At 43.3% G+C, this 1153433-nt stretch overlaps 1 protein-coding gene across 1 annotated transcript; it reads right to left on the reverse strand.

The window, feature by feature from the left end:
• Nucleotides 1-189832: 189832 nt before the first annotated feature.
• On the reverse strand, nt 189833-670949 carry LOC146790091 (glucagon receptor-like). Its single transcript, XM_085630168.1, has 14 exons — nt 670850-670949; nt 312505-313382; nt 287670-287766; nt 286196-286303; nt 245793-245914; nt 244750-244856; nt 243004-243160; nt 233781-233940; nt 233433-233493; nt 232390-232459; nt 223919-224007; nt 219266-219404; nt 203348-203389; nt 189833-190629 (listed from the first exon to the last, which is right to left on the reverse strand). The coding sequence occupies exons 2-14, from the start codon at nt 312580-312582 to the stop codon at nt 190555-190557; spliced, it is 1305 nt and encodes a 434-aa protein (XP_085486294.1). The 5' UTR covers nt 312583-313382; nt 670850-670949; the 3' UTR covers nt 189833-190554.
• Between the last annotated feature and the right edge of the window lie 482484 nt (nt 670950-1153433).

Genomic DNA, 1153433 nt, shown 5'->3' on the forward strand with positions numbered 1-1153433 from the left:
AACGCTTTCCCTACTGTTGCACTCTCTGGAGTGGGAATAGTCATTTTTACCCCTACGCTATCCAACGCTTTCCCTACTGTTGCACTCACTGGAGTGGGAATAGTAAATGTTACCCTCCCGCTATCCAACGCTTTCCCTACTGTTGCACTCTCTGGAGTGGGAATAGTAATTTTTACCCCTACGCTATCCAACGCTTTCCCTACTGTTGCACTCACTGGAGTGGGAATAGTAAATGTTACCCTCCCGCTATCCAATGCTTTCCCTACTGTTGCACTCTCTGGAGTGGGAATAGTAATTTTTACCCCTACGCTATCCAATGTTTTCCCTATTATTGCACTCTCTGGAGTGGGAATAGTCATTTTTACCCTCCCGCTATCCAACGCTTTCCCTACTGTTGCATTCTCTGGAGTGGGAATAGTAATTTTTACCCTCCCGCTATCCAACGCTTTCCCTACTATTGCACTTACTGGAGTGGTAATAGTAAATTTTACGCGCCCGCTATCCTACACAGAAAATATTGAATATTTTTAATTAATATCACGTTAAGATATATGTATTAATTTTTTTTTTTACTTACTTTAATTATTCATTAAGTTTACTGTTATTTAAGTATTTTTAAGTATGTGTCAGTTAATTATATGTATTATTTCATTTATTTAACATTACTTTTAAAACATTTAAAAAATTCGATATTTTGACTAACTATATTCTTTACAACGATATTTTGGATTCGATATTTTTGTAATTTCCTGTTTGGAGATAGGACTTCGATATTTTGGCATTCTATATTTTGGCATCGATATTTTTGTAAGTCTATATTTTTGTAGTCGATATTATGTCAGTGATCCTTTTGTGCAATACCTCTACTCAACTGTAATGGTGGGTGACAATTTCCGTTCCCTCGCGGATCGCGGAAGTTTCGACATTTTCGCGTTCCGCGTGGAACTCGAAAATGACGAATTTTTGCAATTTCCGCAAGCGGAACGGAAATTGTTGCCCACCTTTAAAGAATAACCACTTTTTAAAGCCTCAATGTGACTAAAATTGCCAGTTTTTACAGACTTTTTCTCCTACTGAGAAGCTTCTATTTCGACCAATTTCAGGCATTAAAATGACTCTAAACACACTTATTTTAGTTCCAAAAGTGATAATTCACATGCAATAGTCATTTACAGTCAAAACATTAAACATAAAAAAATTACCATTTGTGACTATTCTGAGAAAGTTCGACAGGTCCAGGGTCATGGTTTTTCATCAGAAAATTTAGTTTTTGGACTTTAGAAAAATTGATTCAAAATGTAATTTGGATTGTGCCTCATGTTGAATAACTACTTTTTAAAGCCTCAATGTGACCAAATTGCCATTTTTACAGACTTTTTCCCCTACTCAGAAGCTTCTATTTCAACCAATTTCAGGCATTAAAATGACTCTAAACACACTTATTTTAGTTCAAAGAGTTCTAATTCACATGCAATAGTCTTTTACAGTCAAAAAATTAAACATTAAAAAATTACCATTTCTGACCATCTGGAGAAAGTTCGACAGGTCACGGGTCATCGTTTTTCATCAGAAAATTGATTTTTTGGACTGAAGAAAAATTGATTCAAAATGTCATTTGGATTGTGCCTCATGTTGAATATCTACTTTTTAAAGCCTCAATGTGACTTAAATTGCCATTTTTACAGACTTTTTCTCCTACTCAGAAGCTTCTATTTCAACCAATTTCAGGCATTAAAATGACTCTAAACACACTTATTTTCGTTCCAAAAGTGATAATACACATGCAATAGTCATTTAAATCAAAAAATTAAACATGATAAAATCACTATTACTGAACATCTGGAAAAAGTTCGGTCATCGTTTTTCTTCAGAAAATTGATTTTTTGGACTGTAGAAAAATGTATTTAAAATGTCATTTGGATAGTGCCTCATGTTGATTAACTACTTTTTAAAGCCTCAATGTGACCAAAATTGCCATTTTACAGACTTTTTCTCCTACTCAAAAGCTTCTAGGTTGACCAATTTCAGGCATTAAAATGACTCTAAACACACTTATTTTTATTCAAAGAGTTCTAATTCACATGCAATAGTTATTTACAGTCAAGAAATTAAACATTAAAAAATTAACATTTCTGACCATCTGGAGAAAGTTCGACAGGTCACGGGTCATCGTTTTTCATCAGAAAATTGATTTTTGGGACTGTAGAAAAATTGATTCAAAATGTCATTTGGATTGTGCCTCATGTTGAATAACTACTTTTTAAAGCGTCAATGTGACCAAAATTGCCATTTTTACAGACTTTTTCTCCTACTCAGAAGCTTCTATTTCGACCAATTTCAGGCATTAAAATGACACTAAACATACTTATTTTTGTTCCAAAAGTGATAATTCACATGCAATAGTCATTTACAGTTAAAAAATTAAACATTAAAAAATTACCATTACTGACCATTTGGAGAAAGTTAGACAGGTCACGGGTCTCGTTTTTCATCAGAAAATTGATTTTTGGACTGTAGAGAAATTTATTCAAAATGTCATTTGCATTTTGCCTCATATTGATTAACTACTTTTTAAAGCCTCAATGTGACCAAAATTGCCATTTTTATAGACTTTTTCTCTTACTCAGAAGCTTCTATTTTGACCAATTCCAGGCATTATAATGACTCTAAACACACTTATGTTAGTTCCAAAAGTGATAGTTCACACGCAATAGTCATTTACAGTCAAAACATTAAACATTAAAAAATTACCATTGCTGACCATCCGGAGAAAGTTCGACAGGTGACGGTTCATCGTTTTTCATCAGAAAATTGATTTTTGGGACTGTAGAAAAATTGATTCAAAATGTCATTTGGATTGTGCCATATATTGAATAACTACTTTTTAAAGCCTCAATGTGATCAAATTGCCATTTTTATAGACTTTTTCTCTTACTCAGAAGGTTCTATTTCGACCAATTTCACGCATTAAAATGACTCTAAACACACTTATTTTAGTTCCAAAAGTGATAATTCACATGCAATAGTTATTTAGAGTCAAAAAACTTAAACATTAAAAAATTACCATTTCTGACCATCCGGAGAAAGTTCAACAGGTTCCGGAGTCCTCGTCTTTTATCAGAAAATTGATTTTTTGGACTGTAGAAAAATTGATTCAAAATGTCATTTGGATTGTTTCTCATGTTGAATGACTACTTTTAAAGCCTCAATGTGACCAAAATTTGCATTTTTATAGACTTACTCAGAAGCTTCTATTTCGACCAATTTCAGGCATTAAAATGACTCTAAACACACTTATTTTAGTGCAAAGAGTTCTAATTCACATGCAATAGTCTTTTACAGTCAAGAAATTAAACATTAAAAAATTAACATTTCTGACCATCTGGAGAAAGTTCGACAGGTCACGGGTCATCGTTAAAATTGATTTTTGGGACTGTAGAAAAAGTTGATTCAAAATGTAATTTGGATTGTGCCTCATGTTGAATAACTACTTTTTAAAGCCTCAATATGACCAAAATTGCCATTTTTACAGACTTTTTCTCCTACTCAGAAGCTTCTATTTCGACCAATTTCTGGCATTAAAATGACACTAAACACACCTATTTTAGTTCCAAAAGTGATAATTCACATGCAATAGTCATTTACAGTCAAAAAATTAAACGTTAAAAAATTACCATTACTGACCATCTGTAGAAAGTTCGACAGGTCACGGGTCATCATTTTTCATCAGAAAATTGATTTTTGGGACTGTAGAAAAAGTTGATTCAAAATGTCATTTGGATTGTGCCTCATGTTGAATAACTACTTTTTAAAGCCTCAATGTGACCAAAATTGCCATTATTACAGACATTTTCTCCTATTCAGAAGCTTCTATTTCGACCAATTTCAGGCATTAAAGTGACTCTAAACACACGTATTTGTGTTCCAAAAGTGATAATACATGGAATAGTCATTTGCAGTCAAAAAATGTAACTTTTAAAAATTTCCATTTCTGACCATCTGGAGAAATTTCGACAGGTCACGGGTCATCGTTTTTCATCAGAAAATTGATTTTTTGGACTGTAGAAAAATTGATTAAAAATGTCCTTTGGAATGTGCCTCATGTTGAATAACTACTTTTTAAAGCCTCAATGTGATCAAAATTGCCATTATCACAGACTTTTTCTCCTATTCAGAAGCTTCTATTTCGACCAATTTCAGGCATTAAAGTGACTCTAAACACACTTATTTTTGTTCCAAAAGTGATAATTTAGAAGGAATAGTAATATGCAGTCAAAAAATTAAACATTAAAAAATTTCCATTTCTGACCATCTGGAGAAATTTCGACAGGTGACGGTTCATCGTTTTTCATCAGAAAATTGATTTTTTGGACTGTAGAAAAATTGATTCAAAATGTCATTTGGAATGTGCCTCAAGTTGAATAACTACTTTTTGAAGCCTCAATGTGACCAAAATTGCCATTTTTACAGACATTTTCTCCTACTCAGAAGCTACTTTTTCGACCTATTTCAGTCATTAAAATTACTCTAAACTAACTTATTTTAGTTCCAAAAGTGATAATTCACATGGAATAGTCATTTACAGTAAAAAAAGTTAAACATTAAAAAATTTCCATTTCTGACCATCTGGAGAAATTTCGACAGGTCACGGGTCATCATTTTTCATCAGAAAATTGATTTTTTGGTCTGTAGAAAAATTGATTCAAAATGTCATTTGGAATGTGCCTCAAGTTGAATAACTACTTTTTGAAGCCTCAATGTGACCAAATTGCCATTTTTACAGACATTTTCTCCTACTCAGAAGCTACTTTTTCGACCAATTTCAGTCATTAAAATTACTCTAAACACACTTATTGTAATTCCAAAAGTGATAATTCACATGGAATAGTCATTTACAGTAAAAAACACTTAAACATTAAAAATCTTCAACCTCTGACCATCTGGAGAAATTTCGACAGGTCACGGGTCATCGTTTTTCATCAGAAAATTGATTTTTTGGACTGTAGAAAAATTGATTTAAAATGTCATTTGGAATGTGCCTCATGTTGAATACCTACTTTTTAAAGCCTCAATGTGAACAAAATTGCCAATATTACAGACTTTTTCTCCTATTCAGAAGCTTCTATTTAGACCAATTTCAGGCATTAAAGTGACTCTAAACACACTTATTTTTGTTCCAAAAGTGATAATTTACATGGAATAGTCATTTGCAGTCAAAAAAGTTAAACATTAAAACATTTCCATTTCTGACCATCTGGAGAAATTTCGACAGGTCACGGGTCATCGTTTTTCATCAGAAAATTGATTTTTTGGACTGATGACAAATTGATTCATAATGTCATTTGGAATGTGCCTCATGTTGAATAACTACTTTTTAAAGTCTCAATGTGACCAAAATTGCCATTATTACAGACTTTATCTCCTATTCAGAAGCTTCTATTTCGACCAATTTCAGGCATTAAAGTGACTCTAAACATACTTATTTTTGTTCCAAAAGCGATAATTTACATGGAATAGTCATTTGCAGTCAAAAAATTAAACATTAAAAAATTTCCATTTCTGACCATCTGGAGAAATTTCGACAGGTCACGGGTCATCGTTTTTCATCAGAAAATTGATTTTTTGTACTGTGGAAAAATTGATTCAAAATGTCATTTGGAATGTGCCTCATGTTGAATAACTACTTTTTAAAGCCTCAATGTGACCAAAATTGCCATTATTACAGACATTTTCTCCTATTCAGAAGCTTCTATTTCGACCAATTTCAGTCATTAAAATTACTCTAAACACACTTATTGTAATTCCAAAAGTGATAATTCACATGGAATAGTCATTTACAGTAAAAAACACTTAAACATTAAAAATGTTCAACCTCTGACCATCTGGAGAAATTTCGACACGTCACTGGTCATCGCTTTTCATCAGAAAATTGATTTTTTGGACTGTAGAAAAATTGATTTAAAATGTCATTTGGAATGTGCCTCATGTTGAATAACTACTTTTTAAAGCCTCAATGTGACCAAAATTGCCAATATTACAGACTTTTTCTCCTATTCAGAAGCTTCTATTTCGACCAATTTCAGGCATTAAAGTGACTCTAAACACACTTCTTTTTGTTCCAAAAGTGATAATTTACAGGGAATAGTCATTTGCAGTCAAACAATTAAAGATTACAAAATTTCCATTTCTGACCATCTGGAGAAATTCCAACAGGTCACGGGTCATCGTTTTTCATCAGAAAATTGATTTTTTGGACTGTAGAAAAATTGCTTAAAAATGTCATTTGGAATGTGCCTCATGTTGAATAACTACTATTTAAAGCCTCAATGTGACCAAATTGCCATTTTTACAGACTTTTTCTCCTACTCAGAAGCTTCTATTTCGACCAATTTCAGGCATTAAAATTACACTAAACACACTTATTTTAGTTCCAAAAGTGATAATTCACATGCAATAGTCATTTACAGTCAAAAAATTCAACATTAAAAAATTACCATTACTGGCCATTTGGAGAATGTTAGGTCACGGGTCTCGTTTTTCATCGGAAAATTGATTTTTTGGACTGTAGAATAATTGATTCAAAATGTCATTTGGATAGTGCCTGATGTTGAATAACTACTTTTTAAAGCCTCAATGTGACCAAAATTGCCATTTGTCAAACTTTTCTCCTACTCAGCAGCTTCCATGTCGACCAATTTCAGGCATTAAAATGACTCTAAACACACTTATTTTAGTTCAAAGACTTCTAATTCACATGCAATAGTCATTTACAGTAAAAAACATTAAACATTAAAAAATTACCGGTTCTGACCACCCGGAGAAAGTTCGACAGGTCCGGGGTCATCGTTTTTCATCATAAAATAGATTTTTTGGACTGTAGAAAAATTGATTCAAAATGTCATTTGGATTGTGCCTCATATTGAATAACTACTTTTTAAAGCCTCAATGTGACCAAAATTGCCATTTTTACAGACATTTTCTCCTACTCAGAAGCTACTTTTTCGACCAATTTCAGTCATTAAAATTACTCTAAACACACTTATTGTAATTCCAAAAGTGATAATTCACATGGAATAGTCATTTACAGTAAAAAACACTTAAACATTAAAAATGTTCAACCTCTGACCATCTGGAGAAATTTCGACAGGTCACGGGTCAACGTTTTTCATCAGAAAATTGATTTTTTGGACTGTAGAAAAATTGATTTAAAATGTCATTTGGAATGTGCCTCATGTTGAATACCTACTTTTTAAAGCCTCAATGTGAACAAAATTGCCAATATTACAGACTTTTTCTCCTATTCAGAAGCTTCTATTTCGACCAATTTCAGGCATTAAAGTGAATCTAACACACTTATTTTTGTTCCAGAAGTGATAATTTCCATGGTATAGTCAATTGCAGTCAACAAATTAAACATTAAAAATTTCCATTTCTGACCATTTGGAGAAATTTCGACAGGTCACGGGTCATCGTTTTTCATCAGAAAATTGATTTTTTGGACTGTGGAAAAATTGATTCAAAATGTCATTTGGAATGTGCCTCATGTTGAATAACTACTTTTTAAAGCCTCAATGTGACCAAAATTGCCATTTTTACAGACATTTTCTCCTACTCAGAAGCTACTTTTTCGACCAATTTCAGTCATTAAAATTACTCTAAACACACTTATTGTAATTCCAAAAGTGATAATTCACATGGAATAGTCATTTGCAGTCAAAAAAGTTAAACATTAAAACATTTCCATTTCTGACCATCTGGAGAAATTTCGACAGATCACGGGTCATTGTTTTTCATCAGAAAATTGATTTTTTGGACTGAAGACAAATTGATTCAAAATGTCATTTGGAATGTGCCTCATGTTGAATAACTACTTTTTAAAGTCTCAATGTGACCAAAATTGCCATTATTACAGACTTTATCTCCTATTCAGAAGCTTCTATTTCGACCAATTTCAGGCATTAAAGTGAATCTAACACACTTATTTTTGTTCCAGAAGTGATAATTTCCATGGTATAGTCAATTGCAGTCAACAAATTAAACATTAAAAATTTCCATTTCTGACCATCTGGAGAAATTTCGACAGGTCACGGGTCATCGTTTTTCATCAGAAAATTGATTTTTTGGACTGTGGAAAAATTGATTCAAAATGTCATTTGGAATGTGCCTCATGTTGAATAACTACTTTTTAAAGCCTCAATGTGACCAAAATTGCCATTATTACAGACATTTTCTCCTATTCAGAAGCTTCTATTTCGACCAATTTCAGTCATTAAAATTACTCTAAACACACTTATTGTAATTCCAAAAGTGATAATTCACATGGAATAGTCATTTACAGTAAAAAACACTTAAACATTAAAAATGTTCAACCTCTGACCATCTGGAGAAATTTCGACAGGTCACTGGTCATCGCTTTTCATCAGAAAATTGATTTTTTGGACTGTAGAAAAATTGATTTAAAATGTCATTTGGAATGTGCCTCATGTTGAATAACTACTTTTTAAAGCCTCAATGTGACTAAAATTGCCAATATTACAGACTTTTTCTCCTATTCAGAAGCTTCTATTTCGACCAATTTCAGGCATTAAAGTGACTCTAAACACACTTCTTTTTGTTCCAAAAGTGATAATTTACAGGGAATAGTCATTTGCAGTCAAACAATTAAAGATTACAAAATTTCCATTTCTGACCATCTGGAGAAATTCCAACAGGTCACGGGTCATCGTTTTTCATCAGAAAATTGATTTTTTGGACTGTAGAAAAATTGCTTAAAAATGTCATTTGGAATGTGCCTCATGTTGAATAACTACTTTTTAAAGCCTCAATGTGACCAAATTGCCATTTTTACAGACTTTTTCTCCTACTCAGAAGCTTCTATTTCGACCAATTTCAGGCATTAAAATGACACTAAACACACTTATTTTAGTTCCAAAAGTGATAATTCACATGCAATAGTCATTTACAGTCAAAAAATTCAACATTAAAAAATTACCATTACTGGCCATTTGGAGAATGTTAGGTCACGGGTCTCGTTTTTCATCAGAAAATTGATTTTTTGGACTGTAGAATAATTGATTCAAAATGTAATTTGGATAGTGCCTGATGTTGAATAACTACTTTTTAAAGCCTCAATGTGACCAAAATTGCCATTTGTCAAACTTTTCTCCTACTCAGCAGCTTCCATGTCGACCAATTTCAGGCATTAAAATGACTCTAAACACACTTATTTTAGTTCAAAGACTTCTAATTCACATGCAATAGTCATTTACAGTAAAAAACATTAAACATTAAAAAATTACCGGTTCTGACCACCCGGAGAAAGTTCGACAGGTCCGGGGTCATCGTTTTTCATCATAAAATAGATTTTTTGGACTGTAGAAAAATTGATTCAAAATGTCATTTGGATTGTGCCTCATATTGAATAACTACTTTTTAAAGCCTCAATGTGACCAAAATTGCCATTTTCATAGACTTTTTCTCCTACTCAGAAGCTACTATTTCGACCAATTTCAGCCATTAAAATGACACTAAACACACTTATTTTAGTTCCAAAAGTGATAATTCACATGCAATAGTCATGTTGAATATCTACTTTTTAAAGCCTCAATGTGACCAAAATTGCCATTTTTACAGACATTTTCTCCTACTCAGAAGCTACTTTTTCGACCAATTTCAGTCATTGAAATTACTCTAAACACACTTATTGTAATTCCAAAAGTGATAATTCACATGGAATAGTCATTTACAGTAAAAAACACTTAAACATTACAAATGTTCAACCTCTGACCATCTGGAGAAATTTCAACAGGTCACGGGTCATCGTTTTTCATCAGAAAATTGATTTTTTGGACTGTAGAAAAATTGATTTAAAATGTCATTTGGAATGTGCCTCATGTTGAATACCTACTTTTTAAAGCCTCAATGTGAACAAAATTGCCAATATTACAGACTTTTTCTCCTATTCAGAAGCTTCTATTTCGACCAATTTCAGGCATTAAAGTGACTCTAAACACACTTATTTTTGTTCCAAAAGTGATAATTTACATGGAATAGTCATTTGCAGTCAAAAAAGTTAAACATTAAAACATTTCCATTTCTGACCATCTGGAGAAATTTCGACAGGTCACGGGTCATCGTTTTTCATCAGAAAATTGATTTTTTGGACTGTGGAAAAATTGATTCAAAATGTCATTTGGAATGTGCCTCATGTTGAATAACTACTTTTTAAAGCCTCAATGTGACCAAAATTGCCATTATTACAGACATTTTCTCCTATTCAGAAGCTTCTATTTCGACCAATTTCAGTCATTAAAATTACTCTAAACACACCTATTGTAATTCCAAAAGTGATAATTCACATGGAATAGTCATTTACAGTAAAAAACACTTAAACATTAAAAATGTTCAACCTCTGACCATCTGGAGAAATTTCGACAGGTCACTGGTCATCGTTTTTCATCAGAAAATTGATTTTTTGGACTGTAGAAAAATTGATTAAAAATGTCATTTGGAATGTGCCTCATGTTGAATAACTACTTTTTAAAGTCTCAATGTGACCAAAATTGCCATTGTTACAGACTTTTTCTCCTATTCAGAAGCTTCTATTTCGACCAATTTCAGGCATTAAAGTGACTCTAAACATACTTATTTTTGTTCCAAAAGCGATAATTTACATGGAATAGTCATTTGCAGTCAAAAAATTAAACATTAAAAAATGTCCATTTATGACCATCTGGAGAAATTTCGACAGGTCACGGGTCATCGTTTTTCATCAGAAAATTGATTTTTTGGACTGTGGAAAAATTGATTCAAAATGTCATTTGGAATGTGCCTCATGTTGAATAACTACTTTTTAAAGCCTCAATGTGACCAAAATTGCCATTATTACAGACATTTTCTCCTATTCAGAAGCTTCTATTTCGACCAATTTCAGTCATTAAAATTACTCTAAACACACTTATTGTAATTCCAAAAGTGATAATTCACATGGAATAGTCATTTACAGTAAAAAACACTTAAACATTAAAAATGTTCAACCTCTGACCATCTGGAGAAATTTCGACAGGTCACTGGTCATCGCTTTTCATCAGAAAATTGATTTTTTGGACTGTAGAAAAATTGATTTAAAATGTCATTTGGAATGTGCCTCATGTTGAATAACTACTTTTTAAAGCCTCAATGTGACCAAAATTGCCAATATTACAGACTTTTTCTCCTATTCAGAAGCTTCTATTTCGACCAATTTCAGGCATTAAAGTGACTCTAAACACACTTCTTTTTGTTCCAAAAGTGATAATTTACAGGGAATAGTCATTTGCAGTCAAACAATTAAAGATTACAAAATTTCCATTTCTGACCATCTGGAGAAATTCCAACAGGTCACGGGTCATCGTTTTTCATCAGAAAATTGATTTTTTGGACTGTAGAAAAATTGCTTAAAAATGTCATTTGGAATGTGCCTCATGTTGAATAACTACTTTTTAAAGCCTCAATGTGACCAAATTGCCATTTTTACAGACTTTTTCTCCTACTCAGAAGCTTCTATTTCGACCGATTTCAGGCATTAAAATGACACTAAACACACTTATTTTAGTTCCAAAAGTGATAATTCACATGCAATAGTCATTTACAGTCAAAAAATTCAACAATAAAAAATTACCATTACTGGCCATTTGGAGAATGTTAGGTCACGGGTCTCGTTTTTCATCAGAAAATGGATTTTTTGGACTGTAGAATAATTGATTCAAAATGTCATTTGGATAGTGCCTGATGTTGAATAACTACTTTTTAAAGCCTCAATGTGACCAAAATTGCCATTTGTCAAACTTTTCTCCTACTCAGCAGCTTCCATGTCGACCAATTTCAGGCATTAAAATGACTCTAAACACACTTATTTTAGTTCAAAGACTTCTAATTCACATGCAATAGTCATTTACAGTAAAAAACATTAAACATTAAAAAATTACCGGTTCTGACCACCCGGAGAAAGTGCGACAGGTCCGGGGTCATCGTTTTTCATCATAAAATAGATTTTTTGGACTGTAGAAAAATTGATTCAAAATGTCATTTGGATTGTGCCTCATATTGAATAACTACTTTTTAAAGCCTCAATGTGACCAAAATTGCCATTTTCATAGACTTTTTCTCCTACTCAGAAGCTACTATTTCGACCAATTTCAGCCATTAAAATGACACTAAACACACTTATTTTAGTTCCAAAAGTGATAATTCACATGCAATAGTCATGTTGAATATCTACTTTTTAAAGCCTCAATGTGACCAAAATTGCCATTTTTACAGACATTTTCTCCTACTCAGAAGCTACTTTTTCGACCAATTTCAGTCATTAAAATTACTCTAAACACACTTATTGTAATTCCAAAAGTGATAATTCACATGGAATAGTCATTTACAGTAAAAAACACTTAAACATTAAAAATGTTCAACCTCTGACCATCTGGAGAAATTTCGACAGGTCACGGGTCATCGTTTTTCATCAGAAAATTGATTTTTTGGACTGTAGAAAAATTGATTTAAAATGTCATTTGGAATGTGCCTCATGTTGAATACCTACTTTTTAAAGCCTCAATGTGAACAAAATTGCCAATATTACAGACTTTTTCTCCTATTCAGAAGCTTCTATTTCGACCAATTTCAGGCATTAAAGTGACTCTAAACACACTTATTTTTGTTCCAAAAGTGATAATTTACATGGAATAGTCATTTGCAGTCAAAAAAGTTAAACATTAAAACATTTCCATTTCTGACCATCTGGAGAAATTTCGACAGGTCACGGGTCATCGTTTTTCATCAGAAAATTGATTTTTTGGACTGAAGACAAATTGATTCAAAATGTCATTTGGAATGTGCCTCATGTTGAATAACTACTTTTTAAAGTCTCAATGTGACCAAAATTGCCATTATTACAGACTTTATCTCCTATTCAGAAGCTTCTATTTCGACCAATTTCAGGCATTAAAGTGACTCTAAACATACTTATTTTTGTTCCAAAAGCGATAATTGACATGGAATAGTCATTTGCAGTCAAAAAATTAAACATTAAAAAATTTCCATTTCTGACCATCTGGAGAAATTTCGACAGGTCACGGGTCATCGTTTTTCATCAGAAAATTGATTTTTTGGACTGTGGAAAAATTGATTCAAAATGTCATTTGGAATGTGCCTCATGTTGAATAACTACTTTTTAAAGCCTCAATGTGACCAAAATTGCCATTATTACAGACATTTTCTCCTATTCAGAAGCTTCTATTTCGACCAATTTCAGTCATTAAAATTACTCTAAACACACTTATTGTAATTCCAAAAGTGATAATTCACATGGAATAGTCATTTACAGTAAAAAACACTTAAACATTAAAAATGTTCAACCTCTGACCATCTGGAGAAATTTCGACAGGTCACGGGTCATCGTTTTTCATCAGAAAATTGATTTTTTGGACTGTAGAAAAATTGATTTAAAATGTCATTTGGAATGTGCCTCATGTTGAATACCTACTTTTTAAAGCCTCAATGTGAACAAAATTGCCAATATTACAGACTTTTTCTCCTATTCAGAAGCTTCTATTTCGACCAATTTCAGGCATTAAAGTGACTCTAAACACACTTATTTTTGTTCCAAAAGTGATAATTTACAGGGAATAGTCATTTGCAGTCAAACAATTAAAGATTACAAAATTTCCATTTCTGACCATCTGGAGAAATTCCAACAGGTCACGGGTCATCGTTTTTCATCAGAAAATTGATTTTTTGGACTGTAGAAAAATTGCTTAAAAATGTCATTTGGAATGTGCCTCATGTTGAATAACTACTTTTTAAAGCCTCAATGTGACCAAATTGCCATTTTTACAGACTTTTTCTCCTACTCAGAAGCTTCTATTTCGACCAATTTCAGGCATTAAAATGACACTAAACACACTTATTTTAGTTCCAAAAGTGATAATTCACATGCAATAGTCATTTACAGTCAAAAAATTCAACATTAAAAAATTACCATTACTGGCCATTTGGAGAATGTTAGGTCACGGGTCTCGTTTTTCATCAGAAAATTGATTTTTTGGACTGTAGAATAATTGATTCAAAATGTCATTTGGATAGTGCCTGATGTTGAATAACTACTTTTTAAAGCCTCAATGTGACCAAAATTGCCATTTGTCAAACTTTTCTCCTACTCAGCAGCTTCCATGTCGACCAATTTCAGGCATTAAAATGACTCTAAACACACTTATTTTAGTTCAAAGACTTCTAATTCACATGCAATAGTCATTTACAGTAAAAAACATTAAACATTAAAAAATTACCGGTTCTGACCACCCGGAGAAAGTTCGACAGGTCCGGGGTCATCGTTTTTCATCATAAAATAGATTTTTTGGACTGTAGAAAAATTGATTCAAAATGTCATTTGGATTGTGCCTCATATTGAATAACTACTTTTTAAAGCCTCAATGTGACCAAAATTGCCATTTTCATAGACTTTTTCTCCTACTCAGAAGCTACTATTTCGACCAATTTCAGCCATTAAAATAACACTAAACACACTTATTTTAGTTCCAAAAGTGATAATTCACATGCAATAATCATGTTGAATATCTACTTTTTAAAGCCTCAATGTGACCAAAATTGCCATTTTTACAGACATTTTCTCCTACTCAGAAGCTACTTTTTCGACCAATTTCAGTCATTAAAATTACTCTAAACACACTTATTGTAATTCCAAAAGTGATAATTCACATGGAATAGTCATTTACAGTAAAAAACACTTAAACATTAAAAATGTTCAACCTCTGACCATCTGGAGAAATTTCGACAGGTCACGGGTCATCGTTTTTCATCAGAATATTGATTTTTTGGACTGTAGAAAAATTGATTTAAAATGTCATTTGGAATGTGCCTCATGTTGAATACCTACTTTTTAAAGCCTCAATGTGAACAAAATTGCCAATATTACAGACTTTTTCTCCTATTCAGAAGCTTCTATTTCGACCAATTTCAGGCATTAAAGTGACTCTAAACACACTTATTTTTGTTCCAAAAGTGATAATTTACATGGAATAGTCATTTGCAGTCAAAAAAGTTAAACATTAAAACATTTCCATTTCTGACCATCTGGAGAAATTTCGACAGGTCACGGGTCATCGTTTTTCATCAGAAAATTGATTTTTTGGACTGAAGACAAATTGATTCAAAATGTCATTTGGAATGTGCCTCATGTTGAATAACTACTTTTTAAAGTCTCAATGTGACCAAAATTGCCATTATTACAGACTTTATCTCCTATTCAGAAGCTTCTATTTCGACCAATTTCAGGCATTAAAGTGACTCTAAACATACTTATTTTTGTTCCAAAAGCGATAATTTACATGGAATAGTCATTTGCAGTCAAAAAATTAAACATTAAAAAATTTCCATTTCTGACCATCTGGAGAAATTTCGACAGGTCACGGGTCATCGTTTTTCATCAGAAAATTGATTTTTTGGACTGTGGAAAAATTGATTCAAAATGTCATTTGGAATGTGCCTCATGTTGAATAACTACTTTTTAAAGCCTCAATGTGACCAAAATTGCCATTATTACAGACATTTTCTCCTATTCAGAAGCTTCTATTTCGACCAATTTCAGTCATTAAAATTACTCTAAACACACTTATTGTAATTCCAAAAGTGATAATTCACATGGAATAGTCATTTACAGTAAAAAACACTTAAACATTAAAAATGTTCAACCTCTGACCATCTGGAGAAATTTCGACAGGTCACTGGTCATCGTTTTTCATCAGAAAATTGATTTTTTGGACTGTAGAAAAATTGATTAAAAATGTCATTTGGAATGTGCCTCATGTTGAATAACTACTTTTTAAAGTCTCAATGTGACCAAAATTGCCATTGTTACAGACTTTTTCTCCTATTCAGAAGCTTCTATTTCGACCAATTTCAGGCATTAAAGTGACTCTAAACATACTTATTTTTGTTCCAAAAGCGATAATTTACATGGAATAGTCATTTGCAGTCAAAAAATTAAACATTAAAAAATGTCCATTTATGACCATCTGGAGAAATTTCGACAGGTCACGGGTCATCGTTTTTCATCAGAAAATTGATTTTTTGGACTGTGGAAAAATTGATTCAAAATGTCATTTGGAATGTGCCTCATGTTGAATAACTACTTTTTAAAGCCTCAATGTGACCAAAATTGCCATTATTACAGACATTTTCTCCTATTCAGAAGCTTCTATTTCGACCAATTTCAGTCATTAAAATTACTCTAAACACACTTATTGTAATTCCAAAAGTGATAATTCACATGGAATAGTCATTTACAGTAAAAAACACTTAAACATTAAAAATGTTCAACCTCTGACCATCTGGAGAAATTTCGACAGGTCACTGGTCATCGTTTTTCATCAGAAAATTGATTTTTTGGACTGTAGAAAAATTGATTTAAAATGTCATTTGGAATGTGCCTCATGTTGAATAACTACTTTTTAAAGCCTCAATGTGACCAACATTGCCAATATTACAGACTTTTTCTCCTATTCAGAAGCTTCTATTTCGACCAATTTCAGGCATTAAAGTGACTCTAAACACACTTCTTTTTGTTCCAAAAGTGATAATTTACAGGGAATAGTCATTTGCAGTCAAACAATTAAAGATTACAAAATTTCCATTTCTGACCATCTGGAGAAATTCCAACAGGTCACGGGTCATCGTTTTTCATCAGAAAATTGATTTTTTGGACTGTAGAAAAATTGCTTAAAAATGTCATTTGGAATGTGCCTCATGTTGAATAACTACTTTTTAAAGCCTCAATGTGACCAAATTGCCATTTTTACAGACTTTTTCTCCTACTCAGAAGCTTCTATTTCGACCAATTTCAGGCATTAAAATGACACTAAACACACTTATTTTAGTTCCAAAAGTGATAATTCACATGCAATAGTCATTTACAGTCAAAAAATTCAACATTAAAAAATTACCATTACTGGCCATTTGGAGAATGTTAGGTCACGGGTCTCGTTTTTCATCAGAAAATTGATTTTTTGGACTGTAGAATAATTGATTCAAAATGTCATTTGGATAGTGCCTGATGTTGAATAACTACTTTTTAAAGCCTCAATGTGACCAAAATTGCCATTTGTCAAACTTTTCTCCTACTCAGCAGCTTCCATGTCGACCAATTTCAGGCATTAAAATGACTCTAAACACACTTATTTTAGTTCAAAGACTTCTAATTCACATGCAATAGTCATTTACAGTAAAAAACATTAAACATTAAAAAATTACCGGTTCTGACCACCCGGAGAAAGTTCGACAGGTCCGGGGTCATCGTTTTTCATCATAAAATAGATTTTTTGGACTGTAGAAAAATTGATTCAAAATGTCATTTGGATTGTGCCTCATATTGAATAACTACTTTTTAAAGCCTCAATGTGACCAAAATTGCCATTTTCATAGACTTTTTCTCCTACTCAGAAGCTACTATTTCGACCAATTTCAGCCATTAAAATGACACTAAACACACTTATTTTAGTTCCAAAAGTGATAATTCACATGCAATAATCATGTTGAATATCTACTTTTTAAAGCCTCAATGTGACCAAAATTGCCATTTTTACAGACATTTTCTCCTACTCAGAAGCTACTTTTTCGACCAATTTCAGTCATTAAAATTACTCTAAACACACTTATTGTAATTCCAAAAGTGATAATTCACATGGAATAGTCATTTACAGTAAAAAACACTTAAACATTAAAAATGTTCAACCTCTGACCATCTGGAGAAATTTCGACAGGTCACGGGTCATCGTTTTTCATCAGAATATTGATTTTTTGGACTGTAGAAAAATTGATTTAAAATGTCATTTGGAATGTGCCTCATGTTGAATACCTACTTTTTAAAGCCTCAATGTGAACAAAATTGCCAATATTACAGACTTTTTCTCCTATTCAGAAGCTTCTATTTCGACCAATTTCAGGCATTAAAGTGACTCTAAACACACTTATTTTTGTTCCAAAAGTGATAATTTACATGGAATAGTCATTTGCAGTCAAAAAAGTTAAACATTAAAACATTTCCATTTCTGACCATCTGGAGAAATTTCGACAGGTCACGGGTCATCGTTTTTCATCAGAAAATTGATTTTTTGGACTGAAGACAAATTGATTCAAAATGTCATTTGGAATGTGCCTCATGTTGAATAACTACTTTTTAAAGTCTCAATGTGACCAAAATTGCCATTATTACAGACTTTATCTCCTATTCAGAAGCTTCTATTTCGACCAATTTCAGGCATTAAAGTGACTCTAAACATACTTATTTTTGTTCCAAAAGCGATAATTTACATGGAATAGTCATTTGCAGTCAAAAAATTAAACATTAAAAAATTTCCATTTCTGACCATCTGGAGAAATTTCGACAGGTCACGGGTCATCGTTTTTCATCAGAAAATTGATTTTTTGGACTGTGGAAAAATTGATTCAAAATGTCATTTGGAATGTGCCTCATGTTGAATAACTACTTTTTAAAGCCTCAATGTGACCAAAATTGCCATTATTACAGACATTTTCTCCTATTCAGAAGCTTCTATTTCGACCAATTTCAGTCATTAAAATTACTCTAAACACACTTATTGTAATTCCAAAAGTGATAATTCACATGGAATAGTCATTTACAGTAAAAAACACTTAAACATTAAAAATGTTCAACCTCTGACCATCTGGAGAAATTTCGACAGGTCACTGGTCATCGTTTTTCATCAGAAAATTGATTTTTTGGACTGTAGAAAAATTGATTAAAAATGTCATTTGGAATGTGCCTCATGTTGAATAACTACTTTTTAAAGTCTCAATGTGACCAAAATTGCCATTGTTACAGACTTTTTCTCCTATTCAGAAGCTTCTATTTCGACCAATTTCAGGCATTAAAGTGACTCTAAACATACTTATTTTTGTTCCAAAAGCGATAATTTACATGGAATAGTCATTTGCAGTCAAAAAATTAAACATTAAAAAATGTCCATTTATGACCATCTGGAGAAATTTCGACAGGTCACGGGTCATCGTTTTTCATCAGAAAATTGATTTTTTGGACTGTGGAAAAATTGATTCAAAATGTCATTTGGAATGTGCCTCATGTTGAATAACTACTTTTTAAAGCCTCAATGTGACCAAAATTGCCATTATTACAGACATTTTCTCCTATTCAGAAGCTTCTATTTCGACCAATTTCAGTCATTAAAATTACTCTAAACACACTTATTGTAATTCCAAAAGTGATAATTCACATGGAATAGTCATTTACAGTAAAAAACACTTAAACATTAAAAATGTTCAACCTCTGACCATCTGGAGAAATTTCGACAGGTCACTGGTCATCGCTTTTCATCAGATAATTGATTTTTTGGACTGTAGAAAAATTGATTTAAAATGTCATTTGGAATGTGCCTCATGTTGAATAACTACTTTTTAAAGCCTCAATGTGACCAAAATTGCCAATATTACAGACTTTTTCTCCTATTCAGAAGCTTCTATTTCGACCAATTTCAGGCATTAAAGTGACTCTAAACACACTTCTTTTTGTTCCAAAAGTGATAATTTACAGGGAATAGTCATTTGCAGTCAAACAATTAAAGATTACAAAATTTCCATTTCTGACCATCTGGAGAAATTCCAACAGGTCACGGGTCATCGTTTTTCATCAGAAAATTGATTTTTTGGACTGTAGAAAAATTGCTTAAAAATGTCATTTGGAATGTGCCTCATGTTGAATAACTACTTTTTAAAGCCTCAATGTGACCAAATTGCCATTTTTACAGACTTTTTCTCCTACTCAGAAGCTTCTATTTCGACCAATTTCAGGCATTAAAATGACACTAAACACACTTATTTTAGTTCCAAAAGTGATAATTCACATGCAATAGTCATTTACAGTCAAAAAATTCAACATTAAAAAATTACCATTACTGGCCATTTGGAGAATGTTAGGTCACGGGTCTCGTTTTTCATCAGAAAATTGATTTTTTGGACTGTAGAATAATTGATTCAAAATGTCATTTGAATAGTGCCTGATGTTGAATAACTACTTTTTAAAGCCTCAATGTGACCAAAATTGCCATTTGTCAAACTTTTCTCCTACTCAGCAGCTTCCATGTCGACCAATTTCAGGCATTAAAATGACTCTAAACACACTTATTTTAGTTCAAAGACTTCTAATTCACATGCAATAGTCATTTACAGTAAAAAACATTAAACATTAAAAAATTACCGGTTCTGACCACCCGGAGAAAGTTCGACAGGTCCGGGGTCATCGTTTTTCATCATAAAATAGATTTTTTGGACTGTAGAAAAATTGATTCAAAATTTCATTTGGATTGTGCCTCATATTGAATAACTACTTTTTAAAGCCTCAATGTGACCAAAATTGCCATTTTCATAGACTTTTTCTCCTACTCAGAAGCTACCTTTTCGACCAATTTCAGTCATTAAAATTACTCTAAACACACTTATTGTAATTCCAAAAGTGATAATTCACATGGAATAGTCATTTACAGTAAAAAACACTTAAACATTAAAAATGTTCAACCTCTGACCATCTGGAGAAATTTCGACAGGTCACGGGTCATCGTTTTTCATCAGAAAATTGATTTTTTGGACTGTAGAAAAATTGATTTAAAATGTCATTTGGAATGTGCCTCATGTTGAATACCTACTTTTTAAAGCCTCAATGTGAACAAAATTGCCAATATTACAGACTTTTTCTCCTATTCAGAAGCTTCTATTTCGACCAATTTCAGGCATTAAAGTGACTCTAAACAAACTTATTTTTGTTCCAAAAGTGATAATTTACATGGAATAGTCATTTGCAGTCAAAAAAGTTAAACATTAAAACATTTCCATTTCTGACCATCTGGAGAAATTTCGACAGGTCACGGGTCATCGTTTTTCATCAGAAAATTGATTTTTTGGACTGAAGACAAATTGATTCAAAATGTCATTTGGAATGTGCCTCATGTTGAATAACTACTTTTTAAAGTCTCAATGTGACCAAAATTGCCATTATTACAGACTTTATCTCCTATTCAGAAGCTTCTATTTCGACCAATTTCAGGCATTAAAGTGACTCTAAACATACTTATTTTTGTTCCAAAAGCGATAATTTACATGGAATAGTCATTTGCAGTCAAAAAATTAAACATTAAAACATTTCCATTTCTGACCATCTGGAGAAATTTCGACAGGTCACGGGTCATCGTTTTTCATCAGAAAATTGATTTTTTGGACTGTGGAAAAATTGATTCAAAATGTCATTTGGAATGTGCCTCATGTTGAATAACTACTTTTTAAAGCCTCAATGTGACCAAAATTGCCATTATTACAGACATTTTCTCCTATTCAGAAGCTTCTATTTCGACCAATTTCAGTCATTAAAATTACTCTAAACACACTTATTGTAATTCCAAAAGTGATAATTCACATGGAATAGTCATTTACAGTAAAAAACACTTAAACATTAAAAATGTTTAACCTCTGACCATCTGTAGAAATTTCGACAGGTCACTGGTCATCGTTTTTCATCAGAAAATTGATTTTTTGGACTGTAGAAAAATTGATTAAAAATGTCATTTGGAATGTGCCTCATGTTGAATAACTACTTTTTAAAGTCTCAATGTGACCAAAATTGCCATTGTTACAGACTTTTTCTCCTATTCAGAAGCTTCTATTTCGACCAATTTCAGGCATTAAAGTGACTCTAAACATACTTATTTTTGTTCCAAAAGCGATAATTTACATGGAATAGTCATTTGCAGTCAAAAAATTAAACATTAAAAAATGTCCATTTATGACCATCTGGAGAAATTTCGACAGGTCACGGGTCATCGTTTTTCATCAGAAAATTGATTTTTTGGACTGTGGAAAAATTGATTCAAAATGTCATTTGGAATGTGCCTCATGTTGAATAACTACTTTTTAAAGCCTCAATGTGACCAAAATTGCCATTATTACAGACATTTTCTCCTATTCAGAAGCTTCTATTTCGACCAATTTCAGTCATTAAAATTACTCTAAACACACTTATTGTAATTCCAAAAGTGATAATTCACATGGAATAGTCATTTACAGTAAAAAACACTTAAACATTAAAAATGTTCAACCTCTGACCATCTGGAGAAATTTCGACAGGTCACTGGTCATCGCTTTTCATCAGAAAATTGATTTTTTGGACTGTAGAAAAATTGATTTAAAATGTCATTTGGAATGTGCCTCATGTTGAATAACTACTTTTTAAAGCCTCAATGTGACCAAAATTGCCAATATTACAGACTTTTTCTCCTATTCAGAAGCTTCTATTTCGACCAATTTCAGGCATTAAAGTGACTCTAAACACACTTCTTTTTGTTCCAAAAGTGATAATTTACAGGGAATAGTCATTTGCAGTCAAACAATTAAAGATTACAAAATTTCCATTTCTGACCATCTGGAGAAATTCCAACAGGTCACGGGTCATCGTTTTTCATCAGAAAATTGATTTTTTGGACTGTAGAAAAATTGCTTAAAAATGTCATTTGGAATGTGCCTCATGTTGAATAACTACTTTTTAAAGCCTCAATGTGACCAAATTGCCATTTTTACAGACTTTTTCTCCTACTCAGAAGCTTCTATTTCGACCAATTTCAGGCATTAAAATGACACTAAACACACTTATTTTAGTTCCAAAAGTGATAATTCACATGCAATAGTCATTTACAGTCAAAAAATTCAACATTAAAAAATGACCATTACTGGCCATTTGGAGAATGTTAGGTCACGGGTCTCGTTTTTCATCAGAAAATTGATTTTTTGGACTGTAGAATAATTGATTCAAAATGTCATTTGGATAGTGCCTGATGTTGAATAACTACTTTTTAAATCCTCAATGTGACCAAAATTGCCATTTGTCAAACTTTTCTCCTACTCAGCAGCTTCCATGTCGACCAATTTCAGGCATTAAAATGACTCTAAACACACTTATTTTAGTTCAAAGACTTCTAATTCACATGCAATAGTCATTTACAGTAAAAAACATTAAACATTAAAAAATTACCGGTTCTGACCACCCGGAGAAAGTTCGACAGGTCCGGGGTCATCGTTTTTCATCATAAAATAGATTTTTTGGACTGTAGAAAAATTGATTCAAAATGTCATTTGGATTGTGCCTCATATTGAATAACTACTTTTTAAAGCCTCAATGTGACCAAAATTGCCATTTTCATAGACTTTTTCTCCTACTCAGAAGCTACTATTTCGACCAATTTCAGCCATTAAAATGACACTAAACACACTTATTTTAGTTCCAAAAGTGATAATTCACATGCAATAGTCATGTTGAATATCTACTTTTTAAAGCCTCAATGTGACCAAAATTGCCATTTTTACAGACATTTTCTCCTACTCAGAAGCTACCTTTTCGACCAATTTCAGTCATTAAAATTACTCTAAACACACTTATTGTAATTCCAAAAGTGATAATTCACATGGAATAGTCATTTACAGTAAAAAACACTTAAACATTAAAAATGTTCAACCTCTGACCATCTGGAGAAATTTCGACAGGTCACGGGTCATCGTTTTTCATCAGAAAATTGATTTTTTGGACTGTAGAAAAATTGATTTAAAATGTCATTTGGAATGTGCCTCATGTTGAATACCTACTTTTTAAAGCCTCAATGTGAACAAAATTGCCAATATTACAGACTTTTTCTCCTATTCAGAAGCTTCTATTTCGACCAATTTCAGGCATTAAAGTGACTCTAAACACACTTATTTTTGTTCCAAAAGTGATAATTTACATGGAATAGTCATTTGCAGTCAAAAAAGTTAAACATTAAAACATTTCCATTTCTGACCATCTGGAGAAATTTCGACAGGTCACGGGTCATCGTTTTTCATCAGAAAATTGATTTTTTGGACTGAAGACAAATTGATTGAAAATGTCATTTGGAATGTGCCTCATGTTGAATAACTACTTTTTAAAGTCTCAATGTGACCAAAATTGCCATTATTACAGACTTTATCTCCTATTCAGAAGCTTCTATTTCGACCAATTTCAGGCATTAAAGTGACTCTAAACATACTTATTTTTGTTCCAAAAGCGATAATTTACATGGAATAGTCATTTGCAGTCAAAAAATTAAACATTAAAAAATTTCCATTTCTGACCATCTGGAGAAATTTCGACAGGTCACGGGTCATCGTTTTTCATCAGAAAATTGATTTTTTGGACTGTGGAAAAATTGATTCAAAATGTCATTTGGAATGTGCCTCATGTTGAATAACTACTTTTTAAAGCCTCAATGTGACCAAAATTGCCATTATTACAGACATTTTCTCCTATTCAGAAGCTTCTATTTCGACCAATTTCAGTCATTAAAATTACTCTAAACACACTTATTGTAATTCCAAAAGTGATAATTCACATGGAATAGTCATTTACAGTAAAAAACACTTAAACATTAAAAATGTTTAACCTCTGACCATCTGGAGAAATTTCGACAGGTCACTGGTCATCGTTTTTCATCAGAAAATTGATTTTTTGGACTGTAGAAAAATTGATTAAAAATGTCATTTGGAATGTGCCTCATGTTGAATAACTACTTTTTAAAGTCTCAATGTGACCAAAATTGCCATTGTTACAGACTTTTTCTCCTATTCAGAAGCTTCTATTTCGACCAATTTCAGGCATTAAAGTGACTCTAAACATACTTATTTTTGTTCCAAAAGCGATAATTTACATGGAATAGTCATTTGCAGTCAAAAAATTAAACATTAAAAAATGTCCATTTATGACCATCTGGAGAAATTTCGACAGGTCACGGGTCATCGTTTTTCATCAGAAAATTGATTTTTTGGACTGTGGAAAAATTGATTCAAAATGTCATTTGGAATGTGCCTCATGTTGAATAACTACTTTTTAAAGCCTCAATGTGACCAAAATTGCCATTATTACAGACATTTTCTCCTATTCAGAAGCTTCTATTTCGACCAATTTCAGTCATTAAAATTACTCTAAACACACTTATTGTAATTCCAAAAGTGATAATTCACATGGAATAGTCATTTACAGTAAAAAACACTTAAACATTAAAAATGTTCAACCTCTGACCATCTGGAGAAATTTCGACAGGTCACTGGTCATCGCTTTTCATCAGAAAATTGATTTTTTGGACTGTAGAAAAATTGATTTAAAATGTCATTTGGAATGTGCCTCATGTTGAATAACTACTTTTTAAAGCCTCAATGTGACCAAAATTGCCAATATTACAGACTTTTTCTCCTATTCAGAAGCTTCTATTTCGACCAATTTCAGGCATTAAAGTGACTCTAAACACACTTCTTTTTGTTCCAAAAGTGATAATTTACAGGGAATAGTCATTTGCAGTCAAACAATTAAAGATTACAAAATTTCCATTTCTGACCATCTGGAGAAATTCCAACAGGTCACGGGTCATCGTTTTTCATCAGAAAATTGATTTTTTGGACTGTAGAAAAATTGCTTAAAAATGTCATTTGGAATGTGCCTCATGTTGAATAACTACTTTTTAAAGCCTCAATGTGACCAAATTGCCATTTTTACAGACTTTTTCTCCTACTCAGAAGCTTCTATTTCGACCAAATTTCAGGCATTAAAATGACACTAAACACACTTATTTTAGTTCCAAAAGTGATAATTCACATGCAATAGTCATTTACAGTCAAAAAATTCAACATTAAAAAATTACCATTACTGGCCATTTGGAGAATGTTAGGTCACGGGTCTCGTTTTTCATCAGAAAATTGATTTTTTGGACTGTAGAATAATTGATTCAAAATGTCATTTGGATAGTGCCTGATATTGAATAACTACTTTTTAAAGCCTCAATGTGACCAAAATTGCCATTTGTCAAACTTTTCTCCTACTCAGCAGCTTCCATGTCGACCAATTTCAGGCATTAAAATGACTCTAAACACACTTAGTTTAGTTCAAAGACTTCTAATTCACATGCAATAGTCATTTACAGTAAAAAACATTAAACATTAAAAAATTACCGGTTCTGACCACCCGGAGAAAGTTCGACAGGTCCGGGGTCATCGTTTTTCATCATAAAATAGATTTTTTGGACTGTAGAAAAATTGATTCAAAATGTCATTTGGATTGTGCCTCATATTGAATAACTACTTTTTAAAGCCTCAATGTGACCAAAATTGCCATTTTCATAGACTTTTTCTCCTACTCAGAAGCTACTATTTCGACCAATTTCAGCCATTAAAATGACACTAAACACACTTATTTTAGTTCCAAAAGTGATAATTCACATGCAATAATCATGTTGAATATCTACTTTTTAAAGCCTCAATGTGACCAAAATTGCCATTTTTACAGACATTTTCTCCTACTCAGAAGCTACTTTTTCGACCAATTTCAGTCATTAAAATTACTCTAAACACACTTATTGTAATTCCAAAAGTGATAATTCACATGGAATAGTCATTTACAGTAAAAAACACTTAAACATTAAAAATGTTCAACCTCTGACCATCTGGAGAAATTTCGACAGGTCACGGGTCATCGTTTTTCATCAGAATATTGATTTTTTGGACTGTAGAAAAATTGATTTAAAATGTCATTTGGAATGTGCCTCATGTTGAATACCTACTTTTTAAAGCCTCAATGTGAACAAAATTGCCAATATTACAGACTTTTTCTCCTATTCAGAAGCTTCTATTTCGACCAATTTCAGGCATTAAAGTGACTCTAAACACACTTATTTTTGTTCCAAAAGTGATAATTTACATGGAATAGTCATTTGCAGTCAAAAAAGTTAAACATTAAAACATTTCCATTTCTGACCATCTGGAGAAATTTCGACAGGTCACGGGTCATCGTTTTTCATCAGAAAATTGATTTTTTGGACTGAAGACAAATTGATTCAAAATGTCATTTGGAATGTGCCTCATGTTGAATAACTACTTTTTAAAGTCTCAATGTGACCAAAATTGCCATTATTACAGACTTTATCTCCTATTCAGAAGCTTCTATTTCGACCAATTTCAGGCATTAAAGTGACTCTAAACATACTTATTTTTGTTCCAAAAGCGATAATTTACATGGAATAGTCATTTGCAGTCAAAAAATTAAACATTAAAAAATTTCCATTTCTGACCATCTGGAGAAATTTCGACAGGTCACGGGTCATCGTTTTTCATCAGAAAATTGATTTTTTGGACTGTGGAAAAATTGATTCAAAATGTCATTTGGAATGTGCCTCATGTTGAATAACTACTTTTTAAAGCCTCAATGTGACCAAAATTGCCATTATTACAGACATTTTCTCCTATTCAGAAGCTTCTATTTCGACCAATTTCAGTCATTAAAATTACTCTAAACACACTTATTGTAATTCCAAAAGTGATAATTCACATGGAATAGTCATTTACAGTAAAAAACACTTAAACATTAAAAATGTTCAACCTCTGACCATCTGGAGAAATTTCGACAGGTCACTGGTCATCGTTTTTCATCAGAAAATTGATTTTTTGGACTGTAGAAAAATTGATTAAAAATGTCATTTGGAATGTGCCTCATGTTGAATAACTACTTTTTAAAGTCTCAATGTGACCAAAATTGCCATTGTTACAGACTTTTTCTCCTATTCAGAAGCTTCTATTTCGACCAATTTCAGGCATTAAAGTGACTCTAAACATACTTATTTTTGTTCCAAAAGCGATAATTTACATGGAATAGTCATTTGCAGTCAAAAAATTAAACATTAAAAAATGTCCATTTATGACCATCTGGAGAAATTTCGACAGGTCACGGGTCATCGTTTTTCATCAGAAAATTGATTTTTTGGACTGTGGAAAAATTGATTCAAAATGTCATTTGGAATGTGCCTCATGTTGAATAACTACTTTTTAAAGCCTCAATGTGACCAAAATTGCCATTATTACAGACATTTTCTCCTATTCAGAAGCTTCTATTTCGACCAATTTCAGTCATTAAAATTACTCTAAACACACTTATTGTAATTCCAAAAGTGATAATTCACATGGAATAGTCATTTACAGTAAAAAACACTTAAACATTAAAAATGTTCAACCTCTGACCATCTGGAGAAATTTCGACAGGTCACTGGTCATCGCTTTTCATCAGATAATTGATTTTTTGGACTGTAGAAAAATTGATTTAAAATGTCATTTGGAATGTGCCTCATGTTGAATAACTACTTTTTAAAGCCTCAATGTGACCAAAATTGCCAATATTACAGACTTTTTCTCCTATTCAGAAGCTTCTATTTCGACCAATTTCAGGCATTAAAGTGACTCTAAACACACTTCTTTTTGTTCCAAAAGTGATAATTTACAGGGAATAGTCATTTGCAGTCAAACAATTAAAGATTACAAAATTTCCATTTCTGACCATCTGGAGAAATTCCAACAGGTCACGGGTCATCGTTTTTCATCAGAAAATTGATTTTTTGGACTGTAGAAAAATTGCTTAAAAATGTCATTTGGAATGTGCCTCATGTTGAATAACTACTTTTTAAAGCCTCAATGTGACCAAATTGCCATTTTTACAGACTTTTTCTCCTACTCAGAAGCTTCTATTTCGACCAATTTCAGGCATTAAAATGACACTAAACACACTTATTTTAGTTCCAAAAGTGATAATTCACATGCAATAGTCATTTACAGTCAAAAAATTCAACATTAAAAAATTACCATTACTGGCCATTTGGAGAATGTTAGGTCACGGGTCTCGTTTTTCATCAGAAAATTGATTTTTTGGACTGTAGAATAATTGATTCAAAATGTCATTTGAATAGTGCCTGATGTTGAATAACTACTTTTTAAAGCCTCAATGTGACCAAAATTGCCATTTGTCAAACTTTTCTCCTACTCAGCAGCTTCCATGTCGACCAATTTCAGGCATTAAAATGACTCTAAACACACTTATTTTAGTTCAAAGACTTCTAATTCACATGCAATAGTCATTTACAGTAAAAAACATTAAACATTAAAAAATTACCGGTTCTGACCACCCGGAGAAAGTTCGACAGGTCCGGGGTCATCGTTTTTCATCATAAAATAGATTTTTTGGACTGTAGAAAAATTGATTCAAAATTTCATTTGGATTGTGCCTCATATTGAATAACTACTTTTTAAAGCCTCAATGTGACCAAAATTGCCATTTTCATAGACTTTTTCTCCTACTCAGAAGCTACCTTTTCGACCAATTTCAGTCATTAAAATTACTCTAAACACACTTATTGTAATTCCAAAAGTGATAATTCACATGGAATAGTCATTTACAGTAAAAAACACTTAAACATTAAAAATGTTCAACCTCTGACCATCTGGAGAAATTTCGACAGGTCACGGGTCATCGTTTTTCATCAGAAAATTGATTTTTTGGACTGTAGAAAAATTGATTTAAAATGTCATTTGGAATGTGCCTCATGTTGAATACCTACTTTTTAAAGCCTCAATGTGAACAAAATTGCCAATATTACAGACTTTTTCTCCTATTCAGAAGCTTCTATTTCGACCAATTTCAGGCATTAAAGTGACTCTAAACAAACTTATTTTTGTTCCAAAAGTGATAATTTACATGGAATAGTCATTTGCAGTCAAAAAAGTTAAACATTAAAACATTTCCATTTCTGACCATCTGGAGAAATTTCGACAGGTCACGGGTCATCGTTTTTCATCAGAAAATTGATTTTTTGGACTGAAGACAAATTGATTCAAAATGTCATTTGGAATGTGCCTCATGTTGAATAACTACTTTTTAAAGTCTCAATGTGACCAAAATTGCCATTATTACAGACTTTATCTCCTATTCAGAAGCTTCTATTTCGACCAATTTCAGGCATTAAAGTGACTCTAAACATACTTATTTTTGTTCCAAAAGCGATAATTTACATGGAATAGTCATTTGCAGTCAAAAAATTAAACATTAAAACATTTCCATTTCTGACCATCTGGAGAAATTTCGACAGGTCACGGGTCATCGTTTTTCATCAGAAAATTGATTTTTTGGACTGTGGAAAAATTGATTCAAAATGTCATTTGGAATGTGCCTCATGTTGAATAACTACTTTTTAAAGCCTCAATGTGACCAAAATTGCCATTATTACAGACATTTTCTCCTATTCAGAAGCTTCTATTTCGACCAATTTCAGTCATTAAAATTACTCTAAACACACTTATTGTAATTCCAAAAGTGATAATTCACATGGAATAGTCATTTACAGTAAAAAACACTTAAACATTAAAAATGTTTAACCTCTGACCATCTGTAGAAATTTCGACAGGTCACTGGTCATCGTTTTTCATCAGAAAATTGATTTTTTGGACTGTAGAAAAATTGATTAAAAATGTCATTTGGAATGTGCCTCATGTTGAATAACTACTTTTTAAAGTCTCAATGTGACCAAAATTGCCATTGTTACAGACTTTTTCTCCTATTCAGAAGCTTCTATTTCGACCAATTTCAGGCATTAAAGTGACTCTAAACATACTTATTTTTGTTCCAAAAGCGATAATTTACATGGAATAGTCATTTGCAGTCAAAAAATTAAACATTAAAAAATGTCCATTTATGACCATCTGGAGAAATTTCGACAGGTCACGGGTCATCGTTTTTCATCAGAAAATTGATTTTTTGGACTGTGGAAAAATTGATTCAAAATGTCATTTGGAATGTGCCTCATGTTGAATAACTACTTTTTAAAGCCTCAATGTGACCAAAATTGCCATTATTACAGACATTTTCTCCTATTCAGAAGCTTCTATTTCGACCAATTTCAGTCATTAAAATTACTCTAAACACACTTATTGTAATTCCAAAAGTGATAATTCACATGGAATAGTCATTTACAGTAAAAAACACTTAAACATTAAAAATGTTCAACCTCTGACCATCTGGAGAAATTTCGACAGGTCACTGGTCATCGCTTTTCATCAGAAAATTGATTTTTTGGACTGTAGAAAAATTGATTTAAAATGTCATTTGGAATGTGCCTCATGTTGAATAACTACTTTTTAAAGCCTCAATGTGACCAAAATTGCCAATATTACAGACTTTTTCTCCTATTCAGAAGCTTCTATTTCGACCAATTTCAGGCATTAAAGTGACTCTAAACACACTTCTTTTTGTTCCAAAAGTGATAATTTACAGGGAATAGTCATTTGCAGTCAAACAATTAAAGATTACAAAATTTCCATTTCTGACCATCTGGAGAAATTCCAACAGGTCACGGGTCATCGTTTTTCATCAGAAAATTGATTTTTTGGACTGTAGAAAAATTGCTTAAAAATGTCATTTGGAATGTGCCTCATGTTGAATAACTACTTTTTAAAGCCTCAATGTGACCAAATTGCCATTTTTACAGACTTTTTCTCCTACTCAGAAGCTTCTATTTCGACCAATTTCAGGCATTAAAATGACACTAAACACACTTATTTTAGTTCCAAAAGTGATAATTCACATGCAATAGTCATTTACAGTCAAAAAATTCAACATTAAAAAATGACCATTACTGGCCATTTGGAGAATGTTAGGTCACGGGTCTCGTTTTTCATCAGAAAATTGATTTTTTGGACTGTAGAATAATTGATTCAAAATGTCATTTGGATAGTGCCTGATGTTGAATAACTACTTTTTAAATCCTCAATGTGACCAAAATTGCCATTTGTCAAACTTTTCTCCTACTCAGCAGCTTCCATGTCGACCAATTTCAGGCATTAAAATGACTCTAAACACACTTATTTTAGTTCAAAGACTTCTAATTCACATGCAATAGTCATTTACAGTAAAAAACATTAAACATTAAAAAATTACCGGTTCTGACCACCCGGAGAAAGTTCGACAGGTCCGGGGTCATCGTTTTTCATCATAAAATAGATTTTTTGGACTGTAGAAAAATTGATTCAAAATGTCATTTGGATTGTGCCTCATATTGAATAACTACTTTTTAAAGCCTCAATGTGACCAAAATTGCCATTTTCATAGACTTTTTCTCCTACTCAGAAGCTACTATTTCGACCAATTTCAGCCATTAAAATGACACTAAACACACTTATTTTAGTTCCAAAAGTGATAATTCACATGCAATAGTCATGTTGAATATCTACTTTTTAAAGCCTCAATGTGACCAAAATTGCCATTTTTACAGACATTTTCTCCTACTCAGAAGCTACCTTTTCGACCAATTTCAGTCATTAAAATTACTCTAAACACACTTATTGTAATTCCAAAAGTGATAATTCACATGGAATAGTCATTTACAGTAAAAAACACTTAAACATTAAAAATGTTCAACCTCTGACCATCTGGAGAAATTTCGACAGGTCACGGGTCATCGTTTTTCATCAGAAAATTGATTTTTTGGACTGTAGAAAAATTGATTTAAAATGTCATTTGGAATGTGCCTCATGTTGAATACCTACTTTTTAAAGCCTCAATGTGAACAAAATTGCCAATATTACAGACTTTTTCTCCTATTCAGAAGCTTCTATTTCGACCAATTTCAGGCATTAAAGTGACTCTAAACACACTTATTTTTGTTCCAAAAGTGATAATTTACATGGAATAGTCATTTGCAGTCAAAAAAGTTAAACATTAAAACATTTCCATTTCTGACCATCTGGAGAAATTTCGACAGGTCACGGGTCATCGTTTTTCATCAGAAAATTGATTTTTTGGACTGAAGACAAATTGATTGAAAATGTCATTTGGAATGTGCCTCATGTTGAATAACTACTTTTTAAAGTCTCAATGTGACCAAAATTGCCATTATTACAGACTTTATCTCCTATTCAGAAGCTTCTATTTCGACCAATTTCAGGCATTAAAGTGACTCTAAACATACTTATTTTTGTTCCAAAAGCGATAATTTACATGGAATAGTCATTTGCAGTCAAAAAATTAAACATTAAAAAATTTCCATTTCTGACCATCTGGAGAAATTTCGACAGGTCACGGGTCATCGTTTTTCATCAGAAAATTGATTTTTTGGACTGTGGAAAAATTGATTCAAAATGTCATTTGGAATGTGCCTCATGTTGAATAACTACTTTTTAAAGCCTCAATGTGACCAAAATTGCCATTATTACAGACATTTTCTCCTATTCAGAAGCTTCTATTTCGACCAATTTCAGTCATTAAAATTACTCTAAACACACTTATTGTAATTCCAAAAGTGATAATTCACATGGAATAGTCATTTACAGTAAAAAACACTTAAACATTAAAAATGTTTAACCTCTGACCATCTGGAGAAATTTCGACAGGTCACTGGTCATCGTTTTTCATCAGAAAATTGATTTTTTGGACTGTAGAAAAATTGATTAAAAATGTCATTTGGAATGTGCCTCATGTTGAATAACTACTTTTTAAAGTCTCAATGTGACCAAAATTGCCATTGTTACAGACTTTTTCTCCTATTCAGAAGCTTCTATTTCGACCAATTTCAGGCATTAAAGTGACTCTAAACATACTTATTTTTGTTCCAAAAGCGATAATTTACATGGAATAGTCATTTGCAGTCAAAAAATTAAACATTAAAAAATGTCCATTTATGACCATCTGGAGAAATTTCGACAGGTCACGGGTCATCGTTTTTCATCAGAAAATTGATTTTTTGGACTGTGGAAAAATTGATTCAAAATGTCATTTGGAATGTGCCTCATGTTGAATAACTACTTTTTAAAGCCTCAATGTGACCAAAATTGCCATTATTACAGACATTTTCTCCTATTCAGAAGCTTCTATTTCGACCAATTTCAGTCATTAAAATTACTCTAAACACACTTATTGTAATTCCAAAAGTGATAATTCACATGGAATAGTCATTTACAGTAAAAAACACTTAAACATTAAAAATGTTCAACCTCTGACCATCTGGAGAAATTTCGACAGGTCACTGGTCATCGCTTTTCATCAGAAAATTGATTTTTTGGACTGTAGAAAAATTGATTTAAAATGTCATTTGGAATGTGCCTCATGTTGAATAACTACTTTTTAAAGCCTCAATGTGACCAAAATTGCCAATATTACAGACTTTTTCTCCTATTCAGAAGCTTCTATTTCGACCAATTTCAGGCATTAAAGTGACTCTAAACACACTTCTTTTTGTTCCAAAAGTGATAATTTACAGGGAATAGTCATTTGCAGTCAAACAATTAAAGATTACAAAATTTCCATTTCTGACCATCTGGAGAAATTCCAACAGGTCACGGGTCATCGTTTTTCATCAGAAAATTGATTTTTTGGACTGTAGAAAAATTGCTTAAAAATGTCATTTGGAATGTGCCTCATGTTGAATAACTACTTTTTAAAGCCTCAATGTGAACAAATTGCCATTTTTACAGACTTTTTCTCCTACTCAGAAGCTTCTATTTCGACCAAATTTCAGGCATTAAAATGACACTAAACACACTTATTTTAGTTCCAAAAGTGATAATTCACATGCAATAGTCATTTACAGTCAAAAAATTCAACATTAAAAAATTACCATTACTGGCCATTTGGAGAATGTTAGGTCACGGGTCTCGTTTTTCATCAGAAAATTGATTTTTTGGACTGTAGAATAATTGATTCAAAATGTCATTTGGATAGTGCCTGATATTGAATAACTACTTTTTAAAGCCTCAATGTGACCAAAATTGCCATTTGTCAAACTTTTCTCCTACTCAGCAGCTTCCATGTCGACCAATTTCAGGCATTAAAATGACTCTAAACACACTTAGTTTAGTTCAAAGACTTCTAATTCACATGCAATAGTCATTTACAGTAAAAAACATTAAACATTAAAAAATTACCGGTTCTGACCACCCGGAGAAAGTTCGACAGGTCCGGGGTCATCGTTTTTCATCATAAAATAGATTTTTTGGACTGTAGAAAAATTGATTCAAAATGTCATTTGGATTGTGCCTCATATTGAATAACTACTTTTTAAAGCCTCAATGTGACCAAAATTGCCATTTTCATAGACTTTTTCTCCTACTCAGAAGCTACTATTTCGACCAATTTCAGCCATTAAAATGACACTAAACACACTTATTTTAGTTCCAAAAGTGATAATTCACATGCAATAATCATGTTGAATATCTACTTTTTAAAGCCTCAATGTGACCAAAATTGCCATTTTTACAGACATTTTCTCCTACTCAGAAGCTACTTTTTCGACCAATTTCAGTCATTAAAATTACTCTAAACACACTTATTGTAATTCCAAAAGTGATAATTCACATGGAATAGTCATTTACAGTAAAAAACACTTAAACATTAAAAATGTTCAACCTCTGACCATCTGGAGAAATTTCGACAGGTCACGGGTCATCGTTTTTCATCAGAATATTGATTTTTTGGACTGTAGAAAAATTGATTTAAAATGTCATTTGGAATGTGCCTCATGTTGAATACCTACTTTTTAAAGCCTCAATGTGAACAAAATTGCCAATATTACAGACTTTTTCTCCTATTCAGAAGCTTCTATTTCGACCAATTTCAGGCATTAAAGTGACTCTAAACACACTTATTTTTGTTCCAAAAGTGATAATTTACATGGAATAGTCATTTGCAGTCAAAAAAGTTAAACATTAAAACATTTCCATTTCTGACCATCTGGAGAAATTTCGACAGGTCACGGGTCATCGTTTTTCATCAGAAAATTGATTTTTTGGACTGTGGAAAAATTGATTCAAAATGTCATTTGGAATGTGCCTCATGTTGAATAACTACTTTTTAAAGCCTCAATGTGACCAAAATTGCCATTATTACAGACATTTTCTCCTATTCAGAAGCTTCTATTTCGACCAATTTCAGTCATTAAAATTACTCTAAACACACTTATTGTAATTCCAAAAGTGATAATTCACATGGAATAGTCATTTACAGTAAAAAACACTTAAACATTAAAAATGTTCAACCTCTGACCATCTGGAGAAATTTCGACAGGTCACTGGTCATCGTTTTTCATCAGAAAATTGATTTTTTGGACTGTAGAAAAATTGATTAAAAATGTCATTTGGAATGTGCCTCATGTTGAATAACTACTTTTTAAAGTCTCAATGTGACCAAAATTGCCATTGTTACAGACTTTTTCTCCTATTCAGAAGCTTCTATTTCGACCAATTTCAGGCATTAAAGTGACTCTAAACATACTTATTTTTGTTCCAAAAGCGATAATTTACATGGAATAGTCATTTGCAGTCAAAAAATTAAACATTAAAAAATGTCCATTTATGACCATCTGGAGAAATTTCGACAGGTCACGGGTCATCGTTTTTCATCAGAAAATTGATTTTTTGGACTGTGGAAAAATTGATTCAAAATGTCATTTGGAATGTGCCTCATGTTGAATAACTACTTTTTAAAGCCTCAATGTGACCAAAATTGCCATTATTACAGACATTTTCTCCTATTCAGAAGCTTCTATTTCGACCAATTTCAGTCATTAAAATTACTCTAAACACACTTATTGTAATTCCAAAAGTGATAATTCACATGGAATAGTCATTTACAGTAAAAAACACTTAAACATTAAAAATGTTCAACCTCTGACCATCTGGAGAAATTTCGACAGGTCACTGGTCATCGCTTTTCATCAGATAATTGATTTTTTGGACTGTAGAAAAATTGATTTAAAATGTCATTTGGAATGTGCCTCATGTTGAATAACTACTTTTTAAAGCCTCAATGTGACCAAAATTGCCAATATTACAGACTTTTTCTCCTATTCAGAAGCTTCTATTTCGACCAATTTCAGGCATTAAAGTGACTCTAAACACACTTCTTTTTGTTCCAAAAGTGATAATTTACAGGGAATAGTCATTTGCAGTCAAACAATTAAAGATTACAAAATTTCCATTTCTGACCATCTGGAGAAATTCCAACAGGTCACGGGTCATCGTTTTTCATCAGAAAATTGATTTTTTGGACTGTAGAAAAATTGCTTAAAAATGTCATTTGGAATGTGCCTCATGTTGAATAACTACTTTTTAAAGCCTCAATGTGACCAAATTGCCATTTTTACAGACTTTTTCTCCTACTCAGAAGCTTCTATTTCGACCAATTTCAGGCATTAAAATGACACTAAACACACTTATTTTAGTTCCAAAAGTGATAATTCACATGCAATAGTCATTTACAGTCAAAAAATTCAACATTAAAAAATTACCATTACTGGCCATTTGGAGAATGTTAGGTCACGGGTCTCGTTTTTCATCAGAAAATTGATTTTTTGGACTGTAGAATAATTGATTCAAAATGTCATTTGGATAGTGCCTGATGTTGAATAACTACTTTTTAAAGCCTCAATGTGACCAAAATTGCCATTTGTCAAACTTTTCTCCTACTCAGCAGCTTCCATGTCGACCAATTTCAGGCATTAAAATGACTCTAAACACACTTATTTTAGTTCAAAGACTTCTAATTCACATGCAATAGTCATTTACAGTAAAAAACATTAAACATTAAAAAATTACCGGTTCTGACCACCCGGAGAAAGTTCGACAGGTCCGGGGTCATCGTTTTTCATCATAAAATAGATTTTTTGGACTGTAGAAAAATTGATTCAAAATGTCATTTGGATTGTGCCTCATATTGAATAACTACTTTTTAAAGCCTCAATGTGACCAAAATTGCCATTTTCATAGACTTTTTCTCCTACTCAGAAGCTACCTTTTCGACCAATTTCAGTCATTAAAATTACTCTAAACACACTTATTGTAATTCCAAAAGTGATAATTCACATGGAATAGTCATTTACAGTAAAAAACACTTAAACATTAAAAATGTTCAACCTCTGACCATCTGGAGAAATTTCGACAGGTCACGGGTCATCGTTTTTCATCAGAAAATTGATTTTTTGGACTGTAGAAAAATTGATTTAAAATGTCATTTGGAATGTGCCTCATGTTGAATACCTACTTTTTAAAGCCTCAATGTGAACAAAATTGCCAATATTACAGACTTTTTCTCCTATTCAGAAGCTTCTATTTCGACCAATTTCAGGCATTAAAGTGACTCTAAACAAACTTATTTTTGTTCCAAAAGTGATAATTTACATGGAATAGTCATTTGCAGTCAAAAAAGTTAAACATTAAAACATTTCCATTTCTGACCATCTGGAGAAATTTCGACAGGTCACGGGTCATCGTTTTTCATCAGAAAATTGATTTTTTGGACTGAAGACAAATTGATTCAAAATGTCATTTGGAATGTGCCTCATGTTGAATAACTACTTTTTAAAGTCTCAATGTGACCAAAATTGCCATTATTACAGACTTTATCTCCTATTCAGAAGCTTCTATTTCGACCAATTTCAGGCATTAAAGTGACTCTAAACATACTTATTTTTGTTCCAAAAGCGATAATTTACATGGAATAGTCATTTGCAGTCAAAAAATTAAACATTAAAACATTTCCATTTCTGACCATCTGGAGAAATTTCGACAGGTCACGGGTCATCGTTTTTCATCAGAAAATTGATTTTTTGGACTGTGGAAAAATTGATTCAAAATGTCATTTGGAATGTGCCTCATGTTGAATAACTACTTTTTAAAGCCTCAATGTGACCAAAATTGCCATTATTACAGACATTTTCTCCTATTCAGAAGCTTCTATTTCGACCAATTTCAGTCATTAAAATTACTCTAAACACACTTATTGTAATTCCAAAAGTGATAATTCACATGGAATAGTCATTTACAGTAAAAAATACTTAAACATTAAAAATGTTTAACCTCTGACCATCTGTAGAAATTTCGACAGGTCACTGGTCATCGTTTTTCATCAGAAAATTGATTTTTTGGACTGTAGAAAAATTGTTTAAAAATGTCATTTGGAATGTGCCTCATGTTGAATAACTACTTTTTAAAGTCTCAATGTGACCAAAATTGCCATTGTTACAGACTTTTTCTCCTATTCAGAAGCTTCTATTTCGACCAATTTCAGGCATTAAAGTGACTCTAAACATACTTATTTTTGTTCCAAAAGCGATAATTTACATGGAATAGTCATTTGCAGTCAAAAAATTAAACATTAAAAAATGTCCATTTATGACCATCTGGAGAAATTTCGACAGGTCACGGGTCATCGTTTTTCATCAGAAAATTGATTTTTTGGACTGTGGAAAAATTGATTCAAAATGTCATTTGGAATGTGCCTCATGTTGAATAACTACTTTTTAAAGCCTCAATGTGACCAAAATTGCCATTATTACAGACATTTTCTCCTATTCAGAAGCTTCTATTTCGACCAATTTCAGTCATTAAAATTACTCTAAACACACTTATTGTAATTCCAAAAGTGATAATTCACATGGAATAGTCATTTACAGTAAAAAACACTTAAACATTAAAAATGTTCAACCTCTGACCATCTGGAGAAATTTCGACAGGTCACTGGTCATCGCTTTTCATCAGAAAATTGATTTTTTGGACTGTAGAAAAATTGATTTAAAATGTCATTTGGAATGTGCCTCATGTTGAATAACTACTTTTTAAAGCCTCAATGTGACCAAAATTGCCAATATTACAGACTTTTTCTCCTATTCAGAAGCTTCTATTTCGACCAATTTCAGGCATTAAAGTGACTCTAAACACACTTCTTTTTGTTCCAAAAGTGATAATTTACAGGGAATAGTCATTTGCAGTCAAACAATTAAAGATTACAAAATTTCCATTTCTGACCATCTGGAGAAATTCCAACAGGTCACGGGTCATCGTTTTTCATCAGAAAATTGATTTTTTGGACTGTAGAAAAATTGCCTAAAAATGTCATTTGGAATGTGCCTCATGTTGAATAACTACTTTTTAAAGCCTCAATGTGACCAAATTGCCATTTTTACAGACTTTTTCTCCTACTCAGAAGCTTCTATTTCGACCAATTTCAGGCATTAAAATGACACTAAACACACTTATTTTAGTTCCAAAAGTGATAATTCACATGCAATAGTCATTTACAGTCAAAAAATTCAACATTAAAAAATTACCATTACTGGCCATTTGGAGAATGTTAGGTCACGGGTCTCGTTTTTCATCAGAAAATTGATTTTTTGGACTGTAGAATAATTGATTCAAAATGTCATTTGGATAGTGCCTGATGTTGAATAACTTCTTTTTAAAGCCTCAATGTGACCAAAATTGCCATTTGTCAAACTTTTCTCCTACTCAGCAGCTTCCATGTCGACCAATTTCAGGCATTAAAATGACTCTAAACACACTTATTTTAGTTCAAAGACTTCTAATTCACATGCAATAGTCATTTACAGTAAAAAACATTAAACATTAAAAAATTACCGGTTCTGACCACCCGGAGAAAGTTCGACAAGTCCGGGGTCATCGTTTTTCATCATAAAATAGATTTTTTGGACTGTAGAAAAATTGATTCAAAATGTCATTTGGATTGTGCCTCATATTGAATAACTACTTTTTAAAGCCTCAATGTGACCAAAATTGCCATTTTCATAGACTTTTTCTCCTACTCAGAAGCTACTATTTCGACCAATTTCAGCCATTAAAATGACACTAAACACACTTATTTTAGTTCCAAAAGTGATAATTCACATGCAATAGTCATGTTGAATATCTACTTTTTAAAGCCTCAATGTGACCAAAATTGCCATTTTTACAGACATTTTCTCCTACTCAGAAGCTACCTTTTCGACCAATTTCAGTCATTAAAATTACTCTAAACACACTTATTGTAATTCCAAAAGTGATAATTCACATGGAATAGTCATTTACAGTAAAAAACACTTAAACATTAAAAATGTTCAACCTCTGACCATCTGGAGAAATTTCGACAGGTCACGGGTCATCGTTTTTCATCAGAAAATTGATTTTTTGGACTGTAGAAAAATTGATTTAAAATGTCATTTGGAATGTGCCTCATGTTGAATACCTACTTTTTAAAGCCTCAATGTGAACAAAATTGCCAATATTACAGACTTTTTCTCCTATTCAGAAGCTTCTATTTCGACCAATTTCAGGCATTAAAGTGACTCTAAACACACTTATTTTTGTTCCAAAAGTGATAATTTACATGGAATAGTCATTTGCAGTCAAAAAAGTTAAACATTAAAACATTTCCATTTCTGACCATCTGGAGAAATTTCGACAGGTCACGGGTCATCGTTTTTCATCAAAAAATTGATTTTTTGGACTGAAGACAAATTGATTGAAAATGTCATTTGGAATGTGCCTCATGTTGAATAACTACTTTTTAAAGTCTCAATGTGACCAAAATTGCCATTATTACAGACTTTATCTCCTATTCAGAAGCTTCTATTTCGACCAATTTCAGGCATTAAAGTGACTCTAAACATACTTATTTTTGTTCCAAAAGCGATAATTTACATGGAATAGTCATTTGCAGTCAAAAAATTAAACATTAAAAAATTTCCATTTCTGACCATCTGGAGAAATTTCGACAGGTCACGGGTCATCGTTTTTCATCAGAAAATTGATTTTTTGGACTGTGGAAAAATTGATTCAAAATGTCATTTGGAATGTGCCTCATGTTGAATAACTACTTTTTAAAGCCTCAATGGGACCAAAATTGCCATTATTACAGACATTTTCTCCTATTCAGAAGCTTCTATTTCGACCAATTTCAGTCATTAAAATTACTCTAAACACACTTATTGTAATTCCAAAAGTGATAATTCACATGGAATAGTCATTTACAGTAAAAAACACTTAAACATTAAAAATGTTTAACCTCTGACCATCTGGAGAAATTTCGACAGGTCACTGGTCATCGTTTTTCATCAGAAAATTGATTTTTTGGACTGTAGAAAAATTGATTAAAAATGTCATTTGGAATGTGCCTCATGTTGAATAACTACTTTTTAAAGTCTCAATGTGACCAAAATTGCCATTGTTACAGACTTTTTCTCCTATTCAGAAGCTTCTATTTCGACCAATTTCAGGCATTAAAGTGACTCTAAACATACTTATTTTTGTTCCAAAAGCGATAATTTACATGGAATAGTCATTTGCAGTCAAAAAATTAAACATTAAAAAATGTCCATTTATGACCATCTGGAGAAATTTCGACAGGTCACGGGTCATCGTTTTTCATCAGAAAATTGATTTTTTGGACTGTGGAAAAATTGATTCAAAATGTCATTTGGAATGTGCCTCATGTTGAATAACTACTTTTTAAAGCCTCAATGTGACCAAAATTGCCATTATTACAGACATTTTCTCCTATTCAGAAGCTTCTATTTCGACCAATTTCAGTCATTAAAATTACTCTAAACACACTTATTGTAATTCCAAAAGTGATAATTCACATGGAATAGTCATTTACAGTAAAAAACACTTAAACATTAAAAATGTTCAACCTCTGACCATCTGGAGAAATTTCGACAGGTCACTGGTCATCGCTTTTCATCAGAAAATTGATTTTTTGGACTGTAGAAAAATTGATTTAAAATGTCATTTGGAATGTGCCTCATGTTGAATAACTACTTTTTAAAGCCTCAATGTGACCAAAATTGCCAATATTACAGACTTTTTCTCCTATTCAGAAGCTTCTATTTCGACCAATTTCAGGCATTAAAGTGACTCTAAACACACTTCTTTTTGTTCCAAAAGTGATAATTTACAGGGAATAGTCATTTGCAGTCAAACAATTAAAGATTACAAAATTTCCATTTCTGACCATCTGGAGAAATTCCAACAGGTCACGGGTCATCGTTTTTCATCAGAAAATTGATTTTTTGGACTGTAGAAAAATTGCTTAAAAATGTCATTTGGAATGTGCCTCATGTTGAATAACTACTTTTTAAAGCCTCAATGTGACCAAATTGCCATTTTTACAGACTTTTTCTCCTACTCAGAAGCTTCTATTTCGACCAATTTCAGGCATTAAAATGACACTAAACACACTTATTTTAGTTCCAAAAGTGATAATTCACATGCAATAGTCATTTACAGTCAAAAAATTCAACATTAAATAATTACCATTACTGGCCATTTGGAGAATGTTAGGTCACGGGTCTCGTTTTTCATCAGAAAATTGATTTTTTGGACTGTAGAATAATTGATTCAAAATGTCATTTGGATAGTGCCTGATATTGAATAACTACTTTTTAAAGCCTCAATGTGACCAAAATTGCCATTTGTCAAACTTTTCTCCTACTCAGCAGCTTCCATGTCGACCAATTTCAGGCATTAAAATGACTCTAAACACACTTATTTTAGTTCAAAGACTTCTAATTCACATGCAATAGTCATTTACAGTAAAAAACATTAAACATTAAAAAATTACCGGTTCTGACCACCCGGAGAAAGTTCGACAGGTCCGGGGTCATCGTTTTTCATCATAAAAAAGATTTTTTGGACTGTAGAAAAATTGATTCAAAATGTCATTTGGATTGTGCCTCATATTGAATAACTACTTTTTAAAGCCTCAATGTGACCAAAATTGCCATTTTCATAGACTTTTTCTCCTACTCAGAAGCTACTATTTCGACCAATTTCAGCCATTAAAATGACACTAAACACACTTATTTTAGTTCCAAAAGTGATAATTCACATGCAATAGTCATGTTGAATATCTACTTTTTAAAGCCTCAATGTGACCAAAATTGCCATTTTTACAGACATTTTCTCCTACTCAGAAGCTACTTTTTCGACCAATTTCAGTCATTAAAATTACTCTAAACACACTTATTGTAATTCCAAAAGTGATAATTCACATGGAATAGTCATTTACAGTAAAAAACACTTAAACATTACAAATGTTCAACCTCTGACCATCTGGAGAAATTTCGACAGGTCACGGGTCATCGTTTTTCATCAGAAAATTGATTTTTTGGACTGTAGAAAAATTGATTTAAAATGTCATTTGGAATGTGCCTCATGTTGAATACCTACTTTTTAAAGCCTCAATGTGAACAAAATTGCCAATATTACAGACTTTTTCTCCTATTCAGAAGCTTCTATTTCGACCAATTTCAGGCATTAAAGTGACTCTAAACACACTTATTTTTGTTCCAAAAGTGATAATTTACATGGAATAGTCATTTGCAGTCAAAAAAGTTAAACATTAAAACATTTCCATTTCTGACCATCTGGAGAAATTTCGACAGGTCACGGGTCATCGTTTTTCATCAGAAAATTGATTTTTTGGACTGAAGACAAATTGATTCAAAATGTCATTTGGAATGTGCCTCATGTTGAATAACTACTTTTTAAAGTCTCAATGTGACCAAAATTGCCATTATTACAGACTTTATCTCCTATTCAGAAGCTTCTATTTCGACCAATTTCAGGCATTAAAGTGACTCTAAACATACTTATTTTTGTTCCAAAAGCGATAATTTACATGGAATAGTCATTTGCAGTCAAAAAATTAAACATTAAAAAATTTCCATTTCTGACCATCTGGAGATATTTCGACATCGTTTTTCATCAGAAAATTGATTTTTTGGACTGTGGAAAAATTGATTCAAAATGTCATTTGGAATGTGCCTCATGTTGAATAACTACTTTTTAAAGCCTCAATGTGACCAAAATTGCCATTATTACAGACATTTTCTCCTATTCAGAAGCTTCTATTTCGACCAATTTCAGTCATTAAAATTACTCTAAACACACTTATTGTAATTCCAAAAGTGATAATTCACATGGAATAGTCATTTACAGTAAAAAACACTTAAACATTAAAAATGTTCAACCTCTGACCATCTGGAGAAATTTCGACAGGTCACTGGTCATCGCTTTTCATCAGAAAATTGATTTTTTGGACTGTAGAAAAATTGATTTAAAATGTCATTTGGAAAGTGCCTCATGTTGAATAACTACTTTTTAAAGCCTCAATGTGACCAAAATTGCCAATATTACAGACTTTTTCTCCTATTCAGAAGCTTCTATTTCGACCAATTTCAGGCATTAAAGTGACTCTAAACACACTTCTTTTTGTTCCAAAAGTGATAATTTACAGGGAATAGTCATTTGCAGTCAAACAATTAAAGATTACAAAATTTCCATTTCTGACCATCTGGAGAAATTCCAACAGGTCACGGGTCATCGTTTTTCATCAGAAAATTGATTTTTTGGACTGTAGAAAAATTGCTTAAAAATGTCATTTGGAATGTGCCTCATGTTGAATAACTACTTTTTAAAGCCTCAATGTGACCAAATTGCCATTTTTACAAACTTTTTCTCCTACTCAGAAGCTTCTATTTCGACCAATTTCAGGCATTAAAATGACACTAAACACACTTATTTTAGTTCCAAAAGTGATAATTCACATGCAATAGTCATTTACAGTCAAAAAATTCAACATTAAAAAATTACCATTACTGGCCATTTGGAGAATGTTAGGTCACGGGTCTCGTTTTTCATCAGAAAATTGATTTTTTGGACTGTAGAATAATTGATTCAAAATGTCATTTGGATAGTGCCTGATGTTGAATAACTACTTTTTAAAGCCTCAATGTGACCAAAATTGCCATTTGTCAAACTTTTCTCCTACTCAGCAGCTTCCATGTCGACCAATTTCAGGCATTAAAATGACTCTAAACACACTTATTTTAGTTCAAAGACTTCTAATTCACATGCAATAGTCATTTACAGTAAAAAACATTAAACATTAAAAAATTACCGGTTCTGACCACCCGGAGAAAGTTCGACAGGTCCGGGGTCATCGTTTTTCATCATAAAATAGATTTTTTGGACTGTAGAAAAATTGATTCAAAATGTCATTTGGATTGTGCCTCATATTGAATAACTACTTTTTAAAGCCTCAATGTGACCAAAATTGCCATTTTCATAGACTTTTTCTCCTACTCAGAAGCTACTATTTCGACCAATTTCAGGCATTAAAATGACTCTAAACACACTTATTATAGTTCCAAAAGTGATAGTTCACATGCAATAGTCATTTACAGTCAAAACATTAAACATTAAAAAATTAGGATTTCTGCCCATTCGGAGAAAGTTCGACAGAAAGCCTCCTGGTGTCAGGAAATACATTGGGATTGCGCTCGAGAAACCCATGGATGCATAGACCTCCATCAATGATTACAGCAAATTGATGACGGTAGATATGGGGAGAAAGCAAACCTGCCTTGCCTCCGCTGTGTGCTGATGAATGCGTTACTGAAAGTGACCTACAACTCGGGCACCTGCTTTATTTATAACTGTAAGACTTACAGATATAAATAAAGCACGTGCCCGAGTTGAAGGTCAAATACTATAAGTGCTTCCTGTTGGGGTTTAATTTTTGTGACAGGAGCATCGTGCCAGAATGAATCCTGCCCTGCATATTTATTCAAGAAGATGCCACCGTTTTGTGCAATACCTCTACTCAACTGTAATGGTGGGTGACAATATCCGTTCCCTCGCGGAACGCGGAAGTTTCGACATTTTCGCGTTCCGAGTGGATCTCGAAAATAACGAATTTTCGCAATTTCCGCAAGCGGAACGGAAATTGTTGCCCACCTTTAAAGAATAACCACTTTTTAAAGCCTCAATGTGACTAAAATTGCCATTTTTACAGACTTTTTCTCCTACTGAGAAGCTTCTATTTCGACCAATTTCAGGCATTAAAATGACTCTAAACACACTTATTTACAGTCAAAACATTAAACATAAAAAAATTACCATTTGTGACTATTCTGAGAAAGTTCGACAGGTCCAGGGTCATGGTTTTTCATCAGAAAATTTAGTTTTTGGACTTTAGAAAAATTGATTCAAAATGTCATTTGGATTGTGCCTCATGTTGAATAACTACTTTTTAAAGCCTCAATGTGACCAAATTGCCATTTTTACAGACTTTTTCCCCTACTCAGAAGCTTCTATTTCAACCAATTTCAGGCATTAAAATGACTCTAAACACACTTATTTTAGTTCAAAGAGTTCTAATTCACATGCAATAGTCTTTTACAGTCAAAAAATTAAACATTAAAAAATTACCATTTCTGACCATCTGGAGAAAGTTCGACAGGTCACGGGTCATCGTTTTTCATCAGAAAATTGATTTTTTGGACTGAAGAAAAATTGATTCAAAATGTCATTTGGATTGTGCCTCATGTTGAATAACTACTTTTTAAAGCCTCAATGTGACTTAAATTGCCATTTTTACAGACTTTTTCTCCTACTCAGAAGCTTCTATTTCAACCAATTTCAGGCATTAAAATGACTCTAAACACACTTATTTTCGTTCCAAAAGTGATAATACACATGCAATAGTCATTTAAATCAAAAAATTAAACATGATAAAATCACTATTACTGAACATCTGGAAAAAGTTCGGTCATCGTTTTTCATCAGAAAATTGATTTTTTGGACTGTAGAAAAATTTATTTAAAATGTCATTTGGATAGTGCCTCATGTTGATTAACTACTTTTAAAGCCTCAATGTGACCAAAATTGCCATTTTACAGACTTTTTCTCCTACTCAGAAGCTTCTAGGTTGACCAATTTCAGGCATTAAAATGACTCTAAACACACTTATTTTTATTCAAAGAGTTCTAATTCACATGCAATAGTTATTTACAGTCAAGAAATTAAACATTAAAAAATTAACATTTCTGACCATCTGGAGAAAGTTCGACAGGTCACGGGTCATCGTTTTTCATCAGAAAATTGATTTTTGGGACTGTAGAAAAATTGATTCAAAATGTCATTTGGATTGTGCCTCATGTTGAATAACTACTTTTTAAAGCGTCAATGTGACCAAAATTGCCATTTTTACAGACTTTTTCTCCTACTCAGAAGCTTCTATTTCGACCAATTTCAGGCATTAAAATGACACTAAACATACTTATTTTTGTTCCAAAAGTGATAATTCACATGCAATAGTCATTTACAGTTAAAAAATTTAACATTAAAAAATTACCATTACTGACCATTTGGAGAAAGTTAGACAGGTCACGGGTCTCGTTTTTCATCAGAAAATTGATTTTTGGACTGTAGAGAAATTTATTCAAAATGTCATTTGCATTTTGCCTCATATTGATTAACTACTTTTTAAAGCCTCAATGTGACCAAAATTGCCATTTTTATAGACTTTTTCTCTTACTCAGAAGCTTCTATTTTGACCAATTCCAGGCATTATAATGACTCTAAACACACTTATTTTAGTTCCAAAAGTGATAGTTCACACGCAATAGTTATTTAGAGTCAAAAAACTTAAACATTAAAAAATTACCATTTCTGACCATCCGGAGAAAGTTCAACAGGTTCCGGAGTCCTCGTCTTTCATCAGAAAATTTATTTTTTGGACTGTAGAAAAATTGATTCAAAATGTCATTTGGATTGTTTCTCATGTTGAATGACTACTTTTAAAGCCTCAATGTGACCAAAATTTGCATTTTTATAGACTTACTCAGAAGCTTCTATTTCGACCAATTTCAGGCATTAAAATGACTCTAAACACACTTATTTTAGTGCAAAGAGTTCTAATTCACATGCAATAGTCTTTTACAGTCAAGAAATTAAACATTAAAAAATTAACATTTCTGACCATCTGGAGAAAGTTCGACAGGTCATGGGTCATCGTTTTTCATCAGAAAATTGATTTTTGGGACTGTAGAAAAAGTTGATTCAAAATGTAATTTGGATTGTGCCTCATGTTGAATAACTACTTTTTAAAGCCTCAATATGACCAAAATTGCCATTTTTACAGACTTTTTCTCCTACTCAGAAGCTTCTATTTCGACCAATTTCTGGCATTAAAATGACACTAAACACACTTATTTTAGTTCCAAAAGTGATAATTCACATGCAATAGTCATTTACAGTCAAAAAATTAAACGTTAAAAAATTACCATTACTGACCATCTGTAGAAAGTTCGACAGGTCACGGGTCATCATTTTTCATCAGAAAATTGATTTTTTGTTCTGTAGAAAAATTGATTCAAAATGTCATTTGGATTGTGCCTCATGTTGAATAACTACTTTTTAAAGCCTCAATGTGATCAAAATTGCCATTATCACAGACTTTTCCTCCTATTCAGAAGCTTCTATTTCGACCAATTTCAGGCAAAAGTGACTCTAAACACACTTATTTTTGTTCCAAAAGTGATAATTTAGAAGGAATAGTAATATGCAGTCAAAAAATTAAACATTAAAAAATTTCCATTTCTGACCATCTGGAGAAATTTCGACAAGTGACGGTTCATCGTTTTTCATCAGAAAATTGATTTTTTGGACTGTAGAAAAATTGATTCAAAATGTCATTTGGATTGTGCATCAAGTTGAATAACTACTTTTTGAAGCCTCAATGTGACCAAAATTGCCATTTTACAGACTTTTTCTCCTACTCAGAAGCTTCTAGGTGGACCAATTTCAGGCATTAAAATGACTCTAAACACACTTATTTTTATTCAAAGAGTTCTAATTCACATGCAATAGTTATTTACAGTCAAGAAATTAAACATTAAAAAATTAACATTTCTGACCATCTGGAGAAAGTTCGACAGGTCACGGGTCATCGTTTTTCATCAGAAAATTGATTTTTGGGACTGTAGAAAAATTTATTCAAAATGTCATTTGGATTGTGCCTCATGTTGAATAACTACTTTTAAAGCCTCAATGTGACCAAAATTTGCATTTTTATAGACTTACTCAGAAGCTTCTATTTCGACCAATTTCAGGCATTAAAATGACTCTAAACACACTTATTTTAGTGCAAAGAGTTCTAATTCACATGCAATAGTCTTTTACAGTCAAGAAATTAAACATTAAAAAATTAACATTTCTGACCATCTGGAGAAAGTTCGACAGGTCATGGGTCATCGTTTTTCATCAGAAAATTGATTTTTGGGACTGTAGAAAAAGTTGATTCAAAATGTAATTTGGATTGTGCCTCATGTTGAATAACTACTTTTTAAAGCCTCAATATGACCAAAATTGCCATTTTTACAGACTTTTTCTCCTACTCAGAAGCTTCTATTTCGACCAATTTCTGGCATTAAAATGACACTAAACACACTTATTTTAGTTCCAAAAGTGATAATTCACATGCAATAGTCATTTACAGTCAAAAAATTAAACGTTAAAAAATTACCATTACTGACCATCTGTAGAAAGTTCGACAGGTCACGGGTCATCATTTTTCATCAGAAAATTGATTTTTTGTTCTGTAGAAAAATTGATTCAAAATGTCATTTGGATTGTGCCTCATGTTGAATAACTACTTTTTAAAGCCTCAATGTGATCAAAATTGCCATTATCACAGACTTTTTCTCCTATTCAGAAGCTTCTATTTCGACCAATTTCAGGCAAAAGTGACTCTAAACACACTTATTTTTGTTCCAAAAGTGATAATTTAGAAGGAATAGTAATATGCAGTCAAAAAATTAAACATTAAAAAATTTCCATTTCTGACCATCTGGAGAAATTTCGACAGGTGACGGTTCATCGTTTTTCATCAGAAAATTGATTTTTTGGACTGTAGAAAAATTGATTCAAAATGTCATTTGGATTGTGCCTCAAGTTGAATAACTACTTTTTGAAGCCTCAATGTGACCAAAATTGCCATTTTACAGACTTTTTCTCCTACTCAGAAGCTTCTAGGTGGACCAATTTCAGGCATTAAAATGACTCTAAACACACTTATTTTTATTCAAAGAGTTCTAATTCACATGCAATAGTTATTTACAGTCAAGAAATTAAACATTAAAAAATTAACATTTCTGACCATCTGGAGAAAGTTCGACAGGTCACGGGTCATCGTTTTTCATCAGAAAATTGATTTTTGGGACTGTAGAAAAATTTATTCAAAATGTCATTTGGATTGTGCCTCATGTTGAATAACTACTTTTAAAGCCTCAATGTGACCAAAATTTGCATTTTTATAGACTTACTCAGAAGCTTCTATTTCGACCAATTTCAGGCATTAAAATGACTCTAAACACACTTATTTTAGTGCAAAGAGTTCTAATTCACATGCAATAGTCTTTTACAGTCAAGAAATTAAACATTAAAAAATTAACATTTCTGACCATCTGGAGAAAGTTCGACAGGTCATGGGTCATCGTTTTTCATCAGAAAATAGATTTTTGGGACTGTAGAAAAAGTTGATTCAAAATGTAATTTGGATTGTGCCTCATGTTGAATAACTACTTTTTAAAGCCTCAATATGACCAAAATTGCCATTTTTACAGACTTTTTCTCCTACTCAGAAGCTTCTATTTCGACCAATTTCTGGCATTAAAATGACACTAAACACACTTATTTTAGTTCCAAAAGTGATAATTCACATGCAATAGTCATTTACAGTCAAAAAATTAAACGTTAAAAAATTACCATTACTGACCATCTGTAGAAAGTTCGACAGGTCACGGGTCATCATTTTTCATCAGAAAATTGATTTTTTGTTCTGTAGAAAAATTGATTCAAAATGTCATTTGGATTGTGCCTCATGTTGAATAACTACTTTTTAAAGCCTCAATGTGACCAAAATTGTGATTATTACAGACATTTTCTCCTATTCAGAAGCTTCTATTTCGACCAATTTCAGGCATTAAAGTGACTCTAAACACACTTATTTGTGTTCCAAAAGTGATAATACATGGAATAGTCATTTGCAGTCAAAAAATGTAACTTTTAAAAATTTCCATTTCTGACCATCTGGAGAAATTTCGACAGGTCACGGGTCATCGTTTTTCATCAGAAAATTGATTTTTTGGACTGTAGAAAAATTGATTAAAAATGTCCTTTGGAATGTGCCTCATGTTGAATAACTACTTTTTAAAGCCTCAATGTGATCAAAATTGCCATTATCACAGACTTTTTCTCCTATTCAGAAGCTTCTATTTCGACCAATTTCAGGCAAAAGTGACTCTAAACACACTTATTTTTGTTCCAAAAGTGATAATTTAAAAGGAATAGTAATATGCAGTCAAAAATTCAACATTAAAAAATTTCCATTTCTGACCATCTGGAGAAATTTCGACAGGTGACGGTTCATCGTTTTTCATCAGAAAATTGATTTTTTGGACTGTAGAAAAATTGATTCAAAATGTCATTTGGATTGTGCCTCAAGTTGAATAATTACTTTTTGGAGCCTCAATGTGACCAAAATTGCCATTTTTACAGACATTTTCTCCTACTCAGAAGCTACTTTTTCGACCAATTTCAGTCATTAAAATTTCTCTAAACTAACTTATTTTAGTTCTAAAAGTGATAATTCACATGGAATAGTCATTTACAGTAAAAAAAGTTAAACATTAAAAAATTTCCATTTCTGACCATCTGGAGAAATTTCGACAGGTCACGGGTCATCATTTTTCATCAGAAAATTGATTTTTTGGACTGTAGAAAAATTGATTCAAAATGTCATTTGGAATGTGCCTCAAGTTGAATAACTACTTTTTGAAGCCTCAATGTGACCAAAATTGCCATTTTTACAGACATTTTCTCCTACTCAGAAGCTACTTTTTCGACCAATTTCAGTCATTAAAATTACTCTAAACACACTTATTGTAATTCCAAAAGTGATAATTCACATGGAATAGTCATTTACAGTAAAAAACACTTAAACATTAAAAATGTTCAACCTCTGACCATCTGGAGAAATTTCGACAGGTCACGCACGGGTCATCGTTTTTCATCAGAAAATTGATTTTGTGGACTGTAGAAAAATTGATTTAAAATGTCATTTGGAATGTGCCTCATGTTGAATAACTACTTTTTAAAGCCTCAATGTGAACAAAATTGCCAATATTACAGACTTTTTCTCCTATTCAGAAGCTTCTATTTCGACCAATTTCAGGCATTAAAGTGACTCTAAACACACTTATTTTTGTTCCAAAAGTGATAATTTACATGGAATAGTCATTTGCAGTCAAAAAAGTTAAACATTAAAACATTTCCATTTCTGACCATCTGGAGAAATTTCGACAGGTCACGGGTCATCGTTTTTCATCAGAAAATTGATTTTTTGGACTGAAGAAAAATTGATTCAAAATGTCATTTGGAATGTGCCTCATGTTGAATAACTACTTTTTAAAGTCTCAATGTGAACAAAATTGCCATTATTACAGACTTTATCTCCTATTCAGAAGCTTCTATTTCGACCAATTTCAGGCATTAAAGTGACTCTAAACATACTTATTTTTGTTCCAAAAGCGATAATTTACATTGAATAGTCATTTGCAGTCAAAAAACGTAAACATTAAAAAATTTCCATTTCTGACCATCTGGAGAAATTTCGACAGGTCACGGGTCATCGTTTTTCATCAGAAAATTGATTTTTTGGACTGTGGAAAAATTGATTCAAAATGTCATTTGGAATGTGCCTCATGTTGAATAACTACTTTTTAAAGCCTCAATGTTACCAAAATTGCCATTATTACAGACATTTTCTCCTATTCAGAAGCTTCTATTTCGACCAATTTCAGTCATTAAAATTACTCGAAACACACTTATTGTAATTCCAAAAGTGATAATTCGCATGGAATAGTCATTTACAGTAAAAAACACTTAAACATTAAAAATGTTCAACCTCTGACCATCTGGAGAAATTTCGACAGGTCACTGGTCATCGTTTTTCATCAGAAAATTGATTTTTTGGACTGTAGAAAAATTGATTAAAAATGTCATTTGGAATGTGCCTCATGTTGAATAACTACTTTTTAAAGTCTCAATGTGACCAAAATTGCCATTATTACAGACTTTTTCTCCTATTCAGAAGCTTCTATTTCGACCAATTTCAGGCATTAAAGTGACTCTAAACACACTTATTGTAGTTCCAAAAGTGATAATTCACATGGAATAGTCATTTACAGTAAAAAAACGTAAACATTAAACATTTTCAACTTCTGACCATCTGGAGAAAATTCGACAGGTCACAGGTCATCGTTTTTCATCAGAAAATTGATTTTTTGGACTGTAGAAAAATTGATTAAAAATGTCATTTGGAATGTGCCTCATGTTGAATAACTACTTTTTAAAGCCTCAATGTGACCAAAATTGCCATTATTACAGACATTTTCTCCTATTCAGAAGCTTCTATTTCGACCAATTTCAGTCATTAAAATTACTCTAAACACACTTATTGTAATTCCAAAAGTGATAATTCACATGGAATAGTCATTTACAGTAAAAAACACTTAAACATTAAAAATGTTCAACCTCTGACCATCTGGAGAAATTTCGACAGGTCACTGGTCATCGTTTTTCATCAGAAAATTGATTTTTTGGACTGTAGAAAAATTGATTAAAACTGTCATTTGGAATGTGCCTCATGTTGAATAACTACTTTTTAAAGTCTCAATGTGACCAAAATTGCCATTGTTACAGACTTTTTCTCCTATTCAGAAGCTTCTATTTCGACCAATTTCAGGCATTAAAGTGACTCTAAACATACTTATTTTTGTTCCAAAAGCGATAATTTACATGGAATAGTCATTTGCAGTCAAAAAATTAAACATTAAAAAATGTCCATTTATGACCATCTGGAGAAATTTCGACAGGTCACGGGTCATCGTTTTTCATCAGAAAATTGATTTTTTGGACTGTGGAAAAATTGATTCAAAATGTCATTTGGAATGTGCCTCATGTTGAATAACTACTTTTTAAAGCCTCAATGTGACCAAAATTGCCATTATTACAGACATTTTCTCCTATTCAGAAGCTTCTATTTCGACCAATTTCAGTCATTAAAATTACTCTAAACACACTTATTGTAATTCCAAAAGTGATAATTCACATGGAATAGTCATTTACAGTAAAAAACACTTACACATTAAAAATGTTCAACCTCTGACCATCTGGAGAAATTTCGACAGGTCACTGGTCATCGCTTTTCATCAGAAAATTGATTTTTTGGACTGTAGAAAAATTGATTTAAAATGTCATTTGGAATGTGCCTCATGTTGAATAACTACTTTTTAAAGCCTCAATGTGACCAAAATTGCCAATATTACAGACTTTTTCTCCTATTCAGAAGCTTCTATTTCGACCAATTTCAGGCATTAAAGTGACTCTAAACACACTTCTTTTTGTTCCAAAAGTGATAATTTACAGGGAATAGTCATTTGCAGTCAAACAATTAAAGATTACAAAATTTCCATTTCTGACCATCTGGAGAAATTCCAACAGGTCACGGGTCATCGTTTTTCATCAGAAAATTGATTTTTTGGACTGTAGAAAAATTGCTTAAAAATGTCATTTGGAATGTGCCTCATGTTGAATAACTACTTTTTAAAGCCTCAATGTGACCAAATTGCCATTTTTACAGACTTTTTCTCCTACTCAGAAGCTTCTATTTCGACCAATTTCAGGCATTAAAATGACACTAAACACACTTATTTTAGTTCCAAAAGTGATAATTCACATGCAATAGTCATTTACAGTCAAAAAATTCAACATTAAAAAATTACCATTACTGGCCATTTGGAGAATGTTAGGTCACGGGTCTCGTTTTTCATCAGAAAATTGATTTTTTGGACTGTAGAATAATTGATTCAAAATGTCATTTGGATAGTGCCTGATGTTGAATAACTACTTTTTAAAGCCTCAATGTGACCAAAATTGCCATTATTACAGACTTTTTCTCCTATTCAGAAGCTTCTATTTCGACCAATTTCAGGCATTAAAGTGACTCTAACACACTTATTTTTGTTCCAAAAGTGATAATTTACATGGAATAGTAAATTGCAGTCATCAAATTAAACATTAAAAATTTCCATTTCTGACCATCTGGAGGAATTTCGACAGGTCACGGGTCATCATTTTTCATCAGAAAATGTAGTTTTTGGACTGTAGAAAAATTGATTCAAAATGTCATTTGGATTGTGCCTCATGTTGAATAACTACTTTTTAAAGCCTCAATGTGACCAAATTGCCATTTTTACAGACTTTTTCCCCTACTCAGAAGCTTCTATTTTAACCAATTTCAGGCATTAAAATGACTCTAAACACACTTATTTTAGTTCAAAGAGTTCTAATTCACATGCAATAGTCTTTTACAGTAAAAAAATTAAACATTAACAAATTACCATTTCTGACCATCTGGAGAAAGTTCGACAGGTCACGGGTCATCGTTTTTCATCAGAAAATAGATTTTTTTGACTGAAGAAAAATTGATTCAAAATGTCATTTGGATTGTGCCTCATGTTGAATAACTACTTTTTAAAGCCTCAATGTGCCCAAAATTGCCATTTTCATAGACTTTTTCTCCTACTCAGAAGCTTCTATTTCGACCAACTTCAGGCATTAAAATGACACTAAACACACTTATTTTAGTTCCAAAAGTGATAATTCACATGCAATAGTCATTTACAGTCAAAACATTAAACATTAAAAAATTTCCATTTCTGACCATCTGGAGAAATTTCGACAGGTCACGGGTCATCGTTTTTCATCAGAAAATTGATTTTTTGGACTGTGGAAAAATTGATTCAAAAGGTCATTTGGAATGTGCCTCATGTTGAATAACTACTTTTTAAAGCCTCAATGTGACCAAAATTGCCATTATTACAGACATTTTCTCCTATTCAGAAGCTTCTATTTCGACCAATTTCAGTCATTAAAATTACTCTAAACACACTTATTGTAATTCCAAAAGTGATAATTCACATGGAATAGTCATTTACAGTAAAAAACACTTAAACATTAAAAATGTTCAACCTCTGACCATCTGGAGAAATTTCGACAGGTCACTGGTCATCGCTTTTCATCAGAAATTTGATTTTTTGGACTGTAGAAAAATTGATTTAAAATGTCATTTGGAATGTGCCTCATGTTGAATAACTACTTTTTAAAGCCTCGAGGTGACCAAAATTGCCAATATTACAGATTTTTTCTCCTATTCAGAAGCTTCTATTTCTACCAATTTCAGGCATTAAAGTGACTCTAAACACACTTCTTTTTGTTCCAAAAGTGATAATTTACAGGGAATAGTCATTTGCAGTCAAACAATTAAAGATTACAAAATTTCCATTTCTGACCATCTGGAGAAATTCCAACAGGTCACGGGTCATCGTTTTTCATCAGAAAATTGATTTTTTGGGCTGTAGAAAAATTGATTCAAAATGACATTTGGATTGTGCCTCATGTTGAATAACTACTTTTTAAAGCCTCAATGTGACCAAAATTGCCATTATTACAGACTTTTTCTCCTATTCAGAAGGTTCTATTTAGACCAATTTCCGACATTAAACTGTCTCTAAACACACTTATTTATGTTCCAAAAGTGATAATGTACATGGAATAGTCATTTACAGTCAAAAAACGTAAACATTAAAAAATTTCCACTTCTGACCATGTGGAGAAATTTCGACAGGTCACAGGTCATGGTTTTTCATCAGAAAATTGATTTTTTGGACTGTCGAAAAATTGATTAAAAATGTCATTTGGAATGTGCCTCATGTTGAATAACTACTTTTTAAAGCCTCAATGTGACCAAAATTGCCATTATTACAGACTTTTTCTCCTACTCAGAAGCTTCTATTTCGACCAATTTCAGGCATTAAAGTGACTCTAACACACTTATTTTTTTTCCAAAAGTGATAATTTACATGGAATAGTCAATTGCAGTCATCAAATTAAACATTAAAAATTTCCATTTCTGACTATCTGGAGAAATTTCGACAGGTCACGGGTCACCATTTTTCATCAGAAAATGTAGTTTTTGGACTGTAGAAAAATTGATTCAAAATGTCATTTGGATTGTGCCTCATGTTGAATAACTACTTTTTAAAGCCTCAATGTGACCAAATTGCCATTTTTACAGACTTTTTCCCGTACTCAGAAGCTTCTATTTCAACCAATTTCAGGCATTAAAATGACTCTAAACACACTTATTTTAGTTCAAAGAGTTCTAATTCACATGCAATAGTCTTTTACAGTAAAAAAATTAAACATTAAAAAATTACCATTTCTGACCATCTGGAGAAAGTTCGACAGGTCACGGGTCATCGTTTTTCATCAGAAAATAGATTTTTTTGACTGCAGAAAAATTGATTCAAAATGTCATTTGGATTGTGCCTCATGTTGAATAACTACTTTTTAAAGCCTCAATGTGACCAAAATTGCCATTTTCATAGACTTTTTCTCCTACTCAGAAGCTTCTATTTCGACCAACTTCAGGCATTAAAATGACACTAAACACACTTATTTTAGTTCCAAAAGTGATAATTCACATGCAATAGTCATTTACAGTCAAAACATTAAACATTAAAAAATTACCATTACTGACCATCTGGAGAAAGTTCGACAGGTCACGGGTCATCGTTTTTCATCAGAAAATGGATTTTATGGACTGTAGAAAAATTGATTAAAAATGTCATTTGGAATGAGCCTCATGTTGAATAACTACTTTTTAAAGCCTCAATGTGATCAAAATTGCCATTATTACAGACTTTTTCTCCTATTCAGAAGCTTCTATTTCGACCAATTTCAGGCATTAAAGTGACTCTAAACACACTTATTTTTGTTCCAAAAGTGATAATTTAGAAGGAATAGTAATATGCAGTCAAAAAATTAAACATTAAAAAATTTCCATTTCTGACCATCTGGAGAAATTTCGACAGGTCACGGGTCATCGTTTTTCATCAGAAAATTGATTTTTTGGACTGTAGAAAAATTGATTCAAAATGTCATTTGGATTGTGCCTCAAGTTGAATAACTACTTTTTGAAGCCTCAATGTGACCAAAATTGCCATTATTAAAGACTTTTTCTCCTATTCAGAAGCTTCTTTTTCGACCAATTCCAGGCATTAACCCCTTCCATGCTGCGCAAATTCCGCCGCTGTGCTGACGGAATCTTGCGCGGGCGTGGTCATGACGGAACGGTTCCGTCATGAGCACAGCTCAACCGTGGCTCATGACGGAACCGTTCCGTCATGAGCACCGAAGGGGTTAAAGTGACTCTAACACACTTATTTTTGTTCCAAAAGTGATAATTTACATGGAATAGTCAATTGCAGTCAACAAATTAAACATTAAAAATTTCCATTTCTGACCATCTGGAGAAATTTCGACAGGTCACGGGTCATCGTTTTTCATCAGAAAATTGATTTTTTGGACTGTAGAAAAATTGATTCAAAATGTCATTTGGAATGTGCCTCATGTTGAATAACTACTTTTTAAAGCCTGAATGTGACCAAAATTGCCATTATTACAGACATTTTCTCCTATTCAGAAGCTTCTATTTCGACCAATTTCAGGCATTAAAGTGACTCTAAACACACTTATTTGTGTTCCAAAAGTGATAATACATGGAATAGTCATTTGCAGTCAAAAAATGTAACTTTTAAAAATTTCCATTTCTGACCATCTGGAGAAATTTCGACAGGTGACGGTTCATCATTTTTCATCAGAAAATTGATTTTTTGGACTGTAGAAAAATTGATTCAAAATGTCATTTGGATTGTGCCTCAAGTTGAATAACTACTTTTTGAAGCCTCAATGTGACCAAAATTGCCATTTTTACAGACATTTTCTCCTACTCAGAAGCTACTTTTTCGACCAATTTCAGTCATTAAAATTACTCTAAACTAACTTATTTTAGTTCCAAAAGTGATAATTCACATGGAATAGTCATTTACAGTAAAAAAAGTTAAACATTAAAAAATTTCCATTTCTGACCATCTGGAGAAATTTCGACAGGTCATGGGTCATCGTTTTTCATCAGAAAATTGATTTTTTGGACTGTAGAAAAATTGATTCAAAATGTCATTTGGATTGTGCCTCAAGTTGAATAACTACTTTTTGAAGCCTCAATGTGACCAAAATTGCCATTTTACAGACATTTTCTCCTACTCAGAAGCTACTTTTTCGACCAATTTCAGTCATTAAAATTACTCTAAACACACTTATTGTAATTCCAAAAGTGATAATTCACATGGAATAGTCATTTACAGTAAAAAAACACTTAAACATTAAAAATGTTCAACCTCTGACCATCTGGAGAAATTTCGACAGGTCACGGGTCATCGTTTTTCATCAGAAAATTGATTTTTTGGACTGTAGAAAAATTGATTTAAGATGTCATTTGGAATGTGCCTCATGTTGAATAACTACTTTTTAAAGCCTCAATGTGAACAAAATTGCCAATATTACAGACTTTTTTTCCTATTCAGAAGCTTCTATTTCGACCAATTTCAGGCATTAAAGTGACTCTAAACACACTTATTTTGTTCCAAAAGTGATAATTTACATGGAATAGTCATTTGCAGTCAAAAAAGTTAAACATTAAAAAATTTCCATTTCTGACCATCTGGAGAAATTTCGACAGGTCAAGGGTCATCGTTTTTCATCAGAAAATTGATTTTTTGGACTGTAGAAAAATTGATTTAAAATGTCATTTGGAATGTGCCTCATGTTGAATAACTACTTTTTAAAGCCTCAATGTGACCAAAATTGCCATTTTCATAGACTTTTTCTCCTACTCAGAAGCTTCTATTTCGACCAACTTCAGGCATTAAAATGACTCTAAACACACTTATTTTAGTTCCAAAAGTGATAATTCACATGCAATAGTCATTTACAGTCAAAACATTAAACATTAAAAAATTACCATTACTGACCATCTGGAGAAAGTTCGACAGGTCACGGGTCATCGTTTTTCATCAGAAAATTGATTTTTTGGACTGTAGAAAAATTGATTTTAAATGTCATTTGGAATGTGCCTCATGTTGAATAACTACTTTTTAAAGCCTCAATGTGACCAAAATTGCCAATATTACAGACTTTTTCTCCTATTCAGAAGCTTCTATTTCGACCAATTTCAGGCATTAAAGTGACTCTAAACACACTTCTTTTTGTTCCAAAAGTGATAATTTACAGGGAATAGTCATTTGCAGTCAAACAATTAAAGATTACAAAATTTCCATTTCTGACCATCTGGAGAAATTCCAACAGGTCACGGGTCATCGTTTTTCATCAGAAAATTGATTTTTTGGGCTGTAGAAAAATTGATTCAAAATGACATTTGGATTGTGCCTCATGTTGAATAACTACTTTTTGAAGCCTCAATGTGACCAAAATTGCCATTTTTACCGACATTTTCTCCTACTCAGTAGCTTCTTTTTCGACCAATTTCAGTCATTAAAATTACTCTAAACACACTTATTGTAGTTCCAAAAGTGATAATTCACATGGAATAGTCATTTACAGTAAAAAAACGTAAACATTAAACATTTTCAACTTCTGACCATCTGGAGAAAATTCGACAGGTCACAGGTCATCGTTTTTCATCAGAAAATTGATTTTTTGGACTGTAGAAAAATTGATTAAAAATGTCATTTGGAATGTGCCTCATGTTGAATAACTACTTTTTAAAGCCTCAATGTGACCAAAATTGCCATTATTACAGACATTTTCTCCTATTCAGAAGCTTCTATTTCGACCAATTTCAGTCATTAAAATTACTCGAAACACACTTATTGTAATTCCAAAAGTGATAATTCACATGGAATAGTCATTTACAGTAAAAAACACTTAAACATTAAAAATGTTCAACCTCTGACCATCTGGAGAAATTTCGACAGGTCACTGGTCATCGTTTTTCATCAGAAAATTGATTTTTTGGACTGTAGAAAAATTGATTAAAAATGTCATTTGGAATGTGCCTCATGTTGAATAACTACTTAAGTCTCAATGTGACCAAAATTGCCATTGTTACAGACTTTTTCTCCTATTCAGAAGCTTCTATTTCGACCAATTTCAGGCATTAAAGTGACTCTAAACATACTTATTTTTGTTCCAAAAGCGATAATTTACATGGAATAGTCATTTGCAGTCAAAAAATTAAACATTAAAAAATGTCCATTTATGACCATCTGGAGAAATTTCGACAGGTCACGGGTCATCGTTTTTCATCAGAAAATTGATTTTTTGGACTGTGGAAAAATTGATTCAAAATGTCATTTGGAATGTGCCTCATGTTGAATAACTACTTTTTAAAGCCTCAATGTGACCAAAATTGCCATTATTACAGACATTTTCTCCTATTCAGAAGCTTCTATTTCGACCAATTTCAGTCATTAAAATTACTCTAAACACACTTATTGTAATTCCAAAAGTGATAATTCACATGGAATAGTCATTTACAGTAAAAAACACTTAAACATTAAAAATGTTCAACCTCTGACCATCTGGAGAAATTTCGACAGGTCACTGGTCATCGCTTTTCATCAGAAAATTGATTTTTTGGACTGTAGAAAAATTGATTTAAAATGTCATTTGGAATGTGCCTCATGTTGAATAACTACTTTTTAAAGCCTCAATGTGACCAAAATTGCCAATATTACAGACTTTTTCTCCTATTCAGAAGCTTCTATTTCGACCAATTTCAGGCATTAAAGTGACTCTAAACACACTTCTTTTTGTTCCAAAAGTGATAATTTACAGGGAATAGTCATTTGCAGTCAAACAATTAAAGATTACAAAATTTCCATTTCTGACCATCTGGAGAAATTCCAACAGGTCACGGGTCATCGTTTTTCATCAGAAAATTGATTTTTTGGACTGTAGAAAAATTGATTCAAAATGTCATTTGGAATGTGCCTCATGTTGAATAACTACTTTTTAAAGCCTCAATGTGACCAAAATTGCCATTATTACAGACATTTTCTCCTATTCAGAAGCTTCTATTTCGACCAATTTCAGTCATTAAAATTACTCGAAACACACTTATTGTAATTCCCAAAGTGATAATTCACATGGAATAGTCATTTACAGTAAAAAACACTTAAACATTAAAAATGTTCAACCTCTGACCATCTGGAGAAATTTCGACAGGTCACTGGTCATCGCTTTTCATCAGAAATTTGATTTTTTGGACTGTAGAAAAATTGATTTAAAATGTCATTTGGAATGTGCCTCATGTTGAATAACTACTTTTTAAAGCCTCGAGGTGACCAAAATTGCCAATATTACAGACTTTTTCTCCTATTCAGAAGCTTCTATTTCGACCAATTTCAGCCATTAAAATGACACTAAACACACTTATTTTAGTTCCAAAAGTGATAATTCACATGCAATAGTCATGTTGAATATCTACTTTTTAAAGCCTCAATGTGACCAAAATTGCCATTTTTACAGACATTTTCTCCTACTCAGAAGCTACCTTTTCGACCAATTTCAGTCATTAAAATTACTCTAAACACACTTATTGTAATTCCAAAAGTGATAATTCACATGGAATAGTCATTTACAGTAAAAAACACTTAAACATTAAAAATGTTCAACCTCTGACCATCTGGAGAAATTTCGACAGGTCACTGGTCATCGCTTTTCATCAGAAATTTGATTTTTTGGACTGTAGAAAAATTGATTTAAAATGTCATTTGGAATGTGCCTCATGTTGAATAACTACTTTTTAAAGCCTCAATGTGACCAAAATTGCCATTTTCATAGACTTTTTCTCCTACTCAGAAGCTACTATTTCGACCAATTTCAGCCATTAAAATGACACTAAACACACTTATTTTAGTTCCAAAAGTGATAATTCACATGCAATAGTCATGTTGAATATCTACTTTTTAAAGCCTCAATGTGACCAAAATTGCCATTTTTACAGACATTTTCTCCTACTCAGAAGCTACCTTTTCGACCAATTTCAGTCATTAAAATTACTCTAAACACACTTATTGTAATTCCAAAAGTGATAATTCACATGGAATAGTCATTTACAGTAAAAAACACTTAAACATTAAAAATGTTCAACCTCTGACCATCTGGAGAAATTTCGACAGGTCACTGGTCATCGTTTTTCATCAGAAAATTGATTTTTTGGACTGTAGAAAAATTGATTAAAAATGTCATTTGGAATGTGCCTCATGTTGAATAACTACTTAAGTCTCAATGTGACCAAAATTGCCATTGTTACAGACTTTTTCTCCTATTCAGAAGCTTCTATTTCGACCAATTTCAGGCATTAAAGTGACTCTAAACATACTTATTTTTGTTCCAAAAGCGATAATTTACATGGAATAGTCATTTGCAGTCAAAAAATTAAACATTAAAAAATGTCCATTTATGACCATCTGGAGAAATTTCGACAGGTCACGGGTCATCGTTTTTCATCAGAAAATTGATTTTTTGGACTGTGGAAAAATTGATTCAAAATGTCATTTGGAATGTGCCTCATGTTGAATAACTACTTTTTAAAGCCTCAATGTGACCAAAATTGCCATTATTACAGACATTTTCTCCTATTCAGAAGCTTCTATTTCGACCAATTTCAGTCATTAAAATTACTCTAAACACACTTATTGTAATTCCAAAAGTGATAATTCACATGGAATAGTCATTTACAGTAAAAAACACTTAAACATTAAAAATGTTCAACCTCTGACCATCTGGAGAAATTTCGACAGGTCACTGGTCATCGCTTTTCATCAGAAAATTGATTTTTTGGACTGTAGAAAAATTGATTTAAAATGTCATTTGGAATGTGCCTCATGTTGAATAACTACTTTTTAAAGCCTCAATGTGACCAAAATTGCCAATATTACAGACTTTTTCTCCTATTCAGAAGCTTCTATTTCGACCAATTTCAGGCATTAAAGTGACTCTAAACACACTTCTTTTTGTTCCAAAAGTGATAATTTACAGGGAATAGTCATTTGCAGTCAAACAATTAAAGATTACAAAATTTCCATTTCTGACCATCTGGAGAAATTCCAACAGGTCACGGGTCATCGTTTTTCATCAGAAAATTGATTTTTTGGACTGTAGAAAAATTGATTCAAAATGTCATTTGGAATGTGCCTCATGTTGAATAACTACTTTTTAAAGCCTCAATGTGACCAAAATTGCCATTATTACAGACATTTTCTCCTATTCAGAAGCTTCTATTTCGACCAATTTCAGTCATTAAAATTACTCGAAACACACTTATTGTAATTCCCAAAGTGATAATTCACATGGAATAGTCATTTACAGTAAAAAACACTTAAACATTAAAAATGTTCAACCTCTGACCATCTGGAGAAATTTCGACAGGTCACTGGTCATCGCTTTTCATCAGAAATTTGATTTTTTGGACTGTAGAAAAATTGATTTAAAATGTCATTTGGAATGTGCCTCATGTTGAATAACTACTTTTTAAAGCCTCGAGGTGACCAAAATTGCCAATATTACAGACTTTTTCTCCTATTCAGAAGCTTCTATTTCTACCAATTTCAGGCATTAAAGTGACTCTAAACACACTTCTTTTTGTTCCAAAAGTGATAATTTACAGGGAATAGTCATTTGCAGTCAAACAATTAAAGATTACAAAATTTCCATTTCTGACCATCTGGAGAAATTCCAACAGGTCACGGGTCATTGTTTTTCATCAGAAAATTGATTTTTTGGGCTGTAGAAAAATTGATTCAAAATGACATTTGGATTGTGCCTCATGTTGAATAACTACTTTTTAAAGCCTCAATGTGACCAAAATTGCCATTATTACAGACTTTTTCTCCTATTCAGAAGGTTCTATTTAAACCAATTTCCGACATTAAACTGTCTCTAAACACACTTATTTATGTTCCAAAAGTGATAATGTACATGGAATAGTCATTTACAGTCAAAAAACGTAAACATTAAAAAATTTCCACTTCTGACCATGTGGAGAAATTTCGACAGGTCACAGGTCATGGTTTTTCATCAGAAAATTGATTTTTTGGACTGTCGAAAAATTGATTAAAAATGTCATTTGGAATGTGCCTCATGTTGAATAACTACTTTTTAAAGCCTCAATGTGACCAAAATTGCCATTATTACAGACTTTTTCTCCTACTCAGAAGCTTCTATTTCGACCAATTTCAGGCATTAAAGTGACTCTAACACACTTATTTTTGTTCCAAAAGTGATAATTTACATGGAATAGTCAATTGCAGTCATCAAATTAAACATTAAAAATTTCCATTTCTGACTATCTGGAGAAATTTCGACAGGTCACGGGTCACCATTTTTCATCAGAAAATGTAGTTTTTGGACTGTAGAAAAATTGATTCAAAATGTCATTTGGATTGTGCCTCATGTTGAATAACTACTTTTTAAAGCCTCAATGTGACCAAATTGCCATTTTTACAGACTTTTTCCCGTACTCAGAAGCTTCTATTTCAACCAATTTCAGGCATTAAAATGACTCTAAACACACTTATTTTAGTTCAAAGAGTTCTAATTCACATGCAATAGTCTTTTACAGTAAAAAAATTAAACATTAAAAAATTACTATTTCTGACCATCTGGAGAAAGTTCGACAGGTCACGGGTCATCGTTTTTCATCAGAAAATAGATTTTTTTGACTGAAGAAAAATTGATTCAAAATGTCATTTGGATTGTGCCTCATGTTGAATAACTACTTTTTAAAGCCTCAATGTGACCAAAATTGCCATTTTCATAGACTTTTTCTCCTACTCAGAAGCTTCTATTTCGACCAACTTCAGGCATTAAAATGACACTAAACACACTTATTTTAGTTCCAAAAGTGATAATTCACATGCAATAGTCATTTACAGTCAAAACATTAAACATTAAAAAATTACCATTACTGACCATCTGGAGAAAGTTCGACAGGTCACGGGTCATCCTTTTTCATCAGAAAATGGATTTTATGGACTGTAGAAAAATTGATTAAAAATGTAATTTGGAATGAGCCTCATGTTGAATAACTACTTTTTAAAGCCTCAATGTGAACAAAATTGCCATTATTACAGACTTTTTCTCCTATTCAGAAGCTTCTATTTCGACCAATTTCAGGCATTAAAGTGACTCTAAACACACTTATTTTTGTTCCAAAAGTGATAATTTAGAAGGAATAGTAATATGCAGTCAAAAAATTAAACATTAAAAAATTTCCATTTCTGACCATCTGGAGAAATTTCGACAGGTCACGGGTCATCGTTTTTCATCAGAAAATTGATTTTTTGGACTGTAGAAAAATTGATTCAAAATGTCATTTGGATTGTGCCTCAAGTTGAATAACTACTTTTTGAAGCCTCAATGTGACCAAAATTGCCATTATTAAAGACTTTTTCTCCTATTCAGAAGCTTCTTTTTCGACCAATTCCAGGCATTAAAGTGACTCTAACACACTTATTTTTGTTCCAAAAGTGATAATTTACATGGAATAGTCAATTGCAGTCAACAAATTAAACATTAAAAATTTCCATTTCTGACCATCTGGAGAAATTTCGACAGGTCACGGGTCATCGTTTTTCATCAGAAAATTGATTTTTTGGACTGTAGAAAAATTGATTCAAAATGTCATTTGGAATGTGCCTCATGTTGAATAACTACTTTTTAAAGCCTCAATGTGACCAAAATTGCCATTATTACAGACTTTTTCTCCTATTCAGAAGCTTCTATTTCGACCAATTTCAGGCATTAAAGTGACTCTAAACACACTTATTTGTGTTCCAAAAGTGATAATACATGGAATAGTCATTTGCAGTCAAAAAATGTAACTTTTAAAAATTTCCATTTCTGACCATCTGGAGAAATTTCGACAGGTGACGGTTCATCATTTTTCATCAGAAAATTGCTTTTTTGGACTGTGAAAAAATTGATTCAAAATGTCATTTGGATTGTGCCTCAAGTTGAATAACTACTTTTTGGAGCCTCAATGTGACCAAAATTGCCATTTTTACAGACATTTTCTCCTACTCAGAAGCTACTTTTTCGACCAATTTCAGTCATTAAAATTACTCTAAACTAACTTATTTTAGTTCCAAAAGTGATAATTCACATGGAATAGTCATTTACAGTAAAAAAAGTTAAACATTAAAAAATTTCCATTTCTGACCATCTGGAGAAATTTCGACAGGTCATGGGTCATCGTTTTTCATCAGAAAATGGATTTTTTGGACTGTAGAAAAATTGATTCAAAATGTCATTTGGATTGTGCCTCAAGTTGAATAACTACTTTTTGAAGCCTCAATGTGACCAAAATTGCCATTTTACAGACATTTTCTCCTACTCAGAAGCTACTTTTTCGACCAATTTCAGTCATTAAAATTACTCTAAACACACTTATTGTAATTCCAAAAGTGATAATTCACATGGAATAGTCATTTACAGTAAAAAAACACTTAAACATTAAAAATGTTCAACCTCTGACCATCTGGAGAAATTTCGACAGGTCACGGGTCATCGTTTTTCATCAGAAAATTGATTTTTTGGACTGTAGAAAAATTGATTTAAGATGTCATTTGGAATGTGCCTCATGTTGAATAACTACTTTTTAAAGCCTCAATGTGAACAAAATTGCCAATATTACAGACTTTTTTTCCTATTCAGAAGCTTCTATTTCGACCAATTTCAGGCATTAAAGTGACTCTAAACACACTTATTTTGTTCCAAAAGTGATAATTTACATGGAATAGTCATTTGCAGTCAAAAAAGTTAAACATTAAAAAATTTCCATTTCTGACCATCTGGAGAAATTTCGACAGGTCACGGGTCATCGTTTTTCATCAGAAAATTGATTTTTTGGACTGTAGAAAAATTGATTTAAAATGTCATTTGGAATGTGCCTCATGTTGAATAACTACTTTTTAAAGCCTCAATGTGACCAAAATTGCCATTTTCATAGACTTTTTCTCCTACTCAGAAGCTTCTATTTCGACCAACTTCAGGCATTAAAATGACTCTAAACACACTTATTTTAGTTCCAAAAGTGATAATTCACATGCAATAGTCATTTACAGTCAAAACATTAAACATTAAAAAATTACCATTACTGACCATCTGGAGAAAGTTCGACAGGTCACGGGTCATCGTTTTTCATCAGAAAATTGATTTTTTGGACTGAAGAAAAATGGATTTAAAATGTCATTTGGATAGTGTCTCATGTTGAATAACTACTTTTTACAGCCTCAATGTGACCAAAATTGCCATTTTACAGACTTTTTCTCCTACTCAGAAGCTTCTAGGCTGACCAATTTCAGGCATTAAAATGACTCTAAACACACTTATTTTTGTTCAAAGAGTTCTAATTCACATGCAATAGTTATTTACAGTCAAAACATTAAACATTAAAAAATTACCATTACTGACCATCTGGAGAAAGTTCGACAGGTCACGGGTCATCGTTTTTCATCAGAAAATTGATTTTTTGGACTGTAGAAAAATTGATTTTAAATGTCATTTGGAATGTGCCTCATGTTGAATAACTACTTTTTAAAGCCTCAATGTGACCAAAATTGCCAATATTACAGACTTTTTCTCCTATTCAGAAGCTTCTATTTCGACCAATTTCAGGCATTAAAGTGACTCTAAACACACTTCTTTTTGTTCCAAAAGTGATAATTTACAGGGAATAGTCATTTGCAGTCAAACAATTAAAGATTACAAAATTTCAATTTCTGACCATCTGGAGAAATTCCAACAGGTCACGGGTCATCGTTTTTCATCAGAAAATTGATTTTTTGGGCTGTAGAAAAATTGATTCAAAATGACATTTGGATTGTGCCTCATGTTGAATAACTACTTTTTGAAGCCTCAATGTGACCAAAATTGCCATTTTTACAGACATTTTCTCCTACTCAGTAGCTTCTTTTTCGACCAATTTCAGTCATTAAAATTACTCTAAACACACTTATTGTAGTTCCAAAAGTGATAATTCACATGGAATAGTCATTTACAGTAAAAAAACGTAAACATTAAACATTTTCAACTTCTGACCATCTGGAGAAAATTCGACAGGTCACAGGTCATCGTTTTTCATCAGAAAATTGATTTTTTGGACTGTAGAAAAATTGATTAAAAATGTCATTTGGAATGTGCCTCATGTTGAATAACTACTTTTTAAAGTCTCAATGTGACCAAAATTGCCATTGTTACAGACTTTTTCTCCTATTCAGAAGCTTCTATTTCGACCAATTTCAGGCATTAAAGTGACTCTAAACATACTTATTTTTGTTCCAAAAGCGATAATTTACATGGAATAGTCATTTGCAGTCAAAAAATTAAACATTAAAAAATGTCCATTTATGACCATCTGGAGAAATTTCGACAGGTCACGGGTCATCGTTTTTCATCAGAAAATGGATTTTTTGGACTGTGGAAAAATTGATTCAAAATGTCATTGGGAATGTGCCTCATGTTGAATAACTACTTTTTAAAGCCTCAATGTGACCAAAATTGCCATTATTACAGACATTTTCTCCTATTCAGAAGCTTCTATTTCGACCAATTTCAGTCATTAAAATTACTCTAAACACACTTATTGTAATTCCAAAAGTGATAATTCACATGGAATAGTCATTTACAGTAAAAAACACTTAAACATTAAAAATGTTCAACCTCTGACCATCTGGAGAAATTTCGACAGGTCACTGGTCATCGCTTTTCATCAGAAAATTGATTTTTTGGACTGTAGAAAAATTGATTTAAAATGTCATTTGGAATGTGCCTCATGTTGAATAACTACTTTTTAAAGCCTCAATGTGACCAAAATTGCCAATATTACAGACTTTTTCTCCTATTCAGAAGCTTCTATTTCGAACAATTTCAGGCATTAAAGTGACTCTAAACACACTTCTTTTTGTTCCAAAAGTGATAATTTACAGGGAATAGTCATTTGCAGTCAAACAATTAAAGATTACAAAATTTCCATTTCTGACCATCTGGAGAAATTCCAACAGGTCACGGGTCATCGTTTTTCATCAGAAAATTGATTTTTTGGACTGTAGAAAAATTGCTTAAAAATGTCATTTGGAATGTGCCTCATGTTGAATAACTACTTTTTAAAGCCTCAATGTGACCAAATTGCCATTTTTACAGACTTTTTCTCCTACTCAGAAGCTTCTATTTCGACCAATTTCAGGCATTAAAATGACACTAAACACACTTATTTTAGTTCCAAAAGTGATAATTCACATGCAATAGTCATTTACAGTCAAAAAATTCAACATTAAAAAATTACCATTACTGGCCATTTGGAGAATGTTAGGTCACGGGTCTCGTTTTTCATCAGAAAATTGATTTTTTGGACTGTAGAATAATTGATTCAAAATGTCATTTGGATAGTGCCTGATGTTGAATAACTACTTTTTAAAGCCTCAATGTGACCAAAATTGCCATTTGTCAAACTTTTCTCCTACTCAGCAGCTTCCATGTCGACCAATTTCAGGCATTAAAATGACTCTAAACACACTTATTTTAGTTCAAAGACTTCTAATTCACATGCAATAGTCATTTACAGTAAAAAACATTAAACATTAAAAAATTACCGGTTCTGACCACCCGGAGAAAGTTCGACAGGTCCGGGGTCATCGTTTTTCATCATAAAATAGATTTTTTGGACTGTAGAAAAATTGATTCAAAATGTCATTTGGATTGTGCCTCATATTGAATAACTACTTTTTAAAGCCTCAATGTGACCAAAATTGCCATTTTCATAGACTTTTTCTCCTACTCAGAAGCTACTATTTCGACCAATTTCAGCCATTAAAATGACACTAAACACACTTATTTTAGTTCCAAAAGTGATAATTCACATGCAATAGTCATGTTGAATATCTACTTTTTAAAGCCTCAATGTGACCAAAATTGCCATTTTTACAGACATTTTCTCCTACTCAGAAGCTACCTTTTCGACCAATTTCAGTCATTAAAATTACTCTAAACACACTTATTGTAATCCCAAAAGTGATAATTCACATGGAATAGTCATTTACAGTAAAAAACACTTAAACATTAAAAATGTTCAACCTCTGACCATCTGGAGAAATTTCGACAGGTCACGGGTCATCGTTTTTCATCAGAAAATTGATTTTTTGGACTGTAGAAAAATTGATTTAAAATGTCATTTGGAATGTGCCTCATGTTGAATACCTACTTTTTAAAGCCTCAATGTGAACAAAATTGCCAATATTACAGACTTTTTCTCCTATTCAGAAGCTTCTATTTCGACCAATTTCAGGCATTAAAGTGACTCTAAACACACTTATTTTTGTTCCAAAAGTGATAATTTACATGGAATAGTCATTTGCAGTCAAAAAAGTTAAACATTAAAACATTTCCATTTCTGACCATCTGGAGAAATTTCGACAGGTCACGGGTCATCGTTTTTCATCAGAAAATTGATTTTTTGGACTGAAGACAAATTGATTCAAAATGTCATTTGGAATGTGCCTCATGTTGAATAACTACTTTTTAAAGTCTCAATGTGACCAAAATTGCCATTATTACAGACTTTATCTCCTATTCAGAAGCTTCTATTTCGACCAATTTCAGGCATTAAAGTGACTCTAAACATACTTATTTTTGTTCCAAAAGCGATAATTTACATGGAATAGTCATTTGCAGTCAAAAAATTAAACATTAAAACATTTCCATTTCTGACCATCTGGAGAAATTTCGACAGGTCACGGGTCATCGTTTTTCATCAGAAAATTGATTTTTTGGACTGTGGAAAAATTGATTCAAAATGTCATTTGGAATGTGCCTCATGTTGAATAACTACTTTTTAAAGCCTCAATGTGACCAAAATTGCCATTATTACAGACATTTTCTCCTATTCAGAAGCTTCTATTTCGACCAATTTCAGTCATTAAAATTACTCTAAACACACTTATTGTAATTCCAAAAGTGATAATTCACATGGAATAGTCATTTACAGTAAAAAACACTTAAACATTAAAAATGTTTAACCTCTGACCATCTGTAGAAATTTCGACAGGTCACTGGTCATCGTTTTTCATCAGAAAATTGATTTTTTGGACTGTAGAAAAATTGATTAAAAATGTCATTTGGAATGTGCCTCATGTTGAATAACTACTTTTTAAAGTCTCAATGTGACCAAAATTGCCATTGTTACAGACTTTTTCTCCTATTCAGAAGCTTCTATTTCGAACAATTTCAGGCATTAAAGTGACTCTAAACACACTTCTTTTTGTTCCAAAAGTGATAATTTACAGGGAATAGTCATTTGCAGTCAAACAATTAAAGATTACAAAATTTCCATTTCTGACCATCTGGAGAAATTCCAACAGGTCACGGGTCATCGTTTTTCATCAGAAAATTGATTTTTTGGACTGTAGAAAAATTGCTTAAAAATGTCATTTGGAATGTGCCTCATGTTGAATAACTACTTTTTAAAGCCTCAATGTGACCAAATTGCCATTTTTACAGACTTTTTCTCCTACTCAGAAGCTTCTATTTCGACCAATTTCAGGCATTAAAATGACACTAAACACACTTATTTTAGTTCCAAAAGTGATAATTCACATGCAATAGTCATTTACAGTCAAAAAATTCAACATTAAAAAATTACCATTACTGGCCATTTGGAGAATGTTAGGTCACGGGTCTCGTTTTTCATCAGAAAATTGATTTTTTGGACTGTAGAATAATTGATTCAAAATGTCATTTGGATAGTGCCTGATGTTGAATAACTACTTTTTAAAGCCTCAATGTGACCAAAATTGCCATTTGTCAAACTTTTCTCCTACTCAGCAGCTTCCATGTCGACCAATTTCAGGCATTAAAATGACTCTAAACACACTTATTTTAGTTCAAAGACTTCTAATTCACATGCAATAGTCATTTACAGTAAAAAACATTAAACATTAAAAAATTACCGGTTCTGACCACCCGGAGAAAGTTCGACAGGTCCGGGGTCATCGTTTTTCATCATAAAATAGATTTTTTGGACTGTAGAAAAATTGATTCAAAATGTCATTTGGATTGTGCCTCATATTGAATAACTACTTTTTAAAGCCTCAATGTGACCAAAATTGCCATTTTCATAGACTTTTTCTCCTACTCAGAAGCTACTATTTCGACCAATTTCAGCCATTAAAATGACACTAAACACACTTATTTTAGTTCCAAAAGTGATAATTCACATGCAATAGTCATGTTGAATATCTACTTTTTAAAGCCTCAATGTGACCAAAATTGCCATTTTTACAGACATTTTCTCCTACTCAGAAGCTACCTTTTCGACCAATTTCAGTCATTAAAATTACTCTAAACACACTTATTGTAATTCCAAAAGTGATAATTCACATGGAATAGTCATTTACAGTAAAAAACACTTAAACATTAAAAATGTTCAACCTCTGACCATCTGGAGAAATTTCGACAGGTCACGGGTCATCGTTTTTCATCAGAAAATTGATTTTTTGGACTGTAGAAAAATTGATTTAAAATGTCATTTGGAATGTGCCTCATGTTGAATACCTACTTTTTAAAGCCTCAATGTGAACAAAATTGCCAATATTACAGACTTTTTCTCCTATTCAGAAGCTTCTATTTCGACCAATTTCAGGCATTAAAGTGACTCTAAACACACTTATTTTTGTTCCAAAAGTGATAATTTACATGGAATAGTCATTTGCAGTCAAAAAAGTTAAACATTAAAACATTTCCATTTCTGACCATCTGGAGAAATTTCGACAGGTCACGGGTCATCGTTTTTCATCAGAAAATTGATTTTTTGGACTGAAGACAAATTGATTCAAAATGTCATTTGGAATGTGCCTCATGTTGAATAACTACTTTTTAAAGTCTCAATGTGACCAAAATTGCCATTATTACAGACTTTATCTCCTATTCAGAAGCTTCTATTTCGACCAATTTCAGGCATTAAAGTGACTCTAAACATACTTATTTTTGTTCCAAAAGCGATAATTTACATGGAATAGTCATTTGCAGTCAAAAAATTAAACATTAAAAAATTTCCATTTCTGACCATCTGGAGAAATTTCGACAGGTCACGGGTCATCGTTTTTCATCAGAAAATTGATTTTTTGGACTGTGGAAAAATTGATTCAAAATGTCATTTGGAATGTGCCTCATGTTGAATAACTACTTTTTAAAGCCTCAATGTGACCAAAATTGCCATTATTACAGACATTTTCTCCTATTCAGAAGCTTCTATTTCGACCAATTTCAGTCATTAAAATTACTCAAAACACACTTATTGTAATTCCAAAAGTGATAATTCACATGGAATAGTCACTTACAGTAAAAAACACTTAAACATTAAAAATGTTTAACCTCTGACCATCTGTAGAAATTTCGACAGGTCACTGGTCATCGTTTTTCATCAGAAAATTGATTTTTTGGACTGTAGAAAAATTGATTAAAAATGTCATTTGGAATGTGCCTCATGTTGAATAACTACTTTTTAAAGTCTCAATGTGACCAAAATTGCCATTGTTACAGACTTTTTCTCCTATTCAGAAGCTTCTATTTCGACCAATTTCAGGCATTAAAGTGACTCTAAACATACTTATTTTTGTTCCAAAAGCGATAATTTACATGGAATAGTCATTTGCAGTCAAAAAATTAAACATTAAAAAATGTCCATTTATGACCATCTGGAGAAATTTCGACAGGTCACGGGTCATCGTTTTTCATCAGAAAATTGATTTTTTGGACTGTGGAAAAATTGATTCAAAATGTCATTTGGAATGTGCCTCATGTTGAATAACTACTTTTTAAAGCCTCAATGTGACCAAAATTGCCATTATTACAGACATTTTCTCCTATTCAGAAGCTTCTATTTCGACCAATTTCAGTCATTAAAATTACTCTAAACACACTTATTGTAATTCCAAAAGTGATAATTCACATGGAATAGTCATTTACAGTAAAAAACACTTAAACATTAAAAATGTTCAACCTCTGACCATCTGGAGAAATTTCGACAGGTCACTGGTCATCGCTTTTCATCAGAAAATTGATTTTTTGGACTGTAGAAAAATTGATTTAAAATGTCATTTGGAATGTGCCTCATGTTGAATAACTACTTTTTAAAGCCTCAATGTGACCAAAATTGCCAATATTACAGACTTTTTCTCCTATTCAGAAGCTTCTATTTCGACCAATTTCAGGCATTAAAGTGACTCTAAACACACTTATTTTTGTTCCAAAAGTGATAATTTACAGGGAATAGTCATTTGCAGTCAAACAATTAAAGATTACAAAATTTCCATTTCTGACCATCTGGAGAAATTCCAACAGGTCACGGGTCATCGTTTTTCATCAGAAAATTGATTTTTTGGACTGTAGAAAAATTGCTTAAAAATGTCATTTGGAATGTGCCTCATGTTGAATAACTACTTTTTAAAGCCTCAATGTGACCAAATTGCCATTTTTACAGACTTTTTCTCCTACTCAGAAGCTTCTATTTCGACCAATTTCAGGCATTAAAATGACACTAAACACACTTATTTTAGTTCCAAAAGTGATAATTCACATGCAATAGTCATTTACAGTAAAAAAATTCAACATTAAAAAATTACCATTACTGGCCATTTGGAGAATGTTAGGTCACGGGTCTCGTTTTTAATCAGAAAATTGATTTTTTGGACTGTAGAATAATTGATTCAAAATGTCATTTGGATAGTGCCTGATGTTGAATAACTACTTTTTAAAGCCTCAATGTGACCAAAATTGCCATTTGTCAAACTTTTCTCCTACTCAGCAGCTTCCATGTCGACCAATTTCAGGCATTAAAATGACTCTAAACACACTTATTTTAGTTAAAAGACTTCTAATTCACATGCAATAGTCATTTACAGTAAAAAACATTAAACATTAAAAAATTACCGGTTCTGACCACCCGGAGAAAGTTCGACAGGTCCGGGGTCATCGTTTTTCATCATAAAATAGATTTTTTGGACTGTAGAAAAATTGATTCAAAATGTCATTTGGATTGTGCCTCATATTGAATAACTACTTTTTAAAGCCTCAATGTGACCAAAATTGCCATTTTCATAGACTTTTTCTCCTACTCAGAAGCTACTATTTCGACCAATTTCAGCCATTAAAATGACACTAAACACACTTATTTTAGTTCCAAAAGTGATAATTCACATGCAATAGTCATGTTGAATATCTACTTTTTAAAGCCTCAATGTGACCAAAATTGTCATTTTTACAGACTTTTTCTCCTACTCAGAAGCTTCTATTTCAACCAATTCCAGGCATTAAAATGACTCTAAACACACTTATTTTAGTTCCAGAAGTGATAGTTCACATGCAATAGTCATTTACAGTCAAAAAATTAAACATTAAAAAATTACCATTACTGACCACCTGGAGAAAGTTCGACGGGTCACGGGTCATCGTTTTTCTTCAGAAAATTGATTTTTTTGGACTGTAGAAAAATGTATTAAAAATGTCATTTGGATTGTGCCTCATATTGAATAACTACGTTTTAAAGCCTCAATGTGACCAAAATTGCCATTTTTATTGACTTTTTCTCTTACTCAGAAGCTTCTATTTCGACCAATTTCAGGCATTAAAATGACTCTAAACACACTTATTATAGTTCCAAAAGTGATAGTTCACATGCAATAGTCATTTACAGTCAAAACATTAAACATTAAAAAATTAGGATTTCTGCCCATTCGGAGAAAGTTCGACAGAAAGCCTCCTGGTGTCAGGAAATACATTGGGATTGCGCTCGAGAAACCCATGGATGCATAGACCTCCATCAATGATTACAGCAAATTGATGACGGTAGATATGGGGAGAAAGCAAACCTGCCTTGCCTCCGCTGTGTGCTGATGAATGCATTACTGAAAGTGACCTACAACTCGGGCACCTGCTTTATTTATAACTGTAAGACTTACAGATATAAATAAAGCACGTGCCCGAGTTGAAGGTCAAATACTATAAGTGCTTCCTGTTGGGGTTTAATTTTTGTGACAGGAGCATCGTGCCAGAATGAATCCTGCCCTGCATATTTATTCAAGAAGATGCCACCGTTTTGTGCAATACCTCTACTCAACTGTAATGGTGGGTGACAATTTCCGTTCCCTCGCGGATCGCGGAAGTTTCGACATTTTCGCGTTCCGCGTGGAACTCGAAAATGACGAATTTTCGCAATTTCCGCAAGCGGAACGGAAATTGTTGCCCACCTTTAAAGAATAACCACTTTTTAAAGCCTCAATGTGACTAAAATTGCCATTTTTACAGACTTTTTCTCCTACTGAGAAGCTTCTATTTCGACCAATTTCAGGCATTAAAATGACTCTAACAACACTTATTTAAGTTCCAAAAGTGATAATTCACATGCAATAGTCATTTACAGTCAAAACATTAAACATAAAAAAATTACCATTTGTGACTATTCTGAGAAAGTTCGACAGGTCCAGGGTCATGGTTTTTCATCAGAAAATTTAGTTTTTGGACTTTAGAAAAATTGATTCAAAATGTCATTTGGATTGTGCCTCATGTTGAATAACTACTTTTTAAAGCCTCAATGTGACCAAATTGCCATTTTTACAGACTTTTTCCCCTACTCAGAAGCTTCTATTTCAACCAATTTCAGGCATTAAAATGACTCTAAACACACTTATTTTAGTTCAAAGAGTTCTAATTCACATGCAATAGTCTTTTACAGTCAAAAAATTAAACATTAAAAAATTACCATTTCTGACCATCTGGAGAAAGTTCGACAGGTCACGGGTCATCGTTTTTCATCAGAAAATTGATTTTTTGGACTGAAGAAAAATTGATTCAAAATGTCATTTGGATTGTGCCTCATGTTGAATAACTACTTTTTAAAGCCTCAATGTGACTTAAATTGCCATTTTTACAGACTTTTTCTCCTACTCAGAAGCTTCTATTTCAACCAATTTCAGGCATTAAAATGACTCTAAACACACTTATTTTCGTTCCAAAAGTGATAATACACATGCAATAGTCATTTAAATCAAAAAATTAAACATGATAAAATCACTATTACTGAACATCTGGAAAAAGTTCGGTCATCGTTTTTCATCAGAAAATTGATTTTTTGGACTGTAGAAAAATTTATTTAAAATGTCATTTGGATAGTGCCTCATGTTGATTAACTACTTTTTAAAGCCTCAATGTGACCAAAATTGCCATTTTACAGACTTTTTCTCCTACTCAGAAGCTTCTAGGTTGACCAATTTCAGGCATTAAAATGACTCTAAACACACTTATTTTTATTCAAAGAGTTCTAATTCACATGCAATAGTTATTTACAGTCAAGAAATTAAACATTAAAAAATTAACATTTCTGACCATCTGGAGAAAGTTCGACAGGTCACGGGTCATCGTTTTTCATCAGAAAATTGATTTTTGGGACTGTAGAAAAATTGATTCAAAATGTCATTTGGATTGTGCCTCATGTTGAATAACTACTTTTTAAAGCGTCAATGTGACCAAAATTGCCATTTTTACAGACTTTTTCTCCTACTCAGAAGCTTCTATTACGACCAATTTCAGGCATTAAAATGACACTAAACATACTTATTTTTGTTCCAAAAGTGATAATTCACATGCAATAGTCATTTACAGTTAAAAAATTTAACATTAAAAAATTACCATTACTGACCATTTGGAGAAAGTTAGACAGGTCACGGGTCTCGTTTTTCATCAGAAAATTGATTTTTGGACTGTAGAGAAATTTATTCAAAATGTCATTTGCATTTTGCCTCATATTGATTAACTACTTTTTAAAGCCTCAATGTGACCAAAATTGCCATTTTTATAGACTTTTTCTCTTACTCAGAAGCTTCTATTTTGACCAATTCCAGGCATTATAATGACTCTAAACACACTTATTTTAGTTCCAAAAGTGATAGTTCACACGCAATAGTTATTTAGAGTCAAAAAACTTAAACATTAAAAAATTACCATTTCTGACCATCCGGAGAAAGTTCAACAGGTTCCGGAGTCCTCGTCTTTCATCAGAAAATTTATTTTTTGGACTGTAGAAAAATTGATTCAAAATGTCATTTGGATTGTTTCTCATGTTGAATGACTACTTTTAAAGCCTCAATGTGACCAAAATTTGCATTTTTATAGACTTACTCAGAAGCTTCTATTTCGACCAATTTCAGGCATTAAAATGACTCTAAACACACTTATTTTAGTGCAAAGAGTTCTAATTCACATGCAATAGTCTTTTACAGTCAAGAAATTAAACATTAAAAAATTAACATTTCTGACCATCTGGAGAAAGTTCGACAGGTCATGGGTCATCGTTTTTCATCAGAAAATTGATTTTTGGGACTGTAGAAAAAGTTGATTCAAAATGTAATTTGGATTGTGCCTCATGTTGAATAACTACTTTTTAAAGCCTCAATATGACCAAAATTGCCATTTTTACAGACTTTTTCTCCTACTCAGAAGCTTCTATTTCGACCAATTTCTGGCATTAAAATGACACTAAACACACTTATTTTAGTTCCAAAAGTGATAATTCACATGCAATAGTCATTTACAGTCAAAAAATTAAACGTTAAAAAATTACCATTACTGACCATCTGTAGAAAGTTCGACAGGTCACGGGTCATCATTTTTCATCAGAAAATTGATTTTTTGTTCTGTAGAAAAATTGATTCAAAATGTCATTTGGATTGTGCCTCATGTTGAATAACTACTTTTTAAAGCCTCAATGTGATCAAAATTGCCATTATCACAGACTTTTTCTCCTATTCAGAAGCTTCTATTTCGACCAATTTCAGGCAAAAGTGACTCTAAACACACTTATTTTTGTTCCAAAAGTGATAATTTAGAAGGAATAGTAATATGCAGTCAAAAAATTAAACATTAAAAAATTTCCATTTCTGACCATCTGGAGAAATTTCGACAGGTGACGGTTCATCGTTTTTCATCAGAAAATTGATTTTTTGGACTGTAGAAAAATTGATTCAAAATGTCATTTGGATTGTGCCTCAAGTTGAATAACTACTTTTTGAAGCCTCAATGTGACCAAAATTGCCATTTTACAGACTTTTTCTCCTACTCAGAAGCTTCTAGGTGGACCAATTTCAGGCATTAAAATGACTCTAAACACACTTATTTTTATTCAAAGAGTTCTAATTCACATGCAATAGTTATTTACAGTCAAGAAATTAAACATTAAAAAATTAACATTTCTGACCATCTGGAGAAAGTTCGACAGGTCACGGGTCATCGTTTTTCATCAGAAAATTGATTTTTGGGACTGTAGAAAAATTTATTCAAAATGTCATTTGGATTGTGCCTCATGTTGAATAACTACTTTTAAAGCCTCAATGTGACCAAAATTTGCATTTTTATAGACTTACTCAGAAGCTTCTATTTCGACCAATTTCAGGCATTAAAATGACTCTAAACACACTTATTTTAGTGCAAAGAGTTCTAATTCACATGCAATAGTCTTTTACAGTCAAGAAATTAAACATTAAAAAATTAACATTTCTGACCATCTGGAGAAAGTTCGACAGGTCATGGGTCATCGTTTTTCATCAGAAAATTGATTTTTGGGACTGTAGAAAAAGTTGATTCAAAATGTAATTTGGATTGTGCCTCATGTTGAATAACTACTTTTTAAAGCCTCAATATGACCAAAATTGCCATTTTTACAGACTTTTTCTCCTACTCAGAAGCTTCTATTTCGACCAATTTCTGGCATTAAAATGACACTAAACACACTTATTTTAGTTCCAAAAGTGATAATTCACATGCAATAGTCATTTACAGTCAAAAAATTAAACGTTAAAAAATTACCATTACTGACCATCTGTAGAAAGTTCGACAGGTCACGGGTCATCCTTTTTCATCAGAAAATTGATTTTTTGTTCTGTAGAAAAATTGATTCAAAATGTCATTTGGATTGTGCCTCATGTTGAATAACTACTTTTTAAAGCCTCAATGTGACCAAAATTGTGATTATTACAGACATTTTCTCCTATTCAGAAGCTTCTATTTCGACCAATTTCAGGCATTAAAGTGACTCTAAACACACTTATTTGTGTTCCAAAAGTGATAATACATGGAATAGTCATTTGCAGTCAAAAAATGTAACTTTTAAAAATTTCCATTTCTGACCATCTGGAGAAATTTCGACAGGTCACGGGTCATCGTTTTTCATCAGAAAATTGATTTTTTGGACTGTAGAAAAATTGATTAAAAATGTCCTTTGGAATGTGCCTCATGTTGAATAACTACTTTTTAAAGCCTCAATGTGATCAAAATTGCCATTATCACAGACTTTTTCTCCTATTCAGAAGCTTCTATTTCGACCAATTTCAGGCAAAAGTGACTCTAAACACACTTATTTTTGTTCCAAAAGTGATAATTTAAAAGGAATAGTAATATGCAGTCAAAAATTAAACATTAAAAAATTTCCATTTCTGACCATCTGGAGAAATTTCGACAGGTGACGGTTCATCGTTTTTCATCAGAAAATTGATTTTTTGGACTGTAGAAAAATTGATTCAAAATGTCATTTGGATTGTGCCTCAAGTTGAATAACTACTTTTTGGAGCCTCAATGTGACCAAAATTGCCATTTTTACAGACATTTTCTCCTACTCAGAAGCTACTTTTTCGACCAATTTCAGTCATTAAAATTTCTCTAAACTAACTTATTTTAGTTCTAAAAGTGATAATTCACATGGAATAGTCATTTACAGTAAAAAAAGTTAAACATTAAAAAATTTCCATTTCTGACCATCTGGAGAAATTTCGACAGGTCACGGGTCATCATTTTTCATCAGAAAATTGATTTTTTGGACTGTAGAAAAATTGATTCAAAATGTCATTTGGAATGTGCCTCAAGTTGAATAACTACTTTTTGAAACCTCAATGTGACCAAAATTGCCATTTTTACAGACATTTTCTCCTACTCAGAAGCTACTTTTTCGACCAATTTCAGTCATTAAAATTACTCTAAACACACTTATTGTAATTCCAAAAGTGTTAATTCACATGGAATAGTCATTTACAGTAAAAAACACTTAAACATTAAAAATGTTCAACCTCTGACCATCTGGAGAAATTTCGACAGGTCACGCACGGGTCATCGTTTTTCATCAGAAAATTGATTTTGTGGACTGTAGAAAAATTGATTTAAAATGTCATTTGGAATGTGCCTCATGTTGAATAACTACTTTTTAAAGCCTCAATGTGAACAAAATTGCCAATATTACAGACTTTTTCTCCTATTCAGAAGCTTCTATTTCGACCAATTTCAGGCATTAAAGTGACTCTAAACACACTTATTTTTGTTCCAAAAGTGATAATTTACATGGAATAGTCATTTGCAGTCAAAAAAGTTAAACATTAAAACATTTCCATTTCTGACCATCTGGAGAAATTTCGACAGGTCACTGGTCATCGTTTTTAATCAGAAAATTGATTTTTTGGACTGTAGAAAAATTGATTAAAAATGTCATTTGGAATGTGCCTCATGTTGAATAACTACTTTTTAAAGTCTCAATGTGACCAAAATTGCCATTATTACAGACTTTTTCTCCTATTCAGAAGCTTCTATTTCGACCAATTTCAGGCATTAAAGTGACTCTAAACATACTTATTTTTGTTCCAAAAGCGATAATTTACATGGAATAGTCATTTGCAGTCAAAAAATTAAACATTAAAAAATTTCCATTTCTGACCATCTGGAGAAATTTCGACAGGTCACGGGTCATCGTTTTTCATCAGAAAATTGATTTTTTGGACTGTGGAAAAATTGATTCAAAATGTCATTTGGAATGTGCCTCATGTTGAATAACTACTTTTTAAAGCCTCAATGTGACCAAAATTGCCATTATTACAGACATTTTCTCCTATTCAGAAGCTTCTATTTCGACCAATTTCAGTCATTAAAATTACTCTAAACACACTTATTGTAATTCCAAAAGTGATAATTCACATGGAATAGTCATTTACAGTAAAAAACACTTAAACATTAAAAATGTTCAACCTCTGACCATCTGGAGAAATTTCGACAGGTCACTGGTCATCGCTTTTCATCAGAAAATTGATTTTTTGGACTTTAGAAAAATTGATTTAAAATGTCATTTGGAATGTGCCTCATGTTGAATAACTACTTTTTAAAGCCTCAATGTGACCAAAATTGCCAATATTACAGACTTTTTCTCCTATTCAGAAGCTTCTATTTCGACCAATTTCAGGCATTAAAGTGACTCTAAACACACTTCTTTTTGTTCCAAAAGTGATAATTTACAGGGAATAGTCATTTGCAGTCAAACAATTAAAGATTACAAAATTTCCATTTCTGACTATCTGGAGAAATTCCAACAGGTCACGGGTCATCGTTTTTCATCAGAAAATTGATTTTTTGGGCTGTAGAAAAATTGATTCAAAATGACATTTGGATTGTGCCTCATGTTGAATAACTACTTTTTAAAGCCTCAATGTGACCAAAATTGCCATTATTACAGACTTTTTCTCCTATTCAGAAGGTTCGATTTAGACCAATTTCCGGCATTAAACTGTCTCTAAACACACTTATTTATGTTCCAAAAGTGATAATGTACATGGAATAGTCATTTACAGTCAAAAAACGTAAACATAAAAAAATTTCCACTTCTGACCATCTGGAGAAATTTCGACAGGTCACAGGTCATCGTTTTTCATCCGAAAATTGATTTTTTGGACTGTCGAAAAATTGATTAAAAATGTCATTTAGAATGTGCCTCATGTTGAATAACTACTTTTTAAAGCCTCAATGTGACCAAAATTGCCATTATTACAGACTTTTTCTCCTATTCAGAAGCTTCTATTTCGACCAATTTCAGGCATTAAAGTGACTCTAACACACTTATTTTTGTTCCAAAAGTGATAATTTACATGGAATAGTAAATTGCAGTCATCAAATTAAACATTACAAATTTCCATTTCTGACCATCTGGAGGAATTTCGACAGGTCACGGGTCATCATTTTTCATCAGAAAATGTAGTTTTTGGACTGTAGAAAAATGTATTAAAAATGTCATTTGGATTGTGCCTCATATTGAATAACTACGTTTTAAAGCCTCAATGTGACCAAAATTGCCATTTTTATTGACTTTTTCTCTTACTCAGAAGCTTCTATTTCGACCAATTTCAGGCATTAAAATGACTCTAAACACACTTATTATAGTTCCAAAAGTGATAGTTCACATGCAATAGTCATTTACAGTCAAAACATTAAACATTAAAAAATTAGGATTTCTGCCCATTCGGAGAAAGTTCGACAGAAAGCCTCCTGGTGTCAGGAAATACATTGGGATTGCGCTCGAGAAACCCATGGATGCATAGACCTCCATCAATGATTACAGCAAATTGATGACGGTAGATATGGGGAGAAAGCAAACCTGCCTTGCCTCCGCTGTGTGCTGATGAATGCGTTACTGAAAGTGTCCTACAACTCGGGCACCTGCTTTATTTATAACTGTAAGACTTACAGATATAAATAAAGCACGTGCCCGAGTTGAAGGTCAAATACTATAAGTGCTTCCTGTTGGGGTTTAATTTTTGTGACAGGAGCATCGTGCCAGAATGAATCCTGCCCTGCATATTTATTCAAGAAGATGCCACCGTTTTGTGCAATACCTCTACTCAACTGTAATGGTGGGTGACAATTTCCGTTCCCTCGCGGATCGCGGAAGTTTCAACATTTTCGCGTTCCGCGTGGAACTCGAAAATGACGAATTTTCGCAATTTCCGCAAGCGGAACGGAAATTGTTGCCCACCTTTAAAGAATAACCACTTTTTAAAGCCTCAATGTGACTAAAATTGCCATTTTTACAGACTTTTTCTCCTACTGAGAAGCTTCTATTTCGACCAATTTCAGGCATTAAAATGACTCTAAACACACTTATTTAAGTTCCAAAAGTGATAATTCACATGCAATAGTCATTTACAGTCAAAACATTAAACATAAAAAAATTACCATTTGTGACTATTCTGAGAAAGTTCGACAGGTCCAGGGTCATGGTTTTTCATCAGAAAATTTAGTTTTTGGACTTTAGAAAAATTGATTCAAAATGTCATTTGGATTGTGCCTCATGTTGAATAACTACTTTTTAAAGCCTCAATGTGACCAAATTGCCATTTTTACAGACTTTTTCCCCTACTCAGAAGCTTCTATTTCAACCAATTTCAGGCATTAAAATGACTCTAAACACACTTATTTTAGTGCAAAGAGTTCTAATTCACATGCAATAGTCTTTTACAGTCAAGAAATTAAACATTAAAAAATTAACATTTCTGACCATCTGGAGAAAGTTCGACAGGTCATGGGTCATCGTTTTTCATCAGAAAATTGATTTTTGGGACTGTAGAAAAAGTTGATTCAAAATGTAATTTGGATTGTGCCTCATGTTGAATAACTACTTTTTAAAGCCTCAATATGACCAAAATTGCCATTTTTACAGACTTTTTCTCCTACTCAGAAGCTTCTATTTCGACCAATTTCTGGCATTAAAATGACACTAAACACACTTATTTTAGTTCCAAAAGTGATAATTCACATGCAATAGTCATTTACAGTCAAAAAATTAAACGTTAAAAAATTACCATTACTGACCATCTGTAGAAAGTTCGACAGGTCACGGGTCATCATTTTTCATCAGAAAATTGATTTTTTGTTCTGTAGAAAAATTGATTCAAAATGTCATTTGGATTGTGCCTCATGTTGAATAACTACTTTTTAAAGCCTCAATGTGATCAAAATTGCCATTATCACAGACTTTTTCTCCTATTCAGAAGCTTCTATTTCAACCAATTTCAGGCAAAAGTGACTCTAAACACACCTATTTTTGTTCCAAAAGTGATAATTTAGAAGGAATAGTAATATGCAGTCAAAAAATTAAACATTAAAAAATTTCCATTTCTGACCATCTGGAGAAATTTCGACAGGTGACGGTTCATCGTTTTTCATCAGAAAATTGATTTTTTGGACTGTAGAAAAATTGATTCAAAATGTCATTTGGATTGTGCCTCAAGTTGAATAACTACTTTTTGAAGCCTCAATGTGACCAAAATTGCCATTTTACAGACTTTTTCTCCTACTCAGAAGCTTCTAGGTGGACCAATTTCAGGCATTAAAATGACTCTAAACACACTTATTTTTATTCAAAGAGTTCTAATTCACATGCAATAGTTATTTACAGTCAAGAAATTAAACATTAAAAAATTAACATTTCTGACCATCTGGAGAAAGTTCGACAGGTCACGGGTCATCGTTTTTCATCAGAAAATTGATTTTTGGGACTGTAGAAAAATTTATTCAAAATGTCATTTGGATTGTGCCTCATGTTGAATAACTACTTTTAAAGCCTCAATGTGACCAAAATTTGCATTTTTATAGACTTACTCAGAAGCTTCTATTTCGACCAATTTCAGGCATTAAAATGACTCTAAACACACTTATTTTAGTGCAAAGAGTTCTAATTCACATGCAATAGTCTTTTACAGTCAAGAAATTAAACATTAAAAAATTAACATTTCTGACCATCTGGAGAAAGTTCGACAGGTCATGGGTCATCGTTTTTCATCAGAAAATTGATTTTTGGGACTGTAGAAAAAGTTGATTCAAAATGTAATTTGGATTGTGCCTCATGTTGAATAACTACTTTTTAAAGCCTCAATATGACCAAAATTGCCATTTTTACAGACTTTTTCTCCTACTCAGAAGCTTCTATTTCGACCAATTTCTGGCATTAAAATGACACTAAACACACTTATTTTAGTTCCAAAAGTGATAATTCACATGCAATAGTCATTTACAGTCAAAAAATTAAACGTTAAAAAATTACCATTACTGACCATCTGTAGAAAGTTCGACAGGTCACGGGTCATCATTTTTCATCAGAAAATTGATTTTTTGTTCTGTAGAAAAATTGATTCAAAATGTCATTTGGATTGTGCCTCATGTTGAATAACTACTTTTTAAAGCCTCAATGTGACCAAAATTGTGATTATTACAGACATTTTCTCCTATTCAGAAGCTTCTATTTCGACCAATTTCAGGCATTAAAGTGACTCTAAACACACTTATTTGTGTTCCAAAAGTGATAATACATGGAATAGTCATTTGCAGTCAAAAAATGTAACTTTAAAAAATTTCCATTTCTGACCATCTGGAGAAATTTCGACAGGTCACGGGTCATCGTTTTTCATCAGCAAATTGATTTTTTGGACTGTAGAAAAATTGATTAAAAATGTCCTTTGGAATGTGCCTCATGTTGAATAACTACTTTTTAAAGCCTCAATGTGATCAAAATTGCCATTATCACAGACTTTTTCTCCTATTCAGAAGCTTCTATTTCGACCAATTTCAGACAAAAGTGACTCTAAACACACTTATTTTTGTTCCAAAAGTGATAATTTAAAAGGAATAGTAATATGCAGTCAAAAATTAAACATTAAAAAATTTCCATTTCTGACCATCTGGAGAAATTTCGACAGGTGACGGTTCATCGTTTTTCATCAGAAAATTGATTTTTTGGACTGTAGAAAAATTGATTCAAAATGTCATTTGGATTGTGCCTCAAGTTGAATAACTACTTTTTGGAGCCTCAATGTGACCAAAATTGCCATTTTTACAGACATTTTCTCCTACTCAGAAGCTACTTTTTCGACCAATTTCAGTCATTAAAATTTCTCTAAACTAACTTATTTTAGTTCTAAAAGTGATAATTCACATGGAATAGTCATTTACAGTAAAAAAAAGTTAAACATTAAAAAATTTCCATTTCTGACCATCTGGAGAAATTTCGACAGGTCACGGGTCATCATTTTTCATCAGAAAATTGATTTTTTGGACTGTAGAAAAATTGATTCAAAATGTCATTTGGAATGTGCCTCAAGTTGAATAACTACTTTTTGAAACCTCAATGTGACCAAAATTGCCATTTTTACAGACATTTTCTCCTACTCAGAAGCTACTTTTTCGACCAATTTCAGTCATTAAAATTACTCTAAACACACTTATTGTAATTCCAAAAGTGTTAATTCACATGGAATAGTCATTTACAGTAAAAAACACTTAAACATTAAAAATGTTCAACCTCTGACCATCTGGAGAAATTTCGACAGGTCACGCACGGGTCATCGTTTTTCATCAGAAAATTGATTTTGTGGACTGTAGAAAAATTGATTTAAAATGTCATTTGGAATGTGCCTCATGTTGAATAACTACTTTTTAAAGCCTCAATGTGAACAAAATTGCCAATATTACAGACTTTTTCTCCTATTCAGAAGCTTCTATTTCGACCAATTTCAGGCATTAAAGTGACTCTAAACACACTTATTTTTGTTCCAAAAGTGATAATTTACATGGAATAGTCATTTGCAGTCAAAAAAGTTAAACATTAAAACATTTCCATTTCTGACCATCTGGAGAAATTTCGACAGGTCACTGGTCATCGTTTTTCATCAGAAAATTGATTTTTTGGACTGTAGAAAAATTGATTAAAAATGTCATTTGGAATGTGCCTCATGTTGAATAACTACTTTTTAAAGTCTCAATGTGACCAAAATTGCCATTATTACAGACTTTTTCTCCTATTCAGAAGCTTCTATTTCGACCAATTTCAGGCATTAAAGTGACTCTAAACATACTTATTTTTGTTCCAAAAGCGATAATTTACATGGAATAGTCATTTGCAGTCAAAAAATTAAACATTAAAAAATTTCCATTTCTGACCATCTGGAGAAATTTCGACAGGTCACGGGTCATCGTTTTTCATCAGAAAATTGATTTTTTGGACTGTGGAAAAATTGATTCAAAATGTCATTTGGAATGTGCCTCATGTTGAATAACTACTTTTTAAAGCCTCAATGTGACCAAAATTGCCATTATTACAGACATTTTCTCCTATTCAGAAGCTTCTATTTCGACCAATTTCAGTCATTAAAATTACTCTAAACACACTTATTGTAATTCCAAAAGTGATAATTCACATGGAATAGTCATTTACAGTAAAAAACACTTAAACATTAAAAATGTTCAACCTCTGACCATCTGGAGAAATTTCGACAGGTCACTGGTCATCGCTTTTCATCAGAAAATTGATTTTTTGGACTTTAGAAAAATTGATTTAAAATGTCATTTGGAATGTGCCTCATGTTGAATAACTACTTTTTAAAGCCTCAATGTGACCAAAATTGCCAATATTACAGACTTTTTCTCCTATTCAGAAGCTTCTATTTCGACCAATTTCAGGCATTAAAGTGACTCTAAACACACTTCTTTTTGTTCCAAAAGTGATAATTTACAGGGAATAGTCATTTGCAGTCAAACAATTAAAGATTACAAAATTTCCATTTCTGACTATCTGGAGAAATTCCAACAGGTCACGGGTCATCGTTTTTCATCAGAAAATTGATTTTTTGGGCTGTAGAAAAATTGATTCAAAATGACATTTGGATTGTGCCTCATGTTGAATAACTACTTTTTAAAGCCTCAATGTGACCAAAATTGCCATTATTACAGACTTTTTCTCCTATTCAGAAGGTTCGATTTAGACCAATTTCCGGCATTAAACTGTCTCTAAACACACTTATTTATGTTCCAAAAGTGATAATGTACATGGAATAGTCATTTACAGTCAAAAAACGTAAACATAAAAAAATTTCCACTTCTGACCATCTGGAGAAATTTCGACAGGTCACAGGTCATCGTTTTTCATCCGAAAATTGATTTTTTGGACTGTCGAAAAATTGATTAAAAATGTCATTTAGAATGTGCCTCATGTTGAATAACTACTTTTTAAAGCCTCAATGTGACCAAAATTGCCATTATTACAGACTTTTTCTCCTATTCAGAAGCTTCTATTTCGACCAATTTCAGGCATTAAAGTGACTCTAACACACTTATTTTTGTTCCAAAAGTGATAATTTACATGGAATAGTAAATTGCAGTCATCAAATTAAACATTAAAAATTTCCATTTCTGACCATCTGGAGGAATTTCGACAGGTCACGGGTCATCATTTTTCATCAGAAAATGTAGTTTTTGGACTGTAGAAAAATTGATTCAAAATGTCATTTGGATTGTGCCTCATGTTGAATAACTACTTTTTAAAGCCTCAATGTGACCAAATTGCCATTTTTACAGACTTTTTCCCCTACTCAGAAGCTTCTATTTTAACCAATTTCAGGCATTAAAATGACTCTAAACACACTTATTTTAGTTCAAAGAGTTCTAATTCACATGCAATAGTCTTTTACAGTAAAAAAATTAAACATTAACAAATTACCATTTCTGACCATCTGGAGAAAGTTCGACAGGTCACGGGTCATCGTTTTTCATCAGAAAATAGATTTTTTTGACTGAAGAAAAATTGATTCAAAATGTCATTTGGATTGTGCCTCATGTTGAATAACTACTTTTTAAAGCCTCAATGTGACCAAAATTGCCATTTTCATAGACTTTTTCTCCTACTCAGAAGCTTCTATTTCGACCAACTTCAGGCATTAAAATGACACTAAACACACTTATTTTAGTTCCAAAAGTGATAATTCACATGCAATAGTCATTTACAGTCAAAACATTAAACATTAAAAAATTTCCATTTCTGACCATCTGGAGAAATTTCGACAGGTCACGGGTCATCGTTTTTCATCAGAAAATTGATTTTTTGGACTGTGGAAAAATTGATTCAAAAGGTCATTTGGAATGTGCCTCATGTTGAATAACTACTTTTTAAAGCCTCAATGTGACCAAAATTGCCATTATTACAGACATTTTCTCCTATTCAGAAGCTTCTATTTCGACCAATTTCAGTCATTAAAATTACTCTAAACACACTTATTGTAATTCCAAAAGTGATAATTCACATGGAATAGTCATTTACAGTAAAAAACACTTAAACATTAAAAATGTTCAACCTCTGACCATCTGGAGAAATTTCGACAGGTCACTGGTCATCGCTTTTCATCAGAAATTTGATTTTTTGGACTGTAGAAAAATTGATTTAAAATGTCATTTGGAATGTGCCTCATGTTGAATAACTACTTTTTAAAGCCTCGAGGTGACCAAAATTGCCAATATTACAGACTTTTTCTCCTATTCAGAAGCTTCTATTTCTACCAATTTCAGGCATTAAAGTGACTCTAAACACACTTCTTTTTGTTCCAAAAGTGATAATTTACAGGGAATAGTCATTTGCAGTCAAACAATTAAAGATTACAAAATTTCCATTTCTGACCATCTGGAGAAATTCCAACAGGTCACGGGTCATCGTTTTTCATCAGAAAATTGTTTTTTTGGGCTGTAGAAAAATTGATTCAAAATGACATTTGGATTGTGCCTCATGTTGAATAACTACTTTTTAAAGCCTCAATGTGACCAAAATTGCCATTATTACAGACTTTTTCTCCTATTCAGAAGGTTCTATTTAGACCAATTTCCGACATTAAACTGTCTCTAAACACACTTATTTATGTTCCAAAAGTGATAATGTACATGGAATAGTCATTTACAGTCAAAAAACGTAAACATTAAAAAATTTCCACTTCTGACCATGTGGAGAAATTTCGACAGGTCACAGGTCATGGTTTTTCATCAGAAAATTGATTTTTTGGACTGTCGAAAAATTGATTAAAAATGTCATTTGGAATGTGCCTCATGTTGAATAACTACTTTTTAAAGCCTCAATGTGACCAAAATTGCCATTATTACAGACATTTTCTCCTATTCAGAAGCTTCTATTTCGACCAATTTCAGTCATTAAAATTACTCTAAACACACTTATTGTAATTCCAAAAGTGATAATTCACATGGAATAGTCATTTACAGTAAAAAACACTTAAACATTAAAAATGTTCAACCTCTGACCATCTGGAGAAATTTCGACAGGTCACTGGTCATCGCTTTTCATCAGAAAATTGATTTTTTGGACTGTAGAAAAATTGATTTAAAATGTCATTTGGAATGTGCCTCATGTTGAATAACTACTTTTTAAAGCCTCAATGTGACCAAAATTGCCAATATTACAGACTTTTTCTCCTATTCAGAAGCTTCTATTTCGAACAATTTCAGGCATTAAAGTGACTCTAAACACACTTCTTTTTGTTCCAAAAGTGATAATTTACAGGGAATAGTCATTTGCAGTCAAACAATTAAAGATTACAAAATTTCCATTTCTGACCATCTGGAGAAATTCCAACAGGTCACGGGTCATCGTTTTTCATCAGAAAATTGATTTTTTGGACTGTAGAAAAATTGCTTAAAAATGTCATTTGGAATGTGCCTCATGTTGAATAACTACTTTTTAAAGCCTCAATGTGACCAAATTGCCATTTTTACAGACTTTTTCTCCTACTCAGAAGCTTCTATTTCGACCAATTTCAGGCATTAAAATGACACTAAACACACTTATTTTAGTTCCAAAAGTGATAATTCACATGCAATAGTCATTTACAGTCAAAAAATTCAACATTAAAAAATTACCATTACTGGCCATTTGGAGAATGTTAGGTCACGGGTCTCGTTTTTCATCAGAAAATTGATTTTTTGGACTGTAGAATAATTGATTCAAAATGTCATTTGGATAGTGCCTGATGTTGAATAACTACTTTTTAAAGCCTCAATGTGACCAAAATTGCCATTTGTCAAACTTTTCTCCTACTCAGCAGCTTCCATGTCGACCAATTTCAGGCATTAAAATGACTCTAAACACACTTATTTTAGTTCAAAGACTTCTAATTCACATGCAATAGTCATTTACAGTAAAAAACATTAAACATTAAAAAATTACCGGTTCTGACCACCCGGAGAAAGTTCGACAGGTCCGGGGTCATCGTTTTTCATCATAAAATAGATTTTTTGGACTGTAGAAAAATTGATTCAAAATGTCATTTGGATTGTGCCTCATATTGAATAACTACTTTTTAAAGCCTCAATGTGACCAAAATTGCCATTTTCATAGACTTTTTCTCCTACTCAGAAGCTACTATTTCGACCAATTTCAGCCATTAAAATGACACTAAACACACTTATTTTAGTTCCAAAAGTGATAATTCACATGCAATAGTCATGTTGAATATCTACTTTTTAAAGCCTCAATGTGACCAAAATTGCCATTTTTACAGACATTTTCTCCTACTCAGAAGCTACCTTTTCGACCAATTTCAGTCATTAAAATTACTCTAAACACACTTATTGTAATTCCAAAAGTGATAATTCACATGGAATAGTCATTTACAGTAAAAAACACTTAAACATTAAAAATGTTCAACCTCTGACCATCTGGAGAAATTTCGACAGGTCACGGGTCATCGTTTTTCATCAGAAAATTGATTTTTTGGACTGTAGAAAAATTGATTTAAAATGTCATTTGGAATGTGCCTCATGTTGAATACCTACTTTTTAAAGCCTCAATGTGAACAAAATTGCCAATATTACAGACTTTTTCTCCTATTCAGAAGCTTCTATTTCGACCAATTTCAGGCATTAAAGTGACTCTAAACACACTTATTTTTGTTCCAAAAGTGATAATTTACATGGAATAGTCATTTGCAGTCAAAAAAGTTAAACATTAAAACATTTCCATTTCTGACCATCTGGAGAAATTTCGACAGGTCACGGGTCATCGTTTTTCATCAGAAAATTGATTTTTTGGACTGAAGACAAATTGATTCAAAATGTCATTTGGAATGTGCCTCATGTTGAATAACTACTTTTTAAAGTCTCAATGTGACCAAAATTGCCATTATTACAGACTTTATCTCCTATTCAGAAGCTTCTATTTCGACCAATTTCAGGCATTAAAGTGACTCTAAACATACTTATTTTTGTTCCAAAAGCGATAATTTACATGGAATAGTCATTTGCAGTCAAAAAATTAAACATTAAAACATTTCCATTTCTGACCATCTGGAGAAATTTCGACAGGTCACGGGTCATCGTTTTTCATCAGAAAATTGATTTTTTGGACTGTGGAAAAATTGATTCAAAATGTCATTTGGAATGTGCCTCATGTTGAATAACTACTTTTTAAAGCCTCAATGTGACCAAAATTGCCATTATTACAGACATTTTCTCCTATTCAGAAGCTTCTATTTCGACCAATTTCAGTCATTAAAATTACTCTAAACACACTTATTGTAATTCCAAAAGTGATAATTCACATGGAATAGTCATTTACAGTAAAAAACACTTAAACATTAAAAATGTTTAACCTCTGACCATCTGTAGAAATTTCGACAGGTCACTGGTCATCGTTTTTCATCAGAAAATTGATTTTTTGGACTGTAGAAAAATTGATTAAAAATGTCATTTGGAATGTGCCTCATGTTGAATAACTACTTTTTAAAGTCTCAATGTGACCAAAATTGCCATTGTTACAGACTTTTTCTCCTATTCAGAAGCTTCTATTTCGACCAATTTCAGGCATTAAAGTGACTCTAAACATACTTATTTTTGTTCCAAAAGCGATAATTTACATGGAATAGTCATTTGCAGTCAAAAAATTAAACATTAAAAAATGTCCATTTATGACCATCTGGAGAAATTTCGACAGGTCACGGGTCATCGTTTTTCATCAGAAAATTGATTTTTTGGACTGTGGAAAAATTGATTCAAAATGTCATTTGGAATGTGCCTCATGTTGAATAACTACTTTTTAAAGCCTCAATGTGACCAAAATTGCCATTATTACAGACATTTTCTCCTATTCAGAAGCTTCTATTTCGACCAATTTCAGTCATTAAAATTACTCTAAACACACTTATTGTAATTCCAAAAGTGATAATTCACATGGAATAGTCATTTACAGTAAAAAACACTTAAACATTAAAAATGTTCAACCTCTGACCATCTGGAGAAATTTCGACAGGTCACTGGTCATCGCTTTTCATCAGAAAATTGATTTTTTGGACTGTAGAAAAATTGATTTAAAATGTCATTTGGAATGTGCCTCATGTTGAATAACTACTTTTTAAAGCCTCAATGTGACCAAAATTGCCAATATTACAGACTTTTTCTCCTATTCAGAAGCTTCTATTTCGACCAATTTCAGGCATTAAAGTGACTCTAAACACACTTATTTTTGTTCCAAAAGTGATAATTTACAGGGAATAGTCATTTGCAGTCAAACAATTAAAGATTACAAAATTTCCATTTCTGACCATCTGGAGAAATTCCAACAGGTCACGGGTCATCGTTTTTCATCAGAAAATTGATTTTTTGGACTGTAGAAAAATTGCTTAAAAATGTCATTTGGAATGTGCCTCATGTTGAATAACTACTTTTTAAAGCCTCAATGTGACCAAATTGCCATTTTTACAGACTTTTTCTCCTACTCAGAAGCTTCTATTTCGACCAATTTCAGGCATTAAAATGACACTAAACACACTTATTTTAGTTCCAAAAGTGATAATTCACATGCAATAGTCATTTACAGTAAAAAAATTCAACATTAAAAAATTACCATTACTGGCCATTTGGAGAATGTTAGGTCACGGGTCTCGTTTTTAATCAGAAAATTGATTTTTGGACTGTAGAATAATTGATTCAAAATGTCATTTGGATAGTGCCTGATGTTGAATAACTACTTTTTAAAGCCTCAATGTGACCAAAATTGCCATTTGTCAAACTTTTCTCCTACTCAGCAGCTTCCATGTCGACCAATTTCAGGCATTAAAATGACTCTAAACACACTTATTTTAGTTAAAAGACTTCTAATTCACATGCAATAGTCATTTACAGTAAAAAACATTAAACATTAAAAAATTACCGGTTCTGACCACCCGGAGAAAGTTCGACAGGTCCGGGGTCATCGTTTTTCATCATAAAATAGATTTTTTGGACTGTAGAAAAATTGATTCAAAATGTCATTTGGATTGTGCCTCATATTGAATAACTACTTTTTAAAGCCTCAATGTGACCAAAATTGCCATTTTCATAGACTTTTTCTCCTACTCAGAAGCTACTATTTCGACCAATTTCAGCCATTAAAATGACACTAAACACACTTATTTTAGTTCCAAAAGTGATAATTCACATGCAATAGTCATGTTGAATATCTACTTTTTAAAGCCTCAATGTGACCAAAATTGTCATTTTTACAGACTTTTTCTCCTACTCAGAAGCTTCTATTTCAACCAATTCCAGGCATTAAAATGACTCTAAACACACTTATTTTAGTTCCAAAAGTGATAGTTCACATGCAATAGTCATTTACAGTCAAAAAATTAAACATTAAAAAATTACCATTACTGACCATCTGGAGAAAGTTCGACGGGTCACGGGTCATCGTTTTTCTTCAGAAAATTGATTTTTTTGGACTGTAGAAAAATGTATTAAAAATGTCATTTGGATTGTGCCTCATATTGAATAACTACGTTTTAAAGCCTCAATGTGACCAAAATTGCCATTTTTATTGACTTTTTCTCTTACTCAGAAGCTTCTATTTCGACCAATTTCAGGCATTAAAATGACTCTAAACACACTTATTATAGTTCCAAAAGTGATAGTTCACATGCAATAGTCATTTACAGTCAAAACATTAAACATTAAAAAATTAGGATTTCTGCCCATTCGGAGAAAGTTCGACAGAAAGCCTCCTGGTGTCAGGAAATACATTGGGATTGCGCTCGAGAAACCCATGGATGCATAGACCTCCATCAATGATTACAGCAAATTGATGACGGTAGATATGGGGAGAAAGCAAACCTGCCTTGCCTCCGCTGTGTGCTGATGAATGCATTACTGAAAGTGACCTACAACTCGGGCACCTGCTTTATTTATAACTGTAAGACTTACAGATATAAATAAAGCACGTGCCCGAGTTGAAGGTCAAATACTATAAGTGCTTCCTGTTGGGGTTTAATTTTTGTGACAGGAGCATCGTGCCAGAATGAATCCTGCCCTGCATATTTATTCAAGAAGATGCCACCGTTTTGTGCAATACCTCTACTCAACTGTAATGGTGGGTGACAATTTCCGTTCCCTCGCGGATCGCGGAAGTTTCGACATTTTCGCGTTCCGCGTGGAACTCGAAAATGACGAATTTTCGCAATTTCCGCAAGCGGAACGGAAATTGTTGCCCACCTTTAAAGAATAACCACTTTTTAAAGCCTCAATGTGACTAAAATTGCCATTTTTACAGACTTTTTCTCCTACTGAGAAGCTTCTATTTCGACCAATTTCAGGCATTAAAATGACTCTAAACACACTTATTTAAGTTCCAAAAGTGATAATTCACATGCAATAGTCATTTACAGTCAAAACATTAAACATAAAAAAATTACCATTTGTGACTATTCTGAGAAAGTTCGACAGGTCCAGGGTCATGGTTTTTCATCAGAAAATTTAGTTTTTGGACTTTAGAAAAATTGATTCAAAATGTCATTTGGATTGTGCCTCATGTTGAATAACTACTTTTTAAAGCCTCAATGTGACCAAATTGCCATTTTTACAGACTTTTTCCCCTACTCAGAAGCTTCTATTTCAACCAATTTCAGGCATTAAAATGACTCTAAACACACTTATTTTAGTTCAAAGAGTTCTAATTCACATGCAATAGTCTTTTACAGTCAAAAAATTAAACATTAAAAAATTACCATTTCTGACCATCTGGAGAAAGTTCGACAGGTCACGGGTCATCGTTTTTCATCAGAAAATTGATTTTTTGGACTGAAGAAAAATTGATTCAAAATGTCATTTGGATTGTGCCTCATGTTGAATAACTACTTTTTAAAGCCTCAATGTGACTTAAATTGCCATTTTTACAGACTTTTTCTCCTACTCAGAAGCTTCTATTTCAACCAATTTCAGGCATTAAAATGACTCTAAACACACTTATTTTCGTTCCAAAAGTGATAATACACATGCAATAGTCATTTAAATCAAAAAATTAAACATGATAAAATCACTATTACTGAACATCTGGAAAAAGTTCGGTCATCGTTTTTCATCAGAAAATTGATTTTTTGGACTGTAGAAAAATTTATTTAAAATGTCATTTGGATAGTGCCTCATGTTGATTAACTACTTTTTAAAGCCTCAATGTGACCAAAATTGCCATTTTACAGACTTTTTCTCCTACTCAGAAGCTTCTAGGTTGACCAATTTCAGGCATTAAAATGACTCTAAACACACTTATTTTTATTCAAAGAGTTCTAATTCACATGCAATAGTTATTTACAGTCAAGAAATTAAACATTAAAAAATTAACATTTCTGACCATCTGGAGAAAGTTCGACAGGTCACGGGTCATCGTTTTTCATCAGAAAATTGATTTTTGGGACTGTAGAAAAATTGATTCAAAATGTCATTTGGATTGTGCCTCATGTTGAATAACTACTTTTTAAAGCGTCAATGTGACCAAAATTGCCATTTTTACAGACTTTTTCTCCTACTCAGAAGCTTCTATTTCGACCAATTTCAGGCATTAAAATGACACTAAACATACTTATTTTTGTTCCAAAAGTGATAATTCACATGCAATAGTCATTTACAGTTAAAAAATGTAACATTAAAAAATTACCATTACTGACCATTTGGAGAAAGTTAGACAGGTCACGGGTCTCGTTTTTCATCAGAAAATTGATTTTTGGACTGTAGAGAAATTTATTCAAAATGTCATTTGCATTTTGCCTCATATTGATTAACTACTTTTTAAAGCCTCAATGTGACCAAAATTGCCATTTTTATAGACTTTTTCTCTTACTCAGAAGCTTCTATTTTGACCAATTCCAGGCATTATAATGACTCTAAACACACTTATTTTAGTTCCAAAAGTGATAGTTCACACGCAATAGTTATTTAGAGTCAAAAAACTTAAACATTAAAAAATTACCATTTCTGACCATCCGGAGAAAGTTCAACAGGTTCCGGAGTCCTCGTCTTTCATCAGAAAATTTATTTTTTGGACTGTAGAAAAATTGATTCAAAATGTCATTTGGATTGTTTCTCATGTTGAATGACTACTTTTAAAGCCTCAATGTGACCAAAATTTGCATTTTTATAGACTTACTCAGAAGCTTCTATTTCGACCAATTTCAGGCATTAAAAGGACTCTAAACACACTTATTTTAGTGCAAAGAGTTCTAATTCACATGCAATAGTCTTTTACAGTCAAGAAATTAAACATTAAAAAATTAACATTTCTGACCATCTGGAGAAAGTTCGACAGGTCATGGGTCATCGTTTTTCATCAGAAAATTGATTTTTGGGACTGTAGAAAAAGTTGATTCAAAATGTAATTTGGATTGTGCCTCATGTTGAATAACTACTTTTTAAAGCCTCAATATGACCAAAATTGCCATTTTTACAGACTTTTTCTCCTACTCAGAAGCTTCTATTTCGACCAATTTCTGGCATTAAAATGACACTAAACACACTTATTTTAGTTCCAAAAGTGATAATTCACATGCAATAGTCATTTACAGTCAAAAAATTAAACGTTAAAAAATTACCATTACTGACCATCTGTAGAAAGTTCGACAGGTCACGGGTCATCATTTTTCATCAGAAAATTGATTTTTTGTTCTGTAGAAAAATTGATTCAAAATGTCATTTGGATTGTGCCTCATGTTGAATAACTACTTTTTAAAGCCTCAATGTGATCAAAATTGCCATTATCACAGACTTTTTCTCCTATTCAGAAGCTTCTATTTCGACCAATTTCAGGCAAAAGTGACTCTAAACACACCTATTTTTGTTCCAAAAGTGATAATTTAGAAGGAATAGTAATATGCAGTCAAAAAATTAAACATTAAAAAATTTCCATTTCTGACCATCTGGAGAAATTTCGACAGGTGACGGTTCATCGTTTTTCATCAGAAAATTGATTTTTTGGACTGTAGAAAAATTGATTCAAAATGTCATTTGGATTGTGCCTCAAGTTGAATAACTACTTTTTGAAGCCTCAATGTGACCAAAATTGCCATTTTACAGACTTTTTCTCCTACTCAGAAGCTTCTAGGTGGACCAATTTCAGGCATTAAAATGACTCTAAACACACTTATTTTTATTCAAAGAGTTCTAATTCACATGCAATAGTTATTTACAGTCAAGAAATTAAACATTAAAAAATTAACATTTCTGACCATCTGGAGAAAGTTCGACAGGTCACGGGTCATCGTTTTTCATCAGAAAATTGATTTTTGGGACTGTAGAAAAATTTATTCAAAATGTCATTTGGATTGTGCCTCATGTTGAATAACTACTTTTAAAGCCTCAATGTGACCAAAATTTGCATTTTTATAGACTTACTCAGAAGCTTCTATTTCGACCAATTTCAGGCATTAAAATGACTCTAAACACACTTATTTTAGTGCAAAGAGTTCTAATTCACATGCAATAGTCTTTTACAGTCAAGAAATTAAACATTAAAAAATTAACATTTCTGACCATCTGGAGAAAGTTCGACAGGTCATGGGTCATCGTTTTTCATCAGAAAATTGATTTTTGGGACTGTAGAAAAAGTTGATTCAAAATGTAATTTGGATTGTGCCTCATGTTGAATAACTACTTTTTAAAGCCTCAATATGACCAAAATTGCCATTTTTACAGACTTTTTCTCCTACTCAGAAGCTTCTATTTCGACCAATTTCTGGCATTAAAATGACACTAAACACACTTATTTTAGTTCCAAAAGTGATAATTCACATGCAATAGTCATTTACAGTCAAAAAATTAAACGTTAAAAAATTACCATTACTGACCATCTGTAGAAAGTTCGACAGGTCACGGGTCATCATTTTTCATCAGAAAATTGATTTTTTGTTCTGTAGAAAAATTGATTCAAAATGTCATTTGGATTGTGCCTCATGTTGAATAACTACTTTTTAAAGCCTCAATGTGACCAAAATTGTGATTATTACAGACATTTTCTCCTATTCAGAAGCTTCTATTTCGACCAATTTCAGGCATTAAAGTGACTCTAAACACACTTATTTGTGTTCCAAAAGTGATAATACATGGAATAGTCATTTGCAGTCAAAAAATGTAACTTTTAAAAATTTCCATTTCTGACCATCTGGAGAAATTTCGACAGGTGACGGTTCATCGTTTTTCATCAGAAAATTGATTTTTTGGACTGTAGAAAAATTGATTCAAAATGTCATTTGGATTGTGCCTCAAGTTGAATAACTACTTTTTGGAGCCTCAATGTGACCAAAATTGCCATTTTTACAGACATTTTCTCCTACTCAGAAGCTACTTTTTCGACCAATTTCAGTCATTAAAATTTCTCTAAACTAACTTATTTTAGTTCTAAAAGTGATAATTCACATGGAATAGTCATTTACAGTAAAAAAAGTTAAACATTAAAAAATTTCCATTTCTGACCATCTGGAGAAATTTCGACAGGTCACGGGTCATCATTTTTCATCAGAAAATTGATTTTTTGGACTGTAGAAAAATTGATTCAAAATGTCATTTGGAATGTGCCTCAAGTTGAATAACTACTTTTTGAAACCTCAATGTGACCAAAATTGCCATTTTTACAGACATTTTCTCCTACTCAGAAGCTACTTTTTCGACCAATTTCAGTCATTAAAATTACTCTAAACACACTTATTGTAATTCCAAAAGTGTTAATTCACATGGAATAGTCATTTACAGTAAAAAACACTTAAACATTAAAAATGTTCAACCTCTGACCATCTGGAGAAATTTCGACAGGTCACGCACGGGTCATCGTTTTTCATCAGAAAATTGATTTTGTGGACTGTAGAAAAATTGATTTAAAATGTCATTTGGAATGTGCCTCATGTTGAATAACTACTTTTTAAAGCCTCAATGTGAACAAAATTGCCAATATTACAGACTTTTTCTCCTATTCAGAAGCTTCTATTTCGACCAATTTCAGGCATTAAAGTGACTCTAAACACACTTATTTTTGTTCCAAAAGTGATAATTTACATGGAATAGTCATTTGCAGTCAAAAAAGTTAAACATTAAAACATTTCCATTTCTGACCATCTGGAGAAATTTCGACAGGTCACTGGTCATCGTTTTTCATCAGAAAATTGATTTTTTGGACTGTAGAAAAATTGATTAAAAATGTCATTTGGAATGTGCCTCATGTTGAATAACTACTTTTTAAAGTCTCAATGTGACCAAAATTGCCATTATTACAGACTTTTTCTCCTATTCAGAAGCTTCTATTTCGACCAATTTCAGGCATTAAAGTGACTCTAAACATACTTATTTTTGTTCCAAAAGCGATAATTTACATGGAATAGTCATTTGCAGTCAAAAAATTAAACATTAAAAAATTTCCATTTCTGACCATCTGGAGAAATTTCGACAGGTCACGGGTCATCGTTTTTCATCAGAAAATTGATTTTTTGGACTGTGGAAAAATTGATTCAAAATGTCATTTGGAATGTGCCTCATGTTGAATAACTACTTTTTAAAGCCTCAATGTGACCAAAATTGCCATTATTACAGACATTTTCTCCTATTCAGAAGCTTCTATTTCGACCAATTTCAGTCATTAAAATTACTCTAAACACACTTATTGTAATTCCAAAAGTGATAATTCACATGGAATAGTCATTTACAGTAAAAAACACTTAAACATTAAAAATGTTCAACCTCTGACCATCTGGAGAAATTTCGACAGGTCACTGGTCATCGCTTTTCATCAGAAAATTGATTTTTTGGACTTTAGAAAAATTGATTTAAAATGTCATTTGGAATGTGCCTCATGTTGAATAACTACTTTTTAAAGCCTCAATGTGACCAAAATTGCCAATATTACAGACTTTTTCTCCTATTCAGAAGCTTCTATTTCGACCAATTTCAGGCATTAAAGTGACTCTAAACACACTTCTTTTTGTTCCAAAAGTGATAATTTACAGGGAATAGTCATTTGCAGTCAAACAATTAAAGATTACAAAATTTCAATTTCTGACTATCTGGAGAAATTCCAACAGGTCACGGGTCATCGTTTTTCATCAGAAAATTGATTTTTTGGGCTGTAGAAAAATTGATTCAAAATGACATTTGGATTGTGCCTCATGTTGAATAACTACTTTTTAAAGCCTCAATGTGACCAAAATTGCCATTATTACAGACTTTTTCTCCTATTCAGAAGGTTCGATTTAGACCAATTTCCGGCATTAAACTGTCTCTAAACACACTTATTTATGTTCCAAAAGTGATAATGTACATGGAATAGTCATTTACAGTCAAAAAACGTAAACATAAAAAAATTTCCACTTCTGACCATCTGGAGAAATTTCGACAGGTCACAGGTGATCGTTTTTCATCCGAAAATTGATTTTTTGGACTGTCGAAAAATTGATTAAAAATGTCATTTAGAATGTGCCTCATGTTGAATAACTACTTTTTAAAGCCTCAATGTGACCAAAATTGCCATTATTACAGACTTTTTCTCCTATTCAGAAGCTTCTATTTCGACCAATTTCAGGCATTAAAGTGACTCTAACACACTTATTTTTGTTCCAAAAGTGATAATTTACATGGAATAGTAAATTGCAGTCATCAAATTAAACATTAAAAATTTCCATTTCTGACCATCTGGAGGAATTTCGACAGGTCACGGGTCATCATTTTTCATCAGAAAATGTAGTTTTTGGACTGTAGAAAAATGTATTAAAAATGTCATTTGGATTGTGCCTCATATTGAATAACTACGTTTTAAAGCCTCAATGTGACCAAAATTGCCATTTTTATTGACTTTTTCTCTTACTCAGAAGCTTCTATTTCGACCAATTTCAGGCATTAAAATGACTCTAAACACACTTATTATAGTTCCAAAAGTGATAGTTCACATGCAATAGTCATTTACAGTCAAAACATTAAACATTAAAAAATTAGGATTTCTGCCCATTCGGAGAAAGTTCGACAGAAAGCCTCCTGGTGTCAGGAAATACATTGGGATTGCGCTCGAGAAACCCATGGATGCATAGACCTCCATCAATGATTACAGCAAATTGATGACGGTAGATATGGGGAGAAAGCAAACCTGCCTTGCCTCCGCTGTGTGCTGATGAATGCGTTACTGAAAGTGACCTACAACTCGGGCACCTGCTTTATTTATAACTGTAAGACTTACAGATATAAATAAAGCACGTGCCCGAGTTGAAGGTCAAATACTATAAGTGCTTCCTGTTGGGGTTTAATTTTTGTGACAGGAGCATCGTGCCAGAATGAATCCTGCCCTGCATATTTATTCAAGAAGATGCCACCGTTTTGTGCAATACCTCTACTCAACTGTAATGGTGGGTGACAATTTCCGTTCCCTCGCGGATCGCGGAAGTTTCGACATTTTCGCGTTCCGCGTGGAACTCGAAAATGACGAATTTTCGCAATTTCCGCAAGCGGAACGGAAATTGTTGCCCACCTTTAAAGAATAACCACTTTTTAAAGCCTCAATGTGACTAAAATTGCCATTTTTACAGACTTTTTCTCCTACTGAGAAGCTTCTATTTCAACCAATTTCAGGCATTAAAATGACTCTAAACACACTTATTTAAGTTCCAAAAGTGATAATTCACATGCAATAGTCATTTACAGTCAAAACATTAAACATAAAAAAATTACCATTTGTGACTATTCTGAGAAAGTTCGACAGGTCCAGGGTCATGGTTTTTCATCAGAAAATTTAGTTTTTGGACTTTAGAAAAATTGATTCAAAATGTCATTTGGATTGTGCCTCATGTTGAATAACTACTTTTTAAAGCCTCAATGTGACCAAATTGCCATTTTTACAGACTTTTTCCCCTACTCAGAAGCTTCTATTTCAACCAATTTCAGGCATTAAAATGACTCTAAACACACTTATTTTAGTTCAAAGAGTTCTAATTCACATGCAATAGTCTTTTACAGTCAAAAAATTAAACATTAAAAAATTACCATTTCTGACCATCTGGAGAAAGTTCGACAGGTCACGGGTCATCGTTTTTCATCAGAAAATTGATTTTTTGGACTGAAGAAAAATTGATTCAAAATGTCATTTGGATTGTGCCTCATGTTGAATAACTACTTTTTAAAGCCTCAATGTGACTTAAATTGCCATTTTTACAGACTTTTTCTCCTACTCAGAAGCTTCTATTTCAACCAATTTCAGGCATTAAAATGACTCTAAACACACTTATTTTCGTTCCAAAAGTGATAATACACATGCAATAGTCATTTAAATCAAAAAATTAAACATGATAAAATCACTATTACTGAACATCTGGAAAAAATTCGGTCATCGTTTTTCATCAGAAAATTGATTTTTTGGACTGTAGAAAAATTTATTTAAAATGTCATTTGGATAGTGCCTCATGTTGATTAACTACTTTTTAAAGCCTCAATGTGACCAAAATTGCCATTTTACAGACTTTTTCTCCTACTCAGAAGCTTCTAGGTTGACCAATTTCAGGCATTAAAATGACTCTAAACACACTTATTTTTATTCAAAGAGTTCTAATTCACATGCAATAGTTATTTACAGTCAAGAAATTAAACATTAAAAAATTAACATTTCTGACCATCTGGAGAAAGTTCGACAGGTCACGGGTCATCGTTTTTCATCAGAAAATTGATTTTTGGGACTGTAGAAAAATTTATTCAAAATGTCATTTGGATTGTGCCTCATGTTGAATAACTACTTTTAAAGCCTCAATGTGACCAAAATTTGCATTTTTATAGACTTACTCAGAAGCTTCTATTTCGACCAATTTCAGGCATTAAAATGACTCTAAACACACTTATTTTAGTGCAAAGAGTTCTAATTCACATGCAATAGTCTTTTACAGTCAAGAAATTAAACATTAAAAAATTAACATTTCTGACCATCTGGAGAAAGTTCGACAGGTCATGGGTCATCGTTTTTCATCAGAAAATTGATTTTTGGGACTGTAGAAAAAGTTGATTCAAAATGTAATTTGGATTGTGCCTCATGTTGAATAACTACTTTTTAAAGCCTCAATATGACCAAAATTGCCATTTTTACAGACTTTTTCTCCTACTCAGAAGCTTCTATTTCGACCAATTTCTGGCATTAAAATGACACTAAACACACTTATTTTAGTTCCAAAAGTGATAATTCACATGCAATAGTCATTTACAGTCAAAAAATTAAACGTTAAAAAATTACCATTACTGACCATCTGTAGAAAGTTCGACAGGTCACGGGTCATCATTTTTCATCAGAAAATTGATTTTTTGTTCTGTAGAAAAATTGATTCAAAATGTCATTTGGATTGTGCCTCATGTTGAATAACTACTTTTTAAAGCCTCAATGTGACCAAAATTGTGATTATTACAGACATTTTCTCCTATTCAGAAGCTTCTATTTCGACCAATTTCAGGCATTAAAGTGACTCTAAACACACTTATTTGTGTTCCAAAAGTGATAATACATGGAATAGTCATTTGCAGTCAAAAAATGTAACTTTTAAAAATTTCCATTTCTGACCATCTGGAGAAATTTCGACAGGTCACGGGTCATCGTTTTTCATCAGAAAATTGATTTTTTGGACTGTAGAAAAATTGATTAAAAATGTCCTTTGGAATGTGCCTCATGTTGAATAACTACTTTTTAAAGCCTCAATGTGATCAAAATTGCCATTATCACAGACTTTTTCTCCTATTCAGAAGCTTCTATTTCGACCAATTTCAGGCAAAAGTGACTCTAAACACACTTATTTTTGTTCCAAAAGTGATAATTTAAAAGGAATAGTAATATGCAGTCAAAAATTCAACATTAAAAAATTTCCATTTCTGACCATCTGGAGAAATTTCGACAGGTGACGGTTCATCGTTTTTCATCAGAAAATTGATTTTTTGGACTGTAGAAAAATTGATTCAAAATGTCATTTGGATTGTGCCTCAAGTTGAATAACTACTTTTTGGAGCCTCAATGTGACCAAAATTGCCATTTTTACAGACATTTTCTCCTACTCAGAAGCTACTTTTTCGACCAATTTCAGTCATTAAAATTTCTCTAAACTAACTTATTTTAGTTCTAAAAGTGATAATTCACATGGAATAGTCATTTACAGTAAAAAAAGTTAAACATTAAAAAATTTCCATTTCTGACCATCTGGAGAAATTTCGACAGGTCACGGGTCATCATTTTTCATCAGAAAATTGATTTTTTGGACTGTAGAAAAATTGATTCAAAATGTCATTTGGAATGTGCCTCAAGTTGAATAACTACTTTTTGAAACCTCAATGTGACCAAAATTGCCATTTTTACAGACATTTTCTCCTACTCAGAAGCTACTTTTTCGACCAATTTCAGTCATTAAAATTACTCTAAACACACTTATTGTAATTCCAAAAGTGATAATTCACATGGAATAGTCATTTACAGTAAAAAACACTTAAACATTAAAAATGTTCAACCTCTGACCATCTGGAGAAATTTCGACAGGTCACGCACGGGTCATCGTTTTTCATCAGAAAATTGATTTTGTGGACTGTAGAAAAATTGATTTAAAATGTCATTTGGAATGTGCCTCATGTTGAATAACTACTTTTTAAAGCCTCAATGTGAACAAAATTGCCAATATTACAGACTTTTTCTCCTATTCAGAAGCTTCTATTTCGACCAATTTCAGGCATTAAAGTGACTCTAAACACACTTATTTTTGTTCCAAAAGTGATAATTTACATGGAATAGTCATTTGCAGTCAAAAAAGTTAAACATTAAAACATTTCCATTTCTGACCATCTGGAGAAATTTCGACAGGTCACGGGTCATCGTTTTTCATCAGAAAATTGATTTTTTGGACTGAAGAAAAATTGATTCAAAATGTCATTTGGAATGTGCGTCATGTTGAATAACTACTTTTTAAAGACTCAATGTGACCAAAATTGCCATTATTACAGACTTTATCTCCTATTCAGAAGCTTCTATTTCAACCAATTTCAGGCATTAAAGTGACTCTAAACATACTTATTTTTGTTCCAAAAGCGATAATTTACATGGAATAGTCATTTGCAGTCAAAAAACTTAAACATTAAAAAATTTCCATTTCTGCCCATCTGGAGAAATTTCGACAGGTCACGGGTCATCGTTTTTAATCAGAAAATTGATTTTTTGGACTGTGGAAAAATTGATTCAAAATGTCATTTGGAATGTGCCTCATGTTGAATAACTACTTTTTAAAGCCTCAATGTTACCAAAATTGCCATTATTACAGACATTTTCTCCTATTCAGAAGCTTCTATTTCGACCAATTTCAGTCATTAAAATTACTCGAAACACACTTATTGTAATTCCAAAAGTGATAATTCGCATGGAATAGTCATTTACAGTAAAAAACACTTAAACATTAAAAATGTTCATCCTCTGACCATCTGGAGAAATTTCGACAGGTCACTGGTCATCGTTTTTCATCAGAAAATTGATTTTTTGGACTGTAGAAAAATTGATTAAAAATGTCATTTGGAATGTGCCTCATGTTGAATAACTACTTTTTAAAGTCTCAATGTGACCAAAATTGCCATTATTACAGACTTTTTCTCCTATTCAGAAGCTTCTATTTCGACCAATTTCAGGCATTAAAGTGACTCTAAACATACTTATTTTTGTTCCAAAAGCGATAATTTACATGGAATAGTCATTTGCAGTCAAAAAATTAAACATTAAAAAATTTCCATTTCTGACCATCTGGAGAAATTTCGACAGGTCACGGGTCATCGTTTTTCATCAGAAAATTGATTTTTTGGACTTTAGAAAAATTGATTTAAAATGTCATTTGGAATGTGCCTCATGTTGAATAACTACTTTTTAAAGCCTCAATGTGACCAAAATTGCCAATATTACAGACTTTTTCTCCTATTCAGAAGCTTCTATTTCGACCAATTTCAGGCATTAAAGTGACTCTAAACACACTTCTTTTTGTTCCAAAAGTGATAATTTACAGGGAATAGTCATTTGCAGTCAAACAATTAAAGATTACAAAATTTCCATTTCTGACTATCTGGAGAAATTCCAACAGGTCACGGGTCATCGTTTTTCATCAGAAAATTGATTTTTTCGGCTGTAGAAAAATTGATTCAAAATGACATTTGGATTGTGCCTCATGTTGAATAACTACTTTTTAAAGCCTCAATGTGACCAAAATTGCCATTATTACAGACTTTTTCTCCTATTCAGAAGGTTCGATTTAGACCAATTTCCGGCATTAAACTGTCTCTAAACACACTTATTTATGTTCCAAAAGTGATAATGTACATGGAATAGTCATTTACAGTCAAAAAACGTAAACATAAAAAAATTTCCACTTCTGACCATCTGGAGAAATTTCGACAGGTCACAGGTGATCGTTTTTCATCCGAAAATTGATTTTTTGGACTGTCGAAAAATTGATTAAAAATGTCATTTAGAATGTGCCTCATGTTGAATAACTACTTTTTAAAGCCTCAATGTGACCAAAATTGCCATTATTACAGACTTTTTCTCCTATTCAGAAGCTTCTATTTCGACCAATTTCAGGCATTAAAGTGACTCTAACACACTTATTTTTGTTCCAAAAGTGATAATTTACATGGAATAGTAAATTGCAGTCATCAAATTAAACATTAAAAATTTCCATTTCTGACCATCTGGAGGAATTTCGACAGGTCACGGGTCATCATTTTTCATCAGAAAATGTAGTTTTTGGACTGTAGAAAAATTGATTCAAAATGTCATTTGGATTGTGCCTCATGTTGAATAACTACTTTTTAAAGCCTCAATGTGACCAAATTGCCATTTTTACAGACTTTTTCCCCTACTCAGAAGCTTCTATTTCAACCAATTTCAGGCATTAAAATGACTCTAAACACACTTATTTTAGTTCAAAGAGTTCTAATTCACATGCAATAGTCTTTTACAGTCAAAAAATTAAACATTAAAAAATTACCATTTCTGACCATCTGGAGAAAGTTCGACAGGTCACGGGTCATCGTTTTTCATCAGAAAATAGATTTTTTTGACTGAAGAAAAATTGATTCAAAATGTCATTTGGATTGTGCCTCATGTTGAATAACTACTTTTTAAAGCCTCAATGTGACCAAAATTGCCATTTTCATAGACTTTTTCTCCTACTCAGAAGCTTCTATTTCGACCAACTTCAGGCATTAAAATGACACTAAACACACCTATTTTAGTTCCAAAAGTGATAATTCACATGCAATAGTCATTTACAGTCAAAACATTAAACATTAAAAAATTTCCATTTCTGACCATCTGGAGAAATTTCGACAGGTCACGGGTCATCGTTTTTCATCAGAAAATTGATTTTTTGGACTGTGGAAAAATTGATTCAAAAGGTCATTTGGAATGTGCCTCATGTTGAATAACTACTTTTTAAAGCCTCAATGTGACCAAAATTGCCATTATTACAGACATTTTCTCCTATTCAGAAGCTTCTATTTCGACCAATTTCAGTCATTAAAATTACTCTAAACACACTTATTGTAATTCCAAAAGTGATAATTCACATGGAATAGTCATTTACAGTAAAAAACACTTAAACATTAAAAATGTTCAACCTCTGACCATCTGGAGAAATTTCGACAGGTCACTGGTCATCGCTTTTCATCAGAAATTTGATTTTTTGGACTGTAGAAAAATTGATTTAAAATGTCATTTGGAATGTGCCTCATGTTGAATAACTACTTTTTAAAGCCTCGAGGTGACCAAAATTGCCAATATTACAGACTTTTTCTCCTATTCAGAAGCTTCTATTTCTACCAATTTCAGGCATTAAAGTGACTCTAAACACACTTCTTTTTGTTCCAAAAGTGATAATTTACAGGGAATAGTCATTTGCAGTCAAACAATTAAAGATTACAAAATTTCCATTTCTGACCATCTGGAGAAATTCCAACAGGTCACGGGTCATCGTTTTTCATCAGAAAATTGTTTTTTTGGGCTGTAGAAAAATTGATTCAAAATGACATTTGGATTGTGCCTCATGTTGAATAACTACTTTTTAAAGCCTCAATGTGACCAAAATTGCCATTATTACAGACTTTTTCTCCTATTCAGAAGGTTCTATTTAGACCAATTTCCGACATTAAACTGTCTCTAAACACACTTATTTATGTTCCAAAAATGATAATGTACATGGAATAGTCATTTACAGTCAAAAAACGTAAACATTAAAAAATTTCCACTTCTGACCATGATAGAAATTTCGACAGGTCACAGGTCATGGTTTTTCATCAGAAAATTGATTTTTTGGACTGTCGAAAAATTGATTAAAAATGTCATTTGGAATGTGCCTCATGTTGAATAACTACTTTTTAAAGCCTCAATGTGACCAAAATTGCCATTATTACAGAATTTTTCTCCTATTCAGAAGCTCCTATTTCGACCAATTTCAGGCATTAAAGTGACTCTAAACACACTTATTTTTGTTCCAAAAGTGATAATTTACATGGAATATTCATTTGCAGTCAAAAAATTAAACATTAAAAAATTTCCATTTCTGACCATCTGGAGGAATTTCGACAGGTCACGGGTCACCATTTTTCATCAGAAAATGTAGTTTTTGGACTGTAGAAAAATTGATTCAAAATGTAATTTGGATTGTGCCTCATGTTGAATAACTACTTTTTAAAGCCTCAATGTGACCAAATTGCCATTTTTACAGACTTTTTCCCGTACTCAGAAGCTTCTATTTCAACCAATTTCAGGCATTAAAATGACTCTAAACACACTTATTTTAGTTCAAAGAGTTCTAATTCACATGCAATAGTCTTTTACAGTAAAAAAATTAAACATTAAAAAATTACCATTTCTGACCATCTGGAGAAAGTTCGACAGGTCATGGGTCATCGTTTTTCATCAGAAAATAGATTTTTTTGACTGAAGAAAAATTGATTCAAAATGTCATTTGGATTGTGCCTCATGTTGAATAACTACTTTTTAAAGCCTCAATGTGACCAAAATTGCCATTTTCATAGACTTTTTCTCCTACTCAGAAGCTTCTATTTCGACCAACTTCAGGCATTAAAATGACACTAAACACACTTATTTTAGTTCCAAAAGTGATAATTCACATGCAATAGTCATTTACAGTCAAAACATTAAACATTAAAAAATTTCCATTACTGACCATCTGGAGAAAGTTCGACAGGTCACGGGTCATCGTTTTTCATCAGAAAATGGATTTTATGGACTGTAGAAAAATTGATTAAAAATGTCATTTGGAATGAGCCTCATGTTGAATAACTACTTTTTAAAGCCTCAATGTGATCAAAATTGCTATTATTACAGACTTTTTCTCCTATTCAGAAGCTTCTATTTCGACCAATTTCAGGCATTAAAGTGACTCTAAACACACTTATTTTTGTTCCAAAAGTGATAATTTAGAAGGAATAGTAATATGCAGTCAAAAAATTAAACATTAAAAAATTTCCATTTCTGACCATCTGGAGAAATTTCGACAGGTCACGGGTCATCGTTTTTCATCAGAAAATTGATTTTTTGGACTGTAGAAAAATTGATTCAAAATGTCATTTGGATTGTGCCTCAAGTTGAATAACTACTTTTTGAAGCCTCAATGTGACCAAAATTGCCATTATTACAGACATTTTCTCCTATTCAGAAGCTTCTTTTTCGACCAATTCCAGGCATTAAAGTGACTCTAACACACTTATTTTTGTTCCAAAAGTGATAATTTACATGGAATAGTCAATTGCAGTCAACAAATTAAACATTAAAAATTTCCATTTCTGACCATCTGGAGAAATTTCGACAGGTCACGGGTCATCGTTTTTCATCAGAAAATTGATTTTTTGGACTGTAGAAAAATTGATTCAAAATGTCATTTGGAATGTGCCTCATGTTGAATAACTACTTTTTAAAGCCTCAATGTGACCAAAATTGCCATTATTACAGACATTTTCTCCTATTCAGAAGCTTCTATTTCGACCAATTTCAGGCATTAAAGTGACTCTAAACACACTTATTTGTGTTCCAAAAGTGATAATACATGGAATAGTCATTTGCAGTCAAAAAATGTAACTTTTAAAAATTTCCATTTCTGACCATCTGGAGAAATTTCGACAGGTGACGGTTCATCATTTTTCATCAGAAAATTGATTTTTTGGACTGTAGAAAAATTGATTCAAAATGTCATTTGGATTGTGCCTCAAGTTGAATAACTACTTTTTGAAGCCTCAATGTGACCAAAATTGCCATTTTTACAGACATTTTCTCCTACTCAGAAGCTACTTTTTCGACCAATTTCAGTCATTAAAATTACTCTAAACTAACTTATTTTAGTTCCAAAAGTGATAATTCACATGGAATAGTCATTTACAGTAAAAAAAGTTAAACATTAAAAAATTTCCATTTCTGACCATCTGGAGAAATTTCGACAGGTCATGGGTCATCGTTTTTCATCAGAAAATTGATTTTTTGGACTGTAGAAAAATTGATTCAAAATGTCATTTGGATTGTGCCTCAAGTTGAATAACTACTTTTTGAAGCCTCAATGTGACCAAAATTGCCATTTTACAGACATTTTCTCCTACTCAGAAGCTACTTTTTCGACCAATTTCAGTCATTAAAATTACTCTAAACACACTTATTGTAATTCCAAAAGTGATAATTCACATGGAATAGTCATTTACAGTAAAAAAACACTTAAACATTAAAAATGTTCAACCTCTGACCATCTGGAGAAATTTCGACAGGTCACGGGTCATCGTTTTTCATCAGAAAATTGATTTTTTGGACTGTAGAAAAATTGATTTAAGATGTCATTTGGAATGTACCTCATGTTGAATAACTACTTTTTAAAGCCTCAATGTGAACAAAATTGCCAATATTACAGACTTTTTTTCCTATTCAGAATCTTCTATTTCGACCAATTTCAGGCATTAAAGTGACTCTAAACACACTTATTTTGTTCCAAAAGTGATAATTTACATGGAATAGTCATTTGCAGTCAAAAAAGTTAAACATTAAAAAATTTCCATTTCTGACCATCTGGAGAAATTTCGACAGGTCACGGGTCATCGTTTTTCATCAGAAAATTGATTTTTTTGGACTGTAGAAAAATTGATTTAAAATGTCATTTGGAATGTGCCTCATGTTGAATAACTACTTTTTAAAGCCTCAATGTGACCAAAATTGCCATTTTCATAGACTTTTTCTCCTACTCAGAAGCTTCTATTTCGACCAACTTCAGGCATTAAAATGACTCTAAACACACTTATTTTAGTTCCAAAAGTGATAATTCACATGCAATATTCATTTACAGTCAAAACATTAAACATTAAAAAATTACCATTACTGACCATCTGGAGAAAGTTCGACAGGTCACGGGTCATCGTTTTTCATCAGAAAATTGATTTTTTGGACTGAAGAAAAATGGATTTAAAATGTCATTTGGATAGTGTCTCATGTTGAATAACTACTTTTTAAAGCCTCAATGTGACCAAAATTGCCATTTTACAGACTTTTTCTCCTACTCAGAAGCTTCTAGGCTGACCAATTTCAGGCATTAAAATGACTCTAAACACACTTATTTTTGTTCAAAGAGTTCTAATTCACATGCAATAGTTATTTACAGTCAAAACATTAAACATTAAAAAATTACCATTACTGACCATCTGGAGAAAGTTCGACAGGTCACGGGTCATCGTTTTTCATCAGAAAATTGATTTTTTGGACTGTAGAAAAATTGATTTTAAATGTCATTTGGAATGTGCCTCATGTTGAATAACTACTTTTTAAAGCCTCAATGTGACCAAAATTGCCAATATTACAGACTTTTTCTCCTATTCAGAAGCTTCTATTTCGACCAATTTCAGGCATTAAAGTGACTCTAAACACACTTCTTTTTGTTCCAAAAGTGATAATTTACAGGGAATAGTCATTTGCAGTCAAACAATTAAAGATTACAAAATTTCCATTTCTGACCATCTGGAGAAATTCCAACAGGTCACGGGTCATCGTTTTTCATCAGAAAATTGATTTTTTGGGCTGTAGAAAAAGTGATTCAAAATGACATTTGGATTGTGCCTCATGTTGAATAACTACTTTTTGAAGCCTCAATGTGACCAAAATTGCCATTTTTACAGACATTTTCTCCTACTCAGTAGCTTCTTTTTCGACCAATTTCAGTCATTAAAATTACTCTAAACACACTTATTGTAGTTCCAAAAGTGATAATTCACATGGAATAGTCATTTACAGTAAAAAAACGTAAACATTAAACATTTTCAACTTCTGACCATCTGGAGAAAATTCGACAGGTCACAGGTCATCGTTTTTCATCAGAAAATTGATTTTTTGGACTGTAGAAAAATTGATTAAAAATGTCATTTGGAATGTGCCTCATGTTGAATAACTACTTTTTAAAGCCTCAATGTGACCAAATTGCCATTTTTACAGACTTTTTCTCCTACTCAGAAGCTTCTATTTCGACCAATTTCAGGCATTAAAATGACACTAAACACACTTATTTTAGTTCCAAAAGTGATAATTCACATGCAATAGTCATTTACAGTCAAAAAATTCAACATTAAAAAATTACCATTACTGACCATTTGGAGAATGTTAGGTCACGGGTCTCGTTTTTCATCAGAAAATTGATTTTTTGGACTGTAGAATAATTGATTCAAAATGTCATTTGGATAGTGCCTGATGTTGAATAACTACTTTTTAAAGCCTCAATGTGACCAAAATTGCCATTTGTCAAACTTTTCTCCTACTCAGCAGCTTCCACGTCGACCAATTTCAGGCATTAAAATGACTCTAAACACACTTATTTTAGTTCAAAGACTTCTAATTCACATGCAATAGTCATTTACAGTAAAAAACATTAAACATTAAAAAATTACCGGTTCTGACCACCCGGAGAAAGTTCGACAGGTCCGGGGTCATCGTTTTTCATCATAAAATAGATGTTTTGGACTGTAGAAAAATTGATTCAAAATGTCATTTGGATTGTGCCTCATATTGAATAACTACTTTTTAAAGCCTCAATGTGACCAAAATTGCCATTTTCATAGACTTTTTCTCCTACTCAGAAGCTACTATTTCGACCAATTTCAGCCATTAAAATGACACTAAACACACTTATTTTAGTTCCAAAAGTGATAATTCACATGCAATAGTCATGTTGAATATCTACTTTTTAAAGCCTCAATGTGACCAAAATTGTCATTTTTACAGACTTTTTCTCCTACTCAGAAGCTTCTATTTCAACCAATTCCAAGGAAAATCGGATGCAGAGTGTTTCTGTGATATCACCGTTTTCAGCTCCTAGTTACTTTGCGTTGGGAGTCTGCAGCTTCTTTAGTGTGAGTGAGTATAAGTATTCAGGATGTCCATGATGTTCATTTGTGCATCATAGCAGCTACACCTGCTGACTTCACACCTGTCCCCAGGCTTAAAACTAGCATATGTAATAGCGTTAATAATTAAATAAACAACGAGGCATGGCCCACGGTGCTTCTCGCCCCCAGTGAAACATTACGGTGAAACCGCTTGTGTTCAAGTTTTGAACGGCCTGAGGTATTCCTTGGGTAGGCCTGGCCTAACCTCACAGTCACATACAACACACACGAGCCAAAACAATTCTGTTGTTACCTTTTGTAATTCAGTGGTTTCTCCAGTGGCGGCTGCCGCAATACGAGGGTAGGTAGGGGTTAATAATCTTCTCTTACCCGCGGTGCCTCTCTGGGAAGGCACAGACTCCCCACCCATTACAGACGCTGATCTCATGCTCTAAGACCAGCGACAGGAGTGCCGCTGCCCGCGTCCCACGCAGAGGGACATCAGCAGGGCAGCTCTCTAGTGGCCACCCGTCGGAGCCTCCTCCCCCCCCATCTGTTCCACCTCTCCCGAGAGGCCGTGCCTTGGGGAGGGGAGGCCTCAATAGGCATTTGCTGGGGGAGGCGGGCCACTGGTGCTGGGTGGGGCGGGGCTAGGCCCTACTTAAGCCCGCCGCCCCCGCAGATCGCCCTCTGCTTCCTGGGGTACACTCCTGTGCAGCGCGAGATTTCCTGCCGGTCAACAGCGCCGCCGCCGTCGTCGGGGTCATCGTCGTGGTCGTCGTCAGCATTACGGTATGTCCATGCTCTTGCCTCCCCCGGCCCCGTCCCTGGGTTAAGCCCGGGTAGTACAGGGGCCCTGTGGTCGGACACCACGGGGGGGGCGGAGGTGGTTGCACATGGGCGGGGGCGGCAGGGTGGCGGTCAGGCTTCGGGGACAGGCGTTGCTCCCAGGGGCGGATGTAGGGACGAAGCAACGAGCCCGGGTGCGCGGCCACAGCGGAATTGCTCAGGGCGGGTTAAGAACGCCTTATGCCGGTCGCTCCTCCGGGCTGGCGTCGGTTTTGACAGGATCCCGGTTCCCGGTGAATTTTGTGGGGGGGAGAGCGAGAGCGGGTCTACGGAGCCCAGGGAGAAGCTCATACCTTGCGTGTATGAGGCCACGGGCCTGCTCTCGGCATCTCTGACTTCTGCTTGCTAGAAGCAGGGCCCCCTCCAGCCCCATTTACCGTAGAGCAGTTCAGAGCCGGGCAGCGGCCTAATGCCTCATCTGAGACCTGTGGGGGAGGAGCTCAAAAATGCAATTTAGCTTGGTAAATCATTCCTGTCTTAAATGTTTCCTCAAGTTGTGTTAGTCCACGTAAGTATGTCTGCACTAATGAACGGAACAAGCATCATAATTCCCGCCAATAGGCTTCTAAGCGCTGTGGGTTAAGACAAGATGGCATCACCGCGCTGATCTCAGGATGACAAACCACTTTCTACCCAGGCCACAGTGTGACATTAAACCCTTTAAAGCAAGTACTCTATAATAGTGGGTCTTTCAATTTGAAAGGGAATTGCCCAGGATTATGTGTGTGCATGATTTCACCTCATTTTTTAGTTCCATTGTGGATGTGGTTCGTCGGCCTAAGACGGCCGACTCTGTTGCGGAAGTCCTGGGTGGTACCTCGAGTGTGCGCCACTTCCTGCGCCGGGGCATCTCAGTGATCCCCGGTGCTTGAGTACTTAATGAATGGGGAGGTGGGCCGCGCTCATGCCCAGCGCTCCTTTTCCCCAATGCGGTTCCGCGCAATCGGTAAGAAGGGGTCAGTCAGCCTTTACTGCCGTTGTGCAGTTCCCGAGGTCGAGCCTCGAGTCGCGTCCCCGTCCTGCATTGCTGGGCATGCTAGGAACCTCCGCGAGTCGGTACATGTAGGTAGTATGCCGCGTTCCAGCAAGATGAAGAGACAGAGCCTCCTGGGGTCTGAAACTACACGGGGATGGCGCTCGCGACAGTCACGGAGGAACGGAGCTCCATCAAGGAGCACAGCGAATGCTTGAGGGTAGATATGGGGAGCAAGCGCACCTGCCCAGCCTCGACCTAGCTCCTGCATGCGTCCGAGTTCAAGTCCACATCCTGCTAGCATGGCATGGATAGGACGTGGTAACAGCTTGAGCGGTGGACCACGAAGGTTGGAACACCGAGATTGAGTCCCGGCAACAGCGCTTTACATCCTGTGATTCTGGGCAAATCTCTTTACCTGCCTGTGCCTAACAGACATTGAATAGGTAACGATCTGGTGCTCATGTTAAACGCTCTGATATCTCCGCATAGATCATGCACTACCTTCGGCCCGCCCTGCCCGCTCAGCTGGCAGGAGTGCAGCGGAGGCACCACTCGCATTGGAGGGTGCACCATAGAGCTTTACCACTGTCACCCATAGCGGGCACACGTGCTCTTCGGGCCGCAGCCACTCCCCGAGGGCAGTGCGGGCCGGTGTGGGGGGGGGCAGGCCCCAACAATTCATGGGGGGGCCCTCCCCCCCCCCCCACCTGGATTCCACCGCGCCGCGAGTGTACGGGGGAATGCTTTGCAGGCCATAGAATCATGGAAGTTCTTTAAAAAAAAAAAAATTTTTAAACTTTGATGAACCCCTCCATTCTCCCTCTTAGATCGTGCCAGGTGTCCGGCTGACCGGTTGGACTCGCCCGTCATTGGACAGGGGTGTAAGTGCCGCTAGGGGACTGGGAGGGACTCGGTGAGCTAGCTCACGGACTGCAAGCCCAGGAGCAAGCTCGCCGTTGGGCACGAGATCTAACATTATGTTGTTCTCTATTTTACCCAGGAATCTGGAGATCTCCTAAGTCCAGATCAGACAGTCACGCGCACGTTACCTCGAGAGTTAGGATCCAGTCGAGGGGTGGATAGCGAGGGTACCCCAGCACCTCAGCACAAACGGTGAACTGCAGCTATATGCAGGGGCTATGAGTTGGAAGGCATTCGTCTGAATAGCTCATTGGTAAAATCCCTGGAAAATCCCAACATATTTGGAGAGGAATCCTTGGTACAATCTTCCATAAAATCCTTACTCTGGGAGAGTTGCGAACCTCTTCGGGGGTCGCGTCAATGACAGAAACAGCTTTAGGCAGGTAGCCTGCTCGCCAGGCGCAGCCCAGAGGTGGCATCTGCAACACGTGTCTTGCGCAGAGAACTAATTATACGGCATATTTATCAGGGTAAGCAAGGGCAAGAGGGGATGCACTTTCTTTACCAGGTGCAAGGGCAATTCCGACCCCCGTGTCGCCTCCTCATGCTCGTTTTAGGGAGAAGGCATTTGCCCCCCCCTCGGCTGCGCGGGCGCGGGGGGCACGCAGCGGTCCGCGCGGTCCTGGGCAATGGATGCAATGCCACAGAATGCGGGAATGGGTAAGGTAAACACTGTACTAGGTAAAAGGCACTTGTAGGCTAAAGCGCTCATACACACTGTATCGATCGGGTGTCCGGCGGCCTCTTGCCCACGGGGCTTACTTTTCAATGGCAGCGGCCCTCGCGAGCAAAATAAAGGGATGGGGGTGCGGCTGGCAAAGAAGCCGCACACCCTGCGCCGGGGGAGCTGGTTTAGAGTCTTATGTGAGATATATAGGCATTGTTGTCCAAACACCATGCGCATATTGGCCCCTATACTGTAATTCTTATTGCAGCCCACCCACTGGTGGAACTACAATCCATGCAAGCAACCTATGGGGCAGTTCCCAAGCTCGAGTTGAGTTAGTGGTCTCTCTTAACTTGAAGGATGTTTCATTCCTGGAAGCCCTGAACCAGATGCCACCATCGCTATTCACACTATCGTCCCCAAGCTTTCCTCGATTCCTGGCTTCATGTTGAATATGCATGACTTTGATATTTCAAACGTACTCTTTGCCAGCCACTCGCGGGTTTAAGAAGGAAGCAGGCCTAGGCTGATGGGGATTAAGATAGTCACATGAGATCAAACATTGGTTAAATGTTTGGATTCGGAATACTGATTTATTATTGTGAGTTCCACGCTTAAGTCAAGAGATGCTGCTGCCTTCATCTTTAGCCTTGCTATTCGGCAAACAGCTGGGGTAATGTTTTCTTCAACTCACAGTCATAGTGGCAGCTTAGTCTATACAGGAAAGTCAGCAGCCTGAGCTGTTTTGAGACAAGCGGAAGGCCTGGGTTTGTGTGTCAAACATAACATCTTTAAGGTTATTCCCCCTGTTCCACAGGGAGGCAAGGTAAAGCCCAGAATGACATGGTCTGCTAAGACTTAGCCTGGCTTGCCTCTCCTGCGACCTTTTGAAGTTTGTTTATGTATTTTATGACGGTGACAGATGCTATCACAGTTGTTTGATAGGCACCAGGGCCAGATGACATTAAAGTGCAGTGTGTTCTGGAAACTAAGGATCGGGTCCATTTTAGTAAGCACAAGGAGCTGCAAATATTTGGTGTCGCCCATAGATGCCCTGTGTTGGGTGAGTGATATCTGAGAGCTGTACTCCTTCGAAAAGGACATTGCCAAATAGCCAAGCCAATGGCACATCAAGTGGTTATGGTGAAAAATCTCGAAAGTAATTTTGTTTTGGAATATAAAAAAAAACAAAAAAAAAACAATACTGCTCCCTTTTATCGATTTTACGATATAAATGTGTTGACGTGAAATGTTCACCTTGGCCACGTCACGACCCCCAAGATTAAAACTACATGTGGTGTTCCCCACGGATCCTTTAAATGGAAACACTTTGGTGGAACAAGGTTTATCACACTAGGTCCCAGATATTGGAGCTCCCTACCTCTAGAGATTAGGTCCTGCACAGACCTCATGACTTCCCGCAAACTCCTAAAACATGGCTAGTTAGACAGGTATATGAGTATCGTACCACTCTAACAGGTTTCAGAGTAGCGCCAGGAAACCAGCATGGCACGTGTGCCCTACAAAGTTAGTATAACATAACATAACAAATGCTGGATTGGATTTCATAATCTTTTAGGAGCAGAACATAATGTGTTTATGCACAAACTGAGAGATCCGAAAACAGGGCTGGTGGAACCACACAGGATGTTTCACAAGGTGACAGCAAGCCATACTGTTGGAATAAACAATTATTAAAAATGAAATTACACTATTTTGAAATTAATTAAATAGAAGGCAACAAGTTTAACGATATTTTGGACTAATAGTTATGGTTAAAGGTGAGATAAGGTTACCTCGTTTTACAAAACCAATTCTAAGAAATTGTAGAGCAATTTGTATCAGTTAATAACATTAACTAACAACATTATATAACAAACATTAAACAAACGGTAAATATTTTCAGTGTCTGCATTAAAAAAAAAAAAAGAAAAGGGGCACTTGCACATAGGTTCATAATTGTTGTGGTTAGCATTAGGTTTTGAATTAGGGAAGGAGGTGCTGAGCTAATTTAATTATTGAAACTGATTTGATTTCTATAATTATTAGTTCTAATTACGTATCGTCTTCAGGTAATAAACTTTAATTTTAAGTAAATTAAAAAGTAGGAATGAACCGAAATATTTCAATAATATTTATCTTAGTTGAGTTTATATGAACTATTGAACAACAAGGCTAGAATAAGACTCCATCGTCTAATTTACTGTAACCTAATTTGCAAAAATATTCATTAAAGCCTGTATTATCTGGTTAGTTAAGATAGATCCCCAGAATGCTAGGTAATTATTGGCAGTAGAAAGGTTAAAACAAGGAGATGTTGATGAGATATTGGTCAATTTGAAGTAAACAATAGGATAATAATACAATGTGAAAGGAAGCAAAAGTAGGGAGTTGATGGCCGGAAAGGTAAATACGGCAGAGTTAGCAGTTTTTATCGATTTTTTTCATTTATTTGTATTGGCATGCTGTAGGAAGGTGAGATTGTCTCAACGAATCATTTGCCAATAATGCTGTCACCAGCTAAGGTTTGTGGCATTAACCATTCAGAGACAGTGACATGAAGCAGCCAGGGACAGTGAGCATATGTTTTCCGTGTGCTGGGTGAAAGTACAAAGACAGAGGCTGTTGCCCCCATACTGTCTGTTGTTCACAGCTTTTTAAGTGCCCATCCCCGCATTCGATACCCGTGATGTCAGCTTGTGTTTATATACGTAAGGAAGGTAGTTAACTCACACGTTACCTTCATCTTGCTTTATTGTGCTGTAGCTGTTGGGAACACACTTCTAAGCCAGAAAGGACCCTAATTTGGCCAATTGAAAAATCATAATAGGATTTCATGTCCATAAACGCCAATTTCAACAATGCCTTGTTACCCATGCCATATTTTCCAGCCTGAGAAACAGATTTAGGTTGCTCTCCTTCGCTCAGTCTTTCCTTGGAGCCTAGGGAGTTTGAAACGTTCCCAAATTTTGGTCCTCGAGCTGAAAGATATATATCCTTCAGAAGCATATTCTCATCTTTTAGTCAGTCAGCCATATTGGCTTTATCCGGAGTCATGATAAAAGGCGTCCATATAGCAGTCAGCGTTAAATATTTTGCCCTGCCTAGAAATCATGCAAACCCGAAGCAGCAGCAATTCGGGAACCATAACACTATCAATACATCACCTTGGTAGACAAAGTGGAAATTAAAACCATCTTCGTGCTAGGATAGAAACTCTGTTTTCCGACAATACACCCACCTTTACCTGCAGAGAACATATCTTCCATTGTTTATAAAATTATGTTCAAAGAATGAAGGGTATAGATGGATTGAAGAATTTAAAAAAAAAAATGCTATGGATCAGTTCTGGCTCCATATGTAGGTTTTAGATCTTCACACAATTACATTAGGAAGATCTGCAGTCGCATCGCAAAGAAAGTTAGGAACACCATTCACGTATAAGCTGAACAGCAGTGGGGCCAAAAGACATCCTTGCGTCAATTCGCTTCTTGTAGAAATCTCTTTTGTTAGTCTGCTCTGCGCTTCTGAGTAAAGTTGCAAATTATTGCTGTTATTTACGGGTTACAGAACAGGACCCATAATTTGCAGGCCATAGAATCATGGAAGTTCTTTAAAAAAAAAACATTTTTTAAACTTTGATGAACCCCTCCATTCTCCCTCTTAGATCGTGCCAGGTGTCCGGCTGACCGGTTGGACTCGCCCGTCATTGGACAGGGGTGTAAGTGCCGCTAGGGGACTGGGAGGGACTCGGTGAGCTAGCTCACGGACTGCAAGCCCAGGAGCAAGCTCGCCGTTGGGCACGGGATCTAACATTATGTTGTTCTCTATTTTACCCAGGAATCTGGAGATCTCCTAAGTCCAGATCAGACAGTCACGCGCACGTTACCTCGAGAGTTAGGATCCAGTCGAGGGGTGGATAGCGAGGGTACCCCAGCACCTCAGCACAAACGGTGAACTGCAGCTATATGCAGGGGCTATGAGTTGGAAGGCATTCGTTTGAATAGCTCATTGGTAAAATCCCTGGAAAATCCCAACATATTTGGAGAGGAATCCTTGGTACAATCTTCCATAAAATCCTTACTCTGGGAGAGTTGCGAACCTCTTCGGGGGTCGCGTCAATGACAGAAACAGCTTTAGGCAGGTAGCCTGCTCGCCAGGCGCAGTCCAGAGGTGGCATCTGCAACACGTGTCTTGCGCAGAGAACTAATTATACGGCATGTTTAGCAGGGTAAGCAAGGGCAAGAGGGGATGCACTTTCTTTACCAGGTGCAAGGGCAATTCCGACCCCCGTGTCGCCTCCTCATGCTCGTTTTAGGGAGAAGGCATTTGCCCCCCCCTCGCTGCACGGGCGCGGGGGGCACGCAGCGGTCCGCGTGGTCCTGGGCAATGGATGCGATGCCACAGAATGCGGGAATGGGTAAGGTAAACACTGTACTAGGTAAAAGGCACTTGTAGGCTAAAGCGCTCATACACACTGTATCGATCGGGTGTCCGGCGGCCTCTTGCTCACGGGGCTTACTTTTCAATGGCAGCGGCCCTCGCGAGCAAAATAAAGGGATGGGGGTGCGGCCGGCAAAGAAGCCGCACACCCTGCGCCGGGGGAGCTGGTTTAGAGTCTTATGTGAGATATATAGGCATTGTTGTCCAAACACCATGCGCATATTGGCCCCTATACTGTAATTCTTATTGCAGCCCACCCACTGGTGGAACTACAATCCATGCAAGCAACCTATGGGGCAGTTCCCAAGCTCGAGTTGAGTTAGTGGTCTCTCTTAACTTGAAGGATGTTTCATTCCTGGAAGCCCTGAACCAGATGCCACCATCGCTATTCACACTATCGTCCCCAAGCTTTCCTCGATTCCTAGCTTCATGTTGAATATGCATGACTTTGATATTTCAAACGTACTCTTTGCCAGCCACTCGCGGGTTTAAGAAGGAAGCAGGCCTAGGCTGATGGGGATTAAGATAGTCACATGAGATCAAACATTGGTTAAATGTTTGGATTCGGAATACTGATTTATTATTGTGAGTTCCACGCTTAAGTCAAGAGATGCTGCTGCCTTCATCTTTAGCCTTGCTATTCGGAAACAGCTGGGGTAATGTTTTCTTCAACTCACAGTCATAGTGGCAGCTTAGTCTATACAGGAAAGTCAGCAGCCTGAGCTGTTTTGAGACAAGCGGAAGGCCTGGGTTTGTGTGTCAAACATAACATCTTTAAGGTTATTCCCCCTGTTCCACAGGGAGGCAAGGTAAAGCCCAGAATGACATGGTCTGCTAAGACTTAGCCTGGCTTGCCTCTCCTGCGACCTTTTGAAGTTTGTTTATGTATTTTATGACGGTGACAGATGCTATCACAGTTGTTTGATAGGCACCAGGGCCAGATGACATTAAAGTGCAGTGTTTTCTGGAAACTAAGGATCGGGTCCATTTTAGTAAGCACAAGGAGCTGCAAATATTTGGTGTCGCCCATAGATGCCCTGTGTTGGGTGAGTGATATCTGAGAGCTGTACTCCTTCGAAAAGGACATTGCCAAATAGCCAAGCCAATGGCACATCAAGTGGTTATGGTGAAAAATCTCGAAAGTAATTTTGTTTTGGAATATAAAAAAAAACAAAAAAAAAACAATACTGCTCCCTTTTATCGATTTTACGATATAAATGTGTTGACGTGAAATGTTCACCTTGGCCACGTCACGACCCCCAAGATTAAAACTACATGTGGTGTTCCCCACGGATCCTTTAAATGGAAACACTTTGGTGGAACAAGGTTTATCACACTAGGTCCCAGATATTGGAGCTCCCTACATCTAGAGATTAGGTCCTGCACAGACCTCATGACTTCCCGCAAACTCCTAAAACATGGCTAGTTAGACAGGTATATGAGTATCGTACCACTCTAACAGGTTTCAGAGTAGCGCCAGGAAACCAGCATGGCACGTGTGCCCTACAAAGTTAGTATAACATAACATAACAAATGTTGGATTGGATTTCATAATCTTTTAGGAGCAGAACATAATGTGTTTATGCACAAACTGAGAGATCCGAAAACAGGGCTGGTGGAATCACACAGGATGTTTCACAAGGTGACAGCAAGCCATACTGTTGGAATAAACAATTATTAAAAATGAAATTACACTATTTTGAAATTAATTAAATAGAAGGCAACAAGTTTAACGATATTTTGGACTAATAGTTATGGTTAAAGGTGAGATAAGGTTACCTCGTTTTACAAAACCAATTCTAAGAAATTGTAGAGCAATTTGTATCAGTTAATAACATTAACTAACAACATTATATAACAAACATTAAACAAACGGTAAATATTTTCAGTGTCTGCATTAAAAAAAAAAAAAAGAAAAGGGGCACTTGCACATAGGTTCATAATTGTTGTGGTTAGCATTAGGTTTTGAATTAGGGAAGGAGGTGCTGAGCTAATTTAATTATTGAAACTGATTTGATTTCTATAATAATTAGTTCTAATTACGTATCGTCTTCAGGTAATAAACTTTAATTTTAAGTAAATTAAAAAGTAGGAATGAACCGAAATATTTCAATAATATTTATCTTAGTTTGAGTTTATATGAACTATTGAACAACAAGGCTAGAATAAGACTCCATCATCTAATTTACTGTAACCTAATTTGCAAAAATATTCATTAAAGCCTGTATTATCTGGTTAGTTAAGATAGATCCCCAGAATGCTAGGTCATTATTGGCAGTAGAAAGGCTAAAACAAGGAGATGTTGATGAGATATTGGTCAATTTGAAGTAAACAATAGGATAATAATACAATGTGAAAGGAAGCAAAAGTAGGGAGTTGATGGCCGGAAAGGTAAATACGGCAAAGTTAGCAGTTTTTATCGATTTTTTTCATTTATTTGTATTGGCATGCTGTAGGAAGGTGAGATTGTCTCAACGAATCATTTGCCAATAATGCTGTCACCAGCTAAGGTTTGTGGCATTAACCATTCAGAGACAGTGACATGAAGCAGCCAGGGACAGTGAGCATATGTTTTCCGTGTGCTGGGTGAAAGTACAAAGACAGAGGCTGTTGCCCCCATACTGTCTGTTGTTCACAGCTTTTTAAGTGCCCATCCCCGCATTCGATACCCGTGATGTCAGCTTGTGTTTATATACGTAAGGAAGGTAGTTAACTCACACGTTACCTTCATCTTGCTTTATTGTGCTGTAGCTGTTGGGAACACACTTCTAAGCCAGAAAGAACCCTAATTTGGCCAATTGAAAAATCATAATAGGATTTCATGTCCATAAACGCCAATTTCACCAATGCCTTGTTACCCATGCCATATTTTCCAGCCTGAGAAACAGATTTAGGTTGCTCTCCTTCGCTCAGTCTTTCCTTGGAGCCTAGGGAGTTTGAAACGTTCCCAAATTTTGGTCCTCGAGCTGAAAGATATATATCCTTCAGAAGCATATTCTCATCTTTTAGTCGGTCAGCCATATTGGCTTTATCCGGAGTCATGATAAAAGGCGTCCATATAGCAGTCAGCGTTAAATATTTTGCCCTGCCTAGAAATCATGCAAACCCGAAGCAGCAGCAATTCGGGAACCATAACACTATCAATACATCACCTTGGTAGACAAAGTGGAAATTAAAACCATCTTCGTGCTAGGATAGAAACTCTGTTTTCCGACAATACACCCACCTTTACCTGCAGAGAACATATCTTCCATTGTTTATAAAATTATGTTCAAAGAATGAAGGGTATAGATGGATTGAAGAATTTAAAAAAAAAAATGCTATGGATCAGTTCTGGCTCCATATGTAGGTTTTAGATCTTCACACAATTACGTTAGGAAGATCTGCAGTCGCATCGCAAAGAAAGTTAGGAACACCATTCACGTATAAGCTGAACAGCAGTGGGGCCAAAAGACATCCTTGCGTCAATTCGCTTCTTGTAGAAATCTCTTTTGTTAGTCTGCTCTGCGCGTTAAATATTTTGCCCTGCCTAGAAATCATGCAAACCCGAAGCAGCAGCAATTCGGGAACCATAACACTATCAATACATCACCTTGGTAGACAAATTGGAAATTAAAACCATCTTCGTGCTAGGATAGAAACTCTGTTTTCCGACAATACACCCACCTTTACCTGCAGAGAACATATCTTCCATTGTTTATAAAATTATGTTCAAAGAATGAAGGGTATAGATGGATTGAAGAATTTAAAAAAAAAAATGCTATGGATCAGTTCTGGCTCCATATGTAGGTTTTAGATCTTCACACAATTACGTTAGGAAGATCTGCAGTCGCATCGCAAAGAAAGTTAGGAACACCATTCACGTATAAGCTGAACAGCAGTGGGGCCAAAAGACATCCTTGCGTCAATTCGCTTCTTGTAGAAATCTCTTTTGTTAGTCTGCTCTGGGCTTCTGAGTAAAGTTGCAAATTATTGCTGTTATTTACGGGTTACAGAACAGGACCCATAATTTAGCCCACTAAAGCTAGCTCGCAGGGGCAGGGCACCTATAACAGCGAAGGGAGAAAGGGGGGGCTCTGGCAGCGATGGGGGCCTCCCCAGAGCTGTGGCGGAGTTACAGGGCGATCTGGAGGCAGAAGGGTACAGTAAGGGTACCTCTGCGACAGTCGGTACAGTAAGGGTACCCCTGTCCGGCACAGTAAGGGTGCCCGAGCCAAGGTCCGGGAGCCGAAGGAGGTTCTGGGAAGACCGCGACGGCGCCCCGTTAGTCCTTCGGGCGGTTGGGGGGCCTGACCAACCGGGGGTGTGCCATAACACGCTCCGCCCCCGTTAAAGGGGCGGGAGTATTAGACAGATCACGTGATCCAAAGGAGGATCTGAAAAATGTGCCGCACTGCCGGGCATTGACCCACCGTGCGTGCTGGCTCGCAAGGCGGGCGGAGCAGCGAGGGGCTGCTTGCCCTGGATCACCCGTAAGATAACCCACTCTATTGTCATACTTATGTTGTATGAAATAAACCTGCAGCAGTTCTTCGCTCATAACTAATGTGTCAGTGTAATCATTGGGTGATGTCTGTGCATACGTGTTGAGTGGTGCGGATGACGGTGTGGTCACTATGCCGCTGCCCGCGTCCCACGCAGAGGGACATCAGCAGGGCAGCTCTCTAGTGGCCACCTGTCGGAGCCTCCTCCCCCCCCTCCTGTTCCACCTCTCCCGAGAGGCCGCGCCTTGGGGAGGCGAGGCCTCAATAGGCATTTGCTGGGGGAGGCGGGCCACTGGTGCTGGGTGGGGCGGGGCTAGGCCCTACTTAATCCCGCCACCCCCGCAGATCGCCCTCCGCTTCCTGGGGTACACTGCTGTGCCGCGCGAGTTCCCACCCTTTCCGCTCACCCTGCGCGGTGTAAGCAGCGCGCAACTGAAATGTTATAATATTTTTCTTGTGTTGCAGGTGGAGTTACAGGGCGATCTGGAGGCAGAAGGGTACAGTAAGGGTACCTCTGCGACAGTCGGTACAGTAAGGGTACCCCTGTCCGGCACAGTAAGGGTGCCCGAGCCAAGGTCCGGGAGCCGAAGGGGGTTCTGGGGAGACCGCGACGGTGCCCCGTTAGTCCTTCGGGCGGTTGGGGGGCCTGACCAACCGGGGGTGTGCCATAACACGCTCCGCTCCCGTTAAAAGGGGCGGGAGTATTAGACAGATCACGAGATCCAAAGGAGGATCTGAAAAATGTGCCGCACTGCCGGGCATCGACCCACCGTGCGTGCTGGCTCGCAAGGCGGGCGGAGCAGCGAGGGGCTGCTTGCCCTGGATCGCCCGTAAGATAACCCACTCTATTGTTATACTTATGTTGTATGAAATAAACCTGCAGCAGTTCTTCGCCCATAACTAATGTGTCAGTGTAATCATTGGGTGATGTCTGTGCATACGTGTTGAGTGGAGCGGATGACGGTGTGGTCACTATGCCGCTGCCCGCGTCCCACGCAGAGGAACATCAGCAGGGCAGCTCTCTAGTGGCCACCTGTCGGAGCCTCCTCCCCCCCCCTCCTGTTCCACCTCTCCCGAGAGGCCGCACCTTGGGGAGGGGAGGCCTCAATAGGCATTTGCTGGGGGAGGCGGGCCACTGGTGCTGGGCGGGGCGGGGCTAGGCCCTACTTAAGCCCGCCACCTCCGCAGATCGCCCTCTGCTTCCTGGGGTACATTCCTGTGCCGCGCGAGTTCCCACCCTTTCCGCTTACCCTGCGCGGTGTAAGCAGCGCGCAACTGAAATGTTATAATATTTTTCTTGTGTTGCAGGCGGAGTTACAAGGCGATCTGGAGGCAGAAGGGTACAGTAAGGGTACCTCTGCGACAGTCGGTACAGTAAGGGTACCCCTGTCCGGCACAGTAAGGGTGCCCGAGCCAAGGTCCGGGAGCCGAAGGAGGTTCTGGGGAGACCGCGACGGCGCCCCGTTAGTCCTTCGGGCGGTTGGGGGGCCTGACCAACCGGGGATGTGCCATAACACGCTCCCCCCCCCGTTAAAAGGGGCGGGAGTATTAGACAGATCACGTGATCCAAAGGAGGTTCTGAAAAATGTGCCGCACTGCCGGGCATCGACCCACCGTGCGTGCTGGCTCGCAAGGCGGGCGGAGCAGCGAGGGGCTGCTTGCCCTGGATCGCCCGTAAGATAACCCACTCTATCGTCATACTTATGTTGTATGAAATGAACCTGCAGCAGTTCTTCACCCATAACTAATGTGTCAGTGTAATCATTGGGTGATGTCTGTGCATACGTGTTGAGTGGAGCGGATGACGGTGTGGTCACTATGGTCTGAGCAGCTTGGTCTGCAGCTCAAACAGTGCCTGGGATCCTACAGCTTTTCTCCAACCCGACTGTGCAATCAATAGAAATAGAAGTACACTTAAGATGACCAGCCAAACTGACATGCGCCTGTTATTGCCCGGCTCCACCCTACACACACATGCATCAGCCAAACCAGTCATAGAAAAATTCAATGAGATTGTTTGACTATCATTTTATTTTTCGGTGACTGACTCTGACCAGTGGGGCGACGCTCCTCCACCATTACGGATGAGCCGCCCTGGGGGTCTCTGTTTTGCACTTAAAGGAATAATTGAACCTTAAACTCACCATTTGACAACAAACTAAAGCTGAGATAGAATGGAGGCTGGCGTTTTTTAAGCTGCTTGATGACCCAGAATGGCGAGTGCAGTGATGTTGTCAATTGTTGAAGCGGCGGCACGAAACCCAATTGGAAAGAAAGGCAGGATGTGATTTTCCGTGACCCATTCCTTTAGCTGTTTGAAAAGAGAGCAGGGGTAGGCTCTGGCCTCTAGGCCCAGGAGGGCTATAATTGAATAGTTGGCTGGAATTGTCGGTGTCCTTTTTTGGTGATCGGGAATAGGATGGAGCTCTCCATGAGTCTGGGATCTGCACTGAAATGTAATCATGGTTGATAATGGGGGGTTAGCACCTTTGTCCAGACCTCCGGGGTGCATTTGAATATGCTGGCTGGAGCGTCATTGGGGCCTAGGGCTCCGTCATTTTTCATGGCTTTTATATGTTTACAGACCTGAGCCTGCATGGCCAAAGCTTGAATTTCTCGAGTCATTTGGTCTACTGTCTCTTGGTCCTGTTGGCATGCTGTTCTTATAGTGCTTTTGCATGTCGCATTCTTGCAGTATTTTGGTGTATTTTTAGCCATTCTTTTTGCTCAGAATTTTTCTTCACATCCTAAGTTATTGCTTTGTATGTGTTGGGCAGGTTAGCAATGTTCTTTGAGGATTTTGCAGTGGGATTTGGTTTGTGAGAACGGGGTGCCCTTCTTAATGTTCTTCCTGCAGTAATGATGACCCCCTTTATGCGATGTAGGGGCTGCTTCTGCACAAGGGTCTTAGAGTATTATAGGGCGGTGCCGGATTGCCGCAAATTCTCCCTTAGCTTATATATTAGGCCAGCCCATCTGTGTTATGAGTCTCTATGGGAGTTGATGTTGAACTCTGAGATCATGTCTTCCAGCCACTTGCCCACCTTGGAGGTATCTGACGCTTGTCATTTGATCCTTCTGACTAGCTTGAATGCTCCGGCCCACGTACATAGGCCCACTTCTGGGAGACTGGTGACCGTTGCGGCATTTAGGTTGAGCGTTACGATCCGGGGATTTTGGCCACTTTCACAGTGGTCAGTGCTCTCCAATTTGACCGGGTGGCTGGCTAAAAGGGCTGGCAGGAAAATGTAGTCAATGTTCCTGTTCTTTAGTTTTACCTGCAGGATTATCGGGTCCCCCCCAGTGCCCCGATGTTAAAGTCTCCTACTAGCAAAATTCTGTGCGTGGAACTCTAAGAAAAGATCCTCTTGGTTCTCATGTAGGCTTTTGGTGGCAAGCAGTTTGGATGTTTTAATTATGTTGTGGTAGCAGTTTATTAGAAGAAGAATTAACATTGCCTGGCAGGCTAGGGAGTTCCGATTTAGGGCCACTGCCTTGATCTTGCAAGAGTGATTGATGAAGATTGAAAGGCCCCCCAATGGTCATCCAAAAAGATTTGTGAGGTTTGCTGGTTTGAAGAATTGGTAATAGCTGTATAGAACTGATGGGGTAAGTGCCCATGTCCCCTGCAGGCAAAGAATGTAATTTCAGTCAAAATAGGTCTGTGCGAATTTGCTTTTCAAGATTGACCTAGGGCCAGCCATGTTCCAGGTAGTGATTCTGAGTTTGGACCTTGGCTGAGGGGTCCGTGCTTGAGGGCAGCATTGGAGGGTTGAGCAAGGAACGGTTCTCTGACCTTTCTCTATGGGGGTTGCCCAGCTGGCACCACCCGTTGAAGTTGTTGGTGCTGCTTGTCATGCATCTTACCCGTCTTTGGTTTTTGGCGCATGAGACTTCGATAATATTTTCAGCTTTTGATGTACTCAGGAACAGTCATGGGTGGTGCCTCATGCACCCCTCAGAACACTTGTATGATGACTCAGAGTGTCTTGACACATAAGGATATTTTGGTGGATGTAAATTCAGGAGCTTGATGCCCCATTACTCAAACATCCTTGTTTCGCCCAAGATAGTATCCCTTAGGCTTGCTCCTGACCATGTGGTGATGGTGGACTCTGAGGTGTCTTGTCCAGGGATTCAATAAAACATTACATATGTTTAGTCGGTGGAGGTCACCTCCTGGAGAGCTGGAATGTGTTTAAATAGACATTGGAGATCGCTCTTGTTGAGTGTGTCATACAAGTTTTTGAGGGTCCAATATGTGATGGAAGCCAGTTTGCGCTGTTCCAGGGTGCTTGTGCTGGAGGACCCGCGTGGTCCCAGGGTTGAGAACTGTGAAACACTTGAAGGTTGAGAGAGTTGGGGCCTGTGTTCTGCAGAGAGGCCATTCATCTTTGGGCATTGGGCATCTGCTTTTGATGGTGACTGAGGAAGGTTGGTTGGGAAAATTGCAGCTTTTCATTTCGGTTGGTGTGAAATATCCTGTGGACCTGATTGTAGAGCAGTGGAGAGTTAAGCCATATCGTTTTTTGGGTGCTGCTAACATTGTTGAGATGGGTTTTGTCTGGTGTTAGTTGAGTCAGTATGTGGCGGTTCTGTGTTGGTGCTTATGTCTGCTGTTTGATTTTTGAGTGCCACTCTAAAAGGGAACTACGAGCTCCGTCCAACCTGGATGATGCTTGGGGGAAGAAGATTATCCTCTGCTTCCTCCATCCATCCTGGTGTGTGAATCCCTGCCTGGCACTCCTTGTTTGCATTAGTTGGCCCAATGGTAGATGTAGGAGCTTTTGTAGCCCCAGATTCCTGGGCAGTTGACTTTGGTGGCTCTTGTGCGGCTTTAGTTGGTATTTTTGGGGGATGGTTTACGTTGACGTTGGGTGCTTCATGGTCGGTGCTCTCTGCTCGTGGTTTCAGGTTTAGGTTGAACATAGAAAAGGGCTTTGTGGACCCCTGTTCTTTATCCTCCTTGTTGGTGTTAGCGACTCCTGAGATCAGGGATCACCTTTTTTGAAGGCATTGCTTTGTTGACTGTATTTTCAGTTTCTTTTTTGCCCTTCTGGAGGAAATAGGTTTTGTTTATGGGGGTCATGGAGTTGGGTCATCCCTTTGTGAGACAGGTTTAACTTCTTTGGTCGAAATCAGAGGGGACGAGACTGCTATGGTACGATTGTGGACGGGTGCTCCTTCGTCCATCGCTCCCGGGGCGGGTGCTTCTGCGGTGAGACTGGCGGCGTGAATTGAATGTTTGATGACAGGGTCGAGCCCCTTTATGCGGGGTGCATGGCTTCCATCATTCATGCCAAGTTAGCACCGTTGTTGTCAGTTAATTTAGGTGAAGCTGTTTTCCCAGTTGCAAATCATTTTTAGATTTTCCGGCCCTGCAGGCTTTTCTTTTAATGCTGGCTACAAGGGAGCTTATTATTTAAGAAAGAGAGCTTAGTTTGTTGATCAGTAGGAAACATAGGCATATTTTGTCTCCCTCTGATAATCCGATGAGGTTTTCCATTGAGGTTAATCTAGAGCCCAGGTTGACTAAGCTTGAGGCAATGGATTGGATTAGATCTATCTGACGTTCGATCTTCTGGGATTGACATAAGAGTGCACTGGTGATTGTGACTTGCTTGATGTGTAAAGAGGCCAGTAAAACTGAGGAGGGGCTCAGAGGTCTGTCCTGCCTGAGTTGGGCTGCTGGGGCTATTTTGGAGCTCTCTGCAGAGTTTGCCCCAGTTGGAATTTTACCTTACCTTACCTTGGTGAAGGTTCTGGTTGTAGCTAGGAAGTAGCTAGGAAGTGGTTGGATAGGTTGCCTAACTCCTGGTCTGTTATGATTTCCTGCCTTGTCCTCTTTGTGGGCGTCTGAGGGAAGTTTGTCTCAGATGTGTTACTATCCGGCTGAGTGCCCAATAGTGTTTCCTGGGACTTTGGCAGAGAAGTGGTGTCATTTGCCCATGTATGCACCTGGGTAATTATTGTTGTTATCGTACATGAGCTGTGGATGCTCTGCAAAACTCCGGTGTCCCAGGACTCTCCTGAGCTGAGACGTTGATTGTCTCCCTTTGATTCTGGGTTTTCGAATGCATTTTCCTGTGTCAGTGTAACTATGTCAGGGGTGAGGTGGGGGTGTGGGAAGAGCACCGAGTTACCATGGTCTTCCTGTCGTTTTGGGCAGGACCGAGGCTTGTCAAGTGTTGACCTAATTGGAGGCAAGTCTCTGTTTGTAGTGTTTATAGTGTTTAAGAAATTGTGTAGCGCCGGTGAGTTTATTGGGTCAGGTGACAACATTGTCCTTCTCTCCTGAGGGGGGGCCTTGCTAAAGTATTCACTAATCAGCCCCTGTGATTATTGAGCGCCTTGGTTCCCATGGCGTGGGAGGAGGGAGGGCTTTGGGCTCAAACTCCTGAGGAGTGGTGGCTGATAGTGGTGAAGAGGGGTTGGCTAGGAGACTGGCCCCCTTCCACTGGGGTAGTGTTTTTCTTTTGGCCACAGCAACATGCATGGATTCTCGCTTGAGTAGATTGAGTCGGTCTGAATGGTCGTGATTGACTAGACATGGATGAAACTGTGGTAAAATGCCTTACTGCTGCACTAGTCCTGTTCTGTAGAGCAAGTCAGGACACATAAGAAGGTGCTGGGCGTTGTAGGTGTTGTTGACTGTTGTCCCCCATCGCAGTGTGGAGAGCTGTTCTGAGTAGTTCTGGTATGGTTCCAGATAAATGTAGTTGGGAACGACAACCGTTTGAGGTGATGAAGCAGAGTGATAACCCCAATTTTAGCTCTCAATTAAAAGCAGGTGCAGGTAAGAGGGAGCTCCCAGGGGGCAAGCAGACCCCATCTGATCCTAGTCAGGACGTCTCCACTTCCCCTTGACTCTACCCTCCGGAGACAGCCCCTAAGCTGCCGCATCAAGGCTGCTATTCTCACAGTGATAGCAGTGATGGAAAAGTAGAGTCAGACTGACTTTTGTATTTTGTTGTGTGATCTACCCCTGGTGGATAACACTGTGATACGTGGTGGTTTGGAGCTGGCGGGGCTGCCGCATTGGGGAGGCAGCTTCACATTTTCTGGTGTTGGGAAAGAGATTCACAGGCAAAAGGTTCACTTGCAGGTACCACCCCACAGGCTCTTGTTCTATCAGAGTCCTGTTGTCCTGCTGCCCCACTGAGACCCCCACTGGAGTATCCATATGCAGCTCTGCACCCTCACCTTGGGATCCCAGTCCTTAGATCCGTGGGTGCATCGGGGTAGCAATACGGTGGTTGCGGTGCAGCAAGGAGGCTAGGTTGCTGTACCAGCTCCGGTCTGCTGATTTCAATTGGTAGGCGTCGGGCACTACTCCTGCCCTTTTGATGCGTTCCGCTGATGGTGTGGTGTGCCAGCATTGGTGCCACCCATGCACACCCCCGAGGGCTAAAGGGAGCGTCGCAGGAGCATGAGCACACCTGCACTGGGCACAGCATGGGGGGATGAAGCCCCGGGCCACTGAGCTGCAGAGGCTGATATTGTGGGAAGCAGGACCTGGACTGCGGTGCCTAGGAGAGACCTGGGCTTAGGCAGTGGGGCTCACAGGGGCCCTGAGCTGGAGTAGGCAAATGCAACAGTGGCCACTGGCTCCATGGCGATCAGCTTCTGGCTTCTGATAGAACTGAAAGGGCGTGACCATGGGGTTCAATAATGGAGGAGTTCACTGAACAGAGATGTGACCAGCGTTGCTTACAGTGAAGCTGTATCAGCGGGGGTTTCACCAATATCACCAATCTCATGCCCACCAATCAGCCAAGCACACACATGAACTGGCTCATTTGTTTTCCAAAAGTAACTCCCAAAAGCATGCACACCTGCAGGCCGTACTGGAAAACCAAAAGCAGCCCTGCTTAAACGCTCAAACCAGACCCGTTGCTTTGTCTCCTCGCACTGTCTCTCTTCATCCATTCTCTTTCTCTCTTCTCACTCTTTCATCACTTTCTACCTTCCCCCGTCCTCCCTTTCTCTCTCTTGCAGTCTCATGTGTCTGCTGCAATTAGCCTTACCCTGGTGACGGTGACAGAGACACGAACAGCAGCCTTGGGCTATCAAAACTGACCTCCAAGGGCTCCAGCCCACTGGGGAAATGCCCAGTGGATAAAACGCCTGGTCAGTGCTGCATACCTAAACGGATAGGTGGCAATGTATTAAATACACATTGTTTGCAGCACCAATGCTCATTAATCCTCTTCTGAAAGCAGTTTCTGGTCTATGTCCCTAAGTAGCTAGGTACCTACAAACTTGATGGGAAAAACATACATAGTAAGACAGTTGCTCTAGAGGTAACTTTACACCCTAATGTGCTGTTGATCTCTTTCCCACATACGCTTACTTTAAGGTGCAGCGTGTTTGAGCAGAACTAATCTTGCTTTCCCATTACAAATCGTTGTGTTACCTGCAGTCGACATCAGCTGTTAAGGATTTTCCTCCTTCACCTAAACTCCGTTAAAGACTTTTTGCATCAGGTTTGTGTTACTTTTAACGCAAACCAATGGAAAGTCTATTGGTGGGATGTAAAATCCAGCGCAAACCAGGATTGCAAATTTAAATGCGCTGCCTAGCATTATTTATTATTTAGATGGTCTTCCATGGGTGGTACATAGCAATTCATTTCCAACCACCCATGGGTTTTGATGCAAATCCCTATCTACAAAGAATTGTAGACCAGGATTTGAGCCCAAAATCCTGAGGCATGGGTAGTGAAGAGAAATGTTTTCTTTTTGCCTCGTTCTTTTCTTTTTGCATGTGTTCTGCATTCAACAACACACATACAACGAGGAAAATGCTTAAAAACATTGTTTTTATAGAGGATGGTTCCCCTTCCTGCACAAAAACTATGCTGACCACAATGCAGGTGCCTTTGTATTATGGAGCAAGGGTGCATGCGTTGGGCAGCTGGCTCCCAAAAGTGCACTAGTGCGAGCAGAATAGGGCCTCATCTAATGCTCTGTTCTGTTCTGTCCCATTTACACAACACAGCAACTTTACTTTCAGCACTGCATTGCATGACTCCTTTGTAAATTTGGCCCTGTATCTCTTGTGCTTGAAGTAAGGTTGGTAACTATATTGTAATGCCCCCAGTATTGAGAGCAGCCACCTTAGTCTAAGACTATTACCTGTTAAACTGCAAGTCTTTGAACATATATCTGGCAAATTGTTTCATGCCAGAAAGACCACAACAAACTTAGTTTGTGAAATTAAAGTGTCATGTTTTATTTGTAGAAAGAAAAATAAATGTACATCATAAATTGAATGTACAGAGACACAATTTCCAATAAATGTAAACGTTTCTTAAATATAAGTAAACTTGTTTCTACAAACTTCAATGTTAGCTTCTGTTACAGGATATTGTTGGCATCCTTACAAAACCTTTTGTTGCAGTGAAATCCACTCTCTTCATTTGCACTTCAGTTTAAACTAAAGGCTGACTTATCAGTGAGTATCACCTCTCTTTGGGGCATATCTACTAGAAAATGGCGCAGCACTGCAAGCAATCTTGCTGCACCGAGCTGCATTAACAGGACTGAGAAGAGGCACGTCGTATTTACAGCAACAAAACACATCCCTGTGCTTTCCTCTGCGCTGATACAGGCACCCTTGCACCATGGTACAAGGGTGCCTACGTTGCAGGGATGATTGTTTTTGTGCAGGAAGGGCCACCTTCCTGTACAAAAACAATCACTGATGGAAAGTTTTCTTCCTTCTATGTGTGCTGTAATGCGCCCCGTTGGAGAGGTATTAGCATCTGGTGCATTCCCAGGTTTACGAAACCTTGTAAGTCTGGAAATGCGCCAGATTCCAGGGGTGTTGCATCGAAACACCCCCAGCAACACCCATGGAATGCCCCTTTCACGCAGAGTAATGCGTGAAAGGGTACATATTTACAAGGCCATGAAAAGCCACACAGGGTGGCTTTATGTGGCCTTGTAAATATGGACTGGCACACTGCGCCTCTTGAGCATCACCAAAGTGACACTTCGGCAGCGTAAAAGTGCCTCAGGTGCATTGTAAATATGCCCCTTAGTTTTTGTTTTGTATCCTGTTGTAGAGATTATTAGGGAGGAAATTGTCAGTCGATACAGCATACCTACCACCTAAGTGAGCAGATTGAGGTAAAATCCCCAATCCATCTTTTTCTTGGCATGTAGAACGGTGCATGAGTTCTTGAGGAGACCAACAACTTCAAAAGCTTGTCCAATTTAACCACCAGTTTATTCAAGATGGAAGCTGTACGCAGAGCTTCCAGGTGGTTTTTACTAGGTTAAATTGTTTCATTTATTCTTTGGCAGATTCCATTCCTAGCTTGTTTCACTTCCACCACGTTGAATCCCAAAATGTAAAAGAGACTGACTAATTTCACAATCACCCGTCTTCTTGTGTCTGAGTTCATCAAGCCAACCGTATCCTTGAACATGCTCATCTTCATTGTCTGCTCCATTTTTCATAAAACAGAAAGAAGTTATCCAAAGTCACTTGTGTTTTTTTGTATAGCAGGCAATGTTTTCTGCAGCGTTGACTGCTACTTCTCTCTAGGAAGTTTCATCCTAAGACCTGGCCTTCTGTTTTGGAAGAATATAAGTCTCCTCTGAGAGTAACCAACTCTATGTCCATCATGAACAGGTGAAAGGCCCCCCGAGTGATGTGTTCTAAATAGGGTACCTGATGGATAGTGCAGCTTTGCTCTCTCAGTGATCCAGACCTGATCTTGCTGAAATTTGCGAAAGAGGATTGCAATTCGCTTTCATTCCTGTACCCCACCAGAGGTTTCCAGTGATCAGATTCCCTCAGGACAAAAACACTGGACTGCCAATTATAGTATCATATTGGCTTAAGTTTCAGTTTTGATATTAATATATCATATCCATCCCCTTAAATAACTCTGGATCAGAAGTACTGAAAATTTTCAAATTTCAACATTTCCAACATGTTGTAAGACTTAGGGCCTAATTACGATGTCGGGCGGACGTCACCATTGCGGAATCAAGACCGACCAACCTCCGGTCGGCAGGATTACAATGCGCCCGAATATGGTGCAGTTGCATACTCCCATTTCTCTATGGGAGCTTGTGCTGGCGCCGGACCCAGCCCTAGCAAAAGCTCCCATAGAGAAATGGGAAAATCTGCTAATCTCTGCACCATGTGGCAGGCACCTCAGGGTGCCTGCCACACAGTGCTGGGATTAGTAGGGGGCCACCATCGGTGCCCCCTCAGCACCCAACTGGGGGCCACAGGTTTTACGGGGCCCTGCTAGGGGCCCCCAATTTCACTTTTTGACAGCCTTTCCATGTCAGAAAGCCCAACATGGAAAGCCTTTCGAAAACCGACATCGTAATCCCGACAGCAGAAATGCCGTCTATACGGATTACGGGCAGTCCTCCAACTGGCTGTCGGGCTCCTTGAGGCCGTCGGAACCCAGCTGGAAGGTCTGGCTGGTTTCACTTTTGAATGCATGCATCGTAATGCGGCGGTTGAAAGTGAAACCCCGAAGAGACTCGGAAAGCCTCCGACCTGCGGTAGGAGCCTTTGCGAGCCTCAAGGTAATTAGGGCAACAGTCATTAGCACTCTCATTTAAACTGGGATATCTTGAATGCCTATGAGAAACATTTATGGAAAAGAGAACGATGACTGTTCTCATTCCTAGCTCGACCCAATTATTATGAATGAGAACCAAAAACCTCAAAGGGATGTTGTATACCTTTTTATTACCAGGATTGGTAAATAGAAAACGGTACTTCAGGAGGATTCATTGAGGCAACTTGAACATTTGTGATTTGGTTATTTTTTCCCCACAAATAAAAGGAGGAAGGGACAAGTCAGGGAGGAATGGTAAGGCAGTGTGTGTTCAATGGGAAGTGGGGGGCGTGGTGAAAGCTGACTGGAGAGGCTGGAGTACCCAAAGAGAGGCTAAGCCACACATGGTTGGTTAAAAAGGGAGTCATGCTGTTTTCTTCCATTTGAATGATTTAACTATGCAGTGATTTTAACAGAATATGAAAAAAATTGAAATAGCATCTATGTCATGTTTTATGAAATAAAATACTATTAATATTCATTATTGTAATGTCATATTATTTCATTTGATATGTTAATATCACTATATTGATTACTAAAATGGAAAAATCTTCAATGAATGCATGGAGGCCCTCAGAGACCCACTGTTTTCTGATTGTCCGGCCCATAAAGGCCACACTTCATGGATCATCTGATCGTCATTGAGAAGGTTCCTGCCAGTTTGGGTCTAATGATGGATTGAATGATCTAAAACAAAGATGTCTAGGTAACTCCCCTCACAGGCAGTGGGAATCTGAGCCATCTTGGGTGCAGAAGTAAATGCGGCAAGTTAGCCTAGCAGACTCAATCCAAACCCCTTGATATGTTTAATGTGTTAGACGAGTGAGAAAACCGATGTAGAGATGGTTCGGGTACCGCTAGGACAATGGTCTTAAGGCTTGAGTCCTGAACCGCAGGATTAGGGTTCAGGCCTTTCAATATTGCAATCTTTCATTTCCAATCATTGTACTCCATCCAGGATGTTAAGGACCCCACAGAGGGCTCCCAGTTAATTGGCGTAGAGATCCCCCTTGAAGATGAGACTTGGTTCTCTCTGACTGAAGTGTTGAGTGCTTTTGGAAACCTGCCTCTTGGAAAGGCCCCTGGACTGGATAAGATCCCCGAGGACTTATATCGGGAAGAACCCAATGTCTGGGGAACATATTTATGTGTAATATTTAATGCTGTATTAAGCGGTATGGAAATCCCAGACACCTGGCTAGGGGCCGAAATGTATCCAGTATATAAAAAGGGAGCCACTCTCATGCCCATAAATTATAGGCCAATAAGCCTTATTGATCTAACGCAAAAGTTGTTCGCCAGGATCATTCTAGATCGTCTCCATATCTGGATGGAAGAGCGTGAAACACTGAGTGCATACCAGGCAGGCTTCCGAAAAAACATTTCCACCATTGACCAAATCTTAAGGTTGCAATTACTATACTGGAAGACGGTGACGATAGAGGGTGGGAGCCACTATCTGATCTTTGTTGACCTTAGATCTGCGTTCGATTTGGTACCTCGCCATAAACTTTGGGTAGTTTTGGAGGAATTGGGCATTCCACCTTATTTGCTCACCCTGATCAAGCGATTACATACTGGAAATTTTGCACAGGTTAGATATGGAAAGCACGGGGAATTGACTTCACGCTTCCCAGTGAATAGGGGTGTAAGGCAGGGGTGTGTTTTGCCCCCACACTGTTTTATCTTTATATAAATGCTTTGGTGGAACAACTGAACTAAATCGCCAATATTGATGCCCCAAAGCTTGCCCGTAACAAGGTACCAGCAATGATGTTTGCTGACGATACCTTGTTACTTTCTAAATCACCTATGGGCCTCCAAAGGATTCTTGACACCTTTTTTTATATTTTGCAAAGACAGGGAGCTAGAGATTAACACAGCAAAAACTAAGTATATGGTATTTAATCCTAGCAGAACTTTTTGCCCCAACCCCACCCTAAATGGCACCCAGTTGGAGAGGGTGGCAGTCTTTGACTACCTGGGTGTCACGTTAACGGAAACCTTTGGGTGGGGCCCGCACCAAGAAAAGGCAGGCCTGAGGCTAGCTCAGATGACATGGGGCCTAGCAAAATTATATAGGAATATAACATCAAGACAACTGGGCCCGTTAACAGAGATTTACAAAGTTCAAATCAGGGGCGCAATCATGTATGGGGCTGAACTCTGGGTACATCATCCTGTAGGTGCACTGGTCAGAATTGAGAATAAGTTTATGAGACAACTCTTGGGCCTACCCCCAAGTACTCCTCTCATCCCCTTATGCATGGACCTTGGCCTTAGACCCATAAATGAGGAAATTGAGTTGCGACCCTTGACCTTTTGGCGCCGACTATGGGCGACACACAAACTACTAGTTTACCAGTCCGAACTCAAGGTGATCCTGGGGCTTCCAGGGGTGGGAAAAATATCTTGGCTGGCACATATCAAAGACCTGTGCTTTGGACTGGGCTGGCCAAATTTATGGACCCACCCGGAGGAAGCGTCCCGGTCTATTTCACGCCTCGAGCTAGTTAAAGCTTACAGGCTTTTTAGATTAGGTGAACTCTATAGGAATGTTAAAAATGGTTGTTTAACCTCAGATCTTTTTTACTTTAAAGACCAATATTTATTTGAAATTTTTCTTGATGACGTCTATCCACTTATCAAAACAAAGAGAGTGCCAATGCTGCACTGAAATTTCAAAAAAGTTTTTAAACATGAACTGAATTAAACACGTCCATTACTGCCCATTTTTTTGGTTGATTTTCATCAAAAATATTTTTGCAAATTTTCTTATTATTTTGCACGGTTATATAGAAGTGATTAAAGCATTAAATAATCCAAAAAACAGATTATTACAAATATGTACATTACATTAACACATATAAATGACAACACCACTAGCGTACCTCAATCACTCGGACAACAACAACACTCAAAAATCCACAGATATGCACAAAAGAATGCTCACTAAACACTGTAAAACAAACAATTTACAATTGTATGTACAAGATACATAAGGCCATCAACAACTAACACTTGCAGTACTTCTAAACATTTATTTTTAGTTGTTTTGACAGATGATTGGCCAAGGGCGAAGATAGGTCAAAATAGGTCTACGTGTTTCGAATCCCTTCACCGGGGACTCTCTTCAGGACCAATACTCTCTAAAGCTTGAAAGTACGCTACCCAGGCTTTCAGTGTGAGACGCAATTAACGTCCAATGACAACAATCTGTTGAGACAGGCGGTATCTCATAGGCGCTTGTGTGTCCTAACTCTTCTTGGTCAGAGATGGTTATGTTTTCATGCGAAAATTTAGTCGCCAGCTAAGGCCTTTTCTCCGGTTACTCCAATGCCGCCATCACCATCGCGCACCGTGCTCACAACGAATTTCCGCATGAAAACATAACCATCTCTGACCAAGAAGAGTTAGGACACACAAGTGCCTATGAGATACCGCCTGTCTCAACAAATTGTTGTCGTTGGACGTTAATTGCGTCTCACACTGAAAGCCTGGGTAGCGTACTTTCAAGCTTAAGAGAGTATTGGTCCTGAAGACAGTCCGCGGTGAAGGGATTCGAAACGCGTAGACCTATTTTGACCTATCTTCGCCCTTGGCCAATCATCTGTCAAAACAACTAAAAATAAATGTTTAGAAGTACTGCAAGTGTTAGTTGTTGATGGCCTTATGTATCTTGTACATACAATTGTAAATTGTTTGTTTTACAGTGTTTAGTGAGCATTCTTTTGTGCATATCTGTGGATTTTTGAGTGTTGTTGTTGTCCGAGTGATTGAGGTACGCTAGTGGTGTTGTCATTTATATGTGTTAATGTAATGTACATATTTGTAATAATCTGTTTTTTGGATTATTTAATGCTTTAATCACTTCTATATAACCGTGCAAAATAATAAGAAAATTTGCAAAAATATTTTTGATTAAAATCAACCAAAAAAATGGGCAGTAATGGACGTGTTTAATTCAGTTCATGTTTAAAAACTTTTTTGAAATTTCAGTGCAGCATTGGCACTCTCTTTGTTTTGTTTAGTCTATATGACTTGGCCTTGCTGCCATCGAGTCAAAACCCAAGTTTGTTTTGCTAACTGTCTATCCACTTATGGCAAGGAAACTCTATGTCCAGTTTAGATGGGGTTGCCTGCCAGTTCATGCATTCACAATCAAATGGACCAAAACCTCCCCATCTGCCTGTCCGGCCTGTGAGAGTCAGGAAGAGTCTCTTACACATTTTTTCTTTTTTTGCCCAGGTTATATTGCAACTAGAAGGTACTGGCTGCTACCAATATGCAGGAACTTGGGGTTCAGACAGACACGGGAGGCTCTTAGAGTCTTGCGAACTGGAACGCACCCCCCGATTGTTTTTGCAGTGTCCCGCTTCCTTAACTCCATGTGTCTTAGGCGTCGCAAGTTCTTAAATTTCACTAGTGCAGTCTAAACGTACCTTTTCCGTCTTCCATAGCTTTGAACTTACTAAATATGAATTCATTGTTTTAAATCCTTTTTAAATTTCACTAACTTTTTAACTTGTTATTAAGGTTGTATAATGAACTGCTATTGGTTATACCTTGTGATGCTTACATTTTTTTTATGCATTATATGCTCTTTTATCTTCTGCTTTTATGGTCTGTAATGATCGAAATAAAGCTTGGAAATTGGAATTGGCAATCTTTCTCACAAACTTTGAAGCAATTTTAAATCCAGGAACATTTTTTACCTCATTTGCCAGGAGCAGTATATTTTGCCTTTCATGAACCTATACCAGTACTTTACTCTACTCAAAGTATTAACTTTTTGTCTTAGTTGGCTAATAATGTTTACCTAAATTGGTTTGACTATTATGTTCTTAATTTAACTGTGTTTGCTTGTGAATTAATGATTCTTGAACTCAGTATGATAGTTTTTTCTTTTATATGTTTGTATAGATTTAATCGAGTTTTCTTGGCATCAGGGTTGTGGAATCTTACCATAGAATGTATAGCAATATTTGGAGGACATTCTTCTCCCTTTCCATGGCATGGCATCACCTACTGCTATCAAATAGAATATTTAGCAATTAGGTATATTTTCGCTAATTTGGCCCTCGTTACATGGGGGCTGAGTCCTCCTTATAATGCACATGCTCTACCTTTGTAACTCCTACTCGAAAGAAAGTAACGCAAGGCAGCGCTATGTATTTTGTTGCATTACTTTGGATTTACAGAACCAGGTAAAGCGCCTTTGAATATCTTAGTAAATGTCAAAAATTATTTTGCATCAGGGCTGCGCCACAAAAGTGAAACAACCGCAACACAAAATCATAGCAAATCTGGGGCCAAATGTATGAAGCCTTTTTCCGTTTGCGAACGGGTAAAAGCCTTTTAGGATTTATCATACCAAAAGGCCCTTGCAAAAAAGGGAATTGCAAAATTTGCGGTTCCCTATTTTGCAAATGCATTTAAGGAATCGCAAATTGCGATTCCTTAAATGCAATTCTGGAAGCACCCAAGTTGTGCGAATTTGCCTTAAGAAATCACAAATTACCACCAACCTCAAGTTGGTGGTAATTTGCGATTTCCTTGAAAAATTCACTTTTTTGCATTTTTCAAAGTGCTACATGCCCGTAGGGCATGTATGTGCACCACATGTGCACACATGCATATTCCAGGGGTGCAACAGGGTGTCCTTTTGGCATCCTTACACCCTTGAAATTGCATACGCAGTTTGCAAGTACCTATTGGGTACTTGCAAATTGTGAATGTCTTCCCATTCATTCCTATGGGCCTTTAGGCTCATAAGAATGAATGGGAAGGTATTCCTTAATTGCGAATCGCAATTTGCGATTCGCAATTAAGGAATATGTAGGAATCGCAATTATTATTGTGAATCCTACATACATTGAATTTTGCGAATCCTTAATAGCGAATCGCTAAAATTCGCTATTAAGGACTCGCAAAATGCAAAGATGATACATCTGCCCCTCGGTGCCTTGTGTTCTGCTGTGTCTGTGTCTAGTTAAGGCTGAAGTCTTATCAACCAGCCATAGCGACCATAACCCAATCATGACAATCATTAAATTTGCTAATAATTTTACTAAACGAAAAGAAATAGGGGCAAGGGATTTGGTCGCATCCACTGACAAACTCAAAGTAATATGGAAGGGCATAGATAATAAGGCTTTACTCGCGCGGATCATAAAATCTTATCCTCTAATTGTGGAAACATGTCTGTCTAGCGAAAGCCACGACATAGAGATTACCGAGGCCTTTACTGGATTATGCATTGGCATTAAACAGGAAATTTCTAAACCCATTAGGCAACAAAGCAAGAATAACAGATGGTTTAATGGGACTTGCTCACGGGCTAACCGGGACCTTCGCAGGGCATTGGCCCAAAAACCCAGGGACACGACTTTGGTTACGGCCTTGAGAGGACGTTATAAAGTAGCAATTAAACTACATACTGATGAAATCCTGAAGGAGAGGTGGGATTCACTTGCACGCACTGCCGCACTTAAAGATGTAACTGGGTTTTGGGGCGAGGTAAAAGCCCTACGGTCCATGGGATCCAACCTAACTCCCATTAACTGTAATATACCTAGCAAGATATGGGAGGAGCATTTTGCAAAAATATATTCAGCCCCAGTAACATCTATTGACTTTTCCCACCCAGCCACTAAGGTCGCCATATCCATTTCAGAAGTAGAAGATGCAATTAATCAAAGTGCAGGGAATAAAACCCCAGGCCCTGATGGTTTATCGATTGATCTCATTAAATCTGAACCTGATTTCTGGTCCCCTTTGCTCTGCAACGTTTTTAATAATCTGTCCAATACTATAATCCCAGAAACCTGGTCAACTAGTATTATCGTACCTATCTTTAAGAAGGACGATAGATTAAACCCCAGTTGTTACCGTCCCATATCTTTAATAGATAATACACTGAAGATTTTGGGTAGAGTACTTTTCAATAGAATCAGGCTTTGGGCAGAGTAAAATCAAATTTTACATCCTTGTCAGTTGGGATTTAGGAGCAATGTGGGAACTGTTGAACAATGTTTGAATCTAAACCTCATATTAGGCAAATACACTGTAGCCAAAAAAATGCCTCTGTACTTGGGCTTTATGGATTTATCGTCAGCGTTTGACTTTGTAAATCGATCAAAACTATGGGAGATTCTTTTAAACTATGGATTAGACGAGACTCTCGTCTATTTTCTGGCACATCTGCACAGAGACCTAAAAGCTCGTGTTAGGATAAATAACGAAGGTGAGGTCTCCGGGGATATTTTAATTGCAGGGGGGTGAGACAAGGTTGTGTCCTGGCCCCCCTACTTTTTATCCTTTATATAAATGAATTAAATAAATCCCTGTCTAAATTCACATGAGATGTGCCGAAAATTAATGGGAAATTACTTCCAGTACTCCTATACGCAGACGATGCGGTCCTGATGGGCCGCACACCTAAAGCACTTCGCACTTTAATTAGGGGCTTCGTTTCCTTTATGGCTGGTCTGGATCTGTGCACCAATTTTAAAAAATCATACATTATGTCCTGTGGACCCAACAAATATCGCATTAATCACATAGCAACGGGAAACAACACCCTAAAAAGCACTAGCACTTTTCCGTACCTGGGTTTGACTTTTTCAGACTCCGGCACATGGTCAGCACATGCAGCCTATGGTAGAAACAAACTTGCCAAGGCAGTCAATTCCATTATTAGCTTACGACAACCAAAGAGGGCCGAGGTTATGATGCCCCTAATACAGATCTATAAATCACAATGCCTACCTACCGCAACATATGGCGCCGAGGTGTGGGGGTATACAAATTGTAGTGGCATTCAAACAGAAGAAAATAGATTCTGTAGAAAGGTTTTGGGGGCACAAATCTCATCGCCCACCTACATATGCCATAAAGAGCTAAATCTGTATTATGTCGAGGACTTTATTAAATCTCGGCCAGCTTTGTTCTGGCTGAAGATATGGCAAAACCCGGCTGCAATTTTAACACAGGAAATAATTAATGACTGCCTTAAATGTGATAGGGGCATTTTGATACCTTGGCTTAATGCGGTTAAGAACAGTTTAGCTAGCATAGAAATGGAACATATCTTTTTCCACCGTCTAAACATAGAGGGCATAAATATCAAGACCATGAGAGAGGCATTATATGACTCTTCCCGAAGGGAAAGAGAACACTCAGAGCTCCATAAACCATCAATAACCAGATATATTTCTATCTCGTCCTGTTCTGGGTACAAAAAAGACATGTTACAGGAATACCTTAAGAGAAACATTGGAAGATGGAATAGGAGCCTGCTCTTTCGCCTTAGGGACGGGAGCATAAAATATTCACTCTGCTTCCCACTTGGTTTTAACAAAAATCTAGAGCACTTGCTCTGCCCATGTGGAAATGGACAAAAACAAACAACTTTACATTTTCTGCTTTTTTGTAATTTTTATATTAGATATACTGAACTGTATTTGATTCCTCATTTTAAGTCATATGCCACCACTGATCACAAAATGGCATATAATGAAATATTGCGGTTAGGAAGCGACGCGATGATTCTCAGAGTAAGCTCATTTTTGCAATCTGCGGTACGTTCACGGAGATCGATGGATATCTTATAGATTGTATTCTATTTGATGTCTTTGATTATCCAACTTATCGCTTATAGTTTACTCATCTGTGCATCAATATAGTTTGGCTGTTATATGAATAGTGTTTATATGGAAATTGTTAGCACTTTATTGCTAGTTTGCACAACCTTTTTGACACCGACAAGATCACCTGGTCAAGTTTCATCTGCCTTTATTTAGTGATGATAATTTGTATCAAAAAGACATTATAACTGATTCTTGGATTGCTCGTTTGCACAAAATGTGATAGTTGATGATGTTTATTGTTATGCACATTGATCCCATTTGTACCTAATGTCACTTTTGCACTTTTGTCTAGGTCATTAATAATATTGTCATGAAATCGATTGTTTTTATGATTGTTTTTATGTTTTTATGACTGTATTTTATATCTTATTGGTGGTGATGATTTGTACTTTTATGGATATCTTTTATCCAAATAAAGACCATTTGACTTGACTTGCTGTGTGATCTGTCTTCTTCACAAGCATTGGAAATCATTGAGCTAGAAGAGTTTAAAAAAAAAATAAGTGTCTGCAAGCCACCCAACTCTGCCCACCACCTAGCTGGTAAAACTCCGCTCTCATTTACTTTGTTGAACCATATCTACCATGAACGCCTTTTATTGTGATTCATGGTTTTGGGAATGTTACTTTTAAGGAGTTGCTCTAGTTTTTGTAGTCTGAGTTTGTCACTGATGTTATGAAGAGAAAAAGGTATATCTCAAAAAACCTTACACATCCTCCCTTAAAGCACTTTTCCACACCTATGATGCATTGTTTGTGGAAAGTAAATTACATTATCTGCAACATTTGCTGCAGAGTTGGTAAACTTCAAATTGTATTCCTTCAGAAGTAGTCCTCTGGACAGAATTCATGGTTCACTCCGCTAGTGAACTTGAATTACCAAAGTACAAATGAAATATTCCTTGTGGCTTTACCCCTGAAAAATGTCCCTCGCAATGTTGATGTGAAAGAGTGTTTAGTTTCTGTGTTTAGGGTTATTGGCATGTTAAGGTGCTGGGTGTAAGCTTGGGAACAGGTAATATACGCTGTTGCTCTCACTTAGAAGCCAATGGCTCAGCCACTTTTTTTGACATGTTTACCTATTTACCTCGCCTTAGTAGTGTCGTTTTAGTGTCCAGCTACAGATAGTCTTAGCTGAATGTTGCAATCGCTAATGTGATCAACACAGGGCATTGACATTTTGCGGATGGTTACACTTTGTCAGTGACTTTATATTATGGCTTTGGCAATGTCGAAAAGTAGTTCCTTGCTGCATTTACAGCCAGTGCAGTTCTGTTAGCAGCAGGAGCAGCTTCTCCAGTCCTGTCAGAGGATTCACACCAGAGGCTCACAGCCCTGCGACCTGCACTCTTCCAGCCCACTCACACGGAAGACAGCTCTCCCCAGGTAACTCTCCGACTGACCGCTTCACAGAGCGCAAGCCAGACCCGTTGGTTTTAGCAATGCTTCATTTTGCATGTGAATGGTTACAGTGTCAGCGTGGCTGATGATGTTGCTTGAAACACACATAGAGGCGAGGGACTTTGGCTCCCAGGCGCATGGGTGTTTGGTCTTCTTTTAACAAGGGGTGTTAATGCTAGGGGTGCTCAGTAGAGTTACAAAGATGAATGTCTTTTCTTCTTCACATGTAGATGCACGTTTGGCACTAATGAGGTACCCTGATGACAGGAAATGTCATGCACTCTCTTCTTACCACGGCAGCCCTGCAACTTTGCTTCTTTACTAGTATCAGGGCAAATGGGTGGAGCAAGTGATCTACTGTAGTGCCAGATCTCCGCTTGACTTCAACATTTGGAGTGTAGATTCCTCTGAGTTGTATGTACTGAATGTCCCTCTTGTTGCCATAAGCATAGATGATGCTGACAGTACATCAGTGGACTGCCTAGGACCACCCAGCGATGTTCATGGACCCCTCTAAGGGTGGCGGGCGACCGTGTCCTGCCGGTCTCTCCTAGTTCTTTGTTCTGCTCTAGCCCCCCAGGAGGGCAGTCAGGAGTTTTCGAGTCGGTTTACTTTGACATGTTGCAGATGTGACTCTTGCACATTTGGGAGCTGGTGGGAGTGGCGAGCTCATGCCCAGGTGTAAGGATAGTGACACAAGCTCTAGGTGCCTCCCCCTGTGTCGTTTTCAGCGCTGTAACCATGTGTCGGAGGAACATGTCACCACCGGGTGCAGCATGGAGCCTGCTGATCCAACTTCCACAGCTGCCATTTCTTTTTCATCTCAGATTTCACCTGGAAAAACAAAAAAAAGAACAATGTAGCTATAGTGCCCAAGGAATCTCACAGCATCATGCACACAGCTCCATCCGAGCTTCACGCCAACCCCTACATCCGGACCCCACCCTCGCCGGTACACCTGAATCAGCAGCACTCATTTTATTTCTTGCACTGGGACTCCCAGAGCCAATTACAAAGCCCTATAACCAGGGTACAGGACATATGTGGTTCTGCATAATTATGGCTTTGCATACTTGCCTCATAATTCACCAATCTGCTGATACTAATGAAACAAAACATTTACCCAGACAATATTAATGTGTGTTAAAATGAGAAAATAGTGAAATAACACTGCCACAAAAAGTGCTGCCATATGCTGCAAAATTTGCTTTATTTCTGCACAACACAAGCATCCCTACCTTTTATCTTGGTCCTCGTTGTGTAACTCCAAGGGTCCTCACTATACCTTATCCTGAAGCTCCCGGATCCAATTAATATTAAGGCGCACCTACTTCTGTGCCCATGACCTTCCTCAACCCTTGATACTATATTGAGACACACAATGATGTCTGAGAGTTGCACCTACATCCTAGAATGGTGCACCCCTGCAGTTCTACTATTTACACAGCACATCCCTTTTGTAGTACTTCTGTAAGGGAGCACCAGGCAGTGTGTCACTTCTGGAATCCATCACACATTCAGCTAGTCTGGTGCCCTGTTTTATTTCATTTATCTGCATGTCTTTTTCCCTTATAAATAGTTTTTTTTATTTCACGCCAAAAAATCAAATTGTTACATGTCTGACATTTTCTGAATACATATTAAAAAACACCTCAAATATATGGAGAGAGCACAGATAAAAGGAAAAAATGAATTCATGAATATACAAAAAGCATCCAGAGATAGCAGCTCAGATCATCCTATGGGTTACCTTTGATAGTATAACAGAAAGTGCCTGTGCAATAAATAGGTTAATTATTATAGATTTACTTGTTCACCAAATTACTGATTGGGGCCCATATTTTTTGCCCAAACTCCCTTTTCCTTCTACCCTTTAACATATCTACTGCAGATTCTATTTTATAAATAGCCAGCATCCTAGACCTCCAGTTGGAAAAAGTGGGAGGGTCAGAGCTTATCCATTGAGAAGTAACGGAAGAGCTAGCAATGGCCATAGCAATAAACAAGAAACCTAACTCTTGCCTAGCTCTTTTATTTAATTCTATGCTTTCTAATACCCCAGAATAAATAGAGTTGGAGTGATTAGCACAGGGAAGCCTAAGACCTTAGTTAGGAAGGCCTCTAAGTCCTGCATAAAGATATCCATTTTTGGGCAAGAGTAAAACATGTGTCAGCAGCAGCTAGACCACATCTGTTACATTTTCCTCCTCTCCCCCCTTCAGCCCATTTAGCTACTTTTGGTGGAGTATAATACAAATCAAAAACTGACATCTAGTGTTGGCTTCTAAGACTTCCTGTTAATAACACCTGATTTGCCAGCTCCAATGAATCCTCTATATATATTGCATCCTTGTCCAACCTGTTTTCCCATTTCCCATTCAGGGCTTCCAAATCATCCAGGAAGGATTGGATTACGTTTTTATTTATCTTCCCAATCCCAGGATTGTTCCTCACTATCTCCACCAAGGAAATCTTTTCTAATATCCCCTTTATCCTACTCTCATTACTACCAAGAAAATTCTGTATCTGCAAATATTTTTAAAAAATCCCTTCTATCCACTCCGAATTTTTTCCTGCAGATTCATAAATGACATAAACTGGCTTTCCCCACACAGATCACCCAGGACACTAATTCCTTTTTTCCTCCACCTAGAAGTAAATTGGTCCTAAAAGATTGGTGGAAGTAGACCCGAGCGGAAAGTGTAGTATATGCATTCAGATTTGAGATCTCTAATTTTCGCAGCACTTAACTCCAAACCCCATAAGCTGCTTTAAAAAAATGTAATTTGTTTTTTTTTTTAATTGCTAAGTTCAAGCATCTTAACCAAACAACCCTTAACTTCAGACCCCAACCCCATTTCATATCTTGTTGGTCTAGCTTCCTCTGGAATTCCCGCTTTATTCCCAACTAAAAGGATATCCGTGTGTTGTAACATGGACGCCCAGTAATAAAGAAAAAAGCTGGGAATTGCCCAACCTCCCCGCTGCTTTGGGAGGGTCATCCATTTGGCGGCCTTCTTAGTTTACGGTACCCTCATAAGAATCTCTGACAGATCCTATCAATCTTTGCTATGGTGGACGAGGAAAATTGTAAAGGAACCGTTCTAAAAATTTATAAAAACTTTGGGAGGACCGACATTTTGATAACGTTACTTCGACTATACAAAGAGAGGTGAAGATGATCTAGCCTTTCCAATTTTTACTCACATTATCCATTATTGGAATAATATTCGTATCGGGGATTTTTTCTATTGCGGCTGTAATCCTAACCCCTAGGTATATTGTCTCATTGACAATCGGGAAATCAAAAGTTTGAGCGGGTCCAGAGCATAGAATTTGTGTCTTATTCATATTTAACTTATAACCTGAAGAGGTTGCAAACTGTTCAGATAAGAACTTCAACTCTGGAATTGCTGAAACAACATCTGTCGTAAACACTGCGATGTCGTCAGCATTCGCCAATGCTCTATAGTAAATATCGTCAACCTTCACCGCCTTAATATTAATGTCCAACTCCAATTTTGGTAAAAAGGGATCTATATAAAGGGTGAAGAGCAAAGGTGAGCACGGGCAGCCCTGCCTTGTGTCTCTACTAATATTAAGCTCCTTTGAGTTCTGACCTGATATGCAGATTACAGCTTTTTGAGAGAAATATAATGTCCCGATTGCCTGGATAAACTCTCCATAGAATACTTTCCACTGTAAGGCAGACCACGGATACCACCAGGAGACCCTGTTGAACGCTTTCTCAGCGTCCAACAGGACTACCCACAGCGGTGATTCCTTGGCCTGGGCCCAGTCTAGGAGGGCTATATCCCAGCATACATGGTCTGTCGTATCCCTGCCAGAATGAATCCATGCCGATGGAGTGAGACTAGAGGGGTGATGACCTTGCCTAGTCTAGTTGCAAGTATTTTAGAGTAGATTTTACTATCACAGTTTATAAGTGATATGGGTCGATACGATGCTGGTATCAAGGCGGGTTACCCCTTTTTTTTAAAAACAACTATAGCCGTCTTCTGCCATGAACAAGGGGCACATCCCCTTTGAGCCAATTGAAATATTTGCAGGATCTCCTGCTGACATGATTTAAATAATGAAAATTAAAGTTGTGTTGTTCCTGAATCAGAGGTTTTTCCATTCCACCTTAGTGTAGATAGTTAACTGTGACTTTCTTGGCCACTGTCCCAGTCTCCATGCGAATTTTGCCCATTTTCGATTCAGCTGGAGGCATTTCCTGGATGGAGGCCAGATAAGCATTTCCAACAACCACTGTGGCTCCATCAAAAAATGGAACCGCCCGCCAAGCAGCGCGCTCCACACACGGCACACCAAGACCGCCCGGGGCGAGAATACGCCGACAAGCCTCGCACAGCATTTTGTGTGCCGGACGGCAGCTTTCCCCCAGAGCATACCTCTGGGCATACAGAAGACTGGAAAACACGGATGCGGAGCGGCTGAAGAGGAGGGCTCTCAGCGGCCGCGATTAGACAGCCGTCATCTTGACGTCGACCAGAAAAAATCATCTTATGTGCATGTCAATGTAAGGAAATGTTTACAGTTTGCTAGAATATGGGGAGGCCAGGGAAGGGGTAGTGGCTGCATAGGGAGCTGTAACAGATGATATGGGAGTGAGGACACTTTTGGAGCATCTTCCAGATAAGGAGGGGTGAAATTGCGTAATTGTGTCAAACAATATTTTGTGAAATGCCATAAATTCTTTTAGAAATCAAGTTTTTAAGGCGAAATTAGTTTTGCCAGTATTTTCCATGATTTGTTCATGGAAGCACGCACTTCAGGTAAATAAAAAGTCTCACGCGATAGCAAGAGGAGACAAAAAGGAGGATTTAAGCAAAATAAATCTTTGGTGAGATAATATCTGTGTAAACAAGCCTTTCAAGTCCTGAAAATACATAAAATGTAAAATTTTGAGCAATTCTGGAAATTTCATGTTACTTAAAATTAAGGCATAATGCAAACTTCGTCAGCATGATTAAATTTCGTCCCAGGCTTATTTGCAGAATTCATCACTTTTAGGTTCTCCGCATCTATTTCATCATAACTTCATTTTAGTCTGGTACTAAAGCAGAGTTGTTGAGGTTTGTCTGAATAGCTGATAAATGGCAGGGTTTTCTGGGATGGATAAAAATGTGTATTCTTTGGTCTTGTCCCACATTTATTTTTGACTGCCTTTGCTTCCCTACCCTTATAAATAGATTTTGTCACAGCACTATGAGGCCTCCATATGTCGCTATTCTATTCTAGTGTAACTTCTTCCAGAGCTTGAGCTGTTGCAGAGAGAAGCTTGTACCTTCCTCTGATAGTATGGGAGCTTGGGCAGAGTCAACATCCCTCAGTCCCATGATCTGAGTGGTCTGCCTGCTGAACATCTCTGTATCTTGTCCTCTGTCTACTTTGACTATGGTCTTGTCCTGGTTGATTGTGAGAAAGCTGGCTTTGTTGTATTCCTGGAGATTGCTCAGGGCTCGTTCAATTACACCTTTGGTGTGGTCCATTATGTCAATGTCGTGTGCGTATTGTAATGTGTGTAGTTTTGAGTGGCCAAGTTGTGAAGGTATCAGGCAACTGCTCTCCAAAAATTTGCCCAGGTCACCTGGAAATCGGTTGAAAAGGAGAGGGGCGAGAATGCACCCCTATTTCCGGCTGTCACCAGTTATGATTTTAGCGGTTACAGTGTTGGGGAGTGTTTTCATGCGAACCAAAGTATTTGAGTACAGAGAAATGCTGGCCTGCGCAATAGGAGGAAACTAATCATGTGGGGGTTACCTCGGCAAAGTGTGTTACTGTCTACCTTGTCGAATGCAGCGCTATAGTCAATAAAATAGCTAAAGAATGGAGGCTGGCTTTTTTGGGCTGCTCAATGACTCAGAATGGCGAGTGCAGTGATGTTGTCAATTGTTGAGGCGGCGGCACAACACCCAGTTGGAAAGAAAGGCAGGATGTGATTTTTTGCGACCCATTCCTCTAGCTGTTTGAGACGAGAGTAGGCGTAGGCTATGGGCTCTAGTTCCAGGAGAGCTATGAGTCGATAGTTGGCTGGAATTTTTAGGTCTCCTTTTTTGGCGATCGGGCATATGATGGAGCCCCTCATGAGTGTGGGATCTGCCCTGACATGTAAGCTTGTTTGAAAGCAGGGGTTAACACCTTTGTCCAGACCTCTAGGGCACATTTGAATATGCTGGCTGCAAGACCATTGGGGCCTGGAGCTCCGTCATTTTTTATGCCTTTTATATGTTTACAGACCTGAGCCAGCATGGCCAAAGCTTGAATTTCTCCAGCCATTTGGTCTACTATCCCCAGGCCACGGGCGTCACTTGGTCCTGTTGGTAGCACTTTGTATAGTGCTTCTACATGTCGCACCCAGAATCCTTCGGGAATCGCATTGTACCTGATACGGTTGGGAGATCTGAATTTATTGATGTAATTCCAGAAATGGGCCAGGGTTTTTTCTTGCAGCATTTTGGTGTATTTTTAGCCATTCTTTTGGCTCACAATTTTTCTTCACCTCCCAAGTTAAATTTATGTTTGTTTTGCACAGTTTAGCAATGTTCTTCGAGGAGCTTGTAGTGGGATTTGACTTGTGAGCACAGGTTGCCTTTCCTAATGTTTGTTAGTGCAATAATGATGGCCCTGTTGTGTGGCTGTTGGGGTTGCTTCTGCACAAGGATCTTAGAGTATTGTTGGGAAAAGGCAGATCCCAGCAAATGATCCCTTAACTTATTTATTAGGTCTTCCCATCTGTGGTATGAGTCTCCCTGGGAGTTGATTTTGAACTCTAGGATCATGTCTTCCAGCCTCTTGCCCACCTTGGAGGTATCTGACGCTCGCCATTTTTATTCTCCTGACAAGCTTGAATGCTTCAGCCAGTGTAGACAGACCAACGTCTGGGAGACTGGTGACCGTTGCTGCATTTAGGTTGCGCGTTATGCTCAGAGGGTTGTGGTCACTTTCATGGTGGTCGAAATCTCCAATTTGACCAGGTGGCTGGCAAAAGAAGCTGACAGGAAAACATAGTCAATGGTTGAATTCCCTCTGAATGTGGCGGGGAACTGAACGTGAGGGTCTTGTGCCTAAGAAATTTGTTTGGCAGAGAGTAGATTGCAGTTAGACAAGAGGTTGTTTATTTTTTTTCCTATTCTTGGGTTATTGGTCCTCCCCTGTGCCCTTATGTTAAAGTCTCCTATTAGCAAAATGTGCGTGGATCAAGAAGAGATCCTCCTGGCTCTCTTGGTTACAGGCAGTTTGGATGTTTTAATTGTGTTGTGACAGAAGTTTATTAGAAGAAGGGGGTATCTTTGTTGTTGCATGATGTGCCAGAAATTAACACTGCCTGCCAAGCTGGGAAGTTTTGATATAGGGCCACGGCCCTGATTGTGCACGAGTGAATGCTGAAGATGGAAAGGCCCACTGATGGTTGGTCAAAAAGATTGGTTAGTTTTGCTGGTTTGAAGAATTTGTAGTAGCCGTATAGAACTGATGGGGTAAGTGCCAATGTCTCCTGCAGGCAAAGAATGTAATCCCTGTCAAAGTAGGTCAGTGCAAATTTGCTTGTTAAGATTGGCCTAGGGCCTGCCTTGTTCCAGGTAGTGATTTTGAGTTTGGACCTTGGATGATGGGTCCGTGCTTGAGAGCTGCCTTGGGGGTCCGGGCTAGGAATAGTTCTCTGATATTCCTCTATGGGGGTTGCCCAGCTGGCATCACCCATTGAAGTTGTTGGTGCTGCTTGTCATGCATCTTACCCATCTTTTGCTATTGACACATGAGACTTCACTAATATTTTTAGTTTTCGATGTACTTGGGAACAGTCATGGATGGTGCCCCATTCACCCCTCGGCCCACTTGTGTGAGGACTCTGAGTGTCTTGCCAAAGCCACACATGAGGATATGTTGGTGGATGTAACTGCAGGAGATTGATACCCATTCCTCAAAATCCTTATTTTGCCCAAGATGGTGACCCCTAGGCTTGCTCCTGACCAAGTGGTGAAGGTGGCATCCGAGGTTCCTTTTATGGGATTCGAGAAACCTTTAAGGATGTTAAGTCAGCAAAGGTCAGCTCCCGGAGAGCTGGAATGTGTTTATATAGAAGTAGGAGGTTGCTCCTGTTGAGTGTGTCGTACAAGCCTTTGGGGGTGTAATGTGCAATGAAAGCCAGTTTATGCTGTTCCAGGGTGCTTGTGCTGGAGGACTCGCCTGGTCCCAGGGGTAAGAACTTTGAAACGCTTTTCATTTAATTTGTTGTGAAATACCCCCAGGACATGATTGTTGAGCAGTGTAGGGTTGAGCCAAAGAGTTTTTGGGGCACTGCTGACATAATTGAGATGGTTTTTATTTGGTGTTTTGTTTGTTGATTCAATATATGACGGTTCTGTGGTGGTGCTTATGTCTGCTGTTCGGTGTTCGGGTGCCACTCTAAAAGGGAACTCTGAGCTCTCTCCCACCTGGGTGGTGCATAGGATAAGAGGATTACCCTCTGCCTCCTCCATCTATCTTGGTGTGAGGATCCCTGCCTGGCACTCCTTGTTTGCATTTGTTGGCCCAATGGTAGTTGTAGGTGCTTTTTTAGGCCCAGATTACTGGGCAGCTGACTTAGGTGACTCTTGAGTGGCTTCAGTTGGTATTTTTGGGGGATGGTTTGTGCTGATGTTGGGTGCTTTATGGTCAGTGCTCTCTCTTCATGGTTTCAGGTCTAGGTTGAATATATGAAAGGGCTTTCTGTGCCCCTGTTCTTGATCCGCCTTGATGGTGTTGGCGACTCCTGAGATCAGGGTTCTCATTTTTTCAAGGAGTTGCTTTTTTACTGTATTTTAAGTTTCTTTTTTGCTCTTCTGCAGGAAACAGAATTTGTTGATGGGGGGTGATGGAGTTGGGGGCATCCCTCTTTGGTTGAACTCAGAGGGATCGAGACTGCAGTGCAACGATTGTGGACTGGTCCTCCCTTATACATTGCCCCCGGGGAGGGTGCTTCTGCTGTGAGACCGGCGGCATGAATGGACTATTTGATAACTGGGTCGAGCACCATTATATGGGGGGGCATGGCTTCCAATGTTCGTGCCAAGGTAGCGCCGTTGTGGTCAGTTAATTTAGGTGAAGCTGTTATCCCCAGTTGTAAATCATTTGTAGATTTTCCGGCCCGGCAGACTTTGCTCTTAACGCTGTCTTCAAGTGAGCTTATTAATTCAGAAAGAGAGCTTAGTTTGTTGATCAATGGGGAACATGGGCATATTTTGTCTCCTGATAATGCAACAAGGTTTTCCATTTAGGTTAATCTAGAGCCCAGGATGACTAAGCTTGAGGCAATCGATTGGATTAGATCTCTGCAAAGTTTCATCTTCTGGGATTGACATAAGAGTGCCCTGGCGATTGTCTCTTGCTTGATGTGTAAAGAGGCCAGTGAAACTGAGGAGGGGCTCAGAAGTCCAAAGCTGGTGGATGTGTCTGCCTGTCCTGTGTTGGGGTGCTGGGGCAGTTTTGGAGCTCCCTGTAGAGCACCGAGTTTGTGCCAGTGAGACTTTGATCTGGGTGTAGCAAGGAAGTGGTTGGATAGGTTGCCTAACTCCTGAACTGTTATGCTTTCCCGCCTTGTCCTCTTTGTGGGCGTCTGAGTGAAGTTTGTCTCAAATGTGTTACTATCCAGCTGAGTGCCCAACGGTGTCTCCTGATTGATGAAACGTGGGTGAAACTGTGGTAGCGCTGCCTCACTGTCCCAGTCCTGTGCAGTGGAGCTAGTCAGGGCAGATGAGAAGGGTGCAAGTACTCTACTTTGGCAAAGGTTTCCTACACCGTGCTGGGCGTTGTAGGTGTTGTTGACTATTTTCCCCTGGTTCAGTGTGGAGAGCTGTTCAGAGTAGTTCTGATATGATTCCAGATAATTGTAGTTGGGAACGACAATCTTTCGAGGTGATGAATCAGAGTAATAACCCCGATTTTAGCTCTCAATTAAAAGAAGGTGCAGGTGCTGGGGATTTCCCAGAGGGCATGCAAACTGCACCTGATCCTGGTCAGGCAGTCTCCACTTCACCCCTGCTCTACACTCCGGAGATAGCCCCTAAGCTGCTACCTTGCTGTCTGCTACTCTCACATTGATAGCAGTTAAGGAAAAGTAGAGTTGGGCTTACTTTTGTCTTTTGTTGTGTGACCTCCGTCTGGTGGATAACACTGTGATACATGGTGGTTTTGGGGCCGGCGGGGCTGCTGCGTGGGGGGGCAGGTTCATGGTTTCTGGTGTTGGGGAAGAGATTTGTAGGCAAAAGCGTCACTGGCAGGTCGCCACACCACATGCTCTTGTTATAACAGGGTCCTGTTGTCCTGCTACCCCACTGCCCCGCTGAGGCCCCCACTGGAATATCTGTGTGCAGCTCTGAACCCTTACTTTGAGAGCCCAGTCTATAAATCCTTGGGTACAGCGGGGCAGCAATACAATGGTTGCAGTGGTTGTGGGGCAGCAAGGAGGAGAGGTTCCTGCTCCAACTCTGGTCTGCTGATGTCCTGTGACCTGTGGTAGGCGCGGGGCACAACTCATGTCCTATTGATGCGGTCCACTGAGGGTATGGTGTGCCAGCATAGTGCCGCCCTGCACGCCCCCAAGGGCTGAAGAGAGCATTGCAGGAGCATGAGCACACCTGCACAGGGCACAGCATGGTGGGACGAAACCGCAGAGGCTAATACTGTGGGATGCAGGACATGGATTGCAGTGCCCACAAGAGACCCGGACTGAGGCAGTAGGGCCCTCAGGGGACCTAAGCTGGAGCAGGGAGATGCGACGGCGGCCACTTGCTCCACAACGATCAGCTTCTGACTTCTGAAGGAATTAGAAGGGCTTGCCCACGGCATTCAACAAAGGAGCTGTTCACTGAACGGAGATGTGACCAGCGTCGCTTACAGTGAAGCTGTATCTGTGGGCATTTCCCTATTATTACCAAACTCATGCCCACCGATCAGCCAAGTACACACATTAAGTGGCTCGTTTGTTTTCCAAAGTAACTCCCTAAAGCATGCATAACTGCAGGCCGGACTGGAAAACCAAAAGCAGCCCTTCTAAAATGCTCAAACCAGCCCCGGTTTCTTCATCTCCTCTCACTGTCTCTCTCTATCCTTTTCTCTCGTCTCACTCTCTCATTGCTTTCTACCTTCCCTCTCCCTCCCTTTCTCTTGCAGCCTTCTGTGTCTGCTGCAAATAACCTCACCTCGGTTAAGGTGACAGAGACACGAGCAGTAGCCTTGGGCTTTCAAAATAGGCCTGCAAGGGCTCCAGCCCACTGGGGAAATGTCCAGTGGATAAAAGGCCTGTCCAGCTCTGCGTACCTAAAGGGATAGGTGGCAATGTATTAAATGCACATTGTTTACAGCACCAATGCTCATTTATTCACTTCTGCAACACTTTCTGGTCCCGTCACTTAGAAGCTAGGTACCTACAAACTTAAAGGTAAAAAACTTACATAGTAAGACAGTTGCTCTAGAGGTAACTTTACGCCCTAGTGTGCTGTTGATCTCATTCCCACATACACTTACTTTAAGGTGCAGCATGTTTTGGCAGACCTAATCTCGCCTGCCCATCACAAATCGTTGTGTTGCTTGTACTCGACATCAGCTGTTAAAGATTCTCCTCCTTCACCTAAACCCAATTAAAATACTCCAGGTTTGCAAAGAATTTGCATTGGGTTTGTGTTACCTTTTAACGCAAACCAACGCAAAGTCTACTGGTGGGATTTACAATCCAGAGCAAATCAGCATTGCAAATATGCAATGCGCTGCCTTGCATTACTTTTCATTAGTAGGGCATTCCATGGGTAGTACATAAGCATTCCTTTTCAACCACCCATGGATTTTGAAAAAAATCCCTATCTATAAAGAATTAAAGATCGGGACTTGAGCTAAAAATCCTGCGCCTCCTTGAGGCATGTGTAGTGAGGAGAAATGGTTTCTTTTTGCCTCTTTCTGTTCTTTTTGCATGTGTTCTACATTCAACAACACACATACAAAGAAGGAAATACTTTAACCCCTTCCGTGCTCAGGACGGCCGGGAGCCGTCCTGAGACCAGGTGGGCGTATGCACAGGACGGCTCCCAGCCGTCCTCGCTCATGTCAATTGAAATCCCTCTGGTGCGGGTACCAGATGGATTTCTTTTTCCCCCCAACAGCTTCGGGAGCTCCCCAGCTCCCAAGGCTGTTTATTTTGTTTCCCTGAAATGAGGATCAGCGCGCACTTTGCGCTGACTTCATTTCTGTGAAACCGAAACTCAAATGAGCCTAGAGGCTCATTTCAGTTTCGTTTTCTATGTGCTCAGGGGGTGATCTCAGCCCCTTGAGCATGTAGAAAGTCAGGAGGAGTATTGTTCGAGAGGGGAGAATCTCTTCTTTCCAATGGTACCCCTCCCTAGTGGGTCACTGCTTGGGGCGATCCCCAAGCAGGGATCCACCCACTAGTCACCAGGTAGGGCAGAGCTGTCTCTTGGGCAAGGCCCTTTGCTCCCCTCAAATTAAATTGGCAAAATGCAGTCTTTCTGCCCGCCCTGGAGGGCAGAGGGGGGCAGTAGCCCCCAATCTGCCCGCTGGGGGGCAGAAAGCCACTAGATACCAGTTTTTTTTTTCTCCAATCGAATTTGGGGTGGGGGTTGCCCAATATGGGCATGCCAATGCACCCTGCAAATGTACAGATTTTTTGCCCACCCTTGGGGGCAGTAGCCCCCAATATGCCCTCACGGGGGGGCAGAAAGACCACTAGACGCCAGGGATTTTTTGTTGTTAAATTTAGAGGTGGGGGCTGCCCAAGGTGGGCATACCAATGCCCCACCCCCCACAAATTCCAGTTGTTCTGCCCCACCAGGGGGGCAGATGGGGTAGTAGCCCTTATCTGCCCCGGGGGGGGCAGAAAGCCCACTAGATACCAGGGATTTTAGGGTTGGGGCCTGCCCAATATGGGCATGCCAATGCCCCACTGCCGCATAATTACAGTCTTTCTACCCCCTGAGGGGCAGATGGGGCAGTAGCCCCCAATCTCCCACCCCAGGGGGGGCAGAAAGCCCAATAGATGCCAGGGATTTTATTCAGTTGAATTTAGGAGTGGGAGCTGCCCAAGAAGGGCATACCAATGCCCCCTCCCCCACAAAATTCCACAGTCTTTTTGCCCCCCTGGGGGGGTCAGAAAGCCCACTAGATGCCAGAGATGTTTTTTTATTACTTTTCAGGGGTAGGGGCTGCCCAAAATGGGCATGCCAATGCCCCCACCCCCATAAAAGATTCCACAGTCTTTGTGCCCCCCAGAGGCAGATTGGGGCAATAGCCACTGCTCTGCCCCCCGGGAGAGCAGGAAGCCCACTTGGCAACAGGGATTGCTTTTTTTATGGGTAGGGATGGGGGCTGCCCCACCGCCCCCAAAAACAATTCTCCAGCCTTTCTGCCTTCCCTGGGAGGCAGATGGGGCAATAACCCCCAATCTGCCCCGGGGGGGGGGGGGGTAGGGGGCAGAAAGCACGCTAGGCACCAGCGATTTTTTTTAATGTATCTTCCAATGCCCCCTCAAAATCCCACATTCTTTCTACCCCCCAGGAGGCAGATGGGGCAATAGCCCCTGATCTGCCCCCGGGGGGGGCAGAAAGCCTACTAGGCCCCAGGGAAAGGGTTATTTTAGATGTAGAGGTGGGGGCTTCCCAAAATGGGCATGCCAATGCCCCCTCCCACCAAAAAAAATTGCCACAGCCCCCTCAAAATCCTGCAGTTTTTCTGCCCCCCCCCCCAAAAGGCAGATGGGGTAATAGTCCTTAAACTGCCCCCCAGAGGGCAGAAAGGACATTAGGAAACAGTGATTTTGTTTTTCTATTTATACATAGGGGTGGGTTCTGCCGAGAGTAGGCATGCTAATGTCCCACTGCCAAAAAAAGGATATCTGCTCTCTCCCGGAGGCAGGTCGGGGCAAATAGCCCCTTATATGCCCCCCATGGGAGGGGACAGAAAGCCAACTAGGCATCAGGGATATCTTCATGGGCATGCCAGTGAGAATCCCCATAGGCAAGGGTCACTCCCTTTTTTTTAAGGCACATATTTTGGCTGTTTCCATGATATTTATATTCTCATCTACACCCAAGCGGGGGCAGAAAACCACTAGAAACCAGGATGAGTTTGTGTGTGTGTGTAAACTGGAGTTTGGCTGATGGTCTGCGTGTACTGACCTTTGGCTCACATTTTGTTGGTGGTGTGTATGGACCTGCACTGGGCTAATGGTGTGGGTGGACTCACGCTTGATGACGGTGTATGTAGAGTGGAGCTTGTCTGGTGGTGTGCAATGGAGCGGTGCTTGGCTGGCGGTGTACGTGGACTGGTACTTTGGTGGCTGTGTGCATGGATGGTGCTTGGCTGCAGGGCCGGACTGGTCGAAGCGGGCACTGGACATTTCCCCAGTCGGCCAGAGGGGTGGGAGACGGTTTTCTGGCTGTGGGGGTGGTTTTGTCACTGGGGGCTGCTTTTACAGCAGTGCTGCAATATCGGGCCCCAGTAACAAAAGTGGGAGCAGTGCTTTTTACTAGCATGCCCCCCCAGGATTGGTCGAGCATCAATCTCCCAATGCTGGTTGCTGTTCCCAGTCGGGACCTGCTTGGCTGGGGGTGTGCGGGGTTGCCGCTTGGCTGGCAGAGTGCATAGGTGACACTTGCCTGGCGGTGTGCATGGACATTGCTTGGCTGACTATGAGCATTGATAGCAGTTGGGTGGCATTGTACATGGATGGTGCATGGCTGGTGGTGTGCATGGATGGCGCTTGGCTGGCGCTGTGTGTTGATGGTGCCTGGCTGGTGGTGTGCGTGGATGGCGCTTGGCTGGTTGTGTGTGCGGATGGTTGTGTGCAAGTACTGATTCTTGACTGGTGGTGTGGTTTGCATGGATTGGTCAGTGTTTTCTTACCCAGAATCCCCCGCAAACCTCAAATTGACTTATAAAGTCATATTTTCCTCATATTTCTGTGTGGGCAAGTTGTAGATTCACCGTGCAGGCACAAATTTCCTACGACCCAGCATTCCCCTTGGTCTCCCGAGAAAAATAATAAATCACTTGTGTGGATGCCCAGAGTAGCATCAGCCTAAAAACGTATAAACAAACTGCCCTTTTAGACCCACTTTGGGCCCCCCTCAATTTCTACACGCTTTTGGCCCTACCATGTCATAGGCACTTGGCCCATCCACACAAGTAAGGTGCTTTGGTGGCTGTGTGCATAGATGGTGCTTGGCTGCTGGTCTACCTAGTAAAATGATACCTCACTTGTGTGGGTGGGGCAAAGGCCTGTGACTGAGAAGGGCAAAAAGCAGAGGCGTTAAGGGTATAGCGCAGGAAATTCTATGTTTTTTTGCCCTTCCCAGTCACAGGCCCTTGCCCCACCTACACAAGTGAGGTATCATTTTACTCAGGAGACTGAAGGGAACATTGTGCGGTAGGTGATTTGTACTGGCACAATAATCCCATGCAAATATATGGGGAAAACGTGATTTTATTCAGCTAACTTTGAGGTTTGCAGGGGATTCTTGGCAGGAAAACGTTGAGGGATCCACGCAAGCCATACCTCCTTGGACTTCCCCAGGTGTCTTGCTTTCAGAAATTTGTGGGTTTGGTAGTTTCCCTAGATGGTCGCCGAGCCCAGGGCCAAAAACTCAAGTAACCCCCCTTGCAAAACCAGGTCGTTTTGTGATAGGTAATTTTGATGTCTCATCAATATGTTTTGGGCCCTTGCCTTTCACAAGTACTTGGCCCACCCACATGAGCGAGGTACCATTATTATCGGGAGACCTGGGGGAGCGCTGAGTATTAAGACATTTGTGTCAGCCCGGTGAGCCGACAACTTTCCCACACAGAAATTTGAGATACATTTGATTCTTTCAGCTAAATTTGAGACTTGTAGGGAATTCTGGGTAGTAAAACATTGGGCAGTATGCCCTAGCCAGACCTCGCTCGACTCCTCCGGGTGTCTAATTTTTCAGAAATGTGTGGGTTTGGTAGTTTCTCTAGATGGCCCCCGAGCCCAGGACCGAAAACCCAGGTGACCCCCTCCCCCTTGCAAAACCAGGTCATTTTGTGATAGGTAAGTTTGATGTTGCCATAATAAGTTTTGGCCCCTTCCCTGCCACAGGGACTTGGCCCACCCACACGAGTGATGTACCATTTTTATCAGAAGACTTTGGGGAATGCGGGGTGGGTGGAATTTTGCGGATCCATGCAGATTCCAGAACATTCCACCACAGAAATATGAGGAAAACTTATTTTTTTGACAAAGTTTGAGGTTTGCAAGGAATTCTGGGTAACAGAACCTGGTGAAAGCTACACAAGTACCCCCATCCTGAAATCCCCTTGGTGTCTAGTTTAAAAAATGTATAGGGTTGATAGGTTTCCCCAGGTGCCGGCAGAGCTAGGGTTCAAAATCTACAGCTAAGCACTTTGCAAAAAAAGGGTCAGTTTTCACTGTAAAAATGTGGTATGTTCACGTTGCATTTTGGGCTGTTTCTTTTTGCAGGCACTAGGCCTACCCACACAAGTGATGTACCATTTTTATCGGAAGACTTTGGGAAATGTGGGGGTTAGAATTTTGTGGATTCACGCAGATTCCAGAACTTTTCATCATAGAAATGTGAGGAAAATGTGTTTTTTTTACACAGTTTGAGGTTTGGAAGGAATTCTGTGTAACAGACCCTGGAGGAAGCCACACAAGTCACCCTATCCTGTATTCCCCTGGGTGCCTAGTATTTTAAAAAATGTATAGGTTTGCTAGGTTTCCCTAGGTGCCAGCACATCTAGGGTTCAAAATCCACAGCTAGGAACTGTGCAAAAAAGGGTCAGTTTTCACTGTAAAAATGTGGTGTGTCCACGTTGCATTTTGGGCTGTTTCCTGTTGCAGGCACTCAGCCTACAGACATACGTGAGGCACCATTTTAACGGAAGACTTTGGGGAATGTGGGGTGGGTGGAGTTTTATAGATCCACGCAGATTCCAGAACTTTTCATCATGGAAATGTGAGGAAAATGTGTTTTTTAAAAAACAACATTTGAGGTTTGCAAGGGATTCTGGGTAACAGAACCTGCTGAGAGCCACACAAGTCACCCCTTCCTGGATTCCTCTTGGTGTCTAGTTTTCAAAAGCGTATAGATTTGCTTGGTTTCCCTAGCTGCTGGCAGAGCTAGGGTTCAAAATTCACAGCTAGGCACTCTGCAAGGGTCTGTTTTCACTGTACAAATGTGGTGTGTCTATGTTGTTTTTTGGGCAGTTTCCTGTCGCGGGCACTAGGCCTACCCACACAAGTGAGGTACCATTTTTAGCGGAAACTTTAGGGAAAGCAGTGTGTGTGGAATTTTGTGAATCCACGCAGATTCCAGAACTTTCCATCACAGAAATGGGAGGAAAATGTACAAAGTGTGAGGTTTGCAGGGGATTCTGGACAACAGAACCTGATGAGAGCCACACAACTCACCCCATCCTGGATTCCCTTGGGTGTCTAGTTTTAAAAAATGTATCTGTTCGCTTGGTTTCCCTAGGTGCCAGCAGAGCTAGGGCTCAAAATCTACAGCTAGGCACTTTGCAAAAAAAGGGTCTGTTATCACTGTAAAAATGTGGTGTGTCTACGCTGCATTTTGGGCCATTGCCTGTCGTGGGCACTAGCTCTACCCACACAAGTGAGGTATCATTTTTCGGAAGACTTTGGGGAATGCGAGGTGATGGAATTTTGTGGATCCATGCAGATTCCAGAACTTTTTATCACAGAAATGTGAGGAAAATGTGTTTTTTAAAAATAATTTTTGAGGTTCGCAAGGGAATCTGGGGAGAGCCACACAAGTCACCCCATCCTGGATTCCCCTACGTGTCTAGTTTTTGGTTTAAAATGTATAGGTTTACTAGGTTTCCCTAGGTGCTGGCAGAACTAGGGTTCAAAATCCACAGCTTGGCACAGTGCAATAAAAGTTTCAGTTTTGACTGTAAAAATGTGGTGTGTCCACATTGCGGTTTAGGCTGTTTCCTGTCGTGGGCACTCGGCCTTCAGACACAAGTGAGGCACCATTTCAACAAAAGACTTTGGGAAATGCGGGGTGGGTGGAATTTTATGGATCCACGCAGATTCCACAACTTTGCATCACAGAAATGTGAGGTAAATGTGTTTTGTTATACAAAGTTTGAGGTTTGCAAGGGATTGTGGGTAACAGAACCTGGTGAGAGCCACACAAGTCACCCCATCCTGGATTCCCCTGGGTGTCTAGTTTTCAAACATGTATAGGTTTGCTAGGTTTCCCTAGGTGCCGGCAGAGCTAGGGTTCAAAATCTACAGTTAGGAACTTTGCAAGAAAAAGTTCCGATTTCACTGTAAAAATGTGGTGTGTCCACGTGGTGTTTTGGACTGTTTCCTGTGGCAGGCACTAGGCCTACCCACACAAGTGAGGTACTATGTTAATGGGAAGACTTGGGGAATACGGGTGAGTAGAATTGTGTGGACCCACGCAGATTCCAGAACTTTCCATCACGGAAATGTGAGGAAAATGTTTTTCTTTTTTACAAGGTTTAAGGTTTGCAAGGGATTCTGGGTAACAGAACCTGGTGAGAGGCACTTAAGTCACTCCGTCCTGGATTCCCCTGTGTGTCTCATTTTCAACAATTTATAGGTTTGCTAGGTTTCCCTAGGTGGCGGTTGAGCTAGGGTTCAAAATCCATAGCAAGGCACTGTGCAAAAAAAAGGTCTGTTTTCACTGTAGAAATGTGGTGTGTCCATGTTACGTTTTGGGCCGTTTCCTGTCGCAGGCACTAGGCCTGGAAAGTCGGAATTGTACAGTAACTGTTATTACTTATTGACTTTTTGTGCATTTATGCCTTCGAAATGTAAGACAATGTGTAAAAAAAAATTCACTTTGAAAAATTTCCTACAATTCACACGCTAGTATGGGTACCCACAATTTCGGAGATGTTCAAATAGCTACTGTTTCTAAACTCTATATTTTGTTCCCATTTCGGAAATACATAGGTCTCTTTGATACCTATTTTTTACTCTTTATATTTTGCCAATAGAATTGCTATATACACAATGAAAAACCATTGCAAGACGCTGCTCAATTATTGGCTCTGGGTTCCTCGGTTTCTTGGTGAACCTACAAGTCCTATATATCCCCACAACAAGAAGGGTCCAGCTGATGTAACAGTATATTGCTTTAAAAAATCTGTCATATTATTTAGAAGAACTTACAGGTGAAAGCGTTGGCGCAAATGGCTCATTTTTTCAATTAATTTTTTATTTTTCTTATTTTCAATAGTTAGTTAAAAAAAAAACTCAAAGGATCTACACAAATGATGCCTTACTGAATTCAGAATTCTGTCTAATTTCCATAAATGTATAGCTTTCCGGGATCCATTATTGCTTTCACACCCATTTCTACCACTAACTGGAAGGAGGTTGAAAGCACAAAAAGTAGCAAAAATAGGCTAAGGCCCAGTAAAACGCCAAAACTGTGTAAAAAATGTGGATTTCTGACAAAAGTCTGATTGTCCCTGAAATCGTGGATGATGATGATTTCAGCACCACAAACCATTTGCAGAGAAAAAACAGATGCTTTCTTCTGCAGCATTTTTCCCCCATTAAAAAAACAAAAACATTTAGCTGTATTTTGGCTAATTTCTGGGTCCCCTCAGTGGGAATCCACAAATCCAGGGTACCTTTAGAATCCCCATGATGTTGAAAGAAAAGGGCACACATTTGGCTTGGATTTCTTATGGGGACAAAAAGTTACAAGGGCCTAAGCGCGGACTACCGCAAATAGCCAAAAAAAAGACTTAGCACTGGTCGGGGGGAGGGGAAAGGTCTAGCAGCGAAAGGGTTAAAGCATAGTATTTGTAGAGAAAGGTACCCCTTCCTGCACAAAAACTATGCTGGCCACAATGCAGATACCTTTGTACCATGGACATATAGTAGATCATGCTCTGTTCTGCTCTGTCCCATTCACGCAATGCAGCAACTTTGCTTGCTGCACTGCATTGCATGATTCCTTTGTAAATGTGGCCCTGTATCTCTTACGCTGGAAGTAAAGTTGGCTACTATATAGAAATGCCCCAAGTATTGAGAGCAGCCGCCTTAGTCCATGATTCTTACGAGTTAATCTGCAAGTCTTTGAACATATATCTGGCTGCTAATCATTTCATGCGAGGAAGTCAACAGCAAACTTAGTTTGTGAAAAATAAAGTGTCATGTTTTATTTGTAGAAAGGAAAATAAATGTACATCATAAATTGAATGTACGGCGACACAATTTCCAATAAATGTAAGTGTTTCTTAAAAATAAAAAAAACTTGTGTTTGCAAACTTCAGTGTTAGCTTATGCGACAGGATATTGATAGAATCCTTGCAAAATCCTTTGTTGCAGTGAAAACCTCTCTCTTCATTTGTACCTCAGTTTAAACTAAAGGCTGGCCTCTCAGTGAGCCTTCCCTCTCTTTGGGGCATATTTACTAGAAAATGACATTTTGTGGTGCTGCAAGCCATCTTGCTGCACCAAGCTGCATTACATCAATAAGACGCATTCCTGTGCTTGCCTCTTCACTGGTGCACAATTAGCTTCAAATGCAAATACAGGCACCTTTGCACTATGGTAGAAGGGTGCCAACGTTGCAGGGAGGATTGCTTTTGTGCAGGAAGGGACATCTTCCTGAACAAAAACAATAGTTGATGAAACGTTTTCCCCCTCCTGTATGTGCTGCAAAATGAGATATAACAAGGCAAACAATGAGGAGCAACAAAGGTATTTCTCCTCGTTTTGCCACTTTAACGCCTCCCCTGGAGAGGCATTAGAATCTGATGCATTCCCAGGTTCACGAAAACTTGTAAATCTGGGTATGCGCAAAATTCCATGGGTGTTGCGTGGGAACACCCACAGCAACACCTATGGAATGCCCCTTTCAAGCAGAGTAATGCATGAAAGTGGGCCATATTTACAAGGCCTTGAAAATCCATGCAGGATGGCTTTATGTGACTTTGTAAATAGGGCCTGGCAAACTACGCCTCTGGAGTGCCACAAAAGTTACGCTCCAGAGGCGTAAAAGTGCAGCAGGGACATTGTAAATATGCCCTTTAGTCTGTGTCCTGCACCCTGTTGTAGAGAGTATTTGTAGGGAGGAAATTGTCAGTCGATACAGCATACCTAACACCTAAGAGAGCAGACTGAGGTAAAATCCCCAATCCAGCTTTATTTTGGCAAGTAGAACGGTGCTTCCAGGCGGTTTCTACTAGGTTAAATTGTTTCATTTAGTCTTTGGCACATTCCCAGTTTGTTCCTGTTTCCACCACGTAGAATCCCAAAATGTAAAAGAGACAGAACAATTTCACAATCACCCGCCTTCTTGTCTCTGAGTACCTCAAGCCAACCACATCCTTGAACATTCTCATCTTCATTGCCCGCTCGATTTTTCATAAAGCAGAAGGAAGTTATCCAAATTCACTTGTGTTTTTTTGTCTAGACAGGTAATATTTTCTGCACAGTTGACTGCTATTTTTCTCTATGAAGTTTCCTACTAAGAATTGGCCTTGTGTTTTGGAAGAGTATAAGTCTCCTCTGAGAGTAATCAACTTTATGTCCGCCATGAACAGGTAAAAGGCCCCCAAGTGATGTGTTCTAAATAGGGTACCTGATGGATAGTGCAGCTTTGCTCTCTCAGTGATCCAGACCTGATCTTGCTTAAATTTGCAAAAGAGGATTGCAATTCGCTTTCATTCCTGTACCCGACCAGAGGTTTCGAGTGATCAGATTACCTCAGGACAAAAACAATTGAAATGCCAATTATATCATATTGGCTTGAGTTTCGGTTGTGGTTTTAATATGTCATATCTGTCACCTTAAATAATTCTGGATCAGTAGCACTGAAAAATCTCAAGCCTCATAAAAATTTCCAACATGTGGTAAGACTTAAGGGCTTATTTCGATGTCGGGCGGAAGCAACACCATTGCGGATACTGGTCTGACAGACCTCCGGTCGCGACCGTTGAATTTTGATGTGACCACACATGATGCGGTCACAAGCTCCCTATTCTGTATGGGAGATTGTGCTGCGGCCGAAACCACCTGCAGCCCAAGCTCCCGTACAGAAAGGAAAGTTTGTGTTCATTCCTGTACAGTATGGCAGGCACCTTATGGTGCCTACCACACAGTGCAGGAATGAACAGGGGGAGCACCATAGGTGCCCCCTCAGCCCCGAACTGGAGGCTGCTGGCTGAAGGGGTCTCTGCTAGGGACCCCCAAAGTTGCTATCTGACAGGGTTTCCATGTCAGAAAGCCCTGCATGAAACCCTGCCTGAAACCAACATCGCAATCAGGACTGCGTAAAACGCCATCCATAGAGATTACGTGCCATGTCCGACAGACTGGCTCCTTGAGCCCATCGGAAGCCAGCCAGAATGTCCTGCCGGTTTCAAAACCGACAGCCTCCATTGTTATGAGGCTGTCGGTTTTGAAACCACGATGAAGCTCAGATAGCCTCCGAACTATCTTCGAAGGCTTACCGAGCCTTATCATAATGAGGCCCTACGTCATTAGCACTCTCTTTTAATTAAACTGTCCCACAGTGGTAAAATAGGTTTGGCTGAAATTTAGGACTAAAAGAGAAAGCTGATGAGATACCTTGAATACCTATGAAGAACATTTATGGAAAATAGGACGATGACTGTTCTCATGCCTAGCTCGAACCATTTATTCTGAATGAGGACTAAAAACTCAAACCGGATGCTGTACACCTTCTTAGGTCCCCCTACGCAGCGCGCAAGTGCTGCATAGGAGGGGACCTTTTGCAATCGATCACCACTTTTGCCTAAACGCATGCATGTATTGCATTGGTTTGTAGTGCAACGCGTGCACGCTTGGCGTTTCCCTTGCGGGAGCGAGCATTGGCACCATCTGTATGTAATTATCGCAAAACAGATGGTGCCCCTGCTCACTCCCGCAAGGGAAACGCTGCGCGCTGCCTTAATGTCGCGGCTGTGGGGCCACGCTTGTTTAGTGACAGTCGTATGGCTCTCATGCAACAATTGTTCAATACAATTACACGGAAGGCGGAGGCTGATTTTCTTTGGCCAACTTTGATTTAATTTTGAATTAACTCAGTGAAATTAGTTTCTTTCTTTTCTTACATGATCTTTGATCTTGTTTTTTTAACGCATACACGAGAATGAAAAGAAACTGCGCCGATCGCCAACACACAGAACTAGCACATAAGAAATATGGAACAACATTGCCCTCTAGTGGCGAAAAAAATACTAGACCAACCATTATTCTTCCGTTCTAAACGGCTCTCCTTGATTTGTTTCTCAGACCTGGTGTAAACATTAGCTTTTATGGTCAGGCCAGATTCCAGAGGAGGAGGTTTGTCTGTATTTTTGTGTTTTCTTCCGAACAGACAGAAACCTCAAAATGAGAGTGTTTTCAGAGAAAGGCTCCTCTCCGTATCGTAAGCTCATTAGGCCCAGACGTCTAGCCACCTCAATTGCTTTATTGCGCTCAGCTCTTCCTGTTCGAAACAAATTCTAGGTATAGTGCTGACAATAAATGGCCGTACTTCAAGGCACCCCAGCTCGGTGACATTGCTCTTGTAGCAAAATCGAAGCCACTCGGCTATTGAGGGAGATCAAGAATTAGCAATCAGACTGGCAAGGCCAATGTTCGCCATCTGCTCTAGGATAAAAGGAGGGCCGATGCCCAAATGCCAGTTGTAGGAGAGTAGGATCTGCTTCACATGGGTATCCCCACTTTTTTCTGGTGTTTCACTGTTTTTCGACCTTAGTCTGGCTGTGGCCCTGCTAATCAGGACCCCAGCCTAGCTGCTTCCTCTCTAAAATGGTTTCCATGTACATTAGGTACATTTCTAATTGGATTCTGGAGTGCCTAGTAAGCCCCTAGTATATGGTATACTATGTACCTAGGGCATAGGTACCTCAGAGGCCTACCAGGGGCTGAAGCATGTATTATGCCACCCCTGGGAAGCACTCCAAAATGACACCACAGGTCTTCTACTACAGCCTGGGTAAGGTGATGCTTGCACCCCTTACTGTGGTATAGGCTACCTATATCACTACCATTGCACACACTTATAAAACCTATAAGTCACTCCTATGGAAGGCCTTAACAATCCTGAAGGCAGAGTGCTTGGTTTTTATGTGAGAGGGTGCCCCAGCATGAGCAGAGCTCCTCTGCAGCATTCGGAGTACCTCCTCTGATGCTGTTTGTGGTGCAGCCTGACCATATACTCTTAAGTGCATTATAACCTCACAGTAACTGCTAACTTTGGACTGGCTGCACGGAAACATGTCGTGTTTGGTGTCGGGGGTAGCATTCCACCCTTCTAGAGGGAGAGACATGTTCACACTGGTCTACCCGGTAAGACTTTCTAAAGCCATGGCATCACAAAATGGATGCCACTGCCACAGACACAGGTCTGGCCTCCTGCTGATGACCGAAACTCCGGCAGGGGAGGCCTGGACAATAGGTTTCCTGTACCAGGGAGGTGTGACCACCTCCCCAGACAGGCAGATGTGTATTGGAGCTGGGCGGGAGCACTCTCTGGTGCTTTGAAGTCCTGCACTGGGGGCACACTTGGTGTTCCTGTGCATAGTCCAGTTCAAAATGGTTGCAGGGGCTACCTGCCCCTGCTCTGGCACAAAACTGGACAAAGGAAATAGGTGTAACCACACCTCTTTACAACACCCTCCCATAGGTGGGTCCCTAGTGTCCCTAGAGTATGTCCAACCCCCAAACCTTGTATAAGTATGGGAACCTAGTCTTTGAGACTTTATATTACCCTGGACAAATTTCTGCAACATATATCCTGGACCTTCGACTTTCTGTTTCAACTAGTAGATGGAAGAAATCTCCCTTGGGGTCAAGGAGTGACTCCCCTGCTTGGCAGGCACCAAAGAAGCAACTGTCTGGTCTGCAATTCTGAAGCTTCCGCCAGACGCCAAAGTCTCTGCATCCCCAGAGGTAGATTTCTAGACTTCCCAGAGTCTACCCTGAGTCCACAGCAAAGCTGAGGCCCGTGGCTATCGTGGGTGACGTGAAACCGTGACCCCTGAACACTGTGATCTTTTGCTGATCCATCATCTTAATGGTCTTCCTCGAAGTGGTGCTTTGGGCTCCGAGTAGCCCCAGCCTTGAGCACCTCCTGCACCGAAGATTTCTGGCCGCCACTCCACGAGTGACCCGTTGGCCAGTTTCCAGTGCAACCGCTTGAGGCTCCTTCGCGATCGCTAGCCTGTTGGCTAGTAGGTCCCCATGAAAGCAACTCCTCTTCTGATTGGGCTTTCCTAGTTGCTCCAGATGCGCCCTGATGTACCCTTGCTGGGTGAGTCCCCCGGACCTTGCTGGTCTGCACCGACGTCCTTTCTCTGTTTCCAAGTGACTTGCCGTTGCCAAGGCTTGTTGGGTCCAATGTGGTCGCCGACACCACAGCACCTGACAGACTTTGTGGGACAGCTCGAATCCAGCTCCTGGTCATCGTCAATGCCTCCTGGACCTCGTGGCTGAAGAGTCAAGACACCCGTCAACTCACCTAAAGCACCCAACATCTGTGGGTATTGGTCTATCGTGCCCTTGGTCACTGGTAAGTGACCCAGACTCTGTCCCCTCTGCTTTCAGGTTCCTTCCATCCTAGATCCAGGCTTGGATCTCTCCGGACACTTCTCTACTTCACAGCAGCAGCACTTCCTGAGCAGCTTCCATTGGAAAGAGTGAAGCGACCCGACACCATTTGACACCTAGGCACCCGGCTTCCCTGGGTGAGGTAACTCGAGTACTCCAGTGCTCCCATGGGTGTTGGCCCTACACACCTCTAAGTCCAAAAGGGTTCGCTCATAGACATCCTCTAAGTGTCGTTAAACTCTATCCAACCGCGACTTTCCCCATAGAAGGAAACGCCGATTCGCGGCTGTGTTCTCACACTGCACGCGTCCCCCGTGGGTCCCCTGTGTCACTACCTTGGGTGGTTTCTTGTGGTCCAAGTGCTTCTACAGGCTCTAGGCCTTGTGTTTAGTTCAGTCGTTGTTCTTATACCACTTTATTGGTAAATGGTTTGGTACGCCCCCTAGGGCCCAAACGTGTATTTATGCTTTTACTGTTGAATACTGACTTGTAACTTAAGTACTTCCAACTCCAGTCTCATAAAGAGACTAGAGGGGTGTGTTTTATCTTAAATGCATATATTTTAAATATATACCTGGTGTGGTTGTTCTTTCATTTGATTATTCAAGAGATTATAGACTGTTAAAACAAGCTGCTTTACATTCCTTCAAGACATAGCCTGAAGGCTGCTCTCCATAGCTACCACTAGAATAGCTTTCAATAAAGGTTGTCTTTAACCTATCACCATAAGGGGTTGTTTGGACTGATACAAGGTGCCCACTCTAAATAGTGGACAGCATATATCAGGTCAACTTCTCACATTGGTGTGCAGCGTGTGGGATTCCAGCTTGCTATTGTTTTACCAGATAATCTCAATTGAATTGACCAACTGAAAACCACTAAAGGTACCTTAGGTACATATAATATCAAGTTTAGTATACAGTAAGTTCTACTGAACTTAGAGTTGTGTGTTAAGGGATAGCACACCCTTTCTACAACTCAAGAGAGTTTAGTAGGCCACACTAGTGTAGGTAGTGCAATACACCACACCACACTAGTAATGTCTAATCAGCCAGGAACCAGTGGGTCCCTGCCAGAAGCCAGTGGGCTTCTCCCCTGAAAATATGGGGATCTCACCTATGCACAGCTTAGGGCCTTATGTTCCATTAGGAAGCTGAAGACCGGCAAAAGCCCAACCACCCAGCATCTTTTACAGATACTCAGGCTGGATGATCTCTCAGGGCCTAGTGGGCCTGAAGGGGTAGACAGAGTGGGTGGGGCAGCAGTTGAGGGTGGATCTGGGGGTGGAACTCCCCCTGGCCCAAACTCTGCTGCTGACCAGACTGATGACAATGATCAGGATCTGGTAACCACAGCTCAACTGGATGAGGATGAGGAGGATGAGCCCAATGCTCCCCTCTTTGTCCCTCCAGGAAGAGTTGAGGGTAGGGTTAGAAGGAATAGATCTCTCTCAAGGGAGTCTGTTCAGTCTACCTCATCTGTAGGGACCTCTGTTTCTTCTCACAGAGGGAGGAAACCCCCCGGGAGAGGAGAGAGACTGCTGAAGTATGAGCAAGATAAGTTAAACCTCAGAAAGCAGCAGATGGCCCTAGATAGGGAAGCCCTAGAGCTCTACAGAGCTAGCAAAAAGGAGGGACTAGAGTCCCTTGGTGGCAGCAATTTCCCTAGAGATAGGAAGAGGTCTTATGACCATAGAAAACTAAGTAAGATTGTCCCTCCCTACCAGAGTGGGGATGACATCCACAAATGGATAACTGCCTTGGAGAGGGCCTGTAAAATACAGAAGGTCCCCCAAGGGCAGTGGGCAGCAATCTTATGGCTCTCCTTTGCAGACAAAGGAAGAGATAAGCTCCTCACTGTAAGAGAAGAGGATGCTGATGATTGCCAGGTCTTCAAAAGTGCACTGATAGATGGGTTTGGCCTAACCACTGAACAATATAGGTTCAAGTTCAGGGATACCCAAAAGGCACAACATCAAGACTGGGTGGACTTTGTTGACTGTGCTTCTAAGGCTCTGGAAGGTTGGTTATTGGGCAGTAAAGTGTGTGACTTCATAGGACTGTACAATCTGATAATGAGGGTGCAAATTCTTAATAACTGTCAAAATCAGCTGTTGCACCAGTACCTGGTAGACTCTGATCTGACCTCTCCCCAAGAATTGGGAAAGAAGGCAGACAAATGGGTCAGCACCAGGGTGAGACAGAAGGTACAGAACCAATGTGGTGACCCAAAGAAGCAAGATTCTAATAACTCTGACAAGGGTGGGGAGAAGGCTAAAGACCAGAAGTCTTCACAAGGTCCCCAAAAATCTTCTTCAGGTGGGGATTCACAGGCTAACAAAGGGAAAGGCCAAAAGAAACCATGGTGCAAAGTCTGTAAGCAAAAGACGCACTGGACCAGGGATTGCACCAAGTCTAAAGAGAATACTCCAGGCCCCACCAATGCCCCTAAGGCACCTGCTCCCCCTAGTGCAGTTACAATTGGTGGTGGGAATACACAAGCCGAGGGTATAGTAGGGTTGACCCTGGGTACTGAGTTGGGTTCTGGCCTAGTCAGAGAAACCACTCAGGCTGTTCTTGTCTGTGATGGGGGCATGGATATGACCTCCTTTGTGAGTCCCAGTAACTTGGGCAAGTACAGGCAACAGCCTTTAATCAATGGAGTATAAGCTTTGGCATTCAGGGACACAGGAGCAAATGTCACTATGGAGACAAAAGATCTTGTGGAACCTGGGCAGATTATACTTGGTGAAATGTACCAAGTGACCAATGCTAGCAATGTCAGAACAGACCATTCTCTGGCAGTTGTTAACTTCTCCTGGGGAGGGCTAACTTGCCATAAGAAGGTTGTGGTGAGTGCAGACCTACCAGTCGAATGCTTGCTTGGCAATGATCTAGAGACTTCAGCTTGGGCAGAAGTAGAGCTCAGGACTCATGCAGAAATGCTGGGCATCCCTGCAGATGTGTTTGCTGTGACCAGGTCACAGGCCAAAATGTCTGAAACTTAACAGGCCTTGGATTCTGCAAGAATGGACCAAGTGCCATCCAAGAGGAGGAGCAGAAGGGTTAAGGCAGGGCCTCCCCCCCTGACTCAGAAGGAGGATCAGTCTCTTGAGGGAGATGATCGCAGTCCTGAAGAAAGAACTGTCCCAGAGGAGCTTGAGCCTGATCAGGTTGAGTTCTTGCGGCTAGGGGGCCCTTCCAAGGAACCCCTCAGACAGCAAGCTGCTACTGAGGCTGCTCGGAGTGCTAGTGGTACCCATAAGGTGCATTGGGACGATGGACTCCTGTACTCAGAGTGTAGAGACTCCAAGCCTGGTGCCACCATGAGGTTGGTTATACCTCTGAAGTTCAGGGGCTTCCTATTGACCCTGAACCATGATATCCCTTTAGCAGGTCACCAGGGCCAGAACAAGACTTGGGACAGACTTGTCCCTCACTTTCACTGGCCCCACATGTCTCAAGACACAAAGGAGTTTTGTCGCTCCTGTGTAACCTGCCAAGCCAGTGGCAAAGCAGGTGGCACTACAAAGGCCCCCCTGATACCACTACCTGTGGTGGGGGTGCCCTTTGAAAGGGTAGGGATTGGCATTGTTGGTCCCATGGATCCCCAAACAGCATCTGGGCACAGATTTATCCTGGTAGTAGTGGATCATGCTACCAGGTACCCAGAATCTATTCCCCTTAGGACCACTACAGCACCTGTGGTGGCAAGGGCCCTGGTGGGAGTTTTCTCAAGAGTGGGTTTTCCTAAGGAGGTGGAATCAGACAGAGGTACCAACTTCATGTCTGGTTACTTAAGGGCAATGTGGAAGGAGTGTGGAGTGACTTACAAATTCACCACACCCTATCACCCACAATGCAATGGTTTGGTTGAAAGGTTCAACAAAACCTTAAAAGGCATGATTAAAGGGCTCCCAGAATAGCTTAGGCGAAGATGGGACATTCTCCTGCCCTGCCTTTTGTTTGCATACAGGGAGGTGCCACAAAAGGGGGTTGGATACAGCCCCTTTGAAATTTTGTTTGGTCACTCTGTCAGGGGTCCATTGTGTTTGGTGAAGGAAGGATGGGAGTTACCTCTCAAGCCCCCAAAGCAAGACATAGCGGACTATGTACTTGGTCTCCACTCCAGGATGGCTGAGTACATGAAAAAGGCAACTAAAAACCTTGAGGCTAGCCAGGAACTGCAAAAAGCCTGGCATTACCAAATGACTGCACTGACTGTTTACCAGCCAGGCCAGACAGTGTGGGTGTTGGAGCCTGTGGCTCCCGCAGCTCTCCAAGACAAAAGGAGTGGACCCACACTATTGTTGAATAGAAGGGAGAGGTTACCTACTTAGTAGACCTAGGAACTCCCAGGAGTCCCCACAGGGTTCTCCATGTCAACAGGCTAAAGTCATATGTAGACAGGGCTGACATGGGCTTGCTCATGGCTACTGATGAAGGACAGGAGGAAGAGAGTGACCCACTCCCTGACCTCCTCTCACAGAACTCTGATGATGGTTAAGTTGATGGTGTGGCCTTGGCAGGCAGCCTCACTGCCCAGCAGCAAACTGATTGCAGACAGGTGCTTAATCAGTTGGGAAACATGTTTTCTCTGACTCCAAGTCAGACTACCTGGTGCACTCATGAAGTGGACACTGGGGACAGTCTGCCTATTAAAAATAAGATTTATAGGCAAACTGGCCATGTCAGGGACTGTATCAGGACAGAAGTCCAGAAAATGTTGGATTTGGGAGTTAGTGAACCCTCAGATAGCCCTTGGGCTAGTCCAGTGGTCCTTGTGCCAAAACCTGCCACCAGTGGTGGAAAAAGAGAGATGAGGTTGTGTGTGGACTACAGGGGTCTCAATGCAGTCACTAGGACTGATGTCCATCCAATTCCAAGGGCAGATGAGCTTATAGATACTTTGGCCTCAGCCAAGTACCTTAGCACATTTGACTTGACAGCTGGCTACTGGTAGATCAGACTAGCTGATGATGCAAAACCAAAAACAGCATTTTCAACCCCAAGTGGGCACTACCAATTTGGGGTGATGCCCTTTGGTTTGACGAATGCACCTGCCACTTTCCAAAGGTTGGTGAATACACTTCTCACAGGTCTGGAAGCCTACCGTGCAGCTTATCTATACTTTCTTGCTGTCTTTAGCCCCACCTGGGAGGATCACCTGGTCCACCTAAGGAATGTTTGGGCGGCCCTGCAAAAGGCAGGCCTCACTATCAAGGCCACCAAGTGCCAGATAGGGCAGACTCAGGTTGTGTAGGTGGAGGACAGGTTCAACCACTGCAGAACAAAATCCACACCATCATGGACTGGGTTGCTCCAACTACCCAGACTCAGGTAAGAGCCTTCTTAGGCCTGACTGGGTACTATAGGAGATTTGTCAAGGGGTATGGATCAATGGTGACACCCCTGAATGACTTAACTTCTAAGAAAATGCCCAAAAAGGTTCAGTGGACAGCTAGCTGTCAAAAGGCATTTGATGACCTAAAGCAGGCCATGTGCACTGCTCCCATTCTACAGAGTCCTGATTACTCCAAGAAGTTCATTGTCCAAACAGATGCATCTGAATTGGGGATAGGGGCTGTGCTGTCACAATTGAATGATGAAGGTCAGGATCAGCCAGTAGCTTTCATAAGCAGAAGGCTGACCCCTAGAGAGAAACGTTGGTCAGCCATTGAGAGGGAGGCCTTTGCTGTGGTTTGGGCTCTGAAGAAGTTGAGGCCATACTTGTTTGGTACTCACTTCCTTGTTCAGACAGACCATAAGCCCCTCTTATGGCTAAAACAAATGACGGGTGAAAACCCCAAACTGCTTAGGTGGTCCATTTCCCTACAGGAGATGGACTTTACAGTGGAACATAGACCTGGGAGTAACCATGCCAATGCCGATGGACTCTCTAGGTATTTCCATTTAGAACATGAAGACTCAACTGGTCAAGGTTAGTTTAATGTCCTTGCGTTTGGGGGGGGGGGTTGTGTAGGGGAGTAGGATCTGCTTCACATGGGTACCCCCACTTTTTGCTGGTGTTTCACTGTTTTTCGACCTTAGTCTGGCTGTGGCCCTGCTAATCAGGACCCCAGCCTAGCTGCTTTCTCTCTAAAATGGTTTCCATGTACATTAGGTACATTTCTAATTGGATTCTGGAGTGCCTTATAAGCCCCTAGTATATGGTATACTATGTACCTAGGGCATAGGTACCTCAGAGGCCTACCAGGGGCTGAAGCATGTATTATGCCACCCCTGGGAAGAAATGACACCATAGATCTACTACTGCAGCCTGGGTAAGGTGGTACTTGCACCCCTTACTGTGGTATAGGCTAACTATATCACTATAATTGCACACACATATAAAACCTATAAGTCACTCCTATGGCAGGCCTTAACAATCCTGAAGGCAGAGTGCTTGGTTTTTATGTGAGAGGGTGCCCCTGCATGAGCAGAGCCCCTCTGCAGCATTCGGAGTACCTCCTCTGATGCTGTTTGTGGTACAGCCTGACCATATATTGTTAAGTGCATTAAAACCTTGCGGTAAATGATAACTTTGGACTGGCTGCACGGAAACATGTCGTGTTTGGTGTCAAAGCTTTGGAATACTACCCACCTGCCAGTTTTGGTGGCGGTGGTAGCATTCCACTCTTCTAGAGGGAGAGACATGATCACACTGGTCTACCCGGTAAAGACTTTCTAAAGCCCTGGCATCACAAAATGGATGCCACTGCCACAGACACGGGTCTGACCTCCTGCTGCTGACTGAAACTCCAGCAGGGGAGGCCTGAACAATAGGTTTCCTGTCCCAGGGAGATGTAACCACCTCCCCAGACAGGCAGATGTGTATTGGGGCTGGGCGGGAGCACTCTCTGGTGCTTTGAAGTCCTGCACTGGGGGCACACTTGGTGTCCCTGTGCATAGTCCAGTTCAAACCAGTTGCAGGGGCTACCTGCCCCTTCTCTGGCACGAAACTGGACAAAGGAAATGGGTGTAACGACCCCTCTTTCCAAACCCTCCCATAGGTGGGTCCCTAGAGTATGTCCAACCCCCAAACTTTGTATAAGTATGGGAACCCAGTCCTTGAGATTTTAGATTACCCTGGACGAAACTCTGCAACATATATCCTGGACCTTTGATTTTCTATTTCGACTACAAGATGGAAGAAATCGCCCTTGGGGTCAAGGAGTGACTCCCCTGCTTGGCAGGCACCAAGGAAGCAACTGTCTGGTCTGCAATTCTGAAGCTCCCGCCGGACGCCGAAGTCTCTGCATCCCCAAAGGTAGATTTCCAGACTTCCCCGAGGCTGCCCTGAGTCCACAGCAAAAATGAATGCCCGTGGCTGTCGTGGGTGATGTGGAACCGTGACCCCTGGACACCATGATCTTTTGCTGATCCATCATCTTCCTCAAAGTGGTGCTTTGGTCTCCGAGTAGCCCCAGCCTTGAGCACCTCCTGCACCGAAGATTTCTGGCCTCCACTCCACGAGTGACCCGTGGGCCAGTTTCCAGTGCGACCGCTCAAGGCTCCTTCACAATCACTAGCCCGTTGGCTAGTAGGTCCCCACGAAGGCAAATCCTTTTCTGATTGGGCTTTCCTGGTTGCTCCAGACGTTCCCCGACTTAACCTTGCTGGGTGAGTCCCCCAGACCTTGCTGGGCTGCACCGACTCCTTTCTCTGTTTCCAAGTGACTTGCCGTTGCGAAGGCTTGTTGGGTCCAATCTGGTCGCCGACACCGCAGCACCTGACAGTCTTTGTGGGACAGCTCGAATCCTGCTCCTGGTTGTCATCGATGCCTCCTGGACCTCGTGGCTGAAACATCAAGACACCCGTCAACTCACCTGAAGAACCCGACATCTGTGGGCATTGGTCTATCGTGCCCTTGGTCACTGGTAAGTGACCCAGACTCTGTCCCCTCTGCTTTCAGGTTCCTTCCATCCTAGATCCAGGCTTGGATCTCTCCGGACACTTCTCCGCTTCACGGCAGCAGCACTTCCTGAGCAGCTTCCATTGAAAACAGCAATGCGACCCGACACCATTTGACACCTATGCACCCGGCTTCCCTGGGTGAGGTAACTCGAGTACTTCGGTGCTCCTGTGGGTGTTGGCCCTAGACACCTCTAAGTCCAAAAGGGTTCGCTCGTAGACATCCTCTAAGTGTCCTTAAACTTTTAATTTCCAACCGCGACTTTCTCCATAGAAGTAAACGGCGATTCGCGGCTGTGTTCTTACACTGCACGCGTCCCCCGTGGGTCCCCTGTTTCACTACCTTGGGTGGTTCCTTGTGGTCCAAGCACTTCTATAGGCTCTAAGTCTTGTGTTTAGTTCAGTCGTGGTTCTTATACCACTTTATTGGTATATGGTTTGGTACGCCCCTAGGGCCCAAACATGTATTTGTGCTTTTACTGTTGAATACTGACTTGTAACTTAAGTACTTCGAACTCCAGTCTCATAAAGAGACTAGAGGGGTGTGTTTTATCTTAAATACATATATTTTAAATATATACCTAGTGTGGTTGTCCTTTCATTTGATTATTCAAGAGATTATAGACTGGTAAAACAAGCTGCTTTACATTCCTTCAAGACTTAGCCTGAAGGCTGCTCTCCATAGCTACCACTAGGATAGCTTTCAATAAAGGTTGTCTTTAACTTATCACCATAAGGGGTTGTTTGGACTGATACAAGGTGCCCACTATAACTAGTGGACAGCATATATCAGGTCAACTTCTCACACCAGTATTTCAGCTGTAGCGGGCGATTCATCGTTATCTAAGAAAGACACATTTCAATGAACTTCGTGTTTTCGAGCGCAATAAGCCGCCTTGTGTATGGGTTGATGATGGCTGTAGACACACACAAAGAGATGGAGCCAGCTTCAAATGCTCGATCAACGTGAACAGAAAAGGAGAAAGGGACACTTTCCTCCCAGGTCTTCAAAAATCTTAAAACTGTGTTAAAAATAATATTTTCTTCAACGGGCTCCAGAATTTGAAGGGAAAAGTCACAAATATGAAATGCTGCAGCCTCCCGCCATCTTTAACATGATGATGGTTACATATACCAATAACAAAATGCTCCTTTTACAGCCCTTCAATACATCACATTTTATGAACTATTTCTGCTGAGAAGGAACCATTAAACTGTGCAATTGTATTTGAATACGTGTTCTTCTATTAGCACCTCATCAAAAACAAATAATTTACAGCGATCTTAGTTAAATTTTGTTTAAGAAGTATAAACGCTCTCGGGTCTCATAAACACCTATGTGTCCCATCTGCCTTTCAGAACGCGTTAGAAACTGGAATTTGCTACTGTCCTTTTTGCTTGAAACTGAAGATTATATAGTTCCCTTAGATGATGGGTAATCTTCACCGCCGAGTAACAGGCCTGTCGTAAAGCACTCTACTCACTAACAGGAATCTGAGCCCAGTATTCAATTGGATCTAGGAACAAGCATTGGCATAGCCTATAGGTCTCGCCTTTGGGACCTTACAAGTGTTTAGTTATTCAGAACAATATCCTTGGTGCAACAACATCAACTGTTGCATGGCTAAACACTTATACGGTCCCAAGGCGAGACCTATTGGCTATGCCAATGCTTGTTATTACGAGGAGTGGTAAATAGAAAATAGTATTTTAGAGGGATTTATTGAGGCAACTTGAACGTTTGTGATTTGGTTATTTTTTTCCTACAAATAAAATGAAGAAAGGACAAGTCATGGAGGATTGGTAAAGCCGTGTGTCTTCAGTGGGAAGTGGGGAGTGTGGTGGAAGCTAATTGGAGAGGCTGGAATACCCAAAGAGAGGCTAAGTCAGACATGGGTGGTTACAAAGGGAGTAATGATGTTTTCTTCCATTTGTATTGTTTAACTATGGAATGATTTTAAGAAAATATGAAAGAAAGTGAAATAATGTCTATGTCATGTTTTATTAAATAAAAAACTATCAATATTAATAATCATTATTGTAATTCCATATTATTTCACTTGATACGTTAATATCACTATATTGATTACTGAAATGTTAAAATCTTCAATGAATGCATGGAGCCCCTCAGAGACCCACTCTTTTCTGATTGTCCGGCATATAAAGGCCACACTTTTGGATCATCAGATCAACATTAAGAGGCTTCCCGCGAGCTTTATTCTGATGATGGATTGAATGATCTAAAACTAAGGGACATATCGCAAAGCGCGCTTAGAGCTTGAATATTTATCGCCGGCTATCTCTAGAATTTATCGCCCGGTTAGCGCCTTATCAACAACGCACATCGCCGAGGCGATAACAATTCCAGAGATAGTGTGGATATCACCATTTTGCATGGTGGAAAACGGCGATATCCTAGATGATAGGGCCTGTGGTCTTAGCCACAGAATCCACCCCCCATGTTAAGTATACCTTAGTCAGGAATTTAACAAACGTTAAATTCCTGCGTTAAGGCATACTTGACGCGATTTAAAAAATCGCTACCCTTCCTAGTTAATATCGTAAAGCTGTCTAACGATATTTTCCCTGGTTGGTTTCACAGCCACGCCTACTTTGCATTTCATTAGTGATGCAAAGTTAGGCGTGCTGGAAACGGGCGCTAAGTCAGCAAAACACGCGATAGTGTGTCTTTGCTGATAAGGCGATGAAATTATCACCACTTTTCGCCCGAAAACGGACGCAAAAGCGGCGATAATTTCATAGCGCCGCCTTGATAATATGCCCCTTTGATGTCTAGGTAATTCCCCTCACAGGCAGTGGGAATCTGAGCCATCTTGGGTGCAGAAGTAAGCGCAGCAAGTTAGCATAGAAGACTCAATCCAAACCCCTTGATATGTTTGATGTAATAGACAAGTGAGAAAACCGATGTAGCGATGGTTCGGGTACCGCTAGGACAATGGTCTTAAGGTTTGAGACCTGAACCGCAGGATTAGGGTTCAGGCCTTTCAATATTGCAATCTTTCTCACAAACTTTGAAGCAATTTTAAATCCAGGAACATTTTTGACCGCAATGGCTAGGAGCAGGAAACTTTCCCTTTCATGAACCTATACTAGACGTTTACTCAACGCATAAACTTTTTGTCTTAGTTGGCTAATAATGTTTACCTGAATTGGTTTGACTATTACGTTCTTAATTTAACTGTATTTGCTTGTGAATTAATGATCCTTGCCCCCAGGATGATAGTTTGTTTTTAACATGTTTGTTTTGATTTAATCGAGTTTTCTTGGAATCATATTTGTGGAAGTTTAGCATGGAAAGTGTAGCAGTCTATGGATATTCTCTCACTTTCCACGACATCGCATCACCTACTGCTAATAAATGGAATATTTAGCAATTAGGTATATTTTCGCTAATTTTGCCCCAGTTATATCTGGACTGAGTCATCCATATAATGAATGCACATGCTCCCCCTTTGTGACGCTTACCCGATGTAAAGTAACACAAGGCAGCGCTATGCGCTTTGTTGCATTTCTTTGTATTCGCAGAACCAAGCAAAGCGACTTTGAGTGGCTTAGTAAATGTAAAAAATTACTTTGCATCAGGGCTGCGACACAAAAGTGACACAACCCCAACAAAAATCACAGCAGACTTGGTCCTTAGTGTTTTGCTGTGTGATCTGTCTTCTTCACAAGTATTGGAAATCATTGAGCTGGAAGAGAGGGTTTATAAACTATGGGGAATATGTACAAGCCCCTGTCGCCACGGAGTTGTGGTGGTGATAGGGGCTGCACCTTATGTACACGCAGCGTTAAGCCACTTAACGTAGCTTACTGCTGCCTTGTACATAAGGCCCCCTTTCACGGTATGGTTAGCGTGAAAGGGGTGGGCAGTGGGTGTTGCGGTGGGCATTCCATATAAACACCCATTCATTTTGACTCTGCCCCCTATATACAAGGGTGGCGTACATAGGAGGCAGCGCCAAAATTAAGGCCAGGTAAAAACTGCATTATTTCTCCTCGTTTTTGCTTTTTCCATGTGTGCTGCCTTGTCCAGCACACATTGAAAAAGCAAAATGCCATTGTTTGTTTATGTACATTAAGGTGTCCCTTCCTGCACATAAACAAACTTTGGTAAAAAATGCCATTTTGTCACTTTCATGTGTGTTCTGCATGAAGCAGCACACATGAAAGTGACAGAATGGCATTTCTAGGATTGTTTATGTGCAGGAAGGGGCACCTTCCTACACATAAACAATCCTCCCCTGCACCCAGACACCCTTGCGCCATGGTGCGAGGGTGCCTGCATTGCCATCGAGTTGCTAAACTTAGCGCCATTGCAGGGTTAAACGCAAGGCTGCAACACATTCTTGTAAATATGGTGCAGCCTTGCGTTTCAGAAGGGGCGGAGAGAGGCGTTAAACCAGGAAGGCTAACGCCTCTCTCTGCCACTTCACTGTACACATGGCCCTATGTGTCGGTAAAACTCCACTCTCATTTACTTTGTTGAACCACATGTGCCCATGAACGCTTATTATTAACATTAATAGTTTTGGGAATGCTGCTTTTAAGGCGTTGCTCTAGTTTTTGTAGTCTGAGAATGTCACTGATGCTATGACGCGAAAAAGGTATATCTCCCAAAAACATTATACAACCTCCCTTAAAGCACTTTTACACACCTGTGATGCATTGTTTGTGGGAAGGGAAATTACCTTCTCTGCAACATTTGCTGTAGAGCTGGTGAACTTCAAATTGTATTCCTTCAGAACTGTACCCATTTTTCACTGTGGCAAAGTAGTCCTCTGGACAGATTCATGGTTCATTCCGCTAGTGAACTTAAATTACCAAAGTACAAATGAAATATTCCTTGTGGCTTCATCCCTGAAAGATAATTTACTTCACAATGTGGATGTGAAAGAGTGTTTAGTTTCTGTGTTTAGGGTTATTGGCATGTTAAGGTGCTGGGTGTAAGCTTGGGAACATGTAATATACCCTGTTGCTCTCACTTAGAAGCCAATGACTCCGCCACTTTTTTGACATGTTTACCTATTTACTACCTATTTACCTCGCCTTAGTAGTGTCGTTTTAGTGTCCAGCTACAGATAGTCTTAGCTGAATGTTGCAATCGCTAATGTGATCAACACAGGGCATTGACATTTTGCGGATGGTTACACTTTGTCAGTGACGTTATATTATGGCTTTGGCAATGTCGAAAAGTAGTTCCTTGCTGCATTTGCAGCCAGTGCAGTTCTGTTAGCAGCAGGAGCAGCTTCTCCAGTGCTGTCAGAGGATTCACACCAGAGGCTCACAACCCTGCGACCTGCACTCTTCCAGCCCACTCACACGGAAGACAGCTCTCCCCAGGTAACTCTCCGACTGACCGCTTCACAGAGCGCAAGCCAGACCCGTTGGTTTTAGCAATGCTTCATTTTGCATGTGAATGGTTACAGTGTCAGCGTGGCTGATGATGTTGCTTGAAACCCACATAGAGGCGAGGGACTTTGGCTCCCAGGCTCATGGGTGTTTTGTCTTCTTTTTACAAGGGGTGTTAATGCTAGGGGTGCTCAGTAGAGTTACAAAGATGAATGTCTTTTCTTCTTCACATGTAGATGCACGTTTGGCACTAATGAGGTACCCTGATGACAGGAAAGGTCATGCACTCTCTTCTTACCACGGCAGCCCTGCGACCTTGCTTCTTTACTAGTATCAGGGCAAATGGGTGGAGCAAGTGATCTACTGTAGTGCCAGATCTCCGCTTGACTTCAACATTTGGAGTGTAGATTCCTCTCAGTTGTATGTACTGAATGTCCCTCTTTTTGCCATAAGCATAGATGATGCTGACAGTACATCAGTGGACTGCCTAGGACCACCCAGCCATGTTCACGGACCCCTCTAAGGGTGGCGGGCGACCGTGTCCTGCAGGTCTCTCCTAGTTCTTTGTTCTGCTCTAGCCCCACAGGAGGGCAGTCAGGAGTTTTCGAGTCGGTTTACTTTGACATGTTGCAGATGTGACTCTTGCACATTTGGGAGCTGGTGGGAGTGGGGAGCTCATGCCCAGGTGTAAGGATAGTGACACAAGCTCTAGGTGCCGCTCCCTGTGTCGTTTTCAGCGCTGTAACCATGTGTCGGAGGAACATGTCACCACCGGGTGCAGCATGGAGCCTGCTGATCCAACTTCCACAGCTGCCATTTCTTTTTCATCTCAGATTTCACCTGGAACAGCAAAAAAAGAACAATGTAGCTATAGTGCCCATGGAATCTCACAGCATCATGCACACAGCTCCCTCCGAGCTTCACGCCAACCCCTATATCCGGACCCCACCCTCCCAGGTACACCTGAATCAGCAGCACTCATTTTATTTCTTTATAACCAGCGTACAGGAAATATGTGGTTCTGCATAATTATGGCTTTGCATATTTGCCTCATAATTCACCAATATGCTGATACTAATGAAGTGAAGCATTTGCCCAGACAATATTAATGTGTGTTCAAATAAGAAAATAGTGAAATAACACTGCCACAAAAAGTGCTGTCTTGTGCAGGAATAGAGCAAATATGCAGCATTACACAGGTATCACTACCTCATATCCTGGCCCTCATTGTTGTGTAACTCCAGGGGCCCTCGCTATACCTTATCCTGCAGCTCCCTGATCCAATTAATATTGAGGAGCACCTACTTTTGTGCCCATGACCTTCAACCATGACCTTTCTCAACCCTTGATACTATATTGAGACCCACAATGATGTCTGAGAATGGTGCACCCCTGCAGTTCTAATACTTGCCCATCACATTCCTGTGGTAGTACTTTTGTAAGGGAGCAACAGGCAGTGTGTCGCGTCTGGAATTCATCATACATTCAGCTAGGCTGGTGCCCTGTTTTATTTCACTTATGTGCATGTCAATGTAAGTGTCAGGAATCCCCTCCCGCACATGGATTCCCTCCCACGATGCCACTTCCGTGAACCTGGTGCGCTTGGAGGAGAGCGGACTACAACTCCCAGAATGCCCTCCGGCAACAATTGCCTTATGCAACTCAAGAGTTCTGGTTACATAACACCAAGGGGAACGCCTAGTTTTCATGTTATGCAACTCAAGAGTTCTGGTTGCATAACACCAAGGGGAACGCCTAGTTTTTATGTTATGCAACTCAAGAGTTCTGGTTACATAACACCAAGGGTAACGAATAGTTTTCATGTTATGCAACTCAAGAGTCATGGTTATACAACGCCGAGAGTACTACTTAAGGAGAAGATCACTGGGACTCGGCGTCGGATATTCTGATCTTTGCCGGAGTACCTGGTTGAGGTACACGGACCCGTTGGTGAGTTGAGCGGCGGAAGGAACATTCTAAGGAGCGGAGGAGAGGTGCTGGCGTGTGCTTCCTGCCCGTGTCCTGTCCCTTTCTGAGAGCCGTATTCAACGTCATTGGGCGCAAGTCCCGTTGATAGAGCCGAAGCTCCCAACGGCCTGACAATTTGGAGAAAACGAGGTTGGTGCGAGCCGAAGTTCCCAACCCTCGTTCCTTGGGTAAACACACGCTTATAGCTAAGACGTTATCCAGGAGGTGTTTCCGCGTCTTAGCCATCGACACTCGTAGGAGAACTGGGATAGGTAGAGCGTCTGCTCCCGTCCATTCTCTGCGCCACCTTGGGTATCATCACTTAAACCCGGATACAAGAGACGCACACTAGGAGGTGTTCCCAGCGTCTTTGTGTTGTGGCAGTACTCTGGGGGATACTGGTAGAGCGGCTGTTCCCAGGTGGTAGAGAGCCCGGCCGGGTGACTCCCACGTGCCCCCGTAGATTCCACAACCTTGGAACTACCCTTCACAGCGGTCGAGTGGCATTGTCGGCCACTGCTTAGCACTGTGCCCTCCGTTGGAGCATACCGGGTCCGGTGTGCATGCGGAGGACGGTTAGACGAGCTGTGAATGGGTATCGTACTTTAACTGGTGATTCCAGTACCGGTATTCTTTGTTGTCTGTAGTTGTTTATCTGTTTATTAAATCATCCTTAAACCTCCATTTCTCTGGTCCGTCGTCTGTTTGTCCCAACCCCGAAAAAGCCAGGACGTTACAGTAAGGAATTGTTTACAGTTTGCCAGAAGATGGAGAGGCCGGGGAAGTGGTAGTGGCTGCATAGGGAAGTGTAACAGATAATATGGGAGTGATGACACTTTTGGAACATCTTACAGATAAGGAAGGATGAAATTCCGTAATAGTGTCCAACTAAATTTTGTGAAATAACCAAATTCTTCTTAAAAATTAGGGGTATTTTTACAAGGTAAGGGACGGAGTGTGGCGTTGGCCTTCTTGGCTTAACGCTTCCACCCCACTTTGAAAATACAGGGCTGCGCCGTATTTACAACAATACGGTGCAGCCCTGAGTTTCCCGTGTGTTAGCGCTAATTACAGCTGTCTAGCGCCAACGTAGGCACCCTTGGACCATAGTGAAGGGTGCTTGCGTTGCGGGAATGATTGCTCATGTATAGGAAGGTGTCCCTTACTGCACATAAGCAATTTTAAATGGCGATTTGTAACTTCTATGTTTGCTGATTGTGTAGCACACATAGACATTGCAACTTGTCATTTTTAAAATAATTTATGTGCAGGAAGGGACACCTTCCTGCACATTAACAATCAAGCATTTTGTTTTGCTATTTCTGTCGGGGCTGCACATTGCAGCACACATTGAAACAGCAAAACGAGGAGAAATAAAGCATTTCTCCTCATTTTGCCATGTTAAAACTAGGGGGCATATTCTCAAGGATCTATTACCGAGTCATCAGCACTTTATCACAGCCAAAGTCGCTATAAATTCATCACCCCATTCACAAGCTGGTACTAACAGCCCATATCACCAGTTTACCTGCGATAGCAGTTGCAAAAAACATCGCCACAAATGACTCTGGCAACTACCGCTAATGATATGCAGAGTATGCGTTCCGGTGCAAAGAGCCATGACAACACCACTTCGCAACATTCTCAACGACCAGCCACATCGGCGATAAGATCACAAAACATGTGATAAGGTGCGCTAGCTGCAGGATTTTAACACCTGCTCTGACCTGGTGTAAAGCCGGACGACTACCGGCACCAGACAAGGGAGCACAGCCCAGAGCCACACATGAAGAACAACAAATGCCCTGGAGCAACTGAACATGCAGCCCGGAGACCCAATAGGGCAACAACACCCACCGCCACCACCCCCAGGGACCCCCCCGGGGAACCTATCCCGGGCACCCCCCACCCCCCCTTTGCACAAAGATGTTGTACATCAACTCTGTGAAATCATGATCCCAACAATTTGCCTGAAGTCGCACAATCACAACACCTAACATGCATGTCTGGACGGAAGAAGGAGAATCATACATTCATCTTAGAATAGCCAAATAATTTGTTTATTACAGAATAAACCCAAAACAAAAATTCTGAAGAGTCAAGGCGGGTCTTCTCAGGACATTCTGTAAGTCACAGCCTGCAAGACAAAAATCTAGATAAGAAGGTGGTGCTCATGAAAGTACAGAGAGAGAGAGCGAAAGAGAGATCGAGATAGAGATAAAGGCAGAAAGAGAGGGAGAGAGAGAGAGGAGATAGAAAGAGAGGGAGAGAGAGAGAGAGAGAGAGAAAGAGGGAGAGAGACGACACTGCGGACCCAGGCCTCACTGCTCATCTGCTGCCACCGGTGTGTCTTCAACCACGTGCCAGTATACACTGCAGTCCCCCAGGTCCCCTATCTGAAACAGTTTCCAGAGATATGAATGGCAGAGTCCATACTGTTGCACATGCCATCATCACTTGCTCGCCCCTGCGCACAAAGGCTGCTGCACCCCAGCCCCTCCCGCCGCCCAGTGGTGATTGCACGACCCTATGCAACCAGGCCTCACTGTTCACCTTCCGCCACCGGCGTGTCTGCAGGAGGGCCCACCACGTGCCGGTGGGAGCTCCAAGCCCGGGGCCCGTGATCATGGCACCCTCCACATCATGCATCCCCGCACCGCGGGCCACCAGGTCACACACTTGATTCTGGGTCTTGATTTCTCAATGACAGAGATCATATCAGTGCACACCGCATCATCGCAGGCTGCATACTCAGCTCTTGAGGTGCCACTAACTCTGTGAACCGTGAGGCAACGCCAGGTGGTGGTAGGCTCACACTGCCTGCTGGCTCAGTACTACACTGCGGTCCAGCAGGGCTCACAATAATTCTTACCAGTCCGGACCGACAGGATGGCGCATCATCGCAGGCTGCACACCCGCTCAGCACTTTAGGTGCCCCTACCTCAGTGCACCGAAAGACACCGTCCCGTGGCGGTGAGCCTGCCGCAGTGTATCCGGTGCCACCAAGTCTGTGCTCCACAAGCCATGGACCCTTTATGACTTAGTCTCGTGGTGCAAACGCCATCATGTCACCTCCGGCACTGGGCAATGTGAGGTGGCAGGTTCCTAGGCCCTCAGGCATAAATGATAACCACACAGAGACACCTTGTTAGAGAGTGGAAATGGCATCCAGCACGTGCGCCAGGCCCTTTTTATTGGCAGGGTCACATGTCCTGTGATGGCTGTGCTGGATCGGTGTGGTGTGGGTGTAAACCAGTCGTGAGGGAGGGGCTGTGGCATGCGGACAACTAGACCTATGAGCAGCAGCTCCCTACAGGGAAGACCTGGGAAATGTAGTGTTGTTGTCCCACCCTGTGAGTGTAGGTGGAGTGGGATGACCTGTCATGTGCCAGTCCAGAGTAAGGGTGTGAACAATGATCCCAGGGCTCTGGGCATGGTTCCGTCCTGGGCTGGACAAGAAAGTAGCTAATGCGTGTGTATCCGTTGTAGTGTCGGTGCAACCCGTACCGCAATCGGCAATGTGTCACCCTGTGACCCAAGTCCCACAACATGAGCAACATGGACGTAAGGGGGAATCACTGACCCTACATTCATCCATACTTCCACACTTGAAAGATCATAGACATGACACATCTGTGTGAATATGAATGTTTATTGCACATTCATTGGAGTGTTGAAGCTGGAGCAGTACAGGGCTATGCCAACCCCACTTTACATTGTTGGCCCATGGAGGGCCAGCCAGAGTCCTTCAGGGAATGACACATTAGAAGAGGAGGAGTTTAGTCCCCAGTCTAATATCTGAGTCATTGGTGACCAAACAGAATATGGCAGTCCATGTCGAGGTCCAAGGTGAGTGTCGCCGAGTGTATCGGGGGACAGTGGAAGGTGATGATGCAGAGGGCAGAACCAAGCAGAAACAGGTCATATGGCGGAGATGAATGCTACTGCCTGCTTCTGACCATGAAGGCAGATTCATCCGCATCTTCGTCCTCTGCTGTTGCATGTGCCTCACATGTGGGTGGTGGTGTTCTGTCTCTAGCACTCGTGGCACTGACACATCAGGGGCCGGAGATGTGGATGGAGTGGTAGTAGCAGCATGCATCAGCGCCAGACCTTGTGGCAGCAATGCCATGAGGAGGGTCTTTAGGGCATTGAGGGACCCAGCAACCTCTCGCTGGTGTGCACCCATGGCAGCCGCTCTTTCCGCCTGCGTCCGCTCCAATATTCTCCATGATTCTCCGCATGTGTCCCAACTCCCGGGCGAGATCGCTGGAGCCACTCTGTCTAGACAGTCGTTCTTGTCTCAGAGTCAGGACTCTAGCGATGTCAGCCATGATTCGTTGGAGCGCATGGAGTGGACTGTGGCTGTCCGTTAGGGACTGTGAGTGGTCCCTGATGGGACTTAGACACCCACGTATGGCATCTAGTTTGGCTGCCATGCGGTCAAACCCCTCCTGTACCTGTTCAGCCTGCTTCTCCTGGCACCCCAACACATGGAGTTGGAAGGCCATGTGTTCGTAGTGGGGGTCCTTGGAGGCAGCCGTGGTGTTGGGTGCTGCTTGCTGTGTGTTCTTTGCAGGGGGTGGCTTCTCCTCGTATCAGCTGGGCTGCCCTCCTCCTGGAAGTGGGCTGCGGAGGCTCTCCACGAGCTGTTGGAGGGCGTCAGGGTCGAAGGTGTGGTGGTCCTCTTCATCATCAGAGAAGAGAGGTTCCACCTGCTCTGCAGGAGGTGTTGGATTTCCCCCTGCAATGTGAAGGGGAGATGCAGTTTAACATTGTGTTCACATGTATGTTGACGCATTGTACATGTTTTCATTCAGACTGCATGACAGTGTACATTGTGACTGTTTGGGGGGAGCTGCCTATTTGATTCAGGACAGTGGACATTCCAACGATATCACGGATGTGTGTCTGTACTTGTACATTGTCAACTCACATTTCCCTGCAATGCCAAATGTGATTCACCAGTTTCTACACACAAGCGGCACCAGTTGTGTCCTCTGTTCTGTTGTGGACATGTTGCGGTTTGTACCACATCGTTGTCAATGTTGATGTGCTCTGCATGTAATGTGTGTGTGCCGCATTTTGGGGGAGTCTCCCTTGCAGCTCTGATTTAGCTGCCCCTTATCCCTTACATGCGGTGTGCCTCTGACTTCTGTGCTTATACAGTGCTGATATGTTGCATACTTGGATGCATTGGTCTCTTGGTGGGAGTTGGGGGTCTGGGGCATGGTTGTCCGCGGATGTGTTATGCTTAATTGTGCATGTGTGCCATTGTGCCCATTTCCCCCGTCCCCCCAGTCCCTGGTCATGACTCACCCTGTTGCTGTTGTGTCCGGTCATGTTGAACAGTGTCTGGTCCCCCAACTCCTGCCATCGTCTCCCCACTGCTGACTGTGGACACCATTTCCACCATCTCGTCCAGCTCCTCCTGTGGCACTGGACTGCCACCTTCAGTCTGCATTGCTGCCTACCGGTTGTTTGCGAGTTTCTGCTTGGTTTTGCACTTCACATCATTCCAGTGCCTCTTAACCTCTTCCATTGTCCTCTTCGGCACTCCGACTGCATTCACCTTGTCCACGATGGTCTGCCATATTCCATTTTTAGTTGCCAGTGACACAGTGGAAGTGACGAACAGTAGTTGATGGTGTTCTACCACCTCCGTTATCAGGATCCTGTTTTCCTGAGGACTGAACCGCTTCTTCCTACACTTCTTGTCCTTGCCCTTGGCTGGTCCTCCGGGGGGCTTGTGGGGTTCTGGTTGTCCTCTGTACTTGCTCCGGCTACCTCCATTGTGCTTCGCTTTTGTTTGTATGTTTTTTTTCAACTTTTATAGTGCATTTTCCCACATGACGCATGGGGATTGCAGGCCTGTGGCTGGGTTTCGCTGATTTTTGTATCGCGAATGGCATCATCGCTACTATTTTCGCGTTCGTGTTTTGCATTTTAGCGGCGTCACGTTGATTTTAACAAGTTCATTTGATGTGTTATCGTGAGAATATCGCATGGTACCGCCGTGTTGGGAATACCACGTTAACATGGTGTTATTTTCCAGCGATAGACTGCGATGTGAAGAGTTGCGTTAAGCTAATTTTGTGGTAGTTATCACACATTCTTGAAAATATGCCCCTAGGTTTTTTTTGGTCTTAATTTTGGTGCTGCCCCTTATTTACGCTACCCATGTAAATATGGAGCAGCATCAAAATCAATGGGTGTTGCGGCGGTAGGCTTATCGCAACATCCATTGCCCTACCCTTTTGCACTAAGTATAGCAGGGAAAGGATCCCTTATTTACAAGACAGCGTTAAGCCACATTAGGTGGCTTAACGCTGCCTTGTAAATAAGGAGAAGCTTGTATCAAGAACGTCGGAAAAAATAACGTTGCTTTGACAATAGGGTCTTGTAGATATGTTCCTTTGTTCTTAAGGCAAAGGGTGTTATGCCGGTATTTTCCATGATTTTTACATGGAAGCATTCAATTAAGGTAAAAAAAAAAAAAAGACTGACGAGCTAGCAAGAGGAGACTAAAAGGAGGATTTGAGCTAAAAAAAAATTCTCTTGGATGAGATAATATCTGCTAAAACAAGCCTCTCAAATGTAGAAAATATGTGAAATGTGAAATTTCGAATGATTCTGGAAAATTCACATAAGAAAAAATTCAGGAATAATGCAAACTTCCTCAGCATAATTGAATTTTCTCCCTGGCCTATTTGCAAAATTCATCACTTTTAGGTTCTGCACATCTATTTTATCGGCGCTGATCTAACGTCATTTAAGTCTGATACGAAAACAGAGGTGTTGGGGCTTGTCTGAATAGCTGATAAATGGTAGCGTTTTCTGGGATGGATTTAAAAGTGTATTCTTTGGTCTTGTCCCGCATTTTTTTTCGACTGCTTTTGCTTCCCTCTCCTTAGAAACGTATGTTGTCACAGCACTGTGACGCCTTCATGTGTCGCTATTCTATTCTAGTGTAATAATAATAATAATCCACATTTGTAAAGCGCGAACAATCACCCGTAAGGGTCTCTAGGCGCTGGGGGCCGTCTGGAAGATTAAGCAAGCTATTGCCAAAAGTCACATGGTGCTGGGCTAATCTGCCGCAGGCGCAGGGGATCGACCCGTGATTCCCAGATTGCGGAGTCAGTCGCCCTGGCCGCGGCGCCACACCTCGTCCCACTTGTAAACGCTTCCAGAGCTTAGGCTGTTGCAGAGGAAAGCTTGCACCTTTCTCTGATAGTATGGGAGCTTGGGCAGAGTCAACATCCCTCAGTCCCATGATCTGAGTGGTCTGCCTGCTGAACATCCCTGCACCTTGTCTTGTGTCTATGTCGCCCATTTGTGAGATTGCATGTATGAGTTTTCAACGAGAAAAGGATCGAAGCCAACTAACTATCGCCGAGTTGCCTCTATTAACTTCTCAAGTTGTGAAGACAGTTAAGCCATTTAAATTCTTTAGACAAAGTTATTGGTCTGTCCTGACCCCTAAGCATTGCAGTAACATAGCTGTCAAATATCCCCAAATCATGGGCATCAACATCTGTCAATCCTTGCTTTCTAGCCAGTAAACGGTGCCACTGCCCCGAGTGCTGACTTCAGGGGGTGCTGTGTTTGCAAGTTTATTTTGTTTTTAAAACCACGCGCATGCTGCGTCCCTTGCCTCTAGCAATTTCCAGGCAACAATAAAAATGTCAAGATACCTCCCGGTAAATGATGTTCTTCCTGGATGGAGATCGGAGTTTTGTCTCGTTCAGGTTTTGACCGAACATAAAATAGCACCGAGCATTAATATGCCTGCTGCAAAGAAGTGTACCATGCAGATCACAAAGTTCATATAATGTAAATAGGTCAGCGGGTTACTGCTTTTCTAAGAGGCATCCTTTTGTATGTTGCAGTTTATAAGCTAAAATCCTAATATAGAACAGTGAATTATTAACCGTCATCAAAGAACGGCATGCACACTGCAAACTACAGATCAGAGTATAGATTGATGTTGCAAAAAGTGTTCATTTGGAAGTAATAAATTCTTATTATTAAAGAGAACCCCCCCAACCATGATGTTACTTTTTTAATTCTGAGTTTGTGCTTCACCAGACCAGGCACTCTTAACCCCTTCCATGCTCATGACGAGCTGAGCTCGTCATGAGTCACAGTGAAGCTGTGCTCATGACAAGCTGAGCTCGTCATAACGGCCGCAGCCCACCCACGTGTGATAAATTCCCCGCCTGTGCAGGAGAATTAATCAGCGGGCGGGGTCGTGACAAGCTCAGCTCGTCATGAGCACAGCTCCACTGTGAGTCATGACAAGCTGAGCTCGTCACGAGCACAGCGGCGCTGCGGACCCCCCCCCCCCCCCCCGCACCGTGGGGGAATTACTCCCACAGGGAAGGGGTTAAACTATACTGTCTACCAGTATGAATGATGTGTGACTCCTACACCTTATGGTCCTCTTTCTTATGTAACATTTCCTATACACAGATTTACACCCCTATAATCGATAGTCTCTGTGTAGTGTGTGTGATGTAAAGTGCTTTGACACCCTACACTGACACCCTACGCAGTGGTGCTTTATAACTAATTAAATGCATCTGAGGGAGAATGGTAATGGAAACTTGAGGGGCACTGTTAAAGGGTGGTGGTGAGGGAATCCGTGCAATATGTGGTCACTGAGGGGCAATAACAAACTTTGTTGCACCAGGCACCACAAGCGCTACAGCTGGCCCTGCACTAATACATTGCATTCTGGGATGTTTGAGCCCAAATGTCCAAGCCACAGGCTGCTTTCATTGAACAGGTTTCTTTCAGACTATATTGTAAAAAACCCTTTGGTTATGGAATTAGTGGGGGGACTTTCTAGAGGGGCTTCCGCATGGTGGGAACAATGAAGAAAGCGCACCTGGTGTAGGGGTGGAATAAATCCAAGTAGGTGCAAGGCCTAAAAGGGACGGGATGGTGTAGTGTAGAGTGTAGTTTGAGGTAGACTTGTGATATGTTCAAAAAGTCGTTGTAGGTTTAATGTAGGGTCTTAGAGGCATAGCTGCCATCTTTTGGTTGTGTTGCAGGCACAGCTGCAGTAAAGTACACACACATGTTCATTTTTTAAAGATCTAAGCAGATCAGTTTTAACCCCTCCATGTCATCAGTGCCACCTGCCTGCTTTCGCCTACACTTAATAGGTGGCACTGCACCTTGTTCTTCTGTGTTTTAAGTCAGTAAAGAGCAACTGTGTTGATGAGTACTGAATATCCCATATAATCTGAGCATGAATTGCTCTGGATTTGCACAAGTGACAAATTAGCTGTCATTTGTCCATACCATGGTCCCATCACACAAACAGGATGTAAGGCATCCTGGAGGATGCTGGACTGCATTGTTAGTCGTCAAAATGGAACTTGGTCCATCACCTTTGCTATGAATGTCGGGGTGCTGCAGTAAATCAACTTGCTTTATGTCTGGGATATGTGATTCCTCAAACATCGCTTAAGAAGGTCATGACACTATTTCAGGCTTAGTAAGACATTGAAGGTGGCTTGAGTGCATGCAGCCTATGAAGAACACAGAGCAGATTGTCTGCTCTCTGTGGGGAGCAAGCATGACATAACTGTGTGGCTGCTGAGGAAGGAGTAGTTCATCTGGACCTCATCCACAGTGAGGACAAATACTCTCTTTGGTAGTGATTAGTAGTTGGGCTTGACCCTAAATGTAAGGAAACCAAGACCTACAACAACCTATTTATCAATATGTTGGACTTGGTTCCGACCATTTACGCAAGGCATGTGCAGAGATTAACAGAAGCATGAATGTTAGTTAGTGGTAGCTAGGAATGGCATCTGCTGACACTGTCCTTGCTACCCCTGGTCTTAAGCATCATGAAAGCGATGACAGGAATAAAAAGGAAAAAAAGAACTGGCAAAACAATAGGTGGAGGTTTACTGTGCTGATGCATGCAGCACCAGCACATTAGAAGAAGACACAAGAAGGGAGCCAGCAAGAGCTACCAGCAGGAGCTGCCAGGCAGGGCAAAGACAGTAAAGAGGTCCACATGCAGCTAATGCTAGTGCTCAAGTGGAGGCAGATGGAAACCTGAAACTGCGACAGTATTAGATGAGAGGTGAATAATGAACTGGGCTCAGCCAAGATTTGATGGACACAATGTGGAGATAAATGTCTGATAGAGGCTAGTCGAATCAAGTTAATTTATTTGATCTGATGTGACTTAGCAGCTCTGAATATACTTGTTATTTTTGTTGTGAATATTTACCGTTGTAAAGCGCTCTGACTCAGATGCTCTGTATAGACTTGTTATCTTTGATGTGAACATTTACTGTTGTAAAGCGCTCTGGCAGCTTCGGGTCTAGCTAGTGCCATACAAAACTCTCAAATAAATAAATAATAGCTCAAGCTATGCATAATGTAGGCAATAGGGCAATAAGATTCCAGTTTACCGTCTGTACTTTCCACTTCTTATCATCTTGTAGGTTGCACCCTGGAATGGTCTTTCAATACTCCTGTATAGAATGTTCTATGTTTCGAACACCAGCTGAGGGAGACTCTATGGGCCAGTTGGAGGATGGAGGGAGTGGGTGAGGTTTGACAGTAATAAACAGTGGCGGTCCATGCAGGTAAGTGCAGTGGGGCGGTGGGGTGGGGGCAAAGAGGGGCAGGAGGGAGGTAAGTCAACAGACAACGGAATAGGGAAAATGAAATAAATAAATAATTCCTGTTCTGTCGTCTGTCAACTTCCCCCCTCCCACCCGCCCCGCCGCACTACCCCGCTTACCGCTGGTAATTACGCACCTATTATTCATTTTAATCCAGGGTTTCTGAGCTTATTTTACATGTCAGCAACAAATAAGAGGCTATTGAGGTGCTAAAGCTTGGGACAAGGGGAACAACCCTGTGGCATCCTCAAAGTTCAAAGAGCCTTGTACTTTCCCTACCCAGGCCTTATGGTTAACTGTTGTTGATGGATATTCGGCAAGTAAGCGAGTTTGACGAATAGGGAGCGCAAGGCATTTCATTGGTAGGCAGCACATTAAGGAATGAGGAGGGTCGAATGAGGAGAAGCAAGAACTGGGTGGGATTTAGCACTGGACCAGATAGAAGATCTGGATAGGTTATTGTGTCCAAATTGCATCTCCTGCAAACATCACACATGGCGCGTTGGCTGTGTTGGGTAAGTGTGTGCTTTCAAATGTTGACAGGTGTAGGCTGTGTCGGTGTCAGGAAATGTAGGGCCTTGACTGGTGAAATGCTTCGGAAAAGGAAGGGTTTGAAAATGATATGCAGAGAGGGGAGTGAAAATAGGTTTCCGTCTCAGTGAGTAAGGTCCCCACATATTATCTGATTCAAATCAATAGATAACAAACCTGAGCTATGAAATGAGCTACATGATTTATGAAATATTTAGTCACTTGTCTTCATTAAAGGGAAGTGTCAAGGCGAACAAAACCTTTAGCTGGATAATTTGTCGCTTAGAACCCCGACACGCACTTGGCGTCCCCTTGCTGCCTTCAAGGGCCTCACCCTCCCTCCCAAGTCGTTACATTCAGTGCATCTTCAAAAGTACGGAAAAAAATGTCCTCGCACCTACCTCCTTGTTAGCAAAGCAGTATAGCACAGCCACCATGAGTCCCTGAAATAGAGAAAGGACAGAAGAATAAGGCGTCTACTCTTCAGAAAAAGCCTAACATATTTTACAGTTTTTCTTTCTCATCATTCTGCATGTGCACAGGTAAAACGTGAAGAAAAGGTTCAAAAATTCCACATTTTAAATTTACCAGAAACTCTAACAGCTGACTAAATTATCCAGGACAAAATGGGAGTAACCGAGAAAGACTTCATTTTCTTCATAGGCAAACCGCAAGTGTGGTTTTAGGATTCCAGAATACACTGACCAAAAAACAAGACCAGTGGCTCAGTGGACTAATTTGTATACTGCAGAGGCCTGTGTTTGACCTCATGGTCACTGGTTCAAACCCCAGTAGATTCAATCAGCCTTTCATCCATCTGAGGTCAATAGAATGAATACCATTGAGTTGGGTAACAATAAACATCTTTCATTCAGTGCCAAGATACCTACTGGTGAACGTACGCTTTGCAAATGCACATGTTTTTGTGCATGGTGGCTTTGTGGTTGATTCTCTGTAAAAACAGGGTGGAGAATATTGCCAGCTGCTATAGAAGGCCCTTCAAAGAAGCCTCCAAACTAGGTGTGGAAAAGACGTTAATAACACCAGTTCTTAATAACTTGAAAACCAGCTGGTCACGTTGTAACCAGCATTGGCAAAAGCAAATAGGTCTGATGTTCTCTGCTTTGATGTGGTTTTGTTTATACAAGTGTATGCCGCGAAAGTTTATGTAAAAAAACAGGTGGCTGCCATGTGCTTGCAAGAACAATTTTAAAATGAAAATTATTCACTGAGGAGGCCTCTTTAATAGTGAAATTTCTTCAAGAACATGCTTTTCATTTGTACCATGCATCTTATTACTGGTATTTGTGAAGGAGATAAGAATAATTAGAACATTGGAATGTGGAGCACTCCATTGTAGACAATGGAGTGCTCCATGCTTCTACGGGCCGGTAAAGGCCCGCAGAGCAACATTCCAATGTTTTACTAAAGCCTCTCGAAGCTCGAGGGGATTTTAAATCTCCTCAAGCTTCGAGAAGCCTATGTTTAATTTGTTAGAACATTCTGCCCTCTAGTGGCAGAATGTTCTAATAGCCTTATAGCCCTTCGTAGCAGGGCTATACCGCTATTAAAGTCCCGCTGCTTTAGTTAAAGTCCCTCGCCTTCGGCTCGGGCCTTTAACGCTGCAGCGGGCCTTTAATAGCCGGTATAGCCCGCTACGGCGGGCTGTAAGGCTATATTAACTACCAAACCAAGCAATCTAATTGCAGGCATTCACAATCATCATCACAAGCTTTATTTCGACATAAAAGGTATAAAAACAGAGGTAACATAGCCGATGAATTAAAAAAGTGAAAAATAATACAGTGTTACATTTACACCTAATCATCTTAAGATCTAGTTAAAAACAAGCAATAATTCATCATTATATATAAACACAGTGCAATACAAGAAAAAGCTCTCAGTTATTCAAACTAATTACCAAGGTTTAAAAACAATAAAGCGCTTGTGCATGACGATTTTGACAACAGCACTGTTGTAGCGTTGCAATCCTGGGTGACATCTACATGGTGAAACCTATGTCTTCCTCGAAAGTGCTTTCCACCGTATCAGCCAGGCTTGGCCCAAATATTTTGCTACACAGCAAGATAAAAAAGGTCTAGAGTCTGACCTAAGAATGCGGAGTGCAACCTGAGGGTCCCGTGTACCAAGCTGCCGACAGAGTGGGGTCAGCCATTTTCTCCGTGGTGTTTTATACACCGGGCAGGCAAACAGTAGGTGGGCTATACTTTCCTCAGGAGCTTTGCAGCTGGGACAGACTTTTCCGTTATTTATGGACCATTTTACTAGCATTTCACCCACTGAGAGAGAGCCGTACCTAAAGTGTGTATAGAGTATTCTGTCTCTAGATACTTTGATTAAGTCGAGGTAAGGCTCATAATATCTACTTTGCTTATGGGAGTAAAATTCAGTTGTCAGCTTTCCCACATTGGATCTGCTGATCTCTTGTTGATCCACCCATTCCCAGTACAGGTGTTTGAGATCCTCTCTCCTTGGTGGCTCCTTACTGGCCCAACAACCACGGAGCCCAATTGCAAATAGCATTTTCTTGATTTCACGTATCCAGCCAATTTCCCCCCCAGTGTCGAGACTGATAATCTCAGTGAGGGACTCTGCATAGGGAGAAAGCTCAGGGGTCCTCCTAATGCGAACCCAAAAGAGTAAGGGGCTCACCCTAACTACATCACTTATGGATCGCCTGCCCATATTCATTAGTAGTGGTGTAAGGGGGATGTACATTGGTGCTGTTACTAGATCTCTTAGGAATTTATTTTCTGATCTACGAAGTTCATCTAGTTTGTCAAATCCCCAAACTTCGGCTCCGTAGAGGGCAGCGCCAACCACCTTGGTGTCATATATCTGGAGCACTGGGGCTACAGGCCTAGTGTGGGAAAGTCGATGTTCTTTTACTATTGCTCCAGCCGTGCGCTTGTGAGCCATCAGCATCTTGTCTAGGTGGGGTCTCCATGACATTTTGTACGAGAATCTTCCGCCTAGGTAGTCGAAGGTGTCTACCTTTTCAAGGGGTGTCCCACCTAGCAGAGGACCATTCCTGCAAGGCATATGGGGATTAAAAGCCATGAATTTGGTTTTGTTGGCATTTATGATCAGGCCCCGGTTCTCGCAGAAAAGATTAAATCTGTCGATTAAACGCTGTAACCCCGCAGGGGTCTTAGATATCAACAGCATGTTGTCCGCAAACAACAAGGTTGGTATCTTTTTCCCCCCCAGGGTGGGTAAATCTGTTGGCTCCTCCAAGAGGAATTCCACTACTCCATTCACGTAAAGGGAGAACAGAGTTGGTGCCAGAACGCATCCCTGCCTTACTCCTCTCTTGACAAGGATGCGCTCTGTGAGTTGACCCTGTTCTCCCCACCTAACCTGGGCAAAGTTCCCCTTGTGCATCCTGATTAATAAATTGAGAACAAAGTGGGGTATACCCATTTCGCCAAGGGTGTCCCATTGCCTGGATCTTGGAACCAGGTCAAAGGCAGTCTTCAGATCGATGAATGCTAAATAAAGACTGCCTTTGCCTAGGACCACAACCTTCCAATAGATTAGAAGGAATCTGAATACTTGATCCATTGTCCCAGTCTTTGTTCTAAAACCCGTCTGGAACTGTGAAAGAATGTCCCCTTCCTCAGACCATGTCTGGATCCTATGCCGAAGCATCCGGCCAAAGACCTTCTGCATAGCATCGATCAGACTTATTAGTCTATAATTGGCAGGGTCGTCCCTTGCTCCCTTTTTGAATATGTGGACGATTTCGGCAGATTTCCACGACATTGGGACCGGTGCACCTTCGGCTATGGCGTTTGATAACAATAGGATATAACGTGCCCATTGGCTACGGTCGGCCAGAAATAAGTCATCGGGCAGGCCATCCGGGTCTGCAGCTTTTGCGGGGACTATTTTGTTTATTGCAGCTTCTGCCTCCAAAATTGCAAAGTACTCATTCCCTGACGGATACCCAAGTTGCCCTACTGGTTCCCCCTCCTGTCTGACTCCCTCGACAGAGTAAAGCCCTTTAAAGTGGTTAAACCAAGCTTGTCTAGTGATGTGGCTCAGGGGTGGACGTGGGATTGACCTGCTGCCCCAGGTGACCAATTTCCAAAATAGATTGTTATCTTTGGCTAAACATGCATCTGTCAATTGCTCCCATCGTGATTCGTCCCAAACTGTCTTTGCGTCTCTTTGAGCCGCTTTATAGGAGTTTCTGGCAATTTTTACTTGTGTTTTGTTTCTTCCCTTAATTGCTTTGATTAAAGTCGACCTATTTTCTCTACAGTCTTTGTTAAACCAGGAATATGGGTCCTTGGTGGATTCACGGGATTTTCCATTTGGGGTCGGGATAAAAAAGTATGCATTAATTTGGGTAATTGTGCACTCGTGGGCCCTAAGTACCTCCAGTGATCCCAATACACTGGGTACCACTGCTTCCAGCTCAGCCGTGCCAATTGCTAACTCATGTCTGATGCCGGCAATCTTAGTCTCGCTAAGTGCAATCCTTTTCCACTTCAGGGTCTTTTTACAATTTGATGAGATTACATCTCTGGTAGCTGCCTGAGGTTCGGTGTTCTGCTGGAATTTACTTCCCAGAGGGGTTTCAGAGTTAGGCACAAGGGATTGTGGTCACTATCTGTGGTTGAGCCTACAAACATGTCAGTCAAGTGCCCCCATAGTCTGATGTCGAGAAGGATGTAGTCGATCCTGAATGAGCAGCCAACTCAATTGTAGGTGTTCGCCCCTTGCTTATCGGATGGTGACCTACCATTAATTTCTCTTAGGTCGTGTTCCATAATAATGGAATTCAACTGAAGAGCCTGTTGGGTCCATCTTTTGATCAGGGAGAGGTCAAGTTGGGGTACTGCCCACCTACTATCTTGGGGTTCGATGTCCATCAATTCCTCTGTGGCCAATGGTTTCTGAGTACAGTTGAAATCACCTGCGACTATTATTCTTACATAAGGTGGGCAATTGTCCAAACATTCCTCCAATGCAGAGATGGTGTTCGAGGGTCTGCCACACTTTGTCCCTCTTGCATAAACATTAAAAAGCTCAATTTGGCTACCACCCCTAGGCCCCTAATGCTCAACCACAGGATATCTGGGCTTGAACTTGCTCGGGAGGAAATTCGACAATCAAGAGCAATGCTCGTCCAAACAATCAAGCCCCCTGAAGGACGGCCTCTCCCAACAGGAGGTGATGCAGGGATAAAATGACAAGTGTAGCCAGGTTTGTATAGGGGAACCGGGCTCCACGTCTCCTGGAAAATACAGATATCAAACTTCCCCACAAAATCGTTCCAGTGAGGGAGTGAGAGTTTGCTATTCAGTCCCGCCACATTCCAAGATACAATCTTAAGCTGTGGGTTTGATGTAGGAACTATACTTTGTGGGAGTATAGGAATGTTTTCCTGTAGTGAAGCTAAAGGGGGTGGAACTAAGTTTGAGTGTGGAACTATGGCAGGTTCTTCTTCTCAATGGATTACTGCCCCACTAGTGCCCACTGGGTAATGGGAACTATGCATAAAAGGGTTTGGACAACTAGGGGGATCAGAAGAGGTGGATCTTGTAGTCAATCATTTAACTCTAAGGAAGAGGTACCTGCCTGCTCCACCAGCTGTTCTGCGGTCCTGTTGCTGGGGACCACAAGCCCCAGGATCCTTCGCACCCCTGGAGGGAGGAGCGTGACACCAGCGGCGTGCTGAAAAAGCGCTTACAACCACCGCGGTGCGGGAAACGCTACCTGCCGGCTCCACCAGCTGTCCTGTGGTCCTGTTGCTGGAGACCACAAGCCCCAGGATCCTTTGCGCCCCTGGAGAGAGGAGCGTGACACCGGCGGCGCGCTAGAAAAGTGCCTACAACCACCGAGGCGCGGGAAGCGCTACCTGCCTGCTCCACCAGCATTCGCAATGTTACAGTGTCACTAATTGCAGCAATTTTGAAAAGGAAGTGGAAAGCAAATCGCTATCTACTGAGCACCCACAATGCAGGCTAAAAGACAGTCGGTATTTAAAATTAATATAAAAACATGACAACAATAAATCACACTTTCAAAAAGCTTTCTCACTGAAGACAAAGTAATGATTTCCCTATTTTCCTTCAAAGTGAAGGGACCCAATGAGTGAAATAGGCTGACCCATTGCCCCATGCTGTGGGCTACAAGTGGGAACAACCAACACATGAATGCAATTTGAGAGACCAATGGACAAAGCTCACTGATCAAAAGCTCCTTTCTGTATGTATATTATGTAGGATATTTAAAAAAAAAAACATTTGTCTGGCAAGACAGGGAAAGCTGCCTCAAAGGCCAGACCTAAAAATGCAAAAACGTTTTTCAAATGCTACATTTATTTTTCCCAAGAACCTCTTGAGGTTGATGAATATGTTAATATAAAAATCTGAGTTATCAAGACAGACTGTCACTTCACAAACAAGCTGGATATGTAGGCTCTGCTGTTCCAGAAGGCAAGAATGTACAAGAGGGCTTCAGACTAGTGCTCTGCATTTCAATATATATAAACATACATACACATATACATATAAATGCACATATCATAGAGATATGTATACAGCCTCCCTGAAGGGAGCCAAGAACATGGTAAACTTTAATGTAAGGTTCTTCAAAGATGCAGCCAAGATGTGGGAGGAAGAGACAGAAAAACCTTCTAAGAGCTAGAACAAGTGCAGCTCTTGTATGTAGTTATACACAGAGTCAGTGGCAGATTCAAGCTCAGACAGAGGCATGGTGGGACTCAGTGGCTTACGTACACCATGGTTTGGCAACTGAGCCAACACAGAGTGCTGTAATACTCTTAGTTAAACTCCTACCCTTGTAGGTATTTTAAACCAGTACACATTCAGTGGTATTAGGACACAATACTGAATATTTAGGGTTGAGGCACACACACAGTGGTGCACACTTGGAGGTATTGAAATTTTGTATTAACAAGTGAACAGTTGGGGGTTGTGAGGAAATAACTATTTTTGTATGGTCACCCCCCATTTTTTTAACTGATGCTCCTATTTATTTGACTCCGAGAGTGCACTGAGGTCTTCTAACCATACTTGAGTACCAATGCCACGACCCCAAAACATGTATAATACATTGGCAATACCCAATTGGCATGGTCTAACTAACCTGTAAGTCCTTAGTATATATTACCCAGGGTATTGAGGGCCTGTAGGTGAAAGAGTCTCCCCAGGGATTGCTACACTGGTTGTGCCCCCCTGGGTGTGACAAACGTAAAACAAGTCCCCCAGTCAGCCATTGCAGACTGGAAGAGTGGTTTAGAATGGCTAGCCCGACTTTGCCCTTTACAGCCATGGCAAAGTCAAATGTCTCTCTGAAATATCTGTCAGTCACCCCTATGGCAGGCCTATCGAGTCTAACGGCAGGGTGCAGCATATTTCTGGGGCAGAAAATGTTTTTTACATGTTCTGGGAGTAAAAATGCAAAATTGATGTTTTTTCTGTGGAAAGACTTGGTTTCCTTATTGGCGAATACAGGGTTACATGCTGACCCCTAGGCCTGGGCGGTGAACTCCGCTCCGTTCGCAGAGTTTTCCACACTTCGCACTCCCTGGAGCATGCAGAGTTGGACAGAGCGTAGTTTTTTCCTCACTCACGCTCACCTACGTTAAGTTGGCGAGCAAAGGAAATCCAACACCAGACCAATTCCCGGTGAGGTTTCTCATCGCGGGGGGTCGTGTATGGTCGCGACCGTTCACGTTGAGAAACCATCCGTTCGCGTTGAGGAAGCTGCCGCTCGAGCAGAAAAACTACTCGAGCAGCAGAAAGAAGCAGTGCATCTTGCTCTGCACATGGTGCTGTTCAATCTGATTATCCAATACGGGACAAACACCTGGTGCTAAAAATCATTGCGAACAGCACGGCCTAACGCACTTCAACACTTGCGGAAGTTTTTGGTCATGCCAAACTCTGCGAACTCTGCTCAGGCCTAAAAAAATCATTTTAAGGTTACTGTGGCCTGCAACGCTTCAATGAACACAAGGTTACTAGATTACTCTATGTCGTCAGGAACGCCGTACTCCAGTTCAGTCTTCCCTTTAACAAGCCATTGTCATGTGGAAATGTTGTCCAGTTTGTTCACTTAAAGCAAGCTAGGACCATAGTTACAAGATCATATTGGAACACTAAATTAATGCCTATATATAGAGAATGGGGTCTTTTATAACTTGATCCATTTGGTAACCTTACTTTAACCACAGGTGATCAAGTACCATTGGATGCCCTTGGTACCACCCACAAGTCTAGAGGGCTGCTGGAGATGATCCATTACCTTGTCTGGAGCTGCAAGATCTGGTTCCGCTATGTAGCAGCACAAGAACAGTGAGAAAACAACATGATAGAATACTTCTACTCACATCAAACCTCACATTGAGTGGCCATAAGTTGTTTCCAAGGTTCACAACCTTCACCCAGCATCATAACTACACCACTTTTAATGGCGTCAGACAAGCTGGGCCCAATGATGACCTTACAGAAAATCAATTTGCAAGCTACTGCCAAGGGTCATAGGAAAGGACCATATGGCCTCCTGTTTAAGATAGCACTTTGACATATAAACGGAGGAGTGTAGTTGAGTGACCTTTGTGCATGTGGATCCATTTTTAAGCCCACTAACCTAGTTCCTCATTTGACTCAATTTGCTCGCAAAGAAAAGCACCAGAGAATTATCGATGATAGTGTATCATACGCTCCAGTACAACTACCACGCTAAGCCTCACAAACAGACTTGGCTTACATTAATAACACACATTCTTAAAAACTTGGAACCCAAGTGGCCAGCAAAACCAGACATTTCTCTCTCATTTGTCCTCCATCTATAGCATCTGAAAATGCATGGAAAATGTTTAAGACAATACCACTTTTAATTATTGCTTGGAACTGGTCTAGGTAGGTGCTCAGGAGTGAAGGTTATCTTTAAAGCATAGTGAGTTCATCTCAGCAACCAGGTTAGGGGGAAAAGAAGAGGGGAGAGTGACACCGAGCTGAGCAAAAGGTAGGCTCTGTCTGTTTTTGGGTGCCTGGAACTCTGGTATTGTTTTGTTTCTGCCAGAAAGTATAGGAAAGTAAATGCTTCCACTGCTGACAATCTGGGAGCAGCCAAGAGAATTTTATGTTTCGTTGGCTGGGACTGATCATCAACAGCTGACTGCTTTAACCTTCACAATAAAAACTGACTCCAAGGATAGAACTGTCTGGACAGAAGAGGATAAGAATACTTCTCTGTCTGCTTCCCTGAGTTATCTCTGTCTGTTAGAACACTGAGGAGGGTTGTCTTCAGGTTTTTCATTAAATCTCTTGGCCCAGGACCATTCACGAGGTCTGAGGCTGCAGAATGTCCTGAGAACAAAGTAATTTGGTGCTTACTGCAGCGATATCCAGAGGACCAGTTGAAACTGGACATTTCTTTAGGAAGCCTCTTGAAACTTAAAACCATCACAGTGGCCTGAACAATAAATCAGTTTGGTACAAGAACATTTTATATCAAGTTGGAACTTAGAAAATGTTGATATTTTCAAGACTGTGGCCATAAGTCAAACCTACCTAAGCAAGGCCTGAGCCCTCCAGCTGTGTGGTTGTAGGGGTACACCATATGCATCTTCTGTTGGAGGAGTTTGACTGCTGTCCGCTCCCTGGGTTTTAGAGGTCTGACAGTGTGGCAGTGATACATACCTTATTAGCAGGACAGGCCTTTTTTACCTATCAGCCTCCCATGTTTTAAATTTGGACTGCTAGTTTTTTGCAACAAGGTCTTTTGCCCATACATGTGGGACATGTATGCTGCATTGGTCTGCCTTCTTGGTGTGGAAGATGAATAAGGAATATATTGGACATATGCAAATATAGCCATACTGTGTACAATTTTGTGCTGCTACAGACTAGTGACATCTAAGATGGAGGGTTACAGAGAGCATAGACAGCAGATGTAAATTGGAAGACTCTGCCAGGACATTTCATGGGTCAGTTGCAGTGAGTCATACTAAGGAATATTAAGGATAGGAGACAGACATCACCTTTGAAGCTTTGAAGCTTTTCCAGGCCCTATCCAGACCTATTGTTCTCTCGAAGTACTATCCTCCACAATGGGTAATTAAGTGGGGCAGCCTCCCTTACCTATGTACCCTTAATTGGTGCTCCTGCAGACTGGAGACTTGGAGCATTCCCTTACTTACTTCTCACACTTGTGAAAAAGACCATGCGGGACTGGTCTGTGTAAAAATACCAAAGGACTAGAACTAGTCAAAGAACTAAACTGTTGGAATACAGGAGGACAGTCTGAATTTTATGTTCAAAGATGAGATGGAAACATGCAGTCAGTGTGCTGTGATTTTCTAACCAGAATCCTTGGTTCACCACCGGTGGGGACCAGGAAATCCCAGAGAGCTTCAGGTTTGAAGTAACTACTCCTAGCTCCCGTTGCAAAGTTTAGGAGCAGCAACCTGGATAAACTCGGCTACTCTGCCAGGAGGGGCTACCTGAACCCTTCTTTGAGGGAGGGAACTGACTGATTCAAGATGTTGCAAGTGCCTTTACACAAAGAAAGTGATGCTCTGAAGGACAGTTGGCCGAGAAGGAGAGCAAAGCAAACACAAGGAGATGATTGAAGGAGCGCTGAAACTTTTTAGACACTCACCCCCAGTCACAGATCTGGGCTGAATCAATCATCATTCTTTAGCTCACTTCGCCACCCCTCTTGTCAGTTCGCTTGGCAGTTCGGACTGGACTGTTCCCATGAGGCACAGGGTCAAGTCTGATTTGCATATAGCTGGATCTGAACTGGGGTGGTGAAGTGAGCTAAAGTACGATGATGGATTTAACCCAGATCTGTGACTGGGGTGAGTGTCTGAAAGGTTTCAGCGATCCGTCCATTGTCTCTTTGTGTTTACTAGTGTAAGAAAATGCCAACTCTCTAAAAGTGGAATTTTTAGAATTGCGACCTAAAATCTGACTTCCCAATTAAAGAACATTTTGAATTACAATTAAATTGAGTCCAAACATGATATTTCCCCCAGCTCCCAATCAAAAGTTAACACTTAAATGTAATAAGGTAACCAAAAGGTGTCCAATGTGAGGGATAGGCCTTACAATAGTGAAAAACACATTTGGGAGTTTTTCACTACCAGGACATGTAAACTTAAACCCAACTTTCCTATTTTTTTTAATACAAAGCACCTTGTCCTATGGGCCAAAAGGGCCTACCATACGGGTGACTTATATGTATTAAAAAGGTAAGTTTAGACCTGGCATAAGGTCTATTTTGCCAGGTCGAATTGTCAGTTTTAAAATTGTACTTCAGGCTGCAATGGCAGACACTATGGAAGTTGACATATCATTATTTAAGTTCATGCGCACGCTGCGTTTACGACATTTTTTTGACAATGTGGTTACTAATGGACCAAGTCAACAAACAGATGAAAATGTAAAATTCAAGCCCAAAAGCACTTTTCTAGCGCCTGTCTTGCATAAAATGCTAGACACATTTGAGATAATGGTTAAAAAAGATATACAAGCTTTGAATTTGAACAAAAATAGACATTAGAATTTGACTAAATATGACAGAACTACCATCAAAGCAATAGCCAATAACCCTGAAATAACCATCCAGCCAGCTGATAAGGGGGGTGCCATAGTTCTAATGGATACTGCATTTTATCAACAAAAAGTCAATTCACATATCATGGATCCCGATATATATTTACCATTACCAACTGACCCCACTGTGGAATTGTTAGGACTTCTGGAAAACATTTAAAAAAATGCATTGGATATGGAATGGATTGATGTACCAACTAAATTATATCTTACAACTGCAAACCCGCGTAGACCACACCTGTACATGATACTTAAGATTCACAAAAACCTTCAAGATCCACCATTCAGACCGATTGTTTCTTGTTGCGGCTCACTGTTTGATCCTATTGGAAGATACCTTTACCATTACTTGCAAAAATGTGTACAAAATTGGATGTCATATGTCAAAGACACGACAGATTTTCTAATTAAACTAGAAAATATACAATCTGACATACAAACCTCCTGGCTACTCTGTACTATCGACGTAGTGGCCCTTTACACGTCGATACCACATATGGCAGGACTAGAAGCAGTTGAGTGGGCATTGCTACAACTTGAAGACATAAACGCTGAAAAGGTATTCCTTTTACAACTATTGCATTTCTGCCTGCACCACAGCTATTTCAAATTGGATGATCAATTCTACCTTCAACTTTCAGGAACCTTCATGGGTTTTTCGGGGGCTCCTGCGTATGCCAATATTTTTATGGCTCAATTCAAACCTCAGCATATAATGAATAACCAGTCTTGGTGGTCCCACATCAGACTATATTGTCGATTCATAGACGATATTTTCCTGATTTGGATGGATTCTCATGAATCACTAGAAAACATGATACTGACCATCAATTCTTTCAACCCCAGAATTCAAGTTACCTACAAAATTCACGACAATACAATTGAATACCTTGATGTGACAATCACCAAACAATTTGATGACATACGGTTAGAAACACAAATCTATACAAAACCTACGGATCGTAATAATGCTTTAGACCACTCAAGTTTTCATCCTAAAAGGCTCATCAGAAACTTACTGTATTCTCAGTTCATCAGAATTAAGCGTATCTGCTCTAACCCTCAAGTGTGCACAGACAAGATAGTAGAATACAAACAAAGGTATAAACAAAGAGGATACCCGGAAAAAATTCTACAAGAATGCCTACAGAGAGCAGCTAACAAAGAGCACAAGGAATTATTGACCTTAAACCCAGTGAAAAAAACTAACAACATCGTATTTGTATCAAAATACACGACAAGTTCCTCAGCTATTAAAAGAATAATCAACATGAGATGGGAACTACTGGCTAATGAACCAGATTTCAACAATATATTTCAAGAACCTCCATTACATGCTTATACCAGAGGGAAAAACTTGCGAGAATTACTGGCTCACACTAATGACTATGATACTCCTACATCACCTAAGGGTACCCTCAAATGTTTCAATTGCACACATTGCAATAATGTTATTCCAGGAAACATCTTGACACATCCTACCACAGGCAAAGCAATACCTTTGAAGCATACGAGCGATTGCAATACCAGTAAATGTGATATATGGAATAAAATGCCCGTGTGGCAGGACCTACATTGGTAAAACAGAACGGAAAATCAAAATCAGACTCACGGAACATAAAAGTCGTATAAGAACCAAGAATCTTAATTCAGCACTGGAGGCACATTGGGTAGAAGCAAATCATTCTATCTCTCAACTTAGGTTTCAGATCATAGAACGGGTTAAGATCCAACTAGGAATAGATAATAACATTAAACTGCTTCAACGAGAAGTGTATTGGATCAAGACTTTGGACACCATGATCCCGAAAGGAATGAACGACAGATTAGATATGTCATGCTTTATATAAGATTCAAACATGGATGGCTAACATAGAATTAACCGGCTTAATAACTCACAATAAAGGGTACATACAGATCTAATTAATAACACATCGAAAAGGTACTTGATTATTACTAGTAACACCATCTTATAGAAACTATTGTTTTCTATTGAACTGCACACCATACTGAGCACGTTTTAACCCACAGAATAATTATATAGCAGGGCAATCACTCTTTACATCTTCACTCATCAATAACACTATACATTAGAACACAGGAAGCATGTTACCGCCTTGACGGGCATTCGTAGTGGCCATATAGATTTAGAGCATTGAGTACCATGTAGTGTAGTCTAGACTCGCGGTAAAGTGACAATTCCTGTGGAAATATTTAATTCATTCATCCCGGCTTATACTACTGCATCATGATATGAGTTACTCTAAAGTTAACATCTTTTAACTAAGTATCGCGTCTGATTTATTATTAGAGATATCCCACAATACTCCTAAGCGCCCCAGTTTTAGGACTTCTAGTGTATTTTCGCGTGTTTTCATTTCATCTCTTCTCTTTCTTCATTTGTTTCCGTTTTACATTTTAAATGGTAGCAAGGATCAGCAAATAATTCAGTACAAGGGGTCCATGTTATCATGGCACTCAAGGAATAGGCGTTTTATAACTAGTACATTCAATTTAGTCCATTGTCTCTGTTTATGAATATCAGCGAACTCGCATGGTTGAAAACGCGAGCACTCGGAGTGATTTTCGCCAACCTTTCACACGGAGATTATTCGTTTAGCATTATGACCATTTCTTCAGGTAAGAAATATAGCCAGAGAAGATAATTAATATATTATTGCGTGACGCTACATTTCACGCTACACATGACGTTAGGGGAGCCATTTGATCAGTATTTCTTTCTCGTTTCGTTTTTCAGATATACGTTATAGTGGGTGCCTTAAAGGTAAGGACACTTGCTAAACACGTATGTGGGCGGACCGCCTACTTGCGAAAACGGTAGACTTCAATGTCCTAAACTTCTGATATATATTGACGCTTCTGTTTCTGATGATTTATGTTACAGACCGCTTATAAGACAAACACTAGAGAGATAAGAATTAGCAATGGAAGTGCATTCTTTCTGATTGTCGGTTTGTTTGTTTCAGCAAGAGCACCAATTGGTGGTTGTTGCATCTCAAGTGACATTTGGCTTCTTTCAGTTTTTATCCATTAGGAAAGCTGGTTTCTCATAGTTAAGATTACCAACTGAAGGTATGAATTTTTCCACACATAGACACTTTCCATTGTTACCTTTACACCTATTAATTTAACCAATCATGAAACCTTATAAAACAAGAATATTGTGTTTTTGAGCCTCCATATGGACCCACACTGATAGTGTATTATTTATTTATTTTCATTTCAGAATTTCCCCTGAGGAAGGAACTATTAAGTTCCGAAATGCATTGGGCATAAACCACTCAACAATGTATATTTTTGTACATGTATAAATTTGTTTGAAATCAACATCCATGAGTAATAGATGTATCATGTGAAAAAAAAATCTTTTTTGAAAAATGTTTTGTGTATCAGTACAGAAGTATATGTACTTTTTTAATTGAAATTGAATTACTAAGAATAAAAATGAACATTTGTGAAATTATGTTTATATACCGGTGTATATACACCAGGTGAATTGTGCGCAGCAAACACAAGCTCTCAAACTTGTTACTAACTTGGTCTCTCATAGCATCAGTTGACAACTATTGCTTGCTGCCGCACCACATTAAGTGTGAATATTTTGATGAACTTCAGGAGTGCACCCCCTACTCCATAACTACTACAAAAGGTTTATTTTGCCAGGTCGAATTGTCAGTTTTAAAATTGTACTTCAGGCTGCAATGGCAGACCTGAGACATGTTTTAAAGTGCTACTTAAGTGGGAGGCACAAGGCAAGGAGTGCTGGAGGCCTTCTGGTATCATTTAATTTTACAGACCTTGGGTACCAGTAGTAGCATATACTAGGGAAGTATATTAAATTAAATATGCCTATTAGGTGTGTCCACTTGTTCCATGTTTTAGGAAGGAAGGACAGCACTTTAGCACAGTTTAAGCAGTGATAAAGTGCACAGAATCTAAATGCCAACAAAAACGAAATTCAGAATACAGGAGTGAAGGCAAAGGTTTAGGGAAAGACCACACCAAGGATGACTGGTCTAACATCTAGTTTACAAATTCCCTCAGTCACGGGGAATGTTCTTTCCTTCCTTTCAGCATTTCCTTCTGATGTTGTTTCATTCACTGTCAATATTCCAAGAGTTGAGACTGCTATGGAGAGTATCAAGTAATACAACTTCTCTAGTAAGCTTTGCTACATTGTCCATTGTTGTGACTGACATCGTTTTGTCTGTGGCTTTTTGAAGATTCAGTTTTTTCAATGGTCTACCTTGTGACTAATGTTGATAGGTATTTGTAATTAATGGGGAATAACAGTAAATATGTACTGTATCTTAGGCGAGCAATTGATAAACCATTTGCAGACACCTCTGGGAACATTGGCTGTAGAGCCATTTTGGGGCCACCGTAGTGTGATATTAGATAACCAGACAAATAGGAGAAGAGAAAACAGGACAATAGCCTTAGGATCTCTACTCTATTTTCGTGGGAGGGACTCTCTTTCCATAGGTGCAAGGCCAACAGATGGATTGCTCTCTCTACTCGTATAATGCCCTGTTTACTAATATTCTTGCTTGATTTCCAGACATATTTAAATGACCTACTCTGTAAGAATCACATTTCTCTATTATCAATTCTCAGTTGCCCATTGCAATGGAAATTCTGGGTTCAGCTCATTGTTGCCCTATCTCGTCTTACCTGAAAGGAGTTGAGAAACAGGGTGACAAAGACTTTGATGTAGCGCAGTATACCCGTTGTCTGCTCATCTGTAGCAAAGATGAAAACCACTTCATGGATCCCGAAGAGAGGTATGAGCGTCAAAGTCGCCTTTGCCAGCCTGAGAGAGAAGAAACAACATCCTGTTACTGAGCTGGAGAGCTGGAATCCACACTGTTGGGGGTCTCATAACATACTATGTTTGCATTAATGAAGCAATGTTTGAGGACTGCAAACATCTTACTTGTTACTACCTCCTTACTTCTTTGACAATTTGTTATTAGGGTCAAAGACAGAAGCTGGCAATGGTGGGAGAGTTCAAGGAATACAAGTGGCAAACAATTATTATTACATACACTTGAATTCTTTATTTTCTTTTTTAAAGGTGATTTCTTATGCCAGAACATTCATATAGTGAGAAATGTCCATCGCTACCTGTTTGTAATATACTAGTACAAATGAGTAGTAATGTTCTCTCACCCATAGAAGACGTAATGCCTGTAACATCTTCAGGCTGCTGCATCACTTTACTTGAAGAGGTACCAGTACTCTGACAAGTGCCTGGCCGCCTGTGCTTTCAGCTTTGACTCTAATTTATGAAAAGAGAATACTGCAATCCAGTGGCAGAACTAGGCTCTGACATGCCTGTATTTTTTGTTGTTGCAGTTCTATCAAAAACATCCAGAGAAGCACTCTTGAAGCTGCTTCCCAGTGCACACAGTCAGTCCTAACACTAAAGGCCTGGGGTTAGACTTCACAAGAAAGACAGTTAAGCAATGAAGTGCTTTCTCCTTTATTAGGACTTAAGGGGCCCGATTTAGAGTTTGGTGGACAGGGTACTCTATCACAAATGCGGTAATATATCATGCCCACCACATACATCAGTGCCAACAGTGTAAGCTGTAGTTTTGTGAAGCAGAGCACATTTTAGGAGTTTACAAATTTTAACAGGCACAGCTGGTGCAGGTAAGAGCGGTGGAGTGATGGGGAGGGACGGGGAGGAGTTGACAGACGATGGAGTTGGGAAAATAAAAGAAGAAAAAAAAACACTTACCTTGCAGTGATGCGGTGATCGCAAGGTAAGTGGTTTTATTTACCCTATGCTGTCATCTGTCGACTTACCCCTCCCCACTGCCTCACTGCTCTTACCTGCACCAGGTGCGCCTGAGCTTTAATTTGAAACCACAATGTCACTTTAGCAGTATTTTATTCAGAAAACGTCTTAGCTTTTGTCCTATGTGAATGCCATGCAGTTGTGCAGTTTCTGAACAATACACCATAAAAAAAACTTTTCAAAGATCACAGTCTTTGATGTGTGAATATAGGCACTCATAAAGCTGCCACCTTATGATGTTTTTTTTCATAAAACATAACAAGAAGCATTAAAAGATGACCACCAATACATGTGTAAGCATACTCACCTGCGTTTTGCAATCTTTGAATGGTTTTCAAATATTTTTTTGCATTTCTAAAAAAAGAAATCACATCTAAAGATTGCCACACACAGCAGTGCCCACATGATTGTAGAAGGTAGCACCTCAGTAACAGTGTGTGAGGAGCTGCCAAGAAATTGCAAATGTAGAAAAAAGCGAAAATGTTTGTAAAAGGAAAAATTCATGTTTCATCTAAATAGAAAAAAAACATTGACCCACAAGCTCTGGCACTGAAGGAGATTATTTTTTAGGGGGAAGTGCGCACAGCTCACAAGAAAAATTCTGCCTCTCGCAGGGAGAGCAGCTAAGAGAGAGGATGTGATGTAACTGCAGTAGCTGCCAACTTTGTAACTGGGGAACCAGACTCAAGTCTCTGTATCAGCTCAACATCCTGTGATTCTGGGTAAATCACTTAGGCCCAGATTTATCAAAATTTGATGCGGAGCAACGCAGTAAGACAACGTGCTTCAGTGTGCTGCATCAACTGGAGAGGGCAGGAAAGTGCCATAGGTCTCAAGATATGGTGCATTCCTGCTTTCTCCTGTGCTGAAGTTCTGAGTACAGCCCACTGCCAATGTGCAGGAAGGAACACCTTCCTGCACAAAAACAATTCTTGGAGGTGTTTTCCTCTTTCTAAGTGTGCTGCACCAATGCAGCTCACTTAGAAAGAGGAAAGAATGAGGACAAATGTAGATATTTCTCCTCATTGTGCCTCCATCGGTAAGTCGTAGCATTTTGACACATTCCCTGGTTTACCTGTCTGGTAAATCTGGGATTACTCCAAATTAGATGGGTGAAAATGTGGGAACACCCTCTCCCCCCCATGTAACAACTTTCTGGCACAGGGTAATGCAAGGGAGCGAAATGCACTACCTTACGTTACTACAGATTTACGAAGCAACACATAAATCTGACTTAAGGATTGTGTTGCCCGTGCGCCACCCACAATCCATAATCCTAATGTGCCCAATTAAAAAAATGAATGTGTCCTTGTATAATGTAACAGGTGTTTAAGTAAAGCACTTGAACATCTTAGGGTGGTGTTCCCGCTATTTGTGAAAATAAATGGCCAACTTAGGATGGCCCATTGCTCTGTGCTGTTTACTCTAGTGGGCGGAAGCAAAATATGAATGTCAGTTTAGCACTTTCTAAAATTTCCTATGTAAATATATGTATTATATATGATTTTTTTTAAGCAACAGTGTGGTGAGACAGCGGCTGTCTCAAAGAGCATACCATAAAAAAAAGTCTATGTAGTAAAGTCCCTGACTTATTTGGGTGTAAATCTGAACATCTCTTTTTGTTGCAATGGAGGATAAAGATTCTAATGGAACTGACAATGTCCAGAAACGACTTCTTCATGATGTTTACTCTCCTCCTCATTTCTTTTACTCTCGTCCTATTTTTCGCCCCACCCCCATCGCCCCCCTCATTCACTCCCCACTCTCATCCACCAAGCTCCCGTGGACAAATCAGAATGAAAGCTGACCCTCAGCTGAATCCCCTAATCGGGTGGCATGTTTGGTGAAGGTCCGTCAAACAGACCAAAGTTTATTAGCAATGCAAAAAAAAATCCAGGGTAAGTAAAAAGTAGCAGTAACTACAAAGTTGCTACGAATATATATTTTCAAAATGTTTTTGATTTACTGAAAAAAATAATTTTGCCCCTCACATATATTACTTGTGAGAAATACACAAGAAAATCACCATTAATCCCCTATCCATATATGTGTAATATATCACAGACAATGTGGGAGCGAATATTTTCAGTTCGTTATTTTTTCTGGGTGTGCCTATAAAGGGGGGCGGGGACCTTTATTCTGTTGCTAAAAATACATTCTTTTGGTGGCGAAAGGGTGGGCGGAGTGTGGAGCTCTTCTCCAGAGTGCGAAAGAAGTTAATTGTGTTTGAAACTTAATAAGAAAACACACATGTGTCATTGCTTACCTAAATGAACAGTACACCAAACTGGAGCTGTCCATTCAACCACAATGTAGCAAGAGTCACATATAACAAAGCCACAAGTGGTATGACTTTAAACAATGTGGGGCCGCTTCACAGAACTAATCTGAGATAAAATCCTAAACTTACTACTTTAGGTATTCACAGAAGGCATTTAGTAGTAGTAAAGTTAGGACTCCTAACTTTACTACTAGTAAACTGAGACAAAATCCTAATTTTATGACTTTCGGTATTCACAAAAGGCATTTAGTAGTAGTAAAGTCAGGAGTCCTAATTTTACTACTACTAAATGCCTTCTGTGAATACCAAAAGTAGTAAGTTTAGGATTTTATCTCAGATTAGTTCTGTGATTTAGCCCCTGTTTGTTTAGAGAGGTACCAACAGTGGAACTCCCAGATTCCCACCGAGGCAGAATGAATAAAAAAAAAAAAAAAAAAACCTCTGCCAACATCCATGAGCATCATTTCAATATAGAAAAAAAATCACTCATTCTTTGTGCAAAAGTTTAAGGTGCTCAGTGCTACTGTGATCATACAGTGAAGTAAAACAGTAAGGACAGTAACCTTTTCACACAGTGAAATGAAACAGTAAGGTCCAGTCGTGTGTGTAAACGAATAGTGCACATCATTTTAAACATGCTCTGCTCTCTCCTGTCGTTAAATTGACACTGTTCACAGGTGGCTTAGGATTCATTTTTTGCCAATAACCCATATTGTTGATAATGTTTCGATCCAATAGGATACCAGGATCATCATCAGGATGAAACACATTAGTGGAGTCAGAAAGCACCAATTAACATTGAGAGGAAACCAATGAATAATAATATAGGAGGAAGGAGAGGCAAACAGCAGTGAAATCATAGATGGCAGGGGAAATCAGTTACAGTAGGAGAACTGCTAGTCAATCACATCTAAGGGTAGATATTGAAGGTGGCAGTTGATGTAACATTTGTTTGCCCATTTTTCATGAAATTGAGGTTGGTTTTGTCCCCTTTCTCTTTGGAATAGCAGGCGCATCTAATTATCCCTTCAGTATCTACTGATATGTGACAGTTTTAAATATTAAAACATTGCTTGTTGTTGGTAGAGCATTAATTTATTTTTCTTTGATTCATTCCCCATCAGTAGAAATCTAGGTGTTCCATTATTAACAAGTATCTAAAAAAACACTGTTCAAAGTTATAGCATTAGCAAATGTGTGTCCTATTGTTATTCATATGGAGAGGTCCAGGCACACCCACCTTAGCTTATAGTCAGCATAGCCCTTCTGATTGGCTCTCAGTTTCGCTAGGATCACCTTCAAAATCCTTGTAAAAATTACCAAATTGATCTGAAAAAAGAGAGTAACAAATTAAGTATTGTTAAAGTAACACAAGTGTAGTCGAGAGAGAGTGAAAGCTCCGTCGATAACTATGTTCAGTGTGAGGGGGGGGGGGGGTGCTCCAACAGATATAACTTGTGGTTAGAAGTGATGGTCTAACAGTGACACCTGGTGGCTGAGAAGGGGACTTTCACTCTTATTTTGATACTTGCACTCAATCAAGTAGATGGCTGCTGGGAGGTACAGTGACCTGCAGAGATGGCTGATGTGAGTTACATTGACATGCAGAGATGGCTGCTGAGAAGTACAGTGACCAGCAGAGATGGCTGCTGGGATGTACAGTGACCTGCAGAGATGGCTGCTGGGCAGGAGAGCTTCTGTTGCCGAGACGCATACTCGCCGTGTGTGCGGCTCTAACAGGATGGAAGTGATGCTTGACATTGCAACTGGCTGGTCGACACTGTGGCTTGTACACTGGCACCTTTTAGCAGCGGCCGAGAGTGCTTCCCAGGCGCAGAAGCATGCTTTCTGTAAGTATTGCTACAGGAGCTGTACCTGGTTGGACCATTCTGACAGGGACCCATCCTGTCTGTCAGTGTGGCTGCTCTCACACCTGCTGTTTGCAATTACTTCTCTTCATGTAATCCCTGTGGCCTTGCATAATGTTCCTAGACTGACACATTGTGGATGTTGGTGTTATTACGGCTCTTTCGATGACAGCTACTGGATATGGCCATTAGTTTTGCTTTTACGGTGACCAATTAAGTAAGGTAACTATTCTCTTTTTAGTGACACCTGCTAGCTCTGTTTTTTCAGTGACACCAGACCATTGTGAGCACTGATGTTGTACACGCTCTGAGTAGTTTTCTTTTAGTGTCCCCTCTTCACTCTGCATATTGCTTTTTTGATGATTCCTGCTTGTTGTCTGTATTTCTGTTACAGGGGTATATATGGCCGAACTAGATGTGTCTTCTCCAAATGGTACGCCATAGATCAGTGGCGGATCCTCCACTAAGGCGGAGGAGCGTCGCCCTACTGCTCGTTGAACAGTGCAAAAGAAAAACAATATGATACTAACAAAAAGTTATTATCATTTTATTTTTCTTTGTGGGACTCCGACTCCAGCCAGGTCGGGTGGGGCCTGGTTCCCCCATGTGAGCGGGAGCAGGAGTGGTTTACACTCCCTCCCTAAGTGCACATGATGGCTTAGCCGGCCCTCCGGGGTCGTCCAAACAGTCATGAGCACTTGGCATGTTCTCCATTAGGCTGTGTTGAACAGCCCAGTGGAGAACATGCCCGGTCTCCCAGACCAATCACAACGCTGCTCCTGCAGAGTCGTTATTGGCTGCAAGAGTCCGGGAGACAGGGTGCTTCCGGTGCGCTGCGAGGACTGAGGAGAGATGTGTGGCGGCGGCGAAGAAGGTAAATTAATTTTTTATTTTAGTAACATACCTCCTGCCACCCCCCCCCCCACCCCCCCACAGAGGCAGCTGCCACTGCCATGGATCAAGTTCCACTAAGGCACCCTATCCTTAAGCTGACCATGGCATGCTGCACCGCAGGATCTAAGCTTGTGGGTCAAATGGGCATAAAAGTTTTAAGGTTTGGGCAAAGTGAGAAATTGCCCAGGACACCAAACTACCATGAAGCTCCCTGGAAAAGTGATCGTTCCCTCTTTCCATCTCACCCCAGTTTATTTCTCTATCTCAAACTCTCTCCCTCTTTCTACCCATCTCAACGTCTGACTCTCTCTCTACACCCAGTGTCATTTTAAGGAGTTTGGGGCAAAAACTACACAGGCCACAATATGGCAGGTTTGTGTGACACTATTTCGGAATGTTTAACATGCATGCAAGTATGAATTAGCACAAAATCAGTAATAAAATTCAAAGTTTTCCCAACATGGGCCCTTCAAATATGTCTATTTCCGGGCCACAAAAAAACAGGGCACATATTTATGGGCCACTTGTACCGCCTGAGCATCATTTATTGTGACACTCCGGTGGCACGAATCACAAAATCATATCTATGAGGCCATGCAAAACAAAGCAAAGACAAGGCAGTGCACCATGATGCTAGGGTGCCTATGTTGTAAGCAGGATTGTTTTTTGTGCAGGAAAGGGAACTTTTCTGCACAAAAACAATCCATAGAGGCATTTTCCTCTTTCTATGTGTGCTGCAGAATAAAAAGAGTAAATAAACAAGTAGAAGTAATGATATTTCTCCTCTTTGCACCTCACCTGGAGAGGCGTATATTTTTGACACATTCATAGGTTTACCAGGTTTGGTAAATCTGGGAATGCATCATAAACCATTGAATTTGTGTGGCAACACCCATCACAAAGCCTATGGAACACCTCCCTTGCGCTGAATAATGCAACGCAGCGATTTGAGCTGCGTTGCCTTACTCCAGATTTATGAAGCCAGTCAAAGCCAGGCAATGCAGCTTTGAGTGGCTTAATAAATCTGACTTAGAGTCTTGTTTCATACATGTACCACATTGCGAGGTGCAAACGTGATGCAAGCCTCTCATAAATATGCACCATAGTGTTCAAAAAATCACTTGTCCTTCAGTTGAAAGCCATTCAGCACAGTGTTCCTGGCTTCCAGTCAACCCTAATTACACAGCACAGACTTTCTTGGTTGCTACGATCAGGTAACCACTGTCCCGTGTCATAAGACAAAATAATGGGCCCCCATGCAGAATCTGATTATGGGCCCCCGAGTCCTCCATATCTCACAGAAATGCATGCTAAATTTTCCATTAACTCCACTGGGGCAATATTTTTGTGAACAACACAATATTTATGTCGGACAGTATTCTGACATTGACATTGTTATACAACACCTTGAAAGAAGCCAGCAACTCTGACAATAATAAGCATAGAATTGTTGTAAATGCTTTAGAACTTTGTTAATTTTGTGTTGATATGGAATATGAATATGATTGTCTTTGTTCCCATTACTCAGTTCTTGTTTCATATACTACATGATGCTCACTCCTCTAGATTGTGTATGCTCTTACATGGACAGAACTTATGTATGCAGGCCTTTAGGCTTAGATCAAAAGAAAAACACTGGGCTCTGTTCATAAATGAAAACTTACACATGTAGATTTACCCATGTGTAAATGTACTCTTTCACCTAGGAATACGTTTTATACTTGTTTGCTATTTACCATTTTGGAGTGTAAAGTGTAGGTGCATACTTACATATCACCACCTACCTTTGGAGCCTCCTATAACAGGATTTATGAGTGTTAAGTTATTATTTGTAACTTTTTACTCTTTGTTGGATGTCTGAGCCACCAAGGAGGGGTTTCACTACAATAAAGTATTGGAAAATGCTTTAAAGTTTATTAAACTTAAAACTTAAAAAATATGATTTTTAAAATAATTGTAGACATTTATTTAAAATCTAAAATTAGTAAATTAAAATGTCACAGCACATTGAATTTAATATGTTTTAGATACTTATTTAAAATATATTTATTGGGTTTAAAAATAGTCTCTCCAAAAGAATATTTAAAAAAATATTATTATACAAAGCATTACATGTTTTAAAATGTATTAAGTATTAGAAATTATTATAAGTTATGAATGGGATTCATCTAAAATAATGAGAGTTAATTAACAAAATATAGAACGTTTATTCTAACTTTAATATTAAAATAACGTTATTATTAAATTTGTAATTATATAATTATTAAATAGACAGACAGACACATACATGTGCACATATATATATATGAAACCTACTGACAGTCATCAGTAGGTAGTTATAGTTAGGAGCTAGTTGCCGTAAGAAAAGCATTTTATGTTTTGCCAATAACTTTGGCGCCATTTGGCAAATCTTCATGAAAGTTTCAAAACTAGTTTGCCACTCACTTCAGCTGCATTCCTGAAAGTTTCTGGTAGATTCATTGAGCAGGGGCTGAGAAAAAGGGGGCGTCCCAGAACATTTTCCCTGTGCGATTTCCCATAGGGATTTTGAACATAACTATAGTCCGAACCACTGGAAGGAATAACAGCAAAATTGGCAGAAAGCTAGCTCTTGGTCCAGAAAGCATGCCTTTAGTGATGTAGTGTAAATCAGTTCAATAGTTTTAGCTGAAAATCAAATTTGTATTTCTGCGGATACGACAGTCTTTGTGCTGAAATCTTTTTGGCTGCCAACACTTCAACCAGGAAGGTTTGCCAAACATTTGGGACTCGAACTCTGCATAAAAGGGGGCAGGGTAGGAATGCCCTGACTCTCCTAGCCTGGTGTTGGGGTCCCCCTGGGTCCCTCAAAGGGCAAAAAGGCATTTAAAAAAAACAATTACTACAAAATCGTGGGTGAAACCGTGAATCTATGGCAATTTAAAAAAAAAAATCATGCGCCAGGTCCCGCGGACATGGTTTAATTATTTTAGAAAACGGGTGGGGGCGCATGCAGCCCCCATCCCCAAGGGCAATTTCTCCCACCTCTCCCATGTTTATCTGCATAATAGGAGGGGAGCTGTGCAGCACCCCTCCTAAGGCCTTTGAAAGGTCAAAAAAATGTGTTATGGCTATATCGATAAATGACCATAGACAAATTACTACAGAGAAGCAAAGCTTTCAACTCAAGAAAGGCTTGGCATGCTGCCATTTGAATTTGAGCTACTTTGGCACTAACCTGGCAAGTTGTATTTTCAAACCTCACCACCCTCCCATCATAAATCATTCATTCGCAGGTCAATACATAAACAGGTTTAGTTATGCAATTGGCAGACCTATAGGCTTGCCAGTGTTTGTTTAAAATTGCGAGATAGCCCTTCTCTACTAGTGGCAAGTATGTAAAAGAGAAAAGCATGAAAAGTCTACACTGCAAACCCAGGGCTGTGGATGAATAAAGCTGCCATGTTGAAGTGTTGCAGACTTATAGTGTTGCCGACATGACTACAGGAATTAAAAATACAGCACAATAACTCCAGAAATTAAGGAAAAATGTTAACGTTTCTCACACTTCTGAGTGCTAAAGGTTGCACAAGAACATAAAGCAAGGAGAATTAGGCACCTCTGCTTTTAACACAATGATTTTTGTGTGTTGTGTTTTTAATATTTTGTTGCATTTTCAATGTTTTTGGGCATTAGTCATCACTTTTGTTATCTCAATAGTTATAGTATAACTCCAGCTCCAAACTTACTGGAGCTGAAGAAATGAATAAATGCCCCTATTTTGCAGAGCAGCTGGTATGTCTGACCTGCCAATTGAAAGACACTTTTCTGTTGGAAATGACACAGGCTCACCCTGTCCAATGTAAGCATACATTTCTAGGGGCCTTGTCAAACTCTGTCCAAGGAGGGTATGCGTCTGTTTCTGGGCAGGGCTACAGTCACATGATCCAAGAGGCTGTTGCTCTGTCTCCTGATGGGTCCCATCATGGTGAGTAAGATGAGCCTGAAGAAAACTGGGTCTGGAGCCACTTGTGTCACCAGTTGGTCCTGCCTGCTGCTGTCGGCCAACTTGCTGCACCAAGCTGTACCTCCCCTAACCCAAACCTTTGCTCACATTTAACCCTGTCCTTTCTCAGGAACCTTCACCTGCCTGTCATAAACCATGTCTGGCAAGGGACCCTGCTATTTACTTTTCCCCATTCCCAAAACCCTGCCTTTTTGTCTCAAACCATGCCCATTCTCCTACCTAACCTTTTAGTCCTCCAAGCAACCAACCACCATCCATATGGCCTATTTCCTGCCCCTAACCCTTCCTGTCCATTGCATTCTGCCCAGACCACTCAGTCCCCCACACAACCCTCTTCCTACCCCAAGTAACCAGTCTCTCTCTTAGTTTCTAACCCTCAGCAACATTCTAGTTTTCTAATGAATGCATCATTCTTCGTTCAACCCAAGGACTATTCATTCTAGCATTGTAGACCAGTAAAAAATGTGTCCGTACCCACGCCTCAAGGACCCATCCCCCATGTCATTGTAGGTCCAAGTCACATTCAAACTCAGATTATGCAGTGAAACTCATTTGATTTGGACATTTGACCCATACTCATATGGACCCTGTGGTGACTCAAGGTTTGCTTTAGTCTCACCACATTAATAGTTTGCAATTTTGAGAACCACCCCCTCCCCATCCAGCATTTACTTACATTTTATTTGAAAATGGCGTTCCCTCTATGAGAGCTTCACTTGGAAGCTGTGTGGTCACTAGGCCAGTTTCCTTTAATTGAACTGCAGGGAGAATGGGGAGTATATAATATGCTATTTAACTGTTCTTCTGTAGTGATTGCGATGAGTGGGTTCTTTCTTGTCATTTTCTGGTGATAGCAGAATCTAAGGTTCTCCCTTTTAAATACCCTAAGTATGCAAATGCCTGAAATCCAGAGCACCACTCACACTCATAGACACACACAGGTACTCCCACTCACAGACCCATACAGCCACTCACAAACCAATAGCGCCACTCACAGGCCTAATCACAGACCCACAAAGGCACTCACACACCCACTAACAGACCCAAACAGGCACTCACACACCCACTCACAGACCGATACTGCCACTCACACACCCAGTCACAGACTCACATAGCACACATACACCCACTCATAGACCCATACAGCCACTCACATCCACTCACAGACCCACTCAGTTACTCACACACCCACTCACAAACCCACTCATGCACTTATAGACCCACCCAGGCACTCATACACCCACTCACATACCCACACAGGCACTCACACATCCCTGTCAAAGTTTACAGTCATAGGTTGGAAATACAATTCTAAATTAAACGTAGAAATGCACAAATAAAAAAAGGTTACAGGGATGTTATAGTTAGGAAATAGAATTTATTAAAATGTAGAAATTCACTAAAAAACAAAGGTTACAGGGATGTTATAGTTAGGAAATAGAATGATGTCAATCTTAGAAATTCACTAAACATATCAAAGGTTATAGTAACATATAGTTAGTCTCAGCTTTCACTCATACAAAACCATTGCAATTCAGTGGTCATAGTTATCTGAGCTAACTACAACTCATGCCCACACAATGTACTGCCTATGGCCTCACATATTACATCACTCATGACATGGTTAGGAATGCTGGATCCAACCCAATATGGGTTCTGAGCGGGGCATAGTAGGGAATCCGCTCTTTTAAAATCTACAGAGGAAATTAGGGCCGTACTGGACCAGGGAGGCAAGGCCGCAATGATCATGTTGGACTTGCCCGCGGCCTTCGACATGGTCCATCATGAATTGGATGTGGAGTGCAAGGCAAAGCGTGGGAACTTCTGAAGTCCTTCCTTTCGGACAGAATGCAAACAGTGTCACTCGGCATATTCTGTTCTAAACCCTTCTCATTGCCCTTTTGAGTTCCGCAGGGTTCTTCTCTTAGTCCTACGCTTTTTAATGTTTATGTTTCCTCTCTGGCCCTCTTGATCAAATCCTTTGGATTTGCTCTGACATCGTACGCAGATGACACTCAGATTGTGGTGTCCCTACTACCAGGGCAAGAGATGGGGACAGAAAAACGACTTCACGACTGCATGGAAGCAGTGGGTAAATGGATGTCCCAAAACTGTTTAAAGCTTAACTCTGGTAAGACTGAAGTTATTCTGTTTGGCAATGACCCCAAGTTCTGGACCCTATGTTGGTGGCCAGCTTCGCTGGGCGTACTTCCGATTCCCACCAGGAAAGTAAAAAACTTGGGAGTCCTGATTGATGATAAACTCCATTTCGAAGACCAAGTTAATTCAGTTGTCTTGGCTACCACATTTGCTCTTAGAACATGCAAGAAAATTATACAGTATCTACCTAAGGAAAATCAATGTACAGTAGTGACGGCATTAACTATGTTGAGGCTGGATTATTGTAACAGCCTCTACCGTAACATTCAGGAGCGATTGCTGCATAGACTCCTACTTCTACAGAATTCGGCCGCTAGACTGCTCACAGGGACGGCTAAATTTGCCTCTGTCTCCGGTGACATCAGAAGACTTCACTGGTTACCCATTAAGAAACGGGTGCAGTTTAAATCACACTGTACTGTTTTTAAAGCTCTTCATGGGGCCGGTCCAGAGCCTCTGAAGCAGCAGTTTCAGTGGTATGTCCCCAATAGACCACTTCGCTCTCTAGGAGCAAAATTGGTAACAGTCCCTATCTCTAGAAAAGCCGGCTGGGGAGGTAGGAGTTTTCGGGTAGGGGCAGCCAAAGCTTGGAACACCCTCCCATTTCAGCTTAGAAATAGCACAGATCTACTGGCTTTCAGGAAAGCCTTAAAAACCAGGCTATTTGGCGTTTAATCCATGGCCTCATCTGTGAGTTACTTTGGGAGGTTTTGTAGATAGTGCCAGGACACCTTCGGGTAACAGTTTGCGCTATAAAAATATTATAACATAACAATGCCGTACCAGTGACGCAAGGAGGATAGGAATACGGATGATCCACCAATAGGCCATATTCTCATTCAGAGCCCAACACCTGGAACAGAACAGAAAAGAGAATACATTGTTGGCATAAAAGAGAATACATTGTTGGCATGCAGCATGTTTAAACAGATCAGAGATTGTCTTGACATAAGGCATGTCAAGGCGCTGGGGGCTGTCGGGAAGATTAAGCGAGCTATTGCCCAGAGTCACATGGTGCTGGGCTGATCTGCCACCGGGGATCGAACCGTGACCCGCGGGTTTCGGAGTCAGTTGCCCTGGCTGCTGCGCCACACCTCTTCCTTGCCTAAAAAGAAATGAACATAGAGCACCTGATTGCCCCCAAGTGTGTTGAAATGTTTTAACTCTATTCATTTCATTTTTAAGCAGTTAATAATGTGTTATAGTAAAGCCAGGCAGGACAGAAGCATAACCTCACCATAAAATACTCTTGATGAGACAGGAGCATTTCATATCCTTGTAGTATCTGATTGGGTAGAGGGCTGTAGATGTTATTGTATTGCATGCTAGTATAATTGAAGTAGCACCTCATACACCTAATGAGACACTGGAGTGTTTTGTTGGCTGGTGGCATGCTACTCTGTAGGTTGTGTTTTTCTGGGATGATGTAGGTTTGTACTGTAGCCCAAGTGAGAAATCTTTGTTGCTGTGGCTGTTGACCAGGTTGGGCTCTTTTTGTGTAATAGCTCGCTGAGCACTGTGAGTAGAGAAGCAAAGAACAGTTAGAGATAGAAATCTTAAGTATATATATGGCATTGCTGTGTTTGATTAGAGCAGTGCGTGAATGCAGTGTGCTCTATGTAAGAAGTGCTTTGGAATTATGCATGATTGAGTCTGCTCACATGGTGTCCCTGCCAATAAGTAGCTGCACTTACAGTGCCATGAAACCTTCTTGGTGTACACATGCTTTATGAATATGGTGTAACGTAACAAAGCATAACATAACAAAATGAGAAAGAGTGATAGCTGCATATTTGTTTGTGCCTGCTATCATTGACTGTACTTACTCTGCATTTTCTTTCAGATACTTTGCAGCCATCCAGGGAACCACAAACACTACAGGTGTGCCTACAATTGACAAAGAATACAGTGTAAAAAAGAAGAGAAGGCAAAGCTGTCTAAAGCCAATGATGTAAATTTGCTTTTCTTCATATTAATCCTCCTCCTATAAATCTGTGTAGGTAGACTGCCTTTATCATCATCAAGGTTGTACCAATATGAAAATAGTAGGCCCCCATCACCGCAACCGCACCCTGGGCAGGCCTGGTTGTGTTCCATATTCTTTTAAGTTTATCGCTAACTTTTACATATTTAATGACCAAAGGTTTTTAGGAAGTTAGTTGTTTTCTGCTCACCCCAGCCCAGGTAAATGTAGAGAGTGTAGTAATTTTTCTCTGAAAACACTGCTCCTATGAGAAGCTTGTACAGATAGACGGCCTCCACCAGGAACCAGTAGTGATTTGCTAAAATGCAGTATTGCATCACGACTTGAGCCACACGACAGCCAATAGCAGCCTAGTGAAAAAAACAAGATATAGATTAAAATGTGGGGGAGCTTATCTACTTTTTACACAAATGAATGACAATGATAACACACCTAGAATTAGGCAAGAGATGTATCTGTCAAGAGGTCCAAGGCCTAAAAAATGTCACTGAAATGAATGGCCATTTTCTTTATCAACCCCAAGCCTACTGCAACCAGGAACTGTTTGAGGCTGAAATAGTTTCCATTCCAGCATAGGACTGGTGACCCCACTAAGGAAACCCACCTACTGTTCTACGTGCCTACAAAGACAACAGGGGCAGCAGCAACTCTGTACCCCCGCCCCACACACACGCTGTCAGCCTGAAGAGCGGATCATTTCTTGAGTGCTGAGGCATCATGAATAAACTGGATAGGACACTTGAATGGCAGATGGATGCATCAAAGCAGCTTTATAAAAACAAACATTGAGCCTTGGGAGTGTTTAGTTGAAGGCAATTGTTTGCTGTTTCATTAGGGCATTCCAGGAATTATAAAAAGAAAAGGCACCTGTGAGAAGAATGACTTTTAAACCGGGAAACATCTAGGGGGTAATTTCAAATGTTTTGCTTTAGCATTTGCTTGGTTTAAAGCAGCACAGCATGACATAAAACATTGCATCAATGTACTTACCATTAAAAAGGGCCATGGGGGTAGCACAAAATGACTTAGTTCTCTACAATTCTTTTTAAATCATGGCCCAAGAGTGTTGTTTTGCTCCTGAAGATTCTCTTTATTTTATAGCACAGCACTTAATATTGTACCACCTTCAGTTTAATAGATTGCCACTTTTCCACTTCCACAATTTTCTTAAATGCCCCCTTCACCCCCATGAGGTATTGGACATTTGTGGGTCCATATTTACTATTGACTCTTCAATGTAAGCCAGCAGTAGAGAAAGAGTTCCACTTTGCAGGGATCAAACTTACTATACTCAATACAACATAAACAACAGTAGTAAAGTGATAGTCTTTTGAGGGCTCATATTTATTATACCCACTACAACATAAGCATAAATTGAGAAAATGTTGGACGTTGGAGTGGTCAGATTTACAATTCCCGCTGAGACCAGATCAATAGAATGGAAAATGTTGGACTTAGGAGTGATCTGATTTCCTAAACCCACTCCAACCTGGGCAACAGTAGGGAAGATGTCGGGCTTTGGAGGAGTCAAATTTACTATCCCCATTCCAACCTAAGCAACATGAGGGAAGGGGCTGGACTTTGGAGGTGTCAGATTTACCATTCCCTCTCCAATGTAACCAACAGTAGGGAAAGTGTGATACTCTGGAAGGGCCAAATTTACTATTCTAGCTCCAGTGTAAGCAACATTAGAGAAAGTGTTGAAGTTTGGAAGGCTGAGATTTACAATGCTCATTGCAACATAAACAACACCAGGGAAGGTGCTGGACCTTAGAGTGGTCATATTTACTATTCCCACTTCAAAATGAGCAGCAGTGGAATAGGGTTGGACTTTGGAAGGCTCAAATCTACTATTCCCACAAGATATGATATATTAGTATAATAAACATAAAACACATTTTAACAACTATGTAAAATATATATATTAATTTTAACATCATATAATGTATGTAAATATTAAACATGAAAATTGCTAAATTAACAATTATATTTAGAAATAATTATAAAAATATTACAAACTCAGAACATTAAAAAATAAACCTAAAATACTTCCCACCATGTTACCTTAAAACTGCAACACTCACAAAAATAAATAAAAATAGTGTTAGATTTTTTTTTACAATACATAATAATTTAAAAAATAATACTGTTATAAAATGAATACATTAAAAACATAAAACATAATATAATTCTTTAATTTGCAAATTATAACAAGCAATCTAATAATTTACAAAGTCAGTTAGCTTGGATCAACAGACAAACAATTAAAAGGACTGAAAAACAATCTTTTCTCAGGGTTTTTTAGACATGTCAACGGTCATAAGTGCAGTTTTTTAACATGGCAATATTTGTTTTACAATAAACATTCTCATCAATTGTTGACAAGATATTCAACCATTCCACCTAAACCCAGCAACCAATAATGATTACGTAAGATCTTCTTTGGGGAAGTTATGCCCAAATGGCCTTCATGTGAAAGATTATTAATTTTTTTGTTTTAGATTATCAGGTGGTATGAATAAATTACCTCTTACAAATATCCCTAGTTTTGCACTCAATTCCAATTGTACTTGACAAAAATCTTTTATATTGATGAGTTTGATCAATTCAAAAATTCAACACGCCATTCTGCCAAAGAAATACCTGAATTTACTCAAGATAGAGCATATAATGCAGCAGGAAGACATTCATTAGGGGAAAAAAAAACTCTTTATCAGCCTCACAATCAGCATAATTAAGAGGAAGCCTGGATAAACAATGAGCTAAAAAAATTATCTTTTCTGGAACATAGCTTTTGTCAAAATGTAATTCCTGCAATGTAGTGATCAATCTAACCAATCTGGGTGATGCTCTCCCAACACTATTGGCACTCACAAAATATACCAAAGCTTTGTTCTCTGTTAGTATTGTGAACCCACACATATGTCATGAGTCTATTCACCACCCAAATCCAAGCTAAAGCCTTCTTCAATGGTGCTATGCCTACTTTCAGCTCACTTAAACATATGTGATATACAAGCAACTAGCCACTCTTTACCATTGATTCTTCGGCAAAGAACAGCTCCCAAACCAATGGCACTTACATCCACAATAACTTCACAGGGTTGACCTCGAACAAAAAGTTTTAAAGCATTGGTTGCGACAATTAAATCTTTGACTTTTTTAAATGACTTACTTTGTTTATCACTCCAACAAAACATCTGATTTTTTCCTAAAATCTTCTTTAGTGGTTCAGATACTATGAAATAAGCACGGACAAAGCGAGCCTAATATTTACTGAATCCTAGGAACAATCTTAAGGAGTCCTTGTCTGAAGGATTTAGGCACCCCTTTTATAGCCTTGAATAATTCTTCCTAAGGTACAATACCCCTGCCACTGATAAGATGACTCAAATACTCAGGAGCAGATTTACAAGCCCTTTGCGTCATTTTTGCGCCGCAGTTGCGCCCCTTTTTGTGACGCAGCAGCAGTGTAAAAATGTGGCCCATTTACAACGTGACGCATCTAGGGAGATGCGTCACGTTGTAAATCCCTGCGTCACATTATAGCTGCGTCAGGTATAATGTATGCAGGGTGGGCGTTCGAATGCAAAAAAGCCTCATTGAAGTGACGCAGTGAAGTCTATATGATTTCACTGCGGCACTTCGAGAACGCCACTGGGTCAAATTCTTACGCTTGCTTGAAGCAGGCATAAGGAGTGATGCAGCACAATGAGGATAGGCCTCCCCCTGCATTAATGGAGTTGCGTCGTGCTTGCGACACGACTCCAACAATTCGTGACTTTTGCGTCAACAGATGCGTTAGAATTTCTGACGCATCTGTCAATCCTTGCGCCATGGTGCGCCGTATTGTAAATACGGCGCATCCACAGTGGCGCAAGGGTTTATCTAAGTGACGCAGGGAAAGTGACGCATCTTCACAGATGCGTCACTTTCTTGTAAATCTGCCCCTCAGTTTCTTCAACTCTTACATTACAATTGTCTTTGCATGCAAGCAAGCATTGTTCTTGTAAAATGCTCAGTACTTTCTGAAATATGTCATCATGCTGGACAATGTCAGAAGCAAAAATCCAAATGGTATCCTGATATAACAAAACACCTGAAACATTTCTAAACATAATATTCATATATCTTGGAAAGACACTAGCTGCTGCTGTCAAATAGAAAGGTAATCTAAGACACCTATGAGCTCCAAATGGAGTAATGGAAGCAATGAGTTGTGATCCTGCTTTTCAAATCTATAGTACTAAACATTTTACCTTCTCCAATTTGTGCAAGCATCTCTTGAATATTTGGGAGAGGATGACATGAAACAATTATATTTTTATTCAAAGGACATAGATCCACACATAATCTGATCCCCCCATTCTTTTTCCGTGCAATAGTGATACTCAAATCCCGCTCTGAACATTCAACTGGATAAATATTATTTTCTTCGCACACTTTGTCAAGCATTTTTTTAAGATCTTCACATACACTAAGGGAAACATCCTGTGCATTATGCGCAACTGGTCTGGCATGCTTTTTAAAAACAATATATTGAGAAAACCCTTAATGCAACCAACACAACCAAACACAAGAAAATGTCTCCAATACCAGATCAATTTTTTAATCAACATCAAAAACTACATGCATTGCAGAATGTATTCTATTTAAACATTGTAAAATCACAAGACTCATTCACAAGGTTTGGATCCAACTGAACAGGATTGTCAAAACCTGGATTAAGAACAATACCCAAGCATCATTCATTCATCCAACCAAACACATCTTTATCATTGAAAGCCACATATATTTTTGGTGTTTTGATGCATCTATCTTGTATGACCAAGGTATCACTGAACCAACCACGCACTTGAATTTTAATACCACTAAAAGTGTTAGGAGAAATATCACTTGTGTATGAAGATTTCTAAACCCCAAATCTTTTGAATGTGTTTTGATCCAATATAGTGATTGGTTAGCCAGCATCTGCCATCACTATTATTTCAATTTTACCAATGTTAACTTTACAAAACAGTCCTTTCTTTTTGACATAACTCTGAAGTCATTCGCAACTGTATCCATGACATTTCTAACTTTATCCTGACATTCTTCCAACTCTGACTCATTTTCAGTGTGTACAGTAGATATATTTGTATCTCTTTAGAATGAAGTAATTTAGCAAAATCACTAACTTTATCGCATTTTAGACACTTCTGTTTCATTGCAAGGCAATGCACAAAATTACCTAAATGTGTTTGTGACCCACAACAATAACAATTAAATGTTTTATTTTTTCAAAATCAAACTTTTCACCCATAATTTCATCCATGCATACTGAATTCACATTCAGTTCCTCTATTTTTTTCCGTTAATTGCCAGTGCCTTAGTTGACACCATAGACCTTTCAATCCTTTTAGCTGTAAATTAATTGCCAGTATTTTATTTGACCCTATAGACCTTTCAATCACTTTAGCTCTAAATATTAACTCTGTAAGTGTCTTTCTTGTATTATTTTATTAAAACATCCTAAATCTAACTGATCTCAAAGATAGGTGTCAATGTTACATCTGAAATCACATGATGAAGGTAAAATTCTGAGTTGGGCCAAAAGTTCATCAATTGTTTCTTCACTACGTTGTTTACATGAAAAGAAATTGTACTTTTCAACAATGCAATTCAGTTCTTCATCAAACTACAATTCAAGCCTTTTTACTTCTTCATGATAAACATCCCAGATGCCAAAACCATTCTGAGGCGGGTCTATTTCAGGTAAGTGTTCAAAAATGTCCTGAGCTATAGTTCCCAGACAACTGAGTAAAAGTGCCTTCTTCCATTTGGGTAAGCCTAGGCGGAGTTCACGGAGTGTGAAAAAAACTCTTCTGCGCTATGCGGAGCTTTGCAAGTGGCAGAGTTTCTTAAGATAAATGCCGTTCGCAATGATTTTCAGTGCCAGGTGCTTGTCCGCTCTGTGCAATCATAGCAAACTGCACCATGCACAGCGCAAGCGGCGCTGCTTCCTTTCTGCCACTCAAGTACATTTTTATTCGAGCAGCAGCTTTCTCAATGCAAATGGACGGTTTCTCAATGCGAGGGGTCGCGAGCATACGCAACCACTCGTAATGAGATATCTGATTGCCCGAGTTGGGAAGTCTGGCCAGGAGATTGATTTTCTACGCTCGTGCTCACCAACTTGATGTTGACAATCGCGAAAGAGGAAAAATCTCACACAAGCCAACTTTATATTGATGAACGCGAGATTAATGGCTTTTCTTAAGGAGGTCGATATGGAGTCCTTGAGTCTTTGCACACTTCTATACACAAGCACAAATTTCCTTCATAACATTTTAAAGAAGGCCACCGCGTTTTCCTAACAGCCTCATGCAATTGCTGTGTTTGCCAGTCACAGCACTTTTGTTTCAACAAGCCAAACACATAGCTGACAAGGTTTTAGATTGCAATGTGTCACATTTTCATGAATTCAGTGTAATTATGAGTGACATTTCAAGGACTATGAGTGACACTTTGTCGCAAGCAAAATCAAGCAATGAAGATGAGGGAAACATATAAGTATCAGAAATTACTCCCATTTGAGCAAAGAGATGATCTTTAGAATCATGTGTTTAAACACACGTAGTTAATCTAACCTGGCGCATACAGACTGGCGACCAAAAACTCTAAACAATGATAAAACAGGCAGTAGACCTTCTCCATCTAAGCATCAAGAATCTGGAAAAACATCTCTGAATCCGTCGGGACTGACTCACCATGGCGACAATTTAGGAAAGAGTTGTAGACGCACCTTTTTAAAGAACACGACAGCACAATGCAGTGATATAACACATCCCCTCCCAGAAACCAGGTACCTCTCCAATCACTCGCTAACTATTCCTACCTTTCACCATGTACAGCACTCCACTGCCTAGGTTTGTGCTAATAAAATAGCACATACTTAGACTGACTACTGTCCCTTAACAGACATTGCTCTTCAGAGTACACTACATGCGCAGGTGCAAGAATGCAAATGTGTTGCTTAGTCATATATGGAGACTACTAGAATGTTATGAGCAGAGAAGAGATGTTGAATACAATAATTAATTAAACGTTATCTTTTTATTGAAAAAGTATCACTGCAGATCTGGATAACAATGTTGAAAATATTTTAATATAGTAATATATCTAATGACTGCATCATTGTTAATTCACGCTTAAAGAAATTAAGAAATTTAAAGTGCACTTGTACCTTTGAGGAATGGCAGCTTCTCTACTGGCATGAATCGGACTGACTACAAATACAGCCCTGCCTGTGGTTGTTTTTCTTTGCATTCTCTGTTTATTTCCTATTATTGTTGTTAAGGAACTCGGCTCTAACAGTGCCTAGAAGCGCTCGATGCCCATGCCCCGACTTAGCTCCAACAGTGCCTAGAATACCTCGCTGCCTGTGCCTTTACTCGATGTAAATGTCGGGAAATATTCTGCTACTCTGCTGACAGCACCACTGAGATGGTGAAAGGTTTGAGGCTTCACCGGTGGTGCTCCAGGACCTTCAGCGGACAAATAGCGCCTCTAATACAGGAGATTGGCTGAAGGCCCAGAAATGGAGGCTTTGGTATGGTGGGGGAAGAAGGAGGGTATACAAGTTGTATTTATCTGTTTATGTACCAACATTATCCAAATGTGCCAGAGGGCTGTATAGTAGAAATATGGCATTACATGGATGGTTACAGACAGTTACATGAGTGCTAGAATTACAAAATTTCCAAAAGAAGTAGGTTATTTAGTGGGAATATACATTAGTGAAACAATTGCTAAGTACAACTGTGAGCTAGCGATATTTGTGAGCACCTGATGAAGAGGAGCTGGTGTCTTTCAGTGCAAGAAGTGAATGAAACCGTAATACAACTTGCAACTATTGTCTGATTAAACATATCAGGTCTAGATAAAGTGACAAACTATCTGCTATTTAAAAGGTAGTCAGTGTCACACTTACTGTAGCGCGGTGAGCACTGCAGTGCTGTCATGGTATGGGCCAGCCCGCCCGATAACTTCCCCCTGCAGCAGCGGCTGCGGTCCAGGCCTCGAGTCAAGGACTGTCGCCAGTGTGGCATTTTGATCATGGCTCAGTGCTGCTGGACTCACTGCAGTGCCTGTTGAGGCACCATCACTTTGACAGTGGACGAGTCGTGGGTGATGGCATCGACACATTATGGCAGTTGTTCAGGGCACACAAGTCAACAATGTGCGGAAACAGTCTGCACAGCCTTGCCGTTGGTGAATTAGTAACATTGTAAACTCATCTACCTTAGCCCAGAGCGAGCTGAGCCTGGCCCTAAGCCAAGCAGCGTGCACTGCGCGGTTGCCAGGTTTCTGTCACTGTGCTAATTTAGAAGCGGTCCAGCTTGTTGACAGCCCAGGAGATGCTATAAATGCTTGACTTTCGATTTCAGTGCGGTGATGCGGACCACCACACTGAAATATGTTAGTTTAACGCCTGATGCGTGGTATTTGGCAGGGCTGCCAACACCAAATATCATTCTAAGATGGCTGTCATGTTTCTTTGATAAGCGTCCTTACGCTGCTATGAAAACTGATGCAAGAAGTGTGGTCATGCGTTCATTCGTACACCATGCTCATGTGCTTCCGTTACATCAGAATTACCTGCAACAGAGTCCAACCTTGAAACATTTGTGAAACTTTCTCTCCTTGAAGAAACTCACACATTGGTATTAGTGACACACAGACAGTGCACATCAAGGATTTAAACTCGCTCAAGGGGCTTCATATGGAATACTTCCGTTCTTTACAACCTCAGAGTGCAGGTAAGCTCCACAACTTGATGCCAAATAATAAAGCAATCTTGAAGGCAACAAATAATGATTAACGGAAAACATAGAACTCACTTCTAGTTTTTTCAGGAAAATAAGAAGCCCTGTAAGCAGATAGAGCAGCTGTATCCCACTCCGGTTCCTCTCAATTGTCTTGTGTGGAATGCTGAAGACATACATTCCGGTGCTGACAGCGACCTGCGCCGTGCACAACCCAGCACAAGGTAAGTACGAATAAAGTGTGCACTAATAATGAGTTTCACAATATGACAGGTAAAATTAAAGATAATAAACGTAACAATTGGTCAAGACAACTATAAGCATAACCATAGGTCTATATATACCCAGATGCAACAAAAATATGTCAAATAAACAATATTCTTATCTTCTATAGTCTGTCTCATGATATTCTTGACGTCACAATATTTGTGGCCCAAACTTTGCGTCAAACGATATTTTATGAAGCTTTTTTGGGTGGAATACTGCTTTGTAACTAAGAACAATACATGCATCCCTACATCTCAGCCGAGTTGACTAATTCTAGAACAGCATTATATCCTCACTTATGACACAACCTAAAGGAACGGTTCATATTGGTACACTTGCCTCATTGCTCAGCAGTGTTTCCCAGTCAGAGACCTCTGTGAGTTCCATACCCCATCTCTTCTCCAGGAGAGCATCCTTGACAATCACAGATATGGCACGCAGACCGAAGGAGGCAAACAGGTTGGCATGAATGTAGTTGCGGGTGCATCGCAGCTTCCTGCATTAACAAATGACATTTCAAAATAAACAACACTTAAAGAGGAAATATCAATATTCTGAATTTAAAGAACAAACCACTATCAAAGCTTTGAATTTTAAGGCAGGTTGAATCTTAGAACTCCTCTAGAAAAAGCAACAAAATAATAACTTAACCATGAGCATTTTCTGGCTTCTGGATTTTCTATTCACGGTATTTAGCAGTAGAATATATTGAAGTGTGTAGTTAGTGACTCATACAAAGGGTACTCTTCCCAAACAAACTGCTGAGCAGAAATGTCTTGGATCATTGGCTCTGGGGGTTGTCACAACTCCTAAAATACTGATGACTCCCAGGAGGTATACTTTGCTGCAAAAGATGCAGCAGCACTGCCTGGCGGATTCTCACAGCTCTGCAGTTCAAGCTCTTCCAGCAGGAGGTGCTGTGGAAAGCGTTAAAGGAAATCTGTCCCTACAGATCTCTGAACCTTGCAGGTCCAATTTCTGCCACTAGAAGGTGCTGTTGAGAATGGTGAATGAGAGCGGGAAGTTCAGTTTCTTTGAGCAGCTTCTGGTTTCACAGTTCTGTAAAGAACAATGTGAATGTACAATGAGAACTTGGTTAGCTTTCAGCTCTTGCAGTGGCAGCCTCTTCAATGAGAGGTTGCTTTGGTGGCTGTGTAAGCTGATATGGAGGTAGTGCATACCCCTTTTGGCAGGTGGCGTTCAGGCAAATGGTGCAGGTTTGCTGCCGTTAGATGAGAGCACTGATTCTACAGAGACAACACTGTTGGCAATGGTATACAAATGCTGTTCCCTGCTCCTGCTGTGCCAGTTTATTCCCACAATGAAGCAGTAAAAAGAATGGCTGCACGGGGCCTATGACTTCTTGCAGTGCCAGTCTCTCCCGCCACATAAGGCTGCAGATAGTGGTTCAGGAGCACTAGTGATTAAACATGCACTCATACCTCATGCAAGATTCATATTCCCACAGCATTTGGTACTTCATGAAATGTGGTAGGTCTGTAAAACACCAGGAATATATTAGAAAACAGTCAGTTTGTTTTTGCTTCATTTATGTTTTTTTACAAATTAAACACTGAGTGCAAGGGCCCAAGGTATTTCTAAGGAGTCTGCTGCAGCTGGGAACGCCCACAGCTCCTGCCGCTGGTGCTGAATGCCAGTGCCAGCATTACCTGCTTACCGTCACACTCAAGTGTGACCTTTTGTACTATTCTAGATCACCCTGAACTATAAGGATGGTCTGTAAGCGCTAGTTTTATTACTTTTCAAAATATATTGAATAGTTAAATGCTCTATTGATGTTCTCTGCTCAAATAGGCAGATAGCACCACCATGAGTGGACTCTGATAACTATGTGCCAGTGTTTCCAAAATAGGTGCCAGTGCAGAGCATCAGCAAACACTGGCACAAATTAAGCAGTGTAACTGTGGACAATAGCGAAGTTGAGCGATCAATGAGTTCAGTCTTTCAGCCTCTTTTTGGAAAAAAGGTACGCGCTGGTCACCCCTGTTTGGCACTTAGATTGGTGAGTTGTGTCTGATCTGTGGGCAGGTCTTACCCGTGGCACCCTCGTCCAGAAGAATATACCTGAAGACGGTGAGGATGAGCAGTGACGAGATGAGGGCCAGGAGGGACAGGGAGTACCCCACTGTGTACAGCACTTTGAAGCTCACCATTAAGTTTCGCGTTCCTTCCTAGAGGAGGGGAAAATGAGGGGCAGTTAGACTTATTCACAGAGGCGTTCCCTTTATCTTATTAACCTCAAAAGGATGAATGATTGAGTTGCCCCACCCACTGAATTGAAACCTGTGACCTTCACGTTTCACACAAATGCTTAAAGTTACAGGACACAAATGATACAATTTTTGGTGAAGTGTCAAGCAGAATTCCCATGACTCCCATTATTAAAAATGATAACAAAGCAGGCAGCCAGTTGGATTAGAAAAGTCTAATTCTGGGAACGTGGAGTGAAGAGGTTGACCAACGAAAAACGTGCCTATCTTCAAGTTCAGGAACATTTCTGCCTATACAAGTGATATTTTAAAAACACACCAAATAGGGGACTTTGACATCTTGATTCCTAATTTGAAATTATTGGAATTTGTTATAACTTGAAGATATCAAGAAGGCTTAACCAACCTACACAAGCCAGCTGGCTGTATACCAGAGTATCATATACAGAAATATTGTCTCACAAAAATACCATGACCTTAATATTGTTTCAAATAATATTGTCTTATTGGGTCTAGATTTTCCATTATTTACTCCAACTGGTTGGATGTCAGAGTGTTGAACACAAATATCACCTAACAAACATATTGTGTCCCAAATATTATTTTTAAACATTGTCCCTTTGGTAGTAGATTTTAGGTTGGTAACTCCAGTGGGGTAATATTTTTGTATGTAATATATAAGACACAATATTTATGTCAGACAATACCCTGACAACAATATTCTGGCACCACGCCAAGACTACCTTCCAGTTCTTAAGCAGTATACTAAGCTATCCCACAAATATTTTATAAGATTCCCTTAGGGATGTTCTGCGATCACTTCCTCATACATGCCTACACAATTACACCTTGCCAAGTAATATGCAGCACTTGGAAAGGTAAGTCATTCTCACTCACCTCCTCCTTGGCCACTTCCATCTCCTCTTCACACTGGGAAGAGTTCCGCCATGGCTGAGTGCTGTTCCCTGTCACCCAGCGGCCATCTTGACCACATCTCCGACTCACAAAGCCGTGCTTCACTGCAAGAAAAGGAAATTGGTCTTGTTTACTTGAAACTCTTTTTTTTAAGTGCCATCTTTCCAGATCCCCGTGCCTCCATGCTAAATACTTGCAGCTTTAATCCCAAGTTACATTTTCTCTCAGGAAGTCTTGAAGAAATCACATTGATGCCATGCCAAATACATGGTATGGCAGTATAAAGTCAAAGTAACTTCAGAATATCGCTTGGTGTGGCACCTTTTGATGGTCTATGGTAAGACCCTCAATATAAGAGGCCAGTAATTCCTGATGTGGCTTATAACCCTGTAACTGACCTAGTCAGTAATTATTATTTCTACAAAGTTACAGTGGACCACTCGTCTTTTTCCAGGAGATGTTAGTCACAATTAATACTTACCTCATTAATTTCTTATCACTCTGAATTTTCAGGGTTCAGATCACACTAGCCCTTAATTATGCAAATCCAGCAGTGTGAAATTAACAATGCCTGCATCAGGACAGTCATAATGAGGCCATAAGTGAGACTCCTCAAGAGAACCAGCTTCAGTCTGGGACATACTTTGGTTAGTGTTATGTCCTGCTACTTCGTCTGGAATCTAGAAGAAAGATTCTAAGAACGTAGGAGTGGGCATACAGTTGCTAAGAGGCAGGGACATGTCAAGGGTCATTTTATAGAGCTGATTAAAGCTTTCTTTAATTTAAGACCTGCGTGCCATCTTCTTAAAATTGGTGATGAGGGTGGGATACTTAAGGAAGAAGACTACAGAGAAGAGGGGACATTTCAAGTAATTCCTATCTGAAGCAGCCAAGTTGAGGGATGACATACGATCCCTGGTCTAAGGTCCTGTGGCGTTGCCTGTCCTATGAAAAGGTGAAGCCTGCACAAAATACTGCGGTAGGTATGGGCAAGTCAGCAACATTTTGGGAGGTTCCAGGCTAAAGCACGGGCTGGCATGAGGAAATTGTCCCATCGTGAGTACTGTGCCGTTTACAGCACAGGGACATTTGGCATGTGAGAAAACTGAATGATGGCTTGAGGCATGTGGGGAATCTGACCCAGCAGTAATGTCTCGTTGGAGAGCACGTGTCGGTGACCGACACTTTGATGGCACTGGAGGAAGTCGGAGGTAAAGATCGAGCCTCGAAAGTTTAGCTGGCTGAGAGTGTGGATCTGTGCACAGTGCTTGGATGCCGCGTGAGGAAGTCAGAGGAAAGGATCGAGCCTCGAAGGTTATAACTGAGGCACGATGTGTGTGATACTGTGGGCGCTTATCAATTTCTGGTGGTTCAAGGCAGAGTGGTGGCACAAGGAGGCAGCATGCTCTACTAGCGAAGGCCTTCTTAAAGGAAGAGGAAACCAGAGTCAGGTGTTAATTCTGCCCTGAGAGAACTCTATTGGATGAGCTATTGTCTCCGCCCTGAACTGTGTCGCTGAACACTACACTGCTGACTTCAGTGTGGGAAGAAGTGAAGTTGGTTTCAGGGCACCTGGAAGACGGGAATGCTGACTTGAGTGTGTTGGGCTGAATGCGGTAAATGAATGATATACATGTTTCAGCAAATAGTGCTGACAGGTGAAGTTAAGAAAAATTGGCGAACGATTTTCCCTATCAACAGTCATGGTTACAAAATCTATACCTGCACCTCCATCGTTCTTACAAGAGCCTGGGCTTCCAAATGAGTGGGAGGACTGGAAAGAAACATTCCAAACAGACTTGAAAGCTATAGGAGGGGATATTTTCATTGCTAAAAAAGCAATAGTTGTAGTTAGACACATGGTGAATTTCTCATGCTATGTTAAGGAATTAGGTAGCACAACATTTAAGGAGGTATGGAAAAAGAGGGAATATGAGATGTGAATGCCGTGCACACAAACAAACATGCAAAACTAATGAACTAACAGCTGAAGTGAGCAATTGCCCTGCTTCTAAGAGGGAATTTCTCTAGAGTATGTAGACTGTCTGAAAATGATAATACTAAGAGGCCAGTCAATTTGGTGAATGAACAGGAAAACTCACTACACAAGGAGGAGTTAAGCATGAATCAAGAAAATGATATTGAAGTATTAGTGGTGTGTGGAGTGGAGCCCCAACTTAAAGATAGTTGTAATGTGATGAGTGATGTATATCGTCCTCCAAAATTTACAGTCAGAATGAATGGTAGGGAGGTTGAAGTTTGGGCTGATTTGTGTTCGCCATTCACGCTTATATGCAAAACTGTATGGGAAGAATTTAGGATGTTTGAAGAAATTTGAAAATAGAATTGTTCTAAAGGGAGGTGCCTTGCCCAAGGTGCACAAAGTGCAGAACATTCCGCTTGCCTTGAGGGGGACTGTTGAGGGAGGAACTGCAATGGTTGGGTAATGAGGGTGTGATTGAACCAATTGAAGCCTCAGAATGGTTGAGTCCAATCATGATTGCAAAGAAATCTAAAAACAATATACGCAGGTGTGGTGATTTCAGGGATGTGAAGGAGTGTATATGTGATGAGTGATGTATATCGTCCTCCAAAATTTACAGTCAGAATGAATGGTAGGGAGGTTGAAGTTTGGGCTGATTTGTGTTCACCATTCACGCTTATATGCAAAACTGTATGGGAAGAATTTAGGATGTTTGAAGAAATTTGAAAATAGAATTGTTCTAAAGGGAGGTGCCTTGCCCAAGGTGCACAAAGTGCAGAACATTCCGCTTGCCTTGAGGGGGACTGTTGAGGGAGGAACTGCAATGGTTGGGTAATGAGGGTGTGATTGAACCAATTGAAGCCTCAGAATGGTTGAGTCCAATCATGATTGCAAAGAAATCTAAAAACAATATACGCAGGTGTGGTGATTTCAGGGATGTGAAGGAGTGTATATGGATAGATCATCATCTTCTTCCTGATGAGTGTGACTGGTGACAGATGTGTCACTGACAATGGATTTGCCCAGTGTCCGTCATCAGGCATGGTTGCACCCTAAGTACAAGCATTTGACTTCCTTCACAGCACTAGAAGGTACGTACCAATTTGTTTGAATGCTTTTTGGACTTGCTTTTGCATCAGCAGTGTTCCAGGGGGTCATACAAGGGGTTTTGCAAGGATTGTCAAATGTTCTAGTGTTCCATGATGATGTATTAATCTGGGGTGTGAGCAAGTAACAGCACAATTGCATTTTAAGTGATGTGTTGAAACGATTGGAGCAGATAGGTCTCTCCACTAGTCTAGATAAGTGCTAAGTTGCTATGGAAGAAGTAGAGTCCCTAGGTCACACTTTGACTGACGAAGGTGTTAAACCCAAACTCAATTAGGTGGAAGTAATTGAAAAAGCACCTTCTCCCTAGTGCAAGAAACAGTTACGGTCATTTGTGGGCCTTACAGAGTACTACTCCAAGTTTGTGGATCATTTCACCGAGAAAGTTAATGTGTTACAAACTTTAATGAATAAGGGAGAAAAGTTTCAATGGCCAACATCTTGTCCACATGCATTCAAAGCTGTGAAGAATTCCAACAACAAGGCTGTTGTTTTTAAACCGTTCCATCCCAATGATGATACCATCATTGTGACAGAAGCCAGTAATTATGGTCTTGCAGCCTTGTTAGTGCAGATCTTTGAAGGACGTGAGAGAGTGGTTGTTTTTGCTTAGCATACCCTGAGGGGTGTGGAGGACACGTACACCCCCATAGAAAAAGAGGCGTTGGCTGGTGGGGCGTGCAGCATTTCCAAACCTTTGTGCGGGGAGCTAAATTTGAGTTATACACTGATCATAGACAATTGGTGGATCAATTCTCCACAACGGGGGCCAGTAAAGCTACACTACATATTGCCAAATGATTGTACCATCACCAGGAGTACATGTTTTCAATTAATTATGTCCTGACATGAAAAATATCAATGCAGATTGTTTGTCAAGGTCATCACTGAGTGTTCATACTAGGGTTCACGTGGATGAATTGTTGGTAGCAGAAATCAAGTGAGGGGTGTCTGGGAGCTATTGGCGAAGATGAGTAGAGGGAAGCAATTTCAGGAGATGCTGTATTAGTAAAATTGACAGAAGTGTAACCTCTTGTGAAGGGGTGGAATACAGAAGAGTTAGAAGTGTTAAAAAGTGTTTGGGAAGAACTGTCACTGGTGGGCGGTATTGTAAGGAGAAGTGAAAGGTTAGTTGTGCCAAGTAAATTGTGTCAAAGATTGTTTATGTTGCTACATTAAGGTCATGGGGGAATGTAAGCCATGAAGAGGTTGGCCCAGTTGATTTTTGGTGGCTGAGTATGGATATAAAGATATAAAGATTTGTTCATGATTGCATACACTGCACGTGTAATGACAGGACTTACACCTTGCAAGAAATGTCCATATTTCCTTTGGCTCTACTTAAACATGCATGGGAAAGAGTAGCAATGGATATATGTGGACCATTTGATTATCTGGGTGTGAATGAGAGATTTGCGGTGGTGATGATGGATTACTTTTTGAAGTGGCCAGAAGTAGCATTTATGAGAGAAATAAAGGCTGCCAATATGATTTCATTTTGTGAGGATATCTTCAGAAGAGAAAGTTGTTCTGGTGTGATGTTACCTGACAACGGCCACAAATTTGGGACCAGACGAGTTTGAGTCATCTCTCAAAAGGTGGGGAATCAAACATTACAAGACAGCAGTGTATAATCTCCGGGGAAATGGTTTGATTGAATGCTTTAATCGAGTGTTGTGAGAAAGTATACAGTTTATCAAGTAATGAGTGTTGGAGAAGACAGGTCAAGAGCATGGTGTGGAATTATAGGACCACAACACATTCAGTGACAGGAGAAACACCTTTTTCTCTGTTAAAATGAAGAGTACTGTGCACTGTGGATGTGCCAGCTTGGATGTACAGATCAAATCATTGGAGAATTGCATATGATGTGTTGAATGAGAGAGTGAAAAAATAGTAAATAACATGCACAGAGACACAATTAAAGGATAAAGAAAAGTTGCAAGAACTTTAAAAAAGGAATGTTTGTCAGGGTGTGTCTGGGAAATGTGAGTTTGAAAGGTTGCTCCAAGTTGTCTGAAACCAAAGTGGTGTTGGAAGCTAAGGGAAATGTAGTGAAATTGTCAGATGACAAGTGGTGGAATGTGAGGAAGGTTGCTGTGTATAGCTGGGTAGAGCAGTGTAAATGGTTTAAGTTGAGAAACGTGTCAGAAAATTCTGAAAAGACATTTAAGAGGTACCCATTACTCGAATTAGATGTGAGACCTAAACGAGTTGACGATTACATATGTTCACAGTACGGATATTAATTGTTACTTTTGTGAATTCAGGTTTTAGTGAGCATATGGTTGTGGTACATATACGTTTGGAATTATATACAGGAATCTTTATATTCCAAATTCTGCTTTATTAATTATTTTTAGTTCTATTGGGAAACTGTGGGCCTCATTTATGAAAAGTGACGCATCGCTGCGTGAAAACAGCGATGCGTCACTTTTCATTGCTCCCTCCTTGCGACATGCTGAAGGTGTCATAATTACAGTATGACGCATTGTGTCGCAAGGAGTTACAGATACGTCAGTATTTCTGACATATCTGGAGGCGCAAAAATGATGCATTGCTAGAGTGTATCACAAAAGTGACGCAAGTCCATCAATGGGTCATTTCACATGGGCAAGATCCCTTTTGAAATGTGCCTGCTTCAGTCTTACGCCTGCTGTGAGGCAGGATTAAGATATTGATGCATTTGTGTTCTAGAAGTGACGCAGGGAAATCTCATAGATTCCACCGCATCACTTCTACGAGGCTTACTTGCATCAGAACGCCCACCCTGCATACATTATACTGTTGTGTGCAGATTTAGATTCCGTATATAGGTTTCCCGATTTAGGCCCTTATATTGGTACAATTCACATTGCCCTTATTTGGACATAGAAATCCAGCCCTTATTTAGACATTGTCCGTACAAACCAAATACAGGCATGGACACCTACATCCGTCCATCCACTTCACAACTAATTCTTGGAAAACCAAACCCTTAAGCCTTTAGGAATTTCCCTCAGCTTGAATATTGATTTCTCCAAGAACTCATTAAGTATGCATGAACATCTATACCTTAGGGGTTCATTCATGACGTTCCTCTGCCCGACTTGTACGTCAATACTGGCATTCTGAGACACCTTCAATGTATAAATATACCAGCCCTTGCCCTCGCAAATTGCGGTTCCCGGAGGATTCGATCCAACCCAGACTACGCGGTTCTCATCGGCAAGTTCGGAAGGAAATCGAGTTCCAGCCTGATGCACTGACCTGACGCTGCCATCCTCCTCGCAGAGAATCCAGCTCCAGTGCTCTCTGACTTCCCTTGCGGGAGGTTAGACTATCGAGTCCAGAAAAAAGATTCCAACCTCTCTCATTCAAAGGTATGGAGCTGACTAGAACTTAGAGAAGCTTTTGGCAACTCTTGGCTAAACTAAAACATAGCTAGCTTTACTATAGAAATGGCACCTACTTCAAACCTCATACTGCACTTAGGTTAGGTACACTGGGGTAGAACAATTTAGAAGCATCAGATGAGTATCACATTTTAGCTTATGTTATTTATGTGTGTATTTTGATTAATTTATGTCATAGCTACAAACCATGCTATTGCGGTATTATTTTATCTTACTGCTAACCTCGTACATATTGTGCTTCACAGTCGGTCTTACAATTGTAGCAATTCATATCTTTTGCATGAGAAATAAGACTGTTCAATAAACCCTTTTATTGAAACGCCCGTCTCTGTGCAACTCTGTAGAAACGAAGCATGCACGATTGACTGAGTGAAACTGTTATCTATTGTTTCCACGATTCTGAGACTGTTCCGTTTCTAAAGGGAAACAAAGTTGTCATGTTGTCGGAGTCTAATCCCTTCTTGTATATTCGAAAAGTTTCTAGTGACCTCTGAGTTAGCTGGCACACACAAGTAATTAAGTTTAAAATACTCGATAGAGACATACTGACCTTAGTCCTATGTCAAATCTATAGTGCATGTTATTCCAATGCGCAGAGTCTAACAGGGATATAGGAACTACACTACCTGGTGCAGGTATAATGTGGCGCAGGGGTTTGTAAACATGACACAACATGGCGCATTTTTTACGCTGCTAGTGCGTCACAAAAAGTGACGCACCAGCAGCTCAAAAGTGACACAAGGGCTCATAAATAAGCCCCTGTGTTTTTATGTTTTTTAGTTCTGTTGGGAAAGGGGGATGTGTTATGTTCTGTATTATGTGTCCCAGCAACCAGCCTGCTTCTTCCTTCTGTAACCTGGAAGGTAGATTCTAACAACCTTGTAGCTGGTAGAGAGTTGCTGAAGGCAGAGGCATGCCAGGGGTCTTTGTGTGGGCTGCAAAAGGCTTTCTTCAATTAAAGTTCTGTCTGCCGTCTTCTTAAAAATCAGCCTGTCCATTGTAATATAGTCTAGTCCCTCCTAGCTTTTACTTATATCTTTGCTCCTATGTAGTTGTAATCCTTGTGCATGAAGAGCCATCATCTTTCCTAATGTGCGGTATAATATTGGAGGTAGTACTACCTGGGGAAACAATGATACCTCGATTTGTCGTTGCCCGCCGGTGAGATAGTACCTCCATATTACGAGCTCCCCTGGTCAGGATGGTGGGTAATACAGTCGTACACGATTCCCTGTGTGCTCAGTTGCAAAATACTCTTTTACATGAATACATTTCACAATTTCCTTGCAAACTTTGTATTGGAAAAGAAATCGCCAATTTCTAGATCGCATTACGGGCCAAAGAGTGGCATCGAATTCAAGACAGGACTTTTAACGAACCTTCGCTAGATAATCAATGATACATTTTGCAACACAGCCTCTTTATTTCTAAAATGCTGCTAAAGAATTGCTTGCTTTTAAATTGTTCTTTAACTTTTTCAATATGTTGTTTTCTTATGTTGATTGTATTCTTAATTTTTAATGACTAGAAACAGTTTTCTGCTAAAGATCTTTTTCTTTTATATACTTGCAGTGGTTAGATTATGCGCACCCTGGGGCTTCTCTGGGGCTCTGGTAGGTAAACAGCAGATGCTAGAGGTCTCTGATGTTCAGGGAGAGTTCTTATAACTGCTTCTGTGCACAAGGTGGCAGTAGTGCGACGTTCAACAGCACTGTCAGCGCTCCGCCGAGTTGGAGAATGTGTGGCAATATAGGGAAGAGCATTGTTTCTTGATCTATGGGTTTTCAGTAACCTATGTAAGACAAGCAGGAATTAAGGCAATCATTACAGTTATTCTCCATGAAGAATTAAGTGTTATGGATAGCACACGAGCTAGTTCTGGTGTCCACTTCTGATTGGCACATTTCATTGGAGCTTTCAATTTTGTATTGCTTAATAAAGAAAAACAGTCGTTTTGTGTCCAGTTGTCAAGCCGCTCACATAACCTGGACACCCAAAGCGCAGTACTGCAGTTTCACCTGTAAAGATATGTTTATTCATATCACCTCTATGTCAGACAGGCCAGGAAGACAAACTCAATGTATTTTAGAGGGTTTATTAGGTACGTTCAGATTTTATTATTTGTTAATCAGTTATAGTTAATCTTAGACTACATGCTTGATTCGCAGATTTAAGGTGCAGCAACTACGTTTTTCAATGAGTGCTGAGCACCAGGTAATATGGTCCTATATTGCCTTTTCAGGGTTCAGGTGACATTTATAAACCACCCTGATGTGGCCTTGTAGTTTATGATGTCACCACATCCCCTTGATGGCAATACAGGTCCACATTACACAGTTACCTGTAAGGATTATATTACATATTTGAGTGCATTTATTACACAAAATGCAGTGGTATAAAAACCCATATGTCACAAGGAGCTGTAAGATATGGGAAATATTCCCAGTTCCCAATGAAATACACATTTCAGCATCGTGATGCCTAACCCTGAAAGAATCCACAGAGCTTTACCCTTGTCGGGGCCACTAGGACTATGTGGAAAAGTAATCTAAATTATGTGGCATGGGTATGAAAATTATTCCACACACAAGGCAAATTATGCTGCACATTCTCTGCATCTATTTGAGCAAGAAGCATTTTTTGTGTGAAATCTGCATATTATGTGGCAAATGTCATAATCCTTAATTATACAACAAAACCTGAAGTCAAACGTGTAGAAAACGACTGCTCTTCACCATTGTCCACTGATTTCTACGCATACATATTTAAAATCAATGCCCACTTTGAGCTCCAAATTGAAGAAAATAGGGGCATATCAACAACAACTGGTGATAATTATCTCTAAGCGCACTTAGCGCTAGGATAATTATCGCCGGCTAGCGTTGATTTTTATCGCTGAGATAGCGTGCTATTAGCAACGCTTATCTCAATAGCGATAAAAATCCTCACGCTAAGTGGCTAACGTGAGATTATCGCTGGAAACCCAGCGATAATCTCACGTTAGCTTGTTGATAGGGACAGACAAATTTAGCCATGATATCCTCCTTCCATAGGATATCATGGCTAAGTCAGAAAAATACCAGACGTAAAAAAGCAGCGTTAACCGCGTTTAGCGCTGCTTTTTTTGTCTCTAACAGGGTTAGCGATATTCTTGATAATAGGAGAAATGTCGCTTAGCGACATTTCTCCTATTATTTTACTCTGGAACGCCCCCTTTGCATCTCATTATAGATGCAAGGGGAAGCGTAGAGTAAATGGGTGCTAACATGCAAATTTGCATGTTAGCACCCTGTTGTTGATAGAGTGCTAGTTTTATCTCTGCTTTTTTAGCTTTTAAAGCCAAAAAAGCAGAGATAAAGCCCTTGTTGATATACCCCATAGCTCTTTCGAGCTTACTACCACAAAATATTCAAGTAATATAAAATCACATAATCAGTAACGTTTATTATGCTACATTAACAACGAGAGAGGTGATGGCCAAATTGATACTTTTATTTTAATTTTATCATACACACAATTACCCAGGGTGGAGTCTTGGAGCTTGTGTTTACTGACTTATGGAATTCAGTTTCGCTCCGTGGTGGCTGGAAAGAGCTATTGTTTTGAAGGAATAAGAAGTGATTGTCCTGAGTCCACAAATGAATCATGAATCATTGTTTAATGTTTAGCACTGAGATATGAGGAATGCCACCTCCTGTCCCTAGTACAGATCCTAAAGAGGATCAGAAGAAGAGTGTCTGAGTATCACTGAGCTTTGTATTTTTTAAAAATGCCTTTTTATTGGCAGTTGTCAAACGAATACAGCTTCCAATATTCACGAGGTTTTATACAATCAAGAGAAATAGAACTCCAGTAGAGTGTTTTAGACATGCAGTTTTTCTTATTGTTGTGTACATCCTTCCCTGTATTATAATACCCCGAGGCAACCCTCCTGCCCAACCCAACGTGTGACTTCGTCCCACCCCAACCCGCCTCCCATCCCAACCTGTTCCTTTTCACACCCAACAGCCTAATGGGTAGTAGTGTTGGAGGACAGCCAATTGCCGGCGTACCTGTCCAGCCTAAAAACCTAGCTACAGGTGGCAATGCCCAAAATATAAACCATGAACACATCTACACCAGTTAGGAACAAAGCAGAGAACCAATTATATAATGTAACAGTAGAGCAAGGCTCAAGGGGGAGGGGTGTATCATCCTTGATACCTTGTTTTAATGCTTCTACTAGGGAATCTCAATCTTGGGGAATGGGGGTGCTTGCATAAGCCTGCTCCTTCTTCTCTAAGAAGGTGGATGAACTGGGATGACAACTAGGAGATTGACATCTTGCCCCATGACTGTACGGTCAATGGGGTAGGGTCCTTTCATCGCATTGAAATATGGTACACTTTAACAGTGGGGCCTGATTGAAGAATTTTGTCAATGCCTTATATGAGTTTGGTCCACACAATCCTGGGCCAATAGCCAGTCAGCGACCCACATGACCATAAAATTTGGGGCATGTCCGTGTCTTGGGGTCGGCACTGGGGACAGTGCGAAGACGCCCCTTGGTAGGGGAAACAGTCATTACAATGCGGGCATTACAACCATCGCATCCATTATCGTACAATGCCTTTACCATGCATTGCCTTTCCAACGCGAGGCTTTACCACAAATATGCCTTGACAAAGCACGCCTTGACATTGCAAGGTAAATATATGTAAGGTAAGTGTGTGTTTGCATATAATTTATATTCACTAAAAAAACAAAGTTTACTGGAATCTTATAGTTAGTCTTAGATCTCACTCATACAAAACCATTGATATTCAGCAGTTATGGTTACCTGAGCTAAGTATACCTTACGCCCCTGCAATACACTGCTTATGATGTCACATATTACATCACTCATGACATGGTCAGTGATATCACTACTGACATCTCAAATAGGATCACTGATAATATTCTCTCGTTAGTGTATTTTCTAAGAGTTTATGTTTGTTAAATATATATACTAAGCTGATACAAAAGTTAAATTAGTGTACTAAGTGTACTTCTAATGAGTGATACTACTTCTAACATTTATTATATGAGTGGCTGTATCCACGTGTGAGAGTGTAACTGAGTGGCTGTATGGATGTGTGAGTGAGTTTGTGAATGACTGTATGGTGTGTGAGTGAGTGGCTGTATGAGTGAGTGACTGGGTGTGTAAGTGGCTGTTTGGATGAGTGAGTGCCTGTTTGAGTGGGTGTTTGGTTAAGTAATTTGCTGTATTGGAGAGTGAGTGTATGTGTGAATGTCTGTATGGGTGAGGGAGTAGATGTGTAAGTTATGTTATGGTATGTTATAGGTACTTTTAAAGCACGGCGATTACCCGAGGGTGTCCTGGTGCTAGTACTTTGATGGCTATGTGATTGGGTATGTAAGTGGTTGTGTGTGTGTGTGTGATGAGTATGTGAGTGGTTGTATGGCTGAGTGCATGGCTGATTTCAGAGGCTGTATGGGTGAGTAGGTGTGTGGTGAGTGTGTGACTATTTGAGTGGCTGTATGGGTGAGTGACTGGTTGTATGAGTAGCTCTATGGGTGAGTGAGTGGTTGTGTGAGTACATGTATGGGTTTGTGAATGGGTATGTGAGAGGGTGCATGAGTAGTTGTATGTGTGGGTGGGTGAGTGAGTGGTTCTGTTGAGAGGCTGAATGGGTGAGTGAGGAGGGTGTGGGTGGCTATATGGTGAATACGTGAGTGTGTGAGTAGATGTATGGGTGAGGGAGTGGCTTTGTGAGTGACTGTATGGTTGAGTGAATGGCTGTGACTAGGTATATGGGTAGGTCAGTGGCTGTGTGAGTGACTGTATGGTTGAGTGAATGGGTGTATGAGTGGATCCATGGATGAGTGAGTTGGTGTGTGAGCAGTTGTATGGGACTGGATGTATGAGTATTTGTGTGGGTGTGTGAGTGGGTTCTGTGGATGATGTCATTAGTGATGTCACTGACCATGTCATAAATTATGTAATATGTAAGGTCATAAGCAGTGCACTGCGGGAGCGTAATTTATAGTTTGCTCAGGCAACTATAACTGCTGAATTTCAATGGTTTTGTATGAGTGAAATCTATTTCTAACTATAACTTTTCCGTAACCTTTGTTTATTTTTTATTGAATATTGGTAGCCAGTACAGTTTAGGGATTTTTTTTAAACAGGCTGCCTCTTAGGGATCTCCAGCGTAAGAGGAGGCAGTGCATTCTGTACAATTTGCAGCTTTGTTAAGGTTAACTTGTTAGTATCAAGGTAGATTGCATTACAGTAATCCATCCTTGTAGACACCAAAGCAAGAGCCATGTGCTTACGAGTTGGAAGGTCCAAAAATAGAAATATCTTTCTGTGCATTTTAATGTTCCAGAAACACGAGGAGACTTTGCAGTTGACCTGGCGATCCAGTGAGTGGTCACTGTCCAGGAGGACAATGAGATTTTTTTACATTGTTCACTGGAATGGGAGGGGTGCCCAACATATTCAGCCACCAGTTACCATTCCAGATTGAGGTAAGGTTGCCAAAAACAGTACCTCTGTCTTTTCTCAGTTCAGCTTGAGGTAGTTCTTGGTCATCCAAAGTGCAACAGCCTTCATGCAGAGATTGAAGTTATGTGCAATGCCCTGTAAAAGCTCCTGCCAAGCAAAAGCAAATAGCTATGTCCTGGTGGTGGGAATCCTGGGAAATAGAAGGTGCTGGCCCTGGGGTGTGGTGGTCCCTAGGGGCATATTTGACTCCAGGGGAGTCGCCCATCTCCCCTCCTTTGATATGCATGGGCCGACCTCGGGGAAGTGTTGGTCCCTGGGGCCACATATGGCCTGAGAGAGGCACCGTGCAGCCCCCCTCACAATTCAAAATCAGTTTTTGGCCCCAGGGAGTTGATGGTCTCCGGGTCACCAGGGTCGGTGGGGCCCCCTCACTATTATTGTATTAGACCTGGAGAGGGGTTGGCCCCCGGGGCTTGAAAGAGCCCAGGAGAGGGGTCTGTGTGACCCCTTCCATTAATTGTTTAAAGCCCCAAGGGGGTGGTTGTCAGTGAGCCCATAGTGTGAGGTCCGTGCAGTTCCCTCCATTATAAAAAAAAAACTCCTAGGAAGTGGTGGTCCCCGGGGCTCAAAGAACCTCAGGAGAGGGACTTTGTGCGCCCTCTCCTTTTTTAATAAAATGCCTCCGGGACCTAGCCCACCTAGGGGCCTTGTTAAAAACAAGTGTGGGAGCCCAGGTGCCTTTTATTTGCCGCAAATTTAGCAGCTACATATTTTTAAAAATATGCTTTTTTGCCCTGACAGGGTCACTCTAGGACCATCGGTACAAGTTTAGTGGGTCAGGGAATTCCTAGCCTGTCCCCATTTCGTTTTTGTGCATTTTTTGTGGGACACGGCTAAAGCCGAGTCCCAAGATGGCTGCCAACACTTCCTGGTTGAAGTGTTGGCAGCCAATCAGAGCTCTGCAGATCTCTGCACAAGCTCGTCATTATTTGCGAATGACTTCAAGATTGTCTATATACAAATTTGGATTCCTTTGAATTTTTTGACAACTACTGAATGGATTTACACCAAACAACAAAAAGCACAAGTTGTGGAGCAAAAGCTAACTTTCTGCGAAATTTGGCGTAATTCCATCCAGCGGTTCAGGCTGCAGGCGTGTCTAAAGAGTCTATAGGAATTAACATGGAAAACACACTTTTTTTGACCCCCCTTTCTCTTGGTACCCACTTGACTGATCACCCTGAAATTTTCGATGCACCAGATGATTCACCAGTGCACTTTTTTTTATTTATTTTTTGAAGATTCATCAAAGGGCGCCAAAGATATAGGCAAGTCAAAATACTCTTTTCCTATGGAAACATGGCCCTAACTACAACTACCTACTATTTTTAGGGTTTAGAGGTAGGGGTATTGGGATGGTAAGGGTAGTTTTGGGGTTTAGGGGTGGGTGGGGCATTGGTGGGTAAAGGTGTTAGGGTTTAGGGGAGAGTAGGCGTATGGTATGGTAAAGGTAATTAAAATAAGCAATGGCAAAGCAAATAGGTCTCGCCTTTGGGCCCTATTTGCATTGGCAATGGTTTTAGCTGTCCATCATCCACGATGTTGAATCTAAATAAAAAGAAAAAAAATGTGCAAAAGTGTTTAGTTTTATTAAGCGGGTATGGGAACCAACATGGAGGGCATGGGATGGAAGCAGCATGGTGTGCGAAAGTAGGAAAAAGCAACACGTAGGGCCACGGGGAGTAAGCAACATGGATGGCAGGGGTGGTGGAAGCAACATGAAGGATGAGAGTTGGGGAAAGCAAAATGAACTGTGAAACTGAGTGGAAACAATGGAGAAGTATGAGAAGAAAGAGATAAGATGGAGACAGATATGTGGAGCACTGGGAAAAAAGAGTGGCACATGGGCGACAGAGAGCAATGTGGATTTGGGTTAGGAAGCTTATGGGAAAGAAAGCACACTGGGGTACAATAACTGGGGTACAATAACAGAAGTAGTCAAAACAAATGCCACAACGATGAGGGTCCCACACTTGTGCGCACAGGGAGTAACTATGTCATTTATATTCTCTCACTATTGTTTAAACTGTTGGTGCTCACTTTAAAATGGCCATCGTTTAACCATTTCCAAAATAAGATAAATTCACACTTGCAAGGAGCACTCAAATTAAATACAATATTTCCAAACAAATATCTCTGATTTAACCAATAAACATAATTTATTCTCAGTTCTCATATTCTTTCCAACATGAAGAATATCAAATTCATGGGACCCCCTTTTGGGTTTGGTTTTGAAATATCAGCAAAGCCTTTCGCAAAGGTAAAAACCCTTCCCTGATTGTAGTCTCTCTCATCTCTGCGTATCTTACTTAGTTGTTTGTCTTTTATTTGTAGCTGATGCCTATTAATAACATCCTTCAGAATACTGTAATTCTTCTCAGGCAGCTCTTTCAAATTCATATCAGCTATTTCCTTCTCTAAATCCGCAATCTGATTCTTCAATTTTTCCACTTTCCTCTCCGCATTCTTAATCAGAATATTCATCATTGTAAATGAAGAAGAGTACAGATTCTCTTCCCATTCTTTAAGATGGTCCTCCTCTAAATCATCAAAAGTGGGAAAGATTAATATTCTGAGACCTCTTGGTATCCTTTTTTGGTCTAAATAGTTTTTTATAGTCATCCCATCCCACCTTTTTGATAATTCTAACTTTTTCAATTTCTCTAATTTCAAAAACTTCTCCTTTAAACCTCTATTTGGTTCATCCTTCCTCACCATGGTGCCTGGTGTCCTGCTGTGTTGAAATAATTCAGCTGCTAACTTTTCTCTATCATCCTCCATGTTGGACTACAATACTGTCTATTCTCTTAATATCACCAATCGACTCCCGTGCTGCCAACCCTAATTAAACTAGTCAAAACAAATGCCACAACGATGAGGGTCCCACACTTGTGCGCACAGGGAGTAACTATGTCATTTATATTCTCTCACTATTGTTTAAACTGTTGGTGCTCACTATAAAATGGCCATCGTTTAACCATTTCCAAAATAAGATAAATTCACACTTGCAAGGAGCATTCAAATTAAATACAATATTTCCAAACAAATATCTTTGATTTAACCAATAAACATAATTTATTCTCAGTTCTCATATTCTTTCCAACATGAAGAATATCAAATTGAATCCATGCCAATGTCCTCTTAGTTTTATGCCTCAATTAGTCCTTAAAAGTCCTGGAATAAACGATTGATGGATCAAAAGGATGGAATAAACGATTGATGGATCAAAAGGAAATATCTGTGGATTAAAAATAGACATTGATATGGAACAAGGATAAAGGACTAATTGAGGCATAAAATTAAGAGGACATTGGCATGGATTCAATTTGATATTCTTCATGTTGGAAAGAATATGAGAACTGAGAATAAATTATGTTTATTGGTTAAATCAAAGATATTTGTTTGGAAATATTGTATTTAATTTGAGTGCTCCTTGCAAGTGTGAATTTACAATAACAGAAGGCTGAGGGCATCACGGAGGGGTTGGGGCTAAACACACCAGTGAGAGAGAGCAACATCATATTTAGCTTCAACAACACATGAAAACAAAAGATAAGTTTTTTTTAAACTTTACACGCAGCTCTAGTGCCTTAGTTTCTTGTTTATATGGCCTATAGGTAATTATGGAGCGTGGCACCGAGGAGAACTATCGGACGCACAGTGGCCAGTAAGACATGCGCTTTCTGTCAGTTTTTAAAAAAAAAACATAAACAAAGAATCCTTACAATTTTGAACAATAAAGTTTCTGTCCAGAATGTTAAACCTCTGTATACATTTTTTTGTCACAACAGCATACGTCGATTATTTTTCTTTGATGGAAATCAAGTCAATATTAAAACAGGAACAAAACATTTCTACATCTCTTCTTCAGTAGCACCAGGTTAACACAAATGATGTTTGGTCAAACTAGCCAATAGTCTTGGAAGTATTTTAAATGTTGCCTGGGTCCAGTGTGGAGATGGAGAGCCAAGGGATTATTAAGACTAATGTACATGACGATCTCTCCTTCCAACATGGCACTGCGGTATATATGCCCGAGTTCCACCCAGTTTAGATAGGATCATACCAACTATGCAGCTAACGTACACGGCAATCTGCGGGACATGAAGACAAGACACTAATGGCCAGCAAATCGCCATGTACCCCAGCTGTATGATTACAGCACTAAAAATGCCATCGCCTGAGCATGTTTTCTTCAGAAAGCCAAACAACACAACAATCTTAAAACACGAGCCAACACAAAAGAAAAAAATAGTGCGCCAAAACTAACATAAATGGCCAGAAAGGAAATGCTACATGTAATAGGGCCAGGCATCATGAGAGGAAGCAACACACCAAAGGAGGGACAATTATATCCGGTTCACCACAAAAATGCAATTTTTTTCAAAGGGCACATGAAGGAACTAATAAAAAGCGATCGACATGCTCTAACCCCAAACAGCACAGAGTAGATATAGCACGTCTCAAAGAAACAGTGTATGCGCTGCCTAGGCAAGATCTAAAAATAGGGCTGTTTGGGGGTTTCACCAATTAAAAAAATTGTGTTTCTATAGGAAATACTTTTTTGTGTTTTAATAACTTTGGGACTGTTGCCGAATTGCCACTAAACTTTCCCAAAAAGTTTGTTTGGTTTGTGCATGGATAGTTTTGGGGTGATCTGTCAAGTGGGGGCAAAGAAAAAAGAGGGTCCCAAAATGCATTTTCCCCACTCACTTGCCCATAGGATTTTTAGACACAGATACAGCCCAAACCACTAAACGGATTTGCACTAAATTTGGCAGAAAGATAGATCTTGTTACAGAAAGAGTGCTTTTTGTGTTTTGGTGTAAATCGGTTCAGTAGGTTTGATAAAAAATACATTTAAAAAAATGGTATATCTATCACACTGCAGAGGATCTGCGGAGCCCACAGATCTCATCCTGAGATTTGATTGGCTGCCACCACCTCAACCAGGAAGTGGTGGCAGCCATTGTAGGACTCAGTGCTCAGTCCTGAGTCCAAACAAAAACATAAGAAAAGACATAGGGAGCAGGGTAGGGATATTCTGACCCCACTAGGCCTGGTGGTTGGTTCCAGAGTGACCCTGCCTAGGGCCAAAAATGTTTTTTGCTGTGAATTTGTGGAGGATCCGTGAATCCACATTAGCATAAAAAAAAGCATGGGCTCCCACCCGTTTCTATTAATAGATCCTCCCTGGTTGGGCTAGGGCTGGGGAGATAGGCGTAATGTATGCACAGACACCCTCCCCAAGCCTCCACGAGCCCCTGAGGACCTCCAGCCCTGGGGAAGGTATCTTAAACGGAATACTCCCTCCCTCCAGCGGACCCTATCCCCAGGAGCGATAAGTTATTTGAAGGCAGGGGGGCTGTGCAGCCTCTTCTTCTCATGCCACAGAATGGTCCCCTGGAGGCCCCAACTCCCGGTGCTGAAAATTTCAATAAAGGGGAGGGGAGCTGCCCACCCTGAGACATACAATGGCCAGGGGGACCCCATCTCCCATGGCCGGCTCAGTGATGGTGTCCTGGGAACCCCAACCCCTCGGAAACTGTCTGGTAAAGTTCTCCCACTGAGCGGGAGCACAAAGCTGATCCTGCCCAGTGGGAGAACAAAGCATTTCCCTGCCTGCCCTCTGGGACAGGCAAATGCTTTGATTGCTCCCACATCGCAGGAACAAACGAAAACTGCTCCAGCTGAGTTGGAGCAATGTCGGCTCCTGCTGCATCCGCGATCTGTGCAAGCTGGGGAGCCAGCATGGCTGCCAAGGCTCTGGGTCTCCTCACACAGCTCCAATTAGGGGCAGACTGTGGGGTGCCCTGGGTGGGCATTGGGACACCCTACTTGTTTTTGTTAATTGGAACAGTACACCACTATCAACAAAAAGCTGCTGGCTCCTTCAGGAGAAGGGAGCTGATGGGGCAGCGGGGGCCCTGGGCCTCCCCCACGGCAGCCCCCAACAAGGGATGGACTGTGAGGTGCCCGGTTTGGGCACTGGGGAATGCTACTTACAATAAAAATAATGGGATAGTTGTGGCATGCCTCAGATGGGTGCCAGGGCACTCCACAGCCCCAAGAATAATAATGTTGTGGGGTGCCCTGGGTGATCACCAAGGCACCCTGTAGACAAAATAAAATGCCAGCTCCTGTGACGCTTGAAGAGAGATGCAGGGGCCGTGGGGAAGAACCAGGGCCCCTGCGTCTCTCTTCAAGCTTTTATTTTTAAAAAACTGTGTGTTTCCCAGGTGAGGCCAGAACACCCAGAAACAGAATTTTTAAAAAGTGATTAATAAATTATCGCCAAAGCCATAGATTTATTACTTACTGCTCCTTCAGGCAGCACCCCATAATGCCCTGGTAGGGCTATTTAGATGTATTTGGTTTTTGTGATGTGGCTAGTAGAGGCAGGGACATCACCAATTTTCTTTTTAATGTTGTGGGGTGCTGTAGGGAGTTTCACAACCCCCCAGAAACACTAGAACAAAAATATAAATCTCCTGGGTCATTGAAACCATGACCTCAGAAGAAATTATCATATTTTTCAAAAGCATTTCCCAGGCTGGAGCTTTTGCTCTATAGCTGGAATTGCAACACCACCTAGGGGCTGGTTGTATAGGTGCAGTTTATGTGATACAGTGTATCCGATAAACTGCAAGGCCTTTATGTGGTTGTTTTTATGTTTCATTTTTAGAAGTTTAAAATATAGAACAAGGAGATACTGTTTATTTTGTATTTTATCTTAAGGAAACAATAATATATTTCTGACTACTCATTTTCAAGTTTTTCATCCCAAAAATATTGGAGTTAAGGATACCCCACGGAGGGCCCCAGGTAGGGGGGCTGAAGCAAGTCCTCGACTGATGCAAGTGATCATAAGTGTCTCAGTCGTATCCAGGTCCACCACCCCTGATGTGGCCTTATCACAAGAGACACTGGAACCTGACGATGACAGTCAAGGGGTGGTGGATAAATCCTGTAGTGACACCAGTGCTTCCATTAGGTGCTGCCACTCATGCCGAGCCTGAGTAGGTGGACATGGTATGGATGCCACTGTAGACTAACCTTTCAAACCTTATCGTATTTTTAAACTCAACATCAGTTATATTATTCAATAGTGATTCGGGTGTAAGTTTCTCAATCTGAATATAAAGTGTTTGATACCTGATGTCTCTATTTCTACTTAAAGTTCTGTTCCATTACAAAGACTTTCACGATTCACTGAAATAAGTGAAAGGTAAGTTGTTTCATATTGCACCCATATCTACAAAATTGTGTTTCTTAATTGGGGAATAGTAGGATCAGGGAAAGAAACATCATTTTTTGGCATCTGTTTTTAAATATGCCATGCCAAAAAAACACACAAAACTTCCCTCTCCCATACGCTGTCTACCTTCTTTCTTCTCTCTCCCCTCTGTTCTTCATCCTAAAAATAAAAGCTTGTACTGTTTGGGCCCTTACTGCATTGCATTGCTGTTAGAAATGTGGTTTCTCGTTGGCTAGGGTATGCATCTAAGCCATGCAGGACCCACTACTTATGTCAGGGTATGGGAGTTACACACACAAAGATAATCTCTGCCCACCAGCTTGGTAGCTTGGCAGAGCACTAATGCCTATCCCAGAGGCAATGTGTAAAGTGTTCGCGCAACACACATACACACCAGTGACATACCAGGTACACCACAAACGATACTCCACACAAGGTTATATAAAAATATCACTGTATTATATATAAGACAATTAGACCACAATTACATGAATCAATAATCACTTTGCCAACTAGACAATAGTGACCATAATGTGTAGATCATGAAACACCTTTCCAACTAGGCAATGGTCATAAACATACCAGTTAGTATGATACAGTAAATATCCTTGTATAGGTCATAGATCATTTTGCCATAAGGCAATTGTCATACACACACTCCTTAGTGCACTAAAGCATATACCTAGAAGTTGCACATCAGACAAACCACATTATTGCACAGAATATCTAGTTACTGAACAGAACATTTAGGGCAAGAAAGGCAGGCTATTAGATTATGCATGAATCACCAAATAACATTGTGCCCCAAGCACCACTTTGTACTTGAAATATGTAGTACCTGCAATTCTGCACTTCCTGTATAGACTGCACAGTAACATAGCATGAGCAGGTTCAGGACCTCCGTCGAGGGTTGCCACCCAGACGTGCTATCCGAGTTTGTTTGTCAATGCTCCCAAAGGTATGCCAATAAGTGGCTGCCCGTGATCATGTGACACAGCTGCAAGTAATCTCTGGACTTAATCCCACTAGGGTAGGCCCCCAACGTGAGTCCCCACTGGGGGCCGGCCTTCTTTTTCAGGGTGGTGGGGAGACCTCACTGGGTCCCTCACTCTTTATGAGTGTCTGGCAGCAGTTGCCCGCGAATGTGCGGTGCAGCTGCCTCTACCTTTTATTCTTCAGAGATCCGCTGGCCCCTCATGATACTCACTAAGCTTGAGGACCACCTGTAGCTGCTCACTCAGCACCACCGCAGTCTCTCCTGAGCTGGGCGTGGCATCTTCTGCGGCAGGCGAGGGGGTGCACCCCATTGTTTGACAATGTTGGCGGGCCGTGTTATCCACCCACCACCCATGCTAGTCCTGGGGTGGGACAGGCCAGACAAGCCTCAGAGGTCTGGCCCGCCCCTGGTGATGAGTTCAATATGCCTCCTCTCAGTTGGACACTGTGTTGCCTCCATGGTGCTTCAAGTTGCCACGGCAACCGACAGGGCCCCACTGAGAGGCTCTGCAGCGGTTACTTTATACAGGGCGATTTCCCTAAACTGACCCCATCTTCCTTGCAGAAGCCAGACACAGCAACCCGCACTGGGTTATTGAACAGGAACGCTCACTGAAAAGTGGCAAAGAAAGCGCACGCCACTTGTTGGAGACTAGTACAGGGGGAAAGTTAAAGCACTCCCAGGGCGCTAATATTGGACAAGGAAAATGGCCAAAGATAGCGCTCTACATGCTAGGAAGCAGCAAAAATAAATCGCTCATCATGCACCTTATCCAAAGTTGAAGAACAGTCCAGTCTTTCTCTTGCTCCAGTCAGGACCAACCACTGCAGGCTGGCCCACCCCATACACAGCAAGGGCAGTGCGCCTCACAAAGTGATATCTGCCCTCCTTCCAGGCAGGTTACTTGTACATCCAGCAAGAAGCTCTTTCTGAAGTCTTCTATCTCCCTGAGACTTCCAACAGGAGGCAAGCACACACAAGCCCTTGGAGATACTTCACAAGCAGGATACCACAGCAGGGCAAAAATAATCAGTCTTTTTCCTCCACCACTGATAGAAGCAGCAACTGCAGGCCAACCCATCCCTCAAACAAAAAAGGCAGCGCTCCTCACACAGTTCTTCTGCTCTTTTTATTGGCAGAGTCCTTTTGTTTCTTGAGGTAATAGAAAGTCCTGGGGTTTTAGGTCCAATACTTATACACCATTTTGTTATTGTTTTCTCGTGTGTAAGGGTCTCTTAACCCAGACCCAACCAGTCCTGTCCTCTCTGGTGAGGCATGACCACAGGGGGTGGAGACAGCATTGTGAAAAGGAGATACAGCCTATTCAGGTGAAAGTGAAACTCCTCCCACCATTCTAAATGCAGCCCATGTCTATTCAGACCAACGATGAGTCACCCAGGCAAGGAAGGACATACCTCATCCCCCCCAGTGACTGTCTAGAGTGAATGAACATCCCCAGTTCCTGTCACTCCAACACCAGACGCTGAACACACAAACAGTCAGAGGTACACATAATGGTAAATCAAGAAATTGCCCACTTTCTAAAAGGGAGAGGATGTGGTCTAATGGCTAGAGCGGTCAACTTCAAAGCTGGGGGACTGGGTTTGAGTCTTGGTAGGGATGCTCAGCATCCTGTGATTCTGGGCAAATCACTTAATCTCCCCGTGCCTGCCCAAAAACAAAAAACATTAATGTGATGTGTTTGTCTGTATCGCAACTGGTGCTCAATTAAAGCACTCTGATACCTTCAGGTCGAGTTTGCGCTATATAAAAGAACACAAAAAAACACAGGGTTTAAAAACCACCTTCATCAAAAGGTGCATTATTAAATTCTGAGTTTAGAGAGCCTAAGCTACATTTTTCCATCTTGTCTCTGTGCAAAGCTATACTTGTAGAATGGTACAAAGCAATTCCCATGTTAGCCTATTGGACAGATAGCCTTTCAATAGTGAAAAACTAAATTGGCCTACTTTTTCACATACACTGCACCCTGCCCATGGGGGTACCTTGTGCCTACCTTAGGGGTGCCTTACGTGTAAGGAAAGGGAAGGTTTGGGCCTGGAAAGTGGATGCACTTGCCAGGACAAAATGTCAGTTTACAACTATGTGTGCAGGCAGTACGGTGGTAGGTCTGAGACACATTTATAGGGCTACTCTTGTGGGTGGCACAACCAGTATTGCATGCCCACTAGTAGCATTTGATTTACAGGTTCTGGCACACACTGTGCACTTTTCTAGGGACTTACCTGTAAATCAAATAGCTCAATCATGGATAAGCAATCATATCACAATTTATACAGAGAAGATATGCACTTTAGCATTGATCAGCAGTGGTAAAATGCCAGAATCCTATAGCCAACGCAAACAGGGTCCGAAAAATAGGAGGCAAAGGCAAAAGGTTTGGGGATAAACTTTTCAAAAGGGCCAGGTCTAGCAATTGTGCTAAAATGAATAAATCTGCACCTTTGACTGCCTCTACTCTATTATCTCCTTTTTCATCTGTAAGACAGTGGACCTTTAGTGCATACCAATACATGCTTTAGGCCTATTATGAATGCAGATACCCACCATTACAGGCACAAAGTTATGTATTGTTTAAAAGGTGAAAAAATACAGAAGTAAGTTAGTAACAGGCAACAGGTGTAATAGCGATGAGAATCTGTGCTCTTTGAAATTAAGCTATAAGAAAAATATCGAGCCGCTAGTACCTTCAACGGTATGGCAAATGGGTTATTAAAATGTTTTTTGTCTTTTACACTTACAACTGTGAGATGAAATGTGACAATGATTGATCACATTTTTAATATTACTATATAGGAACAGATTTCTAAAATTGCTAATTCACTTCAATTTTAAAGCCCAGTAGCCAGCTCATGTACCATCAGCGAGTGAGATTAGACCTCTGCTCACATCAGGCATAAAAGTGCAGACACATAACAGAAAGGAACGCACATGTACCTTTGCTCACACTGGTTTAAAAGCAACCTCAATTGGCACATAGGACAGACCCACAACTTCAAAATGTGTAACAGAAGGTGGTGCAGGGGTGGATTCACCATTAGGGCTGTGGGGCTGCACGCCCCTGTTATTCCTTCACATTCCTGTGCAAATATTAAATGGATTGATTTATTTAGCGATACAAACGTATCTCTAAATAAATTAATGTATTTAATCCTAGGCAAATCAATGTATTTAAGTCTAGGCTGTCTGTCCCAGGCTGCCTGCCCCGCCTTGCTCAGAAGCAGGCGAGGAAGCCAGGCAGTCATCAACTTTCCGAACAGTGACACATGACGTAGGGCTTACCAGTGGCGGTGCGTCCATTGGGGGCGTTGGGGCGTCGCCCCCCCCCCCCCCGTAGCTCCCGCCCGTAGCTCCCGCGGCGTTTCTAAACTTAAGTAAACACTTAAGTTCAAAGACGCCGAGGGAGAACCAACTGACAATCATGTCAGTTAGCATGACGTTGGACCACCCACCCCCTTCAGAGTCTGAAGGGGGTGGGCGGTCCGGCGTCATGTTGACTGACATGATTGTCAGACCAGGGGCAACAGGCAGCGCAGCAGCACAAGTGCGCATGAGAGGGGATGGTGAGCGAATTTTCACCCGTGCCCAGTCATGCGCACTTGTGTTTGCACTGGCTTGCGCATGCCCATTAGGAGCCCCTCGGTCTCCTAATGGGCAGGCAGCGGGCGTAGCGTAAGCTGTGCCATCAGCCAATCCTGGCGCTGCTGGCAGCGCCAGGATTGGCTGAGAGGGGTTGGCAGGCCCCTCCAGTGCCGTTCGTGAAAGGCGCGCAGCCCAGGGGAGCAGAGGTCTGAGAGGTGGCGTGCCGTGGACCCGGGACCGGCTGTGAGGTAGGTTTTTCGTTTAATATTTCATATCCCCCCCCGTGCGCGACTCCCCCCCCCCCCGCGCGAGCCGCGACTGGAGCTAGATTATCTGTTGTGATTTGCTGGACACGTCTTGTTCATCTTGGCAGTGCTTTTTTTTTTGGTTTAGCTCATTTGCATGTATTTGTGTTTCAGAGTTATGGGGGAGAGGGGGTGCCTGCGTCATCCCAACACCCGCTACAATGCGGCGTGATTACCACTGTCTGCTTGACGGCCCAAGAATGAATGGCATTTGTAAGGGCCTTTATTACTATGCTAGTACGTCAACAGTACGAAGAGGTGTAAAGTACGACGGGCTCTAACACATAACATGGTATGCTAGTACGTTAACAGTAGGAAAGTGTAAAGTACGACGGGCTCTTAACACATAACATGGCATGCTAGTACGTTAACAGTACGAAGGTGTAAGTACGACGGGCTCTACCACCTAACATGGCATGCTAGTATGTTACAGTAGGCAGGTGAAAAGTAGCAAGGGAACTCGCACATAACTGCATCGATCGCATGCTAGCACGTTATAGTATGCAGGCGTAAGGTACGACAAGCTCTAGCAAATAACAGCATGGTGTAAAGTACGTACCATGGGCTCTAACATATAATATGTCTTGCTAGTATGTTACAGTATACAGGTGTAAAGTAGCAAGGAAACTCGCACATAACTGCATGCTAGTACATTACTATATATACACAAGTGTAAAGTACCATCATGGGCTCTAGCACAAAAAAGCATGGCAGGCTAGTATGTTTCAGTATGCAAGTGTAAAGTACCACGCGCTCTAGAACATAATTGCATTGCATGCTAGTACATTACAGTATGCAGGCTTAAAGTACCACGAGCACTAGCACATGATTGCATGGCATGCTAAGATGCCTGCGTGCCCGGTCTGTAAGGATGGGGGTCCCACTCAAAGCACACAGTCCTGTTGAGAAATACTGTTACTATCCTCAGAGGTAAATTTCCAATCTGTTTTGAAATGGTTAGTGGAGTCGCAGGTGCGACGTGAAAAGGTGAAGTGGCTGTCTATTCGGACTGCAAGCAACATGTGCAAATCTCGGTATGTCAGAGCCACACCAGTTTCAAGGGTTGCACTTTTCAAGCTGCCCGTGACTATGAAAAACCTCATGTTGCCGAATTTGTGTTTTACATGCATATATCAGAAACTGCATGCACACAGTTGGGTTGAGGTAGTTCAGACAGTGGTCACATGCAGCCCCTGACTTGATTATTCTGGAAACTCACTGATTTATTGTATTTTATACACATTGCGTGAAAGCTGCATCTTGACTCAATTGAAGATGAGATTGAAAATGGTGAATATGGGAAATAATGTAAGCAGACACTTAGTACATGCCAGTGCTCATGTGTAAGGGATGGTTGCTGTCCCCTTGATCTAACATAATGCAAAGTTCGGCTTTCGCCATGTTTCTTAGTGCAGTCACTTCGCTTTAAAAAATGAAGCCCATCTCGGTCTCACTGTAACCATTTCAGAAATTAAACATAGCTTCTTGGAGTAGTAATATGGAACTTTTTTGTAGCTTTAATTTAAATACAATCAGGTTTACCCATCTATATGCAATGCTGAAGGGTTATGTCCTTTGTAATTAAATTAGCAGACTTCTGCTGTGTGCTGTATTTTTGCTCTGCATAATGAATAGTACCAGCTCTGAGAGTTTGGCACTGTGCATTGTCCTTACCTTGATATGTAGCGCATTGAATTAGCTTATTGAAGTCTTGCACAGAGATCCACTACTAACCTGTCTGAGCTATAGGTCTTTAGTTAAAGTTCTAACAAAAACAGTTGAGACTTGCTTTGGACAATGAAAATTGTTCTCTCTCTCTGTTTCATGTTATGGTAATTGGCAGTGTTAACCAGAGGAGACGTAAGCCATGCAAGCCATGTCTGATTTTTGTTTTATGTAATGAGCGGTCACAAATGACGTGGATTTTCCCTTAACAGGCCATTGAACATCTCTGAGCCTCATTGACCAAACTTATCACACCATGTAAATCATGCAAAATTAAGAAGGGCTGCTTTTCCCTGTAGCATTATATGTGCGCATATTGTCAGGTAAAGACTATATCTGTAGACGCAGTTTTAGAAGGGTTTGTGTTATTGTTTGTGTTTAAGGTTTTTAATGTATTCCGACTACAGTGAGATGTTCTGTTAGTAAGATGCCTAGGGTCTGACAGTGGGAAGCATTACCTGAGTGTCGAGGCTGAGACCTCAGGATGCAGGCAATAAGAAAGGCTTGAGAGCGGCCTGTGCTGTGTGCCACACATTATATTTTCGCCGGTGCAATGCTCATTGGTTTGTTGTGTGGAGTGCTGTTTGTGTGTTGTGATGCACAATGTTGTCTCCCAATAACAGTTTGCTATGTTTGCCAAACAAAGCAGTGTAATGTCCAAAAGACTATCAAACCCTGCCCAACTCAAACCATGCGCAGCCTTTTGTTTCGTTTATTCAATTAGGGTACAACATTTTTCGCGCCTCACCACTTTCAAAATCCACCAGCCGCCACTGGGGCTTACTGTTCTAATGCCCTTCATAATGAATCATTGCCATTGTAGTCCACGGCAGTATCGACTAACGGCCAGTACCCCTTTCAGCGTCACGGTTTTGGGTACTGAAGTCTCCATCCCTGCGTGAGACATTCACAGGCATAAATCCCACCCTTTCCCACTCATCACAGGTAGGACTGGTTGCCAGCATGTGTGTTTTGGTGCCTTGTCCTTGGAAATGGTAAGTGTGGATCATGCTGCTTTCAGTGGAACGGACACCCTCGCATCACCAGGAGACACGGGACCTGATGGCAGCCAGTATCTGTAAGTCTCAGCATCTCATTTTCTTGTTTAAGCACTTGAATGGAAACATAACTTTGCTGATCTGTCCTCATGTGCATTGTGGAATACATTATTAAAGGAAAAACTGTGTGTTTTTTAACTGCAAGAGATCAGAGAGCACGTGCAAGGGGCCTGTGGCATAAGCCATGACATCCGCTGTGAAACCACTTCCTGTGCTGTACCACCCGCTCACCTCAATTAATTGGCACATGAAGGGCCTGGGAGGTGATTGGGGATGGGCGTGCCAGAGGCCGCTTTAAGTTTGTTTTATCGGTACAGAACGGCCGGCATGTGTCCACTACTCCACTATAACATATGCAGGCAATATCAGAAGTGCAGACCAAATTATAAAGCCTGCCACAAAGGAGGCTCAAATGTAGGTCATCAGAGGCTTGGCGCAGTTGGGGCCCTCAGGAAAATGGGAATGAGTGAGTGGGTCACACAAAAGAATAAATTAAGAGGTTGTGTTAAAAAAAAATGGCAGTCCCTCTTCATCTCCTTTAGATTGCGGCTCAGCTGGGCCGGACAACGGGACTATTGCTGGTCATAACGGCCCCCCTCATCTTGTGCATCTCCCCTGCGTGGGAATTGTGGCGGGATTGCCGCGTATTTTTCTCTGTTTTTTTTTTGTTTTTTACCTTACTAAAAATAAAAACACCTTTGACAAAAAAAAAGAAATGGCAGAGAAATGCTGCTGGACAGACTCGAGGGACGGTGGAAAGACAGTGAAGTGACTTTTGTAAATTCTAAATAATAACTGCGATAAGGAAAATATTGTATTAATATCGGCATTCTTCCCAATTGCCATCATGATGGAGGCAGAAACCAGGAACAGAGGTGCAGGTAAAGTTGCCCTATAAAATCAATAAGGTGATGTTCTAGCTGTTGTCCGTCACACATTTACAGCTCCTGTGGGTGCTGAACCGCAACTGAATGGAAACGTGATACTAACATGTGCAGTATCGAGGGGTAACTGCTGTTCTGCCAGTTACACAGTGTACACACAGAGGGCTTAGCGACAGCGTTTAGTGTTACATCCCCAGCTGCCTCTTATAAACTGGAGAACAAAGTTCGAGTCTCGGCGTCAGCTCAACCATCCTGTGAATCTGGGCAAGTCAATTAATGTCCCTGCGCTTAAAATAATAATCAGACCTCTTGCAATGTAACATGCTCATTTAAAGTGCTCCAATACCCCAGATCAAGAATGTGCAGTATGAAACTGTAAATATATGTATATTTTATGATATATTTGTGTGTATGTGCATGCAGATATGGTAGGTTAATGTAGATGGGGAAACTGTAGCGGTCTAGTTGTTAGCGCGTCACGTGACGTGACGCGGGTACGCACGTTGACGCCAGGATGCGCGCGCAGGACTAAGCGCGGAGCGTGGAGAGAGGAGTGTGCGGCAGCGAGTGCACAGATAGAGGTGGCCGGCGCTCCTTGGTGTAACTGCTCAACTGATGTGCCAATAAACATAGCGGAAAGATAACACTTGTCCCGAGTGCTCATTTACTAACGTTACAGTGGCGACGAGGTCGGGACGGAAACCGGACCGACGGGGGGAAGCGCAGTAGAGGGCAACACTCCACGTGGCCCCACGAGTCGAAGGAAGACACGCTACCAGGCCATCAAGCCCAAACAAAACACCGCACAGGCCGCCTGGAAGGGGGAAGTCACGAGATACGACCCAGCCAACTGCGGAGATCGACCCCAGGCACAGAGCACCCGAGGAGCGTGGCAGTGCCACGGTACAATAACCAAACCACAAACAGGCCACAGAGACGACGCCGTCCACAACCGACAAAAGCACACGAGCTGCCCTCGCACGTAATCAAGCACAGAAAGCGCTGCACTGGCTACCAAAGAGGAGGAAGTGGGGCCCAGTGACAAGAGCCCCCAGAGGATCAAGCACACAAGAAACAACGACAACACCCCAGGCAGCCCCCCGAGTAAAGCCACCGTCGAAACAAGTGCCAAGGAAGCAAAGATGAGTACCCCGGCAGGGTATGCGATTGCACCGGTGCAATTCCTAACGAAACCCGGTGAACCAATGATGAAATGGGAGGACTGGAAGGAATACATAGACAATTTCATAGGGGTTTTGGAGGACGAGAACGAAGAGAAATTTACGCCCCAGAGAAAAAAACGCATCCTGCTACTAAATCTAGGGCCTGAAGGTCTGAGAATATACAAGAGCCTAGTGCCCACGAAGAGAGAAGACACAGACGATGATGTGTATGCGCACGCGGTGGAGGACCTGGATGAGCGATACCGCCCCACCGTCTGTGTTTCGGTAGACAGATATAATTTCCAGCAAAGGAAACAAAAGGTGGGAGAATCCATCGAAGAGTATGTAGCAGCACTGAGGAAGCTAGCAGCCCCGTGCAGGTACGCACTGTGGGAAGACGAATTTATAAAAGATCAGGTGATCATGCACACCACCAGTACAAACGTGCAAGACAAGCTGTGGGCGAGTGGGGACACCACACTCAAGGAAGTAATGGTCATAGTGAAGAGGGCGGAACTCTCAAAGAGGTGCGCCGATGCTACCAGAAAAGACACAGGCGCCCCAACCATGGTGAACAGGATACAGGAGGGAGATCACCGCAGGGACCAGAAACCCAAGCCTCCCACAACCAAAGGGACCAGCAGATGGCAAGGGAAACAAGCGGACGGTGAGAGCAAGAAAACGTGCTACAGGTGTGGAAGTTGGTCCCACGAAGCCCACGACAGACGTTGCCCGGCCTTCAGAGCCAAATGCATGCACTGCGGTATCATGGGCCACTACGAGAAGGTGTGTCGGAAGAAACAACAGAAAGGAGTGGTGAAATACATGGACCAAAGCGCGGAAGACCCGGAAGACGCCACGGAGGAGGAGGTGGTCACCGTACTGTGCATATATGATCAGGTACTGAGCGTGGATGCCAAGAGATCAACCAAACCGGTCCTGGAGATGTCCATGGGCGGCATAACCATCTCAGTTGTGGCAGACACCGGATCCCCATTCACCATCGTACAGCGTGCAGTGTGGGTAGAACAATTCCAACCCAAGTTGGGCCCTGGGCTGGAGAAACTAGACATACGACCGGTAACATACAATGGTGATCGCATCCCCATGCTAGGGTTCCGACGTCTGTTGTTCGAATTCAGAGGCCGTACGGCGTGGTGCAAGCTGTACGTGGCCGAGAAAGGACCCTCCGTTCTGGGATGGTTGGACCAGGGCGACCTGGGCATAAAACTCGACCCAGGAGGGAAGGAACAGATCCTGCTCACAGACCAGGTGGAATGGCTGAACACAGACAGATGGAAAGAAAACTACCCGAGAGTGTTTGGGGGCGCAGTAGGAAAAATGGAGAAATTTCAACACAAAATAGTACTGAAGGAAGGAGCCACACCAGTAGCACACAAAGTAAGGAATGTGCCCATTGCAGTAAGGGAAGCTGTCCAGACGGAACTCCAAGACCTGGAGAAGAAGGGCATCATAGAACCCATAACCTGTGCCGAATGGTTGGCGCCTTTGGTGGTCGTGATGAAACCCAACGGGAAGGTCAGGCTCTGCGTAGACTTGAGAGAACTCAATAAGAACATAGTGGTGGAGAAATTTCCCCTTCCCAAGATAGAGGAGATGCTGGCACGAACCAGAGGAGTCCAGTGGTACTCCACCATCGACCTTACATCAGCTTACCACCAGGTAGCCCTACACCCGGACAGCAAAAGTCTCACATCGTTCATTACCCCGTTTGGGTGCTACAGATTCTGTCGCATGCCGTTCGGGTTGGCCTCGGCGGCGGCCGTTTTCCAGAAGATGATGCACCAGCTGTTCAGAGACTGCAAGGACGTGCAGTACTTCCAGGACGATATACTGGTGATGGGCAGAGATAGGAGGGACCATGACAGGACACTGGAAAAGGTGTTACGGACGCTGGAAGCTAAAGGTCTCACGGCGGAATGGTCGAAATGCCGGTTGGGAATGCAATCGGTGACCTATTTAGGCCACGAAATAGGGCAACAAGGGGTCACCCCCAAGATGGAAAACGTGAAGGCCATCGTTGAAGCTCCGGCCCCCAAGAACAAGGAGGAGGTCAGGTCCTTCCTGGGGATGGCGGAGTACTACAGTAAATTCGTGGTACAATTCGCATCCAAGACCTATAACTTGAGGAGGCTGACCAGAGAAAGCACGGTGTTCCAATGGACACCGGAAGCCCAAGCGGAATTTGAAGTCATCAAAAAAGGGATCCTAGAAGCAATGCCTCTCAAGGGTTACGACCCGCAAGGCGCCACCATACTCATCACGGACGCCAGCGACAAGGGGTTGGGCGCTGTACTCATGCAAGACCGAGGAAGTGGAGAAGTGGAGACAATAAGCTTCGCCTCCAGAGCACTGACGGAGACAGAAGGCAAGTACAGCGTCATTGAGAAGGAGATGTTAGCGGTAGTGTGGGCCATGACGAGATTCCGGCAATTCCTATGGGGTACCCGATTCCTGCTCAAAACGGACCACAAGCCGTTAGTGAAGGTTCTGACATCGTGTGGACACGCCAGCGCCACACCCAGGATATCGAAAATGTCCCTAAAATTGTTGGACTACAGATATGATGTAGAGTACATCCCGGGAAACAAGAACCGAGTGGCAGACTACCTGAGCCGAGCGGCGGCCATGGAGCCGGGAGAAGAAGACCCCGCGGACAGAGGAGAGATGGTGGCTCTCATTGAGGATCAAGAGAAGATCATCAGCAGACAGGAGTGGGCAGCCGCGTATGACGAAGATGCGGACCTGATGGAGGCAAAAGCCCACATCACCCAAGGGTGGCCTGACAAGAAAAAGGTGAAACCCAACCTCAAACCTTTTTATGAAGTGAGAGAAGAACTGACCGTGGGAGATGAGGGCATATTCATATACCGGGGAGACAGAGTAATCCCCCCCACGAATCTCATCAACAAACTACTGGACCTATTGCATGAAGGCCACCTGGGTATTGGGAAACTCAAAGCTAGATCGAAACAGAATTACTGGTGGCCAGGCATGGACATGAGAGCAGAGAGACATGTCAGGGAGTGCCCCCAATGCCAAGGGGCTGACAAAACGTTGAGGCCATTACGCCCGGCTCTGGGGAAATTCGACACGCCCGCAAACCCATGGGAAGAGTTGTCCATAGACATTTTAGGGCCGGTGCTGGATGACCAGAGCGTACAAAAATATGTGTGTGTCCTCATCGACCGCTATTCCAAGTGGCCAGAGATAAAAGTGAGCGAAACGATGGACACGGAGAACATCCTGGAGTTCCTATCGGAAACGTTCACCCGAGAGGGAATTCCCAAGTCCATCTTAAGCGACAACGGGCCACAGTTCACATCAGAAAAATGGAAACAGTTCATGGGGAGGAACGGCATCGAGGTAAAGCACACGGCCATATACCATCCGGCAGGTAACGGTCTGGTGGAACGATTTAACAGGGTGGTGATGGGGGCCATTCAAGCAGCCATCACCTGCAACAAGGACTGGAAGAAGGCGGTGGAGAATATGGTATGGGCCTACAGGATAACGCCCACAAGCACAGGGTACAGCCCGTTCCAAATATTGAGAGGACGTGAACCTTTCACGCACGACAACAGAATCTGGAAGGAGAAGGTAGTGACCAGTGAATGGTCTCCGGCAGTCGTGAGAGCAAATATGGAGAGGGCTCAAGCCATCTACACCAACAACTACAACAAGAGGAGGAGTGTGAAGGACACTCGGTTAGTGAGAGGAGAATGGGTGAGAGTGAAGTTGGCTACCCTACAAAGGAAAGGAGACAGCAAGTACAGCAAGCCCATGCAGGTCAGGGAAGTGTATGACAGAGCGGCTCTGCTCAGTGACGGGAACGTGTGGTCGCAGGACCGCATGGCCCGGTGCAACAAGATATTGAGATGGGAACAGTGGGAGACGGAAGGCGAAGGCACGGGAGACGTGGATGAAGAGAATAAGGCGAGTGGAAGTGAAGGAAGGGAAGAAGCAGGTGCAGGAGAGGAGCAAGGAGGAGAGCAAGGGGGTGAGACCCCAGTGGCAGAGATGGACAGGCTGGGAGGCAATCTGAACAGTGGGGGAGCGATGGCCGAAGGGACAGAACGTGAGGAACCACAGAGCCAAGGGGCTCGAGGGTCAAGCGGTAAGGTGACCAGGAGCGGAAGACAAGTAGTAAGGCCTTCCAGGTTCCAAGACTTTGAACTGGACTGCGAACTGTAAGTGACCTATTGTTGGGTCGGTAAAAGGGGGAGATATGTAGCGGTCTAGTTGTTAGCGCGTCACGTGACGTGACGCGGGTACGCACGTTGACGCCAGGATGCGCGCGCAGGACTAAGCGCGGAGCGTGGAGAGAGGAGTGTGCGGCAGCGAGTGCACAGATAGAGGTGGCCGGCGCTCCTTGGTGTAACTGCTCAACTGATGTGCCAATAAACATAGCGGAAAGATAACACTTGTCCCGAGTGCTCATTTACTAACGTTACAGAAACCTGTGAATGATCTGTTCCTGAACATTAACCACAGCCTCGGTTGCTGTTTTGCAGAATTTCTCATGATGACCAGTGGCGGCTCGCCGAGGGAGTGCTGGGGGCGGTGAGTCAGGGCGGGGGAGGGGCATGGTGGGGGTGGTAGTGGACTCTGACATATAGCGGAACGGAGTTAAGTAAATACATAAATAAAACAGTTTACATTGCGCGCACTGCAACGCCAACTCGGCGTACTTTCCAAACAAAAAGAGTCGTCTTTAAGGTGTCCTGAAAAAATAAGTTAATGATGCAGAAAAAAGAATCCAAATATGACAATTAAAAACCTTAGTTGTGGCACTGAACAGTTGCACACTAGAATAGTTTTTGAACATATTTAATGCACTAAGATACGGGGCAGTCTTTAATGCTTTTAAATAATTTAATAATTCAAGACTACAGGCTTAGAATTGCTTTATAAACCTTGTTGTCTCAAAAAATTATTTATTGAAATTAGGTTTAAAATGCCCCATTTGCCAAATATTTCTCACGGAGAGAAACCAACTTACCTCCCCTCATTTCAGTTGAAGTCGCTCTCTTCGCTTGTTACGTAAAATTCAGCACCGACTTTTAAAGTCCACTACTTCGAAATGTCACCAGCAGCCACTGGGGTTGGGGGGGGGGGGGGGGGTAAGAGAGGGCGGGGCCTCGGGCCTTTTGCTTCGTCAAGAGTTGTGGAAGGGCCTTTGATGGGTTGAAGGCAAGAATAAAACAAAAAACTTTCTGAGGCTCCCGCCGATATCCTGGGTAGGTTCAGAATCACAATGGACATGAGCTGGGAGTCCCACTGTCTCTCTCACCCAAAGGAAGCTCAGAGTTTTTGTACAATTTATTTATAACCAGTAGTGTTTGTGGGTTAGATGTAGAGTGGTTCACCCTGACTGAATGTGAGGGAGCTAGCAACAGGTGATAAAAAAGACTTCATTTTAAAATATAAACACAAAATATTTGCCCGAGCACTTTACTTGAACAAGCATGTTCAACGCTGATTCACCAAAATGCCTGGGGTAGCGGAAGTAACATCACATACACTTTGACCATAATGACATCATAGGAATTGACATCATAGGAATTGACATCATGTGACCCTTGACCCTGATTGTTTCCAGGAAGGCATGTCACACAACCTTAACATCAGAACAATTGACAGTGCCGAAATTCCATTATGAATGTATGAATAGTTAGGGGCTTATTTACAAGTCCAGTGCATGCAGGAACGTCCCTTTTCTTGATGTTCCTGCGGGACACAGTGCAGACCAATATCTACAAGCCACAGCAAGCCACCCTGCGTGGCTTTTTATGGCCTCGTAGATATGGTGTAAGGCAATGCAGTGGAAGTCACTGAGTTGCCTCCCACTGCCTTACGGTGGGTGTTCCCACTCAATGCCCATGACTTTTGACACATTCCCAGATTTACAACATAGTGTAAATCTGGGAACGCGCCAAAGACATGCGCCTCCCCAGGGGTGGCGAAGCAGTTGTTTTTGGGAATGAAGGTGTCCCTTCCTGCACAAAAACAACCTGATTTCAATGCAGGCACCCTTGCGCCATGGTGCAGGGGTGCTTGCGTTGGGGAAAGGCAGCCATTTGTGCACCAGCTCAGTGGAAAATGACTGGAATGCGGCGTATCTCATAGATATGGGACATCCTGCCCTTTTCTTTTGATGCATGGCAGCACAGCAACTTGATGTGCAGCGCTGCCCTGAATCAAATTGTTGTAAATGAGGCCCTTTGTGTATATTTTAATTGTCAACTATATTATGGTGCTGTCTGGATTGTTGAAAGTTTGGGGCATAATACTTGCCCTTAATTGTAGTTAATGAGCGAAGCAAGTAAAGCAGACCTTTCTCTGCACCCTCCAGAAACAATTGAATAGAATGGGGAGAAATTGTGCATTTTAAAGCATAAACTTCACATAAAGTTGCTAAAATGCCAAAGGACACTCATTAAATATTCAGATCATTTAACGGTGTGCCAAGCCAAACCTTATGTTTCCCAGGGGCTCACCCCTTTTTTTCTAAATGTGCAATGGTTGACCCAATATGCAAAAAAATACCTCCAATATGCCAGGGCCAGCATTCTTTCATGGGGCCTCCATATTCCACGTGTGCCCCTTCTATCAAAAATGTCATAAAATATGCCACTGCTTAGATTTTGCAGTTGATGCCATCCATATACTATAGATGACCATTATGTCAAAAATTACCTCGGTCTGTCATGGCCAGCATGTCGTCATTGTTGCCACCCTACCATATGCCAGGATGCCCTCCTTTAAGCAAGTGTGCCAGTACCAGCACTGGTGTCCACATGCCAACAATTTCCTCAGGGATGCCAGTATTTATCCACGAGTCGAGGCGAGCGCGATTCATCTCTGCAGCGGAACTTGGAGGCCCGGAATATTCAAATATCAACTCCACACCGGGTATGAGCAATTCTGTGCCTGAGTGTGTTGTAGTAGCCTGGAAATTGGGTGAATGCTTATTCACTTGTTTCTCGTTCTAATTTTAGATAACCAACAGACGGATTGGTGTCATGTTCTTGTGAGGCTTACCTAGAAACCAGCCCCTTTACCACGGGTAAGAGATCTCCGAATTAATCACCACAGAGATTGACTCATTGTGCAACATGTGTATTTACTGGGTTTCTCAACCCTCCTTTTTCAGAAATTCATGACAACAACTTATCGCCCTTTTGAGCCTATTGAGGCTTTCCATCTTAAACCATCCTGACTGCCAGTACCATCCCCACTATAGGGTAAGTTCTATTTTTAACAGAGCTGCTGACATCAAGTATGTACCCCGTGCGCCCGTATTTATTTTAAATATTCCAAATTTCTCATGCCCGCAGTGCCCGTCTGGGCCCTATGTGAGTACCAGACTTCCTTTTTCATCTTCACATGGTGCACACAACGTTACCTGACAGTCATCCCCAGGTATGATTACCGAATGACAATCTACCTTTCTGAGGCAATTCTCGAGTTTTCTCTACCATACCTCATTACTGAAACGTTGGTTCTTATTATTTTTTAGGTGCACCTTCATTGCTAAGTCCTGATGAGACCCCACATTGTCAAGTGGGACGAAACGTCGTCGACAAAGTGAAGCGAACCATTTTTCAGCTACTAATACTGTATTAAGGCTGCGAGCACTCATCATGTATCGATTTCATGGTAGCTTTTGTACATGTTTGATGAAACCTTGTTTTTAGGTCACAATGAGTCAAAACCCTGAAATATAGGTTACACAATCACTTGGGACACCATGCACTGGATTTAAAATAATGTGTTTACATTATATAAAAAAGCAATGTACTTTCATACCAAATTCGTGCTATATGTCTTTTCTCTTTCCAACATCTCCTTGCCTTCAATTATTGTGATTGTGCTAATATGTATTAAGTATCATTAACTGATTGTCCACAGGAACGGTTGTTTTCTGTTAAAAAGTATTCATCCACAGGCGTCCTATATGCTATTTGTTACCTCTAGTATGCCAGTAACAGTATTTTACAATTCGTGCTATTTATGCACAGAACTACCCCTAGTGTGCCAGAGCTAGTATTTTGTCACGTGTCTGGCGGCTAGAGTATCCATCTAGCATGCCAGTATCTTTATAGGACAATAATATGTTAGTATCTCTATTGGAAAACAATGTCTCTATAAGACAATAATTATCTTCAGTATGCCAGGACCTATGACAATCTTGCCAGCATCACATCACATTCACTCATTCTCTCACTCACTCATTTATTCTCAATCACACTCTCTTCCACCCCCTTACACTCATGTATATTCATTCTTGCTTACTTACTTTCATACACTCTTATTCTCACTCACTTATTCTCACTCATTCATACTTACAGATTCTCAATCTCACACACTCACTCTCTGACACTGACTCTTACTCACTTTCACTCACTCACACATGCAGACAAAACGCTCACAAACACAGACACACTCGCTCACAGAAACACACTCTCAGCCACAGGCACGCAGTCAATATACATTTAAAACCATGTTTACTTAGCACAGCTGCCCCCAGAGGCCCTGTTCCAGCTAAGCGTTGGGGGCCTTATTTACAAGCCCCTTGTGCCACCACTGCATCCCTTTTTGGGACGCAGCGGCAGTGCAATCAGTGCGCCACACTGCTCCATATTGACAACCTGACGCATTGGTTCCAGTGCGTTCGTTTTTAGAACCCTGCATCACATTATACATGCGCCAGGTATAATGTATGCAGGGAATGTATGCAGTTTAGGCGTTCCCACGCAGAAAGCCACATAGAAGTGGCACAGTAGAACTTACAACATTTTATTACATCACTCTATGACTTGACTGCCTCAAAATCCCTACGCCTCCTCAGACCACGAGTAAGGACTGACTCAGGGCTTTTATAATGAGACTCGCCTATATGTTCTGATGTAATACTGGAGTTTCGTCCGTTTTACGATCAACTTCAGTAATGCATCGCTTCTGCGCCAACAGATCCGTCTGAATTTCTGTTACAACTGTTAATCCTTGCGCCATGGAGCCCTGATTTGTAAATAAAGTGCATTCATGTTGTCACCAGAGCATTTGACACACACTCAAGGAAACTGACGCATAGATGATGATACATCAGTTTCTTGTAAATTAGGCTCTAAGTGAACTCTATTTTTTATTACACTAATAGTGTATTATTCACTATTAGTATCATGAAAATGCGCATTAAATAAAGAATTTGGAGACAACCCTATCCCTTAGCACACATTTGCCACCATCAGGACCAGGAGTCTCAACAGAATCGTCGGGGGTCCCGAGGGGAAACGATGCCCATGGGCAGCCTGAGAAATCTCAATATTACATTCATAAGCAATAATTTCGAGCTAACAAAAATGTAGTTCCCTCATCTTCTAGTGGAGGTGGAAACATACACTCCACTAGCCTGGATTATTAGGTGAGAGATGAATACCTAACTCGACTGAGCCAGGCTATTATTGACAAAGACGTAAGCCAATGGGTTCTTCTGGTGGATCCCCACCGAGACCAGGAAGACCGTCACCCAGGCCCTCGTCACTAGCCGACTGGACTACGGCAACACCCTCTACGCCGGTACCACCGCCAAGCTCCAGAAGAGACTCCAGCGGATCCAGAATGCCTCAGCCAGACTCATCCTCGACATCCCACGAACCAGCCACATCTCCGGACATCTGAGAGACCTACACTGGCTCCCCGTCAACAAAAGAATCACCTTCCGCCTCCTCACCCACGCACACAAAGCCCTACACGACCAAGGCCCGAGCTACCTCAACAACCGAATCAACTTCTACGCTCCCAAACGCCACCTCCGATCAGCCAACCACGCCCTCGCCGCCGTCCCCCGCATCCGAAGAGCGACTACAGGAGGAAGGTCCTTCTCCTACCTGGTCGCCAAGACCTGGAACTCCCTCCCGACCGACCTACGCCTGACCCAAGACCACCTCTCCTACAGGAAGAAGCTGAAGACCTGGCTGTTCGAGCAGTAGCGGCACCCCCCTCCCCCCAGCGCCTTGAGACCCTACGGGTGAGTAGTGCGCTCTATAAATGTCTTTGATTGATTGAATGGGTGAAAGAGGGTGGGCCAAAAAGCCAATTGTTCAAAGGGACACACGTTGCAAAAGTTCTTTTTCACACCTGCGCCAACCCAAACCTAAAAATGTATCTATTTCAATCCAAACTGTATGTCATCTTTTACTACCTTGATTCTGTGCTATGTATAAAAGAACAATTTTAAAAAGGAATTTTGCCATAACATATGTATATTGGTGAGAGACAGCGTGTGACTGACAAAGACATGGTGAGGCTCTCTATTTACTAGAAACGTACCTTTGTCAAACCAGGGTAGGTAGAATGGGCAGGAGACGCTGATGGTGGCCCCCAGCATGCCATCAGGCCAGCAGGCGTACATGTCAAATGTCCGATTGCAGTGCAGTCCTGAAAATTAAAGCAAATATGTGGGGGTGAGGACATAGAGAGAAACATTTAGGGAGAGAAATATACAGGGAGAGATACAAACAGAAGACAGAAAGAAAGAAGGAGAATAAGTCACATGCACAGTTAGAGCAAATGGTGAGAAAGCTAAGGCAGGATGAATTGAATGAAAAACAGATCTGGAATAACGGATGGGATATTACAATATAATAGGGTGTATACACAAAAGAGGACAAGAACAGGTGAAAGGGGGGAAGGGGAATATGAGAGAAGAAGGAGACGAGATCAGCAGAAAGAGGATAAAAATGGAGCAATAAAGAGGAGAAATGAGTTTAGCAAATGTCAAAGTAAAAGTTAGGGGGAGTGCAATAGAAAGCAAAGGAAATATTATGGGGTGGTAAAAAAGGCGGGAAGAGGACAAAGGGGAACATATTTAACTAAAACGTTTTGAACGCAATTTAGTCTAATATTACACATTCATGTATAAGTGAAAGAGTCAAGAAATTAGCCACTCTAATCAATTTAGCAGACTGCATCATAGTGTCACACAGTAAAAAAAATTCAACTCGATTTACCAAAACATAAGTCTCCTAGCACACGCCAAATTATCTGAACACAGCTTTTTTGTATTCTTTATCTTTTTCTTTAATTTCTTCTGCCAGCCAACACGAGAAAATGAACACGCTGTTATCACAGCTGGGGAGCAGCCGATCCCCACAGGGGGTTGACAACGCCCAGAAATCTCCAGTGTCCGCACCCGGGCAAAGGAGACGCCATCTAGACGTTTGATACCTACGCATTTCCTACTCACGTTTCTACATTTGCTTGAGAGGATACTGACAGATTACAGCCCCGAGGAAGTCATAGGGTTACACACCCATTGATGAAACACGTGTTGGCTGGCAGAAGAAATCAAATAAAAAGAAAATGAAGAATACAAAAAGCTGTGGGGCAGATTTATGAGCCCCTTGCGCCACTTTTGCGTCACTTTTAACAAGGGAAAAGTGACGCAAAAGTGGCGTAAGGGGCTCATAAATCTGCCAGTGTTTGTAAAATTTGGAGTGTGCTACCAGACTTATGTTTTTGTTTGTTTCATGTAGGATGCAGGGTTGACATCTTTTCTCCTTTAGCACCGCACTAAAATGACACGCTAGAATAACTATGTGTACTGTGTCATCAAGCGCTGCATCACCTTTAATCTCCCCTGTTTAAACTCGGCTTACTAGTTTTATTTAACAATATGTTATTTTATTTATAATGTTAATTTCACCTTAACTAACATCATTTTGACTTAAACTTAAAAAAAATTGAAAATCTTAAGGAAATGAAAGAGCATGTACGGTAATGCGTGCCTGTTCAGGTGACTCACCTACAGGCCTTGGGGTGCTTTCCATCTTTTTAAAGCATTCGTCTCTGTACCTCATCCACTCCTCGAACGTTTTCTCCAGGATCTTTGCCCCACAAGTCTGCAAAAGCAATGGAAACCTGAGCGGGCGTCGGCACGTTGGTTGACCAAACCAGCAGTTTAAACAAAAGTAAATGAGACCCCATTTGTATGTCAGGAGGATGAATCCTCACCAAAAAAGAAACTGGTATGTTCCAAAATAGTTCCACTAGAGTAGTAACACAACCCCCACCAGCCACCTAGGGTGACCACTTAACTCCATGTCATTACATTATGGTCGCTGTCCCTCATCATGAACATTTCACCTACAAATCATTCATTTGTGGATTGTTAGTCTATTTAGTTAATTGAAAATGAAACAAGACTACGACACCCAGAATGCATTAGACAAGCATACAAACGTCAATGATCCAAGTGGAAGTGGTCATTCTTCCACCACCATCATTCTATCTCTGCTTGCGCTTGGTGCCTGAGACAAACTAATGTGTCTGAAGTGCTCTCCTACCCTGCATTCCACATCTTCACTTGTCCACCTTGTATAAGTGAATTTATGGGGCATATGTAAAAAGAAATATCGGAGCATGGAGCAGCGCCAAATTTGGCAGCGCCACTATCCGACATGTTGAGAACAAAGGGATGTGCAGTATTCACAAGAATATGGCACACACCGGTGTTTCCCCTTGCGCTGGTGCAAAGAAAGCTGCCCAGTGCAAGCACCTTGGCACCATGCTGCAAGAGTGTCTGCACTGCAGGGACGTTTGTTTATGTGCAGGAAGGGACACCTTCCTGCACATAAACAATCAATAATGGTGATTTGTTCTTTCAATGTGTGCTGCAGAATACAACACACATATAAAGAGCAAAAAATGAGGAGAAATTAATAATTTGTCCTTGTATCGCCATTCTAATGCCTGGTATTCCATGGCGTTTGTTTTTGGCTCTTCCTCAGGCTTCTAAATCTGGGGCAGCATCAAAAAGCAGTTGGTGTTGCAGTGGAACACCCACAGCAACGCCCCTTTGCCGTAGAGGACTGCAGCCGAAAGGGGCATATTTACTAGGTGGCGTTAAGCCACACTAAGTGGTATATTCACAAGAACGTGTGATAACTACCGCAAGAGTAGCTTAATGCAACTCTCAACAGCGCAACCCATCGCGGGAAAATAACCCCGTGTCAACGTGGAATTCACAACAAGGCGGTACCATGCTGTATTCTGCCTAAACCGCGGACAATGTCCGCGATACAATCACCTCGATGGAGATAAATAAACACAAACCACAACACAAAAAAACCTGCCATGGGCCAAAGCGCGATGAGGAAATCAGCGATAAGCAGCGGCAGGCCTGCAACACACACCTGGCAGGCGGGAAAAATCATCATAAATGTAGAAAAACTCCCAAACATAAACTGACCAACACCCAAGCACCATGGAGGCAGCTGGAGCAGGCGCAGAGGACGAGGGCAACCCCACAAGCACCCCGGGCGACCAGCCCGGGACCTCGGAGACAGGGAAGGGCAAGGACAAGAAGAAGAGGAAGACGAAGTTCAATCCGCAGGCGAACAGGATCCTAGACACGGAGGTGATGAAACACCATCAACTACTGTTCATCACCTCCAACGTGTCATTGGGCACCAAAACTGGAATGTGGCGGGGCATCGTGGACAAGGTGAATGCCGTCGGAGAGCACAAGAAGACAATGGACGAGGTCAAGAGGCGATGGAATGACATCAAGAGAAAGACCAAGGAGAAACTCGCAGCCAACCAGAAGGCAGCAATTCAGACTGCAGGTGGGGGCCCAGTGCCACAGTTCGTGCTGGATGAAATGGAGGAGCTGGTGTCAACAGCCATCAGTGTGGATACTGTGTCCGGAGTCGGGGGCCCGGACACTGCTCGACAGGACACAACACAACTGCAACAGGGTGAGTGACCACCAGCACAGTGCACAGTGCACACCTTCAATGACTCTGGGTCATCGCCCAGATCTATAGACTGCCACAATGTACAATGCCATGCTGTCTGAATGTCAACATGTACCATGCGCCTACATACATGTTGACACAATGCAACACATCATCTCCCCTTCACATTGCAGGGCCACCGTCAACACCCGCTGCAGAGCAGTCCCAGCCACTCTTCACTGATGACGAGGAGGACAACCCCAGCATCGACGCACAAGCCCTCGTAGACATCATTGACATCATCCGTGACTCACCTCCAGGATCAGGGCTGACCAGCTGCATCGCGGAGACCCGACCCATCACCCAAACCACCCAGCAGGAGGCACCCACGGCCCCAGCAGTCTCCCAAGACCCCCAGGAACAACACACGGCCTTCCAACGCCGTGTGCAGGAGGCCCAGAAGGAGACAGCTGAGCAGATGCGGGTGGGGTTCGAGTTCACGGCCACCAAACTGGACGCCATCCATGGGTGTCTAGGCCCACTCCATGGTCTCCAACGAGCCCTGACTAACATCGCTGGAGTCCTGATGCAGAGAAAAGAACACTTGTCTGCTCAGAGGGGCACCAGCGATACCAGAAGTGCCTTCGGGTCCGTATGTGTATTTTTTCTTTTGTGTTGCAGCAGCATCTATAGGGTCCTGACAAAAGCCTTGACACATCAAGTGTTGTTATGGCTGAAACATGTTGATCACACTATTTTGTCTGACACATGCGGTTTAAATCTATACCGCAGGTGCACTGTTTTTAAACCTGGCAGTGAGAATATATTAATAAAGTAAGTGTAGTATTATCTCTAGCTAGTTTTAATATCAATTAAAGCACTTCATTTCACGTAATTTCCTCTTTTGCGCTGCGCCCTCACCCATACTTTGTTTCTCATTTAGTGGATTTAACAAATCCGTGTAGAGTAGACCTCAAAACATCCATGTGCTCCTCCCGCTCAGAGTGGGGGTTGTAGCCCTCAGAGGAACTAGGTTTCCTTTGAGAGGAGAATCCCAAATGATGAAGCATGCCACCTTTGGTGGGTGAGGGATTTCGTCCTAATAAGGTATTATCCCATAGTGTCCGCTCAGGCACCTGATGTGTCAGTGGCACACAGTGCCTCAGCCGGTACTGCAACACCCACAGGTGGGGCAGAGCACACATCCGGGGACGAGGACGTGGATGGGTTTGTGATCAGGAGGCACTAACATTCATTTCCACCACCTGGCCTGTTTCTGCTTGGTGCCGTACATGGCCTCATGACCTTCCACTGACCCCCGATACACTCTGATGCACTCACCTTGGACAGCGACATGGATTGCCATATCCTGTTTGATGACCAATGACAGGGCGACCAGACTGTGGACTGTACCTTTCCTCTTCCGCAGTACTTGCCATCCCCGGATGGACTCTGGCTGGCCCTCCAAGGACCCATATTGTGTAGTGTGCTCGGCATTGCCCTGTACCGCTCCAGCTTCAGAACTGCACTGGTTGTGCAATAAACACCTAGTGATGCACTGCTGTGTCATGTCTTTCATCATTCATGTATGAATGTGTGGATGAATGTAGGGACAGTGATTTTCCTTGCATCAATGATGCTCATCCTGTGGGATGCCAGTCAGAGGGTGCTACATTGCATATTGTGTACCGGGTCTCGTGAACACTACAACAGGGACACACGCATCAGTGACTTCCATGTCCGGACATGGACTGAACCACGCCCAGAGTCCACGAGTCATTGTTGCAAGACCTGCGCTGGTCCGGCGTACCACAGGCCAGACCACTCGGCTTACCCTCCGAGGGGGGCCCTCATTGCTACCCATCGCAGGCGTACTCGTTGGTGGTGTGCAGGTCACTGGTCTTGTTGTCAGCATATCACAGCCACTCCCTGAGGGCAGGTTTGCACGCACACCACACCCATCTTGCACAGGCGTCACAGGCCATGTGACTCCGCCAACATAAGGGGCCGACGACATCACACTCCCCTCTGCCGGTGGTGACTGGATGACGGACGCTCCACGGTTCTCAATCATAAAGGGCCCATGAGTTGTTACGCACAGGGTTAGTGGCACCCGAGGCCTTTCGGCCGTCAAGGGCCTACCACCATGTGGCGCTGATTGGGGTTGCACAGGGTTAGTGGCACCGGAGCATTGCGGCCAGCACAGGCACCCCGCCGCGGGACGGTGACTTTGGGTGCACTGAGTTAGTGGCAGCTTAAGCTGCTGAGCGGGTGTGCAGCCTGTGATGATGCCCCGTCCCGGCAGTCCGGAGTGCTCAGGTTTTGTGTGCCCTGCTGGACCGCAGTGTAGGCCAGAGCCAGCTGGCAGAGCGGGCCTACCTCCACGTGGCGTCACTTTCAGGATCCCAGAGTTAGTGGCACCCATTGGGCGGAGCAGGGGTGCAGCGTGCAATGATGCCGGTTGCACTGGTATGTCCTATGCCATGGAGTAATCAAGACCCAGGACCAAACGTGAGACATGGTGGCCTGTGGAGCGGGGCTGCATGGTGTGGAGGGTGCCATGTCCTCGGGCCCCGGGCTTGTGGCTTGCAGCGGTACGTGGTGGGACCTCCTGTCTACACGCCGGTGGCGGAAGATGAGCCGTGAGGCCCGGGTGTGCATGGGCTGGCATGCTCCGATGGGCAGCGGGAGGGGCTGGGGTGCCTCTGCCTGGGTGTGCATGGGCGGGCAGGAGATGTTTTCTGCAAGTGTGTGTACTGTGCCAATCATTTATCTGGACTCAGTTTCAGATGACGGCTCTGTCTCAGACGTGTGACCTGTTGTACTGCTATACATACCGGCAAGTGGTTGGAGACACACCGGTGGCAGCAGGTGAGCAGTGTGGCCTGGGTGCGCAGGAGCAGCACGCTCTCTCTCTCCCTCTCTGCTTCTCTCTCTCTCTCTCTCTTCCCCTCTCTTCTTATCTCTCTCTCTCTCTCCCCCTCTCTTCTTCTCTCTCTCTCCCCCTCTCTTCTTCTCTCTCTCTCTCTCCCCCTCTCTTCTTATCTCTCTCTCTCCTTCTCTTCCTCTCTCTCTCCTTCGCTGTCTCTCTGTCCTTTGATGTGCGCAGGACACACCTTCTCATCATCATTTTTGTCTTGCAGGCTGTGACCTACGGATTGTCCCGAGGGGATCCGCCCTGTGTCTTCATTTCATTTCAGTGTTCATTTTAATAAAGTTTTATTTGTTGCTTTGAAAGTGAATGTGTGATGCTCATTTATGTGACGACACATGCATGTCACCAGTTGTGATTGTGCGACATCAAGCGGATTATTTTGTACATGTTTAGGTGCTGGCTGATGTGTCATGTGTTTGGTTGGGGGTGCCGGGGGGGGGGGGGTCCTGGGGGTGGTGGCGGCGGGTGTTGTTGCCCTTTTGGCCCTCCGGGCTGCATGTTCAGTTGCCCGGGTGCATCTGTTGTTCTTCAGGTGTGGCTCTGGGCTGGGCTCCCTTTTGTGGTGCAAGCTGTGGTCCGACTTTAAACCAGGTCAGAGCAGGTGTCATCTTCCTGCTGGTAACGCACCTTATCGCCTGTTTTGTGTTCTTATCGCAGTTCTGACTGGTCGTTGTGAATGTTGTGGAGTGATGTTGTTTCGGCTTTTGGCACGGGAACGCCTACTCTGCATCTCATTAGCGATAGTTGTGGGGCCCATCTGTGGCGATGTTTTTTGCGGCTGCTTTCACGGGTAAACTGGTGCTGTGGGCTGTTAACACCAGCTTGTGATTGTGGCGATAAGGTTATCGCAACTTTGGCTGCGATAAAGTGCCTTTAATTCGGCAATAGGTCCTTGTGAATATCCCCCTAAGTCGCTTAGTGCAACCTTGTAAATACGGGTGTTAGAATTGGGGATCTCTGGTTGGTACAGGTAGGTACTTGTGTCAAGCAGGGATCCTCTCCTCTAGTCAGGGTAAGGGGTTACACTCCCAACACAACCCCTGCTCACCCTCTAGGTAGCTTGGCGCGAGCAGACAAGGCTTATCTCAGGGCGCAATGGTTAAGCATTTGTGACCACATACAGTAATTCAATGATACCCCCACAAATGGACTCCACAATGGGTTTATCAAAAATAATTGCTTTTATATAATCAGACTTAGCACAAGACCCAATAACGATAAACAGGCCCACAATACTCTTGGTAACAAGCAGTTCTTTGGTTCAAGCGTTTTTAACGGTTCTGTGTGCTTCGTTCGTCTTCGTACGGTACGTACGGGGATGAGAGTCTTAAAGAACGGGGCTCACAACGCTGCAGGCGCACCGGTGCGAAGCGTACACCCTGCAGCGCTTACGAACGGGCCTCACACGCTGCAAGCGCTCCGGTGCGAAGCATACACAGTACCTTTGTCTTGGAGAGTTCAACACGGACGTTGCGGTGAAGACAAGCGCGATGTACGTTGCGATGTCCTCCTGTTACGGTGCGAGCTACGGCTCGTTGGGGGCCTTAGTCACGTTGTTCGAGGGGACGGTGCATAGTTACGGTGCGCTTGAGGTTCGTTGCGGCGTACGAGCCGTACCTTGAGAGCGGCGCCTTTTCTTTAAGCGCGGTTCGAAGCAGGCAGTACGCTCCGATGGTGAGCGACGTACCCAGCCCCTCTACGCGCCGCAGCCTGCCCACAACAGGGGTAGGGGGGCACGCTTGACCAGCACGATGCAAAGGAGGGAAATCAAAGTGCCGCACGCAGTCCTTCCTTCACGGTGTGAGCTACGGCTCGTAGGGGGGCCTTAGTCGCGTTGTTTGGGCCGGACAGCTGGGCACAGGCTTTCCAGTGTACGCGCCGATCTAGGCGGCGCACACTTCTCTCGGCCTCGGCTTCACGGTGAGAACAGCGGTTCTCGGCGGTGGTTTCTCAAGGGGTTTGAAGCCCACTGGTCCTGGGACTTCGTTAAGGGGGCCAGCTCAAGCACAAGCCCTTGGAGATCTTAAACAGCACAAGTTGAAATAAAGTTCTTCAGCAATCTTTCTCCTCTCCTTCAGCAGCAAAGTCACCACTGCAGGCCAATCGCCCAGGTCAGGGACAGTACTCCTCCTACAGCTTTCCCGGTTCCTTCTCCACAGGCAGAGGTTTGTCTTGTTAGCAGGATCTGATTTCTTAGGAGCAGGGCTCCTATACTTATACTACATTTATTTTGTTCTTGCAGGCCAGGGGGGCCCTTGTCTAGTTCGGTCCGGTTTTTAAGACATGATGCAGGCTTCTGCTTTCAGTGTGCAGGGCAGAGACATCAGACGCTCCACGGGAGGTGGAGCCAGCATTGTGGTGGCAGAGCACAGCTTTATTCAGAGTCCAGGTGCACTCCTCCAACCCATCCCGGTGTAATCTTCCTATTCACCACCTGGCTGCCCAGACTGCCTCTTGGAATTCCCCAGCCCTGTCACTCACACAAACCAGACAGCAGATACACATCAGCGCAGAGGCGGGCTGAAAAGGTTAGGCAAGCAAATGCCAACTTTCTAAAAGTGGCATTTGCAAACACAGAACATTAAAATAAACATTGCTAAAAGATGTATTTTATTATTCTGAGTTCAGGCATACTAAACTCGATTTTCCCTGGGTCTGTTAGGATCATAGGATGTAACAATTCTAACAGCCCATTCTGGCCTATAGAGAACAGGTAGCCTTACAATAGTGAAAAACGAAAATGGCTGTAATTCACTATTAGGACATGCCACACACATGAGGGCATGTCCTACGTTATGCTTACAATGCACCCTGCCCTGGGCCTACCATAGGGGTGACTAATATGAAGTTAAGGGAAGGTTTAGGGACTGGCAAGTGGGTGCACTTGCCCAGTCAGCATGACAGTACCAGACTGCACGCAGGTTCTGCAATGGCAGACCTTAGACACATTTTACTAGGCCGCTTCTGTGGGTGGCACAACCAGTGCTGCAAGCCCACCAGCAGCATTTGTATTTACAAGCCCTGGGCACTCCTGGTGCACTTTACTGGGGCCTGACAGTAAACCAAATAGCCAATCATGGAATCCAACCAACATATACATTTATATAGGGAGCACTTGCACTGTGGCACTGGTTGGCAGTGGCACAGTGCTCTGAGCAGCCAACACCAGCAAAACACATGAGGCACAGCGATAAAAAAGTGGAAGGGAGATTCACGCCAAGGTGCCAGGTCTAATAACGGGAAATGGTGCTACACTACCGGAGCATCAAAAAACAGTAACCTCCTTATTTTTAATCATGATGTAATGGTATGCCATGTAGTGGAAGTGATAGTTTGTAAGAGTATATTCTCAACCTCAATGTAGTGTCATAAAACTGTCAGTAGCTCAAATAACTCTAAATTGACCCCAAATACAGCATATCTCACCCTGGCTGGCCTCTTGCTGATAGGAAGGAAACTGACCCTGTCCGAAATTATTCACCTAACCTCCATTTGAGGGTGAGGTGGAATGATGTATGTCCAATGTGTGCACTGATGAGGACTATGAAGATAATAAGCATTCACCAATGGTGTAGTTGCACCAACAGGCAAAGCCAGACTTTGATTACTTCATTTAGTGACAGAAAAAGTGTCATTGTGACACGGACCAACTTCATTCCAGATGTCGGCAAGAGACATGTTTTTGCCACACTAAAATGCCAGAGGTCTAAAATCTCATTCATAGCGACTGAGGTCCACACATTGAGCACTTGGGTTGACCAATCACTCACAAAAGGCTTGATGTCACACCTGGCGAGGAAGAAGGATGGAACCAGCACTTAAACTGAACTTTGATCATTCGCCTGCTGAGTCCAGAACAGATTCTCAACGCGGAAGAGGCTGAGGGAAGCGCCCCTACAATGTGGGAGCCCTCTCAGCAGCTGCTCTGCACGTAGCACATGCAAGCTCCTCAAAATGAATTGTCCATATGTCTCGAAACAGCTGTGCATATCGTTGATTTAGTATGCTTTTCCTTCTTCTGTGCATTTTATGTTTTAAGTTGTGTTCTTATAAATGTTATATATATTTTGACTTTCTGTGACGTCATTAATGTCAAAACTCACGTGACACCGCTTCCCATGGTCAGTATGCTAATTATCCCTCAGGCCAAAAGATTGTGAAAGCTTGAGCTCTCTGTACTGCTGATAAAGAGATCCGGTTCATCCAAAGACGCTTTGCCTTGAAATGTCGCAAACGTGGTACTGAAGCCCCAAGGATGCTAGTAGCAAATATCCTCTACATTATTTATCGTGATGTGGAAGAGTAAACTGACTGTCCAATCAGTGGGCCGCCATGATCTCCCTGGACCTGAAGGCAGCCCCATTGCACATTTCATAATGTAACATTTCATGTTATAGAATAAGAGTCCACGCCCAGTTTTGGTTAATTGAAAGGGTGCAACTCTTTTTTATTATTTAGAGAAGTTTGGTATATAGAGCCTGTCATGTATTATTAATTGATCACATAGCTATGGAAGGTGTGGCCTTCCTTAACAGCCATAGCTGCACATTGATAAGGGATCATTACAATCTTTAAGACAGAGGTGAATACCAGCCTTATATTTGTGATATTTTTAACCCTGACTTCTCATTAAAGTATGGCTGACAAGGATTTCCTGGGGTGTTTGACTCCTCCTCTTTGAATGCTGGGCGACCCAAGAAACTGTTACCATCTGTCTTTTGGTGCTACACCCCCAGTTGTGACAGTTTCACCATTGTCTTATGCTAACCTAGGAATGTATCATGTTACAACGCATGCTTGTACTTCGCGTTCTATTACAATGTGGTCATTACAACGACCGCGTTGTTAGAACGCAATAGCTTTACATCGCAAGTCATTAGATCGACTTGCTGTAGGGGGCGCGCTGGACTTAGGAACAATATAATTTACTATTCCAACTACAGTGTGCGCAACAGTAGGGAAGGTGTTGGAATAGTAAATTATACTATTCTTTAGGTTAGAGCGCCCCCTTACTGCAAGTCGATCTAATGACTTGCGATGTAAAGGTATCGCGTTCTAACAATGCAGTCATTGCAACTAGTGCGTTGCAAGTGTAACGCGATGTAATGCCAGCATTGTAAACGCTGTTTCCCTCACCTAATGTTGGAATGTGGGCTTTGCAACATGTCCCTAATCAGAAGACTGTGGCACTGGCAACTCAACAGGCATATCCTTTGCAGGGAGGCCGCATGCATCACAGTGTTCGCCAGCATGGTGTCAGCACGCCAACACCACACGGGTCTTGATGAATTGGGATATTGGGTGGAATGGGATAACTCTGACTTGAACCTCTCTCCTGTCTATACACAGGATCTCCAGCATAGGCCTTTGGTGGTCGGCAATTCAGGACAGTGTGAGCATGCAGAAACATGCAGGAGGACAAAATACTAGTATATAATTGCAAATGTATTCCTCATTATTACACCATTTGTATGCCAGAGTACTTTATGATGGCGGACCCTTGTCCTGGTTCGGGAAGTGAGAAGCTTTCGTGGGGCCCAGGTCACAAATGTCACGTGCAACCTTCTCTGTTTTTTATGTTTTTTTGTTGTGACATAAGCACTTTATTCAAAATAAAAATAATGTCCTGGGACACATTTCGAGGCTGTTGCAGCATGTGACACCTCCAAGTGGTGACTGACTTGACCTGCCTCATCATAGACATATCACAAAAACTAACTATGCCTTGATTTTATGATATATAAATATATTTAACAGTGGCACTGCAGGCCTGGGCAAACAGTCCTGCGGCTCTGCACTTATGATGGTAATGGCCCTGGGGCTGCGCCCAAACAATGGAACAGATGAAGTGCTTCTTCAGTTATTCAGCACTCTCTTTCAGTGTAGGAGTTAACTGATAGTAGGACTTGGGGCTAGCTCCTCGCCCTCTGTGCTTGTGTCTGCTTCTCAATCGCAGCCTCTACTACTGAATCCACATTCTTCAGGCTGCAAGATTGCTACTTGGTTCAGAAACCCCTACAAAGGAGGCATTGCCTCACTCAACAGTCAGCTGCCATTGTGCCTCCACACTGTTATCTGCAGCCTTCAGAAGGCATGCTCATCAGCTCAGCAGTCTTGATGCCAGGGCCTAGAGATGCCAAGCAGTCCTGTGTTAGGTGAGAATTGTTCATCCAGTCTTTCTTTGATCTTTTTGTACAACACTGTGAGAAGGTGGCTTGGTATATGCTGTACGCTAATTAAAGTGGGCACCTTGTACCAGTCCACATGACCCTTATGATGCATGAGGTAAAAGATAACCTTATTGAAAGCTATCCAAGTGGTAGCTATGGAGAGCAGCCTTCAGGCTTAATCTTGAAGGAATGTAAAGCAGCTTGTTTTACCAGAAAATCACCTCCTGAATAACTAAACGAAGGAGAACCACACAGTAGTTATATAAAAATATGAATTTATTGATATAACACTCTCTACTATCCTCTACACGAGGATAGAACATCAAACACACAATACTGGATCAATAGAACAGTTGTAAGTAGCACAATACACAGCGGGCTCCGGGGGAGACCGAACCATATACTAAAATAGTGGTATAACAATCATAAATTGACTTGACACAGTGCCTAGAGCACATAGAATCGCTGGGACCCCAAGGAACCACCCAAGGTGATGACACAGGAGACCCACGGAGGATGGGTGCAGTGAGGAAACATGACTACGTGCTCCGTACAACTCTATGGGAAAGTCGCGGTTGCAAAGTTAAAGTTTAAGGACCCTTCTAGGAGGACTTCGAGCAAACCCTTTGGAACTTAAGAGTTTAAAGAGCCACCCCAGCCATGGATACCGCAGTACCAGAGTTACCTAACTCAGGGAAGCCGGGTGAATAGGTCTGAAGTGGCATCGGAAACTCTCATTGTTCTCTATGGAAGGAAGAGAAGAAGTACTGCTGCTGTGAAGGTGAAAAGGGTCCGGTGAAATCCAAGTCTGGATTCTGAATGGAAGGAACCTGAAAGCAGAGGGGACAGAGTCTGGGTCACTTCAGAGTGACCAGGTGCTCAGGAGACGAATGCCCACCGATGTCTGGTGCTTCAGGTGCGAAAAAGGGATGCTTGACTCCGCAGCCACGAGGACCAGGAGACGTCAAGGATGACCAGGAGCCGGAGGTGAGCTGTCCCACAAAGGCTGTTGAGTGCTGAGGGGTCGGTGTCTGGCGGGAGCATTAACAAGCCTTGGCAAAAGCAACCCATGCAGAAAGGTCAAACAGGTTACGATATGAACCAGCAAGGTCCAGGGGACTCACCAAGAATTGGGGAGTCAGGGTACGTCTGGAGAAACCAGGAAAGGCCAAGAACAATCAAGATGACCCTCAGGGGGACCCACAGGCCGAAGGACCAGGAGCCGCAAGGGGACCTCGGGCAAATCTGCAAAGTACCAGCCCATGGAGCACACGGTGCGAGGAGGTAGGAGTTCTTTGGTGCAAATATTGCTCAGGGTCAGGACCATACCAGGTTCAATTCACAAGTTCAGGAGTTGCCCACAAGCATATGCACTTGCAAATGGACATGGTGCACAGAGGTTCGGGTTACACAGCCCCCAGGGATACTGGCCTTAAACTCTGTGAGAGGGCAGATCAACCTCAGGGACCTTCAGGAACTCTCCTCCTGTGTTGCTGGAATCTTTGGAGTCTGCAGGAGCAGCTACTGGTCAGTTGTGCTTTAGGTGCCTGCGAAGCAGGGGAGTGACTCCTTCACTCCAAGGGAAATTCTTCTGTTGTCTTAAGTGCCCCACAGGTCCTGCACAGAGCCTTATGGAATCACGGCACAAACTAAGCTTTGGACAGAAAGGGGGATGAAGTCAAGCCCAGTCGAGGTCCAGCGAAGTCCAAGTGTCCAGACGGTGAAGGTCAGTGGTTTCTTCTTTGTAGAATCTTGTCCACGTAAAATCTAATGTCCTGTAGCCAGGTAACCCATTTTATACCCACGGGAGAGGGTTGGACAGATTCAGGGTAACCTCCTAGGGAAGGGGCAGGACAGAGGGGAGGCTACACCCATGTACTTTGTCCAGTTTCACGCCAGAGCAGGAGCCAATGGTTCCCAGAACTGGCTTGAGCTGAACTATACACAGGGACACCAAATGTACCCCAAGTGCAGACTTTCCGGCTCTCTCGAAGTGTACCCACCCAGCCCCAATACACTAAATCCTCTCAGGGAGGTGGTCACACCTCCCTGTGACAGGATGCCGATTGTGCTACCTTCCTCTGCTCGAGCTTGGCTCAGCATCAGGAGGGCAGAAAGGTGTCTCTGGTCGGCAGCATCCATTTTGTGTTGTCTGGGTCGAGAAGGTTGCCACCGGTAAGACCAGTGACTGCACAAAGCTTGCTTCAGAAGGGTGGAATCATACCTCCCACACCAGTTACTGGTGTGGAGGTAGGATTCCAAGGTGTTTGATACCAAACTCGATATGTTTCTATGCCACCGTTTTTGATATAGCATTTACCGCGAGGTTATAATGCACCTCTACTTATGTGTCTGGCCGAGTCACAGACAACCCAGGAGAATGGTCTCCAAAGGCTGCTGAGAGGCTCTGCCCTTGCAGGGACACCCTCTACCACAAAACCCAGCACCCTGCCTTCAGCATTGTTAAGGCCTAATATAGGGGTGACTTATAAGTTTTAAGTGTAGTGACTATAGATATAGTGAACCTATATCTAATGTAAGTGGTGCAAGCACCATCTTACACAGGCTGCAGTAGCAGACCTCTAGTTCCACTTTGCATGGCCTCTCATGGGTGGCATAATAATGCTTCAGCCCATGGGAGGTCTCTGGGGTACCTATGCCCTCAGTACATGGTGTACCATAATAGGGACTGAAAAGGGTATCCCAGTATCCAATGTGGAGTGTACCAAAGTACATGTATGTCAATTTAAGGGAGAAAGCAGATAGGCTGGGGCCCTGATTAGCAGGATCCCAGCCAGACTAGTGAAAAACAGTGAGACATCAAGCAAAAAGTGGGGGTAACCATAAGAAGCAGATCCTACTTTCCTACAAACACAACCAATGGCACAAGTAGGATTACAAAGGACAGGATGCAAAGAGATGGTCATAGCCAGTATGACCACGGCGATGCATTGTATGAAGTATTTCATACATGTTATTCAAATAAACTGCGGCCAACATCGACCACAAAGTAACAGGGCACATCTCGTGTTCACAAACTTTATTGAATATATGTAAGGAATGGCACGTGTGGCAGTTTGGAGTGTGGCCCGATACAGTGGTTATGCATACAACACTACCAATTGAACAAGCAGGATTACAAATGACAAGATGCAAAGAGACAAACGGAATTGCATACACTGTTAACACTGATCTGGGACAGCGTGAGATCTGTGACAGCCTTGGTCAAAATTAAGGCTTTTGTGGAAGTCATAGTTTACAAGGCCTAAGTCAGATTGCCTTAGCCACCCCACACTGTCACTCACTGATGTTAGAAGTACATTACTGTAATTCAGTGGAACTATCAACAAGCATTTGCAATACAATCAGTCTTGCATTATTGAAAGTTAGAGTTATTGGGGTTGCAAATGATAATTTTTTTTAGTTATGGCATCTCAATAAAGGCCTTTACCCCCTGGCAACACCCTCCTGTAACCTGCAAGCCGTCCATGTGTGGGGTAAGGTCAGACGAGCGCTATCATAGCTGCTGTCCTTAATGAAGAGGTCACAGGGTGGCAGGGACTTTATCTGTGGAGATTATGCTCTGAAAAGGCTCCACAAACACAGGAAAGATAAATGGGGCTGCAATATTAAAAAATACAGTTTAGCGTGTCGTGCTGTAGAAAAGAAAGGCGTGCAGCCACCATTGTTTAAGATGAAGCATGGCATGCTGCGCTGGTTAAAAAGAAAAGAAAGGAACACTGCCACCATAGTTTAAGACGAAGCACGGCTTAAAAACGGCTTAAAAACATGTACGCACGGAGCCATTGTAAGTTTTACAACGTGCAATATGAAGAAGCGAAAGCAGCGACAAAAGGTAGTTGTGTGGGGACGGCACTGGGGAGATTAATGGACGGCAGCAATGACGGGAGGAAGGGGGGAGGGGGTGCGTGCAAGGAGGAAACAGATGGCCAGAGCCGGCCAACCAAAAGAATCAATCAATCATGTCTAGGAGGGAACCAAGCATTCAAAGGCAGGACCGATGGACAGTATTGACCAACCAGAATAAAGGAATTTTGAAAGGCAGGACAACCAACCAACCAAAAGTGCTGGGCATGTTGAAAGCCCATATACTGAATAAAGCATGCCTTGCAGAGCAGCGCATGCTCGCCAGCCTCCACCTAAAAACATAGCCTGCAGTCCTGCAATGCCACTCTCACATAAAATGTCACTCTTCAAGAGGAGCAGTGGACATGAGTTTGCTCATCTTTCTTGACGTCACTTGGGGTATTGCATGACCTGACATCTGAATTTGTTGTGCTTCTATAATGTTTGGAAAACTGAAGACATAGAGATGTACATCAAAACTGGATTTAAGTTTTATCCTGCTTGCTTATGTGCACAAAATTGAATGAATGAATAAAGACTTTATTTGTATGGTGCACATTACATCAATGAGATATCTTGGCACGGAATTATAGTTTTGCACTGCACAAAACTACAAAATAAGGATTTACATTTTATGAGGTTCAATGAGGGTTCAAGCAAATTTCTACCATTGTTGCTGGGAAATCAACCCGCACAAGGTGAATCTACAATTTATCAGCAAAAATAAAGGGAAAAAACTCACCTATATTTTGCAGAAAAAAAGCTTGAAAAACAAATTTTGATTTTTGTTCTCCTGCAAAAACTGTAAAACCGTATTTACTTTTTCCCTGCAATTGGCAAAAAATCAAAGTTCAATTAATGCTGATTTTTTTCCCCGAAAATGTACATAAATATGAAGATATGAAATCTCACAGTTTCAGCCCCACTCTGCCCCTCCCCACCAAGGAAGTCCACAAGTAACAAGGTATTTGTAAGCGGCCTCTTCAACTCTCAAATATGGAAAATACTCCCATAATTTGCTGCGGAATTAGCTGACCAATTAGCTCATGCATGCATTCCTCTTCATTGTTTGTGGGGAGGAATTACTGCTTTAGATCTTGAAACCTACAACAAATGCAACCTATTTTTTTTTAGCTTCTGTCTTTAATAATTACATGGAGTAGATAAATACAAGATGGGAAACATCGTTTACAAACAAGGGCAGGACAACAAATGCCTTTACAACGAAACAGTCTTTACCATGACTGTTTTTACAACGGAATTTTACCATGGGTATGCCTTTACCATGGATGTCCTTATAACCAATTTCATTGTAAAGGCACAAATGGTAAAGGCATATGTAAATGTAAGTATTTTGTAGGAAGGTATAAAGTGTTATTTAATAAATATAAATTAGGGGAGAGTATGTGGCCTAACGGCTAGGTCCATCGATCTCAAATCTGGGGAACCGGGTTCGAGTGCATTTTTAGGTTTTAGGGTGGGTATGGGTTTTGGGATGGCAAGGGTATTTTTTAGGGTTTAGGATGGGTGAACTGTTTTTGGTAGTAAGGTTGAATGAATGAACGAAAAGTTTATTGTTTGATTAATTAAAATCTTACAATATATATGCAGTAATTCTTACTTATAAAATCAATTATAAAATCATTAGGGCATTGAGTTTGTTATACTATTACATATTATGTACATTCTACATTACATTCTATTAGTCTTTGGTGTTCTAGCTTAATTCTCAGTTGCGTTAAGAACTTTACAAAAGCTGAAGTTAAAATTATATCGTCAGTATGGAGGCATCTTATCAGAGCTTGTCTGCAACTCCTTATTCCACGCACATTAATGTCTCTTAAGAATGGATATTCTTTCAACTTTCAGTTCAGGACAAACACAGAGGAGGGGCATAATGTTCTCTTCACCAAGTTTACATAAGCTACAGGTCGTTGGTCCCTCTGTACTCAACCATGGCATTAGATGACATGTGCCCGGAAATACTCCAAAGGGAGCTTTTAAAAATATTTGTTTGTACTTCACAGCCTAGGGAATTTCAAGGTGCAGTTGGACTTTTACCTTGGTAGAGCCATTCATTAGAGGCCACGCATGTTTGCTTTTTGAGAAGGTATCTTTATCCAAGAGAAGTGATAAATGTTTTGTTGTACTATGAGGTCAAGGTAATTGGCATTTCCCAGACCGAGTTTACTGAATATTCCTCCAATGATGTAAATAGGTATTTCCATGCCTGGGCTTTCCAATTTAAGTTGTTTTCCTGCCACAATAGTTTGTACATTTGATTTACAGTATCTATTTTTATCTTTTTCCACACTTTAACAAATTGGCCTTTTAGGGCATTTGCCTGATTAGTTATCCCAAATTCCATTTGTATCTGCACGGGTGATGCATTATGTGGAATTAAGAAGAAGGCTTTATAGATTTTCGTGACTGGATTGTTAATTATGACTGAGTCTTTTCCACACAATGCTTCACTTCCATATGTTAGAGTTGGCAAATGTTTTGCTGATGTTACTTTTAACAACGGTCCATAACTCTGCCCTCCTATGTACGGTAGTAAAGTTATTTTTAGAGTTTTGGGTGGGTGAAGGTTTTTGGCTGGTAAGGGTATTTTGAGGGTTTAGGGTCGGCGAAGGTTTTTTATGTGTTAAGGATAATTTTAGGGTTTTGGACAAGTACAGGTTTTGGGCAGCAAGGGTCATTTTAGGATTTAGAGTGGGTATGGGGTTTTGAGTGGAAAGGATAATGTTAGTGTTTAAAGTGGATATGGGTCTTTGGGTGGTAAGGGTAATTTTAGGGTTTAGGGTGATTATGGGTTTTGGGTGGGAAGGATAATTTTAGGGTTTTATTTACCAACAAAGACAGCACGCAGCACTCTCCAAAGGTTTTTCTTTCTTTTTAGTTTATTGAGCCATCCGTACTCCACCTAGGCATTTCGACCAAACTGGTCTTGATCACGGTACATATATATATATATATCCCCCCAACCCTGCAGGAAAGTTGTTGAAACATCCAAGATGATAAGAAATGCAGAAGCCCAACTGCTGGCAGCACACTTTTATTTTCAAATCAAATTAAGCAGCATACTATCTCCTGATGCCTTTCGGCTTCCTCAAAGCAGCCTTGATCACAGATGAGTGGGTATACAATGCATGATAGGCACTTCCTTTAAAATTCAGGCCAACAGGTGACTGTAGTACTGACAAATGTCCTACAATAACCAGAATGCACCGTAACTGATCATATCTCAAATCATGGTGTGTAATCAAAATAAAGCTGAAATAGCTTCCTTTAAACACCACAATCATTTATAATGTTCAGGTTCATATGAAATCTTTGTAGCCACTTGAACAATTAAGTCAAAGTTATTTAAAGTTCATGAAAACCGCACTCATCTAATAGATTCAATGTCTGAGAAATGTGCAGAATCAGCAGAGGTAAAAAACTCCTCTCTCATCCCTTGATCACCTCTGCGCTCGATAATTCCTTGTAAATCCATTGTCTCGCGGGAAACATCCTTTACCACGCAACCATTACAACGCGGTATGGTTACATCGTGGTTTTAAAAACGCAAGTCGTTACACCGACTTGCACTGGAGGGCGCTGTAGGCTAAGGAATAGTGTGAATTACTATTCCAACACCTTCCCTACTGTACGTAGACTGGAGTTGGAATAGTAATTCACACTATTCCTATGTCCAGCGCCCTCCAACGCAAGTCGATGTAACGACTTGCGTTGTTAAAACCGCGATGTAACACACCGCGTTGTAATGGTACGCGTTGTTACATCATACATCCTTGTCTCGCACATAGGGGAGCCGGTCATGCTCCTTCAATGAAATAAATCCAACAAACAGCTCTATCAGTGGGAGCTTCCAACCCTGCAGGGCAGCTTCTACAAAGGGTTGGAGATCCCGTTGAAACATCCAAGATGAAAAGAAATGCAAAAGCCCAACTGCTGGCAGCGACACGTCACGTGTTGGCCTGAATTTAAAAGGAAGTGACCAGCATGCATTGTATAACGGCTCTCCTGTGATCAAGACTGCATTGAGGAAGCAGAAACGCGTCATGAGATCGCATGCTGCAAAATTGTATTTAAAAAATAAAATGTGTGGCTTCTAGCAGTTGGGCTTCTGCATTTCATTTCGTCTTGGATATACATCTCGAAAGGGGGTTAAACGTACCTGTTAATTTTCTACTACGCATTTGCCTTTACCATGCATGCTTTTACAACGAAAAAGTAACTACTTCATAAGTTAGTATAAACCCATTACACACCCCCACACACACAATAAAAAAGGGTTATACTTACCTGTAAAATACTTACATTTTATACTCACCTGTAAAATACTTACATTTCTGTGGTAAAGGCACACATGTTGCAAAAAAAGTCGCTGTAGAGTTGTAATGACGCTGTCGTGGTTCCAACGTTGTTAAGGCATCCGTGGAAAATGCCCTCGTTGTTCCGTCACACATCCAGATATCTCACTTGAAAAATATTGGTGCCACCAACGCAAAATGAAAGAAAAACAACCAAACGCAACCCTAGAGTGATGGGATGTAAAATGGACAAAATGAAGCCCTTTCTGGACTTCTAAAGGACCTTCAAATGAATGACCTTATGTCACAATATATGTTGACCTACAAAATAGTAACTTGCGCAATATTATGAATGTAAGCCTACATAGGGGATTTATATTTACTATTCTAACCACACAGGAACCTCAACTTCCTTGACAATGTTCTGCAAGTCGATATCTTGCTGTCACTGTTGGTATTTCGGTTGAACAACAAATCAACATGTGATGGATGGACACCAGGAAAACCAAACAAGATTCCACAGTGAAACATACTAACAAGATTCAAAGGCCATGTGACCCAGGATTATCATATCAAACACTAAAATATTAGCAATAGTCCAGAAGGAGCGTTAAACATATAGACACATTTTTTGCAATAAAATATTGAAGTCTTCAATATTTTATTGCAAAAAATGTGTCTATATGTTTAACGCTCCTTTTGGACTATTGCTAATGTTTGTGAAATAGTGGTCGGTAGACGGTGGCCCACGGGAAGTAGTGCATTTACAAGGAGTATTAAGAAGTGGTTAATAACATTGCTAAGGACTAGCTCTCTAGAGCACATTGGGTACGACCCCCATCGTCTAGTTTTTGTGTGATTACAAACACTAAAACACATTGTGCCACAGCCCAGCAGCAAGGCAAGCAGAGATGGATGTGATGATCCTACGGTGCGCCCGATTGATCCATTACAGCTTTAACCCCTTGTGTGCCCCGCCCTTTCCCCGCCCTGTGCCGGGCGTTGAATTAGCGGGCGGGGTTCATGACGAGATAGTCTCGTCATGGGCACAGCGCAACCGCGGCCCATGACGAGACTATCTCGTCATGGGCACTCAAGGGGTTAATGGAATTGTTATCCATGCTTTCAATAATTGTGAGCAATTGTCCTTCTGCTCAATGATAAAAAAGTGACTTTTCCTCAAACCATTGGCAAACCTACTGCTTTGCTTCTCAGTCGGTCCACCCTGATCCTCCCACACCTGCACACTACACTCCTTAGCCTTCAATTACACTACATCATTTGGCTCATGTATTCAAGCCTTATATATTAGCAGCTCAAAGTTATTTGCACATTTTTCGGACTCTCTGATTCTGCCAGTGGCATCACCATTTCACCATTTCACACCATTCTACACATGAGCCTCCAGTGATCATTAATTCAGATGGAAACTTGTGCATTGGTTGCCACCCTGAGAATAACCTTTTTAAAGCAGGCAGAGATACACTAAGGGGAAAGTTCCCCACTGCACTATCGAGGTGAAATCGCCACACCCGCCACATACCTCAAGTTCTCAGGGCACGGTTAGCTCACCCTATTTATCTGGAGTTCTAGGGAAGGAAGGCAGGCTTTGGTGTAAAGGACCTTCCCAATAAGGTTGGTGGGATTCAAGGTTCACCTCATGAGGCAGAGGGTTCTGGTCAAACCCTCGGAAACTGACAATTGTGTGGCACAAGCAGTACTATAGCAAAGAAAATCTTACAAAAATTGATCCGGTTTGGCGAGTTAATACAGGGAAATTAAACAAAGAGAGCGGGCGGCCCAATGGGGGAAACGCAGGACTGGGCCAACCAACAAACAATTGGCCTTGAGAAAAATGTTTCATGCACCATGGGGTCTGATGCCAAAGGAGGAAGTGTGTACACTGGGAACGGTTAAAAGGGGTTTATTTGGGAGAAGTCACATGGATTGCCCAATGTTTGAAAATATGAGACATTTTAATTTTCTGTGGTTTCAAACACTAAACACAGTATGTACTCTGTTGAGACTTGCTGTCAAATGATTTTCCAAAACTCGAATCCGAAACAACGTGTACCTTTTGTCATGTGAAGGCATTAGCAGCGGTTGGTTTGTGTAATATGCCTATTGCTTATATGGAAAAGGACATATCGCCACCAGAACGTAACTAAAAGTGATGTGCTGGTGGTAGTATCCCCTTGTAAATATGCCTCTAAGTGAGAGAAAACATATTATTTTGTGAAATTACCAGCATTTTTAATGTCTTTCCAAACGGAGAGAGGGAGAGAGAGTGTGTGCACGTTTTTGTCTGTGCGTTTTCTAAATTTACCTGGAGAAATCCAACAGACACCTCGCCATACTGGACTGAAACCACTTGTACCCATTTATTTATCACAAAAACATTTATTAGGTGGGTGTAACACCCTAAACCCCCCCCCCCTCAGAAGCTACGCCCCGGCCTGCAGTTATAATGTGACTCATAAATATTGTCAAGGCGAAGTTAATAATAGTAACTCTGCACTTACCTTAATGAAATTTTAGTAGTTCATATTATGATCATGATATCTGTAGGTTGGCATTTTTACCACAATATTGTAATCATACAGTCCTTCGTCATCAGCCAAACTCCACACATTGAGAACAATGTCACTATTACATCATAGATTCATAGAACATGTTGGGCTCCTCTTTAGACAACAGATGGCCAGCATGTGCGACTGCTTCCTCATGAGCAACCTAGAACAACCTAGAATCTTTGACTCTTATCAGTTTAATTGTGATTGTGGGATTCATGAGCTTGCAGGATATTGCCCACTTCAGTTAATCTGATTTTAGTGTATAGTTCGGGGCCTGCTCACAGCAACTCTCTCGAAACAGCCCATTGTTAGAATATTGGCTGTCTATATTGAAGCTTCCCAGTTTACTGGGATAATGTCATTAAATATGAAAAGGAAAAATTCTTCTGAGCAAAATCACCTCCATAAACAGCAACTTCGACCCTTACCCGGACCTTGTCACTTTTGAAATTCAACTTCCACTCATCATGGCTGATGAATAAACCCTGACCTCGGGGCCTACCATCACTGCTGTCGAAATCTCTGCTACCAAGAAGGCCATCCACTTGGAGGCTCCATCTGACCATTACCCCCAGCACACCTTCACCAAAGAATTCCTGCCAATCAGTCAAGCACTAACACCTATTCTTTGTGACTACATTGACTCAGGCCCATTCCCGGACACCTGGAAACATGGCACCGTCATGCCCCTGCTCAAGAAAGTATCCGTTGACCCAGCCATGCTTTCCAACTACAGACCTATCTCTCTTCTACCTTACCCAGGAAAGCTCTTAGCGAAACTAATCATCCAACACCTCAACAACCACCTGAGCAACCACCCGCTACTTTATGGCACAAAGGCTGGATTCAGGCCCAGCCACAGTACAGAAACAGCACTCATTGCTACCACAGATGACAGCTGCATGATCCTTGACAAGGAGACACGCAGCCCTTATTCTCCTCGACCGCTCACAGCATTTGACATGGTCTTACATCCCATCCTCCTCAGGCTCCTGCACGAGATTGGCAACAAAGGACCTGTTCTCCATTGGATCTGCTCCTTCTTAATGGATGGAACACAAGCTGTCAGCCTAGCACCTTACTCCTGGGAAACCCAAAAAAGTAATCTGTGGAGTCCCTTATGGCTCTTTGCTCAGCCCCAGTGATGTAACATTGTCCCCCACATCCCCTGCAAAGTGGAGGGGGGCCCGAGCTCTAGAGGCCCCCCTATGATACTGTGCACGGGTGGCAGGCCCCTGGCTGAGAGCTCCTGACTGAGTCTGGACCGTTGGGCCCACTCCATGTATCTTGCAAGGGGGCCCCCTCAAGTTTTGTTACAACACTGCTCAGTCTCCCCCTTTAATGCAAACATGCTTCCTCTGGCCAATGTCATCCATGCACACAACATCAATATTCCCTCCTATGCAGACAACATGCACCTCATACTCTCCTTCTCGGACAAGACCACAACACAAGAAACAAGTTTGCCACTTGCACAACGGAAATTGCTAACTGGATGAAAGCTAAGTGTCTCAACTCAGCACATACAAGACAGAAGTAGTGAGCTTCTGCAAGAACACCTCACCATGGAAACCCAGAGCCACGCTCACACCCAGGGCTCATGTCATGAACCTTGGAATAATCACCAACAGAAACTGGACATGACTGTACAAGTCAACTACATCACTGTTTTCTGCTTCGACACCCTGAAGATGCTGAGAAAGATCTTTTAATGGCTCCCAAGCAACACAGGAACAACTGTTGCTCATGCCCTAATCACCAGCAAGTTGGAGTATGGAAACACCCTCTATGCCAAGATCACCAAGCAACTCACTAGAAGACTGCATACCATCCAGAACGTGTCAGCCAGACACATCCTTAAATCCCACACAGAACTCACATTACACCATGTCTCAGGGAACTATATCTACATCCGCGAAGAATATACAAACGCACTCAACTCACACTCCTCACACACACATTCAAGGCACTCCACAACTAAGGCCGCACCTACCTGAACAGTCGCATCTCCTTCCACCAACCATCCAGACAACTCCGCTCCACAGGACTCCTACTCGCCAACATCCCATGCATACACTGACCCTGATCAGGATGAGGAGCATCGCCTTACATCACTCTTAGAGCGTGGAACAACCTCCCACTCCAGATCCGAGCCTTCTCCTCTCTTCTTGAATTCTGCAAGAAGCTAAGGACCTCGCTTTTCAATTACCTAACCTTCTACTGGTAAGACTAGACAAACACACACCTACCCAGAGGCTGGATACCCTTGTGGGTGATAGTGTGCTTTACACATACGTAAAGTAAAGTAAAATAATAATCATAGGTAGATGTAAAACTAAGCACATGTAAAACCTCTAAGTTCAATCTGAATGTGGGCTCTGAGACACTCTACAGAGATTAATTTAGATCTAGTTTACAAGTACTAGCTAACAGTGTATGCATTTCAGTGCATTGGTTAATATCCACATAACCCCAATATTCATTGCAGAAACCCATAATGCAGGAGTAAGTTTGGTCTTTGAGAATCATGTATGGTTATCCTTGATAAATTCTAGCTACAACGTTATGGCTGTTTTGGCTTCTGAAGCCTTTTCAAGCAAGCCAGAAAGCAGAAGGCTGTTGTGGAAGGGCATTCCCTGTTCAGTGAAGTGTCGGGCATCACATATGTTGCAGTGAATGGATATCTAGGTGAAAAGGGCATTCAAATTACAGAAGTGCTTTGATGCCATCCTAAAGGTAAAAGATGCTAAACAAATGGGTTTAATGTAACATAATGTAACATATTCAGAGAGTTAGCAAGCCATCTGTTTGCTTGATTTAGTAAAGAAAACACTGCTACATAACTGAAGAGCGTGTTTGCTCTTAATGGCATTTTAACATAAATTGACCATGAGAGGTTGAGAACATGTGGTCTTCAAATATTCCTATGAGGACTTGGGAGAACAGTGTTCACAGAGGGACAAGCAGCACGGATGCGTGAGTGTTATGCTCATGGAGAGTTTAGATATTATGGGAAATCATAGACTACATGCTCTTACCTGGATGGAGAAGTAGACACAAATCCAAGCAAACTGGAGGATCCTCAGACTGCAGAAGCCAATATGCACATTCCTCATGGTGTGTTAATGTCAGTAGGCACAAGATGGGAAGAAGTTAGTCCTGTCATGAGGGACCACAGTGGAAAATCCAAGCCACAACATGCACATTATACAAGTACATAGGACAACAACTCAATCAGGGACCTAGGCAATGATTTCGAACAAATCACGATTTGCCATCATCCGTGCAAGGGAACAAGGCCGCAGGTTGCCAGCATCCAAAATCAAGAGCCAAGCTATGTCTGCATGAGAACAGAACAGCAGATTAAGCCATAACGTGAAGTGAGCCTAATGGAAAACAAATGTATTCGGAATTGGCCAGCATAGATTTGTAATGGCCAGGTGGTGTGGTGGATGGAGAACAAGGCAGTGATCAGGTGATGTATTTAATTCATTGGAAAGCCACAGTTCTTGTTGTATCGGCTCAAGGTTAGAAGCATTTCCAGCTGCTGCTTGAAAGTGACAACAGAACGTTTTCAGCTTGGTTCTGTAATTGAGATCCAATCTCTGGTCAGCTGGTGTCTGAGAATGAGAGCCAATCCATGTTCATCTTATATCTATGATGAAGAGAAAGATGCCATAGTCATTCTTCGGAAGTGAAGAGTGAAGCTTTAATCAACCAATAGTTTTAATGGAGATAGAGGCTGTGGTTAGTTCAAGTTTCAATGAGTGGAGAAAGGTGACATTTAAAAGGAAACTCCAAGTCATAGACATCAGTTGAATGAGGTGAAGAGCCAGGCGATGGTCAGCTGATATCTTGGTTGTAGATCCATGCCATGATCAGCTGATGTTCCACAAGTGCACTGATTACATTAAATCTATAGAAAAGCCAAAGACAGGAGAAATAGTTATTTTTCATTGTCAGTATCACAATGATCACGATAATTGCGAAGAGGCTCACAGTGTGCAAGAACAAGAAACAACAGATATGTAACTTGATCGCAGAACATGTCCTGCATCAAAGAGATGTTGCTGTTAGCAAATTCGAGAAGAATCCACTTCTTAGGAATATTATAGTTTAAGAAGGGCTCTGTATTAGTCTGCAGTGAGTCCTGCTGGCGGGCCAGCCTAAGACAATTTTTCATGGGGCTTTGGTGTGTGTCATTGACCCTCCCCCCAGCAAAATATCCTTTTCCAATGTGTGAGTTGGTGTGACAACAAATTAGGTTGTATCCTTATAAATGACAATAACTTAAAATTAGAAGATGGAAGAAACACAGCTGAGTAAGAAAGCAGTAAGTAGGAGGCACTATGTGATCTAAATCCAGCACCTTACCGCATTATGTTTTGTTGTTATGTATTGTGTTCTTATATGAGATTTCATGTTTTTTTGGTGTTATGTTCTTATGTCTTTTGATAGCATTTACGAGGACACTTCAATATGCTGTGGGGTTAGGAGTGTGACTATTTATTATGTTGAGATTTTAATGTGAATCTATGGAACCAATGCACCTTTAGTGTGCAGTTAATCAGGGAAGTGATTTCAACGAGTGTGTAGCGAACGCATTGGTGATGTGTTTTTTTTGCTGACCAATGAGGATTCTGAAATTGACTAGGCAGGGAACACCTTCACCCCTTTGTATGAACAATCCCCAGAAGTTCTCAGCTTCTAACAGTATTCCACCATGGGTCAGTTGTGTAAAGATAGTCGATACTCTCATGAAATGGATCCAAGTTCAGGTTTAATAACTCCAAGTTGAGTTTAAACAGCATCCCCAGCAGGCACAGTCCAACTTCTGATCCTCCCAACATTCCAGATCCCACATATGTCATTGATGACTAATCTGCATTCTAAAACATCATCATCATCAAATCCTTACATATCTTTCCCCCTTAACATTACAAACAATAAATTATTACAAAACATCAAATATTCTGCTAGATCTAAACTTTACATCACATATTCTACTAGGTCTAAACTTTACATCTAATATCCTATCAGTCCTAAACTTACATTTAGTATTCTACTAGGTCTAAACTTTACATCACATATTCTACTAGGTCTAAACTTTACATCTAATATCCTATCAGTCCTAAACCCACATTTAGTATTCTACTAGGTCTAAACTTTACACACATCACACATACTTCTTGTGGTCCCATTTTCCAAAATTACCACATTGCGCTTGACTTCCCTTACTTTACAAGGATCAGAGTACTTGCTCTGACCCTTGTGAACAAACCTTCTTAACTTAACAACTACCAAATCTCCTGGTTTAACGGAACAACGTTTCACACTGTTCCTTCTGTTATAATATTCCATGTTTTTCACTTGTGATCTTAACACATTCCTTAAAATCTCCGCTCTGTCAACTCTAACACTGGTTGCCTTGTTTAACCATATTGGACATTCTTTCACTCCAGGATTCCTCCCTTTCAAAGAGACAAAAGGAGAAACCCCCGTTGTTGAGTGAGGACTAGTCCTATGTGTCCATACCATTCTTCTCAATTCCCTCTTCCACGGAAGATGATTAGCAAGAGACAACTGAATGTTACTCATCACCAAGCGGTTTACTCTCTCTACAACCCCATTAGCTTGAGGTCTGAAAAGTGCCACCTTATCATGTTGCACTCCCATACCCGATAGATACTCCTTCATTTCCCTAGATATGAATTGTGCTCCATTATCCGATACAATTCTCCTTGGCACTCCCTCTTCCACAAAAACATCTTCTAAGAATTCAATAATATGTGAACTCTTTACTTCTCCCACATCTTTGAAAACAAACCACTTGCTGAGAATATCTACCAGGATGATAATGAATCTGCTCCTTGAACCCAATTTTACTATAGGTCCCAAAATATCTATGGCCAATTCCTCCCAAGGTTTCTCCGGAAAATTTACAATCTCCAACGGAGGTTCCTTGACTTGTTTCGATTTATCGCTATTAGCACAGATCGAACAATGTTTTACTTTTTCCTCCACATCCCGATCCATACCTGGCCACCAATACGATTGTCTTACTTTCCTCTTAATAACTCCACGTCCTAAATGACCCTCATGGACGATATTAAGAATCCTACTTCTGATGCCCATAGGAGGTATTAATTGATTCCTTCTCATTAATTTCCCATCAACTATACTTAATTCCTCCCTAATTCTGAAATATTCCTTTAACCCAGAATTCACTTCATCCTCATTGTTCCACCCATGCACAACCTTTTCCTCAACGACATCCATTCCCTTATCTACACTCCTAGCTGCCATCCATTCCTCCGGCATTACAGCCAACTCTCCAATAGATATTTCCTCAATTTCAGTATCTCCACCATCTTCAGGGGCCCTTGATAAGAAATCGGCAACCACATTTTTTACTCCTTTCACAAACTCTATTTCAAAATTGTAGTCCATTACTGACAGCAACCATCTTGATATACGTGGTGTTACATTCCCTTCCAGTCCTCTCCCTCCTTTAAAAATATATGTCAATGGCTTGTGATCTGTCCTCAACCTGAAAGGAATACCCCAGACATAAAACTTGAACCTGTTGATCCCCCAACAACAAGCCAGAGCTTCCCTTTCAATCACTGAATAGTTACACTCTGCTCCTTGCAATCTCCTAGAAGCAAATCCAATTATGTTCTCAACCCCTTCCTTAATTTGTGATAGTACTGCTCCAATCCCAACCTTGCTAGCATCAGTTGTCACATACGTCCTTGCACTAACATCAAAATGTCCAAGTGTTGGAGCATGACTAATACAATCTTTTATACTAATGAACGCTTGTTCACACTCATTAGACCAGACAAACTCAACTCCTTTCTTCAACAACTTCCTTAATGGTTCTACAACTTCTGTGAATCCCTTTACAAATTTAGCACAGTATTCTGCCAGTCCCAAAAACGACTTCAATTCATCTTTGGTAGATGGTCTCCCCACCTTTTCAATAGCACTGACAATGCTCCTCTTTGGAGTTATTCCTTCACCGTTTATAGTATGCCCAAGATAATGCACTTCATTTTTCCTAATCTGACATTTCTCTTTCTTTATTGTCATCCCATGTTTGCGTAGCCTCGACATTACTTCTTCAAACAATACATCGTGCTCAGAATTATTTTTACCAATGATTAATATATCATCTTGGAAACATAACACATGATTAAGATTTCCAAATATATTATCCATTATCCTCTGAAACACTGCAGAGGCCGAGGCCAGCCCAAAAGGCATTCTTTTGTAACGAAAGGCCCCCAAGGGCGTCACAAAAGAAGTCAAATGCCTGGACTCCTCATGCAAATCCACTTGGTGATAAGCGGACGACATGTCCAGGACACTGAAAACCGTACCACCACCATTCATTGTCATCATTTCCGATATATTAGGCAGCGGGTGTCTATCTACCCAAATTGCTTTGTTTAGATCGCGAAGATCAATGCATAAGCGAATTTTGCCTTCCGGTTTGGGTGCCACAACAATTGGTGCCAACCACTCAGAAGCTTCGATGCGTTCAATGATTCCCTGTTCCAACAATTTGTCTAACTCCACTTTCAAGAGATCCCTCATGGCATTAGGTACATTTCTCACCTTATGCACCACAGGTTTCACTCCGCTCTTTAATATTATTTTGTGTGAAAAACCTTTCAATAGACCCAATTTTTCAGAAAATACATCTGAATACTTATCAATAAGATCTTCATTAAATGCAACATCAATCTCCTTCACTTCCCCTTGAATTGACAACATCACAGGTTCAGGAGCATTAGGATTAATGATTATGCCCAGATCACGCTGGTGACGCCAACCCAATAAGTTCGAGCCATAATCACTAATGTATACTCTGCCATATACCTTTTCTCCCTTGAAATCGATAGTTAACCATCTCATACCCAAAATCTCGATTCTTTTCCCAGCGTACCCTACAGCTTTAAAATCTTGTTTGGATAACGAATTGACGTCCCAAGATAACTCAAATACCTTCTTTGATATTAAGGTGAATAGGCTCCCGGAATCTGCCAACACCCTCACCGTAACACCTTTGAGGAAAACTTGACAATGGGGCTTCTCCAAATTACCAGTACTTTCTAATTTCACCCCATCAGGTCTTACACCAGGTTTCTGACTGATAACGCATGTTTCTTTTAATACGTGACCATCCACCATAGAAATAACTTCTACGGTGGAGATCAATTCACCACCTTCGTCACACGAATCATCCATATGTGATTCCACCTCTTGAATTTTTTTATAATCCATTTTAGTCTTACACATTTTTGCAAGGTGTCCCCTTCTACCGCACTTTCTGCAAATTGAATTTCTTACAGCACATCTGCTACTGGACGCAATATGTCCAGGAGCACCACAACGATAACACTTTATTTCTCTCCACTCTTGGCTAGATTGTTTAACCTGCGTATCGTGTTTTACTTTTGATTCTGATCCCACTTTTGGGGTGTTCTTTTCCTTATTTTGTACCACCCCCACTTCTGCGACCAAATTTTCCTTAATTTCTCTACTGGAACCATCAATCTCTTTAAGCCATACAGCAGTATGTTCCATCCCTTTAGCAATTTTGATGGTTTCGTCTAAGTTTGGATCTTTCATCAATAACCTTTCTTTAATTCTCTTGTTATTAGTGCATCTGACTATCTGATCTCTAATTAGAGAATCAGCCAACTGCTCGAACCGACATGTTAAGGATAAACCTCTTAGAGAGCTACATATGATGCTATATCCTCATCATGTTTTTGTGCCCTAGAAAAGAATTGATGGCGTTCCAACACTAGATTTGTCTTAGGGGTGAATTGAATTTCAAGCATTTGCATAGACATATCATAGAGATTGTTTGGTTGTCCATCGCCCATGCCCAATGACACTTCTGGTAAGTCCTCATATATGCGTCTGCCTTCTATTCCCAGATGATGTAGGAGTATTGCTTGTACAGGTGGGTCACCAGGAGATGATAAGAAAGGAGGAGGAGAGGCCATTGTTTGATCACCCATGATCAATATTTTGTGGCAAACGTGTCTCAAATTGTTCTTGATCCTTTGATCACTTTCTGTAAATCGGTATGTGCCTTATATATTCACTTATGGAAGAATTTAGAAGGCAGCAGGCAATGCAGGAATTCAATCGTAGTAAAATTATTTCAAAAATATTTATAGTTTAATATGCAGTACGATGAATTCTCACGAAGCAACCTTGTGCTGGCAATCACTTAGCTATGCGCGCCATAGATTGTTTACTAGAGGTGCTCTGTGACTTCACTTGGAATGCTCTCTCGTGCTGGGAACGTGTTGACAATGCTCTGTCAATTTCAGCAGGAATAATCCCGTGCTGGCAATTATTCTCGCGCTGTGCTCTGTGACTTCACTTGGAATGCATTCATCCTCTCGTGCTTGGAATACTCTTGTGCTTAAGAACATGCGCTGCTCTGATATTCCAGAAGGTGGCACTCACGCGCTAACAATGCATGCGCTGGCAGAGATTACGAGCACGCGCTCGTCCGTTCCAGTTCATAAATAAATAGCCACTAAGACTTCTTAAATGTCGATAAAAATGCCTCAAAAATACCATAAGGTTTCACTTGCCTCCGTTTCCTTTAATTTGCCTCCGTTTTCTTTCACTTGCTTCCGCTTGAGCTCGTTTTTCTTTTCTTGCCATGAACGTTTTCCAGGGTGAGGATGCAGACACTGTTCCCTGCACAGTTGAGAGTCGATTATTGTCTTCTAATTCCGTTCCTTCTTAACTCGTCGCCAATGTAAAGATAGTCGATACTCTCATGAAATGGATCCAAGTTCAGGTTTAATAACTCCAAGTTGACTTTAAACAGCATCCCCAGCAGGCACAGTCCAACTTCTGATCCTCCCAACATTCCAGATCCCACATATGTCATTGATGACTAATCTGCATTCCAAAAATATCATCATCATCAAATCCTTACAAGTTGGTGAATGTATACGCTGTCATTTTTGCAGAAAAGTTAAGACCCAAAAATGTAATTCCAACATTCTTAACTCAACCTTCTATCCCAATAGAGTGATGACCTGTTCCAGTATGGAAACATTCTTAAAGAGACAGGCCTTGACATTTTTATTGCATGGTACAGCGGTGTGAAGCTGAGCCTGCCAGCCCTGCAGTATTCAAGTACAATGACAACACACAGAATGTGGGTCTTCCCCACTACCATTTGGCCAATTTCAGCACAAGATAGTTCTGTCACTTGAGTGCAGAGCCCTTTGCCACCAATACTCATGTAGTTGGTTAGAGGTTGATTATGGCAATACTCTTTAGGTTGATGCCCTCAAAAAGTTCACCGAAAGCAAACAAAAGCTTCAGAACACCACCATAAGAATTATAACCCAAGCAAAAAAAAATTCTGCTACCCGCCCCATACTTAAATGGATTTCATGGCTTCCCGTCTCAGTCAGATACTTCATGCTTCCAATTGTGGTGGGACTGTCATGACAGCATTCACAAACATTCTTCAGATACATTGTGAAATTATCTTTCTTCAAAAGATACACTATCTCATGAAAAGGAGTGTTTGATGGGTTTCAAAATCAGAGAGCTCTTCAACCAAATCAAGTCCATTCTCGTTCTGGCTCCTATGGAACAAAATACTCAGCAAATCACCCAATTTTGATAATAATTCTGCCGCCCATTGTCTGTTTACCTTCATTATACAATTCAAACAATCAAAAGAGAGGGGGGACCGGGAGCCTATTATTGGTCCAGTGCCCGTGCTCCACAAGGCTAATATGTAAATCAAAAAAAGGGGGCACTGTTCCAGGATTTGTGTATACAAATAGTAGACACTGTAGTCCTCGCAATTAGGGGGACAAAAAAGAAAAAGAGAGAGAGAAAGCAGAGAGAAAATAAGAAGAGGGAGGGAAAGGGGTGTCAGGTCATAGGTATGAAAAAGACATAACTTGTCTCTTAGAACCCTCACACATCCCAAGGGATGTCATGCTTCATCATCGGGTTTTTGCTCCTCGTCGGGCCGGCGGTGCAATGCCCTACGGGTCCCCCGAAGGGTCTCTTTAACGGAGATCTTTTAGAGAGCTGCCGATGGGTGCATGTGGGTGTGTGGGTAACAGGTAGGGTGTGGAGGACAGTGCATGCGTGCCGTGTGAGTAAAAATGCCTAAGGGTATCCAAAAAAAAGGTTTTTAATGCTGAGGTACCCTTGGCAGAGTAAAATAACCCGTAGGTTAGGGGTTACCAGCGTGGGCGCAATGTGCCTTTGGTAACTGCATAAAAGGTCGACATGTTTCACGCCTGAAAACGGTCAAACGATCCTTGGCGTTTCTTCAGGACCAAGAGTGTAGGTGAGGTGTAGTGAGTGTACAAGAATCTGTGTACACGGTGGGGAGATAGTAGCCCACACGAGGTCTAATAAGAAGGAGAAAAGAAAAAAAGAAGAGGGGGGAGGGAGAAGCCTACAGCTGCTAGTCAGTGGCTCACATACATCCTAATAGGATTAATGCCCCCTTCAACAATGACCTGTGGAAACATAAAGAACAAGAGATAACACACATGGGTCAGAGTGCAAGGTATGCTGTCCTCTGGTGTGTAAACCCTGCCAAAGAGGGTGCAGGGGAGACACTCGATAGAGCAGGAGTAAGACAGTGGACACAAGAGATCTAAACAAGATCTGAAAAAGTTTTAAAGAGCACCCAAAGGGTGGTAGTGTCATAAACCGTGATGGGGCGCAGAGAAGGGGGAAGCAATTCAAATTCCGAGTCAACGGGTAAAGGATGAATTCCCGGGCTCAAAGGATGAGAAAAGACCTCCTCCCAACATAGGAAGTGCCCCATATCAGGTCGCGACAGCAAGTCAATAGCCCTTCTGGTTAACGGACGAGTGGAGACACACACCCGCTGTACAAAGCGCTCGTTGCCACACCTGAGAAAACCCCGAGATCGTAGTGCGGTGTCAGAAGCACGGGGTACACATGGTCTAGTCTCTAGACTCGATTGTCAAGACCCATAGAAAAGACAACAAACAACACGAAGGTTAAGCACGAAGGGGATCTGCTTACCTAAGTGTAAAGAAGAAGTGCAAGCGTGCAAGCCGTATTTCGTGCAAGCGTATGCTGTAAAGGCGCTCAAGGCAATGCATTGGCAAATTACTCACGGTTAAACTCGGGTGTCGGCACGATTCGCCTACCCCGTCCGGACGCCTGCTCGTAGGCAGGGAGCTGGGGGCATCTGCCGTTTCTTAAAGCAACGCTTTGTGGAATAGGTGGCCGCCCATTTCAGGGTTTGTCACGTGGTGTTCGGAATGCAAAAGATGTCGACTGCGCCTGTGCGTGTAATGGGCCAAAGAGGTGCAGCGGTGCGCATGCGCCTAAGCTAAATCCGAAAAGTTCGGATTTCATCGGGAAACTGGAAGCGCTGCCTAAGGGCGAAGTAGACAGGAAGTGGTATGAGAATGAGGCAATGAACATTGTCGGTGTAAAACCCAGTGTCGTCTCACGGCAGAAACAGGAGCTCAATACTGGAAGTACCAAAAAATGAGAGAATCATGACATGTATGGATGAGAAGTATCTCGATCCATGGTGGCAAAGAACGAAGTCAAACCATGGGTAGGTGTGATCATAAAAAGAGATGTATGTCAGCGTGCACAAGGTGTGAACTTACATAGACGCCTGCCTAGAGGCGACAAGGATGAGATCCCGGTTTGGGGTCAAGTAATAGGAGACCGTGTATGCACACAGGAAGGCAAGTTATTTCAGAAGGACACTGATCTGGTGGTCACACCATGGGTAAATCATAGTTCTGTCCAGGGGATATCGTCGTTGAGGCCCTGGGTATTGGTCTGGAGGCGGTGGACCCAACGTTGTTCACGTCTGAATAAGAATTCGCTGTTCCAGCCAGGATTCGTCTCTAGGATTGTCCACTGGATTGCCTCACAGGGGTGGTTCTTTTCCAAGAAATGATTAGTCAGTTTGGTGGCTGAGCGTGCTCGTCGTACTGTACTTTTGTGCTCACTAATTCTGGTTTTAACTGCTCTGGTGGTCATGCCGATGTAGTGTAGAGAACAGGGGCATGTGATAAGGTACACGCAGTTTGCAGTGTTGCAGTTTGTATGTCTGCGCTGTTCCCATTGGAAGTTCCCCAGTTGGAGTGACTTGGTGTGTCGTGTGGAAGAGCATGCGCCACAGTTCCCGCAAGGGTAATGTCCTGTTACAGCCGGGATGTTCCACAAGGTTGTCTCCCTGGTTACAGGTGGTGTCAGGGGACGTGTGTGAACCAATTGGTCTCGGAGGTTGCTTGTTCTTTTGAAAGCAAACCGGGGTGGTTTGATGGCCATGGTGTCGAGAATTCTCCAATTCCGATTGACAATTTTCTTGATTTGGTTAGAGAGCGGAGTAAAGGTTGTGACACAGGTGATGAGGTTATTGGTCTTCGGCATCCTTGTTTCCAGGAGGCCTTCTCTGGTGTTGTTTCTGGCACGTTTTTTGGCTTTTCGGATGACCTCGTCCGGGTAGTGTCTATCCATAAGGTTCTTAGCCAAATGGTTCGCTTGTGAATCAAATTCGTGAATACTGCTGCAATTACGTCTGATCCTCAAGAATTGGCCGAAGGGTAAGTTTTCTCTCAACGCTTTTGGATGGAAACTCTTGTAACTGAGAAGGCTGTTGCAATCTGTATCCTTTTTGTAGATAGTGGTGTGCAACACTCCATTTTCAATGCTGATATTAAGGTCCAAGAATGGAATTTCCTTAGTGTTGGTCGTCATGGTAAAGCGTAGATGAGGGTCCTGATTGTTGATCCATTCATGGAAGGATTTGGCTAGGGTATTAGGGCCCCTCCAAAGAATCAAAATGTCGTCGATGTAGCGTTTCCACGTGACAAGGTTCATAATGAAGGGGTTCGTGTCAGTGAAAATGTAGGTCGCCTCAAAATGAGCCATGTACAGGCCTGCCAGACTAGGAGCAAAGGTGCTCCCCATGCTGGTACCTTGGACCTGATGGTATATAGAGGACTTGTACCTGAAGAAGTTGTTCGTCAGGGCCATTGAGATAAGGGCTGTTACGAACTCCGCCGGCATGTTGGTGGCGAGGTCAGAATCTCTCAAAAGGTTATGGGTGACCTCAATTGTGTCGTCTTGAGGGATGTTTGTGTATAATGCCTCTACATCGAGGGTGATCAAGAGATGAATGTCCTCTGTGTTCTCTTCGTTGATCACCTGGATGAGGTTTAAAACATCATGGGTATCTTTGAGGTACGCTGGAGTAGATTGAACCAGGGGGCGTAGAAAAAAGTCACTGAATTGACTGAGAGGTTCCAACAAAGAGTTGATGCCGGATACTATAGGGTGTCCAGGGCAGGGTGAAACACCCTTGTGAATTTTGGGCAGAAGGTAGAAATAAGGCACTCTAGGTGTGGTGTTTACAAGGAATGCCGCTTCTTTGGCTGTAATCCAACCCTCGGTAGATGCCTCATTTACCATGATGCGGATCTGTCCAAGTAGACGTGCAGTGGGATCAGCATACAGGATCTTGTAGTATTCCTTGTTGCCAAGTTGTCGTGCACATTCCTGCTCGTAGTCTTTGGTATCGAGAATCACTGTGGCTCCCCCTTTGTCCGCAGGTTTGATCACAATGTGCAGATCGTTTTTCAGGGAATTGATGGCGTTTCGTAGTCTCCTAGGCATATTGTTGAAGGTGGCGGGTGGTCTGAGAAGATTGGCCTCCTTAAGTACCGCCTTTTCAAAGGTAAGGACTTCCACAGGGACCATTGCCGCAGTAGGAGTAAATTTAGAGGGCGGCCTCAGTCCGGTGTCTTCTGGTTCAGGTCTGGTGTTGTCATTGAAAAATGCCCTGAGTCTCACCTTCCGGAAGAGTTGGTGTAACTCCTCATTAAGCCTGAAGTTATCCTCTTTTGGAGTTGGGACGAATCCCAAACCCATTTCAAGTGCTGCAGTCTCATCCAGATTCAATGACCTGGATGAGAGGTTCACGATTAATTTTTTTGATGCGTCATGCTCCTCGTTGTTGTTCTCTGTTGGTTGTCTGTATCCTGCCATTGCACCTGTTTGTTTTCTCTTCTTCTTCCTCTGCCTCTGCCCCTGCCTCTGTTCTGAAAAGGAGGAGGAGGGTTATGGAAGAAAGGCTGTTGGAACCCTGGGTGTGGTGCATTAAATGGAGGATACCACATGGGTCCTGGTTGTTGATATGGCTGGATTGGGTATCCGTATAGCGGAGGCATGGGGGGTGGTGGTAGTAGGCCTTGTTGGTTAGGTCGTCTTCCCCAGCTCTGATTACTAGAATTGCTGTAAGAGGAGCGTCCTGATTGATTAGATGAGGAGGAGCCATCATCAGATAGAACCTCAGTCTCAGTCGGTAGGAAATCCTCTTTTGTATAAGGATAGATCTTTTCTCTATCAAACTTTTTAAGGTCTTTTTGTAGCTTAGTAATCTTTTGGTTTAGAAGATATTCGCGGTGGTCTGCCATCTCTGTGTTAATTTCAGCCAGACGGGTTTTATACGCTGAAATGCTAATGCCGGTTTTGAGGCCATTTTCTACTACGTTGATCTTAATTATCAATGCTTCAGAGAGTCTTTTAGCAGTACTGATTATCAAAACGATCCAATCACGAGTACATTTCCAAGCTATTTGGCTCCATTCACGTCTGAAGATTAGATCTTCCAGAAAGATCCTGGGCGCTGTGCGGACCAGTAGGCCATTTAGTGCTGCATTGGCTCGGAGGTATTCGGTCATTACTGAGCCATGGAGAGCGATCTTGACTTGTAGTTTTTTAAGGGCAGCTAGCGAGTTCCAATCGCCATGTGCACTTGTTGACGCTGTGTTACCGTCACTGTCCAGTAGTGATGGAGATCGCAAAATCTCCGCCACGATATCCTCACCGAAGCTAAGGCCTAAGTTGTCCCCCATTGTAGAGGTCGTCATGTCTCACACAAGGGAGGGGAGGTATAGAAGGAAAGGATGAGAGAGAAAATCTGAGTAAGAATAAGGTCCCTCGGTTGAGCCGCCGTGCAAGGTATCAATTCAAACAAACAAAAGAGAGGGGGGACCGGGAGCCTATTATTGGTCCAGTGCCCGTGCTCCACAAGGGTAATATGTAAATCAAAAAAAGGGGGCACTGTTCCAGGATTTGTGTATACAAATAGTAGACACTGTAGTCCTCGCAATTAGGGGGACAAAAAAGAAAAAGAGAGAGAGAAAGCAGAGAAAAAACAAGAAGAGGGAGGGAAAGGGGTGTCAGGTCATAGGTATGAAAAGGACATAACTTGTCTCTTAGAACCCTCACACATCCCAAGGGATGTCATGCTTCATCATCGGGTTTTTGCTCCTCGTCGGGCCGGCGGTGCAATGCCCTACGGGTCCCCCGAAGGGTCTCTTTAACGGAGATCTTTTAGAGAGCTGCCGATGGGTGCATGTGGGTGTGTGGGTAACAGGTAGGGTGTGGAGGACAGTGCATGCGTGCCGTGTGAGTAAAAATGCCTAAGGGTATCCAAAAAAAAGGTTTTTAATGCGGAGGTACCCTTGGCAGAGTAAAATAACCCGTAGGTTAGGGGTTACCAGCGTGGGCGCAATGTGCCTTTGGTAACTGCATAAAAGGTCGACATGTTTCACGCCTGAAAACGGTCAAACGATCCTTGGCGTTTCTTCAGGACCAAGAGTGTAGGTGAGGTGTAGTGAGTGTACAAGAATCTGTGTACACGGTGGGGAGATAGTAGCCCACACGAGGTCTAATAAGAAGGAGAAAAGAAAAAAAGAAGAGGGGGGAGGGAGAAGCCTACAGCTGCTAGTCAGTGGCTCACATACATCCTAATAGGATTAATGCCCCCTTCAAAAAATGACCTGTGGAAACATAAAGAACAAGAGATAACACACATGGGTCAGAGTGCAAGGTATGCTGTCCTCTGGTGTGTAAACCCTGCCAAAGAGGGTGCAGGGGAGACACTCGATAGAGCAGGAGTAAGACAGTGGACACAAGAGATCTAAACAAGATCTGAAAAAGTTTTAAAGAGCACCCAAAGGGTGGTAGTGTCATAAACCGTGATGGGGCACAGAGAAGGGGGAAGCAATTCAAATCCCGAGTCAACGGGTAAAGGATGAATTCCCGGGTTCAAAGGATGAGAAAAGACCTCCTCCCAACATAGGAAGTGCCCCAGATCAGGTCGCGACAGCAAGTCGATAGCCCTTCTGGTTAACGGACGAGTGGAGACACACACCCGCTGTACACAGCGCCTCGTTCCCACACCTGAGAAAACCCTGAGATCGTAGTGCGGTGTCAGAAGCACGGAGTACACATGGTCTAGTCTCTAGACTCGATTGTCAAGACCCATAGAAAAGACAACAAACAACATGAAGGTTAAGCACGAAGGGGATCTGCTTACCTAAGTGTAAAGAAGAAGTGTCTTCATGAACTAGTGGCGTGGGATGCCCGCACCTTCTGGGGCTGAGGCAATCAGGAAAAACGCCAGGTGTGGCAACGAGGCGCTGTGTACAGCGGGTGTGTGTCTCCACTCGTCCGTTAACCAGAAGGGCTATTGACTTGCTGTCGCGACCTGATCTGGGTCACTTCCTATGTTGGGAGGAGGTCTTTTCTCATCCTTTGAGCCTGGGAATTCATCCTTTACCCGTTGACTCGGGATTTGAATTGCTTCCTCCTTCTCTGCGCCCCATCACGGTTTATGACACTACCACCCTTTGGGTGCTCTTTAATACTTTTTCAGATCTTGTTTAGATCTCTTTTATCCACTGTCTTACTCCTGCTCTATCGAGTGTCTCCCCTGCACCCTCTTTGGCAGGGTTTACACACCAGAGGACAGAATACCTTGCACTCTGACCCATGTGTGTTATCTCTTGTTCTTTATGTTTCCACAGGTCATTTTTGAAGGGGCATTAATCCTATTAGGATGTATGTGAGCCACTGACTAGCAGCTGTAGGCTTCTCCCTCCCCCTCTTCTTTTTTTCTTTTCTCCTTCTTATTAGACCTCGTGTGGGCTACTATCTCCCCACCGTGTACACAGATTCTTGTACACTCACTACACCTCACCTACAGTCTTGGTCTTGAAGAAATGCCAAGGATCGTTTGACCGTTTTCAGGCGTGAAACATGTCGACCTTTTATGCAGTTACCAAAGGCACATTGCGCCCACGCTGGTAACCCCTAACCTACGGGTTATTTTACTCTGCCAAGGGTACCTTCGCATTAAAAACCTTTTTTTGGATACCCTTAGGCATTTTTACTCACACGGCACGTACGCACTGCCCTCCACACCCTACCTGTTACCCACACACCCACATGCACCCATCGGCAGCTCTCTAAAAGATCTCCGTTAAAGAGACCCTTCGGGGGACCCGTAGGGCATTGCACCGCCGGCCCGACGAGGAGCAAAAACCCGATGATGAAGCATGACATCCCCTGGGATGTGTGAGGGTTCTAAGAGACAAGTTATGTCTTTTTCATACCTATGACCTGACACCCCTTCCCCTCCCTCTTCTTGTTTTCTCTCTGCTTTCTCTCTCTCTTTTTCTTTTTTGTCCCCCTAATTGCGAGGACTACAGTGTCTACTATTTGTATACACAAATCCTGGAACAGTGCCCCCTTTTTTTGATTTTCCTTCATTATACGCCATAAGTCCCTACCCTATCTGCCTATAGTGTTTAGATAGCTAAGGGTTTTAGTTCTTGATAAATCTTGTAAACATACACATTTTTTCTTTAGATTTGTAAATCTTTAAGGGGATTGATATAGCCAAACCCATCATTAGAGGGCAGAGAAGCACTTTAGATTTATGTAAGTGGGTTTGACTAGTTAGAGAAGGTGCACAGTGTTGTTTACAAAGGTTACACATGGAACCTGAGGCTTACCTGAGGTCATACGTAACGCTGTAGACGTTTCTTGCAAAGTAGGTAAGTTTGATGTGCCGCCGAAAGTGATAGGGCAAGATCCGGGGAAAGATGGGTGTCTGGAAGGAACAGCCCACAACTATTTTCTTAACCGCTACAAGTGTTGGGCTGTCTGATTCAGGAGGGGTTTGTTCCAGAGTATGAGTTCATTACCGCAGGAGGCTTGCTTTCCAGCGGGTAATGCCGGTCTGCCCATAACTAAGTATCTTAGAATTTCAAACTAGAAAAGTGGACTATTCCGCTGAGCTTGGAAATATACCTATATTAAAGCTTTATAACAGCTTGCAAACCAGACTGTCTTTGAAGAAAGCAGTCTGTGATTTTAGCAATATAAACAAGCAATAAACGAATACAACAAATATCAGCAAACCCTGAAAATCTTGCTTTATTTAGACCTCACATCTTTAAGAAAGTCTCTACAAAAACTAATGTACAGGCAACACAATGTTAGCATACTTGAACTTTGATATCTGCACTTATTACAGGTTTAGCACACCATGCAAACTTTGCAGACTTGACAAACACTGTAGATATGATCCAGTAAGTACCCTTCGCTGCATATTCAAACAGCTCAAAATTGCCAAGCGTCATGTTCCCATAGCATGAAACCTGGGTGTATCTGCACGTGTGACAGTACTACCACAGCATGTAAACTTTGTCATAACTTAATATCATGGTGTTAACAAGGCATATTTATTTTTATATATGTACAGTTTATTTTATTCTCATAGAACAATATCTTCAAATACCTATGCTGGTGCCAGAGACATTGTATAATGAAACAGGGAGAGTTCTGGGTCCTGCATCCCATAACACAAGAGTGGAGGGACCTCAGAGGAGCAGCCATTTAACAAAACATGGCATGCGGTCTTGAGCTATAGAAGTCCAGCTCTGGTCACCTGAGTGAGTCCGCTACGAGTGGTAAGGATTCACATTTAACTTTCTGTGGAGGGCTCCTCTTCTAGTCCTGACTCTAAGGCCTCTGCCCTAGAGCACCCTGGGAACAGAGAAACACTACTCCTATCCCTGAAATTTCTCTTGGCAGTGCATCTACTGATAAATATATCATTTAGGATGAGGCAACATGAGTGGTGGCACTGCAAACATTGTACAAAGGTGGATAGAGTCAGTTTAATCATAACAGGGGTCTTTTCCTTCTTGTCCCAGTCTCCTTTGCGTAGTTTATCATGATAGTCTAGTATACAACAAACGTATTTAAACAGGGGGTACTAGGGAGAAAAATATTTAAAGACCAAACTGAATTTTATCCCCATTCCAAACCATTAATAACACATGAAAACCGTGGGTCTATAGAACTAAGCACTAACAGAAACAGAGTAGTCCTTCTCAAGTAGAACAGTCCTCTTAAAGAGGACGGAATCCCATCACCCACCAAAGTGGCATGCTTCATCATCTGGGATCTCCTCTTGGTTGCAATTCCTAGTGCAACCAAGGGCTGCGACCTTCTTAACAGAGGAATGGAGCTCACAGATGTTTTGTTGAGGTGATATTAGGTGGAATGCACTATGATCCCTTAGAAGTGAAGCATGAAGGATTTTAATGGTGATGGTTGCAGTGCATGTGAAAGACTGTATGTGATTTTAAAATTGGCTACCAGGACACAAGACAATTTTAATAAGCACTGTCCAGGTGTCAAATATAAAAACAGTCAAATGCAGTTTTAAACAAATAACTGCAATAGTCCAAAAAGATGACAGGTCTACATGTTTCAGCCTATAGATCCAATCTGATCAAGGCTTTCATCAGGACCTAAAGATAATATTGCTACTGCAAAAACTGTGATTGTGCAAAGGCTGGTAAAGTTTCAATAAAGTGGTTGGTACGATACAACCTACATTCACCTGTGATTCCCACTTTTGGCCAACTGTCACAGAAGTATTGGACACAGTCCTGAAAAAGAAAGATAATTCTTACAAAATGCTCCTGAAAACATTCACTAAACTGTTGCTGTTAAAAATGCTCAGTATACGTTATCATATATCATGATTTCGCCAGATACTCATCCATGTATCATACACCTATAAGTGTATGTAACAAAAAGTTTATTTAAAGGTTAAGTTGCTTACCCGTCGTTATGCGGGTGCTCACCTCACCTGGCATCCGCTCAGGAAATGAGGCACCGCTCTGTATTAAAGTTAAAAAAAAATTTTTAAACCACATTCAGAGCCAGACTTGTTCTGAAGATGGCTACCTATATAGTATTGACCACACAATTATGTCACCATAGCCGAATTCAAGTTATACCTAATGGCAGTCACGTGTAATATGTGGTTTCACCAGCTCATACAGACGCCCAGTGAACTTGTATGCGTCTAATATAAGGTGGATTACTGCAAGCAAACTGATAAAAACGACATCTAATTACAAATCTGTACTAAAAGTAACTAAACCCAGTAACTGTTGCTCACACTAAGTGAATCGTGTACAGCAACGCAAGTTCATGGCTCAAGGACAGTTATCTTTAAGTGCTCACCAGGTTTCTGTTCGTTAAGGAACAAAAGTGGATTTTCAAGCTTAAGAGTAATATTCTAGGGTTGAATGACGAAATACCGTGGCTAACATTGTAACCACTCACTTGGCATATAAGCTAATTTGCTCGGACAGCTGCCTGAGAATGATTTGCTATGAACCTTTATGATTTTAGTCATGAACCAATCTGAATCATAATAGATGGCATTCATAGTCAGGTAACACATACTATAGGAAGTCTAGCAATACACCAACAAGTGCTAGATATGGTATATATTTTTCACATATATTCTTCACAATATATCTTTCAAAATAATATGACCACTTATATATCTAGCGTGACTGCATTGCTTTTATCTGAGATTAACAAAAAAAATCATTTAAAGCGCTAGAAATACCATGGCTAGGTGGCACAAGCATTATAGTATGTACACACACTTTAAGATCAGGGAGTAGTACATCAGATAAATTAGTTTAATTTAGCGCTAAACTTGCGCTTTACATTCTTTACATTTTTTTCCTCGGTGACAATCATGCAGAACGGCTTTGTACAGATGACTGTGGAAATTAGGTTAGCTTCCATTTGTAATAATTCATTATAATTGTGGATAAATGTGGATGCACCCGGAGTTATGATCCCTAAGAGATCAAAACATATAATCTCCAGATTATGGTTACATGATCGTAAAAGTTTAACTACCACTCCCTTAATTCAGAGGGGATGGTGTAGTGTCCACACGGAGTGTTTACCATGATCGTGAAAGTTTCACCACCACTCCCATTATTCCAAGGGGACGGAGAAGTGCTTATACAGAGTGCTGACGCAATGTAACAATTTATCTCTGCACATACAATGTTTTTTTCGGTGAGTGTGCAGCCCTTTTTCAGTCTGCGTTAAAAGAGGTTTCGTTAACATTAACGTTGTTCATATAGTTGTATTGAAATAAATGACAGACTTAATGGAACTACAACTCCCAGCACCCGCATGGATGTTTTCTGTCTGCGGGTTGCTAGATGACGTATTTCGCAAGCGTCAGTGATTTGAACACACTGGCAGCGCTCTACGGTCCATCCCTATTTAAGCCCGATACTTTTGTCTGTCGGTTACCTCCCCTTCCAGCTCACGTCCGGCTAGAGGTACTGACGGACAGGTAAGGTTCCGACCTGTTGGCTTACAAATTCGATTTGCTGTTTGAGTAGATACCGCTTTGGCCATTATTGTGTATTGACTCACATTCTGGGCTAGTTTCAGCCCTTTGTCCTTTCCTTTACGGACTTTCGTTTATTGTAAGCACTTAACGTTAAATGTCCGTGAGCCATGAACTCGCGTTCTGTGCACGATTTACTTAGTGGGTGCAACAGTGACTGGGTTTAGTTACTTTTACTACTGATTTGTAATTAGATGTCGTTTTCATCAGTTTGCTTGCGGTAATCCGCCTTATATTAGACGCATACAAGTTCACTGGGCGTCTGTATGAGCTGGTGAAACCCCATCTTACACGTGACTGCCAATAGGTATAACTTGAATTCGGCTATGGTGACATAATTGTGGTTGTCAATACTATAGAAAGGTAGCCATCTTCAGAACAAGTCTGGCTCTGAATGTTGTTTTAAAAGAATTTTTTACCTTAACACAGAGCAGTGCCTCATTTCCCGATTGGATGCCAGGTGAGGTTAGGTGAGCACCCTCACAACGACGGGTAAGCAACTTAACCTTTAAATAAACTTTTTGTTACGTACACTTTTAGGTATATGATACGTGGATGAGTATCTGCCGAAATCATGAGTCAGTTGATTCCTTTGTGTTCTACTGCAGCTTCCCAGAGTGTTCTAAAGAACAACTAGAGCGCTAACAGTCCTACTTATGACAAACGTATTGCACACCTGAAGCCATCTTGATTGGAATAAAGTGGTAACTCTTAAAACATTTAATTTAAAAAGGAACACAATGAGGGGCTTCATTTTGCCATAGAAAGTATGATTAGTGCTGCAGAAAGAAAAATTAGGGCACATTTTGAATGACTTCTCAAATCCTCTTCTATTTCATAAAAAAATTCTGACATGCAGACTGAATCATGTACTTTCAATACCAGCAGCAGACTTCCTTGGTGAGCAGTAGCTTTACTACAGTGATCTAATGAGCAACTAGAATGCTAACATTTAGAATTTATGGCAAATTTGTGACACATCTGAATGCCTTCTTGATGGAACCAAAGTAAAAAACTGAAAGTATTTCCTACTGAAGAGACTGCAGTAAATGAGGAAATTAGGAAACTTCATAACAAATAAGTCTCCCAAGATGGCCACCAGAGACAAAAGAGCCCAAATGTAGCAAAAATATCACCCAGATGTAGTCCAAGTATAGCCCAATGACAGAATGTCCCAGAGTGTTCTTAAGAACAACTAGAGCACTTACTGTCTTACTTATGACAAAAGTATGGCACACCTGAAGCCATCTTGATTGGGATAAAGTGGTAACACTTAAAACATTTAATTTAAAATGGAACACAATGAGGGGGTTCATTTTGCCATAGAAATTATGATTAGTGCTGAAGAAAGAAAAATTAGGGCACATTAGGGACCACCACCCCCTGGGGGCTTTCGTTTAAAAAAAATACCCTGTGGGGGAGCTCAAGCCCCCCCACACGCCCCGGGGACCGCCATCTCCCCGGGACTCTAAATATTTAGAGTGGGGGTCCATGATGGAACCTCCTATCCCCGGGGACCACAACCCCCCGGGGTTTGAAAATGTGAGGAGGGGGGCCGCCCCTCCTGGAGTCATTGATGGCCATGGGGACCGCCACCCCTCAGGGCCCTGGCCCAGTGTCCCAGGGCCAGCTCACCCCGGGACACTGTAGCTTGCTATGGCAGGGCAGGAGCCTCGTGGCTCCAGCCCTGCCATAGTAAACTTGGTTTGAATTTTGAAAGAGAGAGCAGGAAACCTGCTCTCTCTTTCAAAATTCAAACCAAATTGCTTTTCCACACGGGGAGCTGCATCTTAGCAGCGCCCCATGTGAAAAAGCAGTGCCGTCTCCCGAAGGATGCGGTGAGCCGGACAGGGCCATGGAGGGATTGGGGACCCCCACGGTCCCCAACAGAGAGATCCAGCCCCGGGAATTGGGGTCCCCTGGGCTACAAGTGGCCCGAGAGGGGGGCCATGTGGCCCCCTCCCCAAAATGTAAGTAAAAAATAAAAAAAACAAAAGCCGGCCCTGGGGGATGGGGTCCCCGGGGCCTTAAGTGGCCTAAGGAGGGGGACAACGCAGCCCCCATCCAAAATAATTTTATTAAAATAAAGGCCATGCCCTGGGGGATGGGGTCCCCAGGCCGATTAAGGCCTCAGGAGGGGGGCCACGTGGCCCCCTTCCCAATTTTTGATTTAAAAAAAAATTGGGGGGCAGGCCCTGGGGGATGGGGTCCCCAGGGCCAAAATATTAGGCCCTGAGGATACCATCCCAAAATAGGCCAAAATATTAGGCCCCCCTTCTTAAAACAAAAAAAAAGAAAAAGACCGGAATTGCGCCAGAGGCCATGCCCCCTTCTTGCAGCACTCTGCAAACGCGCTCCCTTGCATGTTTTCAGAGGGGGAACTAATTCCCCTTAAATACTGGGGGTCCCTGGGGACCAACTAGCCCACCAGGAACCTCCAGTATGCCCCAGGGGGCTGCGTTGCAGAGAGGTGTTCTGAGGCCACACCCCTTTTTACACCTCTCTGCAACGCAGCTCTGTGGTGCTTACTGAAGGTAGCTGGTGGGCTAGTTGCACCCCAGGGACCCTCAGTATTCAAGGGGAGTTAAGAATACATGTTATAACAGTTATTTGAAGTGAATATCTTTATGGGTGTGGTGATGAGCAAATATATCTCTCATAGGTACTTGTCCAACAAACTAGAAAAATAAAAGGCAGTGTATGTGACAGTTGTTGTATATAAATAAGTATACATAAGACTCAGTGACTGCATGAGTGACTGTATGGATAACTCTATACTTGTAATAGTTATTTTATAACACACTAAGTATGAGTTACTATCTATATGAATAAATGAAGTAGTGTTTATATAAGTGTGTAGCTGACTAAATGTAAGTATGATCCATTGTTTGCATAAGTGAGTAGGATGACTGCATAAGTGAATAGGATGTGTGCTGGTGTGTAATGTCGATATAGGTTGTATAAGTATATTTGATAGTGTTCTATTGATCATTGACAGCATGTATGAGTGAATCTATAGGTAAGTGATGAGACGTGTGTGTAGATCTAGGAATCACTGAGTGGGTATTTTGAAATTTGTATCAGTGTGTCAGTGGATTCAAATATGGTACTCTATATTTTACAGTGAGTGATGAAAGGTTATACTAGTGTATGATGAGGTGTATCAGATTGTCACGTGGATGATGTCATCAGTGATGTCATCAGTGATGTCATTTGAGATGTCATCAGTGATGTCATCAGTGATGTCACTGACCATGTCATGAATGATGTAATATGTGACATCATCAGCAGTGCATTGCGGGCGCGTGAGTTATAGTTAGCAGAACTAACTATAATGGAGCAATTTCTATGGTTTTGGACGAGTGAAATGTCCAGCTAACTATAACACCCCTGAAACCTATGGTTTTTTCAGTGAATTTCTAAGGTTTTTTAAATGTTAATTCCTAACAATAACGTCTCTGAAACCTATGGTTTTTTCAGTGAATTTCAAAGCTTTTTTAAATGCTAATTTCTAACTATAACGTCTCTGAAACCTATGTTTTTTTCAGTAAATTTCAAAGGTTTTTTAAATGCTAATTTTTAAGTGTAATAGTAGTTATACCTATTTTTATGTACTGATTTTCTACAGTTTAACTGTTTATTTATAAATATTTTATTAATTAAACCACATTATATATTTTTCTGAAAATTGCACACAAAAAAATACATTAAAACTGAAATATTATTGAATTTATTTTTTTGTATTTTAATATATTTATATTATTTTCTTTTTTAATTTTTTTTCAACGTGTTTTTCGGAGTCGCGCACCCAAAGCGTACACATCACGGTGGGTGCGCGGATTCTAGCCGCCATTTTAGAAACGTCATGAAGGATCCGCGTGTGGTGTGCGACGGCTGCGTGTTTTTCAGTTACATCATATACATTTAATATTACATGACGTGCGCGATTGGTATGCGACCAGTCCACGACTCCTGCTCCCACGCATTCGTGACACATGTGCATTACGGTACGCGACGCTTGCGCGGTGGCGGGTCCTGTGTGATGTCATATACGTGCTGGGGCGCGCTGGGTCCACGACTCCGCAAAATTTGTTGATGTTCTAAAATTACATGTATGTGTGTTTAATATACATATTACGGCAAGAGACTATCTAAGATATTCATAAAAATTATATATTTGTGCTTTTAATAAACTTATATTATTTTTAAATATATTTTCGCGAAGTCACGTCGGGTGCATGCTTCGTGAGCGCAGAGTGCGCGGATCCCATGTGACATAAATTTTCCACTGTAACTTTTGAAGGACCCCACCCATTTTAATCATTCTTGTTAGAACATCTTTAGAAAGACATCTCTTTTCCTACAAGAACCCTTTTTAATTGTTTTTTTGGTGTTTTTCAAAAAATATCAAACAAAATGGCATCTGGACAGCAGCAGCAGCAGGAGGAAGTATCTTCTGAAGAAGAAGTCTTGCAGGAGGCATCACGTCCACAGAGGCAGGAATCTGTCATGTGGAAATTCTTCACTTTTCTACCTGGAGAGAAGAAAGTAAATGCCAGAAAGGTGACATGAAAATTTGTGACCGTGTCCTGTCAAGAGGCAGTGAAAAAAAATACTCTTGTGACACTGCTTCTATGTACAAGCATCTCCGGACCACACATCCTCTCAATCATGCTCGGGAGGAAATGAGGCGAGCTGCTTTGAACCCCTCACTTGCTGTGGCAAGTACATCTGGAGCGTCCTCAGGAACACCTGCAATGGACATTAGGCCAGAATTCGCCTCTCTCGAGCAACACTGCGTGAAGTGTAAGAAACGTATATGCTTCGGTGAGCAGTCGGTGGTTTGTGCAGTTTGTGGTGCGCAACGCAAGCATCATTGTTACATTTTTTGTTTTTTTGTTTTTGGAATGATAAGTAATTCCAAATGTTTCCTGTTTTATTCGTTCTTTTTTTTTGGTCATTTTTTGAAAAAAAAAAAAAAAGAAAAAAGAAGAAAAAAAAAGTTCTTATCAGAACTACCTTATCTGGTTAAAGAAAGAGCTATAATTGCAAGGTAATGTGTGAAAGTTTGGTTGAATATATATATACGCAAAACCAACAGTTGATGGACAGAATGCAGAACAATGTCATACATTCACCCCAGTACAGAGATCTGGGCCTAAATCCATCGTTTTTTTGCTCACCATGCCATTGCAGTTTGAACCCAGCCATATGCAAATCAGTCTTGACCCTGTGCCTCATGGGAACAGTCCAGAACGAACTGCCAAGCCAGGTCCTCCCTGGACTGGAAACAAGCATCCTAGGACCGGTTTCGGGGTTTCACCCCTCTTCAGCCAGGATAGCTTGATTCCAGCGGCATGGAGAGCACGGGACCTACGTCTAGGCATACCCGTCCCACTCGGGGTGACAAATGCAAAACCAACAGTTGATGGACAGAATGCAGAACAATGTCATACATTCACCCCAGTACAGAGATCTGGGCCTAAATCCATCATTTTTTTGCTCACCATGCCATTGCAGTTTGAACCCAGCCATATGCAAATCAGTCTTGACCCTGTGCCTCATGGGAACAGTCCAGCCCGAACTGCCAAGCCAGGTCCTCCCTGGACTGGAAACAAGCATCCTAGGACCGGTTTCGGGGTTTCACCCCTCTTCAGCCAGGATAGCTTGATTCCAGCGGCATGGAGAGCACGGGACCTACGTCTAGGCATACCCGTCCCACTCGGGGTGACAAATGCAAAACCAACAGTTGATGGACCGAATGCAGAACAATGTCATACATTCACCCCAGTACAGAGATCTGGGCCTAAATCCATCGTTTTTGTGCTCACCATGCCATTGCAGTTTGAACCCAGCCATATGCAAATCAGTCTTGACCCTGTGCCTCATGGGAACAGTCCAGCCCGAACTGCCAAGCCAGGTCCTCCCTGGACTGGAAACAAGCATCCTAGGACCGGTTTCGGGGTTTCACCCCTCTTCAGCCAGGATAGCTTGATTCCAGCGGCATGGAGAGCACGGGACCTACGTCTAGGCATACCCGTCCCACTCGGGGTGACAAATGCAAAACCAACAGTTGATGGACAGAATGCAGAACAATGTCATACATTCACCCCAGTACAGAGATCTGGGCCTAAATCCATCGTTTTTTTGCTCACCATGCCATTGCAGTTTGAACCCAGCCATATGCAAATCAGTCTTGACCCTGTGCCTCATGGGAACAGTCCAGCCCGAACTGCCAAGCCAGGTCCTCCCTGGACTGGAAACAAGCATCCTAGGACCGGTTTCGGGGTTTCACCCCTCTTCAGCCAGGATAGCTTGATTCCAGCGGCATGGAGAGCACGGGACCTACGTCTAGGCATACCCGTCCCACTCGGGGTGACAAATGCAAAACCAACAGTTGATGGACAGAATGCAGAACAATGTCATACATTCACCCCAGTACAGAGATCTGGGCCTAAATCCATCGGGTCAAGACTGATTTGCATATGGCCATGTCTAAACTGGGGTGGTGTAGTGGGCAAAAGAACGATGGATTTAACCCAGATCTCTTGACTGGGGGAGAATGTCTGCATTGTCAGCATTCCGTCCATCATTTGTTTGTTGTAACGCTTTTCGCCCTAAGTGGGATGGGTATTCCCAGACGTGGGACCCGTGCTCACTACGCCACTGGAGTCAAGCTATCCTGGCTGATGACGGCTGATAGCCAGAAACCGGTCCTAGGATGCTTGATTCCGGTCCAGGGAAGACATGGCTTGGCAGTTCGGGCTGGACTGTTCCCATGAGGCACAGGGTCAAGACTGATTTGCATATGGCCATGTCTAAACTGGGGTGGTGTAGTGGGCAAAAGAACGATGGATTTAACCCAGATCTCTTGACTGGGGGAGAATGTCTGCATTGTCAGCATTCCGTCCATCATTTGTTTGTTGTAACGAATATATATATACAGCATGATTGACTGAAAGAATGCATTAGTAGTGTATGGTGAATTTATAGGTGAAGATTTATGAGGAAGTACTGCAGCGTGACACTGCAAGCTCTTTAGCTGCACTGCACTGTGGCACTTCCGAAGCACAGGGATGTGACATATGTACATGAATATGGTGCAACTCTGTGCTTCCCTCTGCACTGCTGCACAAACTGCAGCCATGTGGTGACACAGGCACCCTTGCACCATGGTGCAAGGAAGTCTGTGTCATGTGGTGATTGTTTTTGCGCAGGAAGGGACACCTTCCTGCACAAAAAGAATCAGTAAAGGCATTTTCCCACTTTCAATGGATGCTGTGGAATGCAGCATGCATTGAAAGAGGAAAAAATGAGGAGAAATGAAAACAATTCTCCTCGTTGCGCCTTGCTACACCAACTCTAGGATGGCGCAGCATTTACACACATCTCCAGATTTACGATTTCTCATAAATCTGGAGATGTGTCTTGTTCTATGGGTGCTGCGTGGGAACACCCACAGCAACACCTAAGGGACGCCCGTTTCACGCAAAGTTCTGTGTATGAAGGAGTCGTATTTACAAGGAGAGGAAAAACCACGCAGGGTGGATTTTCATCTCCTTGTAAATATGAAGGAGTGCCTGGTGCCATCACTACGTTACAAAAAGTGACGCACTGGTGGCACAGGGGTGCTTGTAAATCTGCCCCATAAGTGCTTATGTATTGGCAGACTGATACAATAAGAACATAGGGCTGGATGGGTGATTGAAGAATTGCATGAGACTGACAGGAGGTATCCTATGTTGCATGGGTACTACTTCAGTATTTAATGGAGTGGACCAATAGTATGTATCCGCTTAGAGATTTGTAGGGATTATGCAGAGAATATTTTATGTGTACTTGTGTTGGTCCCTAGGTCATTTTATAAGAATACCACTAGTAACTGGAATGATGACAGTGCTGCAAACAGAGTGAACACTTAATTTATAAATGCTTACATATTGGTGGAGTGATAGGATAAGTAGATAGTGGTAGATAAGTGATTAAAGAAGTGCATGGGAAAGACTGGACGATTCCTATACTGCATGAGTACTAACTGGGTATTTAGAAGAGTGTATCAATTGTATGTAGCTAGTTAGAGGTCTGCTTGGATAGTGCACAAAAGATTATAGATGTTCTTGTGTTAGTAGCTAGGCCATTACATAAGTTCATGACTAGTAACTAGAATAATTACAGTATTACAAACAAAGTGTATAGTGAATTTATAAGTGCTTCGGGATTGGTGGAGTAATAGGATAAGTAGATAGTGCTGAATGGGTGATTGGAGAAATGCATGGGACAGACAGGAAAGATTCCTACACTGCATAGGTACTAAGTGGGTATTTTGAAGAGCGTATCAATAGTTTGTAGCTGGTTAGAGGTGTGCATGCATAGTGTACAAAATATTGTACCTGCACTTGTGTTTTTGACTATGCCATTCGTATACAACTAATAACTGGAGTAATTTCAGTGTTGCAAAGAAAGTGCTTGCTGAATTTATAAGTGCTTAGGTATTGGTGGAGTGATAGGAAACATAGATAGTGCTGGATGGGTGAATGGAGAAGTGCACGGGACAGACAGATGGATTCCTAGACTGCATAGGTACTAACTGGGTATTTAGAAGAGCGTATCAATAGTATGTAGCTGGTTAGAGGTCTGCATGAATAGTGTACAAAATATTGTACCTGCACTTGTGTTAGTGGCTAGGCCATTCCTTAGGTATATGACTAATAACGGGAGTAATTTCAGTGCTGCAAAGAGAGTGCATGCTAAATTTATTAGTGCTTAGGTATTGGCAGAGTAATAGGATACGCAGATAGTGCTGGATGGTTGAATGGAGAAGTGCATGGGACAGACAGAGGGATTCCTACTCTGCATAGGTACTAACTGAGTATTTAAAATACTGTATCAAAGCTATGTAGCTGATTAGAGGTCTACATGCATAGTGCACAGAATATTGTAGCTGTACTAGTATTGGTGTGTCTATGGTTTTGAGAATGGTAGTCTGTATTTTAGGGTGTGAGGAGGTGCATCAGATAATCACGTAGATGATGTCATCAGTGATGTCATTTGAGTTGTCATCAGTGATGTCATCAGTCATGTCACTGACCATGTCATGAGTGATGTAATATGTGACGTCATCCGCAGTGCATTACTATACTCCAAAAAGCTGGCGGCCATATTGGCCTGGTCACGATGTGAAAATTCAGGAATTGATACAATAAAGAAAATAAAACAAGGGCTAATATGCACACAATGTCATTTCAGCATATCTTGCCCCGTGATGGCCATACCTGTATGTCAACGTGACTTATTCATAATAAACATACTTAGAATTGCAAAAATCAACATAAACAATGGACTACACATTACTTTAAAGTGAAAGGCTATCGGCCATATTAATCTGGGCACGTTGCGTATTATAATGGTTCTTACATGAAAGAAAAGGAAAAAAAGAGGTGTTAATATACACACACTATCCCTAAATAAAGTTCTAGTGATTATAGTTCCATTCCATTCACAGCTAATTTGAGATGTCATGAGTGATGTCATGAGTGATGTGACTGACCATGTCATGAATGATGTAATGTCTGAAGTCATTAGCAGTATATTGCGAGGTGTAAGTTATAGTTAGCTCAGGAAACTATAACTGCTGAATTTTACTGGTTGTGTATGAGTGAAAGCTGAGTCTAACTATACCGTCCCTGTAATCTTCGTTTTTTTCAGCAAATTTCTAGTTTTTTTTTTAACGTTAAGTAAGATGCATATCACAATGGATGGTGGGGGGTTGGAAGCAGGGCCTGGCATTGTGCTGCCCCCAACCAAGCTTGCTGCTACTGCCTTCCCTCCTCCTAGCCATCCATTGTCCAAGTCCATGTCCTTGCTCCCTTATTACAGCCCTGTGTGGCCGTTGTTCTGCCACTGGCCTTCCCGCCTTCTCTGAACAGTTAGTTTGCTGCCCCATCCACCTCCTCCATATCCTCTGTTGTCTGAATCCATGGATTAGCCTCCTCCCTCCTGCCATGCATGGTCTGATGTGCTGCCACTGCCCTCCATTTAGCATTATGTACCAGTCCACTCCTCCTGCCCTCCATTTCCCAATTATATGCCCCATCATTGACCTCCTGCTTAGCCTCTATGCCTAGCTTGCTGCCCCTATTCTCCTTCCACCTGCCCTCCGATGTCTTTGTGCATGCCCCTACTCCATCCTTTTTGCCCACCATGTTCCATGGACCTGCCACTCCAATCTACTCTTGAGTGTTCTGTTGAGCTGCCACTCCCCTCCCACCTGCCTAGCCTTGTCAGATGACTGCAACCTGTCCCTACCACCTCCACCCTGCCTGTCCACATTCCATGCCCCTATCCCCTTCCTCCTGTCCTCCATGGTCCATTTTACTGCCACACCCTTCTGCCCTCCCTGGTCTGTTGTGCTGCAACTGCTTCTCCTGCTTGCTCTGCGTGGTCTGTTGTGAGGCCCCTTCCCCTGAACTCTCTTGTCTGTGCCCAGGTCCTGACCCTCCCTTCTATCCTCCATGGTCCTTTGTGCATGCCCCTGCACCCTCCTTCTTGCCCATCATAGCCATTGTTCTGCCACTAACCCTCCCGCTTACCATGCATGGTCTTCTGTGCTGCCACGGCCCCTCCTACCTTCCCTGTGTGGTCAGCTAGCTGCCCCTGACCCCCACCCACCTTCCCTCCATGGTCTGTGTGTATGCCATCATAGTCTCACTGTTGCTCTCCATGGTGTGTCTTGCTTCTAGTGCCCATCCTGCCTGACCTCCATGGTCATCTTGCTGCTCCTGCCCTGCCCCCTTGCCCCCAGCCCTCTGTTTCCACGTGCAGACCCCTATTCCCTCCCTCCTGGCTTGTCTGTTCCATTGTAATGCCCCTGATCCATCCCTCCTTCCCTTTATGGTCTGTTATGCTGCAGCTTTCTCTCCTGTCTGTCCATTATGGTCAGCTAGCTACCATTGCCTCTTTCCCCTCTGTTCTCTGTTGTCCATGTGCATGGTCCTCTCATCTCCCTATTGCTTTCTATGGATTGTTGTGCTGCACTCCCGTCCCTCATGCCCTGTGTGGTGTATTGTGCTGCTGCAAACCCTGATGCCTGCCCTGTAGGGTCAGTTTGGTGCACCTTTCCATGTCCCTCCTGTCCTCTGTTATCCGAGTCATGTCCCTACCCCAATTCCTCCTGCCTTCCATGATTCAATGTACCATACTTGCAAACATTTTGAACTTGGTAAGAGGGAGATTTTGAAAAAAAACTGGGGTATTGATTTTCCCCTTTGAGTTACATTGAAAAAGAGGAGATTGTAGACAGGAGACAGATCAAATAAAGCCCATTTGAGCTTAAAAACATTGGACGTATCCTGGCTGAATAGGGTCTGTTGGTATGTATGGTTGTACTACCACTGCCTCTTCCTTCTGCCCACAATGGTCTATTATATTGCCACAGCCTCTCTTGCCAGTCCTGTATTGTTGGTTTGTTGCCCCTGCCCCCCTTTCCACTGCCCTCCATAGTCTGTTGTGCTGCCACTGCCCTTCCTGCCTGCCCAGTGTGGTCAAATTGTTGCCTCTGCACCCTCCTACCTGCCTTCAATTTCCAGAGTCCGTGCCCCTGGCCTCTGCCTCTCAACTGTATCCTAATAAACAACTAGATTGCTAAAATTCTATATTTATTACAAAAGTGTGGAACGCCTGACGTCATCTTGATGTAGTCAAAACTGTAATACCTAGAGCATTTCCTTTAGAAATTACATATATGAGAGGGTCTTATTTGCATCAAAATTATGGTTAGTGCTCTAAAAAACTAAAATGAGGACATATTTTCTGAGTTTTCAAATAGCGATAAAGCAATTTTAAATTATTTGTTATCTTTATGTTTTTTATCCAGTTGACCACTTGATTAAATGTTGCACTTAGGGGAGAGGATGTGGTGTAACTTCCAGAGCTGCAGACTTTGCAACTGGGGAACCAGGTTGTTGTTCCTGCTTCAGCTCGACATTCTGTGATTCTGCTCAAATCACTTAATCTCCCCATGTCTACAACCAAAATTAATTTGTTCTTGTATGACGTGACCAATGCTCATGTAAAGCACTCCAATACCTGACACGCCTGCACTATTTAAAATTGCAAAAACACAAAAAATAAAAAGTGTTTTGCACTCTTCTGTCATTGGGCAACATGTGGGCTACAGCTGGGTGATATTTGTTCTAAATTTGTGCTCTTTTGTCTCTGGTGGCCATCTTGGGAGATTTATTTGTTATGAAGTTTCCTAATTTCCTCATTTACTGCAGTCTCCTTAGTAGGAAATACTTTCTGTTTTTTACTTTGATTCCATCAAGAAGGTATTCAGATTTGTCACACATTTGACATAAATTCTGAATGTTGGCACTCTAGTTGCTCATTAGATCACTGTAGTAAAGCTACTGCTCACCACGGAAGTCTGCTGCTGGTATTCAAAGTGCATGTTTCAGTCTGCATGTCAGAATTTTTTAATGAAATAGAAGAGGATTTGAGAAGTCAAAATGTGCCCTAATTTTTCTTTCTGCAGCACTAATCATAATTTCTATGGCAAAATGAACCCCCTCATTTTGTTCCTTTGCAAGTTAAATGTTTTAAGTGTTACCACTTTATTCCAATCAAGATGGCTTCAGGTGTGCCATACTTCTGTCATGAGTAAGACTGTAAGCGCTCTAGTTGTTCTTTAGAACACTCTGGGACATTCTGTCATTGGGCTATACTTGGGCTACATCTGGGTGATATTTGTGCTACATTTGGGCTCTTTTGTCTCTGGTGGCCATCTTGGGAGACTTATTTGTTATGAAGTTTCCTAATTTCCTCATTTACTACAGTCTCCTCAGTAGGAAATACTTTCAGTTTTTTACTTTGATTACATCAAGAAGGCATTCAGATGTGTCACACATTTGCCAAAAATTCAGAATGTTAGCACTCTAGTAGCTCATTAGATCACTGTAGTAAAGCTACTGCTCACCAGGAAAGTCTGCTGCTGGTATTCAAAGTGCATGTTTTAGTCTGCATGTCAGAATTGTTTTATGAAAATAGAAGAGGATTTGAGAAGTCACTCAAAATGTTTTAAGAGTTACCACTTTATTCCAATCAAGATGGCTTCAGGTGTGCAATACGTTTGTCATAAGTAGGACTGTTAGCGCTCTAGTTGTTCTTTAGAACACTCTGGGAAGCTGCAGTAGACCACAAAGGAATCAACTGACAGTCTGTGCCCTTGTTGGATGTACATGTTTTACTGAGATTGTCAGACTTCATTCTCACATGACTGAGAAAGATAATGTGAATTTACAGAAAATATGCTCTCAGTTTAGCTTATAGATCACCTTCCAAACCTCTGTGGGAAAAGCATGAGAAAATAATTTTCTTTCAAACATGATTCATGATATCCCAGCAGAAGGCTTTTTCACATGGTAAAATCACCTTAGATCACACCACAATTCCTAAAATGGGTATGGTACCATCAACAAATGATTTATAATGTTACTAAAGTCTTAAAACCTTCTAATAACTGCAATGCTTTTTAATGAGGTGCTATCATGTATATTGGTCCCAAGATGGCTGCCAACACTTCTTGGATGAAGTGCTGACAGCCAATCAGATCTCAGGATGAGATGTGTGGTTAGGCTCCGCCCACATATATATATGCTTTTAAATGCTATTTACTCAGGAAATACTTAACAGATTTTTGTACTTTATGTCTCTATTCTGCGGTTTCTTTGAAGTTGCATCTTCTCATTAAACTGCCATTGTATTCTGCCTCCAATTCCATGTCTCATATGTCTGTTTTCTTCATTTTTGGAGCAAGCGTTCCTAGGCACCCCGGCTCAAATTAAGGTGCCCCTTTTGTCCCTGACTCACTCTCCTGCTCAGTTCTGTGGTGGCTCCCGGGGATCTGGGGACCGCCCCTAGCTTCCTTGACCCGTAATTGATCTTCCCTCCAACAGCCTCTCTTGCAAGTCCTGTATTGTTGGTTTGTTGCCCCTGCCCCCCTTTCCACTGCCCTCCATAGTCTGTTGTGCTTCCACGGCCCTTCCTGCCTGCTCAGTGTGGTTAAATTGTTGCCTTTGCACCCTCCTACCTGCCTTCAATTTTCAGAGTCCGTGCCCCTGGCCTCTGCCTCTCAACAGTATCCTAATGAACAACTAGATTGCTAACATTCTATATTTATTACAAAAGTGTGGAACGCCTGACATCATCTTGATGTAATCAAAACTGTAATACCTAGAGCATTTCCTTTAGAAATTACATATATGAGAGGGTCTTATTGGCATCAAAATTATGGTTAGTGCTCTAAAAGACTAAAATAAGGACATATTTTCTGAGTTTTCAAATAGCGACAAAGCACTTTTAAATTATTTGTTATCTTTAAGTTTTTTTATCCAGTTGACCACTTGATTAAATGTTGCACTTAGGGGAGAGGATGTGGTGTTACTTCCAGAACTGCAGACTTTGCAACTGGGGAACCAGGTTGAAGTTTCTGCTTCAGCTCGACATTCTGTGATTCTGGTCAAATCACTTAGTCTCCCCATGTCTACAACCAAAATGAATTTGTTCTTGTGTGATGTAACCAATGCTCATGTAAAGCACTCCAATACCTGACAAGTCTGCACTATATAACACTGCAAAAACACAAAATAATAAGTGTTTTGCACACTTCTGTCATTGGGCTATATTTGGGCTACATCTGGTTGATTTTGGGCTACATTTGGGCTCTTTTGTCTCCGGTGGCCATCTTGGGAGATTTATTTGTTATGAAGTTTCCTAATTTCCTCATGTACTGCAGTCTCCTCAGTAGGAAATGCTTTCAGTTTTTTACTTTGATTCCATCATGAAGGTATTCAGATATGTCACACATTTGCCATAAATTCTGAATGTTAGCACTCTAGTTGCTCATTAGATCACTGTAGTAAAACTACTCCACCATGGAAGTCTGCTCCTGGTATTAAAAGTGCATGTTTCAGTCTGCATGTCAGAATTTTTTAATGAAATAGAAGAGGATTTGTGAAGTCACTCAAAATGTGCCCTCATTTTCTTTCTTCAGTATTAATCATAATTTCTATGGCAAAATGAACCTCCTCATTGTGTTCCTTTTTAAATTAAATGTTTTAAGTGTTACCAGTTTATTCCAATCAAGATGGCTTCAGGTGTGCCATACTTTTGTCATAATGAAGACAGTAAGCGCTCTAGTTGTTTTTAAGAACATTCTGGGACATTCTGTCATTGGGCTATACTTGGGCTACATCTGGGTGATATTTGGGCTACATTTGGGCTCTTTTGTCTCTGGTGGCCATCTTGGGAGACTTATTTGTTATGAAGTTTCCTAATTTCCTCATTTACTGCAGTCTCCTCAGTAGGAAATACTTTCAGTTTTTTACTTTGATTCCATCAAGAAGGCATTCAGATGTGTCACACATTTGCCATAAATTCAGAATGTTAGCACTCTTTTTGCTCATTAGATCACTGTAGTAAAGCTACTGCTCACCAGGGAAAACTGCTGCTGGTATTGAAAGGGCATGTTTCAGTCTGCATGTCAGAATTTTTTAATGAAATAGAAGAGGATTTGAGAAGTCACTCAAAATGTGCCCTAATTTTTCTTTCTGCAGCACTAATCATACTTTTTATGGAAAAATGAACCCCCTCATTTTGTTCCTTTTTAAATTAAATGTTTTAAGAGTTACCACTTTAATCCAAGCAAGATGGCTTCAGGTGTGCCATACGTTTATCATAAGTAGGACTGTTAGCGCTCTAGTAGTTCTTTGGAACACTCTGGGAAGCTGCAGTAGAACACAAAGGAATCAACTGACAGTCTCTGCCCTTGTTGGATGTACGGAAGTCTGCTGCTGGTATTCAAAGTGCATGTTTCAGTCTGCATGTCAGAATTTTTTAATGAAATAGAAGAGGATTTGAGAAGTCAAAATGTGCCCTAATTTTTCTTTCTGCAGCACTAATCATAATTTCTATGGCAAAATGAACCCCCTCATTTTGTTCCTTTGCAAGTTAAATGTTTTAAGTGTTACCACTTTATTCCAATCAAGATGGCTTCAGGTGTGCCATACTTCTGTCATGAGTAAGACTGTAAGCGCTCTAGTTGTTCTTTAGAACACTCTGGGACATTCTGTCATTGGGCTATACTTGGGCTACATCTGGGTGATATTTGTGCTACATTTGGGCTCTTTTGTCTCTGGTGGCCATCTTGGGAGACTTATTTGTTATGAAGTTTCCTAATTTCCTCATTTACTACAGTCTCCTCAGTAGGAAATACTTTCAGTTTTTTACTTTGATTACATCAAGAAGGCATTCAGATGTGTCACACATTTGCCAAAAATTCAGAATGTTAGCACTCTAGTAGCTCATTAGATCACTGTAGTAAAGCTACTGCTCACCAGGAAAGTCTGCTGCTGGTATTCAAAGTGCATGTTTTAGTCTGCATGTCAGAATTGTTTTATGAAAATAGAAGAGGATTTGAGAAGTCACTCAAAATGTTTTAAGAGTTACCACTTTATTCCAATCAAGATGGCTTCAGGTGTGCAATACGTTTGTCATAAGTAGGACTGTTAGCGCTCTAGTTGTTCTTTAGAACACTCTGGGAAGCTGCAGTAGACCACAAAGGAATCAACTGACAGTCTGTGCCCTTGTTGGATGTACATGTTTTACTGAGATTGTCAGACTTCATTCTCACATGACTGAGAAAGATAATGTGAATTTACAGAAAATATGCTCTCAGTTTAGCTTATAGATCACCTTCCAAACCTCTGTGGGAAAAGCATGAGAAAATAATTTTCTCTCAAACATGATTCATGATATCCCAGCAGAAGGCTTTTTCACATGGTAAAATCACCTTAGATCACACCACAATTCCTAAAATGGGTATGGTACCATCAACAAATGATTTATAATGTTACTAAAGTCTTAAAACCTTCTAATAACTGCAATGCTTTTTAATGAGGTGCTATCATGTATATTGGTCCCAAGATGGCTGCCAACACTTCTTGGATGAAGTGCTGACAGCCAATCAGATCTCACGATGAGATGTGTGGTTAGGCTCGACCCAGATATATATGTGATTTTACTTTTGACTTTCTCAGGAACTACTGAACGGATTTACACCATTTAACCAAAAGGCACAACTCTGAACCAAGGGCTACCTTTTTGCCAAATTTGGTGTAATTCCATTCAGCAGTTCGGCTGTAGCTGCGTCTAAAGTATCCTATGGAAAATTGCATGGGGAAAACACATTTTGGATCCCCTTTTTTCTCAGCCCCCGCTTGATGAATCACCCCGAGACTTTCAGGATAGGAGCGGACCGGAGCTGGCCAAAAGTTTTGAAAATTTCATGAAGATTCGTCATCCGGCGCCAAAGTTATTGGGAATAGAATGTTGAGGATTTCCTATGGAAAATAGGTCCTAGCTATAACTACCTACTGGCGACTGCCAGTAGGTAATATATATATATATATATTACCTACTGGCGGTCGCCAGTAGGTAGTTATAGTTAGGACCCCTTTTCCATAGGAAATCCGCAACATTCTATTTTGAATAACTTTGGCGCCGGTCGATGAATCCTCGCGAATTTCTCAAAATAGGTGGGGCGCTACGCTCCGCTCCTACCCTGAAAGTCTCGGGGGGATTCGTCAAGCGGGGGCTGAGATAAAAGGGGGGTACCAAAACGCGTTTTTCCCATGCATTTTTCCATAGGACCTTTAGAACGAGCTACAGCCCGAACGGCTGAACAGAATTACTAGAAATTTGGCAGAGAGGTAGCCATAAGGTCAAGGAAGTGCCTTTTGCAGGTCTGGTGTAAATCTGTTAAGTATTTCCTGAGTAAATAGCATTTAAAAGCATATATATATGTGGGCGGAGCCTAACCACACATCTCATCCTGAGATCTGATTGGCTGTCAGCACTTCATCCAAGAAGTGTTGGCAGCCATCTTGGGACAAATATACATGATAGCACCTCATTAAAAAGTATTGCAGTTAATAGAAGGTTTTAAGACTTTAGTTACATTATAAATCATTTGTTGATGGTACCATACTCATTTTAGGAATTGTGGTATGTTCTAAGGTGATTTCACCATGTGAAAAAGCCTTCTGCTGGGATATCATGATTGAGAGAAAAATATTTTCTCATGCTTTTACCACAGAGGTTTGGAAGGTGATCTATAGGCTAAACTGAGAGCTTATTTTCTGTAAATTCACATTATCTTTCTCAGTCATGTGAGAATGAAGTCTGATATTCTCAGTAAAACATGTACATCCAACAAGGGCAGAGACTGTCAGTTGATTCCTTTGTGTTCTACTGCAGCTTCCCAGAGTGTTCCAAAGAACTACTAGAGCGCTAACAGTCCTACTTATGATAAACGTATGGCACACCTGAAGCCATCTTGCTTGGATTAAAGTGGTAACTCTTAAAACATTTAATTTAAAAAGGAACAAAATGAGGGGGTTCATTTTTCCATAAAAAGTATGATTAGTGCTGCAGAAAGAAAAATTAGGGCACATTTTGAGTGACTTCTCAAATCCTCTTCTATTTCATTAAAAAATTCTGACATGCAGACTGAAACATGCCCTTTCAATACCAGCAGCAGTTTTCCCTGGTGAGCAGTAGCTTTACTACAGTGATCTAATGAGCAAAAAGAGTGCTAACATTCTGAATTTATGGCAAATGTGTGACACATCTGAATGCCTTCTTGATGGAATCAAAGTAAAAAACTGAAAGTATTTCCTACTGAGGAGACTGCAGTAAATGAGGAAATTAGGAAACTTCATAACAAATAAGTCTCCCAAGATGGCCACCAGAGACAAAAGAGCCCAAATGTAGCCCAAATATCACCCAGATGTAGCCCAAGTATAGCCCAATGACAGAATGTCCCAGAATGTTCTTAAAAACAACTAGAGCGCTTACTGTCTTCATTATGACAAAAGTATGGCACACCTGAAGCCATCTTGATTGGAATAAACTGGTAACACTTAAAACATTTAATTTAAAAAGGAACACAATGAGGAGGTTCATTTTGCCATAGAAATTATGATTAATACTGAAGAAAGAAAATGAGGGCACATTTTGAGTGACTTCACAAATCCTCTTCTATTTCATTAAAAAATTCTGACATGCAGACTGAAACATGCACTTTTAATACCAGGAGCAGACTTCCATGGTGGAGTAGTTTTACTACAGTGATCTAATGAGCAACTAGAGTGCTAACATTCAGAATTTATGGCAAATGTGTGACATATCTGAATACCTTCATGATGGAATCAAAGTAAAAAACTGAAAGCATTTCCTACTGAGGAGACTGCAGTACATGAGGAAATTAGGAAACTTCATAACAAATAAATCTCCCAAGATGGCCACCGGAGACAAAAGAGCCCAAATGTAGCCCAAAATCAACCAGATGTAGCCCAAATATAGCCCAATGACAGAAGTGTGCAAAACACTTATTATTTTGTGTTTTTGCAGTGTTATATAGTGCAGACTTGTCAGGTATTGGAGTGCTTTACATGAGCATTGGTTACATCACACAAGAACAAATTCATTTTGGTTGTAGACATGGGGAGACTAAGTGATTTGACCAGAATCACAGAATGTCGAGCTGAAGCAGAAACTTCAACCTGGTTCCCCAGTTGCAAAGTCTGCAGTTCTGGAAGTAACACCACATCCTCTCCCCTAAGTGCAACATTTAATCAAGTGGTCAACTGGATAAAAAAACTTAAAGATAACAAATAATTTAAAAGTGCTTTGTCGCTATTTGAAAACTCAGAAAATATGTCCTTATTTTAGTCTTTTAGAGCACTAACCATAATTTTGATGCCAATAAGACCCTCTCATATATGTAATTTCTAAAGGAAATGCTCTAGGTATTACAGTTTTGATTACATCAAGATGATGTCAGGCGTTCCACACTTTTGTAATAAATATAGAATGTTAGCAATCTAGTTGTTCATTAGGATACTGTTGAGAGGCAGAGGCCAGGGGCACGGACTCTGAAAATTGAAGGCAGGTAGGAGGGTGCAAAGGCAACAATTTAACCACACTGAGCAGGCAGGAAGGGCCGTGGAAGCACAACAGACTATGGAGGGCAGTGGAAAGGGGGGCAGGGGCAACAAACCAACAATACAGGACTTGCAAGAGAGGCTGTTGGAGGGAAGATCAATTACGGGTCAAGGAAGCTAGGGGCGGTCCCCAGATCCCCGGGAGCCACCACAGAACTGAGCAGGAGAGTGAGTCAGGGACAAAAGGGGCACCTTAATTTGAGCCGGGGTGCCTAGGAACGCTTGCTCCAAAAATGAAGAAAACAGACATATGAGACATGGAATTGGAGGCAGAATACAATGGCAGTTTAATGAGAAGATGCAACTTCAAAGAAACCGCAGAATAGAGACATAAAGTACAAAAAACAGAATCCAGATAATCATACAGCTGTCATAATATTCTCTGTATCTCAATTAATGTACTGACAGAGAGAGAGAGAAAACACATCTATAAATGCATCATGAGAAACAAGTTACACCAAGGAAAATGTTACCTAGGAACACTCACGTTTACTCTTAGAGCAAGCATTCCTGCAATTACAATACAAAATCTTTTAAATGCAAAAGTAAAGAGAACAATGGTTAAACATAACATGACATTTCATATAGGTAAAATAGAATAAGATACTTCAAGCAAAGCAGAGCAAGACATTTTAAGCAAAGGAAGACAAGAGCTCCCAGCTCTTGGGGAAAACCTGCACTGCCTGTTAACCTACATACAGACGGCGAGGTAGTCCGTCGATATCTGTGGGTGCTCCCTTTTTATATCATTTTGTGGGCTCCTTTGCACGCTACATCTACCTACGTATGCTACCCAAAAGCTTCGACTGCAGATTTTACCAGACATTTCGTCATTTACCCACTTAATGCTGACAATGGACTGGGTGAAAAGGTCAGTCTCTCAGGCCAATCGCTTATCGTAAGTTCCATAGAGCAAGCAGAAAATAATGGGTATTGTACGGGAATTCAATATATTCATGTATAAAATCTCCTCAGTTCTCCTAACTTGACGCTCTGCGGTTGCCACTTCCTTAAAAGCGGGAAACCTGCCCAGGAAGCAAGTACCAGTCCAGGATGCAGCCTACTGTATGTCGACAGCTTCAGGGGGATGTTGAACTTTGATACCGAGCACGGAGCACTCGGGTAGGGTGGGGGCTACTAGTTTGGATCAGAAGGCCTCGCAGACCTGCCTTCAGACTGCTATACACTAAAATTGCAGAGCTATGGTCAATTTAACAAAGAGGCCTACATATTGAACAGAAGGGCCTACACAGGGGTTTTATGCTGGCTGAGTGGTAAGGATGTCTCAGGATAATTATATAGCAATACAGGACCCGCTGGTCAATTTAATACGGCCTACAAATGCAGCTGGCAGGGCAAGGACAAGGGTCTCATACTTCAGGTGTGGACAGAACGGGCCAGGGGCCCCCTGTGATACAAAATCTACCCTCCTTCAAGGCTGTGGCAATGTAATAGACCATTGTGGGCAGAAGGAAGAGGCAATGGTAGTACAACCATACATGCCAACAGACCCGATTCAGCCAGGAAACGTCCAATGTTTTTAAGCTCAAATGGGCTTTATTTGATCTGTCTCCTGTCTACAATATCCTCTTTTTCAATGTAACTCAAAGGGGAAAATCAATACCCCAGTTTTTTTTCAAAATCTCCCTCTTACCAAGTTCAAAATGTTCGCAAGTATGGTACATTGGATCATGGAAGGAAATGGGATAGGGACATGGACTTGGATAACAGAGGACAGGAGGGACATGGAGAGGTGCACCAAACTGACCCTGCAGGGCAGGCATCAGGGTTTGCAGCAGCACAATACACCACACAGGGCATGCAGGACGGGAGTGCAGCACAACAATCCATAGAAAGCAAGAGGGAGGGGACAGGACCATGCACATGGACAACAGAGAACAGAGGGGCAAGAGGCAATGGTAGCTAGCTGACCATAATGGACAGACAGGAGAGAAAGCTGCAGCATAACAGACCATAAAGGGCAGGAGGGACGGATCAGGGGCATTACAATGGAACAGACAAGCCAGGAGGGAGGGAGTAGGGCTGGGGGCAAGGGGGCAGGGCAGGAGCAGCAAGATAGCCATGGAGGTCAGGCAGGATGGGCACTAGAAGCAAGACACACCATGAAGAGCAACAGTGAGACTGTGATGGCATACACACAGACCATGGAGGGAAGGTGGGAGGGGGTCAGGGGCAGCTAACTGACCACACAGGGAAGGTGGGAGGGGCCATGGCAGCACAGAAGACCATGCATGGCAAGTGGGAGGGTTAGTGGCAGCACAATGGCTATGATGGGCAAGAAGGAGGGTGGAGGGGCATGCACAAAGGACAATGGAGGATAGAAGGGAGGGTCAGGACCTGTGCACAGACAAGAACGTTCAGGGGAAGGGACCTCACAACAGACCACACGGGGCAGGCAGGAGGAGCAGTTGCAGCACAACAGACCAGGGAGGGCAGAAGGGTGTGGCAGTACAATGGACCATGTAGGACAGGAGGAAGAGGATAGGGGCATGGCATGTGGACAGGCAGGGTGGAGGTGGCAGGGACAGGTTACAGTCATCTGACAATGCTAGGCAGGTGGGAGGGGAGTGGCAGCTCAACAGAACACTCAGAGTAGATAGGAGTGGCAGGTCCATGGGACATGGTGGGCAAAAAGGATGGAGCAGGGGCATGCACAAAGACATCGGAGGGCAGGGGGAAGGAGAATAGGGGCAGCAAGCTAAGCACAGAGTTTAAGCAGGAGGTCAATGATGGGGCATAGAATTGGGCAATGGAGGGCAGGAGGACTGGACTGGTACATCATACTAAATTGAGGGCAGTGGCAGCACATCAGACCATGCATGGCAGGAGGGAGGAGGCTAGTCCATGGATTCACACAACAGAGGATAGGGAGGAAGGGGATGGGGCAGCAAGCTAACTGTTCAGAGAAGGCGAGTATTAGGAACTTTATTGTTTTTAAAACATTGTGTCTGTGCGAACTACTTAAAATATGAACAAGTATGCAGCATAATCTCACTTTTATTCAGGAAGAAGAGGACGTTTGTGACTGTGACTCCGGGCTCACTTGGCAGAAACACCCCCTGACCCTCCACCCCCTATCGCAAAATGTAATGCCCGTGAAAAGGGTAGGTGAACACAGTGTTATATAGAACATAGTCCTGAGAGCACGATTGAAAATGAAAACTAGATATAGTGTATGGTATAAACTATGCACCAAAAAGTGTGATATAAGATGAACCGGGCGTGAAATATAATTTGCAATACATTGTGCGCAATGACAGATTCATTGGAGAGCGCGAGATAGCACAGGCACTAGCGCGTGCTATGCGATATGCGCCTTGGAGTGTAATATGCACAGGGCAGTGTTGTGTAACCTAACTAGTCTCTAAAGTTGTAATATAAAATATGTGCTGGGGAGTGTAACGTTGCATATGCACTGTGACAAATATATGGATCCCAGATTGTAATATGTATGGCATAGCACTGTGCGTTATAACATAGGCATCGAGAAAGGCACGTTAGATGGGGCAATATAACCCGTGCGAAGACAAGTGTGGCATGACATATTCACGGGGTGGTGTTACAGTGCACATGGGCTAGAGAGTGTCATAGCATATGCACTAGCTAGTGGAATACAACACAGAGGTGTGTGGCACTCGGCAGGCAATGGTGGGTGTAACACAGCATTGGGCTCTGTCAGGAGCACGCTGTGACTCTCAAGTGATGTTCGTCCCCTTTCCAGAGAGTAAAATAAAAAGTATTACACATCCGGCAGTGGATGTGTGTTTTATTAACCGTGAGGGGGGTTTCTTGCATAGTTTTGGTCGAATTTTTGTCGAATCCCCTTTGAATGGCTTGGTGTGCATGTGTATTAAATGTGCCCGTCAATAGCTACCCATGTTTGTATAAATTAATAAACGACAAGGGTGTCTACCAGGATTAGGCACGGTAGGGCATCAGACATGTCAGAGCTTCACTAGTGGTGTAAATACATTCCACGTGGATTCATTGCATGCATAGTCGCCTTTTAATGAATATCACGCAAATCGTCATGGTGATAGGTACGTACGGTTTGTCCAGCATGTCCTAGGTGTGTCTATAAATATATATTTTTTAAAAATAATAAAAAACAGTGGCCGGCCCTGGGGATTGGGGTCAAAAAAATATAATTAGGAGACTGGCCCTGGGGGATGGGGTCATCAGGGCCAATAAATTAGAATAAGAAGGGGAACCAAACAGCCCCCCTTCTTAAAAAACTAAAATAAATAAAAGACTGGCATCGTGCCGGAGGCCATGCCCCCTCCGTGCAGCACTCTGCAAACGCGCCCCCAACAGGCATCTCCAGTATGCGCCAGGGAGCTGCGCTGCAGCCAGGTGTTCTGAGGCCAAGCCCCTTTTTACACCTCTCTGCAACGCAGCTCTGTGGCGCTTACTGGAGGTACCTAGTGGTCTAGTTTGACCCTAGGGACCCTTAGGATTCAGGGGGACTCTCAACTTAGAACAGCCACAGGGCGCGTTTACACAGTGGTGAAGGGAGGGGACGGGGCCTGAGGTGACGTGTGCAAACACGCACTATGGCATGTTTTAAATTGGGGATATAATTTCCCTTCAATACTGAGGGCCCCTGGGGGCTAACTAGCCCACCAAGTGCTTCCAGTAAGCGCCACTGAGCTGCATTGCAGAGAGGTGGTCCAGGCCGTGCCACTTTTTACACCTCTCTGCAACGCAGCTCTGTGGCACTTACTGGAGGTACCTAGTGGGCTAGTTGGACCCTAGGGACCCTCAGGATTCAAATGAACTTAATCTCCCAACTAAAAATGGACACAGGGCGTGTTTACACAGTGGTGAAGGGAGGGGACGGGGCCTGAGTTAATGTGTGCAAAAACGCCCTGTGGCCTGTTTTAAGAGGTAGTTTTAATCCCCATGCCCTATTATACACTAGGGGCTTACAGAGGAGGTCATGCTAATCACAGGGGGACCCCAACGCATAATGTTCCCTAGTGTATGTAGGTGTTTTCACTGTATTCTAAGTGTCTTTTAACATAGCACTGGCTCTAGGACTGGTTAGTCAGACTCAGTTACCACCAGTATCCGTCTGAAAAAGTTGAGGGTACAGGATGATTTTGCAACAAGGCTTCTTTCTGCTCTTCTTTTTGTTCTTTCTGCACGTTATCCTTCTTCCTGCACTTATCTTCGTATTTGAGGACTTCTGTTGCTTCTTTCTGCACTTCTTTTGTTTCTTTCTGTGCATTTTTTCTTCTTTCTTCACATGTCCTATCTCTGTAGACATAGTTAGAAATTAGCATTTAAAAAACCTTTGAAATTCACTGAAAAAACCATGGGTTTCACACACGTTATAGTTAGGAATTAGCATTTAAAAAACCTTAGAAATTCAATGAAAAAAACAAAGGTTTCACACATGTTATAGTTAGCTGGACATTTCACTCGTAAAAAACCATTGAAATTCCCCCGTTATAGTTAGTTCAGCTAACTATAACTCGCGCGCCCGCAATGCACTACTGATGACGTCACATATTACATCACTCATGACATGGTCACTGACATCACTCATGACATCACTGATGACATCTCAAATGACATCACTGATGACATCATCCAGTGATTGTGTGTTTTTATGAAAATTATATATTTTTTATATTTATGTATATCTCAAGGTCAAAGGAAGAATAAATGGGTATATAAGTGTCTAAATGGATACTTTTTTTGGGAATTTTTTTTGTGTAACTGACTGTTTAAGTGTATCATAGTGAATACATGGCTTACTGAGTAATCTTTAAATATTTAAATATCTGTATCAGTTTCTTACTTTGTGTATAAGTGGCTGCATGGGTTGGTGAGTAGCTACATGAGTGTCTATATAGGTTATTAGTTGGTTTTTTATCACTATGAGTGTCTGAGTTTCTGTATGGTTCGGTGGGGGGTATTACTTAGTGCATAGGTGCATGAATGAGTGACTCACTGTTTGTATGTGTTGAATACAGCATGTGTGCAGGACTGTATGGGTGGATGAGTGTGTGCATGGGTGTGTTAGTGAGTGAATGACTGTCTCAATAGTGTCTTTATGAGTAACTACATATGTTTTAAACTAGTATATGTGACTATTGGTGTATATAAGTGAGTATATGTGAGAGTGAGAGATTGGAAGAGTTCCTGTATGAATAAGTATGTGTTTCTATAAGTGATTGTTTAAAAGAGTAAGTATATGTAAGTTTCTGTAGAAGTAAGTGTGGTGGTGTGTGTATAACTGTATATGCAAGTAAATGGATGATTGATTCTTTATTAGCATGAGTGACAATGTGTGTGAGTTACTCTATGGATGAGTGGCATTGTGTAACGGGATGTACAGGTGTATGAGTACATATGATGAGTGAGTACATGTATGAGTGACTGTAGAGGACTGTTGGTGAATTACTGTATGTGTATGTGGTTCTTAGAATTACTGAATAGGTTGTTGTAACTGATATTGATATGTTCATTATTTTGAACATTTTAGTTTCTATTTTTGAATGTGTGTTTCAATGGTTATATTAGGGGGAGAGGAGGTCTGCCACTCTATCACAAGGATGATGTCATCAGTGATGTCATCAGTGATGTCATTTGAGATGTCATCAGTGATGTCATGAGTGATGTCAGTGACCATGTCATGAGTGATGTAATATGTGACGTCATCAGTAGTGCATTGCGGGCGCGCGAGTTATAGTTAGCTGAACTAACTATAACGGGGGAATTTCAATGGCTTTTTACGAGTGAAATGTCCAGCTAACTATAACATGTGTGAAACCTTTGGTTTTTTCATTGAATATATATATATATTCACTGAAAAAACCATAGGTTTCACACACGTTATAGTTAGGAATTAGCATTTAAAAACCTTAGAAATTCAATGAAAAAACCAAAGGTTTCACACATGTTATAGTTAGCTGGACATTTCACTCGTAAAAAACCAATGAAATTTCCCCGTTATAGTTAGTTCAGCTAACTATAACTCGCGCGCCCGCAATGCACTACTGATGACGTCACATATTACATCACTCATGACATGGTCACTGACATCACTCATGACATCACTGATGACATCTCAAATGACATCACTGATGACATCACTGATGACATCATCCTTGTGATTGTGTGTTTTTCTGAAAATTAAATATGTTTTATATTTATGTATATCTCAAGATCAATGGAAGAATAAATTGGTATTTTTAGTGTAACTGACTGATTAAGTGTATCATAGTGAATAAATGGCTTACTGAGTAATCTTTAAATATGAAAATATCTGTATCAGTTTCTTACTTTGTGTATAAGTGGCTGCATGGGTTGGTGAGTAGCTACATGAGTGTCTATATAGGTTATTAGTTGGTTTTTTGTCAGTATGAGTGTCTGAGTGTCTGTATGGTTCGGTGGGGGGTGTTACGTAGTGCATAGGTGCATGAATGAGTGACTCACTGTTTGTATGTATTGAAGACAGCATGTGTGCAGGACTGTATGGGTGGATGAGTGTGTGCATGGGTGTGTTAGTGAGTGAATGACTGTCTCAATAGTGTCTCCATGAGTAACTACATATGTTTTAACTAGTATATGTGACTATTGGTGTATATAAGTGAGTATATGTGAGAGTGAGAGATTGAAAGAGTTCCTGTATGAATAAGTATGTGTTTCTATAAGTGATTGTTTAAAAGACTAAGTATGTGTAAGTTTCTGTAGAAGTAGGTGTGGTGGTGTGTGTATAACTGTATATGCAAGTAAATGGATGTTTGATTCTTTATTAGCATGAGTAACTATGTGTGTGAGTAACTCTATGGATGAGTGGCGTTGTGTAACAGGATGTATAGGTGTATGAATACATATGATGAGTGAGTACATGTATGAGTGACTGTAGAGGACTGTTGGTGAATGAGTGGATGTGTATGTGGTTCTTCGAATTACTGAATAGGTTGTTGTAACTGATATTGATATGTTCATTATTTTGTACATTTTAGTTTCTATTTTTGAATGTGTGTATTAAAGGTTATATTAGGGGAAGAAGAGGTCTGCTACTCTTTCACAAGGATGATGTCATCAGTGATGTCATCAGTGATGTAATTTGAGATGTCATCAGTGATGTCATGAGTGATGTCAGTGACCATGTCATGAGTGATGTAATATGTGACGTCATCAGTAGTGCATTGCGGGCGCGCGAGTTATAGTTAGCTGAACTAACTATAACGGGGAAATTTCATTGGTTTTTTACGAGTGAAATGTCCAGCTAACTATAACATGTGTGAAACCTTTGGTTTTTTCATTGAATTTCTAAGGTTTTTAAATGCTAATTCCTAACTATAACGTGTGTGAAACCTATGGTTTTTTCAGTGAATTTGTAAGGTTTTTTAAATGCTAATCCCTAACTATAACATGTTTGAAACCTATTGTTTTTTCAGTGAATTTGCAAGGTTTTTAAAATGCTAATTTCTAACTATAACGTGTGTGAAACCCATGTTTTTTTCAGTGAATTTGTACGGAGTTTTAAATGCAAATTTTTTTTTGTCATTTTTTGTAAGCCTTTGTATAAAATAATATATGTACTATATCCTGCATTATGGAAAGGTTTTTTTTTTTTTATGCATTTTTTTCCGTGCGCGTACGGTAAGCTGACGGTACGCGCTTCGTACGTCATAAGTACGGTGCGCGTACGTGATACGTGCGTGACGTACGCGTAAACCCGGAAGCAACGTCGCGGGTACGCAGGGGCGTGTAATGCGCATGCGCGATACGCAATACGTGCGTGACATACGCGTACACCCGGAAGCAACATCGCGGTTACGCAGGGGCGTGTAATGCGCATGCACGATACGCAATACGTGCGTGACGTACGCGTACACCCGGAAGCAACGTCGCGGTTACGCAGGGGCGTGTAATGTGACGTACGCGCTTCGTAAGCGCACCGTAAGCGTCACGTGCGCGCACGGCAGGTCATGTGACTTACAAAGAACACTTTTTATTGGTTGAAATTACTTTCACTTCCAGAAACTTCCCACACCACACCCATTCCCCTCATTACTGCTTGAAAGAACACTTTTCATTGGTTGAAACTACTTTCAGTTCCAGATTCTTCCCACACCACACCCATTCCCCTCATTTCTGCTTGTGATTCTGCAGGAGCTGGATTGACATTGGGATACAATGGCAGAACAGCAGACCTCTTCTGAGAGTGAGGCTAGCAGCACCACCATGATCCAGAGAAGGAGGAAACAAAAGACTTCTTTTGTATGAGAGTATTTCACTTTTCCAGAGGGGGAGAAAAAGGTGAATGCTCAATTGGTCACTTGCATACTTTGTGGTCGTGTTTTATCAAGAGGAAATCCAAGGAAGAAATATTCCTTTGGAAATCACTCTATGAAGAGACACCTCCAGGACAGACACCCAAGGACCTTTGCTCGACATACTGGAGAAAACTCTTCAGTAAGTCACCAGAGCCCAGCCTCAGATGCTCAGCCGAGTACATCATCGGCAGCTCAGCTGAGCCCTTCCTCTGATGTTGGAGCATCACCTTCTTCTTTTCCTGTGGACACCAACCCTCGATTTGGGAGGGTTGAAATGAGGTGTACAAGATGTGGTGGTCTTATTGTTTTTGGGGAGATCAGTCTTACCCTTATTAACAATAAGATAGACCAGCATGTTTGTAGACGCTCATAATACTCCCATTCTTTCTTTCCTCCATCCCTGTATGAACCCAACGGCTCTTATAAGAGCCAACCTTACCTCTCAACTTTTTTTTATTTTTTCTTTGAAACTTTTTTTTTTTTCTTTTTACCGTACGCGCACGATAAGCGTATTTTTATTTTTATTTTTATTAAAAAAACACTAAAAATCAATTACCACATCTCAAGATCCTTGAGAAATTAATAACTAATTTTTAAAAATCTTTTTGAGATAAAGTGGAAGAAAGAGACCTTCTAATTTCTCACTTACCTGTCCCACCCAACAATTTAATTTATAATTAAAATGTAATTGTATCACTTTTACAGACTGACACATTATGAATCCACTTTTCAGATTTTTTTAAAAGCACATGTCCAAACTGCTTTTTCAGACCACCACCATGTGTAACCTGGGTGACTGCCTACATTCCAGCAAGGGCAACCAGCCTTAGTGATGCTGAATGTATTTGCATTACTGACTGAAACCTCAAACCCCACTCGCTTGTAAATACTGTGCATGATTCCACATGGTAAGCAGCTGGGTGTGTGCTAAGAGTCTGCTTCTGCACCAAAAAATGGCTCCCCCTTTCCATCTAATGCAACTGTGAAATCACCAGAGCAATACGCAATAAATCTCTGCCTATAATTCCTCTTTGCACACAGAGTCATGGTTTCACATTAGTCACAAAACGAAATTTCTTTGCCAATTTGAGAGCACACTTACTGCTCTTTTTTTTGACAAGTGATAATCACTTTTACAGACTGACACATTATGAATCCACTTTTCAGATTTTTTTAAAAGCACATGTCCAAACTGCTTTTTCAGACCACCACCATGTGTAACCTGGGTGACTGCCTACATTCCAGCAAGGGCAACCAGCCTTAGTGATGCTGAATGTATTTGCATTACTGACTGAAACCTCAAACCCCACTCGCTTGTAAATACTGTGCATGATTCCACATGGTAAGCAGCTGGGTGTGTGCTAAGAGTCTGCTTCTGCACCAAAAAATGGCTCCCCCTTTCCATCTAATGCAACTGTGAAATCACCAGAGCAACACGCAATAAATCTCTGCCTATAATTCCTCTTTGCACACAGAGTCATATTTTCACATTAGTCACAAAACGAAATTTCTTTGCCAATTTGAAAGCACACTTACTGCTCTTTTTTTTGACAAGTGATAATCACTTTTACAGACTGACACATTATGAATCCACTTTTCAGATTTTTTTAAAAGCACATGTCCAAACTGCTTTTTCAGACCACCACCATGTGTAACCTGGGTGACTGCCTACATTCCAGCAAGGGCAACCAGCCTTAGTGATGCTGAATGTATTTGCATTACTGACTGAAACCTCAAACCCCACTCGCTTGTAAATACTGTGCATGATTCAACATGGTAAGCAGCTGGGTGTGTGCTAAGAGTCTGCTTCTGCACCAAAAAATGGCTCCCCCTTTCCATCTAATGCAACTGTGAAATCACCAGAGCAACACGCAATAAATCTCTGCCTATAATTCCTCTTTGCACACAGAGTCATGTTTTCACATTAGTCACAAAACGAAATTTCTTTGCCAATTTGAAAGCACACTTACTGCTCTTTTTTTTGACAAGTGATAATCACTTTTACAGACTGACACATTATGAATCCACTTTTCAGATTTTTTTAAAAGCACATGTCCAAACTGCTTTTTCAGACCACCACCATGTGTAACCTGGGTGACTGCCTACATTCCAGCAAGGGCAACCAGCCTTAGTGATGCTGAATGTATTTGCATTACTGAGTCCAACTTCAAACCCTTAAACTATTCTTTTTTTATACCAGTACACCTTAATTTATCGTGAAAACATAGTCCATATTATTTTACATGTTCCTCACATTTAAATTTCTCCCAAAACAGAAAATGATAAACACAACTTCAACAAAAGGAATTCCATTTCTATTATTCATTTCTTAATTTACCATATACATCCCCTCTCAAACTCTAAACTCACCTTTAAAATTAGTTAGCTGTGAAAGAAATGTGGCACTCAAACAGCAGATTATCAGAGCCAGGATCTCTTTTCTTTACACCTCTCTCCTATTCTCTTTCTATTGGTTGAAAACCAACCCTTTTCCAAAAGTACCCTTCCCCCAACTTGACTTCTGCCTAGTACCCTTCCCCCAACTTGACTTCTGCCTGCTACCATAGCAACAGCTCATGGAACACTGCTGTGTGGAGTTAGGTCAGAAGTTCGCCAAACAATGTTTCAATTCCACAGAGCAAGAGTGCTTGACTTTTCAAACCTAACAGCAAATCCAAAGTACTGTTCTTTGGTAACACATTTTTCTGTACCAATACAAAACATGCTTCTATTAATTTACACATGCAGCCTAGTTTTTATTCTAGAATGGTATGAAACAGCCAATCAGTTCTTTTTTTTATGAAAAAAATATGTATTCCTCCATTTCCAAACTGTCTTTCATTTCATTTTCCCATTCTACTGAATTACACCTACTGAGTGCATCCAGATCTCCTTGGAAGATGTTCACAGTGTGGATTGTAGGGCACAGCTATGTTTTCTGGAGTGAAAAGTTTGCAGAGAAAACAGGTATGGTGAGAGACCTTGCTTTGCCAAATGTAGACATTAAATGGATTGGTCAGAGAGGGTTAAAGTGGCACCAATTGATGCCATTGGTGAAATCCTTCATGCAAATCCAACACCCTGACCTCATAATAGTGCACTGTGGTAGCAATGACCTAGGCACTTTGACTGGGGTAGGTCTGGAAATGCTTATGAAGGACACCTTTGCACAACTGTTTTCACTTTTCCCTAAAACTGCCTTTCTAACATATGCCAAAGGCAAAAATGGAACTGGTCCAATCATTTCTGTCCGCAGATTGACAAAGCAAGAAAGCACGTCAACAAATCTGTTTCTGCTTTCCTCCGTGACTATGGTATGGGTTCCATTTACCACAACAACTTGCGTTACGACATGCAAGACATTTATAGAGGAGATGGTGTGCACTTCAATGATGAAGGGAACAGAGTCTTCCTCTTGAACCTTAGACTCTGCATCGGTACTTACTTGTAGGTACCACTAAAAAATCACTTCATAAACACAACGGCTCCCTAATATCTAAACACTTAAATCTGAATTTTATTTCTCTTTTTATTTTTTTTTTCTACCGTACGCGTACGGTAAGCTTACCGTAAGCTTACCGTACGCGTACCCCGCGATTTTTTTTAAAAAATAATAAATGTTTTCTTTGAACTTTTCTGTCCTTCTTTGACCCCCTTACAAATGTTAGGGGGTCGTAACTCTCCACCTTGCCCCCTTTTCAAGATATCACTCTTTTTTTTCTGAGTGAAACACACAAAATGGCGGCCGCCGCTTCCTGGTTTCGACCGATTCGAATGTTTACTAAGATCTAACAGCCAATCAGAATCGTGCTCGCGCACGCCACCGTACGCGTACGGTAAGCGCACCGTAAGCGCACGGTAAGCTGCCACAGATATATATATTGATTAAAAGGCTATTTTCTCAGATTCTACTGAACAGATTTACACCAAACCTACAAAAGGCACTTCCTTGACCTAGGGACTACCTCTCTGCCAAATTTCAAGTAATTCTGTTCAGCCGTTCGGGCTGTAGCCCTGTCTAAAGGTCCTATGGAAAAATGCATGGGAAAAACGCGTTTTGGGACCCCCCTTTTATCTCAGCCCCCGCTTGACGAATCCACCCGAGACTTTCAGGGTAGGAGCGGAGCGTAGCGCCCCACCTATTTTGAAAAATACGCGAGGATTCGTCGACCGGCGCCAAAGTTATTCAAAATAGAATGTTGCGGATTTCCTATGGAAACGTGGTCCTAACTATAACTACCTACTGGCGACCGCCAGTAGGTAATATATATATATATATATATATATATATATATCCACACCACAAGTTCCGGTAATAGGATCGGTCTGTCGCGGGCGGTCCGAGCCAGGAAACCGGATTTCCTAATGTTTGAAGTGCACCTACTCTCGTCGTAACGAAAATAAACTCGGACTCCAAAGTTGCATGCAGATTCTTTAATATCCAAGTTCAAAATGACGCGTTTCACCTTTACGGCTTGATCACGCTCGAAAATGCAACAAACCACCATGTTTAAGTACATAAGTTCATTAAAAGACGGACTTTCACATAGCATCAGGCTCGGTGTTACCTAAGCGGCCATCTTGTAAGGTTGTCTCAATACAGTTATTCCATTCAAATAATATCGTACCTAACACAATAGCAGGCAAATATATAATGAAATCAAGAGAAGTGAAATGCTTCATTATAGTGGAAATTGCAGAAGATAGTACATAATGTCGCCCAAGTGGGCATGAATACACAATAATTGTCTGCTCAGTATTTCATTATCGGGTTACATATCACAAGGCTAGGATCGTATGCCTGTGCGCTATTGTGACCTATATCATTGTAGGGCCAAGGTGAGTGTATCAAAATCATTTTCAAAATATTTTAGCGATAGCGTGCATTACTTTCTAGTACACAATCCAAAAGCCCAAGTGGGCGTGAACACACAGTCCCTGCTACCATATTGTGAAAATACACACAAATCACAGTAGAGACCTCTACGCCTCCCTATAATAGGTAAAATACCTCCCTTTGTTCGTTTAATAAAGTTGCATACTCCAATAATGCCCAAGTGGGCTTAAAGGCATACCGTCAGGCAAATCACGGTCCGATTAGAACAAAACATGTTGCTGGATTGGATCCATAATAAATACAAACAGATACTAGGCAAATGATACATATAATCATTACATTGAGTTTGACTTCCTTCCTTAATGTTCATGTGACACCGTCTGAAATGCAAACAAATATAAAATTTTAAATCAGTCTCAAACAGCTCGAACAGACCATCATTCGTCTTTTATTCTTGCAGATGTACGGCTAATTCCTCGCTCATGTTTAGTCCTTTAGGTGCGAGGCTTTCAAAATCCACAATGTAGCGGGATTCTAATTTCCTCAACAATAATTCCCTGTTACCTCCTCTTATTCCCAAGTCAACAGAATCAATTACCACCATACGCATCTTGGTTTCATCTTGGAGATGTTGGTCAAAAAAATGCCTAGCTACAGGATACACTCTGTTATTATTGCGTATAGCACGTAAATGCTCCAGCACACGTTTCTTTGCTGCATGTTTAGTACTGCCAATGTACCATTTGGCACAAGGGCAAATAAGCACATACACGCAATGAGTGGTGTTACATGTGAGATTCTTTTTGATGATGAATTCCCTTTTAGAGTTGGGTACCTGTAACTTGACACAATCAGTGCTATTTCTGCAAGCTTTACACTTCTGACAACACTTGAAGCCCCCATAATTACTCTTGAGATCACCCTCATTGTTAGTGATGTAATTATGGCTTAGTTCATCTGCCAGACAACGACTCTTTCTGAACGTGATCTGTGGGTTGCTACTCAGATCTTTTTTAAGGTGTTCATCAGTAAGTAGCACATGCCAATGTTTTCTGAAAACCTTGCGTATCTCAGTGGCTTGTCCTGAGAAGGTGGTGATAAATCTAATTTTTTCTTCTTTAACTTCTTTCTGTTTGGGATAGATGAGTTCATTACGGGTTTTAGTCTCTACCCTGGAAATGGAATCTTTCACGATCTTAGCACTATAGCCCCTCTCCCTGAATCTCTGGCACATGGTTGTCATCTCCTTTTCATATGCCACCTTAGTACTACAGTTCCTTTTGGCTCGTAGCAACTCCCCATACGGGATGCTTCGGACCAAATTTCCTGGATGGCTACTATTAGCATTCAAAATGCTGTTCCCCGCCGTTTCCTTGCGAAATAATCTTGAAGTCAATTGGTCGTTTACGACCTCTAGGCGGACATCCAGGAATTCCATAGAGTTTCTACTGATATTCTCAGTGAACTGTAGATTGTAGGTGTTCAGATTCAGTCTGTCAATAAAGATTCGAACAGAATCTTCATCTCCACACCAGATGAAAAAAATATCATCAATATATCGCAGACACAGGGCAATGTTGTTAAATTCCTGCATGTTGGCCACCACCTGCTCCTCCCACCAGCCCATGAACAAGTTCACGTAGCTGGGGGCGAAGCAGGTTCCCATCGCTGTGCCCTGTGACTGCTTATAGATGGTGTCATTGAAAATGAAAAAATTATTCTTGAGACAAATCTCAATCATTTCCAATATCATTTGAGAGTGGTGTAATAGGGAAATGGATCTGGTTTTAAAAAAGTGCAGGATTGCTAGTAACCCCTGTTCATGTTGGATGCTAGTATATAAGCTACTAACATCCAAAGAGACCAGAGTATAGTCCGCCTCCCAATGTATGCCATCAATAATGGTCAGAAAGTGCGTTGTGTCCCTTAGATATGAGGGATGGGCAACCACATAACGTCTAAAAAAATAATCAATAAACCTCGAAGTGTTCTCATATAGTGACCCAATAGAGGACACAAATATGACAGTTGTTAATATTTCTCAACGGTCTCTTTCTAAGGAAGAAATTGAGACTCTGTCACTTGGCCTCACTTTTTGCCCCACATCGAATATGAATTACACTCAGACTCGTATCGATTTATTCCTGTTTTCAGGAAAACTCAAGTTTAAGAAATGGTTCAATACTAAACCACAGCAACGAGAAACTGTAAGTGACACACATAGAGAAAGCAATCTTAATGTGTTGGACATTGAATTGATGCATGAATTGTACAACATGACAGAGAATGTTGATGTGAGCCAGTCTGTACCGGAGTGGGATGTATGGGGTGAGAATTTAGATGAAAATCCAGGGAGTAAATTTAAACCTAAATCTGTATTTCTCTCTACTGTACAATGTGAAGCCATTGATATCTTTGAGAAGGGCGTTCTGAGTGACCTACAGAAAATGAGGTATAACAAAATATCAGGAAATAAGAGAAATCTCACAGCAAAACAAATCACATCCATTGATGACCTGAAGGCGGATCACAATATTGTGATCCGCCAGTCAGATAAGGGTGGCAATGTGGTAGTTTTGGACAAGCAAAAATACCTGTTGGAAGGATTGAGACAGCTGCAGGATGTGAAGTGTTACTACAAGACGGATATGGCAGAGGTATCAAAATCTATGACTGCATATAGAGAGATCTTGGTTGGGTGGAAGGACAGGGGATTGTTAGAACAAGAAGAATTTAGCTACCTGTATTGTGCACATCCTAGAATACCTATTTTGTATCTATTGCCTAAGATACATAAGGATATGCAAAACCCACCAGGAAGACCAATAGTGTCCTCTATTGGGTCACTATATGAGAACACTTCGAGGTTTATTGATTATTTTCTTAGACCTTATGTGGTTGCCCTACCCTCATATCTAAGGGACACAACGCACTTTCTGACCATTATTGATGGCATACATTGGGAGGCGGACTATACTCTGGTCTCTTTGGATGTTAGTAGCTTATATATAAGGCTCCCGGTTTTCCGTTTATACGGATTTTTACATATAAATACAGACGGGAAACTATTTTTCCATTGTCTGTATTTATAAATAGAAACGGTAAAATACTGTCGAAACTGATTCAGAAACTTGAACTGTGCAGGCATGCTCCAGCACAGGGTTGCCACTCCCCTCTGTCTGATGTAGATCTGTGGACGCACTCTGCCTGCCGCCAAACCCCTGCTGACATTTCCTAATTAGTTTCTTTCACCTAATTGTGGTCGGATTCGTGTGTAACAGCCCCCCTCAGCCACTTCAAAGCCAATGGAAGTGAAAGGGAGGGTGCCCATCTATGTTTTATTATTTGAAAAGCGCGGAGCGAGCGAGGGGGAATGGCCTTTTGTAGTGTAAACCTCGCTTTAAGTGGAAAGGTGAGCGATCCTTCACGCCTGCATCAAACATCTCTGCACCACCTTAAAAGTCAGGTTTTGGGCTCTATATCTGGTGCCAGTGTCCTGGTTTAATTCCTGACTGGTGTTAAGGGAGAAATTACAGCTGGATGGGGCTAGTGCAGATCCCCTCTACGTGCTGAATGCTATGTTCTTCCGTTTATTATATGATGTTTAAACTTCTGACTTTTCAGAAGCATGAGCGCGCATTCATTCTAAACGACCAGGGTATCAGAGTGCACTATTTCGAGATTGAAGTTTTTACCTGCAGTGGGCGGTAGGTGAAGCAGGGTGTGTAGAGGAAGTCCACAAAATAATAAATGGCTGGACAGAATGGAGTGCGGGATCAGCATGTACTCCTGGCGTGCAGTGGGTGGCGAACAATTACTGCTGGTTGATTTTCTCTGACCGGGATAGGGAACATATAACTTTTTACAGACACCAGTGGTTTATTTTGTCTTTATTGTTTTGGAACATTGCAAGTTGTAGCTATTATATGACATCATTCTCATTGTTTTACTGAAGATTGTTTTAAAACCGAAGTATAGGTGCTCCTAGGAAGCACACATAACAATGGATCACAACTTGTCGTATGTCATCGATTCTGCCTGCTTTGTATATAAATAATTACACATGTCATGAAAAGTGCTACACGACTGACTGGTGGCGGGCTGCAAAGGGAAACAGCTCATATGGTCCTCAAGAGCACTCTGACTCTAGGAGCTTGTACAGATAAAGGATCAAAATACCGGCTTTTAGTCATTTTACATACAGGGCAGGACATCAAAATACTGATGGTGCTGGTAAAAAAATTCAGGTGTCAGCCCGGACTGAGACAGCTTTCCTGGCATACACAGCAGCGCACCTGCACCCGAGTACTTCACAGGTCTTTGAAAGACCATTTACTTGTTAATGAGGCTTTGTTGTTCTTTCACCCCTTCAGTAATAGAAAGAAGCTGCCCAGAGTGGCGGACTCCAGACCTGCCTAATTGCAGCATATGCAGCCATTTCAAAACAAAAGTAGGTGCCCTCGGGGAATGGGGCAGGGGGGCTGGAGTCAGTGATGTATGCAGTTTTGGGGCGACAAAAGCAGGAATCGAATGCCAGCACCCCGTGAGGCGGCAAAGCCTATTGAATTAAACACTGTCTGGCACTGAGGGGGCACTTGCTGCCTCTGTTATCTGAAGAGCGCGTAGCAGTAGCCCAACAGGTTAGCGTGGAAAGGTCACTGGTGCCAGAGACAAGCAGGGAACGGTCCCTACTGTGCCATTGGAGGTTGCATAACTGAGGAGGAGGAGGGCAGCAGCTCGCCACAGGCCATGGGCCGTCAGTGAGTGAGTGAGTAAAAGTATTAATACTTGTAGAAAACCGTGATTGTTCTTTGCTTTCCTTTCCGTCATTTGTTCCTCTGTGAAATGGATCCAAAAAAAGAATAAACACTTTTGCAGGAAATGTCTTTGTCAGACATATTTCTACTCCAAAATGCAGACTCAGGAGGAGAGAAAGATTTTAAAATACAAACAATAAATAAAGCAAGACAGAGTAGTCGCAAAGTGGCCAGATTGGTTTTATTTACACTCAAACACATTAGCACCACCTTACAGAGTTTGCCAGTGAAGCACTACTTTTATTTTCATGTTGTTAGATTTTCAAGCCAAAACGCTCATTGATTTCTGAATAATGAGTGTAAAAGCTTTAAGTTGTATTCACTATGAGTGTTTGCTTTTTTCCTGTATGTTGTTACTTTTTTTCATGCAGCATATTATTGTAATCTAGTGCATAATTTGAATTGAATTGCTTCCAGGTGTTTATAGCGGGGCTCAATTGGGTTGCAGCTGAAGGCAGTGTGAGTTTCTCTCAGAGGGGCAGTATGGTTTTCAGTGGGGGAGAGGATGTGGCACTCTGCAGATGACAGAAACTGCAATGCTCTGAGACAAATGGCTTGCGATAGCCCTTTGAAGCATATTTGGGACGTTCTGCAAATGTTTTCAGATGAATGTATAGTGTTGACCAATAACAACTGAGCGCATGTGTGCATTGTCAATTTAAATAAATGTGGAAAAATACTAGCTGTAGCGTCGTCTTTTACTTGTGGCAAAAATAAATGTGGATAAATACAGAAAAAATGCCCAAAAAATAAATATGGATAAATACAGACGGAAATGGCAAAAAAATAAATACCATAAAACCGGGAGCCCTACTTATATACTAGCATCCAACATGAACAGGGGTTACTAGCAATCCTGCACTTTTTTAAAACCAGATCCATTTCCCTATTACACCACTCTCAAATGATATTGGAAATGATTGAGATTTGTCTCAAGAATAATTTTTTCATTTTCAATGACACCATCTATAAGCAGTCACAGGGCACAGCGATGGGAACCTGCTTCGCCCCCAGCTACGCGAACTTGTTCATGGGCTGGTGGGAGGAGCAGGTGGTGGCCAACATGCAGGAATTTAACAACGTTGCCCTGTGGCTGCGATATATTGATGATATTTTTTTCATCTGGTGTGGAGATGAAGATTCTGTTCGAATCTTTATTGACAGACTGAATCTGAACACCTACAATCTACAGTTCACTGAGAATATCAGTAGAAACTCTATGGAATTCCTGGATGTCCGCCTAGAGGTCGTAAACGACCAATTGACTTCAAGATTATTTCGCAAGGAAACGGCGGGGAACAGCATTTTGAATGCTAATAGTAGCCATAGGGAAATTTGGTCCGAAGCATCCCGTATGGGGAGTTGCTACGAGCCAAAAGGAACTGTAGTACTAAGGTGGCATATGAAAAGGAGATGACAACCATGTGCCAGAGATTCAGGGAGAGGGGCTATAGTGCTAAGATCGTGAAAGATGCCATTTCCAGGGTAGAGACTAAAACCCGTAATGAACTCATCTATCCCAAACAGAAAGAAGTTAAAGAAGAAAAAATTTGATTTATCACCACCTTCTCAGGACAAGCCACTGAGATACGCAAGGTTTTCAGAAAACATTGGCATGTGCTACTTACTGATGAACACCTTGAAAAAGATCTGAGTAGCAACCCACAGATCACGTTCAGAAAGAGTCGTTGTCTGGCAGATGAACTAAGCCATAATTACATCACTAACAATGAGGGTGATCTCAAGAGTAATTATGGGGGCTTCAAGTGTTGTCAGAAGTGTAAAGCTTGCAGAAATAGCACTGATTGTGTCAAGTTACAGGTACCCAACTCTAAAAGGGAATTCATCATCAAAAAGAATCTCACATGTAACACCACTCATTGCGTGTATGTACTTATTTGCCCTTGTGCCAAATGGTACATTGGCAGTACTAAACATGCAGCAAAGAAACGTGTGCTGGAGCATTTACGTGCTATACGCAATAATAACAGAGTGTATACTGTAGCTAGGCATTTTTTTAACCAACATCTCCAAGATGAAACCAAGATGCGTATGGTGGTAATTGATTCTGTTGACTTGGGAATAAGAGGAGGTAACAGGGAATTATTGTTGAGGAAATTAGAATCCCGCTACATTGTGGATTTTGAAAGCCTCGCACCTAAAGGACTAAACATGAGCGAGGAATTAGCCGTACATCTGCAAGAATAAAAGAAGAATGATGGTCTGTTCGAGCTGTTTGAGACTGATTTTAAATTTTATATTTGTTTGTATTTCAGACGGTGTCACATGAACATTAAGGAAGGAAGTCATACACAATGTAATGATTATATGTACACCTGGTGCGTTGTAAGTTTGAGGATTAAGTCCCCTTGAATCCTGAGGGTCCCTGACAGCCAACTAGCCCACCAGTTACCTCCAGTAAGCGCCACAGAGCTGCGTTGCAGAGAGGTGGTCCGAGGCCACGACCCTTTTTACACCTGCCTTACTGTTTAAGGGGAAAGCGATCTCTCAGAGTTCAACTGTGCTACTGCTTAGCATGTTCTGAATAATGTCTACATTTGCACAAACTGCCTGCAGAAATATCCGTGAAAAACCTTTGAAAAACGACTGAGGCATAGGTCTGAATGGAGGGCTCAATTATGTGACATCGCTCTAGTGAAATACTTTTCCTCAATCCAGAGGCACGGAAACAAACTATGATAAAAGCGAAACCGTGAAACTGCAAACAGACATCTTTGTAAAAGAAGGATACGAAACGAGGCACTGCATAAATTCCTCATCATGTAGGGGATCGTGCTGGGGTAGTGTTTTAGGGTTTAGGGTAGTGCAGTGGTATTTGTGTAGTGTAGGGGGTCGTGCTGGTGGTAATGTTTTAGGGTTTAGGGTAGCGCAGTGGTGTTTGGGTATTGTAGGGGGTCGTGCTGGGGGTAGTGTTTTAGGGTTTAGGGTAGCGCAGTGGTATTTGGGTAGTGTAGGGGTCATGCTGGGGGTAGTGTTTTAGGGTTTAGGGTAGTGCAGTGGTGTTTGTGTAGTGTAGGCGGTAGTGTATTAGGGTTTAGGATAGTGCAGTGGTGTTTGGGTAGTGTAGGGGGTCGTGCTGGGGGTAGATTTAAGGTTTAGAGTAGTGCAATGGTGTTTGTGTAGTATAGGGATCGTGATGGGGGTAGGGTTTTAGGGTTTAGGGTAGTGCAGTGGTGTTTGGGTAGTGTAGGGGTTGTGCTAGGGGTAGATTTAGGGTTTAGGGTAGTGCCATGGTGTTTGTGTAGTGTAGGGGGCCGTACTGGGGGCAGTGTTTTAGGGTTTAGGGTAGTGCAGTGGTGTTTGTGTAGTGTAGGGGGTCGTGCTGGGGGTAGATTCAGGGTTTAGGATAGTGCAGTGGTGTTTGGATAGTATAGGGGGTCGTGCTGGGGGTAGATTTAGGGTTTAGGGTAGTGCAGTGGTGTTTGTGTAGTGTTTGCGGGTTCGTGCTGGGGTAGTGTTTTAGGGTTTAGGGTAGTACAGAGGTGTTTGTGTAGTGTAGGGGGTCATGCTGTGGTAGTGTTTTAGGGTAGTGCAGTGGTGTTTGTGTAGTGTCGGGGGTAGTGTTTTAAGGTTTTGGATAGTGCAGTGGTGTTTGGGTAGTGTAGGGGGTCATGCTGGGGGTAGATTCAGGGTTTAGGGTAGTGCAGTGGTGTTTGGGTACTGTAGGGGGTCATGTTGGGTTAGTGTTTTAGGGTTTAGGGTAGTGCAGAGGTGTTTGGGTAGTGTAGGGGGTCATGCTGGGGTAGTGTTTACGGTTTAGGGTAGCGCAGTGGTTTTTTGGGTAGTGTAGGGGGTCGCGCTGGGGGTAGTGTTTTAGGGTTTAGGGTAGCGCAGTGGTGTTTGGGTAGTGTAGGGGGTCGTGCCGGGGGTAGTGTTTTAGGGTTTTGTGTAGCGCAGTGGTGTTTGGGTAGTGTAGGAGGTCATGCCGGGGGTAGTGCTTTAGGATAGTGCAGTGGTGTTTGTGTAGTGTAGGGGGTCATGCTGGGGGTAGATTTAGGGTTTAGGGTAGTGCAGTGGTGTTTGTGTAGTATAGGGGTCATGCTGTGGTAGATTTAGAGTTTAGGGTAGTGCAGGGGTGTTTGTGTAGTGTAGGGGGTCGTGCTGGGGTAGTGTTTTAGGGTTTAGGGTAGTGCAGTGGTGTTTGGGTAGTATAGGGGGTCATGCTGGGGTAGATTTAAGGCCGAGGTCTTAAAACTTTGTTGCGTTGAGCCCCCCTAAGCTAAATATTTTGAAGTCTGGTCCCCCTCCAAAACTTTATGGCAAGAACAGGAAAAGCTGGAGGAGCAGGGCTAAGAACAGAGGTTTGAGCATGTGACACCATTTCAGGGGTACTTTTTCTGCAGTTCGTAACGCCACAGTAATGTGAAACTTATAAAAGAGTAAATGCTTGAAACAAAAACAGAAATTGACCAACAAACACTACTCCCCATAGTTGGGGGAGTTGTTGTGAGCCCCTCACACTCCTGGTCCCCAGTACAACACCAAATGCTTCACTAATGATATATACATTCCTTAGTAGCAGGCGGTCACATGTTCCTCTTTCACCCCTTTCACCCCTTTCCCCACTGTGCCTGGCCCACACTCCAGTCTTGACACAGGCTCTCTATACCATTCAGAAAAAATAGCTCCCACATGGTGTCCCTTCTGCAGCAAGGGTTCCCTCTGCACTTATGCTAGCAAGGAATATGTGCCCTGATGTCTCTTTTGCAAAGACACCCATGTGCTACCCATGAAACGAACCCTTGATGCAAAGTAATTCAAGGAAGCATGTAGTAAGACTTTCTGTTACTTTGGGAAACTATCCAATGCAAATCCTGACTTGCTTTGGATGGTAAATCGCAAGAAAAAACTTTGCATCAGGTTTGCATCCCAAAAGTAACACAAACCTGTTGCAAAGCATTAGTAAATCTTGTCCCTACAGTGGCGCCGTGCAGCCTTGTATTACTTTTGGGTACAATCGGATTGTTAATACCAATACACTTTGCGTTAGGTTTGTTTAAAAAAAGTAACACAAACTTTACGCAAAGTCTTTGTAAATCTGAGCCTAAATCATTGCTGCAGCCGGTCTTAAGCTGTGTGTAGTAACATTTTAAAATAATGACACTCACAGTTCTTCCTGCCAAAAACAGGGACCTTGTAGCATTATAAAACAAAATCTCTATTCCCCACTGCACCAAGCAGAATTTAGTTCTGACTCTCTCACACACACAGACATCTGCAGCAATTGCATTAACCAACTGAGATTTCATCCTTTATGAGTGCCTTTCCCACTAATTAATTTGTGTGTGTATTATTTTAAATGCAGTTAACGTAAAGTTGAAAAAAAACCATTTAAAACCAGCTACTGAATATTTTTTTGTTCTTTGTAGACCTGTAATTGACCCTGGCAACACACCGAATGACCTCTGCCCCATTCCAATTAAAATCACAGTTCCCATGCTTTTTTTATAGCCCTTTGGCTGCGTGTAAATGAAGATAGCCTTGAAGCGAGACAAATAAATGAATAAGTATGCGCTTCCAGGCCATCTTCATTTACACTTCCTTAATGAGACATTTGCGCCCCCCTGATAATGCCGCAACGGACCCCCAGGGGGGCGCGCCCCACAGTTTGAAGACGTCTGATTTAAGGTTTAGGGTAGTGCAATGGTGTTTGGGTAGTGTAAGGGGTCGTGCTGGGGGTAGTGTTTTAGGGTTTAGGGTAGCACAGTGGTGTTTGGGTAGTGTACGGGGTCGTGCTGGGGTTAGTGTTTTAGGGTTTAGGGTAGTACAGTGGTGTTTGGGTAGTGTAGGGGGTCGTGCCATGGTAGTGTTTTAGGGTTTAGGGTAGAGCAGCAGTGTTTGTGTAGTGTAGAGGGTCATGCCGGGGGTAGTGTTTTAGGGTTTAGGGTAGCGCAGTGGTGTTTGTGTAGTGTACGGGGTCGTGCCTGGGGTAGTGTTTTAGGGTTTAGGGTAGTGCAGTGGTGGTTGGGTAGTGTAAGGGGTCTTGCTGAGGGTAGATTTAGGGTTTAAGGTAGTACAATGGTGTTTGTGTAGTGTAGGGTTAGTGCGGGGGTAGTGTTTTAGGGTTTAGGGTAGAGCAGTGGTGTTTGTGTAGTGTAGGGGGTCATGCTGGGTGTAGTGTTTTAGGGTTTAGGGTAGTGCAGTGCTGTTTGTGTAGTGTAGGGGGTAGTGTTTTAGGGTCTCGGGCAGTGCAGTTGTGTTTATGTAGTGTAGGGTTTCATACTGGGGTAGTGTTTTAGGGTTTAGGGTAGTGCAGTGGTGTTTGTGTAGTGTAGGGGGTCGTGCTGGGGGTAGATTTAGGGTTTAGGGTAGTGCAGTGGTGTTTGGGTAGTGTAGGGGGTCGTGCTGGGGTAGATTTAAGGTTTAGGGTAGTGCAATGGTGTTTGGGTAGTGTAGGGGGTCGTGCTGGGGTTGTGTTTTAGAGTTTATGGTAGTGCAGTAGTGTTTGGGTAGTGTAGGGAGTCGTGCTGGGGTAGATTTAAGGGTTAGGTAGTGCAATGGTGTTTGGGTAGTGTAAGGGGTCGTGCTGGGGGTAGTGTTTTAGGGTTTAGGGTAGCACAGTGGTGTTTGGGTAGTGTACGGGGTCGTGCTAGGGTTAGTGTTTTAGGGTTTAGGGTAGTACAGTGGTGTTTGGGTAGTGTAGGGGGTCGTGCCATGATAGTGTTTTAGGGTTTAGGGTAGAGCAGCGGTGTTTGTGTAGTGTAGAGGGTCATGCCGGGGGTAGTGTTTTAGGGTTTAGGGTAGCGCAGTGGTGTTTGTGTAGTGTACGGGGTCGTGCCTGGGGTAGTGTTTTAGGGTTTAGGGTAGTGCAGTGGTGGTTGGGTAGTGTAAGGGGTCTTGCTGAGGGTAGATTTAGGGTTTAAGGTAGTACAATGGTGTTTGTGTAGTGTAGGGTTAGTGGGGGGGTAGTGTTTTAGGGTTTAAGGTAGAGCAGTGGTGTTTGTGTAGTGTAGGGGGTCATGCTGGGTGTAGTGTTTTAGGGTTTAGGGTAGTGCAGTGCTGTTTGTGTAGTGTAGGGGGTAGTGTTTTAGGGTCTCGGGCAGTGCAGTTGTGTTTATGTAGTGTAGGGTTTCATACTGGGGTAGTGTTTTAGGGTTTAGGGTAGTGCAGTGGTGTTTGTGTAGTGTAGGGGGTCGTGCTGGGGGTAGATTTAGGGTTTATGGTAGTGCAGTGGTGTTTGGGTAGTGTAGGGGGTCGTGCTGGGGTAGATTTAAGGTTTAGGGTAGTGCAATGGTGTTTGGGGGGGAACAACCTATACAACGCAACTTTTACAACGCACTACCATTACAACGCATTTTTTACAACGCATAATCCATTACAACGCATGACATTACAACGCATGACACTACAACGCATTTTTAAAAACTACCTTTACAACGCATTCCATTACAACGCATACTACCATTACAACATATACCATTACAACGCATAATATTACACTATACTATCCAACACTTACCCTACTGTTGCACCCCCTGGAGTTAGAATAGTAATTTTTACCCCTATACTATCCAACACTTACCCTACTGATGCACCCCCTGGAGTTAGAATAGTAATTTTTACCCCTATACTATCCAACACTTACCCTACTGATGCACCCCCTGGAGTTAGAATAGTAATTTTTACCCCTATACTATCCAACACTTACCCTACTGATGCACCCCCTGGAGTTAGAATAGTAATTTTTACCCCTATACTATCCAACACTTACCCTACTGATGCACCCCCTGGAGTTAGAATAGTAATTTTTACCCCTATACTATCCAACACTTACCCTACTGATGCACCCCCTGGAGTTAGAATAGTAATTTTTACCCCTATACTATCCAACAATTACCCTACTGATGCACCCCCTGGAGTTAGAATAGTAATTTTTACCCCTACACTATCCAACACTTACCCTACTGTTGCACCCCCTGGAGTTAGAATAGTAATTTTTACCCCTACACTATCCAACACTTACCCTACTGTTGCACCCCCTGGAGTTAGAATAGTAATTTTTACCCCTACACTATCCAACACTTACCCTACTGTTGCACCCCCTGGAGTTAGAATAGTAATTTTTACCCCTACACTATCCAACACTTACCCTACTGTTGCACCCCCTGGAGTTAGAATAGTAATTTTTACCCCTATACTATCTAATACTTACCTTAAATGTAATTTAATATTATGCGTTGTAATGGTATGCGTTGTAAAGGTAGTATGCGTTGTAATGGTAATGCGTTGTAAAGGTATTTTTTAAAAATGCGTTGTAGTGTCCTGCGTTGTAATGTCATGCGTTGTAATGGATTATGCGTTGTAAAAAATGCGTTGTAAGTGCATGCGTTGTAAAAGTGTGCGTTGTAACGTCATACATCCGTGTTTGGGTAGTGTAGGGGGTCGTGCTGGGTAGTCTTTTAGGGTTTAGGGTAGTGTAGTGGTGTTTGGGTAGTGTAGGGGGTTGTGCTGGGGTAGATTTATGGTTTAGGGTAGTGCAATGGTGTTTGGGTAGTGTAGGGGGTTGTGCTGGGGGTAGATTTAGGATTTATGGTAGTACAGTAGTGTTTCTGTAGTGTTTGCGGGTTCGTGCAGTGGTGTTTGTGTAGTGTAGGGGGTCGTGCTGGGGGTAGATTTAGAGTTTAGGGTAGTGAAGTGGTGTTTGTGTAGTGTAGGGGGTTGTGCTGGGGTAGTGTTTTAGGGTTTAGGGTAGCGCAGTGGTGTTTGTATAGTGTAGGGGGTAGTGTTTTAGGGTTTAGGGCAGTGCAGTGGTGTTTGTGTAGTGTAGGGGGTCGTGCTGAGGGTAGATTTAGGGTTTAGGGTAGTACAGTGGTGTTTGGGTAGTGTATGGGGTCATGCCGGGGGTAGTGTTTTAGGGTTTTGGGTAGCGCAGTGGTGTTTGGGTAGTGTAGAGGATCATACTGGGGGTAGTGTTTTAGGGTTTAGGGTAGTGCAGCTGTGTTTGGGTAGTGTAAGGAGCCATGCTGGAGGTAGATTTAAGGTTTAGGGTAGTGCAGTGGTGTTTGTGTAGTGTTTGGGGTAGTGTTTTAGGGTTTAGGGCAGTGCAGTGGTGTTTGGGTAGTGTAGAGGGTCATGCTGGGGGTTGTGTTTTAGGGTTTAGGGTAGTGCAGTGGTGTTTGGGTAGTGTAGAGGGTCATGCTGGGGGTAGTGTTTTAGGGTTTAGGGTAGTGCCGTGGTGTTTGTGTAGTGTAGGTGCCGTGCTGGGGGTAGTGCTTTAGGATAGTGCAGTGGTGTTTGTGGAGTGTAGGGGGTCATGCTGGGTGTAGATTTAGGGTTTAGGGTAGTGCAGTGGTGTTTGCGTAGTATAGGGGGTCATGCTGGGGGTAGATTTACAGCTTAGGGTAGTGCAGTGGTATTTGTGTAGTGTAGGGGGTCATGCTGGGGTTAGATTTAGGGTTTAGGGTAGTGCGGTCGTGTTTGGGTAGTGTAGGGGTTGTGCTTGGTGCAGATTTAGGGTTTTGGGTAGTGCAGTGGTGTTTGGGTAGTATAGGGGGTCGTGCTGGTGGTAGATTTAGGGTTTAGGGTTGTGCAGTGGTGTTTGTGTACTGTTTGTGGGTTCGTGCTGGGTAATGTTTTAGGGCCCGATTCACAGAACAAACTTAAGACAAAATCCTAAACTTAGTACCATTTTGGTATTCACAGAATGCACTTACTACTTCTGGTATTCACAGAATGAACTTACTACTTTTGCGATTCACAGAATAAACTTACTACTTTTGGTATTCACAGAATGGATTTACGACTACTAACTTTACGTCCGCACTCGGGCCGGAAATTCCGGCCCGGAGGCGGAGCTTCCGACCCGGAGGCGGGGCTTCCGGGCCGGAGGCGGAGCTTCCGGGCCGGAGGTGGAGATTTTGGCCATGGCTAAATCTCCGCCACTGGCTGGAATCCCCACCTCTGGGCCAGAAGCTCCGCCTCCGGCCCAGAAGTCCCGCCTCCGGGCTGGAAGCTCCGCCTCCGGGCCGGAAGCTCCGCCTCCGGGCCGGAATTTCCGGCCCGAGTGCGGACGTAAAGTTAGTAGTCGTAAATCCTTCTGTGAATACCAAAAGTAGTAAGTTTATTCTGTGAATCGCAAAAGTAGTAAGTGCATTCTGTGAATACCAAAAGTAGTAAGTTTAGGATTTTGTCTTAAGTTAATTCTATGAATCGGGCCCTGAGGGTTTAGGGTAGTACAGTGGTGTTTGTGTACTGTAGGGGGTCATGCTGGGGGTAGTGTATTAGGGGTTAGGGAAGTTCAGTGTTGTTTGTGTAGTGTAGTGGGTAGTGTGTTAGGGTTTAGGGTAGTACAGAGGTGTTTGTGTACTGTAGGGGGTCATGCTGGGAATAGTGTATTAGGGTTTAGGGTAGTGGTGTTTGTGTAGTGTAGAGGATAGTGTTTTAGGGTTTAGGGTAGTGCAGTGGTGTTTGTGTAGTGTAGGGAGATGTGCTGGGGTAGTGTTTTAGGGTTAAGGGTAGTGCAGTGGTGTTTGTGTAGTGTAGGGGTAGTGTTTTAGGGTTTAGTGTAGCGCAGTGGTGTTTGGGTAGTGTAGGGGGTCGTGCTGGGGTAGTGTTGTAGGGTTTAGGGTAGTGCAGAGATGTTTGGGTGGTGTAGGGGGTCAAACTGGGGTAGTGTTTTAGTGTTTAGGGTAGCGCAGTGGTGTTTGGGTAGTATATGGGGTCATGCTGGGGATAGTGATTTAGGATTAAGGGAAGCGCAGTGGTGTTTGTGTACTGTAGTGGGTAGTGTTTTAGGGTTTAGGGTGGTGCAGTGGTGTTTGTGTAGTGTAGGGGGTCGTGCTGGGGTAGTGTTTTTTGGGTTTAGGGTAGTGTAGTGGTGTTTGGGTAGTGTAGGGGGTAGTGCTCACCAGGGAGTTAACTGGAAGTCTACTGCTTGTATTGAAAGTGATTGTTCAGTCTGCATGTCAGAATTTTCTAATTAAATAGAAGAGGATTTGAAATCTCTCTTAAAACATGCCCTAATTTTCTTTCTACAGCACTAACCATAATTTCTATGACAATATGAACCCCCTCATTGTGTTCCTTTTTAAATTAAATGTTTTAAGTGTTACCAGTTTATTCCAATCAAGATGGCTTCAGGTGTGCCATAATTTTGTCATAAGTAAGACTGTTAGCGCTCTAGTTGTTCTTTAGAACACTCCAGGAAGCTGCAGTAGAACACAAAGGAATCAACTGCCAGGCTGCTCCTGTTGAATAATAACAGGAAGACACTCCGCTCAGCTCCTACCCTGAAAGTCTCGGGGTGATTCGTCAAGCAGGGGCTGAGAAAAAAGGGGGGGTCCCAAAACGCGTTTTCCCCATGCATTTTCCCATAGGACCTTTAGTTGAAGGTACAGCCCGAACGGCTGAACAGAATTGCTTGAAATTTGGCAAAGAGGTAGTCCTCAGGTAAGGCACGTGCCTTTTGCATATATGGTGTCAATCTGTTCAGTAGTTCCTGAGAAAATCAAAAGTAAAATCACATATATATCTGGGTGGAGCCTAACTACACATCTCATCGTGAGATCTGATTGGCTGTCAGCACTTCATCCAAGAAGTGTTGGCAGCCATCTTGGGACCAATATCCATGATAGCACCTCATTAAAAAGCATTGCAGTTAATAGAAGGTTTTAAGACTTTAGTTACATTATAAATCATTTGTTGATGGTACCATACTCATTTTAGGTATTGTGGTGTGTTCTAAGGTGATTTTACCATGTGAAAAAGCCTTCTGCTCTGATATCATGAATCATGTTTGAGAGAAAACTATTTTCTCATGCTTTTCCCACAGAGGTTTGGAAGGTGATCTATAAGCTAAACTGAGAGCATATTTTCTGTAAATTCACATTATCTTTCTCAGTCACGTGAGAATGAAGTCTGACATTCTCAATAAAACATGTACATCCAACAAGGGCAGAGACTGTCAGTTGATTCCTTTATGTTCTACTGCAGCTTCCCAGAGTGTTCTAAAGAACAACTAGAGCGCTAACAGTCCTACTTATGACAAACGTATGGCACAACTGAAGCCATCTTGGTTGGAATAAAGTGGTAACACTTAAAACATTTAATTTACAAAGGAACAAAATGAGGGGGTTCATTTTGCCATAGAAAGTATGATTAGTGCTGCAGAAAGAAAAATTAGGGCACATTTTGAGTGACTTCTCAAATCCTCTTCTATTTGATTAAAAAATTCTGACATGCAGACTGAAACATGCACTTTCAATACCAGCAGCAGACTTACCTGGTGAGCAGTAGCTTTACTACAGTGATCTAATAAGCAACTAGTGTGCTAACATTCTGAATTTATGGCAAATGTGTGACATATCTGAATGCCTTCTTAATGGAATCAAAGTAAAAAACTGAAAGTTTTTCCTACTGAGGAGACTGTAGTAAATGATGAAATTAGGAAACATCATAACAAATAAGTCTCCCAAAATGGCCACCAGAGACAAAAGAGCCCAAATGTAGCCAAATATCACCAAGATGTAGCCCAAGTATAGCCCAATGACAGAATATCCCAGATTGTTCTAACGAACAACTAGAGCGCGAACAGTCTTACTTATGACAAAAGTATGGCACACCTGAAGCCATCTTGATTGGAATAAAGTGGTAACACTTAAAACATTTAATTTACAAAGGAACAAAATGAGGGGGTTCATTTTGCCATAGAAATTATGATTAGTGCTGCAGAAAGAAAAATTAGGGCACATTTTGACTTCTCAAATCCTCTTCTATTTCATAAAAGGATTCTGACATGCAGACTGAAACATGCACTTTGAATACCAGCAGCAGACTTCCCTGGTGAGCAGTAGCTTTACTACAGTGATCTAATGAGCAACTAGCATGCTAACATTCAGAATTTATGGCAAATGTGTGACACATCTGAATGCCTTCTTGATGGAACCAAACTAAAAAACTGAAAGTATTTCCTACTGAGGAGACTGCAGTAAATGAGGAAATTAGGAAACTTCATAACAAATAAATCTCCCAAGATGGCCACCAGAGACAAAAGAGCCCAAATGTAGCCCAAATATCACCCAGATGTAGCCCAAGTATAGCCCAATGACAGAATGTCCAAGAGTGTTCTAACGAACAACTAGAGCGCTAACAGTCTTACTTATGACAAAAGTATGGCGCACCTGAAGCCATCTTGATTGTAATAAAGTGGTAACACTTAAAACACTTAATTTACAAAGGAACAAAATCAGGGGGTTCATTTTGCCATAGATATTATGATTAGTTCTGCTGAAAAAAAAATCAGGGCACATTTTGACTTCTCAAATCCTCTTCTATTTGATAAACAGATTCTGACATGCAGACTGACACATGCACTTTGAATACCAGCAGCAGACTTCCCTGGTGAGCAGTAGTTTTACTACAGTGATCTAATGAGCAACTAGAGTGCTAACATTCAGAATGTATGGCAAATTTGTGACACATCTGAATGCCTTCTTGATGGAACCAAAGTAAAAAACTGAAAGTATTTCCCACTGAGGAGACTGCAGTAAATGAGAAAATTAGGAAACTTCATAACAAATAAATCTCCCAAGATGGCCACCAGAGACAAAAGAGCCCAAATGTAGCCCAAATATCACCCAGATGTAGCCCAAGTATAGCCCGATGACAGAATGTCCCAGAGTGTTCTTAAGAACAACTAGAGCGCTTACTGTCTTACTTATGACAAAAGTATGGCGCACCTGAAGCCGTCTTGATTGGAATAAACTGGTAACACTTAAAACTTCATAACAAATAAATCTCCCAAGATGGCCACCAGAGACAAAAGAGCCCAAATGCAGCACAAATATCACCCAGATGTAGCCCACTTGTAGCCCAATGACAGAAGTGTGCAAAACACTTTTTTTTGTGTATTTGCAGTTTTATATAGTGCAGACTTGTCAGGTATTGGAGTGCTTTACATGGGCATTGGTTACATCACACAAGATCAAATTCATTTTGGTTGTAGACATGGGGAGATCAAGTGAATTGACCAGAATCACAGAATGTTGAGCTGAAGCAGAAACTCCAACCTGGTTCCCCAGTTAAAAAGTCTGCAGCTCTGGAAGTAACACCACATCCTCTCCCCTAGGTGCAACATTTAATCAAGTGGTCAAATGGATAAAAAAACATAAAGATTACAAATAATTTAAAAGTTCTTTGTCGCTATTTGAAAACTCAGGAAATATGTCCTCATTTTAGTTTTTTAGAGCACTAACCATAATTTTGATGCAAATAAGACCCTCTCATATATGTAATTTCTAAAGGAAATACTCTAGGTATTACAGTTTTGATTACATCAAGATGACGTCAGGCGTTCCACACTTTTGTAATAAATATAGAATGTTAGCAATCTAGTTGTTCATTGGGATACTGTTGAGAGGCAGAGGCCAGGGGCACGGACTCTGAAAATTGAAGGCGGGTAGGAGAGTGCAGAGGCAACAATTTTACCACACTGGGCAGGCAGGAAGGGCAGTGGCAGCACAATAGACTATGGAGCGCAGTGGAAAGGGGGGCAGGGGCAACAAACCAACAATACAGGACTGGCAAGAGAGGCTGTGGCAATGTAATAGACCATTGTGGGCAGAAGGAAGAGGCAGTGGTAGTACAACCATACATGCCAACAGACCCGTTTCAGCCAGGAAACGTCCAATGTTTTTAAGCTCAAATGGGCTTTATTTGATCTGTCTCCTGTCTACAATCTCCTCTTTTTCAATGTAACTCAAAGGGGAAAATCAATACCCCAGTTTTTTTTCAAAATCTCCCTCTTACCAAGTTCAAAATGTTCGCAAGTATGGTACATTGGATCATGGTAGGCAGGAGGAGTTGGGGTAGGGACATGGACTCGGATAACAGAGGACAGGAGGGACATGGAGAGGTGCACCAAACTGACCCTACAGGGCAGGCATCAGGGTTTGAAGCAGCACAATACACCACACAGCGCATGCGGGACGGGAGTGCAGCACAACAATCCATAGAAAGCAATAGGGAGGGGACAGGACCATGCACATGGACAACAGAGAACAGAGGGGAAAGAGGCAATGGTAGCTAGCTGACCATAATGGACAGACAGGAGAGAAAGCTGCAGCATAACAGTCCATAAATGGCGGAGGGACGGATCAGGGGCATTACAATGGAACAGACAAGCCAGGAGGGAGGGAATAGGGGTCTGCACATGGAAACAGAGGGCTGGGGCAAGGGGGCAGGGCAGGAGCAGCAAGATGACCATGGAGGTCAGGCAGGATGGGCACTAAAAACAAGACACACCATGGAGAGCAACAATGAGACTATGATGGCATACACACAGACCATGGAGGGAAGGTGGGAGGGGGTCAGGGGCAGCTAGCTGACCACACAGGGAAGGTGGGAGGGGCCATGGCAGCACAGAAGACCATGCATGGCAAGCGGGAGGGTTAGTGGCAGCACAATGGCTATGATGGGCAGGAAGGAGGGTGCAGGGGCATGCACAAAGGACCATGGAGGATAGAAGGGAGGGTCAGGACCTGGCACAGACAAGAGAGTTCAGTGGAAGGGACTTCCCAACAGACCGTGCAGGCAGGCAGGCAGGAGGAGCAGTTGCAGCACAACAGACCAGGGAGGGCAGAAGGGTGTGGCAGTAAAATGGACCTTGGAGGACAGGAGGAAGGGGATAGGGGCATGGCATGTTGACAGGCAGAGTGGAAGTGGCAGGGACAAGTTACAGTCATCTGACAATGCTAGGCAGGTGGGAGGGGAGTGGCAGCTCAACAGAACACTCAGAGTAGATAGGAGTGGCAGGTCCATGGTACATGGTGGGCAAAAAGGATGGAGCAGGGGCAAGCACAAAGACATCGGAGGGCAGTGGGGAGGAGAATAGGGGCGGCAAGCTAAGCACATAGGCTAAGCAGGAGGTCAATGATGGGCCATAGAATTGGGCAATGGAGGGCAGGTGGAGTGGACTGGTACATCATGCTAAATGGAGGGCAGTGGCAGCACATCAGACCATGCATGGCAGGAGGGAGGAGGCTAGTCCACGGATTCAGACAACAGAGGATAGGGAGGAGGTGGATGGGGCAGCAAGCTAACTGTTCAGAGAAGGTGGGTATTAGGAACTTTATTGTTTTCAAAATGTGTGTTTGTGCGAACTATTTAAAATATGAACAAGTATGCAGCATAATCTCACTTTTATTTAGGAAGAAGAGGACGTTTGTGACTGTGACTCCGGGCTCACTTGGCAGAAACACCCCCTGACCCTCCACCCCCCATCGCAAAATGTAATGCCCGTGAAAAGGGTAGGTGGACGCAGTGTTATATAGAACATAGTCCTGAGAGCACGATTGAAAATGAAAACTAGATATAGTATATGGTATAAACTATGCACCAAAAAGTGTGATATAAGATGAACCGGGGCGTGAAATATAATATGCAATACATTGTGTGCAATGACAGATTCATTGGAGAGTGCGAGATAGCACAGGCACTAGCGCGTGCTATGCGATATGCGCCTTGGAGTGTAATATGCACAGGGCAGTGTTGTGTAACCTAACTAGTCTCTAAAGTTGTAATATAAAATATGTGCTGGGGAGTGTAACGTTGCATATGCACTGTGACAAAGATATGGATCCCAGATTGTAATATGTATGGCATAGCACTGTGCGTTATAACATAGGCATCGAGGAAGGCATGTTAGATGGGGCAATATAACCCGTGCGAAGGCAAGTGTGGCATGACATATTCACGGGGTGGTGTTACAGTGCACATGGGCTAGAGAGTGTCATAGCATACGCACTAGCTGGTGGAATACAACACAGAGGTGTGAGGCACTCGGCGGGCACTGGTGGGTGTAACATAGCATTGGGCTCAGCCAGGAGCATGCTGTGACTCTCAAGTGAGGTTCGTCTCCTTTCCAGAGAGTAAAATAAAAAGTATTACACATCCGGTGGTGGATGTGTATGTTATTAACCGTGAGGGGGGTTTCTTGCATAGTTTGGTCGAATTTTTGTCGAATCCCCTTTGAATGGCTTGGTGTGCGTGTATATTAAATGTGCCCGTCAATAGCTATCCATGTTTGTATAAATAAACGACAAGGGTGTCTACTTGGAGAGTACCCACTGGCAGGGACGTGGGGATTAGGCACGGTGTCCCCGGGGAGACCTTGGGAGGGCCAAATTAATTTTTTTCAACAAAAGAAATTAGGGTGCAGACCCTGGGGGATGGGGTCCCCAGGGCCAGTAAATTAGAAAAAGAAGGGGGGCCACACAGCCCTCCTTCTTAAAAAATAAAATAAATAAAAGACCGGCATCGCGCCGAGGCCACGCCCCCTCCTTACAGCACTCTGCAAACGCGCCCCCTGGCCAGTTGTAAGTTGGGGAATTAATTCCCCTTCAATACTGAGGGTCCCTGAGGGCCAACTAGCCCAACAGGTATCTCCAGTATGCGCCAGGGAGCTGCGTTGCAAACAGGTGTTCTGAGGCCACGCCCCTTTTTACACCTCTATGCAACGCAGCTCTGTGGCGCTTACTAGAGGTACCTAGTGGGCTAGTTTGACCCTAGGGACCCTTAATATTCAAGGGGACTTAATCTCTCAACTTAGAACGGCCACAGGGCGCATTTACACAGCGGTGAAGGGAGGGGACGGGGCCTGAGGTGACGTGTGCAAACACGCCCTGTGGCGCGTTTTAAGTTGGGAAAATAATTCCTTTTCAATCCTGAGGGACCCTGGGGGCCAACTAGCCCACCAGGTGCTTCCAGTAAGCGCCACTGCGCTGCGTTGCAGAGGTGGTTTAGGCCGTGCCCCTTTTTACATCTCTCTGCAACGCAGCTCTGTGGCGCTTACTGGAGGTACCTAGTGGTCTAGTTGGACCCTAGGGACCCTCAGGATTCAAGGGGACTTAATCTCCCAACTTAAAACAGCCACAGGGCGTGTTTACACAGTGGGGAAGTGAGGGGACGGGCCTGAGGTGACGTGTGCAAACACGCCCTGTGGCGCGTTTTAAGAGGTAGTTTTAATCCCCTGCCCTATTATATACTAGGGGCTTACAGAGGAGGTCATGCTGATCACACGGTGATCCCACGCATAGTGTTCCCTAGTGTATGTAGGTGGTTTCACTGTATTCTGAGTGTCTTTTAACATAGCACTGGCTCTAGACTGGTTAGTCAGACTCAGCTACCACCAGTATCCATCTGAAAAAGTTGAGGGTACAGCATGATTTTGCAACAAGGCTTCTTTCCGCTCTTCTGTTTGTTCTTTTTGCACGTTATCCTTCTTCCTGCACTTTTCTTCATCTTTGAGGACTTCTGTTGCTTCTTTCTGCATTTCTTTTTTTTCTTTCTGTGCGTTTTTTCTTCTTTCTTCACATGTCCTATCTCTGTAGGCATAGTTAGAAATTAGCATTTAAAAAAACCTTTGAAATTCACAGAAAAAACCATAGGTTTTAGGCACGTTACAGTTAGGAATTAGCATTTAAAAAACCTTAGAAATTCACTGAAGAAACCATAGGTTTCAGGGGCGTTATAGTTAGCTGGACTTTTCACTCGTACAAAACCATGGAAATTCCCCCGTTATAGTTAGTTCAGCTAACTATAACTCGCGCTACCGCAATGCACTGCTGATGACGTCACATATTACATCACTCATGACATGGTCAGTGGCATCACTCATGACATCACTGATGACATCATCCTTGTGATAGTGTGGCAGACCTCCTCTCCCCCTAATATAATCTTTGAAACACACATTCAAAAATAGAACTAAAATTTTCAAAACAATTGACATACCAATATCAGTTACAACAACCTATTCAGTAATTCTAAGATCCACATACACATCCACTCATTCACCAACAGTCCTATACAGTCACTCATACATGTACTCACTCATCAAATGTACTCATACACCTATACATCCTGTTACACAACGCCACTCATCCATAAAGTTACTCACACACATAGTCACTCATGCTAATAAAGAATCAAACATCCATTTACTTGCATATACAGTTATACAGACACCACCACACTTACTTCTACAGAAACTTACACATACTTAGTCTTTTAAACAATCACTTATAGAAACACATACTTATTCATACAGGAACTCTTTCAATCTCTCACTCTCACATATACTCACTTATATACACCAATATTCACATATACTAGTTTAAAACATATGTAGTTACTCATAAAGACACTATTGAGACAGTCATTCACTCACTAACACACCCATGCACGCACTCATCCACCCATACAGTCCTGCACACATGCTGTCTTCAACACATACAAACAGTGAGTCACTCATTCATACACCTATGCACTACTTAATACCCCCACCGAACCATACAGACACTCAGACACTCATACTGATACTCAAAAAACCAACTAATAACCTATATAGACACTTATGTAGCTACTCACCAACCCATGCAGCCACTTATACACAAAGTGAGAGACTGATACAGATATTTACATATTTAAACATTACTCACTAAGCCATGTATTCACTAAGATACACTTAATCAGTCAGTTATACAATCAATTTTTCAAAAACAAATCATCCATTTAGACACTTATATACCCATTTATTCTTCCATCGACCTTGAGATATACATATATAAAACATATGTAATTTTCAGAAAAACACACATTCACTGGATGATGTCATCAGTGATGTCATTTGAGATGTCATCAGTGATGTCATGAGTGATGTCACTGACCATGTCATGAGTGATGTAATATGTGACGTCATCAGCAGTGCATTGCGGGCGCGCAAGTTATAGTTAGCTGAACTAACTATAACGGGGGAATTTCAATGGTTTTGTACGAGTGAAAAGTCCAGCTAACTATAACACCCCAGAAACCTATGGTTTTTTCAGTGAATATATATATGTTCAAAAAAAAAAAATGGTTAAAGGGACTGTTAGTTAACTAAACTATAACTCGCCCCCCCACTCATAATGAATGAACTTTCTTTCATCATAATTTATACTCACAAATTCGTTATTTATTATCATCAAGAAATGTAGTTAATTCTATTACCGATCGATCCTATAATTGGAAATATCGATAGTTCAGACCATACTGTGATGTCAGTAAGTTTACAATCAGATCTATCTTCTATTTATCAATCTAGCTGGCATATAAATGTTCATATTGTTCCCAATGATAATAATATGGCCAAAAAGTCAGCTATTGTGGATTATTGGTTTTACACTCTCCATGGCATATGAATATCAATAATGTAATGCTAAAATCTCTTACCAAGAAAAACAAACAGCTAAGTTTGTACATTTCTTTCTTTCATCTGATAATAATTCGTTTATACATATTGTCTTTTAAATATAAATCCTTACCAAGTAAAAGTGTTCAAAAGGCATAATTTTATTTTTTAATGCAGATAGATCCAAAAAATTGCTGGCAAATTATCTTCAACTTATAAAAGACAGAACTCAAATTCATGCTATTCAGGGCAATGGTGGGAAAATTGCATTATCTACTGCAGATATTGTTACACAATTTCTAGAATGTTTAGTCTTCTTTACACTGTAAACCAGATCACATTGATAACCACATTATAGACTCTGTTTTTGAAGTAATTTAGTCTTCAAATACACTCCCGATCTGATACGACTAGCTGAGGAAGACCCGCTAAGATGTATAACTGTTAACACGTTATCAGAGAGTTGAAACGTTGACGTATATATCCTATATCCTATGTCAGGTATCCTACAAATATAAAAATAAACAATTCAAGAATACCTTGAACTTCATAATTGTGAACATTTTACTATATGTGTTCATGTTTGCATATGTGACCACTGTGAACTTTTGATTTTTTACGTGATATATGTCAGTTGACTCTATTGTATTATTTGCATTCTGTGTGTTATGGATAGCTTAACAATACATTTAATTAATTGATGAATTACTTGTTGTGTTGTGGTTTGTGGAAGATTAGAATTTCATTTTGCAGAGGCGTGCAATGTATTATGAAAAGAAGCTAGTGTACTCTGCTTGATCCATGCTTAGTAAATAGTATTTATGATATACGGCGTATTCCTGTCCTTTCAGCCAGCGCTGGGGTACAATTTGGTGCCTAGCGCTAGTGCAGGCACCCTTGCACTGTGGTGCATGGGTGTCTACATTGTTGGCAGGATTATTTTTGTGCAAGAAGGGGCATCTTCACACACAAAAACAATTGATAGAAGTGTTTTCCTTTTGCTATGTGTTCTGCAGAATGCAGCACATGGAAAGAGGATAAAGAGAGGAGAAATGAAATCATTTCACCTTGTTACGCCTGCTATCGGGAGGTGTGAGGATTTGGCGCTGCCCCAGGTTTATGTGATTTTGTAAATCTTGGGCAGCGTCAAAATCCATGGGTGTTGCATGGGAACACCCACCGCAACACCCATGGAGCGCCTCCTTGATGCAGAGTAAGGCAAGGCAGAGCTTTGCAGTACCTTGCCTTACTCATTGCCTATGAGGCCATGCAAAGCCACGCAGGGTGGATTTGCGCTGCATCATAGATATGATTGAGAGGCCTGTACCACCAGAGCATCAAAAAAAGTGTTGATCTGGCTGAGCAGGCCTCTTTTAAATAAGCCTCCAAATTCATGAATTCGTAGGTCCACCATTTGAGCTTTCACCTGCCCCATGGTGCTTCACAAAGACGCTATGGCCAGTGGTAGAACATCTAAGAGTGTAGGAAAGCAGACTGATGATATATTTGGGCGACATACTACAGATGGATGAAGTCAAAAGAGAGAAGCGAAGGGCATGTTTCTCAAGTCTAAATCGCTAATGCTTTTTTTTCTGATTCTTCTTTAAAAACACAGTTGTTGGGTCAATGGTCTCTGTAACTGAAGTGCAATCTGAATGCAGCCATTGCTTTTCTTCTGGACCTAGGATTTGTGACTAATCAAGATAAGTTAAAAATTGTCTCAAGTCAATGGATGTTTTTTTCTGGGTTTTATGATCATATCTCTGGCAGCTAATCTAGGTTTCCCATTGAAGAGGATTGCTAGGATCAAAACAATGGATGAGGAAGGCTCTCAGAGGAGACAGAAACCCCATTAGACTTTTGCCCAAAATTGTGGGCCTGCTGTCATCGTTCATCCAGACCATTTTCCTTTCTTCCCTTCATTACAGTGCACTGCAGAAATGAAGGCCCTCTCATCTCAGCTGGAAAATAAATGTTCAGAACTGATTGCTCTCCCACAGGAAGCCAAAACAGAGATCCAGTGGTTGCTGGATCAAAGAAGGCCTGGAATGGACAAGGGTTTTTTTGTATTAGTCCCAGACCTAGTGAGCAAGTCGGACACCAGTTTTTGGAGCTGGGGAGCTTGATGCAAATATATTTCTATGCAAACAAGGTGGTCATAGAAAGAACTGGATCTTTACATCCGCTGTCTAGTGCTCCTAGCTTGATCTTTTTCAATCAGGTCTGTCACGAGGGAAAGAGTTTCCTTCTGCATTATTCTCAAGATGGACAATATGTCAGCGGTACAGAATATAAAGTGACTGGGCAAGAGATCCAGGAATCTGATGCAGATGGCAAAGAATTTCAGGAATTTCCCTCTGGAGCAGCAGATTTTGGTCACAGCAAAGTGCATACCAGGTCATTAGAATGTGGTGGCACACTAGAACTCTAGAGTAATTCAGTATATGAGCAACTGGATGCTGGATTACAGGATGTATATGGAACTAATGCGCAGATGGGGTCCATGTGAGACAGACCTCTTTGCATACAGACTGAGCAATTAAATGACTTTCCAGGAAGGAGCTGAGGTGGATGAACTTTCATTTTTAAAAGTTTTGTGACAGACCCCAGTAGGTAGTTATAGTTAGGACAATGTTTCCACAGTAAAAGCATTTTTTGACTCGGCTATAACTTTGGCATTGTTTGACCAATCTTCATTAATTTTTCCCCAAAAAGTATCAAAGTAGGTTCTGTGTGCCATTGAAAGTTTGGGGATAATCTGTGCAGTGGGAACTAGGAAATTGGGGTGCAAAATAAGGGGATGTTAATTCCCATTGGAACATTTTGCCACACCTACAGCCCGAACCTCTGAACAGGCATACACTAAATTTGGGAGGGAGGTAGTTGTTGGTACAAGGAAGTGCCTTTTGCTTATTTGGTGTAAATCCGTTCAGTAGTTGTTAAGAAATTTACATTGAAAATGATATTGATATATCTGGTCATGAAGCCTTTGTGAAAATAGATGAACTCATGCAGAGAAATGCAACACTCTGATTGGCTGCCAACACTTCAATCAGGAAGTGAAAATAAAGGGGGCAGGGTAGGAATCCCCTTACCCCAAAGCCATAATCTTGGGGTCCATCTGGGACACCCCACGGTATAAAAGCATTTATTTTTAAATTGCTGCGATATTAGCAAATTTGCAGCACAAAAAGTAGATCCTGGAGGCATATAATAAATATAGGAGGGGCGGGAAGTGCATGGGGCTTCCCTCCTAGGGCTTACCAAAGTCCCGGAGACCGGCACCTCCTCGGACAGTAACTTTATTATATGCAGGGGTGCCTCACAGTTCCTCCGCTGCCCCGATGACCGCCACCTCCCCAGGCACAAGTTTATTATAAAAATAATGTGGGGGAGGCCCTATTCCCTCCCCCACTGCTCTGGGGACCACAACCTCCCCAGGGCAGTAATTTAATTACATGCAGGGGTACCGCACAGCTCCCTTGCAGCTCCGGGGAGCACCACCTCCCTGGGGCTAAAATAAATATTATTGTGTGGGGGTCTCTGGCCCCCCACGCAGCCCCAGGGACCTCCACCTCTCCGGGGCACAAATAGAATAATGAAGGGGGTCCGTTGCCAGCCCCAGGAACCACCACCTCCCCTGGGCACACAACAAAGGGATGGGCCAAGCGGCCCCCCTCCTGGAGCCCTAGATGGCCCTGGGGACTGCCACCCCCAGGGATGGTTCCAGCAATGTCCCGGGGTGTCCACCTTCAGGACATTGCAGTTTGCTATGGCTTTGCAGGAGCACTGCTCATGACAAAGCCACAGCAAACTCTCTGCTTTCAGCAGGCAAGAGTAAAAATTATCTCGCTTGGTGAAAGCAGAGTAGTGTCTGTTTTCTTGTCCGCTTTGCGACCGCTCCCTGGATCCCAAAGCAATGCTGGGGTTCCTGCAGGATGCAGGGAGCTGGCAAGGACCGTGAGGGCCTTCGGGCTCCCCGTGTCCCCAACATTGGAAGTCGGTGTCCTGGGTTGGGACCAGGGCACCCAGCCTAGAGGCCAACTCCCGTGGAATGGGGTCCTTGGGCCAAAACGGTCCAGGGAAAGGGGGCCATGCGACCCCCTTCCTAAAAAATAAGGGAATTTTTTTTTTTTAAAAGCCAGCAACTCACCGAGACCCCGCCTCTTTTCTACACCACTCTGCAAACGCACCTTCTGGTGCGCTGCTGTTTGAGGGATGAAATCCACTTGGCTGCTGAGGGCCCTTAGGGGCCAACAAGACCTCCTCTTACCTCCAGTAAGCCCCACATAGTGGGATTGCTAAGAGGTCATCAGAGACCACGCCCCCTTTCTCCCCCACTCTACAAGTGCATTGCTGAAATCAAAAAATGCGTTTCCTATGGAAGCATGGTCCTAACTATACCGCCACTAGGTAATTTATATATAATATATATATATGTATTCAAACAGGTTTTGGCTTTCCCCACTTCCCAGCCGGCGAAGAGAGATTCACGGACTCCGATTTTTGTGGCAGAATCAGGTCTTTATTTGCATAGCCATATGACGCGTTTCGGACAACTAAGTGTCCTTGTTCACATGCGGAAACGCAGTCCGCCTACTGTTTTATACATTTGTTTTTTGCTTTCCCCCGTGTCATGTGATTAATCAACATAGATGACATGCTACAGTGCTTGATTCCTCATAGTCTGTTTTTTGCTGATCAACGCGCTTTTTTTCAATTGTACATTGGGCTTTGCTATAGATTTGTTTAACATGTGGCATTTCCTAAAATTGTCAAATTCTTTTGAGAAAGTGCATTTGCTTACTTAATATCTGCATAAATGCATTTATGTCATACGGTTGTATAAATCATGGTTCAATATTACAATTCCACATTATCATGTTTACTATTAATAAATAAATAAATACGTATATAATTAAATATTATGCCATTATTTCATGATAAAAAATGTATATAAAACCCTTTATAGTTTTCAACATGTCTTCAATTTAAAAGAATTAGATACTATTTTAACCTACATCAATTCTGCAAAACCCGCATATTGTATCTCAGTTGCAGCACGGACCGACTTGAGTATTAAGTGCTTGTTAATGTGCAAAAAATAGTGTTTTTGTTTGGATAGAGCAGCCGCCTTTTCCAAACAATAAAGTGCTCGTACTACTGCATTGTGTTTATGACTAAAAAATATTGGGTTTTAAAAAACAAAGAAATTAGCAGCTGAGGATCTTATAGTGCATACATTTTTCATATGACAGTGCCTGCCATGGGTTTGTTGTGCCTGCATCTTCTTGTTTATGTGATCATGCCTATATTCTAGACTTAGGTGTTGTTGACTGTATATAAGTTGTGTAAGTCTTCCGTGTTGTTAAGCCCTTTAGGGTATCTGCTGTCTAGCTCTAAGATCATGCGAGACTCTAATTGATATATATGCATATGAAAAAAACAAAGGTTACAGGAACGTTATAGTTAGGCTAACATTTCACTCATACAAAACCAGTGAAATTCAACAGCTGATCTAACTATAACTCATGCACCCACAATGCACTGCTTATAACCTCACATATTGCATTACACATGACATTGTCAGTGACATCACAGATGACATCTCAAATGACATCACTGATGACATCATCCAGTGACTGTGAGTGTTTTTAAAATGTTTATGAGTGTTAAATATATATACCGAGGTGTATTGTTGAATCAGTGGGGGTATGAGTGCCTGTATGGATGATTTAGTGGGTCCATGACTGACTGTATAAGTGAGTGATTAGGTATCTCAGTGAATTTATTGGTGAGTGACTAGGTTTTTAGAATGCCTGTATCAGTCTGTCAGATGATATCTAAGTGGCTGTTTGGGATGGTGCGTGGGTATGTGAGTTGCTGTATGGGTGTTTAATTGGTTGTCTGAGTGCCTGTATGGGTGTATGAGTGTCTGTGTGGGTGGGTGAGAGGGTGTGTGACTGCCTGCATGGATGAGTGAGTAGGTGAGGCAGTATCTGTATGGGTTAGGGAGAGCACAAGTGAGGGGCAGTATAGGTGACTGAATGTGTGTATGGATGTGTCAGTGAGTGAATGGATGTGTCACTGGTATATGGGTGAGTAATGATATGTGAAAGGCAAAATAGGTGAGTGTTGGAGTATATGTGTGACTGTATGAGTGAAAATGTCCTGAATTTAATAAACACATGGAGGTAAGTATTATCTCACCTCAATGTAATGTCTTGTTATATTGTTGCCCTCCCATTTCTTGTTTTAGTGCCTTATAGATCAGTCTCTACGGAATCATACCATACTCTAAAATATGTCCCTCTCCAAAAAAAATCAAATGTTGCTTTTTTTTTAGCTAGTGCTCCAGTGACTGCACTTCACTCTTTTTCACAGGATCAAGATCAAGCTAAAAAGACTGCTCTGCCATTGCTGCATTTCATGGAATTTACCCACGAATTCTTTAGGTTTCTGTTAGCTGCTTGTATTGCCATATTTCTTGTTCCCATGTTACATTATTCCTAATCAATCTGCTCTTCCAAAGAAAGAGGAAGTTTTGCTCACAGTCAATTCCAGTATAGGACTGTTCATTTTTCTGATTGGCCTACTACGGGTCTATTCTCATGGTTAATGTTAGATATTGAAAATGTAGATGCCGTTTTTCATGGCTGCTATTCATATTAAAACACGAAAAGAAGGCACATAATAGAAATGTCTGTGTCTTTAATAAAATAAAGACTTTCCTTCACTGAATAGGAACGAAAATATACATTTAGGCTTAGCATCCAAAAATGTCTTTAAACTTTGATATCTCTAGATTGGGACTGGCTACAGAGATGGTTCAAATGGGAAACAGAGAAAGCCAATAATACTTCTTGAAGAGCCTTGATAAAGCTGCAGTACCTCAATGCATCACAGGGAAACAAGGATATATAGGCTTCTAAAAAAAAGTCAAGATGGGTAAGGGGTGAGTGGAGCTAAAATAATGCACGCTCACCACTGACATTCCTGGAAACCTCTGTGCATGTTTTCAACCCTCTTGAAGTAGTAGAGGCAATGGAAATCCTTGAGGTGAAGTTCATGTGGCCTTTAACACATTTTCCCTTGCTTTTTGCATTCTTGGTCAGGAACCTGCGCCTTTTCACACAGGGCAATTCCGCTCTTGCCCAGCAGGTCACAAGTGAAGGGCATTTCTAGATTCTTAGGATTGATCTTAAATTTGAGGAAAACAAGACCATTTAGAGTAATTTCCCCTCTCATTGGGTTCAGAGAGCTTGTTCTTGAAGTCCAAAAGAAGGACCAGTTACTGACTCAAATGTGTACTTCTTTATCATACGCTGGGAGTGCTGGTGAGAAGCATGGGCTTACCAAACTAAAATAATAACATTTGGGTTTTGAAGTCTTAGCTGACCCCTTCTAAATGCATCTTTATGCATCTTTCTTTGGAGGCATTTCCCAGTCTGTGAATCGACAGACATCAACCGGTCAGTCTGTAGATTTTAGAGGAAGGACAGTCCAACATTCCAGCCCAGGTCTCTTCATTTCTAGATGATGCTCAGTGAAACACAGAGCAGTACAGGAGAAGGCCAGATGCTGTTGCTAGGCTGATGAATTAAGCATGGTAGGAGAGAAAGCATATTCACTAGAACACCCAAACATCTATTGTGGCGGTGAGTGAAAGCTCCAGGGGTAGCAATATGTAGACTGTTATATCAACAAATAGGACATGTAAAGTTGGACGGAGAACCAAGTTTTTGCATGTCTTTCACTGTATCTTCTGTAGAACACCATTTACTTTACACCATACATTGCCTCCTTCACACACAAAACACACAAGTGACATGATACCAACAAATAGAATTAAGTACACAGTGCAGTAAGTGACAGTCCCATTTTTACTGGAGAACAACAGATTTTTAACATGGAAAGTAAATAGGCCTCCTCCTTCCCACAGTTACAGGCCCTTTACCCAAAACTTGAAACCAGTTGTCATAAATCATCAATCTCCTCTAGGTCTTGTTTGTGACTTTGGGTGTGCCCTGTTGGCCTTCTGAGCCTGGTACTGTGCTGGAGAACATCAACCATGAAATACCTCTGATGACTAAGAACTTGCCAGGCAAACAAATTGTCAAACAGGGAAGGCTCTCATACCTTTCCTTGATGAACATGGACGTACACCCTATAATCATAATTTGCAGTTTAATCAAATAATCTAACACCCCTTGGGCTCATGAGCAGATGTGTTACCAATGCTTTATTCAATATTTATTTATATGATAAATACACACAGTACTGATAAAGGGAGTCTACTACTCCAAGTTTATAAAGAATTACTTTTTAAAAGAATGATCATAATACAAGCTCTGAGATACCTCATATGAAGCCTTCCCAGAGTCCGAGCCCTTAGGAAATCTGACCACTCTCTCAAATACAGCCTTGGTTGCAGTTATTCTGAAACCAGGTAAAGACTTGTTATACTGTGAGAGTTATTGCCCAATATCGACAAACTCAAATATCTGTGAGTCTACATCACCAGGGTCTGGAAAACATGATCTCTACAAATATAGAGGCTCTTATCCTTAAAACCAAGATGGACTATGCAAAGTGGGCACAACCAAATATATCACTGTGGGGCAGACTACAAATGGTTAAAACGATAGTGGCGCCCCGTTTTACCTATGTTCTCAGCATGCTTCCTTTGCATGCCCATACTCTCCTATATGCTAAACAAACGTGCAACGTCTTCCATATGGGGGACTATGAGACCGAGGTGTTGGATCTCCAAATTAATAGCCCATATAATGTGTGGAGTCTCAGCCTGCCTTGTGTCAAACACTACTGAATGACGCTTCACCTACCACAATTGCTATACATGTAGCTCAGGAAGGGAGATACTCCTCTATGGGTCCTCATTGAACAAGAATTCACAAATAGTGATCCCGCCCTCCATATACAAACAAAAAGAACCTGCAAAATCCACAGTGAACCTTGTAATTCAATCCATGCGACAAAACTTAACACATGCTCATAAATTACTATTGACCAACGGGCACAGAGGCAGCAGGTGGGCATTAACACCTTAGATCCATTTTTAGTGCAAGGGGACAAAAAAGCCTTTGGTGCATTAATGGAACAATATCATCTACCCCAATATCAAAGGTGGAAATACCTGCAGTCAGTTTCACTGTCTTGTTACTACCCAAAGCCCACTACCTTGGAACATCTCTGTGTTAAAAAAGGAGGTCTCTAGTTGGTAATGGTGTGCACCTTTGTCCAAATAGCAACCCTTCCTTCTAGTCAGGTTATGGGGGCTATACTACTGAAATAGCACCTGCTCACCCCCTTGGTAGCTTGGCACGAACAGTCAGGCTTATCTCAGAGGCAGTGTGTAAAGCATTTGCACATAACCAACAGTAATACAGTGAAAACACTACAAAAAACACCCATACCAGTTTTAGAAAAATAACCTTTATTAATCTGTGCAAACACGACCAAAATGATAAAAAGCCAACATACAGTAATCCAAAATATGCACTTTGCAATAATGACTGAGAAATGCAGTTCCTTGAAGTCGATAGCTCCGTCTGGAGCTACAGTGGTGCTGAAAACAACAGAATCCAACAGCTCCAGCCAACCGCATCAGTACAGACCGGCGTTAATGTCAGCAGACTCGTAAACAGTACGTTTAGTTCTGGACGACTGTGTCAGTGCGGATCAGTCGGGCAACCGTCGTGGTTACAAGGTGTGCGGTGCCCTCAAGACGCAGGCAGTGGCTCGATGATGGTCATCCAGCAGCATGGGTGAGACCAGGGCTGCGGTGCGGAGTGAGGCAGTGCTAAAAGGTCACAGTGCAAGCATCAGTGCCGGTTAATGGGAGCTGGCATCGGTCGGCTCACACTGCGGTGTGGGAAGGCACAGTGCATCGTGTGACTAACGAGCGGTGCCCCCAAACCACGGTGCACACACGGGTGTTGAGGTCAGCGTGCAGCAACATTGTCGGTGAGACCAGGGCAGCGGAGTGAAGCGATGCGTTATGGAGTGTGGTGCCCACAGGTCGATGTGCAAGCACCGGCTTGGCGACAAGGGTGGTGGTCGTCGTTGGTGAGACCAGGTTTGTGGTGTGAAGTGCAGCGGTGTCCTCTGCGGTGCCTTCAGGACCCAGAGCGAGCAGCGGTGTCGGTGACGGTGTCGGCTGCTTTCCCCCTCCGTGGCAACTGAAACCCACGGTTCCAGAGGCAGTACCCAGAGGTAAATGACGTTTTTGCTGTCCCTGACACTTCGTGAACAGGAGGCAAACTCTATTTCAAGCCCTAAGAGATACTCAGCAACAAGTGAAGAAAGTTTAGCCGAGTCCTTTCTCTGCCGAAGGCAGAAGTAGCAACTGCAGGCCAACCCAGCAAAGCAACAACACTGCAAAGGGGCAGTACGCCTCCTGGCAATTCTTCCAGCTCTTGTTCTTGGCAGGTTCCTTGATCCAGGTGAGTTCTAATGTTCTGGGTTCTTGTCCCCAATATTTATACTGCATTTCTCTTTGTTCTTTTGGGCAGAGAGTGTCTTTCCTCAGCCCAAATCAGTTTGGTCCTCTCTGGCTCAGCTTCCAGGCAGGAGATGGAGACAGCATTGTCCAAGGCAGACCAGGCCCATTCAGGTGCGAGGAAAACTCCTCCCACTATTCTAAATGCAGCCCAGATCTATTCAGCCCCGCCTTGACTCGTCCATGCAAGGCAAGACACACCTCGACCCCCCCAGTGGCTGTCTGAAGAGAATACACATCTCCAGCCCCTGTCACTCCAAAGCCAGACAGTCAATCCACAAACCAGCAGAGGCACACAGAATAGCTAACCAGGAAAATACCTACTTTCTAAAAGTGTTTTTTTCAAACACAGAACATAAAAATCATCTTTACTAAAAGATGTTGTAGTAATGTGTAGATTGCTACTGATGTATTTCTACATTCTGAGTCCAGGCATACTAATCTCCATTACTCTATCTTGTCCCAGTGGGAAGATATACTCATAAAATGATATCAAGTATTCCCCATTCTATCCTATAAGACAGATAGCCTTTCAACAGTGAAAAACGAATCACACTGTAGCTCACTATCAGGTCATGTCACACACCAGGACATTTCCTACCTTGCACATACACTGCACCCTGCCCATAAGTGTACCTCGGGCCTACCTTGGGGGACTCACATGTAATAAAAGAAAAGGCTAGGACTTGGCAAGTGGGTGCACTTGCCAAGTCAACATGGCAGTAAAAACTGTGTGCAGACACTGCAGTGGAAGGTCTTAGAACCCTTTGAAAGGCTGCTCGTGGGGGTGGCACAATCAGTGCTGCAGGCCCACTAGCAGCATTTGATTTACAGGCCCTGGCAATCTCCGTGCACTTTACTAGGGACTTACCAGTAAATTAAATATGCCAAACATGGAAACACTAATCCGTAATACAATTTACAATAGGAGAACTTGCACTCTAAAACTGAACAGCAGTGGGAAAGTGCACAGAGACACTAAACCAGCAGAAACATAGTTAAAACCAGATGGTCAGAAAGCAAAAAGACAGAGGAAACACACCAAAAAAGCTAGGTCTAACACTCTGGCTCCCCTATTCAACAGTATTTGAATAATTGTTTTTTTTAAGAGGAGTAGTGTCCAGTTTCTATAATCTCCTAGTCCATCACATACACTTAAAATATCTCTTCTGGAGTCTACATACTAAATGGCAAAGGACTTTACTAATAGACTATGAGGAGGATGAATGGGAGAAGTTGATGGAAAATCTAGATGAGGGTGTGTGGGAATCCAGGGTGAAGTTACGTCTTTTAAAATCACTACTGTATTAGTACTAGATGCCCCTGAAATTGTCATCGGCAGGGAAGCTTCACTATTTGAGCTGATGGTGAAGAAGTTAGTTGGGTACTGACACATCTCAAATCCTTTTTGACTACCTGGATGAGCACCACTTTGGGTCCTTAGTTGGGAATACCAACGTGGTACACTAGTGCTAGTACCATTGTGTAAGAGGATGGTATTCCTACATGATATGACAGTCAGGATCTTGAGACGTTGGTGGTCCCCACATCTCCTTAAGCATGATGAATGGCTTGTTGAGATGCTTAAGAAGCATCATATGAAAAATGTATCTATAAGGTGCAGGATTCTATGGAGACTTTTCAACATATCTGGTCTCCCTTCAGTGGTACATCCTGTGAACAGTAGGGCGAAGGTTTCTGTGCATGGCCCTCTTCTTCACACTGATGTACTCGCTCATACTCTTTTATTTACTGCATCCTCTAATATCAGCAATGTGATTCTTCCACAGGACAGATACTATCACCCATAAAGGTTGAGCAACTATCTCCTCCCACTCCTAGATGATCTACTATAGTATAATAATAGCATAGACCAATAGTTGGTTTATTGTTCACCGTATTTGCAAAACTACTCCCTGTACTTGACCATTTCTGTGTACCTCTTATACTGTTGAAAAATCTACAAACATATGCTACAAAAAAAGAATGATGATAATATGTCAAGTTAATTGCCTTCTCTGGCTCAGAAGTAAAGCAATTGCAAAGTACCAGGAAGAATGTGTGGAAACTAACAGCATTGTCCAACTCGTTCAAAGCAGTGTTGCATCCACACTTGATAACTGTGCTTAATTTGTGCTGGTGCTTTCCGGTGCTCAGCACCGGCACTTAATTGCAGGCATTGGGGCTTGTGACTGTCTGCCACATGGTAGTGGTGTCTGACAATTTAGGTATGAGCACAACAACTTCTGTTTATTATTTCCATTTCAATTTCCAATTATCAGTATTTCCCGCCAAAGCCACTCTTATAGCTTTGGGGGCCTGTAATAGTATGAATGGTCACACTTTTATTAGTGTGATGATTACTAGTGTGATGGTGCTGTCACTTGCAGTGTTGCCAGGGGCAACGAATGGTGCAAGCTCTAGTGTCCTCCTGTCGAGAGCCCCGGCCCTATGTTTTTTACAAATTAAGCACTGCTTGATAGCACTTTGGTGGCCATACCCAAACAAACCAGAGTTACTAATGCTGCTTCACAGGCCACAATGTAACATTTAACAGAGTGGAGTTGATACTATGTGGCAAAAATTGAGCTAGTGATGGTTGAATCCATCACTGCTGTTGGTGGGCAAATCGTAATACTCAATTGTGTGGTTGTCTACATGCCCAGGCTAAAATAATGCTACCTAACATAATTTCTAGTGCTAAAAAAAAGTAACTCCAAGCTGATATGACTAGTGGAATTATATAAATACTATCAGTGTAGTTTACTTCAGATGAAATACAATTAAACTAAAGATATGGATTTTGGTTTTGGTAGATGGAAATTTAATGGCGTGCTTTATTACTCTCAGTGGCGTAGCTACACCTATTGACGCACGAAGCGATCCCTGAGTTTGCCGCCCGTTGCAGGTAAGAGCGGGGGGTGGCGGTCAACAGACAACTTGTTAAAGGGGTGGTGGCGGTCAACAGATGACTTGTTCTGGGAGGGGTGGTAGTCACCAGTCGACTTGCTCACCTCCATCCTCCGTCTCACCAGCTGCGTCACTGATCACTCTGGGGTTGCTGAACACCAAGGCTGCCCTATTTGATTCCACCTCATGAGGCATCTTTCACCATTAAACACTTCATATCTTTGAACCTCAATCTTGAATGTTCTCTTTTTTTATCACTGCTTTCTGCCTCTGTTTCCCTATATTTCTTCTCCTCTTCCTTTCCCCCTTTTCTACTTTTCTCTCTTATTTTGTAGGTCAACATGTGATGATGAAAAATATTTACCAACCACTAAAAAACAGTACTAGTGCCCACCGCCTGCAACCACCAGCACACATTAGGCACTTCCAGTCTTCCTTAAACATTTTGAGTTGTTTTCTTTCTGCATTAGCCCTCAAGAGCCAACAAGCACATTACAAACAAGCATGGAGCAAGTTTCTATTAATGAGCAAGGGCAGAGAGAAAGGACATTGAATGGCTGTTTTTATGCGTCACCAATCTAAGGCTTCAGTATTTTGTTTGTTTCTTCTAGCTCTTTGTAGCAGGCGCAGTTATACTGAATAATGATGCTCAGACACCTTCTGATGACGACTGCTGTAGCTATCTCAAGTGACCTTCGACTGGAGAGGCTGACCTATCCACATTTTACCCTCATATTTAGTCAATAAATTGTCAGTTTCCTGCTGTGCTCAAGAATACATCGAGCCACTATAAAACATTTCAAAGTAAAGTTCAAGTTGAATCAGCATTTCAATGCTAGAGGGCCTTATTAAATTGGCAGTCGAAGAGGAAAATTGCCGGCCACCTCCACTGAGCAGAAATATGACGCATTTGCTTTCTCTTTGAGAGGAAAGTGTACAAATTTAAGAGCTGTGGTACGATAAAAAAAATACAAAAAAATAAAGAAAAACAGAATGGAGTGTGAAGCCAGTTCAAAACTATAACCACTGTAATACCTTTTATTTGAATTTTTAGTGGTGATATTTGAAAAATGCATTTGCAAACTTATTGCCTCATTTACAATATTTTGCCTCAGGGCAGCACCGCAAGCCTTCCTGCTGTGCTGCCCTACGGCAAAAGAAAAGAGCAGGTATGTGCCATATCTAAGAGATACGGCTAATTTCTGTCCTCTTTCCCTGCGCTGGTGCTCAAATGGCTACCGTGCGGCAACGCATGGTGCAAGAGTGGCTGCGTTGTGGGAATTATTGTTTTTGTGCAGGAACTGACACCTTCCTGCACAAAACAATTAATGGAGGCAATTTCCTCTTTCTATGGGTGCTGCTGAATGTAGCACACATAGAAGGAGGAAAAAATTAGGAGAAGATGTTATTTCTCCTCGCTGTGCCTCTCTATTCCTCCCCTGGGGAGGCGTTGGCTTTTGATGCATTCTCAGGTTTACAGAACGTTGTATATCTGGTAATGTGTCAAATTCCATGAGGGTTACGTGGGAACACCCACCATAATGGCCATGGCACGCCTCCCCATTGCAGTGTGAGGCAACGCAGCTGCTTGCGCTGCATTGCCTCACACCATATCTACCAGACCATGAAAAACCATGCAGAGTGGCTTTCGGTGGCCTTGTAGATATGGCACTGCAATGTCGGCCACTGGAACGTTATTGAAAATGTCACTTTTAATATGGGAAAAAGTGATGTACCAGCGGCACAAGGGGCTTGTTAATAAGTCCCATATTCAGCAGAGCTGGCGCATCCATCTACTAATGGAGGACCAGCTCATGTGGTAAGTTGTCAGGCACAGACATTAGATGAGTAAAGGGGGAGGGAGTGATGGAGTGTCTTCAATCAAATACCATACTTGCTTCCATCAAAATGCTTTTTGGTGGCTAAGGGTTATTTAAGCGAGCCACACAATAGGGACAAGTTCATTATGTTTCAAGATTACATATTAATTTTATTATTATTATTAATATTATTATTATTATTATTATTATTTTGTAAAGCGCGCTTTCGCCAGAGACGTCATGGACCTGGAACTACAGACTTCTTTTTCAGCTGACTAAAAAGGGGAAGAAAGACCACCAAGAGGATTAGCAAAATTAAAACTTTTCAAATGTTTCTTAAAAGAAGAGTCCTTTAGTTGTATGGGACAGCTTATACGTAGAAGACAGGTATTCTATATGTCAGCAAAAGCATGAATGTGTGGTTTGGATGAGTAAAAAAAAAGGATGGATTTCTGGATGACGGTAGAAGAATGAATATCTGAGTTGTAGAAGAATGAATATATTGATGACAGCAGTTTAATGAGTGCAGGTAATAGCTAGGTGGGGAGGTTCTAAGGGCAGCAGAGGAAGGAAGGTCTGAAAGGTGATCCAGGAATCAACTTCTAAACAGCAACAGACATATGGGTGTGACTGGCAGCAGAAATAGATGAATGAATTGCAGTGGACGAACTGGAAAAATATATTTTTTAAACAGAAGTAGAAATATGGTGATGGGAGTAGAAGATTGAATATCTGGATGCAGTGCTTAATTTGAGCCAGTGGTTGCAGGTGGGGCCCACCAGCACTGACATATGGAGACAAGCACTTACTTTTCCTCATCAGACTTTAACCCAGAGCAAGAGACAGTGACAAAGAGAAATCATGAATGAAAAAGAACCTGCAAGAGTGAAATAAAGTGACAGGGAGTGTATGGTGGTGCAAGAAAGTTGTATATGATACAATCAAGAGTACGCAGCATTGGTATTTGGCAATCCCAGCATTAGCAAGCAGCTGTCTGAGAAAACACTTGGGCATTGGCACTTATTATTTTATAGATTAAGCACCGGCTGGATATCAGCACAACAATTACTACCCAGATGGGAGAAGAATAATGAATGGGGGTTGTCAGCCAAAGAAGGAGTTTCTTGTGGAACAAGTTGACAGAATGTGTGGATGGCTGCAGAAGAATGACTGTGGTTGGCAGTAGATGAATGGATTATGGGGTGGCAGAAGAATCTATGTATGAATGCAGAATGAAAAGAGTGTGGATAGCGTTAAAAGAATACTCATCGGGGGAAGCAGAACAATGAATGTCTTCATGGTAGAAAATGAATGAGTGTGGATGGCTGCTTATGAATGAGGGTTTAGGGGTAGTTGATGGGTGACTTTGGGTGTCAGCTCAACAATAAGTATATATATCGCATTAAAACAATATGCTCCTGGTAGAAATAGAACAGTGAAAGTCTTCATGACAGAAAATGAATGAGTGTGTGAGGTAGCTCATCAGTGACAGTGTGTGTCAGTTCATAGATGGGTGTGGGTGCAGCACATGAATGAAAGTCTTAGCTCATCATTGAGTGTTGGTGGCAGCTCATGGATAAGTATGAGGGTAACTCATGAGCATGTGTGGGTGCCAGCTCAATAATGAATGAAGAGCATTAAAATAATGTGATCTTTGGGGTAACAGAAAAATGCACCTCTTCATCGTAGAAGATGAATGAGATGGGTGTCAGCTGATGAATGAGTGTGGGTGCTAGCCAGTGCTTAATCTGAGCTGGTATTTGCATGTGGGGCCCACTGTCACTCATTCTGGGGAGCTATGCCTTATTTTAATCATATATTGTTCGAAAACAACTGAGAGTAAGAGAAAATAGGGAAAGAAGGCAGAAGCAATAGACGGAAAAACAGTGGCAAATGTAAAGGACAGGAATGAATGAGAACCTGCAAGAGTGAGATAATGGGTCAGGCAGTGTATATTGGTGGATGTGGTGGAATCAAGATGAGACAGTGTTGGTATTCCTTAACCCTGACATTCAGAAGTGCTGGCAGCAGGCTTCTGAGACAACCATGAGCCCAGCACTTATTCTTTTAAAAATTAAGTACTGGTGGTAGCTCAGGAATGATTGTGAGTGATTGCCTACGAGGAAGTGTGAGTGCCAGCTCGATAATAGGTGTACTTAGTATTAGTAATGTGCTCTTGGGGCTATTAGAATAATGAATGCATTCCTGAAAGAAGACAAAAGAGTGTGGGTGGTAGCTCATGAATGGCAATGCAAAATATTAATAGAAAGTATTCCTGCCCAAAGGAACACATGAATCTCTTCATGTCAGAAGATGAATGAGTGTGGGTGTCAGCTGATGCAAGATCATTGGTGTCAGCTCATAAATAAGTCTGGGTGGAAGCTCATGAGTAAGTGTGTGAGGCGGCTCATGAATGAGTCTGGGAGGCAGCTCATGAATAAGTATGGTAGGCAGCACAGGAAGGAATCTGTGTAACAGCTCATGAATAAGTGTTGGAGGCGGCTAATAATTGAGTCTGTGTGGCAGCTCATGAATAAGTGTGTAAAGCTGCTTATGAAGGAGTCTTGGTGGCAGCTCATGAATAAGGGCCTCATGTAGGTAGCATACAAGTTACCACTTCTTAAATACCGAACGTTACCGAATCGGTATTTAAGAAGTGGTAACTTGTATGTAGGTAATCCTTCGGAAAATATTACCGAATCGGTAAAATTCGATAATTACCGAATCGGTATTTACCGATTCGGTAATGAGGCATACCTTCCCATTGATGGGAAGGTATGCCTCATTACCGAATCGGTAAATACCGATTCGGTAATGGGGGGAACACTTGCAAGGGTGGCAGGGTGTCACATTGACACCCTTGTTGCACCCCTGATTCGGCCATGTGTGCACATGTGGCACACATACATGCCCTAAGGGCATGTATGTCTGCCACATTGCACACTTCTAAGCGCTATCACATGCGTTTACACAACCATACATTATTTACCACCAACTATTAGTTGGTGGTAAATACCGACTCAAAACATCACCCACACACTCCCCCTACATCTCATTTTTGTATTCGGAATTTACCGAATCGGTAAAATTACCGATTCGGTAATTTTACCGATTCGGTAAATTACCGAATTAAAAAATGATCCCCCTACATACCAAAAGCCAAAATACCGGTCGGTAACGGTATAATTACCGAAAATCGGCCGTTACCGACCGGTATTTGGCGACCTACATGAGGCCCTAAGTGAGGGAGGCAGCTCAGGAATGAGTCTGGGTGACAGCTCTAGAATAAGTGTGCAAGGCAGCTCATGAAGGAGTCTGGGTGGCAGAGCATGAATAACTGTGGGAGGCGGCTCATGAAGGAGTCTGGGTGGCAGCTCATGAATAAGTGTGTAAGACGACTCATGAAGGAGTCTGGGTGGCAGCTCATAAATAAGTGTGGGAGGTGGCTCATGAATGAGTCTGGGTGGTAGGTCATTAATAAGCGTGAATGGCAGCTCATGGTTGAGCCCGGAGGTTGATTTCCGGCAACCCGAGTTCAGGAAGGTGGAGCCGCGGCTAATAAGAAGATGCTGTCAACACAGAGCGAGAAGAGGAAAAGAAGACGGACGAGAAGACGGAGACGCAGAAACCTGGAGGTAACCACGCAGTCGGCTGATTACGGGAAGAACCAAACATGCCAGGGGACAACTGAAATAAGCACCCAAAGAGAGCGCTTTGAACTTCAAGTCTGACTTCATAGCCCCCAAAAGTTCTTAAATCAAGCCAATGATGGTGTCCACCATGATATGACACACATGTTCCTCTGCCTTTTCTGAATCAAGCTCCATATCTAAAAAATGTAGTGGGCTCATTACTTATTTCTTGTGGCAGTTCTACCCCAAATCCTCCATCAATCTATGGAAATTTCAAGGCCATCACACAACCCCATGTCCTTCCTATCTACAACAAAGAAATCCAAGTAATGGGACATCTCATCCAAAACTGTGCCATTGAAAACTCTGTAGAAAGGAACACAGCTTCTCAAACAAGGCATAAGACATATAACAGCCAATAAGCAAAGAATTATCACGAAACATGAAACCCTCAAGCTGCAAATCTAACAAATAAATATCACCTGGCATTCAGAAATAAGAAGAAAAGCTCACTTTCTGTCACACTTCAACATCTTGGCCTCTTGCCCACACTACCTTGTTATACTAGTCCAAAAACAACAGTTGATGGACAGAATGCAGAACAATGTCATACATTCACCCCAGTACAGAGATCTTGGCCTAAATCCATCGTTTGTTTGCTCACCATGCAATTCCAGTTTGAACCCAGCCATATGCAAATTAGTCTTGACCCTGTGCCTCATGGGAACAGTCCATCCCGAACTGCCAAGCCAGGTCCTCCCTGGACTGGAAACAAGCATCCTAGGACCGGTTTCGGGGTTTCACCCCTCTTCAGCCAGGATAGCTTGATTCCAGTGGCATGGAGAGCACGGGACCCACATCTGGGCATACCCGTCCCACTCGGGGTGACAAATGCAAAAACAACAGTTGATGGACAGAATGCAGAACAATGTCATACATTCACCCCAGTACAGATATCTGGGCCTAAATCCATTGTTTCTTTGCTCACCATGCCATTCCAGTTTGAACCCAGCCATATGCAAATCAGTCTTGACCCTGTGCCTCATGGGAACAGTCCAGCCCGAACTACCAAGCCAGGACTTCCCTGGACTGGAAACAAGCATCCTAGGACTGGTTCGGGGTTTCACCCCTCTTCAGTCAGGATAGCTTGATTCCAGTGGCATAGAGAGCATGGGACCCACGTCTAGGCATACCCGTCCCACTCAGGGTGACAAATGCAAAAACAACAGTTGAGGGACAGAATGCAGAACAAAATCATACACTGGGGGTGAATGTTTTGATTTGTTCTGCATTCCGTCCATCATTTGTGTGTCTTTTGCTTTCTCGCCCTAAGTGCGCCAGGTATGCCCAGACGTGGGTCCTGAGCTCACTGTGACACTGGAATCAAGCTGTCCTGGCTGAAGAGGGGTGAAACCCCTAAACCGGTCCTAGGATGCTTTTTTCCGGTCCAGAGAGGACCTGGCTTGGCAGTTCAGGGTGGACTGTTCCCATAAGGCACAGGTTCAAGACTGATTTGCATATGGCCAGGTCTAAACTGGGGTGGCATGGTGAGCAAAAGAATGATGGATTTAACCCAGATCTCTTGACTGGGGGTGAATTTTTTTATTTGTTCTGCATTCCGTCCATCAATTGTGTGTCTTTTGCTTTCTCGCCCTAAGTGTGCCAGGTATGCCCAGACGTGGGTCCTGGGCTCACTGTGCCACAGGAATCAAGCTAATCTGGCTGCTGAGGGGTGAAACTCCGAAACTGGTCCTAGGATGTTTGTTTCCAGTTCAGGGAGGACCTGGTTTGGCAGTTCGGGCTGGACTGCTCCCATGAAGCACAGGGTAAAGACTGATTTGCATATGGCCAGTTCTAAACTGGGGTGGCATGGTGAGCCAAAAGAATGATGGATTTAACCCAGATCTCTTGACTGGGGGTGAATGTTTTGATTTGTTCTGCATTCAGTCCACCAATTGTGTGTCTTTTGCTATACTAGGCAGTTAATCAAGCAATTGTTCTTTGTGATCAAATGAGCACCTGACCATCTTTTTGCCCATGACAAGGGAATCGTCAACCAAAATTTGCCCTTCCCATTTTCTTCTGCCTCACTCCAAATGGAGACACAATAATCTAGTCTATTGGCAAATGGTTAAAGTGGCAAAACTCTCTTCCCTCTGTGGTTTCTTTCCTCAATTTGTTTATTAGCACTAGCGGCATACTGGCAGCCAACCTCAGTATCTCTGCCCCTGACTCTCGCTAGGTCCCTGGTATGCCAAATAAATCCATCACAAATACTCTCCAACACCCTTGTATCCTCCCTGACAACCGATAACCAATATTACAGTGCTTCCAGCTTAACTTGCCTACTGTCCTTGTACCATCTTCATCTGTCCATCTGTCCTGCAGTCCTTGTCTTCCCCCAAATGACCAAAACACTGAAGGACCACATGCTTGACACCACACTTTGCACACCTGTGTCTTAACTTGCAAAAAGACCTGAATGCTTTGGCCTGGTGAAACAGCCTTCTTGCCATTGTTCATGCCCTTAAAATTGAGTAGAACACCCCACACAGGGCTGATATTGTGCCAGAAGGCCACTAGCTGCATGAGGTATAGGCCCTATCCTTGTTGGCAACATCAGTTGCAACCACAGGTTCAACATTGAATTCTCCGACATCTTTTTCTTCCCTCTTCCTAGTGCTAAACTCTCTGTCATACTGTACCCTTAAACAGCCACCAAAATTCCCCTGAGCTTTCCCAAAAAAGGATTTATGCTTCGAAAATGAGACTCGCCTTTCTTAATAGTGTGCAATAAACACTCTGATAAATAAGAAAAGGCTAATGTCCAATTCTCAAAGGCAACCAGTAATCACAGACTCTCTGCCAACTCCTTGTGTACAGTAACCACACCATTTTTCCATGTGTATTCTCCTCTGTTTACTGCCCTGTATCCCCTCTCCCATCACCTCCTTCTCATCCACAACCCTTCCAACGTATCTGTTGCAATACCCTTTCCCACTGACCCACTTGGGTCATGTAACTCCTCTAACACCACCACATCCTGTTCTCCCTCAAATTCAATACGCAACTTCTGTACCTCCCACTTCTTCCTGACAATCCTTGCCGTTACTCCCGCTAATGCAAGTCACTTGTCTTTGTTGCACTTTTGCTTTCTTCTTTCTGGAAAAGGTTAAAACCCTGGCTTTTCCAACAGTGAGCCCCTACCTTTTTCCTTTTTGAGCATCCTGACTCTTTCTGCTCCCTTCAATTCCTTCCTCTTTTTTGTCTGAAAGAGCAGTCTCAGCGCGGGGACACACCAGTTGGTGTAACCAGGCCTTTTATAAGTGATGTTATTATTTGTTATTTTCTTCGCCTCCAAATGTATCTTTTCACTATTCCTTTTCAGCTTGCTGGCGTAAACCGGTCCTTGCCTTGTAATAACTCAACCTGCTTCACCATGTTAAACATCTGCCCCTTGTGCCTTGTCACAGTTCACATTACCCCAAGTGGTAGCTCCTCACTTCCTACCTTTTTATATCTGCATGTTACTCTCCCCTCCAAACACCTTCCAAATCCTGTAGAACTCTTCCCCCATGTCTCATACAACATACAATTAAGCGTCACCTTTCACTTATCTATGGAACCTTGCCTTCACCACCTCCATGTTGGCTATGTCTTCCTTTCCCTGATAGTGTGAGTGACAGCACAGAATGGCTATCTCTCTCTCTCTCTTCAAACCAGTGTCTAAGCGCCACACATATCTCTAGTGGTTTCTGAGATGCCTTGAGGGCCTCGGTTTGCGGTTCAGTGACTAATTATCGAGGGACACAATATCGACTGCACAAAATATCGACACCAAAATATAGAAGGACAGAATATCGACTCCCTATCTACAAACAGGTAAGTACTAAAATATCGATTCCAAAATATAGAGGTGCCGATCACGATCCGGTAAAAACCGTGTACGAACCGTCGGACGGAGCATATTCTCTGTCCGACGCGTACCCGGTCGTAAAAATATACAAACATGGAATTACGATTCGCACGGAAACACCATTTCCGTACGAATCGTACAAAACCCCGACCGACGAAAATACACATACAAATGCGAACCGGGAAAGCGCCGACGTGACGTCGGGACGCACGCAGCCTTCCATTCACGACCCAGGAATCACGATTCGCACCGACGTCATCCCGCACGGTGAATATTTTCCGGCTGCCAAAAACTGCCGGGAAATCCGGACGACGCGAACAAGGAGGACCTGTACGCGACGGACCGACAGGACGACGCGAACAAGGAGTACCTGTACGCGACGGACAGACATGGACCCGAACCTACGTGTCATCCCGGCCCTCATAGCAGTCGACCTCCTCTACAGGTTCGGACGCAGACGCCGCAGAAGGTCATGACAACAAAGAGAGGGGGGAAAGGGGGGTGGGGGTGGCAGGACCAGGGGCAGGCCACAAAACCCCCACCAAAGTCACACAGCACACATGCCCTGGACATACCTGACCCTCAGGCCCTGGTCACTACGAGGGGGTGGGGGCGTGTCCAGCTAAGCCAGCGACCGCCACGACGGAAGTGCTTGAGGACGCGAACCGGCAACACAACAATACAGGTACGTCCCGTACCCAGGCCTTAAGAGCGTGGGTACGAGTCTTACCACGCCCACACCTACGTCACCCCAACAATGGCGGGACGGCTCGTACCCACGTGGCAAAGGCCTGGGTACGGCCCGCACAAGCATTCCACAGCGTGGGTACGGATATGTACGGACCGTACCCCCACCCGCGTATGCATGGAGCGTACCCCCCACCCCAACAGTGTAAGTATGACCCGTACCCACACCCGCGTATGTATGGAGCGTACCCCCATGCCAACAGTGTACGTACGGACCGTAACCCCACCCGCGTATGCATGGAGCGTACCCCCCACCCCAACAGTGTAAGTACGACCCGTACCCACATCCGCGTATGTATGGAGCGTACCCCCCACCCCAACAGTGTAAGTACGACCCGTAGCCACACCCGCGTATGCATGGAGCGTACCCCCCACCCCAACAGTGTAAGTACGACCCGTACCCACACCCGCGTATGTATGGAGCGTGGCCCCATGCTAACAGTGTACGTACGGACTGTAACCCCACCCGCGTATGCATGGAGCGTACCCCCACCCCAACAGTGTAAGTACGACCCGTACCCACACCCGCGTATGTATGGAGCGTACCCCCACCCCAACAGTGTAAGTACGACCCGTACCCCATACCCGCGTACGTATGGAGCGTACCCCCCAACCCAACAGTGTAAGTACGACCCGTAGCCACACCCGCGTATGCATGGAGCGTACCCCCCATGCCAACAGTGCACGTACGGACCGTACCCCCACCCGCGTATGCATGGAGCGTACCCCCCACCCCAACAGTGTAAGTACGACCCGTACCCACACCCGCGTATGTATGGAGCGTACCCCCACCCCAACAGTGTAAGTACGACCCGTACCCCACACCCGCGTACGTATGGAGCATACCCCCCACCCCAACAGTGTAAGTACGACCCATACCCTCACCCGCGTATGCATGGAGCGTACCCCCCATGCCAACAGTGCATGTACGGACCATACCCTCACCCGCATATGCATGGAGCGTACCCCCCATGCCAACAGTGCATGTACGGACCATACCCCCACCCGCGTATGCATGGAGCGTACCCCCCACCCCAACAGTGTAAGTATGACCCGTAGCCACACCCGCGTATGTATGGAGCGTACCCCCCATGCCAACAGTGTAAGTACGACCCGTACCCCCACCTCGTATGCATGGAGTGAACCCACACACGTGTATGTTCTAAGCGTACATATTGTGAAATAGGAGGGGTGTGTACAGAGTCCCCCCAGCAGTGCCCAGAGACAGGAGGGGTGTGTGCAGAGTCCTCCCAGCAGTGCCCAGAGACAGGAGGGGTGTGTGCAGAGTCCTCCCAGCAGTGCCCAGAGACAGGAGGGGTGTGTTCAGAGTCCTCCCAGCAGTGCCCAGAGACAGGAGGGGTGGGTGCAGAGTCCCCCCAGCAGTGCCCAGAGACAGGAGGAATGTGTGCAGAGTCCTCCCAGCAGTGCCCAGAGACAGGAGGGGTGGGTGCCTAACACTCCCAGCAGTGCCCAGAGACAGGAGGGGTGTGTGCAGAGTCCTCCCAGCAGTGCCCAGAGACAGGAGGGGTGGGTGCCTAACACTCCCAGCAGTGCCCAGATACAGGAGGGGTGTGTGCAGAGTCCTCCCAGCAGTGCCCAGAGACAGGAGGGGTGGGTGCCTAACACTCCCAGCAGTGCCCAGAGACAGGAGGGGTGTGTGCAGAGTCCTCCCAGCAGTGCCCAGAGACAGGAGGGGTGGGTGCCTAATACTCCCAGCAGTGCCCAGAGACAGGAGGGGTGTGTGCAGAGTCCTCCCAGCAGTGCCCAGAGACAGGAGGGGTGTGTGCAGAGTCCTCCCAGCAGTGCCCAGACACAGGAGGGGTGGGTGCAGAGTCCTCCCAGCAGTGCCCAGACACAGGAGGGGTGGGTGCAGAGTCCTCCCAGCAGTGCCCAGACACAGGAGGGGTGGGTGCAGAGTCCTCCCAGCAGTGCCCAGACACAGGAGGGATGGGTGCAGAGTCCTCCCAGCAGTGCCCAGACACAGGAGGGGTGGGTGCCTATCACTACCAGCAGTGCCCAGACGCAGGAGGGGTGGGTGCAGAGTCCTCCCAGCAGTGCCCAGACACAGGAGGAGTGGGTGCAGAGTCCCCCCAGTAGTGCCCAGAGACAGGAGGGGTGTGTGCAGAGTCCTCCCAGCAGTGCCCAGAGACAGGAGGGGTGTGTGCAGAGTCCCCCCAGCAGTGCCCAGAGGCAGGAGGGGTGTGTGCAGAGTCCCCCCAGCAGTACCCAGAGACAGGAGGGGTGTGTGCAGAGTTCTCCCAGCAGTGCCCAGAGACAGGAGGGGTGTGTGCAGAGTCACCCCAGCAGTGCCCAGAGACAGGAGGGGTGTGTGCAGAGTCCTCCCAGCAGTGCCCAGAGACAGGAGGGGTGGGTGCAGAGTCCTCCCAGCAGTGCCCAGAGACAGGAGGGGTGTGTGCAGAGTCCCCCCAGCAGTGCCCAGAGACAGGAGGGGTGTGTGCAGAGTCCCCCCAGCAGTGCCCAGAGACAGGAGGGGTGTGTGCAGAGTCCTCCCAGCAGTGCCCAGAGACAGGAGGGGTGGGTGCCTAACACTCCCAGCAGTGCCCAGAGACAGGAGGGGTGTGTGCAGAGTCCTCCCAGCAGTGCCCAGAGACAGGAGAGGTGTGTGCAGAGTCCTCCCAGCAGTGCCCAGAGACAGGAGGGGTGGGTGCAGAGTCCCCCCAGCAGTGCCCAGAGACAGGAGGGGTGTGTGCAGAGTTCTCCCAGCAGTGCCCCGAGACAGGAGGGGTGGGTGCCTAACACTCCCAGCAGTGCCCAGAGACAGGAGGGGTGTGTGCAGAGTCCCCCCAGCAGTGCCCAGACACAGGAGGGGTGGGTGCAGAGTCCTCCCAGCAGTGCCCAGACACAGGAGGGGTGGGTGCAGAGTCCTCCCAGCAGTGCCCAGACACAGGAGGGGTGGGTGCAGAGTCCTCCCAGCAGTGCCCAGACACAGGAGGGGTGTGTGCAGAGTCCTCCCAGCAGTGCCCAGAGACAGGAGGGGTGGGTGCCTAACACTCCCAGCAGTGCCCAGAGACAGGAGGGGTGTGTGCAGAGTCCTCCCAGCAGTGCCCAGAGACAGGAGGGGTGGGTGCAGAGTCCCCCCAGCAGTGCCCAGAGACAGGAGGGGTGTGTGCAGAGTCCTCCCAGCAGTGCCCAGAGACAGGAGGGGTGGGTGCCTAACACTCCCAGCAGTGCCCAGAGACAGGAGGGGTGTGTGCAGAGTCCCCCCAGCAGTGCTCAGAGACAGGAGGGGTGGGTGCCTAACACTCTCAGCAGTGCCCAGAGACAGGAGGGGTGTGTGCAGAGTCCTCCCAGCAGTGCCCAGAGACAGGAGGGGTGTGTGCAGAGTCCTCCCAGCAGTGCCCAGAGACAGGAGGGGTGGGTGCAGAGTCCTCCCAGCAGTGCCCAGAGACAGGAGGGGTATGTGCAGAGTCCCCCCAGCAGTGCCCAGAGACAGGAGGGGTGTGTGCAGAGTCCTCCCAGCAGTGCCCAGAGACAGGAGGGGTGGGTGCCTAACACTCCCAGCAGTGCCCATGGAACGCAAAGGGTGGAGTAGCCACAGATACCATGCCCACAAATGTCAGTCAGGTGCACAAAGACCCTGCAGTACATGTACCACATGTGTGCGAGGCTGGGAGTATACGCATGCATAGCACCGAAAAGAAAACATGTCCACATGAAGTCATGTCAATAGTCCACATACACAAGTACAATGACTACCAAGGATGCCACGAATGATGCAGGTGGAGACATCGCTCAGCATGCATGTGCAAAGTTGAAGGAGTCCGTCACACACCCAGCTAATGTACACACAGCTCAGCGCTAAATATTGGGAACACCCTGCAGGGGAGATGTCAGGGTACACAGAGGAAGGAATACACCTTGGGACAATTTCACCATGCAGTAACTGCTTACATGAACAGAGAAACCTAGCTAACACCGTGTGATGGCACACAGATACCAGGGTCCCCCCTATGACCAGCACACTACTACATTTCCCACACACCCAACACATGATCACCACCCAAAATCATGTAGCAGCCCCACCAACAGCAATACCAGCAAAGCAGTAGTGTTCCAAGGGAAAAAAATAAATTGCTTTATTCAGCATGATCCAAAAAATCTTGTTTGTAGGAAGTTCAATATTTACAAAGCCCATAGGGCAGTCCAGAAGTCACAGCTGGATGGGGGACACAGTGGGATGCGTGTCCCCTAGCTTGCCTGCACAGTTAGATACCGTCGTCTTCCACAGGGGTGAGGGCATCATGTGGGGGGGAAGGACCAGGCACCACAGGGACATGAGGGCGAAGGGTAGGCATCGTGGGTGCCGGGATGGAGGACTCCACCACAGGGGGTGGGGCAGGGCCAAAGGCGGAGTCCAGGATCTCGCTGCACACCTTAGCAAGGTCCTCCAGAGACTCCCCTGCACCCGAAGGAACCACAGGCCCCAAGGAGGGAGGGGGTCAGAGGGATGGGTCGCAGCACCACTGGGGGAGGGTGTAGACAGGGGGGGACTCAACCACCCTGACCGGGGACTCCCTTGACCGCTTGCGGGGTGGTGTCACTGTGGGGCTCAGGGACAGAGCGGCCATGAAGGAGTCTTTGTGTGATATGTGGCCAGGAGAGCTGAGGGGAGGGGATTTGGAGGGAGTGGATTTGGTGGAATGCGGACTCCCACTCTGGCTGCGTGTCTTACGTTTGCCCCCCGACCCAGTGGGTGTGCCTACTTCACCCTGTGTGTGCGTGCCAGGAGGTGTGCGGGTGACCTTCCCTGCTGGTGTGGTGCCTGTGTCCGTCGTGGTGGGTGCATGCTGACGTCTGGGTGTACGTGGGACAGGCATGGGAGTGGGAAGTTTGGATGGGGCAGGGGTAGGGGGTTGGATGAAGCGCTGCAGGAGACCCACTGCTGCAGTCAGTGTCGAGTCTATCGACCTCAGCAAGCTGCGTTGGTCAGCCTGCGATGAGTGAATGCCCTCCAAGTATGCCTCCATGTTGTTGAGGACCTGGCTGTGGCCATGGAGGACATTAAGGATCGCAGCCTGACCAATCTGCAACTGCCGCTGGATGTCCACAGACTCGGCATTGGCGGCAGCAGTGAAGACAGGGGCAGGGGGTGCGGTGCCTGGCAGGAAGGAGACATGTGGTGACCGGGCACGTTGGGAAGGGACACGAGCAAGCGGGAGGCGGCTGATGGCAATGGAGGGGGCGGGGTGCTATGTTGTGGCGCTGTTAGCTGGTGGTGCAGCCTCCGCCCACTCGGAGAGATCATCCTCGGACCCGTCCGCTTCATATTCGGTGGTGCCAGTGGACAGGTCCTCGGCCTCACTCTCCTCCGCCTCTGTACCACTCAATGTGCCAGCCACGATGTCAACGCTGGCACTGGTGCTCGGTCCCTCCGCTCCGTCTGTGCTCATGTCTCCCTCCGTGTCCCCCGACGATGCTGTGGGCAAGGTGAAGAGACAGCAATTAATCACACACCTGTATACATATGTCACATGAGTCCAATCTACATAGGTTACAGTGCATAGCCTGAAAAGAAAGATCAGTAACATCTACAAAACAAGGTACTGATGTAGGGCATGCAACACACAGTTGGTTGACCCACCATGCCAATGAAAATCCATGGAGAGCATGACACAATAGCAAATGGCATGAAATGGAGTTTGACATAGAAGCCAGGCCCTGGGGACAATCCAGCACTGCATCTGCACCACACAGCGTTGCCGACAATAGGGATGAGGAGGGACCAAATCCATGAACTTGAGGCACATGCTGCATAGGTAATACTGAAAACATGCCCACCATGACTGGCTCACTGCACCTTGAGTGTATGTCCAGACAAACATCACACACTGGCCAGACCTAGCAAGGAGAATTCTGGTTTTGACATGTAGGCTTGGCCCGCACCAACCACCCCCTACATGAGACAATTTGTTGAGACACAGGTGGCACTTACATCTCTTAGTCTGGGTGAAATACACAGGGGCTGCATGAATGCAAGATTGGACGCCAAATACCCAAGGTGCGCCTGTCCAAATAATCATGTACAAATGGCCATCATCAGATGATTGTAACAAGACACACAGGCACTGGCCACTGTGACTATGAACAAGGAAAATCAGGTCAGGCTGTACAGTGGACACTTGTACTACATTTCACATCAATATACATGGTGCCAGGGGACAATGGCACAGAGCACAACCTATGCTGGACTCAGCATCAGTGCCAACTGACATGGAACCCACATGTACTGAACTGGACAGGGCACAGCCAAGGTCACCAAACCTGTTACACACCACCCCAACTGGATATGCACAGCACCTTTAAACCCTGGCAGTGTATCCATGCAACTGTGCACTTACAAATGCTGGTGAAACACAACAAACACACATGTACCTACCCCCTTCCTGCTGCTGCTTCTCCTGTAAGCGCCTCTCCAAGTCTGGAAATACCACCGGCAGCACACGCTTGTGAATGTGGGTCAGTCGGCGGCGCCCGTGGTTCTTATGGCTCTCAGGTGAGTCCCCCAGCAGGACCCGTGCGATCCTCCGCGTCCAGCACCGGATATCCTGCCAGCGTTTCCTCACCTGGGACAGGCGCCGCTTCCCACCATCTGCACTCCTCACGGCGCTGACGGCGGTCAGCCATATCTGCTCCTTGGCAGAGGCGCCTACCTGTGAGGATGAACAAGTGACACTACATCAATACACCTGGCGCATGTCACAGAGACACACATTAGACCACATTTGCTGTTTACAACAAGGCATAGTATGCATCCAACGCATTGCACCTTTGTCATAGGGACATGATCCTCTGGGGAAGGGCAAAAGCAGTACGTGCCATTGAAAGGACACAGGTGGAATGAGGGCAACTACACAATCAATGATCCAGGCTCACACTGTGCATCACAAGCTACACCAGGATAATGTGCAGCACCTCTAAGCAGTCACATGCCACAGGCCACTGACGCTACCGCTGCAGAGTACACAGACACACACAGGCACAGGACATTCACCTGCCACTGCCAAATGCAGCGACATACCTCACTCTGCACATGTGCCACTAGACGGGGGGGGGGCTCACAGGTGTGGGGCTGGCTCTGCACGTCAGACACACAGCACTGCTCCCTGCTCACATCACATGGCCAGGGTATATCCATCCCTCATGCAGCTGGGGTGCTACATTCCACATATGCACCCACCCACATGACAGGGGACTTACACACACACCGATGTCCAGGGTACGAACACATCATGTGGACACTCTCAGCACAGGTACACAGAACTAACACACATCTGTGGGTACAGTCACCTGTCACACTGGGCTGACCACAGAATCACATGAGGACTGTAGAGGCTACATTCCCAGGAGGACAAGACAGGCAGAATGTGGCATGCACCATGCAGTGATTGTCACAGTAAACACCATGCTAGTGAGGACGGCAGACATGCACCACAGCATGCTCTGGCTGTGAGACATCAGGCATTCCCCCCCCTGGGACCCCCCCTACAGTACATAGCATGTGTGTCACACCTGGACACAATGGCAGAAGTCACAGTCACAAAAAGGGACACAGTCTGTGCTAGCGGACTCTGCACTCACATGATAACCTGCTCGCCCATACAGCATGGGGTACTGTGGGAGGATCACATCCAGCAAAGCCAGGTTCTCCTCCAGGGTGAATGGCTGTGACCTCTCCACAGCCCTTGACATGGTTGCAGGGAATCAGTAGCAGCAGCTGGGTCGTGGAATACAAAGATGTGCAGGCAAGTGCTCCCTCATGGGACCTGGCTGCCTTATATCTGCCTTGCTGGCCTGTTTCATGCACAGGAGTACAGAGTGATTGGTCACTCACATTTGCATCCTATGTTTCCTCCAATCCCTTCAAACCTAGCAGTCAGTGGGTTCTCAATGTGTTTTTTTCTTGAGCATGATGTCAACTCCAGAACCACATTGCAACAAAGTAGATTCATTCCAACTGACTTCTGCTGAGCACCTTCCGGAAAAAATTCAAACTTTAAACTTGGTCTCCATGACAACCAGCATGCATGTAGGCCTTTATACTTGTCCCTCATGTGTCCCCTATGTAATTTGGAGCTTCACACACAGGTATGGTGCGTTCCGGGGCCCTAGGGCACCCCAAATGCATAGCAACGGCCCGTACAGGCGTGTGTACGCTCCGTCTCACTATGGGTGTTCTCGCGTATGCATACTCATGGTGGTACGGACCGTACACACGCCTGTACGCTCACTATCACTATGAGTACGCATACGCGAGAACACCCATAGTGAGACGGAGCGTACACACGCGTGTACGGGCCGTCTCACTATGGGTGTTCTCGCGTATGCGTACTCATAGTGATAGTGAGCGTACAGGCGTGTGTACGGTCCGTACCACCATGAGTACGCATACGCGAGAACACCCATAGTGAGACGGAGCGTACACACGCGTGTACGGCCCGTCTCACTATGGGTGTTCTCGCGTATGCGTACTCATGGTGGTACGGACCGTACACACGCCTGTACGCTCACTATCACTATGAGTACGCATATGCGAGAAAACCCATAGTGGTACGGAGCGTACACGCGTGCGTACGCTCACTATCCCTAGGGGTACACATACGGCAGCACTCCCATAGTGATACGGGAACGTACACAGGCCCTTTTTGCGATAGTACGGTGCATTTCACACATCACAGTGGTGACAGGCAGCACACAGGAAGGAAGAGGGCTGACATACTTGTCCATGGATGGACATCAAGGCATTGTCTGGTCAGTACTACATGTGTGGGGCACAGGTGTGAAAGGCTGTGATGTGGCACATTACTCCTGAGTCGAGAACGCACCAGATGTATGATGAGATGTGTACACATGTAATGTGTGATGGTGCAATGTGTGCCAGGCATGCCCTTGACTCCTTTGACATGTGTGCATGTCGTACTGCACACTTGGGATGAGCGTCACTGGCATGGCACGGACAACAACACACGCAAGTGTCCCCTGAGGCCCGGTACAGGGGTTACCACACCTGACATGTCACCACCCACGGTGCACGATGTGACTATGTCATGTATGTGTGGGGGGTTCCCATTAGGTTGATGTTGGAGCTCCCTCAAAAGCAGCAGCTGTTACAGCAACCAACATGTGTCTGTGTGTAGATTGACATGGCACACTGTTACGCACACCATGCCACATGTGGTATTGGATGTGAGGTGCGTATGTATGCATGGGACACGGAGTAGCGTAACAAGGACATGTCTGCATCCTCTCTATGAATGTGTGGTGAGTCATCACATGTACACCTTCATGGCAAGGTGTGTGGGCTGTCCTAGTGTAATGTCATGTGACCTGTGGCTCTAGTGTTCCGCTACCAGTCTCTGCAATCGACATCCTACTTCTGCTGATGTGTGGATGTATGTCACTCCTGTGTTGCGTCTGGCTGTTCACTTACACTGGGACACAGCTAATCCCAAGCCATGGCATGTGGAGGTTCACAATCTCCGTGTGTAGCTGGGTCTTGGTAGGGGTGTCACCTGGCAGCCACACGTGTCCAGGGCATGTGGCACATACCTGACTCCGTATGTAGCATATGTGTATTGACAGATTAACATGTGCTCAGTACAAATAAATTATTGTTGTGGTGCACTCACTCTTCCTTGTCACTTCCAAATTACTGCAGAGCGCCGCCTCTTCCCCGAGCAATTCCGGACTTGGCTGACATGCGGGAGAATGACTGTATCCGGTGCTACCGCTTACCCCAACGGTTGATTCTGGAGTTGACGGCGAGACTGGCACCACACCTGCAACCGCTGCACAGGTATCCTACGGCACTGACACCCAAGCTGAAGGTAATGGCAGCCCTACATTTTCTTGCCACGGGTACCTTTCAAAATACCATAGCTCATGTTGGTGGCATGTCCCAGAGCATGTTCTGCCGTGTGCTGCATGATTTCTTAGAGGCCATGTTGATTCACCTGGATGACTTCATCCATTTCCCAACCCCTGCAATGTTGACTGGTGTCAAGCGTGGATTCTATGCCCTGGGAGGGATGCCCCATGTCATTGGGTCCATAGATGGGACACATGTGGCTTTGGTACCACCACAGGCACAGGAGGTAGCGTACAGGAATCGCAAGCACTACCACTCCATCAATGCCCTTGTGGTGTGTCTGTCCAACATGGTGATTTCACATGTCTGTGCTTGTTTTCCAGGATCAGCACACGATGCCTACATCATGAGGCGTAGCAGGATGCCTGAAATGATGACGCAGCTGCGCAACGAACGAGCATGTGTTGTTGGTGGGTACAGTCTGTCTGTCCTGTATTTTGTGTAGACTTCCAGCACGACCGCTTCTCCTGTCCTACTCATGTCCATGTGGTTTCCATGTAGGGGACGCTGGCTATCTCAACATGCCATGGCTGATCACACCTCTCCGCAACCCCATCACGCCGGCCCAGCTCCGCTACAACACCGCCCATGGCCGGACAAGGCGAGTGATAGAGAGGACGTTTGGCCTCCTGAAGAGCCGATTCCAATGCCTCCACAAGACCGGCGGCGCGCTCCCATATGCCCCGGCGAAGGTCTGCAAAATCTTCATGGTCTGCTGCATGCTGCACAACATGGCAGTTGAGAAAGCTGTGCCACTCATCCTGGATCAAGATGATCAGGCCCATCCACCCGTGGAGGACGAAGGGCTTGGCTATGGGGCTAGTGATGTGGAGGACGTGGTTCCGCAAGAGGACATCAGGACTCGGCTCATACGCGACTTCTTTGCTTAGTGGTGAGTACCAGTGTCTGTGTGTGCACGCATTGGTCCCCGTGTGACATGTGTTGCGATGTGTGTGTCCATCTGCATGTATGCCACGTGAGTCAGAGGTGTGTGTGGATGTGTCACTCGAGTGATGGTGGCAGTGATGTGTAGTTCCCCAGTCATAATTGTGACCTGGCATGTTGTCATCCTTACATGTGTCGAGTACATGCACATGCAAGTGGCTGTGCTTTTTGTGGCTGACTTCTTGTGTGTCTCTCATCCCCAGGTACTTGCGCATGCCGTCTGCTGGTTGCATTGTTGTGGCACTGCTATTCCTCATGGACACGTCATCGTGTGCTGACTCAGCGTTACACGTTCGGACAAGTTTGGAAGTCTCCTTAGGGTAAGGGATGCATCAGGGGTGTATTGGGTGTGGCAGTTGTTCACGATGTATGCACACTGCCCCTGTCGATGTTTGGTTCCTCTGCAGACATGTCGCATCACCATGGAACACATTACATGCAGCTGGGTACACCTGAATAGATGGTCAGACTTGTTGACAGTCATCAGTGATGGGATTGTGGAATGTGATGATGGCATCAATGTGTGTTACACTGCCCTCGGACACATACGGTTTGCCTTGGCTTGACATGCTGTGGGACTTCCACATCAGCGGATCAATGGTGTATGGCAGTCTCGCCGTGAGCAGCAGGGGGTGTTTAGCTGTTAGCCGACACTTGTGTGCCAGTTCCATGGCTATCAGGCATTTGTGCTGCAGAAGGGGTGTTCCAGTGTTGGACCCACATGTGACTCCACATGACCCGTTCATGTGTACTCCGAGTTGCCTCTGCAATCCCGAATACATGACTAATAAAGGTGTCCCTATGCCTCCAAGGTGCCTCTTCTCAGTCAATGCTGGTGTGTTGCCACGGTGCATCCGGCATGTCTGGCATGGTTTTCCGTGATAGTGGCTATGTGTCTATGTGTAGAGTAGCAAGATGCAAGCTGTTTGTGTGGGATTAGACTCTGTATTGTGCATGTAGTCAATGATTGTGTGGGTATTGTGACATATGCCATCCCCATGCATCCAACGTTGGCCAGGCCACCATTCACTGCATCCACCTGACTCAAGCTTGCAGGACATGGTTCTGCCACCTGTCCACACGTACCTGGGTGCCCCCCAGGACTCTCCACATGATCCCTGACTTCTGCTCATTGCTGTCGCTGTACTCAATATGTCTGTCGGCACGGTTGGGCGGCCACCCCCTCAGCTGGTTGGGCCCATCACAGGTGTGTATGGTGCTCCATGTCTGTCTTGCCTAATACAATGTGACCCATGTGTGTCCTGTGCCAGACTCAGGCCCCAGGGTGTGGATGGTTGAAGTCAAATGAGAACTCAGGCATAGTTAGACTTTACAAGACACATGCAAGGTAATAATGCAATCAGTAGGCATCTTCTCTTTATGGTGTGACTTTTTATTTTGGTTGGGGTGGGGGGGGTTGACATGAGGGGCTTTGCGGGTGTGTGGAATCCAAAGTTCACTAGGGGAGTTGGTGTCCTTGCCATTTGAAATCCTCAGAGTCCATGCCACAGTCTTTGTCAACATTGGTCAGACAGTGACCAGCAAGTCCATGTGGCAGAGAATGTCTTTTGCTGCTGTGCTGCTGTTGCTCCAGTGGGCCAGGTGCCAGGCCAGGTGTCCTGGGAGATGGTGCTGTTGCGCCGACCCTCACGGTCTTTTCCGTGGACGACCCGCCCTCCTGCGGGGACCCTCAGAAGCAGGCCGTGACGATGTTTGGGATGCTCCGTCGGATGTCTCCTCCTTCTCCTCATCCCTCCCTGTGGGTGGTGATGTTCTACGCCTGCTGGCACAGGGAGGGTTGCCCATGTTGTCGGCCATCCGACGGAGTGTACTGTGAATTCCCGTGAACACCGTCACAAGCTCAGCCTGTCTGTCCTCCATCCTCCGTTGGTGTTGCAGTAGACAGGCATGTTGCTCCGCATGTTGCTGGGCCTGCTGGGTCTTGATCCCCTCGAGGATGGACACAACCTGGGCCATGCCGGTGGTGTCCTGCCGGTATTTGTCCAGGATGTTTCGGACATGGGAATATACCGGTTCCCCAGCCAACTGGTCAGGCTGGCGCCTCCGCCGTCCTCCACTCCCACCACCCCTGCCCACTTGCACCTGGCCTGCTGTTGTGGGCACATCGGGTCTCCGGGACCCCTGAGGGGTGGCATTTGCGTTGTCGCCTGCCTCCTCCTGGGTGCCCGGGACACCGTGTCCCTCCTGGCCAGCCTGGCTGCATTGTGGTAGTGGGGCAGGGATCCTGGGTGTCTCCTGGGATGTGGCAGGAGTGGGGGTGGTGGTTGGCCCAGTTGTACCAGACGCAGGTGCTGCAGGTCGTTGGACACCAGAGGGGCCAGGTTGGTCAGGGGAGGGTTCGTCCACAGAGTGGTGAGAGTCGTCGCTGCCGGTGGCTCCGTCATCCTGCCGAGCCGGGTCCTGTGAGTCTTCCCCCCCAGTGTTGGGGGGTGATCCACGACGTTGACCTGTGTGTGAGAGAGACAATGTTAATTTTGTTCCATGCAACATCCATGTGTCATTGTTGTCAAAGTTGGCACATTTCCTCTGGGAAATTGGATTTGTCTTGCATTCCACTCACAGTGCACTTGTACATGGGGAGGTCCCTTGGCCACAGCTTTTGCGACTTTACCTATGTGTGGCACAGTGTTAGTTGCTGCGTCAATTGTGACTGCAGTCAGCAGTGGAGTGGGCAGGTGTGGCGAGCCATGCATTGGCGCCTTCCGTGTTGCACTGTACGTGGGCACATGGAGTGGTTCCACACATTTAGATAATGCAGGTAGCTGTTGTTGTGCTCGTGCACAGGTTGTGACATGGCCCTGTGTTTTGCCATGGAGAAGAGGGGGGGTTCTGGCACTGGCCACCCTTGTCTACATGCACGCAGTCCACCTGCTGACGAGCAGACATTCCCACACCCCACAAGGCTGATTTGCTCTCCCTGTGTGTCCCTTTCTCGCTCCCTCTCTGTCCCCCTCTCCCTCCCTCCGTGTGTCAGCCTCCTCCCTCTGTCCGTCTCCCTCTGTCTCCCTTTCTCCCTCCCTCTGTCAGCCTCCTCCCTCTGTCCGTCTCCCTCTGTCTCCCTCCCTCTGTCAACCTCCTCCCTCTGTCCGTCTCCCTCTGTCTCCCTTTCTCCCTCCCTCTGCCAACCTCCTCCTTCTGTCTGTCTCCCTCTGTCTCCCTTTCTCCCTCCCTCTTTCAGCCTCCTCCCTCTGTCCGTCTCCCTCTGTCTCCCTTTCTCCCTCCCTCTGTCACCCTCCTCCCTCCCTCTGTCTGTCTCCCTGTGTCCACCTCTGTCTCCCTCCCTCTCTGTCCCCCTCTCCCTCCCTCTGTGTGTCACCCTCTGTCACCTGAGCCCATCTTTCTGGGCACACACTGTTAGCAGATCTTTGTATGGCCCTTGGATTGTTGATGTGAGTTTGTTTGTGATCTCCAGGCACCCATTGGGTGTAGTGTGTGTGTCTGCACTGCTGCTGTGGTGGTGTGTGCTGCCACTCTTTCACAGTGTTGGCTGTTCATTGGCTGCTGTCATGTGCAAATACGTGCCGTCACCCCCATGTGTTGATGCAAGGCGTCCGCCATTTGCTGGCGAGTCTTTCCTGTGTGGGGACACACTGTTTGTCTGGCTGTGACCTAGGCCATATGGCCAGAGGGCATTGTTGTCTGCTTCTGATTTGCACTATGTGATTTTTTGGGCCCACACTCCCGCCATCTGGCTTACCATGTCATGTGTTGGTGTTTTCTGTGGCCTGTGACTTGACATTGTCCAGCTGGGTGCATGGGGCATGGTGGCGCCAGTGGCATGTGCGTGTTCATGGAGTGTGGTTGAGTCATGCGATAGCTTGGGGTGGTTGCGTGCCTGTTTGTGAGTTTGGTTGTGGATGACGTTCCCCCATGTGAGGTGAGTTGTTTGTGTACTCACCCGGGTCTCGGAGTCCTTCTAATCCGTCCACTGCCACCACCGGCAGTATGGCCATCACCCTCTCCTCCCAGGGATGGTATTCTACGCGTCTGCGGGGCGGCCCTCCTCCAGTGACGTTGGCCTGGTTGTGTTCGTCCGTCATTTTGGCTCGGACCCTCCTCCGCAGATCGTACCACCTGGCTTGGCATTCATGCCTGGTCCTTCTGGTGTCCGCAACAGCATTCACAGCATCGACGATGGTCTGCCACATGGCTGTTTTTTCTGAAATGCTGGTCTGTCTGACCAATGTTCCAAAGAGGTGTGGCTCAACTCTGAGGATTTCATCGACAAGGACCTCCAACTCTCGGCTAGTGAACTTTGGATTCTTGTTAGTGGGCATGGTGAGGGGTGTGGGTGTGGATGGTGGGGGGGGTGGTGTGGATGGTTGTGGGTGTGTGGGTGTGGTTGTTTGGGTGTGTGTGTGAATGTGATGTGGGGGTGTTTGTGAAGGTGTGTGTGTGAAGGTGTGCAAGTGTAAGGTGTGGTAAAGCTTCTAGTATGGAGCTGTAGGTTGTCTGTGGGGTCTGGCAGCAGTGAGTCTGTTGCAAAGGCTCATGGTTTGTGTGTGTGGGCCCTTTTTATTGGTCCATTGGTGGGTGTGGCTGTGTTTGAACTTTGGGTGGGTGTGTTCTAAGGAGTGGTTGTGTTTTGGGCCTCTGTTTTGGATTTTGGCAGTTGCAGGTCAGTGAATGTGTTGTTTTTGAGCTTGTTGGACATGTTTAGTGGCTTTGTGCCATTCGAATGGTGTATTCTTGTGTTGTTTTGCTTTGTCTTGGTTGTGTACGTGCGTTTTTAACGTGTGTACGGTGTGTACTTCGGGCATTTTGTTGTACAGTGCTGTCCTTGTGTCTGGCTTGGTACGACTCGTACATGCGACGATGTTGTGTGAAGGTGCTGGTGTTGGGGCCTGGGGTACGCTCCATACGTCCGCGGGTGAGGGTACGGTTCGTACATACACGGGGGGTACGACACGTACACGGGTGGGGGTACGACTCGAACGTACATGGGTGTACATACACGGGGGGTGCGACACATACACGGGTGTACATACACGGGTGGGGGTACGACTCAAACGTACACGGGTGTACATACACGGGGGGTACGACACGTACACGGGTGTACATACACGGGTGGGGGTACGACTCGAACGTACATGGGTGTACATACACGGGGGGTGCGACACGTACACGGGTGTACATACACGGGTGGGGGTACGACTCGAACGTACACGGGTGTGGTACGACTCGAACGTACACGGGTGTACATACACGGGTGGGGGGGTACGACTCAAACGTACACGGGTGTACATACACGGGGGGTACGACACGTACACGGGTGTACATACACGGGTGGGGGTACGACTCAAACGTACACGGGTGTACATACACGGGGGTGCGACACGTACACGGGTGTACATACACGGGTGGGGGTACGACTCGAACGTACACGGGTGTGGTATGACTCGAACGTACACGGGTGTACATACACGGCTGGGGGTACGACTCGAGCATACACGGGTGTACATACACGGGGGGTACGACACGTACACGGGTGTACATACACGGGTGGGGGTATGACTCAAACGTACACGGGTGTACATACACGGGGGGTACGACACGTACACGGGTGTACATACACGGGTGGGGGTACGACTCGAACGTACACGGGTGTACATACACGGGGGGTATGACACGTACACGGGTGTACATACACGGGTGGGGGTACGACTCGAACGTACACGGGTGTACATACACGGGGGTATGACATGTACACGGGTGTACATACACGGGTGAGGGTACGACTCGAACGTACACGGGTGTACATACATGGGGGTACGACTCGAACGTACACGGGTGTACATACACGGGTGGGGGTACGACTCGAACGCACGGGGGCTGGGGGGATGTTGGGCGCGTATGCGGGCACATGTCGCCATGCTTGCTATGGGAGTTCGTTGCGGACGGTGTTTTTTCCATACGGTTGTAAGATCGGACGCACGGGATGGATCTTCACTTTTCACATTTGTACGGTAAATCGTCCGGGGACGTGTCGGACACGTTTTCCGACCCGAGGACGTGTGGGGAATTATTCCCAATGCGATTCGTATGGTCTTTTTCCCATGCGAATCGTAATTGGCAGTTTGTACGGCACTTGTACGATTCGTACGGTAAAAAGACCGGATACGAGTCGGACGGGGACATTTTTTACCGGATCGTAATTGGCACCAGAATGTTAAAATATAGTTAGCCAAAATATCGAATTTTTTAAATGTATTAAAAATAATATAAAATTAATTAAATATTAAAAGCAATTAAATAAAACATACATAATATAATATAAAAAAGCTTAAAATGTAAACATAATAAAAAAAAGTTTAAAAAAGTAGAGATTTTGTTGGATAGTGAGAGCGTACAAATTACTATTCCCACTCCAGTAATTACAACAGTAGGGAAAACGTTGGATAGCGTAGGGGTAAAAATTACTATTCCCACTCGAGTGAGTGCAACAGTAGGGAAAGCGTTGGATAGCGTAGGGGTAAAAATTACTATTCCCACTACAGTGAGTGCAACAGTAGGGAAAACGTTGGATAGCGTAGGGGTAAACATTACTATTCCCAGTCCAAAGAGTGCAACAGTAGGGAAAGCATTGAATAGCGTGAGAGTAAAAATTACTATTCCCACTCCAGAGAGTGCAACAGTAGGGAAATCGTTGGATAGCAGGAAGGGAAAAATTACTATTCCCACTCCAGTGACTCCAACAGTAGGGAAAGCATTGGACAGCGTAGGGGTAAAAATTACTATTCCCACTCCAGAGAGTGCAACAGTACGTAAAGCATTGTATAACGGGAAGAGAAAGATTACGATTCCCACTCCAATGAGTGCAACAGTAGGGAAAACGTTGGATAGCGTAGGGGTAAAAATTACTATTCCCACTCCAAAGTGTGCGACAGTAGGCAAAGCGTTGGATAGCGGGAGGGTAAACATTACTATTCCCACTCCAGACAGTGCAACAGTAGGGAAAACGTTGGATAGTGTAGGTGGAAAAATTACTATTCCCACTCCAAAGAGTGTAACAGTAGGGAAAGCTTTGTATAGCGGGAGGGTAAAAATTACTATTCCCACTCGAATGAGTGCAACAGTAGGGAAAACGTTGGATAGCGGGAGAGTAAAAATTATTATTCCCACTCCAGTGAGTGCAACAGTAGGGAAAGCGTTGGATAGCGGTAGGGTAAAAGTTACTATTCCCACTCCAGAGAGTGCAACAGTAGGGAAAGCATTGGATAGCTGGAAGGTAAAAATTACTATTCTCACTCCAGTGAGTGCAACAGTAAGGAAAGTGTTGGATAGCGGGAGGGTAAAAATTACTATTTCCACTCCAGTGACTGCAACAGCAGGGAAAGAGTTGGATAGCGGGAGAGTAAAAAATACTATTCCCACTCCTGAGAGTGCAACAGTAGGGAAAAAGTTGGATAGCGTAGGGGTAAAAATTACTATTCTCACTCCAAAAAGTGCAATAGTAGGAAAAGCATTGGATAGCGGGAGGGTAAAAATTACTATTCCCACTCCAGAGAGTGCAACAGTAGGGAAAGTGTTGGATAGTGTAGGTGGAAAAATTACTATTCCCACTCCAAAGACTGTAACAGTAGGGAAAGCGTTGGATAGCGGGAGGGTAAAAATTACTATTCCCACTACACACAGTGCAACAGTAGGGAAAGCATTGGATAGCTGGAAGTTAAAAATTACTATTCTCACTCCAGTGAGTGCAACAGTAGGGAAAGTGTTGGATAGCAGGAGGGTAAAAATTACTATTCCCACTCCAGTGACTGCAACAGTAAGGAAAGAGTTGGATAGAGGGAGGGTAAAAAAACTATTCCCACTCCTGAGAGTGCAACAGTAGGGAAAGTAATGCTTTAATTTTAAAATAAGATTACATTAATTATCAATACCAATAAAAAGTTAATTGAAATTAATTACAATTATTAAAAATTAATTACCATTGGTAAAAAAAAATATTACCAATTAATAAAAATTAATTATAATTAATAATTAATTATCAATTAATTATCAATACACATAAATTAAAAAAATTAATATTTACTTTATTACAATTAATTTACTTCCCACCCAATTCCCCTATAAACCCACAACCCACTCACAATACTAAAAAATACAATTAACATTATCAATTAATCAATTAATAAATATCATTTAGCAATTAATAAAAATTCATTAGCAAATCATACAAATTAATTACCCATTAACACAAATTAATTACCAATTAATAATTAATTATCAATTAATTATCAATACACATAAATTAAATAATTAATGTTTACTTTATTACAATTAAATTACTTCCCACCCAATTCCCCTATAAACCCACAACCCACTCCCAATAATAAAAAATACAATTAACATTATAATCAATTAATCAATTAATAAAAATTATTTAGCAATTAATACAAATTAATGGCCATTTAATAATTAATTGTCAATTGATTAATTATCGAAACATATAAATATAATTAATATTTAATTTAGCAATTCATACAAATTAATTACCCATTAACACAAATTAATTACCAATTAATAATTAATTATCAATTCATTATCAATACACATAAATAAATAAAAAATATTTACTTTATTACAATTAAATTACTTCCCACCCAATTCCCCTATAAACCCACAACCTGCTGCTAATAATCAAAATTAAAATTAACATAAATATCAATTAATCAATTAATATAAATTAATTATCAATTAATAAAAATTAATGACCATTTAATAATTAATTGTCAATCAATTATCAAAACATATAAATATAATTAATATTTAATTTACCATAATTAAATTACTTCCCACCCTATTCCCCTATAAACCCACAACCCGCTACGGAATTAAATTACGCAAAAATTAAATTACATAACATTCATTAGTTTAAAAAAATTAAACATACATTACACAAATAATACATAATTTTAACACATATACTACCATACATAACACTAAATTTTTTTCGATATTATGGAATTCTATATTTTTACATTCTATATTATGGAAATCGATATTTTGTACCCCAATTTCGATATTCTGACCTATCTATATTTTGATTTTCGATATTCTGTCCATTCTATATTTTGGAGTCGATATTCTGTCCATTCTATATTTTGGAATCGATATTTAGGTCATTCCCCTCGGTTTGCAACTAGCGCCTGCCTTTCTTCTGTGTGGCAGCCCAAACCAGAAAGGCCTGCTCTTGTGGAACCCCCAGAGGACGCGCCAGACCCCCACTGTTCTACCTTTGTCACCTCTTCTACCCACACACATCTGCCTGCCATCTTGTTTCTAAGTGTCTACATTCCTTCCCAGATGCTCCTCCACTGAGTCCCCCAGTGCCATCATGACTCCCAGATTCCCAACTCTTAGCCCCAGAGTATTCTTCCTTCAAGTGTGAAGCCTCACCCAAACCGCTGCCACTTCCTTCACACTCATGCTGCAGCAGTTTGGAGCTCACAGCCACTCCATGGCTTGGTCCATCCTCTTCCATCCCTCCAAAATTGCTCCCAGCTCACTGTTCTCCCACCGCAGCCCATCCTACTGTGCAGAGAAGACATTGGCAAGGGCCCTCTGCTTATCTCCCTGGCAGGCTAATCCTACCTGAGTCTGATGTAGTATCCTGGTGGCTAACAAGTCCTCCCACCCTTCCTCATGTAACATCACCAGGGCCTCACCTTCCAATGTCTACCTGGCACTTGCTTTATTATCTATCCGAATGGACCGAGCCTCTGGCCAATAAACCCATTTCATGCAGCTTTTCACTATCTACCTATCTTGCTTAATCACCCAGGCGAAACTCTCTTCAGACCACACAGAATTGCAGGAAAAGGGCAACCTTCAGAGGCTATGTTCCGCAGAGCTCTAAAAACTCACCTCTTTCGCTCAGTACTGATGTAACCTCCCTGTTCTAGCCGCCTCATACTTCTCACTCAACGCGGGGACACGCCAGGGCGCGTAACCATGCGCTTTACAAAATTCCATAATAACAAGCATTTGCAATGCAATAGATCTACCATTTACACAAGTGTGAGCAATTGGCATTGTAAATGACAATGCCTATTATTTATGTTTTGGTTTTCAAAACATAAATAAAAGGCAATGTCATTTACAATGCTAATAACTTAAACTCTGGGACATGCAAGACCTATTGCATTGCAAATGCTTGTTTTACTTCTGCGAACAGGCTGGACATCAATTTCATGAAAACCAAAGTGCTGAAAATCGGTAAAAGGATTTTTAAAAACGGTGTTTGCAGCATAAAGGGGAAGCTGCTTGCAAATGAAGTAACATACAAATATATTAGGGTTTCCATCAATAACGGGGGTTCCTTCTATCATCGCAAGTTAAAGATTAAGGCCAAAGCCGGCTAACTTAATTTTGCCTTTGCAACTACATCAACATTATTAAGGGCCCAACACCCAACCCCTTACTTAAAATCCTCGGTGCAAAACTGACTCCCAATTACGATATGGTAATGAGAGGGAGGGACTTGGACCTCCTAGATTGATTAATAGCCAAAATGTATGGCTCTACCTTTTGTTTACCAACATTTTCTTCCCAAATTCAAATGCGTTTGCAATTTTGAAAAGTACTGTAGCCAGACAAAGAGCATTCCTCAAGGTATAAAATTCTTTTAACAATGGGTTACCTCGCACTTTAGATAATCTAATCTGGCAAGACCAAAGCACCCCCTGGAATGGTTCCAAGTACAGAAACTACACGGATTCTTCCTTATCATTATTACAGGCATGAGACTTATTGACCGTGCCTTGCTCCAGGAAAGAATTCAAAAGGCTATTAGATTCAACGGTTATGATTCCTAGAGGAGGAGGACATGGCGAGCAACAAAAGATAGCGGACATGGGTTAGCATGGCTCTGTGGAAGAAACCCGTATTCCTGCCCCATCTGCCACTGACCGCGGCACCCACAGGGGGCCACTAGAGCGGTCAGCGCTCTAGTATCACCTGGGCACCTTATACCACTCCCCGCCCCCCTTGGGGGTAGGGACTCCGGTTGGAGTCCCCCCACTTCCTGCCTGGTCGTGACGCGAGGGGCGTCACTTCCGGGGCGTCTTGGTCTTGGGGGAGGCTATATAGCCCTCCCCCACCATGTTGGCGACCTCTTTATCACCATGCACGCCGCATCCCTCCCTACCGCTTATCCGGTGTGGTAGTGGCAGGTGGGGGGTAGAGAATATTGTAATGTTTTCCTTTTTCGTTGCAGGCGGAGTTACAGGGCGATCTGGAAGCAGGCCGGTACAAAGGGTACCTCTGCGCGGCACCTTAGGGGGTGCCAGAGCCAAATCCGAGGAGCCTGATGGAAGGGTCCTGGAAGCCGTGTTGGCGCCCCGCTAATCCTTTGGGCGGTTGTGGGCCTGGACAACCGGGGATTTGCTATGCGATGCTCCGCCCTGGAAGGGGCGTGAGTAAGAAGTTACCAACGGTCACATGATCCTGTAAGAGAATCACTTGTAGGGCAGCAAAGGCGGGGTTCGGCCCAGTGCTGCCCGGGTCATCAGGCGGGCTGGCGGGCCAGTTGGTTGCCTGCCCTTGGATCGCCCGTAAGAAAATCAACCTATTACATAACGGTGTATGTAATAAACCTGCAGCAATTGTACCCAATCAAACAGTCTGTGTTGTGTGTTTATTATTCGGAAATGTATATATGGTTGGAGGGGTGTACAGAAGGATGCCAATGACGATACTATGGGTGTTTGCCCGAGTCGAGCTCCCTGCTGAGTGTGGCAGAGTAGTGGGGGCATGGCCAGTGATGAGCTGTGGGGATATACAAGATCTGCAGGACTGGTTGATGCAGATGCCTCGTCGGACGGCTGGGGGCTGAGACAGTGTGTGGCGGCCTGGGGGACCTGAAGGCAGCAGCATCTGTATCACGGACTGCCAGTGAGTGTGGGTGGGGGTGCGCCTTGTCTGACATTACAGTAGGTGGGTCTGGTGGGTGGCCATGCGGACAGAGGAGGCAGAAGAGAGGAAATAAGATGGGCTAGGCTCTGGTCTAGCATGGGCCCGTGCAGGTTAAACTGGTGGCGGCAGGGGCTGGAGGCCATCACACCCCTCTCTGTGTTTCTCTCTCCATCCTGTTCATGCCTGGAGCAGCAGAGGATAAGGGAGGAGTGAGGTGGCACAGTTCTCCCCAGTGTGCTGCCTAGACAAACAGGCCAAGGACTGGTAAACGTATGAAGCTACATGGGCAAGGAGTGACTGACCTCGTCAGAGACGCAGCTCCTTCGTCACACACTGACAAGTGCACACAGGATGTAAATAACACATACCGTGTAACAACAGAATTAAAACGTCCAGTCCTCCTGGGAGTTTACAAATGGAGACAAGGCTCTTCCAAGGAGGGACTAACAAGCCTATTTACGAATCAGAAGCCAGCATTTACGAAGGAGAAAGACACAAGCCAATGACAAATATGGGCTGCGAGTGAGCGGAGTTTCCAGTACATACTCTAATACAGCATGCCTCGCAGAGTGTTCAGCGCATGCACGCTGCCGCTAGGTTCGACCTACAGCAGGCCTTGAGTACCAGGCCTTACCCTTCAAGCTATCAAACAAAAAAGGTAATAGCATGAGGGTCCTAGGGAAATTTTAAAGACCACAAAGGATTCAATCCCCAATAATTACTCGCATAACAGTACGAAATCCTCCAACCACCCACACCTCACCTCAAACACCCAGTCAGTCCCATTCCTATAAGAGGGTCTGCACCACTCACATGTGATGCCAGGGTAAGACCTCAGCAGCCTTCCCCCTCCCCCACTATTCAGCTCGAACTCATCTTCCATTCTCTGCGGGGTCCAGAGAATGGCCAAGTCGCAGTAATGACAACACATGGGCTTTCTTGTTTCCGGTTGTCATTTCCGGTTTTCGTCATCCATCTTGGTAACAAGAAGAGCCAAGATTGATGAGGTTGGAACCTACTTTGATTAGTGCAACGATAAGGAGCAGAAGTGTCAATAATCAGCAGCCCTTGAAAACCTTACAGATATATAGAATAATTCCCTACCATATATCTCTTTCCCCACCTTGTGCTTTGCCCACCACACACAACATCCAACAGCCGGGGGCGTAGGTCTTCCGCCGCTGCCCATAGCTTTAGTTTCTTCATAGTTCGAGCTGGGGGCACAGATGAGAAGGATGCTTAATGACATTTGCCTTTAATGTGCTCTTTTACCAGCAAGAATGTTTAATGAACCTTCCCTTGTAAGACTATATATAGCAATTAGAGAGTTAAAAGGAGTTCCTCTGCACAAATATATTTGGCTATCTGCCAATGAACTTTGTCTATTGCTAAGCAACAGGTACCCTAAGAACAAACCTCGTTTCATATAATGACAAATGTAATGCCGATCTGTGTCAGTGCGACTGAAAGCCGGAGTAAAATGCACTCATCAGCTAAAATGTCATAGATGTATAGCCATGCTTTCCTGGGATCTCTCATTTCCGGCCATCCTCAGCCATTCGCAAAATTAGTTTCTAAAATAAACATCTCTGTCACTACCCATCAGAGGAAACTTTAAATGTGAACAGTGAGTCAGAAGACAGATACAAAAATATCAGCTGTCATCCGTAAAGATGAAGGGTCTGGGCCATGGCGGCATGGGCCTGAACAGGAAGCGGCCCACTGGGCTGTAAAGGGCCTCAGAGCACAGGGTGGGGTAGGTGAGAGAGAGCAGAGAGGGCGACAGAAAAAGCTCGTGAAAGGGAGACAGAGATAGAGAGAGAAACAGGGTGAGAGAGAGGAAATGAGAAAAAAGGGGACAGATAGCACAGGCTATTTAATAGTAATATAAATGCATATGTACTTTGCGTTGTAATTTAATATATTAACGGCTCGTCCCACTATCAGATAAAAGATGTCGACTCTTTTTAAAATATACCTCCTTTGAAAATTGGCGGTAACTCCTAGCTGAATATATGTCGTTACTACACATTCCGTTGCAACGCATGCCTTTACCACGCATGCGTTACAACGGAATGTGTTTTCCACGCTTTGCCGTTACCTCGATTTTACCTTTACTCCGCTTTTTCTTTGTTTGGGGGGGAGACCACCCCAAGCCCCCTTTCTTCTTTTTTTTCCTTTTTCCGCAGGTCTCCGCCGACACTGAAAACGGACTGATGCTTTTTTTCGGATTAGGATGACGTTGCTTGCGTGGTGAAGATGGTCGTTGAAGCATTACGCGTTGTGAAGACGTTTACGAGGTAAGTGTATCGTTGTAAACGTAATGCGTGGAAAATGCTTTGTGGTAAAGGCTCTTTCCCCTCCTAGCTCCTCCCCTCTGTGTGTTCAGTTCTCACCACGTTTCTCTCATGACCTGAATCACTGAGATATATTAAAAGTCTTTAGGGAATTATTTACAAGGCCCTTGAACCAATTTTGCGTCACTTTCCCATGTTAAAAATGCCACAAAAGTGTCGCAAGGGCCTTGTAAATCTGCCCCTTAGTTTTCTGTTATGATTTGAGTAACAACGCTCATGGTATGCACAAAAATCCTTAAGTAAAAAGCACAAGAATTTCACATGTTGTGGGCGAAACGACTTGGTTGTTTGCTGTAGCGTTTGGAGTCTCCTTTGTATACAAGCAAAATAAAGGAGATATGTATTATGTCAAGTCTTGATTTGGACTTCTTTGCATGTATATTGGTTGTTGGTGCACCACTTTTTGTGTTTTTTGTTACAGTGTGGCCATAAAGTCGCACCCTTGGGTGACGGGTACCTGTAGGAAGGGCACACTTTTTCAAGAATCATTTAACCTCGGGCAAGAGGGGAGGGGAGGTGCAGTAATTTTGGGTTCTCTGCTCTGTTGCTTTATTTTGTAAAAATACTAAAGTACAGACGCTCAAAGCTGTGAAAATTAAATATATATGTATCAGCACAATTAACTTGAATGTGGAGGGTTTTTCATTGGGAGAGCAAACCTATTTACGGTAATTCATCTGAGTTCCTAATCTTCTTCCCTGTTTTTATCACAGGGACAATACATTTCAATGTGGCGCAAACCTCTCCTAGGTGTTCGAGTTCACCCCTTCCTTCTTGGCCATGCAATGCATCACCCCCCTCTTCAGGTCATTCAGTGGACAGCAGTGTATGGTGCATAAAGGCTGCAGTTTATTTTCAAAGCATGGATCATACATTTCGCAACTTACTGGTTGGTCATTCGCGACCCATGTTTGTTTATTACATATCACACTTATCAATCAAAACATTGTCCCAATGGTTTTACCTCTATTACTGGCTGACATCACTGACTCCTTTTGCAGGTGTCTCAGGTTCTGCGAGTTCTAGGCTTCCCTTGCTACCGATCTTGTAAGCGGATGTCAGACCCGGCCCGTGCTGCAAGTGCTGCTCCACTTCCCTGGACCCTTGCTGACAACTCACCTGCTCCCCATGTCCCTGCCGTGTGGTATTTCAGAACCAATGTCTGAGCTCTTCCATTTTGGTTGTATTTGTGTGCTGCCACCTGCTCCCATGTGTCCCTGCCATGAGGCATCGCAAGGACACTGTTTGAGCAGCTCTTCTATCTAGGTTACTCTTTCCTCTGGGTCTCTTCCTGTGCTGCCCTCGTCTTGCCTTTGTCCACTGTCCCTACAGCTGCGACAACCGCATTCTTTTGTTGTGGGTGGGTGGGTTCCAAGGTGATGAGGTGGTGGTCAGTTGTGTTCCGGGGGGGCAGTGCCCTCTTTTGACCTCATTGGTCACCCATCCCTCCTCTATTGCGGGAGTTTGTGGTTTTTCAAAAGATGTGCCCCAATCTTCGTGCGTCTTTTATCACGGGCTTTGAACGTGATACTTCCTCTGTTCCCGCCGCCAGTAGGCGTTCCCTGCGGGCCCCTATCTATTCTGGCTGTGACTCCCTGGCCCATGTCACAACCCCTTCCAGGCATGTGAGTTCACCCCTTCCTTCTTGGCCATACAATGCATCATCCCCGCTTCAAATCATTCAGGGGACAACAGTTTATAGTGCATAAAGGCCTCAGTTTATATTCAAAACATAGATCATACATTTCGTAACTTACTGGTTGGTCATTCGCGATCCATGGTTGTTTATTACATATCACACTTATCAATCAAAACATTGTCCCAATGGTTTTACCTCTATTTCAGGCTGACAGCACTGACCTTGTGCACTAGCCCCTTTTGCAAGTGTCTCAGGTTCTGCAGGATCGAGACTTCTCTTGCTCCCGACCTTATGAGCAGCTGTCAGACCCGGCCCGGGCTGCAAGTGCTGTTCCTCTTTCCTGGACCCTTGTTCACCACTCACCTGCTCCCTAGGTCCCTGCCGTGTGGCATCCCAAGGGCACTGTCTGAGCAGCTCTTCTATTCTGGATGTTATTGTGTGCTGTCACCTGCTCCCTAGGTCCCTGCCGTGAGGCATCCCAAGGACACTGAGCAGCTCTTCTACTCTGGCTGTCATTGTGTGCTGTCACCTGCTCCCCCGTGTCCCTGCCATGAGACATCCCAAGGACACTGTTTGAGCAGCTCTTCTACCTAGGTTACTCTCTCCTCTGGGTCTCTCTGTGCTGCCTCTGCCACGCTGCCAGCGGTTTACTGATCGGTGGAAGCTCCCCCCTTTACCCATTCAGGAGAAACCCACTTGTTCTAGGACCACAACTATGATGAGTAGGAACATGTTTATGCCTACCCCGTTTAAGTGTACCCCATCCTCCAATTGATAACCTGGTGTCCTGAGGCTGATCAGCTCGTGACCCACGATGCCCCTGCCGTTGGCCCTACATATCTTCGCCATGGTGCTACTTGGTCTACTCCTTGACCTGTCCACCGCCCCTTGGTTGACTGCCCCTTCCTATTTGGCGGGCTATTAACTCAGACTATATGATGTCTGCTGGGTGGATTAGCCTTGCCAGGGGCGCTAGCCCCGCTGTGGCCAGCGTTTCTCCAGGCTTAGCCACTGTACGCTCTGCTCTCGTTACCATTTTGTGGCTTTACCCCAAGCCTTAACCCAAGAAGAAGTCCTTATTTATCCATGGGTTGGCTCGTGGCCAAGGTTAATTTATGCTATGGCTCTTGCCCTGGCGTACCTCATTGTTATTTCTGCGCTCCTAACAAACTATGCGCATGTGGTCCGGACCAGCTGGTGCTGTCTGATGATGCCAAGGCTTGCCTCTATCCTATTGGGTATTGTAAAAACCTAGCATACCGCATGCGTCTGTTCCGTCTATCCCTTTCTCCAGGAAAGAGCTCCTCCACACGCATTTCCCCGTAGTCCCTGATCATATGGCTTTGACTGTGCACATCCTTGGTGCCAGCATTGGCCCTATTACTTCACTGTGACTCTTCTCATCCTTGCCTATTTAGGTTCCACTAGTGACCCAGCCCTTGGATGCTTGTTTCCCTGACCTCATTGTGTGTTAAAGCAAAGCCTGTCGGCTGGGACGAGGTTTGGATTCTCAGCCGCCCTTAACTCCCTCCAACAACAAACCTTCCAGCTTTCATTTTGAGCAAGTCGTGGATTCCACCAACCACGTTGGCCATGTACCTTTACCCTCTAACCGCCCTGCTGTCCGTAATATCAAGCAATATTCAAATATCCTGTATCTTTGAAACAGCAGCAGAGGGGCTAAATTAATGCTGCCGACCAGAGCACTCCAGTCTCATAAGAATAAAGCATGTGAATTGCGACTATCACGTGAAAGAATGTGGCTCCTTATGAGACTGTGAACTAGCATCCAATTTCCACTAGTGTGCACTCTGTCTATCGAAAGGTGCAAGTTGTCCTGGTGTGTCATCGGTTACCCTTGTGGCTAAGAAAAAACATTTCTTCACTATATGAAAGCTAATAATTAATGGGTTAACACTGGTATGGTTGCACTGGACACAAGCTGCACTACTTCCCACCAATTCCTCCCCTGTGCTATTTGGCACATCTGAAATCCCTTGCATGAGCAGTAAGTGGGTAACTATACGCTGTGACCCCTACAGATGCCATGAAGCCCTATGGCCTCTCCTACCAGCTTAACTAGCCCCAGATTGAACCAGTGCATATCCCATCTGGAGCATGTGCAGGGATGACAAACTATGGAACTCATATATAACTTAATAATACCAAGTCCTGGCATCACATGATGCACTAGCGTGCTTGCTGACAGTTGTGGGAGATTACTACGCTTGCTCCCAGTAGCAGGAAGCGGTGGGATTTGGACCTGTGAATGCTAACTACTGATTCAACTATTACTCCCCAGCACCAAGTGGGCTGCCAATAGGCAGTGGTCTTCCATCGATTCACAGCAGGCAGCCTGGCTTCACAATTGTTACAATCTAATTAAGTAAATTTGACTTTATTCCCCTTACTTAAATTCTCGGGGTCTCCCTGCCTACCAACTTTGTGGGCACTGGAGCCTGATTTGCCATGCCTGTTTAAAGCACATGTACCTAACTCTTTACTACAGATTACATTTATTAGGGGGGTGTAACGGCCCTCCTGCAGCTACGCTCCTGCAGGAGATTAGAGTCTCTGAAAGGGGCGGAGGGGTCTGTGTCATAGGAGAGCCACAGGCTTTGTTGCTGCCTCTTATCCAGCCTGGCTGTCCTTTTGAAGGACAACCTTACACCACCTTGCCTCCACTGTTGGTACTTGAACCCTTGCAATAGGGAAGCCTGTGACTCCAAATGGTTATGACCTTGATGCTAAGCTGTGCCTCAATCAGTTTCTTGGACAGTTTCACAGGCGGGGGAAAGGCAACTGAGCCCATGTAACTACATATCAGCTCATTACCTGCCGCCCAAGCCATTCTAATACCTTAGGGAGTGTTGAGAAATCTAAACTCTCATACTTGTAGCAAATTGGTGGTTAGTACCTGTGTGGGTGTCGCAATTTACCACACTGGCAGTGGTAATTGGTGGTGCAAACTGCAGTTGCCTCGTGACGTGGGCCCTGACACTTTCCCTTCATACCAGAGTAGGGTGGCAGAGCACTTTATGCCACACACCAACCTTGCACCAATAGAATCAATCAGAGGGGCAGATTTACAAGCCCCTTGCGCCACTTTTGCGTCACTTTCCCATGTTAAAAATGACGCAAAAGTGGCGCAAGGGGCTTGCAAATCTGCCCCTCTGTGTTTAAAGCAGTGTACAGGCAATGTTACATAAGACAGCTGACTACCAGTACTTGGCATGGAGAAACACAAACTCAGAATGTACACATAGCACCATGGTTTCTACCTAAATTGACCCTTTTTGTAGCATTTGGATAACGGAAGACTGGAGAAATCATAACACTCTGCTATATACCTTGCAGTTGCCTCCCGCTCCCTGCTAACCGGTAACGGCTCACTGTCCTAATTAAGCTTTTCAACCATAACTGCAAGTAACACCAGGATCTTGACAAAAGCACTAGCCCACTGACCTATTTACTGCAATCAACGTTGTGATCTGCCTGGTACACCTTCTTTGCTGCAGGTCTATTTTAACCCTCCGCATTGCCTCTCAAACAGTCAACAACTTCCCCCAGACCAAAACTCCGGCTGCTCTCCTGGCAGAATCTTAATCCCCGAAGTTATCTCTACTTTTTCTTGTTGCCTGAAATTGTGGAGGCCTGAGCGGGGCACCGGTGGGGCTGCTCATGTGTAATGTTCTATAGAACCGCAACAAGAAAGCCTGTAGTGACTGCAGTGTTATCCTTCCTTACTGTGCTCAGGCTCCTGGAGACAGATTTATGTTTCCTGGCGCATCCCTGCAAATCAGCATGGATGCGCCAGGAAATATGCGTCACGCAAGTTTACCCTTGCGCCACCACAGATGCGCCGCATTTACAATGCAGCGCATCGTGGCGCAAGGATAAACAGATGCGTGACGCATCTGAAGGCGTAAGGCGGCGCATTGCTGGAGTAGCGTCGCAAGCGCGACGCAGCTCCAGCAAGGCTTGGGGGTGCCCTATCGTCACATGCTGCGTCAATCCTTACGCCTGCTTCAAGCAGGTGCAGGGTTTTGACGCAGCATGGGCTCAAAAGTGACTGAGTGAAATCTTGTAGATTTCACTCAGCCACTTTTCGGAGGCGTTCCTGCACTGGAACGCCCCCCCTGCATAGGTACGGCCACATGTGGCGCAAGCTTTACAACGTGACGCATCTCCCTAGATGCGTCACGTTGTAAATAGCCCGCAGCATGGCGCTGGCTTTGCGCCGCCGCTGCGTCACAAAAGTGACGCAACCGCGGTGCAAAAGTGGCGCACAGGGCATATAAATCTGCCCACTGAAGTTTGTCATCTCGCTTGCTAAGTCATACTTGCTAGGATAATAAAATCAGATGTCGAGACTTCTGTCCGCCTGTCTTAATGACGGCCGGTTCACGCGCGGCCATTCAGCACCGCTGCAACTCTCACGCCTCTTGCGGTCATTATTGAATGGTTAGTGCTGCTTCCTCGAACCACCAGTTCGCAGCCTTCAATCATGTATATAGCTGTTGTACATTGATTCCGCGCGTTTCCTGTTGTGGCTGCAAAGCCCCCTCAGACTGTGACAGTATATCCTCTGTGCGCGAGTGAGGTTCAGGGCAGCACAATGGTGCTGTGCAATGTCCTCTCTCCCCTCTCAAGCCACTGGGGGAATACAAAAATATACAGGCGCTTGTTCCTGTCCAAACCCTGCCTAGCATGACCCAAAACGGAACACTACATGTTCAGTGAAATAGTCTGTGAGCCCTCTTCCTTTAAACATGGACTGACCAGACACTCCATAGTATCTGGTGCATCGTCTATTTGAAATCAACCCTGAGATATTAGAGCCCTTCGCATGAGCAGCGGTTATCCACGGATGAGGTAATATTGTTGTGATGCACAATAGCTACTGATAATTTTGAAGATTGGACAGGGGTCCCACTATATTTAAGGGTGTTCGTTTATCACCTCTGCGATATCCGAAGATATAGGATTAGACCCTTCACTGACTTATCATGACGTGCTTCATCATCGGCACCTAACCACGCCCTGGTAAGCTGATACCACCAGGGTGGACTCAACCATAGGTGGAATGGGAGGTCTTATATGATGTCAAACTGGACAAACAGGTATCCAGAATAGTGAGTTATAAAAACACCTTCAAGTATACCCACACATTTCTTTATTAGTAGGGTACCTGAGGTATGAATGCAAAAGTCGTATAGGGTTTTATTGAATATAATAATTTAATTGTACCCCCTGTGCCAAATTGAATGATTATATTCAATAAAACCTTATACGACTTTTGACCAGTTTGACTTTATATAAGTAACTAGTGGGACTCCTTTCCATCCTTCATAATTATAAGTTGCTATTGTGTATAACTTTTAGAGCTGGGAGAGTGCAGCTGATTGTTTTGTCTCTCGCTGTCTGGTGTAGAACCAGGTGATATTATTGCCTGCTTTCATAACCACGGAAGGCTGCATTTAAAACTTGCTCCCTCAACTTTCTTGTAATGCTAGGGTTCAACTTTGCAGTTCATGCAAGTGCATGGTAAGCAATTAGCCTTGAATTAATGGCTGTTGAGCTAACGCCAGGACTCGGAACTGGTTCCACAGTCGGCACCTGTAGCCCTAATCTCTGTCAGCGCATCTCCACATTTTCGGGTCACCCTTTGGGCCTTCCATATCACTTACACTGTCAGCAAAGAGCGTTGAACTCCCCAGAGCCATCTTGCCAGCTGGTATTCACCTGTTGTTTACTTAGGCCGTCCTATTTGCTGACATGCTTACTCGCCCTAGGCGCATGGTTGAACTGGCCAGGATCGCAGGATGTTTTCGCCGATGCTGATGCTCGCAACTGAAGCCTGATTTTTAAAGTCGGCAGCTCTGCCCTTAATGCATATACCCTACCATGTGGTTAGGCTCCCCTTTCCTGCTTGTAAACATAATTATATGGTTTGCATTATGTTTCCGCACTCTTACTAGGTCTCGATACTGGGCTTTACAAGCACCTTCTACCCAATTAGGTTTTCGCATTAGCTTACATTGACCCTCTCTGTAGGAGAGTAGGATCTGCTTCACATGGGTACCCCCACTTTTTGCTGGTGTTTCACTGTTTTTCGACCTTAGTCTGGCCCTGCTAATCAGGACCCCAACCTAGCTGCTTCCTCTCTAAAATGGTTTCCATGTACATTAGGTACATTTCTAATTGGATTTTGGAGTGCCTTATAAGCCCCTAGTATATGGTATACTATGTACCTAGGGCATAGGTACCTCAGAGGCCTACCATGGGCTGAAGCATGTATTATGCCACCCCTGGGAAGCACTCCAAAAAGACACCACAGGTCTGCTACTGCAGCCTGGGTAAGGTGGTGCTTGCACCCCTTACAGTGGTATAGGCTACCTATATCACTACCATTGCACACACATATAAAACCTATCAGTCACTCCTATGGCAGGCCTTAACAATCCTGAAGGCAGAGTGCTTGGTTTTCATGTGAAAGGGTGCCCCTGCGTGAGCAGAGCCCCTCTGCAGCGTTCGGAGTACCTCCTCTGATGCTGTTTGTGGTGCAGCCTAACCATATACTCTTAAGTGCATTATAACCTTGCGGTAAATGCTAACTTTGGACTGGCTGCACGGAAACATGTTGTGTTTGGTGTCAAACGCTTTGGAATACTACCCCCCCCACCAGTTCTGGTGGTGGGGGTAGCATTTCACCCTTCTAGAGGGAGAGACATGTTCACACTGATCTAACCCGGTAGGACTTTCTACAGCCCTGGCATCACAAAATGGATGCCACTGCCACAGACACGGGTCTGGCCTCCTGCTGCTGACCGAAACTCCGGCAGGGGAGGCCTGGACAATAGGTTTCCTGTCCCAGGGAGGTGTAACCACCTCCCCAGACAGGCAGATGTGTATTGGGGCTGGGCGGGAGCACTCTCTGGTGCTTTTAAGTCCTGCACTGGGGGCACACTTGGTGTCCCTGTGCATAGTCCAGTTCAAACCGGTTGCAGGGGCTACCTGACCCTGCTCTGGTGCGAAACTGGACAAAGGAAATGGGTGTAACCACCCCTCTTTCCAAACCCTCCCATAGGTGGGTCCCTAGAGTATGTCCAACCCCCAAACTTAGTATAAGTATGGGAACCCAGTCCTTGCGACTTTAGATTACCCTGGACGAAACTCTGCAATATATATCCTGGACCTTCGACGTTCTACTTTGCTTAGAAGACTGAAGAAATCTCCCTTGGGGTCAAGGAGTGACTCCCCTGCTTGGTAGGCAGCAAAGAAGCAACTGACTGGTCTGCATCGCTGAAGCTTCTGCCGGACGCCGAAGTCTTTGCATCACCAGAGGTAGATTTCCAGACTTCTCTGAGGCTACCCTGAGTTCACAGAAAAGCTGAGGCCCATGGCTATCGTGGGTGATATGGAAACGTGACCACTAGACACAATGAACTTTTGCAGCACCATCATCTTCCTGGTCTTTCTTGAAGTTGTGCTTTGGGCTCAGAGTAGCCACAGCCTTGAGCATATCCTGCACTGAAGATTTCTGGCCTCCACTCCACGAGTGACCTGTGGGCCAGTTTCCAGTGCGACCACTTGAGGCTCCTTCGCGATCGGTAGCCAATTGGCTAGTAGGTCCCCATGAAGACAACTCCTCTTCTGATTGGGCTTTTCTGGTTGCTCCAGATGTGCCCTGACTTATCCTTGCTGGGTGAGTCTAACCTGTTGTGAGCAATCTGCCAGCTTACACAGAGGCACCCGTGACTCAATGGGGTTCGCCCAATAAACAGTCCATGCTGATGTTTAAGCGTAAAAGGCCATTTATTAGGATCAGGCTGCACAACATTAAATAACCAATAACATCGAATAACCAATAACAAACCCCCCAACATCAACCTCTTCATCCAATCACTCCCTTCACACCACTCCGAACTCCCCTCTCATTCCACTCCATGACCCGTTCCGTTCTTCATCCTCTTCTTCAATTCTCTTCTAGCATCCTCCCCTTTATCACCTGGCATTACACTCATGCCTTCAGCCCCCCCATCATTCACTCTTCCACCCCCCGAGGGATGGGTGCGCCCATCAGTGACTCCCCCACCCCTCCCAAGTACCGCTAAACCCTGCAACCTGTCCTAAACTGGCACCCTCAGCCTACCCAGCTCCCGAACCCTAATAAAACTGTCGGGTGGGTGAGTGGCCTTTCATAAACTTAACCCTCCCGATGGTGCCAGAATGCAGGAAGAGAAAGTCACCTTTCTCCCCTGCAGTCTTATACCCACCCCCAAACCCAACCCCTTGACCCCAGCCTGGCCCTCCTGCACGAAAGACCCCGGGTGAATACTAGTCTGCGACTCTGCTTTCCCAGGGGCCCACCCTTACCCTCACACCACCAGAGCGTGGACGAGGCCTTTGCTATCTAGCCTACTGCCATTGACCTAAGCATCCTAATGGAAACAAGGCAGCGCTTTCACTTTCGGGTGTTCAATTCAACACAATATCTCAAACCTCTGCCAACGCCCCTCACCTTTTGAGAGCCCAATGCATGTGCTCTACGCGTCCGTTCTTCCAACTGCCACCTCCCCTGACTTTGCGAGTACAAGATCCGATAAGGCCACTTTCTCCTGGGGACCGCTGTCCTGGCCTCAGGTGCCAGTATGGCGGGGCAGGGCAGGGATGTCCGTTGCTGTCCATTGCAACCTTCTGGTTATAACAATTGGCCGCAATGGGCCATGGCCCGACCACTTGGAGTAGGTCAAGGTGCCTTCTTCTTGAGCTGCCGGAGCGTCGCCTCCTCCTCGCTGACCATGCGGTTCCAAGTCTGGATCTGTGGATCTGCGTCTTCTTCCCGTTTAGCTCCTCTTCAGGGGCGCGCAGGCCGGACCTACCCAGCACCACATTTCCTCCGGTTCCAAGGCGATGAGGCAGTGGTCAGTTGTGGTCCGGGAGGCCCGTTCCCTCTTTTGAACTCATTGGCCCCACCCTCGTTCCTCTATTGGGGGTTCGTGGTTTTTCAAAAGATGTGTCCCAATCTTCGCGCATCTTTTTTCACGGGCTTTGTCCGTAGTGCTTACTATGTTCCTGCTGGTAGGGTTTCCCTGCGGATACCTATCTTGTCCGGCTTTGCCTCCCTGGCCCGTCACAACCCTTCACTACACTCTCCGTAAACCAGCAGGTGGTTATGGATTTTTCAGATCACAATTTCACAATCAGGCCAATACTTTTTTGAAGTTTTTTTTTTGGTGTGCAATGGGTGTGGAAACAAATGTTGATGAATACCCACAGACGAGGCCATATAGAGGTTGGCAGGTTTGGAGAACTGCTGCAAAACGGAAGTTTCCCCCGCCCTCCCAAACCTGTTCAGACCCCATGAAATATATTGGTGGGGGAAGCACTGGGGGGGGCAGATTTACGAGGACTAGCGCATACCTGCGTATTAGCAGGTATGCGCCAGTGAAGATGCGACACGCAGGAATACCCTTGCGCCACCACCAATGCGTTGCATTTACAATGCGACGCACCGTGGCACAAGGATAGTCAGATGCATGTCGCATCGTCTGGCATAAGGGCAGAGCATTGCTGGAGTCATGTCGCAAGCACGACGCAACTCCAGCAATTCTCAGGGGCGCCCTATGCCTAACATGCTGCGTCACTCCTCACGCCTGGAGTAAGGTTTTGACGCGGCATGGACGTAAAAGTGACTCAGTGAAATCTTTTAGATTTCACTGCGTCACTTTTACGGGCCTTCCATGCGATGGAACGCCCACCCCGCATACATTATACCTGACGCAGGTATAATGTAGCTCAGGGCTTTACAACGTGACGCATCTCACTAGATGCGTCACATTGTAAATCTGTCACATGGTGGCGCATTGTTTACGACACCTCTGCGTCACAGAAGTGACGAAACGGTGTCATAAACATGTCGCAAGGGTCTGGTAAATCTGCCCCTGGGTTTTCAGCAATGGAGTCTTAACTTGCTCCAGAACTGTAAACCTTCGACCTGGCGACATGTCGGTCACTTGGCCTTTAGGCCCCAGTGATGAGCACTCTGCCTTACTTAGGCACCTGTCACTAAATTTCCCTGCCATAGGGGTCAATTTAGACTTTGATGGACAGATTACAGTCCATCAGGGTGATATAGAACATTATCTCTGCTACCCTAACAGACTGCTGTCCTCCAAATTTATAGATGACCACTTGCCCAGCAGTCATCTCTTTACATGAAAGATAGCCCCATCAGGGTGGTCTCCTTCATGGTACAGCAACCTTTTTGGTACGGCTGCTGTCGGTTTTGACGACATCCACTAAACTTAAATTTTTTTGTTTTTCAATAACAAACTCCTAAAGTGAGTGTTCGTTTTCGAAAATTGAAAAGTAATAACCTGGGACTTTTCTCCCAGATTGTGGGGGGCCATTATGTTTTCTGTATCAGGTTTTTTTCTGGATGTGGTGGGAACAAAAATAAAGACACACTGTCCACCTTAAAAAGGGTGGTGGGGGGTGTAATGCTCTCCCTCCAAAGGCCCCTAGTCTGTCTGGCCATTTGAGGAAGCTTTCCATCGTTCAAGCTCAGTCAACAGAAAGCTGACTGTCCTCGAGAGCCTCAATACAGCAAGAAGACTGTAAGGAGAGGGACGTCCCTCACGTTTGCGACAGAGCACCCGGTGGCTGAGCTCTAAATCGGCCCCATTGTCTTCCATGGACCTGATGGCCCTCTGGACCGCCCACCAAATACAAGATCTAGTTCAGAGTTGCATATTTTTTAGATGTTTGTAGCATTGCCATGGCCCTAACCCGGGAACACCAATGTTTCAACCCTAACCCTAAACCTATGATGACAAAATATCTGTCCTAATGGAAACATTTTGGTGGCCATAAGTGTATTTTGCATCAGTGCATTTCAAATGATCCCAGCTCTGTGAATCCAAAGCCATCAAAAAATAATTAACTGAATAAGGATGCGGCATTTATGAAAGTAAAGTTACATACAAACGTAGAGTTGTGACTTATATTCCTAAAAATGTTTGTCTGTCAGGCTGCCATAACTTATTTTTCTGGCCTTCGAACCACCAATCAGAATCCAGGAAAGAAACTATATCTGATTGCATTAGCGCCTCTCTTAAAACTGCTACATACAAACATGCAAAACATTGACAAGGTGATCCCTTACCTAATGGTGCTCCAGGACTGATATTCCAGGCTGCAGACGTGAAGTAGCCTCACGTGGTCTGGATAGTTTTAGAGTTGGGAGATGACGATTGCACAATAAAATCCAGAGGCGTCCAAATAAATCTGAAGCATTTAAAATCATTTACCTAAGGGTTCTAGGACATGTAGAAGACCATCTATGAAATTGTTACATTTGATGCCACATCTCCCTGCTTGTGTCTCCTCCTATGGATGGAGTGTCTCCTGGAGACAGCCGCCTACCCCTCGTATGTCCCATGAGTTACATTGCATGACTATGTTATCCCATGCCCTACAGACATCGCCCACTACATCGCAACGTAGGAATATAACTACTATTCTTAACCTCTCCTATACTTAGCTACCGAGGTAAGTACTTGTGGAGTTATGAATAATAATTAAATCCCAACTAAATATGGGGCATATTTACAAGGGTTTTATCTCCACTTTTTTGGCTTTTAAAAAAAAAAAGCGGAGATAAAAATATCGCCCTATTAACAAGAGGGTGCTAACATGCATTAGCGCATGTTAGCACCCTTTTACCCAACGCCTCCCTTTGCATCGCTAATGAGATGCAAAGTGGGCGTCACTGGGCAGGACAACCTTGTAAATATCGCTGATGTGCACATCGCAATATTTACAAGGCCGCCAACTCATTTTAGTAGACGTTAGTTTCGGGCGAAAACCACTGTTTTTGCCGGAAAGTAACGTCTGCTAAAATGCAGACTTAGGCATACCTATTATGGGGGTGGATTGTGCTGATACGACCCTGTGGGTCGTATCAGCAAGGTTATCGCCGTTTTGCAGGGAACATTGCTGGAAAACCAGCAATGTTCCCTGCAAAATGGCGATCTCCCCGCTATGGCTGGTAATTATATCGCCCTGGGAAAACGCGCTGTAAATAACACGCTAACAGGGCAATATAATCAAGCTATAAATAGAAAAGCACTAAGCGCGCTTTGCGTCTATTTATCGCCTTCCTTGTAGATATGCCCCTATATTCGTAGGCAGGCTAGGGGATAAGATATTATCACCCTCACTATAGTGACATACAACGGAGGCACCTGATCACATTTAAAGGAAATGTTATTAATTTCAGCATCCATTACAACACAACAGATTGTCTTGAATGAGTTTCCGATGAACAGCAATCAAACCAAAGAGTGTTCATTCAAAATCGCAGTCGACTCTCTCACCCCAGACACTTTGCATTGAGAAGAATGAAGGCAACAGTGTAATGCCTGTCAGACAACCAGCAAAACGTAATTATCTTCACACGCCACACAATTTACTTGTCATGCCTCATCCCAATTACCATCTCATCAATTTCAACTTTTATTAGGCTTATAATATCCACAATTTAATCCCATGTGGGCATAATTTGAACAGAGCTACTTTGAGTAGTTTAATCAAGGCAGTTAATAGCTCATCAGTTCACAGTGTGAATCAAGTTTTTAATGCAAATTTCTTCTGTGGTGAGCCCTGACAGTTTGAGATCAAAAGCAATCAGTAAACATAATGATGACAATAATATTAAGTATATTAAGTATGCGAGGGAGCTAGCTGCAAGAAACTCCCAGTCATGGGTAATGTCTTACTGACACCCAATGAAAAGCACCGCAATTGCCGCTGGTATCCAGCATGTCAACAGTCAGTGCCTCAAGGCATGGCGGGTGTAGAGGCCATTTTAGCTGATGCGCGAAGGCGACTCCATAAGACGTATTAGGCCTGCTCTACAAGACAAGTAGAAAGGCCACCGCAATGACGTGTTTTGACTTCCGTGAATACACATTGAGAGCCTGATATGCAAAGCCCTTTTACAGGCGCAAATTGTACAAATCACAATTTGCGACCACAAAAGGGCTTGTTACAATGTTCAAAAGCCCATTTACAAGACAGAAAAGTCTTTCTGACTCTTACAGGGTTCTTTACGACTCTTTCTGGATCGCAAATAGAAGGGGTGTTGAAGGGATATCCCCCACCTATTTGGTCTTTTGGAAAGGAATATATCAATGGTTTGTTGCAGTGGTAACCCATTGGTCATTTACTGATCCACAAATAGTGGCATCTATGGGGCAAGGGGACAGGTGGTGTCAGTGGCCCATCTGTAACTGTCCTGGCTCCTCTTGTGCCCCACCACCAGGCAATAGCTCTAGCTGGCAAAAAGAGACACTATTTTCTCAGCTTGGGAGCATATAAGTTGTTTCTGTTTACATTTCATGTTTTTCTTACTCTTGCTCGACCCTAAGAGTATTTGATTTTTCCAGGAAGTTCTGTTTCTGTATTTTTTGCCATGCAACGGTACTCCTGCATAGTGCGCACTGTGATAAGAGTCCCTTCTAATTGGCTGTGTGAGTTCAGATATTGGGCTGATGTCAGTAACAGGCCAAACTGTGCCACTTAGTGAGAAATAAAGGAGTTAAGAATAGTTGCACCTCCAATCCTTGGTCTTGGAGTAGAGCACACAGAGTAATAGTCAGGTGTGCCAATTGTTTTGGTTTCCTTATAACTTTGTCACTGTTTGACGAATCTTCACGAAACTTTCACAAAAAAATCTCATCCACCTCAGCTTCTTCATGCAACGTTTCTTGGTGATTCATCAAGCGGGGGCTGAGAAAAAGGAGCAATCAAAAAACGCATATTTTCCCATTAAATTATCCGTAGGAAAATTGAAGAGCTGTAATGCAAACTCTGATCAACAAATTACATCAAATTTGACAGAAAGCTAGATAATGATCTAGAAAGCATGCTTTTTGTGATTTGGTGTAACTGTGTTCAGTAGTTTTTGAGAAATGAAAGTAAAGAAAATGTAGATATTTCACGCGGTGGAGGATCTGCAGAGCCAACAGATCTAGGGATAAGATCAGATAGGCAGCACCACATCATCAAAGATGTGCCTATAGGTATTTTAGGACTCGGGGACTCAGTACCTTATCTGACAAAAAAGGTAAAAAGAGATATAGGGGCCAGGGAAGAGCTACCTTGCCCCATAGGCCTAGTGCCAAAAACAATTTCTGGAAAATGTTTTACTGCAAATTCACTATGGACCCACAGTAAAATGTAAAAGAAAAGCATGGCCCCCATGCTTTAAAAATACAAACCTCCTGGGCCTGTGGGGTACCGTATTGCATTTTCTATGGAAGGGGGTTTCGAGTCCCAGCTCCACAAGACTCCTCGAGGCCCTGGGGACCCCATCCCCTGGGGCCTATATATAATTAAAGGGAAGGCAAGCATGCTGCCCCCCACCCCAAGTGTCCTTGAGGTCCTCGCAACACATCCCCCAGGGCTATTATCCTAATAAAAAGGGAGTGGGGCACATTGGCTCCCCTCTACGAGCCTGCTTGAGGCCCTGGGAACCCCAAGCTAGGACTGGTATACTTACACCGCCTCCAACATAAGCTGCTGCTTGTGCAGCTACAAGAATGAGTCTCTGACACACATTCTATGTGGTTGCCTCGGAGTCAATGAGGCTGTATAATATGCTCTAAATTAGAACAATTTTCAAATGTCATATGCTTTAGTCTGATTCATGCACCAGACAATAAAGCTGGCAACTGCAAAGGATGAAGCTACAGGGGCGAATTGATTTGCGAGATTTCAATCTAGTGTATCATTTTCTACTATTTTAGTATGCCAGGAATACTGCTGAATGGGCTCGTATTTGTTTTGAAGGATGTTTTAAATTTTCAATGAATTTTAAGGAAATGTTTGCTGTCATGGGTCAGTGGAATTTTCTCCTTTGAAGGTTTTAATTAATCAAATACAGGCTTTTATTAATTCATTCATTCCCATCCCCTGGGGCCGTTTGAACTTTGTTAGAGGAGGGGGGTGTTCGCCCCGACTCCGAAGCCATTCTATGTCCCTGGGGACCCTATCCCCCAAGGCCGACTTCATTGCAGTGTCCTGAGGACCCAACCCCCGGGACACCATAGAGTCCCTGCAGCAAGGAAGTCTAATGTCCTTCCACCTGGCGGAAGCAGAAAGCTGCTCACACCCGGTGACAGCACATACGTTTCTCTTTGTCCACTCTCTCAAGGGCAGGGAGACTTAGAATTGCAAAAACAACAGTTGATGGACAGAATGCAGAACAATGTCATGCATTCACCCCAGTACAGAGATCTGGTCCTAAATCCATCGTTTTTTTGCTCACCATGCCGTTCCAGTTTGAACCCAGCCATATGCAAATCAGTATTGCTCCAGCCCACTGAGAGCAAAAGAAAACTGCTCCCACAGGGTGGGAGCAATGCCATTTCCCGCTGCACCCAGGATTCGGGGGGCTGCTGGGGCTTAGGTGCTCTCCCAACTGCCCCCATCATAACCTATGCTCTGGTTTGCCCCAAGATGGACACCAAGCACCCCACTGTTAAAAAAAAGCAATATGGAGCTGGTGCGTACACGGCCAATGCAGCCATTTGCAGGGGAACTCAGTGGATCACCTCGTTGCCCCCAACAAAAAAACAGATGCCATGCACGGTCAAAAGCTGTGTATAGCATGAGGTTGGCACCAGTGAGGGGTTAGCATTTCGTATGATTAAAAAAAATAACTTCACATTAAATTTTAAAACAAAGGTATGGTAATAATATCTTACTTTGCATTAAAGAAAGCTTAGCAATTCCCTGAAAAAAACAAAGGATAATGGAACATCATAGTTAGGTGAAAATGTCACATAAAACATACCATTTTAAATTAACAAAATCACTTAAATTCACAAGTTATAGTTATCTCAAGTACCTATAATTTGTGCCTTAAAGGGACACATTCCTGCACATAAACAATCTTGAAAGACGATTTTCTGAATGCAGCACACATGGAAAGAGCAAAAAACAAGGAGAAATTAATAATTTTGCCTCGCATCGCTAGTCTAAGACCAGGTATTCCCTGGTCCTAGTTTTTGGCGCTTCACCAGCCTTGTAAATATGGGATAGCATCAAAAGGCAATGGGTGTTGCAGCAGAATGCCCACTGCAACACCCATCCCACGCCCCTTTCACACTAAGTGAAGTGTAAAAAGGGGGCTTATTTACAAGGCGGTGTTAAGCCACGTTAAGTGGCTTAATGGTGCTTCGTAAATAATGAGAAGGGGATATCGCCACCAGAATGCCGCTAAAAGTGACGTTCTGATGGCGATATCCCCTTGTAATATGCCCCACTATTTGGTAGGTGTTATGGGAAGTAAGCATACTCCACTACTGAGTACAGCCAAAAACCTTGGCGGTTACTTTTGATCCCTAACACATAGATTACTCGTTGCACTGTAGCAGACTGCCATTAGTCTTCTTGTCCCAGTGATTGCTGCATAAAACACAATAGCTTTATGAGGTGTCTAAGCAAATAAAAACAACACAGTCCTGTCCTTCCTAAGAACTACTTAAACCTTTCCGCCCTGTGGTTGTAATATTAGATACATCAATGGAGTTCTGAGAGAGAGAGCAGCATCCAGGTACTTATGGGTCCTGTTAGCTCTCACTAGTGGAGCAGCTGCAGTGATACCAGCGCCCAGTGACACCAGAGCCCAGATTTGTGAGGTCCAATTGCACCTGGATTATGGCAGTTTGTCACTACCCAACTGGTGTGAGAGTGGCAGGGAGCCATTTTAACTTGCTGTAGTAATGATGCAAACGCATGGATGCAGGGAAGGTAACGATATGCAAGTTTATTGTAGGTAAATACAATCACATGAAGGAGAAGGAGGCAGCAACTGTCCTCTGAGCACCACAACCTTTCCTCTTGTGTGTGTGGAACAATGGAGCCCCTCGCACTCCAAATTCCAACACAGAATGAAGGCATAAGATTGCATACAACATGGCAAAGACACAACACAGATCCTTTTTTCTAAAAACAAACACATAAACAGCAAAACAAATAATTCGCCATTTGGTGACCTTGGTTGCTGACTTCGTTTGCTGAGAGGACTTCATCGCCCAGGGGGCCAAGCGGGACTCACCATTCGCCGCACCTGTGCCCAGGGACTTTAAAACAGCTCGCTGCTCCCGCTGTGCGGGAGCCGCTTCGCCATTTGGTGACCTTGGTTGCTGACTTTGTTTGCTGAGAGGACTTCATCGCCCAGGGGGCCAAGCGGGACTCACCATTCGCGCACCTGTGCCCAGGGACTTTAAAACAGCTCGCCGCTCCCGCTGCGCGGGAGCCGCTTCGCCATTTGGTGACCTTGGTTGCTGACTTCGTTTGCTGAGAGGACTTCATCGCCCAGGGGGCCAAGCGGGACTCACCATTCGCCGCACCTGTGCCATGAGTGGTAGGGCATAAATCCATTGCACAGCTCCCGCCCCGCGGGATGCGCGCGGGCACGGGCCGGGCGAAGCCCGGGCCAAGGGCGGGCCCGTTTGAGCCCGTTCGAGGCCGTGCAAGGCCAGGCCGGGCATATTCTCTGATTTGTTCCCCGCGAGGTCTTGTAGCTTCAGGGCCTGACACCATTGTTAATAGTACATATTTGATTTGAACGAGCTATAGGTAATCTGGGCTTGTTTTCTTAAATTTTTTTTTTTTTCTTTTCTTTTCCTGGTAAAAGAAATATGGCTACTGGATCCACGAGGTTGGCTTCTAAGGGCTGTAATGTTGCGTGGACCCTGGGTAACTTCATCACCCGTGCAAGCAATGTCCTCGCCTATGAGATTGCTGCCACTGAACGCCGTCTATCTTTGGAACCCCTCTCGGGAAAACGCTCTTCATTGGGAGGCATTATGCTAGTACCCTCCCCTGATAACTCCTTGGTTCCGCACGTAGATGGTCCATCAAATGAGCAATTGATAACCGATTTAGTTTCCTCTGTCGGTCCTATTCCATCAATTCCATCCGTAGCAAAGCCTAGAGAGCCTAATCCATCACGCTCTGAGCTCTTTTCATCTGCTCCCATCTTTAACTTTGCTACCACAAGGTCTATGTCGGACCTGAGTGTGAGAAACAAGAGTCCTGGAGTGAAGTCACTACCCACTAAGGGGAAGAAACGCGAAGGGGGCCCTATGAGACACTCCTCTAGGAAAAAACAAAAGAGTACGCTTAACACAAACCTAGACTCTAATAACTCGATCCAGGACATTGATTTACCCAGAGGCTCTACGCTGGACACCGAAGTCCCCTCTACACTTACATCGATAGGGGAGGAGGATACACTGGGTCTAATTAATGATGCCTTTTGGGTAAAAATGGAATCTGTAATTGCTGGGAGTCTGTCCCCCCTAATCAAGCGTTTATCCATATTGGAAGATAAAATAGCGCTGATGGCCAATCCCAGTAATCCTAACCCTGTGGCAATGGTTCCGTTGGGTCAGAAGGCTTCCTGCCGACAACCCGCTCTCCCACCCACTGATAGACTAAGCGGGTCGGGCCTCGACTAAGCCTGGGCGTTGAACTACGCTCCGTTCGCGGAGCTTGCGAAGTTTTGGTAACTTCGCGCTTCGCGTAGAGCGCGAAGTTGCAGATTGCTACGCAATCTAGCGCGTAGCGTAGTAAATTTGCTTCCTCGCGCGCTCAATATTCATTCTCGCGCGCGCGGTAATGTCTTACCTTGATTCTGCGATCGCCAACTTGCTTTTCTGTCTGTTTGCGAGCGCCACGAGATTTGTACTATGGCTGCCCAAGCCCGCGAGAGTGTGCGACCCCGAACACGTCATTGGTGCGCGCGAACTGACTTCCGGCGGCTGTTTTGGTAAGATCGCGATCCCGAACATGGAAAAACTGCAATCTGGCAAAGAATATCTCGCGAGCTTCATAAAACCTTCTCTAAAATGATCATTTTGCTCAGAAAACTCCTCAGATTGTGATCTTGCTGTAGTCTTTGTGTAAGAAAGAGTCCTTTAATTTTTTTAACACTTTTTTTTCAAGAGGAAGGAAGTGCCCCTGACACTACAACTTCCTGTTCCTGTCCAGCAGGCTCCTCCCACGTGCTTTGTGCATGTGTTGTTCACTTTCATTTGGATTTGGAGCTGGAAGGATCACTTTTTGTGTCTGTCTGCTGCATCATACCATTTTTTTGGATTTATTTGAGGAATTTTTGATTTGAGATTTAATTTACGACAAGTAAGTTGGAGAATTGGTGTGTTTGTTTCATTGGGGCTTGTTTGTACCTACATTTTTCTGGGATTTTTATTGTTTTTAAAAATTATTGTTGTGGTGGGTGGCCTGTACTACTTTCAATATGGGCCTAGTTGTTTTTCTCTGCAATTTCAGCCAGTAGGGTACCCATGGGTCCATGTTTTGTGGTGTCTGTAGAATTTCTACATCATGTAGGGCATGGATGGCATAGGATTGAAATGCTAAACGTGGCTGTGGTGTATTTCACTGTTGGTGTGTGTGTGTGATTTACCTTTGTTGGATGTGTGTGCTTGTGGCCTAGTAGTCTTCCACTAGGCCCAGAGGTAGTCAGCCTCCAAGCTGTGGTGCGTGATTTTAAATGTACAGTTGGTGTTGTCTGGTGATTTTCCATTACTCCATGGATGGCTTTGGATTTTGTTGCAAAAGGTGTGTTTGGGGTGCAATAGCATTTTTTGGGTGTGTTCTAAACAAATTGGGCTATTTTGGCCTGCATGTAAGGCAAGGGATTCAGCTCGCGAACTTTCGGTAACTCTGCACAGCGCGACAACGCGGACTTACAGTTTTCGTCATTTTTGCGCTCGCAATATGCGTGTTCGCGCACGCGAGAAAGCCTTTTTGTACAGTTCGCGATCCCGAACACGCAGCTTTTGCAATCTGGCAAACAATATCTCGCGAGCAACATAGACCCTTCTCGAAAACACTTTTTTGTGCATTTCTGCACAAAAAACTCCTCAGGCTGTCATTGAGCTGTAGGTTTGGAGCAGGGAGAAGCTGTTATTTGTCTGGAAAACATTTTTATGAGAGGGATTAAGTTCCACAGACACTACAACTTCCTCTTCCTGTCCTTTCCAATCATTTTTTGTGTGTTATTGTGGTGGGGGGGCTGAGCATGTGTGTGGCGGCCATTTTAGGAAGGCATGCATTGTGCCTTTGCCATAGGCGTCCATTGACTGTCTCCCATTTCTTGTGGTTGTTGTGGGTGTGTGGCGGCCATTTTGTGAAGCCATCCAAGCAGTGTGCTTCCTTTTGCCATCCGGTTCCAAGCTTGTGGCCTAGTAGTCTTCCACTAGGCCCAGAGGTAGTCAGCCTCCAAGCTGTGGTGCGTGATTTTAAATGTACAGTTGGTGTTGTCTGGTGATTTTCCTTTACTCCATGGATGGCTTTGGATTTTGTTGCAAAAGGTGTGTTTGGGGTGCAATAGCATTTTTTGGGTGTGTGCTAAACAAATTGGGCTATTTTGGCCTGCATGTAAGGCAAGGGATTCAGCTCGCGAACTTTCGTTAACTCTGCACAGCGCGACAACGCGGACTTACAGTTTTCGTCATTTTTGCACTCGCAATATGCGTGTTCGCGCACGCGAGAAAGCCTTTTTGTACAGTTCGCGATCCCGAACACGCAGCTTTTGCAATCTGGCAAACAATATCTCGCGAGCAACATAGACCCTTCTCGAAAACACTTTTTTGTGCATTTCTGCACAAAAAACTCCTCAGGCTGTCATTGAGCTGTAGGTTTGGAGCAGGGAGAAGCTGTTATTTTTCTGAAAAACATTTTTATGAGAGGGATTAAGTTCCACAGACACTACAACTTCCTCTTCCTGTCCTTTCCAATCACTTTTTGTGTGTTATTGTGGTGGGGGGGCTGAGCATGTGTGTGGCGGCCATTTTAGGAAGGCATGCATTGTGCCTTTGCCATAGGCGTCCATTGACTGTCTCCCATTTCTTGTGGTTGTTGTGGGTGTGTGGCAGCCATTTTGTGAAGCCATCCAAGCAGTGTGCTTCCTTTTGCCATCCGGTTCCAAGCTTGTGGCCTAGTAGTCTTCCACTAGGCCCAGAGGTAGTCAGCCTCCAAGCTGTGGTGCGTGATTTTAAATGTACAGTTGGTGTTGTCTGGTGATTTTCCTTTACTCCATGGATGGCTTTGGATTTTGTTGCAAAAGGTGTGTTTGGGGTGCAATAGCATTTTTTGGGTGTGTGCTAAACAAATTGGGCTATTTTGGCCTGCATGTAAGGCAAGGGATTCAGCTCGCGAACGGCCATTTTAGGAAGGCATGCATTGTGCCTTTGCCATAGGCGTCCATTGACTGTCTCCCATTTCTTGTGGTTGTTGTGGGTGTGTGGCGGGCATTTTGTGAAGCCATCCAAGCAGTGTGCTTCCTTTTGCCATCCGGTTCCAAGCTTGTGGCCTAGTACTCTTCCACTAGGCCCAGAGGTAGTCAGCCTCCAAGCTGTGGTGCGTGATTTTACATGTACAGTTGGTGTTGTCTGGTGATTTTCCTTTACTCCATGGATGGCTTTGGATTTTGTTGCAAAAGGTGTGTTTGGGGTGCAATAGCATTTTTTGGGTGTGTGCTAAACAAATTGGGCTGTTTTGGCCTGCATGTAAGGCAAGGGATTCAGCTCGCGAACTTTCGGTAACTCTGCACAGCGCGACAACGCGGACTTACAGTTTTCGTCATTTTTGCGCTCGCAATATGCGTGTTCGCGCACGCGAGAAAGCCTTTTTGTACAGTTCGCGATCCCGAACACGCAGCTTTTGCAATCTGGCAAACAATATCTCGCGAGCAACATAGACCCTTCTCGAAAACACTTTTTTGTTCATTTCTGCACAAAAAACTCCTCAGGCTGTCATTGAGCTGTAGGTTTGGAGCAGGGAGAAGCTGTTATTTTTCTGGAAAACATTTTTATGAGAGGGATTAAGTTCCACAGACACTACAACTTCCTCTTCCTGTCCTTTCCAATCACTTTTTGTGTGTTATTGTGGTGGGGGGGCTGAGCATGTGTGTGGCGGCCATTTTAGGAAGGCATGCATTGTGCCTTTGCCATAGGCGTCCATTGACTGTCTCCCATTTCTTGTGGTTGTTGTGGGTGTGTGGCGGCCATTTTGTGAAGCCATCCAAGCAGTGTGCTTCCTTTTGCCATCCGGTTCCAAGCTTGTGGCCTAGTAGTCTTCCACTAGGCCCAGAGGTAGTCAGCCTCCAAGCTGTGGTGCGTGATTTTAAATGTACAGTTGGTGTTGTCTGGTGATTTTCCTTTACTCCATGGATGGCTTTGGATTTTGTTGCAAAAGGTGTGTTTGGGGTGCAATAGCATTTTTTGGGTGTGTGCTAAACAAATTGGGCTATTTTGGCCTGCATGTAAGGCAAGGGATTCAGCTCGCGAACGGCCATTTTAGGAAGGCATGCATTGTGCCTTTGCCATAGGCGTCCATTGACTGTCTCCCATTTCTTGTGGTTGTTGTGGGTGTGTGGCGGGCATTTTGTGAAGCCATCCAAGCAGTGTGCTTCCTTTTGCCATCCGGTTCCAAGCTTGTGGCCTAGTAGTCTTCCACTAGGCCCAGAGGTAGTCAGCCTCCAAGCTGTGGTGCGTGATTTTACATGTACAGTTGGTGTTGTCTGGTGATTTTCCTTTACTCCATGGATGGCTTTGGATTTTGTTGCAAAAGGTGTGTTTGGGGTGCAATAGCATTTTTTGGGTGTGTGCTAAACAAATTGGGCTATTTTGGCCTGCATGTAAGGCAAGGGATTCAGCTCGCGAACGGCCATTTTAGGAAGGCATGCATTGTGCCTTTGCCATAGGCGTCCATTGACTGTCTCCCATTTCTTGTGGTTGTTGTGGGTGTGTGGCGGGCATTTTGTGAAGCCATCCAAGCAGTGTGCTTGCTTTTGCCATCCGGTTCCAAGCTTGTGGCCTAGTAGTCTTCCACTAGGCCCAGAGGTAGTCAGCCTCCAAGCTGTGGTGCGTGATTTTAAATATACAGTTGGTGTTGTCTGGTGATTTTCCTTTACTCCATGGATGGCTTTGGATTTTGTTATTTTGTTGCAAAAGGTGTGTTTGGGGTGCAATAGCATTTTTTGGGTGTGTGCTAAACAAATTGGGCTATTTTGGCCTGCATGTAAGGCAAGGGATTCAGCTCGCGAACGGCCATTTTAGGAAGGCATGCATTGTGCCTTTGCCATAGGCGTCCATTGACTGTCTCCCATTTCTTGTGGTTGTTGTGGGTGTGTGGCGGGCATTTTGTGAAGCCATCCAAGCAGTGTGCTTGCTTTTGCCATCCGGTTCCAAGCTTGTGGCCTAGTAGTCTTCCACTAGGCCCAGAGGTAGTCAGCCTCCAAGCTGTGGTGCGTGATTTTACATGTACAGTTGGTGTTGTCTGGTGATTTTCCTTTACTCCATGGATGGCTTTGGATTTTATTGCAAAAGGTGTGTTTGGGGTGCAATAGCATTTTTTGGGTATGTGCTAAACAAATTGGGCTATTTTGGCCTGCATGTAAGGCAAGGGATTCAGCTCGCGAACTTTCGGTAACTCTGCACAGCGCGACAACGCGGACTTACAGTTTTCGTCATTTTTGCGCTCGCAATATGCGTGTTCGCGCACGCGAGAAAGCCTTTTTGTACAGTTCGTGATCCCGAACACGCATCTTTTGCAATCTGGCAAACAATATCTCGCGAGCAACATAGACCCTTCTCGAAAACGCTTTTTTGTGCATTTCTGCACAAAAAACTCCTCAGGCTGTCATTGAGCTGTAGGTTTGGAGCAGGGAGAAGCTGTTATTTGTCTGGAAAACATTTTTATGAGAGGGATTAAGTTCCGCAGACACTACAACTTCCTCTTCCTGTCCTTTGCAATCACTTTTTGTGTGTTATTGTGGTGGGTGGGCTGGGCAGTAGTGTGGCGGCCATTTTAGGAAGGCATGCATTGTGCCTTTGCCATAGGCGTCCAAACTTGTGGCCTAGTCGTACAGTAGGCCCAGGGGTACAACTCAGCAATCATCACGGCGGGTTTTTTTCCCTTGCTATTCTTCTTCCTAAGTGTACACTACACAGTACAAATACAACAGGATCCCTGGCCTTGTCAGTCTCTTAATGGCTGGCTATACTGTTGATGTTGTTCACTGACTGCATGAAATTTAATAATTGTGATGACCACCCACGAGACACTAATACATTATATATTATATTATGGATCTTTTGACTGATGTTCTTCTGGCTTTTTTGCTTTTAGGTGCACAAAAGACAGAGGTGTGTCATCATCATCCACTGTTGTGGTGCCAGACCGACGTCCTGCTGCTGTAGTGTACACAACGTGACGTGTCAGTGACCTGACCAGGCATCTCTGCAACTTGTGCAACTGAGTGCTGTTTTGACATCTGTTGAAGATGCCCCCAAAGAAAGCAGGTAGCAGGTCCTCCGGTACCAAGAAAGTTGCCATGGAGAAGAAGGAACAGAAGAAGAAGGAAGTGTCACTTAAGTCTGGTGTGCCTCCCAAAACCTTTTTTGGTTCACCAAAAATGAGGCCTGCAGCAGCGGTGTCGGGGGGGCAAGCTGGGGGCAGCACCTCCACATCAGTGGGCCCAACCCACCAACCCATGCCCAAGCAGATGAGTGTGGAAGAGGTAGCCAGCCTTATGGTAGAAAGCAGTGATGCTGAGCCTGAACTAAACTTATCGCTATCTCAAAGTAGTACACAATCAACGCAGGAGGGAACATCATCAACACAGCAGATAAGTGGTCAACAGCCGCAGCTACCGCCCGCAATAGTAGCTGTTCCTCCTGAAGTAGGGGCAGTTCAGGAAATTGAGCCTCATGCAGAGGAAGAAGAGGAAGCCACTCCTTTAGAAGTTGCATTGGCTTTTAAATCCCCAGCAAGGAAAAGGAGGGTTAGTACATCAAGTTCTTCACCAAGCCCCCCTTCTGATGATCTAGATGTCACTTGGAAGCCACAAACTGAGTCTGAGAGGGAAACACATCACAAGAGCAGGCATGGCAAAAGGAAGGTTCCAGAAAGCCTTACACTTATGGATGTTGATGTAGAAGAGCAGGTTGATGATGATGATGATGATGAGCCAGTCATCACAAACATCACTCCCGGGCCTGAGGAGATGGAGAGCAACATTTTTACATTATCCAAAATGGATGCGAGGGATGTAGCACGCATACCTCCAACACAGGTAACACCAACACGACCTCCAGCTTCCATATTTACATTAGCAAAGGGCCGGCAGCGTCCTACATCCAGCACAACAAGCACCACCTCAGCAGAAGTAGGTAGTGGTCCTGCACAGAGTCAAATTCAACACACACCCTCCAGTTCATCCGGCATTGGAAGTGGGAGTGGCACCTCCAGCAGGAGACAAAAGTTAAGCTCCCCAGTGTGGGACTACTTTACGGTTAGCCCAAAGGAGGAGAACATTGCTGTATGCTCCGTTTGTCATTCCTCTGTTAGCCGTGGAAAGCTTGGTACAAACTATGGTACCGGAGGCCAAATGACCCATCTGAAAAAACACCACGCAATCCAGTGGGAGGAGCACCTTAGGCTCATCAAAACTGGAACCATTGCTGTTGGGCATAAACGAGTAGAAAGTCCGCTCACGGTGGAACAGGAAGAAGAGGGAGACATTCTCTGTGCTAGTGGTACACAAAGTAGCCCTGTCCCCAGCACTGCAGTGGTAACGCCCACATCCTCAGCCACATCTCATTGGCACAAGAGTAAGAGCCAGCCTGAGACACCAAGGAGTACTGCTGGGCCAAAAAGTGCGACGTCGACCACAGGAAGGAATACCATGCAGCCTACCATTCTTAGCATGTTTAGTAGGCCGGAGGGGCAGTACGAACGCAATCACCCAATAGCACGTTTGTACAATGCTAAGCTGGCAAAAATGTTAGCACTGGACCTTCTCCCTTTTTCTTTTGTTGAAGGGGTGGGTTTTCTTGAGTTTGTGACCACCATCTGCCCAAAATGGAAAGTTCCCAGCCGCTACTATTTTGCAAGAGTTGCTGTTCCAGCACTACATCACGACGTGCTGGAATTGCTTGGAAAAGCCTTAAAACAGAGTGCTGTTCAGAGTATACACCTGACAACAGACATGTGGACCAGTTGCCAAGCCACTGATTACATGTGCATCACTGCACACTGGGTCTCTTTTTCGGGTGTTAAAGATAAGATATCTGACAGCGTTGTTGACACCGCTGAGATTTTTAAAGACACTCGCAAACATGCAACTGTAGCCATGTTTGCAATGGAGAAATCTCATACTGCTGCTAACATTTTGGATGAGTTTAACAGCAAGGTGTTGGAGTGGCTGCGACCAAGAGGTCTTACCATTGGTTTTGTTGCCACGGACAATGGCAGTAATGTAGTTCGGGCCATGAAAGATGGTGGGTATTTCAGGGTTACACTGCATTAACATTGTTGTGCAAGACTTTCTGAAAAATGAAAGCAAAGTCAGCAGCTTACTGACCACCTGCAGAAGAATATGCACACATTTCAACCATTCTTTTAAAGCCCGGAAGGAGCTGAGGGTGATTCAACGTGAGCATAAAATGCCAGTCAAAGCACTCATCCAAGAGGTGCCAACACGTTGGAACTCAACGTATTACATGCTTGAGCGTCTGTTTGAGCAGTACATACCACTTAATGCTTATGTCATGAAAAGGTCAGGGGATCCTACAGTGAAAGGCATGAGAGTTGAGATGACCCAATGGGACCTTGTCAAAAGCCTGACAGAGATGCTACTTCCTTTTGAGGTCTTCACCCGTGAAGTGAGCCGGGAGGACTGTACTATGGGCCAAGCTATCCCATTGTTGTACATGCTAGAGCAACAGCTGAAGGATGTGGCAGAAATGTACGCAGATGTGGATGACAAAGTAGAAGCACATTCTTTGGCAGACACCTTATCCGCTCGCTTATCTCACAATACAAGGATTCAAAATAACATTCTGTCAGATCCACATTACATTACTGCCTCAATTTTGGATCCACGTTACAAATTATTGCTGCGCAGTAATGAAGTCATTCCTTTTTCAGAAGTGAATGTTGCCCAGTACAAAACTTTGATAGCTGAGGAAGCCACTGAGTTTGAAAACGAAAGGATCTTCATTAAAGGCCCGCCCCTCCAGGGCAGAAAAAGTACTGCAGGGCACCCAGAACGAAGTTCTACTTCAGAAGCCAAGAGCAGTGCGTTTGCCTCCCAGCAGTCAACACTGCCAGCAGCAATAACATCAACAGCACCAACAGGATCATCAGGCATATTTCCAAAAACGGCAGGTGATTGGTTTCTACGGAAAGGGTATTGCACATCAATGACTGATGCAAAGGCAAAAGAGGCCCAGGAAATCGGAGCACCCCTGAACATTGAGCGGATGGTTCAGGCCTATCTAGATGACACAACAGAGGTCTACATGGAGCAAAGCCCATTGGTGTATTGGTATGGGAAAAGAAGCCAATGGCCAGTGCTCAGCAGGCTGGCGATAAAGTATGTGGCTTGCCCTGTTGCAAGTGTCTCTTCAGAGCGTGTTTTCAGTGCTGCTGGTGCCATTGTTACTGTCAAAAGGACCAGTCTCTCGCCCAAAAGTGTTGAGAGGTTAACCATGATCAAAATGAATCAACACTTTATACCACCGGAGTACAAAATACGTGAATCACAGGAGGAAGAGGAGAGTGACTTTGATGACATAAGTAGTGGATTGTTAGACGTACTGCTGTCCGAACCACCAGAGTTTGAGGACGAGCTCCTCTTCCCTGACAACTAGGCTTTCAAATTGTTCTCCCTTCCTTTATTTGTGTGTGACTGTGTGTATCTGTTTTTCTGGTTCAAAATCTACATTCACAACAAAGCCATCAACAGTCTCCTTTTTTTATTTCCCTATTGGAGTTGCACGTCTGTGCATAACTGTCCACTCCACTCCTCAGGGTCCTGCTCCATGTTCCTTACTCTCCCTAAGTACATTTCAAGCAAGTCAGACATTGGATGGAGATGGAGAATAGTACAATACATGTTGCCTCTAACAGTCCCTCCATAAGAAGTGAAACGTGACTCCACCTATATTCCATTTTGTTTCCAATCCGAAAGAAACTCATCACTGACTGGCAGAAGGCTAGGCAGGCATCAGATCAGACAGCCAAAGATAACACCAAGACAGGTAATGAGTGATTATTGTGAATGATGGTGGCATGCATTGCATTGGATGCTGGCTGACTACGAAGAATTGTGCATGCCATGAAGTAGAACTATACTAGTTTATCGACAAAGTACAAGTGACTCAGGTGTGGTGATAGTTAATGTTTCCTTGCTGTTTAATAATGACCACATTGTACTCCTACCACTGCAGGTGCCGGCCAATATCCGTTGCAATTTGGTAATATGGAATATATTATAAACTTAATCAGTCACTACAGACTGAGTTGGTGTTGGAGAATACGTACCACACGGTCACCATCATTGAGGATGCTGAGCATACTATCTTTGCACACAGTCAGTTGGATTGGAGAAAATTTATGGAATAACGGCGTTTCATGGGCTGACATAAAAGGTAAAAAGTTTTAACAAGAACCACAGCAGACCTAGGCTAGATGTCCTTGTAGTGGTGTGGACTGGAGTAGAGTGTAGTGGTATGACGGACAGTGGCGCATTGATTTAGTCACTTCATTGGGAAAATTCTAGGTTGCTGCAGTGCATTTGACATTTCTCTGGCTCGGTCAAAATGTAAGTAAGGGGTAGGGTGCCTGGCCTGTGCCGCGGTTCTCCTGTTCTGTGGCTGTGCTGGCTCCTGAATCCTGTCCCGTTGTTGTTGTACCTTAATGCTTGCTGTAGAGTAGACACACTATGTAGCCTATCCAAGCTGCCTCAGTCTGAAAGTGTTCTCTCCAGAGTGTTGTCTTGCACTCCACTGTAATTGAGTTTATTGTTGTAAAGGCTGTAATTTTTCAATACCCCGTTTGTTTTTCCATCTACACTTACAGGCCGGCCTTTACCCTGTGCTACAGTGGGAGAAACGACTCACACGTACCTTACCAATACGCATCAGGCTTTTCATGGGCTGACATAAAAGGTAAAAAGTTTGAACAAGAACCACAGCAGACCTAGGCTAGATGTCCTTGTAGTGGTGTGGACTGGAGTAGAGTGTAGTGGTATGACGGACAGTGGCGCATTGATTTAGTCACTTTATTGGGAAAATTCTAGGTTGCTGCAGTGCATTTGACATTTCTCTGGCTCGGTCAAAATGTAAGTAAGGGGTAGGGTGCCTGGCCTGTGCCGCGGTTCTCCTGTTCTGTGGCTGTGCTGGCTCCTGAATCCTGTCCCGTTGTTGTTGTACCTTAATGCTTGCTGTAGAGTAGACACACTATGTAGCCTATCCAAGCTGCCTCAGTCTGAAAGTGTTCTCTCCAGAGTGTTGTCTTGCACTCCACTGTAATTGAGTTTATTGTTGTAAAGGCTGTAATTTTTCAATACCCCGTTTGTTTTTCCATCTACACTTACAGGCCGGCCTTTACCCTGTGCTACAGTGGGAGAAACGACTCACACGTACCTTACCAATACGCATCAGGCTTTTCATGGGCTGACATAAAAGGTAAAAAGTTGGAACAAGAACCACAGCAGACCTAGGCTAGATGTCCTTGTAGTGGTGTGGACTGGAGTAGAGTGTAGTGGTATGACGGACAGTGGCGCATTGATTTAGTCACTTCATTGGGAAAATTCTAGGTTGCTGCAGTGCATTTGACATTTCTCTGGCTCGATCAAAATGTAAGTAAGGGGTAGGGTGCCTGGCCTGTGCCGCGGTTCTCCTGTTCTGTGGCTGTGCTGGCTCCTGAATCCTGTCCCGTTGTTGTTGTACCTTAATGCTTGCTGTAGAGTAGACACACTATGTAGCCTATCCAAGCTGCCTCAGTCTGAAAGTGTTCTCTCCAGAGTGTTGTCTTGCACTCCACTGTAATTGAGTTTATTGTTGTAAAGGCTGTAATTTTTCAATACCCCATTTGTTTTTCCATCTACACTTACAGGCCGGCCGGCCCTTTACCCTGTGCTACAGTGGGAGAAACGACTCACACGTACCTTACCAATACGCATCAGGCAGGCAGTGATACCCAAGATTGATGTGCGGAGTGTCCATGGAAGGGAGGACCAAGAAGAATGACGAGAATGATGCAACTCCTCATTTGGACCAGGATAATACAGTAACTTTAGAATCATCATTCGTCTTTACATTTATTTGCTTGCTTTTTTCTCTTTAATCATTACGACTGTGTGTTGTGGTTTGTTTGTTAATTGATCCAACTTTTTTTTAGTTTCCTTAGCTAGCTTGAAAAATGAAAGTAAGCCCGGTAGAGCAGGTAATTGGGTTCGGTCTGAGCTCTGAGGGCGTCAGACAGGCAAGGCAAATTTCAATTTCGTCCCTGACTGTACTGTCTCATTGGGTCATAGTAGTTATAGTACAACTCATTATCTCATTAACCATCAAGTTATCCTCCTCAGCATGCATGCATTTGCTTTCTCTCACTTCATACTTTGATTTCTTTGATAATGGATCATGGTCGTCTTACAAGATTGTGTTTTACTTTTGTTGTGTCCATGCATATTGTCTGTTTTTCTTTCTCAAACCTTTCCCAAAACCCCACTTCCCATCCAATCATCAATCCCTAACCCTCTTCCCCCGGGCTGTGTGATTTATATTGAGGTGTGATGTGATGACTATGTACACCAATTGATCACACGCTTGCTGGGGCAGATGTGGTGAAAGCAACACTAATTGAATTTCAACTAAGGCAGGGCAAGGATCTTCTTCTGCTTGACCACCCATGCTGTAGTTTACTTTGTGTTCTGTTCCACTCCTCCTCCCTGAGTCTCAGTCAAGTGACTTTCTCTTTCTTTTTTCAAACGCTATTGCCAGTGTCTACTACTACCACCACTATAATGGCATCTACTCCGTCAATTTGGGAAACCAACCATGCAGCCATCAGTGTGCCGAACTTCATCATCAATCACAGGTAAGATAAGTTTGGTGGGAGGTATGGACTAGGAGGAGAGACTGACAGTACTATGACAATTAAAAATAACTCAGTGAGGGGTACTGCATCTATCGGTTTGTGTGTTACAAAATCGGCAGATCTTTTAAATCAAACACTGGCTGTGGGCATGCAGCAGCACGGAAACAAAGTAAACAACCATGTAACTTACATTGAATTCGGAAAACTGTAACCCACCACAAAAAACATTAACATCATATAAATAAATTGTAAGTATATTTTTAATATCCCCTAACAAAAATAAACTATCCCGCTCTGACCTAACCCACCCCCCTCCCTAACCCCAACGAAACGAAAGTCCAAAGTCCCAATGTCCGTTGAAATCCCCAACGCCCACAAACCCACCCACCAACAAAAGGAATTAAAAAAGGGGCAAACGACGAGGTCCTCTATTGTCGGCGGGCCTTAAGGTGTTTGTCCACCAGGATCTTGACCCGCTCCTCCATGTTCTCCTCCCAGCGGGCCATCCGGCGGAGCAGCTGGCGGCGAAATGCCCTAAAGTTGCTTCCAGGGTGGGGGGCAGCAGTGCTGGAAATCGAGGCGCGGCGGCGGGCAAATGCCGGACCACGGCGCCGTGAAAGTGGAGGCCGGGCCTGACTGGGGCCCGGGGCATTGGAGGAGGCTGCAGCTTCAGCCGCCTCCTCCTCCTCCTCCTCCTGAGCCACCAGCCGGCGATAATGCTCGCAGATGGCCTCCAGTTTCCGGCGCCGGGCCCTAGCGGCCAACTCCTTCCTTGATGGTTTATTGGAAGGAGTATCATCTATATCAAAAAAGAAAAAGAACATGTTGGAGCCAATACTCTTAGCAAAACAGGAACACTAAAATCATTCAACACATAGTGTCACAGTATCACTAGCAAGCACAGTTCATAACATTTGGGATTTGGTGCTGGGGTAAGTATCTCTAATCCTACTTCCTTGGACTCTAACATTTGTGACCGTTTCAGACATTATTTATAAATATAATCGTACTATGTATGTACTGCGGTACACCAGTCGTGCTGTTCTTATCTGTAGTTTAGCCCAATTACATAACCTTGTTGTAGGCGGCATGCCAGGTCCATCAGCTAAGCTTGCACCCAAGAGAAACAGATATGAGCCACATGATGATGCAGACTCACGTTACTTTTATTTACTACTACTGTCTGCAGGTGGGGAAGCTCATCTTTTTGTCTGACGCCTTACGGCCGTTGGCACTGGTCATACTCTGTTACATGAGGGCAAATGGCATGCACAATTTCACTTACACCCTACCATGGGTACTACAAAAAGGCTGATTATTTATTTATCGGATCCAACGATCATTGCTTATATTCATATTATAGATGCTGCTAGTGCTAATACGATATACGACATCAGGTCGGTAGCGGTCGGTGGTGGGAGTGCTGCCGGTCGGTGACGTGGGAAGGTGCAGGGTGGGGATAGTAAACGATGGATTAAGGACATTCACAGGTAATTAAAGAATACATAAAAAAAAAAACATTGCTGCACACAGTAGCACACACTGCATCGCATTCGGGGGTGCAGTGCGCACCTTGAAAATAGTTTTATTTATTTTTATGTTGATTACCTGTATTTGGCCGTAACAGTAATACACAGTTTACTCGCCAGTGTCACCCACCCGTCCCCTCCCCATGTCGCCGCCCGCCAACAATCCCACCACCAACCGCTACTGCAGAGGGTACTTTGCTTTCATTGCTTGTGTAACCAATATACATAAACATTAAACAACAGATAGGCCACCCTTTGCAGGCTGGCTGCCCCAATCGAAAATACATTAATAATAATAGGTAGGGAGTGGTCCCCAGAGTGGGAGGAAGGGGTTTCCGCTTGATAATATATGACGTGCTTGCAAACTACTGCAAGTGTACTGTATGCTCATAATACTACCTTGATTCCTCTAGGCTTTGCTACTGTCGCGCAGTTTCTGTTACATTTTCTTCAAAGTAAGAATCTCCAGTGACACTTTCCACCTATACTGTCTCTTGGTGATAGTACATCCAGGCATACATCCATTAAAGTAAACGTCTATCCTTTTGTATATATCTCTTAACAAACCTTAGTTGGTTTCACAAACAAACGCCCATGCTTCTGCTCCTTCCTTCCTTGCCTTGGCTTTGAGTTTGAACCAAAAACACCGCTGATTCTTGCTATCTAGTACTATCCACCCATACTGTGTCGCCCACCCAGGCAGGCATTCTTTCACCTTCCACCCATCCTTCAACAACCCATGCATCTGATCTTATTACTATCAGACTCCTATACATGCTTCCAACAACATATCCTTCTCTGCCGGTCAGTCATATTGTTTATCTCGCCCGTCCTTCCACCCTTAGTGCTTTCCCTCTATGTTCAACACATCCATGAAGGTCATCTGATCTGAGTTTGTCTTCTCCATAAAACATTCACAGCTGATTTTGGAGTCAAATAGAAGAGGCCATTGGTTACTCTACTCACGCTGGTAATGCTACGTAAAGGGTGTCTTCTTCAACCGTTGTATAATGTCGCACAGTACAGTGAAATAGTGAACACAGTTCCATCTAGCTGTAATGTCAAGAAGTAATGAATATATCTTACCGCCGCCGGCCACTGCTGCTGGATCCCCCCTGGGCCCTGTGTCTCCTGCAGGTGCCGCCAGTTCGCCTGCCCCCTCCGGAATGGCCGCATCGCTGGCCCCGACGGCACTGGTGGATGGTAGTGTGCCTAGAAAAAAGCATCAAAAATTTTTTAGATGCCTGTAAACCTCCCCCTATTTTAAGTGTTCACTTGGAACATTGAACAAAAAGTTAATGCGATGCAACATACATCAGCACTAGACAGTAAGTACAGTCGGTAGACAGACACTAGTAGGATATGGTTCCACTTCCTAGGGTCATCTAGTCCTACTCTACTCTTTTGAAAGTTAGCCTGAGCCATGAGTAACCCTTTTAGATTCATCATGTCGACTACTACTCTTTTGGTGCATATTATACCTGCCAGCGTATTGACATGTGCAGTAGATGCCTTTAAGGCCGCTTGACTGTTGCGTAGAAGTGAAGAGGTCGAAAAAAAAACAACATATTGACTTTGTTTAGTTTATATTGCTTAGCCATCACACATACATGTTACACTTTTTGGCATGACTGCAAAATGCTAGCATCATTCACCAGTATACTATCTAACGGCTAACTCGCAGCATTTTTCTCATATATCATAGGCGAAAGATTCCCTTCTACAAACCAGAGATTTACAGAGCATAGTGGATGCAAGATGATGTAACCAGTATTTCTACGTTCTACGGTGAGGGATCTTCCAGAATTATAAAGATCTTGGCTCTTGTTCTTGTTGTCAATCATGCACTTGTAAATGTTTACTGTTTTAATGTTAGGCTTTTAGCTGGCTTATTGACTATGGCTGTCGTAAATTAAATTTCATATTAACGATGTACAGAGTTTGATACTTGTTTCAAATAAACCTTTTGAACTTACACATAGACTCTGTGGTATTTGGTGTGGTGGAGTGGACTTACACAAGTGTGTGAGCAAAATGGTGTTTGTTATTATGTTCTGGATTGTCTCTGTCTCCGTCATCATCAACATTGTGTATCGTCTTCGTGGGGGGGTCGGGAGTGGGACCCTAATGTGAGACACTATAGCTAGTCTGTTAGGGGATCCTGGGTTCTTCGGACTGAGGTGTGATCAGTAAGATCCAACCTCCCATCAGCACCATCCTATTTTGTTGTGCATAGTTCTGTATGTGGCTCTGCAGAATCCTAGACAATAGTAGTATCATGTACTATCCGATCAAAAATACTAGTCAAATATCTGGTTGGGCATTTTGTTTGTGGTAATTGTCAAAGCCTCAACATTGAGAAGACTTGAAGAGGACAACCCAAAGGACAGGACCCAGTGGCTAGAGCTATTGGTCAATCAGAGTTTTATTGTTGCAAAGAAAACCTTCTATTAAAGAGTGGGCAACTGTGCAAGCTTCGCTACACACAGAGTAATAATAGTAATAGTAGTAGTAGTATTAGTAGCACAGAGAGTCATAGCAGAGGGAGTTAGAAGCAACTTCGAGGCAGGGATAAACAGAATTAGTAAACAGATAGTCAAGGTCAAAGAAGTAAGCTTTTGTAAAAAAGAGATTCAGAAAGTGGAACCATGATTTAGAGTTTGGGAAAAAAAAGATGCAGTAACATAACATTTAGGGAAATATAAATGTCAATCTAACCAATGGAGGACTTACTGGGGCCAGCTGCAGGAGCCTCAGTAGAGGAGAGGTCCTGGGGTTCCCCCGCCGACTCCGACCCCGTCTTCTTGCCCCTGGGTGGTGCTGATGATCATGTAAAATATAATAAAGAAAGAGACCAACATTAAGGAGTGCTGTGAGAAAAATAATAAATCATTTGGAAAAACAATAAGTCAAAGAACATTTTAGGAAACAACAAGTGCAATAAAATTGACCTATCTAATCAGATGGATCGACTACTGGCTGCTTCCTAGTGCATTTACGGATCGTCTACTTATTTATGAACACTCCAGTGTTCCTTGATCATTCTGATTCCAAATACTAACAAAGCCTAGTAAGTACCACCTGACCTACACCACCTATTCCAGACAGGCCAATTGTTCACTAAGTCTGCACTTCAATTTTTTTCAGCCATCAAATGCATAGATGATGAGATGGAGGACACATGCATAGTTGCATACATTAGTGCATACATACAACAAATTGTGGGTTGGTTGCATAATGCTGATCTAGTTCTGCTACTGACTGACCATGCTAAGCCTACCACTCACTAAACAAAGTACAAAAGGTTCGACGGAGGACTGGGGTAAGCAGCACTCAGTGACAGAGGATGCGTCACGCAGACCGCATAAAACAATTAGTAACTACTACTAACAAACTAAACCTAGTATCCAATATCCATCCACCACTATTTCACAGTAGGACAATGGAAGGACTAGAGTCTCTCTAGCAAATCACATTACCTAACTTCAGTTCTGTAAAGTAAACTCTTACATAATCAGCATCAGCACAAGCTAGCGCAAACTACGTTGCAAACAAGTAAGAGTACCACCGTGCACCTGGGTCCTTAAATCAAAGAACATTTTGCTTTTTGGAACGTAATACCAGCAACGCTTGGCACGCAGCAGTAATCTTGTTGTTCATCTAATTTAATATACACAATCAGTTACTCACCAAGCCCGATGACCTCGACACCTAGCAGTTCCAACAGGTCCTGCTCCCGGTCCAGGATGTCGGACCACCGGTGAGCTAGCTGGTTGTGGGTGCGCTGGATCCCAGTGCACCGGAACACGGCCCGGCGCACCTTCGCCCACCGACGGTGCCGCTCCTGGGTAGCGTACCCGGAGCCGGGCCTGCCGCCTGCTGCCAAGGTCAAGGGGAGGAGGCGCTGGATGAAAAAAACAAGAGCCGCCACCTCCTCCTCCCCAAACAGTTGCCGGGCCTGCACCCCTGCAGGACGCATTCTGCCGCAAGGCAGGCGGCGCTTCTCTGCGCCTGCAGGTCCCTTGCCCTTGGGACTTGGTGTGCCCTTGGCCATGGTTCTGGGGTGGGTGGGAGGCGGAAAAGAAAAGTCCGAAGGGGAAAAAAAGTTAGGGGGAAGAAGATAGAAAGAACTTTATAAAAGTAACAAAAACACAGTAAAAGTAGAAATAAAATGCAAAATATAAACTGAGGCAAACAGAGAGATAGATAATAACTAAAAAAAAGTCAGGAAAAAGGCTTTAAAGACAAAGGATTGCTGTGATAAAGGGAGGATACAAAAGTAGGCCCAGAAACATGGCATAGAGTGAAAAACAAGATGGCCGCGCCCATTCGCGACCGCGTGGGTAAGTTCGCGCGATATTTCTCGCGAACATGTACAATTTATCGCGAACAAGTAAAATGCGCTCCCGAACACGTCAATGCACATCGCGAACACGCTATCCGCGACCCGGAACAGGAAATAAGGCATCGCGAGCGGGCGGGACTATAGAAAAACAAGATGGCCGCGCCCATTGGCGACCGCATGGGTAAGATCGCGAGATATATCCCCCGAGCATGCAAACAGTTCCCCGAACATGCTTACCGCGCTCGCGAACAAGAAAAAGCCATCGCGAACAGGTTGCCACAAGCAACTACGCAAGCTCGCAAAGCTTCGCGAAGGTCGCGTAGTGCAATGACATCTTCGCGAAGCTTCGCGAAGCGCGACTACGCGAACTACGCCCAGGGTTAGCCTCGACCATACTCCCCCCTGTAACCTACCTCCAACTCGAAGGGATATGCCATCTAATATAGTTGGAAGGACTGCTCTTCCTCCTTCTCCCCAACACGCGCAAGTTTCAGGAGATATTAGCCGTCTGAGGCGGCCCCCACAGCAACCTACACCCCCATCCCCTATCGACCCTAATAAAAATACTTCTCCAAGATCTAGGAAACTACAGAGAATTGATTTGCCCCCAGAGTGCAGTCCATATGTTGTGGTACTAACAGGTGTTCCTGAAATCCCCCTGATAGAGCCGAACCATATTTGTCCCTGAAGTATAAGGTAATCCACTGGCTGAATGTAAATAGACCCCTCCCGCCCAAATTAAATGGGGAGATTATGATGGTGCGCAGAGTGCCGTGGGTAGGCCGGGGTGTGAAAACCATAAGGGGAGATTGTATTGTTGTAAATTTTAGGGACAAAATGGTGGTTGAGCACCTGGGGGATGGGGGGTGGCCTAGAAGTTGATGGAATTCAAACTTCATTTTTATCACACTTCTATCCGCTGGAAGCATTCAACCATAGGATGGGTACAGTGAGAACGTATGGGGCCACAGGCGGAAAGGGATTTGGCACCCATGGAATCCCAGAGGCAGACCCTCATGATCTACGCTTTAATATACCATGTCACAATAGGTTTAGCCTGCTTGATTGTGTTGATTGACTGTTGCCAGCTATTGATGCTGGACCCAGTGACTTTACGCAGGGGGGGGCCTATGTCCGGGCTAGTCGGCAGGTATCACCTAACTGCCAGCCTAGCCCAGGGCATGATGGAGGGTTATCCCGGAAGGTTAGGAATGCCCTGAGAACTAAGGGGGGTGATTGTAGCGCCCCCGTACTGACCCTGACCCCTGAGCCAGACGAAAGCCGTTCAAAAGGGATACACGAGCAAACAAGGTCGAATTCAATGGAGATATCCAACCCAAAGTTAACTGAGACCCACTCTGATATCCCTCTCAGTCATTTGTTGTTCCCTGGGCTTCCTATACCTCCAGGGCAAACTGATAACACCAGGGAAAATGTAGGTACTCCATCAGGAAACAACGCTACCCCCCAAAATATATACTCAGATACTCACTGCTTCAATCATGCTGAGGGGCTAAAAATGTTATCATGGAATGTGGCGGGTTTATCCTCCCTGTTGGACTCTGCCGATTGGGGGGAGTTCATAGATGAACATGACATCTGCCTATTCCAGGAAACATGGGCATTGAGGCCCTACCACCGCCTAGGGTACGTTACTTACTGGGAACCGGCAGTGAGGGCCAAACGGGGGAGGCCATCAGGAGGGCTGACCATATGGGTGCGAACGCATTTGGGTTGTGCAATCAGGAAAATCATCACTGACTCGATTGATATCATGTGCCTAGCTATGTCTTTTCGGGATAACCACGAGTTGAGTCTGATAAATATTTATTCCCGCCCAGTGAATAATGGCCAGGTCTCCAGTACTCTCTCCAGTTTAGAGAAATTTCTGAGCTCATTCACCAACCCAGACCACCTGATAATCTGTGGCGATTTTAATTGCCACTATGAACCCTTGAATGGGCTAACAACCCGAGTGTCACAGAAAGAGGATCAAGCATGGGCAATTCCCTTATGTAATTCTTATACCACGAGGGCTTGGACACCTCTGGTCCTCCAACTTACCTCGATAACTCTCACTTTTTCGCTAAGGGCATGCAATGGAAGGTTTCCGGCAGACAATCCAGGTAAATTTACCTTCGAAAGGAATGGTCAAACATCCATTATTGACGATCTAATGCTTAGCTTGGGATTGTGGTCCAGGATCCTGGACTTCCAAGTAAAGCAACGATGCGAAAGCGACCATAACCCCATTGTTGCAACTATGGAGGGCTTTAGTAACAGCCCACATCCCGGTAAAGACTTGATCCCTCCAACGGCCCTGGTTACAACCTGTGACGCTCGAAGAGTCAGATGGGAGAAGATTGTCCAATCCCAAACGGAGCTAAGAGATATGTACAGGGAGATCTACCCCCTCTTGGAGAGGACACTGGGCGAAGCTGCTATGGGTGAGGGCTCTCTAGACCAGGCCATGATAGGATCTACACATGTAGAACTTTGCGGTATCTTGGAGACCCATTTCCATCGGGAAACCAGGAGGAAACCGGCGGCCGCGAGGGGGAATAACTCTTGGTATAATAAACCCTGTAGGGAAGCTAAGCTAGCCCTTCTATTAGAACTAAAAAAGGGAAATAAGACACCGATTAAGGAAGCGAGGGTATATTTTAAGAAAGTCACCGAAGAAGCCAAAAAAGAATGGGAACTAAACAGATGGGAGGAGATCCCCTCTGCACTAAAGAAAAGGGACTCGAGGTCCTTTTGGAATCTGGTTAAAACTGGGTCTTCAGGTTCCCAGCAAGCAGTTCAACCTAACTTAGGGGAGGAAATATGGCATAGCTACTTTGAAGACCTTTACGCCTCTAAGCTATCAGAATCAGATGCTCCTTCTCTCTTGCCAAACGAAACCTTATCCCCTTACCAGGGGGTGGTCCAAATGTGTACGCTTGCAGAAGTTAAAATGGCTATGAACAAAGTTCTCCCAAACAAAGCCCCAAGGTTAGATAGGATCCCAGGTGATCTATTTAAGAGCGAGCCGGACATCTGGGTTCCTTATCTACATGCCCTTTTCAATGCAATCTTGGCTGGAATGCCGTTACCGCCGACATGGGCCGGTGCCGAGATTATACCCATACACAAAAAGGGTTCACCCCTCGATCCGGCAAATTATAGGCCGATCAGCCTAATCGACGTGGCCCAGAAGATCTTTGCGCTTATTATTCTAGGGAGACTCCAAGTATGGATGGACGACTCCAACATTTTAACACCACTCCAGGCAGGTTTTAGAGCTAAAATGTCAACAATAGACCAACTGTTTAGATTACAGATGATCCACTGGAAATCTATTATCTTAGAAGGAGGTAGCCTTTATCTCTCTTTTGTAGATTTAAAGTCTGCCTTCGATATGGTGGATCGCCGACAGTTGTGGGAGTTGTTAGAAGGGATGGGAGTGCCCCTCTATTTATGCCATTCACTAGAGCGCTTACATAAAGACACCTTCGCCAGCGTTAGGTTTGGCCTAAACGGAGAACTAACTTCCCCGTTCCGAGTTGAGAAGGGAGTCAGGCAGGGTTGCGTACTAGCGCCAACCCTCTTTTCTCTTTTTTTAAACGGGCTGGTTGAGGACCTCCTGGCCTTAAGAGATGTAGACGCACCCAGGTTGGCGGGCAGGAAAATACCTGCATTAATGTTCGCAGACGACACCTTGCTCCTGTCCAGGACCCCAATGGGAATGGAAAGAATCCTGGATGGATTCGCTTCATTCTGCAGGAAAAGGAACCTGGTCATCAATGTGAGCAAGACCAAATATATGGTTCTTCATGCGGACACCACAAATCGCCCAATGCCAAAATTGGATGGCCTGCACTTAGAACGGGTGAACATTTTTGACTACTTGGGCCTAACACTTAATAATAAAATGAATTGGGGCCCCCAGATTTCAAAAGCAAATTTAAAATTTACACTGATAACAGGGGGCATCTTAAAGATGCATAAAGACAGCCCACTAAAGCTAATCAGCCCATTAGTAGAGGTATATAAGGTCCAGGCGAGAGGGGTGGTCTTATACGGTGCTGAACTCTGGGGCCATAATATGGTCCCGATTTTATCTAAGTCAGAAAATCATTTTATCAGACAATTATTGGCACTACCCACGAGTACCCCCATGCAGCCTCTCAGGATGGATCTGGGCATACACCCAATTGCCGACCTCGTAGCCTCTCGTCCGGTCATGTACTGGCGTAGACTATGGAGCACTCCTGACCTTGTCAACTTTCGGGAGGAATTGAAATCTATTTTGTTGCTCCCAAAGGCATGTGCCATCCCGTGGTTAGCCTATGTAAAAAAATCTTTGAGGGCAATCAGGAGAGAAGATCTTTGGAACACACCTGAGGAGTCATGCCCTATCCTCCCAAAAAAGACTCTGGCTTAAGCCTTGGAGGAACATAACTTGATGCAGGTCCTACAGACAGAGAATAGAGCTAATCTGACCTCTGCATTTCCCGAGAAAATCGGATATAGTTTTGAGCCTGCATTAGACTTGATTCACCCGTTAATCGCCAAGAAATTATACATGCAATTTAGACATGGATCACTCCCCCTCCTTTGTAGAACAAGCAAGTGGGTTGGTTTTAGTAGACAGCCTTGTCCTGGGTGCGGTGTTGATGAAGAGACAGAGGTCCACGTCATATTCTTCTGTACAGCCTACAAAATCCCCCGTAGAAAATGGATTATCCAGCTTGCTAAAAACTTGGGGGTTAGGAATTATAGAGATTTTTTCAGGCTGTTGAAGTATGACCCATCTCCTTTATTCGTCACAGCGATAGCTAAATTCTTATTTTCAATGTGGTTAATTAGAAGACGCGTAATACCACGATAAGGTATATTTCTGCACTATTTCCTTTTAAACATAGTGATGAATTTGCTGTTCTGGCCCAAGTGTATGCTTACATGCCTTTTTATTCACATTTTTAATGTTGTATCTTTTTATTATATTTATTGTTTTAAAGTATTCTGATGTATGAACTTTTATGGCTGACAGCCGAAATAAAGTTTTTTGACTGACTGACTGACTGACTGAATAATTAAAACAAAATAAGAAAAGACAAAAATTGGAAAAAAACATTCTTAACATCTCATATCATAAAAGGAAATAATCAATATAGTAACACTTCTTACTATAATAAAAAGAACTGAAACCATTACTCCAATATGAAATCTTCAAATCTCTTTGGAATCGTATATTAGCTTTAGCACGTGGGCTATGTGCATTAGCCATGAATTTGTAATTTTGCTGAACACCGTTGCTAATGACCATATCTCTCACGACTCCTTTATCATACCTGGGAAAACCAATGTTTTGAACACCCTCGGACACTCTGCACAGTCACCGCTTGTGCAACATTCCACCATTGACCATTGGACAGTCTTTCAGCACAAGCATCCTCACTTGCCTGTTCAACCTGGTGAGTAAACCCACATTTTACATTGCCTTTCTGCTCTTTGGAAATAGGCAACTTGACATGAACCCAATCTCCCTTAACAATAAGTAAAGACTTAGATCCTTTAACCACATCAAACCTCGTTTTCCTCCTCCTTTGACTTACATGAATATTAGAACAAATTTTCTCCAAATCACTGCACACTTTGTCACAGATTTTGGGCAATTTACTTAACCATGAAGGCTTGAGAAAATCATGGACTGCCCTTCCCCATAAAGCTACAAATGGGGAAACCACTGTCACACTATGTGGAGTGTTGGGATACAACCATAACATCACTCTAACAACATCTCCAACATCCACACCCTCAATCAAGGCACCCCTAATGCACTCAGATACTACTCTTGTCACTGTTTCCACCTGAACATTGCTCTTGGGGTGATACAGACTGCATCTCTTGTGCTTAATGCCAGCACTCTGCAGAAATTCCCTCATTTCAACTTCACAACATTATCTGAAACTATTTCAGAAGGGAAACTCTCTTTGACAAAAACATCTTTGAGAAAAGTAATAACTGCCTTAGTACTAGTTTCATGCACAAATGTTACTACCAACCATTTTGAAATATAGTCAATGGAGGACTTGGCCCTTTTTGGCTAAAGTTCCCTAAACATTTTGCTTTCCCCCTAGACCTTTTTTCTGACAGGGTGTTTCCAACTTAGATGTTTCCACTTTGCCACTGCTAAACAGTGTCAAAGTGCAAGGGCTCCCTGTATAAAGTGTAATGGTAATTGGTTGTCCATCATTGGTATGTTTGCCTTACTAGTAAAGTCCCTAGTAAAGTGCACTATGTGTGCCAGGGCTGGTAATGCAAATGCTACTAGTGGGCCAGCAGCACTAATTGTGCCACCCACACAAGTAGCCTTAAAAAGGGAACTCAGGCCTGCCATTGCAGTGCCTGCATGCAGTTTGTCAAACTGCCATGTTGTTCTGACAAGTGCACCCTTCCCTTTATATGCACATCAGACACTCCTATGGCAGGTCCAGGGTATCCCCTGGGAAGGGTGCAGTGCATGTGAAAGGTAGGACATGTACTAAGGTGTGTACCATGTCCTGACAGTGAAATAATCTCCATTTCATTTTTCACTGTTGAAAGGCTATCTTGCCCATAGGATAGAATAGGAAGGCTGTGTAAAATGTTTTCTAGCCTATCTTCCCAAAGGCTTAAGATGGAGAGGTGATGTTTAGTATGCCTGAAGTCACAATGTAATAACACATCTTTTTATGAAGGTGGTTTTTGCATTGTGTGTTTAAAAGCCATTCTTTTAGAAGTGGCTGGGTTTTTGTGCGCTAACATTTCTGTGTGTCTCTGCCTGGTTGTGAATTAACTGTCTGGATTTGAAAGTGATAGGATCTGGGGAATGTCTTGACCCAGGGGAGGAGGTGAGACAGCAACAGGCTGACCTGCATCTGGAGTGTAAGGGGAGGAGTAGCCCCTAGAGGTGGAAAGGCCTGGGCTACTGCTATAAAACAATTGTCCCATCTCCTGCTGAGTGATTGAGAATCCAGACCCCCACTAATCAAAGGAAGAAGGTGTCACTGGCAGGGAGGCACCCAGAACTGGTTTGAACAGAGGTCAGTGCCCCCCTGAACACAAAGACGTCAAAGCCATTGAGGGGTATAACTATGAGAGCTGAAGCCCCAGAACTTTTGGAGAATGGCTTGATCAAGATTGAAAAAGACTGGGGCTACTTCGTGGTCAAGAGGAACCTTTGCCAAGGAAGAAACGACTGAAGAGACTGAAGGAAAGGACTGTCCCTTGCTGTGTGTTCTGGGGCTGGCCTGTAGTTTGCTGTTTTAACCAAAGAAAGGCTAAAGGGACTTTGCTGTGTGCTGTGTTCCCCTGCTTGAAAGGACTTTGCTGTGCTGTGTACTGAAGTAACTTATCCCCAAGGGCCCGAGGTGAGCTGGCTCCTTGTTGTGGAAACTCAGGAACACAAAAGTTTCCAGGAGAGTCTCAGCAACGCTGTGTGTGTGTACTTGTTGCAGCCTGGGACCCTCGTAATCTGCGCCCTGTGATCGTGGGCACCTGGAGTCCAAGCAAGGATCAGCGACGCTGTGTGTGTGTGCTTTTTGCGGCCTGAACCCTTTTTGAGGATTGTCCAGTTATCGTGTGCACCGGAATCCAAGTGAGTCTCATTGACGCTGTGTGTGTGTGCTTTGTGCAGCGTGAGACCTTCGTGAGGATTGCCTTGTTATCATGCACACCCGGAATCCAAGTGAGTCTCATCGACGCTGTGTGCGTGCGTGTGCTTCAGCGTGAGACCTTCGTGAGGATTGCCTTGTTAACGTGCACCCGGAGTTAAAGTGAGTCTCAGCGACGCTGTGCGTGTGTTCTTCATGCAGCCTGAGACTTTCGTGTGGAGTGCCCATTGATCATTCACCCGAAGCTCAAGAGAGTCTCAGCAATGCTGTGTGCATGTGCCCTGTGGCAGCCTGAGATCTTCGTAGCAGTAGCGGCATGGACTGGCAGCCCCGGAGGAGCTGAGCCGCCTGCCCAAGCCCGCCGTTTCCAATTCACAAAGATTGCATCGGAGGCCTAAGCCACTGGATGAGGAGAGGAGAGTGAGTTCATGCCCCCCAGGTAAGGTGTGTCGACTCCTGGGGCGGGTTGCGGGCTCGGAGGGAGACGCTCTCGGCCTCTCTCTCATTCCTGCAGCGCGAGCCTCTGCTTCGGCTCGTATCGCGGCCCGTATTGCCATGGGAGTGGCAGTACTGGGGCCGGAGTGCGGAGCTTCACTTTTTGTTACACCATACCCGTGTTGGGGGCAACTGTTGACAGAGGCTGACTGCGAGTCAGAAGAAGTGGCGGAGAGACCGCCTAAGGCACCGTGATCAGTGCAGGAGTGTATTACGCATTATCTTATTTCTGCAGAACGGAGCACCTAATTATCGTACTACACATTGCATCATTTCGTCATAATGGAGTACCTGATTAGTGTATTACGCATTGCATTATTCCTGCATAACGAACTACCTGATTAGTGTATGATGCATGGCAGTTTTTTCTGCATAACGAACTACCTGATTGTTGTATGACGCATTGCATTGTTTCTGCTTAACAAACTACCTGATTAGCATATTACTCATTGCATTATTCTTGCATAACGGACTACCTGATTAGTGCATTACGCATTGCCTTATTTCTGCATAACGACGTACCTGGTGGTTGTGTTACGCATTGCATTATTTTTACAGTGCAAAGTATCTGATTGTTGTGTTACGCATTGCATTATTTTTACATTGCAAAGTACCTGATGGTTGTGTTACACATTACATTATTTTTACATTGTAAAAGTGCCTGATTCTAGCATTACAAACTGCATAACATGGTATTAGGATTACAGTGGAATGTTTAGAAGTCCTCATTAATATAGCCAGAACGTACAAGGGCTGGCTGGCCTAACAACCGGCCAGGAGAAATAGTACACATACTCATATGTTGGATTTATATTGTGTGGTCTTATTGTATATCTTTTTACATAAAAATGTATACTCGTTTTCATAAAACTCGTGTGGAGTCTATTTGTGGGGTCATCATTAGGTTGCTGTGAGCGTGGTTGCAAATACTTTACACATTTGCCTCGAAGATAAGCCTGGCTGCTCGTGCCAAGCTACCAAGGGGGTGAGCGGGGGCTGTCTCAGAAGGTGTCCTTCCTTTCCCTGACGTGGAACCGCAGGTCCCTATTTGGCCTAAGGTACCTACCTCAGCCAACCAGGGATCCCAGGTCTAACAGTTAACTAACACAATAACAAAACATTGCACATTTGGAAGAACATAGAATTGCCCTGAAAATCAAGGCCGACTTTGACCCAAACCCTCTCTGGACTACCAATCTTACTCATTGGTGATGTGACACACTTTGAATTCTTGTCATTTTGAGAACAAGTGGAACACCTCACCACATCCCTATTCGTATCTGACACCAATAAACTTCTCCAAGTCTCTTCTTATTAAGAGTCATACCCAAATGACCTTCCTGAGGTAAATGCAACAACCTATCTATGCTAGATGCAGGTGGAACTAATTTGTCAGCCTGCACAACAACCCGGAAACCACAGACAATTTATCATGACTTTACTAAATGACTGCAATTTTACAGAAAGATGTCTTTCTTTCAGGCACCCATTCTTCCTATACTCCATGACCTTTCCTAAAACAACATCCTGTTCTAATGCATTCCTACACTACTGTTTACCCACACACTTACCTTCACCCCAACCAACACTTGCAACAAAACAGTCAACATCCTGTTGCTCATTCAAGACATCATCTGTCGAACACTGAAGGCGAGACAGACAATTTGCCTTTTTATTTTCTACCCAAAAATGATACTCTAAAGGTTTCACACTTAATTTAACCAACCTAGCAATAGTTTTTGTTAAATGGACATTAGAACCACTAATGATCGGCACTAATGGCTGAAAGATTGTATGCTGAAAAGAGAAGAACTCAGAAATTCACATTTTAATGATTTATGCGATGTTTGTTATTTATGGCCCATACCATCTCTGTTAACACAGAGGACCGTCCTTCTCAGGTGTTTGTTGATAGGTCTAAATATCGAATTAGTCCATTTGTTGTCCTTTTGTTCTTGTCGCTTGATCTCTATAGTAATTTCGGGTTTGCACATCTTTTTATACTGTGTGATTTATACTTACACTTGATAAATTTGATCATCATGTTGTTGTATATTGATGATCTATATTGATGTTTTTTTTAAGGTTCTTTTATGGTTCAAATTGAGCCGAACAAAATGAACGATGCCAGACTGGCTTATGATCTGTATGCGCTTTGATTGAACCACTTCAGGTGACAACTCTTTCTTACAAAACAAATTAGCAGGACTCAGAAAAAAACACCTTTTAAACTGCAGGGAATAGCATGTCATTGAGAGCTGAATTAAATCTTCGTTATATTTGTATTTATCTATAATGAGTTTGCTTGCAAATGTAGGTGTTGCTCAGTAAATTCCCAGGAGCTGTCAATAATAGGTGTCCTTTTGATGTTAGTAATAGTTGTATTTATCTATTTATTGGTTTTCTAAAGTGCGAACAAGACTCTAGGGCAGAGTGCTCTTCAATTAACAGAAGCTGAACAAACGTTCAAAGAAAATTTGACGTCTATACATTACACTCAAATAAAAGTGGGATTGTGGCAAACATCCTGTCTTGAGGTTCTGCACAGAACTAGCATTGGAAAACAATTACACCTGAAACTCATAATTTGGATGACAAAGTGTGGCAGAGGAAAGTCAGTGGATCCACGAGGAATAGAGTCAAGAAAAGAGTAGCCCGACAGTCAACACACATTCATTGTTTGAAAATCTGCCACAAATAAATTGGCAACGGGCAAATGTGACAGCAAATCGATGTTAGATTACTTAATTGGTCTCAAAGAGTCTGGATTTAAAATACCTTACACCTGATGCACAGAGGTTGAAATTGAAATATACAAGTGTAGGTACTCCTCGTCTCACAATAACTGTTTGCGACTGAGAAGGGTTGGTACTCTCACATTAAAAGCACTGGAGTGCCAGTAATATCTATTCCAAATGAAGGAAGAGCAGGTACTGAGTACCTGATAGCTCCTGCCTATTTAAAGCATTGCTGTTGCGGAGATCTTTGTGCACCCAGCAATTTATATTAACAGTAAGATTACTCTAGGGGTTAATGCAGTTCTGGGAGAGTTCTGTGTTTTGTCTATTAACAGTTTTGACTCAAAAGGTAGCATAAGGGTTAATGGGCCTACTGTAGAGCACATAGCATAACATGCATAACATGCAGAGTACAGATTTATATTTTCTGCAGATAGATAAGTGAGCTACATGCTTTTGCCATGGAGATGCGTTTGCTACTTCCAGTTCAAAAGTTGTAGTCCTAATACAACACAGTGAGCTCTGAACCAGCATCAATGTGCTGCGTGCAAACTGCAGGTTATGGGTTTAGTTTTCTATCCTTTCCTACTCAATCTGTTGTTCACAAGGAAAGGATTCTTTGGGTAGTAATAAAGTCTTGTTAGTACAGACAAACCAAATCACTGCGCTACATTTTAACTCTTGACTTTGTGTTTCTCTTGACTTATGATCAGTATGAAACAAACATTTTGTACCCCACACATAAGCTCTAAAACACTCAACTGCCCAAGTACAAGTGAGCATTTCACATTCAATAACTGATTAAACCTTCTTGTGAAGTCTTAAAATGCATAAGGCAAAAGCAACAATAAATTCAGACTTACTCTTACCGTGAAACAGTACAGCCCCAAGACCAACACTGATTGCAACAACCGTGATCACCAAAGGTTTACCCGATTGATAAAGACTGAGAAGTTGAGCATTGGACATTTTTTTCTTTACTTCTTGTAAAAGCTGCATCCTGATTATGATCCTACACAAACTTTGCATTTTTGACATGAAGGGGTAGTAGTAGCACAATTCTAAATACATTTGGTGTAATGCTCACACATACTCAAAAAGGCTTCGAGTTGTACCCTATTCCTTGAGGTAGCTACCTCTTTGATTGTTGTAATCAAACCCGGACATGGGCCAGTGCCCTTCCCAGAAAGTACATGTCCAAGATGTTCCACTTCCTGTACATATAACTCACACTTATCTTTTCTCAGTCTCAAAACCTTTTTACCCAATGCACCTATCTCATCATGTGTTCCTCATAATCCTTGCTAAAGCCCAAAATATAGTCCTGAAAAACCAGGACACCTTCCAGTCCTTTCCAAAGGTTTACCATAACTCTTTGGAAAATTGCAGTAGCAGTGCCAATCCAAAAGGCTTTCTGCAAAATGAAAAACTCCGCAGGGAGTGACAAAAGCCATAAGAAGTCTTAATTCTTCAGCTAGAACAACTTGATGATATGCTGATCTCATATCAAGCTTGCAAAAAAAGCTTGTCCCCACTTGAGTGACCATTATCTCTTTTATTTTTATAAAGAATGCCCATGAAACCCAGATGGCCTAATTCAGGCTCGTTGAGATCAATGTAAATCCTTAATTTGCTATTCTTCTTTTTTGCAACCACAGCCAGTCATACCCACAATGAAGAATCCACAGGTTCTATCACACCATCAACACAAAGTTAAGAAAGAAGCTTCTCCAAACTTTCTCTGATACTTAAGTGAATACACCTTAATTTGTGTTCGGCAGGCACACACCTTTCCTTAAGTTTGATACCATGCTCAGACCCTTCCAACCTTTCATGTTTATTTTCAAAAACAACGTTGTGTGTCTTCAACACACTTTCCAAATAACTGACACCATTCACTGTATTTTCTTTAACGCACAAAATATTTTGATCACATCCTGGCTTACGGATAATCCCTAGAACTCCCTGGTGATGCCAACCAAGAATGTTGGGGCCCTTCTGTGGGACATACACTTTAGTCTGTACATCCATCCCATTGAAACCAATAATAGCATCACAGAAGCCCTCCTAACCATTTCTTTTACTATTATATCCATACGAAGACATGTCAGGAAGTAACAAGCATTAAACAACGAATTTGTTATGAAATGTATTCTTTGAGATAATGGTGATCTTGGACCATGAGTCAATTATTAAAGCAAAACAAGCATCTCCCATAGGTAAATATTAAACAGTATCTTTAGATTTGGGAACATCACCTTTATGAACCCTGACACACAGAAGTAAATTATCCATATTGTCTTTTAAGTATTTATCTGATTCATCGGATACTACATGCACTGCGCTCTTGCAAAATGACGAGTAGTACTACATTTTTTACAGTTCTTCCCAAAAGCAGGACATTGCTTGGTTAAAGCAATGTGGAATTTAGATCCATGGCAATAGCACAAGTTACAGGTAACTTCCTCCATTATATTTCTTTCTTTCCACAGACATAGCTTTACTTACAGTGGTCTTGTTCCCTTTAATTACTAGAAATGTTTACCTGTATCCTTGATCAGTTCTTTAGCTGATAGTTTGGAGTCCTGGACACTATTGGCAATATCCAAAGACTCTTCCAGAGAAGGATTTGTGCAAGACAGTAATCTTTTCTGATTTTTGTTATTAAACCATCTGGTAACCAGCAGATCGCTTATAAACCAGTCAGTAAACACTCCAAATTCATATTGGACCGCTAAGTCTTGCAGTGAAGTAACGTGCCTATCTACCATCGCTATAGAAAACTGCCTCCCTGAGAAAAAAAAAATGTGTTTCCTAACTACAGGGTTAGGTGGTGTACAGAAATGTCTTTTCAGTTATCTGCTTCAACATTCTCCTCAAGTTTGTTTTCTTCAACTTCAGGTACAAATGGAGGCAAATGTGCGACCATCTCTTAACCCTCCAGACCCAGTGAGTGCCCCAACACCAATTTCTTTCTTTCATGTTTGAATTTTAAGTAATCAATGGCTCCAATTAAATTCCATGAACCACTCCTTCCAACTGATGGGTGGTTCACCAGGTGATTGCAGAAAAGGAGGAGGAGGACTAATAACCTGCACGTTGGCACAGGAAATGACACAATCACGCTACCAAACGTAAGGGATCTTATGTTGAGCACAGTTAATATTCATAGTGTTAAAAAGGCCACCAGAAAAGAGACAAAAATGGCAATAACAAGATTACTTCTTGGAACAAAATGCCTGACCTTCATGATGAAACAGAGACAGGCAACAAAGATGGCCCTCATTGAACAAATTAGCATGTAACACTGCATTAACATCCCCATGAGCCTCCCTGTGTGCGATAACAGTGTTGATAACCATTTCCACTGCCATGAAAGCAGCAGGTAACTGTAGCAGGAAGAAGGGAAAACTGGTAATGCCTCACCTTCACAATGAGACTGAGTCAGGCAATAAAGATGACCTCCAGTGCACATACTCACGTGTAGTACCGCTATGACATCACTGTGAATCTCAGTGGGTGCAGACAATGGTGTAGGTAAACAGTTTCCACAAACCGTGAATCAAGCAGGCAACTGGGGAGGGGATGTGGTCCGTCGGCTGGACTGCCAACTTTGGTGCTGGAAACCAGGGTTCGAGCCTCGGGGTCACGTCCACATCCTGTGATTCTGAGCAAATCACATAGGGGCATATCAGCAACAACCGGCGATAATTATCGCTAAGCGCACTTAGCGCTAGGATAATTATCGCCGGCTAACGTGGATTTTTATCGCTGAGCATGCTATTAGCAACGCTTATCTCAAAAGCGATAAAAATCCTAGCGCTAACTGCCTAACGTGAAATTATCGCTGGAAACCCAGCGATAATCTCACAAAATGTGGCGTTAGCTTGTTGATAGGGCCCCACAAACTTAGCCATGATATCCACCTTCCATAGGATATCATGACTAAGTCAGTCCTGAAGCAGGCATAAGGAAAGTAGCGATAACAGGGGTTATCGCTACTTTTCTTGCCGCTATGCTTCATAGCGTGGGGCTTGATGATAGGAGAAATGTCGCTTAGCGACATTTCTCCTGTCATGTCAGGAGTGCCCACTTTGCATCTCATTAGAGATGCAAAGCTGAGCGTTAAGAATTCTTGCGCTAATGCAAGGTTTCATGCGTCAGCGTGACCTTGCTAATTAGGCGATAAAATTATCGCCGCTTTTCGGCCGAAAACGGCCACAAAAGCGGCGATAATTTTCTATCGCAGCCTTGTAAATATGCCCCTTAATCTCCCCGTGCCTGAATGTGTAATGTAAATACAGTGCTCGTGTAAAGCGCTCCAATACCTTCGGGTCGAGTTCGCGCTATATAGAAATGCAAAAAAAAAAAACTGTGGCAAGAAGAAGGCAGACCGTCAACGCTGATTAACATCAGTAATGATTACTTGAAACAATGCAGGCAAGCCGATAGAATGCCTACATGGCTCACATGGCTCACAGATAGTGCTCAACATTGCCTCAAAACAGTCTTACCGTGCAGTGCCTCACTCATTATCAGTGTTATAATGAGGAAAACACAATGGCACAGGTAAGGAGACTTGAAGCAGGTTTATTGTAAGTAAATATAATTATATAAAGTAGATGGAGGCAAAAACAGTGCCTCCTGTGTGTGGAACCCTTGTGCCCCTCCTGAACTCCACACTCCAACACAGAATAAGGCATTAGCTTGCATACAACATGGCAAAGATCCAACACTTGCTTAAGTCAGGATCTATGGCTCTATATCATAGACCCTGCTATCAGGGAGAGGGGGCACGTTTTGCATTAAGTGATGGTTAAATGTATAGTGTGCACTCATGTAATGCGTAACCCAGCTCACATGCCAAACACTGGCAAACCAGCATCGGAATAGCCTGATGGAGAAAATATCAGGAAACAAAGAATACTTTCACTTGCGGTTGATGTGCGTAAGCATGCATTTATGGGGTCAAAAATACTGTTGTAAGGTTGATGATGTGTTGTGTGGTTGTGTGACCTCACCATGTAACACACTCACAAAACCTTCTTGGGTTCAGTCAGGCTCATTTGTAAAACCTCTAGCTCAACCCTGGGTAGCTATGGCTTTCAGCAGCAAGACTTAAACAAAGGAACTAGTTTAAAGTGTTTAGAAGCACCAAACAGCAGAATAACTATGTCACTCAACACAAAGAAATCTGACACCAATTTATAAACATAGATGATATTTTTATGTATTATTATATATCAAGATGAGTCAAATCCTCTGAAGCTATAGATTATTAAGTAAAACATAAATCTCAGCTTTTAGGCCAAAGTGCAACCAAGCATTGGTAACCGTGAAGTTTGAAAACTTTCTAAAACTTTTAAAGAGTTGTATTTGACTACTTCGGCCCAGACTGGAGGACCAATTCAAACAGGGTCATAGAGACCAATAAGAATCATTAGGACAGTTACTTGGTCACCAAAGCAGTCTCAAGATCAGTTCCACACTTTATGTAAATACTGCCATATACATCAATTGACTGGTGCTGATGCTGACGATACAGGATGCTGAGGATGCTGTAAGAGGCTCTGGGTGCTGTGCGGTTGTGTGGTCGATGAGGGGCTTCCTGGGGTTAGTACTCGGTCCCCAGTCCAAGTAAGGTGACTTTGGCCACAGGGTTTGATGACCCTCAAAGTCATCTTTGATCCGGCAAAAGTCCAGTTCTGACTGGGGTCCCGGTCTCTGGTCACACTAGGTCCCGCAATTTCCTGTGGTGTGGGCTTGTGTCTGTCTTTGATGATCAGTCCACTCTGATGACTCTCTTTGGTTCAAAAATCTTGGGTACAACTTTTGAGCATCGAGGATTGGTCTTCTTGGCTGCATGTTGGCAGTCCTAGGCGATTTGATTAATGTGGCTACTGACTAACCAGAACTGGATTTCTAAGATTTTATGGGCCTGGTGCAGGAACAGGGAGTCATACGACTGACTCTTGGAGTTTACATTTTCCGTCTGAGGCCCTGGAGTGACTTTTTCATGATCCAGGCATCATAGGCACAGTCCTTTCTTTGTTAGCCTAAGGAGCAGCAGGTGCAGTCCAGCGGTTAGTGCAGCCCCTCTTGCCAGGTTCAGGGGTCAGCAGGGTAGTCCTTTTTTGATCCTCTATCCAGTCCAGATGTGATCTGAGGTCTGGGAGCCCTCGAGGGATGAAGCAGTCATTAGTCAAGAGGCTACCAGGTTCCCCTGCTTTATGACGATTTCCAAATATGTGTGGCATCTTAGCTGTCACAGAGTGCTCTATTCTGCCCACTCCCAAAATGTTTGAACCATTTGTTTGGTGTGGGGAGAGTGGTAGCCCACCCTCAAGGTATGACTAGCTGTGGGCCACATGCTTACAGGAAAAATGGTTTGGTCACTGGTTTTTCCTCTCTGTTCCTCCCACCAGCCCATCTACCTGAACAAAGGAGCAGCCTGGGGGCGGGGCTTGACTGCCAGTAATGGGGGACACGTGAGGTGGGAGTTCCGCACCGACCTGATAATTATCAGGTCAAACATGAGACAACCAGTGACCTGATGCACTTGGAGGTATGTGTGCTGACCCTGGAGGGGAACGCTGACTTCTGCGGGGCCCGTGGTGATAAGTCAAGTGAGCTGCAAGAGAGTACGAGAGAGCAAAACAAAGGCTGGGCCGGGCCGCGGCAGACTGCTGTGTGGAGTGCAGAGCTGAGGGCCGGGCCGCAACTACAGCGGCGTCTTCCTAATTGACCTGCACACTGGAGAAGCAGAGGCCTGCCCTGGGGAGGTGCATGCCCCACTGCTGTGGTTAGCACTACACAAGCCCGGGAGAGCGGGTGGCACCGAGACTGCGACTTCGGCAGTGTGCTTTGAGCTGCCTGGAGTCAGGCGTGTGCTGGGCCCGGAACCAGAGAGCCTAGCAGAACCATGAGCAGATCTGGAAGGCTGCTTTAACTGACTCGCAGATTGTGGTGACTGCTGACTCTTGCAGAGAACTGCAGAGACTGATGGTAACAGGACTGCAAAGGCACCCCTGATAAAAGGCTGAGGGCTGGGCCGCAGCCGACTGCAATGCGGAGTACAAAACCTTGTCTGTTTCTGGTGGCATCTTCCCCCTGTTGCAGAGCCCTGAGACCTGGAGAAGCAGGGGCTGGCCCAGCGGAGGCAAGTACTCAGCTGTTACAGACCCGAGACAGACGCGGTGAGTGCTACGCGAGCCCGGGAGAGTCGGTGACGCAGCAATTACAACTGTGATCCTGGCGGAGGGGGCAGCCAGCTGTGGGCTGTTTGGGCCAGACGTGTGCTGGGCCCAGACTCAGAGAGTCTGGTCGAGCTGAGTGCAGCCCTGGAAGGCTTCCCTACCTGACCCACAATTGGGAGCCTCCCCTGTCATCACCACTGAGGGGCTGCATGCATAACAGGCCCGCAGTGGCGCAGCACTGGTGGAAACAGGTGTATGTGAGGCCAGGCCTAGGCTGAAGCCTGGAAACAAGAAACTGGAGAGGCCCTTTAGGCAGGGCCACGCCACTTTGGAAACAATCTGTGTGCAACTGGGCCCTACAATTTAAAGGTGTAATGACCCCGCAAGGGAAGGCCCCTTTGAGGGGTCGTTTAATATTAGACTTGTTTTGCCCAGCGCGTACAAGAAGGACCAGCACCCGAGGGACTTCAAGAGTGGTGACCTGGAGGGTCCCTGAGACTGAGAGACTGGATCGGTCGGGGGACAGATGTGACAGAGTAGCCCCTGGGTAGAGATAAGGTAACTGCTGTGGGTGTGTGCGGTGATTGACTTTCCACACCGGGAGAGATTGTTCGGCCCACAGGGCTGGGCAAAGTGCTTTGCTGGAGGGGAGTAGTAGTGATTTATCTGGCTGCCACCTGGGAGAGACTAAATGTCCGAGGCATAGGGGCCACACATGGGCAGGGAGGACAGCAGTGCCATTGTTCTGCGGTAAGAGATCCGTGACTGTCCCCTGAGGCCCCCCCCTCTGAATGTGATGGGCGAAGGTGGATATGGACACGGTATACACCTGGGGCACAGTGGCAAGAGCAACTATGGGAGACTGCTACGAGGCCCCCCAGTGACGTTTTAAAGTGATACTGTCTCCCAGTAGTAAAGATGGCAAGACAAGAACGAAAACTGCGGATGCGAGCCCTGTAATGGGTGAAGATTCCCAAGAACGAGCCCAGGGCACTCTGAAGGCCTAGCAACCCGTAGATCTCATACAACAGCAACTAGCTAAAATCCTGGAGGCAGAATCCGATACCAAGGAAAAACTGCACCAAGATATAAGTACGGTATCGGTAGGGCTAGGCCTTCTATGCGCGTAACACCAGAAACTTAATGAACGGGTAAAAATAGTGGAGCCGAATCTCAAGGAGTTATCCCCGGAGCACCAAGCACTGTCCAGAGAAGTGGTGGAACTTACAGACTGACTTAACACACTGGAACGCAGGGCAGAGAATGGAGAAGGGCGCAGCCGGAGACATAATATTCGTACCCTGGGCTTGCCTGAGGAAGTCGAAAATGGTGACATGATGGCTTACTTGGAAACCTGGCTCCGCACGGTTGTTCCGCCGGAAGGCCTGACTCAGTTCTATACCCTTGAGAGGGTGCACCGTGCCCCGGCGTGTCGGCCGGCCCCAGGCCGACCTCCAAGGTCCAAGGCAGGCTCCTACATAATAGAGACAAGGATATATTGTTGCACTGAGTGTGCACAGATGGCCCTGTTGAGGTGAATAATGGCAAAGCTTCAATATTCCCTGATTACACCCTTTATGTCCAGCAAAAACGTACTTCTTTCTTGGAGGTTAAGAAAGCTTTGCGAGCTGAAGGCCTCAAGTATTCTCTCATCTTCCTGGCTCAGGTTCGCATAGCCTTGGATGTCAAAACTCACTTCTGTGAGGACCCTCAAGCGGCATGGGACTGGTTGAAGACATACAAAACTGAAACTCCCCAGACAGAGCGGGGACAGGCCCTGGCGTGCCAGAGCCAGAGGTCCGGTAAGCGATCTAGGAGACGACCTGCACAGAATACGTCAAAAAAGATGAATCCTTCCCAAACGGAATGAGAGAGAGCGGCGGCACTGCAAGAAGTGGCTGAGATAGTGCGAGAAAGGGGGTCTCTATCGGAAGCGGGGTCGTGCTCTGTGAGGGGCACAGAGGGCTTGGACTCAGACTCTTTCAGGGGTGATAGCCTTAATATGCCACAGGTAACGCCGAACACTGCAGATGAGATTATATAGTTGGGGCTATGGAGGAGAATAATTATGGTACATGCCCTGACTCCCCACAGAGTCGGCGTTGTTATGCTGGATTGGAGCATTGGGCTGGCCAGGTTAATCGGTTATAGAGGTCGGTGCATTGCACAACATCCCGCACCTTATACACTTCTGTGGGACACTACGTAAAGTCACGACCCCCTGAAGGACTTTACCTTAGTCGGTTTGGGCCTTGCTTAGTTTTTGGAACTATATGAAAGGTTTGAGCGGGCGGCCGTTGCCACACTGCTCTGTGACTGGGGAGTTGGTTCATGTTGGGACCTTTGGTTTAATTTTTACCTCTTTTCCCCTCTTTTGTTTTTGTGTGTGTGTGTGACTTGGCTTGGCCATGGTGCAAAGGGCCGATTGCAGCTTACCTTTTTCTACGTGGAATTGAGAGCGAGGTGGGCGGAGGGGGGAGGAGATAGGCTGCACATCTCGAGATGGCATCACACTGTCAGATGCTGAAGTTCCTTACGTGGAACATTAGGGGGATGGGGTCCATGTCCAAGCGTCATAATATGCATAACATAACTATAACTATGAGACCTTCCCTGGTGATATGTGCGCTCAACAAAAACATTTGACATTGACATTGACATCTGAAGAGACAGGGTGCAAATAGCTCTCATATAGGAGACGCATCTGTTCAAAGCGGAAATAGGAAACCTATGCAGATGCTGGAGAGGTCAGGTCTATGCCACCTCTTTCTCGTCATATGCTAGAGGGGCCTTAATCAGGATCAGACCTGGGGTGCCTTTTGACTTAACACGGTCAGTAATTGATAAAGAGGGCAGGTATGTCTTTATTCTTTGACGTCTGCTGGGATGAGACATCATGTTAGGTTACATATATGCACCGAATCAAGACAAAACGGCCTTTATGACCAACCTTTCCACTCACATAGCGGACATGATGGTGGGCCAGGTGATACTAGAGGAGATTTTAATGAAGTGACAGATGTGATATTGGATCGATCTCCTCCTCCCATACCTGGGGCTCAGACTTAACGAGTGGCAGCTGGACTCAGGGACAGGATAACCCATTGGGGGTTAGGTGACATTTGGAGGATCCAACATGGGGGGTTTTGGGAATGCTCCTTTTATTCCCCAATGCATCAACTTCATACACAATTAGATGCCTTTTGGTGTTCACCTGCACTCACTGTCCACTCACTGGTCCTATTACACATACAGAGTATCTAGGATGGACCTTTTCTGATCACAGCCCCTTACTGCTGACGTACGAACCACATGGGGGTGGACCGACCATCCCTAAAGCGCAACTTAACCCCCTGACCCTGGAGCATGTACGTTTTAGCACTGTCCTGCACTACCTTCTTCTTTGTTGAAAATAAACATTCTACCCCCTCAGTGTTGATAGAGTGGAAGGCATTCAAGGTGGTGGTGCGAGGTCACTGCATGGGGCAAGCTATTGGGGTGCATAGAGACCTTTACTGAGAACTGTTAGATAAGAAAAGGGAACTGCGGGCATTAGATAATACACAAAGGTAATACGCACTGGTCTATACGTGCCTCATAGATGCGCACGCACAGTATGATGATACCTTGGAAAGATTATGGTCATGTGATTAAAGAACATATATGGATAGAGTACAGGAGGAAGAGGGGAAGACCGGTCGGTTGTTGGCCTGGTTGATTTAACCGGAAATCCGCAGAACTTCCATTATGCATTCACAGACTACTGATGGCTGGACTGTATGTGATCCAGAGGGGATCAATGAACTATTTCATAGTTATTATGAGACCCTTTATGCCGCCCCACCTGGGACCTCCTGTGATAGTCTCCACACTTTCTTAGACCCATTCCCTCTCCGTGCTCTGGATGATGACGCTGAGGAGGAGTTGGGGGGACCTGTGACTCTGCAGGAAGTTCAGGGAGCTATCTTCTCTATGACTAATAGGAGGACCCCCGGGCCGGATTGTCTTTCTGCAGAATTTTATAGGAAATGTGAGTCCGAACTAGCCCCGAGACTGGTGTCCATGTATGCAGAGGCACTGCAGCTGGGCTGCCTGCGGAAACCATGCAAGATGCATTGTTGATCCCACTGGCCAAGACTGTGGCTCCAGACGCCAGGGTGACGGAATACTAGCCTCTCTCAATGCTCAATATTGTTTTTAAAATACTTAGTAAACTATTGGCGCTCAGGTTACTCCTACATATGACGAGCCTAATCCATGTGGATCAAAATGGTTTTATCCCCTCCCGCAGTACCTCGTATAATTTACGTAGACTGTACTCTGTGCTTTGGGACTATCTATTGGAGGTCATGAGGCATCTGGAATTAGGAGAGGAATGGGTGAAATGGGTGAAATTATTGTATACGTGCCCCACAGCGAGGGTTAAGACAGGTAAGAACACCTCACCACATTACCTGGTGGAACGGGGCACTAAACAGGGATTTCCACTGTCACCGCTCCTCTTTGCCCTGGCGATAGAGCCCCTAGCTGAACTATTCCGCCAGGGAGGGAAGGGTATAGGACTAACTATTGATGGGGGATCATACACTATCTCTCTTTACACAAATGCTCTATCAATCTACTAGGCACGAAGACTGCTCTCTTACTCCTGAAGACATCTAGGAGACTGTCGGGTTTGCAGGTCAATAAACACAAAACATGCCTGTTCCCAGTGGCTGGACCACGGGCCAGGCCCCCGACCTACCTGCAGATCTTAACTGGGCATTGGACACATTTAAATAATTGGGCATCCAGATTTTCCACTCCCTGGCGGACTTGAGAGATGGTAACTTGGATAAAGCGCTTAGATCACTTAGACCTAATGTGACGTTTTGGGGGACCCTACTACTTCTTATTATGGCTCAAGTCTCCTTAACTAGAATGGTCATTTTGCCCCATCTGTTATATTAGTTTGCTAATTTGCCAGTATTAATGCCTTTGTAACCTGGATGCCAGATGAGAGACTTAATTTGGGGTGATGGGAGGCGAAGAGTGTCGCTCCAGATTATGCGACGCCCTATTCCAGAAGGAGGCTTGGGTGTGCCGGACTTTGAGCTTTATCAACTAGCTGCCCAACTGCAATTGTTGGCACAATGGCTGGAGGGAGTGAACATGAAAGGGACTTTCTTAATGAACCAAACCTTAATCCAAGACTCTTGCTGGCCCAAATTTTGGATCACACAACCAAGGTTCCCTACAACTAAGTATGGCAGACAACAGTGCTGGAAACGCTGACTTGAAAAACTACCTGATATCCCGAAGTATTCCTCAGAACTGCCACTAGTGGGACTACCACACAGAGAGCCCCAGACGAATAGTACCGCAGAGCAAATGTTACCATGGACAGAAGTGGGACTCGAGACGGTGGGAGAAGACTTCACTCCCCTTCACAGAACAGGTGGAAGGCTTTGGGTTGCCACTGTGTCCATTCCTCACGTATGTGATACTACTGCGTGTATTTGGGCAGTTAGGGGGCCTGAATAGAACAGAACCGGAAACACATGGGGTGTTGCACTCACAGATCACTCTGGATGTAGCTGGGCACCAGGTCAAATCGTTCTATGCGTCCTTAAGTGAGGCCTCACTGGCCCGCTGCTGAAGTTGCGGGGGAAATGGGAGAGAGCCCTGCATAGGGAACTGGCTGAATTGAACAGGGTTCTGCAGTCCCCTAAGAGGGTATCACGAAGTACGTGGCTGAAATATGTTCAATTTAATTATATCCATATGACTTACCTTACACCGCACAGGGTCTTTGTCGCCTTTGGGGGGGGAATTGAGGAGATGCCCGAGATGCAGCCTGGAAGATGCAGATTTTCTGCACATGACCTGGCACTGTGAGACCATACACTATTTTGGCAAGAAGTACTCTCTATGCTTCGCATAACTCTGGGGCGTCCACTTGACCACAAGGCGGAAATATGCCTACTAGGACTCTTCCCCCACCCACATAAGTGAAAGTGGGTAATAGGTTTATAGATTTGTCACTTGCATTAGCCAAACGACATATAGCGATAACATGGAAGCTAGCTGCAGGGCCACAACTGAGCGTTTGGAACCGCGAGTTGACTAGCTGGACTGGAGCTGAAGATAGAGCGCTGCGTAGAGAAGACTTGAGGGGGCTACAACTACGCCCATAAGTAGAGCAATGGAGGGACACCTTACATGCCTGGAAATATCCAAGCTCACCTTGTAACACGACTGAAGATGATGAGGTAGCTATAGATTAGAACAGGTAGATAATGGGACCACACCTGACGGAGTTTCACTGACCCTATTTGATGCGTTAAATTGAAATGATCACCCTGTTTCCCCCTGTTGGATGCTGGAGGAGGGTTGATGGCATAGGGAAGATGGGATCATGTGCAGGGATTAGCCCTCCATGACTTGAACCCCTGGACAGAGAACCCCCCACCCCCCATAAAACCATAAAACCACTAAAACTACCCTCACACATAACTGTGATCTAACCAGCACTAGATAAGCTGAGTGTTTTTAGTTGATTTATTATCATTTTCCCTAAGTTAATTGTTTGTTACATATGATTGTTGATTGGCAACGAACATAGATACTCAAATCAATCAAATCAAATCAGGTGTTTGTTAAGCGCGACTACTCACCAGTAAGGGTCTCAAGGCGGGGGGGTAGCAGGCTCCAGTCCCAGTCCATCAAGGGGGGTGTCATTCGAACAGCCAGGTTTTGAGGATTCTTGCGAAGATGGGGTAGATGTTGTCTGTCTGAGGTGGAGTGGCAGGGCGTTCCAGGCTTAAGCCGCGAGGAAGGAGAAGGAGCAGCCTCCCGATCTGGTCTGTCTGGTGCGGGGGACCACACAGCGTAGGAGAGCTGGACAGATTGTAGGATCCTCTGGGGTGCGTGGAATTTGAGTGGGCTGTTCAGGTATGCTCGTCCGGTGTCGTGGAGGGCATTGTGGGCGTGGGTGAGCATCTTGAAGGTGACTCTAGCTATGATGGGGAGCCAGTGGAGTGTGCGCAGGTGCTGGGAGATGTGGCAGTGTTTTGGCAGGTCGAGGACCAGTCTTGCGGTGGTGTTCTGGATGTTCTGTAGCTTGCGGGTGAGGTTTTTGTTTATTCCGGCATAGAGTGCGTTGCCGTAGTCGACCAGGGCATGATTGACGGTCTTTCTGTGTTCGAGGGGGATCCATTTGAAGATCTTATGTAGGAGGCGGAGGGTGTGGAAGCATGAGGACGAGATGGAATTGATCTGGCGGTCCATTTGAGCTCGGAGTCCAGAATGATTACCAGGTTGCGTGCGTGGTGGTGGGGGTGGACGGGCTTCCGAGGACGGGGGGGCCACCAGGTGTCGTTCCGTGCATCGGGTTTGGACTCATGATGAGTACTTCTGTTTTGTTGGTGTTTAGTTGTAGGCAGCTATTTTTCATCCATTTGGTGACAGCTTCCATGCCTTCTCGAAAATTGTGTCTGGCGGTATTGGGTTCGTTGGCTAGGGAGAGGATGAGTTGGGTGTCATCTGCGTCTGACACAATGTTGAGTCCGTAGTACTCTGTTATACTAGGGAGTACACTGCACTACTGGAAAGGCAAGTGAGAGAAAGGATGTTGAAGGCTAATCTCCACATGGGGTGGAGCATGTACAAAAAAAATCAAAGAGTGACATGTTTGTAGTAGATTTCTCCAAAAACGTTACACAAAAATGCCACTGTGATATAATCTTAATGACATTTGTAACACCTTACCTGCAAAAGTTATCATGATAAATGTTGAAAGGAGCAGTATGTATTGTAGAATATATATGTCAAATGCCAATAAAGACGTATATTAAAAAAAACAAAGGAGCAGCCCCTTTCGAGTGGGGTTCCCATTTGCTCATCAAAGGCATCTTCTCCTTTGAACCTCGCCTTTTGGGCCAGCACCCTGTGTGGGTTCCTGCAAGGGAGAGATAACACCACACTCTGCGGCAGATCTTTTTTGTTTCTGTGCTTGGGAGTCGTTCCCACTCCTCCCCAGGAGGGCAGAAGGCTGTCTGGTGGCCAGCGGCTGTAATTCGCCAATGAAAAACTGGGACAAAAGAGTGGCAACTTTGCCTTTCCTTAAAAGTTACATTAAATCTGACTTGTACATGAAGTCGGGTTTGATGCCACAATTAGATTGATATGTTGAAGTACCAATTTTAGTAGACCTATTCAGAAATAAGTAGGGCTGAGATATCAGTCTGTAATTTTGTACTTGCCAATCGGGCTACTAGCCTTTCCACAGTAAAAGTGGCAATTTGGGGTTTCCACAGTTAGGACAAAATAAAGTATATGTCCTACTTAATAATATACAGCACCCTGCCTTAGAGCTCAATAGGGCTTCATTAGGGGTGAAATATGTACTATTAAGGGAGGTTTGGGTTTGCCATAAGTTTAAATTGGAAGGTCAAACTAGTAGTTTCAAAACTGCTCTTCCAGTCTGCAATGATAGGTTGGGAGTCACGTTGTGCGTTGTCACACTAACTTACATGCTCTGGGTACCTCTGGTAACACATGCTAGGGACCTTTCTGTAAATTAACTTATGCTAATTGGGGGTACCCAATTGTTAGACCTTGCTTTTTCAGCAGGGTTTCCCAGACTTTTTGCTTCATGGTCTCCTATGTCTGAAGTGTTTTGGTTGGTTTTATGACTCTGTGAACTTTACCACTGCTGATCAGTGCTAAAGTACATATTCTTTCCTTGTAAATTGTGTTTATTTATTGGTGTGTCAATGATTGGCTTCTTTAATTTACTACTAAGTCCTAAGTACAGTGCACTGTGTGTGCCCAGGGCCTGTAAATCAAATGCTGCTATTGTGCCTGCAGCACTGATTGTGCAACACACACAAGCTGCCTTTCAAAGGGTTCTCAGACCTGCCACTGCAGTGCCTGCATGCAGTCTCTGCTGCCATGTCGACCTAGCAAGTGCACCCACTTGCCAGGCCCTAACCTTCCCTTTTATTACATGTGAGTCACCCCAAGGTAGGCCCAAGGTACCCCTGGGGGCAGGGGGCAGTGTATGTGAAAGGTAGGACATGTGCTGGTGTGTGTGACATGTCCTGATAGTGAAATACAGTGTATTTCGTTTTTCATTATGGAAAGACTATCTGTCCCATAGGATAGAATGGGAGTTTATTTATAACATCTTATAAGTATAAATTCCCACTGGGACAAGATAGAAAGATGGAGTTTAGTATGCCTGAACTCAGAATATGAAAATGCATCTTTTAGTAAGGATGATTTTTATATCGTATTTTTGAAAATACCACTTTTATAAAGTGGGTATTTTCTTGCTTAGCCATCCTGTGTGCCACTGCTGGTTTGTGGATTGACTGTCTGGCTTTGTAGTGTCAGGAGTTGGGGATATGCATTCTCTTCGGACAGCCACTGGGGGGATGAGGTGTGTCTTGCCTTTCCTGGATGAGTCAGGGCTGGGCTAAATAGACCTGGGCTGCACTTATAATAGTGGGCGAAGATTTCCTTGATCCTGAATAGGCCCTGTCTGCCTTACACAATGCTGTCTCCATCTCCTGCCAGGAAGCTGGACCAGAGAGGACAGAACTGGTTTGGACAGATCTAAGAGATTCTCTGCCAAAAGAGAACAAAGGAAAATGTGGTATAAATATTGGGGCCCAGACCCCAGAACTTTAGATTACTTCTGGACTCAAGAGGACCGTCTGCCAAAGCGAAGAGCTGAGAAAACTGAAGGCAACTTTGCTGTGTGCTGTGTGGGGTGGGCCTGCAGTGGCAGTTTCTGCCAATGAGAGGACAAAGACTTTGCTGTGGGCTGTGTATCGTGCTTGAAGAAGATCTCCAAGGGCTTGAGGTAGAGCTTGCCTCCTGTTCTGAAGTATCAGGGACACAAAGACTTCACCACTAGCTCCCCTGAACTCCATTGCTGGGAGTTCTGGCCTGCCAAGAGGTGCCTGTTTCTCTGTTGTGCCTCTGGAGCTTGTTCCTGCTGCTGCAACTAAAGAAGCATGACACATCCGCATCTGTTTCTGACGCAACACAGCTGTGCTGGTAGAACTCCCACACATCTCTGCCGTGCTGGAAGAATTCTCCTGCATTACCGAGTGTTGCTGAAGAAACCGATGCAGCACCTGCCTGTGGCTGGGGAAACCACCGCTCGCTGAGCCTCGTTCACCGGTCTCCCAAGTCAAAGATCACTGCACCCACTCCGACACAGGCCCTGTTGTCTGGCTGCAAGAAACGACGCATCGGGGGACTACGGCTGGAGAGATTGAGGCAGTGCGGTTGTGGCCACCGCATCCAGAGCCGACACCTCCCGAATCGCTAATCGCACCGCACCGGGCGCCATGTCTACAGCAACGCCGGGGACACAGTAGAACCTGGTGCATCACCCCCCTGCACAGTACGAAAACGACGCATCACCTCCTCTTCAGTAAGGAACCGACGCATCACCTCCCCTAGAACAAGGAACCGATGCATCAGCTTCCCTGTACGTAAGGAACCAATGCATCCCCTTCCCTGAGGCTGTTTTTGCTTATGATTTTGATGCATCCAAGGTACTTTGTGTTGAAAGGGTCGAATCTATAGGTTGCTATGGACAGAACTGCTTTTACCTTTTAAAAAGTCATATCTCGAAAACTGTGTGTTGGATTTTTGTTGTTTTGGTCTTGTTTGGCTTAGACAAAGATTTCTTATTTTTCTAAACTGGTGTGGTGTCCATTTGTAGTGTTTTCACTGTATTACTGTATGTGTGCACAAATGCTGTGCACACTGACTCTGAGATAAGCCTGCCTCCTCGTGCCAAGCTACTTTGGGGGTGAGCAGGGTTTGTCTAGGGGCGTAACTCCCTTATACTATCTAGAAGCAAGGGTCTCTACTTGGGCAAATGTGCAATCCATTGCCTAATAGAGAGACCCATTTCTAACACCAATTCAACATATACTTTGTGATGGGTTAGAACACTGGCACTGGTTAGCAGGTCTTGGTGCACTCTTAGAGATTAAAAACCAGCCACATCAGTTCATAACTTTGGGGGTCATCATGCAAAAAGAGGCATTTCATTACCACTGTTTTTTTAAGAATGCTGCTGACCCCTTTCTGTAAAGCACAGAATAATGACCAATGCCAAGTAAATATAAAAACCTTGAAAACTGTGGGAAATGTTTAATAGAAACCAGACTCTTGATCGATTTCACTTAAGATATATTGCAGCGTCTATGTATTTTGTGTGCAAGAGCTACTACCTCTGGAGACCCTTAAATGTTGTCTACTTGGGGTGGGTGAGGGTGGGATGATTACCAAAGAAATTGTAATTTTAGCCCTGAACTTGTAATCAGAGCATTCGATGAACCAAATGCAGCCCTGGCAAAACGTATCAATCCAGTCCTGTTCCATTCCTCTCCTTGCACAGTCTCTCTCTTTCCATTCACCCATTCCCCCCCTCTTCTCGCTCTCTTCTCCCTCTATGATCTCTTTCTGTCTAACTTCCCCCTTCTTCCATCTCTTTCTCTCTCTCTTGAAGTCTCCCTGTGCTTGCTGCAAATACCCTCAGCAAGTTGGGGAAAGTGACAGAGACATGATGGGCGAAGCTTGGCTTTTAGAAATGCCCCCCAGGAGCTCCAGCCCACCAGGGAAATGCCTGGTGGAATAAAAGGCCTGCCAAGCCTTGCTTGAAATCAGGGTCAAGGAAGTACAACATTCTGCTTGAGTTGGTGGAAACATCACACTGGATTAGAATGCTGAAATGGAAGGAATTTATCAGAAAATAGTTATTGACTGACATGTGCCAGATGATGTTAAAGTACAGCATGCACCTAGAGGGACTGAATCACTCCACCAAGCTGACCAGTATAAGAATCCAAGAATCAACAGGTTTGTGATTCTTCCAAACTGGGCAAAACAGTGAATACAATCCAGGCATAGGTTTCTGAGAACACCCTTAACTAGGGCTAGGTAAAACATATTGAGACCCTGGTAATAACTAATAAAGAAACGACAGACAAGTTGCATTTTCCATAACCAAAGACAAAACCACTTAAAGTCAAACTGGTTACATTCTTAACTGTGAGCTGCTATCAGTGATCCAGCGCATACAAGTAGTAGGGGGCGTGCCGACTGAGCAGAACTCCCCGGGGTGCTAGTCCTTGTTTCTGTTGAGTACCGCCCCTTACCGGAGTGATTACAGACAAGGTAAATATAGAAGTGCAGGTACTCACTATTTAGAGTACTTATTGCTCATAAGAAGTGCCGGTACTCTGCCACTAAATGCATTCCAGCCGTCCTGAGAAGTGCAGGTATTCTCCTTTTCAAATTAAAGAAGTGCAGGTACTCAGTGCTGGACCGTCCCTGTCGATTCTGTGTGATTTTAATAAAAGCAATTGAACTATCCACCAGTCACAGCTTGGTCACAGTTTCACAGCAAGGCCCACACTGCAGCCCCCAAGGTGCTTCTCAGCTATAGGCAATGGAAGAGGAGCCAGCATGCAGAACTCTTAGCTTGCAGCAGAGTTGATCCCCATCCAGCTTCTCATTTAAAATGGCCACCCTCAGGGTGCTGTAGATGGCAGGCACATGCCTCTACGTGTCCGGTCGATGTACCGGAAGAAAACGTACCACCCCTTATCCTGCCTCTTGACCCTCAGTAGCCAATTAGAGGCTGCTGAGAGGGCTACATGGGGGCTAAGGGACTGGGATTCTCCACCCCTGGAACAGTAGTAGTCTTCTATTGGCTGCTAACGGGCAACAGGAAGCACAACTGATGGAAGCTACAGAATGTAACCATGGCTCTTAGAGAGATGCATTTGCTTCCTATACTTTGCACTGCTGTGTGCTCTCTGACCCTAGCAGTTGAAGGACAGTGCCAGGGGTCACAAAGGGCACACCAGGGGTAGCAGCTGCTAAATGTAGCTACCCCTGATGGATGTCTATTGGGGGAGGGTGTGATAATTATCATGAGGTTAGAATGTAGCCTTGAATTTGTAATCAGAGCCAAGGAAGCACAACATCCTCTGCAAGTTGTTGGAAACATCCCAGTGGATTAGGAAGCTCCAACGGAAGGAATTTATCAGACAATAGTTAGAGACTGAGCTGTACCAAATGAAGCCAAAGTACAGTGCGCACTTACAGGGACTAAACCACTGCACCGAGCGAAGCAATATTAGAATCCAAGAGTCAAGAGGTGTGTGAGTCTTTCAAACTGGCCGAAACAGTGAATAATATCCAGATGTAAGTTTTGAGAAAACTCTCACATATATTCAACTCAAGGCCCAGAACGACCGGCCAAAAGTCATAAACTGAAATCAGGGAGGTGAAAATAGGAGGTTAAAGAAAATTGTCCTCAGGTGTGAATTCTGGCTGTATAGTGGTCAGTAATATGGCAAAAGACCTATCATACAGCCATATGGAAGTAACGTACATACAATACACAGTAAATCTGCCAAGACTACCAACCAGGAAATTGTAATTGTAATTGAATTTACATAGCGCTTACTACCAATGATGATGCGTCGAAGCAGTTTTTTAGTGAATACCACGCTACTCCTGATCCCAAAAAGGATTAGTGGTGAATTAGTATAGGAAAATAAGAAATTGATTTGAGCTCTGGACATGTTAGTCAATTATTTGGATTGAAAGGGACAGTGGAGGGATAGAAGAAGGAAGGGATTGCATTTATACAGGAATATGTCTCGTTATCCCTCAAACCGGAACCCTGCATGCCATTACAATGCGGTTGTTACCACGACCGTGTTGTAACAGCGCATACCATTACTCCGCAAGTTGGAACAACGACTTGCCCTAGGGGGGGCGATGGATGTTGGCAAAGTATAATTTACTATTTCAACTCCAGTGTGAGCAACAGTAGGGAAGGTGTTGGATTTTAAATCCAACACCTTCTGACCCCTAAAGCAAGCCTCTGTTTTGACTTGCGGAGCAATGGCATGCGTTTTAACAACGTGGTCATTGTAACAACTGCTTTGTAATGGCATGCGGGGTTCCGGTTTCGGGGTAAACAATGTTTACCTTTATACAGTGTCAATAATGCAAGGATAGATGCATCTGAGAACACTGGCCAGGTTCCTACATCAACACGACATAGCGGAAAATGAATCACTCCCAAAGAGGTATCTCAGTGCCTCAGCGCATGATTAGGAAAAGGTGGTTTGATTTAAGAAAAGACAGAGAACCCTTTCAATTTTTGCGAAAGCCGAACTGCTGGATTGAAGTTGGATGTTGTTACACAGAGATCTTGCAACTGTCATGCATTGTCGCCCTGAACCATCTGGCCAGAGCCAATCATCTCATTAGCTGTGCCCAGAAGATACCACAAAATGGTGGAGACTTGTGTCACCTGCACTCCACCTTATGTGAATGCTCCTTTCTCTGCTGAATTCTTGCTTGGGATTTGACTTCAAAATGGCTCTCTCTGTACAAGTATGTCTCGCACAAAAGCAAAGTCTCAAGGTGACTGTGTTGCATTTTTTGATCCAGCTAAATGTTCCCCTCTAAGAGCCTCCTTGAGTTTTCTTTGGGTTAATACTCTAGATGTTCATAGGGTTTGATGCTCTGCTGGGCTCTTGATCATTTTTCGCTCTGTTGCTTAATCAAAGATTTCGTTTTAAACTACACTAGAGATGGGCCTTGATCTATCTTTGCATTGTTCAGCAAACCGTGGTTCACTGCAGGCAGCTTTTCCCCTGGATAAGCATCTCTGACGTTTTTCCAGTGCCTGCATCAATAAACCGCAGCGGAGCCCTTCAAAGGGTGAGAACCTGTTTCAAAATTTTTTTTAAAAATCCCGCAAGGAGAAGGAGCGGCGTGAGCTGTCTCGTCATTAATAAAAAGTGCAGCTTAGCTATAAAATGTGGAAATATATGTGTAAGCATGAGTGTGGGGGCCTGAAAATGTGTTGGACCTGGGGATATGTGACCCATTTGCCCCATCTTTTCTGAGGGGCCTGCCCCTGGGTATAGCCTTGCTCCCAAGAAACGCCTTGTGCAATAACCTACTAGGCTTAACGACTTGTTTCTGAAGGTCTTTTTAAAGATTAATGCACAGCAGCTTTTTTTCCGCAGGTAAGCACCTGCAGTGTACATTTTAATGGACTGACGAATTATTTGTAACATTTAATCAAAGAAGTGACTTTTGCTGAAATGCTGAACTGTCTACCAGAGAAAGGGCAGGCATGGAAGAACAGCCTGGGAAGCTCGTGTTAAATAGGTATTACTTACTTTTTGAAAATAAATGAGGTATTTGACCTTAGCAGTGTATCCAACAGGTGAAAGTGTATGCCCATGATTCAACAAATGTTAACGGAAAGACATTCAAAGAGATGAGTCCAGCCAAACATATGAACAAAACATGAAAAGGTTGCACACTTTAGAAAGCAAGGTTAGAAAAATCCTGAAGGGCATAAAGTTCTTTTAAGAGAAGAGAAGTACTCCAGACAAATGTATTTCGTGTCCCGTGCTAAAGAAGACGCGGACACGGAGTGGGGTGCAATGCTTCTTTCTTTATTAAACTTTTTTCCCCGACTGGCGCCCTCTTGTGCTGCCCCTCCCTTCCGCTTCCTGCCATGCCTGACTCGGAAGTCGTGGACAGAGTCAGGCATGGCGACACAACATCTCCCCCTTTTTAGGTCTCGCACCTAGCGTTGCAGTGCATAGCACTGCTCGCGCAGCACGAGACCTTATGTAGGGGGGTTTGAAAGCTGACCACACGCTTGTGCGTGTGGTTTTGCTTTTGCTGGCAGCCATTGGGTTTTGCGTGTTTTTAAAAAAAAAAGGCAAGCAATTAGGCAAAGGCGGGCGCATGTCCCGTCTTTGCTCCGCCCATTCCCGTCCGTGTCTAGCACGCGAGGCAGCGCGTGTTCGCCTCGCTGCCGCGCTCCCTCGCCCCCGCTCCTCTGTGGTGCACGCACACCACTGGTTTCCTTTCACTTTTGCGCCGCGCGGCTGGGTCACTTTCACGGCCACGCGGCCATTGCTTGTTTGTTGTGAAATTCACCTTCCTAATTAGGCCTTCAACAATACTGAGAATCAAATTTGCAACATACGGGGCTATAGCTTATGTGTAATTTCTTGTTTTCGCTCTAAATATATTCTTGTTTATGCTAGTGAACTTGAGTCTTATCCATACTTACACGCAATGTCCCAGAGTGTACGAAACCCGCGTGAAACAGCTTTCTGCACCCACATCAGTATATGGGTCCTTTTATAATTTTTCTTCAGATTAATGTTTTCCCACCCCCCGGGTACCTCCATAACGAAGGCCAGGCCTTACAGAGCCCCTCTAGTTGGTTGCCCACGGACCAAGATCTCTGTAGAGTGAATGGCCCTAAAGCGCTTTCCCCCGTAGTGCCGGGGGTGGGTGGCACGGGGCCGATCTGCAAACGGCACCGGCACTGGAAGATTCACAGATGGTCCTGTCTTCACTCCCATCTACTGTCTCCCATCCCTCGTCCCCTACACCTCATGAAAGCAGTATAGCGCCATGTGGGTGTAGTAGGGTATCCTCTCTCCCACGCCTTCAGAATTTGGGGCGGGGCTTTTGAAATGTGAGCCACTGTCTGGCCTGACTGCCTGTTTGCTACCTATGAGCCCTCAGTCATTCAGGTCGTGACAGAGCTTACAAAGGAACTTCCTCTCCACCCCAAATAGCTGCAACCCCGCTACCCACACCACAGGGGACGAGGGAATATGAACCCGGCCCCTCAGTAGGAGTCTATTTTTTTTTAGTTTCTTACACAATGAGGAGAAAAGGGCAGTAAAGAAATATGAAGGATAAAAGGAACACAAACAGTTCTGCCAAGGCTACTGAGAATATTCGTCACACGTGCTGGAAACATCCGCATTGGAACATGTAAGGTATTTGTATACCGAGATGTTTTAGCCTACAATATTACATTTATAGAACCAAGAGCAAAACATGTCGGCGTCATGGTTCTGTTTTTTTTCTAAAAAAGGAGCGAATGTATATTGCTTCTTTCCTGTGCACCCCCTCCACAAATTCACCTTTTCTTTTATTTTTAAGCAGTTACATAGAAGAAAAAAACCATATTTCTCCACATTTCGACAAGCTTGTATTTCTGCACGCGCACTAATGTACACGAAGCCACAGCTGCCTTAGCTCCAAAACGCTGCATAGTGGCTGTGCGGGCTCTAAGCCACGCCCGGGGTGATGCCAACGGCAGGCTGGTTCTCCACAATGCCCCCTCCCTGGGCACGGCGGCTCCCGCCAGGCAGAGGATCTTTCATGAGACGCGTGTTGCTTCCGAGAGCGAGAACCCCCGATCGAGAGACTCCTGCCAGGCGGCCGGCGTCTCTCTTTTCAGGCCTGGCAGGCGATAACCACCTCCTCAGTGCTTTAAATGGGCCGGTACTCACCGGTACTGAGTACCGGCACTTCTGAATTTTCTGGCCGTCAGTACCGGCACTTTTCTTAGGTGAGGGAGAGTACCGGTACCCTCCGTGAGAGCACAGCGGGCTCAGGTTACTTATTTCCTCAGGGCAGATGCCGCCCTGCTTCCGAGGAGCTCGCAAGTCACTGAGCCCCTCAGTGGCCTTTTGCACAATTGCTGCTGGAGATTCCTCACTTGCTCACGCTGCAGCTCTCACTTGAATGCCCACAGACTGCAGGGGGTTGAGAGGGCTTGCAATGTGTCATGCTGTGATCAGCAGGACAGGGTCAAGACAGACCCTGCACTGTTGATCAGGTGCGCAATGGTTATTAGGCTTAAAGTGCTTAAGGCCCCTCCACCCCCTTCCTCCATCATGAGTGTGAAATGGGCTGGGGCTGCCAGTCAGTAATCCTGTCCCATTTAAGGAACTGTCTGTACTGGCCGTACTAAGTCTAAAGTGAGCGGCAGCGACAGACAATCCTCTACCTTACCCAAGGCCGTTTTTTTTCTCCATCTTTATATTCAGCACAGAGGTTGCTTTCCTTTGTGTGCCCCTCTGTTGAAGCAGGAAATGAAGATGTAAAGTGGATAAATGGTGTTTACTAAACGCATTTCTCATGCGTTTTGATATGTGCTATAACCGGTACAGAGGTCATTATGTAACATCATATCTTGCCCTTAGCCCCGCCCATTTGCCACACCTCTAACTAATTTTAATGAGTACCTGCACTTATTTTTTCCCATTTAAAGCACTGCACCTCCTCCTCTCCTTGCAAGAGAGACGTGCACTGCTGCCAAATACAAGCCCCGGCCAGGGCTCCATTTTTTGGCAATTTGGCCATGGAATCGCCCAGTACGAGCCTCCATATTCTCTTCCCTCAAATGTTTCCAGGTGCCTTGTTATTGCTGTATTTAGAATCACCCAGGTAGGTCAGGCTGCGGGGGTAATACACGTTTAAATACCCCGCAGAGGCAGGTACTACGGAGCTAACGGGGTGTGCAGGCCAAGGGGAACTGTGCAGCTCTATCAGGGGCACCCCATCATTTCTCATTCACCCCACCTCCCCCGCTCCCTTGTTCGTGTCTGGAGAATGTCCACTACAGGGGATAGATGGATATACATATGTGTGTGTGCATGCATGTGTGTGTCCGTATGTGTGCATGTCTGTGTTTGCATGTGTGTGTGGTGTATGTGTGCTCTCTCGTCTGTGTGTGTGCACGTGTCATATGTGTGTGTGAGCGATCGACTGTATGTGATGAAATAACATAGCATAGGGGAGAGGATGTGGCCTAACGGCTAGGGCGGTCGACCTAAAATCTGGGGAACCGAGTTCGAGTCTCGGCAGTGACGCACAACATCCTGAGATTCTGGACAAATTGCTTAGTCTCCCCGTGCCTAACAAAAATGAATGTGTCATTGTGTAACAACTGGTGCTCGTTCGCGCTATGTAAAGGTCAGGAATAAAAAAATAGCGTAGCATGCAATGATAAAGCAATATATCATAGTCTTTTAGAGCTCAATATGGCATAACATAGGAAAGCGTAACATGACATACTATGGCATGACAAAACAGCCTAGTATATTATAGCACGGCCTACCCTGGCTAACAAAATAAAGCAGGGGATATGTCACATGACAATGAATACCATAATATAGATAACAGACATTACAGCATAACATACATTGGTATGGCACGAAATGGCATAGTATTACATAACAAAACATAGTATATTATCACTCAGCATAGCATGAGCATAACACAGCTTTATACAGCGTAGTTGCCTCTCATTGCCTGCCAGGAAGCGCTCTGATGCAGGATGAAGAGATAACAGCACTATACAAAACACCAAAATTAAGCACAGAGAATGAATGAATGAATTAACTACCATCTATAGTGTGACAGTTGCTGCCAAGGAGGCGCCCATTGCGAGAACTAAGCTTCCCTAAAAAGAAGGTCTCCAGACCTTTCTTAAAGAGGGCTTCTGGTTTAATGTCTCTCAGTTCTTTCGGCAGATCGTTCCACAGCATGGCTGCCAGAAGAGAGACGGGCAGGCGCCCCTCCTGCCAGGGCCTGCTTCAGCACTGGAAGCGCCCGGTGTGACTGTTTGTCGACACCCCCCAAAGACCTCCTCTCCATGAGTTCCCTCACTACCACCCTTCAACAGTGACCCTCACATATCTCCATAACCACTCTCTCACCTGCTTTTCTTTTGGTTTATAGCGTTACTCACACCTGTATAGGGTGTCAGAGCACTTTTCATAACACACAAGTTACACAGAGAATGAATCACACATGTGTAACAGTGTATAGGAAATGTTACATCAGAAAGGAGACTAAGGTGTAGGAGTCACATGTCATCCATACTAGTAGGCAGTATAGTTTAACAGTGCTTAATCTGGAGAAGCACAAACTCAGAATCGAAAACGTACCACCATGGTGGTTTTGCTTCAATAAGAATTGATTTCTACTCAAATGTTCTATATTAGGATTTCATTTATAAATTGCAAGTAAGAAAATAATCTCCCAGACAAAAGCAGCAACCCACTGAGCTATTTAGAATATACGCACTTCTGTGATCAGCTTGGAACCCGTGACAAAACTTGATCTCTTTCTAGCAGGTCCATTAATCACCATTGTTGTCTTGACATTTTTATTGTTGCCTGAAAACTGCTGGAGGCAAGGGATGCTCCAACAGGTGCTTTTAAATACACAATATATTTGACAACACAGCACCCTCTGAAGTCAGCGTCCGGTGTGGTGACACCCATTGCTTCGCCCTACAGGCGGCCCTGCTCCTAGCCTTTCAAACTTTGGGAATGCAAACAAATCACTGGTTTATAGAACAAATCTCCCTGATGGGGCCAAGTGACGCAGTGCAGAAAGTCACCTTTCTGCGCTGCGCAACAGGGAAAGGGTAGGAATGTGGTGGATTTAAGGCAATACGGTGCATTCCTGTCTTTTCCCCGGCACTAGCACCCTTTTCACTGCCTAGAGCCAACGCAGGCCACCCCTGGACAATGGTGGAAAGGTGCCTGCATTTTAAGGAGGATTGTGTTTTTGCAGAAAAGGTCACCTTCCTGTGCAAAAACAAACTCCTGAGGCTTTATCCTCTTTTTATGTGTGCCACAGATTGTAGTCCATATAGAAAGAGGAAAAAAGGAGGGAAAATAAAGATATTGCTCCTTCTTACGCCTCACCTGGGGAGATGAAGGTTTTTGACGCAATCCCAGGTCTACCACTTCTAGTAAATCTAGGAATGTGTCAAAATCCATGGATGTTGCATGGGAACAATCACATAACACCCATGGAAATGCCTCACTGGCACAGAGTAATCTTTACTCGAGATTTAAGAAGTGACTCAGGACCATGCAAGGTGGCCTTACGTGGCTTCATAAATCTCATTTTTAATTTGTGTCACTCTTGCACCACGTTGTGTGATGCAATAGTGACACAAAGGTGCTCGTAAATATGCCCCTAGGTCTGCTACAGGGGTTTCGTTTTCTAGGCCTTTACTCCCTAGTTAAAAATTGTTGGTGAGGGACGAGGCAGAAGCCATCCACCCCTACATGTTTTAATCCCTCCAAGATGCCTGCCGTCAAGCAATTTGAAACATGCATTTGCAATGCAATAGGTCTCGTATTTAACCGAGTTTAAGCTATTGGCAGTTTGAGCTATTGGTGTTGCATTATTTAGCAATGCCAATAGCTCAAACTTAAATAATGCAAGACCTATTGCATTGCAAATGCTTGTTTGATTTGTCAACTGTCCCAGATCTTTCCTTTCTTTAGAGTTCCTCAATGAGTCGAACTGGTCTCCAGATCGTTCTCCGAGGTCGATGGGAAGGATGCCTTTCTCTGGCTTCACTCACGTCGGTTGCGCGAGGATGCTCCTCACAATGATCCATTTCTGGGCTCGACGTGTCCGTGTCACAGTCTGCTTAGTTTTCTCGACTGTAGGCCTTTGGGTTACACTTCTTGAAGTGCAAGACATTTCTTGTGAGCCTCTTGGTTGTGGAGGCAGCTGTGATCATAGTCCCTTGTGAGGAAGTGCCATCTTTCTTGCATGGTATGCCCCCCACTTTTTTGCTGAATTGCTGATGTTCTTTGACTGAGTGTGCCCTGGGCTCCTGCCAATCAGGTACCCAGGGCCTGTGTTCCTTCCCTAAAACTGCATGACAACCTAAACCCAATTGGCATCTCTGGCCACAGGTCAGCCCCCGGTAAATGGTACCATAGGTACCCAGGGCACTGTGACCGGAGAAGGCCCCTAAGGGCTGCAGCACGTCTTGTGCCACCCTTAGGGGCCCTGTACCCTTACACACACACACACTGCCTTTGCAGGTTGAGTGTCTGGGTGCAGAACCAAGCAGAGAGTCGACAGGGCACACATCCCTGTGTGCCCTGCCCACAACACACACTGCCCTGGCATACATCAGACACCCCTCTAGCTGGGTGCCCTATGCCAGTGGTGTGGGCACAGGTGCAGGAGCCCTGTGCCCCTACAGTACCCAGGTCCATTCCTGGGCACTGTAAGTGCAGTGCTGCCATTTTAGAGTATATGGTGCTGGGAGATCATCAACACGAACTCCACAGCACAATGATGGCTGCACTGAAGACTGAGAAGTTTGATATCAAACTTCTCAGCACATTAAACCCGCACTGATGCCAGTGTGGGATTTAAGGTACAATGCACGACAGAGGGCATCTTAGAGATGCCCCCTAAACCTAACCTACAATCCACGTCTTGTCTGATGGGGCTGCCTAGGTTGCCACACAGCAGACATGTTGCTGGACCCCTGGGTAGAGAGCCATCCACTCTCCTGGGCCTGCAACAATGCACATCCTGGGTGAGGTGCTAGGTCTCCTCCCCCAGGATGGGCAGGGGAAGCTTCAAAGGCATTCCGCTTTTGTGAGCTTCTTCAGGCCACTTGCTGTACTCAGCAACTGGCCCCTACCAGTTCTGACCCCCACTCTGGCAGGAAGACTGGCCGCAAACCCCAAGGAAGAAAAGGGGGTGTGTCAGCCTCTGCCAACCCCACCCCTCAGGTGGGGGAGGCGAGGTGAAGCACATCTTCGGGCTCTTGCCATCTTGAAGATGGGAAGCCCTGCCCAATCAGGACTAGGCTACTGCCCCCTCCCACAGGAGAGTGGCAGGATAGGGGGTGTACCCACCCCTCGGCAGGGACCCATTGGTTCCTGCCCTTTACCTACCTGCAATGCCCCTAAATCTAGTATTTAGGGGCACCCTGAACCTTCCTTCCTTAGATCCAGATTCCGAAACAGCAAAGAGGATCAAGAAGCAAGAAGACCTGCCGTGCAGCTGCTAACAAGAGGAAGACACCAACTGCTTTGGCCCCAGCCCTAGCGGCCTGTCGACCCTCGAACCTGCTCCTGCTAAATCCCAGCATCTCCAATGGCCAGCAACCTCACAATCCCCGGAGGACCTGGATACCTTGAGACTCTAAGTATCTGGGACTCCCACGAGCAGTGGTACTGCTCATAGCAAGTAACTGACCCCTGCCATCAGCCAGGAACCGCAAACCCTGCACACTCTGCACCCACCAAGCCTGGCCTGTGCTGGAGTGGACAAAGACCACAAGGACGTCCCCCCGGCGACTGTGACCCCGAATCCAGCACCCAAGGACCCACCTCGACACTCCTGACGACGCCTGCAGCCTCAGAACCAGGGACCCTCCCAACTGCGATCAAGAGAGGGTAAGATTTCCTGACACCAAAAGGCACCCCTGCACCCGGCACCCTGCGGCCCCCTGTGCCCAACTCCTGGGTACCTACCTATCCTCCAACTACCCAACTTACCTCTCGAAGTGGTGGTCGCACCTGAAGAATCTTCGTCCCCGAGCTTGCAGCCTTTGTTCGTTCTTGAGCTTCTCCATTACAATCCATTGAGCATCCGACGGCTCAAAAGCACCCTGCACCCAGCTGTCTGAGTGCCCCTGCAGTGCAACCTCTACTCCAATTTACTTCCCCTTTTGCCCTGAGCAAGTGACCAGGAGCCCAGCTCCCACAGCCGTGTGGCCTGCTAGCCAGCAGCCACCAACCCAGGCCCCCCTGCCTTCCATAGGATAACATTGGGACTAACTCACTCTGCACCCGGCTGCCTCTGTGCCGCTGAGGGTGTAACAACTGTACTTACCTGACCCTGGGAAACCCCTGAGTCTATGCCCAGAACCTTAACTCTGCCAGTTGAGTACTTACCCAAAAGCCGATAACTCACTTTTCTTCCATAGGGTAACATTGACTGGTTTCACCTGAGAATTCTTCTGTGTGGAGTTTCTAAACTTTAAAATATTCACCTAAAATCAACCGAGTAACGAAAACGAAAATACTCCCCTGCTATTAGGAGAGATCCCTGTGCTGGATCTTGGTGCCCAGCACTGACCCTGAAAAGTAATTACAACCATACTTACCGCTAAGTCAATTATCTTCCATAGGAAACCATTGACTGTTTTTCTGTGAAATTTCTTCTGTGTCGATTTTTGCAAATTACAAATATTCTTAAAAAATCGACCCAACTGTGAAAACGTAATTACTTACCTGTTTTAGATAGATGTTCCAGTACTGAGCCTAGGAGCCCAGCACTGGATTACAAAAGTAACGAGAATGTACTTTACCTGCAACTTGAATTTCCTTCCATAGGATAACATTGCCTGGTTTTTGCTGAAAAAGTTTCTAAGTGTTGATTTTGCAAACTTACAAATATTCGTTAAAAATCGCCTGTGTAACCTAAACGCATTCTCTCAACTGCTTACAGGTGGTACTCTAGTGCTGGATCTAGGATCCAACACTGAGCTAGAAAAAGTAACAATAACCCCACTTACCTGCTAAGTGAATTTCCTCCCATAGGATAACATTGGTGATTTTATTAGAAAAAGTTTCTGTCAACTTTTAAAATACCAAAATATTGCTTAAAAATCACAAAAGTAACTAAAACGTATTTACCCACCTGTTTCGAGGAACTGTCCCAGGACTGAATCTAGGATCCAGTCCTGGAGTTAGAAAAGTAATCCTTAAAGTAACTAATTGCATTTAACTTGAAATTCCCATTTAGCTCAATGTATTATTGTGTTTGAAATTGTGTTGCCTATTGCAACAACTGTAACTATTATATTCAAAAGTCTATTGCCTATTGAAAAGTATTTATCTAAAGCATCTCAATCTGAGAAAGTATATTTTGATACCTATTGTTGGTTCTAAAATAAAACAACTACCTATTTTTATACAAAAACCATTGGCCTTGAGTTCAGTTCTTGAGTGTGTGAGACCATTTGCTGACTGAGTGTGTGCAACAAATGCTTTACACTGTCCTCTGATACTGCCTTACTGCTCGACCAAGCTACCTCTTTAGAGAGTAAGGTTATATCTAACTTTAGCCTCTGCCAAACCTCTGGGGACTGTGGACTCTGTACACACTGTATCTACTTGGGAACAGTATATACAGAGCCACTTTCCTACAGTCCCTCTTTTTTTTGTTACTTGGAGCAGGTGAGCATAAGAGCGGCTGTCCCCTTTGGTTTTCCGCTCTTGCCTCACCAGTACCCAGTCTCCTTCTCGGATGTCAGATACTTTGGCATGTCGACGATCATCAGCGTATTTCTTCATCTTTGTTTTCGTATCCTTGTCGATGTTCACTAGTGTCTTGTGGTCCAGTGTCGGGAGTCTGGACTGTATGACTGCATCCGAAGTCGGTATCCCGGTGCGCGGGTTTCTCCCGAGCATCAGGGTGGCGGGACACCTGTTGGTGGTGCTGTGTGGTGTAGTCCTGTATGCTCGCAGCACTTCATTGAGTGCTGGTTGGATGTCACGTTGGGACAGTTCAGCTTGTTGTATTGTTTTCTTCAGGGTGGCCATGAAGCGTTCAACCATCCCATTGGCTTGGGGACACAAGGGAGTGATTTTCCGGTGTTTGAAATTCAGGTGATCAGCGAACTCTGTGAATTCATATCTGTTGAAAGGTGGTCCGTTATCTGTCTTCACTACCTTGGGGATTCCCCAGGCTGCAAACACTTCGTCAAGGATGGGTATGATGGTGGACGCCTTTGTGGATGAGAGTTGATGTGCAATGGAGAATCAGGAGTATTCGTCCATATTGACGATGACATATTTGCTGGACTTCAACGGGCCGAAGAAATCAACAGCTACTTGTTGCCACACGCTGTCTGGGAGGTCCGACATCTGCAGTGGGGTGGGTGGTTCTTCTCACCCTACTAGTTGACACTGTGGGCAGTCTTGAAGCATGGCTTCCACCATCTGGTCAAGGGACGGGAACCATACCCTCTCTCGCAGTGCTTTCTTTGTGGCCACTACGCCTTAGTGTCATTCGTGTGCTAGATTGATAGTCTCTTGTCTTAGTTGGTGAGGAATGACAATCCTTCTGTCTCTCAACAGCAACCCGTCTGCACTGATTGTTAGATCATCCTTGACGTGCCTGAAGGATGAGAGTTCTTGCAGATTGATGGCAATGTTCGTTTGTGGGTCCTACAGGTGTCTCCAGGAGTCAGTGCGGATGCGTTGCATGACGTCTTGGAGTGTGGCGTCTTTGGTGGTGGCCTCTATAACGGCTTCCAGTGGAACAGCAGGTGGGCATGCTTGGTCAATGACAAAATGGAGGTATTCTACGGCTAGTGAGTCATGTGTTTGTGTCCTTGGGTATGACGTGATATGTAGTCTGCCAGATTCTCCGCCTTCCCCGGTTTGTGAATGATGGTGTACGTATAGTCTTGGAGGCGGCTCCCCCACCTCTCAATCCTAGGAGGCATTTTCGCTTGTGGGTTGTCAAAGATGGTGATTAGGGCCTGATGGTCGGTGATGAGCGTGAAGTGTTTCCCGTACACAAATAGATGGAAATGCTCGCATGTCCACATGACTGCCAGACTTTCCTTCTCGGGTTGTGAGTATGCTTTCTCCGTGTCGGTGAGACTGCGGCTAGCGTAGGCCACGAGGTGCCGTTGACCCCTCTGGTCATCATACTGGGCTAGAATGGCACCAAGTCCAACAGGGCTGGCATCGACTGTAATCTCCGTCTTTCTTCTCGGGTTGAAATATGCTAGATGTGCTGCAGAGCTCACAGCTTTTTTGATCTTGTTAAAGGCATGCTCACATGTGTTAGGCCATTGGAATGTTTGTCCTTGTCTTGTGAGCTCTTGCAGCGGGTAGCTGATGGTCGTGTAGTCCTTGATGTAACGGGCACAATAGCTGGCCATGCCCAGGAAGGACCGAATGTCGCTGACATCGTGAGGTTGTGAAGTGTCGGCCAATGCTGAGACTTTTTCAGGATCAGGTCTCATGCCGTCTTTGGAGAAAATGTGAGTTGATTTGTGGAATTCAGACTTGTCTCGGTTGAATGTGAGATTGGCGTTGAGAGGGGCGCAACACACTCGATCTAGGGCTGTGTCATGGTCTGCACGTGTTGTGCCAAAGACGAGGATGTCGTTACTGTAGTTGAATGAGTTCAGGATGTGGTGGATCACTCGCCGAACTGCCTCTTGAAAGATCTCTGCCGCTGAGGATGTACCAAAATTGAGGCGCTTGTACCTGAAGAGTCCTTGATGCGTAGTAAATGTGGTGATGTGTCTGGATTTTTCATGGAGTTTGAGCTGGTGGTATCCTTTATTGAGATCTAATTTTGAGAAAATTGTCGCTCCGTTCAGACGAGTGATCATGTCGCTAATGTGGGGTCCTGGGTGCCTCTCTCGTTCTATAGCCGTGTTTGGGGCTCTCATGTCCACACACAGGCGCACTTTGTTCTCGTGTCCCCGTTTGGGTACGACTACTACTGGCGACACCCATGGAGAGGTTCGTTGATCTTTCTATGATGTCCGTTGTCAGCAGGTCTTAGAGTTTGTCATCAACTGCTTGTTGGAGATGGAATGGTACTTTCCTATGGTGCTGAGCCACAGGTGTTACTTGTTCATTTATGTATAATTTGACTTTGACATTGGCTAGTTTTCCCAGGCCTGAGAATAATTTCGGGAACTTATTTATGATGTCGGGTGAGTCGTCGACTTTGAATAGAATTTCTACCAGCCTCAGCCGCTCTCCTATAGGTAAGCTGAGGAGGCAGTCAGCCACATCAGGACCTTCTATTACATGAACATGAGCCTTAATTGTTCTGTCTTTGTAGGTCAACGTTGTGGGAAATCGTCCCAAGCATAGCAGTGGGTCTTTGGACATCCACGTGTAGAAACGCACTGCGGCCGGTTCTAACTTTGGTTTCGGGTACATCTTCTCGTATTAGTCGTGCAGATGTAATTGAGTGACCCTCCTGTGTCTAGAACAAATTTGACAGAGTGGTTTCCCATCTGGATGTGCAATCGGGGGTATTTCTTCAGCCGGTCCGGGTCTGCCACCACACACACATATTCGTCACTGTCTTGCGATATGGGAGTGAGGGCGGACGATACTCTTGACGTTGATTGTCGGGATCGATATGACGAGCGTAACTGGGTGCTGGATCTGAACGAGCTCGTTGAGCGGTCTCTCCTTCCTTGCACCGCCCTCACGTGGTGGCGTGGTCCAGTGCTTTGCTTGGCCGATCCAGCTTCTTTACGACGGGTTTGGCACATTGCTTCGAAGTGATTATCTCTTCCGCAACAGTGACATCGTTGTCCCATGGCCGGGCAGGTGCCTGTGTGAGGATAGTCCAAACCACAGCGATAACATTGAGGTGGCTGTTTCTGGGTGTTGCTGCTTCTGGTCCCGCCACGGGACGGGTTTGTGGACTTTCCAGGTGTCCGATGATCCGGCCAACGTCTCGCTTCTGTTTGAGATTGCATCCGGAAAGCTTGGTCTTGTTTCTCTGTCTTTCCGGCTTCCATTTTTTTTGCATGCTCCTCCGCTTGATCATTTATCCGTGTGATTTCCTCGATGTCGTCGAGCGAATAGCGTTTCTTTAATAGTCGACGTCGTAAGGACTCTGATTGGTACCCTTCAATAATAAGCAGACAAAGCGCGTCCTCTGTTTTGAAATTATCAAATTCGCAGTAGCGTGCCAGGCGTTTTAGTCGGGAGATGAAGTCGCCCATGGACTCATCCCGTTCTTGGGACGTGAGGTTGGAGGTGTAGCGTTCGATATCCAGGTTGGGCTTGTGAAGGAATTTTCTGTCTAAGGCTTCTCTCACATCTGCGTATGACGCGGCATTTCCCGGAGGCAGTTCTTTGATAATCTGTCTGATGTTTTTGCCCACCAGGTTTTTCAATGCTACAATTTGATGGTCGGGATCACTGACTCGTGAGCCCTTCATGAAGTCCTCAAAGTCTTCTATCCAGCTCTTCCACTTGGGGCCCATGCTGTTCCCAGACGTCAGTGCCAGGGGTTCAGGGGGACGCAGAAATGATACCCCCATCAATATGGGTCCCTGCGGCATGGCTTGGGCTGGACCTGGCTGTGCGTCTCGCGTGGAGTCAGGCTGAGTGGTCATAGTGGGGGGTAATTGGCTTCACTGGTAGCTTGAGTGCTCCCAGTGGTGCCTAGGAGGCTTCAGGACGTATTTTGACAGGTCTAAGGGTATTTTCTGGTTTTCACCTAACTTTAAGATGGCCACCGGGCTGGCAATAATATTCCCCTAGGAGGGATGCCTGACCTCAAAATGGCCGCCGAATGCGACCTTTCATGCCGGTTTAGTAAATGAAAAATGTAGTGTTCTTACCCCAGTATTTGGGCACTAGTCACTTGGGGTTTCAGAGGCTTGTGTCGCTGGGCGCTCCTGTCACTGGCCGAAGTGTGGGCCGAATTACTGCGCATGCTCGCTCCGACGAGACGCTTTTCACTTACGGGCTGCAAATGCCTCACATGCAGCTCTTCATGCTCATGCATGGTCCTGGGGTATCCTTGGATCCCACCCTCGTTGCCAGGTTTAGGTGTCCCGCTCTAAAGAAGATGCAGATGCAATGCTTCTTACTTTATTAAACTTTATTCCCGACTGGGGCCAGCTCGTGCGGCCCCCCCTTCCGCTTCCTGCCATGCCTGACTCGGAAGTCGCAGACAGAGTCAGGCATGGCGACACAATAATGTATAGTGAAGAATAAGAGGAAAAAATGTTCGACCTTAAGTAAACCAGGGATTATAGTGGTCTTAATGAACTTAACATTATATACTTAAAGAGAGACAACAGTCAGAAAAGAGTGAGACAGAAAGAGACTCAGGAATAAATGGCAGAAACTATGAGCCTCATTTACAAAAAATGATGCAGCCAATCGTCGCAAGCAATTTTGCTGCGCCGAGCTACATCATTTTGAATGTATAGGGATTTGTCGTATTAACAACAATACGACACACCCGTGTGCTTTCTCCTGCACTGCACACAATTAGCTGCCCCTAATTTGTTGGCCCCTCCCCCCACCCCCCTTCCTCCTTCCCCACCATTCTTACCTGCACCGGCCGCGACTGACAGGATGACTTATTTTGTGATTGGAGGGTGCTGCTAAAATGTTCGTACGGGATACCCTGGAATTTATTTTTAAAAACACAGGGTCGAACTGGTCTATAGGGCAATTAGGCAGTGACCGATGGGCTGGTATTTCAGGTTAGTGTGTGGGCCGTTTTTTTGGTTAGTTGTTTGATTTTTTGATGGTCTGCTGGGCCGGTTTTTAATGCTGATTTCCTTGGTAGTAAATCAAGGATTGTGTAGTATCCTGCATGTGTATTGCAGATTGCCTGCACCAAATTCAAATCCACGCAGTCTGCCGTACCTCGGAAAACACTTATATGGCGTGTTTTTACAAGTTCAATACTGCCCGATTTTGTCAATATGGGGGCATATTATCAAGTGCCATTTCGCCGCTTTTTTGGCTTTAAAAGGCAAAATAGCGGCGAAAATGAAATCGCCTTATCTACAAGGGGATGCTAACATGCATTAGCGCATGTTAGCACCAGTTTTCCCGATGCCTCGCTTTGGATCTCTAATGAGATGCAAAGTGGGCGTCACTGGGCAGTACTCCTTGTAAATTATCGCTGATGTGCACATCGCAATATTTACAAGGAGGCCCATGAATTTTTGCACAAGTTAGTTTTTGGCGAAAACTGCGGTTTTCGCCAAAAACTAACGGGGCATATCAACAAGGGGCGGCGATAATATTATCGCCGCTTTAGAGCCCGTTTTTCAGGCAAAAAGCGGCGATAATATTATCGCATCATCGCTGCCGCTTGATAATATGCCCCAGCGTCTGCAAAATAGCTGATTTAGGTATACTTACCATTGGGGGTGGATTATGCTGATATGACCACAGGGTCGTATCAGCAAAGTTATCGCCGTTTTCCATGGAACGTCGCTAAAAAATCAGCCATGTTCCATGGAAAACACAGCTATCGCAGGAAAATTATCGCCATTGCGCTATGCGTTGTTGATACAGCGATAGCATGGCGATAATTGCCAGCAATAGCCGGCAATAAATAATTTCTCGCTAAGAACGGCCAGCGATAATTATCGCTGCCGCTTGATAATATGCCCCATGGTTTTCTTTTTAGCTACTAAGGGCCATATTATCAAGGAACGGCGATAACATTATCGCCGCTTTAGCGGCAGGAAACTGCCGCTAAAGCGCCGATAATGGGCTTGATGATATGCCCTTGTGAATTCCCATAGAAGCCCAGGTTCTGGTGTGAACCTGGGCTTCTATGGGAATTCACAAGGGCATATTATCAAGCCCATTATCACCGCTTTAGCGGCAGTTTCCTGCCGCTAAAGAGGCGATAGTGTTATCGCCGTTCCTTGATAATATGGCCCTTAGTAGCTAAAAAGAAAACCATTTCAAGTGCAAGCTGCCAAATGTGCGATTATCGCTGGAAATCCAGCGATAATTGCACAACGTTTGGCGATAGCTTGATGATAGGACAGGGCAGACTTAGCCATTATATCCACCTTCCATTGGATATAATGGCTAAGTCAGACTGAAAGCAGGTGTAAGGAAAGTAGCGATAACCGCGGTTAGCGGTACTTTTCTTATCGCTACGCAGGTTAGCGATCAGCTTGCTAATAGGAGAAATGTCTGTTAGCGACATTTCTCACGTTAGTTTGGGGAGGAACACCCACTTTGCATCTCATTAGAGATGCAAAGCTGGGCGTTAAGGGAAAGGGCGCTGAGGCAAGGGTTCACGCGATAGCGTGACCTTGCCGATAGTGCGATAAAATTATCGCTGCTTTTCGCCCGAAAACGGACGCTAAAGCGGCGATAATTTTATCGCGGGGCCTTGATGATATGCAGGCGCGCAACACCCATTGGACTCAAAGGGCATCAGCCCCCCCCGTCGTGTGTGGCAGCCCGGGATGAGACAGCTTCCGGGCACACACACAGCCGCACCCGAGCACTTCACAGGTCTTTAAAAGGCCATTTGCATGTTAATGAGGCCTTGCTGATGTTTCACCCCTTCTAAGAGCCCCTGCAGCCTCACTCTGCCTATTGCTTAAAGATTCAGCCCCCCAAATCAGCTCCACTCTGCCTATTGCTTAAAGATTCAGCCCCCCCCCCCCCGAAATGTTTTCTTAGCCCCCCCACCCCACCCCGAAATGTGGCTCTAGTTGCGCCTCTGATGATATGCCCCATGGCCCTTAAATCCTGTAATATGGGCCACTTTTATTTCGCCCTATTTTCAGTCCCCGACACCCTGAAGAGATATCATAACTTTGCCATGAATGTTTTCCAAATAACTTTCGTAAAGCATTTAGATGCAATTTAAGAAACTGAAGCGCACTATGAGCAGCCTCCACACGAGGGCGCAGCTTGCACGAGGCAAGCACACACTGGCTCACCATAAGCCATCTTCTTTTCATCCTGAGCAATCCCTGGGGAGGGTGCTACATTTTTTTCCAGACGCATTCCTTTCTAAAAGGCAATTGCCAAATATTGAAGTAAGTAAATGAAGTATATTTTCGCCCCCAACAATTGTATAGCACCAACCTTTATGATGTTTTAGAGTTCCTGATGGCTGGTATTTCTAAGGCTGGATTTTTTGGGCGACGCCAAAAATGCAGTTGTATTCTTTCTATGGTAAACAATGGTGCGAATGAACACCAATAAATTCAGAATGGTCGCGTCCGCATTCTTCAAAGACGTCACGGGAAAGCCTGGCTGGATGCCACCAGGGACAGGATATAGAATAATCAAGATTGGCGATGGACCCGAACGCACACAAGTAGGGTGGAACACAAATCCTACTCAAAGCCTGGCATCCAGTTGCAGGTGTGCTTGATGCCATCTACAAACGCCAACAGGTGTGAAAAGGAAGGTTGTTTCCGGGTCAAATTTTAAATAAACATCGGCAAAGCAAACATGCCTCACCTTTCGAACCTACTGTCTTTGCCAACGGTTTCTGGCGATGCTGTCCATCATCTCTGACGTTATGCAGTATTGATAGGGAGGAGAGCAAAAAAAAGCCTCTGACGTGGTTAGCCACGTCATTGTGTAGTTGCGCCACCACTCATTTCTCTTTTTATTTACCAATCCCATTTAGGGGAAAAAATGAGTGCAAATGTGTTATTTGTTTTTTTAATTGAGTGAGGGGAAGCAACACAGAGGGTACAGGTGAGGGGAAGGAACAAGGAGGGCGGGCGGAGGAAGAAACATGAAGGGCAAGGAACAGGAACAACATACAGGGTGGGATGAGCGGAGCAACTTTGGTGGCAAACAACATAGAGGGGGAGGAGGCAACACGAACGACAGGGGGAGATGTACAAGACACAGGCAGCAGCGTGGAACTTGTGGGGTCAAGAACACAGGTGGCAAAGCAATTTGCAAGAGAAACATATGAGAGCGAGAACAACGCTGATCGTGGTGTGGGAGAAGCACCCGGTGAGAAAGAGCAACATAGTGTAGGGTGGGGGAAGGGCAGAAGAGCTGAGAAACACATAGGGGCAGATTTATAAACCCCCATGCGCCACATTTACGCTGCCGTTGTGTCACTTCTGTGACGCAGCGGCGGAGTAAACCATGCGCCACATTGCGCCTTATTTACAACGTGACACATCTAGGGAGATGCGTCACGTTGTAAAGCCCTGCGCCACATGAAACCTGCGTCAGGTTTCATGTGGGCGTTCCTGCGCAGGGTAGGCGTTCCGTCACAGGAATGTCTCGTAAAAGTGACGCAGTGAAATCTACAAGATTTCACTGAGTCACTTTCCAGAGGCCGCTGCAACAAATCCTTACGCCTCTTTGAGGCCGGCGTAAGGAGTGGCGCACCACATTAGGTATGGGCAGCCCCTGTGCATTGCTGGAGTTCATCGCGCTTGCGACACGACTCCAGCATTGCGCCGCCCTTACGTCACAGGATGCGACACGCATCACCCTATCCTTGCGCCACGGTGCACCGCATTGTAAATGCGACGCATTCCCGGTGGCGCAAGGAGATAGATGAGTGTCGCATCTTTTCTGGCGCATCCCTGCTGATTTGCAGAGATGCGCCAGAACTTGTAAATCTGCCCCATGCTGTCTCATGAAGTACTTAACCAAAAAGAAACAAAAGTGGAGCCTAAAAAGTAAGCTGTGGAAAGGCCCTAGTGACGCATATACTTCAGACTAACTAATGGGTTAAGAGGGTACTCTCATCCTATCACTGATTTTCTGTCTTGGCTTCCTCTATCAACACCTTTAATTCTGTTAGCACTGCTGAATTCTCTGTGTGTGCTATGTAAGCAGTAGCTTTGAACCATGGCAAGATTTCTTCAGACTTTCATCCTTACAGGGTCAATAAATGGAGTTCCAATTTCAATTCAGTCATCTTTATATATAGATAAGGTTTTAGATAAAGCACTTTGGCAAATTTGCTATTTGAATACCAGATTTGTTTTCCTGGATGGAAATATTTATCTTTGCGGTACTGAGAATTACGAGACTTCTCATGTTTTATTTAGTGACTCATTTTCGAGGATGGCAGACTCCCTGTTAGAAATAGATGTATTTCTTGTGTTTTACTGAACTGCTGTCCAGCAGTGTCTGAGTACAGGACAACAAAGCAGCAATGTGGCGCTAGTTCCAGGTTGAACAGAATAGAACAATTTTTAAAACTGTTTAAAGCAGATGCCCATCCTTTATCTAGGCCTCACAATGTTGTCCAATGATAGAAATGAGGTCATATTGCGTTCCCACGGGGCACACAATTTTGGACAGGGGTGGCAGCCAGAATCCGGTTTCCTTGCTCCAAGGTCGCAACTTGTTCCACAGTAAGCAACATTTTTACAAAGTCATTCACGAGGGTGGGACAGCTACTGAAGATCAGAGAACTCTCTCTCTCATCAATCCACAAATAGTTTTTGTGATTGACCCCAGGGTTGTTCTTGGAGCTGAACTGCAAAGATTGATGTATAAATAGGTGAGACTTACTCTAGTAATTTTCAATTTACTCATGAAGTTCAAGAGTAAACTAGAAGCACTTCCAGCTTACTCCTTGACTACTCCTGAGATTCAGGAGCAATCCATGAGCAGTGCTTAATTTGAGCTGGCGGCTTCCGGTGCCCAGCACCGGCACTTAATCTTCAACAACAGCGCTTTTCATGTGCACCAGCAAAGGGCACATTCATTTATGATAGGCATTGGGAGATGACGTGATTTGTCCAGAATCACACAATGATGTGCGGACGCGGAGACTCGGACCTGGTTCCCCAGCTCCGAAGTCGGCAGCTCTGGCCATTACGCCACATCCTCTCCCCACTTTTATAGTTAGTAGTTGGTTCTGTTTTAGGTGGCACCAACAGGAGAAATAGGCTGGTGCAAGCAGCTTCCTGCAAAGAGCCCGGCACTTATTTTTGAGCAAATTAACCACTGTCCATGAGTAAATCACTGGAAAATCCTTGTAAATAGGGTGCTTGGAACTCAACACTAAACCAGGGGTACTGCAAGAGTAAGTCACACCAACTCACCGCAAGATCTTTGTGAAACAGACCCTTTGTGTTCAGGATGAAGCAACAGTGTTACATCTACTACTCAAATGAAAAGAATATAATTTGAAAAACTGTTTTAACCCCTACCTAATGTTCCATTGAATCCTGCAGCAAGTTAAAATGTTTTCTAGTCACATGACAACTTTAGTTTACTATCTCCATCTATAGCGATGTGCACTCTGTAGCGTTTAAAGGATCGACTTGCTGAAGTACCGCAATTTTACATATTGCCCTAAAATAACTCCAAAAGCTTGTAATTTTTAGGTCGAGGTTATATGTCTGAATTGCATTGTCACAAATAATTGTTATATAAATATCATGTCCCAAATATAGTTAAAAAAAATATCACCCCAGTGGGTGTAGATTTTCTGTTAACTTCGAAAGGGTGATATTTGTGTAAATGATGTTTAGGGAGCAAGATTTATGTCTGTTAGAATTCTTATAACAATAGTCTGCCACAATACCTTATTCAGAATAGTAAGGAGAGCTATTATATAGTATCTTCATTAATCTCAATTTACTAAAATTCTGGAAATTGCATTTTTAGTTCTTGAAAAATGTGTAGAATTTCCAAACTTAAAGAAGCTGCACTTAAAATGAAACAGAGTCCACATTGACGAATTGTTGTCTTTTCATTGACATTTTACAGAAGGATAACAGGATGCATAAGAGGGCAAGGTGCCCTGGAGGTGATAAGACAATTTGAGCACAAGGTTGTTGCATGAAGAAGCTGAATTTCTACCAGAAATTACACCAGGTGTATCACTGAATTGGTTTATCCACGTTCATAGACCAACAAGAAACACAAAGCACATTGTTTAAAGGTGATGAGACATATTTCAATGCAATTAACAAGGACCCCCTGCAAAATATTCTATTGAAATTCCAAGGGCAGGAAAAATATGCAATGGAAGAGAAATCCCCTAGGCAATTGATGGTCTATAGTAATCAACAAACCATATTAACTAACAACATGATATAAAGAACTCAGTGTAGACACAAGTATATATTTAAAAAAATTAATTTCTTTAATTCAAAGTCACCCGGCTGGTCGACACACACGTGCGGTTCGACCGTTTTCCTGTTTCCGAAACAAACAGCAGGGCTGTATTTATCTATATGCCCGCATCGAGAGGACTTCACAGTGCTACACTATACGTCAGTCAGTACTATTTCGTACAAAGGATTGAGGTACACATTCATCTGGTTTGGTGTACCCACTTTATCAAGTGATATATGGATTTGGTCTATGGCCAGAGCTAAGTAATTGTGTGGCTTTCCTGATGAAGGCGCAGTGTGCGCCGAAACGCGCGTAGAAGATCCATCTCATTGCCACTTTCTATTTACTGTTTTGTATGTCCTTCTAGATTTGTGGTAATTAGAAAAAACCTACTGTTTCTATTTTACATATATATTGAAAAACTGTGTAATTTGTATTTAGTCTATTTTTCATTTGCGTTTGTACTTCATGAAAATATGTTTCAATCAAATCATCATTATGAATCATGTTCTAACACACTTTTATCGAATTTGAATTAAAGAAATTATTATTTTTAAATAAATACTTGTGTCTACACTGAGTTCACTATATCATGTTGTTAGTTAATATGGTTTGTTGATTACTATAGACCGCCAATTGCCTAGGGGTTTTCTCTTCCATTGACAAGACATATTTCTGCATACATTTGTTTTATTTGCTCTATGCTGGTGCTTCCGTTGAACTGACTGGTGTAGAAGCATTGATAAATGTCAGGAGATAGGCATTTGGAAATTCAAAGCATGTCCAGCCCAAAAGTCTGTCGCCTAGCTTTTGCCACTGGGAGAAGGATCAGCCCAGCGTGGATGCTGTTCAGCATGACTTAAAGTTAGTGACATATACAAGAGTGGCATACAGTGGAGTGGTGTACAGTGGAGTGGCATAAGTGGACTGTCGAAGAGTGTCATAGAGTGGAGTGGGGTAGAGTGGAGGGGCTGTATGGTGGATAGGTGCAGATTGGAGGGCGCAGAGTGGAATACAGTGTGAAAGAGTGGAGTGTCAGAGTGGCATAGAGTAGAATGTAGTGGAGTGGTGTAGGGTGGAGTAGAGTCGTAAAGTGGAGTGACGTAGAGTGGAAAAGAGTCATAGAGTGGAGTGGTGTGGCCTAGAGTGAAGTGGAGTAGAGTGGAGTGGAGTGGCGTAGAGTGTCACAGAGTGTCATAATGTGGAGTGTCCTAGAGTGAAGTGGCGTAGGGTGAAGTAGAGTGGAGCAAAGTAGTGTCATAGAGTGAAGAGACATAGAGTGGGGTGGCATAGCTCAGAGTGGAGTACAGTGATAGAGTGAAGTGAAGTGGCATAGAGTGAGTAAAATGGCATGGTATGTCGTAGAGTGGAGTCTCGTAGAGTGGAGTGTCATAGAGTAGAGTGGTGTGGAGTGTCGCAGAGTGGTCTAGTGTGAAGTGGCATAGAGTGGAGAGGTGGAGTAGAGCATCATGTAGTGGCTTAGGGTGGAGAGACATAGAGAAGGTAGAGTGTTATGGAGTGGGGTGAAGTGGATGGAGTGGAGTGGTCTAGGGTGGAGAGGTGAAGTGTGGAGTATGCATAGTGTGGTAGCACACTGCCACTACAGGCCACACAATTTGAATTGCAATGATAATTACATCTGCACATAAAATTTTACTGATAAAATTAAATATACAATGCACCAACAATAATCTGGGGCAATGGCATCACCTAGTGTACTGATTTGTTCTGATCGTATTACATTTTTTGTTTCCACCATGCTTTTGAATTACACATTTTTTTACTTCATTTGTGCTTTTGTAATTCTGATATATTTTGAAATATTTGCACGGTTAATTTGCAGACATTTGCATTTTGTTTTGTGCTAAAAATAACCATTTCTTTCCCAGTACCCGACAAGATTGTCACATAAGTCCTCTCACTTTAAAGTCAGAGAAAGAAAAGTAAACACCAAGCTCCTGCAGAAAACAGAGCATGACATTTGATCTCTGTCTTTGAATGCACAGCAAATGTGACAAGATAAGAGAAAGATTTAAAGACCTGTTTACAGAAAGGGAGGACTCGTGGAAGAATACAAGGAGGAATTGTGAACAAATTTTGCGCCACATGAGCAACGAAGACAATCCGGACACCCTAAAATAAATAATGTCAACAAATAGTAGCAAACTGAAAATGTGAGTTTCAAACTGCAAAGCCAATGGTAAGAAATGGACAGAAATGGACAGAATGCATTTTCAGGGAATCTTTCAGAACGCTCACAAGAAGTCTTTTCCCAACCAGACGTCTGCATTGTTTGGAAGGCTTTGCCCTACAAACCTCTAAACCTACCAGCGGGCCCAACCCCTCCCTGTGATAATGGCCTGAGGCACACACTTGCCCACCGTGTCAGGGAGATAATAGAGAGTGGGTGTAAAAGGAGCTCAGGCGAGGGGAATGTTTCATTCATGTTTGCTGAATACACTCTGCCCGCGTCCTGTTGCGAGTGTGTCATTAAGTGTCTGTTTTAGAATTTTCACATCATGGCTTCATTTTTGACTGCAGGATTCTTTAAGACTTCAAAGTAGATGAAAGGTAACCACCTATGTTCTATTTTTTAACAATACCGCCTCCTTAACTTGAGGGCCTGATGATTATATTGACATTCGGATGTGGAAGTGATTTCACAAACCTGTTCAAATGCTTCCTCCTGTGATTGGAGTCGGATCCTGAATTTAATGACATGTTAGTAAGAGCCCAATGACTATTTCTGAGAATATGAGCAAATCATAGAGGTTGTGTTATCCTGCTGTGTACAGATGGATTTTCTCTTGCAGTAAACTCCATTTTCAGGCAGAAACATCCACTGATCTTTTTTTAAATTACATCATCAATTCTTTTTTCTCTGCATCAACGTTCCAAACCGTGAACAAAATACAGTGTCTTTGTATTGGTATTGAATAATCTGGAGGTAAAGGTGTCAGAGACCACGTCTGCACCACCACCCCCAGGGTAGGTTAAAACTGTGATTGCATGATGCTTTGGGTAAAGGAGGGGGTGATCCTTCTAAAGGCACTGAACATCCACGCTGTGGTAACTTTGCTAGTATGCAGAAACCATTGGATCCTTGTTTGATCCTCAAGAGACAAACCAACATTTAGGGGCAGATTTACTAAAGCCTAGTGCAATGTGTCCCAGCAACCACAACTGGGATCAGCACAGTGTCATATGTACCTCACAATGGAGTTGCTGCTCTCTTTCTCCATGCTGCTACTCTTCTAGACTGCCTAACGGCATGCAAACTGTTGCTCCATATCAGTTTTGTATTGGAATGACAACTATCTATTACAAAATACTGTGCTAAGACACACCTTAAAACTTTGAAAACCTTGAGTATATGTGCTGCACAGGTCAGCATGCATGCAAATTGGCAAGGATGTATGACATTACAACGCGGGTTTTTTACCACGCGTGCAGTTACATCGCATGCGTTACAACGCATGCGATGTTACAACGCTATGCCATTCCAACGCAAGTCTTTACATCGACTTGCGCTAGATGGCGTGCTAACATTAAAAAAGTGTAATTTACTATTCCAACTCCAGTCCACTTAACAGTAGGGAAGGTGTTGGGATAGTAAACTACACTATTTGTAATGTTAGCACGCCATCTAGCGCAAGTCGATGTACAGACTTGAGTTGTAATGGCATAGCGTTGTAACATTGCATGCGTTGTAACGCATGCGATGTAACTGCACTGCGTGGTAAAAACCGCGTTGTAATGGCTGTTCCCCAATTGGCAACCATTTTTAGAAAAAAGACTTGTCGCCTACTTAGCACCTGCCTCAAAGCGGTAGTCTTTTTTTAATTCAAAGCCCTGACTACAAATATTAGTAGATAGGGTTCATAGGGTTCATATAAATAACCATGGGTGGTAGCGTGGGAACTCCCATGTATCACTCGTGGGACTCTCCCTTGATGCAAAGTAATACACAGAACAGCTTTTAGGCAAATGTTCAGCAAAAAAATGAAGGGGTATATTAGCAACAACTTGCGATAATTATCAGAAACCGCTCTTAGCGCGATATTTCATATCGCCTCCTATCGCTGGATTCTATCGTGGAGATAATGCAGTATTACCAACGTTTAATCTCCACGGCGATAAAGAATCCACCGATAGCGGCGAATCCCATCTTTAACGTGAGATTTCCTGCGATAAAAAACCTATCGCTAAGGAAAATCTCGCTAATAGGCAGATGGGGACTTAGCCGTAGACTCCACCTCCCATTGACTATTATGGCTATGTCAGGATTTTACCAGGTGTAAAATCCTGGCGCTAATCATGGTTAGAGCGTGTTTTTTTATCGCTCTGCGGGTATTGCTAATAGGCGATAGCTGTGCTAGCGACTGCTTTCACTCGCTACCAGTTTGGGTATGCCCACTTTGCATGTCATTAGCGATAAATATCGCTGACATGCAAAGCGGGCCCCAAACCGGTCACTATCGCCTAGAAGCTGTCGCTAACTGCTGTTAGCGACAGCTTGGTAATTGGGCGATAAAAAAATTGCCGCTTTATCGGCAAAAAGTGCTAATAAAGCGGCGATCTGGCCCTTGCTAATATGCCCCGAAGTTTTATGCTGGAAAGTAAAGCAAACCAAATCAACACTTTTCACCAGTTTACATCACTTTAGGTGACATTGCACCATCATTAAGTGTTGAAAATCTGCCCCATAGTGTCAGTAAATGTTAAAAAAAAAACTCCACTGAATAGAGTGTGAAGGAATCCCAAAAGGCTCCATATTTAAAGGAGCTGGAGGATAAGAGGTTTGGTCATGGTAACCTTGATGGGCAGTATTACAAATTTGTCAAGTTCTGCTCTTTCTCTCCTCTCAAGACCTACGTGTTTTGCTGTGAAACGGGAAACGTAAATTATAAGTAGGTATTTCTTGGGACTATTTCATTTTTTTAAAATTCAAATCAACCAAGTGCATTTCGGATTAATAAAAAATCCTGGCAAACATTGCATAAAAATAGTTAACTAATCACTTATAAGAAACCTAACAGACAAAAGCATTAACCCTTAAATCATTGTACTAAAAAATGACTCACTGGAAAACCACAATGCAACACAAGACAATACTTCTCAGGGCCACATGTAGGAAGAATGCATTAGGTCAAAGGGGTCGCAATATGCACACAGTCTTTTGAGAACTGACCTATGTGGACCAGAAGAATTCGAAACTGGCATTCGGTAGAGCGATGCAGCAAGAACTCTGCTATACAAATTATTCCAAATAAGTCTCAACCTTTCTGTTGCAATGTCTTAAATGGACATAAACAAAGCGAAAGTGTGTAATTATTTCTTTCTCAGTAGCAAAAGAGTCACCTGCATCACCAAGCAGCTTCTTCTAGTTAAAGCAGCCAAAGGGAAAGTCTCATTCTTGAATCCAATATGGGACACACACTTTTCCTGGTCTGTGTCTAAGCATAATTTCCTGCCTGGGATAAATGTAATCTCCAGGGATTGATATTAATTGCAGTTGGTCAGTCCACCAACAGCAATTTACCCGCATGACTTTTTAGGTCTTGTTGGATGCAAGTTTAGTTACATGTTGCAACAGCTCTTGTCATCAATACATCAAAACCGAATAGAAAGAAGTCGGAGAGTAGCCAATAGATCAGCCCTATCAGTTGTTGGCCTCGTGCTTTTCATGGTTTGCCATTGTTTGGAAGGGCTGTGGGCAGTGCTTTAAATGGGCCGGTACTCACCGGTACTGAGTACCGGCACTTCTCAGTTTTCTCCCCCTGAGCACCAGAACTTATTTTCGGGCACCGAGAGTACTGATACTCCCAGAAGCAGCAGGGCTCAGGCCCTGAAGTACAGGTGTGTGCAATGCAAAAACTACAGAAAATGAACCTTTCAGATGGAGCGTGTTTATGTGCTGCTCTGGCAGGCAACAGCCTGTGTATTCCTGCGCTGGGTTGCACCTGCAATGTTAGGTTCTAATTGGCATCAGAATGAGGATGTGCCCAGCGCAGCCGACAGTGGAACTGGAGAACCAGGTTCGAACCCCGATGTCAGGCTCATCATCCTGTGATTCTGGACAACTCCCTTAACCAGGGGTGTTTAAAAAACAGTACGCTTTAATGCAAATGTTCTGATTGTCATGTAAAGCGCTTAAATGCCCATGGCCCAAATTTGCGCAATATGAAACTGTCAAAAATTAGGCCAGGCACCTATGACATAGAAGCTGATGCTTGCCATGTCTCTTATGCAAGGAGGCAGTTTGATATTGCGTGAATTTGGCCCCAGGGCATTTAAATGCGTTACATGACAATCAGAACATTTGCATTAAAGCTTACTTATGTAGCTATTGTTACATTCCTGGTTCACAGCCACGCCCATAACTGTACACCCAGTGTAATTAATGAGTACCGGCACTTGAATTTTCCATTTAAAGCACTGGCTGTGGGTCACTTCCATCGCATTTTGAGGATGGTTTCATTGTTCCATTTGAGTTACCCTCAGACTTTGGCGATGGGATCAATTAGTTACTTTGTTAAACTGCAGTTGCAACAACGCATGCAGTTTTAAACTAAAACACATTTTTTATTCTCTGATGTATTTACTTTGCTGTGCCAGCAAAATTTACTTTTAAATTGTTGATGTACGGCATTACTGGTTACTGTTTGAAGTCCTATCATCGAATAAAGGCAGAAGTCCCAATTCACAAAGGTATTTATGTGCAGTAAAGTTACGAGTGCAAAGTCTCCGCATTGGGTGCGGAGTCTCCCTACTCGAGGTGGAGTCTTCCCACTCGGGGCGGAATCTCCACACAGCACACGCTCTGCAGTATGCTGTGTGGAGATTACACCCCGAGTGCGGAAATTCCACTATAGGTGCGAGACGCTGCCACGAGTGTCCTACACGTGAGTATCTTCGTGAATTGGGCCTGCAATGCTTTTCATTGACGACTCTTGAGCATTCATTCGATTCACTTTGTAGTCATGCCATTGGATTTACAGATTTTTAGTTCACTAAGTAAAGATGCGCAGGCAGACTTTGAAAAAAAAAATACACAAAAATGATGCTCCTTGTCAAAAGTATCTAATGGGCAACTTTTTGTTGTACATGTCTTGCAAGTTCATCACTTTCAACACAAACTGGTCTTCTGTCTCGATTTCAGAGCACTCTCCGCTGAGATTACAACAGCACTAGGCTAACACCATCGGTTCCACAAGACTGGCTGTTTGTAAAGTGGTATTACTATTCGACTACTGCAACTCGCTATTTTTGGAAGCACCGCAATCAGTGCTACTGAAATTGGAGAGGATCCAGTCTATAGCAGCTAAACTGTCTTTAAATTGGCAGCGTAGGTCTTCATCAAGGGCAGCATTAAAGGATCTCCATTGGCTGCCCGTCAAGGAGAGAATCCTATTCAAATCTCTCTGTGCTGTCTTTAAAGCAGTACATGGTCTATGCCCAATAGCGATGCAGGAGAAGTTCGCCTGGTAAAAGCCCGGGCTAAATCTCCGTTCCTACAACGCATGTTTGGTAACTACCGCCAGATTCAAGAAATCTAGGACGGGCGGTAGAGCTTTTGGGATAGTCACCTCACGAAAGTGGAACACTCTCCTTCTGCATATTAGACAGACTAAACTGCTACCCCCATTTAGTAAGAGTCTAAAGACATGGCTCTTCCCGAGGGTTGAGTAATCTGAGTTCTTGGAAACAGCGTATAGGATATCTGTTCTGCCTAGCGTCAACAGGGCATGGTGCAGCGCCAGGATACCCGTAGGGTGACAGTTTTGCGCTATATAACTCTAGATACAATACAATACAATACAATTAGTAGTAACAATTTTATTTTTTTATTTTTTTATTTTACAGAGTTTTATATAGCGCGAACTTGACCAGAAGGTATCGGGTATCAGAGCGCTTTACATAGCACCAGTTGCATTACATGAGGACACATTCATTTTTGTTAGGCACGGGGAGATTAAGTGATTTGCCCAGAATCACAGGATGTTCAGCATCAACAATAATGATAATAATAGTAATAATAACAATAAAAGCAATGATAATAAAAACCTATCATACCCTACCCTACCCGACTATACCACGGCCTAACCTGTCATACCTAACGTACCACAAATAACCTACTATACCTAACCTATCGCTGCCACTGCATTGCGTTGTTCTTGTACCTGCCTTGAGATGGCCGTTTTGCTACAGCAAGCACTGGTATCTAATTTGAAGGAGGTCTAATAATGCCCTATTACTTACCGGTACTCTTCAGTACTCCTGGTCCCGTTGTCCTTGTCCCATTTATTATTAACTTGTTATAAATGGGACGAGGACAGGTGGGATATGGGGGTAATGGCATAAGGTACTGCAGCCTGTATTGGGAAAATGCTGATTATAGCTTTTGAAGGGTATAAAAACTGGAATGCCAGTGTGTTTTTAAAATCAGCAAGACCCATTGGCTTGTTTTTATCACATTCTAAGAGCCAGAATTAGAAAAACCTCACATAGCTACTTATTTTTATTTTCCTTATTCAGTTGTTTCACCTGAATGTATGCTTGGGGAAGATTTCTGGATTTACTGAGCTGCATTTTGAAGAGTTCATGATTTCTACAGTATGCTTAAAAAATAGGTGCCCCATTAGCAATCTTTGGTTCACATTAGTATTGCCAAGGTAAAGTTGCTCATGATGGAATCAGTATCAGAAGTTAATGGCAACATAGGGATTATGGGATCTGCAGTTACACTGGGTATTAACTGTATTTCCATTGGGAACATATGCTGCAAGCAGGCAAAGTCTCTGGGTGGGATGCTAGGTAAGAGTACGCTGGAATTGGTGCACGAACACCGATTTGTAATTTATACCTCAAAATATCTATCGTAATCAGAAGTATTTTCACCATCCTGGATTTATCCATGCCATAGGTATTGTTAAGCCTGGGATGATGAGGTCATAATTTAAAAAGCTACCCAATTTGTAATGGACCTGATAGGGTATTTGTTTTGTCCACCTAAATCTTGATAGCTTTACTTCTGTCTCCCACTCCAAATGGGTGAAATATAAGCCAGGTAAGCCAGGTAGAGCATTGACTCTTCTGATGCAGACACTTTGCCCATTCCAATCTTAGAGGGGCTCCCAGTGAGAAAGAAGTGACTGTTACTCTACCATTGGCTGCAGTGGCATAGAAAGCGGGGGTGGACGGCGGTCAGCCCTGGATGGCACAAGTTTTGGGGGAGGCGGACCACCCCGCTCTTACCTACGGCCAACACGAGACTATTGTTACACCTCCCTCTTTTACCTGCGGCTGTCACTGGACCGTCGCCACCCCCCCTGCCGGCAAATGCCCCAACCGTCACAGGCGGCAAAAGGTCTAGCTATGCCACTGTTGGGCTGTACAAGTCTTGATAATAAAGACAGTTTATGTGTCTTGTGATACCTGTCATCTTATTTATATGAAAACAATCAGGGAATCCAGACTTGACATAAGAGGACCAGCAGCTGTATCCTAATGGCCAAGGTAAATTGTTCTCATGAGATTTCACGGTGGGCCTGTACACCTGTTGTACATTTCTGTAAGGACTTGTAACTCCTAGACATAAACACATAGATGAACTTCTCAGATAGGTTGTTTGTTCCCTCTCATGGGAATGTGTCCCTTTGTTAATTAAGAGGTTATTACCTACATCTACAACCCCAAGATCAATTGCCTTCTACTAGTGCTGCGCGCATGTCTGTGTGTGCTGCTGGCTGTACTGTACCCTGTATTCCGTGGCCTCAGATAGGAGCTCCTCGTTAAATTCCAACACCAGTACAAACCCTCTTTGCACAGATTTTGGAATTATATGTCTGTTGTTAAATTCCGACACCCATATTTTCTCCCAGCAGGTTTTATTTGCCAAAATTTAACAATGTAAAAAAAAGGCCCAGTGAATACTAAAACACACATTATCAGTGGCGGCTCCTCCACTATGGCGGAGGAGTGTCACCCACCTACCAGCAGCCAAAATTAATGAAAACTTAAATTATAATAAACCCTCTGAGCCAAGGCTTGGGGGCGGGGCCAGGATGGTGTCAGGATGGTGGGGGAGTGTTAGGCACTGCTACTCAGTGGGCATGACGGTCTGGCTGGCTGTATGGTCATGCGCACTGAAGCTCATTCGAATCCAAGCTGCATTGCTGGGTTGGAGAGGGCAGGCACAGGTTACCAGTCTAACTAGGAGCACAAATCATCAGCGCTCAGGCCAATCCTGATGCTGTTTTCAGCACCATGAAAGTAGCATCAGGATGGCTGCTGTACACTCTGAGAGCCTGTGCCTGCCAAAGAGAGGGGCGTGACGCGGCGAGGCAGGTAAGAGTTCTTTTAATTTATTTTATAGCCGTCACCCCCGTCCCTCCCGCCCCCAACCTTCCACTCAATCCACACACAGGCCGATACTGCACATTATCCAAATGTTATGCCCCATTTTCTAGGGGCAGCTAGTGTGACCATCTTGCTCTAGGTCAGTAAGGACCTCTCTCCAGCCCTGAACTTTTGACCAATAAATCATTGATTTCAGGTGTTTTAGTCGATTTCAGGCATCAGCACAATCCAAGCAAGAGTACAGAAACTCAGAGGTTTGTGTGGCATTAGATTATGTCACAAAAGTCCAGGAATGCGAACAGTATTGTAAATAGCTGGAGAGCGGCGGTCACCTTAGGGGAAGGTAATAATTGGCATTGTTTCGTTCATCTGATAAATAATAATTCCCAGAGTTTTGATAGTTATTGGGTGTGATAAATAATACACCAATAGCGAAGGACTCGTATTTGAGGCCTGTGTGCTACTAAAACTTATATTACTGCTACCCATACTGAGCCTGTTTGCGTGATAAATGCTTGCACTGCTGCTCTGTGTATGTGTGTCTGCACGTGAGAACGCAGGTGCTACCCATGCTCAGGGCCGGACTGGCTGTAGCGGGCACCGGGCAATCCCCAGGTGGGCCGCACTGGTGGGGGCCGGTTTTGGGCCCCTGGGGCCGGTTTTGTTACAGGGCCTTTTTTGCAAAATCGTCCCTGTAACAAGATCGGCCGAAAATCGGCCCTGGCAAAGAGCTCGGCGGCACCCCGGGGGGGGGGGGGGGGGGGGGGAATTTGGGCGGCCGAGCACTTTGCCAGGGCCGGTTATCATTCCAAGTCCGGCCCTGCCCATGCTGTTCCAGATTTATGTTTGACACTTGCACTTTCACTGCTTTTTGTGCGGTACATCCAGGGCACAAGTCGAGGGTACATGCGGGTAGATGGCATCTACTTACACTTTTCACAGGGTGATGCTGTCCACCCGGCCAAGAAGTTGGGCCGACAGAAATATGCTGAACCTATCCCTGTGTACACCAGGACACTTTGGCCGGTCGTTAATTTGTAAAACAAATACGTGCCTGGGCTCTCATCAGGATGCAGCTTGCACCATCCCATTTCTCCTTTTAGTGCCTACTAAAAAGTTGCCAACTACTAACCATGAAAGTGGGTAGAGGATGTGATGTAATGGCCAGAGCTGCTGACTTCAGAGCTGGGGAACTAGTTTTGAGTCTCGGCGTCGGCTAAACATCCTGTGATTCTGGGCAAATCACTTAATCTCCCCGTGCCTACCATGAATTCATGTGTCCTTAACTGGTGGTCATGAAAAGCGCCAGTGTTGATGATTATGTGCCGGTGCTGAGCACCGGAAACCCCTGACTCAAATTAAGCACTGCATTCGGCAGAGCCTTCACACTGTCTGTTTTCGTTCCTAGTAGCAACGTGCAGGAAAGGGGTCTTCGTTATTTTACATTTTAGCTGTGCCCAAAATAAAAGTCGAATTTAAGGGGCAATCAGGCCTCCTTTTGTTGGAGTATCCTAGTTGGGATCTAACTGGAGCCTTTCACCTTGATGCAAATGTGGTGGAGGGGAAACAAAGGCACACAGCTTGTTATTGCTTCTGAAGTACTTAAGAGAGGCATGCTTTCGGCTTTTTTCAGACCCTATATATAGGAAATATGCATGCACTGTAAGAAAGCCAGATATGTTGGTCTGTCCCAGTATTTACACAAATACCTATTTAAATATCACAATTGTTTTTCATTTCTTTAATGGTGCTACTCATTCCAATTCAGGGTGTCAAAGTGCTTTACCTCACATATGCACATTATATATTTACAATAAATCATGTGTGTAAATCAATATACAAGATGTGTTACATAAGACAGTGATGGATGCAAGGTGTAGGAGCCACATGTCCTTCATAGCTCACTGTGCTATATGAGAAGGATTACAATTTATGAACTGCAACAAGGATTTTTGTGTTAAAAGCAGTAACCTGCTTACCTCTCTACATAAAACAAAAATCTATCATCTTTGTGTTACATGATGTGCTTCGCAGGAGACATATTATCCCTCTATGCTACCGTGATTCAAAACTGGGACTAGACAAAACACAGATCTCTCTAGCAAATGCTCAAGAGTTTCTCATTATTATTCCTTAAAATTTACTGGGAACACAAAGATCAATGCAGCAGGTGCCTTAACCCCATCAGATATTTTCAAATGCATACTTTTCAACCATTTCAGCAGAACAGATTTAATGCCACATTATTCCTTGTTGCCAATTTCTTTGTGGCAGAGTTTTAAAAAATAAGGGGCAGATTTACAAGCCCCTTGCACCCTTTTTACATCACTTTTCCCATGTTAAAAGTGACGCAAAAGTGGCGCAAGGGGCTTGTAAATCTGCCCCTAAATGTGTAAGTGGATGCCCAGATTTTGTGTCGGAGTTGTGTCACATTTTTGGCACAGCCCTGGTGTAAAATCGCATTTGTTAAGTATTGTAATGCACTCCAATGTACGCATGATAGATCTGCTAAACAGATGTGTGAGGCCTTAAGATCTGATGTCACTTCATGTGATATCAATTCCTGTGAGGTCATGGGTTTTGAGCCACTTCCTGTGATACCATGTGCGATGTCACGCTCGGTGATGTCATGTGCTGTGATGTCACTTGCATATTGCCTAAATTGCTTAGTCCCCCCACTTCTGTTTTTTAGGACTTGTTCCCCGTGTGCATCCCTCCTGGGTAAGGTAGGAAATGAAGCTGCATGTTTATGCCTGTTCTCTTTGTGTGCCCAAAGTTTATGTTGCTGTTCTGTGTGAGGTAATCAGCATTGCTGCTTGTGTGGTATTTGTCGAACATGGGGGAAGCTTTGATTGCTACCGCCCATAACCTATCTCTTCTCCATGGATTAGTGAAACTTCAAAATCATTTCAACTAACAAAAATGCGGGGAAAAACTATCACTTTTGCCAACTCGTCTTCTGTTTTCCGAATTTAATTTGTTTGCTTATTTATAAATGCTATTTGAACTGTTCAGTTGTGGATACATTCTTGAATCTGTTAAGCTATAATCGTTGTTATTTTAAATTGACTTGGGTGGCTGTCAAATTTTAGTTTGTTTAATATTGTTTTATACGTTATCTGGTGATTTCATAAACTGCTTGATGTGTGATTTAGAAATCATGGGGCATATCAACAACAACCGGCGATAATTATCGCTCAGCGCTCTTAGCGTGAGGATAATTATCGCCGGCTAGCGTGAATTTTTATCGCTGAGATAGCGTGCTATTAGCAACGCTTATCTCAATAGCGATAAAAATCTACACGCTAACAGGCTAACGTGAGATTATCGCTGGAAACCCAGCGATAATCACACGTTACCTTGTTGATAGGGACAGGCAAACTTAGCCATGATATCCTCCTTCCATAGGATATCATGGCTAAGTCTGAAAATTACCAGACGTAAAAAAGCAGCGTTAACCGCGGTTAGCGCTGCTTTTTTTGTCTCTAACAGGGTTGGCGACATTCTTGATAATAGGAGAAATGTCGCTCCTATTATTTTACTCTGGAACGCCCCCTTTGCATCTCATTAGAGATGCAAGGGGAAGCGTAGAGTAAAAGGGTGCTAACATGCAAATTTGCGTGTTAGCACCCTGTTGTTGATAGGGCGCTAGTTTTATCTCTGCTTTTTTGGCTTTTAAAGCCAAAAAAGCAGAGATAAAGCCCTTGTTGATATGCCCCCATATGATAATGCGAATATAAACATTCAACCAAAGTAATTTAAAGCAATTTTTTCATAAAGTTAAACATGCTGTGCATTAGTTCACGACATTTTAACCGTGTATCTACCCTTCACAGTCGATGGTGAGATCCGGCCGTTAGAAAGCGAGGACAGACTAATTGGCCAATTTGGCCCAATCCACGTCTCCCCTCCGCAAGCGATGCCTGGTGAAGACATGCTGGAAAGCGTGATGCTGTCAGGAGAAGACCCGGATGTGTGTTACTCACCCACTCAGCTTTACTTCGAGACGCCTTCGCTGATGGATGCAGAAACACATCCCCTGTCATTTAACACCCGTCGTTGGATGTGGCAGGTATATTCTGAGCCCTCTGAAACCTATTATTCCCCTGCTTCCTTGTCAAATGGGCCAGGAAACCCCTCCTCTTCAGCTGGTGGAGTGTATAAACAAACACTGGTAATGCCAAGAGGTCCGGCTTATGACTAAAAGTGCTTCTTCACTCAGTGGTGAGTTTAGACACTCAGGGCCCGATTCACAAAGGTAAACTTGCACTTTTGTGTGTTTACTTCTTTTCAGCATTCACAAACAATTTTATAGTAACTTCGTGACTTTGGAGACTCTGCAGTTGGAGAAGAGAACTCCACACATAAAAATATAGCCCCAGTCCTTTCTTCTTATGTGCGACGTTCTACGTAGTCATAAACTTACTATTAACTAGTAGTTTTTGAATATTAAAAAAAAGTAAATTTGACAAAAGTACAAGTTTACTTTCGTGAATCAGGCCCAGAATAAATTTGCACATAGACTCCCACACATTCTTCCACCCACTGAATCATTTGTGCATTCATCCACTCACACATTCTGTATAAAGTGCACATGCAAACTCAACAAACATATACAAGATAAAAGTAAAAAAGTAAAAAAAGAAAAGAATGCTGCAGCGTAAAAGTGCCACAAACGTGCTTGTAACAAAAAAAAATCTGTATAAAAAGCTATGGACAAACATCCTGAAATGACATTCTGCATTGTGTACCTTTGCCGCACCAATCCAAGGTCGATGACATTGAATTTGTAATCATTTTCAATTGAATAAAACCATTACATATCTAAAAGGATATGAAGAAACAGATGTGCATTCAGAGTACACATAAAAGAAAGCAACAGTTAGTGCTGCCAGCACTTTGCCAGTAAGGACATATGAAAAGCACAATCAATATTTCTTAAATTAGATTATATTGCATGATTAAAACTGGATGGGACTCAATTTACTTTGAAGTAGCACCTTCGGGCGGGAGTGGATTTTACAAGAGAATGCAAACAATAATGTATCATATGTACTAAGTGCAGATGAGAACTAATACAGATAAAACTAGTTAGAACTTATTTCGCCAAACGTTAGCTTCTTTTAAAGGAACAGGGACATATAAAAGAATGCAATTAATAGTGTTTCAAAAATACGATCTTAACGCAGACACAAAAACAAGTTAAAACCAGAAGAAACGTAGTTTGCATGCTATTGAGAACATTAGGAATGAGCAAAGCGTCCATGAGTGCGAGGTAAAGATAAAAGTGCAAGGTATTAGCCCAACACATTTCATGAATAGAGTCATATCTCACACTAAAATCATGTTAGAACAATATGATAATTCATTTGATTGCTGTTAGTACCTTCAAGCATGCACACAACATTCAGAGTTATAAAAACACAAATTTAAGTACAGAGTGCGGACCAACCAGGACCTACTGTTGAACAATAGCAGCTGCAGTAAGTAGTAGTCAGATGGAGTTTGTAAACTTCACCAATCTGGCTAGGGTGCATGCCATATTTTCATAATAGCACAAGACCGAGGCATCTCTGCAGCTTCTAATGCCTTCAGTAAGCCTGGGCAATGCACTACGCTACGATCGCGTAGTTTGCGAACTTGGCGCTACTTCGCACTACGTGAATTGCACATAGCACAGTGCAAACATGCGTAGCGTAGTACAGCGGTCATTTTTGCTTGCTCGCGGTCCTCAACGTCAAGTTGGCGACCACGAGCAAGCAAAATTATATCCCGGCGAGACTTTTTCCTCGTTCGCGATCAGCAACATCAAGTTGCCGATCGCGAGCGTGGAAAATAAACCTCCCGGCGAGCTTCTCAACGCGGGGAGGTCAGGTTTCTCATTGCGAGTGGTTGTGTATGCTTGCGACCGCTCGCGATGCGAAACTACCAGTCCGTGTTGAGAAAGCTGCCGCTCGAGTAGAAATCAACTCGAGCGGCAGAAAACGACCGCTTGCACTGTGCAAGATGTAGTTTGCACTGATTGCACCATGCGGACAAGCATCCGGCACCAAAGTTCAGTTTGTCATAAAAAATGACCCAGAGGTTCTTAACCTTATTGACTGGGCGTGGGCATTATCCGGCCTCAATATTGCCACCAGAACTTGCTCCACAGGGGCTGGCCCGGACCGAATTCCATCACCTCCGTTTTATCTGTATTAATTTTCAGGAAGCTATGATTCATCCAGGTCATAATTTCGGTGAGACAGACATGGAACCTGGCTTCTGTGTTCTCTGGCTGATTGGTAACAGAGATGACAAGTTGAGAATCATCAGCGTAAGAGACCAGGGCAAAACCATGCCTCCTGATAAGATTAGCCACTGGGGTGACGTATATGTTAAACATAGTCAGGGAAAAAGTGGACCCATGTGGGACACCGCATGGGAGTTGAAAACTGTCCGATTTCAGGCCATCCCAGACTAGCCTCTGCTCTCTTGCCTCCAAGAAGGAGGATAGGAGAGCCAGGGCTGTACCCTCCACCCCTACATCCCTCAGCCACTGCACCAACACCGTGTGGTTCACGGTGTCAAACGCGGCCGATAAATCCAGGAGCACAAGGACCGCCCCCCCCCCCCCCATCCACCACCCTACGGATCTCTTCGGTTGCAAGGATCTGGGCAGATTCGGTGGAATGGCGTGAACGGAAACCGTGCTGGGAGGTGTCCAATACATTGTTGGCATCTAAGCAATCAGTCAACGCTGTGTTTAGTGATTTTTCCAGGATCTTAGCCACAATTGGTAAACCGGCAATAGGGCAGTAATTTTTGGGTTTGGTAGGGTCCAGGTTGGGTTTCTTTAAGAGACCCACCCACCCACACCCGCCAAGCCAAGCACCTACAGCAACCACCTGAAGTGCATCCTGCTCAACACCCGCTAAGTCCACAGACACGCCGTGGAACTATGGAACCTGCTCGACACCACATCCCCGGACGTCGCCTTCCCCACGGAGACCTGGATGAACGCCTCCTCATCACCCGACATCGCCATAGCCATCCCGGACGGCTACAAGAACATCCGGAGGGACCGCGCCAACCAGACTGGAGGAGGCTTCGCCATCGTCCACAAAAACACCATCCGCATCTTGTCTAACTCCAAAGACACCCTCACAGCCGCCGAACATCTTCACTTCCAGATACACACCAACCCCAAGACCACACTCAGAGGCACCCTCATCTACAGACCCCCAGGACCCCGCACACAATTCAGCGAAGACATCGCAGACTTCATCAGCCCAAACACCCTCCCCTCCGCCGACTATATCCTCCTAGGGGATCTCAACTTCCACCTGGAGAACAACAACAACACCACCACCCTCCTGGACAACCTCGCTAACCTCGGACTCAAGCAACTGGTGAACACCCCCACCCACTACGCCGGACACACGCTTGACCCAGTCTTCACTTCCAGCAAGCACATCTCCTTCAGCCACTCAACCGGACTTCACTGGACAGACCACAGCTGCGTCCACTTCAGTTTCAGAAAGAACACAACTCACCACCTCCCGCAACACAACAGGCTCCCCGCAGGAACTGGAACAAGATCACCACCAACCAGCTCACCGCGTCACTGAACCAAAACCCTCCCGCCAGATCAACGGACCCCAACCAAGCAGCCCACAACCTCGCACAATGGGTCACCAACTGCGCCGACGACCTCGCACCCCTGAAAACCCATCCCAGCAGGCCCGGAAGCAAGAAAGCCCCGTGGTTCAACAACGACCTCAAGAACTCCAAAAAGAACTGCCGCACCCTCGAGAAAGCCTGGCGAAAGAACCCGACCACAGACAACATGACCGCCCTCAAGCACGCCACCCGCAAACACCACCAGCTGATCTACACCACCAAGAAGACAGCACTCAAGGAACGATTAGACAACAACGCACACAACAGCAAGGAGCTCTTCAGCATTGTCAAAGAGCTCTCCAACCCCAGCGCCGGAAACAACAACATCACTCCATCACAAGACCTCTGCGACTCATTTGCCACGTTATTCCACAACAAGATCGCAGACATACACAACAGCTTCGGCGAACAGACCACACACACAACCACACAACCAATGCCCCCCACCACCACCCTCCGCAACTGGACCCCAGTCAACACCGAAGCCACCATCCGGACGATGAACACCATCCACTCCGGATCACCAACCGACCCATGCCCTCACCACGTCTTCAACAAGGCCAACTCCGTCATCGCACCCCAACTCCAGGACACCATCAACTGCTCCTTCAACACCGCCACCTTCCCGGAGAGCTGGAAGCACGCCGAACTCAGCGCCCTCCTGAAGAAACCATCGGCAGACCCCACCGACCTCAAGAACTACCGCCCCATCTCGCTGCTCCCGTTTCCTGCCAAAGTCATCGAGAAGACCGTCAACAGACAGCTGGCCGCCTTCCTCGAGTCGAACGGATCCCTCGACCACTCACAGTCCGGCTTCCGAGCCAATCACAGCACCGAGACCGCCCTCATCGCAGCCACGGACGACATCCGAACCCTGCTCGACAACGGGGAAACAGCGGCCCTCATCCTCCTGGACCTCTCTGCAGCGTTCGATACTGTCTGCCACCGCACCCTGGTTCAACGCCTCAGCAACGTCGGAATCCAAGAAAAGGCAGTGGAGTGGATCATCTCGTTCCTCGCCGGAAGAACCCAGAGAGTCCGCCTCCCCCCGTTCAGATCGGAGGCAACCGAAGTCATCTGCGGCGTACCACAAGGGTATTCACTCAGCCCCACCCTCTTCAACGTGTACATGAGCCCCCTCGCAGCCATTGCACGCCAACACAGCCTCAACATCATCTCCTACGCCGACGACACCCAGCTGATCCTCTCCCTCACCAACGACCCCGCCACCGCCAGAACTAACCTTCACGAAGGGATGAAAGAAGTAGCCGAGTGGATGAAGAACAGCCGCCTGAAACTGAACTCAGACAAGACGGAAGTCCTCATCCTTGGATCAACACCATCAGCATGGGACGACTCCTGGTGGCCCCCGGCCCTAGGCAGCGCACCCAAACCAACAGACCACGCGCGCAACCTGGGCTTCATCCTGGACTCCTCCCTGTCGATGACCAGACAAGTCAACGTCGTCTCGTCTTCATGCTTCAACATCCTACGCATGCTCCGAAAGATCTTCAGATGGATCCCCACCGAAACCAGGAAGCTGGTCACCCAGGCACTTGTCACCAGCTGACTAGACTACGGAAACACCCTCTACACCGGAACCACAGCCAAACTGCAGAAAAGACTCCAACGCATCCAGAACGCCTCCGCACGACTCATCCTGGACACCCCCTGCCACAGCCACATCTCCGGACACCTGAGAGACCTGCACTGGCTCCCCGTCAGCAAAAGAATCACGTTCCGCCTCCTCACCCACGCACACAAAGCCCTCCATGACCTAGGCCCCAGGTACCTCAACAACCGCCTGACCTTCTACACTCCCACCCGCCAACTACGATCGACCAACCACGCCCTCGCCGCCGTTCCACGCATCCGAAGAGCCACCATGGGAGGAAGATCCTTCTCCTACCTGACAGCCAAGACCTGGAATTCCTTTCCCATCCACCTCTGACTCACCCAAGACCACCTCTCCTTCAGGAAGCAACTCAAGACCTGGCTGTTCGAGCAGTAGCGGACCCCCCCCCCCCCCCCCAGCGTCTTGAGACCCTCCGGGTGAGTAGCGCGCTATACACATTTCTTGATTGATTGATTGATTAAGAGAGGTCTGATAGATGCTTTTTTCCAGATTTCTGGATAGCAACCTGATTCCAGGACTTGGTTAATAAGGTGGGTGAGATTATCACAGATCTTCTGGGCAACCTGATGCATAATGGTAGGGGGGACAGGGATCTGTGGGTGAACTAGTTTTTATGGAGAGCAGAAGTTTTTGTACTTCCTTGCTTGTTACTGTCTGGAAACAGGATAATCTGCAATGGGTTAAGCCCGTTGGTTGTTCTTTTTTATCCTGGGACCCTTGGGAGCTTAGGAGGTCATTGTAGATTCCTTGCACCTTATCTTGGAAGAATACGTCAAGTTGATTGCACAAAGGTTGGTCAGGCTTGAAAGCATTTTCCTGTTGCGGCTTAGCTAGCAAGTTGACAGATTTGAAAAGTTCCTTAGTGGAGTTGCCAGCCTCCTTTATTTTGGTTGTGAAAAAAGATTTTTTTGCGGTAATAATTGCCTCCTTATATTGTAGGATAGCTAATTTATATATTAATTTTGTTTTATTAATGTAGTCTTGTCTCCAAAGGCGCTCAGCTCGCCTACAGTTAACTTTTAGACATTTGAGCTCTGCGGTATACCAAGGTGACGATATCTTGACTGTCTTTACCATCACTAGTTTTTTAGGTGCAACATGATCAGCAGCTGTCAGTAGCCAGCCGTTGAACTGCAAGGCTGCTGCATTGTTGTCCTTTCCTAATATAGCAGGAAAGAGACCAAGGGCCGACTCAAAGTCACTGCCCTTGACTTTATTCCAGCGCCTGATTTGTACCTTAGATGGCTTAATCTGTGTACAAAGATGTGGCTGCGTGACTTTAATATTAAAATAAATAGCCTTATGATCTGTCCACGGTAGGGCTGATGAATTAGTGAGAGTAATGTCAGGATTGCTTGTAAAAATACCATCTAATGTGTGTCCTGCCTGGTGAGTGGGTTCAGCTATGAGTTGGTTTAAGCTAAAAGCCTCAAGATTGTCCAGCAGTCTAATTGTATCCGCGTTGTTTTTAGATAATTAAAATCACCAAGGATTGTAAGGGAATGTGGGTCAGTATATGACTCTAAAAGAGTCAATAGTGCTTGAGTGAAAGCCGCTTTGGTTCCAGGTGGGTGATATATTAGTATCCCTTGGAATGTCGAAAGGTTATTTAACTTTATACAGAAATGCAGTGCTTCTGCAGTCAAAACAGAGATAGCCTCCACGCGTACTTTTAGATAGTCTCGATAAATAATTGCTATACCCCCCGCCCCCTTTTCCTTTCTCCCTGTCCTGTGAGAAAAGAGCGTAGCCTACTGGTAAAGCAATATTCCAGTCTGGCAATGATGTAGTGTCTGTCCAGGTTTCGGTCACGAAAACTATATCTAGGGTTGAGAGTTGAATTAGATCTTCCAACTGATATTTGTGCTTGACTACAGAGCGGGCACTAAGCAGAAGACACTTGACAATCCCCTTTGATGTTGCCTTAGGATCAGTGGTGATCCCATTCATATCCTTGTCCCTACAACCACTTTCTCTATCTCTACAGGTTTCAGGCTCTCTGGTTTCCCGCCCTTTCCCTATCCTGTTTGTAGGTGTAGAGACCAGATGGGTATCAGAATTTATCCGAAAGGGGCATTTAGAGCAGAGAGCCTCGGTCCCATCCAGATTTTGTGGAAGTATATTATGAGGTACACATGTACTTTTCTTCGCAGTTCAAGAAATTGTTTCCTACCATACGTTTGGGGCCCAATTTGACATGGGGTTATGACGCTGGTCGCGCTCCGTGCGCAGACGGGTTTGGCTTTGGCGCGCTTTCCGCGCCCACTGCGCGGTCGCTCCCCTCTGACAAATACATTTGGCAGAGGGGGTACAAAACACCACAACCATTTCTTGCCAAGGTAATCTGTGAGACTGTCTGTAACAAAATAGCTATAACAGGCTTTAAAAAAAAAGAGTAATAATCTATTGGCTTCAACATATGTTTTCCCAGTAAAAAAGCCCGGCCAACTGCCTTTGTTGTACCTTGTCATAATACACTGAACAGCCCAATAGCATCTAGCCTACCTTTCCCCATTCAACCAATCAGGCCTTTTACAGTCACATTTGGCTTATAACCATGACCACTGCAGGACTACTGTATTGAGCATACGTTTTGACATAAGTTAACCATTAGATGTACTTTAATAAAATTACACATATGTACAAATTTACAGCTAGTAAACCAATATAAAAACCCTCCTCAATGGGACTAACGTGGTTTCTCACAGTGCAATCTTTCATCTGAGGGTTTATCAGCAGGACCAAAATACTTGCTTACTACATACAAACATTACCACTGTGTAACCGCAATCCACCCTTACAAGCCTATCAGGTTTAGCGTTTACTTTTTACAATAAATAAGTCTTGCCTACTTGATTTAGCACAACTTTTCATAATTAACAGATCATACCTATGGCATCTGACCAAGGGAGCAGGCAGAAAAACTAAAATACTGCCATTGTGAACAACATGTCCCTGAATGAGTGAGCAAAGTCAACTTTCTCAACCATTTCTATGAAGGCCTCTGGGAACTGTTTCCCTGGGGGGAAAAGTGCAAAATGAGGCATTTAAATCACAATTTTCTTCTTTCTTTACATCATTATTTTTTGGAAGCATGCGGTTGGAGATGTGGGTAAAAAGAACAAAATATCCAATAACTATTTTGTTGGACTTTCATCTTCAGGTAACTAAATATAAAATATAAAAAAGAAATTCATGTTAAACTAATAGGTGGGACATGAACGTTAGTACTTAATAAAAGCTCAGTTGTTCAATCACTATAGATGCCAGTGTGTGCAACCAGGGAGTTCCAGATCTGAGTCCTCGTTGGCACAGGGATGAATATTGAGCTACGAGGTCCGAGCCAGACACAGAAAGCACAGTGAGTATGTAAGTCATTATTTAAATGTTTTATTGCACACAGTGTAAGCAGGGCCACTGGAATTATGCGATTGTTTGGCTGCTACATTTTTTGCATAGTTATATTTCTGTTGCATTTGCCGTTTAATCCATTATCTGCTGCATAATCTGTAGATTTTAATAAAAAAATTGTTTCTATCTCAAATGATTCCAAAGTTTCTAAAAATGCAGCATCATATCTTGCCTCGGCACAGTGGGCGGCCCTTTGCAAAGATTCAATGGTCACCTTTCTTTTGCTAATTGCTATATTTGGATGTTAAAGTGGTACTTTTGGGTTCCAACTTATGCCCAGACTGTTAATAAGTGTAAAAATGACAAAATAATGATGTAATACTATCAAAATGTGTGCCTCGCTATGTTGCATAATTTGCTTTTTCTTGCCGCATAAATTACTCAACCGTGCTGCATAATTTGGCCCTTCCCTGCCCTATGATTACAGTGGCCCTAAGTATAAGATAGGCTGCCTCAAGATGTACAAAAAGATGTATCCCTATTTTGAGTTTGGCTGATGAGATACTCCATCACAGATGTGGCGAATGTCCTGTCTGCCAAATTACAAGTGCATTATAGTCTACAACACTTGAAATACAGCGGACAGGGTATCAGGTATATTTTTGAAGGAGTATCATGTCCACCAAACTCTAAATAAGGTCCTTAGTGTATTAAAATTCCAAATGATATACATTTTGGAATAAGTACGGCAGTCTGTATATAGTGAGACATTGTTCATAAGTTCCCATTAGAAGAACGCACTGCAGAGCTCAGTTCCTAAACCCCGTACAGTATTGCTCACAAAAAAAAGAATATTTGCCAGCTTGAGGCAATAAATGACTTAATCAATTGAAGCATCCACTTACCCCCAGGCAGAAGTTAGATTTTCTGATTAACCAATTGCACACATTTACTTTATGGCGAGCATTCACCGTTCAGGAATGATTATTTTTTAACAAAAAGTATGGGAACTGTTTATGTAAAATTAAAAGAAAGACTGAGAGTGTTTTTTCAAACATATCCCTCTAACTTCGACTCCCACTTGTTTTTGATTTCCTGAGAACAAGCCATGAACATCTCTGTTATCACCAGGTCCCCTGCTCAATCCTGCCTGTAAGTCCAGGGACATAGAGAAGACAGGGACAGACTAGTCCGTTTATATTCATGTGTTATCAATATATTCATATTGGGGAGAGGAGTTGGCCTAACGGCTAGGGCGCTTGACCTCGGACCTGGGGAACTGGGTTTGAGTCTCGGTAATGACGCTGAACATCCTGTGATTCTGGGCAAATCACTTAATCTCCCCGTGTCCTCATTTAACGTAACTGGTGCTATGTAAAGCGCTCTGATACCTGATTGGATTCGGGTCAAGTTCACGCTATATAAAACTCTGCAAAAATAAAAAAAAGACAGGCCGTAAGAGTGGTTAACACCCTTTGTAGAGGGCATTTACTGCTGTGGAAATTTGCAGCACTGTGACTAAGGCTGAATTTTAATATTCATTTGAATTACCATAACAATGATGATATGATTTTTGTACTACTTGCTCCTGCACTATTTAACATTTTTTTTTGGGGGGGGGGGGTAAACAACATGTCTATTTATTATCCAGATTGATTCATCTGCATTTAAAGGAGGAAAGGCGTCAGAGGCCCTGCCATAATTCAAACCTGTGATTTGCACTCTACACGTAGACGGGTACAGTACGTGTGATAACACCCCAAGGGCCATCCCCCTGATAGAAAGGGGCATAGCACAGGCAGGCAGATCTTTCGGAGGGGGCTCATTCAGCAGAGGCTGAATGCTCCTCCCGACCCCCAGAAAGATCCGTGTGTGATACTGGTATCTTTGGGGTCTATCGCCTCATTCCGTGAGAAGGCATCATTTTAATTCTACTTAACGCCACTGCTGACAGGTGGCTTGGGGATATCACCCTGCAGCTGGGAATTAGAAGGCCGAATTACCAGAAAGGAAACTGCAAAATTGGGGGCATATCAACAACAACCGGCGATAATTATCTCTAAGCGCACTTAGCACTAGGATAATTATCGCCGGCTAGCGTGAATTTTTATCGCAGAGATAGCGTGCTATTAGCAACGCTTATCTCATTAGCGATAAAAATCCTCACGTTAACAGGCTAACGTGAGATTATCGCTGGAAACCCAGCGATAATCTCACGTTAGCTTCTTGATAGGGACAGACAAACTTAGCCATGATATCCTCCTTCCATAGGATATCATGGCTAAGTCAGAAAAATACCAGACGTAAAAAAGCAGCGTTAACCGCGGTTAGCGCTGCTTTTTTTGTCTCTAACAGGGTTAGCGACATTCTTGATAATAGGAGAAATGTCGCTTAGCGACATTTCTCCTATTATTTTACTCTGGAACGCCCCCTTTGCATCTCATTAGAGATGCAAGGGGAAGCGTAGAGTAAAAGGGTGCTAACATGCAAATTTGCATGTTAGCACCCTGTTGTTGATAGGGCGCTAGTTTTATCTCTCCTTTTTTGGCTTTTAAAGCCAAAAAAGCAGAGATAAAGCCCTTGTTGATATGCCCCCAAGTACCCACCCTTTCTGTTCTGGCTCCTACACTGGTTGCCTGCCTACTAACCCTTCTATCAGTGTAGTTAGTACCATGCAGCCTTCTTGCTTTTATGTCACAATACTGGCTTATAAACATCAACAAGCAAAAATATTGTGGCCAAAAGATTGACAATCAGAATACTGTGAGGATAAGTATGTATAGATTTACTTACTATACTTAACTCCACATCAATTTACCTTGAATATATATTGTCAAGGTACCTATATGTGAATTTACATAAAATAAACAGATACTTCTCTGCATATGCTTCCCATCACAATATTCTAGTGGTTGATATTCTGGTGACAGTATTTTTGCATGTCAACATTATAACTTTGTATTCTGGGCCCATACCGACTCCTTGCAGCATCCCGGGCTACGATGAACCATTGATGAATAATGAACAGCCTCATCTTCCCTTCCCAGGCCCTGTAATGCCTCCAAACTCCCAATGACTGACATCACATGACGTGCAACATATTTACCGTTCTGGTCATTAGAAGCCGCATGGTAGCTAGCAAATGCACTGTTCGCCTATAATGTGAGTCGCTAAGTTTATGCGTATGATGGCATGGACATTGCTTTGGCAGTGCTTGTACATCTAGGCACATGAGGGGAGTTCCAAGCATCAGGGCTAGCTCTAGGGAGGTGCGACCCGGTGCTGACTTCAGGGGGCGCTATGTTTGCAAGTTTATTTTGGCTGTAGAGCATCTGCTGCAGCGTTCCTTGCCTCCAACAATTTCCAGGTGGCAATAAAAATGTCAAGCTAACTCCAGTGATTAATGTTCTTCCTGGAGAGAGATTGAAGTTTTGTCTAGTTAGGGTTTTGCCTGATCATAAAATTGGGCAGAGGGTTAATATGCCTGCTGCAAAGAAAATGTACCATGCAGATCACAGACTGCATATAATGTAAATAGGTCAGTGATTTACTGCTTTTCTAAGAGGCATCCTTTTCTTTCTTGCAGTTTATGAGTACAAATCTTAATATAGAACAGTGAATTATTAACTGTCATCAAAGAACTGTGTGCACTCTGCAAACTATAGATTAGAGCATAGATTAATGTTGCAAAAAGGGTTCATTTGTATAGAAATCCCGTCTTATTATTAAAGAGAACCCCCAACTATGGTGTTCCGTTTTCAATTCTGAGTTTGTGCTTCTCCAGACCGAGCATTCTCAAACTACACTGCCTGCCAGTATGAATGGCATGTCACTCCTACAACTTGTAGTCCTCTGGCTAATGTAACATTTCGTATACGCTGATTTTCACACGTATGCTTGAATATATCTATGTAATGTGTGTGTGGTACACTGGTATGAGTGGCACTATATAACTAATTAAATGCAACTAAAAGAGAGTGGTTATGAAGACTTGAAGGGCACTATTAAAAGGTGGTGGTGAGAGAATCTGTGGTGGAGGTGGTCACTACCTCCACCATGGATGGGGGAAGGGGGTCAACAGACAGTGTTGCACTAGGCACCCCTGGAGCTAAAGCCGGCCCTGCCAAGCAGCTTGAACATTTGTTCATATATGCTACATCACAGTGATGGCAGTTTTAATGCAGGCAGTCATCAGCCTCCTGGAAAATGCTTTGCCCTCTTAATCTGATAAGTATTTCATCGACTCTGCTTGCCACGTCCGAGTTGTACCACAACTGTTACCAGATGTACATTTTCAGTGTCTTTGTTCGTTTGCAACAGCATTTGATCTAGTGTTACCCACAACACACATAACATTTGTTGTGCATGTTTTTGTGCAGGTAGGAAGTGCCGTGCTGCATCTATTACGATTGGCCAACCGCTGCTTGCATCCCCTGTGCTAGGGCTCTAAAAAGTTGCCTTGCAAGACAAACAGCCTCGCACAGGTCAGTGTGTGCTGTCTAGCACAGGATTTGTACTGAAAGCATACCCTTGTGCTACAAATTCCTATATCTAGACAAACATAGATGGATCCCATGCACTTGAAGGGTGCTGTGCACTTCCGCACACGAGTAATTCTTGGGTTTTTGGAGAAAGGAAAAAGATTTTCCTATTATATGTATGTTGCAAATTCTGTGAGGCTATCTTAGTTTATTTGGCTTTACGTCAAAGACTGTTGGTGTTTGCACTGATCTGCCCCAGTAGCATCCCAGTAACACTCCCTTGACACAGAGCAATGCTAAATTGCACAAAGTGCTTTTTGCACTGAGAAAAGGACAGTTGTCTAGTCCAAAATGCCTTTTGTGCTAGAAAGTAAATGTCAGTTTGTGGTGCTTTGCGTTGCATGGCGCTGGTTCTGGGCCTTTGTAAATCTGGGCCAACAGCAAGGGGCGGCTTCTCCATTTGAGTGGAGGAGCGTTGCCCCACTAAGAAAAGCCCCAGGCCAGAACTTAAAAATAAAATGGTAGTAAAATGTATTTATTTCCATTTTATTTTTCAGCAACCAACCCTTCCCGAACTGAGTGTCAGGATAGGCCAGTGCTGCCGACTGGCAGCAGGGAGCAGTGGGCTTAAGTTTAAAATGCGCCTGTCTCTTTGACCAGCCGTCTTTCGACGGCCAGCCAGACATTCACATTTTCAACTTCTCAAACCTAGCTGTCTGAGGCAGCCGGGTTAGAGAAAGCGCAGGCCTCCAGTGCTCTTGAGGGCACTGAGTGAGGCCGCTCCCTCCAATCGTGGTGCTGCTCTCATGCTTGTGAGAGCAGTGCCAGGATTGGTTTGGGGAGTTGGCTGGGTCTCATGTTGGAGCCTGCCTTCAGAGAAGATCAAAGGAGGAGGACTTTGCGTCATGGAGGAAGGTAAGTCTATTTTATTTATTTATTTATTTGTCACCAACCCCACCACCCTTGGTACATGCCAGCTGCTAATGCCAACAGCTCCTGTTTCCTGGCAGGGAAAGGCCCGACCTACACACCAGCATGAGGCAGGCGAAAAGACTGTTGCATGAGTCTGAAATGAAAAACAAATTGTTCACTTAAACATGTTTCTCAAATCCCCAATTTAACAAATAGACTTAAAATAAGCTGTGTTTTTTTCGCATATCCTCAATTTTTTTTGCTCAGAACCTCTAATTCTTCTGAAGCCTCTGCAGGACTGCGGACTGCCATTGCATGCAGCTTTTGATTTGTCCAGTTGTGTAAAATTGTATTACCCTGCCTAACTGAGATACTCTCCCCGGCCGCAGGCCAACAAAATCCGAAAATCTGCTGCCATCTTGGATCGCAGCCCCCCCCCCCCTTTTTTTTTAATAGAAACCAATTTTTTGTTTTATTCAAGTTAACAACAATGGAAACAGTTGCTCTTCTTTGGTATGCATCATGTTTGCAGGTCAACCCATTTCCCCTCCCCTCGCGTCTTCACCCAGTATCAGGAACTCGGGTCTGAACAGCCCCAGTCTCAAACATCCAAGCCGTAGTGTGTGTCCACCCTTTTCTCCAAAAGTTCTCAAGTTTATGGGGGCATCCCCTGGCCGTGTATATTGGTTCTTCCATTTTGGCGCACCGGTCTGTATAAGGCTGCCAATGAGTTCCATTGCCTGGCAATATCTCTTTTAGCAACTGTAGTGCCTACCACCAGGGTACTATCACCCCTGAGCCCTCCCATGTCTTCCAGTAGGCCCAGCAGGGCAATCCTTGGGTGTGCCTCAATGTGTGTATCTACCACAGCATACCTATGACCGTGCTCCATTATCTGTGTATAACCAAGCACGACCATATCATATGGTGGAAATCCCCACACGGATCTTGGCATCTATTGCATGGGGGAGAAGTATGGTTATTAGCCTTCCATAGCCGGAGGGGTGTGAGGTATGCCTGATGAAGTTTTTGAATTGCACCAGCCTGAGCCGTGCAGATATCACCAGGACATGGGGTGCCATGTATGCATTGCGCCAGTCAGCTACGTCCAATGCTCCTACCCACCCCTCCCTCTTCTCCCTAAGGGGCCCCAACAAGTCAGGGCAATTAGACACTAGAGTTTTACATATCTGAGAGTTCCCACCAACTCCCTGGTGGCCCATGAGCAGGCACCCCTCCAGTGAATTCCTCTCCGGGACATTCTCCAAGCTTCCTTGGTACTCACACAATGCGAGACGAAGCTGTAGGCACTGAACACATTGGGAAGCGGGCATTTGGAAATCCTCACGCAGGCTTTGAAAGGTCTTGATACAGTCTTGTTCCCACACGCTCGCCAGTCTCGACATCCCTATACAGTCCCATCCTTTGAACCCTTCTAGGTTTGAGACTTGGTCAGATCGCAGCCTTATTTGCATTAGTACGGTCGTTAATTATATGCAAATGTCGCACTTTCTCTCCTACATTTCCCTCCATCGCGCTATGCTTAAGTGCAGCCATGAGGGGAGCACAAGGCAAGGCAGGCCATTTTACAACTCTAGCATTCTACCAGCAGGCAGCAGGTTGGGGGCTGCTTTGAGAGCTGGCATGAGATAACCACGAGACCCTCCATGGCCTCATTCTAGTCACAGACTCCTGAATTTGTGGGACATACTTTAACATTTTTACTAGTGCAGATTTTAGTTTCTAGCCCCACCCTAGTGGAGTACACTTTAGCACGTCACACACCGAAATATCACCCGCATAACCAACTCTGTAAAACACAGTCTCTACCAAACATTCACAACGAACTGATTAGCTACTCACTTGACTACCCAGAAAGCACTTTAAACCCTCATGAGGCAGAGGAAAGAGAAACACAAAGGCCATAATTCACAATAAAGCATATGCGCTTTGTTTCTGAATATTCTGTTCATAACTTCTGCGCCGTCTGTTTTCTGAGACATTTGATCTGTTTTGTTTGTAGAACAAAGGGGTACTGACAAAGCAGCCGGGGGTGCAGTGTTATCAACAGACTGATAAACTGCATTAATGAAGCTGAGCAGCATACACAAAACACTGTATGCAAATGGTATGGTCTGCTGAATCAGAATAGAAAAATATCTTTCAACTAATATAATGGTGATGGGAGCTTAAGGCAGTGAATGGGAGCGAGGGGTGACTGAGGGCTCACCAGGAAGAACAAACATGGAAAAAAATCCTGAACTCTTTGTTCCTGTTCTTCTACTTGTGGGTTAGGGAGACGGCCAGGTTCAAGGGCAGTCCTACTTCACTTAGGGCCTAATTACGATTTCGGGCAAACTTAAGCCCCCTTAGCCTTTAACCGGAGGCCGCACACACAAGGGGAACCTGCTTGGGGCCCCCAAAAACACTTTCTGACATGGTTTCCATGTGAGACAGCCTGGCATGGAAACCATGCCGGAAAACGTGCATCGAAATCCCAAGGGTGGTAAGGCCCGCTCTTTGGGATTACGAGCCAGTTCCGACTGGCCATCGGGCTCCTTGAGCCCGTCGGAAGCCACCTGGAATGACCGGCAGATTTAGTTTTGGACCGACAGTATTTTAATGTGGCGGTCAGAAAGTAAACCGAGGGGCCGATTGCAATGCGGCCAAGAAGGCTCCGACCATCGGTCTGAGCCTGCCGGGCAGCATCGTAATCGGCCCCATTTTTTCCTCTTACGACACTAGTTTACTTGTCTTGGGCTCAATGATGACCCCAGTATCAGCCCACGTGCAGATCTTGCCTTTGCCCAAGATTATTAAAAATGGTGGGGAAGAAATTGATCAATCATTGGGTGTGGAAAAAGCAGAAGCTGCAGTGTTATCACATGAACAGCAGGCATTTTGCGGCCTGATGTATAGCAGTTCCTAATATGAAATCGTAAATGGCTTTGATTGGCAATTAACAAATCTTTTTTACGAATCAACTAAAATGGATTTGGGAGAAGTGGGTGCAATTTGCACAGCAGCTTCTACTGAATGCATTGGTATTTTGTAAACCGACATAAGTAGTAATTGGTTGGTTCACAAAATAATGATTCTTAGGGGTCACAATTCAACCTACCTTAATAAACAAATAAAAGGAAAAAGAAAATGGGATGCACTTAAAAAAGAAAATCGCATTGTACATCAGACCCTTGGTCATCACTACAGAGTACCTAAATAGAAAATCATATATTACGATCCTGGGGGCTCATTAGGGTGGCGGGCGGGCGTACCTGAGTCCGCCGCCATCACCGCGTGTTTGGGACCGGAGCCAGATATGCGGCGGTCCCGCACCACGAATTAGGATGTGACTGCCACCATGGCGGTCGCATTTTGCAATTTAACATTGCGGCGGGTGACACTGACAGCAGCACCCGCCGCGATGTTAAAATCACATGTCTGGCATTTCACTGCACTACATGGCAGGCACCACACGGTGCCTGCCAATTGGTGCAGCAAAATGTAGGGGGGTACCTATGGTACCCCCCAAGTGCACCCACATCCCACAGACACAAGAGGGACCTGCAACGGGCCCTCAAAAACAATCCCCGCCAGCCTTTCCATAGCGGCATCGCCGCCATGGAAAGGCCTTTCTTGTCCGACATCCTAATATGGAGGACGGTGCCTGCCAGGCACCGCCACCAGTTTAGTGGCCCTGCTCCGCCCGCCAGGCAATCGTTTTGATTGTCACCGGCAGAAAAGTGGCGGCGGACTTTGTGTCCGCCGTGATACGCACCGCCATCCTAATATGGCGGTGGGTAAATCTCATCGCGATGGCGGAACTATCGCCACTGCTGGCCCGGTGGTGGCGATCGTTCCGGCCTTCGTAATGAGCCCCGTGGTTCCATTTAACATGCACACGCACAATTAGGGCCTCCCTCCAGCGCACACACAAACTTACAAACCGCATAAGTGACCAAGAGCCCATTCCCCAACCACATGCTTAAAGACATGATGCTGAAAGGCAGGCGGTAAAACTGTCCCTTTCTTGGCAAGTGCTAGGAGCAGTGGCGGCGCTCCTAAAAGGCCAGAAGGGTGAGCAGCTCATATTGGCACGTTAGATATGCTTCACATTACAGTGCTCACAGCTTTCAACAGCCGCTGCTTGCTTTGTTAATGTCACAGGGCTGCTACAATCTGTGGAGATAGTGTGGTGTACTAGCAGTGCTTCTGTCTTCGGACCAATGGAGTCGAGTTCGAGTCCGGGGTCTCATCAATTTTATTCCCAGAAAAGCTTCTGAAATGCCTTTAAAATAGCAAAAGGCAGTGTTAGACTCGAAGAGAAAATGTGTGCACTTTGGGCAAATTGCTTTATCTCCCCATATATAAAAAGAAATGAATGTGTCTTTGTGTAATGCAACTGGTGCTCATGTTAAGCACTCCGAGTTTGCGCTATATAAAACTTAAAAAAAACTATCAGCAGCCTTTGAGGGGAGAACACAGAAATTAATGTAGTGTACGCAACATTTACTTATTGCAGTGGAACTGGCATATATTTCGTCCATAGTATGCGTAGCTGCTCCTGTTATGTGATTGACTGTTTCTCAGGTCATATTTTTAACCTCTTTTAATAAATACTTGTTGAGGTATCTGCTTCAATTTCCCCTTGATGAGGTAAAGAAGCAGCCTTTTCATGCTGCTGTCCTGAACCAAAGCTAATGATGCCATATTAAAAAAAAACGGATTACTGAGTACCCCAGGAGTTAGCACACGTCGTGAACTTCAAAAATGTCATGCTATAATAATTTGTCCACACAGCCACAATATGCAAAGTCATCCTTGATAATCCAAATTTACAGTACTAAATTATGCAATTATTCTTTGCAGTAGTTAAAGTTTGGGAAAAGAACACCACTGGATGCACTGCATTTGTCACTGGAATGTGTTGTGAAGGTGTCACTCTTAGAGGAGCAAGAAGGCACAAATTTCAGCAACGATGAGCAGGCCTAAATCTGGATCAGAAAGCCTCATCTTGTATCACGTCCCATTTAGAGGGTTCCCCTTTGATGGACCCCTTTATCATATGCAACCATATCATATTCTAACGTGATGTTTGTTTTGCATCCCAAATATTTTCAAGGTTCAGTTTGTACAAATAAGAGTGCAACCCTTTCCAAGTCATGTCATTTACATATGGTGCTGTTAGAACTTGGGGAGGGAGGGAAAGGAATGGCTCTATTAGTCTTGTATCCTGTGGGCGCTGATTTTAGAACAAAATGCACTTTTTGCCAATTCACGATGAACCCACAACAAAGACACCATTGAGGTGTGAACCCATAAATTAGTGGTCAAGGCATGACAACAGAAAGGGGGTGCAGTCACGAAAAATGGAGTCATGAAAATCAGTCTGGCTGTCAACTTATACCTTTACTTTTTTCAAACTCTGCAGAAAAGAAATTGGCAAAAAGGGCAAACATGACAGTAAATCTGTTCTGGCTAAACTGATCACAAAGGCTCCATTTGAAAATATCTTATGGTGTTAATACACCTTCTACATAGATGTGTATGTGCCCAGAAAGTCTCAGGGGGTAATAGTAACCATAGGAGAACTCGATTGGTTAATGTTGTTGCTGGAGAGGTCTGTGTTTTGTCTAGTTACAGTTTTGACGCATAATGCAGCTCAGAGAGCTAATACATCTCATGTAAAGCACACAATGTAACATGCAAATCACAAATGTTAATTGTAGATAGGTAAGCAGGTTTTTGCTTTTGACACATATCATTTATTACTTGCAGTTCATAAATTGCAATCCATATAATATAGCACATTACACTATGAACCAGCATAAACAAGCTACTTGCAAACTGCAAGGCATGTGTTTAGAACCTTATGGTTTCATTCTCAATTTGTCTTATAAACCTGCTAAGAAGGAAGTGTTCTATTGCATAGTAATAAAGTCTTATAAATACAGACTGAGCCCCAGCACGGTTACATTTTAAATCCAAACTTCTTTTTTCTCCCAGCTATGCACTCTTAACATATGCCTACCTTCGGCAAGTACATGTATATAGTTTACATACAAGGGGTAAACAAAGCCAACAGCCTGCCTCAAATGTTTCTCTTAAATACTTAACTTGTAAAGTGATAAGTTGTGAACTTTTGTTTCCCCTCCATTGCTTTGACGTATATGTATTAGGCTCCAGGAGACTCCAAACCAGGTACATTTTTAATTAAAGTAGGGCTAATGGCCCTTTAAATTAGGCCTTTGTTTTGGGCCAACCAAAATTGTAAATAAGAGAGCCCCTTCACAGTCTGCATATTCTTGTTTATAACAATAAAGCAGAAAGCCTGCAAGCATTGCTCAATGTACCCCAGTGTCAGAAAATTACACTAGGAAAAATGTCAGGATATTTCACTGGGTCCAGTATGGATCTGGGTTCGAGTTCAATAATAGCTGCCTCCTTCTAACTGCTTGCATCAACCATGCTGTTCAGTAACATCTTATAATTGCACAACCTTCTATGCCCTGTCCTTTTCTAAACCTAGAGTGTAGGTGTTACAGGAGTAAACAATTTATATCACACAGGTATGTACCTATGATGCAAAACTGTCTCAAGACCCTATTTTATAGAGCTATATGTGTGTAATGCACCTGTTTTCACTTTCGTTGCTAACAGAAGTTTGGAGTGGTAATTGCCACAGATTTATATTGCTAATCGCCGCACTCGCTTGCATGATCAGTTAGTTGACGCGCATAGCCTTGATTGCAGCAAACAGGCACCTTGCACCGCCGCACACAGAGGAAAGAAAATTAGAGGGAACATTGATTGCGATACTTATCAGCAGCAGGAGATATCTCACGTGTTACAAAGAATGACTTTCCCAATGCTGTTGGAGTCGAAAACAGGGTTTAGCCGGTCTTGCTGAGGCAGCGCATGCGAATGCAGTGAACAACATCATCCCAATAATAGGCCTAGTTGTATGATGGTATATGAGGGTCAATAATACTGACCAATTATATTGCATCCATTATATCACCTACCACTACATTATCACAGTTTTTACCTCATCGTCTACCTAAGTCTATTAACTATTATATTCATTTTTTTACATACCTGTACTTAACCTTGCAACGTAGCAGTTAGGTTGATGTAGGCGAGTGCAATATTATAGCTATGCTATATAATGCATGTAATGTAAGCAGGGATTAAGATAGGAGATGTTTGTGTATGATGGGTCAATTCAGTTTGACGTTTAGGGTTTACATTAGTGGTACTTCTAATCAGCTTTGGGTGCCAGACAACTAGAAACATGTATAAACAGAGCAGTGTTGAGAGCCATACCGTTGGGCACCTACCTGCCTCCTAAAGATCATTGACCAATAACACATCCACCACCTGGTTCCGGTCTCACTGGCCAGCCACGTCATTCTGCACTGCCACAGAGACGAGCCTGGGGAGGGCCCCATTACGGTAGTCTAACTCTATCTTGACAACACTTTATAATTTCTGCCTCTGGCTGCTATCTCAGAGACTTGGAGAGACTCAAGTTACTCATTCCAGGACGCTTTTCATATATTGAGCATGTGTCCTTTGGCGTTAGGCGTTTTTGATGGACTTTGAGTCTGTTCCATGAGTTAGTTTTTAAGTTCTCGATACCCTAAGAACAGTGGCCTAACGAAAGTTGAGGGGGCCCCCCTGCCACGCACATGGAGGGGCCCCGGAGATATTGGGCCTGAGCACTGTGCTGAGGGGGCCCCCTGCAGCTCGGGCCTCCCTGCACCACGGGAGCTGCGGGGGCCTGTGTTACGACCCTGCCTAAGAACGGTCACAATGAATTTATCCTCCGAACTCAGGGAATGCCCTGGCATGGATATCAATTCTCCAAAATGCCAGGGGTAGCGGAAGTGACATCACATGCCCTTTGACCTTCACTTTCACACACACACATATACTTACACATACACATCCTCTGCTTACACATAAATACAAATTCACTCCTATGCACACTCTCTTACATAAAAACACTCAAACCTGCAAGCACGCACACAGCATACATTTGAAAGCTATTTTTGTACTTACCTCAGCTTCTAGGGAAGGTCATGATCCAGCAATTTTTACTCCATTTTTTATTACACTAATAGCAAATATGGAAATATTCACTATTAGTATGATAAAAGAAATAGAGAGACAAGAAGAGTTGAGCCCCAACCGATGTCCATAAGGACGAGCTGCCCCAGTGTTCCTGGTGCTGATTTTGCCACTTCCAGGTCCATGGGTCGCAAAGGCAGTACCAGGGGTCTCAGGGGTCAACCCAGGGGTCGCAGCAGCGACCCCTAATTGACGTCCATGTCCCATGGCACATAAACAATGAGCAGATCCTGTAGATTAGTACCTGAGTAGGTGCATGGACTAGTATGAGTGCCTTAAACTTAATACCAGAAATGAATAGCAACCACAGCAATTTTCACCAAGAGGAAGAAATATGACCTTGCTTCGAATTATTAAGCACAATTCTGAACCACTCGAAATTTGTTAATGTTATGTTTTGGAGCAATAATGCATTATCATATTCAAATTTAGAGCAGCAGTAGTCTTGTCAATTACATCTCTATAGTCTTCTGGAACACAGGGACAGATACCTTTCAAAAGCATACTTCATTAGTGTGGAGAGTCAACACAGAATTTGCATGGAGATAAACACTGATTATCTATAAACACAGAATTTGCATGGAGATAAACACTGATTATCTATACAATTTTTCGACCAATACATGTTCACAGCAATATTGACAGTGATTTCAGATGTGTAGATTTTTATTTTAAGAAGCTCCTTGCTGTCGGTTTCACCTTGTTAGTTAATTTTTTTAACCCCTTGCATGCCCTTGACGGAACCACTCCGTCATGAGCCACGGGCGCCGTGTGCTCATGACGGAGTGGTTCCGTCATGCTGCGGCCGTTGGCGGCTGCTCCGCCCACGCGGCGCTAATTCCCCACCTGTGCGGGCGATTAGCGCAAGTGGGTGGAGTCATGACGGAACCACGCCGTCATGAGCACAGCTCGCCCGTGACTCATGACGGCGTGGTTCCGTCATGAGCATAGCGGCGCCGCAAACCCCCCAAACCCCTCCAGTGCTGCGGTGGAATCCGCACAGCAGCGAAGGGGTTAATGGAGCACAGCATTTGAATAATATATGAGTATGTATGTATAGGGTACCAATTAAATGAATAAGGTGCAACGTAACTGTGAAAAGCAACATTTTAATTTGTTCAATTTTGGAACAGATAGATAAAAAAGAATCATCAGCTCACCGTAAACACATTTCCAATTGTGACACCAAACAAATGTAAGCATAGTGGTTAAACTTTAACCCCAAACCATTGTACCCCAAATCCTTCGCCCATAATGCTCCGCCCAACACCTGTAACGCCACACCCAATCTTTTAACCCTAGCACATTATCTTAGAATCTATACCGTTTACCCAATACCTTTATTATGCAGCTCGAACCCTTAACCCCTTACACATAACACATGTACCCAGTGACGGCCCGTATAGGGCGTTTTACCGGGGCGGTGACGTGGCACCGAGGAGGGGCAGGGTGGGGGGTTGCAAAATGCGGCATACGGCCGAGTTCAGGTAAGTTACGAAAAAAATTAATAAAACAAATTTTGTTGCGCGCGCTGCATCGCCAAATGCGATGCAGCACGCGCAACAAAATTCGTTTTATTAATTTTTTCCGTAACTTACCTGAAATCGCCCGTTTGCCGCATTTTGCAACCCCCCACCCTGCCCCTCCTCTGCGCCACATCACCGCCCCGGTAAAACGCCCTACACGGGCCGTCACTGCATGTACCCTATAAACTAAGGCCCTAATACTTATCCAGTGACCCCATATCCTTAACTCTTATATGCTCAACTCCTAACCATTAACAGCTAACCACAATAAAGAGCCCCAATCAGGATGAAACCGGTATTGGGTTGCTTGTGTCTTCGTTCAGAGAGGACCTGGCTTGGCAGTTTGGGCTGGACTGTCCCTATTGGAACAGGCTCAAGACTGATTTGCATATGGCTCGGTCTAATCTGAGGTCACATGGTGGGGAAAAGAATGTTGAGCAGGAGTTCTGCCCTGAGCGATTGCCAGTTTTTAGACTTATTGCAAGCACCCTCCCATCACGTTTTGTGTGTTTAATGTACCAACCTATGTGGAAAAGGGTTTGCTTAAACATGGGTTCCTTGCCCACTGTGCCGCTAGAACTAAGTTATACCTGACTAAAGAGCCACCATCAGGGCAAAACCAGTCCTTGGATTGCTTGTGTTCTGGTCTTAGATGGCCTGGCTTGGCTGTGTGGGCTGGACCATTCCTACTGAAGAAGGGTCAAGACTAATTTGCATACAGCTGGGTCTAATCTGAGGTGGCATGATGGGCAAAAGAACAACGGGTTGGAATGGGTTGGAATTGCCAGTGGTTTGCCTTTTTGCAAGCATCCTCCCCTGTCCCTGTTGTGTGTTTGATGTACCTCCTAAGTGGCCAAGGGTTTGCCCAGAAGGGGGTTCCTTGCTCACTGTGCCAATGGAACAAGGCCACACCTGATTGAAGAACCTCAATCAATGTGAAATCGGTATTGGGCTGCGTGTGTTCCAGTTCAGAGAGGACCTGTCTTAGCAGTTTAGGCTGAGCTGTTCATATTGAAGAAGGGTCAAGACTGAGTTGCAGATGGCTGGGTCTAATCTAAACTGTTATACCACGCAATACATCATTATCTCTAAATTTACCACCATTGTGTGTGCCCTTTACCAAAGCACTCCTTCTCCCCTTGTTGGGGAGGGATCCAGCATTTATACCCAGAAGTCTCACAGACCCCCCCTGAGAGAGTCCACAGCATCACGGGAGCCACACACAGCGGAGGTGTGTGAATGGCGCCCATTGCCAAAGCACTCCTTCTCCCCTTGTTGGGGAGGGATCCATTATTAATGCCCTGGAGTTTCAGAGACCCCTCTGAGAGCGTCCACAGCGCAAAGGGAGCCACACTCAGCGGAAGTGTGGGAATGATACCTCTTCCAATGGGATCAAAGCACACCAGACGTCGGTCACTGTTTCTCCTCGTCTCCCGGTTGTGTTTTCCTTCACCCTCCCCCACCTCTTTCCCTCTATCATTCTTGGACTACCTCCCCTGCTCCTATCCTCTCTCCCCTGAATCTCTCTCCCCTTGCCTGCTTTTTTCCCCTTACATCTATGTTTTTAACGCATGTAACTTCGTTCCAGTAACTCATGTAACTTGTAACTATGCTCTGAAACAATGTTCATCCTCATGTAAAGTGCTCTGATACCTTCAGGTCTAGCCAGCGCTATATACAACTTTTCAAATAAATAAATAAATAATCTGAGGTAGCATGGTGGACAAAAGAACAAATAGTTGAAATACTACTTATGGACATGGCCCTTTTTAAGGGAGTTTACCCCAAAAACTTTAGCTTTTTCCTCCTAGTCTTTGCAGACTCTCCAAGCATAATCTGGGAAATCTGGGCAGCTTCCAACTGTATAGAGGGAAGGTGAGTGCATCCACCTACCTCACCCGCACTGGGCTGGGGGTGTGCACGCAATAAGTTTAGGTGCCGTACCTCCGTGCACCCAGTAAACAGGTACACCATATACCCGAAGCAAGTACGCCACTGACTTGTAGTGGGACGTAGCACTGAGTAAGCCACCCACCGATTAGAATGTCGAACCTGTATTGGGTCTGCCATTGCAGGTCTGATGGGCAACATTGTGCACCCGTTTAGGTTGGAATCTCTTACGCCTCAGTCTACCTTTAGTGGATCCTCCCATACCATGTGGGCACTCCCCCCCCCATGGAAGCCCTGACTGGCGGGGAAAGGGGTAGGGTGAAGGCCAGACAGCTACTTGTGGATTTTCCCTGCCTAGGTAGTGAGGAGCCCCCCACATCTGGCTTCCCCTGTTTTGGAGTTCTGTTGTTCCCATAGGATACTCCTGGGGTGTTGCCAATTCTCTTATGTGACCTCGGGGCCCTGAGCACATCCTCACTGTCAAGGCAGACTAGTAGATGCACCCTGGCACCTATGGCATTTTGGATAGGTGGCTGGTCCGCCTTTGCGGACCGCTGAGTGTATCCCTGCAGGCCTTGTGTTCTAACAACATGTGCGAATCGTACCCATAAGGGGTCAAACCCTGTCCAGATGGCCTGGGCAGGGTGAAGTGCATGCAATCGCACGAAAGGTGCCAGGGCCTGGGTAAACCAATGTGCCTGGCCTGTCCTTGCTGCGCGAAAGTTCACTTACCCTTCATGCCTGTGTTAGGAAGTGGCGCTGATTCAATATTCTGATACATGGGCCAGACTGCCATCACAGATCTGTGTGTGTGCACTAACACACCTATTAGTTAAAGCCATGTCCAGTTTGCCGTGCAGACTGGGACAAGTGCACTTGCACCCTTGGTGCTGGGGACAATGTATCCAACCTGCCATCTCAGGTCTGTGTGCACATCAGAGCACGTGCACCCAAGAAGAGAGATATCCCTGTGTGTAATTTTACTACCTATGAGGCTTGCTCTTCCCATAGGTTAGCATGGGGAAGTGGTTTACATTTCTTCGGGCTTCAACAGTGGATTACAGTGGAGCAACCACATGATGTTTCCAATCAAATCAATGGATTTGCCATGCCAAACCCTTTCCATTGGCATACCTTGCTTAGAAATGCCATCAAGAGAATATGGCAAACACCAGGAGACTATGGTAATTTCTATGCTCTAAGAGTTTCATGTGCCATGGTGCCTGTCTCCGATTGACACCAGGAGTCTGTGCATTCCCCAAGTGACAGGTGTAAACCATAGGTATCCCTGAAGAACAGCAGACCTCTGCCATTTGGGGGCCGAATGGGATAGATTGGAGAGAGAGGTTTTGACACTTAGCCTCTAGGGGCTGGCTCATGGTCCCACTAAAAATGAAGATCTACATTCCATGGCCCCATGGCAGACAAGCCTACAATTTAGGGGAGTCATCTGTGTTTCAAAGGAAAACCCCCTAAACCACCTCTAACTTAAAATACACCTGACAATATAACTACTGGTGCCATACTTCAGCAAACGGCAGGAACCGCTTGTGGGGACTTGGGATTGAAGAACCTGGACTGCGTGGTGCACATTGTCAGAGGCATCTGTTTTGCACATGGAGGATAACTGCCCTTGAAGGGGATCATGTGCCCTTTCTTGATAGTGGTTGGCATAGGCCTAAGACCTGCTGTAATGTGGCACCCTGAAGTGTGCTCTCCAAGGGCCCGACCTCAGGCCTCCTGTTCTACTAGAGATTACAGTGACATATGGAGAGCGGTGCCCTCTCAAATGCCCACATCAGCTACTAAATCCCAACTGGTAGTACAGTGTGAGCGTGGAACTAAAACTTGTATCTGGAGACTGGATTGTCTAGTTAGGAGCCCCAGAAATCTTGCCCGCATCTAAGGCGTGAGGTTCCTGTACTGCAGGGACCTTGACACTCATAAGCCTCTCGGTGGTGGTCAGCGAATTCACTGGTTTCAGGACCCCGCGGGGCCCATCTTGTCGATCATGCCGCATCTCTCTCGTACAACATGCCAACTGCATGCTCATTGCGTGGGGTGTCCAATTCATAGGGTGTGACCCTTGGAGGTGGGGGTGTACCCGTAGTAGTACCTTATTCTACCTCCTGTGGCTCTGCTTAAATTGCACCTGTGTGTGACCGGACTGATCTGGAGCAACCTGTATCATCGTGCATTAGACGTTGTGCCTCATGTTCAGGGAGGTACGGAATTGTAACTCTTCGCTGAGTGTGACCAGAATTGCCTGGTGCAACCCATCTCAATGAGCACCGGTTATTGTGCCTCATTTCCAGGGAGGTATGGAATTTGCAACTCTTCATGTTTGAGATCCAAAGTGTGGGGTGTGGTTCATACCAATGGGCACTAGACACTGTGCCTGGATTGCCTAGGTATGACCCTGATCATAGTGTATGGGACGATGTGCCTTCTCCTATCGAGAGGCTCCCCTGTGTTACTCCCCATTCATCAGTTTTTCCCTTTTGACCCTCATCGTAGAGGACCAACTGCTCTCTCCACACCTAGCCCCTCCCGAAGACATCTTGGCACCAGGTAGTAGCAATGGAGATTGACTGGGTTGAAGGAACGCTTCTGCGACTGTTCAGATTTGACTCAAGAGACTGCAGGACTCCTTTGTGTTTACTATTTACTATCTTAAAATCTATATTTGAAAAAATCTATTTTTGTATAATATTGGATGATATGAGTGTTAACAATGTTTTTTTCCAATGTTTTTGTACTTACCAGTATAAGTGTACGATCATGATATTGCGGTAAACAATATTTTTATCCGCAATATTTTGTCAGTGATCCGGCCCATGACATCCTTGCTAACCCACTGAGTGGGAAGTCTTACTGCAAGCAAGGTGGGACCCAGCTATATGGCTTATCAGTGCCATGTTGGGTAAGTGCAGAGTGTAACAAGTGGTTGAATGTCCTGTGATTGGAACACGTTAGAGAGAAGAGCATGAATGAATGATAGAGTATGACTGAACGAAATAACCGCAAACTGTAATCACTAGAACGTCGAAGTGTCGTGCAATATTTGTAGAAGGCATGGTGAGTGAACATCTGGTAAGTGAAGAGCATTCTTCAGGCATATCTGTTCATTTTATCTTACAATCTTTCTGTAGAGGCAAATGAAAAATCCCAAGGCATTTGTCTTCTTTCTACTTCACTAAATCAATGCACTGCACTAAGAACACCCTAGCATTTTCATCTCTAAGTCACAATTTGTACCTGCACTGGTTATTTAAATTTCTGTTATTTTAACAATACTCTGTATCTCTACTCAGACTGATGAGCACCCACAGATATTACTGTCTGTGTTGTTTCACTCCCACTGTGCATAGAATGCAGAACAGTCATCTGCATCTAACCCTCCCATCTATTTTTATCACAATTTTATCACAAAGGATACCAAAATAAAATCCCAAGACATGTTAAATGTGACTAACCACACCTGTCTAATGACGGCTGGTTGCCAGAAACCGGTCCTAGGAAGCTTGTTTCCGGTCCAGGGAAGACATGGCTTGGCAGTTCGGGCTGGACTGTTCCCATGAGGCACAGGGTCAGACTGATTTGCATATGGCCATGTCTGAACTGGGGTGGCGGAGTGAGCTAAAGAATGATGATTGAATAAACCCAGATCAGTTGATTGGAGGTGAGTGTTTGCAATGTTCAACACTCCGTCCATCATCCCCTTTGGTTTTGCTTAGAACAACAATGTACCATATAACAATATCAGGGTTGAGGGGAGGGGAATTATGCACCAGGACTTACGCTTTCAATGGCCCACACTCTCCTTTATCTATAAACAGATTTTTGAAGCAAATCTGCTGAGTTTGTTAATGATGAGGCAGATAACATGGCCTACCACTAGATTGCACCAGATGCTGCAGCTGCTGGGTTTTCTTCTTTCCCTGACGAAATATTTTTGTTATACATAGAATTAAGTGCCAGGGGGCCTGTGTGACATTTTTGACCTGGGACCCTCAAAAATCTCAGATAGGCCTGTTGATACCAAAGGAGAAATCATATTGATGCAGTTATGCAGATCAAATGGCAATAGTGGAATGATTACTGGTATTTATGGACCATCCAGTACTTTGTTTTGTGGAGTGTGACTGTATTGGTGAAGAATCTACTCACAGTTTCCTTAGTGGGGAGATCAAATAACAACATTGAACTCTGGAGCAAATACTCCCGCCATTCCACCCACATAAGGTAAGGCATTAATTGGAGACCTATTTGCCTACAAATGAGACATTTCATGTTTCATAACATGTTGCTGCTTGGGTTCCCCTTTTAAAGTCTGGATGGAATTAGGGCAATCCACTGCGTGTGAATAACCACCTTACTTTTTTAAAAACATTTTTACAAAGTTATTTAAACCTTTAGTGAAGATACTCGCTTTTTGTGTTCTGGCTACAGTTGCTTGCTTTAGTAATTGATGAGGGAGTGAACTTTGAAAAACTCAATGGAATAATTGGTTGGGCCAAGTACCCACATGAATCCCTGTTCATCATATATGTGTATGTTAATCCCAAGAGGAAGACTGCAACTGCGGTCAAGCTTACTGCTCACATGCTTCATCTAAAAAATGCTTGCTATCCACCATACTGGTCTCAGGAGATTTTAATATCAATCTATTTCACTATCCAAATGAGGAGCACGCAGAGGTTGTTGGTTCCCTCCCAGTCCAGAGTTTGCCACATTATAATCAAAAAGACATGAGTGGAGAAAAACTAATCAAGGCTAGTGAGCTAATTGACCTGTTTGGCCTGAATGGTCACAAGCCAGGCGATACCCCTCCAGCATGGACTATAGCATCTGGAAAGTCGATTTCCTTTTTAGACTACACGTTGGTGAACCTTCCATTATACAACCTAGGGGCATATCATCAAGACAATTATCGCCGCTTTAGCGGCCGGTTTCGGACGGAAAGCGGCGATAAGTGTATCGCACTATTAGCAAGGTCACGTTATCGTGTGAATCCATGCCTCAGCTCCATTTCCCTTAACGCCCAGCTGTGTATCTATAATGAGATGCAAAGTGGGCGTTCCTCCCCGAAATAACATGAGAAATGTTGCTAACTGACATTTCTCCAATTATCTAGCCTCACGCTAACCTGCAGAGTGATGAGAAAAGTTGCGCTAACCGCGCTTTTCGCTACTTTTCTTACGCCTGCTTTTCATCTGACTTAGCCATTATATCCAATGGAAGCTGGATATGATGGCTAAGTCTGCCCTGCTCTATCAACAAGCTACCGCCAAACGTTGTGTGATTATCGCTGCATTTCCAGCGATAATCGCACATTTGGCAGCTTGCGCATGGAATTCTTTCGCTTTGGAGATAAGCGTTGCTGATAGCACGCTATCTCGGCGATAGAATTCAGCGTTAGCCGGCGATAATTATCCTCGTGCTAAGCGCGCTTAGCAATAATTATCGCCGGCCCTTGATGATATGCCCCCAAGTGAGGAATTTTAGAATATGTCACTGCCAGGAGAGTGATCATCGCAGGAAATCATGGTAGGGACCTCTTTGCATAAGTATGAGGTTGCAACAGCTATACCGGGAGTCACTGATCCAGAAAACCTGAAATGCCTGAAGTGGAGCTCAATATTGGTCAAGGATCAGGTAGAGGAAACAGTGGCCATCCTTGAGAATATGGCCTCAGAGGCCTCCAACCTGATATCAGTTTGGAAGGCATTTGCAGGAGAACTGACAAATAAACATTCTGCCAGTGGAGCAAATATAAGAGCTCAACCCGGGCGCCATAAAAGTATAGTCATGCCACGATCTGATCGCAAGAGAAGAGTCAACATATTGTAGTAATCAAGTCCACATCCAGAATGTAGTTTTAAGTAGATTTATTAAAGTTGGTACAAGATGTAGGTTCAGTAGTATTCAGCAGTAGATTAGTTGTAAATCAGCCCCACCAGGAGCAGCCAGCAAGGCGCTCAGCCCTTCTCCAACTGTCTAATTCTTAGATGAACATTCCACATTACATCATCTCCACAGTGTTCCACTGGTGGAGCAGTGAATGGCAAGAACAACACTATACCAAGATACCACACATAGGCAGACTGCTTAGGCAACTACAATGAACCCCCGAGAACAAGAACCTACTGAAGAGTCTGCGTCATGAGAGAAGATTATTGAAAAGGGAGATATTGGACTTCAAAAGATCTAAACAGGAAGTGCTGTGGGCCCAACTATTAAATGCCTCAAAGTCAAATAACTCTAAAAAACGTCTGGCAACCTATTTATATCATTGAAAAAAGCCTGCAATGGGTTGAACACTGGAAGTCTCACTTCAAAGGAATTACCTATGTTGCAACCGGTCTAGATCAGCTCCAGGGGGACAACTGGGTCATCGACCCCTTGACCTATTTGTTTTGTTTTAAACTATACACTGTGTATATTGCCTAGTGCTGTTTTGGGTATCAAACAAAGTTGCCTGTCTTTTCTAAAATGCCAGTGTACCTTTTATGCTCACTTATTTTGTCAACACTTCTTTTTTGATTTTGGTTTCTTTACTTGGGGTTTCTTGAAAAACTGTTTCACTGCTCACCCAACAGCGTCATTTTGTATGCATCTCTACATTTCATATATGAATAAACTCAAATTCAGATGAATTGAATGTTACAATGACATATTGATTGGTACTCATGTGCTGGGACTAACATTGATTCATGACAGATATCTTCTGTCTTGCCAGAAATGCTTTGAGTTAGATTGATTCTTGACAGGAATTCCTGTCCCACTATATTGAGTTTGTAGCATGAGTTCCAAGTGAACACTTGTTCAAAATTTATACCGCCAACACAGGCACCCTTGCACCATGGTGCAAGGGTGCCTGTGTTACAGGCAGGATTGTTTTTGTGCAGGAAGGGACACCTTCCTGCACAAAAACAACCCTCACAGGGATTTTCCTCGTTGTATCTGTTATGCAGAATGTAGCTCACATAGAAAGAGGAAATAACGAGGAGAAATAAACATATTTCTCCTCACTATGCCTCTGTTTGGAACGTGCACTAGTTTGACGCATTCCCATGTTTACTATTCTTAGTAAATCCGAGAATGTGCCGAAAGTCCATGGGTGGATGCTTGGGAAGACCCACACTCCACCTTGGAACGCCTGCCGTGCATTACTCTAGATCTTCTTAGCCACGCGCAGCCAGGCAAGATGACTTTGAGTGGCTTAGTACATCTGACTTACCGGCTTGTGTTACCTTGCATCACCATGCATGACGCAAGGACAACACACGCCCTTGATAAATCTGGGCCTTAGACTGTAAACACAATACACGTTTTCCCAATACATTTAAACGTCATCCCGTAAAGTTTTTTTTTGTTTTTTTAAGTTAGAAAAAAGAACAAGGAGGATTCAAAGAGTGATCTGTGAAACAAGACACCGACAAGAGAAAAAATAAATTATAAAACCATAACGACTTGCAAAACATGAAACATTTACGTGTAAAAGTCATTAAAAGAAGATCACCCTTCTCAAACATTTTTTTAGTCTTTTCTCTGGAAAACCGTTTCATGAAGGAGTTATCCAGTTGCAGCTTTTCTGCTGCCTTCTTGTCTCTTAGATGTTTAAAATAATGTCATTCCACAATGCATGCCAACTGACACCGTTTAGCGAATACAATGGACAAAATCACAGTTCATTTAATCGTTTTTAAAACTGAAGCAGAAGAAAGAGTTTTATAAACTCTTGCAACTCTCATCAAGCATGTTCTAAGAAAATTAATGAAAGTTCTACAGGATTTATCACGACGGTATTACCCTTTATCTTCGTTAAAGGTCAGACACCTCTGCTGACAATGCATAACTATGGTGGAAGTCAATTATCTCGAGACAATCCTGTCTCAAACATTCAAATTGCTAATTGTACTAGGCAGAAATGTAGGAATTAGTGAAGCAATTTGTCATTGCCCATGTGTCACAAAGTAGTCGAAGCTTTATCTCTGAAGCCTTGAGCCCCTGAACCTTGTGATGGTCGTCAATTATCACCTGATAATGCCTTCTAAAACGTTCATTATTTGCAAAATGTTGCCAATAACACTGGGCAAAGAATGTATGATTTATAGAAGCAGCTTTGATGGCTGAAATGGGAAAAAGTAGCAGAGAATCTCTCTATAATTCATGAGCAATTTACTATTCTAACTCCACCGGGGCGTTACTTTGGGGAATGCGTTGAAATAGTTTGCGGTGTAAAGCCCTGCGTTGTAAATGATTTTGCGGTGTAAAAAATGTGGGGTAATGACACGCGGAGTAACGCATGCAAGGTAAAGGATGGTTCCCTAAATTATGATATAGCATTGGTGTACACTGATAGCAGTGAATGTTTATAAACTTGATGTAATTGCCGGATATCATTTCAAAGTCTGCAAAATGTAAACTATTTGCAACAGTAAAACGGTGATGATGACTCGCAGAAATATGTCATCTGGTACCTCTTCAGACATATAAATAGCTCCTGGTAGCTCTGATATATTTAAACCTAATTATGTAAATTTATTGCAACAGTACACTACAAAATGAGAAATTAGCATGGACTCCTGATAGCATTTGTTGGCCACTGTAACATCATAAAAATGAATATTTTGCCTACGTTTTTGAGTTCATTTTGATTATTTAAATTACTAATTTCTAGTATTTCATTTCGAAAAGTTGTCTCAGAAATTAGAATTTGGAATATGCACAAACATTCTTGCCTCACCTTACCAGCTCCAGAAATCTGCTTTCATAATATGATGGTAAAAATGTTTTCCCCAAGTACCACCCTTTGTTGCCTTCAACTTCATGTAGTAACAAGAGCCAACAATTGCTGTGATCCGGTCTTAGATATCTAAACTGATTATTTGTGATGGCTTATAGACTGGGCTGTATAGAGTGAAGGAACAGTGGGTTCAGCACAGCTATCACTCAATCCAGGGTTCTTTCGCAATATGGAAGTTAGCTGGACAGTATTTCTCTTAGAAATGTAATCTTACGTGTAATGGTATCTCCTTGGACAGAAGGCTCCAAGGGAATAGATGTATTCCAGATATTGTAATTTTAAATGTACCTTGTGTATGTATGGAGTGGATGGTTGGATTTTATCTCGAGTTTGTAAATAAAAATAAAAACTAGCACGTGGAGTGGGAGGGGAGACCAGTCTTACACAGCTTCCAGAAATGAAGAACATTCAACATTCCCCAGAGGCCATTTTACAGAAACTTTATACTAGTTCAAACAGGGATCTTCTCTGTAGCCTGACCAATACAGAATGGGGCAATCAGATTGATGCTGTTGCCCATATTACAAAAAGTGTTTGCACCGGACAAAAATAGAGGACAAAGATGATGGAACCATTCCTAAACTATATCACACATCTGGAGCGTACACATCATTATATGTGTATAGCTGATTGCTTAGCAAAGAAATTCCGACAATGGTTATAGCTTACAAAAAACTAAAACATTTTCTTAATTGTTTTTCCCTAGTTATGCAATCAAAAACCGAACCTACTAAATTTTTATCATAGCTTTCACATTCGGAAAACTGGAGAGCATGTACTTTTGCCAATTTCCTGTTGTGCAATCCCATATCATGAAATGAGTTTGCGCCATGTTTTGTCCTAGTGCAGCTCTCCAAATTGGAGAAAATATGGGGGCATATTATCAAGGGCGGGCGATAAATATCACAAAGCGCGCTTAGCGCTTGCATATTTATCGCCAGCTATCTCTGGAATGTATTGCCTGGTTAGCGCGTTGCCAACAACGTGCATCACCGAGGCGATAAAAACTTCCAGAGATAGTGGGGATATCGCCGTTTTCCATGGTGGAAACCGGCAATATCCTAGATGATAGGGCCTGTGGCCTTAGCCACACAATTCACCCCCCATGTTAGGTATGCCTTAGTCAGGAATTTAACAGACGTTAAATTCCTGTGTTAAGGCATACTTAACGTGATTTTAAATATCGCTAACCCTCGTTGTCAATATGACGAAGCTGGGTTAGCAATATTTTCCCAAGGGAGTCTTGTCAGGCGCGCCTCCTTTGTATCTCATTAGCGATGCGATAGGAGGCGTGCTGACAAGGGGCAGTATTTCAAGGAAACACGCGCTAGCGTGTCCTTGTTGATAATGCGATAATATTATCGCCGCTGTTCGCCCAAAAACGCAAAACACACAAGATGATGGACGGAATGTTGCCCATTGGCAAAACATTCACCCCCAGTCACAGATCTGGGTTTAATCCATCGTTATTTTGCTCACCACGCCACCCCAGTTTAGACAACGGGCTCTAAAGCAGTGATAATATTATCGCCACCCCTTTATAATATGTCCCACGGTTCGTTTGCTTCCTTAATACACACGCAAGAAAAATCATGCAAACTAGTGCAAGGTTTGTGCGAAAAAGCCTTGAATTCTGGCAGAAGAGTATGCACATGCTAAGCATGACAAACACATCTGAGCAGGGAGAAGCATGCACATACCTTGAGACTGAAAGAATACCAGACCACTCCATGCTACCAAAGTGCAATGTTGCAGTGTTGAGCTTTTTCTGGTACAAATCATGTTTTTCAGATGTCTGAGTTCAATTGGACCAACTGAAGTGAAACAGCACTACACTCCCACAATGCATTAGGCTGTCAAATGAAAAACCCAAGACAGGAACATTGAGTCTTGCTGACATGGAGTCATCGATTAATATAAATCAGCAGCCATTAGTCTACGGTGCCAGCGGAGCCTACAGTTACCTATGGCCAGGCTTTATGCATGCTTCCATGGTACAGTATAATGAGAATTAATATAGTCAACCCCCATGTTTATGACTCACCATATCACTTCAGGGAGTAAAACATTTACCTAGCCAGTTGCATCGCTGCTATCTGGCTGTCTCCATGCAGAGAATACAGTTTATCCAATAAACTATTTATATCTCTGATTTATATCTCGCTGTATCACTAGGCAGACTAAACATACCCACGCAGCTACGTTCCCTCTCCATCAGTACATTATATCACAGAACTAAGAAACCCCACAGACATTTTACTCCTACTTCCTTTAGCACATCATTTTGTAAAAAAAAACATTTCTATGCCCCGTTTTTACATGTTCAGGAGTTCTTCCAGGACAGGCTCCAAATGTGGGAGTGCAAGTTATTCCTACACTGTGGTTGGCCTGCCCCCGGGGAACCATACTCATGAATTATTTCGGCTTTGTTGTCTACCACTAGAGTGTGTTTTGTTTTATGGCTTAATTGTGCTATTTACACACAGGTTTGCAGAATCCACAGTTCTTGAGACTATGCAGCACTAGATTACACACACAAAAAGAACTGGGGGTCTAAGACCAGACAGCACAGGAGGACAAAGAGAAGGATATATATTCAAACGGATAACCACAACTAGTTCCCGAGCAGAGCATGGATTTCCATCAATCTTGCTCTTGAGATGGAGCATGGATTCTCATCAATCTAGCTCTCTTGATCATTTATATCATTTGGTCATCTATCCAATATCGGAGGTCTGTCTCTTGATCACGGAGACTGCCTCTCTGGAAAAAAGCTCTGTTGCTCAATTGGACTGGTGGAAATCGACCTCATATAAAAAAAGAGAGATAGTTGTGTACAAGGTGGATAATCCTATACGGTGCAGTGTAAAAAAGTGAGTGAAATCTAAAAAAGGTTGTGCTGAGAGGAAAATGCTAAGTATTACTTCTACTCCTCACACCTTTATTAAAAATGGTGCAGAAAAACTTATAGCAGTACTTCCTAGTGACTGCTATTCATATGTCGACATGTTTTAGCCATCCGGGTATCCAGGGCCGGACTGGGAAACAAAACCGGCCCTGGCAAAGTGCTCGGCCGGCCCCCCGGGGCTTGGTGGTGCCGCCGAGCTCTTTGCCAGGGCCGGTTGTAAAGATGAATCATCAACACCGGTTTTCGGCCGATTTTGTTACAGGGCCGATTTTGCAGCTATGCTGCAAACACGGTCCTGTAACAAAAACGGCCCCCAGGGCCCCAAAACCGGCCCCACCCGTGCGGCGCACCGGGGGATTGCCCGGTGCCCGCTACGGCCAGTCCGGGCCTGCGGGTATCCTACCCACGGCTTTCTTCAGGACCTGTGTATGTCTAAACCATGCTACTGCAACCAGTGTTCACACTACCTATAGTAAAGTGTAAAGAAACAAATGCAAGTAAAAAGCAATAAGTAAATAAAGGTTGGAATCAATACAACCTCAGTAGGTTCCAATCCTCTGGATCACAGGGTGCAAACATCACCCAACGTAATCTGGGATTACACCTCTCCTACCCTGGAACCTGTCTCAGGCGAATGAGGCCCCGCTCTGTCCGTCATTGCCTCATGGCTCATCTGAACAGGGTGGGAGGCACTAATCAGCGTTCAAACTTTGCATGAACTTATTTTATGGGTTTTTTTTGCCAGTTTTATATAGTGAGATCTTGGCCCGAGGACATAAGAACGCTTTAAAAGACATCCAGATTATGTTACGCATTTTTTTTCTTTTCAAGCACTGGGAGATTACGTGATTTACCCAGAATGTTGAGTTAAGGTTTAGACTCGAACCTTGTTCCCCAGTTCTTAGAACGGTAGTTCTGGTTAGACTAACTTTCCTCCCTCAGCTATGCACTAGCAGTGCAGCCTCAGTGACTGTCCACATCAGTGGTGGAACTGGGGACAAACTTTTAGAGAAACTGTGCACGGAAAATCAAGTGGCAGGAATAACACGAGGATTTGGTCAGTGGGTAGAGTTAAGAGGTGTGGGTAGAAAGAGCAATACATTCCAAATTCTAGTATTTGTTTGTCATTTCACTGAACAGTTGCAGCTTATAATGGTATTGAATTGAACCAAGGCGCAAACATATCTATTTAAGGTTTAATATGAGTTAGTAACATTAAAATATATTCACAAAGTGAGATACATTTCCAATCACAGAATGTCCCAAATACGCTTATAAGTGGAATCATAAGCCATTTGTCTCCGAGCCATGTCGTTTATGTCATCAGTACTTCTCCTCCCTTTTTACAACCATTTGTTTACATAAACCTCTGGTTTAAATTCTGGTGACAGGAGGCCCCATGATTTTTATCAACATTATAGAAGACAGACGATTGATATTTTGTTCCGCAGTCGTGTGAGCACATTATTCATTACACTAAAGCCCCGTTCACATTCTTCCGTGGATGTACAAAAGGTAGCCATAATGTGCACTAATGTTTTCAGGCATGCAAATTTTATTTTGTTTACACTTTATGAAACCAAGGATGTACTGCCTGGTATCAAATACATGCAACCTGCAAAAAAGGTTTAATAATTCTCCCTCACCATATATGATATCTACTGGATCTGGCCAATAAACTGGTTGTAGGAGTTTCAATCCATGTACCAACGCTTTATCTTCTGTTTCATCTTTGGTTGTGGTTATGCTTCTAGGAACATTTGATGTGTTAGTCATTGTCATCCTTTTCGCAGGGTCTTTTCTAAGCTCCTAAAAAACTGAGCCCTATTGATGCTAACATAGCCTTTGTTCTGTTGAAGACCTACACCATCAAACTGCATTCGTTCAGCAGCATTCAATGCAGTTGTAGCGAATGGCCCAGGTGAATCAGGCATTGATTCGAACACTAAAATCTGTATGAAAAAATCAACCTCATATATGATAATATCACGCCACTGCAGCCTTCTGGATAGGTCACCCAATTCTGGGAGAGCATCATATAATATGCCCATATTTTTGCAAACACCAGGGAGGTTAATTAACGGTTTAAACAAGCATATATCTGCTCAATATCACTCCTCGTAGAGTCTTTGGAAGATTCCATTAAATGTTTACTAAGTGCTTTACAGTTATTCCAAACAGATTTCACAGATCTTTCACTTGAGGATATCCAGCTTACATCTAGCACCTTTCCAATTGCCAGAAGTCTTACTTCTACCTCTAAAGCACATTCCCAAAGCTCTGTTTGATTTTTGGTGGAGGCATGGTAGGTGGTATTAATGCCTGTGACGTCTTTGCAAACATCACCCACGGCAAACTCCAGCTTGTGGTTAGCACAGTGCCAAACAATCAACTGTGGATATTTCAGTTTAAGAAGAGTTGCCACGCGGATTTCATACCTATGATGTTGCAATCACCATCTGTTACAAGCTGAATCAAATGCATTTTCAAAGACTCATCTTTTAAACTCATGCCTCTCTAAACAGATTAGTAAGGTATTTATAATTATATCTGTTGCCGTGCTTGGCTGCTCAACAATGTCTAACAGCAAGTTCAGTGGCTCATCATGTTTATCAATACATGCTCTTACACAAATAATTAGTGTGGTCAATTTACTAACTGTGGCAGATTCATCCATCTTGAGATGAGGCTAATTCTGATTCATTAAGCAAGATACAGTGAATCAGCTTTGACCTCATTGTAGCAGCAACATGGTTAATTATCTCAGCGCACCTGTGATCGGAATACAAGACTCTTCCTAATTCTGCACCATTCCTCTTTTGAACATCTATATCCAAAAGCATATCAGAAAAAGGGTCCTCATCTTTGCATGTTTTGTATGCAGTTCTAAGTACTTTCATTTGCATTTTCACGTTGTACTGGGGAATACTTTCATGGGCCCTCTGTTTTAAAATAGCTAGATCCTTCCGATCACAGGAGCTTTTCTTATGATGAAATATTTTTTTCTGCAGAGAACTTTGTTGCTTGCCTTTAAAAGGGCCATATGGAATGACCAAGCAATCTACCCATTCTATGGAAAAATACACACCCTGACTTGTTTCTGGTTCAAGATTTACCATTTGCACACTTTACATCCAAGCTTGCCATTGGAAAATATGAGCCATAGATACTCTGTATATTTAATTTCAAATTGTTTCCAAGACCAGCAGACTGGGTGATCAATTTGATCCACACTCTCCATTACATTTTCATGGAGGAGCCGTGTTTGGTGCCACAGCCATCTAACAACACTTCAGCTTCAGCATCCGCTCTTTTCCTCTTCTCAGACAGCCTGCCACTTTTACTTGTTTGCCTTGTTACCACCCTGATTTGTGTTTGCCATTGGGCCTTCCAATCTGGAGCCTGGGGACTTGTGTGTTTCACAAGATTTTGCTGGAGCATTTTTCTTCTGCACCTACTGAAGTATCTACATAAATAAATAATACATACTTCAAAATAAGCACTATATTAAAACTCAAGGGTGGAGCCAAGATGGCGGCCGTGTGAGTCGACTTACTCCCGATGAGCCAGCGTTTGGTCCCTAAACCTTCACGATCCTGAATGCGGTGGAGAGACTTTTCCTTGGTAGATTGGAGGGACTACGGGGCTCTACCTCTTTGACTCCTTGTGGATAGCCGACTACCGCTGGCTCGCATTCGGTTAATGATGGCTTCTAAACCGATTCCTCGAGCACCGCGGGCAAAAGCTCAAACCCTCCCGGTGGAGCCTCCAGCCCGGACAAGGAATATCACGGCGGGAAACAAGACTCCAAGTAAACCTAGTGCGAAGAGTGGCGTCTTACCAGGCGTATCTACGGTGATGTCGCCGTCGGCGGAGATTTCTCCGGATTTGCATCAGCCCTGTGGTCCTCCTGGAGAGCAGACGGGGGGTCGTATGTTGTCTCCATTGGTCCCTGCAATTTTTTTGCGGGGTTCGCGTGAGGGGCGCCCGTGCAGGAAGATGATGGCGGTTGCAACGCATTTGTGGCTGGTTTGGAAGATGGAGTGGGTGAGTCCGTGGTTGCTCCCCTAATCCCCCCAGTTCAAGTGTTAGTTTCTGGGGGTGCTAGTGGGGCCAATGGTGGCCAGGGGGTACTGGGACTGAACGTTATAAACTCTATTGAGGTTTCGGGACTCCACTCAACATATTCGGAGGAAACAAGGGCACCGGGGCAATGCACTCTGGGAACTGTAGGAACAGTAGGAGCGTTTGTGGATCCTCTTCAGCCCAGTGAGCAAGAGTCGGAGTCGGAGTCTGTCACAGCTAAGCATGGGGTGGGTTTGGTAATGGACTCACAGACATTGAGATCAGACTCGGATCAAAGAAATCCGAACTGTGTAACCTCCAATGCTGATGATTTCTTTATCTGGACAATCTTCTGCTGAAAGCCTGGTAAAAGAGTGGCTGGATGATTATAATCCTGAAGAGGAGGAAGGAGGATTAGACAATCACGATTTTTCTTCTATAACTGAGGACTCTGTGGTGCAAAGAAAGAGTACGGCGGTTTTGAATCAGTCATACATTTCTGATGATTTGTTATTGCGGGATCAGAAAATTTCAGCGAAATCTGATACTCTGGTACAGGGGGTCGATATTTTTGCTGCTGGGACTGGTGGTGGGCAGATAAGGTCTAATGGTGGTCCGGGGGAGATTACGTTGGCTACGATATATGATCATATTATGGTACACCGGGCCGAAACCCAGGCTGAAATTAATCGTGTCCAAAGTGCATGTAAGAGGCTACAGAATGCTATTCGCAGAGTCTCTAAGTCTTGTGCCGAGATTACTGTACGGGTTGGTGAGACTGAAACTAGAATTTCGGTTTTAGAAGATGACCTCACTGCTCAAAAAGCTGCTACTGCTTCTCTGGTGTCCCAGAGAGATGACATCCAGTGGAAATTGATCGATATTGAAAACAGGGCAAGACGTAATAATTTACGCGTTCTGGGGGTCCCAGAGGGCAGCGAGGGTCCCGATATCAGGAAGTTTGTGGTGGAGCTTTTTAGAGAGGCGTTCCCTGGGCTTGATCAGTGGGATTGGCAAAGAGAGGTGTTAAGGGCACACCGATTCCCCTTTAAACAAAGGAAAGAAAAAGGGCTGGCTCCCACTCTGCCGCGTGCCATTCTTATCTCGCTTAACAATTTTTTAGCCAGAGAGGTTTTATACGATTTAGCGCGACCCCAGAAAAAGGCTCGTGGAAAGGGCATTGAGTTTTTTGTCAGGCCCGATTTCTGCCAGGCTACGGTAGAGACTCGTTGGAGACTGCGACAGTTGATCCCGCTGTTTCAGGCTAAGGGGGCGCACATTTTTTTCAGAATCCGGCCAGATTAAAGATAATAGTTAAGGGCCAGACACTTATTTTTTATTCTGAGATCAAGGCGCAGGAGTTTCTTCAAACTTTGGGTTCTTAAAGTTTTTTTTTTGCCTAGTTAAAGCTATTTCTGGTATGTTACTTGTATAACGTGACTGAAAGGGATAGCAGGGATAGCAGGTATCTATGTGAGCTATTGGGGATCTTCTTTGTGATCTGTTTTTTATGATTTACTTTGTTGGGGCTGCGCTGACTCAGTGAGGAGGGAGTGCTGGAAATCGATTCCATATCTAAGGGGGCACCAGAACCCAGGCTCTATGAGGGTGGTGGGGGGGTGGGGGGGGGTTTCGAGGGAGTTTCCCTCATTGTTGGGGGTGTGGGTTGCACTGGTGGTGGGTGGTGGGGGTGGTGAGGGGGGGTTCGGGGGGGGGGGAAATGTCTATCCATGATTCATTCTGTCAAGAATATTATGTGTTTTTTAGTTTTATCTTTGATGTGTAACCTGGGCCAGGAGCCGCAATTTTGTTTGATTGAGGGTAGCTTATTGTAATTATATATATTTACTGTTATGGGGGCAATGACTGTAAAAAAAAAAAAATTCAGAATGGGGAAGCTAATTCTGTGCACGCTTAATATTTCAGGGTTAAATAATCCTAAAAAACGGAGGGTATTAGCCGGGTTGATCCAGTCTCAGAGTTGGGACTTGTTGTGTCTCCAGGAGACTCATATTTCATGGGCTCATAGAGGCTGGTTGGGTATGTTGGAATGGAGCTTCTGGGCTGCTCAAGGCAAACCACAAATACTAGGGGGGTAGCTATTTTAGTGAAGAAAGGTTTGGGTAAATGCACAAGGAAAAAAGAGGACTCTTGCGGTAGGTGGGTGATAGTTGAATTGCGGCTGAAGGGGGAGTGTTTTACAATTTGTAGCCTATACGGCTCTAATTTAGACGACTCTGAACTCTTGGATTCAATTAATAATGAATTGGCACAATGGCCTCAGCCCATTGTTTTATGTGGTGATTTAAATATACATTTGGAGACTGGGGAAGATGTTTTCACTAGGCAACCGTATGTGGGGAAGAAACCTAGGGTTTTCAAAAGTCTACATTCGTTGACGCAGGATCAAGGGTTATTTGATGTCTGGGCTAAATTAAGGCCTTTTCATCCTGGGTTTACTTTTTTTTCGGCACCACATAGGAAGATGGTTCGCTTAGATTATTTTTTGGTTTCTCATTCTCTGTTGGCTAGGATAACAGTGCGGATGCTACCGAGAATTATTTCTGATCATAACCCTCTCATATTGGATATCTCGGGTTGTGAATCCCCTCCTCTAATGAATAATTGGTCATTCGATAGAAAATTACTTTTGGATCAGGAGTATTATAATCATATGGAAAAATGGATTTCAATGTTTTTTTTATCAAATAAGGGATCTGCTTCTGAGCCGACAGTCTGGGATGCTTTTAAGGCTGGGGTTCGTGGGGAGACATTGAGTTATGCAGGGCAAAAATGAAAAAAACGCAGAGCAGAAATGGATCGGTCTCTTAGAACTCTTGCGGTGGTAGAGGAGGAATTAATAGAAAAAATAAAGAATAATATGAATTTGGTCGAATCTCAAAATAAACTTGCAGCTAAACGATCATTGGTTTATCAGTACTTTGCTGAAGAGGCTACCCTTAAATTTGAGACCTATAAGAGGGATTGTTATGAATTCGGGGAGCAAGTCGGTAGGGTGCTAGCTATAAGATTACGTCAGAAGGAGTCTCAGAATAATATCTCGGAGGTCAATGATATTCATGGTAATCGACAGTCATCTCCTTTGAATATCAGACTGGCATTTAGGGAGTTTTATCAGAGGCTTTATATGAACGAAGGAACGGATGCACCCGAAGCCTATCTAGTGGGGATTGGGGGGCCGGTTCTTTCCCAAATCAATAAGGAATATTTAGAATCTGCAATTACCTGGGAAGAAGTGGAACTGGCGCTTCTTTCCCTTTCAAATGGTAAAGCAATGGGTCCTGATAAAATCCCTTTAGAATTTTATATTACTTTTCGCAATACTTTAAAAAGGGAACTGTACTCTATAGTTCAGAGTGCTTTTTCCGGATTGCCACCAAGATCCTGGTCTAGGACCACAATTGTCGTTTTTGGGAAAAAAGGTAAAGATCCTATGGAATTGTCATCCTACCGCCCTATTTCTTTAATTAATTTGGATAGCAAGATTTATTCCAAAATTATTGCTAATCGTTTGGGGAAGGTTATCATTCCGTTGGTCTCTCCTAGGCAGCATGGCTTTATCGGAGGCCGCAGTACTATCGATCATATAAGAAGGGTTATTGCCCTCTTTGATTGGGCTCAAGCGACGAAATCTGCAATGGTTCTTGCTTTATTAGATGCTGAGAAGGTCTTCGATAGGGTCTCTTGGGATTTTTTATGGGCCGTCCTTGTTTGGAAGGGTTTTCCATTCGTTTTCATAGAAGCAATACAGGCCCTGTATAAAGACGCTATTGCTACTATTCGGTTACTCGGCGGTGAATCCGAGGAATTTGGGGTGAATAGGGGAACCCGACAGGGGTGCCCTTGTTCCCCTCTTTTATTTGCATTATATTTGGAACCCTTGATTTCAAAATTAGATTCTGACTCTGGGATTTCCCCGGTAGCCTCTCCGATTGGGGCTCCCAGGGTATTAGCTTATGCGGATGATTTGGCTATCATATCTTCCGATATGATAGATACTTTAAGTAGAATTGAAGTTATTACCTATGAATTCGGAAGGGTGTCAGGGTACAAACTTAATCTGGGTAAGACACAAGTTTTACATTCTGCGGTTGGTTGTCCCCCAACAGATAGCTACGGTCCCAGCGGCGGTCTATTTAGGTATCCGCATTTCAGCTAATGTTAATGTGATCCCAGAGGTTAATATGGATCCCATCACTGACTCTTCGAACAAAATCCTCCATAATTTTGATAGGTTACATTTATCATTATATGGTCGATCGAATGTTTTGAAAATGGTTATACTTCCGAAATTTCTTTATCTTTTTCGGTCGATTCCTCTTTGTTTTGGTAATGTTTTTTTCAGACGTATTGAACGCATGTGTGCACGCTTTATGTGGGGATATAGGAGAACGAGGTGGGCAGTTAAGTGGTTGCAATTACCCAAAGCACGGGGTGGTTGGGATGTACCTAATTTTAGGCTCTATTACTGGTCTTCTCAATTGCGGTTCTTTGGGGAATTAATCTTCGGAGAAGAGGAAGTGTATGATCTCGCGCACACCCCTTCAATATATAGAATGATTTTGGGCAATAACGCCCGAAACCTCTTATTAAGGATTTTCGAACCTAGTTACTATAAAAAGACTCGATTTAAGGTGTTGGAGGCCGCTTTTATGATATGGAAAAAGATCCGAATTATTTACAAGATCCCTAAAATTGTATTATCTACCCCTTTCGATTCTTTAGGGGTACTTCCCGATATTTTTCAACATATGGTTGCTCGTAGGTGGGGTTATCAGGTATCCGGAATATCAGGCATCTGTATGAATCTGGGCGACGCTTATCTTTTACCCAGCTCCAGCAGAAATTTCATCTTCCTAGAGGAGACTTTTTTAAACTCCTGCAAATCTATAGCTTTCTGGATCAAGCTACATCGAAGGGCTTGTTCTTGGAAGGTAATGTTGATTTTCTTAAATTAATTAAAATTAAGGCAAAGATAGGTCTGCTTTATAGATGTTTTATTTCTATACAAGTAGACGATTTGGAAATTCAGCAAAGCAATTGGAATTGCAGAGTTGGGTCCACGATTGATATACGGGCATTGCTAGTGCTGGCTAATTCTGTTCTCTTGGCGGGGAGTCTGAGAAGCCAGCACTACATGTCTGTTTTCAATTTGTATTATACACCATCAAAAATAGCTAAATGGAAAACTGGAAGGGGCGATAAATGTCCTAGATGCAATTTGTATGCGGCTGATTCGGTACACATGTTTTTTGATTGTCCTGAGTTGGCCTATTTTATATCTGAGGTCCAATATTTTGTAAATGTCTCGTTGGGTGTAAATTGTAATTTGACCGCAGAGGTAATGTCGTTGGGGGTTACTTCAAATTTTGATGAGGGTCAGGTATGTAATCCTGAAGTTCGTTTTTTGTTTATTTGTATGGCTATAGCTAGATTATGTATCACCTCTAAATGGATAGATCCTGACCCCCCGACCTTTGTGGAATGGCAAACTCGGATCCTGGCTATTTATCAGATTGAGATGGCATTGTATAGGCTTAAACGACCTGGGAAAAAGCGGATGGGTCTCTCCACTTGGGATTTTATCAAAAAATGGATCTGAAATTTGCAATATATGTACCCTCTGGTTAACAAACGTGATTTAATTTGCTGTATAATGCTCTGGAGGCCCTTGCGGCTATTCTTAATTTTTATTCTTTTGTTGTTATTTCATGGATAAATAAAAAATTTATAAAAATGAAAAAAAACTAAAAAAAACTCAAGATTTATTTCAATTGCCGACTGTGGACATGAATAGGGATTTTCAATAATACAATTTAAGAAAAAGTCCATGCCCCTTTTTTAATACCACGGTTTACACTATATTGAATTTTAGCCATATGATCATGACAATTTAGGTGTGGATTGAAATGTAGCAACCCTACACTTAAGGCCTTTACTTGAAAAATATTATTTTTAAATGCATTTACACAATGGATAATGGAGGAATGAAATCCTACATTATTTGTATCAAGGAGCAGGTCCCCATAAATCTGAAGGAATACAGTGGAGAGTCTCAGTACCTGGCTGTGACTCTTTGCCTCTTTAAAACTTGTTGTTGAATTGAAGAAAGGCGAAGACTGCAAAGTTTCTGGATTGTACTAAAAGCAACTTATACTGCAGGCGGGAGGATATCTGGAGGTCTAGGCAGCTCCCCTACTTTCAGATATTTTGCGACAACTGTGCTCTGCAGCCTTTGCAGTGACACTGCTTTGTCTCTGATCTAGCAGTGAACCTGATCCCTCTCAGTACCGTGGTCTGATGATGGCCTGCCTTTCTGGTCTGAGAACAGAAACACCCTCCTCCTTTTTCTGGTAAGTATCTATTTTTTCCTTTTTCTGGTGAGTGCACCATTTATAATTTTTCTGTAGCTAAGTTCAGGGGAAATAACTACAAGACACCAGTAAATCCTGGTTTAAAGATCACTGTTCACCAGTTGAGCTATGCGGCCCATTGCTGCACCTTGTAATGATGTAGGGACTACTTGAATTGCAAGTAACTCCCCTAGATATCTTACTGCACTACACATTTTACAGCAGCTGGTAAACCAGATATAGAGCATAACAAGCTAATAATCTCTGGCATAAAGCATAGTTAGCTCAGGTGATACTATGCATAATTGTTACATTGAATTAATCCGTGTGCCTCGCTGTCCATGTTTTCTGTGTTGGAGAGCACTGTTGATTATGTCATTCTGTGCTCCTCGGTCAACGCAAAATTGTAGTCCTATGTTTTTTATGTGCCACAAGGCGAGCATTAGATGCCTCTTAGTTTCCTGTTATTGCATCTACACATAGCACTCAAAAGCGAATATACACACCTAAAACAACCGAGACCAGTTGGTTCTGCAAATGTTTTTTAGCTGCATCAGATGACTGAGATACAACTATGATATTAGTACTTTGTGTAATTACTACTCAAGTTAGTAATTAGAAATGGAAATGTATCAATTCTGAAACTATGAGACTAAAATATACATCGATAGGGTCGGAAATTGGTATTGGTTCTGGGATTATCTCAATCAGTTCTTTTCTCCCTTTCATACTACTATCCTCTGCAATCACTATCAGACACCTTCATCTTTTTCCCCCACATTTCTCTGAAATCCCCCACTTTTTTCTCCCTACATCTCTCTGAAATCCCCCATCTGCTTCTCTCATATGCCATCTCCATCCTCTTCATCACTTTTTTTCAACCTTTTCTTGCATGCACTTCCTTGCATCACCTCTCCATTTCCATTGGTGCTGTCAGTGCTTGCATTGAGCCAGTATCGTCCATCTGCACTTATTTTTGGGGAACTGCACTTATTTCCCATATCAGATATTAACAGAGCGCAAGAGAGGGGCAAATACACAAATTGGAAAGACGGAAAAAGAGAAAGAAGGAAGAGAAGCAGGCCCCTGCAAGAGTAAGAAAAAGAGGCATGGAGTGTATAGTAGTGGATTAAAGATTACCGGCCTTGGTATTCAACATGTTGATATTTAGTTGCACTGCTGCTTGTTTCCTATCAGAGCTTTGGGCACTGACACTCTTTCTTTCACAAATTAAACACTGGGTATTGGTATATTTCACTACTTGGGCATCCTACCATCAAACTTTCATGTAAGATGTAAGACATAAATTGCAATTACCGTATGTGAGAGTTGCTTGATGCACTCTGCAGAGAGGCCAAAGATTGATGAGTATGTATTCTGAACATCTTTATGTCCCACTGATGAGCACTGTAGGTGTCTATAAATGCCACCCAAAGCATCTGCATGAGAGCAGTCAAAACATGAATGGCAAAATATCCTAGTCTGTAAATGTTTTCCACGTAATTATGGCTCTGCCGTATTTGCTACATAATACATCATCTGCAGCATAATCTGATGATTTTAACTGGAAAATTGTTTATAGCTCCAACTGGCCAAAACTCACTATAAATACGATCTGTGTTGCTGCGAAGTGGAGAGCCCTCTGCAAAAGTTGACTGGTCACCTTTCTCACCTTTGCATTTGTATGTTACTCTGATACCAATGAGACAAACTCTTTGCAAAGACTATTAGTTGTGCAAAATGTCAAAATAATAAAGTATCAAGAAATGTACCTCATTACGCTGCATAATTTACTCAATACTGCAATATAACATTTTGTCCTCTCTTGCTGCATAATTCCAGTGGCCCAAAATCAAAGGCTTCTAAGGTCTAGCAGGCCGTCTATGGTCTAATAGGGGAATGTGCTCCCTCAGGAGAGAGGTCTGGTCATGAAGTCTGAACCTGGTTCCCTGGTTTCAAATTCAACTGCTCTGGCCACAGTGCCACATCCTCTCCACCAATGAAAACCTTTCTGACCCACTGAGAGAAACTAGCATTGCATTCAGCTACAATTCAATTGTGTCCCTTTATAAACACCTAGGGCCATATGTAGTTAACATACCATTTACCGATTCATAAATACCGAATTTTACCGATTAGGTATTTATGAATCAGTAAATAGTATGTAGGTAAATAATCGGTAATTAGTACCGATTCGGTAAATATCGGTATTTATGAATCGGTATTTACCGAATCGGTAATAATGCATCCCTTCCCATTCATTCCTATGGGCCTGGAGGGCCCATAGGAATGAATGGGAAGCCAGTTACTATTATCGACTCGGTAAATACCGAATCGGTAATAGGGGAGGCATTATCATGGGTGGCAGGGTGTCACATTGACACCCTGTTGCACCCCTGATTCGTGCATGTGTGCACATGTGGCGCACATACATGCCCTAAGGGCATGTATGTCTGCCACATGGCACTTTACAAATAGCACAAAAATGCTTTTTGTAAGGTTTTCGTCATTTACCGTCAACTTGTAGTTGGTGGTAAATAATGAATCCAGACACCAATAATGCACTCACTTGAGTGCCCCTACATTGCATTTCTGGATTCGGTATTTACCGAATCGGTATTTTACCGATTTCTTAAAATTCCGATTCGGTAAATTACCGAATCCAGAAATCAGCCACCTACATCTCAAGTGCCTCAATACCGGTCAGTAACGGGATATTTACCGATTTTCGGCCGTTACCGACCGGTATTGAGGTACCTACATGAGGCCCCTAGTCGCTACTCACTTTAAATTGTGCACTAGACAAGAGTAATATGCTGGCTGAAAAGAAAGTAACAACATCCTGGAAAAAGCAAACATTCTGTGGAATACAAGATTAAATAAACATGTGAAATGTAAGTAGGAATGACATGATTGCAGTTGTTTAGTATAACACTGTCAATGCCCTGCAAGTGAGAATCAATATGGCCTAATAAAACATTATTTGGGACAAATTACCGATAAGGTTCAGTCACTCATTTTTACTGCAGTTTAAAGGTAACATGTCATGTTGTTGTCATGCTACAGTCTCTTTCTTTATGACTAAAAAATTCGAGTAATAATTAATTTAGATGGGGAAATAACTTTCAACACTCAAAAGGCCAATTTGGTGTATTTTTTCCGTCAAACAGACCTAATGAACAAGTTCTGGTTAAATACCTTTGCATATGACACATGAACAAACAGCACTGCAGAATGCACCCACAGAGATCTGCAGGCTGCAATAAGCTATATATTACAGGAGGGAGGTGCATTAAGACCGCCAATGCGCTTCACCTCTCCTGAGTCATGGCTCCTCCCTGCTATCAACAATGGTTGTAAATAATATATTGCACTCTTTACAGCTACATATATATTATTTATCATTCAGGGCGATCAAATAAAAAATAAGGCTTTTTGTCCTTCACATTGCTTTGTAACACAGATGTTACTGTTCTGTAGCACTTTGAAATGTAGGTTTGGCTCATACTCACTTGTCCTCATGTAACAGAGTTTGGAATGATGACCTGCTAAGCCTTTTTTAACATGAAAAGTATATCTGAGATGGTGTTTACCAATTTCTCTTTTGAAAGGGTGTACATAGTTAGGGAGCTCTCCTCTTGCCAGGACCATAGCACTAAGTTCTAAGTTTCAGTGAATGCTGCATGCCAGTCCTTGGCCCTCAGACATGGCACGGTCATGCCATGCATAACATAAAGTGCATTTGTCTAATGCTCATTCACCCCTAGAGATCTGTCAGTGGGGAATTATTGCTGCTGTACTAAATGGACCCACCAGGATCTTTCTATATGACCGTGGTTTGAAACATTTTCCCATGCAGTGCATGCGATAGCCCACTGAGCTACAGGATATGATGTATCACTCTATAAGAATCTACTTCATCATTGCCCCTATTTCCTCTATGCCTGTGCAAGCTCTGGGAATCAGATGCCTTGTGAACCATTGAATGTGCGGTTAGATGCAGGGGCTTAAAGCAAGACTCTGCAGCCTCTGTGGCACAGGGGGGCCCTCAACCCTTCAAGAGGCCCTCAGACCTTTAGTGGCCCCCATGCTGTCCAAGACAAATGAATATCTGCGAGATATAAAAGACTGAGGGACCCCTCATTGCATTCTGCAGGAAAGGCCACATCATTTTGTCTTACCCCATTGGTTAGAAATCATGTTTGACTGGTTGATTGACTGATCTGTGCACTTAAGTGTGGACAAAGGGAGTTGTGAGCTCACTTTCTTTATTGTAAACAGTAGTTTTATTCACAAATCTTTCACTTGTTAGTAAAAAAAAGAAGGTTTCCTTAGGTGGTGCTAATCCACCAGATTATGGATCCTTTCTTTTAAGAGGTCATTGTTTTAACCTGCCCCAGAAACGTGAGCATGGCTGATCTCTGAACCTGCCAAGTCAAACTTACTATTGCTTTGCTAACTTGCACATACAATTAAAATGCTGCATGCCCATTCGATGGCATCTGCGCTAAAAGTTATTTGTAGCGTTTCCCATATTCGCCCATGTTTTTTTGTGTCTTGGATCGCGACTTCCAACACCTCGATTTAAAAGAAAGCTGGGTGAGTGGGAACAGTCTGTGGCTGTCTGCAATTTCCTCTTTGGATAGGTGTGTTCGAGGTCTGAGGGTTGTTTGTAAAAATGCTAGTCTCCTAAATTAAGGTTGCACTGGGCTAAGTGTCCAAATTCTTTGTCTCAAACACATTAACAAATCCTGTTTACTGCAAACTCATTTAACCCCTTGAGTGCCCATGACGAGATGGTCTCGTCATGGGCCGCGGTTGCGCTGTGCCCATGACGAGACTATCTCGTCATGAACCCCGCCCGCTAATTCAACGCCCGGCACAGGGCGGGGAAAGGGCGGGGCACACAAGGGGTTAATGCAGAATCTGCCCACCCACTCCTTCAATGCCAAAGTCACCCTAGCTGGAATGCTGTCTTGGTTTAAAAGACTGCATCCCTGCAAACATAGCTGCAGTATTAATTTCATAAACTAAATTATGGAAAGCAGCTGAAAAGGATCACCCTAAATGTTTTCCACAGTTTTTTTTAAAGTGCTCCTGTTTCTTCTGTTTCCCACCATACCTGATATTTATTTTTATGGAGCGCCGAATTCAGCTCCTGGCACTCCAGGCTGCCCTTGCAGGCCCCAATGCTGAGAAAAGAGCACAGCTGTGAGGGTGGGCAGGCACAAAGATGATTTCCGGGGAAGGCTGGTGTGGTTGGATTGGCACTGGGCACAGAGACCAGTGGATGGCCTCTTCTACTGAGCGGATGGGCAGGAATTCACACTGAAGCCCACTCCTTCTCTTCCTGGTGGTGTCGTCAGTCTGGGTGAGTGTGAAAATAAAGGGCAGATGAGGTCAAGGGCAGGTTCACCAATGCATCATGAAGTGACTGACCGTTGTATTGGTCACAGTGGGGGCAGGCAGGTAGTGTCACTAAATGAGGTGTTATTCGCTGCAGGTCCATCCTGCGTAGCCGTTTCCGTGTGCTTACCTTAGATTGACGGCCCCTACAGTGTTGCTGGGCATGTCGCTTCTCCCAGATCCAGAGGGGGAGAGGAAAGAGTAGCGACTACTGAGGCCCTCCTTGATGGGCACCACACAGGGATTGATGATTATTTCATCACTTTCAGGCAAGGACCATTCCTGCCATCCTGGGACGCATTTGGAAAATAATATAGTAGGGGTACAGATTGTATTAAATTAAAAAAGGAGGGGCATGCAGTGCCCTCCCGATCCTGCACACTGCGACCACTGGTCCACAGGCAAAACTGTAAGAGATATTGGCACGCAGGTCCTCTAATGAGGAAAATTTTACTGAAGACGCCATCTTTGAGCCAGAAACTGTTCGGTGATCATATGGAGGAGGGGGCTACACGGAGCATCTGAGAATCAGAAACAAGTATGCCCCTTCATGAAGAATTTTCTCTCTCTTTACCAGCTTTACAACTCCCTCAAACTTTGGCAACATGGAGTTATTTTGAGACCGCGTCACTTGTTCTTCCTGTAAATAAATTGTTGTCTGCCTCAACAACAGGCGCAGTGCTTTTGGTTATCCCGAGCAAGGCCCCGGCTTGTTTCAAGAGATCATCTTCAGATTTGCAGTATCATGGGAAAATCTGTCTGAACTTGGTTGATTTTGATATATCATCGAGTACAGCTACATCATCAAGTTCCTAACCATACCTCAGGTCCAAATGGGTTCTCACACCATGACCACAAGATCAGCAGAAATCGGTTTCTGTCAGATGTAATTCAGGATCTTCTCTGTAATTACCTCAGTAGTCCAGTCACAGAAGGAGCTCTTATGCTGGTGTTTTACTCCATAGTTTTTCTTGTAATTGTAATTGTAATTGTATTTATTTAGTGCTTACTCTCCCTGACGAGGTGTCGAAGCACTTTTTGGTGAGTAGCGTGCTACTCCGGAACCCAAAAAGGACTAGTGGTGGATTAGTATAGGGAAATATGTGTTAATTTGAGCAGGGGGCATGTAAAATATATTTTCAGAGGTGATGGATCTAAACAATACCAAAGATAACTTTGGGTCTGATTAGAGTTTGGCAGATAGGATAGCTCGCCACAAACGTGACGGATATCCCGTATGGTGTTTTACCAGTGCCATAGTCTATAATAGACTTGTAATACGGCGGACAGGATATCCGTCTCGTTTGTGACAGGGTATCCCATCCACAAACTCTTAATCAGCCCCTTGGTTTCATATAGCGTTCAATACCACAAATGTTGCCATTTCTAAGTGTTGAAAATGATAGATGTTACCATTAACTATTTTAATGGTCCTCAATTTACCAACCTCAATCGGTCTAAATACTGAGTTGGATTTTGCAAAATTGCAATACCTGACTTGCAGGTCACAAGATATTTCAGCATCAAGTGCACCCCTTGCCGGTCCATTTTGCCATCCAGGAACTGCTGCTTTCAAAGAAACTGCATTTACAAATGGAGACTTTGCAAATAAACATTCCTCCTGTGGTTCCAGGGGACTTCCTGTGAGCCACTTGTAATAGCGGACAGTTATCGCCATGTGTATATTCTACTGTCCCACCAGAAACATCCTTTTTGAGGTCCAGGACAGCTTTACTAGTTTGCACCTTTGCCATCGGCCCTCAGATCACAAGATATTAGCCACATTGTTTGACCTTCTGCAGGCCCAGGGAGTGATGACACAGAACTACCTAGAGGACTGATCAAACCCTGTAGCTACTGAAAATGTTGAATCAGGTGACAACTAATGCTGTCTCAAGGCCTGGGGGGGGTAACACTTTGGGGCCGATTTCAGACTGATGTTCCTCGTGGTAGGCAAACCTGTGGAGCTGTGGAAACATCTATATTCATTCTTACTGTTTCAAGTTTCAAGTTTATTTGTATCATGGCAAAGTTAATTAAAAGAATACTTGAAAATACATGAAAAAAATATATATATTTATTAAAACACTAATAAGGTCCTGGGGGTTTTCATGTAAAAAAGTGCAAGTGCTAACTCTCAGCATGATAAAGTGCTATGTGGATTTTTACAACTGCATTAAGCCAATAACTTGATCTGCGGCATCACCATTACCATGCCACAATGGTGTGTGGTTGCAAAGCAGTTTGGGAACACATTAGACAAATAGATAACGCAAAGTGTGGATGGGGGAAATAATTAAAAGGCACTAATGCCCATGTCTTGCAGGTCATACATTGCTATCCGCGGGGTTAGATAAAAAGCTGGAAAGTGCTAATAATTGCTGTCGCCATTGGTAAAGTGCTTAATAGATTTTTAAGCAGTCCAGTCATGTTACTGGCATGCCCATAAGATGCTTAAATCACCCTTTGCCCATGACTGGTAATTCACCTACTGTGCTTTCCTTGAAATTTGCATGGATTATTGCAATGTCTTTTCAGCATATGCACGCTAGGTTTGAAGTGCACACCCTATTGAAGTTCTGTGACACTGCATAAGTACATGCACTTACTCTCGCCAGGCTACTGTTTGTGCACCTTGGCTTAGGTAAATTTGTTGTAAAAGCTTTGTGTTCAGTGTCACAAGGCAGTTTTATTGGATTGCCTAAGCCAACCAGCTCTGATATTTAATTTTGGTTAGGCCTCTTTCAATTCTACAGTAGTTTGGTACCTGTCGACTTTGTTTTCTATTCTGAAGAAGAACCTTTCCCCATTTCCTTGTTGGGTTTGAAATGCTGATGACTCCATAGTTAATATTCTTTAGAAAAATCTGTACCCAACTGTCGCTCCTCCTCATGATTATGTGTTTGTAATTCATAGTTGCCTTCTATAACACACACTTTCACCTTTTCACTTGTTTAATGGACCTTTGCACTGTTTGTGTAATTGAGATTAAAAACATGTATCTGTTTACATCCAAAATCCTTTCCGAATTGTCTTGGCAAAGTATTTTTACTATTTCTACTGTTTTAAAGCACCACGCTTAACTTCCTACAGCAATTTGGAAATTAATTATTAAAAATATCTTAAGGGAATAGTTGATATTCTGGAGACACTGTTCAAAGAATGCAATTAAACCTGTCCAACCTGCGAGTACAGTAAAAACCAGTGGAAGTGGCCACATTTATAACATTGTTGGGAATAGATTACATATTTTACATCAGTATCTCTGATATCATGTTATTATATCAGGAGTTACAACACCAGATCTTGGGCCATATTATCAAGCGGCAGCGATAATTATCGCTGGCCGCTCTTAGCCTGAGGATTTTTATCGTCGGCTATCGCTGGAAATTATTGCCATGCTATCGCTGTATTAACAATGCATAGCGCAATGGCGATAATTATTCCCGCAATAGTGGTGTTTTCCATGGAACATCGCTGGTTTTCCAATGATGTTCCTTGGAAAATGTCGATATCCTTGATGATAGGGCCTGTGATCTTAGCCACACAATCCACCCCCCATGTTAGGTATGCCTTAGTCAGGAATTTAAAAGACGTTAAATTCCTACGTTTAGGCATACTTAACGCGATTTCAAATATCGCTACCCCTCGTTGATAATATCGCGAAGCTGCCTTCGCGATATTATCCCATGTTGGTTTCGCAGCCACGCCTCCTTTGCATCTTATTATCGATGCGAGGCATTTGGAAAACGGGCGCTAAGTCAACGAATCAAGCGCTAGTGTGTCCTTGATGATAATGCGATAAAATTATCGCCGCTTTCGTCGGAAAACGGACGCTAAAACGGCAATAATTTTATCGCGGCCCCTTGATAATAAGCCCCCAAGTTGTTCAATGATTTCCTATTTGCTCTTCAGCGCAGACGGGATTTGCCATCTTTTATTCTAGATAGATATATGAGGAGGATGTTAGCTTCCTGGGCAGAGATTCACAATGTTTCTCTTCTAGACATTTGCAGGGCAGCTTCTTGGTCCACCTTTAATACTTTTATTCACCATCACTGACTCAGGTTAAGAAATATCGGTCAGCTTATGATTTCAGCCCCAAGAGTTTCTAGTCAGCATCCAGATGTTCTATATTGCAAAAGAAATAAGAAGCTTATGTTTCTATGCATGAAACCTATGCGTTTATTAACTGATAGACAAGTCAGAAGTCGGTCTACTGCTTGAGTGAGATTACAAGTAAAGTTTCTATTCATTATATTTCTGTGTGGAGAAAAGATGATCTCCAGACATGTGTGTCCTTCTCTCTTACTGCATTCCTACATGAAATAGAGCCCTGGCAGTCCTGCCTCTGTTACTATTAATGTTCACATTATATCTAGCACTGAAACAAAAGTTCCCAGATGCTGGGACAAATTTCTGGAACTTCATTCCTCCTGATCAAAGGTCTCAACCGAACCTCTTTTCCTCTAGAAAACTCTTCTGCCTTCACCTGAACTAATCCTGATCGTATGTCTTGTCAGTTGTCTTCTCTCAAGTTTTGTATTTTCTACAGTCTCGTAATTACTCAAACATAACCTTTGAAATGTTTACAAATTCATCAGGGTTTTTCAATTGCACCTTTCCATGTGTTGTATGTAAAACATGCTAATGTCTTTTAGGGGAAGTCCCCCCATAGAAAAATGTTATATAAAATAAAAATAAAATAGTACACCTGTGTATCACTGGTTGACATTAGTTTAACTTGTGTAAGGGGAGAATACTCTGTGACAGATGTCTAATGCTTTGCTAACTATAAATAATGCACCTTTCAGAGCTCCTGCCAGCTTCAATTCCCTAAAAGAGAGCTATTTGTGGAAATGTAAAGATTTGAACATAGAAGAAGGTTTCCTGGCTTTGAATGACAGTGACAGGAAGACATAGTTTAAACACACAAGAATGATTTTAAAAATATATATAAAAGGATTAAGTATTGAAAGAAAAAAGCATTGGCAAAATAAAGCTTTGGCCTACCAGCCTTGGCATTCACGTGCACTTCTTTGTAGACAAATGTGATCAGGCAACGAGCTGTCATTTACAGTGGAAGAGAGCCAATGGCTGGAGTGGGCTGACCCATTGCTCCATGCTGTATAAGCAAAATGTGAATGACAGCTGAACACACTAATTGATCAAAGGGACTGGCTCAGAGCACCTCTATATATGTATAACTGTGTTTATTATTGATACATTATTCTTCTATATGAGGCTAGCCAGACCACTGAAGCCCTCTCTAGATCAGATCTATATCGACATGCTGGTTAGGCACAGCCAATCACATGCTCATGCAGCCATCACCATTTCAAAGTGCATGACCATGATGGTGACTGGGATGCTTCCGATGTAGAATGTCTTATCCTTTGACAGAAGCCAGACAATGTGTATGGTAGATCAAAGGGAGCGTGGTCGGATCATGCTCTTCATCTCTGAAAGTCCCACACCATGCTCCGGTTTCCCACGCCATGCTGTATCCTATTTACATTGTTGTCTATCGCTAGTAGCACAGATCTGCCCTCCAGGAGTATCCAAAATGTGCACGTTCATCAATCATGGCAACATAGAGAGGATATAGCCTAGCGACTAGGGCAGTCGATCTCAAATCTGGGGAGCCGGGTTCGAGTCTCGGCAATGATGCTTAACATCCTGTGATTCTGGGCAAATCACTTCATCTCCCCGTGCCTAACAAAGATGAATGTGTCCTTGTGCAACACAACTGGTGCTCATGTGAAGCGCGCTGATAACCGATACCTTTGGGTCAAGTTTGCGCTATATAAAACTCTGAGAAAATAAACACATATATATCTAGGTTATGGTAAGGCTCTTCTTTGGCCTTTGCCCTCCATCACCTTGGCAGCAGATCAGTGGCTGCTGACTTCTCAGAGTGGTATGTGAGATGCAGCTCAGAGCTACCAGCCTTACTTTTAACCATATACCCAAAATTGGGGTGTGAGGCAATAGGAACTTCAAATTCCCTAAATTCATAATATTTTGACAATTAAGCCAATGTCAAGGACTTTATTTAAGGGACACAGTTTGTATGTGCCATTTATCCAAAAGAGGCAAATGAACATGGTTGTCAGCACTCCCTTACCACAACATGTTTGACTGGATCCAAAACTCCTTTGCTTTCTAAATTCCATGCACAGAAGGCTGGCACAGATTACTCCCTCAAACAAGGGATTCATCTGAAGCTTACATAGTGCCCCAAAAATGAATGCCAGGTACCTGGCAAAGAGTTTTACAGGAGCAATCACGGGGGCAATGAATAGTAGGCCAAGTGACAGCGTAAACCCCTTGCTTGTCAACTCCCTCCCAAAAAACACCTGTTTGTTGTCTTCTGAACTTCAAGCAGTTTCTCTAGTTTCAATAAACTTTGTAAAAACGTTCTGATTCTACAATCACGCACTAAGTCCAGAATTGCAGAGCAGGTTTTCTATTCATACAACAGGAGTAAGATAGAAGTTTTGTGGCAAAAGTTCAGTCCAGTGCAAACATAATACAAGCATTAGTGAACAATGCATTAGCATCAGTGCAAACACCAACTCTGCCCTACTTCACAACTGCTCACCATCCCTCAGAAGGAAAAGCAAACATATATTCCTTTGCCCAGAGCTGTAAGCATGAAACAGCTCAAACACACTCAGTGTGTGAAGGATTGTATGGACCGGCAAAAAGTGATTAAGTGCTCGAACAAAAGAGAAAGTAGGAGGAAGAACTGAAGGAATTGGAAATATGGCAGAGAAAAGTACTTGAGTACAGATTAAAGGTTATGAAAACAAAAAGATAAATGTGGAAGGCCTCTGTAGGCTGGTGAACATTTCAACTGATTGGGTTCAAAGACACAGTCAGGTTTAGATAGGGCACGCAAAGTGAGCAAGCTTCTCCATTCTCCCCTTGTTCGTCAATGGGTTTGATACATTCTCCACCAAGAACACTTCAGGAAGAACAGGAGAAACTAATATATTTTGCAGCACCATTTCCCAAATAAATTGGTTGAAAAAGTCACAGGCTCTATAAGCACTGTCAATTATTCCTGTCATGATGTCACCGTCCAAGCAGCAAAATGGTAGTATCCGGCATCAAGGAAAGTAGGCCAAACTATCAGCGATAAATGCCTGCATATCAGCATCAACTTGACATATTTTGGAAATACACCCACTTTGTCCCACAAACATTAATTTGTCAAATTCATTAGATACTCTTATTTCGTTTCCAAATACCAGCTTCTTGTTAAATATTTAATAAAACAATTTGTCCCTAACATCTGGTTATTTCCCGAAACACAAGCAACCCAGGGCGGGTTTCACCCTTGTGAGAGTCATCACCCAGGTATAGTTTGGTTCCAGTTACACAGAGTGTGCGGGGCTCATGTCTAGGCATACCCGTGCCACTTAGGGTGACATACCAAAGTGTACAAAACAGTGATGGATGGATGTGGGTCCCCTGCACCCTTTATAACTGGAACCAGGCTTTACCTGGCTGATAAGCCCTAACTAGGGTTTAACCTGGGTTGCTTGTGTTCCAGTTAAGGGAGGACCTGGCCTGGCAGTGTTAGTTGAGCTGGCTGAGGCTTCACCTTCCAAAACACTGTGGTCCAGGGGATGAGGAAGCCGTCTGTCTTGTTACTTCCTCGCTAGCAATTCCCAATGACTATAATGTCCTTTCAGAACGGGGGAGAACAGCACAATTGCTAGGGGAGTTTGAGACTGCTCTTGAGCCTTATTCTCTGAAAATGAAAGTGCAAATTAGTTCACTTAATGCAGTTGATCAGTAGTAATGATCATAAGTTTATTAATTTTAAAGAAAGGTGGGATGGGGGTGGTTGACACAGAGAATTGCCTGAGATTTGGCACTCCACGCTTGAATATGAGAAGAACTCATTGACAAAATGGTTATCTTGACAAATTAACTGAAAAAACACCTAAGGCCTGATCAGTGGTGGCTCCTCCACTATGGCAGAGGAGCGTCGCCCCGCTGCTCTGCAGCAGTGAAATAAAGAAAACATAAAAAGATCATCATTTTATGTTTCCTTCTTTTGCAGCTTTGCGTGGTGGGCCAGGGCTGCTCCAATGAGGAGCAGGGGAAGAGTGGTTTGCCCACTCTAAGTGTACATGACTGTTTGGCCGGCCCTCTCGAACCATCATGCTCACTTTTCATGTTCTCCACCCAGGCTGCATAACAGCCTGGGTGGAGAACATGCCCAGGCTGCCGTTCCCTGGCTGATCTATGAACCAGGTTGCTCAGACCAAACAGAGCAATGCATTGCAGCATTGTGATTTAGTAAGGGGAGGTTTGGTGTGCTTCCTGGTTCCTGTTCGGCTGGGAAAGAAGATGGAGGAAAGACACGGCAAAAGGTAAGTTTTTCTACTTTTTTGTCTGTGACAACCCTTTACCCCACCCCCGATCCGTGCCGGGCATCACTAGGCTTGACTATGAGTCTGGTGGTCCGAGGACCATCAGACTCGTGGTGCAGTGGCGGTCTTCCAACCGCTACATTAAGACATTGCCGGTCGTATCGCCCTGGGACTGCCGAATCTGCCAGGGAACCGCCATTCTCTGGCAGTGATGGGGCGGTCAAGAGGCATCAATATGAAGCATTATTCAACTTTTCTCACCACCACTTATTTCATGGATGTCTTTCGCGCATGAAAACAGTGGCTGTGAGGAAAGAAAGGGGTCCTACATGCCCTCATGCCTTGTTGATGCATCCAGGGAGGCACAACATGTGCACCCCTATGTGCAGGCACCCCCAGTTCCAGCATGGCATGGACTTGACAGTCCATACCGCGCTGGAACTTCCTTTGACATGCCCATTATGGAGCCCATTTTATAGGCACTGCTGTGGGAACGGCAAAGGAAACACCTCCCAATGACTAAAAACGTCATTATACAACAGTTGGTTCTCACACAGATTTGACGGTTCGGCGACGGGCATTCCCACCTCCGCACCGTCAAACTCATAATTGAGCCCTTAGAGTCAAATCTTCATGCACCAACTATACAGGCTGACTATAAAGAAAATATTTATTTATGTATGTGCATGGAACACAATAAATCATTTTGCTGACATTTTTAAAACAATGTAAAGCATTTTCATATTCGCCTATACATCTATCACATCATGTGCACAGTTTATGGATCAATGTCAAAAAAGTAGGGATGCATACATTGAATCAGCTGACTTGCAAACATTTGAAAACATGTGCTGTCCCTTCACTCCACAGCGCTATTATCTTCCCAACAAGACATGATACAATAACTAAGACAATGGACTGATCACTCTCGACCCTAGCATACTTGATTATACCTTTTCTTTTCTAATGTTATGGTAATTTCTGAATTTCTCCGACCACAATAAGAATATTTATAATGTGTACTCAACACCAGTGCTTAATGTTTAAAACCGATATATACAAGCTCAGGGGCCCAAGTTTTTATTTGAAGCTGAAGACCAAGGTTGCCGAAACCCATGCCGTCTGGTCTTGGTTCCAACTCATGCCTCTTTCTTCCATCTCCCTATGCTTCCTTTCTTTTTATCTCACTCTGGGTTTCATCCTTGCTTTCTCTCTTTGTGATTGATTTTCCATCTTTCAACTTCTTTCTTCTGTTTCTGCCTGTCTCTCCCTCTTATTCTTAGTCAAGGTATGATGATGAAAAATAAGTCCCGGTCTCCAAAAATGAATGCTGGTGCCCACCACCTGCAAAAACATGCCCGAATTAATTAAGAAGGGCTCACCAACCATTAGTGTAGTGTAGCATTTATGTACTGCTTCATGCTTTGATGTGCCGGCATTGACGCACCTTCGCATGCACGTAGCACTCTAATCCATGGGGGAGTGCATGGTTGGCAGAGTGTTGTATATGGTTTGATCCTGTGTGGGAAGCATTTTGATGATGCGCATGAGTGACCAGAGAGCAGCTCTTGTCCTGGGCCCAGTGTCTGGCAGTGTGACGGAAGAGGAGTTGTGGGAGGTAAGGATACTGATTGGAATTATGACTAAACCAAATAGGCAGCTGCAAAGCACCACTTGAACAACAGTGGCTGAGAGGTGCCGTGTGTGTACACTAAAAAAGGGGGACGTGGGTAATAAGACAAGGCACAGTAAAACCTATAGTAACATGCGCAAGGCAAAGATACTGTCAAATTAGTAAAATGATCACAAAAGGACATGACTGGGAGTTGGTGACATGAGTGGTGGCCATGCACCTTTATTAAAAGAAAGGATACTGCCATCTGTGCAAATACACCCCATGAGAGAGGAGGCAAGTAGAAGAGGAATCAAGGTTGTAAACAGAGCCAAAACTAAACAATCTTTAAAAGGCTCAGATTTCACCTACACCTGCTAAGTCAAGGCAGACAAATATGTAGATCATGGGGTTGTACCCCAAGTCCCTTTCATGCATCTGATGGCTCCAAAAGGCAAATGAGCATCAGTCAGGCGAGCTCTGGTGGCGTCTTGTGTCAGATCCTTTCTAGACTGGCACCCTGCACATGCAATATTGAAAACTGAAGCACTTTGTAGGTTGCGGTCCTGACAGCAAAAGAACAAATTAACCCGTTCTGTATTACCATTTTATCTTCACCCCTCAATGTGAACCCAATATTTTTTCTTAGATCCCTCAGACCCTTCTTCTTTCTTGCTTTTGCATAACAACAGTAGCAGCCACTCGTTCTACGAAGTGGTGAGGCGGGGGAAAGGGGGAAACACAAAAAAAAGTATAAATACAAAATAAAATTAACCTGCTCTGATGACCATCGCTTTGCTCCCGATCCTTGTGACCTGATCAGGAGCCTGCTGCACACAGTGCAAGCTCCCAGCTCCCAATCCCAGCGCTGCTATTCCCAGCATGTGAGCAGCGCTGGAGTTGGCGGGGGCAACTCTTTTCGACACTCAGACATAGAATGGAAGCCTGTGTTGATTTCTCCACCCAGGTGTACCACGCAGCTAGGTGGAGAAAGGCTAAGAGGGATATTCTCAAGAACGTGTGAGAACCATCACAAAAGTTACCTAACGCAACCTTCAACATCGCAGTGTATCACGGGAAATTTATGCCGTGTCAACTAAGTATTCACAACCCGGTGGTACCATGCGATAGTCACCACATAACGTATCAAATGGCTGTGTTAAAACCAACGCCACGCTGCAAAAATGCGAAACACGAACGCAAAAAAAGCTGCAATGAGGCCAAGCGCGACACAAAAAGCTGCGAAGACCAGCCACAGGCCTTTAAATCCCACGTGTCTGGCGAGAAAATGCACTATAAAAGCAGAACAAGAAAAACACACCAGAAACAATCAAAGGTGCGTAGCAACATGGATGCACCCTGACCAAGCGCAGAGGCCAACGCGAACCCCACAATCCCCACAGACCACCAACAAGGAACAACGGAGTTGGGGAAGGCCAAGGAGAAGAGAGAGAGGAAGACTGGGTGCAGTCCGCAGGAAACAAGAACAGCATCACGCAGGTGACAGAACACTACCAGCAACTGACCCACAATCAGACTACCTTGAATGCAGCCGGAGTGTCGAGGAGGCCAAGAGGCTCTGGCATGATGTGAAAACCCAAACCAGGCCCAAAGCCGCTGCCAACAGGAAGGCAGCAACGGCGACAGGAGGTGGGAGTCCTGCGCCTCAGGGGAGCTGGAGGAAATGGACTCCAGTCATCAGTGTGGAGATGCTGTAAGGAGGTGGCAGTACGGACAAAGCACTAGAGGACCTGATACAACAACAACAGGGTGAATAACGACCAGGAACCGGGGGGAAGGGGGAGATGGGTACAATGGCACACATGCACAACGATGTGTAGCACACTGCATACCCACAAATACCCAGGATCATGCCCCTCACCACCGTAGCACACTGCAACACACACACATAGCAATAACAGCACATCCACATTGATGACAATGTGGTACAATGTGCAACCTCGAGACTGCCGAACAGAGGACACAACTGGCTCCGCACACATGCAGAAACAGGCCTACTACATCTGACAGAGCTGGAAACTGTGAAATGAAAATGTACGCATACAACCTCACATCCATCATGTAGTCCAAATGTACACTGGCCCGCATCTAAATCCTGCACCTCCAAAACAGTCACAATGTACATTGTCATACAGTCTGCATGTAAACAACAACAATGTGCCAACATACATGTCAACAAAATGTCAACATGCATCTCCCCTTCACATTGCAGAGGGACAAACAACACCTCCAGCAGAGCACAGAAGACCACACATCGGTGATGCCCGAGAGGACCACCACACCTCTGACACCGACGTACTACAAGAGCCGATGGACATCCCACGCAACCCACCACCAGGGCAGCCAAGCCACTTAGAGGAGAACCCAGGCCCTGCAACAGACCACACTGCATGAAGCACCCGCAAGCATGACTGGCTCACAACACTTCACCGACCCACACATGGCACCTCAATGCCAGGTGTCAGAACGCCAAAAGGAGGTGGCCGAACAGATGCGGGTGTGGTCCGAACCCATGGAAGGGAAACTAGATCACATACGTGGGTGTCTATTACCCTTCAGGGACCACCTACACCCCACAAAGGAGACCCACACTGCCATAGAGACACATGCAGATGCACATTCCCAGTACAGAACCACGCCCAGGGGCACGCACATATAAGTCACACACCCACGTTGGCTCTGTGTATGACAGCTAGTCCACTCCCCTAATGAATTGAGTGAGTGACGACAAAGCTACATGTCCAAGCTATGACCCGCTGCCTGCGGTGACATGTCTGCGTCTGCTGTACACAGCACAATGGAATGTCGTAGGGCCCAGGGCCCTCATGCATACAACAAGACCACAGGGACACATGGAGATATTATGTTGAACTGGCTATGGGCATGTGCACCCGGCACCTTTATTGGCAGGGCCACATGTACAGTGACACCTGTGCTGGATGTGTGTGGGGTGAGCATAAGCCAGCCTGCATGGAGTGCCTGGTGCTGGCAACAACTTGAACAGTGGACACCAGTGCAATGGAAACATAAAACACCTGCATAACAGAGTCAACTGCTGAGCAACATGGAGGGAGCTGGAGCAAGTAAAGAGGTCACCCAACATACAAACAGAAGTGTTCGTGAGTTGCAGTGCACTGAGGTTGGGGCACTAGAGATGAGTGCGCTCATGTGAAGAAAATGTTTAGGATTATGTTCTTTCCGGTTATTCCTGATGAAGATGCAGTGTTGTGTGTCAGACCGGCAACAACTTCCTCATCAACGTCCCAGGTCTCCCACACTGCCTGAGGTGACATTGCTGCGCAACCTCTCCACAGCACAAAACTCAATCAGTCACGGTCCATGGGTTGCAGTGCACTGAGTCAGTGGCACCTGGAGTGCTGAGCAGGGGATCAGGCAGATGATGGCATCCACGACAGGTCTGAGCAACTCCGTTAGTCTGCCAGTACCACTTTTTTGACTCTGGCAGATGGTGGTTGGAGTTGGCCCTGGTGATGATGCAACGTCCGGGCTGGTCAGGACTCGCTTTGATATGTGAGCCCTGGTAGTCCGCAGTTGAGGCTGGAGGCAGCGGACAGCGCAGGGCCCAGGCCCGGACTGGCACTGCCGGGCACCGGGCAATCCCCCGGTAGGCTGCCAGGGGTGGGGGCCGGTTTTTGGGCCGGGGGCCGGTTTTGTTGCTGGGTGAGGCGGGGGGCCGATTTTTTGTACTGCACTCAGACTCAGTACAGTAATCACTGCTCATTGCTGCGCAGGCTGCTGCAATGAGCATTCATTATTAGACCAGCTGCTGCGGGCCAGCCGGCACGGCATTCACGTGACGTGGTGGAGTCACATGACTCACGTGAATGCAACTAACAGTGCGCCACTTTACGAACTGAGCAGTTAGCCGTCCAGTGCAGGCCCTGTGTCTGATAAGGAGCCGAGCCTGCAGAGGCAGGCAGCCTGCTTCGGTAGACTGGGGCACACGAACGTGCCTGTCCAGTGGGTTGGGAATCACGAGGAGCAGATGTACAGCATGTCTCAGCTGCAGTAAATATGACCGCCGGCCTCACCGATTCAATTGCCGAGGGAGTGATTGAGTTGCGCGGCAACAGTTGGTAAGTCAAAGTCACAGATTTGGTGGAGTGATATATCGGACCTGATCATGTCTTGTGAAGCCCCAAAACACTTCAGTCTCGCGCCTGTAAAAGACCAGTACTGTAAGACTGGGATAGTAAGCTGTCCCGCCTGGCAAGTGGACTGTCTCCACAAAACATCGGTATAAAACCATGCTAAAATGAGAATATGAAAATAAGGTTTGAATAAGCCATACTACCGATATTCCGGAATCCCTCACTTTGATGCTCTAAACGCGTTGGTAAATATCTAGAAATACATATTCCTGAAAAACAATTGCCATGTGTTTGTATGCAGATCTGTTTAAAACGTCCTTTGTTGGAATTAAGTGGGACATAAATGTGAAACTAAATGCAGTTGTTTCAGTGACTTAAGAAAGGAGGCAGTTTATTTTACACGTCTCACCACCTGCAGCTCATAAAAAAACTATTGCATTAAACTAGAGTGTACCGAGGGACTGTGCTCCTGATTTCACCCATTTTGCACGTTACGCTGTACTATGATAATAAGCAGGCTTCCTTGCCTGATAAAGCGTCGCCGGATTGCATTTCTGCCGTTTTTTCAAGTGACAGAGACCGAGTCAGTGTAGTGCAATCTCTTCTTGTGAAGGCCCCTTTCTAACGCTTCGGTCTTGTGCGTGTAAAGGACCAGTACTGTAAGACTGGGACAGAGACAGCTGTTCTGCCTGGCAAGTAGATTCTCTGCGCACAACACCCATATCTGGCCATAGAAAACAAGCTAAGACAGCTTGTCTGGAGTCACCGTGCACAGAATAATTCTTACAAATGGGCGCTAACATTTGAATATGAAAAATAGGATTTGACTAAGCCACTGTACTTTGTTACTATGATAACAAACAGGCTTCCTTGCCTGCTGAAGCGTCACCAGTTTGCATTTCAGCCGTTTTTTCATTGCCAGGGCACATTATATGTTCATTTACTCTCCATATGGCAGGCCCGTGAACTGCAACTGCCTGCAGCCAGTGGGGTGCCAGTCCGGTCATGACGTGTTAAACTCACTCAGGAGTTCTGCATTGACATGGCTGCAGGCATGGCTGCTTGTAGAGGCCCAGGCTGTGACAAGAGTGTGTGTTTACATTCTGGCCACCTTAAGTTTGCCGTTTATTTCTCAAAACTACATGGGGGTAATTTTAACAGGTTTCCAACAGTTTTGGCTATGTTGTATGGGAGATTATTGTGCCGGCCTCAGCCTGTGAGGATAATGGTGCTCAGCCTGTCTGCGCGTGAGTCAGCTCACTGATTCTGTGACAGGCAGCTGAGATACCTGGATCCCTGTGTAGCTTGTCTTGTTCATGTTGGAGCCTCACACATCCTTCCTGTTGGGCTGGGTGTCCCACGTCACATGGACAGAGAGAGGCCCTGGAGTCCTGATGTTCTCCTGATTGATTGCTGGCAGGTAGGGGGCCATAGGCTGGCAATGATTTCTAGTGCTTTGCTGCAGTTTTCAGATTTTCTTGGAGTTTCTTGTTGCTCAATGGGTGTAATTTCAGATATTTATGTTTCCCCCGTCTTCATTGCTTCATTTTGCTCGCGAGAAAGTGTCACTCATAGTCATTGAAATGTCACTCGTATAATTACACTGAAATTATGAAAATGTCACACATAGCAATTTGAAACCTTGGCAGCTATGCGGTATTGGGCACACGACTGCCTCGCCGGGGGTGACGTCAGGCCTAGTAGTGAGTAATGACTGTGACAGCCGTGCCGCGGGCGGGAATTTTAATGCAGCCCAGCAGGATACATTGTAGCAGGCAACAGTGCACGAGATCCTTAACTGTTTCCTGAGCCTGCTGGCGGCAGCGCCGGGGCGGGCAAGTCTGCGTGGAGCAGAGCCGGCGCACGCGCTAGCAGCCTGGTTGCATAGCCAGTTTCAGCGCTGGTACAGGCTACAGCAGAGTGAGACAGTGCATTAAAATGCGTGACAATGCATTTCAGTGCGGTGATGCGGAACACCACACTGAAATGTGTTATTGTCACGTCTGATGCGTGATACTTGGCAGGCCTGGATCTGACTGCCTCTGGTGCGTGCTGCAGGACTTGTAGCGGCACCAGTGTGTAAAATGATAATCCAGGGTTAAATGGAATTCCAGTGACATGGAATCATCCTTCTTAAGCACTTAAAAAACAATGTTTTAACAAGCTTTTGAAGAAAGTGATTGCGGCCCTCTATGTTAGATTCATCGTTAACACTCACAGGAAATAACGCTCCATTTTGTCAAAATCATAAATGTTATGTTAATGAAACAGGTACCAAATTTACTAACACACAGGAGATTACTGTGTCTTAAAATGCCAGCTACAATTTGAACTACTGCCATCAGAAAAACACAGAAACCCTCAATCCAACACTAACCCGTGTTTACGTGTGCTTGACAGATAAAAGGCAAGTATTTCGCCTAAGCCAGATCCTGCTGTCCCCTAGATTAGGTCTTTGTTATAAGTTTTGGGGCTGCTGCCTCTGTGAGAATAACACCAGTTTCATAGTTGTGGAAATGATCTGCGCTCAGACTGGCTGTCACAGCTCTGTTTAGTAAATTTCTAACTCCGCAGGAGTCGGTTGGGTCCTGCAGGCAGATGCTTGTTGGTCTGTTGGGAAACATACCCAGGGCGACGATTTATTCAATTAAATTGAGTGCTTATGCATCGTCGCCAATGAAGTTCTTCTAACCCCATTATCTTCACCGGCTCTACGGCGTCCTCTAGTGCAACAATTTAAGTGCACACATTACAAGGGTGTAGCCAGAATTCCTTTTTGAAATAATTTTCATTTATGTTGAATTACCTTTATTGAATAGTTTTTTTAATGTTCTCTCTGTTACAGCTGTCTACTGCTTGTAATAAATTAAATCTTGATTTTCTCTGCACATACTAATGGGCTTGTTATTATGAACCACTATTATATACATCAGAAATAGGCAAGAGAAGTGCATAAAAGCAATACTCACAGAGGTGAAAATACAGTTAAAAATTGAAAATCTAATGCTTTACTATTGGGTGGTTGAATTTCTTGCCGCCCAGATTATAAAAACCTGGTTTAGAATTGATACACTGCCTGGGTACTGCAAATGTCCAGGCTTTAGCTACCCTTTCTTGAGGAAATTTATAGTGATAGAAACATGTTCATCTATAAGCACAGGCCTGATCTCTGTTTGCTTTGGGTTCTGTTTTATAGCTCCATTGCTGGGATTGGTTGGATGCTGATATGAGCCTTGGCTCTCTGTTGGATGAGCAGTCCTGGAAGCTAGCGAGGTAGCACAGCAGGTTAGGTGCTCGCAGCAGAGATCTGTGTTTAACCCGTAGGTCCCAGTCTCAAATCCTGGCAGTTCCAACTAATCTTGCTTTTGTTTCAAAGTCGATATATTTAGCATCACGATAGGCATCTACATATTACCTGCCTCACTGTAAACAATCTTGAGTCATATCCTGGGCTGACATCAGACTGTGCATACAGCTCGTTTTTCAATATAGCACGGGCATAGAGTGAAAGGGTGCAACGTTTATGCTGCTGTTGTGCACCAATAGTGAAGTCATTATTATTTTGTTTTTTACAGTAAGCATTTACCTTTTAAACAGATGGCCCTGCTGAACGATTTTAGGTGATCTGAAATTTGAAGGGTTGGTAGGCACAGCCCGCTTCTGCAGAGGTTAAGATAATCAACATTTACAACTTCTGTGTGTTTTTTCTTCATGAAATATCAGTAGTTCCTACAGATTCTAATGCTTCCCATCGCGATGCTGAAGTCATGTAAGCAGTCCGGCTGCGCTAACAGTTGTGTGTGAATTCTGATTGTATTGTTGTAAATGCTTCCTTTTACAGTCAGCCTGATTCTGTAACTCTCAGCTGTGCTCTCGGCTGGTGCCGCGCAAATGTTAGTTAAATATTGGTTAAAAGGCAGCAACTGAGATCCGCGCTGGTGCTTCTCAGTGTTCTTAGTCGGTCCCAAGTGGACAGAGGCTCTCTGGTCAGACTCAGTGATGCGTGGATTCATTGATTGTGACTCCTGCAAGGTGCCTCACACCAAGGAGCTGTGCATTTAAGTAGCCAGCGTGCGTGTTCCATCTGTTACAAATGCCGGTATCTCAAATAGGCGGCAACAACATTATTTTAGTTTTGGGCCTGGGCCGGGCGGTTCAGCCGAGCCCTGCATCTGTGTTTGCTCCAGCCTCCACTGACTGTAACACGTAGGTTCACAGCCTGGCGCGTGGTAAATATAACTAATACAGGACCGGCTGCATCTGTTATATATTCAATTTAGAGCGTCACTTACTGCCTGACTGACACCATGTTACAGCTCCACTCTGCTCATTGCTCTCTCAGGCTGCACAGAGCAGCGCCGCTCAGCTCTGAGCATGATCCATGTTATTTACTATTGTTTTATGTGATTGAACTATACGTAGGAGTCAGACACATCCTGCTTTTCGTTTAATTCTGGTCAGGTGATGTCCAACTTTCGAACCAACAGTACATTATATTTAATTACAGCGTAACTGCTCTGCCTGTACATTGCTCTCAGGACGCGCTAGTGCCCCAGACCTCCACTCGGCTGACACAGTGAGTGCAGTCCATACATTATTATTTATTAGCACTAAAGGTCTAAAATATTATTACAGCCTGACTAACCCTGTAGCACACTGACTGAGTAATGTAGTTATAATTAGCAGCTGAGATTTTCGCTGGTGCCTCTCAGCCTGCTTGACAGACTATTTGTCAATTGTTAGTGCCTTTTCATTTCTGGTGATTTACAGCAGTTTCAAGATCTTCTTAAAGTTTCTTGTTGCTCAAATGAGTGTAGTTTCTCATATTGATATGTTTGCTTGGTCTCCATTGTTTGATTTTGCTCGCGAGAGAGTGTCACTCATAGTCGTTGAAATGTCACTCATAATTCCACAGAAATTATAAAAATGTCACACATAGCAATCCGAAACCTTGGCAGCTATGACTTACTCACTAGTGAGCTGTACTGCTGCATCTGCTCCTTCTCACTGTCTCCTCGCTCCGTGGGGAAAAATAATCTCAGTGCTGGATAAATAATGCAGCAGCAGTTTCAGGGCCATTTTAGGAGGTGGGGCACTGGTGGAGGGTGGTAGTTAGGGAGTCTGAGGAGGAGGCCATGAAGGGGAGTGGCTACGGAGAGATGAAGAGCACTGTTGGAGGGTGGTTGGTAAGTTATCTACAGAGAAAGAGGTCAAAAAGACTTTTGTACCAGCACTAAAGCCGGCCCTGTCAGGGCCTTTCTGTTTTTGTTTATTTAATTAACAGTCATGTGATTAGGACAACTGTAGAGCATACTTTAACATGCATGCTGATTACATTTACTGCTATATTCAATGTTTCAAATTTGAAGGTGATTTTACTTTTGTTTTTTACTGGGAATAATGAAAGTGGAACTGAATGGTGGCTGATATGGGGCTGGGTCCCAAGGTCAGCTGTGAGATAAGGTGTAATGTAGAGGGGTGGTAGAAAAGTGAATAATCAAGTCTGTAAGGGAGTGCGCTGCACAGTCAGGGGTCAGGTGGAGGTAGTAATGAAGAGGGTTTCTCCCTGAAGGCTCGCATAGAGGGAGCCCGAGTAGAGTCACTTGCTAGATACTCCCACCTTAGAAGGTCATCATCTACTATTTACTGTGGTTTGAAAGCTGATACAATTGAATATGTAATGAAAAATGTGCTGTAAAATTCACCATTTTGGTCGGTTGTTTTCCAAAATTTTCTTGGGGGGAGAACCCCCCCAAACCCCCCTAGTAGCAGTCGGCCTCGCTCGCTGCGCTCGCTCGCTACGCGCTGGCTGGGGGCTGGTCTGCCAAATTTGACGGGGGCTGGTCTGCCAAATTTTGCCAGGGCTGATTTCAGTTCCCAGTCCGGCCCTGGCAGGGCCACATGCACATGGTGTTGATGACCCCAAGACAACCGTCACAGAGGTCATCCAATATTCATTCAGACAAGGTCCCTGACTTGAGCTGCACAGAGTTATTGGCCCCGGATGCACAGTGGCTGGCACAGGCACACCTCCACGGGATGGTAACTTGCGGTCCACTGAGGTAGGACCATGCAGACTGAGCGGGTCCTCGTCGATGTCGAAGGTGAATGTGGCGGAGGGTTATGGGGGACAGTGGAAAGTGTCCTCCAGGGCATGATGCAGAGGGCAGAGGCTATCCGGAAGTAGCAAATGGAGGAGTGGAAAGCGACAGCCACCACCAATTCGGTATCAGCTGCATGAGGATGAAAACAACCCCCAGTCCATAGACCCAGACGCCACCAATGTACGACCATAGAGTGTCCATGAATGTCTGGAAACATACTAAGTGGCACCGGGGCTGAGAGGGAATGCAGTCTGCGATGATGCCCGTACACTGTACACTGATATAAACTCCTGCATTGCCAAATCAAAACTCTGTGACCTCCTGGACCGCAGTGTAGGCCAGAAGCAGCGGTCAGCAGTGGGCCACAGTCACGTGTCGTAGGTGCGCAATGCACAGAGTCAGTGACAACAGGGCAGTTGTCGGTAGTGTTCGATCGCCTCCGTAACGATGATCCTTTTTTACTCTCAAATGCAACGCGTCATCCTCTCACGCCTCTCCTTGCATGCAATGATATGTACTCTGCCTTTGGATAATCGATGTTCAGTTCCAATTCTGTGACCTACTCGAGCGCAGCGTAGGCCAAGAGCAGTAGTCCGCTTGGGCCCACAGAATCTTGCGATTGTGATGTACTACTAAGACCTGGTGGCACCACATCGAAGGGTGTATAGTGACATACACTCAGACATAATTAATGTGCTCTGCCATGGTGTAATCAAGACTCAGTTCCAAATGTGTAACCTACTTGTCCGCTGTGCATGCTGGTGGGTTACGTCAACGGGAAAGGAGTGCTGCGGGCCTGTGTTGCGGAGGCTGTGATGGCCTGAGGTGGCTTCTAAGGTCGCAGGCCTTGGGCTTGGAGATTGCACCGACACGTGGTGGGCCCTCTTCGACACACGCCGGTGTCGGCAGGTGGGCATTGAGGCCTGGGTGTGCAGGGGCAGGCAGGACTGGTTCGAGACCAGTGTCCCAGGGTGCAGCAGGCAAACAGGATCGCTAGCAACATCCCTCACGGCGACGGCGTCAGCCTCATGGTGGGGTGAGAGGTGCCGCCCTGGCAGAGACGTTGGCCATTCCGGAAGAGGACCACGCCCAGAGTTATGTGCCTTTTATGCACACCCCTATGCTGGCCTGGCATACGCCGGGCCAACCCACTCCACTCACGCTTACGGGGGGGCTTCACAAGCTACATTTCCGCGATCTTCCCCACTGGCTGGGGTGATATGGTTGCGTCCACTGTCCACTACACTCCAAACACCAGCGGTGTGTGTCGACATGGATGTGTGTGTGGTCTGCATACTGCAGTCTGGCCAGCACATCCACGCCACACTTGGCATTGTGCACAGTCTCATTCATCGGTCACTTGCCTCCTTCGCACATGCCTGGTCCCCACCTCTTCCGACATTCTGCTATTGTGTGGCAGAAGTGCCATACCGTTGATGGCTAATGTACATGGCTGGCCCAGGTTCCCTCAGTGAGTTGTGCTGTCGTGTCTGGTACGTGTGCATATTGCATGTGAGCTTGTGACCTGTGCATTACCTGTGCTGTGTGTTGCATGATTGTGGAGTTGAGGTGTCTGGTGTGTGCATTTGGTATTGGCCAACGAGCAGTGCATTTCTGTAGGTGCCATCCTGGTGGCACAGGTTGATGATGGACTGTCGGAAAGTGAAGGAATCATGCACACTGCCTGCGTGGTTTGCGGCAGCGTTGTCGGAGATTCCCCGGTGGTCCAGTATTGCCTGCACATTGGTGGGATACATGCGCTTTCTGTTGCGCTTATTGTGTGCAGTGTTGCCAGGGGCCACTAGTAGGACATGTGTGCAGTCAATTGCCCCCTGACATGTGCGGGAAGCCAACTGTGGTGTACATGCCTTGCTTGGTCTCTGGTTGTTCCTGTGCAGTGTGTGGGAAGTATAGATAGTGGGGTACCAAGCTGATGGTATCATCCATGTCCGTTGTGAGGGACTTGGATTGGCCTGACTGTGTGACTCCTCCGTCTCAGGCAGATGTTAGTTGGAGGGTACCAGAGACCAACACATGCAGCACAGCCATCAGCTTTTTCTGAGGTGGGATGTTGGTTGTCCACTGTGTTGGTACCGTCAGCCTATGGGCAATGGTGGTCAGGATGCGGAGGATGGTTGCCCCTTTGAGCATGTAGTGGGCAATGACATTCTCTGGTGTTGGGCCTGTGAGGTTGGTGCATTTTCAGGGGGTCGCTGTCTTTGCTTGTGCTGCCTCAGTGTTGGTCGGGGGGGGGGGGTGTTCCTGGAGGTGGCGGCGGTGGGTGCTGTGGCCCTCTTGGGTGTTGGGCCGCATGATCAGTGGCTCCATGGCATTTGTTGGTCTTCACGTGTGGCTGTGGGCGGGGCTCCCTATTGTGGTGCAGGCTGTCATCTGACTTTGCACCAGGTCAGAGCAGGTGTTAATTTCCTGCTGCTAACGCGTCTTATTGCATGTTTTGTGGACTTATCGCCGATGTGGCTAGTCGTTGAGAATGTTGCGAAGTGGTGTTGATGCACCTTTTTGCACTGGAACGCCACTCTGCATCTCATTAGCGATAGTTGCTTGGGTCATCTGTGGCGGTGTATTTTGCAGCTGCTATCGCAGGTAAACTGGTGCTTTGGGCTGTTAGCACCGCCTTGTGAATGGGGTGATTTATTGCAACTTTGGCTGCAATAAAGTGCAGATAACTCGGCGATAACTCCTTGAGAATATGCCCCTAAGTGTGTATGACAGTTTGGCGGGCCCCAAACAGTCATGAGCACTTGGCAGTGCCCACCACTCCCCCAACCCCCCCGGTGCTGCACCTGCAGCATCGGGATGGGAGCCCACGCCCCTCACTTGGCCGGCAGCCTGCAGGGCTAAAAATAAAATATTAATAAAACATTTTTATTATCATTTTATTTTTGTCCTTTGCCTTTGCTGGCTTTCAGCAGGGGGGGTGACGCTCATTGGCCATAATGAAGGAGCCATCCCTGCATAGCGAGAAGTTTTTTCATTGCACTGCCCGGTGCTACGGAAGTCCCGCATTGCAATTGAGAAAAAGTGACCAGGCTAGGGAGGGGAAGAAAGCAGGAGGTAATTGAAATATACCCACACGTACCCGAGTCATAGTGAATGAAAATAAGTGTTGGCTAAAATACCTCGGCACCTTTTTTTTTAATAATGTTCTACGGCCAATAAATAAATAGGGTTAATGTATTTGTATGCTGCACTTGTTTTAAATCAGATGTACGTCTTATCCCAAAATGTAGGCACCATAAAGGCAAAGTGGCATCTTCTGATTTGTGATGTGAGCTAAGTGTTCATTTTCCTGCATTCCTTTCTCTACATGGTAGAGTTCTTTTCCTACTCAAATGGGTGATATTTCCTCACCAGTGGTGGCTGCTGCTGATAATGGCTGTGTTGTTTTCCTGCAAGCGAAGACTGTTTTCCTCTCTACTTTGAAACTGGATAGATATTGGTGATGGTTTTTCTTGCAACTGCTTAAAAGTGGCACAACAGTCCTGATTTGAATGCAGAAGGCAATGTGTTCATAACTAAATAGAGCAGTGGTTCTTAAACCATTTAATCATTCCTGGAAGCCGGGCACCCACACTTAATCGTTATTGGAATCAGGGGAGCCCACTGAGTCTTTGCGGGAAGCTGGGGACCCCTGCATAGGCGTTTTTGATCATCTGAACCACACAAAAAATACTGAAAAAGCATTCATCCAACAAATACACAAATTATGAAAAAATGCATTTAATTCACAAACCAATGGGAAAAAAATCCGAATTTTAATTTTGATGGGAAGGGTGGAGCTTTTCTAAATTTAAATAAGGCCACTCATTGTACTGTATTCTGTTTGTTGCACTTGCACTGCTCCCACAAACCAATCTGAGGATATTAACTTAATTTCAATTTCCTTCACATTTACACAACATTTAAAAAATTTTAACTTTACATTTTGCTTTTAAAACTCGAGCATGCTATGCTGCCCCCCAGGGGTCCCTATAATCAGGGCCAGACTGGGAGCCGAAACCGGCCCTGGTAAACTGCTCGGCTGGCCCCCGGGAGTAGGGGAGGGCGGTTGAGCTGTTTGTTGGGGCCTGTTTCTGCCAATTTTGCTACAGGGGGTCGATGCTGCCAGCCCCGGTAAGACAAGCATTTACAATGCAATGGTCTCGGCATTGGTAAAGTTAGAGCTATTGGCATTGCTCATGACATTATTTTTGTTTATGTTTTTTGTTTTTAAAACATTTAAAGAAACGGCATTGTCATGAGCAATGCCAATAGCTCTAACTTTAACAATGCCGAGACCGTTGCATTGTAAATGCTTGTTTTTAGACTGTACACAAACTCCCTGAAGGGGTCTAACACACTGAGCTATCCTACACGTAGTGCAATGTGTAATATGCAAGCGTCTCATGGATTTCCGCAGCAGGCACACGACCCACTGATCTGCCTTACTGAGTAGCCTATGGCGTTCAGCAGCATAGAAGACGGAGATCTGTACAGTAGGCACCTACAACACCCTGCTGGAAGTACTGAAACACGTGGTGTGCATGTGATAGGCTGATCTCATCGGCAGGCTCAGTCCGAGTTTGGAGCGCGAGAGTTACAGCAGATTAGACACAGAAAACGGAAGCAGGCGCCTAACCCGTGGAACTATAGCACCAGCTGATCGTGAACTCGGGTTGCAGTTTGAATAGTTATTTCCTCCTCTCTTTCAAGGGATTACATCGGTGATCCAGTCTGATGGGTCGGACAGCTCTAGTATTAGAAGCCAGAATTGTAAGAGTTCTGAAATGGATATGGAGCTAAATCCCACAACAATGTCAGGGAGTCTCTGACAGGGAGTTAGCCTACATTATTAAAAGCGCCCATTGAGACCACATATGACCCGTGTCACGGCCGTTAAAAGAACATAGGGTTGGTTACAGACAGAGATAAACCTCCTAGAAATGGAGGCTAGAAAATAAAGAGTCCGTCCTTTCGCGCCTACAGTTCTACAGGCTATCTTTGAACCGGTGCGGGGTGGCAGATCTGAGGCTTAACTCACCCGCAGCCAGGAAACATGGTATATCCCGCTGATCTATCCACATCCAGAAATAGTGCTAGTTCTCACTGCACATACCTCCCTGTCCCCTCTATCCCGCCTGGAGAGGTGTGAGGATAAACAAACATCACAGGGGAGAGGCCTGTGATGGTTTAACAGTTTAACAACCACTTAAGAAACAGTTATAAATCAAAATACACAGTGCGTGAGAGAAAAGGTTTGTGACGTCGCACACTTCTACACTGGTAATCAAAGCAGCTGTGAAATCAGGAGACCTCAGTTTCTTGTCTTGTGTTACTTCGTTTATGTTTACACAGTGTTCCATATTGCCACTGCTGCTTGTTCTGCCAGGTTTCCCCATCGAACAATCTATTTCTGAATGTTGTGGGTCTAGAGGAGGGGGGTGGGTCACGTGACATTGCACCAAAAATGTATGAGCTCAGGAAATGAATGGGTCTTGTGCTTCGGTTACAGCAGGCTTGTAAGTGTCCCCCAGTCATATATCCTCAGGGCCTCAGTGCCTGTGAATTCCTTGCACCAATGCAGAAAGGGGGGCTCCTAAAACTCTGCCTCAGAAGGCTGGAGGAACAGGCATCCTTCTGCTCCCTCCTAAATTATGAATATTATGTATCTGCTGAGCCAGCCGTTGGAGGAAGGGAGAGCCAGGGGACTACTGCTTGCACACCACACAGTTATGTAAGATGGTGGTAGTGGTGGGGGGCGGGATAATGCGTGGGCAGAGATCCTGAGAAATCACTTCATCTCTCTACGCCTCAGTACCTCCATCAGCTTAAGCTGTGAGTGCTTAGAAACGTGCTAAGCCCAGCGTGAAGGGCCATATCAAACATTGCTCAGTAAGAGGAGGATTTGTTCAGCTTGGATATAAGGAGAGAAGGAGGCAACCCCCCCACCCCTTCTGTGGAGTATCACGCCTTCACACAGTACCACTAAGAACACTCAGCATGCCCCAGAGTAGTCTGTTCATTTACCCTTTGATCACTACAGACCTCTGGCGTGGGCATCAAATGTACAAAATGCCAGGGGTAGCCAGTGTAACAGTACACCCTTTGATCTCATGATATCACTGGGCTGGCTCTTGTCACTAATTTTGGTACTTTGCCTTTATAATCTCATGCTTAATGATGAGGTCCTTGGTGAAGTGCAAAAAGGTTAAAGGCACTGCAAAGCTAATAGGTCTTGCCTTTTTGAAATATTGGCTTTGCCATTGTTTTGGTGATGCTTTTTCCCAGTGTTCTATGTGCATTGTATGCCCACATACATGCATACACGGCAAAATGTGTGTGTGGCCTCTTACAGAAATAGTGCTAGTTCTCACTGCACATACCTCCCTGTCCCCTCTATCCCGCCTGGAGAGGTGTGAGGATAAACAAACATCACAGGGGAGAGGCCCGCTGCTCCGGCTCCCGGGCCGGGGCCCCCCGCAGCGCTTCTCCTCGCCTCCCATGGCTTTCCCCTACTCATCTTGACTTTATCTCCTGTCGACTGCGGGAGGGGGTGTGGTGGTGGAAGTGGGAGGCCATGAGGCAGCAAGGGGCGTGGCGCATCTGCGTGTGACACAATGACGGGGCACTGGAGCAGGAACCATTTTCGAGGGGGAGGTGTGAGGGGAAGGGCAAGGAAGGGGTGAAGGTACCCGCTCCTGGGGGAACATGGGTACAGACAGTAGCTTGGGCAAACCCCGGTACATCCTCGAATTCTATACTTTCTAATGACTATCAGTTTGGTGCGAATACCACCTTAATTTGCACTATATTTACAACCTGAATACTAAGAAATAAAGCAAAATTGGTCAAAACCCTGGAAATTATTGCATCCAATTTTATACCAGCGCAAAACATGGAGATAACTGATAAGTCCATGAAATACCTCGGAATGAGAGATGCGCCGGAGGTATGTCGGAATGCTTTTCTGCGAATGTCTTTGTGCTGCGGGTATATCGGGAACGGAGCGCGCCTGCTTTAATTCCCTGTTAACGCCCTGCTGTTTTAGAGCGGAGCGGAGACTCCGGGTTACGGAATGAGCACGGACGCTGCCCATGACGCGGGTCCGTCACCTCAGCGGCCAAGCACAGAGCTCCTGCCGTACAGTAGGAGATCAGGTGAGGGAGCAACGCCGGGACACCACCGCCTTTCTCCGAGGCACAGCAGAAAATGCCTCGGAGAAAGGGAGTGTCCTTTTCGGATTGGGGGGCGTGTTTTGCTGTTGTCTCCTCCCTGAGACTTCTCGCAAAAAAACACGCCCCCCGATCCGAAAAGGACGGGGCAGGATTAGAGTGACGGGACCTCTTCTCCAATGGCTGGCCAGCATTTACTAGGCCAGCCAATGGAGAACAGGGAAGAAGAGGGGCGGGTTCAAGCCCCTCTTCTCCCAAGTCATTATGTCTCGCGAGCGAGACTGCGCAAGCGCAGCCATCGCTAGCCGAGACCTAAAAAATGGCCCACCAGTGAAACGCCCGATGCCCGCTACGGCCAGTCCGGCCCTGCCGATAACAGTTTAACAACCACTTAAGAAACAGTTATAAATCAAAATACACAGTGCGTGAGAGAAAAGGTTTGTGACGTCGCACACTTCTACACTGGTAATCAAAGCAGCTGTGAAATCAGGAGACCTCAGTTTCTTGTCTTGTGTTACTTCGTTTATGTTTACACAGTGTTCCATATTGCCACTGCTGCTTGTTCTGCCAGGTTTCCCCATCGAACAATCTATTTCTGAATGTTGTGGGTCTAGAGGAGGGGGGTGGGTCACGTGACATTGCACCAAAAATGTATGAGCTCAGGAAATGAATGGGTCTTGTGCTTCGGTTACAGCAGGCTTGTAAGTGTCCCCCAGTCATATATCCTCAGGGCCTCAGTGCCTGTGAATTCTTTGCACCAATGCAGAAAGGGGGGCTCCTAAAACTCTGCCTCAGAAGGCTGGAGGAACAGGCATCCTTCTGCTCCCTCCTAAATTATGAATATTATGTATCTGCTGAGCCAGCCGTTGGAGGAAGGGAGAGCCAGGGGACTACTGCTTGCACACCACACAGTTATGTAAGATGGTGGTAGTGGTGGGGGGCGGGATAATGCGTGGGCAGAGATCCTGAGAAATCACTTCATCTCTCTACGCCTCAGTACCTCCATCAGCTTAAGCTGTGAGTGCTTAGAAACGTGCTAAGCCCAGCGTGAAGGTCCATATCAAACATTGCTCAGTAAGAGGAGGATTTGTTCAGCTTGGATATAAGGAGAGAAGGAGGCAACCCCCCCACCCCTTCTGTGGGGTATCACGCCTTCACACAGTACCACTAAGAACACTCAGCATGCCCCAGAGTAGTCTGTTCATTTACCCTTTGATCACTACAGACCTCTGGCGTGGGCATCAACTGTACAAAATGCCAGGGGTAGCCAGTGTAACAGTACACCCTTTGATCTCATGATATCACTGGGCTGGCTCTTGTCACTAATTTTGGTACTTTGCCTTTATAATCTCATGCTTAATGATGAGGTCCTTGGTGAAGTGCAAAAAGGTTAAAGGCACTGCAAAGCTAATAGGTCTTGCCTTTTTGAAATATTTGCTTTGCCATTGTTTTGGTGATGCTTTTTCCCAGTGCACAATGTGCATTGTATGCCCACATACATGCGTACACGGGAAAATGTGTGTGTGTGGAATTTTGTCCTGGGTACTTAGGACCCCGGGAAACCGTCATGATGTTGTCCCCAGGACTATACAATGGCTCAAAGAGGAGGGCATGGAGGTTAGTAACACACAAAAGGGGGTGAGCTCCCTGGGCTCGAGGACGGAAGCCGCGCACCCACCTCCCCTTTTATTAAAATGCAGCCCAGGGGGTTGTGGTCCACGAGGCTTGAAAAAGGCCCTGGTGGGGTACTGCGCACCCCTCACCTTTTAATTAAGTTCTGCCCTTGAGTTTGGGCCCCTGCTGTCTGATAAAGGCTGAGGTGAAGGTCACACACTTTTCCCCCCACAAATTATCAAATTGGCAACCTTGGGCCATGCTGTTTTTTTTTTTAAAGCGTTTGTTTTTAAAAAAGCATTTACCAAAGATTCATGGATCAGCTACAAATTTACAAAAATATTTTTTAAATCCCTTTCAGCCCTGGGGGTGTCCCTCTAGGACCACACCACTAGGCCTAGGTGGCAAGGTATCCCTACCCTGCCCACTTATATGTTTCTTTACACCTTTTTTCAGGATATGACACTGAGTCCCCAAGTCCTAAAATGGCTGCCCTGACATCTTTGTTGATGTGGTGGCAGCCAATCAGATCTTATCTTAAGATCTGTCAGCTCCTCTGATCCTCTGCAGCATGAAATATCTATATTTGTTAACCTCAATATTTCTAAAACTACTGAACAGAATTACACCAAATCACAAAAGCAACACTTTCTGGATCAAGACCTAGCTTTCTGCTAAATTTGGTGTAATTCATCAAGCTGTTTTGCCTGTATCAGTGTTTAATTTTGCTATTGAAAAATAAATAGGGGAAACATATTTTGGGTCCCCCCTTTTCCCTGCCCCCGCTTGATGTATCACCCTGAAACTTTCAAAGAAAGGAGCTGAGGTAGATTACTTTGTTTTGGAAAGTTATGTGAAGAATCGTCAAATGGTTATTAGCAAAGCAAAAAATGTTTTTCAAATGGTGGAAATGTTGTCCTAACTATAACTGCCACTGGGGGGTATATATAGTTAGGTCAGCTGTTCCATAGGAAAAGCGTTTTTTGTGTTGCTAATAGCTTTGGCCTTGCTTGACGATCATCCACAAAACATTTTTAAAAGGTGCTATATTTTGACTAGTCTGTGCATGGCACATTTCATGGTGATACGTCAAGCAGGGGCCAAGAACAAAGGGGGCTTCCAAAACACAAAATCACCATGCATTTTCCATTGACTTTTTAAGAAGGGATGTGGCAAAAACCACTAAACAGAATTACACCAAATTTGGCATGAATCTGGATCTTGGTTCACAGGTTTTGCTTTTTGTGATTTGGTGTAAATTTGCTCAGTAGTTTTTAAGAAATTATGGGTCAAAATATAGATATCTGGATGACTGGGTGCTTGAGAGGCTCAAAATGCTCTCACGGGAGCACCAATTTAAAAAATGGCGGGTTCGGAAATAGGTCAAAATGAACAACTATCGCTCAAAGCTGAGAGATTACTCAGAGGGTATGTTAAATTTGGGTGTTCTAGAAATTGGCACTTTTCTTCAAATTAGCTCTGTGTGGAGCTCCAATGCAAGCATACTTAGAGCACCAAGCCAAATGTAATTTTGCTGCTTGGGTGCTCCCTGTTGCCTCATAACAGGGACATTCGTGCAACCCCTCCTTGCAATCTGGCAGCTTCTGGATAGCTTTGGTGATGATGTAAAATAGCTGCTTGAAATGGGTTTAACATTGCACCAAACCTTGCTCTGCACTGTTTCAGGTGAGCTCTTTTCCTCAGGATACACTAGTTCTATCCAACAGCACTCTTTTCTGTTCCTGAATTCTCACCTTTGAGCTTTAACCATGCCTGCCAAGTGGCCGTCGGCATGTGTGAGACATACAGCCAGTCCTGTGCGTTGAGCCTTTAGCAGTTTGCAGTTATCGCACATACAATGTCAAAGTAAAACTACAAGTCCCAGAATGCAACGTGATGTTGGCTAAATAAAAAGGTATAACATGGCATGGGGGCTATTTGACACCTATTGTTATTAAATAAATCCGCAACATTCGAAGCAGCAAACGGAGAAATTCTGTGGTGTGACATTACAAACGCTACCCTGCCCCCCACAAAAATCTAATTTCCGCTGGATCAGTGACGCATAGTTCGTTAGCACAACCCCTGTGCTCCCTTTGATTCTGTAATCGGCTCCCGAATTGATTTTAATGAAGCCCCGGGCAACACCAAGTGCAGTCAAACAGAAAACCGAGAAATGCCTCAGGAGCAAGCAAACAATTCCTCTGGAGGAGCAAAGACAGCTGCCCACGCCTCTATGTCCTTATCAGCCACGCGCTATCACTGAAAAAGGGGCATTTTCAAAACAGCGTTTTACGGGTTGCAATTGGACGCAGCCACCTCGGGGGTCGCAGCGCTGCACGCGCGTCACGGCAGCCTGTGCGGGTAATGAAGGGGAAAGCTGCAAGGAGACTTAGGGTCAGGCAGCCCTGTAGGTCTCCATTTATCATGGACCTGGCAGCTTTCCCGTGTCACGTATGGAGATTCCTGTACTGTGAAGGAAGGGAGGGTGGGGGATAGGTAGGGGAGACAAACTGCCGGAGAAAAGAAGAGACAAGAAGGACAGCACATGGCAGAGAATAGTTGGAAGAAAAGGAACTCACTACAATTTATAGTGCTGCCGCCAAACATGACTCGTATGTTATATGTGTATGTTTTACAATACCGTTATGCAGGGCTCTTTCATAATGGAAATCGATGTGGATTAAGGCCCAGTGGGGGGACAAAGAGTGGCCTCAGACAGGTACTAAATATAACAGGGATTGGGAGAATAAAAGAGGCACACCTTTTATTACAAGAAGTTGGAACATGCTGTCTTTTTTCATTTTGATGAGCACAATTCTTGTTGGAGATTGAAGGGGCATGTTAATACAATTGTGTTTCCTAGCTTCAATGCAAGACAAATCATCATTTGTTTATGTGTAACATTTGTAACAGGATCTGGTGAATATGTATAATTCTTCAATTTTTTTTAGCATTTTGCATAGCATCTTGGATCCTTCTCGTATCAATGTATGTTAAAATGACAAACTGTCAAAGAAATAACACAGTCAAAGAATGTGCCACCTATCACTGTATAATTTGCCTTTTCTTGCTACATAATGTGGTAAACCATGTCACATGATTTGGTCCAGTTACACCACATAATCCCAGTAGATTTGAGCATAATTTAACAGTGGAAACGTATCCCTATTCCTTAGCACCATACAGACTATCTAGAGCCACCAACCGTGCCACCAATGTGCATAATGACCCAGACTGCCGGTGAACTGGGAAATCCTCTGTGGGATAAAAATAGCTTTAAAACGTTATTCTGTGACCATGATTTCAAGCTCACTAAGGGGCATATCAACAACAACCGGTGATAATTATCGCTGAGCGCACTTAGCGCTCGGATAATTATCGCCGGCTAGCGCCGATTTTTATCGCTGAGATAGCGTGCTATTAGCAACGCTTATCTCATCGGCGATAAAAATCCTAGCGCTAACTGGCTAACGTGAGATTATCGCTGGAAACCCAGCGATAATCTCACGTTAGCTAGTTGATAAGGTCTCACAAACTTAGCTATGATATCCACCTTCCATAGGATATCATGGCTAAGTCAGTCCTGAAGCAGGTGTTAGGAATGTAGCGATAACAGGTGTTATCGCTCATTTTCCTGACGCTATGCTTCATAGCGTGGGGCTTGATGATAGGAGAAATGTCGCTTAGCGACATTTCTCCTATCATGTCAGGTCAGGAACGCCCACTTTGCATCTCATTAGAGATGCAAAGCTGGGCGTTAGAAATCCCCACGCTAAAGCAAGGTTTCACGCGTTAGCGTGACCTTGCTAATATAGCGATAAAATTATCGCCGCTTTTCGGCCGAAAACGGCCGCTAAAGCGGCGATAATTTTTTATCGCCTCGTTGTAAATATGCCCCTACATTCTTCAATCCCTTTGATGAAATCAGGCCCAAGCTGAACCCTTTTATTTAACATCACTATTAATACAGCAAGCAAAAGGAACTGAACTGTGTCCTGACACACTGCTGACATGTGACACTATCACCTCAATTCAGCATTGCTTAATGTGTTGATATCCAGCAGGTGAAAAGGCTGATTGGAGCAACTGATGCTCAACATTGCAGAAAATCAGCTACTTTAAGATCGCTGCAACAGACTCCAAACCTGTTGAGCTATCTCTTAACCTGTGCCACCTTCAGCGTACTAGCAGTTTGACATCGCATTGATTGGAACCGTGAGGCAAAGATGTGGTTTACAGCGGATCAACAGCAAAGATGCAGAAGGTGCAGAGATACAGAAGATATAAAAACAGTTACTATTGAAATGTACATTTATATTAGGAAACGGAACAAAAATAATATATACATACAGAAATTCAATCATAGGTTCAATAAAGTGGGAGGTCGTGTGAAAATGAGCTGAAATAGCAGACATTCAGTTTTTTAGTGAAGATTTCATAACAAGGATTTGTTCTGAGTGGAGGTGAATACAATTCATTTGCGCAAACAGGGTTCATTCATTCGCTCACGTTGCACTAGTCCTTCCCCAAGGCAATATGATGTGCACAGATCAATTTACCCATAATTCACTTCACTCACAATTCAATTAATTTACCAGTCAAATACTTGCTCGCGTTGGATGTCATTTAGGGGTTACCTAGTGTCACAACTGCAATCCCTGTCTTGCGCAATGGTTCTACCTGTACAACCCCTGGCCTCAGAGGTGGCAAAACATTACTGAGAGGATGTGGTCTGACGGCTAGAGCTGCCGACTTTGTCGCTGGAAACCAACGTTCTAGCCTAGGGATCGCGTCCACATCCTGTGATTCTCGGCAAATCACTTAATCTCCCCGTCCCTACCAAAAGAATTTTAAAAAAATGAATGTGTCCTTGTGTAACGGAAATGGTGCTCATGTAAAGTCCTCCAATAACTTTGGGACGAGTTCGCACTATATAAAAATTGCAAAAAATAAAATGATCTGATTTAAGAGCACGGAAGAAGCACGCCCTGTGTCAGTCCTCTTTTGTTTTCTGAACGTGTTTTATTGAACTAATAGTGAATTATCGGGGGCGTGGCTTGATGCCCAAGGGAGTCGGCGGTCCGCGGGTGAAGCTCTCCGGCGGATTCTGGAGCCGTCACGCTTCCGACCCGTTTCGCGGCGATACAATGACGGACCTGCGCTTAGGAAGATCGGCGGATAACAATGTTATCTTTGGTGCACCTCAATAGTCCCTGCAAGTATTTTTATTTTAACTAAGTTTGCCTCACATCGGTCACGCTATCTCGCGGCCGCCATTTTGAAAATTTGCCGCGACTGTGTTTTGCCCCAAAATGCACCTATACGTATCACCAAATGTCTCCTGATGCTCCCAGGACTTTTTTTTCCCTTGTCTTATGCTCATTTTCTCTTTGTGGAACTGAGTTTGTTGATGCAAAATGCTCTTGCATATTTTTTGTGTGTTCTGAGGTGCTGAGACTTTGCAGCCATTTTGAGGTGTTTAGATTTCTCAGCAACTACGTTGTCCTACTCTTCGTATAGATGACCGAGAACTGGCTCCTTATGTCAATGGCTCCCTCTACTGATTGTTTCACAGGATTGTGGCAACGTTTGGCTTTTTGAGCGCTTCTGGATAACTTAATGTCGATGATACTATTGGTGAGGCTCTTGTGATTCTAGTATTTGAGCGGCAATTTTGCGAATTTCAACACCTCCCCTCAGGAAGTACCCCTCCACACCTCTTGGAAGTTATTTTTTCTTCCCAGGTTAAAGTTTAATGGGCAGAATAAGAGTGAACCGTCCTCCATCTTCCAAGCAGCACATCTTCATAAAAAATTCCAAAATTTTTATAGAATTCTCCAAGCTTGAAGATTCTCTATCACCTACATTTCAGTGCCTTGAGACAAATATGGATCCTCCCTCTGGCGCCCCTGGGAAATCTATTTCTAAACGCCTTAAGAAAGACCCTCCCTCACTGCCTAAGTCAACATCGCCTGTCTCTATGGAGCTTCTACTAGAGGAGATAAGAGCCCTCCGACCTTTCATGGAAGAAACTAACACTAAGTTGCAAACTCTCACAGACAATTGGTCTCAAATGGACATGAGGGTCTCCGCGGTTGAGAACCCTGTTGCTTCCTTAAAAGAATCGCGCATCGCAGTCTCTCAACTTAATTCCCAGGTATGCACGCTTCAGAAGCAGGTTGAGGATCTTGAAAATCGTAATAGACGGAACAACCTACGCATTTATGGCCTGGGAGAAGGTCTTGAAGGATCTGACCCAATCACCTTATTCAAATCTTTTCCACCTAAGCTTCTTCATCTGCCTGATGGAACTCTACTTAACATCCAAAGAGCTCATAGGCTGGGACGTCTTCCATCTCATGTTTCTTCTTCACAAAAACCTAGAGGAGTCATTTTATATTTTTGGGAGTACACTGATTTGTTGAAGGTTCTTTCTGCGGTTAAAGCTTCCCCAAGACTTACATGGTCAGGTTCATCTCTTTTCTTTGCGCAGGACTATGCTAAAGCTACTGCAAGTAGACGCAAAGCTTTCCTTGGCATGAGAGCTGATTTGCGTTCCATGGGAGCTTGTTATGGCCTTATACATCCTTGTCTTTTTAAGGTCACATATAACAATAGAACTACGACGTATGAAGATCCGGCACGGCTACAAAGCTTCATTAATTCTTGAAAAATGAATGTCATGGATTTTTCTGGTCCCTCGACCTCCTCCCTCACATGTTAACAATTTTCTTTTCACAGGTTCCTCAGTTTCTGTTGTTTCTCTTATGGTATCCTGATCTTTGAGACTGGATTCTACATAGCTTTTTTTTTTCTTTCATACTTGTTGTTTTTATAGAGTTTGGTTCCCCGCCTAAATTTGTTTATTTTCATTGAGGCTGTTTTTGTTAAATATTTGATTCACTGTTTGTTCAAATATCCTCTTTTCTTATTCAACTTTATTTCTTATACTTGTCACCTTCACAGATTGTACAATCCCTTATCGTGATGTCTCCTTGATCCTCCGTTTGGCTGCCCCCGGACTTGTGGCCCTCTTCAAGTGGTTTCATCCCCCCTCTCGTGTATTGTTTAGTCTTCTTTTGTAGGTATGTTACCTTCATGTCTTATTTTTGTTGAATTGTAATTTGGCATTTATTTAGTTGTAGTCTTTTTTGTTTTTTGTTTTGCTATATTGATTCGTATTTTCTCTTATGATGGTGTCTTTTGTTTGTTCATCTCTTTCTACCTCTTCACTCTTGTTGATATTATGATCATTACAATTGTTATTTTCCTTATCTTTTTTTCCTCCTATTGCTTATCTACTTGGTATCTTCCTGTCTTCTTTCATATCTTCTTCTTTTGTTCTTTTTTCAGGTTTCTTGATATCTGTACCTCACTTTACTCCAGTATTGCATCTATTCTTTTCAATTTCTTCTCCTTTTTTCAAACTTTTAATAGTCATTTTCATGAATTTTAATTTACATTTGACAATTTTGGTTCATTTTCTTTATCATCACTTATGTTATTAAAATTGGTTACATGGAACGTTAAGGGTTAACACTCTCCCATCAAGAGGCAGAGAGTTTTAACTCATTTAGCTAACTTGGATGCTGATATTGTTTTTTTACAGGAAACTCATCTTTCGGCTCCAGAGTCAGTAAAGTTAAAAAGAGGATGGGTAGGGGAGATTTTCTTTTCCCCAGGGGATGGGAGACGAAACGGAGTAATGATACTATGTCGTAAGTCCCTTTCGTTCTCACTTATATCTCAAGAGTCAGATACGGATGGTAGATGGGTGAATGTCAAACTAGCCTTGAAGGGGGTTCCTGTCTCTTTTTTAAATGTTTATGCCCCTACAGGTGGTGTACCCTCTTTATGGCCCACTTTGGCTAAACAAATTTCGCAATGTATACTAGATAATTTTATTTTAGCTGGCGATTGTAATCAAATTTGTGATCCGTTTGACAGAAACTCAAAAATCTCCTTTGTTCCTAACAAACCGCACAAGTCCTTTGTGCAGGTTATCTCCCAACATAAACTTCTGGATGCCTGGCGTCTTTGCAATCCAACTACCAGAGAGTACACTTTTTATTCCCCCTCACACCATACTCAGTCAAGAATGGATTATATATTTGCCTCACACACTATCTCGCAAACTCTTACAAGTGCTGAGATCGGCCCTATTTTATTGTCAGACCACGCCCCAGTTTCAATTGGCCTCGACATCCTTCCTCTGGTCACTGGTCCTAGAAGGTGGCGTTTTAATAATGCCCTCCTTTTAGATCCGAAATTTACCGCTTCTTTTATTACATTTTCTAATGAGTTCTTTGAATTAAATCAAACCCCTTCTATGCCACATGTCATGGTATGGGATGCATTCAAGGCCGTGGCAAGGGATTTCATAATAGGTTTTGCTGCCTCAAAACAGAAAATTTCCCGTAAGCTTACTAGAGATCTCCTTCAGGACATTAAGCGTTTGGAACATTCCTATTACACTTCAACCTCGAAAGATTGTCTCACAGCCCTCATAAATGCCAAATTACAATTCAATAAAAAGTCAACGGAAGATGCCTCATTATATCTGTTAAAATCCAGTGAAAAATTTTATGGGGGTAAGAATAAAGCTGGGAAAATATTGGCCAATTATTTAAAAGTTAAACACTATAAGTTAAATATTGAATCTATTTATGATGCTCAATCAGTTCTAAAATTTATGGATGCTGAGATGTTGAATGAGTTTTCCCTTTTTTACAAATTATACACTTCTGAAACACAACCTTCTCATACTTCTCTTTCTCATTTTTTTTCCACCATCCAGAAATCTCCACATAGTATACCTGATTTTTCCTCTTTAGAGCTTGATTTAACCTGTCAAGAATTATTAACAGCTTTGCAACATCTCAAAAAAGACAAAGCCCCGGGACCGGATGGTTTCACTGTAGAATTTTACCAACATTTCTCTAAACTTCTATTGCCTAAGCTTCACTCCCTACTTATTTCTTTCAACACACTGGGTAGTTCCTCAGGCTCCTTCTCAGAAGCACATATAGGTCTCATCCCTAAGCCTGGCAGAGATTCTAAACATTGTAAGAACTATAGGCCCATATCCTTGGTCAATATCGACTATAAGATTTTTGCTAAAGCGCTGGCCATTCGATTAGACTCCTATTTACCTGATCTGTTAGGAAAAGAGCAATCTGGATTCATCAAAGGTAGATTCATTACTGATAATACAAGGCTCCTTTTTAATGTTTTATCTAAGTCCTCCCGTCTAAACTATTCCCTAGCGGCGATAGCCTTAGATGCCGAAAAGACGTTTGATAGAGTTGAGTGGACTTATTTGTTCCATACCCTTAATTGGTTTGGCTTCGGCCCTAAATTTATATCCCTGATTTCTCTTCTCTATTCTAATCCTCGGGCGGCGGTTTGCGCCAATGGGTTGGTCTCCTCATTTTTTGATTTACAGAGAGGAGTACGACAAGGTTGCCCCCTTTCCCCTTTCCTTTTTAACCTGGCATTGGAACCTTTTCTTTCCAAATTGCGCCAGAACCCAAATATACATGGCTTTCAAACTCCCAATTCCCATATTAAACTTGCGGCTTACGCCGATGACATTATGCTTTTTATATCAAAACCAAATGACTCGATTCCTGCCTTTCTGGCGGAGGTACAAGCTCACTCTCTTATTTCTGGATACAAATTGAACAAAGATAAGTGTGAAATTTTACCCTTAAATAAGTTGACGTTTAAATCGGATTTTAGTGCCTCCAACTTTACTTGGAGACCTAATCACATTAAATACTTAGGTCTACATGTCACTTTCTCAATCTCTGTTACAGTAGCTTTATGTATGAATAAATGCATACAAAAGATTTTGGATTTATCCACTAAATGGCACCCTCTTTACTTATCCTGGTGGGGCCGCCTAGACACTATCAAAATGATGCTGTCCCCTATAATATTATATACTATCTCATATCCCGGTGTCTAGCCCCATTAAATTCTTTAAGAAAATTAATTCAACCCTCTCTTCCTTCTTATGGAATAAAAAAAAATCCTGAATGTCCCTCCTTAAATTGACGCGACCTAAAGCAGAAGGAGGAGTCAACTTTCCTGACTTCCAGGCATATCACAAAACATTTCTTTTACGTCAAACTTCACTCTGGTTTCTTAGTCCCACAGATGATTGTCCTCTATGGACTACAATTGAGCGTCTTTCCTTATCCCCCTTCTCTTTTTCTGAATATCTTTCTTTCTCACGCAAACCACAGATTGTATCCACTCCTATAATTAAACTAACCTCTAAACTCTTGGAAACTACACTTTCCTCCACACCTATTACCGTTCATTCCTTTCTCAACTCAACAATTTGGCATAACAAAACCCTGACTATCCATAGTAAACCATTCTATTGGAAAAGTTGGCGACAAAAAGGTTTAATATGGATTCATCAGTTATTCTCTAACTCAAATTCCTTGCCCTTTTCTTCACTCAGTCAATCATTTAGTTTACCGCCCACATTTATTCATAAATATAATTTACTTAAGAAAGTAGTGATGGATAATTATACCCAGTTATCTGCCACTCCAACTGCTTCCATTACTCTGGACCCTCCTCACATCTTCATATTTTGCTAAAGACCATCCCTAAAGCCTCTACTATCTACAGTTATTTACGGAATATAGGTAACCCTAGACAGAAATCCAAAATAGAGGAGGCATGGGAAAGGGATTTAGTATTATCTTGGCCAGTGTCTTTATGGAACAATATATGGGTTAAGATACGTAAATCCTTTACAGCAGCTAACATAGTACAAACGTTATTCTTTGTTTATAATAGACTGTTACTTACACCGAGTGTTCTAAGCAAAAGATTTACGAATGTACCAGATGCTTGTTGGACATGTTCTTCTCCAAATGCAGATTTATTACATATGTTCTTCTTCTGCCCAATTGTATACAAGTTTTGGAAACAGGTATGGTCCCAAGTTAACTTAATCTTTGGAACTGACATTTCTTTTTCCATTACCCATGTTTTTTTAGGTAGTCTTTCGTTTTGCTGGGAGAAAGTTACACTTAATGTCAAAATTATTGACTTATTGCTTGCAGTTGCTTTTCAGCAAATTACAGTTAATCGGAAAGATTTCACTAATATTTCTTACAAAGCATGGTGGTACGCTGTTTGCCATAATCACAGATTAGATACCTCTTTGGTTTATCCTTTACACTTGGCACCGAAACGTCTGGAATTGTGGTCTCCTGTTACATTGTACTTAGATGAATGTGCCAGACATCATTCCCGTCTGAAACCATCTCAGCAAGAAGTTCTTAAACCCCCTTGATTCCCTTATACGTTCCTAGCTTATTTGTTATTACATGTTTTTATTTTTTATTTTTTATTTTTTTTTATTTTTGATGATGCTCCATTTATGCTGTTTTGTTTTCCATGCTTGTATTTACCAATCCAATTCATTTGCTCTTCTATATTTTAATATATTAGGTTGTACTGACTCAACCTTAACATTGTGAACTATGTATTGACGCCCTTATTTTTTGCCAATAAAGTTACCTTGTGAACTTAAAAAAAACAGTGAATTATCCTTCACTAAAAGTGAATTAATCTGCATTAAGCAAAATAAAATGCTTTTAAATGTAAGTTCTGTGGACATGATTGAGTGGGCATGATGAGTGTGTTTGCATGACAGAGTGCACATATGTGTTTGCGTCTGTGAGTGAAAGTGAGTGAGTGAGAGTGAGTGATAGGTAGTGAGTGAGAATGAGGGAGATTGAGTTTCAGAAAGTGATTATGAGTGACTAAGAGTGAGCGAGAATGCGTGAATGAGAGAAGGGTGACTGCAAGTGAGTGAATGAGTGGGAATGAATAAGAAAGAGTATCAGGGAGCAATAGAGAGAGTAATGGAGTTTGAGTCAGAATGAGAGACAGTGAGTGAGTGTAACTGTGGATAAGAACATGTGACTCAGAATGAATGAGAATAAGTGATGATGGGTGGGAGAGTTAAAGTTAATGAGAGTGAGAGTGAACACAAATGAATGACTGTGAAGGAACGAGTCAGAATGATTGAGAATATGTGATAGTGAAAATGAGTGAGAGTCAGAGTGAGTGCAAGTGTGTATGAGTAAGTATCAGTGGGTCCGGGTGACATGAGTGTGAATAAGCGAGAATGTGTGAGTAAGTGTGAGTGCAACAGGGGAAATGTGTTCATGCAATGGAGTGACAATGAATGAGTGAGTGAGAATGAAAGTGAGTGAATGGAAGTGAGAGTGAATGAGACTGCATGGTTATGCTTGCAAGGCTGCAGTTGGCCTTAACATATAGAATCCAATTCTTGGCTTATAGAACAACTCATGGCACAATGCTAGTGCTAGCATACTGTTGGCAATTCTTAGCATGACAGGCACCAGTCGCAAAATACTGGCACTGGTTTTCTAGAGGTAATACTTGGCATATAAGACACTCATATAGGACACCCATGGTAAAATGCTGTGTCTGGTATACTGGAGATAAACCTTGACCTGGGGCAATCGTGGCAAAAATGCTGATGTTGGTATACTGCAGGAACTCCTTGGCATGGGGAGCCTGTGGTAAAATGCTGGCACTGGCATATCAGAAGTAATTCTGGGCATAAAGGAAGACAAGTATAGTATATGGGAATATTGTTTACTTTTATACAGTTGTATAAAATATAGTTCTTTGTAATATATACCAATATATACCAGTTATATTAATGTTTGAGTTTAGTGGTATTAATATATTATCATTATGATTTTCTAAAATGTTCTAGCATAGTTTGTAATTTTTAATCTGCAATTAAATTATATTTGCATTAAATTAGTAATTTATAGGGACTGCTGAACAAACAATTTGTATGGCGTTCATCGACCTGTCAAGCGCTTTTGATTTAGTCAACAGGGTCAAATTATGGGAGGGTATACAGAAAATGGGGACAGAATCAAATTTGCTCATTCTAATAAAACGCTCATATCAGGACCTTAAAGTTTCGGTCAGATATGGCCCACAAGAGTAATTGTCATCTCAAATAAAGTCTGTGAGAGGCATTATACAGGGATGTATTTAAACATTTTTTTTGTTTTGATACACATCAATAGTAGCAGGTGTGGACGAACCAAAGATAGGAAATCAATCTGTGCCAATACTTTTATACGCAGATGATGCAGTCGTGACTGATTGCACACACCCTAAACGCACTGCAGATGTTGCTAGATGTTTTTACTGCGTACATGGAAGGCCTTGATCTGGAAATGAATTATTTAAAATCGTACACTATGGCATGTGGGACATGATGCATGAAATTCATGCACTTTAAAATGGAGAGCACTTTCCTAAAATGAACAAATTATTTTAGCTACTTAGATATTGTTTTTAGCTCATCCTTAGGTTGAAAAGTATACCTTTGCATGAAAACACAACAAATGAGAAGGAATGTGGAGGGCATTTTTCCATTTGCAAGGTCATTAAGATACAAACCTTCGGCAGAGATGACAGCCCTGTCGAAAGCCAACTATATTTTTATTGCTACATATGGGGCGGGGGTATTGAGGTAGCAAAAAATGGACAAACCTCAAAATATCGAGAATGGTTTCACACATAGGTTGCTTGCAGTTAGGTAAAAAAACTATAGCATATTTATATATCATGTGGAGTTGGGCCTTCCATATATAAATGATCAGATACAAATTGCACCACTTCTTTTGTGGATTAACTGTTGGCAAACCCCAGAGATGGATCTGGTTAGAGGTTGCATGTCAGACTGTTTAGCCTTAGAAAATGTGAATAGGATACCTTGGTTGATGTATGTAAAATTAGGTCTTCACAATTTGGGCCTGATAGAAATGTTTGAGTCTCCTACTCATCTTCCACCGAACGCTAAGTTGATTGTGAAATTCAAGTACTCCAACCACTGTCTGGAGGAAAGGTTACGAGACACTCTGGATATGGAAACAGTTGAATATGACTTGCAAATCTCTATAGTCAAATAAATTGATCCATATCTGGGATGGATTAGGAATGCAAATCACCAGCTCCTTTTAAAATACTTCAGATTTAATTTAATTTCCTTCAAAGAGTGAGATCTGGATTAGAAACCGTTGTGAATTTGTAAATATTAACTGAGCACTTGTTTTAAGCTAGATAAAACCTTTTCTGAATTTTAGAGAGATCATTTAATGCAATTTTTATGTCTTTTATTGATCATAACTGTTCTTATATTGAATTTAATTCATGTTATGTGTTACATGCTTTTTATGGTATTTTGCCGAAATAAAGATTCACTGACTAGTATTTATATTTTTGTGTTGGATGTGTAGGGGAATAGCAAAGAAAGATATTCAAATTATACATTTTTGTTTTTTCATTTTTAATGATTTCTTATGCTAATTAAACATTTAAATTGAAATGAATTATGTAAATTGTTCAAATGTTTAAATGTTTTAGTTATTTAAGTACATTTTGTGATTTTTAATGTATGTTTTAGTTTCCTATAGTTTAGTTACTAATTTATAATTTAATAGCCGGTTGTTGGGCATGTATGGTCCATAATCAAAGGGTATCCCAAGAGAAGGTCATCAGTACATTAAATATGCTTTGCATTCAATCTGATGTCCTAGTATTAACCATTCATATGGCATGAACTGACATCATGGTTTGTAGTTGCATGTCCGCAAGATCCATTTTTACTCAAGTGTGAATAGATCTTGCACACACGCTACTGTGAACTATGATGTTTAAACACAGTCAATGCTCTATTTGCGGTTGACCTAATGGGAACTTATCTAACTGAATTAAATGCCTATATGATTTACTGTTGGTCTACTCTAGGGATACTCCTCCAAGATTGGCCATACATGTAATGGTTTTATCCTTGAAGAAGCTCTGAAAAAGAAATTAAATGAAATGGCTGAATCATTGTATATGGTGTTTTTACTGAAAGAAGATTTTCAAATAAAGCCTTATTCTAAAGTTGCCTATTTAGAGTGGACTTTTAAGTGGCCAGTCGCCTAATTTGGCATTTTGTTTATCTAATATGTCAAGGATACACCAATAATCAAGTGCCTTTCCTATTCTGGAACTAATCATTCAGGTTTCTCATGTCCCTGACTACCTTTTGAGTGCATTGACAGCAAACTCAAGGAGAAGAGCAGCATTAAACTACACAGTGGAATTCCAAGGGAATGTGATGTTATAATCATTGTTGACCATTTGTAAACTGATTTACATTTTTACGTCGAACTAGACAGCGCAGCTGTTTCTTCTAGACCTGCTGTAATCGGTCTGAGAGCATCAAGTTCATCCCCTTTCTTGCCATTGCTTTTCATTTGTCTATGTCAGTGTCCTTCAAAAATCCCTGCTTGCTAGTGGTCAGTTCTGCCTCTTTGTCCCTCCTTTCTCTCATCTGTTCCTCCCACAGAGTGGGTACTTAGCACTGTCTCATTCCACTATGGTTCTTTATCTGTTCTCAGGGGGACTATTTGTTTTATTTGTTTCCTGATCTGTTGCTGTTTGTTTGTGTTTAGCTTCAGCGCCCTAGCTGCCTACATTCAAATATAGTATTCTTCCTCCCACCTCCTGTTAATGCCACAGTTTGGGTACTGCTGCCTTTTTTTACTGCTCCCCCCCCACTATGGCTCCCACTTGGTTGTTTGTTTTAATAATTGTGGACATACTTTATCATCCCTGCACTGGTTTCACTTTCATTCATGTGTATTCTCTGCTCTCCTTCCCAATCAGTCAGCAGGCTCCAGCCTGGCCTGCCTCACAGCAGAGCAGGGGAGCCATGCGGACCGAGAGGGAGGGCTGTGCTGATAGATTACAATGCCAACGCTTTATGCTGAAGAGCTGGAGGCAGAGACAGGTGTCCCTGCCTTGCCAACTGCTGTAATTATCTCTAATCGGATCATCTGTCCTGAGTGGAATGCTTCATATTCACCCTCTCACAGATGCCCCTGGGAGACCTCTCTTTGATAGCTTTTTTTCTTTCTTTTCCTCTTTACTTCCCCTACACTCTCTTTATGGATCAAAGGTTGAGGAGTAAAACTAAGTGTTGGTCGCCTAAAATGAGTGCTTGTGGGCCTCACTGGCAACCACTGGCTCCAACCTAAGCACTGAGGAGAAGCTAAGATGACCCTACTTAGCTGCCACCCAGTGGCATAGCGCCTGTCGCGAGGTACGCAGTAGTTTCAAAACCCTTGAAGAGAGCTTTATGGCTTCAGTGGTAAAAATTTAACATTGGTAAAAGTATCAGCAATGTATGGAAGAAAGGAAGACTCGTTTTCGAATAAGGCTCGGTTATGTGATCGAGAACTGGTGCAAATCTTAATTTAAAGACTTGTGAGAGTAAAGGTTCCTTGGTTCGCGCCAGGGTCCCTGGGAGTGTCTGGTTATGTGAATATTGCCTCAAATTGAATTTCCAACAAGTTGTGGCAGGTTCTTTTATTATATTTGAACTCCTGTTTCACACATTATGATGAATACATGAATGGGCCGGTATCGTTCCATGCGCATGTGCAGTGTGATCGCAGAATAATATTTCTGCTGATGCCGAGAGACTGGAGACAGAAAATGTGTCCGTTTACATTTTTTTTAAATTAGCAAGTTACCGTTTTTAAACGGTAGGAGAAGAGACGCTTTGGTACAATAGTAGCATCCAAGAATGTGCAAGGTCCTGTGCCGCAGAACCATCCTGGCATGGCAAGCACCTGGGTACAACGGAAAAGACATAATTCAAGTGGCGGGTATCTCAGTAGGGTGGGCGCAGGAATGGGAGCTGAGCAGCAGTTCAGTAGAAGGCAAGCCATCACTTCTCCAAATCACTTCTATTTTTGTGTACTCTCAAGCATGTCCTACTGTGGAAAAGCAAAATGAACGCCCACCTATCATTTCAGGAGGAAAAATGCTAGCAGACGTGTAATCTGAATTCCACTATTTAATTGACAACAGTTTAAGGGGGTGATGTAGGTGACTTTGGAACTTGGACACTAATGGCCAGATATAGAATTTGGCGGATGTGGGACATCAACAAAGAAGTATCTGCAATGCAATGGGTCTCGCATTTACGTGTGTTTGAGCTGTTGACATTGTAATTGACAATGCCTTTTATTTATGTTTTGTTTTTAAAAACATAGATAAAAGGCATTGTCATATACAATGCCAATAGCTTAAACTCTCGCTAATGCGAGACCTATTGCATTACAAATGCTTGTTAAACGAGTGATTACCATGTTTCATTATTGTTACTACATTAAAAATTATGTGTTTGAATAAAACTATCACCTCTGTGTTTCATAGGAGTGATAGTGCCTTGCAAATGTTCTTCAAAAATCAAAATATTTGGTATTGTTAATACCTTTTAAGGCAATAACATAGTTCATACATGGTCTATTTTAATTAATACATTGGGACATAACTGCTATTGATTTTTATATATATATTTTTCTCTCCCTATGATATATCAATACATTTCTCTTAGTATTATATAATAAGGGAATTATTAAATCATAACAATTCGTGGCATAAATCATTTTTTCCCAGGTGTGTTCTATGGAGCTATAGTCTTTTCGGTTGAACACATAATTTTTCTTATAATACAAAGAGAAACAAATGATGTTACCCTGCCACGTCAAGTCAGCATCCTAAAAAAGTGGAATTTAAAATATATATTTGACTGTGTTGTTATGTTATCATACAGTTATTATGAACTTCAGCAATGTCAAATATTGTGAAGCCTTTAAGATAAAGTCATGAGAAATACATTTCAGGATCATGGGCCACAGGAGGCTTGTTATACCATTAGGGTAAAGGGTGGGTTTTGCCACTTCTGCTGCCCCTGCCATTTTGGTAAATCGAATTCCATGCTTGCAGTAATGGAAGTTTTCTTACATGTGTTTCTTGTTTTTTGCCATTTGTCAGAGAAAAGTATACCTTTCATTAAGAAAGGCGTTACATGCCTTGAGCGAATGCCCTAAAAAATATAGTCTTATTTGTGAAAGCTAAGCATGCCGGGAGATGGCTAACCAGGCTCCAAAGGGATCCAGGCCACCCATGCTAACCAATATTTGAGCCAAGTAAATCCAAGATTGTTCATTTAGGTGGACGTTTTGCTCTGATGGTCAGTGCTTAATTTGTGCTGGTGGATACCTGCGCTCCTTTTTGAGGAGCTGGACTTTTTTTCTTTCTCAGATGTTGACATAAAGCAAGAGGGAAATAGGAAGACAATGGAGAAAGAAAGAGGAAGAGAATCCTAGGTAAACAGTGACATATGCAGAAGGGAAGGATGAAAGAAAGCCTGCATGAGTGAAACAGAGAGACAGGAAGCGTAGAGTGGAGAAAAAAGAAGCACAAATTAGAACCCAAACCAGAGGGAAGGTATTCGGCAACCCCAGTATTCGGAAGCAGGGTGGTTTTAACCTCTTCAGTGCCCATGACGAGATAGTCTCGTCATGGAGCACGGTTGCGCTGTGCCCATGACGAGACTATCTCGTCATGAACCCCGCCCGCTAATGTAACGCCCGGCACAGGGCGGGGAAAGGGCGTGGCACTGAAGGGGTTAAAGGAATCCTTCGCCCTCTCTTCTTGTGTTTTTTTTTTTTGTTAATTTGAGGAAGTCCAACCTGCATAAAAAACATGTCTAAAGCTAATTTATTTTCCTTAAAATGTCTGCCTGTTCCATGATATCCTTCGGCACTCGCCCCCTCCCCCATTTCTCGTCCCCTTATACCGTCCACCCCTTTGTTCCTCCGCAACCTCTCTCTTCATGATGACCCTAGCACTCTCCTCTCCTCTCTCCAGGGATTAAAGCCTCTCTCCGCAGGGAAGGACGCTCGTTCTAATGAGCACATTCAGTGCCGAACATTCACTCGGTGACTGCACAGCTCAGATTTATAACAAACCACGAGCTCTGTCATTTGGGTCCCTAAAAACCTCGCACAATAGCCCATTACTGCCTGACGTCAGAAAGGGGAAGAATCTCCTGTCACATCTGAGTCACAAGACATTGTTAAACGTGTCTTTTTTGACACATTGAACATTTTACCCTGACAATTAGATGCCACAACTAAGAAATGGGCCATTCGTCACACGTGTTTTGTCACACAAAGAGTACATTTGCAGCAAAAAGAGTAGTAGCAACAAATGTGGTATGTTAGAGTGCAGTCATAAATGCAGGCTGCTAGTAATTTGCTTCACACAATGGTTGTAAATCAAAGAAATAAGAAAATGTTGCCTTTATTTCAAATATGTTTGAGAGCAATTACAGTACAAGAAAAAGTAAAGTGAGCTGTCGATTATTTAATTTTTTTTTTTAAATGGGTTTAAGAACTAGTGTAAGGTTAAAGGAAGGGGGTTAAGGTATGGGTTAGAGGTTAGAGTTAAGCCTTAAAGCAGGGTTCTCAAACTTTTTGTCTGCTAATAGCTACTTATGTTCAATGAAAATCTTCCTGAGCTACAAATATTATTAGTACTGTAATAGTGACAACACCAGTTAAGACTAGTTTAGTGGCCACGTTAGGCAAGGTTACCAGCAGTGATCCCCTAAGTGCACCAGGCATACTACCAGCATTAATGTAAACAGAGGCTTTGTCAACTTGGAATGTTTCGATATGGATAATAACTAATAGCCATAGCTGCAGTGACTGGCACTAACTAAGGTAATATAGAAATAATAATGCATGGTTAATCGCTCAAAAATCAGCTTTAAATATATTTTGGAAAATCAACCTTTTTTTCTTCAAAAATTAACTTATTCTGATATTACAAATGATTTTGTCTTGAATGCATACTTTTCAATTTTGGTAAACATATTTCATTTCAACCAAGCAAAGGTTCTAATTTAGTGGGCTTGGCTGCACATAGGAGCGCTCCTTACAGGTAGCTGGAGGCCCACCAGTAGCTCAGGAGCTACTCATTGGAGAAGCCTAACTTAAAGTAATAATTAGGGTATTGGCATGGTATTGGGCTAGAGTTCAGGGTTGAAGGGAAATGGGTTAGAGGTAGGAAAGGGAAAGGGTTAAGTAGAGGTTAGGGTAAAGAGCAAGAGTTATATTACCCGTGATAAGAGTAAGACAAGAGGAATTGCTGTTGGCCCTTTAAGTGAGGCTTTTGAGCATGGTTTAGTTGGGAAGGAAGCTAGGAACCCTCAGATATCCCGTGCAGGTTGTTGCTTTACGAGTAAAGCAGAGTTTTAGTTTGGGCACGGCTATATCAGTCCTGATGCTGGCAAACTGCCCCAGGACACAGTACGAAGGACTAAGAGGCTAGCCCAGCTCAATTATAGCCGGTGGAACTGGAATTGGCTGGATCCAGCCCTATTCCAGCACTTCCTACGTATTAGTTACAGGAGGGCAACACGAGATTCCGGCATTATCAATACACCAGACGTAGAGTTTGAAATAACCACAATGCTGGATGTCATTTCGGGGTCACCATGGGTTGCAGCTGCAAACCCTGTGTTGCCCCTTGCGATCCCTGGTACTGCCTCTTTCACCCCTGTCCTCGGGGCAGCAAAATCAATTCCAAGAACATGTGGCATTCCTTATTGTCTGCCTGTTTTTCATTATATTAATAGAGCATAATATGCTACTATTCACTATTAGTGTAATACAGAGAGATGAGGGGCACTAGTGTAGGGTGGCAGTGAGGGAAGCCGAGGAGGAGGTCATGGGGTGGGGGGGCTACGGAGCGATGAGGGGCACGGGTGGAGCGTGGCAGTGAGGGAATCCAAGCAGGAGTTCATGCGGTGGGGGGAACTACAGAGAGATGAGGGGCACTAGTGGAGGGTGGCAGTGAGGGAAGCTGAGGAGGAGGTCATGGGATGGGGGGCTACGGAGAAATTATGGGCACTAGTGGAGGGTGGCAGTGAGGGAATCCGAGGAGGTGGTCATTGGGTAGGGGGGGCTATGTAGAAATGAGGGGCACTAGTGGAGGGTGGCAGTAAGGGAAGCCGAGGAGGAGGTCATGGGGTGGGGGGGACTACCGAGAGACGAGGGGCACTTGTGGAGGGTGGCAGTGAGGGAAGCCGAGGAGGAGGTCATGGGGTGGGGGGGACTACCGAGAGACGAGGGGCACTGGTGGAGGGTGGCAGTGAGGGAAGCCGATGAGGAGGTCATGGGGTAGGGGGGAACTGACGAGGGGCACTGGTGGAGGGTGGCAGTGAGGGAAGCTGAGGAGGAGGCCATGGGGTGGGGGTAGCTACGGAGGATGAGGGGCACTAGTGGAGGGTGGCAGTGAGGGAATCCAATGAGGAGGTCATGGGGTGAGGGGGCTACAGAGAGATGAAGGACACTGTTGGAGGGTGTTAATAAAAGTATCTACAGAGAAAGAGGTCATTGTTGGGGTCCCAAAAAAGACTTTCACACCAGCACTGAAGCCAGCCCTGTCATGGCCTTTCTGTTTTCGTTTATTTAATTAACAGTCGGGTGATTAGGAAAACTGTGGAGCATACTTTAAAGTGCATGCTAATTACATTTACTGCTAAATTCAATGTTTCAAGTTTGAAGGTGATTTTTCTAATGTTTTTTACCAGGAATAATGAAAGTGGAACCAGATGGTGGCTGATATGGGGCTGGGGCCCTAGGTCAGCTGTGAGATAAGATGCACTGAAGAGAGGTGGTAGAAAAGTGGATAATCAAGCCTGTAAGGGAGCGCGCTACAGAATCAGGGGTCAGGTGGAGGTAGTAATGAAGAGGGATTCTCCCTGAGGGAGCCCGTGTAGTGTCACTTGCCTGATACTCCCACCTTAGAAATCTCCTCTTCCCATCAAAGGGACATTACATGGAAAAAACACTTTTTGAGAGTGATAACATTTAGAAAGAGACTTGGAAAGAGTGCGTTTTACTGGGCCTTGTAAGACTAAGAAGAGATAAAGGAGGACCCGGAAGCAGGCCTTGCTAGATATATAAGTGACAAATCGGGCCCACAGTGGCCCACGCGAATGCACCTTTGGCCCACCCAAATAAAAGTTCCTGGAGCCGGGCCTGCTTTCAAACGAGTTTCCTGTCTTCTGTGCTCCTACAGACACATTGGTCGAGCAGTGAGACCTCTGGGCATCTGATGCCAGGTAGCTGCTGCTGGAGAATTGGTGTACTGTAATTTTAGTTACTTTATTTTATGTGCATATCACGAAAGTGCCAAAAATAGAGCTATTTCGCGCCTTAGCTTACAATAGGCACCTATTTCCCGCTGGCATTCAGCCTACATGAACTAATCCTGAAATTAAACGCAGTCTGTACTCTCATCTTTTCTTATTTTCAGTGACATTTGTATTTTAGGGTGAGCAGGATATGCACTCAGTGGAACTGGGGAAAAATACCCTATCCACATCCAGTTTTCCTAATAACACTTCAAATTGACCCTGAGCACAAGTAGAAGACACAAGCTGGGGAGCCCAGACTGGAAGCTCTATGGTGCCACAGACACTACTATGCTGGTACATCTAGTGGAACGTCAGAAAATTGCAATCTTTTGGTTTAGGGGGAAAAAAGGATTCGTTTTATTAAAAAAAATAACAGCTTTTACTGTAGGTCAAAATCCCCTGTTTTCTGCTTTATCTGTTATTTAATTGCTTCCTTGATGTGCAATAATACTACGTCATGACTTTATCGTCAGTATGTACAACTGCAGCTTCGGATGCGAGCCTCCAAGATAAGAGCGTGTCTCAGCTGTCTAATCCTATAAGGTTTCTGTAGCATGAGTGGACGGATCTGCTCTCAAAGCCTGTTAAATCTCACCAGAAGGATAGCCCTGCGGCCTAAGGCCTGAGAATATGTGATCTGTCTCACTCTGTAGCTTTCTTCTGCCTCCCTACATGTAGATTCTCAGCCACATTATGAGTGAACGTCTACATGGAAGTTCAGGCTTTGGAGGTAACATGTAAAATAGAAGGAGAAAAGTCAGACATTTTGAAAAATGAGAAGCAAAAAAACACATATATGTATATATATTACTATGAATCGATTTCATAAGGAAGCCAAGCTATAAAATGCACATTTAGATCCATAAAAAACACCAAAGGAAAGGATGGGCAGAGGGGCCCATTTGCTAGACTTACATTAGGTCCCTTGGCAACCTTGTTGTGGCTTCAAAAATCTAAAAATAAACATCAAGAAATGCCATGTGACATCCCACCACTGAAAACTATCACGAGGTTTTGCCAGTCTGCTGTATCTGTACTGCTGCTTGCCACAGGAGAGTAGGGCCGTCCTGCTAAAGGGGAGCACTGGCCCTCAATGCACAGATGAAGAGAGGTATGTAGAAGGCATCTCGTGGTGGATAGGGCCCTGCCGCAGCACGCGGCAGCTTGATACAAACAGGCCGCCTTTAGATATTCATCACCAGGATCAACGAGGGTCCAGATGAGCATATGTGTCCCTTAGCCTTTGAAGAGCCCCTTGGACATAACGTGGATTTGTAAAGCACACGTTTGTCCTGATGAACATCCTGGTGCTAATAAAAGAATTTTATTGCAACCCAAGCCAATCGTACTCATCAGGGCTGGACTGGGACCGCAAACAAGCCCTGGTAATTACGTCAGGCTGGCCTGGAGGGGGGTGTTGGTGGGAAACAATGCTGCTGCTTTTGTTACAGGGAGCAGATATTGCAGTGCAGCTGCAAAACTGGCCCCCAGCAACAAAAACGGCCCCCACCGGTCCAAAACGAGCCCCCACCCTTCCGGTCCATCAGGAAGACGGCCAGTGCCTGTTACGGCCAGTCTCGCCCTGGTACTCATCAAATTAGAAGGAGTAGAGGGCAAGTGGACATTTAGGGATTGGCATCTGTGATCGACTGGTAGACCAGACCATTTGGCTGAACTCCCCACAAACAAACACGCATACCTATCACCACCACAACCATCTAACCCAGCTAAAACCTACTTCAAGTAAACAGTGGTGATGCATAACCAGCTGTCTTATCTGTCTCTTTCCTGGGAGACGCTACCTCTTTTTATTTTAATTCAACGTTCGGCATTGATGGTGAAGAAGGCATCTGACCATCGAGGGCAAGGTGGAGCAACTCGGGAGGGATGACTGCAAGTGGATTGGATTTTAGAACTTTCAGAAAAATGAATGAGTAAGTCTTTATGGATTTTCTTGATTTTTACAGTTATCATCATGTCTCCCAAAAGATTTGCTGGGAATTCCACAGGGAGGAATCTATAACGTGAAGAGTTCAATCGCCAAATCTCTTGACTCTAGTCAGGTGGGTAGTTGGGTTGCCAGGTTTAGCTGGAACTGTGTGTCATCCATATACATGCAGTAACCTATCCAGTAGGAGTGTAAGATGGCAGAGAGGGGGAGTATGTAGACTTTGAATAGCATCGGGGCTAAGCAGAGCCCTGGGAAACACTACATTTGATGTTGGATGTTCTTGACATGATTGGGGCCGGCAGACGTGAAGGAAGCCAGTTTGAAAGAATGACACAAACCATGATAGTTTAGTGCCTCTGATGTGGGTTATGTAGACAATCTTTGGATTAGCACTTAATGGTCTCTGATTTCTGAGGCGGCTGAGAGGTCCAACTCAATCAATATACATAGGCTGCCCTGCTTATGGGAGTTGATTAGCCATTCCCAGACTTTTCCCATAGTGGTCTTTGAGCCCTGACAGAGTCTGAAGCCAGATTGAAAGCTCCTAGGAAGCCATTTCGCTCCAGGTGGAGGATAGTGGCAGGAGAGGAATCTTTCCTGCCCCTTTGCTACATAAGGTAAGCCAGAGATGGGTCTGTGCTTGGTAAGATTATCAAGGTGTGTGGTTTGTTTTACTTAGAATCGGGGTGACGGTTGCATGTTTTACAGCCTGAATCATGACTCGGGTTGAGAAGGAAGAATGCACTAGGCTGCTGATGATGGGTGTTGGAGTTGTGAGGGGTAGGTTGAATATTTTTGGAATGCATATGTCTCAGGGAGATTATTTCTTGAAAGAGAAAATGTCTTGAAGGCGGTTAAGATAATGAAGCTATCGGTTTCAAGCACTGGTGCTAGCTCACAGAGGTGGGAGACACAGGCATGGGTTTGATTGTGAGGGCCAGACTCTCTAGGACATTTGGTGGTGGTGGTGGTGATGCAAGTCATTAGGGTCTCAGTTTTGTTTTATAAGAGATGGACAGGAGTTTTTCACAAATAACTATTGAGGGACTGTATGATGAGCTGAAGACTTAATCTTCTTGTAGATGTTGAAAACTTTTTGGGCAAGCTTGATGAATCCTGAACATTTGATTTAAAGTAATTCTTTGCTTTGTCACAAGCAGATTTTTAAGCTCTTCATGCGCGAAGCGGGCTTTATGAATAGAAAATAATTTAGTTTCATGCCAATATCTTTCCAGTGTTCTCCTTTGATGTTTTGTTACCTAGATGTGCCATTTATTAGGCTTCCAGTGCCGTAGTTCCTTTGAAGAAGTTGGGTCTTGAGTATCCAGAACCTGGGCTAATTTAGGTTCCAGGTAATCTAGAATGGGGGCAGGAGATTCCGGAAGAGGGCTGACATTTCAAGGAACAGTTAACTGAAGGCTTCAGGTTGCATTTTTTATGGTATCTTCCCATCTAAGTGGCCTCCCATTCCTCCCTTTTCCCTCCCCTCTCCTTTTCATCTTAATGGTATGGCCAGATCACCCATTGTCAAAGGGATCTGATGATGTATTTAGAATGTTGGTGCCAGGACGTTTTACCTTGAGCTCCCCGAGGCACTCTAGAGTTGGCAGTTGATGAACGATGAGCTGTGGCTGAGGTGTGTCACAAAGCCATATTCTCATCAGGGTAAGCTGGGCATGGTACTGAGGGTTTTAGAGTGGCTGTCAGTTTCACTATCAATGTAGAACTTTATTGGGCATGCGTTAGTTCAGCCAAGTGTTGGTACCCATTGTGATGGGGCTTGATTCTCAGGGGGAACAGCTGGTCGAAGCTATGGTACCACCATTGAGTGGGTATGTTAACCCACTGGGTCAATGTTTTACTTTAAGTATCAGATGGGTGATGATCACAGACTTTAAAGTCATCTTCAAGGAGAGTTTAGTCAGTGATGGTTGGAATTAATTGGCCCAGATCAGGGATTTTGAATTAATGCAAAGCATTTCTTGGGTGAGCGGTACATAAAAGCAGAGACTAGCTAGGCAGATGGGCTTCTGACTGCCTTGTTTCAAGACACTTGACTGAGTTAAAGAGTGGGCATTGAATCTCCATGAGTGAAAGGGGAAAGTGAAAACAGTGAAAAATGAATAAATAAATAAAGCAGTGAGGAAAAAGAAGCCGCAAGAGTGTGACAAATAGACAGGTAGGGTGGTGGAAAAAAAGAGGCATGAGGTAGAATCAAGACTGGGCAGCTCTGATATTCAGTCACCCTATTATTAGGCCTCACCGGCAGCGGGCTTCTATGAAAAAGACTGACCCCTGTACTTATTTTTATTTACAAATCAAGCCCCACATTCCCCAGGATGAATTCGTGAGTGTAATAGGTGTTTTTCACCACAGACCGAACCGTGATGAGAGTACATTATATGGGGTTTTCGGTGACAGTGGCAAATATGGAAGCGTTAGCAGAAGTACGGGGAAGAGGTCTGCACTGCAAGAAACATTGGATCGGGAGAAGGGGGTTCAAAGTGGGTATGGAGGGAACATCTGGGACTGGCATTTATGGGAGACAGATAACATCTAGGGTCTTGGGCCAAGGTCAGCGGACTCGATAATTCTCGCCTCGGTGCCTACTATAATCATGGATCACACTCAGCAACTCTGGGCAATAGCTTGTTTAATCTCCACTAATGGCCCCATCAGCGCCGGGATGCTTGGTCTTCACCTTGGAGATGCCCAGTAAGGGACCATCTCACAGGGAAAGCCAGGATGGGTTCCCCAATAGTACACAGCGCCGGGACACTCTGCTTGAGTAGCTGAGCGCTCAATAAAACACCAGATAAAACACCAGATCTAAGGGAGAGTGTTAGACAGGTGAGATTCCCTTTTACTTGGTTACATTTCGGATGATGGTCTAGACGCTGAACTGGTTTGCCTGAATGATCAACTTTCCATATTATAGTTGTTTAGTATCATCAAGAAATTCCACTCAATATGTCGAGCATCCACGGTTGAAAGGCTGAGATGGGCTAAAGAGGATTCAGATCTGTGGTCTGCAGGGAACACACAGCAAGCTAAGCATCTGCCATACGTCCCGGCATCAGAACATGCTACCATCAGATTACAAGTGAATCTGGGCAGCAGGCACATTAACCTGACTTATCCTAAAAGGTATGGAACATGTATCCTGCAGGGTCAACCAGATCTTCCTGTAGGTACACCAACAACTTCAGTTAGCTAGCTGCCACGTCTTCCCGAGACTTATGTGGCACTTTCTATAGAGTACTAGCTCTTTACTAAACAGCGATTTGTATTCTGGGATTTGTAGTTTTGGTTTCACAACTATGAATTTGGGATTTAAAACTTCCAGCATGCAAATGTTGCCTAAAAAAAAAGCCTGGCTGAAAGTGTCACATATGTCATGGTACCATTTGGCATGTAGAGCGATGGGATACATCCATGCGCCGGTGTGAACAGCCCTCCATTGGAAACATTAAAGGATTTTAAAAAAAGGGTTAACTAAATTTCCACAGCGAACATTATACCCCCTCAACTATCTCATCTGTAAAATGTGCTTGCTTCAGGTCCCCAGTGGAATGGCTTGTGCTGAATTAATTCTCAATGAATTTTTAAAAGTACCGTGGGTGTCTCAGTTCTGAGATTCCAACACGCACAGAGCCCAAGTCGAGAAATGTTATTGTACGGTTAATTAAAACCATGACAATGTGAACCACTTAACTAAGACGTTATATAAAGGACATTACATTCTTTTTTATAAAAACAGCAGAACACTATAAATCCATCTGACCCAAACGGACGGATGGTGGCAGAAAATAAGGCACGTTATCTAAAAACAAGCATGGTTAACTTAAAAGCAGTGTGATTATTTAAAACCAATTGCAGGTAAGCCAAAGTGCAGCTGCTAGAAGTCAGAGCGTAGGAGCTTTGGGGAGCTCTGTGAACATGTCAGCGCCGATATACTTCAGCATGATGTAATTCATCATTATGGTGCATTGACGAGGGGTGTCTCCATAGTGTGTTGCCAAGGAGCACTGCAGATTGTGCACTGCGAGGGATCTCTAAATGAATGATTCATGGCTGTTGCGCAGATGCCTTCAGCATGCCAAGACAGAGGTGCACTTGGAGGTCAGTCCATCATACACATCAAGACAGATGCTAATGTCACAGTGCTGAGAATGGAGAGGGAGAGAGGGTTGGTGAATGTGCCCTGCAGTCCTGGATGTTCCCTCTGCCATCTCTGACTTCCAGTTTTGTTTTATCGGTAATGCATGGAGACCTATAGGTACCAATATGAAAAGATAACAAGCATTGGCAAATCCAGCTTGATTGACGAACATAAATCATGCCAGCACGGTATCTTTTAATAGTTTAACTTATTTTATTTTATTTAATAGAGGATGTAATTAAGAATTTTGCATGGTAATATTTTAGTATCCTATGGTTCTAGTATTCACTAACAAACTGCTAGATTACTATTTTATTAATATACAATGAACTATTCATATTTTAGTATAAATGTATTAATCTTATTTGTTGTAATATCTTTTAAATTGCAACTGCTTCCTCGCATGATATTCTTAAATTGTGCTATATTTGTCTTTCTATTTATAATTGCCGTCATCTATTTCTCTATATTGACAGGCATCTTAAAATCTGTTTTCTTGTATTTATGAAATGCTAATGAAAAATTACAACACAAAATAAATCATGCCAGCACGTGCAAATCAATTTAAAAAAGTATTGCTTTGCGCATACAATGCATCAATGAGGAATAAGACCTTAATGTATGAGGATGAAGTGTACTTTGTAGATGTAAAATAGTCCCTTATGTATTCCATGCAGAAGGATACACCAAAACAGCCACTCTGGTGGACTGATCTAAGATTTGATTGACAATGTCTCAGACCAATGGCTGAAGTTCCCAGAGTCAAAAAATCTAATTGGCAATAAAGGTGTCCCGTCCTGCACAAAAGCAATCATTCCCGCAACGGAGGCACCATTGCAACATGACGCAAGGGCTGCTGTTTGTGCATCTGCGCAGGATAAAAGGGCAAGAATGCACAGTTTCTTGTAGATACAACGCATTCCTGCCCTTTTATTTTGGCGTACAGCAGTGCAGCAGGAAGACTTGCTGTGCTGCCGTATGTCAAAATATATTAAATGAGGCCCTATGGAGCCGCACATAACAAACCTAAAAAAACGAGGTTGGGCAAAGTTACTCAGGAAGCCAGGCACGGGAGAACTAAGCAAGGTAGGGCAGCTTCTATTCTGGGGAAAGAGGGGTTGGGAGGGAGGCCCTCTATTTCCACAATAGACCTGAGAACCTCATCCATTTCCACATTATAATTTGCATTTTGTTAGTTGCTGGTTTTTTTTGTTTTGTTTTGTTATTTTACAAATCTTCAGTACTATTTGTAAAGTAAAATGAGATGTCTATGAGTTACTAATGCCTGGTATGGCACTATTTATCAAAGTAGGGGAACGTCTATACTGGTATAGTACATAGGTAGGAATGGGAACATTGTGAGAAGAGGAACCTCTCTGAAAAGTAGGTGTGAAAGGGAGAGGCATGATGTATACTAGGCACACTATCCTCTGTGCTGAGGATGAGAACTGCAACAAGCTGAAGATTGTGGTATGCTGGGCAGAGAATCCAGTGTGCTTAGGAAGAGAGTGGCAGCTTGCAGAGCATTGTGGGATGCCGGGCAGAGCATCCTCTATGCTTAGGAAGAGAGCTGCGGCTCGCAAAGGACTGTGGGATGCTGGCCATAGTACCTTCTGCGCTTAGGAAGAAAGCGGTAGCATGCAGAGGCATGTGGGATGCTGGGCATAGTATCTTCTGTGCTTAGGAAGAGAGCGGTGACATGCAAAGGACTGTGGGACGCTGGGTACAGTATCCTTTGTGCTTAGGAAGAGAGTGGTGGCTTGCAGAGGACTGTGGGATGCTGAGCATGGTATCCTTTGTGCTTAGGAAGAGAGTGGCGGCATGCAGAGGATTGTGGGATGCTGGCCATAGTACCTTCTGTGCTTAGGAAGAAAGTGGTAGCATGCAGAGGCATGTGGGATGCTGGGCATAGTATCTTCTGTGCTTAGGAAGACATCGGTGACATGCAGAGGACGGTGGGATGCTGGGCATAGTATCCTCTGGGCTTAGGTAGAGAGCAGCGTCATGCAGAGGACTGCGGGATGCTGGGCATAGTATCCTTTGTGCTTAGGAAGAGAGTGGTGGCATGCAGAGTACTGTGGGATGCTGGGCATAGTATCCTTTGTGCTTAGGAAGAGAGTGGTGGGATGCAGAGGCATGTGGGATGCTGGGTACAGTATCTCTGTGCTTGGGAAGAGAGTGGCCGCATGCAGAGGACTGTGGGATGCTGGGCACAGTATCCTTTGTGCTTAGGAAGAGAGCGGTGGCATGCAGAGTACTGTGGGATGCTGGGCATAGAATCCTTTGTGCTTAGAAAGAGAGTGGTGGCATGCAGAGGCATGTGGGATGCTGGGCATAGTATCTTCTATGCTTAGGAAGAAAGCGGTAGCATGCAGAGGCATGTGGGATGCTGGGCATAGTATCTTCTGTGCTTAGGAAGAGAGCGGAAACATGCAGAGGACTGTGGGATGCTGGGCACAGTATCCTCTGGGCTTAGGTAGAGAGCGGCGGCATGCAGAGTACTGTGGGATGCTGGGAATAGTATCCTTTGTGCTTAGGAAGATAGTGGTGGGATGCAGAGGCATGTGGGATGCTGGGTACAGTATCTCTGTGCTTGGGAAGAGAGGGCCGGCATGCAGAGGACTGTGGGATGCTGGGCACAGTATCCTTTGTGCTTAGGAAGAGAGTGGTGGCATGCAGAGGACTGTGGGATGCTGGCCATAGTACCTTCTGCGCTTAGGAAGAAAGTGGTAGCATGCAGAGGCACGTGGGATGCTGGGCATGGTATATTTTGTGCTTAGGAAGAGAGTGGTGGCATGCAGAGGACTGTGGGATGCTGGGCATAGTATCTTTTGTGCTTAGAAAGAGAGTGGTGGCATGCAGAGGCATGCCGGATGCTGTGTACAGTATCTCTGTGCTTGGGAAGAGAGCTGTGGTTTGCAGAGGACTGTGAGATGCTGTGCATAGTACCTTCTGCGCTTAGGAAGAAAGTGGTAGCATGCAGAGTTACGTGGGATGCTGGGCATAGTATCGTCTGTGCTTAGGTAGAGAGCGGCGGCATGCAGAGGCATGTGGGATGCTGGGCACTGTATATCTGTGCTTAGGAAGAGAGCGGTGGCTTTCAGAGGACTGTGAGATGTTGGCCAGAGTATCCTCTGTGCCTAGATAGAGAGCGGTAGCATACAGAGGCATTGGGATACTGGCAGTAGCCTACAGAGGCATTGGGATGCTGTGCATAGTATCCTTTGGACTTAGGAAGAGAGTGGTGGCATGCAGAGGAGTATGGGTTGCAGGGCACAGTATCCACCGTGCTTAGGAAGAGAGAGTCTGCATGTAGAGGCATGTGGGATGCTGGGTTTGGTGTTCTGTGTGCTTAGAAAGAGAGCAGCAGTATGCAGAGGCATGATGGATAATGGGCACAGTATCCTCTATGCTGAGCTTCAAAGTGATGGCTTACAGATGCATGTGGGATGCTGGAAATGGTATCCTCTGTGCTTAGGAAGAGAGCAGCGGCACTAGACAGAGGCATGTGGGATGGTGGGAATGGTATCCTCTGTGCTTAGGAAGAGAGTGGTGGCTTGCAGAGGCATGTAGGGTGCTGGGCATGGTATCCTCTGTGTTAGAAAGAGAGCGGCAGCATGCAGAGGCAAGTGGCATGCTGGGCATGGTTTCCTTGGTGCTTAGGAAGCGAGTCGCAGCTTGCAGATGCTTATGGGATGCTGTGCATAGTATCCTCTGTACTTAGGAAGATAGCAGCAACATGCAGAGGCATGTTGGATGCTGAGCATAGTATCCTCTGTGCTTACAAAGAGAGCTGCAACTTGCATATGCATGTGGGATTCTGGACATAGTATCCTCTGCGCTTAGGAAGAGAACGTTGGCTGACAGAGGCATGTGGGGTGCTGGACATAGTATAATCTGCGCTTAGGAAAAGAGCAGTGGTTTGCAAAGGCTTGTGAGATGCTGGGCATGGTGTCCTCTGTGCTTAGGAAGAGAGTGGTGGGCTGCACAGGCATGTGGAATGCTGGGTGTTAGACTTAGCATTTTCAGTGGGTTTACCCCCTGACTTTTTGGCCCCCTGTTTTTGTTGGTTTTAGCACTCAAGGCACTTTATCACTGCTATTCAGTGCTAAAGTGCATATGCTCTCCATGTAAATTGTGTTAATGGATTGGTGTTTCCATGATTGGCTTATTTGATTTACTACTAAGTCCCTGGAACAATGCACTGTGTGTGCCCAGGGCTTTGAAATCAAATGCTGCTAATGGGCCTGCACCACTGATTGTGCCACCCACACAGGCAGCCTTTAAAAGGTGTCTCAGATCAGCCACTGCAGTGTCTGTATGCAGTTACTACTGCCATGCCATCCTGGCAAGTGCACCCACTTGCCAGGCCCAAACCTTCCCTCTTCTTACATGTAGGGCACCCCTCAGGTAGGCCCAAGGTACCCCCATGTGCAAGGTGCAGCGTACGTGAAAGGTAGGACATCGATTGGTGTGATAGTGAAAGACTCTGTATTTCGTTTTTCACTATTGCAAGGCAGTCTGTCCCATAAGTTGACATGAGAGTTGCTTTGTAACATCTTACAAGCATAACTTTCCATTGGGACAAAATAGAGGATTTGAGTTTAGGCTTGCTGAACTCAGGATTTAAAAATACATCTTTTAGTAAAGAGGATTTTGATATTGTGTGTTTGAAAATACCACTTTTAGAAAGTGTGTATTTTCTTGCCTAACCATCTATGTGCCTCTGCCTACGGTGTATTCGCTGTCTGGGTCTTAGACTGACAGGGGCTGGTTTGTGCATTCACACTAGACAGACACCAGTGGGGGTTGAGGTGTGTCCTGCCTTTCTTGGGTGGCTGAAATCCTGGCTGAATAGACCTGGCTGCATTTAGAGTAGTGGGAGGAGTTGTTGTTTGTACCTAAATGGAGTGTGGCTGCCTCTCACAAAGGTGTCTCCACCTCCTGTGGTGAGCCTGGCCTGAGCCAGGCTGAACTAGTTTATGTGTGCCAGAGGAACTTTGTTTGCACCAACTTCAAAGGCAAATGTGGTATAAATATAAGAGCCATAATCCCAGAACTTTAGATTACAGCTTGACTAAGGAACCCACGAGAAAGAAGAGCTGGAAGAGCTGTGAGGAGAGACTACCACTTTGCTGTGTGCTTTGCAGGGTTGGCCTGCAGTTGCTACTTCTGTCTTGGGCAGGGAAAGGACTTGACTGTGCTTTCTGCATCCTAAGTATCTCCAAGGGCTTGATGTAGAGCTTGCCTTCTGTTGGAAGTCTCAGGGAAATCAAAGACTTCAACATCTTCTGGAACTGGATGTTTCAGCTGCCACAGAGGAGAAAAGGTAACCCGATGCTGTCAACTACGCTGCCGCTGGCTCCGTGACCTGAAGGCACTGCACAGGGCACTGCCGCACTTCACCCTGCAACCCTGATCTCACTGACAACACTGTCTGACGCCGCCACCAAGCCACTGATTGCACCGTGACCTGTGGGCACCACACTCTGCACCGCCTCTCTTCACACTGCCGCCCTGGTATCCCCGACGATGCTGTGACGTTGTCACTGACATCACTGCCTGCACCGTGACCTGTGGACACCACTCAAGGAGAACACAGAGCACCATCCCACTTCGCACCGCAGTCCTGGTCTCACCGATGCCGCTGCTTCAAGCTGACATCAGCACCGCTGCCTGCACCATGGTTTGGGGGCACTGCTCGTAGGTTACTTGACACACTGCCCCGTCCCACACCGCAGCCCTGGCCTACCGATGCCAGCACCATCGACTCCAGATCGTCATCCGATGCCGCTACTGGTACCACCACCAGTGTGCCACGCAAACCGTATTGCCCTATCTCGCACCATAACCTTCAGCCTACCAATGACAGCGCTTCAGGAACTACGACGCCGCTGCCTGCACCATGACCTGTCAGCACCGCAGCGAGCACCGCCCCACTCCGCACCCCAGCCCTGATTTCACCGACTCCACTGGACGACCGTTACCGAGCTGCTGCCTGCACAGCAACCTGAGGGCACCGCATGTTGCACTGCTCCGATTCGCACCGCAGCCCCGACGCCTGACGACGCGGCCCAATGACTCCTGTAATGACTTCCAGAATCAACACCTGCCGACGCCACTCTTCCGGAGCTCACTGTAAGGTCTGACGTCCTTCATCTCCGATGGAACTGTTTTACGGGTCTCCCCAACACTGTAGCTTGCCCGCGATGCTGCGACTGGCCAGAACTGTTGTATTTTTTGCTCATGACGCCGTGATAGCCCCGGACGGAGCTATCAACGTTAAGGAACTATATATAAAGTCTATTTTTTGCATTATTTGTATTTTGATCAATGTATGTTGGATTGTTATCGTTTTGCTCTTGTTTTACACAGATAAATATTGGGTATTGTTCTAAAACTGGTGTGGTGTCATTTTGTAGTGTTTTCACCGTATTATTGCTGAATATGTGCAAATGCTTTACACGCTGCCTCTGGAATAAGATTGACTGCTTGTGCCAAGCTACCAAGGGGGTGAGCCTGGGTTATTTTAAACAAGTAATCCCATTATCCTGACTAGAGTGGTGTATTCTGCCTGGCTTAGGTGCAAACCCTAGCCAACCAGAAAACACATTCCTACTAATGGGCATGGTATCCTCTGTGCTTAGGAAGAGAGTGGCAGCATGCAGAGGTATGTGGGATGCTGGGCATGGTGTCCTTTGTGCTTGGGAAGAGAGCAGCAGCGTGCAGAGGCAAGTGGGATGCTGGGCATAGCATCCTTTGTGCTGTGAAAGATAGAGGCTGCCTTCAGAGGCATGCAGGATGCTGAACATGGGAACCTCTGTGCTAAGAATGAGAGAGTCAGCATTCAGAGAGAAGGAAAGAGACAGCTTAAAGAGGCATGAGGGTTGTGGGACATAGTATTCTCTGTGCTGAAGAAGAGACAAGCCGAATGCAGATGTGTGAGGGATGCTGGAATTAATAGTACTGTGAAAGAAAGAGGCAGCATGCAGGGTCATGTGGGATGCTGGGCGTAGTACTGTCTGTGACAGGGAAGAGAGGCAGCATGCAGAGGCATGAGGGATGTGGGACATAGTATCATCTGTGCTAAACAAGAGAGGCAGCATGAAAGAGAGGCAGCATGCAGAGGCTTGAGGGATGTGGGACATAGTATCATCTGTGCTAAACAAGAGTCAGCATGAAAGAGAGGCAGGATGCAGAGGCTTGAGGGATGTGGGACATAGTATCATCTGTGCTAAACAAGAGTCAGCATGATAGAGAGGCAGCATGCAGAGGCATGAAGGATGTGGGACATAGTATCATCTGTGCTAAACAAGAGAGTCAGCATGAAAGAGAGGCAGGGTGAAGAGGCTTGAGGGATGTGGGACATAGTATCATCTGTGCTAAACAAGAGTCAGCATGAAAGAGAGGCAGCATGCAGAGGCTTGAGGGATGTGGGGCCTAGTATCCTCTGAGCCGAAGAAGAGACAAGCTGAATGCAGATGTGTGAGGGATGCTGCACTTATCGGTGCTGAAAAAGATAGAGGCAGCATGCAGGGTCATGTGGGATGATGGGCGTGGTACCCTCCGTGATGGGGAAGAGAGGCAGCATGCAGGGGTATGAGGAAAATGGTACATAGTATCCTCTGTGGTAAACACGAGTCAGCATAAAAGCGAAGCAGCATGAGGGATGTGGAACATGGGAGCCCCTGTGCTACACAAGGCAGAGAGCATGAAAGAGAGAGACAGCTTACAGGGACGTGAGGGATGCGGGACATGGGAGCCCCTGTGCTAAACAAGGCAGAGAGCATGAAAGAGACAGAGAGCTTACAGGGACGTGAGGGATGCGGGACATGGGAGCCCCTGTGCTAAACAAGGCAGAGAGCATGAAAGAGACAGAGAGAGCTTACAGGGACGTGAGGGATGCGGGACATGGGAGCCCCTGTGCTAAACAAGGCAGAGAGCGAGAGAGTTACAGGGACATGAGGGATGTGGGACATGGGAGACCCCGTGCTAAACAAGGCAGAGAGCATGAAAGAGAGAGAGAGAGCTTACAGGGACGTGAGGGGTGCGGGACATGGGAGCCCCTGTGCTAAACAAGGCAGAGAGCATGAAAGAGAGAGACAGTTTACAGGGACGCGAGGGATGCGGGACATGGGAGCCCCTGTGCTAAACAAGGCAGAGAGCATTAAAGAGAGAGAAAGCTTACAGGGACGCGCGAGGGATGTGGGACATGGGAGCCCCTGTGCTAAACAAGGCAGAGAGCACGAAAGAGAGAGACAGCTTACAGGGACGCGATGGATGCGGGACATGGGAGTCCCTGTGCTAAACAAGGCAGAGAGCACGAAAGAGAGCGAGAGAGCTTACAGGGATGTGAGGGATGTGGGACATGGGAGCCCCTGTGCTAAACAAGGCAGAGAGCACGAAAGAGACAGAGAGCTTACAGGGACTTGAGGGATGCGGGACATGGGAGTCCCTGTGCTAAACAAGGCAGAGAGCATGAAAGAGAGAGACAGCTTACAGGGACATGAGGGATGCGGGACATGGGAGCCCCTGTGCTAAACAAGCCAGAGAGCACGAAAGAGAGCGAGAGAGTTTACAGGGATGTGAGGGATGTGGGACATGGGAGCCCCTGTGCTAAACAAGGCAGAGAGCATGAAAGAGACAGAGAGCTTACAGGGACTTGAGGGATGCGGGACATGGGAGTCCCTGTGCTAAACAAGGCAGAGAGCATGAAAGAGAGAGACTGCTTACAGGGACGTGAGGGATGCGGGACATGGGAGCCCCTGTGCTAAACAAGGCAGAGAGCACGAAAGAGAGAGAGAGTTTACAGGGACGTGAGGGATGTGGGACATGGGAGCCCCTGTGCTAAACAAGACAGAGAGCATGAAAGAGAGAAACAGCTTACAGGGACATGAGGGATGCGGGACATGGGAGCCCCTGTGCTAAACAAGGCAGAGAGCACGAAAGAGAGCGAGAGAGCTTACAGGGATGTGAGGGATGTGGGACATGGGAGCCCCTGTGCTAAACAAGGCAGAGAGCACGAAAGAGAGAGACAGCTTACAGGGACGTGAGGGATGCGGGACATGGGATCCCCTGTGCTAAACAAGGCAGAGAGCATGAAAGAGACAGAGAGCTTACAGGGACTTGAGGGATGCGGGACATGGGAGTCCCTGTGCTAAACAAGGCAGAGAGCATGAAAGAGAGAGACTGCTTACAGGGACGTGAGGGATGTGGGACATGGGAGCCCCTGTGCTAAACAAGGCAGAGAGCACGAAAGAGAGAGAGGGAGCTTACAGGGACGTGAGGGATGCGGGCATGGGAGACCCCGTGCTAAACAAGGCAGAGAGCATGAAAGAGAGAGAGAGAGAGAGCTTACAGGGACGTGAGGGGTGCGGGACATGGGAGCCCCTGTGCTAAACAAGGCAGAGAGCATGAAAGAGAGAGACAGTTTACAGGGACGCGAGGGATGCGGGACATGGGAGCCCCTGTGCTAAACAAGGCAGAGAGCATTAAAGAGAGAGAGAGCTTACAGGGACGCGCGAGGGATGTGGGACATGGGAGCCCCTGTGCTAAACAAGGCAGAGAGCACGAAAGAGAGAGAGAGCTTACAGGGACGTGAGGGGTGCGGGACATGGGAGACCCCGTGCTAAACAAGGCAGAGAGCATGAAAGAGAGAGACAGCTTACAGGGACGTGAGGGATGCGGGCATGGGAGACCCCGTGCTAAACAAGGCAGAGAGCATGAAAGAGAGAGACAGTTTACAGGGACGTGAGGGATGTGGGACATGGGAGCCCCTGTGCTAAACAAGGCAGAGAGCATGAAAGAGAGAGACAGCTTACAGGGACGTGAGGGATGCGGGACATGGGAGCCCCTGTGCTAAACAAGGCAGAGGGCATGAAATAGAGAGAGAGTTTACAGGGACATGAGGGATGTGGGACACGGGAGATTCTGCCTACAGATGCATAAGGATACCGCGCCAGTGATCCCCTATACAGAGGAACAGAGAGACAGCATGCAGAAGCACGCGGAAGTGTGACGACGTTAGACTAAAAGAGATTATTAAATTTGCAAGAGCGAAAAGGTAAATCCGCGCGGGAAGAAGAAATATGGAGGTAGTAGTAAGTGCTGTAGAAAACCAGGAGATGCCATTAAAACCCCAGGCTCTGTACCCTCGAGAGCCCGCTCGGCAAGGCCCGGTTCTCCTCCCCTGGGGAGTACTTGCGCTTCCTGTTTCTAGTTTAACGTTCAGCAAGTGAGCAGTACAGATTACTCGCTATAAATAAAATACGCTTTTCCAGGAGAAAAGAGGGCGGCGCTCGGGGCTTTGGAGCGCGCCGCACTCACGCATGTTTTAGCGCAAACCTCCGTGCAAGTGGGTCAGTTTTAATGAGGAAGTACACTCTGATTCCAACGCAGGCATACGTCACAAGATCATAAACCTATATAATCGCTATACAGTGTCAAAGTGGAAATCAACACCTTATGTCACCAACCTGACTACTCATAATTGTAAAGTACTTTGGCCAGAATAACCGGCATGAGCGTTTACAACATCAGATTAGTGAAAGCAGAGGGATTATTTGCCCAGGGTCACGTGTTTCTGTGTGGGGTGCAGCGATGGGGATTCTAGTCTCGGGCACGAAAGTATTTATCATTGGATTAGCCTATGATGTGCATTTGTAAAGCAGCAATCCTTGGGGCATCTGGACTCTGAATTACAGGTGTTTATAGTGACCCAACTAAACGGTACTCATTTTAACAGTGGAAAGGCTGAGTGGACCCCGGAATTTGAACCCAGGTCAAACACAGGTTTCTTGGCTAGATGCTTCAATTCGGTGAGCAGACAGACCCTGCTTAGAGTGAGTGCGCTCGAGCCACGCCAATACTATGGGTGCAGGGTCGCCTTAAAACACGTGACTTTTTCATCCTTGTGTGTTCCGTACAGAGAGTATATGTTCATTCTATTTGAGACCCCGTGACTTTCACTGAGTACTCAGTAACGGAGTCCAATCTGAGCACGTGGAAACCAAGTCATTGATTGGTTAATATCTCCCTGGCAAATAACACCCTGACATTTAAATTCTAATCCCGGCAAAGTAACGGTCCTCTCTCTATGCGTGTGATCCTCGGCAACATCGATGTGTCTTTCTGTGCCTCTTGGTTTCCTCAAGCTGTAAACGTAAGGAGCCCTTCGAAATGGACTGAGTGCCTAACATTCAGCGCTATACAGATCCGAATGATACTGCGCAGCTCTCCGTTAAGGCTGGAAGCATCCACATCGTGATCTGACTTGACTTGAACGGAAGTTGCCCAGCGTTAAAAATAGAGGCGGGGGGGGGGGGGGGGCTGGGAATCCCACACTGGCTGTCATCACTGGGCTGCGGGGGGAAGGGGCGTCCTTAATGGCTGCCTGCAGTGCAGCATACTAGAGTCAATTAAACGTAACATAGGATCTAGATAGTAAATTATCCGTCAACTAATTACAATTCTAATTTGCGCGCCTCTCTCACATCCTCCTCTATTACTCTGCTTGGCACTATGCCCCGAGGTACGATGAAAACAAACACCTCTCTGTTCCCTCAACATGACATCCAAAACAGTGCCTACTAAGGCTAGCACCAAATATAATAGTTTGCAAACCACGCATTCCTGCCCAGTGTAGGTGCTGCACGTGAGAAAAAATACATTTCAGCGCCTCGTAATGGGCTACGAGGCACTAGATAAATACAACCCTATAATACAGTGCGCGAGGACGCAGTCCAGTGCAGCACCGCGGTCTAAGAGGCACCGAAAACGAAATGTTGTGTTGCTGTTGCAGTATAGAGCGCAGACTTGACCCGAACCCCGCATAGGAGCGCTTTACATGAGCACCGGTTACATTACACAAGGACACATTCATTTTTTTCTAGGCACGTCGAGATTAAGTGATTTTCCCAGAATCGGAGGATGGTAAACTAAGGCCGTGACTAGAACCCGGTTCCCCAGTTCCAAAGTCGGCCATTACATTACGCACACCCTCCCACAAATCCACTGTTGGTCCTGCTCGGGTGAGCATACGCCAGTCCATATTAGCCCCCATGAACTTGTACTCAGCACTTAGTGGTGGTGTACAGTCTCACAGCGTTTGCGAGAATATGGAGCTGGAGATGAAGTCATTTGCCCAGGATCACACGTTTTTACCAAGTGTAGAAAGTCAGCATTAGAACTCTGGCTCTTTGTCTGCCTGTAATATTAAGAAGGCGTTCTGAGGGCATACAAGGTCGTGTTCATCGTCTCATTTGAATTAGACAATTACTGTTAATATGCGGAGCTTAATCACATTAACGATTTAAACATGCGGAGTTTAAGGGATTCGCTACAAATAAATCGCGTTGTTTTAGCCCAAGTGCGGAGCTGAGATTGGAGCAGTCCTAAAGCGGGCAGCTTTAGCCCTTAGACCAGATCACCTCCCCTGTCACTCTCTGCGTCCACGTTAGTCTAGAGCTGTGGAGCCCCAGGTCCATGCTGAGGTATTCTTGGGCATAAACATGCGGACCCAGTCTGACCTCTACTGGAGTACACCTGAAGGTCACAACTGAAAGGTGGTCACTTAGGAGCAGGGGACATCCCAGTGAAATCTAGGGTTCGACACTCCAAATGAGAGACTGTTGAGCTGTAGGGCTTCGGGTGTCGATGTCGTCAATTGTGGACCCCTGGTCCTTTCCCCCAGCCCGATAGCTCAGGGGGTCCCTGTGCCTCCTGCTGAGGTATGTGTCTAGCTCTCGGCCACACGCTAAATACCAGCGACACAGCTGAAGTAGTTAGAACGCTTATTATCATATGTATGTGCAACCCTCGGGCCACACGTTCCAATCACTGGAAGATAGCACAAGGGTTTGGAGTTCCTACTACTGAGATGTATGTTTGTGTGCGTGTAACCCTAAGTTTAACGGTTCCCGACACAGGAAGGTAGCTCAAACGGTCAGTGTGCCTGCTCCCGACATATGTATATGTATTTAACCCTCCGGTCACAGGTTCCAAGCACATTAAAGCCCTCAATGGTCTAGCGTCTTTGCCATAAAGATCGTCCTACAACATGCTTATGCAAAGGGCATTTCCGAAATAGCAGAGCATAGTATACAGTGCGTTTTGGGAAGGGGGGTGGGGGGGGGGTGAGTGGGTAAAGTCAAATAAACTACCCAGAAAGTTTCAGAGCCCTAAATATGATGTCAGGGTTACCTGTCTCGGTGGTGCTTCGGAGAGGCAATCCGGCTCGGCCACCTTCTGAAGGAGCTCTCAGCAGAGAGGCCTGTGGTCCGGGCGCTGAGCTGCAGCAGGTAGAGGAGGGGCAGCTTCCGGTACTCTCTCCGAGGAGCGGCCACCAGAGGACGAAGTGGCACCTGTGAGAGACTGCAGCCTCAGCGCCTGCTCTGCTCTGCTAGAGGAGACACGTGAAGGAGGGAAGGGGGGAGGGGGTAAGGGATGCACGCGGGAGCGGAGCAGAGAGATAGCTACAGCCTGGACAGTGAGCACCGCGGCACCTGACTGGTTCCTCTTCCCGCTCATTTCATCGCACTTCGCTATGATTCCCTTTCCAGTGCCTCCTCAGTTTGTTTCTCACTACTGCTTCACAGAATTTCCGTTCTCCCTCCACTTTTCACTCTCTTTCTACTCTCAGGCTTTTTCATCTGTCCTAACCTGCCTGATCTTTTTTATCCAGTTCCTCCAACTCTCTACATCTCCGACACATACCTGGTTTGTCCTGCCCCGCGCAGTCAAGGTCATTGTTTCTCGTCCTTTGTCCGTCCTCTCTCTGCCGCAGTGTTTACTCATTTTCTCCATCTTGCGAACAGGTTTTATTCCGCCCCCTCTCTCTTACCCCGTTTATCCCCTGCCTCACATGTCTCAGGTCGTCTTTTTCCCTTGTCACTTTCACCCCACAACTCTATTACTCCCGTTTCCCTGTCTTCCCTCAGCTCTTGCTCCTTTTTTGATTCTCCCCCTCTCCACCTTTCTCTTGCTCCCCTTCTCTACCACTCTCCCATCTCTCTCCCTATTCTTTTTCTCGCCCTATTTTTCTTCCTGTCTATTACACCCTTTCTCCCCCTTTATTCTATTTGTACTCCCCTAGTCTTCTATCCCTTTTACTCACATTCTCTCCTTTCATCTCTCCCATTCCCCCTCCCCATGCGTTCTCAGTGACCCTATTTTCACTAGTCCTCTCCTCAGTTCCCTCTTTTTTCTGTTGCCCTCTCATTTTGTTCTCACGCCACAGTTTTTCCCTTTTCTTCTCCCTCTTCATCATGGACCATGTTTGACTCTGTTGGTCCTCCTTTCTCTCCCTCTACCACCGTTCTCCCTTTCTCCAGTTCTAGCCCATGTTTATTCTAGCTCTCCCTTTCTCTTTGTCCCATTCTCGCTCTCATTTTGTAAGGTTCCTCCCTTTCTTTCACCTATATGCTCTCTCTCCTTTACAGTGGCTCTCCCTTTCACTAACTTCTAATCTGCTACACAATTTACCATGCTCATCCCATCTCTTTTTATTCTTTTCCTGATATCGCTATTTGTATTCTGGCTTTCCTTTCTGCTGCTTTCCCCTCTTCCTTTTTCTAGTTTGTTTCTTCTTTTTAAGGTTACCTCAATTCTCCCTTTAGCTCCCCCTTTCCTCCTTTATGCCGTTTTCACCTTCTTTTAAAATGCCACCTCTCTTTATTCTGTTTCATCTTCTTTCTCTTCATCTCTCTCTTTGTCTTATTTCTTAAAGTCTGTTGTTCCTTCCCCACTCCCCTCTCCTCCTCCTTACCCTGTTCTCCCTTTGTTTCGTTTCTTTTCCTCTTTCACCCTGAGCCATATCCTTCCATTTCACAGGCTGTTTTACCCGCCTCCATTTACTCTTTATCCCGTCCTTCTCTCTTGCTTTAACTTGTACATCTCGTGTGTCATGAGCCCTAGTGCAAGGAAGGAAATGCCACCCCTGGCCGGTGCCTGCTTTGTAAACTACACTAATAATCAGGGTTCAGTGGGCCCCTCGAGCCTCTGGGCACTGGTGCCACTGCACCTGCTGCACTAATGAAAGTTACAGCCCGGGTCTCTCCCTTTATCGTGCCTCTTCTTTTCTGTTGCTTCCTTCCTGTTCCCCCATCTCTCCTGTTCCTCGCTCTCAACCTACACTGTTTGCCACTTCTCATTCCACTTTCTTGCTTTGCAATATTTCTCCCTTGTGTGTTCCTCCCTCTCTGTTTGCTTAGGTTCTCCCTTTTTATCACATCATTCCTTTCCAAAATATCGAAAATAAAATATCGAGATACACTAATATCGAGTTTTAAATATCGAAGGGACACAATATCGATGTCAAGAATATCGATGGACAGAATATCGACCCTAAGGTAAGTAATATCGATTTTTTTTATATCGATGTTAGTAATATCGAAATTAGTAATATCGATATCAAATGGGGCGACCCGGAGGAGGAGCTAGCGGTGTGCGCTCCATTGCGGTTGTTTATCAAATATATCGATGTTACTAATATCGATGTCACTAATATCGATATTTATAATATTGCTATGTATTTTATTATGTATTTAATATGTATGTGTTAATTATTTTTTGTTAAGTGTTCTATTGGTTTTAAAATATATGTATACAATTTTTATATGTTAATAATGGTTTTTTTAAGTTAATTTTGTGTTTTAGTACCGTAGCGGGTTGTGGGTTTATAGGGGAATAGGGTGGGAAGTAATTTAATTATATGAATTTAATTATACATTTTTGGGAATTATAAATTAATTTTAAATAATTTTTGCGTTTAAATTCTGTAGTGGGTTGTGGGTTTATAGAGGAACAGGGTGGGAAGTAATTTAATTATATAAAATTAATTATAAAATTTTAGGAATTATAAATTAATTTTAAATAATTTTTGCGTTTAAATTCCGTAGCGGGTTGTGGGTTTATAGGGGATTAGGGTGGGAAGTAATTTAATTATATGAAATTAATTATACATTTTTAGGAATTATAAATTTATTTAAATACATTTTGCGTTTAAATTCTCTAGCGGGTTGTGGGTTTATAGGGGAATAGGGTGGGAAGTAATTTAATTGTAATTAAGTAATATTTTTATTTATTTATTGGTGTTGATAATTATAATATTGTTAATTAAGTATTAATTGGTAATTAATTTGTATTAATTGGTAATTAGTTTCTATTAATTGATTAATTGATAATTATGTTAACTGTATTATTTTATTATTTGAGTGTTTTGTGCGTTTATAGGGGAATAGTGTTGGAAGTAATTGAAATCTAATTCAGTAATTATTAAATTTGTTGTTGGGTATTGATAATTAATTAATTGGAGATTAATTATTAATTGATAAATATTTTAAATTATAATATTTTGGTTATGAAAAATAATTTATTGTCGATTAATAATCAATTGGTAATTAAATATGTTTAAATATTATTTATTGATATTTCTAATTAATATAGTAATAAGTAATTATTAATTGGTAATGAATGTATAATAATTATGATTTTGGTTATAAAAATATGTAATTGTTTAATTTTTTTTAATTGGTAATTAATGTTTGATAAATATTTTTTTGTATAAAATATGTAATTGTTCAATAATTTTTAATTGGTAATTAATAATCATTAATTAATATTTATTGGTATTTATTAATAATTTATTGCTAATTAATTATTTATTGGTAGTTATGTTTTTCATAAATATTGGTATTTGTAAGTAATTTTGAGTAATTTAATAATTACATTATTAATTATTATAAAGAATTATTTTATTTATAAGTATGTTATTTTTAACTTCTAAGCTATCCAACACTTTCCATACTGTTGCACTCTCTGGAGTTAGAATAGTAATTTTTACCCCTACGCAATCCAACACTTTCCCTACTGTTGCACTCTCTGGAGTTGGAGTAGTAATTTTTACCCCTACGCTATCCAACACGTTCCCTACTGTTGCACTCTCTGGAGTTGGAGTAGTAATTTTTACCCCTACGCTATCCAACACTTTCCCTACTGTTGCACTCTCTGGAGTTGGAATAGTAATTTTTAGCCGTACGCTATCCAACACTTTCCCTACTGTTGCACTCTCTGGAGTTGGAATAGTAATTTTTACCCCTACGCTATCCAACACTTTCCCTACTGTTGCACTCTCTGGAGTTGGAATAGTAATTTTTACCCCTACGCTATCCAACACTTTCCCTACTGTTGCACTCTCTGGAGTTGGAATAGTAATTTTTACCCCTACTCTATCCAACACTTTCCCTACTGTTGCACTCTCTGGAGTTGGAATAGTATTTTTTACCCCTACGCTATCCAACACTTTCCCTACTGTTGCACTCCCTGGAGTTGGAATAGTAATTTTTACCCCTACTCTATCCAACACTTTCCCTACTGTTGCACTCTCTGGAGTTGGAATAGTATTTTTTACCCCTACGCTATCCAACACTTTCCCTACTGTTGCACTCCCTGGAGTTGGAATAGTAATTTTTACCCTTAAGTTATCCAACACTTTCCCTACTGTTGCACTGTATGGAGTGGGAATTGTAATTTTTACCCCTACGCCATCCAACATTTTCCCTACGGTTGCACTGTCTGGAGTGGGAATACTAATTTTTACCTCTACGCTATCCAACACTTTCCCTACTGTTGCACTCTCTGGAGTTGGAATAGTAATTTTGAACTCTACGCTATCCAACATTTTCCCTACTGTTGCACTCCCTGGAGTGGGAATAGTAATTTTTACCCTGACGCTATCCAACACTTTCCATACTGTTGCAGTCCCTGGAGTCGGAATAGTAATTTATATTCTACGTTATCCAACACTTTCTCTACTGTTACACTATCTGGAGTGGATATAGTAATTTTTTGACATCCGCTATCCAACATTTTCCTTTCTGTTGTTTTTTTTGGAGCTGGAGTAGTAGTTTTATTCTATCTGCTATTTAATATTTTTTTATTATTTTAGCTAATGTAGTATATAATTAATTTTAACAATATTTAAATTAAATGTAATTATTTAATTTGTTATACATAATTATTTACTTTTTATTTATGTTATTGTTTTATGTGTGTAATGTTTTTGCAATTTGTAATATTTTTATATAATTTATAATTTATTAAAATAATTATTAAAACATTATTAAGTATATATATTATATATTATATGTTTAATTAATTTTTTATTAAATTATATTTATTAATTATTAATTTTTAACATTATGAAATATATTTAATTATGTTTATTTTATTTATAAGTATTATTATGTTTATTTTACATATATTATTAAACTAAAAAAAAAGATATTTATTACTAACGATATTTTTGACATCGATATTTAATTATCGATATTTTTGTACTTACCATGTTGTAGATAGGATGTCGATATTCTTGTCATCGATATTTTTGTTCCGATATTTTTGTAGGTCGATATTGTGACCTTCGATATTTAGTCAGTGATCCCACTAATTTATTGGCCAAAACTATGGTCAGCCCATAAACTTATATCTCTCTTTAGAATATGTAATGGTACAGTTGGGGTCCAGCAAGATTTCCTGGTTTAGGGTGGTCAGGGATCGGCTGAGACAGAGTGGTCTTGGCAATCTTTGCCCAACACCAGCTGATGCAGTACTGGTCTCCAAACAGGCATCGAAAAACGCCCATTGGCAACATTCAGATCAAAATATTCGAAGTGCTCAGCGTGTGGGTTTCCTCACTGCTTCTTTCTTGGAGTTCAAAGTTGACTACTGCTCTGAACCATTCCTGGATGAGGTGGAACCCCACCATGCTAGGACCCTGTATTTAAAATTCCATTTAGGGACCCTCCCAATTCATGCTTTTATCACCACATGGAAGTCTGGGAACTTGGATCCTGACAGAACATGCCCTTTGTGCCCTGGCGTGACTGAAGTGGTTGAACATGTAATTTTATTCTGTCCAGCCTATCGTGGACCAAGGAAGAAGGGCATTCTGCCACTTTGTCACAATTTTGAGCTGAGAGATTACATTTCACTCTGAATACTCATAAGTGACACAAGCCAGCTCATTGTCTTTGTCGTTGCAAGGTCTTTGATATCTATGTGGAGGCTAAGACAGAAATAGGTGTCCTCATAATCCTGTTGTTCATTTAATGTTTTAATATATTTCATTCTGGTTTTTCTTATAATATATTTAGTCAAACGTTTTTTTACATGCTTTGGATTTTTATCTGGTTTTAATGTATTTCTGGTTTTTATGTATTCATGTTGCCTTTTTATGACCTTTCTAGGCCGAAATAAAGATAATGATTTATTCATATTTGCTTTCAATTTTATAAAAGTTATGCTTAAAAACTCCACAAAGTGGGATAACGCAGTCATGTCTTCGTGTTTGAGCAGTACCTCGGGGTGTCTTTGCATAGGGAAACGTCCCTCCCTAAAAAGATCGGCGTAAGGCGCTTCTGTCTCTAATCTTTAAATTCTGTCCAGCAACAGAGGAAGTTCAAAACTATTTCCTAATGGCATATGGAAAGTCTTCATTAATATGATTTATGGCCATATCAGGGTCAATGTCTTCTATATTCTTTAATTAGAAACATTTGGAATCCCATTCACATGATGTTAATCTGAATTATCCCCTTTATTGAGCTTTTGATAGGGTTGGCCTGTAAAGTTCAGTAGTCCTTCTCTTGGGAGATTAAAGCAAGTTGAATTTTTAACAAGACCTTTAAAGCTGATTTTGATCTGACTTTCAACCATTTGATGCTTATTTCCAAGTCTGCTCGGGCTCTGTGTGATCGATTGCCCATGGGTTGTTTCTGGCGTTATTGTCATCAATAGCGACCGTTAAATGAGGTTTCAGAATTTTAGGTCTTGCCTTTTTAATGCTGTAGTAGTACTTTAAGAAAGCATCCCTATGTGCTCCTTCTTGATTATGAGACCAACTTCCAAGTGTATCTGTGTACTTGTAGGGGAGTTTGGAAAGCTAAACACTTTCCTGGAGATTTCAGGCTGGAAGATGTCCTGCATGTAGGCAAGAGTTGTTAAGAACTTGGCTCTGATTACTTTAAGAATGATCTCTTCCAAAGGGCTCTCGAAACTTGCATTAATCCTCCAGATGATAAAAGTGAGAGCAGAAGCCATATTTTTATGCAAGACAATTGATCCCCCCAGGAGCCTTTGTCAGAAAGGCCTGCACCTAGATAGATGTATAAAGGGATGAAGTCTACATTTCTGGAGCCTAAGAACCATTTATTTTCAGCTTTGTTCCTGTATTTTCTGAAGATCATTATTTTTTTCTTGATTCATTTGCTGTTAGTTTGTTCTGATTGTTCTATGTGGGTAGTTCTTCCAGGGCACGCTACCCTATTTTAGTTTCGCCGTGGATAACTAATTCATCAGCATTTGTACGATTTGGATATGTTGGGTTCCAATTCTAGATGGAAAGGTTCTTCTTCTGGCTGGTGCTGATGCAAAATCTGCCATGTAAAGTGAAAACACACAGGGCGGTGGGGTAGGGTAATGAGGGATTTCGAGGGACGATGCAGTACGAAAATAAATAAATAAATAATTTTCTCTCTGCATTGTCCTTCGAAATCTCCTCTTACATGGCCCCACAGCCCCACTGCTGTTACCTGCACGGACTGCGGCTGAAAACACCAGAGGAGCTAGTAATCTCAGCCCTGTTCAAGACCGGTGTTTGATGCAACGGGTTCTGTGACATGACCAGGTGTCTGTGGAGAGTGGCCCAATAGTGACTGGGGCATTTCCCAACTGGACGGTTTTGCTCAGACAAGGTCGACCTTGTGAAAAGCAGGCCTATAACCTACGAAGCAGGTGAAGGTAGGAGGACCTGGAGAATTGATGGATTTATATGCCATGTAAGGCAGTGCAAGAATAATTCCAATAGTGCTGCAATTAGGCCAGAAACTTGTTTGATAAGGGCTATAATTTGTTTTTCAGGAGCTCACCTTTCAAGATCTCCAAGAAGGATTCTGATTTTTGAGCGCCAGGAGTTTCTCCCGCACAGTAAAAATCAGTTTGAACAGCATTGCGTAGAGCGCCAGAGGGCACTGCTTCTTTCTGCCGGTCAAATAGATTTTCTAATTGGGCGGCAGCTCCCTCAACACAAGTGGCAGCTTTCTCAACGTGATTCGTAGCGACTTGCTGCAACCGCACACATTTAGAAATCTCACCAGGAGGTGGTCTAGCATGCAATTTTTCTAGCTTGCGTTGGTGAGCTGCACGAGAGACAAAAACTCTGCTCCGCGTTGCTTCACGGAGTATTTTGGAACTCAGCGCGGAGAGGGCAAAACTCTGAGAACTCCGGCGGCAAAGCAAAATTCTTCACCCACCCCTACTTGTGGTATTTGGAATGAAAAGGCAAAGAGTGGGTTTCATTTTTTAGCCCAGCTGTCAGGTTCAGACTTGTATTATAAACTGGGATTCCATTTAGTCCTGAAGCACCATTGGATTTACATGGCCTAATTTCTTGTGTTACATGAGATGCAGTTCAGTATTTTCCTGTACTCTGCTTGCTAAACTGGGAGTGCATGAATATTTGGTGTATATTATTGAAACAATGCCCTTGTTTGTTTCTTATGCATGATATAGTGCATTGATTATACTTTGTCCGGACATTGGGGCAAACCCATTCCCTGTTTGTCGCGTTTTCAATGTATCTCGGCCATTAATGAACTCCGAGAATTTGCTTTAGTCCCTTTGTCGTATGTCATAAGTGTAATTCAGGTTCAAAGATCTTTCACCTGACACATATACATGTGTTATCATTTTATCCGATAGACAGTGGCCTTGAGAGCTGTTGGGTTGGAAGAGTCCTCTGCATGGTAATGGGCATGTAGCCCTGCCCTGAGAGTCCAACTGTACTGTTGTCTGGATCCTTAATGCTGATTTTGTTGCCAAAGACAAACACAGATCAGCGTGTGTGCCCCACACAGGCCTGTCTTAGGGATTGCGGTCTTGTTGGAACGGAAGGGTTGTCCAAAGCGCTACCCTCAAAGTGTACCGGGAATAGAGCAGTGCTGCATAGTGGATGGATGGTGAGTGCATGTACTGGGTGTATGTATACTTCCAAGGAGTACACTACATGAGACCTGAAGTGTTACGCAGTGTGTGTATGTTGAAAGCAGGTATCGGGTATATGAGTACCTGCGAGAAGTACAATACATGAAGGGTGTGGTGCTGTGCAGAGCCTACATGGTGAATGTGTATGATGGCAGTGTGTGTGCTTGCAAGGGGCACACCATGGCACAATACAGAAAGGTTACAGTGCTGAGCAGTGCGTGCAGAGTGAATGTGTTTGCTGAATGGAGGTAACAGTACTGGGTAATGGGTGCACTGTGTGCATACACTGAGTGCAAGTGTGCCTGTATTACATGGAGGATTCTGAATTCCAGTTTTGGGAGCCCAGGCCTGCCTGGTGAAGACATGAGGAGGTTCAAGAACGCCCTCAGACAGATTTGAGTTTTGCTGCATTCCTGTGAATTGGGTGGGGCACACTGGGGAATGGAGAGAGAGAGAGAGAGAGAGAGAGAGAGAGAGACCCCCTGTGCATTTCAAAGGGTGCTTTTTAATTCAATTAGATATCACAAGGAATGGCCCTGGACACACCTTAGAAAGGAGGTGGGCTGGTATGGGAATCATTAAGAGTAAGACTAGGAGCCCAGGATTAACCTTTTGATGCACATTTCACTGTGGCTGACACCAGGTGTGAACTCTAGTCACTCCCATGCCCTGTATTGTGGAACCATCAGCTTCAGAGTCTCTCCTGCTGTGACAGATGGCCTTTCAAGATGTACTTCGAAAGAAGAAAAACCCCAACATAAAACTTGAAAGACCCAGAACCTAAATTAAACTTGGTGTCCAGAAAGGTTGAGACCCCAAAACTTGTCATCGACCAAGCAGCCAGATGGACTGTGCAAGGATTGGAAAGCTCTGCAAGACTTTTGCCTGTGACCAGAACTTGGGGTAAAGGTCCGCTGGCCTCCCTATTGGATGAGGGGACATCAGCAGGGAAACCTAGACCACCTGCCCTGGCGCCTGGAGAACCAGCACCTGCCTGTTTGCCATGACCAGTGTGCCCTGAGAGGAAGAGGAAAGCATTGGAGGGTGCAGACCCTTAGCAGTGACCCTGTATGTCAGAAGGGGTACTGTGGTATGGACTACCATGAGTGCCTTGATTGGTAGTGTTGCAGCAACACCGTATGCCACAAGGAGCTGCCATTATCAAGGGTGCCGTGTAGGATCAGGCCGCCACCTGAGAAGTGTCAAGTAGTGTGACCTGTAGGTCATAAGGAAGCATTGAGGATTGCACCCGAGTTGTCGCTGTGAACTTAGGAGGACAACATGGATGCATCGCCACATCTCTAGGATCCTCGCCGGGAGCATCTGAATCCAACCCCCTATCCCCTGCTGGGGAGTGCAGAAATTACCATGCAGAAGGAGGACTGAAGAACCTCCAATTGCTGCTGGAGCTGACAGCGTAAGCTCAAGGGAGAGCTTGCGCCTCTCAGGTGCTGCCTTGCCTCCTGCATACAGCTGACTCTCCAAACGGGTCAGGGGCCTTTGAAGTAGAATTCAAAATAAAAAACTTCTTTTTATTAGAAAAATAAGTACTCATTGATTTATTGATGCTGCTGTGCACTCTTTGAATTATGAGTCATGTTCACTAATCTGTATTCACTCCCCGAGGGAGCCTTAGACTGCTTGTCAAGTCTAGAAGGGGTACTTGGCCCAGTTGCTTAGGATTCCTAATAGTTAGGACCCCGGTACATATGGAGTAGAAGACCTCAAGCCCTACGCTTGAGTCCTGAAGCCTCTGTGTGCCCAGTGGGACTCTGAAAAGGGTTCCAACAAGAGTGATTGCACCCTCAATGTGTGCAGTAGGTTTATTAGCCAGTGGTCATCTATGTCATAGAGCAGTGATGCTTGTGTCTCGGCATCCTGGAACTCACTGGATTAAATTTTGTTTCAATTATGTATGATAAATCCCCTGTTATTATTACTCATGTCCTGAGTATTGGAGCAATAAGTCATCGGGTTCCTCGCAGAAGAGTGAGATTTTCATTTTGTGTTTGTCACAGTGTTTGTAGTAGTCTATATTAACTACCAATACTGATATTGATTATCAAAGTGGCACATTGTAGGATGAGAACCTGTGTTGAATACATGAGCTGGAGTAGTGTTGTAATCTTAACGCCCAAAGTGGTTGAGATATATGTACTAAGGACACCTGATAGCCTCCCAAATCTGTCTGGAGTGGTAGCGGATAGAGAGAATTTCTTAAATCCTTGCATTGGAAGCTAGGTAGTGCTCCAGGTTATTTAAATACACGTAATATCCTGTCTGGAGAAAACTATAACTGTGCTGTAATTGACCAAAAGGCTCTTCCACCCAGTAACATTCCAAGAGATCCGCCAAAGATGGTCGGCCCTGGAACGGTTCTCTGGGAGTGGTTCTCAAGAGCTGCTGGGAGTACGACTGAGGTCGTCTCCAGGCTTCAGGTTCGTGGACTAGAACTGTTGGATCCATTTTACAGTGCCTTGGTATGTTGGTCTGTTTGCACTAGAAGTGGGTTCATCAAGATAGTTGAAGTTCTATACAGGTCCAGACTGCCTCATGCTCCTCTTAAAATTGATTGATGTGTAGTTTTATGCAATCATACTTGTGTTTTTTTGACTCAGGAGTAGCACTTTTGATATTTTTCAAACTCTTCCCACTGGACCCTGATGCCACAATCAGCGAATGTTGTTTGGGGTCAGAGTCCAAGTTCGGCTATAGCAGAAGAGCACCAGGTGAAGAGTGACTTCTCTTTTCCTTGCTGTGTGTCCAATGGAAACTGAACTCTTGTATCTTCTGATGTAAGATGACATAATGTGGGTATATGGGAAATGTCCTTTTGGACGAAGCTGGAATTATGCTGTGTCAACAAAGCGCCGGCAATAGAACGAATGTGGCATTAGCACGCATTTGTTCAGCATGCAAGTCGTAACAAGGACTTGCTTTTAGTGGGGCACATTGGTGGAATGGTGTTGGATTTAAAGACCAACTTCTTCCCAACTGTTGCACAGACCGGAGTTGGAATAGAAAATTAAACTATTGCCACACCCAGCACCCCCTGAATCAAGTTGTTAAAACAACTTGCATGCTGAACAAATGTGTCCTAAAGATGCGTTCGCACAAAAATACGGCGTTCAGAATGCATGCGTCCTAAATGCATGAGGAATACTGTCATACATTTGGGTATGTATGACAGTAAACATAGTATATTGGATCTATTGACTGTGTATTCTTGTCCATGTGAATGATATTCTGGAATGAAGTTAAGCCAGTCCTTGCCCTCCTGTACTTGGTTGCTTAATTTTACTGCTGATGCTAGCCAACAGGGCGAGAGCCTAGGTGGGACTGTCAGGCACAGTTCAAAAGTTATGTGTAAATGAGGCATTGAGCTTTAACTCCATGGTGCACTTGGATGGTGCTCACTTTACCTGTACTATTTCTTGTCTTAAAACATGGACAGTCAGCTTGGATATTCCCATTCTTGGGATACCTGTTGTCTAGCAGTGCTGTGCTCCCTTTGTTTCATGAGCTTTGTTAGTGACACTGCTACTAGCTGTGTGATTGCTGAACTCGATGCTTGATGTGTCGATTCGAATGTCTCCTTCACGGTAGATGTGGTTATCAGTAGATGCAAGGACAGTGTCTGCTAAGTAAGGTTTGAAATGTCCGAAATGGGAAAGAAAATCAGCCCAGGTGCCAAAATAAAAGGTGAAGAAAATACCTAATGAAATACCTACTGAATGAAATACCTAAAAAGGGGCCCATGTTTGTGAATTCGGCCCGTTTTGAACTTTTAAAGACACAAGGAATGGAAGACTGCATGGCTGTGAGCTTGCTGCAGTAATATTAGTTTTGATATTAACGAAATCAACAGCAAAACCGGCCCAGCAGACCATAAAAGAGGTTCAAAAAGTGGCCCAAAATCCAACCCACTCACTGACCTATCGGACCAGCTGATGGGGCACTTCCCGATTGCTGCAGTTAGACCCTGAGGTCTGATGCTTTCAGTGTTATTAGTAATGTTGACTTTTTGCTGTGCTGACTGGGATCTCCTACAATGACATATTGGAAATATTTTTTCTGGTTAACTGGAATAGTAATTTTTTTCGAGTTTGATTTAGAAAGGATGCCTTCTTGCTGCGTTGGACCTTGGGGCCTGCTGTAAGATGTCAAGGATAGTTTTTCAGGTTGACGGGGACCGCACTACCTATTCACCTAGATTTGTAAAAGTGAAATTCTGTGTGTCTTTTTCTTTTTTAGCCTTTTCTTTTCTAGACAGTTGCCTTGTAAGTTGTGTACCTTGTGCACCATGTTCACTCGAAGGGCCCTATTAACCCCTTCTGTGCCACGCCCTTTCCCCCTCCTGTGCCGGGCGTTGTATTAGTGGGTGGGGTCCATGACGAGATAGTCTCGTCATGGGCACAGCGCGACCGTGCTCCATGACGAGACTATCTCGTCAGGGGCACTGAAGAGGTTAAAAGTGTGGCGGTCCGAGGACCACCAGAGTCAAGTTGGAGAGCAGGTGGTGGATCTAGCCACCGCCGCACCGGCAGTCCGACCACCCCATTAGGAGTAGGGTGGTCGGACCACCCTAGGACCACCGGCTCCGACAGGAAATCACCATTCCCTGGCATTGCAGCTGTGGCCAGAAGACACAATACGCTTGGCGGGACCACCGCGGTCCTTCCAAGCATATTATGAGTTTCCTCTTCTCCAGGGTTTACATGGAGCTCCTCCATGTAACCTTGGAGGAGAGGAAACAAAGGGGGCCCTACAGGACACCACTGAGCCTTAACTGCATGTGGATCCGCAGAGGGGGACATAACAATTACCCCCATGTGCGCATGCACATAGGTTTCTTACCAGCATGGAATTTCAAGTCCCTGCCGTGCAGGAACCTTGTAGTGCAGTCCCATTGCGGTGCCTTTTTCAAAGGCACAGCAGCCCTTAAAAGAGGCACCACCATGGGACCAGCCAGACTACTGAAAAGTCGTAATCTGGCAAGTGGAGTGGTGGCATGGTGGTTTGCAACACCATGACACCGCTCCGCCAAAAGTCCTAATCAGGCTCTTAGTATTATTCCAAGCACTGTCTGTGTGAGTCAGCACCCCATCACCTCATTTAACTGGGTTGGGTTCTGGTTGTGCTTGAAGCATGTGTTTGGGGGTGTGGTTTGCAATTAATTTGCAGGTTTAAGGTGCATTAGAGGCTTTATGTTCTCTTTCAGGAGTAGTAATATATTTGGAAGAATGTACATGATACACTGACAAAATATCGACACCCAAAATATCCCCATACAAAAATATCTTGACCAAAGTTTCGATGTCAAAAATATCTGCATCCTATACTCATTATGGTAAGTACAAAAATTACAAAACAATAAATTAGAATTAATATACATTTTAGCAAACATAACAAATAAACTTCATTAAAATATATAATATATTTATATATTTACAGTAAAACAATTATTTCTAATAATAATTTTAATATATTTTATCATTTTATAATTATGTGAAAATGTAACAAATAAATATATATATACATATACCAATAACATAAAATCTATTTGAAAATAACATTCTATTATAAATTAAAACATTAAACTATTTAAAAATCTTTAAACTTACATTTCCCACTCCAGTGAGTGCAACAGTAGGGAAAGTGTTGGATAGCGAAGGGGTAAAATTTACCATTCCCACTCCAATGAGTGTAACAGTAGGGACAGTGTTTGATAGTGGAGGGATAAAATGTACTATTCCCACTCCAGTGAGTGTTGGATAGCGGAGGGATAAAATGTACTGTTCCCAAGCCAGTGAGTGCAATAGTAGGGAACGTGTTAAATTGCAGAGAGATAACATTTATTATTCCCACTCCAATGACTGCAACATTAGGGAAAGTGTTGGATAGCGAAGGGGTAAAAATTACTATTCCCACTCCAGTTAGTGCAACAGTAGGGAAAGTGTTGGATAGCGGAGGAATAAAATTTGCTATTCACACTACAGTGAGTGCAACCATAGGGAAAGTTTTGGATAGCGGAGGGGTAACAATTATTATTCCCACTCCAGTCAGTGCATCAATAGGGAAAGTGTTGGATTGCGGAGGGGTAAAATTTACTATTCTCACTCCAGTCAGTTCAAAATTAAAAACAAACAAAATATAATCAACAAAATACAAATATTGTTTTAAAAAAGTAAATAAAAAAACTGTTAAAAATGTAAATAAAAATATATATTTAATATTAAAACACATATTATAATGTTAAATGCATATCACAAATACCTACAAATAATATATTAAATGAAAGAACAATTTTTTATACACAAATAAATATTTTAATTTAGAAATTATTTATTTAAAAAAAATCTATTACTACATAAGTGTAGTCTATTTACTTCCGACCTTATAACACCACACAACTCACAAACCACATTGAAAAAAATGTATTTGCATAAATACCATAGTTAATTATCAATTAAATAAATATTATTAATTAAAAATAAATAAAACACATACAATACAATCCCCACAACCCACACCTAAAATTAAACTGTAAAAAAGATAATTACACAATTAAAAAACTTTTTCAATTAAATAACTAATAGTATTTAACAACTAATTATAAAATAAGTAAAATTAGTTTACTCCCCACCCTTCACCCCTATGAACCCAAAACCAACACATTAAAAAGAATTGAACAATTACACTAATTAATGATCAATTAATTAGTTAATATTAATGATCAACTAATCATTAATTAATTGAAAATAAATTACTTCCCACCCTTTACCCCTACAAACCCTACAACCCACACCTAAAATAATTGCCCAATTACCATAATGAATTGCCAGTTAATTAGCTAATATTAATTATCAACTAATTATTATTATTTATTTATTTTAATTTTTGGGTTTTCCTCATATGACCTCCATGGCAATAGCAACCTCTCAACCTGATCCGCCTCAGTTACTAATAGCTTGGTGGATTACAGTTTCAGCCGGTATTTTCTTTTTCGGGGATCGCCCGAAATACTCAACCTGAGCTGACCCCGAGGTTTTAATCATTGGAATCAACCAGATCCTTAATAATTCCTATCTAAGCAGAGAATACGGTATGTAGCAGATTCCAGAATAACCCAATATCCAATCTTTCTCTATGTACATTTACTCTCTGGTCTAGAGCTCTAAAGTATTTAACAGAGTTCCACCAAGCATTCCATAAAGGAGGAGTCTCCTGGCGCCACAACTTACATATCTCTCTCCTAGCCAAGAGTATCAAGTAGAATAATAACTTCTGTTGTGCCCCCTTTAGGGAATATAGACCCTCAACTTAGGGTGCTACCCCGAATAGTATTAAAGTTGGGCTTACCTCCACAGCCGGACCCAGCACCCTGGTGATGCTCTTACCCACTCTTCCCAAAAATTCATGGAGCCTGGGGCAGGAAGCAAATATGTGGATGTCATCCGCATTCAAAGTGCCACATCTAGAACATCTTGCTTCTCCACCACCTTTTATTCTTGAGATATTAAGAGGGGACCAGTATAACCTGTGGATTGTAAAAAAAGTGGTTCTTCCTGAGTGCAGCAGATTTTACTAGTGGGTAAAGAGTGTCTAGAGATACTTGCCATATCTCATCCAGCTCCTCGCTCGGCAAGTAATTATCCCAGACTTGATTTGGCTTCTTCTTCTTAACATCTGCTGCGGAGAGGAAATAGTTATACCATAGAGCCACTTCTTTTTTCCTCAGTGTCGGGATTTGTAGGTCATTTTCTATTGAATGTTCAACCGGAGAGGGCCAACTTTGTGCCTTACTCCACGAGGAGATCTGATAAAATTTAAACCTTGAAAGGGCACCTCCGGTGATGGCATTCCAGTATTCCCAGGGATGACATTCATCAGCCTGCATAATGTCTTTCCAATGCGTGACTCCCGCGTCGATCAACGGACGAGCTAGGGCATCTAATAAACAAACTGGAGTACCAGAGGAATCCCACACCTGGGCCCAGTCACTATAGTAAGAAAGTCCAAAACATCCTCGACAAGACGACCAGAGCTTTGCCGCCGCACGTAGAGTCTTCAGACGTACTTTCTTAAAAAATTTGAAGGACCCAAATTTGTACATAAAGCCAGTTTCCGCTATACCTACTAGCATAGCTTTAAACATACTCCCGATCAATGTGTCATCTGGCGTTTGCAAGAGCATCCTACAGTTTTTTAGTTGATAAGCCCTTGAGTATAATTGTAAATCCGGCAAACCCATACCTCCGCTCTGAAGTTTTCGTCTAAGTTTTTTCCAAGAGAGGCGAATTCCTTTACTTGCCCAGATAAAGGAAGAGATCTTACCCTGAATTTTGAGCAGGTCTGCCCTTGCAAATTCCAGCGGTATGCTATTAAATAAGTAGGTATATTTAGGGAGAATGCACATTTTAACAAGATTAACTCTACCAAAATGGGAGAGTGGGATGCTCTGCCATCTCTTTAATAAGACATCCACCTCTTTAGAAACCCTGACTAGGTTCACTTTTGGAATATTATCAGGATTTTGAGTGATTATGACTCCGAGATATCTGAGCTGTTTTGCAAAGATGTTCCTGTAATCAGGGATATTCCAGGCCATAATCTCGTTTTTTTTCTGCATTAATCTCATATCCTGAGAGATTCCCAAAAAGCTGGGCCTCAACCAGAAGCTCTGGGAAAGTAACCTCAACATTTGAAGAAAATAAGACCAGGTCGTCTGCATAAAGAGCTACCTTCCTTTCAAACCCGTTTGATACAAAAGGGGCTATCTTTATATTCTGCCGAAGGCTTTGTGCAAAGGGTTCAATATATAAATCAAAAAGGATAGGAGATAGTGGGCAGCCCTGCCTAGTTCCTCGGCCAATTCTGACCGTGGAAGATAAACTGCCATTCACCAAAATCTGAGCAGTAGATGACTTGTATATATTTTTAAGAACTGCTCTGAACCCTGGATCAAACCCAAAAACCTTCAGAGCCCTGTCTAGAAAAACCCAGCTCACGCAGTCGAAGGCTTTGGCAGCATCAACTGTAATTATGGAGAGTGGGTGGCCATGTGAAACTGCTAAGTCTGTTGCCCCTATTAAGGTGTAAACTAGTTCTGACATTTGCCTGCCCGGGAGAAAGCCTTTCTGATCTTGGTGTATGATAGTACCTACTATCTTAGACAATCGAGTGTTTAGTACCCCTGCAAAGATCTTATAATCAGCGTTTAATAACGAGATTGGACGGTATGATTGGCATTGCATTGGGTCTTTCCCAGGTTTTAATATCAGGGTTATGACGGCTCCGCTCCAAGAAGTCGGCATGGGAGACCTCCCTGCCAAGATGTCATTAAATAGCTCCAACCATACTGGGACAAGCTCTTCCTTGAGCAGGGAGTAAACCTCCACCGGAATTGAGTCCGGACCAGGAGCTTTACCATTCTTAGCTTTTTCCAAAGCTAACAATATCTCACTCCCTGTAATTACTGCTTTTAAAGACATTTGATTTTCCTCACAGAGTTTTGGCAGTTGTTTAGCTATAAGCCATTTATCAATGTCTAATTCGGCGGCAGCTTCTTTCTCTTGATATAACTCTTGGAAGAACTGCGCAAAAGCCTGTTCTATTTTCTCTTTGGCATCAATTACTTGGTCATTTACTCTAATCTTTTTTATATAATTGTGAGACCTGTCAATTCTAGTCTTCATGGCTAATATTTTCCCACAATTCTCCCCTTGTTCAAATTCCCTCATCTTGCTAACTTCCCATTTTTGAATTAGAATCTCCTCCGACTTAAGTCTAAATTGTAGCTGCAGGTCTTCCAGTCTCTTCTCGAAATTTTCATAAACTTTACCAGGAGGGGTCCTAAACTTTAAATCAGCTTCAACGTTTTTTATTTGAGCTTCTAAATACGACAGATCTTTCCTCTCTGCCTTGCTCCAACCCGAAATTACCCCCTTTAATGTACCCCTTAGCCAAGCCTTAAACGTATCCCAAACGTTGTTCAGAGATGTCGACCTCACATTATCTTTTAGAAAACAGGCTGTTGCAAGCTTCAAAAAACCTGGAGTAGATGACTGCAGTTGAAATCTCCTATTTAGGATCTAAAATAAGGGCTACGGCTCCGTGGTCCGATATAAGGATAGGCTGATATTCTATTAGGGTAACTTTATCAATTTCTGAATGATCCAGGAATATATAGTCGAGCCTGGAGTAATGTGAGTTTGTTTTACTATAAAAAGAATATTCCCTATTCTGGCCCCTAATTTCCCACCATACATCACTCAGATTTAAATTCTTTAGAGTAGACACAAGGTGGGCTTTAACACGAGGTGCAGAGACCTGTACCCGTGGGGAGGATCCATCTAAATTATTATCTAACAGAACATTGAAATCTCCTCCCATTATCGGGGGGGACTCAAAGTCTGCCAGCGCTATACACAGATTGTTTAAAGGTCCTACATCATCCTCAATGGGGCCATAAAAGGATACTAAGGTGTATTTACAACCCTGCGTCTTAATCTCGGCGATAGCCCAGCGTCCTCGATCATCCACTTGAGACTTAATAAGATCTATCGCTGAGTTGGATTTAAGTATAATTGCTACCCTTTTCGAACAACATAACTGATCTGAAGCTATAATCTTATCCACCCATCCCAGTCTACCAAATAATGCTTTGCATTCTGATAGCATTAAATGGGTTTCCTGAATCAGGATGATACTAGCTGAACTGTTTTTCAGATACTGAAGAACTAAACGTTGCCTTCTTCGAACCCTCAAACCGTTAACATTCCAGGTTAAAAACCCCAAGGTCTGTTTTCTTCCATACTGAGGACTACCCACCGTTTTCTGCCTTATTCCACCCACTACTCTGACTGCTACTGGAGGTCATTATGTCACATGAGTATTTTATTAAGCTGTGTATTTTTTTGGTATTTTTTTTCCCAATGCTCCCCACCAACAAACATATAAAAAAAAAACTGTCACCCCACCTACCCCCCTCCAACCTTCCTATGGGAACCCTCCCTGTCTGACCATTGGCAATATCTATTGCCTTATGAGTCGGAGTTCTCCCGTTCTAAAAAAGAAAATAAGGAAAGGAGAAGCTATACCATCAAAGCCAAGCTTTCTTAAGCATATATCCACACCTAGGAGCTGCAAGTATTTTTAGTTTGTGTCAAAAAGCCATCCACTTCCTCTGGAAACCTAAAATTGTACATTTTGTTAGCCCAGAGGACTTTCAAGAAAGCAGGAAACCTCAACTGCACCTGTGCGCCCTGCTCTCTTAGAGCCTCCATCCGCTTCCCTAATTACCATCTTCTATCGTCTGTTACCTTTGATATATCGGACCGAATCCTGAAAGAGGCATCTCCAGCTTGTATGGTTTTAAGTTTAAGGGCAGCCCCTAGAAGTTGCTCTTTCAGAAGATAGGACTGAATAAAGACTAGGATTTTTCTTGGTTTCTTTCGTGCAGGGTTCAACTTAAAAGGATCTCTGTGAAACCGTTGAATTTCAGTTTCCCAGACTGGTACTGAAGCGATCTGAGGGAATGCTTTCATCAGAATGTCTACTACATAGGCTTTGAGATTATCACATTCCAGACCTTCTTTCAGATCTAAAATCCTTATCTTGTTCCTTCTCGAAGTGTTTTCCAATCTTTCCAACCTATCGGAGAGGTCCCTCTCCCTAAGCCTCACTACTTCCTGAGAGGTATCCTTAACCACCAGGTCCATTTCTTCCACTTTATTTTGCAACATTTCCATCTGGTTTGTTAGAGCTGTCAAATTGTCCTCTAAATTAGAGCAGGTCTCTTGTATCTTCCTCTGGTTAAGCTCTGAGGTAGAAAAGCGGACACTTATCTCTGCCGAAAGGTGTTTTAACATTCCTTGAATCGTAGTAGGGCTCTGCTCTGCACTCTGCTCTACACCCTCGGGATTGGGCACCCCTCCATCTAGAGAGGCGCCCCTCGTCTCTCCCCCCCTCGGTTTGAATGCTCTCCTGCGACTCCTCTACCCCCTCCATCCCGCAGGTATCGGAAGTCTTTTTACCTAGTATGGAAAATCTATTTGAGAGTGGAACAGCAGGTCTTGAGATCGACAATTTATCACCCTGTGGCATAGCCTGTTTGTCTTGGTCCCTATTTATCTGGGATTTTGCCGAAAAGTAAGACCTCAGTGAGGGTGTTATCTTTGGGAGGGGTTGATTTTTGTCCCTTTTTTTGCTTGTCACAGGGGTTATGTTCCCTGATTCATTTGGTTTTTTTATAGAGATTTACTATGGGCTCTGCAGCCTGGGGGTTCTGTGCTGACTGAGTTAGCTGCGCAGGAGGGTGTAAAGGGAGCCCTTTCCCCAGAAGGGTTCTAGCTCTCAGTTTGTACCTTCTACCTTGTGCAGTGGTAGACCCTTCTAGAGACAAATCAGTAGTGTCTATGCCTAACAGAGGCCCCTTATGTATGATTCCCCTTAACTGCCCTTTTATTCTCCCAGGCTGATCACACTGTTGCCCTGTTAGCGTTTTTTCTGCCTCCATATAGTAATAGGAAGAGTCATTTCCTAGGTTATCTGCAGTGTCCAGCTGACCACAACTTTTGGCCGACTCTCCTCCAGATTTAAATAAGCCCAGAATAGTTGTTGCCGTTTTTGACTCAATACTGTATTCACGGAAGCAGGAAAGGCTGGAGGGTGGAAAAGTAATAGGATTATCCGTAATCGTACTGATTAAACGCCCACTAAGACATGCCAACCTGTGGCCAGGGTTCTGAGGATATTGAAATTTCTGAGCCCGCCTGCTCTCTAACAATCCCCCCACACATTCGGGCTGATAACGCCCACAAACACACCGGGGAACACTGAAGAGACAGAACACGCTAGGGCACTGAAAAACACAGGGGCAATCAAAAGGCAACCAAAAAAAACCTCCACCCGTTCTTTTCACTTCAAAAATAAAATTAAAATAAAAACCCCAATCAGTCCCCTCAACGGGGGAGGAGAGACTTACCCCCGCGCCTCGTCGTCTGATCACCGGCTCTTCCCCGCCACGATAATACCGACGGGGAAAAAGCAACTGAGTTCCCGCAAGGTGATGTGAGGCCGGGCCAAACGGTTCACCTCCTCCAGTGAAGACAGCGCAAACGCCGAAAACTCCCGTAGACACCGCCGTCAATGGGGGAAGTGAGTATACCGAGTGCAGTAAGAGAAATGCAGTTTGTTTACATTTCCGAAACTAGTCCGGCATAATCTCTGGGTCTTTCCCCCAGGGGCTCCCGGTGCCTTGCAGGAATGTAGGCATCGGCACCTACATCAGCTTTGATCGGCTTGTTGTGGCTTGTTGTGGCTTTGATGTGGTAGCTAACGGGCGGGCGGACGGGAAAACAGCCGACTCGCGACCAGCTACTATCAACTAATTATTAATAGGTAAAAATAAATTACTTCCCACCCTTCACCCCCATAAACCCCACAACCCACACCTAACATTTATCCCAAAAATGTATAACACAATTAACATGATGAAATCTCAATTAAAAATATTAATATATTAATATATTCATTGTTTTATTATAATTACATCCCACCCTATTCCCCTATAAACCCACAATCTGCTAGGGAACTAGGAAACGCAAACTTTAATTAGAATAAAATTAATAACTTCTAAAAATGTAACACATTAAAAAACATAAACAATACTTATACAAAATACATCACATACATTTAAAATAAATACTAAAATACATAACACTTATTAAAAAATCGATATTTTCAACAACTATATTTTTGCAAACAATGTTAATGACTTCTATACTTTTAAAATTGATATATTTCTTACCTTAGAGTCAATATTCTTGAACACGATATTCTTGCTGTCAATATTTTTTCCCACGATTTCTAAAACTCGATATTAGTGTAAGTCGACTTTTTAACCTCGATATTTAGACCGAATACCATTGTACATAGTTAACCATGATTGGTGTGCAGAAGGTGCAGACATTTGCTTCTATGTTTATCTGTGTTTTCTTGAGTAGATTCGTTAAGTTTGAGAGTTTGATCTGTGTGTGAATTCACAATAACAGGGGCATTGATGGGGGAACTTTGAGTCTGTAAGTGAATTTAATTTACTGTCTGTTGCATTCAGTTCAGTGTTTAAATCAATGGTACGCATAGCCAGTGATTGCAGCAAATCCACCTATAGCCCCAGCTTTTGGGATTGCCATGTCACGGCATTAGTGACGCCAAAAGAGTGCCATTACCTGAAGTTAAGACGCTATTCGGTAAATTAGTCGTGGTTGACTGAATATTCAACTGTGTATCTGTTGAGTTTATGTCACCCAGGCCTTCTGTGCTGTTAATTAGAGATCCTTCATTCGTTTTTATCCTTATTCTCTGTATTTCCCTACCACTTTTCCCAGTTTGACATTTTTCATTTGCCTTTCCTCTCTTACCTTCTACACCTTTCCTCCCCTTCTCCTCATCCTCTGTACTTCATTGTCCCCCCATCTATGTTTCTACGTCACCCCCATTGAGGAGTATTGCTGGGTTCGGGTTAAAAATTGCTGGTTGTAAACTGCTGCAGGGCAACTTGCAGATAACAGGAGTGGACTAGATGTACGGGGTTACTTACCCTATGACACTTCTTTAAGCCAAATGATTTAGACCTGACCTCTCAACACAAGGTATGAGTTTGTCGTGATTGTCGAACCACTCACCTGAAATCCAGGTAGTTGACAGGGGCGATGTTGAAGAAATTTCCCAAACCCGTCTGGACTATTTCTCAACCTCACTGAGTTATACAATGACTTTGGCAAATACTCCAAAAGGGAAGGGGATTGGGAAAACGAACAACACACAAAGAAAAGAGACACGGCAACTCTTCTCCTTGACCAGCCGGGTTCTTACTTTAGAAGATTGCTTACGTTCTTTTGGAGACTAAAAGAAAGTATAAAGAAACAACCCTTAATATTTCTTATCTTCCTGCAGGTTTCAACTTAAATCTCCTTTATATTATCATTCAAAAATCACCTGCTTTAAACATAGTTGTTTTCTGTTCACAAGCGCACCTCTTACTATGCATGAAAACGTGCAGCTCACAAATGTACCTCTTTCTTTGCATGGAAACGTGTGACTAATTATTTCTTGTGGAGCTGTAGCAAAACAAACAGAGGCTCGTTTTCAACAAGCCTTTAGCAATACTCAGAAACTAGGAATTAAACACTGTACATCTTCTGCTCACCTCACTTTTTGTAAACCTGTACATTTACCAACAAACGTCTTTCTGCTTTTTGAAATGACTTCGTAGTTGCTTTCATTAGAGAGAAAGACCTGCAAACAATCGTTAGGAATATTTTCCAAACCCCTTGTTCATTAACAATATACTTATAGAACACGTACTCTCCTGGTGATTGCCTTGAAAACTTACACGTTCCTAATACATACTTTCTCCATGTGTACAATAAACGCGTGTAGCACCAAAACGAAGGATTATAATACTCTCTACACATGTACATTGTGAACTGCATGTGGAACCCCAAGATCAGATACAAAACAACAAACATTTCCAAATGTAAATAATAAAATAAACAAAGCATTTTAGACATTTTCTAAGTGTTGAGGAAGACGTACATGGTTACAATGGTTCATCTTTTGTGAAGAACAAATGACACAATTTGGGAAACCCAAAAGTCCACAAGCTTGCTGTTTCCTGACAGAGTTCCCCCAGAGACATCCAAGCCAAGCCTCCTAAGGACTTGCTTGCTTTGAATGCAATGCCCTTCTAGTGCATCCGCATTCTTCCTTCTGGGTGACCTAGTCCCAGAAGGGACTTTAGTCTTTAGGATAAAATCCTCGTCCTGCTAAAAAAAAACATCTGCGGATCCTAGAGAGCAGTCTAACTACAGGCCAATATCTCATTTACCTACACAGTCTAAAGTGCTGGAAAGGTTTGTTGATCAGCAGCTTTGCCATGACCTTGAAATCAATGACCTGCTCCATCCAAGCCAGTCCTGCTTTAGACCCTATTTCAGTATGGAGACAGCATTAATAGAGGTTGCCAAATATATCAGACGCACCCTGGATGCTGGTGGGAAGGTAATGCTGATTATGTTAGATCTGTCAGCGGCCTTTGACAGGGTCTCCCACTCCTGGCTTCTAGCACATCTCCAATCCATCATGGAAAGTTATACAAGCCTTGGACTGGCTTGCCTCCTTTTTTGGAGGGCAGAGGATAGGAGGTATAGGGCCCTCCCTTTTCTTCAAAGTCCTGTGAATTGACATTAGGGGTGCCCAAGGGCTCGGCTCAGAGTCCCACATTATTTAACATGTATCTTACACCACGAGTCCAGCTAGGGGGCAAAAGTGATCTCATATACTGATGACTCTCATCTGCTGTTCTCTTGTGGTAGAGGAGAAAAGACTGGGGCCGAGTCCATGAAATCCTGCCATGCAGCTGAGCGCAGAAAAAATTGAAATACTATTCTTCGATCATAACCCCCTGCAAAAATGGCAGACCATTTGGCCTGAAGACGTCCCCCTTGCACCTCAGAGGGGAACAGTTAAGAATCTGGGTGTCAAATTTGACAACGGCCTATCCTTCCAACCACAAATTAAGTTTGTGGTGGGCATATGTTTTGTGCTACTGCACATTCTGCACATTCTAAAAATGTAGTCGTCCAAGCTCTCATAACCTCAAGGTTGAACTATGAAAATGCCCTTTACCCGGGACTTCCTGACTACTTAATTAATAGACTTCAGGTGGTCCAGAACACAGCAGCCCTCATTCTTCTTAGCCTACCTCTGAGAACGCACATGTCCCCTCAGTTACGTGCCCTCCACTGGCTCGCAATAAGGAAGAGAATCCTGTTTATAACGCTAGTCATGGTCCACAAAGCACTTTATCATACAGGTGTAGGCTACCTCAGGACAAGAAGCAGTTTTTATGTCTCCTCTAGAAACCTGCGGACAGCCAACAGCCTTCAGGCTAGGATCCCCAAGAGTCACTGCGTTAGAGCGGGGGACTTGCCTTCTCCTATCTAGGGCAGCCTGCATGGAATAAGCTCCACTTCTAGATACGCTCAGTGGACACTATCTCATTGATCAAAAAATGGCTGAAAACCTGGCTTTTCTGCAAGAATATGTGGTCCAATTGTACCCTGTAAGGTTGCCTAGGAGCACAGTGTGGGACTTTCCTTGGAGTAGCTGTGCGCTATACAAGTTGCATTTCTTTCAATAATTCATGATTAATTTGGTCTCCACACTGTGGGCTGCGGGGGGCATTGTGCTTCCATGCAGCCAGACTCTCAGCAAATAGGGGTGTCTTGCTGAAATTCCTGACGTCCCTATTTCTTTAAAGCACCCACTCCCAAAAATGCTATTTTGTTGCGCTGCCCAAGGGAGTTACTGGGGCATGCTGTATCTCTTGTTGATTCCTCGAGGCATTTGTTTTCCTTATTGAAGTGTCCTGCCGGCGTATTTGTTTTACAGCATGTTTCTACTATTGTTGGACATTCCACTCACCCATGCACTACAATCTACCAGGGGTGCTCCTGCACAATGGGGTGACCCACCACTCTTTGTGTTGAGGTCTCACGACAGACTTCAGGTCTCTGTCTGCTTCTGCTCTGTGACTGCATAGCCGCTTCCATTTTATGAGGCAGCGGGTCCAGGCTGCTGGCAACAGGAAGTTGAGGACAGCAGGCTCCCCTAGCCTCGCCTGCCCCAACTGGAGCAGTGCAGCCCTCTGCTAATTCCCCCATGCCACCACAAGAAAATGATGCCCCTAGTTTAGAGTCTCACTGGGAGACCCAACCCTGTAAAGGGCATCATGGGACCGGCACAATCATACTCAGGATTTCTATCCTTATACCACCTTCCCATCTCATTTACATCTGAGTGCAATTGATTCCCTTCAGTCTCAGTTCAATATCTCGAGCCCTACTAGATGATCAGCTCCGGTCACCCCTACCACCCTCTAGGGGCCTCCTGACCCCCATACTTTACTCAAGAACCTTCCCGAAGACAACTGTCAGTATCTGGCACTACTACGTCCTCTCCATTGCTGCAGCTCACTAAAAGGGCAGCACACCACAGGTAGCCAATAACAGACCACTCTGCTTGCCTGCACCCCCAGTATCTCAGACAGTGCAGGGTGATTGTGAGCAACAAAAAAACTTTACCTTGCTCCTGTGGTGAGTAGAAGAAGACAACATCCTATAGTCTTTCCTATCATACCAGCGAGGTATTCACATAGATAGTTCACTTAAAAAATCCTCACACTTTGCAGCAAGGGAAAGAAAAGTAGGCAAATGCTGGGAGATGCGGACCCAAGTAGGTGTGACTGTGGGGCAGGACATTTGAGGAAAGTTTGACTACAATGCTACTCCCCTCTAACCGCTGGCACTGAGACATAGTAGAACCTCCTGAAAAAGGCGGAATCGAAACAATACAATACTGGATAGGAGAAAAGTATACTATTTACCATTCCACGAATATGCAGCTATCTGCACTCTTCATTCAAAGAAATATATAAAAATACCCTGCCCTGAAGAAAGCCCAGGACACATGTGGGCCATCCAAAAGGGCTGAAACATGTTGGCATTAGGGTCATAGGACCATTACCTCCTTACAACCCCCCTTAATTTCTTTGTAATATCCCCTACGACTCCGCAAGTAAAGGGATACAGAGGAGGATTTTTAATCTTTAGACCCCCTGACATATCTCTCTGAGGTCTCCCTGAAATAGCCCACTGTAACTTTTAGGAGTCAGGGTGGACCCGATGATGAAGCATGACACTACTAGAGTGTGTGAGGGTTACTTAACAAAAAGGAATTGCTTCCTTCCCCGCGCTTGAGCGGTTGGTGCCACAAGAGTTTAGTGCCGAGCTTTGACCACACTAGGTGGGATACCTTTGTTGACCAAAAAGAAAAGTAGACACCAGTCTCCAGGTTATAGGAAGAAACAGCATTTTGTCAGAAGACTAGACTGACATCTGTCTTTGAAAGCACAGCAAATGAAAAACAAAATAAAAATCAACATTTAAAGTCCTTCTTAATGCTTGTTCATCTTTCAAACTTCAGCATGGTTATTAAGGTGCCATTTCAGTTCTCATGGGGCTGTTGTAGGTGGGCCCCACCACCAGCTCTGGGCCCCTGGTGCATTGCACCGCCTGCACATGATGCAGCGCGGCTATTATAAAACCCTTTCCTTACAACACTAACCCAGAAAAACCCATACACACGTGTTCATCGGTGGGGCTATAACACCGAAACACACACTCGCTCAATTTTCTGGATCAGTGATAAGTTGACGAGCTGCAAGACATACGGAGTACCTCGTTATTATTTTTACCTAATTAATAACTATATACATTATATACATTTGACTCTGGAATTGTCGGTCCTAAACATCAAGGTACTCCGTTATTTTGGGTCGATGGACCAACTAGTAGGAATCAGTTGATGGCGATTAAGTCCAGCTCAATCACAATTAAAACCTTTATACAATTATTGATCATAACATTAATTCTAATAACCACAGACTCAGTTTGAATTTTCGTGCAAATTTTATCTAGATTCATTGCATAAATTGAATAAGTAAAGTTTATGAGACAAATATTCTAGACATTTTCATAAGGCAAATACTCATTACCCTTGGCCTTGGGGCGATGACGAGAATGATTCACCAGAACATGAATCGAAGATCACAGGATAGGTTCCCAAAGCTGACTTACTGTCCCTCTAACCTCCTCGGAAGTATTCCCTCCCAGGATAGAATCTCGCGATGGTCTCGTTCCTTTTCCCCATCAAAGTGCGAAGTCCAAAATTGTCAAAGTCTTTTCAGCATCAGGAAAATCGTCTCAACAGACAGTGTCGTGTTAAATAGATCACTGTAGAATAAGTGCGCCGAACCCTATCATTGTAAGCACAAGCTCTTTTATACCCTTTCACTAACTCGCTATACCCAAAATCGAAACTTTTTAGGGGCTACATTCATCCTGATTGGTCCATTGGAGGGGTGGTGATGGTCACCTCATTGTCCTCCTTGCTTGAATCGATTCTGCAAAATAATCCATTTATACAAAACTCTCGTGGTTCATCAAGTCCACAAGTACTTTTTAACTTTGTTAATATATTTGCAACATATTTCCATTGTCATAACTTGGTTCATCTTCTGGAGTTCGAGTCTCCCATCCGTTCCCAGGCTTTCATGCAGACATTTTTGGAACCACTCTTGTCTTAGGTCAGTTTGTCCTTGACATCTCTCACTCCGGGCATATGCCACACACTCATGACTGAAACTACCATTCTGCTCATGCGCAGGGGCCATCTTTATTCTGCGTACGCAATCACATCTCTCGAAAGCGGCCATTTTCCCAGCGAGGCCTAGCAGGCCCGAACGGAACTAAGATGAAAACAACATAGCAGAAACTAGACATAGAAAATAAGCCCTTCTGTTTACCACCCACCATTCTAATGACCCGTGTTAGGTGTTACCTAGCGTAAGCGACATTTAAAGCCATTTTACTTACCATCTGCATTCTTTGCCACAATATATTTTACTACAAACGAAATACATCCAATTTACTTTCTACACGAATCACAAACCTATGTTCATTTAATTCGATTTTTGCAAATGCCAGTTAGTTTCCCACGTGTAGTGTCTAATTAAAGGTGCATTTATTGATTAATTTATGCATTCAGTTAGTGTTTTTAAAGTTATGAGGTGATTTAACTTCGAAGGGGGTACAAAAAGTTTTGTATTTTCCCCTGCTCCATCAATTCCCCCCTTTGGTGATTTTTTTAATATCACCACAAAATCATCTCTACCAATTTACCAGAAATCATGTTTCTTGTCCGTTTTTTATTTGTTAGTTCAAACAATTGTATTAATCACATTCTGTCTCTTAGACTTGTTGTACATTTTCTCTTTAAATTCTTCTAATTCAATCTCTCCCATTTCTCGTTCTCTTTGTTTATTTTTCTCATTTTGTCTTTTTACCTTATTTTCTCTTTTTCTTTTTCTAATACATACACATGCTAATCTCAACATTAATGTCATTAATATTGCCATTGTCACTGGTATTAAGATTTTCCCAACTACTGAACTATCTAAGTGCAAACCATTTCTTTACTGATGAAAAACTCTTACCAGGTTTCTCCCAAGCACCATCAACCTCCAGTGGGGTCACTTTTTCATGCAATTTAGTAATATTCTTTAAATACCTTTGTATATTCTGACTTTTATCTGGAATGTAAGTGCAACAATGTTGTACCGTCAGCATTCCACAGACTCCTCCCTCTTTTGCCAAGAGAATATCAAGGGCAAGACGATTTTGCTTCACCATAGCTCTCATGGCAACCATCTCGGTATTTACCATCAAGAACCCTCCAGCAGTATTCGTTGATAAACGATCTACTGTTGTTGACAATTTCCGAATTTTATATGCATTAAAAGATATACCCACTGCTGGTATCAATGCTCCAAAAATGTCACCTATTATCTCTGAGAAACTTTCCCTTCTCCTACGTGTTAGTGGTTTACCTATCTCGTGAGTTCCTTTAGTTCCTCCATCTACATGAAATATCTTTGGAAAGACCAGGCCTAGATAACATGTTCCATACCAATGGTCCGGCAACCTATAATAAGCTTTCTTCCCACAAATAAAATAGATTCCTGGGAATTCTGGATATTTTCCTCCTTTGAATCCCCACCCCCCTATAATTCTGTATGTATCTTGGCATTCACTAGCACCCTCGAAATAGTTGTCATACATAGTGTTATCTCTACCAATACACAATTTCCCTTGTTGGGGCAAATCTAACCCTATTGCTACATTAGTTTCACTCTTGTCATAACTTCCTTCCTCAAAACCCCAAGGTGGTGTTTTCATCTTTTCTCCTGTTACTTTTCTTTGAAACTTAACTCTTCTATCCTCTACCATGTCTAAAAATACTTTTTCTTCTTTCCTTAATCTACAAGTAAGGTTGTGTCTGAATGCATATTCTACTGTTAATTTTTTTGTCTCTAAGAAAAATTCTCCAAAAACGTTACCAGGCTTCACCTTGTTTAGTTCGGAAAACTACAGAAACTTTAGAAAAACAGCATCCATATAAGCATAATAATATTCTCATTTGCCTGTCTTATAAAATAAACCAGCCAACACACTACAAGTTATTTCATACGTCAAGGTAAGGTGATGATATGTTACACCCTCTGTCACAGACGCAGGTAACTGCATGCAGACATAACAATCCCTAACATCCATTGTCTCTACATATTCATATAAAAGCTTTGTATAAACATTCTTAGAAAAATCATTTATCAACCTGTCTCTATGAAACTCAGTATGATCTATCAGTGTTGCAGTATTCTTTGTGTTATGTGCATTATCACTATTTGTTTTATTGTTCATCCAAGATGTATTCTCTGTAGTTAATCTAAGAGGAATAACTATTGCTAAAATGAACCAAATAAGTATCAGTAAACCTGTATAATAAAAATACATTCTACACCATCTGTGTAGAAAACTACACCTAGATCTTCTATTTTCATTCTCTGCCATGGCAAACTATAATCTAAGATATGTACAGAATTTTTTTTCTCTCCACACTAAAAAATATATGGCCTTTGAACCAACTGCCCTTAGCGCACTGTTTGGTCCTTAAAACATTTCTTTGATTTCATCAGTTTGTCTTGATTCTGGTTTCTTCAGTCTCTTCAGGATGGGCACAGCTCACTTTCACCCTCCTGTTTACAATTTTCGTTTGAGTTCTCTGGACTGCTATCCACCTCTTTGATGTCAGGCAGTGCTATGTAAGTCCATTCAGGTGATTTGTATTTTAAATAGGGTCTTTTTACTCTTTTCGGTCTCTGCAATTGTCCTTTATTCAAATTTATTTGATTTCTTTGACTCGTTATTTCATTCACCTGTTCTTCCTTGCCTTTGTTTAAATTTACTATTTTATATCTCAGTCTTTTGCATTTGTTGAGCCAACTGTCTCCTTTTCTTGGTCTTTTTAGTCCAGTCTCTGTTTCTTCTTGTTCCACTTTCCAAGCTCTCTTTCTTGGTCCTCTCCTTTGTCTTATTTCTTCTTCACTTTCTTCTGATTCTGTTTCAGATCTCAATTCACTTCCTTTAACTTTGAACTTTATGATCTCTGATTCTTGTCTGATTTTAGATTTTCTTCTGTTGTTTCAATTACTTCCAAAGGGATTTCCTCAAAACTTGTGCTTGGTTGTTCGACATCACTGTGAATTATTTCTGTCTCTCCTGTTTCAATATCAATTGTCTGTCTTTCAAAATCCTCTGTTTGCTTTTCAATGTTCTCAGTTTGGTTTTCAATGTCCTCAGTTTGATTTTCACCAAATTCAAATTGTTCTGCTTCAGATGTCGAACTAGCATCTGATATTTGCAGATTTCGATTTACAGGTCGATCTTCGGGATCTGGAACTCTGACTGCTCCAGTTTCTGTTTCAGATGCTGAACTGTTGTCTGATATTTCCAGATGCCGACTTACAGGTCGATCTTCAGGATCTGGAACTTTGATTGTATGACTGGCAGGAAACCAATTTTTCACACCTGCACACTTTACTGCTGTGGTAGTCACCAAGATCACTTGACGTGGTTTATCCCAGCGAGGAACCAGGCAATTTCTTCTTCTGGGGACTTTTATGCAAACCCAATCTCCCGGACTCAGATCATGAGCTGGGTTTCTCTCAAGAGGGATCGCATCCGGTCCAACCTGAGGAAATACAGAATGCACCACATCAGCCAATCCTTTGCAATAGTCCAGAATAAGATCCATCAGTTAAAGCCAGCAGTTTGTTGACAGGTACGAATGCTTGTCTCATTACTGGTCCCATTATTATTTCATGAGGACTCAAACCTGTTTTTCTGTCTGGTATGCTCCTCAAGCTCATGAGCACAAGAGGTAGGGCATCTGGCCTTTGAGTCCTGTGGCTAGACACATTTTCCCTAGCCTATTCTTGATTGTGCCATTTACTTGCTCAACCACCCCAGAAGCCTCTGGTCTGTAGGCACAATGCAGCGTTTGTTGAATGTCTAATGCTTCACATATCAGCTGGATAATTTCATTTTGGAAATGACTTCCTCTATCTGTTTCTATTGTTACCAGAAAAACATATTTCGGAAGGAATTCTCTCAGTAGGAGTTTTGCTACAGTAACTCCATTGTTCCTTCTTGTCAGATATGCTTCCACCCAACGACAAAACAAACAGACAACCACCAAGACATACCTCAGTCGGTTACTCAGGGGCATTTCAATGAAATCTAGTTACATTCTGGTAAGGACCTCCTTCTCGTCCTATTGTTCCCAAACTCACTATTGTTTTCCCTCCAGGATTTAACTGTTGACATATAAGACATGTTTGACAAAGACTTTCAGCTATAACCCTAAATTTTGGGTTGTACCAAGTCTGTTTAAAAAGTCTGCTCATTGCATCTCTACCTATGTGTGCCTGTCCATGGTACATCTGTGCCATGTTAGAGATCATGCTATCAGGCATAACTGGTCATTCATCTCTGTAAACCCAAACTCCATCTTCCTCTCTTTGTCTACAACCTGACAAATGTCTTTTTCCTCATCATTTGCTTCTTCCTGCAATTGTCTCACTTCTTCCCACATTTCAACTGTGTTAGTAAATATCAAAGGACATGAAACATGTTCATTTTCCCTTCTTCGATTCATTGAGGTCGTATGTCTGGCACAATATTGAGCTCTTTTGTCAGCAAATCTATTGCCCTCTGTAATGTAGTCATCACCATTCTTGTGTGCAGCACACTTCACTACTGCAATCTGTTTAGGCAGCTGTATCGCCTCAAGCAACATTTTCATAAACTCACCATTCCTAATTTGAGATCCTGAAGAAGTCATGAATCCCCTCTGGGACCAGACCTGTCCAAAATCATGTACCACTCCAAAGCCATACTGGCTATCCGTGATCACAGTGATTCGGAAATTCCTTCCCAGTTTACAAACTCGAATCAGAGCAATCAGCCCAGCAACTTGGGCTGAACGTATTCCTCTCAAACAAGATGCTTCCATTATGTCTGCCACTGTACATACAGCATACGCAGCACTTAAAATTCCTGCTTTCGTTCTCAAACACGATCCATCCACAAACATCACATAATCTGATTCTTCTAGAGGTTCATCTCTGATGTCAGGGCGGGGCTTTGTGCATAATTCAAGTATATCCAAGCAATTGTGATCAACGTCATCTTTGACCTCTGCATTTACTGCATCAGGCGGTAAAGTGGAAGGATTCACACTTATGCATCTCACTATCGTTACATTGTCTGCACCCAGAATCACCTTCTCATATCTGGTTAATCGACTATGTGTCATGAATTGGGTCTTGGTTCTGGTCAGAAGGATTTCAACTGAATGTGGGACATATGCCTTTAAAGGATATCCCATCACAATGCCTTCACTCTGTCCCAGACTCACACAAGTGGCTGCTACTGCTTTTAGACATCCAGGCAATGCTTTTGCTACTGGGTCTAAAACAGCTGAAAAATATGCTATCGGCCGTCTCATTCTTCCATGCCTTTGTACTAGTACTGAAAGTGCACATCCGTCTCTTTCACTACAGTACAACTCAAATTCTTTCTCATAATCTGGCATTCCCAATGCTGGTGCTTCACACAACCTGTTTCTCAGTTGCTCGAAAGCTTCCATCTCTTCCTCATGCAGCACAATTGGATCTTTTACATCACTTTTTGTTAATCGCTGTAAAGGTTTTGCAATCAATGAAAATCCATTTATCCACTGTCGGTAGTAACCAACCATTCCAAGAAACATTCTCACCTCTCTCTGTGTCATTGGGGCTCTCATTCCTTTGATAATCCTGATTCTTTCTGTAGTGATTTTTCTCATCCCTTTTTCAATCTTATGACCTAAATACTGCACTTCTTGTTGACAGAACTGCAATTTAGATGGAGTCACCTTATGTCCTCCTTCTGCCAAATGATTCAATAATGCAATTGTGTCAGTAATACATGCCTCCTTGGTCCTTGATGCTACCAATAGGTTCTCAATATACTGGACCATAGCAGACTTCTCAGGCATTTTCAAACTTTCTAGAGATTTCTTCAGAATCTGAAAATGGAAGGACTTTCAGTATACCCTCGAGGAATTCGGCACCATGCCAAAATACGCTCGCCAAACCGGAAGGCAAATAATGGCTGGCTATCAGGGTGTAATGGAATTGAAAAGAATGCATGGCACAAATTAATAACTGTGTACCATTCTGCATCATGCGGAATTTGACACAATATTACAGCAGGGTTTGGTAGAATTGGACAACAGGGAACAACAATTTTATTCACCTTTCTCAGATCCTGTACTATCCTAAAGGTTCCATTAGGCGTTTTCAATCCCATTATAGGTTAATTACATGGGCTACTCATTATTTCTCTCAGAATCCCTTGTTCAATCATCTTATCAATTACTGGTGCTACTCCTTCAATAATTTCTGTTGTTAATTTGTACTGTGGAGTATTCGGGTAAATTGCTTCTTCTTTTACAGTAATTTTTACAGGATCAATTCCTTTAATTAGACCTATATCTTCACCCGTAAAATCCCATACATCAGTCTTCACTGTTTCTTTCAGTTCAGTAGGGATTTTCTCTGCATCAAACACAGGAAATGTATCACAATTTTCTGGTTCAAGTGCTGTCATAGTCATTTTATACAGAACATCATCACATGATGTCTCAAAAGCAATACCATCTGGGGTACAGTAGATGATGCAGCTCATTTTGCAAAGGATATCACGTCCAAGCAAATTTACAGGACTGCAATTGCACACTACAAAACGGTGCATATCTTTAAAGGGACCAACTTCCACCTCTACTAGTTTAGTAAGAGAGGCTTTAATTTGTCTGTTGGAGACACCTATGACTTGGATGAATTCTCCTGAGAGAGGAAGGTTTGGAATTTCAACTGATCTTACAGTAGAACGGGTAGCACCAGTGTCCACGAGGAAAGTAACATTTACACCATTCACCTTTCCATCCACAAATGGACCTGACTGATTTACCTCTAGAGTTGCACCAAGCACAAACTCCTCTTCCTCTCCTAGGCACCGTCATAAACTTTGATCCGATTCATTTCCATCCGGTCATAGCCAATACTTTGAAACAGCAGCTGCGCGCAGCAATTTCGTTACCTGCTCTCCACCGTAGAATCCTATCTCTGCACTGTACCTTTGAAGATTTACACTCTTTGGGAGAGGTGGTTGTGGCACCTGACTCTGTTGAGTAACTACCTGTTGCTGTGGCGGTTGTTGATGACCCACCTCATTCTGCACCTGTGGATTTAATGATTTATTCTCGGTATTAACTTTTGAAGGTAATTTACCCTTGTTTTTCCAATGCCCTAATTTTCCGCAAATATGACATGGCCATTTCTTTTTAGCGTCTTCTATATTCATCTGACCTTTTCCTTTACCAATGTTTGGTTTCATTTTGGTCTGCCCTGATTCATTAATCTGATTAATTATCTGGGATTTTTGCTGTTCTGCAGCCTTCACCTGTGCCCACATTGCCTTTTCTTTGAGCTTCGAGCATCACTACAATATTTTACATACCTTAGTACCTCATCCACTGTACTAGACTACCAATACAACATATGCTGCTTAATCATTTCACTTATCTCAGGTCTCAGACCATACACAAATCGATCTACAAAGTGACTCATGTCTTTTCACTCAAACTCTCATATCCACTGTACTGTTTAAAGACTAGAAGCAACCTGTCATAATAAGCATGCACAGACTCCTTCGGTTCCTGAGTTGTTCTATCGATCTTTACCCAATCTGTTTCTCTTGGAGTAATCTTATTTTTCAGAAATGTGATCACTTGCTCATATTTTCTCATTACCTCTGGACCTGGAGCTCCTGTTTTTGTGTCTCTAGGATATTCTTCCTTTGGCCAATCAATAGTGATTTTACATTCTGTCCACAAATCAGCAGGTACAACAATCTCAAACAATCCATCCAAATCTTCCCACAATACCTTTGAAACCTTTACAAACCTTTCCACTTGTCTATACCATTCTACAGGCTTCTCTCTCAATCTTGGAAAATCATTTGTAAACAACAATATATCCTGTCTGGACCATGGGACATGTACATAACCTCCTCTTGGAATTTCTCTCATTGGACATTCTATTACTGTTGGTTCCTTTTCTTTTAATGGGAAAGCTAAAGTTGCTTTATCGGTCGTATCTTCTTTTCTCCTTATCCATCTACTTCTTCATTTGTCTACATCTCCCCATTTCCTCAGTAACACAATTAGTTATTTTATCTGTGTTAACCGTCCTGAAGTGTTCAAATTTTCTAAATCTTTCTCACTAAAATTTATTCTGTATGGTTTCTGTAATCCTCTAACTTTTGCAAAATCTACTCTCAATTAGTTTGCTGTTTCTTCCAATTTTTCATGCAAATTCTTAGCTCTCCAGGTAATACTTTTATACATAAACATCAATCTATCATCCTGATATGTTTTTAACCGATCTGTACCTACAGTTCCTAAAATCAGTTCTTCCATGTCTATTTTTAATCTAACTACATCTAAAGGTTGTTGTTCTTTATCTTTCGTCTGCAAATTCTTGACCCATTCATTTAATTCTTCCGACGTTGGACCCACATGGGTCATATTTAAATCTATTCTATTCACACTTTTCTCTGGTGTTTAAGTTGCTGACTCAGCTCCCATAGGAATTTTATTTATTGGACTCTGATTTATTGTCAAATCCATAGGTGGAGTTAATCTGACCGAATCATTCGTCTCCCTAACTTCAGGATAAATCTTTTTTCATACCTTTTGCATACTGGAATTTAAGGGAATCGTTAAGGAATGTTCATCTATCTTTTGAGTTTCAAATAAGGGTATCACTGGATCTATAGTTACTGGCACAGTTACAGCTTATACATTCTTTGTCAATTCTTTTATCTTTTCAGCCAATTCTTTTGTTGTTCTTGCTAGTTCAGATGCATTATGATTATCAGGTTCTACAGTCTGTGGTATTTTCTGTCTATTAAATGGACTATTGATTTCTGAAAATCGTTCTAGATTTTGATTCATCACAGATTCCATTGGCAGTGCATTTGGTGTCACCACCGCAGAAACCTGTTGATATGGAGGGGGGCTTTTATTTAAAATGTCCTCCAGCAATTTATCACCTGTATCACTGGCTCCATATCCACACCTTTCTGATACTGTATGCTTCTTTTTCTCTGTACAGTTTTCCCCTGTTCCCTCCTCAACTGTTCTAGCAGGAAACATAGCATCCGTCATATTAGCGTACCGCCATTGTCTCATCCTGTCTTCATGACTCCAACCCATACTCTTCCATGAACATAACTATCATCCCTTGTACCTCTGTGTCTCTCTCTTTCATACATCTCATCTTCCCATTCACCTAGGGCTTCAAACTGTGTCAGTCTAGGTCTCGGTTCAAGTTTCATCATTTTGTTTCTCAAATTTTGTAGTATAGCTGTACTGAACAAACCAGTTTCTGGAAACGCCAATACTCCATCATTTTGAGTATATTTTGCCCAATTTTCCAACCAAATACAAGTATGATAACCATATTTCATCATCATGTAAGATGCTGGTGTTTTCGGTGGAGGAAGCACTTCTCCCTCTCTCGTTACAATCCTTTTAACTTTCTTAAAAAGGTTCTTGAATTTCGCAAACCATGAAGGTTTCTCTATCTCTCGTCCATCATAATAAGCCATTTTTCACAATTATCTGCCAAAGCAAATTCACACAAATCTTCTTTAATCTGCTTGACTATTCTGCCCTATTCCAGCGCGAATCACACTCACACACCAATCAGAAAGCTTTACGTCACTCTCACACTGACCTATTCTAGCACGAATCACATTAACGCACCAATTAGAAAGCTCCTCGTATGTCCGTGACTGTCCAATCCCAGCGCGACTCACACCACTATACCAATCAGAAAGCTCTTTGTATTTCCGAAACTGACCAATCCCAGCACGGTTCTTGTTGACGTCAGCCCTACTCCTGCTTCTGCTGACCACTCCTTTACAAAATTCATCGGCACTGTTTTATAACTCGTTGATTTGACAAAATCGGTTAGTTACGACATAAACGCGTTTCCATTGTCCGTTTTCCTAAACCGAAGAGATAGTTTATTCAAACATTCAAGAATACTGTTTTGCTCGATAAGTCTAGCACTTCCCTCTACCTTACCCTTCTCTCAAGCAAGAAGTAAACCCGTTTTCCTGGGGATAAAACACATGTGGAGACTATACTGCTCCTGAGAATTAAGGCCAGAGTTTCACAAGAAAACCTGTTGCTATTCCACTCAACACAATTCACATATGAATTTCCCTAACATAACACAGTTCTGTGTTATCAAAAAAATTGAAATCAGACAATGCACAATTCCATGTGACTTCTCTTGTCACACAATTACACTTCCTACTTCCCGGAAGCTTCAAAATTCCGACATATAACGTGACACAAACTCAACATGGAGTGTTAAACATAGAAATTAATAATCAATAATCAATAATCCATGATCCCTTAAACTGACCTATAGAAACCATAACTTTGCTACCAAGAAAACTGATGCAGCGCGGCTATTATAAAACCCTTTCCTTACAACACTAACCCAGAAAAACCCTTACACCACTTGTTCATCGGTGGGGCCCATACACTCACTCACTAAATTTTCTGGTTCAGTGATAAGTTGGCGAGCTGCAAGTCATTTGGGGTACCTTGTTAATATTTTTACCTAATTAATAACTATATACATTATATACATTTGACTCTGGAATTGTCGGTTCTAAACATCAAGGTACCCCGTTATTTTGGGTCGATGGACCAACTAGTAGAAATCAGTTGATGGCGATTAAGTCCAGCTCAATCACAATTAAAACCTTTTGACAATTATTATTCATAACATTAATTCTAATAACCACAGACTCAGTTTGAATTTCCATGCAAATTTTATCTAGATTCATTGAATAAATTGAATAAGTAAAGTTTATTAGACAAATATTCTAGGCATTATTTTCATAAGCATTTAAGTAAAGATTGGAAATAGAAACGGAAAATACTAATTACCCTTAGCCTTAGGGAGATGACGAGAATGGTTCACCAGTACATGAATCGAAGATCACAGGATAGGTTCCCAAAGCTGACTGACTGTCCCTCTAACCTCCTCATACGTATTCCCTCCCATGATAGAATCCTGCGACAGTCTCGTTCCTTTTCCCCATCAAAGTGCGAAGTCCAAAATTGTCAAAGTCTTTTCAGCATCAGGAAAATCGTCTAAACAAACAGAGTGTCGTGTTGAATAGAGCGATGTAGAATATGTGCTCCAAACCCTATCATTGTAAGCACAAGCTCTTTTATACCCTTTCACTAACTCGCTATACCCAAAATAGAAACTTTTTCGGGGCTACATTCATTCTGATTGGTCCATTGGAGGGGTGGTGAAGGTCACCTCATTGTCCTCTTTGCCTGAACCGGTTCTGCAAAATAATCCATTTATACAAAACTCTCGTGGTTCATCAAGTCCACAAGTACTTTTTAACTTTGTTAATATATTTGCAACATCTTTCCATTGTCTTAACTTGGTTCATCTTCTGGAGTTCGAGTCACCATCTGTTCCCAGGCTTTCATGCAGAAAGTTTTGGCACCATTCTTGTCTTTGGTCAGTTTGTCCTTGACATCTCTCACTCCGGGCATAGCCCACACACTCGTGACTGAAATTGCCATTCTGCTCATGCGCGGGGGCCATCTTTATTCTATGCACGCAATCACGTCTTTCGACAGCGGTCATTTTCCCAGCGAGGCCTAGCAGGCCCGAACGGAACTAATATGAAAACAACATAGCAGAAATTAGACATAGAAAATAAGCCCTTCTGTTTACCACCCACCATTCTAATGACCCGTGTTAGGTGTTACCTAGTGTAAGCGACATTTAAAGCCATTTTACTTACCATCTGCATTCTTTGTCACAATATATTTTACTACAAACGAAATACATGCAATTTACTTCTACTTTCTACACGAATCACAAACCTATGTTAATTTAATTTCACATTTGTAAATAAATTAGATTTTTGCAAATGCCAGTTAGTTTCCCACTTGTAGTGTCTAATTAAAGGTGCATTTATTGATTAATTTATGAATTCAGTTAGTGTTTTCAAAGTAATGAGGTCATTTAACTTCGAAGGGGTACAAAACGTTTTGTATTTTCCCCTGCTCCATCAATTCCCCCCTTTGGTGATTTTTTTAATATCACCACAAAATCATTTCTACCAATTTACCAGAAATCATGTTTCTTGTCCTTTTTTATTTGTTATTTCAAACAATTGTATTCTTCACATTCTGTCTCTTAGACTTGTTGTACATTTTCTCTTTAAATTCTTCTAATTCAATCTCTCCCATTTCTCGTTCTCTTTGTTTATTTTTCTCATTTTGTCTTTTTACCTTATTTTGTCTTTTTCTTTTTCTAATACATACACATGCTAATCTCAACATTAATGTCATTAATATTGCTATTGTCACTGGTATTAAGATTTTCCCAACTACTGAACTACCTATTTCTGCAAACCATTTCTTTACTGAGGAAAAACTCTTACCAAGTTTCTCCCAAGCACCATCAACCTCCAGTGGGGTAACTTCTTCATGCAATTTAGTAATATTCTTTAAATACCTTTGTATATTCTGACTTTTATCTGGAATGTAAGTGCAACAATGTTGTACCTTCAGCATTCCACAGACTCCTCCCTCTTTTGCCAAAAGAATATCAAGGGCAAGACGATTTTGCATCACCATAGCTCTCATGGCAGCCATCTCGGCATTTACCATGAAGAACGCTCTAGCAGTATTCGTTGATAAACTATCTACTATAGTTGACAATTTCCGAATTTTATATGCATTAAAAGATATACCCACTGCTGGTATCAATGCTCCTTAAATGTCACCTATTGACTTGAGAAACTTTCCCTTCTCCTACGTGTTAGTGGTGTACCTATCTCGTGAGTTCCTTTAGCTCCCCCATCTACATGAAATATCTTTGGAAAGACCAGGCCTAGATAACATGTTCCATACCAATGGTCCGGCAACCTATAATAAGCTTTGTTCCCACAAATAAAATAGATCCCTGGGAATACTGTATCTTTTCCTCCTTTGAATCCCCTTCCCCCTATAATTCTGTATGTATCTCGGCATTCACTAGCACCCACAAAATAGTTGTCATACATAGTGTTATCTCTATGAATACACAATTTCCCTTGTTGAGGCAAATCTAACCCTATTTCACTCTTGTCATAACTTCCTTCCTCAAAACCCCAAGGTGGTGTTTTCATCTTTTCTCCTGTTACTTTTCTTTGAAACGTAACTCTTCTATCCTCTACCATGTCTAAAACTACTTTTTCTTCTTTTCTTAATCTACAAGTAAGGTTGTGTCTGAATGCGTATTCTAATGTTAATTCTAAGAAAAATTATCGAAAACTTTACCAGGCTTCACCTTGTTTAGTTCAGAAACTACAGAAACTTTAGCAAAAACAGCATCCATATCAGTATAATAATATTCTAATTTGCCTGTCTTATAAAATAAACTAGCCAACACACTACAAGTTATTCCATACGTCAAGGGAAGGTGATGATATGTTACACCCTCTGTCACAGACACAGGTAACTGCATGCAGCCTCGGTAGACGCAACGCAGCGGGATGCTTCGTTTCCGTGGTCTACCGAGGCTGCCCTACAGGGCCATGAGCTCCCGCTAAATACAAACTGCTATTGGTGGGATATCGAGGTCTGGAGACTGGCCCGCTCTGAACCTACGATTTCCACGTTAAAGTCACTTGACCATATGGAAAGTAGCAAGGGAACCAAGAGGGATTTTGTATCACCTCTTGCGATGTAGATAAAGGACATTTGCTAAGGTATTGCGGCAGCACTAACAAAGCAGCGATGGATTTTTAACTTGCACCATGTAAATATAATATGCACTTTGCCTGGACGGGTACTTACCGTGTTGGTGCATTATGGGACATTGTGACTTTGACAAGGCTGTGAGTGTTTGTCTATGATTAAAACCATTGAGTTGAAACGCGTCAGACTGAAAAAACGTGCTGCTGCCAACAGGCATAATAAATGCTCTTATCTACTCTACCGGTGCCTCTGCAATTTCTTCATTTTTGCTGGTTGCAACGCAGCGGAATGCTTCGTTCCCGTGGTCTACCGAGGCTGCCCTGCAGGGAAATGAGTTCCCGCTAAATACAAAGTGCTGTTGGTGGGATATCGAGGTCGGGAGACTGGCCCGCTCTGAACCTAGGATTTACACTTTAAAGTCACTTGACCATAAGGAAAGGAGCAAGGGAACCGAGAGGGATATTGTATCACCTCTTGTGATGTAGATAAAGGACATTTGGTAAGGTATTGCGGCAACACTAACAAAGCAGCGACGGATTTTTAACTTGCACCTCTATGATTAAAACCATTGAGTTGAAAAGCGTCAGACTGAAAAAAATAATATATATATATATATATATATATAGGTTTCGGGGGTGTTATAGTTAGCTGGGCATTTCACTCATACAAAACCATAGAAATTCCTCCGTTATAGTTAGTTTTGCTAACTATAACTCGCGCGCCTGCAATGCACTGCTGATGATGCCACATATTACATCATTCATGACATGGTCAGTGACATCATTGATGACATCACTGATGGCATCTCAAATGACATCACTGATGACATCACTGATGACATCATCCAGTGAATGTGGTTTAGTTTGAAATTTAAATATGTATTATATATATATATACCAATCTGTATTGAATATTGAGTGAATATATAACTGTATGGATGGAGGATTTAGTAGCTGTCTGACTGTCTGTTTAAGTGAGTAATTAAAAGTGTCTCACTTAATACATGGAATAGTAACTAAACTATGTGAATGTGTGCATCACTGTCTCTGTTGTTGTATAACATGCTGCATCAGTTGGTCACTGTTAGACCTGACACCATTGGCGTGGGTCTCCCTTCCATTTTTCGCTGTTGTCTCCTCTGTTTTTGCTGGTAATAGATGCTCTGGGCGCTGTGCCACTGCCATTCAGTGCCACAGCGCGAATGCTCCCTGTGTAAAGATGACATGTGAATTGGTATATCCATGATTGGCTTATTTGGTTTACCTGTTAGTCCCTAGTAGCGTGGCCTGTGTGTGCCCAGGGCTGGTAAACCAAATGCTGCTGGTGGGCCTGCAGCTCTGGTTTGCGCCACCCACAGAAGCAGCTTGTAAAGTGGATCTCAGACCTGCCACTGCAGTGTCTGTGTGCAGTCTAGAACTGCCATCTTGGCTGTGATGTGCACCCACTTCCCAGCCCCTGAACCTTCCCTTGGCATCATGTAAGCCACCCCTATGGTAGGGTGCATTGTATGTGTAAGGTAGGACATGCTCTGATGTGTGTAGCATGTCCTGGTAGTGAATTACACCCAATTTCGTTTTTCACTACTGTAAGGCTACCTGTTCTCCATAGGCCAGAATGGGAGGTTTGGCTATTACATTCTATAGTCCTAACTGACCCACAGAACATGGTAGAAAAACGAATTTAGTATGCCTGAGCTCAGAATATTAAAACACATCGTTTGGTGAAGTTTATTTTTATATTCTGTGTTTGAAAATACCCCTTTTAGAAAGTAGGTGTTTAATTGCCTAAGCCTTCCAGTGTGCTCTGCTGTTATGTGTATTGGCTGTCTGGTTTTGGAGGGACAGGGCAGGCTGAGTCAGACCTGGGTTGAATAGAGAGATCTGCATTGGAGTGTGGGGAGGGGTAGCTCCTGGACCTGAATAGGGCTGTGCCTGGCAAAGTGAATGCTGGCTCCACCTCCCACTGCGCGTCTGGTGGCAGAGCCCCTCTTTCTAAAAGGAAGGATGCAGCCTGGTAAACAAAGTGCTCCAGGGCCTCTAGTTCTACTGTTGAGAAGAGAGTGCTGAAAATCGTCGCTAACTCCTGTTAGCGAGCCACCGCAGCTGAAGAGCGTAAGGAAAATCATCGCGCTGCTGCCGCTGAGTGCTCGCTACCGAAGATCATCGCATCACCTGTCTGTGGGCTGCCAAAGGCTCGCTGACTTCAAGATTATCGCATCACCTGTTTGCAGGCTGCCAAATGCTCGCTAACCCGAAGATTATCGCATCACATGTTTGCGGGACTCAAAGCGCTCGCTAACCAAAGATCATCACATCGAGTTCATCGCCTCACGACATTGCAGCGCGGACTCCGAGCGTTCGCCATTTTTATCGCAACGCATCAGGATCGGCGCTCCCTCGCGGAGCGCCATTTTCTTTCATCGCAACAAGATCGCACACGTAACAGGCTCGGCGCATCATTTTCCCTTCGTGGCAAGGGTTTTATCGCATTGCCGGCTTAGCGTGCAGAAGTTTGTCGCTTTGTCTTGCACACAAATCAGCGCATCATCCTCCCTTGCGGCAAGGATTCAACGCATCGCTGGTTAGCGTAAGGAAAATCATGGCTACAACTCCTTAGCGACATTTTGGGTGCTTTGCTACAGAATCCAGGTATCTTGTGAGTAAAAGGGTCGCAGAGACCACTGCCTTGAACTGAACTCCTCTTTGCACATTTTGAACTATTTTTGCAGCCTTTCAAGAGTAACCCTATTTTCTAGTATTGTGGATTTTTACTGTTATTGGTCTTGTGTTTAGTCTATATATAAAGATACTTATTTTTTTATAACTACTTGTGTGGCGTCCCTTTGTAGTGTTCTTCACTTTGGTACTGTGTATGGTCATAAATGCTTCACACACTGCCTCTGAGATAAGCCTAGCTGCTCGTGCTACGTTACCACAGGGTTGAGCAGGGGTTATCAAAGGGTGTAGTCTGCTTACTCTGACTTAGGAAGAAGGGTCCCTACTTGGACAGTGGCCAGCCATTGCCAACAAGAGACCCCCATTTCTAACATTGGTGGCCAGCGGTGAGGATCTGGACTTGCATTTATGATCGCATACAGCAATTATAGTGTACACTACTAGTGAGTGCAGACCATAACATAACCACGTACGGTTTTGAGGTTTTTTGATTGTATTTTTTATTGTTATTGCCAGTTATTGGTACAATGGGCAAGTCCAGATCCAGTGCCTCTGAGAATCTCTCCTGGGAAGAAGAGAAATTAGAAACCCACAATGCCAAGCAGCTCAAATATTTTTGCAAACGCTTTACATTCCCTATCACAGGTCTCACTACAAGGGAAGAGTATTACAAGGCGCTGAACGCCTGGTTAGAAGCAGGGATGCCCCGAGGAATATGGAAGAGCCTGTGGAGGGGGAGAGAATGCAGCAGAGCAGCAGGATGAAGTGGTAGATTTGGTAGGGGATAAAGCAGTTTCCAGCCCGGGCACTAGTGTGTCCTCAAGGGGCCTGACTCCAGAAGAGATGGAGGACAGGGAGAGAGATAGACGGCATAATATGGAGATGGCTAAGCTTAAATTGGATGGTCAGAGGGACCTAGAGAATAAGAAGTTAGAATTTGAAATGATGAAAGGGAAACTTGAGCATGAGAGAATGTTGAGGGAGTTGGAGATTAAAGCAAAGAGTATAGAGATCTCCCCCTCTGGTGGCAGCATACCAGTAGTGCATACTGAGAGTAGAGTGTATATACCTAAAGAGGTTATTAAGGATTTCCATAAAAGTGAAGATATTGGGCAATGGTTTGCCGTTTATGAATTAGCTATGGTGCCCCACCGGGTCCCTGAGAAGGACTGGGGAGCGGGGTTGTGGGGGCGCTTTGTGAGTGAGGGGAGGGATACCTTCTTGGATCTGCCCCCAGAAAGTAGGATGGTTTATGCCCACATGAAAGAAGCTTTGATTACCCGCTATGGTTTGACCCCTGAGATGTATAGGCAGAGATTAAGAACCTGCAAGAAGCTAGAGGGTACCACATGGGTTGAATATGTGTCTTTTTTTTGCAGAGCAATGGAGCGCTGGGTAAAAGGTAGCAAAGTAGAAACCTTTGAGCAGCTTTATGATTTGATTGCATGGGAGCATTTATCTAGTAACTGTTTTCCTGAGCTACGCCAGCACCTGATTGATTGCAAGCTAACTAACCCTAGGAAGCTTGCAGAGGAGGCGGACCGCTGGGTGAGCACCCGGGTTCGCAAGGGTCCAGGGGGAGACTTTGCCAAAGGTGGGCAGGGTCCCCAGAAGAGAAGTGGGGGGGATAGGGGTAAACCAAGGGAGTTCCACAGAGGGCCCCAAAATAATTCCAAAGGGAACCAAGCAGTGGTGACCCAGCCTCCCCAGGATCAGAAGCCAGTGCCCCCAACATGTAGGCCTGTTCAGAGGGGGCCCCTTACTTGTTTTAAGTGTGGTCAAGTGGGCCACAGATACTTTGATCCAAAGTGTCCTCAAAGGGATGCTCCTGCACCTCCCCATACACTACCCCGCCAGCTTGCTAGTGTAGCCCTGGGAGGGGAGGAGATGGGTGCCCAAGGTGGGTGGGATCCCGTAGAATTGACCCTTGTCTCATTAGGAGACTTTGAGATGGTCCCTAAGCCTGCACTGCCTGATAACACTAAAAGGTACAGGCAGTGGGTGACCATCAATGACCATAGAGTGGAGGCTCTAAGGGACACAGGAGCCAGTGTAACTGCTGTCAGCTCCCGGTTGGTGTCTAAAGAGCAGGTTGTTCCCCATGCATTCTACCCAGTAGTGTCCGCAGACAACTCAGTGAGCCAATGTGAGGTGGCTCAGGTTCCCTTTGAGTGGGGGGGTCTCAGGAACTCTTCAGGTGGCTGTGAGGCCCGCCATGCCTGTAATGATTTAGAGAACTCCCCGTGGGCTACGGTGGGGAGGAAATCTCACTTGGAAATGTTGGGTCTGCCTGAGTGGGAGTGTGCTACCACTCGGTCCATGGCAACCAAGGAGGGTGTTGAGAAAGATCTGGAGCCTGAGAGTATGGCCCAGGTCCCTGCCTTAGAGAGAAGGGGCAGGGGGCGCGGGAAGCCAGCCCCCTTGGTTCCCACAGCCCAGGGGGGAGCAGACCCTGAGGGGGATGCCCTGGAGCCTACCGGGGAGCAGAGTGCCAACCTGGAGGACCTGCCTGAGCTGACCCATTGGCAGCAGGAAGGAGGGCCCACCAGGGAGGAGTTTTGTGAGCAGCAAAGTGTTTGCCCTTCTCTTGAGGATATGCGGCGACAGGCTGCAGCCCAGGCAGCAGGTGACATGTCTAGTTCACATCTGATTTATTGGGAGAACAGTCTCCTGTATAGCGAGCCTAAGGCTGCTGAGCCGGGGTCAGCCCATGTGCTGGTGGTACCCGAGTGCTTCAGAGCCTTCCTACTGGGGTTGGCTCATGGCATTCCATTGGCAGGACATCTGGGGCAGACCAAGACCTTTGAGAGACTGGTCACCCACTTTTATTGGCCCCAGATGCGCAAGAGCTCAGATAAGTATTGCAGAACCTGTGAGACTTGCCAGGCAAGTGGGAAGAGTGGGGGGAAGATCAAAGCCCCACTCCAGCCCTTTCCAGTTGTAAGTACCCCATTCGAGCGCGTGGGCATTGACATTGTGGGGCCTCTGGACCCCAAGACAGCCATGGGCAACAGGTACATCCTGGTCTTGGTGGACCATGCCAGCCGGTACCCTGAAGCCATCCCGCTCAGGACAGTGACGCCCACCGTGGTGGGACGTGCACTGATGGGGATCTTCTCCTGTGTGGGGTTCCCCAGAGAGGTGGTGAGTGACAGGGGGACCAACTTCATCTCCCAGTATCAGGGGCGTAACACAGGCCCCCGCAGCCCCCACGCTCCAGGGGCCCCCTCACTCAGCAGAGCCAGCAATCCTCTTGTCTTCACTAATTAAATGGTTTGTGCACGCGCGGCCAGGCCGCTGAGGCTCTCCTGTTCATTGATTAATTGGTGCGAGGCGCGCAGATGTCTCTGCGTCTGCGCGGTCTCCAAGGTAGGGCTGGTGACTATTGTCAGTCAGTCATGCGCATTGTGCAGCGCAATTTAAAGTGCGCGCGTCTTGACCGGTGAGGGCGGTTGGCTGCATCCCAGGGTTTTAATGACGTTTGGCGAATATAGAATTGGACATTTGAGTGCAACATGGTCCGTCGTGTTGACCGGAAACGATCTTGGGCCTAGTCGGTAACGAGAACCTATATTTATTTTAAGTGGTTAGTTACTGTATCTATGTTTGTGTAGTTCAACTTGAGCCTTTAAGTGAAACACCTTTTTCATGTTCAGTTGTTTTTCATTTATATTATATCCGTTATACTCCCTAAATAAGCGTTGCAGTTGACTCGAATTCATCTTTACCTGTGGTTTAAAAACTGCAATGTCGTACTTGATTCCATGTTAGCAAGCTATTCCATGCAGAACGCTGACTACTTGCAGGGCAGTTTATGATCACGCACTCGTGTAGTCTACGTACCTGGTCGTTTTTAAATCCATCCCACGGTCGTCGAAATACGTGGTTCTAGTGGTTAGCCTTAATTGCTCTGTCCGTGGCTAATAAAAATGCTTGATTTCTGCCCCCCTGTTGACGGTAAAGTATGTAGTCACCTGAATAGGAATCGTGTGTGTTTTTCTTTTTATTACCACTTGATGGGCTTGCTTTTGCTACAAAGTGAACCTGTATACTGGGGAAATATATTAAATCTGATGGCAGATTTAAGAAAATGTATGGCAAGTAACGGAAGGAAAGCTGATTGGTTTGTAGAGGTTAGTCAAGTAAATGGAGTACCCGCTCACCCGAAACTTGAGAAGAATGTTATTGTTTTTGTGTGCATGTAATTTAATCAAGTGATATGCTTGTTTTTAATTCGAACGGCATTGTACACTCGCCATTTTGACGTGCAGGAACTTACTTAGTATGACCCAGTTTATGCCTGCGATCAATTGAAAAGAAAACTGCATCTTACATTTCATAATGCCCTTTTCTGGGGACTACCGTAAAGGTGCCTAAGTAATTCTTAAAGCCCTGGAAATGTTGTTCAGTTAGGTGATCTGGGTCGTTGAAAAACAGGTCAGAACTAGAAATTTAATCTGAACCTCTAGCCCAGGGTTCTACAGTGTCTGTCTTGTAGGACCGGATCCATGCCATATTTTTAGCATAGCCTCATTTAGATAAATGTAGGTATCGGGATCTGGCATGGGTCAGGCCCTCCGGTACAATCATTAGAGAACCCTGCTCTAGCCTGAAGTTACATGTTCCGTTTCATGTATATGCCCTCCTTCGAAGTTAGTTGATAATATCTATGTCAAAATGTTTTGATGCAAAGGAGTTTACTATGCAGTCAGTTCAACAATTGCTATAAGGGGCGAATTCTACCTTTTGGATTTAATTTCGAGCAGGGAGGGGGGGTCCGCGGGTGCTCATCCGCCATGGGGAGAGGATGTATCCTTGCGGTTAGAGCTGTCTGTCGACCTCGAAGCTTGGGATCCGTGTTCGAGACTCGGCAACAACGAACATCCTGTGACTCTGGGCAAATCACTTAGGGGCATATCAACAACAACCGGCGATAATTATCGCTTAGCGCACTTAGCGCTAGGATAATTATCGCCGGCTAGCGCCGATTTTTATAGCTGAGATAGCGTGCTATTAGCAACGCTCATCTCATCAGCGATAAAAATCCTAGCGCTAACTGGCTAACGTGAGATTATCGCTGGAAACCCAGCGATAATCTCACGTTAGCTAGTTGATAGGGACTCACAAACTTAGCCATGATATCCACCTTCCATAGGATATCATGGCTAAGTCAGAAAAATACCAGACGTAAAAAAGCAGTGCTAACCGCGGTTAGCGCTGCTTTTTTTGTCTCTAACAGGGTTAGCGATATTCTTGATAATAGGAGAAATGTCGCTTAGCGACATTTCTCCTATTATTTTACTCTGGAACGCCCCCTTTGCATCTCATTAGAGATGCAAGGGGAAGCGTAGAGTAAAAGGGTGCTAACATGCAAATTTGCGTGTTAGCACCCTGTTGTTGATAGGGCGCTGTCGTACGTGAAGTAACGTACTAGTCTTCCAGGGCAAAGTATAGTCCTCTTTCCATCGTGGATGCCGCCTGACGTCACTGGCCAATCCGGTGTCGAGGATGGCTGTGACGTCAGGGGGCGGCGGGAGGAGGGGAGAAAGAGCGCGAGGACGCTAGCCGGCGGTTGTTGCTCCCGCTGCTCCTCGTGGGCCGTAACATCACGTGTACTCAATAAAACGGCTCAGATATAACCATAACCTGTCTCGCCTCCCTCATTCATGCCACTACAAATGGCGACGAGGGTTAAAGCTATCGTTACGGCCCACGAGTGATTCCATCGATGCCTGATGTCCCGATGTTGCTGAGACGGCGCGCCGATCTCTCCTCGCTGGATCCTGCGCGCCGGATTCCGTTGCTGATGATTACTTCTGCCTGCCCTTGCCTGCTGCATGCGTGACCCTGCCGGTGAAACCTGGGGTGCTGCTTGATGCTGCCTGCTGTACTGAGGTGCTGTTCTGCCCCGACGACCCCGTGAGCTGCACTTGGTGAGCTGCTGTGGGGGGAGCGCTGTCTCTGCTGGTCCTTGATGCTCCCAGTCCCCTGAGGCTGTGTTGCTTGCTGCTGCGTCTGACTCCTGCCTCCCTGCAACCGGGGTGCCCTTCCGAGCTTAGTGGGAACTGCCCAGGCGCTGCGCTTCTGTTCCACGTGTGCCTGCTCGCCTGCCATGGCGCAACCCATCAACATATGTGTGCCGCCCCTCTTTCTGGACTCCCCTGGTAAGCCGTGTATGAAGTGGAAGGGGTGGCTGCGCGCATTTGAGAATTACATCGTCTCCATTGATGGTGAGGGGTATAGCGCTGCACGCAAGAAGTCGCTTCTATTCGGACTTTTGGGGAAAGCAGGCCAGGAGGTTTTCGACAGCTTGCCCGTTTATGCGGACCCTCCGGGGGCCCTTACCCCTCTGGATGTGTACCAGGAGGCGGTTAAGCGGCTCGAACTGCAATATTCTGAGGAGGGTAATATCATGGTGGGGCGCCATAAATTCGCATTGCGGAAGCAGGAGGAGGGTGAGACTATCGAGGAGTATATTGCCTGTCTACGTGTTTTGGCACAAGACTGTGAATTCGCGGAGATGACTGATACCTACCTCAGGGACCAGGTGGTGTTCTACTGCCATTCCAAGAAGGTGCAGGAACGGTTGCTTTCTTGCAGGAACCCTTCGCTGAAAGATGTGGTGGCCATTGCGAAGGCCGTTGAACGTTCCATGGTGTCCACGAAAGAACTTGCGAGCACAAGTCAGGCTTCTAATGTGTTCTTTGTGCAGGACAAACATAAAGGTGCATCTAAAACCCCAGACAGGGTGGCGAGTGAGAGAGGGGGGGGCAGGAAGCCGCTCGCTTGTTTTAGATGTGGGTCGAGGGACCACCTGGCGGATAGCAGGACCTGCCCGGCCCTGTCCAAAAGTTGTTCTAAGTGCAGGAAAGTGGGCCACTTCGCGGCAGTATGCAAAGCCAGGAGACCTGGTGGGGGCATGAAAGTGAGCTCGGTGAGCGACTGTGATGCTGATGCAGATGCGGACATTGTATTGTCCATTGATGCCGAGGATGGTAGAGTGAAGGGGCCTATTGGCTCTGTCCTGATCGGTACAGTTGAGCTGCCATTTACGGCTGATTCTGGTTCCCCCATTACCCTGATTTCTGACACCACGTATGAGTTGAAGTGGCAAGGTGTGAATTTGCATGAGACAGATGTGAATCCGAAGGCTTTCGGGGAGCAAGACATAGAGATGATGGGGTACTTCTGGGACTCCCTCACCTTCAGGGGGCGAACAGTGAGAACGAAGATCTATGTGGCTGAGAAAGGGAGGAGCCTGGTGGGGTGGAAGGATCTGGCCAAGCTGGGGGTGATGCTAGTCCCGGGGGCGGACGATCCCATAGTTCTGAGGGATGATTGGGTCAGCTACGTGCAGCCGGATGACTTGCCTGAGGGTTTGGCTGGGGTCATCGGCAAATTTGAGTCTGTTTTTGAAAACAAAGTAGGGTGTGTGAGAGGATTCGTGCACGCCATTAGATTGAAGGAGGATGTTGTGCCAATAAAACATAAGGTCAGGTCAGTTCCCCTCTCTGTCAGGGGGGGAGCTAAAGGCTGTTCTAGATAGGCTGAAGTCGGAGGGAGTGATAGAGGAAGCAGGCGCATCAGAGTGGGTGTCCGCAATCGTGGTGTCCAAGAAGAAGAGGACAGGGGACATTCGGCTGTGTGTGGACCTGCGAACTTTGAACAGAAACATCCTGGTGAACTGCCACCCTCTGCCCAACATCCAAGAGATCCTGTCTTCTACGTCTGGATCGCGGTTTTTCACCTTGATAGACCTGAAGTCCGCATACCACCAGGTATGCCTCACGGAGGAGTCCAAGGCACTGACCACCTTTGTTACCCCATTTGGAGCGTACAGGTACGTCCGCCTCCCGTTCGGTCTCGCCTCAGCTTCCGGTGTCTTCCAAAGGTTGATGGATCTGCTCTTCGGCGACATGAAGGGCGTTGAAGCCTTCCAGGACGACATTCTAGTCCACACGGCGGGTGAAGAGGAGCACCTGGAGCTGCTGGGAGAAGTGCTGGGGGTGCTGCGCGACAAAGGGATGACAGTCTCCAAGGACAAGTGCAAGTTCATGGAGGGCAGGATCGACTACTTGGGGCACGTGCTGACCGCGGAGGGCATTGCGCCTAAAGATGATTTGGTGAGGGCCATACGTGGTGCCCCATGTCCCGGAGACAAAGACGCCCTACGATCGTTCCTGGGGCTCAGCGAATACTACTCCAAATTCATGCAGGGATATGCGACCATTGTGGAGCCCTTAAGGAAACTACTGAGGAAGAACGAAAAATTCACGTGGGCGCAGGCCCAACAGGTTGCTTTCGACGCCGTCAAGCAGGCCATCGTGGCGGCTCCAGTGCTACAGCCGTACAACAGTGCATTCCGGAATGTGATCACAGTTGACGCAAGCGCCAAGGGTATCGGCGCGGTGTTTTGCCAGTTCCACGGGAAGAAGGAGAACACGGTTGCTTTCATTTCCCGGTCACTGAGTGACGCTGAGACGCATTACAGCACCATCGAGAGGGAGACGCTCGCATGCGTGTGGGCCGTGGAGAAACTGAGGAACTATCTGTGGGGCATGGAGTTCGAACTGGTCACGGACCACAAGCCCTTGATCTACATGATGGACGGCGAAGGCCGCGGCAACGGGAAGGCCAGCTCGAGGCTTCTGCGTCTGATGTCCAGGCTGCAGGAATATCATTTCGTCATCAGACACATCAAGGGTGGCCTCAATTGCAGGGCGGATTGCCTGTCGCGCTTGCCGGTCAGTGGCGAGGGGGACGGATCCATGGATGACACGGAGTGCGTAGTGGCGCTGGTGGACGCTACGGCCATTTGCGAAGGATCCATTTCGGAGGAAGAGTGGTTGGCGGCCCAAGAGAACGACATGACTATGCGTAGGGTGATGGACCATATAACGGCTCGCTGGCCCCCGATCCGGAACTTGAACGGTGCGCTCCGGAGTTTCCAGCAGGTTAGCCCCGAACTCTCCATCGAGAGCGGCTTCGTGAAAAGGCATGAGCTGTTTGTGCCGCCGGAAGGGTTGAGAGAAAAACTAATCAGGTTAGCTCACAGGGGTCACCCGGGCGCTACCGCCACAAGGAACCTACTCAAGCAATACTACTGGTGGCCAGGGATGTGCGGCGATGTCGGCAGTTTTATCGACCGATGCGGACCATGCTTGAGGGCCGACAAGCACTGGAAGACGGCGAAAGGTACGCTGCAGCTGGTGGACATTCCTGCCGGTCCATGGATCAAGGTCGCCATTGACTTCGCAGGCCCGTTTACCCTGCTGCCTGACGACTGCAGACATCTCATTGTCCTCACGGATTACTTTTCCAAATGGATCCACTACAAGTTCGTCAGGGAGGTTACCACTGAACGAGTGATCAAGGAGCTGAAGAGGATCTTTGCTAGTGAAGGACAGCCGAAGATTTTGGTGTCCGACAACGGCACACAGCTGGTCTCCAGGCAGATGAAGGACTTCCTGGCCAGATTGGGAATCAAGCAGGAGAAGACCCAGCTCTACAGCCCTAAGAGCAATGGGCAGGTCGAGCGAATGAATAGGTTCTTGAAGGAGGGTGTGCAACAGGCGGTTGCCTCCAACTTGGATGTAAAAGCGTTTCTGGCGGACAAGGTGCACACGTTTCACAACACGCCCAATGCAGTCACGGGGCACACTCCGTTCTACCTGATGAGAGGGAGAAGGTGTATGAGTGAGCTTACTCCCAAACTTGATAGGTGGTATGACATGAGGGAGGAACATGAAGATATATCCGATGAGAGGTTGAGAGTCAAAGAAAGAATTGTGGCTAAACAGGAAAGCAACAAACGGTATGCTGATATGGTGAACAGAGCCAAAGTTAAAGAGGTAGCGCAGGGGGATTGGGTGTTGGTGAAGAAACCAACCAAAGTGTTGAAGGGAGAGTCTGTTTTCCAGACCCCTGCACGTGTGCAAGGAGTGACTAAGGGAGCTGTCTGTTTGGAAGGAGGGGGATGGCGTAGCAAGGACGACATTGTCAGGCTCAAGGCAGGTCAAGAGGAAATCATCATGAGAGGCAGCCAGGTGCGTGAGACCGAGAGCGATGATAGTATGTACGAGTGGCAGGTTCAAGAAGACAATGACGGTGCCACTGAGGATGGTGTGAGTGGTAGTACGACTCCTATACGAGGGCGGACTGCACACAGAAGTGCAGACCGGTGTGTGAGTACGTGCCACGGCCTAGGGGATACCGAAGGCCATAGTGACAGCAGCCCCATATCAGTGAGGAGTGACAGTCATAATGTGATGAGTGCAAGCCAAGGTGGTACGGGCAACCGCGGCGGGGGGTCCACCCTGCATGTCACTCCCCGCAGACCAACAAGGCATATCAGGGCGCCAAAAAGGTTCGAAGATTTTGTTATGAGATGATTGTTATGTATAATTCTCTATTTGTTAAGAAAGGGAGATGTCGTACGTGAAGTAACGTACTAGTCTTCCAGGGCAAAGTATAGTCCTCTTTCCATCGTGGATGCCGCCTGACGTCACTGGCCAATCCGGTGTCGAGGATGGCTGTGACGTCAGGGGGCGGCGGGAGGAGGGGAGAAAGAGCACGAGGACGCTAGCCGGCGGTTGTTGCTCCCGCTGCTCCTCGTGGGCCGTAACATCACGTGTACTCAATAAAACGGCTCAGATATAACCATAACCTGTCTCGCCTCCCTCATTCATGCCACTACAGGCGCTAGTTTTATCTCTGCTTTTTTGGCTTTTAAAGCCAAAAAAGCAGAGCTAAAGCCCTTGTTGAAATGCCCCCTGATCTCCCTGTGCCTTACAAAAATGAATGTATCTGTCTGTAATGAAACTGATGCTCATGTAAAGCGCTCTGATACCCGATGTCTCGGGTCTAGCTCGCGGTATATAAAACTCTTGAAAAGAAAAAAAAGAAAAGAAAAAGTGTTGTAAGAAGATTACTTACTGCTTCAACCATTCCAAAGACCTGACTCTCACAACACGGATAATACATAGCTCCTTATTGAAGGGAAGAAAAAAAAACGCGAGCAGGTGCCTCTGAGGAAGGAAGGTAGGCCCAAGAGAAGCGGGTAGTGCAAAGCGTTCCTGGGATTTACCTACCACACACCTGGTTAAAAATGGGTCGCCCGCAGCTGCTGGGGTTGGGAGGACCCGGTTACTTTTATTCCTAAACTTTATGATGCGCAGGAAATGGGGAGGAGGAGACAATTGAATAAATAATGCACCAAGAAGCCCCCACTCTGAAAGATTTAAACAAACAAGAGTATTATCTGATTAGGGAGCGGACGAGTGTATGAAAGAAACCTGTGCCGATTGGAGGCGAGCACCTCACCTAGGGGCATATGTATCAAACGATTTTTTAATCGCAAACGCTGCGATTCGCAAAATAACAGCGTTTGCGATTAAAAAATCGGTAATCGGGATGTATGAGCCACATCCCATCGCAAAATTAAGGAATTGCTAATTTAGCGATTTCTTAATTTTGCGTAAGCATTTAAGAAATCGCAAATTGCGATTTCTTAAATGATATGTAAAAAGCACCCAAGTTGTGCGAATTATCCTTAAGAAATCGCAAATTACCACCAACTTCCAGTTGGTGGTAATTTGCGATTTCCTTTCAAAAAGCACTTTTTTTAAATTTACCAAGTGCCACGTGGCGCTCATATATGCGCTTAGGGCATGTATGTGCGCCATATGCACACACATGCTCATTTCAGGGGTGCATCAGGGTGTCATCATGACACCCTTGCACCTTTGAAATTATTCTCAAATTGCGATTAGCAAATTGCGAATCGCTATTTGAGAATTACTTCCCATTCATTCCTATGGGTCTCCTGGCCCATAGAAATGAATGGGCAGGTATTCCTTAATTGCGATTTCGCAATTTGCTAATCGCAATTAAGGAATTTTAAGAAATCGCAAAAAGTTTGCAATTTTTTTAATACATCCCGTTTTGCAATTCTCAAATAGCGATTCTTTAAAAATCGCTATTTGAGAATCGCAAATGGTGATGTTGATACATATGCCCCCTAATCCTAGGCGATAAAGGCGGCGGACTGTCCACCGGGTGTGAATGAATGAACGCTTCGGCGCTACATAGGTCAGTGGCGCAAAATGTATGAAGCGTGATGGAGCAGTAAGTTACATTGCGCAAGCCGAGTATGCGAGCAGGTGCGTAGCGGTTGCCAAAACTGTTTTTATTTTTCATGATGGATGTTTAAAGGCAAGGTGACATTTTTCACAACTGTGAAAATGGCGCTTCATCTGTACTAGCAAGGCGGCCTCTATGGAGAACACATGACTCAATTAATGTTTTCAGATCAAAACAAACAGTGCAACCTGGTGCAATATTGCAATGAATGTGACAGCTTATTACGAACGTTGGTTTCAATCACTGACAATTAAAAGCACCAGAGAATTACTCGGAAGGCTCTTTATTTTATATGCTAACATATGATGACATCACAGGAATAGGCCGGTGGGCTATAAGTGTATCTGTGAACAATTTCAAGCTATAGCGCGGCAATTCACTGTAAAATTCTGCAGGAATAGGTCGCCACTAAGCACCGCAACCACCGCCCGTCCACGATAGCCCCTCTCGCACCCTCAGTTCATTGGCAAATTCTATCAGTTGCATATTAGAAAAAATATTCTTCTGGGACGTAAAAGTAAAGCGTTGTTTTGGAAATAATATCAATCTGCTGCAAATGTTCCTAGAAATGTCCCTTTGTTAGGGATACAATTATGTTCCACGGGTCTTAAAATAATGCAAGTAATATCCCGACGTGGCAGTTCGGGCGAGTGTTGCCCCACACACCTCACTGGTGCATTCAGGTGTCACATCGCCTTTATCACAGGGCCTATGCTCAGGATTGGGGGGTGCGACAGAGGGAGGAGGCTGCAGCGAGGAAGGACACAAAGGCTCTACAGAGAGCAAAAAGGGGGGGGGCTGGATGGATAAACAGAGAAAGGAGGGATAGAGAGAGAGAGAGAGAGCGCCCGTGAGAGGGGGAGAGGGATAAAAAGACGGAGAGAGAGGAGAAGAATCAAGAGAGGGATAAAAAGAGGGAGAGAGAGCAAAAGGGGGAGGGGATAAAAACAGAGGAGAGGGATAGAGAGAGGAGTAGAATAAAGAGAGGGATAAAATGAGGGAGAGAGGGATAAAGATAGAGGAGTGGAATAAAGAGAGGGATAAAAAGAGGGAGAGAGCAAAAGGGTGGAGAGGGATAAAGACAGAGGAGATGGCTAGAGAGAGAAGAGTGGAATAAAGAGAGAGGGATAAAAAGAGGGAGAGAGAGCAAAAGGGTGGAGAGGGATAAAGACAGTGGAGAGGGATAAAGACAGAGGAGGGGATTAAAGAGAGAGGGAGAGAGCAAAAGGGGGGAGAGGGATAAAAACAGGGGAGAGGGATAGAGACCGAGCTCGTGAGAGGGGTAGAGGGATATAAAGAGTCACAGAGAGAGGGGAGAGGGATAAAAAGAGACAGGAGAGGATAGGGATAAAAGAGAGAGGAGAGGGATAAAGGGATAGAGAAGAGAGGGAGAGAGAGAGCATGCAAGAGGGGGGAGAGGGATAAAGAGAGGAGAGGGATAGAGAGAGCGTGTGAGAGAGGAGAGGGATAAAAAGAGACAGAGAGAGGAGAGGGATAAAATAGAGAGGAGAGGGATAGAGAGAGAGTGTGGGAGAGGGATAAAAAGAGAGAGGAGAGGGATAAAGAGAGCAATAAAGAGAGAGAGGGATAAAAAGAGGGGGAGAGCGAGAGGGATAAAAAGAGTCACAGAGAGAGATATATGAAAGGACCAAAAATTCTTCTAATCGCATCCACCTGTCAGGGTTGGTGCACAGTAGTGGGAGCATGCCCCACTATAAAAATGCAAACAGCACTGCATCATGTTCACACTCAGAGGAAAGCTCACATTCTGAGATATAGTTGCCATATTAGTTTATTCAAAAGACTGACGTGTTTCGACCGGAATGGTCTTTGTGGTGGTATTTCTGATATTTATATGTGTTGATCGTCTTCATTGCTTAATTTTGCTCGCAAGAAAGTGTCACTCATAGTGGTTGAAATGTCACTCATAATTACTCTAAAATTGTAAAAATGTCACACATGGCAACTATGCTCCCAGCATTCTGACAGTATATCATACTTTAAATATTGTTCGCTTATATATAGGCTACCTCAATATTCTGCACATATGTTTATAGAGGCAAGCAGAAATGTATTCAGTTTAACATGACATATATGCACCCCCTTGACACTTTCTTTTGCACAGACAAAAGGGGCATCATTTGAGTAAACCTCTCTATTTTGCTGCTGAGCTTGTTATTGTTTTGCCGGTCACTTAAATATTTGCGCCTTTGTGCACAAACTAAAGGGGCATATTTTGTAGAGACTGGTTTAATGTTCATTCTGCTAAACTTGTTATCGTTTTTACCACTCACGTTGAAATATTTGCACCTTAATGCACAAATAAAAGGGGCATTGTTTGACTGGAGGGGTTTGATGTTTATGCTGCTAAATTGTTATTTCTTTACCAGGCACTTTGCAATATTTATGCCTTCATGCACAAACAGAAGGGGAAGTAGTCTGACTAAATAGGTTTGATTTATGTATGCTGCTGCTTGCTGTACTTGTTATTGTTTTACCAGTTACTTTGAAATATTTGCACCTTCATGCACAAACCAAAAGGGCATTGGTTGACTAAAGTGGTTTGATTTTTGTATGCTGCTGCCTGCTGTACTTGTTACCGTTTTGCCAGTCACTTTGAAATATTTGAGCCTTCAAAAAGGGAATTGTTAGTTGAAACTGGTTTGATTATTGTATGGTGCTGTAGTTGTTGTTGTTTACCAGTTGCTTTGAAATATGTTCCTTTATGCACACACCAAACGGGGAATTGTTTGACTAACCTGGCTTCATTTTTGCATACTGCTGGACTTGTTAGGTCTCGCCTGACCCAGCGCATGCGCTCGTCTTGTGAGACTTTTTGAGAGGGCTCCAAACAGTGCTACAAGGCCAGCCTAGAACTACAGTGCATGTGAGCGGGCGCGTGCGCTTGACCGCGATTACTTTCACTTTTGCTTTGATGTTTGATCGCATAGCCAATAGGTCTAGCTTTTGGGACCTTATAAGTATTTAGTTATTCGACTCTTGCATGGCTAAACACTTATAAGGTCCCAAAGGCGAGACCTATTGGCTATGCCAATGCTTGTTTTTAGCATGCGCTTTGAAAGTAATTTCACCTTGATGCAAGAAGAAAGTTGGATTGTTTTACAAAACAGGCTTGATTTTTATATATTACTGGACTGGTGATTGCTTTATTTTGCACTTTCAAAGTATTTGCACTTTTTCTTTTGCTTTACCAACTACAGTTTGCATAGATTGTCATTAGGTACTTGCTGATATGGTTTGTTTTTATTCTACATGCAGTGTAATTTATGGTGTTGCTTGCACTTGTCTGTAATATGTGTGCCTTAAATCATTTATTTAGCATTGTTTAAACTACAGAAATGATAAATTAAAACAGACAAAACATCTGCATCAAGTTCTGAAGCATCCAAACAGTTTTCTTCCTCAGCCTTGTTTGCCTGCCTGTTTTGCAATACTTACTAATAAAGACATGATATTAGAGATTGAAATTGCTTCCCCAGTTCACGTTATTATCATGCACAACCCTTGACAGTCGCTAGTGTGTGCTATGCAGATAATTCACCAGTCTATTTCTCTTGCCTTTTGCAGGATACCGAGTTATATTTTGTGTACTTCTCATGTATATTGTCAGTCGAGTTTTTATGGAATTGCAGGTTTGGATTTGTCTTTCAAAGTTTCAAGTTATTGTCCATTTATGTCATTTCTATTCAGACCCTTCATAGTTGTTCTTTGTTCTTCAGCCAGAGGCACTTCCTGAGACAATAGGATCGCTCCTTGGCATTGTTCTGATTGCTGCCCCTGTTAAATAATCTGCTTTTGACAGTATTGTTAGAAATGGCGTAGCTTATATGTTGAGTGTTTCCCACTTTCTCATTAGAACTTAGAGAGACAGTACAGAGGCATTTCATTTAAATGTTGGAGGTTTCAAATCAAGATATACTAGATTTCTGGGTGGTAGGTGGTGGGCCAGGCCGCCACGGGGGAGGGCCCCCCTCCATGTGCTTTGCAGGGGGGCCCCCTCAAGTTTCGTCACGCCACTGCCCAGTATATGAAGTCTCTGTGAAAGGAGTGTGGGGTAACTTATAAGTTCACCCCTCCTTACCACCCCCAAGGTAATGGTCTGGTTGAAAGGTTCAACCGAACCTTAAAGGGCATGATCATGGGCCTAGAAGAGCCCCTGAGGCGTAAGTGGGACGTCCTCTTGCCATGCCTGTTGTTTGCCCACCGTGAGGTACCACAGAAGTCCTTAGGGTTCAGTCCCTTTGAACTGCTCTATGGCCATCCGGAAAGAGGGCCTCTGAGTCTGGTCAAGAAAGGCTGGGAGCAATCTCCCAGGAAACCTCCCCAAGATGTATTTAGCTACATATTGGCCTTCAGGAACCAGACTCGGCGTTTCAGAAAAATTGCTGAGGCAAATCTGGAAGCCAGCCAGGAGGAGATGAAACGTTGGCACAACCAGAATGCCACTCTGGTCGAATTTCAACCTGGTCAGAAGGTTTGGGTCCTGGTCCCAGTGGAGTCTTGTGCGCTCCAAGATAAGTGGAGTGGTCCATTTGAGGTGGTGGAGCGCAAAAGTCCAGTCACCTACTTCGTGGACTTTAAATCTCCCAGGAATCCCTTACGGGTCCTGCATGTGAACCGCCTAAAGCCCCACTTTGAGAGGTCTGAAGTGGGCATGCTTCTTGCCACAGATGCAGGGATGGAGGAGGAGAGTGAGTCTCTTCCTGACCTCCTGTGTGCAGGAGAGAAGGATGGGTCAGTGGAGGGCGTGGTCCTCTCCACCACACTGACCCCTGAGCAGCAGAGAGATTGTCACCAGCTGTTGGGGCAATTTTCTGATTTGTTTTCCCTGGTGCCTGGTGTCACTCATTGGTGCGTCCATGAGGTAGACACCTGGGACAGTCCTCCTGTCAAGCACAAGGCTTACAGAGTGACTGACAGGGTCAGGGCCTACATTAAGGAGGTCTCCAAAATGTTTGTCCTAGGGGTGATTGAGTCCTCTAGCAGCCCTTGGTCCAGCCCCGTGGTCTTGGTACCAAAAGCTGCAGCGCCTGGTGACACTCCAGAACTTAGGTTCTGTGTGGACTACCGAGGTCTCAATGCGGTCACGAGGACCGACGCGCACCCATCCCCAGAGCTGATGAGCTCATAGATCGGTTATGGGCTGTCCGGTACCTCAGCACGTTTGAGCTAACGTCTGGGTACTGTGAGATCGCCTTAACTGATGGGGCAAAGGAGAGGTCAGCATTCTCCACACCAGATGGGCACTACCAGTTCCGTGTGATGCCCTTTGTGATGAAGAATGCCTTTGCCACCTTTCAGAGGTTGGTCAACCAGGTGTTGGCTGGGCTGGAGGATGTCAGTGCCGCCTACCTGGATGACGTTGCAGTGTTTAGTTCCTCCTGGGAGGACCACTTGCATCACCTCTGGGAAGTGTTGATGGCGCTGCGCAGAGCAGGCCTCACAATCGTTTAGGAGGGACAGGGCAGGCTGAGTCAGACCAGGGTTGAATAGAGAGATCTGCATTGGAGTGTGGGGAGGGGTAGCTCCTGGACCTAAATAGGGCTGTGCCTGGCAAGGTGAATGCTGACTCCACCTCCCACTGTGCGTCTGGTGGCAGAGCCCCTCTTTCTGAAAGGAAGGATGCAGCCTGGTAAACAAAGTGCTCCAGGGCCTCTAGTTCTACTGTTGAGAAGAGAGTGCTGAAAATCGTCGCTAACGCCCGTTAGCGAGCCGCCTCAGCTGAAGAGCGTAAGGAAAATCATCGCACTGCTGCTGCTGAGTGCTCGCTACCGGATATCATCGCATCACCTGTCTGTGGGCTGCCAAAGGCTTGCTGACTTCAAGATTATCCCATCACCTGTTTGCGGGCTGCCAAATGCTCGCTAACCCGAAGATTATCGCATCACATGTTTGCGGGCCTCAAAGCGCTCGCTGACCAAAGATCATCGCATCGAGTTCATCGCTTCACGACATCGCAGTGCGGACGCCGAGCGTTCGCCATTTTTATCGCATCGCATCAGGATCGTTGCTCCCTCGCGGAGAGCCATTTTCTTTCATCGCAACAAGATCGCACACGCAACAGGCTCGGCGCATCATCCTCCCTTCGCGGCATGGATTTTATCGCATCGCCGGCTTAGCGTGCAGAAGTTTGTCGCTTTGTCCTGCACACAAATCAGCGCATCATCCTCCCTTGCAGCAAGGATTCAATGCATCGCTGGTTAGTGTAAGGAAAATCATCGCTACAACTCCTTAGCGACATTTTTGTTGCTTTGTTACAGAATCCAGGTATCTTGTGAGTAAAAGTGTCGCAGAGACCGCTGCCTTGAACTGAACTCCTCTTTGCACATTTTGAACTATTTTTGCAGCCTTTCAAGAGTAACCCTATTTTCTAGTATATTGGATTTTTACTGTTATTGGTCTTGTGTTAAGTCTATATATAAAGATACTTATGTTTTTATAACTACTTGTGTGGCGTCCCTTTGTAGTGTTCTTCACTGTGTTACTGTGTATGGTCATAAATGCTTCACACACTGCCTCTGAGATAAGCCTAGCTGCTCGTGCTACGTTACCACAGGGTTGAGCTGGGGTTATCAAAGGGTGCAGTCTGTTTACTCTGACTTAGGAAGAAGGGTCCCTACTTGGACAGTGGCCAGCCATTGCCAACTAGAGACCCCCATTTCTAACAGTCATTAACTACATGAGTGTGTATATTAGTTATTGATTAGTTGGGTGAGTATTTGTATGGGACACTGAGTTTGTGTGTGGTTGGATGGGGTATGTGTAACTATGCATAGATGTGTGAATGGTTGATTGACTAGGTGTATAGGTTTAAGAGTGCATGTGTAAACAGTTGTTTGGGTGACTGAGTGTATTTATTTGTGTGTTGGTGAGCAAGTATATGCTTTAGTTGTACATGTTCAACAAAGTAAAAAAATAAAAGGCATTGTATGTGAGAGTTGGTGTATTTAAATAAGTATATATAAGAGTCAGTGATTGTGAGAGTAACTATATGAATGAGTGTATAATTGTAATGGTGATTCTTAACATATTAACTATGAGTTACTATGTGTTTGAATAAATTAGGTGTTGTGTGTATAATTGTGTAAGTGAGTAAATGTAAGTGTGATTAATTTTTTTAATGAGTGAGTAGGATGACTGCCTAACCGACTAAGATGACTGCTGATGTGTCAATGTCTATATATGTGTATAAGTACATTTGATAGTGTTCTATTAATTAGTGACTGCATGTATAAATGATTCTGTTGTTGAATGGGTAGTTGTGTGTGTAGACTTAGGAATCAGTGAGTGGGTATGTAGTAACTGGTATTGGTAAGGATAAATCCACTCTGGATATTGTCGTATCGAACAATATGCGCCACGTTAAGTGGGACAGATTTATTGAAAAGCCAGAGAAGCTGGAGGACCTCAAAAAAGTGGTGAACGAGGAAGTGGCCAAATTAAATCTCCAATCTGTAAATCGAAACTTCCCACAAACTATGATTGAGGCTCATACTCTCTTTTTCACCAAACTCCAAGGTTTCTTTATGAAAACCATTAAGACAGAAAAGGCTAATAAAACAAAGTTACACAAGGCGGGATGGTACAATAAAGCTTGTAAAGTTGCCCGTCAGAACCTGAGTGTAGAACTTAGATCAAGGAATATTGAAGGAGTGAGAAATGCTAGGAAGGCATATAGGCACACACAGATAGTGGCTAAGAAACAGTGGGATGAGGAGCACTGGAATTATCTGAAACTTGCTTGTTTGGCTAAAGATCAAAAACAATTTTGGGCTATAGTCAAGTGGGACAGAGGTGGGATTGCACCATCGCCTCAAAATAATGTCGCCAAACATCAATGGGTTGATTTCTTCAGACCACAATATGCTTCTAATTTATTGGAGAGTACTCTCTCCCCCCCACCGTTTATTACCATATGCAGTTGTTTTTGATCAAAGATGTTAATCTAGCACTAGATTGTGTGACTGGGGGCAGAGCTCCGGGAATGGATGGGATACCAGCAGATGTGTTCCTAACTGATAAACCATCTTGGTGTCAGTATTTTCAATGGCTAGCTAATTCTGTGGCTATGGGTGCGCCCATCCCCCCTTCATGGAAAGGTGCAGGAATAATTCCGGTTTTTAAAAAGGGTGATAAATCACTGCCTAACAACTATAGACCTATTAGTCTTATAGACTCAGCCCAAAAACTTATAGGTCGATTAGTGCAAAACAAATTACAATCTTGGGCTGAAGATAACGACATTTTATCCCCGTATCAAGCTGGTTTTCGCCCCTGCACCAGTTCTGTTGATCAGGTTTTTTATTTTTTAGCACTTTACTGGAGGAACGTGAAATTGACCAATGGGACCCTCTATGCGGTCTTCATAGACCTGAAGTCAGCTTTTGATTTAGTGCCTCGCCCAAAACTTTGGAGGGTTCTCGCCGAAGCAGGGATGGCGCCGGAACTATTAACGTTACTCGTCCGCTTGCATGAGAAACAACTATGCACGCATCAGGTGGGGGACTCAGGGGGAGGTGACCGACCCATTCCCTGTCGAGCGCGGTGTTCGACAGGGGTGTGTCTTGGCACCCACGTTGTTCTCCTTGTATATCAATGGTATTGTAGATCACCTTAGCCGTTCCCCCACGGATGCCCCAGTAATGGCAGGGGCTCACGTGCCAGTCCTCATGTTCGCGGACGACACGTTGATAGTTTCGCGAACACCGAGCGGGCTTCAGAAGGCATTAAACATGTTTGGAGATTTTTGTCAATCACGCGGTCTTGAGATAAATACCTCCAAAACTAAGTTTATGTCTCTAAACCAGCGGAAAAGTTTTAGAGGTGTAATTAATTTTAATGGTTTTCCGCTGGAACAGGTCGAGGCATTCACATATTTAGGAATATCCCTCCAGAGCAATATGAGCTGGAAAAATCATATCGACATGACTGCCCTAAAATTCCACCAGCTGGCGGGTGCAATCGCCTCTAAACACAAATCTTCCCCGACTAAGCCTATTATCCCTGCCCTGGAAATCTACAACATGAAAGTTATTAGTGCTTCCTTGTATGGCTCGGAACTTTGGGGTTTTGCCAACCTGAACCAATTAAGACTGGCAGAAAACAAGTTTTTACGCTGCCTTGTTGGAGTTCCTCAAAGTACCCCAATGGTTCCGCTTGCATATGACCTAGGTAGGAAAAATATAGAGGATCTAGTGCGGTTGCGCCCACTTCTATATTGGCGACGGATTATGACAACCCCTGAACTAGTCCATTACGCCATCGCCCTGAAGGATATAATTAGGGCGGATCGCTTTCATTCTATCCTATGGCTCAAGGAAATCAGGGATTTGTTAACAAAACTGGGATTAGAACATTTATGGAATGACTTGGATGGCTCAAGTTTCCCATCTAAGTCTATTCTTAAAAAAATGTATTGGGATATGACCCTGACGTCTGTCTCCAGCTCTGGCCAAAATTCCAAGCTAACGGGTCGCTTCCTTGAAATTAAATCTATTCCCTTTTGCAAGGCTTATTGGGACATTATGGAAAGGGTCACCAATAGAAAACTGTATTTCCAGTTTAGAATTGGGTCCCTTCCTGTAAAAGCATTTACTCAAAGATGGTCTTCCTCTCAGGATAATAAATGTCATTACTGTAGAGACCTGATTGAGGATATAGGCCATCTATTGTTTGTATGTCCCCTGTACACTAATCCACGCCATAGGTGGTTAAAACCAGTGTGTATAAATTTGGGGACACGCAGGTATATGGAGGCCCTAAGAATACTTGAATCTGATTGCACCCCCTGTATGGCTATTGCTGTTGCAAAATTCTTAGGGTGGGCATGGATAATACGCTCCCGCACCTTAAAATCTTTAGAAGCTGGCCAATGAATTTTTGATACAAAGTATGTATGATCAATTTTAAAATCGAGATTTTGTTTCTCCTTGAATTGTTTTTATTAAATAGTCGTGATATTTTTATCCTGCTTTTATAACTCTTGTAAATTCGCCAGCATCATGGTTTAATGAGTTTTTATAACATATATATTGTAATTTTATCTTGTAGTATTTATAGTACTTGTTAGGATGTTATTTGCGTTTATGACATGCTGTCGAATAAAGTTTTTGAAACTTGAAACATTTGATAGTGTTCTATTAATTAGTGACTGCATGTATAAGTGATTCTGTTGTTGAATGGGTAGTTGTGTGTGTAGACTTAGGAATCAGTGAGTGGGTACGTAGTAACTGGTATTGGTGTGAAAATGGTTTCAAATATGATACTCTGTATTTTACAGTGAGTGATGAAAGGTTATACTAGTGTATGATGAGGTGTATCAGATTGCCACGTGGATGATGTCATCAGTGATGTCATCAGTGATGTCACTGACCATGTCATGAATGATGTAATATGTGACATTATCAACAGTGCATTGCGGGCGCACGAGTTATAGTTAGTAGAACTAACTATAACGGAGTCATTTCTATGGTTGTGTACAAGTGAAATGTCCAGCTAACTATAACACCCTAACCTAACCTATTAGGTTTTTTCTGTGAATTTCTAAGGTTTTTTAAATGCTAATTTTTAAATATAATGTCTCTGAAACCTATGGTTTTTTCAGTGAATTTCAAAGGTTTTTTAAATGCTAATTTTCAAGTGTAATAGTAGTTATACCAATTTTTTTGTATTGATTTGCTACAGTTTTTTAACTATTTATAAATATTTTATTCATTAAATAACATATTTTTCTGAAAATTGCAAAAAATATTTTTAAAAAACTTAAAAATGAAATATTGTTTCATTTTTTTTATTTTTTTTTATTTTAATATATTTATATTGTTTTCTTTAAAAAAAAAAGAAAATTCCATTTTTTTTTCGGAGTCGCGCACCCAAAGCGTACACATCACGGTGGGTGCGCGGATTCTAGCCGCCATTTTAGAAACATCGTGAAGGATCCGCGTACGGTGTGCGACGGCTGCGTGTTTTTCAGTTACATCATATACATTTAATATTACGTGATGTGCGCGATTAGTATGCGACCAGTCTGCGACTCCTGCTCCTGCGCATTCGTGACACATGCGCATTACGGTACGCGACGCTTGCGCGGTGGCGGGTCCCACGTGAAGTCATATACGTGCTGGGGCGCTCTGGGTGCGCGACTCCCGCACATTTTTTTTATGTTCTAAATTGATATGTATGTGTGTTTAATATACATATTAGGGCAAGAGACTGTCTAAGATATTCATAAAAATAATATATTTGTGCTTATAATAAACTTATATATATATATTTGCGCGAAGTCGTGTCGGTTGCATGCTTCGTGAGCGCAGAGTGCGCGGATCCCCTGTGACCTAAAAAAAAAAAGATTTCATTGGTTCATAACATTTCCCACTGTAACTATTGAAGGACCCCACCCATTTTAAACATTCTTGTTGGAGCATCTTTAGAGAGACATCTCTTTTCCTACAGGAACACTTTTTGCTTGTTTTTTTGGGTGTTTTAAAAAAAATATCAAACAAAATGGCATCTGGACAGCAGCAGGAGGAAGTATCTTCTGAAGAAGAATTCTTGCAGGAGGCACCACGTCCACAGAGGCCGGAATCTGTCATGTGGAAATTCTTCACTTTTACACCTGGAGAGAAGAAAGTAAATGCGAGAATGGTGACGTGCAAGATTTGTGACCAAGTCCTGTCAAGAGGCAGTGAAAAAAAATACTCTTGTGGCACTGCTTCCATGTACAAGCATCTACGGACCACACATCCTCTCAATCTTGCTCGGGAGGAAATGAGGCGAGCTGCTTTGAACTCCTCACCTGCTGTGGCAAGTACATCTGGAACGTCCTCAGGAACACCTGCAATGGACATTAGGCCAGAATTCACCTTTCTGGAGCAACACTGTGTGAAGTGTAAGAAACTTATATGCTTCGGTGAGCAGTCGGTGGATGCAGTTTGTGCTGCGCAACGCAACCATCGTAGTTAATTTTTTTGTTTTTTTTGTTTTTGTAATGATAAGTAATTCCAAATGTTTCCTGTTTTATTCGTTCTTTTTTTGGTTAATTTTTTGTTAAAAAAAATACAAAAGAAAAAAGAAGGAAAAAAAAAGTTCTTATCAGAACTACCTTATCTGGTTAAAGAAAGACCTATATTTGCAAGGTAATGTGTGAAAGTTTGGTTTAATATATGTATACAGCATGATTGACTGAAAGAATGCATTAGTAATGTATGGTGAATTTATAGGTGAAGATTTATGAGGAAGTACTACAGCGTGACACTGCAAGCTCTTTAGCTGCACTGCACTGTGGCACTTGCGAAGCACAGGGATGTGACATATGTACATGAATATGTTGCAACTCTGTGCTTCCTCTGCACTGCTGCACAAACTGCAGCCATGTGGTGACACAGGCACCCTTGCACCATGGTGCAAGGATGTCTGTGTCGTGTGGAGATTTTTTTGCGCAGGAAGGAACACCTTCCTGCACAAAAACAATCAGTAAAGGCATTTTCCTCATTCAATGTATGCTGTGGAATGCAGCATGCATTGAAAGAGGAAAAAATGAGGAGAAATGAAAACAATTCTCCTCGTTGCGCCTTGCTACACCAACTCTAGGATGGCGCAGCATTCAGACACATCTCCAGATTTACGATTTCTCATAAATCTGGAGATGTGTCTTGTTCTATGGGTGTTGCGTGGGAACACCCACAGCAATACCTATGGGACGCCCCTTCAACGCAAAGTTCTGTGTATGAAGTGGTCCTATTTACAAGGAGAGGCAAAACCACACAGGGTGGCTTTTCCTCTCCTTGTATATATGACGGAGTGCCTGGCGCATCACTACGTTACAAAAAGTGACGTACTGGTGGCGCAGGGTGCTTGTAAATCTGCCCCATAAGTGCTTAGGTATTGGCAGACTGATACAATAGGAACATAGTGCTGGATGGGTGATTGAAGAATTGCATGAGACTGACAGGAGGTATCCTACACTGCATGGGTACTACTTCAGTATTTAATGGAGTGGACCAATAGTATGTATCTGCTTAGAGATTTGTAGGTATTATGCACAGAATATTTTATGTGTACTTGTGTTGGTGCCTAGGTCATTTTATAAGAATACCACTAGTAACTGGAATGATGACAGTGCTGCAAACAGAGTGAACACTTAATTTATAAGTGCTTACGTATTGGTGGAATGATAGGATAAGTAGATAGTGGTAGATAAGTGATTAAAGAAGTGTATGGGACAGGCTGGACGATTCCTACACTGCATGAGTACTAACTGGGTATTTAGAAGAGTGTATCAATAGTATGCAGCTAGTTAGAGGTCTGCTTGGATAGTGCACAAAATATTATAGATGTACTTGTGTTAGTAGCTAGGCCATTCTGTAAGTTCATGACTAGTAACTAGAATAATTACAGTATTACAAACAGAGTGTATAGTGAATGTATAAGTGCTTAGGTTTTGGTGGAGTAATAGGATAAGTAGATAGTGCTGGATGGGTGATTGGAGAAATGCATGGGACAGACAGGAGGATTCCTACACTGCATAGGTACTAACTGGGTATTTAGAAGAGCGTATCAATAGTTTGTAGCTGGTTAGAGGTGTGCATGCATAGTGTACAAAATATTGTACCTGCACTTGTGTTTTTGACTACGCCATTCCTTAAGTATACGACTAATAACTGGAGTAATTTCAGTGTTGCAAAGAAAGTGCGTGCTGAATTTATAAGTGCTTAGGTATTGGTGGAGTGATAGGATACGTAGATAGTGCTGGATGGGTAAATGGAGAAGTGCATGGGACAGACATATGGATTCCTAGACTGCATAGGTACTAACTGGATATTTAGAAGAGCGTATCAATAGTATGTAGCTGGTTAGAGGTCTGCATGCATAGTGTACAAAATATTGTACCTGCGCTTGTGTTAGTGGCTAGGCCATTCCTTAAGTATATGACTAATAACTGGAGTAATTTCAGTGCTGCAAAGAGAGTGCATGCTAAATTTATTAGTGCTTAGGTATTGGCAGAGTGATAGGATACATAGATAGTGCTGGATGGTTGAATGGAGAAGTGTATGGGACAGACAGAAGGATTCCTAGACTGCGTAGGTACTAACTGAGTATTTAAAAGACTGTATCAAAGCTATGTAGCTGATTAGAGGTCTGCATGCATAGTGCACAGAATATTGTAGCTGTACTAGTATTGGTGTGTCTATGGTTTCGAGAATGGTAGTCTGTATTTTAGGGTGTGAGGAGGTGCATCAGATGATCACGTAGATGATGTCATCAGTCATGTCATTTGAAATGTCATCAGTGATGTCATCAGTGATGTCACTGACCATGTCATGAGTGATGTAATATGTGACGTCATCAGCAGTGCATTACTTTAATCCAAAAAGCTGACGGCCATATTGGCCTGGTCACGATGTGAAAATTCAGGAATTGATACAATAAAGAAAAGAAAACAAGTGTTAATATGCACAAAATGTAATTTCAGCATATCTTGCCCCGTGACCGCCATACCTGTATGTTCGTCAACGTGACTTATTCATAATAAACATACTTAGAATTGCAAACATCAACATAAACAATGGACTACACATTACTTTAAAGTGAAAGGCTATCGGCCATATTAATCTGGGCACGTTGCGTATTATAATGGTTCTTACACGAAAGAAAAGGAAAAAAAGGGGTTTTAATATACACACACTATCCCTAAATAAAGTTCTAGCGATTATAGTTCCATTCCATTCACAACTCATTAGAGATGTCATGAGTGATGTCATGAGTGATGTAACTGACCATGTCATGAATGATGTAATGTCTGAGGTCATTAGCAGTACATTGTGGGGGCGTAAGTTATAGTTAACTCAGGTAACTATAACTGCTGAATTTCACTGGTTGTGTATGAGTGAAATCTGAGTCTTTAACTATACCGTCCCTATAATCTTTGTTTTTGCAGCAAATTTCTACTTTTTTTTAACGTTAAGTAAGATGCATATCACAATGGATGGTGGGGGGTTGGAAGCAGGGTTTGGCATTGTGCTGCCCCCACCCAAGCTTGCTTCTCCTGCCTTCCCTCCTCCTAGCCATCCATTGTCCAAGTCCATGTTCCTGCTTCCTTTTTACAGCCCTATGTGGCCGTTGTTCTGCCACTGGCCTTCCCACCTTCTGTGAATAGTTAGCTTGCTGCCCCATCTACCTCCTCCCTATTCTCTGTTGTCTGAATCCATGGACTAGCCTCCTCCCTCCTGCCATGCATGGTCTGATGTGCTGCCACTGCCCTCCATTTAGCATGATGTACCAGTCCACTCCTCCTGCCCTCCATTGCCCAATTCTATGCCCAATCATTGACCTCCTGCTTAGCCTCTGTGCTTAGCTTGCTGCCCTATTCTCCTCCCCCCTGCCCTCCAATGTCTTTGTGCATGACCCTGCTCCATCCTTTTTGACCACCATGTTCCATGGACCTGCCACTCCTATCTACTCTGAGTGTTCTGTTGAGCTGCCACTCCCCTCCCACCTGCCTAACATTGTCAGATGACTGTAACCTGTCCCTGTCACCTCCACCCTGCCTGTCCACATTCCATGCCCCTATCCCCTTCCTCCTGTCCTCCATGGTCCATTTTACTGTCACACCCATCTGCTCTCCCTTGTCTGTTGTGCTGCAACTGCTCCTCCTGACTGCCCCGCGTGGTCTGTTGTGAGGCCCCTTCCTCTGAACTCTCTTGTCTATGCCCAGGTGCTGACCTCCATGGTCCTTTGTGCATGCCCCTGCACCCTCCTTCTTACCCATTATAGCCATTGTGCTGCCACTAACCATCCCGCTTGCCATGCATGGTCTTCTGTGCTGCCACGGCCCCTCCCACCTTCCCTGTGTGTTCAGCTAGCTGCCCCTGACCCCCTCCCACCTTCCTTCCATGGTCTGTGTGTATGCCATCATAGTCTTACTGTTGCTATCCATGGTGTGTCTTGCTTCTAGTGCCCATCCTGCCTGACCTCCATGGTCATCTTGCTGCTCCTGCCCTGCCCCCTTGCCCCCAGCCCTCTGTTTCCATGTGCAGACCCCTATTCCCTCCCTCCTGGCTTGTCTATTCCAGCCGTCCCTCCTGCCCTTTATGGGCTGTTATGCTGTAGCTTTCTCTCCTGTCTGTCCATTATGGTCAGCCTGCTACCATTCCCTCTTTCCCCTCTGTTCTCTGTTGTCCATGTGCATGGTCCTGTCCCCTCCCTATTGCTTTCTATGGATTGTTGTGCTGCACTCCCGTCCTGCATGCCCTGTGTGGTGTATTGTGCTGCAGCAAACCCTGATGCCTGCCCTGTAGGGTCAGTTTGGTGCACCTTTCCATGTCCCTCCTGTCCTCTGTTATCCGAGTCCATGTCCCTACCCCAATTCCTCCTGCCTTCCATGATCCAATGTACCATGCTTGCAAACATTTTGAACTTGGTAAGAGGGAGATTTTGAAAAAAAACTGGGGTATTGATTTTCCCCTTTGAGTTACATTGAAAAAGAGGAGATTGTAGACAGGAGACAGGTCAAATAAAGCCCATTTGAGCTTAAAAACATTGGACGTTTCCTGGCTGAATCGGGTCTGTTGGCATGTATGGTTGTACTACCACTGCCTCTTCCTTCTGCCCACAATGGTCTATTATATTGCCACAGCCTCTCTTGCCAGTCCTGTATTGTTGGTTTGTTGCCCCTGTCCCCCTTTATACTGCCCTCCATAGTCTGTTGTGCTGCCACTGCCCTTCCTGCCTGCCCAGTGTGGTCAAATTGTTGCCTCTGCACTCTCCTACCTGCCTTCATTTTCAGAGTCTGTGCCCCTGGCCTCTGCCTCTCAACAGTATGCTAACATTCTATATTTATTACAAAAGTGTGGAGCGCCTGACGTCATCTTGATGTAATCAAAACTGTAATACCTAGAGCATTTCCTTTAGAAATTACATATATGAGAGGGTCTTATTTGCATCAAAATTATGGTTTTTGTTCTAAAAAACTAAAATGATGACATATTTTGTGAGTTTTCAAATAGCAACAAAGCACTTTTAAATTATTTGTTATCTTTATGTTTTTTTATCCAGTTGACCACTTGATTAAATGTTGCACTTAGGGGAGAGGATATGGTGTTACTTCCAGAACTGCAGACTTTGCAACTGGGGAACCAGGTTGGAGTTTTTGCTTCAGCTCGACATTCTGTGATTCTGGTCATATCACTTAATCTCCCCATGTCTACAACCAAAATTAATTTGTTCTTGTGTGATGTAACCAATGCTCATGTAAAGCACTCCAATACCTGACAAGTCTGCACTCTATAAAACTGCAAAAACACAAAAAATGAAAAGTGTTTCCACACTTCTGTCATTGGGCTAAATGTGGGCTACATATGTGTGATATTTGTGCTGCATTTGGGCTTGTTTATCTTTCTTGGTGTTCTTGGAAGATTTATTTGTTATGAAGTTTCCTAATTTCCTCATTTACTGCAGTCTCCTCAATGGGAAATGCTTTCAGTTTTTTACTTTGATTCCATCAAGAAGGTATTCAGATATGTCACACATTTGCCACCAATTCTGAATGTTAGCACTCTAGTTGCTCATTAGATCACTGTAGTAAAGCTACTGCTCACCACGGAAGTCTGCTGTTGGTATTAAAAGTGCATGTTTCAGTCTGCATGTCAGAATGTCTTAATGAAATAGAAGAGGATTTGAGAAGTCACTCAAAATGTGCTCTAATTTTTCTTTCTTCAGCACTTATCATAATTTCTATGGCAAAATGAACGCCCTCATTGTGTTCCTTTTTAAATTAAATGTTTTAAGTGTTACCAGTTTATTCCACTCAAGTTGGCTTCGGGTGTGCCATACTTTTGTCATAAGTAAGACAGTAAGCGCTCTAGTTGTTTTTAAGAACACTCTGGGACATTCTGTCATTGGGCTATACTTGGGCTACATCTGGGTGATATTTGTGCTACATTTGGGTTCTTTTGTCTCTGGTGGCCATCTTGGGAGACTTATTTGTTCTGAAGTTTCCTAATTTCCTCATTTACTGCAGTCTCCTCAGTAGGAAATACTTTCAGTTTTTTACTTTGGTGCCATCAAGAAGGCATTCAGATGTGTCACACATTTGCCATCAATTCTGAATATTAGCACTCTAGTTGCTCATTAGATCACTGTTGTAAAGCTACTGCTCACCAGGGAAGTCTGCTGCTGGTATTCAAAGTGCATGTTTCAGTCTGCATGCCAGAATTTCTTAATGAAATAGAAGAGGATTTGAGAAGTCAAAATGTGCCCTAATTTTTCTTTCTGCAGCACTAATCATGCTTTCTATGACAAAATGAACCCCCTCATTTTGTTCCTTTGCAAATTAAATGTTTTAAGTGTTACCACTTTATTCCAATCAAGATGGCTTCAGGTGTGCCATACTTTTGTCATGGGTAAGACTGTTAGCGCTCTAGTTGTTCTTTAGAACACTCTGGGACATTCTGCCATTGGGCTATACTTGGGCTACATCTGTATGATATTTGTGCTACATTTGGGCTCTTTTGTCTATGGTGGCCATCTTGGGAGACTTATTTATTATGAAGTTTCCTAATTTCCTCATTTACTACAGTCTCCTCAGTAGGAAATACTTTCAGTTTTTTACTTTGGTGCCATCAAGAAGGCATTCAGATGTGTCACACATTTGCCATAAATTCTGAATGTTAGCACTCTAGTTGTTCATTAGATCACTGTAGTAAAGCTACTGCTCACCAGGGAAGTCTGCTGCTGGTATTCAAAGTGCATGTTTCAGTCTGCATGTCAGAATTTCTTAATGAAATAGAAGAGGATTTGAGAAGTCAAAATGTGCCCTAATTTTTCTTTCTGCAGCACTAATCATGCTTTCTATGACAAAATGAACCCCCTCATTTTGTTCCTTTGCAAATTAAATGTTTTAAGTGTTACCACTTTATTCAGATCAAGATGGCTTCAGGTGTGCCATACTTTTGTCATAGGTAAGACTGTTAGTGCTCTAGTTGTTCTTTAGAACACTCTGGGACATTCTGTCATTGGGCTATACTTGGGCTACATCTGTATGATATTTGTGCTACATTTGGGCTCTTTTGTCTCTGGTGGCCATCTTGGGAGACTTATTTATTATGAAGTTTCCTAATTTCCTCATTTACTACAGTCTCCTCAGTAGGAAATACTTACAGTTTTTTACTTTGATTCCATCAAGAAGACATTCAGATGGGTCACACATTTGCCATAAATTCAGAATGTTAGCCCTCTAGTTGCTCATTAGAGAACCGTAGTAAAGCTACTGCTCACCACTGAAGTCTGCTGCTGGTATTGAAAGTGCATGTTTCCGTCTGCATGTCAGAATTTTTTAATGAAATAGAAGAGGATTTGAGAAGTCACTCAAAATGTGTCATCATTTTTCTTTCTGCAGCACTAATCATACTTTCTTTGGCAAAATGAACCCCCTCATTTTGTTCCTTTTTAAATTAAATGTTTTAAGAGTTACCACTTTATTCCAATCAAGATGGCTTCAGGTGTGCAATACGTTTGTCATAACTAGGACTGTTAGTGCTCTAGTTGTTCTTTAGAACAGTCTGGGAAGCTGCAGTAGAACACAAAGGAATCAACTGACAGTCTCTGCCCTTGTTGGATGTACATGTTTTACTGAGAATGTCAAACTTCATTCTCACATGACTGAGAAAGATAATGTGGATTTACAGAAAATATGCTCTCAGTTTAGCTTATAGATCACCTTCCAAACCTCTGTGGGAAAAGCATGAGAAAATAGTTTTGTCTCAAACATGATTCATGATATCCCAGCAGAAGGCTTTTTCACATGGTAAAATCACCTTAGAACACACCACAATTCCTAAAATGAGTATGGTACTATCAACAAATGATTTATAATTGAACAAAAGTCTTAAAACCTTCTATTAACTGCAATGCTTTTTTAATGAGGTGCTCTCATGTATATTGGTCCCAAGATGGCTGCCAACACTTCTTGGATGAAGTGCTGACAGCCAATCAGATCTCAGATGAGATGTGTGGTTAGGCTCCACACAGATATATATGTGATTTTACTTTTGATTGTCTCAGGAACTACTGAACGGATTTACACCATTTAACCGAAAGGAACAACTCTGAACCAAGGGCTACCTTTTTGCCAAATTTGCTGTAATTCCGTTCATCAGTTCGGGCTGTAGCTGCGACTAAAGGTCTCTATAGAATATTTCATGGGGAAAACACGTTTTGGGACCCCCTTTTTTCTCGGCCCCGCTTTACTAATCACCCCAAGATTTTCTGGATAGGAGCGGACCGGAGCGGGCCACAAGTTTTGAAAATTTCGCGAAGATTCGTCAACCGGCGCCAAAGTTATTCTAAATAGAATGTTGCGGATTTCCTATGGATAATAGGTTGTAACTATATCTACCTACTGGCGACTGCCAGTTGGTAACATGTAAATATATTTTTAATAATGTTTAAAATATTTTATAATTAAGATTAATAAATATTTTATAATATTATTAAGTAAAGATATATGTTAAAAAATATTATGATTTATTTACAGTACATTTATTATTTTTACATTTTAAGCTTTTTTACATTATTTTAACTATGTTTTATTTAATTGTGTTTATCATTTATTTACTTTTATATTATTTTTAATACATTTAAAAAATTCGATATTTTAGTTAACTATATTTTAACTATCTATATTTTGTACTCAATAGTTTAGTACTTACTTGTTTGTAGATAGTGATTCTATATTCTGTCCCTCAATATTTTTGAGTCGATATTTTGGGCAGTCTATATTCTGTCCCTCGATATTTAGTCACTTAACCGCCGTGGACACCTGCATGCCAAGAAGCTTGTGATCAGTCGAAAACTGCGCTTTGATCTGCACCTGTGCTTGGCACTCCTGATTACCAGAAGCCTTTTTTGCTCTACGCACATGAGGCGGAAGGTTGCGCGCTCCTAGTGTTAATACAGGGTTTTGGAGGTAAGCAGAGACCCTGCTCTTATTTTTCTGCCATTCTTGATAATGTCGCCAGAGCGCTCCCGAGCTGTCTGAGAGCCGCAGCGGCTGTTGCGGTCTCTATTACACATTCGGCAGGGCTTGTTCTTGATACTGACCTCACAGTGATGGTACTGCACGCTGTGGACACATTATTGAATAAGACGAAGACACAGCACCTCACCAGTGCACGTCTTACTGGATATGAATTGAATTTATTTTCTCCACATGTCACTATAAAACGGTGTGCTACTTTGAATCCAGGAGCAGGGCAGCCCAGCTGCATAGGTGATACCCCAACCCCTCACAGCCAACACAGCTGGATGCACCCACTACTACGGCTGGCTCCTAGCAGCAAACCGAAGCACACATCGCATTCCAAGGCAGGTGTCAGACTGCCCAAAGGGGGTGGCCGAACAGATGCGGGTGGGGTTCTACTTCATGGAAGACGAACTAGATCACATACGTGGGTGTCTAAGCCCAATCAGGGACCACCTACACTCCCCAACAGAGACCCACACTGCGACAGAGACACATGCCTTTGAACATTTCCAGTACTGCACCACACACAGAGCCATGGGGTATTCATCCACACCCCCACGCTGGACTGGCGTACACTGGCCCAGTTTACTCCTCTTACGTATTGAGTGGGGGACGACAAAGCTACATGTGAAAGATCTCACCCGCTGCCTGTGGTGACATGGCTGCGTCCGCTGTACATGGCACAATGTAATGTTGTAGGGCCCGGGGCCCTAATGCATACATAATGAGCACACGGACACACTCAGATATTTAATTGAACTGGCTACAGGCACGTGCGCTCGACACCTTTATTGTCAGGGTCACATGTACAGTGACGAATGTGCTGGATGTGTGTGGGGTGAGTGTAAGCCAGCCCTCATGGAGTCGTTGGTGCTGGCAACAACTTGAACAGTGATCACAATTAAAGCGGGAACAGAAAACACCAGTATAACAGAAACAGCCGTGAAGCATCAGACAGGGTCCATGACTTGAGCTACACAGAGTTAGTGGCCCCGGATGCACTGAGGCCGGCACAGGCACACTGCCACGGGACGATGACTTGCAGTGCAGTGAGATAGGGACACACAAGCTGCGCGGGTCCTTGTCGATGTCGAAGGTGAATGGAGGAGTGGAATGCTACAGCCTCGTTTTTGCCACAAAGTCAGTATCACCGACATGATGATGAAGACAACCCCCAGTCCATAGACTCAGTCGCCACCAAAGTTCAACCAGAGAGTGTCCATGGATGTCCGGGAACAGACTTAGAGGCACCGGAGCTGAAAGGGATGCAGTCAGCGATGAGGCCAGTCCAATGATATCAAATCTGCCATAAATACATCATGACTGAGTTCCCAATGTGTGACCTACTCAACCACAGTGTAGGCTCGAGGCAGCAGTCAGCAGGGGCCCACAGCCACGTGTTGTTGGCTCGTGATGCACAGAGTTAGTGACACCAGAGCAGTTGTTGGCAGTGTTCGATCACCTCCGTAACGATGATCCTTTTTTCCTCCGGACTGAACCGCGTCTTCCTCTTACTCGTCTCCTTGCGAACAATGATATGAACTCCGCCATGCAGAAATCAAGACTCAGTTCCAAATGTGAGACCTATCGACCGCAGTGTAGGACGAAGGCAGTAGACAGCAAGGGACCACAGACAGGTGTAGTTCGAATGCTATGCACAGAGTTGGTGGCACCACATCGAAGGGAGTAGAGTGATATAAACTCTGCCATAAAGTATGTACTCTGCCATTGCATAATCAAGACTCAGTTCCTAATGTATGACCTACTTGACCGTAGTGTAGGCCGGAGGCAGCGATAGAGTACGTCAACGAGAAAGGAGTACAGCGGGCCTGTGTCGCGGAGGCCGTGATGGTCTGAGGAGGCTTCCATGGTCACGGGCCTCGGGCTTGGAGCTTGCGCCGGCATGTGGAGGGCCCTCTTTGACACACGCCGGTGTCGGCAAATGAGCAGTGAGGCCTGGCTGCGTGGGGGCAGGCATGACAGGTTTGGGGCCCAGCGGCCCGGGGTGCAGCAGGCGCAAAGGATCGCAGGCAACACCGCTCACGGCGACGGCGTCAGCCTCTGGGTGGGGTGGAGGTGCCGCCCTGGCGGACACGTTGGGCATTCCGGAAGAGAACCACGCCCAGAGCTACGTGCTTTTTATTCACAACCCTACGCGTGCCTGGTATACGCCAGGCCAGCCCACTCAGCACACTCTTACAGCAGGGGATGTCACAAGCTACATTTCCGCGATCTTCCCCACCGGCTGGGGTGACATGGTTGCGTCCACTGTCCACTACACTCCAAACACCAGCGATGCATGTAGACATGGATGTGTCTGTGGTCTGCATAATGCAGCCTGTCCAGCACATCTCTGACACACTTGGCATTGTGTACATTCTGATTTATGGGTCACTTGCCTCCTTCGCACATGCCTGGTTTCCACCTCTCCCCACATTCCGCTATTGTGTGGCTGAGGTGCCATGCCGTTGATGGCTCATGTACATGGATAGCCCAGGTTACCACAGTAAGTTGTGCTGTCGTGTCTGGTGGGTGGGCATGTTATTTAGCATGTTGTATGTGATTTTGTAACCTGTGCATTGCCAGAGCTGTGAGTTACATGTTTGTGGAGTTGAGGTGTGTGGTGTGTTCATTTGGTACTTACCAACGAGCAGTGCATTCCCATAGGTGCCGTCCTGGAAGCGCTGGTTGATGATGGACTGTCGGAAGATGAAGGAATCATGCATCCTGTGGATGGTGGCAGCTCCAGCTTCGTCATTCACCAGAATGAGAATAAAACATTTGAAATCACACAGATGTGTCAAAAATATGTTCACTCACGTATGAAAGTATGGCTGGATGTAGGGACAATGATTGCACAAGAAGGTACCCCCTGGTAAAAGACATCAATGCACATGTTTATCCCTGAGACACATGGCTAATTGGATGACTGTGAAGGTGAGTACTAGCTATGTCCCCATTGCACATTAACAACAATCTCACAACCCCCTAACGTAGGCACACGTCAATGTATGTAGGAATGACCAAACTGGTAGCAGGCCAGAAGTGGTGTCCTACATCACATGTGAAAACAGAACTTCACGTTGCATACCTACTCACACTCATCTGTGTGGACACATTCTGTTATGACTCATAACATTGCTCCACATGGTCAGAGATTGGACACCATACTCACATTGCTGAACACGTAAGTGCACAGGTCTGCCAGCAACTATCCCAAAACAATGTCTGGCTCACAGAGGTGGAGCTGTCAAAAGGGACCCACCCGTATTGTACATGCGTCACTCAGTCCCTCCCTGTGTAGGGACGATGCTCATTGTGGCACACGAGTTGTCAATCTAATCAACCCTCATCATAGTTAGACACCAGTGAAGTTGCGTAGACTTTATTGGCAGGTGCGTGTCAGTACGGTCAAGGCAACGGCCACAACATGCAGGGACATGCTTAAGACACTTACACGCAGCATGGGAACATGTCGAGATGCAGGAAATGGGAATGCAAAAATGAACACCAATCATTACGGATGGCAACGGTCTCAGCCCACCTTGCCTTGCTGGACGAGTCATGTGATGTTTGATATCTGCCCATTGCCCCGTGTGAGGGGGCACGACTCACAGCCCATGGGGTCTGCATAGTTCTCTGCCAACGGACTGCACTGACTGTCTGCTCTGCTGACAGTGATCAGGTGAAAGGGTCTGACAATGTCACATGTTGTGCTGCAATGCGATGTGTGTACTCTCCCCCAGCAGTATGTCCGAATTGGTAACGTTGCCAAACGATGCTGTGCTGCTCTGACCATGGAACTGCATCACCTTGCACAGGTGTGTGTACACACGCGTAGTTCCACGCACATGCATTCAGAGTCCAGACGAAGGCAGACATGTCCTCTGTTGTGGTGGGTCATGTGAGCATTCCCCACGATGCAACAAGGTGTTGGGACCTGTGCTGTGGGTGACAATCCGACGAGGCTGCATCAACGTAGTTACTAGTCCATGAATGCCAGCGTAGATTCATGGGCAATGTGTTCCAATAGTACGTCATTGTCGGGTTCAAGGAACACCAGGGTGAGCCAATTCATTAACTGGTCCAGGCAGATGTGCTCAGTCCACGCCGTTTAACCAATCCGCAACACAGCCCAATAGGGGAGCGCCTCGATGTGGTCACTGCACACGAAGAGTTGTGCAATCTCCCATGGGCAACTACCAGCACGTACGCCAAAGATCAGTATGGTATTCACAGAAGGCACTCATTTTGGTATTCACAGAAGGCACCTACTCATTTCGGTATTCACAGAAGTTAGGAGTCCTAACTTTAGGACTCCTAGATGCCTTTTGTGAATACCAAAAGTCTTAAAGTTAGGATTTTTTTCAGTTTAGGAGTAGTAAAGTTAGGACTCTTAACTTTAGGACTCCTAAATGCTTTCTGTGAATACCGAAAGTCTTAAAGTTAGGATTTTTCCCAGTTTAGGAGATGTAGCTGGTTGTTGAGAATGTTGTGGAGTGGTGTTGTTGCGAATTTTTGCACGGGAACGCCTACTCTGCATCTCAATAGCGATAGTTGCCGGGGTCATCTGTGGCAATGGTTTTTGCGGCTGCTACCGCAGGTGAACTAGTGCTATGGGCTGTTAGCACCAGCTTATGAATGGGGTGATACATTTTTCACGACTTTGGCTGCGGTAAAGTGCCATTAACTCGGCGATAGCTTCTTGAGAATATGCCCCTTTGTCTGGGGAAGTTGTATTCACCCTCCATCTTGTGCCATGCTGAAATGAGGACCATCTAAAATGCCCTGGCTGTACCAATACTCAGACTTCCACCACACTCTACAAAACTTGTGCTACACACTAGCTGCACATATGCAAACTCAACATTGCCACAGAATGTCGGTGCAAGGATCTGGAGATCAAAAAATACCAGAACATAACAGAAAAAAGGGTCAGCAGAACACACTATCTTTGACACAGAAAAAAAGGTCATCTGGTCACACTAATGATTCGCAAATACTTGGTACACTGCCCCCACTGCTTCATGTGACTTTCCCAGGTCAACAGTAGTTCGATGCCAGGAATGCGAGCATATATGAGAGCACATTTTGTGTGCTCCTCCAGGTTACAGAATAGGTTCTCTATCTCCCGCAAGAGTAGCATGACTTCAGGCCCAAAATATACGTCAAAGTACCAGTTTCACTTGCACTCAGGCAGTCAGGCTGGGATACAAGTCAGTTCACCACGCAGGGGTCATTCCAGTCCCAACACTAACGAACTACAACAAAGTTATACAGAATAGGGCCCAACGCATAGAAATAGGTATCAACTAATTCTCCATAATATGTAGTAGAATGGAGAGTTCAAGTGTAAATAGTATAAATGTTAAATATAATATGAAATGTGACTCATGCTGACCAAGCCCTGCATGCTTTTCAGAGGCATTGAGATTTCCAAACAGACCAGTCTGACTCTGTAGTGTTGGCGTTGTATCATATTATCACAGCCAATATATCTGCCTACAGATATGCTGTTCATAACATTGACTCCTGAAGCATCGACCCATAATTTTGACTCCTGACACATCATCACAGCATATTTAAAAATAATAAGTACATCTGCCCTTCACTTGACAATATTTTGGGAGTTGATGTTATGGTCCCAATATAACTGTAGATTGATACTGTGGCAGTCAATAATGTAACATACAACCAGGCCTTTAAGTGGGCCGGGTCCTACCGGTGCTAAAAGCAGGTGTTAAGACTGGTCCCTATCGGGCTCTACATTTTTGCACTCAACCTTGGGGTGAAAAAAAGTAAAATCTTAACTCTGCAGCATTACCACCCTTCACTGCTTTTGAGGTCACTTCAAAAAGACTCGTTAACGTTTTTTTCACTGTTTCGTCATTTCAGACCTGAAGGATTTTCATATTATATACAACGAAGCCATAGTTGTTTCTTATGCAAATAACAACCATTGACAAAGTCAATAGTCTTGGCTTGTAGGTGTAATGTGTAAGCAATGACAGACGCAGCAAAATACCAGTCGGGCAGCACACTTTGCTAAGCACAGATTTTTAGCTTATGTGGTTTTAAGCCACGCCCTTAACTACATTGGCCACGCCCCTTTGAGAGACCCTTCCAGTTTTTCATCCCACTTAAAGCACTGCATACGACCACTCCTTCAGAGGAGACAAACTCTCTCTCAACCTTCCTTCCACCCTCGCAGTCGAGCACAGCGCGCATCATTACCCTATAGTACAAAAAGAGGAGAGTGCAAACATGAGATCCCCGGACAATATCTGCAAGATCAACTCAAATATTATCTCAGATATATTTCTGTCTGATGACTAAAACTGTGTAGGTGCAGAACATTCTGTGCCGCATCCCACACTGTAGATGGTTTCGTCTGACAGCGGAGGAAAGTTAGGGAACAAGTTTTTACTGTGTCTGCTTTGGTGTGCATTCCTCTAATTGTCACAAACTGCTTTCCCATCATCTCAGAGGAAATGAGCTATTAGGAAATACTCATTTCGGATAAAGAGAAGAGCTCAACAAACGGATAGGGACTGGTGGGAAGCAGGAATGTCTAATTTCCTTCCATTATATGGCATTGAAGTCACAGCTTATGTTTTGTCTGTGCCTCTCAGAATACGAATACTTTGCCCAGCACCCAACGCTCTGTTACCTCTATGGGTTGATGGAAGGGAGAGTGGAATTACGGTATTGCAGAGCGCCTACGCAAATGTTTTCCTACACACACCAGAGATAGAGGGGCCTGGATGAACGGGGACTTGAGCAAAGCTGTGGATACCATTGGTTACCAGGGCAGAGGGAAGTCGGTATGTCATATTCCCCCGGGTTTTTGGTCGAATGGAGCAGCTGAGGCAGACCAGGGGCCATATAACAGAATACAATACGCTCTCTTTGTTTGTGCCAGATGCACCTTTCAAAAGTCCGAGAGGCCTGGGATGCCGCCAGCCAGACATATCCAGCTCTAAAGGAAGCAGAGAAGGGTCTCAGAAGGATGATGGCCAAGGACAAGGGCATGGCAATGGGTGCAAGAGAAGGGGCAGTTTTAAAGGATGGTAAATACATAAGATGAATGTTTGTTTTATTGGCGCGCTTTACATGAACACCAGTTATGTAACACAAGGATACATTCATTTTTGGTAGACACGAGGAGAATAAGTGATGTGCACAGAATCAAAGGATGTTGAGCCGACCAGACGCGAACCTGGTTCCCCAACTTCAAAGTCGGAAGCTCTGGTCGTTATGCCACACCGTCTCATGTGATGCTGATTCTTTGTTAGGGTTTGGGGGAGACTGAGTGAATTAAGGGTGGGATGGGGTTAAGATATGTTTTCCATTAATCAGGCGTGGTGAATATACATATATATGTCTGCATTTATAATGTGAAGTTGACTTGCGCACTTGTCCTAATAAGCAGCGTCTTACACTTTATGTATTGGTCTATATTCTGGGGTCTGTCCAGCCCGAAGATACTTGTAAGATCGACTTATTACCTATCAGCTTTCAACCAATAGGAACATTCGAGGGCTTCCGTGTAGTCAGTTACTGAGATGAAAAGCCTAATTTCATGGCAAAATATCTGTAAGAAGTCAGCTGGTGAGGTAATTGAGAGACTCAAAAAACTGGATTAGTCACTCAGGGGTATATTCACAAGAACGTCTGATAACTACCGCAAGAGTAGCCTAACACTACTCTCAACATCGCAGCCCATCGCAGAAAGATTACGCCGTGACAACCAAGCATTCACAACGCGGCGGTAGCATGCGATAGTCACCAGATAAAGCATCAAATGGCCACGCAAAATTAAACGCCATGCCTCAAAAATGCGAAACGTGAACGCAAAAAATCATGCGATGAGCCCAATCACAGTACAAAAAGTAGCAAAAGCCAGCCACAGGTCTGCAAATCCCACGCTTCTGGCAGGAAAATGCACCATAAAAACCACAGAAACAACACACTAGAAACAAGTCAAAGCACGTAGCAACATGGATGCACCCTGGCCCAGCGCAAAGGCCAACGCGAACCCCACAACCCCCACAGACCCCCAGCAAGGAACAACGGGGTCGGGGAAGGCCAAGGAGAAGAGGGAGAGGAAGACGGGGAGTAGTCCGCAGGAAAACAAGACTAGCGTCACGGAGGTGACAGAACACTACCAGCAACTGTCCCACAAGCAGACCACCTGGAATGCAGTCGGAGTGCCGAGGAGTCCAATCGAGGAGGCCAAGAGGCGCCGGCATGACATGACAACGTAAACCAGGCACAAACCCGCTGCCAACAGGAAGGCAGCAACGGCGACAGGAGGTGGCAGTCCAGTGCCACAGGAGGAGCTGGAGGAAACCGAGGCCACAGTCATCAGTGTGGAGATGGTGCAAGGAGTAGGGAGTACGGACACAGCTCGAGAGGACCTGACACTACATCAACAGGGAGAGTAACGAACAGGGACTGGGGGAATGGGTTGAGATGGGCACAATGGCACACATGCACAACGAGGTGTAGCACACTGCACACCCACAATTACCCAGGATCATGTCCCTGATCCCCTTGGCACACTGCAGCACACACACATAGCAAGAACAGCACACCCACATTGACGACAGCGTGGTACACTGCGCATAGCCGACACTGCAGAACAGAGGACACAACTGGCTCCGCACATGCACAGAAAGATGCCTATTACATCTGACAGACCTGTAAACTGTGAAATGCAAATGTACGCGTACGATCTCACATCCGTCATGTAGTCCAAATGTACACTGTCCCGCAGAAGAATCCAGCACCTCCCAAACAGTCACAATGTACATTGCCATCCATACAACCTGCATGTAAACCAGAACAATGCGCCAACATACATGTCAACACAATGTCAACATGCATCTCCCCTTCACATTGCAGAGGGACACACAACACCTCCAGCAGAGCACAGAAGCCAACACATCTGTGATGCTGGAGAAGACCACCGCACCGTTGTCACCGATGCCCTACAACAGCCCATGGATATCCCACGCAACCCACCACCAGGACCCGGGCAGACAAGCTACTCAGAGGAGAACACAGAGCCTGCAACAGACCACACAGCAAGAAGCATCCGCAAACACAGCTGGCTCATGACACTTCACTCACCCACACATGGCTCCCCATGCCATGTGTCAGCATGCCAAAAGGAGTTGGCCCAACAGGTGTGAGTAGGGTCCAAACCCAAGGAAGGCGAACTAGATCACATACGTTGGTGCCTCTCACCCTTCAGGGACCACCTACACCCCACAAAGGAGACTCAGACTGCCATAAAAACACATGCAGATGCACATTCACAGTACAGAACCATGCCCAGGGGCGCGTAAATAGCAGTCACACACCTATGTTGGCTCTGCGTACGACGGCCCTGGCCACTCCCCTTACGAATTGAGTGGGTGACTACAAAGCTACACGTCCAAACTCCAACCCGCTGCCTGCGGTGACATGTCTGCATACGATGTACGCAGCACAATGTAATGTCGTAGGGCCCAGGGCCCTCATGCATACAACAAGACCACAGGGATACATGTAGACATCATGTTGTACTGGCTACGGGCATGTGTGCCCGGCCCCTTTATTGGCAGGGCCACACTTACAGTGACGCCAGTGCTGGATGTGTGTGGGGTGAGTGCAAGCTAGCCTGCATGGAGTGTTTGGTGCTGGCAGCCACTTGAACAGTGGATACCAGTGCAACGAAAACTAAAAACACCTACATAACAGAGTCAACTGCTGAGCAACATGGAGGGAGCCGGAGAAAGTCCAGAGGACACACAACATGCAAACAGAAGTGTCCGTGAGTTGCAATGCACTGGGGCACTACAGCTGAACGTGCGCATGTGAAGAAAAAGTCTTGGATTGTGTCCCTTCGAGACATTACTGATGCAGATGCAGTGGGGTGTGTCAAACCTGCATCATCTTCCTCATCAATGTCCCAGGTCTCCCACACTGCTTGAGGTGACATTGCTGCGCAACCTCTCAACAACACAAAACTCAATCAGTAACGGACGATGGCTTGCGGTGCACTGAGTCAGTGGCACCTGGAGTGCCGAGCAGGGTATCTGACTGATGATGGCATCCAGGACAGGTGTGAGCAACGCCGTAAGTCCGTCAGGACCACCGTTTAGACTCTGGCAGATGGCGGTTGGAGGTGGTCCTGGTGGTGGTGGCGTGTGTCTCCTGTGGTGATGTGACGTCCGGGCCGGTCAGGACTCAATTTGATGTGTGAGCCCTGGTGGACCGCATTTGATGCCCGAGGCCGCAGACAGCGCAGGGGCCACAGACACATGGGGTTCATGACCCCAAGGCCATCACCTCAGAGGCCATCCAATATCTCAGAAGAAGGGGTCCCGGACCTGACCAGTACAGAGTTAGTGGCCCCGGATGCACAGCGGCTGGCACAGGCACCCTGCCATGGGACGGTGACTTCTGGTGCACTGAGGAAGGTCCACCCGCAGTGAGCGGGTCCTCATCAATGTCCAAGGTGAATGTGGTGGAAGCTTGCGGGGGACAGAGGAAGGTGTCCTCCAGGGCATGATGCAGAAGTTCTGATGTTATCTGGCAGAAGCAAATGGAGGAGTGGAAACTAAGCGACAGCCTCGTTTTCACCGCCAGTTCGGTCTTCGCTACATGAGGATGAAAACTAGCCCCTGGTCCATAGACACAGGCGCCACCAATGTACAACCAGAGAGTGTCCATGAATGTCGGGTAATAGACTTAGTGGAACCGGTGCTGAGAGGGGATGCAGTGTGCAATAATGCCGGTACCCTGATATGAACACTGCCATTGCTAAATCAAGATTCTGTGACCTACTGGACCGCAGTGTAGGCCGGAGGCAGCGGTCAGCAGTGGCCCACACCCACTTGTCGTTGGCTTGCGATGCACAGAATTAGTGACACCAGGGTTGTTGTTAGTGTTAGATCACCTCTGTAACGATGATCCTGTTCCCTCCGGACTGCAACGCGTAATCCTCTTACACCTCTCATTGCGTGCGATGATATGTATTCTGCCTTTGAATAATCGATGTTCAGTTCCAATTCTGTGACCTACTCATGCGCAGTGTAGGCCGAGAGCAGTAGTTCGCGTAGGTCCACACACACATGTGGTTGTAATGCTATGCACAGACCGGGTGGCACCACATCGAAGGGAGTGTAGCGACATGGACTCTACCTTAAATAATGTTCACTGCCATGGTGTAATCAAGACTCATTTCAAAATGTGTGACCTACTTGACCATGGTGTAGGCCGGAGGAGGCAGTAGAGCACATCAATGAGAAAGGAGTAAAGCGGGCCTGTGTCATGGAGGCTGTGATGGTCTGAGAAGTCTGCCAAGGTTGCGGGCCTCGGGCTTGGAGCTTGCGCAGGCACGTGGTGGGCCCTTCTTGACACACGCCGGTGTCGGCAGGTGATCTGTGTGGCCTGGCTGTGCAGGGGCAGGCCTGACGGGTTCGGGGTCCGTGGGACCTGGGTACGGCAGGCACACAGGATCGCAGGCAACTCCACTCACGAGAATGGCGTCAGCCTCGTGGCATTGTGAGCGGCACCATCCTGGCAGAGACGTTGGGCTTTCCCGGAAGAGGACCATGCCCAGGGTTACATGCTTTTTGTTCACACCCCTACGCTGGCCTGGCATATGCCGGGCCATCCCACTCCACTCACGCTTACAGGGGGAACGTAACAGGCAAAATTTCCGCAAACTCCCGCACTGGCCGGGGTGACATGGTTGAGTCCACTGTCCACTACACTCCATACACCAGAGGTGTATGTCGCAATGGATATGGGTGTGTTCTGCATACTGCTGTCTGTCCAGCACATCCCCGCCACTCTTGGCATTGTGTACTTTCCCAATCATGGTTCTCCTGCCTCCTTCACACATGCCCGATAGCCACCTCTCCCCACATTCGGCTAGTGTGTGGCTGAGGTGCAATGCCGTTGATGGCTCATGTTCACGGCTTGCCCAGGTTTCCATTGTGAGTTGTTCTGTCGTGTCTGGTGGGTGGGCATGTTGTTTTGCCTGTTGGTTTTGATTTTGTGACATGTGCATTGCCAAAGTTGTGAGATGCATGGTTGTAAAGTTGAGATGAGGGGGGTGTTCATTTGGAACTTGCCAAGGGCTGTGCATTTTCCTTGGTGCCATCCTGGGAATACTGGTTGCTGATGGACTGTCGGAGGATGGAGGAATCATGCACACTGGCTGGGTATTTGGAGGCGACATTGGTGGAGGATCCACGGTGTTCGGTTGTTGCCTGCACATTGATGTGAGACACGTGCTTTCTGTTGCGGTGATTGTGTGCTGTGTCGGCAGGGGGAACAGGTATGACATGTGTGCTGTGGATTTCCCCCAACACGAGTGTGCATCCAGCTATGGCGTATGGTCCCTGCTTGGTGTCTAGCGGATCATGCGCATTTTGTTGGACGTATAGGGACTGGTGCACCAGGCTGATGGTGATGTCCTGGACAGGTGTGAGGGACTTGGATGTGGCTGCGTTTGTGACTCCTCCGACTCTGGCAGGTGTTGGTTGGGGGGTACCAGGGTCCAACAGGTGCAGCACAGCCAGCAGCTTTGTGTGGGGTGGGATTTTGGTTGTCCGCTGTGTTGGTGCCATCAGCCTGTTGTGCGTTGTTGGTCAAGATACGTACCATGGTTGTCCTTTGGAGCCTGTAGTGGGCAATGACATTGTCAGGTGTTGGGTCTTTGTGGCTGGTGCGTTTCCTGGGGTCCGCTGTCTTTGTCTGTGCTGCCTTTGTGGTGATGGGGGGATGTTCCGGCTGGGGGTTGGGGTCCTGGGGTGGTGGGTGTTGTGGCCCTCTTGGGTTTCTGGGCTGCATGACCAGTGGCTCCATGGCATCTGTTGCCTTTCCGATGTGGCTGTGGGCTGTGCTCCCTTTTGTGGTGCAGGCAGTGGTCCGACTTTGCACCAGGTCAGAGTAGGGGTTATTTTCCTGCAGCTAACATGCCTTATCGCCTGTTTTGTATTCTTATCGCAGTTCTGTCGTTATGAATGTTGTGGAGTGGTGTTGTCGCGGCTTTTGGCACGGGATCGCCTACTCTGCATCTCATTGGCGATAGTTGTGGGGGTCTTCTGTGACGATAATTTTTGCGGCTGCTATCGCGGGTAAACTGGTGCTGTGGGCTGTTAACACCAGGTTGTGAATGGGGCGATAAATTTATCACAACTTTGGCAGTGATAAAGTGCAGTTAACTTGGCGATAGCTACTTGAGAATATGCCCCTCAATGTTATACATGAATCTTTAGCTATTGCTAATCAAAAGATTGAAGTTTATTTTGTGTCCATATCAAAGAAAGAGTGCAACTGACACGTATTTTTGCAGAAATATACTCTTCAAAGCAATAAAACTATTTAATCAAGATCCAGGTGGTAACGAGTCATCTCTTGCTGTAGATGATTTAGACGATTTAGAATGCAATAAAGGATGTATTATAAGAAGTGCACTAAAGCTGGTTCCTTAAAAAAACTACATAGTTTCCACCTATATATATATATGTATATATGTATTACCTACTGGCGGTCGCCAGTAGGTAGTTATAGTTAGGACCACGTTTCCATAGGAAATCCGCAACATTCTATTTTGAATAACTTTTGCGCCGGTCGACGAATCCTCGCGAATTTTTCAAAATAGGTGGGGCGCTACGCTCCTCTCCTACCCTGAAAGTCTCGGGGGGATTCGTCAAGCGGGGGCTGAGATAAAAGGGGGGTCCCAAAACGCGTTTTTCCCATGCATTTTTCCATAGGACCTTTAGACACAGCTACAGCCCGAACGGCTGAACAGAATTACTTGAAATTTTGCAGAGAGGTAGTCCTCAGGTCAAGGAAGTGCCTTTTGTAGGTTTGGTGTAAATCTGTTCAGTAGATTCTGAGAAAATAGCCTTTAAATCAATATATATATCTGAGCCAGCTTACGGTGCGCTTACGGTACGCTTAACGTACGCGTACGGTGACGTGCGCGAGCGCGATTCTGATTGGCTCTTAGATCTTAGTAAACATTCGAATCGGCTGAAACCAGGAAGCGGCGGCCGCCATTTTCTCTCTCGCACTGAGAGTGTGGATTACAAAACAAAGGTCAAAAGCATGTAAAGGGGCTGCTTGGACAGCTCCAAAGCACCTAGCCATGTTGAGGGAGTCCCCAAAGATCCCCCAAGGGCAAAAACGGATTTTTTTTTTTTTCGCTAATTTCGCCGATTACGCTTACCGTACGCGTACGGTAAAAAAATATTTAAAAAAAAAAATTATCCACACTCTCCCCACCCCGTGTGAAAATGGTGCCCGAAGTGCACCATTTGTGCATGGCATATAACACCAGAGAAAAAGTAAAATATTACCTTTCCAAACGAAGTGCATCATATGTCCTCCATGTGCGCACGGTGCGCGAAGCGCATCGTGCGTACATGGCCCATCTAGCGTAACGTGGGCACGCGGTGCGCGTAGCGCACCGCGTGCCCACCGTGCGTGCACGGCACTAACTGCGTAAAGTGGGCGCGCGGTGCGCGAAGCGCACCGCGTGCTCACTGTGCGCGCACGGTGCGCGAAGCGCACCTTGCGCGCACGGAACGAACTGCGTTAAGTGGGCGCGCACGCCACGAATGGCGTAAAGTAACTTAGCATTTAAAAAACCGTACAAATTCACTGAAAAAACCATAGGTTTCACACACGTTATAGTTAGGAATTAGCATTTAAAAAACCTTGCAAATTCACTGAAAAAACCATAGGTTTCACACATGTTATAGTTAGCGGAAATTTTACTGATAAAAAACCAATGAAATTCCCCCGTTATAGTTAGTGCAGGCAACTATAACTCACGCGACCGCAATCTTCTGCTGATGACATATATGTCTTTATGAAAAAAAAATATTTGTAATATATGTATAGCTAAAAATTTATGGAAGAAGACATGGGCAAATAAGTGTCTAAATACAGTATTAGCATCAGCAGAGGATTGCGGTCGCGTGAGTTATAGTTGCCTGCACTAACTATAACGGGGGAATTTCATTGGTTTTTTATCAGTAAAATTTCCGCTAACCATAACATGTGTGAAAACTATGGTTTTTTCAGTGATATATATATATATATATATATATATATATATTCACTGAAAAAACCATAGGTTTCAGGGGCGTTATAGTTAGCTGGACTTTTCACTCGTACAAAACCATTGAAATTCCCCCGTTATAGGTAGTTCAGCTAGCTATAACTCGCGCGCCCGCAATACACTGCTGATGACGTCACATATTACATCACTCATGACATGGTCATTGACATCACTCATGACATCACTGATGACATCTCAAATTACATCACTGATGACATCATCCAGTGAATGCGTGTTTTTCTGAAAATTACATATGTTTTATATATGTATATCTCAAGGTCGATGGAAGAATAAATGGGTATATAAGTGTCTAAATGGATGATTTGTTTTTGAAAAATTGATTATATAACTGACTGATTAAGTGTATCTTAGTGAATACATGGCTTAGTGAGTAATGTTTAAATGTGTAAATATCTGTATCAGTCTCTCACTTTGTGTATAAGTGGCTGCATGGGTTGGTGAGTAGCTACATGAGTGTCTATATAGGTTATTAGTTGGTTTTTTGAGTATCAGTATGAGTGTCGGAGTGTCTGTATGGTTCAGTGGGGGGTATTACGTAGTGCATAGGTGTATGAATGAGTGACTCACTGTTTGTATGTGTTGAAGACAGCATGTGTGCAGGACTGTAGGGGTGGATGAGTGTGTGCATGGGTGTGTTAGTCAGTGATAGACTGTCTCAATAGTGTCTTTATGAGTAACTACATATGTTTTAAACTAGTATATGTGACTATTGGTGTATATAAGTGAGTATATGTGAGAGTGAGAGATTGAAAGAGTTCCTGTATGAATAAGTATGTGTTTCTATAAGTGACTTTAAAAGACTAAGTATGTGTAAGTTTCTCTAGAAGTAAGTGTGGTGGTGTGTTAAACTGTATATGCAAGTAAATGGATGTTTGATTCTTTATTAGCATGAGTGACTATGTGTGTGAGTAACTCTATGGATGAGCGGCGTTGTGTAACAGGATGTATAGGTGTGTGAGTACATATGATGAGTGAGTACATGTATGAGTGACTGTATAGGACTGTTGGTGAATGAGTGGATGTGTATGTGGATCTTAGAATTACTGAATAGGTTGTTGTAACTGGTATTGGTATGTCCATTGTTTTGAACATTGTAGTTTCTATTTTTGAATGTGTGTATCAAAGGTTATATTAGGGGAAGAGGAGGTCTGCCACTCTATCACAAGGATGATGTCATCAGTGATGTCATTAGTGATGTCATTTGAGATGTCATCAGTGATATCATGAGTAATGTCACTGACCATGTCATGAGTGATGTAATATGTGACGTCATCAACAGTGCATTGCGGGCGCGCGAGTTATAGTTAGCTGAACTAACTATAACGGGGGAATTTCAATGGTTTTGTACGAGTGAAAAGTCCAGCTAACTATAAAGCCCCTGAAACCTATGGTTTTTTCAGTGAATTTCTAAGGTTTTTTAAATGCTAATTCCTAACTAGAACGTGCCTGAAACCTATGGTTTTTTCAGTGAATTTCAAAGGTTTTTTAAATGCTAATTTCTAACTATGCCTACAGAGATAGGACATGTGAAGAAAGAAGAAAAAACGCACAGAAAGAAAAAAAAAGAAATGCAGAAAGAAGCACCAGAAGTCCTCAAAGACGAAGAAAAGTGCAGGAAGAAGGATAACATGCAGAAAGAACAAACAGAAGAGCAGAAAGAAGCCTTGTTGCAAAATCATCCTGTACCCTCAACTTTTTCAGATGGATACTGGTGGTGACTGAGTCTGACTAACCAGTCCTAGAGCCAGTGCTATGTTAAAAGACACTCAGAATACAATGAAAACACCTACATACACTAGGGAACACTATGCGTTGGGGTCCCCCTGTGATCAGCATGACCTCCTCTGTAAGCCCATAGTATATAATAGGGCAGGGGATTAAAACTACCTCTTAAAAAGCGCAACAGGGCGTGTTTGCACACGTCACCTCAGGCCCCGTCCCCTCACTTCCCCACTGTGTAAACACACCCTGTGGCCGTTTTAAGTTGGGAGATTAAGTCCCCTTGAATCCTGAGGGTCCCTAGGGTCCAACTAGACCACTAGGTACCTCCAGTAAGCGCCACAGAGCTGCGTTGCAGAGAGATGTAAAAAGGGGCTCGGCCTAGACCACCTCTCTGCAACGCAGCGGAGTGGTGCTTAATGAAAGAACCTGGTGGGCTAGTTGGCCCCCAGGGTCCCTCAGGATTGAAGGGGAATTATTTCCCCAACTTAAAATGCGCCACAGGGCTTGTTTGCACACGTTAACTCAGGCCCCGTCCCCTCCCTTCACCACTGTGTAAACACGCCCTGTGGTCGTTTTTAGTTGGGAGATTAAGTTCATTTGAATCCTGAGGGTCCCTAGGGTCCAACTAGCCCACTAGGTACCTCCAGTATATGCCACAGAGCTGCGTTGCAGAGAGGTGTAAAAAGTGCCACGGCTGGACCACCCCTCTGCAACGCAGCTCAGTGGCGCTTACTGGAAGCACCTGGTGGGCTAGTTAGCCCCCAGGGGCCCTCAGGATTGAAGGGGAATTATTTCCCCAACTTAAAACGCGCCACAGGGCTTGTTTGCACACGTTAACTCAGGCCCCGTCCCCTCCCTTCACCACTGTGTAAACAAGCCCTGTGGCCGTTTTTAGTTGGGAGATTAAGTTAATTTGAATCCTGAGGGTCCCTAGGGTCCAACTAGCCCACTAGGTACCTCCAGTATGCGCCATAGAGCTGCGTTGCAGAGAGGTGTAAAAAGTGGCACGGCCTGGACCACCTCTCTGCAACACAGTTCAGTGGCGCTTACTGGAAGCACCTGGTGGGCTAGTTAGCCCCCAGGGGCCCTCAGGATTGAAGGGGAATTATTTCCCCAACTTAAAACGTGCGATAGGGCGTGTTTGCACACGTCACCTCAGGCCTCGTCCCCTTCCTTCCCCACTGTGTAAACATGCCCTGTGGCCGTTTTTTAAGTTGGGAGATTAAGTCCCCTTGAATGCTGAGGATCCCTAGGGGCAAAATAGCCCACTAGATACATCCAGTAAGCGCCATTGCAGAGAGGTGTAAAAAGGGGCACGACCTGCACCACCTCTCTGCAACGCAGAGCAGTGGCACTTACTGGAAGCACCTGGTGGGCTAGTTGGCCCCCAGGGTCCCTCAGGATTGAAAGGGAATTATTTCCCCAACTTAAAACGCGCCACAGCGCGTGTTTGCACTTGTCACCTCAGGCCCCGTCCCCTCCCTTCACCACTGTGTAAACGCGCCCTGTGGCCGTTCTAAGTTGAGAGATTAAGTCCCCTTGAATCCTAAGGGTCCCTAGGGTCAAACTAGCCCACTAGGTACCTCCAGTAAGCGCCACAGAGCTGTGTTGCATAGAGGTGTAAAAAGGGGCGTGGCCTCAGAACACCTGTCTGCAACGCAGCTCCCTGGCGCACACTGGAGATACCTGTTGGGCTAGTTGGCCCTCAGGGACCCTTAGTATTGAAGGGGAATTAATTCCCCAACTTACAACTGGCCAGGGGGCGCGTTTGCAGAGTGCTGCAAGGAGGGGGCGTGGCATCCAGCGCGATGCCGGTCTTTTATTTATTTTATTTTTTTAAGAAGGAGGGCTGTGTGGCCCCCCTTTTTTTTCTAATTTACTGGCCCTGGGGACCCCATCCCCCAGGGCCTGCACCCTAATTTTTTTTGTTGAAAAAAATAAATTTGGCCAACCCAAGGCCTCAATCGGCCCCGGGGACCCCAACCCCCGGGTCATGGCCTTTTTTTTATTTAAATTCTTTAGGAGGGGGCTGCGTTGCCCCCCTCCTCAGGCCACTTATGGCTCCGGGGACCCCATCCCCCGGGGCCGGCCTTTGTTTTTTATTATTTAAAAAAAATATATATTTATAGAAACACCTAGGACATGCTGGACAAACCGTATGTACCTATCACCATGACGATTTGCGTGATATTCATTAAAAGGCGACTATGCATAGAATGAATCGACATGGAATGTATTTACACCGCTAGTGAAGCTCTGACGTGTCTGACGCCCTACCGTGCCTAATCCCGGCGCCCCCGCCGGTGGGTACTCTCCAAGTAGACACCCTTGTCGTTTATTTATACAAACATGGGTAGCTATTGACGGGCACATTTAATATACACGCACATCAAGCCATTCAAAGGAGATTCGACAAAAATTCAACCAAACTATGCAAGAAACCCCCCTCACGGTTAATAAAAAACACATCCACCGCCGGATGTGTAATACTTTTTATTTTACTCTCTGGAAAGGAGACAAACCTCACTTGAGAGTCACAGCGTGCTCCTGGCTGAGCCCAATGCTGTGTTACACCCACCAGTGCCCGCCGATTGCCTCACACCTCTGTGTTGTATTCCACCAGCTAGTGCGTATGCTATGACACTCTCTAGCCCTTGTGCACTGTAACACCACCCCGTGAATATGTCATGCCACACTTGCCTTCGCACGGGTTATATTGCCCCATCTAACGTGCCTTCCTCGATGTGTATGTTATAACGCACAGCGCTATGCCATACATATTACAATCTGGGATCCATATCTTTGTCACAGTGCATATGCAACGTTACACTCCCCAACACATATTTTATATTACAACTTTAGAGACTAGTTATGTTACACAACACTGCCCTGTGCATATTACACTCCAAGGCGCATATCGCATAGCACGCGCTAGTGCCTGTGCTATCTCGCGCTCTCCAATGAATCTGTCATTGCGCACAATGTATTGCATATTATATTTCACGCCCCGGTTCATCTTATATCACACTTTTTGGTGCATAGTTTGTACCATATACTACATCTAGTTTTCATTTTCAATCGTGCTCTCAGGACTATGTTCTATATAACACTGCGTCCACCTACCCTTTTCACGGGCATTACATTTTGCGATGGGGGTGGAGGGTCAGGGGGTGTTTCTGCCAAGTGAGCCCGGAGTCACAGTCACAAACGTCCTCTTCTTCCTGAATAAAAGTGAGATTATGCTGCATACTTGTTCATATTTTAAGTAGTTCGCACAGACACACATTTTAAAAACAATAAAGTTCCTAATACCCACCTTCTCTGAACAGTTAGCTTGCTGCCCCATCCACCTCCTCCCTATCCTCTGTTGTCTGAATCCATGGACTAGCCTCCTCCCTCCTGCCATGCATGGTCTGATGTGCTGCCACTGCCCTCCATTTAGCCTGATGTACCAGTCCACTCCTCCTGCCCTCCATTGCCCAATTCTATGGCCCATCATTGACCTCCTGCTTAGCCTCTGTGCTTAGCTTGCTGCCCCTATTCTCCTCCCCCCTGCCCTCCGATGTCTTTGTGCATGCCCCTGCTCCATCCTTTTTGCCCACTATGTTCCATGGACCTGCCACTCCTATCTACTCTGAGTGTTCTGTTGAGCTGCCACTCCCCTCCCACCTGCCTAGCATAGTCAGATGACTGTAACCTGTCCCTGCCACCTCCACCCTGCCTGTCCACATACCATTCCCCTATCCCCTTCCTCCTGTCCTCCATGGTCCATTTTACTGCCACACCCTTCTGCCCTCCCTGATCTGTTGTGCTGCAGCTGCTCCTCCTGCCTGCCCCGCGCGGTCTGTTGTGAGGCCCCTTCCCCTGAACTCTCTTGTCTGTGCCCAGGTCCTGACCCTCCCTTCTATCCTCCATGGTCCTTTGTGCATGCCCCTGCAGCCTCCTTCTTGCCCAGCATAGCCATTGTGCTGCCAGTAACCCTCCCGCTTGCCATGCATGGTCTTCTGTGCTGACATGGCCCCTCCCACCTTCCCTGTGTGGTCAGCTAGCTGCCCCTGACCCCCTCCCACCTTCCCTCCATGGTCCGTGTGTATGCCACCATAGTCTCATTGTTGCTCTCCATGTTGTGTCTTGTTTCTAGTGCCCATCCTGCCTGACCTCCATGGTCATCTTGCTGCTCCTGCCCTGCCACCTTGCCCCCAGCCCTCTGTTTCCATGTGCAGACCCCCTATTACCTCCCTCCTGGCTTGTCTGTTCCATTGTAATGCCCCTGATCCGTCCCTCCTGCCCTTTATGGTCTGTTATGCTGCAGCTTTCTCTCCTGTCTGTCCATTATGGTCAGCTAGCTACCATTGCCTCTTTCCCATCTGTTCTCTGTTGTCCATGTGCATGGTCCTGTCCCCTCCCTATTGCTTTCTATGGATTGTTGTGCTGCACTCCCGTCCCGCATGCGCTGTGTGGTGTATTGTGCTGCTGCAAACCCTGATGCCTGTCCTGTAGGGTCTGTTTGGTGCACCTCTCCATGTCCCTCCTGTCCTCTGTTATCCGAGTCCACATCCCTACCCCAATTCCTCCTGCCTACCATGATTGAATGTACCATACTTGCGAACATTTTGAACTTGGTAAGAGGGAGATTTTGAAAACAAACTGGGGTATTGATTTTCCCCTTTGAGTTACATTGAAAAAGAGGAGATTGTAGACAGGAGACAGATCAAATAAAGCCCATTTGAGCTTAAAAACATTGGACGTTTCCTGGCTGAAACGGGTCTGTTGGCATGTATGGTTGTACTACCATTGCCTCTTCCTTCTGCCCACAATGGTCTATTATATTGCCACAGCCTCTCTTGCCAGTCCTGTATTGTTGGTTTGTTGCCCCTGCCCCCCTTTCTACTGCCCTCCATAGTCTGTTGTGCTGCCACTGCCCTTCCTGCCTGCCCAGTGTGGTCCAATTGTTGCCTCTGCACTCTCCTATCTGCCTTTAATTTTCAGAGTCCGTGCCCCTGGCCTCTGCCTCTCAACAGTATCCCAATGAACAACTAGATTGCTAACATTCTATATTTATTACAAAAGTGTGGAACGCCTGACGTCATCTTGATGTAATCAAAACTGTAATACCTAGAGTATTACCTTTAGAAATTACATATATGAGAGGGTCTTATTTGCATCAAAATTATGGTTAGTGCTCTAAAAAACTAAAATGAGGACATATTTTCTGAGTTTTCAAATAGCGTCAAAGAACTTTTAAATTATTTGTAATCTTTATGTTTTTTTATCCAGTTGACCACTTGATTAAATGTTGCACCTTGGCGAGAGGATGTGGTGTTACTTCCAGAGCTGCAGACTTTGCAACTGGGGAACCAGGTTGGAGTTTCTGCTTCAGCTCAACATTCTGTGATTGTGGTCAAATCACTTAATCTCCCCATGTCTACAACCAAAATGAATTTGATCTTGTGTGATGTAACCAATGCTAATGTAAAGCATTCCAATACCTGACAAGTCTGCACTATATAAAACTGCAAATACACAAAAAAATAAGTGTTTTACACACTTCTGTCATTGGGCTACATTTGGGCTACATCTGGGTGATATTTGTGCTGCATTTATGCTCTTTTGTGTCTGGTGGCCATCTTGGGAGATTTATTTGTTATGAAGTTTCCTAATTTCCTCATTTACTGCAGTCTCCTCAGTAGGAAATGCTTTCAGTTTTTTACTTTGATTCAATCAAGAAGGTATTCAGATATGTCACACATTTGCCATAAATTCTGAATGTTAGCACTCTAGTTGCTCATTAGATCACTGTAGTAAAGCTTCTGCTCACCACGGAAGTCTGCTGCTGGTATTAAAAGTGCATGTTTCAGCCTGCATATCAGAATTTTTTAATGAAATAGAAGAGGATTTGAGACGTCACTCAAAATGTGCCCTAATTTTTCTTTCTTCAGCACTAATCATAATTTCTATGGCAAAATGAGCCCCCTCATTGTGTTCCTTTTTAGATTAAATGTTTTAAGTGTTACCAGTTTATTCCAATCAAGATGGCTTCAGGTGTGCCATACTTTTGTCATAAGTAAGACAGTAAGCGCTCTATTTGTTCTTAAGAACACTCTGGGACATTCTGTCATTAGGCTATACTTGGGCTACATCTGGGTGATATTTGGGCTACATTTGGGCTCTTTTGTCTCTGGTGGCCATCTTGGGAGATTTGTTTGTTATGAAGTTTCCTAATTTCCTCATTTACTGCAGTCTCCTCAGTGGGAATACTTTCAGTTTTTTATTTTGGTTCCATCAAGAAGGCACTCAGATGTGTCACACATTTGCCATAAATTCTGAATGTTAGCACTCTAGTTGCTCATTAGATCACTGTAGTAAAACTACTGCTCACCAGGGAAGTCTGCTGCGGGTATTCAAAGTGCATGTTTCAGCCTGCATGTCAGAATTTGTTTATGAAATAGAAGAGGATTTGAGAAGTAAAAATGTGCCCTAATTTTTCTTTCTGCAGAACTAATCATAATTTCTATGGCAAAATGAACCTCCTCATTTTGTTCCTTTTTAAATTAAATGTTTTTTACTTCCCACTCTATTCCCTAAAAAAGCAAAATTAAAAAAAATAATAAGAACTACTAAAAATAATAAATACATTTTATATAAATAAATTAATTCCCATCCTATTCCCCTACAAATGCACAGCCCGCTACAGCACCAAAAGTGTTACCAGTTTATTCCAATCATGATGGCTTCAGGTGTGCCATACTTTTGTCATAAGTAAGACTGTTAGTGCTCTAGATGTTCGTTAGAACACTCTGGGACATTCTGTCATTGGGCTATACTTGGGCTACATCTGGGTGATATTTGGGCTACATTTGGGCTCTTTTGTCTCTGGTGGCCATCTTGGGAGATTTATTTGTTATGAAGTTTCCTAATTTCCTCATTTACTGCAGTCTCCTCAGTAGGAAATACTTTCAGTTTTTTACTTGGTTCCATCAAGAAGGCATTCAGATGTGTCACACATTTGCCATCAATTCTGAATGTTAGCACTCTAGTTGCTCATTAGATCACTGTAGTAAAGCTACTGCTCACCAGGGAAGTCTGCTGCTGGTATTCATAGTGCATGTTTCAGTCTGCATGTCAGAACTTTTTTTATGACATAGAAGAGGATTTGAGAAGTCAAAATGTGCCCTAATTTTTCTTTCTGCAGCACTAATCATAATTTCTATAGAAAAATGAATCCCTCATTGTGTTCCTTTGTAAATTAAATGTTTTAAGTGTTACCACTTTATTCCATTCAAGATGGCTTCAGGTGTGCCATACTTTTGTCATAAGTAAGACTGTTAGCGCTCTAGTTGTTCGTTAGAACACTCTGGGACATTCTGTCATTGGGCTATACTTGGGCTACATCTGGGTGATATTTGGGCTCTTTTGTCTCTGGTGGCCATTTTGGGAGACTTATTTGTTATGATGTTTCCTAATTTCCTCATTTACTACAGTCTCCTCAGTAGGAAATACTTTCAGTTTTTTACTTTGATTCCATCAAGAAGGCATTCAGATGTGTCACAAATTTGCCATAAATTCAGAATGTTAGCACTCTAGTTGCTTGTTAGATCACTGTAGTAAAGCTACTGCTCACCAGGGAAGTCTGCTGCTGGTATTGAAAGTGCATGTTTCAGTCTGCATGTCAGAATTGTTTTATGAAATAGAAGAGGATTTGAGAAGTCACTCAAAATATGCCCTAATTTTTCCTTCTGCAGCACTAATCATACTTTCTATGGTAAAATGAACCCCCTCATTTTGTTCCTTTTTAAATTAAATGTTTTAAGAATTACCACTTTATTCCAACCAAGATGGCTTCAGGTGTGCCATACGTTTGTCATAAGTAGGACTGTTAGCGCTCTAGTTGTTCTTTAGAACACTCTGGGAAGCTGCAGTAGAACACAAAGGAATCAACTGACAGTCTCTGCCCTTGTTGGATGTACATGTTTTACTGAGAATGTCAGACTTCATTCTCACATGACTGAGAAAGATAATGTGAATTTACAGAAAATATGCTCTCAGTTAGCTTATAGATCACCTTCCAAACCTCTGTGGGAAAAGCATGAGAAAATAGTTTTCTCTCAAACATGATTCATGATATCACAGCAGAAGGCTTTTTTACATGGTACAATCACCTTAGAACACACCACAATTCCTAAAATGAGTATGGTACCATCAACACATGATTTATAATGTAACTAAAGTCTTAAAACCTTCTATTAACTGCAATGCTTTTTAATGAGGTGCTATCATGTATATTGGTCCCAAGATGGCTGCCAACACTTCTTGGATGAAGTGCTGACAGCCAATCCGATCTCACGATGAGATGTGTGGTTAGGCTCCACCCAGATATATATGTGATTTTACTTTTGATTTTCTCCGGAACTACTGAACGGATTTACACCATTTAAGCAAAAGGCACATGCCTGACCTGAGGACTACCTCTTTGCCAAATTTCAAGTAATTCTGTTCAGCCGTTCGGGCTGTACCTTCGACTAAAGGTCCTATGGGAAAATGCATGGGGAAAACGCGTTTTGGGACACCCTTTTTTCTCAGCCCCGCTTGACGAATCACCCCGAGACTTTCAGGGTAGGAGCTGAGCGGAGCGCCCCATTAGTTTTGAAAATTTCACGAAGATAAGTCAACCGGCGCCAAAGTTATTCAAAATAGAATTTTTGGATTTCCTATGGGAACTCGGTCCTAACTATAACTATCTACTGGCGACCGCCAGTAGTTAATATATATATTATCTACTGGCAGTCGCCAGTAGATAGTTATAGTTAGGACCATGTTTCCATAGGAAATCTGAAAATTCTATTTTGAATAACTTTGGCGCCGGTTGACGGATCCTCGCGAAATTTTCAAAACTAATGGGGCGCTCCGCTCAGCTTCTACCCTGGAAGTCTCGGGGTGATTCGTCAAGCAGGGGCTGAGAAAAAAGGGGGGTCAGGGAGGTGCCTTTTGCATATATAGTGTCAATCTGTTCAGTAGTTCCTGAGAAAATTGGAGTTAAAAGTACATAAATATCTATATGCGCGCACCGTGCGCGCACCGAGCGCGCACCGTGCGCGCACCTTAACGTGCGCGAGCGTAATTGTGATTGGTGGTTACATGTCAGTCAACATTCGAATCGGTCGAAATCAGGAAGTGTTGTCCGCCATTTTGTGTGTGACAGTGAAAAAGAAAGGTGGAGAACGTGAAAAGGGGGCAGGGTACAGAGTTCCTGACCCCCTAGCTTTTGTCAGGGGGTCCCTGAAGGACCCTGAAGGGTGAAAAAAACATTATTTTTTTTAAATCGCGCAGTGCGCGCACCGTGTGCGCACCATCGGAAAAAAATCATAAAAAAAATAGAATTAAAAATCAAATTTAAGTGTTTAGATGTTAGGTGGCTCTAAAAAGAGCCGTTGTGTTAATTGAGGAACAGAGGAACAAAAAAATGAAAAAAATTATGGGGTGCTGCATGTGTGCTGCTGTATCTTGCTCTCTATTAGGGGAATGCTGGTGTCCCCATAAGAGAGAAGAGCATTGCACGCATTGAACCGTATATGCACCCTCTTGAACAGAGGGTGTATATCCAGAGGGACAGAAGCAGGTGAAGCTGCCGCCGCAGATGAAGTGCTCGGCTGAGCTGCAGATAATGTGCTCGGCTGAGCTGCTGCGGATGTGCTCGGCTGAGCTGCTGGAGGGTTGTCTCTAGCAGCTCGAGCAAAAGCCACAGGATGTACTCCTTTAACGTGCCTGATCATAGTGAAAATACTAAAAGAGTATTTCTTTTTAGGATCTCCTCTTGATAAGACAACACCACAAATAGTGCAGGTGACTTTTGTAGCATTCACCTTCTTCTGCCCCTCTGGAAATCTAAAAAATTGCCAGATAAAAGAGTCTTTTTGTTTCCTCTGTCTCACAAGGGTCACCTGCTCATTCCCAGAAGATGACTGCGTGCGCGCACAGTGCGCACACGGTGCACGCATGGAGCACGCACGCATGCGCGTAAGGAGCACGCGCACATGCACGTACGGAGCACGCGCGCATGCGTGTACGGAGCACGCACGTACGGAGCACGCACGACGTACGCATTCGCACGTGGAGCACGTACGCATGCGCACACGGAGCACGTACAGATACTGAGACAAGCAATTAATAACTCATATGCACACTTATATAGGTATTTACAAAACCATGCCGCCACTTATACACCAACATACAGACACATACAAACATTTACACAGTTTAGTCACTAGTCTGCAGTAAGATACATTTAATGACTCACTTATAGAGTCAGTTACGCACCACACAAAATCATCCATTTACACACTTGTACACCCACTCATTCTTCAACAGGCCTTTCCCTATATATATTAAACATATTAAAAATGTTCAGAAACACATACCCAATGGATGATGTCATCAGTGATGTCATCAGTGATGTTATTTGAGATGTCATGAGTGATGTCATGAGTGATGTCACTGACCATGTCATGAGTGATGTAATATGTGACGTCATCATCAGCAGTGAATTGCGGGCGCGCGAGTTATAGTTAGCTGAACCAACTATAACGGGGAAATTTCAATGGTTTTGTACGAGTGAAATGTCCAGCTAACTATAACATGTGTGAAACCTCTGGTTTTTTCGGTGAATTTGCAAGGTTTTTTAAATGCTAATTCCTAACTATAACGTGTGTGAAACCTATGGTTTTTTCAGTGAATTTGCAAGGCTTTTTAAATGCTAATTCCTAACTATAACGTGTGTGAAACCTATGGTTTTTTCAGTGAATTTGCAAGGTTTTTTAAATGCTAATTCCTAACTATAACGTGTGTGAAACCTATGGTTTTTTCAGTGAATTTGCAAGGTTTTTTAAATCCATTTTTTTATTTTTTATTTTGAGAATTTGTTTTTTAAACAATATGCTACCTATGTATATATTCATTGATTTACTGTATCCTGCAATATAGAATGGTTCACCCTTTTGAAATAAATGTTTAGATATAGTTGAATAACATAGTAAATATCTTCTACAAACCTTTATTTATTTTTTTTAGGATTTTTTATGGTGCGCGTACGGTAAGCTTACGGTACGCGCACGGTACGCTTTAAGTACGGTGCGCGTACGTAATATCTATGCTCCATGTGCGCATGCGTACGCGATTTACGTACGCATCCGTACTTCGTCTGCGACGCGTATGCGCTTGCTTCCTACGCGCATGCGCGCGCGCACGTTACGCGGAACCGCGTATGTGCGTGCGCGCGTGCCTCTAATGCGCGTGCACGCGTGCGCGCGTCTTACGTACGCGCATGCGTACTTTTACCGTGCGCGTACGGTAAGTGTACGGAGCGCGCACGGTAGGTCATGTGATCCAGAAACAACACTTTTCATTGGTTTAAACTTGTTTCATTTCCAGAAACTTCCAACACCACCCCCATTCCCCTCATTACATGATCAAATTTTTTTGTGACCTCTTCATAAATTTGTTTTTGTTCTTCATTCAGTTGCTGTTCCAAATTTGGTAAGTCTATTAAATCTTCCTGAGCTTGATTCATAGCTGTTTCCACTTCAGTCATTGCTATTGCAGCTTCATTTTCTATGATTGGTTGTCCTAGGGGATCTTGACTGAGCGTTCCAGAACTTTGGCTGTCTTGAGAACTGTCTCTAGCTACTTCAGCTGCAATTGTCGCTTCCTGTTCAATTTTTTCATTTAACATTTGCACATAATTTGTGAAAGTACTGCATTCAATCGTATCTTTACATGCATTAAAGGAATCTTCATAGCTGTGAAAATCTCCAAGTAATTCATCCTCTGAACGCCATGGTTTAAACAGCTGTAAAAGTGCTAAGTAGTAAAATTCCTTTTTGTCAGGAGTGTCGCAACTCAGCTTCCTGTGATTAATCAAACTTCCTTTTGTTTGCTTCACCAAACATCCTTCCTCACCACTGATTTTATATTTTCCATTCTTGATGGCTTCTGTGGCTTTCCGTGTAAAAATATAGTTCTGCAGCACTTCATAGAGACCCATGTTCTCAAGATGATGACTTCTTTTTGGGTAATATGTGTCCAAAATGTTTGATTTCAAAATATCTATACTTTCCGGGTCATTCTCTGCCAAATATTCAATTTCTCCAACAGATTTCAGTACCCGATTTCGCATTCCTGCAAGGCCTAAACTTACCCAAATTATTCTTCTGGATTTGGAGTACAGACTTGCAGATGATAACCTATCTGAGCATTCGTAGGATCCAATTTCTCGATGCGATAACATCTTTAAACTGAAACTGTATAGCTTCTTACTGACAGTTTTCTCGTGAGAAATCTCTTCCCATATTTCCTTCAATTCCGTTTTCTCAGATTTAGTGATGTAAGATGTGACATACCGAGCAACAGCAATAGAATTGTCAGCAACATACTGTATATCCATGTTAGCATTCCACATGGATAAAATGACTGGGTTGTAGTCATTTATATATTTTGACTCTTCTTTTCTTCTTAGGTTGTACGTATTTTTGGGAGATTTTCTTGTAATAGTAGGTCGCACAGCTGACATAAAACTGTTTACTCTTCCTTTTGAAAGAACAGGTCGTGGAAATCCAAATCGACATTTTGTGTAGAATTTTTCTTTACTCTTGTACTTTCGTCGACAGTATTTTCCACACCGATGACTTTGGAAACGTAAAACTTGCTCTTTTAAGTTTTTCTCTTCTGTGCTTTTAGGTATAGCACATGTTGCATATTCTTCGATGAAACTTAAAACTGCATCATCAGAATCTGTTCCAAATTTTGGGGCATCCTTGATCCACAACAGCATATGAATATGAGGAGCACCTCTTGCTTGGTACTCTTTTCTCCAAAAGAAATCCACAACTTCTCCAAGAGGTGGATTTTTTTTATTGCAGATGAAGGACATCATAGCCTCAAATCTATGATTGAAATATCTGCAAACATTAACCGGATCCAATGAGCACAATTCTCCTGCTGTCTTGTATTGGATGTTTTCAATATTTGAATTTGCCTCTCAAAGAAAATCCAGAAGATCATCCCAAGCGTACTCAGCATAGCTTAGGGTGAGAAACCATGTAGGAGTTCCTAAATTCCATAACATACATTTCAATTCTCCATGGCGTCGGTACAAATATTCATTTGTCCCACACTGACAAGCCATTAGATTAATCAATTGAGATTCTAAATGATCATCTCGCTGTTGCACTTTGTTCATAAAATCCTTTGCAGACACATTATGTAGATGTACTCCAGTTTTCAAAATGTGATTTACTGCATAAGATAGTGCTGACAAGTCACTTTCAAATAAAAGATGGAACAAATAAGGAATACTTTGACGAAATCTTGGATCTTCTGCATATAATCTTGTAGTCCGATACTCAGAAGCAGGAATCTGTACTGGACGTTCATCATATTGTCCACCTTTTCCTGTAGGAAACAGCTGGGGAAAACAACGAGCTTCCAAGCTCTCCTCCCATACACTCACGGGAGTTCCTTGTGCTTTTTTCATCTGAAACAGATCAATAGTGTTTGCCATAACTTCTTTTGAATGAAGAGGATGTATGCTGAAATGTTCATAAATTTCTTCTTCTTTTGACTTATCCACTTTTTCAATTTGCTCAGCTGGTATTCCTGAGTCTGGTAGTAAAACTTCTTCATCTTCATCCATATAAATTGTTTCATACCATTTATTATTTCTTTTCAAATATAAATTTGCTCTTTGTACTTTTCGTACATCTACCAGCTCCTGCCAAATTTTCTTATACTTTGTTGGTACTCCATTAACCAAAATAACTAATGGTTCAGTTTCCAATCTATCTGCATCAATAGTTTCCATATTTTTTTTCAAATCCAATGGCAAATAGACAACTCTTCCTTTTAAACCTCTTTGTAAATCCGAAGGAGGTAATTTACCTGTTTTTGGCTCCATACGCACTATGGTCTGAAACGGATGGACACATTGAATGAGTATAGACTCATACGTATTTAAATCAGAAAGTTCTGCAGGACTATCAACCAATTCTAAATTATTATGTACGGCTCTGGCTGGCATTCTATTTTCTTCTAACTTGTTATAACAGTATTTACAAATACGCTGATCTTCACCCAAATCAAAACTATTTTCCAGAAATATATATGTTGCAAAATCCTTCCACTTATAATTATCTTAATTTTCACTTTTTTTATAGAGATCAACATTCCTTGTTTGAGTTTTATAATGGCTTCTCCGGCAACAAATACAAGTAATATTTGGTCTTTCATTAGGGATGATAGTAAATTTTGTCATTTGATCTTCAAATTTTTTACTAACAGTGGGTTCTACATTCTCTTCCACATTTTCTTCAATAACTGTGTCATTACCTGCACTTTCTTGTTCCGGACCAAAGTAACAAAACTAAATTTCATCAGTAACCTTCTCTACATCTGATACAGATCCACGGAACAGAGCCCTATTCAACTCATTTAACTTTAGTGCTGGACTTTTAGCAAAATACAATCTTCTCACAAACTTTCTCATTTCAGTATGATGAACCGCCAGCATCCTAAAATGGTGAAAAACACTTTGGCAAACTTTCCTAGAAAGACAAGCCAGAGAATGTCCTTGCAAACCAGTATTCTCTCTCACTCTACATGGATCTAGTCTTTGAAAGGCCTTAATCTTCTGTTTAACACTTTTTTTACTATATTCTCTTAGAAACTCACGTAATTTATCAATAGATTCCTGTCGTACAGTACAAATAGTACTACAATTCCAAGTGTACACTGGGGCTTTAGGACGTCTCCCCATAACCTCATCAGCTATCACTTCTTCCTCATTTCTTGGAACCATTTTCTCCTTTTCCATTATACAACCATCTTTCACTTCATAAGCACGACCTCTGGTGTCAACTGCATGCAGCAAACTCTTACTTTGAAGATAACTCTCTTCATTAAAAAATGGTTCAGTACTTGAACTATGCATCCATTCTCCTAAAAACACTTTACAAAAGTTATTTCTTTTCACTACTCTTTTCGTTTTGCTTTGTGACTTCATTACATTGACCATTTTATCTAATGTACGGATCCTGTTCAAAATTAAAATGTATAGTTTTCTTTTCAAATCTAAAGCCTTAGCTACAATTGATTCAATATCTTGCTTTCGCTTATAAAATTTTGCTTTCTTCTTATATTTTTACACATCCTTTAGCAAATTGGACATCACTCTTCTCTGAAACATTTTTCTACAAATGTCTTTAAATGCTATTTTTCTTTTTAAGTCAATCTTTATTGCTTCTGATTGTACATTAGCATTTTGTAATTTCTCAATTTTATCCTGTTGTTTTCTACTTGAAACACTATTTGCAGTGGGGACATTTTTCAAATTTGTTCTTTTTTTGAAGATATTTAAAAAAAAATCCTTAGTTTGCTTACCAGAAGACTTTTTCTTTTTTCCAACATGAGGATCTTCAACTAATTTGGGTCCTCCAGTTGTCTTCAAATATAAATGTTTTTTCTGTTCTTTTCTCTTCCTTGATTTTATAGGCATCTTTAATTTATTTCACTGTTGGTCAGCAATACCTGAAAGAAACTAAAAAAATAATACCTTTATGTAATTTAAATGTATTACTATATTTTTTTGTGCTTTTCAAATCTTATAATACTATCTACCCCTTTCCTACAAGTGAAAAACACAATAAAACCAACACAAATTAAAGCTTCCCCTTTCCTACGAATGTAATTCTAAAAGAACCAGAGTACCACAAATTAAATCTCTGACAACAATTCCTGTGTGCGCACAGACTCATGGTGTGATTCTAGGCAGAAAACGAAATTTAATTTGCAATTTGAAAGCACACTTACTACTGTGGTAGAGCGAGTGATATTTACTCTAACAGTCTGACACATTTTCATTATATTTTTCAGAAACAGAAAAGAGCACTTGCCCAAACAGCTTTTTGAGACCATGAACATGTGCAACCTGAATGACGTACTACACTCTAGCAAAGGAAATGAGCCTTGGTGATGTTCAATGTATTAGCGTTACTCACTGCTATCTGAAACACCACACAGCGCTGAATAGTAAGCATGACTGTACAAAAGAAACAGCTTGCTCTCTGCTAAGATTGTGCTTCTGGAGACTGTCTACTGTCAGGTGCAAAAGAGATCTGCATGGACGCTTGCACAACTGCATAAACATTGGAGACATGTATGTAACACTACATGTGTGGTAAGGGTTAATTGGACTTTTGAACATGTACAAACTACATGACCCATTGCAGGAGTGGAAGGAAAATCTACCATGTTGATGTCAAATGTGTTTGCATTGCCCTCTCATTTGTGACATATTAATTTGGGCTCAATGCTAGCCATCACAGTTCAATAAAAACAAGCTGCCCCTTTCCTACGAATGCAATTCTAAAAGAACCAGAGTAACACGAATTGAATCTCTGAGAACAATTCCTGTGTGCGCACAGACTCATGGTGTGATTCTAGGCAGAAAACGAAATTTGATTTGCAATTTGAAAGCACACTTACTACTGTGGTAGAGCAAGTGATAATTACTCTAACAGTCTGACACATTTTCATTATATTTTTCAGAAACAGAAAAGAGCACATGCCCAAACTGCTTTTTGAGACCATGAATATGTGCAACCTGAATGACGTACTACACTCTAGCAAAGGAAATGAGCCTTGGTGATGTTCAATGTATAGGGCGTTATTCACTGCTATCTGAAACACCACACAGCGCTGAATAGTAAGCATGACTGTACATGAGAAACAGCTTGCTCTCTGCTAAGATTGTGCTTCTGGAGACTGTCTACCATCAGGTGCAAAAGAGATCTGCATGGACGCTTGCACAACTGCATAAACATTGGAGACATGTATGTAACACTACATGTGTGGTAAGGGTTAATTCGACTTTTGAACATGTACAAACTACATGACCCATTGCAGGAGTGGAAGGAAAATCTACCATGTTGATGTCAAATGTGTTTGCATTGCCCTCTCATTTGTGACATATTAATTTGGGCTCAATGCTAGCCATCACAGTTTAATAAAAACAAGCTGCCCCTTTCCTACGAATGCAATTCTAAAAGAACCAGAGTAACACGAATTGAATCTCTGAGAACAATTCCTGTGTGCGCACAGACTCATGGTGTGATTCTAGGCAGAAAACGAAATTTGATTTGCAATTTGAAAGCACACTTACTACTGTGGTAGAGCAAGTGATAATTACTCTAACAGTCTGACACATTTTCATTATATTTTTCAGAAACAGAAAAGAGCACATGCCCAAACTGCTTGTTGAGACCATGAACATGTGCAACCTGAATGACGTACTACACTCTAGCAAAGGAAATGAGCCTTGGTGATGTTCAATGTGGATGTATGACGTTACAACGCATGCTTTTACACCGCATGCCATTACAACGCATTTTTTACACCGCAAGATCTGTTACAACGCAAGCCTTTACAACGCATGCTTTTACAACGACGTACACTAGATGGAGTGCTGACATTAGAAATGTATAATTTACTATTCTAACTCCAGTCCACGTTGCAGTAGGGAAGGTGTTTGGATAGTAAAACTACACTATTTCTAATGTTAGCACGCCATCTAGTGCATTTCGTTGTAATGGCATGCGTTGTAATGGCATGCGTTGTAACAGATTTCGCGTTGTTACAGTTTCGTTGTAATGGTAGTGCGGTGTAAAAGTTGCGTTGTAAACGTTGTATACCGTTCAATGTATTAGCGTTACTCACTGCTATCTGAAACACGACACAGTGCTGAATAGTAAACATGACTGTACATGAGAAACAGCTTGCTCTCTGCTAAGATTGTGCTTCTGGAGACTGTCTACTGTCAGGTGCAAAAGAGATCTCCATGGACGCTTGCACAACTGCATAAACATTGGAGACATGTATGTAACACTACATGTGTGGTAGGGGTTAATTCGACTTTTGAACATGTACAAACTACATGACCCATTGCAGGAGTGGAAGGAAAATCTACCATGTTGATGTCAAATGTGTTTGCATTGCCCTCTCATTTGTGACATATTAATTTGGGCTCAATGCTAGCCATCACAGTTCAAGAAAACAAGCTTCCCCTTTCCTACGAATGCAATTCTAAAAGAACCAGAGTTACACAAATTGAATCTCTGACAACAATTCCTGTGTGCGCACAGACTCATGGTGTGATTCTAGGCAGAAAATGAAATTTGATTTGCAATTTGAAAGCACACTTAGAGCAAGTGATAATTACTCTAACAGTCTGACACATTTTCATTTAATTTTTCAGAAACAGGAAAGAGCACATGCCCAAACAGCTTTTTTATGCTGAATACAAACCATCACAGTTCTAAAAAACAAGCTGCGCCTTTCCTACGAATGCCATTCTTACAGAACCAGACCAACACAAATTAATTCTCTGACAACAATTCCTTTTTGCACACAGACTCATAGTGTGATTCTAGGCAGAAAACAGTATTCCTGGGTGATACACGTTAACTTCTAGAGAAGACATACTCCATAATGTCTTACAAGTTCAAGGCACTTAAATATCTTCCTTATCTTAAAATATAAACATACTTTAAAAGTGGAAGGAAAATGTTCCATGTTAATTTCAAATGTGTTAGCATTTGCCTCTCATTTGTGAGAAAGTGATTTCTGCTGAATGCTAACCATCACAGTTCAAGAAAACAAACTGCCAATTTCCTGCGAGTGCAAGGCTAACAGAGCAAGAGCAACACAAATTAAATCTCTTATAACAATTCCTGTGTGCACACTGTCTCATGGTGTGATTCTAGGCAGAAAAGAGTATTCCTGGGTGATACCAGTACACCTTAACTTATGGTGAAGACATACTCCATAATATCTTACAAGTTATTAAGACAGTTAAATATCTCCCAAAACACAAAATGTGAAAAACAACTTTAAAAGAAGAATCACATTTCTATTATTTATATCAAAATGCACCACATACATTCCCTCTCAAATTCATAACTCACCTTTAAAAGTAGTTAGTTCAGAAAGAAATGTGGCACTCAAACAGCAGATTATCACAGCAACAATCTCTGAGCTGTACACCTCTCTCCTCTCACCAGAACCAGTTAATGGCAATGTTTCCCTCTCTTTTTTCACACATATACATGTTAACTCCAAATCACAGTGCTTCCCACATTTTGTACAAATGGAAACACACATTTCTATTGGTTTCAAATTTCAACCCTTTCCAAATGATCCCTTCCCCCAACATGACTTCTGCCTGCTACCATAGCAACAGGTTATGGAACACTGCTGTGAGCAGAGAGGTCATAAGTTCAACACACAATGTTTCTAATCCATAGAGCAAGAGTGCTTGACTTTTCAAACCTAACAGCAAACCCAAAGTAATGTTCTGTGGGTACACATTTTTCTGAGCCAATACAAAACATGCTTGTAAAAATCTAAACATACAGCCTAGTTTTAACTGTAAAATTGTTTGAATCAGCCAATCAGTTCTTTTTTCTAAAAAAAAGTATGTTGGCCTCCATTTTACAACTATCTTTCTTTTCATATTGCCATTCTACTGAAAGACAGCTTCTGAGTGCATCCAGATCTCCTTGAAAGATGTTCACAGTGTGGATTGTAGGTCATAGCTATGTCTTCTGGAGTGAAAAGTTTTCAGAAAAAAGAGGTATTGTGAAAGACCTTGCTGTGCCAAATGTAGACATTAAATGGATTGGTCAGAGAGGGTTAAAGTGGCACCAATTAATGCCTTTGGTGAAAACCTTTCTACATCTCCCACAGCCTAACCTTATTATTGTGCACTGTGGTGGAAATGACCTAGGCACTTTAACTGGGGTAGGTCTGGAAATGCTTGTTAAGGACACCTTTGTGCAATTGATGTCACTTTTTCCACAAACTGCCTTTGTATATTCTAATATATGCCAAAGGCAAAAGTGGAACTGGTCCAACCAATTTTGTCCGCAGATTGACAAAGCAAGAAAGCACGTCAATAAGTCTGTTTCTGCTTTCCTCAGAGACTATGGTATGGGTTCTATATACCACAACAACTTGCGCTACAACATGCAAGACATTTATAGAGGAGACGGTGTACATTTCAATGATGAAGGGAACAGAGTCTTCCTCTTGAACTTTAGACTCTGCATCGGTACTTACTTGTAGGTACCAAAAAAACACTCCATAAACACAATGGCTCTTTTTAGAGCCACCTAACATCTAAACATTTAATTTTGATTTTTAATTCTATTTTTTTTAGTTTTTTTTACCGCCGTACGCGTACCGTACGCGCACGGTACGCGTACCCCGCGATTTTCAAAAAAAAAAAATAATAATTTATTTTTCACACTTCTGGGTCCTTCTTGGACTCCCTGACAAAGGCTAGGGGGTCTGCAACTCTCTACCCTGCCCCCTTTTCACGTTCTTCACCTTTGTTTTTCAGTGTGAGACACACAAATGGCGGCCTACACTTCCTGATTTCGACTGACTGGAATGTTTACTATCATGTAACCACCAATCAGAATTACGCTTGCGCATGGCAGCGTGCGCGTACGGAACGCGTACGGTGCGCGGCTATAGATATGTATGTACTTTTAACTACAATTTTCTCAGGAACTACTGAACAGATTGACTCCAGATATTCAAAAGGCACATCCCTGACCTGAGGACTTTCTCGTTCCCAAATTTCAAATAATTCTGATCAGCCGTTTGGTCTGTACCTTGGACTAAAGGTCCCTATGGAAAAATGCATGGGGAAAACGCGTTTTGGGACCCTCCTTTTTTCTCAGCCCCCACTGGACGAATCCCCCCGAGACTTTTAGGGTACGAGCGAAGCGGAGCGCCACACCTATTTTAAAATTTTTGCGAGGATTCGTCAACCGGCGCCAAAGTTATTCAAAATAGAATGTTGAGGATTTTCTATGGAAACACGGTCCTAACTATAACTATCTACTGGCGACCGCCAGTAGATAATATATTATCTACTGGCGGTCGCCAGTAGATAGTTATAGTTAGGACCGTGTTTCCATAGGAAATCTGAAAATTCTATTTTGAATAACTTTGAATAGGTCCTAATAGGTGGAGCGCTCCGATCCGCTCCTACCCTGAAAGTCTCGGGGTGATTAGTCAAGCGGGGGCCGAGAAAAAAGGGGGGTCCCAAAACGCGTTTTCCCCATGCATTTTTCCATAGGGACCTTTAGTCCAAGGTACAGCCTGAACGGCTGAACAGAATTACTTGAAATTTGGCAGAGAGGTAGTCCTCAGGTCAGGGATGTGCCTTTTGAATTTATGGAGTCAATCTGTTCAGTAGTTCCTGAGAAAATTTCAGTTAAAAGTACATATATATCTATAAGCGCGCACAGTGCGCTTACGGTAAGCATACCGTACGCGCACGCTGCCGTGCGCGAGCATAATTCTGATTGGTGGTTACATGACAGTAAACATTCCAGTCGGTCGAAATCAGGAAGTGTCGGCCGCCATTTTGTGTGTCTCACACTAAAAAACAAAGGTGGAGAACGTGAAAAGGGGGCAAGGTAGAGAGTTGCAGACCCCCTAGCCTTTGTCAGGGGGTCCAAAAAGGACTCAGAAGTGTGAAAAATACATTTTTATTTCTTTTTTTTAAAAAATCGCTGGGTACGCGTACGGTGGAAAAAAAAAATAAAAAAAAATAGAATTAAAAATCAAAATGAAATATTTGGATGTTGGTTGGCTCTAAAAAGAGCCGTTGTGTTCATGGAGTGTTTTTTGCACCTATAAGTAAGTACCGATGCAGAGTCTAAAGTTCAAGAGGAAGACTCTGTTCCCTTCATCATTGAAATGTACACCGTCTCCTCTATAAATGTCTTGCATGTTGTAACGCAAGTTGTTGTGGTATATAGAACCCATACCATAGTCTCTGAGGAAAGCAGAAACAGACTTATTGACGTGCTTTCTTGCTTTGTCAATCTGGGGACAAAATTGGTTGGACCAGTTCCACTTTTGCCATTGGCATATATTAGAATATACAAAGGCAGTTTGTGGAAAGAGTGACATCAATTGCACAAAGGTGTCCTTAATAAGCATTTCCAGACCTACCCCAGTTAAAGTGCCTAAGTCATTTCCACCACAGTGCACAATAATAAGGTTAGGCTGTGGGAGATGTAGAAAGGTTTTCACCAAAGGCATTAATTGGTGCCACTTTAACCCTCTCTGACCAATCCATTTAATGTCTACATTTGGCAAAGCAAGGTCTTTCACAATACCTCTTTTTTCTGCAAACTTTTCACTCCAGAAGACATAGCTGTGACCTACAATCCACACTGTGAACATCTTTCAAGGAGATCTGGATGCACTCAGAAGGTGTCTTTCAGTAGAATGGCAATATGAAAAGAAAGATGGATGTAAAATGGAGGGTAACATACTTTAAAAAAAAAAAACTGATTGGCTGATTCAAACCATTTTACAGTTAAAACTAGGCTGTATGTTTAGATTTTTAAAAGCATGTTTTGTATTGGTTCAGAAAAATGTGTTCACACAGAACATTACTTTGGATTTGCTGTTAGGTTTGAAAAGTCAAGCACTCTTGCTCTTTGGATTAGAAACATTGTGTGCTGAACTTCTGACCTCTCTGCTCACACCAGTGTTCCATGATCTGTTGCTATGGTAGCAGTCAGAAGTCATGTTGGGGGAAAGGATCATTTGGAAAGGGATGACATTTGCAACCAATAGAAATGTGTCTTTCCATTTGAAAAAATTGTGGGAAGGACTGTGATTTGGAGTTAACATGTATATGTGTGGAAAAAGAGAGGGAAACATTGCCATTAACTGGTTCTGGTGAGAGGAGAGAGGTGTACAGCTAAGAGATTCTGGCTCTGATAATCTGCTGTTTGAGTGCCACATTTATTTCTGAACTAACTACTTTTAAAGGTGAGTTATGAATTTGAGAGGGAATGTATGTGGAGCATTTTGATATAAATAATAGAAATGTGATTCTTCTTTTAAAGTTGTTTTTCACATTTTGTGTTTTGGGAGATATTTAACTGTCTTGAAGTTGTGAGATATTATTGAGTATGTCTTCACCATAAGTTAAGGTGTACTGGTATCACCCAGGAATAATGTTTTCTGCCTAGAATTACACCATGAGTCTGTGTGCACACAGGAATTGTTATCAGAGATTTAATTTGTGTTGCTCTTGCTCTGTTAGCCTTGCACTCGCAGGAAAGGGGCAGTTTGTTTTCTTAAAGTGTGATTGTTAGCATTCAGCAGAAATCACTTTCTCACAAATGAGAGGCAAATGCAAACACATTTGAAAATAGCGTGGTACATTTTCCTACCACTTTAAAAGTTGTGTTTTACATTTTATGTTAAGGAAGATATTTAAGTGCCTCGAACATGTTAGATATTATTGAGTATGTCTTCACCATAAGTTAAGGTGTACTGGTATCACCCAGGAATACTGTTTTCTGCCTAGAATCACACCATGAGACAGTGTGCACACAGGAATTGTTATCAGAGATTTAATTTGTGTTGCTCTTGCTCTGTTAGCCTTGCACTCGCAGGAAAGGGGCAGCTTGTTTTTTGGAACTGTGATGGTTTGTATTCAGCATAAAAAAGCTGTTTGGGCATGTGCTATTTTCTGTTTCTGAAAAATAAAATGAAAATGTGTGAGACTGTTACAGTAATTATCACTTGCTCTACCACAGTAGTAAGTGTGCTTTCAAATTGCAAATCAAATTTCATTTTCTGCCTAGAATCACACCATGAGTCTGTGCGCACACAGGAATTGTTGTCAGAGATTCAATTCGTGTTACTCTGGTTCTTTCAGAATTGCATTCATAGGAAAGGGGCAGCTTGTTTTATTGAACTGTGATGGCTAGCATTGAGCCCAAATTAATATGTCACAAATGAGAGGGCAATGCAAACACATTTGACATCAACATGGTAGATTTTCCTTACACTCCTGCAATGGGTCATGTAGTTTGTACATGTTCAGAAGTCAAATTAACCCTTACCACACATGTAGTGTTACATACATGTCTCCAATGTTTATGCAGTTGCGCAAGGATCAATGCAGATCTCTTTTGCACTTGACAGTAGACAGTCTCCAGAAGTACACTCTTAGCAGAGAGCAAGCTGTTTCTCATGTACAGTCAAGCTTACTATTCAGCGCTGTGTGGTGTTTCAGATAGGAGTGAGTAACGCTAATACATTGAACCTCACCAAGGCTCATTTCCTTTGCTAGAGTGTAGTACGTTATTCAGGTTGCACATGTTCATGGTCTCAAAAAGCAGTTAGGGCATGTGCTGTTTTCTGTTTCTGAAAAATATAATGAAAATGTGTCAGACTGTTACAGTAATTATCACTTGCTCTACCACAGTCGTAAGTGTGGTTTCAAATTGAAAATCAAATTTCGCTTTCTGCCTAGAATCACACCATGAGTCTGTGCGCACACAAGAATTGTTGTCAGAGATTCAATTTGTGTTACTCTGGTTCTTTCAGAATTGCATTTGTGGGAAAGGGGCAGCTTGTTTTATTGAACTGTGATGGCTAGCATTGAGCCCAAAATAATATGTCACAAATGAGAGGGCAATGCAAACACATTTGACATCAACATGGTAGATTTTCCTTACACTCATGCAATGGGTCATGTAGTTTGTTCATGTTCAGAAGTCTAATTAACCCTTACCACACAAGTAGTGTTACATACATGTCTCCAATGTTTATGCAGTTGCGCAAGGATTAATGCAGATCTCTTTTGCACTTGACAGTAGACAGTCTCCAGAAGCACACTCTTAGCAGAGAGCAAGCTGTTTCTCATGTACAGTGAAGCTTACTATTCAGTGCTGTGTGGTGTTTCAGATAGCAGTGAGTAACGCTAATACATTGAACCTCACCAAGGCACATTTCCTTTGCTAGAGTGTAGTATGTCATTCAGGTTGCACATGTTCATGGTCTCAAAAAGCAGTTTGGGCATGTGCTGTTTTCTGTTTCTGAAAAATATAATGAAAATGTGTCAGACTGTTACAGTAATTATCACTTGCTCTACCACAGTCGTAAGTGTGGTTTCAAATTGCAAATCAAATTTCGTTTTCTGCCTAGAATCACACCATGAGTCTGTGTGCACACAGGAATTGTTCTCAGAGATTCAATTCGTGCTACTCTGGTTCTTTCAGAATTGCATTCGTAGGAAAGGGGCAGCTTGTTTTCTTGATCTGTGATGGCTACCATTGAGCCAAAATTAATATGTCACAAATGAGAGGGCAATGCAAACACATTTGACATCAACATGGTAGATTTTCCTTCTACTCCTGCAATTGGTCATGTAGTTTGTACATGTTCAAAAGTCCAATTAACCCTTACCACACATGTAGTGTTACATATATGTCTCCAATGTTTATGCAGTTGCGCAAGTGTCCATGCAGATTTCTTTTGCACCTGACAGTAGACAGTCTCCAAAAGCACAGTCTTAGCAGAGAGCAAACTGTTTCTCATGTACAGTCATGCTTACTATTCAGCGCTGTGTGGTGTTTCAGATAGCAGTGAGTAACGCTAATACATTGAACATCACCAAGGCTCATTTCCTTTGCTAGAGTGTAGTACGTCATTCAGGTTGCACATGTTCATGGTCTCAAAAAGCAGTTTGGGCATGTGCTGTTTTCTGTTTCTGAAAAATATAATGAAAATGTGTCAGACTGTTAGAGTAATTATCACTTGCTCTACCACAGTCGTAAGTGTGCTTTCAAATTGCAAATCAAATTTTGTTTTCTGCCTAGAATCACACCATGAGTCTGTGCGCACACAGGAATTGTTCTCAGAGATTCAATTCGTGTTACTCTGGTTCTTTCAGAATTGCATTCGTAGGAAAGGGGAAGCTTGTTTTATTGAATTGTGATGGCTAGCATTGAGCCCAAATTAATATGTCACAAATGAGAGGGCAATGCAAACACATTTGACATCAACATGGTAGATTTTCCTTCAACTCCTGCAATGGGTCATGTAGTTTGTACATGTTCAGAAGTCCAATTAACCCTTACCACACATGTAGTGTTACATACATGTCTCCAATGTTTATGCAGTTGCGCAAGGATCAATGCAGATCTCTTTTGCACTTGACAGTAGACAGTGTCCAGAAGCACACTCTTAGCAGAGAGCAAGCTGTTTCTCATGTACAGTCAACCTTACTATTCAGCGCTGTGTGGTGTTTCAGATAGCAGTGAGTAACGCTAATACATTGAACGTCACCAAGGCTCATTTCCTTTGCTAGAGTGTAGTACGTCATTCAGGTTGCACATGTTCATGGTCTCAAAAAGCAGTTTGGGCATGTGCTCTTTTCTGTTTCTGAAAAAAAATAATGAAAATGTGTCAGACTGTTAGAGTAATTATCAATTGCTCTACCACAGTAGTAAGTGTGCTTTCAAATTGCAAATCAAATTTTGTTTTCTGCCTAGAATCACACCATGAGTCTGTGCGCACACAGGAATTGTTGTCAGAAATCAAATTTGTGGTACTCCGGTTCTTTTAGAATTGCATTCGTAGGAAAGGGGAGGCTTTAATTTGTGTTGGTTTTATTGTGTTTTTCACTTGTAGGAAAGGGGGAGATAGTATTATAAGATTTGAAAAGCACAAAAAAAATAAAGTAATAAATTTAAATTACATAAAGGTATTTTTTTTTTAGTTTCTTTCAGGTATTGCTGAACAACAGTGAAATAAGTTAAAGATGCCTATAAAATCAAGGAAGAGAAAAGAACAGAAAAAACATTTATATTTGAAGACAACTGGAGGACCCAAATTAGTTGAAGATCCTCATGTTGGAAAAAAGAAAAAGTCTTCTGGTAAGCAAACCAAGGTTTTTTTTTAAAATATCTTCAAAAAAAGAACACATTTGAAAAATGTCTGCACTGCAAATAGAGTTTCAAGTAGAAAAGAACAGGACAAAAGTGAGAAATTAGAAAATGCTAATGTACAATTCGAAGCAATAAAGATCGACTTAAAAAGAAAAACAGCATTTAAAGACATTCGTAGAAAAATGTTTCAGAGAAGAGTGATGTCCAATTTGCTAAAGGATGTGAAAAAATATAAGAAGAAAGCAAAATTTTATAAGCGAAAAAAAGATATTGAATCAATTGTAGCTAAGGCTTTAGATTTAAAAAGAAATCTATTCATTTTAATTTTGAACAGGATCCGTACATTAGATAAAATGGTCAATGTAATGAAGTCACAAAGCAAAACGAAAAGAGTAGTGAAAAGAAATAACTTTTGTAAAGTGTTTTTAGGAGAATGGATGCATAGTTCAAGTACTGAACCATTTTTTAATGAAGAGAGTTATCTTCAAAGTAACAGTTTGCTGCATGCAGTTGACACCAGTGGCCGAGCTTATGAAGTGAAAGATGGTTGTATAATGGAAAAGGAGAAAATGGTTCCAAGAAATGAGGAAGAAGTGATAGCTGATGAGGTTATGGGGAGATGTCCTAAAGCCCCAGTGTACACTTGGAATTGTAGTAGTATTTGTACTGTACGACAGGAATCTATTGATAAATTACGTGAATTTCTAAGAGAATATAGTAAAAAAAAGTGTTAAACAGAAGATTAAGGTGCTTCAAAGACTAGATCCATGTAGAGTGAGAGAGGATACTGGTTTGCAAGGACATTCTCTGGCTTGTCTTTCTAGGAAAGTTTGCCAAAGTGTTTTTCACCATTTTAGGATGCTGGCGGTTCATCATACTGAAATGAGAAAGTTTGTGAGAAGATTGTATTTTGCTAAAAGTCCAGCACTAAAGTTAAATGAGTTGAATAGGGCTCTGTTCCGTGGATCTGTATCAGATGTAGAGAAGGTTACTGATGAAATTCAGTTTTGTTACTTTGGTCCGGAACAAGAAAGTGCAGATAATGACACAGTAATTGAAGAAAATGTGGAAGACAATGTAGAACCTACAATTAGTAAAAATTTTGAAGATCAAATGACAAAATTTACTATCATCTCTAATGAAAGACCAAATATTACTTGTATATGTTGCCGGAGAAGCCATTATAAAAAACAAACAAGGTATGTTGATCTCTATAAAAAAAGTGAAAAAGAAAATAATACTAAGTGGTTGGATTTTGCTACATATTTATTTCTGGAAAATTGTTTTGATTTGGGTGAATATCACCGTATTTGTAAATACTGTTATAACAAGTTAGAAGAAAATAAAATGCCAGCAAGAGCTGTACATAATAATTTAGAATTGGTTGAAATTCCTGCAGAACTTAGTGATTTAAATACGTATGAGTCTATACTCATTCAATGTGTCCATCCGTTCCAGACTATAGTTCGTATGGAGCCCAAAACAGGCAAATTACCTCCTTCGGATTTACAAAGAGGTTTAAAAGGAAGAGTTGTCTATTTGCCATTGGATTTGAAAAAGAATATGGAAACTATTGATGCAGATACATTGGAAACTGAACCATTAGTTATTTTGGTTAATGGAGTACCAACAAAGAACAAGAAAATTTGGCAAGAGCTGGTAGATGTACGAAAAGTACAAAGAGCAAATTTATATTTGAAAAGAAATAACAAATGGTATGAAACAATGTATATGGATGAAGATGAAGAAGTTTTACTACCAGACTCAGGAATACCAGCTGGGCAAATTGAAAAAGTGGATAATTCAAAAGAAGAAGAAATTTATGAACATCCTTTTCATTCAAAAGAAGTTATGGCAAACACTATTGATCTGTTTCAGATGAAGAAAGCACAAGGAACTCCAGTGAGTGTATGGGAGGAGAGCTTGGAAGCTCGTTGTTTTCCCCAGCTGTTTCCTACAGGAAAAGGTGGACGATATGATGAACGTCCAGTACAGATTCCTGCTTCTGAGTATCGGACTACAAGATAATATGCAGACGATCCCAGATTTCGTCAAAGTATTCCTTATTTGTTCCATCTTTTATTTGAAAGTGACTTGTCAGCACTATCTTATGCAGTAAATCACATTTTGAAAACTGGAGTACATCTACGTAATGTGTCTGCAAAGGATTTTATGAACAAAGTGCAACAGCGAGATGATCATTTGGAATCTAAATTGATTAATCTAATGGCTTGTCAGCGTGGGACAAATGAATATTGGTACCGACGCCATGGAGAATTGAAGTGTATGTTACGGAATTTAGGAACTCCTACATGGTTTCTCACCCTAAGCTGTGCTGAGTACGCTTGGGATGATCTTTTGGATTTTCTTCGAGAGGCAAATTCAAATATTGAAAACATCCAATACAAGACAGCAGGAGAATTGTGCTCATTAGATCCGGTTAATGTTTGCAGATATTTCAATCATAGATTTGAGGCTATGATGTCCTTCATCTGCAATAAAAAAAATCCACCTCTTGGAGAAGTTGGGGATTTCTTTTGGAGAAAAGAGTACCAAGCAAGAGGTGCTCCTCATATTCATATGCTGTTGTGGATCAAGGATGCCCCAAAATTTGGAACAGATTCTGATGATGCAGTTTTAAGTTCCATCGAAGGATATGCAACATGTGCTATACCTAAAAGCACAGAAGAGAAACACTTAAAAGAGCAAGTTTGACGTTTCCAAAGTCATCGGTGTGGAAAATACTGTCGACGAAAGTACAAGAGTAAAGAAAAATTCTACACAAAATGTCGATTTGGATTTCCATGACCTGTTCTTTCAAAAGGAAGAGTCAACAGTTTTATGTCAGCTGTGCGACATACTATTACAAGAAAATCGCCTAAAAATACCTACAACCTAAGAAGAAAAGAAGAGTCAAAATATATAAATGACTACAACCCAGTCATTTTATCCATGTGGAATGCTAACATGGATATTCAGTATGTAGCTGACAATTCTATTGCTGTTGCTCGAAATGTCACATCTTACATCACTAAATCTGAGAAAACGGAATTGAAGGAAATGTGGGAAAAGATTTCTCACAAGAAGACTGTCAGTAAGAAGCTATACAGTTTCAGTTTAAAGATGTTATCGCATCGAGAAATTGGGTCCTACGAATGCTCAGATAGGTTATCATCTGCAAGTCTGTACTCCAAATCCAGAAGAATAATTTGGGTAAGTTTAGGCCTTGCAGGAATGTGAAATCGGGTACTGAAATCTGTTGGAGAAATTGAATATTTGGCAGAGAACGACCCGGAAAGTACAGATATTTTGAAATCAAACATGTTGGACACATATTACCCAAAAAGAAGTCGTCATCTTGAGAACATGTGTCTCTATGAAGTGCTGCAGAACTACCTTTTTACACGGAATGCCACAGAAGACATCAACAATGAAAAATATAAAGTCATTGGGGAGGAAGGATGTTTGGTGAAGCAAACAAAAGGAAGCTTGATTAATCACAGGAAGCTGAGTTGCGACACTCCTGACAAAAAGGAATTTTACTACTTGGCACTTTTACAGCTGTTTAAACCATGGCGTTCAGAGGATGAATTACTTGGAGATTTTCACAGCTACGAAGATTCCTTTAATGCATGTAAAGATACGATTGAATGCAGTACTTTCACAAATTATGTGCAAATGTTAAATGAAGAAATTGAACAGGAAGCTACAATTGCAGCTGAAGTAGCTAGAGACAGTTCTCAAGACAGACAAAGTTCTGGAACACTCAGTCAAGATCCCCTAGGACAACCAATCGTAGAAAATGAAGCTGCAATAGCCATGACTGAAGTGGAAACAGCTATAAATCAAGCTCAGGAAGATTTAGTAGACTTACCAAATTTGGAACAGCAACTGAATGAAGAACAAAAACAAATTTATAAAGAAGTCACAAAAAAAATTGATCATGGATTTACTACATGAAAAGAAAGAGTGCTCATGCGCATCATTTGAACCAATCAGGATGTATGTGAGTGGACAAGCTGGAACTGGAAAAAGTTTCTTAATTAAAGTCATCCGAAGCTACCTACAGCAAAAAAGAGATTCAACTTTGTCTTGTGTTGTTACTGCTCCAACTGTGTTAGCAGCATATAACATAAAAGGAATTACCTTACATCGCTTGCTAATGTTACCAGTGGAGCATGAGAACAAAATAGTTCAACACAAGTTAACAGGAGAAGCATGCTTCGAAGTTTCAAGAGTGTTGAAGAAGATGCAAGTTCTCATTATTGATGAGGTAAGCATGGTATCAAACTTAATACTTGCATTTGTGCATTTAAGAATGCAGCGAATTCTAAAGAGAGACTATGACGTGTTATTTGGAGGAAAACATGTTATAGTTTTTGGGGATCTTCTGCAGCTCACTCCAGTTAAAGGACAACCAGTGTTTAATACTGTGACACATGAAGACACAAAGAAGTCATTAGGAAGTATTGGTAATGCGAATATTTGGTTATTCTTTGAGTACAAAGAACTCACTACCAATATGAGGCAAGCAAACGATGAAGATTATGCAAGTATTCTGAAAGATATCAGAATTGGACTACTCACAGAAGTTGGCAGAGAAGCATTACAGAGTCGGTTGCTACATAATTTATTTCCAAATGAAGAAATAGTTGCAGAGAAAATATACTAGAACATTGCTGAAAAAAATACTGTAATCTGCTTAATGCCAACACTACGTGAATGCTCGATATTCAATGAGGAACTTTTGAAATTAGAAAAGGAAGAGATTAAGAAAATGGAAGCAGTGGAAAAAATTCAGCATGAAGGAATTACTATTACATTAACAGGCAAACTGAAAAATAAATTGGATTCTCTAGAGAAGAATATTTCGAAAACAGCTGGATTAGAAAAAAATCTTTATGTTTGTATGAACTGTCGAGTATTTTTAAGAAGAAATTTGGATGTAGAAAAAGGTTTAGTGAATGGAGCTATGGGTAAAGTTGTGGGTTTTGTGAAATACCAGAAAAAGATTGAATTGAATTTTTGAAAATAAAATTTGATCAGATTGAAGAGGTTAAAGACATTTGTCGTTGTTCAGTTCGTTTCTTGCTTGTGAAGACTTATATGTACGTAGGAAGCAGTTTCCATTTTCTCTAGCATATGCTGTAACTATTCAAAAATCTCAAGGATTAACTGTAGATAGTGCTTTTGTAAACATTGGTTCAACTGTGTTCAAAGAAGGTATGGCATATGTTGCTTTGTCACGAGTGAAAACATTATCTGGTCTATTCATGATAGACTTTGATGACTCAAAAGTTAGTGCTGATGCAAACTGTGTAAAGGAATATAATAGATTAAGAAGAAGCTATGCTCCTCATTTAGGTCAGTATCCTGTGTTTGAAAAACGTGTTGTTTGTCGGAAAAGGAGAATTGAGAATATCTGTAATGAGGATGTACAGAAGAGAAAACAAAAGGAGAGTGTTGTGACTGCAAGCAAAAAGAAAAAGGACAGTGTTGAAGAGGTTGTTGGTTGTCATTTTGAAAATAGCTCTGGTGTCAACTGCTACGCTAATGTAGTGCTGAATGTTGTATTTTATCTTGAAAGTTTGCAAGAGCAGATAATACTAAATCATGAAAAAAGATTCTGTTCTCTGCTGAGTTTTCTTTTTGAGAAGCTGAGTAATGATAAAACTAAAATAGAAAGTGCTTCTGATGTTAGAAAACTTTTAGATGTATGTTCAGGAAGTACACAGTTTACTCAAAATGTCCAGCAAGATGCACAGGAATTCTTGATGTATATTCTTATGGTACTGGAAGAAGAAGGGGTAGAAATTGAAAATACGTTTGGTCTGTCTTATAAATGGGAACATAGTTGTTAAAACTGTTTCAACACATGCAGCTCTAATGTTGATTCTGAAAGGTTCATATATTTAACATTACCAGAGAGTCAATAAGTCACATTTAGTAAATTAGTTAAAGATGCCAATCACAGCATGGAATGTTCTAAATGTAAATCAGACATGTTTTCAACGTTATTTTTAAAGAAATATGGACAGTATGTAATTTTAATGATGCAACGTTGTAGAGCTGATGGAACAATATTGGACACTTCTATAAAGAAGTTTGTAGGAAAACAATTATCAATATCAGGAAAAACTTTTGTTGCAGTTGCAATAATTTTCCATGATGGACCTACGATAACTTCTGGTCATTACACAGTTTATCTTAAATGTGAAAAAGGCTGGACACTGTGTAATGATTCTCAATTGATTTTCAAGCAACGTTTGCCTGCAGAATTACCAAATTCCTATTTATTTTTTCTAAAACCAAAATTTTAGATACAAATTGCAACATCTGAACAAATCATTTTTTGCGATTTTATTGGATTACCATTGGATATTTCATCAAAAAAGAATTTAAAAATTACCATTTGGCCTCATGGAAAGGTAAAAATTTCTCTTGTGGACTTCTTTGACAGATATTATTTGGGTGTATGAGCTTAAGCAACAAGATTTACAGACGTTATTTGTTACAAATAGTTATTGTTGCTAGATGATATTTTTATTATATATATTATATTTCTATCAAGGTATGTTTTACTGAGACGAGATTCAGGGCTTTTTTTAAACAATCTTTCAGATTGTTAATTTTTTTGCCCGCTGTTAAGTGATGAATGCAATTGGTTTCACAATTTGCAGTGAAATTCAATATATTCTGAAAACAGCAAAAAAAGGGCAAAACATGTCTTTGTTAAATATGAAAATATGTGTAATGTATTGTAAAATGTATTGTTAAATATTAATACTTTTTTTCTTTTGTTACAGATTGAGAAAGAAATATTATGAAAATTAATCCTTTTTTCTAGCAATTTAAAAAAACCATTTAATGAAAATTAAGTTGGTCAGGTAAGTTTGAAATATCTGTATTTATCACACATTTACTCTCGTAGTTCCTTGTTTTCAGTTCTCCTCACTCTGCTTTTGTCATTTCTCTTGTGGTCCCTCAAGTACATTGAAGGGTGTAATAAATATATATATATTTTTTTTTTAAAGGTGCACGCGCAAGGTAATTTTTTTTTTTTTTTAAAACTGATAAAATAAATTTTAAAAAAATTGTGAGGTAGGGTGGCTCTTAAAAGAGCCCTTGTGTTAATACAAGGACAGAGGAAGGAAAGAAAGAATGGGAATATTAGAAGGAACCGCACTTGTGCTGCTCAATCTTATTATCTATTAGAGGAATACTAGATTCCCCCACAGCAATAAGAGAGTAACAAGCGATGCACCTTATTTGTACCCTCTGAAACTGAGGGTAGATGTCCAGAGGAGCAGAAGAGGGTGATGCTCCCACTGCAGAGGAAGTGCTCGGCTGAGCTGCCGAAGATGTACTCGGCTGAGCTTCTGCGGATGTGCTCGGGTGACTTACTGAAGGGCTTGCTTCAGTATGTCGAGCAAAAGTCCTGGGATGTACATCCCTAATTTGTCTAAACATAGTGTAATTACCAAAGGAATACTTCTTCCTTGGATTACCTCTAGATAAGACACGCTCAGAAAGTGAGCAGGTGACTAATGGAGCATTTACCTTTTTCTGCCCCTCAGGAAATGTGAAATACTCCCAAACAAAAGAATTCTTCTGTTTCCTCCTTCTCTGTCTAATGATGCTGCTGCCCTGCTCACTCTCAGAAGAGGACTGCTGCTCTGCCATTGTATCCCAAAGACAATTCAGCTCCTTCTCCTAAGGAATCACAAGCAGTAATGAGGGGAATGGGTGTGGTGTTGGAAGTTTCTGGAAATGAAACAATTTTAAACCAATGAAAAGTGTTGTTTCTGGATCACATGACCTACCGTGCGCGCTCCGTACGCTTACCGTACGCGCACGGTAAAAGTACGCATGCGCGTACGCACGTACGGCGGTTCCGCGTAACGTGCGCGCGCGTGCGCGTAGGTAGCAAGCGCTTACGCGTCACACGCAAATTACGGACGCGTACGTAAATCGCGTACGCGCACGGAAAAAAATCCTAAAAAAAAAAAAAGGTTTGTAGAAGATATTAACTATGTTATTCAACTATATCTAACCATTTTTTTAAAACAGGTTAACCTTTCTATATTGCAGGATACAGTAAATCAATGATTATATACATAGGTAGCATATTGTTTTTAAAAAAAAATCAAAAGAAAAAAGAAAAAGAAAAAAAAGGATTTAAAAAACCTTACAAATTCACTTAAAAAACCATAGGTTTCACACACGTTATAGTTAGGAATTAGCATTTTAAAAACCTTGCAAATTCACTGAAAAAACCATAGATTTCACATACGTTATAGTTAGGAATTTGCATTTTAAAAACCTTGCAAATTCAATGAAAAAAACATAGGTTTCACACATGTTATAGTTAGCTGGACATTTCACTCGTACAAAACCATTGAAATTCCCCCGTTATAGTTAGTTCAGCTAACTATAACTCGCGTGCCCGCAATCCACTGCTGATGACGTCACATATTACATCACTCATGACATGGTCAGTGACATCACTCATGACATCACTGATGACATCTCAAATGACATCACTGATGACATCACTGATGACATCATCCATTGAGTATGTGTTTCTGAAAAATTTTAATATGTTTAATATATATAGGGAAAGGCCTGTTGAAGAATGAGTGGGTGTACAAGTGTGTAAATGGATGATTTTCTGTGGTGCGTAACATGATTCTATAAGTGAGCCATTAAATGTATCTTACTGCAGACTAGTGACTAAACTGTGTAAATGTCTGTATGTGTCTGTATGTTGGTGTATAAGTGGCTGCATGGTTTTGTAAATAGCTATATGAGTGTCTATATAAGTTATTGATTGGTTGTCTGAGTATCTGTATGGGTGTCTGAGTGTTTGTGTGGGTAGGGTGTGTGTGACTCTATGCATAGATGTGTGAGTGGGTGATTCTATGGGTGCATGGTTTTAAGAGTGCATCTGTGATGGACTGTATGGTTGAGTGAGTGTATGTATGGGTGTGTTAGGGATTGAATGTATATCTCAGTGGTACAATTGTAACTAACTACATATGTGAAATGCAGTATATGTGCATGTAAGAGTATATCAGTGTAGGGTAGATGTGAGAGTGTGTGATTGTGAAAGTGACTGTGTGGATGAGTGTGTGCTTGTATCAATGATTCTATAAGAGTGTAAGAATGTGATACTATTTTTATGAGTAAGTGAACTTGAGTGTGTACAACTGCATAGGTGAGTAAATGGGAGTGTGATTATTTGCATGACTGAGTAGGTGTAAGAGTAGCTCTATGGATACTTGTTAGTGTGTGATTCTCTATATAAGTGTATAAATGTATATGATAGTTTTGTACGGAGTGACTGTAAGTATGAGTGACTGTACAGGTGAGTGAGTGGAGGTATATGAAGACCTAAGAGTTAATAAGTGGGTATGTAATGATTGGTATTGCAGTATATATGGTTTTGAGAATGGAGCTCATAGTCGGTGTATCAAAGGTTATATTAGGGTGTGAGAAGATGTGGTAATTTTTCACATGGATGATGTCATCAGTGATGTCATCAGTGATGTCATTTGAGATGTCATCAGTGATGTCATGAGTGATGTCACTGACCATGTCATGAGTGATGTAATATGTGACGTCATCAGCAGTGGATTGCAGGCGCGCAAGTTATAGTTAGCTGAACTAACTATAACGGGGGAATGGTTTTGTACGAGTGAAATGTCCAGCTAACTATAACATGTGTGAAACCTATGGTTTTTTCATTGAATTTGCAAGGTTTTTAAAATGCTAATTCCTAACTATAACGTGTGTAAAACCTATGGTTTTTTCAGTAAATATATATATATATATATATATATATATACCCACATTTGCAGACCCGAGAACTACCATAAACAGTGACTGGTTATTCAAGTCACAAGAAGAGAAAAGCTGGGCTGAGGCACTCAAGAGTTTCTCCTAAAAATATTAGGTCACAGAAGCTCCCCAAAAGGCTTTGTAGACACTGCCAGAATAAGTCATTATTAGGCAATAAGGACTTCGGTCGCTAAAAAGAGTAGCTAAGAACTGTGTTGTGCTTCACTAGTGGGTGCTATTGCCTGGCCATTTAATTGACCCCATAATGTCCAATGGGAAGGAGAAGGTAAATGTAAAAAATATAGGCTTTGCTTGCTTTTGGCTTGTACACAAGTATTCTACAGTTCCTGAAATTGTCTCTTTGCATCTGTGAATGCTATTTCCCAGTCACCTTTCATGAACAAAAGTACAAGTGAAGCACGCGTCACTGACAGGACAGTACCCGTTTGCGGTATTCATTTGCAGAACTATGTGCTCACACTGAAATAAGACTTTCTTGGAGTAGCAGAGGGACCCAGGAAGTAAAATCCCTGCACAATACAAAAATGTCAAAGACAAAAAAGATACATATTTTTTTGCAGGAGCAGCAAGGCGGGGCTTGTGAGGAGAAAAGCAAATTCACGGATTGTTGCTATATGCTCGCTCATCATACATTTTTGACAGGAAGGAGGCTTGGTGAAACTCTACAAAAAGTGTCTGACATTTTCCAGTCCATTTCTCTACCAACAGATAAATGGTAACCTTCTATAGCGAGACCATTCTCTCAATGAAATGTTCTATTGAAATGTTTTTACATTTAATTTCCTGCTGGTAGATCCAGGAAGCACTGCTGTTTAATTTGTACTTCGTAAAAGTTTTAAGATACATAAAACAAAATGATCTAAATCATGCTGCCTAAAAGCAAACTAGTTGGGATGAGTTATGGGCATTACAGGAGGTGCACACCAACTCTCCATTTCCTCAAAGAGGTTTCTACAGAAGATTACTTACACCTTTCTCTTGACCAAAGTTTTAACACTTGTGATATAACAGTTGTGCCCTTACAAAGTCAGAATAAAAATATTTGTTTCGATTATAACCCTTTTCTTTGTTTTTATACGCTCAATACATTTGACTACAGTTTCCCAAATTTAAGTCAATTTTTTTAATTCTGATTTTATTTTCTATCTGCCACATGACTGTCTCTTCATAAAGAAAACGTATTGCAAAAGTAATAAGTATACAGCGTACAGAAATTTGTAGTGGAGGCAAGATTTGCTCAAGCAAACTTGTACTCTGCTACTAACCTTTCAGACTCAGCATGCCGTTCATCGAGCACAACTGTTTCTTTGCCACTTTCAGCTTTGAAGGAATTCCAACTGGCAGGGGAGTCCGATGAACTAACTTTTTGCAAATCCACGTGGGCAGGCACATTTCGACTAGCAGAGACAAGCATACTGGACTTTAGGGCATTAGAGCCATGAGCAAGCCCAGCTGAATTTGCAGTGGTGATCTCAGTGACAGAAGTGGAAAATTGAGCAGAAGAAGTTGTCTGAAAGTACAGAGGCAAACAAGGCTGTGTAGTTGTGCTGGTAATGACTTCATTCACAGGAACAGGTTTGTCAATCAGTAATGCTTGTTGCACTGTCAATATATTATCATGGGAAACCGTACCCTGGAGAGAAAAAAGATACAATAGGTTACGTGTCATATGAACTTTTGCACTGGCATTCTTTTTTTCTCTCCAAAATTTTGAGATGTCTGTAACAAATTGTAAAAAGTGACATTTTAACCCCAAAAAATAAAGAGTAAACTATGAAGTGCTGCCGCAGCATTGTACCACATGCTTGCTTCTATCTCCCAAGAGCTTTTACTCCAACAAAGGCTAGTTGCTAAAGATGGAAGTGAAGTTGAGGGTTTCAAGTTTAGGGAGTGGGCTTAAGGATTACACAGACATTACTGAGAGTAACTTTTACTTAAAAGGCACGTCCAGTTCATCTTCCTCCAGATTCATGAAATGATTAAGCCATCCCGAACAGCTAGGTAAAAGTACTAGGCAGCCAACTGCAAAGGCAAAAGTCTTACTAGACAATCACAAAAAAGGAGAACATACCACGAGTAAACCACACCTCTCTCTAACACCCGCAAACATGCTTACGTAAGTGCTGTTGAATTCCAGAATCACACATACAAACAAAAGTGATGCCAAGCCACCATAGCTGCCCAGAAACCATGAGATAAAGTAGAAAGCAGCTCCAAACCCTCGCGTATTACTCAAATATGCCTATAAAACAGAACACACTACAACTTAATGTCCAAACAATATACACAAACATAAGAATAAAGATGAGGACTGTACCTAACATTAGTAAACAGAACATCTAGAGTAGCGACCCCATAAGTGTTAAGACAGAAATCTAAAAGGCAGATTACGATATGTCAAGTCTCTCATGAATGTTGCCAAACAGAAATGCAGGCCAAACTGGAGCTAGATCACAAGCCCAATGCCACAATTTTAAAAGACCAATCCCTTCTATGAAAACAAAATGAAGGGAAACAGTGCATGAAGAGGCCAGGGACCAGGAACCAGGAACCAAGATCAGTCACAAGCGAAAATCACACATGGCATGGCCAAACTACCTTTTAGTTAGTTTAATTCTGCAGATATTATTAGTGTTGGCAACAAGTAGTGGCAAATCCAGGTGTGACCTAATGGCTTTGCAAATGTATGTCCAAAGATAGCTTTCGATTTCATAATATAGTCCCAACCAGCCGCTGCTGCCTCTGAAAACAATGCACCTCATGCACTGCAATAGAAGAACTTCCTAGAAGGCACAATAATACACCAATACAATTAGCAGCCAACAGCACGGCAGAAAAGAGAAATACTCCTCTAAATGAAGCTCCCTGCTGCTAGAGAAAAGCCATGACGAAAACTCTGGAAGAAAAGCTGAAGCACTCCGCAGTCAAACAAATAAAATGGGAGCAGAATCGTTCATACCTTCGGTTCAGTTGTGAGAGACTGCATTTTGTGTTGTCGTATCAAACTTTTCAGAGATTTCACAGCAATATTTGCATTTTTTTCAAATCTTCTTAACTTGTGCTGAAGAAAAAGAATAACACATACAATTACAATAAGTTGCCAATAATCCACATCATGATGTTGCTAGCAAACCTGATCACTTAAATGAAAGAGAATGGAGGTAATGATTAACATAGCTATTCGAAAGAAAAATATTGATGAGAACAGGAATTCCTATTGAATACATGTATTTACACCACAAAACTGAAAAATTGTCTTTCAAGATTATTTCCAATATTGGCTCCCTCTACTGTCACTAGTTTTGGATAGTGCCTTTCAATTTCGGACCCTTGAACATTTTTTAAATATAGATTTTGAATTTTTAAGATATTGAAAATGATATCCAGAATCACTTGCATTACAAGCATCAGCAAAATCAATAGGTCTCACCTTTATAATTCCAGTGCCAAGCTACTGGCTTTGTCAATGATTGTTTGTAAAGCATTGGAAAAAAAAAGTAGAGGAAAAGCAAACATCATAATTTATATAAAAAATCATACACTGAATTCAATATTTTCAATCTTTATAAATGTCAAGGTTTATTTTTCCAAATACTTTTCACTCAGGAAACTAAAGGATTTAAAAGAATAAACAAGTGTCAATTTTTCAAGGAAAACAGTTTCCAAGGCCTAATTAACTTTCAACAGGAGTCAGAACTGAAACCAATGCTCAACCATTTGATCCTCTGCAATAGCCAGAGAGAAGACTTCTGTTTCTCCAAGATAAGACATCTTATTTTCAGTGATAATAAGTATACCTTCTGACTCAAACGCCAGCTGAGTGAGTGCAGCACCTGGAAACTTAAAACAGCATAAAACACTTTTGTGCACCAGGATCTGTGCTTTAAAGAAATATGTGGAATGGAGATACAACAAAAACAACCTGAAAAGACTGCTCTTTTGTCATAGTACAACAAAAATATACCTGTACCTATGCTTTCACACACAAGATGCGAGCGATGGGGGGACAACACTGAAAGCAAGGAGGCAGGTGTTTGAGGGCAGAAGCAGTACACAAGGGAGAGGAACAAAACGCATGCAGACTTGAGGAGTGCTGACTGAAATAAAAAAACTAGTTTGATGAATGAGCAGTGAAAGGATACGAGTCATTTAATAAAATGAATGGTAAAGATGCTATGCTCCAGGAGAAGGGCAAACACAAGAGAAGGTTTGAAAGCTACTCAATAAAATTCAAGCAAATGAGTGACAAGAAAGCCAACCAATTGTAAGTAATCGGGTAGCACAAAGCCCACTGTAAGTTTTTGGGATGGTCCACAAGAGGTCTTTCGACAACAGACAGCAAAAAGCTATCTGTAGGTGAGGCATAACAACAAATAGGATGTTGCCTAGTAGGCTCAAAGCCCTTTCTACCACAGGGTAAGGTAGCTCAAAAGACATTCTAATGACATTTGCAGGGCTGTTACATGAAGATCAGTTCCAACTTTTACTATGTAGTATTGTACAGTCTTCCCTGTCAAAATGAATAAATGTAAGGGTCAGACTTCCCAGAGTAAACTTTTGGGTAATACGTCTTCTGGATCCTGCACTAGGTGTCTGGTTTCTCACCTCAAGGTATGAGAATAATTTGTTGCTCCACTATACTGTATAAGAATATCGGAGAAAAAAAAACCCCATCATTTAGATGGAAAAGTTACTTACAAACGTTTTTCTCCACTGAGGGCATGCTATATAAAATGTATAAATATTGCATCTGCCAATCACCTGGATTAAAAGCAAAGTTTTAGTTTTTTAAGTAATTAATGGATTCTTCCTCTACCTAACCGATTAAGTAAATGTTATGACTGGTCCTACTAGGAAGGGTGGTACAGGAGAGCATCTGGAATTCTTTAAGTGGTATAGCCAATTTTCCTACATCTTTAGGATTACACACAAACTCAATTTCCAGGTTTATTTTTTGGCTTTAATTTTTGGATTGTGTTTTCAGTAAACTTGTAGGAAAGTGCCCCTTTTTGACATGGTCTGTCCCAGTTTTTTGGCCTGGTATTTGATGTGATTTTGACAGAAGTGCACTGGGTTCCTGCTTACCAGGTTCCAGATCTCTTTCCCTGAAACTGTACAATTGTTCCCCAATTGGCAATAGCTTTAGCTCCCCTGCTATATGTCCTATTCCCTAAGGTAGGGTGCATTATATCACCGGTGTGGACATATCTGCATGAGCAGATATGCCCCTGTGTTGTCTAAGTCGATTCATAGACATTGCAATTGGACAGGGAAGGAATCCTAATTATATATACTGGACACTGGTGATACGAGTTCCCCAGGTACATGATGGCTTCACTGAAACCAAGGATGTTTGGTTTCAAACATTTCTTATGAATAAACCCACACCGATTCCAGTGATGGATTTATTAATACCTGCACCCAGAGGGTAACTTAGAGGTACCCCCTGAAACCTACTAGTCCACTAGTGTGCTGGCTGACTGGTACAGTCCAACCTGCCACCACAGACATGCTTCTGACTCCCTAGGAGGCGGGAGCCCCGCTCTAAGAGGTTAGGAACAATGACTGCTCTGGCAGGAGGTGTTTACACCTCCTCCAAACAGGATTGTTAGGAGGTGGTGTAACAATTAGCATACCAGGGCCGGAGGCTTCCAAGACTCTTCTGCCCTTGATATGCAGCCCCGGCATCCACCAGATCTGGGAGTCGCCACCCCCTGAGGCCCATTTGGCACCAGGACATGCAGGAAATTAATATGTTAAGTTGCCGTGGAGAACACACACAGGTCAGTCATACCCCTCATCAGAACGGGTGGGCTTTAACCGCGGGACAGTATTGAAGAAAAAGACCTGCTCTAAATTAGACGCCGAGCACCTGTGTTAATCACTAGAGAAAATGGAGAGCCTTTAGTGACCCTAGGTTAGTGATTTTGGGATCGCCATATGGCAGTTTTCAGAGTGGAAATTTGGACTTTAGATTAATTTCCATTCCTAGTGGGTGACTTGACAGTTATAAGGGGAACCCTCTATGTTGCACTGTTAAAACAGCAGGGAGGGTTCGTATTGGACTAATCTTTTGCTAAAATGAATCGCCTATACTTTAAATGTCCACAATCTATTGGGTGTACATGAGAGAAGTTTCATATAGAAAGTGTAGTTCCTCATTTTGTAGGCACTAGGATACACAACGCGAGGATAACCCCCAACCAGGAAATATGTAAGAAAAAAGCTTTTCAGCTTCTGCATTGATCTATGGTACCCCAAGAGAGATTGACCCTACCTACACTGGAGTTTTTAACACCTCTTGTACAACAATGTCTTTGTGGAGAATTTATTGAAATATACAAATATAGATTTTTATTTTTTTCCCTCGGCCATATGGTGGAGATATCAGATTATGGTACTCCGTGGAGAACTAAGTGACTCGGTAGCATTTTATAGTATTTGAGATTTTAAAACTCATTGTCGATGAACAGCCACTAAGTGAAAGGTATGTCTTTGAGGTCCGCAAGACCCGATGCGTTTAATGAAGAAAACATGGGAAGACGTGAGGGACTGATCTTTTCTTTCCTAATCCAACCCCCTACCCCCCTTTTTTTTTTATATATGCATGTTTTTATATTTTGCTATCAGCAAAGGAGATTTGTTTAAGTTGGGCATGCTTTTGCAATTAATATAATCCTAGTGGTCCTCACCAGTGAGTTAGTTAATTTAAGGATTTACGGTAAATGAATGTGGTTTTTAGTCTATGACTAGGATTAAATGTACATGAAGAATGTTATTTGAGATACTCCCAGTCATGAATAGAGTGTGATGTGGCCTCTGTTCTTTTTTAAATTTCTGATAATCTGTTTTGAGTACGAACTTGTATATATAATGTGTTAACAATTGCATGTTTAGGTGTCTATGTCTCATGTTTTTTATGTGAACTTGTGATTTTGTGTGCTTTACATATTCATGTTTTCTACACAGTATTTTTTTTAGATAGTTATATTCTTAGGAAGGGAATATCCTGGTCCTCTCAAAGAAGGTGGTTTCATATTTTACAACCCACTGAAACGTGTAGACGCATTGAGTGTGTTAAATTTGAGGAAGATATGATCACATTAGAAAAGAAATTGGTTTCTGCTAAGTGTTTTTTTTAAAATTGAATCCTACAAATGAACTTGAATTGATGACAGATTTGATTATCTTGAAAGTTCTCTCTCCTCTATATTATTGTATTTAAGTATATGTATTTTTAGGTCTTGTTTTTATATCTATGAAATTATGAAACAATTGTAACAAAATTTGATACATTGAAAGAAAAATGTTTTAGATTTGGGGATATTAAGATTTGAGTCACTGTGAAGCAACTCATTCAAGACTGGTTGTATGAATGTGAGGTGACTGGATACTTGTATATCCAGTTGACTGAACGTTAGGGATTCCCGGGGGAGTTATTTATGACTGGTTAGAAACACTCAGCCAATCAGAGCACAGCTTGCACACCACAAGTAGTGAGCACACACCCCTCATGCCGGACACCCAGACTCACCAGGACAAATAAGACCGATCTGCCGGTGGAACGTTGGTCCTTGTCTCTCTACCAACTCACAACCAAAAGGGGTCTCACGGAAGAGTATTGCATGCATATGTATGCAGTGAAAAGGATTTCTCCAGTGGGAAAGCATTACACGTAAAAACACACTGTTGGTTAACATTGCTAAAATTGTAAAAAGTCTATTACGAAAAAGTTCTTACGAAGTTCTTGGTTTCAAAATATATTTAAAAATACCTGTTATTTTTCTAAATTGGTGTGGATCTCTTTTTTGAGTGTGTGCATCATTTATTGACTCTGTGTGCCACAAATGTCCAACACTCCTCTCTGATAAGCCTAAGGCTGCTTGACCACACTACCCTAGATAGAGCACCTTGGGATTGCTAGAGAAAGCTATTGTCCACTCGTAAGGGATACCTTAATTCTTTACACAGCATGCCTTTTTTGTTGTACTATATAAAGAGTCAGCATCCTACACAACTGTACTGTATTCCTGCCAATTTAGGTAAATTGTCTTTCTTAAAAAACACAAGACAGAAAATGTGCCCCTCATGAGCATATTTATTTTGGAAAATTATTTTCAGAATTGAAAATGTATATTTAATAATGTTTTCTGAGATAAAACACATCAATATTCTACTGTTTATGAATATCAGAATATAAAATAGCTTAGCTAATGTGAAGGAAAGTTTCAAACCGATTAATGGAGGCAACGATTATCCATTTTTCTCCACATTTATTAATTCAGCAGCCAAGATTGTAATCAGACACAAACAAAAAGATCTTCAGGACTATGAATCTCATGATTTTGGAGAGAAGGCATCATAAACAAATATATTGTCAGGATCTGCCACATAAACCCCTTTAAAAAAAGTGCATCTTCTGCTGCTTGGTGCAAAATTAAATATGCGCCTGATAGGATTCACAATTCATGACTCCAGATTTTGGTTGGGGTCTGTCAACAAATAGGACATTGAGCATCAGATACAACCATATTGCAGAATACCTCAATCGTTAACAATAAACCGGACCACTTCACTATACATTTAACACAAACATAAAAAACATCCCATGTGATGCCTTTAAAAGAACAAGATACTTCTATATTGCAAGGTCCTGTTGCCTCCAGGGGTGGAGAGTTGCAACGTCTGAGCTGCCAGGCAGGATAATCCTTTCCTCTTTGTCCTTAAAAGAACTGAAATTTTCCTTCATAAAAGCTAGGAAATTGTATATTCTACATAAGGATGCAGGTGAGGATTGTGCATGTTCAAAACTGACTCACCACGAGGGTGGCAATGCCGTGAACTGGCTTGAGGGCAAACATCTTAAATGTAGACTCCCATGACTAGTTCACTAGCCACATTATATCTTCAAGCCTTAAGCCCAATACAAAGGCCATGCAAGCCGTAGCTCCACAAGTAGAAATAGCCAGAGGATACAGAAGAAATGTCAGTCCCTTCTTCCTATAATCTAGCATACATGGAAGGGGATGACATTGCCATGAATATTTTATAATGACAATCTGAAACTGATCGACAGGGCGAACATCCTTGGATATAGAACTGATTTTGGTAACCAGGAGAGAAGATACTACATGGGCGAACTACTCTTGTCACGGGAATGTATACAAAACAATTATAACAAATTACTGGTGCTACAACCGAAGGGATACTAATTACATTAAAGACTACCATGAGCACGCTCAAAGTAAACTTTATAGTCAGTAATATATCGAAAAAGTCCAAAAGGCTCTTAGTTCAAGATCATGGTGTTTATTCAAATTTTCCTATTCTCAAAAAGAAGCCTGGTATCGATCTCTAGACACAGCTAGATGTCAGGTTTTCACAGCATAAACATCCAACATAAACAACCAACATGTGCTTCGTCATGCGGTGTGAAACACTTGAATTCTTCAGGGCTGAAATCCCAAGAAAAACACAATTACTCTACTGTTTAACATATCATGCTGGAAGTATAGGAAAGAAGGTCATACACCAAGTACAGATAAATAAGACCCTTAACCGAGTTATAACCGCCCGAAAGCATGTGTAAAAGATAAAAACATGTCACCGAGGTTGGGAGTATTAGAGAGCAGAAGATACATTAACCAAACAATCCAAGTTCACCTGATAAAAATTCTTATTATAATTCAAATCAGTATCATGACCAAGCCGCATAAATTCTTTAAGGTCAGGATCCTGTGGGTACACAAAGTTCAAAAAGTAATAGGCATCCCAAATCTCAGCTAACACCTCTAGATCTGGTCTATCTGAATCAAATATTCACCTTGTGGCTTGCTAAATCCTTCTTTGCAAGTCCACTTCCTTTTTTCATGTACCAAGTGTACTATTCTTCTATCAAAATATACTGTCCATTAATTTTAATAGAACAACAAAGCAAAGAAATATATTAAATTATATATAGTAGTAAGTACACCCCAAATGCAGTGCTAAAATTAACCTTCCCACAGAAGTTACTTGATAATCTCACCTAGAGTAATATAATTCATAAACTGAGAACAGTATTTCATCAGCTCACTTCCTGACGAAAATCGAGTGAAAGGACGTAATTTCCTCATATGCAAAGTCACAAGTTCATGACCAAGGGGGATGAAAAATATGAGCGTATCTAAAGTAGAACTCCATATCATGTTAATTTGCTCAATCGTGTCTGAGATAAACTCTCCGTTTCATATTAGTTACCCATCATACACAAGCGGAAAACTTCATTATGCAGTCTAAAAACCACCGGTATCATCCACAAAATCACCTAAATACAGTCAGTAACACCCAGTACCATTGCTAATCAAAGTAGAATTAATCCCCATAATATCATAACTCCAGTAGAAGTTAGGTCGAAGTATACTCCTGATATTTCTATCGCAAAAAGGGCAGAATATCCCCTCATCATCATACTGGTCTGAGTTACCGCGTTCCGGTACTCCTGCTTCTTCGGCGGCGTGCACCATCTTAGCGGTGCTTTTTATATATTCACTGAATAAGCGCCATCTTGGAGTGGTATTTAATATTCATACGTGAAGAATAACAGTATTGAGGGCTCAATATTCTAAGCCAACTCATCATCATATATGGAGAACACAATAATTCCTAATTCCTTGAGTATCTGAACAATTATAAGGTATAAAAACATTACAAGGTTTATTACGCAATACGTAAATGCTAAGCAAATCCACGACTTAAATTCCTAAGCGCCATCTTTGATAGTGCTAAGACACTCTATAATAAGGCTGGTGTAGGTTAAACATACCGGTCTTCACTAGGCATACATGAGTCGGTGTCATGATGGAAATGCTAAGTATTATGAATAATGCTACGTGGAATATCTTGATAGTAAACACTCAAATTTGATCTTCATAAAAGATCGCTTATCATAATGTATCAAAGGTATCAACCAAACAAACCAATCAGACTACATGTTCATAGTCACTGATCATCATATATAGAGAACACAATAATTCCTAGAGTACCCGATCAATTCTAAAAATAAAATAAATGACCAGTTTTAATAATGATATGTAAATGCCAAACAAATCCCTGACATGAATACTAAGCGTCATCTATGATAGTACTTCGGCACTCTGATATAGGGCTGGTGTAATTTGCATGTAGCCGTCTTCACTACAGCATATAGAAATGGGCGCCATGATGGAAACGCTAAGTATTGTAAGCAATGCTACGTGGACTATCTTGAAATTCATCATCCAAACATGTACTGTTTCAAAATTTGATTCACAGTTTCAATAACAGAGGTATACAAACCATGAAGAGCTGTATAATAACAGAAGCAATATGTTCTAAGAACCAATGGGTGTCAGGTTAGTCTACAATTGAATTCCATCACACAAGTGAACCATTGAGATATACTTGGATTCCATCACACAAATAAACTTGTAAAATTTGTTTTCTGTACAAACATTATCACATATCTTTCTAAATGTCAATTGTCTAGCATATGGAAGCCTTTTATAAAGTTAATAACCATTTGTTGTTATTCATACAAACATATAAGTATAAGTATAGGAATCAGATTTCATCATTATGCCATATAAAAGTAAGCATCATTATTGACCAAGAAAATATTACAGTTCATTATCGATGTTGAAACCTAGTTCTATTGCCCTCAATTTCATGATCCAAAGGGCTTCTTTGCATTTGAGCAGTAGTTCCCTGTTTTCCCCCACGTGTATCCAGTTTAACATGCTCGATACCATGGGAACTAAATTTATGATTGTCTTTATTCTAGCATGTGCTGCTAAGGGGTATCTGGTATCTCCATTTTTGAGTGCTCTAAAATGTTCAACCATTCTCTCACATATTCGCCCGATTGTACTACATATATATATATATATATATATATATCAAGAACAGCTTCAAACGCCCTTCCACCGAAGGTAATAAAGCAGGAGAACGGCACACCAGGGGCGTTATAGTTAGCTGGACTTTTCACTCGCACAACACCATTGAAATTACCCCTTTATAGTTAGTTCAGCTAACTATAACTCGCGCGCCCGCAATGCACTGCTGATGACGTCACATATTACATCACTCATGACATGGTCAGTGACATCACTGATGACATCACTGATGACATCTCAAATGACATCACTGATGACATCACTGATGACATCATTGATGACATCACTGATGACATCCAGTGAATGTGTGTTTTTCTGAAAATTACATATGTTTTATGTATGTATATCTCAAGGTCGATTGCAGAATAAATGGGTATATAAGTGTCTAAATGGATGATTTGATTTTGAAAAATTGATTGTATAACTGACTGATTAAGTGTATCTTAGTGAATACATGGCTTAGTGAGTAATGTTTAAATATGTAAATATCTGTATCAGTCTCTCACTTTGTGTATGAGTGGCTGCATGGGTTGGTGAGTAGCTACATGAGTGTCTATATAGGTTATTAGTTGTTTTTTTGAGTATCAGCATGAGTGTCTGAGTGTCTGTATGGTTCGGTGGGGGGTATTATGTAGTGCAGAGGTGCATGAATGAGTGACTCACTGTTTGTATGTGTTGAAGACAGCATGTGTGCAGGACTGTATGGGTGGATGAGTGTGTGCATCGGTGTGTTAGTGAGTGAATGACTGTCTCAATAGTGTCTTTATGAGTAACTACATATGTTTTAAACTAGCATATGTGACTATTGGTGTATATAAGTGAGTATATGTGAGAATGAGAGATTGGAAGAGTTCCTGTATGAATAAGTATGTGTTTCTATAAGTGATTGTTTAAAAGACTAAGTATGTGTAAGTTTCTGTAGAAGTAAGTGTGGTGGTGTGTGTATAACTGTATATGCAAGTAAATGGATGTTTGATTCTTTATTAGCATGAGTGACTGTGTGTGAGTAACTCAATGGATGAGTGGTGTTGTGTAACAGGATGTATAGGTGTATGAGTACATATGATGAGTGAGTACATGTAGGAGTGACTGTATAGGACTGTTGGTGAATGAGTGGATGTGTATGTGGATCTTAGAATTACTGAATAGGTTGTTGTAACTGGTATTGGTATGTCCATTGTTTTGAAAATTTTAGTTTCTATTTTTGAATGTGTGTATCAAAGGTTATATTAGGGGGAGAGGAGGTCTGCCACTCTATCACAAGGATGATGTCATCAGTGATGTCATCAGTGATGTCACTGACCATGTCAAGAGTGATGTTATATGTGATGTCATCAGCAGTGCATTGCGGGCGCGCGAGTTATATTTAGCGGAACTAACTATAACGGGGGAATTTCAATGGTTTTGTACGAGTGAAAAGTCCAGCTAACTATAACTATATATATATAGTTGTGACCCTCTGGTGCTCCCCTATTGGTGACCCTCTGGTGCTCCCCTATTTCTCTGGACGCTACGCTGCATTTTGGGGGCAGGCTGCAGACATCTACACCCACGGGACTGCGAGGACCACGGAGCATTGCGCTCCCTTAACTGTGCTCACCTGGTTCCTCTTCCCGTTTGGTTCCTCCTTCACACGCAGCGCCTCGCGGCCCCCGCTGCGCGGGAGCCGCTCGCCGGCCTCAATCTTATAAAATCTTGGCTGGTGCACTTGGCGTGTGTGACCCTCTGGTGCTCCCCTATTTCTCTGGACGCTACGCTGCATTTTGGGGGCAGGCTGCAGACATCTACACCCACGGGACTGCGAGGACCATGGAGCATTGCGCTCCCTTAACTGTGCTCACCTGGTTCCTCTTCCCATTTGGTTCCTCCTTCACACGCAGCACCTTGCGGCCCCCGCTGCGCGGGGGCCGCTCGCCGGCCTCAATCTTATAAAATCTTGGCTGGTGCACTTGGCGTGTGTGACCCTCTGGTGCTCCCCTATTTCTCTGGACGCTACGCTGCATTTTGGGGGCAGGCTGCAGACATCTACACCCACGGGACTGCGAGGACCACGGAGCATTGCGCTCCCTTAACTGTGCTCACCTGGTTCCTCTTCCCGTTTGGTTCCTCCTTCACACGCAGCGCCTCGCGGCCCCCGCTGCGCGGGAGCCGCTCGCCGGCCTCAATCTTATAAAATCTTGGCTGGTGCACTTGGCGTGTGTGACCCTCTGGTGCTCCCCTATTTCTCTGGACGCTATGCTGCATTTTGGGGGCAGGCTGCAGACATCTACACCCACGGGACTGCGAGGACCACGGAGCATTGCGCTCCCTTAATTGTGCTCACCTGGTTCCTCTTCCCGTTTGGTTCCTCCTTCACACGCAGCGCCTCGCGGCCTCAATCTTATAAAATCTTGGCTGGTGCACTTGGCGTGTGTGACCCTCTGGTGCTCCCCTATTTCTCTGGATGCTACGCTGCATTTTGGGGGCAGGCTGCAGACATCTACACCCACGGGACTGCGAGGACCACAGAGCATTGCGCTCCCTTAACTGTGCTCACCTGGTTCCTCTTCCCGTTTGGTTCCTCCTTCACACGCAGCGCCTCGCGGCCCCCGCTGCGCGGGAGCCGCTCGCCGGCCTCAATCTTATAAAATCTTGGCTGGTGCACTTGGCGTGTGTGACCCTCTGGTGCTCCCCTATTTCTCTGGACGCTACGCTGCATTTTGGGGGCAGGCTGCAGACATCTACACCCACGGGACTGCGAGGACCACGGAGCATTGCGCTCCCTTAACTGTGCTCACCTGGTTCCTCTTCCCGTTTGGTTCCTCCTTCACACGCAGCGCCTCGCGGCCCCCGCTGCGCGGGAGCCGCTCGCCGGCCTCAATCTTATAAAATCTTGGCTGGTGCACTTGGCGTGTGTGACCCTCTGGTGCTCCCCTATTTCTCTGGACGCTACACTGCATTTTGGGGGCAGGCTGCAGACATCTACACCCACGGGACTGCGAGGACCACAGAGCATTGCGCTCCCTTAACTGTGCTCACCTGGTTCCTCTTCCCGGTCACGCCCTTGCTCTCGCCCCGAGCTCATAAAAGCTAACGTGCTAGCGCGCTAGCGGTACGCGCGCGGGACGACGCTCGGGGCGAAGACCGGGCAAAGAGCGGGCTGTTTGTGGCCGTTCGTGGACGGCCGAGGACGGGACAGGTCACTCTCCCGCTGTGTGACATGTATATATATTATCTACTGGCGGTCGCCAGTAGATAGTTATAGTTAGGGCCGAGTTCCCATAGGAAATCTGAAAATTCTATTTTGAATAACTTTGGCGCCGGTTGAATTATCTTCGTGAAATTTTCGAAACTAATGGGGCGCTCCTCTCAGCTCCTACCCTGAAAGTCTCTGGGTGATTCGTCAAGCGGGGGCTGAGAAAAAAGGGGGGTCTCAAAACGCGTTTTCCCCATGCATTGTCCCATAGGACCTTTAGTCGAAGGTACAGCCCGAACGGCTGAACAGAATTACTTGAAATTTGGCAAAGAGGTAGTCCTCAGGCCAGGCATGTGCCTTTTGCTTAAATGGTGTAAATCCATTCAGTAGTTCCTGAGAAAATCAAAAGTAAAATCACATATATATCTGGGCGGAGCCTAACCACACTTCTCATCGTGAGATCTGATTGGCTGTCAGCACTTCATCCAAGAAGTGTTGGCAGCCATCTTGGGACCAATATACATGATAGCACCTCATTAAAAAGCATTGCAGTTAATAGAAGGTTTTAAGACTTTAGTTACATTATAAATCATTTGTTGATGGTACCATACTCATTTTAGGTATTGTGGTGTGTTCTAAGGTGATTTTACCATGTGAAAACGCCTTCTGCTGTGATATCATGAATCATGTTTGAGAGAAAACTATTTTCTCATGCTTTTCCTACAGAGGTTTGGAAGGTGATCTATAAGCTAACTGAGAGCATATTTTCTGTAAATTCACATTATCTTTCTCAGTCATGTGAGAATGAAGTCTGACATTCTCAGTAAAACATGTACATCCAACAAGGGCAGAGACTGTCAGTTGATTCCTTTGTGTTCTACTGCAGCTTCCCAGAGTGTTCTAAAGAACAACTAGAGCGCTAACAGTCCTACTTATGACAAACGTATGGCACACCTGAAGCCATTTTGGTTGGAATAAAGTGGTAATTCTTAAAAAATTTAATTTAAAAAGGAACAAAATGAGGGGGTTCATTTTGCCATAGAAAGTATGATTAGTGCTGCAGAAAGAAAAATTAGGGCACATTTTGAGTGACTTCTCAAATCCTCTTCTATTTCATTAAAAAATTCTGACATGCAGACTGAAACATGCACTTTCAATACCAGCAGCAGACTTCCCTGGTGAGCAGTAGCTTTACTACAGTGATCTAATAAGCAACTAGAGTACTAACATTCTGAATTTATGGCTTATTTGTGACACATCTGAATGCCTTCTTGATGGAATCAAAGTAAAAAACTGAAAGTATTTCCTACTGAGGAGACTGTAGTAAATGAGGAAATTAGGAAACATCATAACAAATAAGTCTCCCAAAATGGCCACCAGAGACAAAAGAGCACGAATGTAGCCCAAATATCACCCAGATGTAGCCCAAGTATAGCCCAATGACAGAATGTCCCAGAGTGTTCTTACGAACAACTAGAGCGCTAACAGTCTTACTTATGACAAAAGTATGGCACACCGGAAGCCATCTTAAATGGAATAAAGTGGTAACACTTAAAACATTTAATTTACAAAGGAACACAATGAGGGGATTCATTTTGCCATAGAAATTATGATTAGTGCTGCAGAAAGAAAAATTAGGGCACATTTTGACTTCTCAAATCCTCTTCTATGTCATAAAACAATTCTGACATGCAGACTGAAACATGCACTTTGAATACCAGCAGCAGACTTCCCTGGTGACCAGTAGCTTTACTACAGTGATCTAATGAGCAACTAGAGTGCTAACATTCAGAATTTATGGCAAATGTGTGACACATCTGAATGCCTTCTTGATGGAACCAAGTAAAAAACTGAAAGTATTTCCTACTGTGGAGACTGCAGTAAATGAGGAATTTAGGAAACTTCATAACAAATAAATCTCCCAAGATGGCCACCAGAGACAAAAGAGCCCAAATGTAGCCCAAATATCACCCAGATGTAGCCCAAGTATAGCCTAATGACAGAATGTCCCAGAGTGTTCTTAAGAACAACTAGAGCGCTTACTGTCTTACTTATGACAAAAGTATGGCACACCTGAAGCCATCTTGATTGGAATAAACTGGTAACACTTAAAACTTTTAATCTAAAAAGGAACACAATGAGGGGGTTCATTTTGCCATAGAAATTATGATTAGTGCTGAAGAAAGAAAAATTAGGGCGCATTTTGAGTGACTTCTCAAATCCTCTTCTATTTCATTAAACAATTCTGATATGCAGACTGAAACATGCACTTTTAATACCAGCAGCAGACTTCCATGGTGAGCAGTAGCTTTACTACAGTGATCTAATGAGCAACTAGAGTGCTAACATTCAGAATTTATGGCAAATGTGTGACATATCTGAATACCTTCTTGATGGAATCAAAGTAAAAAACTGAAAGCATTTCCTACTGAGGAGACTGCAGTAAATGAGGAAATTAGGAAACTTCATAACAAATAAATCTCCCAAGATGGCCACCAGACACAAAAGAGCCTAAATGCAGCACAAATATCACCCAGATGTAGCCCACATGTAGCCCAATGACAGAAGTGTGCAAAACACTTATTTTGTGTGTATTTGAAGTTTTATATAGTGCAGACTTGTCAGGTATTGGAATGCTTTACATGAGCATTGGTTACATCACACAAGATCAAATTCATTTTGGTTGTAGACATGGGGAGATTAAGTGATTTGACCACAATCACAGAATGTTGAGCTGAAGCAGAAACTCCAACCTGGTTCCCCAGTTGCAAAGTCTGCAGCTCCGGAAGTAACACCACATCCTCTCGCTAAGGTGCAACATTTAATCAAGTGGTCAACTGGATAAAAAAACATAAAGATTACAAATAATTTAAAAGTTCTTTGTCGCTATTTGAAAACTCAGAAAATATGTCCTCATTTTAGTTTTTTAGAGCACTAACCATAATTTTGATGCAAATAAGACCCTCTCATATATGTAATTTCTAAAGGAAATACTCTAGGTATTACAGTTTTGATTACATCAAGATGACGTCAGGCGTTCCACACTTTTGTAATAAATATAGAATGTTAGCAATCTAGTTGTTCATTGGGATACTGTTGAGAGGCAGAGGCCAGGGGTACGGACTCTGAAAATTGAAGGCAGGTAGGAGAGTGCAGAGGCAACAATTTGACCACACTGGGCAGGTAGGAAGGGCAGTGGCAGCACAACAGACTATGGAGGGCAGTGGAAAGGGGGGCAGGGGCAACAAACCAACAATACAGGACTGGCAAGAGAGGCTGTGGCAATATAATAGACCATTGTGGGCAGAAGGAAGAGGCAGTGGTAGTACAACCATACATGCCAACATACCCATTTCAGCCAGGAAACGTCCAATGTTTTTAAGCTCAAATGGGCTTTATTTGATCTGTCTCCTGTCTACAATCTCCTCTTTTTCAATGTGACTCAAAGGGAAAAATCAATACCCCAGTTTTTTTTCAAAATCTCCCTCTTACCAAGTTCAAAATGTTCGCAAGTATGGTACATTGAATCATGGTAGGCAGGAGGAATTGGGGTAGGGACATGGACTCGGATAACAGAAGACAGGGGGGACATGGAGAGGTGCACCAAACTGACCCTACAGGACAGGCATCAGGGTTTGCAGCAGTACAATACACCACACAGCGCATGCGGGACGGGAGTGCAGCACAACAATCCATAGAAAGCAATAGGGAGGGGACAGGACCATGCACATGGACAACAGAGAACAGATGGGAAAGAGGCAATGGTAGGTAGCTGACCATAATGGACAGACAGCAGAGGATCTGCAGCATAACAGACCATAAAGGGCAGGAGGGACGGATCAGGGGCATTACAATGGACCAGACAAGCCAGGAGGGAGGGAATAGGGGGTCTGCACACGGAAACAGAGGGCTGGGGCAAGGTGGCAGGGCAGGAGCAGCAAGATAGCCATGGAGGTCATGCAGGATGGGCACTAGAAACAAGACACACCATGAACAGCAACAATGAGACTATGGTGGCATACACACAGACCATGGAGGGAAGGTGGGAGGGGGTCAGGGGCAGCTAGCTGACCACATAGGGAAGGTGGGAGGGGCCATGGCAGCACAGAAGACCATGCATGGCAAGCGGGAGGGTTGGTGGCAGCACAATGGCTATGATGGGCAAGAAGGAGGGTGCAGGGGCATGCACAAAGGACCATGGAGGATAGAAGGGAGGGTCAGGACCTGGGCACAGACAAGAGAGTTCAGGGGAAGGGGCCTCACAACAGACCGCGCGGGGCAGGCAGGAGGAGCAGTTGCAGCACAACAGATCAGGGAGGGCAGAAGGGTGTGGCAGTAAAATGGACCATAGAGGACAGGAGGAAGGGGAGAGGGGCATGGCATGTGGACAGGCAGGGTGGAGGTGGCAGGGACAGGTTACAGTCCTCTGACAATGCTAGGCAGGTGGGAGGGGAGTGGCAGCTCAACAGAACACTCAGAGTAGATAGGAGTGGCAGGTCCATGGAACATAGTGGGCAAAAAGGATGGAGCAGGGGCATGCACAAAGACATCGGAGGGCAGGGGGAAGGAGAATAGGGGTAGCAAGCTAAGCACAGAGGCTGAGCAGGAGGTCAATGATGGGCCATAAAATTAGGCAATGGAGGGCAGGAGGAGTGGACTGGTACATCATGCTAAATGGAGGGCAGTGGCAGCACATCAGACCATGCATGGCAGGAGGGAGGAGGCTAGTCCATGGATTCAGACAACAGAGGATAGGGAGGAGGTGGATGGGGCAGCAAGCTAACTGTTCAGAGAAGGTGGGTATTAGGAACTATATTGTTTTTAAAATGTGTGTCTGTGCGAACTACTTAAAATATGAACAAGTATGCAGCATAATCTCACTTTTATTCAGGAAGAAGAGGACGTTTGTGACTGTGACTCCGGGCTCACTTGGCAGAAACACCCCCTGACCCTCCACCCTATCGCAAAATGTAATGCCCGTGAAAAGGGTAGGTGGACGCGGTGTTATATAGAACATAGTCCTGAGAGCACGATTGAAAATGAAAACTAGATGTAGTATATGGTATAAACTATGCACCAAAAAGTGTGATATAAGATGAACCGGGGCGTGAAATATAATATGCAATACATTGTGCGCAATGACAGATTCATTGGAGAGCGCGAGATAGCACAGGCACTAGCGCGTGCTATGCGATATGCGCCTTGGAGTGTAATATGCACAGGGCAGTGTTGTGTAACATAACTAGTCTCTAAAGTTGTAATATAAAATATGTGCTGGGGAGTGTAACGTTGCATATGCACTGTGACAAAGATATGGATCCCAGATTGTAATATGTATGGCATAGCGCTGTGCGTTATAACATACACATCGAGGAAGGCACGTTAGATGGGGCAATATAACCCATGCGAAGGCAAGTGTGGCATGACATATTCATGGGGTGGTGTTACAGTGCACATGGGCTAGAGAGTGTCATAGCATACGCACTAGCTGGTGGAATACAACACAGAGGTGTGAGGCAATCGGCGGGCACTGGTGGGTGTAACACAGCATTGGGCTCAGCCAGGAGCACGCTGTGACTCTCAAGTGAGGTTCGTCTCCTTTCCAGAGAGTAAAATAAAAAGTATTACACATCCGGCGGTGGATGTGTTTTTTATTAACCGTGAGGGGGGTTTCTTGCATAGTTTGGTCGAATTTTTGTCAAATTCCCTTTGAATGGCTTGGTGTGCGTGTATATTAAATGTGCCCGTCAATAGCTACCCATGTTTGTATAAATAAACGACAAGGGTGTCTACTTGGAGAGTACCCACCGGCGGGGGCGCCGGGATTAGGCACGGTAGGGCGTCAGACACATCAGAGCTTCACTAGCGGTGTAAATACATTCCATGTGAATTCATTCTATGCATAGTCGCCTTTTAATGAATATCACGTAAATCGTCATGGTGATAGGTACATACGGTTCGTCCAGCATGTCCTAGGTGTTTCTATAAATATATATATTTTTAAAATAATAAAAAACAAAGGCCGGCCCCGGGGGATGGGGTCCCCGGAGCCATAAGTGGCCTGAGGAGGGGGGCAACACAGCCCCCTCCTAAAGAATTTAAATTAAAAAAAGTGCATGACCTGTGGGTTGGGGTCCCCGGGGCCGATTAAGGCCTTGGGAGGGCCAAATGTATTTTTTTCAACAAAAAAAATTAGGGTGCAGGCCCTGGGGGATGGGGTCCCCAGGGCCAGTAAATTAGAAAAAGAAGGGGGGCCACACAGCCCTCCTTCTTAAAAAAATAAAATAAATAAAAGACCGGTATCGCGCTGGAGGCCACGCCCCCTCCTTGCAGCACTCTGCAAACGCGCCCCCTGGCCAGTTGTAAGTTGGGCAATTAATTCCCCTTCAATACTGAGGGTCCCTGAGGGCCAACTAGCCCAACAGGTATCTCCAGTGTGCGCCAGGGAGCTGCGTTGCAGACAGGTGTTCTGAGGCCACGCCCCTTTTTACACCTCTATGCAACGCAGCTCTGTGGCGCTTACTGGAGGTACCTAGTGGGCTAGTTTGACCCTAGGGACCCTTAGGATTCAAGGGGACTTAATCTCTCAACTTAGAACGGCCACAGGGCGCGTTTACACAGTGGTGAAGGGAGGGGACGGGGCCTGAGGTGACTTGTGCAAACATGCCCTGTGGCGCGTTTTAAGTTGGGGAAATAATTCCCTTTCAATCCTGAGGGACCCTGGGGGCCAACTAGCCCACCAGGAGCCTCCAGTAAGTGCCACTGCTCTGCGTTGCAGAGAGGGTGGTGCAGGCCGTGCCCCTTTTTACACCTCTCTGCAATGGCGCTTACTGGACGTACCTAGTGGGCTATTTTGCCCCTAGCGATCCTCAGGATTCAAGGGGACTTAATCTCCCAACTTAAAAAACGGCCACAGGGCATGTTTACACAGTGGGGAAGGAAGGGGACGGGGCCTGAGGTGACGTGTGCAAACACGCCCTATGGCGCGTTATAAGTTGGGGAAATAATTCCCCTTCAATCCTGAGGGCCCCTGGGGGCTAACTAGCCCACCAGGTGCTTCCAGTAAGCGCCACTGAGCTGCGTTGCAGAGAGGTGGTCCAGGCCGTGCCACTTTTTACACCTCTCTGCAACGCAGCTCTGTGGCGCATACTGGAGGTACCTAGTGGGCTAGTTGGACCCTAGGGACCCTAGGATTCAAATTAACTTAATCTCCCAACTAAAAATGGCCACAGGGCGTGTTTACACAGTGGTGAAGGGAGGGGACGGGGCCCGAGTTAACGTGTGCAAACAAGCCCTGTGGCGCGTTTTAAGTTGGGGAATTAATTCCCCTTCAATCCTGAGGGCCCCTGGGGGCTAACTAGCCCACCAGGTGCATCCAGTAAGCGCCACTGAGCTGCGTTGCAGAGAGGTGGTCCAGGCCGTGCCACTTTTTACACCTCTCTGCAACGCAGCTCTGTGGCGCATACTGGAGGTACCTAGTGGGCTAGTTAGACCCTAGGGACCCTCAGGATTCAAATGAACTTAATCTCCGAACTAAAAACGGCCACAGGGCGTGTTTACACAGTGGTGAAGGGAGGGGACGGGGCCTGAGTTAACGTGTGCAAACAAGCCCTGTGGCGCGTTTTAAGTTGGGGAAATAATTCCCCTTCAATCCTGAGGGACCCTGGGGGCCAACTAGCCCACCAGGTGCTTCCAGTAAGCACCACTCTGCTGCGTTGCAGAGAGGTGGTCTAGGCCGTGCCCCTTTTTATATCTCTCTGCAACGCAGCTCTGTGGCGCTTACTGGAGGTATCTAGTGGTCTAGTTGGACCCTAGGGACCCTCAGGATTCAAGGGGACTTAATCTCCCAACTTAAAACGGCCACAGGGCGTTTTTACACAGTGGGGAAGTGAGCGGACGGGGGCTGAGGTGACGTGTGCAAACACGCCCTGTGGCGCGTTTTAAGAGGTAGTTTTAATCCCCTGCCCTATTATATACTAGGGGCTTACAGAGGAGGTCATGCTGATCACAGGGGGACCCCAACGCATAGTGTTCCCTAGTGTATGTAGGTGTTTTCACTGTATTCTGAGTGTCTTTTAACATAGCACTGGCTCTAGGACTGGTTAGTCAGACTCAGTTACCACCAGTATCCGTCTGAAAAAGTTGAGGGTACAGGATGATTTTGCAACAAGGCTTCTTTCTGCTCTTCTGTTTGTTCTTTCTGCATGTTATCCTTCTTCCTGCACTTTTCTTCGTCTTTGAGGACTTCTGTTGCTTCTTTCTGCATTTCTTTTTTTTCTTTCTGTGCGTTTTGTCTTCTTTCTTTACATGTCCTATCTCTGTAGGCATAGTTAGAAATTAGCATTTAAAAAACCTTTGAAATTCACTGAAAAAACCATAGGTTTCTGGTACGTTATAGTTAGAAATTAGCATTTTAAAAAACTTAGAAATTCACTGAAAAAACCATAGGTTTCAGGGGCGTTATAGTTAGCTGGACTTTTCACTCGTACAAAACCATTGAAATTCCCCCGTTATAGTTAGTTCAGCTAACTATAACTCGCGCGCCCGCAATGCACTGCTGATGACGTCACATATTACATCACTCATGACATGGTCAGTGACATCACTCATGACATCACTGATAACTATAACGGGGGAATTTCAATGGTTTTGTACGAGTGAAAAGTCCAGCTAACTATAACGCCCCTGAAACCTATGGTTTTTTCAGTGAATATATATATGTATATATATTTATATGCATTCACAGAAAAAAACATAGGTTTCAGGGGTGTTATAGTTAGCTGACCATTTCACTCGTACAAAGCCATAGAAATTCCTCCGTTATAGTTAGTTCTGCTAACTATAACTCGTGCGCACGCAATGCACTGCTGATGATGTCACATATTGCATCATTCATGACATGGTCAGTGACATCACTGATGACATCACTGATGACATCATAAATGACATCACTGATGACATCATCCAGTGAATGTGATTTAGTTTGAAATTTAAATATCTATTATATATATCAATCTGTATTGAAGATTGAGTGGATATATAACTGTCTGGATGGAGGATTTAGTCGCTGTCTGACTGTCTGTTTAAGTGAGTAATTAAAAGTGTCTCACTTAATACATGGATTAGTAACTAAACTATGTGAATGTGTGCAGCACTGTCTCTGTTGTTGTATAACATGCTGCATCAGTTGGTCACTAACTACATGAGTGTGTATATTAGTTATTGATTAGTTGGGTGAGTATTTGTATGGGACACTGAGTTTGTGTGTGGTTGGATGGGGTGTGTGTAACTCTATGCATAGATGTGTGAATGGTTGATTGACTAGGTGAAAAGGTTTAAGAGTGCATGTGGAAACAGTTATTTGGCTGACTGAGTGTATTTATTTGTGTGTTGGTGAGCGAATATGTTTTAGTTGTACATCTTCAACAAAGTAAAAAAATAAAAGGCATTGTATGTGAGAGTTGGTGTATATAAATAAGTATGTGTAAGAGTCAGTGATTGTGAGAGTAACTATATGAATGAGTGTGTAATTGTAATGGTGATTATTTAACTTATTAACTATGAGTTACTATGTGTTTGAATAAATGAGGTGTTGTTGGATAAATGTGTAAGTGAGTAAATGTAAGTGTGATTAATTTTTTTCATGAGTGAGAAGATGACTGCATAACTGACTAAGATGACTGCTGATGTGTTGAAGTACTGGGAATTTTAAGCCCAGCGGTGCAGGGGAACACACCCTATGACTTCGGGTTCTTCCTGTTTCAGACCTACAGAAACACAGAGTCTTCTGGGTGAAGTCAAAGATCAGTTTATTGGCTGCAGACCAATTACAGGTATCCTAGAAGTACAACAGCGTGTATGTTCTCAGGAGACTGCTAAAAATTACAGAAACGGGCTTCTCCTTAAATACAAAATATCCTGCTTCAGGCATACATTCCTTGTTTTATGATATGGCCATATACATGTATACATTTCAAATGAAAAGGCAGAGTCATGATGACCATCCCACATTCCAGTTAAGCCAGCCCACAATTATTTACCCAGCAAGGCTCAGATCCCACATCAGATATCAACAGGCCCCAATAAACACGAGCATCTCCTGTTTGGAAACAAGCCATAAAACAGGAACAGTCAGGTGTGAAAGAGATTAGCTGGAGGCTTGTGTGGGATGAAAAGGCTTTATGGTGTGTCAAACCCTGATGCTAATCACAGGTGGCCGGAGGACGGGGAGCTCGTGAGACCGGACTGACCTGGGGCAGCGGAGCCAAGCTGCCCAGGTCACAGAGAAGTCAAAGGAAGGCACATGTGCTCTAAAAGGCCCGTATTTGCTTCATGATATGTAGCCTATGTGAGGGCAACCATAAGATGGCCACCGCTCCAAGATGGAACCCACGAAGTCAATGAATAATAACGTATACATAGTGCATTCATAGCTAAAACGTTACACAAAGCACTTGTACATACCGCATTGACCATTCGCGGTTCGCTAATACCGGGATAGACAGGGGTAGGGCCCTGCCTCCTACGCGGTCCCAAATTCTAAAGTACGACAGACCCTCCTTTTGCCCTTACATAGGCAATAACTACACTTATTTCAATCCGAGTCTAGGTCAATATTCACGAAGTCATGGAGATGTTGCTGTAGCATCATCCTATTACTTAGCTCGTCCCTCGATACAGGTTTCCTTACACATAATGTAGCACAGAGGCCACATATCGCAGGAGCACACTGTATGCACAGACAGATCATTCCAATGATGTAATGCCCGTGAAAAGGGTAGGTGGACGCGGTGTTATATAGAACATAGTCCTGAGAGCACGATTGAAAATGAAAACTAGATGTAGTATATGGTATAAACTATGCACCAAAAAGTGTGATATAAGATGAACCGGGGCGTGAAATATAATATGCAATACATTGTGCGCAATGACAGATTCATTGGAGAGCGCGAGATAGCACAGGCACTAGCGCGTGCTATGCGATATGCGCCTTGGAGTGTAATATGCACAGGGCAGTGTTGTGTAACATAACTAGTCTCTAAAGTTGTAATATAAAATATGTGCTGGGGAGTGTAACGTTGCATATGCACTGTGACAAAGATATGGATCCCAGATTGTAATATGTATGGCATAGCGCTGTGCGTTATAACATACACATCGAGGAAGGCACGTTAGATGGGGCAATATAACCCATGCGAAGGCAAGTGTGGCATGACATATTCATGGGGTGGTGTTACAGTGCACATGGGCTAGAGAGTGTCATAGCATACGCACTAGCTGGTGGAATACAACACAGAGGTGTGAGGCAATCGGCGGGCACTGGTGGGTGTAACACAGCATTGGGCTCAGCCAGGAGCACGCTGTGACTCTCAAGTGAGGTTCGTCTCCTTTCCAGAGAGTAAAATAAAAAGTATTACACATCCGGCGGTGGATGTGTTTTTTATTAACCGTGAGGGGGGTTTCTTGCATAGTTTGGTCGAATTTTTGTCAAATTCCCTTTGAATGGCTTGGTGTGCGTGTATATTAAATGTGCCCGTCAATAGCTACCCATGTTTGTATAAATAAACGACAAGGGTGTCTACTTGGAGAGTACCCACCGGCGGGGGCGCCGGGATTAGGCACGGTAGGGCGTCAGACACATCAGAGCTTCACTAGCGGTGTAAATACATTCCATGTGAATTCATTCTATGCATAGTCGCCTTTTAATGAATATCACGTAAATCGTCATGGTGATAGGTACATACGGTTCGTCCAGCATGTCCTAGGTGTTTCTATAAATATATATATTTTTAAAATAATAAAAAACAAAGGCCGGCCCCGGGGGATGGGGTCCCCGGAGCCATAAGTGGCCTGAGGAGGGGGGCAACACAGCCCCCTCCTAAAGAATTTAAATTAAAAAAAGTGCATGACCTGTGGGTTGGGGTCCCCGGGGCCGATTAAGGCCTTGGGAGGGCCAAATGTATTTTTTTCAACAAAAAAAATTAGGGTGCAGGCCCTGGGGGATGGGGTCCCCAGGGCCAGTAAATTAGAAAAAGAAGGGGGGCCACACAGCCCTCCTTCTTAAAAAAATAAAATAAATAAAAGACCGGTATCGCGCTGGAGGCCACGCCCCCTCCTTGCAGCACTCTGCAAACGCGCCCCCTGGCCAGTTGTAAGTTGGGCAATTAATTCCCCTTCAATACTGAGGGTCCCTGAGGGCCAACTAGCCCAACAGGTATCTCCAGTGTGCGCCAGGGAGCTGCGTTGCAGACAGGTGTTCTGAGGCCACGCCCCTTTTTACACCTCTATGCAACGCAGCTCTGTGGCGCTTACTGGAGGTACCTAGTGGGCTAGTTTGACCCTAGGGACCCTTAGGATTCAAGGGGACTTAATCTCTCAACTTAGAATGGCCACAGGGCGCGTTTACACAGTGGTGAAGGGAGGGGACGGGGCCTGAGGTGACTTGTGCAAACATGCCCTGTGGCGCGTTTTAAGTTGGGGAAATAATTCCCTTTCAATCCTGAGGGACCCTGGGGGCCAACTAGCCCACCAGGAGCCTCCAGTAAGTGCCACTGCTCTGCGTTGCAGAGAGGGTGGTGCAGGCCGTGCCCCTTTTTACACCTCTCTGCAATGGCGCTTACTGGACGTACCTAGTGGGCTATTTTGCCCCTAGCGATCCTCAGGATTCAAGGGGACTTAATCTCCCAACTTAAAAAACGGCCACAGGGCATGTTTACACAGTGGGGAAGGAAGGGGACGGGGCCTGAGGTGACGTGTGCAAACACGCCCTATGGCGCGTTATAAGTTGGGGAAATAATTCCCCTTCAATCCTGAGGGCCCCTGGGGGCTAACTAGCCCACCAGGTGCTTCCAGTAAGCGCCACTGAGCTGCGTTGCAGAGAGGTGGTCCAGGCCGTGCCACTTTTTACACCTCTCTGCAACGCAGCTCTGTGGCGCATACTGGAGGTACCTAGTGGGCTAGTTGGACCCTAGGGACCCTAGGATTCAAATTAACTTAATCTCCCAACTAAAAATGGCCACAGGGCGTGTTTACACAGTGGTGAAGGGAGGGGACGGGGCCCGAGTTAACGTGTGCAAACAAGCCCTGTGGCGCGTTTTAAGTTGGGGAAATAATTCCCCTTCAATCCTGAGGGCCCCTGGGGGCTAACTAGCCCACCAGGTGCATCCAGTAAGCGCCACTGAGCTGCGTTGCAGAGAGGTGGTCCAGGCCGTGCCACTTTTTACACCTCTCTGCAACGCAGCTCTGTGGCGCATACTGGAGGTACCTAGTGGGCTAGTTAGACCCTAGGGACCCTCAGGATTCAAATGAACTTAATCTCCGAACTAAAAACGGCCACAGGGCGTGTTTACACAGTGGTGAAGGGAGGGGACGGGGCCTGAGTTAACGTGTGCAAACAAGCCCTGTGGCGCGTTTTAAGTTGGGGAAATAATTCCCCTTCAATCCTGAGGGACCCTGGGGGCCAACTAGCCCACCAGGTGCTTCCAGTAAGCACCACTCTGCTGCGTTGCAGAGAGGTGGTCTAGGCCGTGCCCCTTTTTATATCTCTCTGCAACGCAGCTCTGTGGCGCTTACTGGAGGTATCTAGTGGTCTAGTTGGACCCTAGGGACCCTCAGGATTCAAGGGGACTTAATCTCCCAACTTAAAACGGCCACAGGGCGTTTTTACACAGTGGGGAAGTGAGGGGACGGGGGCTGAGGTGACGTGTGCAAACACGCCCTGTGGCGCGTTTTAAGAGGTAGTTTTAATCCCCTGCCCTATTATATACTAGGGGCTTACAGAGGAGGTCATGCTGATCACAGGGGGACCCCAACGCATAGTGTTCCCTAGTGTATGTAGGTGTTTTCACTGTATTCTGAGTGTCTTTTAACATAGCACTGGCTCTAGGACTGGTTAGTCAGACTCAGTTACCACCAGTATCCGTCTGAAAAAGTTGAGGGTACAGGATGATTTTGCAACAAGGCTTCTTTCTGCTCTTCTGTTTGTTCTTTCTGCATGTTATCCTTCTTCCTGCACTTTTCTTCGTCTTTGAGGACTTCTGTTGCTTCTTTCTGCATTTCTTTTTTTTCTTTCTGTGCGTTTTGTCTTCTTTCTTCACATGTCCTATCTCTGTAGGCATAGTTAGAAATTAGCATTTAAAAAACCTTTGAAATTCACTGAAAAAACCATAGGTTTCTGGTACGTTATAGTTAGAAATTAGCATTTTAAAAAACTTAGAAATTCACTGAAAAAACCATAGGTTTCAGGGGCGTTATAGTTAGCTGGACTTTTCACTCGTACAAAACCATTGAAATTCCCCCGTTATAGTTAGTTCAGCTAACTATAACTCGCGCGCCCGCAATGCACTGCTGATGACGTCACATATTACATCACTCATGACATGGTCAGTGACATCACTCATGACATCACTGATAACTATAACGGGGGAATTTCAATGGTTTTGTACGAGTGAAAAGTCCAGCTAACTATAACGCCCCTGAAACCTATGGTTTTTTCAGTGAATATATATATGTATATATATTTATATGCATTCACAGAAAAAAACATAGGTTTCAGGGGTGTTATAGTTAGCTGACCATTTCACTCGTACAAAGCCATAGAAATTCCTCCGTTATAGTTAGTTCTGCTAACTATAACTCGTGCGCACGCAATGCACTGCTGATGATGTCACATATTGCATCATTCATGACATGGTCAGTGACATCACTGATGACATCACTGATGACATCATAAATGACATCACTGATGACATCATCCAGTGAATGTGATTTAGTTTGAAATTTAAATATCTATTATATATATCAATCTGTATTGAAGATTGAGTGGATATATAACTGTCTGGATGGAGGATTTAGTCGCTGTCTGACTGTCTGTTTAAGTGAGTAATTAAAAGTGTCTCACTTAATACATGGATTAGTAACTAAACTATGTGAATGTGTGCAGCACTGTCTCTGTTGTTGTATAACATGCTGCATCAGTTGGTCACTAACTACATGAGTGTGTATATTAGTTATTGATTAGTTGGGTGAGTATTTGTATGGGACACTGAGTTTGTGTGTGGTTGGATGGGGTGTGTGTAACTCTATGCATAGATGTGTGAATGGTTGATTGACTAGGTGAAAAGGTTTAAGAGTGCATGTGGAAACAGTTATTTGGCTGACTGAGTGTATTTATTTGTGTGTTGGTGAGCGAATATGTTTTAGTTGTACATCTTCAACAAAGTAAAAAAATAAAAGGCATTGTATGTGAGAGTTGGTGTATATAAATAAGTATGTGTAAGAGTCAGTGATTGTGAGAGTAACTATATGAATGAGTGTGTAATTGTAATGGTGATTATTTAACTTATTAACTATGAGTTACTATGTGTTTGAATAAATGAGGTGTTGTTGGATAAATGTGTAAGTGAGTAAATGTAAGTGTGATTAATTTTTTTCATGAGTGAGAAGATGACTGCATAACTGACTAAGATGACTGCTGATGTGTTGAAGTACTGGGAATTTTAAGCCCAGCGGTGCAGGGGAACACACCCTATGACTTCGGGTTCTTCCTGTTTCAGACCTACAGAAACACAGAGTCTTCTGGGTGAAGTCAAAGATCAGTTTATTGGCTGCAGACCAATTACAGGTATCCTAGAAGTACAACAGCGTGTATGTTCTCAGGAGACTGCTAAAAATTACAGAAACGGGCTTCTCCTTAAATACAAAATATCCTGCTTCAGGCATACATTCCTTGTTTTATGATATGGCCATATACATGTATACATTTCAAATGAAAAGGCAGAGTCATGATGACCATCCCACATTCCAGTTAAGCCAGCCCGCAATTATTTACCCAGCAAGGCTCAGATCCCACATCAGATATCAACAGGCCCCAATAAACACGAGCATCTCCTGTTTGGAAACAAGCCATAAAACAGGAACAGTCAGGTGTGAAAGAGATTAGCTGGAGGCTTGTGTGGGATGAAAAGGCTTTATGGTGTGTCAAACCCTGATGCTAATCACAGGTGGCCGGAGGACGGGGAGCTCGTGAGACCGGACTGACCTGGGGCAGCGGAGCCAAGCTGCCCAGGTCACAGAGAAGTCAAAGGAAGGCACATGTGCTCTAAAAGGCCCGTATTTGCTTCATGATATGTAGCCTATGTGAGGGCAACCATAAGATGGCCACCGCTCCAAGATGGAACCCACGAAGTCAATGAATAATAACGTATACATAGTGCATTCATAGCTAAAACGTTACACAAAGCACTTGTACATACCGCATTGACCATTCGCGGTTCGCTAATACCGGGATAGACAGGGGTAGGGCCCTGCCTCCTACGCGGTCCCAAATTCTAAAGTACGACAGACCCTCCTTTTGCCCTTACATAGGCAATAACTACACTTATTTCAATCCGAGTCTAGGTCAATATTCACGAAGTCATGGAGATGTTGCTGTAGCATCATCCTATTACTTAGCTCGTCCCTCGATACAGGTTTCCTTACACATAATGTAGCACAGAGGCCACATATCGCAGGAGCACACTGTATGCACAGACAGATCATTCCAATGATCATCAGAACTTTCCAACCCCAGGCAGATATCAGTTCCCAGAACCACCCCACCAGTGACCAATCTCCTTTATCCATGTGTATGGACTCAGATATTTTATGTAGTTTGGAGATGGCTTGATAAACTGTTGGAGCGTTGTCTGGTATGAAAATGCAACAACTAGATTGGATAACCTTACATACGCCACCGCGGTCTGCAAGTATGACGTCAAGAACCATACGGTTCTGCAAAGTCATGAGGCCATCCGCTTGGAGATCAGCTGTTAAATTACCAAGGGCACCAGCCGTAACATTAACAGTGGATTCAACCACACGAGTCAGCTGTCTCAGGTTCCTACTATTGACCATAGGTCCCCAAAATGGCAGGAAACCCAAAAAGAAATCTCCCGCTTCCTGACCGGCAGTATCCTCCTTACTAATCATGCCTCTCACAACTCTGGTCTTGTGATAGTCGGAGGCAGCAGTGAATGTTGGCGGTAGCAGATTTGCAATATAACATGTGCCCGAGAAGTCAGGGGGCAACCATGTATATGCTCGGTCATTGCAGATAAAATATGTACCCTTGTCAGCCAAAAACGCAGGGGAAAACTGCGATGGAAAAGTGTACGTTTCAGTACAGTCACTTCTTCCCAGTTGAGCTCTTGGATTCTGACCATTACCTTGCAAACAGAACCGACCTATGTGGGGTACAACCCAAATTGGGGATGAGATCTTTCGCTGCCTTTCACCCAGACTAATACTATACCCCGTCACGTTCCACCCTACATAAGCTCTCAATTCTTCTTTGGGAATAGATGAGTATGCATCGATATCTCTGCTCATATCGGCAACTCCTTTCATTAAAGCTTCATTATTTGTGCTAGGTCTGATAGAACGCGGTTGTCGCGGGAAGTACGCATCTAGAGCAAAGAGAAACATGGTCTGGAATGCCCATGACGATCCATTGTAACTAAACGGCAGCACTAGATAAGGAATACCCCTATTAATGGTATGTGGCATTAAACCACACACCCAGCAATTGGTTGTATTCATGACTAGTTGGTGCTGGTGCAGGAGCTGAATAAACGAGTTGTTTACAAACTCAGACCGTCTAGCTTGTTCATGTTCAGGCAGAGGGTGAAAAGAGTGTGAGGAGACAGTAGGAGGAGGTATAGGCTGTACAGTGGTTGCAATGGGCTCTTGAGAAGAGAAGAATACAAATCCTACAGTAAACACTACCATACTACATAATAAAAACAGACATAAAAATACAAAACGCTTGCTCTTCATTATTTTACACATTCTTGCTTTAAAGTTCATTTCCTCAGCGAGTCTCTCCATCTTGAAAAACTCCATCCTCTAATCGTGTCGCTCGCGGCGGGTGAGTATCTTCTGCTAAGGAGTACGCCTGTCAGTCCAGGGAATGCCCTAGACCAACCAGAACCGTTGACCTAACGTCTTTGGCCTGTACCCCAAAGTCTTGGCACCGCGACCCTGCGGCTGAACCCGGATGGTGGTTCGAAAAACAAAAATCAAGAAAGTCCTTCAGATGGGAGAGCTACGGTTATCAAAAACAAAAAGGTAAGGAAAAGAATATTTATTTGTCCATAGGCTTTGGTCTTAAGTTATAGTGGAGACGGCCAGGTACTGTTTGATCTTGAAACAAGAGTTCAGGCTCTGTGGTATCCAATCGAATTGACGGTGGCACAGCTTCTTGTAAAATATCGTCACTTTCTTGTGCTGAAGCTGTGCCTCTTACGCGTGCATCACTGAACGGCACAAAACGAGGTACAGTGTCTGTTTCAGAGTCTGCGATACCCTCCTGGACCCACTGGTCATACGGCAGAGGCAAAGGGATCCTTTTGACGTGGGCGCCGTGGATCTAGTTCTTTTTCCCCTTTACTCGAACAGCTGATCTTGTAGACAGAAGTACGAGATGAGGGCCGATCCAACGAGGCTCATCGTTGCTTTTGCGTTGGAAATTCTTCACCAGAACCCACGTGCCAGGGTCGATAGGGTGTCCTGGAGCTTCAGAGGCCTGGGGAAGAGTATTGTGCACCTGTTGGTGTAAAACACGCAATTTAGCCGTCAATTCGTACAAATAATCAAGCAGTACTGGATGTTCGATTTCGCTGAATTTCGCCGGTCTTGGCACACCCCATACATTAGCCGGGCTGCCAAAAATAACCTCGTATGGGCTAAGTCCCACTCGTGAGTGTACGGTCATTCTGGTGGACAGGAGTGCTAGAGGCAGAGCGTCAGGCCATTTAAGACCGGAGCTCGCCTGGATTTTGGCCAGCTTGAGTTTTAGAGCGCCATTGTAGCTCTCTACTAATCCAGCTGATTGGGGGTGATTTGCAGCGTGGAACTTCTGCTTGATCCCTAATCCCTCACACACATTCTTCATCACTTGACCCACAAACTCACTCCCATTGTCACTCCACACCATTCTTGGCATTCCAAACCTAGGGAAAAATTCCTTCACAAGGGCTTTGGCTGTGGATAGAGCAGTGTTGTCCTTTAGGGGATAGGCTTCTATCCATTTTGAAAAAGCGCAAACAACCACCAATACATATTTCAGGTTGTTGCACCTTTCCATGTGGATAAAATCTAGCTGCAAAACTTCAAATGGATATGATGGAGGCGCAAAATGACCAGCTGGAGTTGGGGTTCCCCTACCAGGGTTGCATTTCAAGCATACCATACAATTCTTGACCACATTCTCTGCACACTTGGGAATTCCAGCATTCTGCCATACTGGAGCCAACAACTTACAGATTCCTTTCGTACTGATATGTGCCATTCCATGTGCCATAGTAACCACTGGAAGCACATATGCATCAGGTAACAACCATCGCCTATGTTCTGACAGATCAATCCAACAACCATTCTCATCCAACTTACCCATACTTTCTCTCCACTTGCTCAACTCTTTCTCTGTGGCTTCAGCTTGAAGGGACTTTACACTCTCTATTGTGTTTTCACACATTCCAACATCACCAACCCATCTTGCAGGGCCTGCAACATACATTTGAGTCTTTACATCTTTTGCTGTTTCTTTCGCGACTTCATCAGCAAACGCGTTACCACGACCAACATCATCAGTGATTTTCTTGTGCGCACTGCATTTCATAATCGCAACTTGTAACGGTAGGGTCAGCGACTCAAGGAGATCATTCACCAACTTGCCATTCTGAATCTTAGCTCCATGTGAAGTCAGGAACCCACGTTCTTTCCACAATCGCCCAAAACTGTGTGCCACGCCAAAGGCGTATTGGCTATCCGTATATATATTCACTTTCATTCCTTCAGACAACACGCATGCTCTCGTAAGGGCAATCAATTCTGCTGCTTGAGCCGAATTTTGTGGCACACGTGCAGTTTCAACAATCGTGTGCAAAGTCGTGATAGCATATGCAGCAGTCGTATCACCATTCGGAAGCTTGAAACACGAACCATCCACCCATAAAGTACCATCACACTCAGTCAGGGAAGTATCTTTAAGATCTACTCTCCCTTTCGTCTCTTCTTCTGTTCTGAACAGACAATCATGTTGCTCAATCTCATCTAGGTCTGCTGGAATTGGTAATAGTGTAGCTGGATTCAACGTGTTGCATCTCTTTATGTGTATATGATGTGCTAACAGTGTCAGCTCATATCCAGATAATCGCGCACTAGTTAAGTGTTGTGTCTTGGTCCTATTTAACAATGTGTCCACAGCATGTGGAACCATAACAATCAATGTATTATCCATTACTAGGCCAGCAGACTGTCGAATAGACATAGCTGCAGCGGCTGTAGCTCTCAAACAACTTGGCAATGCCCTCGCTACCGGGTCCAAGGTTGACGAAAAATATGCGCATGGACGCGGTCTGTCGCCAAAAGGCTGTGTTAACACTGATAATGCGCAACCATCTTTCTCATGAACATACAATGTAAAAGGCTTGCTGTAGTCAGGGGTACCCAACACAGGAGCTGAACACAATGCATTACGCAATTCCCAAAAACTTTTCTGACACTCTTCAGACCATGGAATAGGATTCGGTGTGTCTTTGCATGTTAATGCTAACAAAGGTTTTGCCAACAAGGAAAAATTGGGAATCCAATGCCTACAGTATGAAGTAATGCCCAAGAAAGCACGCACTTCTCTCTGTGTTCTTGGCACACTCAACTGTGCAATGGCTTGAATTCTTTCTGGGGTCAGTTTCCTTCCCTCCTTCGATAAGAGATGACCTAAGTAGGTCACTTCTTGTCGACAATATTGCAGCTTTGAGAGAGACACTTTGTGATGAAAGGCAGACAAATGACGCAACAATGACAAGGTAGCGTGTTTGCAAATCTTTTCAGTATCCGCGGCGATTAGTAAATCGTCAACATACTGAATAAGGATAGCGCCACTAGGTAAAACAAGTGCATCAAGCTGCGCTTTTAAAGCCTGACTGTATATTGATGGACTTTCACAGTAGCCCTGGGGAGCGCGTTTAAAGCGGAAGCTGCGACCTCCTAAACTAAAGCCAAAAATGTCTCTGCTCTCCTCTGCAATTGGGATGCTAAAGAAGGCATTCTTTAGATCGATCACAGAGAACCATGCAGCGGAGGCTGGAATCATAGTTAACAAAGCAGTTATATCAGGGACAACTGGAAACTGTGGCACAACAATCTTATTAACCTCTCTAAGATCAATCACAAATCTGTAAACAGGTGGCTGTGAAGGGTCCGTTCATTTTAAGACAGGTAAAACAGGACTATTGCAAACGTTGCCTCTTGTCTCTTCAATTACACCCTTTTTAATCAAATCACTGACAATTGCTAACAATGCTTTCTGACCTTCATTGGAGATCTTGTACTGGGGAATACGTGGCGATCTGACATTGGCTTTTAAAGTGACCACGTATGGCGGTATTTCCAAAAGACCCACATCATTGGGACCAGTAGCCCAAAGGACATCCGGAAGGGATGATAATTCAGGTGGCATTGCATTTTTAGACAAATACATTGGGGAAATCACTTTCGTACCTAATGTAAGTTGTACTCCTGAGGGAGAACAATATAGTGTTGCATGCAATCTTTTTAGCAAATCTAATCCTAGCAGATTTTCACCACATCCTGTCGTTAGGATGAGGGGTGCTTTTAGCTCACAAGGTCCAACAGAAAGTGACATAGGACTAGAAATCGGGTTCCTAACTGGGGCGCCAGAAAAACCTACTGAAACATTCATTTCGCCAGACAAAGGCGCGCCAGGGAGTTTTGAATGCATGACTGAACTCTTTGCAGCACCAGTATCCAGCAGAAAGGGCTCCGTTACATTTGCTGTAGTTACTTTAACATAAGGTCCGCTCTGATCCACTGGCACTGAAACAACTCCCTCTCTCTGTCTACGGCTGTCCTAGTAATCATTATCTTCTACATTGTAATCTTCTGCATAATAATCATTATTGTAGTACTGAGCTGTATTACCAGTCGCGTTGGCTTGCTGATCAAAGCTATTTATGGTATTTTGAGGCGGAAGAGGACGCGCGTTCTGGGGAACATTTCCACGCCCTCTGCCTCTAGGAGCTTGCTGACCACCTCTACCTCTTGCGCCATACGCATTACTGTTACGCTGCATTAATTTAGGGCAACTATATTTAAAATGACCTTCCTCTTTGCAATATGAACATTGGTTGGGACCTACAGGGATTCGTGGTTGATAATACCCATTCATTTGCTGATTACTCTGAAACTGTTGGGGTTGCTGATAGATACCTTGTGTTTGCCTATTATTATTCTGTCCTCCACGTGGCGGATAAGCCTGCTGCAAGAGGACCTTTGTTTTCAGTTCTTTCGTTTTCTTATCTGTTCTATCCTTCTCATCTTTGTCTCTATTTTCATAATACTGTGCAGTAGCCAGTATTTGCGGTGAAGAGGAAACAGCCCAAGAACTTTCTGAGTCTTTTAATTTTTTACACAACTCGGGAAGTAGATTCTGCACAAATTTATCAACAAATAACCATTGGCCACCTTCAGTGCTCATGTCTTGACCACTGTGGTCGATAAACGTTTCTTCAAACCTGGTGAAGAAATCGGACACTGTCTCATCTTTCTTCTGCTTACATGCGGATAGTTTATCCCAATTTACGCGCATCGCAGGCATTATAGTTTTCATGTAGGTAATAATTCGACCAGGGAGTTCTGCTACCAAAGGATCAGGCTTCGCGCCACCAACTTGTCTAGCGTCTGCAGCAACGATATTAGCCCATGTACCCCCTAGTTCTGCCGCATGATCCGTATTACGGATGGATCCCCATAAAGGCTGTGGAACAACATTCCCAAATAACATATCTATGTCAGCCAGATTCATGACACACGATTCTGCAGTTTGGGATAACTCCTTGTAATATCCTGTAGGGTTTTTACGGGGGTCAGGCAATGTCTGCTTGAGCGCTAACACCTCAGATCGCTTCCATGGGACATGCACCCAAACACGCTGAAAATGTTCTAAGACAGGTGGATTAGCATTTGGATCAGCAGGTCTCCAAACTGGGGGAACCTCACGCATCGGGTATTGGCGCGCTTTTACCTTTTTCCCCACAGGGAGTTCCTGTTCGAACAATGATTGCTGGCAATCACCATTTCTGAGGGACAGTAAAGTCGCAACTGCTTTATCTACATTGGGGCCCACAATTATACCTGTTTCAAAATCAAATCGCACTCAACACAATTCCTGTGGGTTTGGGTTTGCACCATTATCCTCCAATTCCTCACAGAGGAATTCACACATCTTATCAAAGACATACCTCTGTTTTGGGGCATCCCATTGGTGAAAAACGTTAACAACTGATTCCACATCATAGAGTGAAGGGAAACCAATCCACCTACGCGCCAGATGATCTAACACCTCTTTCTCGTCGGGACCAGGCAGCTGACTGCGCAATTGCTTACGCTGTAAGCCAGGAGTCGCACTGGATGACCCAAAGAGAGGCGACATTAAACTAGTAACTACATTAGCTAGCCATTGTCGTGCTGAAGGAGAAGTTGAGGCGAAAACGGGGGAATAGACAGAGGGAAGAAAAACGGATTCAGATACAGGTACCTGGGTAGTGTAAGAAGGAGCGCCAGGGGAAGCCGATGGCGTGCTAGGCAAAGTCGCAGGAAGTGCGGGGGTAACAGGTAACAAAACTGGCGGCCCTTGAGAGGGCTGCACTGCAGGGATAGGAGCCAGCTGAGGAGGAGCTGGCGGCTGTGGGAAGGCTTGCGGCATATTCACTGGGGGCTGCACATTTACGAGCTGTGGAGGTGCGGTGGCATTTTGCGCATACGGGGGTGGCGAACTTAGCAAATGGGACATTAGGGAATCTTTCTCTTTCTCTTTTGTCTCATCTTGCACAAGGGGTGACAAAACAGGGTAACATTTATCAATCCCTAGTTTGAGCTGTCTGTGCAATTGCTCATTCATTTGTTCCTCCTCATTATCTTTAAATTGCACAGCTGCTTGCATTACTGACATACCTCTTTCTCTCTTTTCCTTTTCGCTAGCTTAATTTCCTTCTGTTTGGCTTCCTTTCGCCATAGGCGGAAAGAATCAAACATCGCCGGCCGGGCTTTCTTTTTAAACAATTTCACTTCCAAATTATCTAAGATATCTGTATCGAAACTACCATTTTGGGGCCATTTTAAAAAACCGTCCTTTCTGGTATATCGGATTCATACTTCATTATATGCAATGGGGCCCACACCATGTTTTACATAAAGCTCATAAGTTGGAGTTCCAATTGGAGGAACCGGACATGAATCCTCTAACTGGAAATCCCTTCCACAACTCAAACAAAACAATCTTCCAAATACACTAGCACCAGGCATCTTCGCTCACTAGTCTAGTTCCAAACTTCAAAGGATTATCGATTACGATAGTCTCGTGAATACACGAGTCCTCTGGCTTTGGGGTTTGCAAACTCCAAATCGAAATGTTCCCGAAGGATACCAAAAATCCCTAAGGATACCAAACAAACTGGGAGACGCTCCACTTATACTTAACTGAATATCGATGATCGATGGCCTCACCAGAAGACTCTCTCGGTTGTTTCGCTCTACCAAAATCGTCAAGGGTCCAAAACAGGGCGATTAATCAGGGCAGTAGTCCTTCGTAGCCGTCGGGACGCGGAGAACCTCGCAGAAAAGACTTTCGGACCACGTCGACATGCAGGGGTCGATGAAGTGGCGGCCTTCCTCCAGAATTTCCACACGAAGCTCCTTACGAACCTCTGGCTTGGACCGGTACCGCTGAAATCGTCCCGAGTTGGGCGCCAACTGAAGTACTGGGAATTTTAAGCCCAGCGGTGCAGGGGAACACACCCTATGACTTCGGGTTCTTCCTGTTTCAGACCTACAGAAACACAGAGTCTTCTGGGTGAAGTCAAAGATCAGTTTATTGGCTGCAGACCAATTACAGGTATCCTAGAAGTACAACAGCATGTATGTTCTCAGGAGACTGCTAAAAATTACAGAAACGGGCTTCTCCTTAAATACAAAATATCCTGCTTCAGGCATACATTCCTTGTTTTATGATATGGCCATATACATGTATACATTTCAAACGAAAAGGCAGAGTCATGATGACCATCCCACATTCCAGTTAAGCCAGCCCACAATTATTTACCCAGCAAGGCTCAGATCCCACATCAGATATCAACAGGCCCCAATAAACACGAGCATCTCCTGTTTGGAAAACAAGCCATAAAACAGGAACAGTCAGGTGTGAAAGAGATTAGCTGGAGGCTTGTGTGGGATGAAAAGGCTTTATGGTGTGTCAAACCCTGATGCTAATCACAGGTGGCCGGAGGACGGGGAGCTCGTGAGACCGGACTGACCTGGGGCAGCGGAGCCAAGCTGCCCAGGTCACAGAGAAGTCAAAGGAAGGCACATGTGCTCTAAAAGGCCCGTATTTGCTTCATGATATGTAGCCTATTTGAGGGCAACCATAAGATGGCCACCGCTCCAAGATGGAACCCACGAAGTCAATGTATAATAACGTATACATAGTGCATTCATAGCTAAAACGTTACACAAAGCACTTGTACATACCGCATTGACCATTCGCGGTTAGCTAATACCGGGATAGACAGGGGTAGGGCCCTGCCTCCTACGCGGTCCCAAATTCTAAAGTACGACAGTGTCAATGTCTATATATGTGTATAAGTGCATTTGACAGTGTTCTATTAATTAGTGACTGCATGTATAAATGATTCTGTTGTTAAATGGGTAGTTGTGTGTTTAGACTTAGGAATCAGTGAGTGGGTATGTAGTAACTGGATTTGGTGTGTCAATGGTTTCAAATATGGTACTCTGTATTTTACAGTGAGTGATGAAAGGTTATACTAGTGTATGATGAGGTGTATCAGATTGTCACGTGGATGATGTCATCAGTGATGTCATTTGAGATGTCATAAGTGATGTCATCAGTGATGTCACTGACCATGTCATGAATGATGCAATATGTGACATCATCAGCAGTGCATTTCGAGCGCGCAATTTATAGTTAGCAGAACTAACTATAACAGAGGAATTTCTATGGTTTTGTACGAGTGAAATGGCCAGCTAACTATAACACCCCTGAAACCTATGTTTTTATCTGTGAATATATATATATATATATATATATATACATATTATCTACTGGCGGTCGCCAGTAGATAGTTATAGTTACAACCTAGTTTCCATAGTAAATCTCAAAATTCTATTTTGAATAACTTTGGCGCCGGTTGACGAATCTTCACGAAATTTTCAAAACTAATGGGGTGCTCCGTTCAGCTCCTACCCTGAAAGTCTCTGGGTGATTCGTCAAGCGAGGGCCGAGAAAAAGGGGGGGTCCCAAAACGCATTTTCCCCATGCATTTTTCCATAGGACCTTTAGTCGCAGCTACAGCCCGAACGGCTGAACAGAATTACGTGAAATTTGGCAGAGAGGTAGCCATAAGGTCAAGGAAGTGCCTTTTGCAGGTCTGGTGTAAATCTGTTCAGTATTTCCTGAGAAAATAGCATTTAAAAGCATATATATATGTGGGCGGAGCCTAACTACACATCTCATCCTGAGATCTGATTGGCTGTCAGCACTTCATCCAGGAAGTGTTGGCAGCCATCTTGGGACCAATATACATGATAGCACCTCATTAAAAAGCATTGCAGTTAATAGAAGGTTTTAAGACTTTAATAACATTATAAATCATTTGTTGATGGTACCATACTCATTTTAGGAATTGTGGTATGTTCTAAGGTGATTTCACCATGTGAAAAAGCCTTCTGCTGGGATATCATGATTGAGAGAAAAATATTTTCTCATGCTTTTACCACAGAGGTTTGGAAGGTGATCTATAAGCTAAACTGAGAGCTTATTGTCTGTAAATTCACATTATCTTTCTCAGTCATGTGAGAATGAAGTCTGACATTCTCAGTAAAACATGTACATCCAACAAGGGCAGAGACTGTCAGTTGATTCCTTTGTGTTCTACTGCAGCTTCCCAGAGTGTTCCAAAGAACTACTAGAGCGCTAACAGTCCTACTTATGATAAACGTATGGCACACCTGAAGCCATCTTGCTTGGATTAAAGTGGTAACTCTTAAAACATTTAATTTAAAAAGGAACAAAATGAGGGGGTTCATTTTTCCATAAAAAGTATGATTAGTGCTGCAGGAAGAAAAATTAGGGCACATTCTGAGTGACTTCTCAAATCCTCTTCTATTTCATTAAAAAATTCTGACATGCAGACTGAAACATGCACTTTCAATACCAGCAGCAGTTTTCCCTGGTGAGCAGTAGCTTTACTACAGTGATCTAATGAGCAAAAAGAGTGCTAACATTCTGAATTTATGGCAAATGTGTGACACATCTGAATGCCTTCTTGATGGAATCAAAGTAAAAAACTGAAAGTATTTCCTACTGAGGAGACTGTAGTAAATGAGGAAATTAGGAAACTTCATAACAAATAAGTCTCCCAAGATGGCCACCAGATACAAAAGAGCCCAAATGTAGCCCAAATATCACCCAGATGTAGCCCAAGTATAGCCCAATGACAGAATGTCCCAGAATGTTCTTAAAAACAACTAGAGCGCTTACTGTCTTCATTATGACAAAAGTATGGCACACCTGAAGCCATCTTGATTGGAATAAACTGGTAACACTTAAAACATTTAATTTAAAAAGGAACACAATGAGGGGGTTCATTTTGCCATAGAAATTAGGATTAATGCTGAAGAAAGAAAATTAGGGCACATTTTGAGTGACTTCTCAAATCCTCTTCTATTTCATTAAAAAATTCTGACATGCAGACTGAAACATGCACTTTTAATACCAGGAGCAGACTTCCAAGGTGAACAGTAGTTTAACTACAGTGATCTAATGAGCAACTAGAGTGCTAACATTCAGAATTTATGGCAAATGTGTGACATATCTGAATACCTTCATGATGGAATCAAAGTAAAAAACTGAAAGCATTTCCTACTGAGGAGACTGCAGTACATGAGGAAATTAGGAAACTTCATAACAAATAAATCTCCCAAGATGGCCACCGAGACAAAAGAGCCCAAATGTAGCCCAAAATCACCCAGATGTAGCCCAAATATAGCCCAATGACAGAAGTGTGCAAAACACGTATTATTTTGTGTTTTTCCAGTGTTATATAGTGCAGACTTGTCAGGTATTGGAGTGCTTTACATGAGCATTGGTTACATCACACAAGAACAAATTCATTTTGGTTGTAGACATGGGGAGACTAAGTGATTTGACCAGAATCACAGAATGTCGAGCTGAAGCAGAAACTTCCACCTGGTTCCCCAGTTGCAAAGTCTGCAGTTCTGGAAGTAACACCACATCCTCTCCCCTAAGTGCAACATTTAATCAAGTGGTCAACTGGATAAAAAAACATAAAGATAACAAATAATTTAAAAGTGCTTTGTCGCTATTTGAAAACTCAGAAAATATGTCCTTATTTTAGTCTTTTAGAGCCCTAACCATAATTTTGATGCCAATAAGACCATCTCATATATGTAATTTCTAAAGGAAATGCTCTAGGTATTACAGTTTTGATTACATCAAGATGATGTCAGGCGTTCCACACTTTTGTAATAAATATAGAATGTTAGCAATCTAGTTGTTCATTAGGATACTGTTGAGAGGCAGAGGCCAGGGGCACGGACTCTGAAAATTGAAGGCAGGTAGGAGGGTGCAAAGGCAACAATTTAACCACACTGAGCAGGCAGGAAGGGCCGTGGAAGCACAACAGACTATGGAGGGCAGTGGAAAGGGGGGCAGGGGCAACAAACCAACAATACAGGACTGGCAAGGGAGGCTGTGGCAATATAATAGACCATTGTGGGCAGAAGGAAGAGGCAGTGGTAGTACAACCATACATGCCAACAGACCCGATTCAGCCAGGAAACGTCCAATGTTTTTAAGCTCAAATGGGCTTTATTTGATCTGTCTCCTGTCTACAATATCCTCTTTTTCAATGTAACTCAAAGGGGAAAATCAATACCCCAGATTTTTTTCAAAATCTCCCTCTTACCAAGTTCAAAATGTTCGCAAGTATGGTACATTGGATCATGGAAGGAAATGGGGTAGGGACATGGACTTGGATAACAGAGGACAGGAGGGACATGGAGGGGTGCACCAAACTGACCCTGCAGGGCAGGCATCAGGGTTTGCAGCAGCACAATACACCACACAGGGCATGCAGGACGGGAGTGCAGCACAACAATCCATAGAAAGCAAGAGGGAGGGGACAGGACCATGCACATGGACAACAGAGAACAGAGGGGCAAGAGGCAATGGTAGCTAGCTGACCATAACGGACAGACAGGAGAGAAAGCTGCAGCATAACAGACCATAAAGGGCAGGAGGGACGGATCAGGGGCATTACAACGGAACAGACAAGCCAGGAGGGAGGGAGTAGGGGTCTGCACATGTAAACAGATGGCTGGGGGCAAGGGGGCAGGGCAGGAGCAACAACATAGCCATGGAGGTCAGGCAGGATGGGCACTAGAAGCAAGACACACCATGAAGAGCAACAGTGAGACTGTGATGGCATACACACAGACCATGGAGGGAAGGTGGGAGGGGGTCAGGGGCAGCTAACTGACCACACAGGGAAGGTGGGGGGGGCCATGGCAGCACAAAAGACCATGCATGGCAAGTGGGAGGGTTAGTGGCAGCACAATGGCTATGATGGGCAAGAAGGAGATTGCAGGGGCATGCACAAAGGACGATGGAGGATAGAAGGGAGGGTCAGGACCTGTGCACAGACAAGAAAGTTCAGGGGAAGGGGCCACACAACAGACCACACGGGGCAGGCAGGAGGAGCAGCTGCAGCACAACAGACCAGGGAGGGCAGAAGGGTGTGGCAGTACAATGGACCATGTAGGACAGGAGGAAGAGGATAGGGGCATGGCATGTGGACAGGCAGGGTGGAGGTGGCAGGGACAGGTTACAGTCATCTGACAATGCTAGGCAGGTGGGAGGGGAGTGGCAGCTCAACAGAACACTCAGAGTAGATAGGAGTGGCAGGTCCATGGTACATGGTGGGCAAAAAGGATGGAGCAGGGGCATGCACAAAGACATCGGAGGGCAGGGGGAAGGAGAATAGGGGCAGCAAGCTAAGCACAGAGTTTAAGCAGGAGGTCAATGATGGGGCATAGAATTGGGCAATGGAGGGCAGGAGGAGTGGACTGGTACATCATACTAAATTGAGGGCAGTGGCAGCACATCAGACCATGCATGGCAGGAGGGAGGAGGCTAGTCTATGGATTCACACAACAGAGGATAGGGAGGAGGGGGATGGGGCAGCAAGCTAACTGTTCAGAGAAGGCGGGTATTAGGAACTTTGTTGTTTTTAAAATATTGTGTCTGTGCGAACTACTTAAAATATGAACAAGTATGCAGCATAATCTCACTTTTATTCAGGAAGAAGAGGACGTTTGTGACTGTGACTCCGGGCTCACTTGGCAGAAACACCCCCTGACCCTCCACCCCCTATCGCAAAATGTAATGCCTGTGAAAAGGGTAGGTGAACACAGTGTTATATAGAACATAGTCCTAAGAGCACGATTGAAAATGAAAACTAGATATAGTGTATGGTATAAACTATGCACCAAAAAGTGTGATATAAGATGAACCGGTCGTGAAATATAATATGCAATAATTGTGCGCAATGACAGATTCATTGGAGAGCGCGAGATAGCACAGGCACTAGCGCGTGCTATGCGATATGCGCCTTGGAGTGTAATATGCACAGGCCAGTGTTGTGTAACCTAACTAGTCTCTAAAGTTGTAATATAAAATATGTGCTGGGGAGTGTAACGTTGCATATGCACTGTGACAAAGATATGGATCCCAGATTGTAATATGTATGGCATAGCACTGTGCGTTATAACATAGGCATCGAGGAAGGCACGTTAGATGGGGCAATATATCCCCTGCGAAGACAAGTGTGGCATGACATATTCACGGGGTGGTGTTACAGTGCACATGGGCTAGAGAGTGTCATAGCATATGCACTAGCTAGTGGAATACAACACAGAGGTGTGTGGCACTGGTGGGTATAACACAGCATTGGGCTCTGTCAGGAGCGCGCTGTGACTCTCAAGTGATGTTCGTCCCCTTTCCAGAGAGTAAAATAAAAAGTATTACACATCCGGCAGTGGATGTGTGTTTTATTAACCGTGAGGGGGGTTTCTTGCATAGTTTTGGCCGAATTTTTGTCGAATCCCCTTTGAGTGGCTTGGTGTGCATGTGCATTAAATGTGCCCGTCAATAGCTACCCATGTTTGTATAAATAAACGACAAGGGTGTCTACCGGGATTAGGCACGGTAGGGCATCAGACATGTCAGAGCTTCACTAGTGGTGTAAATACATTCCACGTGGATTCATTGTATGCATAGTCGCCTTTTAATGAATATCACGCAAATCGTCATGGTGATAGGTACGTACGGTTTGTCCAGCATGTCCTAGGTGTGTCTATAAATATATATTTTTTTAAAATAATAAAAAACAGTGGCCGGCCCTGGGGATTGGGGTAAAAAAAATATAATTAGGAGACAGGCCCTGGGGGATGGGGTCATCAGGGCCAATAAATTAGAATAAGAAGGGGAACCACACAGCCCCCCTTCTTAAAAAATTAAAATAAATAAAAGACTGGCATCGTGCCGGAGGCCATGCCCCCTCCGTGCAGCACTCTGCAAACGCGCCCCCAACAGGCATCTCCAGTATGCGCCAGGGAGCTGCGCTGCAGACAGGTGTTCTGAGGCCAAGCCCCTTTTTACACCTCTCTGCAACGCAGCTCTGTGGCGCTTACTGGAGGTACCTAGTGGTCTAGTTTGACCCTAGGGACCCTTAGGATTCAAGGGGACTTAATCTCTCAACTTAGAACAGCCACAGGGCGCGTTTACACAGTGGTGAAGGGAGGGGACGGGGCCTGAGGTGACGTGTGCAAACACGCACTATGGCACGTTTTAAATTGGGGATATAATTTCCCTTCAATACTGAGGGCCCCTGGGGGCTAACTAGCCCACCAAGTGCTTCCAGTAAGCGCCACTGAGCTGCATTGCAGAGAGGTGGTCCAGGCCGTGCCACTTTTTACACCTCTCTGCAACGCAGCTCTGTGGCACTTACTGGAGGTACCTAGTGGGCTAGTTGGACCCTAGGGACCCTCAGGATTCAAATAAACGTAATCTCCCAACTAAAAACTGGCACAGGGCGTGTTTACACAGTGGTGAAGGGAGGGGACGGGGCCTGAGTTAACGTGTGCAAAAACGCCCTGTGGCCTGTTTTAAGAGGTAGTTTTAATCCCCATGCCCTATTATATACTAGTGGCTTACAGAGGAGGGCATGCTAATCACAGGGGGACCCCAACGCATAATGTTCCCTAGTGTATGTAGGTGTTTTCACTGTATTTTAAGTGTCTTTTAACATAGCACTGGCTCTAGGACTGGTTAGTCAGACTCAGTTACCACCAGTATCCGTCTGAAAAAGTTGAGGGTACAGGATGATTTTGCAACAAGGCTTCTTTCTGCTCTTCTTTTTGTTCTTTCTGCACGTTATCCTTCTTTCTGCACTTTTCTTCGTCTTTGAGGACTTCTGTTGCTTCTTTCTGCACTTCTTTTGTTTCTTTCTGTGCATTTTTTCTTCTTTCTTCACATGTCCTATCTCTGTAGGCATAGTTAGAAATTAGCATTTAAAAAACCTTTGAAATTCACAGAAAAATCATAGGTTTCAGGCACGTTATAGTTAGGAATTAGCATTTAAAAAACCTCAGAAATTCACTGAAAAAACCATAGGTTTCAGGGGTGTTATAGTTAGCTGGACTTTTCACTTGTACAAAACCATTGAAATTCCCCCGTTATAGTAAGTTCAGCTAACTATAACTCGCGCGCCCGCAATGCACTGCTGATGACGTCACATATTACATCACTCATGACATGGTCAGTGACATCACTCATGACATCACTGATGACATCTCAAATGACATCACTGATGACATCACTGATGACATCATCCAGTGAATGTGTGTTTTTCTGAAAATTACATATGTTTTATATATGTATATCTCAAGGTCGATGGAAGAATAAATGGGTATATAAGTGTCTAAATGGATGATTTGTTTTTGAAAAATTGATTGTATAACTGACTGATTAAGTGTATCTTAGTGAATATATGGCTTAGTGAGTAATGTTTAAATATGTAAATATCTGTATCAGTCTCTCACTTTGTGTATAAGTGGCTGCATGGGTTGGTGAGTAGCTACATGAGTGTCTATATAGGTTATTAGTTGGTTTTTTGAGTATCAGTATGAGTGTCGGAGTGTCTGTATGGTTCGGGGGGGGTATTACGCAGTGCATAGGTGCATGAATGAGTGACTCACTGTTTGTATGTATTAAAGACAGCATGTGTGCAGGACTGTATGGGTGGATGAGTCTGTGCATGAGTGTTTAAGTGAGTGAATGACTGTCTAAATAGTGTCTTTATGAGTAACTACATATGTTTTAAACTAGTATATGTGACTATTGGTGTATATAAGTGAGTATATGTGAGAGATTGAAAGAGTTCCTGTATGAATAAGTATGTGTTTCTATAAGTGATTGTTTAAAAGACTAAGTATGTGTAAGATTCTGTAGAAGTAAGTGTGGTGGTGTGTGTATAACTGTATATGCAAGTAAATGGATGTTTGATTTTTTATTAGCATGAGTGACTATGTGTGTGAGTAACTCTATGGATGAGTGGCGTTGTGTAACAGGATGTATAGGTGTATGAGTACATATGATGAGTGAATACATGTATGAGTGACTGTATAGGACTGTTGGTGAATGAGTGGATGTGTATGTGGATCTTAGAATTACTGAATAGGTTGTTGTAACTGACATTGGTATGTCCATTGTTTTGAAAATTTTAGTTTCTATTTTTGAATGTGTGTATCAAAGGTTATATTAGGGGGAGAGGAGGTCTGCCACTCTATCACAAGGATGATGTCATCAGTGATGCCATTTGAGATGTCATCAGTGATGTCATGAGTGATGTCACTGACCATGTCATGAGTGATGTAATATGTGACATCATCAGCAGTGCATTGCGGGCGCGCGAGTTATAATTAGCTGAACTAACTATAACGGGGGAATTTCAATGGTTTTGTACGAGTGAAAAGTCCAGCTAACTATAACGCCCCTGAAACCTATTGTCTTTTCAGTGAATATATATATATAGATATCCCTCTCTTGCGCTCTCTCTCTCTCTTTCTCTCTCTCTCTCCCTCTCTCTCTTTCTTAAGTGGGAATCCCAAACATTACTCTTCTCATTGCTCATATCTTTCTTCTTATGCTTATTTACCCTTTTGAGTTAACCAGTGTTACAACTGGCATCCTTGGCATGGTTTCTCTCTAACTTTTGCCTTCAGACCTCCTGTTTTTGGTGATTTCGTTTTTGCTGACCATAGGACTCTGCCCACATTATCACTGCTTTCCAGTGCTAAAGTGTTTGTGCGCTATCCCTAAAACATGGTAGACTTGACTTTTACCCAACTGGCATATTTAATTTGCTTATAAATCACTAGTAAATTAGTACTATATGTACCCAGGGCTTGTAAATTAAATGATACTAGTGGGCCTACAGCACTGATTCTACCACCCATCTAAGTAGAACTTAAAAAATGTCTCAGACCTGCCACTCCAGATCGTGTGTGTGAAGTTTTGGAAGGTACAGACCTCACTAGTAAATTAGTACTATATGTACCCAGGGCTTGTAAATTAAATGATACTAGTGGGCCTGCAGCACTGATTCTACCGCCCATCTAAGTAGAACTTAAAAAATGTCTCAGACCTGCCACTCCAGATCCTGTGTGTGAAGTTTTGGAAGGCACAAACCTTCCTTTTTAATACATATAAGTCACCCCTAGTAAAGGCCCTGGACTGCCCAAGAGCAGGGTGCATTGTATTAAAAAAGTTGGACACATACCTTTAAGACTTAAATGTCCTGGTAGTGAACAATTCTTAAATGTGTTTTTCCCTACTGCAAGGCCTATCTCTCCATGGGATAACAGAGGAGTTTCCCCATTATATTTCATAAGTATAATTTCCAAATGGGAAGAGATAAGTGGTTCATGTTTGGTATCTCTGGAATCACAATGTAAAATCCCAATTTATGGTGAAGTCGGATTTTAAATTGCAATTCTGAAAATGCCACTTTTAGACAGTTGGTATTTCTTGCCTTAGCCATTTGGTGCCTGCAGTCTGTCTCTGATCACATGACTGGGTGTAGTTGGCAATTGGGTTTTGTGTAATCCTCCTAGACAGCGACACCTGATAGAAGCTTGAGTGTGACTGGATGGGCTGTCACTGGCAGGATGGGTGGGAGGAGCATGGCCCAGCCTCATACCTGAATACAGTGGAATAGAAGTGGTCCCAGAGTATAAATGGAGATTTAAGAAAGATCAACAAAAATTGCAACAATTATAAGGCAAAACCATAGTGTTATTTAATCACACTAGGAACAGGCAAATAAATGCATACAGTAAATCACACTATTTACAGATGTGCAGGGTGCCACGGGGGTGGGAAGGGAGTGAAGGAATGGGTAGGGTATTTGAGTAAGTGACATAAACAATTTCAAAACAATGGTACAAATCAATTGTTGGGCACCTTAGTGGCGTGCCAAAGGTTCAAAAGTCATTCATGAACAAAATCAAATATTATTGCCAGGAAGCCATATACAAATGAGAGTTCACAGTGCTCAACGCACTATTGAGGGTACTGGCATGATGGGATGTCGACGTTTCGACCCCTCTTCAAAGGTAGGTAAATTAATTCCTTACAGGTGGGGTCTTCCTCAGGACGGAAGAGGATGGCGAACCGGGGAAGGTAGGCACCTATGCAAAGATATAGGTGAAGATTAAAAAGGGAATAGTGCCAGGCGGACATTCAACTGTAGGACTGGATAAGGATATGACTGCCATAATTACCAGAGAGAGAGAGGGCATCAAGTCAGTGACAGCTTGGCATCTAGGCACAGAGGCTCAAAGGTCAGGTGGGAGTGAAAGTCACCTACAAGTTAATTTAAAAGCGACAGTAAGGTCAAAAGTGCAAATGGCTAGAAAAACGGGAGGTGGGTGATGACTACAAGTAAATCTAAACTCACGTTTATTATTTGAAAAAAGGAGGAAACGAATACTCCATCGGAAACACACCGCTGTATAATCGGTATGTGGGGTGAGACGAATCACCAAAGAAACAGCCTCTAAAAACAAATGGAGAGAGCGCTCAATAAATGAGTGAAACAGAAGGTGGCCCTAAACTAGAGAAATACAGAGCTAACAGGACCAGGTAACCCACATTATCATCCGTCGACTGAGATGTCATGAAACGGGACTAAAAAGTCCAGTGAATAGCAAAACTGAGAAAATGTATAAGTCGAAACCAAAAGGAATTGCTTATACCCAAAGAGGAACCAAAAAGGGCGATTAATCATGTGGTGCACATAATAAAAACAATGAATAAGGCCGAAATTAACTATGAGTGATAGAGGGGGACTGAAGAAATAAACAGGGACAGAAATTCTAGGTCAAATGATCCAAGTAAACGGAGTGTCATCCGACAGGTTCCCTTACCTTGAGACGGCGTACCAGACTGAGCTCGCTCGATTCTAACAGCTAACTGAGGACGCGGAGCGGCTCCCAGATAAGGAGAACGCTGAAACCGCGTGACGTTCAACCGGGTGCAGCAGCTGGATGCTGCCAACAACGGGAGATTAGAAGAAAGACCATTCGAGTCGGTCAATTGCAAAGTTGGGAAATGGAAGGTGGGAAAATAAAGTCCCACACTAAATAAATAGAGTAAATAGAATAATTTCAAATTAAATGTGTACATGAAAATTACAGAACTGAAAGGGCATCGTCAGGGCCCGGGGGAACAACCTAATCAAAGGAATGTACACGTAGGGGATCACGTAAAAGTAAGAGAGAATCGATTGTACACTTTGGGATTGCAACATTGCATAAAATATACAGTGAGGCTCTTGATCAATTGAGTAATCACATAAAAGAAAAAACAGTTGTAAAATGAATGCATTTGGTTCAAAGCGTCTCAGGGATGAGAACCGGCACAATATATTAACGAAAAAAAGGGGGGAACAGTGGTTGTTTAAAACAGACAGACATATGTGCTCATATCGGTCAGCAATTACAGATGAGAAAATAAAAAGAGGTTACATTAGAGAAATGACATCAAAAAGTAATGTTAATACATGTCAATGGATACAAGCTTGCTGGATAAGACAAACTATGGTTCCTGTGAGTGAAAAACAATGCATGTGCATATGCATAATACGTACATTTGGTCGAAAAAGCTCATGGTCAACATCATACAGTGTCTAAGAAATAACGTTAACCACAGGTTAGAGAAAGGGCTGGGGAGAACAGAGCAAAAAAGAACCTAGTTCATGTGCTACCGAGGGTAGCTAATTGGGCATTACTCGGGTCTTGCTCATTTAAACCAGTTAGGATAGTGTCAAAACGGATCATCATTTTTGACTCTCTAATGAGCAGGATGGAGGATATATTACCTCCCCGAGGTCCCAGTTCTGTCTTTTCCAAGACGATCCATTTCATTTCTTCGGGATGGTGTCCCAGTTGGTGATAGTGATCAACTAAGGGTGCACCTGTCACATTACATCTGATTCGACTTTGATGTTGAAGGATTCTTGCCTTGACTTTCTGTTGTGTCTGGCCAATATATAGTCGGTCACATGGACACAGGATCCCATAGATGACGTTGCTAGAATTGCAGTTGGTATGTGATTGTAAAGTAATGGTCTGATGCTGGTATTCGAATTTCTTTGATTGCATAGTTGTGGGGCATGCTTTACACGAGCCACACTTGAAGTGACCTATGATGGGTGGTAAACTCCAGAGTGAAAGAATCGTTGGTTCAACCGGGTCCTCAAGGAAGGAATGTACCACGTGGTCCTTGATGCTCATTGCTTTCTTAAAAGAGTGCATCGGTGGGTCAGGTTGGTCAATCTCCGTGGATATAATGTTCCAGTGTTTATTGATGATCTTTTTCACTGCATTACTGCGCGTGGAGAATGTTGTAACACAAATCATTTTGTTATTTTGACTTGATGTATTGCGATGTTTAGGCGAAAGCAGAATGTCCCGTGGGTTGTACCATGCCCTCTTCCGGGCCCTCTTAACCAGGCGTTTTGGGTAACCTCTTAGTATTAACCTGGCTGTTAGGTTCTCAGACTCTGTAGTGTAGTCAGATCGTTTCGTGCAGTTCCTGCGGATCCGCAGGAACTGTCCCACTGGGAGATTGTCGCGCAAACCGCGCGGATGGTGGCTACTGTATCTCAGTAGAGAATTCCTTTCCGTTGGCTTCCTATATAGGGTAGTAAGCAGTTTATCATCTTCGTGGAAGATTTTTAAAGATGTTTAGCTTTCGCCTAAACATCGCAATACATCAAGTCAAAATAACAAAATGATTTGTGTTACAACATTCTCCACGCGCAGTAATGCAGTGAAAAAGATCATCAATAAACACTGGAACATTATATCCACGGAGATTGACCAACCTGACCCACCGATGCACTCTTTTAAGAAAGCAATGAGCATCAAGGACCACGTGGTACATTCCTTCCTTGAGGACCCGGTTGAACCAACGATTCTTTCACTCTGGAGTTTACCACCCATCATAGGTCACTTCAAGTGTGGCTCGTGTAAAGCATGCCCCACAACTATGCAATCAAAGAAATTCGAATACCAGCATCAGACCATTACTTTACAATCACATACCAACTGCAATTCTAGCAACGTCATCTATGGGATCCTGTGTCCATGTGACCGACTATATATTGGCCAGACACAACAGAAAGTCAAGGCAAGAATCCTTCAACATCAAAGTCGAATCAGATGTAATGTGACAGGTGCACCCTTAGTTGATCACTATCACCAACTGGGACACCATCCCGAAGAAATGAAATGGATCGTCTTGGAAAAGACAGAACTGGGACCTCGGGGAGGTAATATATCCTCCATCCTGCTCATTAGAGAGTCAAAAATGATGATCCGTTTTGACACTATCCTAACTGGTTTAAATGAGCAAGACCCGAGTAATGCCCAATTAGCTACCCTCGGTAGCACATGAACTAGGTTCTTTTTTGCTCTGTTCTCCCCAGCCCTTTCTCTAACCTGTGGTTAACGTTATTTCTTAGACACTGTATGATGTTGACCATGAGCTTTTTCGACCAAATGTACGTATTATGCATATGCACATGCATTGTTTTTCACTCACAGGAACCATAGTTTGTCTTATCCAGCAAGCTTGTATCCATTGACATGTATTAACATTACTTTTTGATGTCATTTCTCTAATGTAACCTCTTTTTATTTTCTCATCTGTAATTGCTGACCGATATGAGCACATATGTCTGTCTGTTTTAAACAACCACTGTTCCCCCCTTTTTTTCGTTAATATATTGTGCCGGTTCTCATCCCTGAGACGCTTTGAACCAAATGCATTCATTTTACAACTGTTTTTTCTTTTATGTGATTACTCAATTGATCAAGAGCCTCACTGTATATTTTATGCAATGTTGCAATCCCAAAGTGTACAATCGATTCTCTCTTACTTTTACGTGATCCCCTACGTGTACATTCCTTTGATTAGGTTGTTCCCCCGGGCCCTGACGATGCCCTTTCAGTTCTGTAATTTTCATGTACACATTTAATTTGAAATTATTCTATTTACTCTATTTATTTAGTGTGGGACTTTATTTTCCCACCTTCCATTTCCCAACTTTGCAATTGACCGACTCGAATGGTCTTTCTTCTAATCTCCCGTTGTTGGCAGCATCCAGCTGCTGCACCCGGTTGAACGTCACGCGGTTTCAGCGTTCTCCTTATCTGGGAGCCGCTCCGCGTCCTCAGTTAGCTGTTAGAATCGAGCGAGCTCAGTCTGGTACGCCGTCTCAAGGTAAGGGAACCTGTCGGATGACACTCCGTTTACTTGGATCATTTGACCTAGAATTTCTGTCCCTGTTTATTTCTTCAGTCCCCCTCTATCACTCATAGTTAATTTCGGCCTTATTCATTGTTTTTATTATGTGCACCACATGATTAATCGCCCTTTTTGGTTCCTCTTTGGGTATAAGCAATTCCTTTTGGTTTCGACTTATACATTTTCTCAGTTTTGCTATTCACTGGACTTTTTAGTCCCGTTTCATGACATCTCAGTCGACGGATGATAATGTGGGTTACCTGGTCCTGTTAGCTCTGTATTTCTCTAGTTTAGGGCCACCTTCTGTTTCACTCATTTATTGAGCGCTCTCTCCATTTGTTTTTAGAGGCTGTTTCTTTGGTGATTCGTCTCACCCCACATACCGATTATACAGCGGTGTGTTTCCGATGGAGTATTCGTTTCCTCCTTTTTTCAAATAATAAACGTGAGTTTAGATTTACTTGTAGTCATCACCCACCTCCCGTTTTTCTAGCCATTTGCACTTTTGACCTTACTGTCGCTTTTAAATTAACTTGTAGGTGACTTTCACTCCCACCTGACCTTTGAGCCTCTGTGCCTAGATGCCAAGCTGTCACTGACTTGATGCCCTCTCTCTCTCTGGTAATTATGGCAGTCATATCCTTATCCAGTCCTACAGTTGAATGTCCGCCTGGCACTATTCCCTTTTTAATCTTCACCTATATCTTTGCATAGGTGCCTACCTTCCCCGGTTCGCCATCCTCTTCCGTCCTGAGGAAGACCCCACCTGTAAGGAATTAATTTACCTACCTTTGAAGAGGGGTCGAAACGTCGACATCCCATCATGCCAGTACCCTCAATAGTGCGTTGAGCACTGTGAACTCTCATTTGTATATGGCTTCCTGGCAATAATATTTGATTTTGTTCATGAATGACTTTTGAACCTTTGGCACGCCACTAAGGTGCCCAACAATTGATTTGTACCATTGTTTTGAAATTGTTTATGTCACTTACTCAAATACCCTACCCATTCCTTCACTCCCTTCCCACCCCCGTGGCACCCTGCACATCTGTAAATAGTGTGATTTACTGTATGCATTTATTTGCCTGTTCCTAGTGTGATTAAATAACACTATGGTTTTGCCTTATAATTGTTGCAATTTTTGTTGATCTTTCTTAAATCTCCATTTATACTCTGGGACCACTTCTATTCCACTGTATGTTACCCAGGTCCCAGTGATTATTGGGTTTACCCTTAGTTCTAACGTCATACCTGAATAGGCTGTATCCCGTCTCCACACAAAAGGCTGCATAACCCCTGTAGTGAGTCGGGAGCGAGTGCCAGGAAGGCAGGGAATCTGTGCACTTCAAATGCATCCGCTTAGAAGCTTCTCCCCACTTCAAAGGCATAACTGTGTATAAAATAAGGACCTCAGGCATAAACTGACTATCTCATTAACATCTGTTCATGATTCTTGGAGTCATTTTGAATTGCAACATTTCATTCAAACAAAGGAGCTTGTAAATATCAATCCATCATTTATACAATAGTTCAAAGAATCATGATCTTGATCGGCTTGCTCATTACGATACAATCACGAATGGGCTCTTGGGAGTCTTTCGGTTGATTTTTCAATTCCAAATTGTATTCAATCCATGATACATCAATAGAAGCAGTCAAATCATTCCAGCCAACGCATTTCGTCCTATATGGACATCATCAGGGCTCGCAATCACAATTGGCACCCAAATTCTATTCTTCAGTATGTTTTACTAGTCTTTGTACATTGACCCAAATACGTCCTCTTGTCACCATTTTCTTCTTCAGCTATGAGTTGGTTTCATAACTGTAAGACTTCTTGGCACCTCTATCACAAATATAAAACTTGAATCTTCCATGTCTCAGCACTGAGACCGGATGGCTGTTTAAATGCTGTTTGTAAAACCGACAAAAACTATATTTCATTATCTACTCATTTTACCACTAAACCCCTTCTTCTTCATTTGTACCTGCCTTGATAGTTGCTTTTCACTTCTGTTCAGTCTATATGCATATGCTGTTCACCCTCTTCAACTAATCTATACATCTGATACCCACTTACATTTCAAACTTTCACTTTTTCTGCATTCAGCTTTTATTTATAGCAACCTCTTTACTGTTCTAAGTAACTTTGAACTGTCTACAAATTTGTCCTTGGTTTTGCTATTGTCTACCTTAAACCACATATTCATATTCCAGTTCGAAATCTTTTAACAGCTATCTAATTTTTTCTTCTTCCTTCTTTGCACTCCTTCTCGTTTGCTATTATAGAATGAGAAGTCTAGGCCCCATCCTGTATTCTTATCACCTTCCCCTTTCAACAGAAACAAAAGGAAAAAGTGGAAGAAGAGGAGCACCTTCAGGAGCATACGCGAATATTCCCCTCACTCCGATGAAAATCCCATCATGCCTGTTGGTTCAATGATGGTATTTTTGTTGGAGTGAGGGGAAGGTTCATGAATGCTCCTGAAGGTGCTACCTCTGACAAATGTCTTTTAATAAAGTAACATAATTTAATGTACTAAAAGGAAATATACTTTCTTGGTTTTTATAGCCTTTGTCATGGGGCCAAGCATGACCTGTGTTTCAACGCTAAGAGGCCCATTACGATGGTGGGTGGACAAAGTCCGCCCTCCATCACGAGGGAGCCAAGGACCACCTGCCAAAGGTGCGGCAGTCCCGCCAGTGGCATCAGGATGCGCCCGCCACACTGCTGGCCGCATCCCGCATTTTTTACATTGTGGCGGGTGGTGCTGCAAGCAGCACCCGCCGCAAGGTAAAAAATGCATGTTGTGCATTTGAATGCACAACGTGACCGGCACCACGCGGTGCCTGCCACCTTGTGCATGAAAATGCTGGGGGGTACCATAGGTCCCCCCCATGTGCACCCTCCACCTCCCCAACACCCTGGGGGACCGCTACAGGCCCCCAACAGCAAAGACCACAAACCTTTCTGGAAAGGCTCATATCTGCACTTTTCATAATATGGATGGTGGTGTCTAACCGACACCGCCACCAAGTTATGCTCTTTTTCCAGCCCGGTCAACGAGTCGACCGGCGGAAAAGCGGCGGACGTTTTTTCCGTCTGCCGCGGGCCCCCAATCCATCATATTATGGCGGGGGATCTTTGATGTGTGGATGGCGGGCGGATCGCCCTCGCCGGCATGGAGGTGACTACCGCCGGCCCGGCGGGGGCGTTCCACCCGCCATCCTAATGGGGCCCATAGTATTCATTCGCTGGCTATCCCACCTATAGCATTATAGTTACAGGGCATTTACTTTCCATGGGTGCAAAACGAGTTAAAATTATATACTTGGATAAGAACTGCTTTGCTAATAAACAACAGCAATATTACAGAGCAGGTACCTTACAATCCTGTTGCATTAATGCAAGGTAAATGCTCCGTAATACGACCGATCTGTAAATAAACTAGCCGTGATTCATTTTCACAGCAGTATGTCAGACATTTTTCACTTATTGCCACATCACTTCTCTAATGAATGTTGGTTCTGTTTGCTTATGAGCAATGGTCCCTTCAATACTTTCCCTTTCCAAAAGAATGTAAGTGGTGCACACTTTCGCAAATCGCTACATTGCTTTACTTGCGTTACTTCGCCCTGGGAAGGCGTTCCATGGGCTTTGCGTGGGTGCTCCGACGCAACTCACATGGATTTTGATGCATTCCCATATTTATAAAAACATGTACACCTGGGAATACGCCAAAAGCTTACGCCTTCCCAGGAGACGTATAACTCGTTCTATGTGTGCTGCAGAAGGAGAATATGCCCCCCCCCCAGGTTTGGTTTTGTGCAGGAAGGTGCCCCTTCCTGCACAAAAAGGGTGCCTGCATTGGGCAAAAGGGTGCAGTGCCTTAAATTTGATGCATTCCTGCCCTTTCCCTGTCACACAGTGCAGTGTAAAGGTAACTTGCTGCACTTTGTGACTTCTTCATAAATGAGCCACTTATTTTGGATGAAATGACCAGACATTGAAGTTTCTAGTTCATGTGGACCCGCCCTTTATGGAGCACACGAGCTGTCAAAAATATTCTGGAGGCTTTAGATATAGAAACAAGCATTGGCATAGCCAATAGGTCTCGCCTTTGGGGCCTTATAAGTGTTTAGCCATGCAACGGTTGATCCAAGGATATTGTGCTGCATAACTAAATACTTATAAGATCCCAAAAGCGTGACCTATTGGCTATGTCAATGCTTGCTTTTATATAGTGTGCACCATCCCTGCAGGGTGTCGGAGCTCTTAAATAAAAACCGAAGTACAAGAGGAACTTGATTATTCCTATTGCATTACAAATTGCAGAAGTACCCAATAAATAATGCGATATAAATTAAAGAATGAAAGCACAATGAACAAGCCGTTACACACTGACATATATGCCTCATCTCGGTTTCAGGTACAAAAGTTGACATAAAAGCAGAAAAAAGTTAAAACTGTGCATGATACTTGAGTCAGATTGCAGATCCCATTTACACCACCAAAAACAAATTATGTTCAAAGTACAAGTATAATGTAAGAATAATAACCTGAGTATTTACACAATATATTTCATACAGAATTAGGATAAGTTGCGCCTGAGATTGATTACTTAGGTAAGTGGCGAACAAGAACCTAAGTACCAGTTTTAGCTCATTTTTTAATCTACTGTATTACATTATCATTAATTAAAATCCTGTCGTGTATGTTGACAGAACCGTCTAAAAATAATTTCCAGACACATCCGCATTAACGTCTCACTTCGGCGATAAAGCAGTCTCTGGTTGCATAGCAGATTTCTCTGAACCTCCCTTCTGCTGTCGGTACAGAGCAGGCCTTCGCAATTTTTTGCAGCTTTCGTTTGAAAACAATAGCCATGCAATGGCTGTTAATCAATTGTACACACCCCGTCTGCACAGTAGTTGTGCAATATGATAAACTGGGACTGAAAAATAAATGTGTAGACCATGCATGAATTCCCGCAGACGTGTACGTCATGTGTGGTAGCAGCCGGCTCTTTGATGGCTGTCTGTGCTCTTCTTGAGGTTAGAGAGGGGAAAAACACGCAGTCCTGCTCCCTGTTGGGCAGTTTGCCTGCCAGGCCGAAGAAGCATTACTCATATTACGGAATGGCTGGTCCAGGCCTGTGGCACGGGCTAATGCATCCGAGGTCAGTGCCGTGCAGCCGAGGAGCCGTTGGTCAGCCGCCGAGGAGGGATGTCAGCTTGGTAAACAATGGCATCAGGGCCCCGGTGCCTTTTTAGGCACAGCTGTGGCGCGGCCCAGAAATTAGCTCCGTGTCCAGATGGGGGCAGGGAAGGCAGGCAGGCAGGGAGAGGTATTTGCATAATAGGGACACAATAGGCTCGTTCCACAGCTCTCAGTGGGCCGCATTAACTGTCCACTTGCCAGGTGACAGCGCCTTCTGTCTAAACAGAGGCACGCTCATCTGTCAATGAAAGAATTCCTCCCTCACGAAGTGCAAGCGCTCCCCGTCACTAAGGAGTTGGGAGGGGTGGGGACGGGGAAGTGTATATGGGAAAGGAACGTGAAAACGTTGTGGCGTAACGGTCAAAAGCTGCCGATTTTGAAGCTGGGACAACAGGTTTGGTTCTCGGCGTCATCTCCGCTGCTTTAGGGCATATTTCTTAAGCTCCCCGTGCCTACCTAAGAACAAGCGCTGAAAGACAAGTGCGGCCCGCGACCGTGAAAGCACGAGAGAGAAGCAATTAACGAATCCGATCACACTAAGGACACCTGTAGATGCTGAGGGAATGTCTGGTGTTTCTCTTGCGGGAGCGAGCAGCACGGCGCGATAATTGCTAACAGATGGCGCCGCTGCTCACTCCCGCAAGGGAAACACCAAATGTGCACGAGTGCTTATAGAGAGCAGTGCAAACATGCACAGGTTTTAGCAAAAGTGCTGAGCGATGCCAAGAGGTCTCTCTAAGTAGCGCTTGCGCGCTGCGTAGGCGAGACATAAAAAAGGTTACTAGTCACGAGCAGCGGGTTCAGTTCACCACCAGCATTGTTAATTAAATATAGGGTGCTCCAAAGAAATTTTGAATTAGTCGGAGCACATGAATTAAACGTTTAAAACGTTGTTAAAAATAAAAGAAATGCATGTTAGCTTCATATCGGATTTTCTATAAATGCTTTTTTTCCCCCTGTATGTGTGGCCTAGATACAGCTGTCTTGGTCTCTCAGACTAATGCTTATGGCAATATAGTCCCTGAGGAAAATCTAGACACTTTTCAGGTACAAGTTTATTAAATGAAGTAGAGTCTGCTAATTACACATCCCATTACTTAAGTACAATGTTTTAATTAGGCTCCAATTAACTTATTGCATTCACTAGAAGCGGAAGTACACTGTCCTGCAACGAGAGAATGTTTTTCATCTACATTGATGCACCATGAAGTGACCCAAAATAAGCTTCTCTGAGCTAGGGTACCCACAAATGGAAAGTGTGTCTAGGTATCGTGGCAGCTTCACTTGTTAGTGTGTGCTTTGCAATACCCAGTTAGGGGGACTGGTAAGCGCTTTGTTCCATCAACAGAACCCTTGAATCTAAAGGCCACAGTGAAACATTTATCTTGTTCAAGCTGTGTCCTGGTTGGATGTCTATGGTAGATTATCAGGATTAAGCCAAATATTGCCTCTAGACTCAGCAGCCCGTCATGTGAAATAAAGGGTGATATGTTCACGCCCCTATCGCCACCACAACGTCACTTTTAACAACTGGCTTAACACAGCCTTGGAAATAAGGTCCCCTTTCACACTATGCTTAGTGTGCAAGGGGTGTGCGCTGGGTGTTGTGGTGGGCGTCCCACCGCAACACCCATTGATTTTGATGCTGCCCCCCTATATACAAGGGCAGCATACATAGGAGGCAGCGCCAAAATGAAGACCAGGCAAAACCTGGTCTTAACTTGGCAAAATGAGAGGAGAAATGCATTATTTCTCCTCGCTTTTGCTTTTTCCATGTGTGCTGCCTTGTGCAGCACACATGAAAAAAGCAAAATGCCATGGATTGTTTATGTACAGGAAGGTCCCCCTTCCTGTACATGAACAATCTTAAACAAAAAATTTAATTTTGTGACTTTCATGTGTGCTTCATGAAGCAGCACACATAAAAGTGACAAAATGTCATTTTAGGATTGTTTATGTGCAGGAAGGGACACCTTCCTACACATAAACAATCCTTCACTGCACGCAGACACCCTCGCACTATGGTGAAAGGGTGCCCGCGTTGGTGCTACACTGCTAAGTGTGGCGCCAGCGCAGGGGAAAATGCAAGGCTGCACAATATCTTTGTAAATATGGTGTAGTCTTGCGTTTCAGAAGTGGGGGAGTGAGGCGTTTAGCCATGACGGCTAACGTCTCACTCCGCCACTTCACTTGTATATATGCTCCAAAGATTCTCTCTGCATGTTATGAGAATAGTTTTGCTTTCTTAGGCACTGTATGTTCGCTAGATATATGTGTGTGTGTGTGTGTGTGTGGTTGCGCGTGTGTGTGTTTGTGTGTGTGTGGGTGTGTGTGTGTGTGTATGTGTGTGTTTTGCCTATTAACTATTACTGTTAATCACAACACTTTTCAATGGTATCCATTTTATCAACCTTACAAAAACAAAAAAATCAAACTGATCACTTTGCAAGTTACCTGCAGGTGTTTTAAATAGATGCATAACTCACCCACCACTTTTACCTGGACTGGAACATGTGGCCTGCTGGTTACACAGGAATCATTGCAATAAAAACGGTAACTCACTGAGCTAAATTACTGCCGTACTAACCAATGATCATCAGGTTACATACAGCATTCTCCATCACCTGGGAATACCATTTGCCATACTATGAGCTGACCTATGTTTCTGGACCCAAAATTACTGGCTCAGGAAACATTGGAGTTATTCCAGCCCCATAGATATCGTGCCCAGAAGAACATCCCAGCCTGTGCTGGTTTCCTGCAGCAAAAGCTTTGGAAGATGGCCGAGCCTGTTCCAGGGTCAGACTGGGATGGGACAAAAAATAGACCTGAGCACCAAAATGAAAGTGTCCTCCATTAGTGAACCAGACAAACAAAAAAAGTAACCCACATTTGAAAATCAGGGTAGTTTTGAACTTGTAAGACAAGCTGTATGGAATTTTTGCAAAGTGTGGGAGACAGCATGCATTTGCGTACGCTGTAGGCAATGTTTGTGGTAAAATCAGGGAAATCAACAGTAAAAAAAGACCCACTAGACCATAGAGCAGGCCCATAAACATCCAAAACCCAGGCCACACACTGACCTTTCAAACCAGCCCCTCAGGCACTAAGTGATTTCCCTGATCATGCAGCTACAGCCTCAGGCCATGCACGGGGGCCTCGGCAACACAGAGCCCCCATGCGCAGGCAGGAAAGATCTGGGGGGCAGACAGCTATCCCACCAGCAAAGCCCTCTCCTGCCCTGTATCTCCAGCATCCCTCATCCCCACAAGCCTCTCTGCAGCCCCAAAATTATTTCTACCGGCTCCAGTAGGTGATAATACAGGACTGGGTTTTTCTGCACCTAAATCCGACTCACTCGTAATCAGTTCATTGGTGTTTTTTAAATGCTTGTGACTAACATATGCTGAGCATGGTCATTTGTTTGAATAAAACAAGGTAGAATCAGCTTTCCAACCTTACAAGTTCAGTAAATGTAGATTTTCCTGGCAATTTATAAAGGGAAGTCTTATTTTTTTTTAAAACACATAGGCGACTATTATGATTCTCTAATCATGCATGTTATTAACAGTAGCAGTCAAGAAACTTAACAAAATGGCAACTCCCATAAAGGCATAACGAAGACTGGCCAATGGTAGAAGAATAAAAATGATTTCGACAAATAGAAATACAGCAACACCGATATCAACCAACTTGACTGCTAACAGCCCTCTTTTGTTGTGTGAGAAGTTAACGATGATCCAGAAACATAGGCAAAATAGATAAAACGATGAAACAGGCTAAGTTAAAAGTAAAACGTTCCTGGCAAATGTCTTTGAATCTGAGTCCCACAGAGGTAACCGGAACACAAGGGAGGAGCACTCCAGGAAGGTCCGCCATAGAAGCAGTTAAAGATGAAGTACCAGTACAAACTGGAACATCCTTAAGATGAAGGTAGTAATGCTGGAGCACCTGTCAGCGTGGGGCAACACTAAGTTAATACAGTGTTGAGGTGGGATAATACTTGCTTCTGTGTCTTTATTAAAATAAAGACTTTCCTTCATAAATTTCTAGGAAAATCTACATTTTATTGCAGGATTGGAGGCTCTTATTATGCTTGTTCAAAACAAGTTAAGTACAACAGAAGATGCAGTGTGAACAGGTTTACAATAAAATATACAAAACATTATCATTAGACCGATCAGCTGATCTCAGAATGTCCTCAAGCAGGGAACAATCCCTGATGCTTTAGAAGTCATAGCACCTCTGAAAGAATGGGCCCCAAAAATAGAGGTTTCAATGCGAGCAGAGACATTACCCATCTGACCCAGCGAGTCACAGTTGGAGAAAAACCTGGTTTGTGGGGTTTTCTGAAGGAGATAAGAAGTTGGGAGTGAGAGGACGTTCCAAGATCATTTCTTCTGTGCTCGTAAACCGTAAGATATTGTCCCGCACAAAGTTTTGGTTGATCGGAAAAATAAGGGTAAAACACAGTGGTTAAATTTGTCTTTGCACGTTTGTGAACTAAGAAATGAACACCTGTGCAAGTAAACTGATGAGAAGTAAGATCAAGAGCTTTGACATCAAATAGACGTTTGATAGAAATGAGGCATAAGGCCATTGTAAGTTTTGCAGACATTTTCAGTGTCAGATCTATGTTATCAGGGCAAGACATAAACAGTTTCAAAACAACATTCACATCCCACAGTTTACTGTATTTGGGTTTAAGAGGAATACACATGTTCACACTCTTTAGCAGTTGACAAACAAGCAGATTCTCTCCCACCAGTTTTCCATTGAAGAAAGGATGTTTCATGGAAATATGCGATCTGTATAAATTGATGGTGCGATAGGCCTTACCTGGACTAGCTTCAGCTGCCAAGAGGTTTACAATCTGCACTACATCCACTTAAAAGGGATCAAAAGATTTTCCTATACATCAGCTGACCCAAAGCGACCAAGCTGACTTGTAAGCCTTGGTGGTACCAGGGGCCCAGGATTTGTTAATGTATTCTGAAGCTTCTGGTGAAATGAAAGAGCAAGTCTGAGAGATCCTGCTATTTTACAAGTTGAGTGAGGGAGCTGTCTTATACCAGGTTGTGGGGCTGTCCCTAAGTATCCAGAAGGAGGTTGGGAAACTACAGAGGAAGACTGTATAGTCTAATACTAGTTCTAGACGAGGAGGGAACCAAACTTGTGAATGCCAGAACGGAACCACTAACACCAGGGTTATTAACTGACGTCTTGTCTGAGCGGGGGTCCTGTTGATCAAGAAGAAAGGAGGGAAAACATAGCTGGTTGAATGGGTCCAAACCTGTAAAAAAGCATCTGTAGCTAATGCTAGAGGATCTGAACGCCAACTGAAGAATCGGGGCAGTTGGAAATTGAGTCTGGTGTCAAATAAGTCTAAGTGGAAAGGACCCCATTTGTGCAGAAGTGACCTTAAAACCAAAGCATTAAGTCCAGTCGATTGAGTCACGGAGATGGCGGGAGTGCCAGTCTGCCACGGTATTGCGGTCCCACAATTCCTAAAAGCTCTTTTCCAGTTAGGCCAGTAGTGTGGATCAGGTGCCGCCGAGGTGATTGATGTATTGGACCACTGTAATATTGTCCATGCACAGACGTATGGAGCACTGCACTTTGTTTTTTGCTAGGCTTTTTATTGCAAGCATATCTAAACATTTGATATGCAACCTGGAATCTTCTAGAGTCTATGTACCCCCAGTTAATATTCATATTGGTCCACATCGGGTGCCCCAGCCGTACGGCTTGCATTAGATTCTAACACAAGATCAGAGCTGACACAAAGATAGTCCTGCCATGTCCAGGCATCTAAATGGTCTATCTGTTAGAGCGCGGATCACCAGCTTGGGTTAAACACACATATACCTAAATACTCACATGGGCCCAAACCATTCACACAAATGAGCTAGCAAACCCCGCTGATATCAATTTTTGTGTTTTACCTGCAATTTATTTTCACCAATTTTATCTCCTTAATAATTCCTTTCTCGATTAATCAGGTTTCTGAGATAGTTTAAGGTAGAAAATGACATTCAACTTAAACTTGAAATAACCACAAACTCAAAAAAATTTAAGAACTTTATCTAAATCAATAATTTTGTGAGTCAGAATCAATTACAGCTTAAACACATTCTTTCAAGAGGCAAATTAAAGTCAAATAAAACAAAGTCATCGTAATGATCAATGAAGACGGGACCTGGAAAGGAAAAGAGAGAGCAGGTACAATGACAGTTTCGCAGAATTATATTTATCTAAGGCACAGCTTTCCAAACTGTGTGTCGCGATACGGTACTGTGTCGCCTCCCATGTGTGGGTGTGTCGCGCGATGATGACGTCTGCGGGCAGATTAGGGCGAATGCTCTCTTGGACGTTGCGTTTGCATTTAGTGTCGCAGTACGCAGAGGAAGGAGAAGCGTTAGGTGAGCTTGAGCTGAGCCCGCGACCTTGTTCCCTTTGTGACGCAGTGACCATGGAGACGCCTCTGCTCCCCATCCCAGGCGCTTGGTAAGTTTGTCGGCCTGTAACTTGGTTCTCCATTGGGCGCCCTGTTCGCATAGCACGCCGCACTGGTGATCCAGCTCTCTCTCTTTGCATTGTAGTTGCCATAAACAGTTTGTTGTTTTATGCCCTGCGGTTTGAGGGACAAAGCTCTTGTGTTTGCGTTGTGAGAAAAAACATTCGCAATTCTCAATAGCACCACGGTGTTTATTTTCTCGCACTCCTTCATAGCTGCCAAGGGTTTAGATTGCCGTAAGATAAGATTACTATTTGAAAATGTCTGTGCCACCTCAAACTGTGCAGTGGTCACAGTCACTGCTACACATGCAGATAGTCCAGTCTGAGGGGTGAGACTGAGTCCAGCTTTATTTTAGCCCCACTGCTGGCCCTGGGGCACCCCCAATCCCAACACGTAGGCCTGGCCTGATAGCTCGACTGGCACAAAGGTACGCTCCTATTTATGGGGCTGAGTAGCTCGAATGGAACAACGGCACGCTCCTATTTATGGGGCTGAATCGCCCAACTACGCGCCTGCACAGCAGTTTTTCCCCCTTGGACCAGGACTCGCTGTTCCTCTCCACACAATAAGCTGTGCACGGTTGGGGTAGGCAGCGCACTGACCAGACTAACTCCAGTGCAGCTCTGCTCCACGACCTTCGTGTCCTAATCTGTGTTTGCCTAGTCCCGACAGACAAACACAGGTTAGGACACAAAAGCCATGGAGTAGAGCTGCACTGGAGTAACTCTGGTCAGTACACAGCTTATTGTGCTTCTCGAGGACGCCAGGTGTGGAGAGGAACAGCGAGTCCTGGTCCAATGGGGGCAAAACTGCTGTGGCTGCTTTCAATGCAACTCTGCCTCACCAGGGAGCCAGTGACCTGGACGATTGGATTAATTTAGCTGGGGAAGAAATAGTGCATCACCGTTAGCCCCGGAACCTGCATATTAAATGGAGGGGCATCCTTGACTCCTCCACCACCCGAGCCAGTCTGGAGTTCCCAGGCCAGGGGCCCGCCGCTAGTGCACAGTGCCGGAGGGGCCCTAGCGCTTGTGGAGAGAGAAAAGTGCATAGCTGCCAAGGTTTTAGATTGCCATGTGTGACAATCTCATAATTTAAGTGTAATTTTGAGTGACACTTTCTAGTGAGCAAAAATCAAGCATTGAAGACGAGGGTAACACAAATATCAGAAATTACACCCCTTTGAACAAGGACAAACTCTAAGTTAACTGCTGCAAAGCTTAAGAATAATTGTTAGATGGCTTTCATTTATCTGACCAGCCAAAATTGCAGAAAATAGATAAAGCGGTCTGGAAGACGTGTATAATTATAATCAGCTGAGTGCCTTGTAGACTCCCTCGATTGCCGCCGGCTATATGAGCAGTATGCATGGTTGCATTGGAAAGCTGCGAGTGGGAGGCACTCATTTAGGTCACAGCCAGGCAGGCTTAAAGCATATTTTCTTTTTTAGACAGATAAGATTACGATTTGAAAAGGTCTGTGCCACCTCGAACTGTGCGGTGGGTGTGGCATGTCTGCTCCTGAACAGGATTTATTGTGGCTTGATTTGTGTGATCAGATGTACTGAGTGTGGACTTGTGTGATGTAGTTGCTCACTCCCTCCATTTAATGACAGTTCATGTGTTGTCGAACAGGACTGGTGACATTCTCCGGCTCCCTTCCGATGATGGCCCGCCTCAAAGCCTTTTCCCTTCTTGTCTCTTGGGTTGTGATGAAGAATGCCCTGTTCTTCACCTCCACTCTCTCACCAGCCTCCTTTCTATGCCTTTATCCTCCTTTGTTTGGTCACATTAGTTACCATTGCAGCTGTGAGCCATGAACCTTACGCAGTGCTTTAAATGGAAAAAGAGACATGCCACTACTCACCACATTCCTTGGGGTGGGTCTGGAAGGGGCGTATCTTCGAGGCTGGCATGTACAATATCATCATTTTTGCTACTCTCACTATTGACATGCTTCAGTTCTATTCTTGTCATCATTGGAATGTTCATTCAGATATTGTCATTCAGCTACCCAGCTGCGCCTGGCAAGGGTGTGGTGCAGGGTCTTACTCTTGTACTTGCGTTCAGTCTGCTGCCATTCATCATCATTTATTTCCTTTTTGAGGACCCGTCTCTTCTCAGTTATATTGTCATGTTATTAGTAAAAATACTTCCAGCACAGAGGGGTTACATTGGTTGTATATGTCACACTTTTGAAAGGTTTGTTTACCAACGGTGGTCCCTGTACTCTTCCACTGCGGTAAATCACTGGGGCATGTGTCAATGTGTGCATGATTATATTCTTGTTTCAGGCACAAACCTAACCTTGCTTACACTCAGTTTTGCCAGTCACTGTCTTTGTTAGAACAGATTCACAATTGCTTTATTAACCTTCCTGCTTTCTCAAATTTGCTTGGAAATGCACCATTTGCCCACTAATCTTTCAAAAATTTCTTGGGGGGAGTACCCCCAAACTCCCCTTAGGTGGTTCGCCCACGATTGCTACGCTCGCTCACGTTACCATGTCGCTAAATGAAGCTTGTCAAAAAGGTGTGTCACCACCATGAAAAGTTTGGAAAGCTGTGACCTAAGGTGATAGATGAACCCAACTCTTTGAAGATAAGCCAGATAGAATCTGCCAGGACAGGATGCAGACAGGGGATTGCACTGATTCGCATCTGGGTAGGTGACCTCTTCTAAGTGCAACGCCAGCGTCGCATCCCTCTCTGATACTACTCTCCTCGGGTGTCCCTCTTCCGAAATCCCCTTCTAGATGATTAGATTAGCGATCAGTATCTCAATTTCTCGAGCAGAGTTTCTGGCAGCAGCAGAGTCTGAGACAACGTATCGGACAGAGTCTGTAGCAGCATACGCATTGGGTCGGTGACGTGTCGGTATGGCAGATCTGACAAGTCTGACAAAATTTCCAGTTAACTTACCTCAATTATACTATTCTGTATTCGTGTACCTCCCCCCAAAATTGCAATTTTTGTGTTTTCCCCTATTCTGATTGGTCAGGGCGAGGAGGTGAGTTCATCACATCATATTAAAAGTAATAATTTTACTGTGGACCATTGTTCTCTGTTTCTGCCCCTTAATTTACTTTCCCATAGCTTTATTCCCACCCGCATTTCACATTATGATCATTACAAATTATACAATTCATCCAAATTGTTGCTTTCGTCCGGTTCAGGGGTTTATGTTCCCAGACGTCTTCGGCTAATGTCGCCTTGGCTGTGTTTCAAGTGTGTCATCTGAGTTTCCGGCAAGTTTCTATGCACATGCGCGCGGGTCATGTGAGGTAGGAATTTCAGACACCCTCCGAGGCCCAAACGTGAACTAATAATAAAGTCAGAAAAAGACACGTTAGAATGTGACAATAAATGATTTCACTGTATACCACTTATCTCTACTCTATCCCCATTTAGTTATTTAAATCTTTTGCATTAGTGTTTAATAGAACTCTCAAGTTTTAGTTCAAGCAGTAGCATATGCATTAACATGTGAGTTTCAAGCGGCCATATTTAGTGCTATTGCGCAGCTGCAAAGTTTTCCCATCAAGCGACAGAATACTTCATACTACGTAGATGCAGTAGACGCATGCGCAATGAAGTTCCCGTGTTTTTGGCGGCCACTTTTAAGACACTCGGGTTACTTGTTAGTAATACACATAGAAAAGCTTTCCGTAGATACTGTATGTTGTGTATAATGCAATGTTAGTATTTACAAAACGTGTTGGTTACGTGGTTACATGTTATTTGAGAAAATTGCATAGAAGCAGGGGGCATATTATCAAGGACGGCGTTAAAATTATTGCCGCTTTAGCAGCAGGAAACTGCCGCTAAAGCGGCGATAATGGGCTTGATAATATGCCGCAGAGAATTCCAATAGAAGCCCAGGTTCACACCAGAACATGGGCTGCTATTGGAATTCTCTGCAGCATATTATCAAACCCATTATCGCCGCTTTTATTGGCAGTTTCCTGCCGCTAAAGCGGCAATAATTTTAACGCCGTCCTTGATAATAATGCCCCTAGTTTATTTAAGTACGAAAAATTTGCTCCATCAATCCCCTCTCTGATAGCATTTAATGCCATCACTAATTTCTACTTAAATCAGATGCCAAATTTAGCACATCTCAATTTTTTCTTCCAACTTTTCATTCCTTTCTTTCTCCCCCTTACACTGTAATCCTGTCATTCTTTTGTAAAAGTCTCCTTTTAATTCTTTTAGTTATATTTCCTTGAATTTTCTTTTCTTACCTCTTTCACTCAATTCATATTTCTTCCTCCCTTTGCAGCATTTATGCCAGAACATTATTGCTAATACTAATAGTGTTATTCCCATTATGGGCAGTATTATATGGCCTAGAATACCATTACCTGTGTTTGAAAACTAACTACCTAAACTAGAAATGCTATTTGTCAACTTTGTCCAAACATTTTCAACTTCCAGTAGTTTCAACTCTCCTTCTAATTTTGTAATATTTTTAATGTATTTCCCAATTTCAACGCTTTTTGGCTGGAATATACATGCAACAATGTTGCGCTTTCAATATTTTACAGACTCCACCCTCTTTTGTCAATAGTATGTCAAGAGTAAGTCAATTTTGCATAACCATAGATCTGACCGCAACTAATTCAGTATTGATCAATAAGAATCCTCCAGCAGTGTCAGTAGATAACCGATCAACTACTGTAGATAACTGACAATTCTTCTGTGAATTTAGAAGAACTCCTACTGAAGGTATCAATGCTCCAAAAATGTCACCTACTAGTTCTGAAAAACTAGCTCTTTTTACATGTGTTCGTTCATTATTGCCTACATTGCTTCCAGTGATTCTCTTTACATGATAAACTTTAGGGAATACTACTCCAAAATAGCAACTCCCATACCAGTGGTCAGGCAGACTAAAGTAGGCTTTATTGCCAAACACATAATAGAGTCCAGGACATACTGGATCCGTCCCTCCTTTTAATCCCCATCCCCCAATTACTAAGAAATTATGTTCACATTCACTGGAACCAATAAACACATTGTTATATTCAGTCTTTAACCTATGAAGACAGATTTTTCCCTTCTTTTCAAGATCCAAAGACTTTGCAGCATGAGTCTTGCCATTTGCATAATGCTCTTCTTCCTGAGCCCATTTAGGTATCTGAGGTTTATGTTCAGCAGCTCTCTTTTGAAAATCCTGTCTCCTTGCCTCAACTAAATTCAAACATATTTTCTCTTCTTCATGCAATTTACAAGTTAAATTGTGCTTGTGTGCTTCGGCTATATCTATTGCTTTCATTGTTAGAAAATATTCACCCATAAATTGTGCGTCTCTCGTACTAAGGACAGGGTTCATGCTTTTTCGCATAGGAACCTCAGAAAAGATCACATCTACATTAGAATAATAATACAGCAATTTCCTCGTTCTATAGAATAAGCTAGCTAAAACGCTACACAAAATACCATATGTCAATGGTAAATGATGATATGTTATTCCTTCTGCTACAGATGAGGGTAAGTTCATACATACATAACAATCACTAACCTCCATGGTTTCTACATATTGTACCAATGAGTTGGTAAAAACATTCAACTCTGTATCATTTTTATTAACAGTGTGATGTAAATCTAACTCATCTGGTGCTTCTAATTCTACTTTGTCTCCTTTGATGGTATCTACTTTTCCATGTGTATTAGTGCTATTCTATACATTTGTAACCATCAAATAAGGAATGGGCACAGTTAGTACTAACCACATTATGAGTACTAAGAATATACTACCTATACATATTCTACAACATTTCTTTACACAATTCGGTTTTCCAGCAGCTCAATTGTCAGCCATTTATCGAATGGGGTAAGAAGATTTCTCTTCTTTACTTTAGTATTAAACTTTGTGACAGAATATAAAGGGAACATCTTTTCAGGTTAGTCTCACTTCTTCATCAATTGGTTCTGCATTTAAGCTTTCATCATCTTCTCCAATTATCTCAAAATTTTCGAAATCTTCAAGAATAACATATGTCCATTCAGGACCCTTGAATTTGTTATTTATTATTTTCAATCTTGGGCTTCCTTGTTTTGGCACTTCAGTTGACGGTCCAGATTGACTGGATACTTTGTCTACTTGTTCTGGTTCCTCTGGTATGGGTTTAAGCCGGTACTTCACTCTCTTGATAACACTAGGCCAATTATCGCCTCGCCTGATTCTTTTAGCTTGCACTGCACTTTCACTTTCTTTGAGTGTTCTTTTATTTTCACTAAGTTGTGGCACAAATTGTTTATTTTCGTTTTCCAAATCCCTCTCTACCTGACCTTGTCCATGGCTTTTTATTTTGATGTCTCCTGCCTGGATGCGTTCTTCTTCCTTAATCTGACCCTGTTCAGATTCAGTTTTCATTGGCTTTTCTTCTTCCTTTACCTGAACTTGTTCGACTTTGCCTGTCTGGTCCTGCTCAGGCCTTTCTGTTTCTTGATTTTCTTCTGCCTGAACGTTTTTTCTAAGACCAATCTGTCCCTCCTCAGACACTGTGGCTGTAATTTCAACTCCGTCTGTCTGAGTAAATTGCTCTTTCCTTATATGGTCCTGCTCAGGTTCCCTGATAATCGTGGTTTCACTTACCTGAGCGTGTTCTTCTGTTCCCACCTGGTCCTCACTCTTTTCCTGACTAGCTAATCTAGTTTGGCTACTTGTCCTTACAATTTCTTCAGGTATCTCAGCTATTGGGATCCAATCTTCTTGACTGGTGCTTGGTTGTTCCTGCTCAGCTACTTCAGGATTTATTATTTGTGATCCTTCAGCTGTACAACCTTCAGCCCCTTCACCTGCTTGAGTCTGTTGAGGTTCTTCTTCGTCTGGTGCTGGTACTCTTTTAGTATTGCTTGCATGAATCCAATTGGCCGAACCTGCACACTTTACTGCTGTTGTTGTAACCAATATAACCTGATGCGGTTTTTCCCACCTTGGTGCTAGGCACGATTCTCGAGTATGATTCTTCACTACAACCCAGTCACCGGGATTCAGATCATGCGCTGGGTTTGGCTGCCTGGGGACTGCGATTTCTCCAACCTGGTGAGATATAGAACGCACTTGGTCAGCCAACTCTTTGCAATACTCCAGAACCAAATCATGAGTTATATTTAACAGCTTGTGTCCTGGTATACATGCCTGCCTCATTGTTCTTCCCATGATTATTTCATGGGGACTCAATACGGTATTCTTGTCTGGAATACTTCTAAGTCCCATCAGAACAAGAGGTAAAGCATCAGGGCAATCCAGTGGAGTGGATGCACACACCTTTCCCAGCCTTGACTTAATTGTGCCATTCAATTGTTCTACCACTCCAGATGCCTCTGGGCGGTATGCACAGTACAGCTTTTGTTACATTTTGAATGCTTCACAAATTAATCGAATTATTTCATTATTAAAATGAGGCCCTAGGTCTGATTCAATAGTAACTGGAAAACCGAAACGTGGTATGAACTCTCTTAATAGGAGTTTGGCCTCTGTCAAGCTGTCATTTCTTCTGGTGGGGCAATTGAATAAAATCAATTTGAAGTCTTATAAAGGGACCTTCAGCTTTTCCAATTTTCCCTGTATAGACTATTGTTCTCTTGCCGGGATTCATTTGTTGACATGACAAGTATCTTTGTCAAAGGATCTCTGCAATGTTCCTGAACCTTGGATTAAACCAATCCCGTCTAAAGAGTCTAATCATTGCATCTCTGCCTATGTGGGTGTCTCCATGATACATCCTAGCCATTGGTGCAAGCATACAGTCTGGCAATACAGGTCTGTCATCTAAGTAAACCCATACACCATCTTCTGCCCTTCTCTGACAACCAATTTTCTCCCACTCTTCTCTTTCTTTTGTCTCTGCTTCATCTTGGAGTTCTCTTATCTCCCTACATGTTTGTAATCCTGACAATAGCATAAGCTGGCAGCTGATTCCACAATTATTGACTTTCCTGTTTACTGCCATTTGAAATGTTGTGCAGTGTTGTGCAACCTGTTCAGCATATCGATTTCCTGCAGTCACAAGGTCATTTCCTAACTTATTTGCAGCACATTTTACCACTGCCACCTCTTTTGGTAATTGTATTGCTTCAAGCAACTCTTTTACAAAATTTCCATTTTTAATGGAGACCCTGAAGAAGTCAGGAAGTCTCGCTGCATCCAGAGCTGGCCAAAGTCATGCACAACCCCAGAACCATACTGACTATGAGTGTGAATGGTTACGCTCCAATTTTTCCCATTTTTGCAGGCTTTAATTAAAGCTATCAATATGGCTACTTGTGCAGACTTGACTACTATTAAATAGGATGCTTCGACTATTCCAGCCAATGTACATACAGCATAAGCAGCACTCAACCCTCCCTCCTCATGGCGCATACATGAGCCACCTACAAAAAGCTTGTGCTCAGCATCTCTCAAACGCTCAGCCTGTATGTCTGGTCGGGGTTTGGTACTGAGTTCTGTTACATCAAGACATTTGTGTTCAGCTTCATCTTTCACTTCCTCATTGCATGGGTCTGGCAACAAGGTAGCTGGGTTAAGAATGGTACATCTGATTACGGTCACATTTTCTGCTCCCAATATGATCCTTTCATATTTGGTTAATCTGCTCGGAGTGAGATGCTGAGTTTGAGTTCTTGTTAGCAGAATTTCAACTGCATGAGGGGCGTATACCTTAACAGGATGTCCCATTACAATTGACAGCACTTTGTTCAATACTTACACACGTTGCAGCCACAGCTTTTAAGCATCCTGGCAATGCAGATGCTACAGGATCTAAGGTAGCAGAAAAGTATGCCACTGGACGTTGCATTAGACCATGTCTCTGTGTTAAAACTGAGAGGTCACAGTTATCTCTCTCACAACAGAACAATGCGCATTCTTTTGAATAATCTGGCATACCTAGGGCAGGCGCTTCACATAAACAATTTAGCAATTTTACAAAAGATTGCATGCTCAGATCATGCTGGGTCTTTTGCTTGTTTCTTTGTCATCTGTATCAAGGGTTTTGCCAGTAGAGAAAACCCTACAATCCATTTCCTGCAATATCCCACAACATCAAGAAACATTCTTATTTCTTTTTGTGACTGTGGTACCTTAATTTGTTTTATTATTTTTATTCTCTCAGTGGTCACTCTTCTTAATCCTCGTTCTATTTGGTGTCCTAAATACTTTACTTCATTTCTGCAGAATTGCAATTTTTCAGGGGACACTTTATGTCCACCTTTTGCTAGATGGTTTAATAAGGCAATGGAATCAGTTACACAATCACTTTTTGTTTTAGACGCGACCAATAGGTCATCAATATACTGCACCAGGACTGATTCCCGAGGCAGCACCAATGTCTCAAGGCATTTTTTCAAAATGTGGTTAAAAATTGAAGGACTTTCTGTGTAACCTTGAGGAACGCGATTCCAAACATAGATACGATCCTCAAATTTAAAGGAAAATAAAAACTGGCTATCAGGATGTAGTGGGATGGAGAAAAAAGCATGGCATAAATCGATTACAGTAAACAATCTTGTATTCCATGGTATTTGGTACAAAATCACTGCAGGGTTGGGTACTATAGGGCAACATGGCACAACAATCTTGTTTATTTTTCTTAAAGCTTGAACTACCCTATATTTTCCGTTTGGTTTCTTAATGCCAATTATAGGTGAATTACAGGGACTACTCATGAATTCCTTTAAGATGCCCCGTTCAACCATTCGATCAATATCTGCTGCAACACCAGCCTTTACTTCGGGACTCATCTTGTATTGTCGAGTATTTGGATAGACTGCACCTTCTTTCACAGTCACTTTAACAGGGTCTACGTCCGTCATTAACTCTACTTCTTTTCCTGTAAAATCCCATACTTCAGGATTCACTGTTGTTTTGACCTCATAAGGTAAGTCGTCTTTGGTCATCACTGAATGTAATTCATCTACCCCTATTCCTTGCTTGGCTAACATGATTTTATATATTCCATCTTCATCAGAGGTCTGAATGGCAACACCGTCCGGTGTGCAAAATATGGTGCAATTCATTTTGCACAACAAGTCCCGTCCCAATAAATTTACAGGACTAGAATCGCACACTACAAATTTGTGCATTTCTTTAAAATTTGCAATACACACTTCCATTAGTTTTGTAATAGGGGTCCTAATCTCTTTATTAGAAACACCCACTACTTGGATCGCTTCTCCCGAGAGGGGTAGGTTTGGGATGTCTGCTGTTCTCACAGTAGAACAGGTAGCACCAGTGTCCAACAAAAAGGTAATGTCATTTCCTTCTACTTTTCCATCAATGTACGGACCTGACTGATCTACCGGTAAGGATGCGCCAAGTACGCACTCCTCTTCCTCCACTCTCAGACACCGTCATTGATCTTGATCTCCAAAATATGTATCCTGCAAAAGAAACTGTGATGTTACATAGTTTTCTTACCACTTCCTTCTTGGAATCCTGTGTCTGCACTGTACTTGCCTTGACTCACATAATTTGGCAAAGGGGCAGGTGGCAATTGACTCTGTAGGTTTACAACCTGCTGGGGTTGGTTTATTAGCACCTGTGGATTTAAATTTTGATTTGGGACATTACTATTTTGTATGCTTCTACACTTGTTCTTCTAATGCCACAATTTTCTGCACCCATGAAAGGGAAACCTTTTCTTAGCTTCTTCTCTACTTAACTGCCCTTTCGGTTTACCCCCATTATTCTCCCCCTGACCTTGCCCCCTTCCTGCATTTCCTGCCTGATTCTATAACTGGAGTTCTTGCTGTTCTGCCAATTTCATGTGAGCCCACATCACTTTTTCTTCTAAATTCTTTCGTCTATTGTCAATCTCATCTCCACAATATTTTGCATATTTTAAAATCTCGTCTATTGGCTTTGCTTGCCAGCACAAATTATGCTGCTTAATCATTTCAGATATTTCTTTTCGTAACCCTGACAGAAATCGATACACAAAATGCGTCATGTCCTTGTCCCCAATACTCTCAAATCCACTATACTGTTTGAATACCTATAGGAGGCGCTCATAATACGTATGTACAGACTAATCTTTTTCCTGGGCTGTTCTATCTATTTTTATCCAATCTGTTTCCTTTGGAGGAATTTTACTTTTGAAGAAAGTTATTACTTGGTTATATTTCTTCATAACCTCCTCTGAGGGAGCTCCTGTTTTCTCATTTCTCGGGTACTCATCATTAGGCCAATCGACTGTGATTTTACATTCAGTCCACAAATCAGCAGGCACCACTACATCAAAGAGACCATCTAAATCTTTCAACAAAACTTTCGATACTTTCACAAACCTTTCAACTTGCCTGTACCATTCCACTGGTTTTTCTCTCCACTTTGGAAAATAATTTGTAAATGATAATATATCCTGTCGGGCCACGGGACATGTACATATCCCCCTCCTGGAACGTCTCTCATTGGGTACAACCTTTCTGCCTTCTCTGTTTCTTTCACTAAATATTCAGATGTGACCCGATTTGCCTGGGCTTCCTCTTTCTTCTTTGACCACCGAACTTTCCATCTGTCTAAATATCCCCATTTCTGCAATACTGTCGTTAATTCTTTACCCTGTGATTTTTTTCCTGACATTCATATTTTCTAAATCAAAATTCTGCTCTATAAGGTTTTTGCAATACTTTGGATTGCCCGATTTCTATTCCCATTTCAGAGGCTAAATTTACCAGTTTTTCATGAAATGTTTTTGTGTTTCGGGTTATGCTTCTTCAAATGAATAGCAATTCTTCCTCATTATAGGTGTTTGACCTATCTAGTCCTACATTCCCAGCTATCATTTCTTTTAATTCAACTTTTCAATTTGAATATGTCTAATATTTTCGGTGGTGAATTTGGTTTCTCTATTTCTTGTGCCCATCTTTCTATTTCTTCTGAGGTTACAATTGTGGCATTTTTCGATCCGGTGGCTGTCTCGATTCGTACCTCTTTTGAGCAACCTGGTGTGACTCTTCTGGGTGTGTCATTTATTTGCCCTCTTATTGGTAAGTCCATTAATGAAATTACAGACTCACAATCACTAGCTTCGTCATTAACTGCTAACTTCTCTTTTCTTGGCTCAATAATGGGTGTAGTCATGACAGGTGTTTTAGGACAATTTGATTTATCCCCGTACAGTGGGACTACAGGACCTATAGTCAGTGGTATAGTTAAAGCTTCGGGATGTGCGTTTAACTATGTTATTTTCTGTATTAATTCGTCTCTATTTTTATTTATCGATTCCCTTTCTTTTTCCTGAAATACCCTTTCCATTGTTCTCTCATGTACTATTTGTGGCACTAAGGGTGTGTCTAGAATCGGAGCACTCTGGGTAGTCCTATTAGGTCTTTCTTGATAAGGCGGAGGATTTTTCATTAAGATATCTTCTAAATAATCATCTTCTGAATCCCAGCAACCAGTTAATGTTAAATTATTTTTCTTTTCTGTGCACTTGCCTCCAGTTTGTTCCTCTGCCACCAATACAGGATATAACCCTTCAGTTAACATGGCCTGCCTCCACTGTTTCATCTGCTAAAGTTTCACGTGGACCTTTTGGATAATATCTGCTCAGATTTCTGTCACTCTTAAGTCTATCTCACTCAAATGCCTCAGTTTCCCATTCTTCTAGTGCTTCATACTGAGTTAATCTGGGTCTTGGTTCTAATTCATTCATTCTAGTGCATAAGTTATGTAAAATTCTTCCATTAAATGTTCCATACTCTGGGAACGCCAGTATTCCATCATCTTTTGTATATTCTACCCAATTTTCTATCCATACACAAGTATGATAACCTCTTTCTACCATCATATAGGATGTGGGAGTTTTCGGAGGAGGAATAAGAATTCCCTCTTGAGTCTTAATGGATTTATCCTTTTAAAAATAATTCTTAATTCACTGCATAAATTACATTTTTCTTTTCTCTCCATACATTTTGTGTGATCTTCCTATTATGTACTGTTCGTAGGCAAAAACTAAATACCTTCTGTCTGAGCGATTCCCTATTAATGTAGGATCGTGTCTCCACAGGCAAGACCCACTATCAATTATTATTATGGCTTTTATTTTCAACTAATCAAATGTTGGCTTTTACTTTAACAATTGACCAATACCAGCACGGCTTCTTTTCCTTCTCACCAATCAGATTCTGTTTTGCTACGCGTTTAGCCAATACTAGTGCAGCTCTCAGTGACGTCAGTATCACCCTCACTACTGACCCCGTCTTTACAATTCTTCACGACAGTCACACGCCCGCAGTTTCAACCAATCCCAGCGCGGCCCTCTGTGATGTCAGTGCAGCACACACAACTGACCCCTCCTTTGCAAGGTAATACGAAAACTTATTTTTCTCACGATTTTACATATAATTTACATTAATCAACAGCATAGAAACATTCGCCACTGTGTCTGATCTTCTAAATTCAAAGAATAGTCAACTTTTATTGCGAGTAAACCTTTTCCACTTACTTATCACACACTACGAGTAAAACCCTTCCGCTTACTCTTCATGCAGGCATCAGAGAACCTGCTACTCCTTCAGTATTACCCTTTCTAGGTGATATAAGACCAAAGTTTCACAAGCGGATTCCTTTGCTACCAATTACTCTCACGTTTATGTGAAAGAAAATAATCTCTAATTCAGTGCTTCTAGTCCTGCGTAACTTTCAGCACTTTCCTGATCCAGACAAGTAACCTCACTGCAGTATGGCTTCCATTCGCCATCCACTATTCGATATTCCCGGGAATTTCCAGGCAACATGAAACAATACATAACATTTAACGAATAGTGGTTGTTAATGTATAAATCAAATAATTCAATCCACAATATTTTCTACCTAACTAACTAGAACCTAACCATGCTTCTGCTACCAAAAGAAAAACTGTTAGAGTGCAGATCACCAGCTCAGGTTAAACACACATATACCTTAATAATCACCTGGGCCCAAACCATTCACACAAATGGGCTAGCAAACCCCGTTGATATCAATTTTTGAGTTTTACCAGCAATTTAATTTCACCTTTACCAAGTCTTACCAATTTTATCTCCTTAATAATTCCTTTCTCGATTAATCAGGTTTCTGCGATAGTTTAAGGTAGAAAATGACATTTAACTTAAACTTGAAATAACCACAAACTCGAAAAGTTTCAAGAACTTTATCTAAATCAATAATTTTGTGAGTCAGAATCAATTACAGCTTAAACACATTCTTTCAAGAGGCAAATTAAAGTCAAATAAAACAAAGTCATAATAATGATCAATGAAGACGGTACCTGGAAAAGGAAAAGAGAGAGCAGGTACAATGACAGTTTCGCAGAATTATATTTACCTAAGGTGATAGATGAACCCAAATCTTTGGCAATAAGCCTGTTAGATTCTGCCAGGACAGGATGCAGACAGGGGATTGGACAGATTCGGATCGGGGAAGGTGACCTCTTCTATGTGCAACGCCAGCGTCACACCCCTCTCTGATACTACTCTCCTTGGGTGTCCCTCTTCCGAAATCCCCTTCTAGATGATTAGATTAGCGATCAGTATCTCAATTTCTCGAGCAGAGTTTCCGGCAGCAGCAGGGTCTAAGACAGCGTCTCGGACAGAGTCTGTAGCAGCATACGCGTTGGGTCGGTGACGACTCGGTATGGCTGATCTGACAAGTCTGACAAAATTTCTAGTTAACTTACCTCAATTATACTATTCTGTATTTGTGTACCTCCCCCCAAAATTGCAATTTTTGTGTTTTCCCCTATTCTGATTGGTCAGGGCGAGGAGGTGAGTTCATCACACCATATTAAAGGTAATAATTTTACTGTGGACTATTGTTCTATGTTTCCGCCCCTTAATGTACTTTCGCATAGCTTTATTCCCACTCGCATTTCACATTTTGATCATTACAAATTATACAATTTGTCCAAATTGCTGCTTTCGTCCGGTTCAGGGGTTTATGTTCCCAGGCGTCTTCGGCTAATGTGGCCTTGGCTGTGTTTCAAGTGTAACAACAATAACGAACGGAGGAGTGTAGGGTCTAAGGGAAATTTTTAAGACCACATCATGAACATATTCCCCAAGCTATATATAACAAACACAAAAAGTGTCCATGGGTCTAAGCGAGCCTAAGGATCACTTGCAGAGCAACTGGCATTGACTACTAGACAAGGAGAAAAGAAAAAGAAAAGAAAAGCAATCAAACCCACTCGTGTAGCTTTTGGAAAGTCCTTTTAAGAGGACGAAATCCCATCACTCACCGTGGTGACATGCTTCATCATTTGGGATCTCCTCTTATCTGTAACCTGGTACAGACAAGGGCTACAACTCCCTCTCTACGAAGGAGGAGCTCACGGATGTTTTCAATCAGAATATCTCTGGGATCAACTGAGATCTGCAAAATGTAAAGACTGAAAAGCTTGTATAATGAGTGATGGGCGTAGTGCTAATGTGTGAAAAGTGTAGTGCAAGCTAAAATGGTTAACAATAGAGAACACCTTTTATTCATCATCCATTGATTACCAGATTAAAATCAGTGCAAAGGGCAGTTTGAAAAAATAACTGCCTCCGTATGGAACGAGGTCAACATGTTTCAGCCATTATGATTACAAGTAATCTTGGCTTTCTTCAGGACCTATAACTAGTATTGTTACTGCGTGAATGTGAATTAAAAATTAGAAAAAAGTAGGTTTGGACTATATACAACCTACCAACTTCTCGTGAGTTCTCTGCGACTTGTGGTGTAATGATGACACCTAAACACAGAAGAAGAAAAACAAGCAAACAACAACAAGAGGGTAAATGTACAATGCCTATCGCTCAATGGGAGGTCGATGCAATCTATTTTCCCATCTAACATGGTGCCAATGCTCATGAATATATAAAGAATCTCATGCTTACCTATAGTGCACAAGAGAACAGCTTCGCCTCCCCTGGTAACAAACTCAGGAAATGATGCCCCGCTCTAAACCAAATTTAGAGAACACAAACAGAGACAAGAAAAAGAAAAAGGAAAATAAATATTACAGGCAGAAGGCAGGCAACGATAGCACTGCCTGTTCAAAAAAACTTGGATGGTTTTGAAATGTTTCAAAGGTTAACAATACACCAGACATGGATGCCTGATGGAATATAGAGATAACAAAAATGCATATACACTCAATTTGTTTGGCATAATTGTTTAAAAAGTGCAGATGTAAATGGTATTTAAGTAGCATTCTTTTTAGTAAACTGTGTGGAAGCTACTTTAAATATTATTTCACAAAAAGACCCTGTCCTGCAGGGCTCGCATTTTGTCAGCAGAGCCTCGTTTAGGGCGTATGTCAGGTAGTATGTCAGGAAACACAGATATGCCAGATCTAAAATATCACGTGAACACGCAGCACAAAGAACAAATTGAACTTAATTGTGCGTGCTGCTCAAATAGTGCATACTAGCAGGATAGTCTTGCTGAAAGTGTCCCTGACTAAAGGCTTTAGTAATATGACATTAATGAATGAATGAATGAATGAATGAATGAGGGATTTATAGAGCGCATAGCTACCCGAAAGCATCCCAGCGCTAAGCCAGAAAAGAGAGACCGGAGAAGAAGTTAGGCATGATTACGGAAAGAAGTGGGTTTTCAAGAGTTTCCGAAACCGCAGATGGCAGGCTTCAGCCCGTAGTTTCAGGGGAAGGGAGATCCACAGTTTGGCTGTGTTTATCGAGAAACGCCGTCCTCCTGTGCGTACCTTTCTTACTCTAGGTACCGTGACCAAATGTTCATAATCTGAATGGAGTGGTCTGTTGGCTTTGTAGGGTACGATTAAGTTCTTCAGAATCGGGGGCCCCTTACCCTGCAACAGTTTGTGTGCAATACATAGGGATTTGAATTTTACTCTTTCGCGTATCGGAAGCCAGTGTAGTAGTTTAAGTGCCGGTTTAGCTGACATTCTGACTGAGGTGCCTGTGAGAAGCCGTGCTGCAGCATTCTGGATCTGTTGGAGTTTGTTAAGTGTGGTTTCAGGTGCACCCAGGAAGATAGCGTTACTATAGTCCAATCTGGACAGGATCAGTCCTTGGATCAGCAACTTCCTAGAGGGCTGTGGAAGAAGAGGCAAAACTTTCCGAGCCGATCGGAGGAGGCCAAAACAGGCTCCTGCCATTTTTTTTGCTTGAGTCTTGAATGAGAGATCCTGTTCCATCCAGACCCCCAGACTTTTGATCTCATTTTTTGGGGAGGGGGGTTCCCCCAGACAGGTGGGCCAGATGTTCGGAGGCAGTGTGGATACTTTATGGCCTAGTAACATGATTTTGGTCTTAGACCCATTCAGTTTTAGGGAGGATTCACACATCCAGGTATAGATTTTTGATAGACAGGAGTGGAGGGTGTCCGGGCACTGAGCAGGTTGGGATAGGGAGACGACCAATTGGGTGTCGTAAGCGTAACTCACGATTTTGATTCCAAACGGGGCAACCACCTCCTCCAGTGGGGCCATGTACACATTAAATAATGTGGGGCTTAAAGATGAGCCTTGTGGTACCCCACACTGGAGGGGAATTGCCATCGACCGTAAGTTACTTTCCCAGATCTGGAAGGTGCGGTTGCTAAGGAATGAAGTAAGCCAGGACAAGGCTGCCCATGCTACGCCTATGTCTGTTAGTCGCTGAATTAGGACTTGATGGTTAACCGTGTCGAAGGCTGCACTTCGGTCCAGGAGGATCACTGCCACTGATCCTCCTGAGTCCATAATGCATCTGGCCTCCACAACGACTGCCAGAAGGGCGGTATCCGTACCCTGTCCAGGGCGAAAGCCCGTTTGTGAGTTCCGAAAAAGGCCATTGGACTCCAGAAAGTGGGAGAGTTTCTGGTTAACTAGTCTCTCTGCGATCTTGCTGAGTCCGGGGAGTAGTGAAATTGGCCTATAATTGGCCAATTCTGCCGGGTCTAGGAGAGGCTTTTTAAGGAGAGCTTTCACGATAACTCTCTTCCAGGCAGGTGGAACCACTCCCTGTGAAAACGAGGCATTAATAAGGTCAGTGACCGGAATAGAGATGGTAGTTGCAATCTGCTTCAGGATCCGCATCGGTACCGGATCGCTAGGAGAACCGCTTTTGATGTCGGCCAGAGTTTTGAGTACCTCGTCCACTGACACAGGACCAAAGGCATCAAGCTGAGTGTCGAGTGTTGTAGGCCGATTGTTTATATACATTCCATGATCGGCTTGGGGCAAGGTGGCTAAGATGGTCTGAATTTTGGCGTCAAAGTAGTTCGCCAATTTGTTGCATTTGGCCCCTGAGATGTCTTGAGCCAGCGGGGGTTCAGGCACCTTGAGCAGTTCCTTGATGATTAAAAAGGTTTCTCTAGAGGAATTAGAGGAATTTTTGATTCTTTCTCCGAAGAAATGTCTCTTAGTGCTGTGCAGAGCAGCCTTATATGCTCTCATAGCGGTGCGATACTCATCTTTGCTGTATCCTGCCCAGTCTTTCCTCCAGCATCGCTCCAGCTTCTTGCATCCTTTTCTTAGGAGTTTCAGCTCGGGTGTGTACCAGGGGGCAGAAGGAGATCTCTTCTCCTTTTTTAAATCATTTTCTTGGGGAGGATGGAGTCAAGTGAGTTGGTAAGCCAGTTTTCAAGGTTCGTATCTGCAGCTACGGGATCAAGAGCCGAGGTGGGGTAGGAAAGTTCTAGGTTGGAAATCCAATTCTCAACAGAGAGTTTGGACCAGCTCCTTTCCATGACACGAGTATTGAGGGGTTGAGGTGGGGTGGCCACGATTTGCCAGGAGACAGGAATCAGGAAGTGGTCCGTCCAAGGGAGGGGATAGGGTGGTCTAGCTATCATTGCGTGAGCATTGGTGAAAATAGGGTCGAGCAAATGCCCCTTGATATGTGTCGCCTCTGTATTGATCAATCCCAACTCATAGGAAGTAAGGTCGAGGAGGAGGTCAGATGCCACCAGGTCCAGAGGGTCATTAAAATGGAGATTGAGATCTCCCAAAATCATAAAATTTGGAGTTGAGGATGCCAGTACCGTAACAGTTTCCATCAGGGCGCCAGCGAAATGGTTAAGGCAACCCGGTGGACGGTATATAAGTAGGCCAGAAAGGGAGATTGTAGGTGACATTTGTAACGAGAAGTAACAGCTCTCGCAATCTGCGATGCTGCTATCTTTTGCCCTGCATACATATTTATCCCTATAAAGTATGGCGAGACCGCCTCCTCTACCGACGGGCCTATTATGGAGGTGGATTAGGAATCCATGGGGAAGAGCACGTACAATATCAGCCTCAGAGTTGAGTGTAAGCCACGTCTCTGTGAGAAATAGTATATCTAGCTTATGGTCTTGAAGTAGGAAGTTGATCTCTAGAGAGTGTTTAGGGAGGGATCTACAGTTCAGAAGGGCCATTTGAGGGGGGTGCTGTTCATTAATAGGGGGGAGTAAGCTGCATATGTCGCATTTGCGGAATACCTTATCTCCTTTGTATATATCATGGCAGTTCGTATTTTTAGGAGATCTAAGTAGTAGGAGGTCTCCTCGTGTATAACTAATGCGCCCGTGTTGGAAACGGCCCTTTTTGCAGGGTTATCCCCAAACTTTTTGCTTCTTCCTCCTTTATTTTTTCTGACCCGTGGTTGTTGGCAATAGGACCCTGGGCACTTTACCACTGCTAATCAGTGCTAAAGTGCATATGCTCTCTGTATAAATTGTTATATTGATTGGTTATCCATGATTGGTATATTTGTTTCACCTGTTAGCCCCTAGTAAAGTGCACTGCGTGTGCCAGGGCTGGTGATTCAAATGCTATCTTGCCCATAGGATAGAATGGGGAAGGTTGTTTACATGCCTATCTTCCCATAAGGGCAAGATAGAAAATCCAAGTTTGGTATCTTTGTGTTCAGAATTTAATTATACATCTTTTTAGCAAGATGGTTTTTAAATTCATTGTGGGAGAATAGCACTTTTTAGAAAGTAGCTATTCTCCTGTTTAACCTTCCTGTGTGCCTGTGTGCTGGTTGGCTGACTGGTGTCATGTGATGGGCCAGGTGGCTCCAGGAGCCTGGATGAGTCAGCAGCAGGGTGAATAGGGAGATCTGCTTTAGATGGGTGGGAGGAGTAGTCCCTGGGTTTGAATAGGGCTGTCCCTGCCAAACACAATGCTGTCTCCACCCCCTGCTGGCCAGGCTGAGGACTCTGCCTCTGCTGGCACAAAGAAGGCTCCACCTCCTGCTGAGCGTCTAACGACCCTGCCCCTCACTCTGAAAGGAACCAGGTGCTCCAGAGCAGAGCACACCCAGGAACCGGTTTGAGCAGGGGAATCCCCCCACTGAAACACAGAGAGACAAAGACTTGGAGGGGTATAAGAAGAGGACCCCAGACACCTAAAACTTTAGATCACTTTGGAACTAAGAAGAAACCTCTGACAAGGAGAAAGCTGAAAAGGACTGAAGAGGAGAAGACTGCCTGCTTACTATTTTGCTTTGCTGCCAAGGAGAGGGGAAGGACTTTGCTGTGTCCCCTTCTTTTGATTCTGATCTCCAAGGGCCTGAGAAGAGCTGGCTCCCTGTTAAGAAGTCCCAGGAACAAAAGGACTTCACCACCAGCTCCCCTGGAACTCTGCTGAGAGAGTTCTGACCTGCCTTGGAGTGCTTGCCCAGTCTTGGGGCTTCAGGAGGTCGTTTTGCTGTGTTTGGGAGCTGGGAAGCAGAAGCGTGAAAAAGAAACAACTGGTACCCAACGCATCATCCGATTGCGTGTCGCAAGAACGAGAGTGCGTGGAAAATTTCATTGCGGCACCATCGCAACACGCAGGGTCCCCGCATCGCGAGTGCGTCGAGCATCGTCCCGGTGCGAGAAGATTCCTGACGCTGCGAGGGTCGTCGCAGAACCAGTTTGCGGGCCGCACCACTGCCGGTGCGTGAAAAGTCTCCAGTCGCTGCGTGCGTCGACGCAGAGTCCCGTTCCGGGGCGCATCGAGAGTTGCGGCGCCGGAAGGCAACGCTGCGCCACGCATCGCACCACATCGAAGAGTGTCGCATCGAACCTGTGCGTGAAGCTTCCCCCGAAGAAACCTACGCAACGAGAGCCAAAGGTATCGCATCCTCCCCCTACAGATCGGAGCCGGCGCATCCACCTCTGCTGCGTGAAGCAGGGCTGCTGCAAAGCCTCCCCAGGATCTCAGGAGTATCGCATCGCCTTTGCCATCTTCCTTGTTATAGCTTTTGGGAACCTTATCGCAACTACAGGTACTGTTGGGCACGAGAGTGTCGCATTTTGTGCATTGAGAGCCGCATTGTGCAGGACACTGATTTTGACATCCTGGAGTACTTTCTGCAAACTCTTGAACTATTTTTAAAGTAACCTTTTTAATTGTATGTTGGTTTTTCTGTAGTATTTGGTCTTGTGAAGTTTTTAGTAAAGATACCTTATTTTTCTAAAACTGGTGTGGAGTAAATCTGTGGTGTTTTCACTGTGTTACTGTGAGTGTTGGTACAAATACTTTACACATTGCCTTTGATAGCCTAGACTGCTCAGGCCAAGCTACCTGGAGGGTGAGAAGGGGTTATCTTAACAGTGTATCCCCCTTTCCCTGACTAGAAGCAAGGGTCCCTACTTGGACAGTGGTACCTACCCTGCCAACTAGAGACCCCCAGATCTAACATTGGTGGTCAGCGGTGAGGATTGAACTTGTATTTGTACTTGACCCACAGTAATTGGTGTACATCACTAGTTTAAGTGCAGACCAATAGGCAACCACATGCTGTATTTTTGATTCTATTTTGGAGTAACTCTTCAAGAGCATCATGTCTCAGGTGGCAACAAGTGAGAGGGCAGAATTGGAGTTTTCCATTGAGGATCTGTATTCGTACAAGGTTGAGGAGCTCAAGCAATTCTGCAAAGACCTTGGTTGCCCTGTGAAAAGCGGATCTAGAAGGGATGTGCTACAAAGAGTCTTGAAGGCCTGGTGGGAGGCTCAAGAGGAAGATGATGCAGATGAAGAGAATGGTTTTGTTACCCAAGCTCTGCCCGTGGTCGGACCAGTCTCAAGGGCTGGCAGCTCCCATTCCAGTAGGAGTCTCACTCCAGAGGAGTTGGAGGAGAATCAAAGGGCTAGAGATCATGAGTTAGAAGTCATGAGGCTTGAAATGGAAACCCAAAACAAAATAGAAGAGAGCAAGAAGATGTATGCCTTGGAAGAATTGAAATTGACCTTGGCACATGAATTAAGAGTGAGGGAGCTTGATATGGAGCTCGAGAGGCTTGAGGCCATGAGTGTTTCAGCTGAAGAAGAATGGTTAGCTCAAGAAGTGAGCTTTGCTGAGTTGGAGGTGGAGTCCAGTTCAGATGGTGGCAGCAAGATTTTAGTTTCTAGTGCTGAGCAAAAGGTACAAACACCCAGAGATGTGGCGCCTAACTTGAAGGAGGGGGTTGACATACACCAGGGGGTTCAGGTTTATGATGTAGTTCCAGTGGGGTGCAGTGTCCCTGAAGTAGATTGGGGAACTGACACAGGGGACCATATTCCTAGTGGTGGGAGGGACACTCTACTGACCCTAGATGAGAGGTACAGGGAGAGGGGTTCCCCCATGGTAGAAACCTTGGTGTGTGAGTGTGAGGACCGCCCAGAAGAGTGTGAGTTGTGTGACAGAGACAGTCAGGTACTGTCTTGCCAATCTCAGGAGAGTGGTGTGGGGTACGTGTGTGAGGCACTGGAGGGTGAGGCAAAGGGTAGCTTGGTTAACAACTGTGGGGGGCTGTGTGATTCATTTGTTGGAGAGCATATTTTAAGTCCCTGTTTTCCAGAGCTATGCCAACACCCGGTGGAGAGTGAGTTCTCTGGTTCCAGGGAGCTTGCGTTGGAGGCAGACCTTTGGTTGGATGCCAAAAGGTCTGGAGAGGCATTGGGGAGTGATCCCAAAAGGAGTGGCCCAGATATCTTCCAGACCTGTGAGGTGGAAGAGGTTCAGTGTAGCTCGGTTAGGTCCCAGAGTAGTGGGAGGGGTGTAGGGGCTCACGTCCTGTCTCAGTGGAGAAGGGGTGAGTGTGGGACTGTGGGTCCCAAGGTGCCTGAAACCCAGTCTCAGGACCTGGTGGGTTCCTTAATGGAACACCAGGTTGGGGGCCTAGACAGTGCTAGTAGGCCATTTGAGGAGGATCTCCTAGTGTCAGGAGAACCTGGAGCCTCTGTAAACAGAGCTCCAGTGGTTCTGGTGTCTGGCGATACCGCTCCAGTTGGGAGGGTGCAGAAGTCCAGACTGAGGGGTGAGAGGGGGATGTGTTCCCCAGTGGGAGAACCAGTGGGTCAGGGACCAGCCAGAAGGGCTGAGTCCCCTAGGAGTGAGCATGATGACACCACTTCTGTCCTGGGGGATCTTTGCGCACTGTCAGGTGGACAGGGGCCGGGAGATCTGCGCCAGGCAGACTGTCACGAGACACATGAGTCATGTGTCACCCTTGGGGAGATACTGTGGGAGTCCCCAGAAGTCCTGGCATGCCAGGCAAGTGTGCAACCGCAGGGTTTAGACCCTAGGTTGGGAGACCAGTTGCTGGAGAGAGGTCCTGAACTGGAGGGAGGGACATCTGTAAGCAGTGTCTCTACCAGTTTGTCTTTGAGGTGTACCGCTCTGAGTAGGAGGGTGCAGAACTCTGGAAGGGGGTGCAGAGGGAGGGAGTCCTCGCCTCTGACCCCGGTTCACCTGAAGGGTGTAGACCCTAGGTTGGAGGGCCAGGTCCGGGGTGTCCCCCCTGACCTGGGATCCCAGTTGCAGGATAGAACCCCTGAACTGGTGGGCGAATGGTGCAGGACACCTGCCACAGGTGCCCTGACTATTCTAGAAGGGGGTACCGCTCCAGGTGGGAGGGTACAGAGCCCCAAGGAAGAGGAGGACGGGGTATGGAAAAGCCTACCCCAGCCTCCTGTCCAGCCCCCGGATACAGGCCCGGGGCTGGTCGGTCAGTGCCAGGTCGTCAAACCCGACCTGACAGGGAAAGGAGTGGACAAAGGGTGCCAAACACCTGGGGCTACCGCCCCCCACCCTCTGACGCCACAGGGATTTGAGAGCCCTGAGAGGCATAAGGCCTGGGTCTCATCCCTGACCACTGTCACTGGTCACTGCGGCTTGCTGTCTGTCTGTTGGGACACATCTGTGAGCAAGTTAAGGCTAGGTGCTGCACAGGTGGTGTCCACAGGTGAAGAGAAGGGTTCCACATGGGTTGGCGTGGTGGACCCTGAGAGTATGGATGGAGAGATCCAACCGGGTTCAGGAAGGCGTAGAACAGGAATAGTGCTCTGCTGTTTGGGCCAGTTTCCGTGTTCTATCGCCCTAAGCAGGGAATCCCATCGAGGTATCGCTTGGTCTACCCTGGCTTTAGGCTGGAAGGGGGTTGTGTTGGAAACGGCCCTTTTTGCAGGGTTATCCCCAAACTTTTTGCTTCTTCCTCCTTTATTTTTTCGGACCCGTGGTTGTTGGCAATAGGACCCTGGGCACTTTACCACTGCTAATCAGTGCTAAAGTGCATATGCTCTCTGTATAAATTGTTATATTGATTGGTTATCCATGATTGGTATATTTGTTTCACCTGTTAGCCCCTAGTAAAGTGCACTGCGTGTGCCAGGGCTGGTGATTCAAATGCTACTAGTGGGCTGCAGCACTGACTGTGCCACCCACAGGAGTAGCGCTAAAATGATGTCTTAGGCCTGCTTGCAGTGCCTATGTGCAGTCCAGGACTGCCATGTCGACCTGGCCAGTGCACCCACTGACCAGGCCTTATCCTGTACATGTCAGGCATCCTATGGTGGCCCTAGGTACCCCCCTGGGCTGGGTGCAGTGTATCTGAAAGGTTGGGCATGTACTGAGGTGTGTAACATGCCCTGGTAGGGAATTACAGCCATTTTCGTTTTTCACTGCTGAGAGGCTATCTTGCCCATAGGATAGAATGGGGAAGGCTGTTTACATGCCTATCTTCCCATAAGGGCAAGATAGAAAATCCAAGTTTGGTATCTTTGTGTTCAGAATTTAATTATACATCTTTTTAGCAAGATGGTTTTTAAATTCATTGTGGGAGAATAGCACTTTTTAGAAAGTAGCTATTCTCCTGTTTAACCTTCCTGTGTGCCTGTGTGCTGGTTGGCTGACTGGTGTCATGTGATGGGCCAGGTGGCTCCAGGAGCCTGGATGAGTCAGCAGCAGGGTGAATAGGGAGATCTGCTTTAGATGGGTGGGAGGAGTAGTCCCTGGGTTTGAATAGGGCTGTCCCTGCCAAACACAATGCTGTCTCCACCCCCTGCTGGCCAGGCTGAGGACTCTGCCTCTGCTGGCACAAAGAAGGCTCCACCTCCTGCTGAGCGTCTAACGACCCTGCCCCTCACTCTGAAAGGAACCAGGTGCTCCAGAGCAGAGCACACCCAGGAACCGGTTTGAGCAGGGGAATCCCCCCACTGAAACACAGAGAGACAAAGACTTGGAGGGGTATAAGAAGAGGACCCCAGACACCTACAACTTTAGATCACTTTGGAACTAAGAAGAAACCTCTGCCAAGGAGAAAGCTGAAAAGGACTGAAGAGGAGAAGACTGCCTGCTTGCTGTTTTGCTTTGCTGCCAAGGAGAGGGGAAGGACTTTGCTGTGTCCCCTTCTTTTGATTCTGATCTCCAAGGGCCTGAGAAGAGCTGGCTCCCTGTTAAGAAGTCCCAGGAACAAAAGGACTTCACCACCAGCTCCCCTGGAACTCTGCTGAGAGAGTTCTGACCTGCCTTGGAGTGCTTGCCCAGTCTTGGGGCCTCAGGAGGTCGTTTTGCTGTGTTTGGGAGCTGGGAAGCAGAAGTGTGAAAAAGAAACAACTGGTACCCAACGCATCATCCGATTGCGTGTCGCAAGAACGAGAGTGCGTGGAAAATTTCATTGCGGCACCATCGCAACACGCAGGGTCCCCGCATCGCCGAGTGCGTCGAGCATCGTCCCGGTGCGAGAAGATTCCTGACGCTGCGAGGGTCGTCGCAGATCCAGTTTGCGGGCCGCACCACTGCCGGTGCGTGAAAAGTCTCCAGTCGCTGCGTGCGTCGACGCAGAGTCCCGTTCCGGGGCACATCGAGAGTTGCGGCGCCGGAAGGCAACGCTGCACCACGCATCGCACCACATCGAAGAGTGTCGCATCGAACCTGTGCGCGAAGCTTCCCCCCAAGAAACCTACGCAACGAGAGCCAAAGGTATCGCATCCTCCCCCTACAGATCGGAGCCGGCACATCCACCTTTGCTGCGTGAAGCAGGGCTGCTGCAAAGCCTCCCCAGGATCTCAGGAGTATCGCATCGCCTTTGCCATCTTCCTTGTTATAGCTTTTGGGAACCTTATCGCAACTACAGGTACTGTTGGGCACGAGAGTGTCGCATTTTGTGCATTGAGAGCCGCATTGTGCAGGACACTGATTTTGACATCCTGGAGTACTTTCTGCAAACTCTTGAACTATTTTTAAAGTAACCTTTTTAATTGTATGTTGGTTTTTCTGTAGTATTTGGTCTTGTGAAGTTTTTAGTAAAGATACCTTATTTTTCTAAAACTGGTGTGGAGTAAATCTGTGGTGTTTTCACTGTGTTACTGTGAGTGTTGGTACAAATACTTTACACATTGCCTTTGATAGCCTAGACTGCTCAGGCCAAGCTACCTGGAGGGTGAGCAGGGGTTATCTTAACAGTGTATCCCCCTTTCCCTGACTAGAAGCAAGGGTCCCTACTTGGACAGTGGTACCTACCCTGCCAACTAGAGACCCCCAGATCTAACAGCCCCCCTATCACGTCGGGCATAGGGTTTGGCCCTAGGCCCGGCTGGGCCCGGACGGGCCCAGACGGGCTTACCTTTGGCGCACCTTCGGCGCGCTGACGGCGCACCAGCTGCGCGCGTCCGCTGCGCTTCCGGCAGAGGCACATTATAATGGGGAAGGGGGGGGGGGGGCGTGTGTGGCCTCAGGACAGTGGGCGTGGCCTCACTTCCCTCGCTACTGGAGCGTTTTCTCCCAGCTTCCGCCTCAGGAGCTGTCTGTTTGGCAATGCGGGCTCAGAGCACAGCGCGACTAAGTAGCATCCAGGGGGGGCGTGGCCTCAGGACGGTGGGCGTGGCCTCACTTCCCTCGCTACTGGCGGGAACAAGAATTGGTCAGAACCGCGGCAGCGTTCACATCGGCTGCGCGGTGTAAGGTCGGCGAATCTAGAGGAAGGGGAGTGCTCAGGGAAATGTGCAGTCACAGGTAAAATCAGTTTAAATTCTCAAAGTATTTTAAAAAGATATCGAGCGTTTTCTCCCGGCTTCCGCCTCAGGAGCTGTCTGTTTGGCAATGCGGGCTCAGAGCACAGCGTGACTAAGTAGCATCCAGGGGGGGCCTGGCCTCAGGACGGTGGGTGTGGCCTCACTTCCCTCGCTACTGGCGGGAACAAGAATTGGTCAGAACCGCGGCAGCGTTCACATCGGCTGCGCGGTGTAAGGCCGGCGAATCTAGAGGAAGGGGAGTGCTCAGGGCAATGTGCAGTCACTGGTAAAATCGGTTTTAATTCTCAAAGTATTTTAAAAAGATATTGAGCGTTTTCTCCCGGCTTCTGCCTCAGGAGCTGTCTGTTTGGCAATGCGGGCTCAGAGCACAGCGTGACTAAGTAGCATCCAGGGGGGCGTGGTCTCAGGACGGTGGGCGTGGCCTCACTTCCCTCGCTACTGGCGGGAACAAGAATTGGTCAGAACCGCGGCAGCGTTCACATCGGCTGCGCGGTGTAAGGTCGGCGAATCTAGAGGAAGGGGAGTGCTCAGGGCAATGTGCAGTCACAGGTAAAATCAGTTTTAATTCTCAAAGTATTTTAAAAAGATATCGAGCGTTTTCTCCCGGCTTCCGCCTCAGGAGCTGTCTGTTTGGCAATGCGGGCTCAGAGCACAGCGCGACTAAGTAGCATCCAGGGGGGGCGTGGCCTCAGGACGGTGGGCGTGGCCTCACTTCCCTCGCTTCTGGCGGGAACAAGAATTGGTCAGAACCGCGGCAGCGTTCACATCGGCTGCGCGGTGTAAGGTCGGCGAATCTAGAGGAAGGGGAGTGCTCAGGGAAATGTGCAGTCACAGGTAAAATCAGTTTTAATTCTCAAAGTATTTTAAAAAGATATCGAGCGTTTTCTCCCGGCTTCCGCCTCAGGAGCTGTCTGTTTGGCAATGCGGGCTCAGAGCACAGCGTGACTAAGTAGCATCCAGGGGGGGCCTGGCCTCAGGACGGTGGGCGTGGCCTCACTTCCCTCGCTACTGGCGGGAACAAGAATTGGTCAGAACCGCGGCAGCGTTCACATCGGCTGCGCGGTGTAAGGCCGGCGAATCTAGAGGAAGGGGAGTGCTCAGGGCAATGTGCAGTCACAGGTAAAATCGGTTTTAATTCTCAAAGTATTTTGAAAAGATATCGAGCGTTTTCTCCCGGCTTCTGCCTCAGGAGCTGTCTGTTTGGCAATGCGGGCTCAGAGCACAGCGTGACTAAGTAGCATCCAGGGGGGCGTGGTCTCAGGACGGTGGGCGTGGCCTAACTTCCCTCGCTACTGGCGGGAACAAGAATTGGTCAGAACCGCGGCAGCGTTCACATCGGCTGCGCGGTGTAAGGTCGGCGAATCTAGAGGAAGGGGAGTGCTCAGGGCAATGTGCAGTCACAGGTAAAATCAGTTTTAATTCTCAAAGTATTTTAAAAAGATATCGAGCGTTTTCTCCCGGCTTCTGCCTCAGGAGCTGTCGAAGATAAGCCGGAAAAGGGGTCATGCTATATGCCTAGGAGCAATTGTGGGACACAAGCCAAATGAAACATCACATGGCAAAAGAGAGAAGTTTGACTCCAAACAATGCAATGAATTAAGTTAAAATAAATTTGAATTAAATTTAAACAGAGTGCATACTATCTAAATGCCTCCCTGTCCGTCGGTGCCCCGGGCTCCGTTTTGTGGAGGTAAGGCACAGATGGCAGTGGCGTTCTATTTATGGCTTGAAAGGCGGTCAGATATATTCAATTATCTTTGAAGGGCGCCCTAGTGATGACATCACTAACTATGAACTACACAAGGCCCTAGTTATCTTGGGAAATGTAGTTCATTGTCTGTCGCCACCGAAAGTCTCGTGCATGCGTGTACCTCATGTTGCAATTCTCAACAAACCAAGAAAACTCGTTTCTTTTTACTAAAAGTTCAGTTGAAGTAATTTAAACTAAATCAGAGCCTATGTGTGTATTCCGTGAGGAAAATACAGAGCCCCCAGGACTGCTGGGTAATGTAGTTAAATATTCTGGCCCACTCATAGCTATAAAGTACTCAGAGCCCCTAGGATCATGGGTAATGTAGTACGTTAGCTGTGTACCATCTCGGGTTTCGTCTGTATTTGGCCTGTTGTTACAGTACCGAGTCTAGTGAGAGCTCCGTTAAAGCTGTTAAAACTAAATGAGAACCAATGTATATATTTGGTAACAAAACTACAAAGTACCTAAAACCAGTGGGTACTGTAGTCAAACTGCTCAGAATCTTTAAACTACTCAAAACCCCAGGGATCATGGGTGATGTAGGTCACTAACCATGTATCGTCTCCTCTGCATATGATCTGTTGTTACAGTGCTGAGCACAATGTGAGAGGAAACTTGACCTCGAGGGAATGTTAATATCAAATAGATCGTAAGCAATTGTAGTAAACAGGTATTTTGGTGTGTAAAGGGAATTAAAAGCAAACTGTGAAGCACCCCAGAAACTGGGAGATAATATAGTCATATATTCTATCCCCCAAAACAGGACCTGCGAATACAGATGAAGCCTTGTTGGCATAGAAAATGGTCGTCAAAAGTGGAGAGCGGTTCTAAAAGAGAACCCAAACCTGAAATGATAGAACAACCAGGTGGAGGTCTTTGAGGTTTGTGCACTTTTGGGAGCACATAAAAATACGGCATAACTGGGTGTGCTGTAACCAAAAATGCCGCCTCTTGTGTAGTAATCCAATTTTCGTTAGTGGCTTCTTCTACAAGGATGGTAATCTCATGGTTCAGCCTATCAGTGGGATCTCTATTGAGTGGTTGGTAAATTCTTTTATCTTCCAATTGTCGAAGGCACTCAGCACGATAAGTGCTGGTGCCTAAAATAACAATTGCCCCTCCTTTCTCTGCCGGTTTGATGGTTATCTTGTCATCTTCAATGAGTGTCCTCAACGCCAATTGCTCCCTTTTAGGTAGAAATTGGAACTGCCTGCATTCCCACGCATACAGTGTAGTTACTTCTTCTGTGACTGCCTTCTCGAAAGTTAGGACTTGTGCTGGAACAGTGTGAATAGGTGGATTGAATTCCGAACGTTTCTTCAGGCCTGTATTAGATTGCCCTTCATCTGGATCCTTGGACTCATCAACCTTGTCTTTAAAGAAGAAATGGAGCTGTATCTTCTGAAAAAAGTGGGCCAATTCGCATTGAATCTAGAATAGATCTCCTTTGAAAGTCAGAACAAAGCAAAGGCCTTGATTTAGTATTGCCTGCTCAGATTTACCACTAGATTTACCACTAGGTTGTGTCTGTGCTGGTCCCCAGTTGTTGTTGAGCTTTCTTGTTGCTCCGTAGACTCCTCGGGGAAGGTGGAGGGCTCCAATGTACTTGGGCCGACTGGTTTTGTCTCCTCCCGCTGGATCGGCCGTGACCAAACCCTAAAAAAGGCTGATTATTACCAAATTGTGGAAAATGGTGAGGGTGTGGTTGAAAAGGCCCCATCTGTGGTTGAAACGGTGGGTTCGGATAACCCTAGGGTGTTGACGGCCACCATTGAGGATATTGTGGCATTGGTGTTTTATTTCACCAATTAAATTGATTACTACATCCACGTCCCCTTTGTTGAACACCTGATGTGGAGGAGTATGAGTCGCTAGATCAATCGTTGAGTAGTTTGACTCATATCTACGTGCTTTGCGATTAAACTTTGGGGGGGTATATTTCTCACTCGTGTATGGATATATTTTCTCAAGTGAAAAGCGTTGCTAGGTCCTTCTTAAATGTTTTAATCTTGTTTTGAAGAATAGAGTCTTTAAATTCTTTATTTGTCTTGTTCGATTCTTCCATTTTTTTCTTCAAGAGGGTTGTCGGAATAGTAGATTTCGATACCAGTTCAGATTTTTTTGTTTCTTTCGATGTCGAATCCCTATATACTTGTATTCCCCAGGACGAGACATTAGACATCATCAGAACATTCTTAGAAGAGAGAAATCTGGATACTATCTCACCCGTTCATTTTATTATGGACCTTGCAAGAATTGCACTGAAAGAAAACTTTTTCAGATTCGAAGACACAGTATATTTACAAATATCTGGTACTCGTATGGGCAGCGTATTCGCGCCAAGTCTGGCGAATCTGTAATTCTGTATGTACATTTATTTGAACAAGATCACATCTTCAACGATTCCAATCCTTTCAAACAATCGATTAAACTGTGGAAACGCTATATCAATGACATTTTGGTTGTTTGGTGAGGAGATCCTGACACCATTACTATGTTCCTGTCATGGCTGAATTCAAGAAATCAAGATCTAAAGTTCACAGTTGAATACAGCAGAGAAAAATTGCCTTTTCTGGACCTCTTAATTGTCGCTACACCAATGGATCTTTCGAGTGAGCTATACAGAAAGCCTATGGCGAGGAATTCTTTGTTGCAATACGATTCTTACCACCCAAAATCATTACGTGACAACTTGCCTTATGGGCAATTCCTCAGGCTGAGGAGGAATTGCTCCACCAAGGAAACCTTTGAGGCTCACGCAAAATCTCTAGCTAGGCAACTACAAGAGAGAAAATATCCTAAACGTCTTGTACGCTGTTCTTTGAAGAGGGCAGCAAACAACAACCGCGAAGCCTTCCTGGAGCCACCTGTACCCAAACCACCAATGGAAAGACTCACGTTCATGAACACATTTAATACTCTGTCTAATGAGATTCAGAAATGTGTACGAAAAAACTTTTGAATATTGAATATTGGGAACGAACGACTCCCTCCACCGTTTTTTTATTCAAACGTAGGTCTAACCTACGAGATAATCTGGTACACACGAGACCCAAAGAGATAACAGCCAAGACTCAGGAAACCCTTTGGAACCTACCAGCTGTACACGGACACTTTCCATGTGGATCTTGTGCTGTGTGCCCACAGACTGAACCAACAACCACTGTTAACATAGGTACCACCAAACCGTGGGTGCTACACAAACATACCAATTGCAACAGTGACAAGTTGATTTATCTGATTACATGCCCATGCCACTGTTGATATGTGGCCATGACTACGTGTAAAGTGAAATTGAGGATCATGGAGCACAAAAGCACGATAAGGTGTAAGAAACAAGCAACACGATTGACCCAACACTTTTTGGAGGCTAAACACAATGCGGATGCACTCAAATGGATTGTATTGGAACAACCTTGCATTCCAACACATGTCACAGATGTGTCCAAATACCTCCTATGCAAAGAGCAAAGATGGGTTTTTAAACTCCAGACTGATAAGACAGATCTTAATGATGATATTCCCTGGACTCTACTCTAAATCAGTCCACGTTGCTTATCTTTGTCATCTTTATACCCCGTTAATACCAACAAGGCTTCATCTGTATTCGCAGGTCCTGTTTTGGGGGATAAAATATATGACTATATTATCTCCGAGTTTCAGGGGTGCTTCACAGTTTGCTTTTAATTCCCTTTATACGCCGAAATACCTGTTTAATACAATTGTTTATGATCTATTTGAAATTAACATTCTCTCAAGGTCAGGTTTCCTCTCACATTGTGCTCAGCACTCTAACAACAGATCATATGCAGACGAGACGATACAAGGCTAATGAACTACATCACCCATGATCCCTGTTTTTTTAGTAGTTTATAGATTCTGAGCAGTTTAACTACAGTACCCACTGGTTTTAGGTATTTTGTAGTTTTGTTACCAAATATATACATTGGTTCTCATTTAGTTTTAACAGCTTTAACGGAGATGTCACTAGACGCGGTACTGTAACAACAGGCCAAATACAGACGAGACCCGAGATGGTACATGGCTAACGTACTACATTACCAATGATCCTAGTGGCTCTGAGTAATTTATAGCAATGAGTGGGCCAGAATATTTAACTACATTACCCAGCAGTCCTGGGGGCTTTGTATTTTCCTCACGGAATACACACATCGACTCTGATTTAGCTTAAATAACTTCAACTGAACTTTTAGTAAAACTAAACAAGTTTTCTTGGTGTGTTGAGAATTGCAACATGAGGCACACGCATGCACGAGACTTTCGGTGGCGACAGACAATGAACTACATTTTCCAAGATACCTAGGGTCTTGTGTAGTTCATAGTTAGTGATGTCATCACTAGGGTGCCCATCAAAGATAATTGAATACATCTGACCGCCTTTCAAGCCATAAATAGAACGCCACTGCCGTCTGTGCCTTACCTATGCAAAACGGCTCAGACGGAGCCCGGGGCACCAACGGACAGGTAGGCATTTAGATAGTATGCGCTCTGTTTAAATTTAATTCAAATTTAATTTAACTTATTTCATTGCATTGTTTGGAGTTAAGCTTCTCTCTTTTGCTATGTGGCGTTTCATTGGGCAAGTGTCCCACAATTGCTCCTAGGCATATAGCATGACCCCTTTTTTTGGCTTATCTCCGACATTAATGTCATAATATTAAAGCCTTTAGTCAGGGACACTTTCAGCAAGACTATTCTGCTAGTATGCACTATTTGAGCAGCACGCACAATTAAGTTCATTGCGTTGTTTGTGCTGCGTGTTCATGTGATTTTTTAGATCAGGCATATCTTGGTCTCCTGACATACGACCTGACATACGACCTAAACCAGGCTCTGCAGGCACGGAGTCTTCTGCTGACAGAATACGAGTCCTGCAGGACAGGGTCTTTTTATGAAATAATATTTGAAGTAGCTTCCACACAGTTTACTAAAAAGAATGCTACTTAAATACCATTTACATCTGCACTTTTTGAACAATTATGCCAAACAAATTGAGTGTATATGCATTTTTGTTATCTCTATATTCCATCAGGCATCCATCTCTGGTGTATTGTAAACCTTTGAAACATTTCAAAACTATCCAAGTTTTTTGAACAGACAGTGATATCGTTGCCTGTCTTCTGCCTGTAATATTTCTTTTCCTTTTTCTTGTCTCTTTCTGTTTTCTCTAAATTTGGTTTAGAGCGGGGCCTCATTTCCTGAGTTTGTTACCAGGGCAGGCGCAGCTGTTCTCTTATGCACTATAGGTAAGCATGAGATTCTTTATATATTCATGAGCATTGGCACCATGTTAGATGGGAAAATCGATTGCATTGACCTCCCATTGAGTGATAGGCATTGTACATTTACCCTCTTCTTGTTGTTTGTTTGTTTTTCTTCTCCTGTGTTTAGGTGTCATCATTACACCACAAGTGGCAGAGAACTCACGAGAAGTTGGTAGGTTGTAAATAGTCCAAACCTACTTTTTTCTATTTTTTATTCACGTTCACGCAGTAACAATACTAGTTATAGGTCCTGAAGAAAACCAAGATTACTTGTAATCATAATGGCTGAAACATGTTGACCTCGTTCCATAATGAGGCAGTTATTTTTTCAAACTGCCCTTTGCACTGATTTTAATCTAGTAATCAATAGATGATGAATAAAAGGTGTTCTCTATTGTTAACCATTTTAGCATGCACTACACTTTTCACACATTAGCACTGTGCCCATCACTCTATATACAAGCTTTTCAGTCTTTACATTTGGCAGATCTAAATTAATCCCAGAGATATTCTGATTGAAAATATCCGTGAGCTCCTCCTTCGTAGAGAGGGAGTTGTAGCCCTTATCTGTACCAGGTTACAGATAAGAGGAGATCCCAAATGATGAAGCATGTCACTACTTGGAGTGATGGGATTACGTCCTCTTAAAAGGACTTCCCACAACCTACACGAGAGGGTTTGATTGCTTTTCTCTTCTTTTTCTTTTCTCCTTGTCTAGTAGTCAATGCCAGTTGCTCTGCGAGTGATCCTTAGGCTCGCTTAGACCTATGGACAGTTTTTGTGTTTGTTGTGTTTCGAGTGTGTCATCCCAGTTTCCGGCAAGTTTCTATGCACATGCGCGTGGGTCATGTGAGGTAGGAATTTCAGTCACCCTCCGAGGCCCAAACGTGAACTAATAATTAAGTCAGAAAAAGACACGTTAGAATGTGACAATAAATGATTTCACTGTATACCACTTATCTCTACTCTATCCCCATTTACTTTTTAAAATCTTTTGCATTAGTGTTTAATAGAACTCACAAGTTTTAGTTCAAGCAGTAGCATATGCGTTAACATGTGAGTTTAAAGTGGCCATATTTGGTGCTATTGCACAGCTGCAAAGTTTTCCCACCATGCGACAGAATACGTCATTCTACGTAGATGCAGTAGACACATGCGCAATGAAGTTCCCGTGTGTTTGGCGCCAATTTTAAGACACTCGGGTTACTTGTTAGTAATACACATAGGAAAGCTTCCCCTAGAAACTGTATTTCGTGTAGAATGCAATGTTAGTATTTACAAAACGTGTTAGTTACGTGGTTACATGTTATTTGAGAGGATTGCATACAAGCAAGTTTCTTTAAGTACGAAACCTTGCTCCGTCATATCCACCACTGAAGCTCTAGCTAGGATTCTGGATCTATTTGCAATGACTTTGGAGGAGGTGAGACCTCTGCATAAATGACACATTTTCTGTCTTTGAAGGGCTCGATAGTGAAGAAGACATGGGAATATCACTTGTATGGAGGAAGACAGTAGGCCCACAATTCTCACTAGAGATCTGAGGGAAATGAGGGAACTTTGAAGTGTTTGACGTGTTTGAAGAATCTTAGGGGCATATTATCAAGAACAGCGTTAACATTATCGCCGCTTTAGCCGCAGGAAACTGCAGCTAAAGCGGCAATAAGGGCCTTGATAATATGCCCCTGTGAATTCCAAAAGAAGCCCATGTTCTGGTGTGAACCTGGGCTTCTATTGGAATTCTCTAGGGTATATTATCAAGCCCCTTATTGCCGCTTTAGCTGCAGTTTCCTGCCGCCAAAGCGACGATAATTTTAATGCCGTTCTTGATAATATGCCCCTTAGATTTGATTGCTTTAAGCTTTGACAAAAGAAGAGAAGAGTTGTGCTGGAAGAGTTGATCAGAACCCCTTGGAATTCTATCTGCTTTGACAGAGTTAACACTGACTTTTCTTTGTTGATAAGAAAACCCAGATATGACAGAAGGGAGCAAGTGAGCTTCAGTTGTGATTGAAGATTCTAAAGGTTTTGGCACATTAGAAGAAATGAATCCTTCAAGATCTGAGGTATGCAACTACTGGTTTTATTAGTTTTGTAAAGCAACATGGTGCTGAAGACAGTCCGAAAGGAAGAGAGGACAAAGAATATGTCTTTCCCTGCCATTGAAACTGAAGGAATTTTTTGCAACTGTGGTGAATGGATATTGTAATATGGGCATCTAGGAGATCCAATCTGACCATCCAGTCATGCTGGAGTAAAGAATCCCTGTGATGTAGTATTGTTTCTATTTTGAAATGACGGGTAACTAGGAAATTATTGAAAAGTATTTTTTTTGTACTAGAAAGATAGAACTTAAGAACCCTGATGGATCTGGGATGAAGGGTTGTATTGCTCGTTTATGTAATAGGGACTGTATTTTTTTTTAGATCATGTTGAATATTTCTGAGAAGAACTTTGGAGGAGGATGAAACACAGTTTGGAAAGGATTTGCATGGGTAACTTTGATGAAAAACATATATTATGTGGTTTATATATATTTCTAAATTTTTCACACTGATTTTATTAATGACAATGGAGGGGTGTACATATTTGGGGTAATTTAAAACATTTTCAGCGAATCAATGGATTCAAATGTGCGGATTCATTCTGATTACGTGTTTGGGATTAAAAACCATAGAGTAGTAGTCAGTCTATGTTTACGGACCTGTGAAGGTACCTTGGTAATCCAAAAAATAATTTTAAAAAACGTAATTTGTTTAATTACATAAAAAAACTTCATATACTTTACATTAAGTACATATGTGATTTTTATATTTTTTGATGTATATAAAGTATATTTATAAAAAAATAATGTCTACGTACCAAAAAAATCTACCTAAAAAAATTAAAATAAATTGTAATATACTAAGTATTAAAAATGATCCCTACAAATATTAAGAACCTTAGTATTGCTTTTAATCTGTCCCATTGCACAGTAGCACTTTTAAAATCTTGGACACCAGGACATTTAAAGCTTTTTTTAAAGAATTTGACACCAAGAATAAGCTTCGACCTGGACGCAGCATATTGTTCTCAACTAAAACCTTATGCACAATTCATAGAAAGTATAGAATATAAAACTCTGCAGCAATACATAAGCTGTACACTGGAACATAGGGCCCGGCGCTGCATCCTCTTATTGCGGTTAAAATTAAAGGTATGTATGTCCAGATGGAATAATCATGAAAATATAACAGGCATTTGTGATTTGTGTGATGGAGGAGTGCAAGATTTATTTAATGTACTGTTAGTGTGTCCAATCTGATTCTGGTAGAGGCTCGGCATCGGTATATAAAGCCCATCTGTTTTAGACATAATGTCTCCACTGCACAAGATTTAATCAGACTCTGTAAATCGCCACCTGACAAATTTGCCTGTTATAACTTGTACAAAGTTTTAAAGTGGTTTTAGTGCTGTAATATCATAACTGTTTTAAGTAAATATGGTTTGTATTTGTTGACCTCAGTAGAGGTCTAAATTCAATTAAATAAAAATCTTGAAATGTCTACGGGTATGGGAGGTGTGTAACTGGGTTTAAGTTAACTTTTCTATTTCACAACATGTAACTAGTGGAAATGTGATTCCCCCAAAAAATGGTTCAGATGATCAAGATATATTGTTACAGAACTAGACAAAAGAGTTCATACCCAACAGCACTCAAAGAGTAGTGAGAAGTTGGGATTAATATTGTGTGTTATAAACAGGCTATTGTATGGTTAACAGCTTAAAACACCTGGTAATATTGCTTATTACGTAATATGTAATGTTATAATATGACTGTAATGACTAATATCTTCTGCACTATGGTTTGATGACTATCTTTAATAAAAAATATGGAGAAAAAAAATCTTGAAATGTTGAATCTTGAAATCTTGAACTAAAAAAACAAAACATTAGGGGTACATAATAATTTAGAAATAGAATTTTAAAAAACCTGTGAAATTCACTGAAAAAAATCAAAGGTTACAGGTACATTATACTTAGGAAATAAATTTTAAAAATCCTTAGAAATTCAATCAAAAAAAACAAAGGTTACAGGAACATTATAGTTAGGCTCGGTTTTCTCTTGTACAAAACCAGTGAAATTCAGCAGTTAAAGCTAATTGAGCAAACTGTAACTTGCACCCCCGCAATGCACTGCTTATGAACTCACATATTACATCACTCATGACATGGCCAGTGATATCACTAATGATATCACTGATGACATTTCGAATGACATCACTCATGACATCATCCAGTGAGTGTTAGCTCTTCATAAATTTGTTTGAGACTTAAAGATATATTTAACCCACTGCATAAGTTAAATTACTATTCTTTCTGTACTACTAATAAGTGATACAATTTCTAACATGTATGATCTGAGCGGTTGTGTGACTGTCTGTATCTGTGAGTGAGTGGGTATGTGAGTGGTTGTATGAGTGTGTGAGTGAGTGAGTGGTTGTATGAGTGGCTGTGTGTGTAAATAAGTCCACCACATCTTACTATGCACACCTGTCATCTGAGAGAGGGGTATAAAAGGAGAGGGCAGTCTCTCAGTACTCACTGCTATGTGCACCCGTCATCTGAGTGACAGGCCTGAAAGGAAAGGGCTGTCCATCCACGTACTCCACTACGCACACCCGTCATTTGAGAGAGAGATCTGACAGGAGAGAGCAGTCCCTCCCCAAACACACACCTGTCATCTGAGGAAGAGGTCTGAAAGGAGGGGCCAGTCCATTCACACACTCTACACACCTATTATCTGAGAGAGATGTCTGATAGGAGAGACCTGTGACTCCCCACAAACTACTACGCACACCCGTCATGTGACAGAAAGGTCTGACAGGAGAGGGCAGTACATCCCCACACACTACTATGCACACTCGCCATCTGAGACAGAGGTCTAAGGTGAGAGACCAGTCCCTCCCCACACCCTGTTACGCACACTAATTAATTTACTTTAAAAAAATCAGAGAAATTCACTAAAAAAAGCAATGGTTAAAGTAACGTTATAGTTAGGTGTGATGAAAAGATCTGTTTCTGGTTTTTTTTTTTAAACCGTAGAAATTCACTGAAAAAAACAAAGGTTAATGTAACATTATAGTTATGTGGGATAAAAGGATCTCTTTTTGTTTAAAGAAATTCACTGAAATTCATTGAAAAAACCATAGGTTAAAGTATAGGTTAATTTGTCAGTGACAACATTAACGTTTTGAACTAAAAAAGACTCAGAAATGTGCCAGTTATTGTTAGCAGCACTAACTATAAATTGCACACCACCATGCACTGCTTAGGACCTCACATTGACGTCACTCATGACATGTTCTATTACATATTCTATGACATCACTGGTGACATCTCAAACAACATAATTGATGACATCACAGATGACTACATCCAAGTTCATTTTTCCGCAGATCGCTGAATAAATTACTATGGCATTGAACGCAGCATAGTTCACACTACCAAGAAACCACAGCTATATATGGGAAATTCTCATTGAGTATGGTATTCAATCTGTATAGAACTGCTCAGAGATAGCCAAACTTGCGAATTCCAAGTCCAAAACAAAGGACCTTCTACGGACAGCTTTTTTCTGTATTGAACTGCTGACACACACCAAACCTACATTAAGAAATTAAGTTGATATCAGTAGAGAACTACATACTGTAAACAGTGTTTAATCTATGGAGAGAGTTCATTCTTAGCACACTGTTTGCAAGCAGTGAGACTTTCATGAGAAATACACCTCAGTGTATTGAAAAGAACCCACAAAGAACAGTGCACATTATATGCAACAGTTGTGAAAAAATTACACTATTTGATAAAAATAACCAAGATGTGAAGGTGCTAAAGATCAAACTACCTACACCCTTCAAATTGCGGGGTAAACTTTACAGATGCCCCATCTTCTAACGCAAAACAAGCATGTGTATATAGGTTAGTTGCAAGCGCACACAGTCTTGAAAATTATGTGGAAATTGTCATGCTGACACGATTCTGTCTAATAACTCAATGCTGCTTACAAAAGTTAGTATCTACTATGTAGCATCTTACTCCTATTGAAAAAAACTTTTACCGCAGATCCATAAAAACTTGTGTGGAACATAATGTACACAAGTCAATTGTCACCTGCACACAGAGTTACTCTTGAATACAAAGATTTATAACCTGTTTAATACCTCTACAAAACTCTGGTGTGTGTTGGGAACAGATGTGTTTTGTAAACACTTACACCCATTAGCTAGACCCATGCTGTACAAAATTATGTAGACAAGTGACATGGTACATACCCGCCACTATGTAAACTATGAAACAAAATAGCACACTCATTGGATCATGTCATGAGTGATAAGTAAGTATTAACAAATTCCTTTTGATTGATCTTAAAAGTTGCCCTCAGTTCCTCAAAAGAAATTATTCCCTCACACAAGTGGAAATACGCTAATCTCTTTAGCCCTCCGTCCCCTCCATCTGAGCACATGGGAATCCCAAAAATATTGGGGAGGATAGGATTTCTTTGCAGCAGAGTATAAAAATGTAATCGCCCTAACCCCAATTTTTTGGGGAGTGCTGTCTAAATCTTATAAGCTCACTGAAAGGTTCTAAAGCGAACCTATTTTTTAAAGTAACTGGGCTCTATTTGCCAAATAAGACACCCCCTAGCTTCTTTTCTCACTAACAGATCAAACATAGGCAGCATTTCCCCAATTAATGAGCGGACTTCATCCTCATCCTCAATAAGAGTACCCATATATTGACAAGCTGCGCCCAATAATAAAGTTTAAAATTTGGGATGGTCCAGCCCCCTCTCTTTCTAGAAAGTGTCATGAATTTGAGAGCCCTTCTGGTTTTAGAGTATGCCCAAATAAATTTAGTCACCATATCATTAAATAATTTAAACCAGTGACTCCAGGGGCACCTTCCTGCACAACAACAACCCATAGAGGAGTTTTCCTCTTTCTATGTGTGCTAATACATGCAAAGAGGAAACAACGAGGAGAGCTAAAGATATTACTCCTCATTACACATCACCCGGGGGAGAAGTATCTTTATGGGGCATTCCCAGATTTACCAGGTTTGGTAAATCTGAGAATGTGTCAAAAAACATTGGATTTGCGTGGAAATACCCATTACAATGCCCATGGAACCCCTCACTTCCACAGAATAATTCATGCAGTGATTTGTGCTGTGTTGAATAGCTCTATATTTTTTAAGCTAGTCAAAGTCACCCAAAGCGGCTTTGCGTGGCTTCAAAAATATGACTTAGCGGTTTGTATCATGCATGTGCCAAAATACAGGTGCAAGAATGACGCAAAGCCCTAATAAATATGCCCTGAGAGCAGTTAATGTACTGGGACAATGTAGTCATGAGGTCCCATCTCCAGCAGTTGCAGCCGATTTACCACTGGCCTGCTTAGATAGAAGTTTCAGGTTTTGTCACATTATATTATTGATTTGTGAGGCACGTCTCCGAACACAAAATCATGAATGGCATTAAGGAGCTGAAGGTTGGGGCTCACACAATAATAAGGGGCGTATTTATAAAGAAGTGGCGGAGCATGAAGTTAACCTCCTTGGCTTAACAATACGCTCCACCACTTCTGAAATACAGGGCTGCACCATATTTACAAGAATATGGTGCAGCCCTGCGTTTCACCCTGCGCTGGCACTAAGTTTAGCAGCCTAGCACCAACGCAGGCACCCTTGCACCATAGTGTAAGGGCGTCTGCATTCAAGGGAAGATTGTTTATGTACAGTAAGGTCTCCCTTCCTGCACATAAACAATCTTTACATGCCACTTTGTAACTTCTATGTGTGCTGCTTAATGCAACACACACAGAAGTTGCATAACGGCATTTTAAAACAAGCATTTGCAATGCAATAGGTCTCGCATTATTAAAGCTTGAGCTATTGGTGTTGCATTATTTAGCAATGCCAATAGCTCAAACTTTAATAATGCGAGACCTATTGCATTGCAAATGCTTGTTTCTGAAGTGGCAACCTCAAATGACATAAAACATATTGGGCCGCTGTGGCTATGGGCATAGGGAATCGAAGGGTAATCAACAGTAGAAACAAAGCAGATGATTGAATCCAAACAAAGTGAAGATAAGTGGCAACAAGTAAACACCAACTCCTACGGATGTCCAAGGACCAATGAGGTGATTTATCAGAGAAAATACTTTTTAGCCCATCCACACTGAGGTTTTCACAAGTCCCGTGGTCCTGCTACAAGCAAGCTCATCCCAGAAAGCTTCAAGTAGTTCACCATCTAGAGGGTCAGGCCTTATAGCCTTGGCCTTGTCGGTTCAAGTATATTTAGCAACGTTGCTCAAATCATACAAAACCCGTCCCATCTTGCTGTTACTTTAAAAAGGAGGACAGGCAAACCTTCACTCATACACTGCAGTACACCTTAACAATCCTAATCTTTATCCTGGAACACACTCTGGCTTGGACTAAGACGTTAAATACTAAACAGATTCAAGCTGGAGTTGTAGTTAGGTTTGCTCTTCTATAGGAAAAGTGTTTTTTCTTTTCTAATAACTTTGGCACCATTTGATAAATCTCCACAAAATATTCCAAAAAGTTGCTACTTTTGGACTATTTTGTGCATGGCAAGTTTCAGGGATATCCATGAACCAGGGCCTGAAAAAAAGGGGTATGGTTAAAAATAATGGTATATTTTGGCAGTTGGGCTCATGAGAGGCTCACAAGCCTCCTGCAAGAGCACAAACTAAAAAATGGAGCCCTCCGATTGGTCGAAAGGCCAGGTTCTTCCATGAGTCTTCACGTTCTCATGGGAGCTCAATGCCCCTGTGAGTACCAGAAGCGAAAGTGCTCTGATTGGCTGGACCTTGAAATTTTAGAAATGAAATGGCTGCCATTACGGTTTACTGTGAAAAAGTGGAGGTTATTTTGAAATTAACTGAAAAAGCTATATAAGGGGCCAGCACAAAGGCATTCTGTCCAACTAGATTTAGAGAGAAGGTGTCTAAGGGAAAACTACTGTGAAAAAAAGAAATATATATTGTTCTAAAAAATTGTATGCGATCTTGCTGGTACTCTCACAGGATCGTGAACAGTAAAAAGGAGTAGATGAGTTCTCAATACACTCTACTAGTAGGAATGCATACTGTAGCACTTGTTATTGAGAGGATGTGTATAAGAGATAAGTACTATGATAAGTAGAAGGTTAATTATTTTCTCTATTAATGTTACGATCTCGCGAGACTCTTACAGGATTGTGGAAAGTAAGAAGGAGTAGGTGATCTTTGAATACACTCTGGTATGCACACTTGTTACTGTAGGAATGAGTTTTACTGGAGATAGTGTTTATGAGAGTCTATTTATGGCCCTTGGCTTGGGAAGAATTCTGAGTGGAGTTAAGGCTCCTCCCACAGCCTACTACACACACCCATAATCTGAGAGAGAGGTCTGAAAGGAGAGACCAGTCCATCCACCACATCCTACTATGCACACCTGTCATCTGAGAGAGGGGTATAAAAGGAGAGGGCAGTCTCTCAGTACTCACTGCTATGTGCACCCATCATCTGAGAGACAGGCCTGAAAGGAAAGGGCAGTCCATCCACATACTCCACTACGCACACCCGTCATTTGAGAGAGAGATCTGACAGGAGAGGGCAGTCCCTCCCAAAAAACACACACCTGTCATCTGAGGAAGAGGTCTGAAAGGAGATGCCAGTCCATTCACACACTCTACACACCTATCATCTGAGAGAGATGTCTGATAGGAGAGACCTGTGACTCCCCACAAACAACTACGCACACCCGTCATCTGACAGAGAGGTCTGACAGGAGAGGGCAGTACATCCCCACACACTACTATGCACACCCGTCGTCTGAGACAGAGGTCTAAAGTGAGAGACCAGTCCCTCCCCACACCCTGTTACGCACACTAATTAATTTACTTTAAAAAAATCAGAGAAATTCACTAAAAAAAGCAATGGTTGAAGTAACGTTATAGTTAGGTGTGATGAAAAGATCTGTTTCTGTTTTTTTTTTAAACCGTAGAAATTCACTGAAAAAAACAAAGGTTAATGTAACATTATAGTTATGTGGGATAAAAGGATCTCTTTTTGTTTAAAGAAATTCACTGAAATTCATTGAAAAAACCATTTTTTAAGTATAGGTTAATTTGTCAGTGACAACAGTAACGTTTTGTACTAAAAAAGACTCAGAAATTTGCCAGTTATTGTTAGCAGCACTAACTATAAATTGCACACCACCATGCACTGCTTAAGACCTCACATTGACGTCACTCATGACATGTTCTATTACTTATTCTATGACATCACTGGTGACATCTCAAACAACATAATTGATGACATCACAGATGACTACATCCAAGTTCATTTTGCCGCAGATCGCTGAATAAATTACTATGGCATTGAACAAAGCATAGTTCACACTACCAAGAAACCACAGCTATATATGGGAAATTCTCATTGAGTATGGTATTCAATCTGTATAGAACTGCTCAGAGATAGTCAAACTTGCGAATTCCAAGTCCAAAACAAAGGACCTTCTACGGACAGCTTTTTTCTGTATTGAACTGCTGACACACACCAAACCTACATTAAGAAATTAAGTTGATATCAGTAGAGAACTACATACTGTAAACAGTGTTTAATCTATGGAGAGAGTTCATTCTTAGCACACTGTTTGCAAGCAGTGAGACTTTCATGAGAAATACACCTCAGTGTATTGAAAAGAACCCACCAAGAACAGTGCACATTATATGCAACAGTTGTGAAAAAATTACACTATTTGATCAAAATAACCAAGATCTGAAGGTGCTAAAGATCAAACTACCTACACCCTTCAAATTGCGGTGTAAACTTTACAGATGCCCCATCTTCTAACGCAAAACAAGCATGTGTATATAGGTTAGTTGCAAGCGCACACAGTCTTGAAAATTATGTGGAAATTGTCATGCTGACACGATTCTGTCTAATAACTCAATGCTGCTTACAAAAGTTAGTATCTACTATGTAGCATCTTACTCCTATTGAAAAAAACTTTTATGGCAGATCCATAAAAACTTGTGTGGAACATAATGTACACAAGTCAATTGTCACCTGCACACAGAGTTCCTCTTGAATACAAAGATTTATAACCTGTTTAATACCTCTACAAAACTCTGGTGTGTGTTGGGAACAGATGTGTTTTGTAAACACTTACACCCATTAGCTAGACCCATGCTGTACAAAATTATGTAGACAAGTGACATGGTACATACCCGCCACTATGTAAACTATGAAACAAAATAGCACACTCATTGGATTATGTCATGAGTGATAAGTAAGTATTAACAAATTCCCTTTGATTGATCTTAAAAGTTGCCCTCAGTTCCTCAAAATAAATTATTCCCTCACACAAGTGGAAATACGCTAATCTCTTTAGCCCTCTGTCCCCTCCATCTGAGCACATGGGAATCCCAAAAATAATGGGGAGGATGGGATTTCTTTGCAGCAGAGTATAAAAATGTAATCGCCCTAACCCCAATTTTTTGGGGAGTGCTGTCCAAATCTTATAAGCTCACTGAAAGGTTCTAAAGCGAACCTTTTTTTTTAAGTAACTGGGCTCTATTTGCCAAATAAGACACCCCCTAGTTTCTTTTCTCACTAACAGATCAAACATAGGCTGCATTTCCCCAATTAATGAGCGGACTTCATCCTCATCCTCAATAAGAGTACCCATATATTGACGAGCTGCCGCCCAATAATAAAGTTTTAAATTTGGGATGGTCCAGCCCCCTCTCTTTCTAGAAAGTGTCATGAATTTGAGAGCCCTTCTGGTTTTAGAGTATGCCCAAATAAATTTAGTCAACATATCATTAAATAATTTAAACCACTGACTCCAGGGGCACCTTCCTGCACAACAACAACCCATAGAGGAGTTTTCCTCTTTCTATGTGTGCTAATACATGCAAAGAAGAAACAACGAGGAGAGCTAAAGATATTTCTCCTCGTTACCTCTCACCCGGGGGAGAAGTATCTTTATGGCGCATTCCCAGATTTACCAGGTTTGGTAAATCTGAGAATGTGTCAAAAAACATTGGATTTGCGTGGGAATACCCATTACAATGCCCATGGAACCCCTCACTTGCACAGAATAATTCATGCAGTGATTTGCGCTGTGTTCAATAGCTCTATATTTTTGAAGCTAGTCAAAGTCACCCAAAGTGGCTTTGCGTGGCTTCAAAAATATGACTTAGCGGTTTGTGTCATGCATGTGCCACGCTACAGGTGCAAGAATGACTCAAAGCCCTAATAAATATGCCCTGAGGAGCAGTTAATGTACTGGGACAATGCAGTCATGAGGTCCCATCTCCAGCAGGTGCAGCCGATTTACCACTGGCCTGCTTAGATAGAAGTTTCAGGTTTTGTCACATTATATTATTGATTTGTGAGGCACGTTTCCGAACACAAAATCATGAATAGCACTTAAAGAGAATGGCATTAAGGAGCTGAAGGTTGGGGCTCACACAATAATAAGGGGCATATTTATAAAGAAGTGGCGGAGCATGCAGTTAACCTCCTTGGTTTAACGCTACGTTCCACCACTTCTGAAATACAGGGCTGCACCATATTTACAAGAATATGGTGCAGCCCTGCGTTTCACCCTGCGCTGGCACTAAGTTTAGCAGCCTAGCACCAACGCTGGCACCCTTGCACCATAGTGCAAGGGCGTCTGCATTCAAGGGAAGATTGTTTATGTACAGTAAGGTCTCCCTTCCTGCACATAAACAATCTTTAAATGCCACTTTGTAACTTCTATGTGTGCTGCTTAATGCAACACACACAGAAGTTGCATAACGGCATTTTAAAACAAGCATTTGCAATGCAATAGGTCTCGCATTATTAAAGCTTGAGCTATTGACATATGACATAAAACCTATTGGGCCGCTGTGGCTATGGGCATAGGGAATCGAAGGGTAATCAACAGTAGAAACAAAGCAGATGATTGAATCCAAACAAAGTGAAGATAAGTGGCAACAATTAAACACCAACTCCTACGGATGTCCAAGGACAAATGAGGTGATTTATCAGAAAAAAGACTTTTTAGCCCATCCACACTGAGGTCTTCACAAGTCCCGTGGTCCTGCTCCAAACAAGCTCATCCCAGAAAGCTTCAAGTAGTTCACCATCTAGAGGGTCAGGCCTTATAGCCTTGGCATTGTCGGTTCAAGTATATTTAGCAACGTTGCTCAAATCATACAAAACCCGTCCCATCTTGCTGTTACTTTAAAAAGGAGGACAGGCAAACCTTCACTCATACACTGCAGTACACCTTAACAATGCTAATCCTTTTCCTGGAACACACTCTGGCTTGGACTAAGACTATAAATACTAAACAGATTCAAGCTGGGAACAACATTGTCGTGGTGAACCATGTCTTCAATTTGGCTCACTTATACTCTTTAAAGAAACTGATGTCCCTCTTTTGGCATTCTGTGTTTTTTCGAAGGCTTTTGATCCCACTGACGGGGATCGCCCGCAAGTGAAGATAGCAGATAAGAAAATAATCTCTTAAGGCTAAGTAAAATTAAAAACTTGGGGCCATATGTAGGTAATTATTATTGACCGATTCATAAATACCGAATTTTACCGAATCGGTATTTATGAATCGGTAAGTTATATGTAGGTAAACATTCGGTAATTATTACCGAATCGGTAATAATCGGTATTCATGAATCGGAATTTACCGAATCGGTAAATACCGAAGTGGTATTTATCGATTCGGTAAATACCGAATCGGCATTTACCGAATCGGAAATTCAAATACACATGACTTGATGAATCAGCCAATCCTGTGCTAACCAAACCCCACCCAACCAGGAAGTGGCCACACCCAGGCAGGTGCACACAATCAACAGACTCTGGAGAGGCTGAGAGTGCAGAGGAGAGGAACAGAGCAACTGCCTGATTCAGCACAGGAAACTGCAACAATGGCCAGCCAGGACACAGAGAGGGATGGAGGGGAGAGGAAGAGGAAGCTTAAATTCAGCCAAAAGGAACAGCAGGTACTGGTGGAGGAGGTGGTAAAGCAGCACCAGAAGATTTTTGGAAAACAGTCACTGCAAGTGCCTGAATCAGAGAAACGGAAAATCTGGCTGGGAATCCAGGCGCAGGTGAATTCCATGGGAGTGACCCCCCGGGACATTGATGTCCTCAAGAAGCGGTGGTACGACATCCGTATTATCATCACAAAGAGGAAGATGGCAGAATTGAAAAAAGAGGCCAGCCGGACAGGAGGTGGACACAACAGGGCACCAGCCCTGACAGAACTGGAGGAGCTTGTGGAGACCACAATTGAGCCTGAAAGCATCGTGGGGATTGGGGATGCTGACAGCTCTGCCAGAGCCGCCACCAAACAAGGTAAGACGCTTGCACAGCAATGTGGCCCCCCCTACCCCTATCCCAACTCTCCAAATGGGCAATGAGAATCCCACTCCAGTACAGGTGTTAGTGCATACTAGCAATGCATCATGGGAGATGTAGTCCCTGAAACCCCAAACATGATACGAATAGCACAGAATAACAAGGCATGTTACACACATTAGCGAGAAGCAGGCAGAGGACAATGAGATACTGTTTCAGAAATGTATTGTGATGCTAGCAATTCTGTGCTTCAGGTACACTTAGCTGATGTTGCATTTCTGTCCACAGGCGCTACTGCGCACAGAACTGCACATGAGAAGGGAGAGAGGGCACACCACAAGGACAGCTCGAAGAAGGCCACCACAAGTTCTGGCCAGGGACCAGCACCACAGGCAGCCTCACCACCACAGCCAGCATCGCCACCCCAGCCAGCATCGCCACTCCTGCTGGAGTCACCACCATCATCACCACCTGCATTGCACAGGTCGAGGAGGCGTGCTGCTGCCAGGTTGCATGTATCGGAGTCCTCATCTGAAGACTTGAGGGGGGCGGAAACGTCCACTGTGCCCCTGGATGTTAGCCATGCCAGTGTGCCCTCCGCCTCTGAGGGAGCACACACAGGTGGCAGACGGCGCCGCAGGGCTCAGGAGCAAAGTCCGCCTCCACAAGGTGAGGGCCATGGAGTCTCCTCAGGGCTTGAGGCCACCATGGTCAAAATACAGCGCATGCAGGCAAGGGCAATGATGTCCGTACAGCGCCAAATGCGTGGCCTCAATGATACTTTTGTAAATATTGACAGGGGCATCAGCGCTATGGCAGAGGGAATGGTTGAGATGGCTGCGGGCATGCGGGACATGTCCCAGTCCGTCATGCTGCTGTGCTCGAAGTTTGATGAGGACAGGGCAGCACGGCGCCGGAGACATCAGAGGAAAGACCAGAACACAAGGGCAGTGAACCGGCTGGCAACTGCCACTTCGCTGCTCTGCAGGCGCTCGGTGGCAATGCAGGAGGGCCTTGCGCACTGCAGCACTGACGTGTCAAGGGGGATGGTGAGGGTCACCAGTGCACTCGAAGTGCTGCTCACAAGGCAGTCTGCCACAACTGGCGCTGTGGATGCTGGGGACAGCGAAGATACGACCAGCAGGAGCAGCATTACCCCCCCTGTCCCAGACACATGGAGGAGCAGCAGGCGGCATGGGGCTGCCACTGGTCCCACAGCCAGTGAGGACGCACACTCAATGGCATCCCGCACTGGAGCGCGTGGGTGCAGACACTAATGCTGCACGAAATACCATGACACAATTGGGTGAAGTAACCCTTGACTCACAAATGTTTATTGTACAATATTGATGGGACAGGTTTTCCTTTGTGTTGTGGCGTAGTGCCGCATGATTAAACTACGTCATGGCATCCAACTACTGGCTGTGTCCCCTTACTCAATCAGAAATAGTTGCATGGGATCTCTGCCCGTCTCTCTCTCCCATCTGTTGCTGTTGCCACTCCTGCTGCTTTGGCCTCTGGCTGTGCAGAATCCTCATCATTGTCCTCAAAATCTGTCATTTCGACCTCTGTACCTCTCTTCGTGGCAAGGTTGTGCAGCATTGCACAAGTGGCAATGATCTTGCAGCAGATGATGGTTGTGTACTGGCGTGCGCCTCCGCTTTTATGGAGGCAGCGGAACCTGCTTTTCAATAGTCCAAACGTGCGCTTCACCACATTGCGTGTAGATTTGTGTGCCACATTATATCGTCTCTCACTCAGGGTTGATGGGTGTAGGTAGGGAGTGAGGATGAATGACCGCACGGCATATGCACTGTCGCCTAGGTGAGTAAGAGGGAACCATCAGTCACATGCCTCAATACACTATAATTTGCACTAAGTATTAGGGAGCGTCACTGTTACTTACCTAGCAGGTATCCTTCTCCAAATTCTCCGGCAAGCAGTCGTGTGTAGATCCCACTGTTCTGGAAGATGAAGGAGTCGTGGGTGCTCCCAGGAAACTTCGCTACGATATCAGTGATAATGTTCCCTGCATCGCAGATTACCTGCACATTGATGGAGTGGGTGGACTTTCTGTTCCTGTAGATGTGCTCAGTGGCTGCTGGTGGGCAGATTGGAATGTGTGTGCCATCAATACAGCCTATGACATGCGGGAACTGTGCCATCTGGTAAAAGTCTGTCTTGGTTTTCTGCAGTTCGGCCTGTGTGTTTGGGAAGCTGATATAGTGTTGCATTCTCTGCATCATGGCATCCAGGAACTTCCTGGAGAAACGGGACGGGCAACTCTGGGATACCCCGCCCACCGCAGCTATCACCCCCTGGTAACTGCCAGATGCAAGTAGATGTAGGCTGCAGAGAACCTGCACATGTGGTGGTATGGCATGCGCCCTTCTTGTTGGCTGGTCCAGGAGTGGGTGCAGGTCCCTTATCAGGTCCATGATGGTTTGTGGGTGTAGCCTGTACCTTTCATGTATCTCAGCCTCAGTCTGTTGAAAGAGTGTGATGCGCTGTCTGTAAATGTGTTCCTCACGTCTCCAAATCCTCAGACCTGCTGCCTGTAGACGTAGGCGCCTTGCAATCACATACAGAGCGGCCATGGTGTCCACGCTGTTGCATTTTGGGATTGCTTATATGCACTGTTGATGCTTTCAATCTGTGTTAATTACCGACTCTTAATTACCGAATGTCATGGATTTCTTAAATACCGAATTTACCTACATCTCTTTTCTCTTTTTACCACTTCATATTTACCGAATCGGAAAATATGTATTCGGTAAATATGAATCGGTAATTTTGAATTCTGTAATTATGAATCGGTATTTACCGATTCATATTTACCGAAAACTTCTTTTTGGCCTCCTACATCTCAATTGACTAAATACCGGTCGGTAACGGGATATTTACCGAATTTCGTCCGTTACCGACCGGTATTTAGCTACCTACATATGGCCCTTGGTTTCATAATTTAACACAGGTGCCTATCAGAATTAGTTTAATTAAAATCTCTAATGCCACAAATTTCAAAGTACGATCGCAAAAGCGATCGCTAATGTAAAAAAAAAACACACCTGCGAGTGGTGCGCGCGCGCCACTGCGAGCAATATGTGTTTTCAATTATCGCGCCCGTGTCTGGGCACGATATTTGAAAACATATGGGCTTTGGTGAGAGTACAAGGCAGCTTTAAGCCACATTAAGGGCCTCATGTAGGTAAATAAATTTTACCGTTTCTTAAATACCGAGTCGTACCGAATCGGTAAATTAGAATCGGTAAGTTATATGTAGGTAAAAATTCGGTAACAGTTACCGATTCGGTAACATTCGGTAATCACGAATCAGAATTCACCGAATCGGTAAATACCGAGGTGGTATTTACCGAATCGGAAAATACCGAGGTGGTATTTACCGAATCGGAAAATACCGAGGTGGTATTTACCGAATCGGAAAATACCGAATCGGTATGTACGGAACCGTTAAGTAAAATCACATGACTTGACGAAACAGCTAATCCCGTGCAACCACAGCCCACCCAACCAGGAAGTGGCCACACCCAGGCAGGTGTACATAATTAGCCGACCCTGGAGAGGCTTGGAGTGCAGAGGAGAGGCAGGGAGCCGGTGCCTGTGCGAGCGGGAAAACGAACATCATGTCCAGCCAGAGAACACAGAGAGACGGAGGGGAAAGGAGGAGGAAGCTGAAATTTAGCCCCAAGGAACTCCAGGTGCTGGTGGAGGAGGTGGTGAAGCAGCACCAGAAGCTGTTTGGAAGGCAATCCCTGCAAGTGCCTGAGGCTGAAAAGCGCAACATATGGCTGGCCATCCAGGCCCATGTGAATGCCGTGGGAGTGACCCACAGGGACATAGAGGTCCTAAAGAAGCGCTGGTATGACCTGAGGATTGTAACCAAGAGGAAGATGGGTGATATCCAGAAGGAGGCCAGCCAGACTGGAGGTGGAACCAACAGGGCACCTGCCCTCACCGAACTGGAGGAGCTGGTGGGGGCCACAATCGAGCAAGAGAGCGTCGTGGGTCTTGGGGACGCCGACAGCTCTGCCAGAGCCGCCACACAACAAGGTAAGACGAAAGCACAGCAATGTAGCACCCCCTATCCCTATCCCACATCCCCCAATGTGAAACGAGAATCACACTGCAGTCCACACGTGTCAGTGCACACAGGCAATGCATTCCGGGAGATGTAGTCAGGGAAACACCAACCATGACGTAAATGTTACAGGGCAACAAGGCATGTCACGCACTCGAGGCACAAGGAGACAGAGGACATTTTGGAATGTGAAATTATGTATTGTGACGCTTTCAATGCAGCCCTTCGGGGACACTGAGCCAATGTTGTATTTCTGTCCACAGATGTGACATCATGCAGGACAGGGCATGCTGCAGGAGAGACGGCACACCGGCCACAAATATCACCTCTAGCCAGCACAAGTTCAGACCAGGGAGCAGGCCCACTGGCAGCCGCACCACCAACACAGGCAGCCTCGCCGCAGCCAGAGCCAGCATCACCTCACCCAGAGCCAGCATCACCTCACCCAGAGCCAGCATCACCTCACCCAGAGCCAGCATCGCCACTCATGTTCGAATCACCGGCCACATCTCCGCTTGCAGGTGTGGGAATGAGGAGGCGTCCAGCAGCCAGGCTACGAGCCTTAGACACCTCGTCAGACGACAGCATGGGCCCTGAAGAACTCTCCAGGCCCCAGGAAGGGAGCCATGCCACTGTGCCCCACACCTCACAGGCAGCACAGACGGGAGCAAGAGGGCGCCGCAGGTCGCGTGTCCAGAGTCCACCAGCACCCATTGACGGCCATGGTGTCTTCTTGGGTCTCGAGGGCCAAATGTTGAAGCAACAGCGCCTGCAAACAAAGGCAGTCATGACAGTCCAGAGGCACATGCGGGTGATGAAAACTACATTACTCAACATGGACACTAACATCAGCGGCATGGCTGCGGGCATTCGGGACATGTCCCAGTCAGTCCAGCAGTTGTGCAGCAAATTGGATGCTGACATCGAGGCACGGCGCCGGGAACGGCAGAGAAGGGACACTACCAACAGGGCACTCAACCGTCTGGCAACTGCGACTTCTCTACTGTGCCGGCGCTCTGTGACGATGCAGGAGGGCCTAACACACTGCTGCAGCGACCTGTCTCGGGGGATGGTGCAGGTGACAAGTGCACTAGGGGTGCTATTGACTAGTCAGGCGTCGACAACTGCTGCAGGGGATGCTGCGGAGAGCATCGACACCAGCAGCAGGAGCAGCATCACACCCCCTGTCCCAGAAGCACGCAGGAGCAGCAGGCGGCTTGGGGTTGGCTCTAGTGAGGATGCACAGGCCATGCCATCCACCACTGCAGCGCGTATGCGCAAACATTGATGTGGCCCTGCTTAGCCACTTCCCAATGGGTGACGTAACCCTGGACATACTCCTTGTATAGATGTTATATTGCCAGATTGGCTTGTTCATGTGTTCATGGCGTGGTGCCACATTAAAACCACGTCATGACTAATCACAACTGGCTGTGTCCCCTTACTTACTCAGAAATAGTTGCATGTGATCTCTGCCCGTCTCTCTCTCCCATCGATTGCAGTTGGCACTCTAGCTGCGTTGCCCTGTGGCTGGCCTGACTCATCCTCGTTGTCCTCAGAATATGTTAGTTCCACATCTGTACCTTTTTTCGTGGCAAGGTTGTGCAGCATTGCACAAGTGGCAATAATCTTGCAGCAGGTGATGGGTGTGTACTGGCGTGCGCCTCCGCTCTTGTGGAGGCAGCGGAACCTGCTCTTCAGTAGTCCAAACGTGCGCTCCACCACATTGCGTGTTGTTTTGTGTGCCACGTTGTATCGTCTCTCACTCTGGGTTGCTGGGTGTAGGTAGGGAGTGAGGATGAATGACCGGCATGCATATGCACTGTCGCCTATATGAGTTGAAGGGAAACATCAGTCACATGCCTCTTTACACTATGATTTGCAGGTTGCAAGGGGCGTCACTGTTACTCACCTAGCAGGTATCCCTCTCCAAATTCTCCGGCACTCAGTCGTGTGTAGATCCCACTATTCTGGAAGATGTACGAGTCGTGGGTGCTCCCAGGAAACTTTGCAACAATATCTGTGATGATGTTCCCTGCATCACAGATCACCTGCACATTGATGGAGTGGGTGGACTTCCTGTTCCTGTAGATGTGCTCTGTGTCAGCTGGTGGACAGATTGGGATGTGTGTACCATCAATACAGCCGATGACATGGGGGAACTGTGCCATGTGATAAAAGTCAGTTTTAGTTTTCTGCAGTGCAGCCTGTGTGTTGGGGAAGCTGATGTAGTGGTGCATTCTCTGCATCATGGCATCCAGGAACTTCCTGAAGAAACGTGACAGGCAACTCTGGGATACACCACCCACCGCAGCTATCACCACCTGATAACTGCCGGATGCCAGCAGATGTAGGCTGCAGAGCACCTGCACATGTGGGGGTATGGCATGCGCCCTTCTTATTGGCTGGTCCAGGAGTGGGTGAAGGTCCCTGATTAAGTCCATGATGGTTTCGGGGTGTAGCCTGTACCTCTCATGTATCTCTGCATCAGTCAGGTGGAATAGTGTGATGCGCTGTCTGTAGATGCGTTCCTCCCGTCGCCAAACCCTCAGTCCTGCTGCCTGTAGACGTAGGCGCCTTGCAATGACATACATAGCGGCCATGTTGTCCACGCTGTTGCATTTTGGGATTGCTAATATGCACTGTTGATGGTTACCACCTGCTTTCAATCCGTGTTAATTACCGACTCTTATTTACCGATTTTCTTGGATTTCTTAATTACCGAGTGCTCCTACATGTCATTATCATTTTTACCACTTCATATTTACCACTTCATATTTACCGATTCGTTAAGTATGTATTCGGTAACTCTGATTCGGTATTTTAGAATTCGGTAAATATGATTCGGTATTTACCGCCTCATATTTACCGAAAAGTCGTTTTTGGACTCCTACATCTCACTTGTCTGAATACCGGTCGGTAACGGCATGTTTACCGAAAATCGGCCGTTACCGACCGGTATTTGGCTACCTACATGAGGCCCTAAGTGTTTTAACGCTGCCTTGTAAATAAGGGGAGGCCCCTTTCGCCACCACAACGTCACTAAAAGTGACGTTGTGATGGCGATAGGGTCTTGTAAATATGCCCCTAAATGAACTAAAGGCAATGTCAAAAAATAATATGAAAATGAGAAAGAAAACAAAATGAAAAAGACAAATAGAACTGAATTCGAGAGAAAGAAAACAAAGTGAGATAAACAGAAATAACTCAAAGTGAGAGAAAGAAAGAAAGAAAGAAAGAAAGAAAGAAAGAAAGAAAGAAAGAAAGAAAGAAAGAAAGAAAGAAAGAGCAAACTATTGATTGAAATAATTGAAGGCCCGAAAGATGAAAAATAAAAGGAAGGATAAAAGAAAGAATGAAATGATCAGGATGATAAAGGATGAAAATAGTAAAGATGAAAAAGAACTAAATGGAAGAAAAAATGAAAGCAATGATGGAAGTTGTAAAGCTAAAAGGTAAAATTAAAGAACAGATAAAGGAAAGGAAGAAAGGGTGAAAGGAAGGAAGAACTGTATAAAGATGAAACAAACAATCAAATACATAAAAAAGGAAGAATGGTAAAAAAAGGAAGAATAAGAAGATGCGAGGAAGAACGGGAGAAAGAAGCCTAACAATAATATCGGAGACCTATGAATAGGTCAAGGCCCTTGTACATCTGGACAAATGCGTCACATTTGCAACTAAAAACTACAAGAAAATATGAAGATTATCTCAAATGCACACATTCACTGTGTCGTGTTCTTCCTCTCCCCGTTCTCTGGGCCTTCGTCTCCTCTTCTTCGGTATGTGCTACAACCTTGCAGGCACCGAAGAAGAAACAGATGGGGTTCATGATTATATATCTTCACCCTGCTTTTCAGAGAGGATGGCCTAATGGCAAAGGTTTAAGCCTTAACAAAAAACGGGGGAAGAAGAGGTATTTAAAGGTTAGGTCCACCCTCCATTTATACAACTATCAAAAAGAACCTGAATGAACAGGTCAAAAGAGCCTAACCTGGGGGTGTGGGAAAAACAATATGTTTCCCCTAGTCACCTGAAGAAAAGAAAGGGCAAGACTGTGCCTTTCTTGAGTCCCCTCACTCACCAGGGTTTCCCCTTGGTGACATGCTTCATCATTGGGGTCCTCCCAGTCCTCTACGGACTGAGGCGTGCTGCAACTTGCGAAGTTACGTAGGAGCACTTAAAGCAAGTTCTATGTGTAGTGCAAGTGTTGTGAAGTGGAGTGGGATAAAGTGATTTAAAATAAACAACTAGTGGGCCAAATATACTTTATTCTTGCTCCTAGCTGAGTAATTAAAAACGGGGTAATATGCTAGAGGCCCTAACTGTAATGAGTAAGTGTGCCTAGCATACAGTCAACTAGTTTCGAGCTTCCCCTAGCTCTTCCTCAGGACCACACCGGGACCAGCCCAGTGTGAGAAACCACTCCTAGAAGACCTAAATAAGGTGACAAAAATTGTGAGTGAAACGCTGCAACTAATAAGCATGCGTTAAAATACATACGTAAGTATACGTCAGGATATATAATTTTAAAGGCAAATGATAAGCCTCATGGTCAGCGGAGGGGGTGTGGACCACATGCGGTCCGAGAGGCTGGGTGCTAGTAGGTTTCCCTGAGTGCGGATTTCGACGTACAAGTGTACGAGATTTCCACACCCCCTCCGCTGACCATGAGGCTTATCATTTGCCTTTAAAATTATATATCCTGACGTATACTTACGTATGTATTTTAACGCATGCTTATTAGTTGCAGCGTTTCACTCACAATTTTTGTCACCTTATTTAGGTCTTCTAGGAGTGGTTTCTCACACTGGGCTGGTCCCGGTGTGGTCCTGAGGAAGAGCTAGGGGAAGCTCGAAACTAGTTGACTGTATGCTAGGCACACTTACTCATTACAGTTAGGGCCTCTAGCATATTACCCCGTTTTTAATTACTCAGCTAGGAGCAAGAATAAAGTATATTTGGCCCACTAGTTGTTTATTTTAAATCACTTTATCCCACTCCACTTCACAACACTTGCACTACACATAGAACTTGCTTTAAGTGCTCCTACGTAACTTCGCAAGTTGCAGCACGCCTCAGTCCGTAGAGGACTGGGAGGACCCCAATGATGAAGCATGTCACCAAGGGGAAACCCTGGTGAGTGAGGGGACTCAAGAAAGGCACAGTCTTGCCCTTTCTTTTCTTCAGGTGACTAGGGGAAACATATTGTTTTTCCCACACCCCCAGGTTAGGCTCTTTTGACCTGTTCATTCAGGTTCTTTTTGATAAAGGTTTAAGCCTATCTGAGTAATCGGTCTCTTAAGCACTTAGGGGCAGATTTATGTTCCCTGGCGCATCCCTGCAAATCAGCACGGATGCGCCAGTGAAGATGCGTCACGCAAGTTTGCCCTTGCGCCACCGCAGATGCGCCGCATTTACAATGTGGGGCATCGTGGCGCAAGAACAAGCAGATACGTGACGCATCTGCCGGCGTAAGGTTGGCGCAGTGCTGAAGTTGCGTCGCAAGCGCGACGCAACTCCAGCACTGTTCCAACCTACCCAATCCCTAACATGGTGCGTCAAGCCTTGCGCCTGCTTAAAGCAGGCGCAGGGTTATGACGCATCAGCGTTGGGAAAGTGACTCAGTGAAATCTTATAGATTTCCCTGAGTCACTTTTCAGGGGCGTTCCTGCGACATAACGCCCCCCCCGTGTCGAAACGCCCACGTGAAACCTGACGCAGGTTTCACGTGGCGCAAGGCTTTACACCGTGACGCATCTCCATAAATGCGTCACGAAGTAAATGGGGCGCAAAGTGGCGCAGGGTTTACGCCGCCGCTGCGTCACAAAAGTGACGCAACGGCGGCATAATAGGGGCGCAAGTCCCTCATAAATCTGCCCCTTAAAGATCTGTTTGTCTTAAAATTGTTCAACGAGGAAAGCTGAAATACTGCCAGTGCCTTGAATTATCCGGATACTTCGTGATTAAGTTGTAGAGGGAAAGCCGAGATAATATACACGTGCAATATGCATTTCTCTCAGGAAATAGCTGTTTGCAAGAAAATAAGCCACACCAATTAAGAAGATAATTCTTCGCCCATTCCTCTCTCCTGTCGCTCTCACTCTCTCTATCCTTACCTCTCTCTTCGCCCTTGACATCTCCTGTTCTGTAAAGTGTGTGTGGGAGTTTAGAGACTTATGAAGGCATGTGTTTCCTGATTGTTTGTCATAGCTTCAACACACACTGTAAACAGGCTCCTCCTGCGGTTTAATGGATAAACCCTCTGACCTCAGGCTCCAGCGCGTGTATCCTGGGCTCTCCGCAGCAGTGCTTGAATAGACATCATGCCTCGTGTTTGAATAGACACAATGCGTCATGTTTGAATAGACATACTAATGCGTCATGTTTGAAGGAGTGCCTTGTTGCACCAAATCTCCACAGTTATATACCCCGCTTATGAATCCCAATAATAATATTTTATTGAACAGCAGTAGTGACACTTTGCTCACTCTCACAGGAGAACTGACCATGCCAAGGCCGTGGTCATGCTCACTCCGCTCTGGTTTCCGACACAAACCGCCCAAAATTGAAATGCAAATTGGGTATAAATTGTACCTGTGGGAATGTGGGACGTGGTACCCACTCTTCAGAGCACAAAAAATGTCGTCCACAATAAGGAGAAGATTTACATAGTTGAAAACACACAGAGCAACCAAGGTTGTGTGAGAGGGAGAGAGCTCCTGCCCTCTTCCCTGGCACAGGTGCACAGTCAGGCATCCTGGCACGAGGCACACACAATTGCACCGTAGTCCAAAGGTACCTGCGTGATTCCTACAGTAGGTTTGGTACTGGCAGGGGCTCCTTCCCGAACAAAATATTATGCTTACACACATTTTAAAATCTTTTTTTGATTCTGGATGTATGTGGTACAGTGCAGCACACATCCAGTCAATTCAATTCATGAAGCTTTATTCGGCACAAGTAGATGACCATAAAAGCATAAACAAAAAACAACAATACATTTTAAAAAGACACACATCCAGTCAGAAAAACTGAAGAAATAAAAACAATGTTTAATCAAAATGCATTATCTACCAATGCTAGTAGATAGGGTTTTGCATCAAAACCCGTGGATGGTTGCCTAGGATCCTACATATATCACCCACGGAATGCCCCTTTATGCAAAGCAGTACTTTCAGGCACCTTTCCAGTGCAAAACACATTTCTGCGCCGGAAAGTACGCACCAAATAAACATTTTGAGCCAGATTGCCTTACTGTTTTGACTCAAACGCGTCTCGAAATGTTGGTAAATCAGCCCCTATGGGTGCTAATTTGAATGCAATTTCAGTTTGTGCAACCCTGGCTTTGTGAAATCAGGCTCAAATTGCTTGTAATTCCCAGACATGGTGGTGGGGGGTGTAGTGTGCAATTGGGTCCAATTATTCCACTGCTAATTACTGAACCACACAGTAGCAGCAATTAGCAGGTACACCAATTGCGCTCTTGATTGTGCTTATGACATAATCAGGACCTAAGTAAACAATAACATGCTCACTCTTTTTCTTTTGATCTTCTTCCCTCATATAGGTGTTACTTAAAAAGGCTTGTTTTGCATTTCATTTCTGTCTGCATGTCATTACTATATCATCCACCAATGCAATGTACCGCTTCCTAAGGCCTAAGAGGTAAGGAGTCTGACTTTGGTCTGAAGACTGTGAAGTCCCCTTCTGTAGATTGTATCTCATCCCCCTATGCTAAAAGTGTTTGAATGATCTTTATGATGGTTCAGTTTTGATTGACTATCATAGTCTACCAACCTCTCCAACTGTTTGTCATATAATTCTAAGAGCATTGCACAGCAAAATATGAATGACAAAAGTATTCAAACTGTTTCTCATGCAAAGGATTTATCATATGAAATGTCTAGACACACAGGGGCATATTGATAATGAAATGGCACGGCACTGCAAGCAATTTACTGCGCTGCCCCGCGCTGCTTCATTTGAAAAAATGCAGGAATGCACCGTATGTATAAGAATACGGCACACCCCTATGTTTTCCCTTGCGGTGGCGCTAATAAGCTGCCTAGCGCACGTGAAGGTACCCTTGCATCTGGTGCAAGGGTGCCTGCGCTGCAGGGATGATTGTGTTTGTGTAGGAAGGGACACCTTCCTGCACCAAAACAATCATTAATGACGTTTTGCTCCTGCTATGTGTGCTGCATTCTGCAGCACACATAGAAAAAGCAAAAAACAAGGAGAAATAAAAGTATTTTTCCTCGCTGCACAACCCTAACACCTCTTTTTCAAAGGCATTTGTTTTTGGCGCTGCCTCAGATTTAGAGATCCTTGTAAATCTGCGACAGTGTCATAAAGCGATGGGTCATAAAGTGATGGGTGTTGCGTGGGAACACCCACAGAAACACCCATTGCATGCACCTTTGCCACACAAAACTGGGGCGGAGAGGGCCATATTTACAAGGTGGCGTTCAGCCTCGCAAAGTGGCTTAGGTCCGCCTGGTAGATATAGAGTAGGGCATTGCGCCACCAGAGCGTCTGAAAAAGTGACGCTCCAGTGGCGAAAAGCCCTTATAAATATGCCCCACAGTTGTTCTGATGCTGGCAGGGCAGGTTTGGCTAGGTGAACACTCTTGTATTTTTCTGGTTGGCTGCAGGCTTTTAGATTGCTTTCAGGCTTTCATGTTCCAGAACTGAAAGTGCCCATGTCCTCATCCTCCCAGGCCAGTAGTCTTCTTGCTCCCATGACTCAGAGTAGCACCCTTTTACATGTACACCGCGATCAACGAATGGGGAGGTAGGGTTATATCTGAGGACTCTATTAGAAATGCAAACCTTCACAAAATGTAATGGCAACCTAAGATGACTTGGAACAGGCTCAAAAGGGAATTGGTACAGAGATCTTGCAATAGAATCTCTGCTATCAACAGAGGACGTTAGACACTCCCCCAAGGGAATCTTATGATAGATGTATGTGAAAACCACCTGACATGGCAGAGAATACTTGCACAAATAAAGCCTGAAGTGGGAGTTTTTGATGAGACCTGAACAAATTCGTACAAGAATTGATGAGGACAACAACAAACTTGACAGGCAACTGGCTGAACAGGTGTGAATAATGGGTATAAGACTAAGGCAGCAGGAAAAGAGTTGAGGAAGATGGATCTCCTGGAGCAAGAGAACATTACACTGCAGCAGAAGTTATGTGACAGAAATCTCCAAAATGGATCCTGCTCCAACAGCATCAGAAGAGTAAAACGAGTCGTGGAGAAATATGTTCAGGAGCTCCTCTACAATGTTCAAAATCTGCAAGAGCCAGCTGGTATGAAGTTCTACCACACACACAGAGTACCACTCTTTGGGGGAAATTGAGAATCCTCTCCAGATATTCTCAAAGGAGTGCACTTTATTGAAGACAAAGAACAAGTCATGGCAGGGGTGGCGGGTTTCAAGACCCTCCTGCACAGCGGTAATATGATTAAGGTTTATCAAGACCTGGCAATGGTGATGCTCACAAAGAGTATGGAGTTCTGTGTGGCTATAAGCACTCTGCAAAAAGGGTACTAAGTGTGACATCTTTTCTGGCTGTGCTTTACACTGTAAGGAAAGAAGATGACAATGTCACTGGCGCAAGCAATTGACATAGAGGGACTTTCTGATAAATCAGAAAACGCAGCGAGGAGCTGGAGTTGTGACTACTTATCAGGCTGGGGGGACAACACCTCAGATAAAGCAATAGTGATTACCAAATAGGTAATCCTGCATCATCTTCAGAAAGCCAGTGTGCTGACAGAAGGTGCACAAGCTGGAGACAAGAGTGACTAAATTAAACTCCGTAAAATATATAAGAGGTGTGCTGTCTGAGGGTTGACAGGGGGGGAATATATTGATAGTAATTGAAGAGGGGTGGTAGCACAGGGCATTAGAAGTTCAATAACGTGCAGACTCGGGTTGCACAACACTGGGGCGGAGTGACTGTTACTCCCTGTAGGAGATCGGGACAAGTGTGGACAGGAACTCATATCAGGGGTGAAGGAGATCCGAGAGGGTGTTTAATATGGTTTTGGTTGGCTTTAGTTTTATTCGGCTTGATAAGAAATGTGGGTTGTGAATAGTCGAAAGCCACACTTTCATACTCTCAAATGAGCAGTCTTCCTAATATAGAATTCTAACATGTTATTGCCCAAGCCGTAAAAGATGCTAACACGCTACTGTTGCATTGTAGGAAGCCTACTCACAGGAGAATGTGAAAGGTTAATGTTAAAGGATTACAACGTATTAGATGCAGGAGAACTGGAAATAGAGCCAAAGGATGGCCTGTTGAAGAGCTAAAAGTCAGTCACTGGAGCAAGAAGTGCCTCACTGTAGGATGATAGACTAGACAGTCGTGGAGCTTAGTACTTCCAGGCCTATCAAAAGCATACTTGGAAACTTTGTCATGAAAGACTGTGCAAGGCGGCGACTACAGAGAGGGATATAAGGCTACTTAAAAAAGACCATCTTTTGGACTTTTGTGGAACAATGTGTTTAGGCACTGGAGAAAGCCAGGTCATTGAAGGCAGAAGTATGGTCTCTGAATGGAGAGTTAATTGTCAAGTCATTGGAAACTAGGAAAAAGAAGTAAAAAAAATTAAATGAAGAATATGTTGGTGTGGCCCACCATTGGAGAATAATACAACCAGGCTGTACAATTATAGTCTATAAAGAAAAAACAACACTTAGAAAATGTGTTACTTTATATTGCATTGCCCAACCAGTGGGTGAAGAAAATACTCTGTGTCGGGTCTAATATGTGAACACTGCAAGGAAGAAACATAGCAGGAGGAAGGAGCCCAAAGAGGAACAGTAGGGGATAGCTTCTAAATAGAAGAGGAAACTAAACAAGCACACTCTAAGAGTGACCCTCTCAATTACAACAACAGCTCAATGGACAGGCTGGAGGGATACAATACTTACCTCATTATCTTTAGTCAAATCTTCAAATATATTGTGTTGTGTAGGCTATCCTGACTTAGGGTGCGCTCTGTGCTTTGTCTTGTGTTATAGCCTCAAGCCATGTTCTTGCTTTGAATGTTGCTCCAGTTTGTGCAGAGCATTTCTGCCGTGGGCACTTGTCTCCAGCGTGTCTTTGCAACAGATTTCTTTTGCACGAAAGCCTGGAAAATTCCCAAGCTGAAGGCAATATGAGGAGGTGTCATAATATGCAAGTTCAAAGTCCATCAAGAACTCTTAGCCATGGGGACTGTATGTTTCAAGAAGAAGGGTCATCATTTAATGGTGCAGGACCAATGTAAATCTGGAAGCAACAGGACCACAGTCCAAAACCAAGTTGGGTATAGGTCATGGAGTTACTTGCACACATTGAGACCTAACTGTACCCCCGTAAGCAACACTACTATGGCAGAGGCACCCACACTTCATAAATCATACAATCACCCATTACTGTATAAATCATACAATCACCCATTTTAGGAAATTCAGGAATTGGAAACTGTTGAACACTGTGCAGTGGCATCTGGAAACCACTAAAACACTAACTACCATGTGGGGAGATACTTATTACGCTTAGTATGCCACTCCCGGTTCAATAGTGGCAGGGCACATTTTTAAACGCACTGCACTCATTGCTCCTTGCCTTGCAATGATTAGTAATTGTATTGACTCTCCGCTCCTGCTTACACCTGATCTTGCTTCCCATCATCTTTCTTGTTTTTTCCCTCTTGTTTCCCTTTTTTGGCTTTACTTTGCCCTGGTGCCTTCTGTTTTTTTTTTCATTGTTTGTCTGATTATTGTTTATGTACTAATTGGCTGCTGTTCTTTGAAGAGCTTCCTGCTCTTTGACATCCCAGGGATCCTCACCGGTGTCATCATCAATGTCTGGCCTCATTATAGACTCTCCCACCCTGGACCAGAGTAAGATACTATTCCCGCTGGTGGGAAATGTCTTGTTGCATACAATCGAACTTTGTATTCTATGTTCATGATGTTTCTGTCTTAACAGTACCTTTTTAGAACTCACTTCACCTACTACCTCATAGCAAGTCAACACATCAGTCCCTTAGCAGACCCCAGTTCAGAATGTGTACTCCTAACAATGCGGCATCAGAGAAGGTGTTACTGTATCTTCTCTTCCACTTCCATGTTTTCCTCTTCTTTCTCTTTGTAGTATTCAAGTTACTGATGCCCCCAAAGAAAATTGAGGACGGATTGGAATCTCTGTGAGCTACGTCTCTGGATGAAGTTTGACAAGAACTCTTGGAACGTATTAAACAGGAATCACACTGGAAAATGAATTCACTCATGAAACAGTGGGGACAAGGAGGCCAAATCTTCCCTTGACTCCTGAAGGCCTGGCACCACCATGAGAACCATCCACTGAGGGGCTCCATCTGCCCCTGCTCCCAACAGGTCTTCACCAAGTGACTCCTTCCAATCATCAAGGCACTAACACCCATCTTTAATGCCTCCATCAACTCAATCACATTCCTGGACACCTGGAAATATGCCACCATCATGCCACTGCTCAAGAAACCATCCACTGAACCGGCCATGCTTCCCAACCACAGACCCATCTCCCTCCTTCCATACCCAGCAAATGTCTTCGAGAAAATAATCAACCAACGACTCACCAGTCACCTCAGCAACCTTCAACTCTTCAATGCTATGCAGTCTTGATTCAGCTCACCCACCGTGAAGAAACAGCACTCAGCACAGCCACAGATTAAATCTGCATGATCCTTGACAGAGGAGACACAGCACCCTTCTTTCTACTGAACCTCTCTGCAGCATTTGACACGTTCTCACACCCCATCTTCATCAGGCACCTGCACAAGACTGGCATCCAAGGAACCTCTCTCTGCTGGATCTACTCCTTAACAGGTAGAACACAAGCTGTTAGCCTGACACCTTACTCCTTGGAAGCCCACAAACTTATCTGTGGAGAGCCTCAAAGCTCATCGCTCAGCTGCATCCTCTTCAAGGCATACATGATCCCTCTGGCCAATGTCAACCATGCACAGGACATCAACATCATCTCCGATGCAGAAAACACACAACTCAAACCCTCCCTCTCGGACAAGACTCCCAACAGAAGAAGCAAACTCACCACCTGCATGACCAAAGTAACTAACTGTATGAAAGCCGCCTGTCTCAACCTCAACACCGTTAAGGTAGAAGTAGTGATCTTTGGCAAAAAACCTCACCATAGGACTCCAACTGGTGGCCGGCCGAACTTGGACAAACACCAAGAACCCCCGCCATTAACCCCTGAATAATAATCAATAGCAAACTGAAAAATGACTACACAAGTCAACACTGTTACTGCATTCTGCTTCCACACACTGAAGTTGCTGAGGAAGATCTTCATCTGGCTCCCACGCACCACTAGAAAAACTGTCACTCACGCCCTAGTCACCAGCAAGTTGGACTAAGGGAATATCCTCTATGCAGGGATCACCAATCAATTCACAAGAAGCCGACAAATCATACAGAACTCGGCAGTCAGACTCATATTTAATCTCCCACATGGAATGCACATTACACCACACTCAGGGGAACTACACTTGCTCTCAATACACAAATGTGCTCAATTCAAACTCTTATTCTCACAAAAAGGGACAGCAAAAGACTATAAAACCAGTTGCATTCTCCCAAAGTCATTATTCACATACAAGAGCAGCTCGGCTAAATAGAATAAGAAAAGATATGGACCCTGTCTAAAGTGAATTCTGCTCCCTAGTACCACTCATGTATCCAAAGATTTTGGATTAGACGCCTCACACACTTTATTTTAACATGCTTCATCATTGGTGCCTATCCACACCCAAGTGGACAAAAAGTTATTCTTATGTATAACATATTGTAAATCTGGATCCGTCTTCCTCCTCGCTAACATACCTTTTTGTCTCATAGGTTCCCAGTGGACGGAAGGCCTAGTCAGGGGAGAGCATTAGGCCTCCTGTGTGTGCATGGTATGCATGCCTAGAAAGGCAGGGATACATCAAACAGCCCTGACAAAGGCCCCAGACGGGCTAATATTGTAGGCCAAATCATGTTGGCTTTTACATATTCGGCTTAATTGAACAATTAGATTCAACATAAACCTTGAAATATCATTTTGTTTATTCCCTAGATACCCTACAAATAAAGGAACTCTTTGGGTATACCTGTAGGTATTTTTAACATTCTATTCTCTTTCTGGATCTCTATTTATTCAGCCATAGTTTATCTATAAACTCCCATTGTCTCAGTTGAGTCTGCCCTGGTCGAACAACCCTAACAGGGTGGGGATAGGGGCCAATGATGAAGCATGGCAAGATAATGTAAGTCAGGCATCTACTCCAATATCTTTGGATACACGAGTGGTACTAGGAAACAGAATTCTCTTTGGACAGCGTCCTTATCTTTTCTTTTTTCTATTCATCTCAGTTGCTTGTGTGTGTGAACAATTCAAACTCTTAAAAAACATATTTAAGGCACTACACAACTTGAGCCCCACCTACCTGACAGTCACATCTCCTTCCACCATCCACACAGACACCTCCGCTCTGCAGGACATCCACTGTCAAACATTCCACTCATACACAGAACCAGATCAGCAGGATGGGTTTTATCTTACATTGCTCCTAAAGCACAAATCGTCCTCCAACTCCACATCAGAGCCGCCTCATTTATTTTTCAATCGTGCAAGAAGCTGAAGACCTGGCTTTTCAATTAAACAACTTACCATAGGAAGGGCTAGGCATGCACACCTGCTCTACCTCAGGATACCCTTGCAGGTAATAGTGCGCTTTACAAATACACAGAGCACCAGAACCCTCATATCCAGATGTCTGGAGGGACCAACAAAAGCCTTGGAACGAACCCAGAAAAACTGATTGGCAAGTGACCCATCCTCATAATCATAGTCTCCCTCTCAGACAAGACCCTCAAGATGAACAGAGAACCTACTGTCAAGCTAAAACCTTGAAGGCAAAATAGGTAAAAATGGAACCAGCAAACAAGGGAGAGTCGGTTTTCCTGAGGACCACAAGCTTCAAAAAAGTTCATTGGATTCAAGGACAAACAGAGTGCTACAAGATGGACTCATTAAACTTATCCGAGGATCACATGAGAGTCCTAGCTTATACAGATGAAGACTTTGTGCTTGGACTGACAGCATAAAAAAGGCTGGGAAAGAGAAAGGCAAGTGGGTGACTAACCTCCACAGGAGGAGAAGGCTAAGCTCACAAGATGATTGTGTATTACAAATATGCCAGGTGCTCCATGTTGTGCATTACATCTTCAGCTAAACAGCCAAAACACTTACATTCTAGACTCATTTGCTTTGTATACCAAACATCCCTGGAGGAGAGCAAGAGGAGCTCCCTACATCTCTGAGAACGCAAATGGCAGAGAGAATAAAGACACCAGAAAGACTCAGGTTGTGTGCTGGAGTCAAGAAGGAAAGGTAGAAAATAAGTGGCATGAGGACTACTCAAAGTAAATTGAGCACTTGGTCTAAGGAAGACACCCCACACCTGATGCGTCAATATAAACCTGGAGTGAGAAAGCTAAGGCAAAGTCTTCAGAGCTGAACAAGAGAGGAGTAAACTCTAAACGGGAAGAGAATCAGAGGAAAAAGAAGAGGGTGAAAGCTGAACACGCCAAAGTCATCATCACACAGCAGATCAGCACCATCCACATTCAACATAAGGGTCACAGGAGGCAACCCAGGTAGAAGAGAGACTATGGCAGGGGACGAATAAGCTGAAGCTATCTGGGAAATATCATCACTAGTACTGCAATCACTGTTAGGCATAATCTCAGTGGAGGGTTGTTTCATTGTCATCATCCTTCATGATATAAGCGTGGGGGAGAGGATGTGGCCTAACGGATAGAGTGGTCAACCTCAAAGCTGCGGAATTGAGTTCAAGTCTTGGTAGGGACGCTCAACATCCTGCGATTCTGGGCAAATCACTTAATCTCCCCGTACCTACCAAAAAATGAATGTGTCCGTCTGTAACACAACTTGTGCTCATGTTAAGGCTCTGATACCTTCGGGTCGAGTTTGCGCTATATCAATCTTTTTTTTAAAAAGGAAGGTGGACTCGAGCTTCTGTGGGGACCATTTGTTGGTCTTGTTATTTAAGAAGATATTTGCCAGAGAATGGCTCACGGGCAAAATGCTTAACAGAAGTAAGAACAGCACAGAAATGATGGCTTGCATTGATGTTGCAACTGTTTTGCCGCTCTCTGCCCCATATCAGTCAGATGCGCAAGCGGACGTGTGCAGCGGGCACGCCGCTGGAGCGCCGAAGGCGCGCCTAAGGCAAGCCAATCTGGTGCCCATCCGTGCCCGACTGGGACCAGGGGCCAGGACCCCTGCCCCTCCTGAACCAGATAACAGGGGTTATCATCACTACTCTAGAGACAGACTCCTCACACTATCGAAGTACATACTAGGAAATAAATTTCCCTGCATGAAAGCCTACCTTTGGAATATGGAGGGCCCCTTTTCCCGTCTCAGCAGCAAATGGTGCAGCCAAGTACAATCAGATTGGTCACACAGACAAACCCATGATCAACCCAAACTGAACTACATTAACTTCAATGCTAGATCGGTTATTGAAAATAGCTTCTTGCCAACATATTTTACATCACAAACCACAAGAACTTCCATTTTCCATTTTTGCCCCCCACCCAACCCTTCCCTCCACCCAAGTGCTCGTCCCTCCACCCAAGTGCTCCCCCCCCCTAGACCTAGTCCCGTGGCCCTGTACTACACCTATATCTCCCTCCCACGCGGTCCACATGGCACCAACCCCTCTCATAAGGGCGCCTTGGTGATGCGCCTCTGTTCCCATGACCCCCCAGTTCCCACCTGCTCCCCCCTCCCCCTATAAAAGTAATATACCAAGAAAAGAAGAGAAAAAAAAAAAAAAGAGAAAGAAAGGAAGGAAAATCTTCAGTAACCATCAGGCCAAATCAGATCGAAATCCAACATTAACCTAGCCCTGGACCAACTTATCAAGCATCTCACGTGCCTCATCAACATCTGTAAACAAATAGAATTTGCCCTTAATCAAAACTTTTAACTTGGATTGCTGTGCAATCGATGCTTGAGCTCCTTTATCCTTAAATAACTGGAGAATCTTTACAAAGTCTTTTCTCCGTCTAGCGGCAGCAGCTGACATATCGGAGAAAATCCGACACTTAGTAGTAGGATTAACGTGAAATTGTCTTTGTTTGAAGGTCTGAGATAGGATTATTTCTTTAACCCGAACATCTGCAAAATTGACAATAATAGTCCGAGGAAACGGAGAGTTGGGGAATGGACGAGCTGGAACTCGATGCGCCCTAGTGATGGTTAAGTCACCCTTAAACTCAGGGACAACCTCTTGAGAAAAGAAAGAAGTGATCCATTTCGTCATGTCCGACCCCTCAATATTCTCCGGTACACCCACTATTCGAAGATTTGACCTTCTATTATAATTTTCTAACTCATCCAATTTAGATTCGAAAGCCTTAGAAAATTTAGAAACAGTGGTAATCTCTTTCTGCATGATGGTCAGATTGTCCTCCACCCCGGAAATTCTGGTCTCAGACTCTTGCAGTCGATTTGAAAACGAAGCCATCGAGTCTTCAATTTTGTCCAAACGCTTGCAAATCACTTCCATTTCTATCTTTTGAAATTGCTTCATCTCTCTTATTTCTTGCAGAATCAAGTTCAGCATATCCTTAACTGAAATCTGAAAATCCCCAGTAGTCTCAGTATCCATCCCCATAATCGAGCTCTGAGGGAAAGTAACCCCACTGGAAACAATCGTAGAAGTACAGATGGGGAAAGTAGAAAGATCTTTATCACTGAGAGGTGTGGATCTTGGATTTAAAAGTGGTGGGTCTGTTAAACTTGGATCACCAGTTGAAGCGGAATTTTCGATAGGAGGAATAACTATTGGAGAAGTAGAGAGGATTGGAGGGGTTGGAGCCCCTGATAACACTGTGTGAGTACCAGCTGTATTAGTAGAGACATATATTGCTCCTTTTCGCTCAAATAACGGGAATTGTTTAGAAGCCTTAAAAGCAGAGACTAACGTAGTCTCTTTAGGCGCCTGTAGGGCCGCTGGATTAAAACTCTGAGTTATCTCAGGTAATTTAACTTCTGAACCTAATAAAGCCATATCCATTCCCCCCAGGGGTGACTCAATTACCTCCTCTGCCGCACTGACAGCGGATTTGCAAGGATTCTGATGGTGAACCTGAATCGGGCTAGCGCCCGGAACACCGTCCTCGCCTTCTCCGGAGCTCTCCGAATTTTCAACAGAGGAGATTTCTCTCTGCACGGCTGATCCAGCCCGCTTGGCCCTTACGGAATTTTCCTTTAGAGTGATTTCTTTTAATGTTAATGGACTGAATAATAAAAAAAAAATGCGCACTATCGAGCTATGGATTAACCCCTTGTGTGCCACGCCCTTTCCCCGCCCTGTGCCGGCCGTTGCATTAGCGGGCGGGGTTCATGACGAGCTGGACTCGTCATGGGCACAGCGCAACCACGGCCCATGACGAGTCCAGCTCGTCATGGGCACAGAAGGGGTTAAAACAGAGCGCCCAGCAGTTGTGATGCTGCAAGAAACTCATATTTCCGTGGATAAAATTAACTCTTTTTCTATGTTCAAAACTTGGTCTTTATATCGTGGGTTCTCATGTGCTCAAAAATCCCAAAGGGGAGTTGCGCTTTTTATTAATCGTAATTTAGATGCAGAAATTATCCAGTTTGAAGATGGGGGGGCAGGGCGGTGGTGCTGGGCTACTTGTGTAATAAAAGACAGGAATAGGCTGATTACTTTCGTTAGTTATTATGCCCCAGTGAAAGATCGTGCCACTATGAAGAGTTATTTCAATCACTACTATTGGTCAGGGGAGATATAGTTATAGGTGGGGATTTTAATATTCTTATGGATACAAAACTAGATTCCACTGGTCTCTTAAAGAAACAATCTAAACCAAAGTCATTAAGGTCAATTATGAAGAACTCCGCCTTACTTGATCTTTGCGACCCATGTTGATTAAAATTCCCACAAAAACAAGAATTTACTTATTGGTCCGGAAGACATAGATCTTCCTCTCGTATTGATTTTTTTTGGCCTCTAGTTTATTAAAATTTTCCTATCAGAAATTCTTGCATAATGGCTTTTCAGACCACGCAATGCTGGTAATTTAGTTTAAAGTAGGGGAAGAGATTCGGCCCCCTAAGAGATGGATATTTAATAAAATGTATCTACAAGATAGTAATTGGGTTTCTTTTTTAAAATCAGAAATTGTTGAATTTACTGCCCGCAATTCATATACGGCTCCACCACATATTATTTGGGACTCATTTAAACACTTTATTTGTGGTATCATCATCGGTAAAGACGCAGAAGAATGGCGCACTATTAAACAAGCTCGGACCTTACTCTATCAAAGAATTTGCTCGCTTACTCGGCTCCGACAATCCAACTTTTCTAGTACTGCGCAAAAAAAATTAAACGAGGCCAAACGTAAACTTAGTATGCTTTTTGCTACACAGAGTGAACAGCAATTTCTTATACAATCTCAGAGGAGTTATGAGGAGAGTAATTTCTCCGGCAAACTCCTTGCGTGGCAGGCTAAGGAGCAAGCTGCCGCAAATTTAATTCGCACTTTGAAGTCTCCTACCACCCTGATAGACACATCACGCTCCGATGTCATTGGCACTATAATGCTCTCTCACTATAAACAGATATATAGTCATCATCAGGAGATAGATATTTCTAGGCTCTCTAATTTTTTAGCAAGATATGATATGCCCTCTCTATCTAGGGCAGACAGTGGAGCAATGATGCGCTTATTTTCAAAGTCAGACTTGGAATTAGTGGTGAAGAACCTCCCACTTGGTAAGGCTTGTGGTCCGGATGGCCTCCCCGCTGAATTTTTTAAGGTTTTCTTTTGCGCCTTTTTTGATTTATTATTACAATTAGTTAATTATATGTTAGTGGGTGGGCAAGTTCCAGATTCTTTTGGGGAGGGCACAGTTGTTAGTTTTCTTAAAAAAGGCAAAGATCCTAAAGACCCCAACTCATATAGGCCTATCACATTACTTAATACTGATCATAAGATCCTTACTAAATTATTATCAATACGTTTCAATCACATTGCAAAGGATCTTATTCATCCAGATCAGAATGGCTTTGTGGCAGGCCGGCAATTAGCTACTAATACACATTTTCTTACTGAGGCTTTAGATTATTTTCAGACAAATAAAATTTCTGCTTTAATTTTATTATTAGACGTGGAAAAAGCCTTTGATTTGGTGGTATGGACAACTTTATTTGCTTTGGAATTCCTTCACAGATTATTAGTTTAATTCAGAATTTGTACACGGGTGCCAAAGCCAATATAATTATTAATTCAGTTATGGTTGGTAAGGTATCGGTTCAACGGGGCACCAGGCAAGGCTGCCCCTTGTCCCCTATCCTTTTTGCTTTTTTTTATTGAACCATTAGCTACAGCCATTCGTGAATCTGTGAATATTTCTCCTCCTATCTCTTCCATGGCAAAAATCAAACTATATGCCGATGATATTTTGCTACTGATTAAGTCAGATATTCAATCTCAAACTGCTGCTCTTCAGCTTTTCGAAGAATTCGAACATCTGGGTGGTTATCGAATTAATAAAAAAAAAACGGAAATACTAGTTTGTGGTGGGGAGAGAGGTTGAGCTACACACTGATTTATTTGGCTGTAATAATTCAAGACCGAAGAGGTACTTAGGAGTTATGTATTCTACTTCGGTCTCCGATTTAGTTATGCTGAATTTTGATCCTCTTCTACGTAAGGTTCAATCCTTGTTTACCAGATGGGACTCGCTGCCATTTTCCATTCTGGGGCGGGTGGCACTTATAAAAATGTCTATTCTTCCGTTATTTAATTTTCTATTTTCTGCCATTCCCTGTTTTTTGCCCAGTGTTTTTTTCTCAAAAGTGGAATCATTATTCTCAGGCTTTATATGGGCAAAAAAAAGTCCCAGGATAGCAATGCGGACTCTTTATGCTGATACTGAATTGGGAGGTTTAGCCGTACCCAATGTTAAAGATTATTATAGCGCATACTTCGCCCAATATCTAGAGCGGTTCAAATCTGGAATGCAGACCCCAACTGTGTTTATTAATTTCCTTTCTGACAGAATTTGTCACGAGGTTCAGATCCCATCTCTGCTACATATTCCTAAATTACCGAAACTCACTCGATACAAGACGGTGCTTTGGTTCTTTAAGCGTCGTGATGTCTTTCTTAAAAGATATTCTCTGCCACAATTTAATATTAAAACCCCCTTGGGAAATGCTCTCATTTTTTTGGGAATGAAAATTGGAGTCGATATTGTACTACAATGGGCACGTCTGGGATTTCACTCTTTGTCAGATTTTTTAAGGGGGGGGGATATGGCTGCTACCTGGAGAGATGCAGCTTATTATTCCAGGTAATTTTATGTTATTTCGCTCGTATGTTTCGATTTTTCAAAGGTTGGTACAAGTGGAGCCAATAAGCATTGGTTCCTCCAATCAGTTATGGGATGATTTGTTTATGACTTCTAGGACGAGGAAGCCAGGGGCATGGAAACGTTGTTTAGCTCAATATACCGAGGATGACCTTAGCCAAAAAGCAATTAAAAAATGGCAAGAACAGGAGAATCACGTACTTACTATCAACACTTGGAAAATTATAAATAAGCTGAATTTTAGTGTTCTTCGAGGATCTAATTGGAGAAGAATGCTATTCTTCAGTAAATGGCTTCTTTATCGTACTCCTGCTGCCATTGCTAAAATGTTTGTTAATACTACTGCCACCTGTTTTAGATGCCAGCAATATACTCCTGCTAACTGGTCCCACATTATAGCTTACTGTGTTAAAATTGTGCCTTTTTGGAATGAGATATTCGAATATTTGCAAAAGTACTGTGGGATCCTGATTTCTTATAATGTTAAATTAGTATTGTACGGATACGATTCTGATCTTGGCTTGACAGAACAGATGGTTAAACTATTATTTATTGCAATGGCAGTTGCAAGGTCATTGGTGCTTCAGAACTGGAAGACAATTCAAGTTCCTCTTTTTAATGCCTGGCTTCATAAAATTAGGAATGTTAGAAAGAGTGAAATGCGATACGCACAGCGAATAGATGGGATTACGAAGTTCAACAGAATTTGGAGTTTCTACTTTGAGTAATGGTCGACTTTTGCATTTCGTAAATTATCTTCTCTGTGTTATTGTGTATCTTCATTTTATGTTCGCCAACCTATGTTATTGCCAAATTGTAACTCTGACACAAGAATTTCAATAAAAAAATAAATAAATAAATAAAAATGCTAGATCGGTACCCAAGCATTGCCTTGAGATCTGGGACACTATAAAGGAGATGAATCCTGATGTAGTATTCATCATCGAAACCTGGCTGGATGATAATAACTCACCTGATATCGCCAATGCCTTACCTACTGATTATACAATATTAAAACAAGATAGGCAGGGAAGGAAGGGAGATGGACTTGCCATTTTGTTCAAGGACTGCTTCACCTGTCTCCCTGTTACGGTGCCGCAACTAGGAGAACATGAAATACTATAATTTCAGGTATCCAGGGGTGGTCATATAACACTGGGTGGAGCGGTAATTTACAATCCACCCGGATACCAATCAGACTTCAGTGCGCAGCTACTCACCCAAATATTTCCCCCAAGCTTAAAATATAAACATTTCATAGTAATAGGGGATTTCAATGTTCATTTCGAAAAAATAAACAATTCTGTGGCAAAGCAACTAGAAAATGATATGCAGATTCTGCAATTAAAACAGTGGGTTCAGGGGCCTACTCATATAGCAGGCCATACACTGGACTTACTATTCTCTAATATAGATTCCACCCATGTTCACAAGGTCAGATCTCTTTCTTAGACAGACCACTCGCTAATTTCTTTCTCATTTAGCCTGATGGCAAGTCCAGTAAACACTCATATGCCCCTATCTGTGGCAAACAGAGCCTGGAGGCTGGTCACTCATGACGCATTTCAACTCCACTCCTCCCTCAAGGACCCAAAGGCCCTAGGTACAGTCCCCGTCAACATGGGAGTAGTAAGCTTTCAAACTGAGATCTCAAACACACTGGACCAGTGTGCACCCAGATTAAAACACAAACCCAGAAGAGGAACACCATCTGAGAAATGATACCTGCCGGAACTCAGGACATTAAAGAGAAGGTGCAACATGCTGGAACACAAATGGAGACTGTTTAAACAGGAGTTGGGCAGGCTGGTATACATGGCAGAGCTTAAAAGCTACAATAATGCCATTAAGAATGCAAAGAAAACCTACTTTGCAAAGAGAATAATCGAGAGCAGCATCTCGCCTAAAGAGCTGTATAAAACAGTAAAAGAACTCTGCAAACCAGCCAGTATGTCCCAATCACTGCCCCCCTCAGAAGAATGCTGTGAGAGGATTAGCACGTTCTTCTCTGACAAAATCAGTGAGATATATTCCTCATTCAGTATTAACCCCCCCCCCCTGGATACGACCGAGTGGGAACACTTGGCTCCGCACCCTGATGCCCTAGCACAACTGGGAAGTTTCTCCTAGTTTACAGAGGAACAGGTTGCTTAGGCAATGGGGCAAGTAAAATCAGGGTCCACACTTGACCCATGTTCGCACTTCATTTTCCCTCGGTTTATACCGGCACTATGCCCATATGTAACCCAACTATTCAATCAATCCTTGGACATTGAAGTTTTCACAAAAACTTGGAAGAAGGCTATTGTGACCCCGCTGCTGAAAAAGGTAGGCACGGACGTCCGCAATCCAGCTAATTATCGGCCAATCTCCCAGCGTCCTTATCTATCCAAAGTTATGGAGAAAATGGTTAATAAACCACTATAAAACTATGTCAAAACAAATGAATTGCTAGACCCTTCTCAAACCGGCTTCAGAGCTACCAATAGTATGGAGGACACTCTCCTGGCTGTCCTTGACAACATAATCTTTACTTGATCAGTGAAAAGCTGCAGCATTGATCCTATTGGACCTGTGGGCAGCGTTTGACACGGTCTCTCATGGAATGCTGCTGAAAACCCTACACGAAAAACGTATACATGCCAAAGCCCTTCAGTGGTTCAGCTCCTTTTTGAGCGACAGAACTCAAACTATACAAATGGGCGCATTTTCCTCAAACCCTAAATCTATCAGCTATGGTGTACCGCGGGGACTTCCCTGAGCCCCACACACTTTAACCTCTATGTATCATCTCTGGCTAAAATCAGTGAGAAATGGGGTTTCAGTATTTCCTCCTATGCGGATGATACACAATTGATGATAGCTCTTGAAGAAAGGCATGAGGGCACCAGGACCAAGTTGAAGAACTGCCTCTCAGAGATGGCGACCTGGATGTCGGAGCACTGCCTGAAATTGAATGCGGACAAATCAGAGATCCTGCTCTTTGGAGAAGCACACTCAATTTGGGATGCATCTTGGTGACCCTAATCACTGGGAGCCGCTCCATCACCCAAGCAAGTTGAAAAAAACTTGGATATCCTTATTGATAACACATTAACCATGCCGGACCATGTTCGGGCACTGTGTGGAAGAAGCTTCACCACCCTGAAGCTTCTAAGAAGGCTTTTTCCTTGGATTCCTATAGAATGTACAAGAAAAGTCACACAAGCCCTACTCATTAGCAAGCTGGATTATGGGAACGCCTTGTTCGTGGGCATGGCTGATACAGGTGATACAGAATGCAGCCGCTAAACTGGTGTGCAATAAAAATAGATATAGTTCAGCGTCAGAAAGCATGAGACAGCTCCATTGGCTGCCTGTACGTCAAAGAGCCATATTCAAGCTTCTGAGCCATGCACATAAGACACTACATCAATGCGGTCCCAGAATTCTCCAGAACAAAGTCCAATTCTACGCCCCTACAAGGTGTCTGAGGTCACGCAATCAGGCGTGGGCCAAGACAAAGAGTAACAAGAAAGCAAGGGCAGGAGGCTGCACCTTTTCTCGTCTGGCAGCAACTCAATGGAATGAACTACTGCTAGATCTACGTCTCACTGATGACTACCTGGCATTTAGAAAGAAGCTGAACACCCATTTGTTCCCCAAGACCTAAGTGCCAGAATATAGGGTCAGCAAGCATCACTCCACATCACCCCCTACCATTGGATCTGACCTTCTCAGCGCTGTGATATCCTTCTGGATGACTTATTGCGCTCTATAATAAATGAAACCCTGTTGCCAAATTTAGCTGATACAGAAAATACCTTTGACCTTGTTTATTAGATTATTTTTGAACTATTCATCATCACTTTAAGTTTCCTATGTCCTTTCTACAAGTTTTGCACCAGCATCCAGTTTCTACGATTATCATTAACAACCAACAAACTGAATCACTCATTTCCCCTGTTATTTTCACTTTTTTATGAACCCTTTGCTGAAACATTATGCTATTATTCATCCATTCCTCAATTTCTTTTAGTTGTTCAGATGCAGAAAATTAAGCGTAAGTTAATTACATCCTAGATTAAGTTCAAGCTTTTTTGAGACCTAGAGTGAAATAGAAACTTGGGTTATAACCTGAAATCTCTTACACAACTTATCATTGTTACCTTTGAAGGAGCCGGGTTCCACATTCTAGATCTTCTCTGGAACCCCAGGCTGATGTCTCGTTTTTGTCAGCATAAAAGTGTGGAGGGGAGGAAAATCGTCAGCCAATCAATCATTGCAGTTCCAATGAACCATGACTCAGAAGAATCACAGACTCCCAAGTAGATTTTGTTAGTTTATTACAATGCCAAAAGCACTTGGACATACAAGCACCTCAAAATGATGGTGTAAAGATGCATTACAACTAATAGAAAGCCAAACCTACGGGTGAAATTAAGACGGTGCAGCATGCACAGAATAATCAGTTCCAGAATCAGGACACAGAAGATGATGGCACCAACATCGAGATTCCCCTTCAATGGAAGTTCTTAGGTATAAAGCATTTGTCTGTCCTTACACTACCACTATCATTACGTCACTACTTAACATTTCCCCAGGCAAGATTTATAAATGTGTCAGTACCTGAAGGCTTCCTAAGAAGACCATTCACGTTGGACGGGTCAAGAAGCATAAAGCTACAGAGCTCGTTCTAAGATGCTCTCTTTCTCAAGGCAAGGCCGAAGTCCCTGGACTCTGTCCCCGACTCAGATACTTCACTTCAGGTTGTATCCCAAAATACATTGTGACATCACATCATCCAGGCAAGCCACCTCCTTGAAGGTAACTTTCGACACGGCAGAGATGCTCCCAGGCCTTGGCTAGATTACCTTGATTCCCAGGCTCACTCAATGAGAAAGTACAACAGTTCTTTAATATCAGTATCGCCATTTAATGTATCCTCTCCTCCCTAAGTCTATCTCCTAAAACAAAGACATTATTCTTACTAACAAAGATGAATTCTCCACCTGCAACAGAAACGTGAGAAAGAACAAATCCAACACGCACATGGATTTCCTTAGTAAGTCAAATGCGAGAGCTTCCAGGGCAAAAAAAAGACAATTCAGGTCTACAGAAATCAGTTAACATAAGAAATGCCACAAAGGCCTTGCGAAATTACATATAAAGTGAAAGCCGTTTACTCTGCACTTCGGAACTAACACAGTACATAAGCACATCAAATGCATGAGTAATGGCCATGATCATGTACAAATTCAGCACATTAAAGTTTTCAGCTCAACACACATAAGTGCAATGTACATATCGTCACATTTACATTGAACTATCTCTAACACATCGCCTTTCACGTTATTACGGTTGATGTTCTAATAATCTGATGTTAACACAAAAAGGATTATAGCAGGTCCGAAATACCCACGATTATAATGCATCCTCTACCAACGAAAAACAAAATTTGCGCTCTAACAACTTAACCCCTTCAGCGCGGCGCGGATTACCGCGCTGTGCTGAAGGTTCTATTGAGCGGGCGGGGCCATGACGGAGCGGTTCCGTCATACGCACAGCGCAACCGACGCGCATGACGGAACCGCTCCGTCATGCGCATCGAAGGGGTTAATGTAGGGCAATTAATATCCAATAATATTAGATATACTATGGATAATATTTAATCTTTGAGCTACCTACAGAACTGATCAGACATGAAAGTTTAATTGGCCTCCAATCAATTCCATTAATTGCCAATCGTGGTGAGAACTAATTGTAGGAAGAGGTTGATACTCCTGAAAGAGTCAGGAGCTTCTAATGAACGTTATAGTTATGTGCTTCTACTTTCAACTTATAAGCAATTAAGTTACTTCTCATAATAAGAATGCTTGAATATTGACCAAAATATTGTGCGTGAGTTTTCAGAAGTTGATTTAGCAGACACGTGTCTCAAGTATTAACATTGAGCAGACAGGCTTCATTCATTCTAATTGATCTTAGCCCTGGAAATGTCACCGTTTTGTTTTTACTTGCCTTACTTCATTCTGCACACCAAAATGTTTTTTTTATCCAACGTTAATTCGCTGACATTTGAAAAAATGAAATAGAAAATTAGGAGGACTATGGTGTATATCGAGTGAAGTATACAAGACAACTAAAATGTCTGGAATCTATGACACACACGGGTTTAGAGTATTTCTGACCTTCCCTTTTTAAGGGTTGGCAGAGATAAATGGCTTCATCAGTCGTATTAAATATTGGAAGACGTGATGGCACTGGCGTCCTAAAAGAATGCGCTGTTTTACTATCTTATCACAACGTCAATTCAAGTTTATAAGTTCTTCTCAGATAAAGAAATCTGTCTCATATGTTTTAATTCCACGTCTGCTTACCAGATGATTACACCCACTCTGCAATGTTGTTTATTTTCAGACGTTTTCCAGTAGTTATATCACCCATTTTAGTGGAAGCTAAAAAGTGATGGTTTCCCGTGCAATACAGACCTGCAGAAGGGAACTGTTGGACAGCAGAGCGGGAGGCAGTGATCATGGGTGACTCGAGTTTCACTCTCCCTGTTACAAATGGATCCTTCTTGATGAAAAACTGGGTGTGTCCCAGTTGTTATGAAACACGATTCAACAAAAAACAGTGTTGGGTCAATTGAATAGTCGTTAGGGAGTGAGTGGTTAACAGAGAGGAAAGAGAAAGAGAACAAAGTGAGGAAGGGAGATAAAGGAATTTCTACACAACAATGTTTCTGGAACTGAAAACTTTTAAATAAAATATTTAAAAAAAAAAAAAAAATTCTGGAGTTTGCACCTGAAAAGGAATAACAAATAATGTGATAACACAACATTTTTCCATTGCCAACCTTTATTTGATACTGAACTTAGAGGTATACGAACCACATTTCAACTATAGAGACTCCACCTAGCTTTTTTATGTGGTTGACATCAGTGCTCACTTGTCCCTCGCTAGACACATGACCTCTAATAGTTCTTCAATTAAAAAGGAACATGAGCTTGTGTCACTGGCACACTCGGATGGCCTTGAATACACCTGTTCTCACATAAATTAAAATGTATCATTTCAGCAGGCACTTATAGTAAACCAAAGGAGTCTAGGAAATAAGTAATAAGGAAACAGAAATGTCAAATATAATCGGTTATAGGACCAAGTCTTCCACCTGCCTTCTTGGAATCTCCATTTATTCAGTTGCACCTAGCATGGCCAGCCAGGTGCAATCTTGCAGCTTATGAAACCAAACAGAACTCAATTGACCCGTCTCAAAACATAATCTTTTCAACATTCAGCTTGCATGACACTCCATGTCAAGTCAAACAGTCACAGGTTATTCTTGGAGGGTGGTGTGGGGTAAAACAACTTGTTGAGATGCCACTTGTATTACTCACTAATTATAATGTCCCAGCGGTGTTGTGCATCTATAAAAAATATATGTGTTTTACCAACATCAAAGTATTTAGCTAAGTAAGTTTAATGGGTTTCACGGCATTTGTAATACCTTTGAATAACATGGCGAGTCACTTAATATTGCCTCAGTGCTTAATAGGCAGGGAAGGTGCACACACAATCAAAGCACTTATGTTAGCAAGCAAAGTGTCTGCTTGCTAAGTATGGGGTTTTAGGTTGCACAAATACTTGACTGCCTCGGATGTTCCATTTACATATGTGGGCAGTCGCTTCTCAAGCTTGGCCGGGAGATGTCTGGTGCCAATCAGACAATGCATGCTCACGCCTTCTTGCAACTAATCAGACCAGACACACGGCTGCAGCTGTGTGAGAAACCACACTAGTGCTGGAGGCACCCTTTATAAATGAAAAATATGCAATTCCAATAATCTGAGCAATAACTGCTGTGCGATGCAGAGGTGTGTGTAATTTCTGGCGCACCATTCTGTATCAATCGTTTGAAAGTTTTCTGGGGAGTGAGGCGAGACCTTCCTCCCCTCTTAAAGTTTAGCCTCTCTACTGAACAAGTTCTTTCTGGTCTTTCATTTCGGGCTATTTCTGTTGTTAACACTTAGCTACATTCTTATATCACATATTATAATTTGTCCTAAAAAACCTTTGCGACTGGCGGTGTGGATATGGGAGTGGAAGGATAGACATTGGAACAGTTATTGTATTGTTCACTAGCAGAAACAAGGAGTCCGCAAAGCATGCTAAGAAATGTTCTAGGAGCTGTGAGAAAAGAAAACCGAGCTGACAATAGCTATGATCCGCACTGTCGCCTGGAGTGTTCTTCTGTGTGATCCTATCGACCTCTCATATTTGCAGAAAATACCTTGTATGTCATGAAAGCAAAGCGCAATATTAAAGAGAATCACTGAAGGCTGTTCCCGCGAGTTTTAAGGTCATAGTTTAAGAAACAAAACACCATGTACGTGGTTGAAGTAGTTTCAAGATGATGTGCCCACAGCTTTGCGGGTGTCTTTATGCTTTGGCTTTAGGGGCTGTGTCTGAATCATATTTCACTGCGGATAGCGGGTAGCAGGAGATAGAAGTACATCTCGAAGCAGATGCTGGAGCCATTAAGAGATGAGAAAGCTTGGGCCCACTTAAACATTTATCTTCAACCAGATCATCTTTGTAGCAGCTTGAGAGGTAAGATGGAGAAAACAGTCACAATGGAATCTCCATGCAGTGTAACCGATTTGTTGACACAATAAACCACTCTACAACGAAATCTGAGATTAGTAAGATTTCATTACAAATTTAGAAACAAATTGATATAGGCCAACCTCAACATCATCATATAGAAATACAGAAGGAGCAAAATGAGTCCAAATCTCCTAAAGAGATTCACTCTATATAGCACAAATCAGGTAACTAGTTACACAATGAAAATGCAAATACTCAAGCAAAATAATTGAGTATTAAACTGCATCATAGGATTCTCAAAGGTAAGCATGAGCACACTATCTTTCCCAACACTGCCTTAAAGGGACAACCCTAAACTAAGAAGCATTGTATAAAGGTGAAATTAGAAAGGTGCCAACTATCAGAGTCTTCAGTAGAAGGCACTTTAACCATATATCATGTAGCATAAAGCAGAAACATAGATCTGCTCCCCATGAAGTCCTAAGATGTCGCTCCTGAACCTCACTAAGTTACAGTGGAAAACAGTAGTTGCATTCAAGGTAGACAATCCCATGTGAGTTTCTTCAATTCTTTTCCATGATTCTGACACAAATTGGATACTATAATGTCACACACGAGAGAGAAGATAGGGCGTTATGGGGCTCACGACTGCCCTTACTGACTCAAACAAACACTGAGATTGGCATAATACCCTAAGAAGTCTGCTACCTGCTTATTCAACAGATCAGCAGGTCATTAACAGAGACCCAACAAGTTCTCTGTGTGCTGCTAGTTGTGCTTTACCTAAACTCAAGGCAATTCCAAGAATTACACGAGGTAGCTCACTCACGTAATGTGACATGCATCATCATTTGCCACCTCGTTAAACCCTTGTGAGATATTACTACCAGAGCGGACTTAACCTCAGAATAAGGCTTTTCTGAGGGAGTTCTTAGATAATTTGGTGGTACCCCACGATAAGTTAAAAAGATTACCAAGGGGTAAATACAGGAGGCATACTAAGGTATAATAGCCAGTGTGCGTCACTGGACAGTATTTATGCCAACATCTTTCTGTCTCTATTTAGATGTGGGTCTAAGGCATTCATCACGGCCGCGTCTATGTCCCCTACACTGCAAATAGTAAGTGCTGGGTGAGCCACTCGTCTTCGAACAGTTGGCACCAGACGCTCTTTTTAGAAGGGGCATAGTCAGAGTCGGTTCTCTACCTTGAAAAAAATTGTCACTACAGGAGAGACCCACCCAGAACAGACCATAAAGCACCAAGCTAAATAGCTCTAGGTTATCACTTACAATGACACCAGTTGAGAGGTAGGTCCTCTCTTTATATCTATCCCAGCAGTCACTATTTTTTAATTTTTTAATTTATGAACTGGACCTAAATCACTGTCCTGAAAGAATAGAAATGTCTAACTCCCTCAGAAAAGCCCCAATCTGAGGTTGAGTCTGCCCTGGTAGTAATATCTCACCAGGGTGGGATGAGGTGGAAAGTAATGAAGCATGTCACATTACGTGAGTGAGCCATCCTCGTCCAATTCTTGGAATTGCCTTGAGTTTAGGTAAAGCACAACTAGCAGCACACAGAGAACTTGTTGGGTCTCTGTTAATGACCAGCAGATCTTTTGAATAAGCAGATAGCAGACTTCTTGGGGTATCACACCAATCTCTATGTTTGTACAAATTAAATACTTGCACCACCTTTCCCGCATCTATAAGTTGCAACTTCAACCGTCATTTTTCTCCTCCATGAGTAGTCGCCTCCTTGCTCATTACCGCGTTTCTCCTTGCCAACCTTCATCTTCTCATCCCTTGCTATCTAATGAACACAAAACCCTTCTATGCTAAATAATGAGTCATTTTTCACAACTGCGGTGGAAACAAAATTATAAGCAAATGCATTCTACTTTGAAGGTTTAATACGAATTACATGCTAGGCTTTAAGAGTGAGCTTGAACTGAAAGGTTCTAGAGGCACTAACTCTTGACAATTTAGCAGTGCACGGGTTACAAATCCGTGAACATTTCTACACAATAACAAATGCAGCTTCTTAATTCATTAACCCCTTTAGTGCCACACCCTTTCCCCCTCCTGTGCCGGGCGTTGCACTAGTGGGTGGGGTTCATGACGAGATAGTCTCGTCATGGGCACAGCGCAACCGTGCTCCATGACGAGACTATCTCGTCATGGGCACTGAAGAGGTTAATACATTTTAAAGAATTATGAAGATGTAATTTCAAATGCAACCAAGTGGATATAATTGCTTGTTACATGCAGAAATGTTTAAACATTAGTCTACATATGCACATTCTGTTTTATTAACTTCACAATGAGGCACATCTTAAACATTAGCTTCTCATGACACATTAATATGTAAATATTACAAAGACCTCTTAAGTCACGTTCTATGAACACAATTATAAGTCTCATTAATTTTCATGGGGAATACTTGCACCAATCTTTCTTAGTAACATTAATCACACAGAATATATTTGAGTGCTGACTACGCGTGATTATGATGCACTCCTACATGATCTCAGGATGGAATCAAAAATACACTGCTCAAATCTTCCCTCTTACAGCGTATCAAGCCATCACAAAATCTCTTAATCTTATCTCTTTATCTTATCAAATTAACTAAATTAAACTCTTGAGGTGGCAATTTCTTTTTGCTTGAACTCCTCCAAATGCTTCATTTCATTGTAGTATTCATTCTGCTTCCTTTCCAACTCTACGTCTTTCCTTCATCTTGAGGCTCCTTTCTTTGCATTGTATCATGTACACATTCACACACACAATCAAGACTACTGCACAGAGGGCAATAATCAACAGTGGTCTCAAAATAGAATCAACTATACCACTTCCAAATTCACAAATCACCTGCCTATAGCACTAAATCCATGTCCAACTGCATCCCAAACACCTTCTGCTACTAAGCCACTCAATTCATTTCATATTTCAGTAATATTCTCTGTGTATATCTGTTAGTCATTACTTTTCTCTTGGATGTCAGTACAACACTGTTGAACCTTCAACACCTGGCAGACTTTGCACTCCTTTGAAAGCAAAATGTCTAGCTCAAGACGGTTCTGCAAAACCATAACCCTAATATAAACCATCTCAGCATTTACAAGCAACAAAGATCCAGCCGTTCTAGAAGAAAATGTATCAAATACAGTAAAAAGTTTTCTGATCTTAATGTCATTCAATATCACCCCAACATTTGGAATTATAACACCAAAAATATCTACCACAATCTCTACAGCACTGGCACCTGGTTTGGACCTAGATTTCTCCTCCCAAACAGAATGATCAAAATACTACATATGATAAATCTTTGAAACACTACTCCTCAATAAAATGCTCCATACCATTTGTTTGGCAACTTAAAATAAGCATTCTTGCCACAAATAAAATAAACCTCAGGAATCACAAGGCCAGTTCACTCCAAGAACAATTTATAAGAACTTCGAACCACAATGGTATGATCACACTTACTTTCCCCTACAGAAATAGTAATATATTAATTCTTATCAATGTGTATGCACAAATTTCCTTGGTGTTGCCAATCTAATGTCAATGTTCCAGTATTCCCTGATGTTTGATGATCGATCTCTTCCTGTGACCAACTCGTAACATTAGTTCCTTTAGCTTCATTAGTCTTTACTGCTCTATATCTATCTTCTACTTGATTTACGAATTTCTTTTCGGTGTCAGTGAGAACAGAGATCCAATTATGCCTATGTGCATAGGCAGTTTTAACGTTTTATTCGGGGCAAAATATCTATTAACAGTTTCAGCAACCTGAGCATATGAATGTCTGTTTAATTGTTTGAACAGCTGGAAGTCCGGAAAAAAAATCATAATTAGAATAATAATGCTGCAAATGACCCTTAACATAGAAAATACTCAACAATAAGCTACATGTAATGCCATATGTCAATTGTATGTGATGGTATGTGAGACCTTCAGCTACTGAAGCAGGCAACTACAAGCAAACATAACAATCCTGTGCTTCTATTGTGCTAACATACTCGTAAAGCAAATTAGTATAAGCATTTAATATATCATCTTCTCTGAATAAATCTACATGTAAATTCTACCCTCCATACAAATATAAACTTCCATCATCTCTATGTGATGGTTTATTCTCAAATGTATGTTTCTCTTCTTTGATATTAGTCGACCCAAATTTCATTCTACAATTAACACTATCAAGCCTAACACTATAAATATTAATACTGTACCTATTATGTACCTAAGTCTACGACTAGTATCATTTGTTTCCATACTATTTAGACTCAGAGCAAGTGGTTAGAGAAATAGCAGAAACATAATCTTCTCTGTCGGTCTCCACCTGTGCAAACAGCAAAAATTTATTTATTTGTGCTCAACTTTATTTACAAAATAGGTACAATCTTTGTGAGGCTTCCCTAGCCCTACTCTGTTCTTATGGATGTCAACCCTAATTTTATTCTTCTTCCACTCAGGCCCAAAGATTCTTCTTTAAAGCAACTAAACAAAGTTCATTTGTCATCTCTAATAATATGAGGACCAAGTTCATTAATAGGCATCCCCAATATTATTACTCTCAAATCACCCACAAGCACAGGAGACTCTTCCAGATTTAGATAGGGACATTTGGTCTCATTTAGACTAAGTTTCTCAAATCACTCAGTGTTGTCGGGTAAGGAGGTGCAAATGTGAAGAAATAGTTTAAATCAAGTTCTGAAAGTCTCAGTTGAATCGCCACTATTATTCCAGCACTTCCAGAAGTCGCTCTCATTGTCATTAGTAGCAAAATAAGTCCACTCCGGAGAAGAGCACCTCTGACAAGCCACCCTCAGTGTTTTAGACCTTCTAAGATCTGATCCTTAACTTTCATTTCCACTCAGCTCAGATTCACCAGATGCCTCAGATATGGGTGCAAGAATTCTTTCAGAGGATAACTCCAACCTTCTCCTTTACTCTTTGGCCAGCATTTTCCACCACTACTCTTGATCCTACAGCACTAGTTCCTTCATTGGGGTCAGAATCTGTTTTGTTTACCACCACAGCATCAGCTTCTTCAAATTTAGATTCAGCTTCAGATTCATCGAGACCCTTCAGATCGTTCAAGTTCTGTCTCAGGCTCTGTCTGGTCTCCTGAAGCTTGGCTGACAACTTCCCGTGGCCTTTCGAGCACTGCTGGCGTCTCTTCTGGGAGAAGTACTGCTTCTCGTTCAAGAGGACCTGGGACTCTACGAGTGTGGGATGCATGTGCCCAGGTAGGAAAACCACCACACATGACAGCAGTCGTAGTTACCAAGACCACCTGGTATAGACCACACCAATGAGTCACAAGGGAGTTCCTCCTCACATGTTTCTTCACCTCAACCCAGTCACCGGAACTAAGGTTGTTGCACTGCTCCTGATGTGGCAGTGCTGTCACCGCGTCAACCTGGTGAGACACAGAACCAACCACGTCAGCCAACCCTTTACAATAATCGAGCACCAAATCCTCTGTGATGTTTAAAAGCATATTTGCAGGCACAGCAGGCAATTGCATAGCCCTCCCCATGATTATCTAATGAGGCAACAGGCCTCACTCTGATCTGGGACACAGCGAAGACTCATCAGCACCAGAGTCAAAGCATCAGGCCATTTCAGAGATCTCAAAGCACACACTTTAGCAGGTCTGGATTTCAAAGTGTCGTTGACTTGTTCTGAGATACCTGAAGCTTCTGGCCGATAAATGCGATGTAATCTCTACTCCACTTGTAACGCTGCACATAACATTCTCAGAACCTTATTATTAAAATTAGTTCCTCGGTCTAACTCTAAAGAGGTTGGAAATCCGAATCTTGGAATAAGTTCCATCAATAACGGCGTAGCTACAATGAGACTATCACATCTCCTAGTCAGGTAGACTTCCAACCAATGTGAAAAGATGCACACCACCACTAAAATGCACCTCAATCCATTGCATACTGGCATCTCAATGAAATCTAGCTGCATTCTGTTGAAAGGACCTCCAGATCTCTCTGTGTGACTCAGTGTAACAGCAGTTCACTTTCCCACATTCATTTGCTGACAAATCACACATCAATAACACAATGCCTCAGCCATCGCTCTAAACTTCGGATTAAACCAAGTCTGCCTAAACAACCTCACCATGGCATCCCTTCCTACATGCATCAACCCATGATAATATCTCGCCATCGATGGCAACAAACTATTCGGCAGTACTGGTCTTCCATCTCCTGAAACCCAAATATCATCGTCTCATTTGACAAATGCTGCTCTGATCCAACCTTGCTGTTCCTCCTAAGTAACTTTGTCTTGTGATCTCTCTACTTCCTCCCAAGTTTCAGCAATTGTCATCAAGAGTTTGAAATTGTTTTTATCAGCTCCCTTATTTGTATATTCACCATTGAAAGTGCAAACGTTTAATGCACAATAATGTGCAATTTCTTTCTGCATAGAAATTTCAAATTGTCACAAAATCATTTCCTTTACAATAGGCAGAACATTTGAAAACAGCATCCTGGGCTGGCATTTGTAGGGCCTCTAACAGTTTTCTCATATTTTCTCCATTACGGATTGGGAACCTGATGAGGTCACAAATCCCCATTGTGGCCATAACTGTCCGAAGTCATGATCGACACCAAACCCATACAGGCTATCGATTGATATTGTCACTGTCAGCTGGTCTAAAATGCAGAATGCTCTGGTAAGAGCAATCAGTTCTGCCAGCTGCGCAGAGAATACTCTTTGAAGCCAGGCAGCTTCCACCACTCCCACAACAGCACAGACAGCATAAACAGCCATCAGGTTTCCCTCATTGTCTCTGCGACATGACCCATCCACAAACAGGGTGTTATCAGATTCAGGAAATGGCTCATCAATAATGTAGGGACAGGGCTTGGTGCATAGTTCAGTGACATCAAGACTGTCATGCTCTACTTTGATCTCCTCTGCATCTCAATCAGGTAAATGGAGCAAAGTAGCAGGGTTGAAAACTGAACATGTTTTCAAGGTGATGTTCTCAGCAGCCTTGCTCATATCTTGTGGGCCTACTATTGGATAGGTGCTGAGTACGATTTCGAGTCCATAATATTTCAACAGAATGGGGCACATAGACATTCAAAGGGTGACCCATTACAATGCTCTCACAACTCTCTAAACTGACACCTTTTACAGCAACAGAATTGAGATGTCCTGGCAACCCTGATGCTACTGGATCCAGAGTAGCTGAAAAATAGGTAACTGGTCTATGGGCACCTCCATGATTCTGAGTCAATACTGATAGAGCACAACCTTCGCTTTCACTTCAAAATAGTGAAACGCGTTGTTGTATTCTGGCATACCTAATGCACGAGCGCGACAAAGGCTTTATCTAAGCTCTAGGAATGCATTCAAGCACTCATTGTCACAGGGCACCAGATGTGTTCTAATCTCTGCAAATGTTTGGCCACTAGGGAAGAGTTGGGTATCCACTGGCGACAGTAGCACACCATTCCCATGAACATCCTGACTTCTTTCTGCAGACAAGGTGGTTCATTTGCATGATCGTGGACATTCTTTCTCGTGGCACCTTTCTCGCATATTTCACAATGTGATGTCCTAAGTATGGGACTTCCATCATACAGTATTGTAACTTACTTGGGGACACTTTATGTCCATTATCTTGAATATTCCATGCAACCAGAAGGATTAGGACAGAATTACAGGGCATGACCAGAGACTCCAGATTTTTCTTCAAGATCTGGATAAAGATGGAAGGACTTTTTGCATACCCCTGTGGGACATGGTATTTTGTTAAAACACATTTCCACAGCCAGAAAGCGAATAAGAATTGGGTTGCCTCATGGAGAGGAATGGAGAAAAGGGTCTAGCAATAATCAATTACAGTGAACAATTCAGCCTCACGTGGAATCTGAAACAATATCACAGATGGATTCCGCACCACAGGACAACAAGAAACCACTATGCTGTTAATTTTACAGAGATCCTGTACTTTATGGTACTTACCATCGGGGTCAGCAAGCCCATAATGGGTTAGTTACATGGATCCCCCACAATCTCTTTCAGGATACCTTGCTCAATCATAGTCTCCACTAGAGGTGTAATTCCAGTACCTGTCTCGGGTGTCAGATTATACTGCAATGTTTTTGGTTATTCAGCATTTGGTTTAACTTGGATACAGACTGGCTCAACTCCTCGGATGAGTCCGATGTCCTTTCCAGAAAAATACCAAACTAAGTCTCTCACTGTATCTCTAAGATCCAACAGTAAGTCTTCTGTTGTCAAAATGGGGAACACTGAAACACACAAGTTCTGGTTTGCCAGTTTGAAGGCAATAGCCTCAACGTTCATCTGAAGCTCAATACCCTTTGATGTGCAATAGATGGTGCAATTTAACTTACATAGCAAATTACGCCCTAACAGGCACATAGTACTAGAATCCAACACCACAAATTAATGATTATCTTCAAATGTCCTATCCTCACAGGCACTTCTTCAGTAAGGGGGTTTGACAATCTTGTATTTACAACTCCTACAGCTTAGATTGTTTTTCCCGAGAGAAGTAGGTTTGGAACCTCTGCCGTTCTCACAGTAGAGCAGGTAGCACCAGTGTCAATCAAGAAAGAGAAATTGTGGCCATTTATGTCAGCATCAACGTATGGTTCACTCTGGTCTACCTCTAAGAATGCACCAAGTGTACAGTCTTCCTCCCCCCTCAGGCACCTTCATAAGAACTGGTCTGAGCTGTACCCAGTAGATACGCCAAATATGAGAAACTGTTGGCACAGGGCAAATTCTGATTCCCATTCATGTCTGCATTCAGTTTAAATCAGGTGCTATTTACAGCTTGCTGTGGCATCGGGGTTGTTGTACTTGCCTCATAGGGCCTTTGGAACCAGCTGAATTTTGGAATCTCAATCTAGGGTTGCATAACATTACCCTGGGGTTGATTAGACCCTCCCATTCTGTTCTTGATTTGCGGAATTATAGAGGCATTCACGCTTCCAATGCCCCAACTTGTTACAAAAATGACATGGGTTTGACTTCTTTAAAGTGGCAACATCAACTCCAGCCTTGGGTTCTATAGGTACACCTATTCCCCTTCCTTCTCCCTAAACTCCTCCACCGTGTTGCATTAGAGCCCCAGACTGGTAGACTCCTTCCATAGGGGCAGCATTTCCTACATAAGGCTGTCCCTGACCCCTTTGAGCACCCTTCATCTGCGCTACAATCAACTTTTGCTTCAACTTCTTGTGCTTCTTCTCAATCTCATGGCAACAATCTTTAGCATAATGCAGAATGTTGTCAAGTGAATCAATCAATCAACCAAGGAGTTTATAAAGCGCAAGCTACTCACCCAGAACGGGTCTCAAGGTGCTGAGGGAAAGGGGCGGGGGGTTTCCGCAGATCCCGGAGGTTCACTGAGTTCCATTGAAGAGCCAGGTCTTGAGGTCCTTTAGGAACTTAGGGAGCGATGCAGTCTGTTGGAGGAGGAGAGGTACGGAGTTCCATGTCCTGACCACAAGGAGGGAGAAAGAGCACCCTCCTGTTCTGCTTTTCTTGATCTGAAGAACTGTTGCGAGGTAGAGCTTGGACAAGCGGAGAGAGCGTTGGGGAGCGTGGAACGCGAGGCGGTGGTTCAGGTTGGCGCGTCCGGTGTTGTGTGGGTGAGAAGCTTGAAGGTGATTCTCTTCTCGACAGGGAGCCAGTGTAGGGTCAGTAGGTGTTGGCTGATGTGGCGTGTTAGATTGAGGACTAGTCAGGCGGCTGTGTTCTGGACGTTCTGGAGTTTGCAGGTGAGGTTCTTGTTGATCCCGGCGTAGAGTGTGTTGCCGTACTCCAGTCTGCTACTGATGAGGGCATGTGTGACAGTTTTCCTGTGTTCGGGGGGGATCCACTTGAAGGTCTTACGGAGGAGGTGGAGGGTGTGGTAGCAGAAGGAGCTGATGGCGTTGATCTGGTGGTCCATTTTGAGTTCGGACTCCAGAATGATTCCGAGATTGCGTGCGTGGTCCATGGGGTAGGGGGTTTCCCGAGAGCGGGGGACCACCAGGTGTCATTCCAGGTGTCAGGGTGTGGGCCCATGATGAGAACCTCGGTTTTGTCCGTGTTGAGTTGAATGCAGCTAATCTTCATGCATCTGGCGACGGCTTCCATTCTGTCTTGAAAGTTGCATTTGGTGATGTTGGGTTCATTGTATAGGGAGAGGATGAGTTGGGTGTCGTCTGCATACGATGTGATGTTGAGTCTGTGTGTTCTGACGATGGATGCGAGCGGAGCCATGTAGATGTTGAACAGGGGAGGGCTGATGGAGGATCCTTGTGTAACTCCGCAGGTGGTTGGAGGCGATTCTGAGAGAAATGGAGGGAGTCTGACACATTGTGTTCTGCCAGAGACGAAAGAGAGGATCCAGCTGAGGGCCTTGTTCCGGATTCCTGTGTTGTGGAGTCTGCGGGCTAGGGTGTGGTGAGAGACAGTGTCGAAGGCCACGGAGAGGTCTAAGAGGATGAGGGCCACCGTCATTCCTCTGTCAAGGAGGGCGCGGATGTCGTCTGCTGCTGCGGGGAGTGTGATTTCGGTGCTGTGGTTCTTCCTGAAGCCTGATTGGGAGGAGTCGAGGATGTGGTTTTCTTCGATGAAGGCAGCGAGTTGGCTGTTGACGGCTTTTTCCATGTCTTTGGCCGGATAAGGGAGTAGGGAGATCGGTCTGAAATTCTTGAGGTCGGTGGGGTCTGCTGAAGGTTTTTTCAGGAGAGGGTTGATCTCAGCATGTTTCCAGTCAGGGAAGAAGTCGGTCTCGAAGGAGCAGTTGATGATACGTTGAAGCTTGGGGGCGATGATGTCTGTGGCTTTGCGGTAGATGTGGTGAGGGCAGGGGTCTGTGGGGGGCCCGGAGTAGGTGGTCTTCAATATTCTCAGAGTGACTTCGATGCTGAGGGCAGTCCAGCTGTCAGGTGTCGGCTGCGTGCTGCTTGGAGATTTGGGAGGGGGTTCCTCATGGGGGTTGGTGTCCTCAAAGTTGTCATAGATGGTCTTCATTTTGTGATGGAAGAAAGCGCTGAGTCTTTCGCAGAGGTCTTGGGAGGGAGTTATGTCTATGGACTCGCTGTTGGGTTGGGCAAACTCTTTTTTACGATGCTGAAGAGTTCCTTGCTGTTGTGTGCGTTGGTGGAGATTCTGTCCTGAAGTGCTTTCGTCTTGGAGAGTCTGATGAGCTTGTGGTGGGCAGCGGTGGCTTTTTTAACGTTGTCGAGGTCTGTCAGGGTTTTAGAATTCCTCCACAGTTTTTCAAGCCATCTACAGATGCGTCTGGAGTCTTTGAGTTCGGTAGAAAACCAGCTGGCTTTCTTGGCGTGGGGCTTGGAGGCTTTCTTGAGGGGGGCGATGGTGTTGGCGCTGTCGGTGATCGGTTGTGTAGAGTGTGGGTGGTGGTGGGGGGTCATCGTCAGTGGTGGTGCGAGCGGAGCTGACGAGGGTGGCAGTGATCTGGTCATCGGAGATCTTGTTCCAATTCCTGCGCTGGAGCTAATGCGGGCGTTTGCAGGGGATGTTGGATTTGAAGGTTAAGTGAACACAGCGGTGGTCCGTCCATGGGAGTTGAGGTGCGGCTGAAGGTGATGGAGTTCCCTGCTGTGAAAAACGGGATTGAGGATGTGCCCAGCTGTGTGCGTTGGTTCTGATACTACCTGCTGAGTCCTATGGTGTGGAGGTTGTCGAGGTGGAAGTTGAGGTCTCTAGCAGTGTTGATATCGGTGGAGGTGATGGCATGCGGCGTGATGATGTCAGTGATGGAGTCAGAGAAAGGAGCACGGGGTCCGGGTGGTCTGTAGATGAGGGTGCCTGGGAAGGTGGAGGACAGGTTGGTCTGGATCTTGAAAGGGAGGTGTTCCATCAGGTCAATGGACCCGTCGGAGTAGGTGCTCAGCCAGAGATTGGCCTTGTGGGCGATGGTGATCCCCAAGGCAGTTGGGGTGATCCTTCCGGGTGAACTTATATCCTTCAGGGATGGCGATCGCAATGCCTGGTCCGGAGGCAGCGTTCGTCCAGGTTTCGGTGAGGAAGGCGATGTCCGGACTGGTGGTGTCGAGGAGGTTCTAGATTTCCGTGGGGTGTCTGTGGAGGGAGCGGACGTTGAGGAGGATGCATCTCAGGGTTTGGTGTGCAAAATGAGTTGTTGCTGGAGGGAGGTGTAGGGTCTTGGGTCTCAGAGAAGGTGAAGGAGTGGCGGCAGTGATGGCAGGTGAAAGGTCCGTGGGTGTTGAGAGGTGAGGAGAGCTTGCAGTTGTAGTTCTTGCCAGTGTTGAGTTCATGGAGAGCTGAGGAGCTCTAGCGCTGGTGGGCAGAAGAATCAGGAGTCCTGGCGCCTTTGCAGTCAGGTCGGAGACAGGCGCAGACGGGCTTGCCTTTGGCGCCTTCGGCACGCAAGCGGCGTGCCCACTGCATGCGGCCTCCAAGCTGGCAGGTGTGAGCGGGAAAAAACGTGAGAGTGGGAGGGGCCACAGGGGCAGCAGCGGGGGAGACCGGCAAAGAAGGGAGAGGGAGGGAAAAAGTGATGAGGGTCTAGAGCAAAGTGAAACAGGGGTAAAAATTTGGAAATTAAACAGGGGTAAAAAGCAGAAGTAAAAAGGGGTAACAAATGCAGAAAATAACAATAGAACAGTCACCATATCGAAGAGGCGAAAAGAAGCGTTAAAAATATGAACCTTCAAGCGCAGACCAGTGCGGGCTCAAACCGTGGTCTTAGGTGGCCAAAGAGTAGAGAACTGCCAGGGGGAGCTAACGGGGCTGGGTACTGGGAGAGTAGGAAACCCAGGGTGTTTTGGAGGGCGAGACAGCTGGGAGGCGGGAGTGGGAAAAATGCGGGAGGGGGCAGCAGTAGCTGGGACAAACAGGGAAGGGAGAGGGAGGGAGGGAAAAAGCGATTAGGAGCTAGAGCAAAGAGAAACTGGGGTAAAAATGCCAAAATTAAACAGGGATAAAAATCAGAAGTAAACAGGGGTAAAAAAATGCAGAAAATAACAATAGAACAAGTCACCAGGCGGAAGAGGAGAAAAGAAGCGAGAAAAAGATGAACCTTCATTCGCAGACCAGTGCAGGGCACGGGGGCTCAAACCGTGGTTTTAGGCAACTAAAGGGCAGAGCACTGCTAGGGGGAGCTAACGGGGGCTGTACGCTGAGAGAGCAGGAAACCCAGGAGGTTGTGCCAACTGACTTATTCTGCCAACAAATCCAATGTTATTGTATCATCATACTAATTTCAGGTCTCAGCCCAGTCACAAATCGTGACACAAACTGTCCCATATACTTGGGTTCTAGGGTGTCCATCCCACTATACTGTTTGAAAGCCTAAAACAATCTTTCATAAAATGCACAACTTGTCTCTTTAGGTTCTTGAGTTGTCTTATCAATCTTTCCCCAATCAATATCCTGTTGTGGCACTTTAGCTTTCAAATAAGTAATCACCTGCTCATATTTCTGCATCACTATATGTGATGGATCATGTGTCAGTGGATCTCTCGCAGGGTCACATTCTGCAGCTATTGTACATACTGACCACAAATCACTAGGGACTGCAATCTCGAACAACGTATTGAGATCGATCCACAACACCTTCGAGATTTTACCAAATCGATCAACCTGTTTGTACCCCTTTACAGGCTGCTCTCTCAACCTCAGGAAATCAATGGTAAATGCCGCAAGGTCACCTCTACTCCAGGGTACATGCACATAACATCCAACCGGTACTTCCTGCAAGGCGAAATCCTTGACACACATTTTTGTTTCCCCCAAAGGAGGAGATTCTCCCATTGTCCTTTTAGAACCCTTTCTTTTTGCCCATCTTTCTTCCCATTTGTCCAATGTACTGCAAATATTTAGAATTCATTCTTGGATTTGGGTTTTCAATCCTGGTAATCTCAGATTCTCCATGTCCTGATCACTAAATGCAAGTCTATGATTTTTTTATAAGCCATTTGTTCATTCTATATCAACATCATATCCTTGAGCCAATTCATATAATCTCTCATGAGCATGTCTCGCTCTCCTAGTGGCATCTTTAATCTTGAATAACAATTCCTTTTGTTGGTAGGTATCTATCTGATTAGGCTCTAGGCTCCCACTTACCATTTCATCTACCTCACTTTTTAATTTAACCGCATCTATCAAATCTACCTTTACAGCCAATTTTATAGTTCCACGGCTCACCTCTGCACTCTGATTTTCATTTAAATTATTATTATTATGCTCCTTCAACCATTGCTCTAAGTCTTGGAAATGAAATAGATGTTGGCCCTCAGTAGTCTTTTCTGTGTAGTGCTTTCTTGGGGTGAACTATTCCATGCATTGGGAAAGTTTTCCATGCAGGTGAATTCATACCTGCAAATCCAGGAAAAGACCTTATAGGTCTGAATCCATTCTGCACTACTGAATTATCTGCACTTGCTGCTTATAGTGAGCTCACATTCATCGGAATCAACTGGACAAATTGCATTCTCTGGCTATCTGGTCCTCTTTCTGACATCTATGCTTCTGTAGAAGCAGGCACTTTCTGTCAGCTTGCTTCCCCACTCCCCCGTCCACACTGTTGTCAGCTTGCTGCCTCATCCCCAATCACCTCCCTGTTTGCTTCCAAAGCCTATAGTGCCCACCCTCCATTGTCCTTTGCCTCCCCAGCCCATTCTGCCCACTCTCTGTTTTCTGTGTGCTTCCCCACTTTCTATTGCATGTCCTCTCACTCACCTGCAGCCTTCTCTACTGCCCTTCCTCTATCCATGTTAACTTGTCCACCAACCCACTTCTTGTTTCTTTGTTATTAATTTAATAGTTAGCATTAGTTCTGACTGTATCATAGCACGTTTTCTTTTTTATTATTTTTAGCCATGCTGTACAGCAGCTAGCTGCTGTACAGTTCGGCTAAAAATCATTGCCAAAGCAATTAGCTCTCAAAGATGAGACCTATTGGCTTTGCCAATGCTTCTTTTAATGTAGGCAATCAAGGGTTAAACAGCATAGTGGGGAGAGGGCAGATATATACTTTGAAATGTAAATGTGAGCAACTTCCTTCTACTAGACTACCATTAACACTCCTTGCTAAAATAACACTGTGTTTTTATCAGAGCAGTTGCAAGCAACAACTTAAAGGAAAAACAGGGACACTGAAAGGAAGAACAATGGGATAACACCACTCTTACCCAGCCCATCATCAGGCTAAAGTTTAGTGTAAAATTACGGACAAAAGGTGATTTTTGAATGTAACTAAAGTATTTTGTGGTAACTCATTGTCATATACAGACAGCATGTTTTCCATTGAAATGACCACTAGCTTTGCAGTGACAAACTGTTTTACTGATAAAAAACTATATTGCATACAAATGATAATGTGTGGAATCGGGTTTCTGTGAATATTTATCATTTGTGAATCACCGATTAAAGTGACTTGATGTGTTGTGATGGTATTAAAATCTCTGTTTCAACCCCACTTCAGAATTACAAAAAAATGTGCTTCATTTTTCCTTTCCTAAATTCTGAATGTGTGCATGTTATTTACAGATAATTACGTTGTGTTGCATGCAGCAAAAAATGACAGCCTTTCCTTTCACATTCTCTGTACTTCAGCAAGATTGTAACAGAATTCACTTTAAAAACTCCTCTCACTTTGCAGTCAGAGAAAGAAAAGTAAACACCAATCCAGCAGCAATTTATCTGAAGACATATAATCTGACATTTGATGTTTTAGAAGCACTGGCAAATATTGCAAGTTAAAAACAGAATTTAAAGGAATCTTTATGTATTACACAAGCTGTCAGAAACCTCCAAAAATTTGCTCACGACCACCCATAGTTTGGGAAACACTGCTCCAGATATTTGCTTCACTGGGGGCGTGGAGTCAATGACCTCCTCATCCCGAAGAGCCAACAGGCGGCCCATCAAAGGCTAAATAAAGCCTTTGAGCTGTTTGGGCTTCCTTATTGTAGAACTTTAATTTGGTTGTGGTATGGGACATGATACATGAACAGATTTGTGTTGGCGGTTTTTGTATTTTGTTAACGATAAAAACTCTTTTGAGGTATTTTGATCTGTCAGCAGTACATTGCACACTGCCTCATGTTAACATCACATCAAATCATATAATATATTTTTCATTGGCAAGAGTGCCCTTTTCAGTGGAGGCTCGCACCAGTAACAGTTTGGGGTGGTGAGGAGGGCTGGGTTGGGGCTGGGTGGGGGGTAGTGGAGTTCGACATATGACGGGTAAGGTGAAAGTAAATAAATAAATAAATACAATCACTTACGTTGCGCTCACCACATTGCCGACTTGGTGATGCGGCTAGCGCAAGGTAAGTGTTTTTTATTTATTTATTTATTTACTCTCCACTTTCTAGTCGTATGTCGAACTCCACTTCTCCTCCTCCCTAGCCTACCCCAGCCCGTGCCTCACCGCCCCACAGCGTTACCTGTGCGAGCTGCAACTGGCCCTTTCAGTAGCTAAGATTTTACACAACAAATAAAAATACCATTTCCAGCTTTTACTGCAGTCAAATTTTAATACGTCTAACGCAAATCTGTTGATGTGATACTGCCAATACCGCCAATAAATATGAATAACGCTGACAAAAACTGTTTATGTGAGATGCAGATGCTTTGTATACAGCACTGCAGAGCTAATATTTCCACATCAAGTGAGGACCCCTTTCACTTTGGCCGCACCCAAAGTTTAATCTGAAGATTCTCTATTGCTACCTTGCTTACCTGATTTAACAGGCTTCTCCAACGAGTAGCTCATGAGCTACTGGTAGCTCTCCGGGTACCTGTAAGTAGCTCTCCTGTGTGTAGTAAAGTCTAATAAATTAGAAGTTTTCATTTGTCTGAATTAATGTATGAATACCAAAATAAAAATATGTGTATTCAAGACAAAAATGTGTGTGTATTTTCAGATCCCATAAACTGATGACTAGCAAAAAATGATTGGATTTCCAAACTATACTTGAAGGTTATATATGAGTGGTAAATCATGTAGAGTTGAGTTGACTTATTACTAACATTATTACCATTGTTCCAGGGCATTGCATCCATGGCTTTTAGATACTACTCTTGTGAAGGCATTTAAACTCGCAAAGAAGCCTTTTCTGCTTTACTGCTAAGATGGATATGATTCCTGCTGGTAAATATGAGCAGGGTGGCCACTACTGTAATTTTGTCTAATGCGGTCACTATTACAACATTAAAAATATTAATAGACCGGATAATTTTATTAAACATAGGCAGCTCTTATTACAGAAAAGGTTAGGGACCCCTAATTTAGAAGCTCCCATCTCACCAGCAGTGCAAGTAAGGTGCTTCCGTTGCAATATGTTTTTATAAGAGATCAATTATTAATTCGGCTCACTGTATACAAAATCATTGATTGGCTACGGCTGAAAGACTAGAGTTTGGGCTTCCAGTTGGGAGGTGGTGCTGACATGCCAACTAATACAATCTTACGTCTAATGGCGCGCAAAGGGCACTGTGGGCCCTAATGCCACAGAGACACAAGCATCTGCAATGCAATAGGTCTCACATTAGTGAAAGTTAGAGCTATTGGTGTTGCAAATGATGTTTGTTCTTTTTTTTCTCCCAACAATATCCCAGCAGTAGCATAAGTAATAGCAACGCTAATAGCTCAAACTTTCTGTAGTGCGAGACCTATTGCATTTTATAACATTTCACTGCGTCATTCTATGAGCGCGTCAAAATCCCTACGCGTGCTCAGACAAGGTGCAAGGAATGACACTTTGTACTTTGCTTTTCAACATAGATGCAATTATTTTATTGGATCTATCTAAGCAAATAGCACCTATTCTTTAACATTGTCTGTTCCTTGATTTTAGGGTGTAAAAAGTATTTGCCCTGTCTCACCTTTAACTGTATATGTTGTAATTGAAACTATCCTGGCTGTAATGGCAGCTTACAGATCATAACAAGTTAATTGAGATGCCTGGCCTATTTTTTGTCCCAGTCCGGTCCTGCACTTTGGTAATGACCTATAATCCAATGACCATTTGTACTGCAAAGGCATTAGCAAACAACCTGAAATATATAAGTCTGAACTGGGTCACTTGTTTAGAACATGCACGAAGAGGTGCTATAGCACAACCAAAAGCTTTGCGCTGCCACTCACTGGTGAACAATAGAAACAAGAACCTGCAAACCATACGCCTTCTGTGACACTGAAACAAAGAATAAATGGAGCTAGAGGACAAACAAGAAACACCCTGTGCTCTGTTCGTCTGAATGCGATAATGCTCATTTTGTACTCTGGTCTTCGAACAAAAACTTGGAAGATACAAAGGGACAGGCTAGAGGAAATCACAGCTCTAGAGAATGCTCACCATGCCTTAGTTTAGTCACACAGCAGTCACAGGTTCTCAAGTGAGGCTAGAATCCCATTAAACAAGCATTTACAATGCAATGGTCTCGGCATTGGTAAAGTTAGAGCTATTGGCATTGCTCATTACATTATTTTTGTTTATGTTTTTGTTTTTAAAACATTTAAAGAAACGGCATTGTCATGAGCAATGCCAATAGCTCTAACTTTACCAATGCCGAGACCATTGCATTGTAAATGCTTGTTTTTTATCCCACTTAAAGCCCTGGGTAGGATACTCAACAACAGGGCCGAACTGGAACCCCAAAGTAGGCCTGGCAATTATGTCGGACCAGCTGGAGGGTCATGGGGGAGGTTAACTGTGAAGCACTTTTGCTACAGGAAACGCCCGATGCCCGGGCAAGCCAGCCCTGCCCTGCTCAACAACCCCGTTCTCTCCCGCATTTACCTGTGATCAGGCGCGCAACACCCATTGAACTCAAAGGGCTTCAGCCCCCCCCGTCGTGTGTGGCAGCCCGGGATGAGACCGCTTCCCGGGCAGACACAAAGCCGCGCCTGAGCACTTCACAGGTCTTTAAAAAGACCATTTGCATGTTAACGAGGCCTCGCTGTTGGTTCACCCCTTCTAAGAACCCCCGCAGCTCCACTCTGCCTAGATTCAGCCCCCCCCCACCCCCGAAATCAGCGCCACTCTGCCTACTGTTTAAAGATTTAGCCCCCCCCCCGAAATTTTTGCTTAGCCCCCCCCCCCCGAACATTAACTAGCAAGTGATTTCGCTGGTCGCTTTTTCACAAGCTCTGAACTTTGGCAGTGATGTTTCCCCTTGATAGAGAAGTTTCAGTTTCTGTATTTGGATTCCATGGCCATTCCTTCTTTGTCCTCTCTGCTGAAACTGCTGTCTGAAGTGTCAAATTTTATTAATACTAAACAAAAATCGCACTACCGTGCCAGGGCCAGACTTGGCGTTGATAATGATTGTTTGAAAACGGAACTTTGAAAGGATACGAACTTGACCAATTCTGGTTTCAAAATATAAGAGAACACTACTGTAGAGGCATGCGTCTACCGACTGTTATATATAATTTGGGATATATTTCTTAATCTGTCGAGTTCAGCCACTGCATGATTATATTGTTGTCTCTCTTTGAAACTCAGGAGCAGTAACATTGTCGTGGTGTCACTAGGGCTTCAAGTGGATGCTTTTTCAATATTATATACAAGCCACAGTTACTGCTAATTTATCTTATGCAACTAACAACGATTGACAAAGCCAATAGTCCTAACTTGTTGTAGGTATCATGTTACTTGCTGTATCATTATGCCTGGATGCAATGACAAAAGAGACAGAAAAATACAAGTCGTATAGACCCCGCGCAACACCGCCCCCACCCCCACCCATTTTTTTTTATCCCACTTAAAGCCCTGGGTCGGATACTCAACAACAGGGCCGAACTGGAACCCCAAAGTAGGCCTGGCAATTATGTCGGACCAGCTGGAGGGTCATGGGGGAGGTTAACTGTGAAGCACTTTTGCTACAGGAAACGCCCGATGCCCGGGCAAGCCAGCCCGGCCCTGCTCAACAACCCCGTTCTCTCCCGCATTTACCTGTGATCAGGCGCGCATCACCCATTGAACTCAAAGGGCTTCAGCCCCCGTCCCCGTCGTGTGTGGCAGCCCGGGATGAGACCGCTTCCCGGGCAGACACAAAGCCGCGCCCCAGCACTTCACAGGTCTTTAAAAAGACCATTTGCATGTTAATGAGGCCTCGCTGTTGGTTCACCCCTTCTAAGAACCCCCGCAGCTCCACTCTGCCTAGATTCAGCCCCCCCCACCCCCGAAATCAGCGCATGCGCTGGGTCAGGCGAGACCAAAAAAACAAGCATGCAAAAGGCCAATTTCGAGCAAAAAGTGATTCTATGAATTGTTTTCTATGAAATGCTGAATGCCATTCATTCTGAAAAATTCCATTAAACAGTTTAGGGAAAATGGCTTCTCAGTAATGGTATTCCATTAAATTGACTTCAATGAAGTCACATGCAACCAGGAAAACTTCTGTGAACAGGGATGTTAAGAGTGGCATAACTATTAGGGGCAGTGGCTCCAGGGGCCCAGATATACCAGGGGGGCACTGATTGCTTTATTTTACTACCCATCCAGCAGTCAGAAGGTCCTTTGTCCTTGCTTGCACTAGGGCCCAGGGTACCCTAGCTACACCACAAATGTCGAGTATTATTTACCAGCCATGGTCTTCTATTCAGCAGCCAAAGCATTGTGGGAATGGTAGTTCTGGTTTATCTCAACATGCTGCCCCATATCAAATGGAGCCATCGGTTAACATTAGATGGGGGCTAGAGACCCCTCTTCAGGGAGAGATGTTACGTCACCAGCAGAGACCCTTCTTGAGACATCGGGGAACAAGAAGATCACTGTCTGCGCGTCCAAAAAAATGACACTATTAGCAGATGAAGCAGAGGTTTCCAAGGCTTGGAAGTAGGCATAACTTCGATGGTAAAGTTCGACAAAGAAAGGCCTCTGGCTGGAACTAATTCCTGCCAGCTGCAGGGCACAGCTGGCGGCTGACCAGGCACACACAGCCGGCCAGGGAACAGCAGCTTTCTGTCCCCGCCTCGGCTTCCAATAGTGAACCCTTGTGAACTGACATCCAGCTGAGCTGGGGGCTGTGGGGCGAGGGAGTGGGAGGGAGCGCTGAAATTTATTTCCAGATGTTTCTGGGAATGATGGAGGGGGTAGAAATATCAGACCAAGCAACTGAGGAGGGCATTTGATTCAGTTTTGTGCTGGGTAACAGTGTTTTTAATGTGCTAATGTAAAATTCCAGATGTTTCTGGGAATGATGGAGGGGGTAGAAATATCAGACCAAGCGACTGAGGAGGGCATTTGATTCAGTTTTGTGCTGGGTAACAGTGTTTTTAATGTGCTAATGTAGCGCAAAAAAGTCTCGGCTTTTCATCAGTGACCACCGAATAATTAACAGAGACGAGGATGAAAGCGGAGCCTGGAAGCTCGTGACTGGCCCCTCTTACCGCAGAGTATTAAGGCACAGAGGTGGGGGGTGAGACAGCGAGTGAGGGGGGGCAAGAGTAGAAAAGAGAAGGGGAGGGGAGTGAGAGGGATAGGAAAATAAGTGAGCGTGACAGAGAGATAAACTTAGAAAGGGAGAAAAGACGACAACCAGGTAAGGGAAGAGAAGGGAAGAAGAGACTGCTAAAGAGCGAAAATAGGGAGACGGGCAGAGAGGTACACCAAGCAAGGAATGAGACAGAGGAAACGAGGGCGAGCACGAAGTGCAGAGGAAGGAGGGAGGGAGCAAGCGGAGCTAAGAAAAGGGGGGAGGGGGGGGGGGGGTGGAATAGCGGAAGGAAGAAATGGGAGCCAAAAAGGAGAGGGGGAGATGGAGGAGAAATGGATGCGCGCGAGAAGTGCTGAGGAGAGAGAGGCTACGGACGCTGGGGCCCAATAGGGAGCGCGCCAAGCCCTCCAGGGCAGAACCGCAGAAGCAACATGAGACTGAAAACTCGAGGAACATTAGAGTTGCGATGCTGGCACTGGGGGGGGGGGGGTTCGGAGGGTTTGTGAGTAGAGGGCTGCCTTTTGCCGCCTGTTCTCTGCAGCCGGTGAAATCCAACCCCGAACCCCCGAAAAACTACTGAACATGGATGGCGCCCTGATCCTTTCTGGAAGCCTGTGCGTGGAGCACTGATTATCCGTGCATGAGGCCCTGACACTCCATGTAGGGCTGGGACCTGGGTCCCCTGTGGCCGTCCCTGCGAGCCTGACGCCCTCCCGTACTCTGTGCTTGGGGCCACAGGACAGGGGTGGGCCCTCCTCGGACGCCTGGTCCTCCTTGGAGAGTGTGACGGAGTATACTGCGGAGGTCGGGCCAGCTCCCCGCACCAGGCCTCACATTCCTGCTCAAGAACTTTTGCCTATTTTTGTAAAAGAAGGAAGCCTACGCAGAGAGGGTAAGGGAGAGAGAAATATGACTAAAGAGACGTGAAAAAACAACAGGGAGCGAGAGAAACCTAATGGGACTCAGAGAAAGGTGCAATAAGCATAGCAAGAGATAAAACAGGCACACCGCTACCTTTCTCCGAGGCAGAGCACAAATGCCTCGGAGAAACGCAGCGTCCTTTTCGGATTCGGGGGCGTGTTTTGCTGTTATCTCCTCCTTGAGACTTCTTGCAAAAAACACGCCCCCGATCCGAAAAGGACGGGGCCTAATCGGATTGACTGACCTCTTCTCCAATGGCTGGCCAGCATTCAAGATGCCAGCCAATGGAGAACAGGGGAGAAGAGGGGCGGGTTCAAGCCCCTCTTCTCCAAGTCATTAAATCTCGGAGCTAGACTGCGCAAGCGCAGCCTTCGCAGCCGAGACCTAAAAAACTGCTCCCGCTCAAACGCCCATAAATAATTGGGCTGCACACTGTTTTTCCTAAGCACCCTATGCATCCATCTTACAACAATGTAGCAAAGCTGTCACGTCCCAAGCAGCAAAAAAGAAAAACGTTCACAACAACTTATTCTACATCTGCAGGATAGAGATGTTAAATTTGCTTGTAAAACGGCCAAACGGTGGAAGACAGCATCATGGACATTTCACAGGTCAAAGAAGTGTTCAAATAACAGTTCTAGAGACTGTGAATAACAGAATGGATGAACGGATCAAATAGATTAATTGAATGAGATCTCATGGCGAGGAATCTAAAATCTGCATCCAATATTCCATGCGTATCTTTAGTTACCGCCAAACGGGTAAAAAGGTCCGAAAAAGAACATTAGCTCTGGCGGAAAGAAGACATGGGAAGGCCGTAAAAGAAACTATAATATCATTTGCTTCTGACACGCAAAAGACAGACAAAACCTCTGTTAAGGCCGATGAAATCAATACATGAGGAATTTCAAACTGAAGGAGATCTGCTGAGTAGAATCAATGCCCCTCAAATCAACGAAGAAGTGGCAATATTTGATGCAAAGTTACAGAAAACAGCTAAGGTAATCTCGATACAAATAAGTCCAGGGGCATAGATTTAAAAAGATAAACGCAGTTGAAAACTAAAAACCAGAAGTCTGATGAACACAATACTGGTTGCAAAAACTGGCTGAAATTTGAGACCAGTAAAAACTTTTATTAACCGACCTGTGAAATAATAGGTCAGTTTGTAAAATTCCAATTCGGAGTGGGTGATAATCTAATATCCCTCACGAACAATAATGAGGTAGGGTGCAAAGTGCGATTCACTTTGATTGGTGGCCATGACACAGACAGTGGACCGCTAAGGTTTCCACACCACCATGTCTTTGATTGCCTTTAAATAAAGTAAACATTAAAAAAGTTTGCTAAAGTGTTAGCACAACCTACTCCTGTCAATTTATTTTTTTCTATTCTCAAATGGGACCACTTCCAATTTGTGAATGGGTTACCGCCCCTCTTTGGTAGTCGGTAATGTTTGAATGTTCTGCTCCTGGATTTAGGTTGCAAAACATTGGTACATCTCATACCGACTCAGTATATGAAAGGAACTCCTACAAAACGCCACTTCCAAAATTGAATCAGTTGTGGGTCCTAATCCTATTTTAGGAGTGGGTAAAAGTTTACTGGCTCCTAAAATGAGACAGATACAGAGGAAAACCCTATTTTGTAGTCCCCTATTGTTTGTGACCGTAAAATAGGTCTGTACATCAGGCCTTAGGAGCCTGATGTATGCATAGACAGATCGCAAATAATATGTGTACTGACTTTCCATTAGTTGCCTATATTTCTGTGATGGTCTTTAGGCAACAATGGTTCACATCTGTATCATCTACAAAAAACAATTATAGAATTGACAGACTGAATAGTCTTATGCATTCAATTACATAAACGAAATGTGAAAATTAGGACACAACATGCCAACAAACATGTAAAAGTGTTGGGCCTCAAAAATTATTTTCATTGATCCAGTTTCCCTTATCTCAGAATAACCTCAGCTACCATACATACAGGCACATGCATCAACATAGACTTTTGCGATTCCTTAATTGCGATTATTAAGGAATCGCAATTAAGGAATTGCAAAAGCCTATGCATGTAGGAATCGCTATAAAAATAGCGATTCCTACACATTCCTTAATTGCGACTCGCAAATTGCGAGTCGCAATTAAGGAATGCGGTCCAGGCCCATAGGAATGAATTGGAGATTGCATGAGCAATTTGCGAGTACAAGTAGGTACTCGCAAATTGCTCATGCAATTTCAAGGGTGCAAGGGTGTCAAAATGACACCCTATTGCACCCCTGAAATTGATCTGTGCACATATGTTGCACACACACATGCTCTAAGGGCATGTGTGTGCGCAACATGAAACTTTTTGCAAATTACCATGAAGTTCAACTTCATGGTCATTTGCGCCCCCTATTAGCGAAATCACTATCTTTTTTTACTTTAATGCATTGCATTTAAGGAATCTCAATTTGGGATTCCTTAAATGCAATCGCAATTTAAGTAATCGCAATTTAGAGATTCCTTAAATTGCGATTTTTGCATTTGGGATGATGCATCCCAAATGCAAAAATACCGGTCGCAAAGGGGCAGATTCTGAGAATCTGCCCGTTTGCGATCGGTATTTTCCTTGATGCATGTGGCCCTAAATCTCTTAGGTCCTCCAATGGACCTTGTTTGTGCTGAAAGGGACTGGAATACTTAGGGGATAAACAATTATCATATGATAACCTGAAATAAAATATTTGTTAACATTCAAGTATTTCTTTTTTTTTTTTTTTTTTTTTTTTTTGAAAATTTTATTAAACAATAAATCAATTACAAGCATGGGCCTACAACCACCAGGGCCGGCCGCTAGATTCAGAAAGGATCACACAGTTGTTAAGGCAGTAGTCGACTCCCGGGGCCCAGCCCCGTACATGGCTCCGGATAGTCCTAAGGAAGCAGGATACATAGGTTTAACATAAATAACAACCAAAAACAAAAGGCGAGGCATAAGGGCAAAAAGTGTGGGTCAGGCTACGTCCGGGGGACTCTACGTCAGACCTTCAAATAGCTATCAAGAGGAAGGAGTACTGATATGTCAGGGGGGGGTCACGGGAGAGGAACGTCTATATTCGGTTGTTCCAGAAGTCGCAAGGAACCATCAAGGGTCAGGGGGACAAAGCAATATCGGTGTCCACTAGGGGGGGAGTACAGATACCCCCACGATACGCGTTCCATTGCCCCCAGATTCTACCCCATGCCCCCGGTTTACCACGAGCCACATACACAGTCTTCTCCCTGAACATGCACCAGTCCATGTTCTCCTTCCATACGGACACGGTGGGAGGCCGCTGGGAACCCCAAAGCTGCGCTATATCTCTCTTGGCAATCATGTTCCCCAGGGCCGCCCACCGAGTCTGAGCCGCGTTATAATCATTGGGCTCCCACACATTCAGGACACAGCGACGCACCTCCGGCAGCAGCGCAACCCCGGTGACTTGTCCCATGACCACATGAACCCGGCGCCAGTATTCCGCCACCTCGCGGCACTCCCAAAGGATATGGAGAAAGGTGGCACTGAGCCCACATCCCCGCTTACAGAGCCCGTCTTCAGAAAATCCCATTGAGACCAAACGGGGACCCGTCACATACACCCGGTGGAGAATCTTAAGCTGGACCAGGCGGAGACGGGCTGGAATGGCCACTTCCTTGGGGGACGACAGTGCGGACTGCCAGTCCTCGTCGTCCAGTTCCACCCCATCCCCCGTCCACGCCTCCCGAAGGCGCACCAAGAGGTCAGCCCGATTATTGATAAGTTTTTTATAAATTAAAGAGATAGTACTGTCGGGGACATGACCATCGAGTATGCGGTCCTCGAGGGGCGATGAAGCCGGGATCTTGGTCCCCTCCCCAAAAACAGAGAGCAGGGCATGCCGAACCTGGGCGTAGCGGAAGAACTCCCTTTCCGTAAGTTCGTATTCGCTCTGGAGCGCCGCGAATGTTTTAACCGCACCCTTAATCCATAAGTCTCCCACTCTACTAATACCAATCGTGTCCCAACGTTCAAACCCCTTCGTTGTCCAGAGGCTTCCCAGTCGGTCGGAGGCAAACAGAGGAGTAGCACATGTTAATCGCTCACTCCAGCCCATGGCTACATTGGCCGCCTTCCAGATCCGTACCGCAATCTTAGTAGGGCCCGTAAGGGTCCGTCCAGCCGAGCTGGAGTAAAGTGCCCTGTTATAGTTTCCGCCGGGAAGCAGGAATTTATCCATCTCATACGCCGGATTCAAGCCAGGCGCATACGTGGCATGGTTAATGGCCGATAGCTGTGAGGCCCAATAATACCTGCGAATGTCGGGAAGCGCGATGCCCCCGTCGTACCAGGGGAGAGTAAGCTTTGCCAGAGCGATACGCGCCCGTCCGTCCCACACTAGTCTCCTCTGCAGGCTCTCCACCTCCCGAAAATAGGACACAGGAATGACATCGAAGGAGTTCTGAAGTGCATAGAGGAACCTGGGAAGGGACATCATTTTAAACAGTGCTGCCCGACCCAGCGGGGACAAGGGCAGCTTACACCACCGAGCCGTGTCCTCCCTCAAACGCCGAAGTGGAAGCAGGAGATTCTGCTCATAGCGAGCCACCGGGTCCAACGAGACGTATATCCCCAGGTATTTAAAGCCGGACAGAGATAATTGGATCGGAAGCCGAGGCGGCAAGAGAGGAGGGTCACCGGAGATAGGATAGACACAGGATTTAGACCAGTTGATCGTTAGACCCGAATTTCTCCCAAAGGAAGTCAGAACATCAAAGAGAACATTAAGCGACTGCCGCGGCGAGGTGAGATACAGGAGAATGTCGTCCGCGTACAACGAGACCCGATCCTCGAAGCCCGGGGCCCACCGGATCCCTCTGATCGAGGGCTCCCAGCGGAGCCAGGCAGCGAGCGGCTCCAGGGCAAGAGCAAAGAGCAGAGGGGACAACGGGCACCCCTGCCTCGTACCCCTACCGAGAGCGAAGGGCCGAGAGACCCGCCCATTAACCACCACCTGAGCCATGGGTCCCGTGTAAAGAAGCTTCACCCAGCCAAGAAATCCCTCCCCAAAGCCGAATTTGGTCAAGACAGCCCAGAGGAATGGCCACTCGATGGTGTCAAAGGCCATCGTGGCGTCTAAAGAAACCAGCACGGCTGGTTCGGAGAGGTACTCCGCCCTGGCGAGGGCGCCGTGAAGACGCCGCAAGTTAAGAGCGGTGTTACGATGAGGGATGAAGCCGCATTGATCAGGATGAATCAGATCGCAGATGACGCGCAACAAACGATTGGCAAGGACTTTAGCCAGGATTTTAGGCTCTGCGTTTAGCAGTGAAATAGGCCTGTAGGAGGCACAGCGGTCACGTGGCTTACCGTCCTTGGGGATCACGACCATCGTAGCCAGACGCTGGTCGTCAGGAAGGGAACCCGCCTCAAGGGACTCCTGAAACATACGACGGAGGAAGGGCGCGAGTTTATCCGGGCGCAACTTGTATAATTCAATAGGCAGACCGTTGGGACCCATCGCCTTGCCCGAACGAAGGGACCGAATCGCAGTTGCTATTTCATCTACAGACAAGGGGGCGTCCAGCTGCTCACGGTCTTCGACGGACAGGCAGGGCAAAGCAATATCCCTCAGCAGAAGGCAAGAGTCTTCTTCATCCCTATCAGTCACCGGGGAGTACACGGCCCGGAGGTGGTCCGCGAAACATTCCACAATCTCACCAGGCTCAGTCACACACACTCCATCCGAGATACGCAGCTCCGGGACCACACGATTCACTCTCTCCTTCTTATCCAGCCACGCAATCAACTTTCCCGCCTTGTCCCCGGCATCATACAATCGTCCCTGCTGCTCCCTGTACATCGTTTTGGCAGCGTCAGTGACAAGAGACCTGTATTCAAACTGTTTCAGGCTGAGGGCATGGAGCCCGTCCGGAGTGACACCCGTCTCCAAGGCCGACTCCAGCCCCGAGATGTCAGTCTCCAACTTCACCACTGCCTCACTCTTGAGCTTCTTAGCCACCACTATCTGGGAGAGGGCGTGTCCGCGGATTACGGTTTTAAAGGCTTCCCACAGGGACATTGCAGACGACACCGACCCCTCGTTTTCAAGGAAGTATTGGTCCGTAGCCTTAACCAGGCTGTCGCGAGTCGTAGGGTCTCGCAGGTACCATGGGTTAATGGGAGCAATCCGCCCTGCAGACCGCGACTCGGTGTCAAAGAGCAGCCACAGCGGGGAATGATCGGAGATACCCCGCGCCAGGTGCCTAACCTCTCGAATCCGACCAGTCTGCGCCGCGGGCATAAGGAAGTAGTCTAACCTAGAAAGACTCCCATGCGCCCCAGAGTGAAAGGTGTACTGACATTGGGTCGGATGCATTAATCTCCAACTATCTACCAGGCCGAAGGTCTCCAACAGTCCACCAAGCCATGCCTGGGCAGCGGGGAGGGCCCTGGGTGGGTGACGATCCAGGTCACCCGAAACCACCGAATTAAAGTCCCCGCCCATAAGCAAAAGACTATCCGGAAGTTCTAGCAGCATTCGACCCAAGTCCGCGAAGGTGGAGTTCTGGAGGCCCGGGGGGACGTAAACTGAGACCAGGGAAAGGGGCTGCCCCTCCCACCTCCCAGTCAGACACACATAGCGCCCTCTGTCATCCGAGACTATCCTAGTGATATCCAACGGAAGTGAGGATCGCAGGAGAATGCCCACCCCCCTGGAGCCAGTTGTGAAACCAGAATGGGCCACGAGGCGGTATCCCCCCCTGTTCATTGCATGACAAACATTACCAACCAGATGCGTCTCCTGGATAAACACCACATCAGGAGTCAGACGACGCAAATACTGCAGTACTACACCCCGTTTGATACGGTCCCCCAACCCATTGACGTTCCATGACATCAGCCTCAACCCGTCCCCCCCCATCCCCTCCAATAGATCAAAGGCCCCCCAGTCAGTAGCACAGTTCCCGAATCTGGACAAAAATCAATACCTCGCCATGCAAACAGAAAACACACAGCAAAACAACCCCTCCTTCCCCCCAACCCCCCCCCAAATCCAACTCCCCCCACCCTGCACCCCTGCGGGCCAAAAAACCCCCCCAACTTGCAGTGTGCCTGTCGCCCTACTAACCCCATTCTACGAAAAGACCCCGGAGGAGGAAAGGGACCCGTCCCCGCCCGCCCCCCACACAGGTCCTAGTGAGACAAAATGAACAAAAGAAATAAAACCCAGCTGAACAGTGCAAAATGGCAAAATCAAGGACCAAAAGTCACTCCAAAGGGGACCCGCCACCTTCGGCGCCTGCAGAGGGCCCGGGACGGCCACCCTTGTCCGGCAGCGAGTCCAGCCAGTCACTCACGGCCACAGGAGAGTCAAAAAAGGCAGTCCGATCCTCATGTTCCACTCGGAGTTTTGCAGGGTAGAGCATAGAGTACTTTAGGCCCAGTTCACGGAGACGACGCTTCACCCCCTGGAATCCCATCCGCTGTTTCTGGACAAGTTGGGTAAAGTCCGGATAAAAGTTAATGGATGAGTTCTCATGACGAACCGGGCCGTGGACCCGTGAGGCCTGCAGAATAGCATCTCGATCTCTATAGTGGAACAGTTTGGCCACGATAGGCCTCGGGGGGGCCCCCGGCCGTGGCCGACCGCCCGGAACTCGATGGGCCCACTCCACGGCAAAGAACTTACTTAGGCCTGCAGGGGCCAACTTTTGGAGGATGAGTTCTTCGACCAGGAGGTCAACCGGGCGGCTGTCGGAGGACTCCGGTACGCCTATGACACGGATGTTGTTGCGTCGGGCCCGTCCCTCGAATTCCTCCAACCGCCGGGCCATCTGATCGTTGACCACCTTGATGTCACCAAGCGCGGCCTGCAGGTCCGACACATCCGCACCAAGGGTGGAGGTCCGCGCATCGAGAGCCTGAACCCTCTCGTTAGTTTTGGAGAGATCTGCCCGAATTAAGGTGACATCGATTGCCACCGTGTCGATTTTACGGGCCAGGGCCTCGTATTGCGTGGCGATGGTTTCCCTGATGCCATCAATGGCGCCCATGATGTCCTGCAGGGAAAGCTCCGGAGAGACGGTCGTGCCACCACCGGCGGCGTCCGGGGGGGGGCCGGTCGCTCCAGGGGACCCTCTGCCCAGAGTGTAGCGGTCCATGTTGTTGACCTGGACCGGTCCCCCGCGGAGGGAGGCCTTAGTCTTACGCCCCTCGGGGCCCCCCTTGCCCCCCATGTGGTCACGGACACCGAAGGGGACCGCCGATCAAGGGTCGTAGGGGCACCGGCACCGCAGACCAGCGCCTCACCAGAGACCACAATATAGCGGTGCGGGGGGACCCAAGGCGATGGGCACACTAGTGGCAGGTGGAGACAAAGCCTCGCGCAGAGGCCAAGGAAACACCCCGCCACAGCAAGTGCGTTCGCCGGCCAGCCCCCTGAAGTCCGAAAGTGAAACCGAAAGTGGTGGAGCGGCCACTGGCACCGCACTGCAGCCGCTGTTGTTCAATTACGACACGGCTCCACGGTTCACCTTCGCCCCGGGCACCTCCGTCGGGTGGGTCCCAAAAGTTCGAACAACGACAACTCAGGATTCCCAGGTCCGATTCGAGTTCTGAAAAGAGATACGTGCTCAGCCGGTCGTCATCTGCCAGATTCCATAAACCACATCAGGATATTCTCAGGATAAATTCCGAGGAGCAGCAAGGGTCCGGGGAGCCCTGTGCTCACGCGACCATCTTGGATGCGCGCTAGGCTCCTCCTCCCATTCAAGTATTTCTGATGAAGTTTTCCCATTTAATTTCTACCTCTAGGTCAGTTAACCATAAATCCAATTAATTTAGCCACAACAATAATGAAACAGAATCAACAGTATATTTTATATTGAATTGTATTTTCATCTAGCTTCAAATAATTAGCATACAGTCTAATTTTAAAATACGATCAGATTTAATAAGCATTAACAAGCTTGTATAATCCACATATGAAGGGAGCTATCTTCCTCAGCCGAGGGAGATTTTATCCCAAGGAAGTAAATATATAGGAAAATCATTTTTTTCTCATACCAACCCAAGTAATGAAAGCTCATTACATTTCTGAATTACCAGTTCTAGTTCATGGGCAGAATTGTCTGCCCCTGTCAGCACTGCAGCGCCACTGCCACAGTGGCTTGTCGGAACCATTTCAGCTGAAAAGGTTCCACTACGGAAGCATACCAGCCGGTAGCAAACGCAGTATTTCATCCCAGTTTGCGTTGTTTCTGGAAATTCAAATCATCAGTCTTTGTAGCACAAGATGGGTAGAGGGGAGATGGACAAGATAGGAACAGCCCCTGTCCTCACTTTAGGCAATTATACTCCATTTATTTCAGATTTACACCCCTTGACAATACCAAATTTGCCAGGCCACTTTGTCCCATTGGTCAATTTCGATAGGATGGGATGATGTAATAGGTAAAACTATACAAATCTGGAAGAATTAAGTAATCCATAACTTGCATTTTCCTTAGGACCACTGTACCTAAATCATATGATTGTCTGGGACACTTAGGAAGTAGGCGAGTCAATGTTCTTGTCCCTTTTCAGTCCTTTCCCAAGCATGTGCTCTAGGAAGTAACAATTTTGTTGCAAATCTAGTCAAGTAGGCTACAAACATGAAATGAATCATTTGAGGGTTAGAATACAAGTAGAAACTTTACGAAAGGCTCCCATAGGCTTCAAACTATTCAGTTCATAAGTTCATACTAGGAAAGAAAGCAAGATTTGAGGCCTTCATGAAACACAACTTGTGCAAGATGAATTTGTGCTAAAATATGAATCTCGCATTATATAAAACAGTGCATTAGTTCTGCAATTAAACATTTTAATATCATCTCATCTAAATCAAGCTTCATTTGTATGTTTTCTTGAACTTGATAACCTGACACACATTTGTCATTATCGTAAAATTATGCCACACATCGTTGTCAGGGTAATCTTGTAGATATATATAAAAGATAATGTCCATGATCTTTCATATTCTACAGTAATAGAATGAAATAGACACATTTCCTGTTTGTCTGTTACAAGGCGTGTCAATGACGTTTCAACCCTTGGTTAGGACATTAGGGTCTTAGCAGGACTAATAAAATGAGGGTGCATCCTAAACGCAAAATAAAGAAATAGACAATGAGAAAGACACTCAATGGTATTGTTATCCTATGTACAAAGCTATCGTGTCATATGAAAGAGAGGTGCTTGAGAGATGCTCAAAGCATCCGAGTAAACAAATTCATTTTTAAGAATGTATACATGCACACCTTAGTGAAAAAATAATCAATGATAGTACCTTCCACAGGAAATTAGCTGTGGTATAAGTAAAGAATAAACATAATTAACCGTTGACAACATCCATTATGCAAAAACTGGTAAAAGGCCCCAAGTGGTAGGGACCTAGCCCTGGTACAATGTGTGCATATTAGGCAAACGGGTATTCTGTAGAATCAGGATGCTGAAATTGGAATCAGCGTCGGAGAGAGGATCCTTCAATGATGCGATGGGCAGCGTGGCTCACCGTCACTGATTTGAACAAGTGCGGGCATACGTTTTCGGTGTATTTACTAACAGTAAGTGAAAACGAGGCTTGGAAACAATTATGTTCCAGGCCTCATTGTGAACAATTCTATTGGCCAAAGGGAATCTGCGTTGGGGAGGGGGTCCTCCAAAGATGTGATGGGCTGTGCGGGTCGCCCTCACTGAGGGGCATATCAACAAGGGCTTTATCTCTGCTTTTTTGGCTTTAAAAGCCAAAAAAGGAGAGATAAAACTAGTGCCCTATCAACAACAGGGTGCTAACATGCAAATTTGCATGTTAGCACCCTTTTACTCTATGCTTCCCCTTGCATCTCTAATGAGATGCAAAGGGGGCGTTCCAGAGTAGAATAATAGGAGAAATGTCGCTAAGCGTTATTTCTCCTATTATCAAGAATGTCGCTAACCCTGTTAGAGACAAAAAAAGCAGCGCTAACCACGGTTAACGCTGCTTTTTTACGTCTGGTATTTTTCAGACTTAGCCATGATATCCTATGGAAGAAGGATATCATGGCTAAGTTTGCCTGTCCCTATCAACAAGGTAACGTGAGATTATCGCTGGGTTTCCAGCGCTAATCTCACGTTAGCCTGTTAGCATGAGGATTTTTATCGCTATTGAGATAAGCGTTGCTAATAGCACGCTATCTCAGCGATAAAAATTCACGCTAGCCGGCGATAATTATCCTAGCGCTAAGTGCGCTTAGAGATAATTATCGCCGGTTGTTGTTGATATGCCCCTGAGTTGGTAGAGCACAGGTATGCGCTTGCAGTACATTCACGAGGAGCAAATGAAAACGAGGCTTGGAGCCAATTGCATTCCAGGCCTTTTTGGAAACCATTTCGGATCAAGAAATGGGATATGGCATGTGTGCTATATTGGAAAGCTATACTAGGCTAATGTACTCACTTTACATGCAGTAAAACATGCCTGTACACAGGTCAAAGTACAAGGTCTATCCTACTGGAAAAGAGGTATGAAAATTCAGTTAGACTGGGGATCCAAACAATATATATAAACAAAATATCTGATAGTTAGAATGGACAACCAAGCTCTTAAATAATAACATAAAACAGCCTATTGTAGATTTAAGTGTTCATAGTGCCAGTTCATCTCAGGAGTAGGGAGCCTCCCTAATGGGATTGTACCCAGGGTTAAAACTACGTCTATAATATTCCTGGAGACGGGAGATAAAAGTTGCTCCACTCTTCCATGGAGTTCAGTACTTGTGTAGTTGAGTTGCATACGCTAATCCAAATGACATCCAAGTCTCTGTAAGATGAGGGAGAGACCCCCTACACGCACAGGTAGCTTCACTATCTCCAGGACTTGCTACTTTATGTCATCGGCCATATGTTGATGAGCAATATAATGTGAAACTAGAGGAGTTGTAGTAATCCTACAGTGGATCCTGCTTTGGTGTTGCCTAATACGGGCCTTGTTCTGGTAAGTTGTCAGTATGATGTAAATTAAGTGACAAGGACAACATATGCAGTAGATCACATCAGCAGAATTACAATTTCAAAATTCCTTCAAGATTACATTGATAGAATCATGTTTGAATAATTTGGTGTTAGAGGTATCTTGGCAGACTACTCAGTTCCCTCTCTTATAGTGAACCCTTAAAAGATGGCTTCCCTACATCCTGCCACAGTATTATTCTTTGATACTACTGGGCTTGCTGAGTGTACCAGACGGTCTCCAATGTTTGGACCTCTTTTACAAGAAAGCAAAGGAGCCTCTAGCGAGGGAGCAATACTCTGTAGGAAATGCAAATGCTTTTTGATAGACGAGGTAAGCTTGTGGAATGTGGAGAGAAAGTAGTGACACATGTAAGTCCCTCACATCCTTTCTTTTTATTGGCTTTCAGAAGATCCTCTCTATTGCTGTCCCAAGCTCTTTTAAAATGCAGATTTAACAATCCTACATGGATATCCTCTTTGGAGTAGTCAATCGCTCAAAATATCTGCCTCTTTGAAATAATCTGATTTATATGTACAGTTGTGGGGCGCAGCCTCAAAAATTGACAATAGGGTAGACCGTCTCCAAGAGATCGTGGGTGGAAACTGGTATATGCTAACAGTGTGTTCCTGACTGTTGGTTTCCTGAAAAGAGATGATACCAACTTTCCATCATCTGCTTTAATTAGAAGGTTTAGGAAGGGAATCTGTTTGTTATCCTACTAACAAGTGAACTGTATAATTTTGTGATGCCAACTTTATGCAAATAAATGCATCACAACATTTCCATTCGCAGTGGATCGCAAAGTGACCTGCTAAATGAATATTAATAATTGATGTCACAATTTGCAACTCTCTGTGATTGGCTGTGAGTGCAGAGATGGAGCGCTGCAAAGGACATCAGCCTCCTTCCTTGCATTTGCATTCCCAAACAGGAAACTTTTTCAACACAGCCCATGTCTATTAAAGGAAATGGTAAATAAATAGGAGATAAATGCTCCTTTAATACCCCTTACTATTTGTGATTTGAAAACGGTCATAGAAGCTGTTTTACAAGTACGAAATACTTTTCTAACTTGTAAAAGAGCTTTTGAGTATTTAAAAAGCTGCCTTTGTGGTTGTAACACCTCTGATTTTGCACATTGCAGGGTTAGTGACTACAAAAGGGTTTTGTGTATCAGGCCCTAAGAAATAAAGAAGAAAATCATGCACATAGGCTATTTTCCCTTATCATTATTAGTTACCTTACAAGGGCTGGGAAGTCTTAGTCTGTGGCCTAACTGGACTCGGATAGGAACAGTGTTTCTCTAGTACTATATGGTTTCTTTCATGTTTGATATTATTATGTATTGTTACTGTTCAGAGTAGTCAATGAAGTGATGCACTGACAATCCATTATCATCTTCATATTCTGACTATGTAGAGCACCAAACTAACTACTGTATTGACATCCAACTGACATATATCCTCCTGCTGTCTTCGGTGCCCAGAAATTGAAACTTGCAGTATGGGAACCCAGAGAAGCAGCTTCACTAGTGTATAACTGACCCAACATTTCAGATTTATTTATTGGGCTTGTAAAGCGCGACAGCTACCCAAAGAGGGTTTCCCGGCGCTAAGAGATATTTAACCACAAGAGCAGAACGAAAGACTCTGGGGAGAGGCGGGAGCAAGTTACTGGTAAAAGAGCCAGGTCTTGATGGCTTTGCGGAAGTGGATATAGCGGGTTTCCAGGCGTAGGTGCTGAGGGAGGGAGTTCCAGAGCTTGGGGCCCAGTAGGGAGAAAGATCTACCCCCCATCCTCACTAGGCGTACTTTGGGTACACAGAAAAGGCCTTGAGATTAGGATCTCAGGCAGCGAGCCGACGTGTAGTTTAGCACGAGGGCTTGTAGGTATCTGGGGGCATTGTCCCATTTGATTCTGTGCATAAGGCTGAGTGTTTTGAATTTGACTCTGTTTTCGATTCGTAGCCAGTGGAGTGCCTTAAGGTGACCGGACATATGTTCCCTTCTGTTGCACTTGCAGAGCAGTCTTGCTGCGGCGTTCTGCACCAGTTGAAGGCGACGCATGACTGCCTGTGGAGACCCTAGGTAGAGGACATTTCCGTAGTCCAAACGGGAGGTGATGAGCCAAAGCCGTTGGCCCCAAACTTGCACATCAAAGGAACATCAATCAATCAGTAAATTTTTAGAGCCCTTCTTATCACCCGTGAAGGTATCCAGGTGCTGGCAGGGTACAGTTGATTCGCCCAATAGCGAGGTCTTCAGGGACTTTTAAAAGTCTGGAAACAATGAGGAGGTCCGTAGATAAAAGGGCAGCCGTAGGAAAGCTGGCTCTGTATATACTATACCAAAGTAATGTATGGTGTGCACACAGTCCACTAGATCCTCAAAGGTTTACAGAGGTAAAAGTAGACAATACCACACTCTCTATTTGAGGTAGTGTGGGCGAGCAGTAAGGCTTTATCAGAGGGTAGTGTTAAGCATTTCTTGTATACAATCAGGAAAGAAATTACGCCATACCCTCAAAGGCTGAACTCAGACCAATTGTTTGTATAAAACAATATTTCTTTGTTGTATTTTATTTTTAGAACCAAGCAGGACTTGGTACCGGTGAGTAGAATTGTACTTTTCAAAACAGATTGATCAACTAGCAAGCTGGATGAATAATGTAATTGGCTCCAGATTTGTAAAATATGCAAATACAGTTGAAATTACTTTTGATTTCTTTTTAGAGTACTTTTTGGATTACCTTTTCTACTCTGTGTGATATGCCTGGATATCACATTGGGACATTTCCTAAATAAAAGGTAAGCAAAACCGTTTTTATAAAAACACAGTTGCTTAGGTTTCCATACTAATTCAACTCCACACTTAGAACTTTTTGTCAGAGGAAAACAGTCAATGCAGTTCTATGGAGATAAATGTGGTTATCGGTTTGCAGATAAGCAATCAGTCTTTGGGCTTGAGGTCTGGGGTTAGAACAAGGGTTCCCCAAGGGTCAAGGATGCACTCAAAAAGCACCCTCAGCAGCACTAGGGCGGACGGGTGCAGAGTGCTGAGGCCCAATGTTAGCCTATGGGGTTAGGGGGCCATCGGTTGGTGGCTGCTCTCGGGCAAGCCACGGGGTTAAGGGAGCAAAGCTCCAAGAGTTACGCTCAGTACAAAGGGGGATCCAATTTAGTACCCACTGTGCACCCACAGCAGTACAGGGGTGGCCGGATTCAGGGTGCTGGATTGGCATTGGGTTCCCTGTTGTTTTCAATAGGAGTTGGCGGTTTTGGGTTTTGGCTGCAAGCTCGGTCCAGGAAGTCTTCCGAAAGGAATCAACAGCAGGGCAGGTATGTTTGATGGCTCTGGGACATATGTGCTCTTCAGGTCCACTTCTCCAGGGTGCAGGATGGCTGGATGCAGGGGTGCCTTTTGAGATCGGATTTCACTTACAGGGCCCCTCGTGGTTGGAGGGGTCTCCATGCAGAGGCTGCAGGTGGCATCAGGGAGTCCAGGAGGGGTCAGTCCATGGTGTACTGAGACTCTGGAGCACTAGGGGACCTTGCTGGGACCAGTGTCCCACTCAGACTTGGGCTGTATGCGTTGGGTACCGTGGTAGTTCCAAGCTTTGGGTTTCTTTGTCCTCAGCAGGTTTGGAGTTTCCCTTTGGAGATTTTTTTGAACAGATCTGCTGTTCACAGGAGATCCGGTCTTTGTTAAAGGCAGTCAGTCCTCCCAAGGGTTCTGGAGGTCTCTGGCTGCAGGGCAAGGTGACTTTTGGTGCAGGAACCCTGGAAACTGCAGATGGGACGGTATGGCTGGGTTAAAGTCATTTCTTCCCTGCAGTCTCCACTGCTGTGCGTCTTCTTTCATCCTTCTTTTTCGTAGGTTGCGGGAATCTGCCTTCTGGGTTCAGGGCTGCCCTCTAAATACTATATTTAGGGGGCTTTTGAGGGGTATTGTGGTAATAGCCAATGAGCTACTGACATTAGGGTGAATATACCCTTGATGTGCTCACCCCACGGTATGGGAGTGGGCACAATCTTTTATCCTGATTGGACAGTGCCTGCATCTGCAAGATGGCGAGCACTGAAGAGTGGGCTTTACCTCTCAGACAGGAAGAGGGCACGCTCCTAATAGCAGGAGAGGCTTGGGTCACGTTACAAAGGCAACAAGTCCTTTTAAGCTCCCCTTCCACAGATGACCCTTCCTGACCTGGGAGAAGTGTGAACACATGTGCCCAGGAAAGGCTTTTGGTCCTGGGCCTAGGGAGCAAAGGCTCCTACCTCAGGGGCCCAGAAACATGTCTTGTGGAGGCATGCTGGTGTTTACCAGTCAGTGAACCCACCAGAGTCTGGTCGTTTTTTAGATGGGCATCTCTAAGATGCCCTCTGGTTGCAATGTATATTAAATCCCACAGTGGCATCAGTGCGGGTTTAATATACTGAGAAGTGTGCTACCACACCTACCAGAATTCAGTCAAGCTACTATGGTGCTGTGTAATATGTAATGGCAAACTCTCAGACCATATAATCTTATATGGCTTTACTGCACTTACAATGTCTAAGACTGGACTTAGTGCTCATGCAACTGTACCCTCACCAGTGGTTTAGTGCACTCAGTTAGGGGGCTGTCTTTCCTATACCATAGGCAGTGTGTTGTGGGCACACAGGTATGTGTGCCATGTCGACTCTTTACTTTTCTCTGCACCAAAACACGCAGCTTGCAATGGAAGTGTGTGTGTGTGTTAAGGTGCAGGACCTCTAAGGATGGCACAATATGTGCTGCAGCCCTTAGAGGTCTTTTCTGGTCACAGTGCCCTTGATACTCATGGTACCTTTCACAAGGGACTTACATGTGGCCACAGAGGTGTCATTTGGGGGTGCAAAGGTGCAGTTTGGGAAAAGAACACAGGCCATGGGAACCAGTTTGGCAGGGACCCAGGAGACATCAAGTCAAAGTGCATTAGAAATCTGGAAAAAAGTCGGGGGTTACTGCAACAGAAACCCACTTTACTACACAAGCCCCCCTCCAACCCAAAGGCTAGGAGACTCAGCCAAACCTGGGAGAGCCGTCCTACTCTTTAAGGCAAGAAAGAGTAGGAGAAATGGTTTGAAAGTTGCAGGGCCTAATCTGCCTTGCATCCTTATTTCCAGGTCATTCCTTTTGGGGAGTTGTCCTAACTCAACAGTTTTGGGACCTAATTCAAAATGCTTCTTTCCTAGCTTTTTAGTGTCTTTACCTTATCTTTTTAGTTTGGGTTCAAAGGTGCCTACCGTTGCAAAGTTTAACTTAGCAAGGGCAAGTCCCAGCTTACCTGCAGAGGTTACCCACAGTTTGATTAACCCCACCATGACCAACAGAGTCAGGGGGCTTAACTTGCTATTGTTATGGGGCTAGACCACAATGCCAAGTGCTGCCATGAAGACTAACACCCAGCAGAGGCCAATGACAGCTGTCAGTGCCCAGAACCACATCTTTAGCTCTGCACTGGTAGATGAAGGGGATAACTTATAGGCTTCTTTGGGTTCAGGGCCCTGTCTGCTGTTTTAGGGTAGGGGGTCTCTACACTTGGTAGTGAACACTCTTCTGTCACCCTCTGTTCTGTCAGCTGAGGAGCCACCAACTCAGGATGGACAGTTGCCTGACTAGTCAGGTCTTTTTGTGGGCTAGGCAGGACTTCACCAGTGCCAACTTTGGAGTTCTCCCTTGTTGGGATAGAATCTCCCTGGCCAACTGGAACTGTGGATAACAGTTGTCCACCTTCCCAACACTGTCTCTTCTTTTTGTTTAGAACTTAGCTGCACTAACTGCGGATTCAGCCCCCCCCACGCCAGGTTCCTTGGATGAGGTCTGGCACTGGACCACCATCTCACTTTGGCTCAGGCCAACCTCTGGGTGGTCATTCCCAAGGAGACAATCAAGGGGCAGGTCTTTATTGACTACCATCTTTCTCCAACTAAGGGACCCAGCTATTTCTAGGGGCACTACAGCCACAAGCCTAACAGTGCCCCCCTCCCGGGATAACCCTTACTCGTTTTGTTTACCCTGGGGCATACTGGTTTGAGAGTACCAACCTGTCATGCACCACAGTATGACTGGAACAGGTATCTCTGAGGGCAGTGGTTGGGATACCATTCAGGGTTCAAAGTGGTTGTCAGGGCAAGACTGGTTTCATACTCCTTCAGGAAAAAAATCCAATCAGACAAAAGTTCATTTTGTTGGTTGTTTATACGGTGTTGTCACTCTATCCGTGAGAGTGAGTGAGAAACAAACAAACTGGCAGCCAACACGTGTTTCACCCCTTTACATGGACATCCGGCCTGGGGCTTCCTCAGGGCTGTACATACATTCATGGTGAGCAGAAAGGGGTGGTGTGTATCCCCGTGACAACAAAGGAAAGAGGATAGAGAGATAGGAGGTAGGGGGAGGAAAGAAGGAAAAATAAGGCATTATATGGAGGGGAATGGGGAGGTGAGTTTGTGGTTTAAAAGAAACGATAGAGAAAGAGGAAGGGAACACAGCAGACATCGTGCAGTCGTTTTATCATCAGTGTAGAGCAGTGAAGCACAGTAGTTGAAGTGAGAAGACCAATGCGAGAGAAAAAGAGAGTAAGAAAAGGAAATACGGAAAAAAGGGAAAAAAAGAAAAGAAAAAAAGGGAAAAAAAACAGATGGGAGGCAGGAAGCATATAGGGCAATATGCAAAGTACATTTTTATTGAATTAACAGGGCAGTTCAGATATTGTTCGCGAGTTGTGGGATGATATATAACATTATACAATCGCATCAAAATAAGTATTAAGGGTCAAGGCATATGAAAGGGAATATTGACAATAATGTGGTGAAATGCACGCACATGGATCGATACATGGTTGTGTAGGTGGATAGGCGGAGCGACAATATGTAAGGGTTATTAGGGTATCATATTTACGAACATAGATGGCATCCCGGTAGCACAGTGAACAGGATAGTGGAAAACAGAGGTATAAGTCAGGCATGATAGGCAGAAGCCGCAGTTATGGGTGTGTGAGAATGCCGCGACTCGTGAACAATATCTGAACTGCCCTGTTTGTGTCAGAAGTCTGTCTCTGCACTTGCCAAACAACAGTTCCCAAAGGAATGGTCCTCAGTGAGACCTCCTCACCTTTCCGGCTTCACAAACCCTCTTAAAGGCTGTGAACCACTTGGTGATATCATCACCATCCTCAAATTTTGAGGACAATCCCTTTGGGGATTTTGGGATCCTAAGATTGCTCTCTGTCCCTATTTTTTAAGTTGCTGCCATCATTGATGAGAGCTAGGCCAATCTCTGCTCTTTCGTTTTCTAGAGCCAGGAGTCTGGTCTCTAGGTCCAATCTTTTGGCCAACCTAGTTGAAAGGGTGGTCTCTTCATTAAGGCTGTCCTCAATGGTCACAGAAGTATCTGACCCACCTGTTTAGGATCCAGGTGATGTGAGTAGTATTCTTAGAGTCAGGGGCACAGGGACCCTGTCCACCCTAGGAAGTGAGGGGGTTGGAAGTTATCCTCATCCCCTCTACTTTCTTCCCCATGTGAGAGGTTCTCACCTTGCTCAGATGGGTGGTCCTTAGCATATCCTGCCAAGAGCTCCTTTAAATTTGCTTGGAGGGATGGGACCCCACAACAATGTTTTTGAGTTTGCATAGAGACCTTAACTCCCTAAATTTTAGATGGAGGTAAAGGGTGAGGTTGAGCTCCTCAACCATGTTCTCTATGTAATTTGGAATTTTTTCACTAATAGTTGGGTTCTTGTTAAGAGACATTGAAAAAAATTCGAAACCCTCTTACTCACAACTTTGATAAGTTTTTATTTTTCAGAAAAATACTAAAAGGGACTAATCCAAGGCCCTAACAAGACTTTGAGAAATTTGGAAAAAATGTAAATTCAAAAATTCTGAATTTTAAAGACAATTTAGGAGTTCTGTTGTGTGATCAGGTGTTGACCAAGTCAGTCCAACAAATGTAGTAAACCCCACCGCTAATCCACCAATGTAGGAAGCTGGCTCTGTATGTAGTATAACAATGTAAGGCATAGTGTGCACAGAGTCCAGTAGATCCCTTAAGGCTTATAGAGTTAAAAGTAGATAATACCTTACTCTCTATTTGTGGTAGTGTGGGCGAGCAGTAAGGCTTGTACACAAGAAATGATCTCATACACTCAAAGACTGAACTCAGATCAATAGTTTGTATAAAAAATATTTCTTTGTTGTATTTTATTTTTAGAACCAAGCTGGACTTTGTACAGGTAAGTAGAATTGTACTTTTGAAAACAGACTGATCAACAAGCAAGCTGGATGAATAATGACTTTCGTTACAGGTTTGTAAAATAGGCAAACACAGTTGAAATTACTTTTGAATTACTTTTGATTATTTTTTAGAGTACTTTTTGGATTACTTTTTCTACTTAGTGTGATATACCTAGATATCACACTGGGACATTTCCTATATAAAAGGTAAGTACAACAGTTTATAAAAAACACAGTTGCTTAGGTTTCCATACAAATTCAACTACTCACTTGGAACTTTTTTCAGAGGAAAACAGTCAATGCAATCCTCTGGAGAAAAATGTGGTTATCAGTTTGCAGGTAAGCATTCGGTCTTTGGGATTGAGTTTCTAGGGTTAGAACAAGGATTCCCCCAGGGTCAACTATGCACTCAAAAAGCCCTTTCAGCAGCACTAGGGCAGCAGGGTGCAGAGTGCTGAGTCCCAATGTTAGCCTATTGGCTAGGGGGCCGTCGGTTGGCGAACGGCAAGTCACAGGGTTGAGGGAGCAAAGCTACTAGGGTTAAGCTAAGGGTAAAAGGGGATCCAAGTTAGCACCCAAGGTGCACCCACAGCGGCACATGGGCATTGGGGTGCAGGGTGCTCTTTTGGCATCTGGCCTCCCGTTGCTTTCAATGGGGGTTGAGGGTTTTGGATTTTGGCTAAAGGCTCGGATTGGGAATTCTTCCGGCAGGAACCAAGAGCAGGGCAGGTAAGTTGGAGGGCTCGGAGATGTAGATGCACCTAAGGTCCTCGTCTCCAGGGCGCAGGGCGGTTGGATGCAGAGGTGCCTTTTGAGGTCGGATTTCACCTTACCAGGCCACTTGCGGTTGGAGGGGGGTCTCAGTGCAGAAGCTGTAGGTGTCCTTGGGGAGTCCTGGAGAGGTCAGCCCATGGGAGACCTCGCTGGGACCAGTGGATGCAGTGGTGGCTCCAGGCGTCAGGTTTGTCCTCAGCAGGCTCAGAGTCTTTCTTTGGAGATTTTTTTTAACCAAGCTGCTGTTCACAACAGATCCAGTCTTTTTTTAAGGCCCGCCATTCTCCCAATGGTTCTGGAGGTCTCTGGCTGCAGGACAAGCTGAATTTTGGCACAGGATCTCTGGAAACTGCAGATGAGCCAGTAGGGCTGGGGCCAAGACAATTCTTCTCTGCAGTCTCTTCTGCTGTGTGTCTTCTTTCTTCCTCTTCTTCATAGGCTGCGGAAATCTGCCTTCCGGGTTCAGGGCTGCCCTCTAAATACTATATTTAAGGGGCATTTTAGGGGTCTCGAGGTAGTAGCCAAAGGGCTCCTGACCTTAGGGTGACTACACCGTTGTTGTGCCCACCCCACGTGGGGGGAGTGGTCGCAATCCTTTATCCTGATTGGAGAGTGCCTGCCATGTGCACAATGGTGAGCACTGAAGAGTGGGATTCACCTCGCCTCCCCCATCTGAGGGGGAGGATTGGTAGAGGTAGGCACATCTTCTGGGTTGCTCGAATGTTTCCTGCCCGTGTTCCTACCGAAAAGGAGGTGAGACAGAAAGGGGGCCTGCTCCTGATAGCAGGAGAGGCTGGGGGTCTTGTCACAAAGGTGGCAAGGCCTTTGAAGTGCCCACAGATGGGTCTTCCTGACCTGGGTGAGGTGTGAACACCTCTGCCCAGGAAAGGCTTTGTTTCTAGGCCCAGGGAGTGAAGGCCCCCATCCCAGAGGTCCAGAACCATGTCTCCTGATGGCAAGCCGGTGTTTACCAGTCATGGAACCCACCAGAGGCTGGTCGCTTTTCAGGAGGGGCATTTCTAAGATGCCCTCTTAGTGCATTGTATAATAAATCCCCCACTAACATCAGTGTTGGTTTATTATACTGAGAAGTTTGCTACCAAACTTCCCAGAATTCAGTAAAGCCATTATGGTGCTTTGGAGTTCGTAATGACAAACTCCCAGACCATATATTGTTTTATGGATTTATTGCACTTGCAATGTCTAAGAATGGACTTAGACACTGTAGGGGTACAATGCTCATACAACTGTACGTAAACCAGCGGTATAGTGCACCCAGCTGGAGAGGTGTCTTACCTATACCATAGACAGTGGGTTGAAGGCATGGCACACAGGTATGTTGGGCCATGTTGACTTTTCACTTTCCTCTGCTCCAAAACACGCAGCCTGCAATGGCAATGTGGGCGTGTTAAGATACAGGACCTCTGAGTTTGGCACAATATGTGCTGCAGCCCTTAGAGGCCTTCCCTGATCACAGCCCCCCTGGTGCCCATGGTGTATTTTACAAGAGACTTACATGTGGCTAGAGAAGTGCCAATTGGGGGTGCAAAGGTGCAGTTTTGGGAAAGAACACAGGCCCTGGGAACCTGATTGGCGGGGACCCAGGGCACATCAAGTCAAAGTGCATCAGAAATCTGGCAAAAAGGGGGGGGGGTTACAGCAACAGAAACCCACTTTCCTACAGTAGCTCATTCCATGTTTTCGCTGCTAGGTAGGGGAAGGAGCAGCCTCCGCATCTCCTACGTTGGATGCAGAAGGTGATGGTTAGAGAAAGGGACGCGGAGTCGCGGTATCTGGTGGACAGATGGAAGTTCAAGCTGTGTTTCAAGTAGGCGTGCCCGCAGATGTGTAGGGCCTTGAATGCATGGGTGAGGAGCTGAGCTTGAACTTGCATATTTTTTATATAGGGAGCCAATGGAGTTCCCTGAGGTCAGTGGTGATGCAGGTTTTTCTAGGGGGATCCAGGACAAATCTGACTGCGGAGTTCTGTATGGTCTGTAGTTGTTGGAGGAGGTGGGTTCAATCCCTAAATAGAGAGGCTGGGCATAGTCCAGTCTGATGGAGTTGAGGGCCTGGCTGATGGTGGGTCTTGAGCTTAAGGGAAACCATTTAAATATCTATTGAAGCATGGGGAGAATGAAGAAGCAAGAAGAGAGACAGATTTGCCCTGAGCTGTCATGGTTAGCTTGTTGTCCAGAATGATGCCTAGGTTTTTAGCCTGCTCATGGTGGGTAGGAATAGGTCCGAGTTCTGAGGGCCACCAGGATGCGTCCCATGGGAAACCTTGTTTCTGAAAATCAGTACCTCTGTCTTGTCCATGTTGAGCTACAGGCAGCTATCCTTCATCCAGCTAGCGATGTTTGTCATGCAGTTGTGGAAGTTGGTTTTGGTGTTGGTGGTGTCTTCAGAGAGGAAGAGATGAGTTGTGTGTCGTTGGCGTTGGATATGAATTTGAGTCCGTGGGTTTTGGCGATGCTGGTCAGAGGTGTCATATAGGTGCTAAAGAGGTTGGGATGTAAACATGGGTGCCTGCTGTGTATAGCTGATGCAAAACCCCTCCCATGACACCAGAAAGGATGTGACAATAGTTTTGATATTACTACTGAATAATGACATAACATATTCAAAATTTGCTCTTTAACTTTGTACAGTTTTTTTCTCACTCTGTAAAGTGTAGCATGATGTGAACTCACAGAAAGTTTTGTCTTAGCTGCCAACTGGTATGGACTCACAGGTTCAAAGCTCAAGCAATATTTCATGTTCCGGATTATTACAGTGTCTCTGACCTTTCACTTCATCAATCCTGGCCTTCATGGACCATCTGCAAACATATTACAGAAAGTGCCCAGGAGTACAACTGACATTTGCAGCTGGTTTTTGCACCACCGAGGCTCTTTAATACTGCAGAAGGGGCCTCAGATGATAGCACTATCCTTCAAAAACAAAATTTTTGCCGGTGCACATTCTTTGCCGAGTGATCCCAAGAGTACAGATCAATGATTTGTATGTGGGTTTGACCTTTGCTGCCGCACCCATGTTGCATTACAGATGCAGGTGTAAGGGCAAATAAGTCATCAATAGATGGACTGACTGCACCAGATAGGAGGTAGGTGTTGAACAGTCAGTGTGCCTACAAAAGCCACTTTTGGGATGGACCCACTAACCCCTCACATGCATTTTCTCAAGCGTGGCTACTCGCCCACACACACTGCACTCGCTAAGGGGGACTGCTTGCCCCCTTCTTCAAATTCACATCTGGCCCCCTGCCAGAGAATGCTCGAAACACAATTTGAAAACACAGGTCTCTCGTTGCTGTGTACTCCCCATTATGTTGCAAACTCATAAATGTGTTACATGGCTGGGGAATGCATACCTTTTACCGTATCAAGAAGGTGCATCGGGTGCAGACCATGACTATTAGTCAGAATAGAATAATTGCCCTGCTCACACAAGTAAGTGGGAAATGACCACTTGCCGTCCATTAGGACTATGCTGTAACAATTGATCACTCAGCTATCAGTTTGAATGATTCATACAAAAAATGATATAGCCGGTACCTTTGGTTTTATTACTAGAATTCCACTCCTCACAATGTTTAGCAAATAGTTTGTTTTTCAAAGGTTATTTACTTGATGTGCTTGAGAAACAAGTTTAAGAAGGCAATTCAAGTCACAAGCACTTTGCATAATTTTTTATCAAAATGTCACAAAATTCAAATATAAAGATCTATGAAATACAATAAATGCTCACCTAGCAAGGCATCACTTACTGAATAAAACTAGCAGTTGTGTAGGTGAACATTTGCTTCTGAAATATATCACTGATATGACATAAAAAGCGGCCGTCTATCCACAGTTGAAGCAATCAATTTTCCAATAAATTGGTTCTCAGTTCCAAAAAGCATATCTCATTGCAGGTGCCTATCTTCACAGGTTAACCAGCCCAACTTAACATATGAAAAGTAAGTCTCCATTAAGAGAGAAAAACAAACAGAGTAGCTGACGAAGTATAGATATTTTATTCACAACTGCACAAAACAGTGATGATCAAAAACCAAAAAAGGATGCCACACAGACCTTAACCACATGGCGGCCTAACAAGAATTCGTATTTTGCCAAAAGTGCATCTGGCTCACTGGCGGTCCTCAACTGGAGTATGGAGGAGAGCCTCAACCGAGCATCAGGTCAACCACACACGAAGACCCATGTTAGGTGCCAATTCTGGTAGGTGACATTTCTGACAATGAACAGAACTTGGAAATGTGCAGTTTTAAACATCCTGTTACATACATAAATCTGTCCAAAAACCTTAATCAACAAAATGTTGGGAGTCATATTGTGATTAAAGAAATAAATGACAAGAGTAAGAGCCTTAAAGGATTGAATGAAATCACTAACCAATAAATCTAGTAGGCTAAGGATTCACATGACTGATTTCTTAAGAAGTAGTTGTGGTTTCATGAATAATGGCCAGATCTACTAAGCATTTAATATGTGCAAAAGCTTAAATTCGGCATTCGCAACTGTTAATATTATTTACCAATCGCATTTTAGGAGTAAGTACTTCCTTCCAGCTCCCGACAAACCAACAGAAATCCAATCGCAAAACACTGATATTTTCTCAACACCTCAAAGGAGGTGGTAATGCATTTGCCAAAGAGAAAGGGGTCCCACTGGGATCCTTTTCCCTTTGAGAATGTAAAAAACGGACTGCATTAAAGCTTTATTGAAAGGCAATCACAGATATGGTGCTCCGCTGGCACCGGCAGCCCACACTCGTGATGACCTTCTATCGTAGCGAGTCAGAATTTGCTACTTATCTCATTATTATTATATTATTGAGGTAGGTCACTTTGCAGCCAAAACAATTTGGTTTTTTAAGAACTTATCTATTGGTACATAGATCCGATCTTAAAAATCGTTACTGGGTGCAAAATACAGGTCAATATGTGCAAACAGTATTGTGCAAACTGATATTCGTGCATCTGGCCCCCAACAGCCTTATCTAGAGTTTGTTGAATGGAATACTCCATCACAAAAGTGGCAGATAACCCATCCACCATATTACAAGAACATTAGAACCTATGACACTTGTAATAAAATGCAGGATATCTGCCTCATGTCTCCCATCAGCTGAACTCCAAATAAGGCTCTTGGTTACATACCTTGGAAGTACAAGAGCTGGTTTAATCCTTGTTTCCCAACTTGGTCAAAGTGTGAGATTCAGGATAAATCAAGTTATGACTCTGAATGCATTTTGCATGAAAACGCCTTTAAATATATTTTAAGCTCTTGCTCAGACTTGTTTTTAGTGTATCCTTTACAATGACTCTTACCCTATAATTCCTAAATTACGAAATTGGCAACCTGGGCTGTCCATTAAAATGTAACAGGCTAGGGATAAATTAGTTACCAGATGTAATAATCTGCTGCTCAGAAGACTAGGTAATCTGTATTGCTTTATCACAGTTAGCACTATATAACTCCTTGATATGTCATTGCCAGGACTTTTTGGGTATTGCCAGATCCGATCTACAAAAAGGAGCTAAAGGGGCAGAGAACAGGTCATCCCCCACTCAATACACTGTATACAAAAGGACCTGTTCACAGTGTGAACGATTATGTTATACATCCGTTTCAGTTGTCATAGGTTTTAGACACTCTTTTCAGCTTGCGATTGTTTCGTCTAAGCTATTCAACGGTGTAGTTCACTCAAAAGAAGAAAGAAAGAGAAAAATTTTGCATACGAGGTAAGTCAAGATGACTGTCAATGTGTCTTAAACTTATGTCTCCAACACCCAAATATGGTGAAAAAAGAGTGAAGAGGAGTGTTGGTGCCTCACGGTAGCGCCACCAAGGAGGGTTAAGCAGGATGGTACTCGCCTGCTACCTCAAATTCTCATCATCAGCTACCAACACTCCAAAAGCAAGAAAATTGTGTAAAGAAACCGATGATTAACTGTACAGGTGCTAAGGTGTGTAATTGAAGAAAAAAGAGAAACAAAGAACTGTGCTATAATGTGTGCACCGTATCGAACCCCTTAGTGATATACACTGATATCGAAAAATGAGCTAAATCACACTGGCTTGCATATTTTATTCTAAGCTGCGTGATGGCTCATATGTTTAAAATGCCGACATGTTTCATTGCCACTGGACAAAAACTCACGGCAACTTCTTCAGGGCGTGGGGTCTGTTCGTTTCACCCTGCACCTCTGTTTGTCAATTAAAAACAGTTCTGTAGGAGACAAAAGAAAACATACACAAACATAACAACACAGGACTAACTTGGTTGGTAACCGGTTATCTCAGGACAGATGTCCTATGTATTGTGTTTCAAAACACACTTTGGCATATTTACCAGGATATTGCCCACCATGGGCATACCTTTACCCTTGAGTCCTTGCGGTTATGTATACGCGTTCAAGGCTCCGCTTATTCCACTCCACTCGTGAGTCTGTAATATATAATGTACAGTGAGGATAGCATGATTGACAGTGTTTAGTGTCTCATTAATAGTTAGTGCGGGTGTATCTCCCTCCTGTTTCCGGTGGCTCCCCAACATCTAGGGCTTTTCTGAACAAATGCCTCGTGTTTGGCGTCCTGTTAAATAAATTGTTCCCCTGGTAATGGCAAACCCTTTATGAAGTTGTAACCTGGCCCATCAACATTCAAGACTACCGCTCCGACCTGGGATTCCCAAGGTCCCTTCTCTTTGGCGTTTTTCGAATCAAATTCCCCGAGTTAGAACCATCTATCAAGACTCACCGTGAAAGTGTTCGTAACTGGCGTTTACTCAGCCCAGCAACAGCACGGCTATTCCATTGCGCGGTTTAAAAACGGCATTGCGTGTACCACGTGACTAGCCTACGCGGATCCCATTCAACCAAAGGGCTCGGTGTGATGTAAAAGAGGTTGCCATTTTGAAATGGGGAATGCCGTATTGTGCCTATCCCCATTGGTTTACACAGACGTGTTCCTGCATGTATTTGCTACAACCCAGTATAGAATGGTGATAACTGTATATACATCAACCTATTTATAACCTTAAAAGAAACCAAAGTGATGTATTTCCTGGGATATTCCTACAAGTACATGTCCCTATGTAGTTTTTCATTGGGAGTATCACGTGACTAGCTATCGCGGATACCGTTCAAACAAAGGGCTTGGTGTAATGTAAAAGAGGTTGCCATTTTGAAGTGGGGAATGCCGTATTGTGCCTGTCCCCATTGGTTTACACAGACGTGCTCCTGTATGTATTGGCTACATCCCAGTGAAGGATGCTGATGAATGTATGTACATCAACCTATTTACAACCTTAAAAGCAACCAAAGTGATGTATTTCCTGGGATATTCCTACAAATATGTGTCCTTATGTAGTTTTTCATTGGGAACTACCCAAGTCGTAAATGTGGTTAACCTACCCTGTCTGGTAACTGCAGCTATGATAATGGACAAACCATTGATATTTTAATATACTCAGATTGCGTTGATGACAGTTATAACTCATTAATGTCGCACTCTTTGAATTGACTCGTTACCCGGAGTTTGGACCTCATGTATGCACAACTCATATATTGATCATGGCTTGGGACTGAATACTAGTGACCTTCAATGGTATGGAGGAAGGGTTACATGAGTCATATGTTCACCTTACTCCATTCAATAAGGTCGTTTAGTCCATTTTGGTCCACACCCTCTTGATAAATCCACCGTGCTTCCCTGCTACTCAGTCTGGATTCAATATTAAACTGGTCGCCTGTAACTCTTTCCAGCACTACCCAGCGCACTTCTTGAGCAGTATGTTTTTGTGTCTGAAAATGTTGTATCAATTTAGTGCTCAATTTACCTGCACGGAGTGTGCTAAGATGTTCTTGTATTCTTGTTTTTACCTTCCTGGTGGTAAGGCCGATATAGTGAAGCTCGCAGGGGCATGTTAGTCTATAAATAACATGCGAAGTGTTACAGTTGCTGAATTTGTTTAAAACCCAGATCTTATTGTTTGCAAGAGTAACGTTTTTAGTGGGCGATGTAAATGCACACACAGAGCAATTCCCACATGGGTAGTGCCCCGGGGGGATGTTGGTCTCACGTGGAGTTATTTTGGGTCTGGTGTGGACCAGCCGGTCCCGGATGTTCGCAGATCGTTTGAATGCAAAACGGGGGGGAGGCATTTGCATATTGGTGGTGCTAAGCAGATGCCAATGCCTGCGAATAATCTGCCTGATTTTGGTGAAAAGTGGTCCAAAGGTAGTGACCACTGGAATACATTCACCTTTTTCTTTAGAGGTCTTTTCCAACAGGGCTGCACGGGGCGTGTTGTATGCTCGTTTTTTTGCCTGTCTTATGACCTTCCTGGGATATGCTCGATCTTCTAGCTTGGTAGCCAATACATTTGATTGTGCAGAATATTCATGTATGGTAGAGCAGTTTCGGCGGTATCTTAAAAACTGTCCTACGGGCAAGTTGTTGCGGAGGGCCCTGGGATGGTAGGATCTGTAATGTAAGAGAGAGTTTTTGTCCGTTGGCTTATGATGAACCCTGGTCACCAACCTCTCATCCTCTGCCTGAATGTCGAGGTCCAGATATACTGCGCTGGTTTTGCTCATTTCCCAAGTGAACTTTAAACAGCCGTCAAGGCTGTTAAGCCAGACAAGGAAATCCTTCAGTCTTTCCTCCGTCCCTTCCCATATACATAGTACATCATCTATGTATCTCTTCCAGAGGACGATGTTCCTCTGGAAGAGATTGGTGTCTGAATGGATATGGTACGCCTCGAACTGGCCCACATAGATGCAGGCCAGACTGGGGGCAAATGTAGCCCCCATCGAAGTCCCCGACACCTGAAGATATATCTGGTCCTTACATGAGAAGAAGTTTTGGGTCAATGCGATCTCTATGCATTGGAGGACGAAGGTTTGGGGGCAGTCATAGAACCATTCAGAGTCCCTCAGGGCACGCGCTGCTGCCACTAGCATTGCCTCCTGAGGGATACTGGTGTACAACGACTCTATGTCGATGGTTACAAGGAATTGGTTTGCTGGATTATATGAGACATTCTCCAAAATTCTCAGCACGTCCGTGGTGTCCTGGACGTATGAGGGTTGGGTGATGACACATTCCCTCAGGAAGAAGTCCGCAAACTGGGATAGTGGTTCTAATAGCGATTGAATGCCGGAGACGATGGGTCGTCCCGGAGGAGGCTGTTGTTTCTTGTGAATTTTGGGTACAATGTAGAATGCCGGCATTCTCGGTTTCATGTTGATCAGAAATTCGGCTTCCCTATATGTAACCCATTTCTTTTCTTTGGCCTCGGTTACCAGTTGGATAATGGTCGCCTGCAGGTCATTGGTGGGGTCCCGCGCCAAAGGTCTATAATTGCAGCGATTCCCCAACAGCCTAGCCACCTCTGTGTCGTAGTCGAGTGTATCCATCACTACCACTGCCCCGCCTTTATCGGCTGGCTTAATAGTGATTGTTTGATTGTTTTGTAGGCTTTTCAAAGCCTGCCAATCTCTAGAACTCATATTGCTGTGGTCCACAGTCTGCATGCTTTGTTCAATCTGACCAATATCCTGTAGGATCTTCTGTTCAAACACCACAGTTTCAGGGCCTATTGTGTTTCCAGGGGGACAGAATTGGGACGGGCGCCGCAAATTTGTGCAGAAGTTGGACACATTATCCTTTTCCTTCCCGACAAAAAACTTTTTAAGTTTAATCTTCCTCATAAGCCCATACAGTTCTGCCCGGAGTTGGAACCCGTCATGCCGGGGGGTGGGGACATATCCCAACCCTTTGTTAAGTACTGCAGTTTCCGCATCTGTGAGAGGATATTGAGAAAGATTGACCACAATGTTGTTAGCATTGGCAGTTATAGGGGTGTTCTGCCTCTGCTGCGAGTGATCCTCGGGGAGAAGGACTGCCAAGTTGAGTTCGGGTTCTGACGAGCCCGACCCCGTCCCCGGCCTCTGTAATTGTTCACCCTTTGGTCTGCTGTATTGTGTGTTTGTTGAACTAAAAAAACCCTGAACATTGCTCCCAAGTCCTCGTTAGTTCTATCCTGGGGATTGAATCTAACCCTGGGGTTAGAGGTAGATGTTTGGGCACCACTCTCATCGTCTTCACTGCTTGTATTATCAAACGTCCAGTTGTTAGGTGTCCTCCTGCCCTGTTGACGACCTCCCCGTCCGCTAGGTGGAAACATGGGTTGTGGTGGTGGTTGCTGGTAATACTGGTCTTCAACATAAGGAAAAGCCCATTCATGACTAAATCTCTCTAGATTACGCTTTAAGCCCTTTATCTTTTGATTGACCATGTATGCCTGATATTCTCCAAGGTCATTTTGAATTCTAGCTAGTTGTTCTTTCGTATCAGTGATGGTGGTATCCGCTTTCAGGGTTTCCTCTATATCCAAGATTTCTTTAAGGAGTTCATCACTGAGTCGCTTAGCTGTATTAATTATCAAAACAAGCCAATCCCGGGTGCACTTGTTCGCTATGTAGCTCCAGTCCACCCGGAATCTCTTGTCTTCTAAAAAGATCTTTGGCTCAATGCGCACTAGGAGACTAGCTGGAGCTGCTCCTGCTCTAAGATATTCCGTCATGAGCGCTCCGTGGAGTGCAATTCTTATTTGTCGTTTCCTAGTGTTAGACAGTTTTTCCCATTCATCCCTAGCTGAAGTTGTCCCATTAAGAGGTGCATTGGGCAGGAGGGGGGGGCCTGATAATATAGATGCAATATGTTCGTCTGTGAAGGCTAGACAAAACTTGTCCATCCTCTCACCGTGATGGATCGTGTTGATGACGTATATACTGGTGGAGAGAAAAAGAGAAAAGGGGAAAGTGTGTTCTGTTATGCAATTAGGATCTACCAACAGGCGACCAACCAAGTAAGGATGTTCTGTGTTATGCCTCGTGTGCAAAATGAAAAATCTAAAAAAAAGCTCTCACGGCTAAGCTGCCGTTCTCAAGACCAATCTACAAAAAGGAGCTAAAGGGGCAGAGAACAGGTCATCCCCCACTCAATACACTGTATACAAAAGGACCTGTTCACAGTGTGAACGATTATTTTATACATCCGTTTCAGTTGTCATAGGTTTTAGACACTCTTTTCAGCTTGCGATTGTTTCGTCTAAGCTATTCAACGGTGTAGTTCACTCAAAAGAAGAAAGAAAGAGAAAAATTTTGCATACGAGGTAAGTCAAGATGACTGTCAATGTGTCTTAAACTTATGTCTCCAACACCCAAATATGGTGAAAAAAGAGTGAAGAGGAGTGTTGGTGCCTCACGGTAGCGCCACCAAGGAGGGTTAAGCAGGATGGTACTCGCCTGCTACCTCAAATTCTCATCATCAGCTACCAACACTCCAAAAGCAAGAAAATTGTGTAAAGAAACCGATGATTAACTGTACAGGTGCTAAGGTGTGTAATTGAAGAAAAAAGAGAAACAAAGAACTGTGCTATAATGTGTGCACCGTATCGAACCCCTTAGTGATATACACTGATATCGAAAAATGAGCTAAATCACACTGGCTTGCATATTTTATTCTAAGCTGCGTGATGGCTCATATGTTTAAAATGCCGACATGTTTCATTGCCACTGGACAAAAACTCACGGCAACTTCTTCAGGGCGTGGGGTCTGTTCGTTTCACCCTGCACCTCTGTTTGTCAATTAAAAACAGTTCTGTAGGAGACAAAAGAAAACATACACAAACATAACAACACAGGACTAACTTGGTTGGTAACCGGTTATCTCAGGACAGATGTCCTATGTATTGTGTTTCAAAACACACTTTGGCATATTTACCAGGATATTGCCCACCATGGGCATACCTTTACCCTTGAGTCCTTGCGGTTATGTATACGCGTTCAAGGCTCCGCTTATTCCACTCCACTCGTGAGTCTGTAATATATAATGTACAGTGAGGATAGCATGATTGACAGTGTTTAGTGTCTCATTAATAGTTAGTGCGGGTGTATCTCCCTCCTGTTTCCGGTGGCTCCCCAACATCTAGGGCTTTCCTTAACAAATGCCTCGTGTTTGGCGTCCTGTTAAATAAATTGTTCCCCTGGTAATGGCAAACCCTTTATGAAGTTGTAACCTGGCCCATCAACATTCAAGACTACCGCTCCGACCTGGGATTCCCAAGGTCCCTTCTCTTTGGCGTTTTTCGAATCAAATTCCCCGAGTTAGAACCATCTATCAAGACTCACCGTGAAAGTGTTCGTAACTGGCGTTTACTCAGCCCAGCAACAGCACGGCTATTCCATTGCGCGGTTTAAAAACGTCATTGCGTGTACCACGTGACTAGCCTACGCGGATCCCATTCAACCAAAGGGCTTGGTGTGATGTAAGCAGTCTAACCACAAACTTACCTGCGGAGCCACGCCACGCTACGCCATTGTCGCCATTGCCGCCACCGCCAAGGGTCCAACGGTCACCAGCATCTTCCGCGTCGCCGCCCCGGGACTGCAATTCCCGGCAGCCTCAGCGGCGGCGCGACGTGGTGACGCGGAGCAAGCGCCAGGAGGCGCATAAAATCGCAGAGGGACCGGCGGAGCGGGGGGGAGCAGTCTAACCACAAACTTACCTGCGGAGCCACGCCACGCTACGCCATTGTCGCCATTGCCGCCACCGCCAAGGGTCCAACGGTCACCAGCATCTTCCGCGTCGCCGCCCCGGGACTGCAATTCCCGGCAGCCTCAGCGGCGGCGCGACGTGGTGACGCGGAGCAAGCGCCAGGAGGCGCATAAAATCGCAGAGGGACCGGCGGAGCGGGGGGGAGCAGTCTAACCACAAACTTACCTGCGGAGCCACGCCACGCTACGCCATTGTCGCCATTGCCGCCACCGCCAAGGGTCCAACGGTCACCAGCATCTTCCGCGTCGCCGCCCCGGGACTGCAATTCCCGGCAGCCTCAGCGGCGGCGCGACGTGGTGACGCGGAGCAGGCGCCAGAAGGCGCATAAAATCGCAGAGGGACCGGCGGAGCGGGGGGGAGCAGTCTAACCACAAACTTACCTGCGGAGCCACGCCACGCTACGCCATTGTCGCCATTGCCGCCACCGCCAAGGGTCCAACGGTCACCAGCATCTTCCGCGTCGCCGCCCCGGGACTGCAATTCCCGGCAGCCTCAGCGGCGGCGCGACGTGGTGACGCGGAGCAAGCGCCAGGAGGCGCATAAAATCGCAGAGGGACCCGCTTCGCGGGACGCGTGCGGGACGCGCCGGGCTAAGCCCGGGCAAAGGGCGGGCCGTCTGTGGCCGTCAGGGGCCAAAGGAGGCCGGGCCGGGCCATACCCCTTTCTTCCTAAACACAACCAGTCCAGGAGGATGCCCTCTCCAGGACTTTGCAAATCTACTGCCAGGGAAGGGGGCTGCAACGCAGGGACGTTGGACAAGTACTTCAAACCTACCAAAGAAGATGTAGGTAAGGAAAACTCTTTGGAGAAACGCAGGGCCGAGCGGCGGCGCTCCATTGATTCCATGAAGAATACGCCCCTGCCAGAGATCATCCCGTATCCCATTACCCAAGAGGATGGCACGCCCCCACTTAGTCTAAAACCTCTGACCCCTGAGGACTTCCCTCTCTTATTGCGGGACATCCCCACTTCCCCTGAGTTGGCCCCTGGAAAAATTCTAGATATAACCCCTTCTGGGACTTCTACTACCCCTCTTAATCTGGTTACTCAAACCCCACCTCCGCATGCAGCTAAGAAAAGCAAGCCTAAACAAAGAGTTGAGGTAGAGTTGCACAGGCCCCCACCGAGTAAACGCAGTAAAAAGTCAATGGGGGGCAGGGGGAAAGCCAAACCGTCACATCTAGATTTTGGCAAAAAACACACACTTGTACCCCAACCTGGGAGGGATAATAAGATTGTCCCCACTGCTCTTCTCTCAAAGGCCCCTAGTCCCATTAGAGCTACTATTCCAAACGTCCCAGTGGCTGACACACTTAACCCTTTTACAGCTATAGGGAGCCTAGAATCGCTACTGCGTTCTCTGCTGCAGCCCATTAGCGATAGTTTGATAAAAGTAGAGAGCAGGCTCACCTAATTGGAAACATCTCTTACTAATTTGAACACCTTAGTTAGCAAGCACTCCAATAACACGGGACCTTATCCCTCCGCAGGAAACCTTACTAAAAAAGGAATTACGAAGGGCAATAACAAAGTTTCCCCCCAGAGTGCGACTACTGCCCCTCCTTTGCAACCATTAATGGCTGTCTCAGACCAGGCACCGCGCTGCAATGCATCTAATAGGCCCATACAGACAATGCACTCTGCCCCTCAAAGTTCCCATTCGGGGACTATTGACGGCAATCTAGAAGTCGGTGGTATTCCTCCACCCTCCCCGGGTCGGCCGGCTCCAAGTCCACGGAGACCAGACTTGCCGCCAGAGGCTAATAGTCTAACGGTGGTCCTAGCAGGCGTCCCCCGCTTAAGACTAGGGGAGAACGAAGATTACCAATCACTAAAATACAAGGTCATTAAATGGCTAAATTGGAATCGACCCCTACCGTCTCATTTTAACAATGAGATTATTATGGTAAGAAGGGTCCCCTGGTTAGGTAAAACTAGGAAATCAATAATAGGGGACTGTATCCTGACAAGCTTTAAGGACCCGGGCACTGTGCGGCACATTTGCAAAGGAATAAATAGGTCACTGGATTCTACTATCCAGACCATGCCAGTATCCTTTTTTTTCCCCCCTACCCATATGCACTACATTCCGACACAAGATGAGTAGGTGAGGGTGGAACAGAGACATAGACACAAGGATCATGTACAACGTCCAAGTCTTCAAGTGCAGGACAGGCCCTACTTCCATTTTAATCGCTTTAATTGCCTGAACAGTTTGGATGGGGTTGATTGACTTTCTAGTCACAAGCCAATGGCTTTGGATTGCGGTGTTTGTAGTTCTCCCAAGCTACCTACCTCGACTGCTGTTAAATTGCATGGGCCACTGAACAATCTGGCGGTCTTGGACAATTTATTGGTCCATAATGTTCCCAATGCCTTTGGAACTCCGATCGACCCATCACTGGTGGAGAATGTCTACAGTAGACCTTTTGATTTACCGGCCCCTACTGTTAGTAGTACGTTAGAACCCCCGATTTCAGTGGAGCCCGGAATTACACTTCTTAATTGTCCTGGACCGGCACCTAACACCCCTGGATTTTTGAGGCTAATCTGTTGGAATATCGCTGGCCTCGCTAACAAACTGGAGGATTCGGACTGGGCAAATTACATCGAGTCGGGGGACATATGTATGTTCCAGGAGACCTGGGCCAGAGAGGAACATGGCCATCAAGGCTACATGTCATTCTCCATTCCAGCGAGATGGGAGGGCAAAGGCCGGCCGTCAGGAGGACTCACGACTTGGGTTGCATCCCATCTGGGTTGTGTGGCAACTCGGATCCCGACCAACTCTGAGGACATCCTTGCAATTTCTCTATTATGGCCCAACCAAGTTAAACTGGTGTTTATTAACATTTATTCCAGGCCAATGGGGAATGTAAAGGAATCGCCGACCATAGATGAACTCTCCAATTTTCTAACTGACCTATCGAGTGACTCATATTATGTTGTGGGAGGGGATTTTAATTCTCACTTTGAGCCACTCCCTGGTCTATTGGATGGGTTATCATCTGATGAAGAAGTTAAATGGGCAGTCCCTATGGTGGAAGCCCCACCTCCAAAGGCGTGGACCCCTTTAGCGGTGCAAATCACAGCCCTCACCCTGAAGTTTGGACTCAGAGCTTGTAATGGGCGAATAAAATCTGACATACCCAGTAAAACCACCTACAACAGGCTGGGAAGAGAGTCCCGCCTGGATTATGTCTTGGCTCAAATAGTGAAGTGGCCGACAATCCAGGACTTCAGGGTGATGGAAAGGTCTGATAGTGACCATAATGCACTTGAGCTCGACCTTGTCCATCCCGGCCCCCAAGCTCCTCTGAATAATGTGGTAGAAAATACCCCTGTACTTCTCCTTGACAACAACCGCAGAAGGATCAGGTGGGAGCACTTGGCCACGAGCAAGAATAAACTCCCTAGGCTCTATGATGGGATAATTCCCATTTTGGAAACTGTGGGTTGCTTGGACGCCGAACCATACAATAAAGACTCCCAGGGTAAATTATTCAAAGCCCATGAGGAACTTATAAAAGCTGCGGCACCCCATCTCACTTGTAGCCCGCGAAAGGTAAAAGGGGGGCGTCCAGGAAAAACACTATGGTACAACCTGGCCTGCAGAAGGGCAAAAACAGAGCTCCTCAAACTAATCAAGGAGGGTCTTGGTGGGGATACTCTAAAACAAAGCAGGCGAGTTTATAAGAAACTCACTGCCCACGCTAAGGCAGAATGGGAGGAAGAACAGTGGGAAAAACTCACTAAGGCACTAGCAACCCAAGACCATCGGTTGTTCTGGAGGATTGTGAATGGGGGGTCGGGGAACTTAAAATCGGCACTAGAGCCCAATATTGCTCCTGGGGTATGGCAGGCTCACTTTCAGACTCTATATAGCCCTGACTCGGAGGAATCCCCTGTTGCTGATGCGGTAGGCCTCCCGGACTATGAAGGGGAGCTGATAACGCTCGGTGAAGTGATTGCTGCCATTTCAGGACTTGCCCCTGGAAAGGCGCCGGGACTGGACGGACTACCAGGGGATATGTTTAAGCAGGAACCTGTTGTATGGGCCCCTTATCTTACCGCCCTCTTCAATGGAGTTATTGGTGGTATGGAGATCCCTAGTACTTGGCTGGGGGCTGAGGTGGTCCCCATCTTTAAAAAGGGCTCACCTCTCCTCCCAGCCAACTATAGACCAATCAGCTTGATAGACGTGACGCAGAAGCTGTTTGGTAGGGTGATGTTGAATAGGCTACAGGACTGGATTGAGGAGGTGGGAGCCCTTAGCCCATACCAGGCGGGATTCAGGAGGGGGGTATCCACAGTGGACCAGGTTTTTAGATTGAATCTGGTCTACTGGCGGGTAGCGAAAATCGAGGGCGGTAGTTTGTACACAATTTTTGTGGACTTACGGGCCGCTTATGATTTGGTGCCCCGGGGGAAACTTTGGAGCATCTTGGCAGAGATGGGCGTCCCCCCGGACATCCTCTTGATCTTACAGAGATTGCATCACAATAACTATGCCCGAGTGAGGTGTGGGAGGGCGGGGGAACTGACCGACAGATTCCCCGTTGACCGGGGGGTAAGGCAGGGCTGTGTATTGGCACCGACCCTGTTCTGCCTCTTTGTCAACGGGGTAATCGCCCATTTGAATGCCACTGAATACACTGACGCCCCGAAATTGAATGGCAGCAGGGTGCCCGCAATTATGTTTGCGGACGACACCCTGCTGCTATCCAAAACCCCCATGGGTATTCAGAGGATTCTTGACTCCTTCGTGGCCTTCTGTAATGATAGGGGGCTCGAAATTAATGCGGCAAAAACCAAATATATGGTTCTGAACCCGAGGCAAAAACTTCGCCCAAATCCGCAATTGGGAGCTGGACGGCTGGAGAGAGTGACTACCTTTGAATACCTTGGTGTGACTATTAACGAGACCATGACTTGGGGATCCCACCAGAGCAGGGCAAGCCTCAAACTCACGCAGATCACTGGGGGTATTGCTCGTATGATGAATGGTTCATCATATCGTCCATTGGGGGCATTGATCCAGATATATAAAGCCCAGGCTCGGGGAGCAATAATGTATGGGGCGGAAATATGGGGCCACACGTCTTGTAAGAGTCTGTCATTAGTGGAAAACAAGTTTATTAGACAGATAGCCGCACTCCCTCCCAGTACTCCGCTCCTCCCCTTGAGGCTAGATCTGGGCCTACGACCATTAGCTGACGAAATAAGCCTGAGACCTCTAGCACTTTGGCGTAGGCTGTGGAGCAGTATTGATCTCGTAGAATATAGGGCGGAATTGGCTGAACTTTTGAAAGAACCAATGGCGCTCAGTATTCCCTGGGTCAAAAACATCCAAGCCATTTGTGTGGGAATAGGGCTCCCCGACCTATGGAATGACCCGGCGAGAGCCGCACCGAAAATATCCAAAAGGTCCCTGGCTAAGGTTTACCATGAATATAAACTAGACAGGGCTCAAGCTACCCAGGCAGAAGGGTCCCTAGCTTCTGTGTTCATGCAGAGCAAGGATGTCTATAGACTGGAGAGGGTGCTGGATTCCATCTCCCCCGTACTCACCAGGAAGCTGTTCCTCCAATGGAGATACGGCACATTGCCGTTCAGATTTTTCACAAGTACCTGGTCATCGGGTCCCACCCTAAAGCAGTGCCCAGCTTGTGACGCCATGGAAGAAACTGATTTGCACGTGGTTTTCTTCTGCCCTGCCTATAAAATAGCACGAAAATACTGGCTCCTCCCGTTGATAAGGAATATGGGTTGCAGGGAATACGCACCAATGTACAGAATCTTAAAAACTGATCTCTCTGGCCCAATTGTTTTCGCATTAGCAAAATTTTTGACCAATGTTTGGCACACGCGCAACCGGATTTTAAAGGCGTTAGGACCCCTATAAATGTTTTTACCTCTTACCAGAGATTGAATATGTATATTGTACTCTTGATTGTTTTCACTTTGATAACTGCTGTTTAATAACTTTTTATCTTAAATTCTGAATTATTTATGTATTTTATGCTTGTACATATTTTATCTGTGCTTTTATGGTCATCTGACCGAAATAAAGCTATCAAAGTAAAAAAAAAGTATTGAGTGGGGGATGACCTGTTCTCTGCCCCTTTAGCTCCTTTTTGTAGATTGGTCTTGAGAACGGCAGCTTAGCCGTGAGAGCTTTTTTTTAGATTTTTCATTTTGCACACGAGGCATAACACAGAACATCCTTACTTGGTTGGTCGCCTGTTGGTAGATCCTAATTGCATAACAGAACACACTTTCCCCTTTTCTCTTTTTCTCTCCACCAGTATATACGTCATCAACACGATCCATCACGGTGAGAGGATGGACAAGTTTTGTCTAGCCTTCACAGACGAACATATTGCATCTATATTATCAGGCCCCCCCCTCCTGCCCAATGCACCTCTTAATGGGACAACTTCAGCTAGGGATGAATGGGAAAAACTGTCTAACACTAGGAAACGACAAATAAGAATTGCACTCCACGGAGCGCTCATGACGGAATATCTTAGAGCAGGAGCAGCTCCAGCTAGTCTCCTAGTGCGCATTGAGCCAAAGATCTTTTTAGAAGACAAGAGATTCCGGGTGGACTGGAGCTACATAGCGAACAAGTGCACCCGGGATTGGCTTGTTTTGATAATTAATACAGCTAAGCGACTCAGTGATGAACTCCTTAAAGAAATCTTGGATATAGAGGAAACCCTGAAAGCGGATACCACCATCACTGATACGAAAGAACAACTAGCTAGAATTCAAAATGACCTTGGAGAATATCAGGCATACATGGTCAATCAAAAGATAAAGGGCTTAAAGCGTAATCTAGAGAGATTTAGTCATGAATGGGCTTTTCCTTATGTTGAAGACCAGTATTACCAGCAACCACCACCACAACCCATGTTTCCACCTAGCGGACGGGGAGGTCGTCAACAGGGCAGGAGGACACCTAACAACTGGACGTTTGATAATACAAGCAGTGAAGACGATGAGAGTGGTGCCCAAACATCTACCTCTAACCCCAGGGTTAGATTCAATCCCCAGGATAGAACTAACGAGGACTTGGGAGCAATGTTCAGGGTTTTTTTAGGTCAACAAACACACAATACAGCAGACCAAAGGGTGAACAATTACAGAGGCCGGGGACGGGGTCGGGCTCGTCAGAACCCGAACTCAACTTGGCAGTCCTTCTCCCCGAGGATCACTCGCAGCAGAGGCAGAACACCCCTATAACTGCCAATGCTAACAACATTGTGGTCAATCTTTCTCAATATCCTCTCACAGATGCGGAAACTGCAGTACTTAACAAAGGGTTGGGATATGTCCCCACCCCCCGGCATGACGGGTTCCAACTCCGGGCAGAACTGTATGGGCTTATGAGGAAGATTAAACTTAAAAAGTTTTTTGTCGGGAAGGAAAAGGATAATGTGTCCAACTTCTGCACAAATTTGCGGCGCCCGTCCCAATTCTGTCCCCCTGGAAACACAATAGGCCCTGAAACTGTGGTGTTTGAACAGAAGATCCTACAGGATATTGGTCAGATTGAACAAAGCATGCAGACTGTGGACCACAGCAATATGAGTTCTAGAGATTGGCAGGCTTTGAAAAGCCTACAAAACAATCAAACAATCACTATTAAGCCAGCCGATAAAGGCGGGGCAGTGGTAGTGATGGATACACTCGACTACGACACAGAGGTGGCTAGGCTGTTGGGGAATCGCTGCAATTATAGACCTTTGGCGCGGGACCCCACCAATGACCTGCAGGCAACCATTATCCAACTGGTAACCGAGGCCAAAGAAAAGAAATGGGTTACATATAGGGAAGCCGAATTTCTGATCAACATGAAACCGAGAATGCCGGCATTCTACATTGTACCCAAAATTCACAAGAAACAACAGCCTCCTCCGGGACGACCCATCGTCTCCGGCATTCAATCGCTATTAGAACCACTATCCCAGTTTGCGGACTTCTTCCTGAGGGAATGTGTCATCACCCAACCCTCATACATCCAGGACACCACGGACGTGCTGAGAATTTTGGAGAATGTCTCATATAATCCAGCAAACCAATTCCTTGTAACCATCGACATAGAGTCGTTGTACACCAGTATCCCTCAGGAGGCAACGCTGGTGGCAGCAGCGCGTGCCCTGAGGGACTCTGAATGGTTCTATGACTGCCCCCAAACCTTCGTCCTCCAATGCATAGAGATCGCATTGACCCAAAACTTCTTCTCATGTAAGGACCAGATATATCTTCAGGTGTCGGGGACTTCGATGGGGGCTACATTTGCCCCCAGTCTGGCCTGCATCTATGTGGGCCAGTTCGAGGCGTACCATATCCATTCAGACACCAATCTCTTCCAGAGGAACATCGTCCTCTGGAAGAGATACATAGATGATGTACTATGTATATGGGAAGGGACGGAGGAAAGACTGAAGGATTTCCTTGTCTGGCTTAACAGCCTTGACGGCTGTTTAAAGTTCACTTGGGAAATGAGCAAAACCAGCGCAGTATATCTGGACCTCGACATTCAGGCAGAGGATGAGAGGTTGGTGACCAGGGTTCATCATAAGCCAACGGACAAAAACTCTCTCTTACATTACAGATCCTACCATCCCAGGGCCCTCCGCGACAACTTGCCCGTAGGACAGTTTTTAAGATACCGCCGAAACTGCTCTACCATACATGAATATTCTGCACAATCAAATGTATTGGCTACCAAGCTAGAAGATCGAGCATATCCCAGGAAGGTCATAAGACAGGCAAAAAAACGAGCATACAACACGCCCCGTGCAGCCCTGTTGGAAAAGACCTCTAAAGAAAAAGGTGAATGTATTCCAGTGGTCACTACCTTTGGACCACTTTCCACCAAAATCAGGCAGATTATTCGCAGGCATTGGCATCTGCTTAGCACCACCAATATGCAAATGCCTCCCCCCCGTTTTGCATTCAAACGATCTGCGAACATCCGGGACCGGCTGGTCCACACCAGACCCAAAATAACTCCACGTGAGACCAACATCCCCCCGGGGCACTACCCATGTGGGAATTGCTCTGTGTGTGCATTTACATCGCCCACTAAAAACGTTACTCTTGCAAACAATAAGATCTGGTTTTTAAACAAATTCAGCAACTGTAACACTTCGCATGTTATTTATAGACTAACATGCCCCTGCGAGCTTCACTATATCGGCCTTACCACCAGGAAGGTAAAAACAAGAATACAAGAACATCTTAGCACACTCCGTGCAGGTAAATTGAGCACTAAATTGATACAACATTTTCAGACACAAAAACATACTGCTCAAGAAGTGCGCTGGGTAGTGCTGGAAAGAGTTACAGGCGACCAGTTTAATATTGAATCCAGACTGAGTAGCAGGGAAGCACGGTGGATTTATCAAGAGGGTGTGGACCAAAATGGACTAAACGACCTTATTGAATGGAGTAAGGTGAACATATGACTCATGTAACCCTTCCTCCATACCATTGAAGGTCACTAGTATTCAGTCCCAAGCCATGATCAATATATGAGTTGTGCATACATGAGGTCCAAACTTCGGGTAACGAGTCAATTCAAAGAGTGCGACATTAATGAGTTATAACTGTCATCAACGCAATCTGAGTATATTAAAATATCAATGGTTTGTCCATTATCATAGCTGCAGTTACCAGACAGGGTAGGTTAACCACATTTACGACTTGGGTAGTTCCCAATGAAAAACTACATAAGGACACATATTTGTAGGAATATCCCAGGAAATACATCACTTTGGTTGCTTTTAAGGTTGTAAATAGGTTGATGTACATACATTCATCAGCATCCTTCACTGGGATGTAGCCAATACATACAGGAGCACGTCTGTGTAAACCAATGGGGACAGGCACAATACGGCATTCCCCACTTCAAAATGGCAACCTCTTTTACATTACACCAAGCCCTTTGTTTGAACGGTATCCGCGATAGCTAGTCACGTGATACTCCCAATGAAAAACTACATAGGGACATGTACTTGTAGGAATATCCCAGGAAATACATCACTTTGGTTTCTTTTAAGGTTATAAATAGGTTGATGTATATACAGTTATCACCATTCTATACTGGGTTGTAGCAAATACATGCAGGAACACGTCTGTGTAAACCAATGGGGATAGGCACAATACGGCATTCCCCATTTCAAAATGGCAACCTCTTTTACATCACACCAAGCCCTTTGGTTGAATGGGATCCGCGTAGGCTAGTCACGTGGTACACGCAATGACGTTTTTAAACCGCGCAATGGAATAGCCGTGCTGTTGCTGGGCTGAGTAAACGCCAGTTACGAACACTTTCACGGTGAGTCTTGATAGATGGTTCTAACTCAGGGAATTTGATTCGAAAAACGCCAAAGAGAAGGGACCTTGGGAATCCCAGGTCGGAGCGGTAGTCTTGAATGTTGATGGGCCAGGTTACAACTTCATAAAGGGTTTGCCATTACCAGGGGAACAATTTATTTAACAGGACGCCAAACACGAGGCATTTGTTAAGGAAAGCCCTAGATGTTGGGGAGCCACCGGAAACAGGAGGGAGATACACCCGCACTAACTATTAATGAGACACTAAACACTGTCAATCATGCTATCCTCACTGTACATTATATATTACAGACTCACGAGTGGAGTGGAATAAGCGGAGCCTTGAACGCGTATACATAACCGCAAGGACTCAAGGGTAAAGGTATGCCCATGGTGGGCAATATCCTGGTAAATATGCCAAAGTGTGTTTTGAAACACAATACATAGGACATCTGTCCTGAGATAACCGGTTACCAACCAAGTTAGTCCTGTGTTGTTATGTTTGTGTATGTTTTCTTTTGTCTCCTACAGAACTGTTTTTAATTGACAAACAGAGGTGCAGGGTGAAACGAACAGACCCCACGCCCTGAAGAAGTTGCCGTGAGTTTTTGTCCAGTGGCAATGAAACATGTCGGCATTTTAAACATATGAGCCATCACGCAGCTTAGAATAAAATATGCAAGCCAGTGTGATTTAGCTCATTTTTCGATATCAGTGTATATCACTAAGGGGTTCGATACGGTGCACACATTATAGCACAGTTCTTTGTTTCTCTTTTTTCTTCAATTACACACCTTAGCACCTGTACAGTTAATCATCGGTTTCTTTACACAATTTTCTTGCTTTTGGAGAGTTGGTAGCTGATGATGAGAATTTGAGGTAGCAGGCGAGTACCATCCTGCTTAACCCTCCTTGGTGGCGCTACCGTGAGGCACCAACACTCCTCTTCACTCTTTTTTCACCATATTTGGGTGTTGGAGACATAAGTTTAAGACACATTGACAGTCATCTTGACTTACCTCGTATGCAAAATTTTTCTCTTTCTTTCTTCTTTTGAGTGAACTACACCGTTGAATAGCTTAGACGAAACAATCGCAAGCTGAAAAGAGTGTCTAAAACCTATGACAACTGAAACGGAAGTATAAAATAATCGTTCACACTGTGAACAGATCCTTTTGTATACAGTGTATTGCCAGATCCAGCCAACTTTGTTCTATTATCAAATCTATGTACCATCCTCCAAATTTGTCTGCCATTTTTGTTTTTTAAAGCTTCTAGTGGTGCAGACCACTTTTTTCTTAATAAGTAGACTTAGGGACCGATTACGATGTCGGGCGGATTTCTGTCCGCCCGACACCGTTTCTGAAATTAGACTGACCGACCTCTGGTCTGCTTTCCAGAATGCCTCATTTTGATGCGATTGGACACTGTTTGTTCGCATTCTGACATGTCCCTATGGCAGCATGTTTTACGGCCGTAAACCGGCCGTAGTACATGCTCCCATTGGGAAATGTAAGGTGGTGTTAGTCCTTGCACCCCGTGGCAGGCACCTCAAGGTGCCTGGCACAGGGTGCAGGGATTAACAGGGGGCACCGTCCACACACCGGAGACCGGAACACGCTTTCCTACAGGATTTCCATGTCGGAAAAGCAGCATGGAAACCCTGCCAGAAACCGTGCATCGTAAACCGGACGGCGTAATCCGCCGTCCATTGGGATTTCGGGCCGGTTCCAACTAGGCATCGGAAGCCAGACAGAATGACTGGTCGGTTTCAATTCCGACCAGGTGAATCAAAATCAGCCAGTCAGAATTTAAACCAGCGATGTCGGTCGGAAAGCTTCCGACCTGAGGTCGGAGACCTTACAACCGACATCGTTATAAGCCCCCATAGCCTCTACTGTACAGAGTTATTACTCTCCACTCCTTCTAGGTACTGTGCATTGGTTGTCTATAATACAGGTCTTTTTATTAAGTAACCTAATACTCTGAAGTAGTTTAGCTTTTTGTTGCCGGCAAGTCGAAGAACACCATGGTTGATTCTTTTCTAGGTGTGTATTGCGATCATAGGAGGATCTTACTCTTAAGATGTTAAATTCACATAATACATTTCAATTTGAAAAATAATCATTCACCCTACTCAAAGTAACTGAAAGGTGGCAATGCACCCCAGAGGTAATTGCTGATTTGGAAGCAATCATCCTGTTTCAACTCCAAATAGCCAATTAAAATTGACACTCAAAGAGAAAGTGTCAATAGGGGAGGCACCAAAGAAAGTTGCAAACCACCTATGTTCCCTGTCAGAAAAATAGGGCTAGCACCAGCTGCAGTAGTACACGCTTCACTAGCACTTCATTTTTGAAAAAAATAGGTGAAAGCGCCCTCGGTTTTTCTTAGGAGTTCAGCTGAATGCTGAGCTTTCCCAATACAAATGTTATGTAGTTTTGATTGCACTATATGCCTCTTTTTTGCAACACCCTACACAACCTCTCTCTTATCTCACTCTTGGAGGTTCGTCTTCGTCCATGCTTCCTATCCCTCTCACTGTTTCCTTTCTTTCTCTTCCTCCTTTTTCTCCCTTATCTCTCTCGCTCTCTGGATCTGGGATAAAGAATGATGATGAAAAGTAAGCTCTTGGAACCCAAAGATGAGCATTCCATGCAGGGGGAGCCTTACACGTCACTGAAGCAGGTGGAATGAAATTAGTGGCAGGGTGGCAAAGTCACTGGAGTGTGCTAAAACTGTCAGCACTGCCTCTGAGATTAGTAATATCTACTGATTAAGATTCTTACTCACGTCTACAGCAAATGATGCCTTATAAATAAATGCTGAAACCTTATTTCACCTTTCATAAAAATTCCAGTCGAACTTAAAGGACTTGCGCCTTACAGTCATAAACAAGAAATGCTTACATTACACGTTATAAAATGAAAAGTTCATAGTAAAATACATCCAGAATAAATCTTTTGGAACTATATCGCGTTGTGCATTTTATTTTAATATTGATGTGAAAAAAGTGAAAACACAAGTGATGCCACAAATAGGAACCAATGTAAATACCAAGGGTTGCATGTGACACATTAAAATATAGGGGCAGATTTATAATAACTGGCGCATCCCTGCATATCAGCAGGGATGCGCCAGTTATTATGCGCCACAGCTGCACCACCATGGATGCGCCGCATTTATAATGCGGCGCACCATGGGGCAAAAACGGCACAGATGCGTGACGCATCTGTGCCGTAAAAGTGGCGCATTGCTGGAGTTGCGTCGCAAGCGCGACGCAGCTCCAGCAATGCTCTGGGGGGCCCTATCTGTACAATGCTGCGTCAATCCTTACGCCTGCTTCAAGCAGGCGCAGGGTTTTGACGCAGCATGGGCCTAAAAGTGACTGAGTGAAATCTTGTAGATTTCACTCAGCCACTTTTAGGAGGCGTTCCTGGGCCGGAACGCCCCCACCTGCCCTGGAACGCCTACATATGGCGCAGGCCTTTACAACGAGACGCATCTCCCAGATGCGTCACGTTATAAATACCCCACACCATGGCGCAGGATTTGCGCCGCTGCTGCGTCACAAAAGTGACGCAACGGCGACGCAAAAGTGGCGCAAGTGCAACATAAATCTGCCCCATAGTGTACATATAACAAATGTACATACTTCAGCAACGTTTTTGCAGCAATATGTAATTTTTGGATTAACACAGTGGCTTTGCCCTTTCACCTCATCAATTCTGGCCTTCCGGGAACATCTGGAACTGCGCTGCAGTGCCACTGACATATGCAGCGGGCTTTTGCACCGCAGACGGGCTTTGGTACTGCAGACGGGCCTCAGACGCTGGTGTTGCTCCTTCCTTAGTAAGAATGTTGCAGGTGCACAATCTGTGCCCAAATAGCCCCAGAAAAAACATACCCCGACATGCACGAGGCTTTGACCTCTGCACCCATATTGTATTACAGATGCAGGTGCAAGGGCAAACAAGTCATCAGGAGATACATAGACAGTGCACCAGATAGGAGGTGATGCAAAGTCAGTGTGCAACTCCGAGGGCACTGCTTTTTGGGAGGGGCCGAGGGACCCCTCCCGGACATTTTGCCAAATGTGGGTGCAGTAACGCACGGAGACTGTCTCCCATTCGAAACGCAGGCCTGGCTCGTTGTCAGAAAAAGACAGAACCACGGCTTGAGACCACGGCTCTCTCGCTGATGTGCCCTCCTCAGGATAGTTGCAAACTCATGAATTAGTTTTAGTTGTGGAGCGAGTGTATTTTTCCTGTACAATGAACGTGCACCGGGTGCAAGCCATGATTATTAATTACAATAGAGTAATTGTCCTGCTCGCGAGTAAGTGTGATGTGACCACTTGAGGTCCATTAGGACATGATGCTGTAACAATAGATCACTCAGCTATCAGTTTGAATGATTCATGCAACAACTGATATAACCGGTACCTTTGGTTTTATTCCTCGAACTCCACTCCTCCATATTTGGCAATTAGTCTGTTTCTCGGAGGTTATTTGGTTGGAGTGCTTGAGAAACCAGTTGAAGTTGAAACAGGCAATTCAAGCCACAAGCACTTTGCACAGTTATTATCTTATTTGCTGAGAGTGCATGAAACAAGTTGGAGGTAGGCCAATATAGTCAAAAGACAAAAAGCACTTAGCTTAATTATTACCAAATATCACAAAGTTCAGAAATAAAAATCAAATATAATAAATGTTCACCTAGCAAGGCAGCACTTACTGAAAAAATAGTAGTAGTCCTGCAGGTGAACATTTGCTAATGAAATGTGTCCCTGATGTGATATAGAAGGCAGTGTTCTATTCACAGTTGTACCAATATATGTACCAATAATTTGGCTCTCAGTTCCACAAAGCATAGCTCATTTGCAGGTGCCTATCTCCGCAGGTGAGCCAACTTAATTTAGCATATGAAAAGCAAGACTCCATTAGAGGGAGAACGGCAATCAGAGCAGCTGCAGAGATACAAAAATGTTTCATTCACAACATTGACATAAAATACATTACAATGCTAATCCTTGATCAATGGGGGAAGATTGGAGTGGTACAGATTGCTTTGGATTGGAGCAGAGCGAATTAGAGTAGAGGAATTGCAGTGGGGCAGACTGGAGTGGGGCAGATTGTTTTGGATTGGAGAGGGGCAGATGGTTTTGGATTTGAGTGAGGCAGATTGATTTGGAATGGGGCAGATTGTCTTGGATTGAGTAAAAACAGATTGGAGTGGGTAGGGCAGATTGTTTTTGATTGGAGTGGGGCAGATTGAAGTGGGGCAGATTATAGTGGGGCAGATTGGAGTGTGGCAGCTTGTTTTAGATTCAAGTGGGGCAGATTGGATTGAAGCAGATTGTTCTGGAGTGGGGAATATTGGAGTGGAGCACATTGGAGTGGGTCAGATTGTTGTGATTAGAGTGGGGCAAATTTTTTTAGATTGGAGAGCGGCAGATTGGAGTGGGGCAAATTATTTTGAATTGGAGTGGGTGGATTTGATGGGGAGATTGTAGTAGGGCAGATTATTTTAGATTGGAGTGGGGCAAATTGGAGTGGGTCAGACTATTTAGGATTGCAGTGGGGCATATTGTTTTAAATTGGATTGAGGAAGATTGGAGTGGGGCATATTTTTTTGGATTGGAGTGAGGGAGATTGTTCTGGATTGGAGTGGGGCCGGTTGTTTTGGATTGGAGTGGGGCAGGTTGGAGTGTGAAAGATTTGAGTGGGGTAGATTGTTTTTGATTGGAGTGGGGCAGATTGTTTTTGATTGGAGTGGGTCAAATTGGAGTGGGACACATTGGAGAGGGACAGATTGGAGTGGGGCAGATTGTTTTGGATCGAAGCACAGCAGATTGAAGTGGGCAGATAGTTTTTGATTAGAGTGGGGCAGATTGTTTTGGTTTGGAGTGGTAGAGATTAGAGTGGGTCAGATTGGTTAAGATTGGAGTGGGGCAGATGGTTTTGGATTGGAGTGCGGAAATTTTTGGATGTAAGTGGGGCAGAATAGAGTGGGGTGGGTTGGGAGGATTGGCGTGTGGTGGATTGAAGTGGAATTGGATTGGGGTGAGTGATTTGGATTAGAGTGGGGTGGACTGGATTGGTCTGGGGGATTGGATTCAGCAATGCGGATTGGTGTGGGGTGAGTTGGGGTGGATTTGTGTAGATAAGAGTGGGGCGGATTGTAATTGGGTGGATTGGGGTGTACTGCATCATGGTGTGTTAAAGCATCTTATCAGAAATTACACATAAGAAAGAAACAATGTTGCTTTGCAATATTTAGAAGTAGGTAATAATCATCTTTTGAGAACAGCACCCATGAGCAAAAAACGAAAGAAAACGAGTGCTAAGTGAGAAAGGAAGACTTGGCAAAATAAAAGAAAGTGAACTATAGAAAACAAATCTTTCCATTATTGTTTGTCCTGCTGGGCACATTTTTGCCAGTTACACGCCTTCTGTTTGCAGGGCACTAGAAGTTAAAAGAACAAAATAGAACTGCAATCACATCAGGAGCAGTGGATGGGCACTGATAAAGTTGAATCAATCAGTGCTTAGTCCCTTCTCCACAGAGAAAAATAGAAATTATGCTAGGCGTGCAGTGACAAATTACTAAGCTGTAAAGAAGAGTGCTACGCTGTTATGTTTCATACAGGTACCCTGATATAGGCTCAGGTAATAACCAAACCTTTCACCTATATTTCCCCTGCCATTACACTACAAAACAGTTCTTGGTACTGACCTTTTACCTAGTTATGGTACTGCTTAAAGGATGTGGGGTTTTCTCCGAGAACTAGCTTCATCCATTATGCATGAGGATTCTTGGAATCTCCGCAGGACTACCATCTCCTGCATATTAACTATGTATAAGGGTCATTCCTTCCGTCATCCTAGTCCGACATGACAAAGCAAGGTAGATCCCCTAATGGTACCACTTTGGGTATATAAACACCATATCTTTACTGAGGCAGGGAGAGAAGAAAAAGGACTTCCATGCTGACACACTGAAGCAAGATGCTAAGGTTCCTGCACGCAGATTCTCCAGCTCGCAGTGATCTGACATCCCTTGCGGGGTGTCCATGTCGAGACCAAGACGGGGTCTCACAGTCTCACTTAAGGTAATGGGGTTTGCTATATCCTAGAGGGATTCTTGGCTCTACACCTACATACGTGTTAGATACACGTAGGTACATCTGGATAGGGTTGCATCGTAGGAGTACACATTTATTACTGTCATGTATTTTATATACTTGCCTGCATTCACTTTTCTAGCACTATGGTAGGAATCTACCATCCTTTTACTCTATTGGTGCTTATAATCATTTATATCTTGCCAGGTAGGTCGCTCCCCCCGCTGCAGCTCCACCTGTGCTCTCTGAGTGTCTCTGTGCCCTTTTGCTCCTCTGTGCCCCGCTGCCCATTTTGCCTTTTGTTTCCCCGTTCTTGTGTGCCCTCGTTCCCTCTGTGCCCCACTGCCCATTTTGCCTTTTGTTTCCCCGTTCTTGTGTGCCCTCGTTCCCTCTGTGCCCCGCTGCCCATTGTGCCTATTGTTTCCCCGTTCTTGAGTGCCCTCGTTCCCCTGTGCCACGCTGCCCATTTTTGCCTTCTGTGCCCCCTGTTGTGCCTACTCGCCCACCTCGCCGCTCCCGTTCCCGCCGCTGCATCCCCTGCGGCCCCGCCCCCCCCGCGCCCATTTGCTGCTCCCTGCCACCCGCCTCCCAGCTGTTCCTCCCTCCCACCTCCCCTTAAAATGGCGGCCGCTGCGCGGCCGCGCTGCTGGCGTGCCAGAGGCGCGCCTAAGGCAAGCCCGTCTGTGCCTGTCCGCGCCTGGACCGCGCCCAGCGCCAGAACCCCTGGCCCCCGCACCAGCCATGAAGACCACCTCCGATACGACGCCAGCACCCTCATCGCTCTCAACCCAGGACGGACCCCCACCTGCTGCAGGGCCACCCCGAAGCGCACCCACGGTCCCTTCGCCTGCCAGAACTGCAGCTTCTCCTGCATCAAAGACGCAGAGACACCCGCCACAACAGAACACAACCAGCTCCGATGCATCCTGATCAACACCCGCTCCGCACGCAAACACGCCGTCGAGCTCTGGGACCTACTCGACTTCGCATCTCCAGACGTCGCCTTCCTGACTTAGACCTGGATGAACGAAACCTCCTCTCCAGACATCGCCATAGCCATCGCCGACGGATACAATATCGCCCGCAGAGACCGCACCAACAGAGTCGGAGGAGGAATCGCCATCGTCCACAAGAAGACCATCAGGGTCTCAACAAACACCGACGACACTCTCAGCACCGCCGAACATATGCACTTCCAGATCCACACGGACCCCAAGACCACCCTAAGAGGCACCCTCGTCTACAGACCACCCGGACCCCGACCACAATTCTGCGACGCCATCACCGACTTCATCAACACGCACGTACTGACCTTCACCGACTACATCCTCCTCGGAGACCTGAACTTCCATCTGGAGAACAACAACGACAGCAACTCCTCCACCCTGATAGACAACCTCGCCATCCTCGGACTGAAACAGCTCGTCACAACGCCGACCCACATCGCCGGACACACGCTCGACGCCATCTTCTCCTCAAGCCCCCATGTCTCCTTCAGCCACGTTTCCGAACCCACCTGGACCGACCACCACTGCATCCACTTCACCTTCCGGAAACCCGTCACACATCACCGCACCCTACAGATCCCCCGTCGCTGCTGGGGCAAAATCACCGAAGTACAATTACAGACAAACCTCGCACTCAACCCACGACCAACCCCTCCAACCCAACGATGGTGCGCGCACCCTCAGACGATGGATGGACGACTGCGCCAACACCTTAGCCCCACTGAAAAAACAAACCCTCAAAGACACCAGCAAGAGAGCCAACTGGTTCACCCCGGAACTCCTAGCGTCAAAGCGCACCTGCCGGAAGTTGGAGAACATATGGCACAGCGAGAAGTCGCCGGGCAGTTGCGCAGCCCACAAAGACACCATCCGCAACCACAACCACCTCATCAGGACCGCCAAGAGGACCTCCTTCAAAGACCACCTCAACAACAACGCACACAACAGCAAGGAGCTCTTCAACGTCATGAAGGAACTTTACAAACCCAGCTCCAACGCCAATGACAACCCGCCGTCGCAAGCCCTGTGCGACTCCCTCACCACCTTCTTCCACCGTAAGATCGCCGACATCCACGAATAGCTTCAACCCCAGGACGACCCTAACAGGCCCCAACACACCGAAACTACCCCAACCCACCAACCACGACCCCCTAACAACCTGATCCAATGTGAGCATCGAAGACACAATCAAGACCATGGGCACAATCCACTCCGGCTCGCCGTCTGACCCTTTTCCACACCACATCTTCAACAAAGCCGGCAGCTCCATCGCACCCCACCTGCACAACATCATCAACCTCTCCTTCGAGACCGCGAGCTTCCCTGAAAGCTGGAAGCACGCCGAGATCAACGCCCTACTGAAGAATCCCAAGGCGGACCCGAGCGAACTCCAAAACTTCCAGCCCATCTCCCTGCTTCCGTTCCCAGCTAAGGTCATCGAGAAGATAGTCAACATCCAGCTCACCCGCTACCTCGAAGACAACAGCATCCTGGACCCCTCCCAGTCAGGATTCCGCAGCAACCAAAGCACGAGACTGCCCTCATCGCCGCCACAGACGACATCAGGATCCTACTGGACAATGGCGAGTCGGCGGCCCTCATCCTTCTGGACCTCTCCGCCGCCTTTGACACCGTCTGCCACCGCACACTACGCACAGGACTCCATGACGCAGGGATCCGAAACAAGGCCCTGCACTGGACCTCCTCCTTCCTCTCCGGCAGAACCCAGAGAGTCCGCCTCCCCCGTTCCGATCCGAAGCCTCCGAGATCATCTGCGGCGTCCCGCAGGGATCCTCCCTCAGCCCGACGCTGTTCAAAGCCTACATGGCGCCTCTCGCACGCCTCGCCCGACATCACAACCTCAACATAATCTCCTATGCCGACGACACGCAAATGATCCTCTCCCTCACCAAGGACCCCCTCACCGCCAAATCCAACCTCCACCAGGGAATGAAGGCCGTCGCCGACTGGATGGAGGACAGCCGCCTTAAGCTGAACACAGACTAGACGGAGATCCTCATCCTTGGGCCCAACCCCTCAGCATGGGACAACTCCTGGTGGCCCACGTCGCTGGGGACATCCCCCGCACCCACCAACCACGCATGCAACCTGGGAGTCATCCTCGACTCGAAACCCACCATGACCAAACAAGTCAACGCTGTCTTCTCCACCTGCTTCAACACCCTCCATATGCTCCACAAGATCTACAGGTGGATCCCGACAGACACAAGGAAAACAGTCACCCAGGTCCTAGTCAGCAGCAGACTCGACTACGGAAATGCCCTCTACACCGGAGCCCCTACCAAGCTCATCAACAGACTGCAAAGAATCCAGAATGCCTCTGCACGCTTGATCCTCGACGTCCCGCGCCGCGACCACATCACCCCCCACCTGAGGAACCTGCACTGGCTCCCTGTTGAAAAAAGAATCTCCTTCAAGCTCCTGATCCACGTACACAAGGCACTCCACAAGGCCGACCCAGCCTATCTCAACAGTCGACTCTCCTTCTACGTACCCAACCGGAAATTCCGCTCCGCAGAGCTCTTCCTGGCTACCGTCCCACGCATCCGTAGAACCACAGCCGGAGGCAAATCCTTCTCCCACTGCGCCGCCAAGACCTGGAACACCCTCCCCCTCATCCTACGACAAACCGAAGACCTTCTAACCTTCAGGAGACAACTCAAGACCTGGCTGTTCGATAAGAAGCAACAGCACCCCCCCTCTCCCCACCCTCAGTGCCTTGAAACCCTTGCGGGTATGTAGTGCGCTTTACAAATTATTTGATTGATTGATTGATTGATATCTGTTTCTGTCATATGATTGTTTCAGCACACCTATTTTACATTAGAATGACGCTGGTTCAATAAATTATTGAAAAACATCCTCACCTTTTATTCTGTGTGCTCCTCTGAGACAAAGAGAGCACGAATGACTGAGCAAAAAGTACTGTACTGTTTTCACGATCCCTGATGGGACAGAGTTGTCATGTTTGATAGTTACCAAGAACTATTCTCTCCTTGGTAACAAGGGATTATAGTGGTACTGTGAGCTAGCTGGTATACAGGCTAACATAACCGGTGGGGGTGTCTGGAATCAGTCTGGACAACAATCCTGCAGTGTATGTTGTCTAAACGCGCATATCCTATATAGGTTTAAATAAACTACACGACTTGGCATGCCAACAAATGGTGAGCAACTGGCAGGCTCAGAGCTCTTCTTTGTTAACACCAGTGTCTCACAAGCGAGAAGCTTACGCTTGCACAAGCTCTTGCAAGGACATCCCTAAAAAGAGTGGAGGAAAGAGGAATGTGCAGATGCAATTACAAGGACTTGTCACCTTTGTTTTGGCAGTTCATCTTTGAAGGATGAATAACTTGTGTTAATCACAAGCAACCCTCAGTGTTACAGCATTCATGTAAATACACCTGGCAGCACATTCAGGATGAGTTAAGCTGACTCCATATTAATTCTGCACTTCGATATCCAAGCAGGGCAGAAGCGTAATTTTCCTTAATTGCATTAGGGCCCAGGACACCCTTGCTAGGCTATGGACTATGACACAGTATACTGCTGTGAAACTGTCTTACAGTCCGTACAGGGTGGTGGGTTTTTCCTCTTGGTAAATATGACGAATTTGCACTTAAGAAACCTGACCTTTGTCCTCAAAGCTTCTGGATGCTCTCCCGAAAGCACATGGCACCTCTGCGGTACTCTGCTGTGATACTGTGCCCCAGTTTGTAATCAGATCACGTGGGCATAGCAGACGGGTGCTCTGATGAACGCTGAGTACCGAAATACCAGCGTTACGCTGCCTGCAGTTTGTATCTGTGCTGGGCCAGGGACTGGCTTAACAGATTGTGCCTGTGACGAATCTGCAGCTTAGAAATGAAACCTATGCCGCTGACCGCGGCCCCCACAGGGGGCCACTAGAGCGGTCGGCGCCCTAGTGTCGCCTGGCCACCAGTCACCCCTCCCTGCCCCCACCTTCCTGGGGGGGTAGAGACTCCGGCCGGTGTCCCCCTCCTCTTTCATGCCCGGAAGTGACGCGAGGGGCGTCACTTCCGGGGCTCCTTTGGGCGAAGGGGGAGGCTATATAGCCTTCCCCCACCATGCTGGCGACCTCTTGTGCGCCTCGCGCGCCGCATGCACTGGGCAGCATCACGGTCTCGTCGATGTGTGTTGCCAGGTCAATTCGTTTGGTGTCTGAGTCAGGCGTCGGGGATTACATGCAGAGAGTCTGCCCCCCCCTGTTCCGAGGGGCAGTGTGTTTGCCTCAGGGTTGCTCAGATTGCCTTCGGGCATGCCGTCTGGTGGGGGGTCGCAACCTGCATGGGCTATGAGTGCGACCTAACCCCCTCCCAGGCACCCCCCCCTCTCCCATGGTCCCACCTCACCTGGTGATACCCATTTGGGACCCCTGCCCTAGTTATGTTCCTCTGGTCTGTCCGCCGCAGGGTGCCTGCCGTCAGCTATGGGGAACTGTGGCGTGGTCTCGGGCCGGGGTCGGGTGGGTAGCCCGGCTGGGCCACACGCATGCTGGTCACTGCCTCTCCTGGGGCACTGTCCCCGGAGGTCCGGTCGCGAGGCAACCAAGGGCGAGGTTGGGAGAGGCCACATGTGGCCCGTGGGCGGGCAGCCTATCCCTTCCAGCAAGCAGCTACGGCCTGAGCAGAGTGTCAGATAGGGCAGATAGTGCGGGGTCACGCCTCCTCCCTGCTGTACCCACTCCATGCAGGATGTAGGGGGGGACCTAGGGCACGTCCTTTTTGGGCCCCCCCCCCCTTTTTCCCACTGCGGTGTCGCCTGCGGTTTTCTCTGGGCGGTACCGTGGCGTTGTTGTCCCGGTTGCTGCTGAGGGAAGCACATTCAGGGGCTGGCAGCGTGCGACTGGGTGATGTGTGGGGTCACGGCCAACACCCCCCCATTTACATTCCTTGGGGTTGGTTTGCGCTGAGTGCATGTGCACTCACGCCGCTAAGGGCACCTCCAGCCAAGCTTGCTCTCCACCTCCTTCGTTGCGGGTTCCAGGGCTCACCGCACATGGGGACTGCTTCAGGCGGGAGGCTGGGAGGTCTGTCGGCCGCTCTCCCTCGGTCATGAGCATTCCGCATTAATCCCACACACCTGCCCAGGCAGAGAAATCATCAACAGCGCGACGGATTGGACACCATGCTCCGCTGTTAAGTTTTCAAGGGGAGGAGAAGCGGCTTTTTCCTAGTGGGAGTCTGGGCTTATCGCTAACGCCTCGGAGCTGCTGAGTGCCCAGTGCCCTCCGTTTTACTCCAGCGCTCCTCCTTGCCAGTCATGGTGATTGGAGCCGCGCGCGGCGGCACGGGTGCAGCCATGCCAGGTAGTACATACAAATTTAAGAGGCCGTCCATGATACGCCCACCCCCCCTTGTTCTCATCGAATGTGCCTTTTTTGAATGCACGATTGAACGAACGCATAAGGTTGCCTGTTTCTCCCGGCACGGAGGGCAGGTAGATTTGTGAGTGTCACTTGTCACCTTTGTGAACATTCAGGCTCCCGGTTCTCACCGGGTCCCCGGCTGAGGTCACATTGCATCAGCAGCGGTCGCCAGAACAGAAGCTTGACACGCGTCCGGGGGTACTAGGAGTCGCTCGGTGGGGCAGACAACTGGACAACTTGTGTGCATCTGCGGTCTCGAGGCTTTCTTTCTTTCTTTGAAAGTCAAAGCGCCGGCACGCCAGGTGCTTTTAGCCGGGACAGTTAAGGTGCCTAGTCCAGGAAAAGGACACCGCACGATTGGCGGCCCAAGCACTATTCACTATAACCCAATTGGGTTGTTTGCTAGAGCAAAGGTAGGACATGGTTGAGCGCAGAAAGAGAGTCTCCTCTTATTTGACGCTCTTGGCGATCCCAGCATGCGGGTAGGTAGTCTCCAGCACTATACCCCACAGTGTGGTCACTTGCACATCACTGCGGGTACACTGGAGGGCGAGGTCGACCACGCTTTGCATGTCATGTCCCCCTCCCTGGTCAGGGCAGAAGGGGCTGCAGACCGGGAGGCTCGTTGCCCTCTGCGGGTATGGTTCCAGCTGCCCCCGCGGTGAGTCCCATTTCCAGCCAATAGCTTCTGCCGGGGCATTTGGCAGCCCCCCCACCCTCCCCCCCCTTTTCCTTTTTTAATTTTTTTATTGTTTTATTCAGAAAATGACAGATTTCATTATTATCATATTACAAACAAATCATTCTGCAATACAGAAACAAAGCTGAAACAAACACAGAAAGGGCAAGCCAGCAAAAAAGAAAAAAGAAATAAATTAACAAAATCATTAAAATGCAGTTATTTGGCTATAGCCTTTGATCACAACCCCCCCTTTTCCACTAGAGGTCCAAAGGTCCTCATTGCTCACCTCCTGCTGGATTGCGGTATGGGGAGCGGGTTGGTGCCGTTATGGCCGCAGCTTGTGCGGCTCCCACTAAGGGATGGTGCTAGCCAGCCTAGCTCGAACCCGACCGACCAGTGGCTGCACGCCAGCAAGGCCTTTGCGCGGCATGCCCTTTGCATGCAGGGGACGTTACGAGTTAATTTTGGAGGCCCAGGATTGCATCTCTCACGCATAGCTCGCTGCAGGAGGGTCTGCACACTACAATTTGAAAACACCTTTGGTTCCAGGCGCTAGGTTGTATCGCGCTGACTGTTCGGGGAGCATAGTTCCCCTTCCCTCCACCTCTTTCAGGTTGGTCCGGAGCTTTAATCAGCATGACCGTAAAATAAGCCTATAGACTTCTGTGCTCCACTCGGTGGAACCTACCACCTGGGAGAGGTTGACGAGAGGGTGTAGAAGCTGCTGCTCTGCCCCGTGTGGAGACAATTGTGGCACCATCGTGGGGGCCTCCCCATGCCCACGTGGGGCAGGTGATAATTAGGACAGGCGTCCTGCTGTATGTATTTAGTAGGGTGAAGTCCCAAAGGTTACTAAAGCATATGCGCCAGTCTCACCTTTCCAAATGGATGCACTTTCTATATACAATGAACCACAGCCATAAGTGCTGCTCAGTATCCTATGCAACTACAAGCATTGACAAAGCCAATAGAAGGGATTGTGTTGGTGCAGTGCTCCTTTGGTAACATATGTTGAGATGCATTTAACAATGCGGCAAATATCAGGCAACGGTAAAGCACTGCATCCTTCAGGATGTGTGGGGGTCTCTGACCAATTGGTTTAAGATTTAGGCCAGGTCAGAATTAGGGCCAGCATAACGGCAGAACTCAGGGGTAATTCCTTAGGCACCAATGGCCAGCGGTTTAAGCGCAGAAACCTCTCTGGTGGCAGGCCATGTGTCCAACCTCTCCGGAAGCGGGGCCCCCACAGTGAGGTAGCCCCCATCTCCTAGTCACGGCCAGGTCTTATGGGCCTCCAGCCAAGACCATTGGCACTAGTTGGGCAAATGTTAATTTTAACAAGGGGCGTAGGTTGGGTGTGTGCAGTTAAGTTGTGCAACTTGTATGTCCATGGAAGAGTGAGCGCAGAACAGCTCGGGAGTTGTCAGAACAGGGGACACGCTTTGCATTCAGGTACCATGACACCAGTTTAGTCAGGGCCAACTGGCTGGTTGGTTGACTCAGGCAGGCGAAGACTTAGTACAGTTCTTGCCCAGCCAGTCATTCCAGAATTGAAGCGTACCTGAGGTATTCCGGGGCCTATCCCTGATAGGGCATAGGATAATTGTTCGGCTCAAGGAAACTGGGATCTTACGCCCGGGTTCTGTCTTCCTCTGCTGCCGGCTACCTGCACATTGCCTAATTTATACTTTCCATGGCTGCCCCGATGCTTGGCAGTGCTGGAGGTTCTAGGTTTATTTTGAATCTGTTTACATGCTTCCATGTAGGCATGGAGCCCAACGCGGGACAGCCATGTTGCGCTCCAGCCCACTCGAGGGCATCGCTACACTGTTTGTAGTCTCTGCAGCGATGCCCAACAGCCTGGAATCCTGGGCAAATCACTTAACACCCCGTGCCTTACAATATGTAGGGTCCCCAGGTTATGGAACTGGTGCTCATGTAAAGTGCTCGGTGACCCGACGTCTCGGGTCGCAGTTCGCGCCATATAAAAACTCTATAAAGAATTTAAATAAACAAATAGTCGTAGTCCAGCCCTGAGGGCATGCTAAGATCCAGTGACCCAGCTGCCCACAGGAAAGGCAGAGCTAGCACACAGTGGATACATGCTACCGATAAAATGCAGGGGTTTTTATGGTTCCAGTCTGGGACCTTAATGTATGCTGCAATTTTGCACTGGCCATTCGCCAAAGTGCAAAGTGAGACTGAAGGCAGCTACCTTGGCTCTGGTGCGTTTAACATGGCATTTTAAGGTTTGAGGTCAGGAATGCCTATTCGCGTACCACAGCACATGCGGTAGTATTAGCAGCTGCCCTTGGTAGACACTTAATTGAGGGCCCCTGTTTGGAGCAGCGTTGGGTTGCTAAAGTCCAGCACCCCTTTTATGCCCACTTAGGGGGAGGTACTGACAGTGCACTGGCACACCCTTCCAATTTCTAAAATGAGTTTGCATACAAGATTCAGGGATGGTGGCGTGTTTTCAACAGGGTTACACAGCAGCAGCTCTCTATTTGTACAGAAATAATAGGTGACCCTCCCACTCAGCATATAGGAGTTTCTGTTTTACCAGTAAAACCTGCTAGTGATGGTAAGTGTGGAACACATGGCCCAAGCAGCGTGTGGGGAAGCTGTGCAGGTAGGCATCCCGGGGTCGTTAAGTGAAGCGCTGTGGGTCGTTAGTGAGACCACGGATGTTAGTTTTGCTCCCACAGGTTGAGAGGATTCAACAGAAACCAGTTCTTGGTTGGCACCAACGTGATAAAGGACTGCATCCTTTGCAAGCACATAGGAGTTGGCAAATCAGTGGGTGGCTACATACAATTAGGGAGTAGTTCTCAATGGGGATAATTCAAAGGGTGGTCTAAGCAGGCTCATGCATCATAGGTTTAAAGCATTCAAGAAGGGTAGTAAGGGACCAATTTGAACATGCACTGATACCCTAAAGGCGTCGATTGTCTCAGGACTTCAGCTTTGCGAGTACAAACTCCTGGAGCTGCCCCGGTCCACTGGTCTTCAGTTAATAAGCTGTCATGGCTGCAGCTCCAGGGTTTTCAATTTCTGTTAGGTTTAGGGATAGCTCTCCACCAGCCAGGTCATATGACCGCAGGTTATGCATAGGCAGGTAATGAAAGCACCTTATGTTAGTCAGCGCCAGATACCACCAGGCGAAGGTATTCAATTAGTCAGAAGTGGAAATGTGAAAGTTTTGTTCCCAACAGCACAGGAGCTATTTGAAAGGGTGCTGCCATCCGCCAGGCTGGGAAGATGTGGTTAGAGCCAACTGCCCACAATTACCTGTACAGTTGGCTTCTCTATTTCAGAAGGGGCAAATGTTGAGTATGTACACTCTGTCCTCTTATCCAAGTACATTGACCAACTTCTTGGCATGATGGAATACTGTAGCATAAGTGGTTATGGGACACGTAGGCTGGGTGAGGGACGCACTCGAAATCTGTTCTTATGCCCAGGTTCTGCCTGCCTTGCCACTGGTCACAGCTCTTCGGGGGAAGTATAATTCCACTCTCACTCTGGAAGTTACAACCCAAAGAGAGGCGCTGCAAAATGCTGAGCTGCATTCGGCACGAGGGCCTTATTCAAACATTGGCTGGCACCAAATAGACGAATACCATGTACTTGGGTAGGCATCCCTCTGCAACCATGGGTAGGTTTTCGGTCGCCTCAGTAAGACATATTCACCCGCGCTTTAGCCAGAGCAGCAGGCGGGTGGTGGTCGTGCCATTTAACAAGGGTGCTGCGGGGTGTAAAAGCTAGTAAACACTGCATTAGAGCCAATTGGCAACAGGGTATTAATGACCTGGCATTACCTTTATTCCAGACTTGCCTGCCCCCTAGGTTTTCCTGCTATGGGCTGAAGATTGGAAGGGGCACCTTCTGCGACCGGTATCACTAACAAGTGGATAGTCAATGCCAGGGTAGATATACCATGAAGGGCATGATTACTACTTTGGTTTTCCCCAAGTTTTGGGGGCCAAACTAGGTTGGAGCTTTAAATCCACAGTCATTAGGAAGCACCTCGTATTCCTCCAATCCAAGTAAGGGCAGTTGGCGATAGATAAGTAACAGCAAGGCGGGTAACTGACACCGGCTGGTCAGTGACAGCGGGCCCCGGGGGCACGCACCCTTCACAAAACCACAGAGCGGCAACCAGTTAGGTACCAGGGGGCCAAAAAACAAGTAGATAGGTGGAATATATGTCTCTCGGGCCTTACAGATGGGTGGGGCGGTCCCATCGCAGGGTACGCACAGGTGAAAACGGTGTGCGTCTCAAGGTTCTCATGACCAATACGGTTTGTGGTAGCACACCAAGCTGATTGTTTAAAGTCATCCTGGGCCTCATTTACACAGCCTAGTAGGAGCACTTCAGCTGTGGGGAGCCAGGCCCATTTAGAGGCACGCTTGGGGGGAAATGCGGGGGCTCCCTAAGGTTCCCATGACCTAGGCGGTGCGTGGCATCACCTGCATCAAATGTTAGGCACCATAGTACAGACAGTGCGCCCTGTATTGAATCAGACAGATTCTCCTGGCGGGTATGCCTAGGGGGCTCCACCAGGGGAGCTGAGTGGGCGAAATTCCCTGCAGGGATGAGGGTTGCAGGGCAGGTGCAGGAGGGCAGCTTGGCTCATTGTCACAGTCGCTTAGTTATGTACATTCCTGTGCGCCTTCATTTGGCAAGCACAGGGACTGTTCAAAGGAAGCATACTCCTCCTTGACAGAATAGCCATAGTAGGCAGGCGGGTCGGGGAGTAGTCACCTAGCAAGTGGGCTGCTGTCCCATAGATGGGCACGCTGGTGTTCAGACACACTCGGCTCTAGAAGGACGGCAGCTAGGTGAGATCAACAAATAGATGGGGCTTTGAGAGCCCGGGTGTCGGCGTCGCCCCCTCCCAGACTTGGCTCAGGGCTGAGGCAACTGAAGCAGTGGAACTTTCCCTCATGGGGGTGAATAGCTCTTGGCACAACTTCCCAGGCCCAACGGGCCTCTTGTTTCATCAGACACTACCTGACCCAGGCTAGCGTCAAGGGCTTTGGGATATAGATGGGGCCATCTATAACCAGAGGGATGGTTCTCTTTCATCTAGATTGCAGGAAGCTCTAGACAGGAGAGGTTGCAGGTAAGAATATAGTGGTTTGGTGGGGGGCTCTGGCAGCGATGGTGGCCGCCTCCAGAGCTGTGGCGGAGTCACAGGGTGATCTGGAAGCAGGCCGGTACAAAGGGTACCTCTGCGCGGCACCATAGGGGGTGCCAGAGCCAAATCCGAGAAGCCTCATGGGACGGTCCTGGAAGCCGTGTCGGCGCCCCGCTAGTCCTTCGGGCGGTTGTGGGCCTGAACAACCGGGGGTTTGCTATGCGACGCTCCGCCCCGGGAAGGGGCGTGAGTAGAAGTTACCAACGGTCACGTGATCCTATAAGAGAATCACTTGGACAGCAGCAAAGGCAGGGTTCGCCCCAGTGCTGCCCGGCTCATCAGGCGGGCAGGCGGCCCAGTTGGTTGCCTGCCCTTGGATCGCCTGTAAGATAACCCACCTATTACATAACGGTGTATGTAATAAACCTGCAGCATTTTGTACCCAATCAAACAGTCTGTGTGTGTTATTATTGGGTAATGTATTTTGTAGGAGGGGAACTGAGGGGTGTCAATGGCAATACTATGCCGCTGACCGCGGCCCCCACAGGGGACCACTAGAGCGGTCGGCGCCCTAGTGTCGCCTGGGCACCGGTCACCCCTCCCCGCCCCCCCTTCCTGGGGGGGCAGGGACTCCGGCCGGTGTCCCCCTCCTCTTTCCTGCCTGGAAATGACGAGAGGGGCGTCACTTCCGGGGCTCCTTTGGGCGAAGGGGGAGGCTATATAGCCTTTTCCCACCATGCTGGCGACCACTTGTTCGCCTTGCACGCCGCATCCCTCCCTACCGCTTACCCGGCATGGTGATGGCAGGTGGGGGTGAGAATATTGTAATGTTTCCTTTTTTCATTGCAGGCGGAGTTACAGGGCGATCTGGAAGCAGGCCGGTACCAAGGGTACCTCTGCATGGCACCATAGGGGGTGCCAGAGCCAAATCTGAGGAGCCTCATGGGATGGTCCTGGAAGCCGTGTCGGCGGCCCGCTAGTACTTCGGGCGGTTGTGGGCCTGAACAACCGGGGGTTTGCTATGCGACGCTCCGCCCCGGGAAGGGGCGTGAGTAGAAGTTACCAACGGTCACGTGATCCTGTAAGTGAATCACTTGGACGGCAGCAAAGGCGGGGTTTGCCCCAGTGCTGCCCGGCTCATCAGGCGGGCAGGCGGCCCAGTTGGTTGCCTGCCCTTGGATCGCCCGTAAGATAACCCACCTATTACATAACGGTGTATGTAATAAACCTGCAGCATTTTGTACCCAATCAAACAGTCTGTGTGTGTGTTATTATTGGGTAATGTATTTTGTAGGAGGAGGGACTGAGGGGTGCCAATGGCGATACTATGGCCTATGCGTACCAGGCTCCTCAAAAAAGACCATCTCACTCCTGCGTTTTTGATTTCAAATAATTTTTATTGAAATTTAAAGAGATACAGCAAATTAAAGAATTAAACTAAACAAACAGCATACAGTGGTGGGATAAAGTCAAACAGGAAAGCATTTTATCACATCTTTATATGAGTGGTTACAATGTAGGCGGAGAAAACTCTGTATATATACTGAATAACAATTCATCATTCGCTATATTTGTATTGGCATTCATATGCATCATATAATGTAATAGTGATGCTTTTGTTAGTATAACATTGATCTTAAACAGCACAAATCAATTCCTATATAACATATACATGGCAGAGATGTAAAAACAGGAGACAAAAAGAGAAGACCAATGACTCACAGCACTAAGAGTCAGAAGCTCTCATCTTTAGTGGGCTCCAATGAGGATGACATGTTAGGTAAGGGACTGCAAATGGGTTGGGTAATTAATGGGTTACCGGGGGTTGTGTGCACAAGGCTTGTTTAAGGAGGTTTAAAGACCAAGGAAGAGGCTTCAAGTGTGTCCCACATTAATCTGCGAGATGGGCGCCAGGGAGAGAGTTGTAATGCTATGTTATCAGCGCCTCTGAAGACGGCTAGCCATTACTTCCACATTTTGACTGAGATTATTTTAGAATGTTTCCAATTGTTAAGAATTATTTTGCTGGCTAGTGTAAGCATCACGTCTAGAAGGTATTGGTCCTTATCATTTTGTATGTTGAATGTCCAGGAATCCCAAGAGAATTTATGAGACTTCTTTAGTGGGATCAATCTGAAGGGTATGTTTTATGCAATCAAAAATCCTATCCCAGAGGGTTGTATAATCGGGCAATTAAAAAGCATGTTTGCTAGGTCTCCAATTGATGAATTACAGTTCCAACATTGGAGAGTCTGACTAAGGTTAAGTTTGTGTAGCCTGGCTGGCGTCCCATAAGCTCTATTAATGATGATGTACTTTGTATAGGAGAGCAAGATCTTATTCGCAAAGGAAATCAAGTGTATGCGTTTCCAATTGAAATCAATATTCCTGGTGTTGAGTTTTGCTTTCCATTTCCTTTCTATTCTCTGTATGGGTTTTGCATGGTTTCGGGAGGAGCATTTTATATATTTTAGATACTAAGGGGCAGATTTACAAGCCCCATGCGCCACGTTTACGCTGCCATTGCGCCACTTCTGTGACGCAGCGGCGGCATAAACCATGCGTCATGTTGCGCCTTATTTACAACGTGATACATCTAGGGAGATGCGTCACGTTGTAAAGCCCTGCGCCACATGAAACCAGCATTATGTGGGCGTTCCGGCACAGGGTGGGCGTTCCGTCGCAGGAACGCCTTGTAAAAGTGATGCAGTATAATCTACAAGATTTCACTGTGTCACTTTTAAGTCCCTGCTGCGTCAAAACCCTGCGCCTCCTTGAAGCAGGCGTAAGGAGTGATGCAGCTTGTTTGGCATAGGACGCCCCTGAGCATTGCTGGAGCTGACTCCAGCAATGAGCCAACCTTACGCCACAGGATGCGACATGCATCACCCTTTCCTTGTGCCACGGTGCGCCGAATTGTAAATGCGACGCATTTGTGGTGGCGCGGGGAGGGAATTGCGTGTCGCATCTTTTCTGGTGCATCCCTGATGATTTGCAGAGATGCACCAGAACTCGTAAATCTACCCCTAAATGCCTAAATTTGGTCAGTTGATCCAACTTGAGAGGTAATCAGGGGCATATCAGCTTTATGGGTTGCTTAGAAATGTGGGCTTTAAGTTTCAAGAATCTGTATAGATCTATGTTGTATAGAGTCAATTCTTTGTGCAGTTTAGAGAAGAGTTTAGGAGAGGTATCATCATAGATGTCTTTGATCATATTAATACCTCTTTGTGACCATTCCTGCCAAAATGTTAGTTGGCCGTCTATTTTTAGTCTAGGGTTGTACCAGAGTGCAGCCATTTTATATTAAGAAATTGAAATCTGGCAACATCCCAGGCCCCGACGGCTACTACACTACCTTCTTTAAAACATTTTACACCTCCTTATCCAAACCGCTCTTGAATCTTTATATTTATTTCGCATCAACAGGCCAAGTATTCTGGCAAACCAGCAGAAACCATCACAACAGTCATACGTAAGGAAGGTAAAGACCACCTTTATCCAAAGAATTATAGACTGATTTAGCTAAGAATATCTATACTGCAAATTCTATGCCATGATATTAGCAAACAACTTCAAAAACAAATTACCAAACTCATCCACCCGTCTAAAGTAGGTTTTCTGAAACACAGATTCTCTAGTGACAATACTAGGATCTTCTGTCACACTATTAAAAAGGCAAAATTAACAAAATCACCCACTGTCGCAATCACTCTAGAAGCGGTAAAAGTGCTTTAAAAGGTTGACTGGACATACTCAAGAGCTGTTTTAGAAAAAATTCTTCTCAGGGACACACTCATCCATATGATCATGGCCCTATACCATGAACCAAAAGCAAAAGTCAGAGCTGGCTGCACTATCTCCTCCACTTTCCTATTAAGACAAAAAAACAGACAGGGCTGCCCTCGCTCCCCGTCACTTTTTCTACTAGCTGTAAAACCATTTCAACCACACCTGAGAGAGAACCAAGATATACCGGGTAACAAATTCGGTAATACCATCTTCAAAGTAGATGCGTAGGCGGATGATATCCTGATTGTCTCCGAGAATGCAGATACAGCCATTCCAGCCTTAATGAACTTGATACATGATTTATCGGAGGTCTGAGGATACACACTTAAAAAGGACAAAACAGAGGTCAAACTACTCAACAACCTTGGTAACAAATAAATAATCAGGGACACATGATTGGCCTGGCAACCTGGGTCCATAAGATATTTAGGGTTAGAGTTCACTAACAAACTCATTACTATGTTGGAGACTAATAAAATTATCCTCTATAAAAAAATCACTTCACTACTAGTCTCTGAAATTCTTATCATGGTGGTGAAGGTTAGAAACACTAAAAAGGATGATCATGCTGTTAATCAAGTATTTCATTAGTATGCTTCCTATGATCTTATTGGAAGACTTTTTGAAAATGATTGATAACATTTTCAATAACTTTTTATGGCAAGGGAAGAAAGCCAGAATCTCTCTCATAGCCAATGATAGAGGAGAAGTAGGTCTACCTAATTTTCGAAACTATCTAAATGCCTCCCTCTGTATATAAGGAACTTCATGGTTCATGGAAGACTTAGAATATCTTCCAATATGGATAGAAGTAATAAAAAGCCAGATAAATAATATCCCACTTCCCGCTATCATGACAATGTATACTTCAATTCTTCTGCCTTCTTGGTATATTATCCAGACCACGAAACAAGCGCTGCTACGAACAGATACACACTCACACTAAACTACACAACTCTTTTATGGCTCCACTCTGGTACAACCCTAGACTAAAAATAGACGACCAAGGAATCCAGAGACGTTTTAATGCATGGGCAAAGTGGGCTCTGGCCCAGGGCCCCAGCCTTTCAGGGGGCCCCCTGACAGTCAGCTCCATTCTCCAGAGTTTTGCCCTAATGACCTTGAATATTTCCTAAACAGTTTGTTTTAAATTCTGTTTTCCTTTCATTTATTTCTTATGTACCTGATGTGTGAGAGTCTAGTACAGCCATTTTGCAGAGAAATGTTGTGTTTGTTTCATGCAATATACATAAAAAACGTTTATTTTAGATCAAAACAAGGCCTAACATATAAGAAATGGGAGGGCGTCACAGAGATTATTTGCAGTAATATTGGTGAGCTGCTGCTGTGTTACAATATTGAAAACACAGATAACTATCCCTGAATATTAGATGTAAACACATTCAGGGCCTTATTTATGAGAAGTGATGCATCGATGTGTGAAAACAGGGATGCGTCACTTCTTAGTGCGCCCTCGTTGCGACATGATGGATGTGTCATATTTACTGCATGACGCATCATGTCGCAAGGAGTTACAGATATGTCAGTATATCTGACGAATCTGTATGCGCAAAAGTGATGCATTGCTGGGGTGTGTCTGAAAATAGACGCAACTCCAGCAATGTGTCCTTTCACATGGGGCAAGCCCCATGTGAAAGGGCCTGCATCAGTCTTATGCCTGCTGTGTGGCAGGTGTAAGATATTGACGCAATGGCGTCCTAGAAGTGGCGCACTGAGTTCTCATAGATTTCAATGCGCCACTTCTACGAGGCATTTTGCGGGGCAACACCCACCCTGCATACATTATGCCTGGCGCAGGTATAATGCGGTGCAGGATTTTACAAAGTGAAGCATCTGCCTAGATGCGTCACTTTGTAAATAGGGCGTAACATTGCACATATTTTATGCTGCCGGTGCGTCACAAAAAGTGACGCACCAGCGGCATAAATGTGAAGCAAAGCCTCATAAATAAGGCGCTTAGAATTTGGACGAGTTTTCCTTTGCACTGTCAAGGACCTAATGAAATGAAATTGTGTATTTAATAAAGCACGCAGCTACTCAGACTAGAGAGTCCTGGCGCATGACAGTGGGAGGAAAACATGCGTAAAAGACCCATCAGTTATCAAAAAGCCAGGTTTTTAAGTTCTTTCATGAAAGAGAGTAGGTCTGTGGTCAGTCTCAGAGACTCAGGGAGGCTATTCCACAATTTTGGGCCTAGAAAGCCGTGGGATCTGCCTCCAATGCGGGCACTGCATATTTTAGGCATGATGGCCAGGTTGGCATTGGAAGAATTTAGGGGTCTAGCTGTTGTGTAGCGATTAACGCGCTTATTTATGTAGCCGGCTCCTAAGCCATGGAAAGCTTTAAAGAAGATGGTCATCGCTTTGAAGCCGATCCGTTCTTTTATGCGGAGAGACTTTAGAATAGGGGTCATTCTAGATCTGGGTTTAGGTCTCAGGATGGCTCTGGCCGCCACGTATTGTACCACTTGTAGGCGCTGGATAAGGGATTTGGGAAGACAGAGGTACAAGCTGTTGACATAGTCAAGCTTTGATGTCACCAGAGTCTGCACCACGATCTTTCTGCTCTTTAGCATCCAGAGTATGCCAAAGCAAGTGCCATTTAGATTTTGAATTTAAAAGCACATGGAGAGTGTCTTGTCTATGACAATTCCTACGTTTTTGACTTTCTCCTTTTCAGCGGGCGGGGGCGGCAGATCTTTTGGCCACCAAGCGCTCCAGTCAGGCGTTTATGGATTACCAAAGAAAACAACTTCAGTTTTGTCAGGATTGCACTTCAGCTGATTGATCTTAAGCCAGTTAAAAACCTTTGTGAGGCAAGACCTAATCATTGCCCCGTCAAAGTCGGTTCCTTTTTCACATGTAAAAATCAGCTGAGTGTCATCAGCATAGGAAACAATTTTGGCGCCCTCTTCCTCTACCAGAAATGCAAGGGGGATAGATATATATTAAAAAGGGTAGGACTGAGAATGGAGCCCTGAGGGACACCTACATTCATGGCCGGAACTGGGGATGAGAAAGGGGGGAGCCAGATGTACTGAGATCTGTTTGCCAAGAAGGATGACATCCATTGTAAAGGCGGTCCCCCCCCAGACCGATGTTAGCAAGTCTCTCCGGTGGGACCATATTGAAGGCCGCCGACGTATAGAGCAGTATCAGAACAGTCTTGCCTCCCTGGTCCAGCTTACCCTTGAGAAAATCAGTCACTTCCAGCAGAGCGGACTCCATACTGTAGTTAGCCCTAAAACCGGATTGGGACTCATGAAGGAGATTCCCATCTTCAATGTGTTTTTGAAGGGCCTTGTTTACATGCTTCTCTAGTACTCTGGAGAGGGCCGGAAGAAGGGAGATTGGCCTGTAGTTGGCAGGGTCCGTCGGTTTGGCGTTAGCCTTTTTTATCAGTTGAAGAATCTTAGCATTCTTCCATAATTTCTGCATGTTGCCTGAGGAGAGAGAAGCATTAAAGAGCTGGTTTAGTGTGGGGATTATGGTGGGAGCTAATAGGTTCAAGATATTCCATGGACATGGGTCAGTAGGAGAGCCAGACTTAATGCTTTGGAGAGGGGTCAGTGCCTCTTCAAGATGAAACTCAGGGAAAGCTAGTAAAGATGTAGGATCCAAGAGGTGAAATTTGCTATTAGAACTAAGGTTGAAGGTCAGTTCTTCCTCTGAGATGTTGGTGAAGGCTTGTTGGATCATGGAGATCTTTTTGTGGAAGAATTCAACTATTTACTTAGAGCATTCTTCAGTGCATGGCCCTACCTTTGTGCCGGCTCTCAGGGCAGTAAAGGATTTAACTATGCTAAAGATTTCCTTACTCTTATTTTAGGCATTTTCTATCTTGGTTTGAAAGAGGTTTTTCTTGGCTGCCTTCACGAGAATGTAATGAGCTTTTAAGGTGTCTTTATACACCTTCCTGTCCTCAGGTAGATAGGATTTACACCATTTCCGTTCAATTGTTCCACAGTTCCGGTTGCGAGATCTAAGGGAATCGTTAAACCATGGAGCTGGTGGGGCTGACCTCTTTGAGGAGCAGCAAACAACCAGTACCACTGCATCAATGTTGGTTCGGAGCCATGAATCTATTGAGAGGGCGTCCGAGTCGGGGCAGCCAGACAGCTCTGGTGAGGAACGACTGAGGGCGTCTGCTAACATCGGGATGGATATTTTATGGAACGTCCTGTAATTAGAGACCCTCTGCCCTGTGTTAGCTCAAGGGGCTGTGGCAGAGTTGGGAATGACGAATTTTAATAGGAGGTGGTCAGACCAGGTAATGGGAAGAGGTAGGCTTACTGATATGTCAAAGTTGTGAACGATTTGGTCTAGGGTATGGCCCTTCTCATGGGTGGCCAAAGAAACAGATGGAAACATGTTGCAGGCCTGCAGCGCCTTCAACAAGGAAATTGTTTGAGGGTCTTTTCCATTGTCCATATGTATATTGAAATATCCCAGAATGAGGCAGTTGTTGTATTTTAAGCCCAGGGAGGTGGTGGCTATAGAAGCCTAAGCAGTCTAGTTTTTTTATTGTAAATTATGGCAACACCTCCCTCCTTCCCATTCGATCGGTCCCTCCTAAGAATGTTATAACCCGTAGGGATGGCCGAGGTGATAGTAGGTTTGGAGGCTTCAGACAGCCAGGTCTCAGTGAGAAATAAAATATCAGACTGTTAGTCTAAAAGTAGGCCATAAATGTATGGTTCATGCTTTTGTATAGAGCAACAATTTAAAAGGGTGGCCTTTAAGTCCTCTGTTTTCTTATTGTTTTTACACTTATTGTTGCATGGGAGGATATTGGGTGCGAGTTTCCTGGGCTGGAGGAGAGTCCAGTTGCACTTATTGCATCAAAAGTCTACCTCCAACCTCAGATCAGCGGCTGTACAGTGACATAATGGTAGCCACCTAAGGCTAAGCAGTTTTTCCCTCTTGCAATATAGTGGAAGAAACTCACCGGAGGGGAACTGGGCAGCATGGCCGGCGCCGAACGCCTCTGGGCGCAGCCAGGCTTACCTTCGGCGCCAGCGGCGCGCCCGCTGTGCACGTCCACTTAGCACGTCCGTTTGCATCGGGAATATATAGGCTAATGCCTATGATGCAAACTGGATCGCCAACGCAGCTGAGGAAGCGGAAACTGCATAGGCATAAGTGAGGAGCCCGATAGTAGCCCCAGCCCTCCGCACAATCGGCGTATCAGCCGCGGCGGACCAGGACTGGAGGAAAAGCGAGATGCGAATCGAAGCAGCTAAGGAGGTGTAGGCAAGCAGAATCAAGTAAAGTGCAAGTGCGCATAGGTAGGAGAAATTATTAAAAAGCACAGAGTAATTCAGCCAGACATATACAATTTAAAGGCCTATAATGCAAACTGGATCGCTAGCGCAGCTGAGGAAGCGGAAACTGCGTGGGAAACAGGGGCTCAAATTAGATCATAAATTCAAATGTGTCCTGAACAGGGGCCCCCAAAATATGTTTGGCCCAGGGCCCCCCAAATCCTTAAGATGTCCCTGAAGGAATCATGTTTTTGAATGGTGAATCTAGAGGCAGAGGACTAGCCTTGAAACCAGCATTCTCCAGTCTGAATCAGGAGGGATGGCATGTATGTTTTTAAGTATCATGTAAGCATGCAAAATCCAGTACTGGAAATGCGCAGGCAGGATTATTTCGGGAGCCTTTGCCTCTGGGATTAATTTAATTGCACCCAGGAGTGTAAGAATCAAACCTCTTTAGGTAGGTGTAGGTTAGGAATGTAGAGGACAAAATAATGAATGGTCATAATATCGTAACTAGAATATGGAGGGACAAAATGTCAAAAGGTAAATTTGTACACAATTTCTATACCAAACTCAACATATACGTATTTCAGTGACATATCTATATATATATACTCATGGACTCAAACCTAGTCCGGACTGGCTACCGGGCGTTTTGGTGTGCTGCCAAACAGGGGGCTGATTTCACTGCGGTGGGGGATGATTTCGTTGATGGGGACCTGTGTGTGTTTCTAAATAAACAAAGTAAAACAATTGGTTTTAAGCACACGCAGGTCCCCATCAATGAAATTAGCCCCCAGCTTGGCAGCACACCAAAACACCTGGTAGCCTTGTCCTGACTCAAACTTTCTAAAGCTCAATACTGAAAAGACTGAGGTTATTGAGTTTGGGGAAGAAGCCTTCTGTATGGAGCCAGTTATGGTGGCCCTCTGAGGCTGGGAACTGTCCTGTTCCCGTAACCAAGGCCAGGAACCTTGGATTTATGTTTGATAGCAATCTAAAGTTTCCTCAACAAATTAATAAGGTATCTTCTGCTTGCTTCTTCATGCTGAAAGTCCTGCACAAAATCCTGCCGATCATCCCACTAACTCTTAGGAAAACTGTAGTTGGGGCGTTGGTTCTCTCTAGAGTCGACTATGGCAACGCCTTATACCTGGGAGCAGACAAAGGCCAGATTGCCAAACTGCAGTCCCTACAGATTGCGGCAGCTTGTGTGCTACTTGATCTCCCTAAACACCATCCCACCTCTGCCAGTATTAAACTGCTCCATTGGCTCCCAGTTCGGCAGCGAGTGGATTTCAAAGCCCTCTGTCTTGTACACAACGCTTTGTATGGAGGGGGAGCTGCGGATGTGCAACATCTATACCCCCGGTATTAACCACAACGCTGTCTCAGGTCAGCAAATACAGGACTGATTCTGGTCCCCAAGATAAAAAGAGCTTTTACTCCGTCACTCCTCAGCTTTCTTCCACAGATGGAAACGGACCACAATATAGTGCTTAAATGGTTTTATTGCCTTGCTCGGTCCTGACGCGTTTCGGCCCGGGCTGAGCCTTGATCACATGACAGGGAGGTAAGCTTTTCGCGCATTTTTAAAGTGACAGTGCAGTATGTGAAACATCACGTGATAACACATCATAGATAGACATAGCCGAAACACTTCAGTAATCCGTCACTCTTTGTTACCCGGAGTGTTTAACAATGTGTGACCAGATATAGGGCCACGGCTGTAATACTTGTAGCGGTTACAAAAAAGCAAGATAGTCTGTTTTCTATTCAAGGTATTTGTCGCCACATTTACCTTTGGTCTGCTACATGTAACTTATTTGCCTTTGTGATGTAGCCATTAATGTTGTTCATACATGTACTTCCATGTCTACCCTGATGTGCAAAGCCTGCTGTGTGTTAGTACCGTATATGTGCAAAATTAGCAAGTGCCCAAAAAAAGTGATTAAAGTGCAAGTGCGTTTAAAAATGCTATTTGATTGCTTGTCAGACTTGTTTCTTGGGTGTCCGTATTAGCCTATCCTTGGTTTAGACTGTTATTAATGTTGCTTCCTACTACTGCAAAGCATCTTGTCCATATGTCAACTTTGAGACAGTTGCCAATAACCTATTCTGGTTAATTGTATTCGTTTTTTAATAAAAGCAACTATAACACTGAAATCCATTACGGTAAAATACCTGATCAGAAATTCTACTGTTGGACTGTATGTTGTCCTCACTTCCCTTCTCCCATCAGTATAGTGCCTCTGGGTACCCATGATGTTTTTTCTGTTGTGCTATGTTTATTTGTTTACTATATCCCTGAGTTAATGTTTAATGTCCAAATGGCCTACCGTATTTGCCTATGACCCACATGTTGAGTGGTTATGTTAACTCTGTGCAAATTTCGCAAATAAATATATCTATATAATTATAAATACAAAAATAAGTACATCACCATTTTGAAAATTACAAATATTTGTTTAAAAAAATATATATATGTACTTTGATAGTAAAGTAATTAAAAGATGACAATGCACTTATATAATACGTTTGTAAAATTCCCTAAAGACCTTAGTTACAATTATTAAATACTTATGTTGCCAATTCATGATCATTAGTAGGCCATTTACCCGTAAACTCTCATTTCATTGTAATCAGAGGATAAAACCATAAAATAAAAGCACATTGGATAAAATAATAAAAACCTAATGCCTGCATGAGAATTATTGTTTTAAGGTAACCCGGTTGACATTAATTTATCTGAGCTAGACATGTCATAATAAATACTATTGCAGTCACCTAATGTGTCTTCTGACTGGATTTGGTAATCGTAGTTAATGTGAGAATTTATAGACAGGTATATAGATCTTCTGACATATTCAGACCATTGGGATGTTTAGTGTCAAGCTCTATAATGTAGCGGGTTTCCAAACGTCTCAGTGCACTCTCTCTGTCCCCCCCCATGCCAGCAGGGTGGGACTGTATCAATCACGTAATATTTTAGATCTTTGTTATTAGAGAGGTGACTGTCTCTGAAATGACGGGCTACCGGGTAGGTGTTGTCCTGATTACTGATTGACCCGAGGTGATGAAGTATGCACTTGTGTACTCCTAGTTTTGTGCTGCCAACATAAAGCAGGTTGCACGGACAGGAAAGGATGTATACCGCATGGTCGGTCTTGCAAGTTAATAGTTTGTTAATTACATGCATCTTGTTACTAAATGGTGTTTTGTATTCAGTCTTGTTGATTCCGTGCTGGCATGCCTTACATGTTTTGCATCAGAAGAATCCTTTACGATTCTGGAGCCTGCTGGTTGTGGCCATGGTTTCAGAATTGGTAGTTACGAGCGGATCTTTCATAGAGGGACCTTGACTGTAAGTGAGTGACTCTCTTTGTGGCAAATCTGGTCCAATAACTGGGTTACTAAGGACCAGTGGCCAATTCTTTTGTATGATCACCTGTAGTTGGTTGTGTTGGTTACTGTATTGTAGTATAAACCTGCAATTCTTATTGCTGGCTGCCTCATTTAAAGGACCTTGTCCTGTGTCATCTTGTCTGCCTGCACCTCTTTCCTGTAATAACTCTTCTCTGGGTTTAAACATGGATTTAGTAATAGCGGACTCAATGATCTATATATTATCGCTCCAAATTCTCCTGGAATAGGCCAAGTAAACAGCACTCACGGGGCAGGTTCATAAGATTTATTATTAGAACCACAGGCACAGACGCATTTGGGCAACACCCTTTCTAGATTAATGCCAGTAAATGCCATGACCACCGTTTTAAAAACATCATTCATTTCCCACTTCCTAGTATCAACATCAACAAAGGATTTTCCATAATAAAGCGGTGTATGACCATACCAAAAGTCCCGCCATCTTGGAATTATTTCCGGGTACCATATTACCCAGGCACGTGTTACATAATTTATGCAAAACAAATGTTAAACATAATCAAGGGATAATCACTGAACACACAGAGGGTGAAAGATGATTATCATACCCCCGGTTGGATATTTCACTTCCCAATGTGGTACTGTTTGGGCAGGTTAAAATTACATCATGTAGTTAATACAATCATGATGTATACACAAAATCATGCTAACCTCCACCCAAATCCGTAGTGACGCTGCCCAATAAATGGTCAAATCACCCCATAAATCACGCCCTGAATGGGCAATTACATGCACAGCTTGTCCCATAATATCTAGCCCTGGATGGGCACATTGTTATAGGAATACCAGGATGGGACAATATAACAATAGAAATGCGGTGGTTAAGCAGCAAAATACCAATTCAAAATATCCAAATTTCAAAATGTCATATCTACTTCACAGCCGTGACGGGATAAGCTCTAGTTACAAATATCATTCATTACAATTTAAGAGACGAATCCAGAAACAATAAAGACAAACATCACAAAAATACCAGAGAGTAGAGCCATATAATCTTAGTCACCTAATTGTATGGCCAATTCTTCTGTTCTACTGTTTAGTTCCAGGGGAGCCTTTGTTTGGAGATAAATGATATAACAGGATTCTGACCGTCTGAGGCTACGGACCCTGTCCCCAACCCGTGGATTAGCTGGAACTTGGTCTATACAGTAGTAACTCAGGAGATCTCTGTTGCGTTGGTGCTTAAGATTAAAATGACGCGCAACAGGATAGGCTTCATCCCCATTAGTTATCGCCCGCATGTGTTCCAGGATCCGGATTTTGGTGGGATGGATTGTGCTGCCTATATATTTAAGGCCGCAGGGACATACCAGGCAATACACCGTGTATGGTGTTGTGAAAGTAAGGAACTTCCTTATTCTTTTGGGGCCATCCATTTCTGGAGTATTGTAAGACAAAACCCTTTTACTGACTTTACAAGCCTTACATTTCCCAAACGGGAAAACCCCATTTAGTGGGCCCAGCATCGGTTTATTAGTCCCCATGATTTGATGACTATGAACCAAATTATTCCTTAAGAATCAAGCCCTTTCAAAGGTCACTAAGGGGTTAGTTGGAAGATCACCCCCTATCACAGTATCAGATAACTGATAACTGTTCCAAATTGTTTTTAAGCTCTTCCTAAAGTCTCCGGCATTCTCAGAATAGGTACTTATCAATCTAAACTTATCCTCATTACTGGGAATTTTGTTAGGGACTTGCATGGATTCCTTCTTGCTCCCTTGTAACAGTTCCCCTCAAAGTGTTGGCTCAAGTAAAAGCTCTATCAAGGACAGTATGGCTATAGCCTCTCACGCTAAAGTGGAACATACTGTCCTTGGCAGCTAGTTGGAATTCTGAGTCACTAGAACAGTTTCTATTAAATCTTAACAGCTCCCCATAGGTGATACTGTCAATCAGATTTCTTGGATGGCTACTAGAGGCATGGAGAGTCGAATTCCCTGCTGTATATTTCCTGTGCAACCTAGTGTTATATATATGTATAAGCTCCACAAAGCACCAACTCGATGCACTCTCAGACGGGTGCCGGTGTTGCAGGGGTGCACCCGCATAAACAATTATCACTCCAAATTCTCCTGGAATACTCCAAGAAAACAGCACTCACGGGGACAGGTTCATAAGATTTATTATTAGAACCACAGGCACAGACGCGTTTCGGCAACAGCCTTTCTCGATGTATGCCGGTAAACGCCATGACCACCATTTTAAATACATCATTCATTTCCCACTTCCTAGTATCGACATCAACAAAGGACTTTCCATAATAAATATATATAGCTGTTGCCAGTAGGTAGTTAGAGTTAGGACCTAGTTTCCATAGCAAAAGGTGTTTTTTTACTTGCTTATCATTCTGGTGCCATTTGATGAATCTTTGCAAAATTTTCCTCCTGATTCTAGTTGTGCATTGAAAATTTCAGGTTGATCCATCAAGCGGGGGTTGAAAAAAGGGGAAGGGGCAAAACAAAGTGTGTTTACCATGTTAATTCCCATAAAGGTTTTAGACACAGCTACAGACCGAACTGCTGAACAGAATTACGCCAAATTTGGCAGAAATCTAGAAATTGGTTGGGAAAGAGCCCTTTTTTTATTTGGTGTAAATCTGTTCAGTAGTTTTGGAGATATTAAGGGAATAGAAATGTGTATTTCTGGGAAGAGACTAAGCACAGATCTCATGGTGAGATCCGATTGGCTGTTAACATATGAACCAAAAAGTGCTGGCAGCCAGCTTGGGAGCAATATACATGATAGCACACTATTGAAATGCACTGTAGTGAATGGCAGGTTTAGTGGGTCACAAAAAGGAGAACGTACAAAGGGTGATAATAGATTTTAGTTACAATATAAACTATATATAACTTTAGGAATTGTGGTGAAAAAGCCTTCTGCTGGAATTTCATGACTCATGTTTGAGAACAAACTGTTTCCCATAGATGTTATAGAAGGTGCTCCAGAAGGTAAAATGAGAGCATATTTTCTGTAAATTCACACTATTGTTCTCAGCCATATGAGAATGAAGTTTGACATTCTCAGTAAAGCATGTACTTCCAGCAGGAGCAGCCTGCAAGTTTATTCCCTTGTGTTCTACTGCAGCCTTCAGGGGTGTGGTGTTCTAAAGAACAACTAGAGCACCAACAGTCTTACTTATGACAAAAGTATGGCACACCTGAAGCCATCTTGATTAAATCAAACTAGTAAAACTTAAAATATTTAATTTAGAAAGGAATAAAATGAGGGGTTCATTTTGTCAGGGAAATTATGGTTAGTGCCTTTATATAGCGCTTACTATCCCTGATGAGGCATTGAAGGACTTTATGGCGAGTAGCACGCTACTCTAGAACCCAAGGTTAGTGGTTAATCCAGTGATGTTGTTGGTTATTGGGATTAGTGTGTGTACTCAAGAAAGAAAACAAAAATGTTCCATGCATTTTTCTGCAGTTTCGGCCACTGGATGGCGGAGTGGTGTACAGCTTGTGAATCCAGAAAATCTTTCAAGCTGCAAACCTACTCCTAAAAGTAAGAAACCATTTTGTTTTCCCGTCCTCCATGACTGGCAGTTGGAGTCGAACTCACCACAGTCAGCCATACACCACTTCCCGGCAACGGCAAACCTCCTAACATCTTTAGGGTTCTCAGTCAATGAGCCGAAGTCACACTTGACTGCTTCGCAAACGCTCTATTTTATACGATCTATTCTGGACACTGTGCCGTTCAAGGCATTTCCTTTGTTGCAATGAGTCCGGGACATTTGGGCTATGACCTTAATGTTTCAGCCTCAATGCTGGAGTTTGATGATGGCAGCTTTGAGGGTTTTTAGCCTGTTGACCTCATGCATCCTGCTTGGTTCTCTTTGCCAGGTGGCTTGTGCAGATTTGCAATGTGATCTTAAATCTCATTGGGCCCGCACCAGGAGAACTTGATGGGACGTCATCCAGGTTTCGATGGGGACTGCACAAGTTCTGCAGTGGTAACTGCTTGACCACAACCTGACAAGCGGCAGACCCCTCTCCCTTCTCCACCCAAAGGTGATGATGGTGAATGATGGACTTTGTGCTTTTCCAGGGAAGTGCACTTATTTTGCCCTTAATGAACACTGGATGTCTGCTATTAAATCAAATGCATCGCTTTCTCAAGATATGCAAGGGAAATACTTCAACTGGCACTCTCTATTCAAGATTGTCCGCTCCTACAAGTTTCAGAATGCCTTGGAATCTTCCTGTTCTTCTCGAGAAAGGTGGGTTGGTACTTATCACTAGATACAGCTAACTGAACTCTGGCAACTCCAGTAGTTTCTCCAACCCATTGACCTGCCATCACCACACATTCTGTAAATTCTATATAGATGAACAGAAAAGGAATGGAGGTCACAAGATACTGGCAGGGCTTTCGGGTCGTGAGGTCTATGTACACAGAGAGTAGTGCACTTGCACTGAACGTTCATTGTCCTTCAAAATGGAAGGTGGTTGGTAGGGCTGTGCAACTAGGAGTACAACTGTCCCTGGGGCGAGAAACTGGCTCACACTGCCTGTATTTGTTCAGCCTCTTCACTTCGTATACAGGAATCTTACACACTGCCTGCCCCTGTGATCTACACGTGAAGTCAAGATACACAACCTGCTTCTTTGCTGCACCCGGTCTCCGCATGTGCTGGAAATCTACCCAACTTTAGCATCCGTACTGTACTGTATTTGCATGTATATATTGCTTATTACGCCTGTTGCCGCCTCTGTGCCTGTGCTCTGTTTAGCTCTACAGGTTTCAAAATACCATGTGATCTTCTGCTTATGATCTGTTGTTGTAACGGACATCTTTTCAGTCTAACTCTTAGAAAATGTTCTCTGTTGATATGATATCCCACTGAAAATGTCCATTGAATTCAAATGACCCCAATGCACATGTACATTATTTTTTCTGCATACTGTATCTATTGCAAAAACCTAAGCTCCCTCAAACATGTGCATGGGTGCCAGTTAATTAATTTCTATGACGCATAGGCACTCCTAGCTTTACAGCAGCTATGCATTCATAGTGTCAACACTTCAAATTGCTTTTCCAATGACAATGAGGCCAATGCCTTCTGCCCCTTGCAATGAGAATGGCCTGGTGGAGCGTGGGTGCATGTCAAATGCCAGCGTTTAGGAAATGTCTCTTAGGGGCATATTATCAAGCATGGCGTTAAAATTATCGCCGCTTTAGAGGCAGAAAACTGCCGCTAAAGCGGCAATAATGGGCTTGATAATATGCCGCAGAGAATTCCATAGAAACCCATGTTGACACCAGAACATGGGCTTCTATGGGAATTCTCAAGGGCATATTATCAAGTCCATTATCACCGCTTTAGCGGCAGTTTTCTGCCGCTAAAGCAGCGGTAATTTTAACTCAGTTTCTTGATAATATGCCCCTAAGTGTGTTATCCTACCAAGGAAAGGGGCGAAGTGTAGTCAGAACGGACGAGGCAATCGGAGCAGTCATGCCTGATAATTCATCTCCAGCGGCCAGAGTCACCACCCACTTTATGGACCTCTAGAAGCTACTTACCTGCGCATGCCTTTTGTGGTAAATGAAGATGCAGGGTAGCCAATAGTATAAGGAAAACAAGATAAGGTTTATTCTCAAGATAAGAGTCTCAGGTTACAGGTAAAGATAATAGTAAGGAAGCCCCACCGGAAGCAACATCCAATATGGCTGCAAGGGACATTTAGCAGCGTAATGGAACATCGTACCCCCTGCGCAGTACTCCCACATGACCACCCAAATTGAGCTGGCATTCAACCACCTCAAACTAAACATTCTAAAAACCAAATTCCTCCTAATCACCTCTTCCACCCAATCACCTGTCTTTGAGGAATGGCTTAAACAACTAACAGCCTGCCACATGTTATACATTCAGCAAGATCTCTGGGAATACCTCTCGACAAAATACCTTGACATGCAGAAGCACACCAGTTCGGCCACCAAAGGAGAAAACCTCCAAATGAACATCTTTAGAAAATTAAAACCCTTCCTCCCCCCAAATGACTTCAAGTCAGCAGTGCAAGCCCTTGTGATTCCCAGGTTGGACTTCGGAAGAGCATCCCACTGTGGCTTGCCCAGATCCAAAACAGCTCCTCTAAGGGCCGCTCTCAACTCTGCTGCAAGGCTCATAACAGGATCAAAAAGAAATTACCACATCATCCCCGATTTGAAATCCCTCAAATGGCTCCCTTTCAAAGAAAGAATCCAGTTAAAAATTGCCTGCATGACCAGTAAAGCCCTACACCTCAATACCCGATGTACCTCGCTCAGAAGATTGAACTCTCTGGCGACTGCAGATCCTCCAGAAGCTCTGGCACCTTGCTGCGGAAGCCACAGAGAATCCTTAAAATGAAAACCTACAACCAAGCTTTCTCTGGGGTCGCCCCTAGAATCTGGAACCCCTTGCCCACTCAAGTCAGACTGATTCCGTCAACTGCGTCTTTAATGAAAGAAGTTAAAGCTCTGCTTATGAATACATTTCTGCCACTGATTCTCCTCTCTTCATACCTTTCATGACACATCAATCACTTCCATGACTACTGCTCCCTTGTTATATTTTTGTTTTTGTTTTGCCGTATTGGTCCTGACATTGTGTTGTACCCTCCCTTATCTATGGTGCTACCATAGCCTTATTTTTCTCGAATATGATACTATTGATTCTATTTGTCTCTGCCCTCTGAACAATTGTAAAAGCGTTCACTCTCTAAATAAATAAATGAACAACAGCATTCTATTACCTCGTACTCACACTGGCTGAGCAGCAGGGGACATATAACTAAGGAAGGGAATGCATTGCAAAGACATGGAGTTACAATACCTTTTTCAGCATCCAATCGTGGGGCCATGCGGGTATTATATCTGTTTTCAAAGCAAGCGGCGGTCCCTGTCCGTGACATAGCAGGTTGATTCCATTGACCTGTTGGAAAAGCCAGAGCTTGGTTTTAAGAATGGGGAGTGGAGTCTTACTGTGAGGCACAGGCTCTTGTAGAGTACATATGGTCAGGTGCAGTCATATGCCCTTTTGTGCTAAATACAAAAGGCTGGGTTAGACTTAGCTTACACCTAATTGGCTTATTTAATGTAATTGTAAGTCCATAGTAAAGTGGTACTACATATATTCAGGACCTGTACATTAAATGCTACTAGGGTGTTTGTAACACTGATTGTGCCACCCACTTAAGTAGCCCTTTAACCCCTTCGCTGCGGCGGGAATTCCGCCGCAGCGCTGGGGGGTGCGGGGGGCAGCGCGGTGGCGTTTTGCTCATGACGGAGCCACTCCGTCATGAGCCACGGTTGAGCTGTGCTCATGACGGAGCGGTTCCGTCATGACTTCGCCCAGTTGCGTTGTCCCCCCGCACAGGCGGGGAAACAGCGCCGCGTGGGCGGAGCGGCCGCCAACGGTCGTGGCATGACGGAACCGCTCCGTCATGAGCACACGGCAACCGTGGCTCATGACGGAGCGGTTCCGTCATGAGCGGGGAAGGGGTTAAACATGTCTCAAGCCTGCCATTTAGCCGCCTGTGTTTGCAGTTTTAAACTGTCATTTCGTCCAGTCAAAACAAACCTTTTGCCAGGCCTAAACCTTCCTTTTTTTTTGTTCTCGGCTAGACAACACATGCTCTGTCTAGAAGAGAAGTGTTGAGTTCAATCTATGGGCTTCAGTCTGCCTATGGGCTTACCATTTGGTTGCTCTCATATCCCTTGACTCCATTTGTCCAAGGCATGCTTCCGCCATGCCTCTTCTTGTGTTTAGCCCTCCTCAGAGCATGGACCACATTTTTGTGTCAATCTACTGCTCCTGTTTTAGGAGCTACTTTTTTCTTTGCGTTTCAGCACTTCACACAAGTGTTTTCACACCCTGGCTCCATCCTCTGTGCTCGTGGTTTCCTGGTGCCATGCATTACAGGTGAGATGGGGGCTTAGTATGTGTCTATGTGCTTTATTCAGTACCTTGCGGCACTTTAATACACTGTAAGCAGGATGCACTCCCTTTTTGTATGACAGACACCCTGCACTGGGTTTGAGATGGAGGATAAACCCCCCTGTTAACGACTTATTTATGCACACAGCTAGGTGGGTTATGCGTTTGCTGCATAAACCCCGGCTGTTATGCTCCGCTTTGGCTATTTGGTAGAGGGACTCACAGGGGCAGGGCCTGGATTAAGGCGTTGGGGCATTGCCCCACTTATATTCCTCCCCCCGGCCCCCAAATTAAATGTGAGTTGAGTTGACAATGTAGTTTCTATTGATTCTGCCGCGGCCAATCCGGGCCGGTAGCAGTATCCATGAGGGAGGGTCATGACTCCTGGAGAAGCCAGTGCGAGCCTGGGAGGGGCAGTCAGCCTACAATATTAGTGACACTCAGAATGGCACGTCAGAGTTGGGACCCAAGTGTGCATGTCGGGTTGGACGGCTGCCTCTCTCCGTCCAACCGGGCATGCGCACAAGAGACAGCTCTGAGTCTCTCCACCTGCACATCCTGGATCCGGGGGGTGACTCCTAGCCACAGCCCCAGCCCCCGCGCTCAGTAATGAGCGTCGAGGTTGTCTACCACAGGAAATTCAGGACCTGCTGTAACAGGAGGAACAGCATCTGGACTGGCTTCGAGGCGCGTGCAGTACAGGGTGAGAGGAGGCTGTCTCACGAAGAGAGACAAGCCGCATCGATCTGAATAAAAAGAGCTGCTTCACTGCTTCGTGACCATCCTGATTCCTTCCACACAGGTTAGTGATTTAACTTCGGTAATTAAACAAACAATGGGTGATTTGCTGAGGTGTAAGGCGTATCGATGATCCGTTCATTTAATGTGCCATCGACTCCGCAGGAGAAGTGCGGAGGGGGGTGCACCTGCAGGAATCCATGCTCACAGAACGGGTCACCCACGGATCGACCGCTCTTGCAAAATCAATGTCTCCAAAGTTCTTTGACTATTGGATTCCTGACGAATGCTCTACCAGTAACAAGACTGAATAAAATGCTTCACCCCGTACTCAATGAATCCACTAAGACAAGGAAGAAACTGTAATGCGAGTTCTGAGTTTTACTCGAGAGATTAAAAAGAAGCAAAGAAGTTCGAGAGATCAAACAAGCGCGTGTTGATAGATCTCAAAGCCTGAACTGCCAGATTAAAGTCAGGAATGGGGAATTAGTACTTCATTCTAAGTATTGCCCTTTTTAACATTTTTTTCTTCAATCTCAGAAAATATCTAAACTTCTGCACAGTTTGTCCTTGCACATTCAATGTGAATCAGCACCAAAATGGACTTTTGAGGGAAAGCAATGCATAACAGCTTCACACATTATTATTTCTTATAACAGCTAGATTGCAAATGTATTGGCATGCACAGGCTTAAAAAATAAGAAAAGATATGTAACATGGGTACAGCTATTTAAGTAATGCTCTGCGCAGGCGCAGGCCTTCGTGGCAAAACATGGACCTGCGCTCAGAGGCCAGAAAACATCCCATATGTCTGTTTCAGTGGCTGCGTCCTGAAATGATACACGTATTCCTCTTACATAATATTTCCAAATAAATGCCTGTGGGAACAGTCAGATGTCGGGAGTGGCACCGAAAAGGGCCTCAAACAGATTAATTAATTCTAATGATCGTGCTGCACTTGCTATCTGTGATAACAATATATCCGTAAGGTGAATAAATGCAATCAGCTCGTCCTAAGCAACAGCAGCTCATAATAACCTAAAGAAACGCAGATATCATTATTTGCGTGAATGTTGAGGAAGGAAAGGGGGGGGGGGGTGTTGCATGTATGGATTACAAAGTAAGACAGCAGAAAAGTCTGAAGTATATGGGAAATGGCAGCTTTCGATGGATGTTCATGCTTTTTTCTGTCATTTCTGTGGCACTAGTTTTCAAGTTCTGTATCGCTTCTCCTAAAACCCATCTCGGGCAGCGGTAGCATCCGACCTTTGTTATCAGCCCATCAAAGCAGCCTCCTGCTCTCAGCAAGCGGTAAAAGAGGACTATTGCACATTTTTTTGGTTAAATACACATTTCCAGTAACTTGACTGTTTTATGTCCTTGAAATGATATCGATAATTTCCAAAAGATGACAATGGCACTGAGGCCCTGTGTTTTGAGGGTGTTTATCAGCCAACATATAAAGGAAATCCACTGATTGGGAGGAAGATGAACTATCGCCTTCTGCTTCACAGAGACTTCAAAATGGTCTCCAAGGGAGACATTTCTTTCAGCTGGCATTCAACATGAATCATAATGCTCGCTGCATTAGCCCCTGCATCAAGACCAGACTGGCAGTACAGGGCATGGGTGATTCACCCGGAGGCTGGAACAGTGGGGAGTTGGGGGGCGCTTTTGTTACTGGGCTGGTTTTGTAGCAGTGCAGCAGTTTTAAAAGCACTGGCAGAGTTCCTTGTATCCAACAGTTTTCAGGTAACAATAAAAGTGCCAAGCTAATTCTGATGATTAATGTACCTGCTGGAGAGAGATGGGAGTTTTGTCTAGTGGCAATGTTGGCTCATCTAAGCTTGCACAGAGGCTCGCGGGTGGCAGGGCGAGAGTGTTGGGTTGTGGGGGATCGCGAGGGTATTGTGGCCAAATAAAAAATATAAAAAATAAACGTACCTTTCCGCTGGCCCCACGACTCTGCTCCTGCTTTCCTATCTCCACTCCAGGAACAGGAAGCAGGCACCCAGGCTCCCTCCACTAGACCAATCACAATGCTGTAATGCAGCATTGTGATTAGTCTGAGCGCCGTGTCACTGCACTCAGCCAAATGGCTGTAGGTGTGGGCATGTTCTCCATGCAGGCTGTAATGCATATTTCTTGTTTGACCTTATATTTCTTATTCATCTCATTTTACTCATTTCTGTTTTTGGGACCTTAGTCCTTCGCTGGGGTTCCCATGGCCTGGATTCATTCTTCCTTTATGGGATCCGGGGAGTCTGCCTTCTATTTCTATCCCTTCCGCATTTAACATTTTAGATTGGCCTTTTTATTATGTCTATATACGGCCAACCTATTTTATTCATATACCCTTAAATTTATAAAGACTATCTTTATACATACGATGCGTTTATTTTCATATCGAGCTCCGATAACATAGAGCCTCGCCCACACCTAAGATGGCGCCTTCACAAGTGCGTACGCTAGTGGTTCGTTGCCGGGTTCTCCCGCCTCCCTGGTGGTTTTAATCACTTCCGGTATTTAAACCTGCTAATAATAGATGCGGGCATTGATGTTCCACGCACTATCAGTACCTCCAGATGAGATGCGATTTTTCATTGACCAGGTTAGTGATCGCGGCGATATAATTTAGATACAGGCTTTGTATAGTCCTTCTTTCTCAGATTTTTTCATTCTATTGAATGGTTTCTTTTCTGTGTTATGTTTTCAGTCCGCTCTGGCTGGTTCATCTAATCGGTGACTTCACGGTATACATAGCGTAGTCTCTTTCCAAACAGTATATTTCAAATGAGTAAGTTAGCTTTCTTTCTAATTTGTTCTTTTCTGTTCTCTATCAAAATCTGTCCCTAGCGTAGTAATACATAGTCTATTTGAGCCTTTAAATTTACCTACTTCTTGTACTCTAGGGCATGCCCAGACCCTAAGTCGAGGACTTTATGTACGCCCATTATTAATATCACCTTATGCCTACCACTGTCAGACATCTAAGTAAGTTTACCCTGGTCTTTTTGCGATACACCGGCTCACCTGTCATTTATCTGGACCCTGGTCCCTGTCTACACCTCGGCGCACCCGCTTCGCGGGCGCCCCTTCGCCTGTTTCGTGGAGGAAACTGCACTCGACACCTGCGAGGACCATTGTGGACGGGAAGCGGCAGCTGGCGTGTTGGTGTTGGTGCTCCAGGGCTGCGAGCGTGCGGGGACTTCAATTCCCAGAAGTCCCTGCCAGACCGACTAAGTACTTCCGGTCCGCTCTCCCTGCTGGCCCGCCCCCCGCCCTCCTGAGGATTTAAAACTCCATCTCACTCCTGCAGCGCGGGACGCAGCCTGGACGAAGACCGGACAAAGAGCGGGCCGTTTGTGGCCGTTCGTGGGCGGTTGTGGTCCGGGTGGGCCCACTCCCCAATACGAGCTGAACTGACCAGGCCACTCACCCAGCCGGTATTGTGAGTACATGCACCTTAGTCAACCGGTGTCCTGCTCATCTAACATTGGCCGCCCACATCTTGAGTATAAACATTGTAGTGTGTGCTGGACATCTTTGGTGATATTTATCCTCTTGTTTTAGTCAGAGGTTCTTCCCTTACCTTTATTGTGAGTTTGTTTGCCTGTTTGTTCTTTCCCCAAAGTATGGCCTCCTTAAGGTCTGGCAGGAAGGTGGCTAGAAACAGCGTAGGGGGTCAGGTTACAGGGACCCTTGACAACTTCATTACTAGAGCTTCTCGTGTTCTTGAACACGAAATTTTGTTAACAGAAAAAAGACTGTCCCTAGAACTTTCTGCCAAAAGATCATCCCTTGGCAATATCATGTTGGCTGTTTCGCCGGTATACAGTCAACCTCAAACTCCCTCTACTGGTGATACTTTAAATGTACAACCGGACACCCACGACCATTGTCCGTTGGCGGATATTCAGGAGATAACTACTATCCCTGATACCAGTAGTGTTCTAACCACTGACAGTACTGTTATCCCTCAACCTACCACCGACCAGCAAATGATCCAGGTTTCCGAGGCCAGGCACATTCCAAGTAAAAGGAAACGTTTGGGAGCACCCCTTAAGGGGAAACGAGCTAAAATCCCCAAAGCATCCAATACACACAAATCTGCACCTACAAGCGAAGTTAAAAATCCTGCAACGTCTGCTAGTTTACATTTGGCATCTAGTGGATCGAAGTCCCCGTTCCCATCCCCTGTTCAACCAAATGCAGATTCTCTTACCTGTGATTTTCTCAAGCCTATAGAGAAGTTATTTAAATCATTACTCCTCCCATTATTGGAGCGAGTTACGCGTCTAGCCTCATCACTTGAGAGGCTAGAGGGTATGGTATCTGCTAACACGTCCCTTCTGGAGAAGATTGCAGTGTCTTCTGTCGACCATGCAACCTCCTCTAACAATGACATTGGAGATAAACCTAGGACTGCCTCTACCGCCCATTCATCTCTGGATGGAGTTCTACCTAGCATCCCGACACACAATGTTCAGGCGGTGGACGTTCCATGTCCTCAAGCTAATATTGAGGTCCCGGGAGAAACAGAATGTAATACCATCCCCGAGGCAGCTGTTCCATATCAAAACTTTCCGACTATCAATCTCCCACCTGAGTCGCAGCCATATACTATTATTTTGTTGGATGTACCCCGGCTTCCCCAGTCAAAGTCTGAGTGTCATAAAGACCTAAAGAATAAAGTCTCACACTGGCTAAATACCAACAGGCCTTTACCTACTGGTTTACGGACTGAAATAATGACCGTCCGCAGGGTATGTTGGCTGGGCAACAGAGCTAAACAGGTGCAGGGTGACTGTGTGATCATAAATTTTCGTGACCCAAGGGTTGTCAGGCATATCTGCTCCTTTTCTAACACCCAGAGAGGGACTGGCATTTCTACAGTGGATTTGACATATTTTTTCCCACACAACTCCACTGTCACTACACGGGATATGTCCTATGCCTGGGAAAGGGTTAATAGGCCTTCCTACCACCAGCTAAGGCCGGAATTCCTTCTTCCCCTGTCAAACTTTTACACACCCTTGAGCTCATTAGATGGGGTTGACTGACAGTTACCCCACCTGATAGATTTGAATAACTTGTGGGAAGTTTGTTCTAGTACAGATAACCCAGTGCAAACAGGGAGTGGGTGTTCTTGGGGGGCACAAGTTGGTTTGGCAAATACGTCTTCCAATACTCAGTTTTCCCGCCCAACTAGTGCGTCTCAACCCCAAAATGATCCCTCTCCAACCATAAGCGAGACTAGGGGCCCCACAAACACCAATATTAATATCGATACTACCCCAACATCTGTAGTACCATGTACAATGTCACTTAGTTCTATGCCCCTGACCCTGGTTTCGTGGAATGTTGCGGGCCTTGGTACCAGGGTATCCTCTGAAGAATGGGTAAGTTGGGTTGACACCCACGACATCCTGGTTTTCCAGGAGACATGGGCTGTGGACCCGATCTATCTCTCAGGGTATGTGAATTTTTCCAAGGGGGCAAGTCGTGGCACAAGGGGCCGACCGTCTGGTGGGCTTTGCATTTGGGTTAAGCAATCCCTTGGGTATTCAATCAAGGAAATAGCTATTGATAGCCCTGATCTATTAATTATTTCCTTGCAACATGATAATGATCCTGTAGTCCTAATTGTAAATATTTATAACAGAGGCCTCTCCGGGGGACGGGGCACAAATACCTTTCTATTATTAGATGGGTTTCTTGACACTATTGATATGCTTACAAATGTTTTTATTGTGGGTGATTTAAATTGCTGTTTTGAACCCTTGCTGTCCACTCTAGACTCATTAACTTGGGAAGTAGATGTAACTTTAAATATTCCCTCCCTCGATCTTCCACCTATTAAGAGGTGGACTGAATCAGCCACACAATGGATGGGACTTTGTATGGAGCGGGGATTCAGGGCCGCCAATGGGAGGACTGCCTCTGACAGGGGTGGAAAGACGACCTTCTCAGACGGCCGTCGTTGTAGCAGCAGAATTGATTATGCCTTAGTTAAAATCGAGTTCTGGTACACTTTAAGCGATATGGCGATATTAGACCGCCCGGAGAGTGATCATAATCCGTTGGTTTTAAGTCTCTTACTCTGCCCAGCCCAGAGAGCCAAAGCCACAGAACTAGTCACTGCGGAAGCTGTCTTAACTAATGACCAACGGAGGGTACGTTGGGACAAAGTTGCAATGGATGCTGAATTAGTGCATAGGATCAGCTCCATGGTTTCCGGTGCCCTGGTGGATATTCAGTCTCTTCAGAACACCGAGGATGTGAGTAGTAAAGCATCATGCATACATGATCATCTTTTCACTGGGCTTAAATCCCTGTTTTTAAAACCGTGTAAGGCCAAGAAATCCCTAACTCCAAAAACATCGTCCTGGTATAATAAATCCTGCCGAGAATCTTATTGCAAACTAAAATCTGCCATTGCTAATAAAGAAATAGATAAGGTCAGATTGGCCAGGATAAATTATAAAAAGGTGAAGGCCAAGGCAAAACAGGAGTGGGATAATGATCACTGGAACAACCTCCTGGCTGCCAGCAAGCACAGGAACCTAACCCTCTTCTGGCATACTGTTAAGTGGGGTAACAGCCAGAATAGCCAGGTCCCTTCCAATCATGTCCCCCCGGAAGCCTGGGTGACTCATTTTGAATCCCAATTCTCAGACCCCACAGTTGTCGAGGGGCCTGCCCCAGTTATTACAGGTGATCCTTCCCTCTCCATATCTTTAAATTTTGACTGCGCTGAGGTCGAACAGGCTTTAAGTAAGGTTTCAAGCGGCAAGGCGCCGGGCATGGACTGTGTTCCTGCTGATCTCTTTAAATCTGATACATCGAACTGGGTGCCCTACATCGCACACTTAGCCAATGCCGTAGCCAGAGGGTCAGACATCCCAGATTCCTGGGGGGGGGCTGAGATTCTCCCCATTTTCAAAAAAGGTGATCGTTCATGCCCGGGGAACTACCGCCCAATTAGTCTTATTGACTCGGTCCAGAAAATTATCGCTAGAATGATCTTGGCACGACTCCAGGCTTGGATTGAGCAGGAGGACATCATCTCTCCTCTCCAAGCCGGTTTTAGACCGTGTACCAGTACCATCGACCAGGCTTTCAAATTCCAACTGATTGTCTGGAAAACGGTCTATTTGTGCGGCGGTACTTTATATGCTGCCTTTGTAGATCTCCGGTCAGCATTTGACCTAGTCAATAGAACTAAACTTTGGGGCGTACTGGCGGAGCTTGGGCTTCCCCCAGCTCTTTTGAATATCATCATTAGGCTTCATGATAACAACTACGCTCAAGTCCGCTGGGGGCAACAGGGCCAGGTTACTGGACGGTTCAGGGTGAATCGGGGTGTCAGGCAGGGGTGTGTACTTGCTCCTACTTTGTTTCTATTGTTTATCAACAGTGTTGTTAAGTACTACTCCAACACATCGACGGACGCTCCCACGCTTGGAGGTATTAAAATCCCACTCCTTATGTTCGCTGATGACACCCTACTTCTTTCTCAGACCCTATCAGGACTACAGGCGGCACTTAATATCTTTACACATTTCTGTTCCGATTTTGACCTGGCGGTCAACGTGTCCAAAACCAAATATATGGTTTTTAATAAAGGGAGAGGCATAAAGGGACATGTTTTTATGGACAAAGTTCTGCTTGAGCGTACGCACATTATGACCTATCTAGGTGTAGCTTTTGAAAATAAGCTGGATTGGAGGCCGCAAGTTGATGTTCTATCTTTAAAATTTGCCCAGCTTTCTGGCTGCCTAGTCAAAGAACATAAGCAATCAAAGTCGAGAATGATGGGCCCCCCCATTAAAATCTTTAATGCGAGGATTAATTCTGCGATCCTCTATGGTGCTGAGCTCTGGGGTTTTGCAGATCTTTCTCCTTTGATTAAGGCACAATACAAATTTTTCAGATTACTTACGGGCCTCCCATGCTCCACCCCAGTCAAACCCCTCCTGCTGGACCTTGGCTGCCATTCGTTTGAAGACATCGCGAGGTTTAAGCCTCTGGCCTTCTGGAGGCGTTTATGGACTGTCCCTGAGCTGGACCTATATGCAAAGGCCTTCCTTGATGTGCGCTCTATTCTAGGGGCTGGCAACATTCCGTGGTTCAAACAGACCAGGCTGCTCCTGGAATCCATGGGATTGGCCAACTTATGGATCGACCCAGTTAACAACCCCTTTCCCTCCAAGAAAGACTTCAAGAGTCTTTACTGGTCTATGGTGCAGCAGAAACATATTAATACAGTCACTGCTGAGTCCCTGACGGGAAGGTTCCTGGCCCGCAAAAGAACCCCATTCCTCGAGGCATACTGGGATACCATCACCAGACCTTGTGACAGGAAACTGTATCATCAATTTAGGGTAGGCACACTCCAGACTAACTCTTTCACCAAAAAGTGGAAGGGTATGTCTAGTGACTCTTGTAAAAGTTGCCCTGACTGTATTGATTCTGTTGGTCATATTTTCTTTGTTTGTCCTGCCTATGCTGCACCCCGTGCTAAATGGCTCAAGCCTTTATGTCAAACTTTGGGCACTAGGCAAGGGTTAGAAGCCCTTGAAATGTTGAGATTTGAGCCCAGTGAATATGTTGCTATTGCTGTTGCCAAGTTCTTGGCATGGGTTTGGTTTATTCGAAACAAGAGGCACTAAGTCATTGACCCATTTTTAACCACCTTGATTATGTTTCTTTTTAAAAACCGTGTTTTTTATAATATGTATTTACATTTTTAATGTTTTGTAAATGTCTTTTATGATGAAATGCATCGACAATAAAGACCAATGAAATGAAGTAAGTTTATTTCTTTTTGACCATCATACTTCAACCGGTTTTTAACTCGGAATTCTAGAGTTATTGGTGGTTTCTTTATTTTGTATAGTGCTACCCCATCCGGTCCCATTGTTCAGGATTTGAGGTTACGTGCTCTCATTTTGGCATATTCCCCAAGAGGCTGACGAGTAGCGGCCTGGCTCTCTAATAGTAGGTGTTTTTGTTCCCAACATATCTGCCTCATACTACGGTTCACTGATTTGAATACAGTTCACTATCATGATTCTCTTTATTCTCTTTATCTTCTGTTGTGATCCTTGTGGCATGCTGATAAAACTGTATTTAATTCACCCCCACACCTCCATCTGGAGTGTGTATCACTACCCCATTCCACTTTCACCAGTTCGGTGTCTTTTGGTTTTGGTTAGCTCCAATAGATTTATATTTTTAACTTGTTGCTTAATTTTTACATATATGTTTTTTGCCTCATTATTGTCCACAGATCTTAGCCAGTTATAATAGTGCGTTACTAAGGAGCCCTCCAATCTCACAGCTGGCATTTATATTGCACTCAAAGAAATTTTGGATCTAAGTCATGACCATTTAATGTGATCTCCTGCGCCCTGATGAAGGACTTGTCAGGACTTCGGTCCTTTCCGATACGCGCATCGGCGCCCAGTGTGTGTACATAAGGAAATGAATGACTCCCTTTGTGATGTACAGTTTTATACATGCAAACGGTTATACACATTTTTGTGAAATTATGTGATGTATTTTGTCTTTTTTCTTTCTCTTTTTTTTCATCTTTTTTTGTTATGGTGTATTGCTGATTGTTTTTGTTGACTAGGTATGCTCTGTGAGATATAATTCTGTATACTGCTCTTTAGGGCTTCCCAAAAGGACTGGCTTGTTCACTTTTTATAGTGCCGTAGATTATCGTTCAAATTGAATATATTTTTGTATATTTCTATTCTTCAATATTTATGTCATTGAATAAATTAAAATGAAAATATTTTCTGTGGTTCAATGAGGTTCACTTATGACTTTTTGGATGTATCACCTATGATAAATCAATAGGGGGAGTTTTTGTTGTTTATTGTTGGCTGTAATGCAGCCTGCATGGAGAAGGGGAAAGTGTACATGACACATTTGGGTAGCCCGAGAGGGCTGACCAAACAGTCATTGTGCACTCAAGACTGGGCAAACCACTCCTTCCCTGCCCTGCTCCGAGAGCAGAGCAGCCCCGCCCAGCCGCCCACCCACCCACCCACAAAGCAGTAGGAAGCATAACATGATAATAACACAAAGATGTTGTCATTTTATGTTTCTATTATGTACTCCATGCACTGCTTAAAAGCAGTGGGGTAATACTCCTCTGCCATAGTGGAGAAGCCACCACTGCTTAATATGCCTGCTGAAAAGAATGTATAATAGGAAGATTACAGAACAGTATTTTATTTGCAATGCTCAGTGGTTCCTGCTTTTGTCACAGAGATCCTTTTGTTACTGTGCAGTTTATAAGTTACAATCATAATGTAGCGCTGTGAGCCATGAACGACCATCAAAGATCTGCATGCAAACTATCTGGACAAACAAATAAACCAGACACTAACTCGCTCACCCCTTCCTCCACATGTTACTCTTGGAGGATTCCCACTGACATATTCTCAGCTTGTGTTTCCTATATCTGTAGTATTTTATGTCAAAGTCAACTTTCTCTGACCCAAGAACTACTGGCCATCTTTGTAACCAAGGTACTGGAAATAAGTGGCTTTTACAGAAGGAAATTCTGTGGCATGGTTGACTAAATTCTGTGGCATTAAATAGCCTCATTATGCAGAATGTTTTGCAAGTAAAGGCAATATATGTGGCATGTTGCATGTCATTTTGACATGTTTAGGTGTTGATGCAAACCAGATCCCAATGCACCTCTTGGTAGTTTTTGACAGCTTTCTCCGCACACTGTACTCTAGAAATGATGTAACTAAAGCTACCTACGTCATTATCATATGAAATCTCTTTATTGGTGTCATAACTACACTTTCACAATTGCTTTATTAACCTTCTTGCTTTCTCAAATTTGCTTGAAAATGCTCCATTTCCCACTTTTTTTCCAAAATTTTATCAGGGGGTTCCCCCCCCCCCCCCCCCCCCATCCTACTTTATGACGGTCGAGCTCGCTCGCTACACTCTCTATCCACAGGACACTCTGAACTTTTACGCCTCACCATTTTCAAATGTCACCCGCTGCCACTTCAGACTCAGCCTTTCATCTTTCCATGATGGGTATTCTGGTTTGAACTAACGATTAGGCTGCTCTACATGAACATTTCTGCCAATTTAAAAGCAACTTAAAAAAAAAGAACAGTACTCACATTACCCTAGGGTGGTGATAGGTGTCCCGGTGCACGCGGGCCTGGGCCCACCAGGACTGGATGTGAATTGTACAGGGGCCGGTGTCCCACAGCAGTGAAACGACATTGACTGAGCCGTTGTTATTCAGACAGGGTCTGCGATGCTGAGTAAGGATCATTTCAAGGTGTACGCATCTCATCTGATATTGTTAACTCCGAATAGTAAGGTACAAGCATTAACAGAAAGTCTTTATCTCGGAAATCCCGTTCCCCGCACACTTGCCCACTGTCCCTGTTGAGCTTTGTGTGTACATCCCTCACACAACACACATTGTTCATTCTGATAGCGGCCTTCTGTTGGTCCTCCCAGCTGTACACAAAACCTGTTTTTGACAGGCAGTGCCTCGAAGGCCTAGAGCGCTGATGATAATGGCTACAGCAACCAACAGATGTCTGTTTGTCTAAGGGAGGAGCAGTTTGAAATCTGGCTCCGCCTTTTATCATTCCGACTGACCTCTCAATGCACAATTCCAAAACGTGTGCCCTGAGCTCCACTACTCTCATTTCCACAGTTCCGGTGTTTTTATTTTTGTGCTTAAAGCACATCCCTTTATTTTTACAGTTGTACTTGGTACCCTCTAGTGCTTCAGATGAATTTCCACACTATGATGTGTGACCCTAGGCATATAAGTATGGCCAGTGATGCAGCATGGAATGTCAAATCCTCCCTTCGTTACAGACCAAATATCACACTAGCACATTCACTCAATACATTCATTGGTGGGGCCCATAACACCAATACTCACACTATTCTGATCTGCTCTTACGGGGGGGATACGTTTTGCAATCGCTGACATGAAAGGAATACCTTTTGACCTAAAAGAACATATTTACATATACATACATTGAATACCTTTATTAACCTTTGAACCTCGAGATATTCCCTCCATTTAGTCGATGGATCAAATTAGTTGTTTTTGGATAATTGGTAATTCAATTCTTCGATTTTATATTCAATCTCAATCTAATCTCTTCAATAAACAGCCCAACACATTTGTCTGTAGATCAATACTTTTTTATCTAATTAATTGCAAAATTTAATAAATCATTAATCAAACCACGGAACATCATATTTACCTAATCTGGCTATTAGTCGTCCTCTAAATAAATCAAGTTGTGAAAGTCTTTAATTTATCAAAATCAGGCAGCAATTCAGTCTGTCAAAGATTCAGGGAAACAGCTGTCCAGCAGTGTCACCGTCCTCTCCATCAGCATAACGTCAGGAAAATAACCATCAGTTTGCACGTGTCTAAAGTCAAAGTAATCTCTCCATCAGTGTCTCGTCAACTCACTATTCTACCATCTTTTATAATAAATTTAATGTCAAGATGTAACAAAAATCAGTTTTAGGCAGTCCTGATTGGTGGGTTTGGGGTCGTTCGGTGAAGTTCTCACATAGTCTATTTGGTTAGGCCATCACACTTGCTGGTTCCGGTTTAAAAGACAGTCCTTTGTTTAAAGTTCTGGCAATTCTCCCATTGTGACCTTGATGGGTACATCTTGCATGGGGTCAGGACGAGGCCACTGTTGCTCGCGGTGGCACAGGCGCATTTCACCCGAAACCTCGTGGAATGGTGACTAGTCCCGTCCAGTCAAAAGTCGGCCATCTTGACGTAGGCCCAATTCGGTCAACTTACGTAAAACAAACACAAAAAGTAATTAAAACATGGAAATAACGATTAAAATGTTTAACCCTCACTAATTCCCCTATGTGTATGTAATTATCTAGCATAATAGCAACATTCAAAGCGTTTATATTCACCCAACGATGTCATCTGGTGCGACTTACAATTATGTCACAAAAGCAACATATATCATGCAATATTCTAATTTTCTAGCATTAGTATGCGTACGTATATTAGTTTACAAATTATTTTAGTCATGCATATGCAAATCCCACGTGTAATTCTTTCATTAATACGATTGATTGGATATCACTTCAAACAGATTAATATTATTACAATTAATAGATTATTCAGATTAATATGAATCATGCAGAAATGGGGGGGTATACACAATTTTGTACTATCCGCTCCATCACCAGCACGTATGACAAAATAGTGCAGAGTTTGCAGAGCGCTTCCCGATGCAGATTTCAGTGCTGTAATTAACAGGTGCTATTTTCACCCCCAAACAACTATTAATACATACGCCTGCACCTATTTTATGGATGGTAGAGAAGCTTGATTCTGCCAGAACAGATTCACGCTTGCAGGGAGAACGTGCAGCAGACTCTTTAACCCACTGAGCACCTGTGATCGCCTCCTCTCTGACCCTGGGTTTTGTAGGGGTGCAAACACACATCTCTGTGGTTGGGCCGGGGGAGTCATTTGTTATTTAAAGACCACTCTTGAGATGATGTACTGTTTGACCTGAGCATTGTTGCTAATCGCGGATCATGGAGGAAGCGTAGAGTAGCAGCATGAGCAGCGCATACAACGGAGTAGCCAGAAAATGGAAATACCCCCACTTTCAGCCAAAATTCTTATGTCACCGAGCAAATGAAGCGAGTCATTACAACGCCCCCCCTCCAGAAGAGCTCTCTTGTCTCTTTCATTCAAGCATCTATCCATTCATCCTTTCATCTTTCCATCATCCAACATCCATGCAATTTCACCTTTACATTCTGTCATCCATTCATCCTTTCCATCTATCATCCAGTCTTTAACCATTCCATCCAGCCGACCATCCTTATACAAAAATATCCATTCTTCTCCAGACCTATCCATCAAACCTATCCATCCATCATCTACCCTTTCACTCATCCTTCTCTACAGCCACCCTTTCACTCATCCATCCCCATATCAGTCATTCATCCATCCATCCTTTCAATCCATCCACCTATCCAACCACACTTTCACTCCATTTAATTATCTTCCCTTTCACTTATCAATCCTTTCACTCTTTCTTTTACTCTTCAGTTTATCCATACATTTACCCTTTTACTCATCCATCCACTCACACATCCTGTCATCCATGCTTTCACTCATCTGTCCATCCGTTCACCTTTTCTTTAACCATTAATCCATTCTTTCACTCATTTATCCATCCAGCCTTTCATCTATCCACCTCCATTTCACTCATCCATCCTTCCTTTTGTTCATCCATCCTTCCTTTCGCTCATCCATCCTTTCACTCATCCATCCATCCACCCTTTCAATCCATCCATCCATCCATCCGTCCTTTCATTCCATCCATCTGTCAAACCTCCCTTTAGCTCATCCCATCCATCCATCCTTTTTCCGTTCCACTAAGCCATCCATCCTTTCACTCACTCACTAATCCATCTATGATCTTATTATCCATCCATCACCTTCCCTTTCACTCAGCCATCCATCCTTTTACTCAGTCACTTATCCATCTATCCTTTCTTTCATCATCCATCCACACTTTCACTCATCCATCCTTTCATCAATCCATCCACCATCCCTTCCACTCATCCATTCATTTTGTCACTCATCCTTCCATCTATCCATCTCTTTCACTAATCCATCCATTCTTTCACTCATCTACCCTTACATCTTTGCAGCCATTCATCTACACATTCACCCTTTCACTCACCCATCCACCCTTTCACTCACACAACCACTCTTTCACTCACACACCCATCCATCCGTCCTTTCACTCTATCAACCATTTCATGTTATTTATGAGTTTTGTCTGCCATGTCTGCAGACAGAAGAGGCTCATCCAGAACTCCAGCTCGGCTGTAGCTGCTAAAGCGAGTGGTTGATGATGCCCCTGAGCGCATATGGCAGCCTAGAGGAGGACTACTCCACGAGCGAGGAAATCTACACCGCCCGTACTTCCTTGCAAAACCCACACAACAAGGGCCCAGAGCCTGGATGTGAGTGAAGGAGCACTGCGGGGTTCACGATTTTAGCTGTGGGCCCATTTAACTTTAAATACACCCCAGATGGTACAGACAATAAAATATAATAATGCTTTCTTGCATGCTTCATATAAACAAAGCAGAGTTTAAAAAAAGTTATTGTTAACAGTCACAGTCTCTGTATATGCTCGAGATATCAGAATATAGCTCACAGAAAGAAGGATGTGGGATCAATATTGTGCATGATTTCAGTAAACACTACACTAGCTTTTCATTCCTACTATACAGTATTCGGGATTACCACTTGAATTGTCTCCCTCAATGCAAAGCATATATATTCCAGCAGTCTCATGAAATCCCCTTCCCCCATTTATGTGTGTTACTTAATGTCTGTCTGTTTCTGTACTTCTTGATTTATTATCTTAAGAAAAAAATAAAAAGAGCTAGGTTACAGCATTGCAAAGTAAGATAAATTGTCTGGTCTGGCTGTCCCCCTGCGACCAAGGAGTAGCGTTTCCCCCAGCCTGGGAGCATGCAAATGAACATGCCACAACATACAATCATGCTCTATTCGCATTGCATCATAACTTATATAACTACACCTTAACACCTCCCAACAGATTACATAATTCCTGTTTAGAGTCTGCCCAGAACTGCGGGGGTCCTAGCGCGCATAATATCAAAGACACTACATCTCGTCCTTTGATAAATAAAATGTATAAACAACATTATCATCAAATTTCCTCAATGAGTCGCCGAGGCACTCTCACTAGTCTGCCAGATTGCATGCTATGAAGTGGTTGAAATGCACCTTGATTATGCACTGATGACATAAGCTCAAATATGTGATCTGGACATTCAGGCGGGGTCGCCTCGCTCTTGATCTTAGGAGCTGACAGCCATTGAGGTAGGTGTTTAAAGTGTAACGAGTCCCGTGTGATTAACTTTCTGGGACAATGCACTGTCACCATGTGTCCTTTGCCCTCACAACCCTCAAAGGGTTGACAGCAAATAGTGTGTCTATTTTCCGCCTTCACTTTCTGTTTGACTAGTACCCAGTTCCCTTTATTGAAGACTGTTTACTGGGCGCATGGGCACTGATCGGCATATGTTTTAATTTTGCACTTTTGAGAAGTGTCTGTGACACAAACCTTATCGGCATTCATTGATCGATCCAAGGTCGATTGTGGTAGTTTAGTTCCAATGGCTCTCCCAAATACCAAGGACGCTCACCATTGTGCAGTGAGGAGATGATCGACAGGCACAAAGAGCTTGGCACATGGCTTAGTTTTGATTGATTGCCTCCATCAATGAATAACTCTCTTGAAGGTGCCCATAAATCGTTCAAAAACACCATTGGCTTGGGGCCAGAGAGGTGTACTCTTTTGATGCTTGACATTGAGCCAAACAAGAAAATCCTTAAATTCTTTGCTATGGAAATGTGGACCATTATAATATTAGAGAATAGCAGGGATGCCTCGTGCTGCAAAGATGTCACCAAGCCGCTCAATTAATTTTTCATGGGTTGTCGACAGTAAGTCTTCCACCAAAGAAAATAGTATTTATCAATGACTAACATGAGATGATGTCCATTCCGTAGATGTCAAAAGACATTGACTGCACCTCTCTCCCAGGCATGCGCAGGAAGGTCAGACATTGTCAATGGATGCTGTGTCACCTTGGGAGACAAACAGTTACAAAGCCAGGTAACTACACTCGGTCTGCTAGGGCTCTTTTGGTGGCTCCAATGTCACAATGTCGTTTTAATGGGCTAGCTCAATGACTTGCAGTTTCAGGCTCTCAGGTATGATGATTCTCGAGCCTTTCAACATGATACCCTCTCAAGTTATGGATAGCTCACCCTGTACATATTTTAATTTTTGGAATTCAAAATCAGCAGCAGCAAAGGATCTAATACCTTTCCTCCAGTATTGCAGTAATGAGGTATTTGAGGATGAGTATGTATTTTTCTTCATTGGTAGCAGCAATAATCTGTTCAATGGATAGAACTGCTGGCGTGCTGAACCTCATAATAAGGTTGAGATAATCTTCAGTCGCTTTGGATGTAGAGCTGTGGCAATGTAGTGGAACTCGTGAAAAGTAATTTATTGGGTTTCAGTCTTACCCCAGCTGGTGTACAATCAGGCTGTAATACTATTGCAGTCGCAACCCCCATCTCTCAATATGAGGGGGAATCTCAGCCTTCAGATTTTCAAAAACCTGAGTAATGCCTGGTGGCCTATGATGATAGTGAAACATTTCCTATATAAAAACACATGAAAATGTTTGCAGACCTACACTACAGCCAGACTCTCCTTCTCCGGCTGAGAATAGGCACGTTCTGTTTCCAACAGGCTTCTACTAGCATAGCCCACAATGTGTCTCTGGGCATTTGAATGGCCATTGTGTTGAGCAAGGATTGCCCTTAGCCCCACTGGGCTCACATCTACTGTGATCTGAGTATGTAACTTGGGGTCAAAATAGGCCATTTAAGTTGCATTCACAATCACATGTATTATTTCTTTCAAACTTTGATCACATTCAGTAGACCAATTAAATTGGACATTTTGCTTTGTTAAGTCTCTCAATGGGGCACTCACTGTAGCAAAGTCATGAATGTACCTTGAGCGAACACTGGCCATGCCTTAGTAGGATCGCAGCATGGTTACATCTTGTGAGGGGCAAGTAGATGACAGTGCTTGCACCATATCTAGGTCAGGAGTCATTCTCCCATCAAAGAATATGTGAAAGAATTCAAGTTTGGTTTTGTGGCACTCAAACTTTTGTGCAGTTATAGTGAGACCCACATCAGCAGGTAAATGGCGTACTTGTTTAAAAGCTTTGTCATGGTCATTTCATGTTGTCCCAAATACCAGTATGTCATCACTCTAATTGAAAGCATGTGGACCAGGTTGGATTTCTCAGCGAACAACAAGCCATTATGAGTCGAAAAAGTAGTGATGTACCTACAGTTCTCCTCCAGCTCGAGTTGATGGTATCCTTTGTTCAGGTCATGATAGGAGAAGACTTTGGCTCTGTTCAGCTGCATGATCATGTCTGCTATGTGGGGGCTAGGATTTCTTTCCCTCCCAATTGCTTTATTGGCCCTGGGCATATCAACACAAATGCACACTCCACCTCCTCTGTCAGTTTTAGGCACCTCAACTATGGGAGAAACCCACGGTGTAGGACCGGTGGAGCATTCAATGATGTCGTGCTCCAACAGTGTTTCCAGTTCATTCTCAACCACTTCCTGTAAGTAAAAAGAGACTCTGCTGTGCTGTTGGGCAACAGGGTGAATGTCCTCATCAATATAAAGTTTCAATTTTTATCTTCTTGAGTTTTCCTCAGCCATGAAACAATGACAGGAACTGACTCACAATTTCGGACTGAGCATGTTTGTTGTAGTTGAGAGATATCAGTCCAATATCAGCAGCAGTGGCAAAGTTAAGTAGGTATGCACTAGATAAAATTCAATGAAGGACATGGTTTGCTGCTTGCGCTGATATTGTTTTATGTTGCATTGTTGTTGTAAATGACCTTCACTCTGTAACGGTTTAGAAGTAGCCCACGTATATATCTTTGTGTCTAATGGAGTAAAGCATGGCACAGTAGATAGGCTGTTGAACATTTCTACTGTCATGATGTTAATCGGCACACCACTGTCTATAATTAAGGTTATGAGGTGACCGGTCACCTTTAATATCATTTTAGGACAGTGTCTAAATTAATTTTGTTGCTTTGTGTGGTGATTCTTCTTTGACTTTTGATCTTCTGTGCAAGCATCTAATTCTACATGTGCATGTCGTTCCTTAGTCAATATCATCAACGCACATCTATCTTCTTTACTAGCCCTTGATAAAGACGTTGAAGAGCCTTTATATGATTAACTTGATGCTGATCCACTGTCCTTGGTTTTTACTTGTCTTGACTGATGTTACCTTTTGGCCTTGTGGGCATGGCGAGAATACTTCTGAAACTTTCTGGCGTCCATTTTCTCTTCTCATATTTGGTTTCTATTTCGCTTGGCAGACCATTATGAAGTGGTTTTCTTTCCCATAGCCTTCGCATGTCTGTCCTATGGCTGGACATTTACCTTCATGGGGAATAAAAAACCCACATCAGAAGCATAACGTTTTCTTCTTCAGAGACATCGATTTGTGTGCATCTATGTTATTCTTATGCTTGCTTTTCATGATCAGCGCTGATTTATTATATGCTGTTCCTGCTTCCATATGAGTTTCTCTCGCAACATGCGTCTTCCGAAGGAATCTGAAAGACAGACATCAATGACTCTGAGTCGCATGGCTGCTTCATCATTAAAGTCACAGAAATTGTTAAGTGCATCGAGTCTCTCAACAAACTCATCCCTAGTTTCACCAGCCTTTTGTTGTGCTTGGTTGACAGTGTACCTTTCATAGTCAACATTTGGCATCGGATTGAACTTGGTTTCCAACTCTTCTTCTAACTTTTGGTAAGATATTGCATCAGTTTGTGAGATGTTCTTTACCACTTCTTTCACTCCATCACCAGCAAGGTTTTCAAATACTTAATGATTTTCATATCATATTCTTCTTCTAACGCATCTATGAATTAATTGAATGTTTTAATCCATGCAGTCCACCAGGCATGATGTTCTGTTTCTTCGTTGTATAAAACAGTGGTGGTGGCTTCAGGAATGTTGCTGCATCGAAGTTTGCACTCCCGTCTATCACCATTGAGAGCGTATGCTGCTCAGGCAGTATTCTTTGTGCAAAGCAGAACCAGCAACCTCTCCACACAACACCCCCGTTGCTTGGGCCTGGTTGTCTCATCCAATTTTGAGGTCATATAGCACTTCACTAGCTTGTGCTGGTAAGTAAGTTTCTCTTTTCGTGCCTGGTCATTACTGCCTTTGGCGTGTGCTTCATATGGATGATGGCTCTGTGTTATGGCATAATACAGTATCTCTTCTTTCAGCCTTGTCAGTGGGTTCTGATGGGCTTTTCGAATGTGCTCCTCTGCAGGGCCTTCAACTTCTTTGATGGCTGTGTATGGGATGGAGCAGACCTTCGACTCCACATTTGCCAACGCAGACCCCTTTTCATCATTTTGGGGTGCATGTGGCATGCACAAGCAGTTTGCTGTACCTTTGCAAACTCTCAGGAAGATCTGCCTTGTTTCTTCGGGGCACGTCTCCTCTATTCGTCACCAATCGTAGCATCTTCCCCAGCCCGGGAGCATGCAAATAAACATGCCACACACGGACAACTGCAATATACGCTTTATTCTTCAACATACAATCCCGCTCTGCACAAATTGTGTCATAACTTTCAAAACCACATCAAATCACCTTCCAACAGATTGAGTAATTCCTGTTTAGAGTCTGCCCAGAACTGCAACGATCCTAGAGCGCATAATATCAAAGACAGTACACAAGGTACAGCCAATTTCGTTGAGGCTGGCAGGAGACCTGTACAAGCAGGTTTTAATATCCAAGCGCATGAAGGGCTGTCATTCAAGTGTATGGTGTTTGTGCAGTGTAGTGGTCCAGATGGCAGGGAACCCCTGCAAAACTGTAGAGGAGCAGTGCGGTTCAGAGGTAAGCCGGGCTGCGTGTGATTCCGAAGGCACCTTATGGGATGGGTATTCTACACCAGCTGTGGAAGTGCACTGGGCTGGGCATGCCTCCCTTGGATCACCTGGGGAAGTCCATTGGTCCTGGCCGTACAAAGCACTATTTCAAAAAGGTGTATTGGGGAGCCCTGTTCCTCAGGCTTTGCAGAATGGAGTGTGCAGAGAACACCTGGACTGTCGTGTGTTCATAGAATGCAGCAAGGGACCCGTCCTGGCTGTTACCTTACTCCGCTGGGCAGGGAAGCCCCTTAACCCTGTCCACACATAGTGAGTTCCATAGCCTGCACACTGCACCTTCGAAAAATTGTCCTTTATTGAAGCTTCTCAGCACCTCCATTATCCCAGAAGTTCACTCTGGAAAAAACTTTGCAACCCGCACTTAGGAAATCTATCTCTACAGATACAATCCTTTTGAGAACAGTAACTTATGTGACATTTGGACTTGTTTACCGCCTGCATTTATGTTTTTGATTATTTTGTACTGAGCCCATTTAGCCAACATCAATTCCTTTTGTACTGCACACTATAGGGGGTGGGTGAGAAACTTCGGCTTTACACTCTCTATAACGCCTCGCCAGAGTAGTAAGCACAAGGTAAATGCAATTTAAATAAATTGTGGCAGCGCAGTGCCTATATCATTTTTAACTCAAGTCTAACTTTGCAGACCGGGCAACATTGCCATGGGGAGAGTGCCATGGGCCAAATGCAAGAAAATAAACTGCAGCCACCCCCCAAAAAATCCCCTGTTCGGTGGTAAAAATAAATCACTAATTGGCGGGAAGGGGCCTTCCTACCTTTGGTGCTGCAGCACCGATTGTACCTAAGACCCTAAACCTGGAGGATATGCAAATACCTTGTAGTTTGAAATACGAGGGCCAGCACCCCCATTCCTCACCCTAGAAAGGGCTGTAAACAACTCTGTCTAGGGAAGCTCTTTTAAAGGCCCCTACTTTTTTCACAAGCTGAGGCAAGCAGTGTGGGTGTGGAGCAGGGTGAGACTCCTACAACTCTTTCATCCTTCGAAGGTTCTTTCTAAGTTTTTTTTTTTTTCAGGAAATCAAACACCAGTTTGTTGATTCAGGGCAGGGAGGAGGAGCAGACCTTGTCTTTTTGCATCAAAAAGGGCCCTGCAGTCTGTGGTCTGAACTTACAAAGGTGCATTTGAGGGAATTTAAAAGTCTCTTTTGAAAGGTTTCTGCGGCTGCATCAATATATTATAGCAGTGCACAAGTAACAGCAATCTTACGTTTCATAACATCAGAATGTTTGAAGGCAGAGTGTTAACGTCATATTGTCTACATATTTTTCGCAGACAGGGCGGGACTGGGAACCGAAACCAGCCCTGATAAACTGCTCGGCCGCCCCGCTGGAGGGACTGAGGGGGTGCGGCCAAGCTGTTTCCAAGGGCCGGTTTTGGCCGATTTTGTTACAGGGGGGCGATATTGCCGGCCCACGGTAACAAAACCAGCCCCCCAGGGGCCCAAAACCACCCCCCATCCTGTCCGCTCACCGGAGAAACGCCCGTTGCCCGCTACAGCTAGTCCGGCCCTGCTCGCAGATGAGAGGTGTGCTACATGTAGCTCAGAGGCACTCGACCTTTCAGCCACGCAAGGAAAATATATTGAATGTAGTCGCATTGAATAACCACCACTCTTATGATTAAGAGCTGTATATAGCTATATACGACTATGCATACTATGGATAATAATAAACAATTAAAAGTAACGTAGTTGACGGCTAACTGCATGAGGAGGCGTCACAGTGCTTTACTGTAACTTTATAATATATACAGGGGCGTAGCTTGATCAGTAAGATAGGGGGGTGTGAACCTAAGATCTCCCAACAATCACGCTGGTGTATCATGTGAAAATACGTTGTATTAGAAGCAGGGCATGAGAAGAGCTTAAGGGCTGTGCGCAGGGGTACTTCAAACACAATATTTTTCAAACTAACCAACATTTTGTAAGACCTTCAAAACAAAAGACAGTATGCGGAAATCCCAGGTGAAATCCAACAGACACCTCACTATAGCCAACTGAAAGCACTTATACCCAACTATTTACTACAGAATACATTTTTTAGGAAGCTGTAACACCCCAAACCCCGCCCCTGAAGCTATGCCCCTGAATATATATCGAACCATACTTCGTACATACTTACAAAAGAAAGTGCGCATATAAACATGAATGTATTTTCTGAAACGTGAATTAGTATTTCGAACAGTATGTGAACCGACAGACCTTATTATATAGATACACAGAACTGGTTGTGTATCATCCGGGTACGCAGATGTGGAGTTAAGAATAGTAAATCCTTACCCCCGCTTGTGCACTTACCTGTTCGATATTTTGTCCCTCGACATTCTGGTCACAATACTGTGACCATTCGGTATTTTGTCCTCGATATTCCCAGTCTCAATCATTAGTTCCATTTACACTCACTGGTTCTGTTTTGCATTACTGTGGTGGCATTACATAAGCAAACACCACCAAAATAACAGAATTTTGAATGATTTGCTCTAGATTGTATATTTAAAGGCAGCCTGTCGATCACAAACTATTAAGTGAATTAGCATAAATCAATCCATAAAGAAGTGTGTGGTGAAAATAGATCCCCCCACTCTTCCCTATTTCAGCCAGCCCAAACTGAAGACATCACTCATCATAGCCTGCTCATTCTCTCCAACATCTGCAATCAACAATCAGCCCTTCAACGTCTTTTCAAGTCCTCTACTAGCATCAGTTCCTTCTCTGCAATGCCCCGCGCTTATTCCAGACAGGTTGGGCAAAAACGTAAAAAACTTAATAGACAAAACTGGTATGATGGTAATACTAGGATACGGTGCATTCAAAACTTTGAACATATATATGGAGTATACAATGTAATGAGATGGGATTGCTAAGAGTTTTATCCATGAATATTTGTGGCTTAAATGACATTAAAATAATTGGATTGGCATTTTCTAATGCACCAATAATAGAACTCTGTTTGGAAAAGGAAATTCTACAGAGCCCAGGCATTATTGAAACCTCAGTACTCTTGATGTGGATGTTTCTCTTTGAGAAATCTGCCTAAGGTTATTAATCCTGGCGGGACGGAAATGTAAATACATTCAGGATGTTGCTCTTTTAGTAACAGAATGAGATGGCGATGACGTATTGTAGTGTTTACTTATACATATGTCGTCACTCTCACAGACTCAGAATTCTATTTTAAGTATATACAGAATTTTTATTGCAGGATGTATAACATCAGCTATTTGCTTATAAACAAGAGCAAATTTTGTTGGGGGATTGAGTGTGACAAAGAATTCTGTGACGTGAAATTAGCTATTTGTAAGGACTCCATTTGATTTCGATCCCCAACTTACCTGCGTTATCACTACAAATGCCAGTTTGAAGGGTTTGGGCGTGGTTTTAGCCCAGTTGTTAAAAGAAGGCAGAGAATCTATTATTGCGTATGCCTCTAGCGCACTCACGGCAGCAGAAGAAAGGTAATCTACTATTGAAAGGAAGTTTTTAGCTTGCATTTGGGCTTCAGAGCACTTTAGGCCTTTTGTGTGGGGGAAGTATGGTGACATTAGAAATGATCATACCCTTGGTATGTCTTCTTACCACTGAAGGGATGATTAAGGCACCACACGCATCGCCAGGACGTCAATGAGACTTCAAGATTTTGTGTACAAAATAGTATATGTTCTGGGTAAAGGCAATGTTCCTGCAGATTCTTTTTATCTAGAATGCCTTTACCTGTTACAGAGGATGTGCGTGTGGAGTGGGACGAATATTACATTGCTTTTGTCCTGATAAGGGTACTCCACTCAGAGAAACAAATTATGGGAAGAAGAATTTACTATTTGCAGTAAGATTTGGAAAATCATGGCACAGGGTTGGCCCATGAAGAGTGCACTGAAGCCTGACTTATAGTGTTTTTGGAAGGCTAGAAATGAACTATTGTGTGTTAATGGTATAATTTTGAGAGGAGATAGAGCAGTGCCTCCTTATAAATTGAGATGAGTGTTGCAGTGTCATGTGGGACATTGAGGTATCCTAAGAACAAAACAATTACTAAAAAAAGGATTTTGGAGGCCAGTTTTGGATATTTTTATTGGGTGTTCAGTTAGGAATTGTATTACATGTGCCAATGCGGACAAGTCTTTGAAGTCACTAACGCCCAATATGAGGGAACACATTGTTCCAAAAACCCCAAGGGCGACTATTGCTATGGACATTATGGGACCAATAGGCCCTAAGTCTAAATATATAGTGGCAGCCATTGACATATTTTTGCGTTATAAGGATTGTGAAGAAGGTGGACACAGATACTGTCTTATCCTTTCTTGATCGGGTTTTCACAGATGAGATGCTTCGAGTACAGATCATCACGGACAATGGAGTACAGTTTCTTCCTAACAAAGCTAAGGGTTATTTCCAGAGAGTGGGCGTCAAACATTGCACCACATATCTCTATAATACCAGTGGAATGGCATAACAGAAAGATTTAACAGAGTGCTTAAGAGTACTATACAAATTTTTGGTACAAACAATGATGGCTGGGAAGTTCAAGTGTACAAGATGGTGTTGATGTATAGGACTACAGTTAATAATATGTCTGGGAGTTCCCCCTTTGAAGTTATGAGGCAGGTTACCTAGAACTAAGGGGAACCCTTATTGGCTAGTGGAATCCACTGTGACCAGTGTGGATTTGGAAGTGGTGAGTTGGAAAATAGAGAAGACTCACAAATCCAACAAGTTTCAGTTTGATTCTAGAAGAGGATCTATGAAGAGTCCTAGTGTCAGAATTGGGATGTTGGTTAAGGTTAAGAAGCCTTGGAGATTTAAAAAAGACGAGAGTCAATCCATGGGGCCTTTTGAAATGGAAAAGGTTTTGAAGAATGCTGGGAAACTCAATGTTGGCAGAGTATGGAATCTAAGTAGAATTGCTGATCTCAAAGGGAAAAGATGTATACAGTAAGGAAAATTCCAGGCTGCTTCACGACTAAGACTATGATGAAGATGCTCACAATGAAGTAATACCACAGGTGTGTGGAAGTGGTGAAATAACACAGAGAGAGAAAGGTCAGGCGAATGTGAATATTCAAGAAAAGGGGGCTCCTGCAAATTCTGGAGATAAGAGAATTCACAAGAAACCTGTGTTGCTGTTTGATTATGTTGGGTTACATAATGAGCTTGCTAAGTTATCCCTTTTCTTTTGTTGAGTCATGCTTACAGTTTTTTCTATATCTGCTCTGCATGTTCAGTATAGTTGTTTAGGAATTTTATTGTGTACAGTTTTGTACTGTGTTTTATTGTTTTATTAAAGGAGGAAGATGTGTGGTGTTTACTTTTACGTATGTTCTCACTCTCATGGTGCTCACTAGGTGTTCCAGTTCAGACCAGCGAAGTCAGCGCAGTGACAGTTGCTGCAAGAAGCTGAGGCAAGAGGATGTGTTTATCGATGATTCTTTTATTACTGAATAAAGTTGTGTTAGGCACATCTGGTGGCCGCTCCTTACTTAACACGTATATACACTAATCTTGGATAAATTATCTCATAGTGAACTAAGTGGCAAACTTGGGGCAGCTAGTGTATTGAGAAGCGTATTATCGTGAAGGCAATTACACATGGCTAAGGATAGTTTTATACTTTTTGAAAGTTTTAAATCCACATCTATGTATCTTGAAGCTACATATGCATCAAATGGGCACATGGTTGTGGATTTAAGAACAGTAAATCTAGGCTTGCCATACTTACCCATCCACTATTCTGGTAGACAGTGCTATGACTATTGCACTTTTGTAGAAAATAGTTAATAAACGATATTCTGGTAGACTACAAAACCCGAATTGATAATGCATCCCACGCATGACATACACGATTAGAGGACAAGATGTTTGTGATGGTATCATATTGATACCGTTTCCATGAGACCGCTGGTGGTCAGGAAACTGGTAATATGCATGACGGTGCAACAGCGACACCGTAAGCATATTGTGAGCCCCTGACCACCGCACCACCACCAGGGAACAAGTTTCCCTGGTGGTTGCAGCAGTTCAATGCAGTCCGACCACCTAAGTTGCAATAAGACGGTAGGACCGCAGCCACAGACCGCCAAACTCCTAATCAGGCCATGTGTTCTCTCCTCAAGCATTGTGAGCCCGCAACCGTCCACTTTTCCCCACAGAGTAACTCAGAATTGCCCAACCCGTAAGATCACATTAGCATACTCTGAGTCCTATGGCCACATTTTTCAGCCTTATTTAGTCAAAGCACTAGACATTCCTTTGTTTAGTGATATGGTGTTGACTGTGGATTGTTGACTCCTGTTCTCTAACCTCACACCACCTCCCAGAGTAATCCTTGGATTTCTCAACTCACTACTTTTAGAGTTAAAAAAGGATATTCATCAGTGGTAAACAGACTCACCCTCCATGACTGATGTCCAGAAATCCTTGTTTGCCCCAGAATCCCTGAACTGGTTCAGACAGCAGGGTTACATTTATGTACGTTTCCTTATGGCCCTATGCTTCCTACTGCCTACTGAAGCAAGCGTATTAACCTCTAACAGGATGGCTAAGTGTGGCAAGAGCTAAGTGTGCCTTTTCCATTGCAAGAGTCTCCTCCCCTCCACACTTCCATTGACTTTCTGGGCCGCTTTTGTGTCTTTCTTCTGTGTCTATGTTAGCTGTTCAAAATGGTGTCAGTAGTGCAGGGAGTCTACACCAATAATGACATCCTCCTTTCTCCTAGCTGCCCAGTTTGGATCACCTGCTCCTGGTTGCTTAATCTCTCCAGACACAGAAGCGTGTAGATACCTGCACTGAATTTCCAGTTGCTGCTTTACGAATTGCCCCAGGTATTCACACATCAACTGGCAGGGGAGGGTATGGACACAGGGCTAAAGGGTTATTAGTTTAGTCTTTCCCCCAAGGCTCTATCTTTGGCATTGGATGCCTATTTAATATCCACGTTGTGTGAGGCTGGCTGAATGGTGGTTGATATTCCTAGCAAAATCTACACCAACATGGTGCCCTACCATTCTTGAGGCAACGTTGCCCAGAAATATTAATGGGGAAGAAGCAGTTCACACTCACAAGAGGTTGTTCATCATTCCCCTGCAACTCCTACCAGCTGTACGCATTTCAAAATGGCACTCCTCGTATTAGCCACATACCATGGCCACCATCACACAGAATGGAACACTGCACTCCTTGCAGATTTAGTGAAGTGCCTTTGCAGGGCAGAGGACACTGAAGGAAAGGCTTTCCAGCGAGTGCTTTAAATAAAACTATAGAAGTGCAGGTACTCACTTTTAAAGTACCTGTTTGCTCCTGAGAAGTGTCAGTACTCTGCCATTAAATGTACATCAAGCAGCAGTGCTGAGAAGAGCAGGTACTCCACCTTGCAAATAAAAGAAGTGCAGGTAGTCACTACAGGACAGTAAGGGTCAATTTAAAACACGGCTTTCAGCCAATGGAAGAGCAATCAGAAAAGGATCTAAGTTCATACAGTCAGCTTCCCAGTATCCAGTATATGCTCATTACTATTGGCCTGCACCTGCTAAATAATGTCAATCTTGCTCATATTCACAACTGCAGGGCACAGGGGTTTACCTGTTCTTTGTGCAGCCCGTGCAGTAACACTCAGGTTCATCTGTGTGAGGCACCCATTGCACCTCAAATATGGCTGTCTTTTTTATGTGTTTTTATGTTTTACAACACATACTGATGATGCATAACTATTATTGGATAAGGAATTCTCAAAACCTCTTAGCTTGCCACCAGAGCAATAACAAAATAGATACACATTTCTCCAGAGAGGAAAATAAAAGCAAAATCAGAAGAAGAAAATAAACAATAAGTAATCTATAATAATTTAATAAACAATGGTGAGTCTTTAATCTGAAGGGAACATGTGGCTATCCTAGGCAATGCAGTATGATCAAATGTATACTCTTGCAATCGGGCATGGTGTTGAAGTATACAATTTATTTCGACTACATATTTTGGGTTAATGATCAGACACTTAAGGGCATATTACGATGTCGGGCGACACCATCACAGAAACTGGTCCGACAGACCTCCGGTCGGTGGTCCCAACTGCCTAATTACGATGCGACCGCACATGGTGCGGTCGCACACTCACATTTCCATAAACCAGGTGTAGCACAAGCTCCCATATGGAAATGGGAGGCTGCCTGGTGCAGGGATCAACAACATACCCGAACCGGAGGCTGCAACCAGAAGGGGGCCCTTTGAGGGGTCCCCAAACTCACATTCCAACAGGCTTTCCATGTCAGAAAGCCTAGCATGGCAAGCCTGCCGGAAACTGCGCATCATAAAACTGCGTCCATATGGATTACGGGCCAGTCTACGACTCACCAATGGGCTTCTTGAGACCAGCAGAATCCACCCAGAATGATCAGCCAGTTGCACTTCTGACCGCCTAAATTGTAATTAGGCGGTCAGAAGTGGAACCGATGATCTCGGTCAGAAAGTCTCTGACCTAAGATCTGAGGCTTTCCGACTAAAACCATAATCTGCCTCTTCGATGTAGTACTTCTGTGAACCGGTGGAACAGCAGTCCACATCATTATTCAACTACGTCACACCTCTGCATTGTAGCAATAGTTTCAAAATGTACCAGTGGCAGCTGCCACATAGATAAAATGGTGATGCAGTGCGTGGGAGGGGGAGCACGGAAGGGGGAGCACGGGAGGAAGAGGGCGGGGGGGACTTTAATAATAATGCAACATTCAACATTTAAAAAAAAGTTAAACTTACCTGCTGCCGGCCGCCTCCTTCTTCAGGCCTTCGTGTTGGTTCTTCCTTGTCCCAGCACACACTGAGACTACGTCAAAGACTCCCTATCAAATCCGCACTCTGCTTTCATTGGCCTGAGAGGGCTGAAAAGATGCTCCACTCAGGTCTGTGAGTCTGTGGGGTTCCTACAGCCCATCTGTTCAATACAGAATTATGCATGTGTGTTTGGTCGGCCTTAGATGGCCGGCCAAACACACATGGGCACTTAGAGAGTGCACATAGCACTCCTCTATCCCCCTCCCATGCCCCAGTCCCACCCCTCCCTGCACAAGCTGGCTGAAACAGCTAGTGAAAAATAAGACGATAATGAAATATTGTTTTATTTTTTAGCTGCTGGCTCTGAGCCAGTGGGGTGATGCTCCTCCGCCATTGTGGAGGAGCCACCACTGAAATTTAAAGGAATTGTTCAAAACGACATATGCACTTGAAATGCTTGGCACATTCATAAGACAGAGTAGGTCGGCATAGTGATGAATTCAGGGAGGTGGGTCATGAGACTACTGTGTGAGAGTCGCAGTCTCTTATAAAGTAAAAGCAGTGTCCCTCTGTTGGATCATGGCTGCCTCGTATTCCGCAGTGACAGACCCGTATAAATCTTACTTCCAAATCGTACGTCTTGCCATTCTTTGCAGTCCACTGTTTGGATAGGAGCAATGCCAGATCCACAAATTTACACTATGATTGCTCAACTTTGGGTAGTGTCATTTGCCTCAATATGCGCGTTCAATGTGTACTAATAGTAAATTACGGTTGCCCATAAGGGACGTTAGATTGTTTGTAAACCTCCATCTCCCTGTTCACTTCCTATTCTGAACAGTCCCATACCTTAGAAAAGAAAGCTGCTGCTGCATGTCTGCAGTGCTCATCTGGGCCAGATGGATAAGGAACTGTCCAGCAGGGACAGCAAGGTCCTGTCTCAGGATGGGGAAGTCATGCAGTATTCCGCCTGCATATCAATGACCATCATTTGTGATGCCATTGCCAGATCAGGCTGTCTTGTAGGCCCACAATGTGGCATCGGGGGGCATAGGGAGGCACTTGGGTACAAAATCAGTCTTAGTGGGTGTCTTCTAGAAGCTTCTTGCTTGGCAATATTTTGGCACATACAGCAGCTAGGGGCATGACATTTTCTGGATTGTTGTTCCAAACAACTCAGTTGCTCAGTCCAATTGACCCAGCGCCCTCTGTAGGTATCACATTTCTGTGGAGGAGTCAATGTGAGCCAATTCATCAGCCATTGCAGCTGGGCAGCTAATTAATCTGCTTCAAAGTCTGGGCACCAAACCCACCTTCCGAGATCTGAAACTGCAATTTATGTAGCGCGATTTTACATCTGCCGCCCATTTCAGTTTGCTCATCATTGGATGTAGTTCCTTGAAAATGTCTGGTGAATTATGAGACCTTCCACCCTAAACAAACTTTTTAATGTTTGAGAGGAAGAGGGGGAGTAGTGTGATGAGCACTGTCTGTGGCACTTCTTCCCACCCTGCCACACACAAAACAAAAAAGCTTCTGAGGCTACACACGATGTATGGGGGGGTGTTCCAAACTCGTAGTGGCCTTCGGATGGATGGGTACAGATTTTAAACACAAGTTGGAAACCCACCCAGTGCAGGGGTTTACAGCTCACCTTGTGTCTCACCGTGGGCTTTGACTCTTCAATGGGAGACCATGTGAAGGGTGCCAATCTCATGTGACACAAGGAGGCACTGTAAGAATTTAAGATTTGAATTATGTCTATCTTTTACTACACAATCAGACACAGGCCAATGTAGCCTGCATCCTTTGGTACAACCTTGGCAGTGCACAAATCCTGCTCTGCCAGAAAGACAGCGAAGAAAGAATGTCATTTGAATTACAATTTGTAGGCACAGGCTGCCTCAACTGGGCACCGGGCGTTTTCCCTGTGAGCTGGGAGGGTGGGGGCCAGTTTTACTGCTAGTGGGGGTCAGTTTTGCAGTTGCAGGCTGGGACAACTGTATTTCCTGCTACAGCACTTCGGCACTTTAAAACCAATCAGTGAAAAACAAAAGGTTTTAAACTGTGCTGAGGCTGACCACGGTCACTTCAAAACCATTTATTTGTAGGTGTGCTTGAATCCTTTCTCCTGCAGGGTCACCACGAGCATCACTGCCCTTTAGAGCTTCAAGGTAAGGGGGGGCGGGGCGGTTCTACTGATACCTTTTTTATTTTTTACAGAGTTTTATATAGCGCCAACTTAAGCCAAAGGTATCGGGTATCAGAGCGCTTTACATTGCACCAGTTGCATCACATGAGGTCACATTCATTTTTGTTAGGCACGAGGAGATCTGAGGCCATATTATCAAGGAACCGCGATAACATTGTCGTCGCTTTAGCGGCAGGAAACTGCCGCTAAAGCGGCGATAATGAGCTTGATAATATACCCTTGTGAATTCTCATAGAAGCCCAGGTTCTGGCTTCTATGGGAATTCACAAGGGCATATTATCAAGCTCATTATCGTCGCTTTAGCGGCAGTTTCCTGCCGCTAAAGCGGCGATAATGTTATCACCGTTCCTTGATAATATGGCCCTAAGATATTTGCCCAGAAACACAGGATGTTCAGCGTCGCTGCCGAGACTTGAACCCAGTTCCCCAGATTCGAGTTCCACCGCCCAGCAGTTAGGCCAACTCCTCTCCCCTCTACTTGGCTCAGAGAGCCCAGTACATTTATGTTAGACTCTTTGTATGATGCGACCGTTACAATACATTTTAGTTTCGTATATTACATTGTACCATTGCATTGATGGACAATTGTTGGAAGTGATAGATTCTAATCTAATCTTGAACTGAACTTCATGTCACAACTCTCCCTGCCGTGACAACAGTACAAGAGGTGAAACACAAGAAAAATGAGTTTTCTTTTGCTCCCCTAACGTGGCCTACGGTGCTACTATGGATTGATTAACATTATGGTATTTGCTTTTGTGCAGCGCACACCCTGAATTGATGTTTTTCAAGGTGTTCTCATGTGATGATGGTAAAAAAGGTGGCACTGTGAAAAACATAATTTTCTAGGATCACACAATGTGGTCAAGTGGAAGCTGGGACTCAGCACTGGTTTCCTGGTTTCACATTGCGTAATTCAGCCACTACATGGGTATCTCTGTCTCTATCCCATTTGAGATCAAAGCTTAATGCTTTGTGCTTAATTCTTTGTGACAAAAATCAGTGCACTATGGTAAATAAACCTGGGCTATGCATGCTTCACAAAGACTGCTGGGGGAAGTGTTTGGCGCAGGTGATGTTTCAAAACAGCAGCTAAAATGAAATCCAGAGTCCCACCCTTGGTGATTGCATTAAGAGCACTTGTTTCATGTACCTAAAAGTCTTTTTCCTTTGTCATCCATTATTGAATTAATTCATACACCCAATCCTCACACACCCATCTATCTATTCATTCATTTATTGAGCCATGCAGCCATGTATCCAATTTCCATTCATCCAAGTAATGATTGGAAAATGGTCGTATAGTGAAAAACGTGATGTAAAACCCACAAATTAGCACGTTTTTTTTAAAATTCTTTGCGGGACAACCCCAATGACAGTGGACAGGCTCACTCACTACTGCAGAATGAGGATTAGTCTGACAAAACTTTCCAGGGCTGCTTTTTAATCCCAGTCCAGCCCTGACAACTAGAGGCCCGTGTAGTCGAAAGCCAGAAAGGCAAATCTTTCTGGCCTTCTGTGCTTCACCACTTTTACCTTCCTATGGGGCATAGTATCAGGGGGCCGCGATAAAATTATCGCCGCTTTAGCGTCCATTTTTGGGCGAAATGCGGTGATAATTTTATCGCATTATCATCAAGGACACGCTAGCACGTGATTCCTTGATTTAGCGCCCGTTTTTCAAACGCCTCGCCTCGCATCGATAATGAGATGCAAAGGAGGCGTGGCTGTGAAAACAACATGTGATAATATCACAAAGGCAGCTTCGCGATATTATCAACGAGGGATAGCGATATCTGAAATCTCGTTAAGTATGCCTTAACGCAGGAATTTAATAAATTCCTGACTAAGGCATACCTAACATGGGGGGTGGATTGTGTGGCTAAGAACACATGCCCTATCATAAAGGATATCGCCTGTTTCCATGGAACATCGCTGGAAAACCAGCGATGTTCCATGGAAAACACCGCTATTGCTGGAATAATTATCGCCATTGCGCTGTGCGTTGTTAATACAGCGCTAGCATGGTGATCATTTCCAGCGATAGCCGGCGATAAAAATCCTCACGCTAAGAGCGGCCAGCGATAATTATCGCTGCCGCTTGATAATATGCCCCATTGGCAGAAAAAAAATACTTTCCTAGAAAGGGTCTTGATGTGGCCATCAATGCTAGGTGAGAAGAGAAGGTGACAGATGAATGTGACAGATTTAAATTACTTCTTAGGTATTTTCGACGCCAGCTGTATTTTACTTCAAGAAATACTGTCCCTTCCTGCATTTCTCATTTCTTCTCCTCACTGAAGCGATGACGGTGACGATTATTCTTTTAAGTCGAAGTGCGCACTGGTTGTCACTTTTCAGCATAATTTCAGACAGGTCTAAAGTGTGTCAGGTGTGGGCAGCGCGAGAAGCAATTTTGGCGCCACGGAGACGCGGAGTTTCTTCAAAGGGCATCAACCCGGTCCAATTAATAGAAATATCGCCTCTGTGGACGTTGACTTGAAAGATTAAAAAAACGCGGCCACTACATACCACTTCTAAATTGATACACCAGAGAGATAAAAACTGGAATGTAATTTATGTCTATTCCTTTTCTGCCAATTACGAACCTCAAATTAGTCTTGAATATTGAGCTGCACTCCTAGTTTGGCGCTCAATTAGCTGCCACGCCATTTAACGAGGGCGCCTTTACTGCATGACTCCTGCTTGCTTATTTCCGGTCGCCTCACCTCTAGAACATGTGCACTTGGTCTCCATTTCTCCTTCACTCCTTAGACATTTTTAGCCCTCATTCCAACATTTTAGCTCATGTTTAAGTCCCCGCGCCCATGTTCTTCCTTCTAGATTTGTATCCTTTACTAAATTGTCCCCTTGCTGTTCTTCATATCTTATTCACGTTGTTCTCCCCTCTCGGTTTCTGACTCGCCCCCACTCAGGGGCAGATTTACGAGCCCCGTACGCCACATTTGCGCTGCCATTGTGTCCCTTCTGTGACACAGCGGCGGCGTAAACCATGCGCCACGTTGCGCCCTATTTACAACGTGACGCATCTAGGGAGATGCATCACGTTGTAAAGCCCTGCACCACATGAAACCTGCGCCAAGTTTCATGTGGGCGTACTGGCGCGGGGGAGGCGTTCCGTCGCAGGAACGCCTCGGAAAAGTGCCTGAGTGAAATCTACAAGATTTCACTCAGTCACTTTTCCGACGCCGCTGCGTCAAAACCTTGCGCCTGCTTGAAGCACCATGTTGAGAATAGGCCAGGTTGGAACAGTGCTGGAGTTGCGTCGACCCCACGACACAACTCCAGCACTGCGCCAACCTTACGCCGGCAGATGCGACACGCATCTGTTTATCCTTGCACCATGAATGCGCCGCATTGTAAATGTGGCGCATCTGTGGTGGCGCAAGGGAAAATTGCGTCACGCATCTTTCCTGGCGCATCCCTGCTGATTTGCAGGGATGCACCACGAAACGTAAATCTGCCCCTCAGTGTTCAATCTGTAAAGAAAAAAAAAAAAATAGGTGGAGTGGCCAAAGTATTTCTTAGGAGTCCACTGCCGGCGCTGCTTAATCTTGCTTCCACCTAATTTTTTGGCCATCTTATGCTTCCTATCCCTTATCTCACTATTGCTTTGTTGCTGTCTCCCTGCATCACTCTTTTCTTACCTTTCACTTTCTCTGGATCAAAGTCAGATGATGACAAATAAGTTGTGTATCCAGAAATAAGTGCTGTGCCCACCACCTCAACCACCAGCACAAATGAAGTCCTACCTCTTCTGATTTCCCTTCTGACCTGTATGGCCTCCCCTCTGTTTCCATTATGCCTTATGCATTTTCTCTCTCTTTTTACATTTCCTATTTCAGATCTCCACGGAGTTCTCTCCCCCACACTCTTTTGTTGTATCCTACTGGTTAAACATTTGGACTCAGAGGACCTAATTTAGATCTTGGTGGAGAGGAATACTCTATCACAAACGCGAGGGCGATCCCGTCCGCTGTAATGGTGAACACCCTAAATATCGATTCCAAAATATCGACTGCCCAGAATATCGAAGTTAAAATATAGAGTGGACAGAGTATCGAATTATCAAAATATAGATAGGTCAGAATATCGAAATTGGGGTACAAAATATCGATTTCCATAATATAGAATTTAAAAATATAGAATTCCATAATATCGATATTTAAAATATAGATTACCATAATATCGATTTTAAAAATATACATATCTCTAATATCGAGTTTTTTTTAAGTGTTATGTATGGTAGTATATGTGTTAAAATTATGTATTATTTTTGTAATGTCTGTTTAATTTATTTAAACTAATGAATGTTATGTAATTTAATTTTTGAGTAATTTAATTCCGTAGCGGGTTGTGGGTTTATAGGGGAATAGGGTGGGAAGTAATTTAATTATGGTTAATTAAATATTAATTATATTTATATGTTGTAACCATTAATTGATTGATAATTAATTATTAATTGGTAAATAATGTTTAATAATTGGTAATTAATTTATATTAATTGATTAATTGATAATTATGTTAATTGTATTTTTTATTATTAGGAGCGGGTTGTGGGTTTGTAGGGGAATTGGGTGGGAAGTAATTTAATTGTAATAAAGTAAATCATTATTTTTTTATATATGTGTATTGATAATGAATTGATCATTAATTATTAATTGGTAATTAATTTGTATTAATGTGTAAAAAATTTGTATGAATGGCTAATTAATTTTTATTAATTGCAGAATTATTTTTATTCATTGATTAATTGATAATAATGTTAATTGTATTTTTTATTATTGGGAGTGGGTTGTGGGTTTATAGGGGAATTGGGTGGGAAGTAAATTAATTGTTATAAAGTAAATAATAATGTTTTTATTTATGTGTATTGATAATTGATAATTAATTATTAATTGGTAATTAATTTGTATTAATTGGTATTTAATTTTTATTAATTGTTAATTAATATATTTCAATGGTAATTAATTGTTATTAATTGGTGATTATTTTTAATTAACTTTTTATTGGTATTGATAATTAATGTAATCTTATTTTAAATTTAAATCATTACTTTCCCAACTTTTGCACTCTCAGGAGTGGGAATAGTATTTTTTACCCTCCGCTATCCAACTCTTTCCCTACTGTTGCACTCACTGGAGTGGGAATAGTAATTTTTACCCTCCTGCTATCCAACGCTTTCCCTACTGTTACACTCTTTGGAGTGGGAATAGTAATTTTTACCCCTACACTATCCAACGTTTTCCCTACTGTTGCATTCACTGGAGTGGGAATAGTAATTTGTACCCCTACGCTATCCAACGCTTTCCCTACTGTTGCACTCACTGGAGTGGGAATAGTAATTTTTCCCTTCCCGCTATCCAACGCTTTCCCTACTGTTGCACTCTCTGGAGTGGGAATAGTAAATTTTATCCTCCCGCTAGCCAACGCTTTCCCTACTGTTGCACTCTTTGGAGTGGGAATAGTAATTTTTACCCCTACGCTATCCAACGTTTTCCATACTGTGGCACTCACTGGAGTGTGAATAGTAATTTTTACCCCTACGCTATCCAACGCTTTCCCTACTGTTGGAGTCACTGGAGTGGGAATAGTAATTTTTCCCTTCCCGCTATCCAACGATTTCCCTACTGTTGCACTCTCTGGAGTGGGTATAGTAATTTTAACTCTCCCGCTATCCAATGCTTTCCCTACTGTTGCACTCTTTGGAGTGGGAATAGCAATTTTTACCCCTACGGTATCCAACGTTTTCCCTACTGTTGCACTCACTGGAGTGGGAATAGTAATTTTTACCCCTACGCTATCCAGCGCTTTCCCTACTGTTGCACTCACTGGAGTGGGAATAGTAATTTTTCCATTCCGGCTATCCAACGCTTTCCCTACTGTTGCACTCTCTGGAGTGGAAATAGTAATGTTTACCCCTACGCTATCCAACGCTTTCCCTACTGTTGCACTCACTGGAGTGGGAATAGTAATTTTTACCCCTACGCTATCCAACGTTTTCCCTACTGTTGCACTCACTGGAGTGGGAATAGTAATTTTTACGCTCTCACTATCCAACAAAAGCTCTACTTTTTTACATTACGTTTATTATGTTTACATTTCAAGCTTTTTTATATTATATTATGTATGTTTTATTTAATTGTTTTTAATATTTAATTACTTTTATAATATTTTTAATACATTTAAAAAATTCGATATTTTAGTTAACTATATTTTAACATTCTATATTTTGGAATCGATATTTTAGTACTTACCTGTTTGTAGATAGGGAGTCGATATTCTGTCCTTCTATATTTTGGCGTCGATATTTTGGGCATTCTATATTATGTCCCTCGATATTTAGTCACTGAACCCGCTGTAATATGATCCCATTATATCCTATGGAGATCGTAATACAGCGGATGGGATATCAGTGACGTGTGTGACGGAGTATTCCATCCACTGAGATCTAGATAAGGCCCATAGTGATAGGAATGAGTTAGCACTCTCTATTTTGAGAACTGCTGCTTTTCTTTGCTAAATGTGATCCGAGAAAGATTAGTTTCAAAATATAATAAAACTTTAAAAAGTTTGTTGTATAACAAATAATAATAAGAGTATTATTAAATATGATTTTTAAATTAAAAGTAACAGTTTGATATCCCTTCTGTGGTACCTCACACTTTTTGGTTTCATTTAGTCAGCACTGTGGTATTACATTTAGAAGCAAAATCAGATTTAGTTTTAGCAGCACATTAAGGTGCGAGATCACCCTTGGTGCAGCAGCCTCATTGCACCTGTTATTTGAGAAAGAGTTGCCTTCACTTGTGCTCCCAAGTTGTGTACCCATTATACTGTGCTATACTGGTGGTAGAAGGCACTACATATAGTTGGATAACATTACATAGCATAACAGAACATTGCAACTGATCAAGCAGAAGATTTTCCGTAAGGGAGGAAAGCTTGCACTGCTGCCATTAAGCAGTATATTTTCTATGAGGAGGCGAGCTTGCCATAGTAAGAAGAACATCAAGATAAGAGTGAAAAGGATGAGTGACAGCTAAAACTAGAAACATGTACCTGATAAGATCTAAAATAGTCCCTGTAGGGTGGAGGCTGAACCACTCTGTGTATATTATTAAGCATTCCTAGCAATGCATTTCTCTTCCAGACAGCTCCACTCTTGAGCCAGACCTAACAATGACTCGATACTTCCAGCCCTGCCATAAAGCAGACACTTATTGGCAACAGGCAATTATTGTGAATGCTAGAACATGATTTGGGAGGGTCTGTCGCTGTTATTTTAAGCAAACTGTGTAGCCCAGGGGCGGGGAGCGGGCGCGTGTGCAAACAAAATGAAAACGTAAGAATTGACCTCACATGTTTTCTGCTCTAAACCTATTCTGTTGACAGTGTGGCACCAGTAAACTCCTTTGCTCAATCCTGGCGCTGATCACATGCAGCATGAGAGCAGCGCCCTGGTTGGTGGGAGCAGCCTGTCTCAGCACTCCGCAGCGCACTGGAGGCCTACACTTGCTCTCACCCAGTGGCATAGCTGAGGGGGTGGTGGGGTGGTCCAACCCCGGTGGCACCAGTTTGGGGCCAGCGGCCTCCCCCGCTCTTACCTGCCATCCCAGGACGGCAACAGCAATCACTACCCCAGCTCCTCCAACCCCCCCACTCCTCAATGCATTTGCAATCCCCCCGGCTCTTCACTGGGGCCGCCGTGGGGCAACAAACGCAGGGACCACCACGGGTGGCCAGAGGGCTAGCTATGCCACTGCTCTCAACCGAGCTGTCTCTTAAGACAGCTGGATTGAGAGGTTTATAGTGCACATGTCTAGCTGGGCATCGCAAGACAGCTGGCCAAAAAGGCATGCACACTTTAAACAGTGCACAGGCAGCCCCCAGCCTACCTCTCCTCCCTGCTGCCACTCAACAGGTCCCGCCCCGTCCTGACACTCGGTTCAGGACGGGATGATAAATAATAAAATGATAATGAATGAATTACTATTTCTTTTTCATCTCTGGGGTTTGGGGGCATTAGAGTGGGGCAACACTCCTCTGCTCAAACAGAGGAGCCGCCCCTGCAGTATTGCCTGAAGTGATTGTGTAGCGAAACAGCATTGCAGACAAATTAAGATTTACACACGATCCCGCCCCCCCCACACACACAAGAGCACCCTTCTTTCTTTCAATCTCAGGACACTCGTCTACACACAGCACTGCCCAGCACATTACGACTTCATAATATACACAGAACCCCTCACTCTTTTGACACATACACAGCACACATTCCTGCATCACACTTCACCTTCTCTCTCAAACACAACTTCGACACTTCCTTAAAGACATCATCCCAAATTATTTTAACATTACCTCTTCTACAAACACACACTCTGGTTAAAAAACATAAACAAGGGTTCTAATTGGTTTGCGCAATGCATAATGCTGAATGACGTCATACGAAAGGATGTTGTCCTACCCTGATTTAAATGAGAATATGTCTATTCTCTGATTAGCATTTACTATTAAATTCCATATTGTACACTCTGTCTAATAATCTGGATAGAAATGTGTTTAGATAGCTCAATATTTTTTCTTATGGCCCTTGTATTGCAACTTTTAACTTTGAGAACATGATAATGTTTTAATATAGCCTTGCGGGTCATGTAATCTTTGCTTAGGTCAGCTGGCGTGACCTGCAGTTCAAAGGTTCAAATCCTAGCATGGTCAACTCAGCCTTTTACTTTTGAAAGCTCAATGAAGAAGGTACCACGTAAAGTCTGTAATAATGATGGCTCAGTTCAGTTCAGTTCATAAACTTTATTCGGGTAGCTTAGTACCCATAAAAGCACAACATCATAACAAATTGAATGACAAATGGAGGGTTAACAGTACATGATAATAAAACATTTGTGGTGATATATCTATAGCATTTGATAAATTAAGTGACAGGTTAAAAAAGAACTTCATTGGTAATAAGTGAGTAATTTACGGTTCATAAAACATTATATCGTCAAGCAATTACACAGAGATAGTCAGTCATAATAAAAACTCAAGGATCGAGCATAGTCTTGCATGCTCTAATGGCAGTTCTCAAGAAGGTGCTTATGCGGAAAATCAGCTCTTCATCGGCCAGGGAAACTAAGCACGAATAGGCATTGTCTAGACTGATAGGTCTTCTCTTTTTAAAAAATGGGTTTAAAAGCCACTTTGTATATTTTATATAGTGCTTACAAAAAAATAAAAAATGTAAAATTGATTGGCCACTAACCCCATCATAAGGGCATGGTACGTGATCGAGATTAGGGTGGTAGCCAAGGGGGAAGCACAGTGTAAATTTGACAGTTCCTGCTCTACGACGGAATAATAGGCTCCTTTCCCAATGGCTCATGCGTAGGGTGAGGTATATATGTAGGGGATGCTGATACTGTTCGATAGACATATAACTAAGAACAGAAGATTTCTTGGATTCCAAACCAATCCTTTCTGTATTATATAAAGAGTAGAGAACACCCCTTAGCTCCTTTTTTGGCACGGTGTCAGCTATATTTGGGTTTAAGAAAATACTTTTTTTGTTGACACTACGCAAGCTTTGGTGTACTCCACTCAACCAAGGAGTTTTCATCCCTTTCTCACACATGAGACAATCATTAATAATCTCTCTGGTGAGGGAGGCAGCCTGTTTCTTCCATACCGATAACCAAAAAAGAGCAGGACGGGCACGTATAAAATCCGATATAAAATTAAGGTTAAATTCTCTGTGGCAAATATATTGTGGGATAGAGATTGGGATACCCAAAAGTTTCCTGCAGAACCTATTTTCTTCCTGCTGGATGCAGGAACAATTTGCGATACCCCAAATCTCAGCCCCATAAGTGGCCACAGGGACACACTGTAATTCATTTTTTTTTTAAATGGCTGATATAGCACCAGTGGTATTTGGGCGGGGAAGGCTAAGAATTGAATTGGTGGCCTTTGAGAACTTGCTCCTGGAGTGAGCAAGATGCTCAGTCCAGGAGCCATTCACAGCAAAGACCAGCCCAAGATAGGGAAATGTACGGGTGCTTTTCAGTTTCTGGCTACCCACTACAATAGAGCTTAGCTGTCGCTTCCCAGGACCACAGGACATTAAAAATGACTTGTTAAAATTGACACATAGGTCCAAGCTATCCATACACCCGACAAAGGTCTGTACTAAAGTACGCAAGGAATTCGGAGTGCGGCCTATGAGGACCGCATTATCTGCGTATAATAGCATGCGGAGGGTTTTACCATTAACCATAGGAACGTCATGGGTCGAGGTTTTAAGCAGAATGTTCAGCCCATTAATATAGATAATAAAAAGGAGGGGGGCTAAGACACAACCCTGTCTGACCCCCCTTCCTACCTTGATGGCTCCGGAAACCTCTCCGTCCATGCCGATCCTCACCTGCGCCTGAAGGTATTTATGAAGGTACACTAGAAAATGTACCAGAGGCTCGTCCAAGCCATATGCCAAAAGGATTGCCCAGAGCTTTGACCTATTAACAAAGTCATCCATAAATCCATAAAGGGCAAATAGACCGGAGACTTCCGTGCAATGGTGTATTTCCCAATAACCAAATTAAGGTTGAGACATTGTTCGTTAGTGCCCACCTTGCTACGGAAGCCTAGCTGACAGGGCTCTAAGATACTATTTTCCTCTGTCCAGGTTAAAATTTTATTATACAAAACTCTACCCAATATTTTTAGGGTGTTATCAATTAATGAGATCGGCCTATAATTGCTGGGCTGGGACCGGTCTCCTTTTTTAAAAATTGGAACTATTATACTCTTAGCCCATGTGTCTGGTAGCGTAGCGTGGGTTAAACTGTTAAAAACATTCAAAAGTAGCGGGGCCCAGAAGTCTGGTTTCCATTTTATTAAATCAATTGGTAGCCCATCTGGGCCAGGTGCTTTGTTCCCAATACTCTGTTGGATGGCCTCTTCAACCTCAGAAATGGTTAGCTCAATAGTGGTAAATGGGCCATAATCATATTGATCAAACTCTGATTGGGGGGTGGCAAACATTTTGGAAAAATGATTTTCCCAGGACTCACTCAAAATGTTGCAGCTAATGGGGTTTAGTAGCTGACCCATCAATCGAAGCTCCCTTACTACGGACCAAAAAGTGTTGCCCTTTTTTATGCTTGCGGCCTGGGATAAAGTTTCCCAACGTTCATTTAGAAGGGCATCCTTCCTGTTCGAAATGACTATATTATATTCCCGCCTTGCCAATTGTACGTCTATAGCGCACCTCGGGTTAGATGACAGTGCCCTGCGGAGGTTCCTATTGGCCAGTGTGCACTCGTGGTCGAACCATCTAGGATTGTTTCCTGCCAAAGGGGCTGGTTTCGACAGGAGAGTTTTAATGACTAGGCACAATTTGGAGAAATCCTGAACTACCTCAGTGTGTGCAATCTGTGATGACAAACAAGAATTAATAAGATGCATATGGCCTCTAACTAATGTTTTAAAAAGTTCCCCACTATCAACACCCTTCCAGATTAGTCTTAGGTTATCAGTTGAGGGCGTAAGATTTTTTGCCCCGCATTCGGAGGGAAACACAGGCCGAGGTGCAGAGCTCAGTACTAGTTTAATGGGGTTATGATCCCCATAATCCGTGGCAATGAGCTCAGCTTCCATTAGTTGGTCTTCGAGACAGGGTGAAATAAAGATAAAGTCGATAGTTGACGAGCAACCCCTTCCCCTAAATGTTGGTAGTTTTTTATTGGTGGTATTAGGGCTGCTCACCAAGTCCATAACATGGTCAGATTGTGTGATATTAAGAACAATATTAACTCTGCGCCCCTACGGGACGAGGGCCCAGGATTGCTTGTTCCTTCGTCATGCGCCATGCCGGTAATTTTAGCGTTAAAATCTCCCCCCAAGAGAATCCCGGTAGGTCCCTCCATGTTTCGCTGGCTATCTAAGTTAGAAAAAAAATCAAAAAGCCCAATGAAGTTCCTATTAGGAACGGAATAAAAATCATTATTATAAAAATGTACCAAATAAAAACAAACCCTCCTTTTAAAAAACACAACTTGATAGTTTCTACTATTAGTTGGAAGAACCTTAAAACTGCCTCCAGCAGCCACGTTAATCCCAATAAATAGCCCCCCTGATGGTCTACCTGATTTAGGGCTTGGAGCTACTACACTAAAACAGTGGAACCCTTCAATATGTAAATCGTCAGTAGCCCAGGTCTCCTGGAACATGACTATGTCTTGTTCCTTTACTATGCCCAGCCAATCTTGTTCTCCGAACCTAGGTTGGAGTCCCGCCACATTCCAGCTTAAAATGCTCAGGTTGGCTCCCCTGTTTACCATACTTGGGGCTGGTTTGTCATTGGAGGGTGGAGGTAAAGTATCTAGATGATCCTCGTCGTAAACCTGTGAGTTAGTCAACAATGGTGATTGTCAGTCCGGAGCGTCCAAATTGGAAAGTGCGTGAAACCTATTGGCTACCAACGGTGTTACATGGGCATCTCTAAACGGTATGACTGGTGGTTTATAAAAGTAACCTAAAGGGAGTGCACAAATGTTGGTACGTTGTAAAAAGGATTGCTCTTGAATGCTAAGTGGATGGCGAACCATTTGTGGTCTACGAAAATTAAGGACGATACAATCACCGTTAATGTTCTTATCCGAGTGGCCAATCCACCCTACTCTCCTGGCCATAATAATTTCGTTCATTAAAGAGGGGGGAAGCCTTTGTGTTTACGTAGCCAATCGACAGATTTATTGCGGAGGTCTAGCCAGGACTCCCTCTGTCCCTCAACAAGGTTGGGAACCCCAGCCAATACTAACACATAAGGACTGGAGGCCGGTCGTAGGCTCAGGACATCTGTTTTAGGACTTAAGTGTATATCCCTAGGGTGATCTACAAAAACATTGTTAGGGTCGCCCGCAGTAGTTCCCTGCTGAGGCATATTACAATTCACACTACCTAATGCCACATTGGAATCATTTGAATTACATATTTGAGATATGCCCAAACTTTCCCTCTGAGCAAGAAAAGAGTTTTGCACAGACAAATTATTTTGGCTGCAGCAGGATACACCAGAATTGACAAAGGGGGTGACCTGGGGAGGGAGAGCGGCACCCATCGATTGCATAACAAGCCCATGTTTGTTGACCACTAATGATGGCATATAACCAGCACTGAAAAAGCCAGCTGGTCTCACCTTTTGGATCTATTGGCTTTGCCATTGCTGTTTCCCTCCCCCCAAATGTTTGTTGATGCAAAATAAACAAGCATTTGCGATGCAATCCGTCTCGCCTTTGGGACCTTATATGTATATAGCAATGCAGCACATTAGCCTGGGTGTTGAAACATCTACTATTCTTTAATATGGAGGGAAAGTAAGCACCAAACTACGTGACATGGCAGGTATGGGAACACATGGACAGAAATATTGCCTTTCAGCGGGAAATAGTATAGTCCACAGCTCTATTTTTAATTTAAAATTAGGGCCTTCAGTGGTCATATCGAGAGCACTGCACGGACGGATCTCTCAGTTTCAAGGCATGGTTGTGCCCCCCATTTGCAATGTCTGAGTATTCTGGTTGCAGTGCACACCTGGATCATTTGGCTGCACTGCACAGTCGAATTCCCTGGCTACACTGCAAGGCTGGCTTCCCGACCTGCACTATAAAGCGCCTTCGCTTAATTACTGCCAGCAACATAGGGGCAAATCTACAAGGCGGCGATATAAAATTATCGCCGCTTTTGCGGCCGTTTCCGGCCGAAAAGCGGCAATAATTTTATCGCTATATTAGCAAGGTCACGCTATCGCGTGAAACCTTGCCTTAGCGCCTGAATTTCTAACCCCCAACTTTGCATCTCTAATGAGATGCAAAGTGGGCGTTCCTCCCCTGGATAACGGGAGAAATGTTGCTAAGTGACATTTCTCCTATTATCAAGCCTCACGCAAAGCAGCATAGCGACAAGCAAAGAAGCGATAACCTCTGTTATCGCTACTTTCCTTACTCCTGCTTTGAAACTGACTTAGCCATGATATCCTATATAAGGTGGATATCATGGCTAAGTATGTGAGGCCCTATCAGCAAGCTATTGCCAAAATTGCTGGGATTATCGCTGGGTTTCCAGGGATAATCTCATGTTTGGCAGTTAGTGCTAGGATTTTTATCGCTTTTGAGATAAGCGTTGCCAATAGCACGCTATTTCAGCGATAAAAATCCACGCTAGCCGTCGATAATTATCCTAGCGCTAAGTGCGCTTAGCGATAATTATCGCCGGTTGTTGCTGATATGCCCCTTAATTCCTGAGTCTGTGGCATGACTGGGTTATCGAACAGCGCTGGATCTCCTAACTGCACCGCACTGCTGGGCTCCCTTGTTGCGCTGCAAACCTGCATGAATTACTTTGCACATCTGGATTGCCTCACGTTTGAGATGAAACACCCGATCGTCCTGTTTTCCCTGCCTGCACCAACAGCTGGATTCCCTCGCTACACCATACATATCCCAACTGCACTCGATTCCACTGTCACACTGGATTCCCTGAGTGCACTAACAAAATAAAGTATTCATTCACCAGACCTGCTTCTTTTTAGACACATTTAATGAGGCAAATGTCCTTCACTCACAGGGCATGAGAAACCTATGACTGAAGTTGACTGACGCATTTGCCTCTGTTCTTGGCAGCAAGGACCCAGTGCATTCCCTGCACCTCAGGCTCTCTCTACGCTTCAGCCACAGCCCCTAGGAAAGCCAGTTCTTCGATGCAGAGCCCAGCCAATGAACTTTACTCACTCGTTGTCCCTATGAGTATCCTGAGGTGGAAAAGAGAAATCTGGCCCCAACAATTCTACAGGAGCTGGAGCAGCTATGTTCAGGCCCTGCAACTTCATCCAAACTGACATTTGGAGGAGGCAGAAACCCAGAAGGCACTGGTTGCTCAAAAAATGCCAAGAACGTGGTAGAAAGTAATGAAGCTTCTTGATGTTTATAAGAGTTCTAGAAAACAGAAGTTACTATTACGTTATACTTACATCGGAAAGATGAACAGCCCAGCTGACATTACCTGAATTCAGAATTGCAACTGCAGTTCACAAGGAGGTCAGCAGCGTTGCTAAGGTGGTTTACCCATCTTGGTATTAAAATTAGCCACAAATTGTCACCTTGCCGTACTTCTCCCTCGAATGAGGTAACTCGTATCACAAAAGGCTTAAGGGTGGAGAGATTACGAAATTTGCACAGAACCACGAGACATTCAGGTGAAGCTGGGATATGAACCCAGCTCCGTATCCAAAGTGATACATTCGGTGGTTTGAAAATCCCGCCATGCCTTTCTTATAAGCCACCCCCGTACTTTTATCATTTATTAAAGTTTTAATTGTGTGTATTTTTCTTTTGTTCATAGCGGCTCAGGTTGGAAGTGTTTGGAAACAGGATAAATAACAGCGCTATAAATTGCTGCCACTTGAGGTACAGTACAAGCTGGAAGGAGTGGCACTCATGATTTCCTCCTCTGGTTGTATGTATTGTTTCTTCTTTGAGCCCTCGTAAAAAGCTAATTTGTTCAATGTATTTTGAATACTCGCCCGTTTTTAGGTCTCGCTGAGTCAGCGCGCATGCGCTGCCCGGAGAGACTTTAGTAAGGGCTTTAAAAAATGCTTTCTCCGGCTACAGCCTGCAGTGCATGTGCATGGGCACGCGCTTCAGCAGAGGCGCCATATGGCATGATTACTGCTGCGCGAGCACCACTCGCGCACATGCACTGCAAGCTGTGGGCGGTGGTAGCATTTTTAGCTTGCTAATCGCAGCACCGGTGCTTTACTTTTAACATTAAAAGTAAAGCGCCGTTGCCGCGATTATAGCAAAAGTAAAGAAATACAAACAAACATCTATTTCTTTACTTTTGCTATAATCGCGGCACCCGCGCTTTACTTTTAATGTTAAAAGTAAAGCGCCAGTGCCTCAATTATAGCAAAAGTAAAGAAATAGAAACAAACATCTATTTCTTTACTTTTGCTCTAATCGCGGCACCCGCGCTTTACTTTTAATGTAAAAAGTAAAGCACCGGTGCCGCGATTAGAAAGAAAACAAGCATTGGCATAGCCAATAGGTCTCGCCTTTGGGACCTTATAAGTGTTTAGCCATGCAACAGTTGCATAACTAGATACTTATAAGGTCCCAAAAGCGAGACCTAGTGGCTATGCCAATGCTTGTTAGCTTTTTGTGTGCCGAGTGGCAGCATGTAAAAGGCTTTTACTTTCTGGGGCATATGTTTAATTGAATGGTTTCAGCACTTCACATCATATCAAAGCATGACATGATGCGCAGACCCATTTCTGTAGGTCCAAAGAGCAGGCGCCGCCTTTTGACACCGCCTAAAATAGGACTTCATAGCCAGGATTGGTAAATGTGCTCTGCAGTGGTAACTAGCTCTGAAGCTTTAACGTGATAAATGAGCTACAAGCGCGATGCCAGGAGGTGTCACTTGTGGGTCAGGGGTTCGGTTCTGTGGATTAAAAAATAAAGCACATTATTACGAACAACAATATTTTTATACCAAACTGAAAACGGAACTTGAAACCAAACTAAAACTAACTTGAAATTCTAACTCCCTTAACGTGGTGTATGGCGACCTACTGAGGTTTCGGTTCAGCCGGGATCCGGTTGCTCTGCTTTGCAGACAGCAATAACAAAGCGATGGAGAGGGGGCAACACGGACGGGTGCTGAAGCTAAACAGGCACGGACAAAAGCATAGTCATGTCAATGGATTTAAATAATTATAACATTTCAAAAACACTCACTGAAAGTCTGCGCTTTCATTTCTTTGACACTCCGCAAACCAAAAACCAGGCTCGAGAGATTATGCACAGGAGCGTCTGTATAGCGAATGCTGGACGCATGCGCAACATAGCCGTCTGGACAGCTCAGGCAAAATAAAGTGTGAGACTCAGCCAGCCAATCCCTGGTGCAAACAAGCATTTAAAAATGCAAAAGGACTTGTATTACGCGAGACCTATTCCATAATAAACAAAAGTACGGGCATCGAAGAAGGCATGATTGGGAGTGGGGGGAGAAGGTGGTGGTGGGCATAGAAGTTACGGACTGCGGGAGGAAAGGGGGTGCGGCAGAGAAACAAAAGAGTTTGGAAAGTAAAGGGACCGATAGGTATGGAAGGAGAAAAATGACGACATGGCTGTCAGGAGGAGGGACAAACAAGCCAAAAACAAATCAGAATGCAGCATTTCTGATGCAAGCCAATGAAAAACATGGACGGAAAGTGGGCGGAGCTTCCCCCAGTATACTATACACAGCATTTCTCTACGAGACAGCGCATGCGCTGCCTAGCCGAGACCTAAAAAGTGATTATGCGACCGCTGGTCACACCACTTGGTAGGCACACGCATGCGTAATGACATATGCATGGCAGGAGCTACCACACAGTGCCTAGTGTGAGAAAGACACAAACTGTGAGGTACAGTGGCCACTAGTCTTCCCACTCAGCGAAAGTAAACACAACATTGAAGTGCCTTCAGAGAGGTTCAGCTTTTGGCAAATGATTCTGGGGTCTGATCACATAAGCGTAAAAACTGTCTCATCAGGATATCTCATGGTTTTATTTCCCAAACGAGGCACACACAAGCCCCCACCCACGGATTGGAGGGCAGGAGGCTTCTCTTCTTGTAGGAAGGGCTGCAGTAGGAGTCTCTTGTCAGGGCTGGAGCGACTGAGGGGAGGCAGCTTTCAGGGATGGATGGGCTTGGGACAATGTTTGATATCAGGGTTAGACAGTCCGGTACTTAATTTGTAAAAAAATGAGTGCTGGTGCACATGCTATTAAATGTTGATACGCCCATGCTATTAAATGTTGATACACCCATGCTATTAAATGTTGATAAGCCCATGCTATTAAATGTTGATATGCCCAAGCTATTAAACGTTGATACGCCCATGCTATTAAACATTGATATGCCCATGCTATTAAATGTTGGCACACCCATGCCATTAAACGTTAATACGCCCATGCTATTAAATGTTGATATGCCCATGCTATTAAATGTCGATGTGCCTATGCTAATAAATATTGATACGCCCATGCTATTAAATGTTGATATGCCCATGCCATTAAATGTTGAAATGCCCATCCTATTAAATGTTGATGCGCCCATGCCATTAAACGTTGATGCGCTCATGTTATTAAATACGCCCATGCCATTAAATGTTGAAACGTCCATGCTATTAAATGTTGATACACCAATGCTATTAAACACTGATACGCCCAGGCTATTAAATGTTGGTACACCCATGCCATTAAACGTTGATACGCCCATGCTATTAAACATTGATACGCCCATGCTATTAAATGTTGGTACACTCATGCCATTAAACATTGATACGCCCATGCTATTAAATGTTGATATGCCCATGCTATTTAAATGTTGATACGCCCATGCTATTAAACGTTGATATGTCCATGCCATTAAACTTTGATATGCCTATGCTATTTCACATTGATACGCCCATGCTATTAAATGTTGATACGCTCATGCTATTAAATGTTGATACGCCCATGCAATTTAATTTTGATACACCCATGCTAATAAATGTTTATACGCCCATGCTAATAAATGTTGATGACCTGAATGCCAAGGCTATGCAGTCTTGAATCCACCTCATGCCTCTTTGATCCACTGCCAGACACTCCAAGCCCCTTTAGATCACTCTTGCGGGTTCCTGTTTTTTCCATTAGTTCAGTTTTTTCTGTCTTTTTCTTCCTCCTTCGTTCCTCTTTTATGTTTTTCTCTCACTTGATCTGGGTCAAAAATAAGCGCCTGTCCCCAAAAATTAGTGCCTTTGGGCACCACCTGTAATCACATGCTCAGATTAAGCACAGGAGTTGGAGTGCAGAGAGAGGATGCTGCTCTCGGTGGTGTGGACTGGAGAGAAAAATGTTGTACTCAGGGCTAGAGGCTGATGTCACATCTGAAGGGCTGATAAACTGGGCTGCTTTTAGGACTGGATGTGCTGAAGAAGGGCCTAGCTCTTAGGGCTGGATGGACTTGAGGGTTTCTAGACCCTGCAGCAGCATTGAGGGGAAGGCACACAATGTTCGGAAGAACATTGACTTGATATACTGCTACAGAGGAATACAATTATTGGAATATTTCATAGCAGTCTGAAAAAATACAGTTTTTAAGCCAACATGTTTGTAAACTTGTTCTGCAAGGTGAACAGTTTACACCTTTCCTTGGGTGAAGAACCCTAAAACCCTCCTGTCGATGGTTGATCTGGAGCAGCAGGGCATGAGGTAATGTTAAAGTATTTTTCATGCCTGATCTTACTTCCCACTTCAGCATTGTGTTCAGAAAGGGGACTTCTACACTAGAGAGTATTAGTAAGATCCCTCTTGTCGTCAAACCCTCTCTCTCATGTGCACTCCTCCATCAAGCTCAGGAACTAAGGCTTGAATAAGTATATATATATATATTCACTGAAAAAACAATAGGTTTCAGAGACGTTATAGTTAGAAATCAGCATTTAAAAAACCTTAGAAATTCACAGACAAAACATAGTTTTCAGGGGTGTTATAGTTAGCTAGCCATTTCACTCGTACCAAACCATAGAAATTCCTCCGTTATAGTTAGTTCTGCTAACTATAACTCGCGCACCCGCTATGCCCTGCTGATGATGTCACATATTGCATCATTCATGACATGGTCAGTGACATGTTATGTTAAAGGGTATGTTATGTTAAAGGTTTCTTATAAAGCGCACAAATCACCCTGGGGCATCTAGGCGCTAACTGGGAGAACAAGGCTGAGGGTTAGGAAGAGGCTAGCTCCGAGAGAAATTAGATTTGAAACAGGAAGTTTTTTAGATGTTTCCTAAAGGTGATTAGTAAAGGGATTTTTCGGACAGCTATAGGAAGCTTGTTCCAGTAGCTCGGAGCTAAATATGAAAAAGCTCTGCCTCCCGTACGCGTAAGACGAATTCTGGGGACTTGAAGAAGGTCTAAGGAGCAGGATCTAAGTTTCCTATCTGGGCAATATTTAACTAATTTTTTCCGAAGGTAGAGAGGGCCTCTTTCCCTCAGAGCGTTGTAGGTAAGGCAGCAGATGTTGAAAAAGGATCTGTTCTTTATATTTAGCCAGTGCAGCTCTCTCAGCAGGGGGGTTGAAGCTGAGCCTGCCGGGCGGTTCAAAATCAGATGTGCTGCCGTGTTCTGAATCACTTGTAATTTCGCCAGATGAATTTGCCCCACTTCCGCCAGCAAGGCATTCCCATAGTCCAGACGGCTAATGACCATCGCCTGGACTAGGGTTCTGCGCTGAGAGGTAGGCAAATAGGGAAAGATTTTCCTAAGCAGCCTTAAGCCATAATAGCATGAGCTAGTTGTCGCCGCTACCTGATCTTTCATGGTCAGGGCCTGATCCAGTTTTAGACCGAGATTTTTTACGGACTGTTTAGGAGTGGGGAGGTGACCCAATTGAATAGGCCACCAGTCGTCCGACCAGCTACTTTTGGCTTTGCCCAACAGCATAACCTCTGTTTTTCCTGGATTGAGCTGGAGGCAATTACTTGTCATCCAGTCAAAGATGGTAAGCAAAATAAGATAATTTCAAAACCCAGATGCTCGACTATTTGTGCCAAAGGAGCCATATATAGATTGAAAAGGGTGGGGCTCAAGCACGAGCCTTGCGGAACTCCCCTATCCAGCAGCATTTTTCCTGAGGCATACGGTCCCAACATAACAGTTTGGATTCTTCCAAATAGATACTGTTCTAGCCATTTCAGGGCTGTCCCTTTTATGCCACAATCCTGGAGTCTCTCCAACAGCTTCGAGTGTGAAATAGTGTCAAACGCTGCGGAGAGATCAAGGAGGATCAGAATGGCTGAGCCTCCCCTGTCGACTGTTAGTCTAAGAGCGTCCGTTACCGCCAAAACTGCGGTTTCTGTGCTAAAGCCTGATCGAAAACCAGACTGTGAGGGATCTAGAATGTGATTGTCCTCCAGATACAAGCTTAGCTGTCGATTGATGAAACTTTCCAGGATTTTTCCTAGCAGAGGTAACAGGGAAATGGGACGGTAGTTACCCAGGACCGAAGGGTCTGCAGATGCTTTTTTCAGAATGGGGCGAACAACCGCCTCTTTCCAGGCGGCCGGAATGGTACCCGAGAGGATGGAATGATTGAATATGTCTCGGATTGCAGAGGCACATATCGGTGCCAATGAAGCCAAGATTTTCGGTGGACAAATATCCAGCGGTGATCCTGATTTGGCCCCAGTGAGGTCTTTGATGACCTCCTCTACTGTGACTAATTCAAAACAGCTTAAGGAACACGCTGCCATCTTATTTTGTTCCTGGGGTATTTGAGGAGAAGCCACAGGGGAATTAGTAGAGGGAGGAAAATTGGCATAGATATTTAGTATCTTTTTGCGAAAATAAATGGACAGGGAATCACATAGCTCCTGGGATTCCTGGGGCGTCTGTCTGCAGGCTTTAGGGGAGACAAAGTCCCGGACATTACTAAACAGGGTTTTCTGAGAATTACTTGCATTGTCGATATGGCTGATAATAAATTGTCGCCTAGCGGCTTTTAAGTTCAGGTGGTAATTCGACAGTGCCTTCCTATACAGACCCCTATTTTCCTCGGTCTTGCCGGTACGCCATCTCCTTTCCAGTCGCCGACAGCTGGCCCTTTCTAGCTTCAATTCCCCTGAATACCAGGGGGTTGAAACTCTTCGAGAGGTAGAATTCATTTGTTTTTTAGGTATAACTGCATCAAAGGCTACTTCCAACGCGGTATTAAAAGTCTCCAATTGTTTGGTCACATCCATAGTATAAACTGATTGATCAAGGGAAAAAACCTCATTAAATGCCACAGGGGTGAGATTGCACCACATCCTCCATTGGTCGTGTGGTTGTTTGAGGGGACGCTTTACACAATTTTGGACTAACAGTGATATATGGATCGTGATCATATAGTGGTCTGTCCAAAAAAGAGGATCTGGGAGATCACATTGAATCCGGTCAAAGTTAGAAAATACAATAAATGCCCAGCATTATGGGTAGGACCTGTAAGTCTTTGGGTAAGACCCATAAATTTGAGGGAGAAAAATAATTTAATTACTTCTGGGTCATCCACTTTTTCCCCATGGAAATTAATGTCTCCCAACAGGAGGAAAGTATTTGCTGCCAATACATGAAGTGCAAGGTATTCCACTAACATATCTGCAAATTTCGGTTTTGGACCTGGGGGCCGATATACTAAGGCTCCATACCAGGTATCAGAAGGGGAGACAGAGACTTTGAAAATCCCAAGTTCTAAGCAGTCATTGCAAACCGAGAAAACCCATTTCACCTCTAGGTCTTTTTTTAAAAGCAATGGCAATTCCTCCTCCTTTTTTATTATTCTGGTCTAGGTGAATAAATTTATAATTCTCTGGAATTGCCAGAGTAATCATAGCATGGTTAGTGGGGGCTAGCCATGTTTCTGTGAAGAAACACAAGGTAGGGTCATAATGTCATCATGTCCCATATTTCAAAAGGATGTTTCGCATAAGATCTAACATTGCATAGAATGTTTCTGTGGGACATAGCTCCTGGCTTTACTGTATCTCCCCGAGGAGTGGAAGCTTCATCAGATACTGTCATTTGAAATTTACAATTGTTACAGGTGACCGGGCCTTCTAACATAGAGGGACAGGTCTGTGTACAATTGTTAAATAGACATTTATTCACTTGGGCCTGTTTATTTACTTGACGTAGGGCATCCGCAGAGTAGCTAACCAGGGGGACATACGTACTGGGAATGGCAGCATTACTGGCCTCTGGTCTCGTTTGGGCGCGGACGGGCGCAGACGGGCTTGCCTTTGCCTAGTGCACAACCACCTATTCCCCCCAAGATGTCTGCCCGCTCCCGGGAAACAAAATGAGTGCGTGCCCTGCCCTGCACCACCCCGCACCTATGTGCCACAATCCAAGTAACAGGCAAAGGTAAGGAATAGCGTCTATAAAGTTTTGTTTTAAAAAATACACACAGTTAAAAACGGTCGAATATCGTGCAGCGCGAAGCAGATATCCCTCCCGGCTTCCGCCTCAGGAGTGAACTGCCCAGTGTAAGGCGCCCGCATCTACCTCCTCTAGAAATGGAGCGAGGAAACCAAACACTAGTGCGCAACCACCTACTCCCCCCAAGATGTCCACCCGTTCCCGGGAAACAAAATGAGTGCGTGCCCTGCCCTGCACCACCCCGCACCTATGTGCCACAATCCAAGTAACAGGCAAAGGTAAGTAATAGCGTCTATAAAGTTTTGTTTTAAGAAATACGCACAGTTAAAAAACGGTTGAGTATCGTGCAGCGCGAAGCAGATATCGCTCCCAGCTTCCGCCTCAGGAGTGAACTGCCCAGTGTAAGGCGCCCGCGTCTGCCTCCTCTAGAAATAGAGCAAGGAAACCAAACACTAGTGCGCAACCACCTATTCCCCCCAAGATGTCGTCCCGCTCCCGGGAAACAAAATGATGACATCACTGATGACATCTCAAATGACATCACTGATGACATTACTGATGACATCATCCAGTGAATGTGGTTTAGTTTGAAATTTAAATATGTATTATATATATATACCAATCTGTATTGAAGATTGAGTGGATATATAACTATCTGGATGGAGGATTTAGTAGCTGTCTGACTGTCTGTTTAAGTGAGTAATTAAAAGTGTCTCACTTAATACATGGATTAGTAACTAAACTAATGTGAATGTGTGCAGCACTGTCTCTGTTGTTGTATAACATGCTGCATCAGTTGGTCACTAACTACATGAGTGTTTATATTAGTTATTGATTAGTTGGGTGAGTATTTGTATGGGACACTGAGTTTGTGTGTGGTTGGATGGGGTGTGTGTAACTCTATGCATAGATGTGAATGGTTGATTGACTAGGTGTATACAGTTGCTTGGGTGACTGAGTGTATTTATTTGTGTGTTGGTGAGTGAATATATGTTTTAGTTGTACATCTTCAACAAAGTAAAAAAATAAAAGGCATTTTATGTGAGAGTTGGTGTATATATAAGTATGTGTGAGAGTCAGTGATTGTGAGAGTAACTAGACGAATGAGTGCATAATTGTAATGGTGCTTTTTTAACATATTAACTATGAGTTACTATGTGTTTGAATAAATGAGGTGTTGTTGGATAATTGTGTAAGTGAGTAAATGTTAGTGCGATTAATTTTTTGTGAGTAGGATGACTGCATAACCGACTAAGATGTCTACTGATGTGTCAATGTCTATATATGTGTATAAGTGCATTTGATAGGGTTCTATTAATTAGTGACTGCATGTATAAATGATTCTGTTGTTGAATGGGTAGCTGTGTGTGTAGACAGGAATCAGTGAGTGGGTATGTAGTAACTGGTATTGGTGTGTCAATGATTTCAAATATGGTACTCTGTATTTTACAGTGAGTGATGAAAGGTTATACTAGTGTACGATAAGGTGTATCAGATTGTCACGTGGATGATGTCATCAGTGATGTCATCAGTGATGTCACTGACCATGTCATGAATGATGCAATATGTGACATCATCAGCAGTGTATTGCGGGTACGTGAGTTATAGTTAGCAGAACTAACTATAACGGAGAAATTTCTATGGTTTTGTACGAGTGAAATGGCCAGCTAACTATAACACCCCTGAAAACTATGTTTTTTTCGGTGAATTTCTAAGGTTTTTTAAATGCTAATTTCTAACTATAACGTCTCTGAAACCTATGGTTTTGTCAGTGAATTTCAAAGTTTTTTTAAATGCTAATTTCTAACTATAATGTCTCTGAAACCTATGTTTTTTTCAGTGAATTTCAAAGGTTTTTTAAATTCTAATTTTTAAGTGTGATAGTAGTTATACCTATTTTTTGTACTGATTTTCTACAGTTTTTTAACTGTTTATTTATAAATATTTTATTCATTAAATAACATTATATTTTCCCCACTCGCCGCTGATGCAGTGCTTCCAATACGTTCCCGGATGTCTAAATCACCACTTTGAGTCGAGCGAGCAACAGTCTTGTCCTGCCGTTTCTTTTTTTTATTCAGTCTTTGCTTAAACATCGCCGGTATAGCCTGACTCGGTGCTTTATACCCCCCTGGAGCGTGATCCATTGAGCCTTGATCTGGAACCTCCGTTGCTACACCTGGGGGTAAGTAATTATGCCTCCGGACCTCTTCTGTTCCGTGTGGAGTTTTGTTATTTAAAGCAGTAGCAAACCGCGTTTTTACCGGTGTGCCGGTCACTGGTGCAGCCGTTCGTGGTCTCGTTGTACGGGATGCTACTTTAGAAGCCATAGCTTGTACTCCGCAATCATACACCTTCAAGCTATTACCGCGGGAGACCAGATGAAACGGCTGATAATTAGATAATAACAAAATCTGCCAACACATCAGGAATTTTCGCTCGCAGTTCGTTCATTTATTTCGTTTTTCTTCGTTTTCATCTAGGCAGGTCTGTAATAATCACAGCATCCATAGTAAAATCAAGGGAAAGGAGGAGCAGTCCGCTCAGCCGGCCATCAGCGTGGCCGCCATCTTGCCTCAATGGGGCAGCAGAAGCCGTTGCTAAGACTTTGGTTCCATCTTATTCGGCAGCTTTGCAGAGTGCCGAGCCGGTATGTAATTCTCTCTCTGATGGCATTCTGGGAGTTGAAGTCCTAGCCGCAGATATAAATGAACGGATGGTAGTGGTGTTGTTATACATGAGAATGGAAATGGAAAGGCTGGTGCTGCTATGGCATTAATTGTGGCTGACAGTCAGAATCATCTAGTGATTTGTGAGCCGCCGGACAAAATATCTAATACTGATGATTTTTTTTCCCTATCGGACCACTCCTCAGTTGAGAGTCTCGCAGAGGACTGGCCTGAGGAAGCGTGTTCTGGTGAAGTAGGAAATAAAGCGGCAAGGCCCTCTATGATACCAGCCGATTTGGCTCAAGAGAATGTACTATCTGGCACGAATGTGGTGGAAGGAGGAGAAAGATCGAGCCCACCTGGTTCAGATGCATCACTCTCCTGGGACTATGAGGGCTCACCAAACACAATTGCTCCCCCCTTAGAATCTCATTTATCTGTATCTGCTGGTGCTGGTGCTGGTGCTGTCAGGAGTGATAATGGAGAGATAACGCTGGCAACTATCCATGACTTGATAATGGCACATAGGGCAGAAACTCAGGCTGAGAGCATATGCACGCAAAATGCATCTAAGAAATTGCAGAACTCAATACGGAGGGTAGTGAAGAAATGTGCGGATATGTCTAATAGAATTAACGAGGCTGAAACACGGATTTCCGCACTGGAGGATGACCTTACTATACAGAGGGACGTTGCAAACTCTTTGAAAGCATACCAGGATGATCTACAGTGGAAACTGACTGATTTAGAGAACCGTGCAAGACGCAACAATCTCAGAATTTTGGGAGTTCCCGAAGGTAAAGAAGGTTCGGCTCCACGGAAGTTCGTAGTTGAACTGCTGTGTGAGGCCTTTCCTGAGCTGTCACAGTGGGACTGGCAGATAGAGGTAGAGCGGGCGCATCGCTTTCCAGCCAATCAGAGAAAGAAGGTGGGCCAGAATACATTTTTTCCTCGTGCAATTCTTATCTCACTAAATAATTTTCTGGCCCACGAGGCCCTTTATGATCTGGCACGCCCTACCAAGAGGACTTGGCAGGGTATAGACCCCTGGCGTTTTGGCGTCGCCTGTGGACTACACCTGAATTATCTATTTATGCTAAAGCCCTCTTGGAGGTTAAAGGGCTGGAGGGTTCGCACAGGATACCATGGATGTCTGGTATTAAAACCCTGTTGATTGACCTTGGGATGGGTGACCTGTGGGCTAACCCAGATACTGCAGTTTTCCCGCCGAAAAATGTCCTAAAGGATGCCTATTGGTGCTTTATTAAGAACAGGAGATTTGCCTCCCTTATGGGCACCTCAATGACTGCCACATTTTTTGTTTTTAAGGATCAGTCTGTCCATGAGGGTTATTGGGACACCATTTTGAAACATTTTGATCGTAAACTGTATCATCAGTTTAGAGTGGGCGCCCTACCACTGCGAGGACTCACCAAAAGCTGGAGTCCTCTTGGTAGTGATAAGTGCCCCTTCTGTGTAGATATGATCGAATCTATGGACCATTTCCTTTTCTGTTGTCCAACTTACCTACTTCCTCGACGTGTTTGGCTTCGACCTGTTTGCAGATTAATGAGCACTCGTTCTGCACAGGTTGCTAGTAGAATCTTGAAAACAGACACATCAAAACGTGTAGTAATAGGTGTTGCCAAATTCATTAGTTGGGCATGGATTCTTAGGGTACGGAAACTCAAGTCGTGATATTTGTCCCATATGGTTTCAGCTGTTTTTAATTAGCGCCATCACTATGGACTATTAGGTTAGACTGGCGCGTCTTTCACTGTATTTTATTATGTTTGTCATTATGTCTTAATCATTTGTTCACTATGAAACATCTTACATGATTTTAGAATTTTTATCTTGTATTGTAATATGAATTGTACTATATATGAACCGTTTTTTAACTTGTATAGAATGTCTTTTATGATGTTAATCGAATAAAGACTTATTGACTGACTGACTATACATATACATATATGCATACATATGCATGTTATGTACATGAAAGTTTGAAAAACCCTAATAAATACAAAGCTAAAAAGCCACCTAATTACAAACAGAATTGCTTTAACTTAAACGAGGGTGAGACCTATTGCATTTTCAATGCTTGTTTACTTTGGTTCCATCAAGAAGGCATTCAGATGTGTCACACATTTGCCATAAATTCTGAATGGTAGCACTCTAGTTCCTCATTAGATCACTGTAGTAAAGCTACTGCTCACCAGGGAAGTCTTCTGCTGGTATTCAAAGTGCATATTTCAGTCTGCATATCAGAATGTTTTAATGAAATAGAAGAGGATTTGAGAAGTCAATATGTGCTCTAATTTTTCTTTCTGCAGCACTAATCATAATTTCTATGGCAAAATGAACCCCCTCATTTTGTTCCTTAGCAAATTAAATGTTTTAAGTGTTACCACTTTATTCCAATCAAGATGGCTTCAGGTGTGCCATACTTTTGTCATAAGTAAGACTGTTAGCGCTCTAGTTGTTCTTTGGAACACTCTGGGAAGCTGCAGTAGAACACAAAGGAATCAACTGACATTCTCTGCCCTTTTTGGATGTATAATGTTTTACCGAGAATGTCAGACTGCATTCTCACATGACTGAGAAAGATAATGTGAATTTACAGAAAATATGCTCTCAGTTTAGCTTATAGATCACCTTCCAAACCTCTGTGGGAAAAGCATGAGAAAATGATTTTATCTCAAACATGATTCATGATATCCCAGAAGAAGGCTTTTTCACATGGTAAAATCACCTTAGAACATACCACAATTCCTAAAATTAGTATGGTACCATCAACAAATGATTTATAATGTAACTAAAGTTTTAAAACCTTTTATTAACTGCAATGCTTTTTAATGAGGTGCTATCATGTATATTGGTCCCAAGATGGCTGCCAACACTTCTTGTATGAAGTGCTGACAGCCAATCAGATCTCACGGTGAGATGTGTGGTTAGGCTCCGCCCAGATATATATGTGATTTTACTTTTGATTTTCTCACGAACTACTGAACGGATTTACACCATTAAGCAAAAGGCACGACTCTGAACGAAGGTCTACCTTTCTGCCAAATTTGGTGTTATTCCGTTCAGCAGTTCGGGCTGTATCTGAGGCTAAAGGTCCTATGGGAAATTGCATGGGGAAAACACGTTTTGGGACCCCCCTTTTTTCTCAGCCCCCGCCACACGAATCATCTCGAGACTTTCAGGATATGGAATATAGGTCCTAACTATAACTACCTACTGGCGACCTGTTATCCATAGAAAATCCGCAACATTCTATTTGGAATGACTTTGGCGCCGGTTGACGAATCTTCGCGAAATATTCTAAATATATATATATATATATATATATATATATATATATATATGCACAGAACCCCTTACTCCAACAGGAAAAAGGCACATACACGATTCTTGCAAGATTGCATCTTATTTTTAATGAAAAGTGCCTCTCTGGACCATGCACACACATATATATATCACTGGAAGTTTTAATTGCAAGACCGAATTTGCGGTGTATGTCCTGACGTGCACCTGTGGCTTAAACTACATTGGTAGTACTAAGCTGTAGGTGCATGTCAGGATTTAGCAGCACCTTCATGCTATTTTGCACAGTGACCCCACTTACCCAGTAGCACGCCATTTTAAAAGTACTAATAATAATGACGTTGCTTGTCTAAAGTGTTTTGTTGTTGGTTCAGTTCCGAAATTACGCAGAGGGGGAAACCGAGAGCTACCGCTGAGACAACTTGAAACAAAATTAATTTTGGAGTTCGATAGGAAATGGCCTAATGGGTTGAACAATACTGAAGACATGGATAATTTCCTTTAATTTCTTCAGTTCCCCATTTTTCTATGTATTCTCATGGCTCTCTTCATTGTGATCTTTATCTTCGGCATCAATTGAATTGAATATGATATCTGTGTTTCCTCTCCACCACCATGTTGATGCAACACAACAAGTTTAATTTTAGTTGTATGGCGGTCTTAATATATAGGTTCCCTAATATTAAGTACAAAATGAAATTGACCTTTTGTCTGAAACAACTTATATAACTCTAAAGCTTGCCTTATGAAAACAACACACATTTTTTTCCTCTTTTTACCACTATTTTTTACCGATATGAGAAGTTGTTTGAATATTGTTCATATGATTTTAACAATATTAGCCAGAAATGTTTTTTTATTGTTATCAATATTTATATATATTTATTTAATCATTCGGTAGGCACTTTAAAGAATATTTGCACTAATTTGTACAGTTTTGCACAGTGGATTGATGGCTGCTTTGTTATTTGCACTTTATTGACTATCTATCAATCAATGAATTTTGATTAAATTATGCAATTTAGATGGATGCATCAAATTGGTTCATATATGTTTAGTGAATGGGCCATATGCCTTATCCTGACATTAGTTAAGGACAACAGACTGGTTCAGTTTGGACTAGATGGAATCTATAGAAAGAAAATAGGATTTTTATGTAAAAGAAGGAAATAAATCCACTTATCTTTTATGTATTTATATAGACATAGCAATTACAGTGAACTATTATATATAAGTCCAGTCACTACAATCAGGCTACACACGTATATATTTGTATATGCTACAAATGTAGGTATTTATACTTGTGTATATATATATATTTTTCTATACACGTGTATGCCTTTATATGTATATATTTATTTACATATATATACATACTGCTATATCTTATTATTTTTTAGCCTATTTTTGCATCCTAAAAGCATCGTTCATATTTGAGATTGAACTTGATATTTTTATAAATTCATTGTGAGTATTAAGCTCAGGATCCATAATGGATAGTGTTTTTTTCTGTTTATGGTCACATGATCAAACACGACTAAACTATGGGAGTACACCTTTAAGCATTTAAAAAGAATCATGTTCACTGTGACCGTTGTGTGATCAAGGGCTCCTGGGCTCGAAACGCGTCACTGCTGTAACTTGGGCTGAATAAACACCATCTCCCCAAATCTCTGTGGTCTGTCTCCTTCTTCACCAGTTCCTGCTAGCTGGAGGTTGTTTGGAACAATACTTTGTCGAAATTGCTGCGGAAGTTGGTTTGCTTCTGACAAACGGACCCCCTCCACGGAAGTTGGCGGCCGCCTTCAAACCATCGCCTGTACTATTCCGTGGCGGAACTCTGGCGGCCGCCCCCTATTGCTGCGAAAGACTGAGGAAACCGGAATGAAAAGCGACCGATGACTGGGTCGGAGGACCTGTTAAGGATCGCGTGTTTTCGAATGCGGTTAGTTTAATAGGCATATGCATAGGTGGGGAGGTTCTATGATTGGCGTCAACAAATTGTAGCTGTGTTCTATTCTCGCTACATTATACAAAAGGCAGCCAGCAAGTTACAGTATGTCAGCGGAAACTGTCCGCGAACGAGAGGTGGCAGCGAAAGAGTTATTTTGCAATGCGCCTGTGACGGCAACTAATGTGGAGAATCCTCCCGGTACCAACAATGGAGGGGAATCCAGTATGAATACACTCATTGGAAAGGAATAAAAGATTGGAAATAACGAAGTGGTGGGAGCATCGATCATTGAGTAAATACGCCGAAGTAGGAAGAGTCCCACAGGGGTTGCGTATTCTTTTGGCTCCTAGTTTCGATAAACCTAATCCCTCCATGCTAAAGGAATGGGGGGAGAGTAATTTGGCAGCACCAATGAACTTAGTTCATATTTTAATTAAATATGCTGCCATTGATCGAATAGCAATCCTAGAAGACATTGACAAACTGAATGGTGAAATCGAGAAAAGGGATGAATCTGAGAACACAAAGAAAATTATGGATGCCATGAATGAAAGACTGCGTAAACATGAGGACAAAATAAAAAGCAGAAAGGCACATAAGTTTGCACGAGACCAGGCAGATTACAACAACGACCAAATCTTTACTTTTGCCCGGAAATATAATGCAGTCAAAAGACAGGAATACAGCAAGAAGGGACAGTCAACAGTTCCTCAACCTACACCATCTCTCAACACAAGATAAAATGTGGAAAATGAGTTTTCTAGCATGGAAACAATCTCTATAACCAGTGAGTCTAGCCTAGACTCGGATTCTACCAGACAACAAGTTTCAACTAAATTAATCTGGAAGAAGAATTGGATTTTTTAGTAGAAGAAAGACTACAAACATTGAGACCGAGACAACAAAGGAAACAAGTAGAAAAAAGAGGAACAAACGGAGACGAGAGAGAAGACGTAAGCACAAACAAAAATCAGCAAAAAAAGAAGAAAAAAACAATTGGCAAAGGAAGAAACAGTAGGGAAAAATTCTATCATCAATCTATCGTCTGTCACCTTAACTAAAGCAGAAGAACAACTATTAGCGCTTGGTCTGAATTACTGTCCCAAACAAAGTTTCAACGATGCCACCACGCGCATAGATATCTATTGTTTTATCAGGAAACTCAAGTTAAAGAAATTCTTCGCTATGAAATCAGTAAAAGAAATTGTTGAATCAGAAACTTGCAATGGAGATCACACTACAGAAGACAACAGACTATTGTCCTCAGATGTTCCCACCTTACTGACTTTACATGATCTCAATAATGCCACAAACTCTCAACCCTCAGGGCCAGATTCTGATCTAACAACGCAATTGAGGCTCAACAAAATCAACATGGCACAAAAGGGCGCTGGCATAAGTCCATTTAAAGCAAAATCCAACTTTATTCCATTAATGCCTAAGGACACAGTAGATACTTTTCACGATTGTGTAATTAATGACATCAAAAAATTGTATCAACATATCCAGGGCAAGAAAAGTAAGAAAATCCAATATACAAAACTACAATATGTCAACCTTATGAAGAAATTAGGTGAAAAGAATGAAATTGTGATAAAAAATTCTGACAAAGGCGGTAACCTGGTTATCTGGCCTAAGAATGAATACATTAACGAGGCCAATAGACAATTGAATGACGGCAACTGCTATGAAAAAATGACACATAGGGAATATGCCAAAGCCAAAGAGACTCTTTATAAACAGCTGTCACAATGGCGCAGGGAGGGATTTATTTCATCTGAAGAATTTAAATTCATGAACAACGAGTTTCCAGTTCTCCCTGTCCTATATTTAATCCCAAAAATCCATAAAGGAGTAACACCGATACCTGGAAGACCAATCATATCGGCTATCAAAAGTGCTGGAGAACAGGTGGGCCAATACATTGACTTTGTCTTGCAAGATCTAGTCAAAAATCTACCAAGTTATGTGAGGGACACCAGTGACTTTTTGGAAAAGATTGAAGTTCAACATTGGAATGAAGATATGCTGCTTTTAACTTTAGACGTTTATTCTCTTTACACAAGCATAAACCATATACAAAGAGTAGCCGCGGTGAGACACTTTCTGGCTAACAGGACATTTGAATATCACAAACACAATAAGGTCATTGTTAATCTCATTGTGTGGTGTTTAAATAACATTTTCTTTCTGGTTGGGAAGGAGCTGTGTAGACAACTTAGAGGAGTTGCGATGGGTTCCTGTTTTTCCCCAGCTGTGCATGTTTACACGAAGGCTGGTGGGAGGAACTGGTCCTAAATATAGAACACAAAGAATGGGTAAATGAAAAGTTGATATGCTATTTAAGGTATATTGATGACATTTTTATCCTGTGGCAAGGAGATGAACAAGAGGCCATAAGTTTTGTGGAAACTATTAATTGCAACTCCCTCAATCTTCATTTCACATCACACATCAACAAAATGAGTGCAGAGTTTTTAGATGTGAAAATGTATATAAAAAATTAAACAATTGAAACAACTCTATACAGAAAACCCACAGCTGGGAATGCAACGCTTCATGCTACTAGTTTGCATCCCAAGCATCTAATAGCTAGCATTCCCTACGGTGAAATATTGAGGCTAAAACGGATATGTAGTCTAACTATGGATTTTGAATCTTGCCTAAATGATTTGATTATGAGATTAAAAATACGAGGATACACAGATAAAATATTACTACTAGCTATTGATAAGTCAAAATTAAGACCCAGAGAAAGCCTTTTTAAATCTAAGGAATCCACAAATTCAGGTGCAGAAGTAAAGGTGGCCACAAGGGAAGAAATCATTTCAAATGAAAGTCCCAGACCAATAACCACATTTAGTAATGAAGAAAGAAAAATCAGGGCCATTGTGAAGAAAAATTGGCCCATATTACTAACAGATGGAGTACTAAATCCAAGATTGCCAAGTACTCCTACTATCACATTTAGGAGAGCTAAAAATATGGGTGCTGTCTTGGACAAAAATAGCCCTGAGACCAGACACAATACAATGTGGCTTCAACCTGCACATGGATTCCGAAAGTTCTCCAGCTGTAGAGCTTGCAAATTCGGAACTAAAACAACTTACTACCAAATTCCATTTAATACACAGTAGGTGGCTATCACTGGAAGTTTTAATTGCAAGACCGAATTTGCGGTGTATGTTCTGGCGTGCACCTGTGGCTTGAACTACATTGGTAGTACTAAGCTGCAGGTGAATGTCAGGATTTTGCAGCACCTTCGTGCTATTTTGCACAGTGACCCCACTTACCCAGTAGCAAGCCATTTTAAAAGTACTCATAATAATGATGTTGCTTGTCTAAAGTATTTTGTGGTAGGTTCAGTTCCGAAATTACGCAGAGGGGGAAACCGCGAGCTACAGCTGAGACAACTTGAAACAAAATTAATTTTGGAGTTCGATAGCAAATGGCCTAATGGGTTGAACAATACTGAGGACATGGATAATTTCCTTTAATTTCTTCAGTTCCCCATTTTTCTATGTATTCTCATGGCTCTCTTCATTGTGATCTTTATCTTCGGCATCAATTGAATTGAATATGATATCTGTGTTTCCTCTTCACCATGTTGATGCAACACAACAAGTTTAATTTTAGTTGTATGACGTTCTTAATATATAGGTTCCCTAATATTAAGTACAAAATGAAATTGACCTTTTGCCTGAAACAACGTATATAACTTTAAAGTTTGCCTTATGAAAACAACACACATTTTTTACCTCTTTTTACCACTAGTTTTTTACCGATATGAGAATTTGTCTGAATATTGTTCATATGATTTTAACAATATTATCCAGAAATGGTTTTTTATTGTTATCAATATATATATAAATATGTATTTAATCATTCGGTAGGCACTTTAAAGAATATTTGCACTAATTTGTACCGTTTTGCACAGTGGATTGATGGCTGCTTTTTTATTTGCACTTTATTGACTATCTATCAATCAATGAATTTTGATTAAATTATGCAATTTAGATGGATGCATCAAATTGGTTCATATATGTTTAGTGACTGGGCCATATGCCTTATCCTGACTTTAGTTAAGGACAACAGACTGGTTCAGTTTGGACTAGATGGAATCTATAGAAAGAAAATAGGATTTTTATGTAAAAGAAGGAAATAAATCCACTTATCTCTTATGTATTTATACAGACATAGCAATTACAGTGAACCATTATGTATAGTCCAGTCACTACAATCAGGCTACACACGTATATATTTGTACATGCTACAAATGTAGATATTTATACTTGTGTATATTTATATTTTTCTATGCATGTGTATGCCTTTATATGTATATATTTAAATACATATATATATACATACTGCTATATCTTATTATTTTTAAGCCTGTTTTTGCATCCTAAAAGCATCGTTCCTATTTGACATTGAACTTGATATTTTTATAAATTCATTGTGGGGATTAAGCTCAGGATACAAATTGGATAGTGTTTTTTCTCTGTTTATGGTCCCATGATCAAACTCGAGTAAACTATGGGAGTACACCTTTAAGCATTCAAAAAGAATCATGTTCACTGTGACCGTTGTATGATCAAGGGCTCCTGGGCTCGAAACGCGTCACTGCTGTAACTTTGGCTGAATAAACACCATCTCGCCAACTCTCTGTGGTCCGTCTCCTTCTTCGTCAGTTCCTGCTAGCTGGAGGTTGTTTGGAGCAATACTTTGTTGAATATATATATATATCTATATCTATATATTCACAGAAAAAACCATAGGTTTCAGGCACGTTATAGTTAGGAATTAGCATTTAAAAAACCTCAGAAATTCACTGAAAAAACCATAGGTTTCAGGGGTGTTATAGTTAGCTGGACTTTTCACTTGTACAAAACCATTGAAATTCCCCGTTATAGTTAGTTCAGCTAACTATAACTCGCGCGCCCGCAATGCACTGCTGATGACGTCACATATTACATCACTCATGACATGGTCAGTGACATCACTCATGACATCACTGATGACATCTCAAATGACATCACTGATGACATCACTGATGACATCATCCACTGAATGTCTGTTTTTCTGAAAATTAAATATGTTTTATATATGTATATCTCAAGGTCGATGGAAGAATAAATGGGTATATAAGTGTCTAAATGGATGATTTGTTTTTGAAAAATTGATTGTGTAACTGACTGATTAAGTGTATCATAGTGAATACATGGCTTAGTGAGTAATGTTTAAATATGTAAATATCTATATCAGTCTCTCACTTTGTGTATAAGTGGCTGCATGGGTTGGTGAGTAGCTACATGGGTGTCTATATAGGTTATTAGTTGTTTTTTTGAGTATCAGTCTGAGTGTCTGCATGGTTCGGTGGGGGGTATTACGTAGTGCATAGGTGCATGAATGAGTGACTCACTGTTTGTATGTGTTGAAGACAGCATGTGTGCAGGACTGTATCGGTGGATGAGTGTGTGTATGGGTGTGTTAGTGAGTGAATGACTGTCTCAATAGTGTCTTTATGAGTAACTACATATGTTTTAAACTAGTATATGTGACTATTGGTGTATATAAGTGAGTATATGTGAGAGTGAGAGATTGAAAGAGTTCCTGTATGAATAAGTATGTGTTTCTATAAGTGATTGTTTAAAAGACCAAGTATGTGTAAGTTTCTGTAGAAGTAAGTGTGGTGGTGTGTGTATAACTGTATATGCAAGTAAATGTATGTTTGATTCTTTATTAGCATGAGTGACTATGTGTGTGAGTAACTCTATGGATGAGTGGCATTGTGTAACAGGATGTATAGGTGTATGAGTACATATGATGAGTGAGTACATGTATGAGTGACTGTATAGGACTGTTGGTGAATGAGTGGATGTGTATGTGGATCTTAGAATTACTGAAGAGGTTGTTGTAACTGGTATTGGTATGTCCATTGTTTTGAAAATTTTAGTCTCTATTTTTGAATGTGTGTATCAAAGGTTATATTAGGGTGAGAGGAGGTCTGCCACTCTATCACAAGGATGATGTCATCAGTGATGTCATCAGTGATGTCATTTGAGATGTCATCAGTGATGTCATGAGTGATGTCACTGACCATGTCATGAGTGATGTAATATGTGACGTCATCAGCAGTGCATTGCGGGCGCGCGAGTTATAGTTAGCTGAACTAACTATAACGGGGGAATTTCAATGGTTTTGTACAAGTGAAAAGTCCAGCTAACTATAACACCCCTGAAACCTATGGTTTTTTCAGTGAATTTCTGAGTTTTTTAAAATGCTAATTCCTAACTATAACGTGCCTGAAACCTATGTTTTTTTCTGTGAATTTCAAAGGTTTTTTAAATGCTAATTTCTAACTATGCCTACAGAGATAGGACATGTGAAGAAAGAAGAAAAAATGCACATATAGAAAAAAAAGAAGTGCAGAAAGAAGCAACAGAAGTCCTCAAAGACGAAGAAAAGTGCAGGAAGAAGGATAACGTGCAGAAAGAACAAAAAGAAGAGCAGAAACAATCCTTGTTGCAAAATCATCCTGTACCCTCAACTTTTTCAGACGGATACTGGTGGTAACTGAGTCTGACTAACCAGTCTTAGAGCCAGTGCTATGTTAAAAGACACTTAGAATACAGTGAAAACACCCACATACACTAGGGAACATTATGCGTTGGGGTCCCCCTGTGATTAGCATGACCTCCTCTGTAAGCCCCTAGTATATAATAGGGCAGGGGGATTAAAACTACCTCTTAAAACAGGCCACAGGGCGTTTTTGCACACGTTAACTCAGGCCCCGTCCCCTCCCTTCACCACTGTGTAAACACGCCCTGTGTCCGTTTTTAGTTGGGAGATTAAGTTAATTTGAATCCTGAGGGTCCCTAGGATCCAACTAGCCCACTAGGTACCTCCAGTAAGTGCCACAGAGCTGCGTTGCAGAGAGGTGTAAAAAGTGGCACCGCCTGGACCACCTCTCTGCAATGCAGCTCAGTGGCGCTTACTGGAAGCACTTGGTGGGCTAGTTAGCCCCCAGGGGCCCTCAGTATTGAAGGGAAATTATATCCCCAATTTAAAACGTGCCATAGTGCGTGTTTGCACACGTCACCTCAGGCCCCGTCCCCTCCCTTCACCACTGTGTAAACGCGCCCTGTGGCTGTTCTCAGTTGAGAGATTAAGTCCCCTTGAATCCTAAGGGTCCCAAGGGTCAAACTAGACCACTAGGTACCTCCAGTAAGTGCCACAGAGCTGCGTTGCAGAGAGGTGTAAAAAGGGGCTTGGCCTCAGAACACCTGTCTGCAGCGCAGCTCCATGGCGCATACTGGAGATGCCTGTTGGGCTAGTTGGCCCTCAGGGACCCTCAGTATTGAAGAGGAATTAATTTCCCAACTTACAACTCGCCAGGGGGCGCGTTTGCAGAGTGCTGCAAGGAGGGGGCGTGGCCTCCGGCACGATGTCAGTCTTTTATTTATTTTAATTTTTTAAGAAGGGGTGCTGTGTGGTTCCCCTTCTTATTCTAATGTATTGGCCCTGATGACCCCATCCCCCAGGGCCTGTCTCCTAATTATATTTTTTTGACCCCAATCCCCAGGGCCGGCCACTGTTTTTTATTATTTTTAAAAAATATAAATTTTTATAGACACACCTAGGACATGCTGGACAAACCGTACGTACCTATCACCATGACGATTTGAGTGCTATTCATTAAAAGGCGACTATGCATATAATGAATCCACGTGGAATGTATTTACACCACTAGTGAAGCTCTGACATGTCTGATGCCCTACCGTGCCTAATCCCGGTAGACACCCTTGTCGTTTATTTATACAAACATGGGTAGCTATTGACGGGCACATTTAATACACATGCACACCAAGCCATTCAAAGGGGATTCGACAAAAATTCGACCAAAACTATGTAAGAAACCCCCCTCACGGTTAATAAAACACACATCCACTGCCGGATGTGTAATACTTTTTATTTTACTCTCTGGAAAGGGGACGAACATCACTTGAGAGTCACAGCACGCTCCTGGCAGAGCCCAATTCTGTGTTACACCCACCATTGCCTGCCGAGTGCCACACACCTCTGTGTTGTATTCCTCCAGCTAGTGCATATGCTATGACACTCTCTAGCCCATGTGCACTGTAAGACCACCCCGTGAATATGTCATGCCACACTTGTCTTCGCACGGGTTATATTGCCCCATCTAACGTGCCTTCCTCGATGCCTATGTTATAACGCACAGTGCTATGCCATACATATTACAATCTGGGATCCATATCTTTGTCACAGTGCATATGCAACGTTACACTCCCCAGCACATATTTTATATTACAACTTTAGAGACTAGTTAGGTTACACAACACTGCCCTGTGCATATTACACTCCAAGGCGCACATCGCATAGCACGCGCTAGTGCCTGTGCCATCTCGCACTCTCCAATGAATCTGTCATTGCGCACAATGTATTGCATATTATATTTCACGCCCGGTTCATCTTATATCACACTTTTTGGTGCATAGTTTATACCATACACTATATCTAGTTTTCATTTTCAATCGTGCTCTCAGGACTATGTTCTATATAACACTGTGTTCACCTACCCTTTTCACGGGCATTACATTTTGCGATAGGGGGTGGAGGGTCAGGGGGTGTTTCTGCCAAGTGAGCCCGGAGTCACAGTCACAAACGTCCTCTTCTTCCTGAATAAAAGTGAGATTATGCTGCATACTTGTTCATATTTTAAGTAGTTCGCACAGACACACGTTTTAAAAACAATAAGGTTCCTAATACCCGCCTTCTCTGAACAGTTAGCTTGCTGCCCCATCCCCCTCCTCCCTATCCTCTGTTGTGTGAATCCATAGACTAGCCTCCTCCCTCCTGCCATGCATGGTCTGATGTGCTGCTACTGCCCTCAATTTAGTATGATGTACCAGTCCCCTCCTCCTGCCCTCCATTGCCCAATTCTATGCCCCATCATTGACCTCCTGCTTAACCCCTTCGCTGCGGTGGGAATTCCGCCGCAGCGCTGGGGGGGGGTTTGGGGGCAGCGCGGTGATGCTGCGCTCATGACGGAGCCACTCCGTCATGAGCCATGGTTGAGCTGTGCTCATGACGGAGTGGTTCCGTCATGACTCCGCCCACTGCGCTAATCGCCCACACAGGCGGGGAATCAGCGCAGCATGGGAGGAGCGGCGGCCAACGGCCGCAGCACGACGGAACCACTCCGTCATGAGCACACGGCACCCGTGGCTCATGACGGAGTGGCTCCGTCATGAGCGCTGAAGGGGTTAAACTCTGTGCTTAGCTTGCTGCCCCTATTCTCCTTCCCCCTGCCCTCCGATGTCTTTGTGCATGCCCCTGCTCCATCCTTTTTGCCCACCATGTTCCATGGACCTGCCACTCCTATCTACTCGGAGTGTTCTGTTGAGCTGCCACTCCCCTCCCACCTGCCTAGCATTGTCAGATGACTGTAACCTGTCCCTGCCACCTCCACCCTGCCTGTCCACATGCCATGCCCCTATCCTCTTCCTCCTGTCCTACATGGTCCATTGTACTGCCACACCCTTCTGCCCCCCCTGGTCTGTTGTGCTGCAACTGCTCCTCCTGCCTGCCCCGTGCGGTCTGTTGTGAGGCCCCTTCCCCTGAACTTTCTTGTCTGTGCACAGGTCCTGACCCTCCCTTCTATCCTCCATCGTCCTTTGTGCATGCCCCTGCACCCTCCTTCTTGCCCATCATAGCCATTGTGCTGCCACTAACCCTCCCACTTGCCATGCATGGTCTTCTGTGCTGCCATGGCCCCTCCCACCTTCCCTGTGTGGTCAGTTAGCTGCCCCTGACCCCCTCCCACCTTCCCTCCATGGTCTGTGTGTATGCCATCACAGTCTCACTGTTGCTCTTCATGGTGTGTCTTGCTTCTAGTGCCCATCCTGCCTGACCTCCATGGCTATCTTGCTGCTCCTGCCCTGCCTCCTTGCCCCCAGCCCGCTGTTGACATGTGCAGACCCCTACTCCCTCCCTCCTGGCTTGTCTGTTCCATTGTAATGCCCCTGATCCGTCCCTCCTGCCCTTTATGGTCTGTTATGCTGCAGCTTTCTCTCCTGTCTGTCTATTATGGTCAGCTAGCTACCATTGCCTCTTGCCCCTCTGTTCTCTGTTGTCCATGTGCATGGTCCTGTCCCCTCCCTCTTGCTTTCTATGGATTGTTGTGCTGCACTCCCGTCCCGCATGCCCTGTGTGGTGTATTGTGCTGCTGCAAACCCTGATGCCTGCCCTGCAGGATCAGTTTGGTGCACCTCTCCATGTCCCTCCTGTCCTTTGTTATCCAAGTCCATGTCCCTACCCCATTTCCTTCCATGATCCAATGTACCATACTTTCGAACATTTTGAACTTGGTAAGAGGGAGATTTTGAAAAAAAACTGGGGTATTGATTTTCCCCTTTGAGTTACATTGAAAAAGAGGAGATTGTAGACAGGAGACAGATCAAATAAAGCCCATTTGAGCTTAAAAACATTGGATGTTTCCTGGCTGAATCGGGTCTGTTGGCATGTATGGTTGTACTACCATTGCCTCTTCCTTCTGCCCACAATGGTCTATTACATTGCCACAGCCCCTCTTGCAAGTCCTGTATTGTTGGTTTGTTGCCCCTGCCCCCCTTTCCACTGCCCTCCATAGTCTGTTGTGCTGCCACGGCTCTTCCTGCCTGCTCAGTGTGGTTAAATTGTTGCCTTTGCACCCTCCTACCTGCCTTCAATTTTCAGAGTCCGTGTCCCTGGCCTCTGCCTCTCAACAGTATCCTAATGAACAACTAGATTGCTAACATTCTATATTTATTACAAAAGTGTGGAACGCCTGACGTCATCTTGATGTAATCAAAACTGTAATACCTAGAGCATTTCCTTTAGAAATTACATATATGAGAGGGTCTTATTGGCATCAAAATTATGGTTAGTGCTCTAAAAGACTAAAATAAGGACATATTTTCTGAGTTTTCAAATAGCGACAAAGCACTTTTAAATTATTTGTTATCTTTATGTTTTTTTATCCAGTTGACCACTTGATGAAATGTTGCACTTAGGGGAGAGGATGTGGTGTTACTTCCAGAACTGCAGACTTTGTAACTGGGGAACCAGGTTGGAGTTTCTGCTTCAGCTCGACATTCTGTGATTCTGGTCAAATCACTTAGTCTCCCCATGTCTACAACCAAAATGAATTTGTTCTTGTGTGATGTAACCAATGCTCATGTAAAGCACTCCAATACCTGACAAGTCTGCACTATATAACACTGCAAAAACACACAATAATAAGTGTTTTGCACACGTCTGTCATTGGGCTATATTTGGGCTACATCTGGGTGATTTTGGGCTACATTTGGGCTCTTTTGTCTCCGGTGGCCATCTTGGGAGATTTATTTGTTATGAAGTTTCCTAATTTCCTCATGTACTGCAGTCTCCTCAGTAGGAAATGCTTTCAGTTTTTTACTTTGATTCCATCATGAAGGTATTCAGATATGTCACACATTTGCCATACATTCTGAAAGTTAGCACTCTAGTTGCACATTAGATCACTGTAGTAAAACTACTGTTCACCATGGAAGTCTGCTCCTGGTATTAAAAGTGCATGTTTCAGTCTGCATGTCAGAATTTTTTAATGAAATAGAAGAGGATTTGAGAAGTCACTCAAAATGTGCCCTCATTTTCTTTCTTCAGCATTAATCATAATTTCTATGGCAAAATGAACACCCTCATTGTGTTCCTTTTTAAATTAAATGTTTTAAGTGTTACCAGTTTATTCCAATCAAGATGGCTTCAGGTGTGCCATACTTTTGTCATAATGAAGACAGTAAGCGCTCTAGTTGTTTTTAAGAAAACTCTGGGACATTCTGTCATTGGGCTATACTTGGGCTACATCTGGGTGATCTTTGGGCTACATTTGGGCTCTTTTGTCTCTGGTGGCCATCTTGGGAGACTTATTAGTTATGAAGTTTCCTAATTTCCTCATTTACTGCAGTCTCCTCAGTAGGAAATACTTTCAGTTTTTTACTTTGATTCCATCAAGAAGGCATTCAGATGTGTCACACATTTGCCATAAATTCAGAATGTTAGCACTCGTTTTGCTCATTAGATCACTGTAGTAAAGCTACTGCTCACCAGGGAAAACTGCTGCTGGTATTGAAAGTGCATGTTTCAGTCTGCATGTCAGAATTTTTTAATGAAATAAAAGAGGATTTCAGAAGTCAAAATGTGCCCTAGTTTTACTTTCTGCAGCACTAATCATACTTGTTATGGAAAAATGAACCCCCTCATTTTGTTCCTTTTTAAATTAAATGTTTTAAGAGTTACCACTTTAATCCAAGCAAGATGGTTTCAGGTGTGCCATACGTTTATCATAAGTAGGACTGTTAGCGCTCTAGTTGTTCTTTGGAACACTCTGGGAAGCTGCAGTAGAACACAAAGGAATCAACTGACAGTCTCTGCCCTTGTTGGATGTACATGATTTACTGAGAATGTCAGACTTCATTCTCACATGACTGAGAAAGATAATGTGAATTTACAGAAAATAATCTCTCAGTTTAGCTTATAGATCACCTTCCAAACCTCTGTGGGAAAAGCATGAGAAAATATTTTTCTCTCAATCATGATATCCCAGCAGAAGGCTTTTTCACATGGTGAAATCACCTTAGAACATACCACAATTCCTAAAATGAGTATGGTACCATCAACAAATGATTTATAATGTAACTAAAGTCTTAAAACCTTCTATTAACTGCAATGCTTTTTAATGAGGTGCTATCATGTATATTGGTCCCAAGATGGCTGCCAACACTTCTTGGATGAAGTGCTGACAGCCAATCAGATCTCAGGATGAGATGTGTGGTTAGGCTCCGCCCACATACATATATGATTTTACTTTTGATTTTCTCAGGAACTACTGAACAGATTGACACCAGACCTGCAAAAGGCACTTCCCTGAGCTGAGGACTACCTCTCTGCCAAATTTCAAGTAATTCTGTTCAGCCGTTCGGGCTGTACCTTGGACTAAAGGTCCTTATGGAAAATTGCATGGGGAAAACGCGTTTTGGGACCCCCCTTTTTTCTCAGCCCCCACTTGACGAATCGCCCCGAGACTTTCAGGGTAGGAGCGGAGCGCCCCACCTATTTTGAAAATGTTGCGAGGATTCGTCGCCAGTAGATAATATATATATATATCAGGGGCGGCTGGTGACATTTTAAAGTGGTGGGCGTAAAATGATTGGTATACTTCACCGTAGCGAGCGAGCGTAGCGAGCGAGGCTGAACCCCTATAAGGAGGGTTCGGGGGGGTTCTCCCCCCGAGAAAATTTTGAAAAAAGAGAAGAGAAATGGTGCATTTTCAAGCAAATTTGAGAAAGCAGGAAGGTTAATAAAGCAATTGTGAAAGTGCAGTTATAGCATTAATAAAGAGATGTCATATAACATAGGTAGCTGCTTATTCAGTGTATAACCACAGAGCTTCATAACAGACTTCGAGATACAATGCATTTCTGAGTACCTCACTCACAGATGTTTTTTATTTAACAAACTAAACTGGTTGCAAAGTAGCAGCATTCAACATTGTTTACTTTTTGTAAATGAAATCAGCACGTCTCTCTCTAAGAGCAGCAAACTTTTCAATAACTTTAGTGTTAAAGTCCGGGATTTTCTGAACTAGCTTGCTCTCTACAGAGAGCATTGCCAAAGCATTGAGTCTTTCCTCAAGCATGGTGTTTCTCAGGAATGTCTTAATCCTCTTTAAGGCTGAAAAACATCGTTCTGCCTCGACTGTTGTCATAGGAGTGGTTATGACAATTTTAAGTAAAGCCACTGTCTCTCCAAGTGACTTTTCCATATTAAGTTTATGGATTAAAGCCAGCAAAGACAAGGCACTTGTGGCCTTCCGGTACACAGGCATTCCGTACAGTACAGTCAACTCAGTTCTCAGCTCTTCTTTATTGAGCATAGGATAAGCTCCCACAGCCACATTCAGAGCACGCTCCGGGAAGGATTCATCATATTTGGCAAACTGTTGACTTTGCAATAATGTGGCACTCACCAAATGTTTAGTGAAAGAAAAACGCTCTCGTGCCTGCACAATTACAATGTCACAGATCTCCTTTGCAATTCGGACCATAGTGGTGATGTTTTTCCTGCGGTTTGTGAAAAAAGATTTCTCTGGCAGTTTGCTGTCTAAATTGTAAACCCCATCTCTCACTTTGCTTATGCTTTGTACAAACATAGTAGTATATACTTGCACTTTGACAGTATCTATCTCTCGTGCTTGTAACTGATTGTATAACAGGTCGACAGCTACCATTATATCATGAAATAAATACAGTAAGAACTGAAACTCTCTGTCTTGTAGTGTTCTACCAAAGCCATGGGCTTCAATCTGACTTTTGTAATCAAACTCATCATTGGCTTCTATGGCTTCAAAACATTTCAGAAGGTCCTCTCTATGTTCATAGATTAGGTTGACTGTACGGATGTTAAAGTTCCAACGAGTTGAGGATCCCCTTGGAACGCTTTTGTCTACAATGTCATGAAGTGCTTCTGTTCTTTTGGGGGAACGCGAGAAGAATGCTGCCATGCCTCCTATATCCTGAAAGAAAATCCGTGTCTCGGTGATCTTTGATACTGCCTGTTGCATAATAAGATTAAGTTGGTGAGCGTAACAGTGCACATAATGAGCATTAGGGTACACATCTCGAATTCTCTTCTGAACTCCACTAAGGCTTCCACTCATTACAGACGCACCATCATAGCTTTGCGCAATAAGTTTTTTTTTTTGAGGCAGCTCTGGAAAAATTAAGCTCAGTTGACGCAGTATAGCTGCAGTAATGGTTTCTGCACTAGAGTCTCTTAAATGTGTGAAACCATAGAACCTCTCCACAACTTGTCTGTCATTGTCAATGTATCGAAACACTAATACGGACTGTGTTTTAGTGGCCACATCAGTGGTGTCATCAGCCTGAATAGCCACAAAGTCTGTGTTTTGCAATTCTTGCACAATATGGCTTCTCATAATTTCGAGCATACATTCAAGAAGTTCATTTTGTATTGTTTTAGAGGTGCCCTTAAAGACTGTAGCACGTGCTAAATGTGCTTCCATATCCTTGTCTATGCTTGCTATTAAATCCACAAGGCCTTTGAATATTCCAGGATTTGGGGAACCTTCCGATTCATCATGGCCTCGCAATGCCAGTTCAAAAGCACCACAGAAACGAATGCAATCAATTATTTTGGATAGAATCTGCCTGTTCCTATCAACTGCTTCATTGTGTTTCTGTATTGCTTTGCGGTATGCATCACTTATCTGCTGCTCAATCGGAGCATCTTCCCCCAACATTCCCAGTCTAGTCAGGTTTTCCATATGCTTTCTTGTGCGTGAATGCTTCTTTATTTTTTCAGACAAATGCTTCAAGTCTGTTACTCCTTGATTTGTCCAAGAAAACTCACCACCAAACAGCAAGCAGGGGAAGCAGAACAGAGAATTTCTTAAAGGGCACCCTGTAAGCCAATCAGCTTTTGTGTACCAGGCGTTTGAGAATGTACGTGTGGACATTTTCCCTCTGTCCTGGGAAGTTTGCTGTAGTTTTAGGTCAGGCCGATGAGGTCCCAATTGCTTTAAATCTATTTTCTCTTGAAGTGGCCGTGCCTGGAATGACCTTGTAATCAGCTCTTGTACTGTATTCATGATGACGATGCTGGCCTTACCAATATATATTAAAGAAACCTGCCAATAATCAAAGTACAACATATAAGGTGCGGTGCAATAATATCAAATTTCTGTATAAATACATATATCTTGTGCAGTATCGCAATAAATCTCCAACAGCTCCCCTTTGCACAACATGACTGCTAAAAATACAGCCTTACTGCCTGCTGCCTCTGTGTGCCATAGTGGTTGCTGAAGGCACTGAAACAGACACTGCTTGAGGGCCTTGAACAAGGCAAGGGATAGTTAGTGCTGTTAACAACCGTTATTGGCCAAATCACAGGGCTAAGGCTGTTAGTAAATTCCATCTACTGAGGGTACAATGTTCAGAATGTGTGCCTACCCCAACCACCATGTACAGTGACCACACACATAGCTCTAACTCCAATCTAAAAAAAAAAATAGCATCAGTTTCCTTACCTTTAACTCTGGTGTTTTCTGGGTCGTAGCCGGGGTGAAAGAGCAGCAAAGGAGGTCTTGTTCTTCGCCGGAAATATGACCAAAAATTTGGTAAGGGTTGTCAAGCTTTAGAAGGTGCTGAAAATAAAAATAACGTGCTGTAACTAGACAAGCCTTGCTTTTAAAATACAAGTAATCCCAATGAATTTTACCAGCGTCAGTTCTTCAAGTTAACATAAAATAACTACAGTGTTCTTAAAATATTTATTTTGTTTGATGTTCGGGGAAACCAGACTTTTTTTTAGTCTGCTACGTTAAAATTATCCATTGGAACCTGCTTACATTTAAATGTAATAATGATATGATCTTTAGCTTTCAGTATCTTTATGGAATACAATAGATCACAATTTTAAATTCAAATTATCCTTTAATCAATACATTAAGAAGTGCAACACTGGTAGTAGTCCAACGTGAAAAAATAGCGTGAAACTGCGTCTCGTCGTGAATCTGCAAGGAGCTTGACCCACCCGGACAGAGCGTGCGAGTAGTTCAGTCAGCAGCAATCCCAAAGAAAGAAACGATGCCAGCAAAAAATGCCTGGGATGGTCTTAAAGAGAGCACCAGCAGCACCAGCTGCCACTGGTGGAGGATCTGGCAGATGAGGACTAAGCTTATTTACCACTCCATATCAAGGGCTCAATGTCAACCATGGCACTCTGGTGAGATCTACCCACCCCTTATATTGGCGCCAGGATCCATATGTGAGCTGCCTTCTTGACTGGATCTATGCCAGACTGTTTTTGCTGTTCCTTCTGTGAACGTTTTTCTTTATCTATGTTTTTGGTTGATACCTTGCAATGTATTTAGCTGATTCTTTTTATGTTGACCGTGCAACACTTTTATTCATTGTTTTTGCTCCTAGCTCACAAGCGCCCAACATACGCCCTATCGGTTTATCACATAATTGTGGGACATATGCATTTCTATTTTCTATCCTGTTTTTTTGGAGTTAAGCTTTGCTGGAGCATGAATTGCTGCTTACTTAGACAGTTAGGACTAGGACACCTTTAAATGTTTGACTTAGAACGTGCAGGGTGGGTTTAAGTTTTCCCATGAAAAGACGCACATTGCTAAAAATGTGTCCATGCTAGAGAGGTGTCAATGGCCTTTCTCCAGAAGATTCACCTCCTTGGGGAGAATGTGGACCCCCTTAACTTTCTGATACATCCCGGTGCGTACAATATCAATACCCGAGCAAAGCGAAAACAAAGGGAGTCACGATTCTATTTTGTAGTCGAGGAGCTGCTTTGTTCTCCTTTTCATAATACAGCTGCTGGTTGTATGTCATTACAGCGCGTTGCTTAGCACACGTTATTACAACGCAGGCGCGCAACACCCATTGGACTCACAGGGCTTCAGCCCCCCCCCCCCCGTCGCGTGTGGCAGCCCGGGCTGAGACAGCATCCCGGCGCACACACAGCCGCACCCGAGCACTTCACAGGTCTTTAAAAAACCATTTGCATGTTAATGAGGCCTCGCTGTTGTTTCACCCCTTCTAAGAGCCCCTGCAGCTCCACTCTGCCTATGGCTTAAAAGATTCAGCCCCCCCCCCCCCCCGAAATTTGGCTCTAGTTGCGACTCTGCAACGCACATAATACCACGCATACAATTACAACATTTCCAAGAAGATTCCACATTCTAGGATGGTGAAGGGAGGTCACTCATTGTTTGGGGTCAGCTGGAGGGAATTGAGGTTACGCTTGCCAATGTCTATGGGTAACCAGATCATAAAGCAAAATTCTATGCCACACTATTTGAACATCTGGGGGAGCTAATGTTTGGGCAGCTGTTATTGGGTGAGAAATTCAATATAGTTATTGACCCATATTTACTGTCAGGGAGATACATATGGGGCTCCACGTGCCGCCCTGGAGGGACTTCGGGACTGTCCTCTGGTACTAGACATCTAGAGGCGCATCACCCGACCGACTGTGAATATACAATTTTTTCCCAATGTGCATAGAACCTCCTCTAGACTGGGCACGTTCGTCACACAACAATCTGACCTACAGGCCTTCATTGGTAGTCAGATAGACACTCAGGTTCTGTTGAATGAACCATGCCCCGGTTACAGTTGTTTGGCTTTGATTCCCCTGCACGGTGCAGTGTCTTTCAGGGGTTTTTCTCAAACACTCAGTTAATGAAGGAGACCGGATTGGGATTCTGCAGTCTTACCGCTGCCATTTCAATGTAGATGTTTTATCGTGAGAGGTGATTTTTTACCAATTGTGATAAAGATACTCCACGTGGGCAGTGTGTGAGGTGTTTGACGCGCATGGCCGAGTGGAAGCTAGCCTAGCTCGGATGTAGACGACATGTTGTGAGTGTCGGGAGCTTTATACTTACGTTACGGACACTATGCGGTCTGCGGAGTATTCAGCACATAGCGCGTGTGGCTTGGGGCAGAGTGAGGAGCTAGGTTAAGGTTAGGCGTGGAGGAATGGCGTGAGGAGTTTGATGCACGTGAACAGCGCGGGGAGCTCGCAGACAGTGTAAGAGCTACAGCATGTCCACGACGCAGTCACGCAGGTAACTTAGTCTCCGAAGAGTCCGAAAATCAGCTTACCCTTTGACAAGATGGCATTTTCATCTCCAAAAATATGTATTATTATTTAATTTTTTCAGTTGTATTTCTTTACTAGTACATATTTCCTTATTGTTTTCTCATTATACAGTACTTACTTCAGCCCAGGTACTTTTATGCAGTGATATCACGAGTTTTTCACGATGACACACGACGAGTCACTCAGTCACGCTCCTGACTCTGAACGCACCGCCGCCACGAGGTTATGAGCAGACAGAGTGTCGCACCACCGCGTGCGTGATGACGCGACCGACTGCTGGAGTGCGCACCTCATGGCCAATCACTGTCACTGTGTTCAGACATAAGCCACAGTGATTGGCCATAGGTGCGCGGCACCCAATTAGCAGTTACTCGTTGCTGTATCAGGCTCTCAGCCAATCCAGAGACGCTGCATTATCAGCGCCTGCCCTGGATTGGCGAAAGAGCACGGATAGGGCTCGCCCGGATACCTAGAGGGGGGCTGCTGCAGAGGCAACCCTCGGCCTCTCGGCCCCCTCCTCTCAGTACAGTAGTCAGTGGCAGACAGTGCGGCGAATGCGCATGCTCGTGCTTGTCGTGAGACAAACTCGAGCATGCGCAATAAAATTGCGAGCCGCTGCCTGTCTGTCAACTCTCAACTGTCAGTGCTCGCCCCCCGGCCCCACCCCCTTCATGTCCGACGCAATGCATCATTTGCATTGCCATTGCTGCCGGTCTGGGGATTGATTTGCGTGCATGTGTGGTAAGTAGGGCTCCGCCCCTGCGCCCCAATGGACGCACCGCCGCTGATATATATATATATATATATATCAATTACTCGCTTCACATATATATATATATATATATTATATATTATATATTATATATTATCTACTGGCAGTCGCAAATCGTCATGGTGATAGGTACATACGGTTTGTCCAGCATGTCCTAAGTGTTTCTATAAATATATATTTTTTTTAAATAATAAAAAACAAAGGCCGGCCCCGGGGGATGGGTTCCCCGGGGGCCATAAGTGGCCTGAGGAGGGGGGCAACGCAGCCCCCTCCTAAAGAATAAAATAAAGAAAAAAAGGCCATGGGGTTGGGGTCCCCGGGGCCGATTAAGGCCTTGGGAGGGCCAATTTTTTTTTAAACAAAAAAATTAGGGTCCAGGCCCTGGGGGATGGGGACCCCAGGGCCAGTAAATTAGAAAAAGAAGGGGGGCCACACAGCCCTCCTTCTTAAAAAAATAAAATAAATAAAAGACCGGCATCGTGCCGAAGGCCACGCCCCCTCCTAGCAGCACTCTGCAAACGCACCCCCTGGCCAGTTGTAAGTTGGGGAATTAATTCCCCTTCAATACTGAGGGTCCCTGAGGGCCAACTAGCCCAACAGGTATCTCCAGTATGCGCCAGGGAGCTGCGTTGCAGACAGGTGTTCTGAGGCCACGCCCCTTTTTACACCTTTATGCAACGCAGCTCTGTGGCGCTTACTGGAGGTACCTAGTGGGCTAGTTTGACCCTAGGGACCCTTAGGATTCAAGGGGACTTAATCTCTCAACTTAAAACGGCCACAGGGCGCGTTTACACAGTGGTGAAGGGAGGGGACGGGGCCTGAGGTGCATGTGCAAACACACCCTGTGGCACGTTTTAAGTTGGGGAAATAATTCCCTTTCAATCCTGAGGGACCCTGGGGGCCAATTAGCCCACCAGGGGCTTCCAGTAAGCGCCACTGCTCTGCGTTGCAGAGAGGTGGTGCAGGCCGTGCCCCTTTTTACACCACTCTGCAATGGCGCTTACTGGACGTACCTAGTGGGCTATTATGCCCCTAGGGATCCTCAGGATTCAAGGGGACTTAATCTCCCAAGTTAAAAAACGGCCACAGGGCGTGTTTACACAGTGGGGAAGGGAGGGGACGGGGCCTGAGGTGACGTGTGCAAACACGCCCTATGGCGCATTTTAAGTTGGGGAAATAGTTCCCCTTCAATCCTGAGGGCCCCTGGGGGCTAACTAGCCCACCAGGTGCTTCCAGTAAGCGCCACTGAGCTGCGTTGCAGAGAGGTGGTCCAGGCCGTGCCTCTTTTTACACCTCTCTGCAATGCAGCTCTGTGGCGCTTACTGGAGGTACCTAGTGGGCTAGTTGGACCCTAGGGACACTCAGGATTCAAATGAACTTAATCTCCCAACTAAAAACTGCCACAGGGCGTGTTTACACAGTGGTGAAGGGAGGGGACGGGGCCTGAGTTAACGTGTGCAAACAAGCTCTGTGGCGCGTTTTAAGTTGGGGAAATAATTCCCCTTCAATCCTGAGGGACCCTGGGGGCCAACTAGCCCACCAGGTGCTTCCAGTAAATGCCACTGCGCTGCGTTACAGAGAGGTGGTCTAGGCCGTGCCCCTTTTTACATATCTCTGCAATGCAGCTCTGTGGCACTTACTGGAGGTACCTAGTGGTCTAGTTGGACCCTAGGGACCCCCAGGATTCAAGGGGACTTAATCTCCCAACTTAAAACGGCCACAGGGCGTGTTTACACAGTGGGGAAGGGAGGGGACGGGGCCTGAGGTGACGTGTGCAAACACGCCCTATGGCGCACTTTAAGTTGGGGAAATAATTCCCCTTCAATCCTGAGGGCCCCTGGGGGCTAACTAGCCCACCAGGTGCTTCCAGTAAACGCCACTGAGCTGCGTTGCAGAGAGGTGGTCCAGGCCGTGCCTCTTTTTACACCTCTCTGCAATGCAGCTCTGTGGCGCTTACTGGAGGTACCTAGTGGGCTAGTTGGACCCTAGGGACACTCAGGATTCAAATGAACTTAATCTCCCAACTAAAAACGGCCACAGGGCGTGTTTACACAGTGGTGAAGGGAGGGGACGGGGCCTGAGTTAACGTGTGCAAACAAGCCCTGTGGCGTGTTTTAGGTTGGGGAAATAATTCCCCTTCATTCCTGAGGGACCCTGGGGGCCAACTAGCCCACCAGGTGCTTCCAGTAAATGCCACTGCGCTGCGTTACAGAGAGGTGGTCTAGGCCGTGCCCCTTTTTACATCTCTCTGCAACGCAGCTCTGTGGCACTTACTGGAGGTACCTAGTGGTCTAGTTGGACCCTAGGGACCCCAAGGATTCAAGGGGACTTAATCTCCCAACTTAAAACGGCAACAGGGCGTGTTTACACAGTGGGGAAGTGAGGGGACGGGGCCTGAGGTGACGTGTGCAAACACGCCCTGTGGCGCATTTTAAGAGGTAGTTTTAATCACCTGCCCTATTATATACTAGGGGCTTACAGAGGAGGTCATGCTGATCACAGGGGGACCCCAACGCATAGTGTTCCCTAGTGTATGTAGATGTTTTCACTGTATTCTGAGTGCCTTTTAACATAGCACTGGCTCTAGGACTGGTTAGTCAGACTCAGTTAACACCAGTATCCGTCTGAAAAAGTTGAGGGTACAGGATGATTTTGCAACAAGGCTTCTTTCTGTTCTTCTGTTGGTTCTTTCTGCACGTTATCCTTCTTCCTGCACTTTTCTTCGTCTTTGAGGACTTCTGTTGCTTCTTTCTGCATTTCTTATTTTTCTTTCTGTGCGTTTTTTCTTCTTTCTTCACATGTCCTATCTCTGTAGCCATAGTTAGAAATTAGCATTTAAAAAACCTTTGAAATATATATATATTTACAAAGAAAAGCATTAAATTGTGACTAGGCCTGGGAGAAATCTTAATTACACCGGAGTAATTTTAGTAAATACGCATTACTCTTGGGATGTGAAATTACAGAAACTATGCCTGCTTGAGTACTTAAGAGTAATTTGTGGCAAAAATCCTACCGCAGGAGAACAGAAGCACCAAACTAAGAAGGAGCGAGTGGCTGCTGGCTACTGCTGTTCATATCCTGTAGCATTTAGTGCTATTTTCTTGGAACAAAATTCATCCTCAAGGGCATTTCAGATGCAAGGGTGCATTTTGCACTATTAAAATACCTCTAAATGCTGGATTACTCTTGTCACTTAAGTACGCATAATCACAAATAGTTTTGCTGTAATTACGCTAGAGAGAATTACGCCAGACATGCCCACCCTTAATTGTGACACAGGCTCCCTACAGAATGTGATTTGTGGTTCCAGATCTTTTATATAGTGCTTCACAACTATTTGTCCTGGACCCGCATTTACGAACAGGGTGAACAGGGGTTCAAAAACCAATGCCATTGCAGGAGCTTATTTACTTTGCCAGATATGCTTGTAGGCATCATGACTACTTTCATATTGCACAGTGTCTAAAGGATGGTGGCGTGAGTGCAGTCTTTTGGTCTTCATTAATTGGAAGACGATCTACTGGAATTACAACAACTAACCCTAAATGAATTCATATATTCTGTTCAGTACATTGTTTTCCTCTTGGAAAGCTGTGGCTGTTTAAATGTTGCTAAAAATTGACTATGCTCATGGTGGGCTCACCACACAGGGCCATGGTGGTTACATTAGTGCATGTCTTGGTCTTTGGACACAGGTCTCCCTTGGGACTTTTTCAAACCCCAAGCTCTTGACTGGTGACATGCAACTATTTCAACTGTAAGTCATGGTGGAAACAGAATCACCTAGATACATTTGTGAGCTGCATGGCCCATTCACAGCAGAGTAGACTTCTCTTTTCCGTCTACCAATACCGCTAAAATGAGTACCAGTGCCATCTGAGAAGTTAAAATAATAACATTCTGAGCTTTTATTTAGTATGTCTCCCATTGTTGTTGGGCTCAATCGACCTACCTCAAGACGATAAAAGGCTGCTTCTTTCCAAGGTAAATCGAACCTCTGCTTGATGGTTGTACTCAGAGCTTTAAATGGGCAGGAACTGTTCGGTACTGAGTACCTACACTTCTTTAATTTAAAAGGGAGAGTACCAGCACTTCTCAATACTGCTGTAATACATTTGATGGGAGAGTACCAGCACTTCTCTGGAGCAAACAGGTACTGTGGACAGTGAGTACCAGAACTTCTATTTTTCTATTTAAAGCACTGGTTGTACTGACATGGGATATTAAATGTCTGATATTTTAGCTTGTTATGCTGTGTTATGCATGGATTGGAGCAGCAAAGTTGAAACATCAGACAGAGAGAAATGTGAATGCATGAATAATGAAATTATAATACAAAAATGTAGAAAGAGAAAAGGGCTGTTGGGTGCTCTGGGGCACTGGGTGGATTAATGGATGAATGAATGGTAGCGGGATGGTGGAAGGGTGAGTGGTATTGGTTAGGTTGGTGAATGTAGTGTTGACTGTACAGAGGCTGTTGTGCTGGATCGAGAATTTTGAGAATGGGACAGAGAATAGGGGGGTGAACAGTGAGAAGGAAACTGACAGGAAGATAGGCGCGGGTATGCTGGTAGAACATAGAAGTGAGGAAACGTTAGGAAGAGGGAGTTGCATCAGAAATGAAGTGACTGACAGCAGTACAGAGAGGAAGGCTCAGTGGACATAACGAGGTGACTTCTAGCTTGGCCTATGTGTGTTTCTGTCCTCATGTGCACGTCACTCACTCCTGATAGAATTAGAGCCATATTTAAAGGCGGTGTAAAGGAATGCTCACACAGAAGAAACCTGTGCAGCTAAACTTTTTGCTGTGGTGTACAAGACGTAGCCGAGGTGTATTTTTGTAGTTTCTTTATTGTCTTAGTTGCAGGATGGTAATCATGTACACCAGCAGGTTGATAGTCCATGTACAGCAGCCCCACCTGGAGCAGCCTGCCTGCTGCTCAGCCCATCTTCAACTGTCATTCCACAACACACAGGCACCCAAAGATTCCATGCATCACTGTCACACCAACATTCCACTCAGAACACCCCCACTAGCTGACCAGCTAGGAGCTCGTTAAGATATTAGTAACATTAGTACATAGACAGAATATAACTCTCTTGGACGGGTTTAAGATATAAAAAGACGTTTAATGTGCTAGACGTGCCACGTGCAGAGTTCGAGTTTAATCCAGTTTTCCAATAGGCTGATGCTCCGAACAGTGCAGTGAGGAATTAGTCCAGGGCTTTAATGCCATTAATTCATGCAGATAAACCTTGTACTTGTGTTGCATACAAAATCCATGCTGATTGTTGCAATATCCTACAAACACGGTGGTAGGTGGCTCTTCGCTGAAAGGGTGCAGTCCATGCATCAGAGACACATGGGTAACAATGTTTACACGTTTTAACACCTTTACCACTTGAAACACAGATGAGTTTGTTCCCACTGTTCAATTTCATAGTTGAATGCAAAAAGAACAATTGATAGACAGAATGCAGAACAATATCAAACACTCACCCCCAATCAGAGATCTGGGTCTAAATCCATTGGTTCTTTTTGCTACCCATGCCACCCCAGTTTGGACCCAGCCATATGCAAATGAGTCTTGTAGCCCAAACTTCCAGGCCTGGTCCTCTCGGGCAGGAAACAAGCATCCTGGGACCAGTTTCAGGGTTTCATCCCTCATCAGACAGGCTACACTTAATCCAGCTGCACCATGAGCACGAGACCCACATCGGGGCATACCCTTCCCACTTATGGCGACAAAAGCCAAAAGAACAGATGATGGATGGAATGTTGAACAAATCAAACATTATCCCCCAGTCACAGACTTGGGTTTAATCCATCCGAACTTCCAGACCAGTTCCTCCTGGACCAGAAACAAGCATCCTGGGACCGGTTTCAGCATTCCGTCCATCAATTGCACATTCTGCAAATGTAATAGTCAGACAGTTCAAGGGATATCACATCATAGAATACTTTCCTGATACGTAAAACAGGATTTCTGGCCATGTCATATAATTGCACTTTTGTTTTGGATGGTGATAGAAAGGTGAGAGACTCTGACTGTGTTAGGCTCTTACAAACGTCTGACTAGGCTAACTGAAGCAAAGTACACCAACACCTTTGAGGCTCATTCCAAGCTCCAGGGAAAGTGTTTTTAATCCAGTATAGAAGAAAGGTGCCGCTCTAACACCAACTCTTTCCTTGCTGTTGTATGTCTTTACACATGGCAATAGATACCATGTCTGGAAATATTGGTCGGTTGGGCGATGGGCCTACTAAAGAGATGGCAAGAAAACTCACCCATTGAATAGGGTTGTAGATCCGACCAAAAATGAAACGGCTTTTCATCCTTCCAGAGATGATGAAAATAAGCACAGCTGAGGAGATCAATAAAATCATCTGATTTTAATAATACAGTTGACAATGCATGCAACATGAATGGTTAGTGTCCCAAATGCATTGCCTGCTTGCACCTAGTGAGGGACCTGGGATTTTGGGATGAGTCAACTGAGAATGCGAGAATCAGTCTCTTTAATCCTTACCCGGAGTGACAAGAAAGGTGAGCACTGCTGAAATCAATACTTAAGCAGAAGTGCATAATGCCAAAATGATCAATGCCCAGGCATATATCACTGTCTGGCTCTACTGCTGAATCCCTGTAAATGTATTTTTTATGGCTTCCACAGAAGTGCAGCTAAAGTTGCCTGTGCCATGCCACCAATTAAGAACAGGTTTGCAGCTCGGCACATGCAGGTTAACCACGAAAATATAGAAAGGTCTGAAGCAAGATTTCCTGGTTGAAAGTGTAAAAACAAAACGTGCTTGCCGACTCATAGGGCTTTCTGTTGTTTGCGGGATGGGGTGTGTGGGAGGTGCGCTGACGGAAGGAGGGAGGGAGTTGGGGCGGGAGAAGACATGGGCAACAAGGGTGGTACTTGGGGCAAGCTGATGTAAACGGAGGGTAGGGTGGAGGGGCTGGGGATAAGTTTACAAAAACGGAGGAGCACTAAAAGAAACAAGCTATAAAGCGTGAAGGTGAGGGAAAACAACATGCAAACTGGGGGAGCAGGACGGGCAAGTGACAAAGCAACAAGATAGAAAAAGAAGCACCTCAATCTAAGGCGTGGAAGGAACCTTATGAAGAAATTAATCAATACTTGCTCCAGGCTCCATCAAAGGGACAAATGCATGAAGAAGAAGAAAGTGAAACTGAAGCACTGACCAATAAGAAGCAAGGAAATGAGAGTGATGATTAAGCCAACCAATGGTAAAAGCCCCTTTTTATATTTTTATATTTTTTAAAATATTTTTAGAAACAATACAAGCCCTGTCTCAGGCAAGATCTAAAATGTTTATGTAAAGCTCTACGTATTACACACTGCAAAGAAGTTAATACTATTTATTAAAAACATTTTATTGTTCTATTTGCTATGAAAGTGCAGATCTTTAATTACTGCAGGTGATTTAGAACTTTTGCTAAAACAAAAAACACAAAAAAGCAATACTTTTGAAAACAATTTTAATCCGCTTAATGCCTTGTTATAGCAATCACCGAGCAATTTGTTGCCTTTTTAAACACTTAAGAACTCTAGCAAAACTCCCTGCCAGGTTTTCCTTGGCGATAAAGTAAATGCTGCTGAAAGAAGGGGGATTAAAAAGCACTGGGACATACCACGTTAATGCTGGAGCAGAGTTTTCTGTTGAAAATGTATTGAGATTTAAACTCCAGTTTATGTTTATATGTCATAATTAAAATTACTGATAATTAATCGTTAATTATTAATTTTGTTTAAGATTCTGACTAACCAACATTGCTAATGAAAGAGATACACGCGGGAATGCGTTTATGTTGCTTTATTAACACGTGAACTAAATTGGTGAGCGGATTAATTAAATATGTGTGGTTAATGTGCTATTTCGTTACTTGTTGAAGCCCAAACGTTTTAAAATAACGTGCTTTTAATGCTTCTTTGTGTTGCAGATGGCTAGGTAATTACATACACATAAGGGTGTTAGTGGGAATTAGCACTGTTTAATCATTATGATGTGGTAACGTTGTTTTGTGTTTCTTTTGATTAAGATGGTCCGTTTTGGCCTAAACAAAGATGGCCGCTATTTACAGCCTGCATTTGAGTGAATAGAATTCGACGAGAGGCCTTGCTGAACATGGTTGGAAACCACCTGATCTCAGCCTCTGACTGTATTAAAAGTTTCCGTGAGGACAGCAGCTCCAGGCTCGCTGCCAGCTGCCCTTGGAGAAGAATAAAGCCACAATGAACTCTGATAAACTTGCAGTGGCTTCACTGTGATTCCGAGGAAGAGCATTCATGGATGTATCGTTTTTTAGTTTGAGCTTCCTTCTTCCGTGTTTTTATTTTTGTGATTTTTGTGAGCGGAGGTTTTGTAAATGTTGCGAGTCAACATCCTTTCCTGCCCGCTCTGCTCAATGGTTCAGCGGATGTTTAGAGTTTGTTTGTTACTTTAATTTGTTAGTTTCTCTATAAATATTGTTAGACTAGAGAGGGTCTAAGGCCACTTCTTCCCGAACCTATGCTCGAGAGGATCGACGCTGATTGGGAGGACGGCGACTCGGGAGACTTTACTGAGAGACCTGTCCTGACCCATTTAGCTAGAATAGGTAACTATGAGAATAATGATTTCGCTATTGATTGACTTTCCTTTGAACTAATTTAGATAAACAACTATTTTGTTTGAATTACAGTGTCGGGTGGTTATTTCTTTGTCATTTATTGAGTATCGGAATGTATTTCTAGTGTTTAAAATCATGACTCGAGACAATTTCTTTAGGTTGCATTGACCTCGTTTTAGACGCAGATGGTTCAGGATTTCTCCTATAAATTCAGTGTGGATAGAGTAATAGACTGTATGTTAGTGTGATGGGCCCTAGCGTATGATGAGTGTATGTGCGTGTGACTGAAGAATTACTCTGTCCGTGGAAGTAGGGAGAATTTATAGGTTCTGATCTGCAGCATTAACAGTGTGTGTGATAGTGCAAGAGCTTGGGCCCACTTAAACATTTGTTTCCAATTTGATGGTCTTTGTAGCAGCTTAAGAGGTAAGAGGGAGAAAACAATCACATTTACATCTCAATACGGTGTAACCAATTTGCTCACACAATAATCCACTCGACAACTAAACCTGGGATTAGTTAGATTTCTTTATAAATTTAGTAACAAATCGATATACACGAGCCTCAACATTATAATATAGAAATACAGATGGAACAAAATGAGTCTGAATCTCCTAAAGAGATTTACCCTATATAACACAAAGCAGACAACTAACTCTATAAAGACAATGCAAATAATCAGGAAAAATAATTGAGTATTAAACTGCATCAAATGATTCTCAAGGGTAAGCATGAGCAAACTATCTCTCCCTACGCTGCCTTAAAGGGATAACCCAGAAATGTGAAGCATTGGGGTGTGGCCAAGATGGCGGTCAGTTGAGACACTCTCTCACCTGTCTCGGCTCCCTACTGCTATGCCCCACTGCCTTAGCCCCTTTCAGTGCTGAGTTGTGCCCCCAGTTTCAATGCAGTGTCCCCTGGAGTTGAGGGACACACCTCAAGAGCATCACCGGCCTGCCTGAATGGGTTTCTACTCTGGAAGACCACAAACAAGGGTGAGACGAGGAAATAGAGCAACACCAACAATAGATCCTCCGCCTCAGAGAACAACACCTGGACCTGCAAGCCCATGCCGAGGGCCAAGAGAACGGGTCCCGGAGCAACAATTTACGCGTCCGAGGAGTTGCGTCTGGGGCAGAGGGAGCGAACATCACCGCGTTTGTGACGGAGCTGTTCAAATACATCCTCAAGGCTCCCCCCGACATAGAGATCAATATTGACTGCACCTACAGAGTCAGCCCCAGGAGGTCCTTGGCTGGACCCCCACAGACATTCTGACTTGCATTTATGATTTCACCCTGAAGGAGAAAATTCTACAATGCTCTAGAGAGAAGTACCTCATCCAGGTCCCAGGTAATTCTCCAGTCATGTATTAAGATTTGGTGGCCTCCACCCTACAGAAGCGCAAAGCCTTTCGACCAGTCACCTCACACTTCCTGGAGAGGGGAGTGTCCTACTCATGGGGGCACCCCTTCTGCCTACTCTTCTGCCTTGAGGAGAAATTGCACCAGCTACACTCTCTGGACGAGGTGTGCCGCTTACTTGACCTGAAGAACCCCCTGCCTGAGCGTTCCAGAGAGAAGCATCATGGCCGGGAGGGAGGGTGGCCAGCAGTCAAAATGGTGCGAGGACCCTAACCGGCTGTTCTGCACACAGACCGAGAAACCAATTCCAATGAGAGACAGTCGCATTAGCTGGAGAACCAGCTGGGCCGATGATGACATAGCATAAGACGCTTACATCCTATCCATGTCTTTACTGCCCTTTTCTCTTCTCTCATCTCTATAGTGCCGGACAGGGCGTGGGGAAAGAGGCCAATGTTATTCCTCTTTTGACCTAGTACCCCATGGAGACTCACATTCTGGACAATGATACGTTACCTGATGACATTTAGTTAATGTTTATTTGGGCCATTTGGCCCTTTTGTTATGGGGTTTTGTTGGACCTGGTGACCAAACACACACATAATTCTAGATCTCATCCTTCAGTAATTGACCCAACTGCACTCACCCCTGGCCGACATAGTAGCAAGGCAAGGCAGCCTTTTGCACAGCCTTTCACTCAAAACCGCCATGACAGACAAATTAGTGGTATTCGCCCTCAATGTCAAAGGCCTAAACCACTGGAGGTGAAGGGGGAGGAACATGGCGGCGGGCTGACGCCGGCTGCAGGAGCGCTGTCCCGGACCGTGTGAAGCACAGCTATCACAATGCGGTGAGAGTGCGAAGCTTCTTAAATAAAATAAAGTAGAATTATGAGCTTACTTTATTTTCTTTTTTCTTCTTTGAAAAAACCTCCGTGGTGACTCTAACTACCCCTGACTGCTTCACCGGCGAGATCGGAGATCGGAGGAGGTGGGGATCGAGGAGGAGCTGTAGATGGGTGCTGAGATACTGCTATCATCGTCAGCGAAAGAGGACTGGCCTGGAGAGAGCTCGGGAGCCGGCGTCTGTAGCAGACGAGGAGCAAGGCTCTGGAGTAGGGTTTGCGCAGCGGTCAGAAGGATCGACTTTCGGCCTCAACATGGCGTTGTAAGCTGTTCTGAATTTGGTTCCGGATTGGGACTGGGATTACGGACTACAGAAATAAGGTCGGTGCAGAGGGGACACGAGATAGCAGTTTCGAGTGGGGGGAGAGGTGACTCTCGAAGGAGTAAAGTTTATGTGTTTAATGGGCCCGGGGGTCGGTCTGGGGGTCTGATTGAGACTGGAAGTAGGGACGAGAGAAATAAGGGACATAGAGGGATGGACTTGCTGATGGACCTGCCCCAATTAATCTCCCCTAAAGAGTGTCTTGTGGAGCAAATACCCTACCAGGGAGGGAAAGCAGAGGAGGCGGGGGAAGCAGGCTGGATGGATAATATACAGATTCAATCACCTCAGTCACCTCA

Source organism: Triturus cristatus, chromosome 10 (genome assembly GCF_964204655.1).
Source record: "Triturus cristatus chromosome 10, aTriCri1.1, whole genome shotgun sequence".
Lineage (NCBI taxonomy): Eukaryota > Metazoa > Chordata > Amphibia > Caudata > Salamandridae > Triturus > Triturus cristatus.

Bases quoted from the DNA above. Each gene is read 5' to 3' on its own strand.
- LOC146790091 (XM_085630168.1), bottom strand. From the start codon at position 312,582: ATGAGGAATGTGCATATTGGCTTCTGCAGTCTGAGGATCCTCCAGTTT. The intron at 286,304-287,669 runs GTGAGTCACCTG...TTTAATTTTCAG, and splicing joins AAGCACCCCAAGGCCTGTAG to GACTGCACTGCAATCGGACA. The intron at 233,494-233,780 runs GTGAGCAGAAAA...TGTCAATTGTAG, and splicing joins CTACATTTACCTGGGCTGGG to GCACACCTGTAGTGTTTGTG.